General features: G+C 42.3%; 2 protein-coding genes, 3 long non-coding RNA genes and 1 pseudogene across 15 annotated transcripts; 2 read left to right on the top strand and 4 right to left on the bottom strand.

Moving 5' to 3' along the window:
- Window positions 1-36512: 36512 nt before the first annotated feature.
- KDM4A (lysine demethylase 4A) lies at window positions 36513-61830 on the bottom strand. 2 transcript variants are annotated; one of them, XM_061632679.1, is made up of 22 exons: window positions 61552-61830; window positions 60088-60274; window positions 58457-58632; window positions 57598-57712; window positions 56892-57085; window positions 56544-56593; window positions 54657-54760; window positions 53585-53722; window positions 52413-52660; window positions 51557-51747; window positions 50441-50799; window positions 49781-49901; window positions 47767-47945; window positions 46125-46323; window positions 44073-44149; window positions 43085-43140; window positions 42771-42879; window positions 42472-42660; window positions 41750-41920; window positions 40951-41070; window positions 40368-40460; window positions 36513-39671 (listed from the first exon to the last, which is right to left on the bottom strand). In XM_061632679.1, the coding sequence occupies exons 2-22, from the start codon at window positions 60223-60225 to the stop codon at window positions 39531-39533; spliced, it is 3168 nt and encodes a 1055-aa protein (XP_061488663.1). In that variant the 5' UTR covers window positions 60226-60274; window positions 61552-61830; the 3' UTR covers window positions 36513-39530. The 2 variants fall into 2 exon arrangements, with proteins under 2 accessions (XP_061488663.1, XP_061488664.1); XM_061632680.1 differs by having other exon boundaries at window positions 60088-60245.
- Window positions 61831-134666: 72836 nt separating this feature from the next.
- LOC133387589 (uncharacterized) lies at window positions 134667-174220 on the top strand. Its single transcript, XR_009763518.1, has 3 exons — window positions 134667-134734; window positions 169492-169604; window positions 170530-174220. It is a non-coding gene; the product is annotated as an uncharacterized LOC133387589 (long non-coding RNA).
- On the bottom strand, window positions 153760-988745 carry PTPRF (protein tyrosine phosphatase receptor type F). 10 transcript variants are annotated; one of them, XM_061632670.1, is made up of 36 exons: window positions 987966-988260; window positions 834215-834302; window positions 742253-742333; window positions 733259-733328; window positions 626267-626425; window positions 531737-531882; window positions 523331-523472; window positions 289554-289742; window positions 269012-269122; window positions 252386-252655; window positions 249648-250229; window positions 249084-249217; window positions 247346-247490; window positions 243279-243584; window positions 229863-230056; window positions 209465-209491; window positions 206170-206287; window positions 201823-202401; window positions 201225-201322; window positions 198961-199214; window positions 198014-198104; window positions 195618-195830; window positions 193641-193792; window positions 191102-191217; window positions 186735-186832; window positions 176807-176930; window positions 173649-173824; window positions 167844-167963; window positions 166142-166296; window positions 163636-163921; window positions 160473-160651; window positions 158662-158788; window positions 157680-157805; window positions 157108-157262; window positions 156686-156821; window positions 153760-155315 (listed from the first exon to the last, which is right to left on the bottom strand). In XM_061632670.1, exons 5-36 carry the CDS (start codon window positions 626346-626348, stop codon window positions 155247-155249), a joined length of 5700 nt encoding a protein of 1899 aa, XP_061488654.1. In that variant the 5' UTR covers window positions 626349-626425; window positions 733259-733328; window positions 742253-742333; window positions 834215-834302; window positions 987966-988260; the 3' UTR covers window positions 153760-155246. The 10 variants fall into 10 exon arrangements, with proteins under 10 accessions (XP_061488654.1, XP_061488655.1, XP_061488652.1 ...); XM_061632671.1 differs by lacking the exons at window positions 742253-742333; window positions 987966-988260 and adding an exon at window positions 988456-988745; XM_061632668.1 differs by lacking the exon at window positions 742253-742333.
- LOC133386706 (uncharacterized) lies at window positions 485258-488765 on the top strand. Its single transcript, XR_009763245.1, has 2 exons — window positions 485258-485319; window positions 488195-488765. It is a non-coding gene; the product is annotated as an uncharacterized LOC133386706 (long non-coding RNA).
- Window positions 613982-614101, bottom strand: LOC133388131 (5S ribosomal RNA; annotated as a pseudogene).
- An 11286-nt stretch (window positions 988746-1000031) lies between the features above and the next one.
- Window positions 1000032-1078029, bottom strand: LOC133387590 (uncharacterized). Its single transcript, XR_009763519.1, has 4 exons — window positions 1077927-1078029; window positions 1014667-1014940; window positions 1000545-1000651; window positions 1000032-1000347 (listed from the first exon to the last, which is right to left on the bottom strand). It is a non-coding gene; the product is annotated as an uncharacterized LOC133387590 (long non-coding RNA).
- Window positions 1078030-1093579: the final 15550 nt, after the last annotated feature.

The following is a 1093579-nucleotide window of genomic DNA, read 5'->3' as shown; positions in this document are numbered from 1 at the left end:
TGAACCTTTTCCATCATCATCATATCCTGCCGTTCCTTCCAAAGGAGCCCAGGGCAGCAAACAACAAGCGATAAAACAATAAAAACATAAATAAAAACAAAACATCTTAACAATATCTTAAAAAGAATTCCAATATAGATGCAGACTCTACAGTATCCCCTTTGAGGTGAAGTGACCAGAACTGTACACAATATTCCAAATATGGTTGCACCATAGATTTGTATAAGGCCATTATGATTGTGACAGTTTTATTTTCAATTCCTTTCCTAATAATCCTTGGCATAAGAATTTAAGAAGAGCCTACTGGATTAGGCTTCTTGTTCTTACAGTGGCCAACCAGATGCCTGTGGGAAGCTGCCTGCTGCACACTAGGTCAACATCGTCATCGAGCTACCCACAATGACCAGGCTGGCCTTGGGGGTGGATGAGCTGGGCAATTGCCAGGACACCGAGCTGAAGGGGCTGCCAAGATGAGCTCAATAGATTTTTTTTTTTAAAAAATGTACTGTTCAGTTAGCTAGGGTAGCAAAAAGCAAGTGTCTGTAACCTTTCCCCCCCCCCAAGGTTCTATACACTGTTTAGGTAGTAAATACAAAAATGATCTTCCTTCAATTAACTTTTATGTTATTTTTCAATTTATATCAGTGGAACACAACTTTGAACACACATATGCATGGTCCCTTGTAGATGGAAGCAGCACAGTCTCCAACATTACACCTGCACCAGGCCCCATAAGCGAACTGGGTGGCCCTGCAAAGCTGACCACAGCAGAGGAGCTGCCAAAGGCACTCCTCACCCAGGGCACTATTTATCTTAGGGCTGGCCCTGACACTCCAAGGTCTCATTCCTGGTCAATCACTGCCACTTCAGACACCATTAGCATATACGCGAAATTAAGAGGGTTTTTTGCCCCAACGTGCATCACTTTGTGCTTGTTTACATTGCATTTGCCATTTTACAGCTTGTTCACTTAGTTTAGAGAGGTCCTTTTGGAGCTCTTCACAATCTTTTATTTTAACTACCCTGAACAATTTAATATCAGAAACTTGGCCAACTCACTACTCACCCCAAACTGAGATTGTTTATGAACAAGTTAAAAAGCACAAGTCCTAATACAGATCTTTGGTGAGTTCCATTTTCTACATCCCTCCTTTGGGAGAACTGTCAGTTTATTCCTGCTCTCTGCTTCCTGTTAGTTTTCTAGTTCCTAACCCATAAGAGGACCTTGCTTTTATGCCTTGACTGCTAAGCTCACTCAGGAGTCTTGGGTGAGGTACTTTGTTAAAAACTTTTTGAAAGTCCAAATGCACTATCGTACATAATTTGTTTCTGTAGAAGAGAAGTCCTTCTTTTAAAATTGGGCATTACAGTGCTAGATACTGCCCATAAAAATCATGCTTCCCCATTGATTCCCAAAGGAAGAGGCCCGGTGGATCATCCTGTCCAACTTTTGCCCTAAGCCAGGATATCCTATACCTAATGCGTTACCACGAAAACATAAATTGAAGATTACTCAGCTGGCCTACACAATGTTCTGTCATCAAGTTTGTCTTACATTTAGAAAGTTGATGCTAATGCTTAACATAATTAACCCATTACATATTGTTCTTTTCTCAGAGTGAACAGCTCTGCCTGTGATGTCCTTTTAAATATCTTATTGTACTGTGTCCCTCATTTTTTCCCTAGACAAAAGAAACATGCATAATTTATCCCACACTTCTTCAAATAATTTGCCTTCTGGGTTCTTTGTCTCTCTTGTATCTCATTCTAAATCCTTTCTAATGTCAACCACTTTTATTGAACTGTGGCTGTCCCATGAACGCTATGTGACATTGTTTACTGAGTCTAAGAAACAATTATTCTCTTAATATATATGAATATAACATAAGCTTTTCATGTTGCAGCATAACATCACTGCTGCGTGCTAGGAATATAGAACATAGCCTTATACTGAATCAGATCATTGGTTATCCAGCTCAGTATTGTGAACATGATTCTTCAGGGTTTTAGACAGGGGTCTTTCCCAGCCCTAGCTGGAGGTACCAAGGACTGAACCTGGAATCATTCACATTATTGCTGTGTAGCAAAACAAAACTAGAGGTCAGATTTTACTATAACCCAGTCATTCTTTTGCACATGACACAAAAAGGCCAAGTGGACTTTTCTTCTGTTCATCCTGGACCAATTATCACCATGAAAACAAACAAATCATTTGGTATTATTTGCATTTCCCCATAAATACTAGATAGTACTTCTGACTCATCTCCCCTACCTCTTACAAATAACACCTCACTAGATGAGGAAGTGTCAGATGTCATGTTTCCCTATCAAAACCTAAAAACTAAAGCCACAAAGGAGGTGCCATTTTTTCCAGAGTCATAAAGTGAAACATTAAAAAAAGAAATGGTTAGCATGAAGAAATTTGGATTTTTCCTTCTCATCTAAGTCAGCTCTACTACCTTGCATTCTCTATTCTTTCCAGAAACCAAGGAAATTATTCAGCGGCGCATGGCATCATGTGAACAACATATAAGACAGCCCTCAAAGCTAACAGAGCTAACAAAAAAAATACTTTAGAAATTGCATTATTTTGAAGAGCTGCCTCAGATAACATATGGAAACAGACCTAATCCATTAAGCTGTATTTGGAGTAAATGAATCAGTCCAACAGTTCCTACTATAATGAATGTGAGAGGGCTATTACTATCAGCTTTCCACAGGCATCTGGTTGGCCACTGTAGGAACAGAATGCTTGTCAGTGAGCATTTGGCCGATATAGCAGGGCTCTTCTTATGTTCTTCACTTTTTTCTGTTATAGCACAGACCCAGAAAAGAAAGCAACACACAACCACTTCTTGTCACCTACAGCTCTACCTAAGCCATCTCAATGTATTGTCAGTGATCTATAGCCCATCCTAGACAATGATACATCCCTCTCATAGTGCTTGAGTGCTAGGCCTATCCTTGCTTACAGATACCCCCCCCATTTAAAAGTTGGACTATGACCTGGGAGAAAAGGGTTCGAATCCCCACACAGCCATTAAGCTCACTGGGTGACCTTGGGCCAGTCACTGCCTCTCAGCCTCAGAGGAAGGCAATGGTAAACCACCTCTGAATACCGCTTACCATGAAAACCAAGAGGTACCAAGGACTGAATCTGGAACCAAGAAAGTAAGAGTGATTAGTTTTATTCAGCACCTCCAACTGAAGTTCACTTTAAAGGGGGGAAAGCTATCACTGTCTATGTATAAGGTGCATGTCCCAACAAAAACAATCAGAATTCTGTCTTAGCTTGTCTCGACAATCTCTCCCCCTCCCCCTCCCTGAGCACATAAAGCTAAAGGGGATCATCATGGCTAGATGCTGGAGGACTCCACCACTCACAGCTTCTCCAGCGAGCTGCCTTAGGCTCATGGAGAATATAAACCACATGGCCTATGATATAGGTGGTGACCTGTTTCTGACAAAGGGTAAGAGAAACAATTATCTAGATAATTAAGACAGACAGCAACAAGGTTCTCATTTGTTTTGGAAACACAACACCAAACTCTCAAGTATCTACCTGCTGGAAAGACTCCACAACAATGTCAGATTTCCCCCCACAGTGAACCTTGATACAATTGAATCTTTAAACTGAATGGTCAGAGACAGTCTGTAGGCAACTGCCACAGAGAAGATTAGGGCTATGATTACTGGATGGTGTTTAGGCAGTAGCGTAGCAACAAATTGAGAAGTGCAGGGTCCCTTCATGTTAGTCACAGCCATGCCCCTCCGCCTTTTTCCTGCCAGTTGAAAATGAGATCCTTGTTAATACCTTCTCTCACAACAGACATCCCTTCTCAGGGATCCCTTCTCCTCAGTGCCTGACTTGCCCCCATTTCACTCTGATTGGCTCCAATCAGCAGTAAAAGGACAAGGAAGCATGTTAGAAGATTCTTCTCAGTGGCTAACACACTCCCTTTCATGGTGATTGGCTCATAGGATGCTAGAGACATATGAACCCTGCTGGAACCCAGCTCCCTCAAAAGTAAGGGGTCTAACATCTCCCAAGATCCTGGACGACTACACTCCTGTGTTTAGGGCTTTAACCTGTTATTTCACATAAATTGTATTTTCAAACTGATGTCAAGCTAGATATTGCTGAGAGGGCATAAAAGGAAGTAATTAAGTTTGATTAAACATCATTATAGTGTCTTATTGTTCCTCTAGGATTTACTCATGCTTTCCGAAAGAAAGCTTGTAAGAAAGAGCCCAAGTTTTATTTGAAATATGCAACTCTTCACCCATTTCTCAGCAGGGATGTCTAGAACCAAGGAGAGAAAAAAGAACTTTGCTTTCTTAACAATAAGGTTGAATGAAAGGCAAGAAGGAAATGGGTGTCCAAATAGAAAAGGGAAGGAAAATAAGATAAAAGAGGGAAAATAGCAGGTGTGATCTTTTGATTAATCATTTGTTATATTTGTATCTCACTCTAGTAATAACTTCAGGGTCACCCAATGAAACTGATGAATACCAGGTTTAGGATTGACAAGAAAAGAGACACAGGTTCCTGTGCTACAACTTGTTAATTTTCATATAACTCTTTCAAATCAATATGTAATATTACAATTAAACATCAAAACGAACATTCTTGTTTTATCAAGAAGACAAAGATAGAATTATATGGACTTAATTGAGGTTCCTCACTATTATCTGATCCTTGTCTTTTGCAAAGCTACATTTTAGAAATTTAAATTCACCTCTCTCATTTAGTGTAATTAAGTCCAAGTTGGCCATAATTTGCAACTCTGATTAATCTTTGGAGTCCATATTCACTGTTCTAGGAACAAAATGTTGTTCTTTCAAACTGTTAAAATTATATCTCCTGGATGTTTTTTATTTAGTACTTCTTACATATTTTAGCATCTTTTACATTATAGTCAAAGCCCAAAATACCAGCAAACTACTCTTCCATAAAAGAAGAAAAATCATATTGTTCAATAGCCTCAGGAAGACCTCATATATTGAGACTGTACGTTCTTGTTCTGTTTTCCAGTAGTTTATTGCTGTATCCTAAAACCTGCAATGAGAGCCGGTGTGGTGTAGTGGTTAAGGTGTTGGACTACGACCTGGGAGACCAGGGTTTGAATCCCCACACACCCATGAAGCTCACTGGGTGACCTTGGGCTAGTCACTGCCTCTCAGCCTCAGAGGGAGGCAATGGTAAACCCCCTCTGAATACCACTTACCATGAAAACCCTATTCATGGGGTTGCTATAAGTCGGAATCAACTTGAAGGCAGTCTGTTGTTGTTGTCAAAACCTGCAATTTATTTAATTGTTCCATGGGTAGATCCTTAACCACTTGTAAGATCTCTTCCATTTTACTCATTTATTTATCAAATTTATATCCCACCCTTCTTAATAGAAGGAGCCCAGGGCAGCAAATAAAAACACTAAAAGCACTCTAAAACATCTTAAAAACAAAAGACTTTAAAACATATTAAAACAAAACAGCTTTAAAAACAGCTTTAAAAGCAAATCCAACACAGACACAGACTGGGATAAGGTCTCTACTTAAAAGGCTTGTTGAAAGAGGAACGTCTTCAGTAGGCACCAAAAAGTTAACAGATATTATACCTGTCTCATATTTAAGGGGAGGGAATTCCAAAGGGTAGGTGCCACAACACTAAAGGTGCACTTCCTATTTTGTAATGTAATGTTGTGGGAATGGACCTTCTGATAAGATGGTATCTGCACAACACAGTGATCGACTGGGTATATATTTATTTATTTATTTATTTTCATTTCTAGACCGCCCATAGCTAATAGCTCTCTGGGCGGTGTACAAAACGAGATTAAAATACAATATAGAATAAAATCAGTAACAGAAAGGAACACATTAAACTAAAACATTAAACATAAAACATTGAACATTAAAATGCCTGGGAGTACAGCCAGGTCTTAACCTGGCGCCTAAAAGAAAGAACCGTAGGCGCTAGGCGTCTTTCCTCCGGTAAGCTGTTCCATAATTCGGGGGCCACCACAGAAAAGGCCCTAGTTCTAGTAACAGTCCTCCGGGCATCCTGGTGAGTTGGTACCCGGAGGAGGGCCTTAGATACTGAACGAAGTATCTATAAGTATATAAGCGGTAAGATAATTTTTCAGGTATCTGGGTCCCAAGCTGCATAGGGTTTTGTATACCAAAACCAGAATCTTGAACTTGACCCAGCAGCTAATGGGCAGCCAGTGCAATTCTTTCAGCAACAGGATAACATGTTGGCGATACCCTGCCCCAGTGAGCAGTTGTGCCACTGCATTTTGCACCAGCTAGAGCTTCCAGACCAAACTCAAGGGCAGCCTTACACAGAGTGCATTACAGTAATCCAGCCTGGAGGTTACCCGAGCATGGACAATGGTGGTCAGGCTATCCCGGTCCAGAAATGGCTGCAGCTGTCTTGCCAGTTTATAAGCTGGTAAAAGGCATTCCTAACCACTGAAATCACCTGGGCCTCTAGTGACAAAGATAGATGCAGGAGCACCCCCAGACTATGACCCTGCTCTTTCAGAGGGAGTATTAACCCATCTAAAGCAGGTAATTGACCAATTATCCAAACTCAGGAACCACCAACTAACAGCGCCTCTGTCTTGCTAGGATTCAGATTCAGTTGATTGGACCTCATCCAGCACACCACCAAATCCAGGCACTGGTCCAGGGCTTGCATAGCCTCTCCCAATTCAGATGTTACACAGAAACAGAGCTGGGTATTGTCAAGAATAGCTAACTTTGGTCAAGCTGAAGTGAGGCAACCAGAGAGAATTCTGGGAGCCTGTGGCTTCCTTAAGATTCCCTACTGGGGAAGATCCGAAGCTCAGTGTCAGACAGGCAATTTACAACCTTGCAAGGAAATGCAACTGATTCTTAGGTGTTGCCCCTTATCAGCTTCCTGGGATTAAAAGTCAGGAAGAGGGGATGTTGTAGATCGGGACACCTGGAGGTTGCGGTCTAGCTCTCTCAATCTTCAAAGACTTCAAAGGAAGCCCCAGCAGGGGCGGGATACAGCTATTTACTGTCCCCCCTCCTTGTTGAGGAAAAGAAACCCAGAAATATGAAGTAGGTTCTTTCAAAAGGGAGTTCCCTCTTGACAGGGACAGCCGTTTGGGAACCCAGCTGCTCCACGAAGGAATAGAGTTACTTGGATGCAAGTATAGGATCTTAGTTAAGTTTTTCTTTTGTTTCGTGTCTGTATTGAACATCTCTCCTTTTGTTATGCCAATGACCCTGTGTAGCCCGCCTGAGGGTGATTAGCTTTAAGGAATCAAACTACTATTTCTCCTTTTGTATATACCAACGTATCTACTCTTAAATAAACAATCTTTGTATAAAAGGTGTGTATTGGCTTGGAACTAAGGATTCTAAATCTAGTGCTGGAAGGCTGAACGCTACGGATTGATTAGTGAGGGTAAATCCCTCTAAAATCACATAGTTCTCTGAGGTCCCTTCACTTAGGGGAAGAATTTAGAAAGAAGGGTGGTGGCAGTGAATACCAGGAATAATTACTTCCGTGGAAAGGGAGGAGTGTGCCTGAGAAGTGGGAACCCAGTGGGGTGGGGACTGTTCTCAGAAGCAAAGAACCCCCTTGGAGTACTGAGGGCAAGGAACCCCAGGGGGATGGATCTTTGACAGGTATAATCAGTGTACTGCTGACACCTAGTCCCAAATCTCCTGATGACCACTCCCCTAAGGGCTTCATATAGATGTTTAACAGAATTGGGGACAAGATGGTACCCTGTGGCACCCCACAGCACAACTATCTACATTACATCACAATCCTGTACATGTCTATTCAAAAATAAGTCTCACTGAGGTAAAAAGAGATTATACTCCTAGGTAAGTGGTATAGGATTACAGCCTCGATAATGTTACCATTTCCTCAACTAGTTGTCTTTTAAACTTATAAATCACAACATTTATTTTGTCAACATTACTAGTCAATATTTCTTCAAAGTCATCCATATTAGTCAGTTCTTTGTCTCCACTATTTTTATTGGGTATCTTGTTTTACTCTTTATATCATTCCTTGTCTCCATAGCACTAGGGTGGCCAGGTGAAAAAGGAGGCAGGACTCCTGTACCTTTAATAATTGCACAGAAGAGGTAATTTCAGCAGACAAAAGCTTGCATGACAAGCTACACCCACTAAAATTCTCCACACTTCACAACTGTAAAAGGTGCAGGAATTCTGTTCTCTTTTTCATCTGGCCACCCTTATGTCCACAGATCTCAGTCCCAAGTCTGGGGGATCCCATCCTAGCACAGAGTCATGGAGTAGCCCATTATTGGGTGTGTGGACTATTAAGGATGTGTTGAGGGTGGCTTGGCTGAGTTACTATCCCTCCCAGGGGTGTAGTTATCTGGGGCCGCAGGAGGAGGGTCCCAGCCAGGTCCCTATGTATGAGCCAATCCACATGAAAAGGGAGCGTGTTAGCCATTGAGAAGCGTCCTTGTCCTTTTGTGGTGTTTGGGGCCAATCAGAGTGAAAGGAGATGAGTCAGCCCACGAGAAGACTCTTGTCAGTAGCTAATATACAGCCTCCCCTTTGATGCTGATTGGCTCCTATGGACATCTGTTGTTGTGGAGCGTGGACTTGCAAGACAACAGGGAGAGCAAGGGAAACATGGGAAAGGGGGCATGGCATGAATATTTATTTCTAAATTTGCCACTACAATACTGACTCCCCACACACAGCCAGGAACCCTTAGTCCAACTCTATGGATGAAATGTGTTATACAGACTTTTATTATACTTTAGAACAAAGATAGGCAACTTGTGGACAGATTACATTCTAAAGCAGGGGTGGCCCTCTATATGTTTTTGGACTACAATTTGGATCCTGCTTATGAGTTTCTAATAGTTATCTGGTTGGTCCCTGTGAGAAGAGGATGCTAGACTAGATGGGCCTTTGGTCTGATGCAGCAGGGATCTTCTTATGTCCTTAACTCCCATCATTCCTGACCATTGGCCATGCTAGCTGAGGCTGTTGGGAGTTGGAGTCAAACAACATCTGAAGGGCCAGCCCTGGTTTAGATATAAACCTGTGTTAGTGCATAGTTTTTGCATTGGGAAGACCTAAACAGTTGAAGGGCTGGAGAGGGTCATAGTGAAATAGCAATTTTCCAATTAGCTGGTCAGGGCCAGTGTATAATAGGGACAATGTAAGAGAAAAGGGATTAAGGCCTTTTCATTAAACCTGTGAATGCTAATTTTCATCAGTCTCCATGGGCAAGGCCAGCATCAGATCATTTTCCAAGCCACTCTCAAGCGATCTGTCAGCCTCTGCACCATTTGAGCAATGCTTCACTTTAGGTTGGAGAACCAGATCTGGCCAGTGGGATGGATATAACCTCCCCCAACCCTGTGGAACAACTTTGATAACTGGGTGATGCTGTCCACTTTTCAATCACCTGATGCCATGATGACCTCAGGTGAGGTGTTTTCCTTTGCCTGCATGGACTGAAATCAAACTAAGTGGGCAAAGCTGCAGCTGATCAGCAGTGCCTGCAAATCCCTGCTTTCAGCAGGGAGCCATGCTTTTGCCTGCCCCATACCTGACATTATATGTATGTAAGGCAGATGGTGTGGCTTGGCTGAAACAAACTTGCAGGGCAAATTATGCCCTCGGGTCAGAGATTCCCCAATGCTGCTCTGACCTTAGGCAAGACTTGCACAACCTGTGACCCACCAAGTCATACATAGGCCACCAACAATGTCTGGCAGCCTATCAAGAGCTCAATAAACAAACTGTTTTTGTTGCTTGTTTGGTCCTATCAAAATAGGGCAGTTGCCAGGCCCTTGCAAGATCACAATCCAGGCACTGATCCAGGGCTTGCACGGCCTATCATGATTCAGATTACAGAGAAATAGAGCTAGTATCATTAGCATACTGCTAACACCTCACTCCAAATCTCCTGATGACCACGACCCTGGGCTTCATATAGATGTTAAACAGCATTGGGGGCATGATGGTCCCTGCAGCACCCCACAGCACAACTCCAGGGGGCCGAAAGGCAATCACCCAATGCTATTCTCTGAAAACGCTCCTGGAGGTAGGATCAGAACCACTGTAAAGCTGTGTCCGACACCCATCTAGCCAAGTCAACTCAGAAGGATACCATGGTCAATGGTATCAAAAGCTGCTGAGAGATCAAGCAAGAATAACAGCCCCCCCTTCTCCCAATAAAGGTCATCCATGAGAGAGACCAAGGCTGATTCAGTCCCATCACCAGGCCTGAACCCAGATTGGAATGGGTAAAGATAATCTGTTTCATCCAAGAATACTTGCAATTGCTGTGCCACAACCCTCCCAATCAACATCCCTAAAAAAGGTATATTTGCAATTGGGCGGTAGTTGTCACAAACCAATGGGTCCAGGATGGGCTTTTTCAGAAGTAGTTGGATCACTATCTCTTTCAGGGCAGCTGGGACCACTTCCTTCTGCAAAGAAGTGTCGACCACACTCTGGATCCACTCATACTATTGTTCTGGGTTCTTCCAATACCACAGCCAAGATTACCTCCGCCAGCTCCGTCAGAGAAGCTGCAGGGGACAGGATGGATGGTACACCAGCAGCAACTATAGTTTACTGTCTCCTTGGCCTGACACCGGGTGCAGGCCCTCACAGCCAGCTCCAAGACAGAGTGGTTTCCTGGTGACAGAGATGGAAGTTCTGTGGACCACTGCAACCCCTCCTCCCCATCCCTGCAGCCTGTGCTGGTACTGGCCAAATATCAAAGTGGGCAAAGCTAGGTCAGATCAACTCCTCCCAGCTCATCCACCCAGGTCTCAGTAAGTCACATCAAATTGGTACCCTCATGCATGATGAAATGATGACTATTGGAGATGGGAGAGATGAGAGAGGAACTTGAACTCTCTTGGTTCTATAATTGGGCATTTGCACTGCAGCTTTCTGCATGAAATTGGGCAGATTTAGCCATGATGCTATTTCTACTTTATATGATTGTACCAGTTCTCTTACTCTCCCCATCTTCTTGTAAAAGCATTCATGCCTGTTAGAGTGCCAGTGCTTTCTAGGGCAGACTATTTTATAGCGCTCTTCACGATAGAATCTGTTACATTTTTAGGAATTAGAAACATGCCCCAGCAAGTTTTCTGCATTCATTCAGGTTAATATCTACACATTTCTTTCTACAAACATTTGATCAGTTTTGTTTTGTATTTGCTACCAGCCATACAACACACCCACACCACAATGCAATTTTCCTGCTCTGAATATTATCAAAACATAACCAGATAAAGAACAGTGGCTGTTTAACACTCCCAAAATCCCCTACACACAAGAGAGATATTTCTGGAAATGCTGTTCCTGCCGTGCAATCTCTTTTGCAGCCAGAGTTGGTTTTCAAATCAGACTGCTCCCTCCTCGCCATCAAGGATGTCTCCTACCTCAAATTAGGGCTGAGCCCTGGCCTCACCTGGATTCCCAAGCATTTTCCTTAGCAACAGGCTGCCAAAACCGCTTTGCCATTCTGAATTGCTGACTCTAAAAAGAAGCTGATGGCTCAGGTTCCAATTTCTGTGCTTGTTCACTAGCAGAGACTGTCCTAAAAATATCCCCAGGATCAGGATGACTGAATTAATGCAACGCAACAGCATCTGTTACCCTGGTACCTCTTCAGAGAGTAAAAGCTGAACTGCCAATCTACAGCACAGTTATCAGTCCCCAACAGTCATTCACTCATTCACTTACACACTGTGGGCAGGAGAATATTCCAACATAGGCTCCATCCACATATTGCACCTGCTAGTCTACAGAAGAATCTATGGATAGTTTAATGTTATTGTCCACAAGTAGAAAAGATTATCTTCTGGTGGAGGTGTTTGAATATACACAGGACCTGCCAGTACTAGGTAGACCGTTGCTAAACAGCTGGTGCCTCATGCAAGGCACCACATCATGTCTCCTGTGTACATTCCTCATGCTCCACAACCTTAAGGAGCAGGAAACCAAGCTTGAAGCACATGTCTAGCTTGTTCACCACTGCTTTAACATTTCAGACCTGGTTGCATGGATATTTTGGGGAGGGGAACAGGTTTACATGCCCAAAAAATCTGCATCTGATGCTTTTTGCAGATCCTTTTAATTTGGACCCTTTACTTGACGTTTTACCCAATACCTGTGCATTCTACTGCTTTTGCCTTTAACTCTGGATTAAATGGATACAACAAAACCCCGAAATTGCTTTTAAAATCCGCACCTGCTTCTACTGTGTATTACCTTTTAAGCGCCTTTTCTGGCCGCACAGTTTCTTCGCCATTAGATCCTCCGTTTTCTCCACCTCTTTAGCTGTCTCTGGGTGTCATTTTGTTTCCTGCAGTTGACGAAGCAACTTCCGGTTGCTCTCGCCTTCCTTTCTCCCATTTACTCCTGCTTCCCCCCCAATACATTTCCTCCCGCACTTCTTTAAACAAAATCACATTCCCCACCCCTTCATCGAGGGTAGCAGGACTGGTGCTCGTAAAATTCCTTCCTCGGACCTGTGGTTTTGGAACTGTTGTTTACGTCGTGTGTGTGTGTGTGTGTGTGTGAGTGTGAGAGAGAGAGAGAGAGAGAGAGAGAGAGAGAGAGAGAGAGAGAGAGAGAGAGAGAGAGAGAGAGAGAGAGAGAGAGAAAATGTGTGTGTGGAGGACCTCTTATGCCTCGTAGCATCCCTCCGCTCCCCCCCCAAAGCTGGATCTCCCCCCCCTCGGGCTGATGCATGCGCCCTTTTCGCAGCCACGGCGAGAGGAGCCTGGCGAAGGCATCACTGGGGTAATTTATAAGCACCCAAAAGCGCAGGGGAAAGGGGAGCTACCTTGGTGTCTCATCCCAGCATCTGCTCCACTCATGAAGACCGATAATATTAAACGGTCTGCTTCCTTTAGTAGCTGCTTTTAATGTCTCTCTAAAGATAATTGTTTGGGGTTTTTTATGTTTCCCGGAAAGCATGCTGAGGCTTGTCCCGGGGTGCCAAAGGTACACCAATCTCGCGCAGGGACAGCCTAACAGCCACGGGTGGGAGCGATTCCCTTTCTTTCAAGCACCTATTCCTTCGTTTAGGGAAACACCACCCATTCCCCACCTCTGCAATTAATATGCTAATGTGCGGGTGCGGCAACAAGGAAACGCTGATGGCAATAAACGCACACACATGTGTATGCTACAAAGAAAAACAGCCAATTTATTCGTAGCAAGGGCAGAAGTATGTGAATTGTCAAAATCAATCGCGACGGAAAAAGCATTTTTAATGTGGATCTTGGGTCCCATGTAAACAAGCCCGAAGAGAGGGGACAAAACTGGGAAGCTGCCTAGCAATAAGAGCATCATCTCATTTTGGACAGCACACCTGCTTTATCAGAAATGGCACATAATGAAGTGCTAAACAGCATGCAAGACACACCTCCTGACCCACTAAGCATGCAAAAGAGACAGGATGCCTCAGGGGTCCCTGTGATAATGCAGAGGCTTCTAGGACATCCTATTTTTTAGTACTGGGAGGTCTGCTAGCCAGCTGGAAAGAATCCCTGGCCTGCTTTTGGTCTGGCCAGCACTGCACCTATAAGTACAGACATTCCATCCTCAATTGATCAAAACTTCTTCCCTGTGTTAGATGGGCAAATAACCTAGGTATCTCTGGAGTGTTATGTCACTTCATGCCAAGTGCCTGCCAAATGAAATCCTGTACAGTATGACATGATGTCCCACTAATACAGTCAGTAAATCATGAACAACTTGGCTGGGAATGGTTTTGCTTCCCTTTTGCAGGCTGAGTAAGTTGGCCATTTCTACCTTAATTTATAGAATTACTCCTTAATTTATTCAGCATTTTAATTCTTATGGTGCAAAATTTAATGGAATGGTGTACGCACAGCCTGATCTTAGTTTGGACTCTGCACAGCAAAAGATATTGGGAGTAAAGCACCAATACATGTTATAAGTGACCTGAACCAGTGGGGGGCAATGGACAGAAAGGCAATCTATTTCCTCTGCCGATTCCTCCTCTAAAAGTGTTTGTTGTTGTTGCCGGCTTTGCTCCTCCCCTTCCTCCCTTCTCTTTCTGTCTTTGTTCCCAATTAGTTAATAATGGCTCCCTGAGTACAGGCTGCATAACTGCTTCAGCATGTATAACTTTACTGCTTTGTAGTAATAAATCTTACATTTCTTTATTCTTTCCACTACCAGTCTTAATAGTCCAGTTATTTTTGCACTCTGCAGCAATATGCAGCACACACACACACTATTAAAGATAGTGCAGAAAGATAGATTGCAAGGTTCCTTTCTGTTCAGCATTTCCCCTATTGCATCCATCAGGATCTTGAGAACGGTTCCCAATAAAAGCTTTCCCCGTAAGAGGGTAGAGGAGTGAGCATTCAATCTGCCAAGCACTCCTTTCCCAAGAGACATCCAAGAAGGCTGTAAGCTAATTAAATTGCTTTGTACTCCTATCTGCCTGCCTACGCTCCACAACTCCTCCCGCTCCTACATGCAAGAGCTCTGGCAAAGCGACATTGCTAAGCTTTGTGGCATTAATTGCTGGCAAATAGCCTTCCTTGAGGTCCCCTGTGAATCACCACAGTCCGCATGGAATAGCTTCTCTTTACCAGAGCTTGGAAAAGTTACTTTTTTAAACTACAACTCCCATCAGCCCAATCCAGTGGCCATGCTAACTGGGGCTGATGGGAGTTGTAGTTTTAAAAAGTAACTTTTCCAAGCTCTGCTCTTTACCTTCCAGCTCCCTGAGCTGCAGCTAGGCAAGTAACACAAAAATGTCTGCAAGCAGCAAAACATTCATGGCATAGATTAGAAAGCAAATTAATGCTAATAGTGCCTTTAAACAGCTTGCTGCTGGGGAACCCACTTGGGCTCTGGAACTTTTTCATTACTACTTTGCAGCACAGGGCATAACTTGAGAAATTACTCAAGGAGGAGGGATTCTGGCAAACAAGATGATGATTCGTTATTTATTAATTTATATACTGCTTACCCCCCTCTAGGATGCACACCTTAACGTGGTGAGGGAGTTTGAGAGTGTTGAAGAAGCTGACAGCAATGCTGTCAGGAGTCTAGACCAAGAGGCTAGACTCCTAGCAGGGGAACCCAAGGCAGAGTGGACAAAGCTGAGACACCAGACTAAGATGCATCCAGACTCAGAGGAAGGCAATGGTAAACCACCTCTGAATACCTCTTACCACGAAAACCCTATGAACAGAGTATCCAAAATGCAACATGAGATAGTGCTGGAAGATGAGACCCCCAGGTGAGAAGGCATTCACTGAGCTACTGGGGAAAGAACAAAGGACAAGTATGAGTAACGCTGTGACTAATGACGCAGTTGGGTCAAAGCCGAAAGGAAGCCCAGAGGTTGATGCGCACAGATGCGAAAGGAGAGTTCGGAGTTGAACGACGCACAGAATAGGAACATGGAATGTGAGAAGCATGAACCAGGGAAAGTTAGAAATTGTCAAGCAAGAAATGGAACACATCAACATTACAATACTTGGTGTGAGCAAACTAAAATGGACGGGAATGGGACATTTTCAATCAGACAACTACACAATATTTTATGCAGGAAATGAGAAATTAAGAAGAAACGGGGTTGCTTTAATAGTGAGAAGTGATGTAGCAAGAGCAATTAGAAGCTACAGCACAAGGTCTGAGCGAGTTATATCAATGAGATTAAACAGGAAACCTATTAACATAACCATCATCCAAGTCTATGCTCCAACGGCAAATGCAGAAGAGGAATTGGAGAGATTTTATGCAGAAGTACAGGAAGAAATTGATAATACACCAAAACAAGATATGCTGATAATCATGGGGGATTGGAATGCAAAAGTAGGAAACAGAGAAGAATTAGGAATTGTGGGGAAATGGGGCCTAGGAGACAGAAATGAATCAGGAGAAAGACTTATTGAATTCTGTGAAGCCAATAATTTGTTTCTTGAGAACACATTTTTTGAGCAGCCGAAAAGATGACTGTACACGTGGACATCACCAGATGGTCAATATAGGAATCAAATTGATTATATAATTGGCAACAGAAGATGGAGAAGTTCCATACTTTCTGCAAAAACAAGACCAGGAGCAGACGGCGGTACAGATCAAGAACTGGTCGTATCGAAAATCAGAGTAAAGCTAAAGAAGACCAACAAAGCAATCATAATGCCAAAATACAATTTAAATAACATCCCAGACGCATATAAAGATCAAATAAGGAACAGATTTGAGGCTTTAAACTTAGTTGACAGAGAACCAGAAGAACTATGGAATGAAGTCAGAAACATTATCAGGGAAGAATGCAAAAAGACAATACCTCTAGTTAAACAGAGAGAAAGACCTCAATGGATGACTGAAGAAACTCTTAAAATGGTTAAAGAGAGAAGAGAAGCAAAAGCAAAAGGAGATAGAAACACAGTCAGAACCTGAAATGCAACAATACAGCAACTAAGAGAACTATTACAATAGTTACTGTATAGAAATAGAAGAGGACAACAAAAAGGGTAGAACAAGAGCCCTATTCCAAAAGATTAGAGAAATGAAAGGAAAATTTAAACCAAGAGTAGGGACAAGGGAACACACTGATGCATTCACGGAGAAACCGTTTGATGAAGAACCAGTAATTTTAGAATGCGAGGGTAAAGCTGCTCTTAAAATACTTGGAAGAAACAAATCACCAGGATTAGATTGCACACCAATAGAGTTGCTACAAGCTACTGAGACTGAATCTGTCCAAAGTTTGACAAACATCTGTCAAGAAATATGGAAAACTAAACAATGGCCAACAGACTGGAAGCGTTCCATATACATCCCAATTCCAAAGAATGGGGATCCCAGGGAATGCAGTAATTATTGAACTATTGCCTTAATATCTCATGCAAGTAAAGTAATGCTCAAGATTCTAAAACAAAGGCTCTTACCATATATGGAGCGAGAAATGCCAGACATCCAAGCTGGATTTAGAAAAGGAAGAGGCACCAGAGATCATATTGCAAACGTAAGTTGGATAATGGAACGGACCAAGGAATTACAGAAGAAAATCACCCTGTGCTTTATAGATTACAGCAAAGGCTTTGACTGTGTAGATCAGCCTTTCCCAACCAGTGTGCCTCCAGATGTTGTTGGACCACAATTCCCATCTTTCCTGACCATTGGCAATGAGGCTGAGGCTGATGGGAGTTGTGGTCCAACAACATCTGGAGGCACAATGTTTGGGAAAGACTGGTGTAGATCATGAAAAACTATGGAATGCTTTAAAAGAAATGGGGGTGCCACAGGATCTGATTGTCCTGATGCGCAACCTATACTCTGCACAAGAGGCTACTGTAAGGACAGAATATAGAGAAACCGATTGGTTCCCCACCGGAAAGGGTGTGCGACGGGTGTATTTTATCACCCTCTTTATTTAATCCATATGCAGAACATATCATACGGAAAGCAGGATTGGACCAAGATGAAGGAGATTTGAAAATTGGCGGGAGAAATATTACTAATTTAAGATATGCAGATGATACCATACTACTAGCAGAAACCAGTACAGAAATACCCCACTATACAGACCTTCAGTTTATGGACACGCGCAAGTACAGACATATTTACAGTAGCACCATTCCCATTTATGTACGCTTGCTTCGCAAGAACGGACACTTAACGGCATGACAACACCGCCCGATCAGTTTCCAACTGCAAACTTTTTCTTAAAATAAGGCCTACTGTGTTTATTTTAGTTATAAATGCGCTTTTTACATCAGTTATGCCCGTATACGACGATTGCAGTGCAGTATATGAATCAATAAGTGAAAAAAGGTAGTGCTTCACTTTAAGTACATTTTCGGTTTATGTACTCGCTCTGGACCCATTGTGTACGTTAATGCGGGGTATTCCTGTAATGATTTGAAACGAATGCTGATGAAAGTTAAAGAGGAAAGCACAAAAGCAGGACTACAGCTGAACGCTAAAAAGACTAAAGTAATGACAACAGAGGATTTATGTAACTTTACAGTTGACAATGAGGACATTGAACTTGTCAAGGATTATCAATACCTTGGCACAGTCATTAACCAAAATGGAGATAATAGTCAAGAAATCAGAAGAAGACTAGGACTAGGGAGGGCAGCTGTGAGAGTACTAGAAAAGGTCCTCAAATGCAAAGATGCATCACTGAACACTAAAGTCAGGATCACTCAGACCATGGTATTCCCGATCTCTATGTATGATGTGAAAGTTGAACAGTGAAAAAAGCAGGTAAGAGAAAAATCAACTCATTTGAAATGTGGTGTTGGAGGAGAGCTTTGCGGATACCATGGACTGTGAAGAAGACAAATAAATGGGTGTGAGAACAAATTAAACCAGAACTATCACTAGAAGCTAAAATGATGAAACTGAGGTTATCATACTTTGGACATATCATGAGAAGACATGATTCATTAGAAAAGATAATAATGCTGGGAAAAACAGAAGGGAGCAGAAAAAGAGGAAGGCCAAACAACAGATGGATTGATTCCATAAAGGAAGACCCAGACCTGAACTTACAAGATCTGAACAGGGTGGTTCATGACAGATGCTCTTGGATGTCACTGATTCAGAGGGTCGTCATAAGTCCTAGTCGACTTGGAGGCACATAACAACATACTGCTTACATGCCAAAATAGCTCCTGAACACATTACTATGCATGCCAAAAAAGATATGCACTTCAGGGAACTGCAGTTTCATAAGGCTGCTTAATCCAAGGCAGCTGTCACACCAGTCAATGGTTAGAGCTCCAAACTAGGAGTGGGAAAAACTAGGTTCAAACCGTTAATCATGAAGCTTGTTGACCTTGTAAAGAATATAGCACTGACAACAGGTTGTATTCTGCTAAGCCCTACTCAGAATCAACCCACAAGCATAGTTTGTGAAGGATGCTGAGAGTTCTTAGGAGACTCCTATTCCCCTGACAGAGCTCCAGTGGCCAGTGTGGTTTAACAGTGAGTCCCTCTTCTGGGGATTGTAGCTCTGTGAGGGGACCAGGGCATCCCCTAGCAACTCTCAGCACCCTTCACAAAGTACACTTTCCAGGATTCTTTGGGGGAAGCCATGACTATTTAAAGTGGAATAAATGTCTGGTGTGGATATGGCCAGGGACAGCTTTGATTTAAGTTTGAGTGGGAGACTACATGTATCTGCTTTAGAATAAAAAGGTGGGGGTAACCTTGAAAAACAATGATACTGTTCACAATGTTTTCCTTTTGGAAAGAAAATGGGCTTTCCCTCTGCCCAGTGCCCACCCACCCAATCTCCTCTTCTCCCTCCCTACCCCCTACCCTTGCTCTCCCCTCCCCCAGGTCAGGTTGACTTATTCTAAGCATGATTGCACAGGAGTAAATCCCAGTAAACTCAATAAGCATGCAAATGATCAAACCTGCCCTCCCCCTCCCTCGTCTTCCCTTTGCTTCCCATCTCCCCTCCCTCCTCTCCCCAACCCCAGCCCTCATTATCAAATTCTTCCAAGCTACACAGGAAGTGGATTGGACTGTGAAAGGCTCTTCTTATGTTCATAGGGTCTCCACAAAATGGCATTCCCCAGCCCCCAATACTCTTTCCCTGCTGTTAACTCAGTCAAGCCAAAGCAGGAGGTAACAACTGAGGAAGACACTGTCCAAGCCCACAGAGCTAAAGCATCTTCCCCAACTCTTTCCTAGGTGACGTGAAAGGGCACTGAAGTGTCAGATCAGGCCCACCAAGCCAGTTCAAATAGCTCACCAGCCCCCACAGTGCAGGATTTTCTGGGCCCAATACACAGTATATGGAGTTGGCCCTCTACTGTACTAGCAAAATATGACATATATTTGCATAAAATTATGCATAAGTTTGTCATGTGCAGATTTCTGCCCTCTTTTGCAGGTGGGGTGGAGCGAATCGGGCCACACACAAGTAACAAGATGTCTGACAGAGAGAATATCAACAAGTGAAGCTTTCTCCACAATTCTATTTCCATATTAGAAAAGGCTTACCCTGTTTCATTTCTGCCTGCTATACAGCTGTTAAAGACACAAGACCATTACTCACCCGCAATGCCAACTTTAAACCATGCAAAGAACTCAAAAGTAAAAAACAACAATAAAACATTTGGGCAACTTGATAATATATTTTAAAATAAAAATATTTAAAATGAACATCTGTATCTGTGAGAAAGCCAGGAAAGCAAGCATCTCGCTATGCTCCATGCTTTGATTGCTACATTCCACTTCTGATATTTTACAGCAAAAGGCAAACACAAACCAGTTTGTCAATCCTGATAAACAGCAGCAATTCTGATCATGTGCAGTTTCACATTTTAAACTCACTTTGCTCATGATTGTTTTTGCAATGGTCACATTTACCATACTGAAAAGTATCATGAAGAGACCACACAGACATATCTGCAGTTATGGTAGCCCATTTAAATGTGTTTATTGGGAAATATATCTCCACAGACCAGACGGGTTTCAGTCCACAACGTAACATAGCGGACTCCATTTGAAGAGTGTTAAACATAGTCTATGAGACTACCAATAAAAAAATGAAGGCAGCCCTGATATCACTAGATGCCTTCAAGGGATTTGATATAATTGAATGGAGCTTCCTAAAATGTCTACTGCATAAAATGAATTTTGGAGATAAATTTTTACATCTTATTCACCAGTACTATTCAGAGTCAAAAGCGACAATAAGCATTAATGGGCTTGACTCCTCAAGTATTAAGCTCTGCAGAGGCACAAAGCAGGGCTGTCCATTGTCACCCCTGCTGTTTGCACTTGTTATAGAAGTTCTGGCAAATAACATCAGATCTCATCCAGAAATAAATGGAGTAAGCGTCAGGAGAGTAGAACACAGAATCAATCTATTTGCCGATGACATGCTTTTAATGCTGAGAGACCCACTGAAGGTCCTGTCATCCCTTAAGACAGTCCTAGCATATTTCCACAAAGTGGCAGGCCTGGAAGTTAATTATTCTAAGTCTCTAGTCTTCCACTAAATATGTCTAAATGAAAGAGATATCAAAATTTTAGATCATTAATTGGGACTCCATGCTATGGGGGCTTTCGCTATCTGGGAATAATTATCCCAAAAGATCTCAACCAATTATATAGAAGAAATTTCAGCAGCCTTCGCAATTTAGTATTAAATGAGCTACACTCTTGGAAACACCTTAATCTCTCCTGGTTAGGAAGGATAGCGGCTGTTAAGATGTCTGTTCTTCCAAAAATTTTATTTCTGTTCCAAACCCTACCTATCCACTTAAAAGCTAAAAATATAAAAGCTTGGCAAAAGATACTTAATGAATTTGTCCATAGGGGAAAGTGAAGCAGGCTCATTAAGTCTGCATTATAGACTGAAACATAAAGGTGGCTTAGCTATGCCTAATCTACAACTATACTACGATGTGTTTCAATTAAAGCAAATGATACATATCATTAATGGAAATGGAAATATTCCGTGGGTCCAAATCAAATTAACCCCAGGGCACCCATCTCTCCAAGCAGTCCCCTGTCTACATTTGTCTTGGGCGGCCATCCATAAAATAGCAAATCTTTTTACTCATGCCACCCTGGTGGTTTGGAAAAGATGGGAGAAATTATTAGCTCCGAGGGACTCTCCCTGAATCCCCTTTCTTCACCACCCAGAATTCTCCTCTCCTGAAAAATACCAACCGTTTCAAGACTGGAAAGAAAGAGGTTTGTTCAGGATCAGAGACGTAGTGGAGAGGGGTCGCCCAATAACTGAAGCCTCTTTGAGATATAAACTATGTGGTTTCTGAATCAATTGGTTTAGCATTCTACAGGTCATGACTTTTACCAAAAAGTTATTAAGGGGTGGGGCACTTCCTCGCTCTCACTTCATTTGAGCACCACTGCACTTCCTCAAGCATTGCATTGAAAGGATCAGCCTCTTTTATATATAAGATACTAGTCAATGATAAAATGGGAAACACTGATACCTTTCGCCAGGCTTGGTAAGATCTTAAAAACAACCGAATTGAAGAAACTAAATGGAATAATCTGTGGTCATCTCCCCCCTTGAAAACTACATCCGCTCATATACAAGAGGCAGTAATCAAAACCTTATTAAGATGGCACTGGATCCCAGTTAGACTCTCTCGTATTACAGGTCAAGCGTCACCATTATGTTGGAGGGGTTACAGTGAACAAGGAACATTAATGCATTTATGGTGGAATTGTGGGGTGGTGTCCAAGTTTTGGACACGTATATTCACTGAAGTATCCCAAATGACGCTTCAGAATATGGTTAAAGACCCGTCCTTGGCACCGATATCACTGGGAAGCAATTTGAATCCTAAGGTAAATCACAGGGAGCTGGTTGCTTTACTGTTTACTGCAGCCCACACAGAAATAGTGAGACACTGGAGGGATCCTACGGGTCCCTCACACTCAGGCTGGTTAGAAAAAGTGTGGGAGATCACCTTATCAGAACACTTGACTCAGTATAGAAGGGTGGCTTGTGGTCTAACACAAAATGTCAAGTTTGAGAAAATATGGTCTCCTTTCATCAATTTTATTAACAAGAAAGGACCATTTATCCTCCATGTATGCATGGGACTATGTGGAAAGGTTATGTACATGTATTATGAGAAAAACATTGATGTCAGCAAGATGCTTACAATATGAATAATGTTCTCCAATGAATTTATTTGTAACTTTACATCTTCAAAGAACCATACTGCATAAGTTTGTATTTTACATTCAGTTGTTTACCTGAGAAAAGTTTGTACAAGTTAATACAACCTGCTATATGCTGTCCTTTGTGAAAATTTAATAAAAATATTTAAAAAAGAAAAAATACTCTATGTGCCTCACGATATCCCATTGAAAAGTATCATGAAGGAAGAGGCCACACGGAGGATCTACAACAACAAGAACTTTACTAATGAATGATATGAAGAGAACAAGGTCACAACATGGTGCTGCTTGCAAGGCAGGACTGGAAATTGAAACTGCCACAGCCTGGAGCTGACCCACCATGGTTTTCCTCAAATAATCCTGGGAATGGTAGTTTCTTAAGGGTGCTGTCTTCACAGAGCTACAGTGACTTAACAAACTACAGATCCCAGGAATCTCCATGAGTGTTAAAGTGGTATAAGAGTATTTTAAATGTATGGTGTAGATGTGACTGCTGTACTGCCTTGGGCCAGTCACTAACTTTCAGCCTACCCTACCCTACGTTATTATTTAGTTAGTTAATCGCCTCATACTTAGTGTCAGGAACTCGCAAGTTCCCACCAGGGTCACCTCCTAAGCCCAGGGCAATTGATCCCGGCTAGGCGCAATCCGTGCCTCTCTTACCAGGGGTGTGTAGAACCAACACCAATCCTGCCAGGTAGGCAGACTGCCACCACCCCTTAAACCTGGTCACCCACTCTGGGCCAAGGGAAAACCGAAAGTGCCAGAATTAGACCTGCCAAGGATTCCAAAAGAGAAAAACCAAGAATGTACTCCTTGTCCTGGAGCAGTAAGGCAAAATACCCAACTATACAGTAGCCTGTGGCTAATTGGCCAAGGTACTCAGTTCAGAGCCAATTTCCCTCTGAAATGAACACACACTGATAAATAAGGGGTGGCTTTTATTTTAATAAAGTGCAAAAAATATAACAGCAAAATAATTCCTTAAACCAAGCACCCCAAAAGTTAGGTAAAATACAAAAGGCAAAGAGTTCATGTCACAGGTAAAAAAATAACAAAGCTGTCTAGCCTAATCTGTACTCACACAATATAGGTAAACCAGCAGAGTAACGTCAAGGGTTCCACATCTCCCCAGAGATGTATAGCCTGGATAGTGGGTGGAAGATAGAATCCCAACATCACGTAGCACCAAGCAACATTGGGGAACAAAGTCCCAGAAACGTAGTTCTATTTTTATGGGGAAAAAACCCAAACAGGCAGAAATTAATTAGGGGGCTTTCTGATAATGAAATCTTCTGGAGCTTTTGCACCTAACAGTCACATGCTTCTCCAGCCTTCCCAGGCCTGTGGCCTTGAGGCACCAGTCTCAGGCTCATAAGCAGGTGTTCTTGCTCCTGCCTAATTAACTGAGTTCAGCTGTGAGAACTGACAATTTCATGGCCTCCCAGAGGCCCTAATTTAGGCAAGATGTTCACAATTCCTTGCCACAGAACCATTTGAGTTAACAACCTTACAAACCAGGCTTTCTTGACACCTAGTGGTCTGTAGGCAACTTACAACAATTTTTTAAACTTACAATATAAAATGAATTTAAAAACATAATATACAAAATTTAACACCCCCCACAAAAAAACAGGACTAAGACAGCATACCAAAAGCCTGAGTAAAAAGGTATTTGTCTGGTGCCTAAAGATGGAAAGAGAAGGTGCCAGGCGTGCCTCCCTGGGAAGAGCATTCCACAGCTGGGAAGCCACAACTGAAAAGGCCTGTTCTCCTGTTGCCACCCCCCAAGCCTTCCATAGAGTAGGCAAACAAAGAAGGGCCTCAGATGACGAACAAAGGGTCCAGGTTGGTTCATACAGGGAGAGGTAGTCCTTGACATATTGAGGGCCTAAACTGAATAAAACTTTATAGGTCAAAACCAGCACTTTGAACTGAGCCCAGAAACTAACTGGTAGCCAATGCAGCCTTGCCAGAACAGATGTTATATGTGTGGACCAACCTATCCAGGTTAGCGATCTGGCCACCATGTTCTGCACTAGCTGGAGTTTCTGAACTGTCTTCAAAGGCAACCCCACATATAACACATTGCAGTAGTTTAACTCAGAAGTTAACAGATCATAGACAACACAAGTTAGGCTATCCCTGTCCAGATATGGGTGCAGTTGGGCCACTAGTCAAAGCTGGTGAAAGGCACTGTGCTCCACCGAGGCTACTTGAGCCTCAAGCAACAGTAACCGATCCAGGCTACATACCTGCTCCTTCAGAACAAGTGTAACCCCACCCAGAGCAAGCCACAACCCATCCATCTGGTCTGAAGTACCACCCACTAACACTGGGCCAAACAGCATTCTCCAAGCACCACCCTCTGAGAATGACCATCCAAATAGGACTGGAACCACTGCAAAGCAGTGCCACCCACCTGCAACTTGGACAGCTGTTCCAGAAGAATACTATGGTCAATGGTATCAAAAAGGACTGAGAGATCAAGAATTAACAGGGACACACTTCCCCGTCTCTCTCCCGACATAGGTCATCATACAGGGCGACCAAGACAGTTTCCTTGCCAAAGCTGGGCCTAATTTGAAATGGATCTAGAAAATGGCTGTTGTGAAGATATAAAAGAAGATATAAAAAGGCTGCAAAAGGGTGCTTGTACTCTAGGTATCAAATTTTGCTTTCTTTAACCAGAGTGATGCACTCTGTAAGGAACTATGTTCTTCTGCTCCCCTCCCCATCAAATTAGCACAGTTCCATGTCTTCAACCAAGCTTAATCTGGCCTGATTACTGCAATCCTGCGCTGCTTTAATTTACTTTACCTGGGAGTAAGCCCCATTAAGCAAAAAGAAACTTGCTTCTGAGCAGACATGCATGCAGTTGCACTGTAATTGTGAATTCTTAATGAGTGTCTGGGTTTTAGGTCCTGCAAGCAAAAGATATACCTAAAGCTTTTTGAAAAGTTTCACAATTTCCATTTGCAATCTGTGGGGAGGGGGATTCTTTAGCATCCACCCACACTTATTGTGCAGAAGTATTTGCAAAAAATAACTTGTACCTGATCACGGACTAACACACCACAGGAAAGATGCATTTTGGTTTCTAGGGTTAAAACTATGAGACTAAAGCAGGAAACAAATGCACACTAAATCAGAGGGGGAAACAGCAGCTCTTCAAGACCGCAGGGATTCGTATCTATTCATTTATTGCTCTGACTTCACTCATTGGCTAAAAACCCTGAAAGGCAGGGAGCAGCCAGGCTGGTTAATCTCACAGAAAGCATTTGGTGCATGTGCACATTTTGCTTCTTATCTTCATTTCTAGGGCAGGTACAAAATTATTATTTTTGTACTCTTTTGGCAGCCCTGAACCTCAACCTTTCTTCTCATTGCAGTGCTGTGCTGGGAAAAGAGGAATCTCTAGACAGCAGAGACAGCAATCTCCCTGCCCATTGCAGTCCTGTGCTTGCAGGAGGTTTAAACCTCCCCACCAAACACAGCGCTATAATGGAAATTAGTGCAAGTGTGGGCAAGTATGTGGGAGGGTGAAAGAGAAAGGGTTTGGGGTGGCCATGCCAGTTTGGTGGTACCCTTTTGTTGTGGCTACGTGCTCTGCTGGCTCAGACCAACTTTTTTAGCAGCTCTCAGGGCTGCTCAATGGAATTCCTGCTGTGTAATCTAAAAGGGAATTGGAGCAAGGTGCTGTGGACCTGCAGTAAGGAGCAAGGTGCTGTGGACCTGCACAAATTGCTTCAGCATATCTCTCCTGTATGCGTGCGTGCGTGCGTGCGTGCATGAGAGAGACCACACACATGTGCACACACACTCTTCTAGGTACTGTGAAACCAGACGCTGTGGCCTGCCAAATATGTAAAGTCCACCTTGCCTTCATGTTTGCCCTAGATCTAGAACAGCATTCTAAATCAATCATTTGGGGATATGAAATCCACGCAAGGAAGGATCTCATGGGGCAAAAGCTTACTCTGTCCCTGACTCTAAGCCAAACAAAGTTGGAGAGAAGCACAAGGGAATTTGTACCAATAGTAGAAGTTACTCGCACTTTTACGGAGAGAGGGTTTGTACAGAGTCATATGTTCTCAAGGATGGGAGCTAGGGAGAAGTGTGACAAATGGCCTATGCAAGCTCCTGCAACACAGGGCTGGGGTTGGGGAATATGCAGTTTATACTTTCTCTCTAGTATGAAAGTGATAAGGGTTAAGGTGAAAAATTGCCTGGAAGGTGGACCATGGTCCACCAGCTAATTTCTAGTGGGATACTGAAAAGAATGCTAGATAAAATGAAACATGACTAATCCTGCAAGGCAGTTATGTGTGCAAGGTTTTTTTTAAACCAAGAATATACATTCAGGATTACTTCACATACTTTTAAAATTGTATTTATAAGCCCCTCCCCACAATAAGACCCAAATGAACCCTTAGGTCAGTTATTTCCAGCTATGCTTTAACTGTTAACAAATCCTGGGTATGCACTCTTGATCTTTGTTTTTGGTAAAGTTTTGGTTAATTTGTAAAATTGTTGGTTTTATCTAGCTAGTACATGTCAATAGAGATTAAAAAGGTAGACTATAAATTTAATTAAATGGAATTCCCGTTGTGTAATCTAAAAGGGAATTGGGGCAAGGTGCTGTGGACCTGGCACAAATTTATTAAACAAACAAAATGTACCATTGGTCTCATCTGAAAGGTGATTTTCATAGGAGGTATCCCATCACTGCGGGTTGTAGCTCCACCTATCGTGCGAAGGCAAGAATGTTTTTGAAGTCAAGACTAGGGGCGTCAGGCCCCGCCCACTATCCAGTTCATTCTCAGCGAGTCTAAAGAGAAAAATCTAAAAATACAAGAACAGGGCCAACAGGCCTGCCAGCAGGAAAATAACACAATAGTAACATTCATAATAACGTGACTCCAACATAGCGAAATAACAGAACTAGCAGTCTTGACTTCACTATCAAATTTAAATATAATAGCGTAACAGGAATATATAACACATGAGAAAATATCTAGTCATCCTCCAACTGGGAGGGTCGTGATGGGATACCTCCTATGAAAATCACCTTTCAGGTGAGACCAATGGTACATTTTCCATAGGAGGTATACCATCACTGCGGGATGTACCAAAGCAGCCCATACAGGGAGGGACCACCCATATGCTAATCCTCATTAAGAACCTGTTGCAACACTCGTCTGCCAAAAGAGGCATCAGCAGAGGCATAGCGATCAATTTTATAATGCCTTATAAACGAGTGTGGAGTAGACCAAACAGCAGCCCTGCAAATATCAGCAACAGGAGCATTAGTAGCAAAAGCAGCTGAAGTGGCAGCTGACCTAGTAGAATGAGCTGTTATACTAGCTGGAACTGGCAACTTAAGGAACTCATATGCTAAAGTAATACAAGCCCTTAACCAACGGGATAAGGTAGAATTGGTTACTTTATGCCCCATAGACCTTGGATGAAAGGATACAAACAGAGACTCAGTTCGTCGTATATCCTGGGTCCTAGACAGGTAGGTCTTGAGAGCCCTCCGGACATCCAACGAATGCCAAGCCTTCTCGAGAGGATGGGTAGGATTCGGGCAAAAGGAAGGCAAAACAATGTCCTGGTTGCAATGGAAAACTGAATCAACCTTGGGACGGAAGGAAGGATCAGTCTTCAGTACAACAGAGTCCTTATGGAAGACGCAGAGATGGCGAGCAGAAGACAATGCGCCCAACTCCGAAACTCATCTGGCAGATGTGATTGCGATCAGGAACAAGACCTTGAAAGACAGCATACGTAGAGGCACAGTCCTGATAGGTTCAAACGGAGGGCGTTGCAAAGCCTGCAGAACCTTCGGCAAACTCCATGAGGGAAACCGATGGACAACAGCCGGAGATCGTAGGGCAACTCCCCTCAAAAAGTGTTTGATGAACGGATGTGAGGCAATAGTCGCACCAGAAGAAGAAACTGATAGAATAGACGACAAAGTCGAGGCATGTCGGCGTAAGGTGTTGGGTCTAAGTCCCATCATGAAGCCGTTATGGAGATATTGAAGCACCTGTTGCATGGTGGCCTGGGATGGATCGTGGTGGTGGGACTGGCACCACTTGGAGAAAGCCACCCAAGTATGTTGATAAATCCGAGTGGTAGATGGTCTTCTCGAGGCCAAGATAATATCAATAACAGCGTCAGACAGGCCAGCCGACCTCAAATGTCCCCGTTCAAACGCCACGCTGTTAAGTTGAGCCAAGTGGGGTCCTGGTGCCATACTGGACCCTGTGATAGAAGGTCTGGCCTGACTGGGATTGTCCAAGGATCCATTACTGACATTGCAAGAAGGTCCGAGAACCACGGTCGGCGTGGCCAAAATGGTGCTATCTGGACCAGCTGTGCCCTCTCGCTTCGCACCTTCGTCAAGGTTTTGGCTAACATTGGTAATGGAGGGAAGGCGTACAAAAGACCTTCTGGCCACGGTGTTGATAGCGCATCCACTGCTTCTGCTGTTGTGTCCAGGTATCGGGCAAAGTACCTGGGAAGCTGGCAATTGCGACTGGAAGCAAACAGGTCGATTGAGAATGCGCCGAACCGACACTGAAGACGATGGAAAATGGCTGGATGAAGTTTCCATTCTCCCGGAAAAACCTGTTGTCTGCTGAGCCAGTCTGCTGTCACATTCCAAATCCCTCTGAGATGTTCTGCTTTCAGGGATTGTAGATGTTGTTCTGCCCAGACAAAGATGAGGGAGGCTAAGTCCTGCAGAGGACGAGACCTGGTGCCCCCCTGTCTGTTCAAATGTGATTTTACACACGTGTTGTCTGTTCGAAAGAGAACATGGTCCAAAGGGAACAGAGACTGAAAATGAAGTAGAGCTCTATATTGAAAGTGCTGGCGGCCAAAGGCAAATCGAAGAAACTTTCTGTGGGCTATGCAAATGGGCACATGGAGATATGCTTCCTTAAGGTCGATAGAAGCCAGGAAGTCTCCTTCATGCAGACTCTCTGTAATGGAGTGGAGTGATTCCATTTTGAACCTGCGATATGTTACAAAACGGTTGACGAACTTGAGGTCCAATACCGCCCTCCATGACAAATCTCATTTAGGCACAGCAAATAGGAGGGAGTACACCCCTTCCGACCTCTCAGTTGTGGGGACTGGCTCTATTGCCGCTATGTCCAAGAGGTGGCGTATAGCTGTCTGCATGATGCTGTGCCTGGCTGGTGCCCTTGGACAAGGGGATGGATGGAATCTGTCTGGTGGGGTCGCCCAAAACTCTATTGCATAGCCATAACAGAAAAGCTCCCTGATCCAGGAGACCATAGTGAGGCGCAGCCACTGGTCTCCAAAATTAAGTAATCTGCCACCAACGGGAGGTGCGTTAATACTGCTTGCGTTGGCGAGGCCCTCCCCTATATGAGGACGATGATGTACCCCTGCGCCCTTGGTACTGACCTCTGCCCTGGAAACGCCGGTTCCAGGATTCCAGGAATTGGGGTCATATGATCTGAAGTCGCGGCCTCGTCCTCCTGGCTGCGTTCCTCGAAAGGGCTGGTTAGCGCGAAAGGGAGGAAGTCGCCTGAAAGGCCTGTGGTCGATGTTCTTGACAGTGGCCAAAACCGGTTTGTGGGCGTCTTTGGGATCAACCAGCACTGCCTTTAGAGCTTCCTCGCCGAAGAGTAGAGATCCGGAGTAAGGAGCCCTAGACAGATTCATTCTGGCCGCAGAGTCAGCTTGCCAATGGCGAAGCCAGAGGGTCCATCGAGCAACTATCTGAGCCGTCATGGCTCGTGCCCCCAGTTGAGTGGCATCCAAAGTGGCATCAGCCACAAACACCGCTGTCTTACGCAACTTTATCAGTGACCTTCTGAGGGAGACAGGATCCGAGTTAGTGTCCTCTAGAAGATCATCCAGCCACATCATAGCTGCTCTGGAGAAGACGGAGGCAGATGCGGAGGCACGCATGGAGAAAGCAGTGGCCTCATGATTTTTGCGGAGGGCGAAGTCTAGTCGTCGCTCAGTAGCGTCCTTTAGTTGGGATTCTCCTTCCCTGAGCAAAAGAGATCGTGAAACTAGGCTAGCGATTGGTTCATCTATGCAGGGACGGCTAGCTTGGTGGCAAAGTCCGGAGCTAGGGCGTAAAGCTTGTCAGCCAGGTTCTTGAAGTGGCGAGTTTGGAATGGATGAGACCATTCTTCAGAGGCCAGTTTGGCAATGGGGTCCGGCACCGGGATGTAGTGCTCAGTAGGTGCAGGGGATTTGAGGACCTTGGCCCCTTTGATAGCTGGAGTGGTAGATGTTGAAGGCGCAGCTTGTAGACCAAGGGTGTTAACTACCCTGCGCGCCAGGGGCTGATAGTCTGAGGCATTAAACAGGCAATACGATGTATCCTCCTCATGATCCGAATAGTCGCTCCAGTCATCTCCTTCAACGTGGTCAGTGAAGGTTGACTCCTCCCCATACGACGCTTTGTCAATACATCTGCCTCTGGCTACATCAAAGGGATTTGGGGAACAGGAAGGGTGTGCTTCATGACACGCACATTGGTCCATAGTGCATTGAGGTATGGCAGGGACTTGTGGTGGTGACTGCATTTGGGTGAAAAATGACAGCATGCCTTGAAGTTGGGAAAGGAAATCATGGGACAGCTGCAGCCCCGTTGGAGCAGATGTTTGTGCCTGAGTAGCTGTTGGAGCAGATGTTTGTGCCTGGGTAGCTGGCTCCGTGGGTTGAGCCGGAGGATAAGCCCTGGGCGGCAACATGGAGGGAGGCTGGTTAAGCGAAGGCTGAGTAGGAAAGCCAGCAAAGTCCTCCTCATCAGAGGAAGCAGCAGGAGAATGAAATATATCTCTTATGTGTTCCTGAGCTGCTGTGGTGGGGGTTGGCACAGAAGCATAGCGTGGACGCTTTGGTTTGCTATGGCTGGAAAGATGTTTGGTCTTAGCCAGTGCTTTAGCATGCTTAGTCTTAGTTGCCTTGGAAGGTTGCGGCCTGGCTGCTTGAGATATGCCTGGCTGTTCTGCCATCTTATATTCACTTTGGGTGCAGTACACGGCCACAACGGGGGCAGAATGTAGGGACCCGAACGGGCACAGTGTACGACCACAGAGGGGGTAGGATACACTGGCAGATGGCTAAGTGCACGGCCACAGAGGGGGCAGGATGCACTATGGTATCAGCGTTAGTATTGTAGGCTGGATTTCAGGCTTGGTACACGGCCACAGAGGGGGCAGAATGTACAATATAGACTTCAGGCTTGGTACACGGCCACAAAAAAGGGGCAGAATGTACAGTATCGACTTCAGGCTTGATACACAGCCACAGAGGGGGCAGAATGTACGATTCAACAGCTTGTGCGGATTATCACAGTCTCAGCACATGGCCACAGGTGGGGCAGAATGTACAGTTCAATTTGTGCACAATATCAATATTCTCAGTACACAGCAGCAGTATAGAGCACAGCCACAGCCTGAAGAGACAGCCACAGAAGCAGAGTGCAGACAGCGTAGATCACAGTCACAGTCTTGAGATACAGCCACAGAAGTTGTAGAGGTCAAATAGTAGCAAGGGGCAGCAGCAATGGCCGCGTGGTAAAAGAACCCTTGTATATTTACAGGGTCCTAACTGCCCCACACCTACAAGTAACCCTGGCAGCCCTCTATTGTTAGTACAGGAGAGGGAAAGGGGACAAACAAAATGGCACCCGGGGCAGGCGCGGGAAAATACAATAAAAAATGGCCGACAATGGCAAAGGGGCAATGGCGGACTGAGGTAGAGCAGCTCGTGCTGCAGCCGCGGGGCCGATAAGCGAAGTCGCAGCGCAGATCGGAAAGAGAACAAAAAAGCCGCAGTCGCTAAGCAGAGTGGGAAGCAGCCGCAGCCGCCGTCTGCAGGGACCATTGAGGCGTGAAAATGCTAGAGCGAGGCTCAAGAAAACAAAAGCCGCAAAAAAGAGAGAGAGACGCAGCCGCAGGCTCTCAAGGAGATACTCCAAAAAAGGTACTGCCGTGAGGAGAGGAGTCGTGGCAGAACCCGGGACGGGAACGACTCAAACGGCCAGGTACTGGAGAGAGCAAGGCTGGGAGCTGCAGCCGCAAGCTCCCGCTGGGAACAGAGAGAACGCAGCCGCAGTCTCTTTGACGGCCGTTGGGCGAAAGGTTGGGAAATCAACGGCCCGGGTGAGGGAGAACCCCCCCAAGGGAATTCCCCAGGAATGAAAGACGACGTTAGATACAAGACAGAGGGAAGGGAAACACTCGGTAAACACACAAGTAACAAAACCTCCACACCCTGTCAGACAAGTACAGCAACAAAAAACACAGAAACTTAGCTAAAGCTACGCTATAGAATATCTGACTTGTTCATACGAAGGCAAGAATGAACGGGAGAGTGGGAGGGGCCTGACGCCCCTAGTCTTGACTTCAAAAACATTCTTGCCTTTGCACGATAGGTGGAGCTACAACCCGCAGTGATGGTATACCTCCTATGGAAAATAACACATACAAGTTAACCAAAAGAATTGAGCACGCAAGACCAGAAGTTTAGGAAAAGGTATGGGACAGCAGAATCCTAGATTACCTACGGATGCCATTTTTGATACTTGCCAGTGTATCTGGCCCCCAAGTGATAGCACTTTAGCTCTTGTGCTGCACTGCCTGCAATTCACTGCTAGCAGCCCAGTGATCCATTCCCCAAACTCTCCACATTCTCCAATTTGGGAATTTACTATTTTATTGGCTTTTATTGCAAATAGACATTTTTGTATACTTGTTTTTAATGTTTTTAATTGTTGTAAACCGCCCAGAGAGCTTCGGCTATGAGGCGGTATATAAATGCAATAAATAAATAAAAAATTCTTTCCCAGCCTGTTATGAGGTTTTAGAAGATTAAAGAAGGAATCTTAAAAGAATGGAAGTGAAAGAGCTGGAGCTTCCCTGAGCCACTCCCCAGCTCCTACTCTGTGTCTGAGAGTCAACAGGAAAAAAACACATTGGGAAGAAATTAGCAGCGTTTTAAAAGATCTCACTTCTGCTGTACACAGTTCTCTCCTTCCCAGCCCTGAGCTCCCCTTGCACCTCTGTATCAGCTCCTGTTGGCTTTTCTCCCACTTCCCTAGTACAAACACTGAGAGCTACTGTATTCGTGTCCTCGAGCCCTGTTTGGGCCTCACACAGAAGCTAAGAAAACAAGCCTGACCTTATGTTCATAGCCTGGGCAAGTGGCAGGCAGATGCTGTCCTTATGTAGTAACAACTCCTAGGTCTTCTGCCAGTTCTCCCTGTATCCTGCAAGGAGTAGAGCAGGCGTAGTCCCTTGGCAAGATATCAAATATTCCAACCTTGCAGTCCCCTAGTTTCTTTAGTAATGTTTAGCCACTGCCACAGATGGTCTCTGTGCAGATTTAGCATGAATGAGGGCAGAGAGCATAAAAACAAAAAATCACCAAGATGTAAAAATATGAAGAATCACACATCCATTCTTAGAAGAGGAAAATCTGTCACCAACTCACATCTACATGGTCATGTGCTTGATATGGGTTCTCCAGAACAGATGGGTTTGGACTGCATTAGCAAGGGGTACTGGAACAGATAAAGTTGTAGATGTTAGATACAAGGGCATTGCCCCCTTCTCCCCTAAACCCTTATGGGAAATGTCCTGAATTGTAATTTTTTAACAACATAGATCCACAGTATTCCACAAAAGTGTGTGTGATAAACCTATTTAGAAGAGCGAAGGTACACTGGGAACAGGCTTTAGGACTAATCAGCCCTTGATTACACCTAAATCATTTTCTCCCTGTGCCAACTTTTAGAGATCAGAGAAAGCCCAAGAGGATTATTACTTTCTGCAATGGCCATCAACATTGAAAAGAGAATTTGTGCATCTTCCCCAACATGTTGCAACACTATCCAGACTCAATTAATTATTGGTCATTCAGTGCTCTCACATATTGCCATTGTTGTTATGTGCCTTCAAGTCAATTACGACTTATGGTGATCCAAGAACATCTGTCATGAACCACCTTGTTCAGATCTTGTAAGTTCAGGTAAGTTCAGTGAGTGGCTCAGGGGTTACGTGCCCTGCCACATGTGCAGCCATAGGCAAGCTGCACAGTCCCAAGGAGCCCAGTTGCCCCCCAGCTGGCTGTTGCGGACAAGGAAGGGGCTGGCTTGTGCAGCTGTGGCAAGCTGAGTAAGCCCTAGCCAGCTGGGGAAGACTAGCCTCAAAGGAAGGCAATGGTAAACCCCCTCTGAATACCGCTTACCATGAAATCCCTATTCATGGGGTAGCCATAAGTCGGGATCGACTTGAAGGCAGTCCATTTCCATTTTCTTCCTCCCAGTAGGAGCCCAGGGCAGCAAACAAAAGCACTAAAAACACTTTAAAACATCATAAAAGCAGACTTTAAAATATATTAGAACATATTTTAAAACATTTTTTTAAAAGCTTTGAAAACATTTTTTTAAAACAAAAACGGTTTAAAAACATATTCAAAAGCAATTCCAATGCAGATGCAGACTGGGATAAGGGGTCTACTTAAAAGTCTTGTTGAAAGAGGAAGGTCTTCAGTAGGCACAGAAAAGATAACAGAGATGATGCCTGCCTAATATTTAAGGGGAGGGAATTCCACAGGGTAGGTGCCGCCACACTAAAGGTCCATTTCCTACATTGTGCCGAACGGACCTCCTGATAAGATGGTATCTGCAGGAGGCCCTCATCTGCAGAGTGCAGTGATCAACTAGGTATATAAAGGGTAAGACGGTCTTTCAGGTATCCTGGTCCCAAGCTGTATAGGGCTTTACACCAAAACTAGAACCTTGAACTTGGCCCGGTAGCAAATGGGCAGCCAGTGCAATTCTTTCAGTAGCCGGGTCACATGTTGACAATACGCTGCCCCAGTGAGCAGTCTTGATGCCACATTTTGCACCAGCTGCAGCGTCCGGACCAACCTCAAGGGCAGCCCCACATAGAGTGCATTACAGTAATTCAGCCTGGAGATTACCAGTGTGTGGACAACAGTGGTCAGGCTATCCTGGTCCAGAAATGGCTGCAGCTGTCTTTCCAGCCGAAGCTGGTAAAAGGCACTCCAAGCCACAGAGGTCACCTGGGCCTCTAACGACAAAGATGGATCCAGGAGCATCCCCAGACTATGAACCTGCTTTCAGAGGAAGTATGACCCTATCCAGAGCAGGCAACTGACCAATTATCCAAACTCAAACTTATAGAATCCAATGGATTCCTGAATGCTCTAAAGGATTTTTCCTACGGACACAGCTGGCGATCCTGCGAAGGCCCTCATCTCCCTGTGGAACAGCAAAATGTGGAGGGCCATAGATAAGCATTCTTCGAAAGGGTGGAGCATTTTCAGCTCCTTGGTATACTGAGGAACTCCATGCAATGAAGAGGCCAGATGACAGAGTGGTGTGGAGAAATCTTGCCGTTAAGACAACGGAAGATATGTCCTCACTGTGGGAGGCTGTGTGAATCTAGGATTGGCCTTCAGTCACTTACGGACTCACCATTAAAAGACCTTATCTTGGAAGACAGTCTTACTCGGTCACAAGTGATTGCCAATGAATGAATGATTAATATTAATATTTAATAAATAATATGCAAAGATGAATAAGGCATATCTATATTGCATTATGTTTATTTTACAAAAGAAAACCTGGAATTATTCTTGGATTTTTGGGGGTGGGGTGGGGGAAGAGAAATCTTATTAAGAATAAACTGTGAACAAAACATCATATAACTAGAAAAAGCACAAAAGGAAGAACGTGGAACAGGTGACAAAGGTTCTGCAATGCAATTAAAGACATGAGGCTTTTGAAGTTAGAGTGTTTCAGATTTAATCAGTTGAGTCTAGTCCAAAATTATATTACTAGATAAGGTTGAAAACAATACATGAAGCTGCCTATTTTGTATCCATCTCACATCGGCATTCCAAAACCACTTCATCATCAAACAGGTCAGAAATTATTGGAGTCCATTTTCGTGAAGAGTAATAATGACAGATCACGTCAGTAACACATAGTTCAGCCTGCTCCTTGCTGTTCATGCAGAGGCCACTGCATCTTAATCAGGTATCTGTGTTTAAAGTGGGGGAGAAGCAACTAAAGAGGAGTTTAACTCCCCACAACCTTATTAAAATATCAGTGTGAATGAATTTCCCCGTTACTGAATCAGATAAGAAATTAATCAACAATTGGCACTTTGGGGGACAGACACTTGGTTTGCTATTTCACTGATCTCCTAGTCTGACTAAGATTAAATTGATCTGAATGAAACTAGACATATACCCACATGGGTAATAGGGGGACAGAATGCTTTTGCTAAGTTTTGGACAGGATCCTTATACTTCTCACAAAGTGTGCTGATTCAGCCACAATGTGTATGTCTTTACATTTTGTTTGCATATAATATAAATTATTAGTTATACATTTCACCTGTTACAATCTATTATCATGTTCACCCACACTCTGGAAGAGGTAACACCCTTTCCAGAGAACCAGTAATCAACTCCTGATATCATTTTTAAAAAGTTCAAAAAGGCCCTGAACCACAGCACAGCTACAGTACAAGACTATTTTATTGAATGGTTTATATGACTTCTAGATTGGTTTTTCAATTCAAAGACATTTTGGAACAAAAGCATAAGAAAAAGTCTCTTGTGTTTGGTGATTTTGGTGATGATTTTTAAGGTCATGATTCAGTGTCAAGGTTGACACAGAAGAGCTAATTTTTTCAGTTAAAGGATAGAGGCAAATAAGCCATATTCAAAAAACGGGCCAACAGAAAGATTTAAATATACATATCTATTGCACAGCTGAACATTGTTGAGCAGGAAGTCCAGACAAACACAATCCTTCCTGAATCAGAATACAGGAAATGCCAGCTGGGGCAGCAACATACTCCAGGTTGAGAGAGGTCTCTGCTTATTAAGAAGATCACACCTGAGAGATTAGAAGAATACTGACCAGAGGGAACCTATTACCCAAACACTAAAAGATATGCCCACCGACCGCATTTGGCAAAGGTAGAAGAAGGAGTAGAAAAGTTATTCAAGGAAGTCCAAAGTGTTTCTCAAAAGGAAGATTTGCACATTTAAGGAGGTGCCATTTTTCACTCAGAGAGAGCAATGAGATATGAACCCTTACTTGCAATGACTTTTCTGATCTTCCAGTCTACTGTGTATATGGATGTATATGTGTTCAGGGATCCCACATATACTGCTTCTGGAGATGTCCCACTACTAGACACTCTTAAATGCTACACTGCAATAATACACAGAACGGGTTAATACTGGTTACCAAAATGTGCATCTCCCCTCTGTTATGAGCTGCCTCAAGATGCATCCAAGGTTTCACATTAGCAGAGGAAGAAAAGAGCCAGAAAAAAGCCTTAAAATTATGTGTTTGGAGGCTGAAGGGTAATTTGGACAATTTTGAATCAACTGCTATATAAATTTGCAATATATACTGCATGGATGATCTAGAAGCAGTGGTCCTCCCCACAAACATAGTATGTTTTGTAAGAAAGCAATCCGTCCCTATATAGCATCTTTATGCAGCAAAAGAAATAGCAACACCACATATTTTGCTAGAGCAACCAAATGAAGAAGAGGATACATTTATCTTCCAAGATCAGATAATGGCATGTTCAGGATGGTATGGCTCTTACACTACAAAGGCATATTTATAAGAGTAGCTTTGCAGTCTTCCTCCAATATAGCGAAATGGAAGTTGCCCCCATGACTGTACAGCAAGGAAGCTACCCTTTCTCTCTCTCTCAAAATGATACCCCTGAACTTCCTCCACTTCTCCCCCCACATAGGACTAAATATACATATGCATTTCTGCTAGTTTTTCCAGCATGGTTTAGAGAAAAATAGCATAAAGGTCCCAAATGGAAATACCAATAATGCTGACCTTTGACCTCATTTTATGAATACTCTACACGTACTCAAGATACCTCACAAGTCAGAGCCAATGCCAGAGAGGTGAGCTTACGATCATTTCCTAAGGCATCCTTGCTGCATGCCTGGATCTGACTTCTTGTTGTCCCAGCAGGAACAGGGCCCTGGAATCCCTGCAGTCCTTATTGCCTTAACGAGGTGTACTTCCTAGGATTCTCTTGCCCAAGGAATGCGCAGTGCTAAATGGCTCCAAACTGTTTCCTATTACATAGGCACATACTATTACAATTAAACGCATGAGTAAATAAGTCTCTGAATATAAAATAGGGACAAAAACTTAAAGGTTCAAGAACTTGGGACTAAAGGGAGCTAGTCAGTTTCACTCTCTCTTCATCCCACTTGGCTCTGCCTCAGAGAGGTGATGCTGAAAAAACACGTGCTCATGACAAAAACAGGGTCATAAATATAAAAAGGAATTAATTGTCAAGCACCAGTGACATAGCCAACTTTGTGCAGGCATGGTGAGCTAGGAAACATTCCCTGAACCAGACATTTAATCCAGGAGAAAGTAGGCGGTTCATCCATAGCACTGCAGCTGTCTGGGTTGCTCCCTGGGGTTGTATTAAGATTTGCCTCTGGCAGATGATAGTTTGTACTGCATAAAGAAAGTCACTGCCAAAAGTGGAGCCATCAAGCTGGTGTGAGCCAAATAGTTCAGGAAGTCAGAATTTAGTGCTCCCAAATTCTAGACTTTGAGTCTGCCAGCAAAGCCGAATCCATTCAATTATTTGACAACTACCTTCAAGGTGCTGCAGAATCAGTTAAGTTTGTTTCATTTTAAAAAACCTGGATGTGAAGACAGTCTGTTTGGCCTCTGCTGTGCTGGAGTACTAGGATCCACCTGGAGGTGGTCACTGCAAATCTGTAGCCAGCTGCTACTCCATAATAGCCCGGTACAGTGCAGGCTCGATGTAATCTTCACGGTAGCGTGAGTTGATGACCCTCTGTCTTTTTCTCTCTTGTTTGACCTCCTTCTCTGTGAAGATCTCTGTGAAGCGCATGTCAGAGGCAACAGACTATAGGGGAGAAATCAATCAAAATAGTTACCTCTGAGAATGGCACCCACGTTCTGCATTAGAGGTGGCCCAGTTCTCCCACACAAAGAGCAATGGTGACTAACACAGCTTTCATAAGCAATCTACAATCCCATGATTTTCAAAGGACAGCTCCTCAAACATCAGTTAGTTGCTACCCATAAAAATAATTAGGGTTAGTTACAACAGATTTAATATTAAAAGAGATCAAAGCACCCTTTCGTGGTGCAGCCATATCTTGACTACTGTGCACAGTAATGGCCCCATATCTAAAAAATAGTTTTAATATCTATTTAATATATTTACTGTGCATGACAAAAATGTTAAACAGTATTAAGATGTTTCACTTTATAAGAGGGTAGCTTTCTGAAGTAGATAACAACGTCTTCTTGGAGTTAGAGTAGCTAGAAGCCCTGAAGTTTTCTACAAGGAAGATTTGAAAAGGCTTTAAGAATTCTCAGCTAAATCCATAATATCTTCTATCACATTTTATAGGCTAGTAGTACTGCACCTTGCAGGGAGATAATACCACATATCATCTTAGATTAATAATTTTAACACGCCTGTATCCAAGGCATTGGGAATGGAACAATCCAAGATACAAGAGGATCAGATTTTTACCTTGGCTTTTCTGTGAGAAGAACTACATGGATCAGACTCCTCTGCTCCTCAACTTACCAGCCTTGACTTGACCCTCTTGGGAAGTTCTTCATTAAGAGTATACACATCATCCCTCTTTGCCATCAGCTGGGATCCATCTTCAAATTCCACCTAGACCCCAAAAAATCAAGCAGCTGTTAGGTGAGCAAAGCAACCCATGACCCTTGCCTTCCTGAGTCCAGGATGATGCCCATCCCCTGCTCACTCATGGTCTCTTCATTTCCTGAGTGTGATCCTAGGAGACAAGCACAGTATCTGCATATGTGAACTCGACAGCCATAAGGGTGGAAAAAGCAAAAACGGGGGCTGAGAAGGCACTTGTACAGATGGCTAAAATCATAATACATGATCATATTACAGCAAGTCAACACTCACACAAATTGTAAATGGTCAGCCTAATGCAGCTTTAACGTTAACTTTCTAATCAGAAATGGCCAAACTACAGCCTAAATTCCATCTACCACTTGTACAATTATCAAAGAGGTTTCTGAATGGAGCAGGAGCAAGGACTCCCAAGTTAGTATGCCAGTATGCCATGAACAACATACAAGATAGGAATACAGGAGATAGAAATCTAATCCCTTTCTCTCCCCTCCCTTACCTGGTACATCTGAATAACATGTGAGGCCACAAACGTAGCTCCATAGACCTGACCATCTGTCCATCTCACTTGAACAACTTCCCCCCCAGCTGGGGGACCTAGCTGGAGGCAATCTCGACTCTGTTCACATGGAAGAAAAATTTGGGAAAGATAAACATGATCTACTTACAAATGAGCAGAAGAAATATTGCCTACCCACCCTGGAGTTACCAGTTAAATGGATGTTGGGGAGGAGCCAGACCTTTTGAACAGTGGAATTCCTAATCTCCCCTAAAATGTCATTAGGAATGAAACTTGTCAGACTTGTGTTACAGACAGAGCATTCGTGCCTTAAATTGACAGTTGTTCACACTTCAGTTTGGTGGTAGAGCTACACGACTGCTCAAAGGCATGGGACGAATTCTGGCTAATTATCACAGTAGGCACCTGTCTCAATAATAAAGCTGAAGGTTTGACAATAAAAAGAAAAAAAACCTGTGTCCCAGTGTTTCAGACTAGTGCTCCCACCACAGCTTCTTCACCTGGTATTATTTGCTATTTTAAAGAAAGATGCTAAAGGTAGAAAATATGCCAAGGAAGAAGGTATGGGAGTGACTTATGATAGGAGACAGGAAATTTAAGTCCTATATTCAGAGTCTACATCCTACAGCCCAAACTGATTGGCTGAGCCCTGTTCAGATGCTTTAGATATTTGTCCCACTTCAGTGAACACTGACACTTCAGCAATATGATCATCTAGAAGGTATTTCATTGAACTATATGCCCTCTAGTGGAATGGATCTCTTTCTACATAGCATACCACAATGTCTTCAGGGTATAGGTTATCACTGAAGGAGCCATCATCAAAGTTGACCTCATAAAAGGTTTCCTTGGTCAGATTAACCACTTCACATTGATAGAAACGCCCATTCTTGTGCTTGCTGATCACTGCTTGCCCCACAGTAAGATCCTGTAGAGCAGCCTTGGCTCGCTGAAGAGAAGAGAAGAGGCTACAGTCAAGACAGAAAGATAACCTGCTAGAGGTTATAGCATCTTAGAACACCTCCAAATTTGTAGAATATTGCTTGGGGAGCAAAGCACTTCCAATGAATTTGTGTAGTAAGGGAATCATAGAATCATAGAGATGGAAGGGGCCTTGTAGGCCATCGAGTCCAACCCCCTGCTCACAGCAGGAAATCCACAGCTAGAGCATCTCCCGCAGATAGCTGTCCAGCCTCTGCTTGAAGACATCCAGCGAAGGGGATCCCACCACCTCCCTAGGTAGTCGGTTCCATTGCCAAGATAACTTGGCCAAAGCTGTCAATCGACACAGGATCCGAAATGATATGCTCCTCTAGTGAATAAAGGAGATTACCGTAATTTTTTTTTAGGACTCTACAAATCCAGTAATTCCCCCCCCCAATTCTATAGTTTTTGCTGGTGCTGCATGCCTTTGGATTCCTAACAATTTCCATCACTGTATGGATATGCAAAAAAATGCTAGCCTAATCTAAGATGAACCCAGCAACCTCCATGACTTACCTCTGCCTGGGATGGGATCTTATGCCTGAAGCAAGTAATGAAGACCACAAAAGGCCAATCATCTGGTTGCATCATGACTCCAGCTGCCTGAGCACAGCTGACATGGAACGATGTAGGGCAGCGACCATGAGAACACTGCACACAACAGCCAGCAATTCTCTTCCGCCTCTTTTTGCAAAAAACACATTTCTGTGAACAAACCAGTTTAGTATTTGTTGGAGTGTTGATGGAATAATCCCCCAAAAGCATAAAATGGGTCACTGATCAATTCAGTGGAACAGAATTATTTAGTTCCTTACCAGACGGAAGCGCTGCAGCGGTATTTTACTGACATCCACTGGACTACGCTCAGCAATGTTCACAAATTTAGCCTCCAGAACTGCCACAGCACACATAACATGGACCCACCTAACAAAAATCAGAAAAGTAGGAGTCAGCACATGAAAGACGGACAGGCATACACTTACTCACCCATCCCTAGTACAAAGGTTAAGTAATGAGATGGACTTCCTCTCAAACCCATAAATCCCAGTTCTACTGCTTGGAGTTAAAGGAAATGGTTGGCGCATTTTAGGAAAAAAGGCTTTCCATATTTGGTTACCCCTGTACTCACTTGTTGTCATTGGCTTTTTGAAGGGCACCCCCTCGAAGAGAGCACAAACAGCAATCCTGACAGATAAGGAAAAAAAGCAGCATTAATAAAACAAAATAAATGAAGAAAACCTCACCTTCATCCACGTTTACAAAACCGTTCTGTCTTTGTCAAATACACAAAAACTGTGCTGTATTAACTGCTTTTATCAAGATGGCACACTAGACAGGAAGAGAAGCCAAACCAATTCTACAAGAAACCTGCAGGACTGGAGGTAAACAGAGCATGCTGGGTAGAATGCATTCAGTGGGGTTGAGTTATGGAAGAACTGAAGAGGAAGCCCTTCCACACTGGTGGAAATTGGAGGTGGAGGTGATGTAGGAACCATTTTGTTCAGGTAGATGCTATGTCTACAGCACCCTATCCAACAGTACTTCACCCAAACAGTACAGCAGTGGCTCTTACAGATCAGTTTCTTCTTATCAACTCTAATGCCTATAAGCCAGACACATCGGACCAGCTAAGGTTGACCAGGAAACTACTACGTTTTCCTAGCCTTATACTACACAGAACCAGTTCTCTAAAACCAGCAGACCAGATAACGGTTTTCAGTGATCACTATAAATAATTTTAAAAAGGAATTTCAATGTGCACCTTGATGTACTGTTTTAGGGGAATTTCAGGAGAGCTATCTCTCAGAATCTTGCAATTTAAGACAGTTCCAGGTTCTACATTCAATGGCTAGTTTTTCAAAGGACTGCCATTAAACACAGACATGAATACATTTCAAGGATGAAAGTCTACCACGCAGTTTACAGAAGTACTTACGTACAGTTCCGTGAACCAATTTTATAACAGATGCTAGTTCACAGGATTCTTCAAATTTCAATGAAACATTTTCATGTGCATGCATCTATCATTCAAAAAACCATTCTAATTGTACTGTCAAGACCCAGGCATGTACACAAGAGAGTTTTAATGAGTGGTATGAAACACAAGGCTTTCTTACCTCTTCTAAAGCATTAGCTTTACATCTAGAGCACTTCCAGTCCTCAGCTGCTTTCTCAGGAGCTACTCCATAACAACCTAACACAAAAGAACAAACAACTTCAGCAGGATAAGCAAGCCGCCCCCAATATATTTGTTTATTGTCTGCTAACTTTCATTTTGCTCTGTTCTTATGTATTAAATCTAGATTATTTATTTGTAATACTGAATTTATTCTATCTTCTTGAACTGTTGATTTTGTCCTATTTATTTATTTTTATTTATTTATGTAATTTAATTTATATACCGCCCTAAGCCCGGAGGCTCTCTGGGCGGTGTACAAAAAGATAAAAACCAGCACAATATATAAATACAATAAATACAATAAATCAAGAAACAAAACAAACAAACAATAAAAGAACCAAACAACGTCCAAAATACAGAAATGCTGTTAAAATACACTTTAAAATGCCTGGGAGTATAAAAAGGTTTTCACCTGGCGCCAAAAAGATAGTAGCGTCGGCGCCAGGCGCACCTCATCGAGAACCCTGTTCCACAGTTCGGGGGCCACCACTGAAAAGGCCCTAGCTCTAGTCACCACCCTCCGAGCTTCTCGATGGGATGGTACTCGGAGAAGGGCCTTAGATGTTGAGCGCAGTGTATGGGTAGGTTCATATTGGGAGAGGCGTTCCACCAGGTATTGCGGTCCCATGCCGTGTAGGGCTTTATAGGTCAAAACCAGCACTTTGAATCTAGCCCGGAAACAAATAGGAAGCCAGTGCAGACGGGCCAGAACAGGTGTTATATGAGCGGACCTTCTGGTCCGCGTCAACAATCTGGCCGCTGCATTCTGGACTAGCTGTAGTTTCCAAACAGTCTTCAAGGGCAGCCCAATGTAGAGCGCATTGCAGTAGTCCAATCTAGAAGTTACCAGAGCATGAACAACTGAGGCGAGGTCGTCACTGTCCAGATATTTGAATTTATTGGTATGTTTGCAAAATGATTTCTCCCTCCTCTCCCCCAAATTTTGTAGTTTGATAAGTAGATGTATGCTGTAATCTTCTTTGGGCACAACTCACTATAAAAAGGCATACAACTAAATTAAACTAGCGAGCTTTCAGACTCCACTCTGCTTGCTTTAGCACATTATCGGTTTTAGAATTAATCATCAGATCACTAATTACGGCACTTGTGTCTCTAATCACCACAATGGGCTGGTATTCAGATCAGAGGGAGAAGAAACAGACAATGGCATAGAATGTGAGCTAATCCAGCATATGTACCAATCCATAACCCATTCAAACCATACTGTTCGACGTCTAACAATAGCACTAAACTACTTATACTCAGCCTTCATTTAAAAATGGGAATGCGAGGTCTACATTTCTTCATGATTTACTCAACACATTAGAACAGTGGGTGGGTTGTCAAGATATAACTCTGGCCACTCTCAGATTAATGGGTTTAATTATTGAAACTGAATGATTAACTAGGTTTAGATGTTACAACACTAGCAGTATGAGTACTATCACAGCATGGTTCCAATCATCTCACTATAAACCACTAGAGACTGAAATATTAGGGATATGCCAAATTTTATGTAAAAAAAGATTACTGTGGCCATCCTTATAGCAGTTGATATTCCTATTGGTCATGCACTGTCGTTTTTAAAATGAACTCTTATACAAACTTTTCAGTGGAAGCATTTCACAGTTCAACTGTGTGGCGTGAAAATTATTTCTACATTCTTTTTTAATCTGTTGCTTCATAATTTCTTTGGCATGCTCTAGTTCTACTATGTACACAGATTAGAGATTGACTGTCCTTGTACACTAGTACAAGGGATTCTATGCTCTTGATCATTTTGTTTTCTGTACAAGTCAAGGTAGTTCCCAGAATGCAGCTCAATAACATTTCTCTGTGCCTTTTGTGGCTTTTAAAAAAAGAGAAGAAGTAGTGATCTGCAACAGATCCATCTTTCCCTATTTAAAATTTAAGAAAAATGGATGGACAGCATGTAATATCAGAGCACGGGGGACAACTGATGACCAGGCCCAGGATGTGCAGTACTCACTGGCATGTACACAGACTTGACAGAGCTTGCAGGTGACCAGAAGACTGGTGCCATCTTCCTCCAAGTAAGGGGTGGAGAGGCTGACATCTGTGCTGCAACCAGTGGTAGTAAAACACATCTCAGGAATCAGGGGCTTAGTTCTCATCTTTCCATCAGCAGCACATGGACCTGCCTGAGAGCTCTGGCCTCCACAATCTGCCTGTCAGGAAGAAAAAGATGCATTTTACAACAGACCAGCTTGTGAAGGCAATTAGAGTATAGCTAATAAGAAAGGCAACCTGTTCATCCAGATAGCCCATCGATATGCTACCTTCTTGGTGCAGTCACGTCCAAACACAAGAAATGCAACAGAACTAAGTTTTAACCAGTGCATTAAAAAACCCAGTCAATGACACGGTTAGTGACAAATCCAAAGTAGGTTTAGTGGAATTCCCTACTGGAAAAGAGACACTGAATATTAGAGATAAAAACAAGTTAAAAAAACCCAAACAAACCAGTAAACTAATTTGCTGTGTAACCAAGATACAAAATGTTAGGGCATTTTTTTTAAGTGGTCATATGTCAAAATGGAGTATAGGCTAGATGATGCCTTGGTTTCAGCTATTATCTGGTAATCCTGCCATAGTACTTATTCCGTTTTATTATCTTGCTCCACCTTCACTGTTTCCTGAGTCACATCAGTCTGGTGATGACGTATGAAACAGAACTGGCAGATTTGGCTAAATAGAAGGTGGTGGTGATGGTAGTAGTAATGGCAAACTCTAGTAGCTGCTGGATGCAACCCACCACAACCTAAAAGTGACCCATATCCCACAAGCAACTTACTCTACGGAAGCAAGCACTGCAAGATACCGAAGGGGGGGGATTAGTGAGCTCCTCCTTGCTTAAGTAAAAAAAGTCAAACGAGCAACACAACTGATGCAATGTCATTGTACAAGAGTACTAAGATCAAACAACTAGAGGAAAGTAATACAAGTCTTTAAAGATGTATGCAAATTTAATATTAGACACATTTCAAGGAGCCCTTGTTGAAGGGCAGTCTTGAAAGATGTATATACTAAGTTTTTTTTTAAAAAAAAACCTTTAACACATTAGTCACATGTGTACTCTTACGAAGATTCCTCAAATCATGAGAGAAATCCAAATAAAATCAGGTTGCTAACTTAATACATACACTCAAGAGATAGTTGTACTATATCTCTTGTATAGACCAACTGTGGTCTAGATCCCTTCCATTTAAGGAGAGTGAAAATCTCCCATATATTGCTGTCTGCTGGGAGTCAGAAAAAAAGGCAGACATGAGACAAACATGCATAAGAGAATATGCATGCATCTGCTTGCAGGTACACATTTGCATTTGAAAACGTTGTGTGTCCATCTTGTGACAAAGAACTGCATATATGCACATGCTTAATAAAAATTGCAAACTTTTGGGGGCCAAGTCACTGAAAAACCCATTAAGTCTGTCAATGCAACTAGGCCAGTTTACAAACATAACAACACGGAGACCAAGATGTTGTAACACCAGTGCCAAACAATGTTGCTGCCAATGTAATACTGATGCAGCACTACTAGTGTTGTAGTCTTTAGAAACCATTTCCCCCAGTGCTGCTGCACTAAAAAGAGAATTTAGCCTACTCACCTGGTAAGTTTGGAAGAGCATGCAGACTGCACAGTAGGGGGCTTGCTGAGCCATAGCTGTGTTGTACTCCTTTTCTGCCTCAAAGTTTAGAGGGCGATTCTGCCACAGCTGGCTGAGTGGCTTTGCCCATGCCTCCATCTCCTCAGTTTCTTCATCTGGTGCCAGCTGCTCTGACATCTCTGCAGTAAGAAATATTGGTCAGTCAAAATGTACAAATTTTAGCTAGAAAACAGCCAAGTCAAAGGAATAATAGATTGCTAGAAAATTCCCACTTCACAAGTACCAGTAAATCGCAGTGCTCTCCCTGCTCAGTAAGTGTTCAGCCACACTGACTAGCTGGCTGAAAGTTTGTTTCATTAGCAACTATTACAACATAGCTATTACACATGTTGTGTTGAAGTGGAGTCTCTAACATAATGATTCTCAGCCTATTCAGTTTCTTGGACCACAAATGAAGAAGTAATACGCTACCCAGTAAGTACATACAAATACATACAAAGAAGTGTGTTCAATTTTCTTTGCCTTAGGAATCAAAACAGACCAAAGCCCTGTACCGGGCCCAAAGCTGGTGGTGAAAATTCAACTCCAATGTAATTCTAGTTCAGCTAGCCAATCTTTGTATCTTCCCAGGAACTAAGAATCAAAATGCTCCAGAAAAGGATGAAGAGGACATACTTCAAGGAATAGTGTGCACAGGCTGGGGGACGGGGGGTGGGTGGGTTGTGCTCCTTATAGAGAGGGAAAATCCCACGGGACTACATTAAAGATGTAGTGAGGATCTCGTTTGGAATTCTCATTTTTTCCATTTGAATTTGACCTCATTAGTCTACACACATGTACACATTTGAAGGTGAAGACCAAATCTGCTTGTTCCCATCCACACCAGTAAGCACTCCCTTTTGTCTTTGTCTCTGCCTTGCAATTTGTTGATTTGAATGTGTTAGTTCTGCACAAATGGGGCATGCATGCAAGAATCAGCTGAGCAGTACCAGACATCTTTTACAAAAAACTGTGTCCACCCAGGAATTACACAATAGCACACATCTGGGAATTCTCAATTCTGTACAAGCTTGTGTGCACACACTTTATGATGGGTATTTCCCATTCCAAAACTGAAAGATAGTTGTGGGATAAATCAATAGGGGGGGAAAGAAGCAGGTAAGATAATAGTTTTTCAGTTTTGCACAAATCTGATTTAAAATAAAACAAACAAACAAACAAACAAACAAACAAACAAACAAACAAACAAACAAACAAACAAACAAACAAACAAACAAACAAACAAACCATGACATGGCTGTGGAAATAAGCCCCACCACTGCTGAAACAGAACTGGTGTTAGGGATGTTGGGGGCATAGAAAGGGGAGCAGCAAAAATGGATGATTGATCCACCCCCAGGAAAAACCTAATAGGGTGGTGAACCTTTTTCAGCCTGAGAGCCACATTCCCTTTCGGGCAGCTTTCCAAGGGCAACATGCCTGGTAAAGTAGGAAGAGCAATGAACGTAAATATTACCTCTGTACAGTAGGCTAGCTTCTACACACACTCACACATCATCTCTGTCCTCCATCCAGACAAGCAAGAGGTATTATCAAGAACAGATTCAAGCTAGGCAAAAGCGTGAAGCAGGGCCAGAGAGCAGTGTGGCCTGAGGAGAGTTTCAAAGGCCAAATCAAGGCCCTGGAGGGCCACATTTGAGGTTCCACATGCCTACAATATGCTATTTTGGGTGGAGCAGTTTGGAGTCGCATTTTTCAAAATTTACCAGATTATCTCTAGATCAGGGAAGTCCAAGTTTACAGGGGGAAGCCAGCAGGATAGGAACTGTTTCAGGGAATGGTATGTGGACAGCTCTACTTAAATGGGAATGCAAACAGCTTCAAATACACATTAACCTTAGGTGTGAACAAGCTCATTGACTATATTATTTTAATTACCATATGGTACACTTAAGTGCCACCTTCACTACCATCCACAACAGACCTCTAGCGCAGTAAGGAAAACACAACTTACCATCATCACTGAGGCCATCTTTAACCAGAAGCGGATGATGACGTGGGAGTTTGCTCAGGGGCTGGCGACGTCCTTTGGATTTCTTACGATCTTTTACTGATCTTATGTACTCCTTCGCCATCTGGACAAGACAGAGGTAGGTCAGCAGCTGTGACAGTGAACAGATCCAATACAACATAGATGTAGCAAACATGAATTTTTAGAACTGAAGTGAGCAGAGAGAGAAAAGAGCTGAAATCGTCAAGATGTTTTTGGGAAAGAGTGCTTTTGCTATATACCAAGCTACGGAAAGTGAGGACAAGAAGTCTGTAAAGCTCCATGACATGCAAGACTTGCACTATGAGAATGTACTCAAGTCTTAAAAGCAGGGATACAAGTATGTGGCCTTGAGCATCTACTGTTAAGAATTACTTGGTTCCCAAAGCAGAAAACAGTCTTAGCAAATACTTCTATAAAATGCACATCAATTTAATGTCTAGCTTATGTTTGTACTAGTAAAGCACTAAAAGGATCAAGCTGACAGCACATTACATAAAAGTGGATCAGTCTTAACACCAAGACACAACCCATATTAGACATCGTTGAGCATTAGTCTGCTTGCAGCATATGCTACAGCAAGACAGCTCCTGTATGCACTCCCAATACTAATCTTCCCATTACTTTTGCAAGTTCCTGTTCATTCACACTGGCTGTAGCACTGGCTTTCTTTCCAGAGGGCCGCTCATCATCCATGTCACTGGCGTCTTCTTTCGCATAACTGTGCACTGTGAGCACCTCAGCTTGTTCAAGAGCCTGCCTGGAGAGGTGAGAAGATTCAGAATCTGAAGAACTTGAACAGAATGAAGAGCCAGACTGATGGCTGGAGACTGAACTCTGTTTCATGGCTGACTGGGTCAAGACTGAAGTCACAGAATGAGAGATGGAAAGATCCAAAACAGCTGCTTCTGGCTCTTCCTCCTCCTCCTCTAGTTTGACATTTTTCAGTTCTTCAAATTTTACTTCTGAGGAATCTGCATATTCTGGACCAAAACAATGTTTAAAGCATTCATTAGTAATTGCAATTGAAATATGTGCATTTTCTGTGTGTTAAAGTTTGAAAATTAGACAGATTCCAAGTGGGGCTTCCAGAGATGGACCCACCACATAGTTAAGTCTGGTTATGTGGGCAATGCTCCAGTAATCCTTTTGTCCCATGATTTCAAGCATCAATAACATATTCCAGCTCAGTGTCACACACATCCTCCATTTCTCAGCATGCATATTTTATAAGCATTTATCAAGTTTTCAAAAATATTATTGTTAATTTTGAATTCTCCACTTGTAGGATGTTAAACTCAACATTAACAGAAGGGGGAGGGGACACCTATCACCTCTACTTGAATGTTCCAACACACATTTCAAAATTATTTCAAATCTTTTAAAACACTACAAATTAGCTACCTTCTAAGGATTTCAATAACAGGCAATCTATCATTACCCTAATGAACACATTGGCCATTCCATATCAGTTCCTTCACAACTTTGGAGTAAATACCTCTTGATATGGAGGCTGTCATTCACTTTGTTAATTTGTTCTAAATTCTTTTAATGACATTCCAGTGCTAGACTTTTCTTGAGAAATAATGAATCTGAACATCTTAAGATAAACATTTCTTATCCCTTTTCAATCTAATGTGGATTGCATTTGGAACATGACACTTCAGTAACAGTACAAATAAAATTCCAGTGACATGGTCCACATAGAGCAGTGGAGCAGAACATTAAAGGAAGAGTTACCTGGGGGTGCAAGCCCTTGGTCCCCTTGTTGTATTGGCTCTCTAGCAGGTCCAACAGGAGATTCTGCAACTTCCATTTCAAACCGTGCTGGACCCAGCTCTTCCTTGAGGAAGGACTCACTTTGGCTCACCTCATGAGGAACCTCCAAGCAGACCCGGTGCCGCTTAGTTCCAATGCGGTGCTTGGGCACACTGCAAGAAACAAGCCTTACAAGTTAAACAGAACTCAAGACAGCATATTAGGTTGCTGTCTCTAAGGACTGACTAATGACCTTCCTGTAGTATTTCAGAAGCCAAAAAGTGCAACTTCCCAAAAGATGGATTACTATGGAGACAACATCACATCCCACAGAGAAAAACAAACAACTGAAACATCTCGCCCCACTTTGTGCCACAGGATGATCAAGTAGATCAACATTAATTGCTTGAAATAAATATGCAGCATCTTTGCCTCAGCTGTAAAAAAAACATTGGGAGAAGAGGACCTGAGCTAGTTGTTTTAAATTGTTCTTAATGATGTATTTTAAATCACCTCAGAATGATAATAAATTAAAGATTATCATCATCAATGGTCCCTCACAAGCCTACAATGCAAATATATTTGAATAGCCTGACTAAATAGCACTACTTAGCTTTCTCCTGTCTACATGCTTTTCATTTCCTATGTTCATCTGCATATTCATCAGCACATGTGAGCCAGAATACTTTAAATAAGAATTTGCTGAAGGCTATGTCCCAAGTAGGTTGACCATCACTTTGGGTCAAATCCATCCCTAGGAGTTTTGATTTTGAAAGGGAATATCCAGCTCCTGCATTGGACACTTTACCATTTCTGTGAATAATAATTATAAAAATACCTCTTTTTCTCTATATCACCATCTGCTTTGCATTCTTCTTCTGGTTCAGTTTCCTCAGGACATTGTTTCTCATTCTTAACTTTCTGGAGAAGCTCTCCCTTGAAGAACTCAGCTGCCTCTGGTGTTGGAAGAGTGTGATCAATGACTGCCACATCTTTCCCTACTTTCCAGAGCTTGTAACGATCTGGCTGGTATTTCCTCACAAAAACATCCATGGAGATTTTGACCATGTCCTTTCGGCATGAGCACTGCATGAAATAACAAACCAATTGAGGCCACTTACATTTCCATTTCAATCTTCTATGTTACTTTACTCTGCTGCCATGTCTTTGTTCAAATAATTTCACATCATACCTTTCCTAGTAATAACTAGTACCAGGTATAAAGATCTGACACTGAAAAATAATCCTTTGCAAAAAGGGGGAGGGTAACAGTACAGAACTAGGGGTCTCTGCTTAGGAAATGCATGCAAATGTATTTGGGGAGTGCTGGGTAGTAGCGTACACATCCAATTCCTGTCTGGCATTCTTCAGATCAAACATTCAAGACCTGTTGCCCTGCCAACACAGGCACCTCTGTTGCTTACCAGGGTGGTATGGAGGTGGCATGAGCTCTGGCAGAGCCAATATGGTGCTCCTGCTGATGTGCCCATGCAGTCCTGATTTTGCTGCTCTCTGCAACAGTAAGCAACAGCGATGCTAGTGTTATGAGGGTAGCTCTGTGGCACCACCCTGGCTACTCTTGGTTGCAATTTACCTTTATCCCTAACTAAGGCTCTAATCCAGTACATATGTACTCAGAAGTATGCTCCATTGGATTCAATGGGACTTACTCCCAGGCAAGTGTCTATTGGATAGCAGCCTAAAGCTTTGTAGCTGCCAATACTTCAAGGCAACTTAATGAGCAATACTTCTGGATAGCAACTCACAGGACTCCAGAGTTATCTAATGAAGTCCTCCCCACATGTCTGAAGTTGATATCCAAAGAGACTTTATTTGTATTAAACCTTACTGCACATTTTATGGACAATCAAAGAGACTAAAACGGCCAAATCAACTTCACAGCCCAGCATCTTCAACAAAAACATTTGTTGTAAAGACATACTTTCCAGATCTCCATTCAAAAATCAAGCTATTAAATAAAGCTTAAAAAAAAAACTTTAAGCAACCTACCAGTACAGATTGCTTTCCATATTCAATCCATCGGAGTGTAGCAAAATTAGTAGATTCAGCACAGTTGAAGCCGTGATTAAAGCCAGCATGGTATCCATAAGGAAAGGTTATCATGAATTCACCTGCTTCTTGGGTCACCTGAAAGAGAGGAAGCCCATTTTGATTTATCTCCACTTCGTAAGATCTCTTATGAGTAAGTTTCAATACTATGGGAAGAAATAGTAGGGCTCAATTACCCAGCTTGCTCTATCACCTAATAAAAGACGAACTGTAAAATGTTCCAAAAAGCCAAAAGTTTTATCCTGAGTCTAGAACTTGCATAAACAAATCAAGTGAAAAATAAGCACCTCAAAACTGGGAGTGGATATTTTGATGATGAATCCCCTGGAAATCTGTGATTAGTGCTTCATTCAGCACTGAACAATTTATCAGGTATGGCCAACCTTCATTAAGCTGTTTGGTGCTGACTGAATTCACTTGCACTATTCACAAAGTTCTAGGAGTGAGGACATCTGCAACTGGAACTTTATCTAGCATATTTCAGTCTGGGCAGAAAAAAATAGGTGCAATGTACATTTTAATTGAGTTTTGTTTAGTCCCATATACATTTGTAAACAAACATTTGAACAAATTATGTGTGAGCTGAGGTGTCGAGTGTCTAAAATTATCTTTCCACACTGTAAAACTGCCTTTGCTATTTCAATAAGAATCTGCATAAATCACATCACAAAAGAGAATTATGCCTAACTCCTATGTTGTGGCATGTTATTTTAACTAAGCACTAATCAAACAAATTATATGCTTCACTCCTTTGCGTAGAATCAAACTGTACACCTCAGAATTCACCTGTAAAGGAGAACTTTCTTTCCCAGTAAGTTTAAGACATGTTACCCTTTCTGGAAATAAGAAGGCGAGAGATATATTCAAATTTTAAGTGATATCATAGAAGATTTTGTATTCTCCGGCCTTTTCACCAACTTCTCAAAAATCCTACTCCTGCCATCTTGCAAGGATCTCTCATGCCTCCAAGATGTACTCTAAAGATATAGCAGTGCCAATGCTCCTTCCTCACCTTGTCAAATGGAATACCATATTTCTTCAATATCGATGGAGAGATCAGGGTCATCTTGTGGCGCAGGAAAGCTTCACAGCTCTGGGCACTTCCAGGAAAGAATCCTGTTTAAGAAAAGATGTTAGATGTGTTGCTGCTTCTGTACAGATATATTACACAACTTGATAAAAATGGATGTCCATATAAATATTCTCTGGCTACAGAACTTCATATTCTGTTCTGGCCTCTTGCTACTCAAGCAGGAGAGAGACAGGACTGCAAAAGATCATACCCAGCATTTCCAATAGAAAGGTGGGCAGTCTTTCCTTATCTCCCTCTCGCTACAAGTTATGTCAGAGACTTAGAGTAAGGTGCAAGGTAACAGAAAAGATTATGCATGGAACGGGGATGGGGGACACCACACAAGCAAAACCCCAAAAACTACAAGACAGGCCTTAATTTAAGTGAATATCTGCTTTTGGAATCCTAAAAAAAGTTGTATCTTATTTGCAAATTATAAAGTGAAGCTAAGCAATTTTCTCAGTTCACACTGGGTGAAGGGCAATTTGATAGCATGAATGCAAATTAAAATAAAACCAATCAGCATTAGCTTAAAATTGAGTTTTCCCAAGTATGAACACATGAATAAAATCAAACACCTCATTCCCAGATTCTAAGTATGGTTACCACCACAAAAAAGCTTGCCTCCCCACACACAAATCTGAAGAGTAAGCATGTTTATAGCAGCAGCTCTCCAAGATCTCAGCAGACCAGCCTTGCTGATTAAGATTCTTTCTTTGGAGATGCTGAGGACTGAACCTGGACCTCCATTATCCTAATAGTCTCTAATCAAAGTGTTTTTCCAATTCTTGCTGCAAGTAAAGCATTGCCTGAAAAAGCCAAAACTAGCTCTATGCAGTACAATCACCACTGCTGTATTATATATATATGCATATATTTTGGCATGATTACTGCAGTAATCTACTGCACAGTGCTGACAAGAAGCATTTCCTCTTACAACTGCAAACAGAGTAGCTGAGGAACTAATTTTGAAGATTCTCTAATTTTTCTTTTAAGGGTATAGAAAAAGATGAGTGCTTGTCTAAATTTTTGCCTATATAGTCCTTGAAAAAGAAAAGAGCCTGTGCAAGGGTAATACCCTTTGAACACTGCTCAACCATTAGCTACTGGGCCAAGTTCAAGGTTCTGGTGCACAAAGCCCTATGCAGCATGGGACCAGGATACCTGAATGATGTCTTATCCCTTATATGACCAGTTGATCACTGCACTTTGCAGGTGAGGGCCTCCTGCAGCTACCATATTATCAGAAGGTCCATTCTGCACAACACAGGAAGCGGACCTTTAGTGTTGTGGCACCTACTTTTTGGAATGCCCTTAAATATTAGACCTTCTCTGTTATCTTTTCGTTGCCTACTGAAGACCTTCTTTCAACAAGCCTTTTAAGAGATCTTCTCTCAGTCTGTTTTGGAATTACTTTTTCAGATGTTTTTAAAGTTATTTTAAAAAAATATGTTTTTAAAGATGTTTTGTTTTAATATGTTTCGGTCCTTTGTTTTTAGAGTGTTTTTAGTGCTTTTGTTTACTGCCCTGGACTCCTTCTAGGAGGAAGGGCGGGATATAAATTTAATAAATAAAAAATTGTCATTCAGACATTGATTAAATCTGATTATGATTTAATCGGTTTCATCACTACATTAATCAGTTGAACTGTACTGGAACTAGGATAAGTTGCTCCATTAGAATCATTTTTTGCACCTGCAAAAGTTATTCCTCCTTGCTGTTATGTTTATAATTAAGGCTATTGCCATGACAGCGTTAAAGCAAAAGTAGATCCTATGGGTCTTCAGAAACAGTCAACTGCATACATCAAGACACAAAGATGGTTACCTTTAGCAAGACGCTCCAGTCGCTTCCCATGCTCTGGAGGAATGGAGTACCTTTAGTCACAAACATATTAAGAAACAAAATCATACAGGAGCCTGGTGCTTTTAAGAGTTTCAGACTTAAACAGTGAAAAAATTCAATGGGCAAATAATTTAAATTGCTAAGGATATATAAGTTAATTCAGTTGTTTTCCTTCTATTACTTAATTGCCAAACTGAGAAAATCAGAAAGCTTGTTTGCCGATTAGGCTCTCTTACAAGTTAATTTATAGAAATACAAAAAAATACAGACAAAAGGTATGCATAAGAAAAAATTATGCATAAGATATTCTTCCGTAACAGGTTGTCTCACCATGACTTGGGTTCCCCAAAATGCAGGTAGTTGATACTGTAGAGGTCCATGTCCTCCGTGTGCCAGGCAAAGGATGTCTTCCACATCCCAAAGTAGAGATAAGGTGTATTCACACCCTCAATGGTAATGCCACTTTCATTCTCTACTATATCGAGAATTGTATTCAGACGGCCAATATTCCACTCATCTATATGCTAAAGAAATAAAATGAATTCAAACAAGAACAAGCAATTAACATGACATCAAATATAATCACTAACCTTATTTGTCCTATATCATTGCTACCCTCTACTCCCTACCAGTAGTGGCCAGTGGAGTGGCATGGGCAAGGCTGTGTTGAGAAGGGGAGGAGCAAGATGGTAGGGAGCTCATTGTGGTATGGGTGCAGTAGCGGAGCTAATCTGATGCTCCAGCTGTTGTGCCTGCACCAAGCTCCCCACTGCCTTGCCCCTCTCTCTTTCGTTAACCAGCAGCGACATGTAGTGTCAGGAAGCCAGGTCACCAATGCTGCCCTGCCCACAATGCTCTACCCACTACTACCGCTCCCTGCCCTATTTGTAATTTCAGCAACAGGGACAGGTAATTCTTCTTGCTTGATATGATGCTTAGAGCTCATCATCAAGGCTGACAGCTTATAATCAGTACTGAAAGCAAATTAATCCCCACACAACTGAGGGAAATTATTACTGATAAATTTGCTTTTTACCTTGTCATAGAGTGTGCCATTAACATCTGCACCATAGATTGGAGCATTGAATGTGAGGTTCTTCCAGTACTTGCGTTCAAGATCTTCAAAGTCAGTATACCGAGGTGTGCAGTATCTAAAATAGAACAGGTTTGATTTTAGGAACAACTTTCCCACTCACTTTCCTTTGTTCAGTGACATAGCTTAGAATTATCACAAAATGTAGCAGGCAATTTAAAAAAAACCAGATTAGATAAGTGCTAAGGATAGAGAGAAGATGGTGAAATACAAACATGCAGAATTAAGAAGCCACAGTTTCATTTCTTATTTCCTTTTGTACTTTGCGTAAGAATGTTTGTACACTGTGCAGTCAGACTTAAGTTGTATGCCAAAATATGGATTGCCATATTCTGAGAATGCAAAGACTTTACTCAAAATTAATTTTTGAATAATTTTGTCTGAATTAGTCTACTGGCAATATTTGACAGAGCACCAGTGTTCCTGGGTGGTCAAGACGGCTCCTAGGAACCACAGAGCTGGACCAAAAATCAGTTTCTTATAGGTGCAAGAGCTCCAAGGCATATCTGGAGATCCTCAGGGGTCACATATTCATTTTTGCATTAAGATCTGTTCCTTCTATTAAAATGAAGGGGCAGGCCATACACACAGACATTTCTTGGCAATCATAAAGAAATAAAAGCTAGACTGGGGTAACCTGTGTAGCGCCTTCCAGATGTTTTGGACTACAGCTGCCATCAGCTAGCTTGATTAATGGCCAAGAATGATGGGAGGTGTAGTCCAACATAATCTAGAAGGCACCCATTGGCTACCACTGAGCTAAACAGAAGTCTCGAATAGAAATCTCCTTAAACTTCCTTACTTATCACTATTTGCTATCCTCCTGAACTCCCGAACTGACATAGCTTTCTTCTGGATGTTATACTGTGTGAAGAGGCCAGATTGGCCTGTGACCACTTGCTGAATGGGAGCAGGGATGATCAAATCATCAATATCATCATACCATTTGCGTGGCTTCCATTCCTTTGGAGGAACAACCTATAAGTTTCAAAAGACAAACAGAGCAAAGCGTAAAAAGGGCAAAGAAACAGAATCTATAGAAGTGGCTCAACAGGAAAAAATATTATCCCAGGTGTAATATAGTGTTCATTATCATCATACTGTGATATATTAGGCATTCCATTAATTAGTTTTTAATGTAAATATAAGGATAAACACATTAAAATTGCATAATTTAACTACATGTGTGGGAACAAGAAATACCTTTTTAGGAGCACTATGCCATACCATAAATCATTCACAGTAATTCTCTAAAATAGAAATTATTTGCATATTCCTATATGATGCTCAGGAATACTATGGACAGTATATTTATTAACAGCTGTAGACCTCAACTATCAAAATTACTGTGTTCCCAGAACTTGAAGTTGGTGGGAACTTGAGTATTTTTAAAAACCTCCATGGACTATGTTCCATTTAGAGATGTGAAGGCCGGGGAGTGGGGGGAAATGAATGAAGGAAACAAAAAAACCTTTTCCTTTCATATATCTAGTTTTGGTATCAGATTAATAGCTCTCATGCACGAACTAGAGAGATAATACTCCTGACAGGGTTAGACTGCAATCCTAACCCTGCCTACCTGGGAGTAAGCCTCACTGAATTCAATAGGTCTTACTTCTGAGTAGGCATAGTTAGGATTCCACTATTGCTCTCAATTGCTTCAACTCTCAGTACAGGAAGTTTTCAGCAGGGCTGTGGAGTCGGTACGGCAGACCTTCGACTCCGACTCTTCTATTTTTCTACTGTCCGACTCCTTCATAAATGGCAAATGTATATTAACTAGTAATAACAAATTTACTGTAGTAAAATGGTAGCACAAGGCATTTCATCACCACCATGTGAATCCAGAGCTTGGAAAAGTTACTTTTTAAACTACAACTCCCACAAGCCCAATCCCTGGGGCTGATGGGAGTTGTAGTTTAAAAAAGTAACTTTTCCAAGCTCTGGATTCACATGGTGGTGATGAAATGCCTTGTGCTACCATTTTACTACAGTAAATTTGTTATTACTAGTTAATATACATTTGCCATTTATGAAGGAGTCAAAGTTGGAGTCGGTACATTTCTACCGACTCCGACTCCACAACTCCTACTCCACAGCCCTGGTTTTCAGCCTTCATATCATATATTGACAATGTCAAGTAAATAATATTAGAAAAGTGTGCAACATTTATATCTCTAACATTGAAAATGTAGAGTACTCAGATTTTCATCAGCGGTCAGTATTAAGCCCTATTCATAATGAAAATAAGCACCATTTCCTTAATAACAATGGTATGTAACTGCATATGAAAACTCCATTTCATAACATATTATTCCATGTATAATACACTGCACAGTAGCACCATTGGTGTGGTTTTTAACTGTGTACTCTACACTTTTCTGAACCATACCGGTGGATACTATAAACACTTTGTGGTCTTTTTTTTTTTACCTTTGCCAGTCCAGCTCTATGAGCTCCCTGGGACTCTATGTATGCAATGTAACGGCTGAAGTTTTTGAATTCTTCCACAGTTGGGTGGAACGTCATTATCCTGGCACTCGGATTTAGGTTCTCAAATTCAGATGCCATGGTTCTTGTTCAGAATCGACCTTGTCACATGCGAACCAGAAAAAGTGCACTAATACAAAAAGTCATTCAAGCAACACAAATAAATTACAGTATGAGGCCTATCCAGGATACTGTCAACATAATCAGGACACTGCAGTGTAAATCAGTCAAGGCGTTGCATTTTGTTTTCTTAAAGACCAATAATCTAAGGCCTAACTAACTTGGAAATGACATAACAGAAAAGCCTCCTAACTCTCACCAAGTTTTACTCAACACCTTCTTCCTCATGAACATCCACCACAGACTTGGATTGGCAGAACAATAATTGCTACATTTTAAAGATATCCTGCCAAACCACAAGTACAAGGATGTGCTGCTAACACAGCTGTTTGCGAAAGACCCCATCACTCCCACTCTTGGGTACTGGAAGTTGTTTTGGCAGTGTCTACAGAAAGGAAAGAGAGGTCAAAATATGAATATCAGCAACTGCAAGCTGAGAGATGCATTGTAAGGAGAAGGGTTTTTTGTTTTGTTGTTTGTTCAGGGTATATCCTGACGGGAGCCCAAGTTACATTTCCCACCATAGTGCTACTTTGCCCTCCTATCTAGATATGTCAATCCTAAAAGTCTAAGTATGCGTATGAACACCAGCAGGAGAGGGCTACCTGCTCATGTTCTTGTAAGGCTTGCCATGGCCGTCTGGTTGGCCACGGTGGATAACAGCGTGCTGGACTATAAAGACTTTTAGTATGATCCAGCAAGGCTCTTCTTATGCGAAAGATACCTCATTGACAGGACACGCGCACTTTTGTATGGGTCGGGCCTGTTTGTTGTTATACATACAGAGGGCTGCCTCTGCGGGACAATAAAAGAAACTGTTATCTATCACCAGGAGACGTGGGAGCTTCTCAGCGTCCCTGTCTTTGTAGTAATGTCAGGGTCTACCTTAGGCTGTGTTTGCGTGTAGGCGTCCTGTACCGAAACCAGCCTGGGGAGAGGGGAATCAGGTCGCTTGGGAGGAAGAAGGAGGCGAGAAAAACCGGCTGTTCCTATCCCTTGGGTTGGTGAAACAAGGGCCTGACGACCATACGGAGCAGCTTTAATACTTTTCTGTCTAACGCGCAGGAGAGATCAATCCGGTGGAGAGAAGACCCTACCCTCCACTCCCAACACAAGCCTCATCTCCCCCCACAGGGCGGTCTTGCCTCAAACGCTACTTCAGGCCAACCGAGGGTAACGCCGTCCGGACCAGCCTTTCTTTGCACTCGTTCATTCTCACTACCCTCAAGGTTCAGTCCCTAACCCACCTCCCACATTAAAACAACAACCACCCTTACTTTTACTCACCTACGTGCCTCCAAGCACTACCTCCGCCTTTCCCAGGCCCCAAAATCGAGTACTGTATTAGCCTGGGGCCGACACCGTCCGATGCTCCGCCCCACGGGTTACGTTGGTGGCGTTTCCCAATCAGGGACTAATCGCTAAGAACTCCTGAATCAGCTTTTCCGTTTCATAGGCTATGTACAGTGCCAATCACATACGTCTTCTTCGTTCGTCTGCGTCGCCGCCGCAACAGCAGTCGAATTTGTACTCCCCTTCCGCGAAAGTAGTTCCGTCCCGATTTTACGGCTGCGCGCGACGATATTGCGACACTGTTCGAACGATAGGTGGCCCCCCTCCGCATGAGTCGTTAAAGAAACCGCTCCGTTTTCTTCTTTCTCTCGGTCTTTCACTCCATTTCCCCCCAGCGTTCCCTTCCCACAACGAGTTTCACGTAATTGTAGAGTTCAGGTCCAGTCAGTAAGGAGAAGCGTATGAATCAGACCAACCACAGAATAACCAATCATTGAGGAAAGGAGTCTTGTTGCTAAGCTGATTTCGTGTCGAGAGGAGACTCTGGGCGAGGGAGGAAGCTTTCCCTGCTGATCAGGCTGTTCTCTAATATTGCTAATAGTGAGCAGCAATAAAGGTAGAAGCGCCATAAGGGCTTGTTGATATAGGTGGTAGCAGTGTGTGTGTGTGTTATATTATTCCTTCCCTGTTAATATTTTTTACATCTGTTTTTCATTTTGCTTTAACGCTGATAATGAAAACATTTCACATTTCTTCCCCTCATGCAAGCTGAAATGGCTACTGTTCATTTATTTACAAATAGATTAAAACTTACACACGTTAAAACTTAGTACTGAGGTTGGAGCCCAAATCTGACTAGGCTCAGTTTAAACTGGTGAGGTGACAAATTGTATTATTTTACCAAAGAGAATATGTTGTGAGTGACAATTTAGTAACGCTTTCCTTCGGAAGTTAGGTAGTGGTTACCTTTCTGTCCGGGCATCACTGCCCACACTCTAGATTAGAACAGTGATGGGGAACCTGCAGCCCTCCAGATGATGTGAAACTACAACTCCCATCGGCCTCAGCCAAAGTGGCCAATGGCCAGGGATGATGCAAGTTGCAATCCACCAGCATCTGGAGGGCACTTCGTTGCTGTCCCTGATTTAAAAGATGTATGATAGAATTGCAGTACTGTAGATTCAATAGCGTTACAGAAAACTACCATTGCTGAAATGTTCCTTTCTATATAACTTAAACAGGCAATCCTTAGACATATAGTGTCTAACCTTTGGATAGTCTACAAAGACAGACTAATCTCCATATACAGCCCTTCTCCCTTTACATTATCTACCAGGTGCTGCAGGCAGCTGCCGCTGTAGGATATGAGGAACATAAATTTAAGGCATCATACATTCCATGATGTATCCTGGTTTGCAAGTGACAAAGACATTCATGTGGTAGGGAAGCATCAGACCCATAGTGAGAAAGAAATACAATTAAAAGGCACAAAATGTGAAGCCCAGTTCTAGCCACATCTACTTGGATGTCGGCTGAAATCGCTCTAATGTAAGCACGCACAGGACTGCAGGTAGGGTTACCAACCGTACTCTTTTAAGAGTACATGTACTCTTTTTGAGATGGTGCAACAGCATACTCTTACTTTTCACTTATCGAAGCCAAATGTACTCTTTTTGAAATGACAAAATGATGGTAACCCTAACTGCAGCCATTCAGTTCTTTGTTTGCTCAGAAGAAAGTCCTATTGGGTTCAATTGCCCTTCAGTTGTCTTCAGGATGAAGCTACATTGTGCAGTTTGCCAAGTTTGCATAGTTGTGTTGGTTCTGAAAACAATTAAATATTAATCTAACCAAGACATTGCTAAAGTTTCCATACCAAAACTAAGGGGTACTTGGTGCCTCTGTACAGTGCTGTGGAGTTGGGGTGTTGTAAAATAAATTTCAATGTCCTCAGAGCTGCAGTTTGGAATAAAGGAGCCTATTAACACTTAAAGACACACAAAAATTAGCTGATTTAATTAAATAGGTTTCCATAGCCCTTCTAGGAATGCTTTCGGATGCTGCCTAGCTGTTTACCTTACCTTCTCTGTTGTCTTTTTGGCACCATCTCTGCTGTCTTTTCAGCACCTATTGAAGACCCTTCTCTTTCAACAAGCCTTTTAAGTAGAAACCTTATCCCAGTCTGCATCTGTGTTGGAACTGTATTTAAGGTTTTTAAAAATAGTTATTTTAAAGATGTGTTTAAAGATATTTTGTTTTTAAGATGTTTTTAGTGTTTTTGTTTGTTGCCCTGAGCTCCTTTTGGGAGAAGGGGTGAGATATACATTTAATAAATAAAAATAATAATACCTGATGTTGGTGTTGTGGAGCTGAAAACCTTAGCCTGCTATATTTGTCTACTGATATTTTTCTATTTCTAAAAATGCATTGTTTCATAAAATGAATTAGTAACATAATGAATGCATACCATATCAGTCAACCTGGGCCATTTCAAAGTTGTACTTAACTTTTTTCAATTAATTATAGAAGCATGAATGCATATATAATAAATATAAATTAATGTGTTAATATGTCAACATCTTCACTTTGTGTTAAATGTAATCAGTGTAACGAAGTTCATATTATTGAGTTATCTTGTTTTAAAATATTTACAAGCATTCATTAAAAAATGCGCTGCTAAACCATTGAATATGTAATCAAATATTAAATACAATATTTTGGGGTATTAGGAAAAAATCAGCCTTCCCAAATCTGAGCGGCTGTGTTTCAATACTTATATTGCTGTTTAAATAATGTTATTACCGGAAGTATAAAATCCTGTGGAAAGACAAACCAGTAAAATACTTAGGCATATGGCTTACACCAAATTTAGAGATCCTGCCCAAGTATTAATCATGACAAACTGAAGGAAGAAGTAAAGGATGATTTGAATAGATTGGGGCAACAAACAGTTTCTTGAATGGGAAGGATTTCTGCCCTAAAAATGATGGTTCTGCCTAAAATTCCCTTTCTTTTTTAAAACATCCCTATAAAGTTATCTCTAAAGGCAATCAAGGCTTGGAAAGACATTTTTATGGACTTGAGTTTTATAGAAAACACCAAGGGTCTCGAAAAGACCTTAAGTTCTGTTATACTTGGTAGGTTGTCGTTTCCTTGTATAAAAGTACATTCTGAAGCCACAATGCTCATGCATTTAAGGGTCTGGTTCCATACAAACAGAGCTACATTCTAAAACAAATTAATATCTCCATAGAATTTTTTAAAAATTACACTGCTGTCATACTCATTTTGACAAAAACATATTTAAAGCCAACCTACGCACAATAAATTTATTTGGTATCTTGATTAAATTTACAAGTAAACTGTGTCCTGGATTGTCACCTTTAATTGCAATTACTTGAAATGAGGAACGTAAGAACATAAGAACATAAGAAGAGCCTGCTGGATCAGGCCAGTGGCCCATCTAGTCCAGCATCCTGTTCTCACAGTGGCCAACTATGTGCCTGGGGGAAGCCTGCAAGCAGGACCCAAGTGCAAGAACACTCTCTCCTCCTGAGGCTTCCGGCAGCTGGTTTTCAGAAACATACTGCCTCTGACTAGGGTGGCAGAGCACAGCCATCATGGCTAGTAGCCATTGATAGCCCTGTCCTCCATGAATTTGTCTAATCTTCTTTTAAAGCCGTCCAAGCTGGTGGCCATTACTGCATCTTGTGGGAGCAAATTCCATAGTTTAACTATGCGCTGAGTAAAGAAGTACTTCCTTTTGTCTGTCCTGAATCTTCCAACATTCAGCTTCTTTGAAAGTCCACGAGTTCTAGTATTATGAGTGAGGGAGAAAAACTTTTCTCTATCCACTTTCTCAATGCCATGCATAATTTTATACACTTCTATCATGTCTCCTCTGACCCGCCTTTTCTCTAAACTAAAAAGCCCCCAATGCTGCAACCTTTCCTCATAAGGGAGTCACTCCATCCCCTTGATCATTCTGGTTGCCCTCTTCTGAACCTTTTCCAACTCTATAATATCCTTTTTTATTTTTTATTTATTTATTTTATTTATTTATTTCATTAAACTTATAGACCGCCCCATAGCCGAAGCTCTCTGGGCGGTTCACAAGACAAGAAACATCAAAAATACAGTAAACGTGCAGCAATATAAAAACACATTAAAAGTTTAAAATGTTAAAAATTAAAACAATATCAGCGCATACTAAACATGTTGAAAAGCCTGGGTGAAGAGAAGAGTTTTAACCTGGTGCCGAAAAGATAGTAACGATGGCGCCAGGCGTATCTCCTCTGGGAGATCATTCCACAGTTCGGGGGCCACCACAGAAAAAGCCCTTTTCCGCGTTGCCACCCTCCGAGCTTCCCTATGAGTAGGAACTCGGAGGAGGGTCTTTGATGATGAGCATAGTGTACGGGCAGGTTCATAACGGGGGAGGCGTTCCAACAGGTATTGTGGTCTTGTGGCGTATAGGGCTTTGTAGGTCAAGACCAGCACTTTGAACCGGGCCCGGAAACAGATAGGCAGCCAGTGCAGGCGGGCCAGAATCGGTGTTATATGGTCGAACCGTCTGGTCCCCATTAGCAGTCTGGCCGCTGCATTCTGCACAAGCTGTAATTTCCGAACCGTCTTCATAGGCACCCCCATGTAGAGCGCATTGCAGTAATCTAATTTCGAGGTTACCAGCGCATGAACTACTGAAGCGAGATTCTCTGTGTCTAGATAGGTGCGTAGCTGGGTGTGATGTTCCTGTATTAATGTAAATATGGTAAGTGCTGTTTGTATAGAAGATACATGGTAAGTGGAATGAAAGAGGAGGGGGGAGTAGATGAGCAGTAGAATGCTGGATGATTGGCTGAGCGTTTGAATGGCTGAGAGTATAAATGGAAGAATGACAGTTGAATCTGGGTGGGTTGTTTTGAAGGTGTTTGGAGGTATGTGGGTGTTAGTTGGTGGATGTTAGGAGAGTGGAGAAAGAGGGAATTGGAGTTCTAGTTAATGATAAGTCAAGTATCACAGGAATAGATGAAACCATATGCTTAAGTACCATTAGAAAAGTAATCTTGTTATTTCTGTTATTTAATAAATACTATTTTGGTTTACCGAAGGCCTGATCCTTGGCTGGGGTTTCACAGACCAGAAGGGAGGGTAAGGTAATTACCAAGGCTGAAGGGCAACAGTAACAAATGGTGGCAGCGGTGAAGAGGAGAATAATAACATTACAAGTATCCAGAGCAACCCCGAGTTATACGAGTTATCTACATTGATACAAGGGGGTTGGGAACAGTATAAGCACGGAGTCACAAAAGTAACCAGACAGAGAGAGGCTCAGACAAAGTCTCTGGGAACATTGGTTATAGAACGTGACTGGTGGTGCTGCCTAGCAGGGGGATCTAGTGAGATCTGTGCTAGAGCGGAGAGAGAAACCATAAAAAAGGACAGTCTGGACTGGTGGAGTCCCTGGTGGTGCCTAGTGAAAGGCAGTAGCCACAAGCAGGTAGGAACCTGACAGGGAGAGCCAGGGAAGGGCGTCACACTGGGCCACCAGCCAAAGTTGGTAAAAAGCACCCCTTGCCACCGAGGCTATCTGAGCCTCGAGTGACAGAGATGGATCTAAAAGAACTCCCAAGCTACGAACCTGTTCCTTCAGGGGGAGTGCAACCCCATCCAGAACAGGTCGAACATCCCCCATCCTGTCAGGAGAACCACCCACCAGCAGCATCTCAGTCTTGTCTGGATTAAGCCTCAGTTTGTTAGCTCTCATCCAGTCCATTGTCGCAGCTAGACATCGGTTCAGCACGTCGACAGACTCACCTGAAGAAGATGAAAAGGAGACGTAGAGCTGCGTGTCATCAGCGTACTGATGGCAACGCACTCCAAAACTCCTGATGACCAGAGCTAAAACTCATCCAAAAAATTAGGACAAGACTGCGTGCTGGACACCTCATTCGATGCAACTGCTACAACATTGGAGTCCAAGTCCTGGCGGATGCAAGAGATTTTATCCTGGAAGTGCCTAGCGAATTCATTACAGCGCGCCTGCGATGACTCCACCATGTCCGTAGGGCCAGAATGTAATAGCCCTCGGACTATTTTAAAAAGCTCCGCTGGACGGCAGATCGATGATTTAATGGTGGCAGCAAAATATTGCTTCTTTGCTGCCCTCACTGCCCCTAAGTACAACTTAGTATAGGCACTTACCAGTGCATAATTGCATCCATCAGGAGTTCGCCTCCATCTGCACTCAAGCCATCTTCTATGCTGTTTCATCGCTCTCAGCTCCAAAGTATACCATGGAGCTGCATGAGCTCTACACCGAAGAGGGCGCACAGGGGCGATCATGTCAACTGCCCGGGTCATTTCTGCATTCCACAGTTCCACCAGGGCTTCGACAGGAGCACCAGCCTTATCAGCCGAAAAACTCCCCAGAGCCTTTTGAAAATCCTCAGGAATCATTAGTCTCTGGGGGCGGACCATCTTAATGGGTCCCCCACCCTTGCAGAGGGAAGAGGTCGCTGTAAGTCTAAACCTCAACAAGCTGTGATCTGTCCATGACAAAGGGAACGATGTAAAATTCCCTACATTCAGATCACCATCTCCCAGTCCAGTGGCGAAAATTAAGTCTAGAGTGTGTCCTGCTATATGTGTTGGGCCAACAGCATATTGAGACAGCCCCATGGTTGTCATGGAGGCCATGAAGTCCTGAGCCGCCCCAGACAAGGTGGTCTCGGCATGAATGTTGACATCCCCCAGCACCAAAATACTTTGACATCCCCCAGCTTTAATAATACTTTCTACCAGTTTTCCAGGGACAGAAGTTAAGCTAACTGGCCTGTAATTTCCGGGATCCCCTCTGGATCCCTTTCTGAAGATTGGCGTTACATTTGCCACTTTCCAGTCCTCAGGCACGGAGGAGGACCTGAGGGACAAGTTACATGTTTTAGTTAGCAGATCAACAATTTCACATTTGAGTTCTTTGAGAACTCTCGGGTGGATGCCATCCGGGCCTGGTGATTTGTCAGTTTTTATATTGTCCATGAAGCCTAGAACTTCCTCTCTCGTTACCACTATTTGTCTCAGTTCCTCAGAATCCCTTCCTGCAAATGTTAGTTCAGGTTCAGGGATCTGCCCTATATCTTCCACTGTGAAGACAGATGCAAAGAATTCATTTAGCTTCTCTGCAATCTCCTTATCGTTCTTTAGTACACCTTTGACTCCCTTATCATCCAAGGGTCCAATCGCCTCCCTAGATGGTCTCCTGCTTTGAATGTATTTATAGAATTTTTTGTTGTTGGTTTTTATGTTCTTAGCAATGTGCTCCTCAAATTCTTTTTTAGCATCCCTTATTGTCTTCTTGCATTTCTTTTGCCAGAGTTTGTGTTCCTTTTTATTTTCTTCATTTGGACAAGACTTCCATTTTCTGAAGGAAGACTTTTTGCCTCTAAGAGCTTCCTTGACTTTGTTCGTTAACCATGCTGGCATCTTCTTGGCCCTGGCGGTACCTTTTCTGATCTGCGGTATGCACTCCAGTTGAGCTTCTAATATAGTGTTTTTAAACAACTTCCAAGCATTTTTGAGTGATGTGACCCTCTGGACTTTGTTTTTCAGCTTTCTTTTTACCAATCCCCTCATTTTTGTAAAGTTTCCTCTTTTGAAGTCAAATGTGACCGTGTTGGATTTTCTAGGCAATTGGCCATTTACATGTATGTTTAATTTAATAGCACTATGGTCACTGCTCCCAATCGGTTCAACAACACTTACATCTCGCACCAGGTCCCGGTCCCCACTGAGGATTAAGTCCAGGGTTGCCATCCCTCTGGTCGGTTCCATGACCAACTGGTCTAGGGAATAGTCATTTAGAATATCTAGAAATTTTGCTTCTTTGTCATGACTGGAACACATATGCGGCCAGTCTATGTCCGGGTAGTTGAAGTCACCCATTACTACCACATTTCCTAGTTTGGATGTTTCCTCAATTTCATATCTCATCTCAAGGTCTTCCTGAGCATTTTGATCAGGGGGACGATAGATCATTCCCAGTATTAAATCCCTCCTGGGGCATGGTATCACCACCCACAACGATTCTGTGGAGGAGTCAGCCTCTTTTGGGGTTTCGAGCTTGCTGGATTTAATGCCTTCTTTCACGTATACAGCGACAACAACACCAGTACGTCCTTCCCTGTCCTTCCGATATAGTTTATATCCAGGGGATAACCATATCCCACTAGTTTTCTCCATTCCACCAGGTCTCCGTTATGCTCACTATATCAATGCTCTTCTCTAAGACCAAGCACTCCAGTTCTCCCATCTTGGTTCGGAGGCTTCTAGCATTAGGGTACAGACACTTGTAAGCAGTGTCTCTCTTCAAGTGTCTTTTGCACTTGTGGTTTGGCCTGTGGTAATTTTGCCCTTCTGAATTGTTATCCTATGCCCCTGCTCTCACAATGCCTACTTCTAGGCCTACCCCTTTTAAAATTTCATCATTTCTTTGGTCTTTATCCCAGGGGGGAGGTTTATTCCGAACCTGTTGTGTCCAGGACTGGACTCAGGAACCAGACCAGTTGGTGAAAGCAATTCAGTCTTTATTAAAGTAATATCCAAACAAAAGCTACGCCTTCTCATGAAGCAACACAATAATGTGTCCAGCGACATGCAAGAGAGTTGACAGAACAAGGAATCCCTGCTCCCCCTGCCTCTTATAAAGGGGGCTTTCTGGCACAAATTCTCTCACTGCGCCTCAAGGTGCTCTCTTCCACACCCCTCCTCTCTCTCCCCCTTGCTCTTTTTTGTTTTCTCCAGGTTCGTGGTGAAGGGGGAAGCGCTGCCCCCTCCCCTTCTGAGGATTCTACCTCTGGTATTGGGGAAAGAGGGGGATGGACGCCATGCCCATCAGGCGGGCTTTTCTCTGGCTGAGGAGGGAGTTGAATTCCCCCTCCTTCCATTTCTAACTGCTCTGACCTGGGAAGGGGGGTGAGCGTGGGAAGTTCCTGGGAAGAGTCTGTGTCTGTGTCTGTGTCGGCTAGAGTTTCAAGGTCTTTACTGCTGGGCGACACTAACTCTGGGATTCCTCCCCCCTCCTCTGGTTCTTCTTCACACAACTCTGGGAAAATGATCTCCTCCCCCTCCTCATCCTCTGAAATGCCAGGACCCCGATCCTGCATCCTGACACCATCCCCTCTCTCATGCTGTGCCCTCCCCCCACTGGTCGGCGTAGGGCGATGGGGAAACCATTGATGGAATTCTTTCACTAAATCTGGGGCATGCACATCCCTCTCATTTTCCCATGATCTGTCAGCTGGCCCATAACCCTTCCAGTGAATTAAGTATTGTAATTGATTACGCCTCCTTCTGGAATCAAGAATCTGTTCCACTTCGAATTCTGGTTGTCCATCCACTAGAATGGGTGCCCCCAGAACCTCCACTGGTCGTAAATCGCTTTCGTTAACAAGGAGCGATGAAACACAGGATGTATTTTGAAAGTAGCTGGCAACTTCAGTCTATAAGCCACGGGATTGATTTGTGCCTCTACTTCAAAGGGCCCCACTCTCTTATCCTGCAGCTTCCTACACTTGCCCGGCATCTGAAGGAAGCGAGTGGACAACCACACCTGGTCTCCTGGTTGGAGGGGGGGGGCTCTCTTCGATGCTGATCAGCAATTCGTTTATACTCAATTTTGGCATCGTTTAATTGTTGTTTAAGTACCTGCTGCACGGCCTGTAGTTCCTGCAGAAATTCCCCTGCTGCAGGCACAAGCACACTCTCTGTACTACTGGGGAAGGCTTTGGGATGGAATCCATAGTTAGCAAAGAAGGGTGTTTGCCCAGTGCTGGTATGCAAGGAGTTATTATAGGCAAACTCTGCGAAATGCAAATAGGAAACCCAGTCATTCTGTTGATAGGACACATAACAGCGTAAATACCTCTCTAAAACCGCGTTCAGTCTCTCCGTCTGCCCGTCCGTCTGGGGGTGATGAGCCGAAGAAAGTTTTAACTCCGTCTGCAACTGTCTCCAAACTGCCCTCCAAAACTTAGCTGTGAATTGAGTTCCCCGATCCGAGACTTAGCTATTTGGCAAACCATGCAGCTGGTAGATTTCCTTTATGAACAGCTTGGCTGTCTCTTTAGCCTCTGAGGCCCCTGGGCAAGGGAGGAAATGTGCCATCTTTGTAAGGGAGTCCACGACGACCAATATGGCTGTTATTCCTTGTGACTTCGGTAAATCAGTTATAAAATCCATGGATAGGTCCTTCCAGGGTTCGTTCGGAATAGGGAGGGGCTCCAGCAGTCCTGGTGGTCTTCCCATGTCTGTTTTCGCCTGCATACAGACAGAACAGGATTTTACATAGTTCTCAATGTCTCTGCGCATTTGGGGCCACCAAAAGTGCTTGGCTACATTCTGAATGGTCTTAAAGATGCCAAAGTGCCCAGCTGTGATAGAGTCATGACATTGACGCAAGATTCTGAGTCTTAGATCCCCCTTTGGCACATATCTGGCGGCTTTAAACCACAACAGTCCATCTTTCCAATGGAAGTTTACTTCTGGGTCCTGGCTCTGTTCCATCTCCTGAATATACTGTTGCATGCATGGATCCTCCTTTTGAGCCTTTCTGAGCTCTTCTTCCCAAGAAGGCTGACATGATCCCAACATCAGCTTCTCTGGCGGAACAACGTACTGGGGTTGGTTGTCAATTTCACCTCCTTTGTATTGCGGTTGCCTGGATAGAGCATCTGCTCTCTGGTTTTTGGCATGGGCATGGTAAGTAATCTTGAAGTTAAACCTGGTAAAGAACTGCGACCAGCGTATCTGTCTCTGGTTCAGCTTTTGGGCCGTCTGTAGACTCTCCAGGTTCTTGTGGTCTGAACGCACTTCTATCTGATGCTGAGCTCCCTCCAAATACTGTCTCCAATTCTCAAAAGAATCCTTGATGGCTAGTAACTCCTTTTCCCACACTGTGTAATTCCTTTTGGCATCCTTTAGTTTTCTGGAAAAATACACGCAGGGGTGTAGCTCCGTTCCTTCCCCATTCAGCTGCAAGAGAACCCCCCCGATGGCAAAATCCAAAGCATCTGCTTCCACGACGAAAGGACGGGTAGGGTCGGCAAAACGCAAAATGGGCTCAGAGGAAAACTTTCCCTTCAGCTCTTCGAAGGCGCTTGCAGCGTCCTCTGTCCATTGAAATTTCCTTTTTCCCCTTAAACAGTCAGTGAGAGGGGCTGTTAACTTGGAAAAGCCTGGAATGAACTTTCTGTAGTAGTTGGGAAATCCCAAAAAACGTTGTACATCCTTTTTAGTGGCCGGTTGCCCCCAATCCAATATACAACTCACTTTTTCTGGGTCCATTTCCACCTCCTTCTGCTGAGATGCGATATCCAAGAAAGTCCAAAGACGATAGGTCAAACCCACATTTCTCTAACTTAGCATACAAATGGTTCTCTCTCAGTCTTCCCAACACAGTCTTCACATGCTGATCATGGTCTTCTTGGTTCTTTGAAAACACCAGAATATCATCTAAATAACCAATTACATACTTGTCCAGGAGGTCTCTAAACACTTCGTTCATGAACTTTTGAAACACGCCAGGTCTTCCACAAAGTCTGAATGGCATTACCAAATATTCAAATTGACCATAGGAGGTCAGAAATCCTGTCTTCCATTCATCTCCCTCCTTCGTTCTGATCAGATTGTATGCTCCTCTTAAGTCCAGTTTCGTGAAGATTTTTGCAGAGCGCAGTCGGTCTAACAACTCCGAAATCAGGGGCAGCGGATAGCTGTTAGGAATAGTGATTTGATTTAAGGCACGGTAGTCATTACAGGGTCTGAGCTCACCTCCTTTCTTCTTCACGAACAACAGGGGCGCTCCAGCGGGGGACTGCGAGGGACGTATAAATCCTCGCTTCAGGTTTTTCTCCAGAAATTCCCTCAGTGCCTCTCTCTATTTCTCTGTGAGAGAGTAAATTCTTCCCGATGGAATGCTCGCTCCTGGCACTAAATCAATTGCACAGTCATAAGGGCGGTGGGGGGGTAAGATCTCTGCCTCTTTTTCATCAAATACATCTTTAAATTCCACATACTTCGAGGGAAGGGTCACTTGCTTGGCTTCCTGCACTGCCCCTGCCAGCGTGTTGGTGGTTTCTTCTAGCTGATAGTTTTCCTGGCAGTACTGAGAAGTGAACCACACCACCGCATCCTTCCACGCTATCTTTGGGTCATGCTTGACTAACCAGGGCATTCCCAGGATCACATCAAAGTTCGAGAGGTCTGACACATACAGCGAAATGAACTCTTCGTGCCCCGGGATTTGTAGTTTCAATTCCTCCGTGGCTCGCGTTACCCCTCCTGATTTCAAGGGTCTCCCATCTATAGTCTCCACCGACAAGGGGGTGTCCAATTTCCATTGGGAAATTCCGTAACGCTTTGCTAGCTCTGCATCAATAAAATTTGTGGTTGCTCCACTGTCAATTAACGCTGTGGAGTTAAACATTACTCCTTTGGGAGTTATAATCCGAATTGGTAGCACCAAGACTCCTTTTGAAGGAGGTTTTGCCACCGGAGGCCCTTTGTACAACGCGGCCCCCAGTCCACCGGCCTGTACGTGGACTGGGTTCGTTAGTTTCCCACCGGCTCTGTTTTCCCCCCTTTCAGTCCGCAATCCCTAGCCACGTGGCCCAGCTTTGAACAATAGAAGCATAAACGTTCTCGATGGCGCCTCTCCTTTTCTTCTTCCGACAGCTTCGGCCTAGCCCCCCCCCTGTCCTTCGGTCGCGTTGCCTGATGTTCCTGGGGTTGAAAGGGTCTTGCTGCGAGATGCTGAAACTGAGTATCTCTGGATCTCCTGTTTCTTTTCCAGGCGCCTTCCTTCCATCCGGTGATCGATCTGCAGGCACAGCCTAATCAGTCCAGGCAGATTATTTGGGGGGGTAGTTCTAGCCAAGTCATCCAAGATTTCAGAACTCAGCCCACTCCTATACATAAACATCAAGGCTGCATCATTATAACCAGTTTCCTGGGACGGAATTTTAAAGGCGTTAGTGTACTCTGACACAGTTCCTTTCCCTTGCTTCAAGGCACCCAACTGCCTAGCCACCGTCTCAGCCCTTTGAGGCTCCTGGAACATCTCAGTCATGGCTCGCATAAATTCTCTATATCTTCCCAGAAGGCCATCCTTTCTAACCAGGTACGGAGTTACCCATTTGGCAGCTTCTCCTTCCAAGAGACTGATCACGAAGGCCACTTTGGCCACATCACTAGGAAACTCTGCATTCCTGATGTCCAAATACAATTCACATTGAGCCACGAAAGTAGAGAGCTGCTCACTCTGTCCCGCATATTTTGGTGGTAATCCTATAGGAATCTTCACCACAGCGGCCGGAGGGGCTGTTCGCATCTGATCTATCGTGGTTTTCAAGGTCTGATTGTCAGTCTTCAATGTCCTGACTGCCGCTAACAAGGTTTGAACATCTGCCTGTAGATCCGCCACATTAGTTCTCAGTTGTCTCACTTCCTCCGTCTCAGAAGTGGGATTTGTTCCCCCTGCTCCCTTCTCCATCTTGTCACGTTCAAGCGGTGGGAGCATTGAGGGTGAAGTAGGTGGTTCTGTCAATCTGTCGTGTCCAGGACTGGACTCAGGAACCAGACCAGTTGGTGAAAGCAATTCAGTCTTTATTAAAGTAATATCCAAACAGAAGCTACGCCTTCTCATGAAGCAACACAATAACACGTGTCCAGCGACATGCAAGAGAGTTGACAGAACAAGGAATCCCTGCTCCCCCTGACTCTTATAAAGGGGGCTTTCTGGTGTGAATTCTCTCACTCCGCCTCAAGGTGCTCTCTTCCACACCCTTCCTCTCTCTCCCCCTTGCTCTTTTTTGTTTTCTCCGGGTTCGTGGTGAAGGGGGAAGCGCTGCCCCCTCCCCTTCTGAGGATTCTACCTCTGGTATTGGGGAAAGAGGGGGGTGGACGCCATGCCCATCGGGTTTCCCCCCTCAGTCAGTTTAAAAGCTGCTGTGCCACCTTTTTAATTTTAAGTGCCAGCAGTCTGGCTCCATTCTGGTTCAAGTGGAGCCCATCCCTTTTATACAGGCCCAGCTTGTCCCAAAATGTTCCCCAGTGCCTAACAAATCCAAACCCCTCCTCCCAGCACCATCGTCTCATCCACGCATTGAGACTACAAAGCTGTGCCTGTCTGGCTGGTCCTGCGTGTGGAACCAGTAGCATTTCAGAGAAAGCCACCTTGGAGGTCCTGGCTTTCAGCATCCTACCTAGCAACCTAAATTTTGCTTCCAGGACCTCACAGCTGCATTTCCCCATGTCATTGGTGCCAATGTGCACCACGACCACTGACTCCTCCCCAGCACTGTCTACCAAACTATCTAAACGACGGGCGATATCCGCAACCTTCGCACCAGGCAGGCAAATCACCTTGTGGTCTGCATACCCATCACACACCCCACTGTCTATGTTCGTAATGATCGAATTGCCCATTACAAGGATCCCTCCACCCCCTGGAGATATATCCTCGGCACAAGAGGATAGCTGCTCATCCCCCAAAGAATGGGTCCCTTCTAAGGGATCATTTCCCTCTTCCTTGGCTGGATGCTCTCCTTCCCTGAGACCATCGTTCTCCATGATAGCAGGAGAGCTATCATCCTTGGACTGGGACACAGCTATAATGTCCCTGAAGGCCTCATCTACACACCTCTCTGCCTCTCTCAGCTTTTCCAGGTCAGCCACCTTGGTCTCAAGGAAATGAAGTCGTTCCCGGAGAGCCAGGAGCTCATTGCACCGAGAGCACACCCACGACTTCTGTCCAACAGGCAGATAGTCGTACATGCTGCAGGCAGTGAAAAACACTGGAAAGCCCCCACACCCCTGCTGGCTTCTTACCTGCATAGTTTTGTTTAAGGTTTATTAATGGGTTGGAAACTGCGGTTTAGTTGAGGTCAGGGAACAGATGGGCAGAGTGGGGAGCTAGGGTGCTCTGAATTTATATGTGTGGCTGGTCCCTCCCAGCTACTGCTGCCAGCCAGTGATGTGTTAATTGAGGCTGTTGGCTGAACTGTCAACGGGGGCTTAACTCCTTAGGATTATCTCAGGCTTCCTTCCTTAAAGAGGGGGGCTGTTTAAGGACTTTGACTTGTGGTGCTAAGAAAGGTTAACTAGCTTTTACACTATTTTTATTTTATTTGCTGACAACAACCAGTTTTATCAGTGCAAGTTCCCCTGTAGTTTTAAGTGGTGCCTTGCACTCTGGCCTGAACAAACTAGACTAGCTTTTGGCTGCTTTTAATCTAAGCAGGGGGCTGAGACTTCCAGGCGAGTCTTTTTTGTTTTTTGTTTTCCTACCTAGAACAGCCTGACCTTTTTTTAACCTAGGGTAACAGAGCTGGTGGTTGTGTTTAAGGAAGGCTAAAGCTGCCCTTTTTGGCAAAGACTGAGCTCTCTCCCTGTATGTATTGGTGGAGTTTCCTTTTTCCTCTTCTCTCCAACTGGAATTTAGCCTTGTTTACAGTGTCCCCTGAGCTTTCCTGCTAGGGTGGTGTTGAAAACTTGTTCTGCCCCAATTAAGCATTATGTTGTTTAATATACTGCTTGCAGGTTTGTAGGTAGAATTCTCTTCAGGAAATCTGTTAGCAACTGATTAGGTCTGATTGTCTGTATCATGCCTCGATTGGCTGCCCCTGAGAAAGGCCTTTAGTTATATGTTTTGTGGTGGTTCTTTCTAGAAGGCAGACAACCTCCCTCAGGCCTGGTTCTCCTCAGCTCGGAGGGCTTGGCTGTGCATTATTTTTTCACCGTGCAGCGATTCCATCTACTTTGTTCAACTGAATCCTCTAATCAACTTTGTGCAGTTAAGTGTTCATTGGTTGCTGTTCAAGATTGTTCATCAATAAAAAATAGAAGATTTAAGTCACGTAAAGTGTGGATTGGACGTGACCACTAGTGATGTCTTACCACTGTCAGGCCCACCTTATGATGTGCAGCCCACCTCTGGTCACCCCCAGTCAGGAACGTCAGGTTTATTTTTACCTTTCACCGCACTAGCACAGATCTCAAAAGATCCCCCTGCTAGGCCACACTACCCAACACTCTGTATCCCTTATAGCCTATAGACTGTGCCTTAGTCTCTGCCTGGCTATCTCAATACCTTGTGTCTATGGGTATAGGTAATTCCCAAACCCCCCTGCAGCCTCTTGCCTCTGAAGCTTACAGCTCTGGGTTTCTTTGTGGTACTGGATACAATATCTTTGCCGCCACCGCTGCCACTATTTGATACAATTACTTTTCAGCCTTGGTTACTCTGCCATCCCCCCTGGTCTGTGTATCCCAGCTGAAGAATCAGGCTTTTAGTAAACCAAGAAATATTTATTAAGCATTAAAAATAACAAGATTACTTCAGACTTTGTTTACAAGCGTATGGTTTCATATGTTCTCTTATGTACTTTACTTCCTAATAATTGCCTCAGAACTCCTATTTCACTCTCTCAACAGCCACCTTATACTCTCCACACCAACTTCTCCAACACACCATCAACCCCCCCCACAAAACACCACCAACCCAATTCAGCTGTCATCCTCTCATTTATACTTCCAGTCATTCAAACGCTCAGCCAATCATCCAGCATTCTACAGCCCATGTACTCCCCCTCCTCACTCACTCCACTTACCATATGTCTTATATTATACCAGCACTTACCATATTTACATTACAAATCAGGAATATCACAGTCACCACATTCAGCTGCCATTCAAAGGCCTCTGGGAAGGAAGGATGGTGGCTGTGCCGGCAGGGTGCCATGGAAGGAATCAAAATATGTTTCCTTCTGCCACCCCCTTTCCCAGCATACCAGCTGCCGGGATTGAGGGCCATAGGAGTGAGTTGGAAAAGGTTCAGAAGAGGGCAACCAGAATGATCAAGGGGATGGAGCGACTCCCTTACGAGGAAAGGTTGCAGCATTTGGGGCTTTTTAGTTTAGAGAAAAGGCGGGTCAGAGGAGACATGATAGAAGTGTATAAAATTATGCATGGCATTGAGAAAGTGGATAGAGAAAAGTTCTTCTCCCTCTCTCATAATGCTAGAACTCGTGGACATTCAAAGAAGCTGAATGTTGGAAGATTCAGGACAGACAAAAGGAAGTACTTCTTTACTCAGCGCATAGTTAAACTATGGAATTTGCTCCCACAAGATGCAGTAATGGCCACCAGCTTGGACGGCTTTAAAAGAAGATTAGACAAATTCCTGGAGGACAGGGCTATCAATGGCTACTAGCCATGATGGCTGTGCTCTGCCACCCTAGTCAGAGGCAGCATGCTTCTGAAAACCAGTTGCCGGAAGCCTCAGGAGGGGAGAATGTTCTTGCACTCGGGTCCTGCTTGCGGGCTTCCCCCAGGCACCTGGTTGGCCACTGTGAGAACAGGATGCTGGACTAGATGGGCCACTGGCCTGATCCAGCAGGCTCTTCTTATGTTCTTATGTTCTTAAATGTCACCTGGATGTAGCATAAGTCACCCCATCAGCCTGTCCCCCGCCATGCTCTCAGAACACCCCAGAACAGCCCATTTTAGAGCCTTGCTCTGGCTTCCCTATGCAGGGCTGGGCTTCTCCAGCAGATCCCTGGTTGGGCCAGCTGCCCCGTGGCTGCACCAGGAGTCAGGCTTCTGCTGGTATAACCTAGCTGAGCTGAAACCTGGCTGGCTCAATCAGGGATCCACGGTATCCACCTCCCCTCAGCCTGGCATACATACGACTTGATTCATGCCCTAAGGTAGGAAACCATGACTTAATATTTATTAACTCAAAATGTTAAGAGTATACTGAGCAAATTGTATAAAATCCTGATGGATTTACAGTTAATACATACCAGAGTAAATGGCAAAGAGAACTAGGTCAACAAATAACAGCATGTACATGGAATTGGATTTAGATTAATGTATCTCAACATATAACATAAATGTGAAATAAAACGTTTTAATTTTTTTTATTTCATTGGTATCTGACTCTGCCATAGCTATATATCCAATGTATATAAAACTACTCAAGGTAACTGTTGGAGATGCCAAATGTTAAATGTGCTGCACAACATAGGAAGTGGACCTTTTGTGTGGTGGCACCTACCCTTGGAATTCCTTCCCCTTAAATATTAGATATTATCTCTGTTATCTTTTCAGTGCCTACTGAAGACCTTCCTCTTTCAGCAAGCCCTTAAAGTAGAGTCTTTATCCCAGTATGTGTCTGTGTTGGAATTGCTTTTTTAGATTTTTAAAGCTTTTTTTTTTTAAAGATGTTTTTAAAGATACTTGTGTTTTTAGTGTTTTGTGGGTTTTTTTGCTGCCCTGGGCTCCTTCTAGGAGGAAGGGCGGGATACAAATTTAATTAATTAATAAATAAGTGCAGACATGATACATATAATTTGTCTAGATCCCATATAAGAGAATTTTGGGAAGATGTGATTAATGAAATAGAAATCATAACTGGATATAGACTATCCTAGACCCAGTTATTTTACAGCCACAGGAGTGGCTATATACTATAGCCAGCATGAATTTTTCACATTCTGCAATGTTGAATTGAAAATACCTCTCCATGCCATTCTGATGCTTCCCATAAGCTCATTTCAAAACAAAACCTTACAAAACTTATAGTCCCGAACTCAGAAATGTTTGCTTAAAATGTACTGCCTTCAATTCATTTCCGACTTATGGCGACCTTATGAATAGGGTTTTCATGGTAAGCAGTATTCAGAAGTGGTTTACCATTGCTTTCCTCAAACGCTTGCTTAACAACCCTCTAAATTTTCATAGTGATACACTACACAAAACAGTCAGAGATCATCGAGAGTTCAAAGTGTAAAAAGAGAGAGAAAAAACCCAGACCCCTTTTGGACTTTTTTCTTTCTCATAATTTGTTGAAATTAATTAAAAATCAGCCATGTTCACTGAGTACCTGTAATCCTGTTACTGACCTTGCCCCATACTCTGACCATATTCTGCAGTTTAAAAGTTAAAAAATGGCTAGCCGATTTTTAATTAATTTCAGAAATTTTACATTGAACTCAATGATAAGGCCTGGCATGCTCAGTAAGAACCAACTGTCAGTGTTCTAAAAGCCAGACTGACAGCTGCTGGGCTTGGCTAATCGGGGCCAGACCTTTACTTCACTTGAGACAGTTATTGCTTCCCCCAAAGAATCCTGGGAAGTGTAGTTTGTGAAGGCTGCTGAGAGGAGACTCCTATTCCACTGACAGAGATCCAGTGACCAGAGTGGTTTAACAGTCAACCACTCTGACTGAAGCTCTGTGAGGGGAACAGGACATCTCCTAGCAACTCTCAGCACCCTTCACTAACTACACTTCCCAGGATTCTTTCAGAGAAGCCATGACTGTTTAAAATGAAATAAAGGCCTGGTGTGGATGTGGCCAGGGACAGCTTTGGTTCAAATTTGAGTGGGAGGCTACATGTGCCTGCTGTGGAATAAAAAGGTGGGGGAAATGATGAAAAGCAATTATACTGTTCACAGTTTCGTTTTGGAATGAAAAGGGGCTTCCCCTCTGCCCTGTGCCCACCCACCCAATCTCCTCCTTTCCCCTCCTCCCCTCCCTGCCCCTTCCCCAGGTCAGTTTTACCTATCCTAAACATGATTGCACAGAAGTAAATCCCATTGAACTCAAAATGTATGCAAATGATCAAACCCATCCTCCCCTTCTCCTCCCTCCTATTCTCTCCCTCTTGCCCCATCCCTCCCCCTTCCTTTGCCCTTCCCTCCCCTTCTAATCCCCTCCTTCCCCTCCTCTCTCCCCTTCCCCTCCTCCCCCCATGGTTGGTTTTACCTATCGCAAGCATGATTGCACTCAGTAAGCATGCAAATGATCAAACCTCCCCTCCCCTCCTCCTTCCTCCCATCACCTCCATGTTGCCCCTTCCCTCCCCACTCTCCTTCCAATCCCCTCCTTCCCCCTCCCCCTCCTTTCACTCCCCCTCTCCTCCCTTTCTCCTTCCCTCTCCTCTCCCCTCCCCCCCTCAGTTTTACCTTTTCTAACCATGATTGCATAGGAGTAAATCCCATTGAACTCAGTAAGCATGCAAATCATCAACCCTGCCTTTCCCCGCTTCCCCCTCTTCTCTCCCGCCTACCGTCCCCTATTCCTCTTTCCTCCTCCCCTGCCTACTCCATCCCTCCCCCCTTCCCTCCCGGTCAGTTTCACCTATCCTAAGCATGATTGCATGGGAGTAAATCCCACTGAATTCAATAAAAATGCAAATGATCAAACCTGCCCTTCTCCCCTCCCCCCCGCCTGTTCCCCTCCTCCCATCCCTCCTCCTCCCCCTGTCCCCATCCCGTTTTACCTATCTTAAGCATGATCGCAGGGGAGTAAATCCCACTGAATCCAATAAGCGTGCAAATAATCCATTCTCAGCAAACTTGTACAGGATCCCATTTCTTACCTCCTGGATTAAAAAGCAGAGAAATCCACTAATAGGCAAAAAACATTGTGGTTTAAAAACATACCTATAGCCCACAGATATTTCTATCAAACTTTAAAAAGCAGGGAAATTGGGCAGCTATGGTGAATGCACCAGGGGAGCAGGAGACCTGACCTCCTCTCTGAGATATTGTACTGCCCTACAAATTTGCCTACACAATTTGGGTTGGTCTTTCACAGTCCAATCCACTTGCTGTGTAGCTTGGAAGAATTTGGTAACGTGCCGGTGAGCATATGGTGAGTGGTGGCAACACCTGCAATCAACCCAAATAACAGAAACAAGATGTGCTGTGCTGATCTTGTTTTAGCAGGGAGGAAGGAACAATATTAACACAGTTGATATAGTTCAGATAGTCACTTTAAATATGTTTGATTTCCCTTGCAATTTTAGTGAAGTTTCCTATAGTAAGCTATTTTCTTTTGCTTCTGTTTCTGTTAGTGAATCATATGTATAGAGATCCTTGGCATGCCATGTTGAAATAAGCATTAACCACCAGGAACAGGGCTGTCACCAGTAATATAAACTGATGCAAGCCCTTGAGGGACAGAGATCCATGTACTTATTTAAAATTATAATCTACCCTGAGTCACTTGGATAGTTTGGACTATAAATCAAAAATAACTACATGTTCCAGTGAGTCAGATACTTGGCAAGGTTGCTCAGGCCAGACCTCAATAGCCACGTGAGTCAAATTCTCCTTTCTTATCATTTGATTTCTATTGAACCTTTCCAGTAGAACCCCTGGGAAATTTCAGGAAAACCTCTCAGCCTTTGATAAGGATAAGAAATGTCAGTTATTCTCAGGAATTCCTAAGGTTTAAGACAGTAGCACCGACAAATCTTGGAAAAGAAGGAATAAAAATAAGGCTAGAAAATGTTGCTGGCGGATTCCAGAGACTTCCAGAGGCATGGTCTGAAAAACTTCAGTTATGTTGAGAGAGCAAACAGATGACTGACGACTAACTGTGAGGGAAACTGTGTGTGCTCTGCCTCTCCATAGGACTGGTAGGCATGTTGTTTCATTACTAAAATCCTGGAGCAACTTTTAATATCATTCAGGATGACATGAACCATTTTTTATGATGATAAATGGTCTAGAATCACCACCAAAGGATGCATGTAAGGCCGATGACACATTTATTGTTACCATGGCTGCTCCTCCTGGCTGGAGATTACTTATTAAAAACCAGCAAGAGGGCAGCAGTAGACAGCTGTTTGAAGGGACCAGAATTATTCCTACTCTCAGACACAATCATGGCCAGAATGAGTGAAAGGAACTTTCTACCTTCAGGGAAACTAATAAGTGAAAATATTACTTGTAAGTGGCAAGATGTGGGAGAACTCTCTCCCCATCTTCTTAATCTGGATTCTATACGAACCCTTCTGTGTGGAACAAACTGAATAGATTACAACAGCATATTTTAAACCAATTAAGTTACAGTGTAGATTCTTAGGGTATGTTTGTACCTCAGGGTTGAACTACATGGGTTGTGTCTTATTCCATGGATTTATGCATTTTTAAGTTTGGTTAAGCTAAATTAGTTTACCAGCCTTTTGACTGTTGACAATCTATCCTTTTGTGTGTGTGTGAATAGTCTTTTATTGAGAGACAATCTATCTTGAAAATGTATTATGAAGAGATTTTGTGGCACTTTTGAAAGCAGTGGCAATGAAGCCTCTGGATCCAATTGACTGAGTTGATGTGAGGTTGTAAACCAACATTCCATGTGCGGGGGGGGGGAGGGACGATTATCAGCCATGGCTTCACATATCTCCAACTTTGCCAGGTAAAGTAAAAAGTCTCTCACAGGGAAAGCAAGCTCATTTGGAAGAGGGCCCAGGAGGAAGGGGAGCTCAGAGTCAAGCAGCTTAAACACATGGAGGCTAAAGGAAGGTGGCCCAGAAAAAGGAAGCTAGGGGAAGGATAGATAAGGTAGAGGTCTGAGGAAAGCAAAAACAAAGACAATTAATTTGGAGGTGAGGGGAAGGAACTAAGGAAAGGGGATGGTTGTGCAAAAAAAAGGCAGGACAAAAGTGTGTGCTCTTGGCAGGAGTGGTGCACAGGTAGGCAAAGGCAAAACTGGTTAAGTTGGCTAAAGGAAGTGAGTCAGCAGTAGGCAGAGGCTACACATTCCAAAGAGCAAGGACTTGAAGAAACAGCAGGTAGTAGAGGCTTGAAGTGGCTAAGGACCAAACCAAATGTGCACTTGTGTATTAAAAGCATTATGAGAGTTTGGATGTAAATTAGGGTATGTGAGGCAATCAACCTTTTACTCTAAAAGAAGTGGGGAGCAAAATCCACCTTCTCCCCTGCCTTTTCTCTCAGTATTCCACTGTTTCCTCTCAACTCTGATACTGGAAGCGAGCTGGGGGAGGCATCTTCCTGAAACAGCAAGAGCGCAGGCAGGTAAGGAAGGGGCAGCACTACCATTATGGGATCAAGAGTGGAGACCCCTCCCCCAGTCAAAGGACAGGAAGAAGAAATGTTGAATCTTCAATCTAGCAGTCAGACAGGAGGGGAGGAAGCCTGTACACACACTCTCTCTCTCAGCCAGACATCTCTCAGGCACTACCTCTGTTTTTCCCCAAGCCTGAGCCTTTTAGTTAGATGCTTAGGGCTCACCCACTCTGAACTTTAATGTGGATTTGGAGCTGCTTGTGCCTCTATGTGTGCTTTTTTTGGTATTCAAATGACATACTCCTCATCCAAATGCCAGCTCGCACTTTCCCCCTGCTAAATTTGGGTTTTTCTGATCTGTGGATAATCCAATAAGGGATGAAAATCCAATATAAAATTGTATGTTACTTAACTCAAGTGTACTGTGTGGGTGAGCTTTTTTACATGTGTGGTGATATTTCACTGGGTGCCATCTATCACCATACTCCTACTTCCACTTTGTTTCCATCAGCCCAAAGAAAAATATGCATCTCTTTTTTCACAGAACTGCTCTTGCACAAAACTGCTGTATTAAAAATCAAAATTGTTCTTGCAGGTACAGGAGGAGGAAAAGGAAAAGAGGAGGTAATGAAGCAGTGGAGCAATGTGAGCAACTTCATATCCTTGCCTGGCTTGGAGCAAGAAACTTAAAAAAAAATTTTACTGCTTTTTTGTGCAAATCTGGTATATAGAAGAACTTGTATTTTTTTAAAAAAAATTAAAGGTGTATGGGCACACATAAACAAATGGACCTCAGGCTTCCTGGCTTGGAGCACGTATGTGTATACACACACAAAAACATACATTTTACTGCCTGTTTGTGCAAACCTGGTGTCTCAGAAAACTTGTATTTTTTTTAAATGTAGGCATGCACAGCTAAGCAAATACCTGCACCCATGACCACTATACAGACCTCCAGTTTCCAGAACATATGGTGGGTGGGGGAATACTAATTGAGGGGAGCAGTAGTAGACTGTGTTTGGAGGGCTGCACCACTTACCTGGTCTCCCTTCGGCTGAGTTGCTGGTGCAAACTGGGAATGAGAGGGGAAAGGGCAAGGGTGGCATGGTGCAAATGTGCTGGCAGGAGCACCAGATTGGCTTTGGCAGCACATTTGCTCTGTGCCAACTTCACTTCACCACCACTTCATCCTTCCTCCTCTCCATCTGGCGTGCAACAGAGACTTGGCCAGAAAGAGGTCAGGTAAGCTGCACAGCCCCAGTGCACCGTCCACTACTGAAGGGGATAGAACACCACACAGGATGAATATATGTCATCAAGCTCTGCCCATTACTGTGGATGGGAAACACTGAGATAGATTTTGGAGACATAAAATTGAAAATGCTCATGCGGTGCATGTGCACATGGAAACGGACACATGCATGAATGCCCTAATGTGGACACAGCCTTAGCTGCATATTGACTGCTGTTTCTCTCCACCTTCCTCTGAAAATGCAAAGTGGCCAAACTGCACGTTGACAGTTAATCACATTGAAAGGGGGGGGGAAGCATTGTGGCACCTTAAAGACTAATGCATTTATTATGGCACATTTTTAATACATTTATTATGGCACAATTGTGGATGAATGTGGGTGAATGTTAGGTATATATGCATATGGCTGTAGGGGAAAGACATTTACGTAGTGAGGTCAGAGGGAAAGGGAATGCTAAAAGTATAGAATGAGACAATTACATTAAAGCGTAAATCTATGTAAAATCATTACAGTTACCATTTACATAGCAGTGTTGATAATACATGCATCCTGACACTGGTAGGCTAATCAGCACCAGTAGTGGGATAAAACCCATCATCTCAATTTAGGCCGTAGCAGGTGATAGAAATGACATTCTTGAAAAGTTGTAATTCAGCTGTTTGATGCTGGAGACTCCCTTCTGAAGTTCTTTGTGCAAGGATGGCCACTTTTCAAGGCTGTTTTGGGATGGAAGTTGAAACATTCTCCCACTGGTTTCTGAAAATTGCCTTTTCTGATGACAATTTTGTATCCATTTATTCTTTTGTGTAGAGACTGGCTGTTTTTCCTTTGTAGAAAGTAGCAGAACATGCCTGGCAGATGATGGCACATATTACATTGGCAGATGAGCAGGTAAATTAACCCTTGATGTTGTGGCTGATCTTATACAGTAGGGCCCTGTTCATATGGCAGGTTCCGTTCCAGACCACTGCTGTAAAGTGAAATCTACTGTAAAGCGGAACGCATTGACTAACATTGACAAAAATGACACCCGACGCCCGAAAAACACTGTAAAACCGGAACAAGCGCCGTAGGAGCAGGGCCTTTCTGCAATTGACAACTGCTGTATCAGTGGAACGCTGTAAAGTGGAGCGCCACAAAGCGGGGCCCTACTGTAATAGCAATTTTAAAAAATGAGGTGCTGGTACTCATATCTCGATAAAAATGTATGGATGCCACTGCCTGCACAATATGGCTGCCATGGGCAGCAAAAAAAGATGTCAGTACTCTGTACTGGTGAGTAGGGTTGCCAGGTCTCCGGTTTTCTGCCGGAGTCTCAGGGAAAATGGGGCCGTCTCCGGCCTCCGGCCATATGTCAGTCAAACTGGTGGATCTCTGGCTTTGTAGCGGCCCCCTCAGCCACGCATGCGTGAAGAGGCGGTGGCTGTGGAGGCCAGGCTGGGCTGGCTCCTCCTTAGGCAGTTCCCCTGCTCCGGAAAGGAAAAGAACTCTTTCCGGTGGCAGCTCAAGCTTAACAGACCCACAGAGCTGGCTCGCCCAGTGGAGAGAAGGCAGCGACTCTCGCCTGGATTCAGACACCCCAATTGCTTCGGCTAGCGGAGCCCAAATGCACAGGAAACTGTTCAAGGTGAGGCTGCCTTGATTTAGCCCTGTCCACTTTGGAACCCATTTCCTCGCTTTCGTGTTACGTCTGGCCCCGAGATCTCCCTCCCCTCCCCTGTCGCTTCTCCCTTTCTCTCTCCGCCCGCCCCCTTTCCCTGGTAATAACGACATGTAGGCCCTCCTGCCCACATTCTAGCAACCGGGAATGTGCTTAGCGCTGCAGCAGGCAGCTGCTGCCACCCACTCACCTTGCCTTGCCCTGCCCCCTCGTGCAATGCAACGGACCCCCACCCCGGAATCCTGCGCCCCCTCCTCTTTCCCTTGGGAAAAAGGGGTGAGCCGGTGAGGAAGGGGGCTCTCTTTCAGCCTCCCCCCTCAATTCAGGGCTCCCAAAGGCTCCCGGTCTCCTCTCCCCGCCCGCCAAGCCCCCGATTGGGGGGGGGCAAGGCTGGCATCGGCCGGCCTCCTTTCCCTTCCCCTCGCCTGCTGGTCCCCGGCCAGCCCGTGCGGTGCCTGGGGTGCGTGCCTCCGCCGCTGCGATGCAGCCACTTGCGGCTGTCAACCTCTCGCTCAGCCCCTCCCTGCCGATTGCAGCTCTCACACACTCACACGCACCTGCTCTCACACACACGGTGCCGGGAGGGAGCACGGTAGCACAGTCAGACAGGCAGAGCCGGACTCGGCGAAGCTGGCGGGGGAACACTCACGCCCGGAGCCACCACCGCACGTGCGTGCGTGCCCACACACCGAGCGAGGCAGCCCGAGCCGCTGCTATAGTCCGAGCGGGAGCTGCAGCTGCAGCTTCTCCGAGCAGCATGCTCTGGGAGGGTGGCGTGGGTAGCTTGCTGGCTGGCCGGCTGATGCCAGCCTTGCCCCCCCCGATCGGGGGCTTGGCGGGCGGGGAGAGGAGACCGGGAGCCTTTGGGAGCCCTGACTGTGCCGCCGCGCTCCCTCCTGGCACCGTGTGTGTGAGAGCGGGTGCGTGTGAGAGAGCTGCAATCGGCAGGGAGGGGCTGAGCGAGAGGTTGACAGCCGCAAGTGGCTGCATCGCAGCGGCGGAGGCGCGCACCCCAGGCACCGCACGGGCCGGCTGGGGACCAGCAGGCGAGGGGAAGGGAAGGGAGGCTGGCCGATGCCAGCCTTGCCCCCCCGATCGGGGGCTTGGCGGGCGGGGAGAGACCGCGAGCCTTTGGGAGCCCTGAATTGAGGAGGGGAGGCTGAAAGAGAGCCCCCTTCCTCGCCAGCTAACCCCTTTTTCCCAAGGGAAAGAGGAGGGGGCGCAGGATTCCGGGGTGGGGGTCCGTTGCATTGCGCGAGGGGGCAGGACAAGGCAAGGCGAGTGGGTGGCAGCAGCTGCCTGCTGCGGCGCTTGGCACATTCCCGGTTGCTAGAATGTGGGCAGGAGGGCATACATGTCGTTATTACCAGGGAAAGGGGGCGGGCGGAGAGAGAAAGGGAGAAGCGACGGGGGAGGGGAGGGAGATCTCGGGGCCAGACATAACACGAAAGCGAGGAAATGGGTTCCAAAGTGGACAGGGAAGGACACACTGTTCACTGTGGACTTTCACCGTTAAAACCATTTGGAACAGAAAAAAGATCAGAAGAGCTCTGTATTGCTAATTATAATAAGGAGTTTTGTAAAGACTGCACTAAAGAGTATCAGAGAAGCTATTGTATAGTGACCAGCACTATGGAAGCCCCAAGAGTGTTGACATCAAAAGTGAAGGAAAACCTCTACATAATAACAAAGAAAAACAACAAATTTTGTGGAGGCATGTTGGGAATGCTAGTGAAATGGTAAATGGAAAGGAGGACAGTGGATACTCCTCTTTGTTGGCCAGTCAGCACGAGCCCACAGATAATGACGATAGTATGCTACTGGCAGGAAACATAAGTGATACACATATATGCATATTCTTTATCTTTTAAGGAGGCAAGTCCTAAATGGGGGGTGGGGGAGAGAGAACACACACCTCTGCATTATTTTAGAACAATGAAATGGTATATAAATAGTCCCCTGAAAATATATGTAGGTGACATTGTGTACTTTGTAAAGCCAGAAGCAAGTAAGCTAGATTAAATGTTCCCTAAAAGTGTTGGACTGTGACCTGGGAGACCAGGGTTCGAATCCCCACCCAGCCATGAAGCTCCCTGGGTGACCTTGGGCCAGTCACTGCCTCTCAGACTCAGAGGAAGGCAATAGTAAACCACCTCTGTCTGAATACTGCTTACCATGAAGATCCTATCTGGGATCAACTTGAAGGCAGTCCATTTCCATTTTGCATCACCCTAAGCTTGTGAGAAAGAATGACCTTGTCACTTCAGATGGACCTAGGAACACCCTATTTTAGATAAGATTTCTATTTTAATCTCCAGAGAATTTTTTTTTGAATGGTATGCTCCAAGCAACTGTGGTTGATACAATGTATCATGTTTAATGATGTCACTAGGGCCCGCCCCATGACATCACTAGGGCCCGCCCCATGACATCACTAGGGCCCACCCCGTGACATCACTAGGGCCCGCCCCGTGACATCACTAGGGCCCGCCCCATTTTCTCAGGTTTTTGGATGGTTCCGACCTGGCAACCCTACTGGTGAGTACTGCAACAAAAAAGCACTGTGTAGTAGTATTGTCTGAATAAATATGGAGACAGAGTTGGTATCTGGCTGGGCTTGTTTCAGGAGCTAGCTTCTGTGTCAGTCGTGTGGGCTGTTGCTGGTAACTACTGTTTCTGATTAGGGGGCCTTCTGTAAGCAAGGTCAGGCCTATCACCACGGGCCTGTGAGACAAGATGTTGAGGATGTGGTTCTATGGGTATAATTGTGCTCTTGAGAACTTCCCTGTCATCCACACATCGTCTGAGCTAGGGATCTCTCAGTTTCTCATTTTCCCAATGTTAAATTGAGTTCTCTACATTTCTGCAACAATCTGTGATTTTTTTTGTTTAATCCTCATGAAAATTCTCCACCATTTTAGTGCGAATTTAAACACATTTTGGTAGGCGGTTTTGACAAAGGTACATATTTTTGCAAGCCATTTCTCATCACATCATGCCTTTTTGCCTGTTATTTTCACTCATATATTCATCTTTATGCACATTTCCCCCTAATATATGCATTTTTGTAAATATTGTTCAATTGGCGACCTGTATCCCAAAATTCTAATAAATGCGAATTTTGAAGGATGGCTGTGTTTCAGTCCTCATATTGTTTCAGAAAGTGGCAATTTCTTCCATTAGAAGATGGCGGCAGAGTAGGAGGTTGTGGAGTTAGAGCTCCTCCGCCGTTTATCAATTAACATCAATTAAAACGATTTAAAACATCCTAAACATCCTAAACATCCTAAACATCCCTGGACTAATGTAGGAGGTGAGCTAGTAATTGTCTCCCTCCCTTTGATATCATACCGGTTGCTGCGGCTGATGTTCCTTGTCGCGGCCGGTGCTTTCTCGTTACCGTTGCGGTCCTGTAGTTCTGCTTCCATCTCGGCGTGGGCTGGCTCCTTCGGCATTGCGGTTGCTGTGGCCCGGGGTTTTGCTGCCGCCTACGGCTGCGTTCTCTGCTGTGGCTCGCCGCCCCTCTGTCGCTGCTGCAGTGGTCGGGACGCCGTTGTCGTCGCGTGTGACTTACATCATCCTGTGTTGCCGCGGCCCCTGCTTGCTTGCTGCTGTTGGGGGTTGTGCTGCCCCCGGGGCCTGTTATTTCTCTTTCGCCACGGCTGCACCCTGCCTGTCTGCTTGTTTGGACTTGTTTGGACTTCCTGCTTGCGCGCTGTGGCTGCCGTTGCGGGCTGGCCACTGCTGGGGCATCGGGACGTTACGGCTCTGTGTTGCTGTCGTCGTGCTGCTTGCCTGTTGCTTGGCGTCATCGTTGCTGCTGTGGGTCGTCCTCATCGCGGGGTGCGTTGCTGGTTGGGACGCTGTCTACATCGCCATCGTGCTGTCGTCGCTGCCGTTATTTGCCCGCCCATGTTGGCTAGGACCTTATTGCCGTGACCCGGACCAAGTATTCTACAGACCTGTTACTGTGGCCGGCTGCGACTACCATTCTGGCCGGCTATCACAACCCGGTTTCTGTTTTAAATTGGTGTATGTATGGATGTATGGATGTATAGCTGTATGAATGTGTGAATGTGTATGAATGTGAATTGGATTGATTTGTATTGACTTAGTTAATTTAATTTAATTTAATGTAATTTAATTAGTTTAATTAATTAATTATTGGTTTAATTAATTCAATTTAAATTAGTAATACTGCTGCTACAGGGTACGGAGGTGGGTCTCCGGACTAATTTTATTAGGGTGGGTGGCCTGCTGAGAAGCAGATAGGGATAGAGGCATGTGCAAGCCGGAGAGGGAGGTGGGGGGCCAAGTTATAGGAAGTGTGGGCGGCAGGCACTGGAAGGGTGCTGCTAGCAGACCACGCCAGAATAGGGGAACACGGGACAGATGCATTATATCTATCCCATGTTCCGGGTCTGCTCAGAACCAGACGGAAACTGGGGGACGCAAGGTTCCTACCGACCTTCGACTGCTGTTATGTAATGCCAGGTCTGTGGCTCAGAAAACCTCGCTCATCCATGATATGATCTTGGATGGGCGCGCAGACCTGGCATGTATTACGGAGACTTGGCTGGACAAAGCCTCTGCTCCAATTCTTGAGGCCATGTGTCCGCCAGGTTTCCGTTATGCACAGCAGCCGAGGGTGGGAAGGCGGGGAGGGGGTGTGACAGTCATCTATCGAGAGTCCTTGGTTTTTGCCAGACCTCCCCTCCATAGGACTCAAATTGTTGATTGCATGTACTGGAGGTTGGGCCCGAAGGGCAGTTTAGGGATCTTGCTGGTGTACCGCCCACCCCGCTGCACGGCAGATTCCCTGGCCAAGGTGCTAGAGGTGGTCTCGGCTGTACGGGCATTGTCCCCAGAGCTGGTAGTGCTGGGTGACTTTAACGTGCATGCCGAGGCCGCTCTCATAGGAGCCCCTCGGGATTTCCTGGAAACCATGGCTTCCTGGGAACTGTACCTAAGTAATACTGGGCCCACCCATGTAGCCGGTCATGCTCTCGACCTAGTATTTGTCCTGGGAGAGGAGAGAAGTGGTCTGAAGTTGGGAGTGATTCATGCCACTCCTGTGTCATGGTCAGACCACTACCTGGTAAATATGGACTTCTCGTTGCCATGCCCCCTCCGCAGGGGTGAAGGACCTACTAAAATGGTCCGCCCCAGACGCCTGATGGATCCGGATGGATTCCTGACTGCGCTTGGGGAATTGGAACCTGCTGAAGGTCGCCCGGTCAAAACCCTGGTGAAGGAGTGGAATGTGGGGATCACCAGGGCATTAGACCAGGTGGCTCCGAAACGTCCTCTCCCCCTGAATAGAACTCAGCTAGCTCCATGGTATACACCGCGGTTGCGTAGCTTGAGACAGGAGGTGAGACGACTAGAGTGCCGGTGGCGGAAATCCCGCTCCGAAGATGTCCGGACACAGGTTAGAGCAGCAGTAGCTGCCTACCAAGTGGCAATAAAGGTAGGAAAGAAGGCTTTCTTTGCTGCCTCTATTGCGTCTGCGGAGTGTTGTCCCAGGAGGCTGTTCCAGGTGGTCCGAAGCCTGGTCGGTCCAGTTGCTCAGGAACCCTTGGAACAGTCAAAGGCCTCCTGTGACCTATTAGCAAAACACTTCGCTGATAAAATTGAACACTTACGGAGCTCGATCCCGCGCGCCGTGGACACAGTCGATGAACCAGAGTTGGCCAGTTGCAAGCCGGTAAATTGGGATCAGTTTCGGCTTCTCCCTTCTGAGGAAGTGGACAAGGTGCTTTCATCTGTGAAGCCAACCACTTGTCTTACTGATCCTTGCCCTTCGTGGCTCCTTGTGAGCTGCAGAGAGAAATTGGGCGAGGGGATCAAAGCGGTGGTAAACGCATCCTTGAAAGAGGGTGTGATGCCATCAGCCTTCAAGGAGGCAATTGTAAAGCCCATCTTAAAGAAGCCCTCCTTGGATCCCCAAGTGTTAGATAACTTCCGCCCAATTTCGAATCTACCATTTCTGGGCAAGGTCATTGAGCTAGTGGTGGCCAACCAGTTGTCAGCACACTTGGATGAAACGGATTATTTGGATCCATACCAATCGGGTTTCAGGACTGGTCACGGAACTGAAACAGCCTTGGTCGCTCTGGTTGATGATTTGAGGAGGGCATTAGATAGGGGAGAATCCACCTTTCTTGTCCTCCTCGATCTCTCAGCGGCTTTTGATACTGTCGACCACAGTATCCTTCTGCTTCGCCTGGAGGGATTGGGAATTGGAGGCACTGTATTACAGTGGTTCCATTCCTTTCTTTCCGACAGGTACCAACAGGTAGCGTTGGGGGAGGAGGTATCAGACCCTTGGCCTCTCAATTGTGGTGTGCCACAGGGCTCTATCCTCTCTCCCATGCTATTTAACATCTATATGAAGCCGCTGGGAGCAATCATCAGGAGATTTGGGCTGCAGTGTCATCAATATGCGGATGACACTCAGCTCTATCTCTCGTTTAAATCTTCACCAGAGTTGGCTGTGGAGACCTTGTCCAACTGCCTGGAATCCGTGAGTGGATGGATGGGAAGGAACAAGCTGAAGTTGAACCCTGATAAAACCGAGGCACTACTTGTGGGGGACAAGAGAAGGTTGGGTGACATTGACCTGAAGTTCAATGGGGTGAGTTTACCTCTAAAGGACCAGGTCCGCAGCCTTGGGGTTGTGCTTGATTCCAGGCTGTCCATGGAGGCTCAGATTTCGGCAGTGAGCCGGGCAGCCTGGTACCAACTACACCTCATACGAAGGCTGCAACCCTACCTTCCTGTTCATCAGCTCCCACTGGTGGTACACGCCCTGATCACCTCTCGTTTGGACTACTGTAATGCGCTCTACGTGGGGTTACCCTTGAAAACGGTCTGGAAATTACAACTGATACAAAATGCGGCGGCTCGACTACTTACGAATAGTCGCTGCCGAGATCACATCACACCAGTGTTGTTCGACCTACACTGGCTTCCAGTTGTTTTCAGAGCCCAATTCAAGGTGTTGGTATTGACCTTAAATCCCTATACGGTTTCGGCCCAGTTTATCTCATGGAGCGCCTTCAACGCCACCAATTATGCCGCCCGACAAGATCGGCCACACAGGGCCTTCTCTCAATCCCGCCAACAAAAACAGCCAGATTGGCGGGTACAAGAGAGAGGGCATTCTCAGTGGCGGCCCCCACTCTTTGGAACTCCCTCCCACAAGATCTCCGGCATGCCTCTTCCCTAAATGTATTTTGGAAAGCCTTAAAGACCTGGCTTTTTCAGCAGGCCTTCGGGGTATCCCGGGAGGGTTAATCGATATAATTGTAATGCCTCCTACCCAGTTTTAATATTGTTGTTGTAGATCTATTGTTTTTATTGTATTACTGTATTTTATTAATTGTATTTTAATAATTTTGTAAGCCGCCTAGAGTGGCCATTGGCCAGATAGGCGACAAAGAAATTAAATTTATTATTATTATTATTATTATTATTATTATTATTATTATTATTATTATTAATTTGATAAATTCTGCTTGAAATGTGAACTGAATCGAAATTCTCACCCATCCCTAGTCTGAGCGCCTCTTACTGCCCCCTTCTTCATGCAGTGGTAAAGTTGGATATCTTTTTTTTTCCCTTGAAAAGGATAGAGAACTGAAGGAGAAAGTTGGAAGAGTGACGCTCTTTCTCACTATTTCAGCTCTGTGTGCTTTTAGAGCAGAGATGAGGAATCTCAGGAGTAGGGGGCAAATGCAGCCCTGTCTATTTGCCCCTTGGGACTTTCCCCAGCCCCCTTCTGCACCCGCCTCCAGTTCTTTTGTGTGGCTGAAACGTGTACAGTAGGGCCCCACTTTGCGGCGATTCGCTAATACAGCGGTCTCAATTAGACACAATTAGACTAAAGCCCCACGCATATGGCGCTTGTTCCGCTTTTACTGTGGTTTTTGGGCATCGCGCGCCATTCTATTCAATGAGTTCCGCTTTACAGCGGTTTTTGCTTTACAACGGGGGTGCAAAACATAACCCGCCATATGAGTGGGGCCCTACTGTACTTGATCATGCTGCTTGGCCGCCTGGCTAGGTAATAAACAGGGTGTGTAAGCATGTGCAGAAACTACTGTACTCTACAAAGGCAACATTCACATTTGTTGCTGTGTCCGCTTTTGCCTCCAGCCCTGGCCACCAGTGGCTTTTGGCCCTCAGAAGGCTGCCCAGAAGGGAATATGCCCCTCGAGCTGAAAAAGGTTTCTCACCCCTGGTTTTAAAAGCTCAGATTGGCACCTGAGCAGGTGAATAGAAATCAGAGCAACTGAGAGCAAAGGAGAAAAAGATAAGTAGGGTAGGAGAGAAGGGAGGAGTGATTTGGAAGACTTGAGAGGGAGGAGGAACATGGAGATACTGGAGGTAAGAAAGTGGTATGCCACAGGAGTCAGACATGTGAGTGAGGGGAGGAGGGGGGAGGAGGAGAGAAAAGTGACGGACAGAGAAAGAGTATATACTAAGAAATGTACATACACACACTCACCCACATGCATGCACACAATGGATCCAGTAAAACAAATCCTTGTGAAATTGCATATTTTTAATGGGTTCCTCCCACCATCAGTCACCAACAAATCATAGGTTATGTCTGCCTCCATTAAATGAATCATAAAAAATATGGATTCAGTGCATTTCAGCACTGCCATGGTGCAAAGATGTGGATCTAAGGTGTGTGCACACCCTCTCACACACGCTTTCACTTTCTGTCTGTCTGGGAGGCAGGGGAGTAGCCAGGGGTGGGGTGAAAAGCAACCAGAGGGGGTGGTGCCCGTGTAATTTTCTTAAAACTCCAAAGATGCCCACAGACCCCAAAAGATTGACAGCCCTTAATCATTGAGGCTGGAATGATTTTAGCTGGGAGCTATAGGTGACTGCAAGTGGTGTTCTCTCACTTTCTTTTCACATCAACATCCCCCACAAAGATTGACCATAAGTCATTAGGAACTTGCTTCCCTGATGGTGCCTAAAGGACATCCTGCTAACAGACTATGCCATTTTGTATTTACACACAATTATTTCAGATTTGTGGAGAACATGTGTCTTCAGATCAGTGGCAGTTTGCCTTAGGAAAGGCACAATTACTCCCACAGCTGCAGAGAGTGGATGAGGCAAATGGCAACCCAGACTTCTCTTTCAGAGAAATAGGTCACAGATGGGCTGTAACTGAAGCTTTAGGTCCTACTCCTACTGCACTGGAGTAGTGGCTTATGTGTGACAGATTCAGTGAGGAAATACTGCAATATAGCTGCCTCATGTGAATGAGCCTAGTTGTAAAGAAAGGTTTTGGTAAAAAAAAAACTTGCACCTGACCTTGAAAATGTAGGAATTTAAAAATAATTAAATTAATTAATTGGATCACAAATGAATTCTAGTCTTTTTGTTTAATGTGTCTGATTCCTTAGTTTTTATGTCCACCACATGTTCCACCTTCTTTCTGCAACCATGAGGACTAGAATGCACTTTTTTTGAAAATGAAGTCTGGCATTCCCAGAACTATAATAGGCGCTGTGGCTACACAAAATTGTTACTCGTGTTGCATGTGGACCATGGGATATTTGTTGCTCAGCCAGCCAGATGGGTGTGTTGCCTTAATCTCCGGACTCTCAGCTTTCATTTAAAACAAAAATTAAGTTTCTAGGTGGTCTGGTTCCCAAGATATACACCAAACTGTCAGCTACCCCCCGCAACTTCAGTTAAATGAGTTTGTAGCTGGCTGCTCTAATCCTGCCCTTTCGGGTTTGTATCCAATAAGTGAAGTCAGGGTTGTGCTTGACAGGGCAGTAACTAGAGCCCTTTGCAAGTCAGAAAACTTGTTTTTTCCTGCTTTTCTGAAAATCTCATCAATTGAGTAAGTATATAGCTTTCATTCTTTTTCTCTCTTGTGTGCAGAAGTCAAACAAGTTTACATTTTCCTGGGGTGTTGGAGAGGGCACTGTTTTGAAAACCTTCCCATAATGAAGCTTTAATCCAGTACTTGCTTTTCTGGGAGTAAAGCTGCAATGCTAATCCCACATACCCAGTGTAAAACCCATTGAATTCAATAGGAATTACTTTTGAGTAGACATGGTTAGGATTGTGCTGTAAATTGATGGGACTTTTGAGTGAACATAGCAAAGAATTGTGTTTGTGTTGTAAATCTTTCTCTCCTTCTCCAATCCTATTTTTAAAGCAATTAGGCAGGGCTTACATAGGTATCACTGCTTTTATTATGTAGGAAACTAATACTGATTTTATTTATTTTTAAATGTTCTGCAATGACCAACTGATTTTGACAATAAACTATTATATGAGGTGTATGTATTTTTACATCTCCTGTGTGTGTGTCTTTGCAACAACCCTGTGAGGTAGGGTTGTAGACTGGAAACAAGACAGCTCATAATAAGAAATAAATCCCTTTAAAATCCAATAACCATAAAAACAAGTATAAACAGTTGCAAAATAGCTTAAAGTGGCATGATTCTGAATTTTGGGTTGGGTGAATAAAGTTCCTTTTCACTTGAGGTTGCAGTTCTCTGCATGCTTCCCTGTTTGAGTAAGCCCCACTGAATACATTGGGACTTGCGTCTGCGTAAACAAATGTAGTATTGCATTATAAATATCTTTACAGGTTGTGTAAATAATAAACATATTTGCAAGTCATACTTATATAAATATTTCTTCATACTATGTCCCAATAAGTATCTGATTTCACACTATGCTTGTGCAGTATTACTTCCTTTACATTTTCAGTGTGCCTTTTTTCCTTGGGGTGTTTGTGGTTCCCCTCTGTTGTTTTCATCCTGAGGGACAGATTAGGCTGAGAGATTGTGAGTAGCCCATGGTCACCCAGTAAACTTTATAGCTCATTTCCATTTTAAAAAAATAAATAAAACAATTTACATGCTGGCAAAGTTTATTAAGTAGATCCACACAATACGTTTAAAGCACATCCAACTTGCATTTAAAGCACATGATTTCCCCTAAAACATCCTGGGAAGTGTAGTTCCCACCACCTTTAACAAACTACAGTTCCCATGATTCTGTGGTATGATTCATGTGCCTCAAATATGAGTGCTCCAGATACTCTTAGATGAGACCGAATTATCTGGATCCATTTCAGTTGGGTTTCAGGCCTGGTTTTGGCACAGAAACAGCCTTGGTCGCTGTGTATGATGACCTCTTTCAGGAGAGAGACAGGGGGAGTGTGACTCTGTTGATTCTCCTTGATCTCTCAGTGGCTTTCGATACCATTGACCATGGTATCCTTCTGGGAAGACTGGCTGAGTAGGGAGTGGGAGGGACTGCATGGCGGTGGTTCCGCTCCTACTTGGCGGGTCATCTCCAGAAGGTGGTGCTTGGGGAACATTGCTCGACACCCTGGACTCTCCAGTATGGGGTTCCACAGGGCTCAGTTCTGTCCCCCATGCTGTTCAACATCTACATGAAACCGTTGGGTGCGGTCATCTGGAGCTTTGGAGTACTTTGCCGTCAGTATGCTGATGACACGCAGCTCTATTTCTCCTTTTCATCTTCTTCAGGTGAGGCTGTCAATGTGCTGAACCGGTGCCTGGCTGAGACAATGGACTGGATGAGGGCTAATAAAGTGAAGCTCAATCCAGACAAGACGGAGATGCTGCTAGTGGGTGTTCTTCTGACCAGATGGTGGATGTCCAACCTGTCCTGGATGGGGTTGTACTCCCCCTGAAGGAGCAGGTTCATAGTTTGGAGTTCTCCTAGAACCATCTCTGTCACTTGAGGCTCAGGTAGCCTCGGTGGCACGGAGTGCCTTCTACCAACTTCAGTTCGTGGCCCAGCTATGCCCCTATCTGGACAGGGATAACCTGGCTTCAGTTGTCCATGCTCTGGTAACCTCCTAATTAGATTACTGCAATGCTCTCTACATGGGGCTGCCTTTGAAGATGGTTCGGAAGCTGCAGCTTGTGCAAAATGCAGCAGCCAGATTGGTAACAGGGACCAGACGGTTCGAACATATAAAACCGATTCTGGCCCGCTTGCATTGGCTGCCTGTATGTTTCCCAGCTCGATTCAAGGTGCTGGTTTTAACCTATAAAGCCTTACACGGCTTGGGACCACAATACCTGATGGAACGCCACTCCTGACATGAACCCACCCGTACATTACACTCAACATCCAAGGCCCTTCTCCGGGTGCCTACTCCGAGGGAAGCTGGGAGTCTGGCAACAAGGGAAAGGGCCTTCTCAGTGGTGGCCACCAAATTATGGAATGATCTCCCTGACGAGGTGTGCCTGGCGCCAACACTGTTATATTTTTGGTGCCAGGTCAAGACTTTCCTCTTCTCCCAGGCATTTTAGCATGTGTTTTTAAAATTGTTTTTTAAAAAAAATTAAATTGTGTTTTTAAATTGTTTTTTGTGTTTTAAAATTTGTATATTTGTTTTTAAAGTTTTTAATTGCTGTAAACTGCCCAGAGAGCTTCAGCTATGGGGCAGTATATAAATGGACTGATTTCTTACAAGAGCAGAAAAAGTACTAAGCACCTGTAACATGGAAAGCATACCTTGAACTTGGCCTGGTAGCAAATCAGCAACCAGTACAGATTTCAGAGCAGAGTATTATGTGCTGATAGGGTCTCACTCATGTCAGCAATCCTGCCACAGCATTCTGCACTAACTGCAGCCCCAGAGTCAGGTTGTGCTGCATGGGGATTTCTGTGACCTTGGCTAGTTGGCTGCCAGGATTTTTTAGTTTTGGTTTTTGGTTAGGAATCCTGACTGGTTGTGGGATACTGATTTTTCCGCCTTACTCATAGGAATCTTTTTGTGGTTGGTATGGTATTGCATTTAGGAAATCACTGTCTTTTCTTTTTCTATTTGCATTTCATTTACCTTTAACCTCACTCCCTTACATCCATAGAAGCAACAACAGTGGTTCCATGCACCCAGCTCAACCCGCTTAAACCCACTGATAATGCACCTTGTTTGCATGACGGTTTGCTTCTTGCCCAATAGTGGTAGAAGAGAATTCACATACTGGGAGCGTGGCTGCAATTGTTGTTCCCAAGCTGTTGCCTATGAAGGTAGACCAAATCATTTGCGTTTTCTCTCTGTCACTGGAATTGAGTTGGCTGTCAAAGTGAGTTTGTAGCAGCCCATAGAGGAGACAGAAAATAGTAGAGAATCTTACTCTTATTCATCTCAGACCTCTTTTTGAAGTGAAGGATCAAATCTGTAAAGAAATTTGTAGCAGCCATGTTAAAATGCAGGGACAGGCCATTCCAGGCAGGGGGTTGCCAACCCTGCTTGGATATGGATATCTTTGCAGAGGGTCCCTAGTCAAGCTTTACCAATAACACAATCCAAACCATATCTCCTCAGAAGTAAGTTCTATTGAGTTCTATGGGGCTTAGTCCCTTAGTGTGTTTAGTAAGTGTGCTTTTATTGATGTATTTTTATACTTGTGTTTATTTTTCTTTGTAAGCCGCCTTGAGGGCCTTTGGCCAAAAGGCGGGGTATTATTATTATTATTAATATAATAATAATAATAATAATAATAATAATAATAGAATTGCAGCCTTCAGGGGCATCCATCTTTACTCCTGAGTGCTCCCATCTGACATCTCCTCAACACTGGGCTCCTTTCTTCCTACAATGGCCTTCTGGTGACTGGCCTTGCCTCAGGACACTTAAACCCTTTTGGCCAGAAGCAAGTTGGCTGGATTAAATGTTCCCTACCCAGGCTCCATCTTTTAGCTAAGATTTCTATCTTAATTTCCAATCAGAGAAATGTTTTTGTTTGAATTGTATGTGCCAAGCAACTGAGGTTGATGCTTAATGTATCATGCTTAATGACATCACTTGAGCCCACCCCATGACATCACTCAGGCACACCCCATGATATCACTAGGGCCCACCCCCAAAATCTCAGGTTTTGGGATGCTTCTGACCTGGCAACACTAATTTCTGTATATAGGAAAAGATGGTGCTAGGGATACAGCAGGGGGAAATGAAGTCCTAGATGCATCAGATAATTGCTTGAATACGAAACACTTGGGCTTGGACTGCACAAGGGCAGGGAAACAGCTAAGAAACTGAGGAGATGGAGAGAAAAGGACAGAATAAAACACCAATTACCTGTTTCAGAGAAAGGAGAGAGAAGGGATGGCTCTCCTGAGTCTCCAAGCAAGCAACCTGGGATCTTTGGAACTTTCCCAATATGGTTTACAAATATTGTAGTAACATTCTCCAGAGAGCACATGAGGCTTATGTTCACAAGGTTATTGACTAAGGCTGCAATCCTATACATGTCTACTTATAAGTAAGCACCATTGAGTTCAATGGGACTTATTCCCAGATAAGTGTGTATGGGATTGCAGCTTTTATCAACAAAAACAAATGCAAAGGAGAAGCAGGCAGAAGGAATGTAGCTAAGGCTGAAGAGATATGCTGCCATGGCCATCCATGAGGCTGAGCAGGCTTGGAGAAGAGAAGCATGGAGTAATATGGGCAAAAGACCGAACCTGTGGAGAAGTCATCTGTGCAGACTGAAGAAAGTGGGGACTGAGAGGCACATAGTTAAAGGGACAGGGCTTCCTAAGGAAAGCAACCTCTGAGACAAAGGGTGAACAGGCAGTGGCTGACCAGGAAAGAGATCCTGGGGTTGTGCTGGATGGTTCAATAAAAATGTGGACTCAGTGTGTGGCAAATTTCATGTTAGGAATCATTGAGAAAGGGATTGAAAATAAAACTGCCAATATTGAAATGCATTTCTACATATCTGTGATGTGATTACACTTGAAATACTGTGTACAGTTCTGGTAACCACACCTCAGGATATCGTAGAGCTGGAAAAGGTGCAGAAAATAAGTAGGACCAGCTCTTCTGTTTAATCTGTACTATTCTGCTTTTGTTTGGAAGTGTTCTACGTTACCACAGAGCAGATTGTTAATGCTCCATTGATTGGAGGACTTTTTTTGAGCTGTTGTAATTGATGGATAATTCCCTGGTGAGGCCAGCCACCTGCCCACTTGACCCTAGCCCATCTTGGATTCTTAGAGCTAGCAGAAGGGGGTTGACTGGGTGGGTCCAGGGACTGATTAAGGCTTCATTGGAGGAAGGTAAAGTACCATCTGCCTTGAGGGAGGTGATGGTGTGTCCTTTCCTTACGAAGGCCTCCTTGGACCCAGAAGCATTAAACAACTATCACTCAGAGGTGAATATCCCCTTTTGGGGCAAGGGGCTGAAGAAGATGGTGGCAGTCTAGCTTCAGGCATGCTTGAAGGAGACTGAATAGCTGGATCCACTTGTGTCTGGCTTTAGGCCATGGCACTGAAACTGCCTTGATAATTCTGGTTGATTACATTAGATGGGAGAAGGGGGGGAGTTTAACCCTGCTCATTTTTCTTGATCTCTTGGCGGCATTTAATACAATTCACTATGGTATTCTTCTGGAGCAGCTCATGGAGGTGGTTGGTTGGAAGCTATTTGGGCTATTTCTAGGGATGGGGTTCGCTGCATGGTTCCAATCCACTCGCTTTCCGATAGTCCATCATTTAATCCCGGTCTGCCATTTTTTTGTTCCCACTTGCTCTCGCACTTGCTGATTCAATCTGCTGTGCACGTTTTTGGGTGATTTGATCTGTGTGTGGGGGGGTGTTTGGTGGCCAAAATTTCGTAGTTATCAACGTAGATACTTATGTATTTTGGTGTTTTGGTGGCGGAAAAAACATTGTGTAATTTTTAGGTAGCTTACATGAATGATCACAGTGTTCCATGTTTTTTGGTGGCAGGAAAAACATTGTGTAATTATTAAGTACCTTACATGAATGATTATGAAAATAACTCAACATAAAATAGAGGGAAGTTTGAAAGAATAAATTCTTGCCGATTTGCAGCTATAGCTGCAAAATCCATGCCAATTACAGCTGCGGCCTGTAGCAAGAAATAGGTGCCAGTCTGAAAGGATGGCAAACTATTGAACTCAGCTGGAATCCAGTGCCAGGTCTGATTTAGCAGATATTCTTCCCCATTCCTAGCTATTTCCAGGAAGTAGTTATGGGGAGCCATTGTTTGGCACCATGGAAGTTGTCTTGTGGCATCTCACAGGATACCCGATATGAATCTGCCTGGACCCTTAGATCTCCTTCTGAGCCATACTCCAGGTTCTCCTCTGAGAGAGGCTCGGAGAGTGGTGACAAGGAGAGGGCCTTTTCAGTTGTGGCTCTCCATCTGTGGAATACTCTCCCCAGTGAGGTCTGCTTGGTGCCTTCACTGATATCTTTTGGGTGCCAGTAAAGACTTACCTAGTTTCCCTAGGCATTTGATAGGCTAAGATGATGTTTGTATTAGTGTGCTGCCCAAGCTGTCTGTGGCTATATGGGGGTGGTGGTTACTGTGTTATTATTATTTTGTTTTGTATGGTATATTTACTTTTATTTTTAATAATGTTGTACATCGCTTGGAGACCCTCAGGTAACAAGCGACTAATTATTCATCACCATCATCATAATGCCATCTTGTCTTCCATGCTATTTAACATCTATCTGAAATCACAGAGTTGTCATCAGGGGATATGGAATGAGGTGTCACCAATATGTCCTCTCTGTCTGTTCTGTCTGAATCAGAAAAGGAGGTTGAAGTGCTAGACTGGTGCTTAGAGGCAGTGACAGGCTGGGTGTGGGTCAATAAACTGATGCTGAATTCTGAAAAAGACAGAGGTGTTATGTGTTCTGATGGGATTGCACTCCCCTGAAAGGTTCAGGTCTGTAGCTTGGGAATGTCACTAGAAGCTCAGACACCCTCGGTGGCTAGGCATGCCTATTTCCAGCTATGGCTGGTTTGTCAGGTATGACTCCTCTTGGATACAGATTACTTAGCCACTGTACTGCATGCTCTGGTAACCTCTAGACTGGATTATTGTAATGTGGTCTGCATGGGGCTGCCCTTGAAGACAATTCAGAAACTTCAACTGGTCCAAGATGCGGTGGCCAGATTACTGGCTGGGGTTCCATTTAGAACTCATATAGCCTCTGTTTTAAAACAGCTGCACTGGTTTCCAGTTAGCTTAAGCTTCATTCAAGACGTTGTATTCAAAGTAGCAGTACGCAGAAAATTCTGGGCCCATCCATATAACTATATAAACTGCAATGTTATTGCTTTGTGTCCTCATAAATTCACCGTTGTCCATGTGATGTTGCAAGCTAGTACGGATTTTCGCATTCACAAATCTGCATTAGAAATACCACCGAAAAACTGATATGCTTTCCTGTATCGATAATCAATCACATTAATGTCCTTGTGCTTGGACGCAATGCTGCTATCTTTCCTGCAATAGATGGTCCATGGGCGTTCTTCCATCATATGCCAAGCCCCCTGTCTCCTTACCCTCTAATAGCCAGTTGCACTTCTGATACTGAAGTTGGATCTACCTTCTGTCCACACTTCCTTCTTCTTTTTACAGTTCATTCCTGCTGAACTGGGGTACTTCCTCCTCCTGGCTTCTGTAACTGTATCTCATTGGTGTTTTTGTTTTAAAAAACAAACTACTATTTTTGCGCTCAAATGTAAAATCAAATGTTTATTGTTGTTATGTGTCTTCAAGTCGTTTACGACTTATGGTGACCCTATGAATCAGTGACCTCCAATAGTATCTGTCATGAACTACCCTGTTCAGATCTTGTAAGTTCACGTCTGTGGCTTCCTTTATGGAATCAATCCATCTCTTATTTGGTCTTCCTCTTTTTCTACTCCTTTCTGTTTTTCCCAGCATTATTGTCTTTTCTAGTGAATCATGGCTTCTCATGATGTGTCCAAAGTATGATAACCTCAGTTTCATCATTTTAGCTTCTAGTGACAGTTCTGGTTTAATTTGTTCTGACATCCAATTATTTGTCTTTTTCGCAGTCCATGGTATGCACCAAGCTCTCCTCCAATACCACATTTGAAATTAGTTGATTTTTCTCTTATCTGCTTTTTTCACTGTCCAACTTTCACATCCATACATAGAGATTGAGAATATCATGGTCTGAATGATCCTGACTGTAGTGTTCTGTGATACATCATTGCATTTGAGGACCTTTTCTAGTTCTCCATAGCTACCCTCCCAAGTCCTAGCCTTGTTCTGATTTCTTGACCATTGCCTCCATTTTGGTTAATAACTGTACCGAGGTATTGATAATCCTTGACAAGATCAATGTCCTCATTTTCAACTTTAAAGTTATATAAATATTCTGTTGTCATTACTTTAGTCTTCAGCTGTAGTCCTGCTTTTGTGCTTTCCTCTTTAAATTTCATCTGCATTCGTCTCAAATCATTACTGGTTTCTGCTAGTAGTATGGTATCATCTGCATATCTTAAATTATTGATATTTCTCCCTCCAATTTTCATACCTCCATCTTGGTCCAATCCCACTTTCCGTATGATATGTTCTGCGTACACATTAAACAAATAGGGTGATAAAATACACCCCTGTCTCACACCTTTTCCAATGGAGAACCAATTGGTTTCTCCATATTTTGTCTTTACAGTAGCCTCTTGTCCAGAGTATAGATTGCACATCAGAACAGTCAAATGCTGTGGCACCCCCATTTCTTTTAAAGCATTCCATAGTTTTTCATGATCTACACAGTCAAAGGCTTTGCTGTGTGCTTTAAAGCACAGGGTGATTTTCTTCTGAAGTTCCTTGATCTGCTTCATTATCCAAAGTACGTTTGCGATATGATCTCTGGTGCCTCTTCCCTTTCTAAATCCAGCTTGGACGTCTGGCATTTCTTGCTCCGTATATGGTAAGAGCCTTTGTTGTAGAATCTTGAGCATTACTTACTTGCATGGGATATTAAGGCAATAGTTCAATAATTACTGCATTCCCTGGGATCCCCTTTCTTTGGAATTGGGATGTATATTGAACACTTCCAATCTGTAGACCATTGTTTAGTTTTCCATATTTGTTGACAAATTTTTGTCACTCAAATTTTTGTCACTATTTTTGCCCTCAAATGTAAAATCAAATGTTTAATGAATAATATTTCCACTTAAAAGTTATTTTGCGATATTACACAAACAATTAATTGAAAAAACAGTTTTTTCCACAGAGGAGGATTGTTTTGAGTTTCCTTGGTCTGAGGGGGGGAAAGGGAGGGGGAGAGGAGCAATCTCTAGCACTGTATCATGACATTGATCTTGCAGCTGATCCAGCAGCAGGTAAAGCTTCTCTTTCCTTGCCCAACAGCTGATGGGGATGGAAGGGAAGCCAAACATACCAAAGAGCCAGGCAGCCAGATCTCTCTCTCTCTCTCTTTATCTCTCTCTCTCTCGCTCACTCACTCACTCTGTGTGTGTGTGTGTTTCTCCGAGCCTGAAACTGACTAATCTGGGTCCTCCCTTTGCTAACTTGAAACTGAATCACAGATGATCTCTTGCTTTCTCCCATGGTGGGCAGTGGAGGATCTAATACAGTTTGGGAGAAGGAGGCATGAAGAAGAGATTTGGTGGGTGCACTGGGCAGAAGAAAAGCCCTTTCAAAACAGTAACAGTAGGAGATAGTGGGAAACAATCAAACATGGAAAGGGATTTGCCTCCCAGTTGGATAAATTAAATGGAATAGGGAGTAACCAGCTGCTCCCATCCTTAGTATGCGCTATGTTATATGTAACAGCCCACACATTTATTTTGCTTGCACTTGGGGGGGGTCCATTAATTTTGCCCCTTTGCACATCCACAACCCTGCGCATGTGTGGGAATTAAAAATATATATACATTTCTGCGCTGTTCCGAAAGAGTGCAAGCAAACAGCCATTATGGACCAATCACTGAAAAGGGGTGGACATAGGAGAGTAGGCAGAGCTTGGAAAAGTTACTTTTTTGAACTACAACTCCCATCAGCCCAATCCAGTGGCCAAGTTGGCTGGGGCTGATGGGAGTTGTAGTTCAAAAAAGTAACTTTTCCAAGCTCTGTAAGGCAATGCTAAAGTAATTTAGACAAAAAAAAGAAGCCTACACGCATGGATGCTTGAAAATCAGGTTTTCACAGAATAAATCCAACCACAAATAGGATATGTATGGATCTTGAGGCCACCAACCAAATATGGAAAATGTGGATTTTGCAGTTAGGTATGGATGGGCCCTCTGTCAGCACAAGGGTTTCTCCTTGTGCGATGGAACAATCTCCCCCTCTCCTCCCCCTGCCCACCCCCTAAGTCTGTTCTGGGGTTTTCCCCAACTCTCCAGAGCACTGTTCTTTAACCTTGGGTCCCCAGATGTTGTTGGACTACAACTCCCATCATCCTTGGCCATTGGCTAAGCTGGCTGGGATTGATGGGAGTTGTAGTCCAACAACATCTGGGGATCCAAGGCTGAAGAACAGTGGTCCAGAGCAGATTTAGCAATTGTGCAAGAGGGGAGGATAGAGGGGAATCCTGTTGTGCTGGCACTAACTCTGGTGCTAGTATGTTTTAGTTGAATACTGCCCATGATGCTCACATTAATGTTTAAAGCCCTAAAAATGTAGGCACCAAATTTCTGAAAGGCCATTTCCATCCCTGCCGACCTTTTCTCATATAAAGATATGCAGAGGAGGCTTTCTTGATAGTTCTGCTATTCTCTGAAGTTTAAGGAATGCTGGCCTGGAAGAGGGCTTTCTCTGTGGCAGCCAACAGAGCTGTGTTCAGTGTCTTCATTGTACAGCTTTCACTATATGCTGAAGACACACCTCTTTACCCTGGCCTTTGACAGTTAAGGTAGTTTGTTTTGTAGGACCCACCTCTTTTGTTGAATTTATACTGTTCTTTTCCCAGGGCCAGGGCCAGAAGGTGGCCAGGCCTGGCCCTGGCCAAGGGCTCTTAAAGGGCCCCTCCTTAGGGTGGGAGGATAACACTTCTGTTCTGCGATCTGTGGCAACATTGACTCCCAACCCTGCTGCAGATCACAGAGTGGGAGTTCCCAGGCACCCACCCATACAAACCACGTGGGCTTCAATAAGCCTGCATGCACGCCCCACCTACATCTCCCATTGCTGTGAATGATGAGTGCACTGCATGTGCATGCCTACCATCAACCAAAATGGCGGCAGAGACTTCCCTAAGGGGCTGATGCCCCTGCCGCCATCTATGTTGATGGCAGGGATTTGCACACATAGGGTTCCCTTAGGGAACCCCCCCCGTTTAATGGTACGCATGCACATGCAGTATACATGGCATTCACGTGAAGCGATGGGAGAGGTAGGAGAGGCATGCAGGCAGGCACCACAGGCTGTTACACTGCAGCCAACTCAGAAGGGACAGGAAGGGGGGAGGCATGAGTTTCAGGCACCTCCGCAGCCAGAAGAAGCAGAGTTGGGGATTGTTGTGTCTGAGCAGGAGCGAACGGGAGGGGGGCAGCCTGCTCTTCAGCCAGTTTCCACGAGTAACGCCCTTCCTGAGGAGCCGAGCGCACCGCCCCCAGTTGATGCAGAGAACGGGTGGGGGGAAGTTTCAGAGTCAGTGCCAGCTCCTCCTTTTCCAAGCAGTTCCCAGGAGGATTCCAGTGCGGCACCGCCCTCTGACCTCGAGCCTGTTGCTCGTGAACAGGTGTCTTCTGATGAACAGTTGGATGCGCGTCCCCTGTCTCCTCGTTCTTGCCGGCGCGAGAAACGGAAAGGGCAAAGACAGGAATTACGAAGGAGCCAGAGATTGCGTTCAAAAACATTTCCTATATAAGCCTGCCGCTCCCAGTGGGGGGTCGTTGAGTCAACTTCCTTCACACGCTGCAGAGCATGTCTAGAGTATAGTCAGGGATTTTAGTGAGTTAGCGTAAGGTTTCCTATGAAGTGCAATGCCTTTGATGTATCCATTACTCTAATAAAATGAGATTTACTCGCACACACACTCCAGCCTCATTCTTTTGGCTCTGGACGGGACAGCTTGACTCAACCATCATCCTTACTCGAACCTGTTCCCATGGCAGATGACATGGACCAGAACGGAGCAAGAGGGGGAGTACCTATCACCGTGGAAGCCTTGTATGCCGAGATCCAGAACCTCCGAGTGACTACACAAGCCCTACAAGCTGAGAACCAAACCCTCAGAGCCACAACGCAAGCCTTGCAAGTGGATAACCAGAATCTCCATGCCTTGGTCGCCCAAGTCCAGGCTGCGCCTCCCAGGGCGGCAGCTCCTGTGAAATCTCCAGTGGGGCTCCAAGTGCGATACGGGGGCCAGAGTGAACAGTTTGCCACGTTTCTAGCCCAATGTGAGTTGTACATTCAAGTGCGCAGAGCTGAGTTCCCAACTGACGACGTGAAAGTGGCGTTTATCATCAGTTTATTGGAAGGGGAAGCGGCAAAATGGGCCACCCCGTATTTCATTCGCAACGACCAGATACTGCACCAGTTTGACACTTTCAAGAATGCGATGGGGGACATGTTCCGAGACCCCCAGAGGAAGGAGACGGTTGCCCACCAGTTAGGGACCCTGAGACAGGGAAAGGGGTCTGTAGGGCAATACACGAATGCTTTTCGTGTTTTGTCTCAGGAGACGGAATACAATGACCCAGCCTTGATGTATTTCTACCGAAATGGACTGAGTCCAGAAGTGTTGGATGAACTGGCGCGCTCCACACACCTTGACTCACTGAGAGGTTTGATTCAACTGAGTTTGCAGATAGATAGCCGCTTAGAAGGAAGAAAGTTGGACCGGAGAATGGAGCCTTCACGGAGTCAGGTTGCTGCTGTGCCGCCCCGTGAGCGCCCCGTGCCCAATCCTGGCATCCCTACTGTCTTGGGTGAGGAGCCCATGCAGATTGGGGGGGCTAGACCGCGATTGACAGAGGAGGAGAGGGAAAGGCGCCGGAGGGAAGGACTGTGTCTCTATTGCGGAAAGTCTGGACACCTGGCCAGAAATTGTGCAGTCAAATCAGGAAGATCCCAGCCGCCGGAAAACTTCACATCCCAGCTCTCGTAGAAGCTAGAGAGTTGGGGGGTGCTACAGACACTGAGCCTCCGTTACGACCCCTTCCCTCCCAAGAAGCCCTTCTGTTGCCCATTCGCATTGCCCTATCCTCAGGCGAGAGCTTCTCAGCCAAGGCTATGATCGACAGTGGAGCATCCTCTTGTTTCATAGACCGAGAGTTGGCGCTACACCACGTTATTCCCACAAGAGAACTGAGCCAGCCGTTGGCAGTGGAAACTATAGATGGCCGGTCTCTGAAGTCTGGGGGGGTGACTCGGGTGACTGAGTCCGTGGAAGTGAAGGTCCTGGGCATCGGGAAAACCTGTCGTTCTATGTGGTGTCCTTGCCGTGTTTCCCGGTGGTGTTGGGTATGCCTTGGCTGGTTAGGCACAACCCCACAATCTTTTGGGATGAAGCTGTGGTGGTTTTTACCTCCCAGTACTGCCATCAACATTGCCAGCCTAAAGAGGAGCCACAGGTGTTGGCAGGGGCGTCTCCCCCAAGGGAGATAACTTTGCCCGCCAAGTATGGGAGTTTTCAGGACGTCTTCGATAAAAAGGAAGCGGAGCAACTCCCTCCTCACTGACCCTATGATTGTGCCATTGATTTGGTGCCGGGAGCACGCATCTCCGCCGAACGGATCTACTCTCTATCTGAACCAGAGTTGGCAGCGTTAAGGGAGTTTCTGGATGCCAATTTGAATAATAATAATAATAAATAAAATCTTATTTCTAAGCCGCCTATCTGGCCGAATTAATGGCCACTCTAGGCGGCGTACATAAAAATCTAAAATACAACATATAAGTACAATTATAACATCAATCTCTAAGTAATCCATCCCCCCCACATCTTTACAGAATAAAACCAGAAGAAAGGCTTCATTCGCCCTTCACAGTCCCCTGCTGGTGCACCCCTGCTGTTTGTGAAGAAAAAAGGGGGGGAACTCCGTCCCTGTAATGATTATCGGGCCCTAAACCAGCTCACTATCCCCAACAGTTACCCGCCGCTGCTCATAAGGGAATTGTTGGAGAGGTTGTGTTCCGCCAAAATTTTCACGAAACTGGACTTGAGAGGAGCTTACAACTTGGTGAGGATCAAGGCAGGCCATGAATGGAAGACTGCATTTCAGACCCGTTATGGTCAGTTTGAGTATTTAGTAATGCCATATGGGCTGTCGGGAGCACCTGGAGTCTTCCAAAGTTTCATGAATGACATCTTCCGGGATTTTGTGGACCGCTTCATGATAGTTTATCTGGATGATAATTTGATTTACTCAAATACTCCCGAAGAACATGACTCACATGTGCGTGCAGTGCTGCAGAAGTTACGGGAGCACCATCTTTACGCGAAGCTGGAAAAGTGTGGGTTTGACCTAACCATATTGGACTTTCTGGGGTATCGGATCTCTCCAGCAGGAGTAGAAATGGACCCAGAAAAAGTTTGTTGTGTACTCACATGGCAACCCCCCAAAACCAAGAAGGATTTGCAACGCTTCTTGGGCTTTGCCAATTACTACTATCGTTTCATAGCTAACTACTCCCATCAGACCGCACCGCTCATGGATTGCCTGAAGGGCTCAGGACCCTTCCAATGGACAGAAGCTGAACAAGAGGCTTTCAAGAGCCTGAAGCAAAGGTTTGCTACCGAACCCATACTACAGCATGCCGACCCAGCGCTCCCTTTTGTGGTAGAGACAGATGCGTCGGACTTCGCGATCGGGGGGGTTCTTTTGCAACCGGCCCAAAAAGGGGGAGAACTGATGCCTTGTGCTTACTTTTCCAGAAAGCTAACCGACTCTGAACAAAACTACACTGTGTGGGAAAAGGAGCTATTAGCCATTAGAGATGCCTTTGAAGCCTGGAGACACCATCTGGAAGGGGCGCAGCATGAAATTGAGGTGCACACAGACCATCGTAATCTAGAGAGTCTTCATACCGCCCGTAAACTCAATCAGAGGCAAGTGCGCTGGGCTCAGTTCTTCACACGGTTCCATTTCAAAATTCACTATATCTCCCAAGCACAGAATAAGCGGGCTGATGCCCTCTCAAGGAAGCCAGAATTTAGGAGGGATCCCACTCCAAGACCGTTACAGTACATAATCCCTCCCGAGCGGGGAGTAGTAGGGGCCTGTCAAGATTCTTGGGAAGCTGAAGTGCGTGAAGCGCAACAACAGGACCCTTTCATGCAGGAGCAGCGGGTCGAAGAGGGTGCGTCACCCCAGGCAGAACAGAAGGACCTTATATGGAAGGATGGCATACTGCACCATCAGGAAGCTGTTCATGTGCCCCCCTGAGAACTGCGAGCGAGGGTACTACGTCAGTGCCATGATGCCCCCACGGCAGACCACTTTGGGGTTTTTAAGACCATTCAAGCTGTCACTCGGGAGTTCTGGTGGCCCAAGGTGAAGAAGGATGTAGAGCATTATGTTCGCTTTTGCCCCACTTGCATGAGGGCTAAACATGCCACTGGGAAGCCACCGGGGCTACTGGAACCCCTCCCTACTCCAGGAGGACCTTGGCGCATGATTACTATGGATTTTATAACAGACCTTCCACCTTCGCAGGGGAAAACCACAGTTTTGGTGGTCGTCGATGCCTTCTCGAAAATGGCTCACTTCATTCCGTGCGCAGGGCTCCCAAACGCTCAAGACACTGCCAAGTTGTACGTGCAAAATGTGTATCGGCTGCACGGTCTGCCAGACAGCCTGGTTTCCGATCGGGGCACACAATTCATCTCGCGTTTTTGGCAAGCGCTGTGGAAGTTGCTGCAAAGTGAGTTAAGACTGTCGTCTGCCCATCACCCCCAAATGGATGGGCAGTCCGAGAGGGTCAACGCAGTGTTGCAACAATATTTACGTTGTTTTGTGGGGTATCAGCAGGACAACTGGATGTCCTACCTGCATTTAGCTGAATTTGCCTATAATAATGCTGTGCATTTGCACACGCAACAGACTCCTTTCTTCGCCAATTTTGGCTACCACCTCCGAGCCTTCCCTGCCCCAAAAGACAATCTCTCAGTCCCAGCCGCTGAGGATTACTTGCAAGAACTTCACGCTATGCAACAGCTACTCCAAGAGCAACTAGAACAGGCCAAAGTGGATTACAAACACGCAGCTGACCAGCATCGGAGAGAGGGAGACCTCATACGAGTGGGAGACCAGGTCTGGATCTCTACACGTTTCCTAGCTATGCCTGTCCGGTGTTCTAAACTGCAGGATCGTCGGATAGGGCCCTTTGAGGTGGAGGCTCAGATTAACCCCGTGGCTTACAGACTAAAATTGCCACCCACCTGCAAGATGCACCCAGTCTTCCACAGGGCATTGTTGACCAAGGACGCTGCCTCCGACCCTCACCGTCCGCAAATGGAGCCTGCGCCACCGTTGTTGGTAGAGGGGGAGGAGGAATACGAAGTAGAACAGATTTTGGACTCGCGAAAACGCTGAGGGCGTCTTCAGTACCTGATTCATTGGAAGGGGTACGATCCAACTGAACGTTCCTGGGAAACAGAGGAGAATGTGCATGCTCCGACTTTGGTGAGAGAATTCCATGAGGCTTATCCAGAGAAACCTAGACCTCGGGGTGGGAAGGGTTAAAGCATGGAGGGGGGGATGATGTTACGCTGCAGCCAACTCAGAAGGGACAGGAAGGGGGGAGGCATGAGTTTCAGGCGCCCCCGCAGCCAGAAGAAGCAGAGTTGGGGATTGTTGTGTCTGAGCAGGAGCGAATGGGAGGGGGGCAGCCTGCTCTTCAGCCAGTTCCCACGAGTAACACCCTTCCTGAGGAGCCGAGCGCACCGCCCCCAGTTGATGCAGAGAACGGGTGGGGGGAAGTTTCAGAGTCAGTGCCAGCTCCTCCTTTTCCAAGCAGTTCCCAGGAGGATTCCAGTGCGGCACCACCCCCTGACCTCGAGCCTGTTGCTCGCGAGCAGGTGTCTTCTGATGAACAGTTGGATGCGCTTCCCCTGTCTCCTCGTTCCTGCCGGCACGAGAAATGGACAGGGCAAAGACAGGAATTACGAAGGAGCCAGAGATTGCATTCAAAAACATTTCCTATATAAGCCTGCCGCTCCCAGTGGGGGGTCGTTGAGTCAACTTCCTTCACACGCTGCAGAGCATGTCTAGAGTATAGTCAGGGATTTTAGTGATGCCCAAGGATCCAGTCATGCCTGGTGCCAGCCTTGTCTGTTCCATTTGGATCAATTTTACTTGTTTATAATTATAGCAATTTAATCTGTTTTTATTATCACTAGGGGCTTTAGCTGCTGTATACTTTGTGTGCCAACCCTACCACCTAACCCCAGGCACACCCACCCCCTCACTAACTCCCCCAGTGCCTCCAGGTATTGGTGCATGCAGACACAGTCACCTGACACTGGGCCACTTGTGCTCCTCGGGCACGCGTTCACTCGCAAGCATGCCTGTTAGCTATGCGCCTTGCCATCTCACATTTGCTCTCCCACTGCACCTGGCCTGGCCATCACCATGGAATGCTGCAGGTCATCACACTGTAGTTTGCAGTGCCACCTGTATGTGGCCAAGCAAACTTGCAATGTGATGCTTACATACAGGAGGATGTATTGTTGTAACCCACCCTGGGATCCTATGGTGAAGGGTGAGTAAAAAAAAAAAAGTGTTAAAATTCCATATTACTCGGCTAAAATTGAGCAAAATTAACTACCAAGAAAGTCCCCTCTGCAGATCATGTCTTTAAGATCTTTATATCCAAAAACCTTCAGGATTTCTCTAAGACCAAAGAAATGTAAGTGAAGATTTCTGTCCATAAGGGGGCCGCCACTAAACAAGAGTAAACCACGTAGACTAGTATTGCCTGTAGTGTGCCATAGGACCAGCATTTGTTGTCTCTGAAATATGCTTTTGGAAAAGGCAACGGTGAGTTCAGTATGCTCTAAAGACCATTTTTAGTTACACTAGATGCAATCTGAGATCCAAGGAACTTGGTCTTACAGCTTACCAATGCAGATTTCCATTGTTTCTCATGTACTGAACACTTCAGCCTCGACTTACGGAAATTAAACTTGGTCTTTTCTAACAAGGCCTTATATCAATAAATTTCAGGTATAGAATGGTGGCTTGAGGCTGTCAGTTCTCACACCTTGGCAGGAGACTCAGATGCATTAAGGGCTGCAGGGCTAAATTAAAAAAAAAACCAGGATATTCTGCAACTGAATGCATTGCCTGTTCATGGTTATCAGTAAGTAACTTTCTTTCCTCAAATCTGAAAAGGGGGCAAACTCTCCATCTTGACCAATTAAGTAGCTTAATATGACCAGCCTCTGCCTTCTGGCCCAGATAAATGTCCACCCCCCCATTTTAAAGGGGGGGTTGCACCAGACTTTCTCATGCATATAGGCATAAATAATGTTCTCACTAATCTGTCCCAGACCTCTCTTGCAGCCAAGATGGACAGTAGGGTGTCATATCACCCCTCCTTAAGAACATAAGAACATAAGAAGAGCCTGCTGGATCAGGCCAGTGGCCCATCTAGTCCAGCATCCTTTTCTCACAGTGGCCAACCAGGTGCCTGGGGGAAGCCCGCAAGCAGGACCCGAGTGCAAGAACACTCTCCCCTCCTGAGGCTTCCGGCAACTGGTTTTCAGAAGCATGCTGCCTCTGACTAGGGTGGCAGAGCACAGCCATCATGGCTAGTAGCCATTGATAGCCCTGTCCTCCATGAATTTGTCTAATCTTCTTTTAAAGCCATCCAAGCTGGTGGCCATTACTGCATCTTGTGGGAGCAAATTCCATAGTTTAACTATGCGCTGAGTAAAGAAGTACTTCCTTTTGTCTGTCCTGAATCTTCCAACATTCAGCTTCTTTGAATGTCCACGAGTTCTAGTATTATGAGAGAGGGAGAAGAACTTTTCTCTATCCACTTTCTCAATGCCATGCATAATTTTATACACTTCTATCATGTCTCCTCTGACCCGCCTTTTCTCTAAACTAAAAAGCCCCAAATGCTGCAACCTTTCCTCGTAAGGGAGTCGCTCCATCCCCTTGATCATTCTGGTTGCCCTCTTCTGAACCTTTTCCAACTCTATAATATCCTTTTTGAGATGAGGCGACCAGAACTGTACACAGTATTCCAAATGCGGCCGCACCATAGATTTATACAACGGCATTATGATATCGGCTGTTTTATTTTCAATACCTTTCCTAATTATTGCTAGCATGGAATTTGCCTTTTACACAGGTGCCGCACACTGGGTCGACATTTTCATCGTGCTGTCCACTACAACCCCGAGGTCTCTCTCCTGGTCGGTCACCGCCAGTTCAGACCCCATGAGCGTATATGTGAAATTAAGATTTTTTGCTCCAATATGCATAATTTTACACTTGTTTATATTGAACTGCATTTGCCATTTTTCCGCCCATTCACTCAGTTTGGAGAGGTCTTTTTGGAGCTCTTCGCAATCCCTTTTTGTTTTAACAACCCTGAACAATTTAGTGTCGTCAGCAAACTTGGCCACTTCACTGCTCACTCCTAATTCTAGGTCATTAATGAACAAGTTGAAAAGTACAGGTCCCAATACCGATCCTTGAGGGACTCCACTTTCTACAGCCCTCCATTGGAAGAACTGTCCGTTTATTCCTACTCTCTGTTTCTGCTTCTTAACCAATTCCTTATCCACAAGAGGACCTCTCCTCTTATTCCATGACTGCTAAGCTTTCTCAGAAGCCTTTGGTGAGGTACCTTGTCAAACGCTTTTTGAAAGTCTAAGTACACTATGTCCACTGGATCACCTCTATCTATATGCTTGTTGACACTCTCAAAGAATTCTAACAGGTTACTGAGACAGGACTTTCCCTTGCAGAAGCCATGCTGGCTCTGCTTCAGCAAGGCTTGTTCTTCTATGTGCTTAGTTAATCTAGCTTTAATAATACTTTCTACCAGTTTTCCAGGGACAGAAGTTAAGCTAACTGGCCTGTAATTTCCGGGATCCCCTCTGGATCCCTTTCTGAAGATTGGCGTTACATTTGCCACTTTCCAGTCCTCAGGCACGGAGGAGGACCCGAGGGACAAGTTACATATTTTAGTTAGCAGATCAGCAATTTCACCTTTGAGTTCTTTGAGAACTCTCGGGTGGATGCCATCCGGGCCCGGTGATTTGTCAGTTTTTATATTGTCCATTAAGCTTAGAACTTCCTCTCTCGTTACCACTATTTGTCTTAGTTCCTCAGGATCCCTTCCTGCAAATGTTAGTTCAGGTTCAGGGATCTGCCCTATATCTTCCACTGTGAAGACAGATGCAAAGAATTCATTTAGCTTCTCTGCAATCTCCTTATCGTTCTTTAGTACACCTTTGACTCCCTTATCATCCAAGGGTCCAATTGTCTCCCTAGATGGTCTCCTGCTTTGAATGTATTTATAGAATTTTTTGTTGTTGGTTTTTATGTTCTTAGCAATGTGCTCCTCAAATTCTTTTTTAGCATCCCTTATTGTCTTCTTGCATTTCTTTTGCCAGAGTTTGTGTTCTTTTTTATTTTCTTCATTTGGACAAGACTTCCATTTTCTGAAGGAAGACTTTTTGCCTCTAAGAGCTTCCTTGACTTTGCTCGTTAACCATGCTGGCATCTTCTTGGCCCTGGCGGTACCTTTTCTGATCTGCGGTATGCACTCCAGTTGAGCTTCTAATATAGTGTTTTTAAACAACTTCCAAGCATTTTCGAGTGATGCGACCCTCTGGACTTTGTTTTTCAGCTTTCTTTTTACCAATCCCCTCATTTTTGTGAAGTTTCCTCTTTTGAAGTCAAATGTGACTGTGTTGGATTTTCTTGGCAATTGGCCAGTTACATGTATGTTTAATTTAATAGCACTGTGGTCACTGCTCCCAATCAGTTCAACAACACTTACATCTCGCACCAGGTCCCGGTCCCCACTGAGGATTAAGTCCAGGGTTGCCGTCCCTCTGGTCGGTTCCATGACCAACTGATCTAGGGAATAGTCATTTAGAATATCTAGAAACTTTGCTTCTTTGTCATGACTGGAACACATATGCAGCCAGTCTATGTCCGGGTAGTTGAAGTCACCCATTACTACCACATTTCCTAGTTTGGATGCTTCCTCAATTTCATATCTCATCTCAAGGTCTCCCTGAGCATTTTGATCAGGGGGACGATAGATCGTTCCCAGTATTAAGTCCCTCCTGGGGCACGGTATCACCACCCACAACGACTTAGATCTGTGGGCATCTCAGTAAGGGGGCATATAAAAAGGCTAGGTATGGGCATGACACTAAAAATTGCAATTGAGAACACACTAGCAGATATACCATATGGTATAGTTCCAGACCAGGGCCAGGTGTGTGTGCGTGTAAGGAATCCTAGCGAAACATAAAAACAAAACATTGATTCATTTAAAATACAATTCTGAAATGTGCAGAGAAATGTCTCTCAACAAGACATAAATAAGAGGGGGAGCATATTCATTTTGAGCACATTGATCTTGCCCTATTAAGCAATCCATTATGCATATTGGTTATGGTGGGGCAATTCTCCTATACAGCAGTCACTTTTAATAATGGGTGGAAACGTCCCCTGATTGGGAGTATAAGTAGCTCAACGTCCTCTGATTATTTGGGCTAGTGCTGTGCTCTCTGCTTGGAGCAAAACCAAAATAAACACAGATTTTGGGGCATGAGCAAAGTTCCAGTTGAACTGAGTTTCTGGTAAAAATACCTTTGCTTAAAGTTGCTGATTTGTTTTTTGGAGATGCAAGCCTTCCCTGGCTTGGTAATTCAGGGAGTACTTTACCCTTCCATCCTTCTCCTGAAAAAGCATGCATTCATTCTCTTGCTTTTTTACAAAAGCCTGAGCTCATGCAACCTTTCCTCTAGCTGTGACCCCAGTGAATAAAGTCCAAGCAATCCTTTGTAAAAGGAAAGGATAGGATAGTGCTTCATCATTTAGTGTTATGAGGTTCATTTATTGCTACTGTCAAAGTAGAACTGCAGACTGGTGGCAAGTGAATTCATCACTGAAATAGTATTCAGTTGTGGTAGCTGCTAAATACTTCAGATCATCAGAGCATTTGTGCTGAATTCAGTAAATGTTGTGTTCCTTTTAGGTTAATCTGCATCCGAAATGGTGATAGTGAGCTTGAAATCTGATAGCTTCAGTAGACTTTCTCATAGTTCACCCCATTTATTGTTCATTATAATAATGTATGCTTCACAATTCCGGTCTTCAATAGTCTTTTTTGGCCAGGCTGTGAGTGTTGTTAATGCAAGAGCTGGTACGGTGAGCTGAGTAAACAGAGGTGAAAGAGGCTTGAAACAAAGGCTATGGGCATACTAGTAGCAGTACTCAAGATGAGGCCTAGCCAGTGCCACATAGGGGGAAACTAGTTCTTCACACGATTTGGAAACTATACTTCTGTTAATGCAGCCTAAAATAGCATTTGCCTTTTTTGCAGCCACATCACACTGTTGGCTCATATTCAGGTTGTGATCAACAATTCCAAGCTCCTTCTCGCATATAATATTGCTGAACCAAGTATCCCCCATCTTATAACTGTGTACTTGGATTCTTTTTCCTAGGTGTAGAACTTTGCACTTATCCCTGTTAAATTTAATTCTATTATTTTCAGCTCAATGTGCCAGCCTATCAAGATCACTTTGAATTTTGTTTCTGTCCTCCAAGGTATTAGCTATCCCTCCCAATTTTGTATTATCTGCAAATGTGATAAGCATTCCCTGCACCTCCTCATCCAGGTAATTAATAAAAATGGTGAAGAGCACTGGATCCAGGACTTACTCTATTACATTTTTGCAAGCGTCATGCTACTTGTGAATGCTTCTGCACAGGTGCATGCCTGTGCTGAAGCGTTTACAGTTAGCATGATGCTTATAGATGAGGACAGCAAGGAAAGGCAAACCTTGGCTGCAATGGCATTGCAAGGTAAGAGGCAGTGATGATGAGAGGGATGGGGGGGCTAGTAGGTGGGACCTAGCCAGGCCTTAGCCAAAACCTGGTGAGTGAATGAGCAGCAGCAGCAGCAAGGCCATAATGTAAGTGGGAAGTGGGGGGGGTTTGGAGAGACATGGAGAGGGGAGGTTTGGAGACCTGTAGATGGGGTAGGTTTGAAGACCATTGGAAGGGGAGGGGGAGGTTTGGAGACCTGTGGGGGGTTGTTTTGGAGACAATTGAAGGGGGCAGAGGGAGAGGTTGGAGACCGTTGGAGGGTGAGGGAGAGAGCTTCAGCAACCAGTGTGTGGGGGCTCTGACAATCCATGTGTGCTGAGGTTGGTGAGGGTGGGAAGATGGCTAGGGGTGCCTGGCAGAGGTGCTGGGGGGGTTGTAGGGGATGGCATGGCAGAGAAGATGGAGAGATAGCTAGGTGGCACCTGGCAGAGGGGGCAGGGGGAGGCCTTGCAGGTGCTGTAGTGTGTGGGGTGTAGGTGGGGTTAGTGAGCAAAGTGAGCAGAGGCGGCAGCCCCTAGTATCCCATATAAATTCACTACAGCTCTGTGAAGTAGGTCATTATCAGCTTAGTTTTACAGATGAATAGAAATATAGTGCTGGAGGCCATCTAGTGTGCAAGATGGAAAAACCTTATCTGTCATGCACATTGGACTGCCTCCAGTCCAGCCTAATACAAGACCAATCTGGAACCTGGTGAACTTTTGCCCATTATGCAACTGTTAAAGACATAGAGCCCAGCTGTAAAGAACAAAGGCACCACAGCAAGAGGGCAACATCCCCAACAAATCTCTACAAGTGTCTTGTGTTTCATTATAAAAGGTTCCCAGTTTTTTGGATATAGGCTTTTTCCCCAGTGGAAAGGCTGATGCAAATGTAATAATAATAATAAACTTTATTTCTACCCCGCCCTTTTTCCATTAGGACTCAGAGCGGCTTACAAGTAAAAACAACACCAATTAAAACATACAAAGTATACTATTAAAAAAGAATTAAACTATGAGAAAAATTAAAACCATAAAAAATAGGTTAAAAACAGCGGACAATTTAAAATAATAAAATCATATAATGTAGTCACCAAACCTATGACACTTAATCCTGGTCGTTCTCTATCCCAAATACCTGTATTTAGGTTAGAATACAATTAATTTAAATAATTTTCAGGCCTTCCATTGAAAAAGAGGCTATGCCAAAAATGCATAATCAGGAATTAAACATGACAACCCTATATCTTTGTAAAATGTTTTTGCCCCTGATAAAGTAAACTCTTGTCTGTGAATGCTTATTAAGGCGCCACAGGACTCTTTGCTGTTTTTGCTGCAACACATCTACCCTCTGGAAATTGAGTTAAATGCCCTTTTTATAATTTTACTTGCTTGTTCCTTTTCTATTTGGTAGAGAGAAATGGAAATAGACTGCCTTCAATTCGATTCCGACTTATGGCGACCCTATGAATAGGGTTTTCATGGTACACTTTGGCTATGGGGCGGTATATAAATGTAATAAACTAATAAATAAATAAGTGGTATTCAGAGGTGGTTTACCATTGCCTTCCTCTGAGGCTGAGAGGCAGTGACTGGCCCAAGGTCACCCAGTGAGTTTCATGGCTGTGTGGGGATTCAAACGCTGGTCTCCCAGGTCATAGTCCAACTCTGTGCCACAGAGGGAAGGTCTGCAAAATTTGCAATCTAATAAAGACAAATGCAGCCCATCGAGTACCCACTCTGGCCTGCCAGATGCTAACAACTCCACTATTTTTTTTGCATTCCTAAGCAGACAGCTGAGAGCCAATGTGGTGTAGTGGTTAAGGTGCTGGACCACAACCTGGGAGGCCAGGGTTCGAATCCCCATGCAGCCATGAAGCTGACTGGGTGACCTTGGGCCAGTCACTGCCTCTCAGCCTCAGAGGGAGGCAATGGTAAACCCTCTCTGAATACCGCTTACATTGAAAACCCTATTCATAGATTGCCATAAGTTGGAATCGACTTGAAGGCAGTCCAGGCAGACAGCAAAAACAGGAGTTTATCAGAGCCTTGGTGGACCACTTCTAGGCCAAAAAATTCTTGCTTCATTTTCCCCGCCCCACTGCCCCGCCCCATTCCTGCTGCTCTGTGCCACTGGGAAACAAGCAAGAGGCTGAACCCAGGCTTGTGGTTTTTTTCTCTTATGGTTTGTATAGAGAGAAACTACGAGCTTGTGGCAGCTGTAGAAGTGGAGTGAGAACCTTTGAGCAATGTGCGCCAGCATGCTGCACATTCACCTTAAGCCATAGTTTGCTTTTACGTATGGTTTAATGCAGCGTTACCCAACCTTTTTTGACCTAATGCCCCTTTGCAACATCTTTTTGTGCCCAACGCCCCCCTCAGATTAAGTATATGCCAATGCTTCCTATTATACTTAATATACTTAACAACAAACTTTATGCTAATATCCTCAGTGTTTCTGGAAGGGATCCTAGTAGACATGTACAGATATATTTGTTTAGTTCTGTAATGCCATTTTAAAAATAAGTTTTTTTAAAAATTAAAAGTGGTACTGACAGTACGTAGGTATGAATGAGCACATGGATACATAGTGGTGTCTTAAGGTTTGCAAGTATTAACAATACATAGCTATTAAGCACATGAATTAATGACGTGTGAGCATACGTGGACTGTGGTGTGAAAGTGTGTGAGAAAAAGAACAGTGAATAGCTTACTTTATTTTGAACCGTATGACTTTTGAAGAAGGTTCTTATGTGCTGCTAAGTTATAAGAGCAGTGGGTGATAATGTGCATGTGTGAGCATGAGTAATGGTGTAATGGACCATAGGGATATTTTTTTGTCTTAAGAGATGCTTGTGAATTCAGGACATGATCTAAAATAGTACTTCTAAGACTGTAATCCTAAACACATGTACTAGGGAGTAAGCCTCACTGAACACAGTGTGACTTACTTCTGAGTAATCACACATATGATGTAAAAGTCTCATTCATTAAAATGTGAAAATAAAGCAAGCACTTAACTCTCTCCCATTGAAATAAATGGGATTTACATGTACTTAACTGGCTAAATTGTGCCTCATTTCGAAACTTGGTTCCCTAATAATTTAGTAAAGTTTCTATATGTTTATTGCTGTATTGTGAAAAAGAGAAATTTAGGCTGTTATGTATTATAATATTACAGTAATAATCACCCATACATTAGTTTATTATGTGGGGGGTTATTTGATTTTGTACCTTAAATTTCTGGTTAAGCCACATTTTGTCTGAGAATATGTAATAATTGAGAATGAAATTATTAAAATAAAATCAATTTTGATAATTAGGAATGTCAGTTAATGTGAACCTTTAGTTAATCATCTAGCTAATTAATAAATTAACTAGTTAAAGTTGTTACTGTAACTTCTCATGCAAGAAACTGTAACTTCTCATGCTGACTTGGTGAGCTGGGTATTGGAGGCACTATTTTACAGTGGTTTTGATCCTATCTCCAGGGTCGCTCTCAGAGAATAGCATTGGGTGACTGTCTTTCGGCCCTCTGGCATTTGTGCTCTGGGGTGCTGCAGGGTACCATCTTGTCCCCCATGCTGTTTAACATCTATATGAAGCCCTTGGGAGCGGTCATCAGGAGCTTTGGGGTGAGGTGTCAGCAGTATGCTGATGATACCCAGCTCTATTTCTCCGTAACATCTGAATCGAGAGAGGCGTTGCAAGCCCTGGACCGCTGCCTGAACTCGGTGGTGGGCTGGATGAGGGCCAATAGACTGAGTCTGAATCCTAGCAAGACAGAGGCGCTGTGGGTTGGTGGTTCCCGAGTTCGGATAATTGGTCAGTTGCCTGCTTTGGATGGGGTCGTACTCCCTCTGAAAGAGCAGGTCCGTAGCCTGGGGGTGCTCCTGGATCCATCTTTGTCACTAGAGGCCCTGGTGACCTCAGTGGCTAGGAGTGCCTTTTACCAGCTTCGGCTGGTGAGACAGCTGTGGCCGTTTCTGGACCGGGATAGCCTGACCATTGTTGTCCACGCACTGGTAACTTCCAGGCTGGATTACTGCGATGCGCTCTATGTGGGGCTGCCCTTGAGGTTGGTCCGGAAGCTGCAGCTGATGCAAAATGCAGTGGCAAGACTTCTCACTGGGGCAGGGTATCGCCAACATGTCACCCCGCTGCTGAATGAATTGCACTGGCTGCCCATTTGCTACCAGGCCAGGTTCAAGGTTCTAGCTTTGGTGTACAAAGCCCTGTACAGCTCAGGACCAGGATACCTGAAAGACCGTCTTACCCCTTATATACCCAGTCGATCACTGCACTCTGCAGGTGAGGGCCTCCTGCAGATACCATCTTATCAGGAGGTTCGTTCTACACAATATAGGAAACGGACCTTTAGCGTGGCAGCACCTACCCTGTGGAATTCCCTCCCTTTGAATATTAGGCAGGTACCATCTCTGCTATCTTTTCAGCGCCTTTTCAAGACTTTCAACAAGCCTTTTAGGTTGAGACCTGTCCCAGTCTGCGTCTGTGTTAGAATTGCTTAATATGTTTTTAAATGTTTTTAACCCTTTCTAAAAGTTGTTTTTTTACCATTTTTAACGCTGTTTTGTTTTAACGTATTTTAAGATCTGTTTTTATGATGTTTTAAAGTGTTTTTAGCGCTTTGTTTGCCGCCCTGGGCTCCTGCTGGGAGGAAGGGTGGGATACAAGTTAAATAATAAATAAATAAATAAAAACTATGATGGGGCAGCTCCAATTAAAATCTTCTTAAATTCACATTTTAAATCTGAAATGAATTGATTGAAAGCATTAATCGGTGCTTTCAGAGTAACTGGAATCAGAAAATTTGCATGAAGACAAAATATAGTTATTACCTTAATGTTCTAATATTTGTCAGTTTGTAGAAAGCTCCACTATTTTTGCTTCGGAACTATTTTCTTTAATCATATGTAAATTTAATTGATCTACAGGGAGTGCTGATCAGGTTTGGATATGGGAAATTCATGTTCAAATTCCTACCCAGACATAAAGTTCACAGGGTGGGCTTGAACAAGCAACTGTCTCTCAGCCAAAGAAATCCTATTTCACAGGATTGTTGTGAGCAGTGGAGACTGGTCCATTGGGGATACAGGGCACATTCCGAATGAGAATGTCAAGCAATTGTTCCATTCCTGGGCAAGATCTTGGAACAAGTGGTTGCTGCCCAGCTCCAGGCGCTATTGGATGAAACCGATTATCTAGATCCATTTCAATCGGGTTTTAGGCCCGGTTTTAGCACCGAGACAGCCTTGGTCGCCCTGTACGATGACTTATGTTGGGAGAGGGACGGAGGGAGTGTAACTCTGTTGATTCTCCTTGATCTCTCAGCGGCTTTTGATACCATCGACCATGGTATCCTTCTGGAGAGGCTCGTGGAGTTGGGAGCTGGGGGCACTGCTTGGCAGTGGTTCCGCTCCTACCTGGCGGGTCGTCTCCAGAAGGTAGTGCTTGGGGAACATTGCTCGACACCGTGGGCTCTCCAATGTGGAGTCCCGCAGGGGTCAGTTCTGTCCCCCATGCTTTTTAACATCTAAATGAATCCGCTGAGTGCGGTCATCAGGAGTTTTGGAGTGCGCTGCCACCAGTACGCTGATGACACGCAGCTCTATTTCTCCTTTTCATCTTCCTCAGGTGAGGCTGTCAATGCGCTGAACCGTTGCCTGGCTGCGATAATGGACTGGATGAGAGCTAATAAACTGAGGCTAAATCCAGACAAGACTGAGATGCTGTTGGTGGGTGATTTCTCTGATCAAATGGTGGATATGCACCCTGTTCTGGACAGGGTTACACTCCCCCTGAAGGAACGGGTTCATAGACTGGGAGTACTCTTAGATCCTTCCCTGTCACTTGAGGCTCAAGTAGCCTCGGTGGCACGGAATGCGTTCTACCAACTTCGGTTGGTAGCCCAGCTACGTCCCTATCTGGACAGGGGGGACCTCACCTCAGTTGTCCATGCTCTGGTAACCTCTCGATTGGATTACTGCAATGCGCTCTACGTAGGGCTGCCTTTGAAGACGGTTCGGAAACTACAGCTTGTGCAAAATGCGGCGGCCAGGCTGATAACGAGGACCAGGCGGTCTGAACATATAACACCTGTTCTGGCCCGCTTGCACTGGCTACCTATATGTTTCCGGGCCAGATTCAAAGTGTTGGTTTTAACCTATGAAGTCTTATACGGCACGGGACCACAATACCTCCTGGAACGCCTCTCCCGATATGAACCTGCCCGTACACTACGTTCAACATCGAAGGCCCTCCTCCGAGTTCTGACACATAGAGAGGCTCGGAGGATGGTTACAAGAACCAGGGCCTTCTCAGTGGTGGCCCCCGAATTGTGGAATAGTCTTCCCGTTGAGATGCGCTTGGCGCCGACATTGCTATCTTTTCGGCGCCAAGTTAAAACCTTTCTCTTTGTTTAGGCATTTTAGTTTAATATGTTCAAATTGGTTTTAGATTTGTGGATTTTTATATATATGTGTTTGTACCAATTTATGTGATTTTGTTGTATATACTTTCTGTTGTACACCGCCCAGAGAGCTATGCTAGTGGGGCGGTATAAAAATTTAACAAATAAATAAAATAAAATAAATAAAATTAAAAAAACAAAAAACACCCAAATCTCAAAGCCATATGCTCTTTCTTGTCCACACACATTTTATACTTCTGTTTGAACTCAGAGAAGCTCTCAAACATTTCTTTCAATCTACTGTTCTCTGGCCAATCAGCTCTCTGTACCACTCAACCAATCCTAATTCAAAAGTGTAGCTATGGCAAAGACATCCCTCCCTTTGGCCCACCTGCTTGTCAGTCCTCTTAGGAAGGCTCCTACTCCATCTGTTGTTATGCGGTCTGTCTAACACAGCCACTATAACCAGGGCTGGTTCTAAAGGGCAGCCAGGTGGGACACTGGCCTGAGGGCCCCGGAGCTACAGGCGCCCCTGAGGGGCCCTCCACTCCCCTTCCGTGAGCCGCCCAAGCCACCCACCATCCCCCAGCTTCACCTACCTTTCTCTCTACTGTTTTCTGCAGCGCATGCATTGCTGCCATCAATCAAGATGGTGGCCGAGGTTTCTGTAAGGGGCTGAAGCCTCTGCTGCCATCTTGGTTGATGGCAGCAATGCATGCGCTGCATGCCATCAGCCAAGATGGCAGCAGAGGCTTCAGCCCCTTACGGAAACCTCGGCCGCCGTCTTGATTGATGGCAACCCTGTGTGTGCAGTGCGTGCAGCCGCAAAAATCAGCAGAGAAAGGTAGGTGAAGCGGGGGATGGCCGGTGGCTCGGAAGCTCCTGTCCTGTGATCCGTGGATCGCGAAAGGGGAGCGGAGGGGCCCGGGGCAGGCTGATGCCCAAGGGCCCTGGCATGCCTGGAGTCGGCCCTGACTGTAACAAGTTAAGGAGGAGTCAAGAAAGAGTTCAGGCTGCTTCAAGAGCAGCCCACTTAGCCTATATCAGAATCATACATTAGTTCTGCGCATGCTCAGACCTGTGAGAGTCAAACCCTGAACATAGTGATCAAACGCTGGACATAATGTGAGTGTCTCAGTCTTGTCTTTCACTAATAAGAGATTGTTTGATTTAAAAAAATTGCATTTATTTTGGGGAATGGATGGGTAAACAATTGGGAAGAGAAATGTCAGCCTGCCTCTCTGTGTGTGTGTGCTTTACTTCAATAGCTTGTTTTGCTTGCAGGACTGGTGGGGGAGAGAAAGTGAGTGAGGTTATGCAAAAAAAAAAAAAATTAGCAAGGCTGAGATTTGGTAACTGGCCCAAGACAGGAAGTGAGCAAAAACAATGGGTTAAATTAGTTTAAAATGTTAAACTGCACAAGCTCAGAGTATCTGGGCTTATCCAAACGGAGCGGGATAATCCACGGTTTCCATATTCGGTTTGTCATCTGATAGTCCTCACTTTGCCTTTTAGTTCGCTCTTTCCCAACTTAAAAAAATGCTTTTTTGCACCCGCACACGTAGTGGTAAGACCTCTACATTCTTTTCGCTTTTTCCAAGCTCCACCTCTAAAACCTCCCCCTATCAACCAATTGGTCAGCAAAAAAATTACGTATGCTCCTCTCCCCCTTTGCAACAAAACACAATATGGCTGTAAATAGTTCTCACCTCGGAAGGAAAGGCTGCTGGTCGGTTTCACGCCTGCCTTGTTTGTATTTGCGATATTATGCTTAAATGAATGTATGCTTTTCTGCCTTTATTGATATTTAAGGAGATACACACGCTGGCAATTGCACTTATTTCTCCAAAAAAGCAAGAAACGTGTCATCCCCCCCTCCTTCTCCCTTTCCTTCCCACGGAGAATGAAATTGACTTCCGGAGCAGGCTTGAAACCGACCAGCAGCCCTTTTCTTGTTTGCATTTGCGATATTACACTTAAACAAATGTATGCTTTTCTGATTTGAAGCAAAACCCCCAGCAAGTAGAATGAAATTGACAAAGCTTTTCGGAGGCAGGCTGAAACCGACACCCCCTTTCTCGCTTGCTGTGCATTGCAGATCTCACCCAGAGCGGCCGCCCAGTTTGCAGGCTGACAAAAAATAAAATGCATCTGCGCAGTAGTTGCAGATCCCCCCAACACCCCACCATTGCGATGATTGGTTCAATTTTCCCAGGCTTATTCTTGCATATGCACAAAAGTGCAGATACGTGATTGGCTGGAATGAGGAGAAGGGGCAAGGGGAAACGCCCAAGAACCGCTCATCAGCTGTAAAGTCTGCGGTATTGCATCCTAACTCCTGAAGGCACAGCGGATGATTCCCGATTTTAAACAGCAAATCGCATTTTTGCCGGTATTGCAAGGAGTGGATTTAACCTGCGAAAATGCGTAACAGCGCGAGACGTCATTTGGACGACCGAAAAATAATGAACACACATAGCGGGCGTGTCACACATTTTGCAGTCGTCTGGATGACCCCTCTGTTGTAGCCCATGAAAGCTTATACCATAACAGAGTTGTTATTCTTGAAAACAGCACAAGACTTATTTTGTGATAGCTTATTTCATGTGTTCCTTTGTAGGAGAAAGGGGCCCCTATTTTGGATACTGTACCAGGGCTTGTTTTTTAGGTTGGATTTTTTCATTATTCCAAACCTGCATCCCCACCCCTCCCCCAATTCAAAACCATGGACAAGCAGGCTGGAAATAGATTTTTATTTTGATTATTCCTTGTTTCTTGGTGTTGTTACATATATATCCACTCCACCTTTCCTCCAAGGAGCTCAAAGTAGCATTCATAGGTCTCTCTTTCTCCATTATATCCTCACAACAACCCTATGAGGTACATTAGGCTGAGAAGCAGTGACTGGCCCTAGGCCACACAGTGAATTTCATTGCCAGGTGGTTATTTTAACCTTGTCCTCCCAGGGCCTAGTGCATTTAATTTCCTTGCCTTTTATTCTGCATACTGGAACAATGTAGAAATGAATACACTGGGGGGGGGAGGTGATAATATTTACTCACAGATCTGGAAATATATGGGGGCCCTTGTTAACTGTCCTGTGTGGAACCTTTCAGACTAGCCAGTTCAGGCTACAACCCTATACATACTTACCAGAGAGCAATCCCCATGAAATTCAGTGGGGGCTTATCTTTGAGTAATGTACAGTTATTGTGACATGAATTCACATTAGAAATTGTGACAGCAAGGACCCCTTCCCAACTAAGATATGATACTTAGGTGCTACATATTAATGAAGCCACAATGTTTACGTGTCCACTGTTTCTTTGCAACAAAGGAGGATAGGGAAAGAATCAGAACAGGTGGAGGCCATACAACTTTTTTTTGCAGCAGAGATGCAACTGTGACAGTAGGAACCTCTTCTAAATCAAAGTAAGACATTTTTCAGTAGTTAGGTGGTAACTATCTGTAAAACAGCAATGCTTAAAGTGTGTGTCTACAGTATCTTTGCAATGAAGAATGGGTAGAAAACCAGAAAAACTTGGACATCCCTGTGACCTCTTAGCAGCTGCACCAGACCATGTAAGCCTTTTGGAGCCAAGATACCAATTTTATTCCTCTGTTGTGCTAAAAGGATAATATTATACAGAGTGGCTGTATACTATAGCCAGCGCGGATTTTTCACATTCCACAATGTTAAATTGAAAACACACCCCTTCCCATTCTGATGCTTCCCATAAGCTCATTTGAAAACAAAACCTTACAAAATTTATAGTCCTGAACTCAGAAACGCTTGCTTAACAACCATCAATTCTCCCTGTAAATTTTCATGGTGATACACAAACCAGTCAGAATTGAGAGTTCAAAGTCTAAAAAGAGAGAGAGAAAACCCAGAGCCCTTTTGGACTTTTTTCTCTCAGAGTTGTCATAATCTGTTGAAATTCATTAAAAATCAGCCATGTTCACAGAGTACCTGTAATCCTAACATTGACCTTGCCCCATACTCTGACCTTCATCTTCTGCACTTTAAAAAGTTAAAAAAATGCTTCGCTGATTTTTAATTAAATTAAGAAATTTTGGCTTGAACTCAATGATAGTGTCGGGCATGTTCAGTAAGAACCAACTATCAGTGTTCTAAAAGCCAGACTCACAGCTGCTGGGCTTACCTAATCAGGAGGCCACAACCACACCAGACTTTGATTTCACTTGGGACAGTCATGGCTTACCTCAGAGAATCCTGGGAAGTGTAGTTTGTGAAGGGTGCTGAGAGGAGACTCCTATTCCACTGAAAGAGCTCCAGTGGCCAGAGTGGTTTAACAGTCAGCTGCTCTGATTGAAGGTCTGTGAGTGGAACAGGGCATCTGCTAGCAACTCTCAGCACCCTTCACTAACTACACTTCCCAGGATTCTCTGGGAGAAGCCATGACTGCCTAAACTGAAATAACAGTCCAGTGTGAATGTGGCCAGGGACAGCTTTGGTTTAAATTTGAGTGGGAGGCTACATGTGCCTGCTGTAGAATAAAAAGGTGGGGGAAACGCTGAAAAGCAATGATACTGTTCGCAATGTTTTCCTGTGGGAAAGGAAAGGAGCTTCCTCTCTGCCCAGTGCCCACCCACCCAATCTCCTCCCCCCTTTCCCATGGTCAGTTTTACCTGTCTTAAGCATGATTGCATGGGAGTAAATACCACTGAACTCAATATGCATATGATCAAACCTGATCTCCCCTCCCCCTTCCTTTGCCCCTCCCCCTCCAATCTCCTCTTTCCCCTCCCCCTCCTTCTGCTCCCCTCCTCCCTCCCTTTCTCCTCTCCCCTCCCCCTCCTCCATCCCCATGGTCAGTTTTACCTATCCTAACCATGATTGCATAGGAGTAAATCCCAGTTAACTCAATAAGCATGCAAATGATCAGACCTGGCTTTCTCCTCCTCCTCCTTTTCTCTCCCTCCTCCCCTCCCCTCTTCCTTCTTCCTCCTTCCCTGACCACTCCAGTGCTCCCTCCTTCCCCCCTGGTCAGTTTTACCTATCCAAAGCATGATTGCACAGGAGTCCTTCTCCTCCCCTCCCTCTTCTGCTTGCTCCCCTTCCCCTCCTCCCCTCCCTCCTCTGCCTCCTCCCCTCCCCATCCACTGTGATCAGTTTCACGTAACCTAAGCATGATTGCAGGGAAGTAAATCCCACTGAAATCAATAAGCACGCAAATGATCAATGCATTTTTAGCAAACTTGCACAGGATCCCATTTCTTACCTCCCGGATTAAAAAGCAGGGAAATTCACTAATACGCAAAAAACCTTGTGGTTTAAGAACATACCTATAGCCCACAGAGACTTCTATCAAACTTTAAAAAGCAGGGAAATTGGGCAGCTATAGTGAATGGACCAGGGGAGCAGGAGACCTGACCTCCTCTCTGAGATACTGGACTGCCCTACACATTTGTCAAAATGCAAACACAATTTGGGTTGGTCTTTCACAGTCCAATCCAGTTCCTGTGTAGCTTGGAAGAATTTGGTAGCATGTGCCTCTGAGCATATGGTGGTGGTGGCAACACCTGCAGTCAGCCCAAATAATAGAAAGAAGACATGTGCTGTGCTGATCTTGTTTTAGCAGGGAGGAAGCAACATTATCAAGACAGTTGATATAGTTCAGATAGTCACTTTAAATATGTCTGATTTGCTTTGCAATTTTAGTGAAGTATCCTGTAGGAAATCATTTTCGTTTGTTTCTATTTATGTGAATATGTGAAATACAGCAACACTTTGTAAAATTGACACTAAAAAAAATCCAAACATAATTTTGGATTAATGGCACTGACTACTCTGCAGAATAGTCTCCAGTGGACCTCAGGAGTGTCTCAGTTTACACAAGATAAAACAGTGGGAGGTGAAATATATTCTAGCAAAATTCTAGGTGTGCTCTATGTGTTTAATTGACCATGCCCACCTTGCCTTAAATGAAGTGGTTTAAACATAGCAGGCTGAAAACATGCATCTTGGGCAGGCCAAGTTTGTTTTTTCCAACAGCTAGAGTCATTGCTTAAGTAGCAGCAAATTGTAATCAGTCTGATTTGACATCAAAGTTTCAGATTCAACTGTTAATGCACCCAAAATAGAAATAGAACATAACCTCCAATTTAAAACACAAAAGGCTGTCTTCACCATCATATGACATTCAACAATAAAAAGGGTTTGAAATTAATAAAAATTAATAAAAATAAAAACAAAGGTTTCTAGGATGAATAATGAGGGAAAGAAATTTTTCTACATTAGATTGTTTGTAGAAACAATAGTAACACAGGAAAGAAGCAAAGAATGACACCAACAAACATACAAAAATGTAATTCTCCATCTTTGGAAATGGCAGGTGTTGCCATCACTCGCCATATGCTCAGAGGCACATGTTACCAAATTCTTCCAAGCTACACAGGAAGTGGATTGGGATGTGAAAGACCAACCCAAATTGTGCTTGCTTTTTGACAAATGTGTAGGGCAGTACAATATCTCAGAGAGGAGGTCAGGTTTCCTGCTCTCCTGGTGCATTCACTCTAGCTGCCCAATTTCCCTGCTTTTTAAAGTTTGATAGAAATATCTGTGAGCTATAGGTACGTTCTTAAACCGCAAAGTTTTTTGCCTATTAGTGAATATTTACTATAGCTTGGATCAATTCACGTATTTCAAGATCATTGATTCAATTTAAGAGAGGTTTTCTATGATGTCTTTGGACAATGGAGCAAATATCCTTACATTTATCTATATCTTTAATTTTATACCCACTAGGGGACATCAGTAGGCATAAACCTAAAATGATGTATTGCCAGGGCTACCAAAGTATATAACGTGTGATATGGAAATCTATTATTTTTCCTGGAGTATCTAACCCCAGATACTCAAGTTAAATTTTCTGACTTCAGAATTCCTTTAGGATATATACTTAGGTATATTTTGACTTCACATTTCCTACCATTGTAACTCATGGCTGTTGCTGTTATTCTATGGGAATTCTAAGCTGGCCCCTCTGATCCAAAAGGTGAGCACTGAGCTCTTGGATGTTAATGGGAGACATGGGCCTTCTATAGAGCAGCCTACCAGCAAGGTATTCTATCAGAATTGATGCTTATAACTAGGGTAACTTATGACACTTACTCAGTTGAACAAATTGATTAAAAAGACTTTGAATCAACTAAAAAGATTAATCAGCCAGAAGATTTAAATGATTTTTTAAAAATATACAAGTATTTATTAAAAACTGCAGATGTCAAGCATCAAGGGCATTTTTCCTTTTCTCTTTGATGAGAGAGAATATCTCTTCTAAAATGGTAGCATGCATCTAAAAAAAGTGTGGTTTTTTTGCTTCAGAACTATTGTTTTTACCCATATGCAAACATAAGTGGTGAGTTATTGGACAAACTCATATGATTATTTAACTGGGGGAACCCTACATATAACCCACTATTTGTTTTATGCTTGCTTTGTTAACAAAATAACCAAGCTACAGTCTTCTGCTCACTTACCTTGGAATCAGCCCTGTTGTGTAAACATTCCTAGGGCGTAACTGTTGCATTGACAATTAATAGGTTGTGCTGTTGGAATCAATAGTACATTAATGTGCAAATGTAACACTAGAACAGCTGAACAAAAAAGTACCACATCCAGTTTTCTGTATACAAACGTCAACTGTTGCTTTTCAGTGAGGTGTCTTGGAACTGCTTCAGAACAGTGTCACTTTGCATATGTAAAACTCTCTGACTCATCTCTCAGTGCCTGAGCCAAACTGGAGGAAAGGACAGAAAATTTATTTTAGGCTACATTCTACTATTTTCATTGTTGCATTTTAATCACATTACATCTTAATATTATGTTCTTTGTTCTGTAAGCTGCTCAGAGAACCTGTGTTGATGGGTAGCCATACAAATATGGTAAATAAAGACTATTGAAGATTACATGGTGACTTCTGATAACACAGGCAATAACTAAATCACTCCTGAGTAAGACAGCTGCTTTTCCAGCTGCACTAATGTTGCTTCTTTTGTCACTGCTGGCCCCAGCAGGTGTATCCAATTGGTGTAAATTAGCCATGACACAAGAGTGAACTTTTGCTCGACAGAGCAGCAGCTCTGAAGCTGAGGTTTGCAAGGTAAGTGCTGCTGCTTCCTTGTTTTACTCCCTGTGGCTTTTGAATTTAGTCTCCCATAGGAAGCCATCGGAAGCAATGCATGCCATGTGGGATTCTCATAATAATCAGCATTGAGCAGGCTGGGAAGAGGGACCAGCCAGGGCATGCTGCCCACATTATGTAAGACTCCTAGTAATTTATGGGCGAGTATGACTATGAACCATAGAGCTTTGTTTGCCCACATATCTTGTATCAACTGATTAATCGATATATAGTTATCTCAAATCTTGTGAAAAGATGTGACCCTCCCAACAGCTTGTGACTTAGGCTGCACTGTCTGGATGGTCTACTTGGCCCTTTTTCGCTGCAGCATTTCTACACCTGAAGGGCAAGTGCCAATGCTCCGTTATCCTGGTCTTGAGTTAGATAAGGCATAAATTGAAAAAATGGGAATGGACTGCCTTCAAGTTGATCCCGACTTATGGTTACACTATGAATAGGGTTTTCATGGTAATCGTATTGAGGGGGTTTACCATTGCTAGTCCTCCTCAGCTGGCTAGGGCCTGCTCAGCTTGCCACAGCTGTACAAGCCAGCCCCTTCCTTGTCTGCAACTGCCAGCTGGGAGGCAACTGGGCTCTTTGGGACTATGCAGCTGCACAGGTGGCAGGGCACGTTAACCCGAGCCACTTACTGTGGGGGTGATCTTTAGCTGGCCCTTAACACCCACGAGACACGAGCGGGGATTTGAATTCACAGACTCTGGACTCCCAGCCAGGCTCTCCTCCCCACTGTACTATACCAACTCTTAGGCATAAATTACCCCATACTTAATTGAGATATAGAGTGGGCATAGACAGACTCTCCCCTTCTGATTCACCACATTTGTATTGTTATTACTGCAGGTGTATAGTACATGAGGTTTATTCTTGAGTGCTATGCAGAACACAAAAGTTGTGCAGTTCCTGTCGAATCTACATTCAACAGAGGATGAAGGAAGAAGCAGTCAGTTAGTGATGGCAGTGGGATAGGAGAGAACTAGGTGGCAGTGGAGGAGGAGATAATCTGAGGCTATAGTGTAGGTATGGATGTCCTGCTTGTGGGTTTCCCAGTGGGCACCTGGTTAGCCAGTGTGAGAACAGGACGCTGGAGTAGACGGGCCATTGGCCTGATCCAGCAGGCTCTTCTTATGTTCCTTGGTCCTCTAAATGTTGCTGAACTACAGCTTCCATCAGCCCCAGAAAGCATGGCCAGTGATGATGAGAGTTGTAGTTCAGCAAATTCTGGAGGGCCAAAGGTTCCTCACACCTGCTATAGTGATTCTGAATAAAAGGATTGGCCTTGAAGTGGGAGAAAGAATGGTACTATTTTCATTAGTGACTTCTTGGGACAGGTTTCTGAAATAACCAAGTGTTAATGAGGGCTTATGATGCTGTGCAGATAGCATATGAGGAGCCATGATCTGGATCAACACCACACTGTGGGGGTAAAATACTGACGCCCCCTCCCCCCTCTCACCAGGGTCCTGATCTGAATCAGCCTCTGCACCCCACCATTCTTGCTATTTATGCTTAATAAACCATTAACCATGCTACTAGTGCAAATTGTATTGCATTTAGTTTGGCCCTTAAAATGGCTTTGAAAGGAGACTAGACATTCATAGTTTAACAGTGCTATGATTAGTCAGGATAAAAAAATAGTTAATTCACATTCCGAGGCAAGACAGCTCTTTGTACCAGTTGCTGGGAAGCAAACAGCAGCGATTGCTTATGGGCTTTCTGGAGACTATTGGGAGAAACAGGGTACTGGACTAGATGGATTCTTGGGGTAATCCTGCAGGGCTCTTATGAGAGAAGCTACTGTCTCTTTTCCTTCCTACTCTCTTTTTTTAAATCCAAATCAGTAGATAACAGCTAAATAACAGCTGAAAGTGTGGAAAGGGCAGCTCAACATATTTTGCCATTTTTGCTGGAATTTGGGCCCTGACAACCTGAGTCAGATGCTTTCCTTCTCCATTCTCATTGGAGCTTTGTCCTTGGCTTCACTGGGTGATGTTGCCCTGAGCAATTACTTGCTGAGTTTTGACTGCACATATTATTACACAATGAGTGTACTGAGTAAGGACATTAGATTGCCTTTAATTGGCACAGCTTGACTTCTGTTCCTTTTGGTTGCTTTGGCAACTATAGGCAAGGGAGTCCATGTGTGATAGTTAATGGACATTGCTATTCTCATTTTCTGGTAAAACACTATAGCGTTTCCCATTGTGCCACAAACCCTTTAGCTAATCTCGTCTAGGAGCAATTCCTGATTATGACCTGCAGTATCAGAATGTTCCCAGGTTGAAGAGATCTTTCTTCCAGATTCTCTTGGGGACATGGATCTAAATTTCACCTCTTCTTTACGTGGATCCTCTATTCAGAATTTCTCCCTTATTCTGCAGTTTGCTTCCTGATCCTTACTTCCAGCCTCTGCTAAGTCCCCTTAAGTTTTGCTTTCCTCAAAATGTCCTCTGGCATAATCAAATCCAGTATTTGGGGAAATGTCCCAAATGAAACTTGCATTGTTCATTTCTGTCCTGATACCTGCCATTTTTATTTATTTATTTATTATTTTATTTATACCCCGCCCTTCCTTCCAGCAGGAGCACAGGGTGGCAAACAGAAACACTAAAAACACTTTAAAACATCATAAAAAGACCTTAAAATACATTAAAACAAAACAACATTAAAAACATTAAAAAAAAACTTTAAAAACATCTTTTAAAAAAGTGTTAAAGATATTAAAAGACATATTAAAAGCAATTCTAACACAGACGCAGACTGGGATAGGTCAACTTAAAAGGCTTGTTGGAAGAGGAAAGTATTTTTCTAAGGGGCAGTTTCACAGATTGATAGATACCTATTTTACTCACAAGTAAATGTGTGTATTATATCTAAATATATATTATGCACCCTCAATTACAAATTTATAACAATGGGAGTGACTTACATAGTATAATTCACTAATAGGCAAAAAACCTTGCGGTTTAAGAACGTAACTATAGCCCACGGATATTTCTATCAAACTTTAAAAAACAGAGAAATTGGGCAGCTATAGTGAATGCACCAGGGGAGCAGGAGACCTGACCTCTCTGAGATATTGTAGTGCCCTACATATTTGTCAAAATGCAAACACAATATGGGTTGGTCTTTCACAGTCCAATCCACTTGCTGTGTAGCTTGGAAGAATTGGGTAACGTGCCTCTGAGCATATGGTGAGTGGTGGCAACACCTGCTATCTCCAAAGATAATTATATTTTTGTATGTTTGTTGGTGTTCTTCTTACTTCGCTTCTTTCCTGTGTTACTAATGTTTCTACAGAGAATCTAAACTAGAAAATTTTATTTCCTTCATTATTCATCCTAGAAATCTGTGTCAAATTTATTTTTATTAATTTCAAAGCTTTTTTATAGGTCAATGTCATATGATGGTGAAGATGGTGTTTCAAATTGGAGGTTATGTTCTATTTCAATTTTGGGTGCATTAACAGTTGAATCTGAAACTGCAGTTTGATGTCAAATCTGACTGATTACAATATGTTGATACTTAAGCAATGACGCTAGCTGTTGGAAATAAAGAGGATGCATGTTTTTAGCCTGCTATGTTTAAACCACTTTATTTAAGGCAAGTTGGGCATGGTCAATTAAAAACATAGAGCACACTTAGAATTTTGCTAGAATATATTTCACCTCCCACTGTTTTATCTTGTGCAAACTGAGACACTCCTGAGGTCCACTGGAGACTATTCTGCAGAATAGTTCAGTGCCATTATTCCACAATTATGTTTGGAATTTTTTTAGTGTCAGTTTTACAAAGTGTTGTTGTATTTCACATATTCACATAAATAGAAACAAACGAAAATGATTTCCTTTAGGATAAAAAAGTCAAGGTGTCCCCGCACTTATAGTGCGAGTCGTTTCCGACTCTTAGGGTGACATCTTGCGACGTTTACTAGGCAGACCGTATATATGGGGTGGGATTGCCAGTTCCGTCCCCAGCCTTTCTTTACCCCTCAGCATATGCCGGGTACTCATTTTACCGACCACGGATGGATGGAAGGCTGAGTGGACCTCGACCCCTTTTACCGGAGATTTGACTTCCTCCTTCCGTTGGAATCGAACTCCGGCCGTGAGCGGAGCTTTGGCTGCGTTACTGCCGCTTACCACTCTGCGCCATGGAGGATCTTATAGGATACTTCACTAAAATTGCAAAGCAAATCAGACATATTTAAAGTGACTATCTGAACTATATCAACTGTCTTGATAATGTTGCTTCCTCCCTGCTAAAACGAGATCAGCACAGCACATGTCTTCTTTCTATTATTTGGGCTGACTGCAGGTGTTGCCACCACTCACCATATGCTCAGAGGTGCATGCTACCAAATTCTTCCAAGCTACACAGGAACTGGATTGGACTGTGAAAGACCAACCCAAATTGTATTTGCATTTTGACAAATGTGTAGGGCAGTCCAGTATCTCAGAGAGGAGGTCAAGTCTCCTGCTCCCCTGGTGCATTCACTATAGCTGCCCAATTTCCCTGCTTTTTAAAGTTTGATAGAAGTCTCTGTGGGCTATAGGTATGTTCTTAAACCACAAGGTTTTTTGCGTATTAGTGAATTTCCCTGCTTTTTAATCCGGGAGGTAAGAAATGGGATCCTGTGCAAGTTTGCTAAAAATGCATTGATCATCTGCGTGCTTATTGATTTCAGCGGGATTTACTTCCCTGCAATCATGCTTAGGTTACGTGAAACTGATCACAGTGGATGGGGAGGGGAGGAGGCAGAGGAGGGAGGGGAGGAGAAGAACTCCTGTGCAATCATGCTTTGGATAGGTAAAACTGACCAGGGGGGAAGGAGGGAGCACTGGAGTGGTCAGGGAAGGAGGAAGAAGGAAGAGGGGAGGGGAGGAGGGAGAGAAAAGGAGGAGGAGGAGAAAGCCAGGTCTGATCATTTGCATGCTTATTGAGTTAACTGGGATTTACTCCTATGCAATCATGGTTAGGATAGGTAAAACTGACCATGGGGGTGGAGGAGGGGGAGGGGAGAGGAGAGGGAAGGAGAAAGGGAGGGAGGAGGGGAGCAGAAGGGGGGGAGGGGAAAGAGGAGATTGGAGGGGGAGGAGCAAAGGAAGGGGGAGGGGAGATCAGGTTTGATCATATGCATATTGAGTTCAGTGGTATTTACTCCCATGCAATCATGCTTAAGACAGGTAAAACTGACCATGGGAAAGGGGGGAGGAGATTGGGTGGGTGGGCACTGGGCAGAGAGGAAGCTCCTTTCCTTTCCCACAGGAAAACATTGCGAACAGTATCATTGCTTTTCAGCATTTCCCCCACCTTTTTATTCTACAGCAGGCACATGTAGCCTCCCACTCAAATTTAAACCAAAGCTGTCCCTGGCCACATTCACACTGGACTGTTATTTCAGTTTAGGCAGTCATGGCTTCTCCCAGAGAATCCTGGGAAGTGTAGTTAGTGAAGGGTGCTGAGAGTTGCTAGGAGATGCCCTGTTCCACTCACAGACCTTCAATCAGAGCGGCTGAGTGTTAAACCAGTCTGGCCACTGGAGCTCTTTCAGTGGAACAGGAGTCTCCTCTCAGCACCCTTCACAAACTACACTTCCCAGGATTCTCTGAGGGAAGCCATGTCTCAAGTGAAATCAAAGTCTGGTGTGGTTGTGGCCCCCTGACTAGGCAAGCCCAGCAGCTATGAGTCTGGCTTTTAGAACTCTGACAGTTGGTTCTTATTGAGCATGCCTCGCATTATCATAGGGTGCCAGCCAAAATTTCTTAAATTAATTAAAAATCAGCCAGGCATTTTTTAAACTTTTAAACTGCAGAAGGTGAAGGTCAGAGTATGGGGCAAGGTCAGTATTAGGATTACAGGTACTCTGTGAACATGGCTGATCTTTAATGAATTTCAACAGATTATGAGAACTCTGAGAGAAAAAAGTCCCAAAGGGCTCTGTGTTTCTCCCCTCTTTTTAGACTTTGAACTCTCCGACTGTTTTGTGTATCACCATGAAAATTGAAAGTGTTAAGCAAGCAGTTCTGAGTTCAGGACTATAAATTTTGTAAAGTTTTGTTTTGAAATGAGCTTATGGGATGCATCAGAATGGCACGTGGGGTATTTTCAATTTAACATTGCGGAATGTGAAAAATCCATGCTGGCTATAGTATACAGCCACTCTTGTGGCTGTATAATTTTATCTGTTGTGCAAAACTATTGCAGTAAGGCTGGTAGAAGAACCAATAAAAATGTGTAGGGTACTTATCAGAAGGCTCTCAGCACAGGGAACCATCTGTATCTCTGTGCAGTAATGTCAGTCTGTCATAAGAGAAACATTAAACAGGGAGATCAAGGCCATTCACTATGCAGCCACTGTGTGGCATATCTGCTCATGGCACTTTTAAAGAGTTCATAGATTGATCTTTGAGGTGGGTGAATTAGTCCTGCAGAGGGAAGTTTTTTCTGCAAATAATTGTTCACACAGAGCTCAACTAACAGCCAGCAAGTCAGGGCCTGATCAGATGCTGGTATAATGTGGATCTGATGCTTTTTGCAGATCCTTTTAATTTGGACCGTTTACGTAACGTTTTTGCCAGTGCGAGTGCATTCAGCTGCTTTTGCCTTTAAATCTGGATTAAATCAATGCAACAAAATCCCGAAATTGCTTTTAAAATCCGCACCCACCACGGTGCTCTTCTACCGTGTATTACCTTTTAAGCGCCTTTTTTTGGCTGCGCAGTTTCTTCGCCATTAGATCCTCCCTTTTCTCTGCCCCTTTACCTGGCTCTGGGCATCATTTTGTTTCCTGCGGTTGACGAAGCAACTTCTGGTTGCTCTTGCCTTCCTTTCTCCCGCTTCCCCCTCCAATACATTTCCTCCCCCGCTCCTTTAAACAAAATCACATTCATCCAAATTATTCTCCCTAGAATAGCTAATTCTGTGAAAGCTCTCTGCATGTGATGTGAGTGGTTTCCCTCTCCCCACCCCTTCATTCTCTCTCTTCTGCAGCGACACCAACAACTCCCCGAGGGTAGCAGGGAAGAGCTGGAGCTCAGGAAATTCCTTCCTGGGGAGCTCCTGCTCACCCTGCCACCAGAGAGGGAAACTCCCCTTCAGCCCTGGCCTGCTCTCTCGCTTGAGCTGCGAGGGTTTTTTTTTTTTTGCAAGCCGCTATGTGCCCCTCGCTGGAGCTACACCCAGGCTTGGAGCGCACAAGCCACAGCGAGAGGAGGCTGGCGAAGGCACCACTGGGGTAATTTATAAGCGCCCAAAAGCGCAGGGGAAAGGGGAGCTACCTTCGCATCTCATCCCAGCAACTGCTCTGCTCATCCCACTCACGGAGAGTAGTAATATTAAAAGGTTGATGCTTCCTTTAGTAGCTGCTTTTAATGTCTCTCTAAAGATAATTGTTTGGGGCTTTTTTATGTTTCCCAGAACGCATGCTGAGGCTTGTCCCGGGGTGCCAAAGGCACACCAATCTCGCACAGGGACAGCCTAACAGCTATGGGTGGGAGCAGGGGTGACGGGAGAAAGCCTGCACTGCAGGGAAGGGGGACGGCTGTAGGCAATTCCCCTTCTTTCAAGCACCCATTCCTCCCTTCGTTTAGGGAAACCTCGCCCCTTCCCCGCCTCCGCAGTTAACATTCTAATGTGTGGGCGCAGCAACAAGGAAACACTGATAGCAACAAACGCGCACGTGAGTGAATGCTAAGAAGAAAAACAGCCAATTTATTCATAGCAAGGGCGGAAGTATGTGAACTGTTAAAATCAATCATGATGGGAAAAGCAGCGTTTTTAATGCAGATCTTGGCTGATATGTGAACCAGCCCTCAGTTTACAAGTAGGGAAAATTGACTTGACATTCCAGAGGTATGTCAAACCTTAGAAATTATTATAGTGGAAAGGAAGACCTGCCTTTCTGGAACAGGCTAAAGACTGATTAATTATTCCAAGACACTGGAAGCTACTGCTACTGCTGGCTGATTGTCTTCTTCTCCAGTCATGTATTTCTTGTTTCAATTAGCATAGTAGCTTGCCCTTCACGGTTAGTTTTAAAATAAAGATGGGGAAGCTGTCACCCTCCAGGTGTTGCTGGACTACTGTTCCCATCATCTCTAACCATTGGTATTGCTGGCTTGGGCTGATGGGAGTTGGGTATCTGGAAGGGTATAGTTTTCTCATTCCTGTTTTTAAAATAGTGTCCAAACCCTCTTGATATGGGTTAAGGATTTGACATATGAAAAGCTGTTGTCCCAAACTACTGTTTGGACCCAGGAGTGAGCCGTTAAGAGACAAATATTCAGAGTGCCTCCCTGAGAGGGAAGATGAATACTCCCTTGTTCTTCTGCCACGATGAGATCTTGAACTAAAGCCTTGTAGAGGTGGTGGAAGCAGGCTACTGAGACTTCGCTGTTGCTGTTTTTTTAACCTGTTCAGGTTAGAGGGGCAAGAAGCAATCTCAATATCCAAGTGCAACCAGTCAGATGTTTAATTCACTTCTTCTTCTTTGATTTATATACTGCCCTTCTTCCCAGCAGCAGCCCCTCCCCCAATTCTATAAATAGAAACAGCATGCACCATAAATGTAATTCTCCTAGTTCACATTGCTTGTATTGTAGCTATGGAACGTATGCGCCATTTTACTGAAAGGAAGGCTGTGCTTAGGATGGTCAAAGAATCCAGTATTAAGTGCATACAGCATGTTTATGTATTTACTTCTATAGGACATTATGCTGAGCCAGTCCCAAAGGCTGATGGTATTCTTCTGATGAAACCAGGAGAGCTTTCAGCTTTACCTGATCACCCATTTAGTAGTTTTGCCTCTAAAGTGTGGCAAGCTAGGCACTACTTCTGCAAAGTCTTTTCTTGAATGTGGATCACCACAAACAGAAGCAAACAAAAATACATTTGCTGCCCTTTAACTTTTCTTTTGCTATTTTGTCAGGCTTCTCCTGTGCGCTGCCCCTATGTGCAATATCCATTGCATTGATATTGACTACCTTCACGTTGGTGAAAGCAATAATAGTTGTAATTCTTGTACTTGCAACTTATGAAGTCAGGAATATTAGTTTTTCAGTTTCCAGTCATGATCTGTAACTGAGTGGAACAAGTGCTTGAATCCTGTCTTCCATTTCTATTCCCTTACCTCTTTTAATGTGGAAAGAGAAGGTAGATTTACTTGCAGAACTTTCCCCCCTTTGCATCAAAATAAGTATTTTTAGCATTTGTATTCAACATGCTCTCAATATGTTCCTGTTTCTCAGAATAGCTGCCACTTTCAATTGCATTAATAGAAACATAGTAATAAAGATGAACAGGGATGGATGATAAATGTTTTTGATATTTGATATGAATTCATTAGCTGCAGTCTCCAATGTGAGGCATCAGCAAAGGAGGAAAATTATTCTTAGATAATTTAGGTGAGGCCTAAGTAGTGTATTCAGTTTGGGTCACTCTGTTTAAGATTTATTTTAACTGTAACAAAATTTAGGCAACAAGCTGAATGTCTAAATTCTAGAACTGAGGCTACATTGTATGAGAAGCTGCATTGTAATTTCATTCTGTATATTTTATTTTGAAATACTGAAATGCAAAATCAATTATGGTAAGGTGACATTGGTTTTAGGTTGGGAAATGTTTGTAAGAAACCTAAAAAACTGAAACATGTTGCTTGCGTAAGTATTCAACCCCTGTGCTGTGGAAGCTCCCAGTTTACACAGATGGAAGAAATTGCCCTGTTGAGGACACAATTACCTTACCATAGGCCTCCATCTGTGAACCATTAAAGTTGCTGTCACACTGTCAGGATAAAAAACCCACGGTTGAAGGATCATTGGTCAGGCTGTGGATCTGAAGGAATTCAAAGAGCATTCTACAGAAGTGAGAGATAATATATTACAAATGCATAGATTAGAGAAAGGGTACAAAATAATATCCAAGTGTTTGGATATCCCAGTGAGCACAGTTGGATCAATAATCAGGAAGTGGAAACTGCAACATACCACCCAGGCACTGCCAAGAAAAGGCCAACCTTCAAAACCTAGTGCTCCAGCAAGAAGACTTGTGAGATAAGCCACAGAGAGTCCAACCATCACTTTGAAGGAGCTACAGAGTTCAGTGGCTGGGAGTGGAGTAATGGCACACCAGTCAACCGTATCAAGAGCTCTACATAACACTGGCCTGTATGGGAGGGTGGCAAGAAATAAGCTGTTACTCCAAAAGTACCATCTGAAAGCATGTCTGGAGTTTGCCAGAAAGCATGAGAGTGCCCCAGCTGTGATGTGGGAAAAGGTTTTGTGGTCTGATGAGACCAAGATAGAGCTTTTTGGCCAAAACTCAAAGCGCTATGAGTGGCGCAAACTTAACACTGCTCAAACCTCAAGACACCATCTCTACAGTGAAGTATGGTGGTAGTAGCTGTTGGCGCGTGCGTGTTGGTACAGTCCAGAGAAGCGACTCTGGAGCTGTGCAGAACCAGAAATAATCCAGGCCAAGCAAAGTTCTTTGTAAGAGTCTTTTACTGTTAATAAGTTTCAAATGCAGTCCTCTCTCCATACAACTTTCCCCCACACTAGAGCTTCTGCGAGAGCTGCTCTTATCAGAGCGGTTGCCCTTGCCAACCATCTGCTGGCCTTGAGGAACCTGGCAACCCCTCTTGCTCTGTTTAACCCGTTTATTGCAGGTTTCATTCTCCTCCGAAAAAACCTCTGTCTGTGAGTCTCATAGATATCACTACTGGCCAACAGCCCCCACCTGGGACTCACAGAACACAAAATACATTTATCTTATTTACAGTTATACATTACAATTTCAATACATATATATATACACATCATTTTGTTTCTCATTACAGTCTCTATTTCCAGTTCAGTTTTGTTTCTTTATTCATACAAGTTATACAGCATTTTTGTTGATTTTATTTGATAACACTCATTTATATTTCATTCTTCTATACAGTATTTCCACATTAGATCCATTGTTTCTTTGTCTATTGGCCCTTCTTTTTCCCACTCTAAAGGATATTCATCTGTCTCATCCTTGTTTTGTATTACATGAAATGTGAATCTATGTGGTGGTTTTCCTTTCGTTGATCTTTCAGAACGTCTGACATTATCAATTTCCATTGCTTCATCACTCTCATCTTTAATTGTTCCTGCACCTGATCCTGCACTTGTTCCTGGTATTTCAGTATCTTGCTTTACTATGTCCTCACTCCTCAGTCTTTTGATATTACGTTTGCCACCCTTAATTAAATCAGTTAACGCAGCTCTTAAGGGTATTTGAGGACCAAAAGGAACAGCTATTGCATCTTGTTTGCTTTCACCATCAAGCACTACTGTTTGACTACTTTTCCACGGTTGGTCTACTACCTTTATGCTTCTGCTAAGTACTACCTGTTGCTTTGCAGATACCCAGATTCTATAATACGAATTCTGAAAACCCAAAACACGACCTGCCTGAGCTCTTGGGGCCAATTTTCCATGTCTTTTCTGCTTAGAAACATGCACCCAGCATTTTGCTCCGAAACGCTCTATGTGTGTTAGCCTGGGTTTTCTCCCTGTCAGCTTTTCATAGGGAGACATTCCAATCATTCTGTGTACAAGGCGGTTTTGTATGTAAGCTGTATATAAAATATATTCACCCCAATAGGTATTATTCATTTCTGCATCTGCCAGCATGGCTCTCATTGAATCCTGCAGAGACTTGTTCCTCCTCTCTGCAGTTCCATTGGATGATGGTGAGAAAGGAGCAGTGAGACTTTGAATTATTCCTTTCTTTTCTAGATATTGTTTCAATGAATTACTTGTAAATTCACCTACTTGATCTGATTTTGTTTTTAATAACAAACCCATATTGTGTCTCTGTTCTCTGTATAAACGCCCGTAATTTATCCTCAGCTTCACTTTTCTTTTTCAACAAATACACATGTGTAAATCTGGAAAAATCATCTACAATCCCTAAGTAGAATCTTGCCCCTCCTTTCGAACACTGGAGAGGTCCTGCCACATCCACATGAATAAGTTGATAAGGTTCAGTAGTAGTGCTTTCTACGCTCCTACTAATTGGGGCCACTGTCATTTTTGCTTTATAACATGCATCGCATTCATCCACATGCTCACAATGTGTTAGTTTTAAATCTTTACAATGCTTTGGGGTGTTCTTAATTTTCTCAGAATTTGCGTGCCCTAACCTTCTGTGCCACTCATGTATGCAATTTTCATGTATGTTTTTATTTACTCCTATCCAGGCACATTTTGGTTCATCATGCTCACTCTGTACCATAAACATTGAGTCATGCAACTTCCCCTTCATACATATTTCATTACCTTTCTGCACAATGCATCTATTTCCTTCAAAATATACTTTACAACCTATTTGAGTCAGTTTTCTTATTGAAAGAATGTTACATTTTAAATCAGGAACCAAAAGTACATTTGTTAATATTGTTCTAGGATTACTCAACCTGATCGTCCCCTTCGCAATCGCGTCCCGTGACGATCCGTCAGCTAGATAAATCTTCTCTTGAACAGGCTTTGAAGTGTAAAATAAACTTGCATCAGTGATTAGGCAGTTTGACGCCCCGCTATCTAGAAGCCATGTAAAGTGTTTTATTGTCCTCCTCAGTAATAAAGTTCACACTGGATTTCTGCCATCCATAGTCCCTGTTTCTTCTGTTCTTACTCAAACAATGTCTCTGTATATGTCCCCGGGACCCACAAAAATAACATGTTTTATTTTCTTGCCTGTTTCTTGGATACTTTTGTTTTTTTTTTTTTTCAATAATTTTTATTCAGATTTTCATAAAACATACAAGACAAAATCATAAAACATTCAAAGACAAAAAACAAAATCAAAAATAGTTAAACAAAAAGAAAAAAAGAAAAAAAAAACAAAAATAAAAAATAAAGAGTAAAATATTGACTTCCCATTTGTCAAAGATCAAATCAGTTATAAGTCTATAATATATAACAATCCTGTCTCTTAAGTCATATTATAAAATCACTTTCCTCCAGTAGTTATCTTACTTAATCATCAAATCTCATAAACATTACTTTATTCTTTCCACAAAAAGTCAAAGAGAGGTTTCAATTCTTTAAGAAATATATCTATCAATTTTTTTTTCCAGATAAGCATATCGATTAATCCATCTCATTACTAATTATGATAATCTTATTGTCATAACCATAGTCAAAATAAACATTTCAATTAATCCATCACATCAGAATCTGTTAGGTTCAATAATTTCAGTAGCCATTGTTCTATTATCTCTATTAGTTCCATTTTCCATCTTCCATCTTCAGTAGTCTTGTTAAGTCCAGTAATTTCAATATCCAATCTTCCATTATCAGTATTCCATAATAATCTTGCTGTCAAAGCCATAGTCATATAGTAAGAGTCTGATGGGGATTACCTCTATCCCAAATATTTTCTTGCCATCCATTCTGAATAGGTTGCTGAAATACTGCTGTAAAATCATATCTCTGTTCTTTTTTTCAAAATACACTGGGTCATCTCTTAAAAGTTTTTCCATTGTCACATGGCTGCAGTTAATTCCATAGATTTTCTCTATATTGGGCTCCATCACATCATTCCAGTCCAGAAGATTATCCATGCCATTGATAACTTTATCTCTAGAATCTTCATTCATTTCTTCAGAGATAACATTGAGTTCCAAACAATAGATTTTATTTCTAAAGTCCATAGACTCCAAATCTTGTTCCTGTTCCACGTTGGTTCCAATCTCCGGGATCTCCTCTCTCACAGGGACCCCTATTCCAGTCTCCAGGGTCACCTCTCTCACAGGGACCCCTGTTCCAATCTCCGGGGTCTCCTCTCTCACAGGGACCCCTTCCAGGGTCACCTCTCTCACAGGGACCCTTATATCTTTAATCTCCTGCTTCATTTTACTCAATTCAATTTTCATTATCTCAATCTCATCCATTATTTTCTGAAACATAGTTATTTCCAGATTTTCAGCCACTTTCTTAATTGCCATTTTAAAAGAAAAATATAGGAAAACCACTTCTTATTTCAGCAACAATTGGGTTAATACTCCAAACTTGGTGACATCACAATATAAACAGAGCAGACAGCCTTATCTCTCCAATAGTTAAGTAAACAAAATGCAGTTCCCAGGATCGAAACAATTAATGGCAATCGTCAAGAAACAGATTCGTCAAAATAAAATAGACCAAAAAGAGAGTAGTCTCAAAACAGTATAATATTTTTCAAAATAAAAATCTGGAATAGAAATCCCTCTTCTGTGTATATCTTTAGAATGCAAATCCAGGACAGCTTTTTGCAACAAAAACAGAGATAAGCTATTAATTAGTGCGTAGCAGAGAGAAGTTATGGCTCCCCAGTGAGATGTCAAAAACTGATCAATCTGGCAAATCTCTTTTAAACAGCAACAATTTAAGTCAAGTAAAAGAAAAATATAGAAAGAAGGGTGCTTGCCTGTTAGTGCGTTCTCTCTTAGAAGATAAGATGAACGTTCGCTTTAACAGATAGAGCTTGCTGTTGAAAATCCGTCCCACTTTCGTCGGCTGGACCTCGTCCCATAAATTAATGAGATCTGGTCGTCCCAACAAAAATAGGCTTTGAGGTTAATCTCTTCGTTTCTCCCTACCCGGGAGAAGTTTAATCAGTCAAAAAAAAAAGAAAAAACTGACTGATATATCTGAATAAGCTTCTTTTGAGGCAGGAGCCCGTCTCAAAAGCAGGCACAGGCTAAGTCACCCTTCCCGGAAGTCCTCTTGGATACTTTTGTTGAGCAGCTTCAGCCTCTTTAGACTCAGTCCTTTTACTCTCCTGTCTTCTGTTCCATTCCTGTTGCAGCTTTTGCTCTACAAAGTCCAGAGTTAAAGTTCCGTCTGGCAACATCTCCATACTAGTAACCAACGTGTCCCATTTTTGATCAAATGAAGATAACAGTATATAAACCATCTGAATGTCACTGTGATTCACTCCTCGATCTTGAAGATCTCCAAACAATCTACGAAATTCAGCAAGATGCTCACTCATAGTCACTTCATCTGTAAAATGCATCTGATAAAGTTTCCGCGCTAAACACAGCCGGCTCCCTGCTGTTTGTTGCACATGGGCAGCCTTTAACATTTCCCACATTGCATGTGCTGTCGGCTCATTCCTTACGTGTAGCAGTTGAGAATCAGACAGCCCTAGAGTAATAAATGCTTTCGCTTTCTCGTCTTTCTTCGTCCACGCTGCTGATGGAGTGGCCGGAGGGGTTTTTTCTATCACGTCATACAAATCTTTGACCAGAACTGCTTTCATTCTCCACTTCCAACTGAAGTAATTAACTGCATTCAATCTCTCCATCGGCATCCCGGATGACAGGTTTATAGCCATGTTGTCCACTCTTTACTTGCCTCTCTCTTGCTGCTTCTTTGCTCTGCAACAACGGATCCAAACAGCACCAGAACCTCTTACTTTGGACTGTATTCTGGGCCCATAACCCCTGTTGGCACGTGCGTGTTGGTACAGTCCAGAGAAGCGACTCTGGAGCTGTGCAGAACCAGAAATAATCCAGGCCAAGCAAAGTTCTTTGTAAGAGTCTTTTACTGTTAATAAGTTTCAAACGCAGTCCTCTCTCCATACAACTTTCCCCCACACTAGAGCTTCTGCGAGAGCTGCTCTTATCAGAGCGGTTGCCCTTGCCAACCATCTGCTGGCCTTGAGGAACCTGGCAACCCCTCTTGCTCTGTTTAACCCGTTTATTGCAGGTTTCATTCTCCTCCGAAAAAAACTCTGTCTGTGAGTCTCATAGATATCACTACTGGCCAACAGTAGCATCATGCTGTGAGGATGCTTCTCATCAGCAGGGACTGGGCATCATGTTAAAATTGAAGGAAGAATGGATGGAGTAAAATACAGGGAAATACTGCCAGAGAACCTGCTTCAGTCCACTAAAAACTGAAGCTTGGGAGGAAATTCACTTTTCAGCAAGACAATGATCCCAAGAACAAGGGCAAAGCAACACTGGAGTGGCTCAAGAACAAAGGTGAATGTCCTACAGTGGCCCAGTCAAAGTTCTGCCTCTCAATCCCATTAAGAATCTGTATTGCTTTTTGAAAAATGTGGTCCACAAGCGATCTCCAACCAACCTGAATCACCTGGAGTGAATCTGCCAAGAAGAATGGGCCAAAATCCCTCCAACATTGTGTGCAAAGCTGGTACATATCCACCCCAAAAGACTTAAAGCTGTCATTGCAGCAAAAGGTGGCTCTACCAAATATTAATGTGTGTGGGTTGAATATTTATGCAAGCAACATGTTTCAGTTTTTTGTTTCTTATAAACATTTCCCAACATAAAACTAATGTCACCTTACAATAATTGATTTTGAGTTTCAATGTTTCAAAATAAAATGTCATGCAGAATGAAATTACAATGTACCATTTGCAAGTCAGTAATATGAGAGCACTGGTAGGGTCCGATTACTTCTGCAAGGTACTGTATATTGTATGAGAAACTGGAAAAGTTGGGCCTGTTTAGCTCACTAGGCTTAGAAGCATTGCTTAATTGTTGATTTTATAAAAATATTTGTATACTGCTATTTTGTTAAAAAAATCAAAACAGTTTACAACACAACAAAAACAAAAGAAAAAACCACCATAGAATAAAAATATTAAAAATACAATAAAAATTGCCTGAAGGAACAGAAAGGTTTTCAGCAGGTGCGTAAAAGTTAAATCAGAAGGCGCCTGCTGAATCTCTATTGAGAGCATTGCAGAGAACTGGGCTGATGACACTGAAGGCTCGATTGTGTGTTGATGTTAAATGAGCCTCGCCAACTTGGGAGACAACCAAAGCCACTCCTGCAGATGATCTCAGTGATTGAGCTGGGATACAATGGTTCAGACAGTCCCTAAGATACCCTGGACCTAAGTTGTTCAGGTCTTTGTAAATTAAACACAAGGACCTTGAACCTGTCTTGGTAGTGAATGGGCAGCCAGTGCAGATGTTTTAAAAGTGGTGTCAACGTTGTTGGCCATGTGCTCCCATCAGCAATCTGGCCGCCGTATTTTGCACCAGCTCGAGCTTCCAAACTAGAGCCAAGGGCAGCCCTACATACAGCGCATTGCAGTAAACCAGCCTCGAGGTTACCAACGCATGAACTACAGAGGTCAGGCTGTCGCTGTCCAGGAACTGCCATAGCTGACAAACTAGACAAAGCTGGTAAAAGGCACTCCTAGCTACAGAGGATACTTGGGTCTCTAGTGACAAAGATGAATGCAGGAATACACCTAGGGAGCACGACCCCATCCAGTACAAGTAACCTGCCTATCTCCCAGATGTGGGATCCACTTACCCAAAGAGCCTCTGTCTTCCCAGGATTCAAGCAGTTTATTGGACCTCAGCCAGTCCACTACAGCATTCAGACACTGATCCAGAGTGTTCCGGGCCTCTCCTGATTCAGATGTTATGGAGAAATAGAGCTGCATGTTGTCAGCATATTGCTGATACGTTGCTCCAAAACTTCTAATGACCGCTCCCAATGGCTTCATATAGATGTTGAATAGCACTGGGGAGAGAAGAGTACCCTGCGGAACCCCATAGCACAAGTACCAGGGGACCCAGGAACACTCACTCAGTGGTACTCTCTGCACAAGACCCTGAAATAAGCATGGAACCACCATAATACAGTGCTTCCAATACCCATCCCACCGAATTGGTCCAGGAGGATACAGTAGGGTCCCTCTTCTCAGTGCCCTGCTTTTTGGCATTCTGCTAATATGGTGCCAGAGGGGCGATCAGCTGTAGGGAGGGGCTGGAGCTCCTCGCACTCCAGCTGATCACGCCGGAGGAGGGGAAGATCTGATCTTCTCGTCTGGTGCAATCAGCGGGTTAGGTTCCAGACCCCTGCGCTACAGCTGATCCGCTTTCTGGCAGTTTTCGCTTTCTGGTGGGGGTCTGGAACCTAACCTGCCGTATGAGTGGGGCCCTACTGTACCATGGTCAATGGTATAAAATGAGCAGAAGGGTTGCACTCCCCCCCCACCTCTTTTATGACAAAGGCCATCCGCTGATTCTGTTCCAAAATCAGGTATGACTCCAGATTGTGATGGATCTAGATAACTGTTAAAATGAGAGGTACTAGGACTGAAGCTTCCCTGAAGGTCACACTCTGATGCAGAATCTCTCCCTTATTTTTTTAAATTTTATTTTAAGGGATACAAGTGGGCATAGGCAATCTGTAAAATGCCACATGTTGTTGATATGCCTAACTCCCATCAGCCCCAGCCAGCATGGCCAATGGTCAGGGATAACAGAGTTGTAGTCCAACAATATCTGAAGGGTCAGATTGCCTTGCAGGGTTTTACTAGAAAATTCCAAAACTGTGCAAATAATGTACTTTTTTTTGGTCGTATGCCAATTCCAAAACTTTAAAGCAGATTGATGCATGTAATGATCCCACCTTAGGAGAGGTGGAACATGGTGATCTTAAGGTGCCTTTACTGAGTCTACAGTATTTAAATACGTATCCAGACAGTAGCTTCCCAGAGCTGAAACATACAACTCAAGAGAGTGTGATGAGTCTCAGGAAAACTTAGGAATTTCCCCCAGTAAGGGGGATGGTCTCCCAACAAGAAGCTAGCCAGCATGCAGTATGAGGCATGTAAGGTATGGCCAAGGGCAACATTTCTATACTGTCCTAGCAAGAGTGCCGCACTCTAATGATGCATTTGTACTGATGCAAAGGTGGTTGTTTCAGCAGCCAAAATGTCAGTGTGGGAATGATCCAGGGCTCACCCCTGTTCTACTGAAAGGCAAACAGTTCCAGCTATTCCTTCTTTCCTTTGTCTCTGTTAGCAACCGAGCAAGAATCTTTCCCTTTCACAGACTGTTGTTTCAGTTCTTTACACTGCAAGAACAGGTAGAATTCATACCCGCAGTATTTAGAGCTTTTAGAACTCCTGCCGGGGTGACTACAAGTTTATCTGCTAATTGGCAAATAAAACAAGACAGCAAAACCAACATGTAGGAAATCTGATTATTCAAATTTATTAACATCAAGAATTATGCAATGATGCTGTAGATTTTTATTAACAAATAGAAAACAGACTGTATACAACAGTGACCCCTACAGCACTATGCTTTCACAAGGTAAAAATGAATGTTCTCTCCAACATCACCAACCCAGGATTGTTGATTTCAATGTAATTTGGATACATTGGATAATATAGTTAGAGACCTTTCCACCACCTTTATTTATAGAACTATGCACCTGGGAGAAGGCTGTAATCTCCCTGCCTTTAGTGCAAGTATGAGAGAATAAGGAGTATTAATATATAGTACCGTTAAATTAAATCCAGTAGTGTTGCCACATTGGTTAATTAGACCATCCTGTCATAGTGAAAAATACAGCATTCTAATGACTTTTAAATGTGTACAGGATAGCAGAAATTATAGTTACACCCAGCCTCTGAGAACTGATTTCCTTACCTGAAGAACCTCAACCTCCCCCCCTAATAACCAAGGTACCCCCATCCTGGGGTTGTTTGTGCAGGAAGGCTTCACTTCCCAGAGTTGTGCTCTTTCACCTTGGAAGATGCTCCAATGCACTTGGTTGGCCACAGTTGCCTAGGCAACAGCACCTCAGGATGCTACTGGCATAGAAAGGACTAAATAAATGTGTGTCTATGGTCAGGTCCCTTTTGGGAACTTAGTTATATATGTGGCAAGAATGCCACATTTCCCCCCATCTTAACAAAAGAGGATCCCAGGCAGTGGGTCTCTCCTTCAAATGGAAAGCTCACATGGGATCTGTTGACAAATATGCGGTCACTGGACACGTGTCAATAGGACCAAGCCTCCAATAGCTGCTGGAGTCCCACCTGACAAGACAGGCCTATGGAAAAAAAGGCTTTAGAAATAAGCATTATGTTGGCTCCAGCTCTGTGAAACTGAATGTTCTGCAAAGGACTGAAGAGGGTGTGAAAGGGTCCCAGAGCTGTGAGCCAGCCACTAATATTAACCTGGGGCTGCCCGAAAATGGGCAGCAACCACCATGATTGGGACAACAAAAGAGTAAGGGAGGGGGAGCAAAAGGAAATTAAAACCCTACCACCTCCATTCTCCTGTTTTGCCCAAGCAAAACATTAAGACTTGCAAAAGAATTTTAAAAAAAGAAAAGATATAAAAGACTAGTTAACTATTTTACATATATAAAAGATCCCATTCCATCCACCCAGTGACTCTCACCATTAAATGCTATCAAGGGGAGTAGTAGGAGTGGGGCATTAAAAGAAATTCATTTGGAGACTGAAAACGCTAGAAGCTGGTCCCACCTTTGGCGCTGTGGCAATGAACCCAAATACTGTGGGCGGAACTGGTTGGTCATGGGGAGGCTGCTACTGCTCCAACAACAGCAGCATCTGCACAGAAAGACTAACAAATGGGTGGGTGGCTGGGAAGAACCCGTCTCTGTTCTTGGACATTCCCACTGCAACTGGCTGAAAGTACTAGTTACGTTGCATAGTGATCAAAGCTGCCAAGGTACTCCAGCGCAGCCCGGTAGCACAACTGGTACTGGTCCTGGAGAAGGAGGAAGAAAAGGGGATCAGAAAAAGCCTCTAGAGGAGAACACCACTTCCATGACATCATGGTACAAAGATTAGAGAGGTAGCAGGAAGGCCATGCCCAACACCTCATATCTACTTGCAAGGGAACTGTGTTTTGCATTCTTTTTTTTTTACTCTAAATGAGGCAATTGGCCAGCACCAAGCCAGGCAGGCCTGACGCTAGCAGGCGTCCAAGGTGGGCACTGGCCAAGGGCTCCTGGCGCTGAGAGGGGCCCCTGCTGCTGGGGATGGGTGGGGGTAACTCCCACTCTGCAATCTGCATTAACATCAGGTTGTGGAACATGCAACCCACAACCCGATGCTTGCACAAATTGCAAAGCGGCAACCAGCCTCTCAGGCACCCCCACCCCATGCCACTGGCACAGGCTGGCCACACAAATTTCTGTGGTGCCACATCAGCACACTGTGCATGCATGCTTGCCATCACCCAACCCCTTACAGCTGGAAGGCAGCCTGGATATCCGCAAACTATTTACAGTGCCATGGTAGATAGATAGGTAGCTTTATTACGGTCATAGACCAGCATACAGTGCCATGGTATCCAGGCTGCCTTCCAGTTAGACCAAAAAGCAGCATGTGTTCCAGCCAGGGAATAGTCACTGACCATGTTTGAACCGTTGCAAATACTTGTTGGCACTGTTCTTTTGCACAGTACAACAATATTCCTTTTTTCTACTGGTGCTTGTACAGGTGATGAGGGTGGTTTGGGAGGCTACTGCCTCACATTCCTTACCACCATTTCTGCTTCTCTTAAGAGGGTTTTCTCCAGGAAGCATACAAAACTCCCTGCAATGCTTTAAACTATTCCCAGAAGTTCTTGCAATAGTAAAATGCTCCAGGAGATAGTTGTCCTGCAGAAAACAGTAAATGCATCCCAAGCAGCAACGCAATAGCCTACTACACACCAGATGACAACATCTGAGGGCTAACCCAGGGTGGGGCCTAGCTCACGGTGAGAATTCTTGGCTGGAAGGGAACAGGAATGTCCTATAAGTGATATGATGTGGCTTCATCAGTCTTAACCAATCCAGCTTTCCCCCCTCAAGTCTTTTACATGCTTTGTAAGATACTACGAGGATCTTGTTCAATAGCGTATGTACCCTGTATCTCATGAAACATTGGACATCAACATGGGAATGGGGACCAGGCTGATGGCTGCCTCATGTGATTTACATGGAATATACCTACTTATATAGAAAGCTTTCACCCCTTCTCCATACTGAAAGCAAGGTGGAGGTTTGGTCCTGTTATGTCTAGCTGGTTTTCAAGTGCAAAGCCCCACCCCAGTCCTCCGTGAAGCAGAAGATGTGGCAAGTGGTTTACCTCCGTTTGCACCATGGCTGGTCGCTGTGTCCTCAGGGTCTTCACAGTCTGGAACATGTCAACCACACCCTCATAGCGCATGCGCTCCAGTACAATGCTTAATGTGATGAACACCCCAGTGCGTCCGACCCCCGCGCTGGATATAAGGAAGAGAAAAAGGTGACTGGCTGTCCCAGCTTGGACTCAGTGAGAGAGAACTGAAGGCTCACAAGATCACAATCAGAACGTCTCCCAAAAGCTAAAGTCTCTGTGCAAGTGCCACCCTGTTTTTATGTATTCAAAACTACAAGGCAGTAAGTCCTCCCTGCCTAACCCAAGGAAATGGCTTCCATGAGTAGCAAGAGAAGGCCATCTCTGCAGTAGTAACCACTTGCACACAGCACCTAGCCAGCTTTCATGGACAAGTGAATGGCAGAACTCACCTGCAGTGTACAGTGATGGGCCCATCCTGGCCAAATTGCTCCTTGGTTTTATGAACTTGCCCAATGAAGTCAATGAAGCCCTCTCCTGTTTTTGGTACTCCCTGCTCAGGCCAGTCAGTGAACTGGAACTGCCGGATGGTTCTTGACTGCCCGTCCTAGTTATAGGGAGAGGGAGGTATGTTCATTGCATCCTCTCGAAGCACATGGCAGCCTTCATACCCAGCCTTCATACTCAGCCTTAATACTCAGCCTTCATACTCAGCCTTCATACTCACTCAGTCCTACTCGTGCCCTGAGGCGGTGAGGGCAAGGTGAACTGAATAGATTACATTTGCTGCTCAGTGGCTTTTTATATCAGGCTGTAGTATAGATAAGCACATCTGAAATCCATGCTACTGATTACCAGATGGTTCAGCCCCTTAACACAGAAATACCAATGTAGGGGCAATAAAGCAACGGGCGATCAGATGCGTAATGAAGATAAATGCCCTTCTGCACTATGCTACTTGCAATTTCTGAGCAGTAATGGAAATAAGTATTGACGAACTCAAGGCAGACTGTATGGTACTCACTCTGGCATCAGTGACCTTGAACTCACGCAGAATGTACTGAGGCATGTTGTATTCAGCCATGGGATCCACCACAAAGTACTGGTACCGAGCAGAGCGCTCTGCTGGCCAGTACTGATGGCATTTCTCCTGAAAAACAAAGAAAGAGGCAGAATCGCTACAGTCAAAATGTGGGGCATAAAGAGTGATGTGATTGAGGCTAGAATATTCTAGAGTGATGACGTGAGGCTGCTCTTGACATCTTGTGCTGCAGAACAGTACAATACCGGCAACTCCATGATCTAATATGAGCAAGCAAGTAACTGATTTGTTTCCTCCCTCTTGCCATGATGCGATTGATTGGACTCACCTTGCTCCTTGCACATCTCTTGCTGAGCAATCAGCCTGCTCTTCCATGCCAAGTTACCAAGGAACCTCAGTTCTACCCCAAATGGCCTTTTTTTGTTGTTGGTTCTGGGCAAATCCACAAAGCAAAAAACCTTAACCTAAAGCTTGGAGGGCAGGCAAGGGAATAAAATATTTTGATGGCTCAAGAGAACACTCGTTTGGTTCACCAGCCGAGTCCTGGCAGAGCTAGTCAGGCATGTAGCTGGAGATGAAAGATGACCTGTTTATTGAGCATTAATTCCAATTTGTGTGCAGGGAGGTTATATGACTTCACATCAATTGATTGTACTACTTCCCGTCACTTTCCTTACCACAAAACAAATGATTTTTGTTGTTACGTTAGTGTGCTTAATTCACTTTTAATAGTGCAGACGTAAATTTGTTGGTATGCAATTGAATACCTCCACAAAATAGTGAGTCTGGAGATTTTAGTGCAATGATCTTTACCTTTAGCAGCAACTTCAGTCCCCTCCAGCTCTTATGAGAAGGAAAGCAAAATCTCTGCTCCAAAGACTACTGGAACCTCACTGTGGAAACAGCCCCAAATCAGATTTCACTTAGCACTAATTTTTCTCAGCAGTTTAGGATGCTAGCTTACCCGCCCCATCTCTCGCAGTTTGGTCAGCATCACCACGATAGTGGAATTGTGCTCCCACAGCATCCGCCAGAAGTCCTCTGTAGTCTCAGCCAGGGGTCCCTGTGTAGCAATGTAGGCCTTTTGCTGCCTGTAAGATATCAAACAGTTCAGAGTGGTGGATGACTCTGGCACTTCTGAGATAGAAAAGAGGTGCTTAGCAGTTGGGTCTAGAAAGCTACAAAAGGGATTGCTGGCATAAGTCATAATCAACTTGAAGGCACATAACACACACAATTGTAAAGAGAAGCTGTGATGTCTGTATGTTACCACTGTGGGGCACTACAGATCCTTGAATATAGTCTTCGGCTCTTAGCCTTATCCACCCTCATTTAATCTCTCTGCTGGTGCTAAAAATTAATGAATCTGTTGTAGGACAGCTGTAATGTGCGGGACAGAGATGGAAGCTGTTCCAAGGTGGATTTATAAGACATCATAAAAGGCAGTAACGAGGAGGGGGTGAGGTGGCAGAAACAAAGGCGCTAATAAAGATGCAGCTTCAGAGCTGTCTATAGCACCTTGGGCCAATTGATCTTTTTAGATAAAGTGGAGAACGATTGCTCACTTCAAAGGAAAGGACAGGGAGAGATAAACAGGGGCCTGCAGGGATGTTTAGGTAGGACATGAAATGCTACCACCTGCTGCTTGGCAGGCATTTCCCCAGCATTCCCCTCCCAACAGTAGCAGCTCTGTCACAGCAACAGACACATGGAGATGGCAGCTCTAACAGACCCTGGGTTCTTGAAATCTGAAGCAGATAAGTGGCCAGGACCTCATCTGCTCTTCTGTGTCCAGCACAGCAGCCTAGAGGCTTGGCATCAGGCTCTCTTGTGTTTTGCTCTGAAAATCCCATGCTGCTGGATGTCTGCCACTCACATGCCTCTCCTAAGATATCCTTCACACTGCCAGTTCATGCCTGCTTTTGCAGCCTCCTGAGATGTATCTGAGTTGGGGGAAGTAAGATGTATGGCAATGCTTCCTCTGTCCTCACTCAGAGGCAAGCCATTTTGGAGACAGGTTGGCTCCTCCCTTGCACAAGACATTCTGTATCTTTGCTTTGCATGATGCATTTCAGCTGTTGCTATTGTATGAGAACATCCTTGAAAGACAGTACCATTGTGGAAGATGAACTATACAGTGAATTATCAGCAGCATCCTGGTTAATGAAAAGCTGAGGTTGTAGGAACCAGTACCTGTCAACCTCAGGCTAATAAAGCCTGAGAAGAAAAAGGTAACTTCCTGTTATAAGATCCTAGGCCCTGATGGGTAGGCAGCTTGAAAAAAGCCCCATGTTTGCAAATGAAAGGTTACTGTTTGTGCTCTAATTGAAAGGCAGAACTGTCCAGCATAAATCTGAATATTTATTATATATTTAGATTTTTTTTTAGATTTTAGATGATTTTTCTAATATGTAGATTTAATGCTGCAAACTTCTATTTAAAAAATTATTTTAAGGTATTAATGAAATGTTGAAATATTCTATTTAAAACTTTTTATGGATATGAATGAAATATTCAAATATTCATAGAAACACAAATAGCACACAGTTTGTGTTTTTATTCAAACTGTATGCAAGTTAAATATAGTTTTAATGTAAGTCACTTTGGGTCACTTTTTGTGAGGAACAGTGACTAACAAATATAATAAATTGTATATCATCATCATCACATTTTTGTAAAAAAGAAAAGAAAAAAGGATTGTCCAACTTAGAGAAGAAGCAACACAGCATCATCACAGAAGGAGGGTTCAGACCCTGGCTGGAATGACTACATTACCTATAGCCATCTACAAAGCTGGCATTGATGTAATCTGAGCCCTCGACGCCTCGGATTGGCTGCAGGCAAACTCGTGTCAGCTCATAGGGCATAATATTCACTAGGCGGTTTTTGAATTTGTTGCATGGGAGGTTGGCACTGATGAATCGTGAGGTATGTGCTTTAGAGTTGGCGAGGAGCTGTGAGGAGAGGAGATGTGACAGATCAGAGGGAGACGGGGACACGCAGGAATGGTAACTACTCTGGGAGCAGCAACTCCCACAATATTATGTACTCACAGAATTCATTCTGTTACAGAGAAGAATGGCTGAGGTGTCAAGAGGCCAAGTATGATTCTATGGTCTAGACCACCCCCTTCCTCTACTCCCTCAGCTGGAATTGAAGGGAAATTTCCATCTTTTCTAGAAATCTTGAAAATAAGGAAAGTTCCTGCCTGCCCTGGCAAAGGTCCTGAGGAAGAAAGAACTTGAGAGGATATTATCTCAGCCCAAGTCTGCACCTGATGCGAGCCAAACTGGGTTTGTCACAACATACACTCAAATATCTGCTGCCTCTTACAGTTCCAAACCTGCTCGTCACATTCACACTATAAATATTTGGTGCACATTTTAAAACATCTTAGTTGTACACCTAAAGATGTAACATAACATGTAAAGAGGCCCTAAGATTCACACATATGTGTTTGTATGTGGGAACTTGAGGGTCACTCTATAATGTTCCACCCACTAGGAGCTCTTGTTCTTTGTTTACCAACTCTCATACTAACATCATTCTGGACCCCCTTAGACACATGTACCTTGCTCTTCTGAGTTCCCCCTGTCTTCTGCCTCATGCTGGTGTCTTTTGAGCATGGCTGAAATATCTTGTGCTTAGTGAGTGGCTCTGTACAGGATGTTGCATGGAATACCATAATTAGACTGTGCAAGATGGGTGTCTTAGTCATTTGTTAGGATCCATCAAGATACAATCCTCTGAAGAGGAAGGGGAGCAGGATTCTGTGGTGGTTTCTGGCACAATTGGGGGTTCTGTATCCCCTGATGCCCAGGCAGAGGCCATTTCCTCAGATATGCTCAAGGGAGCTCTAATATGGATTCCTCCCTATCCTTTCAGCGACAGTAGTGGGGAAGGTTGATGCTCATGTCCAGCCAGGCAGTGAGTGCCTAATGGCCCAAGGACTCCCATCCATTACGCCTACTCAGGAAGAGGTGTGGCCACCTATCAGTCCTTAACTCCTCAGTGCTAATCCAGGAGATCCAGAAGATAAGCCTTGCTTAGCCTAGTAGCTTCGAATCCTCACAGAACGGCTTCCTTGCCTGGCTGCAACAGCAGAATTTTTCACATGCTCTACTACAAAGGAGGAGGCAGGGTCATACAAGTGGAATCTTTTCAGAGCATTTTTCCAATGCAATGCCCCATGTGGAGGTATTTCCAAATTGTATGAAGGCTTGGAAATCTAGTTTGCTCCACTTAATTCACTCCCCATTCATTTTTCCTTCATCTTTACTGCAGCTCTACCCATTCAACTCTCTCACTCTGTGGCTCCTACTCTGATGCATAGAATGGAGCATAAGACCATGCTGCTTTCAGAACCAGGGCTGGCATCAGAGCCGTCGTGTGACATCTGTTGAGGCCCATTGCTGACTGCCAGAGCCCTGTTGTTCCTTCTCATTATCACTGCCTACTTGCCTACCCTTTCCAAGCAATAAGAAGAAGCGGCCGCAGCCGCCACCTGCTTCCATGTCTGCCTTTTCCCTCTGGTTAGTGCTGGAGCAGGCTAGGCCCAATTCCCACCACCACTGAGTGCCAGCCATTCATTCCCCTCACCAGTATCACTTCTTGCTCTCTCCATCATCTCTCTTGGGAGCGGCTGCAGCGGCAAGGAAAAGCAGTATCTAGTGCCGCCTGTTTGCTCCTCTTCTTTTCCGGAGTGAATAAGCAGACAGCAATAGATGTTCCTCCTCACTGCTGAGCCTTGTCACCGCTGTCTCTCTGCTCACTCACCCTCAGAGGAGAGCAAAGCAGTGGGCAGAGTAAGTCATCCAGCAAGTAGTGGCAGTTGCTGCTCTTCCTTGCTGCCATCACCACTCTCACATTCATGAGCACTAATGTCAGAAAAGAGCAGCAGCAGCAAGCCAGCCACCACTTGCTCTCTTCTTCTTCTGGGAAGTAGTGGGGATTGGGCATGAAGGGAAAGGGTGCAAATTAGGGTGAGGAGCGCAAGGGCCCTACCAAGGGAGACGTGTCAAACTCCCCCCTCCCCCAAATCCTGAAGCTGTCAGCTTTCAGAGCAAAGAGGCAGCAGTGTTTTGCTTTGTGCTGTTTCCACAGCAAGTCAATATTTTGACTCTCTGGCTGCTGTTTTGCAAGAGGCTATTCCCAGGATAGTGCAGGGCTTCCGCAGTCTGTTTCACACTCTACATGCTCTGCTGCTTCTCCACAGGAACTATCTTCCCCCACACGCCTTTGCTGTACAAATGCACATCATCGGAGAACGTGGGCATTAGCAAAAATTGCAGGCCGTATCAAGGCTGTAAGAAAAATTGGTGTGAAGCTGCCACAAGTGTGGGCGGTGGTTCTGGCAAGCACAGATACTTGTGACGACCAGGGGACTTTCCTTCCCTAAATTGCACCAGGCAACATGCCAGCTAAGCCTGACAGTGGCCCTCCCTCTCTCCTCCTCTTCCATGCTAGGGAGAAGTACAAGCACAGCAAGGCAGGGGGCACTGGAGCTGTTGACATTTCAAGTATTTAAAACAAGAAGCATTATCCAGAGAAGTTGTTCATAGCGACATCAATTACCACTAATGCCCAATCTGCATCTGATTTTCGATGCAGCTCCAGCCATTCGGCGAAGCAACGCTACTGAGAACTTCACATCAATCTGCCTTTTTATATCCTTCTCAGAAGCTGCTAATTTGAGAGGGAAATGTTGAGGACACCCACCCTGCAATGCAAATGTATTTTAATAATTTTCTGCCTTGTTTAGAAATTTACAAACGAATCACTATCCCTAGAAAATCTCCCTTCAACCCAGGAATTGACTTCTCATAGTAGTTCACAGATTTGTGGAATATGACAGATAGGACATCAGTTCCAGCTGTGCAGCTCTATGATTGCTCTGTGTTGACGTATGTGGAGATATTGCAAATGCTCTTCTGCTCACCTTAAACTCCAGTTCCATTGCTGTGACGCTCTCACCTGGAGGTACCTGATTCAGCTTCTGGATGTGAGCAAAGAGGTTGCGTGCAGGCACCTCAGTGTTTCCACAGGTGGCTGCCTCAAGCAAGGCCTCGTGGATGAAGATATATTGATCCTCAGTCTGCACCATATAGTTTCTTTGTGAGCGCATGCAGGTCACATGCCCATAGATGTCCACTGTCTTCTCATGCTTCATCCGCTCAAGCATGGCATCAATTACAATGAAGCAGCCTGTCCTTCCCACACCAGCACTGTAAAAGCATAACAAAAACATGAAATGGTGCTTTCTTCAGAGCCAGACCTAACCCTTTACTCCATACTCTTCCCACTCCCATCCTCCACCCCTGTCTGAATGTTGTAGAAACAGAGAGTCCTTCCTCTTTCAACAAGCCTTTTAAGTTGAGACCTTATCCCAGTCTGCAACTGTGTTGGAATTGCTTTTTAATATGTTTTTAAAACTTTTTTTAAAAAACAATATGTTTTAACCTTTTTTAATATGTCTTGAAAACTTTTAAAACATGTTTTTAAAGATGTTTTGTTTTAATGTATTTTAACGTCTGTTTTTATGATGTTTTAAAGTGTTTTTAGTGCTTTTGTTTGGTGCCCTGGGCTCCTGCTGGGAGGAAGGGCAGGATATAAATCAAATAATAAATAAATAAGGTCACTCTTTCCCCCTAAGATAGGTTCTTAGAAGACCTCTAAAGAAGGCAGGTTGACACTTGTGAATAGATCAAACGGAATTAGGATGCTGGGATTCAGAACAATTCTCTCCCCCTGCTCACTTCTGAGCAATGGTCCTCCCTTACAAAACCAGTGAACCTAAATCTTCCTCAGTGGAGGCAGGACTGATCCTTTTCAAGTGAATAACTTGATCCTGTTCCCAGTGCACAAACTAGCACAACTGAAAGCACACCAACAAACAACAGATGTGATATCTGACAGCTAAGAATTCTACAGCAGGACTTCTCTTTGCTGCTGGCTCATGTCAAATTCTTAACAGGGTTTTAATAGGGAGAGAGCATGTGTTAATTATACACCACTCCCATCTGAACCAGAGCATGAAGGGAGAGCATTAAATACCGTTTCTAAGGAGTTTGCGAGAGCTGCAGTGATGAAGTGGTTTGTTCAGTAATAGTTCCCACTCAGCTGCAAGAGATAAATCACTGGCCAGATAAGATGCTGATTCCTAGTGAACTAATGTTTGTGGCTGAAGCAGCCATTTCTTTCCGTCCTGAAGTGTAGCAAGAGAGTCTATGAGTAGATATGCAGATGGTGTGTCTTCATCTCTAAATACACTGTATGTGTATATTTGTGCTCTGTGTTCATGCGAAGAGATGTCCATATGTTTTTGTGCTGTGAATGCATGTAGTTAGCAGCATGTGAATGTTTGAGCAGTAAGTTTAGTTTAGGTATGTCACTTTCCTGAATTTACGGAAGGAGGGGAGGTCAAGTTTGGGGTTGGGAAAGAACGTGAATGGGGAATGGTGGTTGTCCTGATAAGGGGGTAATGGCGGAGGGAATAAGGATGAGGAATTTTTGGGAGGGGGTCTTTGACCTGGAAAGGGGTTATTGGAGGGAGGAAGATGCCTTGAGGGGAATGAATATGGTGGGGGTGGGGAAGCTATGACTGGAAGCTGAATGGAGACCAGGGATGGGATTCCTAAGAGGAATATTTGGGGTAAGGGTGTTTTTTGATCAGGAAAGTGGGGGGGGAGATGTCCTGAGAGGAATAATTATGGAGAAGTAATACAGGAGTCATTAGTGCGTTTATGACTGGAAACTGGAACAGGAATCTTTTTTGGGGGGGGAAGATGTTCTGAGGAGAATAATGAAGGCTGTCATGAGAAAAGTATTGGGGGATGTCATTGTTTTTATTGATGTATTTTTATATTGGTGTTTATTTTTTGTAAGCTGCCTTGAGGGCCTTTTGGCCAAAAGGCGGGGTAGAAATAAACAATAATAATAATAATTGTGTATGGTGCTGGGATATTTCATCTTATTGTGTGGTTCAGTGAGATTTTCTACCCTGGAGATTTGAATATTCATTTTAATGTGTAGTACCTAGCCTAAGCCTTCAGGTTCAGGGGAGGGGGGAAGAATCAAATCAATAGAAGAGTAATAATTGTATATTTCATGGGTGCCAAAATGTGCATGTATTTTGTGTGTGATATGTGACTCTAGTTACCAGTATTCTTGCCACTGGATGCATATGTGGAATTCCCCTCTGAAAATTTGCTTCTCATATAATTTTAATTTTTATAATGTTGTTTCTCAGGAGGAAAAAACAGTGAATTAAGAGTTGCTGTGATTGGCATTGACTGTGAAGTGCTTCTTATGTTACCAGAGGGGCTATAATGCCGATTTCATTGCTTCGGCAGCAGCAGACTAGCTGTAAATCCCAACAGGTCCATCACTGCCAAAATACAGAGAATGGCAAGCCCTTCCCATCCCTTTACACTGGTAGGCCTTACCTGCAATGTACAACTACTGGCCCAGCATCAGGAGGGTTGCAGGCTTTCACGCGTCTCAGGAAGGCTAAGATCGGGGTAGGGTACTCCGGTACCCCATGGTCAGGCCAAGCCATAAACTGGAACTGCCGCAGCTCCCGCTTTTCACTGGACCCATTCTATGGAAGAAGCCAGAAGTTGCCAGGTGGTGGTGGTGTACTGGACAGTGGGCTTATTTCCCTCGTTTAACAATCCCGTGCTATAGATTAATACAGACTCTTCAGGACACAGGAATGGAAAAATCTTGTTCAGGCCAAGAGCTGCACTTTCTCATGGCCATCCATCCAAGGAATCACATGCCAATGGTGGACAGGGTCAAAACAAAAGGGTGGGTGGCAAAAGCTCTCTTCAGGTGTTCAAAATCTGGAAAGTTACCATGTCGACTGGGATGAGTGTGTGAGCTTTGCCCCATCACTCTTTGCCTTCTAACTTGTGGAAGATGACTGTGTGAAACAGGCAGCTTTTTGTATCCGCAAGTGTTCTCTGCATGTTTTACAGCCAGATTTTGAATATCTGGAGAGGGCTACATTCACATGTGTCATACGTATACATAGCAGACATACACTTCTCCCCTCCCTTCCTACACCCATACACACCACACACCCAGACTCTTGACTCTCACCTACCCCAAACCCCACACCACACCAATGAGGCTTAAAAAAAGATTTTAGCTTTTTTCAAGTCTAAATCCCAGAATGGGAAGGACGACTTTCATGGAGATTGCAGCTTGGGAGCGCAGGGGTAGCCCTTCCCTCCCCAGCTGCAATCTCCACAAAGATCCCCCCCATGAATCTAAACAGCCCCTCAATGAAGCCAACAGAAGGCTGTTTTCAAACCTAACTATTGTGTGAGGAGGGCACATTTTTTGTTGTTGTTGGGGTTGAGGTACATGAGAAAAGGAGGGTTAATCCTTCCCTCCCCAGTTTTGCCCTCCTCTTGAAAATGCCCTCCATGATATTAAGGCTTCAAAACAGACTCTACTGAGAAGCTGTTTCAAGCCTAATTGGTGTTGGGGTGGGGAGGAAGGTTGGAGAGCAGAGGCTGTGGGATGGATCTGGAAGCCTCACAGGCTGCATTTGGTGATATGTATATAATCTGTTTTATTTTGTTCTGCTTTTGTTTCACCCTGGGTTTTTGTCTGCCTGCTGTGATTTGTTATTGGTTATATTTGAATTGTTCTTTGTTGGCTGCTCTGAGGTCCATGGCTAAGAGGTGTTTAAATAGACAGACAGACTTCTTCAAGCCATTCTAATCTTCAGGCTTCACCCAAGTACATCAGCACAATGGCAACACAAGGCTTGGCCTTCATTGCAAGGCTGCGATACACAAAGAGTCTCTTTTGGACTCCATGGCCTTACAGGCCCCTTCCAACTCTTACATTCTATGATTCCCCTCTGTGTGAGGGCAAAGAACAACCTAACCACACAACACTCAGATGGTGCTGACTCATTAAGTTCTCAGTGCTGGGCTGGTTACTGTGCCTGAACTGAGAGTGAACGTAAGATGCAGAGGAAGGAAGACTGGGTTGGCAGCTCCAGCCTGTTTGGGATGATGGGCTCCCTCATGACAAGCATCTGTGAAAGAGCAAATACAATTCCTTGCACATACGTGCAACTCTCTGGACAGGCTCTCACAAGATCTTGGCTGCTCACACTTCCTCCTGTACCTTGTATAGGGCAAATGTTCGGACTGTGTATGTTGCAAGTTCGACCGTGTCCAACAGTGTCACCTGGATCAATCCATAGGTCTCTGTACCACGGCCTGGCCAATACTGGTCACACTTTACCTACAATGAGAAAGAGTCAAGAGTGAGCCAGTGTGTGGGATGAGTCTCTTACTGGGGTGTGTATATGCCTCAGAGCCTGGATTTCTCCCCTCACTCAGATCAAATTTCACCTGCCCCTACTAGGAGCCAATGGCTGATGTGAGTCCACCATGAGTACAGTGTAGAAATGCAAAACAATTATACTGCATTTGGCCAAGGCTTACAGAGCAAATGGATTTTTTTGTCTGGTTCTCTACTTTCTGCAAAAGACCAGTAAGACTGGATAGTCAGGCAGGGAACAACGAAAGACAAGATGCTTGGTACTCAAAAGTAGGAATAAAAAACAATAATGTTAATGGACGAGGGGAGAGCAATGGAGAGAAATGGTCGATTCAAAAGCAATTTCTTCCTCTGTAATTTTCTGCCCTTTCCCTGCTCTTTGGGAAGATTGGTGCCTGTAGACAAATGTGCTCATCTTTCCTCCCCCTCAGTGGTGAATGTGGGAAGCCTGGTCACAGCCTATAATCCTCTGCTTGGGAATCTGCTAGGGTTCCTGCCATGACAGTCACTGGCACTATCCTCCCCAAGAGACAGCTGATGGGGAGAAGGTCCTCTAAGTAGGCATGGAGCAGTAGATTTCTGAAAGTCAACTGGCAGAGAGATGTCTGCCAGTTTGAACCAAGAAAAGTCTAGGAAGAGACAGTCAGATTTAGCCACAGAACGGACATTCTGAAACCTCCCAGAGAAACACACAGGAGTTTTGTAATGAGCTTCTCTATGGCTGGCCCCAGAAGAAATGCCAATGTGTGTTTGCTGAGAGAAGCCCCTCACTAGGGTAGCTGAGAATGCTGCTCTCTGCTGAACTAGGTTTGGCCTGTTTCACTGGGAAGATGGAAGACGTGCCAGGCTACGAAGCCTGTTTTCATCTAGTTCTCTCCCACCTAATAACTCTTTGTCAAAGCCCAAAACCAGGAATTGGGAAAGCACTTCCTGTCTACAACTCCACTATAGACAGTCCACTGAGCTAAACTAAATACCTTTCCATTAACATGTTTTCCTAGATACAAGTCCCTCTCTGAATGGTGGTCTACTCCTCTATTCAATGGCAAAGAGAGATGACAAGGAATTTGCCTTGGTTCTTTTCTCAAATCCTCCTCGATCATCTATCACTGTTTTCAGTACAAAATCCCATGTATGTCTGCTGCAATCCTTCTCTGTACTCTGCCCCACCTATCCAAGGGTGGCAGCTTTTCACCAATCCATCCCTTTTCCTCTGCTTCCTATTCTGCTTCCACCTATTTCTCCTGCTCAATTATTAGCTGTGCGTGTTTACAGGGATTGTAGAGAACGTGGAACAGCCTACTGAGAAATCAATGGCATTCTGCACTGCTAACTTAGAAACATTTTTAAGGGGTGGCCTTTGTAACCATTCCTAGATAAGAGATGCACCCTGGAGCCTGGGAAAGTTCCACCAGGATGCAACTTATTTTATTTCACAACTGCTGCTTATTCCAATGCTTGGCCTTTTTCTGTGCTTGGGTTTGGTCAGATGCAACTTGCCCATGCAGTTCGGAAAGTCTACAGAATTGCTGTGACTAACTGGAATCCTGGTTCCCACAGAAGTATGTACTCAACATGGAAGGTCTCCTGCATGGCTGACTGGTGAGTTGCCTCACACAAATGTAGTAAGTGGAAGTGCAGGCCTGCTTGCTTCCTGCAGCTTCTTCAGCAAGTGTCTCCCTTTTCCTGCCCAACTCTGGGGAAACTACAGTGCTGTGTATGTTCAAACACAAAATAAACTTTCAAGCAATCTATCCCAGGGTTTAATAGCAGAGCCCTAACTGGTAATTGAAAATTATTTATTCATGACCAGATAAGAGTCACTCACATTTTCTGCCAAATTTACCCGTAATGTTTATGCCCCATTTTCAAGCTCTGTAAATTTTATGCTGAAGCTGATGCACGATGGCACTAAACCAGATAAGAGAGTCTTTCTTCTGGCATTGCTCGCTTCTCATTAATGTCAGGAACACACTCACAACCTGGAAATTCATTTACTGATGGCAGTGCCCAATGGCTCCCTCAATTGCTGGAAGAATAAGGAAACTTGCCCTTCATACAGGTGCTACAAAGGGAGAAGAGCTAGTTTAGAATATATCTACACCAGGCAGGCCACATGCCAAGACCCGCTACCTGCAAAACTGGGGATGAGAGGTCTCTAAGGTATCCAGACTTGAAGGCACTTTATGTTGAGTGGTGCAGAAACTGAGGGAGTGCAAGGGGAGTTTCCTATGGAAAAGGCAGCCTGGGCTACTTCCCCTGAACACACATGGCCTTGGAGACTCAGTAAAGATTACACAGATTGCTGATTCTGCTGCCAATTGCAAAAGCTTTGCAGGCAGTGAATGGATTTGCTATTTGCACCTTTTATGTAGTGTGCAAACATGAAAGGTGAGGATGATGCATGCCACCAAGCTGGCAGGATCTGCTGGCCATAACAAGGAACCTAACAGTTTTTTCCTATAGATTGTTTTATTCATTTAATTTATTTATTATTTAATTTATATCCTACCCTTCGTCCCAGCAGGAGCTCAGAGGAGCCCAGATTGTTCCCTCTTCACAAGATGTGGAAACCCTTTGAAGAACTGGGCTCCACAAATCCCAGAGGTCAAAGTCCACAGCAACAATGCCCACAAACATCATTATACATTGAGGCTGAGAAAGTGGCTGCCAGCTGCTACCACTCATTTGAGACCGCTGGGAGACAAGAAGAGCCAGGCTTGAGTGAACACTGGAAAAATTCACCCTTTGTCTTGGAGAGTACCCAAATGCAGGGGCAGCTTTTACTCCTACCCATCAAGCACCTCTGGATGATTCCACTCTCAAGCAGTTATGATTTTTTAGGTTCCCTTGGTGTCTGCTTCCCCAGGAAGTATATCATAACTGTGATTAATAGCAAAGGCATACCTCTAAAGAGTAGCAGTATACATTCAATTCAGTGCAGAGAAACAAGCGTGTAAGTGAATCTCCCCCACCCACTCCACTTGGCTGGACAGTATGCCAACTCACTGAAGTATGTCACCTTGAGGGTGCTACTGCATCCTCTCTCTTGTAGGAGGTAATTAGGAGAGGGAAAGGTGGGAAGTGTGCTTCTAGGAGATAATGTACATCTCAACAAGCAGCTAGGCAGGAGAGAGAGAAATGTGCCCAAAGGGCTTTACATGACATGTTATCTTGGAGAAACACACTCTGTGGAACATCGTCTGATAGCTGGATGGCCCCAAAGGAAAGCAAACTGGACTTTGGATATTCATTTATTCTGACACATAAAAAAGGGTCATTTCTTTTACCTCAAATGCAAACACTATTCTAAAATGGAAAAGGCCCAATTAATAACTGCAAACGAACATTGTGTCTGTTGCTTAAATGCAAGCACTTGGAGGCAAGTCTACTTGGTGAACTGTTTGTGCAAAGTAACTTCCCACCTACTTTTGCAATTTTAGCCATCTCTGTGCAACTGCAAGAGAAGGGTTGCATTGGAGTGCTTAAATTGCTGGAGTGGTGTGACAAATCGCTTTATACATAAAACTGCTTGCCACACAAAGCCACCACCACTTTGGAATGTTTACACTAGCAATCAGCCATTACTTGCAACAGAAAAGTGGGCTTTAGTTTTCAGTGCATAAACACTTTCAGATCCAACCTATCCCCACCTGTGCTTTCTAGAATAGGCATAGTGCAATAGCCACCCATCACCACCTTCCTATGCCATCTATATATGTATATGGTAGCAGTTGGGGTGACTACATATCACTCTGGTTGCCCCACCTAAAAAAAAAGGATATTGCAGAACAGCAGAGGGTACAGAACCAGCACAACAGGTGGATTGTCCTTGTGGAAAAAGGCTTTAAGGGCTATTTAACTTAGAAAAAAATTACTGAGGAGGGAATGGATAAAGATCATTAATGGAGTAGGAAGAATGACAAGGGGAAATTGTCAGAAACCTCGAGGCTATCCACTAAAAAAAGGCATGCATGTAAATTAAACAAATGCATGTGTTTTTTCACAATGCATGATTAGCTTAATGGAACACTTTGCTACATAATGTTGTTACGCAACTAGAACACAGTTTTAAAATCAGAGTAGATAAAATATGGGAAGGACAGGATAATACATGGCTCCTAACCATGGCATTCGGAAGGTCAAATATCAGATAGGTACATTATCATTTTTATTCCCAGTTTGTACACGTTTCTATGATATCTGGTTGGCCATTGTCAGAAAATCAGCTATATGGACTACTGATCTGATCCAGCACGGCATTTCTTATTGCTACTGTGATAGGCTCAGCAAAACCTGTGCAAATCCATGATGAATGAATGCATAAGGGGGCAGATCCCCCCCCAATACATTAATACTGACAAGCTATTTCTGCAAGAATCTGGATGTGATTCTTTTCTACCTAGGAGGGAGCACAGATTGGCCACAACTGTGCTCTTTGCAACTCGGCTCTGTTGTCCTCTTATCACATAAAGCACTGTGTTCTGCTTTCAGTATTAAAACTCAGCAAAGCAGAGAAGGATACATGCCTGTTTTCCCCCCTCTCCCTCCACATATCTCACCCTCCTTCATTCAGCTACTTCCCCCTCCCTGAAAATTCCCCATTTCCAATCTCCTGGCTCTATTTGACTAAAGAGACAACTGCACCACAGTCCAAGTGCACATCTCCCTGCCCTGTGGTTGGCATGGAAACATAAAATATTCTGTGAGCACAAATGCTCACTACAAAAGATGCTACTTTCTGGGGAACCCTCGCCCAAGATTCTCCAAACTGAGCTTCATGTCTTCAAGGGTATTTTTAGACACGTGCATCTTAAGCTCAAGGGCCCTCAGGCAAGTGGGAAGGTCACAGCTATGTAAGGGTCAAAGAACCCTCTCTAAAGCCCTGTGCACACATTCAGACTGTAAGCATGGGAACAGGGATTGAAACCATGGCAGCAGGTCTTGCCCTTTGGTGTGTCTGACCTCCATGTGTTAGAGAACACCTCTGCATAATAGCCTATGCATTAAGAGCTGCCCCCATTTCTTCCAGCTACAGATTACACAGTTGGCTTGTCTGTTACTATAGAAATGTCCTCTAAAGCATAGAAGTTGGGTGCACTAAGGGGATCGGGGCTTGCCACCATAATTCTGATTCCTCCCTCCCACTTTGACTGGCTTTGAACACCTGCACAAGAGGGGCCCCTCAGCTTGTCTGTCAAGCCACTGTATCACACGGGGAGTCATGCTGAGATTTTATTCTTTATATGTAGCTCAATGGGATAGAATCCCCACCATTATTCACTGGTGAAGCAAAACCTCCATCAGGCTGTGAAACAGCCTTATAATAAAAAAAACCATTCCCCCCTAGTTACTTCACTCATGTAGGCAACTGGGATATGATGTAGTTTGTGTTCACTTACAGATTTCTGGAATTGGTAGAGTAGGGAGGCTATGCATGATAGGCATGCTGGCATCAGTATACTCATACCGTCTTTGTCTGTAAAGTTATATTGCTCTATTTTTCCCAGAGGCCTGCCCTTAGAACCCCCTCAGTATCATATGAAACTACTACTAATCTCTGCTGCCCTGCATGCCCAGATTCAACATGGACTGCATTTCTATGAGTCATCCCTGCCCAGCAGTAGGGGTTGAGTATGTCCATACCCGAGACTTCTCCTCCAACCGGGTCATCATGACAATAGTTGCTGTGCGTTGTTCCCACACCATCCTCCAGAAGTCACTGAGTGTCTCTGGCAGAGGTCCCTGTGTAGCAATATATGCATTCTGCTTGCGGTAGCCATCAATGTAATTCGCATTGATGTAGTCACTTCCAGGAACACCTGAATGACAGAGAAAGAATGAAAGGGGATTGAGAAGACAAGGGAGTAGCCAGAATCCTAGGCCAGTTGGAAGAGGAAACAGACTGTTTAGATGCTTCACATATGAAGTGATGCTTTTACCATGCAGACCTCTGGCAGGGTGGAAATATATGTGCCATACCTAGCCCTGACCTGGTGCCAGGGTTCTTGGAGAACAAACCAGACACGCCACAGGTCAAGGATCTTGAGGAGCAGGCAGGATATCCTGAGATCAGTGCTCAGGATCCCCCAGAGGGGCCCTCTGGAGGGATACCTGCTGAAGAATGCTTGGAGCTGTAAGAGGAGGAGGTGGAACCACTCCTCAGTCCTCAAGAATGCTGGTGCCAAAGGCCCAGGCCAAAGATTAATGACATACCATGAATCTACAGACCCAGAGTTTGACATGGCTTGTGAGTAAACAATCCCAAAAATTTTTTTACTACCAGCAGCTGGGATTAGGGTATAATCTAGGAGGTGACAGTATAGAAGATCTTCCAGTTGCTGAAAACAATATAGGTCTCTTTGTTCTTGATCTGTGTTCTCCCTCATGGCTGGACTCACTATGGTACTGACCTTGGGCTGTTTCCTGACTTTGATTCTGGATCACATTTTGGACCTAGGCTGATTCTCTGTTCTTGACCTTGGCTTGTTGACTACACTGCATTATTTATTTACTTACTTACTTTTATATCCCACTTTTCCTTCAAGGAGCTCAAGGTGGCATACAAACATGGTTCTCCCCCTCACAATTTTATCCTCACAACAACCCTGTGAAGTAGGTTAGGCTGAGAGACCATGACTGGCCCAACGTCACCCAGGGAGCTTAATGGCTGTGCAGGGATTTGAACCCTGGTCTTCCAGGTCCCAGTCCGACACTCTAACCAATATACCACACTGACTCTCTTGAATCCTGCTCTCTTGGGAAGTGTTTCAGTAAAAGGCTTTTTCCTCCTTGGACTGAGACCCAACTCCTGAGGGCACCCCCTGGAGCATGATGATATAAGAGACCTATTTTAACTCATATTTTAAGCAGCATACAAGAAGGAAGTTGTACTATTCCACATAAGGCAAAAAACCCTAATCAGATACTCTGGAGGACTTCCGATCATTGCCCAGCAAAGTCAGGGCTATTCTGCAGGAGACTAAGCTGTTATTTTTGTCCCTTGCTCCTGCAACAGCATAAAGTCTTTCCAAGTCCAGGACTACTAGATGTCTCAAAGAAAAGATAGCTCTGCAGCATACACCTCCTTGACAACAACTTACCTACCTCTTCCAGTGGGATGAAGGAGTAAGCAACTGCTTCAATAAAGACAGAATTACTTAGAGGGTACATACTCCATGAAGAGAACAGCTGAGAGCCTACCAAGCCAACCCTGCCACCTGGCATGTATTTTGAAGCTGTATGATATACAAGCACTAAGGGCAAGTATTGGCTGCTCCTAATGAGACACATATTTCCACTTCCTCTAATGGTCATTTTGCTCCAACTGTGCTACATTGGGGCAAAATGAGAGAGAAAACTAAACAAAGAACCAAGTGCCCAAACTCAAAGGTCAATTTGTGGGTGAATGCACACCTCTTAACACCTTAACACCTCTGCCTTTCCTAAAGTTAAGTCAGTAAAGAAATGAGACCAAGGACCTGTTTGGGCAGTCATGGTGCACAAGACGTAGCCAGCTTTGTGGCCCAGATGCTAACAATGATCACAAACAGTAAAATGTTCTAGCCATGGCCAGGAGGGGCTGTGCACTCCCTGTTCTCTCTCAGCCATGGTTATGGGAGCAGATGAATGCTCCTATTTGTTCAAAGGGGCAACTTTTCAACAGACAAGACTGTGTACATAGGACACAATGTGCTAGTTGCCTAACACAATGATGCAAGCAATAAGCAACCTATGGCTCAGAGGCCCATGGATAAACTTTGGCTAGAAACAGGAAATAGTTGTTGATGGGCCGAAAGTGGTTGAACAGGCGTTGCTCCCTATGGTGTACTCCCGGGGTGGGGAACCTCAGGCCTGGGGAACTAAGTGCTGCCCCTCCAAGTCTCTCTATCTGGTTCTTGGGACTTTCCTCAGGCCACATCCTGTCTCCAACTACACTCTCTTCTCCCAGGCCAGGTCCTTCACTGGCTCTGCTTCACAACCTCGAGTGTTTTTGCCTGGATGGAATGTGACCCTGAATCCTGTTAATACCTTTTGCTTGCCAGGATGGAGGATAAAGGTGTGTATGTGTGTGTGTAAACTAGCCTACTGTAGAAGATAAAACATTTACATTTGTTGCCCAAGCACTTTGGCTTCTAACCCCACCCACTGCTGGTATGTGGCCCTCAAAAGGTTGTCCAGAAGGGAATGCTGCCCTCAGGCCAAAAAGGTTCTCCATCCCTGGTGTCCCAGTGTCACTGATCAAACAGGTTTTGCAGGTCTGAAACTATGCCAAACCCTGCAAACCCTTTTTACCATAGGAGAAAATGGAATCAGTACACCATCAATAAGAGGGGATCCTGCTTTCAAATTTTCAGTTCTCTGACAAAGCTAGTATGTCTCCAGCCTTTATTAGGCAGCAGTACCAAGACCCAAGTTGTGCCTCCTTCCATCCACAACTTGCCTGCAAAAGCAACACTAAAACCTGCCAAGATGGGATTCTAGATATGACTTCTGACAGAGAGGGGTCATTTGAATTCTGGTTCCTTAAAGTTCCTAGAATATTAATGTGTTTAAAAGCTGACTGCAAGGCTTCACAGAATGTGTACAAGCAATTCAGTAAAACAAAAAACACTATGGGTTACTGAGTCCAGCTGACTGATAAAGGTTTCACAAAAACTTGTAATAGCCATGTTCCTCTCTAAGTTATTCTGCCAGAGCGAGACCAGGGTACAATTACTCCACATCACACGACATAGGGTTTTGACCCTCATATCTGATGCAGTGAGAATTTTGTTAGCATGAGGGTCTGCTAAAAGACTCACCATCAATGGAGGTCAGAATGACACGTGAATGGTCATAGGCAATCACATTTGCATAGCGGTTCTTTGGTTTGTTCACTTCCAGGTTGGAGTTCTCCCAGGTGAACTGCTGCCCAGGATCAATGGACTGAACAAAGAAGAGGAGAAAAGGAGTGTTAAGATACAGCACGCGCTCTCAATCCATGGCATGTTTACAAGCTTTCACACTATCACATTTCTATGTGTGCATGTATACTTCTCAGTTCTGAAATAAATAGCAGTTCCCCCAGAATGTGAAACAGTATGGAAAGAAAAGCGTCATATTAGTGATCTCATGAGCCAGCTTTTAGATTTATTTGCCATGGGGACACTCAATCTGGGCAGACAAAAAAACCCCTCTTGCCTATCTTGAAAGTCAATCCCAAAAACTGAACTGGCCCTTTACAATCAAAGCAGCAATTAAATAGTGTTTGCACTGTATGAATTATGTGAGAGTCAAAAACACTGATTTGTTATGAGTTGATGAGAGTTGTCTCATAAGTAAATTCTCTGATGTAGAACATCTTTGCAAATCTGTGCCCAGTTAAACACACACACCCTACCACCCCTCGTTGAGGCTTGAAAGAAATAACTTTAAAAGTAAGTTTGAGAAACGAAGCAAACATGTACTTTTGTTGTTTAGTGGCATACGTGAATCTGGAACACAAGACTGTTCTGCTATAGAAGGGAAGGTGGGTGGAAACAGGAGGGAAGCTGATTTTGACTAAATGTTAGGAGAAACTTGTTAATGGTAAGAACTGTTTTGATAGTGGAGCAGATTGCCTTGGGAGGTGATGGGCTCTCCTTTGTTGGAGGTATTTCAATAGAGGCTAGAGGGCCATATGCCAGGAATACTGTAGTTGCAGCCTACATTATAAACTGTGCATTGAGCAGGCAGTTGGGAGTAGTAGATATCTTCCAACTCTATGCGTACAATACAGATCACTGTTGTGGCACTGCACACCAGTGACACATGATATGTAGGACAAGAATAGTGTGCGTATAATCAGCCTTTGCCCCTGCACCTTCTCCAGCTGTTTTTCCCTGCTTGATGTGGCAAATACTTATCTGGAAATAAAGCAGCTTGGAAAGTGTGCTGTGGGTGGATGAAGAGTTAATATCCTATCTCTGCTGCAACTGCTTCCCTGCAAATCCATTTCCACACTTCTTTGCAGCAAAGAAACAAGAACCTAGTTTTCTAGACCCATCATTGTGGCTCACCATTTATAATTGACCTTTAAACCAGATCAACTCCCCGAGTGTTTAATTCCCCCTCCAGTGGTATCTTTCCTTGTCAGACTAACTAGAGCTACTATATATATATAAAAAGGAGATATTTCCAGTAAGTCAAATGTGCAAATGCATGGGAATGAAAAAACAAAGAAGCAAATGATGACAAGAAAGGAAGGAAAAATGCCACTCATCCTCACATCATTGAACAGAAGGATTGCAGGATGTGTGCAGTTCTTCTGTGGGGAGCATCAGGTTATGGAGAGACACTCAGGTGGAAGCAGGAAGATAACATACAGTGGAACACAAGTTTTGCAGTATGTTCCTGTAACTAAGGCTCAGCCAGAGAAATGTCTCTCAGTCAGGTCATACTCTATAATTCCATGTATAAGTCACTTCATTTTTGGATATCTGAGAACCACAGTGAACTCCCAACCTGCATCTGCACTGTAGGTTAAGGGAGTGAGTGCTAAGGAAACTGTGCCCATCCAAGCACATGTATCGAAAATACTTGCCTGATTTCATCAATGTATTTGCCATAATCTTCTATGAAGTTGGCAGGACTAATTCTTTGGGGAGACAAATACTGCATGCTTTCCTGCAAAGCTACCCTTATACACCTGATTGTGATCTCCAATTAACATCTGGTATGTGGTCTGTTCTAAGCCTGACATGGCAAGAAGGTAACAGTCCTCTACGATGACAAAAGACGGCAACAGACCTTTTTCAGTTACCCAGAAGCACAACCACAGCAGATTGTCCTGAGTGAGCAGAACCTGGTAGTGAGCAGGTAGAAAGCCAATAATATTAGAATGTGCATGAGCAACGAAGTGAAAACAGCTCAGCATAGGTAGTGCTGGCATTTTTCTTGGTCTGTCTCCCTATCACCAGTGGGAAGCTTCCTTGCCTGAATTATGAATACCTACGGGCTATACAGACACTCTCCTTCTGCTGCATTTAAAGGAGCAAGAGGCTGAGGCTGCCATCAACAAAAATGGCACATGGGCTGGCTCACTGGGAGGAATGACAGCCAAGTTCAAGATACTGCACAGGTCCTTCTGGCAAAATAGAACATCCCCATGTTAGCTTCAGTGGCAGTGGATATTCCTTTCAAGGAAGAGCAATGTGGCATACAAAACAGATTTTCACTATCTCAGCAGGGAGGATATGACATCACAGCACTGCTTAATAGATGGTTTGGGAAATGCAGGATGTAAATAGAAGTTTCCAACAGGAACCCCATAATCTTCTATTATCAGAGTAATAAGCAGGCAACACAGTGCAAAGTGGCAGGAGCAGACACATCCCAGCTCTCTATAGCTCAAGGCTAGGGCTCAAGTCCTGTCCCACATGCTAGGAACAAGCAAGGACTAGGTTTCTGGTCCTGCCTGGAAATGTACCTAGCCAGCTTTTGTTTTCCCTTAGCTAAGGGAAATTTGATGTGCATTCTTCATAAACTATGTTCTCTCCAATACATGGTAAGGAAGCATTTGCACCTGGGCAGGTTTTTCGCTGCTCAAGACAAATAAAGTCCAGGGCACATTTCAGTAATTTAATAACATCCTCAGCTTAAAACCTTGTCCCTGCATGGATGAAAGACTGATAATACAGATCAGTCAAATGTCAAGCTGTTGTGGGTGAGAAAAGCCACTTTTGCAGTTACTCTCATATAAACCCTTGGTCCACATCACCTTAGATTGTGCAGAAGAAGGAAAAAACTCCTGCAGAGCCCTCCTAAGGGCCTTGTCTTAAGGGCAGGCTCGGAAACACAAAACATACCTCTGCTCAGTCTTACTGAGACAGCTGCAATGCCTTGGAAGAGAAAGGGAAGTATAGCATAGCTCACCTTTACCCCCAGAGCACAGTAGCAGCAACTGTCTTGCTTCTATCTCCAACGATCCCATAAAAGGGCAAACAGGTGAGAAAAGCAGAATCCACCTGGCTGTGAAGAGTTGCTAATTAAATATGCCTACAAATGAGTGACTCATTTAGAAGTGAAATGATATAATTTAAACAGCAGTGATGAATTAATATGCACCTGTTTCCCTCTTAATGTTGGGCAAATTAGTAAATAAAGCAGGGAAGGAGAAGTGCCCGGAATGCAGCTGAAATCCACCATGCAGTTTTTCAGATGGGCCCATCATGTAAAGGGTTCACCCCCCCCCCCGACCCCTACCTACCTCCTCTCCTCTGTCCAGCAGCAAAACATCTTTGCTTTACAGTACTGGGATATGCAAATTCACCCCACACTCTGAGCCCAACAAGAACCTCATATTGCTCAGTCTAACACAGAAATGACAGCCAGTATACATGTTATGTTTTGTTTTGTTTTAGGGACACCAATTTATACATAGCATTGTCAACTTTCTTTTCCTAGAAGGGCTCCTGTATGGCCAGCAGAAATTCAGCAGGTGCAGCTTTTTCAGGTAGGCCTAATGACTAGAAAGCTTCTCTTTCCTTTTGTTAAAGGCAAAAAAAAAGTTGGCAATCTCTCTAATTTTTTAGCAGGCTGGGATAATACAAACTTCCCTAGCTACATGGTTTATCTCAGGGATATGTGCTGTGCCCTTCAAGAAGTTACCATTCTTAAAGCCCTGAACCTATGGAAGTGCTCTAACATAACCACAAGCTTGTGAACATTCCTAGTGTCTTAATGATGGCAGCCCAAATACTCATGTTAGCACCATTAGTGTAGTGGCAAATTCAGTAATGCAGGGTCCCTTCATGATAGTCACACCACACCCCCTCACAGCCATGCTCCTGCACGACGACACCCCCTTCTAAGATTATACAATAAAATGAGCTTTCAGTCTCTTACTTTGTTTGGAGTACTTTCCCTTACTGATGCATTGCAACGATCAATGCAGATCTCTGTGTGTTGCCTTTCAGCTAGATCTGCCATTTTTTGTGCACATACATGGGCAAATGTACTAAGATGCTGCAAGGTAAGGAACTTCCTTTGCTGAGTTTCCCTTCTTGATTGTCATACTAATTCTCAGAGTAACTGCAGAGCTTATTAGTTTTGGGAGAAAACTTAAGCATGGAAATTCTGATCCTAACCTCTGGTGTTGGCTTCACCACACCCACTCTGTCTCTCTCTCACACACACCCACATACACACACAGGCATATTCATTTACATTTCATCTTACCATGCACCCCCACACGTATTCAAAGCTGAAACACCCTCACACACACACACTTTCTCTCTGCCCCCAAATGTATTTTCTCTCTCTTTCCCTCTTCCTCCCCTACTATTCCTGGCTTTGGGCTGGTGGGTTGAGAATAAGATCCTTGTTAACAAACAAACAAACAAACAAACAAACAAACAAACTGGAGACTGTGCAGCAGACAGAGATTCCTCTTCAGCCCAAGTTCTTCCCTCCCCTACCTCCTTTTCCACTTTCCCTTGCTTGCTTGCTCTCTGTTGTCATCTCCATACTCCTCAGTTCTTCCCATGTGTGCCTTCACCCATAACAACATATGTCCCTAAGAGCCAATCGACATAAAAGGGGAGTGTGTTAACTACTAAGAAGAGTCTTCTCAGTGGCTGACTCGCCTCCTTTCACTCTGATTGTTTCCAATTAGCAGGAAAGGATGCTGGAGACATAGGGATCCTACTCCCAAAAAAGTAAGGGGTCTAAGACTCTCTGGGACCCTGGATGACCCTGGTCCCTAGTTAACGCAACCATTGACCAATATCAAGCTACAAAGCTTCTTAAATGGGGAAACAATGGCTCCTGAATCAATCACTGGCAACGTGCCAAATTGTAAAGTCACTTCTGCCACTGAAAATTCCCAGCATCTATGACAAATTGCAGAAGAGTGAGCAGATATGGTTCCGAGAACTTGCATGTAGTTGCTGTGGGCCCAATGAATGCAAGAGAGGAAAGTAAGGCCTGATACCTGCAGGCCGAGAGGTAACTGGATGGTTGAGTTGTGGCTGCCACAGAAGCTTCATGGTAGTGAGTGAGTAAGTGGGTATGCACCTTTTCTCAACCTCTTGCTTCAAAGACCTCTTTCCCTACTTGAATCCTACTATCTATAGCAGACAGGAGAGAAGAGAGAGAGCAAAGGAACTGCTGGAGCAGCAGGGCAGGAGCTGTTACTGCACACATGCTTTGAGCTCTTGTCTCCAAGTGGAAACAAGGAAATCTCAGTGGTGTCCTTGTTATGCTGTGAGATTGCCAAGGGGGATTTTGGAAATGGGAGGCATAGCAGGCTACTTGGGGAGTGGGAGGAAGACACAGTGAGGGGCAGGCCACACAACTCTTTCCTGGCTGTATCCATCATCACACATGTGCGTTATCTGTACATTGCTAGAGCTCCTGATAGGTCCTAACACAAATGCTTATAAGGGAAGGATTGGAAAAGATACAGCTCAGATGCTTGGAAGCATTTGCTAGTGTTTCATGATTATTTCAAGGAGCAACTGCAAACATATTGTCTCAGCAGGTGGTTGCTAAGCAGAATCTGCAGGGCTTCCTCAATACAGTAACTGGATTCATAGTGGCTTCCCAGAGAAGGGAGGGTGCAGGGCAATCTCTGTTATGATTCTATCCAGTATAACAGAACTAGAGAAGAGAGATGCTGAGCATCAGAACTATATTTCCTGTGTCTACAATGGAAATGTGAAGCCAGAGACAAAACATAAAACCATTAGGAGTCTCTGGATAGGAACACAGGACACCTTCCCTCTTTCCACAACCACACATCTACATATGGAGAGATGTGCTTCACTGCCTGCAGTTTCATCATCTTTGGTCTATTCGGAGCATTGCAGCCACCATTTACCAACTATGCTGACCCCATTAAAGTAAGGCTGTATCATTTGGACATCCCAATAATTCAGAGGAGATACTCATTTTATAGATGGCAAATGTATAACTGAGCAAAGAATCAACTGTCTGGAACATATTGGGAGTAGGCCAACAGTCCATGGTTCTTACTGGTACTGGTGGTTTTTCTTGCCTGCTTCTATGAGGTATTCACTTACCATGGTTGCATCCTCCTCCTGGGTCAGTATTCTAAGAACCACATAAAATATGGAAGGCCAATAAAGCTAAAGTGTGTTCCTCACCACTCTATAACATTCTCAAGCATGTGACTGACCCATGCAAGATACTGAAAGAAATATTTCCCTCTTGATACAAACGGCCACTGTAGTGAATATATCTGTGTGAGTGTGATGTATTCCAGCAGTGGCACAAAAGCTCCAGACCTGAATATGTTTTGAACCCAAGGGGACAAACAACAATGAAGGTCCAGAAAGGCCTACAATCAGCAGCGCCACTAATTTTCTTGCCTCAGTGATAAGAACGCATACCAACTAACAGCATTTGCTTCCTATCAGCATGGGGGTGGGGGGGGAGAGAAGCAGTCTAACTCTCTAGTCAGTGACAGAAGGAATCTCGCTTGCTCGCTAACTGAGTCAAGGAAGAAGACTGGCTCCACCTCAAAACTGCCTAATATTTATCCACAGTCTGGTAGACCACCTGCTGTGGGTATCCTGTGGGCACAGTCTGCCTGCAGTACAGACAACAGTCCAACAGGAGGAGCTCAAATACAGTCATTGCTCTAGCCTAGCAAGAATGTAGACAAATAATTAAAAGCTGGTGTGATTGTGCTTATTTAATTCTATTAATCCCTGGCTCTAAATTGTCTCCGAGGTTCACTGTGCTCTAAGAGCTAAAGATGCTCTCTCTGTGGTTTGGCCCACATACCACATGCAGACCCATCACAAGAAACAATGAGCTAGCCACCTTCTACTCATGATCTGCACAAATCACGTGGAGAATGACACATTGACTTGCAGTCCATAAGGACTCGTAACTGGCACTGGCAACACCAGGCAGCCATCTCACTAGGCAAATCCTTTCTCTGCTCCCAACTACCCTTTCCAGCACAGATGCAGGTGTAACTGCTCAGTGCTTGACCACACCTTCTCTACTATTGCCTCTGAGGTCCTGAAGCAGAGATGGAAAACTGTAGCGCCTGTCCTTTCACTTACAAGCTAGGTTGATCCCTAAGCAGGAACTCCTAATGATCTTCCAGTCCTGCGGCTGAAGTACTAAGTATTCAGGCCTCTGAACTGCCTATGGTTTTGAGCATGCCTTTTATGCAGATTTGTTTTAACAATGTTCTGCTGCTAGGTTTGTATGAGAAACCTAACATGCAATTCTTCCCAAATTAATGAGTGTGTAAAAAGCCTCAACGACTGATCTAATCTGTTCCCCCTTTCCTTTTTGGTGCTTGAACCTTGTTCAGGGAAAGTCTGCATCCTGAGTTCTCAATCTCACAGGATCAGACTGAGATCTGAGTTCTTTGGGAGGGGAAAATCTGTGATCTGTGTTGTGATGCAGAATACCTTCCTTATGTCCCAATACACCCCCACATCTCAGCACAATATTGTTCTTCCACTGCTCATGTTTGATACAAAAGACTGCTACATTTCTACTTCCACACTATACTGCTTAGCCTTAACAGAGTGCCAGTAGTATCAATGTGCTTGCTAGGCCTGAGAGGTCCGATTTTTTCCCATGGTGACAAGAACATAATCAAAAAAGGTTTATTTATTTATTTTTCAACTTCCTGTGTAAGTATTGCTTCAGCACTCTTCTTTTCTGCCAGTGAGAAACTCCTGTCCTGCTATTCAGCCCACACTGGATTCAAAAAAGACAAATGGTTGAGACAGGGGTACAGGGCAGCAGAATTCCCAAGAAAAATCCACATACCGAAATTAGTTCCCTGTTTAATAGCTACTTAATCTGGGTAAATACAGCTGATGGTTGCTTGAAACTGGAAAAGGACATCAAAATTAGACAGGAAGGATGCAGGTCACAAATGTATTTAATCACCATTTTGAGAGATGCTGTGTTCTCCCAAGTGTGACTGAAATCCCAAGAGCAGGAACATTCAGTCCCAGATGCTGTTATAGCTAACGCTGCTCACAGTCCTGTCATGCCACACACCAGAAAAAAAGGTTCCTGTCACAGTCATCTATGAAAATATGAGCCCAATTACCAATGGGCTTGTATGTGGAATATGTTAGGTTCTGGCACGCTAACTCATGTGCACTCACCGAGTTGGGAGCCCTTGGCAATCACACTCCTAATCCTGTGGATCAGTAATGAGGGGTTAACAGTTTTTCCGAACTTTGGCAGGCTTTGGTCTCTCCTTCACACTCTAGCCAGGACTTTTCCCTAGCCTCTATAGTCTTGCCTTGTGGTCAATGCTTGTACCACATCCCCTGAATCAAGGGAGATATGCTGCAGCTAGGGGAGGACAGGGGCAAAAGAAGATAACAACTCAAGTAGGACCACTAATGCATGAAAAGGACACTTCCTCAATTTATCCTCCCCCTCTTCACATCTGAGAAGAGTTTTATTTATGATTTAAGCCCCTCACAGCTGAAGTGGGCTCTGCAGGGCATGCTGCAAGCACAGGAAAACATTTATCCTGCTACTGTGACTCTAATAGCTACAAGGGAACTTTTTCCAACATGGCAATTTTTCAAATTAATCATCTGCCTAGTAAATGGTTTATTGTTGAGAGAAGGAGCTTGCCAGCAAGAGCCATAGTAATTCCTGGCCTCTCAAGGCCACTATTTTGGCCTCCGTCACAGCACTGAAGCTACTGAAAATGCAACATTTTCCAGTACATAGAATCACAGAATAGTAGAGTTGGAAGGGACCTATAAGGGTAAAAAGTCCAACCCCCTGTTCAATGCAGGAATCCAAATTAAAGCATACCCAACAGGTGCCAGTACCTCCTAAATGCCTCCAGTGCTGGAAAGCCCACCACCTCCCTAGGTAATTGGTTCCATTGTCGTACCGCTCTAACAGTTAGGAAGTTTTTCCTGATGTTCAGTCGAAATTTAGCTTCCTGTAACTTGAGCCCATTATTCCGTGTCCTGCACTCTGCGACGATTGAGAAGAGATCCTGACCCTCCTTTCAAGTACTTGGAGAGTGCTATCATATCTCTCCTCAATCTTCTCTTCTCAAGGCTAAACACAGTTATTAATAACTAACAGAAAGTGTGCAAAGTGTAATGTGAGAATGGCCATGTAAATATCCATATTGCTTCCAATATTTATTTTTTATTTTATTATTACATTTATACCCCACCTTTCTTTCCATGATAGAAACCCAAGGCGGCTTACATATGGTTCCCACACACCAGGAAGTCACTGTATATATTGGAAGCAAAACAGCTATGCACATGGCCATTCCTACATTACACTTTACAACCTTTCCAGGATATGAATAGTTATGCCAATGTCACGAAAGATAAAAGTGAGTGGTCCTAACTGGAGACAATGAAAGCACTGAGAGGGGGAGATATAGAAATGGGGTAGAGGATCACAATTAAGGGGTGTTCATAGATATGGAAGTGAGGGAGCTACTTGATATTGGGGAACTAGGATTTCATGGACAGAAGCACAGTAAATCAGGGTGGAATTGTTTTGTTAATTCATCAAGGTTGGGCTGAGGAGCTGCAGAAAAAGCTTTTGGTTAGGAGAGAAATAAGCAACCTGGTGAAATCCAGATGTTCTAAATTCCAACACCCTGGATGGGGCTCATGGGAGCTGTAGTCCCCCGATGTAGAACATGTACAGGGCACCCAGTTGCCTACCCCTGGTGTAGGCAAATACAGCTCCAAAAATACACACAAGCCTGCTCACCTCATATTCCTGGGAGAACTTCAGCCCATCATTGGCTTTCAGTCGGTCGATGTTGTCCGCGAGGTCTGTCACTGGAATGGGAGGATGGTCACGCATGCCTACCAGACCAAAGATAAGGAGGGGTAGCAGTGGAGAAAATTATTGTTCGGCTAAAGAGTTGTTCTTCCACATGTGCACAGCATACCAAATGGCAACGTGGCAAGATGGATGAAATGTGAGAGAGGTAACATAGCATGCAGTGCCCACATGATAGCACAATGTACGTGTGCATGCTCAGATGAGATATCGACCAGCCAGATGACTTCTATATATAATAACACCCGGCTGGAAAGGATGAAGAGGCTTGGAAAGATGCTCCTATACAGACTGAGGCTGGAAGGGGCCTAGGCAATAAAGTACAAAACCCTTTGCAGAATGAGGGCCTACATTCAGGTCACACCAACTGCATGCACTACAGGGCAGATATAGAGACCTTGAACAGGTGCCTCCCTTGTTCCCTGAGCCTTGGGGCCACTTCTTGTATTTCTCAACAGCCCACTCTCATATCTTCAGTGACTGAGATAGCAGACAAGCACTAATTGCCACACTTGCACTACAGGAACACCAAGAAAACCTGCCTTTAATCAGCTGGGCAATTCAAAAACAGTCATAATCTAAAATGTTTTGCCTAATGAAAGGGAGGGAGACAAGAGGATTTGGGAAGTAAGACTGTGTACCAGCCTTCTTGAGTATGATTAACTTGCAAGAATGCACAACCTCACAAAGCAGGCTCACACCAGACTCTAATCACCAGGCAGGATTTCTTCCTCTTACAAGCTAAGGTTCATCTCAGTTCCTCTGTAATTCTCAAAGTATCAATATGAAGTAAAACTTGCAGCATTTCCCTCTTTTCATGGGAAGCCAGAGCCAAAGTAAACCTAGCAGGCCTGCATAGACAACAAATGCCCATCTTTGTCCTTTGTTCACCAACATCAGAAGCTAATAAAATTAAAATAATATTTGTAGGTGACACACTTCACTTGAAGTCCATTAAAACACAGGCAGAAAGAGTGAAAGAAAAAGAGCAATTACATGTGGGGCTATCCTTGAAGATGGTTCAGAAGCTACAGTTAGCAGAAAACGCAGTGGACATGTTTGTTAGTGGGTCAGCCACCTGCAATCATGTTACTCTGATTCTGCAGGATTTGTCCTGGCTCCTGATGCACTTCTGGGCTTAATTCAAGGTGTAACTGCTGGCATATGAAGCCCTGCATGACTCAAGACCCCTGAAGGAGTGTCACCCCAATATTGTCTTGCCTGGTTGTTAAGATCTAAACAGGCCCTTCTGAATTTCTCACATAAAAGACTACCACATTATGCAGTGACATGAGAATGGATTTTCTCAGTGGTAGCTGGCATCTATGATGTTATCCTTTTGGCATCAGCTCAAAACTTTGTTGTCCTCAAGCTTTTTTTGTTGAGATTTTTTGGAACTATCCGCAGCATTTGGTTTTATGAATTTCAGCTTCTGCTCCTCTGATGTATGATTATTATGTGTTGTATTGTTTTTATACCTTTGTAACCTGCACTACAGCTAAGAGTGAATTAAGAATGGAATACAAATTTCCTAAATAAATAAATATGATTGGTCTTAATGCATTTCAGGACGGTGTTGCCAGCAAAGCAAGGGCTGAGGAGTATACCCAGGAGATGAGCAGACCCCAGATTACTGGGTCAGATTTAGGTAGAGAACATTTTCTTTTCAGTTTGGAGAAGTGCTATATGGCCTGCACACACTATAAGTGCATCCTTCGCAACTACAGCCAGGCCTTGTCTTCCTAAAATTAAAGTGCACCAAGGGACGAGCTGCTGCAGCCTCCCAGACTGCAATTTTGTGGGCTGATTTCTGAATGTCATTGCTTGGAAAACTGTGAAGTCCTAACCTGTCCTTTGTTCCCATGCAGGTTGCAGCATGTTATGTGAGTAGCACTAAAAACTAGCCTGTGGGAGACTGCCTGGCTCACTAGCAGGTGGAAGTGTTAGCACTAAGTCTGTGGTGAGTGAGGTTGACCTTCATGACATTGAACAAAAAAAGATGAGAAAGAAGGAGGGGGAAACAGAGTGAGAAAGAAGAAAAAGGAGGAGCAGAGAAAACTAACTTGAGATATTCAGGCAACTGGGGCCACTCGCACCTGCAAGAACAGAAATCCCATTAGCTGTTGCTGAGGGCAGAGTCAAAGATACAACAGAGGAGGGTCAAAGGGCAGCACATAAATCCCCACCACCACTTTCAAAACCCTGTGTTTAGGGAAAGGAATTGCAGCCTGATACTTGCTACGCACATGCCAGCATGGTGGGTGATGCATTAAGATAAGCACCAGGTACAACCAGGATTGTTTGACAGATAATTTTACTATCACAAAGAGGATTTCCTCACAAAAGACACAACAGATGGTTTTGCCTGTTGGCCAGGAAACACAGTTCCCATTTCTAGCATATGTTGCTTTCCCAAGACTATGTTCCTCTGCTACATGAGCTAGCAGCAGTCTTGTAACCAAGGTTTAGTCATAATTCACCCAATCACTTGGTAGCGACATCATCCTGCCTGACCTGCCACAACTCTGCAAAATGAAACATGAGTCCAAAGGAGCTGACAATTCCAAGCAAGAACCAGTGTCTGAAGTAGAAACTATTAAAGTGATAAGCTTAATATTTTATAACAGCAGCCTGATTAATTATGTACTGAGCAAGGCCTTTCCTGCCTCTACATTTGCCAACAGGGATATCAACTGTGAGGCTGCTCAGGGTTTAGTTGCTGCTGTCTGACCCACAGAAGGCATCCATCCATCATAGCATGGAGGTGAGTCTAGGTGGAGACAACTGAGTGTCTCATGCTGCAACTGTAGTGCCAGAACTTTCTTTTATACATCAACTGTTCCCTACCGGCCACCTGAAAAGATAAAAAAGTGCAAAAACTCAAAGTAGCAGCTCAGCAATCCTAGTCAAGCCTGAGAGTATGTGCGTGGGCTCATGTATGCGCTGTGAGGCTCACTTTCCCCAAGTTGCATGTTTGTCAAGCTTCCCTTTTGTGCAACACATCTTGTAGCTGCACACAGCTCTGTTCTATGTTCATACCTCATTCTTCACTCGGTGACTCCTCTGGAATAAACCTACAACTCTGCAAACTATCTTGTGAAATAATGACTTTCCATGAATAGGGTGGAAAATGCTCCTAAACTCTACAAACTGTGTATGCACAACCTACACATAGACCTGCTCTCTGCCCAAGGCAATGTGAGGTGCAGGAGTCAAGGCTTAGACAGAGGCACAAGAGGGCAGTGCTGCACATCGCTACAGGCCAACTTCCAGTTCTTTCTCCCCTGAAATTATTTCCCTCAAAACCTATTCAAGCAGAACAAAACAGTCTGTGGAGGAGAAGGACTACAGGTCACATTGTGCTAGGTAGAGTCTGGAAGATCCACCATTCAATGGTAGAGCATCTGCTTTGCATGCAAAAGGTTCCAAACTCAATCCCCAGCATCTCCTGGTAGGTCTGGGAATATCTCTTGTCTGAAACCCTAGTGAGCCAATGCCAGTCAGTACCAGTACTGAGCTAGATGGACCAATGGTCTAGCTCAGCATAAGTTGACTTCCTATGTTCCTATGTTGGAAGCCAAGTAAGCCTCCACTGATTACTAAGATAACTCAAATGCCTTCCTGAATCCTACCATCTTAGAAAGGAAGGAGGAAAGTTGCTTCTACTCTAACAAGAGAATGTAAACCCAATCCTGTCTCAGACAAGGTGCAAGACCCTCCAGAAGTCTAGGAAATTGCCCTGGTTAAAGAAACACTATTTTGCAGACACAACTAGCAGCATCTACTATAACCATAATCTGCCATAAGAGCTGGATGGTAGGAAGCACTTCAGGAGCTGAATTATGAACCAGCCTATTAAGATAGCAACTGCCTACACTGATGCTCCACAAGTGGACCTATTAGCATGTTGAGGTTTCCTTTTGCTGGCTAAAGTTACTCCATATCTAGAGAGCAGAATCTGGGCCCAAAACTGAATGTTATCTTTGGAATATATTATAAATCCTGCCAAGACCTATATCCAATAAAATTAATTCTTTGTTATGCTATGCCTGCCAATCTCTTGTGACACATGCATGGTCAGGCTAGGGATCTAATAGCAAGCCTAGGATCCCCATTCTGTTTGTGATTACTGTCAGATGTATATCTGAGTAGTGTATTGAGCCACGCTGGCCACTAAGTCTAGTCTGAGAAGGTGCACAGAACATCACAAGGGGAGGAAGAGTGTCACCTATCACAAGTGTCTGCCAGTAAGAGCAGCATAGGCCTCAGTAGGGATGGGAAATGGTACCAACCTGGTGTTTGGTAGTTGAGCCGTCTCATTTCAACAGGGTCAGAGGAATGGGCCAGTAAGGAATCCTTCAGGCCAATGGAATGTTCATCCTTGGAGGAGGGTGAATTGGCCCTTTTCCTAAGGGAAGAGAAGGCACAGCTTACAAGATAGATCTGGGCGTGGACCAATGGCAGAAAGCTTAAAGATGGCATAGCAGAAGACTCAATAATATGCCTAAGAGCAAGTGGGACTGGCAATGCCCTCTCCACAGTCAGGCACAGGCTTACAAAAACTCAAATTCCTCCCCCCCCCCATCATGTTAGGGCCTATTTTCTGTGGTAGAAGAGTACACTTAAGATTTTGCCAAGTATGAAAAAATTATTTAAAATGTGAAGAGTTGTAATATAATAGGGTAAGGGCTCTTCAGGGTGAATTTTATTGGTCCATTAATACTTGTCTTGAGTGGCTGAAGGCCCCCCAGGCGTGTGTTAATGGAACAATAAAATACACTGTTGTCTCTTCATGCTATATTTATGCCTATAGCTCCATTGTCCTAGGCTCTTATCCTAGTAGATTTCACAAGCTAAGCAGAGATGAACTTGTCCAATGATTAAATGGGAGACCTTTACAGAAAATTTTGGGATGACAAGAAGAGTTATTGGTGATGTTCACTGGCTTCCATTAAACCAAATAACCCCATATGGTGCTGCTTCTCAGAAGTTACCCCGGTGCAGAGCTGCAATGTGTTTCTGGGGTAACAAAGCAGGGGTGGGCAGGAGGTGTTTTTGCTCCAAATCAATAGAAACGGCAACATCTCAGCTTGGCGCTAGGAGACACTGTGCTGGAGCTTTGTAGGCAATTCAGCAAAGGGATGTGCAATCTCTTTTGTAGCAATTAAAGCACTCCGTTGCTCCTTCAGACAAGTAAAAAACCCAAAGCACTGATGATTAACCTGGAGACATTGTTGATAGCACCCTAAAAATATATTGCTTTACCTGATAGCATAAATCCATTTGTTAGAAAGGTGAAATTGCCACAAAGTAGCATGAGCAGGGAAAATACCAGCAACCTACAGCCCCTAGTGGTGCTAGCAGGCAGCAGTTTCTTCTGGGCAGATGTGCTGCTCTTAGCATGGTGCCAAAAGTGCTCTCTATGCTGTGTGGGGACAAGGTCTGTTCAACAAATTGTTTAGTTGTATGCACATGGGATGGGGAGTTGCTTATAACGTAGCCACCTTATTACAACACCTGGCATAAGAGCCTTGTATCAACTTTATCACCAAAGGGGACAAGTGTTGAAAGAAGCCAAAGATTTTACTTTGGTTCCTGCCTTCTGCTGGAAGTCAATGTCACTCAGTTGTAACAGCATTACTTTCAGATTTACCAGTGATCAGCTGGGCACCAAAGTCATCAACGAGTGGGAGACCTTTTACAGAACACATGGTGGCACTGAAAAGAAAACTGCTCAGAGCAAGGCCTTAAATGGCTGGTTATGCCAAGGAACTCAAGCCAGCTTGTGGTAACATCATATCCTTGATCAATATAAGGGGTAAATAGCCTCATAAGCCCTGGGACACCAACTCACTGAAAGTGTTCCAGCTCCCTAAAATTTGGTCACACCTTAATTGTGAAGTTATTTATTTAAATCTAACACCAAGAATACATAGAGAAGATGGATGGATGGATGGATGGACGGATGGACAGACAGACAGAAAGACAGAGAATGTCTACCTTTCTTGTTTGCTAGATCCAGGGACAGCAAAAACAGAAAAAAAGGAAATATGGATTACACAAAGGTATTAATTGAGTATGGAATAACCCAAGGTCCCCTCCCCTCCTGGTGCTATGCACATTTAGCTGGAGAAAAATGATGGGAGCTTGTCCAAAACTGAGGTGCCAGAGTTAGCATTCTCTGTAACCTAATGGGCAGCTCCTGCTTTTTTAAACACCCTCAGCAGTTCACAAGCTACATCTATCCCCCAGAATATGGATCATAACATCTATGACCATGCTGGGGGCTAATCTCTTGAACAAAGTTCCCTGTTACTACAAGAAGGGTTCAGTCTTGAAGCCAACATGACTTGGTGTCTTTCCTGGGGAAAAGCCCCAGGCCTTTGAATAAACTGAAGAATGAATAAGCTGAAGGATGTAGCATTTCCTGGCCAAAGTCTCTTACATAATCCACAGCATAGGAATCCAGGTCATCAGCCTAGAGCCACTACGCAGAAACAGACCATGCCCTATGGTTTCACAGTCCATACAGTGCTGGCAACAGCTCTAGCTCACTTCCAGTATATACCTTCCTAGCATAAAATGAAGTGCAAGGCCTACCACATGTGATCACACACTCCGCACCCACCTCTTCCTATGGCCTGGCCTTAATATGCACTGTTTTGCAGGCTCAGTTCAGCAAGGCCTTTGGGAAGGTTCAGACCACCTGCTGCAGAGGGATTTGTGCCCTTGGATTTGCCATTAAGTTAATTCACTGTACATGTTCTTGAACTTGGCACAATGCTGCACCACGGGCACCATGGTATTGCACAGGCATAGGCTGGTGCTCACCTTTTGAACAGCAGGATAGCAATGACAATGATGATAATTAAGATGACAGCCAGGACAGGCCCCATCACCCACAGCATCTCTGGTTCATCCTGCTGTTTAGCTGAAACCTCCATCACAATCTCATCTGAGTAGGGACTGGCTGCATACTTCTTCTGGTGAGTGGAATAGATGAGCAGACAAAGATAATTAATCAGGTCTCTTTCTTATTTAATTCTCAGCTTTCCCTCTGCCCAAGAGTCCCAAGCTGCCTACCTGCAATTTTCCTCAAGAGCACCCAGAGAATTAACAGACCCTGTGAGAACCAACCTCCTCTTCATGATAATGGAATATTCTGAACCACACCAGCCAGAAAGTGGCCTCCCTCAGTGCCAGAAAGGAACAGTCCAGCTGAGAGCAAGTTGCCAGTCTCAGACACATGAAGAGCCAAATTACAGGCTTCGGAGTTGCAGCCAATTGAGCATCAGGCCCAGCGGGTAGTGAGTAAGTGGTTTATAGTACCTATTATGCTGATATAAACACATCGCCTCAGGGGGTTATATGTCAGGGAACACCCGCTGGGCAAAATGTTGCACATTAAACAGCAGAGCAACCCATGGTTGTCCCCGGAGCTACGGTCTAGGCCCTGAACACAGCAGGCGCCACATGGGATTTCTCACATACAAAGGATTCCAAGTCAAGCAAAGGACTGGTGAGTCCTTTACAGAGGAATAACAGTCCTTGCCTGGCACCTTATATAAAAAATTGGCTATCTCAGTCACAAGATAGGCTATGCTCATATCAAAGGTGGAAGCACCTAGGCTGTCCTCATTTCAGATTTCCCTCACTGATCAGGAGAGACATGTGCAGGTAGGAATATGTTCTCCATTCTGGTGGAGGGCACCTATTGCCCTGCCCAAGGAAGCAGCATACACTAGCCTCACTTTTAGCCACTGCAGAGATTCCTGTTGATCTAAAGTCCACCAGTCTGAAAGCTGAGATTTTAAAGAGCTTCTTTGATTTCAGGCGCAGGCGTTCTGTGGGAAGACACAGAAAATGTGCCTGTAACAGTCACTTCTTGTGGATGCCCAACAGAAAGCACATGCAGGGCTTAATTTGAACCATGGCTCATCTCTGGAACCTGGTTTAGTGGCAGGCCTCAGTCCTTGTAGATGTGGAGTAGTAATAAGTAAGAATCAAGAGCCCATTTTCACATTACTTAGAAACTACTACACATTCCCAAAGTTCTAGGATCAGAGGGAAAGGGTTGTAGGGATACAAGATTCCTAGCACTACTTCTTTTAGAAATGAAACATCACAAAATAAAAAATAGATGCCTGAAGAATTTGCTTTGCTAGCCAGAGTGCTGTTGTGCACATTCACTCTTAAACATGCAGTGCCCAAAATTGTGGCACAAAGGCAACTTCCCAGGCCGGCGGCTTGGAGGCCTCTATCCCCCCATCTGCTGGTTGCATGTTTCCTTTGTCCACCACAAAAGCGCTGGGATCAGATGAGCAATGAAGCATTTGGCCAGCTCTAATGAGCCATTACAAGTAAATGAGGCTGAAAGTGAGAGCCCCAGCATGGGGCAGAGCAGAAGGGCTTGAGTATCTTCATTATGGTTGGACATTACTTACACATTCACAGCAGCAGCAATAACAGTGTTACCCACATTTCCCCTCCCTCATTCATACTGGCTTGCAACAATGGATAGCCCAAAAGATTACAGGGGTGTGGAAAGTGAAGAGGCATAAAGGGTGGGATAGAGAATCTGTTTTCTCCCTCTAGCCTGCCAGGCACCTACATGCATAGACAAGAGAGGCATGGGGAGGAGAGAGAAAGAAAGGAGATTCCCCTACTTATTTTAGAAATCTGATTTTTCCTAGTTCAGCTTTGCAGAGCAAACTTCTACAACCTGCACTGTTCCAACGCTTCCTTAATATCATCTCTTGATGGCCCTCTCAGGCAATATGCAGTCATACCTCTTCTTATGGGCCTTACCGTATCACCATCCTCCAGTGAAGCTAGCACAAAACAACGATAGCTCAAGTCTTCTGAAAGTGGCCTATTGTAGAAGCCTTTATAGTTTTTCTCATCCCCCAAGACGAAAGTGTCTGGCAGATCATCCATTTGGGCAGCAATATAGGGCTTGAGCAGCTCTGCTTGCCGTCGCTGGCGTCTGTCTGGCGTTCCTTGGCTCATAGCCTCAAGTAGCTGGGTGGCAAAAGAAAGCTAATGTGAGAAAGAGCTATGTCGTGTATCAAAGGTATCCAGGTGAAGCTACATCTCCATGAGGAAACACTGAAAATCAAGTGAAGAAAACTAAGAATAGTCCTGACATTCAGTACACTATCTCATTCCCTCATACGGAAAGCGAGATTAGACCAAGATATAGGAGGTGTGAAAATTGAAGGGAGAAATACCAATAATTTAAGATATGCAGACGATACCATACTGCTAGCAAAAGCCAGTAATGATTTGAAAAGAATGCTGATGAAAGTTCAAGCACAAAAGCAGGACTACAGCTGAACGTCAAGAAGATTAAAGTAATGATAACAGAAGATTTATGTAACGTTAAAGTTGACAACGAGGACATTGAACTTATCAAGGATTATCAATACCTTGGCACAGTCATTAACCAAAATGGAAACCATAGTTAAGAAATTAGAAGAAGGCTAGGACTGGGGAGGGCAGCTATAAGAGAACTAGAAAAGGTCCTCAAATGTAAAGATGTATCACTGAACACTAAAGTCAGGATCATTCAGACCATGGTATTCCTGATCTCTATGTATGGATGTGAAAGTTGGACAGTGAAAAAAGCAGATAAGAGAAAAATAAACTCATTTGGAATGTGGTATTGGCAGAGAGCTTTGCGCATACCATGGACTGTGAAAAAGACAAATGAGTATTAGAACAAATTAAGCGAGAACTATCACTAGAAGCTAAAATGGTGAAACTGAGGTTATCATACTTTGGACACATCATGAGAAGACCTGATTCACTAGAAAAGACAATAATGCTGGGGAAAACAGAAGGAAGTAGAAAAAGAGGAAGGCCAAACAAGAGATGGATTGATTCCATAAAGGAAGCCACAGACCTGAACTTACAAGATCTAAACAGGGTGGTTCATGACAGATGCTGTTGGAGGTCACTGATTCATAGGATCGCCATAAGTCGTAATCAACTTGAAGGCATGTAACAATAAGAATTTCATTCCTGAATGCTTTCTTCAAAACATCACAAATTTACATCTACTCCCTTATCAGAACAGTTAATCAGGCTGGAGAAGGTAATGCTGGAACCAAGTGTTATCCTGGGATTCTGGCTGGCCACTGTAAGAACAGGAGGCAGGACTAGATGGACTTTTGGTCTGATCCAGCAGGTCTCTTGCATCCTTGTTGGACTTTTTAATTGTATTCATCATAACCTACTTTGCTACAGTTACATGAAACACAGTGTACAATTTTTATAAAGTTTCTAGCCCTCAACAATGCAAGGAAAATAATTTTAAAATGTACGTTTCTTTTGGATGGTAGAGCAGCAGCAGTGACAACAAAGGACTGGCTGCCCAGTGTACATAGGTGAACAAAATCTCTAGACAGGGCTTACTGCCCCTGACACATCTTGCTAGGCTATAGCGAGGCTCTGGGTAAATCACACACACTGAAAACAGATTTCATGGGGTATTCAGAGAAAAAAATAGCAAATTTCATAGTCATCCACAAATTCAAGAAAAAGGATATAAACACACCAAAAATCAATTACATTGCCCATAAAGGTTCTCAGATGTTTAAAGGTATTTTTTATAATGAATAAAAATGGATGCTGGGCTCTGAATAGAAATTCTAATTTAAAATGAAGGAACAGGCATAAAATACATTTCACACAAAAGTATGTTACGGCAGAGATGGAGCATTAGAGCTTAGAGCAACTGTGGTGCCAGGAAAACAGAGACTGCACAGAACCATGCTATCATGCCCAGGAAGGACGGTACTGACTTGTGATCTCAGCAAAGTGGTGCCCCTGCCACCTGTCCATTGACTGTTTCTCTGCATCTTCGCTGTAGAGGTGGCACATGTGTCACGCACACCCACCCATCCACACCCACAGCCATATCTAAGCTTCAGTTTCTACATCTTGTTTCGCAGAGAAGTTATACAACAGAACCTGAGGACCGAAAGAAGTAGAGTATGATCTATAGATGAAACAAGTCCTTGGGGAGTCACACTCTAGAGACCTCTTTCAAATGCAGCCATCCTATGTGGGAAGAAATCCCAGGTTCTCTGCCACTATCCCCAGCACCCTACGACTGACTAACGTTGCCCATATACTCTCCCCAAATCACCTGTTCCCCCTACTCCCCTCAAAACAAGTGGAAACTTTTGGCCTTCTCCTACCTGGTCCAGTTCCACCTCATCTGGGCTCTTCAACCTGGAGGCAAATATGTTGCTTGTGCGGTCTATTGGGAGAACCACAATGTAGTACCACCTGGGGAACAAGAGGGGGAAGAGGTGAACCCTGCTACAGACTGTAGGAAAGGAAAGCCCTGAAACTCCCACTTCTTATCTCCAATTCCTTTGGACTTTCCAGAGACTCAGGCTGTAGTCTGCTGGCTTGTATTAGGCTAATAAGGCCAGCTTCTGGGAGATGGTGCTAGAGACTGGGACAGCACAACTCTATAATCTGGTTCCTATTCCAGTGGTGGGAAATCAAAAACACAAATGAGACTTCAACAAGTCTCCTATGGGGATTTATACATATTATTTAGTTGTGCTGCACTGTGGAAAGCGCATATTTGATCCTTTCAGGCAAAAGATGGAATTAAGGCTTTGTAACCCCTATTTTTCATATGAAGACAGGTGATTATGAGGAGCAGGATACAATGCATAAGAATGGTAGGCCAGGACCAGAGTCCTGAGCACTTCACCATTTCAAATCCTGCACATAAGCCTTTCCCAACATGGTGCCCTCCAGATGTTTTGGACTACAATTCCTAATATCTCTGCCCATTGGCCACACTGGCTTGGGCTTATGTAAGTTGTACATCCGAACATCAGGTCAGGTAAGGCTGCTGTATTGTGTACTCTTATACTCCCATATTTTCAGCAGCCATTTGCTGTTGGGAAGTATTTCCATCACTTTGTAGGTGAATTCACACCATTATCATGGTCTGTGAAATCTAACACAGTTCTCAACAATATTACCGTTATTGCACATAAAAAACCCCCAAGATCCTGCAGGAACTCAGGAGACTCCCACCTCCCTCAAACGTACACAGAATCATAGAATCATCACCTTGTTCTCCTTTGATAGGAACAGGCCAGTGAATAAAGTAGAATCATACCTGACTGGCACAGAGGTCTGCACTTTGGGGAGAGTGAGGGTGAACCGTCCATTATGGATATATTTGTTTGTGGAAATGGGCTTGCTCTGGAGGACATCAGGTGCTGTTCGGATGAAGACCCGGTGCTGTAATGCTCCTGCACTACTTCCCCGGTTTGTGAGTGCAAAGGAATAATTTGTGTCTGGCTGCAGGTCATTAATCAGCTTCTTCATGGAGTGGCCATCCACCTCCACTGTCTGGCCATTGTACAGAATCTGCAAGCAAAGGAAACAAGCTGATAGGTTTCCTCATGGGAAAGGGCTGGATGAAGGCCCCTTTCCAAAACTCCTTGGATCTGTTTTGAAATCCTTACACTATATGAGGTACCAAAAAAGTTCATCTGTGGATGTGTGACCACACCAAATCTGATCAAAGAACCCTCACATAGAATCAACAGTTGGTGCTGCCTTCTCCCAGATCTGTTATTCTGCACATGTGGGCTCTGCCATCCATTCAAGATAAAGGGTAAGGTGGGCTGACTGGCTAGCTCTGCCTCACTTACTAGGCCTTCTGGCTTTAGTTACAGTGGTGCAAGTCACTGTGGCAGAGCGATTAAAAGCAGTTTCTAATACTGTATTAATCTGTTACTAAAAATCTGTTCAAGGAATAAGATTACTAATCCAAGAATATTCTGCTTATGTCCTCATGAAAATATCTCAAAATCAGTTCTCACTTCCCAATAAAGTGTCTGTTTAAAATCCATTTTTGCATCGAACACAGGCAGGGAAGCAGCTCTTTTAGATCAGGGACAGTGTCAGGTTCTGATTGCAATGGGAATCTCACCATAACATTGACTCTTACTCACTTCACAAGACCAGTCATCTCTTTGCAGGGAAGTTTATCTCTTGGACCAGATGAAGCAATGACTCTTCCCTGAGGAGAACTGAAAGCCTCATTATTGATTTTTAGTGAAGAAATTTCAGAGGTCTCAGTTCATTCCCAACAAAAATACCATGGGATTTAGCTGTGCCTCAGCGTTCACAAATCAGAACAATATCTGCTTTAATTAAATCTGTTAAAGAGAAAGATGACACCCTTTGGGATGTAGATTTAGTGAGAGACTGTTTATCAAGTGTAGATAATGCTAATTGTTCCCAAGGAGATTTATCAGCAGTCCTTGTTAAGATTATTAGGCTTTGGCCTGGCATCCTGCGTGTTTGAATTAAGCAGCTAGGCACAGGGGGCATCCTGTTTGCAAAGTTCCTGTTCCTGAAGATCACAGCTGCTACTGGGCCAGCTACTCTGTTGGCACTTGTGCATGGCCTGGACATCTAGGATTGTCAATAGGAAGAAGAAAGCTCATTTACACCCCTTGTGTTTGCATGGCTGTTCTTCAGCTAGCAAGTCGCTAACACCATCTGCTCCTGTGCCTTATCATGACAAACCCACAGCTTCAACTGCTGTCAACTCTCTACTCACATCAGCGACCTCAACTGTAGAAACCACACTAAACCTTATGAAGACCACACCATACAACAGTCTTGATGATGGTCCCAAGACATCTCTGATCATATAGCAATTGGAATGAGTCCAAAGAACTAATCTTTTATGAACTAATTTCCCGTATAAAAGTCCACTGCCACCACAAGTGCTTACATGTCTCTGTGATGTTGCCAGCAAGTAATAGCAGGCAGAGCTGTATACTATGGTGCCTTGTTGGATTTTAGAAGTCTCTCTGTCCTAATTGTAGCAAGCTCCAAAATACTTCATGGTTAGGAGGAGGACCAAAAGATTTTGCCTAGGAATTCAAGAGTTTTGGCTCCTGACTGTAGTCTGCCCTAAGGGGCCCTTTAAACTTTACCTAGCCACATGGGCCGGAGCAGATCACACCAGCCTTGACCATGAATTCTTCACTCCACCATGCAGTATCGATTCATGGAAACGCTGTTTCCATATAACTAGGGTACCATTTACTTTCCAAAATCAACAAAAGAATCAAGAGATTTTGCCTGGAAATGCAATGGTTTTTAGCTCATCCTTAGAAGACTGGCCTGCTGATTTATCCTGCTTTGGTGATCTAGAGTAAAGAAGAAAATCTCAGGACTCTGCAATACCCAAGACAAGGAGGTGCTCATAATTCTTACAGCCTAACACAAACCCCTGGTGTTTCTCCAGATTTGCTTACTTAGCTTATGTAAATGGGCTGATGGATCCCTGAAACAGATTCCTTCCTTCCTTATTGCACATGAATCAGGTCCCCATCTGTGATAGTGATATTCCCTTACCTTAAAAGGAACTTCAGATTTGTAAGAGTCTGGCACCTCCCAGCTAAGCAGAACTGAAGTTTTCATCACAGCACTGACACGAAAGTTCTTTGCAAACACTGCAATTAGAAATAATCCTTTTGAGTGGCCTTTGCGGGACAACAGTGGACAACTAACAAATACTAACCCTTTCCTTTCCACTCCTCTCAGTAGCAGCACAGTTTGGTGTTTTCAGTTAGAAGCAATAAGCTTTTTCACTTCTTAAGATACCCGAGCTTTTCAACCAGTCTCCCAGTGCCATTGCACTCTTTGCATGTACAGACCGAGGGTTAAGACTGTCCACTTTCCCCTGTGACTCTCTGTCATGATCAGAAGTTAGCAGTTACTAGGCACTGTTTCTTCACAAAAGCTCTGTTCTCAAGTTCTCAACAAAGCCATAATTCTCATGTGAGAACAGAAAATGGTGTGTGTGCTTGAAATAACCAAAGCAGTCATGCAGCTTCTGTGCCCCATCCCGGCCCCTCCAGTTAAAAGCCCAGTAAGTTAAGAATGACCAGCTCATCTCTGACCTGTTTTCTGTCATAGGGGTTCATTATCTGATCATAGAGGAGGTGCCTACCTTGTTCCATTGGCATCGTTCTAGACTGAATGCTGGGGCTGAGAGGCCCAGCTCCCTTGCTAGCATGGGCTCTAACTTTGATATCATAGGTTGTGTCAGGTTTAAGGTTGGTCAGAGTGATGCTTGTTTCCTTTGTTACATTGGTCAGGTTCTGCTGGCTGTTAATGTCTCGGTACACTACTGTGTAGTTGGTAATTTTTCCATTCCTCTCAGCCAGAAGTGGAGGGTTCCAGGTCACTTTAGTGGTAGAAGTGGTGAGGCCCACCACACGCAGGTTCTGAGGGAAGCCATTTGGCGCCTCCTCTGCAGTAGTGATTTCCTTCTCAAACTCCTCCCCAAGACCAACCCTATTCTTGGCAGCCAACTTGAAGATGTAGGTGGCACCCTTGTAAAGATCAGTCACAGTGAAGTGATCAACATTCTTCTCAAAGTTCATAACTTTCATCTTCTCCTCATCAGCATGTTTGAACTGTAGCTGGTAGCCCAGGAGCTCCCCAACCAATTCTTTAGGTGGATGCCAATTGATCAGAGCTGTGTTCATGGCTGTGGTGCTGATCATCATGGTAGGCTTGCCTGGGACTGTGGGACAAAAACAGGATGACATGCTGTGGGTGGGAAGGAGAGCAAGCTTTGGCCTTTTGCTATTGGAGTTGCTCACCCAGGAAGGTTTAGAGCTTAACTACATGCTGAGAAATATTAGGTGGTATAGCCCTTCCTCCCAATCTGGAGTCAGATTGCAGATAAAAGATCACAAGTTTGAATGCTCCCCTACATTACAAACTTGTGCACATGAAAAGGTAGCATGTTTGGGAGAAGGATAAGCTAAAAGCCTTCTTCCTGACATGCTAGATTTCCACAGAGAGGGAGTTTTTGACAGGAGCAATGTCCAAAAATGCCAACCACCACTGAAGTATTTTAGTCCAGAAACAATAGCATTGTACTTCTGAACATGTAGTTTAACATTTACTTTTCCAAGTCCTCTAAATTCTGTAATTAAACAAACATTAATTAAATAAAATCTAAATTCTATAATGGAAAGGACAAATACTGTATGTCTTGATTTCACAAATATCCTTAAAGTATGTAATTTTCTCTGCAGAACATACCTCATTTGGTCATGGAATTTGAATTGTTTGCTGAAAATCCTATGGTGAAATCTCTAGGACTGTAAAGGATTGGGAATACGGAACATTAACACAAAGACTGCACTTTCACTTAAATAGAGTGACTGATAGTTTGTGTCTCTTGTCAAGGTTCTGAAGGAATTCTGCCAGCTGACATATTTTATGAAAACTTTTATGAAACCCATGGAATCTGCAGACACTGATAATTCAGAATGCCAACAGGCAATGGACTGGAATTCAGATGGAAAGAAATCCGAGGGCAAATTAGTTAAGCAGCTAATCCAAAATTTCTACAGTATACAATAGTCAAGAAATTAGAAGAAGGCTAGGACGGGAGGGCAGCTATGAGAGAATTAGAAAAGGTCCTCAAATGCAAAGATGTGTCACTGAACACTAAAGTCAGAATCATTCAGACCATGGTATTGCCGATCTCTATGTATGGATGTGAACATTGGACAGTGAAAAAAGCGGATAAGGGAAAAATCAACTCATTTGAAATGTGGTGTTGGAGGACAACTTTGCAGATACCGTGGACCACAAAAAAGACAAATAATTGGGTGTTAGAACAAATTAAACCAGAACTATCACTAGAAGCTAAAATGATGAAACTGAGGTTATCATACTTTGGACACATAATGAGAAGACAGGATTCACTAGAAAAGACCATAATGCTGGGAAAAACAGAAGGGAGTAGAAAAAGAGGAAGACCAAACAAGAGATGGATTGATTCCATAAAGGAAGCCACAGACCTGAACTTACAAGATCTGAACAGGGTGGTTTATAACAGATGCTATTGGAGGTCACTGATTCATAGGATCGCCATAAGGTGATCAATTTGAGGGCACATAACAACAAATTAGTTCCCAACATTGCAATGAAAACCTACACTGTTGGATACTGCCTTTAAAACCTCCTTACATCTGACTCTTAAATCTCAGTGCACCTACCCAGCCACTCCTTCAACCTTGCTATTTGCAGAAGGGAGTTCAGAGAAAGCAGACTTGGGACAGTATGATAAAGCAGGCAATAGGGTAATGCTGTAAGAAAAGAAATCTGGGCTTTATCACAAGATACTGCAGAGATACCCAGACTCAGATCTGGAATCTCTGCTAGTTTGATGCAGGCAATTTTCACAGCAATCTTTATAATTTCACCACCTGTGCGAGCTGTTGAGAGCATAGCATGCTGTTTGCAATCAAAATGTGCTGTGTTTGAGTTGATGAACTTGTTCCTGCTAGGAATGTTGATGTGATAGCTGAGCAGCAACAGGATTCCAAATCTCATATATGTATCACAAATTAAGGGCTGTTCCCTTCAGAGCTTAACACCTGCTGTACAAAATGGATGGTTTCATATCTCCGTTCCACCCACAACAGAGAGACATCCTTCCCTCAAATCAGGGGAGATTGACGTGTAAATCCATCAACAGCGAAATTATTCAGTATCAGCACAGTGCCATGATAACTGCTATCCTGTGTGGGATTGTGGCATCCAGAGCCAACTCACAATAGTGAAGTGGTATTCTGGATTTGGCTAACTTGTGATGAAGTTGCCATGTGAATGTCATAAAGGTATGGTGTCTAGCAGGTTTAATCTGTTTAGCTGGACATTGTGGTGGCAGAGTGAACAGAGCAGATATCATTGCATGAATCAAGAAAGAGAGATACTGATGAGAGAAGAAGCATAGAATATGACTCTGATATCAGCTGTTACTGGCAGCAGAGAAATCAAAGCACCAGAAAGATGCTCCTAAGAGAAGATAGTGTAGCTCTGTACCTGAAACTAATGTGAAATTAGGGGACTGATGGCAAGGCCCAATGAGTAAATATGAGATAAGGACTAGACTAAATCAGTTACTTCCATGTGAGAACAAGCCTCCAACATCTCAAAATCAACCCTCCCAAGTGCCTGGCTTAGATCTCTACCAAGACATTAACATTTCTGGAGTCTCTATACCCATCCATGGGAAGAGCAGACTTCGAGAACCAACTAGTATGGAATTTGACAAATGCAAGGGCAGGGTGGGCAGTAACTTTATTGAAAGGCTTTTGGTCTCCATGATTCATATGCAGACACACAGAGTCCAGACCTGCACGCTGTTTGGATCCAGGAAGGATCTGCTTCATTCTGGGAAAATCCAGACAGCATTCCAAAACAACAGGAGAACTTTATAGAAAGACCTACAAAAGCTCTTCACTGTGCCATTGGCCACAGTGTTAAAAAACTAGTAGTTCCATAACCTAAGTAGATTGGCAGTTCTAGGCAAATACCTCTCCTTCTCATAGTGACTGATGTGAACCTCTGTGTGTCTCCAGGGGCCACTCTCTCCTTCTGTTTGCTGCCTCTTGTTCAGACAAGTACTTGGAGAGGGAGACAAACTATTTTCCCTGTTCAAGGGTGTCCTAATTCTGGGATTCTAACATGGCAGTTCTAAAATACACACACTCTCTCTCTCCAAACAAGGCCTCTATTGCAACAGGAGGTTGTTGCTGAACAAGAATGAGAAGGTTGGTCCCAGGGCAGTTCATTAATCCATTACAATTTTTGTACATGGAGATGGTATTTTATGCAGGAAAATAGATATTTATCGTAATGTGATAGTAAATGAATAATACCAGAAATTAGTATAATCCAATGAACTGGAATGTCAGTGGAATCAGGACAGGTAAAAAAAAAGGTATACAGCCCATACATATGGAATCTATTTCCATAAGATGTAGCAATGGCCAATAGTTTAGAAGGTATCTTACCTGTTCAAGGCAGACAGATTTTCCAGCAGCTATTCATCATGATCACCATATGGAACTTTTATGAGCAGTTTTAAATATCAGATACTTGGGATAAACAAGAGATGGCCATTGCTATCCTGCTCTGCTTGTGGCTCTCTAGATGCACTTGAATGGCTGCTGTTAGACACAAAAGGCCAGGCTACCTGCAAATCATCTCCATTTCAGAAAACTATAATGTATGAAGTCGCCCTTAGAGAGAGGAAGAGTTTTTATTCTTCTCTACTGTACAGACTATTTGCTTTCTCCAACACCTGCAGACAGTCTGCAAAACAGGGAATGAGCCCACGGGTATAAATGTGTTTCACCTTCCTGACCCCTCTGAAGATAAAAATTTCTGTCAGTCCACAAGTCTTCAGATGTATCAGTGACTCTGGAGCTCAAATCATTAAAATACACTTTCACATCAAGGATACATTTTAGTACCATTGTCTCACCTGCTCCACTTGTTGTGACCACCTTATCCCTGCTCCGGGCTCCATCCCCTTTAGTAGTGTAGGCTGCGATGCTGACAGAGTAAGTTGTTTCGGGTAAAAGGCCTCCTATGAGGGTTTCCTGGGGGAAACAGATTTTTTTAGCCCTTTATCAAAATAAGAAAGGAAGGAATACAGGAGCACCTCTGTCTCTTGGATATTTGTGATCGATCCATCTAGTTTCAAAACACACAAGGAGGAAGCCCTGGCCCTGAAGTTTTACTAACTAGTTTAAGAGATTGCTTTGGATCCAAGGCCTCTATCACTCACAGCTGGGTGTCCATCATTGAGCTGAAGTATTCTCTGCATTGGGAAAACACATCCCAGCTTGCTTGAAGCAACCCAGTTGGTGTCAGAAACAAGTTTTCTGGCCTCTGCAAAGTAGGCCATGGTACCTTTAGCCATAGGCTACTTTAGTTGTGTCTCCTGTGCACCTGCCTTTGCCAGTAAGCGCTCATTTTCATTAAATCACATAAGAACGTAAGAAGAGCCTGCTGGATCAGGCAGTGGCCCATCTAGTCCAACATCCTGTTCTCACAATAGCCAACCGGATGCCCATGGAAAGTCAGCAAGCACAACCTGAGTGCAAAAGCGCTTTCCCCTCCTGCAGTTTCCAGCAACTGGTATTCAGAAGCAAACCACCTCTGACTATGGAGGCAAAGCACAGCTATCACGGCTAGTAGCCACTGATAGCCTTAACCTCCATGAACAAATCCACATATTATTCTTTTCCAAATATCAACAGGGGATGAAAGGGTGGCCATGTCTGGAGCAGCTTTTCAAACTCCACAATTGCAAAGGCTAGTGCAACGTAGTGGTGGTTAGTTGTAGTCTGTGGTGGTATTCAATGCTCATCCTAGTTAGAGTAGACCCATTTAAGATAATAGACATGATTACCTTAGTTTCATTAATTTCAGTGGGTCTACTCTGAGTAGGACTTAGTTGACCACAACCCTGAATTCTAGACAAATTGTCTAGCATTTAATTCTGGATGAAAAAGAAATGTCACTGCTACAAACATGAAACCAACAAAATACAGCAAATCAAAATGGGACGGGGAAGAACAACTTTTCCACAACTTTTGCCACAAGTGAGCTTGCCACTCGCCAGAGGACCAGGGACTACTGAGTAGTTTCACCATTACCATCTCAGAGAGAATGCCAACAAGGGTAGATCAAGCTGGTCCCAACTGTACGTAAATATCTGTTAGCAATTCTCTTTGTTCTGGCAAACTGAGCTCCTATCATTTTCTTCCACTCTCCTTCCCTTGTGGGTCTTGTCTTTTAGTCTGTGGGCCTGGGCATGGTCCATGTCTTATACTCATTTACAAACAGTGCCTTTCAGCAGCATTGTGTATTGAATTTTAATTGCTGTGAGACACTTAAGGGAGACAAAGAGTTTCTTCAAATCAACAGGCCACAAACAAGCACATCCTTTTGCAATACCTAGCAGGGAGAACTGCTGCCCAATCACATAATGAGGGCATGAAACAGTCTTCTCAGTTCACAGTGCTGTTATTTACCTTATAGATACAGGGGCAAAAGACAAAAAGCACTTGTTAGGAATCTAATGTGACCCCAGTAACAAGAAAGTAGCGCCTTCCATCACACTTAACAAGGTGGTTATAACTGCAATATAACATAACAGAGGCAGGCAACTCATTTCAGTCTTGCCAACCGAAGGCACTACAATGGACAGCAATACAGTTAGTGGATCTCCCATGGGGTATCACTTGCTATAACATGCATTCACGAGAGTCTTGCTTCCCATGGCATAGACAGCAGGGAAAATTCTGTAAAAACAGAGGACAGGCAGAAAATTCTAAAGAAAACAAAGGCCAAAAGGACTGGAGGCATCACTATTGCTTCCTCAATGGTGTGTACTGAACTTGGAGGGCTAGAGACACTAGTAGAGGCAAGTAACAGCAAGACCCTGAACCTTGTCACTGGATATTTAATGGGAGTTGGATTGGCCTTGTGACCTACAGCCTGCTTTAGCTCTCTCAAATCTTCTACATTCTATGGACAAATTTGGATCCTTGCACAGGATTCCCTGGAGCAAGGCCTGTTCAAAGGCAACCTCTGGCAGCTTTCCAGTAGAATGTTGACCATTAATCGTATGCACCATAGGAATGACTATTCATGCAAAGAAATCAAAATATGATATAACTGAAAGCTGAGAAGAAATCTGTACAGTGATGGATAGATAGAATGTGCTATCTTCCTAGAAACTTGGCTTGTCAGGGTACTTTTTGTTGTTGCTGCTGCCATAGAATTGTTAATTTTTTTGATTAAAACTAAAATTGTGAATAGGCTTTCTCAATGATAGCCCACATAACCCAAATTATTCCTTCATTGTTTTCATTTGCAAACCCAGATTAACAAACCAGATGAACACACAGAAATCAGAATGACACCAAAATCAGAGTTCAAGTAAGACTCCCCTTTGCCCCTGGAGTTGTGTGAGTGAGCAAAATAAATCAATGGCAATAAACTGATATAGAGGGAGATACTCAAACACACAACACAAGAGGCTATGAACATCCCCAAAAGTAGTCATCACCACAGTCCACAAAAGATAGTAATTCTCACATGGGGAAGAGCATGCCCCTAGGACAAAGCAAGGCAGGTGGAGAGTAGAAAGAAAGAAGGTGGAAGGAGAGATGCTATACATAGGGCTGTCGCTGCAAACCCCTTCTAAGCAAATTCCTTCAGCTAAGAGGAAAGGGAAGCTACAGCAGGGTATGTAATGTAATCTCTCTCTTTCCAAAGGTAATTTTCAAGCTTGTTCCTCCAAATTTATATTTCAAAATTACTTGGAAAAATTGGATTTAACTGTTTGGATTTGATTGTTTTCTTATTACTGCTTCTGTTTCAACCAAAGGTCACAGCTAAGAAAACAGGGTATTTTTCATGACTTGGATCAATGAAGTTTAAAGATTACAGATCTGATTCTGCCATGTAATGAGCTGGGCCAAGGACAGTAGAGAGTGGGCTGCTCCCCCTGCATCTGCCTGAAATTGCATTGCAACAAGCTAGAAATACAGATTATGGAAAATGTCAATTGCTTTTCTGCATTTAGTAGCAATCTAAATGCCAATTTACTCAGGATTTGCATCTGGTGGAAGCTCCACAGAACAACTTCCCAGAACCATTTGAGGATAGACAGGGATGTTTTGACAGCACTATGCACACAGATTTCACAAGATGATCCTCAGACCCTTCTGATCCAAGCAAACACACTCACAAATGGTACTTACGTGGTCAATAGTGTCCTTAAACCTTAACTGACGGGGGACAGGAAAGAGGAAAGAGTAAGGGAATGATGATGACAAGCAGTGAATTATTAACACATGCATACACACACAAGATTTGGCACTAGCTGGATCCAAGTGTATGTGCTGTTTCTTCCACAGGCATCTCTCAGAACTCTCACACAAACCATTGTGGCTCTCTTTTTCCCCCTCCCCTCCATACACACAGAGCACTAGAGAGATAACTCTTCTCTCTTCAAACTCTGCTGAATATATGAACTCCAGTCCACACTTACTTGGGAACAAGCCCTCTTGAACACAATTTGACTTACTTCTGAGCAAGCGATACTGGATCAGGCTGAACATTTTTTTGTACCATGTTGCTCAAGATATCTGTTACATCTAGTGGGGTGCACAGGCCAGCTGTGGATACCAGCTTTAGAAAGGGCATATTGCCACTGTTAGCAATAAAGGAATGAACAGAAACAAGGAGAAACCCATCTGAGGATAAAATGCTGCTCCCGTGGTACTAGAAAACCAATATGAAATTTTCTAGTGGAAAGAGGACATAGAAATGTCATAATGATATGCTGTGGTTTGGCTCCAGAGCCTTCAGTGAGACAGCATCAGCCAAGACGTTCAGATCAAATCAGGAAAAATGACCTACCAAAACTTCAGGACAATAGCTCCCCTCTCCCCACCAGCTGAAACTTTTCAACCAGAATTTTATTGATTGATTGATTGCATTTATTATACCGCCTCATAGCCAAAGCTCTCTGGGCTGTTTACAACAATTAAAAACATTAAAAACAAGTATACAAATTTAAACCATACCAAATTAAAACCCATAAAATCTGATAGACAAGTTAAAACACATGCTATTCAAATGCTGTTAAAAAATTCCTGGGAGAAGAGGAAAGTCTTGGCCTGACGCCGAAAAAGACAACAGTGTTGGTGCCAGGTGCATCTCGTCAGGCAGATCATTCCATAATTTGGGGGCCACCACTGAAAAGGTCTTCTCCCTTGTTGCCAGCCTCCCAGCTTCCCTCGGAGTAGGCACCCAGAGGAGGACCTTTGACGTTGAGCATAGTGTAAGAGTGGGTTTTTGTTGGGAGAGGCGTTCCATCAGGTATTGTGGTCCTAAGCCATGTCAGGCTTTATAGATTAAAACCAGCACCTTGAATTGAGCTTGGAAACATACAGGCAGCCAATGCAAACAGGCCAGAATCGGTTTTATATGTTTGAACCGTCTGGTCCCTGTTACCAATCCGGCCGCTGCATTTTGCACAAGCTGCAGCTTCCAAACTGTCTTCAAAGGCAGCCCCACATAGAGTGCATTGTAGTAATCTAACTTGGAAGTTACCAGAGCATGGACAACTGAAGCCAGGTTATCCCTGTCCAGATAGGGGCATAGCTGGGCCACCAACCAAAGTTGGTAGAAGGCACTCCATGCCACCAAGGCTACCTGAGCCTCAAGTGACAGAGATGGTTCTAGGAGAACCCCCAAGCTACAAACCTGCTCCTTCAGAGGGAGTGTGACCCCATCCAGGACAGATTGGACATCCACTATCCGGTCAGAAGAACCACTCACTAACAGCATCTCAGTCTTGTCTGGATTGAGCCTCACTTTATTAGCCCTCATCCAGTCCATTGTCTCAGCCAGGCACTGGTTCAGCACATTGACAGCCTCACCTGAAGAGGATGAGAAACAGAGCTGCGTGTCCTCAGCGTACTGATGGCAACACATTCCAAAACTTCGGATGACCGCACCCAACCGTTTCATGTAGATGTTGAACAGCATGGGGGCAGAACTGACCCCTGTGGAACCCCATACTGGAGAGTCCATGGGGCCGAGCAATGTTCCTGAAGCACCACCTTCTGGAGACGACCCGCCAAGTAGGAGCAGAACCACCGCCATGCAGTCCCTCCCACTCCCAACTCAGCCAGTCTTCCCAGAAGGATGCCATGGTCGATGGTATCGAAAGCCACTGAGAGATCAAGGAGAATCAACAGTCACACTCCCCCTGTCTCTCTCCCGACAAAGGTCATCATACAGGGCGACCAAGGCTGTTTCCGTGCCAAAACCAGGCCTGAAACCCGACAGAAATGGAACCAGATAATCGGTCTCATCCAAGAGTGTCTGGAGCTGGCCTGCAACCACTCGTTCAAGGACCTTGCCCAGGAATGGAACATTTGCCACCGGCCTATACTTATTAAGATTTTCTGGGTCCAGGGAGGGTCTCTTCAGAAGTGGTCTCACTACAGCCTCTTTCAGGTGGCCTGGGACCATTCGCTCTTGCAGAGAGGCATTAATCACTTCCCTGGCCCAGCCGGCTGTTCTATCCCTGCACCGCTCCCCGTTCAAATAAGCAATAGATGTACGTGTGTTTGAGATAAGCTTCCTGAAGAACCAGCCAGAGAAGCATCATGCTCATCACTGTAATCTGTTTCTAAGTCTGTCGCATTAAGCGAAGTTACTGAAATTCCTGCTAAGAGTGCATTTACCAAAAATGTGTGTTATAAAGCAAGCAGATTCTAGTGCACATATTTATTCACCTCTTTATAATGTAAATATGCCTATGTTCCAAAGGACAGCTCATGAGGAGTCATATCCACCCCACCCCTGGCAGGCTAATGATCTCATGCTACTGAACGATCTGTCTCTAGGGTCTCTTTGCTGCAAATTACTCTATAGCAAATGAAGGTTTAGCAATGACACATATATTTTCACTGTCAGCAAAATGTAGAAGGAAGCTCTCGAAAACCAAGTGAGTTCCAGGGCTACTAGGGTACCTGCCAGCAAGAAAGGCTGTTGCAGATTGCCTGTGTAAGAAGGAACACCCAAAGCTTGTCCATCCTCTAGAACAGTGATTCCCAACCTGGGGGCAGTGATCCCCAGGGGGGCCACAAAGTAATCCAGAGGGGGCCTTGAACAGTAAAGAAATGAATTATTATTATTATTATTATTATTATTATTATTATTATTTAAAAAGTCTTCATTTCCTGGATGCTGTCTGCTCCCCACTGCAGACTACACCTCCCCCTTGCTCCAAATAAGAGGGGAGGACTTTTGCTGAAGTGGCAATGCATCTTTCAGGCATGCCAAGGGCAGTCATCTGCCTATAAAACATGTGGCAGATGCCAAAGGAGGCTGAGGGTTCAGCTATCAGAAAAAAGGGGGATTACTATTGCTGACTCCCATCTCCTCATACACCCATCTCCTCGCTGCTGACGACACCCTTGCTCAGAACAAGAGAAGAGGGCTTTTCGTGAAGCAAAAGAAGCAAGGCTGCAAGCCTTTCCCCCTTCCTGACAGCCAGCCAGCCTGCCTGCCTTTCTTGGCTCCTGCTTCGCTACCACCTCCTTTCAGAAATTATTCTTATTTGTAAGGCCGTCCAGATCTCATCTTTGGCCCAGAAGGAGCCAAGGAGCAGTGAGGACGCTCAGGACTTGTCCACCCCCCGCATCTCTGAGGCCAAATGTGTGTGCCAGCATCCCCCTTTTCTTCCACCTACATTCCAGCCCCGCAATCTCTCTCTCCAAGGTGCTGCAGCAGTTGAGGGCTTCCCCCCTCCCATGTGCCTGAATGCTTACAGATGCTTGCAGGAGAGGCAGGTGTGCTTGTGTGTGTGCATGCGCTGATCTGTCTTCTGCTCCACTCTCACATCCCAAGCGCACACTAACCCAGTCATCAGTTCTGATGATCATCCCAGGGCCTAAAAACACCAACCCCCTCCTCAATCTAGCCACCCTTTTGTCTTCACAACGTAGCATCCCCATCATGGCCACACTGCTGCTGCTTTATTATTATTATTTTTTAAAAGCTCAGCAGGTTGGCTGAGGCTGGGGTCCACACACTGCAGCTGAAAGGTATATATTTATTTAATTATTATTACATTTACATCCCACCTTTCCTCCAAGTTGCTCAACGTGGTGCACATGGTTCCCCTCCCCCTTCCCATTTTATCCTTACACAGACCCTGTGAGAAAGGTCAGGCTGAGAGACTGATCCAAGGTCACCCAGCGGGCTTCATGGCTGGGCGGGGATTTGAACCTGGATCTTAGTCCAACACTGTAATCCACTGGTGTTGGGAGACAGGACTGTACATCTTCAGACTGGGGCAGGGGAGGGGGATACCAATTTGACTGCACCTTTGCATAAGAAAAGAAAGCAACATCTCCCTATCTGCAGAGAACTTTTTATGGAAAGGGATATTTGGACATCTGAATTTGCCACACACCATTTTTTTCAATTAACAGAGACTAAAATACATTATCATGAGGGGGGTCATGAAATTTTTTGAGCTTACAAAGAGAGTCCCATACTCATAAAGGTTGGGAAGCACTGCTCTAGAAGTAATCAAGCTAGCCACAGAAGGCTGCTTGGAAAGTTTTTCCTCCCACCCTGCTTCCTCTACTTCAAAAAATGTACTGCCACTTTCTCTAATTATTGCCCCCTTCCATTCCCAACAGCAGCATTTTTAAAATGTGTTATTGTGTTTTGTAAACATTTATTTTTTAAATGATACAAACAATACTTTATAAATGCTTAACCAACAACTATGCAAAGGGAGGTTCAAAGGGTGGAGAATTAATAAAGGAAGAGGAAAGGAATACACTGAATAAGAAATAGAGAAATTAGTAGTATGTTTAAATTCCACCCCCACCCCCGAGCAAGGCACCCTGTCTGCAAAAGGAGACTTCAGGAACCCACTAAGGAAATTTAAGCTGGTCTTCCTGGAGGAGCAAAGTACTGGGAAGATATCCCTGAGCACAATGTTCATGTATGACGGTTTTGACAACAAATAACACTGTAGAGGAGAGCTCATTCTCCTAGGATGAATGAGCCACTAAATGGCACCATTATCCATGGCAATGATATTAACAGCTATCTTGAAGACCAAAGGAACAAGAAAATATGTATTAAACAGCTCATCCCTGCAGTGGTGCAATCCCTGCAGCTACTGTACATTAAATCAAAGACTGACTGGTTTCTTGCTCAGCCATCTGCAGGGTTGTGGGATTGAAAAGGTCCGTAAGTTGCTCTGTGTAGATCAGAATTTGAGTTCCTCTGTCTGTAATAAACTTGCTTTCTCTCTAGTTAATTAATAACTACATTTATTGGCTGCCTATGCAGAACTCTTTCACCAATATGCAGAGCTTGGAAAAGTTACTTTTTTGAACAACAACTCCCAGCATGCGCTGGCTGGGGCTGATGGGAGTTGTAGTTCAAAAAAGTAACTTTTCCAAGCTCTGCCAATATGAATATTTGTTTGCTCACGTACTGTGTTGTATCCCACCCTGGAATCTATTGTGATGATGGGTGGGTTAGAAATATTCTCAATATATAAACAAACAAATGCAGGAAACGGAATTATTGGCTATGTGCATTTGATAAATTTCCTTCACGCACAGACGTTGTGTAAAATTTGGTACTAGGAAGAGATTTCTGCCTTCGGAGCATCTCAAGCTTTCATTAAAAGGGGAAGGAAACTGATAGACAGACACACAAGCTTTTAGTTCTTATGGCTATGAAGACTGTGAAGTGGTGTAAAATCTCAGGAATTAGAAAGATAGATGAATTCTGTGTCAGGCTAGGGTCCGGGCAGCTATGCCCTGCATAGGCCCTTGCCCTTCCTCATGACTAGCAGAAGCAGAAATAAGTTAAGAAAATGCAGATTTGTTTAATTCTCTGTCTCAAGCTATCCATATCAACCGAGGGGTGAAACAAGGTTGTGTTTTAGCGCCCTTCCTATTTAATGTGTATATCAATGATCTCATTCCCAGAATGGCTTCTCCTTCTTTTTTTCCCCATTCAGTCAGCACATGTAAGATTTCAATTTTGCTTTACGCTGACGATTTAGTATTACTATCCTTGAACAAAATTGGCCTTAAAAGGATGTTAGCCAAATTCAGGGAGATCTGCAAGGAGGAGCAGCTGACAGTCAACTACTCAAAAACCAAAATTATGGTATTTGGCAAAAGGGCACCAAAGTCCAAATGGGCACTTGATGGGTTCCCTCTGGAGCAGGTCCACTCGTTTAAATATCTAGGTTTACATTTTAATGAGAAACTGTCTTGGAAACAACACTTAGAAGCTATCAAATTACTGTGTGCTAGATCTGTTGGTCAGCTTAGGGTTTTCTTCCATACGAAAAGGGGCCAACTAATTAGTCCCACCTTTAAGGTCTATGCTGCTAAAATTGTACCCCAAATGCTTTTTGGGGCAGAATTATGGGGACAAACATCTAAGCACGCACTGGAAGTTCTTCAAAATAAATTTATGAGACAGTTGTTGGGGCTTCCACCAGGAACCCCATCTGCCCACCTTAGATCTGAGCTCGGGCTCCCATCAATATCTGCAAGAATAGACCTTTCTTATTTTAGATATTGGCGTAGACTAAATGGGATGGAGGACCTCTCTTTTACTAAACTTTGTTGGTTTGAGCAATTAAGATCTGGAAATTGGGCAAGGCAGTGCCAGGACAAGCTCGAGGGGTACAATCTTTCCATGGAAAACCTTTTAAATTTTAGTCCACTCGCTCTCAGGAACTGGATTTTCGACCGTGATGCCGCTGAAGATAGAGCAGCCATTGCTGTTGCATGCTTTTCTCCCTGGTATCCTCAATTTAAGTATAATCATGAAAGAGCTCTTTATTTTGAGGTTCTCACTTCTCCCCAGCTCAGAAGGACATTTACAGAACTCAGGTTTCAGCAGATGCCCTCTGCATATCTCAATGGGAGATACCTTAGAATCCCAGTCAGAGAATGGAACTGTATTTATGGGTGTAATCAGATTGAAGATATAATCCATTACCTGCTGTACTGTCCTTTGTATGTGGATTCCAGGGAAAAATTCCTGTCAGATATTATTTGGATGTTCTCTGATCAAACGCCCCAAGGAATGGTAGTGGAACTTATAGCTGACAAATATTTATATATCATATATTCGGTAGCCCAGTTTGCATTTGCAGCTAAGAAGCTGAGGGGTCTCTATATTAAGAATTATGCGGTATCATAAAAATTTATCTTTAAGGCCCGAGTGTTTAGCCTTTTAACGGATGTTTCATTTTAATAAGAGCTTTGAGTAAGAAGGGTCTTTTAAGCAATACTTTGTATACATTGTTAAGGCCTTTGGCTATATACAATAAACAATTCGATCATTAGGAACATAGACAGTGGGGTGTGTGATGGGCGTGTAGACCGCAAGGTGTTTTGCCTGCCTGGTGCGAAGGTTGCGGATATCGCCCGTCGTTTAGATAGTTTGGTAGACAGTGCTGGGAAGGAGTCAGTGGTCGTGGTGCACGTTGGCACCAACGACATGGGGAAATGCAGCCGTGAGGTCCTGGAAGCAAAATTTAGGTTGCTAGGTAGGATGCTGAAAGCCAGGACCTCCAAGGTGGCTTTCTCTGAAATGCTACCGGTTCCACGAGCAGGACCAGCCAGACAGGCCCAGCTTCGCAGTCTCAATGCGTGGATGAGACGATGGTGTCGGGTGGAAGGGTTTGGATTTGTTAGGCACTGGGGAACATTTTGGGACAAGCCGGGCCTGTACAAAAGGGACGGGCTCCACTTGAACCAGAATGGAACCAGACTGCTGGCACTTAAAATTAAAAAGGTGGCAGAGCAGCTTTTAAACTGACTGAGGGGGGAAACCCGACAGGAGCTGAGAAAGGTCCGGTTCGGAATAAACCTCCCCCCTGGGATAAAAACCAAAGAAATGATGAAATTTTAAAAGGGGTAGGCCTAGAAGTAGGCATTGTGAGAGCAGGGGCACAGGATATAAATTCAGAAGAGCAAAATTACCACAGGCCTAACCACAAGTGCCAAAGACACTTGAAGAGAGACACTGCTTACAAGTGCCTGTACGCTAATGCTAGGAGCCTGCGAACCAAGATGGGAGAACTGGAGTGCTTGGTCTTAGAGGAGAGCATTGATATAGTGAGCATAACGGAGACCTGGTGGAATGGAGAAAACCAGTGGGATACGGTTATCCCTGGATATAAACTATATCGGAAGGACAGGGAAGGACGTATTGGTGGCGGAGTCGCTCTATACGTGAAAGAAGGCATTGAATCCAGCAAGCTCGAAACCCCAAAAGAGGCAGACTCCTCCACAGAATCGTTGTGGGTGGTGATACCATGCCCCAGGAGGGACTTAATACTGGGAACGATCTATCGTCCCCCTGATCAAAATGCTCAGGGAGACCTTGAGATGAGATATGAAATTGAGGAAGCATCCAAACTAGGAAATGTGGTAGTAATGGGTGACTTCAACTACCCGGACATAGATTGGCTGCATATGTGTTCCAGTCATGACAAAGAAGCAAGGTTTCTAGTTGGTCATGGAACCGTTGGTCATGGAACCGACCAGAGGGACGGCAACCCTGGACTTAATCCTCAGTGGGGACCGGGACCTGGTGCAAGATGTAAGTGTTGTTGAACCGATTGGGAGCAGTGACCACAGTGCTATTAAATTAAACATACATGTAACTGGCCAATTGCCAAGAAAATCCAACACGGTCACATTTGACTTCAAAAGAGGAAACTTCACAAAAATGAGGGGATTGGTAAAAAGAAAGCTGAAAAACAAAGTCCAGAGGGTCACATCACTCAAAAATGCTTGGAAGTTGTTTAAAAACACTATATTAGAAGCTCAACTGGAGTGCATACCGCAGATCAGAAAAGGTACCGCCAGGGCCAAGAAGATGCCAGCATGGTTAACGAGCAAAGTCAAGGAAGCTCTTAGAGGCAAAAAGTCTTCCTTCAAAAAATGGAAGTCTTGTCCAAATGAAGAAAATAAAAAAGAACACAAACTCTGGCAAAAGAAATGCAAGAAGACAATAAGGGATGCTAAAAAAGAATTTGAGGAGCACATTGCTAAGAACATAAAAACCAACAACAAAAAATTCTATCAATACATTCAAAGCAGGAGACCATCTAGGGAGGCGATTGGACCCTTGGATGATAAGGGAGTCAAAGGTGTACTAAAGAACAATAAGGAGATTGCAGAGAAGCTAAATGAATTCTTTGCATCTGTCTTCACAGTGGAAGATATAGGGCAGATCCCTGAACCTGAACTAACATTTGCAGGAAGGGATTCTGAGGAACTGAGACAAATAGTGGTAACGAGAGAGGAAGTTCTAAGCTTAATGGACAATATAAAAACTGACAAATCACCGGGCCTGGATGGCATCCACCCGAGAGTTCTCAAAGAACTCAAAGGTGAAATTGCTGATCTGCTAACTAAAATATGTAACTTGTCCCTTGGGTCCTCCTCCGTGCCTGAGGACTGGAAAGTGGCAAATGTAACGCCAATCTTCAAAAAGGGATCCAGAGGGGATCCCGGAAATTACAGGCCAGTTAGCTTAACTTCTGTCCCTGGAAAACTGGTAGAAAGTATTATTAAAGCTAGATTAACTAAGCACATAGAAGAACAAGCCTTGCTGAAGCAGAGCCAGCATGGCTTCTGCAAGGGAAAGTCCTGTCTCAGTAACCTATTAGAATTCTTTGAGAGTGTCAACAAGCATATAGATAGAGGTGATCCAGTGGACATAGTGTACTTAGACTTTCAAAAAGCATTTGACAAGGTACCTCACCAAAGGCTTCTGAGGAAGCTTAGCAGTCATGGAATAAGAGGAGAGGTCCTCTTGTGGATAAGAAATTGGTTAAGAAGCAGAAAGCAGAGAGTAGGAATCAACGGACAGTTCTCCCAATGGAGGGCTGTAGAAAGTGGAGTCCCTCAAGGATCGGTATTGGGACCTGTACTTTTCAACTTGTTCATTAATGACCTAGAATTAGGAGTGAGCAGTGAAGTGGCCAAGTTTGCTGACGACACTAAATTGTTCAGGGTTGTTAGAACAAAAAGGGATTGCGAAGAGCTCCAAAAAGACCTCTCCAAACTGAGTAAATGGGCAGAAAAATGGCAAATTCAATATAAACAAGTGTAAAATTATGCATATTGGAGCAAAAAATCTGAATTTCACATATACGCTCATGGGGTCTGAACTGGCAGTGACCGACCAGGAGAGAGACCTCGGGGTTGTAGTGGACAGCACAATGAAAATGTCGACCCAGTGTGCGGCAGCTGTGAAAAAGGCAAATTCCATGCTAGCGATAATTAGGAAAGGTATTGAAAATAAAACAGCCGATATCATAATGCCATTGTATAAATCTATGGTGCGGCCGCATTTGGAATAGTGTGTACAGTTCTGGTCGCCTCATCTCAAAAAGGATATTATAGAGTTGGAAAAGGTTCAGAAGAGGGCAACCAGAATGATCAAGGGGATGGAGCGACTCCCTTACGAGGAAAGGTTGCAGCATTTGGGGCTTTTTAGTTTAGAGAAAAGGCGGGTCAGAGGAGACATGATAGAAGTGTATAAAATTATGCATGGCATTGAGAAAGTGGATAGAGAAAAGTTCTTCTCCCTCTCTCATAATACTAGAACTCGTGGACATTCAAAGAAGCTGAATGTTGGAAGATTCAGGACAGACAAAAGGAAGTACTTCTTTACTCAGCGCATAGTTAAACTATGGAATTTGCTCCCACAAGATGCAGTAATGGCCACCAGCTTGGATGGCTTTAAAAGAAGATTAGACAAATTCATGGAGGACAGGGCTATCAATGGCTACTAGCCATGATGGCTGTGCTGTGCCACCCTAGTCAGAGGCAGCATGCTTCTGAAAACCAGTTGCCGGAAGCACCAGGAGGGGAGAGTGTTGTTGCACTCGGGTCCTGCTTGCGGGCTTCCCCCAGGCACCTGGTTGGCCACTGTGAGAACAGGATGCTGGACTAGATGGGCCACTGGCCTGATCCAGCAGGCTCTTCTTATGTTCTTATGTTCTTAAAGGTCTGACTGAGATTTGTTTAATTTGTGTGAGAAATACGAGTTAAATAATTCAGCTTTTCTTGACAAGGAATTTGGATTGGTAAGCACAGCACACTCAGACTTGATGAAGGCCTGTTTCATAGCTTACACTTGCAGTGTGGCAACTGACCACTGAGTAACTTTGCCCCAGAAAAAGAGTTATACTGGAGTGCTCAGAACTGCCCAAACTGTGAGGAGCTGCTTTCCATAACCAGTTACCCATGCAGAATTGCACCCATGCCAAGATAACCATTCCACCCCCCCAAGGAATAACATGTACAAGGATAGTTTGCAAAGTCTCAATACACTCCATGCAGTGACATTTCTGCATCAGCCTTAAAGGGGAGTAGTAGTCCCAGAAGACGATGCTGGAAGACTACTGCTCATCCCCTTGGCTTATGGCAGGGATAGAGACTCATGGCTCTCCAGATGTTGTTGGACTACTACTTCCATCATCTCTGATCATCGACCATACTGGCTGAAGTTGATGGGAGTTGGAGTCCAGCAACATCTGGAGGACTCCTGTGTTGCAGGGTTCTCTCTCATACTATTCAACATCCACATAGTATCACTGACAGAGATCATCTGAGGATTTTGGCTGGATGCCACAAATTTTCTCACAACCCTCCTCTTTCTGTGTAAGCCCAGGCAGGCTATGGAGATCCAGAACCAGTGTCTGACTGCATTAAGGAATTGGATGTAGGCTAACAAACTGAGATTTAATCCAGATAAACCACAGGTGCTGTTGGTCAGTAGGGAAGTCATGATTAGGTGTACAACCTGCTCTGGACAGGGTTACAGTCCCCTTCAAAGGCCAGGTGCACAGTGTGGATGTGTTCCAGTGTGGATGTGTTTTATTAATCAGTGGTAATTATATTTTCATTAGAAATGTAAGTTAGTTTGGGGGCCCTGTGTGAAGCTGGAAAAATCAGGTGTAAATGGTTTAAATAAAGCCAGAAATATCTGCTTGCTGTAGGGCTTTTATGCACTGCTGCTTTTTAATTCCTATATTTTTACTCAAGCTATTTTTAATATTTTATGTATTGTTTTTAGATTGTATTTTATTTTACTACTTATTTCTGTAAGGAACTTTGAATGTTTTCTGAAAGGTGAGATGATGATAATGATTATAGCAAAACACTGATATATTACATATACATATATATATTATTAAAATATGACATCCAAGTCCATAAACATTGTGTAAATAAGCAGAATTATGCAAATGAGCAAAATGCGCAAAACTGCAGGAGAGCTCAATTGTTTCCTTAAGGGGCAAGGCAAGAACTATATTGTTGTGAGTTTGGGGGTTGGAATGGATGATTGCTGTCGGTCCCCTTCCAGCCTCTGGTTTGGAGTCCTGTGCCCTGCGGGAGGGGCTGGCTCTGCTGGCCAGATGAGTTTCTTTTGTTGAGCTAATGGAGTGGCTAGGTTGTTGATGGGTCTATTAGGTGCCCAGCAACTGGTGAATGGGCCAGGAAGTTCCTTTTGTCATTGAAACTCTTTAGGAGAGCCTCCTTTAGGCAGCTAGGAGAGGTTTGTGCTTTGAGTGTGTTTAGAGAGTGTCTAGAGAAAGGCTGGGAACTGGAGGCAGGCAGAGAGGCTGTCTCTCTGCACCATGGCTTTAGGATGCCTCCTGTAACACCGATGGGAAAGCTGGATATTGGACTGCTGATGCCTTGAACCCCTCCATCCTAAGCTCAGGTTGGAATGTGTGTAAATAAACAAACCATATTTCATAAAGACACCACAGTCTCCGCTGATCTTCTTCCCAAAGGAAACCAATCCTGGATGAGCGCAGAGACCCCTGAAATCTCACCGCTCAGAGATTGGAGAGGCGCGCAACAATATGAAGCAGACCAGCACAATGATGGCACGTATTCAGTCTTAACAGTTTCTTTAAATATTTACACCGACATCTTCAACATATTGTAATCTCCTCACAGATCAGAGGAACCTGTATTGAAGGAGCATCTCTCTAAAATCTGCTCCAGCTAAATTTTTGAATTTATGAAACAGTCACCTGCAGATAAAAACATTTTGCTGCTAAACCAGCCCAATTGCTCCTTAAGTATTTAGCATTGCTGAGTAAGAGAAATGGATTTTAAGAAGCCTGTGGCCTTAATAAAAAAGATTCAGCTGCTGTCACTGGAGCGGTAGAACCAATGCAGGCAGAGTTAATGCTGGCAGCTGGTATTTATGTTGGCTGCAGTGCCTTACAACATTTCATTTTAGGTATCATCATGACTCTCTGTAGCCATTGTCTCTGACCATATCGGTGGTTCTGGCGAGAGAGCTGTGATATGGATTATTTGGACCAACCTACCCTGACATTTATTTTCCCCCATTTGTGAACTGTTGTTGCAGTGAAGCTTTGCCCTAGAAGCACATACATGCCTGCTGAATGCTCAGTCATTCTTCACTTCAGTGGTCCGATTTTTTTAGACCAATGAATCTCATGTGGATCTTGCTATGGAAACCAACTTACTGTAAATGGCTACAGAATCCTTTTGCAAGAGGAAAGACTGCTATTCTTCTTGTTCTTTGATGTGGAGATAGCTGATTCTAAAGTCATATTTCAGTGCTTGTGTCATCCCAAGCTGCTGCCAGTCAATGTAGGCAACACTGAGTTAGATGAATCCTGTCTAATTAAGTAAAAAAAGCTTCCAAAGCTCATCCTACTTTAAAAGCTTGCAACTTTTAAACTTCCCTATGCATAGTAAATATGAAGATAGATAAACTGAAGACACTGACCCAAATGGATTTGGGAATATTTTGGGAATACCCTTTGAGAAGGACCATAGCTCAGTGATAGAACATCAGTTTTGCATGCAGAAGGTCCCAGGTTCAATCCCCAGCATCACCAGGTTAGGGGGCTGAGAGAAAGCCTCTTGCCAGGAACCCTGGAGAGTATTGTCAGTGCAGACAGTACTGAGCTAGATGGAGCAATGGTCTGATTCAGTATAAGGCAGCTTCCTATATCGTGTATTCTTATGACTAGATAACTCCACTTGTTTATTATTTGAATTGTGAGGTGCAAAGTACAATGGGCAGGAAGATGTAAATGGCTTCAAAACATTAAGCACTGGAAGATAAATCCACCCCTTTCTGACTCTGGGCTTTTTGCAGATGCTTCCCACGCACTCATGTTTCTCCTAAATACATGAGGGTTAGAAATTCCTTTTTGTTACTCATCGTTCTCTGAACTGATTGTTGCTTCTTGCAAGCTCACATATGTAATTTTAATGTGTAATCTGAAGGATGACTGGTGGAATATATGTGTCTGTAAGAAATGGCAGTTGTTGCTTCATTTTCCTATAAGGTCTTCTGAATAAACTGATCATGTTTATTTGTATCATCTGCAATCTTTGTCCCTATGCTTATCTGCATGTGAACATTTCTATAAGGAGGGAAGCCTGTGGTTGCAAATCAGACAGTCTGAGAAGAGAATATACCCCAAGATGTTTTTTCAGACAGTACATAATAGTGTACAAGGTGTGAAGACAGCCCAGATCCGATCCAAGGATGAACTGAAGCAAGACTGGCTTAAGGCATGAGCTCTATGAAGTACTGGGAAGTATCTCAGCCAGAAACTGGATGATTGCAATAAGAAATAAATGAAGCATGGTATCAGGAAGTAAATCAGAATGAAGCAATGTCAGAGCTGGAGACAAGCAGCAAAGTGGGAATGGTCAAATACAGCTTGGTCTGCACCTTAGCAATCAGTTACTCAGTCTGTGTAACCAGGTCAGAGTCAGCAGCTGTATAGGGTCAGGTAGAACCCTATTTGCCTCTTATGTTATGCAATCCCTACTGAATTGGTAGCTGCAATGCCACTTTGCATGTCTATGGATCTCTTTCAGCCCAAGGGCCACATTGGATCATTGAAACCCATCTGGGAGCCACATGCCAGCAGTGGGTGTGGCCAAAACCTGAGTGTGCCCACCCCACACTAAAACGCACTGCACACTCATCACAGCACAGCTGGCACTCTCTCTGTTGGCTAGTTTCTTTGTTGTCAGCAAATCAAGCTCAAAGCAAAGCACAAAATGCATCCAATAAATTAAAAGAAACTAGTCAATGTACCTTAAAAAACTAGTTTGCTTTATAAAAAGCAGAGACAGCAATTCTATGGGGGGGGGATAGAAGCGTAGCAGAAGGTTTTGAACCAAGCCTTCTGTCCCCCCTCTTCTTTACCCTAATAGATTAGCATTACTCCTCACTGCTTCCTGAAAAGATGAGAACATTGGGGCAGAACAGAGATCTAAGACCAGAGCGTTCAGGAAACAGGATGAAGCTCTCTGATCTACTCCAATGTACTGGGAAAGACTGGAACACTCCTTCAGATAAGTGGAGGAGGGGGCTATTTTCCTACCATCACGGCACTCTCTATCCAGCCTAGTGCTACAAAGGGAGGCATTTTCTTATCACCACTCTTCAGATGGTCTTGAAGAGCACAGAGGGTAATTTAACTCCCCAATGTGGAGCTGGGCTAGGCAGAGAAGTTCCCCTCCACCCAGACCAGAAGAGAAGCAAATTCTGCATCTGAATTTAACTATCTAAAGAGCAGCGAGCAATTTCCCTCTCTGTAGCTCCTCATACCTGAAAGATCTTCTCGCCCCTTATTTACCCAGCCAATCACTGCACTTTGCAGGTGAGGGTTTCCTGCAGATACCATCTTACTAGGGAGTCCATTCCGCACAATATAGGCCCTACCCTTTGGAATTCGCTCCCCTTCAATATTAGACAGACACCATCTCAGTTGTCTTTTCAAAGCCTACTGAAGACCTTTGTCTTTCAACAAAGCTTTTAAGTAGAGACCTTTATCCCAGCCTCCATTTGTACTGAAATTGTTTTTAAGATGTTTTTATTGTTTTATCACTTGTTGTTTGCTGCCCTGGGAGGAAGGGTGGGATATAAATTTAATAAATAAATACATAAATAGCTTTTCTCTGCCTAGCCCAGCACTGTGACAGGGAGTATTTTGCTCCCCATTGCAGCACTCAGCTGGCAACGAATCTCTTTGGCCAGCCTTGTGATGGTAGTGGAATTGCCCTCTCCTTTACTGCAGCATAGCAGACAGCAAGCCAGCAGCTTGTTCTTCATTAACCTGCTGTAGTGGCACAGAGAAAAAGGCACCAGGGCCCCACTGCTAGAGTTGTGGACTGAGACCCCCTAGCAGCTTACAGGGAAAGCACTGAGGGTCAAGTTACATGGGAGAGGTTTTGGATTATACAGATAAAAGAAATATACAAGGAAGAGTAGAACCCATCAGGACAGCCAATTCAATCCCCACTGTATGCCCACTGTGATGTGCCAACAAATGTCAGCTTTGTGGGAAATCCTGCATGTTAATATGTATTTGCAGAGTAAAAAACTACTTACTGTTTAGAGGTCCGGGGGCTGGCCATGTGTCTTGCTGCATGGACCCAGCTCACTAAGTGTCTATTACACTTAGGATAAGGTGCCCAGCTGGGGATGCTGCTAGTTGAGCACACATGGACTTGGAGGGAGGGCTGGCATACAAGAAAGGGTCTGGACACCAACAAATATTAACTTTGTATCAATGGGATATGGGGCCCAGAGCTTGGAAAAGTTACTTTTTTGAACTACAACTCCCATCAGCCCAATCCAGTGGCCACGCTGGCTGGGGCTGATGGGAGGTGTAGTTCAAAAAAGTAACTTTTCCAAGCTCTGATTGGGGCCTATGAAAAAAACAGCAGTGGGAGTTTTCTGGTATCATGAACTCTTAAGGTAACTGCCCAAGTCACTCCATTCAAATGTTAGAAAGAAACTAATTATCTCCCTGCTCCAAGCTTACACTTTGAAAACAGGGATAGTTTGTGAATGGGAGAGGGCAATCCTCCCAGATATTTTTCTTCTGGCTCTTGTTCTGCTGCTAAAATAGTACAGCCAGGCAAGTTCTAGGATAAAACCATGCTTGTCTGTCCATGCAGGGCACACTGATGGACTCTGTCCTGCTGCCCATTTATCAGCTGGAGGCAAAGACACAGGGCAGAAACTTATTTAAGTGTAAAGTGCTCTGGCAGGGCAATCAGTCACCAAGTCAGGAGTGGCCACTCCGTGGCTCTCCAGATGCTGCTGAACTACAGCTCCCATCAGTCTCAGCCAACACAGCTCATGGTCAGGGATGATGGGAGCTGTAGTCCAGCAGTGTCTGGAGAGCCATGGAGTGGCCACCCCTGCACTAGGTGCAAACAGTGGGAGGGGTAGGTGACACATTTAAACCTTCCTTATACTAATTTAAACTTGGGAAGGCGTGTTGTTTGGCAAGGTCTGTCCCTCTTATATTCCTGGTGGGGCAGGGGGGTGGGGAAGAGAAGTAACAGAGAGAAAAAAATCTACAGCAATATATAACAAGATGGAAAAAATTGAAAGAGAATATCCCACATGGTCAAATGTAAATGAGTTGTGTGCAAAGAAAGCATAATCAGAAGTTTAAAGTCCAATTGTGGCATGGAGAGCAGTTGACCAGCAGGAGCCAACAGGTAAGAATTGTCGGTGGAATCATTATCAGTCATCTCTAGGGGGCTCCAGCCCTCTCAGTAATCTAACTCAAAGAGTACTGTAAAGGAAGTTGTGGTGTAAGGCCCATCACAGACAGAAGCCTTATTCTAAATCAGGAGGTGGGGAACTTATGTGCCCTCCAGATATTACTGGACTTCAACTATCATCAGCCCCCAGCTACCATGGCCAAAGGTCAAGAATGATGGTAGTTGTAGTCTAAAGGGTCTATAACAAGAGTAAGGAACAGGATCTGACCAGCAGGCCATATCCTGAGCTCACCCACCTACTGTGGGCCAATTTGACAGGTGGGCAGGGCCACCATCTGTCAATCACCTGACATCACAGTGATGCCAGATGACCTAAATGAACCTTTCTCTTTTGTGGGTGTTATTTGAGCAACACCTGCAGAAGAAGATCCTTTGATAAAGAAGACCAGCTTGATTTCAAGTTGATGATTAAAAAAAAGAAAGAAAAAAAGAATTGGGAGTTCACTCCCAATTTTTCCTTTGCATCCAAACGTTAGTGCTTTTTGAATACAGAACCTTGTTCGCCCTCCCACCATTTTTAATAACAGTGTTTTTATTGTTTGTGATACAACAACCGCTGTATCAAATAATAAAAGAAAGAAGGAAAAAACTAAAGAGTGACAGGTCTTGCTTAACACTATCAAATATGTAAACGCATGGAGGGGAGGATGAGAGGGATCACTCAGAAGTAAACATGTAGCTACTTTTTTTAACTTGGAGCCTTGTTGTGTCACCATCCAGAGCAACAAAAAAAGGCATTATATTCCAAAAGCACTGGATTTTGGATGCATAGGAAGAAGCAAGAGCGCACTTAAGAGTGTGTTCCTCATTCTTCATTTTAGTCATGGCTGGAACTTTCCTGCATCTAACATCTTATATGATGTCAGGCTCAGGAAAGGTAGCCATGATTTGCCCAGAATGACCTAGCACACCGGTCTGGCAAGCCTGATTAGAACTGCGAGCTGGAGATCCCCTACTCCTGGTCTACAAGGACCAAGTGGAAGATGTAGGTGAAGTGGGAGGAGGAGGAGCAACCCACCCTGCCAGGCTCAGAATTATTACATACGTAAGTGATCCTTTCTTCTAAAGGGGCTCCCTCCCACTCACAGACACATAACTAAGGAATTTCAGAGGCAATACAATGTTCATGATAAAAGCACTTGGCACTGTAGTCACAGGTAGAGAACAAAGGAGGTATGAGTAGGAACAAGGAAAATTTCCCCACCGTAAGGTCTCAGTTCCCATCTTCAGCAAGGCACACCTGAATAACCATTGTGTTATATTGTCTTAACTACAGAGATAATACCTTTCTCTTTCATGCTCATTCAACCTCTATAATTTTTTTTCCAGACAAAGAAATATCAGAGTTGTTTCAGTCTGGACACTTCCTTCCTACTATTTGCAAGGATAAAGGTTGCTTGTTCTGTTTAACCATGCTTCATAGATTATCTGCCCAGCAACCTCGAAGAAAGGGAACACTACTAGAATCCACTTCTGGTTCCATGGTTTTCCTGACTAGGAGACTTGGATCAAGTGTACCATGCATTGCTGCAACTTGGACTTCAAGTTGCAGTGCTTGCAGCTTTTCTATCAATCCGGTTATCAATGCAAATCGCTACCCATATTCAAGATAATCTAAAATGCCAAGTGCTTCCAAGTAGCAGGGATTACTTGCAGTTCCCACTCAACCACCCCAGCTGACTTCTTGGCCAAGATCTGCAGCAAACTGATGATGAATTTTATCAGCCTAAAGGGCAACTCTCTCAAGGAAATGGAAAGAGGAATAGGGTAGGTAGCATCTCAAATAAAAAAAGCTGTCAAAGTTTACAGGGATTATGGTGATCTAAACAAGGCAGTTCTTTGTCTCACTTTACTTCTCCCCTTGTTCCTTGTTGCACAGTACCAAGGGGATGGGGATTTTTTGTGTAGGGTTTCTTTTATTGCCTGTGCTTTGCTCCTTGCTGAGAAAGATGTAATAAATTATTCAAGTGTTACTTCCAAGAGACAGATCAATTAGTCATTGTAGCTCTCCAATAATCTTATTGGGTGCCATTCAAACAGTCTACCTCACAAATGATCACCACTAGCTTGCAACCACAGAAGCCCCAGAAATGGTGCATTTTTTCAGCATGAAGCTCCTCCTCAAGAGACATTCTTCTGTCTCAGCAGATGAAAAAATTTAAACAGACACCTCAAGTGACTCCTGGCCTGTTTTCTTCTTCCCCACTTCAGTGACAGTTATGTCCTGGCACTCAGCAAATCCTGACATGCTAGGAGTACCACTCAACTCTGGAGAGATATTGTGGAATGCCTGCCTTGTCCTGCTTCCTGAAATGCTGGATATCATAAGGAGAGGCCCAGGCCTCACAGGCCCAATCCATTCCATCCTAACCCTTTCTACATTGCTCTCTTCTACAGAAGAAAGAACTTCATAATCCCTCCGACTTAAACAATACCCGTTGTAAAAGGGTAAACTTGTAAACAGAGTATTAAGTTAATTTGCAATATGCCACTAAGGAGTACCATACGTTTCTTAGAGGATGACTTAACTTTAAGGGGTTGGAAGGGACTCAAAAGTCATTTGGCCCATCCATGCTGTTTGTTTGTTTAAGCAGAAACAGCAATATTTAATCCACACCCTTACTTAAAACCTTCTGGTGAAAAGAGCCAAAGAGCTTCTTAACAAAAAGTCTTATATAGAAGGCACAGTTAGCTGTATTTTCTCTCAAAATCTACTCCAGCAATGTTCTCCTTCAGGTTATCTCACCTTCTTATTCATGCTGTGGCACTCGAGTATGTATTGACAGTCTCAGGGAACAAGATGTTGTATGACACATGGGGTATATTTGCCCACAAACCCTTAATTTACTTAATTAGACTTTTAACCATATAAAGTGAGAACGCCCATAATAATGCAAGTACAGGCTCTTCTCCATAATATAGTATCTATGTATCCATTCATCCCACCCACACCTAGATATACCTGGGACTCTGCTACCATGACATCTTTCATGATAGGCAATCCAACTGGCTCATTGTTCTCCAGCTTCACACAGATGACTTGGTAGCCTCGGATTTGGCCATGCTGCTTGTTGGAGATGGGCGATTTCCAGGAGACACGGATGGTTGTTGAATTCACTGATTCCAGCTCCACTTTCCGAGGTGGAGCACTGGGCACTGGAATGCACATGGGAAAACTTTGTCAGAGACGAACATCATATTACAACTGTCAAACAGTGCCATGTGCTTCCAGGGGTGGGTGGGGAGGACACACACATTTTGCTGTGCACATTACCCCAGTATACAAAGCAGTTTCTGAAGATTGCCAGGGGAGTGAATAGCAACACAATAATTGTGTTGTTGAACAAGGTCATCCCACTACTGAAGTAGTGGCAAAAGGAGAGGCAAAGCTCTGCCTAGATCACTAAATACCCCACCCCCATACATACACAGCAAGGAGTGGACAGATAACAGGTACACACTGGCTGCATAGTTAATGATTTACCATTAACATGCCAAGAGTGCCCACTTCATACCTCCTTGCTAGCACATAGGAGAAACAAACCACAATCCCTGGCTACCAGGGATGTTTACTAATTTGCTAAATTTCATTATGAAAGCTATACCATGAAAGTGCCAGATGCACTGTGTATGGTCTGCCACAGAGAAGGGCCTCTCCTAGGCTGCCACCCCCTGAATTTCTGAGGGCAGTGGAACTACCAAGAGAGCCCCCTCTGCCAATCTTAACCCTTAGATGGTCTGTAGAGAAGGAAGCAGTCTTATAGATATTTTGGGCCTAAGTCATTTAGAGCTTTAAACACAAATATAAGCACTTTGAATAAGGCCTGGCAACAAACTGGCAACTGTTTTAAAACAGGAGTTACATGAGTTCTAAATTAAACTGCTGCAGTTTAGATCAGTCAAAGTTTCAGAGTCTTCTTTGTGGGCAGCTCTGCACTGCAATAATCCAGCCTGGAAGTTAACAGTCAAGTCATCTCTGTCCTAAAGGGGCCATAGCTGGTGAACCAGCCACAACTGAAGAATACCAGGATCAAAAGCCACAAAGAGATCAAGGAGAATAGGCAGGGTTGCACCCCCCAAACCTTTCTCCCAATGCATGTCATCAACCAGAGGGATTAAGGTGCTTTCAGTGTCATGGCTGGACCCGGAATTGGACTGAAATCGGTCTAGATAAACTTAATCATGGTTTGTTTCACATGAATGGTTTCTTTGGAGCAAAACAAACCATGATCCCTGGTTCAGATGTAGTGCTAAACAAACCACGATCCCTGGTTCAGATGTAATGCTAACCTGGGAATTATGGTTTGTTTTCCCCCACACTAGTACGGAGGAGTGAAACAGATTTTTTAAAAAACCAACCTAGAGGAGATTGGTAGTGGGGAGCTTGTAAGATGCATATGTGGTTTCTGTGCAAGGTGAGAGCCTGTGCAGTGAACTGTATGATAGGAGAAAGCCGTCAGATGCCTTCAGAGAGTCTATAACTGGTAGAACCAATTACCTAGGGAGGTGGTGGGCTCACCAACACTGGAGGCATTCAAGAGGCAGCTGGATAGCCACCGGTCGGGTATGCTTTAAGTTGGATTCCTGCATTGAGCAGGAGATTGGACTCAATGGCCTTATAAGCCCCTTCCAACTCTATGATTCTATGAAGACTAGCCCTCCTGGGGTGTGAGATGAGGGGGAGGGGAAGTAGATGTGCCCTGTGTGAAATTGTTATTATTATTTATTAAATTTCTATACCGCCCCATAGCCGAAGCTCTCTAGGCGGTTTACAACATAAAAATCAATATACAATATATAATATACAATGCAGTTCTTCAACCCCCACCAGCAAATATGTGTGTGCTAGTTGAAAGTATGGATATAAAATTGATATGTTGGTGAAAATAACATTCAAAAATTGCATGACATTAGGGACAATGGCTTGCAAAAAATGTTTATTAGGCAAAATAAACAGTGATTATTTATTAAATTCTCTCAGAGGTGTACTGAGATAAGTGGTTCTGTAGGTTTGTTCGTGGGCTCGTTGTCTATATCATGTGTTTAGGAGAAGTCTTGGAAAAGAGGGACATGGGTGATGCCACCCCAATTTTATTATCATGGGCAGAGGAAGGTATAGCCATGGGGAGGTGATGAGCTACCATGTAAGACAAGGGCAAGGCTATTTACGCCTTATTCCTTGCTCCCACTCCTTCCAGTGACAGGTTCCTGGTTGCTTATCTGTTGTGCCCACTGGTCTGTGTGCGCTGTTGTTTAATGCCAGATTGGTACACAAGAAGACCACACTCATCCATAATTTCATCATGGATAAGGGTACCAATTTGGTGTGAATTACCAAGACCTGAGTGGGTGAGCTGAGAGGAGTTGATCTGACCCAGCTTTGACCACCTGGATACTTGGTGCAACACCAGCACAGGCTGCAGGAATAGGGGGAGGGGTTGCTGTAGTCCGTAAAATTTCCTGCCTTGGAACTGGCTGTGAGGGTCTGCACCTGGTGTTGGGCCAAAGAGACAATAAACTAGGGTTGCTGCTGGTGTACTGCCCACCCAGCTGCCCAGCAGCTCCTCTTGGCTGTGGTATTGGAGGAGCCCAGAATGATAATTCTGGGTGATTTCAATGTCCATGCTGAGGCTGCCTCTAGTGTACTGGCTCGGGACTTCATCACCTCCATGACAACCATGAGGCTGTCTCAAGTTGTCACTGGTCCGACACACAGGACATAGCATACTCTTAACTTGTTTTTTACTCCAGCAGAAGTGGTCTGGAGGGGGGGATGTCACCCTATTGTCGTGGTCAGACCACTTCCTGGTGAAGTTTAGACTTATGGCTCCAGTCCTCACCTCAGGGATGGTGGACATATTAAGATGGTCCGCCTCTGGAGATTAATGGAATCCACAGGATTCCTGAATGCTCTGGGGAAGTTTACAGTAGATAGAATAGGTGACCTTGATGATGCCCTTGTCATACTGTGGAACAAGAAGACTCATCAGGTTCTTAACACAGTTGCCCCTGAGCACCCTCTCTGGCATTTTGGAACCTGGTTTGCACCTTGGTACACCAGTGAGCTAAGGGCAATGAAACAGGCTGGATGATGGCAAGTGGCAAAAGATATGCTGTGAGGTTGATTGGGCACGAGTAAAACATCACAACTGTGACTACTGTGTGGTGCTGAGGGCAGCGAAAAGGCCCACTTCTCTGCCTCCATCACATTATCAAGTAGCCGTTCAATGGAGCTTTTCCATACTGTCAGGGGTCTGATGACATCAACTACAGGAAATGAAGTTTTAGACCCTTTGGAGAACTGCTGTTAATTTTGCAAGACACTTCAAGAGCAAAGTTATTCGCCTCCATGGAGCAATCCAAAATATACTGTAGTCCCCAATGAGGTGTCCAGTGCAATGTCTGCTGCAGCTTCTTGGGATCAGTTTCAGTTGATGCGACCTGATGATGTGTGTCCTCTTGATCCCTGCCCTTCTTGGCTTATTAAAGCTTGCCGAGGGGGTATGACTGAGAGGATCCAGGGTGTGGTCAACAGGTCTTTGCGGGAGGGAGTGGTCCCAGCTGCCCTGAAAGAGGTGGTGATCACATTGCTCCTAAAGAAAGCCCACCCTGGATTCATTGGTGTTACAACTACTGCCTGGTCACAAATACCCCCTTCTTAGGGAAGGTGATTGAGAGGGCTGTGGCGCAGCAATTGCAAGTACTCTTGGATGACAAAGATTATCTTGACCCATTCCAATCTGAGTTCAGGTCTGGTTATGGGACTGAATCGGCCTTGGTTGCCCTGATGGATGACCTTTATTGGGAGAAGGACAGGGGGAGTGTGACCCTGTTATTTTTACTTGATCTCTCAGTGGCTTTTGATATTATTGCCATAGTATTCTTCTGAGTCAACTTGATGAGATGGATATCAGATGAGATGGATATTTTACAGTGGTTCCAATCCTATCTCCAGGGTCGTTTTCAGAGAATAGCATTGGGTGATTGTCTTTTGGCTCCCTGGCAGTCGTGCTGTGGGGTGCCACAGAATACCATCTTGTCCCCAACACTGCTTAACATTTGTATGAAGCCCCTGGGAGCAGTCATCAGGAGATTTGGATCAAGGTACCAGCAGTATGCTGATGATATCCAGTTCTATTTCTCTGTAACATCTGAATCAGGAAAAGCTGTGCAAGCCCTGGACCTGGACCTGGACTTGGTTGTGGGCTTGATGAGGGCCAATAAACTGAGTCTGAATACTAGCAAGATGGAGGCGCTGTGGGTTGGTAGCTCTTGAGTTCAGATAGTTGGTCAATTGCCTGCTTTGGATGGGGTCGTACTACCTCTGAAATAGCACGTTCATAGTCTGGAGGAGCTCCTGGATCCATCTTTGTTGCTAGAAGCCCGGGTGACCTCAGTAGCTAGGAGTGCCTTTTACCAGCTTCAGCTGGTAAGTCAGCTGCAGCCATTTCTGGTCTGGGATAGCTTGACCACTGTTGTCCATGCATTGGTAACCTCCAGGATGGATTACTGTAACAGGCTCTATGTGGGGCTGTCCTTGAGGTTGGTTTGGAAGCCCCAGCTGGTGTAAAAGGCGGTGGTGCAATTGCTCACTGGGGCAGGGTTGCTGAAATAATTGCACTGGCTGTCCATTAGCTATTAGGCCAAGTTTAAGGTTCTGGTTTTGGTGTAGAAAGCCCTATGCAGCTTGGGACCAGGATACCTGAAAGATCATCTTACCTCTATACCCAGTCGATCACTGTGCTCTGCAGGTGAGGGCCTCCTGCAGAAATCATCTTATCAGGAGGTCTATTCCGCACAACATAGGAAATGGACCTTTAGTTAGTGCCACTTTGGAATTCCCTCCCCTTAAATATTAGACAGGCACCATCTCTGTTACCTTTTTGGTGCCCACTGAAGACCTTCCTTTTTCAACAAGCCTTTTAAGCAGAGACCTTATCTTAGTCTGCATCTGTGCCGGAATTGCTTTTTAAGATGTTTGTAAAGATTTTTTTAAAAGATGTTTTAAGATGTTTTGTTTTAATATTTTTTAAAGACACTTTGTTTAAATATGTTTTTAATGTTGTTTTATTTTAATATGTTTTTAAAGATGTTTTGTTTTTGTCGTGAGCCATGCAGGGAGGGGGTGGATAGACGAGGGTGAAACAGAGGATGAGGACTTGGACTGGGATCCCAGGGAGGGGGCAGACAGTGGGGTGGACTCACAGGGCACCCCAGCCCCTATCTTTGACAGCTCAGCCCTCTCAGCTCCTGATCCCCTGTGGAAGCACCACCCAGTGTGTCTGACACTTTCCACTGGACAATCTGCCACTGTCAGAGATTCAACCTTACACGTCAGATGTTTCTCAGCAGAGCGCTGCCCAACTTCCCATGCCTGAACTGACAGCTAGCAGCCCCTCTCTGTCAGAGGGGCAGGCTGAGATCAAACCACCTTTGCTCCATGCTCGGAGGTGCTTGAGGCGGAAAGTTCAACAGACTGAGCTGAGGTGGAGTCTTCATTTGTGCGCAATCCAGGCCTACTTAAGGGGACTCAGGGGGGAACCCAGTTGCTAAGTTAACGTCTTGGAGTTGCGAGGTCACACTTAGTCAGTTAGACCAGTGCAAAGTTCCTAGAAATAGTAGTTAGGTTAATGAGGCAAACTATGTATCTATTACATTAATAGAGAAAAAGTCTGAGCCTGATTTCCTCAACTTGAGGAGGACAGTTTGACTCAGCCACAACCTCCTCCAACCGATGCCCCCATGATGGAAGGAATGGAAGCGAGTGGTGGAGCCAGGGGAAAACCTGTTAACCGAAGTTCAGAGCCTTTGAACTGAGACACTGTCTCTATGAACCAAGAATCAGACCTTGCACCTACAAATGACTCAACTAGTGACCAAGGGGATCCCCACGCAGCAAGCACAGGGACCCATCCCGCCCATGCCAACACCTCATATCAAGTCTCCAGTGGGAATGCCTGCCCACTACAGTTGGAAAGTAGAGCAATTAACCACGTTCATAGCCTACTGTGAGCTTTACATATGAATGCAGCAGTCGGAATTCCCCAATGACAACGTGAAGGAGGCATTCATCATCAGTCCCTTAGGAGAGGCTGCCCAGTGGGCCACCCCGTTGTTGCTCCAAAACAGCCCCATGTTGACCCAGTATACTGCCTTTGTTGATGCCATGGCAGAGATCTTTTGAGATCCCCAGTGGAGAGAAACCATGTCCTTCCAACTGGGAAACCTGTGACAGGGGAAAAACTCAGTTGGGACTTTCACTAACGCCTTTTGTATACTTAGCCAGGAAACAGACTTTAATGATTTTGGTTTAATGTATTTGTACTGCAATGGGCTTAGTGAAGAGGTCCTAGACGAGTTGGCATGAGCCTTGCAGCTGGATACATTCCCAGAGCTGGTCCATTTGTGCCTGCAGATAGACAGCCGGCTTGAAGGTCGTTGTGAGGAGCACAAAGCTGAGACAGCTTGATCCTTGCCTCCCTTACCACTCCCCCGCACCCGCATCTCCCCTGGCATGGAAACCTTGATGCTCATCCAGATTGGGGGGGGCATGGCCACGCCTGTCAGAGGCAGAGAAAGAGAAGAGTCGGAAAGAGGAACTGTGTATATATTGTGGGAAGGTGAGGCACCTGGCTAAGATGTACCTCTCTAAGTCAGAAAAGGCCCTGATGTAGGAAAACTTCAAATTCTAGCTCTTGTAGAGGTCCACAAGCTGGGTTCAACTGTGAGTCAGTGACCTCAAATTAAGCCTCTCCTGCCAAAGTCTGCTTTACATTTGCCAGCCCACCTAGGCTTGCCCACAGGGCAAGATGTTCAAATATTTGCTATGGTAGACTCAGGTGCATCCAGAAACTTTATGGACTTGAGCTTCGCCAAAAAACACAGTGTGCCAATCATCAAGCTCAAGACACTGCTGTCTGTGGAGACCACTGATGGGTGGCCCCTGATGTCGGGGGCAGTAACTCAAGCCACAGCAGAGTTGAGAGTGGAGATACTGGGACATGTGGAAAGGATGCCGTTTTATTTAGCCGATTTGCCTCGATTGCTGGTGGTTCTGGGAATGACCTGGCTGGCCCAGCACAATCCTGCCATCTCTTGGGGAAAGGCTACGGCGACCTTCCAATCGATTACTGTGAGTGGCGTTGCCAGCCTCCAGAGATGGCCATCCCAGTGATGCTGGCTGCCATGTCCCCGCCCAAGGAGACCCATCTGCCTAACAAATACAAACAGTTTCAGAACATTTTTGATAAAAAGGAAGCTGCCCAGCTCCCCCCCCCCGTCCTTATGACTGTGCTGTAGACTTGGTCTGGGAGCTAGCATCCCCTTGGGGTGCATTTATTCCTTGTCAGAGCCTCAGCTGGCGGTGCTGAGGGAGTTCCTCGACACCAACTTGCAGAGAGGGTTCATTCGACCGTCCAACTCGCATGCCGGACCCTCACTGCTGTTTGTCAAGAAAAAAAAGCAGGAGCTGTGACCTTGTCATGACTACAGGGAGCATAACAAGATCACCATCCCCAACAGTTACCCCTTGCCTCTCATTAATGAGAGGCTGGAGCATCTGCGTATAGACAAGCGAGGCCTACGTGGTGTACCTACCAAGCTAGGCTTACGCAGAGCTTACAACCTTGCTAGAATCAAGGAGGGGGATGAGTGGAAAACTGCTTTCAAGACCCAGTATGGCCACTTTGAGTACCTGGTCATGTGTTTGGACTATAGAATGCCCCAGCTGTCTTCCAATATTTCATGAATCACATCTTGTGGGACTACCTGGACCACTCTATGATAGTTTATTTGGATGACATCCTTATATACTCTGACTCTCCAGAGCAGCATGAGTTACATGTGCAGGCGGTGCTGCACAGACTGAGAGAGCATCACATGTACATCAAGCTGGAGAAGTGTGGTTTCGACTTGACCACCCTGGACTTTCTGGGTTACTGTATTATCCCCACAGGATTCGAAATGGATCCGGGGAAGGTGCACTGCATGCTCTCCTGGCACTCCCCCCAAATCAAGAAAATCCTGTAGCGGTTTCTGGGCTTTGCCAACTATTATCGATGTTTCATCACAGCCTTCTCTAACTTGACAGCTCACTGACTGCCTAAAGGGGCAGGCCCCTTCCAATGGACTGAAGTGGCTCAACAGGCTTTCGAGGATCTAAAGCTGCTGTTTTCCTCAGCGTCAACACTCCAGCATGCAGACCCCCAACACACTTTTGCGGTGGAGACTGATGCGTCGGACATTGCCATTGGACCGGGGTTATTACAACCAGACCAAAAGGGGGGGCGTTACAACCCTGCACTCACTTCTCTCGAAAGCTGACTAGTGCGGAAACTACACAGTCTGGGAGAAAGAGTTACTCGCCATCTGTGATGCTTTTGAGACCTGGTGGCACCTCCTGGAGGGAGCTCAGCATGAAGTGAAGGTCCGCACCAACCACTGGAACTTAGAGAGCCTCCAGATGGCCTGCAAGTTGAACCAGTGGTGTGTGCGGTGGGCCCAGTTCTTCACTAGGTTCCACTTCCATATTAACTACATTTCACCACCCACCCACCTTTGCCCCAAAATACAATGATGATGTTGTGAGCCATGCAGGGAGGGGGTGGATAGATGAGGGCAAAACAGAGGATAAGGATTTAGAGTGGGATCCTGGGGAGGCAGCAGACAGTGGATCTGCTCCACTTCATACTCCTCTTGACCATCAACTATGACTGGTGGGGGTGGAGCCTTGGGTGCTTGGTGGGGGTTTGGTGGCTTCTCTGGGATGAGCAGGGATCAGTGAAATACTGGGTGGATCTTTAAGGGGGTGGGTAAGCATAGGCGGAAGGTGATCTAGTTGATTTGTGTTTCTACTTTGAAGGATCCCAGCCTCCGAACCTAGAACTTGTGGCAGGGAACCTGCATCGGCAAGTAATGAGTGGAGAGCCACACTCTGTCGCCTACTTGTATTTCGGGGCCCAGCTGGCAAGGCTTGTCTGCTACTCTTTTGTAGTTGGCTTTAGCCCTTGCTAATTGTTCTTGTAGCAGCTGCTGCATGACTTGCAACTGCTGCACAAACTCTGCTGCTGCTGGGACAGCCAGATTAGAGCTTAGGGTGGCGAAGGTGCACAGGTGATAGCCAAAACTGGCAAAGAACGGTGTCTGCCAAGTGGATGTGCGTACCAAATTGTTATAAGCGAATTCAGGTAGGGGCAGCAAGGACACCCAGTTATCTTACTGGTAGTTCACATACCAGTGGAGGTACTGCTCCAAAGCTGTGTTCACTTTCTCTGTTTGCCCATCTGTCTGGGGGTGGTGCACGGATGACATCCCCAGCTGGCCCTGTAACAGCTGCCACAAGGTGCGCCAGAACCACGCCATAAACTGGGTCCCCCGATCCAAGACCAAACTGGTGGGGAGTCCGTACAGCCGGAAAACCTGTTGAACAAACAACTGGGCCGTCTCCCTCACGGTTGGCAGTCCGGCAAAGGGAATGAAATAAACCATTTTATTGAAGGCGTCCATGACAATCAAAACTAACATTTTCCTGAGAAGCAGGCAGGTCTGTGATGAAGTTCAGTCAGCATTCACCACGGTCCTTCAGGCGTGGGAAGGAGCTCCAGCAATCCAGCTGGCTGGGATAGCTGGATTAGAGCTGAGGGTGGCAAAGGTGCATGGGTGGTAGCCAAGGTTGGCAAAGAATGGTATCTGCTGAGTGGATGCATGTACCAAATTGTTGTAAGAGGGGGCAGACAGCAGGGTGGACTCACAGGGTGCCCCAGCCCCTGTTTTTGACAGCACAACCCCAACTGAGTCTGAGCCTGATTTCCTCGACTTTGGGCAGCACAGTTTTAGTATGTTTTAAAGTCTTTTAAAGCCAGCTCCAGACACTCTTGGATGAGACTGATTATCTGGATCCATTTCAGTCGGGTTTCAGGCCTGGTTTTGGCACGGAAACAGCCTTGGTCGCCCTGTATGATGACCTCTGTCAGGAGAGAGACAGGGGGAGTGTGACTGTTGATTCTGCTTGATCTCTCAGCGGCTTTCGATACCATCGACCATGGTATCCTCCTGGGAAGACTGGCTGAGTTGGGAGTGGGAGGGACTGCATGGCGGTGGTTCTGCTCCTACTTGGTGGGTTGGCTCCAGAAGGTGGTGCTTGGGGAACATTGCTCGGCGCCCTGGACTCTCCAGTATGGGGTTCCACAGGGGTCATTTCTGTCCCCCATGCTGTTCAACATCTACATGAAACTGTTGGGTGTGGTCATCCAGAGCTTTGGAGTGTGTTGCCATCAGTTTGCTGATGACACACAGTTCTATTTCTCCTTTTCATCCTCTTCAGGTGAGGCTGTCAATATGCTGAACCAGTGCCTGGCTGAGACAATGGACTGGATGAGGGCTAATAAAGTGAGGCTCAATCCAGACAAGACTGAGATGCTGTTAGTGGGTGGTTCTTCTGACCGGATGGTGGATGTCCAAACTGTCCTGGATGGGGTTGCACTCCCCCTGAAGGAGCAGGTTCGTAGCTTGGGGGTTCTCCTAGAACCATCTCTGTCACGTGAGGCTCAGGTAGCCTTGGTGGCATGGAGTGCCTTCTACCAACTTCAGCTGGTGGCCCAGCTACGCCCCTATCTGGACAGGGATAACCTGGCTTCAGTTGTCCATGCTCTGGTAACCTCCAGGTTAGATTACTGCAATGCGCTCTATGTGGGGCTGCCTTTGAAGACAGTTTGGAAGCTGCAGCTTGTGCAAAATGCAGCGGCCAGATTGGTAACAGGGACCAGACGGTTCAAACATATAAAACCGATTCTGGCCCACTTGCATTGGCTGCCTGTATGTTTCCGAGCTCGATTCAAGGTGCTGGTTTTAACCTATAAAGCCTTACATGGCTTAGGACCACAATACCTGATGGAAAGCCTCTTCCGGTATGAACCCACCCGTACACTACGCTCAACGTCAAAAGCCCTCCTCCGGGTGCCTACTCCGAGGGAAGCTGGGAGGCTGGCAACAAGGGAAAGGGCCTTCTCAGTGGTGCCCCCCAAATTATGGAATGATCTCCCTGATGAGGTGCACCTGGCACCAACACTGTTATCTTTTGGTGCCAGGTCAAGACTTTCCTCTTCTCCTAGGCATTTTAGCATGTGTTTTAAAATTGCTTTTTTAAAAAATGTGTTTTAAAATTTGTGTATTTGTTTTTAATGTTTTTAATTGTTGTAAACTACCCAAAAACCTTTGGCTATGGGATGGTATACAAATGCAATAAATAAATAAATAAGATGTTTTAGACAGCTTTTAGTGTTTTTGTTTACCGCCCCGGGCTCTTTCTAGGAGGAAGGGAGGGATATAAATTAAATAAATAAATACATACATACATAATGATCAGGATGCTCAAGGTAAACTATTAACCATAGCTAATGATTTACCACATCCAATGCTACCAATGATTAAAATAGGGCATTTATGATAATTGCTCTAAGGCAGGTGTGGGAAACCTTTGGCCTTCTACATGTTGCTGAACTTCAACTCCTATCATCCTTGGACATTGGCCATGCTTGCTGGAGCTCATGGGAATTGTAGTTCAGCAACATCTAGAGGTCCAAAGGTTCCCACACCTGCTCTGCTATATAGCCGATAAGGATGAAGGCAGACCTTGGAAACGGACATTCTTGGTTGGCCATTCAGATTAGAAAATGTTTTTTGAGAATAGTGAAAAATGGCAATTGCCTGAAAATTCTGAATTTATATGCCAGGAGAAGCATTTATGCCCTATTCACAATTTGGAAAAATAATATTACTATTCTGGATTCTTATACTGACATTGAAAAAAAAGTAAAAAAAATAATAATTAGGCTCTTAGTAAGCCCCTCCTTCTTATGCTATCAGGGGCAGGCCATATGTTATCTCCAGAGTACCGTTCCTGTACACTGCTGCTTAGCATTAGCTTGAAAGCTTAGAAGATCATTCTGCTATTACAGGACAAATCCATGGAGCCCCAAAGCACACTGTTCCCCAATTGCCAGTGCAGCACAAGGTTAATTGGGGACAGAGAACTGGATGAAACATGCAAGGATTGTTCTATGCAGGCAGGCAGGCAGGCAGGCAGCCACTCACCCTCAGGCAACTGGTTATTTTCCACAGATCTCACTCTTAATTGTAGATAATTACTTGAAGAGGAGCACAGAGGGGAAAGATACATATATTAGCAAAGGGTGGAGGCAGGGCTAAATGTGGAATGAGGAAAGGGATCATAGACCTCAATCCATTTTGCTGTATAAACTTGGGAGAGGGGGTGTCTTTTCCAGATTGTTATTCATCCTCTCCAAAAAGTGAGTGGAAAGCAAATCTCACAGCAGTGTGGTATCTGGTTAACACTCCCTTTCTGCTCCATGGCTGGGGCAGTGGTTGTGAATCTTCTGGAAGCGTCAGCAATTGCAAAGTTTCTATAGCCACCATTAAAGGGACTGAATTATGGTGGGGCAATGGAGGTCACCCCAGTTATAAGAAGGGTGCATTAGCTACCAATTATATTTCAAGATGCAAAAGCATTTCACCCCCTTTTTGTGCTCCTGTTCATGAGAAACCAGTGCATCAGAAGGTTCTAAAACCACTCCTGATAGACAGCCTAGCTGGGACAGTCAACTGTGCAACCCTGAAACCTATGCAGAGAGCTTCCTGCGACATTTCTAAGACAGGAGTTTCCCTCTGGCTAAGGATTTGCTAAATGAGAACTGAAGCAAACAATTCAGGCAGCAGGATACACAGATGCACTAGCAACCTTCAAAAGTAGGTAGTGAACACTGCTATGCACCTCTTCCCAGGAGTGCACTACTGCAAGTGATAGCATAGCATGGGTGGTACAATCGAAGAATGCCTGTTCTCAGTTTGCTGAGTGGTTCCCTTTTCCTGTTTGATTGCCTGTGCCCTCTCTGGCCTCTGAGGTAAGGATGCAGCCTTGGAAGTGCCTTCTGACACCATGAACACTGGCATTCTCTACAGAAGAGGCTTATGCTAGCATGACATAACAGACAGGCTAGTTAATACAATGCATTTTTTGCTTCAGAATGTCCCCGACAGAGAGTTACTCTGCCCATGTGATAGAAAAGAAATTCATTATTTATTTATTTAATTTACATCCTGCCCTTCCTCCTAGAAGCAGGCATTTTGATTATATTTCATATATATGAACCCCTTTTTTTCTTATTGACTGCTCTTAGGCACCTGGAAAAGCAGCTGCCCTTCTTGCTTTTAAGGTGTGTGTGCATATGCCTTGGAAGCAGGTCCCAGGTGAACTTTGCTGACAAAAGGGAGAAAGAAACCCAATAACACTACAAATGCTACACCTTTGGCAGCACCAAAAGTGTCCTTGTTACCTTCAGCCATGTGTCAGGCAGGAACCTACCGTCTTCTTCAGTGCGAACCAAGACAGGGATGCTCTCTGGCCCAGGGCCCACGTCTGTGTGAGCCCTCACCCACACCTTGTACTCTGTCCATTTCTCCAGGTTGTTGATCTCCCAGCTGGAATGCTCATGTCCAAGGCCCTCAACCACATGCTTGGTGCTGTCCTCTCCTTCCACCGCTTGGTATGCGATGGAATACTGGGTGATGACTCCGTTGCGGCTCTGAGCTGGTGGTGGTACCCAACTTACCCGGATAGTAGTGGAGCTGGTGCTTACACACGTGACCTCTTGGGGTGGGGCAGAAGGGGCTAGGGATAAATAAAATGAAGGAAGCGGGGAGATGAGGGGAAATGACTGGGCAAAATACATAATCTACAGGGAGCTCTTACCCAGCCAGCATAGCCTAACATAGAGCAAAACCCCTTCTTTCTTGTGTTTGTGAAATATATGCAGAGGAGTTAGGCCTATGAAAGGCAGTTTGTGCCATGTACAGTATGGGATCTAGAATGATACCAGTGTTTATCTTTGTACAGAAGAAAAGAAGAGAGAATTAGAAGGTACAAGACTCGGAGAGATGAGATATCAATAGGATATGTAACAGATGAGAATATGAGGGCAGGAATTGACAAGAAAGAATTCGAAGTCTGAAAATGATGGAAATCAAGAAGAAATTAAGAACACTGTTGCTGTGTTCCTTTAATAACTCAGTAATGCTCAATCTAAAGAAGGTTATTAAGGTATACATCTTTTGTGGACAGTCTGACTAAACTGTGCACTAACTGGCACAAGCAGGCAATCCTGGAGGATAGATTTGTTGTATTTGACATATAGCTCCACGTTTGTGAAACTACTGAGTACGGCACAGAACTGGAGTCTCCTAAGGCTATGAGGAAGATTTCCAGAGGTAGAGTGTCTTGCAACAACACTGTTGAGGTGGACCAGAGATGTAGAGAAGAAAGAAAGCCAAGGCAATAGAGGAGGAAAACAAAGTGAGTATAGGTATAACCCATGAAAGAGACACGGGATGTGAGAAGCAGATACTGAAAGCATGGGTTCCTTGGGCAAGAAGAGAGCTTAAATTAACTGTAGATAATAATCTTTCCCTGACAAGTCAAAGATTTTGGAGAGTAGGTCTCACTGGGAAATTTTTTGCCTATTAACCTCTGATTGGCAAAGCTTCCAGCAACTAGGAGGAGAATTATCAGCAAGCTTAGTAACTGGAGCAACGAGACAGGGGGATTTCCCATTTCTGCTGACTGCTGGGTAAGAGTCACACCTGCAAAATGCCAACACACAAGCTGCAGCTTAACATTGGAAGAAGTCAAAATAAAACTCAGCAACACAAGCAGAATAAATGGGAAAAGTACATGAGACAGAAATGCACACCAACATGCACATGCACACACATTATCCACATATTTTGAACTATGAACATCATGACACATACAAATATTATCAGAGGCAATATAAACACACTTGCTATGCTCAGGCTATGTCCTCCCTGGAAATGCAAGCGCCTCTAATTCATGCTCATGTGAACGCTGCTTGCATGATGAACACTGGGTCCCCAGTAGCCTGCTTTCAATGTTTCTACGTAGAGGAACAAATGAGTACACAGCAGGGGTTTTGAACAAGATAATCAACCCTAGGCAAAATGCTAGAAGTGGCAGCACTTTGCCCTGGCATAACATATAAAGGGACAAAGATCCTGTGTGTGATTAGAGGACTACCTGGCTAGGGTTGATGGGAGTTGGAGTCCAAAACATCTGAAGGGCATGACATTGGCTACCCCTACTCTACCCCTTTTTTCCACTGCTAAACAGATCCATCCTGAGGGAAATGTATAATGGGGAAGGGGCTATTGGCTAACATTACAAATATAATATGCAATTTGGCCTGGACTATATGCACTGACCTTACCTTATCACTGAATCATCAAAGCTAGACCATATATCTCTGAGGCTAGGAAACACAGCCAGGGCTGGAGCAATGGCACCTATCTTTTTACAATTTGTATCATGGAAGTATTCTGTCAGAGAGCCCTTCCCTGCTTCTGTCACACAGATGCTGTTCAACATGCCACTGCAAACACTTTAGAAAGATAGTTTTGTATTTCGCTAAATCAGCATATGGCTCTATGTTAAACTCAGATGCTTTACTAGCTCCACATAAAATCTGTGATGACAAAAAAGTAAATATGGATGAGAAAAAAGCTCAACAGGAATTGTTCGAGGCATGTCATCCCCTTTATTTTTGTACTGATTGGTAGAAACCTGGGTTTCATGGGTCTCTCGCAACAAATCAACTCTGCAAAACTTTTCTGATTCTGAGAGCTGTTTTCAGACACTATTCAAGGACAGGTAAAATTGAGAATTCCTATTGATGGGCTCTTTGGAACAGGTTTCTCAGTTATCATGGCCAATTAATTCATGCTCCAAATGTTGTATTTCATTGGATGGGTTTCACACCAAGGGAAACAAATGCTTTGGCACCACACATGTCCTCACCCTAAAGGCATGAATATAGGATCCTTCTTTTAGCTGTGGATTAGAAACTGAATGGGTAAAATAACATAAAATCAGGATTAAGCTTCTTTTAGTTGCTGGACTTTATGCTCCTTGCACAGGCTCCTAACATGGCCCAGTTACATAGAGCCATGTATGACTTGCAGTTTGGAGACAGCTGCATTGCCATTTGCTTCTGATATCTGTCTGTTCTGCCTTGTTAGCATGATTGCTGGGAAAGTGCCCTGTCACAGCCTATCAATACACATGCTCCATCAGTAACTGCTAACAGAGCAATTACCAGTCTCCACACTCAGTGTGTCCTCCCTAATGTAAAATATTTATAATACCTCCATCTGAATATTTTCATATATTTTGTCCAATCCATTGTACTGGCGCTAAGATCCCATTAGCTGAAGAGCAAGTTAAACAGGGCTGCTGGAATCCTTATGACTAATATGCTAATGAAAGGAGGAAAGGTCATTCCATTCATGAGTGGAACAATTCTTCCCCACTCTGATTTATCCTGGGCACTCTCTGGCTCCCCACAGAGAGGGCGGCTGTTGCCTCTTCTATTGCTTATCCCACACAGCCACTAAATCCTTGACAAATGGCACAAATAGAAATGCCTGTCTTTCCCCCTTTAATGCTTTTTAAATAAAGCAAGCTCCAAAATCATTAGTGAAAACAAGCTTATCTCAGAGCTCTTTAATAGCTTTTAATCTGCTTATGTGCAGCACTTTGAGCTGCCACTAAGGGTGCATTGGTCTCTTACTCCACCAGCACATGAAGAGCATGAAAGTGATCCGATTTGGGTCTTTATCTGGCCTTCTGACTAACTCCACTATTGCCTGGTGCTGTTTCTCAAGCCTTCAAAACCTAGAAGCAAAAACCACACAGCAATCTTTTTCCTTCTTCCACTCCATAAAAGTCAAGCATCCACATGATACACTGCTCTGCATATCTCACTCACCATACATCTCTTACGAAGCTATTAATTATTCCATCTATTTGCAAAGATCAAATCCCACCACCCCCTAAGTTAATACTTCTAGGCTTACAAATGCTTGAAGTGTAGCAGTAATGCAATGTGTGCAGCACTCCCTCTTGTACAGAGATGATTGGATATGCCTGGGGAGGGCAGGGAAAAGACGAGCAATGGTGTCTTTCTGACTGGGGTATGAGTACATGCAGAGTAGGGAGATGCATGCACCAGGTGCAGATACTATAACACTCAGTCTAAACCCACTACAACTGAATTGAAGAGGGAGAGGATATGCCAGTAAACTCACAGAGATACAAGGAATAAATCCCATCAGTTTATCCCACCTATTCCCTTTGCCCAGCATATCTGTGAGTCCACCTGTTGAAAGGGGAAAGCATGGTCTAAAGGACAGAAGGACAAGACTTACCCTGGCCAAATGGCCCCTGCTTCAGAGCCATAGCTGGCCTGTCCACTCCACATCTCTCTTGCTGCTGGTTCCAACCTCCCCATTAACTCTCATACAAAAACATTGAAGCTTTTGCCCTCCCTCACTCTCTTGCAACCAAGCAGAGACACTTACTGGACTGTGCTGTCCGGGCTTCCAAAACTGGGGTATAGACCCCCAGGCCCAGCTCAGAGCGGGCTCCCAGCTGGAACTTGTAGAGTGTATCTGGCTTGAGCCCTTCAAGTGCATATGATGAGGTCTGGTCAAATTCCACCTTATGCTAGAAAAGGTAAGAGGCAAGTTTTTCTTTTAGTTGGATGGAAATTAAGAAAGAGCATAGCCTTTGATGCTACTTCATCCCATGCCCGCAATAGTCCTGGACTCTTGGCCATAGATGCTTACTAGTACTACATACTAGCAATGCCATTTTACAAATCCAAACACATGCCACCTACATATAAGGATCAGGAAGGCTCCCAAGGATTTTTCACAGGTCTTCCTCTCCTAAACCAAAATATTGGTTTTCTGTCTTCATTTTGTCACTGTTTGGTGGTATGTATTGTTTTAAGCAGTGTCTACAATGTGTAACCATAATACAGAAGGCATAAAGTTCAAAAACAGACCCAAATCTGTACTTATAGAAATCCAATACATTTTTACCTATATTGTGTTGTTAAATCTGGGTTGACCTAGGTTCCAATATGGAACCCTCAGGTGAACTGGTCTTTGGCAGGACTGTATGTATTCCTCACTTTAAAAAAATCTAGACCCTAGGGCTACAAAGATAGGCTGTAAAAGGTGAATATAATGTCTGCTTAGAGAGGTAAGCGGTGGTAACGCAGCTAAAGCTCTGCTCACGGCCAGAGTTCGAGTCCAACGGAAGGAGGAAGTCGAATCTCCGGTAAAAGGGGTCGAGGTCCACTCAACCTTCCATCCATCCGTGGTCGGTAAAACGAGTACCCGGCATATGCTGGGGGGTAAAGAAAGGCTGGGGAAGGAACTGGCAATCCCACCCCATATATATGGTCTGCCTAGTAAACGTCGCAAGACGGCACCCTAAGAGTCGGAAACGACTCGCACTACAAGTGCGGGGACACCTTTACCTTTTAAATTTCTGAGCCAATGTAGGACTGGTGGGACTTCCAGTGGTCAGGGCAGTGGGGCTTCAGTATCCTTCATAGCTTATTGACCCTCCCCATGACTAGCAGAAAAATTACGTACACCAATAGATATATACAAATTTGCTTTTATTTGTATTATTCATACCAGGAACAGAATTTATAGTTTCTTGGCAAGGAATTTAGCTAACTGGTGTAGAAGTTATGTATTTTTTTAAGCACAGTGAACAATCTATGTTCATCTTATGCAACCCTTAAATTGTTTCAAGGAGATAATTTCACTGCTAAATGGAACTTGTGCATTCTCACTACACTGATGCTGAACGAATCACTTTCAGTTCCTAGATACTGGAAACTTTTGGCTAGTGAGGTATGTGTTAATATAAGTTCAAGTGACAAGCTGTGACTGGCCTTCACTTCAGAGTTACAGTTTAATAGTTTATGTAACTGTCACTAGATAACCTCTGAGGCCTGATCCAAATATTTATGCAAAGGTGAGATTGCCACCAAAAACTACTACTGCACGCAGCTGCAGGAACTCTTTCAAGTATCACCGGGAAGTGGGACTCTGGTATAAGTTCACAATCCAATGGGATGTGGATTTTAATGTTCTTGCAGCTGCAAGAAGCCCTATTTATGCAAATATCATTTTCATCAACAATCAAACTGGGTCTAACTCTAACAGATAGCACAAAAGAAAATTTTGATACTTTTTTTTTATTTTTTTACCAGCAATGGGTTATGGCGTCCCTCACCTGGATCCCATCTGTCCCTTCCCAGTACACCAATTCATACTTGGTGATGCGTTCCTGAGGTGCTGGCAGCCATGTCAGCAAGATTCGTGTGTCAGACTCTGCCTCAGCTTGGAAGTCAGCTGGTTGAGATGGAACTGGAGACCGATAAAACAAGAGTCAGCTGGGGAGTGTGGTTCCAGAGCAGTGTTAGAAAATTTGTAAGGCACAAGCCCTCAACAGCATTTTCATGAATTATGCTTAACACAATCCTCTAAACTCCAGGTTAAAACAAAGATAACTTATATTCTTTCTCAGTGATTAACTAAAGTGATTAACTCAGGTATCCACTTCCATACTTAAGTCAGCTGTTAACTATGCAGATGCTCCTCTCCTATAAACACTACTCTTATGTATTTGCCTCCACAGTGCTGGTGGAACACCTCTTTGAAAAGTACAAGTTGTCCATCAATCCCTAAAGTCTCTGGATCACACTTCAACCATGGCTTTGGACCGAAAATATTAGCTCTTTGGAATAGCAAGGGAAAGCAGGAGAGGGAGGTGATAGAGCTCACACCAAATACATACCACCCTGCTGAGCCTTGATCTGGATGACTTCAGAAGGGGGGCCATCTCCTACTGAGGTGAAAGCCAAGACACGGATACTATAGGTGGCCCCAGTTATCAAGCTGCCTACAGTGGTGAGATGGCTATCATCAGTGTTGTGTTTCTGCCACTTGCTGAGAGATAGGTGGGGGTCAATGGTATAGTACACTCGGTAGCCCCGAATCATCCCATTGGGCTCTTCAGGTTGTTCCCATTGGACCAGCATGGTGCTGGCACTCAGCATCCGTGCCTTCACTTTGAGGGGTGGGCTTGATGGGGCTTGCTCTCCTGTCCGTGCCTCAACCAACTCACTAGAGAGACTTCTGCCAATGTTGTTTACAGCGATAATGCGGAACTCATATTCTGAGAAGGGGCTCAGGCCACCAATGCTATAGCGGGTGGTTGCCACACCATCCACTTCTTGGAAAGTGCCCTCTAAGGACTTGGGCTTGTACTGGATAACATAATAGGAGATAGGGTCAGCATTTCCCGAGTCCCAGGTGAGAGTCACACTGGTGGCAGTCGTCTCAGTCACTAGTGGCTCAGTTGGAGGTTTTGGAAGAGCTGAAAGCAAAAAACACAGTATCAATAATTTGATAAGTGCAAATGCTGTAATATGAACAGTTTTAAAGAAGGGTCAGACTTTTACTAACACTTTCCTTTAAAGGCAGAAATCATTTCATAGTCAAGGATGTACATTTTTATATTACATATTACCATATATTGCTTGAAGTGCTTCGTAATGGAAGGGTAAACACAGCAATCATGTTATGTGCTCAAAGCACTTGCTGGCAGCTGGCTAAATTTAAACAAGGATCTAAGTCAGGTTTTCCAAGGGGGAAAGGGGTTCTTCAACTGAGACACCCTTCTTCGACTGGGAACACCTAGGGCAACAGTAGTTCCATCTTCACTGCTGCTGCAAGAGCAACAAGATGTGGACTGCAGGGACTTGTGAAAAGTGCATTTAGGTACTGGGATGTTAGGGAAGCCTGGGTTATGCCAATTCCAATCCTGCTAACAGGAAAGTGGAACTCCTCTAGCACAACTGCTTACATCTGCCATTTATCTAGAAAGGTAAATTTGTGGTCAACACTGTGCCCCTGTGCTACCCAGGGATCCTTCTGTGTATTGGCTATGGAACTGAGCACCAGAAAAGCACCTATTGCCATGAGGAAAAGACTGAGGGATTCCTTGACTCCCTTAATGATCACCCTCTGGGGCTGGATTAATGAAAATACTGAAATCACTTTAGGTATGAGGATGTTTGGATAAGGCAACAGCACTGAGAGGCAGACACTCGCATAAGACTTTGTCAAGTGAACTGAAGAGATGTGCTGTCCTGGGTGCCATTTTATCCTATCCAGATAAATGGGAAAACCAAAAAACAGAAAAGCTGAATTACAGTAAAGGCTACTGCAGAGAACACCCCTTAGCATTTCTCCTTGGGCCTTGCTCTATAATTCTGATGTTTGGCCATTCTATTTATGCACTGAAAGGAAACCTTTATTTTACAAGAAGGCAAATGAGGAAGGGCATTGGAGATAAATGTTGGATAACAACAACAAGGGGGAAGGCATGGTGGATGTGTCTTAAAAGTCTTCTGTGATTCGTGTCTGGGATAGAATCTTGCAACTGTCAGGAAGGTTAAGGATTACAGATCTCTTTCACAATTGTTTCCAGATTCTCCTCTATCCCCTTCAAATTTCCAAAGATAAAACCTCCTCTCTACTTCTTTCAATACTGGGCCTACTCCTACTGCAACCTGGGACTTTCTATAGCAAGAGAGCCCTGCTGGACCAAGCCAAAGGGCCCATCTAGTCCAACATCCTGTTTTCACAGAGGCAAATCAAATGCCCATATAAAGCCCACAACTAGGACCTGAGTGCAATAGCACTCTCCCTATTTACAATTCACAGCAAATTGTATGCAGGGTATGCTGCCTCTGAGAGTGGAGGTAGAACACAGGAATCATGGCTGGTAGCTATTGATAGATTTATCCTCCATTAATTTGTCTAATCCTCTTTTAAAGCCACCCAAGTTGATGGCCATCACTACATCTTGTGGGAGAAAATTCTATAGTTTAACTATGGTTGCACTGTGAGATTTCTGAATCAGAAGAGCAAAGTAGATAGCATCACACATAACCTGAGTCTGGCTAATTTTAATTAATTATTGTTGTTGTTGTTGTTAATAATAATAAAAATAAATAAAAAACAACCACACCACAGGGAGGTGCAGCCAAACAGAAATCTATCTCACTCTAGAGTCTTCACGATTCATGAATAATTCCCCCCAAAATATGGATTCATGTCTTAGTCATTATTCACTTGAATGGGCAATGAGAGTAGCTGCAGGGCCAATTTTTGGTACCATCCCCTGTCGTCGTTCCAGCTCCCTATATGTTCACAGCAAAATCTGATTTGGGGGGGGGGAACGGGAAGGACAGCCTGCTGTACTTGTCTCTGCATGATTTAGATCCCTGATCATGCAGGCTACATGAGTACAGCAGACTCCCTGCTACCTATGAACATGCGAGGAGTTGTATGACAACGGGGGGAGGGCTAAAGGTGAGGCCCCACAGCACATTTGTACTCACATTGCCCATTCACACAAATAATGATTAAATAGGGCTAATGTCACAACGTCATCCCATTCTGCTACTTGGTAGGGATAGGGCTGTGCTATGTAGGGGTACAGGATAGCATGGAGTAGCTTCTTACCTTTGACAGTGATTTGTGCTGTTGCATGGATTACACCCAGAGAGGACATGGCTTCGCAGGTGTAGTTGGCTGACTGCGTGATATTGGTCAGCTCTAAAACATTCCTGCCCATCGGCATGTCATCTTCTTTTGTCAGCTCCACATCTCCAACAATCCATTTCACATAGGGCATTGGAGACCCTACTGCTACACATGTGAGATTCACGCTCCCTCCAGGCATCACCTCATGGTTGCTTGGAGGGATTGAAAATCGAGGTGACACTCGCCGCACTGAAACAAGGAACAGACAACTAGTAGGGTCACAGCCTAGGCACTGATACTCACTTGCTTCAAAACTGAGGGGGGTGGAGGAAGGATCAACATTTGTCCTAAGTAGTAGCAAATCAATCCAGTAAAAAAAAATATGCACAAGAGCTGTTCACTGCTCTGCCATGTTTCATACCCTTGGGTTCTCCTTCTGAACCACTGGTCTTTTTGGCAGAAGCCCAACAGTAGGGCTGGCACCATAATTCTTCTCTCACCTAAGCTACATCACAGACACTAAAATGTATCCCTGTTTCAACAGCACTAATTAGAAAATATGTTCACTCTCCATCCATAGGGTATACAGAACCTCTGCAAGGTGGAATAATCTACTAAACTGGTTGGTTTCACAGTACAGCAACCTGCAGACCAAACCTATTTTGTAGGGGCAGTTTCAGGGTTTTCTTTTTAAATTAATGCATATGTTACTGTTAGCTCAAACAGTATTCCTGTGGAAGATGCAGCAATGAGCCTTGGCCACTTCAAAGCCATATCAGATCATCTTGCTGGGTAGGGGTTTCATCCTAATGGACAGGAGATGAGATCCAAGCTGACAGCAGAGGGCCTGGGTGACAAGGTCCTCCCTCCCCACCTTTGGGAAAGCTCTCCAGGACACAGATCACTCCTTATTTCACCATGCAGCATCCCTTCAAATCAAATTCTCAGTTGACTTATTTGTAGGCAAACCCTCAGGCCTGCTAAAGCTCTCTGGCTGTTGGCTGCACACACTTCATTCAGGGAAATGACACTGAGAAATGAGGACCCTTTTCTAAGGCCAATGTTATGGGCCAATTTAAGCAGGAAATCTGAGCAGAGTAAATCTTTGTCTCCCCTGGGCAAGCTCATTTCAGGTTTTATTTAAAAGGGGGGAAAGGATGCAATATGTCTCTTCTGGGAAGCCAGCTTCTCTCGAATGAAGATGTCATTACATGTTTATGGGGAGTCCCCCCCTTAATATCTTAGCCTCTTCGATCCACACAGACAGGGCTGGCAGAGTAGTGAAGAGCTGCAATGCGGAGGGACAGGGTTGGCTGAAAAGCAGTGGGGTGGACTATTTGTTAGCAAGATAGGATAGGATGCTCAGGGGCTAAAGCCCATTGGGAGCACCTCATGCTAGGCCGCCTCCTGTGCCATCCCAGCACCACAAAATCTCATTAGAAAAGGGGCAGCTGCTGACAGAAAGGCTGACAAGACTCAGCTCAGCCTGACAGGCTGACACTTCCCCTAATCAAATTTCGCTTGAGCTCTCTTTGATTATTCATTCCCAACCTGGCAGACTTGCAGAAACAGACTGAACACTGAAGCCCCCACACCAGCATGTACAACAGAGTGAGGGTTTGGGGATAAATTAGACAATTGTGTTGACTGTGTGTGTATATACTACACACTATCTCAGTGACAAAGCAGGGTTCATTAGCTCCTTAATACCTTGGGGTGGGGGGAATATATGCATGTTTGCATATAAAATATATATTTTTCCCCAAATGACTAAATCTATAGTCCTGCAGGTTGTTTCTTTTAATCAATTACTCAATCTCAAATCAATTGTTACATGCATGCCAGTAAAAGACTTGCTACGTGATTGATGGAGGAGTGTCCCCCAAACAAGAAAGAAATTAAAGCAAATCAGTGCTCTAACACAGTTATGAGAATACCCAGGTACTTGATGGACATGGCAATGGGTCAACATGATGGGGTGGTTGTCCAACGCAGCCTGATTCTGATTGGCAAGAGGCAGGACTCTTCTCCCCTCACAATGAACATAGTATTGAGCCAGTACAGGAAGAGGCTATTCATATGTTGCACATCGATCCAGGGACTGACCATCTTCCCACCCGCTCAACAACCAAACTGGTCTCAAAGAAAAGCAAGCTTCAGTAGTAATGCAACAGGCCCATGCATGGCATGCGCCAGACAAGGAGGCCAGGGATGGGAAAGAAGCCGCAACATAAAATCTGGACAGAAAACAGAGTGGGGTGTGTGTGATATGCACATATGCAGGCACTGGACACAGGAATGAGACTGGGAGGAATTCATGCAGGTGGGCTGAAAGAAACCAGTAGTGTGCAGAAACCACTTCTGCCATCCACTCCAGTGAGAACCAGACAAGATCACTCCTATGACTACCTCTGATTATATAAGCCACCTTTAAATGCATGCATGAGCAGTGGTTAGAATTAGAGTGAATCTCCATCACAACAGTACTCCCTAACATATCTCTCAGACATCAGTCCCCAGCTGTCTCCTTCGTGGCAGTAAAAGGACCTGTCAGGACCATGCTTGGGAAGAAAGAACACAGCTTGTGAATCTGCCGATAAGCGCTTTAGTTCATTCACCAAAGTGCTATTGAGAAAACCTCTCACCCTTTTTGAAAGCTGCTGTTTACTATTCTAGCAGCAGGGGAAAAGAAAAGGTTACTTGACAATGTATCAGAGATGGGTCTCTTCTAGCCCAGCCACAGGATGAATGGCAATGAAAGTCTCCTTCCCCCACCACTTCCCACACAAAACCAAGTAGATTTAAAGAAAGGCTGTAGGCAAGCCCCTTCCCCAAGGGTAGGTTACTCAAAGAGAGGATCAAAAATCAAAGCACTCCTGATTCTGCAAAACAACACAGCCAAATGTCACTCTTATGACTGAGCACAGATACGCCTGTCCCTGAGGCCATCACAGACACTGAGCTGATGACCCCTTTCTTTTTTATTGGCACCTTGATGCAGCAATCGTTCTAGATTGGTGACAGGACATAAAGGTGGATAAGTGAGGCTGCTGACTTAGTTCTTCACTGTTTTTGAAAGTCTTCCATTCCCCCCAAATGCTTGTCCTCGGGCAGCGAGATTGCCCTATTAAAGATCTATGCAATTGACCTAGCCTCAACAAATTACCCTCCAGCCACACTAAATAGGCTACGAATTGTATAGTATTACCAAGAGAGATTGTTTCTGTTGGTCATAAGGGAGGAAAAAGAGCTTCCCCATTAAGGGGTGCTGGAGAATCCTATAGGATTCATTGTTTATTGACCTCTTGCTTTGCCTCCCTCTGCAGCAACACTTTGGTGGTTTCTCTCTTCCAATCTGGTTGCAAATATTCATCAGAAGTGCTGCAAATCCAACGGTAGCTCTCATTATGTAGAGAGGAAGAACGGGCAGGGCAATCAATGGAGGCTCAGATGCGTGCCTCACTAGAGGGAGAAGGTATCAGCCTCCCTTCAAATCTTTCTTTGGCCATTCAACTACATACTGAGATCTTAGAAGAGGGAAAGATGGGTTTAGAGAGGCTATTTTCAATCCAGGCTAGAAAGAATGCCTGGAAAGGTTATAAAAGAGCTGAATTCCAACCTAGTACAGGATTCTAGGGTAATTGGCAGCCAGTGGGATGTGGAGCAGGGCTGTCAATCAGCATTAGACTCCTCTGGCAGAAAGTCTGACTTTCGCCGCTCTGGTGAAAGTCGCTTACACAGAATGCAAATCCACGTACAGCATATGTGGCTCTAGCTTCCACCAGGCTCCAGGCCCTCTCCCTTCTCTGGCATGGTAATAAATAATCTAAGACAGCTCCATTCTTGCCAATTGCAGAAATCTGCAGATTGCAATAAATGCCAAACGCTCCTAGCTTTATTCACGCTAACAAGAATTCTTTTCTCAGCAGAATTTGTCAGGGTTTTGTTTTGTTTTCTGTAAACTCTTTCTGGACACAGCGAAAGTGAGCAACTTGGAGATTTTGGAAGAACCACATGGGGGAAACTATTGTTAGAGGTCTATAGGCGAAGATGTTCAATGTTTATTTCAGCAGATTATTGAACATGAAATTCACTGTCACTCATCTCAGAGCATGGCATCATGTGCAACTTACAAAAAAGGAAAATTCCCAAGGCTTCCTCACTGAAATGAGCATGCAGGCAGGGCAATCATTTGGCAATCAAGGTGAAAAAGTAAGTAACACAGCATATCCTGAGCGATCTCACGGCAGTGGAGGTAAGAAAAACACACCGGTAGAGACCAGCTTCACATTCTGGAAGGAGGGGAGGGGAGAAGCAGACAATACCACAAAGGGAGGTGGAGAAGTGTTAATAATTTAGCATGCATTAGCATGCACCTTCCTTGCATCCAGAACAAATGAGCATGGATCAATCACTCTGCTTCTCTCATATTTGAGTGGCTGCTTCTCAGATTTCATAAAAACACTGAGGTCATCTCACTAAAAGTCTTCCTCCCACCACTTTTCTACTTCCATCTCGGGAAACTCCAGGCACTAAGCAACTGCTTAACAACTATTAAATGATTGCTGCAACAAAGCTAAGAGAAGAAGAGCACTGGAAAATAAGAGTATAGAGAGTGGCAGAAAGTGAAAGCCATCAGCTAGCCAATGTTCATTCAAAGCAAAAAGTGAATTCCAACCAATTCTCCTGATAGATGGCATCATATTATTATTATTATTATTTATTAATTAGCATTAGCACTAGTGGATAGCAGCATCCATGCTAAATTATTTTAAAGGACCTTAATAATTAATTGTGCCATTGCCACCATACTTCCTGGCTACATCGTTAGCTCCACTCCTTCAGGTAGGGTTAGCTGACTTAGCAAGCTTCCCATGCCAAAGACAATTGCCTCCTGCACCAATTCTTCCATAATATGAATTTGGCTCTCACCTTCCTGACACCTATACAACTATGCTACTTGGGTCAGTTTACACATATGCCTTGGACTTTGCGGGAAGGCTGGGCTTAAAGCACCGTTGTTTGGAAACTGAACACTCCTTTCTCCCGTGATGTTCTGTGACCATTGCTCTAGCTTTACTTTGCTCATCACACCTCCTTCTGGAAGATGGAGAACACACAATTTGGAAATATTATCATATCAGTATTAGCAGATCTGGATAGTTCCTCCACCCTTTTCTCATCCTTGTCACTATTATTTTAAACAAAATCTTCAGCTGGAAAGGTAGCTCCTGGGGCCTCACAATCTATTGACAGAATCACTAGCAGGAGGGGAAAGACTAGAAGAAGGAAAAATGCATTTAGAGTCTAATCTCCTGTTCAAACAATGCTGCACTATTTATGTTCCCAATACATCCTTGAGTGCTGACATTTTATAGACAATTTCCAAAACAGGGCTTAGCCATTTTTGGATTATATTTCAGCTATAACTTTTAGACCTAATTATTTGTGCTGACAACCCCATATAAAAGAGGATCTATCATTACAGCAGAGCAATGCCAAAGAACCATCACAGCTCGGCCCAGTGACATGCTAATAGCAAAGCAAAGGAGAGGCAGATTGTGCCGCTCTGAAATTTGCATTCATTCACCTCTGAAAATAACACAGCATTAAGGAGGGGGAGAGAGAAAAGAGTTGCTGTATCAAGATAAAATAACTCTTTAATAAATAACCTGGTAGCAATCACAGAGCAATAATTAAATGCATGGGTGAACAGTACATAGTTGTAAGTAAAGCTGGAAAAAAAAACTTAAGATGTAAATTATCAGTGCCAAACAAATTATAAGCCTTGGAGCATCCCACTGGAATATTTAGTACCTAACATATCTCTTCCCATTAGGTATTTGAGCTTTGGGACATTTCTGGTGGGCCGGGACCAAACACCATTCTGGTCAAGGGCTGTTTCACATATGCCATTTTTCCTACAGTGGTGATGGGAAATATGCACATCTGGGAATATGAAAACAGTGTGTCTATTTTGCCACAGAAGCTACTTTGGCTTCAAAAGAATAAATAAATAGATAAAGACAACTGAGAAGGAGTCTGCAAGATGAACTATTTTGATAGATTTAGTGAATATTTTTAATGATGTGTTTCTAGGTTTGTAAAATTTAACTTATAATAAAACACACACACACATACATGTGCACTGGACAAAATAAGTCACCCTCATGATTTTCATATGTGAAGGTATAAGCATTTTCTTCTACACCCATGCTGGAAAAAATATAATACACAAAACAGTCCTAAGTGTCCACCTGCCAGCCAAGGCTACTGCTGCTATTGATAGACGCTTGAGGGTTCCACTGGAAAAAGGGATTTAATTTCTTCAGGTTATTTGACCTTGCACAGTAGAGCACAAGGCACATAGAATCTATGCAGCTTTAGGAACTTTCCACTATCTCTCAGATTCCATTCCTGCCAGGATCACATAGAATGTTATCCTCAACAAGCTTTAGTTTAAGCCTGAAAACTTTCTTAACCTGTTGTTGTCTAAGGGGAGAATATTCAGGATAACTGCAATGGTAGCTCATTAAACATGTTCCAATTACAGTCCTAATGAAGCCCACTTAGTATGGCAGACTAGCAGCTTGAGGGGTCTCAGTTTAAGGCATGTCCAAATAGCAGCTCCTCAAGCTTCACACATTTTAGTGCTGTTGCGCTGAACTAGAAGCACAAGCAACAGAACACTGAAGGTAACTTAAATAAGTAGGCCCTTTTTAAATGCAGATTCCAACCAGAAGTTCTGTCATGCAGAATGCACTACCTATTGTCCTATGATCACTACAGGTACCAGGCAAAGGTGTGGGACAAATATGGGATGAAATAGTGGAGCATGTGGACAGGAGGAGCTGGATAAACATTAATCTCCCTTCAGAACTGCTGTGTAGACATGCCCTAACTTTCAACATTCATCATTATTTAATAATCTAACCTTTCAGGACATAACGATTCCTAAAATTCTGGATTCTGTTTCCTTCATAGAAGGGATGCTACTTTGGGTAGTAGAAAGTTGTTGATATATGTATGAATTACTCCAGGCTGTAATATTGCCAAGCCCAGACAGCTTGCTTCCCTAATTTCAATACTCAGCACTATTTTGAAAATATCTGACCTACAGCAGCAGTTGAACTTTAAGGGAAATATTAGAGTTGCTTAAGCCTTCCACAGATGTTGATGTCTACCAGTCACCTTTTATCTAAGACCTTGGTGCAACACAGCACCATCAATAAGGCAGGTAAGGTAACAGCACACCTTCCTTCCTTTAGTGCAGTTGTTGCCCTTGCTGAGTCATTGTCCAGGGAAGAATGATGCCCCTGGGTTTCAGGCTTGCAGGTTACGCTCCTGTAAACAAAATGACCCAGCATGAGAAAACTCTGTTTTTTCAATTACATCTGTGGTATTTTGCATGTATCATGAACACAGCACCTCAACAGAGTGTCATGTGGAAGCCATTTGCTTCTTTTCAAAACAAATCCAAAGTTTTAAAAAGGCAGCTATGTTCCTACCTCCCCCTACTCATCTCCAAGCAGCTTACACTGTCTAAGAGGGGTATCCATTTTGATCTAACTTTCAAATCAGTACTTTGCACCCCTCAACAGAAAGAGAAGACCACATTGGAGTCTAACAAAGAAACAGATTAAATCAAAACCCTCTTTGCTCCCTACTCTCTAAGTGCATGCACCCCATTCTCACCTCAAAACAAGGAAATCTTTGGGATGGGCTGCATGCAGAAAAGGGTCTGTGCGTTTTAAACATCAAGCGACAAAGGCATGCAAACAGTGTGGTCAATGCTGTCAGCAAGGACATAGCAATTAGGAAGCAGATTCAGGCCTGCTATGGCAGTGCCTGGCAGGGAGCCAGGGGGCATCAGACCCTCCCCTTGCAGGGCTGGCTTTCCATCCCTTACTGGAAAAATCTCATCAGAGGTGGCATACTGTAGATGGATAAGAAGTGAAAAGGACCAACCTTCTCGCGGATCTGAGAGATGAAAGTTTGTTTTGTTTGATGACATTGTGCGATGAAGATGAGAAGGGAATAAAAAAAGACAAGGAAAAACACAGAGAGTAAAAACAGGCCAAGCTGCATGTGTCTGCACAGCACTGAAACAACAAGACATGATGGTAGAGAGTGGCCAGGACTGCCCGCTGTGCAAGCACACACGCATGCACGCACGCACACACACACACACACACACACACCCCATTCCTGCCACAGAACACTGGATCCAGCTTCTCTTCCTCATCCAGATGCATACAACCCAGCCCTCAAGATATTGGAACATGTATCCCAGTCATACCAAGAGCTAAGATGATTTTGATAGGCAGCCCTACTTCTAGCCAAACACAGACAGGAACAGATGTGCACACATTCACATACATACACACCACATTTCACACAGGATTTCAAGTCAAGTGCCAAGCTCCATTATACAGATGGCAGCAGAGGCACTTTAACCCCCAACTGTCTTTCTCACACACAGATATCAGTATAAGTACGCATGCCCCATCGCTCCTCAACATAGAGGAAGCAGTCCTGGTGAACAATGGAAATTCTTCTGGCACGAATAGCTTCTCGCTCCCTCTTTCCAAACAGAGCTAAAGGTAGCAGAGAAACATTAGTTTAGTATGAACCAGTTGCTGTGTCAGGTCCTCTGATGTACTAAACGGAAAGAAAGTAAGGCAAGAAGTCAAAGCAACAGTCACCCCAAATCAGCAGGGCAATCCAGTACATTCCTGGTTTTGTTCCTGCAGGAGAGACAGTAATAGGTTAGTTTTGTTTCCCTGAAGGGCATAGAAGATCTTGTTTCCTTTGCAGGAATGACCTTACAGCAGCTAATATCTGTGGTGAATCGCCTGAAATTGAACCCTTGCTGAGAGAATGCAGAGGCTGTTCTGGTGGTTACAAACTGCTTATGACTTACATTTTAGGGGTGGGAAAAGACAGGGAAGGAAACCTTGCCTGTCAGCAGAATACTCTATCAATTAAAAATCCTTAATGGAAAAATATACACTATGGACAATTCCATCAGTAATTCATTTGCAAGGATGAAATTTCAACCAGTTCTACTGATGTACAGCCACCTACTTGGCTCCTTAAATAGATTGCATCAATAGGTACCATGCAACCTAAAATATAATCCATAGTACTTATTCTCAGCACTGATACACTATAGATGTGGGGGAGGAAGGAGAGCAAACATTGCACCCCTTTCTTTGCAGATAATAGAGGTTTATGTGCCCACTTCCTCAAGGACCAGCATGAAAACTGTTCCAGTAGCTATTAAGGACAAAAGATGAAAAGATAGCTTTGGTTCTACTTATTCCTTGTCACCATCCAGAAGTGGATGGAAAGTACTTTGTCTTTTCAGAGGATAACAAGAGGGCTGTACCACTTCTGTAGTTGCTTAGTTTCTAGGGTATGATGGGAAAGCAAAAGTTCAGCCTTTGGGTAGGACTGGTAATACGTTTCTATTATTTAATCTAATATGTTCATATTGGATAGGAAGCTAAGTTAAGTTGCTAAGGAAAGGTTCAAATCTTTGAAATCTCAGCAATTAGGAAGGGTCTGAATTTCAGCTCAGCTCCCCAATGCAGTCCTACTTCTCAGTGAGTAGACCTGTGTTTGGCTGTACCACTTCAGAGCACAGTTAGTGGTTTACATGAATTAACACTGCCCAGTGTGGGAAAATAAAATAACATCTCTGTACATTAGTAAACTAGCATTGTCAGAGAGAAGGCTAGGCTACAATCCTTCCCTGTGACATTTTGTTTTCTAGGTGGAGGCAATATTTTTATATGGAAGAGAGCATTCAATCATGTGAACTCCTCAGAAGTCTAAAGTGGTTCAGCCCAAATGTGGGTTTGCTATCTTAGTGAGAACTAGTCCTTAGAGGCTACTCTTTGCAAAATTACCAGCATTCCACAAAAGGGAACTAATAGTGAGGTAGGTAACATGAAAAGAAGACTGCTATCTGAAGTGCACAGTAATGCTATACAGCTCATCAGTATAGAGACTCATTTCACATGGTATGCCAGGCAAGCTGGCCAGATGGAAATTTTAGAATGTGAGGTGAAAGCTGCTCTTAAAATACTTGGAAGAAACAAATCACCAGGAATAAATGGCATACCAATAGAGCTGCTACAAGCTACTGAGACTGAATCTGTCCAAATTTTGACAAACATCTGTCAAGAAATGTGGAAAACTAAACAATGGCCCACAGACTGGAAGCATTCAATATACATCCTAATTCCAAAGAAAGGGGATCCCAGGGAATGCAGTAATTATTGAACTATTGCCTTAATATCCCATGCAAGTAAAGTAATGCTCAAGATTCTACAACAAAGGTTCTTACCATATAAGGAGCAAGAAATGCCAGACGTCCAAGCTGGATTTAGAAAGGGAAGAGGTACCAGAGATCATAACGCAAACATATGTTGGATAATGGAACGGAGCAAGGAATTTCAGAAGAAAATCACCCTGTGCTTTATAGATTACAGCAAAGCCTTTGACTGTGTAGATCATGAAAAACTATGGAATGCTTTAAAAGAAATGGGTGTGTGACAACATCTGATTGTCCTGATGCGCAACCTATACTCTGCACAAGAGGCTACTGTAAGGACAGAATATGAAGAAACCGATTGGTTCTCCGTCGGAAAGGATGTGAGACGGGTGTATTTTATCACCCTATTTGTTTAATCTATATGCAGAATATATCATACGGAAAGCAGGATTGGACCAAGATGAAGGAGATGTGAAAATTGGAGGGAGAAATATTAATAATTTAAGATATACAGACGATACCATACTACTAGCAGAAACCAGTAATGACTTGAAATGAATTCTGATGAAAGTTAAAGAGGAAAGCACAAAAGCAGGACTACAGCTGAACGTCAAAAAGACTAAAGTAATGATAACGGAAGATTTATGTAACTTTAAAATTGACAATGAGGACATTGAACTTGTCAAGGATTATCAATACCTCGGCACAGTGATTAACCAAAATGCAGACAACAGTCAAGAAATCAGAAGAAGGCTAGGACTGGGGAGGGCAGCTATGAGAGTACTAGTAAAGGTCCTCAAATGCAAAGATGTATCACTGAACAGTAAAGTCAGGAACATTCAGACCATGGTATTCCCTATCTCTATGTATGGATGTGAAAGTTGGACAGTGAAAAAAGCAGATAAGAGAAAAATCAACTCCTTTGAAATGTGGTGTTGGAGGAGAGCTTTGTGTATACCATGGACTGCGAAAAGACAAATAATTGGATGTTAGAACAAATTAAACCAGAACTGTCACTAGAAGCTAAAATGATGAAACTGAGGTTAAAATACTTTGGAAACATCATAACAACAAAACTAGGTGCACTTACAAAACACACTAATATAAAAAGATAAATGTCTAGCCTGCCAGTCAAGAATGAGTTTGAGACCTGTAATTTGTTACTAATTGCTGGATTATCTCCTAATCACTTCTTATATTTAATGGATTATAGGAAACAAACATCTGTAGCTGACTCTGCTCTGGAAAGGAAAGACCCTGGATGGAAGTGGCTGTACCTCCTCTCATCTAATGTTGAAGCTGTGTCTGCTTTATCAGTAAATATGCCAACACCTAGTGAATTGGATTGTTCACTTTCTCCCCAGAGTCCTTCTCTTCATCCCTTATCTCCAGCACAGCAGGAAGCAAGCCCTCCTGCTCTTTTCAGAACACTGGGGCTTAAAAGTATGACAGTAAGAAGTGCTGTAGATTATGTCTGCCATGGAAAGAACATTTTTAAGATGCAAAATATATCCTGACACCACAACCTCAAGTCCTGCTGTCACCTACAGGAGCCAGGAGAGGCCTTGGATATTCCGTGTTTTATGGACCCCATCTGCCAGTAGCCTGACAGCAGCCATTAGGTCTGCTTCACTTGATGAAGGGAAACAGCATCAAAATAAAAAAGATGACATTGGAGAAGCAATGAGAAGGCATGGTGCTATTCTCAGTATTTAACAGAGAAATAGTAAGTGAACTAAGAAGTCAAGACCAGGTCAGTGAAACTCCTGCTAACCCTGATCACTGTGATAATTTAATTTATGTATAAAACTTAACATTCTGCTATCCTCTGCAGAAGAGCCAACATGGTAACGGGGTGGCCACTTAAGCATTATCCCCCAAAGAGGAAATTAATGACCTGAAAGGAGGACAAATGAGGACACTGGTTTGCATACAAATGGAATATGCTAATTTGTAGGTATAGTTGCCAATTTAGAAACAGCTAATATAATTTAAGTAGCAATACAATGCATCTCACCATAGTGGGGAAGATTGTCACTGGTGTGCCTGCTCAGTCTGCTGCCCGTGCTAACTTTTTTATGGCCCTTTCCACTCTCCTTTCTTAAGGTTCTTTATCTTTACACCGGAAGTGGACTGGAGAGCACTTCAAATCAAGGACTGTCCTCTGACAGCCCTTCAAAATAGAGGAGTGTCCTTTATAAAGTAGGGCACATGGCCACCCTAGTAACAGTACAGTATATAAAACAATGCACACACACACACACACACACACACACAAATATAACAACAAGAACAGGGCCAGACCACAATCTTTTGGATCTAAGCAGTAAAACCCAGCTGTGTTATAATAATAAATTAAATATCTTACAGTTTACTTTCATTTAATTATGGCCTAAAATTGCTGACTCAGGCAGCAGTCATATTCGGACTAATAGTAGGACTGCCCTAAGAACAAATTACAAAGATTAGCTACTTGTTGGACCACAACTTTCATCACCTTAGACTACTGGCCATGCTGGTCGGGCTGGTGGAAGTTGGTTTATTAGTTTAATAATTTGGGATCTCTGCAAAATACAGCTTCCTACAAAAATGTACATTGCATTTAGGTGAAACCCAGGTTTAGGAGGGAATTCCAAAGTTAAGGCCCTACACAGAGGCCCTACACATTTAAAGCACATTGCAGAGAGGGCTCCACTCAAAGATCTGATGTGGGCACATATGGGAGAAAGAAGATACAAAGGGCATCAGAGTATAGCTATCTCTCTAACACATTTGGGAAATATAGGAATCAGGCTCTTTGACAACATCAGGGATTGATAATAAACAGTGCAATCTGATTACTTGTTTAGTCAAAAGTAACTCTCATTGAATACAGTGGGCCAACATTTTTCTATAGCCCCAGTTAGCTATTTCAGTGTTTGTAAAAAGCGATTCCTTCAAAATAGCAGCACTAACCAGGTTGACATTATCTGAATGAGACAGTGATGGGCAACTGCTTGCTGATGCTCAATTTCGTTTGGTCTTACAGCACTTCAGGAACCCCTACATGATGGAAGGATATGTACCTCAGAAAGAAAACTTCTTTTATGCATTGGAGGAATGTAACTAAACCATGCTATCCCTCCTGAACTTTGTATCCATTGTAGTTGACTGGGGAATAACTGACTGAAAATGCAAAAAAGGGCCAAGTGACAACCATTTCAAGGGTGCAGGGAGATAAAACATTTTTGGTGGGATGCTGCAAGTGCTCATCCAACCATTTGAGATCCACAAGCCACATGCAGCCTCTGTACAGCTACCCAGACCCTCAGCCTGCTCACATGCATGCTACACTTTATTCATGGAAAGATGTGATGGTGTTATGAAGAACCCCAACTCTATTACCTCCTTTTACAACTGACTGTTTTTCTCATGGGCATGACATTAGGAACCAAGAGCACGTATTATATGTGTTTGTAAAAGCTAGTGTAGCAAAGTGCGTGCTAAGAGACAGGAGGTCTCCAGTTCAAATAGCTCAGCTATGAATGGCTCCCAACAAGGCACTCTCTCAGCTTCAGCTCCTAATCTGTAATATTAGGATACTGATACTAGTCTATTTTATAGCGTTTAACTACTCAGATGAGGTACGAAAACTCTAGGAGATCTTATACTGAAAACTAAGTGGCTCTGAATGCATCAGCTGTGCATTGGTTTGCCATTTTGCTATTCTCAGAAGCCACACACTCTATGATGCTGCTAATTTCCTAGACACTCATCTAAACAAAGGTAAGGGGCAAACTACATGTTATATTGCAGCAACATGCAACAAACCCTGAATGGCTCCTCCTCCTTTGCAAAGTGCTGTTGGAAGGGGGCAACTTGCATTTGGGACGAGGCAAGAAGAAAAAGGAGTTCTTAACCCTTCCCTTGCCAGTCACTTTCCCTTGAAACTGCCACCCTCATCTTCTTTTACTTTGTGGGGTTCAAGTTCCATGTTTTCAGGGTTAAGATGAGTCCAGGAAACTGGTGGGGATAAAAGCAGCTCTCTCTCTCTCTCTGTGTGTGTGTGTGTGTGTGTGTGTGTGCGCGTGCGTGCGCGTGTGTGTGCGTGCACGCACAGAGAAGCTGCACTGGGAAAGTAACTGTGAGGAGAAGCTTAAATACTCTCTGTCCTCCCTTGATGCAAAGCAACCCTTCCTGAGGATATTTTGCAAGCAAGAAGATGTCATGGCTGCAGTATTGTTTGCATCTAGTGCCATGAAACTATCATGCTACTTGCATGATTACACTAACATAACTTATTTATTAAATTTATATTCCACCCTTCCTCCCATGGATAATAATCATACACACATCCTATTCTGCAGCCTTCTGTTTGGGGAATGCACTGGGAGCCAGAGGAATTGTGAAAGTCTTTCACTGAGCTGGTTAGGGAACCTATTTTGTTTTGTAAAACAAAGCCACCTGCATAAATATTGTCTGGGAAACAGTACACATGGCAAACCTCCACAGGGGACAATTTATGTAGTAACCTGTTTTTTATAAACTGCAGGGCTTTATCTCAATCCTGCAGCTTAGAGTCCAACCTTGTAAAGATTATATGCAATAAAAAAGAGGCTTGTTCAAAAATTTATGCCTGAGAAATACAACAGTTAACAGAAAATGAGCCACACACACAAGGCTAGAAACATATTCTTACTAGAAGCTTGGCTCATGTCACCTTATCTCCAGAGCGAGCGAGCACCAGCCAGACATTTGAACAACCTGCTCTTAGAATCAAGCCTGGGGTCACAGTTTACTACACTCCCTAGAGTCTAAGGAGAGTTCTCTAGCCAAATAAATAACGTCTCAGCAAACAGGGAATCAGGCAACTTTAAAGGTGAGGTTTCTTTGCCTTGGAAAGCTGTGCATTCAGAAGAAACACTAGCCTTCTTAAGATTATTTGTAAAGGCTAGACATAAGGATACTTGAAATAGAATGGGACACCCTCCTTTTACTCTGGGGAGATACAGCATTACTTTTACTAGAGCTGGCTCCAAAAATTATATATAAGGGTATTTAAGGTCTATCATAATCATATTATGTTAAGAAATGGGCATTTCTGCTGCACAAAGAGTTCTAAGCATAGTTGACACTCCAGCTTCTTACAGATTTGTATGTTGAAATTGTTCTGCAAGATGAAAAGGCACCTGTAGAAAATGAGTGCTACACACAATGAGAGACCTAGAAGCAATCACACAGTAAGTCATTTTGGCCTCTCCTGAGAATAACTCTTCCTCAGTTTGGTTTAAGGCAGCTTTCTCTCATAAATGGTGTGTGTATGTGAGTATTAGGAAACGGGATGGGGAGGCAGAGAGAGAGAAAGAGAAAAGAGAGAGGAAGGAATGAAGATGAAAATATTACTTCTAAACATGCAGTTAATGGAATCCAGAACCTAGGAAAGAATAAAACGTTGAGTTTAACTGCCAACCAGTCAAAGACATCACAGTGACACTCTTCTTCTCTTTCCTACTTTTATGCAAGTACCAAACCACATCTTTGAGGAATGTCTAATATTAATGTCCTGGCTAATGCAAGGTTTGCCCAAGGAGAATGCACATTGCCCCCTTGTACAACAGAAGAGAAAATTCATCAGTTCTTAATGACGTACTGAATTCTTTGCCCTCCAAATGCAAAATTCAATATCAGTTTCAAAGTAGGAAAAACAGACTCCTAATTTTGAGCTCTGGGAATAATAGCAAGTTAAAAAAAAACGGTCTGGCAAAGTGGCTTTCAGCAACATACTGCAGCTGTTTCTCAACAGGAATGGAAGCTATTGTAAAAGCTTCAGCGATAATTCCCATTGCTGAGGAGGAGCTGACCAAGAGAGCTTATGAAAGCTAACATGCTATTCCAGAGCCAACATGATGAACCAACTCACCTGCAAAAGAATAGGTCAAGCTTAGGAAGAGAGATCTTGTTCTTCATGCTCAAAGTTTTTTTTAAAAAAAAATGGCCATAGAAAAGAAAAGAAAAGAAAAGAAAAAAGGAAGAGAGACCCACTATTTTCACGTAGTTGCAAAACACAGGTTCTTCTTTAACAAAACAAACACATCATTAAACATGACCTTCCCTTCCCCCTCATGATATTGATTTCTTCAGTCTGACCACAAAGACGCTCTGGCAAAAAAAGAAAACAAAGGAAAAAGAGAGATTGGCAAGGATGGACATTCCAAGGCTTGAACTCATGGACTGGCTCAGCATTTAAGTTTCATTCACAAGGCATCATAAATTGATCATTTGAGAGGGAATGGCCATGGAAGAGAAGGTAGAAAGGGATGGAGGTTTGCCTTCTCCAACTTTACCTCGCACATAAAGGTTGGCTGGAGCAGAGTAACGGGTCCCCGCACTGTTTGTGGCGACACATTCGTATTTGCCTTGGTCCGATTCCTCACTGTTCTCAATCTGTAGGGCTCCTACATGGAAAATAAAACACAGACAATATTGGTTATAACAAAATCTTTACAAAACATGTAAATTTTTGCTCTGTGCCCCTAACTCCATCAAGAGTGCAAGGACAGAAGGGTTTCTGGTAAATACATGGCATAGCAATTCTCAGAGGGTCCACCAAACACCACTTCCACTTAGCTGTTGCTAAAAGGCATCTGCTATGTCCGGTTTTGATAGCTGCATGGGCAAAAAGTTACTGAAACCTTTCCACTTCATTTCTTATGAAATACATCCATTTCTGCCAAGCCCAGAAACTTTCAAATGAATTCAGGTCTTTCCAGTTAAACTATCAGAGCAAAAACCTAGCCTTATCACAATAAATACTGTTTTCGCACAACCAGCTTTCACCTCTGTACACTATTCCCCTTCTTTTAACTGTCAATTCCATTCTAAAAATTAAACTTTCCCTCCACAATGAAGCATGAGTATTACTTCTCTTATTCATGATAAATAACCTCCCCATTTATTTAAAATGTGGCCCATACAACAATACAATTAATACATAAGCATCTGTAAATGGTACAACTTGTATTAAATCCAGGCAACTGCATATAAACCTGATCTCAGCCTTCTTGAATGGCATTCCTGCTCTTATCTTGCCCATCACAGATGAGCGTGAGCCCTGTCCAGTTGTCTCCTCCTGAAATCCCTTAATATGGGCTGCATCCAGGTTGTGAAGCAAGTAAACATGGCAATGGTTAAGGGAAAAAATATTATAGGGTGAATGTAGAAGCAGCCTTGACACCATTTTGCCAGGAGTAGAACCCCCTTACTTCCAAAGCAGCAAAGACCTTCTTGGTTCTTCCAGAAGCTGAGATTCCAGAGATGGTAGAAAAGAACGTTTGCTCAGAAACCATACACGCACACACCCTTGAACCAAGAGAAAAGACATTAACCTGTCTGCTTGTCAGAGTCTGAACCTATTTCCATTTGCCAGAGAAAACAGCACTGTGAACAGAAGCTAAAATTGCTGTCTCCGCTCTTCCCACTTCAAGGCATGGAGGTCAAATTCAGTTTTCATACCATTGGAACAGAAGGAAAACTAGTGTGAATCAGTGCCGCCACCTACATTATTTAGAAAGATAAACTGAGACTTTAGCCTAAGTCTATATGTCAGGGAGGAAAAATTGAACTTCAGAGTTCTCCTATGTAATAAAAATGATGCAGAGAGCCCTCCTTGTTGTGGGGGGAAGGAAAGGGGCTCCAGTCACAAGGCTCTGGCTTCCTGTCACCTCAGGATACTTTCACATGTAATAATGTCAAGCAGGTTGTGGTTTTATATCTTGCTATTCAGTTGTGCAGACAAGTTGTAGCAGCAGCACTAGCAGGTTTGTCTTGTGATTTTTTTTTCCAGACCAGGCGATCCTTAAGTATGGTGATGGTGCATTAATGCTTAAATGCAGTAACAGCAAGCACCAGTGATCTGCATCATGGCTGACAGAAGGCAGAGGGAACTCCCAGGCAAAAGGACGCAAACTCCTGACCTCCTGTTCCTTGACCTATGTATGTCCAAACATTGTGTATGAGTGTTTCCTTACACTGTTCTTCTCTAGGTACATGTGTATGTTTTACAGCAGCCTTCCCCAACTTGAACATTCTTCAGCTGTTTTGGACTAGGACACTTATCATTCCTGACCACTGGGGAAGGCTGCTCTACATTAACATGTGATTTACAAGTGAAAACAGTTTTTTGGGGGGGGCTTCATAAGCATTGTCAGAGATGGTTGGAAAATATTTCATAGATTCCCTCTTTCCCCGCATTACTGCAGGTAGTTCTAAACTACACAGTAGAACAGTGTTCTGGTTCGGTGGGACCTATCTTGCTCTGTCAGCAAAATTACTGGAAACTGAAAACTCTAAGCTTCATGTTAAGTAGAATGCTGGTATATAAATTATGATCCAGACAATTTTTGCACAATTTTAATGCACTGGCAGATACAGATATGCAAGAATCCTCTGTGGTGTTGTGAAAGCAGGCTTTTGCCTTGAACTCCTGGTCAAACTCTCAGAAAGTCTCCTATATATGCTAAGGCTCCAACTCTATACACACTTCTATGAATGTAAATTTAGCTGAACATAAGTGAGAGTTCTCAGTAAATATGCACAGGATTGCTCTGTTGGTGTGCCAATCAACATTTCTAATAATCCTGGGTGCTACATGGAATAGCAGCCAAATACCTTCAGTCCCAATGTAAATATCTTTACTGCGAATTATGTAAAAAAAAAAAAGAAAGGAACTACCACAGCAGTTTTCCTATTGACGCTCATTATGTTCCTGTTCAGTTGTGCCTCTCCTTTCTGAGCTTGATGATTGGCATGACTGGGAGCTGGAATGAAGCGGAGCTTCTTTATATATACAAGTGAGGCAGTCACTGACAGAGCTATGAAACTGAGTGGCACGCAAGGGCAACTGCAGGAATACAGTTCAATCACTGATTTCTCTAACTTTTGTGTACAGTATAATCCATCTGGCATTCACGTACTCTCCTCTTAAACTTCAGATACAAAAAAAAGGTGAGACTGAAATATGCAGATTGCAAGGGAAGCAGCACTACAAGACCGCCAAAGAAGGTGCTGAAGCCAAAACAGTATGAAATTTGGACAACAATAGAAGTATTAGATAGAAAGTGTGTCAGCCATCCTCTGCCAATTATCAGACTTTTCTATTTTAAAATCATTTTCTTTCTGCTTTTCAGGTGTTAAACTCAAATTGGAGGAAGGCTATCCAGCAAACTGGTACCAATGCTTTCTGTTGTTTCCAAATACTTTTGTGAAGAAAAGGACCGTTTAAAAATGCTGTTGTCCCTTTAACACTTTCATTTCTTCTCATGTACCTGTAATGGCAAATCTGAAGTATCAGAGGTCCATGACATGCCAGCATTTTCTACTTTTAGGAGAACAGTAGCTCAGGGCAGGTCATTTCCAATTATATTTATTAAATTCCATTCTATAACAACGCACAAAACTCCATTTGAACTTTAATAAAGGGGACATGTGTCAGTCACTTCCCCTAAAGCAGCTTTTGTTGTTGCTTACTTCAATATACACATTCATTCATCCAACTTCTTGTCTAACCTGCCAGTCATTAACTAGACCCATGCATCTCTGAACAGTCTATCAAAACTCACCCTGACCTTTCAGCCTGGGTCTCACCTGAAAGGCAAAGGGGGAATGTTAAAAGTGACAACATGCCTTGCAAACATATTGCTCTCAGTTAGAAAAATGACAGCACCTCTGGACAGCAATAGTAGGGCTCGTGGCTGTAAGGCCCAAAGGAAAGGTTAGTCTCAGAAATACAACTTTGTCCTGCTTCTCCAGGTGGTTAACTTGATTTCCATTACACTTTCATTCAATAGGCAGAGAGTATGCTTGAACTTCAAGGCATTCACATAGAATGCACCTATCAACACGAACCATTGAAAACAAACACCCAATTAACTGTACAAACAAAACAATTAATTTGTTTTCCTTATCAAATAAACACGTCCCAGAAATACAACACTTACCTTAGTGAGAACCATAATACAGACCACTAAGTGAGTATAACCTCCCTTTCACAAAAGTGCCTTCACCTACCACAGTTGGTATCTTTAGAGACTCAATAGCCTGCGAGTTTAACAAAAGGTGTAAGTCTGACAGAAATCCTGTATGAGATGCCAAGAGGTGGCTTTTCGGCATATACAGAAATATCGTCTTTGACATTCAAACAGGACACACGTTTTAAATAATGTCAGGCACATTCTTAAAATACCTCATTAGGACTCAGATAGGGAGATTTATGTTTTATGGGATGGATGATTCTCATTATAAAGATATGTTCACTTTCCCCAAAAAGGATGTATAGAACATCCAGGTGGTTCTGGTGCTGAGTCATTAATGCTCTCACTTGTTGATGAAAGGAAACACATGACAATTATATGCCAGGAAAGGCCCAGCCTGTTATGTGCAAAGATCAGGCCAGGAACATGGCTTGCTTGGTTACTTAGTATTCAGCCTGTCGTTTTGCTTTAAGATTTGTGTTAGAAGCAGAGAAATAGTTTAAAGAATGCGTAACATCACAGCTGTCAATCTTGCAGCATTCCAGAGCGAAGATAACAGAGAAACCCATTCATATCAAAATGACGTTTATAGTTTGGTTTATTTTCCCCTGACCCAGATTTTCCACAGAGGGAACTTGATGCAAATACACTTGAAACAGCAACTCACATTTGCTCCAAAAGCACTTAACAAGAACTGAAGACATTAACCCCCAGCAACAGAACCAGTTCCAAAGACTTGGATTATTAACTTCCAGCAGTGATTCAGTGGAGAGGGAGGGGGGAGGAAAGAAGGGGGAGCATTGGACAAATGAGAGAGTGTAATTTAAAAGTGGTGCTAATAAGTTTATCAGGAAATTCAGGGGTCACTCAACAGCAGTAACTGAAATCACAAGAGATCAGAGTCACATTACATATTGCTGATTACCACCTTAAAATTAATTCCAGGGACCACTTTGTTTAGTCTAGAAAGGTTACTATCACATATAGGCAGTAAAACTAGCAAGGTCTGGGAATGCAGAGCTGTCAGCTGGAGGTGGGTTGAACAACTGAAGACTTAATGCAGCTAGATATGTGTCTGATTCATTTACTCACAACAAATCTTTATGCTGCAGTGCTCCATGAATCTTCGTCAGGCTTCAGAAGGGGTGGAGCTGGCTTCTTACATCTTCTACCTCCACCTTCATATCAGAAGGGCCAGCAAAATGGAAAGGCGCACCTTCAGTTTTCAAAGAAAGTCTTTGAGTCTTATCCCTCAAGTCAGATTTGCCTGACATTTTATGAATTTATTTCCTTTCAATTAGTTCAATTACTGTCAGCAATAATGCAGAATAAAGGGTTTCACTGTTCTCTTGTGAAAGTGTTACATCGTTCAAAACACACCACAGCAGCTATTTCAAACCTGCCTGGACTTGGTGCCCCAGAGGGTGAAAGATCCAAGACCTCTGTGGCATGAATGGGGACAGTGTTCTCCACTCTGAAAACCTCCCGTTGAATAACCCCTTTGACCTGTGCACACCTGCGATGGATGATTCCACACTAAAAATAAACGAAAACAAGCACACACAGGAGGGAACGGCAGATGAGCAAGTGAGCTGGTAGAGTTTGAAATGAAAGAATAACTGGAGATGACATACTGCTGGGGGGCATGGCAGAAAGGATATGGAGTGACATGACAACTGGAGGCACAGTTCAGCATTCTTACCTCTTATTGGTGTACCACCTGGTGAGGTAATTTGAATGCAAATAAGATTAGAGAGAAGCGTTAGTACAAAGAGGAAAGGAAGAAAATTATAACTAAAAATTAGAAAGTTTTTCAAAGCTAGAATCTGTATTAGCGCAACAGGAACAAACCAAAAAATAAAAAGAAATAAAAGATGTGCAGTAACAAGTCAGAGTGATGCCCTCAGGCGGTTAGTAAAGGTCTCTGCTACTAAGAACACAGAGTCTGGCCCCATTTTTTCCAGTTAAGATCTTGCTGGTCTTGCACAAAGGAGGGTGCTGACTCCTAGGTAAAACCACTAGTATTAACTGTCACAACTGAGATGGAGGAACCCCTGAGAGATGAGTGCTGTGCTCTTTTACTCTGCCAGAAGATTGGGCTGTGGGAGTACCAGAGTGAGTGTTGTGAGCATGTGTGTGTATAGGGGAAACATTAAGCATATGGTGGCTGGTGAGACATACATTCTTGGTTTAACATTACATGGACTGTTAGGGACAAAATCTGATTACATAACTGAAACTTAGAAACTGAATGATAAATGCAGGGGTAACTTCAATAAATTCTACAGCAGGTTCTCCAGGGCCAGAAATTGGTATCTAACACAACAGAATTTTCAAATAAAAATCTAAAGTACTTTCTTCTAGTTTTTATATGGACCAATGGAGCACCAGACACGCTTTGCATAATTTATGTAGTAGTCAGAGGAAAGGGATTCCTACCCTCTTTATAAGGAAGCAGAAAATAAATTCACATGCTATGAGTACATCTTATAAGGAGGGCTTGGTAATGAAACTAACTGCTCCAAAAGCATCAAACAGAAGCACAGTTACATACAAGGGTTTGCTCAGTATGTATTGTTGCTTTATTGTTAGTATGATCCAGAAGTGCAGAGGGATACCTGTGTATGTAACCTGACAGCAAACCCCTCTGATCCCCAGTTTTGTCCCCTTGGTCTTATTTTGTGCAAATGAAGGCTGTTAGTAAGGTGAGAGAGGTTCATGCAGATCTAATTTGTAGGCAATTCATGGTATGTGTTGGTTTGATGCAGATTTTGCACATCTGAACACCAAGCACTTACCAAAGAAAACTGGGGAGTTTAAACAGATAGAAAGAGAGGGTTAAACAGGACACAGAGCGTCAAATCATGTTCCGTGTATTGATCAATAAATACCAGTAAGCATACGAGTGCTGTGTATCTGAGATTAACTGCTCCCCACATTCCATTATCCACAGCACTGATCACCCAATGGGAAACAAAGAAAGACACTCAAAGAGTTTCTGTAAATACAAAGAAGGCAGATTTTAAACATATTTAACTTGCCTCTTAAAGTGTAATTAAAATATTTACACTTGTTATCTCTTTCCCTCGCTCCCTCCTAGTGTCTATTCCTTCAGGCGGTAGCCCTAGCTTTTAATCAGAAGAAGCAGTTGCAGCTGCTTTGTTTAGTATTCTCCACAGCCGAGATGACATTACTCCATTTTCACTTTATGGCTGGTTTATATTTGCTGATGCTGTTGTCCACAGATGACTGAAGCATCAGGAAGGCTAACACCATTGCTGAAGTTGCTGGTAATCTGTGCCATAATAAATCTGCTGTCTATTTATCTGTTTTTCTAACTACCATTCCATTCCCCTTGACCAAACAGTTCTCATCATGGAAGCTTGCATAGCTCACAAGCTGTACTGACAGGAAGAAGAGGGTTATTGCTTCATGCCCAAAATAAAAAAATTGCTGAATGTTTACTTTTCCTTCCCTCTGCACCATCTCCAAATTATGACTGTAATTAAAGATTCTCGATCCAGACTAACATCCCCACCCCCATACTAACAGACAATAAGCATCTCTACAACATAACCCAGGAATCTCTGTTGGTCTTTTGGCTAGCTGAAACATCATCTGTTTATGCTGCTGTCAAGCAGATCTGAAGATATTCTTTAAATGCACCCACCTCGTCACTGAAAACTCTGTATGAATGCAGAGCTAAAGAATCCTGCACATACTCAAAATGGATTCCCTAAAGTGCAACTGATTTGTCTTTCTTTTGTATTAAAATCCAATCTCCACAGTATAAGATAAATCTAACCACAGCTGTATAGTGACTCTGAAGCAATTAAACAAGTTATAGTTGGCAGTTTGGTATGCAGCAAAATATGCATAGAATGTGGCAGCAAAAGAACTAAATAGAATTCTTCCGAAGACTCCCATGATTGATGGTCAGGATCACCAAATGAACATGTATGCCATATGACACAAAATTAAAGATTAGGGCAGATTCCCGTGTCCTAATTCCAATGGAGTACAATTTCAGTATGAACCAGAGTGCAGAAGCTGTGAGTTTATCCAACCCCTGGCATCTCCAGGTAGGGTTGAGAAAGACTCCTGTGTGAAACCCTGGAGACCCACTGCCAATCAATATAGACAATAGTTAGCTAGATGGACCAATGATCTCACTCGGTATGAGGCAGCTTCCAGTGTTCTTATAAGACCTCAATCAAACATCCATTCAGTATTTCATGTGTTGAAAACCTAAATAATTAATATAACTTTATTGCACTCTCTTAAGATACTTCCAGGAGGCAGGTTATATTACAAAAGTGTCATTCAGATCTGATTTTACTGTGTGCATGTTTGGCATATTAGCCTCCACATATTTCTGTATTTTAGTCATGAATATCATTGCTATTCTGCTGCTTGCTATCCATATCAGTGGGTGGGCCTTGACAGAATTATCTGGAGGGGTTCTGTTGTCCCTCCCCTAAATCACTCTGTTCCCACCCTCCATTGCCTTCTGTTCTGGGCATGCATACAGGTATCTCTGTATATCAATGCACACTGTTTGTGTGTTTTCTTAAAACATTCCAGAAAATGCACAAGACAAATGTTACCAGCCTATGGCAAAAAGGAAGTATGCATTTTTCCCATGGGTGGGGCAATATCTATTTGTTTTGTTTTAATATTGAGGTCCTGCACAAGAGTAATATTTACTTGCAACAAGAGATATAGAGACCATGTGCAAGATTGCTGTATTAAAACTTTTAAAAGAAAAGGAAAAGCCCAATGCATATACTATGAGTATAGCTTCCAAAGTAATCCCCCCATGCACTATGTTGAGATCTTGAGAGAACAGCTCCTCCTGACCAGGCCGTTGAAATTCAAACATGCCTTCAGCATGTGGCAATTTGTGCAAAGATGCATGCTTATATTGTTCAGGCTGCCAGAAACAAAATGGGTATGTGGCATTAGACGCTATCTACTGAAACATCACATGTGACAAACCACCACCACAAAAAAAAAAGCTACTGAGCTTCCACACCAGCAGTGACTGCAGATTTATAACAGGTTATTTTTACTTATCATATTTTCCTCTGAAAGGGGAAATCCAGATTAAATATATAAAAAAGTATGGGCTGGCATTTTGATGATGACAACTTCATGTGGGCACTCCAAAAAAAAAAAAGATTCACGCATGAGCAGCAGCAATTCCACAATAAACTCCTGTCTAAAAGCACCATTACTGGATGACCAAATCTCATCTTAGGTCACATTCACACCAGACATTTATTCCACTATTGTTCCACTTTAGACAGTCCTGGCTTCTCCCAAATAATCCTGGGAAGAGTAGTTTGTTAAGGGTGTTGAGAGTTGTTAGGAGACCCCTATTCCCTTGAGAGACAATCTTCAGAGTGGTTTAACAGTTAGTCCTTCTTCCCAGAGAACTCTGGGAATGGTAGCTTGTGACGTCCTTCCCTGGCACCACCTGTGAAGCTCTCACTTTGTGGCTACCAGCAGACAGGAACATCAGGTTTACTCTTACCCTTTACAGCTCTAGCACCGATCTCAAAAGATCCCACTGCTAGGCCTTACTACCCAACACTCTGTATCTCTTATAACCTTTAGACTGTGCCTTAGTCTCTGCCAGGCTATCTTGATACCTTGTGTCTATGGGTATAGGTAATTCCCAACCCCCCCTGCAGCCTCTTGCACTGAAGCTTACAGCCCTGGGTTTCTCTGTGGGACTGGATACAATATATTTTTCTCCGCCGCTGCCACCATTCGATACAACTGTTCAGCCTTGGTTACTTGCTATCCCCCCTGGTTTGTGGTTCTCAGCTGAACGAATCAGGCTTTTGTTTAACCAAGAAATATTTATTAAGAATTAGAAATAACAAGATTACTTAAGGAATGTTTCACAAGCGTATGGTTTCATCTATATTCTGTTATGTACTTGACTTCTTACTAATTGCCTCAGAACTCCGACTCACTCTCAACAACAACAACCTCCAAACACCACCAAACCTCCAACATCCACCACCCTGATTCAACTGTCATTCTTCCATTTATACTCCCAGCCATTCAAACGCTCAGCCAATCATCCAGCATTCTGCTGCTCATGTACTCCCCCTCCTCTTTCACTCCACTTACCATATGTCTTCTATATAACCAGCACTTACCATATTTACAATATAAGCAGGAACATCACATAGCTCTGTGAGAATAATAAGGGTCTCCTAACAACTTTCAGCACACTTCACAAACTACATTTCTCAGGATTCTTTGGGGGATGTCATCACCGTTTAAAGTGGAAAAATCATGGAACAAATGTCTGGTGTGAATGTGGCCTCAGTAAACAGAAATATTTATTTATCTATTTATATTATGCCAACTTCAAACCATGGTTTAATATCCTGGTTTGTTCTGAAGCTGTTAACTATAATCTCCTGGTTTGGATGAAATAGGAAATGACAGTTAAGGGATAACTTCCTAGTTTGCTCACTTTCTCAAGCAAACGAGCTTCATGTGTGGCCAAAAGGCTTGTTCATATCATCGATCATCCAAACAGTGATTATATAAGCACCTGTACTAGAAATGTTCATTAATGAATTAACATTTGAACTGGACCGGAACCAATTTGGGGAATATCACATTTGCACAGCCTTGAATGCAATACTACAGCCTACAGATATAGCAGAAGTGAGGCTCTGACTTTTTTCATGGGGTGGCTTTGTCTATAATAATAGCTGACAAGAATGTTCATATGTAAGGTTTTAGAGGTGGCCTGCACAACTTGTGACCTACTAAAACTGAATACAGCCCAAGTTCTTACCACTTTAACCAGGATTGTTACTTAAAGTAAAAGTGCAATCTTAACCATGTCTACTCAGAAGTGAGTCCTTATTTCCAGGTAAGTGGGGCTTACCTCCAGGTAAACTGAGTTCAGATTGCAGCCTAAAACTCCACAATTCTGTATCCTTTCAACACTTGTGCTATTTCTCAAGATTATTGGAGACTCCAAGGTTAATTAATGCAGGTCCCATCAATACCTAGAGAATGCCTGCCCTGAGTTCTCCCAGACACAATGCCTTCTGCTCCAAGCTATGTGTATTCTGTGTGGTAGGGAGTTAACCCCATGGATGGGCTCTACGGAGATACTTCTGTTTCTAAATTTTGTAATATTTGATTGCTTTAGTATTTTAAAATTATAAACCACTTTCAGTGCCTTGGCAGAAAAGCAGTTACATAAACACATTAAATGAATGATTGAACAAATGAGTGTGTCTACACTGCATTCATTTCATTACTACTTATAATTTATGACTAGTTACATTTTCTATTAATGCCTGGCCCAAGCAGCAAGAACAGTCTTGATGGTTTCTAGATCTGGTACTATGTGCCTATCTTTTAATCATAACCTTGCTAACTATACCATCTGGATCTCCTCCACTGCCTCCTATTTCAGCTTTGGCATGTGCACTCTCATTTTTTACACTAATTTTCCAGCCAAGGGTAACTGCCTTCTCTATAGCGTAGATCTTCATTCACACTATTATCCTGAAGTAGACACTGCTACACCTTCCTCCACTCTAGACAATTAAAAGTTTAATATGCTTTTATTGTACTTTACAACATTGTTTTATTAACAGTACTTTGAGCAGTAAGTGGGGGAGGGGTGTCATAGAAATAAAAACAATTAACAGTTAATCTTTACATTGCTAATCAACAAGAAGCACTAGAGAGACAATGTTACCAAACCTCTATGCTGTAGATCTGTCTTCTTAGCTGATTTTCCTTGGCTTGTAGAACAAAATATAAAGTGGAAAAACAGGCGTCTAACATAGTATTTTCTACTGCTGTGTTACATTTTGAAATCAATGTCCAAAACAGTAGAGGTAAAAACTTAACATATTTTGACTGCTTTTTAAAGTCTCAGCTCTTTAATCTTGTTCATCTTTAACCAAATTCAAATTGAATATGTACAACTGAATCTTACAGTTAAGACAACCGACCTCTCTTAGATGGTCTCATCTAAAAGGCACAGTTAGTTTTTATGATCAAACATTTGTTACTATTTATTTCATTTTTGGAAGCCACTTTCAGCTGCAGCTGAAGGACAGGTCCACAAATTGTTCTGTCCAGCTTGATATATCAATACAGGACTGCAGAGGAGATGAAAGGCACAGTCGAGAGTTGGCATTAGTTTGACTCAGCAGTCAATGCAGGAAAAAATGACTATCCAGTCTTACCCAGATAATACTTAAAATCTGGACTCTGTGCACTGTATTATGCTAGTTCCAATCCAGTGGCAGTTGTGTAATATCCTCTCCATATATAGGATTAGAAGAGCGAGAGACCTCTTTTGCAGAAAAGATAGACTTGCTATTAGGAAATAATCCATTTGTTGCTTTTTTACTTTACCAAAAGCCCTCATCAGATAGGTGCACTGTGATGCTGGAGAAGAGTATTTAACTTTTATTTTTAATGAAGTTCATCGCAATATGAGAGTGTAGGGCATGTAAGAGCAGACTCTAAGAAAGATTTTTGCAATTTATTGCACTTGGCACTGGTTATATTATTTAATACCTGATTGCACTGGAAAGTTTTATCACATCTGGCTTATATATTTAAAATAAATATCAATTGATATATTTTAAAGATTGATATTGTCTGTTTCATAAAACATTTAAAATTTTATAATGTTCATATTATTAAAAGTAATGGTTTATTTGGCTTGTCTTATTATATTTTGTAATGAATTGGTATTGGACTATTTATTGTAATGATATATTGATGTGTTTGTTTTTTCTGTTGCGTTGCAAGTTGCTTTAGGCATGCTTATTTGGAAAAGTGGCATACATTAGAAGAGCCATGCTGGATCAGACCAGATCCATCCAGATTGCTATGGGAAGTCCACAAGGAGGACCTGAGAGCAAGAGCACTCTAATCTCTTGTGGTTTCCACCAACTAGCATTCAGAACTATACTGCCTCTGATTGTAGAGGTAGAACATAGCTATCATGGCTGGTAGCCACTCGCAATCTTTTCTTAATCCTGCATTAAGAAGTACTTTCTTTTTCTGTCCTGGATCTTTCAACATCCAGTTTTGATGGATGGCCACAAGTTCTAGTATTATGAGAGAAAAGAGTCTCCCTATCCACTTTCTCTACAGAAATATAATTTTATACACCTCTATCATATCCCCCCTTATCTTTTTTTCTAAACTAAAAAGCCCCAAATACTGTAACCTTTCCTCATAAGGGAGTTGCTGGAACCTCTTAATCATTTTGGGTGCCCTTTTCTGAACCTCTTCCAGCTCTCCAGTATCCTTTTTGAAATGCGGCGATCAGAACTGCACACAGTATTCCAAATGTGATCTCACCAGAGATATGTATAATGGCATCATGATATTGGCAGTTTTATTTTCAATCCCTTTTGTAATGATGCCTAACATGGAATTCACCCTTTTCATAGCTGCAGCACACTGAGTCTTAATTGAATTATCCAGTATGACCTCAAGATCTCATTCCTAATCATTCACCACCAGTTTTTTTGCCCCAAAGTACATCACTTTACACTTGCTTACATTTAATTTCATTTGCCATTTTATGCCCATGCCCTCAGTTTGCAGATCCTGTTGGAGATCCTTTTGTTTTAAACACCTTGAACAATTTGGCATCAGCAGCAAACATGGCTACCTCACTTCTCACCCGTAACTCTCTACAAGTTAAAAAGCACAAATCCCAATACTGATCCTTAGGGGATTCTACATCCTTCCATTGGGAGAACTGTCAATGTATTTCTACTCACTACTCTCAGTTCCTGATCCACAAGAGAGATTTCTTATTCCATGATTGCTAATCTTACTCCGGAGTCTTTGGGTGAGGCACCTTTTCAAAAGTCCTTTGAAAGTCTAAGTATACAATGCCAGCTGGATCACCTCTATCTATGCTTGTTGACACTCTAAAAGAACTCTTAACTCTTAGTGAGAACTTTTCCTTGCAGAGGCTATGATGGTCCTACTTCAGGTAAATATGTTATTTTAAATGCTTGGTAATTTGACAATGCTTTCCATCACTTTCCCCAGAACAGACATTAAGCTAAACAACCTGCACTTTTCCTCTCCTGCTCCCCCCTGGATCCCTTTTGTAAAAATGGTGTTACAGTAGCCACTTTTAGTCCTCAGGAAAGGACAAGTTACACATTTTTCTTGTCACCACTATTTGCTTCAGTTTCTCAGACTCCCTTCCTGTGAATATTAGTTCTGTGAAGACAGATGCAAAAAAAATATATCATTCAGCTTTTCTGCTGTCTCCTGATCCTCCCTGTGGCCTGGATGGGTAGGAGGCCACCGGTGCCAGCAGCAGTGGCCCAAAAGCTGAAGCAAGTGGGTTGGGGTGGGGAGTGGTAGCACCTAGGGGGTGGTAGCGGTGAGGAAGAGAGTGGTGGCAAGGTGGAGGGGGCAGGGGATGGTGAGGGGTAGTGTGTTTGTGTCTATGTGTGTGAGACAGAAAGAGCATCCCTGTGCCTGGGTACCTGGGATGTGTTTGTGTCCACGTATGCTTGGGGATGCCAAGAGTGTGCAGGTGCCTTGGGTGTGTGCCTGTATGTGTTTGGGGTGGAGGGTTGGTGAGCGGCCTGGGACTTGGGGAGTGGGTGACCAGCCTTGGTAACCCGTGGGGGGAGCAGGGCAAGGGGAGCTTTGCTGACTTGTGGCGAGGAGGGGGACTTTTGGTGACCCTTGGGTGGAGGGGGGAGTTTTGGTGACCAGTGTGTGTGTGTGGAAGTGGGGGACACTTAGGTGACCCATGGGGACTGGAGGAACTTTGGCAACCCATTGGGGGTAAGGAGGTAACTTTGGTGACCCAGGGGGGAAGAAAAGGGGAGCTTTGGCAACCCATGTTGGGGGGCTGGAGGGACTTTAGGTGGGGTTGACAAGCAAAGTGAGCAGGGGTATTATTTATATATGAATGAAAGCACTATGGTCACTGTTTCCAACTGATTAAACAACACTTACATCTCATACCACGTTCCGAATGCTACTTAAGATTAAGACCAGAGTTGCTGCCCCTCTAGTTTGTTTCATAGCCAACTGTTCAAGGGCACAGTAATTTAGGGTATCTAGAAATTTTGCCACTATGTTGTGGCTGAAACATGCATGTACACAGCCTATGTGAAAGTATTTGAAGTCACCCATTACTATTGCACTTTCTTTTTTGGATGTTTCTTTGATTTCATTCTCACCCTGAGTATTTCAGTACTTTCAAGTACTATTTCAAGATCACCCTGAGTATTTTAGTAAGGAATATTTCATTCTCACCCTGAGTATTTTAGTAAGGGGTATGACTGCACATCCCCAGTTCTAAATTATTCTTGGGGCCTGATACTACCATCCACAGCAATTCTGCAGAAGAGTCTGCCCCTTTGGGGATTTCTAGCTTTGATGTACAGTACAGAGCAATACCACCTCTAGTATGCCTTTCCCTGTCCTTCCTATAGGAGTTTGTATCCAGAGATAACTCTGTCCCACTGGTTCTCTCCACTGTACCAGATTTCCATTATTCCCCCGATATCTGGCTTGAGCTTTATTGTTGAGCTTTATGCTCATTTACATTTTGATGTATATTATATCATTTTTTAGTGTTGTGATTGATGTTTTTATTATGTGTTATTATGTTACAGTATTTGGACTTTTTTTATGCAAACCACTTTGAGCACATTTCATCTGTGGAAAAATGTGGTATATAAATTTATTGATTATATCTATGCCCTCCTCTAAGACCAAACATTCTAGCTTGCCCATCTTGGCTTCAAAGCTTCTAGAATTAGCATATAAACACCTATATACAATGTCTCTCTCCAAATGTCTTTGGTATGTACATTTTACCTTATGGTACTTTGGTCTCGCTGAGCTACTATCAAATGGCCCTGCACTCTCACTTCCTAGTTCTATCTCTCCCCGATTTGAACAATCATAAACTTTCTATCCCTTATCACTGGGGGATGATTTGTTCCAAACCAGATGCTGTTCAGTTCCTGTTGGCTTTCCCTCCACAATCAGTTTAAAGCTGATCTACCATTTTAAATAACAACAACAACAAACTATTATTATTACATTAACAACAATAATTTTATTATTATATAAATAATTATAAATAATAATTATTAATTTATTATTATTATTATTTTAAAAAGGAATAAAGGACTACTCTTTAGAAACTGTCACATAAAGAGTGGGGGGTGGGACAGAGTTTATCACCTATCTTTAGGCTCTATCCAACAGGTGCCTATGACATTCACACAATCCCTTTCCACGCAGCACTGTACATCTCATTGATATTGCAAGCTGGGGAAAGAACTGCATTTTTTCAGAGATCTACCATAGTCTGAGTACTTGGAAAATATTATACAGAAATAACCAAAGTGTCTGGAAAGGCCCAAGTCTTCAGCACCTGAACAATACTGGCCCAGTTTGCACATAATGCTAAACCAAACCAAAGCTTAGCACAAAAAAACCAAACATGTATGTTTCCAGAGTAAAGATTATGCTGTAGCACTCCTCCTCTGGTCCTGCTGCTTCCGCACAACTTGGGGCTCAGTTTAGCTTAGTGTTACATCTGAACACAGGCTTGCAGTTTGTCTCCTCTACATAAACCATAAGTGGTAAACCAAGAACAAACCTTGATTAAAGCTCAAGGTCTGTCTGAAGCAAGCCCAGATTTGGACATAAAACTTAACTCTGGGTAGTATAGCAGGACTGAGGAACAGCACTGAAGCCACAATCTTCAGTTCAGGAACCTTCACAATTATTCGCTCATGCTAAGGTATGGTTTGGCTTAGTATAACCATCTGCTGCACCCTATGACCCTGCTGCACCCTGTTGTTTGCTTGCCTGCCTGCCAGTCTGCTCGCCAGCAGAATTGTCTCCACCTGCAGATCTCAGAGGTGTGGCCCAGCAAGGTAGTTAGCTGTAGAAGTCCAAGGCAGTGGCCTTGGGCACTGCCCATTTGGTGTCAGTAAGGACTTAAACTTATATGCAAGTTTTTCGCGGTGGCCACTATGAATCAAGATGGCTGCTGTTGTGTGCTCATTAGAATGCCTTAAAGAATTCCTCAACACCATATGGATGGCTACATCACTCTCTCCGGAGAAGGACTTGGAGAAGGGTCTTCTCTATAGTGGTACCCCAGTTGTGTAACTTTCTCCTCTTGCAGACATGGGCTCTACTATATCTGTATGTATGTATGTATGTATATGTATGTATGTATGTGTATATATATATATATATATATGTTTCCTCTAGCTTTGCAGACTAGATTGATTTGAGATTTGAGCCTGTTTTGTGATATTTTCTGGTGTTATCTATTTATATTGTTGAAAGCGTTTTATTATTATTATGTTCTGAATTGTTTTTATTATATTGTTTTATTCTTGCTATGGAAGCTGCTTTGAGGTCACCTGGTGATGAAAATCGGCATACAAATATACTAAATCAAACAATCAATAAATACATGCAAATTTGGTCATTATCTATTCCACACAGAGTCAGAGCCCTCTGCAGTCCAGACTTATAAAATTCACTCTTTTGGTTACAAAAATGAAATGTTAAAGTCTGTTATGGTAGGTTAATTGACACTTATATGAAAGTAAGCTTCACTGACATTAATAAACCTACTTCCAAGTTGGGATCATATGCATATATTAATGTTGCTTGATTTTTTCCATTGTCCCTATAATAAAGACCTCAAACCTTTCTCCTGAGCATGCTATACAGAATTCTGTAAACCTCATTTAATTCCATACAGCCTAGTCAATTTTCTCTCAGGCCTGCAGATAGGCTACCCATTGATTTCTACCCTCGTCCCGGAATCTCAGGTGTCTTCTACAACCAGGGACTCTGAATCCCAGGTGAAATTCAGTTGAGACGCTGCTTGCAATGAGGGAAAAAACCAAAGAAACTTTGGATGTGATGGCAGTGCTGAACACACTTTGTTTTTCAACTCAGGTTTTTCCTCCTCAGCAGCCACCAAGTGCACATGATGTGAATGTTGTTGAGAGCCCAGCATCTGCCTAAGGGTTGTCCAGCTCATCCGGAATCCTCCTTGATGCAGATGCTCATTTAGTAAGTATGGAGAGCCAGTATCCATGGATGCATTTCCCCAATGTTGCCTGCTTAGTGTCTTTCAAGTTAAATTAACGAGGGAGATATTTTCTTTCAGCACGAACATCTTGAGATTAAGCTAAAGGTCACTGTGAAATTACATAAACTGTAAATGTATCAGCGTAATTAGCACTCACTGTTCTATGTGGGGAGAGCCTAGTGCAAGACTGAGGTCTAACAGGTGTCAGTAAGGAGCCAATTATAAATTAATTTATGCAAAAACTGCTACGTATCAGTTGAACAGCCAAGACCACTGCCACACGAAGTATATTGCCTGCAGGGGTAGGGAGCAGTAGTTTTGGTAGTTATCAGTAGCTGACTAATGGCCATGTATGCTCATTTGAATGAGGCAGCTATCCCAGTCACAATCTCTCTCACCCTCAACAGGATCATCTTTGCTTCCTATCCACATCATGGTCTGGCACCACTGCTACATCTACAGCTTTTTATTATCAGGAGAGGCTGCACTGCAGGAGCATACGAAATCTTTGTAATGTTCAAGTAACCTTCTTCAGGTGCTACAATTAGGCTAACATAAGCACATTAGGGACCCAGCAGGTACGAGTACACCACCCTCCACATACACACGCCACTGTTCTTATCACCTTCTCACTTCATGAGGCAAATTTGTGCATGGGGAGCATATCTATCTAAGGATGTCCCTGCGTATTATAGAAATCTTGATTGGCCATGTTTTGGAAACTGGCTAGGGGTTTCTATACTTGGACCAAATGAGTAACTATTTACAAATGATTTTTTTTTTTTTGGTCAGACTGCCGTTCTAAGTTGTGTAACTAGTGACATGTGTTCTATTTCCCTGAAAGCAGAAACACATACTGGAGGTGGAGTGACACATTACATAGTTCTGATCCAGTATGCTACAGAGTCATGGACAAGACATCTCCTTTGCTCATACGGCACAAGAAAGCTTGTTCTTGTGAGTGTGCACCCAATGATGTGCCCTCTTGAGCTTTGGCCTACATGCCATATTAAAGCTAGCTGGAGGTGGGGCATGACTAGGTGAGTTCAGGGTGTGATAACCACATCTTTGTGGGGGTGTGGGGGTGTGTGCTGGCTTCCTTGAAGGAAGCAATAGTGTGGTCACTCCTGAAAAAAATCACCATGGACCCCATGGTATTTAACAACTACCGCTCAGTTGCAAATATTCCCTTTTTGAGCAAGGTACTCAAGATGCAGTGACACAGTTGCAGGAATTCCTGGATGAAACTGATTATCTTGACCCATTCTAATCTGAGTTCAGATCTGGGTTTGGGAGTGAATCTGCCTTGTCTGTCCTGAAAGGTGACCTCCATTAGGAGAGGAATTAAGGGAGTGTGACACTAGATCTCTCATCAACCTTTGATAGCATTGACCATGGTATCCTCCTAGACAGTCTACAGGAAATGGGTATCAGCAGCACTGTTCTGCAGTGGTTCCAGTCATATCTCCAAGAAAAGGTCCAGAAGGTAGCATTGGATAAGTGTTTCTCTGCCCCCTGGCTCATCAGCTATGGGATGCTGCAGGATACTACACTGTTTCCGATGCTAAGCATCTACATGAAGCCTTTGGGAGTGGTTGTTAGGAGATCTGGAGCAAGGTGTAATTAGTATGCTGATGATATCAAACTCTACTTCTCTGTAACATCTGGATTGGGAATGGCTGAGAAGGCCCTGGACCACTGTCTGGATGCAGTGGTGAGCTGGATGATGGCTAACAACCTGGATCTGAATCCTAGACAGACGGAGGCTCTGTGGGTGAGTGGTTCCTAGATCTGGGAAGTAGGTGAGTTGCCTGCCCTGGATGGGGTTGTACTTTTCCTATAGGAGCAAGTGTGTAGGTTGGGGGTGTTCCTGGATCCCACTCTGTCACTGGAGGTGCAGGTGTTCTCATTTGCTAAGAGTGCCTTTTACCAATTTCAGTTGGTAAGACAGCCTGACCACATTTGTCCATGCACTGGTAACATCACAGATGGATTACTGCAATGCGCTCTGTGTGGGGCTACCACTACAGTTAGTCCAGAGGTTGCAGAACATGGCAGCAAGTTTGTTTGTGAGGGCAAACTACGACCAGCATATTGCACCTTGCTTGTTGGATTTGCACTGGCTGACAATCTGCTACTGAGCTAAGTTCAAGGTGTTCGTTCTGATGTATAAGGCCCTATACAGCTCAGGACCAGGTGACTTCAGAGACTGCTTTATCCCTTACATACCCAGTACATCACTGTCAATATTCCCTGTTTTGTGGAATAACATTCCTGTCAAGATATGACAGGCGCTCACTATCTGCACTTTCCAGAAACAACTGAAAACATTTTGTTCCAATGAGCTTTCCCAGCTCGATGAATGGGTCTCTGCCATGGACATCTTTTTTGTTTTGTTTTGAAGTATATTTGCTGTTTTTTTATGTTTTTAACTTTCTAGAAAATGTTTATATTGTATATCATCTTTAGACAATGGTGTAGAAAGCAATTAAAATAACAAGTTCCAAAGGCTCTGCTTCTTCCATTATCAAGGAGAGATATCCTATCCATTGAAAGCTACTCTCTCACCCAAATTCCAAACTGGTCTTCATATCATACAATGTTCTAATGGAGTGAAGGTGGGTGAGAAAGTGGACCCCTACAATCTAGGTACAAAATACCACAGTTGCTTCCTATAGAGAAAGAGGTGGGAGGGGTCAGAAAAATGAAAAGACGCTGTTTTACCTGACCGGAGCTGTTTGATTCTCCCGTTGCTAGTGGCTGTGTCCACAGGCAGAAAGTCTTTGAACCAGGAGATTTCAGGGTCAGGGTTGCCGCTGGCAGCACAGAGCATTGTAGCAGTACGGGCCTTCTCTACTACCTTGAGCTGTGGGCCCATGTCTATGGTTGGAAAGCCAGATGGGATCTGGTTCTCTGCAAGAGAATACAAGGAGAAACATGTGACCAGGTAGTAAATCGAACAACAGGAAACTGATTTGCAATGTTGCAAGTGCCAGCTACTCAGTGCTGTGCACATCTGCCTCCTCTGGCAAAGTGGCAGACCTATTTTCCTAAGCTTGATCCTGGAACTGTACATTTAAATAGACTGGGGTGAGTCCATGCTTTCAACAGCAGCTCAACCACTCAAATTATATATGATTATATGCACGCCTCAAGCCAGGGGTGGGAAATCTTCAGCCCACAGGCCCAACTTCTCTTGCCAGACTCCCCATTTGACCCACAAGGCCATTTTGGAGAAGCTCACCTGCCCTACAGCTGACATCACACAGGACATCAGGTGTGGGGTAGGTAAGGGTGGAGATTCAAAGGAACAATCAGGAGCTTAAAGTGGGTTCCAGATTGTTCTTTTGCTGGAACAAGGTGCACTCCCAACCACCCATCAGCTTATGGGTGGTAGGAGCGCACTTTGCTCAAAGAGGGGGAAGTGGTTTCCATTCAGTGGAAATCACTTCTCCCTCACAGAGCTGCCCTTTGATGCTGCTCCATGTGGCTTCTTTTCACCTCCAATATCAGGGATGGAAAGGAGAAGTGTGAAGATACTTGAAAAGAGCAAGAGATTTTGATAGGTGGGTAGGACAAACTACCTGCCAATAATGTGATGTCATAATGTTGTCATGTGATTGAAAGGTGGGTCCCCCCCACCTATCAATGTTGGCCTGCGGAGCTAGATTTTAGTCAAAACACCAAAAAGTTTCCCTATCCTTGCCTTACACAATATATATATATATTAAAAACAGTGAAAAGGCAGCTCAAACCTTTGGCAAGTATTTTTCACTGCACTTTTCACAGCATTTTCCCCATGTTCTGCTCTTTCAACAGCAGATATGATTATTAAAAGTCTATGAGGAACAAATGAATGTAAAATTAACAAGCCAAAGTAATTGTACCAATGCATGCCAGAGTGCACATTAAGAAGCTTCCAGAAGCTGTCCCAGGCAACTGAAGATATTTGAGACATGCTGAAAATGAGCAGTGTACACCCTGCCATGGCTTACTGCTCTATTGTAAGATGAAAGTATTACTATGATGAACAGTTAAAAACAACCACCACAGCACTGAGAGAAAACGTAATTCTGTCTGCAGTAGTTGCACTGCTCTCACGGGTAAGTGTGGCTGAGGCCCTTATGAGGCCTGCACTGAAAAAACGGAAATGCTCCAAAACAGCCTGCCATTCAGCAAATAAACCATCAAGCTGAGCACATTTCCTCATATCTCAGGCAAGATGTACTGTTCTCTGCTAAACATGAGTTGTAATCAAGACAGACAAATATACAAAAAAAAGAGCCAGAACACCATTTAAAGGCTTCTTAAAATACTTGAATCTCATTAATTCTCACTTCATCCTTTTGCTTACAGATACTTGAGAAAAACTAGCGTGTTAAGTCTCTTCTTACCATCTAGTCCAGTGTCAGCAGATATTTTAATTTGGATACCTGGGCTATGGAAAGTATTCCTACATGCTGGACTAAGGCAAACCCATGCTTTGAGAGACTACACAGTCAGATATTCTACTCTTCCTTCCCACAGAAGAGAAGTGTGGGAGGTGTTTCAGCAGCATCTACCAGCACACTGTGTTCACATTTAAAGCACAGTTTGGTTGGACAATGGTTTAAAGTGTTGTGTGAACAAAGTCAAAGTGTTGAATACAGCATGCTTCATTCTTGTTGACTTTTATATGTCCAGTTTGCTTATTCATAATTTGCATAACCCTTCAGCCCCTCCAGGCTTCCATAATTAGCCTTCTATTCTGCATATCTCTAAATGGCCAGCCTACTTATAGAACATTTATTCTTTATATTACTAAATATCCTTCTCTGGTATCGTGTGAGAAATCCAAATGCAGTTTCTACTTTTTCCATATTAGGATTTGACTGCACGAGATAACACTTAGTTGAAATGTGGCTTCTGGCTTCACAGGGTTAAGGGGCTATGGTGGGTAACTACACTTTTCAAAAGAAATACAAAAAAGCAATTGGAGCTTAATAAGAGCCCAAGCCATTGCATGTCTCCCAGTCTGGCCTCCCCAGAAACCTCCTCTTCACTAGCAAACATAAAAAAGCTTTTTGTGCAAAAGATACCACAGAAAGCTAGTCCTTTTTATTTGCTCTTCATTGATTTTCAAAGACAAAAGGTACACAGAGCTTAACTGGAAAGACACCAGCGCTAGCATTCAGAAACAAGAAACAGCAGCACCAATACAACCACAACACACACTTCTCTACAGTTCAAAATTAAACAAAAGCATGGATACACAAGAGTATCACGAGACACAGCTTAGCTTGCATAGGCAGACACAAAGAGGAGCAAACAAAAACAGTCTTTTCGAACTAGCCACGTGTGCCTCAATTACAGCTGCACCTTGCTGCCTGCAATATAAAACAGGTGGTTAATCCAAAGAGGCCAAACCCTCCAAGTGATCAGATTTAATCTCTAAGCCTTTTGCAGTATTTCCCAGTTTGCATGTGAGAATATGCTAAGCAAAGACCCTGTCAATTAATGTGGCCCAATGTATCTATTGGCAAGTTCCCAGCAAATGTTGAGAAAATGTCTGTTATCAGGACTTACTCATGGCACCCACAGATATATGGGAGAATATGATGCAAAATAAACATTACAAATGCCCCCCCCGGTAAGAACTGCCTAGAATACCTGTGTTTACAACTAAGGGCTATTTCACACTAACTCTTTAAACAAGGTGGTGGAGATGAGGTGAAGGTGTGTCAAGCGGTCTTTTCTAATTTTGGTTAGAGTGATTAGCCTTGTGAACTCACCAACATCTCTCATATCACCTCTTTGGAAACTTCAAAAACTTGAGTTGAACTAGAAGGTAAGGAGCTGTGATCCCCACATGTGATCATGACACGTTAAGGTGGCAGTGGGGAAACCTCCAACTCATGGGCCTAATTAGATTGATGTACCAAGCCTCTCCATTTGGCCTGTGAGGCCATTTTGGCCAAGCCATTCCCACCTGATCTAAACCTCACATTATATATGATGTGAGGTGTGGGGCAGGGAAAAAAAGACCCACAAACTGTCATGTCCAGATACCATCTTATTAAGAGGTCTGTTCCACACAACACAGGAAGCAGATGTTTAGTGTTGTGGCACGAACACTTTGGAATTCCCTCCCCTTAAATATTAGACAGGCACCATCTCTGTTATCGTTTCGGTGCCTCCTGAAGACCTTCCTCTTTCAACAACCTTTTTAAGTACAGACTTTATCCCAGTCTGCATCTGTGCTGGAATTGTTTTTTAAGATGTTTGAACATTACATGGACTGCCTTCAAGTTGATTCCAACTTATGGCGACCCTATGAATAGGGTTTTCATGGTAAGCAGTATTCAGAAGTGGTTTACCATTGCCTTCCTCTGTGGCTGAGAGGCAGTGATTGGCCCAAGGTCACCCAGTGAGCTTCATGGCTGTGTGGGGATTCGAACCCTGGTCTCCCAGGACATAGTCCAACACTCTAACCACTACACCACACTGGCTCTCCAAAATGTTTTTAAAGGTTTTTTTTTAAAAAAAAATTAATTGATTTTAATATGTTTTAAAAGATGTTTTGTTTTAATATATTATAGTCTTTTGTTTTTAAGATGTTTTAGAGTATTTTTAGTGTTTTTGTTTGCTGCCCTGGGCTCCTGGTGTGATTGAGGAATCTGGGCCTCGAGCTTCCTTTGCATCCTCATGGAATTATCCATGATATAGCTTTAATTCAGCTTGATATGCAAGATATAGCTTTATATGCTTTGAAATTGATCTTGCTCCTGATTGCTCTCAGGATGTGGGCGATATCATTGCAAAGGAATATTATCACATATAACCATGCTGCCTTATATGGTAATAAGTTGTATGCATTGCTATGGGTATAAAAGCTTGTATAACAGGTCAGAGGGTAGAGAGACTTCAGTCTGGGTACTGTGGCCATTAGTATCTTCTTTCTATTGCAATTCATTCATTCATTGTTGATCACTCATGGCCAAGTAAGATTGTCTTCCAGGGTAAGATCTTTAACAGTGGGTCCGTAAGTGACCGTGGAGGCCAATTCTGGATCCACACAGCCTCCCACAGTGAGGACATAGGTTTCCAGATAGAAGATGGTCACAATGAGGATTTGCTTGACGTACCTTCCGCTTAGCTCGTTTGACCCTTTCGCCTTGTACTCATGCTTCTTCAAAGTCCATAGCACCTTTGATAATGGCCAACCTCCAATTGGGACGCTCATGGGCCAAGGCTTCCCAGTTCTCGATGCTTATGTTACATTTTTTTAGATTAGCTTTGAGAACATCTTTAAACCTCTTTTGCTGTCCACCGATATTCTGTTTTCCATCCTTAAGTTGGGAGTAAAGTAGCTGCTTTGGAAGATGGTGATCAGGCATTCGAACAACATGGCCGGTCCAGCGAAGTTGATGTTGGAGGATCATTGTTTCAACACTGGTGGTCTTTGTTTCTTCCAATACGCTAACATTCATCCGCCTATCTTCCCAAGTAATTTGCAGAATTTTCTGGAGGCAGCGTTGATGGAATCTTTCAAGAAGTTGGGAGTGGCATTTATAGATGGTCCATGTTTCACAGGCGTACAGTAAGGTCGGTAGCACAATGGCTTTGTAAATAAGCATTTTGGTCTCCCTGCAAATATCCCGATCCTCGAACACTCTACGCTTCATTTGGGAGAATGCAGCACTCACAGAGCTCAGACGATGCTGAATTTCAGCGTTGATGTCAGCTTTTACAGAGAGATGGCTGCCAAGATATTCTCCAGTGTCGCACCATTAAGCTGGATTGATGGTGCTACAGAGGGATTGGTTCGCACTTGCTGATGAAGCACTTTGGTTTTTAATTCATTGTGAGTTTTTCTTCAGCAATATTGGTGTCACATGTCAGATGGATAAAATCTAGATAAAATCTCCGCAAAAAAATACATCTCCTCCATTGACAAACTGGGCCATTACCACAAATGGTGAGCAGAGCCAGTCTGGTCAGTCATTAAACTGTTTTGATCTACTCTGAAGGGCCATAATAATGCCCTACAATGAAAATTCAGTGATAAGTCAAGGATTCATGGTACACAGATTTTCCCTGGGGGCAAGGAGAAAACCCCTTAGGACCTGGGATCAGTGACACGGTCCCAGGAGCTCACCACCAGACAAACTGTCACTCTTCTGGTCACCAATACAACTTGAGACCTGGCAGAAAGCAGCTAAGGCACACTTCCTGAGGCCTAACAAGTCCTTTTGGTCTTCATCATGTGAAGCAAGAGGTAGCTTAAGGGGAGGAAGTACTGAATCCTGCTGGCTGATACATCATCACAGACTGTTTTGTGAGGAGATGGCTCATTTCATCCATTAGGTTTGTGCGTATTGTCATGCTAATGTTACTGCTATTGAATCGGCATTATACCATCATGTTCTCCCAGAAGTAGTACCTATGTTACTAGGTCTGGGTGAGGGCCAGTGACCTGATGATCTGAATGGGTGAGGGTGTGTGACCTGAGGATCCGACTGGACATCTGGGTAATACTTTGGGAATATATGGGTGTGTCCTGCTGTTAAATTTTACATACCGTAAATTCATGAATTGGCTGATCATGTGAGAAAAATTGGAATATAATTGCATAATAATGATGATGCTTGGGATACTGAGTTATGCATTACATACTACTTGAAGAGTTTTGTGGTACAAGCAAAAAATGTGATAGTAGGGAAAGGAGAATAAGAGTATTGCAGATTTTAATATAAATTTGTCAGCGAGACCTAAATGGTCTCAAAGTGGGGAATGAGGAAGCAGGGCCTCAAGCTTCCTCTGCATCCTCATGGAATTATCTATGATATAGCTTTAGTTCAGTTTGATATGCATGATATAGCTTTATATGCTTTGAAATTTATCTTTGCTATTGCTCCTGATTGGGACATAGATGTTCAGAGGGTAAACCATCAGAACTGGCAAACACTGTGTACCCAAAAAAGCAGAAGTGGTTAGAGAAAATTTTGTAATAGAGTGGGCAATTTACAGTATGAAGTGGAGTCATCAGGATATGAATGTAAACAGTTTATGACATGCTGGGTACCCTAACTTACTTTGGTGACCCTTCTCAGAATGTGGGCAATGTCATTGCAAGGTAATATTATCACATATAACCGTGCTGCCTTATATGGTAATAAGTTGTATGCAACAACAACAACAACTGTCCAATCGACAGTTTCTCCTAAATTCATTATGAAGAGTATTTCTTCAACACAAGGAAGGGTGGGATATACATTTAATGAATAAATAAATACATTACAATCAATACAGGACTACAGTGGAGGAGACGCAAGCTGTGCCCACCTGTCAAACCTAGCCCACAAGGGGAGGAGAGATAAAGGTTTGACCTGCCGACTGGTTGACCAACAAGTGCTAATGGGTTTACCGTACCACTTCAACATAAATTGTGGATGTATGGCTCAACTGGAAATCAGAGACTGGAATGTAATCAGATTCTCTTTAAATCAATTTGCTGTTACAGCCATATTCCTGGGCCTGGATTATGAAAGGAGAAATTAGGAGGGGGAAAGAGAACTATATCAATTTTATTGATTGATTGATTGATTGATTGATTGATTGATTGATTGCATTTATATACCGCCCCATAGCTGAAGCTGTCTGGGCAGTTTACAACAATTACAACAATATCAATTACACTCTATTTATTTCACAGTGACATGAAAAACAAAATCCTTTAAAAAAAGGACTTGAGGAGATGATTGTTTCAATATCTATTGTAGATGCAGTTATTTTCAATCTTAGAGAACAGTCCCTACCCTACCTGAATGATCTGTCAATTGTGTTTCTTCATTTTCATTAATAGAGAACTTTAGTCAAGAGCAAAAACCATGATGTGAGATGCCTGTTAGGTTGTTTTGACCCAGGTACAAAAGCTACAGTGTGGTCTTGTAGGTCATTACAAATGGGTACCTTAAAAAAAAAATCCCTTCCCTACAAAAATCCCATTTATATTAACATTTCTCACAATCCTCTTCCAAAAATGTCCAAGAAAACTGTAAATTATTACTTATATTTTGAATGCTGATCTATGGTCTGAAGGTACATAAGGCCAGCTTCCTATTGAAGCTAAGCAGGGTCAGGTCTGGTCAGTGCCTGGATGGGAGACTGCGTGGGCACCATATGTAAGTTGCCTTGGGTTTCAATCATGAAAAGAAAGGCAGGGTAGAAATGTAATAAATAAATAATAAAATAAATAAATAAATGTATTAATGGTCATTTTTCATATCTTCTTAGCTTCCTTTTGGGCTAAGAGGACCAGTGCTCTCTGTTCAAACCACAGAGACAGAAGGGGAAAATGTTATACCACATTGTCGAGTAAACATGGATAGTCAATCCCCAAACCCTTCCTACACACTAAACCACCTCCTTCAGTTTTTAAAAGTTTGTCAACATAATCCACAGAAATGCTCTTAATTGCCCATGGAGGGCGATCTGTTCCTCCATGGGCAGCTTGCTTTACTTCCATACTGAGGAGGGGCTAGGGAGAAAAAGCAGGCCTGTGGAAAGACCAGTGGGCTGGATGGAGAGGCATCTGGTTCTCAGGCTAGATGTTTGAATGTGTGGAAGGAGTACGTGGCCGGGGGGGGGGGAGTGGAGGAGTGGAGAGTGAACAAGAATAGATTATATTAGCCTTTCCCAAAGTGGTTGATATTGACCACCTGGGGTCGATGAGACTGTGAAGAAGATGAATAAATATCTAGGGGTCAAGAGGGTGTCAAAAAGAGCCTGGGGTGGAAAAGACGTTTACAAGGTATAGTGCGAAAAACTCAGGAACTATGAGCCTCACAAATAAAGAGCATGTACAGAGTACACCTTCCTTGCCAATGAGGAACCAGGTTAGATTACTGCAATGCACTCTATGTGGGGCTGCCTTTGAAGACGGTTTGGAAACTGCAGCTTGTGCAAAATGCAGCGGCCAGATTGGTAACAGGGACCAGACATTCCGAACATATAAAACCGATTCTGGCCCGCTTGCATTGGCAGCCTGTATGTTTCCGAGCTCGATTCAAGGTGCTGGTTTTAACCTATAAAGCCTTACACGGCTTGGGACCACAATACTTGATGGAATGCCTCTCACGAACCCACCCATACACTACGCTCAGCATCCAAGGCCCTCCTCTGGGTGCCTACTCGGAGGGAAGCTGGGAGTCTGGCAACAAGAGAGAGGGCCTTCTTAGTGGTGGCCCCCAAATTATGGAATGATGGGTTGACAAAATGCGCCTGGCGCCAACACTGTTATCTTCTTGGCACTAGGTCAAGACTTTCCTTTTCTCCCAGGCATTTTAGCATGTGTTTTTAAATTGTTTTAAATTATTTTTAAAAGATGTGTTTTAAATTTGTATATTTCTTTTTAATGTTTTTAGTTACTGTAAACCATCCAGAGAGCTTCGGCTATGGGGCGGTATATAAATACAATAAATAAATATTTAATAAGGTGATTCCACAATGCAACAGTTAAAGCCCATCAGGCCCATCCATCACACTAAAGAACACAAAAAGTATGATATTGTTATTATTTTCACTTGTTTTACTTCTTTATATTTTACATTTTATGATTCCTTGTAATGGTGATTGAAGTTAAATATTGATGATATATTGATAAGCCTGAAGTGTCAACTGGCTTGGGAGATAAATTGTATTGTTTTATTTATGTATTTTATATTGTATTTTACATTGTTTCACTTGAGGCCCAGGTGGCCTCGGTGGCACGGAATGCTTTCTACCATCTTCGCCTGGTAGCCCAGCTACGTCCCTATCTGGACAGTGACGACCTCGCCTCAGTTGTTCATGCTCTGGTAACTTCTAGACTGGACTACTGCGATGCGCTCTACGTTGGGCTGCCCTTGAAGACTGTTCGGAAACTACAACTAGTCCAGAATGCAGCGGCCAGATTGCTGACGCGGACCAGAAGGTCCGCTCATATAACACCTGTTCTGGCCCGTCTGCACTGGCTTCCTGTTTGTTTCCGGGCTAGATTCAAAGTGCTGGTTTTGACCTATAAAGCCCTACACGGCATGGGACCGCAATACCTGGTGGACTGCCTCTCCCAATATGAACCTACCCGGACACTGCGCTCAACATCTAAGGCCCTCCTCCGAGTGCCATCCCATCGAGAAGCTCGGAGGGTGGTGACTAGAACCAGGGCCTTTTCTGTGGTGGCCCCCGAACTGTGGAACAGCCTCTCCGATGAGGTGCGCCTGGCACCGACGCTACTATCTTTTCGGCGCCAGGTGAAAACCTTTTTATACTCCCAGGCATTTTAAAGTGTGTTTTAATGGTATTTTCATCATTATTTGTATTTTTGGATGTTGTTTGGTTCTTTTATTGTTTGTTTGTTTTGTTTTCTTGATTTATTGTATTTATATATTGCTTGTTTTTTTATCTTTTTGTACACCGCCCAGAGAGCCTTCGGGCTTAGGGCGGTATATAAATTAAATTAAATAAATAAATAAAATAAATAAATTGTATTTATATTGTATTTTTATATTTGTGTTTTTTGTAAGCCGCCTTGAGGGCCTTTGGCCAAAAGACGGGGTATAAATAAATAAATAATATAGAAGCTGGATGCAGACATTTGGTGAGAAAAATTGTGATATACATAACAGTTTGGTGACTCTTAAATATTGGGACATAGGGATTAAGAACTGTCATCAGAGAATCTGCATTAATTCTTTAAATACATTATAGGTGAAAGCGAAAGAAAAGTACATGAAATAAACAAATGATGACACAAAACAGACATGCAGGCTCACCACTGACACACATCAAGCTCTCACAAAGAAAGGGTCAATCACTCCACAACAATCAGCTCATCTTTATATTGGCAGGAATTATGCAGATCAGAATAAGGAAAATGATTAGCACTTTTTATTTAAACTATCAGAGTGGAAGATAAATAAATTAAGAAATAAATACTCAATGATTTTTTGGGGGGAGGGGGAGGGAATCAAGCAAATACCTGACTGTCTCAACAATTAAAACAAATCCTCATCATAAAAATTTCAAAACATCATAATAAATCAATACTTTTCCTGTGTGAAATTTCTGGGCAAAATATTCTTCTTCTGCTGTTTTCTAAATTAGGAAAAAAACTAGGTTGGGACAGTGGCACCATTTATCAGCTGCCTATTCTGTCAGAGTTTTGCAGAAGGATCCATGGTGTAGTCCACATGGTCAATTGGCCTTAAAGGCCAAAAGCCCACAAAGAAAAAATTTAAGTTCCTCTCATATTCATTTTCAATTACTCGTAAAGGGTAAGTGTGAGTCCAGGCCCTGAGAAAGTCTAACATGTGAAGTGTTAATAATGAGCAAATGGCAGTGCCACACTGCAATGGCAGTGAGAAAAGAACATAGGGTTTAGGGAACAGACGGATAGTAGGGACAGGCAGGAGTGCCACTTTTTTTCTTTTAAAACTGGGCATTTAAAAATAGCACATGAGTCATTTCACGGGTGCAGTTTCCCTATCACTTTGCGCCATGTTATGTTTTTGTTTCTTTTTTGCTCGTCACACAGCTGTCAAAATGCTCCCCTCAAGTACTGCCCACACATTTCCAAGGTTCCAAATTTTGTACGACATACCATATTGATTCCATACTTGTTAAGGAATTTTTTTAAATGGATAGAATACATACTATTATTGCACAAAATATATACCACACAAAATATACATCAGTATGTGAATACTCCCAATCTTGCAAGACAATCATAGCTACAGACGAGTTGGGTAATACTTGGGGTCCCTCCAAACAAATGTCTTCATGGGTCAAAAACAGAAGCAACAGAAGAAAATTTTGGATGCCACAAGAAAAGTTAAGGAATGTACAGTACATTGCTGTAACCTTTTCAAGGCAAATAATTTGTTTTGTAAAGGATCCTGATGACAAAGAGTCCTTGTGAAACTGACTCCTTCCAAAGCCAAGGAGACAAATAATAAGTTTGATCTATGCTAGCGTTTTCCATGATCCAAGATTAACATTCAAGGAAACTTCAACCTTCTCTGAGAATAAGATTTGGTATAATGCCACAGATCAGCTTCAGCTTGTGCCATCTGAAGACCTGTATTATGGATTTTAAGAGATGCACTCCATCACTTGTGTGCTATACTCTTGCCATATCTGGCAAAAGCACGTTGGAAGTGATCTGTGCTGCTAGGTTTCCCCTGAGAGAGCAAATGATGGAGAGTGTGATTTTACTACGTTGGGGAGGTGGTGATGATGGGGCGAGTCAGGCAAGTGTTGCTTTCTTAGCTCCACGCATGTTTAAGATGCTGATTTTCCATATCTATCTTAGTCCATATTTAGGTTTAAGTTCAGAACAGAAATGACCTCAGTTCTTTTGGTAGATAAAATGCATCTACAGATAGATAAGTGTGACTATTGTTTTTCTGGATCTCTCAGTTGTCTTTGATACTATAGCCACATGGTAGCCAACCTGATGCCTTCCAGATGATGTTGGACTACAGCTCCCAACAACCTCCGCTAGTATGACCAATGGTCGGAGATGATGGGAAAGAACCACATTGGATACCCCTGCTATAGTCAGTTAGCAAATCCTTCTGAGGCTCTGAAGAAGTTAAATAGGGAACACCCTTCCATGGTATTTCCATTCTTGCCTAATGGAGCAACTACAGCTGGTTAACTTACTATAAAATGTACTACGAGAACCTATTATTGAAAATAATTCAGGAACTGCAGCTAATGCAGCATTCTGCTATCCAATCTCTTCAGGAGGGCAGACAACAAGGAGCATATTCACTCCTCTCTCAATAGCACTGGCTGCCATTTAGCTTCTGGTTCAAGGTGCTGGATCCGGCATATCTTAGGAAGAGCTTTCCCTCCAATATTCAGCTTCTTATTCCTTGTGATTTATTCATTTAAGTATTTATAAACTGCACTTTCGTGCAATCCAAAAAACATAGTAAAAACAATTTAAAATCAAAAGCTGATTGGCAAAGACTCTCAGGTTTGAAAGGCCTGTCTGAATAATCCCGTTTTTAGAAGACGTCTAAAAACAAGTGTGGTGTAGTGGTTAAGGTGTTGGACTATGACCTGGGAGACCAGGGTTCAAATCCCCACACAGCCATGAAGCTCACTGGGTGACCTTGGGCCAGTCACTGCCTCTCAGCCTCAGAGGGAGGCAATGGTAAACCCCCTCTGAATACCACTTACTGTGAAAACCCTTTCATAGGGTCGCCATAAGTCGGAATCGACTTGAAGGCAGTACATTTACATTTTTTAAAAACAAGCAAGGAAGACTCCTGCTGATCAGGAGTTAGCTAGGGAAGTTCTACTTTAAAAAGATCGATAGGTATTCAGAATATGGCTAGAGAACAGCCTTCCTAGGGATGCCAGCCGGCTGTACAGTTTATGGCCAAAGGCTTCTGTTCTCCCACAAGCTTTTGAATATTTTGTTATGAAGCATTTTTAGTTTAATTATATGCTATTACTTTTTTATACTTACTGCCTGTTTTGTCTTATTTTTGTTGTTTGTAGACCACTTTTAATGTTTTAATAGAAAAAAGTTATGTTATTAGAAAAAGTTATTAGAGAAATAAATGAGATAATTTATAACATTTTGAGTAATAGAAACATTTGCTAGTAGGAGGTTCAAGCATCTAAGATGCCAATGCACAGCATACTCTACCACTTCTGTTTGTTGAATATGTAGCCTTTACCTGATGCTGTTGTGCAATTTATTTATTTCATTTATATACTGCCCCATAGCCGAAGCTCTCTGGGTGGTTTACAGCAATTAAAAACAATACAAACAAATATACAAATTTTAAAACACAAAAAACAATTTAAAAACACAATTAAAAAAAATTAAAAACAATTTAAAAACACATGCTAAAATGCCTGGGAGAAGAGGAAAGTCTTGACCTGGCGCCGAAAAGTTAACAGTGTTGGCGCCAGACACACCTCGTCAGAGGGATCATTCCATAATTTGGGGACCACCACTGAGAAGGCTCTCTTAAGGCCAGTTAATCAAGAACAGTAGAGCAGATCAAGGGTCAGAGGAATGACTGCAATTTTTGTGGCAAGAGGTCTAGTGCTGTTTAGGCATAGCCACAACTAACATAAGAACATAAGAAGAGCCTGCTGGATCAGGCCAGTGGCCCATCGAGTCCAGCATCCTGTTCTCACAGTGGCCAACCAGGTGCCTGGGGGAAGCCCGCAAGCAGGACCCGAGTGCAAGAACACTCTCCCCTCCTGAGGCTTCCGGCAACTGGTTTTCAGAAGCATGCTGTCTCTGACTAGGGTGGCACAGCACAGCCATCATGGCTAGTAGCCATTGATAGCCCTGTCCTCCATGAATTTGTCTAATCTTCTTTTAAAGCCATCCAAGCTGGTGGCCATTACTGCATCTTGTGGGAGCAAATTCCATAGTTTTATGTGCTGAGTAAAGAAGTACTTCCTTTTGTCTATCCTGAATCTTCCAACATTCAGCTTCTTTGAATGTCCACGAGTTCTAGTATTATGAGAGAGGGAGAAGAACTTTTCTCTATCCACTTTCTCAATGCCATGCATAATTTTATACACTTCTATCATGTCTCCTCTGACCCGCCTTTTCTCTAAACTAAAAAGCCCCAAATGCTGCAACCTTTCCTCGTAAGGGAGTCGCTCCATCCCCTTGATCATTCTGGTTGCCCTCTTCTGAACCTTTTCCAACTCTATAATATCCTTTTTGAGATGAGGCGACCAGAACTGTACACAGTATTCCAAATGCGGCCACACCATAGATTTATACAATGGCATTATGATATCGGCTGTTTTATTTTCAGTACCTTTCCTAATTATTGCTAGCATGGAATTTGCCTTTTTCACAGCTGCCGCACACTTGGTCGACATTTTCATCGTGCTGTCCACTACAACCCTGAGGTCTCTCTCCTGGTCGGTCACCGCCAGTTCAGACCCCATGAGCGTATATGTGAAATTAAGATTTTTTGCTCCAATATGCATAATTTTACACTTGTTTATATTGAATTGCATTTGCCATTTTTCCGCCCATTCACTCAGTTTGGAGAGGTCTTTTTGGAGCTCTTCGCAATCCCTTTTTGTTTTAACAACCCTGAACAATTTAGTGTCGTCAGCAAACTTGGCCACTTCACTGCTCACTCCTAATTCTAGGTCATTAATGAACAAGTTGAAAAGTACAGGTCCCAATACCGATCCTTGAGGGACTCCACTTTCTACAGCCCTCCATTGGGAGAACTGTCCGTTGATTCCTACTCTCTGCTTTCTGCTTCTTAACCAATTCCTTATCCACAAGAGGACCTCTCCTCTTATTCCATGACTGCTAAGCTTCCTCAGAAGCCTTTGGTGAGGTACCTTGTCAAACGCTTTTTGAAAGTCTAAGTACACTATGTCCACTGGATCACCTCTATCTATATGATTGTTGACATTCTCAAAGAATTCTAATAGGTTACTGAGACAGGACTTTCCCTTGCAGAAGCCATGCTGGCTCTGCTTCAGCAAAGCTTGTTCTTCTATGTGCTTAGTTAATCTAGCTTTAATTATACTTTCTACCAGTTTTCCAGGGACAGAAGTTAAGCTAACTGGCCTGTAATTTCCGGGATCCCCTCTGGATCCCTTTTTGAAGATTGGCGTTACATTTGCCACTTTCCAGTCCTCAGGCACGGAGGAGGACCCAAGGGACAAGTTACATATTTTAGTTAGCAGATCAGCAATTTCACATTTGAGTTCTTTGAGAACTCTTGGGTGGATGCCATCCGGGCCCGGTGATTTGTCAGTTTTTATATTGTCCATTAAGCTTAGAACTTCCTCTCTCGTTACCACTATTTGTCTCAGTTCCTCAGAATCCCTTCCTGCAAATGTTAGTTCAGGTTCAGGGATCTGCCCTATATCTTCCACTGTGAAGACAGATGCAAAGAATTCATTTAGCTTCTCTGCAATCTCCTTATCGTTCTTTAGTACACCTTTGACTCCCTTATCATCCAAGGGCCCAATCGTCTCCCTAGATGGTCTCCTGCTTTGAATGTATTTATAGAATTTTTTGTTGTTGGTTTTTATGTTCTTAGCAATGTGCTCCTCAAAATCTTTTTTAGCATCCCTTATTGTCTTCTTGCATTTCTTTTGCCAGAGTTTATGTTCTTTTTTATTTTCTTCATTCGGACAAGACTTCCATTTTCTGAAGGAAGACTTTTTGCCTCTAAGAGCTTCCTTGACTTTGCTCGTTAACCATGCTGGCATCTTCTTGGCCCTGGCGGTCCCTTTTCTGATCTGTGGTATGCACTCCAGTTGAGCTTCTAATATAGTGTTTTTAAACAACTTCCAAGCATTTTCGAGTGATGTGACCCTCTGGACTTTGTTTTTCAGCTTTCTTTTTACCAATCCCCTCATTTTTGTGAAGTTTCCTCTTTTGAAGTCAAATGTGACCGTGTTGGATTTTCTTGGCAATTGGCCAGTTACATGTATGTTTAATTTAATAGCACTGTGGTCACTGCTCCCAATCGGTTCAACAACACTTACATCTCGCACCAGGTCCCGGTCCCCACTGAGGATTAAGTCCAGGGTTGCCATCCCTCTGGTCGGTTCCATGACCAACTGATCTAGGGAATAGTCATTTAGAATATCTAGAAACTTTGCTTCTTTGTCATGACTGGAACACATATGCAGCCAGTCTATGTCCGGGTAGTTGAAGTCACCCATTACTACCACATTTCCTAGTTTGGATGCTTCCTCAATTTCATATCTCATCTCAAGGTCTCCCTGAGCATTTTGATCAGGGGGACGATAGATCGTTCCCAGTATTAAGTCCCTCCTGGGGCACGGTATCACCACCCACAACGATTCTGTGGAGGAGTCTGCCTCTTTTGGGGTTTCGAGCTTGCTGGATTCAATGCCTTCTTTCACGTATAGAGCGACTCCGCCACCAATACGTCCTTCCCTGTCCTTCCGATATAGTTTATATCCAGGGATAACCGTATCCCACTGGTTTTCTCCATTCCACCAGGTCTCGGTTATGCTCACTATATCAATGCTCTTCTCTAAGACCAAGCACTCCAGTTCTCCCATCTTGTTCGGAGGCTCCTAGCATTAGCGTACAGGCACTTGTAAGCAGTGTCTCTCTTCAAGTGTCTTTGGCACTTGTGGTTAGGCCTGTGGTAATTTTGCTCTTCTGAATTTATATCCTGTGCCCCTGCTCTCACAATGCCTACTTCTAGGCCTACCCCTTTTAAAATTTCATCATTTCTTTGGTTTTTATCCCAGGGGGGAGGTTTATTCCGAACCGGACCTTTCTCAGCTCCTGTCGGGTTTCCCCCCTCAGTCAGTTTAAAAACTGCTCTGCTACCTTTTTAATTTTAAGTGCCAGCAGTCTGGTTCCATTCTGGTTCAAGTGGAGCCCGTCCCTTTTGTACAGGCCCGGCTTGTCCCAAAATGTTCCCCAGTGCCTAACAAATCCGAACCCTTCCACCCGACACCATCGTCTCATCCACGCATTGAGACTGCGAAGCTGGGCCTGTCTGGCTGGTCCTGCGTGTGGAACTGGTAGCATTTCAGAGAAAGCCACCTTGGAGGTCCTGGCTTTCAGCATCCTACCTAGCAACCTAAATTTTGCTTCCAGGACCTCACAGCTGCATTTCCCCATGTCGTTGGTGCCAACGTGCACCATGACCACTGACTCCTTCCCAGCACTGTCTACCAAACTATCTAAACGACGGGCGATATCCGCAACCTTCGCACCAGGCAGGCAAAACACCTTGTGGTCTACACGCCCATCACACACCCCACTGTCTATGTTCCTAATGATCGAATCACCCACTACAAGGATCCCTCCACCCCCTGGAGATATATCCTCGGCACGAGAGGATAGCTGCTCATCCCCCAAGGAATGGGTCCCTTCTAAGGGATCGTTTCCCTCTTCCTCAGCTGGATGCTCTCCTTCCCCGAGACCATCGTTCTCCATGATAGCAGGAGAGCTATCATCGTTGGAGTGGGACACAGCTATAACGTCCCTGAAGGCCTCCTCCACACACCTCTCTGTCTCTCTCAGCTTTTCCAGGTCCGCCACCTTGGCCTCAAGGAAATGAAGTCGTTCCCGGAGAGCCAGGAGCTCATTGCACCGAGAGCACACCCACGACTTCTGTCCAACAGGCAGATAGTCGTACATGCTGCAGGCGGTGCAAAACACTGGAAAGCCCCCACACCCCTGCTGGCTTCTTACCTGCATAGTTTTGTTTAAGGTTTATTACATCAATGGGTTGGAGACTGCGGTTTAGTTGAGGTCAGGGAATAGATGGGCAGAGTGGGTGGCCCTGGCCTCCTCGCCCTGCTGCCGAACTCGCTCTAAAGTAAGGGATTTCTATGAACAACTTGGGGGGGGGAGGCGAGAAGACGACTCTTCAAAAAAATATATCTTAGAACACACTGGCACCGAATTGCAAAAAAGCGAGCAACAGTTTTATTCCAGGTGCAGATAACATCCCATTGCGTCAAGTGGAGCAAGTGAGGGCCTGTTTCTGCCAAAGCAGTAGCATCCAAGAAATAAACAGATAGGTATGCAAAACAAGGACTTGAAAAGCAACTTGGCATCAACCATGAGGAAAGCAAATAATTCAGGTTACTCATACCAACAGAAAGACAAATGCATAGCAGCTTCTAACGACAGGCCCGCCAACAGACTGTGATGTGGCACTCCGAAGGGACACAATGAAGGTACATTTTCAAAATGTTCCTTTCTCAGGCAAATAAGAAGCTTTTAAGAGGTCCCTTTCTAGGGAATTTAACCACATGAAACAACATACAAGAGCAGAACATAAACAAATATTTGGCACCTGAAAAATAACTAAAGCATAACTGTTCATACACAAAAAAACCCATATCTGATTCAGTTCAAGCTTCTAAAGCAGCCTTTCCCAACCAGTGTGCCTCCAGATGTTGTTGGACCACAACTCCCATCAGCCTCAGCCAGCATTGCCAGTGGCTAAGGCGGATGGAAGTTGTGGTCCAACAACATCTGGACGCACACCGGTTGGGAAAGGCTGTTCTAAAGGCTTGCATTTTAAAGAAATAAAAAATAACAACAATAAAGAACAAATTGGCAAATCCCAAAAGGATGAGTTTGTTAATAGGAAATGTGCCCTTAATTCTTTTATGTGGCCCTAAACTAATTTACTAGATGTTAGGAATGAATTATGAGATGGCTTGCACTATGTCTTGGGCTTTTCTACTGCACCATCCAGTTTGGGCCATATTCTGGCCATACAATGGGAGAGTTAGATAGCTGGTTGACTCAGCATGGAATCAATCATAATGTTCTTAAATGAAAAATCGGAAACCATAAGGCAGGGGTGGGAAATCTTTTTCAGCCTGAAGGCTACATTCCTCATGGGTAACTTTTGGGCCTCCCCCTGTCCACACATGTCAGTAGTAAATGGGGCCACGGCCAATAGTGGACAGGGTTAGATGCAAAAGTATGCAAAGCAACAGATGTGACTCTTACCTTTACACAACAGGCTTCATCCCAGCCACACAAAACTCAGAGGTTTCTATACATATAGACACATCTGTGGATTGATGCCCTGGTAATTTTGTGTCTAGATTATCATAATGTGTTCCTCTACACAGGGCTGCCCTTGAAGATGATTTGGAGGCTGCATCTCTGATCTCCTGAATGGTTGACTAGTTGTATTATCTCACTGCTGTCTGGAGCTGATTTGGGGATTTTAATGGTATTGTTCTTGTTAACTGATGTGGTTCTGTATTTGAAATTATTTGTAAACCACTGATTTTTTTATGAAGAATGATATAAATTAAATAATAAATAAATATCATTATTAAATTGGATAATACAGCCCCCTGTTATAGCACATCAAGTTCTAATCTTGTATTATTGGACTGCATGGCTGAGTTTTCAATCTTGCTTGTTCATAGAGAGTTTCTCCTGTTTGGATTTCATTTTCATTCAAACTAATCCATCTTAACCCTGTAATTACAAACCATTGTGTAGTGTCAAGTTCTAAGTGTGAAATGCAATATGAAAATGAACGACATCTGCTAATCCTCTCTCTCAACAAATTTCTTCTAGCTCTGTGCTCTCGCTATATATCAAATATTCCTTGCAGTATTTTCTTAGAATCCCAAATGTAATCACCAGAAGGAAATAGCCATTTGGCAAACAGTCAAGAGAAATACTAGACACAGACATACTGTGGCATTTTACACTCTTGAGGTTATGAATACTATTTTTATGTTATCAGATTTGTATTTCATCAGCCCTTCCCTCCAAGAAGTTCAGCAGAGCTATGACCTAGCCAAGGTAATCATCATCATAATCTAGCCAAAGGAGAAAGCTGCTACTAATCTTACTAGTGGTTACTGAATTTTAACTACTGGATATTAATTATCTAAGATTTACCAGTCTCTGATACCTTCTTAGCAGTGAAGCTTCACAGGCTGATGAGTCTCTATTTTTCATTATCTGATATAGCTGCTCTTCTAAGAGGCAGCAGAAATTCAAGGGACAGCAACCAAGTTCCTTCTCAGTACTAATTTCATCTCTCCCTTACCACACACTTTTTTTTGCCATCAAGCAAGGCACAGCTTTCCTTTTCCCCATTGTTCCAAACATGTCAGCAAAATTGTGGAGGATAACACAGGCTTACAGCATTTCAGACCTCCACCTTTTCTACCCATCAAAAGACAAATATAGCACCTATCAGGTTTCTGTAGTAGAGAACCAAAGGAAATATTTATGTAGTAAATGAGTTTCAGAAAGGCCGACTGCTGTTTTTTTTTACTTTTAATTAAAAATATTTTGTAAAAAGAAGCAGCAGCAGCTATATGAAATTACAGTGTTTTATTAACATGGCTGGTTGGTGAAGTGACGTTAGAGAAATTTGCAGCATCGATTATGTTCCCCCAAAAGGAAAAGATGTTTATACTTTTATATACTTCTGATGAAGAACTCTCCTTTAGTTGCAATATGGTGCATAAATTTAGTTTCTGAAGTTGACAATAGCTTGGGCACCACAGAACACCAAGTCATGGTTTGCTTAGCTGAAGTGTGGTTTGTCTGAATGTCTGAACCCAGCCCAGCAGATTAACCATATGAAGCCATTGTTTGTTGTTGGTTTATGAACGGTGCTTATTTTAACTATGGTTTAGTGTTATGTCCAAACACAACAGCTTTGCTTAACCATAGATTGTTTGGCCACCCTACCCTACACTCTTGTCAAGCTACACAAGCATGAGGCAAGAACAGCTGGAAAACACACCAAGCTTTGGATAAAACAAGGCATGCCTTGATTTATTGCTTGTGAGATGACTCATGGTTTCTTGAACAACCATAATTAAAACAAACCATGAGTTAGCATTACATGTGAATGCAGTTTATGAGAAGGATACACATGGAAGTGTTATATCAGAATTACCTATGTAACTTTTACAGGATTCACCCAATCATATCGTAAATGTCTGCTGTCCTGTGAATCATCTGGCAATAGAAAAGTTACAATCAATGATGATGTGCATTTGCTTTACAGGATCACTGGGAGAGACAGTGAAACTGCATGAACAAAATCCATGAGAAAAGCCATCAGGAGAGTTTTGCTACCTCTCTGAAACTTGAGGGAGCCGTTTTGGTCATACAAATGGGATGCACTAACAGACCAACTTTTAAAAATAAATTTGGTTGTACCAATTCTGAACTAGTGCAAAATTTTGCATCCATATGACATTTGGAAGTCTCTGAAAGAGTGCAGATAAATGGCAAAGCAACACTGGAATTGATTATCCATTTAACTCTTTCCACAGATGATCCTATAAGCAGAATGCAACAGTGAACTAGAAAACCTGCAAATAAATGCACAATATTTACCTGACCTTCTGTCCCATTCCTACTGATTTGTGGCACAGCAGCAGCTGGAAGGTTTTTTTTGCCTGGTGCTTGAAGGTGATTCTTACTCATCACAAACTACTACAGTAGGTGACTGGCTATTTAAAAACTCAATCTAGTTCTAGTCCCATTCATAGGCTAATCTCTTGAATAGTTACAGAGATAACTCATAAAAAGCAAAGGTAGCTGTTTTGGTCCAAAAGAAAAAACTCCAAAATCCACAATTAGGCGCTATCTTTATAAGGACTAATCAAAATTTTATTTATTTATTTATTGTATTTATATACCGCCCCATAGCCGAAGCTCTCTGGGCAGTTTACAGTACCTAAAACCACTAACAACACATATACAAATTTAAAACACATCTTTTAAAAACAATTTAAAACACAATTTAAACATTTAAAACAATTTAAAAAATGTCATAAAATAGTGGCAGAACTCTTCATCAAGCAAGATCTTACACAAAGGCGGGGTGGGGAGAAGGGAAAAAAAGTACAAAAATTAGGGTGGATGTAATCTTAAGGTCTGCTTGTCGACTCAGTTTCAGGATAAGAGACTTCAGTCTGAATGTCTCTGATAGGGACTGCAGATATCAGGTTGGTAAGACTCTGGGATAAGAAGCAATCATCATTCCCCATTGTTTAAAAGAAACACCCGTGGTGTTTACCCAAACCTGTCCAACACCTTAAGTTCCTGGTTAGGCAAAGAGCAGAATCAAAGACAAATATAGCAACCTTTATATTAGTAAAGCTAGAGATTAATTTTGGAGGCGTACAAGACAAAAGAGTCCACCGAAGACAAAATATATAGTACCACTTAGTGGTTGGAAGTGATATAACCCTCATATCCAAAGACTAGGAGAGTCAGTGTGGTGTAGTGGTTAAGGTGTTGAACTGCAACACCAGGATTCGAATCCCCACACAGCCATGAAGCTCACTGGGTGACCTTGGACCAGTCACTGCCTCTCAGCCTCATGAAAACCCTATTCATAGGGTCGCCATAAGTCGAAATCGACTTGAAGGCAGTACACTTACTTACTTCCAAAGACTATCTTCAGATGGTAGAAAATTATCACCCTCTTGCTGTAGATTCTGCCCTGAACAGTTAGATAAAGCAAAAGGTAGCCATGTTGGTCCATAAGAACAATATCCAAAATGTGCTGTTCAGCAATATCTTTATAGTACCAACCAAGATATTACAAAACAGTGACAAGCTTTCAAGTTCTCCAAAGCTCTTGATCGTCACAATTAACTTTGAGCACTAAAGTAAGTTACAGCTAGTTCCAAATCAGGCCCAGAACAGGTACACAAAGCAAGGTTTTAAAATCATGTATTTGCGCTGAGAAGCTCCAACACTTAAGCAACTTTAATTCAAGTTGTATGTGACTATCACTGTGACAAAACCAGCAAAGCATTTAAAAGCTTATTCGTAATAGTAAAATAGCCAATGTTTGTGGAAAGGAAATTACTTTGACTACCTCTAAATTCTATTTTCTAACTCCTCTGTTAATTTATCATGGATTTCCTGACTTGTTCATCTGCACTATGTATGATATACTATTAGTACAGAGGTTTTCATTTTTAGCAACATAATCAATACGACATTTCCATATAACATTAAAGTAATCTGCTATTAAAATTAATGGATCATTGATTCTGATCCATTTTAGTATATGCTCAATGCATGAAAAATGATGTAGGAAATACATTAATCTGACAGCATCAATCTCCTGAATATCTCAAACTTTGGCCCCGTATTAACATTAAGCATTCCTGTTGTCAGTCACGTGGATTTAAAGTCTAACTGTTGCTACTTTGAGCTACAGGGAGGGATGGAGAGAATAAGATTTAGGGTCACCTGCTGTCTCTGAAAGATCTGAGACATACTCAGTTCGAGTTTATTTTCAGAAATTAATGTTCAGCTTATGATACCTTTTCCTTCAGCAGAATCATGTGGACCAGGCAGATTTTCCTATTAAATGAATAATCTATGGACATACTCAACGTTCAAATGGAATTTAGGTAGTGAAAGTTGATGTGTTCACCATTAAAGTGCTATTGTTTTCTGACAATCTCATTCAATAATATCTGTGAGGACACAGCCACTCCCTGTATCTCCAGGCAGTAACATAGCAGCTCTAGTCATCAACCTGGCTGCTACATTTCTTACAAGACAAATTTTCCAGATACTTTTCAAAGGCAGCCCCATATAACTTAGGCATGTATCATCATTCCCAGATTTGCTTTCTTCAGCAGCAGGATGCCATCTGGGCATCCAGGGTCAAATCTGGGTCTAGGATAACCTCCAGACTATATACCTGTGCTTTCAAGGGGGTAGTACACCATCCAGTACAGGCTGAATCCATAACTTTAGAAAGGTCTAATAGAAAGGGTCACAGCAAAATAATTTACCGGGCTGGAGCAAATTTACAACACAGTCTTAACCATGTCCGACTGAATTCAATGGACCTGACCCTCAGTTTAAGTGGAGTTAGGATTACAGCCTTAGTTAGCAGGGTCAGCAAAAAATAAAATATGAACTATTAGGATTCTGGTTTTGCTATGGCAATATGCCTGGTAAGGGGCATGAGTCAGAAAAAACTAGAATAATTTTGCTGTTTAATAATAGCTATGAAATAAAATGCAAAGTAATTTTTAAAAGTAGCATGTCTATAAATCTGCTTGCTCTCTTAACTGTAAGAGAAACAACTATCATAAGTAATGATGATCTTGCAATTCCTGCTGAAATTAAGGCATAGGTATTGGTCACATGAATCACCTTGCAAAGGCAATGGAGTCACGGCAGAGAGACAAGCCAATGGGACAAACCAATGATCTGGATAGATACAGGGATAAATGAGGTAACAGTCTTGACAAGAGACAGTTTATAATGATGGTTTGATGTAACTGAATCCGAGTTTAATGGGAGGACTCCCCCACAACACAGATAGTAAATACTATGATCTCAATAATCTATTCACAACACTAGAACACCACCCACCTTTGAAAAATACATACTGTAAAAACTGTAGCTAGTAATTCCAGCCAGGGCTTTAAAGCAAATCCATGAATTAAAAAATAAAATTTCAAACAAACAGCAAGTTGACAGTGGAACCATGACAGAATTTTAGGATCAAGGCACTTCTTTCCTTCTTTTGTGTTTGTATCAGTGCACACAGGATATCAACTAAAATTCCCACACAACACCTTAAAATTGTATTCCCTGCATTTCTGCTGATGCTGCACAAGCTTGATGCTCATGGAAGTGAAGGAAAAATGCTCCCCCAGTCATCCAAAGGTTGGCAATGTTTTCACCAACAAAACATCAAACTCTTCTGCAAGACCGGTATTCTCATTTTAGGGCACAGGCAGAAGAGTGCTGCTCTTTACCTACATGTTGTCACAGAAATTTCACTATTTTATTCAATAATGAAATGGCCCCTAAATTCAATCAACACGAGACATTGTGTGCAGCTTTCAGTCAAACAAGAGACTTAAGGGGATGCATTTTCTTATAGTATATCATTTTAAAGACAGTATATACAGTATCTTGGGTTCTGAAATTATTATTGGGAAAGAGAAGTTCCAGATCAATTCTAGATTCCTACGGGTTTGAATGTCTGCTTCTCCTTGTGCCAAAACACACCAGAAGGAAAGCAACCTAGGGAAGCACATACTTCCCGCAGCCTAGGAATACAACAGTGGAACATGAAACACAAAATGATTCAGACTAGTTCTAGATCTTTAACCCAACACCAGCACAACTTTTCAGGACTGTTGTACATATGAAAGCTTCCACTCCCTGCTGACAACATGCAAGCTGGCTAGATGAGGATCTATATAGAGTGAATTAACTGACTTTGTATTTTTGGGGTGCAGGGAAACTTTTTTCAGAGGAAATTATGTAAGACAGGTATACTGTACCTTCTCAGACAGATGCACATAGGTATTCCTTCTGATAGTAGTTACATTGGCATTCTCTCATGTCAGCCACATACAACTAATTTTGCAGAAAACTGTTCCACAGCTCAAAAATGGCCTAATCAATAAGAATATGTGCTGGAGCTTTCCCATGAATGGCCAATGTAGCCTCCCATCTGGGCAATAGGTGAAACTGTTATGTAATTGGGAAGCAGCTAGCACCTTGAGAAGGTGCATGCAAATGCATTAATGCCATGAATTTAATCTTGCAGCTCCTCTCACCCCACTCTAGACAATGAAATTAGGGCAGACTTTCCCCTCCTGGGCATATGGAAAGAACAAGCATTAAAATCTGGTGGATTTCACTAAACAAGCAAACCAGAGATACCCCAAAATCCCTGTTTGCTGATCCAACATTACATGAAGGCATGCTGCTAGTTTACAATAAAGGACTGTGTTTTTCCAGTCTCTCCTCTTCATGCCTCTCATTAACTAGTCAGTAGCAATGCTACCCAGAAACGATTGTCCACCATACTGCACCTGAGTGCAAAGACTGATGAATGAGCACTGTAATACACTCCACATTCTTTCCCACATTGTAATGGTTGGGCAGATTCTCTGTAAACCATAAGGACTTAACCTGTTCATTCCTTGTGACAGTCAGAATCTAGAATCTAAAATACACAATACCTTTCTGCTATATCTAATATAAACTAGACCATTTTCAACAAAATTGCCTGCCATTCAGCATACCCAAAGGAGGCTTAAAGGAAAAATACCTTGCAATTTCCACAAGCAGATAGTCTCACACGAGTCTATGCAAAAATGACTGCCATCAACACCTCCAAGTAGGCTGATAGTTTTGGGGATCCATCTGTTACAAAAAGTCTGTGACTGTGAATTATGGGAAGCGATGCTGTGTTATTTATTGTGAGGTGTACTGGTGTCCAAAAACACTCAACCTGGTTAGGTGCTAGGTAGGGAAGGCTTGCATCTGTATTTGGCAGTATCATTCATATCAGAAGCACATAAACCAGCATATTCTGAACCCTATCTAATTATACATAGGTCCAGAATTCTTAATAGCAATCCTTGGGATTTATACCAGATTAAAGAAAATTAATTTCCACTTTCAATGATTACACATCTTAATTGCTGTGTCCTAGATTTAACTTCATCTTTCATGCAAACAGCCATTTAAGGCACATTCTAAACTTTGACACACAGTTTTTACACACCTTAATAGTTCTGCCCTTGACTCAGCTTAATCTTTTATACATGCAGCATGAAGAACAGTTAATAAATTTCTGAATCAAAACCAAAGTGTCTGAATCTAAATTCTTACAAGTAAGCAATCAGATCTTCAACTGGATCCAGATCTTAGATTAATGAAGAGTTTGTCACACAGCCTTTACTCTCTAGTCTTTAAAGGCATGAAACAGTTCCACCCTTCCTTTTCAGATACTCATTTGATGTACGGCATGGTAGAACACAAATATTCAGGGTGCCTTTCGTTAGCACACACTTTCAGTGGAGCTCCCTGACTATTTGATATACAAAAGGCTATTCGAACTATCCTGAGTTAGTTCACTGACATACATAGGAGCCAAACACTGACAAGATTTCTCCCAGTGGAAACACAGCAAGTGAATGAACAAATTGCTATTTTACGGGGGAATCCACTGTAGAGAGAGAAGTACAAAAATATAACTAGTTTTGTCGACAGCATCTTCCAGGAGCTATTTCTGGGGAAATACTACCAATATAATAAAATATATAAATGGTAACAAAAAATTGGGAACATCTGGGAAAATATTACAATCTAGAATAACTGATGGCATAAAGATACCCAAAATTGGTCTATATTATAAAACAGCTCATTGTTTTATTGGTTTTTTAGATGGGCCCAAATTCCTGGTAACATTTGGCTTAACTAGATTTAGAAATATTGGACGGCCCTTATGAAGAAAAATAACAAACCCAGAGTAACTGAGAGAACCCTATTCTTAAATCTTTAAATTTACATTGAATACACTGAGGGGGAAAAGTTTAGCTTAGACATTTCCATTGTCTTGTGTCTTCCACAATGATATCCTCAATAGGAAAAGAAATTTTGATAATATTTCAGATTAGGAAGGCCATGGTTTTATAAAATGTATTGACAATCAGTGCTAGACCAGACCTGTGGCCAGCCCTACCCAAATTTAAGTGTTCCAGCTTAAGGTCCCAGAGTTAACAATTTAAGACAAGTCTGAATCCTAAAGTAACAAGCAGAAAGTATTGCTTATGGATCTAAATTTATGTCCCCTTGCCATATACTCCTATTATATTTATATTTAAGGCTTGTGACTTCCTGATCTGGATGTCCTGTGTCTGACCTAAAGGCAAAATTTCTAGCTTTGCTTGCTGAAAGGCTTACAGGATTCAGGAAGTTGAAGATTGTATCACATAGGTAAGATATTACTAACCACCAATGAGAAACAATTTTAGCTACTCTTGAAAAAGCTGTTACCTCATCTAGGGATGGTTATATTACTGGTTGAGAAACATATTTCCTGGAAAACTGATGAAATAGAAGTTCCTACTAATAAGAATGTCAAATTCATTTGTTCTTTTCCTTTGTAATGAATGAACCTTTGATTCTGACCAACTTTTATTCGTACCACCAAGAGTCTTTGCTTACATGTGTATCTTTTCCTAAAGGAATGACATGTCACTGTGGCTGTTCCTCAAGTAGCCTGAGAATGGTAGACCATGACAGAATGCCATTTTCCTCTGACATTGCAAAGGCAGGAGGCCAGAATTCCATTATTTATATCAGATGTGGCCAACCCAGAGGATTCAAAATGCCTGTCTATTGCAGGAGCCAATGTTGTTCACTGCTGATGCCTATGGTAGCTCCCTGGCAGTGACTGGAATGACATAGCCAGCTGTATCCCAAATCTAGCATTGAAATTTGTACCCTAAGTTTACTGAAGCAATCCTTGATGGATATAAATGCCAGGGAGAATGAGTTTGAATAATGAGTCTCTTATATTGATATTGCCCACAATTGTCTTACTCAGAAGCACAGCAGAAAAGCATGAGGTGATCATTAGAAAAGTGTCCACCCAGAAAGCAGAGGCACAACCCAACAGCACTGGATCAGTGATCTGCTGAGAAGCTTGTAATGAACAATGCTCTGTCAGTTTCACCCCCACAAGTAGCCTTGCCAAATAGCTTGGCAGTGATGGACATGTAGCCAACTTGGGGTGAAGTGTAGTATAGTAAAGCTCAGTAGGTTGTCTTAGGAAAGTTACTATTTTTTCAGCCTAACTACTGGCATTGATGAGAGGATAAATAAGAACTGTAAATTTACAACTGTAAACTCTAAGCAATAAAGAAATTATCAATAAAAGCAGAACAACACAAAATTAATAACAAGAAAGCTAGGAAACTTACCCCTGTCCCTTATCCTCCTTTATCCTCTTCCTTTAGCCCTGTAACCTGCACCCCAGGGCATACCTTCTCAGCCACGCTCTTTTCCTGATGGTACCAGAGTGGCATGAACCTTATTCTATATTCACTAATAGGCAAAAAACCTTGCGGTTTAAGAACATACCTATAGCCCACAGCTATTCTATCAAACTTTAAAAAGCAGGGAAATTGGGCAGCTATAGTGAATGCACCAGGGGAGCAGGAGACCTGAACGCCTCTCTGAGATATTGTACTGCCCTACAAATTGGTCAAAATGCAAACACCATTTCGGATGGTCTTTCACAGTCCAATCCACTTCCTGTGTAGCCCAAGAATTTGGTAACATGTGCCTCTGAGCATATGGTGAGTGGTGGCAACACCTGCAATCTCCAAAGATAGAGAATTATATTTTTGTATGTTTGTTGGTGTTCTTCTTTTCTTCTTTTCTGTGTTACTACTGTTTCTACTGGGAATCTAAACTGGATGGTGAAGACAGCCTTTTGTGTTTCAAATGGGAGGTTATGTTCTATTTCTATTTTGGGTTCATTAACAGTTGAATCTGAAACTGCAGTTTGATGTAAAATCAGACTGATTCCAGTATGTTGCTACTTCAGCAAGGACTCTAGCTGTTGGGAAAAAAAGGATGCATATTTTCAGCCTGCTATGTTTAAACCACTTCATTTAAGGCAAGGTGGGCACGCTCAATTAAAAACATACAGCACACCTAGCATTTTGTTAGAATATATTTCACCTCCCACTGTTTTATCTTGTGCAAATTGACACACTCCTGAGGTCCACTGGAGACTATTCTGCAGAAGTCAGTGCCATTATTATGTTTGGAGTTTTTTTAGTGTACATTTTGCAAAGTGTTGCTGTACTTCACATATTCACAGAAATAGAAACAAAAGAAAATGATTTCCTATAGGAAACTTTACTAAAATTGCAAAGGAAATCAGACATATTCAAAGTGACCATCTGAACTATACCAACTGTCTTAATAATGTTGCTTCCTCCCTGCTAAAACAAGATCAGCACAGCACATGTCTTCTTTCTATTATTTGGGCTGACTGCAGGTGTTGCCACCACTCACCATATGCTCAGAGGCACATGTTACCAAATTCTTCCAAGCTACACAGCAAGTGGATTGGACTGTGAAAGACCAACTGAAATGGTGTTTGCATTTTGACCAATTTGTAGGGCAGTCCAATATCTCAGAGAGGAGTTCAGGTCTCCTGCTCCCCTGGTACATTCACTATAGCTGCCCAATTTCCCTGCTTTTTAAAGTTTGATAGAATAGCTGTGGGCTATAGGTATGTTCTTAAACCGCAAGGTTTTTTGCCTATTAGTGAATTTCCCTGCTTTTTTAATCCGGGAGGTAAGAAATGGGATCCTGTCCAAGTTTGCTGAGAATGGATGGATCATTTGCATGCTTATTGAGTTCAATGGGATTTACTCCCCTGCAATCATGCTTAGGATAGGGGAAACTGACCACAGAGGATGGGGGGGAGGAGGAGGAAGGAGGGGAGGAAATGCAGAGGGGAGGACTGGGAGGGGAGCAGGCAGGATGGGGAGGGGAGGAGAAGGACAGGTTTGATCATTTGCATGTTTATTAAATTCAGTGCGATTTACTCCCGTGCAATCATGCTTATGATAGATAAAACTGACAGGGGGGGAGGGGGGAGGGCTGGAGTGGGCAGGGGAGGAGGAAGGGAGAGGAGAGGGGAAAAGCAGATCTGATCATTTGCATGCTTATTTTCAATGGGATTTACTCCTATGCAATCTTGGTTAGGATAGGAAACACTGACCATGGGGGAGGAGGAGTGGGAGTGGGAAGGAGCGTATTGGAGGAGGGCAAAGGAAGGTGGATGGGAGGGCAGGTTTGATCATTTGCATGCTTATAGAGTTCAATGGTATTTACTTCTGTGCAATCATGTTTAAGGTAGGTAAAACTGACCGTGGGGAGGAGGAAGGGGAGGAGGGGGAAGGGGAAGGGGAGGGAAGGGGCAAGAGGAGGGAATAGGAGGAAGGAGAAGGGAGGGTGGGTTTGATCATTTGCATAGTTTTTGAGTTCAGTGGGATTTATTTCTATGCAATCATGTTTGAAAATGAAAATGGACTGCTTTCAAGTCAATACCCACCTATTGCGACCCTTTGAATAGGGTTTTCATGGTAAACGGTATTCAGAGGAGATTTACCATTGCCTTCCTCTGAGGCTAAGTGACTGGCCCAAGGTCACCCAGTCAGCTTCATGGCTGTGTGGGGATTCGAACCCTGATCTCCCAGGTTGTAGTCCGACACTGACCCAGGGAAGGGGTAGGGAGTGGGAGGGGAGGAGATTGGGTGGGTGGGCACTGGGCAGAAGGGAAGCCCCTTTCCTTTCCAAAAGGAAAACATTGTAAACAGAATCATTCTTTTTCAGGCTTTCCCCCACTTTTTATTCTACAGCAGACACATGTAGTCTCCCACCCAAATTTAAACCAAAGCTTTCCCTGGCCACATCCACACCAGGCCTTTATTTCACTTTGGACAGTCATGGCTTCTCTCAAAGAATCCTGGGAAGTGTAGTTAGTGAAGGGTGCTGAGAGTTGCTAGGAGACGCCCTGTTCCCCTCACAGACTTCAATCAGAGTGGTTGACTGTTAAACCATTCTCTCAGGGGAATAGGAGTCTCTTAGCACCCTTCACAAACTACACTTCCCAGGATTCTCTGAGGGAAGCCATGACTGTCTCACGTGAAATCAAAGTCTGGTGTGGGTGTGGCCCCTTGATTAGCCAAGCCCAGCAGCTGGGAGGCTTTTAGAACTCTGACAGTTGGTTCTTACTGAGCATGCTCTGCGCTATCATTGAGACCCAGCCAAAATTTATTAAATTAATTAAAAATCAGCCAGGCATTTCTTAAACTTTTAAACTGCAGCAGATGAAGGTCAGAGTATGGGGCAACGTCAGTATTAGGATTACAGGTACTCTGTGAACATGGCTGATTTTTAATGAATTTCAACAGATTATGAGAACTCTCAGAGAAAAAAGTCCAAAAGGGCTCTGAGGTTTTTCTCTCTCTTTTTACACTTTGAACTGTCTATTCTCTCTGACTGTTTTGTGTATCGCCATGAAAATTGACAGGGTTGTTAAGCAAGCATTTCTGAGTTCAGGACTATAAGTTATATAAGGTTTTGTTTTGAAATGAGCTTATGGGAAGCATCAGAATGGCATGGGGGTATTTTCAATTTAACATTGCGGAATGTGAAAAATCCCCGCTGGCTATAGTATACAGCCACTCTCGTGGCTGTATAGTTATTTCCTTCTCTGATGCAGAATGGCTAAAGAAGTGACATGGAGAATGACTTTTTGGAAGTATGTCAAATGAGATGCAGATCTCAGATAATACTTGCAAGTTGAGCAAATTCTTATAACAAAACCACATTCTCAAAAGAAAATAATACAATAAGGCTGATTCACCAACAGACAAAAAAAACATTAAAAATTAAATCAATCAGTAAGTTTTGATCAATAAGATTTCATGGTGACTATGTGAAAAAAGGCTAGGCCAAGGCTGTTTCCTCCTGAAGCCAGATGCATGTTCAAAATATTACAGATAAACATATTCACTACTTTCAGGGTTAAGTTTCAAAATCTATTGCTATTTTCTTATTTCTTCTGAGAAAAGCTTTGCTTCTGTCTTTATGTGCTGGTAAAATTGAGACAAATACTATGGCTGGACTTAAAAAGACTGGACAATTTTATGACATCTAATAACATTTGTAGCTATAAAAGCTAAGAACAATAAGGGTAATGAAATCATATGCTGCAAGGCATAAGCAATTCTCCAATTCCCATCCCGCATATAGAAATGTGTGGCTAGCCAATGACAGCTAAGAAGAGAGAAGTCTACTCCTCCTCCAAGGCACAAAAAGAGGGGGTTCAGCTACTTGTATATACCCCACCCCACATCTCTCTGGTAAGGAAAATTCACTAATTTCTCAGGCATCTCTTCTTATACTGCAGTTGAGGGACTTATTTATTATTATTTAATTTATTATTATTTAATTTATTAGTCGCCCATCTGGCTGGTTGGCCAGCCACTCTGGGCGACGTACAAGATAGAAACAGTACATTAAGCATTAAAATTTTAAAACATAACAATAAAAGCCTAACCCATCTTAAAAGCTTTCCTGAAGAGCCAGGTCTTCAAAGTCCGGCGGAAGGTCATCTCAGAAGGGGCATGACGGAGGCATGGGAGACAGTTCCATAGGGTGGGGGCCACTATTGAGAAAGCCCTCTCTCTAGTCCTCACCAGTCTAGCTGTTTTAACCGGTGGGATCAAGAGAAGGTCTTCTGAGGCTGATCTTGTTGAGCAGCATCCCTGACGATGCTGGAGGCGCTCCTTCAGATAGACTGGGCTAAAACCGTGTAGGGTTTTAAAGGTCAAAACCAACACCTTGAATTGTGTTCGGTAAACAACCGGTAACCAGTGCAACTCCTTCAACACAGGAGTGATGTGATCTTGCCGGCGGCTGCCTTTAATCAGACAAGCCGCCGCATTCTGTACCAGTTGCAACTTCTGGACCGTTTTCAAGGGTAACCCCACGTAGAGCGCATTACAGTAGTCTAGGCGAGAGGTGACCAAGGCATGTACCACCGGTGGGAGCAGATGGTTGGGAAGGTAGGGGCGCAGCCGCCGTATCAGATGGAGTTGATACAGCGCCCTCCGGCTCACAGCCGAGACTTGAGCCTCCATGGACAGCTGGGAGTCCAAAATGACCCCCAGGCTGCGGACCTGGTCTTTCAGGGGTAAACGTACCCCACTGAGCACCAGGTCCACATCCCCCAACCTTCCCTTGTCTCCCACAAACAGTACCTCGGTCTTGTCCGTGTTCAGCTTCAGCTTATTCCTTCCCATCCAGCCACTCACCGACTCCAGACACTTGGACAGGGTTTCTACAGCCAGCCTTGGTGAAGATTTAAATGAGAGATAGAGCTGTGTGTCATCTGCATACTGATGACACTGCAGCCCAAATCTCCTGATGATTGCACCCAGCGGCTTTATATAGATGTTAAACAGCATTGGGGAGAGGATAGAACCTTGTGGCACCCCACAAGTGAGAGGCCAAGGATCCGAAACCTCCTCCTCCAATGCTACTCTTTGGTACCTACCGAAGAGGAAGGAATGGAACCACTGCCATACAGTGCCCCCTATACCCAACCCCTTTAGGCGGTCCAAGAGGATAGCATGGTCAACGGTATCAAAAGCCGCTGAGAGATCAAGGCGGACAAGGAAGGTGCATTCGCCCCTATCCCATGCCCTCCTCATATCATCCACCAAGGCTGTTTCAGTCCCATGTCCAGGCCTGAAGCCCGATTGAAATGGATCTGGATAATCCGCTTCCTCCAAGTGTGCCTGCAACTGTTTTGCCACCACCCGTTCAACCACCTTGCCTAAGAATGGTAAATTTGAGATTGGGCGAAAGTTGTTCAGATCTTGAGGATCCAAGGAGGGCTTTTTTAAGATTGGTTTTATTATTGCCTCCTTGAGTGCTGATGGCATTACTCCCTCTTGAAGTGATGTATTTACCACCATCTTGATCCTCTCACCCAGTCTATCTTTACAGCTCATAATGAGCCATGATGGGCAGGGATCGAGTAAGCAGGTGGTTGGCTTTAAAGTTGAAAGCATCTTGTCCACTTCATCGGATGGAAGAAGCTGGAACCGATCCCACAACGCTGGAGCTCCATTGGTCACCTCTGGCTCACTCACTGTGTCCACAGTGTACGGTATAGCACTCTTAATACGATCGATTTTCTCCGCAAAGTGCTTAGGCTTTTGTTTCTATTTGCTCTCTGACCATGCTGCACTTTCTGTGTCTAATGCCTCCTGTGCACATCCACATGCTTGCTTTTTTCTCTTGGATGTCAACTGTGATATCAAGAAGGCCCATGCTGGGCACCTCACTTTATAATCTTCTCCTACCTTTCACTTTAATAGAATTGGCATGGTATTTGACTCTATTTTGCCAATCTGGCCTATTATTATTGTTATTGATAATAATAATAACAATATTTATTTATTTATGATTTATTTATTATCTTTATTTATACCCCACCCTTTTTCCAAGTGGAACTCAGGGCGGCTTACAACAAACATAAATACATATGATTAAAACATTCAAAATTCTACATTAAAATAAGATTAAACCATTAGCACGATTAAAACATTTAACATCCACTTAAAATAAAAACACATTAACAATAGTGCAATTAAGCAATAAACAATGCAGCAACCTCTCAACGAACTGTCCTAACCACCTTTAATAATAATAATAATAATAATAATAATAATAATAATTCAATTCGTATGCACAACATATGAGGACTTCTTGCTGCCCACAATAAGATCCTGCTGCATTTAAGTACAAAGTTGAGGGGACTATAGCTTCCAGAAGTTGGCTGCCCAATAAACTTTTATGGCAACTATCATTTTAATATGTTGAATAGCCTAGAAACCGACTCCCTGGAGTTTGACAAGAAATGACCCATGGTTAAATTTTTACACATTAGGTTCCTGCAAGGAAGGGATGAGTGAGCGCAATCAGCTAAATCTGGGGCTGCATACAGGAGCTAAGAGTGGAAAGCAAGTCACACTCCTGCCTAACTAATATGCTACATGCAAACTCTACCTCAGGAGGAGGTAATCTGGAGCAGACAAGAAAAGGGAGCAGTGACTTAATGTTTAGAAAAATAGAAACCATGAAGCTCAAAATTGGAGATGGGCAAACAGCTTTGTCTTTGCCCCTAAGAAGCACTTGTACCCTTTCCCTTGAACATCCAAGCCTCAGGAGTATCCTTCAAGTATTTGACCTCATGTTCAAAGTGCATAACTCCAGCCCTCCATCAGTTGCTACTCTGTTTCTCTCCCCCAAGGACATGAAACAAACACACCCACCCACAAAACCTCAACATGGGAAGGACAACACTGCAGCAGTCAGCAGAGGGCTCCAACAGAGATGGGAAATGCCTGTTGGGGTACTTTTTCTGCCAAAAATTATGCTATAATCATCATTTCATGGTGGGGAATCATCAAACTTGTAGTCTAGCTCATGAATCTCCAGTGGATGCTCAGAGGCATTTACCAGGAAACAAGAATTAGAAGTGAACATGCAATAGGTTATTCAAGCAGGTGCACCTAGCTGTGGATTTCACACTAAATCAGAGGTATATAACACACTTATATGCAGTATATTATTAAGGAATTAAGCATTTAGTAATGTGGAAAACATTTATCCATTTACAGATGAGGAACACAGTCTCTAACCCCAAGGATAATCAGTTGATGCATGTCAAAGACCTCAAAACAATGCAGAACAAATCTCTCAAGAAAATGAGGATGGCACGCTAAGTCAAGTCATGCATACAAAATCTAGGACAAATCATACATTTCCATTTCAGGGGTCCCCAACTTTTTCAGCCCTGGGGCACATTTGGAAATCTAAGAAACATCATGGGCACCAAAACAAACCCCTTTTTCACGAAAGAAAACTGGCAGTTTTCACTACTGCTGCCCAAAATAGGTACAAACCCCGAGTGAAATAAAGCAGGAAACAACCCCTCCAAAAGACAATCCCCCTCCCTACCTAACAAAACCAAAAGACAAAAAACTAATTAAAAACAAAAATTGGGAAGGGCAAGGTGCCATGGAGGGCACAGGGGCACCATGTTGGGAACCCCAGCATTGCATAGTCAAGAAATTAAGCATCTGGGAAGATTTGCACAGACATCCACTGTAATACTCTTGTGCACATACAGACATATAAGAAATATTCAGAACTTTGAGACATGAAAATACAGATGCAAAGATCTTGATCTAGATGTTTCTGGTTGCTCATTTGCACTTCAGAATCAGTGTTCCTTCCTCTTCCAAAGCCAACTGCCACTATTTAGCTCTTTCCTGTGTAGACACTGGTGACAAGTGCATCAGGCACCCCACCCAGTGGGCAATAAGCTCATCCTTGGGCAAATAATTGTGTAGGTATCACCTCTGATACTGCCACTGTTCCACCCCAAACACAGCATAGGGAGGGGTGGTTGACCAGCTGGCAGAAACCAACAAACAAGACTGTCACAGCTACTGTGACCACTACCATGGGCTGAGCTGGCCTAAAGTGAACACTATGAGATTGCTTCACCTTCTTCCTCCATGCCATCTCCAACTTTTTCTTCCTATGGGTATCAGCGGAGCTGGAGTGAGACCAAAGAGCAAGGAGCTTCTTCATCTCCATTCCAATTGCCAGCCAGTGAGGTTTGTCCTTGCTATCAATCCTGGCAAGGCGCCAGTGCTTTGTGGGTGCAAATATTATAGACATCTGATCTGACCCTGTTAAAGTGTTATTCCCACATTAATTCCTGTTACCAATTTTATGAGAAAAAAAAAGGGGGAAGCTACTGCCAGATCTGATGAGTGAGTCTCCTGAGATTTATTTATTTTTGCAGTGATCCACGTACAAAAAAAGTAAATGGAAGGCAAGATCCTTAATGCTGCCTCCGATGGTGATTTATGTAAGAATAGACAGAACAATCTGACTGGTGAGAATGACCATCAAACAGCTCTCCAAAATATATCCCTTCCGTTGTTCTTAGTCTTGAGTGTGGCCATTGGGGTCTCTCCGTGTTCCTAACATCTTGCTATCACGCCTGCTTGATGTCAGTTTCTGAACAGCCTGTTTGTCACTTCCATGCAGCACAAAGCTTTGCTGCAAGCTAATAATTAAATTCATTACTCCTTACAATTTTAAACCATTCTTCAAATAATTACTGTAATTTGATAAGCAGAAATCACATAAACCTGCTGAAGTTTTATCTGCTGTCTGAAGGAAAATGTGCCAGTAATTAGTCACACGATAACAGTCCAGGTTATGCAAGCAAAACAAAATTAATATGATCCTTACTCCAACAGTAAAATGAAGATTAAAAATTAAAAACACATCAAGAAGCCATGGAGAAGGAGAGGACAATGCAGCACTGGGGGGGGGGAGAGAGAGAAGAAATGCAGGTGAAAACTCTCCCTGAGCAGTTATCACAGGCAAATTCACTTGCTGGCATGCTGAGAACAGCCAACCTGCAGCTACCTCTCTCTGAGGAAAGTCACTGTCAGGTAACCTTGGCAACCAGGAGGCCCAGCAAAGATGGGAGGAGAATGTTTCCTGAAATATTCACAGGACCATGACAGAACATTCATTAGTACTCTAATGTCAGAAAGAATCAGTGGCCTGGACTGCTGCTCTGCATTCCCACAGCTCTCTCCTCACCTTGTTTATGAGGTTCCTGACCTTTCTTGCTACAAAGCAGTGAAAGTCAGCAAAGCACAATTCATAACACTGAGAGGAAAAGGGGAGGGAAAAGAAAGAGGAAAAAATCACCCTTGCCAGCTCTCCCAGTAGATCAAACGCACGATAGTTAGCACTTGTGTTTGTGGGGTGGTGGGCATGAATAGAATGAGCATGTGTTCTCTCTCTTTTTCAAGCATGTACGCACACAGATATGTATATGTGTATATCACACACACACACACGCGCACACAAACCACTTCACTTGTGTAGTAGGCCCAGCTGAACAAACAGTCACTTCCAAAAGCTAAAGCTGCATTAAGCTCCTTGTCATCAGTATACAGTCAAGGTGTGTTTCCATTAAAGCTTTATTGCTAAGCAACTACTGGGCAGATCCTCTACCACTAGACATTCACACTTCCTAAGTGGTGGATATGGTATAAAATTCAATTTAGCTAACCAGTAGCATAGTGGCAAATTCAGAAGTGCAGGGTCCCTTCATAATAGTCACACTCACCCCCCCTTCTAAGATTACTGTATAGAATAATCTGGCCAGGCTTGAATACTGCTTTCTGCTTCTCTGTCACTGCCTCCATCCTTTCTCATTGTCAAGAGATATTGCCTGAATTATTGAATTCAGTGTCTATACTTTTTATCTCCTGCTGCCACCAAACTGCTTGATGAAATAGATGGGATGCTATCATCAGGATTCACTGTTTCTTCTTCTGCAGTTACAGAATTCTTATTTTCCACAACTTGGCTTTTTGAAGTAGGAACTAATAGGAACTCCTTTCACTTTGATTGGCTCCAATCAGCAGAAAATGACAACAAAGCAAGTCAGAAGACTTTTCCTAGTGGCTAACACTCTCCTTTCATACTGATTGGCTCAAAGGACACTGGAGACATTGGGACCCTTGAGACGTTGGACGACTACACTCCTATAGCTAACTCTGTAGCTGAATAAACAGTGGTTCTTATGATTCACAGGAAGTAGCATTAAAAGGCCAGTTCAAATGATTTAGAATTAAGGTTCAGTTGGCTTCTGTGTTTTACTCCCACCACATCTCCTTGCTTATAGTAAGGCAGTTTTGAATAGCCACACAGGATAAAGCATGGAAAGGGAGAAACTGGATATGAATTCCAGCAAGAGTAATTATAGGGTAAAGATGAAACAGAAGCAACATAGCAATCTTTGAAGTTGCAGAACTGAAACTAGATTTGGGGAAGACAGTCCTTTTAGTACGATTTGAATTTGCAACCATTCTCATTAATCTAAGAAAAACCAAAATGAAGAGTAATCATATTAAGACTCAAGGGACAAACCAGACATAACATTTGTCATGTGGTTTGCATGTTTGACTGTGTAGATCATGAAAAACTATGGAATGCTTTAAAAGAAATGGGGGTGAGACAGCATTTGATTGTCCTGCTGCACAACCTATACTGTGGACAAGAGGCTACTGTAAGGACAGAATATGGAGAAACTGATTGGTTTCCCATTGAAAAGGGTGTGAGACAGGGGTGTACATTTATCACCCTATTTGTTTAATCTGTACGCAGAACATATCAAACGGTAAGCAGGATTGGACCAAGATGAAGGAGGTATGAAAATTGGAGGGAGAAATATCAATTATTTAAGATATGCAGACGATACCATACTACTAGCAGAAACCAGTAATGATTTGAAACAAATGCCGATGAAAGTTAAAGAGGAAAGCACAAAAGCAGGACTACAGCTGAATGTCAAAAGACTAAAGTAATGACAACAGAAGATAAAGTTGACAATGAGGACACTGAACTTGTCAACAATTATCAATACTTCGGCACAGTCATTAACCAAAATGAAGACAATAGTCAAGAAATCAAAAGAAGGCGAGGACTGGGGAGGGCAGCTATGACAGAACTAGAAAAGGTCCTCAAATGGAAAGATGTATCACTGAACACTACAGTCAGGATCATTCAGACTATGGTATTCCTGATCTATACATATGGATGTGAAAGTTGGACAGTGAAAAAAGCAGATAAGAGAAAAATCAACTCATTTGAAATGAGATGTTGGAGGAGAGCTTTGCGTATACCATGGACTGAGAAAAAGACAAATAATTGGGTGTTAGAACAAATTAAACCAGAACTATCACTAGAAGTTCTAAAATGATGAAACTGAGGTTATACTTTGGACACATCATGAGAAGACCTGATTCACTAGAAAAGACAATAATGCTGGGAAAAACAGAAGGGAGTAGAAAAAGAGGAAGACCAAACAAGAGATGGATTGATTCCATAAAGGAAGCCACAGACAATGAAAACATGATGTCAGTGATTATATAATCATGAAAATGATCTGTTCATTATGGTGGCTGCAATTATACACCCCAACAAAAACAGAGCTCCTCAGCCAGACAGTCTCTTCCACCTCTAAGTATACATTGCAATCCTGTGCTATGTGGCACTTGATTTTTCTCTCCTACTGCACCCTACCTCAACTTCAAACCACTCAGTACTCATATTCAGCCATCCTTTCCCACTACAAGCTGTTTTGAGGTTCCCACCTATAAATATGTTAAAGCTTTTCAAATCTATGATGCAATAGCATTAATTTTACAGCAATAATTTTATTATTTGTCTTATGGACTTTCCTATGTTATTTCCTCTGTTTTTAACAAAAGCAAATTAAGTAACAAATAATGATTCCAAATCTAATTTTTCCAGGAAACCTCGCTAGATTTGAAGTCAGGTTTGCATATGCAGTAGGGCCCCACTTACCGGCGCTTCGCTTTCCGGTGTTCCGCTAATGCGGCGGTGGGAAATTCCCCATTTTAAAGCCAGTTTTGCGCTTTTGCTGCATTTTCACGCCATTTTCGCGCAACGCGCCCCATTATCCTCAATGGGTTCTGCTTTACGGCAACAGTCCGAAACGGAACCTGCCGTATAAGCGGAGCCTGCCTATATGTAATTAATACTGCATCCACTCCCCTCTTCTTCAGCCAATATCTCCAATGTTCTCCAAAAGGCTGCTTATGTAAGGCTGTGGGGTCTCAGAGTATACTGGCACAACACTCTCTTCCTGGTGCTCAGTGCACAATACAGATGCTGGGGAATTAAGAAAAACGTATCCATGCTGCCAGGTCTCTCTGACTTCATACTTGATGAGACATTCTTTATGGGAAACACTCAGAGCTTATCCTAGGCAAAGCGTTCCAACATTCATTCCCTTCTGATAGATACAATTAATTCACCTCTTACAAATCTCCTGGAGACTTCCAAATAAAAACTAGGTATCATTGGCTCAGCAGATGTTACAGTTAACCCTTACTCCTGTCACTTCAGATCAAAGCCCTATCCCCCCCCTTCATTTTTATCCTGTCTGCCTGATGCCGACCTGGTGTATAAGACTTTTGGGTTGAGACCATGTCAATTTGAGTCCTGTAAAATGCTTAGCCTATTGGAGCTAAACAAATGTGGATCATTCAGACTATGGTGTTCCCAATCTCTATGTATGGATGTGAAAGTTGGACAGTGAAAAAAGCGGATAAGAAAAAAATAAACTCTTTTGAAATGTGGTGTTTGAGGAGAGCTTTGCGGATACCATGGACTGCAAAAAAGACAAATAATTGGGTGTTAGAACAAATTAAACCAGAACTATCACTAGAAGCTAAAATGATGAAACTGAGGTTATCATATTTTGGACACATCATGAGAAGACCTGATTCACTAGAAAAGACAATAATGCTGGGAAAAACAGAAGGGAGTAGAAAAAGTGGAAGGCCGAACAAGAGATGGATTGATTCCATAAAGGAAGCCACAGACCTGAACTTACAAGATCTGAACAGGGTGGTTCATGACAGATGCTGTTGGAGGTCACTGATTCACAGGGTCGCCATAAGTCGTAATTGACTTGAAGGCACATAACAACAACAAGCACCCATCATATTGACTGGCCCGAGTGGCACAGCAGCTGCTGGGACCCTGAGAACCCTGCAGAAATGCACGTGTGGAGGTGGAATGTATGTGCTAACAACTACACCAGACATCCATGTGAGGTGTTTCCCCAGGCTGCAGGTGGCATTTGCTGTTTGTAACAAGCACTCCCAATTACATAGCCAGATGTGTAAACTGGACTCTAGAGAACAGAAGTGGGAGAAAAAGAACTGATAGACCAGTATGACAGATGCTTTAGTGTGATTGTCCCAGAGGAATTCATCCTGAAGTACACTTTCAATCCCGGTCATTCACTATAGAAAGCTCGAAGTAGTTTGCTCTTTCATCTAATTATGAAGACTTTCCTTCTTTGGAATGGCATCTGATTGCGAACAATGATCTCTGCCAGCATAATTGCCCATCTTTTCTATACCTAAATGAGATGCACACAGGAGGGGACAATGCATAATGCAGAGGAAGTCATACCATGTCTTTATACGAAACCATAATCTTAAGGCTTAACAATTCCATTTATTACACTGTGGAGGCACTCCTCTTGCTAGCTTCTGCACGATTTGCTTCGTAATCATCAGAAGGGTCGTTAAAAACCCATTGTTAACAGTTGCTCCATTGTACACATTACACTGCATTGTGGCAATTCTATCTTTAGGGTTATGTTCTAAACATCAAAAAGGGGTTACTTTGGCAGCTCTTTGAATAATAAACCTTTCCTAATTTGAGAGACTTTTTTCTTGCTAGCATACACATAAATTTCTTATACCTATATTTATATATAATAAAGTCTTTGGCAGTTTTAATTGTCAAGTGACCATAAAACACAATACAAATAGTTATGAGATAATCCTGAGGGGACAAATATTTCTTTGATGCTTGTAGAAGTGAAGAAGGAAAAATGTTTCCACATATTTGCACTTGGAGGAAGCAGAGGTTTAATTAATCAACCCATATTCCAGTAGAAAGGAGATGAGCAAGGAAGGTCAAAACAGACAAGTGGGAAAGCATGAGGTTGTTAGTTTGAAGGCAATTGAGGAAAAATTTGGGACAGTTCCTATTTCCTCATGCAAATCTTTGGAAAGACAGATTGCAAAATTGCAGTGGCTGGATGTACTCCTTCCCAAACATTTGTGCATTAGAAATCCCAAGCATGTTTTTATCTGAAGTATGAAGCTTTATATCTATCCTAAAGAAAACAGCGTTTATATAGTTTATGATACAGGAGAAGAGGAGGCTGTCATGTCCAGGGTGACCACACAGTTTATTAAACACTGTAGGTCAGAGTAGCAAAAAAAGCTAATCTCCTGCAAAACATCTAAACAAATTTACAGGCGAGAGAGAGATTTTGCCGAAAAAAGGAGCAGTTTGTTCACCTTCCCTATGGTCTGTTGATGTGCTCCCACCTCGCGACATTCCCAGTCTAGAGATATCAACATCATCTATTCCTCAGCTCAATGTGCCAACCTCATAAAATAGGTCAGTGTATAAAACAACTGCTTGAAGGGTTTGCATAAATTATACAATGCTACTTCATGCTCTCTTTTGAAAGTTTTAGAATAAATATACCTTTTAAGTTGGCTCAATACTGCTCAAAATGATATGGAAGGTGAAAAGTGGAAAATTAAAAAAGATACCTAAATACAACTTGCAATTGGCAGTTGCTCTATATTTTTCTGAAGGCCTTGCTCTGAGCTTATTGCGTCACTCTTCAATATGTGTTAAGGTTCGAGAACTGATTTTAGATGATATGAATCTGTCTGAGAGCAGCTTTTTGTTACACACACGGAGATCTAACGTTGGTCAATCTTGTGTGAATGTTGAGCCAGTTGCACCAACACCACAATATGGACAAGAGAGAGCAGACTTCAGGTTTGTGACTTTGTTTTTACTATACTAGCTCCTTGAGATCCACCAGAGTCTACTGCAAATGACATAGACTTAGAATTAAAGAGTTCCAAGGCCAGTTCTAGAGCTTTGCACATACCATGGACTGCGAAAAAGACAAATAATTGGGTGTTAGAACAAATTAAACCAGAACTATCACTAGAAGCTAAAATGATGAAACTGAGGTCATCATACTTTGGACACATCATGAGAAGACATGATTCACTAGAGAAGATAATAATGCTGGGGAAAACAGAAGGGAGTAGAAAAAGAGGAAGGCCAAACAAGAGATGGATTGATTCCATAAAGGAAGCCACAGACCTGAACTTACAAGATCTGAACAGGGTGGTTCATGACAGATGCTGTTGGAGGTCGCTTATTCATAGGGTCGCCATAAGTCGTAATCGGCTTGAAGGCACATAACAACAACAACAGCCAGTTCTGGGTTTGACTACCAGAACTGAAGTGAGCTCACAGTCCTTTCACACAAAGTCCACTCCTGGTTACCCTCCCCCAGCTTTCTTAATTCCAACTGTGTAATTTACAGTATGTCACGTGAGTCTTTTTGTTCTTGCCATTATTTAGGAACTGGGAGTTGAAAATCCTTGCCGAATTACTTCAAATCAGCCAGAGACCTACTAGTACATCCGATTCTACATTCTGTTAACCCCTACACTGGGAGATATAAATGTATTACACATAGCGTTGCCAGGTTCAGGGCTTGAGATTGGTCCTGTATCTTTAGGAAAAGAGAAAGTCAGCCAAGTGCAGGTGTTCTTGCAACGCTGTAATGGGAAAAACCACAAGGTGGAATTTTCCCTTCCTCCAGCACAACTTTTAAAGATACAGAAGACCTCTTGGTTGCCAGGCCCGGCCTCCAAGAGGTCTTCTGTATCTTTAAAAGTTGTGCAGTGGGAAGGGAGAATTCCACCTTGTGATTTTTCCCATTACAATGTTGCAAGAACATCTGCACTTGGCTGACTTTCTCTTCTCCTAAAGATACAGGATCAGTCTCAGGCTCTGAACCTGGCAACCCTAATTACACAGAATAAGGCTTAGTCTCAACCAGCTTCTTACAACTGAAGATACAGTCTCCAGACTATGGGTATTTGACTGACAGTGACACCATTGTAACTAAGTTATAGGCTTATTCACACCATCTGGTACCTGTCAACTCTTCTCTGAAATTTGTTCTTGGCTAAGGTGAAGCCAGATAGTTTGAGGACAGATGCTTACCTTTAGTTTGTGCCAGATGTGCTGGCAGTTTGGTGATCTATTTTCTTCTCCACTTGACAACTACAGAAAAGTGACAATACTTCCTGTCAGCAGGTGTACAAGCCATAGTAATTTTTGCTGTTAAGCCTGCCAATTTCTTTCTGACTACCTTAAAATGTACACATTTAGGCAACAGGATGTTGTACATGCCTGTCATCCTATGCAGATATTGCTGTTAATCAGTAGTGCTTGGCTTCCAGGTGGAGCGCATTGTCCCAGAATTTCAACACAGCAGAGCAACGTCTTCTGGTGTTTTATCATTAAGAACAGAAAGAACACGAATGCTACAGGCTTCAGATTAAGCTGCTTGCCTGGCCCACCAAAAAATTCCTTGATGCTTCCCCTATATCCAAGGAAACATTTATTCACCTGTACACATTTCAGCCCAATACACACTACAGATACACCCTCATTCTCTCTCTCTCTCTTTTTGAAAATAATTCTTATTGCTTTTCAAACAAGAAAATATATAACATAACCACAAACTACAGTGCATTACAAATTGATTAGAAACTGGGATGTACAGCAAGAAGAGAACAATTAAGAGTCTCACAGGATTGATCCCCAAAGGAGCTACTGCTGCAGATATAGCCTCATTCTCCAATGAGCAATGTGGTAGGATTGTTTTTAAAGCTATTGTTCTATTGCTATGGAACAGAGATTTAATAGCTGTGGGAAAAGGGAGGGGGCTCAGTTAATGGTTATTTTGTGGAAACATGCTATAGGGTAATACTGACCCACATACCCAGCACTCATTACCACTTCCTAAGTCAGTTATATATCAGGCACCTTCTTCAAGGTTAGCTAAGGGGAGAGCCTATATGCAAGATTACCAATTCTAGCATAAGGCAGCTCATTTCTACACCTGACATAAATCACGTAGTTGGCTCTTGAGTGAAAGCTTTTCCTTCCAAAAATTTCCAGTGTGAGGCCTGATCTGGATTGGGATCCTGGCTAAGAAAGTATGGAGGCTTTAACTATTTTCCTTTCCCCCTCGTTATTGTCCTGATCCAGATCATGCTCCCCAGATGTGCAATTTGGAAGAAAAGCACTTCAATTCGCGCCAGTGGGAGATTTCATTCTCTGTGCAAACTGAAGACATGGTTACCCCAAACCAGATTAGGAACACTGGGATGGAATGTTAAAGACCTCTTAACTTCCCATGCCAGAGTCCTAAATTGGATTGGGGATCCCACCCTAACAATCTGTTTGGGGTTGGGGGGGGAAATCTTGCATTTAAGGACAAGCTACACGATTAACTTCATGCATAACTTTGCCCTCTATGTAAAGACATTTTGGAGTCCAAAATAACCAAAACATTAATTTTTGCTGGATGAATCTCAACTTCAACTCTAAAGAAAGGCACTGTTGAATACATATAGATGCTGGAGGCGTAATGCTGCAGATACCTCATTGAGAAATACAGTGTAGTGGTTAAGGTGGTGAACTACGACCTGGGAGACCAGGGTTCGAATCCCCACACAGCCATAATACTCACTGGGTGACCTTGGGCCAGTCACTGCCTCTCAGCCTCAGAAGAAGGCAATGGCAAACCCTCTCTGAATACCGCTTACCATAAAAACCCTACTCATAGGGTCACCATAAGTCGGGATCAACTTGAAGGCAGTCCATTTCCATTTTTTTCACGTTCAGTGATATATTCTTATTTGTCTAAAGTTGTTGTCTGTATAAATTTTGTTCTAGCATATCCTTCATATTTGCAGATGTTCATGTATCTTTAAACTATGTTCCTGTAGTATGGGTAGGATATAAGTGCATTTTGTGCAACCTTATGGTTGTTAAAGACATGTACTTTGAGCCTGAAAGGATAAATACCCACCATCTATTATGCAATGGTCTAAGGACCTCATTGCCCTGGCTACATTTGAACATACTTCCTATAAACGTCAGTCTTGTCTCGATAGTATTTGGACATCTGGATGACTTATAATGATTCATAATTTAAGAAGGATGTACTGTTAACACATACTGTTAAGAAGCATGTATAATAATAATAAATAATAAATTTTATTTCTAGGCCGCCTATCTGGCCGCACAAGCGGCCACTCTAGGCGGCGTACAAGATCAATTAAAATACAACATACAAACTACATAAAAACCCAAGAACTACAATATAAAACGAAACCGAACCCACCCATAGCTAAAACCAATAAAATTAGGCTACCCCAGGGATCTTGTAGGCCTGCCTGAATAGCCAGGTTTTCAAGGCTTGGTGAAAACTTGGCAGGGAGGGGGCATGGCGAAGATCATAAGGGAGAGAGTTCCAGAGGGTGGGGGCCACAATTGAAAATGCCCTCTCTCTGGTCCGCACCAGTCTAGCTGTTTTGACTGGTGGGACCGAGAGAAGGTCCTGAGTGGCTGATCTAGTCAGACGGCATATTTGTTGATGCTGGAGGCGTTACTTCAGATAAGCTGGGCTTTAAAGGTTAGTACCAACACCTTGAATTGGGCCCGGTAAACAACTGGTAACCAGTGTAGATCTTGTAACACCGGAGTGATGTGATCGCGGCGACGGCTGTTCGTAATCAAACATGCCGCCGCATTCTGTACCAGCTGCAGTTTCCGGACCGTTTTCAAGGGTAACCCAACATAGAGCGCATTACAGTAGTCTAAGCAAGAGGAGACCAGGGCATGTACTACCCGTGGGAGAAGATGGACAGGCAGATAGGGTTGCAGCCTCTGTATTAGATGTAATTGAAACCAAGCTGCCCGGCTCACTGCCAAAACCTGAGCCTCCATGGACAGCTGGGAATCAAGGATGACCCCGAGGCTGCGGACCTGGTCCTTCAGGGGCAGTTTTACCCCACTGAGCACCAGGTCTAAAGCTCCTAATCTTTTCCTGTCTCCCACGAGCAGCACCTCGGTCTTGTCAGGGTTTAGCTTCAGCCTATTTCCTCCCATCCATTCACTTACTGACTCCAGGCACTTGGAAATGGTATCCACAGCCAACTCTGGCGAGGACTTAAACGAGAGATAGAGCTGGGTGTCATCCGCATATTGGTGGCACCGCAGCCCAAATCTCCTGATGATGGCTCCCAGCGGCTTTACATAGATGTTGAATAGCATGGGGGCAAGAATAGAACCCTGTGGCACACCACAATTGAGAGGCCAAGGGTCCGAGACCTTATCCCCCAATGCCACCCGTTGATGTCTGTCTGAGAGATAGGAACGGAACCACCGTAGAACAGTGCCCCCTATTCCCATTCTCTCCAGATGATCTAAAAGGATACCGTGGTCGACAGTATCGAAAGCCACTGAGAGATCCAGGAGGACGAGGAATGCATGTTCTCCTTTATCCAACGCCCTCCTTAAATCATCCACCATAGCGACCAAAGCTGTTTCAGTTCCATGACCAGTCCTGAAGCCAGACTGGAATGGATCCAGATAATCTGCTTCATCCAAGTGTGTCTTTAACTGTTCGGCCACCACTCGCTCGATGACCTTGCCCAAGAATGGAAGATTAGAAACTGGGCGAAAGTTGTTTAAATCTTGGGGATCCAAGGAGGACTTTTTCAGAATGGGCTTTATTACTGCCTCCTTGAGGGCTAATGGCACCACACCTTCTTCTAAAGAAGCATTCACCACTGCCTTGATCCCTTCGCTCAGTTTCTCTTTACAGCCCAAAATGAGCCATGTAGGGCAAGGATCAAACAAGCAAGTGGTTGGCTTCACAGTAGAGAGGACCTTGTCCACTTCCTCAGAGGGAAGAGGCTGAAACCGATCCCACCAGACCGGAATGCAACTGGCCGACTCTGGCACACTTCCTGTATCCACGGCCTACGGAATCGCACTCTTTAGGCGCTCAATTTTATCAGCAAAGTGTTTAGCAAATATGTCACAGGAGGCTTTAGAAAGTTCCATGGGTTCCTGCACAACTGGACCGACCAGGCTTCGGACCACTTGGAACAACCTCCTGGGACAACACTCTGCGGACGCAATAGAGGCAGCAAAGAATTCCCTCTTTGCTGCCTTCGTTGCCACTTGGTAGGCTGCAATTGCTGCTCTAACCAGTGTCCGATCGTCTTCAGAGTGCAATTTCCGCCACCGGCGCTCTAGTCGTCTCACCTCCTGTCTCAGACCCCGCAACCGTGGAGTATACCAGGGCGCAGTCTGAGTTCTATTCAGGGGGAGAGGACATTTCGGAGCCACCCGGTCAATTGCCCCGGTGATCTCCCTATTCCACTCCATCACCAGGGTTTCGACCGGGCGACCTTCAGTCAACTCCAAATTCCCCAGTGCATTCAGGAATCCCTTAGGCTCCATCAGGCGCCTGGGACGGACCATTATAATAGGTCCCTGTCCCCTGCGGAGGGTGTGTGGCAATGAGAGATCTATATTTACCAGATAGTGATCTGACCATGACACGGGGTTAACAACAACAGACCCTATTTTCAGAGCACTTCCATCCCCTCCCGAGACAAACACAAGGTCAATAGCATGACCGGCTACATGGGTGGGCCCCGTATTACTAAGGTGCAGTTCCCAGGAAGTCATGGTTTCCAAGAAATCCCGAGCAGCTCCTGTGAGAGCTGCCTCAACGTGCAGGTTAAAATCCCCCAAAACCACTAGGTTAGGGGACAGAGCCCACACATCCGCGACAACCTCAAGCACCTCGGTCAGGGAGTCTGCTGTGCAGCAGGGTGGGCGGTACACAAGCAGAATTCCTAAACTGCCCTTTGGGCCCAACCTCCAGTACATGCAGTCAACAAACGTGGTCTCGTGGAGAGGAGGTCTGGTAAAAATCAAAGACTCCCGATAGATAATTGCCACACCCCGTCCCCGCCTACCAACCCTCGGCTGCTGTGCGTACTGGAACCCGGCCGGACACATGGCCCCAAGCCATGTATTGTATCCTTGATTACAGATTTTATTTTTTCCCCTTCAATTTTTAAAATTTTCTTTATTATTTTTCTTCTTTTAAATTAAAATGAGGAATTAAAGAAGAAAGCACAAACGCAGGACTACAACTGAATGTCAAAAAGACTAAAGTAATGACAACAGAAGATTTATGTCACTTTAAAGTTGACAATGAGGATGTCAAGGATTATCAATACTTCAGCACAGACATTAACCAAAATGGAGACAACAGTCAAGAAATCAGAAGAAGGCGAGGACTGGGGAGGGCAGCTATGAGAGAATTAGAAAAGGTCCTCAAATGCAAAGATGTATCACTAAACACCAAAGTCAGGATCATTCAGACCATGGTGTTCCCAATCTCTATGTACGGATGTGGAAGTTGGACAGTGAAAAAAGCGGATAGGAGAAAATCAACTCATTTGAAGCGTGGTGTTGGAGGAGAGCTTTGCGGATACCATGGACTGAGAAAAACACAAATAATTGGGTGTTAGAACAAATTAAACCAGAACTATCACTAGAAGCTAAAATGATGAAACTGAGATTATAATACTTTGGACACATCATGAGAAGACCTGATTCACTAGAAAAGACAATAATGCTGGGAAAAACAGAAGGGAGTAGAAAAAGAGGAAGGCCAAACGAGGTGGATTGATTCTATAAAGGAAGCCACAGACATGAATTTACAAGATCTGAACAGGGTGGTTCATGACAGATGCTATTGGAGGTCGCTGATTCATAGGGTCGCCATAAGTCATAGTCGACTTGAAGGCACATAACAACAACAAATTTTTAAAAATTTCTTTATTATTTTTCTTCTTTTAAATTAAAAATCAGTTTTAAAAATGTATAATTTGACCCTAAGAGCTTTCCCTTTTAAGAAAAAGAGTAAATTAGGGTATTTCCATTCAGTCTAAATACTCTTTACCATGCTCTTTCTATATCTGCAAAAAGACTAAGCTCTGACGAGCCAGAGAGTCCTCATCTCCAGCTCTCAGCCCTTGAGGTAAAGAATGCTTTGTTCTCTCTTTTCATTATTAAAGCCTAATGTGACATTTGTACAGGCAGCATAAGCAGTTATCATTAGTGGCCATTAGATCTCCACAGCTCCCACATGTGGGCAGAACTGCTCCTGGGGCACAGATCAGAGGAATTTGGGAAATAATAGTTGGCTTGAATCCATATATAATAATACTGTGCAGAAAGAAAGCACGCGACCCCAGAATCTTGAGAGGAATCCTAAGAGGAGCAGCATATTTCTCCAAAGGTAGCCCTCCTCAAGAGAGAATAAAGACACACAAGCAGTGGTGCTCAGATATGCACCAACTGAGGAAGAGTGAGTACAGTAGAGTTACCAGGTCTCTGGTTTTGGGCCGGAGTCTCTGGTTTTTTAGGGGGCCCTCTGGCTCGCACCCCTTAATCTCTGGACTCTCAGCTTCAATTTAAAAAACAAATTAAGTTTCTAGGTGGTCTGGTTCCCAAGATATACACCAAAATGTTAGCCGCCCCGCAACTGTTTAATCTATTTAACTGATACAACACTGAAGTTGGTTCCCAGTTCCTTATTTGCTTGAAAGTTCAAAACACTAAAAAAGAAGAGTTGACAACTACAGCAACTTCAAACCAATCTTAACATGTCTCTGAACCCCAAAATATATGTTGGGGTACCCTGTATGATATATCACTGTAATCAGGGGACTCTCCCTGTCAAGAATAACAATACATTTATGCAATCAAAATCATCAGGCTTCTGATATTATCATAAATACATAATGTCATAAAATCATAAAAAATAAGTAACTGGGGGTGCCCACCCCAAACTCTGCTCTGGGACAGGACAGATCATATACCCCAGGAAAGGGGAGGGTGTCCTCTACGAGATGCCACTGTGTCCTGCCTGGCCCAGAGCTTCTGCTGGGCACAGGGCACAGAAGAGGGCATCTATACAAAATCAAAGCAGAAAAAGACATACAGGAAAAATAAGTAATTGGGGGTGCCCACCCCAAAATCTGCTCTGGGCCAGGACAAATCATACACCCCATGAAAGGGGAGGGTGTTCTCTATGAGATGCCACTGTGTCCTGCCTGGCCCAGAGCTTCTGCTGGGCGCAGGGCACGGAGGAGGGCATCTATGCAGACAGAAAGGGTAGAGAATCTTCTTACTCTTACTCATTTCTCAGACCTCTTTCTGAAGTGAAGGGTCAAATCTGTAAAGAAATTTGTAGCAGCCACATTAAAAGATAAGGGCAGGGTATTCCAGGCAGGGGGTTGCCAACCCTGCGTGGATATGGATGTCTTTGCAGAGGATCCCTAGTCAAGGTTTATCAACAGCACAATCCAAACTATATCTACTCAGAAGTAAGTCCTGTTGAGTTCTATGGGGGCGTAGTCCCTTAGTACGTGTGTTTAGAATTGCAGCCTTCAGGGGCATCCATCTTTACTTCCGAATGCTCCCATCGAACATCTCCACAACACTAGGCTCCTTTCTTCCTACAGTGGCCTTCTGGTGACTGGCCTGGCCTGAAGGCACTTAAACCCTTCTTGCCGAAAGCAAGTAGGCTAGATTAAATGTTCCCTACCCAGGCTCCATCTTTTAGCTAAAATGTCTAGCTTAATTTCCAGTCAGATTTTTTTTAATTGTACTCTCCAAGCAACTGTAATTGATGCTTAATGTATCATGCTTAATGACATCATTCAGGCCCGCCCCATGACATCACTAGGCCCGCCCCATGACATCACTCGGGCCCGCCCCTAAAATCTCAGGTTTTGGGATGCTTCTGACCTGGCAACCCTAGAGTATAGTGATACATAGAGCTGGTTCTCTTGCAGAGGAAGAGCTTCATGCAAAATACTGTATTTACTGTTGAAAGCCTCTCTCCTCTCAAACCATTCGATAGGATTAGAAACTGCTTGTACTCTCCAAAGAGGGTGAGATGATTAAATGCTGAAACTGTTCACATTGCCATACACAGCACAAATAAAAGAGAAGGCCCAGCTCTTAGCAGCTTACCAATCAAACAGGCAGGAAACACAATGCTCTGGGAGCCCAAGAGGATGTTGCTAACTTAGCCTGGCTTTCATAGACATATGCTAGAGCTTGTGGGCCTCATAAAGAGAGGTTTGTGCAAACAGCAAGTAGATGTCTGGGGAATCAGGATGGGGCTGTATGCCAGAAAATACAAAAACCTAAGGGTACTGGGAATGAATGCAGAGGCTAACACCAACAACAGAAGCAGAGAAAGGGCCAAGGAAAAGATGGGCTAAAGAAGGGATGAGGAACCCTTTGGCCCTCCAGATGTTGTTGAATTACAACTCCCATTAGCCCCGGCAAGCAAGGTCAATGGCCAGGGATGATGGGGATTGTAGTCCAGCAGCTTCTGGAGGTTCACAAATTCCCACACATGAAAGGTGCAGTTAGACCACAGCTACAATTTACTTTCCACAAGGATCTTCATCATCATGGTTAGTTTTCACCTTCCAGGGCTTCAGCGTGTGCTCCGCATGCATTGGAACCATCAATACTTGGCTATGTTCACACATAAGACTAAACTAAACTATGGCAAACACATAACACTAAATCAAACCAAACACTAAACCAAACTACCAAATGTGAATGTTCTAGCTTCACGTGAGGAGACTGCAGCCACTTTGATCCTCCCTGGTCCTTTCAGCATAGCAAAGTTTGGCTTAGCATGTCATCTGAACCTGGGATCATGGTTAAGCTCTCTCTTCCTCAACCACAGTCAGTAGCCAAGAACAAATGGTGGTTAAGAAGGAGGAAACTTAACCATGATTCCAAGTTCAGAAGATATGCTAAGCCAAACTTCGGCTTAGCTTGTCATGTCAAGCCAATCTAAAAGGACTGGGGGAGGAACAGAGTGGCTGCAATCTCCTCCCTGGGGCTCTGCATGTTGGTGCTAAGGGTTAGCTTAGAATTACATATGAACAAGGCCTTACTATTTTTTTAAATAAATCTCTCTGTAAGTATAGTACTCATTTTTGTGTGGCTCCTCATCTAACTAGAGAAACATGCATGGCAGCCTTCTTCTGTTTCTGTACAGTCCCTAACTGAATTAGTATGCTTATACTGATTATCTTTTTAAAAAAATGTTACCAGCCTTGAGCACAACTTTGTTTTGTGGAAAACAGAATTATTTTAATACAATAACAAATGGTACCCCACCCCAAATTCAAAAAGTGAATGATGGTAAAAATTAGGGTCAAGGAGAAATTTGCCAAAGGGCTTCCAGTTCCTGTGATGACCAGAACATTCAGGCTAGCTTTTAAAAAATAAACAAATAAAAGATTTCTACTGAACTGTTTTTTTCCAAGACACATAAACTGCAAATAACCTAAAACTATATAAAAAGACCATGTGATCAACATATGCAATTAAAAACAAATATAACAATTAATAAACATACCTATATAAATTATCACATACACAGTAAATATAGAGAGCTTCGGCTATGGGGCAGTATACAAATGCAATAAATAAATAAAAGTACTTGAATTCAGGAAAAAAACCTTCAAAACACAAAGACATACTAGCATCAAAAAATCTCAAAAGGCATATTATAAAAAGCAATCAAACATAAAATCAAAGGGCGAAGGAGCAAAGAGGATTCCTGAATGTTTATTCAAAGTGAAAACTCAAGTGAAGTAGAGGCTTAACAATTTTGCACATCTACTCAGACCAAACCCATACATAAAGTTGGCAAGAATATGCTCATCAGCTGGCAGGACTCTATGTATGAGAGAAAAGGGGACTTGGCAGTCATGGTGTGTGGTTTTTTTGAGGGGTGGGGGGAGTTCTAACCAGTCAATTTATACATGATCATGAGCTCCCAAATCCTATCTTTCTATTATTCCTTGGTTGGCCAACAAGAGTATTTTTAATTCCTGGCTATATGAAGTTTTGCTCCTAGGTAGAATTGTTTAAACACATCTTTACATAGGAATCCATGACCTCCTTGCTCATAATAGTGCAGCAACACACCTTTAGGATTGGCACTGGGATAGTCCAGCTTTTAGATGCAGCTAGTCAGAGAAAATCCGTGTAAAATTGGCTTGCATCCTTCCCAGGGAAGTAGGGGGAAAGTTTCATATTTAAAATAAGCAAACTAATTATACAGCCACGAAAGTGGGTGTGTACTATAGTCAGCATGGATTTTTCGCATTCCGCAATATTATATTGAAAATACCCCCATGACATTCTGATGCTTCCCATAAGCTCATTTCAAAACAAAACGTACAGTCCTGAACTCAGAAACGCTTGTTTAACAACCTTGTAAATTTTCATGGTGATACACAAAATAGTTAGAGAAAATTGTGAGTTCAAAGTGTAAAAAGAGAGAGGAAAAAACCAGACCCCTTTTGGACTTTTTTCTGTCAGAGCTCTCATAATTGGTTGAAATTCATTAAAAATCAGCCATGTTCACAGAGTACCTGTAATCCTATTACTGACCTTACCCCATATACTGTGACCTTCGTCTTCTGCAGTTCAAGTTAAAAAAATGCCTGGCTGATTTTTAATCAATTTAAGAAATTTAGCACTGAACTCAATGATAAGGCCGGGCATGCTCAGTAACCAACAGTCAGTGTTCTAAAAGCCAAACTCACAGCTGCTTGGTTTGCCCAGTCAGGGGGCCACACCCACACCAGACCTTTATTTCACTTGAGACAGTTATGGCTTCCCCCAAAGAATCCTGGAAAGTGTAGTTTGTGAAGGGTGCTGAGAGGCAACTCCTATTCCCCTGACAGAGCTCCAGTGGCTTAACAGTCAGCCACTCTGATTGAAGCTCTGTGAGAGAAACAGGGCTTCTCCTAGCAACTCTCAGAACCCTTCACTAACTACACTTGGGAGAAGCCGTGATTGTCTAAAGTGAAATAAAGGTCTGGTGTGGATGTGGCCAGGGACAGCGTTGATTTAAATTTGGGTGGGAGGCTAAACTTGCCTGCTGTAGAATAAAAAGGTGGGGGAAAAGAATGATACTGTTCACAATGTTTTCGTTTTGGAAAGAAAAGGAACTTCTCCTCTGCCCAGTGCCCACCCATCCAAACTCCTCCCCTACCCCTGCCTTCCCTCTCCTGCCCTCCCCCTCCCCTTCCCCAGGTCAGTTTCACCTATCCTGAGCATGATTGCACAGGAATAAATCCCACTGAACTCAAAAACCATGCAAATGATCAAACCAGCCCTCCCCTCCTCCTCCCTCCTATCCCCTACCTCTTGTGTTTTCCTACCCCTCCCTTCACCCCTCCGTTCCGCTCCCCAGTCCCCTCCTCCCTCCCCCATCTCCTCTCCCATGGTCAGTTTTCCCTATCCTAAGCATGATTACACAGGAGTAAATCCCACTGAACTCAATGAATATGCAAATGATCAAACCTACTCTCCTCCTCCCCCTCCTCCTCTCCCCATCCCCTGTGGTCTGTTTCACCTATCCTAAACATGATTGCAGGGGAGCAAATCCCACTGAATTCAATAAGCATGCAAATTATCAATCCATTCTCACCAAACTTGCACAGGATCCCATTTAAGAACATAAGAACATAAGAAGAATCTGCTGGATCAGGCCAGTGGCCCATCGAGTCCAGCATCCTGTTCTCACAGTGGCCAACCAGGTGCCTGGGGGAAGCCCACAAGCAGGACCCGAGTGCAAGAACACTCTCCCCTCCTGAGGCTTCCGGCAACTGGTTTTCAGAAGCATGCTGCCTCTGACTAGGGTGGCACAGCACAGCCATCACGGCTAGTAGCCATTGATAGCCCTGTCCTCCATGAATTTGTCTAATCTTCTTTTAAAGCCGTCCAAGCTGGTGGCCATTACTGCATCTTGTGGGAGCAAATTCCAAAGTTTAACTATGCGCTGAGTAAAGAAGTACTTCCTTTTGTCAGTCCTGAATCTTCCAACATTCAGCTTCTTTGAATGTCCATGAGTTCTAGTATTATGAGAGAGGGAGAACTTTTTTCTATCCACTTTCTCAATGCCATGCATAATTTTATACACTTCTATCATGTCTCCTCTGACCCGCCTTTTCTCTAAACTAAAAAGCCCCAAATGCTGCAACCTTTCCTCGTAAGGGAGTCGCTCCATCCCCTTGATCATTCTGGTTGCCCTCTTCTGAACCTTTTCCAACTCTATAATATCCTTTTTGAGATGAGGCGATCAGAACTGTACACAGTATTCCAAATGCGGCTGCACCATAGATTTATACAACGGCATTTTGATATCGGCTGTTTTATTTTCAATACCTTTCCTAATTATCCCTAGCAAGGAATTTGCCTTTTTCACAGCTGCCACACACTTGGTCGACATTTTCATCATGCTGTCCACTACAACCCCGAGGTCTCTCTCCTGGTCGGTCACCGCCAGTTCAGACCCCATGATTGTATATGTGAAATTAAGATTTTTTGCTCCAATATGCATAATTTTGCACTTGTTTATATTGAATTGCATTTGCCATTTTTCCGCCCATTCACTCAGTTTGGAGAGGTCTTTTTGGAGCTCTTTGCAATCCCTTTTTGTTTTAACAACCCTGAACAATTTAGTGTCGTCAGCAAACTTGGCCACTTCACTGCTCACTCCTAATTCTAGGTCATTAATGAACAAGTTGAAAAGTACAGGTCCCAATACTGATCCTTGAGGGACTCCACTTTCTACAGCCCTCCATTGGGAGAACTGTCCGTTTATTCCTACTCTCTGCTTTCTGCTTCTTAACCAATTTCTTATCCACAAGAGGACCTCTCCTCTTATTCCATGACTGCTAAGCTTCTTCAGAAGTCTTTGGTGAGGTACATTGTCAAATGCTTTTTGAAAGTCTAAGTACACTATGTCCACTGGATCACCTCTATCTATATGCTTGTTGACACTCTCAAAGAATTCTAATAGGTTACTGAGACAGGACTTTCCCTTGCAGAAGCCATGCTGGCTCTGCTTCAGCAAAGCTTGTTCTTCTATGTGCTTAGTTAATCTAGCTTTAATAATACTTTCTACCAGTTTTCCAGGGACAGAAGTTAAGCTAACTGGCCTGTAATTTCCGGGATCCCCTCTGGATCCCTTTCTGAAGATTTGTGTTACATTTGCCACTTTCCAGTCCTCAGGCACGGAGGAGGACCCAAGGGACAAGTTACATATTTTAGTTAGCAGGTCAGCAATTTCACATTTGAGTTCTTTGAGAACTCTCGGGTGGATGCCATCCGGGCCCGGTGATTTGTCAGTTTTTATATTGTCCATCAAGCCTAGAACTTCCTTTCTCATTACCATTATTTGTCTCAGTTCCTCAGAATCCCTTCCTGCAAATGTTAGTTCAGGTTCAGGGATCTGCCCTATATCTTCCACTGTGAAGACAGATGCAAAGAATTCATTTAGCTTCTCTGCAATCTCCTTATCGTTCTTTAGTACACCTTTGACTCCCTTATCATCCAAGGGTCCAATCGCCTCCCTAGATGGTCTCCTGCTTTGAATGTATTTATAGAATTTTTTGTTGTTGGTTTTTATGTTCTTAGCAATGTGCTCCTCAAATTCTTTTTTAGCATCCCTTATTGTCTTCTTGCATTTCTTTTGCCAGAGTTTGTGTTCTTTTTTATTTTCTTCATTCGGACAAGACTTCCATTTTCTGAAGGAAGACTTTTTGCCTCTAAGAGCTTCCTTGACTTTGCTCGTTAACCATGCTGGCATCTTCTTGGCCCTGGCGGTACCTTTTCTGATCTGCAGTAAGCACTCCAGTTGCGCTTCTAATATAATGTTTTTAAACAACTTCCAAGCATTTTCGAGTGATGTGACCCTCTGGACTTTGTTTTTCAGCTTTCTTTTTACCAATCCCCTCATTTTTGTGAAGTTTCCTCTTTTGAAGTCAAATGTGACCGTGTTGGATTTTCTAGGCAATTGGCCATTTACATGTATGTTTAATTTAATAGCACTATGGTCACTGCTCCCAATCGGTTCAACAACACTTACATCTCACACCAGGTCCCGGTCCCCACTGAGGATTAAGTCCAGGGTTGCCGTCCCTCTGGTCGGTTCCATGACCAACTGGTCTAGGGAGTAGTCATTTAGAATATCTAGAAATTTTGCTTCTTTGTCATAGCTGGAACACATACGCGGCCAGTCTATGTCTGGGTAGTTGAAGTCACCCATTACTACCACATTTCCTAGTTTGGATGCTTCCTCAATTTCATATCTCATCTCCAGGTCTCTCTGAGCATTTTGATCAGGGGGACGATAGATCGTTCCCAGTATTAAATCCCTCCTGGGGCATGGTATCACCACCCACAACGATTCTGTGGAGGAGTCCGCCTCTTTTGGGGTTTCCAGCTTGCTGGATTCAATGCCTTCTTTCACGTATAGAGCGACTCCGCCACCAATACGTCCTTCCCTACATTCTTACCTCCCGGATTAAAAAGCAGAGAAATTAAATAATAGGCAAAAAAACCTTGCAGTTTAAGAATGTACCTATAGCCCACAGATATTTCTATCAAACTTTAAAAAGCAGGGAAAGTGGGCATAGTGAATGCACCAGGGGAGCAGGAGACCTGACCTCCTCTCCGAGATATTGGACTGCTCTACACATTTGTCAAAATGCAAACACCATTTGGGTTGGTCTTTCACAGTCCAATCCACTTCCTGTGTAGCTTGGAAGAATTTGGTAACATGTGCCTCTGAGCATATGGTGAGTGGTGGCAACACCTGCAATCAGCCCAAATAACAGAAACAAGACATGTGCTGTGCTCATCTTGTTTTAGTAGGGAGGAAGCAACTATATTAAAACAGTTGATATAGTTCAGCTAGTCACTTTGTTTGATTTACTTTGCTATCTTAGTGAAGTTTCCTATAGTAAATCATTTTCTTTTGCTTTTGTTTCTGTGAATATGTGAAGTACAGCAACACTTTGCAACACTAAAAAAAAGCTCCAAAACAATTGTGGAATAATAGCACTGACTATTCTGCAGAATAGATTCCAGTGGACATCAGGAGTGTCTCAGTTTGCACAAGATAAAACAGTGGGAAGTGAAATATATTCTAGCAAAATTCTAGGTGTGTTGTATGTTTTTAATTGACCATGCCCACCTTTCCTTAAGTGGAATACTTTAAGCATGGCAGACTGAAAACATGCAACTTGGGCAGGCCAAGTTTGTTTTTTCCAACAGCTAGAGTCATTGCTTAAGTAGCAGCATATTGTAATCAGTCCGATTTTACATCAAAATGCAGTTTGAGATTCAACTGTTAATGGAAATAGAGCATAACCTCCAGTTTGAAACACAAAAGGCTGTCTTCACCATCATATGGCATTGACCAATAGAAAGGCTTTGAAATTAATAAAAATAAATTTGACACAGATTTCTAGGATGAATAATGAAATATAATTTTCTAGGTTAGATTCTCTGTAGAAACAGGAGTAACACAGAAAAGAAGCAAAGTAAGAACACCAACAAACATATAAAAATGTAATTCTCCACCTTTGGAGATGGCAGGTATTGCCACCACTCACCATATGCTCAGAGGCACATGCTACCCAATTCTTCCAAGCTACACAGGAAGTGGATTGGACTGTGTCATGTTCAGGTTGGGACTCAAGAATCAGATCACTTGGTGAAAGCAAATCAGTTTTTATTAAAGTAATTTCCAGACATAGACTCCTCCGTCGCATGAACAACTTCTGCAAACAAGAACCTGCAACATGGAAGAAAGGTGACAGAACAGGGGCGCTCTGCTCCCCCCACTCTTTATAAAGGGGTTTTTCTGGCGCGAATTCTCTCACTTCGTCTCAAAGCGCCCTGTTCTAAACCCCTCCTTTCTCTTTCCCTTGTTACTTTGAGACGCCTCCTGGAACGAGGTGAGGGTGGGAGCATGGCCTTCTCTTCTTCTAAAGTATCTGCTTCTAGGATGGGGGAAGAGGGAGGGGAAGGTTTAAACTGTCAGGCAGGTTTTTCTCTGCTTGAGGGGGAATTGGAACCCCTCCTTTTCCCGTCTCTAACTGCCCTGGGCTGGAGAGAGGGGAGGGTGTGGGAAACTTCTGGGAGCCTTCTGTTTCCCTGGTTACCAGGCTCTCAAGGTCTCTGTCGGCAGACATCTCTATCTCTGTCCTCTCTCTCTCCTGCAACTCTGGGAAACTAACATCTCCCCCCTCCTCCTCATCCTCTGAACTCCCAGGGTCCCAATCCTGCATCCGGACAGACTGTGAAAGACCAACCCAAATTATGTTTGCATTTTGACAATTTTGTAGGGCAGTACAGTATCTTAGAGAGGAGGTCAGGTCTCCTGCTTCCCTGGTGCATTCACTATAGCTGCCTGATCTCCCTGCCTTTTAAAGTTTGATAGAAATATCTGTTGGCTATAGGTACATTCTTAAACTGCAAGGTTTTTTGCCTATTAGTGAATAAATATATAAATTATACCACCTGAGACTTTAATCACCAACCTTTCCCTCTGATTATTTAAAAATTCATGGAAAGAAATTACAGGGAGAATGAGAAAATATACATACTGCATTGGCCTTGGGGCACAATAAGATATCGAGCACTATTACTGCAACAAGCACCAACCTCTCTAAACAATACTGTTATGAGCATGGGGGTTACAATGGATGATCCCTGTGAGTCCCCTTTCCAGCCTCTGATTTGGAATCCTATGCCTTGGAATGAGGAACTCACTCTGCTGGTCAGATGAGTCTCTCCTTTGTTAAACAAATAAGAGTGGCCAGGTAAGATAATGGGCCTATCAGTTGCCCAGCAATGGTGAATGGGCCAGGAAGACCCTTTTGTCATTGAAACTCTTCAGGAGAGCATCTCCCCCCCCCCCCAGAGCCCAGGAGAGGCTTGTAGTTTTAGTTGGGTCTAGAGAACGCTTGGAGACTGGGGGCAGGCAGAGAGGCTGGCTCTTTGCATCATGGCTATAGGATGCCTCTTGTAACTCCGATGGAAAAACTGGATATTGGACTGCTGATGCATTGAACCCCCTCCATCCGAAGCTCAGGTTGGAATGTGTGTAAATAAATAAACCATATTTCATAAAAACACTGCAGTCTCCGCTGACCTTCTTCCCAAGGGAAACCAAACCCTGAAGGAGCGCAGGGACCCCGGAAATCTCACTGCTCGGAGATTGGGGAGGCGCACAACAACAATACATTCATACAGCAAAGAAAGCACTTCAAGCCTCCTTACAGAGAATCTTCTTTAGTTTGCCCAGGGCAAACCAGTGATGACACCAGGTCTTCTGAAGATAAAGCTGCAATGAACAATGATGACTCCAACAGGTTTTTGTCCTTAATACTGCATACTAATATACATTGTAATGTTGTGTGTTTGTGTGTGTGACAATGTGTGCACATGACAATTCTAGCTGTCCTAAACTTCAAGGGAATTATGCTGCTTACTTTAGTGTAGTTGAGATTTGGCCACAGTTTACTCCCAACACTCACTTTTTATTATAGTGCTGTTTAGAGAATTAAGTAATATTTACCAAGCACTGCTGTGTTGTTAAGAGGGCTACATTGCATGCATAGTTTGTGCATTTCTAGGTAAATCAGAACTACCTTTGAGCTATTATATAATTTAAGAATGAGAAATCTCTAACCTGTGGGGATTTAGTCTCCCAGAGCAACACAAGCTGGTGCCTGATAACCAGTGTGACTTTCTAAGCAATATGTAAGCTTACAACAATATAGAATTTGGATCAGCATAACTTGGCACTGGCATTACTGCCTATTCTAAATGTAGAGCAATTTGTCTCCAAGTAATAAACCATTGCACTCATAGCAGATTATTATGGAATATCACCACTGTTTTTGGACCCAATATTGAGTTAACAATACCATATGCATCACCAGAAGGATTAAACGGTCAAATGTGAATCTTTCTTTCTTTTGCTTTACATTTAAGTTATGAGTTATAACTAATGCACGATCATACACCACACTCCCATAGGTTAATTTATACTGTATATTTAACATAGCTGCAATTTTTAATCAGTAGATTAATTCAGATTTTTAAGTCAATTAGTAGGGGCCCAGTTCGATTTAGTGAAAACAAATGTTAATGGTGGGTTGTTCAAATCAAAGGCGTATTTACGTGCAAAGCTATTTTGGTTTTGGTATGTAACAGTACTAGGTAACTCAGAAAGAAATATTACATATGACATTTCAACTTACAAATTCTGACATAAAAACCATCTACAGTTTGCTCAATATCTCAGTATCTCAAAAAGGAACCTATATTGAGATTCAGGTAAAAAATGATTTTATTTAACCAATTAGCACTGCTTGGAAATGCGAATCATTAAGTGGTATATAAATGGCCTAAATAAATAAATAACTAGTTAAAAAGTGATGATTAATCAACTAAAAAGCCACTTTAACTGTCATAACTTTCTTTAAAGAATAATGAGTACAGTTGTGTGCTGTATATTCTGTTAGGCTGCAATCCTATACACACTTATCTGGAAGTAAGCGCCATTGAATTCAATGGAACTTACTTCTGATTAGACATGCACAGCACTGCATTGCTAAAAGATCTGTAGCCCTCTCACAGAACTACACTTCCCAATATTATTTTATTTATTTGTTCAAATTTGAAATCACCCTTCATTAACAGAGATCCCAGAGTGGTTCACAATACAAGGGCCTGGTTTGCACCTAGCCCAGCAGCTTAACAATGGTTTATTAAGTATGATTAAATTTCACTTGCAAACCAAGGTTTGTAGTTGATTGGTAAAGCTATAGCTTAGAGTTACATGTGAACCCAAACATCATCCTTAATCTTATGGTTAAAAAGCCATCACCATCCAGAGCTATAAGTGAAGAGGAATTTCTTCAGCCACTCTGGTGCTGCTTTGGCCTTGTGCTTGGGATCATTGTCCTACTGAAAAGTGAATTTCCTCCCAAGTTTCAGTTTTTAGTGCACTGAAGCAGGTTCTCTTGCAGTATTTCCTTGTATTTTGCTCCATCCATTCTTCCTTTAATTTTAACAAGATGCCCAGTTCCTGCTGATGGGAAGCATCCCCACAGCATGATGCTGCCACCACCATACTTCACTGTAGGGATGGTATGTCTTGAGGCATGGGCAGTGTTAGGTTTGCACCACACACGGGACTTTGATTTTTGGCCAAAAAGCTCTATCTTGTTCTCATCTGACCACAAAACCTTTTTGTGGGGCCCTCTTATGCTTTCTGGCAAACTCCAGACGTGCTTTCAGTAATGGCTTCTTTCTTGCCACCCTCCCATACAGGTCAGTGTTATGCAGAACGCTTAATATGGTTGACTGGTGCACCATTACACCACTCCCAGCCACTGAACTCTGTAGCTCCTTCAAAGTGATGGTTGGCCTCTCTGTGGCTTCTCTCACAAGTCTCCTTGTTCGAACACTGCGTTTTGAGGGATGGCCTTTTCTTGGCAGTGCCTGGGTGGTGTGATGCAGCTTCCACTTCCTGATTATTGCTCCAACTGTGCTCGCTGGGATATCCAAACACTTGGATATTATTTTGTACCCTTCCCCTAATCTATGCGTTTGTAATATATTATCTCTCACTTCTGTAGAATGGTCTTTGGTCTTCATTTTCCTTCAGATCCACAACCTGACCAATGATCCTTCAACAATGGGGTTTTTATCCCGATAACGTGAGAGCTGCTTTAACGGTTCACAGGTGGAGGCCAATAGTAAGGTAACTGTGTCCTCGATAGGGCAATGTCTTTCATCTATATAAACTGGAAGCTTCCACTGCACAGGGGCCGAATACTTATGCAAGCAACATGTTTCAGTTTTTTAGGTTTCTTACAAACATTTCCCAACATAAAACCAATGTCACCTTACAATAATTGATTTTCAGTGTTTCAAAATAAAATATCATACAGAACAAAATTACAGTGTGCCATTTGTAATTCAATAATATGAGAGCATTGGTTAGGGGTCTGATTACTTTTGCAAGGCACTGTAAAATGTATGCCACCTTGAGCTCTTTGAAAGAACTGTAGCATATAAATGTAATAAATAAATAAATCAGCATATTGATAACACCTTGTCCCCAAACTCGTAATGGTACATTTAACTATTCTGTGACATAATAAACCAGGGTTTAAGTGAAGGTCTGCGTGGCACCTCAGCTTTAATTAAGGTTTATTAATTATGGTTAACATTAACTATGGTTAATGTTAACCATGGTTTAGTGTGTGAACCAGGCCATTATATAAAACAAAGTTACAAGTGGTATACAAATTTCATTAAATAAAATAAACAATAAAATAAAAATTTGGGAACTTGTGCTCTATAATAATATCCATTACTTAATTTTATTTTCTGGCTCCATGAATGTGTAAGAAATACTACTTTGGGTTGCAATGTAAAAAGAGAAAGAAGGTGCAATTAGAAGACTAATTCAGTAATCAGGTTTGTCATGTTAGCTCTATCCAGCAATTAGGAAATGAAATGTTAATTATCACCCCTCTTCCCCCTCACCAATTTAGCCCAGCTGTTCATATATTGATAACAGTAGATACAAGCACAAAGAGGCGGGCTGGATAGTTGGTATTCACACCATATCAAAGAAGCACATTTACATTCTTTGCCACAAGAATCTATTTACCTTGACTGATGACTGAACTTCAGTAAGTCTTTTAATATTTTGGTCATTAGCAATGGGGTTGGCACAATGTCACCAGAGTACCATTGCATTTCATATCAGGCCCTTTATTAGCTGTGCACCGTAATATGTTTGAACTTCTAATTGAGCCCTTTCAAATACTGTTGATCAACATATTTCAGTTATGATTTATGGAAATAAGGACCACCCATTAAAGCATTTTACACTTCACACTTAACAGTCCTCTATGAAGAAGCAGCCCCAACATCCAAGATGCCAAATACTCACTACTCTGAACCTGCACCTGACTATTACTTTTCTACACATTGACTTTTGGACAATGTTTACAGCTGTGGCTTACTGATCAGTACCTCTAAACACTGGAAGACAAATTCACTGCTATTGCTAGTAGCACTTCTTCATTTACCAGCAGAATTTCCCTTTTAGACAGAAAATATATATATGTACAGAGCCTTAGAGAAAGCTTTCCTTAGTACATAGCAAATATACTTGAAGCCCAGCAGACAAATATTTATTTATTTATTTATTATTACATTTATATCCCACCCTTCCTCCCAGAAGGAGGCCAGTGTTGCGAGCACACTAGAACTGAAAAGCTAGAATTGGTAAATCAAAAATATCTTAAGGTCTGATGAGTTGTTGAAATCCTATCCCATCTTCTGATCAGCATGATGCTCCCAGCTAACCCACAACCATGCTTATGCCTGACTGGGCTTTCTACCAGTAACTAGAATGCCAGAGCCTCTTAGAAATTCTTCTCCATGAATGGCCTCTATGTCTGCATGGAAGGTACTACTTTTTTCATGTCAGATCAACCATGCTGTCCTTATTACCTGTTTTTTTGAACAACATTTTTTAATTGAGTTTTCAAAAACAAATATAAAAAACAAAACAAAATAATATAACCAGAAGAGAAACAAGCACACATTGTCATTTTTAGATTATCATATGTGCCATATGTTTCATCAGTTAAAATTGTATAAATTTCTGATAAAAGACCTTTACAATTGTAACCTGATGCTGACATTACATTTCCCAAATTCGTCAATGGGTTAGTGACTTGGTTGACCACTCCTGGCATTGTAATTAGATGTATTATTTGTGTGATACGAAACCAGTTATGTTGTGTTTCAGCCTATTGTCTTTTGATCTCATCTCCAGTTTTTGGTCTATTACCTACATAAACTTTTAAAAAATGATATAGCTCTTTCTTTTCCCATTCTCTAAATTTTACAAATTTATTACTTTCATAAAATAAAGGATGATGTATTATAGGAATTAATGACAAAATAGGTAATAATTTCTTAGGCCACATTTTCTAAACAATCAAATCCTGTTTTTGAAATACTGTACTATAGTAGATAAACTATCATAAACTAGATGCTATATAGTATCTAGTTTATGAGAGGCATTGAGAAGGAAAGGTAAACCTCTCAAATACGGATAGAGTGGTTCCTGATTTTTCCATTTGAAACAAAATCCATTTCGTATCACCCTGCAAAGTTGGAAAAACATTTTTAATATGTGCAGCAGCATGGTAATTACAGACATCCAGGCCTCCTTTTTTGTGTTGATTTATATAACATCATTTTTATCATCTTGCTTTTTGTCCCCCAAATGTATGAAATCATTAAGGTTTTTTGCCAATTCAAGAGTTTATCTTTTCGAATAAGTATCAGCAGCGTTTGGAATAAGAAATTAAATTTTGGCAGAATTACCATTTCATTCGCTGCAACTCTGCCAAACCAAGAGAGCGAACAATGTTCCCATCTTTTAGTTTAGGTTTATGTGTCTAATCAAAGGTTTAAAATTCAGTTTATCCAGATGATCCACACTGTTGGGAATTTCAACTCCTAAATGTTTAAATAATTTATTACATATTTTCAAGTTGGTGAGTTTATTTGCTTTGAGTTGTGCTGCATTAATATTAAATCATAGCATTTAAGATTTTAAGAAATTTATTTCAAAACCTGCAACCCTGCCATAATCTTTAAATATTCTTATTACATCTCTGGAAAAAAAATGGGACAGCAGGCTACTTTCACACCTGTAAACTCAATCACAGATTACCATATATCCTGTTAATCTTAATTTGATTGGTTTTTTTACGCATAAATACTATTTATATTAATTTGCAAATTTAAAGCAAAATGTTTTAAATTTCAAGAAGGAACACTAGTGGGATGGATGCTGCTATTTTAGTAAAGAGAAAACTTCAATCACAGATATGTCTCAGACCAAACAGAAAATATGCAGAAAACCCACACCCAATCAACCCCACCCCCCAAATTTTAAGTATCACTTCTGAATATGGCTTGGTTCTATGGCTTGATTCTACGTTAGGGGTGGGGAACCAGGGGGGGGGGAACCAGTGGCCCTTTGGATGCTGTTGGACTCCAGCTCCCATCAGCTCCAGCCAGGATGGCCAATGGTCAGAAATGATGGGAGTTGTAGTCCAATATTTGTAGAATAACTGGTTCCCCAGTTGTTGTACATTTTGAGAAAAATCAGTGCAAGAAAATAAGTTCACAATATGTATAGCTAGAAATGGCACTGAATATCAAGCTTTAAGAGAATCCAAATAGAAACCTATCTCAAATGTAGTGTAGAGGTGGGGTATGAATATATATATATACACATTGTTCGGATGCAATGTAGCTCAGTGGTAGAGGACACAGATTATATTCAGGCAACTTCAGGTTTAATCCCCAGCATCTCCAGGTAGGCCTGGGAATGACTATATGAAACCCTGGAGAGCTTCTGCCAGTCAGTTTAGAAGACATTCCTGAGCTAGATAGACCATTGATTTCACTAAGACAGCTTCCTATGTTAAGTACATACAGTGACTGGATGATGTAACCTCAGGCCCAAATTTTTCAGTTGTAACAGTGAGAATCAGCCAAGAAGCTGAAAGCATTTTAATATTGTGTTTAGAAATGAAGTAATTAATGGAACTGTGATAGCAATGAATCTATTAAACTAAGGAGACAGTAGGGACCTGCACTCTGCTCCTGCTGTACCAATTACCTGTTGAGTGGCTGGCAAGAGTTAAAACTGCACTCTTAGAGATTACAGTTCACATGATTACAAACCTTTAAAGTTGATCAAGAAGAAAATAAATTCAGATGCATGTATCAGGAATGGAAAAGATTCTGCAACAAATCTCAGACATGAAGGGCACAATCCAGCTGCTGTTTACGCTGGACTGAGGGCAGTTGGATATGGTGGACCTCCAGCTGAGTGTCATGACCCATGCTAGCAGGGGGTGGACTGGTGAGCAGGAGAAGGGCAAGGAGGACTGGGAGGTCCAGTCAGGGAAGGACCGAGCGAGGGAAGGGATGATGAAGTGGCCCCCGCACTGGACATTGAGGGGTCACCTCCAGCAGTTCCAGGCACCCCCTGGTGAGACCACCAGACCTGCCAGTCACTCCCCTGCCTGACAAGGCTCCTCTCCCAGCGCCCGCACCACTGGCGGACAGCCCTCCCCTCGCAGAAGAAGAGGACAGGACTGAGACCGAGGCCCTGCCTTCGCCCCGGTCCAGGAGGTGAATGCAGGGAAGATTCAACAATCCCAGCTGAGGAGGAGTCTGTGTTTATGTGCGCACACCCGACAGTGACTTGGGGTACACACAAGCAGGGAGCCTGCCCAACACTACTTAAGCTGGGCGATAGCGAAGGGTTAGTTGCTGAGTCAACGTCTTATTGCCACCAAGTTGTGCCTAGCTAGCTAGGGGCATGGTGAGTTCTGAGTAAGTCATAGGCAGATTCATGAAGCGCACTGAACTGAAACTTTCTCTTACTTCAATAAAAGAAAAAACTACAGCTGTGTCTGAGTCTGAGTTCTTTGAGTTTGGGCAGGACACTGAGCCAGATGTGTCCCTGCCCAGCTGGGCTCAGCCAGCATGACCCTCATCCTGGCTTAGCCTCAGTTGAGCCGGGACCCAGGCAGCTCAGCTAGAGGTCCACCAGAGAAGCCCAGCCCTGTGTAAGGGGAGCTGGCGGAAGCCTTGCAAAAGGGGTGTTCTGGGGGCATGTTGAAGGAGGGGCTGAGGGGGGGACTTACATGATATCCAGGTCCTGCTCGACTCCTTCCCCCGGTCCTCTGTCCCAAAGGCCGGTATGCTGGGAAAAGGGGCGGCGGTAGGAAGCATGCATTTTGTTTCCTTCTGCTGGGCCCTGCTGGCGCAGCCAGCCTCCTCCCCTCCACAAGGCCTCCAAGTGGCAGATGGATGTGACGGCCCCTTGTGCCAGTGCTGCCTCTGCTAGCTTTGCTTCTGCCGGCTTCCAGCAAGTTGAATTGCTTTGTAATCTAGTGAAAATCTCTGGGCCATTTTGAGGACTTTCTTTCCCAATGTGTTGGTTCCTTCAGAACTTGCTCTGGAGGAGATAAGATGCTACACTGCTAAACTCTCTTACTCTTCTACCCAGAACACCCATCTCTCTTGTTGGAGCAATGTGAATTATTGCTCTCCCCCACCTGACCCTACTGCATTCTCTCCCCCTTGTCCTGCTGTTTCATAATCCAGAAGTGTTTACCAAAAAAAAATAATTTTGATTCCTAAACCAGCATTCGCTCTATTGCCATTCAAGCCAGTTTTGCTGTTTCTGTCCTTGCTGCCTGAAGAGAATAGTTAATCCATGTCCCTTTCTTTATGAACAGACTGTTCTCCTTGTTCCCCATTGAATAAGGGCCTGGTTCCCTTTTTAGCCAAACCTGCAAGTAGTCTTTCAAGTTTGTTATTTATCTTTGATACTCTGATGAGAAAGAGAAGATACAAAAGAACTCTTACAGTGGCATCTTTTGTTTTCCCATCTCTACATATTAACAGAATACTCAATGAACTCATTTAACATTTCTCAGTGATCTATAAATAATCCTTTGTCTTTTTAAGGAATGGCTAAGGGAAGAAAAGTGACTACATAAAAATGGTGCCTTTTTTCACTAGTTCTGTTCCCTGTGCGCATCAAGCCACATCTATGCACTTTATTAAAACAATTACAGCTCACATCTTCGCTTACTCATTAGCCATGGAGACTGAATATTGCACTGGGGGGAGGGATTTTCTCTAGTCTGACGCACATATTTAGCAGAACAATCTGTAAAATTCTCAGTTAAAACACATGAACAAGAATGTTTCTGTTCATTCCTCTATCAAGAATACCCCTCAAAACTATGGCAAAAAAGCACCATGAGTCTATGCCAGGGTGGGGAACCTATAGCCCTCCAAATGTTCTAAACTGCAACTTCCATCATCTCTGACTATTGGCCAGGTTGGATGGGACCAATGAGAGTTGGTCCAACAACATCTGGAGGGCCACAGGTTCCCCCACTCCTGGTCTATGCCAACCAAATATTTCCTTTTCAGAATTTAGCAACTCCTTGTGTTTGGTGAGGAAACTTCCAGCCTAACCTAATATGCTGTGCTGGCTGGGAGTTATAGACTAAAACATCTGAGGGGACCAGGTTGGGAAAGGCTGTTTTACCTTTCTGCCCTCTTGAGAACTAGATTTGAATGCATTGCCTGCAGATGCTCATCACTTATATAAGATGTAGGTTGGCTACAAGTTCTAACCAAACCTGGCCCAGAGAAGGCTGATGAAAGAAGACCAGACCAAAATCCCAGGTTTTTTAGTACACCAGTAATATACCTGAATTATTATTACGCTACAGCCCAGTAATTTTCCTCTGATTTGGATGAGGGCAAGATGATAGCATAGTATCCTGACTCCAGTCAAGAAAAACTTGTAGGAGCGTTATTAATGTATCAAAGCTAGCAATGTGTCATCTACATACCATTTAAAAATAGAGAAAGATTATCCAGAACAAAGGAGGGATAAAGTATTATACTGCTTGAGTTGAAATAACTAGGCATTTCTATAATGTAGGTTTGCAACACTATCCGCAGTTTCATACCCAGAAAACGATTTTTTTTACAGAGTCATGGCATGATTACATGGACCATTACTATTCCCTATGCTGCATAATTAGATGTTCGTGCAATTCAGGGTTATCCAGAATTGTTTGTATATCTACACTGACTATGTATTGTTTGATGACATTTGCTATGTTGTATGACAGGGGTAGCCAATGTGATGACCTCCGGATATCGTTGAACTACAACTCCCATCATACTTGTCCATTAGCCATGCTGACTAGGGCTGATGTAGTGCAACAATACATGGAGGGCACCATGTTGACTACTCTGTTGTATGGGGGGTTCTGCTCTGTATTGGATTCTGATGTCCAATTTGCTGTCCTATATACTTTACCACAGATTCTATTTCTCCTCTCCATCTGATTCTAGGGAAGCTATTGTTCTGAACCAGTGCTTGGTTCTGGCAATGGGTTAGTTGAGGGCTAATAAATTAAGGCTTAATCCAGACAAGACAGAGGCCCTTCTGTTCAGGAAAGGGATTGATCTAGGGCTAGGGGTTCAGTTTAGTAGCACTCCTTTTGGGGGGAAAAAACATTCACAATTTGGAAGTATTTCTCAACCTGGTTTTGCTCCTAGATGCCAAGTAGTGGCTGTGGCCAAGGGTGCTTTTGGCCACTATAAGTTAGTGTATCAACTTTGCATTGCTGAGGTCAGACCTGATCATGACATATAACACATATTTTACAGCAGCCAAAACTGGCTTCCAATTTACTTCACTGGACACAATTCAATGTGCTACTGATTAGCTTAAAATCCTTAAATGGTTTGGGCCTTGGATATTGAAAAGTCTGTCACCTCACATATTAGCCTGTCTTCTTAAGATCTGTTAGGGAAGCTGTGCTCCACACTGCAAAGGTGGCCAAGCCTCAACTGGGTGGGACATGACAGATGGTGTTCTTTATAAGTGTGCCTAGATTATGGAAGTCCTTATCTTGGGAGGTCCATTTGGTCCCCTCTCCTTGCTTTCTGCTATCTAAGACATTTTTGTTTTAGCAGACATCTAATCTGCTGGGTTGAAGAGCTTTCATAGACTGACCCCTTTGTTTTTACCTTCTGTGTCTGTCTCTTTTACTGTCTTCACTGTTTTATTGTATAGTTAATTTTTATGATTTATTTTGTAATTTTAAAATTGTTATTGGCCACCCTGAGCACTGTGGGACATTTTTTCTTAAAGAATTAAATTAGTTCACATGTATGTCACTTCTCTCTTTGAAATATTGTAAAAAATATGATGTTTGCAGCCCAAAGGTGAACTATCACACAGCTCTACATAGGAAATGGGGAACAGATAGTCTCAGTTTGAAGGGAGAAATTACCCAGAATAGTTAGAAGAACATGCTGCCTCTTTGCACATTTGGTCACTATAGTTGTTTTTTCAAGGAGGGAGGGAGAATTTGACCAAGGTGTGGCTGCTTTCCTGCTAAAAATATTTATGTTGTGAGCCCTGTTGGGAGGGGGTAGACAGACAAGAACAAAGCGGAGGAGGAGGAGGACTTAGAGTAGGATGTTCGAGCCAATGAAGGGCCGAGAGGGGAATGGGACTCAGAAGGTGCCCCAGCTCTGGACTTGGACAGTTCAACCCCAGCACCTCCAGATACCCCTGTGGAGAGTCAAACTAACCAGTCAGTTGTGTCCCAGTCTGATGCTTCCCCTCTCCCTGTGCCTGCATCATCAGCAGAAGACTGATGGAGGCTCTGCCTGCACCTCATGCCGGGAGGCAAATGTGGTGGGAGATTCAAGAGACACAGCTGAGGTGGAGTGTTCGCCTGTATGCGTGCTCCCAACAGTGACAATAGGCACACGCAAGCAGGGTGCCCGCCCAGCCTTACTTAAGCGGCGGGGGGGGGGAGTAGTTGCTGAGTCAACATCTTAATGCAGCGAAGCAGTGCCTAGTTAGTCCTAGAAAGATGCTGAGTTCTGAGTAAGGTGTAGGTAGATACATGAAGCACATTGAACTGAAACTGTCTCTTACAACAATAAAAGAAAAAACCACAGCCATTTCTGAGTATGAGTTCTTTGAGTTCGGTTGGGACAATTTATGTCATACCTGGACAAATCTGTTGGCTCCCTTGTGTCTTGAGAGGAACCCTTGAAGAGCATATGATGATGATGATTACATTTGTATACTGCCCCATAGCCAAAGCTCTCTGGGCAGTTTACAACAATTAAAAACATTAAAAACAAATATACAACTATACAAATTTTAAAACACTTGAAAAAAACAATTTAAAAATGTTATGAAATATGATACTTGTTTTCATCCCGATAATCCAAAGAGTCAGATTATTGCAGGGTATGTTTTTTTTAAATGCGTTTTAAAAAAGCAGGGGAAAGTGCCTGCCCCATGAAGAGTCTGAACGCCTCCATGTGTGTACTGTATTAGTGTATTGAATGCCTCCACGTGTGTCTCTGGATTTGAGAGAGATAAAGGGTTATTTTTACAATGAAGCTATTATCCTTGATTTCGTCAGCTGAAAACTACCACCACTTATTCTCTACCTAGGCTACATCAAACTTGGCATTTTAAAAGCTTGTTTTGTTTTTTAATCTCTGTGCTGTTTTGAATTTGTTTTAAAATGAATGCTTCTTTCACTGCCATCATAGACTTCGAAACTTGCATTCTGGTGCCTTTGCTGCATTTTCACTACACACTATCACTTATTATGCCATTTATAAACTGATTCAGGCAAAATGACTGCATATTTACAGTTCTGTGTTTTAGAAAGCTGCTTTTAAAACTCCTAATTGCACAGGTAAGAATGTCACTAGCACTCCACCTAGCTTCTGGCAGCTGCTGTACTGCTTCACATACCACTGTCAGAAAGCATCTTTGATCACTTTTGCTGACGTGATTACATAGCCTCTTTTGTTCCTGTTCTCAGGTGCTCATGTCTTGTCAGTTTCAAATCTCAACAGCCTGGCATTTATTATGTAAACCACATCCTAATGCACATGTGATGCTTCATAGGAGGAGTTAATGGCAATCCTTCATTTTCAGAATGACCTGATGAGATTGCTGAAGAGAGATAGGAATACAGACATTTCTGTGACACCTTAAAGAGTAGCCAGTGTATTGAGGAATGAGATCTGTATGCAACAGCCTACTTCATAAGTATATTTGATGCCTATTAAATGTTCATCCTCTTTAGGGTGTCACACATCTAATTAAACAAACTGAGCCAGTGTAGTGTAGTGGTTAAGGTGTTGGACTATGACCTGGGAAACCAGGGTTCGAATCGCTACACAGCCATGAAACTCACTGGGTGGCCTTGGGCCAGTCACTGCCTCTCAGCCTCAGAGGAAGGAAATGGTAAATCTCCTCTGAATACCGCTTACCATGAAAACCCTATTCATAGGGTCGCCATGAGTCAGAATCGACTTGAAGGCAATCCATTGCCTAGAAAGCTCATGTTGCAATCAAACAAGGCTAGTCTTGAAGGTTCTAGAGCACCCAGTCTTTTTGTGGCAACCTGGTTACTTTTTGGAAACAGAAGAGGAATGAGGCACGTACCCTGCACCATTTGATGCTGCTTTGTGAACAGCCCAAATGTTTGTGTAGGTTTCCGTTAGAATGTGCTACAGGGTTTTAACAAATTATTTTCTGAATTTAAATCCGGACTCTAATAATCTCTAGGCTACTTCAGCAGTACTCTGGGAGGAACCTATTACATTAGTGTCACTGAAAAAGAAATGGAAGCACATAAAAAGGCCCTTCGAAGCCTATATCTGCTGCTGTAATGTGAAATGATGAGGGGAAGTGATTTTAAAAGAGATCTATTATTACCCATTATGATGCCTAAATAAAAGAGCAAATGCCACTGGCATCACTGAGCAGAAAGGGAAATTACAGAGGGTCATATTATTGTGCAGACTGTAGCACTAATCCTCACCTGATGGCTCTCAGAGCTTTACTGAATTCCTCTCTGAATCTTTCTTGCTTCATTACCATTTATCTTCCTTCCATGTCATACTAGATATGCCAATTCTGTGCCTTGCAACTGGGAGTAAAGAGACAACATACAAAAACACAGAAAGCTGCTTTATACTGACTCTGAACACTGGGTCCACACAGCTCAGTATTGTCGACACTGACTGGTAGCAGCTCTACCTGAAGATGCCATGTGCTCTGTCACTGATGAAGGCAGTTCCTTTTCTCCTTTCCAAGCCTTAATAGGGAAACTCATTTCCCCCTGTAGTTGTACTGCTCCATCATACTTGCTTTCTCATACACTCTGCCTTTTCTTCCAAGCTCTGTGAAGATTCCATTTACAAACAACAAACTTCTTTCCTCACTAATGTAAGGAGACTTTAACGTGCAACCTATGGATTACCATACACATCTGGAGATTTGCAGACTCTTTTTCATATACAGTTTGGACCAAAACAACCACATGGAGTGAGAGGGATGCAATCAGCTGGGTATGCACACAAAGCTCAGAAGAATACCTTTTATTTTCTTCAGAACCAGCTTAGACTACTAAACCACAATCAATTGTAAGCTGTTGCTAGTGAGAGGGTTTTTAGCAGCAAGGCAACTTTTTCATTTACACCATGGCAGGTGTCAGTGCATATTCCGATCTTTAAAATGTTACGGATGTGTTCTATCACAGACTTTGTTCAGAAGTTTATTTTTTAGGTAAAACTTCCAGAACAAATATTGTTGTATGTTGTGAACACATGCCAGACCATTTGTAAAACCAGACTTAAAAAAATAACTGATAACTGACATCACCTACTGTGAAAAACATTCTTGAGAGGCACAGTTTTAGACTCTTATTGCACAGCCAGGGATGGGGAATTTCAGGCCCCTTTCTAGACCATCCCCAGCCACAAACCCATCTTCCCTGGCCACATCCTTCACCAGCCCTGCTTTGCACCCTCCTTCGTAGGCAAGTGTTTCTGCCTGACCTGAATGTGTCCTTGAACTCTGATAATACTTCTTGTTTGCTTGGAGAGAGAGGAGTGTGTGAGTGTGCAGAAGAAACTAGCTTTTTGTACGAAGATAAAATTCACATTCTTTGCTCTGGCTAATTTTGCCTCTGGCCCCACCCAGCACTGGCATGTGGTCTCTGGAAGGCTGCTTAGGAGGGAATGTGGCCATTACTCTAAAAATGATCCCCCAACCCTGTTCTAGAGAGTGAAGAGCAATAAGATGGATTTTCTGGAAAACGTTCCTATGCAAATTAGGGTAGGCTGCATAGGGTAATTTGCATTTGAAACTTTTCAGTTTGCATCAGAAAGTTTTCTGATGCCCTAGAGCAGCCTTTCTCCAATTTTTTAGTCCCCAGATATTACTGGACTACAAATCCCATCATTCCTGACCATTGGCCATGATGGCTGGGGCTGATGGGAGTTGCAGTGCAAGAACATCTGGGAACCCAAAGATTGGGAAAGGTTACCCTACAGCAAGAATGGGGAACCTTTTTTAGCCCACGGGCCATATTTCCTTCTGGGGGCTGTATCCCAATGGCAGGCAAGGTCAGAGCTAAAAGTGAGCAAAACAATGAATCTGAATTTTACTTGTGAACAATAGGCTAGTTTGTACACACACGCACACACCCCTCTATTTTCCAAGAGGCATTATCCGAGTTCACAGACACTTTCGAGGCAGACAAAAACATTTGGGATGTGAAACAGGGCCACTGAGTGTATGTGTGTGTGGCCTGGGGAGAGGGAATGTGGCCTTGGAAGAGTTCTGAGAGCCAGATAAAGAGGCCCGAAATTTGGCTCCAGGCCTGAGGTACCCAACCCCTGCCTTAGAGATCTCATTTAGCATTTTTATTTTACTTGTATTTAGTAAACAAAGCTAAGAGCTTCAAAATGGAAAACATTCTGTGGAAAAATAAAGCACTGGAAAAAATGTTGTGGAAAAAATATGCCCCACATCACTGGTGGGGAGAGGCAGATTGCTGACAAGAGTGGAAATATATTGGCAGTACTGTACAAATCTCTTATGGTCGACGTGAAGGTGCAATGAGTCTGCTGTGTTGCAAAGCATGAGAGCATGCCAGGGTTGCTTCCTAAGCAAGGGAAGAACAAAAAATAGCTGGTCTGGAAATGGAGAAGGAAAAAAACACAAAGAGAACTGACAGCATAAAACACAGCTGCAGGAAAGAGATAAAGGTAACTACAAAGCAGAGTTGAATTAACGCTATGGAATAGGGCTAAAGGGGGGATTCTATAGCGCTATTAGGGAACAAAAGGTCAGTTTATTAAGGAAGGGTGCAAAAGAATGTTTGTTTCGAAGAGCCTCAGCTGGGGAAATCTGAGGGGAGAGAGAGAGGGAGGATCTGATCATACAGAGCACATCTTAAATTCTTAAGAATCTCTTCCTGGTTGTGTTCCATGTATGCCTATAAACATAAACCCTCCCAATTGCTACAATTTTAGACAATTAAGTTGTGCAGCAGGCAAGGGTAAAATGTAGGGCAGCTGCTCTCTCACTTTTAAGGTTTGGAAGGTGGGTGCAGTCTTTTGAATTTCAAAAGGCAGAAGACATGGAACGTAACATAAAATAGAATTATTCTACAACTGAGACTCAAAACACAGACCTCAGCATAAAGAGAATATACAAAACAGTTGTGTCCATACTTTTCTAGCTAATCATGCAACAAACTGTTTACACATAGAGATTTAATTGCACAGATGTAATCCCTGGATGTTGAAAGGGAGTTAAGGTAATCACAGTTCCTGATCTACCACCATGCCAACTTCATTTGAATAAAGTACAAAATCTTCTTTCTTTGGCTTAATACCTGATCTATTTTAAAAAGAGCCATGCCCCCACAAATTCAGACATAATAAGCTGTGATTAGCTCAAAAGCAGGTGAAAGCTTGTTCTTAGCAACAAACAATGGTTTGTTGTTGTTATGGCTGAACCCAGGGCATTAAATCTCCTTTGCTACAAATTCATTTTGTTACAAATTCATATAGTTTGCAGAGCTCTGTGTAGTATCATCCTAAATAATTTAGTGCATACTTCACTACTTGCTTGCTCACAACTAACTCCAGATTGAAATTATTTCTCTTCATCATGAGCACCATCAGTTGACTTCTTCCCGGTGCTTCATGTTCTTTAACCAGCTACCAATCCACAAGAAGACTTGTCCTCTTATCACACGACTGCTAAGGTAACTTAAGAGTTCTTCGTGACATTTGTAAAAAGATTTACCAAAGTCGAAATACATAATGTCTATGAGATCTGCCTTACCCATATTTTTACTGACAGTCCTAAGAACTTTAAAATATTGATGAGGAAGGACTTTCCTTTGCAAAAGCTATGTTGATTCTGCTTCAGCAAGGCTTATTCACCTACGTTTAATAATTTTAGCTTTACCAATCCTTTCCAGCAATTTACTTAGAACTGCCCACCATTCCTGGACCTCTTTCTAAAAATTGGCATTATCTTGGTTAACCTTTTTATCCATTGCGATGGAATCTGATATTAGTGACAGCCTAAACATTTTTGTTAGAAGATCAGCAATTTCACATTCCTTATCACTTCTGTTTGACTTAGTGCTTCAAATGCCCTTCCTCAAAAAAGTAGTTCAGGCAGGGCATATATCCAACATCTTCCATAGTAAAGTCAGATGAAAAAAAGGGAAATGGACTGCCTTCAAGTTGATTCCGACTTATGGCGACCCTATGAATAGGGTTTTCATGGTAAGCGGTATTCAGAGGGGGTTTACCATTGCCTTCCTCTGAGGCTGAGAGGCAGTTGACTGGCCCAAGGTCACCCAGTGAGTTTCATGGCTGTGTGAGGATTCGAAACCTGGTTTCCAGGTCATAGTCCAACACCTTAACCAGTACACCACACTAGCTCTCAGTAAAGACAGATACAAACTTTTAATTTAACTTCTTTGCAATTTTTCTATTCTCCATCAGCAATCCTCACGCCACTGTTTTTGTTTACACAAGACAATTTTCCAACAAAAAGATTCAATGTGCATCTGTAATTAGCACATGCAAGTCTCTGAGAAACAGTTACCAACTAAGTAAGAAAATAGATGTTTGATACCTGAGGCACAGTAAAATAGCCAGAACTTCTCAATTAAATCCACAATAAGCCTCAAGCCACTTATTTGGAATTATACAATAAATGGCTACACTACTAAACCAAACTGTGCAATGAATTATTGAATGAACAATACAATTCATGACAGATATTGATTACATTGAAAATTAACCCTTGTATTCTCCCATATCCTCCCTGCTCCAACCCTTAAAACGTTGAAGAAACAGCCCCAGGCACTGAACTATTATTTCTCTACTCCAAGGGTAGAGAAATTGTTTTCTGTTGAGAGCTGCATTTCCTCAGGGACAATCTGTCAAGAGCTGCATGAGGGCAGTGGGAAGGGCTAAAGCTGATGTTGGATAGATAAATCCCCTTTTCTTTCTGTCTCTCTTTCTGCAACCCCCTTTTCCCTCTCTCCTTCTCGCTCCCCAACCAGCAAGCTGCCAGGAGAGGGCTAGATCACTCTTGCCAGAGGTCTGAACTGATCGCTTGCAGAGGACTATCCATCCCCCCAATTTCCTCCCTCCTGGCTAGGCTCCCCTCACCCACATGTCATTAGGGCAAGGGCTGCAGGTTCCCCAACCATGGTCTACTACTCAAAGGGGTCAGGAGACATCTAGGCAAAAATCTGTCTCTTCCCATCTTGCCTAAAGTATCACAAGAGCTCATTTAACTGAACAGATTTCCCCTGTAAGTCAATACTGTTCCCCCTGCAAAATCATTGTATTTGTTAGCTGATCATGGACTGAACTTGATCTACTGGTCTGGCTCCCCACTAATCATTTCAAAATATAACAGGAGCTAGGCCAGCAGGAAGAGACATAGCTACAAAATGAGAAAAGGGAGAACCCAATCAGCACACTCTGAGATGGGGGTCACAAATACCAAAGAAAATCACAGGTAACCTATTACTTTTGCTAGAATCTCATTTCAGCAAATTCCAGAACATTTTTGAAGTAATCTGACCATAATCAGCAATCAAATCAAAGAGTTAGTTGAAAATGACACTGAGGTAGCAAATAGATCATGTCTCTGCAGATAGTAGTGAGAAACAGGAGAGCAGACTATCCTCAGTAGAATCCCAGGTCACATTGTCTGAGAAATAACTCAGTCTGGAGAATCATGGGCATCTCAACAATCGTATATTATCACCCTTTCAGATGTCCTGAGAGAAAGCTCTCATCCTCTTCTTTGAAAAATGGATACCTAAGACCCAGGGACCAAAAGCTGTAAATGAGTTGGGCAAGTAAAATGAGCACGTAGAATTGACAGGATAACCTCAGCAGACTCAGACTGAAACATTGACCTATCAGAGGATTCTAATTGCTGAAAAACAGACCTTAATTTCCAGAGGAGTAGCCATGTTAGTTTGTTGCAGCAAAAACAACAAAGGCCACATTCACACATAACAATGTCATGAATCCTCGTTTAATAAACCATGATGTGAATGAACAGCAAGCTAATGCATGCAGCCCTTTGTCACCCCCCCTCACATGAACAGGTAAACAAACCAGGAATGATATCTGAACCCAGAATTATGGTTTGTTATTCCCAAACAAGGCAAGATTGTAGGCCAGCTTTAAACTAAGTTTTGTGGTTGTCTTAAAAATCCTGACTTGCTTGGGAACAACAAGCCAAGTTCAGAAACAACACAAAATAACCCATACCTGGTTTGTTTACTCGCTTGCTCAAAGGGAGGAACAAATGGGCTGTGTGCACCAGTATTTTGCTTCTTCACATCAAGGTTTATTGGGCAGGATTCGTGGCTTGTAGCAGGGATGGAAAACCTGTGGCCCTCCAGATGTTGTTGGACTACATGGGCATCAGTCCCAGCCAGCATGATTAATGGTCAGGGATGATGGGAGTTGTAATTCAAAATCACCTGGAGGTCCACAGGTTCCCCACTCTTGGCTTATAGTTATGTGCTAACATGGTCAAGAGTCTTGTGGCACCTCAATAACTAACAAATTTATTATGGCATAAGCTTTGGGTACTCGAGTTCATCAGAAGCACGAAGTGTTGTATGCATATATATACACTCATGATGAGACGAAAAAGAAAAAAAATGTAAGCAGCGAAGTCAGGGGGAATTAAATGCAAAAAGTACAGACTATGGCCATTATGTTAAAGTTTACATGTAAGTAAAACTGTTACAGTGACCATTCACAAATCAGTGTTTCTAATAACACAAACATCCCCTGGCAGTGGTAAACCAATTATAGAACTCAAAAGCATTGACTGTCTGGTGGAAGTGTGCAGATTTGATAGAGAATCACATAATGCTTTTGAGAAACTGTTATGAAATTCTCTCCCAGCAGACTCAATTGCAATCCTATATGATCTGTGCTAAACGCTCAGCCAGATGTAGGAGTCATATAACAAACAAGAGTTATGACACCAATGAAGTATCACAGATATTTAAACTCCTCCTTGGTTATTGAGATTTGGAAATATGATTTTTTCCTATTATCCTCTTTCTTGCTAACTGCACTAGATCCTCCTAGCATTTTGAGTAAGGCAAACAAGCTGGGAAGATGCGATACAATGTCTATTCTACTTCTCTCAAATTCTGTGTGGAGAAGATTCTCCCTCACTCGGCTGATATGTTTCAATCTACAGTACACCTAGCAAGTATGGTGTAATGGATGGTGCTGTTGGATCAATTCAATGCATCAGGAATGCCATCTCTGCCAGTCCCCATGCTGTCTTCAACAAACCAACACCATAGAGTTAAGTACCGTCGTCATGTGCCATTGCTGTAATTAATTCTTGGCTCCCCAGCGTAGCTCTTTCCATTAATATACAGCTAAAGTAATAGCAATGATGAGACACATCATTACATTACCAGACACAAGCAGTACTCAATAGTGCCATTGTATTTGTTCATCATAAACCAGTCTTCAAGTTTCACTATGAAAAAAAGTCACAAGGAAAAATTTGAACAAACTGCCTTGGAATGGCTGTTTAAAATGCAACACCAAGGTTCAATAAATTCTTCTCAGCACTGTTAGTGAAAAGAGGAAGATAGAGTTCTAATAATTTGAGTTTTTCATTCATGTTATATTGATTTCAACAGCAATGTTTTCAGAAATGAGGCTAATTTGAGTCTGTTCACAGCAGTAAGGGGACGGCTGAGAGAGAGAAAAATATAAGATTGTCAGGGCCACACTATGCCAACAACCATCTGTCACAAAAGCAAATTATAGGTAAGACATCAGCTTGATTTTTCTTAGATCATGGATTCATTAATATTTTTGTTAAATCTCCACCAGAGGTTTAGACTCTATGTATAATTATCACAAGGGATGAATAAAACAAGGAGGCAACAAAAACAGGACAGAGGATAATGGGATTCTAAGCAGACCACAGAGCAACAAGGAAAGATAAGGTTAAAAATAATAATCAGGCCACAATGGGACATCAGTTCCATAGAAAACAGAAAAAGATTTTGTGAATTTGGCTTGTTAACTTTATGTTGTACCGTGATTTAGTAGTGCAGTTCATAATTACATCTTTTGGGATACCAATTCTTCCAACTCATATTACAAACTGAGCATGATTTCCCTGAGATGTTATTTGGACTGAAATGTAAAAACATTTCTCATATGTTCTATCAGCATCAAGACTGATCAGTCTGGTTTGTAGATATTTGTGCAAAAGTATGTTCAATGATACCCTTTATTGAACAAAGCAAACGGTAAATAAAAAAAATGCTTTTAGTACAAGTACTATTAATTATAGTTCAGGCAGAGCTGTGTAGAAGCCTCCAAGAATTATTTTTAGGGGGACTGTGCAGTCCATATGGAATAGCTCTCCAAGTCTTGGGAGCAATGGGGCTATGCAATTCCTGAACTTCTCTGATCTGTATGACAACAGTTAGAGCCAAGAGCAGGACCAGGGCAGGGCTCTTGCCAATGTCTATAGGTAGAGTTGGGGGCAAGGCTCTTGTTAGTCACATTAGAAGAAGTTCTTACAAGGGTATATAGAAGGAAAGAAACCTGAGCTTCAGCTCATTTGGATCAGGGAGCTTCCCCAAGCTTGGTCAGACAGACTAAGGAACTGTATAGCCCTCTTGCTCCCAAGACATGAGAGTTTTCATAAACTATGGCCTCTAGGCGAATGACTCAGGGACTGCACAGCTCCCTGGTGCCTTAAGATAAATGTTTTGGAGCTTTTGCACAACTCTGTCCTCTGATTAGCACCTAGAACCTTAACAATAAATATTATTTTATTACTTTATTTAAAATGTTTATATAAAATATCACGAGATGGTATAGATACTAAAACCACAGCAATACAATTTAAAAAATCAAGTAAGAGCTCACTGGCAAAGAATCACAGATTTGAAAGGACTATCTGAATAATAGTTTTTGTTGTTGTTATGTGGCTCCAAGTCGACTGCAACTTATGGTGACCATATGAATCAGCGACCTTCAAGAGCATCTGTTATAAACTACCCTGTTCAGATCTTGTAAGTTCAGGTCTGTGGCTTCCTTTATGGAATCAATCCATCTCTTGTTTGGCCTTCCTCTTTTGCTACTCCCTTCTGTTTTTTCCAAGCATTATTGTCTTTTCTAGTGAATCATGTCTTCTCATGATGTGTCCAAAGTATGATAACCTCAGTTTCATCATTTTCGCTTCTAGTGATAATTCTGGTTTAATTTGTTCTAACACCCCAATCATTGGTCTTTTTTGCAGTCCATGTTATGCGCAAAGCTCTCCTCCAACACCACATTTCAAATGAGTTGATTTTTCTCTTATCCGCTTTTTTCACTGTCCAACTTTCACATCCATACAGAGAGATTGGAAATACCATGGTCTGAATGATCCTGACTTTAGTGTTCAGTGATACATCTTTGCATTTGAGGACCTTTTCTAGTTCTCTCACAGCTGCTGTCCCCAGTCCTCACCGCCTTCTGATTTCTTGACTATTGTCTCCAGTTTGGTTAATGACTGTGCCAAGGTATTGATAATCCTTGACAAGTTCAATGTCCTCATTGTCAATTTTAAAGTTACATAAATCTTCTGTTGTCATTACTTTAGTCTTTTTGACGTTCAGCTGTAGTCCTGCTTTTGTGCTTTCCTCTTTAACTTTCATCAGCATTTGTTTCAAATCATTACTGGTTTCTGCTAGTAGTATGGTATCATCTGCATATCTTAAATTATTGATATTTCTCCCTCCAATTTTCACACCTCCTTCATCTTGGTCCAATCCTGCTTTCCGTATGATATGTTCTGTGTATAGATTAAATAAATAGGGTGATAAAATACACCCATCTAACACCCTTTCCGATGGGGAACCAGTCAGTTTCTCCATATTCCGTCCTTACAGTAGCCTCTTGTCCACAGTATAGGTTGCGCATCAGGACAATCAGATACTGTGGCACCCCCATTTCTTTTAAAGCATTCCATAGTTTTTCATGATCTACACAGTCAAAGGCTTTGCTGTAATCTATAAAGCACAGGGTGATTTCTGAAATTCCTTGGTCTGTTCCATTATCCAACGTATGTTTGCGATGTGATCTCTGGTACCTCTTCCCTTTCTAAATCCAGCTTGGACGTCTGGCATTTCTTGCTCCATATATGGTAAGACCCTTTGTTGTAGAATCTTGAGCATTTCTTTACTTGCATGGGATATTAAGGCAATAGTTCGATAATTACTGCATTCCCTGGGATCCCGTTTCTTTGGAATTAGGATGTATATGGAACGCTTCCAGTCTGTGGGCCATTATTTGTTTTCCATATTTCTTGACAGATTTTACTCAAAATTTGGACAGATTCAGTCTCAGTAGCTTGTAGCAACTCTATTGGTATGCCATCTATTCCTGGTGATTTGTTTCTTCCAAGTATTTTAAGAGCGGCTTTCACCTCGCATTCTAAAATGTCTGGTTCTTCATCATACTGTTCCTCCATGAATGAATTTGTCATCTGGGTATCTCTTTTGTAGAGTTCTTCAGTGTATTGCTTCCATCTTCCTTTTATTTCATCTCGGTCAGTCAGTGTGTTCCCCTATTGATTATTCAACATCCCTACTCTTGGTTTAAATTTCCCTTTCATTTCTCTAATCTTTTGGAACAGGGCTCTTGTTCTACCCTTTTTGTTGTCCCCTTCTATTTCTATACAGTAACTATTGTAATAGTTCTCTTTGTCCTGACATACTAGTCGCTGTATTGTTGCATTTAGGGTTCTGACTGTGTTTCTATCTCCTTTTGCTTTTGCTTTCCTTCTCTCTTTAACCATTTTAAGAGTTTCTTCAGTCATCCATTGAAGTCTTTCTCTCTTTTTAACTAGAGGTATTGTCTTTTTGCATTCTTCCCTGATAACGTCTCTGACTTCATTCCATAGTTCTTCTGTTCTCTGTCAACTAAGTTTAAAGCCTCAAACCTGTTCCTTCTTTGATCTTTATATGCTTCTGGGATGTTATTTAAATTGTATTTTGGCATTATGACTACTTTGTTGGTCTTCTTTAGCTTTACTCTGATTTTCGATACAACCAGTTCATGATCTGTACCACAGTCAGCTCCTGGTCTTGTTTTTGCAGAAAGTATGGAACTTCTCCATCTTCTGCTACCAATTATATAATCAATTTGATTCCTATATTGACCATTTGGTGATGTCCGTGTGTACAGTCGTCTTTTCGGTTGCTCAAAAAATGTGTTAGCAAGAAACAAATTATTGGCTTCACAGAATTCAATAAGTCTTTCTCCTGCTTCATTTCTGTCTCCTAGGCCCCATTTCCCCACAATTCCTGGTTCTTTTCTGTTCCCTACTTTTGCATTCCAATCCCCCATGATTATATCATATCTTGTTTTGGTGTGTGATCAATTTCTTCTTGTACTTCTGAGTAAAATCTCTCCAATTCCTCTTCTTCTGCATTTGACATCGGAGCATAGCCTTGGATGATGGTTATGTTGATAGGTTTCCCATTTAATCTCATTGATATCACTCGCTCAGACCTTGCGTTGTAGCTCCTAATTGCTTTTGCTACATCACTTCTCACTATTAAAGCAACCCCATTTCTTCTTAATTTCTCATTTCCTGCATAAAATATTTTGTCGTTGCCTGATTGGAAATGTCCCATTCCTGTCCATTTTAGTTTGCTCACACCAAGTATTGTAATGTTGATGCGTTCCATTTCTTGCTTGACAAGTTCTAACTTTCCCTGGTTCATGCTTCTCACATTCCATGTTCCTATTGTGTGTGTTGTACAACTCCGGACTCTCCTTTCGTATCTGTGCGCATCAGCCTCTGGGCTGCCTTTCAGCTTTAACCCAGCTGCGTCATTAGTCACAGCGCTACTTGTACTTGTCCTTTGTTCTTCCCCAGTAGCTCGGTGGGTGCCTACTGACCTGGGGGTCTCATCTTCCAGCACTATCTCGTGTTGCATTTTGGATACTCTGTTTATAGGGTTTTCGTGGTAAGAGATATTCAGAGGTGGTTTACCATTGCCTTCCTCTGAGTTTGGATGCATCTAAGACATTTAAAAATAAGCAGGAATGACTCCTGCCGAACCTCTATTGGCAAGGAGTTCGACATGGCCAGCCACACTAAAGGCTCGGCCCCTGGTAAAGGCTACCTGACCCTCAGGGGCATGTGGGGCCATTAACACTGCCCCATCAGAAGACCCAAGTGATCGAGGTGGAGCATAAGAAACTGGCTGGTACTTTGGGCCTAAGTTATTCAGGACTTTGTACATTAAAACAAGAATCTTGAACCTAGTAGCAGTGTGGCAATCAGTGTAGCTCTCTCAGCAGCAGAGTAACACAACTTAGAATGTTAATTAAGCAGCATATAAATTTCTTAAATAAATATATTAAATAAACACGTTCCTGTGAACAGTCTGGCCACTACATTCTACACTAGCTGCAACCTCTGGGCCAGATACAAGGGCAGCCTCTCATAAAGTGTCTTGGCTGTCCTGATCCAAGAATGGCTGCAGCTAGTAGAAGGCACTCCTAGCCACAGAGTTAATTGGGCCTCTAGTGACAAAGATGGATCAAGGAATGGACCTGCTCCTTCACAGGAGTGCAACCCTGTCCAGAACAGGCAATTGACCTATCTCCTGGACCCAGGAACCACCCACCCACAAGGCCTCCATCTTTCTAGTATTCAAACTCAGCTTGTTGGCCCACATCCAGTCCACCACTACATTCAACAACAAGTCCTGGTCTTGTACAGCCTCTCTTGACTCAGATGTAATGGAGAAATAGAGTTGGGTATCATCAGCCTACTGATGACACTTCACTCCAAAACTCCTAATGACTGCTCCCAGAGTCTTCAAATAGACATACTGGGAGGAGAGAGAGAGAGAGAGAGAGAGAGAGAGCGCGTTGGGGACAAAATGGTATCTTGCGGCATTCCATAGCATAAACATGAGGGAGCCAAAAGGCACTCTACCAGTGCTGCCCTCTGAACATGATCCTGCAGGTAGGAATGGAGCCACTGTAACACAATGGCACCAACGCTCATTTCACAGAATCAGCACAGGAGAAAATGGTATCAAGAACTGCTGAGAGATCAAGAAGGAGCAGGGTTGCATTCCCCTTGTTCTTCTCTCTATAAAGGTCATCAATCAGGGTGACCAAGGTTGACTCACTCCCAAACCAAGGCCTGAACCCAGACTGGAATCAATCCAGATAGTCTCATCCAGGAATGTCTGCAGTCGTTTCACCAGAACCCTCTCAATCATATGAAAATGTGAGCGACAGAGAAAACAAGACATCAGCACACGTGGTGACATTATGAGCTGGGAGAGAATTCTTTGAAAAGTGTGAACATTTTCAGGGACATATTTCAGTAATACAAAAGCATGCAAGGCTGGTGGAGGGTATGGCCTGAGGGCCAGACAGAGAGCCCCAGAGGGCGACATTCAGCCCCTGGGCCTGAGGTTCTCCACATCTGGATTAAATCTTCCTTAATTCTTCCAAGAATGGTACAAGTAGGCTAATATATTGGAGGTGGGACCTAGTAATTTATGTATTTTTTTAGTCTTGGTCAGGCTGCAATCCTTTCCCCACTTACCTCAAAGTAAGCCCCACTGAAGCCAATGAGCTTACTTCAGAATAGACATTGCAGTCAGGGCCGGTTCTAAAGGGTGGACAGGTGGGGCCCTGGCCGAGGGCCCCTGGGGAGCCCCTCCACTCCCCTTCTGCAATCCACAGCAGATAGCAGGGCAGGAGCTTCCGCCTGCCTGCCATTCCCTCACCCCACCTACCTGTTTCCTGCCTTTTAGCATTGCCCTTAATGAAGATGGTGGCTGAGGTTTCCCTAAGGTGCTGAAGCCCTTGCCGCCATCTTGGTTGATGGCAGAGATGTGCGTGCACAGCACGCACATGTGCCATCAACCAAGATGGTGGCAGAGGCTTCATCCCCTTAGGGAAACCGTGGCCGCCGTATTGGTTAATAGCAATGCTAAAAGACAGGAGACAGGTAGGTGGGGATGCACGTGGGGGGGCAGAGGCATGCGCATGCACACACACCAGGGCCCAGGGCAAGCTGATGCCCAAGGGCCCCGGCATGCCTAGGGCCGGCCCTGATTGCAGGGTTTACCTCAACAGAGCCTTTTCTCTGTTATGTGCTGTTTGCTGATGGTGTCAGTTTGGGTCAATTCTAACAGTTGGTCTATAGTTGCAACCCATTGCACAGAAGAATTGGCAAGGCAAAATAACTGATTCATGAAGCACTAAGTATCAACACAAACTTTCTGTTAACAACAACATTGATTAAATTTGGTCTGGCTTAAAGAAATACTCTCTTGAGATTCTCTTGAGATGTGGAAGCCATGCAATGCCAGAGGATACAGCCTTCACAAACACATTATTCCTCTGCGTCTCCCATAATTTAATTGACTTGCTCTCCCTGGCATTAATCTCTGTGCATGTATGTCGCCTACAAAAGCTATTTTGGTTTGGTCAAAGACTGGTTTCATTCACAAATCTGAACTCTCTGTAAAAGCCTTAAGTCTAAGAATTCTGGTCATTGGAGACCTTTTCTGTTAAAATGCTGTGAATAATTGCTTTGCTTTTTGCCATTGCCTGTTATAGTACCTCCTCCCTGAAGCACTAAACATTTTTCCTTTCTGAATTCTCACAGCATTTCTCTTCTTCACAGCAAAACAGAGGTATGGTGCGTTGGTAAAGTTGCAAGCTGTTACTCTTTTTCTGAGAACAAATCCATGGCTTCACCAGAAGGGCAAAACCTCAGGTAATCTATTTACTTCCCACTATGCAAGGTGGGGGGGAGCAAAAGAATAATTTACAGCACCTTTAAGAAAGAAGCTCTCTCTGAAATACAGAACTCTGACTCGGCTTTAACAACCATCAGCAATTTTAAGAGGCCCAAAATCCTTGACCCTACAAAAAGTGTTCCTCTAGAAGAGCCAGCAGCAAAGCCTAGTTTGCAAATGACAGCTTCCCTTGCCTCACAGACAGCAGGAACTAGTGTAAGCTGAGCTCCTAGAGCTTATCCATCTAGTTATACTGAGAAGCATGAATGCAGGAAAACAGTAAAAATGAATGTGAAGCTGTAGTAGGATGTCAGTGTCAGCTCAGATGGATGCAGGTATGGCCCTGTTTACATTATTCCACTTTGGCAGCAGTCCTGTCTTGTTTTTCATGGCTATCTATGCATGGGTCTAATTATTCATCATCTAGGATGAAAGTCCTCACTTTTTCCTACATGTACTCAAGCCTTGTTCCAAACTACTGGAAGCTCACATTTGCCCTCATCTGGACATCAGGACTTTGGCCCCAATCACTCTGTGCTATAAGAAGGCACTTTCCAAACTTTTTAACTCTGCTTTCAAGGAAATTACAAAAAAGCCGTGTCCCAAATACAAAGCTCTTTGAGGTGCATGAAGAAATGAGAAAGAAGGACTTCTGTGCCTTCATATAGTCGATGTCCTGTAGTTGCCCAGTTTACCTCATCTATCATACAACATCATGACAAAGTAACAGTTGCTAAAAACAGAGGAGAACATCTGGATGAGTAAGTGGTACGAAGCTGCACAGTGAAACAAAACAAATGTAATTTGTAGGTTACACTTGCATTCTTAGTGTAAGGATGTAATTACCTTCTACTAACATGTAGAAAATGGATGTATTACTCATGTAGAAAATGAATGCATATTCTCTGTATTACTTCTGTATCTCTTGAATCAAACCATAGTCATATTTGCTTATAGGTAAAGGGCAAACAATTGCTAATACTGAATACACAGGATCTCAAAAATGGTCTAACAAATGGTTGCTCATGGACAAAATTCAACAAGGAAGATGCAGAATCACTTACCATCATGAGATTTGCATCTCATTTGCTTTGTGTCTGTAGAAATGTCAGGATTCTCTCTAATTTTAATAATCAATGCCTGTTGTAACTTGGTCTACTTTGTTTTTAAAATTAGATTCAGCTTCTGTGATTTGAAGCCCTTTAATATATTTGATAAACTGCTTAATAAAACATTACTGTTTAGATATAGGACGGTCTCCAATACATCTGGGTTTCGGGCAGAGCAATCCAAATGCCAGGGAACCTGTAGGCTCCTCCTCCTGCTCAGGAGCTGCCACCCCCACTGAATACCGGCTCCATTGGGAGCTGCGTGCACGAGCTGGCCAGGAAGCGCTGGCTCCCACGAATTGGCTTCCCGGGGAGTTTCCAGGTGGAGCAGGACCCAGGGGAGGGCTCTAAACATAAGGAGGATCTCAAATAAGTCCCTCCCTACAGCTCCTCCCCCACGATGCCCCTGCAACACCCTGCTTCTGCTGGCCCTCTGTCTGCCGGGCTGGCTGTCCCAGGCAGATCTTTGGCGGTGCCAGCAGGCACCTGGCGGCACCATGGCTCAGCTGCAGCAAAGTGCTGCTGCTGGCAGAGGCTGGCAGAGCCAGGAGCCTGCTGGTACTGCTGGGGATCCACAGCATCCAACTCACCCCATTTTGGCAGAAAGGTGAGTTGGATTGTGCCTTACATCATCCTTCTCATGGGCCTTATTGTCTTATGAATATCTATTGTCTTTAGTCTTGGATTTTCAATGACCACGCATACTTCAAACTAAAGGAGAATTTGATTTTGCTCTCTTGAACAAGACTAAATATGTCTTCATGCATAATAGACTCCAAATCCCAAAACCTGCTAATTAAGTTGAGGATTTTTATCCTGTTCCTGAATAGTCCCATCTATATCCAGGTAAATGGTTAATCAATATGGTTTTTTCCCTTTCTTTTATGTTTTGAATGCCTGATTTTATATTGTCTAATTCTGTTTCTCTTAATAAATATTCTTTTTGCTTTAGCATTCCAGATTGTACTCTGGTACTATTCTTGCCTGCCCCTGTGACTTCTGCTGCTTGTCAATTGCACTGCATATCATAATAGTTGTTGTTTTTTAGCAGACCAAGACATTGTGAAAATCAGTTTAAATAAATAAATGGGGAACAGACTTTGTGCCAGATCTAAACAGCCAGGCATTCTTATCTGCCTGGTTGTAAATAATGTGATAAAGTGGTGGTAGCTACTTGAGATTAAGCACTACATCCCAAGATTGCATCTAGGGAGGCAGAGTAGTAGGTTTGATAGGATAATCCCTAGATGTAATCATTGTAATCCAGCCCTAGGGATGGGGCTTGGCTTCTTATGATATGGTGCCCACAAATGCAGTTGTACTCCAGGTGAGAGTGACCATAGATTTATCTACTCTTATCTCTAAAATTCATACAATCTCCTCATACATATCCCTGCTGCTGTGGTAAAGGCATGTATCCTCCTTTTTTCTTCTTAAATGCATCTCTTGGAAAAATGCTTTTGCCAAATGAGCTCAGCTACTTTGGTCCAGCTCCACCACTGCAGAGGCCATGTACGTATTTTGGCCCAAGTTGGATAAATCTCTTTCCATATGCCTAAAAGGAGTATCAGGGAATTCAGCATATATAAAGCAAAATGAATCCACTCTTCACCTGGAATGAATTTCTGACAAATTAGTGTTTGGGGATGACAATGAATCTTGAAGGAAGTACAGAATACAGCATAGGCCCCCACTGCCGTTGTGACTAAACCTAGCAAACAGCTCTGGATCCTTGCCCTCAGCCAGCCAGCTCATCAAGAAATCTCCTCGTTAGCTACATGGCAAGTATACTTATTATAGTAATGGGTGTTCTGACCATAATGGCCTGTCTGAAAATGTAGCTTTCAAATATTTACATCTCCAACTTTCTAATTTTCATTGTTTTGAATATTTCAAAAGCTTAACTTCACACATTATAGTCAATCACATAATTGCATTTAGGATAAGTAATAATTATTACACACTGTACATAAAAAAACAGACAGCTTTCAGCAATTCATCTCACAGCTGTGTCAAAATATTTTATTTACAGAAACCAGACTACAATGTGGGCAGCAATTCCACAGGCCAGCCACAATTTTCTTTTAAAATTTAATATTGTTTTTGAGATATGGCTGTGTAACTAGCAGCGCTAGAATATACCATTCTCTCATTATCACTAGTATTTTGCTAAGAAATCACACACTTTCAGACCCTATCCTTTTGTAGCAAATGTTCAACTCTGAAATGACCATTTTTCCTTTTTTATAATAGCAAAGTAACTGAAAACCACAAAAAAACCTGAAGTATTACATATAGAGTAAATGAAAATGTAGCTTTCCAAATTCTTAATCACTATTTTATCTGCTTGCTAACACATTTCAAGAGCAAAAAAAGGAGAGCTATTATTGAGTGAATCACAGCACTAGCATAAAACCATGGCTTATTCATCATGACGTAAAGAAGCACTGAACCAAATGCTAATGTTTTGTTTTCACTTTGAACCCTCAGGGTTCATGGTTCAGTTTGTACTCTAGATTCTATCCTCTAGTAGTTCAATGCATATAGTCAGTCAGCTGGGACTGAATTTATTCTCTTTTGGAGATAACAGATGCAACTTTGCAGGTAGTTTAGAGGCATATAGCGATGGTGAAAAACGGTTCTTGCCCACTCTGAATCGGTAGCTATTTCTATTTGGCAGCCACAATCCAAGATTGAGTCCTTCAAATGTAGAATTGTTCTAAAGTCTAGGAAAGTGTGCTTAGTGTCTATGTATAGGTTTTGTTGGATGGGTAATTTAAATTTTAAGCTCTCCATAACTCCCAAATCAATCTAAGATGGCTTCCATAATCCAAAATGGCCACCACCATAATGATATACAAAGCTATGGGAATCACACCATAATGCTGGGAAAGTTATGCAATCACATAAAAATACAGTACAAATAAAGGTCCAAGAAAAAAATTATTTGGAACAAAAATAATTTAAAAATCCATCAATATTACATCCATTAATTATATTTATTTTCTTCTTCCATATTCCATCTTGTACATGTTAGTGCCTTCAATACTGCTGTTTGGGGGCAGGTATGAAAAACTGATGTAAATTCTTCTTTTTCATACCCATTGGGACCCCTGCCCTGGTCTCCAAGTGATGCATTTTCTCATCCCAGGAAGACAAAATACGGTACAACTCCTCAACTATCTCATTAAAGATGTCCAGGATAAAGACAATTACCCAGATTGTTTGACGGAATGTCTGCAGTAAAATGGTAGCCTCATGAACTTTCAAATCAAAATTCTGTTTGTAAACAGATGCACATGATACTAGTGAAAAGTGTGCCACAGTTCCTGAAGTAGGATCTGTGATGTCCCTGTATTTTAATATAAATATGGTAAGTGCGGGTTTATTAAGCGATATATGGTAAGTGACTGAGTGAGAGGGGGGGAGTACATGGGCTAGAATGCTGGAGAATGCTGTATGATGATTGGCTGAGTGTTTGAATGGCTGAAGGTATATATGAGAGGATGACAGTTGAGTCGGGGGGAGTTGTTGAGGAGGTGGGTTGGTTGATGAGAGGGATTTTGGAGGAGTTGGTTGGCAGAGTTCTGAGGGAGGCTTGGATTGTATTTGGCTGATATTTAGGCAATATATATATGACCAGAAACATAAAGAGTGACACTATATGAAACCATACGCTTGTTAAACATACCTTACATAATCTTGTTATTTCCTGGTGTTTATAAATAAATATTTTTCTTGGTTTACCAAAAGCCTGATCCTTGGCTGGGGCTTTCACAGACCAGAAGGGTGGACAGGATATTTACCAAGGCGGAGAAACAGTATCAAATGGTGGCAGCGGTGAAGAGATAGTGTATCATCAAGTATCCAGGGCAACCCAGGGCTGTATGCTTTATAGACACAAAAATAAAAACTACGTTTCTCCCTGGTGGGAGCCACAGGTGGGAGCCTGACCAGTGGTGCCAGTGGGAGAAACATCACAGGATCCACCTTTAAAAATTTTCAACTTTCTGAAGTCTTCTTGTAAACTAACTGCATCTATTCAGCATTGTCCCGCAAAACAGAAAATGCAAGAATATCACATCAGAAAACCCTGAACAAGTTGGTTTTATAGTTTTCTTTTATAATGTTAATATAGGCATATATAACCAGAATTTTCATTCATTCATTTGTTTATTTACCTAAAACACACATTGCTTTTAATATCCGAAGCAGTGTACAAAAATAATAAAACACATCAATTTAAAAAATGAAACCTAAGCACAGAAATTCAGTGCAATACATTGTAGACAATAGTGTGTTCCAAATCAATAATAATAGTCAGGAATGCCTGGGTGAACAAGTAATAGAAATTAAGAATGATGTATAGGAGGGACTACAGCTGAACGTTAAGAAGACTAAAGTAATGACAACAGAAGATCTATGTAACTTTAAAGTTGACAACAAGGACACTGAAATTGTCGAGGATTATCAATACGTTGGCACAGACATTAACCAAAACGGAGACAATAGTAAAGAAATCAGAAGAAGGCTAGGACTGGGGAGGGCAGCTGTGAGAGAACTAGAAAAGGTCCTCAAATGCAAAGATGTATCACTGAACACCAAAGTCAGGATCATTCAGACCATGGTATTTCCGAACTCTATGTATGGATGTGAAAGTTGGACAGTGAAAAAAGCTGATAAGAGAAAAATCAACTCATTTGAAATGTGGTGTTGGAGAAGAGCTTTGCGGATACCATGGACTGCAAAAAAGACAACTAATTGGGTGTTAGAACAAATTAAACCAGAACTATCACTAGAAGCGAAAATGATGAAAATCATACTTTGGACACATCATGAGAAGACATGATTCACTAGAAAAGACAATAATGCTGGGAAAAACAGAAGAAAGTAGAAAAGAGGAAGACCAAACAAGAGATGGATTGATTCCATAAAGGAAGCCACAGACCTGAATTTACAAGCTCTGAACAGGGTGGTTCACGACAGATGCTGTTGGAGGTCACTGATTCATAGGGTCGCCATAAGTAGTAATCGACTTGAAGGCACATAAAAACAACAACAAATAGGAGGGAGCAAGTAATCCTGTCTCTTAAAGGGGTCAACACAACAGTAATGGCATGCTACCAGCCCAGTGAAAGGAAAACATATGCCTCTGGAAATGGGAGGGGGGAAAGGCCCTCCTTTGGGTGACCCATCCAAGAACATGTTGGGACCCATATGTGGGTCACATCCTATATACCCTATAGTTTGAGAGGCACTGATTGACAGGCACCAAAGATACTGTTGTGAGTTTGGGGGGTTGAGTTGGATAATTCCTATGAGTCCTCTTCCAGCCTCTGATGTGGAATCCTGTGCCTGGGGTGAGAAACTTGCTCTGCTGGTCAGGTGAGTTTCTTTGTTAAGCTAATAGAGTGGCCAGGTGGGTTAATGGATCTATCAGGTGCCCATCAACTGGTGAATGGGCCAGGGAGTCATTGAAACTCTTCAGGAGAGCCTCCCCCCCCCCTCTGGGGCCAAGGAGAGGCTTGTGTTTTCAGTGTGTCTGGAAAAGGCCAGGAACTGGAGTCAGGCAGAGAGACTGGCTCTCTGCACCATGGCTTTAGGATGCCTCCTGTAACCCTGATGGAAATGCTGGATATTGGACTGCTGATGCCTTGAATCCCTCCATCCTAAGCTCAGGTTGGAATGTATGTAAATAAATAAACCATATTTCATAAAGACACCACAGTCTCCGCTGACCTTCTTCCCAAGGAAACCAAACCCAGAGCGAGCGCAGGAACCCCTGGAAATCTCACAGCTCGGAGATTGGGGTGGCGCACAACAATACTATCCCACTATTCATTCATTTTTTTATTACTGCTGTTACAGAGGAGGCATTGTCCTTGTGGGGACTGACATAAAGAACAGCATGCAACTGCAATCCAAGGCAACACTCAAACGGAGTGAAGGAGCTAAGAATTTTGATTTATCGACCTCTCTCTTCGCCATCACCAGGATTGCTGATGCTCCATATAGACTGAAACAGAATTGTTGAAAGGACTAGCCACACCTCGGACTTGCTGCTTCCTCAGGTATCCATCTGTCCTGTATCTCCCTATTGATGACTGTTTTCAGTACACTATATTTCCTTATATTGCCACACAATTACAGCATAATATTACCAGTGCATTTATCAATGTCCATAGTAGAGCAGGAGCATGGAGCCAGGTAGGGTGAAAATATTTCATTACTGGCTACCAGCTGCATAATGCAGGTGGATGTTTCATGTATATGCAAGTATGCAAACAACTCGCTCTCTCCTACAACACAGGCAGAGCATTTAAGATCAATGGGTAAACTGTTCTCAGTCAGTTTGCACAAGCAAAAGACCCCATAAAGATTGGGAATATCAAAGCCAATATTCTCAAAGAATTTTCTGTGAACAGGCTAGGCCAGGGATAGCCAATGTGGTGCCCTCCATATGCTGCTGGACTACAGCTCCCATCATCCCTAGCTGCAGCTGATGGAAGTTGTAGTCTAACAATATTTGGACTGCATCTGGAGGACACCATGTTGACTAACCCTAAGCTACACAGAGCCAATCATTGATGGTGTTAATTTTCACAGGCATCATATTTGACATTCTAGGCATCCCCTTCAAATACAGGTACAATTTTTCTGCCAAAGTTACCCTCACAACACTAGGACAAATATGAGAAGTTGTTCTCTCAGAAACATTTAATTGATATAACTTTCTCCGACAGACTCACCATATGCTCAGAGGCACCTGTTACCAAATTCTTCTAAGCTACACAGGAAGTGGATTGGACTGTGAAAGACCAACCCAAATTTTGTTTCCATTTTGACAAATTTGTAGGGCAGTACAATATCTGAAAGAGGAGGTCAGGTCTCCTGCTCCCCTAGTGCATTCACTATAGCTGCCCAGTGTCCCTGCTTTTTAAAGTTCGATAGAAATATCTGTTGGCTATAGGTACATTCTTAAACCACAAGGTTTTTTGCCTATCATTTATTTATTTAATTAATTTGTATCCCGCCCTTCCTCCCAGCAGGAGCCCAGTGCGGCAAACAAGGCACTAAAAACACTTTAAAACATCATAAAAACAAATCTTAAAATACATCAAGACAAAACAGCGTTAAAAACATTTAAAAAACTTTTTAAAAAGGTTAAAAACATTATTAAAAACATATTAAGCAAATCTGACGCAGAGACAAACTGGGATAGCTCTCAACTTAAAAGGCTTGTTGAAAAAGAAAAGTCTTCAAAAGGCGCCGAAAAGATAGCAGAGATGGCACCTGCCTAATATTCAAAGGGAGGGAGTTCCACAGGGTAGGTGCTGCCACACTAAAGGTCAGTTTCCTATATTGTACAGAACAAACCTCCTGATAAGATGGTATCTGCAGGAGGCCCTCACCTGCAGAGCGCAGTGATCGACTGGGTATGTAAGGGATAAGATGGTCTTTCAGGTAACCTGGTCCTGAGCTGTATAGGGCTTTGTACACCAAAACTAGAACCTTGAACTTGAATTTCTCTGCTTTTTAACCCAGGAGGTAAGAAATGGGATCCTCTACAAGTTTGCTGAGAATGGATTGACATTTGCATGCTTATTGAGTTCAGTGGGATTTACTCCCCTGCAATCATGCTTAGGGTAGGTGAAGCTGACCACAGGGGATGGGGAGGAGATGGGAGGGGAAGAGAAGGACAAGTCTGATCATTTGCATGTTTATTGAGTTCAGTGGGATTTACTCCCGTGCAATCATGCTTAGGATAGGTAAAACTGACCAGGGGGGAGGGAGGGAAGGCTGGAGTGGGCAGGGGGGAGGAAGAGGGAAGGGGAGGAGTGTCATGGCCCCATCAGAGGACTCCTCAGATGAGAACGACTCAGGAGTAACAGCAGCAGACCCAGGAGCAGCAGACCCAGAAGGAGACACGGAGGAGACTCCTGAGAATCCAGCTCCTTCTCTCCCTCAGCTGCAGAGCACCCCAGATACAGCAGAGGCCCTGCAGCCAGACACAGACAGTGAACAGGATACTCCCCCCTCACCGGCAGAACGTAGACAGCAGAAGGTCAGGCAAAAGAGAGGCAGGCCTGTCTCCTTAAGGCCCAGACGCTGAGGGCTCACACCTGCTGTCAAACCTGCTCCTTATAAGGCACCCCTTGCATTCAGCTTGGGCTCGTGTCAGGCATGGCTCGTGTATAACTAGTTTCCCTGCAGCATCTCTTGGACTGACCCCTTGGCAATTGATCCCGGACCTTTACTGACCTCGCTTCTGGACTTGTGACTTGGCAAGTAAGCTTCAGGCAGGCCTGGCCCTTATCAGGTTCCCTCCTCGTTGGCCTGGCAGATTTACAACCAGTCTGCCGGCTAAGGACTTCCCTTCCCTGCTAACGACCCAGGAATTTCCAACCCCCACTGCTGACTCAGTGCAGAGCTGACAAGGAGGAAGAGGAGAGGGGAAAGGCAGGTAAAACTGACCATGGGGGAGGAGGAGGGGGAGAAGGGGAGGGAGAGGACTGGAGGGGGCAAAGGAAGGGGGAGGGGAGGGCAGGTTTGATTATTTGCATGCTCATAGAGTTCAATGGTATTTACTCCCATGCAATCATGCTTAACATAGGTAAAACTGACCAAGAGGAGGAGAAAGGGGAGGAGGAGGAGGGGGAAGGAGAGGATTGGAAGGGGAGGGGAATGGGTAGGGAGGGGCAAAGGAAGGGGGACGGAAGGAGCAAGAGAGAGGGGATAAGAGGGAGAAGGGAGGGTGGATTTGATCGTTTGCATACATTTTGAGTTCAGTGGGATTTATTTCTGTGCAATCATGTTTGAAAATGGAAATGGACTGCCTTCAAGTCGATTCTGACGTATGGCGACAAATGGTTTTCATGGTAAACGGTATTCAGAGGTGGTTTTACCATTGCCTTCCTCTGGGGCTGAGAGGCAGTGACTGGCCCAAGGCTACCCAGTGAGCTTAATGGCTGTGTGGGGATTAGAACCCTGGTCTCCCAGGTTATAGTCCAACATTGATTTGGGGGAGGGGCAGGGAGGGTAGGAGGAGGGGGAGAGGAGGAGATTAGGAGGGTAGGAGGAGGGTAGGAGATTGGGTGGGTGGGCACTGGGCAGAAGGGAAGCCCCTTTCCAAAAGGAAAACATTGTGAACAGTATTATTGCTTTTCAGTGTTTCCCCCACCTTTTTATTCTACAGCAGGCACATGTAGCCTCCCACCCAAATTTAAACCAAAGCTGTCCCTGGCCACATCCACACCAGGCCTTTATTTCACTTTGGACAGTCAAGGCTTCTCCCAAAGAATCCTGGTAAGTGTAGTTAGGGAAGGGTGCTGAGAGTTGCTTGGAGACGCCCCGTTCCCTTCACAGACCTTCAGTCAGAGTGGCTGACTGTTAAACCACTCTGGCCACTTGAAGCTCTGTGAGTGGAATAGAAGTCTCCTTTCAGCATGACTCCCGAGTGAAATCAAGTCTGGTGTGGGTGTGGCCCCCCGATTAGGCAAGCCAAGCAGTTGTGAGTCTGGCTTTTAGAACACTGACAGTTGGTTCTTACTGAGCATGCCCAACACTATCATTGGGTTCAAACCAAATTTTCTCAAATTAATTAAAAATCAGCCAGGCATTTTTTTAACTGTTAAACTGCAGAAGATGAAGGTCAGAGTATGGGGCAAGGTCAGTAATAGGATTACAGGTACTCTGTGAACATGGCTGATTTTTAATTAATTTCAACAGATTATGAGAACTCTGACAGAAAAAAGTCCAAAAGTGTCTGTTTTTTCTCTCTCTCTTTCTACACTTTGAACTCTTGATTTTCTCTAACTATTTTGTGTATTGTCATGAAAATTTAGAGGGTTGTTAAGCTAGCGTTTCTGAGTTCGGGACTATATGTTTTGTTTTGAAATGAGCTTATGGGAAGCATCAGAATGGCATGGGGGCTATTTTCAATTTAACATTGTGGAATGTGAAAAATCCACGCTGACTATAGTATACAGCCACTCTTGTGGCTGTATAATAGAGGCCACAAAAACACATTGTTGCAAAACTTTAGAATCAATCACACTGGGAAATCTCTTACTGGCAAGTAGTCAACTTTCCACTAAGAGTTGATCTTTGCAGTGTATATGTGACATTACAAAAGATTGTAGCCTGAAGATTCAGATCCAGAGTAAGCTGAAATTTCCCTTGGTCAGATTTATGATTTCACAGTTGGTACTTCTTTAGTACATGAATCAGGTACTGCAAAAACAACAACCCCATATTTACCTAATTCTGTGTTTAATGAAGTTTACAAAACTACTCCAATCTATTGAATTTTCAGATGTTAAAACACAGACATAGCATTTATCTGGAAATCTCAAGAGAATCAGATTTCACATTCTCTCTCAAAAGCCAAATTGGAAAACGTGTTCAAAGGCAACTCCTTACTAAGACCCAAAGCATAACTTTGATATAAAGCAGTAGTCCAGGATAATAGCACACAAGGGATGTGGCACAGACTGCAAAGCCCTGTAATAAATACTTTCTGAAAGCTAATGCCAGGTTTGATCCATCCTATCCCTGGGGCTGCTTATCATTATCATCAGATTATTATGTGCCTTGTTTTAGAGGAAACTGGCTAAAGATGGCTGTTAAAGCTATTTCCATAATGGATTACATGGCCCATATTTACGGGGCTATTTCAGCCTCAATTCTGATCAGCTTTTGTTGATTTATAACACTGTCACCCACTTTAAGTGCCTATAGTCAACTGCATTATAAGTGTGTAAAGAATAGACTCACCAGCTTCCGATCAAAGCCAAGCTGTGCTACAGAAAAGTATGAAGTACAACTAATATACTGAAGACTTCAGACGGGCTCCTCCTGCAGGAGGCACACATGGAATAATGTCTGTTGCAGATCAGTCGCAACTGGAATTTTAAATTCTGGTAATTCCTTCTAAGAGGGAAGGCTGTGGTTCTGATTTAAGAAACATTTGTGTTTTCTGCAGATAAGAAAATAAGAGAGACTACAGTAGGGCCCCGCTTTACAGCGCTTCGCTTTACAGCGCTTTGCTAATACAGCGGTCTCAATTATACGCAATTAGACTAAAGCCCCACTCATATGGCGCTTGTTCCACATTTACGGCGGTTTGCGGGCATTGTGCGCCATTCTATTCAATGGGTTCCACTTTACAGAGGTTTTCGCTTTACAGCCGGGGTCTGGAACTTAACCTGCCATGAGTGGGGCCCTACTGTATCTAGGCTGGCCTTGGGAAGACACTACATATAGCCCTGAATCCAGGCAAGCCCTGAATCCAGCAGGTCTCCACAGGAAACAATGGCTGCTGACAAGCAGCCTGATGGGTTCACTATGACCTACTTGCCAATTGCCCACAGTTATCCTAGGGCCATAGAATACCAGAATATTCATTCCTCTAAGATCTCCCCAGTGTCTTTTTTGTATCTATTTAACATTTTGACATATATTCCCAGCATAAACCTATTGTTAATGCTGATTATGAAATACTACCTGTAATGGATGGTCATGTACTGACAGAGAGAGGAAAGAGTAACAGCAATACTTATAGTCATTCAACAGTAAGGATGTTGGCAGAGAAAACCTCCCTCTAGAAAAAATAGTTTACATTTAGAAGTGCAGGAAAATTGTTTTTTTAAGCTATAGTGATTTGTAGGGTGAGAAGGGAGATGCTTGCCTAAGTGATCAAGCAAGAGCCCAGCAAGTACTTTATATTAACCCAACTATAATCTTGTTTCCATGGAACAGGAAAGGAGCTTGTTGCTGCATGTGGATATGGTTTCATCAAAAGGTGTAAATATAGTATTTATCAGCAAACTCAGGAGCAAGTGCTAATCGCGAGGATTCAGCTGGGTCATCATGTGTAGGGTGAGAAACTCCCAATTTTTCTGATTTCACATTCCTCCAGTTTCTTCTTACTACTCCCAAGTAGCCCTTGGGTTGTGCTACTACTGACTTAAATAGGTAGAGTTATGTTGTTGGTTTTTTCAGCAAATTCAGTACTGCTTTGCTTATCCATTTCTAATCACAGAATACATTTGCAATAATGGTGAACATTTAAGGACTGCTGAACACTGCAATAATGTTTTACCAATATTGATTTAGTATGCAACAACTATTGGCAAATTTAACTCTTTGCCTGCTGTTCCTATTGGGCTACATAGGCAAGTTGTTGTCATTCATCTGACACTAGCTAAAATGCTAGACAAATGGCTACTTTTAATGTCATGTCTCAGATGCATGAGCTCAGGAGACTCCATGACTGACCAGCACCTACTATTTAGTGATTGGGTATAAAGTCAGGATCATTCAGACCATGGTATTCCTGATCTCTATGTATGGCTGTGAAAGTTGGACAGTGAAAAAAGCGGGTAAGAGAAAAATCAACTCATTTGAAATGTGGTGTTGGAGGAGAGCTTTGTGCATACCATGGACTCTGAAAAAGACAGATAATTGGGTGTTAGAACAAATTAAACCAGAACTGTCACTAGAAGCCAAAATGATGAAACTGAGGTTATCATACTTTGGACACATCATGAGAAGACATGATTCACTAGAGAAGACAATAATGCTGGGAAAAACAGAAGGGAGTAGAAAAAGAGGAAGGCCAAACAAGAGATGGAAGGAAGCCACAGACCTGAACATACAAGATCTGAACAGTATGACAGATGCTTTTGGAGGTCACTGATTCATAGGGTTGTCATAAGTCGTAATCAACTTGAAGGCACATAACAACAACAACATGGCTCTTCAATCAAAACTCAGTCTAGAATTTGATAGAATCATTGCTTTTAAATATGTTTTTAAACCTTTTCTTTTTTTTAAAGATGTTTTTAAAGGTTTTTTCAAAAAATGTTTTAAAATATATTTTATTCTAATGTATTTTAAAGTCTGTTTTTATGATGTTTTAAAGTATTTTTAGTGCTTTTGTTTGCCGTCCTGGGCTCCTACTGGGAGGAAGGGCAGGATATAAAACAAATAATAAATAAATAAATAAATGGCCATATGCATATGTAGATGAGCTAGAATATGTCAGAGTCACTTGTGAAACTGAAGCTTTTATGTATAAGTGTATTGTAAAATAGCTGAGCCAGGATAGTATAGTTAATATGCCCTACGTTAATCCTATGGTGTCAGAAAGCTGTCTGTGGAGCTAGCATGGTCCAGGGAATGTTAGTATGGGATCTAAAACTGAGGATCCAGGTTTGCACCCCCCTCATGGTCATGAAGTGAACTGGTGTTCCTGGAAGTACTATTGTAGCAGCCTCAGCCCACTACCACTATAAAATGGAATAATCCTAAATGAACTAAACACAGAAAGGTAATGTTAAATAAAATCGACAATCCAAATTATGTTGGTGCAGCCACTTCAGTGTGCTGCATTTTGACTGAGATGGGGAGAAAGTATACATGCATTCCAGACACCCAACTAGAAGAGAGGACATCTGAGCAAAGGCTAAGTACATAACAGAGCTGGTCTTGGAACAGTTTGTGCTGAATCATATTCACCACAAATGCTTCATGGTAAGAATTATGAAATCCATCTTAGGCAGTGGAATAAATCTCCAGTACCAAAGTCTTTTACCTTAGGCAAGTGGTATGTCAATTATGAATTCCTCCATGTGCCTACTCTGTAATTTTGGAATGCTATAAGTGTATGTAAGAAGACATTTGAAAAGAATCTCCTAAATATTCCTTGCTATCAAGATAAATCATCTTCTCTGTAAGTTCTCATCATAACTACCTTTCTAATGCTACTTATCTTCAACATGGCAGGATCAGGAAAAAATGGAAACGGACTGCCTTCAAGTCGATCCCAACTTATGGCGACCCTATGAATAGGGTTTTCATGGTAAACAGTATTCAGAGGGGGATTACCATTGCCTTCCTCTGAGGCTGAGAGGCAGTGACTGGCCCAAGGTCACCCAGCTTCATAGTTGTGTGGGGATACGAACCCTGGTTTCCCAGGTTGTAGTCCAACACACTAACCACTACGCTGGCTGCTGGCATTTTCCTTCCATACTTATCTACTGATGCCACCAGCACTAGTCTCTGTATCCTAGATATGCCATTTCAATGTCACTGTCGAATATCATCTTGTCTCCAAGGCCTACCCATCTCCTCTTGTCGCACTCCAACTCTGCTCAACATTTCTATACTGATAGCACCCAATGCAACTGTTTCCCATTCTTTAGCAGCTCCAATTCAATACACTGTTTAGCAGTTTCCAAAACCCTGCAAAAAATTCAGCATATCATCCGCAGCAACAGCTTAGTTAACCAGTTGTGTTATCTTCCTCTTACCAAACTCTGACTTTTCATCTCTCTGAGAAGACTTGCATGGCAAAGAGATGGGCACAATTATGTCCAGAGCTTGGAAAAGTTACTTTTTTAAACTACAACTCCCATCAGCCCCAGCCAGCATGGCCACTGGATTGGGCTGATGGGAATTATAGTTCAAAAAAATAACTTTTCCAAGCTCTGATTATGTCACTGTACAATTCTGTACTGTACAATCATTGAATCAGGTACCTGGGGCAAAACCTGGCAACCCAAGAAGCGCAGCTTTCGGTTGTTAATTCCTCTCCATCCTCAGTACTCTGTATTATGCTGTTTGGAAATAACTGAGGTATCATTGGCTGGAGTCTGAATGCCTGACACAGCCCTCATCTGTCTCTCCACTGTGATTGCTGACTACCCTATAACCTCAATTTCAAAAGCTTTCCTAACCTCCACATACAGTATATTCCTTCCCCAAAGCACCATGTTATTTGAAATTCTGAATCTTTTTTTTTGCCAGACAAATATGTATATGAATTTAGTTTGCATTATTATAAATCACCTGGCTGTTTCATACAGTACATAGGGGAAACTGGTTTGCCAAAGAGTATATGCTCAACACAGAGCTGCAGCTAATCATAGCTTCATTATGAATATACATGTATGATACACGTTAGCTATATTCATACTTTACAACTTTAGGTATATTCTGAAAAATGTAATATCTGAAGGGGACCTCTTAATTGGGTTTTCTGAATGCAGAATTAGGAGTGGGGTAGTGGTGGCAGTATTGTATACACACTATATTTCTTTTCTAGATCTGATAAGTTGTATTCCATGAACATAATCATGCTTATCTGTCCATCCTTAGCTTTATTATTTATTTATTTATTTATTACATTTATACCCCACCTTTCTTTTCATGACAGAAACCCAAGGCGGCTTACATATGGTTCCCAGGCAGTCTCCCATCCAGGCACTGACCAGACCTGACCCTGCCTAGCTTCAGTAGGCTGCTGGCCTCATGTGCTTTCAGACCATTGCCTGGGACCATTTTCAAGGTAAAGTGAGAGTGAAAATAGCCCCGGGAGAAGGGGGCAAGTCAAACAGATGAATGCAGGGGGATCACAATCATAAAGGATGATCAAGTCATAAGAAGCCAATGCCTTTGCACAACCAGCAAGAAGTTAATGCTGCAATGGAAAGTGTTGGCTTCCTCACTTGCATCCATGGAGAGAATATGGCTAAGGTGTACATTTGCAAAAATTCAAATATTCTAAGAAATACATTTTAGAATAATAAAACATTCAAATATTTGATTTCTTTCTACTAATTCTATTTCCTTATAGCCATGTAGCACCAACTGTTTACTCTCCAGTTTCTTTCTTATTCACGTGCTCATGTATCTAGTGCTCATCCAATCATTATCTTCCTTTAAACAATCTGTATGCGATCTTAACCATTTATTTTCCTCATGCTGAAAAGATAACATCCCCAACAAAGTGGGGAGCACATAGACATTGGCCCTCATCCTGCTAAGACAAGGAATTTTATTCCTGAGGGGAAATAAGGAACCTGCCACTTGCTTCTCCTTGGCCTTATCTGTGAATGGTACAGGAGCTTAGATGGCTTTAGCCCTTAAATGATTGTTGGCATTTAGCTGAACTGTGGAAGAAGCATGGCCTATTCTCTGACATCAATTCCCTCATTAGACAGGCTTAGGATGGAGGGATGCTGATAAGGCTCAGCATCTTCCCACTTCTGAAGTGATACTGGGGTGAGAAACTGAACTCTAAGAAAGTACATAGTATGTTGGAGGACACATGCCTTTCAGGTCCAACTGAGCCCTAATTGGTTCTTGGCAGAGGGGAGGAGTCAAATAAATCACTGAAATGCCCATGCTCATGGTCTCTGCCTCTCTTTGCCTCGGAAGTTACCATTGAAGGACCTGGCTGACAGCACTTCAATCTAATTGACCAATGTGCAACATATTCCTCTATGGATTATAGACAACAACATTGCAACAACATTTGTGAAACATCTTATGAGAGCATTTTCACCTGCATTATCTCTATCCTGTTCCACTGGGGTTTGGGGAAGCAGAAGCAGTTAAGCAGAGTCTTTTCAGAGCATGTCCAGACAGGTCAGGTAAAGACAGGTCAGGTTTCTTGGAGCTGAGATTAGGGAAGTCAGGATTATGGGCCCTGCTGGCTGAAGCTCTCTCCCCTATTGCTGCTACAGAGAGATGCTGTCTTAACAAAGAAGTCATCTGAAGACTTGGATGGCAGCTAGCACACCTCCTTGAAGGACTCACTCTTAAAGGACTCACATCTGATTCTGCAAGTGCTGGCTTCTATAGTGCAAAGGGGATGGGAAAGTTACTGGGGGCTTGCCTTCTGAGTCCTGCAAGCTGAAAGGGTCCTGAAGGGGATTCTGAAGATTCTCCATTCTGAGTGGGTGGCCTGTATTTCCTGTTCATTTTTATCTTCCTCAGGATAGCACAGGGGCAGGATTGGAGTCATGGCAATATCTGATGGTGGGGATACCCGCAGAAGAGTCTCAATGGAAGTTGGCACCTGAGGCCCAAGCCATGTAGGGCTTTAAATTAACATCTTGAATTGAGCTTGGAAACAAACCAATACCCAGTGAAGCTCTTTCAGAAATGTTCCAAGCTACCTGTCTTGGTAAGCATCCTAAGCAGCCACGTTTTGAACCAGCTGCAGTTTCTGAATCATCTTCAAGGACAGCCCTACATTCAACACATTACAGTCATAAAAGTGGAAGGTTACTCCAATATGGGTTACCATACCAAATCTAACCTGTGCAATGCAATTGGCAACTGGCATACCAGCCTACCTGGAAAAAAAAAACTCCCAAGCAACTGAAAACTTCTAAACCTCAAGTGACAATGCTGGATTAAGGAATACTCCCAAATTGGAAACCTGGTGCTTCAGAGGAAATACCACACCATCCATATACTGTACTTGTTTTTTCTTTTCAATATCTATAATTTTATAACAGTATTTTATAATAAACTGAGTCTGAATTCTAGCAAGATGGAGGTTCTGTGGGTTGATGGTTCCTGAGTTCAGATAATTGGTCAGTTGCCTATTTTGGATGGGGTTTACTTCCTCTGAAAGAGCAGGTTTCTGGTTGGTGGGGGGCTGGATCCATTTTTGTCATTAGAGGCTCAGGTGATCTCAGTGGCTGGCTAGAAGTGCCTTTTATCAGCTTCGTCTGGTAAGACAGCTGCAGCCATTTCTGGACCAGGATAGCCTGACCACTATTGCCCATGCACTAGTAATCTCTGCTTCTGTACTGGAATTGCTTTTTAAGATTTTTTAAAGCTTTTTTTAAAAAGATGTTTTTAAAGATGTTTTGTTTTAATATATTTTGATGTCTGTTTTTATTATGTTTTTAATGTTTTTCTTTGCTGCTCTGGGCTCCTACAGGGAGGAAGTGCATAATAATAATAATAATAATAATAATAATAGCTTGGTTGACTCTTAGTATTTCAGGAAAAAGAAACATTTCTCAGATGTTTTGAACAGAATTCAAGTATTTTGTTCAATCCTCAGCAGATATGGGCCTTTTGATTGCCCAGACATTTTGTAATGTCTTACATCTATCAAATAATTCACAGAGAACATTTGCATCATGATTGCAATTAGCTTTTATCAGGAACTGTATACACGTGACACCCATGAACGTGTGAAACATAATAAAGAATGGAGTGCTATATAAAGTAAACGCAGCCAGATTGCACTCATCTGGGATTAGGGATTAAGACTTCCAAAGCAAGGGGGTGTCACTTGAAGCACCTCTAATTTTAGAAAATAATGAGTTGCTGTCACATATAATTAAGTATTAAAAACGGGGGAGAGAAAATAAGCACTGTATCTTTTTCTCCATGTTACGAGTGATTAGTGAAGAGGGATCAGGGACAGGACTGCAATCATCTCCTCAATCTACTTTTTTAGAATGGTTGGGAACTTGGAGGATTGGCAATTTTTACAGTGACTTTTTCCCCCCAGGGGAGCACTGATCTTTTAGAGAGAGAAAATCGTATGTACCCCTGAAATTTGCACATTTCACTATGGACAACAAACTCCACACACATTTAGCAGAGTTCCCAGTCCTGGTCCAGACTGCTGCTACATTGGTGGCAAGGGTAGGGAGGCCCCTCTCTCCCAGGGAACGGCCATAGCAGCATTCCAAGTGGAGGGAAGGGAGGAATTCCCTCACTGCTGCTTCCACTGCTATATTAGCAAACAGTTAAAAGGGTTTGATGGCTCGCAAGAACAGTTCAGGGTTGTACCCAAAGCAGCGCTATGTGATGGTCCCATCAGCACAATGGGACTTTCCTCCTCCACCCCTCATGCACCTCCTAAATCTGTTCTGGGGGTTCTCCTGACCCTCAGATTTGAGGAAGGTGCATAGTGTGTGCAGGGCACACATAGAAGGGAGAAAAAGGGAGGAAAGTCCCATTGCACAAGAGGAAATCCTTGCTCTAATGCAGTGGTTCTTAACCTTTTCCACTGCCAGCACTCCTTGGATTTATAAAAAAATACGCTCACGCACCCCCTGAAAAAATACCGTTCATTTTTTATTTTATTTTATTTTTATGTGTGTTTTAGCCTAACTTAGCTAAGATAAATGGATTTTTAAAATCTCTTGAACAACGCCTTGCACCCCCAGGGGTGCGTGCACCCCAAGTTAAGAACCACTGCTCTAATGGGACACATTAGTTGGATACTGCCCTCAGACCCTATCATGCTCTCAGTAATGTCACTGATCAAATTCAATAGGGTTTGAGGTTGACAGAGAATTAACCTAGCTATTTTCTGATTTCTGTGGAGGAAATTGCTCAGGTTACCAAACCTAAAGGAACCAGAGTGAACCAAAATTCCAAATCGAACAATAGCAATTGCGGAAGGAGAGAAAAGGGAAGAGAACAAAATACGTCCTCGCCTGACATTTCTGTTGTTGCAGTCATGGATGTAAATGGGGTGGGAAGATCGATCGATCGATAGATTGATCCATCGATCCATTAATTATTTGATTTATATCCCGCCCTTTCTCTTAGTAGGAGCCCAGGGCGGCAAACAGAAATGCCAAAAACACTTTAAAACATCATAAAACAGACCTTAAAATACATTAAAAACTACATTAAAAACATTTTAAAAAGCCTTTAAAAACATCTTTTTAAAAAGGTTAAAAACATTAAAAAAAATATTAACAAACAATTCTAACACAGACGCAGACTGGGATAGGTCTCAACTTAAAAGGCTTGTTGAAAGAGGAAAGTCTTCAAAAGGCGCCAAAAAGATAACAGAGATGGCGCCTGCCTAATATTCAAGGGGAGGAAATTCCACAGGGTAGGTGCTGCCACGCTAAAGGTCCGTTTCCAGTGTTGTGTGGAATGGACCTCCTGATAAGATGGTATCTGCAGGAGGCCCTCACTTGCAGAGTGCAGTGTTAGCCCGGGTATATAAGGGAGTCTTGAAAACCTGGCTATTTAGGCAGGCCTACAGGACTCTTGGGGCAGACTAGTTTTCTTTTGTTATAAGATGTGGGTGGTTTTAGATTAATTAGGGATTCCGGTTTTGGTTTATATTGTATTCTGGTTTATATTGTATATGTTGTATATCATTTTATTATGTACATTGCCTAGAGTGGCCGTTAACTCGGCCAGATAGGCGACTCAGAAATAAAATTTATTATTCTTATTATTATAAGACGGTCTTTCATGCATCATGGTCTCAACCTCAACAACAAAACTAGAACCTTGAACTTGGCCTGGTAGCAAATGGGCAGCCAGTGCAATTATTTCAGTAGTGGGGTGACATGTTGGTGATACCCTGCCCCAGTGAGCAGTCTCGCCACCGCATTTTGCACCAGCTGCAGCTTCCGGACCAACCTCAAGGGCAGTCCCACATAGAGCGCATTACAGTAATCCAGCCTGGAGGTTACCAGTGCATGGACATCAGCGGTCAGGCTATCTCGGTCCAGAAACAGCCGCAGCTGTTTTACCAGCCGAAGCTGGTAAAAGGCACTCCTGGCCACGGAGGTCACCTGGGCCTCTAGCAACAAAGATGGATTTGGGAGCACCCCCAGACTACGGACCTGCTCTTTCAGAGGGAGTACGACCCCATCCAAAGCAGGTAACTGACCTATTATCCGAAATTGGGAACCACCAACCCACACTGCCTCTGTCTTGCTAGGATTCAGACTCAGTTTAGTGGCCCTCATCCAACCCACCACCAAGTACAAGCAGCGGTCCAGGGTTTGCACGCCCTCTCCCTATTCAGATGTTATGGAGAAATAGAGCTGGGTATCATCATTGTACTGCTGACACCTCGCCCCAAATTTCCTGATGACTGCACCCAAGGGCTTCATATAGATGTTAAACAGCATGGGGGACAAGATGGTACCCTGCGCACCCCACAGCACAACTGCCAGGGGGCCGAAAGACAGTCACCCAATGCTATTCTCTGACAGCGACCCTGGAGATAGGATCAGAACCATTGTAAAACAGTGCCTCTGATACCCATCTCACCAAGTCAGCCCAGAAGGATACCATGGTCAATGGTATCAAAAGCCGCCGAGAGATCAAGTAAGAACAACAGGGTCGCACTCTCCCTGTCCTTCTCCCGATAAAGGTTATCCATCAGGGCAACCAAGGCTGATTCAGTCCCATAACCAGGCCTGAACCCAGACTGGAAAGGGTCAAGATAATCTGTTTCATCCAAGAGTACTTGCAATTGCTGCGCCACAACCCTCTCAATCGCCTTCCCTAAAAAGGGGGTATTTGCAACTGGTCAGTAGTTGTCACAAACCAATGGGTTCAGGGTGGGCTTTTTCAGGAGTTGTCGGATCACTGCCTCTTTCAAGGCAGCTGGAACCACTCCCTCCCACAATGATGCATTGACCACACCTTGGATCCACCCAGTCAGACCTCCTCGGCAAGCTTTAATAAGCCAAGAAGGGCAAGGGTCGAGAGGACACACTGCTGGCCACATAATCGCAAGTACCTTGTCCATGTCATCAGGCCGCATCAACTGAAACTGTTCCCAAGAAGTTACAGCAGATGTTGTACTGGACACGTCATTGGGGACTACAGTAGATGTGGATGGGCCATCAAGACTGCTATGGAGGTGAGCAACTTTACCCTCAAAGTGCCTTGCAAACAATTCACAGTGGGCCTCCAAAGGGTCTAAAACTCCATTTCCTGCTGTTGATGTCAACAGACCTCTGACAATACCGAAAAGCTCCACCGTACGGCTACTTGAGGATGCGATGGAGGCAGAGAAATGGGCCTTCTTCACTGCCCTCACCACCACACAGTAGGCACAGTTATGTTTTACTCATGCCTGATCAGCCTCACAGCACGTCTTTCACCACTTTTGCTCTAGCCATCATCCAGCCTGTTTCATTGCCCTTTGCTCACTGGTGTACCAAGGTGCAAGCCAGGCTCCACGAGGGGCAACCGTGTCAAGAGCCTGATGTGCCTCGCTGTTCCACAGCATGACAAGGGCTTCAACAGGTCACCTGCTCTGTCTACTGGGAACTCCCCCAGGGCATTCAGGAATCCTGTGGATTCCATGAGTCTCCGGGGGCAAACCATCTTAATCTTTCCACCACCCCTGCAGGGAAGGATCGGAGCCATAAGTCTAAACTTCACCAGAAAGTGGTCTTACCATGACAATGGGGTGACATCCACCACTACCCATCTCCAGACCACTCCTTCCTCCATCTGGAGCAAAAACCAAGTTGAGGGTGTGCCCTGCCCTATGTGTTGGGCCAGAAACAACTTGAGACAGCCCTATGGTCGTCATGGAGGCCATGAAGTCCCAAGTTGGTACACTACAGGCAGCCTCAGCATGGACATTGAAATCACCCAGCACTATCCTTCTGGGCTCCTCCAACACCACAGCCGAGATGGTCTATGCCAGTTCAGTCAGAGAAGCTGCCGGGCAGCAGGATGGACAGTACACCAGCAGCAACCCTAGTTTACTATCTCCTCGGCCCGACACCAGGTGCAGGTTCTCACAGCCAGCTCCAAGACAGAGTGGTTTCCTGGTGACAGAGATGGAAGTTCTGTAGACCACAGCAACTCCTCCCCCCCCGTCCCTGCACCTGTGCTGGTATTGCACTGAATATCCAGGTGGGCAAAGCTGGGTCAAATCAACTCCTCCAAGCTCACCCACCCAGGTCTCGGTAATGCACACCAAATTGGCACCTTCATCCACAATCAAACCATGGATGAGAGTGGTCTTATTTTGTACCAATCTGTCATTAAACAACACACACAGGCCAGTGGGCACAGCAGATGAGCAACGAGGAACCCATCCATGAGAGGAGTGGCAGCAAGGAACAAGGCACAGATAGTCTTGCCCTCATCTTCTATGGTAATTCACCACATCCCCATGGCTATATTTCCCTCTGCCTGTAATCACTGAAATTGGGGTGGCATCACCCATGTTCCTCCGTACTAAGACTCCTCCTAAACACATGATATGGACCCAGTGTGAGCCCGCCAACAAAACCTGCCGGAGCGAATTATCCCAGTAGGCCTCTGTGAGGACTGGGAACAGTCATACCCATTCAAACGTTTTCACACAGGGCCCATCTACTCTCCCTCCTGTCTCACACCCAGGGAGGGCCAGCCTTCTTCTAGTTACACACTCTCACTCTGAAGGCATCTGGCGACTTTCTCCTATCATTCAGTTATTTCACATTACAATCCAAACTGCAGAAACACATTTTGTAACCTTGGAATGCTTTATGGGTCTGGCAAATTTGTACTCAGAACTCAATCATTACAAAGCTTGGTGACATCACTATTGAGTATAATTCTTTTAAAAAGTAAAAATCCTCTTAGAATAATAGGCTCTTCTTTTCTGGAGATGGAAGCATGAGTCTTCAAATCCTTGTTTAATTTAATTTTATATGTCTATGAATCATCTTGCGATAAAGATAAAAAATAGAGTGCATACTTGTACATTATACAGCCATGAGAGTGGCTGTATACTATAGTCAGCATGGATTTTTCACATTCCACAATGTTAAATTGAAAATACCCTCCATGCCATTCTGATCCTTCCCATAAACTCATTTCAAAACAAAACCTTACAAAACCTATAGTCCTGAACTCAGAAACACTTGCTTAACAACCCTTTCAGTTTTCATGGTTATACACAAAACAGTCAGAGAGAATCAAGAGTTCAAAGTGTAAAAAGTGAGGGGGAAAACAGACCCCTTTTCGACTTTTTTCTCAGAGTTCTCATAATTTGTTGAAATTCATTAAAAATCAGTCATATTCACAGAGTACCTGTAATCCTATTACTGATCTTGCCCCATACTCTGACCTTCATCTCCTGCAATTTAAAAGTTAAAAAAAAATTCTGGCTGATTTTTAATTAATTTAAGAAATTTAGCATTGAACTCAATGATAAGGCTGGGTATGCTCAGTAAGAACTAATGGTCAGTGTTCTAAAAGCCAGACTCACAGCTGCTGGGCTTGCCTAATCAGGGGGGCCACACCTACACCAGACCTTTATTTCACTTGAGACAGTCATGGCTTCCCCCAAAGAATTCTGGAAAGTTTAGTTTGTGAAGGGTGCTGAGAGGAGACTCCTATTCCACTGACAGAGCTCCAGTGGCTTAACAGTCAGCCACTCTGATTGAAGCTCTGTGAGAGAAACAGGGCACCAGTGGCCAGAGTGGTTTAACAGTCAGCCGCTCTGATTGAAGCTCTGTGAGGGGGACAGGGCATCTCCTAGCAACTCTCAGCACCCTTCACTAACTACACTTCCCAGGATTCTTTGGGAGAAGCTATGACCTAGGAGAAGCCGTGATTGTCTAAAGTGAAATAAAGGTCTGGTGTGGATGTGGCCAGGGATAGCTTTGGTTTAAACTTGGATGGGAGACTACATGTGCCTGCTGTAGAATAAAAAGGTGGGGGAATCTCCTCTCCCTTCCTCCTCCCTTCTTCCTCTCCTCACCTCTTCCTTTTTCCTCCTCCCGTTCCCACTCCAGGCTTCCCTCCCTATGGTCAGTTTCACCTATCCTAAGCATGACTGCAGGGGAGTAAATCCCACTGAACTCAATAAGCATGCAAATGATCAATCCATTCTCAGCAAACTTGTAGAGGATCCCATTTCTTACCTCCTGGGTTAAAAAGCAGGGAAATTCACGAATAGGAAAACCTTGCGGTTTAAGAATGTACCTATAGCTCACAGCTATTTCTATCAAACATTAAAAAGCAGGGAAATTGGGTAGCTATAGTGAATGCACCAGGGGAGCAGGAGACCTGACCTCCTCTCTGAGATATTGTACTGCCCTACAAGTTTGTCAAAATGGAAACACAATTTGGGTTGGTCTTTCACAGTCCAATCTACTTCCTGTGACTAGCTGAACTATATAAACTGTATCTTAATATTGTTGCTTCCTCCCTGCTAAAACAAGATCAGCACAGCATATGTCTTGTTTATGTTATTTGGGCTGATTGCAGGTGTTGCCATCACTCACCATATGCTCAGAGGCACATGTTACCAAATTCTTCCAAGCTACACAGGCCAGGTCTCCTGCTCCCCTTGTGCATTCACTATAGCTGCCCAATGTCCCTGCTTTTTAGACTTTGATAGAAATATCTGTTGGCTATAGGTACATTCTTAAACTGCAAGGTTTTTTGCCTATTAGTGAATTGTGACTTTTTAATCTGGTTTTCAAGCAGTTACATTGTTATATCAAGCCTGAATATATTGTCTTGTGATCTATAATTGCAGTATAATCTTACTGTAAATATTGGTAGAACCATGGCTTATAACCAATAATTTCATTTATTAAGTCCTTGTATAAAAGAGCTTTTCATGCTATCCTAATCTTTACAAGTATGTGAGAACATGGACTTTGCCTTAGCTGACATAAAGACACCTGCCACACCTGTAACCTATGAAGAAGCTTACTGTCCAAGTGCCATGCTAAACCACATACTATTTCTGACTGAGCCTGGCCTTGTATCAAGCGAGAGTACTGTGGACTAAGTCCCTTGTAGCAGTGCAGGGAACTGTGGGACATTCAATTCATATACCACATTTTCTTCTACTGCTTCCCAGTTAAGGGGCCCCTCCTACAAAAGGTGCTTGAGCCTCCACCGTCCAACCACAGTCTGAAGCCAGTCTTGAAGGCTACTGAATAGAGACCACCCTCAAGCTGTATTTTTCTCCCACAGTCCCACCCCTGGACACTGATTTGAGCTCACCAGTCACATAGCCTGCAAAGTGTACACTGGTACATATCAGCCATACAGACTAACTTGGAGAAGCTCCCAGCTTATATGTACTGCAGATGCTGGACTACAGCAATCTATGTGGTTTTTAAAATTAGAGCTATCTGGACATACCCGCAAACACTAAATCCAGCTTTTTAAATTACAATTCTGACAATACAAAATATGCTCCCTTTTCAGCAGGAACAGGGAAGAATGGTGGGCATAGACCTTTTGTTGCTAATGTTGTCAGACCATCTAAAGTTGTTGGGGGATATGGAAGTCTTCTGTTATTTGTTGTGATCAAGAAACTATTTTGTTCATATAGAAGCGGGTGGCTAGAATCAACTGGAAAATAATAAACAAAAAGGTATCTCTAAAAAGAGAGCTTCATGTATTCAGGACCCTAGACTTAATTTTTTTCCACTGGTATTTCCTAGGATCTTATAAACATTATATGAAATCTGGACCTCAACTCAGAAGAGCACCCTTAGATCTACAATTGGGGGAGAAGCTGATGGGCTAGAAATGTATATTTATTTAATATATTACTGTATGCATATTTGTTTTTTAGAAACCAAATGTCACTGGATTGTTCTGTTTACAATAGCACAGGAAAAAATTCACTCCTGACAGCCCGTTAAACCTGTTTTCACCTTTCCATCCCCCTCACCAGGTCTCTCAAACTCCATGAATACAGATTGGAAAACAAAAAACCACTTTGCTGGTGAACTGCTGAGAAAAGGTTTCAACATGACTGGTATTAACTGTGCAGATCTCCGACCTTCTATTTATATCTAGGGTAATTGGTGAGTAGAAATATTTGCATTGCTAATTTTACAAACCCAGGGTCTCCATAATAAGTTTCAATGGCTGCGCTTATGTTACTGCCCCCTCCCATCTCTTTCTTTTTATCAAGTGTTTCCTCTCCACAGATTAATACGTTCGCAAACAAAGAACTCATTGTGTCATTGCTCCATTATTACAGTTTGGTGCAACAACAACAGAAAGTTGATGTTAGCTAACCTAACCAAAGAGAGAAAACAGGAATCCCTGAGGAGGCTGCAGAGAATGGCATTTAAAGAAAATGTGCTGCTGTTCCCTTTTGAGGAATCAATGAAAAGTATCAGCAATAAAAGTTTTTTTTAATGTATGAGCAAGTATTTCTATTGCATACTATATACAAATGGCAATAGGTTTTAGATGCTTCATCTGAACAGGAGCCTAGAAATACTTAAATATTTGAACTGGATGGTTAACTAGGTTTTGTTACTATTAAAAGGGCACCATAACTCTTTAATGGTGGCCCTCTAAAAAAACAAAAGAGTGTGCGTGTTTCCAGGCTCAGTACATGATCCTATGAGCCTTTGCAAATATAGTAATGAGCTGACTGATACATTTTATAGTTCTGCCTTAAACCATGACTGAGCTATGAATCAGGAACTTCATGTTCTTAATCTTGTCTCTCAGACAAGCCACTATTTTTCTAAATGTGTCATCTGCAAAATGAGAGTTGCAGACCTTCCTTTAAGGATTGTAAGATAACATATGTGACGAGTCTTGACTGTTCAAAAGTGTTATATAAATGCTAAGTGCTCCTATTATTGGAGCCCCCCCAATGAAAAAATGGAAATTCTTACCGTGAATTTCTATTCCCGGGGGTTCCTGGAGGACAGTCATTGGCCTTGGGAATGGTGCCTCCCTCTTCACCCTGGGGGAGGGGCCATCCCACTCTCCCCAGACTGGCTGAACAAGCAAGAGCACCCCTTTGTTCCCCCGGATCAGCTGAATCGAATGTCGGAGTCCATCTTTCCAACATCCCCTGACTTTAACAGAAACTGAAGAGAGGAGTAGAAAGTGCCAGGAAATCCCTGGGTGGCCCTAACTACCACCCCACATGTAGGGGTGCTGGCAGAAGCCACTAACCACCGACCTGCATAGACCAAAAACCCTGGACTGAAGCGGCGGGAACTGTCCTCCAGGAGCACCCTGCACCCTAACACACTGCCAATGGCTGCTGTCTGTTGTTTAATAGTGTTGGTGCTAAGACCTTCATCCAAACCCGACTGAAGAAACCCCAGGATATCTACAATGTTTCTGGACAACGGGTCCCTCCCCCTCATCTGGAAGAAGGAAGGCCCTCCATGTAGAACAGTATGTCCTGTTAGTTGAAGCCTTTCTGGAGACTAGTAAAGTGTCCAACACAGCCTCTGACAAACCCAGCTCCATCAACCAGAGCCGCTCAACCTCCATGCTGTCAGTCGAAAGAGTTCTGGCCTGGGATGAACCACTGGGCCCTGTCTGAACAGGTAAGAACATACGAACATAAGAAGAGCCTGCTGGATCAGGCCAGTGGCCCATCTAGTCCAGCATCCTGTTCTCACAGTGGCCAACCAGGTGCCTGGGGCAAGCCCGCAAGCAGGACCCGAGTGCAGGTCCTCCCTGTGAGGCAGTATCCATGGCTTCCTTGAGGCCAGATGCATTATTTCCGGGAACCATGGCCTTCTTGGCCAGAAGGGTGCTATCAGAATTACCTCTGCCCTCAACGCTCTGATTCTCCTGATAGTTTGAAGCGAAAGATTGAAGGGGAGAAAGGCATACAGCAGGCCCTCCGGCTAATTCACCACTAAGGCATCTACTCCCTGTGTCCCTTGGGTTTGATACCAACAGAAGAACCGGACTACCTGGGCATTGTGAGTGTCTGCAAAGAGGTTGATGATCGGGCAACCAAAACGCTTGGTCACCTGACGAAAAACCTCCGGATGCAACTGCCACTCCAGGTCGGAGATCGTGGTCCGACTGAGCCAATCCGCCTTCATATTCTGAAGTCCCACCACGTGTTCTGCCCGCAGGGACAGCAAGTGTAGCTCTGCCCAGTTGAAGATGCGCTGTGCCTCTTCCATCAGGGTCCTCGATCTGGTCCCTCCCTGATGACTGAGATATGATTTCGATGAAACGTTGTCACTCCGAACAAGAACATGACATCCCCGGATGTGTGGAGCAAAAACCAGCAAAGCTAACCTCACTGCCCGAAGCTCTAGCCAGTTGATGCTTCATTTGGTTTTGCTGGTTGACCACATACCTTGAGCCACATGTTTCCAGGTGTGCTCCCCAGCCCACCATGCTGGTGTCTGTCATCACCACTTTGCGGACTGGAGAGTGCAGCCTCACCCCGTGTCCAGCCACCACCTCAATTGTTGGCTTAGGGTTGGTGAAAGTGGAATCATCATGTGTTTCGACTGGGAGATATGGAGTTGAAATGGAAGAAACCTTTGGAGCAATGGGCGGGAGTGGAACCGTGACCTGCTTACTAAGTCCTGACAGGATACCAGCATGCCTTGTAGCTTGACCAGGATCATCAAGTCTGTTGACTCCGACACAACCACTTGATGCATTAGAGCCTGCATCTTGGAGACCCTCTCTTCGTTGAGCCGGATACGGAAGTTGCTTGAGTCTATCACCACCCACAGATGCGAAATCACCTGTAATGGAACTAACATGCTCTTGTCCAAGTTGACCATGAATCCATACCTCCGAAGGCACTCCAGAGTGGTTTCCACATCCTTCTGGCACTGTACCCTTGACGGGGCCCTGACCAATTGGTCGTCTAGATAAGGGTGCACCCTCACCCCCAGAGTTCTCAGATGCGCCACCAGAGCTACCAGGACCTTTGTGAAAACCCTGGGGGAGGAGGTGAGCCCAAAGGGAAGTGCCCTGTACTGAAAATGGCTCTGACCATAGCAAAAACGCAGGAATCTTCTGTGCTCCCTGTGGATAGGTATATGACGATAGGCCTCTGACAGGTCTATGGATGCCATCCAGTCATTCTGAATGATGGCCTCCAAGATGGACTTCAGCGTTTCCATCAGGAAGCGCTTGTAAGCCACCCTCTTGTTAAGCCACTTGAGGTTGAGTATCGCCCTGGTACCTCCATTTTCCTTCAAAACTAGAAAGAAAATTGTGAGGGTTCCTGGACCTTAGTGTGGCTATGAATCTCTCCCTTGGTTGTTTGGAAAACTCCAAGGAGTATCTGTAAGAAACAGTTTGGAGGACACATCTGTCTGTTGTTGTCCCTGTCCACACATGTACAAACTGTAGAAGCCTGCCCCCAATGGCTCCCTGTGGGGCTGGAGACATGGCATCATGCGGACTGGTCTTTTTTTGTTCCTTTCTGGAATTTGTTTCTGGAAGAGTAGGAGGAAGTGTGTCGAACGTGTGAGATGGATGCTCCTGAGGGTTTGTCCAACTTCCCCCAGCGTGACTTGTAGCCTCCTGAGAAACGCTGTTTGTTAAAACGTCTGAAGTTTCGAAAGGATTGTTGCCTGTACTTCCGGTCGTCCTTATCATGCGGGAGAGCCTTCTGTTTGTCTCTTGTTTCCACCAGCACCTTATCCAGAGGGTCCCCAAACAACCTGGACCCGCTAAAAGGGTAACTTGCCAAACAACTCTGGGAGCCTGGATCCACCTCCCAGCTTCGTAACCAGATGTTGCGACGTGCTACTGTGCTGGCTGCCATTGCTCTAGCATTGAACTGCAGGGCATCCCTGGAAGCGTCTGCTTGGAAGGCTGATGCTATGGAAATCTTCTTCAGCCCATACTTAATGCCTTTGGGAACATCCTCTCTGGATGTGAGCTCCGCTGCCCAGAGCATACAAGCCCTTGCCATCACCGACGTAACTGCCAAAGCCCAGAAAGCAGCTGCCTCTGCTTCAAAGTCCCTTCTCAGTGCCACTTCCACACGCTTGTTGCAAGAGTCTCTGGGGCACCTTCTCCATCTGACGAAATGACAGATGATGAAGATAAGGCAGCCACAGGTGGGTCCCCAGCTGGAGTTCTCAACTGTTCCATCACTTTGACTGGGAAGGCGTAGTGCTTGTCGACAAGCCTATGTGTCGGTTTATGTTTTGTGGGATTCACCCATTCCTGCTTCCACAAAACATGAAAGGAATCTGGAAAGGGAAGGCTGGCCATGCATGGTCGACCCTCCAGAAAAGCAGATCTGGAACCTTTTGGAGGGCATTGGTGTTTCCAGGTTCTTCTCATTTTCTTCAGGGAGTTCCAGGATCCGCCTAGCCTTAGCTACTAAAGGTGGAAAATATTTGGCCTGGAAAAGCCTGCCCTTGGAAGGGGGGGCTTCCAGCTCTTCCTCTGACAGCTCCCCCTCCTCCCTGTCCTCCGAAGAATACTGCCCCTCAGAAACTGAAGGTAGCCTTAAAGCAGCCACCACTGCCTTACTATGTCTCCTTTTCGTAATCCTTTTCCCCTTGGCTTGTGTTTAGACTGAGAAGAGCATTTGTGGCCTTTGCCATACCTCTTCTTTGGCTCTGGGGATGACTGGGAAGACGAGGGGAGGGAATGGAGAGACCAGGATGAAGGGGAGGAAGAGGAGGAGGAAGCTGGAGAAGGGGACCTAACTTGCCTTCTCTTTGCCTGAGCCCTCTTCTGGGAAGGCTTCCTCTTTTTCTTTTCACAAGAGGGGGGGCACAGGGCAGTAAGGAACCTATTCCCTGTACCTCCTTGGCCACTATGCCCTTCACCCAATGCAGGAATGTAGGAAACTCCTGTTCCCCTGGGAAGGGCAAAGAATCAGAACTCACCCCCTCCATTTGCAGGCTGCACGTGTTTGGCGCCAGTACCTGGCCACGCCCCTCCTCAATAAGGCTGTGGCTGAAGGCTCCTCCGAGAGGCAGCCTAGGTCCGCCTCCTCCATAGTGCTGCTGTGCGTTGCGACCCCACCCAATCCTATGAGGAGGGTTGGGCCCCCCCTGATAAAGCAGCTCCTCCTTCCGCGGCTGTGAAATCAGGCTTCCCCGCTCAATGCCCAGTGGGGGGGGGAAGCCAAGTTGATGCAGTAGCAGCAGCCGCTGTTTACTCAGGTAGCGGACACACCTCTGCGAGGGAGAGATGCGTCCCGCTGCAAAAAAGCTTCCCTCTTTGCACCAACGCACCTAAATGAATCCCTGCCCCCGCGCGAAGCTAAGGACGGCGGGGGGGGGGGAGAAGGGACGGTCGAAGAAGAAAGAAAAGAAAAAGGAAAAAGAAAAAATGATAAAAGGGTGAAGTTCTTTAAAAGAGAAACTGAAACTGCTGAGCCCTTATGGAGCTCAGCAGGACCCAACTGAATACTGCAGCAGGCAGGGCCGGTCTGGGGAGAGCGGGATGGCCCCTCCACCAGGGTGAAGTCATCTGAAGTGGACCCTGCCTGCTGACCCAGAGGGAGGCGCCATTCCCAAGACCAATGACTGGCCTCCAGGAACCTCCGGGGAATACTAAATGTTTGTTCAGAGAAAGAAGAAAAAACTCTGCATCTAACTTTTTCTAGGGAAGGGCCACTGCCAAATCCCCTTTGGATCATACTCAAATACGGAAAGGAAGAGTGGGATCTAGGGAGAAGGTGTACTGTTAGACATGCCTATTTCTCTATGCAAGATAAAGACCATGGATTGCAAGCATGAAACCCAAACCAACTGAACTGGACACAGTAACTATGCTTAAGATATCCCACCACCACCATTCAGTCATGACAAATACAACAGCCTCTCTTCCTCAGCATTCATAACACATTATTATTACAGAGGTAGTCATTTACGTTGTACTAAGGTTCTCTCAACAGGAGTTGCAACATAGTACACACTTCTAATATGCAGCAACAGCAAATTTAATAAATCATTGGTTAGGAAATGAGGTCTCATTCATTCCCCACACTAAATCCACCAGGATCAATTATGAAGAAAATGGCCAGAAGTGTGTTTACATTAACATGTTAGTGCTCAGGATACTCTATGGAGATATACATAAGCAGTCCTCTGTATTGCAATTCTGCCAGTATGGAAGTCAACTCCCAGCAAGAAAGGGTGTGGTGGTTTCTTGGCAACTCGGTGGCAGCACTATGAGCCCAACTGTTGAGCACTGGCTAAAACCAGTATGCTTTCTGCCTCTTTTTAGAACCCTGTCATCTGACAAGCAATACAGTGGTAAGTGTTTGCACTTTTGGATTTTGGGAGGATGTTAGTGTGCCTTTTTTTGGGGGGGGGGATGCAATTCTGCCATTGCAGTTAGGAGCTATAGGAGGTTCATAGATGCTTTTTATGAAGGAAAGTTTTAGTATGGGTTGTATCCAATATTAGTTCTACTTAAAGTAGATCCACTGAAATTAATGGACATGACAACTTAGGTCCATTAATTCCAATGGGTGTGCTCTGTGTAGAAAGGACTAGGATATAACCCTATGTCTTTATCTGTTCTTAACTGCACTGGAATTGTTTATGTTTTAATTATATCATAACCCACTCTGGGATCATATGATGAAGAGTGGGCTAAAAATATCTAATGGATGGATGGATGACCAATGTAAAAAGTATTATTGCATGCCATGTCAATCTCCGAGCACTGTGTGATTTCCAGAGGTTCCTGTGCTTATCCAGGGTTTGGTTTCCTTGGGAGGTCAGCGGAGACTATAGTATCTTTTTGAGATATGGTTTGTTTACCCACATTCACAACCTGAGGTTAACATGGAGAGATTCAAAGCATTAACAAGTCCAATAGATCTTGCTTTTCCATCAGGCTTGTAGGGAGTTACCCCAAAGCCATGGTGCAGAGAGGAGGCCTCTCTGTGTGTCTCCCTAGTTCCCAACTTCTCCAGACTAGACTAAAAACACAAGCCTCTCTTGGCTCCCAGATGGATTGGAGGAGGAGGGCCCCACTCCTGAAAAGAGTTTCAAGAGCCACAGGATCTTTCTTGGCCACATCCCTTTGGAAATGCAGATTTACCACTCAACAAGTCCATTAACTCACAGGCTACCTTAACAAAAGAAACTAGTCTGACCAGTAGAGAAGGTTTCTTGCTTGCATATCCCAACTTCAGATACGAGATTACAGGCTTGGGGGGAAGTCCCAAAGAAATCACATATCTCAACCCTCAATCCCATAACAGTATTTTTATAGTGAACCATCTATCACACAGCAACCTCCTTGCCATATTTCCTGCAGTTGCCTAGTCTTTGTCCCAGATTAAATTGCACTTCAAAACACTGAAAATTCTGCCTCTCTGGCATCTCACAATGTTTTACCTGACCAAGGACCTCTTATATGCATAATCCAGTGTGGTGCAATGCCTTGTTCCTATCTTGGAAAGCCCTGAAATAGAAGAGTGCCACTTCTTTAACATGTTGATTACAAAAATCATGAATACATGAAACACATGCTGCTGTAATCTCCTGTGCCCCAGGTGGCTCCTCTCTATTTGCAATTCTTTGCCTAAGGCAAGGATTCAAGGAAGAATCCCTGCTAAGTACAAGGATATGGTGTCAACAAGAGGGGAAGAGCCAGAAAGACTGTGCTTGGAAACTTCTGGGGGGCATGGTGGAACACAAAGTCATCATGTGAAAATGTTTGGAAATAGAATTATCAACAGGGATGTAGATCTTCAAGCTGTTTCCTATTACTAGCAATAAAGTACATGTTTCAAGCACATTTGCCCACACGTCGATCTTCAAATTCTGTGTGGTTGAAGGAATAGTTGAACCAGCTTAGTCTAGAAGCCTTGGCCCCCATGGAGTCAATGAATTCCAAGTATTTCTTAGTCCAAGATCTTCAGATGTGCTTGCTACTTGAGAAACTGAATTAGGATGCTGGTGATAGCCCAAGGATACACTCATTTCTGTTTAGAGTGGTAGGAATCAGAATTCTGATACCCTAAATGTAGTTCACACTTCAGTTTTGACAAGCAGAAAGATCACTAAGAACATTACAAAGATTTCTCTAAGGGAGATTTCAAAGTGTGGAGACTTGCCATAGGAAATCTGCCATACTGTATTTGTCTTGGCTGAAAATATTAATACAGAGCAGCAGGCTAACTTAGGTGCACAGGCCAGGTCGTGTAGCAAACATAACTCTGTCCTACAACACTTCAACAACAACACCCTAGCACTTTCCACCCGAGAAAGCGCTTCAGTCTGCCTAATGCTCAGGGCTGACCCTGTTATAAAGCTACAGAATCTTCAAGCACTCTTCAACAGGCATTCTGCTAGCTCACAAGGTATACCACACTTGACTTCCCTTCAGTTGGAGCTATGGAGGAACCAACACTTAGGGAAACAGGAATTAGGGTAAGTTGGATCATTTGGCATACACATTTCATACAGACTTCCCTCCAAAACAGTCAGGGATTGCAAAACATTACAAGACTATAGGAATTCAAAGGAAAAAGTAGAAAGGCTTTGAGAAGATACTGATAAAAGAGACTTGTAATAATGTATGTGTCATCTGCCTTTTAAAACAACATTTTCTGCCATGAAACTATCTTTTGAAGGTTAAGTTACAGTAAAAGATATTACATCCTGAAATAGCACCCTTTCCCCGAACAATCAACATCATAACCCATGACCTATATGCTCCACTTCAAATGAAAAAAAATCTTTTTTTTCCAAGCTGGAAAAATCTCAGATATTCATGCCAGTACATGCATTTGAAAAACATTATACTTCAGATTGTAAGAGGTTTTCCGATCTGACGCCTTTCCTCACACAGTCAGGGAGCCAGCGTCAGTTTCCCTGTTGCTATAATATTTATACAAAAAAAATTAATATGCTTCAACTACAAAACTATATAAAGGTTTTTATTTCTAAAGCAGAAAAACAAGTCTGGACAGAGCATGCATCCAAATCAAGAGGCTTGCATACTTCCTTTCCCTAAACCTTGGAAGAGAAGTAGGAACAACATTTCTACAACAAAAATGTAGTCTGAACCACACAGAGCTAGAAGCCTTACTCTACTGAAAGAAAAAAGAAAAGGGTGTGGAAGGGGGGGAGGAAAAAGAAGTACTCAAGGACAGCAACACTTGGGTGACAGGTGTCAGTAAGCGAGAGAGTGTGGGGTAGTTTTTTTTTTATTACCAGGAAATAAATAAATATAGGTCCTCTTTTACATGTTAGGTACAAGGAGGTAGTGTTATGATTTGCCTTTTAAAGTTATAATTATTTGGAGCTGCCAGCAAAGAGAAAAAGCAGAGCGGCATACTGCAGTGTGAATGTCAGAGTTTCTGTGAGCCAGTCAGTATAATGACAGCAAAATGAAAAATGGTATTGCTGACTGTAACATGAATGACTCAGTGGCAACATTTAGAACTTGGATGCTATGCTTATAGGGCCGAAATGATCTGAGTCTGGAGAAACGACATCTTATTACATGGATTATACCCTAACCATACCTAAAGAGTCTATTCCCAGTCATTCTACTGGTGACTGTGGTACAGAAGAGGAAAGCATACAGTTAATGCCTGAATACTATTTCAGGTGTTATCAACTGGATACTTTTGACTGATCTATCATTAAAAGCCACCCTATATTAACTCTGAAAAGGATAAAGGGTGGGGCAGGATGGAACTCAGGCAGATACTACAACACTTCTCTCAGGTGTCCTGAAGTTACATATATTGTAACTGTACTTTCAACATGGTTAACTCTAGTTAGGATTCTCTAACTAGTTAGGATTGCCTGATTCAATGTGCAACGAGGACATCCAATAATATAATTTTAATAGTTGAATAAAAGGATGAATCTTGGCAAATAACAGTTTCTTAGCTTTGTAATAGAGCTATCCAAAATTTTCCCTTCTACATATCAAGCTGAAATTCTTTCTTCAGCACAACTGCCCATCACCCTGCCCATATACTAAGACCTTCCTCATAGTTTTATTTAAATATAAGCGGAATATAAATGGTCTAAACAAACAAACAAATAAATAATAGAGGCTCGTCTGAGTGCTCTCACCATCTGAAAAAAGTTAGGTGGCTATAGAGAGAGGGGCTTTTTCAGCTGTGGTGCCTCACTTTTGGGACTCTCTCCCCATAGAGGCTCACCTGATGCCTACAGTAATGACTTTTGGATGCCAGGCAAGGGCCCTTTTATTTTACCAGACTTTATTTTACTAGATTTTACTCCCACCCACTGCAATTGTTTTTAGCATGACTTTTTACTAGTTTTATTGTACATTTTGAATTGAAGGGTAGTACAGAAATGTTGTTAAGTAAGTAAATAAACCTGTTAAAGGTGCTAGAGACCTGCCCTTTTAAACATGCCCCGTCCATAATCCAGAGACTTCTTGGGCTGCCTTGCAGTAATTACACAACACTTTTAAGAGGGAACAGGGAAAATTGCTTTAAAAATGACTACACTATGTTCTACTTTCCCAGCCAGGAACTCATCCTTGTTTTGAGGGGTGGCAGAAAACAGAGAATCCAATAGTTGGTCACTAAAACATTTCTTTTTCAGAAGCTCATAATGGAGCTAATGAGTAACTTCACTGAAGTCAGGCCAAAGAGACTGAGAATAGTCCTTTTATATATGTTCATAAAGAGTTTGTGCCAATGAAAAAATTAATCTGCTTGGTCCTTCCTGCTGAGAATTGACCCAAACAATCAACTGTACAGAAAGGGGGAGAAATTTGCTGGTTTTCAATATTACTCTTTGCTACTACCTAAAGATGTTCCTCTTCATTGGTAATTCCTTACAGGCAAGCAACTTGGGCAACTGTAGAGAAAGGAATATACAGTATTACATGAATGCAAAGAAATATATTGCACTATATGCAATATAAAATGGAAATGGACTGCCTTCAAGTCAATCCCGACTTATGGCGATCCTATGAATAGGGTTTTCATGATAAGCGGTATTCAGAGGGGGCTTACTACTGCCTCCCTCTGAGGCTGAGAAGCAGTGACTGGCCAAAGGTCACCCAGTGAGCTTCATGGCCATGTGGGAATTCGAACCGTGGTCTCCCAGGTCGAAGTCTAGCACCTTAACCACTACACCACTACTTTTTGGAAGCAAATGCTGATGCTAGTATCAGTAGGGATATAATCAGATGGGCCTTTCCTAACAGATGATCTTATCGGTATACCAGCCAGGGCACCCTGAGCATGGGACAGAGGGAAGCTGACCTCCCACCCAATCGGCCAGGATAAAGGAGAAGGAATGGTGCAGCTCTGGGACTCAGCAACTGATTGCAGCATCTTACTTTCTGTGCACTGGGAGCATAACTTCTCTGTGGAAGAAGGAGCTGAGCTAATATGTGGAGAGAGAGTTGAGGCTGAGAGTAAAAGAGCTGAGCCCTGAACTGTGAGTGAAGATTGCCAACCCAGCATCTGCAGGCGCCATGAAACCTACAAAGGCATTATTTTGGTGCCTCAAGATGAAACATAATTCTAAGCTTTTTCTTTTTTTAAGTAAATTCCTAGCATTTCTTAGAACCTGAGATATGAGGCACAACATACAGACACCACCTCAGGTTTTGCAAGAAATTAGCTTGCTCCAACCTTTCAGTGTTTACTTTGCCCTCCCCATGTAAAATCTGCCCCCCCAAACAAAAAATTCCTGCAGACACCCATGGGATGGAGAGATGTTCATGTAGTGTGTGTGTGAGAGAGAAAGAGATACAGACAGAGGGTGCTGTATGAATATGTGGTCTGTGTTTATGTGTAGTCTGTGTGAGAAAGGAAGCGATGTATATATTAAGTGTGTATGTGAGTGAGAGAGATATATGTGTGTCTGTATATATATGCAGTGAGCATGTGTGTGAGAGAGTGAGTGTGGTGTGGTCAATTTTTATATTTTTCCTGGTACTGGGAATGCTCCCTGTTGTCATTAGACAGCAACAACCTCATTGTGTGTGTGAGAAATCAATATTGCATGATCTCCACAATCAAGACCAGCAGGACACTGCTGACTTCCAATGGTAAGCCTGAGATTGTTTGGGGCAGGGAGGGTAGGCAACAATGACTGTATTCTCTTTAATTTTGTGTTAAAATTCAGAATGTGACCGCTGGTCCAAAAAGGTAGATGACCCCAGTTTAGTTCTTCATACATCATATCACCTTATTTCCAATCTTCAGGAGATTGAGAGCTCTATACATCTACCAATGGCTTGCTTTTCTCCTCCACTGCAAATTTCCGTAGAGAACAAAGTGCAGGACTATTGGCTGGAACACTGTACAGGAACACTTCTCACTCATTCTATACCAGGTACAGGAAATATTTTTTCAGTCCAAAGGCTACATTTTCTTCTTGACAACTTTCTGGGGGCCACAAGCCAGTGATGTGCAGGGCTTGAGACAAAAATGGGCATAGCAACCAACTGCATCCAGTTCTGGTGTCCGCACTTCAAGAAGGATGCAGACAAACTGGAACCGTTTCAGAGGAGGGCAACAAGGATGATCAGGGGACTGGAAACAAAGCCCTCTGAGGAGAGACTGAAAGAACTGGGCATGTCTAGCCTGGAGAAGAGAAGACTGAGGGGAGATAAGGTAGCACTCTTCAAGTACATGAAAGGTTGTCACATAAAGGAGGACCGGGATCTCTTCTCGATCGTCCCAGAGTGCAGGACATGGAATAATGGGCTCAAGTTGCAGGAAGCCAGATTTCGACTGGACATCAGGAAAAACTTCTTAACTGTTAGAGCCATACGACAATGGAACCAATTACCTAGAGAGGTAGTGGGCTCTCCGACACTGGAGGCATTCAAGAGGCAGCTGGGCAGCCATCTGTCAGGAATGCTTTGATTTCTTGCATTGAGCAGGGGGTTGGACTTGATGGCCTAATAGGCCTCTTCCAACTCTATTTTATGGATGTAAAATTTCTTTTGTGCAGTGATCTAGTTTCTATGCACACTCACACATATCTGTATCATCCGTCCAGGTAAGCAAGAGGCATTATCAGTTAAAGAACACATTCCAGCCAGGCAAAAACACTCAAGGAAAATGTAAAGCAGGGGCAGTGAAAAGCATGACCTGAGTAGAGAGGATGTGACTGGGCAGGGAGTGAGGTGTGGTAAGAGTCTTGAGGGCCAGACAGAGAAACTTGGAGGGCTACAGTTGGCTCCTGGGACTGAGATTTCCAATCCCTTTCTATGCAGTTGGAATCTCTTTTGAATTTAGTTTTAATTTAAAAAAATCTATTTAATATTTGACCTTTCTGAATCCATACCCCTTAAAAACACTTCCAATAGTTTTCTGGCTCATTCACTTGCACCCCAACATTGGCCCAGTTTGCATTTCATGGCAAATCATAGTTAATGGGTTCTTGGTTTGTTTTGCTCAAACAAACTATGATGATTTGCAAGCTATGAACAAAGCATGGATTCACATCATGGTTTATTTGAAATACTAAGCAGGAGCCACCTGTACTTTCACAGTAAACCAGTAACTTTGGTTTATTGTGACATGCAAATGCTGCCATTCTCTCACAAGCTGCTCAGTACCTCACCTAAAGCAGAGAATATGAAATGGCAAAAGGAATCTACAAAGGAAATGCAGCTTGGCACACTTTCCCATCCCAACTCTTCCAACTTATCTGCATTAATAGCATTATTTCTGAGACATCTGTGCTAAGTTAATACACTGAACTCCACAAAAGCTGTCAGGACAGCCCTCATCTTTTTCTGTTATGAAAACAGAACCTTTTCCCAGGGATATGTAGATCCAAAGTACCCATACTGATTCCCTCCAGTCCAAATGGGATACGAGAGTCAGCAGCGGTACTGTAGCCCAAATGAGAGATCACAAGGTGAATCCTTGTGCAACTTTGTAACTTTTTTCTAGGACTCAACCAGTAGTATGGGAAGCTCCTGTGTGGATATAGTAAAATACAACAATACTGTATACAAGAATGAACAGCATGCACAGACGTAATTTGAATGAAGTGAAAAAGTGAGGAAAAGACAAGATGTGCTAATAGCCTGATGGAAAACAGAAATCTCAGTGCATAGGCTTCTACCCAAGAAAAATGGGAAAGCCTTTTTCCAGGGAGCAGAATGGCACATGAAGCCCTCAGGCAAAATATTTATCTGAGCTGACTGAAAACCAAATAAGCCTGTTATCTTTTCAGGCTGCCAAGGGAGGGTCCAAGGCCCAGAAGTGGGAATCCAGAGAGGATATTGCATTTCAAGAACATTTATGCACACTATCAATACTTCTTGCGATTACCTAAAGGTCATCTGACAAGTGCTGGTGAGCTTTTAATATTAAACATAGTTCAAATTGTTGATACAGAAGAACCTGCTGCATGCAATTATTTTTTAAAAGCATTTATTTCCTCATGAAGTCAGTCTCCCATGCTGCCTTGGCTCAATGCAACAATGTCTGCAGTGTCTTGAGTTTATTAAGTTGGTGGCAAATGTTTTAGTGTCTACATCTTCTGCAACTGCAGTAAAAAAAACCCTGCACTGAACACTAGAGCTTTACTTAAAGATGGAGAATAGACTGAGCTCACATACAGTAGTGGAGCAAGGCTTCTTCAAATAAAGAGTGGCAGGTCCTTGGGTGACAGTTCAGTTTCCGTCAGACAGTGCAACAGCCTGGTCTATTAAGGGATTAAAATACATCTACACACTGAAGAGAAGCTGGACAGGCAGCTGGACTCATGTGGCAATGACCACAATATCTGCTGTACCTGCCATCTTTTACCCATTCACACATACAAAAAGAAATCAGACTTTTACATAAAACTCCTGAGGACAGACACTGCCCTTGCCCTTCCCTGTCCTCCCTTCAAGCAATTTGTGGGCAATTACACAGTTAGAACACTGAATGGAAAAGCCTTCCATTTTCTTCCCTTTTTGCTCTCTTTGGTACAGATGTTCACAATACACATGTAATTGCTCTAATTTTTTCCACCTTCTTTAGGGCGAAAGAATATTTCTTTTTAAAGGATATTAATAACCCTCTGGCAATTTCATTTATCTCTTCAGCACAGTGATTCTGAAAGTATCAGCTCTCTTTCACATACACAGAGACCAAAAAAAAAAAAAAAAGAGCCCACTGAACACCTTCCAAGACAATGGGAGCGCCAAGTGTACATTACACACATCTCTCTCTGTCTCTTTCTCTCTCTGTGTGTGTTACAGAAACTGAGACAAAGCCAACACAAAACAACAGATGACATTTTCATAAATATTGAAGTACAGATACCCTGTAATAATGCAGAGTTAACAATGTGCATATTTTATTTATGCAACAGACAGCAGGGATGTGCTGATTTATTTGCTAGAGCTAAAAGGTTTTGAGGCACTACTGGTGCAGCCAAGCAGGAGGGGTTAATGCTAAATTTTAAAATGAAATCAATCAGGAACAAGCACTGCTTCCTTCCATGCAACCCGCCTATGCCTGCTCTCAAAACACAGAATTTGTCAGGTTTTTATGTTCCTCATAGCTACCCACTTATTACATAATTAGTAACCATGTCAGCATTTTTTTTAGGAGTAAAAAACACAAACTGAAAAACAGCCAGTCTGCCTTTCCGCATGTTTTAACTTCCCTTCTTAGAGCCTGAACAAAATAATCCCCAGGAACAGCCAGAAGTCATGCTCCTCTTGATTTATTATCATCCACAGACTTATCCCAAGAGAGCAGTAGACTTCCTGTTAGAGCACAGTATTCTGCTTCCCCAAATTCATCCATATTCTTGTCCTTGCCTATTTTGCAACAATACAGCATCAAATCTTTTTTCTGTGTCAACATTCTTATTCTTGTTTGTTTGTTTACTAGCCATCAGCAATGCCCAATAGAGGTTTCAGTGACTCTGATAGTGAGAGAAATAAATATTAAATTAAAAAATAAAACAATTCATCTTCACAGCAGAGCAACACATTCAGAAAACTTACATACAATGGAGGCCTCTTTTCTAAGCTACATGCTTCTAAATTGATTTAAATTAGTTTTGAATGTCACTGCTGAAATGCGAACAGAATTCTGTTGTTTCAAATAAATGAAGGCAGCTGAAAGCCTACAAACACTATATTCAAAGATTAAAAAAAGAAGGTGCTCACATGCGTACAAATTTGTGTTACCAGAATTCTGCACCACCACCCCCGCCTTGCCAGCTAAACTCTGCACGCCTAGTTCATGGAAATAGCCTGTCCTAGCTCTTTGCAGAGTGCCCCTACACTTCAGTTTGTTGCCAATCACCGGAATAGAGAGGTCTCCAAGTTAGTGGCTCATGGCTTCAAGTTATGAGGCAGCCGCAGGCATCAGAATCGCTATACATTCTGGTTTGCTTGCAAGTCCTATTCAGACAAACTGTACTTACAGAATACAGAGGCTACAGTGTGAATAAAAAGGTAGTACGCAACATCTTCAAGGTATAAAGGAAACCAGAGTCCATCTTTACCATAGGGAAGCTTAATCCTACATTAAATTAGTAGAGCATGCAGAAATATAAGCCATTATGTAAGATGCAATGCTTCCAATGACAAAGCTCCAGGTGTAACTGAAGCTCAGTCTGATGCCTTTGATCTGTGAGGTAGACTGGGTCTGAATTTGTATTATAATACACATTTGACCTTGAGGTAGCAGGCAATTAGGGACAAGGATATCTAGTGGACACAATAGCCTTGTTGCCAAGTGCCTTTGTGGAGAACAACATGCAGTGATTAGAAGTGTGACTAAACAGCCATCAAGAAATTAGGCTTCTGTGCCAAACGTCTGCTTGCCTCATTATCTCACTTAGTGAAGCTGCAGTTAGGCTGCTGTATAGTCAGATAGTAACTACCTTCTCAAACTAGTTAGGACGAGATGGCCAAAGGCAGCATGGAGTTAGTATACTTTGCCCCCATACTTACTTCATCACCTTGAGGTGATGGTTAAAAAAACCCACACAAAACTTTTTCCTCCAGATAATTTATCCAGGGCTGGTTTTAAAGGGCGGCCAGGTTGGGCACTGGCCCAAGGGCACCGGAGCTACAGGAGCCCCTGAGGGGCCCTCCGCTCCCCTTCCGCGATCCGAGCCCCCCACACCCCCGTGCGGCCCCCCTACCTGTCCACAGTAGTCTTTACCATTGCCCTTAATTAAGATGGCGGCCGCAGTTTCCCTAAGGTACTGAAGCCGCTGCCGCCATCTTAGTTGATGGCAGAGATGTACATGTGTAGCACGCACGTGTGCCATCAACAAAGATGGAGGTGGAGGCTTCATTCCCCTTAGGGAAATTGCGGCTGCCATCTTAATTAAGAGCAATGGTAAAGACTACTGTAGAGAGGTAGGGGGGCTGAGCGGGGCGCGTGTGCGTATGCGTGCGTGCGCACACCCACCCACCCACCGGGGGGGCCAGGACAAGCTGATGCCCAAAGGCCCCCGCATGCCTGGACCCGGCCCTGAATTTATCTCAACATTTGTAGGCTTCTCTGGCAGAAGGGCACATGGGGAAACCAAAGGCCTGATCAATCTGAGTCAAGCTCCCAAGAGTGTGTCTATGCATTTGCCTGGTTTTATGGCAGCACTCCTTGGTCACCATGATTCCTCTTCCCAACACATCTTAAATTCTAGCAACTTTGACACAAACCATTTTTGAGCCAGAATTCCAAATGCATGTGAGACAGTCCCGGCCTCATGCTTTCCAGTGGGTGTTAATAGAAAGCCCTATACAGCTTGGGACTGGGATACCTAAAAGATTCTCTCACCCCTTATATAATTGAACACTGCACTCTGCAAGAAAGGGCATCCTACAGATATATCATCAGGAGGTCCATTCCGTATGACATAGGAATTGGGCCTTTAGTGTGCAGCTGTCCTTTGGGGCTACCTCCTGTTACATACTAAACAGGCACCATCTTTATCATCTTTTTGATGCCTACTGAAATCTTTCATTTTTTAACAAGCCCTTTCCGTGGAAATCTTTATCCCAGTCTGAATCTGTATTGGAAATGTTTTTTTAAAAAATTCTTACATATGTGGAATTGTGTTTGTGTTTATTGTTGATGTTTTTACTGTGAAATCACTTGGAGATATATTACGGGAGCAATTCATAAATGGAACCAAGTAAGTAAGTAAATAAATTTATTCCAGAGAAGTCATGTGTCAGCTTGTACAAAACTAATACCTAAAATTATAATTTTTCAAAAAAAGCTGAAGGCATCTCTGTCCTTTTGCAACACATGAAAAAATCCCCCTTGATAAATGCTGGTAGACCCAAACCATGTGGGGCTGCCCATGAGGTTGAACCAGAAGCTACAACTGGTGCAAAATGTGGCGTTGCGACTGCTCACTGCGGCAGGATATCGCCAACATGTTGTCCTGCTGCTGAAAGAATTGCACTGGCTGCCCACTAGCTGCTGGGCCAAGTTCCTGATTTTGGTGTAGAAAGTCAGACACAGCTTGGGATGAAGATGCTTGAAAGACCGTATTACCCCTTATATACCCAGTCGATCACTGCACTCTGCAGGTGAGGGCCTCCTGCAGATACCATCATATCAGGAGGTCCTTTCCACACAACACAGGAAGCGGACCTTAAGTGTTGTGGCACCTACCCTTCGGAGTTCCCTCCCCTTAAATATTAGACAGACCTTCCTCTTTCAAAAAAACCTTTTAAGTAGAGACCTTATCCCAGTCTGCATCTGTGTTGGAATTGTTTTGAAGATGTTTTAAAAGATGTTTTTAAGATGCTTTTTGAGATATTTTAAGATGTCTTTAGTGTTTTGTCTTTTGTTTGCTGCCTTGGGCTCCTTCGGGAAGGAAGGGCAGGATAGACGTTTAATACAAACATACATACACACATTTATAAGCCAGACTTCTCACTTCAGTCTCTTTAATATCCTCTGAAATTCACAGGATGAACAAATCTAGAATTCCTGCTCTCCAAGCTGTTTGCTGTTTTGTGCAGCACAAAACAACTAGTTCAAAGTATGTTTTATTTTTGTTGTGTGTGTGTGTGTTTGCTCCTTGTGCAGCAACAGAAAAGGTGTACAAACTGAAGCAAGGCTGCATTCCCTTCTCCAGTTCCTTGTTCAAGTCCTATTGCACATGTTTTTGCAAAATAAAATTTACTGACATTTCAAAATGGAGCCAATACACCCATCTCTCTATGGGAAGAATTTTAATTCACTTCACCTTTTCTGGTTCTTATACTCAAACCACTGAGATATGAGGTGTGCTGATTCAGCTTCTTTTTCTCTGCTTCCCACGAACAGCTGGATTTTGAAAAGTGAGCATAGGCAATAAACCAAGGGTGAGAAACTTATCTTTGGGCCACATGACAAATTTTGAAATGTGCACATGTGCATGTCCCTGTCCCTCTCTCACACACAGGAAGCACATACTCTCATAGCCATAAAAAAATACATAGCTACACATACAGAATCTCCTAACCATACAGATAATAGCAACTGTGGGTGTTGTAGATTAAATAGAACACTATCGCGACAAAAAGGATGCCATAATTATGGAATGATTTGTTTGATAAGGTGCGCCTGGCGCCAACACTGTTATCTTTCCAGCGCCAGGTCAAGACTTTCCTCTTCTCCCAGGCATTTCAGCATGTGTTTTTAAATTGTTTTTTAAAAATGTGTTTTTAAATTTGTATATTTGTTTTTAATGTTTTAATTGTTGTAAACTGCCCAGAGAGCTTTGGCTATGGGGAGGTATACAAATATAATAAATAATAAATAATAATAAATAATAAAACCACCTTCAGGCATATAAGAGCATACTATGTGCCACCTCACCTAGGCAGTCATACTAGCAAGCATATTCTTTCAGCAGCAAGTTAATCATTGGAGCAGTTATCTGAGAAAACCCTAATTTCCAGTGATTATAACTGTACCCTAAAATATCTTGGCTGAGATACTGCAGGTGGTATTATGATTTCTGTTAATATTATGAGGCTTAAGAGTTCTGACTTGTCTATATGCTTTATGGAAGGATAGGGAAACCTCAAGGCTTGTAGGCCAAATCAGTCTCCTAGCTGCTATCTGTTCATTAGGGTGGTCTATGGTCTCTGTTAATTTTGTCCCTCTCAGTCTTTATGGGTAAGGTTAACAGAGGTGAACCTTGAATGGGATATGAGCAAGGCCTTGCTGAAAAATATTTCTTGAGGGAGAAGCATAGATATGTGATCAGAATTGGTAGGTGGGTCTGTTACTTGGGGTGGAGGTCACTAAGCCCCAGAACTCTCTTCAACAATTGGTGATTATTCCGGATGGTGATACAAGCTAGAAAAATTACCTACATTGAGGCAAACGGGGATTTCCACAAATCAAGTGGACATTGATTTTTTGCACTGAATTGTTTTAAAGTTTTTTTTAATTATTTATACACAGAAGCAAAAGCAGTATGAAAGCAAATTACTGAAGCGTCAAAATAAAAAGAAAGGAAATTATAAATGCTACCACCAATTGTTTGGATGCTACCTTTCTCCTGAAGGTCAGAGCAGGAAAACAGCAATTTCAAAACACATAAGAAAACTCCATGTTTGTACACAACAAAAAATCAAGTCCAAGTAAAAAAGAAACAGAAAGAAAGAAATACTGGAAACATTTAACCATTCCCCCTGCCCACTACTATATGTTGCAAAACAACAACAACACCCACTTTGATCATGGGCAATAACTACAAGTGTTCTTTACAGAACTCAGTAAGTGCTTGAACAAACTGAATCTTGATACCAAGCCAAAGCGTTTTCTGTTTTCATCCACATTTTATATAACAAAAACCAGAATCATAGAGTTGGGAGGGACCATAAGTTGCCCAGTCCAATCCTTCACTGAAAGACAGGATCATCTATTTATTAGCACTAACTTATCTACACACAGATTCAAAAGCAACAATCACAATGAATACTATAGAGAACAGATGTAGTTTAAAAAGGTGTGTGAATAATCAATTTATCCATACAACACTGGATGTATGACGAGCAGTCCTTTTCTAAGCAAAGGTGCGTGAAAGGGTGATGGCCACTCAGCTCCAGGTACTCTTTGCTGAAACTGATTGTCTAGACCCATTCCAATCTGAGTTACTAGATCAAATCAGGCTTGGTCACCCTAATGGATTACCTTTATTGGGATAGGGACAAAGAAAGTGTGACCCAGCTGATTCTCCTTGATCTCTTGGCAGCTTTTGACACCACTGACCATGGTATCCCCCTGGAGCGGCTATATCAATCCTGGAGAGGGATGGGGGTTGGGGACACTGTATTATGGTGTTTCTGCTTCTCCTTTCAGAGCTGTTTCCAGATTTATTTATTCATTTATTTATTTAAAATATTTCTATCCCGCCCTTCTACCCTATAATAGGGCACTCAGGGCAGCTTACAAAAATAAAATCAAACATGTACATAATAAAATCGTAAACAGTAAAATCACAAAAACTTTAAAATAAATTAAAATACATAAAATACAATTAAAATACATAAAATACTATACACACACACACACATGTATATCATCAAGCCTGCCGATAAGGGTGGTGCTGTTGTGGTACTTAACACTACAGACTATATAGCAGAAGGTCAAAGACAACTAAAGGATGAAACAACATACAGACTTCTTGACAAAGACATCACCACAGATCTCAATACTCGTATCATTACATCTATACAAAACCTTACAAGTAGGAAACTTCTTAAAGAGGAAACTGGTGATCTCCTTGTTAATCCAAATCCCACCCCTGGAAGGTTTTATATGCTGCCTAAAATCCACAAAGCCAACAATCCTGGTCGCCCAATTGTCTCAGGTAACAACACAGCTACTGAAAGGATTTCTCTATACACTGATGTAAATTTACAAAACATGGTGCAAAACCTCCCATCATATATAAAAGACACCAAGGACTTCTTGCTTAAAACTGAGTCTTTAAATAAGCAGTGTCAATTCCACAACAATACTATACTAGCTACTTTAGATGTCACATCTCTTTACACCAATATACCACATAATGATGGGATTCAGGCTTTAAATGAGTTCCTTAACACCAGAGATATGGACAATCCTTCAACAGAGGTTCTCACAACTTTAGCTACACTAGTCCTAACTTGTAACAACTTTACATTCAATGGAGAACACTACCTGCAACTACAAGGCACAGCTATGGGGACTCGCATGGCTCCATCATATGTGAATCTCCTTATGGGTAAACTGGAACTGGAACAGGAGATCCCCAAAAAGGCCATCAACAAACCACTTACATGGTGGCAATACATTAACAACATCTTTAAGGTCTGGACAAATGGTAAAGAGAATTCAGAACAATTTAAAAATTACATCAACTCTATCCATCTATCTATTAAGTTTACATTTAATAGTACAAATGACAATCTGCACATCCCTTTTCTGGATGTCCTTCTCACCACTGAAAACAACAAAATAGCCACTGATCTCTACAGCAAACCCACTGATGCCCACATCTATTTAAACTGGAAATCCTGCCATCCTAAGCATATAAAGAAAAACATTGTGCATAGCTTAGCTCTGAGAATATCCTTTACATATTATTGACTGCAAGATCCACCGAGCCTCCATTCTGTCCATAGAAAGCCTCTTCCATCATACCGAGAGGTGTCAAAGTGCAGAGAGCAAAGGATTCCATTTGTGGTAGATTTCCATCCAGCATCTCCTAACTATCACCGAGCAATCAGGAAGAGCTACCCATTGCTGGCAAACTCTGAACATCTTGCTAGAGCCATCAGCAGGCCTCCTGTTGTAGCATTTTGCCAGCCTCCTAATTTGCGCAGACTGTTAGTGAGAGCTGTGCTTAAGCCACCTATCACCAATCCTGGGTCTCATCCATGTCACTCCAAACACTGTATCACCTGTGTGTACCTCAGGGAGACAGCTACTTTTCCAAACACTAGGACAGGCAGGACCTATTACATCAATTAGAACATCACCTGGAGGTCCTGCAATATAATCTATCTCATTGAATGCAAAAGACCAGGATGTCATATCCAATACGTAGGTAAAACCACAACTGACCTACGCGCACACTTCAGAAACCACAAATCGGCAATCTTAACAAAAAAAGTGGAGCAACCAGTTGCAAAACATTTCAGCATGGACGGTCACAGCCCGTTGGGACTTTTCTATAACAGCGATAGAGATGCCAACAGATCCAGCAGCATTGACTAAAAGGGAGAACTTTTGGATTTACTGTCTGGACACATTGGCACAACATGGCCTGAACCTGGAGAACAGTACCAGCACTACTTAGCTTCTGCAAATGAAGCCCCTCTGAGCATTCCATTCTCAAAGCTCTATAACTGCCACCTTGTTAGCAGCTGATGAAGGCGGAAGCTGAAACGCTTTGTTAACACAATAAAACCCTCTGTTTTGTTAATCACAATTACGTTCATATATATATACACACATATATACATATATATAGGGATTGGTACTAAAGGGACTACAAAGGTAAAATTTAATGTAGAAGGCATAAAATCAGTGTCAAGCTCTACCTTCAGTCCCTCCCAAAGGCTCTCTGGAACAAGACTGTTTTCAGAAGTCTCCGAAAAACCAACAGGGAGGGAGCAGAGCAGACTTCTTGGAGTAGGGTATTCCAAGGCTTGGGGGCCACAGCTGAAAAAGCTCTCTCCCGCATGCCTGTCCGTCTAACATCTTTCACTCCAGGCATGCAGAGGAGATCAGAGGCAGATGTTCTTAAATCCCGGGCAGGTACATATGGGCGTAAGTGGTCCCTCACGTAACTGGTCCAAGGCCGTTTAGGGCTTTAAAGGTCAAAACCAGCACTTTGAATTGGGCCCAGAAACAAATTGGGAGCCAGTGGAGTCAATAAAGCACAGGGGTGATATGCTCCCTGCGTCGTGCTCCAGTTAACATTCTGGCTGCTGCATTTTGAACCAACTGTAATTTCTGAACCGTTTTCAAAGGCTGCCCCACATAGAGTGCGTTACAGTAATCATGCCTCAATGTCACCAATGCATGTATCACTGTGGCCAAGTCAACTGCCTCCAGGAACGGATGCAGCTGGTAGACCAGTTTGAGTTGACCAAAAGCACTCCTGGCTACCGCAGCCACCTGATATTCAAGCAGCAGGGCAAGATCCAGGAGAACTCCCAAATTGCAGACCTGCTCCTTCAAGGGGAGTGCAACCCCATCCAGAACAGGTTGCAACCCCATCCCTGATGCAGTTTTTCCCTTGACCAGCAGTACTTCCGTCTTGTCTGGATTAAGTTTCAGTTTGTTAGCCCACATCCAGCACTTCACAGCCTCCAGGCACCAGTTTCGGATGAGCACTCCCTCCCTGCAATCAGGTGGTAGTGTAGTCAAGGTCATATCCCAGGACAACATGAGACTTGCACGCTACATTCACATACGCAACTGTATATGCTTTGTGTCTTGTTCTGCACATTCCTTCCTGCCTCATGAGATAAGCCTTCGTAAGCGCCTCTCTGTTTAAGCTTGTGTGACCTGCAAGAACATATAAAAACATATAAAAGCCTTGAATTCGCTGGCTACTTGTTTGATCTTTTCTCTACCCGAGAGAACCATAAGAGTTTTTACAACAGTTCTGGCGTCTGTGAGTGGGTTCCTGGGTCGTACTGGGGGCTGACTTCCGTCTCTTGCCCTGTGATCACGAGCTCACCGCCCTGTTGTGCAGGATCCTGGACCGAGCGGTTGGTCTTGCCTCCGGGCGATAAAGGAGCCTACTGAAGATCGAGTAGCCGCGACTTCAATGCATGGTGAGTATGTCCCGGGACTGTAGTTGAGAAAGTACCTGGGAGGATACTAGATAGGTTGGGCTGTGTCTGGGAACTGGAGCTGTGAGAATGACAAGGTGAATGGTCTGTCTGGGCCCATCTGACTGCCAATGTGGGTACCATAGCCCCTTCGTGGCAAACTGCTCCCAACTGGCAGGACGTGGAGGTGTGTGAAAAGAGTGATTGATGGTTATAGCTCCACATACTTGGAAAGTGCTCCCTGTGTAAGTCCTTGAGGGACAAGGCAAGAAAGGCTTGCACACCCACACACAACAGAAGCCCGAACCATGGGAAGCAGCAAGAGTAAGCTGAAACCTGAAACTCCCTTAGCCTGCGTTTTAGCAAACTGGCAAAAGTCTGGAGGAGGAGCAGGTCTTTCAAAGAAGAAACTGATAAACTTGTGTCAAAATCAATGGCTAATATATACTGCCTCCTGAGCCCCTGAGGATCAGTGGCCAGAAGCAGGAAGCTTTAAAAAAAAATAGATTGAAGAAATTGAGACTCCTATTAGAGGATGAATTTCCACGACAAGTTAGATATTTGTTTTTGTTCTACAATGGGCCCCAAGGCTGCAGCCATTCCCCCTCTCTATAAGGAAGCTGGTGAGACGGATATCTTAGACCAGTGGTTCCCAACCTTTATGAGCACGAGACCCCCTTTATAAGCTGAAAAAAAATTGTGACCCCCTCCCCCCAGGGAGGCAGGCTGGCTGCCAGGAAGGAAGGGGGAAAGCAGCCTTTCTTTGCAGGCTTGCTTCTTTTTGCTTCACAAAAAGCCCTCTCCTCTCATTCTAAGTAAGGGTGTTGCCAGTAGCGGCACTGCAAGGAGATGGGAATCAGTGATAGTAATCCCCTCTTCTTCCTGGTAGCTCCACCCTCAGCCTCCTTTGGCATCTGCCATGTATTTTATAAGCAGATGCCTGCCCTTAGTGTGCCTGAAAGATGCTCTGGTGCTTCAGCAAAAGGCCTCCCCTCTCGTTTGGAGCAAGGGGGAGGTGTCATCTGCAGCAGCAGTGGAAAGCAGACAGTGTAGAAGGAGTGAAGACTTTTTAAAAAATTTTTATTTATTTATTTATTTATTTATTTATTAAACTTATATACCGCCCCATAGCCGAAGCTCTCTGGGCGGTGCACAAGACCAACATCAAAATACAATAAACACATATTAACAATTTAAAACACATTAAAAGATTTAAAATTATTTAAGAGATAAAACAATTCCAACACATGCTAAAACATATTAAAATGCCTGGGCGAAGAGGAAAGTTTTAACCTGGCGCCGGAAAGATAAAAGTGTTGGCGCCAGGTGTATCTCCTCAGGGAGATTGTTCCATAATTCATTTCTTTACTGTTCACTGCCCCCTCTGGATTACTTCGCGGCCCCCCTGGGGGTCCTGGCCCCAAGGTTGGGAACCACTGTCTTAGATGATCCCTCACTCCAGCCTCCAGGGTTATATCCTAGGTTACCCCAGAATGTGCCACCTTTAGTGGGCGTAGGAGGAGGAAATGGAGTAGCAGAAATAAATGTGAATGCGGGACCAATTTTAACTTGCATACAAGTATGAGGACAGGATGACCCCTTCAGACTCAGGACCAATTGCACAAGCTCCTGCATTAGTTGATTTTGCCTCCGACGACTATTTGGAAGACTGACAGTTAAATGTAGAGGATCCTTGCCCCAGCCTTTTAGCTGCCACATGGGAACTAACACCACAGAGCCCCAGTGTTGAGTTGAAAATCATACCTATGAATGCCTAATAGATACAGGAGCAACCCTCTCCTCACTGCCGTCTTCAGCTGCCCCCAGCAGTAAAGAGAAAAAGACTATAACTGGTGTTACTGGAGAGCCCCTAGCCTGTCCTGTTTCCAAGCAAGTAAAAGCACAAATAGGACCTTTGACTGTTGAACAGTTTTCTGTTAGCTGATGGCCCTATGAACTTGTTAGGATGAGATTTACTCTGCAAGCTTCAAGCTACTATTAAGTGTTCCCCAGAAGGAATATATTTACATCTGCCAGGAGATAGAGTTTTTCAGTGCATGAGCGAGCTAGCAGAGAGCACCTCGGTTCCAACACCAACCATGGACTCTAAATTACAGTCCTTAATGGATTCTTTACCTCCCTGGCTATGTGGACGAAGATCTGATGAAGTAGAGAAATTAAAACAGTATCCCATTTCATGGGAGGCACGTAAAAGCCTACAGAAATTAATTGATTCGTATTTACAGCAAGGAATTTTAGTGCCTTGTGAATCTCCATGCGACACTCCCATATTGCCAGGGCAGGAATTTACTTTGGGACATGAAACAACAGATTTGGCTAAAAATGGGGGACGTTTGATTACTGTAAATTGAAAACTCTTAAGCCGCGGCTACAAGACTGGGCGGCCTTGGCTGATGAGATTTGTCCCTCAGCTAATGTCTCAATATGCTCTCTGGGTTTTACTCCCTGGCCCGCCCACGATCCAGATTGGAATTATAATGATTGTGTGCAGGCTAGCTATTGGCAAATTTTTGCACGGGCAAAAATAGACCCTTTTAGAGCGTGCAAGGAAATATCAAAGAAACCGGTACACTATTGTTCGGGCATCTGATGAAAATTCTGGATACTTGCTATGTTCGTCTATCAGAAGGAGCACAGAAATTTGCACAACAAAATGAGAGAGATAAGAGCCATAACTGCTGCCTTTTTCTATCAGACTGTATTTCCAAAAAGTTTTTTTTCCAGACTGGAGTGAAAAGTCAAGGAGTGAGATAAGGAAGTGCAACATGTGTGTTTTGAAGGTAGAAGAGACAGAAAGAAAGAAAAAGGTCTTTTAAAGACGAGGCTTGAATCAAGGGGGAGAGAAGAAGGGGGGCCGAGGAGCATCAGAGCTCCAACATGTGAGCTATGCTCTCACGGAACACATTGAGGGACATAACTGGGGAGAGACCTGATTTTGGATCAGAGCTCTTCCACATAACTTCAGCTAGAGAGAGCGTAAAGATGATTTAAAATTGTTGGCTAAGTTCCCTACAGGGATTCAGAGATGGTCAGAGGAGGATCCAGAAGCCGAGGCAGAGGCTTTGGGGAGGGCGTTTGGAAGAGGAGGAAGGAAGAATCGGAAGAATTCAGCCTGTAAGTACAGAACCTCCAAATATTTTTATTGCAAAAAGAAAAAGAAAAAGAAAATGGCCACAGAAATGAGACAGCTGGCACTTTTATCAGCAAGGTCCGGACCAGAAGAATTTACAGTTTCCACAGCCCCCACAGCAAATCCAGCAGTTTTCAGCCACCTCCATCCTGGATGAGTATGACACGTCGACATGCAGGGAAGGGGAGGACTCACAGGCATAAAAGGAGGGGGGTGATGGTTAAATGTTATAAGCTGCCTGTGTTCCAATAGAAATTGTTTACCATTGCCTTTTAGATACTGAATGTGTTGCCAAAGGAATTAAAGTGTAAAAACACAAGGAAAACCACATTATAGGAGTGGGGGGGGGGAAGACTTCACTGTAAATATGTGTAACTGTCTAACTGACCTGTCTCCTGTTAGTCTTTTAGGATGTGCTCTTTTCTGTAAACTGAGGGCCACCATCTGTTGCACACTCCTCATATTTATTTTATTAGACATTCTAAATTCTCAAATTCATAATTTGACCATGTTTTAGATGCAGCACCAGTGCCTTCACCTTTGTCACCAGAATTGTACAGCGCCCCTCCTAGCTTATGGGATGCACAACATTCCACAGTATCCTGCATTCCACAGTATCCTATCCCATTCAGAAACAAATTGATGCCTATTTGGCACAAGGAATTCGTAGGCCAAGGATTCACCTGCAAAATTGCAGTTTGCAAATACAAAGGTAAAGTAATTGAGATATGTTATTGCCCCTGGCCAAAGAGAATTGCCTGAACGTATTCAAGCTATCTTGCAGAATCCGCTGCCTATTTCGCCAGCACCAAGTTCAGGCCCTACTGAGAATCTGAGCTTCTGCAGACCATGGAGTCCAGTGTTAGATGAGTTAACCAAATTTTTGGTGGAATTAACTGTGAAAGATGCCCCTGACAAGATTGTACCACACCAGAGCTCGCCCAGCTCTTACAAACTATTAAATGTATTCTGACCAAAGCTCCAGCCCTGGGCCTGCCTAATTATGAGAAACCCTTCAGACTGTATGTGCATGAGCGCCTGGGAGTGGCCTCTGGGGTTCTCAGCCAAGAGTTTGGTGGAAGGCAACACCCTGTGGCTCATCCAGTACAACTTGATCCTTTAGCCAGAGGAGATGTGGGCTGCTCAAGGGCACTTGCAGCTACTGTTCTACTGGTCCAGAAGTCTAAAGACCTAGTCATGGGCTACCCATTGCTTGTCCTGGTCCCTCATGAGGTGTCAGCCATCTTACTTAAGTGTCAAACTCAAGCCTGTTACACCAGCGTCTAGCTAATTATGAAGCTGGATTACTGGTTGCATTACTGGCTGCCTCCAATCTAGAATCATAGAATCATAGAGTTGGAAGGGGCCTTGTAGGCCATCGAGTCCAACCCCCTGCTCACAGCAGGAAATCCACAGCTAGAGCATCTCCCGCAGATAGCTGTCCAGCCTCTGCTTGAAGACATCCAGTGAAGGGGATCCCACCACCTCCCTAGGCAGTCGGTTCCATTGCCGAACTGCCCTTACTGTCAAGAAGTTCCTTCTAATGTCCAATCAGAATCTACACTCCTGCAACTTAAAACCCTTAGACCTAGTCCTACCCTCTGGGGCAGCAGTGAACAAATCTGTACCCTCCTCTATGTGACAGCCCTTCAGGTACTTAAAGAGTGTAATCATGTCGCCCCTCAGCCTTCTCTTCACCAGACTGAACATGCCAAGTTCCTTCAACCTTTCCTCATAAGACTTGTTCTCCATACCGACTATCATCCTTGTCGCCCTCTTCTGAACCCGCTCTAACTTGTCTATATCTTTCTTAAAATGAGGCGCCCAGAACTGAACACAGTATTCCAGATGAGGCCTGACTAATGCAGAATATAGTGGGACTATTACTTCCCTCGACCTGGAAACTATAGCTCTGTTTATGCATCCCAAAACCGCGTTTGCCTTTTTTGCCGCAGCATCACACTGCTGGGTCATGTTCAACTTGCGATCCACTACAATTCCAAGGTCCTTCTCACACGCACTACTGCTAAGCCGGGTATTTCCCATCCTGTACCTGTGCATCTAAAGCTGGAATGACGCTCCACCCTGGATCCTGCTACTCTACTCCCAGATGTGGATTAAGCTCCTACTGCTGAGCATGACTGTCTTCAGGTCATTCAACAGACTGAGACTCCTACTAATGTCCCTGGAAAATGCAGACTGTGAGTATTTTACTAATGGTTCCTCTTACATGCTTGAGGGCCAGAAATATACTGGTGCAGCAGTTGTGACTTTGTATACATCGTGTGGGCGGCTCCATTGCTTCCCCCACCAGGGGACGCAAACAGCAGAGCTTGTTGCTCTGACAGAAACCTGCTATACAGCAAAAGTTTGACTGTGAATATTTACACCGACTCAAAACATGCTTTTGACATATGCCATGCCACTGGAGCATTGTGGAAGCAAAGAGACTTCTTAACAGCAAATGGCCAGTGCATTGCTCATGTTGGCCCTCTTAGATGCCATCTACCACCACAAATAGCTGTTATGCATTGTTCAGCCCCTCAGAAGGACTCTTCTACAATCACAAAAGGTAATACCTATGCTGAGCACCCACTTTGCACTTAAAGACTGAGAACAAAGACATGAAGCACAGTGAAGTGAGGGCATTTGGTAAAGTCCCTGATGGACGCCCTATAGCGCCACAAAGACTTCTGCGCCTGTTATGTTCACAACTCCATGATAAAGGACATTGTGGTACTCAAGTACTGGTGGATGCCATTCAAGCACATTGGTTCGCACTAGGTGTATACCAGGAATCTCTACGTGTCAAGCCTTCAATACTGCGTCTAAGCCAAAAAGCCACAAAGGGGGGCAACCCTGGGCTACTTTGCCATTTGAGAAGCTACAAATTGATTTCATTTCTTTGCCTCCCTCGCAGGGCTACAAGTTCATTCTAGTCTGTCATGATCAGCTTACACACTGGATCAAAGCCTGTTCTGCTGCTCACACCACTGCTGCTGTTATCCTGAGATTCCTGATGAAAGATATTGTCCTCAGATTTGGTCCACGTCTTGTCGTTGACTCTGATCAAGGCACACACTTCACAGCTGATGTGTTGGCATATTTATACTCTTGTTTTGGTATTGCACGTAATTTGCATCACCCCCAAAGTTTGGAGGGTAGTGGTAAGAGAAATTAAATCCCTTTTGGGTAAGTTACGCCAGGAGACACAACTGAGGTGGCCTCAGGTACTACCAGACCACGTGGTGACTGTGAGTTGTCACTATATGAGATGCTGTTTGGGCACCCACTGCCCACCATGAAAGGATCAAATCCAAGGTCCCTGAGTCTAGTGGGAGGGGGTGATTCCTTACATGCCTATTTGATTTCTCTTTCTAGAAGCTTTGAGCGTCTGTGGACTGCTGCAGCCCTTACTCAGATGTCGCCACTGGAGAAACAGCTTCACTTCTTTCAGCCTGGTGATTGGATCTGGATCAAGTCGGTTTCCAAGACTTCGCCGCTGGCTCCTTCCTGTTTGGGCCCATTCCAGATTCTTCTTATGACCCACATAGCAGTCAAGGTTGCTGAACGCAGTACCTGGATTCATCACAGCCACATCAAACCTGCCTTTGTTGACCACAGCCAAGACATTGCCAGTCCTATTCCAGCTCTCAAGTTAAGGAGAGACCCAGAAGAAGACAAGTGGTTCATTGCCAACCAGTTCCAGGAGGTCTGATGAACACCATCCAAGAACTGTGTAAATCACACATTGCTTGCTATTCAGTATTATTAATTTGTTGCCTTATTTTTGTTATTTTCCTGTATCTCTGCTGTGCAAAACCTTTGTATCAGAAATATTGGTGTGGCCTGTGACGTCCTTCCCTGGTTCTCCCTGTCAGGTTCCCACCTGCTTGTGGCTACTGCCTTTCACTAGGCACCACCAGGGATACCACCAGTCCGGACCATCCTTTATATGGTTTCTCACTCCACTCTAGCACAGATCTCACTAGATCCCCCTGCTAGGCAGCACCACCAGTCACGTCCTATAACCAATACTCCCAGAGACTTTGCCTGAGTCTCTCTCTAGCTGGTTACTTTTGTGACTGCGTGCTTATGCTGTTCCCAACCCCCTTGTATCTTTATACATAACGCATACAACTCTGGGTTGCTCTGGATACTTGAATTGTTATTATTCCTCCCTTCACCGCTGCCACCATTAGATACTGTTTCTGTTCAGCCTTGGTAATTACCTTGCCCTCCCTTCTGGTATGTATATCCCCCAGCCAAGGATCAGGCCTTTGGTAAACCAAATAAGTATTTATTAAATATCAGAAATAACAAGATTAGTTTTAGAATGTTTCACAAGTGTATGGTTTCATCTATTCCTCTTTTGTACTTGACTTATTAATCAGAACTCCAACTCCCTCTTTCTCCACACTCCTGACCTCCACCCTCAAACACCTCTTTCTCCACACTCCCATCATCCACCCAGATTCAACTGTCATTCTTCCATTTATACTCCCAGCCATTCAAACGCTCAGCCAATCATCCAGCATTCTACTGCTCATGTACTCCCCCCTCCTCTTTCACTCCACTTACCATATGTCTTCTATATATACAGCACTTACCATATTTACACTATAAGCAGGAACATCACATGGCCAACCTAAAGAAGTACAATGGTGGGCTTCCTACGATCTGTGTCAACCGTCTTCCAAGGGACCACGGGCAATCTAATGTTCATCCTATTGCTTGCCTATCCTACACTTACATTTGCCTACACCTTTCTGGCAGTACACTGTAAACTCTATAAGGGCAATAAAACTGTGTGCTATCCATGGGGACCAGATTTAACTGTTTGTTCCTTATAGACTGCTATTCCACTTGACTATATGGGTACCTATAGTTATACAAAACCTGCAAATGTCTTAGTTAATGATACATGCATGAACATCACTGAATCCACATACATAAATGTTACAGCACATACAGAAGTCCATTCCAAGTGTATGAAGGGATGGGAGTTTACCTGTGGAACAATTTACACTGTTACAACGGACAGCCTCACTTGGGGGGTCCTGGCTTCCTAATCTTGGTTGGTTAAGAAGTCTTGTTGTTAGTCTGATAAGCCTCATCTTCTGTCTTGTTCTAATATACTGCATGTATTGTGATAGCATTAATAATGTTTTGCTGTTGTTTACCAAATCTTATTCAAAAGTGTGGAAACTGAATAAACCCCCCGTGATAAATCCAATGAACTTTCATGAAAGAAGGAAATTAATGATCCAACAAGAAATTTAACATCATGGGAAAGATGTTAAAAATGGGGGAGAATGTAGTAAAAGTAAAATAGATAAAGTCAAGGTCGTATCCCAGGACAACATGAGACTTGCACGCTACATTCACATACGCAACTGTATATGCTTTGTGTCTTGTTGTGCACATTCCTTCCTGCCTCATGAGATAAGCCTTCGTAAGTGCCTCTCTGTGTAAGCTTGTGTGACCTGCAAGAACATATAAAAGGGCAAAGCAGAAAGGGGGGGCGCGACCCATGCTTCATCCTTTGCTGTGAAATGTATGTTGTTTAGCCCTACTGCAGTAGTTAATAAAGCCTTGAATTCGCTGGCTACTTGTTTGACCTTTTCTCTACCCGAGAGAACCATAAGAGTTTTTACAACAGTAGGGAGAGATAGAGCTGAGTGTCATCAGCATATTGATGACATTGTACAGTAGGGCCCCGCTTTACGGCGCTTTGCTTCACAGTGATTCGCTAATACAGCAGTCTCAATTAGACGCAATTAGACTAAAGCCCCACTCATACAGCACTTGTTCCAATTTTACGGCGGTTTTTGGGCATCACACACCATTCTATTCAATGAGTTCTGCTTTACAGCGGTTTTCGCTTTATAGCGGGGGTCCAGAATGTAACCCGCCATATGAGTGGGGTCCTACTATATTCCAAATCTCCTGATGACCTCTCCCAGCAGTTTCATATAAATGTTAAAGAGCATGGAAGACAGAATGGAACCTTGTGGTACCCCACAGGCCAACGGCCAGGGGGTTGAGCAGTAGTCTCCCAGCACCACTTTCTGGGTCCTGTCTGTCAGGTAGGACCGGAGCCACTGTAAAACAGTGCCTCCCAATCCCATCCCAGCTAGACGGCCCAGAAGGATACCATGGTCGATCATATCAAAGGCCACCAAGAGATCCAGCAGCACCAACAGGGATGCACTCCCCCTGTCTGATGCCTGGTGTAGGTCATCAAGTGGAGTGATCAAGTCAGTCTCTGCCCCATGGCCAGGCCTGAAACCTAATTGAAAAGGGTCTAGATAGTCCGATTCATCCAGGAAAACTTAGAGCTGAGCAGCCACTTGGAGCTGAGCAGATAACAGCACTGGGATCCTATAGAGTGGCATAGGGTTCCATTCTGTCTCCAGTGCTATTCAACATCTATATTAAGCTGCTGGGGGCAGTCATAAGGAGATTTGGGGGTAAAGATTACATGCAGTTCTATCTCTCTGTTTCATCTGAGTCAGGAGAGGCCATGTTGTTCCTTGACCAGTGTCTGAATGCAATGGTGGGCTAGATGAGGGCCAATAAAGATTCTGGATAGGATGGGTAAGCATTTCTCACATCCAGGAACTGAGCAGGCCACCTATTCTGGATGGGGTTGAATTCCATCTTAAAAGAAGCAGTATGTAGTCTAGACCCCTCTACAATGCACACCTTAATGTGGAGAGGGGGTTTGAAAGTGTCAAAGAAACTGAAAGCAATACTGTCAGGAGTGTAGACCAAGAGCCTAGACTCCTAGCAGGGTCATCCAAGGCAGAATGGTCAAAGCTGAGACACCAGACTAGGATGCACCCAGACTCAGAGGAAGGCAATGGTAAACCACCTCTGAATACCTTTTACCATGAAAACCCTATGAATAGACTATCCAAAATGCAACACGAGATAGTGCTGGAAGATGAGACCCTCAGGTCAGAAGGCACTCACCGAGCCACTGGGGAAGAACAACAGACAAGTACGAGTAGCGCTGTGACTAATGACACAACTGAGTCAAAGCCGAATGGTGCACACAGATGTGAGAGTCCGGAGTTGTACAATGTACACAATAGGAACATGGAATGTGAGAAGCATGAACCAGGGAAAGTGAGAAATTGTCAGGCAAGAAATGGAATGTATCAACATTACAATACTTGGCGTGAGTAAATTAAAATGAACTGGAATGGGACATTTTTAATTAGGCAACTACAAATATTTTATGCAGGAAAAGAGAAATAAAGAAGAAACGGGGTTGCTCTAATAGTGAGAAGTGATGTAGCAAAAAGCAATTAGGAGCTATACTGCAAGGTCTGAGCAATAAGATTTAATGGGAAACCTATCAACATAACCATCATCCAAGCCTATGCTCCAACGGCAAACACAGAAGAAGAGGAAATGGAAAGATTTTATGCAGAAGTACAGGAAGAAACTGATCACACAAAAAACCAGGATGCACTGATAATTATGGGAGACTGGAACGCAAAAGTAGGGAACAGAGAAGAACTAGAAATTACGGGAAAATGGGGCTTAGGAGATAGAAATGAAGCAGGAGAAAGACTTATTGAATTCTGTGAAGCCAATAATTTGTTTCTTGCAAACACATTTTTTGAGCAACCGAAAAGACCACTGTACACGTGGACATCACCAAATGGTCAATATAGGAATCAAATTGATTATATAATTGGTAGCAGAAGATGGACAAGTTCCATACTTTCTGCGAAAAGACCAGGAGCAGACTGTGGTACAGATCATGAACTGGTAATAGTGAAAATCAGAGTAAAGCCAAAGAACAACAAAGCAATCACAATGCCAAAACTCAATTTAAATAGCATCCCAGAAGAATACAACGATCAAATAAGGAACAGATTTGAGGCTTTAAAATTAGTTCATAGAGAACCAGAAGAACTATGGACTGAAGTCAGAGACATTATCAGGGAAGAATGCAAAAAGACAATACCTCTAATTAAAAAGAGAGAAAAACCTCAATGGATGATTGACAAAACTCTTAAAATGGTTAAAGATAGAAGGAAACCAAAAGTAAAAAGAGATAGAAACATGGTTAGAACAAGGGCTTTGGAGTCGGTACGCCAGACCTTTGACTCCAACTCCGACTCCTCTATTTTTCTACTGTCCGACTCTGACTCCTTCATAAATGGCAAATGTATATTAACCAGTAATAACAAACTTACTGTAGTAAAATGGTAGCACAAGGCATTTCATCACCACCACGTGAATCCAGAGCTTGGAAAAGTTACTTTTTTGAATTACAACTCCCACGAACCCAGTCCCTGGGGCTGATGGGAGTTGTAGTTCAAAAAAGTAACTTTTCCAAGCTCTGGATTCACATGGTGGTGATGAAATGCCTTGTGCTACCATTTTACTACAGTAAATTTGTTATTACTAGTTAATATACATTTGCCATTTGTGAAGGAGTCAGAGTCGGTACATTTCTACCAACTCCGACTCCACCCAAAATTGCTCCCGACTCCCGACTCCACAACCCTGGTTAGAACCCGAAATGCAATAATGCAGTGACTAGTACGTAGAGACAAAGAGAACTATTACAATAGTTATTGTATAGAAATAGAAGAGGATAATAAAAAAAAGGCAGGACAACAGTCCTATTGCAAAAGATTAGAGAAATTAAAGGGAAATTTAAACCAAGGGTAGGAATGTTGAAGAATCATCACGGGATCACACTGACTGAGATAAAATAAAAGGAAGATGGAAGCAATACACTGAAGAATTCTATAAAAGAGATGCATGGATAACAGATACATTCACGGAGGAACTGTATGATAAAGAACCAGAAATTTTAGAACTGAGGTGGAAGCTACTCTTAAAATACTTGGAAGAAACAAACCAGGAATAGATGGCATACCAACAGAGGTGCTGCAAGTTACTGACACTGAATCTGCCAAAAAATATGGAAAATAAAACAATGGCCCACAGACTGGAAGCATTCAATATACATCCCAATTGCAAAGAAAGGGGATCCCAGGGAATGCAGTAATTATTTAACTATTGCCTTAATATCCCATGCAGGTAAAGTAATGCGTGTATCTTCTCATTATGTGTCCAAAGTATGATAACCTCAGTTTCATCATTTTAGCTTCTAGTGACAGTTCTGGTTTAATTTGTTCTAACACCCAATTATTTGTCTTTTTCATAGTCAATAGTATCCGCAAAGCTCTCCTCCAACACCACATTTCAAATGAGCTGATTTTACTTTTATCCGCTTTTTTCACTGTCCAACTTTCACATCCATACATAGAGATCGGGAATACCATGGTCTGAATGATCCTGAACTTGGTGTTCAGTTTGCATTTGGGGACCATTTCTAGTCCTCTCATAGCTGCCCTCCCCAGTCCTAACCTTCTTCTGATTTCTTGACAATTGTCTCCACTTTGGTTTCTGCTAGTAGCATGGTATCATCTGCATATCTTAAATTACTGATATTTCTCCCTCCACTTTTCACTCCTTAATCTTGGTCCAAACCCGCTTTCTATATGAAATGTTCTGCATATAGAGTAAACAAATAGGGTGATGAAATACACCCGTCTCATCCCCTTTCTGATTGGGAACCAGTCAGTTTCTCCACATTCTGTCCTTGGAGTAGCCTCTTGTCCACAGTATAGGTTGCACATCAGGACAATCAGATGCTGTGGCACACCCATTTCTTTTAAAGCATTCCCAAGTTTTTCATGATGTACACAATCAAAAGCTTTGCTGTAATCTATAAAGCACAGGGTGATTTCCTTCTGAAATTCCTTGGTCCGTTCCATTATCCAATGTATGTTTGCAATATGATCTCTGGTACCTCTTCCCTTTCTAAATCCAGTGTGGACATCTGGCATTTCTCGCTCCATATATGGTAAGAGCCTTTGTTGTAGAATCAAAGGCAATAACGCTAGGAAAAACAGAGTAGAGGAAGAGGAAGACCAAACAAGAGATGGATTGATACCACAAAGGAAGCTACAGACCTGAACAGATCTTACAAGATCTGAACAGGGTGGTTTACAACAGATGCTATTGGCTGTTTCATAGGGTCGCCAAAAGTAATAATCAGTTGAAGGCACATAACACAAATGCAGTCTAGGAGTAGATCTTAGATCCAGCACTACTGATGGAGGCACAAGTAGTGTCCATGGTGAGGCATGACTTTTATCAGCTCTGGATGGTATGCCACCTCTGATCATTCTTGGGCATGGATAGCATGGCCAAGGTTATCCATGCACTGGTAACTTCACAACTGGATTATTGGAATGCCTTCTATATGGGTCTGAGATTGATTTGCAATCTGCAGCTAGTGGAAAATATGGTGGTTATGCTGGTAACAAGAACAGCCTGCCAAGAACATATTATCCCAATTTTGAAGAAGCTCACTGGCTGCCATTTTGCTACTGAGCTAAATGCAAGGTGCTTTGATATATGAAGTCCTACAAAGCTTAGGATCTAGATACTTGATGGATCCCCTGCTCCCATATACACCTGCTCAGATTCTGGCAGGCATACTCTTTTAATTTGTCACATCTGGGTCATTATGCATCCACATGTAATAGGGTGTCCTCAGTAATGGTGTACCAATTATGGAATCCCCTCTCCTCTCAGACTCGATTGGCACCGAACCTGATGGGTTTTCAGCATGATTTAAAAACATATTTATTTGCCTAGGCCTTGAGTTTATTGTTCATTGGGGGAGACAGGCATGCTGTTCTTGCTGGATCTGTTTGTTGTTATTCGCATTGTTTTAAGGCGATACTGGTTTTACATACTTTTTATTATGTATTTCTGTGATGACATTGAACCTTACTCTGGGATTATTTTAATTAAATGTAGGCTAAAAACTTAAATAAATAACCATGTGGTGGTGGGCACTTCATAATGCCTGAGGTAGAATACAATTAGGATTTAGCTCCAGAACTTGCTTTCACTGGCAAGGCTTGGACTCATGACACATGTGAAGTTATTGAAAAGGAAGCATCTTTGACCATGTGCAGACAGATTTTCCCTCATACCTACCCATCCTGCAAATGGGATTAGAGGAAGAGTTTTCAATTCAGGACCACAACTTTTTATTTTAAGTCTCACACCTTTTCATTTAAAAACCTAAGTACTGTATTCAATCTAGTAGCCCCATAAAATAGAGTGTGCAGGGTACGGAACCTAAAGCTATTCAGAGAAAGAGAGAAGCAAGCAATGTAGGTGTAGAGCAGAAAGAGGGGAATAGAAACAGAGACTGGATGATGAAAGCCAGGACAAGGATAAGTAATAAGGGAATTTGAAAGAGATTGAAGGAAAGGAGAGGCCAGCCAGGTAAGGAAGAATATTGGAGACACACTGATATCAAAGGGGGTCAGAGAAAAGAGGGGAGACACAGAAATAGAAAAAGGAAAGCTGCCATTCTTTACTGATAAATTCCAAAACCTACTAACCCCTTGCGATATGTGGTGTTTTTATTTATTTTATTTATTTGTTTCATTTATAGACCGCCCATAGCGAGTGGCTCTCTGGGCGGTGTACAAAAAGGTTAAAATACAAAATATCAACAATAAAATCAGACAACAAACAATAAACACAAGCAGCAACAAAAGAAAAAAAGAAAAAAGAAAAAATTTAAATTATAACATAAACGCTTAAAATGCCTTTGACGTAGCCAGGATTTTTAACATCAATAACATAGTGTGTTAGAATGGTGCCTGGAGGCAGTGATGGACTGATGTGAGTCAATAAATTGAAGCTGAATCCTGAAAAGACTGATGAGTTATATGTCCCGAGTTCTCAGGTCCAAGAGGTGGGGAGACGGCCTGTTCCAGACAGGGTTGCACTCCCCTGGAAGGAGCAGGTCTGTAGCATGGAGGTGCTCCTGGATTCAACTCTGTCACTAGAGGCTCAGGTGGCGTTGGTGGCAAGGAGTGCCTTTTTCCATCTCCAGCTAAGAACAGCATAAGAGGCTCTCTTGGTAGTTCCACCACGCACAGAAGCTTGGGGTCCTGGGAGAGGGCATTCTCTGTGGCTGTCCCTAAGTTGTGGAACCCCCTCCCCACTGAGGTGCCTCTGGCACCTTCACTGCAAAGTGTTCACCCTTTGACTCTTGAGATGTATATATGTAGGGCCCACACTATTTTTATCTTTATTTCATGTTTTATCTTAAATTGTCCTGCAACCTTAGGTGAAAGTTGAGTAAATAATAATAAGAACCACCAAGATTAGGAGCTTTTGCCAGCCAGCAATATTACATTTATTGCAACTCAATGCCTTCTTTAATGGTAAAGGCAAAAAACGCACCCTGATAGGTTTGGCAGCCATATGAAGATGTTACAGAGGAGTTTGCTGGCCTGTCACTTCTTTGAAGAGCTACACTTAGAATCCCATCACTTCCAAAAGCTAGAAAGTCTAACTGTTGTTATGCATGACAAAACAAGTCCTCTCAGCTCTGCGAACAAGGCCTGAATGGATCATTCTGTCAGAAGTAAGGACAAGTTGCCACCCACTCAGGAAGCTCTGGTTCAACATGCTCAGGAGGATAAGAACATAAGAACATAAGAAGAGCCTGCTGGATCAGGCCAGTGGCCCATCTAGTCCAGCATCCTGTTCTCACAGTGGCCAACCAGGTGCCTGGGGGAAGCCCGCAAGCAGGACCCGAGTGCAAGAACACTCTCCCCTCCTGAGGCTTCCGGCAACTGGTTTTCAGAAGCATGCTGCCTCTGACTAGGGTGGCACAGCACAGCCATCACGGCTAGTAGCCATTGATAGCCCTGTCCTCCATGAATTGGTCTAATCTTCTTTTAAAGCTGTCCAAGCTGGTGGCCATTACTGCATCTTGTGGGAGCAAATTCCATAGTTTAACTATGTGCTGAGTAAAGAAGTACTTCCTTTTGTCTGTCCTGAATCCATGATTCCAAGGCTGCAGTTGGAGTACATATTGCCACAAAGTCTGTCTTCAAAGTACTTTACCTGGACCAAATGGACCATCAAAAAGCCAGCAGGGGTGCGGGAGTTATCGAGAGTCTACAAGTATGGACTACCTGCCCATGGGGCAGAAATTGTGGTGGTTGCTTGGTGCAATGAGCTCCTGGCTCTCAGGCAAAAAATTCAGCTAGCCTATAGAAGCTGAGTGAGGCAGAAAGGTATGGAGACAAGGCTCACCAGTTAATCTAGTCCAGTACTGTATACTCTGAGTGGAAGTGGATCTCCAGGGTCTTAGACAGTGGTCTTTCCCATGGGTACATTATCTTTTAGAATGGATTTGCTAGGGACTGAACACAGGCCTTCTCTATGCAAAGCATGAGCTCGTCCATAGACTTATAGTACCTATACGTAGGTGGGAAGTTGCTAAAAACTTCAAACTTGATTACATTTGATATCAAAAGGAGAAAGTTCTAATGAGAGAGATTTATAAAAGGAAACTGAAAAGGACAGTTAGGAGTCTCAAGGGTTGTATATAATGTAGTGCTAATTCATAGTCCTCTCAGTGCAAAGGATTTCTGCTTGCACATTGGGCCTTCTCCCCCCTCCCCCTTCTGTGCAGCCCTAAATCTGTTTTAGGGATTCCCCCAACCCTCTGGAGCAGATTTGGGGAGGGTGTGTGGAGCACATGGGGGGGAGAAGGGGGGAATCCCACTGTGCAATCAGAATCTTTGCGCTAACAGAACAGGTTAGTTGAATACTGCCCTTAGACTTTTGGCAATTATTTAAAGCCACAATAATAGATGATGAGCTAGAATAGATACCACAGATCAGGAAAGGGTATGAACAGGTCTAACCACCTTCCTAGTTAGTTTTCTGCTTTTGATGGGTTTTTTTCCAGTAACAAACTGAGTCAAAGCAGCTGAGTCAAAGTAAGAAGATTTGCTTCGGAAAAAAGAAGTCTTCTCCAAATGTTGAAGAAAAAGGCCTGGCAGAACAAGTGGAAGACAATAATAAAATGGGAAAGGGGAGGAGGAACCCACAATGTTGCAAAAAAAAAATTTAAATTAAAAAAAACATCAAAAGCAGGAAACTAAGGGAGGTGGTTAGACTGTTAGAAGACAAAGGAGTGAAAGGAATGGTTTAAGAGGACAGAGAGACTTTGGTTAAATTAAACAAGTTCTTTGTCTTCACTCAGGAAGATAGAGAACAGATACCAAGATCTGAGATTTTTTCCCCAGGACAACAGCTGAAAAACTGAAATAGAGCTGACAAGAGCTTGAGTTCTAGGGTAGTGTTCCTCAGTGGGGCGGGGGGGGATTAACTTCTTCAGGGGGGTGAGTGTTACCATTTTTTTTATACAATCTAAGTAAAACATGTGGCTTTTTCAAAAATTTGAATAATTTAAAAAATATTATAAGTACTTTGATTCATTTTAATATTAAAGCCAAAATTTTATTTATAAATAAAACTCACAATATTTCAATCGTTTTGAAAATTCAAATAAAATAATTAGGGGAGCCAGTTTTGCATGGAGGGCATGCGTGGGACTTTTATATTAGCTAAACGGAGACATTGGGTTAAAAAAGGTTGAGCAACACTGCTCTAGGGCTTAGTGACAAATTAAAGATGTTGCTGTGTCTGGACAAAATGCACTGAAGAGTTCTTAACTCAAATGTGAAAATGTTGATTTTCTGCCAAAAATATGGAACTTCTCCCTAAAACTGAGGATTGGAAAGGAAGCAACACAATTGCACTTTTTAATGAAGGATACTGGGAAGGGGGATCAGGAAATTACAGGTCAGTTAGCTTAAGATCAGTTCCAGATAAATTGGTACAAAGCATTCCTAACGACAGAGGGTCTCTTTTAACAACCTTTTGGATTTGTGTCAGCAAGCACGTGGATAGAGGACTGAGCAGATATTACACACTTGGGTTTCCATTTATTATTTTTATAATGTTCCTCATCAATGGCTCTGAGAAACTTAGCAGCAATGGGATAAGAGAACAAGCTGTCTTATGGATTAGTATTTACTTAAATAAAAAACACAGGATACTGCCCTCCAAGGCTCAGTAATGAGACTGGTGCTAGTTCATCTCTTCTTAAATGATCTGGAAGTAGGGGTGACACTGAAGTGGCTAAGTCTGCCGATAAAACCAAGTAATTTGAGATAGTGAAAATCCAAGAGGAGTACCAAGAGCTCCAATTTCTTCAGACTAGGTGAATGGAAAAAGGGAGAAAAGAAAAAAAAAGAGGTTCAACTTAAGTAAGTGTAAAAAGATGTACACTGGGGCAAAAAAAATTAGCTTGATTGACTGATGGGATCCAAAATCGTGGTGTCTAATTTGGAAAAAGATCTTGGGGTTCGTAGTAGAAAGCTGAATGAAAAGGTTAACTCAGTGTACAGCACCTATGAAATATTGCAAATTTTATCCTAGGGATCATTAGAAAAAGACTGCAAATAAAACTGCTAGTCCCATAATGCCTGTTATGTATGGTTGCAAATATATTTGAAATACAGTAGGGCCCCGCTTATACGGCGGGTTCCATTCCAGACCCTCGCTGTAAAGCAGAAATCACCGTAAAGTGAAACCCATTGACGATAATGGGACGTGTCGCGTGAAAATGACATCAAAATGGCGCGCAACGGAAAAAAACCACTGTAAAAACGGAACAAGCGCCTTAATGCGGGGACTTTCCCTAATTGAAAGCCGCCGCATTAGCGAATCGCTGTAAAGCAGGGCCCTACTGTATTGTGTACAGTTCTGGTTCCCCTATATCAAAGACGAAAAGGTACAGAAAAGAGCAATCAAAATGATTATGGCTGGAGCATCTTCCCTTCATAAAATATTTGGGAACTTTAGGTTTCTAGTTTAGAAAAGAAGTGGGATATGATAAATGTTAAGCATGGTTTGAAAAAAGCAGGTAGAAGTTTTTCTCCCTCGTATATAATGAATCTGATGATCATTTAGTGCAGCTGATTAGCTGTAGATGCAGGACAAAGGCAACAAAGTACTTCTTCATACAACATATAATTAATATATGGAATTCGCTGCCCCAAGATGTAGTGATCATCACTGGCTTCAGTGACTTTGGGTTTAGGGTTGGCACCAGGAAGCACAGGGCTTAAATAAGTCTGCCTGCCCCACCTACCTGCCACATCAGCACATAAGTGTGCACATAAGTGTGCACAAAAGAGGAAACTTCACAAAAATGAGGGGATTGGTAAAAAGAAAGCTGAAAAACAAAGTCCAGAGGGTCACATCACTCGAAAATGCTTGGAAGTTGTTTAAAAACACTATATTAGAAGCTCAACTGGAGTGCATACCGCAGATCAGAAAAGGTACCGCCAGGGCCAAGAAGATGCCAGCATGGTTAACGAGCAAAGTCAAGGAAGCTCTTAGAGGCAAAAAGTCTTCCTTCAAAAAATGGAAGTCTTGTCCGAATGAAGAAAATAAAAAAGAACACAAACTCTGGCAAAGAAATGCAAGAAGACAATAAGGGATGCTAAAAAAGAATTTGAGGAGCACATTGCTAAGAACATAAAAACCAACAACAAAAAATTCTATAAATACATTCAAAGCAGGAGACCATCTAGGGAGACGATTGGACTCTTGGATGATAAGGGAGTCAAAGGTGTACTAAAGAACGATAAGGAGATTGCAGAGAAGCTAAATGAATTCTTTGCATCTGTCTTCACAGTGGAAGATATAGGGCAGATCCCTGAACCTGAACTAACATTTGCAGGAAGGGATTCTGAGGAACTGAGACAAATAGTGGTAACGAGAGAGGAAGTTCTAAGCTTAATGGACAATATAAAAACTGACAAATCACCGGGCCCGGATGGCATCCACCCGAGAGTTCTCAAAGAACTCAAAGGTGAAATTGCTGATCTGCTAACTAAAATATGTAACTTGTCCCTCGGGTCCTCCTCCGTGCCTGAGGACTGGAAAGTGGCAAATGTAACACCAATATTCAAAAAGGGATCCAGAGGGGATCCCGGAAATTACAGGCCAGTTAGCTTAACTTCTGTCCCTGGAAAACTGGTAGAAAGTACTATTAAAGCTAGATTAACTAAGCACATAGAAGAACAAGCCTTGCTGAAGCAGAGCCAGCATGGCTTCTGCAAGGGAAAGTCCTGTCTCAGTAACCTATTAGAATTCTTTGAGAGTGTCAACAAGCATATAGATAGAGGTGATCCAGTGGACATAGTGTACTTAGACTTTCAAAAAGCGTTTGACAAGGTACCTCACCAAAGGCTTCTGAGGAAGCTTAGCAGTCATGGAATAAGAGGAGAGGTCCTCTTGTGGATAAGAAATTGGTTAAGAAGCAGAAACAGAGAGTAGGAATAAACGGACAGTTCTCCCAATGGAGGGCTGTAGAAAGTGGAGTCCCTCAAGGATCGGTATTGGGACCTGTACTTTTCAACTTGTTCATTAATGACCTAGAATTAGGAGTGAGCAGTGAAGTGGCCAAGTTTGCTGATGACACTAAATTGTTCAGGGTTGTTAAAACAAAAAGGGATTGTGAAGAGCTCCAAAAAGACCTCTCCAAACTGAGTGAATGGGCAGAAAAATGGCAAATGCAATTCAATATAAACAAGTGTAAAATTATGCATATTGGAGCAAAAAATCTGAATTTCACATATACGCTCATGGGGTCTGAACTGGCGGTGACCGACCAGGAGAGAGACCTCGGGGTTGTAGTGCCAACATGATGAAAATGTCGACCCAGTGTGCGGCAGCTGTGAAAAAGGCAAATTCCATGCTAGCGATAATTAGGAAAGGTATCGAAAATAAACAGCCGATATCATAATGCCATTGTATAAATCTATGGTGCGGCCGCATTTGGAATACTGTGTACAGTTCTGGTCGCCTCATCTCCAAAAGGATATTATAGAGTTGGAAAAGGTTCAGAAGAGGGCAACCAGAATGATCAAGGGGATGGAGCGACTCCCTTACGAGGAAAGGTTGCAGCATTTGGGGCTTTTTAGTTTAGAGAAAAGGCGGGTCAGAGGAGACATGATAGAAGTGTATAAAATTATGCATGGCATTGAGAAAGTGGATAGAGAAAAGTTCTTCTCCCTCTCTCATAATACTAGAACTCGTGGACATTCAAAGAAGCTGAATGTTGGAAGATTCAGGACAGACAAAAGGAAGTACTTCTTTACTCAGCGCATAGTTAAACTATGGAATTTGCTCCCACAAGATGCAGTAATGGCCACCAGCTTGGACGGCTTTAAAAGAAGATTAGACAAATTCATGGAGGACAGGGCTATCAATGGCTACTAGCCATGATGGCTGTGCTCTGCCACCCTAGTCAGAGGCAGCATGCTTCTGAAAACCAGTTGCCGGAAGCCTCAGAAGGGGAGAGTGTTCTTGCACTCGGGTCCTGCTTGCGGGCTTCCCCCAGGCACCTGGTTGGCCACTGTGAGAACAGGATGCTGGACTAGATGGGCCACTGGCCTGATCCAGCAGGCTCTTCTTATGTTCTTATGTTCTTATCCCTGCCATCACCCAAGATGGTGGGGGGGGCATCAACCCCTTAGGGACACCCTGCTGCCATCTTGGGTGATGGCAGACATGTGCGCACAGCCAGGGCCGGCACCAGAGGGTGGCCAGGTGGGGCTCGGGCCCAAGGGGCCCCTGAAGGACTCCTCCTTAGGGTGGGTGAGCAGTGCTCCCTTCCGCAATCTGCAGCAGTGTCGGCTCCTGACCCTGCTGCAGATCGCAGAGAGGGAGCTCCCAGGCACCCCCATACTACTGCACAGGCCCACGACGCCCACCTGCATGCCCCACCTACCTTTCCCTTGAAGTAAATGCTGGCTGCGCTGCAGGCGCAGGCCTGCCATTAACCAAGATGGTGGCCAAGGTTTCTCTAAGTGGCTAATGCCCCTGCTGCCATCTTGGTTGATGGAAGGTATGTGCGCACGTAGCACACATGCGTGCCATCAACCAAGATGGCAGCGGAGATATCAGCCCCTTAGGGAAGCCTCGGCCACCATCTTGGTTGATGGGAGGCATGCGTGCACATCGCGGGCAGCATTAACTTCAAGGGAAAGGTAGGTGGGGCATGCAGGCATGTGCTGGGGCAGGTGGTGCCCAAGGGCCCTGGCATGCCTGTCACCGGCCCTGTGCACAGCACACAGGGCATGTACTCTGATGCACTGATGCAGCAGGTAGGTGGGCTTATTTAAGCCCTGCGGTCCCTGTATCGGGGGGTGTGCTTGGGAGCTCTGTGATCTGCAGCAGTGTTGGGTCACTGAGTTTCTAACATGCTACTTTCTATTGTTTAGTTTCTGCTGTAGGCCATGGCTAGTTAGTTGCCCCTTTGATTGAAAGGTTACCAGAGTAATGTATCCAACAACACACAATGAGCCAGTGACGGAGAGCAGGATTTTTAAGTTTAGTCTCCAGATCCTCTGGTCTGCTTGTTTTTTTAAAGGTATATCGGCAAGGATATTCTTTTCAATTGGCTTACTAAGAAGGAAAATGTGCAGGAAATATTCAACCCAATCAAAGTGTGATGCAGAATAGAGGGTTTAATTATAAGCACCACAAACTCCTTCTCACAGACCACAGCCTCCTCTCACAGACATAAGCAGAGGAGACATGATTAGAAACTAAAAGCTCAGAAATAAATGGCATGAGCATGCGCAGAGTGCACCTACCTCACCAATGAGGAACCTATTTGTATTTAATAAGGCAATTGCACAACAGGTATCCTCTACATAAACAGTACATCTCATAGTCACCACAGCAGAAGAGCCTGCTGGACGAGGCCAAAGGCCCATCTAGTCCAGAATCCTGTTCTCATAGTAACTAACCAACCAAACACAAAATGCATAATTTTGTAAACCTAAAGCAAATGAGGAATAGAAAACCTCCATACTTCTCTCAAATCTAAAAGGCAAACAAACATTTATACCTCCAGGTCCAAACTTAAAATATCATTCATTCATTCATTGGCAATCACTTGTGGCCGAGTAAGATAACGTCTTTAACAGTGGGTCCGTAAGTAACTGTGGAGGCCAATTCTGGATCCACACAGCCTCCCACAGTGAGGACATAGGTTTCCTGATGGAAGATGGTCGCGATAAGGATTTGTTTGAAAAAGAGAAATGCAAAGTCCCCATACTTCTCTGAAATCTAGAGACGCACACAAATCCCACAATTCCAGTAATACACACGTGTTAAAAGTTGCAAAACACATAGAAGCCACTCACATTTTCTCCTTCCAATCCTTCTCCTCATTCACATAAACAAATGGAAATGATTAAGTAAAAAATAAATATTATAGAAAGATACCCACACATTCATAATTGTGTAAGAAGAGCCTGCTGGATCAGTATCCTGTTCTCACAATGGCCAGCCAGATGCCTGTGGGAAGCCAGCGAACAATACATGAGCACAAGAGCAATCAAGGATACTTGGGAGACCAAGTTTCAAATCCCCACTCAGCCATGAAACTCACTGGGTGTCCTTGGGCCAATCACAGGCTTTCAGCCTAACCTACCTCACAGGGTTGTTGTGAGGATAACATATTGAGGGGGAGAATCATATATACCACCTTGAGCTCCTTGGGGAAAAGGTGGGAAATAAACCAATCAACAAATAAATAATTAAAAAATACATAAGCAGAGCAGGCTCAGCTAGGGATGCAGATAGTTGCCCTCCAACTGATGGCATGGCAGTGATGGAGGGGATGCAGGGTTGAGGAGATGGGGGCAGGGGAGGGGAAGTTCCAGGGTCCCAGACCTCTGGAGGTCCTGGGCCACTGAGGGCTGGGACTGTGATAAAATAAAATATTTTACCAAAAAAAAAATGGTATTTTATTTTTTTATTTATTAAATTTATTAGTTGCCCATTTGGCTGGTTGTCTGGGCAACGCACAACATAAAAACATACAATTCACATTAGAACCTTAAAATTCCAACAATAACACTAAAATCTAACCCACCCCAAAGAGCCAGGTTTTCAGGGTCCGGCGGAAGCTCATCATGGAGGGGGCATGGCGGATGTCATTTGGGAGGGAATTCCATAGAGTGGGTGCCACGATTGAAAAAGCTCTCTCCCTAGTAATTAATATGATTCAGACATAGAAAGCACAACATACACCTTGAGAGTAGGGTTGCCAGGTCAGAAGCATCCCAAAACCTGAGATTTTAGGGGTGGGCCCAAGTGAGGTCATGGGGTGGGCCCAAGTGATGTCACGGGGTGGGCCCAAGTGATGTCACGGGGCGGGACCAAGTGATGTCATTAAGCATGATACATTAAGCATCAATCACAGTTGCTTGGAGCATACAATTAAAAAAAAATCTGACTGGAAATTAAGCTAGACATCTTAGCTAAAAGATGGAGCCTGGGTAGGGAACATTTAATCTAGCCTACTTGCTTTCGGCAAGAAGGGTTTAAGTGCCTTCAGGCCAGGCCAGTCACCAGAAGGCCACTGTAGGAAGAAAGGAGCCTAGTGTTGTGGAGATGTTCGATGGGAGCATTCGGGAGTAAAGATGGATGCCCCTGAAGGCTGCAATTCTAAACACACGTACTAAGGGACTACGCCCCCATAGAACTCAACAGGACTTACTTCTGCGTAGATATAGTTTGGACTGTGCTGTTGGTAAAGCTTGACTAGGGATCCTCTGCAAAGACATCCATATCCAAGCAGGGTTGGCAACCCCCTGCCTGGAATGCCCTGCCCTTATCATTTAATGTGGCTGCTCCACACTTCTTTACAGATTTGACCCTTCACTTCAGAAAGAGGTCTGAGAAATGAATTAAGAGGAAGACGATTCTCTACCCTTTCTGTCTGCATAGATGCCCTCCTCCGTGCCCTGCGCCCAGCAGCAGCTCTGGGCCAGGTGGGATGCAGTGGCATCTCATAGAGGACACCCTCCCCTTTCATGGGGTGTATGATTTGTCCTGGCCCAGAGCAGATTTTGGGGTGGGCACCCCCAATTACTTATTTTTCCTGTATGTCTTTTTCTGCTTTGATTTTGTATAGATGCCCTCTTCTGTGCCCTGTGCCCAGCAGAAGCTCTGGGCCAGGCAGGACGTAGTGGCATCTCGTAGAGGACACCCTCTCCTTTCCTGGGGTATATGATTTGTGCTGTCCCAGAGCAGATTTTGGGGTGGGTACTCCCCGTTACTTATTTTTTTCTATGTGTTTGTCCATTTTGATTTTGCATTGATGCACCCTTGCGTGCCCGGTGCCCAGCAGAAGCTCTGGGCCGGATGGGATGCACTGGCATCTCATACAGGACACCCTCCCCTTTCCTGGGGTATATGATTTGTCCTGTCCCAGAGCAGAGTTTGGGGTGGGCACCCCCAGTTACTTATTTTTTATGATTTTATGACATCATTATGTATTTATGATAATATCAGAAGCCTGATGATTTTGATTGCATAAATGTATTGTTATTCTTGATGGGGAGAGTCCCCCGATCACAGTGAAATATCATACAGGGTACCCCAACAAACATATTTTGGGGTTCAGAGACATGTTAAGTTTGGTTTGAAGTTGCTGTAGTTGTCAACTCTTCTTTTTTAGTGTTTTGAACTTTCAAGCAAATAAGGAACTGGGAACTAGGAACCAACTTCAGCGTCGTATCAGTTAAACAGATTAAACAGTTGCGGGGGCGGCGGCTGACATTTTGGTGTATATCTCGGGAACCAGACCACCTAGAAACTTAATGTTTTTTTAAAAAAATTGAAGCTGAGAGTCTGGAGATTAAGGGGTGCTAGCCAGAGAGCCCCCCAAAAACCGGAGACTCCGGCCGAAAACCGGAGACCTGGTAACTCTACTTGAGAGTCTCAAGCTGAGACCAGAACTACGAGGTCCCAGCTCAGTTTACAGAATTACTAGGCCCCAGTATTAGGCCCCAATTCACAGTTCACAGAACTACTAGGCCACAGTAGACTTAAACTGAGACTAGAACGACTAGGCCCCAGTTCACAGAACGACTAGGTCCCAAAAGTAGGCCCCGTTTCACCGTTCACAAAACTACCAGGCCCCAGTAGTAGGCTCAAGCTCAGTTCACAGAACTACTAGGCCCCAGCTCGGTTTACAGAACTAGTAGTCCTCAGTTCACATTTGCTCAACAAGCATTTGCTACAGTTCTCATAAAGGAACAGTATACCGCAATGGCAGATAAAGAAAAAATACATGGGAGTGTGTGTCACCTCTTATTATTTGGTCTGTGACAAGACAAGTTAAAACAAGTCTACATGTATTTTGGCATTGTTTTATGGTGAAATTAACATTATGGAGAACAACGCAAGTCTAGAGCATAGAAGAGAAAAGAGACAAAAATATGAAAAAGCAAAAAAAATCAGGCAAGTTTATTCAGCCTGGGCTTTGTTTCAAAATGTTCATGTGGTGATGAGGGAGATTAGTGAAAACATTGGATGCTCAAGCATTATTAGAAGAAAAAAGCTAATAAGGACACTAGCACTACTAGGGGTAAGGACTGGTCTCGTATCCCATTACTGAATACTTCATTGTGAATTAATTTACCATACTTACCATGCCAGAAGAAATTTACAAATTTTACCTTTCCTTTTTGTGAGTAAAACCAAATATGAAACACATGTTCTTCAAACATCATTAATATTAGTGTACAGTACTAATATGCAATACTTTACTTGCACTAAGTAAAAACTATGAAAACTATTTATACCATTAGAAACAATTAATGGTGTGTGTGTGTGTGTAATGCAAAAATGCATTTTGAAGAGATATTTTGAACAATATTATTTTTAATAAACATATTAACTATCCTGTTCTGACAAATTTGTTAATTTCTTATCAATCTTTCTACCCTAAGTTAACCTAAATCACTTAAAAACTTGTTTTCAGAAAGTAATAACATTTGATTGTAGGAAGATTTAGGGAGGGGGCCCCAATCATACCAATCCTGGGCCCAGTAGCACAAGCTCTCAGCTGCCCTGAGGGGATGGAGCTAGTGTGTTTGTCCCTGCTCTCATGATCTACTTACTCTTAAGCACAATGCTTGACAGAACTAATGCTGTCAATTCATATCAATACATCACTTAATCCATGGTGGCTTCACCAGACTGGGTCTATAAAAAACTGGGGTTAGGTGGAGTTGAAAAAAAAAATCCTGAGAACAGACAAGTAGCAAAATTAATTAATTTGTTCTCAGATACAAATGTATCTTAGTTGTGCGTATATGTTTGTTTAGGATCAGCCTTGGGAGCAGGGCCGGCTCCAGGTTTCTTGGGGCCCCTGGGCATAGGGTGTCAGGGGGCCCCTTGGCACCACCCCTTAAACCACACCATTCCACCTTGGCTCCTCCCCTTTAAACTTAAAACCTGCTTAAGTTAAAACAAAGAGAACCAGTGTGGCACAGTGGTTAGAGTTTGGACTACGACCTGGAGACCAGGGTTTGAATCCCCACACAGCCATCCCCACAATTGGGCCAGTCACTGCCTCTCAGCCTCTGAGGAGGGCAATGGTAAACCCCTTCTGAATACCACTTACTATGAAAACCGTATTCATAGGGTCGCCATAAGTCGGGATCAACTTGAAGGGAGTCCATTTTCATTTTCCAAACTAAAACAAAATTTTAGTTATGATATGACAACACCTTATTGTCAAAGAAAAACAACAAAAACTTTACTATCTCATTAGGTGCCTTTTAAATACCTCTAAGTTATACTGTTGACAAAAATTATGTTCGGTATTATAAAAATACACACAGAAATAGGAACTAATTTGGTTGGTCCTATTTCTTAGCCCATTTTGACACGAAGTCTCTGGAAACAGTCTCTTGGTAATGGCTTTGTCAAGATGTCAGCTGTCATCTCTGCAGTTGGACAGTAGTTCATCTTGATGAATCCTTTCTCTGTCAACTCACATACAATATGGTATTTTATACCTATATGTTTAGTCTGTGGAGTGATTCTCTCAGTCTGAGAAAGTCTAATACAACTTTCCATCACCTGGATAGGTCTCTGCACCCTTATTCCAAGGTCCTTTAGTAGTCTGTTGAGCCAAATGGCTTCTTTGCAGGCTTCTGCAGCAGCTATATACTCAGATTCTGTGGAAGAAAATGCTATTATGTCTTGCTTGTGACTAGCCCAGGAGATAGGTTCATCTCCATACATAAACAGAAAGCCACTAGCTGACTTGGAGTCTGAGCTATCTCCAGCCCAGTCAGCATCAGTGTAGCACACAAGCTTTGGATCGCTATAAACTGGCAATCTCAGCTTAAAGTCCATAGTCCCTTTCAAGTATCTAGCCACCCTTTTGACAGCAATCCAGTCCTTTTGTGTGGGTGTGCTAGTTTTCCTACATAGGATCCCTACTGCACTTGCTATGTCGGGTCTGGTGTTTGTAGTCAAGTACAAAAGCTTCCCTATTGCTGTTCTGTACTTCTTGTTATTTGGTAAAGGTTCACCTACATCATTGTCTTTAAGAAAGTCTGTTGCCATAGGCAACAGGATAGGCATCCTTGAGTTCCAGAGTCTCTAAGATCAACAATCTTTTGTTTTTGGTTGAGTAGGTAGAAGCCATCCGCTTCCCTTTCAATCTGGATGCCTAGGTAGTATGTTGCAGTGCCTAGCTCTTTGATTTCAACTTTTGTTCAAATGATGTACAAGTTCTCTGTAGTCTTGATCTCTTTGAGTCGCCACGATCAAGTCATTGACATAAATCAGAATATATGTCAAATGTCCATCTCTGCTTCTGGTGTACAGGCATTGGTCTACCTCACCTTGCTTGAAGCCTAGCTCCTTGAGCATTTTATCCAGTTTCTTGTTCCAGGCCCTTACAGCTTGCTTGAGTCCATACAGGCCCTTTTTAAGCTTGCATACAAGATGTGCTTGCTTCTGGTTCACAAAACCTGGAGGTTGTTGCATGTACAACTCCTCTGTTATTTCTCCGTGCAGAAAGGCAGTCTTGACATCGAGGTGCCTGACGTGCATCTGTTTGGAGGCTGCCACACTTAGTAGCATTCTTATTGTGCTGTGTCGGACAACAGGAGCAAAAGTAGCATCATAGTCCTCTCCATATTTCTGCAGGAAACCTTTGGCAACTAGTCTTGCCTTGTAGCGTTCAACTTCTCCTCCTGCATCTTGCTTCACCTTGAACACCCATCTGCATCCTATGGCTTTCTTGCCTGGTGGAAGTTCTGTCAAGGTCCAAGTCTTATTCTTGTGCAGTGCATCCATCTCCTCTTGGGTGGCTTTTCTCCACTGAGAGCCCTCAGATGCTGGCATCTGCTTGATCTCCCATGTTGATGGTTCTCTCGGTAGCGCAGACCTTGCGAGGTAGGACAGACATAGAGGTGGTACACCTTTGTTGGTTTGCGATGAGGATCTGGGAGCTTGTTCTGGGATCTGGTCTGGCTCTGCAGCATCTTCCAGTCCAGTCATCTCGTCATTCTCCTCTGCTTCTGTACCTCTCTCAGCCTCATCATCGCTTTCTGCGATCTCTGCCTCTTCCTCTTGTTTAAGGCTTGGGCCAGGTTGTGCAGATATCTGTGATGTCACTGGTATTTCGTATGTGGGTACTGGCATATCTATAAGAGATTGGACGTGGTATCCTTGCTCTTCTGAGAAATCTAGCACAGTCCCTCTTTTGTCAGCTCTGCTTTGTTCATCGAAGGAGCATATCCTATCAAAAGAGTCTGTTCTGTTCTAGCATCTAGCTTCTGCCTCTTTTGTTTTCCTATGTAGGCAAAAGCAATACTTCCAAACACTCTGATATGTGCCAGGTTTGGAATCCTGCCATGCCACAACTGGAATGGTGTGTGTGTGGTGCCCTTGGTTGGCAATCTGTTCTGGATATACGTTGCAGCCACAATCGTGTCACCCCACAGCGTTTTGGGTAGATCAGTGTCAGCAAGCATGCATTTTGTCATTTCCAGAACAGATCTAAGTCTCCTTTCAGAAATCCCATTCTGCTCTGGAATATGACTGACAGTCCTCCTGTGCAAAATAGGAAACTTTGTGTTTGGTGCGATATAAACTTACCACCATTGTCACTTTGTATAGCTTACGGCTTCCTTTCAAACTCTGTGCTCACCATGGAGATGTATTTCTTCAGCATCTCATGCGTTTGACTCTTGTCCCTCAACAAGTAAGTCACACAGTACCTTGAAAAATCATCCACAAAATTTAGAACATATCTATTCTGCCCAAGTGAGGGTACATTAAATGGCCCACAGAGGTCACTGTGTATAAGATCTAGCACCTTGGTGCTTCTCTTTTCAGTCCTTGGTGGAAATGAGGGCTTAACACCCTTTTCCTCAATGCAATTTAGGCACCTGCTTGCTTTATCATGGTTCTGTTGGTTTACCTTGATATCTGTGGCAACGTTCTGCTTTTGTAGCTGTAGGATCGCCTTTGGATCGCGATGTCCCAGTCGTCTGTGCCAAAGTTCTAGGCTGGTCTCTTCCTTGTCCACAATGGCTGTGTTTGCTTATTCAGCTGTAAGACTTAGTTTATAAACACCATCATTTTCATAAGCTAGTGCAAGCAATTCATCATCTTTGGTCACTGTACACTTTCCATCCTGGAAATGTATTGTAAATCTTTTCTTGTCTAAAGCTGAGATGCTCAGCACATTGCAATTTAAGTCTGGGACACATAAAACATGATCTGCCACATTTACTATGGTTTGATCGGATACCTTGCACCTTACAGCAATGGATCCAGATCCATTAATGTTCATATATTGACCACTGGCAGTCTGGATTCTTCCTTCAGTATCTCTGTTTATTTCATCAAATAAATCTTCATTATAACAACTGTGGTTTGTACATCCACTGTCTACAATCCAATTGTTTGATTTTTGTTTGTAATTATTTCCCTCAAGACCTTTGTGCGTTAAAAGGAAATTTCTTCCTTTGCTTTCTTTGGATTCCTCTCTGCGAGGTCCATGCTTGTGCTTTGAGAAAGCATGCTCCCTTTGTTTTCTTTGTTTAAAATTGGGAGAGTTGCCATTGGCTGTTGAACTTTTGGGTGAGTCACAGTCCCTAGCCAGGTGACCGCGCCTCCCACATGAAAAACAGCATTGTGATTGGCTCTTGGGAGGGGCTTTTCCCTTCCCTTTATCCCTGCTAGCCATGTAATTTGATCCATTATCATTTAAGTCTCTTTGGATCACACACTCCTCTCTTAGTTTTGCAAGAGCTTCCTCAAAAAGGATCTCAGGGTTGTGGTTTAAAAGAGAAATAAATGGATCAAATCTCTTTCCAAGAGATCCCAAAAGAAAACCCAACTTCTGTTGGTGGTTAAAATCAAGCCAAGCCAATCTCAATTTGTTGAAAATAAGCAACAAGGAAGTGATATGTTTTTCACAATTTTCCTTTGTCTGCAATTTTAAATTCACTATCTCTTTAATCAACATGGTTTGGCATCTAAAGCTTTGAAATCCGAAAGCTGTTTGAAGTTTGTCTAGCATCTCCGAGGCAGATTTACATTCATTTATATAAACAAGCTGATCATCCCTTAGAGAATCAAATATTATAGCTTTTGCAATAGAATCTTTGTCTTGCCAACTGCTTATTTATCAGTCATCCTCTTCTGCTTTAGGACTTTCAATACAGCAAAGGGCTTTCTCTGCAGCTAAAATAATCATGATTCTACTCCTCTACTGGTCAAAGTTAACAGCGGATAGTTCAGGCATTCTTCTTGAAAAATCTCTGCTTTGCTGATACATGCTTGCTGGTCTGAGAAGAGCTTTCGTTATGCTAAAACAACTCAAGGAAGTAACAGCAGCAAAAATAGTCTCTTTTAAAGTTGGTGCCTGATACAGAGGAAAGGGGGAAACAAAACACGCAAAAATACTTAAAATAAAACCCGAAAAATCTGGTTTAATTCTCAACTATTTCTGGGCCCATAACCTGTTCGGTATTACAAAATACACACAGAAATAGGAACTAATTTGGTTGGTCCTATTTCTTAGCAGAGTTGTAAAAATACAAGCAGCAGAATGAGAATGTAAACCAGGCCCACTTTTCTCTATATAAACAACAACAGACACAATCTTTTAGGTAAAAGAAAAGAATGTTTACTTACGACCTCATATGTTGGGAACATAGGCTCTAGCTTAGAAGAAAGAAAATAGGAGTCTCAGTTCATTTTAGTGGTTTAGTATTGATGCTCTCAGAGACAGCATCTGTGCCATGCAGCCTCTCTCAATGGTGGATAGATCAGCAATGGAGAATATTCAAAAATCCCCCAGGACAAAGGAGGAGGAAGTCAGGTAAGTAACCCCACCCATTAGGAAGTTACATCATGGTAAAACAGGTACATGGGATATTTCCCAAATATCCCTTAAAGTGACCATGCAATATTTGTTTAACAAATTAGAGGTATAACTTACAGTGCAATCCAATACATGTCTACTCTGAAGTAAACTCCATTGGATTCAATACCCAATTGCAGGTAAGTGTGTATCGGATTGCAGCCTTAATCTACAATCCTATGCATACTTACCCGCCACCCTGGGCTCCTTTGGGAGAAAGGATGTGATATAAACTGAATAAATAAAAAAAAGATTGATTGGGACTTACATCCAAGTAGACATAGGATTGCACTGACAGAGATAGAACTTGAGACTTAACTTAGATGTAAACAGAAAATGTGCATAACTTAAACCATCATAAATTTTACCTCTTCCCCTGCAATTTTCAGAAAATTAACATGCAACTAAAACACATTCCACCCAGTGTTTTCAGTAGTGCTCGCCTCCAGACCATGAGAAAAGCACACATGCTGGGCTAGCAAGGGGGAGGCAACCAAAGGACTTCTGCCAGATCAGAGACAGGCAGGACAAGAGAGGACTTGGTAGCATCCACCTACCAACAACTCCTCCAAGGAACAGTACAAGAAAATAACACCACCACATGCAAATACAGAACTCTTCAAATTCATCTGCACACTACCTTCACCGGCTTCAGGAAGAAACCAGGGCAAGAAGCCAGCCCCCTTTCAAAACTCTCTTCAACATGTAATAAAGGAACAACGCAGATATTAATTTTAGAAAGGGAGTGAGAGGAAGGAACAGCTGCCAATGAAAAGTGTTTTGTTCCTTTAACTGGGGCAGTAGTCCTATGCACATTTGCCTGGGAGGGGGGAAGCCCTATGAAACTCAAGCATATGATGGCACTAAGAACTGTAATTTTGTGGGTGTTTGCTTTCAAGTTTGCTTCCTCCCCCTCTAGTCTGTCCTGAGCCCCTGCCTCTACACATGCACGTAGGCAAAGCAAAAACCCCTCCACCTCTTAAGGGGGGGTAGGGAAGAGAAGCATCACCAGCCTGAGCCTCTCTTGAGCCTTGATCCAAGCACATGTTGAAAGCAAACACAACAGTTCCAAAAATGACACATGTGAATGGGCTTTCAAAGTCTCCTCTCTCCAAAGGCTAGCCTTGCACTTGCAGCAAAGGACTTTAGAAAAAAGCCATTAAAAGTTTGCAAGGTGGTATGTCAAATATATATGAGGTGCTACTCATACCTCAATAAATGGCAAAAAGCCTCTCCCAGCCCTGCCTTCTTCCTGCGCCCCTCCCCCTTTGTTACTGAATTTGTGATGAACTTTTAATAAAAAGCGGGAGACAAAATATTACTTAAAATACTTGCTTTGCAAGAGGGTCCCTTGCCTCACTGTGCTTTTGCTGGCAGCTGCTATTGCTTTCCATTCCAGCAACTGGAGTGCCTCAAAAGGTCTTCCTTGCGCCCTTTGAGTTAGCTCGAGAACCGGAAATGAATGCATGCCTTTCCTTCTTGCTATACGGTGATCCTTCCCTCTTGGAGGAGGAGAAGACCCAGCATGCAAAGAAGGGGAAGAATCCCAGCCAACTCTGAAGGGAAAGATAGAGGCTTTGAGGGGAAAGAAGATAAGAGGTGGTGGCAGCAGCGGCAGCAAAAGGAGAAATGCAACTAATTATCAAGCTCCAAAACGGCTTCCTTCTTCCTTGTGCCTTTTGCAACTGCTCCTCTCTCAGCTGCACAACAGAGAGCCGGAAGTGTATGTGTGCCTCTCCTCCTCACTTGCTGTGGTGATCCTTCCCTCTTGGAGGAGGAGGAGAAGACCTGGCATGCACAAAAGGAGGAAGCTTCAGAGCCAGCTCTGAGGGGAAAAATCAAGATAGAGGCTTTGAGGGGAAATATTAAGGTGGCGGCGGCAAAAGGAGAAGTGCTGGGGTGGCAGGGATGGGCTGAGGCTGGTGAAGGGCCCTGTGAGGCTCCTGGGCCCTCAGCCAGTACCCAACCTGGCTGCCCTTTAGAACTGGCCCTGCTTGGGAGATGAACATCCAAGGATATGTTTTTCCCCAGGCCAGTTCCATACAAGTGCACACATACAGTGGTGAGAAAAAGTGTGTGAACCCCTTAAGACTGTCACATATTTCCAACCTAAAATGCTAATAGATCTTAATCTAATTCCATAATCCTAAAAAAAGAACAACAGATAACCTGATTAACAAATGACACACGAACACAATGTGTTTTCAACGTTTATGTATCCATAATTGATTCAACAGTCAATATCCATGTGTGAAAAAGTATGTGAACCTTTAGATTCAGTGTTTTCAAGTAAGCACTTCCTGTAACGGTTGGTTAGTTTCTCACATCTGTTTCGAGGAATTTTGGCCCATTCCTCCTTACTGAACTGTTCCAACTCAGTGCCATTTGATGGCTTCCTTGCATTAACAGCTTACTTCAGGTCCTGCCACATTTCAATGGGGCTTAAGTCTGGACTTTAACTAGGCCATTCTAAGACACAGAATTTCTTCTTCCACAGGCATTCTTTGGTAGATCTGCTTGTATGTTTAGGATCATTGTCATGTTGCATGACCCACTTTTGTTCAACTTCAGCTCTCAGACAGATGGCCTGACATACTCCTGTAGAATCTTCTGATACAATGCAGAATTCATGATTATGTTAATGATTGCAATTCGTCCAGTTCCTGAAGCAGCAAAGCAGGCCCAAGCCATCACATTTCCACCACGATGCTTGACGGCTGGGATAAGGTTCTTCTGTTTAAACTCAGTGTCTGTTTTTTTGCCAAACATAACATTTCTCATTGAGGCCAAAAGTTCTACCTTTGACTTGTCTGTCCAAAGAACATTGTTCCAGAAGTCTTGGGGATAATCTACGTGATCTTTAGTAAACTTCAGATGGGCAGCAATGTTATTTTTTAGAGAGCAGTGGTTTTCTCTTAGCAATCCTCCCATGAGCATCATTCTTGTTCAGTCTTTTCCTGATCGCTAAGTCATGAAAACTCACATTAGCCAAGTGTGGTCTGCAGATCCTTGGACACAGGAGTTCTCTGTGACTTCCTGGAGGATTGTTGGTTTGTTCTTAAAGAGATTTTGGTAGGACAACTGTGGTCTTGACCCTTCTCCATTTGTAGACTGTCTGACAGTGGATTGGTGGATCTCCAAATCCTTAGAAAAGGTTTTGTAACCGTTTCTAGACAGATGAGGAGCAATAACTGCTTTTCTGGGGTCCTCAGAGATGTCTTTTGATCGTGGCATGACATGTTTCCATACAACCATGTGGTGAAGACCAAACTCACAAAGTTTCTGATCCTTTTATAGGGTAGGGCCTCCCAAACTCACCCCTGCAGACCGACCTAATTACTTAAACATCTGATTCTAATTATTCCCTTTAATTTAGCTGATATAACCAGGGGTTCCTTTACTTTTGCACTTACCCTGACTTTTATGTACTCAGTGTATACCAAATATACATATCGTTTTATCTCACAAGAAATAGAACTGGTTAAGATTAACCGTATTGGATATTTTAAAAAGGACTGGCTTTGATTCATGAAGGCTATTGTGGTAAAACTATGGAATTTTTGTAGTTATCATTAGGGTTCATAAACTTTTTCTCACAACTGTATACACACAACTGGGGTCTGAGACTGGGGGAACATGCTGGCCCCTGCTGGCTAAAGGCTCATGCCTGCAAGCTGCTCCCTCCGGGTTCCATGAATAGCCTCAGAAGTTTGGGATGTGGATGGGCTTCCTTAAAAAAAAAGTTTCCTGTGTAATTTAGGGTTCTACACCCCCCCCCCAGCAAGAAGTACCCTGAGTGAATAGGTACAGAAAAATATTAATGTGCACAGTATCTTTGCTTTGTTGTAACACGATGGACACAACTAAACTGGTTTGATAGAGGCAAAGTATGAGATGAAAATGGATACAAAAGGATGCATTGCACTGGCTCTTCAGGACCAGAGAAGAGAACCTGGTCTGGTAACTATCGGCTTGTAACTTGAAGTTTTCATGCCCTTACCTGACCACTGTAAGGGAGAAAGCTTACTAACATATAGTGCAATCCTAACCATGTCTCTTCAGAAGTAAGTCCAATTTCATTCAATGGAGCTTACTTCCAGGTAAGTGGAGTTAGGATTTTAGCCTTAAATATAGGAGCTTGGACAAGTAAACCAACTTAAATAATTGGGGTTTTTTTCCACCAAAGAATCACCATGAGAGAACAATGAAAATTCAGAAACCTAAGCATGCACATTCAAGTGGGCAGGGGGAACAAGAAACAGTAATGCTGAGTAAGACTGTTTACTGGTTGTGAATTCAACATGAGTTTCTAGACACAGGGAAGGAAAAAAGGAGGAGCAGAACTGTAGTTTTGAGCTACGTTTATCGAGATACTTCATCTCACTGATAACATTTTCCTTGTAACTGGTCCACATTTTATGGAATGGTTCACACACACACACTTTTTGCTGAGCAAATGGATAATCCACAATGCTATAAATCGAAAGACAAACTTGCTACAGAACAAAATAAAATATTCTACAAATTAAACAGATAATGTCTGAATAAAATGAGCTACTGTTTTCTCAGGAAGATGACACACTATATCAGCTGTGATACACATACAAAAAGGGGCAACATTCACACTGGTCTGGGCTCCTGCTGGGAGAAAGGCCAGGATATAAATCAAATAATAAATAAATAAATAAATACATAGTCAAGCATCACAAGCCTTCCCCACTTTTATTCTAGAAATGCATACTGGGTGTCTGGCAACTTTTCTCACTTCCAGCCCTTTTGTATTAGCCACCTGTTCTGAAAATAGCTGAAGCTTCCCCCCCCTTACGCTGAAGTTGATTTGTTGCTTTAAAGGCAGCACCTGCCCCTCCATGCTTTTTCATTGTGCTGCAAGCATATGTCCTGTGTTTATGATAGTAAACAGAAAGAGTGCTAAGGAGCTTCACTCACTCCAATTAAAGCAGGGTGCATCCTACAATTTTATCCATGTAGAACACAGCTTGCTTATTTGTTTAAGTGTATGGGCTTAGTTTGCAACTGCCAAAGTACAGGTGTCAGTAGATGACAGCCATAAGCTGCTGAGGTGGGAGTTTTCTCCTAATCTTTTTTTTTTTTATCATTAATTTTTATTCAATTTTTCAAAAACAAAACAAAACAAAACAAAACAAAAATACAAATTAAACAATAAAATAAAATGTTGACTTCCGATTTGTCGCAGATCAGTCTCTTAAATTATATTACAAAATCACTTTCCTCCAGTAGTTATCTTAATTAATCATCAAATCTCATAAACATCACCTTATTCTTTCCACAAAAAGTCAGAGAGGTTTCAACTCCTTGAGAAATATATCTATCAATTTTTCTCCAAATAAACATGTCAATTAATCCATCTTATCAAATCTGTTAGGTCCAATAATTTCAATAGCCATTCTTCCATTATCAATGCTAATTCCATCTTCCATCTTCCATCCTTGCACCCATAATAATCCTGTTAGGTCCAGTAATTTCAGTAGCCATTCTTCCATTATCAGTGTCCCATAATAATCTTGCTGTCATAGCCATAGTCATATAATAAAAGTCTGATATGAATTTCCTTTATCACAAATATTTCCTTGCCATCAATTCTGAATGTGTTGCTGAAATATTCTTCTATAGTCATATCTCTATTCTTCTTTTTTACAAAATGCACTGGCACATCTCTTGAAAGTTTTTCCATTGTCACATATCTGTAATTAATTCTATAGATTTTTTCTATGTCAAACTCCATCACATCATTCCAGTCCAGAAATTTATCCAAGACATTGATAACTGTATCTCTGATATCTTCATTAATTTCTTCGGAGACAACGCTGAATTCCAAACAGTAAACTTTATCTCTAATATCCATAAACTCCAAGTCTTTTTCCAGTTCCACATTTGTTCCAATCTCCAGGGCTAGCATCTTCCCTTTAATTTTTCTTTTTTCATCTTCTAATGCTTGACCATTTGTATCTTTGATGTCATCAACCTCCTCTCTCACAAAATCCCCTATTTGTTTAAGCTCCTGCTTCATTTTGCCAAATTCAATTTTCATCTCCTGTCTACCCTGTCTCAGGGTTTGTTTCATTATCTCAATCTCATCCATTATTTTCTGAAACATAATTACTTCCAGGGTCTCAGTCACTTTCTTGATTCCCATTATTAAAACCATGAAGAAAAAAAAAACCACTTCTTATTCCAGCAACAAAGGGGTTAATATTCCAAGCCTGGTGACATCACAGTGTAGCCAACACAGCCTGCCTTATCTCTTATATGTTCAGGAATGCAAAACAAATTTAGTTCACAGCATCAAAACAGTTAGTGGCATCCAGAACAAGCAGATTCGTCAGAATGAAATAGACCAGAAAAATAGTCGCAGACATATAATACTCAAAAGCTCATAAATCAGATTTATTTATTTTTTTCCTCCTCGGAATAGAAATCCCTCATCCATTCGTATCTTTAAAATGCACAATCCAGGCCAGCTTTTTGCAATAAAAAACAAAGATAAGCTATTACGATTTCTTTCCTCCTTAATTTCGTGAATGAAAGAGAAGAGTTATAACTCACCCAGGGATTCTTTACAGCTGATTCATTGACAAATCTCTTTTTGTTGCAACAATTTAAGCCAGATGATAAAAATAGAAAGAAGGATGCTTGCCTGTTAAAATCAGTTTATCTTTAAAGAAAAGATAAACGTCTCGCTTAATTAGTTAGAGCTTAGTTGGAAGTCCGTCCGGCGTTGCTGGCTGAACCTTCTCTCATAAACTAATGAAATCCAGTCCCCACAACAAACACAAGCTTTTGTGGTTAATCTCTAGGTTTCTCCCTGCCCGGGAGAAAGTCTTTACCAGTAAAAAAAAAACACGTTCTGACTGATTTTAAAACTGAAAAAGCTTCTTCTGAGACAAGAGCTCGTCTCAAAGGCAGGCACAGGCGAAGTCACCCTTCCCGGAAGTCCTCTCCTAATCTTTTAAAGAGCTCAAAGTATAGAGGCTCCCATAGCCTAGACTAAAAGCAGCTGGGACTGTAGTGGGGAGGGAAATACTCCATAGTCCTGCCTCTTTATAAAAAGGGGCAACATTCACCTCTAATCTTAAGAAGATAAATTTAAAGTGTATTTTATGGGCTCACCACATCAAATACACAGCAGAAAAGCAATGGAAAGACAATGATAAAATGACTCACCATCAAATTAACAAAAACCTAAATTACTATGCCATCAAAAGCTGACACAATCTTGGGGAAAAGTAGGACTATGGTAAGTGGGAAGGGGTGAGTGTAGGAAGAGAAAAGTATGATTAAGCATCAAACCAATATTCTCCTTCTCTTGCCACATTTGACTAATTGGTTTTAAGGTAACTCCATGCCTGCGAGCAAATGTACAGAAAACGAGACAGCAAGGATTATAGGCACCATCTCTCTATGTTATTACAGGTGACTAAATCTCAGCATCAACAGTGTTTCATTACCATCAATGAGAAGAGATGGGCCACCACTACACAAGGATGGATACAGATTTGAGTATCTATGTGTTGCTGTATGTGAGGAGGCAGGCTCAGGAGGCATAAATGTAGCCTGGCTTCTAACAAAAGGCACTCAAGCCTTGGGGCAATATGATAAGGACTCATCTTAGCACTGGTCCTGAAACATATTTGTGAATATTTCTGTTCTGCTATTGCCACATAATCTCGGGAGGGGGGGGCTCCATCATCAGATGAAAGTGCATCAGGAAAGGCACTCTCACGGCTGCTGTAGCTCCTGCTGCTGCTTTGAATGCTTATGGTTCTTGCTCTTGTGGTTGCCACTTTTTGTTCAGGGATAGCTCAGGCTGGCACCTCTGCCTCCCACTGGTTAATACTCTGGTACCCTAGGACACTCAATCTGTCTGCCTACAAAAGTCTTGCTGCAGCAGCAAGATAGATAAGGTTAGGATAGGTGTTGGGACATGTAGCAGTGTTGTCAACACCCTGGCACTTCAATCCCAACTATATTTTCTGACAGCTGGGGCATGGTTAAGATACAGAACTCCCAGAAAGCCATCAGTTGTGTGACTCCTGACATCCTGCGTCCTTCCATAGGGTTCCATAAGAAAGCTCTTAATCATCTCTTTGAAAAAGTTTCTTAAATATAACCTGAATTCCATAAAGCATTCAAAAGAGTTGCATGAAAGCCAGTAAGCAACTAGTATAATCAGTATTTTCTCCACGATTATGTTCAACTCTTGCTTTATTTACAGACATCCTGTATCTTCAATCTGGTAAGCCTCCTCTCAGTAGCTATGTTATTAAAGTAATAACCAGATTTTTTCTCCTTCCTATTTATATAACTCTATGTAAGTAGCAATATGTCCATATCAGACAGAATTATGGCTGTGAGAACAGAATTGGAGAAGTATTTTAACCCGATACAATTTGAATATTGGCTGAAATCCAGGATTTTATTAAATAATTTAATTGTGGATACATGGATGTTAGTGAATGGGTGGATATTCTGGCTGCAAGACACAGGATTCAGTTACATGGATCACTCAATGTAACAGGCTGCTCTTCCAGAATGTTGCCAGGAGCAGGAAGCAGCACTGACTGTGACGGAACATGGAAAGGGCTGTTTTTTAACATCAGCAATGCTATAGCAAGCATATTAGGAGTTCAGGGACTCTGCTCCAACTGGTCAAAAGCATTCAATGTTCTTTCCATCACAAACTAATCCTATACTTGCTATTAAGGACATCTTTATGTGTTCCAGGTAAATGGCTGTTCACAGCAGGCCACGCTAATCTTTAACTTTTTCCCAGCAGGGAGTCAATTCAGACTTCAATGACCCACCTTTATTGCCTTGAATATAGACACTGCTGTTGAAGACCTACACTTTGAGAGTTACAGAGCTCCCAGAAATGTAAGAGTGACACAAACACATTCTGCCTGAAATCTTCCTTTAAAACTCAGCCAGAGAGAGAATGATGGAGAAACTTAGAACTGTTGGTGATCTAGGAATTTATGTGAACTCATATGCCCCACTGTCTATTCTTTATTGTAGTTGACATTGATCAGGGAGTCTTGGATTCAAGTCTTCTCTCAGCATGACCTTGAAATAGACACCATGGCTACATTCAAACACATAACTTTAAACCATGCATTAGCATTTCAGTAACTAGCTGCATCAAGTCTTGTGCTCCCGCACTACTCCCTCTCCTTCTCTAGTACTGCCATGAGATTGGAAGCGTTTGCTTCTATTTTAGATTATCCATAGTTCAGCGTGTTTTTCAAATCCTAACCTATGATTAATCTTAGCTAAGGTCCAAACTTGAATGTCATAATATGGTATGGTTAATTTAAAACAGGAGAAAAGCTTCCGAACTCCTCCTTGCAGCCACACTAGAAGAGAGGGGTATCCTTGAATCCAAAGCAGTCCAACTTACCTCAGAGAGATCTTGCTCACATAAAATAGGATCCCACATACACTGCTCTTATGTCTTTGGAGGACAGGGAGATTACAAATGTAAGAAATCAATCACTGGAACAAAAAAAGAGAGAGCTGCACTCCCTAATAGGAGTAAAGACTCCGTAGTCATTTCTATATCATTTTAAATGTATCAAGTGCTTTATAATTTTAATTCTCTTTTTGTCTGCAGCAATCTTATGAGGTAGATCACTATTCAATAGCTTGCCTTCACTTAGTTAGCATACTGCTAAGTTATGGGTTCAACATTTGTGCATCCAGTTTACATTGTTTGCTTAGATATTCAAAAAGCTTTTGATCATGTACATCAAAGACACCTGAGTAAGTTTAACAGTCATGGAATAAGAGGAGAGGTCCTGGTGACTGGTTACGAAACAGGAAGCAGGAATAAATGGGACAGTACTCCCAGTGGAGGAATACAGAAAGTGGAATCCCCCAAGGATCGGTATTGGGACCAGTGCTTTTTAACTATTTATTGATTGACTTATGGTATTTATATACAGGCGGGCCCCGCTTATACGGCAGGTTCCGTTCCGAACCCCCGCCATAAAGCAGAAATCGCTGTAAAGCGGAACCCCATTGAGTATAATGGGGCGCGTCGTGCAAAAATGACGCGAAAATGCTGCAAAATCGGCTTTAAAACCGGGAATGAAAGCCGCCGCATTAGCGGAATGCCGGAAAGCGAAGCGCTGGGAAGCAGGGCCCTACTGTACTGCTTAATCATTAGCATTTATAAGCAATGTTCATAAAATAAACTATACAGAGAACAAAACAATAAACATAAACCCAACCACTACGTTAAAAAGCCTGCTGGAATAAGAATGTCTTTCTCATGCACCTTAAGTTCAGTAAGAAGGGTCCCTATCTAATCTCATTTGGGAGAGAGTTCTAGTGCATCTGAGCCACGGGGGACTACCAACAGAGACTCCCTCAAAAATCATAGTAATTGAGAAGGGATACAAGGGATCAGATAGTCCTGAGTTGTTGAGGACCTTATAAATTAATACAAGAAACTTAAACCTAGCCCGGTAAGATACGGGCAGCCAGGGCAAGCTTTTAAGCAACAGTGTTATGTGCTGGCAGTAGTCTGTTCCCATCAACAGTCTAGCTGCAGCATTTTGCACTAGCTGGAGCTTCTGGACCAAGTGCAAGGATAGCTCCACATAGAGTACATTGCAATAGTCTTAAGGTTAGCAATGCATAAATCACCCTGTCCAAGTAAGGCTGCGTTGGCGTACCAGCTATAGCTAGTAAAAAGCACTCCTAGCCACTGAGGCTACCTGAGCCTCAAGTGACAAAGATGGATCCAGAAGCACTTCCAAGCTACAAACTTGTTATTTGGGAGGGAGAATAATCCTATCCAGGACAGGCAAATGGCCAATCTTCCAGATACAGGACACACCCACCGACAGTGTCTCTGTCTTCCCAGGGTTCAAGCCCAGTTTATTAGCCTTCATCCATTCCAAAACTGCATTCAGAAAACAACTCTGATAATGCTTTTTGCTTGCCTGGACAGAGGAAAGAGAGGCATGTGTGAGTATGTGTAGAAACAAGCCTACTGTACAAAGCTAAAATTTGGCAGGGGAGGCCTTGCTGGTGGTGCTAGTGGTCTGACTGCTGCCCAGTTGGTGTTGACCCATGACAGGGTCTTCTCAGTGATTTTTCCATTGGTGCATGGTGTGGTGCACCTGTCTCCCTCATTCCTGATTTTCAGGAGAAACTTAAAAACCATCCTGTTTATTTATTTATTATTTTTATTTTTATTGGCCAAGGCAACCATGAAAGTGATAACTGTGAGGGTAAGGATTGCTTTAAAATGTTTTAGATGGTTTTCAATTGTTTTAAATATGTTCTTAATTGATTTTAAATTGTACCATTTTAACTTTTGCTGTTTGCCACCCTGCACTCCTTTGGGAGGAAGGGTGGGATGCAAATTAAATCAGTCATTCCCCAGCCTCTCCTGACTCATATGTTTGCCCCCAAACTCTTAATGACTGTTCCCAAAGGCTTCATATAGATGTTAAACAGCATTGGCGACAGGATTGAGCCCTGCAGCACACCACAGCATGAGGACTGAGGCACAATATCTCAATGCTATTCTTTGGATGTGGCCCTGCAGGTAAGAAGGAACCAGTGTAAAATAGTGCCCCCAATATCCATCTCACAGATACAAAATGATCTAGAGTTAGGGGTGAATAACGAGGTAGCCAAGATTGCTATTCAAGGTGATTAAAAGAAAAAGGGATTGTGAGGAGCTCCAAAAGGATCTCTCAAAACTCAGTGAATGGGTGGTAAAATAGCAAATGCAATTCAATGTAAACAAGTGTAAGGTGATGCACCTTGGGGGGCGGGGGGGATTCTAATTTCACATTTACAGTAATGGAGTTTGAACTGGTGGTCACTAACCAGAAAAAAGACCTTAAGAGTCATAGTGGATAGCTCATTGAAGTTGTCGACCCAGTGTGCAGCAGCTATGAAAAAGGCAATTTTTTTGTTAGGAATTATTAGAAAGAGGACTGAAAATAAGACTGCCAATACAAAATGCCATTTTATATGACGAGACCATACTTGGAATACTGTGTAGAGTTCTGGTTTCCTCACCTAAAAAAGGCTCAGAAAAGGGCAACCAAAATGATCAAGGGGTTGCAGCAACTCCCCTATGAGGAAAGGTTACAATATTGGGGCACTTTAGAAAAGGTAAGGAACAGGGTGACATGATAGAGGTGTATAACATTATACATGGTGTGAAGAAAGTTGATAGGGAGTAGTTTTCCTCTCTCTCTCATAATCTCCTTCTCCCTAAAACTCAGGACATCCAACAAAGCTGAATGTTCGGAAGAGTCAGGACAGATAAAAAAGTATTTCTTCATGCAGCACATAGTTAAACTATGGAATTCGTTCCCACAGGAAGCAGTGATAGCCACCAACTTGGATGGCTTTAAAAGAGGATTAGACAAATAGATGGAGATAAGGCTATTAATGGCTACTAGCCATGATGGCTGTGCTCTGCCACAACAGTCAGAAGCAGTATGCTTCTGAATACCAGTTGCTGGAAACTGCAGGAGAGAAGAGTGCTCTTCTGCTCATGTCCTTCCTGTAGGGTTCCCATAGGCATGTGGTTGGCCATGTGTGAACAGGATGCTGGACTAGATGGGCCTTTGGCCTGATCTAGTAGGGCTCTTTAGATGTTCTTAAGTTCATATCACACTGTATTCCTTTATAAACAGCACATTACTTTAATCTTGCATAGCACTTCATAAAAATTTTAAAATAAAACATCCACTTCCCACAGATCCTACAGTCCCAGTGTAGTGAGCACAGAAGAAAGAAGCAGACAGGAGTGAGGGCTACAATGAGCAACAGTATTATTTAGCGACAAGGGGGCTAGTGTTTCTGAGAATTGTAAAGGCAGGCAAACATCAGGTAGACTTATGAGAATCTGAAGGAGTGGGCAAGAACATTAGTACACAGAAAAGTGTTGCTTGAGGGCGAGGTCACAAAGGAGGAAAGAAACTAAGTATGTGCAAGAACAAGCTGAGAAGAGACATGGTGGTGGGTGTGAAGGTGATCTGGACACACCAGGGAAGACAAGGCAAAGGAAGAAGGGAGTTGAGTGCAGCCTTGCCTCAGAGACCAGATATTCTTAGCTATGTGTCAAGCACAGAATAATGACATCAGAAAATACACTATAAAACAACAATAAATCCTAGATCAGCTTGACAGTCAATCACCTGAACCTCCATAAAATCCTTCCTACATTTCCAGGGCTGGACAGTAAACCCAAACAAGCATGTTACAGTCAGAAAATAAAAATTAACAATTACAACAATATACAACTTAAAGCAGAATATTAAGGTTTTACCATTGTTATTCAGGACTGTGACAGAGGCCAATAATGATTTTATAAAGTAACAAAGACCACCAATACTTGAAGAAATGCAAAGTTTAATTTGAAACAATAGACATGTAAAACCTGGTTGCCCTGTCTCATCCAATACATAATTATACAGCCACAAGAGTGGCTGTATACTATAGCCAGTAGGGATTTTTCGCATTCTACCATGCTAAATGAAAATACCCCCCCACCCCTTTCTGGTGCTTTGTATAGTCCCAATTCAAAACAAAAACTGTTTATACTGTTATACTGTTGCATTCAGAATCGCTTGCTGTACAACTCTTAAAGTTTTCTTGGTGATACACAACCCCCCCACCCCACCCCCATGGAGAATCCACAGGTTAAAGTAAAAAACGGGAGAGAGAAAAACAAGAAGCCGTTTGGACTTTTTTCTTGAGAAATTCTCATAATCTGTTGAAATTCATTAAAAATCAGAGATGACTGTAAGGTATCTCTAATCAAATCCCTGAGCTTGCCCCAAACACAGACCTTCATCTTCAGTAGGTTTAAAGTAAAAAACAGGATGGTTTGTTTTTAATTAATAGATTAAAAAATGCATTACTGTGGGTTATAACGTCACGCAGGCGCAGTAGAAAGCAGTTCTTTCGTTTCACTCCCCCTCCCCCCTCCCCTTCCAGTTACTTGGAGGAAGCAGGGGAAGACTGCTCCTGTGATTGGTGGGCAACAGACATGTGAGTCACACTGGCCTTCTGCTGAGCTTGCTCTTCCCTCGTGCTCTGTGTGAGGGAGCACGAGGGAGAGAGAGAAAATGGCCAGTGGAGGGAGAAAGCCAGAGGGCGAGGATGATGGAGAAGGCAGCAGAAGAATGGAGGTGAGTGACAGTGATGTGTGTGTGTGTTCCCACCCCCGCTGTCTCCTGCAGCCTGCTCTTTCCGCTGGCTCAATCGTCCTGCCACCCCCACCCCCCACCCTTAAATGGGTTTATAAATTACAAAAGCTCAAATACTTTTTGTTTGCAGTGTGTGTGGCTGTTTGACCTGTGCTCATAACATTATTGTAGTTATTTTGAGATTGTATGAGACTCTTTGTTTGTAACACTTTAATCCTGAATTTAGCTCTTGGTTCTTAAATCTCTCTCTCTCTCTCTCTCTCTCTCTCTCTCTCTCTCTCTCTCTCTCTCTCTCTCTCTCTCACACACACACACACACACACACACACACACACACACACACACACAATCATTAGTATATGCATACTGCAGCAGTGGGGAGGGGTGGATATAGTGCTGGATAGGTTACAGCAGCCCTGCAAAGTAGCCTAGTGTGGCTGTACAGATATTGGGGGGGGGCTGAGAAGGAGTTGTGTATGACAACCCTGAAGTGTAGTCCAGTGTTCAGTCTCTTGGTTTTGTGTTTTTTCTTTTTCTTTTTTGAAAAGAACTTTTAAATTGACTGTAGCAGCAGCATTTATTTCTTTAATTTATTAAATTTATATCCCACCATTCCTCCCAGAAGGAGCCCAGGGTGGCAATGGGTGGAGGGATCATTGCTTTCCCACTCATGGGAGAAAAATAGAGGCTTCTTGTGTTTGGGTTGATGCTGGTGGTATAAATCCTTAAATGGGTTTATAAATGACAAACACTCAAATACTTTTTGTTTAAAGTGTGTGTGGCTGTTTGACCTGTGCTCATAACATTGCTGTAGTTATTTTGAGATTTGATGCGACTCTTTGTTTTTAACACTTTAATCTTGAATTTAGCTCTTGGTTGTTTAATCTTAAATCTCTTTCACTCACTCACTCGCTATCTGAAATTAGTCCTGTGTTGAAGCCCACATCTGAAATTAGTGCTGTGTTGGCCACTACCTCCCACTTTTGTGAAAGCCTTTGCTGTATAGGGAAGAGGCATTTTTCTCTTCATCTTTTGTAGAGAACAGAAAGTCTTCATCAAACGTTTGCAGTTAGTGTAATACCATATTACACTAATGAGGTGGCCAAGTGTTTTTTCTGTTTGTGACCAGTAGTGCAGTAGCAAATTAAAAAGTGCAAGGTCTCTTCATGATAGTCACAGCCATGCTCCTCCTTCTTTTGTTGCTGCTGGGTTGAGAATAAGATCCTTTTTAATGCCTTCTCCTATAATAGACGTCCCTAGCTCAGTACTGACTGACAAGGTTTCAGATAAGGGTATCTCCCAGCCCTAATTGGAGATGCTGGGTATTGAATGTGGGGACTTCTGCATGCAAAGCATGTTCTCTGCCACTAAGCCATGACCCTCTTGTAAAAGTAAAGGCATTCTTGATGGTAATATAACATTTAAAATACACTGCTGAACTATTTCTGTTACTGCTGGTGCTAACTTGCACAGGATCCCATCTCTTACCTCTCGGATTAAAAAGCAGGGAAATTCACTAATAGGCAAAAAACCTTGCGGTTTAAGAATGTACCTATAGCTCACAGATATTTCTATCAAACTTTTAAAAGCAGGGAAATTGGGCAGCTACAGTGAATGCACCAGGGGAGCAGGAGACCTGACCTCCTCTCTGAGATACTGGACTGCCCTACAAATTGGTCAAAATGCAAACATCATTTGGGTTGGTCTTTCACAGTCCAATCCACTTCCTGTGTAGCTTTGGAAGAATTTGGTAACATGTGCCTCTGAGCATATGGTGAACGGTGGCAACACCTGCAATCAGCCCAAAAAATAGCAAGAAGACATGTGCTGTGCTGATCTTGTTTTAGCAGGGAGGAAGGAACATTAAGACAGTTGATATAGTTGAGATGGTCACTTTGAATATGTCTGATTTCCTTTGCAATTTTAGTGAAGTTTCCTATAGGAAATCATTTTCTTGTTTCTATTTCTGTGAATATGTGAAGTACAGCAACACTTTGCAAACTTTACACTAAAATAATTCCAAACATAATAATGGCACTGACTTCTGCAGAATAGTCTCCAGTGGACCTCAGGAGTGTGTCAATTTGCACAAGATAAAACAGTGGGAGGTGAAACATATTCTAGCAAAATGCTAGGTGTGCTCTATGTTTTTAATTGACCATGCCCACCTTGCCTTAGTAGTAACACAGAAAAGAAGCAAAGTAAAAAGAACACCAACAAACATACAAAAATATAATTCTCTATCTTTGGAGATAGCAGGTGTTGCCACCACTCACCATGTGCTCAGAGGCACATGTTACCAAATTCTTTCAAGCTACACAGGAAGTGGATTGGACTGTGAAAGACCAACCCAAATGGTGTTTGCATTTTGACCAATTTGTAGGACAGTACAATATCTCAGAGAGGAGTTCAGGTCTCCTGCTCCCTTGGTGCATTCACTATAGCTGCCCAATTTCCCTGCTTTTTAAAGTTTGATAGACTTTATAGGTAGGGCTATAGGTACATTCTTAAACCGCAAGGTTTTTTGCCTATTGGTGAATACAGTACGGCCCGCTTCCCAGTGCTTTGCTTCCCGGCGTTCCGCTAATGCGGCAGCTTTCATTCCCCGTTTTAAAGCCGATTTTTCACTTTTGTGGCATTTTGCAGCATTTTCCTGTGCCGCGCCCCATTATACTCAATGGGGTTCCACTTTACAGTGATTTCCGCTTTACGGCGGGAGTCCGGAATGGAACCTGCCATGTAAGCGGGGCCCACCTGTATAGACACAGGCTATGAAAATCATTCATCATAAATTGGATATAACATAACAATTCAGAACCACCACCACCCCAAACAGCCTCACCCAGTTATTGAGAAAAATGATCACATTTTATTTTAGGATCAAACTCTAACAGATAAAACAATAGATGACAACAGATGAGACATAAATCAAATACCAAAATCTTTTGAAATAAAGCCTTGGAAATAAAGCGTGTCTGGAAATTCAAGACAGTTAATAAAAACCTTTGTAATACCGACTGCAGGAGTTGTTCCAAATATCCTGAAGGCAAACTTAGAAAGAAAACACGTGCAATAATTTCTATCAAATTTACTGCTTTTTGCACCAGTTCTACAAATCTACCACAGAACCAGGACATTCCTAAACAGCGATGGCCACTCCTTACAGAAAGAGGCTTGAGAAACTGTACACACACATACCTGAGTAAACCGCTGGGACTACTACTGAGAAGGAAAAGGGAAAAAATGAATAATGGTAATAAGTACTTGCTTTAAAGTATTCAAGACATTTCACATAAAGGATTGTTATAAGGAAAACTGTGAGATTATACCATGTAAGTGGAAGGCTAAGGTTGAAAAAACAGTGGTTTGCCTAAGGCCATTTAGTGAGTTCATGTTGGAGGTCAGATCTGAATAGAGGGGACTTGCTAGTTCACAACTCAGCCATCACATTCCTCTCCATTTGCTGTCATTCTAGGCATTAGAATGTTCTTATGTTCTCTCCTCAAAATGATCACAACGAGGAAATTGTGCTTCTCGACTGGGCCAGCTGATGCTCTCAAGGGACAACATGCTTATTTTGCTTACAGGGAACAGGTATCAGCTTTGCAAAGTTAATTTAATGAGTGAATATACAAAAAATTGAGTTAAATCCAAGGATTTCTCTTTGTGAATAAACAGCAGCCACAAGAACTAGAAATTATTTATTCTAGAAATATTGATGGAAGAGGTATGATCTACAGAGGTATCAGAAATTATGTAAGTTCAGGAGACTTTCCTTGTTTTATAGACACCAGGCTAACAGGTCAGTTGGAGGTCAAACACAAAATAGCAATTTTCATCACTCTTGATTATTGTGGAGAGATTCTGAAGCAGATGGAAGCCGCTCAGCCATTCAGGCTCAATGCTATATTTCTCTCTGACAAGGTTTTGACATGCTGTATAGAGAAGGATTAGAACAGGTATATTTATTTCTACTTAACCCCCCCCTTACTATCATATTTGACAATGTGTTGTCAGTCAGAAACAAATCATAATTAATCTCTCTCTCTCTCTCTCTCTCTCTCTCACACACTCACACACACACACACACACACACACACACACACACAGAGAGAGAGAGAGAGAGAGAGAGAGAGAGAGTTCTGCCTCTCTCTATAAAGTTTACAGGAATTATACAGCCACAAGAGTGGCTGTATACTATAGCCAGTGTGGATTTTTTACATTCCACAATGTTAAATTGAAAAAACCCCATGCCATTCTGATGCTTCCCATAAGCTCATTTCAACACAAAACTTTACAAAACCCATAGTTCTGAACTCAGAAACGCTTGCTTAACAATCCTGTCAATTTTCATGGCAATACACAAAATAGAGAGAATAGAAAGTTCAAAGTCTAAAAAGAGAGAAAAAGAACCCAGAGCCCCTTGTCAGAGTTCTCATAATCTGTTGAAATTCATTAAAAATCGGCCATGTTCACAGAGTACCTCTAATCCTATTACTGACCTTTCCCCATACTCTCACCTTCATCTTCTGCAGTTTAAAAGTTAAAAAAATGCCTGGATGATTTTTAATTAACTTAAGAAATTTTGGTTTGAACCCAATGATAGTGTCGGGCATGCTCATTAAGAACCAACTGTATTCTAAAAGCCAGACTCACAGCTGCTCGGCTTGCCTAATCAGGGAGCCACACCCACACCAGACTTTGATTTCACTTGAGACAATCATGGCTTTCCCCAAAGAATACTGGGAAGTGTAGTTTGTGAAGGGGGCTGAGAGGAGACTCCTATTCCACTGACAGAGCTCTAGTGGCCAAACTGGTTTAACAGTGAGCCACTCTGAATGAAGGTCTGTAAGGGAAACAGGCCTCTCCTAGCAACTCTCAGCACCCTTCTCTAACTACACTTCCCAGGATTCTCTGGGAGAACCCATGACTGTCCAAAGTGAAATAAAGGCGTGGTGTGGATGTGGCCAGGGACAGCTTTGGTTTAAATTCGGGTGGGAGGCTACATGTGCCTGCTGTAGAATAAAAACATGGGAGAGAAACTGAAAAGCAATGATACTGTTCACAAAGTTTTCCTTTTGGAAAGGAAAGCGGCTTCCCCTCTGCCCAATGTCCACTCACCTAATCTCCTCCCCTCCCCCTCCTCCACCCCTCCCCCAGGTCAGTGTTGGACTACGACCTGGGAGACCAGGGTTCAAATTCCCACACAGCCATGAAGCTCACTGGGTAACCTTGGGCCAGTCACTGCCTCTCAGCCTCAGAGGAAGGCAATGGTTTACTATGAATACCCTATTGATAGGGTTGCCATAAGTTGGGATTGACTTCAAGGCAGTCCATTTCCATTTTCAAACATGATTGCACAGAAATAAATCCCACTGAACTCAAAAAGTATGCATATCATCAAAAAAACCTCCCTTCTCCTCCCTCCTGCCCTTCCCTCCCCCTTCCTTTGCCCCTCCCTCCACATCCCCCTCCCCTTCCAATCCCCTCCTCCCCCTCCCCTTCCTCCTCCCCATGGTCAGTTTTATCTATCTTAAGCATGATTGCACGGGAGTAAATACCATTGAACTCAATAAGCATGCAAATGATCAGACCTGCCTTCCCCCCCTCTATCTGCTCTCCTCCCCTCTTTCTTCTTCCTCCTCCCCTTCCCACTCCAGCCCCCCCGCTCCCCCCAATCAGTTTTACCTATCCTACGCATGATTGCACAGGAGTAAATCCCATTGAACTTAATAAATGTGCAAATGATCAAACTTGTCCTTCTTCTCCCCTTCAATCTCCTCCCTCTCCCCTCCCCATCCCCTGTGGTCAGTTTCACCTACCCTAAGCATGATTGCAGGGGAGTAAATCCCACTGAACTCAATAAGCATGCAAATGTTCAATCCATTCTCAGCAAACTTGCACAGGATCCCATTTCTTACCTCCCGGATTAAAAAGCAGAGAAATTCAATAATAGGCAAAAAACCTTGCAGTTTAAGAATGTACCTATAGCCAACAGATATTTCTATCGAACTTTAAAAAGCAGGGAAATTGGGCAGCTGTAGTGAATGCACCAGGGGAGCAGGACACCTGACCTCCTCTCTGAGATACTGTACTGCTTTACACATTTGTTAAAATGCAAGCACCATTTGGGTTGGTCTTTCACAGTCCAATCCACTTCCTGTGCAGCTTGGAAGAATTTGGTAACATGTGCCTCTGAGCATATGGTGAATGGTGGCAACACCTGCAATCAGCCCAAGTAACAGAAACAAGACATGTGCTGTGCTGATCTTATTTTAGCAGGGAGGAAGCAACATTATGAAGACCATCTACCTGTGTGAGTTTCTGCAAGACCTGCTCCCTGCATTTCTGGCTAATTTCCACCTGGCCTGGAAGGGTGGGGCCCTGTCTCTCTCCAGCTACAAAAACAGCAACTGCTGAAGGGGCCAGAGACCATCTACCTGTGTGAGTTTCTGCAAGACCTGCTCCCTGCATTTCTGGCTAATTTCCACCTGGCCTGGAGGGGTGGGGCCCTGTCTCTCTCCAGCTACAAAAACAGCAACTGCTGAAGGGGCCAGAGACCATCTACCTGTGTGAGTTTCTGCAAGACCTGTTCCCTGCATTTCTGGCTAATTTCCACCTGGCCTGGAAGGGTGGGGCCCTGTCTCTCTCCAGCTACAAAAACAGCAACTGCTGAAGGGGCCAGAGACCATCTACCTGTGTGAGTTTCTGCAAGACCTGCTCCCTGCATTTCTGGCTAATTTCCACCTGGCCTGGAGGGGTGGGGCCCTGTCTCTCTCCAGCTACAAAAGCAGCAACTGCTGAAGAGGCCAGAGACCATCTACCTGTGTGAGTTTCTGCAAGACCTGCTCCCTGCATTTCTGGCTGATTTCCACCTGGCCTGGAAGGGTGGGGCCCTGTCTCTCTCCAGCTACAAAAACAGCAACTGCTGAAGGGGCCAGAGACCATCTACCTGTGTGAGTTTCTGCAAGACCTGCTCCCTGCATTTCTGGCTGATTTCCACCTGGCCTGGAAGGGTGGGGCCCTGTCTCTCTCCAGCTACAAAAACAGCAACTTCTGAAGGGGCCAGAGACCATCTACCTGTGTGAGTTTCTGCAAGACCTGCTCCCTGCATTTCTGGCTGATTTCCACCTGGCCTGGAAGGGTGGGGCCCTGTCTCTCTCCAGCTACAAAAGCAGCAACTGCTGAAGGGGCCAGAGACCATCTACCTGTGTAAGTTTCTGCAAGACCTGCTCCCTGCATTTCTGGCTAATTTCCACCTGGCCTGGAAGGGTGGGGCCCTGTCTCTCTCCAGCTACAAAAACAGCAACTGCTGAAGGGGCCAGAGACCATCTACCTGTGTGAGTTTCTGCAAGACCTGCTCCCTGCATTTCTGGCTGATTTCCACCTGGCCTGGAAGGGTGGGGCCCTGTCTCTCTCCAGCTACAAAAACAGCAACTGCTGAAGGGGCCAGAGACCATCTACCTGTGTGAGTTTCTGCAAGACCTGCTCCCTGCATTTCTGGCTGATTTCCACCTGGCCTGGAAGGGTGGGGCCCTGTCTCTCTCCAGCTACAAAAGCAGCAACTGCTGAAGGGGCCAGAGACCGTGTGTGTGTGTATGTGCGCGTGAACCTGCTGCTCGGGATGTCTATAGACTACTGGGGTTAGTTGTTTTTTAGTTGTTTTGGGGGTCAAGATTTAATTTTGGAGATTCATTTTTGCTGTTATTTGGACTACAGCATATTTTTGTTAGACACTGTTGTGAAGTGTGTGGGGATTGCTTAATTGTATATTTATTGAGATGTTTTCATTAGTTTGTTGTTTATTATTATTGTTTGGCTACTTATATACTGTGTATATTTATATTTCTTTGTTGTATTATTTCTCTGTTGTACACCGCCCAGAGAGCTATGCTAGTCGGGCGGTATAGAAATTTAACAAAGAAGAAAGAAGAAAGAAAGAAGACAGTTGATATAGTCCAGATGGTCACTTTAAATATGTCTGATTTACTTTGCAATTTTAGTGAAGTTTCCTATAGGAAATCATTTTCTTTTGTTTCTATTTCTGTGAATATGTGAAGTATAGCAATACTTCGCAAAATTTACACTAAAAAACCTCTAAGAATAATTGTGGAATAATGGCACTGACTATTCTGCAGAATAGTCTCCAGTTGACATCAGGAGTGTTTCAATTTGCCCAAGATAAAACAGTGGGAGGTGAAATATATTCTAGCAAAAATTTAGGTGTGCTCTATGTTTTTAATTGACGGTGCCCACCCTGCCTTAAATAAAGTGGTTTAAACACAGCAGGCTGAAAACATGCATCCTCTTTTTTCCAACAGCTAGAGTCAATGCTGAAGTAGCAACATATTGTAGTCAGTCTAATTTTACATCAAACTGCAGTTTCAGATTCAACAGTTAATGTACCTAAAATAGAAATAGAACATAACCTCCAATTTGAAACATAAAAGGCTGTCTTCACCATCATATGACATTGACCAATAAAAAGGCTTTGAAATAAAAAAAAATAAATTTGACACAGATTTCTAGGATAAAGAATGAGGGAAATAAAATTTTCTAGATTAGATTCCCTGTAGAAATATTAGTAACTCAGGAAAGAAGCAAAGTAAGAACGCCAACAAACCTCCATCTTTGGAGATGGCAGGTGTTGCCACTACTCACCATATGCTCAGAGGAACATGTTACCAAATTCTTCCAAGCTACATAGCAAGTGAATTGGACTGTGAAAGACCAACCCAAATGGTGTTTGCATTTTGACCAATTTGTAGGGCAGTACAATATCTCAGAGAGGAGGTCAGATCTCCTGCTCCCCTGGTGCATTCACTATAGCTGCCCAATTTCTCTGCTTTTTAAAGTTTGATAGAAATATCTGTGAGCTATAGGTACATTCTTAAACCACAAGGTTTTTTGCCTATTAGTGAATCTTCCTTCACATGCCAGGACAGAAATCATGAGAGATGCCTCACTTTTGGAATTAAGGCTGTTAAATGTCATTGTAGAGAACAATTCTTCTACCATCATTCAAATACACATATGCTCCTAATGTCCTAGATGGCACTGCAGCTTTTTACAGGAATTTGCCCCCAAATTAATTAACTGCAGATACGGCTTGTGACAACTTTCATTTCCCAAATCAGAATAATCGACTGCTGGACAGACTTGTTTGCAAAGCAGTCTATCCTTTCCTGCCCCCAAAACCAATATATTGTGTCACTACACACCTTAAACCAACAAACAGCATCTTTATCATCTTCTGACTAGAATAGAAAAGGCCCTTCTAAATTTATCCAAGGTTGGGAGAATTTTTGAAATTATTTTTCCTCCAAGAGTAAAAAAAAAAAAAAAGGCGTACTGTCATTTAGTCTTCTCTTAGACCATAGACAGCTGATACAGAGGAGAATAGGAAGACTTGGGGTGTAGCAAATGTAGACAGGAGAAAGGTAAGAGTATATACGGCTGCATCAGCTTAGCACCCTGCACCAGTACTCTTGTCAAGACAAATCTGCAAGCAGTCATGCACAGTGTCTTCACAATGCTAAGGAACTTCAGCTGCTGGGAAGAGAATACAGAACTGCAAGAAAAGTTATATGGGACAGCTAGTTATGATATCCAGTGCTTATCCTTTTTATTACCTGCAGACTACAAGAGAACCTTTAACAACACAAACTCTCCCACGCAAACTGTTTGTGCCAATTCAGAACCAGACTCACTCCTGCTAACATGACTGCATGTTTCTTCTGCAGCTTCAGTGCAACAGAGACAATGAACCCAGAGAGGGGCAATGGAAATTCTTCAGGTCATTTCAACCTGACATAAAACAAAAGCCAGCAGGATCTGAACAGCAGTCCTGCTGGGTCCTGTTGCAACCAGCTGGCTCTGCCTGCCTTCTGCTTGTCCCCCACCCTCCACATACTCAAACACAAAAAAGCTCTAGCTAACTGGTAGATGGGCTGCCTGGACTTATGCAGATTGTACCGCAGTGAATTGGAGTGCATAGAATATTAAACTGCTATAAGAGCAACATTATTTATTTATTTGTTTAAAATGGGTGCTATAAAACGATTACAGGGGTTGGTTTATGGTTATATATTTGTTCTGTATGATCCTCCTTGCCCCTCCACTTGGTGTGCTCTGAAATAGTAAAAGAATAAGATAACTGATTCCAACTAGCTTCTTTTACTATTCCCTTCTGGGTCCAACAGTACTTACATATTCAGAGGACACATAATTCAATTACCTGCCCCCAGAAACGAAACTACAAAGGATTTCAGGCCCTTGAGGTGGCAGTGCATGGAATCAGAGTTTCACAAACAGTACTCTAAAATATGGATAATTTGTTACAGGTTTAAAAGCACTCGTGCACTGGATTTCATACTGATGGACCCTCTTCTGCTCTTCTTCAGTTTGATCTCCTCAAGCCTGGAAGTTATGTCTTTATCTGCTATGAAAATATTTTATCAGGGTAATCTGGTTACGAATATTTACACAATTTGCCCCAAATTCTCTCATTACAGCTGTCATTCTCAATTATTCACAGGTAGTGCTACATGCAGTTTCCATGGAAACCAGCAGCTCACAGCTAACAGATGCACAGTCAATTGTAAGCAATGGGCACTCAAGCAAAACTAGTGGACTTAATAATTATGTTGATATTTGACCATCTCGAATCTGCAGATAACAAAAAGCTAGTTTCCATTTCAACCTCTTATTTGCAAATCTTTGAGAAAATGTCTTAACTGTGGCTGTAAAGAAACAAAGTCCCAGTTTTATTTTATTTGCTGGGTATTTCAGAAACATGCAATAAATTTAATGAAGAGGCTGTAATGTTTATGACACATCACATTTTTCACGTTTCACTACTATTTCCTGTATTTACAATTGCAAATAAAATGTCACATAATGCCAACTGTAAAATCACTCATAAGTGATTCATTCCACATTTTGCAAGTTTGACTGAGAATAACTAGTGAAACCATCCAGCCCAATGGCTTCCATTACTACATAAAGAATGTATTTAGAGCCATCAGAGATTCTTACCTCACCCCAGTAATAGTCTAAGAAAAGATCTATGAGTCAGAAAAAGCATATTGGCCTATACCATTTCCGAATGCATGTGGGAACACATGCAGCTTGTACCACTTCAGAATGCATGTGGGAAAGAACACATGTTCGAATGCTCCCCCACTACAATGAAAGTCCCAACCAGTGGGAAGCAAACACATCTACAAAAAGGATTCTAGTCTTTTCCTGGGATTGTTAGTTTTCAGTGTTAAGGAAGGTTATTTTGGGCAGGGAGGGGAAGGTTCACATGTGCAACTCTTAATTGCATTTGGAAGTGGTAGAGTCCCAGGAAGACTGTAACACTGTGCTTTGTCTGAATATGTAAATCATCTCTAAACTGATCAAGGAAGTGATGAGGTAGAAACACATGCTGAGTCCTTATTACATTTAAATTCACTGCATTTCCCAGGTGTCTCTAAAAATTTGAGGTTTCTTCTGGGCATGCTAGTAAATCATGTTGGATGCAAGGCAAGTTTTGGTCATCTAAAGTGAACAGTTTAAATGTGAAGTATTAATCATTTTGAAGCTACTAGTGAAGTGCATAAAACTCTAATCATTTCCCCAAGAAATTGTATTTTTGGCTATATGCAACAGTTTCTCTTTCAAGTGAAGACTGAAAATCTATTCATTTCATCATGTGTGTGGTGAAAAGCCTGTATTTGAAAGGCCTGAACCCACTGGCAACCCATGACAAGTTATGCACCCTTGTGGAGCTAGCATCCATGATTTGGATTCAGCACTTGTTGAGAAGTACATTTTTGGTGGCCCGCTTTTCGGCATTCCACTAATACGGCGGTTTTCAATTAGAGTAAGGCCCCACTCATATGGTGCTTGTTCTGCTTTTATGGAATTTTTCAGGTGTCGGGCACCATTTTATTGATGGAGTTCCATTTTTCAGCGGGTTTTGCTCTTTGGCGGGGCTCTGGAACGTAACCCGCCATATGAGTGGGGCCCTACTGTACTAAAATATAGCACTTCCCAAGCCAAAACTTGCAGTCACAGGGTTTGTGCTGTTGCCAGCCATCCCCACTGGTTGTATTAATAGCCTATGGCTCTGCTCCTACTGCTCCTGTATTACATCATCATCACAATCCTAAACATGCAACTACTGAAGAAAATAAGAGGTATTCTAGTAAGTTTTCTGCTTCAATTGAAACAGAGTTGTAAGGACCCAGACAACATTCTGATGTTATCTAACAATTTTGTATTGTCGTCACAGAAAAAAACCCCTACAAACCATTTAAAGCACTCAGGATGTACAATATAAGACACAGACATCTTTCTTTATGGAATAGACTGTGAGGATGAGCACTTTGTAATTTATTAAAAATGCAATGATATAAGATACTAGCAAAGCTTCAGCTAGAAAGATATAAAAATAACTTTGCATAAGCAACTAAGCAATTTTACATAAGCAACTTCATTATAACATAATGAACTCAATGTGCTGTGCTACTGCATGGAATAAAAAAATGTAAATGTACTGCCTTCAAGTCGATTCCTGCTTAAGGTGACCCTATGAATAGGGTTTTCATGAGGCTGAGAGGCAGTGGCTGCCCCAAGGTCACCCAATCAGCTTCATGGCTATGTGGGGATTTGAACCCTCATCTCCCAGGTCGTAGTCCAACACCTTTACCACTACACCACACTAGAATAGTGAACAAAAATAAACCCAGCCCAAAATGTTTAAGAAGTTAATGTCATTTACCCACCCATATAAACACATGGTGTAAACACGTATGGAATATAACCAAATGATTGTTCAACTCAACCAGCAATTTTTTGCCTATGCTTTGGTTTGTGGCCATTAACCAAAACATATTCTTGATTTTAGATACATCTAAAACTATCTGTAGATTTGTTCATTTCAATTGTACTGAGCAGAAAACCAACCCACAGTTGCTATCTGGAAGCAATGACTGCTACATCTGTCCTCATCAACACTGCAGATTGAAAACAAATTTAAAAGTCCAAGCACCTGAGTTGTTTGTCCAATTCAGCCACAACAGAACTGAAGCATGTAGTTAACCACACAGCCTCTCCCCAGAGACAGCACCTTTCATACCCAACTATCATCTATGTCTCTCACATAAAATGGTCTGCTGTAATAAATGTCACAGCCACTTTAAAATGTTGAAAGCTTCAGAGTTTCAGATATCATAACTGAGCCATCCCACATTCTCTTCTGTACTGTTATGATGCTTCTGTTATGTTGATTCCTCATGTTCCTTTTTAATTCTAAACTTTCTTTCTGGTAATTTTCTCTTCTTTGGAAAAAAACAAATTAACTTCTGTGCACACAAGATGGACAAATGAAAGTGTGTTAGAGATGGGTAGAAGAAATTAAACTGCAGCTTAGCTCCAGATACTGTTTTAACTCCTCCTGTGTTATTAAGATTAGCTTATTTTCTCATCAGCTCTGCAAATTGGTAAGTTAATTGTGTGAGAGAGAGCAGTTTGAAGGTGTTCAACCACTTGCATGGCCATCAGGATTTGAGGTAAAGATTACAACTTTTCCTGGATTATCTATCTATCTATCTATCTATCTATCTATCTATCTATCTATCTATCTATCTATCTATCTATCTATCTATCTATCTATCTATCTATCTATCTATCTATCTATCTATCTATCTATCTATCTATCTATCTATCTATCTATCATCTATCTCCCGCCCTTCCTCCCGGCAGGAGCCCAGGGCAGCAACTAAATCAACGGCAGAATGCATCTAATAAAATGTATCACTACTGATACATTTTGATCTGAACATCACAGTACTCTTCAGGCATTCTGACGCCATGTACAGTAATCATACAAAGGCTATGTGTGTGCACGCACGCATGTGCATGCATACATAGGGACAAATGTTGTTTTATTGCCATCCAATAGTGCCTGTTGTACAGTGGGGAACTCTCTATACTTGTGGGGACTGGTTCATGCATTTTAGAGACCTGATTTTTCCAGGGGTCTAAAACACGTGGGGAGCCTCCACAGGTATAAGAGACCCCTGACTTCACATAGGTGCCCTCCAATTTGAGGGTTACAAAAGTTATGAGGAAGGGTTGAGCTAGCATGCTCATCCTCACATAATTACTGTTGGTGACAATAGAATATCTAAAGAGGGCTTAGGATAGACCAGCGTTTCCCAACTAGTGGGCTACCAGATGTTGTTGGACTGCAATTCCCATCTTTCCTGACCATTGGCAATGCTGGCTGAGGCTGATGGGAGTTGTGGTCCAACAACATCTGGTGGCCCACTAGTTGGGAAAGGCTGGGATAGACACTCCAGGCAAATATGTATGATGCCAGTTAGTATCTTTGGTTTATTTCCTCCCTAAGCAGTGATAGTTCTGGAAGACATAATACTAATGAATCGAAAGCCTATACAAAAACTTCCGGGATCTTACACAAGTCATATGAAGAAAATTGTGTATGCATTCTAGAACCAAGGTGACAGAAAAGATAACGTAGAATTCTTCTGATTGTAAATTGTTTTAACGGATTTTAATATTGTACTTTTATATTGTTGTAATCTGACCTGGGACCTTATAATGAAAGGAGGGCAACAAATCTAAACGTTATAAAATGTCTAAGATAATTTTATTACAGAATAAAATATTACAGAAGAAGAGGAACATTCTCATCAGAACTCTGCTTGCCTCTTAAATAAAGACAACAAACCTCGGGGTGTAGTGCGCCCATTTCTTTCAGTTTGTGAACGTCTTACTTTATTTCTCAAAATATCCTTATACTAGAGTTCTTAGCATATGCGCTGAAAGTATGGCTAGTACTGAATCTAGATGTGGGAATAAAATAATAAAATGAAGGGTTTAACTTAACGGTGATGGTGGTGGGGTACCTGTGAACACTGCTCAAGATATTTAAGACCTTCTGGACTTAGGCATAAGGTAATAGGGAAGGAAGTCTTTCTGAACTAATTGAACATATTTTTTAAAACTGACCAGTCTGAGTAACATCAATTTAAAGGACTGTATTTCTGCCACCCACAGTTTGAGCTGAGAATCTAAAATGGCAATTGGTACTTGGAGTGCAGCACATGCCTGCTACCAAAAGCCTTTCCTAAATAATTAACAGTTGAGAGTGCTCAGATGTGTCCATCCGATACATCTGCACATTGTAATTTCAACACGAGTCACAACTTAATGAATCATCATTTGTGACAAGATCAATGAACCAAACCTAACAACAAACTAAAGTTAGTAAATTCATGCCTGGGGCAAAAGCGCTGCTTTAAAAAAGGTTCCATCACTATTAGTATCGAATTAGCAAAGACACTGCTCCTCTTGCCAACTTCTCCTCTTGCCTTCTCCTGAATGGCACAGAGTGGAGGTAAAGGGGAGGGGGTTGTTCAGTTTTACTGTATGTGAATCTTGACATTACTCCTTTGATCAGTGACAATGTCTGCAGCAGCATAACAACTGCACGAGGCATACAAACTGCATTATGGGAAGGAGATTCCATACCAGCCAGATGAATTCCTCTCATCGTGCTGTAAAGGGTCAGCATATCTCATGAGAAAACACTGCTCTTTCAGATATAACTGGACTATTCCCCAATAAGTAAAATAATATCTGATAATACATCATTTTCAGTCAGCAGAAGTCATGCCCAGAATATTAAAGGAATTTGTCAGTTCTGTCAGCTCTGCACTGAGACAGCAGTGCAGGCGGGGCTGGAAATTCCTGGGTATTTACCAGGGTGGGAAAGTCCTTAGCTGGCAGCTTGGTCGTAAATCTGCCAGGCTAACAAGGATGAAGCGTGATAAGGGCAAGGCCCTTTCCAAGCTTACGTGCCAAGCCAGAAGTCCAGAAGAGAGGTCAGTAGAGGTCCGGGTTCAATTGTTAAGGGGTCAGTCTGAGATAAGGTTCAGGGAATTTGGAAACACACGAAGCCACACCTGACGTTGTAATCAGCAACAAGCTGAAGCCAAGGTTTGTCTTTTAAGGAGCAGGTCTGTCAGCAGGTGTGAGCCCTCAGCGTTTTGGCCTTAAGTGGACAGGCCTGCCCCTCTCCTGCCTGACCTTCTGCTGTCTACATTCTGCAGGTGAGGGGGAGTATCCTGTTCACTGTCTGCGTCTGGCTGAAGGGCTTCAGCTGTGTCTGGGGTGCTCTGCAGCTGAGGGGGAGAAGGAGCTGGGTTCTCAGGAGTTTCCTCCATTTCTCCTTCTGGGTCTGCCGCTGTTACTCCCGAGATCCTTGTCTGATGAGTCCTCCGAAGGGGCCATGACAAGTTCATGGAGATCACAGCCAGTTCTCAATAATTTCACCAGAGCAAAGACAAGACAGTACCGTTCAAAAAGGCTATAAAGATCATTTTCACGTGATGTAAAACTGGCCAAATTAGCCACAGGCCTCACTAAACACAGAGCTGTCCACAGCTAATTCAGCGGCATCCTTAACGGGAGTGGTTCAGGGCTGAGCTTCACAGTACAGTTGCTATGACCATCAGTACAGTAGGGCCCCACTCATACGGCAGGTTAGGTTCCAGACCCCCGCCGAAAAGCAAAAACCGCCAAAAAGCGGATCAGCTGTAGTGTGGGGGTCTGGAACCTAACCCGCTGATCGCACCGGAGGAGAAGATCTCCCCTCCTCCGGCACAAAGTGCGGAAGTCTGATCGCCCCCGAGGAGGAGATCAGCTGTAGCAAACTGATCTTCCCCTCCTCCGGCGCGATCAGCTCGAGTGAGCACAGGAATCTGATCGCGCCAGAAGAGGAGATCAGCTGTAGCACTCTACAGCTGATCTTCCCCTCCTCGGGTGAGATCAGCTGGAGTGCGGGGAGCTCCAGCCCCCCTCCAGCTGATCGCCCCGCTGGCACCGTATTAGCGCAACGCCGAATAGCGGGGCGCCGGGAAGTGGGGCCCTACTGTATTCCCATAGTAGTCTTCCATTCTCTAGCAGCAAGGTGCTCAAGTTCTTATATCATTTTAATAATCTGTCAATGGCCACCAGTAACATGGAGATAGGGTGAACATACAATGTAATGATACCATGCCACAGGGTAAGAGTTTGTATAAGTCCCTTTAGATTTTTTAAATATAAGGCTCTGAGAAATGTAATAAATAAGGGTTTGAATATATTATAGCTGGAGATCTTGCCACATACATGCAGTCCTGAGGGCAACCATAATATATTGCCTAGCCCAACCTTTTTCAACCTTTGGATCCCCAGATGTTGCTGGACTACAGTTCCCATACTTTCTGACCATTGTCCATGCTGGCTGGGGTGATGGGAGTTGTAGTCCAGCAATATCTGGGGACCCAAATGTTGGCAAGGCTGGCCTAGCAAAAAGAAATTCATTTAAGTGCCCCAGAAAGCCCCAGAATCCACAACTTTAAAATGTAGGAGACAAATTAACGATGGTTCAGAGAAAAACAATGAACGCAGAAATCAAAGCCTATGAAAAAAGCAGTGAATATGGACAAAATCTGGAGGACCACAAGGTTCCCACTCTTGCTTTGTATGATAGGCTATATTCCAACCATTAAAAGTTGTATGTAGGCTATATTCCAATCATGCCTGTACTATGCCTAATTATGGCTTTGTTCAATGCAGCAGCAAAATGATCACGGAAGAGTGAAGCAGCCATAGTCTTCTCTTCTGGAGTTTGTGACTAAGCCAGTGGTTCCCCAAACTTTTTCCCCACGGACCACTTGAAAATTGCTGAAGGTCTTGGCAGACCACTTACTGGTTTTTCTGCCTATTGTAGCAATTGTAATGTGCTGTGCTAGAAGCTCTATGATTTTAAATTGTATTTTTAGAGACACACTGTGGACCACCTGAAAGAAGCCTGCAGACCACTGATGGTCCAAAAACCACAGTTTGGGAATCACTGAATTAAGCCATAATGTGGTTTAGTGTGATGTGCAAACCAGGTCATTGTGGTGGTGATCCTTGTGGCATTCCAGGGATCATTTACTAGGCCTTTACCCCTGAGGTTACTAGATAAGCCACTCACAGTGGGTGCATTGACACCAGATTTCTCTTACTATTCTCCAAGGAAACCTGCTGCTGCCACCTACAGATTTAGAGAAAGCAGTAGGACTCTTCTTTTATTTACCTGATTACCTAGTTCTAATCTATCATGTGCCGTAAAATGTACTATCCTAGAATATCCCAGACTAGAACACATCCATGAATTGAGAAATCAGTACATATATTTATTTCTGGAAAACAAAAGCTTGAACAAGTACTCATTTAGCAAAGACTAACTAATAAAAATTTAATATCCTAACCTAGCATAACTGACTCCTCTCTCCAACAGCTATCCTGACCACCAGCCTTCCAATTAACTTTCTCTCATCTCCCTAATTCCTAAATGTCCTTCTCAACACTCTACCCATCACTCACTGATCCTACACACGATTCCATCATATTTTCCTGCTTTCAATCTTTCTTCTACTCATTCTTTGGTTACAAACCACTTCTAGAATGAGGTTGCACTTCCCCATAAAGGATCAGGTTTGCAATTCATGAGTGCTCACAGTGCTTTTGATACTGGAAGCCTATTCACTCAGAGCAGTTTTTAATTTTATTTTTAGTTCATTTAATATCTCTCTAGCTTCATCGTTTTGGCACCAGACAAATATATTTTTATCCTCCCAGGCTTTTGAAACATTTTAAGCCACTGTGAGAGTTCCTATTAGCTTCCATTTATTTATTTATTGTTTTATCTGCTATTTCTCATTGTTTAGTGTTTTATTAACTGATTGCATTTTTCTTTATCTTCCACTGTTAGCTGCTTTAGGAGCACTTATGTGCTGAAGGTTTGTGAGATATAAATTAATACTAAACCAACAATAAATAAATAAATAAATAATAGGTGCCACATAAACAGATTCTCTCTTTTTAAAACTTGTCAGAGTCTGGGTACTCTTTTTTTTGTGCTAAGCACAATGACTGATTGATAATAGCAGTGAATCTATCTAGGTTGGATCTGAATGGAATTTCTATTTCAACAGACTTTATACCGCTTACTTTTGAATCTCATCTCTGCTTTTTCAATATGTGAAGACACAATTTTCTGCAATTCTTAATGATCCTGACACATTATTTTGTACTCAATTATTTTTTCCCAATTAAAAGTATAGTTATAGATAATAAAGCATGGGTTTTCTAATCTGCTTCTGATTATCTTGGGTTTGTTTATATTAAAATTTCTTCAATTTGAAATTCAGAATTGAGTTTGTGGTTCTAGGTTCTTCATTCTGTTTTTGATGTTGAGCAATGAACACTTACGAGGTATACATTGTACTAATTCTGTGAAGCCATGCCTGTGAAGTCTGTGAAATCATTTTCAAGTGGCATATCAAATACAGATACACTCAGGCCTCATGTTGAAAGAGTTTTTCTGACAGTAGTTATAAATACCATTACAGTAAGTGTGCATAAGTCTACAACTAACCATCTCTAAAAACTACAGTTAAATTGTAAAGCTGGAACATTCATTTTGGTGCATTCTTTATTTTCTATGCAATGGTATCTTGCTTCTTCCTTTTAAAGTACTGTTTAAATACGTTTTGTCATGGGATTTACAAGGCTGCAATCACATCTCCATTTATGACTGCTTAACTGCTTGAAACTATATTCACTAATAGGCAAAAAAAACCCTTGCAGTTTAAGAACATACCTATAGCCAATAGATATTTCCACTAATATTTTAAAAGCAGGGAAATTGGTATGCTTAGAGCCACATTACCAAATTCGTCCAAGCTACAGAGGAAATGAATTGGGCTGTGAAAGACCAACCCAAATTGTGTTTGCATTTTGACAAATTTGTAGGGCAGTACAATATCTCAGAGGTCAGGTCTCCTGCTTCCCTGGTGCATTCACTATAGCTGCCTAATTTCCCTGCTTTATAAAGTTTGATAGAAATATCTGTTGGCTATAGGTACGTTCTTAAATGGCAAGGTGTTTTGTGTTTTTTTTGCCAATTAGTGAATTTCTCTGCTTTTTAATGTGGGAGGTAAGAAATGGGATCCTGTGCAAGTTTGCTGAGAATGGATTGATCATTTTCATGTTTATTGAGTTCAATGGGATTTACTCTCCTGCAATCATGCTTAGGATAAGTGAAACTGGCCATGGGGGAGGGAGAGAAGGGAGGAGGGGAGAGGGAAGGAGGAAGGGACAGGAGAGGGGAAGAAGAAGGAGAGGGGAGGGGGAAGGAGGGGCAAAAGAAGGGGGAGGTAAGGAGCAAGAGGGAGGGGATATTTGACAATGTATATGGAGCATACAAATGTATGTAGATATAACCCTTCTTTAAGGGGGGGAGTGTTACTCAAAAGATGTATTCTACAACAGAATCCTTCAGCTTTTTCAGATCCAGGATCCATTTTTAACCCAAACATGCATTTGGGACCCATATCTTAATTTTTTTACCATATATTTGTATTGTGGTAGTGTTGTTGTTGTAACCCACATTAGAACAGGCCATGATCTGGTAGTGGCTCCTCACCCACTAATTTAAGACCAAAGTTTATCAAGAGCCTGCTCTAGAATCCTTTCATTTAATACATGCTGTGTAATACATTCAGGAGAGTTGGTAGGCTTTGTCCTGGAGGCCAATAATCAAGTTTTAGATAAGGTATACTCTCTTCATTCCTTGCTACGCTTCCAGGAGGAAACAGGGCCTCATTGTATTGCTTGGAAAGCATAGACCACCATCTGTTTACGCTTGCTGAGCTTGTTAGGTCACAGAGAGCTTGGTGTTTGTATTTCCAGTTTGAAATTAGTTGTGAATCACCTATTCAGAACTTTTCATTCAATCATTTCATATTTGGCTTATATTGCCTGTTTGCTGATCTCTTTTTATTCCACCTTTGCCCTGTTAAGCCTAACCACAGACCACAGCTACCTATCCCTAATGATTTAATTTGTTCTTTATACTCTTTTCCTGCTAGCTTGTAACAACTACCAGAGGTCCAGCTTACCTAAACAGCAGGTCACACAGTAAAACAGCATTTGGACTGCAGGGGATCAAATGACTGCTCTATTACATCTATGTGAGGTTTAGCTTCCAAGGACATTGCTTTGAATGCCTTACTTGATAAGGGCTCAGAGTATCTTCTCACCCCTTCTAATCCAGTCCGGTGATTAGGGTACTAAGGACTCACGTATCATTGGCTATCAGTCTTCCTAGTCTTTCTTTCTCCTGTTTCTATATCCCCTGTAGTGTTCCAACCCCAAAATGAGACCCCTACATTTGGCAGTGTATACATATGATTAGAGTGCCTCTCCAATGTGAGATGATGGTCATTTGAATTGGAGGGGTAGAGATCATTTATCCTGCTCCCCAGAGGGAGGGGTTCATAGATGTTATGCATCAAGAAAACTTAGTCTTCTATAATCTGCATTATAGAATGCAGCATCTGCTGATAAGTAAACAATAGGAAATTTACATAATTCTATTCCCAGTACATTGAAGGGCAGGAATAGCCAACATGGTGCCCTCCAGAAGTTGTGGATGACAACTTTCATCAGCCCCAGTCCCATGATCAAGGATGATGGGAGTTGTAGTATAACAATATTTGGAGAACACTCCATTGGCTATCCCTGTTGTACAGAATGCAAACAGATCAAATTTAATTACAAATATCATACTGGGGCTTTGTCAACCCAGCTTGTCTCCTTAGTCAGATAGCTCAGAACTTCTCTTTTGAACATGGAGACCTGACTTTTCCCAGACTTTTTCTAATTCTGTAAGTAAACATAAATGTGACCCACTTTGATCTATCATCTCTTCAATCTACATTTAGCTTTAAAAAGATAGACGATGCAATTTTATGTGGTATGTACTTTCTATGCAATGATTATAATACCATTTTTCTTTTTAAATTGCTGTTTAAACACATTCTGCCTTGAGATTCAAGAGATTATATGCTCACCTCTTGATTTGAGACTCCCCTCCTCTACTTATTTCTAGCAATATAAAGAGTTTATGCTCGAAATCTAAAGAGCTCTGAGCTGGAAAAAAAATTGGTTTGTTCATAGGCTGATGTAAAGCCTGCCCAAGTATACATTCATTAGATATCCAGAGTTGTCTAAGAGAAACACCTGAAGAAGACAACATAAACTGCAGCCAAACCAAAAGATGAATTTCATGGCCTGGTTTGTTTACAGAATTCACGGGCATAGTTCTTTTCCTGGGAACAAAAGTAACATGAAAGTTATGCTGACCATGTGAAATATGTATTGGTGATAGACATTTTGGTTTTGTAAAATAAAAGTACTATCCTTAATATAGAGGGAATTCCATAAGGAGTGAAATCACTTAACCCAGTAATGTGTGTCAGCCGTGCTGCCAGTTATTAAATGTGTTATGCTTTATGAAATCTGCATGTAGCTTTACTACTTTGCAAACTGTATTGTTATGGTGATCCACAGAGTGGCAGCACTGCTAGAAATAGCTCTTAGTAAGTGTGAGCGCTGTTACCTACCACTTGATATCAAAACTGGGACTTCTCCACTAAGCTTGCTAAGCATGAACTTGGGAGAGATTTCAGTCCAGCTGGGCCAATATGATAAAGGGATTGAAGTCACAGAGGAAAGGATTAGCATGACAGATTAATACAGTGCAGTTTTCCCTGGCAAAAACTAACCTACCAAGGAACTGAAAGATTGGGGGTGGGGATGGGAGACATGGATCATATTCTGCCACAGTAATTTTCCTTAAAACAGAGATCATATTCCCTGGGACAAAGGATAATTAAATACTTACTTTGGACCTCTAATACAAAAATAAGGTTGAGCTGGCAAAAACTGTCTATAAGAGCTACCAAGACAGTGAATTTTACTAGGAACTATCCTTAGTTTACAATCACTTTGGGAGAGAGGCTGATGGGGTAATTAATGAATTCAGAGAGCACAGTGCTAGATTTTAAACCTTTCTGCATGCAGTATATAATGTTAGAAAAGCATTGAAGTCCACAGTCTGAGCCTTAATTACACAAAATTCCAAGTAATCCAAATTATTTGTCCCTCATCTGCTGGAGATATATATAAATACCATCCTTATTCTTGACCTTCTGGAGTTTAATCAGACAAATTAGATAAGGTATTTATTCTTTGCATTCCTCACTTGTTTAATTCATAAACAGAATTCTAGCACTAAATGCAAGAAAGATATTCAAGAAGGGGCTTTTAGAACTGGAAGACACACACCTCACACAAAATTTCTTTATAACCAAAGACACTTCAAGAACATTCTCTTATTTACAACTAACTTCAAGGTGCTGGTTATACAGTTTGGGACCAGGATACCTGAAAGACTGTCTTACCCCTTATATACACAGTCAATCACTATGCTCTGCAGGTCAGGCCCTCCTGCAGATGATACCTTATCAGGAGGTCCATTCTGCACAACAAAGGAAGCAGACCTTTAGTGTAGTGGCACCTACCCTTTGGAATCCCCCCCTTTAAATATTAGACAGGCGTCATCTCTGTTATCTTTTCAGCACCTACTGAAGTCCTTCCTTTTTCAACAAGCCTTTTAAGTAGAGACCTTATCCCAGTCTGTGTCTGTGTTGGAATTGCTTTTTAATACATTGTTCAAGCTTTTTTTAAACCAAAACAAAACATGTTTTTAAAGCCTTTAGAAAAAGTTTTTAAATATGTTTTGTTTAAATATATTTCAAAGTCTGTTTTTATTATTATCATGTTTTTAGTGCGTTTGTTTGCCACCCTGGGCTCCTACTGGGAGGAAGGGCAGGATATAAATATAATAAATAAATAAATAATACATTTTGGGAAAATTGATTTCTGTTAGTATCTGTCTAATTGTACTGATATAGTTCACCTTATATTAACTCTGACAGTGGCAAATGAGTTGATGGTGATTAACGTGGCAAGCACTACTCACAGCAAAAAAGAAGCACATTATTGTTTCAAATAATGTAGTAGCAACCCACCTAAATCCATGAGACATATAAACATCTCTTACAAGTAAGTAGGCACACAAGCTTTATATGTTTTGTTGCTTCTTGCAGGCTACAAATTACTGATAAGTTTGGAAAGGGAACCTAGTAAAAATAATTTGGAAATAAATTAGTTTTACTAGTAAATAAATAGATAATTTGGAAAGGAAATCTAGTAAAACAAACTTATGGGCTGCTGAGATCCGTGGACTTATTTGTAACATTGATTTGTTTTAAGCAAGGAATTAAATTTTATTTTGATCACAGTAAAATGAAAAGGTTTGCTTGTTGTAAGAATCTGTGTGGTATAAAATAGGTTACAGTTTCCCCATTCTGGCCAGTTAACCACAGAATATTGTTTGGTCTTGGCACACTTGATAGACAAGTATGCAAATCCCAACAATTCTAAATTATTTGTTGCATTTGTGGACCTCTAGGTACCCTGTGATACTATAACGGGGGAGGGCATTATGAGATAAATTTGCATCAATTAATTAATACTGACAGCTCTTTCTTGACATTGAACTGAATTTTATATTCCAACACATACTTGAGGGTCAAGTTTTTGTCTATAGGAATATCACCAAAAGGATCTCCACTCTTCTTTTGAAGCAGGGCCACATTCTTCCCATTTTCTATGTAAATTTTATATAAAAAACATAGTGGAATGAAAGGGAGGAAGTTTTCCCCTTTCTCTTTTGGTAAAAGAAAATATCTGTATTGCTTTATCCTAATATGCCACTCCGCCCCCCCCGCAAATCAGGCTATGCAGATTGGAGTAACTATTCCTGATTCTGAAAACTATAGTTGTCTTTGACAGCAAAGCCATCTCACACATGCAGTGTCTTGCTTCATATGAAATTGAAACAGATGCAGAAAAATAAAAATAAATCCAGGGAGCCAAAACAATATTAAGAACCACAGCATATTTTGAAAGGCATCTCTGCTCTCTGAGGAGAGGATTACACAAATGGGGAGACACTAATGAAAAAGCCCTTTCCTCATAGCAAACTGCCATACCTCAACATGGTGGGAAAACTTGAAATCTGAGGCCCTTTTTCAAGATACGGGTAGGTAAACCGGACGGAGACAATCCTTCAGGTATCAAGGTTCCAAACAGAGAAGAAATTTAAAGGTCAAAACTGGCAATCTGAATTTGGTCCAGAAATGGAGTAACAGCCAGTGCAGATGATGAAGACCTGGCATATTATGTTCATAATACCCTGTCTCAGTTAACACTCTTGCAGCATGACCTGTACCAGGTGAAGTTTCCAGACCATTTTAAAAGGCAGCCCCACATGCAGTTAATCTAAACAAGAGGCAGGCAATCTAAACACTGAGGCCTGACCATCCCTGTCCAGGTAGAATCATAGCTACCATACCACAGAGGCCACATGTGCCTCTGGTGACAGAGATGGATCAGTGTGTGCTCCTAAACTACAAACCTGGTCTTTCAGTGGAAGTGGAAGCCTTTCAAAATACCACTCTCCAGGTACTATTCTACAGATCTGAAATTTTGGGCTTTTAGAAATACTTTCAAGTTTTGGAAGTTTGCAAGACCAGTTCTGTGTATATCGAAAATACATCAGTCTGCATATTAAAAACCGAAACAGGTACTCCACCTGTTGTAATTAATGTGCATAAGAGTTTATTTAGCTGCCGGATTAAACTTTAACAGAAGAGAGATTATAAAAGATCTGTTTCACTGAACTTTTACATTCTTCCAAAGATACTTTGTGGGTTGAGAAAATCAGCCACATGACTTATGGTTACAGGTTTCCCCTGGCATTTTTTTCCAGAAACTGGGCCAGATACTGGAAAGACAGAATTTAATTCCAGATTATGTGTCTATTTTACACAATGTGATTTGATGCTTATATCTGATCTTAAAATCTACCTCATGGCATGTAATGATTTTTATATTTTATATTTTTATACATGTATGTGAGCCTTATATCTCTGTATATCTCTGTAAATTTCCCTGGAGTCAGCAGATATCAACTGTTTTAGACAGATGTTACCGTTCAGAGTGCTTGCAATATTTGCTATATATGTTGAGATTATATGCTTGAAGGCAACACTGACCAATACTTTACTGCCCTAACTCTGGGGATTCCAGGCAGAAGTTTCTCTCTCCACCTCTGAACTTCCACCCCCCAAAACATACATACAGTATATACAGGAGACCATTTAATTTCAGAGTGGGATTGCTTCCTGAACCAACTACAGCTATCAATCTAAGCAAATTTATAAAGTTAGCATGAGCCAGATCAAATCCAATTCAAAGCACTCAAAATCCTGCTCTTTGGCAGTATTAATTTCACATCATCACTTATATTGCTTGGAATAAACAAGTTCATTTGAACAAAGTTCACTGAACTAGTTAAAAAATCTTTTAACTATACCTGAAAGTCATTTCCATAATTACCAGATGAATTAAACATGAATTAAGTTCATTTTGGGGTCGACCTTTGAAAGATTTCTCATTCATTTTTCCATTCATTCCCTCTCCCTCAGAGCCTTGTCACTCCTCCCTCCTTCCTCACCCTGTGAGATAAATCAGCTTGGCTGCTGCTGGGAGTTTCTTCTCCAACTCTGCCCTTGCAACATCTTTACAAGATGCTATATTATTGTTTGCTTGCAAACAGCTTTGGCTGGCTCTAGTACCTTTTCAAGATTGAACACATACCCTCAAACATAATTAGATGGCAATATCAGGCACTTTCCCTCTCTTAAGTTCATAATGGAGCTTCTCTTGAGCAGTGGTGGTTGAGTTGGTGTTCCTTTGGGGGGCGTACTTGTTGAACTGTTAGATAGGGGCAGGTGGTAGCTGGTGAATTTGAGTTATTTCCCATTTCCCACCCATCTACCCACCCACCATGTGCTTGATGACTGCCTCCCAATGTCCCACTCACCTCCGTTTTCTGCAAATGTCTTTGCCCACGAGGCTTTTTGAGCTGTGTGTAATGGTTGTGGGGGTAGCTATTAAGTCCCCACTTACCCATTCTCCAATTTTCCTCTTCTGTAGGTTTGTTTGCCCATGAGAGCAATTGGAAAGTTGGGTGGAGGAGATGGATCATTGCTCCAGTCCAGCTTTTGCTCCCTAGTTAAAGCTGCAATCCTAGCTTTATTTACATAGCAGCAAGTCCCACTGAAATCAATGTGACTTGCTGCTGAATAGACACGGTTAAGGTTGCACTGTAAGGTGGTGACTTGCCCAATTTAAAACTATGGTGTTCTTTAAAAGCTAAATCTACAAAAATTTGCCAAGAATGAAGTTTTTATGAACTGAAAAGGATGAACTTGAAATGAACTATACATCTATATGCCTTTGAGCCCAATTCAAAGTGCTGGTTTTGACCTATAAAACTGTTTATGGCTCAGAACACCAATATATTTTGGAATGCCTCTCCCAATATGAATCTACCAAGGCTGTTAGATCTTCCTTTGAACCCCTTCTCCAGGTCCCCCCTTTGAAGGACACTTGCAGGGTGGTGAGAAGGGAGATGGCCTTTTCAGTTGTGGCTCCCCATCTGTGGAATATACTCCCCAGTGAGGTCTGCCTGGCACTGTCATTGACACCTTTTTGGCACCAGGTAACGGCGTACCTTTTCTGCCAGGCATTTGACAGATTGAAATTATGTTTTGTTTTTAATATGCTGCCAAACCTTCCTGTGGCTGTGTGTGGGTGGTATTGCTATTGTTTTGTTGTTTTTTATTGTTATGTTTTTATAGTGTATTTGTAGTAGACCGTAGTGTACGGGCCGGTTCATATCGGGAGAGGCGTTCCAACAGATATCGTGGTCCCGTGCCGTATAAGGCTTTATAGGTAAGTACCAACACTTTGAATCTGGCCCGGAAGCATATTGGAAGCCAGTGCAAACGGGCTAGCACAGGTGTTATATGCTCAGACCGCTTAGTTCTTGTTAGCAGTCTGGCCGCCGCATTTTGCACTAGCTGTAGCTTCCGAATCGTCTTCAAAGGTAGCCCTACGTAAAGCGCATTGCAGTAGTCCAGACGCGAGGTTACCATAGCATGTACCACTGGTGAGAGGTCCTCCTTACTCAGATAGGGACGTAGCTGGGCTACCAACCGAAGTTGGTAGAACGCATTCCGGGCCACCGAGGCTACATGAGCCTCAAGTGTGAGGGAAGAGTCTAAGATGACTCCCAAACTACGCACCTGTTCCTTTAGGGGGAGTGTAACTCCATCCAGGACAGGGTATATATCCACCATCCGATCAGATAAACCATCCACCAATAGCATCTCAGTCTTGTCAGGATTGAGTCTCAGTTTGTTAGTTCTCATCCAGTCCATTGCCGCAGCCAGGCAACAGTTCAGCACGTCGACTGCCTCACCTGAAGAAGATGTAAAGGAGAAGTAGAGCTGCGTGTCATCAGCATACTGATGACAACGCACTCCAAAACTCCTGATGACCGCCCCCAGCGGCTTCATATAAATGTTAAAAAGCATGGGAGACAGAACCGAACCCTGCGGGACCCCACATTGGAGAACCCACGGTGTCGAGCAATGTTCCCCAAGCACTATCTTCTGGAGACGACCCGCTAAGTAGGAGCGGAACCACTGCCAAGCAGTGCCTCCAACTCCCAATTCCACAAGCCTCTCCAGAAGGATACCATGGTCGATGGTATCAAAAGCCGCTGAGAGGTCAAGGAGAATCAACAGAGTTACACTCCCTCTGTCTCTCTCCCGACATAGGTCATCAAACAGGGCGACCAAGGCAGTCTCAGTGCCAAAACCAGGCCTGAACCCCGATTGAAATGGATCTAGATAATCAGTTTCATCCAATAGTGCCTGGAGCTGGTCAGCAACCACACGTTCCAGGATCTTGCCCAGGAACGGAACATTGGCTACTGGTCTGTAGCTGCTGACATCCTCTGGGTTCAAGGAAGGTTTTTTCAGGAGTGGTCTCACTGCCGCCTCTTTCAGACAGCCAGGGACCACTCCCTCTCGTAAAGAGGCATTAATCACTTCCTTGGCCCAGCCAACTGTTCCTTCCTTGCTAGTTTTAATTAGCCAAGAGGGGCAAGGATCCAGTACCGAAGTGGTCGCACGAACCTGTCCAAGCACCTTGTCCACGTCCTCGAACTGAACCAACTGAAACTCATCCAACAAAACATGACAAGACTGTGCTCCGGACACCTCAGTAGGATTAACTGCTATTAAATAGGAGTCTAAGTCCCGGCGAATGCATGAGATCTTATGCTGGAAGTGTTCAGCAAATTTATTAAATCGAGCTACTGATGTATCTGCCGTATCTTGTAGGCCTGGATGGAGTAGGCCACGAACCACTTTTAAAAGCTCCCGTGGGCATGAGAGAGATGACTGAATAGTGGCGGCGAAATGTTGTTTTTTTGCCGCCCTCACCGCTCCTACATAGAGCTTAGTAGAAGCACGAACCAGCTCATAATTGCATTAGTCGGGAGTTCGTCTCCATCTCCGCTCAAGCCGCCTCCTGTCTTGTTTCATCGCTCTCAGCTCCGGAGTATACCAAGGAGCTGTATGAGCTCTACATAGGAGAGGGCGCGCAGGAGCGATCATGTCAACAGCCCGGGTCCTCTCTGTATTCCACAGATTGACCAGGGCTTCGACAGGAGCGCCAGTCTTATCAGCCGGAAAAACCCCCAGAGCCTTTTGAAAACCTTCAGAATTCATTAGTCTCCAAGGGCGGACCAATTTAATAGGTCCCCCACCCTTGCAGAGGGAAAAGGCTACTGAAAGTCTAAACTTCAGCAAGCAATGATCTGTCCATGACAACGGGAGAGATGTAAAACTCCCCACATCCAGATCACTATCCCCATGTCCAGTAGCAAAGACCAGGTCAAGAGTATGCCCCGATGTATGTGTTGGGCCACTAACATATTGAGACAGCCCCATGGTTGTCATGGCGGCCATGAAGTCCTGAGCTGCCCCAGACAAAGTAGCCTCAGCATGAATGTTGAGATCTCCCAGTACTAATAGTCTGGGGGATCTCAACAGTATCTCCGAGACCACTTCCGTCAGCTCAGTTAGGGAAGCCATTGGGCAGCAAAGTGGGTGGTACACCAAAAGGATTCCCAGTCTGTCCCTCTGGCCCAGCACAAGGTGCAAACACTCCAGACCAGTGATTGCATGGACATGGTGCTTGGTGAGTGAGATGGAACTCTTATAGACCACAGCAACCCCACCTCCCCGACCCTCAGATCTACCATGATGCTGAACCAGATACCCCGGTGGGCAGAGCTGGGAGAGACTAACTCCTCCCTGTTCGCCCACCCAGGTCTCGGTTATACATGCCAGATTGGCCACCTCGTCCACCATCAAATCATGGACGAGAGAGGTTTTATTATGTACCGATCTGGCATTAAAGAGCAGCAACTGGAGATCTGAGAGTTGGCTGATAGGACAACCAACAACCCTGCGGGTATGAGAAGGACCAGAAGGCGGCACAGCCACTACATGTCTGGGCCGCGTTCTCCTTACCTGGCACGTCCCTCTCATATCACCATACCTCCCTCTACCCGTCACTATGGCAATTGGGCCCCCCTCAGGTCTCCCCTCTTGATGATAAAATCTCTTCCTGAGGCACATGATAAACTATAAATACAAAAAACTCATATACATAAAAATACACATTCACTCACAACATACACTCATATAACACCCATTCATCCACTTCAAACCCACACAGAAGACACAGTCCCGTATTCTGTGCGCCCAAACGCCAGCTCTAAGACCGTTCTTCTTCCCACGTATAACGCCACCTGGGGCCTGGTCCTGCAAGGTGCCCACGTGCAGAGCAGGAGCCCAAGAAGGAGAGAGCAGAGATGTTGGCCAAGCAGCAGCAACAGCAGCAGCAGCAGCAGCAGCAGCAGCAGCAGCAACAGCAGCAGCAGCAGCAGCAGCAGCAGCAGCAGCAGCAGCAGCAGCAAAGCAGGCAGATGGCTCTCCCTCCCTGGGCGGTGATGGTCCTCTTCCCTTGCAGGCACTGGATCTCCCAAGCCCCCTCAGCCAGCCGGCTTATATATCCCCTCCAAAGAAGGGACAGGTGGAACAGTATCAGGCACAGCTGGCTGAGTACCTGGAGAGAGCAGAGATGTTGGCCAAGCAGCAGCAGCAGCAGCAGCAGCAGCAGCAGCAGCAAAGCAGGCAGATGGCTCTCCCTCCCTGGGCGGTGATGGGCGGGTTCCTTTATTTAATATATATATTCTACCCCACCCTACACACACAAACAATTCCAGTACAGTTAAGAGCAGATAAAAACATAACAGATCCCTAAAGATTTCAGTCATAAAAGCACCCCCTCTCATGTTCAGAGCTGGAGGATTACTTTTAAAAAATAATAAATTACAGTTACAGTTACATGGCCCTTAAAAGTAGTAGTTATTGTTACAATTACAATTGCTCTGAAAGTAACTGATTACTTTACTTTTACTCAAAGTAATCACTACATTTTAGTACTTTAAAAAATTGCCTACACGGTGCTGGCCTTTGGCTGCTGCATATCTAAGTAGCCTAAAACAACACAAAAATCAGCACATACACACAGAGGGTAGTAGAATGGTTTTTTTAATCTGTAAGATTAACAGAATGGCATAACAGAATCTCAGATCCCCCCATCCCCAGCAATTATGATACCCCAACACACATATAATTCACTTGAAATCAAATTTTACACTTGAAATGCTTTTACAATACATTTCTGTTATGTCTCAAAAGAACAGGGTGCTCAAAAGTTGTGGGCCAGGCGGGACGCACTGGCATCTTGTAGAGGACACCCTCCCCTTCCCTGGGGTGTGCGAGCTGCCCTGGCCTGGAACAAACTGTGTGGTGGCCACACCCAGTTACTTATTTTTTATGATTTTATGACATCATTATGCAATCTGCAATCCTATATACTTATCCATTTAACTCAATGAGACTTAATTTGGAGTAGACATCTTTAGGATTGGACTCTACTAGAATACATTTCAGGGGCTATACTTTATTAATGCTGTACCAACTACAACTACCAACTGCTGTTTATGTACATATATTGTCTCAGCCTAAGCTACCTCACAGGGTTGTTGCAAAGATAAACGATGGGAGGGAATGACAATGGTCATGGCATTCACAAATCAAAAATAAATCTGGGGAGGGGGGCACACACAAGTAATAAGATGTCTTGACAGATAGAATGTTAACAGGTGAAGCTTTCCCCATAATTGTATTCCCATACAAAAAAGGCTTACTCCATTTAATTTCTACCTGCCCCACAGCTGTCCATAAGAGCCTGATCTCCTGCAATGCTACCCCTAAACCATGCAAAAAACTCAAGTAAAAAAAACAACCACCACCACCACAGAATTTGGGCATTTTTTTTTAAAAAAGAACATCTGTAACAATATGAAATATGACATTCTCAGTCAAAAAGAAGTTATGAGACAGTAGACATAAAAACCTACACACAAAGCCTTGACAAAGTGCGACAAAAATACTCTGAGCATGAGCATTTTCACATTTTAAATTTTTACTCATCATTTATTGCCTTGGGCCAGTCCCTAACTCTCAACTTAACCTACCTCACAGAACTATTGTGAAGATACAGAAGGCAGTATTAAAATGGGGGGAAAAGGAAACTAAGGCTGCAATCCAGTATGTGTCTACTCAGAAGTAAGCTTTATTGGGTTCAATGGGACTTACTCCCAGGTAAGTGTGTACTCAATACACACTTGCCTGGGAGTAAGTCCCATTAAACCCAGTGGGACTTACTTCTGAGTAGACAAGTACTGGATTGCAGGTAAATCCTTGTATTACATGCATCAAATTTTACTTGCCTTAACCAGATTGATGCATCACTGTACTATAAAGGGCCATATTTTTCTCCCCCCCCCCCCGCAAATTGGTACAGCTTCATCCAGTCCTTATGTTGCCTAATTAGTACAATCCTATACCCAATTTGATTTACCTGGGAGTAAGCTCCATTAAACATAAAGAGACTTACTTTTGAGTAGACTTGTATATATTATACTGTAAGTCGGCTATACAGTAGGGCCCCGCTTTGCAGCGTTCCACCAATACGGCGGTTGTCAATTGCAGAAAGGCCCCGGTCCTACAGTGCTTGTTCCACTTTTATGGCGTTTTTCAGGCATCGGGCGCCATTTTAGACAATGTTAGCCAATGCGTTCCACTTTACGGCAGATTTCGCTTTGTGGCGGCGGAACGGAACAGAACCTGCCATATGAGCAGGACCCTGCTGTACAATCATTTTTAACAAGTGCCTGTTTGGAACTCTTTGCATTTGCCGTGTGGAGAAGGATTTGCACAAAAGAGCTTCCAGGGAATATCTTCCTCACAAGACAAAGATGCATTCTGCTTGTTAGAGAAAGGAAGGGCAGAAAAGAAAACTGGCAGCTCTTTAGGACTCTGGCTGCTTGCTGCTGCAACTTCTGCCTGCCCCTCGCTCAACCTGAAGCCATGCTTTTGGCTCTGCTCTCTGGTAAGAGAGGGAGGCAGAAGCCATTGCTGCAGCTTTGCAGTCTTTACACACCAAACACACATGCATCATCTACTCTCACCTCCACAGCCAGTTCTTCATGTTTATTTTGCTGTTGCCTCCCTGCTGCCTCCTTGCTCTCCGGCTCTTTTCTTCCTCCACTCCTGTCCATTGTTAAACAATTGTTTTCTCCACTCCATCCTGTCTCACTCTCCACCTCCTCCCTCGTCACCTCCTAAACACCCATAGAGCACGAGGGAAGAGTGATGCTGCACAGAAGCCCAATTTGAAGCACATGATTTTTATTCACAGATCAGAGGAGCAGAAGACTTCCTCTGCTCTCCCTCCCAAGTAACACCCAAAAGTAACACTGGAAACGTTAAAGTTACAGCTCAAAAGTAATGAAGTTACTACTCGTTCTATTACCAGCAAAATGTAACAATGTTACCCACTCGTTACTCAAAAAAGAAATAAATTACAAGTAACTCGTTATTTGTAATAGTTACTTCCAAGCTCTGCTCATGTTCCAGAAGTGAGGTGGCAACACATCAAATGGGAAGCCCAGAGCTGCAAGAGCGCCCATTTGACTGACAGACAGTTCTATCACTTGGGAAGGTCCAGCTCGAAGCTGTGACCCAGCAGAGGACAAGGGAGAAGAGGAGTTGCCGGTGATATAAGTCTCTCAGTTTCCTCTGGACCTCTGCTGGGTTAACAGCTTCCTTTTGTGGTCATTATATACAGCTCTAATGCTCTAGCCTCCTTGCTCTGGAACTCTCTGGCTCAGATCTTCAGGATTCAGTTCCAGCTCCAGCTCCCACACCAAGTGCTAGTCACCTCTAGATGTAAAACCCAACCCTGATACACGGAGAGGCGTTTCTTCAGATATCTGGGCCTAAGCCATTTAGGGCACAATCCAACTTGCATTTACACCAGGTAGTTGGATGAGACGCATCTCCAACTAAGCCGGATGAGTCCTGGCTTAGCCGGGCTATGTTGGCATAAGTCTTTCAGCTAAGTTGAGCCAGGACTGGCACAAGTGGAGCTGGTGTAGCAGTGTTTACCAGAAGAGATTACAATACTCCAGCAGCTAGTTTCAATATAAAGAGCCCCAATGCATGTCTGTGACCTTAACTTTTCTTGCTACTGGTTTAATTAGTAGAAGAAATGATTGTATAACTCAGGCATATGATGAAAAAGGGGTGTGTCAGGGGAGAGGCCGAGGTGAGGGGACTTAGGCCACATTCAACTTGTATTTGGAGTGCAGTTATGCTGGGGAAAAGGCTTTTACTGTCTGGTCCCTGCATGCAGCTCCCAGCTGAGCTGGCATTCAGCCAATGCAGAGGCTTCTGAATGGCAACTGAATGCGGCAGAATTTTACGCTGGCTTTCTTGCTCCTCAGCTTTCCCTGAGTTGGCTTGCTCTATTAGGCAGTAATGCCAACAGGATTTTCTGAGTCCAGTTTACTGTATGTTGATTGAGCCCCCGCTCCACCTGCCTATGGGGATACTAATATTAGCCTACCTTACAGGGCTCTTGGGATAACTAGGTGACTGTATATAAAGCACTCTGAAATCCTGAAATGTGGTATACAAATGCTAAGTTTTATAATGGGTATTTTATTGTGTATACCCAATTTGAAGCACATGATTTTTATCCACAAATCATGTGGATAAAAGGCCCCGGTCCTACAGTGCATGTATACCCATGCCTATATTATTCAAGAGTTGCACAGTTCATTCATCTGATGAAAAGAAAAAAAAACAAATGTGGGAAGGAGGGGTCTTTAAGGTGCCGTATGACTCCTCAGCTGTTCTTAATGTCATATGGGCTTCTTTAGTATTAAGCATTCTCCTGATACTATTCCCTACAGCACTTTTTCAGGATTGAAAAGAATTGTCATGAACATCTGTGCTGGGGTGATGGTGGAGAATGCAGTTTTCCACACCTTGGAATTGGGAGATTATGTTTGGCACATTTTGTTCTCAAGTCCTGGCACCTCAGGCACTGTATCTCTGAGTGTGTATAAAATGTTTTTTTCTCTCTGAGTAGAACATAGCTTTAAAACACACATACAAACACACCCCTAATGATATTGCACTTCTGATCAATGCTTTTAACCTTCTGACTGGGAAAAAATTTAAAAAGAGAGAGAGAGAATAAGTAAGGACACCTTTGACCATGGGCAAAGTACTCTCCACCCCCAAGGTAACCATCCTATATATAGTTAAGAAATTCAAGAAGTTCCTCAAACTCTCCTCCCCACTTTACACCTGTCTGCTCTGACATCTGGAGAGCCTAAGATATTTCACGTCCTGAGGCGAGGCCAAACGGTATCCCCTCAACTTTCAAAAATTCACTGTTATACCAGTGGTGGGGAACTGTTGGCCTGCAGGTCTAATAAGTCCTGGCAAGGGTCCTAATTTGGCCTGTGAAACTATTTTTCCTGAGCCACACCCATCAGTCCCACTCCTGATGTCATAGGTATGCAACAGGTAAAGATGCAGCTGCAAAGACAAAATCAAGACCCTTACAAGTGCACCCCCAATTGTTCCTTGGCATATGGGGCTTGTATTCAGCATTTTTAATATCTGGCACCAAATGCAAGCCCCGCCGGAGCTGATCCCTGCCAAAAGCAAGCAAAAGTGCCAGCAAATCCTGCTCTGGCAGAGATCTTCTGAGCTTTAGTTCAAGATGGGCTGCAAATGGAGAAAAGAAAGTATTGGGAACTCACTGAGAGTGTGCTCCTGATTCTTTGCTTTAAAGGCTTTCCTTCTGAAGGCTTCCGCTTCTGTAAACCTATACCTTATCTGAGAGCAGCCCCATTGAACTCAGTGGCTCTGTCTGCTTACCTGCAGTGAGCAGTAGCTGGAATTGTGCTGGCAAAGGAACAGCCTGCTGCTGCCTGTGCCTGCCTCCTCCTGACATCCATTTTGGATTGCCAGCTTGGAGGGAATTGGGTGGCATGTGGGTGCTGCTACTGCTGAACTGGCACCATATGGGCAGGTGGGTGAATAGTAAGCTTCACTGAATTCAGTGGGATTTGCTTCTGAGTAGACATGGTTAGGATTGCAACACCAGAGGCCAAACATTTTCCTAATTCAAGGTTTTCACACTAGAGGCTTCAATGAGTATTCATTTTTATAGATTTTAAAACTTTCCAAAGGTGGTATTTCCTGCCTCATAAACCTTGTGGAATGAACCTAGGTGACAACACCGAAGCATGGCAATCCTCTTGATGGAACTGGTCACTGTGGATACATTATACGGTTATGTGCCATTACTCCGTCATTTAAACAGTGTTAAAGCATGGAAATTATGACATTTGGTGTTGATAAATTCTATAAATTTGCTGATATATCTCTTTGAAGGAGAGATTGATAACCCTAAACCTACTTTGATTGAAAAAGTCACCAAATCATTGCATCTTAAATACAAAAGTCATTATCATAATTACACTAAAAGATTCAGCAAAGATGCTACATTGATGTCTGAATTTGACAGAAAAATATTTTTTCTGTTGAGGACTTCATTCCCTTGGGTGTAATCTGTCAGGGACTACATACCAGAATTGGGTACAGCCAGAGCTAATGAGGGGTTGAGCCTTAGACAAAAGTGTTCTGGATTAACCAATCTATAATAAAGATTAGAATTCTCAGTCCTATGCAGGTCTACTCAGAGGTAAGTCCTACTGGGTTTGATGGGATTGCAGAGGACTTGTTAATTTTTAGTATACCAGACCAATAGTTACTGTTATGGAAAGCAAGTAAAAGTAGTTATTTTCTGACTTTAGTGTGCTATACGTACATCCATCCATCCATATAGTTACAGATAGATACACACAAGACAGAAGCCAACCAATGTTGTCAGACAGCCATATAAGCAGGCAAAATGTTTTTTTAATCAATTTATTTTCAATACATAAAACTCTTTCCGTTCTGAAACTACATAAAAGGGAGGGAGCCACATTTTTAAAAGTCAGGAAAAATAATGAGGAAATGAAAGAAAGGAAGGAACTCTGATGGGATGGAAGAACACGGCAGCTTTAGGAGGCATTGAGAGCCATATAACATGAAATGTGGGCTCTGAGCTGCAGGTTGCCCCACCTGTGCTGTAGATCCTTAAAAGTGAACCACATGAAATACAAAATGTTAGGTTCTCTAGGTTCAATGGAACCCAGAATATACTGTATGTAAAGGCCATTTCAAATATTATTTTTTTCTGAGGGGATTAGTTTTCATGTTGAAAAGTTATCATGTGAACCCTTAAAATCTATAGAAATATAAAATGTGAAGCTTACTCAAAACTGCTATAGGCTGTATTCATTAGATTTCTAGGCTAGCTCTATCATTATTATAACAACACAGTGTACACAAGCACCGGGATACCCCCAGAAGGCTATGTTATTCACCAGGCTATTTGCTCCCCTCTGCACCAGGTTTTTTTTTCCTAAATCAAATTCAGAGCTGCTCCTCTGGTCGCATGCCATTCCTTGCTAGGCCTTTGGTATACACACATTTACTTTCCAGGAGGAAATATGGAGTGGTAGGGCAGAAAGCACGCTAGATGGGGCCTTGGGGGAGTGAAAAGAGAGTAAACGGAGCCACAGGAAGGAGAAGGAGAAGTGAGGGATATATACATAGGATGAATTGGGTGTATGCTTAGGAATGGATGGATGGATGTAAGGTACATGCATGTGTGGTTATGAGAGAGAATACACATGGCGGTAATCCTGAAAAAGAGAAGCAGATTAAAAGGCTTGGGGGAGTGAATTTATTTAGAGATGATTTCAGGAAAATTTATACTTTTGGGGTGTTCTGCTGGAGAGACAACTGTGGGTTCAATTGAGTGTTCTGGGCCTTAGACCCCGCTCAGCCTTCTACTCAGTTTCATACTTGTCTTTGTGACAAGCCAGGCCTCCACAAAAGTCCTGGCCAAAGGAAAAAATTGAGAGATTTGAAAACTCTCCCCCCCCAATAGAATATAATATTTCTCTCCATTTTAATTTGACACATAAAGTTAATTTGGTAGCTTTGTTTAAAGACAATATTAAAATAAAACCTCTCTTCCCTTAATTACTCAGATTTTTATAACAAAGACTCCTTTCTTGGCAGCAATATATAAACGAGAATGAGATAAACATGAATCAAACTGTAAGAATCTTACTGATTCTTTTGTAACTAAGCATAAATTAACCACAACTAACTTTTCTTTACCGCTGAAATGGTAAACCTAGTATTAGATGAGCATTTACAAGGACATATTGTCTCAAGCCTTCTGAGACCCAGTTCTCTACAGAAATAATTTGTAACTGTCAACTGTTTATCATTTACTGCATTTCAAACTGGGTAACTCCAGAAACTGGGATGAAGCCAGCAGATGGTGATAGAAATTAAACTCATGATGAGGTTCAGTAATCAGCTGGAAACACAAAGTTGCTCTTCCCTTCCTCATCTCTACACTATATCCTTGCTAGATTCAAAGTCTAAACATGCTAAGCCTACTCTCCTTTCTGCTCTGCTTTCAGTCTGCAATATCCTAGTAGGCAAAGTCTACTGGCAAAGCTAGCTAGAAACCAAGCCATTCCAAGTCCAGCTTCAAAACCATGGTTCCTCACATTGATAAACCCATTCAAGTAAATTACTGGAGGGAGCCAAGACTCAAGGCAGCTATGTAAATATAGCACAGATAAAGATGCTAACTCTTATTAAGATAACATAATTGTCCTTGTTTTAAGCTATGTTTACATTGGCTTCACATTGTCTTAATGTGATACAGTGTGCTTGAGGCTAGTGAAGGAGTAAAGGATACCCACAATGAATTAAAATTCAAATTGCCAAAGTCTTTGTTGTTTATCAACACTGATATGCTTACAAGGAATCAAGATCGTAAAAGATATGTATAAATTCCAAAGCCTTGGAGACAAACCCTTTTTTCCCATAGTTGCTATTTGTTCCCATCCCAGTAGAAGATACACACAGTGAGATTATACAGAAGGGCAGTAGACACCAATCTAGCCTCTGTCATGTCCAAAAGAGCCGCTGTGTTTTGCTAAAAAGTAGGATATGGTGAGTCACTCAGTTTGGTGCAGTGTTGGAAATGCTGAAACATCCTTCCTTCCTTATATTCTGCACAATCTTGCTATTTAAAAATCTCTGTAATGCAAGGTATAATCCTCAGTCCTACATCTCAATCACATATTTATTAATTTGTGACATCAAGTGCCCTCTCTCTCTCTCTCTCTCTCTCTCTCTCTCTCTCTCTCTCTCTCTCTCTCTCTCTGTATGTGGGTGTGTTCCTGCTTGCTTTGCTCAAACCCTTTTACCAGGCATGCAAGAGAATTTCTGTGCTGCTGCAGGTCATAATTGAAAAAGACAGAAATGTTCAATATGACTCATACATTATTCAGCTTATCAGCTGCCCAAGAGAAAAAGAGGAGAGGTTGTTTGCATGTCTACACCTCCTGCTATCAAGACAAGAAATAATTTTCAATTATACTAAGTATATTCAGCTCTGTTCACCAACAGGATCTGGAGTTAGAGAGATGGAAGTGGAGAATGAAGGATGGCGCAGAGAAGTAACTACTACAAAACATTTGGTTGTGTGAGATTCTTGACTCCTGTTTGCTTCTTAATGATAAACCAAATAGAATATGATCGAAAGCAGTAAGACCACCACAATTCATAGCAGAAATCTAAATCAGAGCTCCATATTAGTCAGCTGAAATTACATCACTGAATCCAACTAAACCCTGATTGACTGGTTGTAATATCTGACTTCATTGCAAAGGTTTATGAGAGGTTTGGGGAATATTTTTGCAGCATATATTAATGGTAATGTTTGTGAAAAGACTTTGCCAAAAGCTAGAGACTTCTTGAAAGAAAATACTAGAATCATTTCTACCTTCCAAACATTATTTTAAATATCACTATCAGAAACGAGACAATTGCTCTTGAACCAAAAGGTGCTTGATGTTCAGTTCTGGCACAATACATGGACCAACACTGAAGTTGTTTTTGTATCCTTCCCTGCAACTTCCTCAACTAAAGTGTTTATTTAAAAAAAAAAACCTGTTGTAAACCCAATAGAATTGCCCATTTTCATATACTAATCTTCAGTGAGCTATTTCCAAATTAATTACTCTATAACTGGGAAAAGACCATTCAGTTACAATTTAAAATTCAGTATTAAAAACAATTAAAACAAATTACAGTCACTGGAATAGGGTGAGTCCTAGAAACACATATTTCACGTGTCAAAGGCCATGGTAAGGAGGTGCACCTTCAGCAGAAACAATATGATAAAGACACACCTCTGCAGTTGCAACTAGGGTTGCCATATTGCCCGGATAGCCAGGTTTTACCCGGATTCTAAGCATGCCACCCAGCACCCGGCTAGCCCCTTAGGTGGCCCAGATTCTCAGCTTTCATTTAAAAAAAAAATTAAGTTTCTAGGTGGTGCGGTTCTCAAGATATATATAAAAACGTCAGGCACCCCCCTGTTAAATCTTTGTTTAAACTACTGTATAGCACTTCGTAGCTTTAACCCCGCCCGTTCAGGATTGCAGCCAATCAGGGATTGTGTTTCAGTTTCATTGACCTGAGGCAGCGTCTAGAAAACAAAATGGTGGTTCCCCCCCCCCCGTTTATCTGAAAATCTCATAAATTGGGTAAGTATATAGTTTTTTCCCCTCTTGTGTGTACGAGTCAGATCCTGGGCAGTGTTTTGAAAAGCTTCCCAATACTTGCTTTTGTGGGGGTAAAAGCATTGCTAATCCCATATGTCCAAAGTAAATCCTATTGAAATCAGTAGGAATTACTTTTGAGTAGACATGATTATGAATGTGCTGAAAATCAATGGGACTTTGGAGTGAATGTAAAAAAGAATTGTGTTTGTGTTCTCTTTCTGTCCCCCCCCCAGTCCTATTTTAAAGCAAGTAGGCAGGGCTTACTTAGGTATTACAGTTTTTCTGTAGGAAACTAATACTGATTTTTTAAAAACTAATACTGATTTTTCTGCAACGACCAACTGGTTTGACAATAAACTATTATATGGGCTGTATGTATTTATACATCTGCAGTGTGTGCATGTGTGTGTATGGAGTCTTTCCAACACCCCTGTGAGGTAGGGTTGGAAACCAAGGCAGCTCACAACAAGAAATAAAGCCATTTAAAATCCAATAACCATAAAAACAAGTATAAACAGTTGCAAAACAGTGTAAAGTGGCATGATTCGGAATTTTGGGTTGTGTGAATGAAGTTGCTTATCACTTCAGGTTGCATTTCTGTCCCTGTTTGAGTAAGCCCCATTGAATACGCTGGGACTTGCTTCTGAATAAATAAATTTAGGATTGCACTATAAATATCTTTACAGTTTGTGTAAATAATAAATCTATTTGATAGTCATGCTTATATAAATATTTCTTCATTTATCATATTTTTGGTTTTTGGTTAGGAATCCTGACTGGTTGTGAGATGCTTAGTTTTTTGCCTTACTCATAGGAATCTTGTTGTGGTTGGTATGGTATTACATTTAGGAAAGTGTTACTGCCTTCTGTATTTTTTTTCCTATTTGCATTTATTTCACTTATCTTTAACCTCACTCCGTTACAGCCATAGAAGCAACAGCAGCATATGCAAGATAATTAACTCCCATTAGTGATAAGAACAAGAATTTATAATTATTATTTCAATTAAAACAAGAGGCTTATCAATACTTTGAAGAGGACCAGATATTTATTTTCTTTCTGAGCCCAGGACTGGGTCTTTCATGATGCCCAGTGTGTGTGTGTGGGGGAGCAGGAGAGTAGTCAATAAGACAGACATCCTGGCATTGATAATCAAATTAGCAAGGTATGTGTGGGGTTGTTGTACACTTCCAGGCTCAGTTTCATTTTGAGTATGGAGGTGGAACCTGTGTAGATGTGGTTATCAAAGGGAGAAGAAATTTTGAGTTAAGCAAAGCTCTGCTTTTATAAAACCTAAGAAACATACAGATACTTTGAATGTCTGAGTGCCTGCACCAGTGGAATACTGAAGGAACTTGTAAAACTTGCTGCAACAGTATTTAGAACTGAGCATGTGGTGTGAAAGACTCCTTTCCCTAACATTTTGGCTTGTTTTTCTCCACCCACCACATCTCTGAAATATATCGTATATGTAATGGTTAACCGTGCTGCTGCCCTGACTTACTTTATGTTTGTTGCTATTTTGTGTTTTTATTATGTTTTTATATTGATTGTGTATTTTTATTGTTTTTATTATATTTGTAAGCTGTGCTGAGCTCTGTTTTTAACAGCAAAAGGGCAGGATATAAATTCTCTTAATCAATCAATAAATACTCCATAGCGTTGGAAACTAGAGTCTAGGCATTTAAGGCTGAAAATGTTGCTTTTTAAAAAAAGATTTCTCACATCTTTCCCCAATTTGTGGTGGTAATTCCTAGGCACAAAAACAAAACAGCTGGACAATCCAAATATTAATATGCAAATATTTGCATAATATGCAAATAATATGCAAATAATTTGCATAATATGCAAATTAACCTACCCAGATTTGTGGAACTGGAATATGGCAACCCTAGTTGCAACACATATGCAGTTGCTTAGGCTCATATGGATTCTATAGGGTCAGTACATTTCTTTTATACAAAGCATGCATCCCTCTTGGACATACTCAGTTGGGAAGAATAATACAGAAACAAAGTCCAACCTTAAGAGGCTTTGATAACATATCCAAAAGAACACTTGTACAAAAAATACACTTGCTCCTGGAGAAAGTAATGTTCTGCCATGCATCCATGTATAGAATGGAAAAAGATTTGCCTGGAAATAAAACACTGACCATGAAACATATTGCTTTATACCAGGGGTGGGGAACCCATAGCCTGCTAAGCCTTTTATACTGATCTTGCAGCTTCCTATCATGGTTTCAGTGGATTGGTGATAATAAACTAAAACACATTGTGTTCCCAGTGACTCATGGAAACAGTTTAATGATGGCAACACCATTGTAGAGTAAGCTGCTGCCAACTGCAATGAGTCTACACACAAACATTCAGATTTCAAGGAACTTTTCAAGATAGAGTTAAGCCTTTCCACTTCCTCAAAATAATTTAGTAGGATCTTAGAGGCCTGATAGTGAAGTAACAAAATATGTTAAAGAAGACCAGCTTTTATAAGGACAACAAATTATCTGGAACCACATGATCTATCTTTTAACATCCAGATATGCAGAGGCTCCTATTTATGCTGCTGAAAATGAATAAATCACTACAGCCCTATCTTTTCTGCTCTGTCATCAATACATATGCTTCAGTTGAGGAACAACCTGGAAAAAGGTAGAAAAAAGCAGCATCAAAATCTTTTGCTTAATTTATCCAAAAATGTAAGCCTTCCTGACTGGAGGACAGCATCAGTAAATAATTTATATAAACCAAGAAATCTGCTTAATCCTTTGATTGAAAGCAGATTTTCCATTTCAGTTAATTAGGGCAAATAAAAATTATATTTAGAGAAAGCAGCACATCCAAGCATATCCAGATCATCTATAAAACCACTGGAAAGGTACACACTAACAAGTGGGGAAGTCATCAAATTTTTTTTTTCAAAGGTTTTTAAAAATGAGGGGGAGAGAAGAGGACAAAGGGGATTTCCTCTCCTTTTTACCTTTCCTCTCTGCTCCCCAACAATACTTCAACAAATCCAACCCAACTAAGGAATTCTGCACATGGAATCTTCCTTCTGTGCACATATTTGTTGGAACCAAAACACCAGGACTAAATTTAGATACACAGCCAGATGTGCATTCCAACTGGAGTGTGCATTTACCTGAAAGTAATTCAATGTAGTTAGCACATTTCTGAGCACTTAGATGCCTATTCTATTTACCCTGAAGTCATCTGAACTATAAGGGGGCATTCCCCCTCTCAGTTTAAAGTATCCTGTGGGTTATGGAACTGGTTTCTGACAGCATGTACCTCTGGTATGCCTTCTCCAAGCACAATTACTCCCCCCCAATAGTTACAACTCAAAAGGGGGCTGATCCATTGCAATTTAATGAAGAAATTAAAACTGGCCTCAAGAACATGTGCTAGTGAGTGCACATACTCCAAAACCCAATTTCTCCCCCTCCCCTAGGATCCCTTAAACTGCAAAGGAGTAGTTTTCCTTATAATTTAAAGAACTGGGAGTTGGGATTAGGTTTTAGAGAACAGGCGTATCTTCTTCTTCCCCCCTGCTTAGTTGTCACAAACTACAGCAGGGTTGGCTAATCTGCAGCCCATGGCCAAGCCCACCAAGTGTTTTTTGTGCCCACCCAAGATGCCCCCAAATTTGTGCTATATAAAATAATAATTTTTCTAACTTTTTTAAATTGTTGACTACTCTGTGACGCCAAATGCCTTTTTCTGGCGCTCCAAAGCTCACCTTTTTTTAAAAAAAACACTGACCACTCCTTTAGGTCCCCTACTGCAACTCTGTAATGCCAACCCATCTTTGTGACCCCCTTACACTTAGGACCCCATGAGTCGCCATCTGCAGCCACAAAATCATTAGTCGCCCCTGGGTTACAAGGCAACAAGCAGAAAGCTGCTTGCTTCTCTTCAGCTCCAACTGTGGAGGCGAGGGATCAAGCCTGTGTACTGTTTTCTGCTTGAAATGTTTGCTGGCAACTTTGAGGGCAGTTATGTGCCAGAAACAAGCGTTATGTCTGGGACAGGGGGTGTTGTTGTGTATTTCAAAAATCCATCTTTGCCTTATATTTTCAGCATCTCAGTATTCATCGTAACAACAAATATTTATGATAAAAATAATGAAATTTATAAAAAATATTAAAAGGGATTTGATATGAAAAGACACAGTGATCAAACCTTTAATCCTTTCCTTAAGGAAAAATATACAGACACAGAAACAGCAAACATAACCAACAACATATTTTGGAAGCTCAGGATTCTGTAACTAGTTGTGATACATACTGTCCAGTTGTAACATAGCAATTACACAGGCTTCCACTTACCTTCTAACACTGTCAGTTTGGCACTGGTATTTATCTCCCCAACACTGTTGGTAGCCATGCACTCATATATTGCTTCATCTCGAAGGACACGAAGCGGCTGAATACGTAGAACTGATCCAGACCCATCATCAAATTCAATAACCTTTTTCAAAAGAGAAAAACATTTGTTACCAATCCCTTACTGGAAATAATCCACAGAACACTATGGGCCCAAGCACATGAAACGTACCATATTCTTTTAGCTATGACTGAGAAACTGAGAAAGGGACAGGGGACTGCACATGCCTCTGCCCTCCATTGCAAATTTCCACAACCTTGTTCACCATATCTACACAGACCTTAACCAAGATAAACACTATCCACAATTTGCTGCTGAGCTGGGTTTGGAAACCATGCCTCAAAGCTTAGTATTTCACCTTGGTTAATAGTGAACCCTGTTTAACATTATATGGTAATGTATTATATGGTATTATATTTATTTATTTATTTAATTAAGCTTATATACCGCCCGACTAGCAACAGCTCTCTGGGCGGTGAACATTAAAAATACAATAAAAATAACACAATACAGTATATCACAATACAAAACTGTACAAAAAACTGTACAGTCTGAAATCAAAATATAATAATTTAGAATTAACAGGAATTAAAATGCCTCAGAGAAGAGAAAGGTTTTAACCTGGCACCGAAAAGATGATAGTGTTGGCGCCAGGCGCACCTCCTCGGGAAACCATTGCATAATTCGGAGGCCACCACTGAGAAGGCCCTAGATCTTGTCACCACTCTCCGGGCTTCCCTATGAGTCGGAACCCGGAGGAGGGCCTTTGTAGTAGACCGTAGTGTACGGGCCGGTTCATATCGGGAGAGGCGTTCCAACAGATATCGTGGTCCCGCGCCGTATAAGGCTTTATAGGTAAGTACCAACACTTTGAATCTGGCCCGGAAGCATATTGGAAGCCAGTGCAAACGGGCTAGCACAGGTGTTATATGCTCAGACCGCTTAGTTCTTGTTAGCAGTCTGGCCGCCGCATTTTGCACTAGCTGTAGCTTCCGAATCGTCTTCAAAGGTAGCCCTACGTAAAGCGCATTGCAGTAGTCCAGACGCGAGGTTACCATAGCATGTACCACTGATGTGAGGTCCTCCTTACTCAGATAGGGACGTAGCTGGGCTACCAACCGAAGTTGGTAGAACGCATTCCGGGCCACCGAGGCTACATGAGCCTCAAGTGAGAGGGAAGAGTCTAAGATGACTCCCAGACTACGCACCTGTTCCTTTAGGGGGAGTGTAACCCCATCCAGGACAGGGTATATATCCACCATCCGATCAGAGAAACCATCCACCAACAGCATCTCAGTCTTGTCAGGATTGAGTCTCAGTTTGTTAGTTCTCATCCAGTCCATTGTCGCAGCCAGGCAACAGTTCAGCACGTCGACTGCCTCACCTGAAGAAGATGTAAAGGAGAAGTAGAGCTGCGTGTCATCAGCATACTGATGACAATGCACTCCAAAACTCCTGATGACCGCCCCCAGCGGCTTCATATAAATGTTAAAAAGCATGGGAGACAGAACCGAACCCTGCGGGACCCCACATTGGAGAACCCACGGTTCTGGAGACGACCCGCTAAGTAGGAGCGGAACCACTGCCAAGCAGTGCCTCCAACTCCCAATTCCACAAGCCTCTCCAGAAGGATACCATGGTCGATGGTATCAAAAGCCGCTGAGAGGTCAAGGAGAATCAACAGAGTTACACTCCCTCTGTCTCTCTCCCGACATAGGTCATCAAACAGGGCGACCAAGGCAGTCTCAGTGCCAAAACCAGGCCTGAACCCCGATTGAAATGGATCTAGATAATCAGTTTCATCCAATAGCGCCTGGAGCTGGTCAGCAACCACACGTTCCAGGATCTTGCCCAGGAACGGAACATTGGCTACTGGTCTGTAGCTGCTGACATCCTCTGGGTCCAAGGAAGGTTTTTTCAGGAGTGGTCTCACTGCCGCCTCTTTCAGACAGCCAGGGACCACTCCCTCTCGTAAAGAGGCATTAATCACTTCCTTGGCCCAGCCAACTGTTCCTTCCTTGCTAGTTTTAATTAGCCAAGAGGGGCAAGGATCCAGTACCGAAGTGGTCGCACGAACCTGTCCAAGCACCTTGTCCACGTCCTCGAACTGAACCAACTGAAACTCATCCAACAAAACATGACAAGACTGTGCTCCGGACACCTCAGTAGGATTAACTGCTATTAAATAGGAGTCTAAGTCCCGGCGAATGCATGAGATCTTATGCTGGAAGTGTTCAGCAAATTTATTACATCGAGCTACCGATGTATCTGCCGTATCTTGTAGGCCTGGATGGAGTAGGCCACGAACCACTTTAAAAAGCTCCCGTGGGCGTGAGAGAGATGACTGAATAGTGGCGGCGAAATGTTGTTTTTTTGCCGCCCTCACCGCTCCTACATAGAGCTTAGTAGAAGCACGAACCAGCTCATAATTGCATTAGTCGGGAGTTCGTCTCCATCTCCGCTCAAGCCGCCTCCTGTCTTGTTTCATCGCACTCAGCTCCGGAGTATACCAAGGAGCTGTATGAGCTCTACATAGGAGAGGGCGCGCAGGAGCGATCGTGTCAACAGCCCGGGTCATCTCTGTATTCCACAGATTGACCAGGGCTTCGACAGGAGCGCCAGTCTTATCAGCCGGAAAAACCCCCAGAGCCTTTTGAAAACCTTCAGAATTCATTAGTCTCCAAGGGCGGACCAATTTAATAGGTCCCCCACCCTTGCAGAGGGAAAAGGCTACTGAAAGTCTAAACTTAAGCAAGCAATGATCTGTCCATGACAACGGGAGAGATGTAAAACTCCCCACATCCAGATCACTATCCCCATGTCCAGTAGCAAAGACCAGGTCAAGAGTATGCCCCGATGTATGTGTTGGGCCACTAACATATTGAGACAGCCCCATGGTTGTCATGGCGGCCATGAAGTCCTGAGCTGCCCCAGACAAAGTAGCCTCAGCATGAATGTTGAGATCTCCCAGTACTAATAGTCTGGGGGATCTCAACAGTATCTCCGAGACCACTTCCGTCAGCTCAGTTAGGGAAGCCATTGGGCAGCAAAGTGGGTGGTACACCAAAAGGATTCCCAGTCTGTCCCTCTGGCCCAGCACAAGGTGCAAACACTCCAGACCAGTGATTGCATGGACATGGTGCTTGGTGAGTGAGATGGAACTCTTATAGACCACAGCAACCCCACCTCCCCGACCCTCAGATCTACCATGATGCTGAACCAGATACCCCGGTGGGCAGAGCTGGGAGAGACTAACTCCTCCCTGTTCGCCCACCCAGGTCTCGGTTATACATGCCAGATCGGCCACCTCGTCCACAATCAAATCATGGACGAGAGAGGTTTTATTATGTACCGATCTGGCATTAAAGAGCAGCAACTGGAGATCTGAGAGTTGGCTGATAGGACAACCAACAACCCTGCGGGTATGAGAAGGACCAGAAGGCGGCACAGCCACTACATGTCTGGGCCGCGTTCTCCTTACCTGGCACGTCCCTCTCATATCACCATACCTCCCTCTACCCGTCACTACGCCCCCTCAGGTCTCCCCTCTTGATGATAAAATCTCTTCCTGAGGCACATGATAAACTATAAATACAAAAAACTCATATACATAAAAATACACATTCACTCACAACATACACTCATATAACACCCATTCATCCACTTCAAACCCACACAGAAGACACAGTCCCGTATTCTGTGCGCCCAAACGCCAGCTCTAAGACCGTTCTTCTTCCCACGTATAACGCCACCTGGGGCCTGGTCCTGCAAGGTGCCCACGTGCAGAGCAGGAGCCCAAGAAGGAGAGAGCAGAGATGTTGGCCAAGCAGCAGCAGCAGCAGCAGCAGCAGCAGCAGCAGCAGCAGCAGCAGCAGCAGCAGCAGCAGCAGCAGCAGCAGCAGCAGCAGCAGCAGCAGCAGCAGCAAAGCAGGCAGATGGCTCTCCCTCCCTGGGCGGTGATGGTCCTCTTCCCTTGCAGGCACTGGATCTCCCAAACCCCCTCAGCCAGCCGGCTTATATATCCCCTCCAAAGAAGGGACAGGTGGAACAGTATCAGGCACAGCTGATGGTAAGGCTCTTAGAATATATGGAGCGAGAAACACCAGATGTCCAAGCTGGATTTAGAAAGGGAAGAGGTACCAGAGATCATATCGCAAACATACTTTGGATAATGGAACAGACGAAGGAATTTCAGAAGAAAATCACCCTGTTCTTTATAGATTACAGCAAAGCCTTTGATTGTGTACTTTCCTCTTTCAACAAGCCTTTTAAGTTGAGACCTATCCCAGTCTGCATTTGTGTCAGAATTTGTTTAATATGTTTTTTAATAATGTTTTAACCCTTTTCTAAGGTTGTTTTTTCTAATGTTTTTAATGCTGTTTTGTTTTAATGTATTTTAAGATCTGTTTTTATGATGTTTTAAAGTGTTTTAGTGCTTTGTTTGCCGCCCTGGGCTCCTCCTGGGAGGAAGGGTGGGATACAAATTAAATAAATAATAAATCATGAACAACTATGGAATGCTTTAAAGGAAATGGAGATGCCACAACATCTGATTGTCCGATGCGCAACCTATACTCTGGACAAGAGGCTACTGTAAGGACAGAATATGGAGAAACCTACTGGTTCCCCATCGGAAAGGGCAGGGCCAGCTCCAGGCATGCCAGCCCTTGGGCACTAGCCTGCCCTGGGCCCCTCCGCTTCCCTTCCGCGATCCGCGGCATGAGCGCGGATCGCAGGACAGGAGCTTCCGAGCCACCCACCATCCCCCTGCTTCACCTGCCTTTCTCTGCTTTTTTTGCGGCTGCGTGCACTGCGCGCGCAGGGTTGCCATCAATCAGGATGGCAGCCGAGGTTTCCGTAAGGGGCTGAAGCCTCTGCAGCCATCTTGGTTGATAGCACGCACACACGCGCATTGCTGCCATCAACCAAGATGGTGGCAGAGGCTTCAGCCCCTTACGGAAACCTCGGCCGCCATCTTCATTGATGGCAACCCTGTGTGCACTGCAAAAAACAGCAGAGAGAAAGGTAGGTGAAGCGAGGGGATGGCAGGCGGCTCAGAAGCTCCTCCTGTCTTGTGATCCGCGGCTCTTCTCGGGCCAGAGCCCCACCTGGAAGTCCTTTAGAACTGGCCCTGGGAAAGGGTGTGAGACAGGGGTGTATTTTATCACCCCATTTGTTTAATCTATACGCAGAACATATACGGAAAGTGGGATTGGACCAAGATGAAGGAGGTGTGAAAATTGGAGGGAGAAATATCAATAATTTAAGATATACTACTAGCAGAAACCAGTAATGATTTGAAACTAACGCTGATGAAAGTTAAAGAGGAAAGCACAAAAGCAGGACTACAGCTGAACGTCAAGAAGACTAAAGTAATGACAACAGAACATTTATGTAACTTTAAAGCTGTCAATGAGGACATTGAACTTGTCAAGGATTATCAATACCTTGGCACAGTCATTAACCAAAATGGAGACAATAGTCAAGAAATCAGAAGAAGGCTAGGACTGGGGAGGGCAGCTATGACAGAACTAGAAAAGGTCCTCAAATGCAAAGATGTATCACTGAACACTAAAGTCGGGATCATTCAGACCATGGTATTTCCGATCTCTATGTATGGATGTAAAAGTTGGACAATGAAAAAAGCAGCCAAGAGAAAAATCAACTCATTTGAAATGTGGTGTTGGAGGAGAGCTTTGCGCATACCATGGACTGCGAAAAAGACAAATAATTGAGTGTTAGAACAAATTAAACCAGAACTGTCACTAGAAGCGAAAATGATGAAACTGAGGTTATCATACTTTGGACACATAATGAGAAGACACGATTCACTAGAAAAGACAATAATGCTGGGAAAAACAGAAGGGAGTAGAAAAAGAGGAAGGCCAAACAAGAGATGGATTGATTCCATAAAGGAATCCACAGACCTGAACTTAGAAATTCTGAACAGGGTGGTTTATGACAGATGCTATTGGAAGTCGCTGATTCATAGGGTTGCCATAAATTGTAATTGACTTGAAAGCACATAACAACAACGATTAAACCTCTGAAACCAAAAGAAACTCAGGGTCTTTTTTCCATGAGGCATAGTTTGGTCGTTAGCACCATGCCTTAAGCTTGTGTGCTCCCATAACATCCACCTATGGCACCTTGCTGCATTTGTACATTTTTTTTTTTAATAAACACCAATCTTGTGTGGATACCTATTTGGACATATGAAGGGCTTATATTGTCTTACATGCTTAAATTTAGATGGAAATATTGATGGCTATTGTATTGTGAGCTGACAGTGCTTATTGTTGGAGTGGGGGGGGTGTCATGAACTTGTATATTTTTATGAAATGTTAAAATTATATGTAACATCATGGCTCAGTGCAAAGAACTCTGGGAGTTCCATCTTGTTAGAAAACAGGCCTCTGAAAGGGTAAAAATGTTAAGTTTTGGTTTCCAGCTGAAGACAGTTAAGGGAGGCCTAAACAGAAGCACCTGGTTATCTGTGCTAATCAGTAAGAGCCTGGCACTCAAGGCCATCCTAGCCTGTGAAGGTTGAAACACCGTTGGGAGGGGGGCCTGGAAGGCGCGCAAAAGTGGAGAAACATCTAGAAAAGGATTACATCAGAAAACTCCTGATTGGTTAATTAATCTTGGACCGTTGGGTTTCTTTTCCTTAAGTATAGGGCTTGAGACCCATAGCCTTTGTTCCCTCAGGAAGGTTCTGAAAGGTTCCTTCTGACTGGTGCCTATGGGAGGTTACCTAAGCAGGGTTCCATTGCTTTGTAACTGATGCTATTCTCTCTGAGGAGAGACGAGACTTCAACCAACTACCTCCTATGTAAGTAGATAGGTTAGTTAGGTTATTATTTTCTTGTTGTGTGAATGAATTATCTTATGTGTACCTAAACCCCTGTTTGGGTGTATGGTTTTGAAGAATTGTTTGCTGCTATATTTTAACGTGCACTTATATTTTTGAATAAAGCTACTTCTATTTAACCTGGTGTGTTCGTTGAGAGTAAGGGTGGTTCTGAATCCAGCACCTTAACCATTCAGCTACACAACTACCAAAGGGAAAAAGGAGTTAAAGCTGAATTCTAATTTGTGGGGTTTTACCAGAGGTTTCTTGACAAGGAGTGTAAATTTGGCTCTTGTCTTATAGGACCTTGGTTTACCTATTTTCTGGTCTCAGAGTTCCCCTAGCTCTGAGTTGAACCAGTGACAGGGGTGGTGGCAGCCTACTTTCTACCTTGCAGGGGTGGTGTTAGTTTGCACAGCCTTGGCAAGGGGGAATTTGGTATTTGGGTTCCAGAACAATTGCCCTAAGGGTGGGAATTGGGTCTGAAGCATGGTCCTCACACCTTGAGGGGCGGGTGGTCGCATGACAGGGGGGTCTTTCCTTTTTTGTATTTTTCTGTCTTTTTTCTTTGTTAAATTTGACACCTAAAAAATAGAAATTAATTTTTTTAAAAAATGTGTGCTCCCTCCTTCCCCTTTTGCCTCCTCTCCTGCCCTCTTCTCATTCACTTCCTGGTTTGAACAAACCATATCTTGCCATGACATTAAGATTAGAAGTACAAATTAAACGGTGGTTTCTAATTCTAGTTTGCAGGCAAGCCAGAATTTGAACAAACCACATTTTGATCAATTTGAGTATCACAGCAAACTATTATTTGCTCAAAGTAGGAGGGAGTAAGAGGCACTATATGAGCATGAGGCACAACAACAAGTTTTTAAAGTTGTTTTGTTTTAATGTATTTTCAGGTCTTTTTTTATGATGTTTGAAAGTGTTTTTACTGCTTTTGTTTGCCACCCTGGGCTCCTGCTGAGAGGAAGGGCAGGATATAAATTAAATAATAAATAAATAAACAGACAGGCAAGCCATGGGTTGGCTGTGACAGATGAACTTGGCCATTCCATTCCACTAAATCAAATAAAATTGTTGAACTCTCTCATAGAGAAAATAATTTATCATACAATTGCCTATAAATTGCTCCTTAATGGCAAGAACTGTAACACAGAACTTAATCAACTTCATACTAATCTAATTTATAAACTGAGCAAAATGAGAATAGTATCACCCAGATTATATAGTGATTATAAAAGGAAGCTGTTCTAGTAGAATCTTATTCTTTTATCTCTCAGACAAGATTTCACCAATTCTTACCTATAAGGAAGAAATTTTCTCCTTCATAGTCCAAGTCTGGAAATTTGGAGAGTTAGAAGCATCATATTCCAGAACATACACATCAAGCAGAAAACTTTTCTTTCAAATCCCTAGGTTTGATCTTATTTAATACTATCCAACATATAGGCACCCTTACAAAATTACCGGGAAAACACTGTTCTGTACTTGCCTCAAATCGCTGGGAACTAACTTTCTTTCCTTTCTTCATCCATGTGATACGTGGCTTTGGCTCTCCTGTTGCTTGACATACAAAGGAGGCCACACCTCCAGAAATCCCAATCTGATCCTCAGGAGTTTTCATGAAATTTGGCTTGCCTGCAAGACAAACAATCTGAATGGTGAAATGTGCATGATCTCTAATGTAAAAATAATTAGTACCACAGCATTCTAAGTTAAGGGATAAACTATGTCTATAGCTCCCACAAAGATATAAGATCCCCTATAGAGCTCCCACAAAGCCACCACAACTAGAAACCATGGGAAACAATGGACTCATTGTTGTAATTCAATCACTTTTTAAAACCTTACGAGGATAATTTAGTTTAACTGTTAACTGTTTACTCTAGTCCTAACATTCTATGAAATAAGCAAATTTACAGTTTAAATTAGCCCATGTGGCTACCAGTAAATGCTATTTTAAAAAAGAAGTAAACAATTTAATGATGATCAGGCCAAAATGGTTTGATAAAATCAGAACCACTGTGTCCAAATTTTGTTATCATTGAAAGCACTTCCATACAGTAGGATTCTGAGTGTCCTGCCCACAGTCCGAGACACAAGACAGAGGCGAGGTTTGGTTTAATTCTCATTTTATTAGTGTGATGGTTACATCCAAAGCAGTGCGCTTCATAAACCTGTCTACTCTGACTCACAACTTTCCCTAACTAGTTTACCTAGCCTGTCTCTGCAGCGTGTGGGGAGAGTTGACTCCGCACTAGAGCCTGGATGGTCACCTGCTTAAGTAGGGAAGGTCTTTGCATGTGAACAACGGCTCCTCCAAAGTTCCACCCTCTGAAAGTCCCTCTTCTTGCGTCTTCTCGCACAGGATGAGGGGGGCCAGCCTCCAACGGCCCATCCGACAGTGGGGCTTCACTAGGTGACGGCGTGACCTCAGGGAGCGGGAAGCTGGTTGGCGGGGAAGCAATTGAAGTGCTGGGCGGGAATTCCTGCATGGGTGGGCTTGGTGCACATGAAGGTTCGCTTCCCAATGGCTCAGGCAGGGAGCTCACAGATGGGGTGGGACCTGCCTCACACCTGGCTGAGGAAGTCTGTGGGCTGGCAGAGTCCCCCCTCCTTCAACACCCCCAGGGACCTCGTCCTCATCTGACTCCTCTCCCTGATCTAATTTCCCTTAGCACCTGGAGTGCAACATCATCCCACCCTCCATCCACCCCCTGGTCTTGGGTTTGTACGGGTAGGCGTCATGGAACTCTCTCACCAAATCCAGCACATGGACATCGTCAGCTGATTCCCATGAATGAGCGCTCCGTCTGATCATACCCCTTCCAGTGGATAAAGTATAAAGCCATGCTCAGTGCTTCCGTGAGTCCAAAATCTGCTCCACTTCATATTCCTCTTGTCCATTCACCTCTATGGGGGGGGCGGAGGCACCTCTGGCATCCTGTGGGGATCAGGAGGATGCTCCAGGGTAAGCAGGGAGCGATGGAACACTGGACGTATCTTGAGGGAAGGAGGTAACCTCAGACAAAAAGCCACTGGATTGATCTAAGGCTCAACTTCAAAGGGACCCACCTTTCAGTCTTCCAGTTTATGACAGTGTGCCCATGTAGGTAGATACCCACACCCTGTCTCCCACATGGATTTCAGGCCCCACCTGTCGATGTTTATCTGTAACTCTCTTATAGTCCACCTTCACCCTCTCTAACTGGTCCTTCAACAACTGCTGCATCACCTGGAGGTCTTGCACAAAGTCCTTGGCTGCCAGAACGACGGGGCTGATATGTGGGGCGGCAAAAGCTCGAGGGTGGTATCCCAGGTTGGCAAGAACGGGGTCTATTGTGTGGTAGCATGCACTGCATTGTTGTAAGCGAATTCCGCTAAGGGCAAAAAGGACACCCAGTTGTCTTGCTGGTAGTTGACATAGCAATGGAGATATTGCTCCAAAGTGGCATTTACTCTCTCAGTCTGACTGTCCGTTTGCAGGTGATGAGATGACGACAGTCTCAGCTCACTCTGCAGGAGTTGCCACAAAGCACACCAAAACCGAGCCATAAATTGCAGGTCTCGGTCCAAAACTAAATTGCCTGGGACACTGTGCAAACTGTAAACATGCTGCACATACAGTTGAGCTGTCTCTCGTGAGTTTGGAAGTCCCAAGCATGGAATGAAATGAGCCATTTTAGTAAAAGCATCCACCACCACCAACACTGTTGTCTTCCCCTGAGAAGAGGGGAGGCCAGTGATGAAGTCCATAGTTACCATCTACCAAGGACCCTGGGGTGTAGTGAGTGGCTCTAAGAGTCTTGATGGCCGTCCCATGATGTGTTTGGCTCTAGCACAAGTGGGGCAGGACTGGACGTAGCGCTCCACCTGCTTCATCCGGGGCCACCAAAACTCCCTGGTGACTGTTTGCAAGGTTTTAAAGACTCCAAAGTGCCTAGCAGTCAGGGAGTCATGACACTGACGCAGGACCTTGGCTCTCATGTCCCCCTCCCCTTCAGCGTGAAGCCCTCTGCACTCCCAGGAGACTGCTCCTCTAATTCTGAACGCTTCCCCTTGACAAATGGATCTCGTTCTTGCACCGAACACAGTTCCTCCACCCAGGAGTCCTCACACACCCCTGCCACCATCTTCTCGAGGGGTATAATCTGTTGTGGCGGTCTTGGGGTCGGGTTCTCCAGGTATTCCGGTTTGCAGGACAGAGCATCTGCTCGCTTATTCTGCGCCTGGGGAATGTAATGGATTTTGAAGTGGAGGCGAGCCAAGAATTGAGCCCAGCACACCTGTCTCTGGTTCAACCTACAGGCGGTGTGGTGGCTCTCCAGGTTCCGATGATCAGTGCACACCTCTATCTCGTGCTGCGCTCCTTCCAAAAGATGTCGCCAAGTTTCAAAAGCATCCTGAATGGCCAGCAACACTTTTTCCCACATGGTATAGTTTTGCTCTGAACCTGTCAACTTCCATGAAAAGTATGCACATGGCCTCAGACACCCCCCCCATGCTGGTTGTAAAAGCACCGCTCCAATGGCCACGTCCGATGCATCCGTCTCCACCACAAAGGGGAGTGCAGGGTTCGCATGTTGCAGTATGGGTTCAGAGGCGAACCGAACCTTCAGCTCCTCGAAGGCTCCTTGCGCAGCGTCAGTCCAGTAAAAGGGACCTGAGCCCATCAGGCAGTATGTGAGGGGCGCAGTCTTGTCAGAGTAATTAGCGATAAACCGATGGTAGTAGTTGGTGAACCCCAGGAACCACTGAAGGTACTTCTTTGTTTTAGGAGGTTGCCACATGAGAACGCAGTGGACCTTGCCCGGGTCCATCTCCACTCTGGCAGGAGAAATGCGGTACCCAAAAGGTCCAACATGGTTAAGTCAAAGCAGCACTTCTCCAGCTTGGCGTACAGACGGTGTCCCCTGAGACATTGTAGCACCGCCCACACGTGCTCATCGTGTTCAGCTGGAGAGTCCGAACAGATGAGGATATCATCCAAATACACGATCAAGAAACTCGGAAACTCAGCTTGTTGTACGCGTATGTACAGTTCATGCTGGGCAAGGAACGTGGTGAACTGGTCCATTTTTTGTCTTCTGCTCCAGGTATATGAAGTGGAAGAGCTGCCTGACGCTGGGTGTGTGAGTGTGTGTTTGGAAGGACTCTGGGTGCTGCTGCAGCTGTTGCCACTTGCCTACTCTGCCTCCATTTTTTGTCTTCTGCTCCAGGTATACGAAGGGGAAGAGCTGCCTGAGGCCTTGGTGCGCGCCTCAGCAAGTGCGATGTGAAGTGCGCACTTAGCGTCGCACTTGGCGTCGTCTTGGGGTTGTCTTGGAGAAAGAACACAATGGAAGAAATATTTATAGTGCTATTGGTAATAGAAGATGGGGTGAGGTGGGGAGAAGCAGAATGGGACATTGGAGAATAGTTTTAGATAGTTTTATAACTGTTATGTTCGGTTTATTTATTTTGTTATATTATTATTATTATTACAATATTATGTACATTGTTGAGATTTATTGTTTAGTTTATTTAAAATGTGATGTATTTTTTCTTTTAATTGTACTGAATATGAATTGTATATTATATATTGCATTTGTTTTTATGTTGTAAACCGTCCAGAGAGCTTCGGCTATGGGGCGGTATAGAAATTTAATAGATAATAATAACAACAACAACAACACTAACAACAACAACAACAACAATAACTGGTCACTCTGGCTACCATAGTGAGGAGGTAGTCCCACTGGTGCCTTGACTCGGATGGCTGGTGCGGCCACTGGTGCCGCACCTCCTTGGGCAATCTACGTGGGCTGCCTTTGAAGACTGTTCGGAAACTTCAGTTGGTGCAACGAGCTGCAGCCAGAATGTTAACTGGGGCTGGTTACAGGGACCATACAACTCCCCTGCTGCAACAGCTCCACTGGCTGCCAGTCTGTTTCCGGACACAATTCAAAGTGCTGGTTATGACCTATAAAGCCCTATACGGCTTAGGTCCAGGCTATCTGTCAGACTGTATCTCCCTATATGAACCTGCTGGGGCCCTGAGATCTTCAGGAGAGACCCTTCTCACGATCCCAACACCTTCACAAGTGCGACTGGTGGGGACACGAGATAGGGCCTTTTCGGTGGCTGCCCCTAGGCTCTGGAACTCCCTCCCTAGGGAGGCAAGAATGGCCTCCTCTGTGCAGTCTTTCCGCCGACAGCTAAAGACTTTTTTCTTCCGGCAGGCCTTTGGAACTGAAGGTTTTAAGGGTAGTGACTGAAGAGGATGCTGTATGTTATTGTTTTACTTGTATGCTCCTAAACTGGGCTGCAGTTTTTTAAGAGTAACTGGTTTTAACATCTTAATAGTTTAATCCTGTTTTAGCGCTGATTTTATATCTTTATATGTTTTATATTTTTATAGGTTCTTAATGATATGTACTTGTTTTTATCTGGAAGCCGCCTTGAGTTCCAGTTTGGAAAAAAGGGTGGGGTATAAATAAAGATAATAATTATAATAAATAATAATCAAGGCTTGAAGGTTTTGATTCTCGAGTTGGAGATTCTGGGTTTCTGCACAGAGATTCTGGACTTCAGTGTACAAGGCTTCGACGGTTCTCTGAAGTCCCCCTTTGGTGGCGGCGCTAGCCTCCATGGTTTTGGTCATGGGAGCATTGGTGAAGGGAGGTGGTGGCTGAGTCAAGGTGTCCTGCCCAGAGTCCAAGACACAAGACAGAGGCGAGGTTTGGTTTAATTCTCATTTTATTAGTGTGATGGTTACATCCAAAGCAGTGCACTGCATAAACCTGTCTACTCTGACTCACTACTTTCCCTAACTAGTCTACCTAACCAGTCTGCAGTGTGTGAGGAGAGTTGACTCAGCACTACAGCCTGGGTGGGCACCGGCTTAAGTAAGGAAGGTCTTTGCCCATAAACGATTGCTCCTCCGAAGTTCCACCCTCTGAAAGTCCTTCTCAAGCCTTCTCATGCGGGGTGAGAGAGGCAAGCCTCTGACGGCCCATCCGACAGTAGGGCTTCGCTAGGTGACGGCGTGACCTCAGGGAGGAGGAAGCTGGTTGGTGGGGAAGCGTTTCAAGTGCCAAGAGGGGATTCCTACATGGGTGGGGTTGGCGCACGCGAAGGGTCGCTTTCTAACAGCTCAGGCAGGGAGCTTGCTGTCATGGCCCCGTCAGAGGACTCCTCAGATGAGGACGACTCGGGAGTAACAGCAGCAGACCCAGGAGCAGCAGGAGACACGGAGGAGCCTCCTGAGAATCCAGCTCCTTCTGCCCCTCAGCTGCAGAGCACCCCAGGGACAGCAGAGGCCCTGCAGCCAGACACAGACAGTGAACAGGATACTCCCCCCTCACCCGCAGAACGTAGACATCAGAAGGTCAGGCAGAAGAGAGGCAGGCCTGTCTCCTTAAGGCCCAAACGCTGAGGGCTCACACCTGCTGTCCATCCTGCTCTTTATAAGGCACACCTTGGCTGCAGCTTGTTGCTGACTGCAACGTCAGGCGTGGCTTGTGTAGACCTAGTTTCCCTGCAGCATCTCTTTGACTGACCTCCTTGGCAATTGATCTCGGACCTCCACTGACCTCGCTTCTGGACTTCTGACTCGGCAAGTACGCTTCCGATAGGCCTGGCAGATTTACAACCCGACTGCTGGCTAAGGACTTTCCTTCCTTGCCAAAGACCCAGGAATTTCCAGCCCCCCCTGACACTGCTGATGCAGTGTAGAGCTGGCACTTGCAGACAGGGCAGGACCTGCCTCAATGAGGGTGCTGGCCGAGGAAGTCTGCGGGCTGGCAGAGTCCCCCCGTCCTCCAACGCCCCCAGGGACCCCATCATCATCTGACTCCTCTCCCTGATATAACTCCCCTTGCGCCTGGGGTGCATCATTGAGTTCTGGGACTATGTAATCCATCTGCAGGTGGAGTTAATCAGCTATTAAATAGAACAAAAACAGTGTTCTATAATATAAAACAATGGTTGAAAAAGTTTGGATGGCCTAACAATATATTTCACAATGGCGCACAAAGGGATTTCTGCAAGGCTTACTCTGCTTTGCTTGCTCAGTTATGAAAGAGCTCAATGCACACCTGCTGTGAATGGTTTCTTTTAATAAAAAACACATACACTGAGATGTTAAAAAACAAACAAACTTCTGGCAATGCCAATCCCCAATAATTACATGCTGTTAAAATAATGGAGTGGGATTGCCTTTTTTCAGAAGAGTTAAGGTGAAAGGTGGGCATTATCTGAGTTGCAGACCCCCCAGTCTCCTCTGAGGCTGGAGAAGGGATGAAAGATCTATTCAACTGGTATTGCTATTAAAGCTAAACACAAATTTCAACAAATGTTTTCTAAAGGTACTGAAAACTATGAGACCTAACCCCTTATTTGAGCTTAGCAATTAATAATAACAGTTTAAAATATCAGAAAAATGCAATTCAGTTTTTTATGGAATACTGTAGGCAATTCTGAGCACTCTTTTTGCCAAAAGGGTATTAAAATAATTAGAGAAATCAGATCATCACACTACAAGCTCTTTGAAGAAGGCTTTGAAGACCTTATTTCCTTTTCTTTCATTCTATGCACCAAACAGCAAATAATAGAACTTCCAGACTAGTGGAATCAGTCCATTTAAATGACACCTTCTCACTCCACTCCCAACTGGCAAAGGTATTTATGCACACAATTAGTTCTATGAAAATACTTAAATATATTTGAAATGATGAGGAGCCTTCATGTGGGCCCAATGAGGAAGCAGAGAGCAGTCTCAGAGAAAATATTTCTAAGATGCAGAAAATTGACAGCTCACTACATACAGCTTCAATGTCACAAGGAGCAGCCTGAGATAAAAATCAATAAATTATTAGCCATGACTGCTTAACTTACATTGATTTCACATATTTACTTACCTAGATTCACATCTATTTCTACTTAGTTATATTTACATATATATGTATTTCATTCCCTCTATAATCTCCCTCAGCAAAATGCTGATAAGGTTCATTCTGATGTTGATTGCACTGTAACTGACCATTTTCCAATGCAGTTTGCTCAGCTGGTTTATTTGTTTTTGATTTCTGCATTGACTTATTTTATGTTATTTATTTTGGGATCTAGTAAGCTAGTAAAATTTTGTTAAATGACAGAGACCATAATGCAAAATTCTTATCCTTGAAGAACACAATGCAAATATACATTTCCTTGCATAGCTGTTCCTCAGAACATTTATATGGAGCACTCACTGATTTCCCTTCTCCCCAAGCTCACAGAAAAGTAGAACACTTAAAGGAGGGAGTTAGAAAAGATGGGTTTCTCCAACCAGTAATAACTCTTTGCTTTTACAATTCCATTGCATGAGTAAATAATTTGGGAACATATATTTCATAAAGCAAGTTCTAACAATATTCTATCTAAATTGGGATGGACAAATTGTTCAGCACAGAGGACCCACAGGAGCTTTCCTTCCACTGTGAATAGCAGGCACACACAACCTCAGTTCTGACTGGGACCACAGTGGGAACAAAGGGTTAAAGATCCTACTATTAATTAATTAATTACTCTCCCGCTATTTCCCTCCTCCTCCCCCTCTGCCACTGAAGCTGAGACAGTGTTGTTGGTGAGGTGGGGAACAGTGGAGGGAGAGCAGGACGGTTGCTGAGGAGCTGCCCCAGCCTGTCCTGACTGTTCCTCCATGGCTTGCCCCGGGCCACCTTGCTCACCCACCCACCTTGCTTGCTTGCTCACTTGCTTCCCACCTCACTTGCCTCATGCTTGCTGCATCTCACCCCTTGCCCACATGGAATGCTGTTGTCACGCTGTGTGACGGCTTACAAAAATATTATATAGACAGATAGAAGTAAGACTAGCATTTGGATAGGTGGATTTGATTTTCAAACATGTTTAAACATGGTAGGCTAAATATCTGGCTTATTGTAATTTAGTTTCTATATTTTGAGGTAAAAAACATAAAACATTGGTTATGGCTGGAGCAAGAATACATCAACCTACAAGAGAAGTATCATTTGGCACCAGACTGCCCTGGGCCCGTGTTGCCATGTTCCCCAAGACCTCCTCCAGATGCAGGCAGCACAGGCTTAAATATGACCCCCCAACTTTCTACATTGTTGCATTAGCATGCTGCATGTGCATGCATACTATCACTCAAGATGGTGGCAGAGGCGTCATCCCCTTACGGATGCCCCCACCGCCATCTTGGGTGATGGTAGGCATGCACACGCAGCACACTAATCTGGCTATACCAGAGGTAGGTGGGGCGAGCTGGTCTATTGAAGCCTGCGCCACCTGCATCAGGAGAGGTGTTTCCTGGGGGGGTGGAGTTCCCACTGCACTGCAGTGTTGGATTGCTGGGCCCCACAACCCAACACTGGTACAGATAGTAGAGTGGGAGCTCCACCCTCCCAGCCTAAGGAGGGGCCCCTCAGCCAGTGTCCAACCTGGCTGCCCACTGGCACTGGGCCTGATCATAACAGCAGAATTACTTTGCTTCAAGGAAGATATGGCACTAGAATATTAACTGCATTAGAATATGTTTTTAAAGATTCATATTTGATCACACTTCTATAAAAACATTTCTTTTTTCTGCTGGGAATCTACCATTTGAACTTACATGTCCCGGACTTAGTACAATTTGTACTACTTGCACATTTAATACATATAACATATTGAAAATACATCCTATTATGGCATCCTTTTTGTAGTGATACTGTTCTATTTAATTTACAACACCCACAGTAGCTAGTAAAGCTGTTCTTGTATTGCAGCAATCCAATTTTAATGTCATTGTTTTCAGTATAAGGCACATTTGTCCTTGGTAATAAAATATATATTAATTTGCCTTCCCCAAAAACTTGGATTTTAACAAACTTCTATCTTGTATGGCTTCCTTTAATTTCTAGGATACATGTTTCTATTCAGCTTGACTTGAGTGAATTTATGAATTCTTTATGCACTTAAAAGCATGTCCAGGAAAATATTTCTGATCTTTATTATTGAAGCTATTTCAAGCTTCGTTTTGTTTATTTACCCTAAATAAATATAGTGAATATAAGGAGAAGCAGTCAATTCAACCCGTTTCCAATAGCAGCTGGTACCGAATGCTAAACTAAGGTGCTCATGACAACAGTTAGAATCTCTACTTTGTTATGGGGTGTGGAATAAATGCTGATTACACAGAATATATAATGTTACAAGGGTACGGTTAATGCCTCAGGCCAACAACCTTCTGCAATCTGACTCATCCAAACTGATGCTGTTGCTAAATCTTACCCTTTCTTCCTCCACAGCAACTCTGCCAATCAAGCTAATTGAATGCACTAGAGGGCCACAATTCCGAGTGCTAGGCTTTCTACAACACAAAAACCTCCCCAGGCATCATTTTAAGACACAGATTCAGTTCTTAAATTATATGTATTGGAGCTATTAAATATAACAAAATTTTCTGGCTGCCAAAATATATCGTTGAGTGGTGAGGTAAGAGTTTCCTTAGTTTGAGGTCACCAAGACCTACGGCTGGAAAAAGTTTTGTTTGATTTATGCTTTCACATATGATTTGGACAACTAGAGGGTGGGGAAGCCCAGAGGAGTAATTTAAATACAACAAGACATAGGAAAAATAAAAAATCAAAACAAAAGGAAGTATTTTTTGAGCACACTCTGAGAAGGATATAAAAGACACCAAAATTGTCTTCTCCGATGCAGAAGCTTCCTTTTTCAGATAAGCATTTTACAGAATTGAGGATAAATTTAAAATGGGCTCTGTTATCTAAAATAAATTGTAGAAAGCAAATCAATGGCCAGTCTGGGAGTTTAATATTTATATTTCACTTGTCAATAGTACCTTGCCATTGTTTGTGAGAAAAGTGACATATGCATCACATGGTACGTCCACTAAGCAATAAGGGCACATTTTTCTGGGCAAGGAAATCCCTTCCACTGCACTGAATGGGTCAAGGCCTACAAAACCCAGTGCACCTGCCACACATCCATAGCCCTTAATAAGCAAAGTTGTCTTTCAGCTACCCAAGACTGCAACAAAGACAGTGGCTAACAAGACTCACATAAAACCTATCAAATTATCACCGCCAATCAGACCTGGTATATATGTTATAGTATATGGCAGGGGTTCCCAACCTTTAGGAGTACAGGACCCCCTTTATAAGCTCAAAAACATTTTGTGACACCCCCCCCATGCTAATTTTAATTTTAGCCTCTGTTAAGTGAATAAATGGTGCGTGGCAAAATCACATCTCCAAATATCCCTTTCCATAAAAAGCTCCGGGCAGACAGGGAGGTGTTGCTTTCTTTTCTCGATGCAAAGGTCCAATCAAATTTGTATCCCTCCCCCCATCTAAAGATGAATAGTCCTGTCTCCCAACACCAGTGGGTTACAGTGTTGGACTAAGATCCAGGTTCAAATCCCCACCCAGCCATTAAGCCCACTGGGTGACCTTGAGCCAGACACAGTCTCTCAGCCTGACCTATCTCAGGGTTGGTATAAGAATAAAATGGAAAGGGGGTGGGAATTATGTGAACCACCTTGAGCAACTTGGAGGAAAGGTGGGATATAAATGCAATAATAAATAAATAAATAAATAAATTTCAGTTGCAGTATGTGGACCCCAGCCTCAGCAAACCTGCTGAGCTTTTAATAAATAAAAAGAAAGAAAGAAAGAAAGAAAGAAAGAAAGAAAGAAAGAAAGAAAGAAAGAAAGAAAGAAAGAAAGAAAGAAAGAAAGAAAGAAAGAAAGAAAGAAAGAAAGAAAGAAAGAAAGAAAGAAAGAAAGAAAGAAAGAAAGAAAGAAAGAAGCAGCAATGTGAATGGTGGGGATGCTAAAGGGTGAAGACAAAAGGGTGGATAGATTGAGTAGGGGTGTTAGTGCTTTTAGGCCTTGGGGTGATCATCAGAACTGATGACTGGGTTAGTGTGCACTAGGGGAATGAGAGTGGAGCAGAAGACAGATCAGTGCATGCACACACACAAACACACCTGCCTCTCCTGCAAGCATCTGTAAGCATTCAGGCACATGGGAGGGGGGAAGCCCTCAACTACTGCAGCATCTTGGAGAGAATAGGGGGCAGATTGTAGGTGGAAGAAAGGGGGGATGCTGGCACACACATACTTAGCCTCAGAGATGGGGGGCGAGCAAGTCCTGAGCTTCTTCACTGCTCCTTGTTTCCGTCTGAGCCGAAGGCGAGATCTGGGCAGCCTTGTAAATAAGAATAATTTTTGAAAGGAGATGGCAGTGAATCAGGAGCCAAGAAAGGCAGGCAGGCTGGCTGGCATAAAGGAAGAGGGAAAGGAGCCTTTCCTTGCAGCCTTGCTTCTTTTTGCTTCACGAAAAGCCCTCTCTTCTCATTCTGAGTAAGGGCATCGTCAGCAGCGGCAGTGCGAGGAGATGGAAGTAGGTGATTGTAATCCCCACTTCTTCCTGGTAGCTCTACCCTCAGCCTCCTTTGGCATCTGCCACGTGTTTTATAGGCAGGCACCTGCCCTCGGTGTGCCTGAAAGACACTCTGCTTCAGCAAAAGTCCTCCCCTCTCGTTTGGAGCAAGTGGGAGGTATTGTCTGTAGCAGCAGTGGGGAGCAGACAACATTCAGGGAGTGAAGACTTTTTTTACTTTCTTTTACATTTATTTACTGTGCGCCCCCCCCCGATTACTTTGTGGCCCCCTGGGGGGTCATAGCCCCCAGGTTGAGAACCACTGCTGTATGGTATAAGAACATAAGAAGAATGCTGCCAGTCAGGCCAATGGCCCATTTAGTCCAGCATCCTGCTCTCACAGTAGTCAACCAGATGCCTATGGGAAGCCCACAAGAAGAACCTGAGTGCAACAGCACTGTCCCCACCTGCAACTTGTATTCAAAGGCATACTGTCTCCGACAGTGGATATTGAACACAGCCACTGTGATAGCCACAATGGTCTTATCCTCTGTGAATTTGACTAATCCTCTTTTAAAGCCATCCAAGCTAGTAACCTTCACTACATCTTGTGGGAGAAAAGTTTAACAGTCAGCTATGTGAAGAAGTACTTTCTTTGGTCTGTCCTGAATCTTCTAACCTTCATCTTCATTGGATGTCTATGTATGCTAGTGTTATGACAGAGGGAGAAAAAAAAAATCTCTATCCACTTTCTCTATGCCATGCATAATTTTATACCCATCTGTCATGTTCCCTGTTACTCACCTTTTATCTTGATTAAAACGTTCCAAATATTGTAATATTTCCTCACAGGGAAGTTGCTTCAACCCCTTGATTATTTTGCTTTCCCTTTTCTAAAAAAATTCCAGCTCTATAATACCCTTTTAAAGGTGAGGTGATCAGAACTGTACACAGTATTCTAAATGGGTCAACGTCTTCATTGAGGTGTTCACTGTCCCTAAGGTCTTGTTCCTGGTCAGTCACCACTAGTTCAGGCCCCATGAGTGTATATAAAAATGCCACATAAATGTGATAAGACTGACAGAAAAAAATTAAGCACCAGACCACATACAGAAAGGTATATAGTAAGGAATCCCCATGCAAAAGAAAGGGATTGACAGATTACAAACGATACTCCAGCTTTAGCAACAGAGGAAAGAGTTAACTTATTAGCCCAGGTTTGTGGCCCTCGTGTATTTTATTTATTTATTTATTTATTGGGGGGGTTATTTTATCTTACATGGCAGCCATTTCACCTACAGAGGGGGTTTTCTGAATGTGTGTGTGTGTGCATGTGCTCTCTCTCTCAAGTATGCTCTGTGTGTTTTGATTGAGAGAGATGCACTTGGGCACAGAGAGAGGAAAAGAGTGTGTGTGTGTGTGTGTGTGTGTGTGTGTGTGTGTGTGTGTGTGTGAGAGAGAGAGTGTGTGAGTGTGTGAGTGAGTGAGTGAGTGAGTGAGTGAGTGAAGTGCAACCCTAGTGAAACACAATCAGCATGGAAAGGTTCCAATGCCTATTTTTCCCTCTTACTGTTTTTAAAAAATTTATAATCCCCAAACGACTGGGGGTGGGGTAACATTTGTTTTCTTTGGTCTGAGATTAGTTAGCCTCCCTCAAAAATATTTTCAATTGACTGGATGTATCAGCACGTAGGCTGTTAAAATATTTTGTAGTCTAGTAGCTTTTGTGAACCTACTTGCAAAGCTGGGTTAATACTGCATGGGCACAGTAGCTTTCCCAGCAGCAGCTGACCCTGTTCTAACAGATTGTTGTAGGGGCTTATATTTAAACCTACAGTTCTTAATTCACAACTTTCTTGAAAATGTCAAAATTATTAAACTGCATGGCAAAGCGCAGAAAGTTCAGAGCATACACAGCCTGGAACAGAGGCAGAACTGAAAAGAGACAGATCAAAATGCTCCTGCCTGAAAAAAGAAACATGAAAATTAATTTTGCTAGCATGCTTACCACATTAAGCACCATATTATTTTGCACAAAAGGATTAAAAGATTTTAACCCTCCTTTGCAAGCAGCTGGTTCTTGGTGCAACAAGTTCAAAGGCCTAGCCAATCTAATTCCCCTCCTCTAGTTTTAAGAATTTAAAGTGAGCTCAGACTTCTTTAAAGGCACACTATTACTTAGCCTCCCAACCCCCACAAACTCTACTATAAACAATCTTATTAGGATACCTGTTAGAATACCAAACAGCGTTCTTGGCTACTAGAAATGGTGATGTAGATAAAAACATTTCATTTTAATGGTAGTGTATATTGTTCTCTGAATTGGATCTTGGCCTCATCTACATGGTGAAGAGGACAGCATCCTGACTAATGATAATGAGTGCACTCTGGCATCCCCATTACCTAAGCCATTTTTCCTTATTTGTATAAACTATTTTCACATGCATAGAGTTCAATATAGAGCATCTGCATGTTGCCAAGTTGCCAAGTTTCGATACCTGGCATGAAATGTCAGAAACACTCTAATACACACTATAGACATGAAGCCAGTTTTTTTTAAATATTTCCAGCAAAAGGACTATCAGCTGTGTTCAATATGTAATGATTCCTGCTCACTTTTGAAGAGAATGGTGGAAATGTGAAGGCATCTTACGGTCCACTGATAAATAAAATACTAGCCCTTTCCTCAGACTTTGATTTTTACAAATTGAGGATCATTTTGTCCTTTTGACCTCTGTTCAGCGTGAGTTAGATTGAGCACCACCCAGTTTCTGCAGTAGTTCAATTAGAATTATTTTTCAGAAAGCCTATAGTTTGGACTTTAATCACATCTTCTTGTTAAAACCACTGAGAAAACATATTACCTTTACTATTTTAACTCACACAAAGTACTTCCAATTTGTATTTTTCAAGCATACACTTTATGTGAGTGAGCTTTGACAGCTATGCTGACTTAGTTCTGGACCAATTCCTTTTTCCAGTAGTGTCATCACCTACAGGTGGCAACACAGAAGGCAGTGCTATCACTTTCTATGAAGAAAATTTGGAGAAGAGAGATTAGTGAGTGAGATTACATGCCTTTCCAGTCATCACTAGCCAAAGGCTCCTCTCAGTCTTCCCTTCTCTCTTGGCCCTATGAGGTATGGAATTCTAATTCAAGAAAGTAGGCCCCCACAGATGATATGAGGCACCCAACACAATATATAAATGTGTGGTTCCTTGCAGGCCATCATCCAGTCTTAAGCACTCAGCTAAGAAGCAAGTCAAATATAGAGTTTTTAAAAATCTAAAGTTTTTGAGGTGTTCTGAAGCCTGCTGTAGTCTATTTAGGAGGGGATAGTAACAACTAGATAGACTGGGCCCTCCCTTTAAATTAACAACGTAGTTATATTGTTATAAAATAACAAGGTACCTGGGTCTCTTCCAAAACCTATGCTTGGCCCCAACAACCTTGTGACATGGACTAACTGTCAACCTTGTGGGGATAAGTTTAAATTCATCAACCAGACCAGATCTCCAGTTAAGTTTATTTACGATATACAAAAAAAATAAAGAAAAGATAAACAGTACAAAAGAAAACAAAAAGATCCATCTAATCTTGCCATACATGTGAAAATCTGGCAGGCTAAAAGAAGTTGATTGACACCTCTCCTTCCACTATCCTCACCACGTAAGAGAAAGCAGTCCAATTCTAGAACAGCAGACATACTTTACAAAGTCAGAATGGGGATTTTAATTGTGCCATTTACAGAAAAGGGACCGAGAAGTAAATAGCTTGTTCAATCAGCTTCTAGAATGCAGAGATAGTTCCCACTCCCACCCAATGGAAAACTGCTATTCAACTATAACTGCTATAACTGCTATTCAAACGGTCATGTGTGTCATAACACTGATGTGATCTGTGCTTGTTCAGAGCAACTTTGGAAAATTACAGCAGAGATGGGGAACCTGTGCCCCCCCCCAGATATTGGGGACTCCAACAGCCCTCAGTTCCCACCAGTATGGCCAATGGTCAGGGATGATACAAGCTGTTGTGCAACAATATCTGGAGGACCATAGGTTCTCTATCACTGAACTAGAGCTTGAGCCACGAAACTGATACTCACTCCTTCCTCCCAGAATTATGAAGTACCTATGGCTAAAGGAAAGGGGATGAGTAACACACTGGTACTCCAAGTATCTGGAGAAAAAACCCTATGTGGAGGTATGCAGGAAGTACTTGGTCTACAGCCCTCTTAGCCAACATATGTATACCTCTGGGAGAAGCAGGCTGAGAGAGGTGTAAACCAGGGAAAACCCAAAGGCAGAAGGACAGTGAACTCAGTAACATAATCCAGATTATTCATGGCCAGAATTCAAATATCTAAAGTGATGGTTTCCCATAAAATGAGGAAGAGATGGAGGCAAGACCCAGAGTGAAGACCGGAGAGAAAAAGGGAATATGAGGCAAGTTTTGTAAAAAAAACTTCACAGAGGATAAAGCAGTCTTATAGCATGGATTGGACTGAGACTGAGTTTGGCTCTGCTTCTTGTAGAAGTAACTGGTGTTCCAAAAAGAGCATGTAGAGGAGTGAAAGCTTAACCGAGACGTGCCATCTTGTGTTGTTGTTCTTCTGCATAAGGAGCCTTTGACCAGCAAATAGTGCATGCTCAACAAGTCAACCTTGATGCATGCTTGACAATTGTCAAGGAAAAAGTGATACTCTGGTTGTTCAGCATACAAAGAGAGGTGCCTGTTTTGGAAAGCCAGTTGTTGGTCACCCAAAACATGGTCTAGAGATGGCTCAGATGCCCCATCCAACAGCAGCAACATGGGAGTCCAATAATTTGCTGCCTTTCCATATCCAAGGCTGCAGGTGAATGTAAGTTCCTCAAGAGGTCCTGTTTGACCCATGAGGGATGGGAAGCAAACCTGCCATAAAGGAAATAAGCACCTCTAGCATGACCAAGACTAGAAATCAGGTACTGTTGACAGTGCTGGAATTGACACACCTGGAATAGTATGAAGCATGGATGACAGCAAAGTGCAAGCAACTGAAGACACCACTACAGGCCCAGATCGTTATGCTGGAGTTATAAATATTGGAGCCACTGGGGTCAGAGCCAGTGAAGTGGCACTGAGGTTGCAGGTGAAATCATCAAAATATGAGTTGTAACACCTGCCCTCCGTGTCAGTCCTGGCACCTCTTTGGACACTGGGAACCTTAGTTGGTTCAACAACAACACCAAGGCTGTAGAACAGCTAGAGGATCCAATGAGAGGAGAAATTATAGCTGAGGCTGGCAATGGGCGCTGGAAAAGGAAAAACTAAATAAACTGAGGACTTATGTTCCAAAGACAGGAAAGCTCACCCCCCCAAAAAAGGAAAAGAAAGCAGAAACCTAACTGAAGGATATGGCAGAGCATTCCCTGAAGCAGTTAAAACAAAACTGACTAGGAATGGGCTCACTCCACCCCTTCAGCATTTGGGGGGGGGGTAGGGAGAGGTGAGAGCCAGTCACTTAGCCAAAGTCCTGAAATTTCCCTAAATTGATTTGTGTAGGCACATTTCCCATCACGGCACCTGAATGGAAACTATGAAGAAGAAATAAACTAATGAAGTGTCTCTACAGTGGTCTTTATGTAAGAATATAAAAAGTATAAATAATTTAGCACCATTGTCATTAGATTGGAGCAACTGTCACATCCAAAAGATCAAAAAAGAGAGGAAGAAACATTATTACATAATCTAGTATTGTTAAATTTTAGCCACTATTTAGACAGGACAGCATCCTCTGGGCTGTCTGTGCTATGCATATACCACATCTCTCCCCCTCCATCCCTGCAGCCTGTGCTGGTGTTGTACCGAGTATCCAGGTGGGCAAAGCTGGGTCAGATCAACTCCTCTCAGCTCAGGAGGAGTTGCTGTACTCTACAGAACTTCCATCTCTGCCACCAGGAAACCACTCTGTCTTGGAGCTGGCTGTGAGGGCCTGCGCCTGGTGTCAGGCCAAGGAGACAGGAAACTAGGGTTGCTGCTGGTGTACCATCCACCCTGTTGCCAGGCAGCTTCTCTGACTGAGCTGGTGGAGGCCATCTCGGCTGTGGTATTGGAGGAGCCCAGAATGATAGTCCTGGGTGATTTCAATGTCCATGCTGAGGCTGCCTCTAGTGTTACTGCTCGCGACTTCATGGCCTCCATGATGACCATGGGGCTGTCTCAAGTTGTCACTGCCCCGACACATAGGGCAGGGCACACCCTCAACTTGGTTTTGCTCCAGATGGAGGAAGGGATGGTCTGGAGATAGGGGGTGGTGGATGTTACCCCATTGTCATGGTAAGACCACTTCCTGGTGAAGTTTAGACTTGTAGCTCCAATCCTTCCGTGCAGGGGTGGTGGACAAATTAAGATGGTCTGCCACTGGAGACTCATGGAATCCAATGGATTCCTGAATGCCCTGAGGGAGTTCCCAGTAGATAGAGCAGGTGACCCTGCTGAAGACCTTGTCACGTTGTGTAACAGCGAGGCACATCGGGCTCTTGACATGGTTGTCCCCGAGTGCCCTCTCTGGCATTATGGAGCCTGGTTTGCACCTTGGTACACCAGTAAGCTAAGGGCTATGAAACAGTCTGGATGACGGCTGGAGCACAAGTGGCAAAAGACATGCTGTGATCGGGCACAAGTAAAACATCATAACTGTGCCTAATGTGTGGCGGTGAGGGCGACGAAGAAGGCCCACTTCTCTGCCTCCATTGCATCCTCAAGTTACTATCCAGTGGAACTTGTCCATATTGTCAGGGGTCTGTTGACATCAACTCCAGGAAATGGAGTCTTAGACCCTTTGGAGGCCCACTGTGAATTGTTTGCAAGGCACTTTGAGGGTAAAGTTGCTCACCTCCGAAGCTTGATGCCCCATCCACATCTACTGTAGTCCCCAATGAAGTGTCCAGTGCAACGTCTGCTGCAACTTCTTGGGAACGGTTTCACTTGATGAGGCATGATGATGTAGACAAGGTGCTTGCGACAATGTGACAAGCAACGTGTCCTCTCGACCCTTGCCCTTCTTGGCTTATTAAAGCTTGCCGAGAGGGTTTGACCGAGTGGACCCAGGGTGTGGTCAATGCATCACTGCGGGAGGGAGTTGTTCCAGAGGCCCTGACAGAGGCGGTGATCCAACCGCTCCTGAAAAAGCCCACCCTGGAGCCACTGGTCTGCAACAATTACTGACCGGTCACAAATACCCCCTTTTTAGGGAAGGTGATTGAGAGGGTTGTGGAGCAGCAATTGTAAGTACTCTTGGATGAAGGAGATTATCTTGACCCATTCCAGTCTGGATTCAGGCCTGGTTATGGGACTGAATCAGCCTTGGTTGCCCTGATGGATGACCTTTATTGGGAGAAGGACAGGGGGAGTGTGACCCTGTTACTTTTACTTGATCTCTCAGCAGCTTTTGATACCACTGACCATGGTATCCTTCTGGGCCGACTTGGTGAGATGGGTATCGGAGGCACTGTTTTACAATGGGTCCAATCCTATCTCCAGGGTCGTTTTCAGATAATAGCATTGTGTGATTGTCTTTCGGCCCCCTGGCAGTTGTGCTGTGGGGTGCCGCAGGGTACCATCTTGTCCCCCATGCTGTTTAACATCTATATGAAGCCTTTAGGTGCAGTCATCAGGAGATTTGGGGTGAGGTGTCAGCAGTATGCTGATGATACCCAGTTCTATTTCTCTGTAACATCTGAATCAGGAGAGGCTGTGCAAGCCCTAGACCGCTGCCTGGACTCAGTGGTGGGCTGGATGAGGGCCAATAAACTGAGCCTGAATCCTAGCAAGACAGAGACGCTGTGTGTTAGTGGTTTCTGAGTTATTATTTATTTATTTAATTTGTATCCCGCCCTTCCTCCCAGCAGGACCCCAGGGCGGCAGTTCAGATAATTGGTCAGTTGCCTGCTTTGGATAGGGTCGTACTCCCTCTGAAAGATTAGGTCCATAGTCTTAGGGTGCTCCTAGATCCATCTTTGTTGCTAGAGGCCCAGGTGACCTCAGCGGCTAGGAGTGCCTTTTACCAGCTTCGGCTGTTAAGACAGCTGTGGCTGTTTCTGGACCGGGATAGCCTGACCACTGTTGTCCACGCACTGGTAACCTCCAGGCTGGATTACTGTAATGCGCTGTATGTGGGGCTGCCCTTGAGGTTGGTCCGGAAGCTGCAGCTGGTGCAAAATGCAGCAGTGAGACTTCTCACTGGGGCAGGCTATCGCCAACATGTCACCCCACTGCTGAAAGAATTGCACTGGCTGCCCATTTGCTGCCAGGCCAAGTTCAAGGTTCTAGTTTTGGTATACAAAGCCCTATACAGTTTGGGATCAGGATACCTGAAAGACCGTCTTATCCCTTATATACCAGTCAATCACTGCGCTCTGCAGATGAGGGCCTCCTGCAGATACCATCTTATCAGGAGGTCCGTTCTGCACAACATAGGAAATGGACTAGTGTGGCAGCACCTACCCTGTGGAACTCCCTACCCTTAAATATTAGACAGCCAACATATCTTTTTGGTGCCTATTGAAGACCTTCCTCTTTCAACAAGCCTGTTAAGTTGAGACCTTATCCCTGTCTGCTTCTGTGTTGGAATTATGTTTTTTAACCTTTTTTTAAAGATGTCTTCAAATCTTTTTTTAAAAAATGTTTTAAAGTTGTTGTGTTTTAATGTATTTTAAAGTCTGTTTTTATGATGTTTTAAAGTGTTTTTAGTGCTTTTGTTTGCCACCCTGGGCTCCTGCTGGGAGGAAGGGAGGGATATAAATCAAATAATAAATAAACAAATGTGCTTTCACCAACAGCATATGTACAAAGCCCACCCCCAAGCCTCTGTCTCAGCACTTCCAAAATTCCAGAATGGTTTCTGTTCCAGCAGAGAACTAGCCAAGAGTCCCAGTGTGGGACAGGAGTTCAATTTCTGTGGCTAGGATCACAGCCTGGAAATAAGTAGCAATCAGAACATTATATAATTTGAATTTGGAAAAAAGCAACTCTTCAAAACTGGAGCTCCATGGTCTAATGTACATTCACTCTCTCTCTCCCTAAAAATTGAAATGAGTGGAAAGAATAGATATGGAAAAGAACTTAGAAGTTCACTGAGGTTGGCTTTATTAATGTGTTCACCAAGACATAGTGATGACAAGAAAGGCTAGAATAGAGGTATATGCACTATTATGAACATGCTTTTTGTTGAATTATATTAGAATGCTTAATGAAACTGATAGCAGGTCTTAAGCAAACAAAAGGCAATAATGTATATACAGAGGACACACAGCTAGCATGCCACAATGTAACATTTTAAAGGTCTGTAAAAGATGACAGGGTTCAAGTGGAACACATTGATTTTGATAGGTTTCTGAGAATACATGGGAGTAGTGGGACTGCCCAGTTCAACAATTACTAAGATTAAAGACCACACATTATATTCTGCTCCTATGTAAGAGCAGTATGAGGGATTCTTAATTGCACGCTAATACAGAATTACAAAATTATGATATGAAGCATATACTCTAATTTGATTTAGCCAGTTCAGTAAAGATGGCTCTGGTGGTAAGGAATTCAGCTTGATGTAATCAGAAAGAAGAATAAAATTGTAATTAACATTGCCTTTTGATATGAATGTGTCAAAGATAAAAGGTGGTATCCAATCAGGTCATACTCAGAGCAGACCCATTGAAATAGATAGATTTAAATGAGTTGCTACCAACTTAAACCCACTGTTTTCAATGGGTCTACTGAGCTTGACCTAGGTGAATACCATCCAAATGGTTATTTTCTTCTCAGATCAACCAATTCTTCAAACAACCTCAATGGCAATTTAATTGTGTGTTAACCAAGCTTCTTGGCAGAAGAGGCATGGGTTCCTGCTATATGTAATATTCTGTTAAATGATTAGGAATTAGGATTTTAAAAAAGTTTTTTAAAAACATGTAGCTTGAGGAAGAGTTCTGTGATTTCTTGACTATTGTCTCCATTTTAGTTAATCACTCTGATGAGGTATTGATAATCCTTTTATTATCATCATCATCTATTTATTTATTTATTTATTTAATTTGCATCCTGCCCTTCCTCCCAGCAGGAGCTGGCACTAAAAACATTTTAAATCATAATAAAAACAAATCTTAAAATACATTAAGACAAAACAGCATTAAAAACATTTTAAAAACTTTTAAAAAAGGGTTAAAACATTATTAAAAAACATATTAAGCAATTCTGACACAGACACAGACTGAGAAAGCTCTCAACTTAAAAGGCTTGTTGAAAAAGAAAAGAAAAAGAAAAATTTCTTTACAAGTTCAATGTCCTCATTGTCAACTTTAAAGCTACATAAATCTTCTGTTGTCATTACATTAGTCTTTTTGACGTTCAGCTGCAGTCCTGCTTTTGTGCTTTCCTCAGCATTCGTTTCAAATCATTACTGGTTTCTGCTAGTAGTATGGTATTGTCTGCATATCTTAAATTATTGATATTTCTCCCTCCAATTTTCACACCTCCTTCATCTTGGTCCAATCCCATTTTCCGTATTATATATTCTGCGTATAGATTAAACAAATAGGGTGATAAAATACACCCCTGTCTCACACCTTTTCTGATGGAGAACCAATCGCTTTCTTCATATTCTGTCCTTACAGTAGCCTCTTGTCCACAGTATAGGTTGCATATCAGGACAATCAGATGCTGTGGCACCCCCATTTCTTTTAAAGCATTCCATAGTTTTCCATGATCTACGCAGTCAAAGGCTTTGCTGTAATCTATAAAGCACAGGGTGATTTCCTTCTGAAATTCCTTGCTCCATTCCATTATCCAACATATGTTTGTGATATGATGTCTGGTACCTCTTCCCTTTCTAAATCCAGCTTGGACGTCTGGCATTTCTCGCTCCATATATAGTAAAAGCCTTTGTTGTGGAATCTTGAGCATTACTTTACTTGCAAGGGGTATTAAGGCAATAGTTCAATAATTACTGCATTCCCTGGGATCCCCTTTCTTTGGAATTGGGATGTATATTGAACACTTCTAGTCTGTGGGCCATTTTTTAGTTTTCCATATTTCTTGACAAATTTTTGTCAAAATTTGGACAGATTCAGTCTCAGTAGCTTGTAGCAACTCTATTGGTATGCCATCTATTCCTGGTGATTTGTCTCTTCCAAGTATTTTAAGAGCAGCTTTCACCTCGCATTCTAAAATTTCTGATTCTTCATCATACTGTTCCTCCATGAATGAATCTGTCATCATGGCATCTCCTTTATAGAGTTCCTCAGTGTATTGCTTCCATCTTCCTTTTATTTCATCTCGGTCAGTCAGTGTGTTCCCCTGTTGATTATTCAACATCCCTACTCTTGGTTTAAATTTCCCTTTCATTTCTCTAATCTTTTAGAACAGGGCTCTCGTTCTACCCTTTTCCTTGTCCTCTTCTATTTCTATACAGTAACTATCATAATAGTTCTCTTTGTCCCTACGTACTAGTCGCTATATTGTTGCATTTAGGGTTCTGTCTGCATTTCTATTTTGAAGAAAATGTTTTTATATAACACATGTATATCACAGCAGGTGCCATCTTAAAAGAAGCATTTCCTCCTGTATGCCCCTCTTCTAAGATTAAACTTGCCATCTGCAGTTCTCTTATTTACATTTAAAATACTCCACTCCAATTCTGGTGTTCTTTACTGGTTTTATTTTGTTGATACGCTGTGAAATTTATTCAATAAAAATATTCTTTCTGAAATATATCATCTTATGTGGCATTGACCGGGGACAGCACTTAACCTGTATCAATCAACATCTATTCCAAGGGTGGAGAACCTTTTCAGCTCCATGGGCCATATCTGTAACAGCCTAATTTGATAGGTGGATGCATCATTATGATTTCACATGACTGGCAGACAGGGCACCCATCTGCCAAAGTTCCTTGCACGTCCCTTAATTCTTCACTATCGGGGAATTAGAGGGAGGGGGAGACTTGGAAAAGCCTGTTCCAAGTCTTTCTCCCTCCCCCTTTAAGTCCTCAATTGTGGATGAAAAGAGAAACACAGAAAGACTTGGAAAAGGCTTTAAGATAGCCCCTCTCCTGTTTGAGCAAACAGAAGTTCAGGAGCTGTCTTAAAACCTTTACAGTCCAGTTTGTTTGTAGATAATTATTTGTACTTTGCACCTTCATCCTCAAAGTTTCCAAGACTGGTTTACAATTCAACAAGCTAACTTGCATTTTGTTTCTGTGCTTAATGTTATCTATGCCTTTGTTGAAGTTTTTTTTAAAAAAATAAACAAACTGTACATATTGTTTAAAACACTATTAAATATTTGCCAAAACCTCTGCTAGTCACACTATAAGGTGGTTATGTAGAATTTAATGGTTGTATAAAAGAAGTTGGAATGGTCAGTAGGGGAGAAAAGAAATTTGCCTGTTTTACAAATTCTGAAGCAAACAGGCAGCAAAAGAACAAACCATTCTAAGCAGCCTGAAAAGCAGAAGGATCCTAATAAAGAGGCTTTTGAGACACCAAAAGGCACTGTTTCTATGGCTTAAGCCTTCACAGAGTCCCTGCCTAAATTTTCCCTGTGACCGCAGTGTTTGCTTATTTATCTCAGAGTGGTCTCAAAGCAGAAATACACTTTGTCATCATGTTAGAAAGATATACAGTTAATGTTCGAGCAAGCACTTGAGCTGGCCCTACAGCATGTGTTTTTCCTCTGTCTTTAAACGACTGGAAGAAAAACACAATTTTAAAGATGAAACTGTGAAAACAAACCTCACTGCTAGCAAAGCAGCTGCTTCCTTGACTTACATCCAAATGAAAGTGATGGTCCCTTAAGTGATTTGTGGTGTTCCAGCATTTGCCTACTGACCCATTCACCGTTCTAGACCTTGATTTACCTCAGAACTTTGCCAGCTGAACATTCTCACAATATTTATTGGTGGTGTGGAAGAAACTCCATGTCTTGCAGGTCACAGAAAAAGACACCAACATTAATCCTATTCATCTTCAAGCTTTAAAGCATTTGTGTTTGTTGCTAGGCTATGTACTTGATTTGGAAACTAGATTTGCAGTACTAGCAAACTGAAAGGTGACAAGCTGTCCTTTACTACAAGCAGGCAGCCTTTCCAAAATTGCAGGGTATTAAAAGCTATTTCTATTTGCACAAAGTGGCCCTGAATCATTTTCAGGAGACACTAACATCCCCACTGTGTAAGCTGCCCCAATCCAATACACTCTGAATTCAATAGCATCACATCACTGAGCCTGCGATTTATCTTGCAGACTCCTGCAATCATTATTAACAACATTACCAGCCACTTTTGTTTTGCTAATTTGGTGCTTCACCTATGAATAAGTGAACTTCATGGAGTAAATTGCATACACAATATAAGTGCTGTTCTTATTATATTAACAGGGACCCATGTATGTAATTCATCCAGTGTGGTTTCTGAGTATATCCACATTGCACTTAACTCCATTACGCAATGATGGGCTGGCATTCCACCAAGTACACTTAACAGACTCCTTTGGGAAGTCAGGTGAATTGAATTCACCAAGATAGATGGGACAAAAATTACAATTAAAAAAACAGAATATAGCAGCTTTTAATTAAGAAACAAAGCAACACAGGCTTATGTAAAATATAATGGGAATGGATCCTTAACAGTATGATTGTTAAAATATTAAAGTCACAACTGTCATTTAACCTGTGCATTTAAATTCATGAGTCTTCATTCTTAAATTTCTCTTGACATCAACTAAGGACAAGCTGTATTTAAAAAATATGATTTTTTAAAAAAATTACACTTTCAAAATGCTGTTTTTTTAAAAACAAGCTAGTTCCAAATGAAATCTGAATACAAAAAAAAAGTTAAAAATTATCCTTACATTTTCTTAAGATTCAACCATGGCCCATTATTTATTAGTTAGCTAGTTAGTTAGTTAGTGAATTTATAACCTGCCTTTCTTCCTGAAACAGCCAAGGGCAGCAAACACATCAACCAAAACACTTTTAACAACAAAAAGAAAAACATTCTAAAAACAGTTAAAAACTTTCCAAAAGCACAATTATAGTTAAAAATACATTATTTGCATCCAGCGATCTCTGGATTGCCGTAACAGTCCCCTTCAGCACCAAATGCCTGGGTAAACATGAATGTTTTCAAATTTCTTCTGGAAGTCAATAGTGACAGAGACAGACACACCTCACTGGGGAGGGCATTCCACAAATAGAGAGCCACCACTGAAAAGGCCCTATCACGGGTCAGTGCCAACCAGGCAGCTCCCAATGGCGGCACCATCACCAAGGTCTCCCTTATCAATCATAGGGTCCAAGATAGTTGATACTAGGAAAGGCGCTCTTTTAGGTACTTGGGTCGCAAGCCATTTAGGGCTTTATATAATAGTCATAACACCTTGAATTTGACCCAGCAGCTCATTACCAGCCAGTGGAGCACTTTCAGGAACAGTGACACATTGTCCCATTTGGTTGCCCCCCTTACCAGCCTAGCAGCTGAATTCTACAGCAGCCTCTGGATCATCTTCAAGGGAAGCTCCACATACAGTGCATTACAGTCGTCAAGATGGTAAGTCACCAGAGCATGGACAACTGAGGCCAGGCTATTCCAGTCTAGGAACAGTAATAACTAGCGAATCAAGCCTAAACTGGGCATAAGCACTCCTAGTCACAGAAGCCACGTGGGACTCTAGTTGGAATCCAGGAATATTTCCTGACTATGAACCTGTACAACCCCTCCCAGAACAGGTCAGATACGTAATTTCTGGACATGGGAACCACCCACAGTACTTCTATCTCATCAGGATTCAGCCTCAATTAATTGGCCCCCATCCAGCCCATCACTGCCTCCAGACACCTATCTAACACCTTCACAGCCTCTCCTGATTCAGATGGAATGGAGAGATAGAGCTCCATGATAGGCATATCCTACTGCAGTTATTTAAAGGACAGGAATCAAATCTCAACTCTCTTACAGGACTGAGGCACAACTTCAGCCCATTCTTATTTTTTTTCTTTACTTAAAAGACAACAAAGGATAGGGAATTGGCTTCTCATAAAGTGAGTGCAGCAAGAATGAAAAAATGGACTGCTTTCAAGTCGATTCCGACTTATGGTGACCCTATGAATAGGGTTTTCATGGTAAGCAGTATTCAGAGGTGGTTTACCATTGCCTTCCTCTGAGGCTGAGAGCCAGTGACTTGCCCAAGGTCACCTAGTGAGTTTCATGGCTGTGTGGGGATTCAAACCCTGGTCTCCCAGATCATAATCCAACACCTTAACCACTACACCACGCTGGTTCTCTGCAGCATGAATACTATATGCAAAATACTAGAAATTTGGTATCACCCAAAGACTGAAAGAATGGGAACGAAAGTTGTTTAAATATTCTGACAAAAAGAGTAGTGGAGAAATGGGAATACTTCTCCCCGCTGAATTTAAGGAGTCAGTGAATTCATTGATTCTGATAGAAATATAATCTTAACTCTTAGGACCTGGTAGGTAAAGGGGTGTGTTGATAAGTTTTCATCTGCACTTCTCCAGCCTGCATATATTCTGTTCAAGACTTCACTGTGAAATTGGGCTGGGTGTTTTGTTTGCTTGCTTGGTGGTTGGATTCACCTTGCACTCTGTTAAAACCCAGCCTCACTATCTCTTGGATGAAATTTAAAAGGACAGCACCCAAGAGAATCAGCAAACTTGCTCCCACCCCCTCATGGAAGGCTCTGTGTGCTTTGATGTCAAAAGAATGAGTTTGTAGGTGAGGCAATAAAGGGGGGCAGAGACAAGGCACTGGCTCTTTTAAAAGAGTCATTATCTACAGGAAGCTCATACTGTGGAATAATGGCCACATTTTCTTCACAGAATCTACATCCTCTCCCATCTTATTAACCTTACATACAAACCCCAAGAAATAGTGTCATTTAACTTCTCAGCTAGTGTTACTCCAGGTAAAGACTTTGTCTGCTTTTCTGGCAGTGAAGTAATAAAGTAGCTGGTGAATTAGATCTACACAGCCTTTAACCCTTTGAATCTCCTCAAGAAAGTGAAAAGGAAACAGATTTGTTATCAGTTTATGGCCTCTCATTTGGGTATAAAAGACCCACATTAATGGCTAAAGACATATTTGAAAGATACCTGCCCCCTGAAGGCTTGATATGAGTGTACAGAAATTATGAACATGATGAATCACAAGGGCAATGATAAATCTTCTTGGGATGTTAAAGGTGAATGTCCTGTGAAGTGGTCAATTCCATTCCATGTGTTATAAATGTCCTGACTGATAATTCCTGTTGGAGGCAGGAGGTGGAATGTACACTTTTTATGCTGCAACTGTCAGGAGATATGGTTAATGTCTTCTCTGTAACAAGATGTCTGCAGCTGGTAACTGTTCGTGGAGGGAATCTAATTCTGTTGCCAACAGCTAACTCTCTGGTGGCATCTCTTCTATGCCCCTTTCCTGGGCATGGGGAGAATATCAGTAACCTGTCTCTTGAGTTCCTTTGGAAGCTCTTGCTAAAACAATTAAGTTTGTCTGACTAAGTGATTGCTTAGGAAGCAAGCAAAATCTTTATTTTCTTTTTAATTCAGTTCCATACTAGGACCAAAGCAAAATCCTCTTTTTTTGGCTAATTTGCAGGTGCCAGGGTCTATCACTGAGTCACGGTCCTTCTCTTTTTCTGTTTAGTGGTGAAATGGGGGGGTTTACATGATGGGGGGAACTGAAATACTGAGGGATGAAACTCTCCACTGCCCCTGAGTTTTTCCCCAGTTGCAATGTTTTTATTGTTTATATATATATAAGTTTCAAAACCTCACAGCCATACAAAACAATAAATCAACAATGTGAACACTGACACCCCCCTCCCCAGGTAAGTAAGTAAGTATCTTTCAGCATCATTATTTGCTCCCAATGACAACACTGACCCCTATAACTGACAGCAAATATGAAACCTCTTGACTGACCTAGCCAGGCTTTAAAACAGGGCCAGGCAACAGTCCAGTCCTGCTTGCTGCACTTCAGGCTCTAGATTCCCCAACCCATGCCGCTTACCTCAGGTCCCTGAGCTGGAAAATACAGTCAGGAACCACTGGCTATGACACTCACCTTAACAATGAGTTCATAGTGAACTCACTCTCTCATAACCAATGTTACATGCTATGCATCCTAGCAAAGGCTGGAGAAGGAGTCTCTGAAATAACAGTGACCTGGGCATCTTGTCTCACTGGAATTAGAGACATTTAGAGAGCAAGACTCTTAAAGAAGTGTTTGAGGTCCCACTGACACCTGCCAAAAATAAGAAATCCTTTTTGGGATGTCCCAAAGAATCCAGCCATCAGAAATACAGAAACCTGCAACTCCCACCAGTAAACTATCCACATCCCAGAAAGAGACCTTATTATTATCTCTCTGAGCAATTCACTCCATGGTTTAGTGACAGAGCAGAGTCAGTTTGTAAGCCACTCTAGGAGGGGGAAAAAAGTAATCTGATTGTCCCTTTAAGGAGCTCATAGACTCAATCACTCTATAGGCAACAGAATGAGAGCCGTAAGGCCAAACAAGCATGGAGCTAGCATAGGTACTTTTGCTGAGGAAGCCTAAAAACTGTAAAATATGACCTGCAGAGCAAAGCTCCTACATTTTCTGCCATTGAGCAAATGCCACAACTGAATTCCTGCAACCCTTGTGACAATTCTCTGTCTTGCTATACCCAATAAGTGGGACTTCATAGACTCCAGGTTACTTGATCATACAATTGGTGCTCTGGCAAAGAGGATGACTTTTAATCTAATCTCAGATGGAGAAAACATGGAATAATCACTTTAAATAAATAGCAGCAATGGCTGAGCTTACCTAAGATAAAATTCTAAACATCTGTTTTTAGAACCTATGACAGAGCAGTACAAATAGCCAACCGTGTGTGACCCTTGAAGAGCTTTTATAAAGCATACAGCTTAATAATTGCTCTATGTGCCATTAAAGGGTTTGGTGAATTCTTCCATTCCTGCATCACACTGCAATCATATGAGTCCAGATGCATGTATAAGCCTTAAGAACCATTTTTCTGTGTGTGTGTATGTCTGTGTGTGCACACGCGCTGGTAGTGGTAGGAGGGAGATAAAGAAGATACCTTATAGATTTGTCCAGCCCTGGCTGATGAGTTACAGCAGGAAATTCCTCTTCAAACTATAGAATCTGAGCAGTCCTAACCAAAATTCCAGAGCAACAGTATACTCTGAGAGATAGCTATGATAAGTTCAAATCTTCTGTGCAAGAGCTCTTCCTCAATTTAAACCTCCAAAACTGAGGAAACAGGATGTATAAATGGATAGTTCTTGGTTGCCTTTACTGAAACAGGTGTTTGCTTGTCACCCCTCCTCGGGGCATATGATCTTCCTGGCACCATGATGTCCATCCCATAATTACCAGTAGACCATGCTGGAGATGAGAAAAATATGGACAAGAGCCTCCATTGGTGCTTCTGGGCCTACCTATGCCAGGAACAAGCCACTGGCCTGTCACAGGCAAGAAAAATGGAAAATATTGGACGGGGGGGTTATATAGAAACCAGTGAAGGGCCAAAACAATTCTGCATTCCTTTATGCTTTTGCTTCCTTTGGACTTTGTGTGATTGGCAGCCTCCTCTTTTCAAAAGAGGAGAGTAATGATCACAGATATTATGGCTGGAGCCCTTATAGAAAGCACCACCAGACATCCCACAGCAAATTGCTCTCAGCCCGCTAATAAAACTGACATTCTCCTTGCAATCATCTGAATAGTTTTGAAAATATTCTACGCATTCTTTTGGGTGCCACAGTCCTATAATTTGATCACACATTTCAAATTAGCATTACTATCATCGTCACAATGCAGATGCTGCTTATGCACTCATGGCTCTCAATGGGAATGCCTGATAATTATGAAGCTCACTCTATTTTACCTATTCTACAGGATACTCCAGCAAGATTGTTTAACCACATGCCATCATTTTTTGCATCTTTATTATCCTCTATATTCCTCTATTTACTAATACCCTCTTATGACATATTACTACTTCCTGGGAGACTGTACATTGTTAAGAATGTTCCCAAAGGTTAGGGAAAGCCTTTGTTAGTTACGCTTACTTCATTTTGAAAGTATTTTTAAATCAAAGGTCAACAGGCTAAGTCACTTTCCAAGTTAGTGTGCTGTACAATTGTCTATACTCATTACAAAAGAACACAAGAAAAGCCTGATGGATCAGACCCAAAGAGCCATCTAGTCCAGCATCCTGTTCTCACAGTGGCCAACCAGATTGCCAATGAAAAACCTGCAAGCAGGGCATGAGCACATCTGTGGATCTCTTCTAAGGGATCATTCCCTCTTCCTCAGAGTGATGCCTTCCTTCCCCAATACCCTCATTCTCCATGACAGTGGAACTGTCACCACAGGAGTGGAGCACAGCTATCCCCAAAGGTCTCATCAATCAACCTCTCTGACTCTCCCAGTTTTTCCAGAGGAGCTGAAAAAGGTTCCCTGAGGGCCAGGAGCTCAATGCACCAAGCACACGCCCTGCTGTCCAGCAGGTAGTCTTACATGTGGCATTCTGTACAATACATTGGATAGCTCCCTCACCTCTGCTGGCTTTCTTCCTGCATACTTGTTATTAATGTTTATTTAATTAATTTACTTGGGAGCTTGGGATTTGTATGTTAGTTATCCCAACAACTGCAGAGTCACACACACTGGATTTTACTTTCTCTAATCACTCAATAGCTGTGCCTTCTCTCAGGAAAACATGGCTTTTACCTAAAGGCATCACAGAATGGTTTAAAGAAAGGCACAGGAAAGCAATGAAGAGAGTGTATATGCCAATGTTAACTGCTATCTGTTCCAACATAGCAAATTTTGGAGCCCACTACATAGCTACAGAATCAGTTCCTCCAACTCTGCTTACCCTCCTTTGGTTCATTGCTAATTTCACAGCAATGGGAAGAGCACAGGAGAAAACAGGCAACATTCTGTGCCTGAAATTTACTGCTGATAATCATCATTCTGAAAATTTAGAATTAGAGGATATTCCATTTATAGGGGAGAAAGGACCAAGACACTCCTCCTTCTCTTTGGAATTACACTAATTCTACCCATGAGAATCCAAACCAAAATTACTACTGTGTCATAGTCATAACTGTAAGAACCTTTTCACAGAAATGCTCAGGAGGAGGAACGCATTCCATGTTCTGTAGGCTTTACCCTTTGAATTGTCTTCTAAATTCCACTGTATATAGTCACTCGAACGTCCCCAATTCCTTATCTATCTGAATGTTTAATAATTCATAGGCTTAATGTACTGACCTGTTACTAATATGAATGGAGTCAAAGAAGACCAGGACAGAGAAGCAGTTTTCTGTTTTCTCATGTACTGTGCATGTTGTGCTTGGTTCCTGAACTTAGGTAGAAGCATTTAGCTAGTCATATACATATCTAGAACTATAATTCAAGAGAAAATTCCTTTGGACTTACCCATCAGGTGGCTTGATCATGACATTAACGACTGGACAAACACAGGTATACATTGGAGGAAATTCCACAGGGAACCAGATATGCAATATTTCTCCATTGGTGGGTCCCCTTTGTTACTCAAATACGCACATGTGGTCTCTCTCTCACACACAGGTGAGAGATATTTCTCAGTGATGCTTTAAAAAAACCACCCAGTTTTGATGTTCATATGTGACTCCTGCAGCTTCATTAACAGGCCTGACTGGATGGTTTAAAACAGGGCAGTACTAAATAAAATATGCCTTATATTACAAAGCATTTTCTTCAACAACAGTCACACACTAGCTGATCTGAAGGATAATAAAAACCACACAACCTAGCCCAGGGCCTAACTGTACATGTATAAGGAACTTAGCCTGCACAATGGGAAACCCGATCAGTGGGAAAGCACGGTGTGCTGCCAATTACTTCTGTATTCAACTGCAACACATCATGGGGCACCGCTTTGCAGAACTCAGAGAATGTGTCTCCCCCCCATCTACTAAGGTCTATTGGTAGTAAAGGTTATAAGAAGAGGGCAGGATAGCACAGTGTGTTTAGAATGGCAGCCTAGAGAGGATACTGAATAGGTTTCTAATAGAGATTCAGAAAGCATTTGAGGCTTTTTAGTGTACAGAAAGGCGAGTAAGAGGTAACATGATAAAAGCGTATGAAATTATTAATGGCATGGAGAAAGTGGATAGACACAAGTTTTTCACCCTCTCTCATAACACTAGAACTTGTGGGCATCCAAACAAGCTGAATGTTGTAAGATTCAGAACAAACAAAAGAAAGGGCTTCTTCACACAGCGCATGGTTAAACTATGGAATTCGCTTCCATAAGAGGCAGTGATGGCCACCAACTTGGATGGCTTTAAAATATTTAGACAGATTCATGGAGGTTAAAGCTATCAATGGCTACTAGCCATGATAACTCTGCTCTGCTGCCTCCATAGTCGAAGGCTGTATGCTCCAAATACCAGTTCCTAGAAACCATGGGAGGTAAGAGTGTTCTGCTAGATTAGATGGACCACTAGCCTGAGCCAGCAGGCTGTTCTTATGTTCTTATATATCTTGCTACTAACTTTTGTAAAAAAATTAAAGCTTTTTCTGCATCACAGAGCTAATTAGGCTGTTTTATCTTTACTGCTACTTCATCTATTTTTAGTAGTTCTTATGATGCCTTTGTTTAAATATACATTTAAGCCAAAATTTTACTGTAGAATGTTCTTTTGTTTTTATGTTTATTTTGAGAGGTACTCCAAGCACTGTGAAGGTGGCAGGGTATATATTTTTAAATGAATAAGCAAAAGAACAGCAGTAAATAACCAAATTATCCCACAGAAACAGAAGTGAAAGAGCTGTATACATTAGTCAGTGCCCCTAAGAAGTTCAGATTTATATTAGGGACACAGACTGTGCAAATCTGTAAACTGTGCAATTTTTTAAAAATTCCATCAGAAGCTATTCTTCCAGAAGAAAACAAAATTAATCTTTTTACAGAAAGCCACATGTTAGCTGCTTGGTAGTTACAATAAGGTGTCGAACAGGAAAGGCTAATTTAATATTTTACCCCAAATCTAACTTCTAAAGCATTTGTTGCCTTCACTTTCAATACAGAATTAGTTTAACCTCTTTATAACAGGGATGTGGATATATCCCAATATCTTGCTTCTTAAATCATAACCACACAGTGTATGTGTTACTCCCGGTTTTAGCAATTCCTGTTTAGACATACATAAAATACTTGGAATATCTAAGTTTCCATTCCATGGTTAAGACACATTTATTTATTTATTTATTTAATTTAATTTATATACCGCCCTAAGCCCAAGGGCTCTCTGGGCGGTGTACATAAAATAAAGCAATCAGGAATATATAAATACAATAAAACAATAGAATCAAACCAACAAAGGTAAACAAAAATAATCAAACAGTAGCAAAATACAACAATACATATAATAATATGCATTAAAATGCCTGGGAATATAAAAAGGTTTTCACCTGGCGCCGAAAAGATAGCAGCGTCGGCATCAGGCGCACCTCATCGGGGAGACCATTCCATAGTTCGGGAGCCATGCTGGGTATTGCCAGTACCCATCTTTAGTAATGGCCCAGTTCAGATCATCAACAGTTTGGGTGACTGCAAACAAGACTGTAAACAAACTACAGTGATCTTTGGGTTTTATATGCTCCCCTATGCTCTAATCTATGCACAAGAGGAGGTGGGTGTAAGCTTTTGCTTCCACTTTAGAACAAGCTACAATTCCACATTAGCTACAAACTTTGTACAGGATATCAGACTCTTGGTTTGTTTAAACTAAATTTACTTAGAACAAACAGCAGTGCCTAGAGTTCATATGTAATGCAGAACTGTAATTTGTTAGAAAGTGAAAGCTCCCACATGTGAATTAAGAGAAGAGGGGAGAGTGAGCTATAGTATGAATTAAAGCAGGTGTGGGGAACCTTTGGTCCTCCAGGTATTGTTGAACTCCCATCAGCCCCAGCAAGAGATTATGTAAGTTGTAGTTCAGCAACATCTGGAGGACCTAAGGTTCCCCACATCTGCATTAAAGACCAGAATCCATTTTAAAGTAGAAACTCTCAAAGGAGAGAGCCCCTCCTTTATTGAACTACACATATCCTTCCTATTCTCCCTTTAACAACCATAACCGCATCATGCCACATCGCTCTCCCTTTACTAAAACATTAACTTGCTCTGACACCCTATGTGCTGATGTAATTGCCATGAGAAAAACTGTCTGAAGTGTCAAGAACTTCTCATTGCACGTAGCCAATGGCTCAAAAAGATGACCCATCAGATCAGAAAGAACTCAGTTCAAGTTCCATGTAGGAAACCTAAGAATCACTGGAGGATTCCGCTGCCCCACACCCTGAAAAAAACGCTGACTCAACAAGTGCATGGACAAAGAAAAATCCCCTTTACAACCAAGAATACTGCCAATAGCAGCTGCCTGCCGCTTCAGTGTATTAGTGTTGAGCCCTTTCTCCAACCCAGCCTGCAAGAAGCCCGACACAGCTGCCACCACCCTGGTAGCTGGGTCACTCTCACTGGCCTGACACCACTCCAAGAACACTTTCCAAGTGAAGCCATAAGTCCTATTTGTGGAAGCCTTCCTAGAGGCTAGGAGAATATCGAGAACCATCTCAGAAAACCCCAACTCTGCTAGCCAGCTCGCTCAGCCTCCATGTTGTCAAAATGAAGAGCTCTGGACATGGATGAAGAACAGGCCCGTTTCAGCAGATCCAGTCGGAAAGGAAGGGGACATGGTTCTTGAGTTGAAAAGTGAAGAAACTCTGGAAACCAGGGTCTTCCTCAGCCAACACGGGGCTACTAAGATCACCTCAGCCTTCAATTGCCAGATGCTTTGACCGTCTGTAACAGGAAAGGAAAGGGGACAAAGGTGTAAAGTAACCCCACTGGCCAATCTGCCACCAGAGCAGTCCATCCCTGTGCTTCGGGGTGCTGAAAATGGGTGAACAACCTGTTGAGAATTCTGGTGTGTTGCAAAAAGATCCACTGTGGGACTCCGAAGCATCTGATGACCTAGCAGAATACCTGGGGGTGAAGTTGCCACTCCGACTCAGTGATGTCCTACTCAGCCAGTCTGAGGTTATACATTTTGTATTCCCACATGTTCTGCCCTTAGAGACCAGAGACGAAACTCTGCCCATTGGAGGAGCAGGCAGGCTTCCTTCACCAGGGCCTTCAACTTTGTTCCACCCTGATAGTTTACAGATGCCTTGATCGCCACATTGTCAGTCCACACTAGGATGTGGGATCCAGTGACACACAGTGCAAAGTTTAGAAGGGCCAGTCTCACCGCTCAGAGCTCCAGCCAGTAGATGCTCTGACTCAGTTCTCTGTCTGTCCATACTCCCTGTGCAACATGGGACTCCAGATGCACCCCCCAGCAGTAAAAGCTTCCTCACCAGTGTCTCCAGGCTCACCCCCTCAGCAGTCTCTGTGCAACGACGGGCTGATTGGAATCAACATCTTGCAGGATTCTGCAGTTTGATCCTGGAATGGCAGGAGCACTTGTAGCAGGGGTCAGGAATGGAAATGGGCCCAGTGCACCAGAACCTGACAGGATACCAGCACAAAAATGTGTGTTTTAAATTTGTATATTTGTTTTTAATGTTTTTAATTGTTGTAAACTGCCCAGAGAGCTTCAGCTATGGGGTGGTATACAAATGCAATAAATAAATAAATCCTCTGGAGTTTGGCCAGGTCTATCAGTCCCACAGCAATGGATAAGATGACCTTTCCTGTGAGTTTCCGGACCTTGTCCCTTGTCCACATGCTCCTGAGTGAGCCTCATACTGTATTGTACTGAGTATATCTGCACCCTGAGATGCATGATACTCTCTGTAGGCTCCAGGGCACTCCTCGTAATTCACTACAAAGCCATGACTGGTGAGGCAGGACAGGGTGGTCTGAACATCCCTCTAGCACTGATCCCTCGATGGAGCCCTGACAAGGATGTCATTGAGGTACAGATGAACCCGCACCCCCAGGGGTGCCACCAGGACTTTGGTGAAAACCCTGGGGGTGGAAGTCAGTCCGAAGGGGAGAGCCTTGTATTGATAGTGTCTGTTGGCATAACATAAACAAACAAATTGCCTATGCTCCTGGAGAATTGGAATATGGATGTATGCCTCTGACAGAGTTGCCTTGGTTGATGGCCTCGGAGATGGGTTCCAAGGTTTTCATTTTGAATTTCTTGTAGGCTATCCTCCGGTTTAGCCATTTCAGGTACAGTAGGGCCCTGCTTTGCGGCGCTCCGCTTTGCAGTGTTCCACCGATAAGGCAGTTGTCAATTGCAGAAAGGCCCCGCTCCTACGGTGCTTATTCCACTTTTACGGTGTTTTTCGGGTGTCGGGCACCATTTTAGACAATGTTAGTCAATGCGTTCCGCTTTACGGCGGATTTCGCTTAACGGCAGCGGTCCGGAACGGAACCTGCCGTAGGAGCGGGGCCCTACTGTATAAGATAGCCCAGACACCTCCATTCATTTTTGGGACGAGAAAAAAAATTGAGTAAACTCCTCAACTCCATTCCCGAATTAGTACCATTTCCACCACTCTGATGGCCAGGAGGTGATGTATAGCCATGGGGAATGCCAGATGTTTGTCTGGTTTGGTTGATTTCAGGGTCACAACAAATTTTCTCTTGGATGCCTTGAAAACTCCAAGGAGTACCCTGAGGAAACTGTTGTCAGAACCCAACAGTCCGATGTTGTAGTGGTCCATGCTGCCTTTAATTCAAGAAGGCATCCCCCTATGGCTCCTTGGTGAGCCAGCATCCTGGCATCAGGAGGACTGCCCCTTTTTTGCTCTTTTCCTGAACTTCAATTGGGAGGAATGGGAAGGTGGATGGGATCTTGACGGGTTAGAACCCATATATCTGTCTGACCTCTTCCATCAGGACTTGTTGTTGAGCCCCAGCTCTCACAGGGGGATCAGGGTGGGGAGCCGGCTGAGCCCCAGCCTCCTCAGATAGAGCAGGGGGAAGAATCAGAGGTAGATGAAACTTTCGAGGACAATGAGGGAGGGGGAGTAGTTGACAGCCTGCCAGTTCCCACAGACAGTTCTCCTGCCAACGCAGACTTTGCGCCACCTACAGATGCCCCAACAGAGCTGTTGGGGAATGACTGGGCGGGCGCACCAGCTCCACCCCCGCAGGATTCCCCGCCTGGCACTTCAAATGCTTTCCCGCCTCCTGAAGCATCTATCGAGCCTGTACTGTCAGATGAGCCAGCAGAGTATCTGGATATAGGGTTCTAGCGGAAGCAGAAAAGCAGACCCATAAGAAAATCCAAGTGAAGAATACTATTTACAAGATGAAATAATTTAATGAGACTTAGCGATACTTGCAATCATTTTTCATGAGAGATTCCTTGTGCATTCATGGAAGAAGCCTTGCAAATACTTGCAGCTCAGCTTTCTTACGAGCCTTTTATCAAAGCAACTCATACTGTAGGGAATGGTAGCGAATCTGTTTAGAAATCACTACAAATCCCAGGAGGCAGTTGGAACAGGGAAAGGTACTTGTCCTTCTGGGTATGAATCAGAAAATTTTTGTCATCATCATCATCATCAAGTTTATTGTAGGGCCATAGGCCAACACAACATACAATACCAAACATTTAAAATATATTAGCAAATAAAAACAGTATTAAAAGTATATAAATATATAATCATATAGAATTTAAAATATGACATTAAATTAAAATTTTACTTTTCTTATCTTGTTTAAATTGCTTCATATATTTTCACTGTCTGTAATGAAAATGCAAGAATACAGCTTGTGGGCAATCCTCCACCCTTGCCTGACTTGACTTGGATCTAACTGAGCATATTGCACAAACCCAGGGATACTATTTTTTAAAAAAATCTCCAACTGGGCTCCTCCTGGGAGAAAAGGCGGGATATAAATCAAATAAATAAATAAAATAATAAATATTAAATATTAAATAAATAAAATAAACTCAGAGCAATTAAACTATCTTTGTTTGTAGGTGCTGAATCACTTCAACAAAATTGACAAAGGGGACTTCCCAGGAGGATCCCTATGCCTGTGCAGCCTCTGAGACGAGCTCCGTCTTGGATGAAACTTATCCAGTTTAAATTCAGTCAGAAGGCTCTTTTCTGACTGGGAATAATTTCTTCCGGTTAAAGAAGAAACGTGAGATTTCCCACATAGCTTTGTTTTGATTGTTGGAGTCTGGAATTCGTCAGAATTGTCTGTCTTCCAGCAGCTCAGACAGAGCGAGGATTTTTATGCTAGCTCAGCTGGATAAGTGACCCGTTTTTTTTTATACGGATTAACAGGCAAACATCCTCCTGTCTACATTCATCATTTTCTTATCTATACAGCTAAAGAGATTTGTCAAAGTAACAGCAATTGAGATAACCTAGGTGAGGTAAGACTTTCCTTTTTTTATTCACGGAACTAAGGGGGAAGAAAATATAAATAGCTTATCTTTTTTTTATTGCAAAAAGCTGACATGGAAAATAGCATTTTAAAGATTACAACGGACGAGAGATTTCTGATTGGAAGAGATAAGAAATCTATTTGATCTATGGCTGGGACTATTTTTCCTGATCTACTTTTTTTTTGACGAATCTGCTCATTCTCTCTGCTACTAGCTATTTCGATGCTGTGAACTAAAGCCGTTCTTACACTTCCGGGCAGATAAGAGATAAGGGCTGTCTAGCGTGTGATGTTAGTTGGTTGGAAAGATTAACTCCTTTGTAACTGGTTAAAGAAATAAGCTGCTCTTTGTTTGGGACATTGAAAATTGAAGGAGTTTTGTTCCTTTGGCTTTAAGAATGACAATTAAGAAGATCATGGATGAACAAGAAGGGACTTTATCTCTAGACATGTTTCAGAAAATAATGAATGGGATTAACTCAATAAAACAAGAACTGAGAAATAATAGACAAGCGTGGAGAATTGAATTTCATGAAATGAGACAGGAGCTGAAAGAAACTCAGGATTCTATGAGAAAGGAGAATAAAGATAGATCTGGAAAACAAAAAAAGGATGAAAGAGAAATTAAAGGCAAGGTTCAAACTATGGAGATTGGCTTAATTATGGACATGAAAAAAGATTTGGATTTCCTGGCTGTGATGGATCCTGGAGACAAATATTACTGTTTGGAATTCAGCGCTGTCCCTGAAGGAATTGAAGAGATTGGAGATAAAGATATTATCGGTTCAAAAAAATTCTTGGACTGGAAGGATTTGATGGAACTTGAAATGGAGAAAGTTAACAGAATTAATCCCTGTTTTGTGTCAATGGAAAAACCTTCAAGAGATGTACTAGTGTATCATGTGGAAAAGAGGAACAGAGATGCGGCTTTGCAACAATACTTCAGTGATACGTTTGGATTTGATGGCAAGAAAATATCTGTGATGGAGGAAATTCCTATCAGACTTTTATTATATGACTATGACAGCAAGATTTTTGGGTGCGTAAAGATGGAAGATGGAAGATGGACCCAATATGGATAATGACAGAAGAGTGATTTAAAATTACTGGACTTAGTAGATTTGATGAGTTGGATTAATTGGCATGTTTATTTAGAAAAAAAAATTGATTGACATATATCTCAAGGATTGGAAACTTCTCTTTGACTTTTTGTGGAAGATTAAAATGATATGATGTTAATGAGATTTGAAACCAACTAAGATAACCGTTGGAGGAAGGTGATTTTATAATCTATTAAGAGATAGGTTTGTTATATATTATAGATTTATAGCTGAACTATGACAAATCGGAAGTCAATATTCTTTCTTTTTATATATATATATATATATATTTCTTTTTGTATTGTACTAGCTATTGATTTGTGTTGTTTTCTTTTTGTATTGTTCTGGTTTTGAAAATTGGAATAAAAATTAATTGAAAAAAAAATTGACAAAGGAAATGCCACTGAAATTGAACATTTCATGAACATCAGGTTTCAAAGTTGCTATGGCAGAATTAAGATTCTTGAACCCTTTCTACTCTAGTGAATAGAACTACATAAGAGCTACTTGTAAGCCCATTATCAAAAAGGGGTTACTGGGAATTGGCATCCTAGACAGAACCATTTCAGTGTTTGTACAGATGCATGACTACTGTTTTCTTTCACAGGAAGACAGATTACTCAGAAGAAAGGGCACATTCTACTGTCTCTCAACTGGTTTTTTTTAAAAACCTGGCTTTCCTAGCTATCATACAACAGCAATCAATGTTCCACTCTACACTGGTTCCGTTCCAGGCCCAATGGAACTTGCTAGTTTTGACCTATAAAGCCCCTGACTATTTGAGCCCTATATAACTCATGCATGCTATCTTGAGTGTGCTATCCATGTGCCAAACTCTAAAAAGCAATTTAGCACAGATATGTATTGAAATATATGTGATGGCTGTCCCACAACTGAAAACCTCCCTTCCCTAGAAACATATCTGAGCAAGCCCAAGTACTTTTTGGAACATGTTTGGACTGCCATTTCAACAAGCTAACTAGGAATCAGGTAACCGGATGTTTGCTTTTTATTGCACGTATGACTTTTAATCTGTAACTAGAATAATCTGCTCTGCACCTTAGGAAGCTGTAGACCAGAAACTGAATGGAAATAAAATATATTTATGTGGTAGAATATACTTAATAATTGCACTAATCAGCCCTGTCAGATGTTTGAGGTAAACAAGGAAACCATAGCCCACCTTACATGTAAGCTAAACTATGGCTAAGTGTCAATGAGCGAGTGTGTAGGCTCTTGGTTTGTTTCCCCCAGACAAACCATGAATGGTAACCTAAGAACAACCTTAACTACAGCTTGTAGTTTGTTAGCAGTGAGACAAACCAAACCATGAGCCCATGTTCAGATGTAACACTAAGCCAATCCATGGTTTAACTTTGGATAGTGAGGCAGAGGAGAACCATGGAAGAAGCAAAGTGGCTACAATTTTTCTGTGAGCACCCACATGTTCACACTTAGCCATGGTCTGGCTTAGGGCTACATGGGAACCAGGCCTATATATGATGATCAGCCTTGGGACTGAATGGTCTATTGCTAAATACATGCCCTATAGTGTACTATGGCTGTTCCTATAATCACAGCAATACTATCATAATATGGGACTTCCCTTGCCACTGGCTATGCTGGCTGGAGTTGATAGGTGCTGGGGTACAACAACATCTGCAGAATAATTTCATTATTTTCATTAAACTTTCATTAAACTTATAGACCGCCCCATAGCCGAAGCTCTCTGGGCGGTTCACAAGACAAGAAACATCAAAAATACAATAACATGTGACAATATAAAACACATTAAAAGTTTAAAATGTTAAGAATTAAACAATGTCAGCGCATACTAAACATATTAAAAAGCCTGGGTGAAGAGATTGGCTATCCTTGATCTAAACATTAAAACATTATAGGATTTTCTGGTGGTAAAAATCCTAACTGCAATTGGCTGAGCAACTATATTGGCTGAGCAACTGGGCTCCTGCTGGGAGGAAGGATGGGATATAAATCAATCAATCAAACAAACAAATAAATATAGTGTTATGGAATTTTCATGAACATTCACATTAGAAAATAAAGGAATACATGAATCATAGAAAGTTAATAGAAAATCTAGCTTCAGTAAGAGAAAGAAAAGGTTGGTTAGGCTAGGATTAAAATTTTACAGTGATCCCAGTGACAGGAGGAGCTGTGGAGACATGTAGGGAGACTAAACAAGAATGTATAGTAGGCCCGTGCTACAGTGCAGATCTCCAAGTCAGAAGTGTATTACAGTCCTCTAGTTCCATGCAAATCCACATGTGTGGTCAAAGCCCAAATTTAATCCCTCATCATGCTCTCTGTGCCACACAAGCTTAACTATTATCAACCACTTTGCTCCCACACTCACTTCTGCTCTATATTTCTGCCATGTTTCTTCTCCCTCTGTTCATGAAGACACTTCGTCACCAAATCCTAATGCTCCAGCAAACCAAGTTCCTGACCACCTTACATTCACTTTCCTCTCTACTCCTCTGCTGCTCACAATTCTCCTGGTCCATCCCTATTCTTTCTTCTTCTGTGAAACATATACATCTTGCCTTAACTACAAACTCCTGAGGAGGAACTACATCCTTTTCTTATGTAATGTATAAACAACATTATCCAGTGCCAAATGAGGTTCACAGCACTAGGTCCATGGGACGGTCTTCTCTGCAGTGGCCCCATGTTTATGGAATGACTTCCCCTTTGAGGTGTGTCACGTTCCAACATTATGCCTTTTCAAAGGCATGTGAAGATATACCTCTTTGTCCAGGCGTTTGAGGTGGGGTGTTGTACATTGTGATTTCTTTCCATTAGCTGTGTTTTTATTTTGTCCCTGCTGTCATTTGATTTGACCATTGAAGATTATTCATAATTTTTGTTTACTGAGAGTTTAAAACGTTTGTTATATTTTCCCCTGGAACCCTTGGCTGAAAGACATATTATAAATATTCCAAATAAATAAGGACAGATTATAAATATTTGAAATAAATAAATAAACCTGTGGCCTTCCAGAAGTTGCTGGAGTCCAACTCCCATAATTTATGGTCGCTAGCCATGCTGGCTGGGTTCATGGGAGTTGCAAGTCCCAACAACATCTGGAGGGCCACAGGTTCCCAGCCCTGCAATAAGTTAATATGACTACTCAGAAGGAACACTCAGCTCCTACTGGGTGGAACAGCAGGGTATAATTTGATAAATAATTAAATACAATTATTCAATTGTTTAATAATCAAATAGTAAACAAATTGTTATATCATAAACAGAGCACAACTTTGTTTTAATTGTAATAGCATAAAAACAGCTCTGCTGGATCAAACCAAAGGCCTATCTCATCAAGCATTCCGTTCTCACAGTTCTTATTGTTCTTATGCACCTTCAAGTTGATTACGACTTATGGCAACCCTATGAATCAGTGACCTCCAAGAGCATCTGTCATGAACCACCCTGTTCAGATCTCGTAAGTTAAGGACTGTGGCTTCCTTTATGGAATCAATCCATCTCTTGTTTGGCCTTCCTCTTTTTCTGCTCCCTTCTGTTTTTCTCAGCATTATTGTCTTTTCTAGTGAATCCTCTCTTCTCATTATGTGTCCAAAGTATGATCATCTCAGTTTCATCATTTTAGTTTCTAGTGAAGGCTTAATTTGTTCTAACACTCAATTATTTGTCTTTTTCTCAGTCCATGGTATCTGCAAAGCTCTCCTCCAACACCACATTTCAAATGAGTTGATTTTTCTCTTATCCGGTTTTTTCACTGTCCAACTTTCACATCCATACATAGAGATTGGGAATACTATGGTCTGAATGATCCTGACTTTAGTGTTTAGTGATACATCTTTGCATTTGAGGACCTTTTCTAGTTCTCTCATAGCTGCCCTCCCCAGTCCCAGCCTTCTTCTGATTTCTTGTCTCCATTTTGGTATGACTGTGCCGAGGTATTGACAAGTTCAATGTCCTCATTGTCAACTTTAAAGTTACATAAATCTTCTGTTGTCATTACTTTAGTCTTCTTGACGTTCAGCTGTAGTCCTGCTTTTGTGCTTTCCTCTTTAACTTTCATCAGCATCTGTTTCAAATCATTACTGGTTTCTGCTAGTATTATGGTATCATCTGCATATCTTAAATTATTGATATTTCTCCCTCCAATTTTCATACCTCCTTCATCTTGGTCCAATCCTGCTTTCCGTATGATATGTTCTGCATATAGATTAAATAAATAGGGTGATAAAATACACCCGTCTCACACCCTTTCCGATGGGAAACCAATCGGTTTCTCCATATTCTGTCCTTACGGTAGCCTCTTTTGCAGAGTACAGGTTGCACTTCAGGACAATCAGATGCTGTGGCACCCCCATTTCTTTTAAAGCATTCCATAGGTTTTCATGTTCTACACAGTCAAAGATGTTCCATACCCCCATCTTATCCCATGACTGCTGAACTCACCCAGGAATATTTAGTGAGGACAATGTTATAATTAATATTGATCAACAGGCGGGATTCAGCTATCCACATTAGTTTTATTCATCTTAAGGGATAATGTAAGGATTCTTACCTGAGAATCCTTCCCAACTTCCTGACAATAGTTTATTAAAAAAAAAAGGTTCTGACTAATCTCTATCTTTTGAGCATAGGACAGGGGTTCAGCTGATGCAGCTGCTATTTCTTACTGATCTCACTAATATCCTAAAGCTGACACCTCCCCCTTTAACAACTAGGAAGTCCTGTAAAGAACACACCTCTTGGACTCTGGGGAAATTGAATCTTTAGCAAGATAATGTTATCACTTAATCTGATTAGCCCTAGGGACTGCAAATAAACATAACAAAGAACAGCCGGACACCAGCTGTAAACCCAATCCAGTCAAGTAAATCAGGCAGCTGCCCTGAGAAGCTCAGCATCTGGGGCCTGTCACTTGCAATGCTTTTAGGGAAATGACAGACTCTCAGTTCTCAACTTTAGACATGGGAAAATGTGTTAATCTGTTTACCTTAAATGGATTTCCCTCAGTCTAAATTTGAAGGGATTGATGTTGGGAAAGACTGCCAAGGCAGTAGCTGAGCAGAGCAGAAAATCCTTTGTGCTAAGCATAGAGGGTCTATTGCTCAAAAAAGCATGACACAGGGAAAATATCAGGAAATGTGACTTGTAGCACTATGTAATTAATTAAAACATGAAGTGTGAGGTCAGAGGCTTGATGCCCAGGTGATAGCCTGGCTCCTATACCTACTACTAACTGTGTACTATTAACCTATGTTTTCTCATGCTCCTATCTTGGATGACTGAGACAAAATAAGTGCATACTAAATAATTCTGATATTGCACAAATCCCACACTGACATTATTTCTGCTACTGTGGAGACCATGTTTGTTGCACTGACACTATGATTACTCCAATCTCTTATACAGATATGGAGGGAGGGTGCACAAAAGCCAAAGTGCATATTCCACAGATCAAAACATGTGACAGCATCTATCTCCAGCTACAGAAAATTGAATCTCTACATTGTAGGAGGGTCAACTTACACAGAGAGAATTCCACATTATTAAAAATAGCAAAACGCAGTATGCCACAAGATGTGGTGGTTAGATGAAAGAAACTACTTAACCCTTTCTACTCCCTGGCCCTTTTTCAGCTCAAAAATATCATCTTCTTCAAGCTGCTTCTTGACCCATGGGGGGAAACATAAAGGGATCATGAATATTTTTATTTTGCAGGTGACAAAAACAACTTTTGAGCTGGAAAACAACAAAAAGTCTCTCTCTTACCCTAACTCATTACTTGTCCAAACTCATTTTGACTTTTAAATGAAATTGGACTGGGGGGCTGGGAAAAGGAATTCCTGATAAGGTATAATTTGAGTCTGAGAACTTTATTTGAATTATAACCCAGGAGCACATATTCTGCCACTTCTATCTGAAAGCAAAAAAGAGCAATGGGTTACATTAAAATGATGTATTCCAAATAATAGGTTTTAAAATTATTTTTGGCAGCCATCTGTACAAACCAATACACATTGAAACATGCCTGCAAAAACATGTACTTCTCTTAGAAGCACATCTCATTTCATGTCAGCAAAGCCATACTCCACTAGAAACACTGAATCAGAAGAACTGAATTTCGCATGTTGTCACATTTCTGGTAAATGCTAAAACTAACAAACATTTATTTAATACCATTTCTCACACTATTAACAATTCCTTTGCTGCAGCTACTGCACTTAAGACCATTTTTAATTTCATTTTAAAAACACAACTACATCATCTGAAATCCTTATATTGATCCATACCATTTTCAAAAAATAAATTTGATTTGCATTTATCCTATTTTCTTCAGCAAGAAAATGCTTTTCTTTTATTGTATGTTGATTACCAGCACTATAAAGTACAGCTATAAAAATAATGCTAGATTTTGGTGAAGTATGACTCATTTAATTAATTTATTAATTTTTACTTTTGCCTTTCTTTCTAAAGACCCTCAAGGCAGCTAACAATAACAATAAAACATGTTTAGTGCTCATTCTTATGTTGGGTGGAGTGCATATTTTATGTTTCTGGTTGGGTTTTTTTTCCCTTTGGATGAACATGTTTAGTTTATCTGTATTGTTTTAATGGGTCTTTTATTGTATGCTGCATTTTTGCATTTTATTGCCTTTGTAAATTGGTTTGGGACTCCTTCTGGTTGTGTGAAGCAACGTATAAATGGAATAAACTAATTAATAACATAGAAAAAATACACACAGAAGTACTAAAAAATAGCAACATAATGCAGGCACAACAAAATACTATCATTGAAGTACAAATATAGAAATTAATTTGCCCCCACAGTGTCTGCTGAAAAAGCCATACCTTTGTTGCTCACTGAAAGGCAAGCAAGCAAAGAAGCCAAGCAGGCCTCTCTGGGGAAGATATCCACAGCCTAGCTGTTACAAGCAAAAGCAAAAACAAAAAAACATTTCCTATCTGATATACTTCAGAAGGTAGATGGACATAGAACAGAGCTTCCATTGGTGATCAGAGGGCACAGGTATGGTGTCCATGGCCAGGAGCACTTGTGTACAATGCAGGCACTGCAACTAGCGAAAGCAGATCTTGCCATAGTTACTTCCATGCTTCCAAGTCAGATTACTGAAGTGTCCAGAAATATATGTATTACATGTATATGCTGCTTTTCTGTCAAGACACCCAAGACAGATTAGAATTTAAATTATTAATACAAACAAATAGTACAAAATATTCTCAGGAGCTATTTCAGGAGCTGATGGCACTAGTTACCTGGCCTGGGTTTCTCCTCTTCTGCCTACCCTCAGGGAACAAAATATTTACCCTCAAGAACCCTTTTCCCGGACTTCCGGGAAGGGTGACTTAGCCTGTGCCTGCTTTTGAGACGGGCTCCTGCCTCAAAAGAAGCTTATTCAGATATATCAGTCAGTTTTTTCTTTTTTTTTTGACTGATTAAACTTCTCCCGGGTAGGGAGAAACGAAGAGATTAACCTCAAAGCCTATTTTTGTTGGGACGACCAGATCTCATTAATTTATGGGACGAGGTCCAGCCGACGAAGGTGGGACGGATTTTTAACAGCAAGCTCTATCTGATAAAGCGAACGTTCACCTTATCTTCTAAGAGAGAACGCACTAACAGGCAAGCACCCTTCTTTCTATATTTTTCTTTTACTTGACTTAAATTGTTGCTGTTTAAAAGAGATTTGCCAGATTGATCAGTTTTTGACATCTCACTGGGGAGCCATAACTTCTCTCTGCTACGCACTAATTAATAGCTTATCTCTGTTTTTGTTGCAAAAAGCTGTCCTGGATTTGCATTCTAAAGATATACACAGAAGAGGGATTTCTATTCCAGATTTTTATTTTGAAAAATATTATACTGTTTTGAGACTACTCTCTTTTTGGTCTATTTTATTTTGACGAATCTGTTTCTTGACGATTGCCATTAATTGTTTCGATCCTGGGAACTGCATTTTGTTTACTTAACTATTGGAGAGATAAGGCTGTCTGCTCTGTTTATACTGTGATGTCACCAAGTTTGGAGTATTAACCCAATTGTTGCTGAAATAAGAAGTGGTTTTCCTATATTTTTCTTTTAAAATGGCAATTAAGAAAGTGGCTGAAAATCTGGAAATAACTATGTTTCAGAAAATAATGGATGAGATTGAGATAATGAAAATTGAATTGAGTAAAATGAAGCAGGAGATTAAAGATATAAGGGTCCCTGTGAGAGAGGTGATCCTGGAAGGGGTCCCTGTGAGAGAGGAGACCCCGGAGATTGGAACAGGGGTCCCTGTGAGAGAGGTGACCCTGGAGACTGGAATAGGGGTCCCTGTGAGAGAGGAGATCCCGGAGATTGGAACCAACGTGGAACAGGAACAAGATTTGGAGTCTATGGACTTTAGAAATAAAATCTATTGTTTGGAACTCAATGTTATCTCTGAAGAAATGAATGAAGATTCTAGAGATAAAGTTATCAATGGCATGGATAATCTTCTGGACTGGAATGATGTGATGGAGCCCAATATAGAGAAAATCTATGGAATTAACTGCAGCCATGTGACAATGGAAAAACTTTTAAGAGATGACCCAGTGTATTTTGAAAAAAAGAACAGAGATATGATTTTACAGCAGTATTTCAGCAACCTATTCAGAATGGATGGCAAGAAAATATTTGGGATAGAGGTAATCCCCATCAGACTCTTACTATATGACTATGGCTTTGACAGCAAGATTATTATGGAATACTGATAATGGAAGATTGGATATTGAAATTACTGGACTTAACAAGACTACTGAAGATGGAAGATGGAAAATGGAACTAATAGAGATAATAGAACAATGGCTACTGAAATTATTGAACCTAACAGATTCTGATGTGATGGATTAATTGAAATGTTTATTTTGACTATGGTTATGACAATAAGATTATCATAATTAGTAATGAGATGGATTAATCGATATGCTTATCTGGAAAAAAAAATTGATAGATATATTTCTTAAAGAATTGAAACCTCTCTTTGACTTTTTGTGGAAAGAATAAAGTAATGTTTATGAGATTTGATGATTAAGTAAGATAACTACTGGAGGAAAGTGATTTTATAATATGACTTAAGAGACAGGATTGTTATATATTATAGACTTATAACTGATTTGATCTTTGACAAATGGGAAGTCAATATTTTACTCTTTATTTTTTATTTTTGTTTTTTTTTTTTCTTTTTTTCTTTTTGTTTAACTATTTTTGATTTTGTTTTTTGTCTTTGAATGTTTTATGATTTTGTCTTGTATGTTTTATGAAAATCTGAATAAAAATTATTGAAAAAAAAAAAAAAAGAACCCTTTTCCCATAAAGGAGTTTCTAGTTCATCAGCTTAATGGCCTCAATCTACTTCCAAGAACCCCTGTACCCCCAAGTGTTGCCTATGCTATCAAGAACCTGACTGACACTAAACTGCTCCTTTACAAGAGGCAAGTATCAAGTGATCATCACTGATGTGGTACTTCATTTCAGTTTTGTCCCTCATTTTGTCATACATACCCAAATTGTGGCCCCAAGTTTAGATCTTTTGACTGAAAAAATGTTGGATTTGTGCACATGTACATGTGCACCCCTATATGCCCAAATATGCTTTTTTTTAAAAAAATGGGAACATCAGGTAGATGAATCATAGCTATATAAACCTATTATTTATTTATTTATTTATTAAATTTATATCCCACCCTTCCTCCCAGTAGGAGCCCAGGGCGGCAAACAAAAACACTAAAACACTCTAAAACATTATAGAAACAGACTTTAAAATATATTAAACAAAACATCTTTAAAAACATTATTAGTCTAATGGTTAGACTAATAATCCCCCCTTACAAACCAAAACTCACAGAATTCTCAACAATGGCTCTACTGATATGATTCCAACTAGCTACCTATTTTTTATTTTTTTCTTCCTCAAGAATTGTACATACTTGTGACTCTTTAACCAGGAGTTTGAGGGTTTTGGGGGGTAGGAGAATGGGAGTCTTCTCTATCTCTTTGCTTTACCAGACAGTTGAATTAATAATCTGCAGGATAGCCATATTTAAATTTTGCTCTTTAATATATTAAAAGCCTAAAATGTTTGAGTTGGTAGAAATTCCTTTGTACTTAGATTAATAGATTGTAGACCTAGGGCTCGTCCAAATGACTGTTTAATCAGCGATATGATCACTTTGTGTCTTCATTCATTTTCCATGGTCCATACGACATCACCCGTTTTTGCGGATGTTATAGCGTTTAAATCCGCATCTGCAGTATCGGAAAAAATGCCATTTCCTTTTTTAAAACCGGGAATCACCCACTTCAACATAGCGCTAGGATGCAATACCCCGGACTTTAGTGATGTAGGAGGGTCATGGGCGGTACTTGGCCATTTCCCCACACCCCTTCCATCATTCCTGTCCAATCACTTTTGTGCATGTGCGCGAATGTCTGGGGGAAGAAGTGTGGGAAAAGTGAACTAATCAGGAGTGGAGCTGGGAAAAAGCGAGAAGTATGGGTCCTCCCCACTGCGTGTGTGGGCGCAAAAAAAGCATTTTTATATCGGCAAAGAGCGAACAAACAGGCTAGTGGGGACTGTCAGATGACAAAGCGCATATGGAAAACATGGATTATCAAGGTCAGTTTGGACGAGCCCCTAGAGTTTATAAGGATACTATAAAGTACATGTAAGATTGTTTCAATATTCCAAAGCTACAGATATAGTAGAAAGGTTTAGAAGCAGTAGATTCTTTTCCTTATATATACATTTAGCCAGCAGTTTCTTTCCTGTGTCAAAAAGAGTTTGCTGAGCTTTAATCTACAAGTCTGTCATTTGTCTAACACTCTCTGATAATAACATGATCCAACACATTCATATCCACTGCACTGTAAGTAAATATTCCTTTAAGATCTTGTGATTCTTTGGTTAAATAAATGGCCCACATCCCAGCACATTGTCAGGAGACAGTTGGTTCTGAATGGGGTTGCATTCCCCTGGAAGGGACTGGTGTGTAGCTTGGGTGTACTCCTTGATCTATCTCTGTTGCTCGAGGTCTTGGTGGCTAGGAATGTCTATTTCCAGCTGTGGTTGGTTCTCCAGGTCCAGACCTGCCTGGGCAGGGATAGCTTACGCACAGTGAACTACACTCTGGTAACTTTCAGACTGGATTACTGCAATGTACTCGATGTGGGACTGTCCGTAAAAATGATCCAGAAGCTGAAACAAGTGCAGAATGCAGCAGCAAGGCTGCTGGTGGGTATCGTTAGCCAGACACACATTACACCAGTCTTAAAAGATCTGCACTGGTTGCCAATTAATTACTGAACCCAATATAAGATATTAATACTGACATATGAAGTCTGACATAACCTGGGCTCCAAATATCTGAAAGAAGACCTCCCACATCGATGTCTGGAAGTAGGAAGACCCTGCTGGCAGCGCCACTACCCTCTGTGGTTCGAGAGGCAGTGGCGCATGACACAGGCTTCTCTGTTGTGGCCCCCAGATTGCAGGACAACCTCCCCTCTGAGGAATATCTTGTGTCTTCATTATATCCTTTTTGGTGATTGGTCAAGATGTACCTCATTACCCAGGTTGAGTGGTTGTCTGCCCTCCTTCTGCACTGCTGTTCTGTGCTGCTGTTTTATTATTTTGTTATTGGCAGTTTTATGGTTTCAATTGATTATTTCAATGCAAATAGTACTTGTTTTAATTGTGACATTTTTGTAGCCTGCCCCGCGGATCATTCAGAGAACAGTGAGATATACAGATAATAAACGCTAATATTTTTTATATATACTACTCAGGATAAACATGTCAACGTTTATGAACAGGGGGCATTCTGTGAGGAAAGTGATGTGCCAGTTTAGCTAGGTAAAGACAACAGATGAGACCTAGCAGCTGTGATATTACTAGAAGGGGAACGAAAAGAGATTTTTGGAAGCTGAGCAAAAGTGGGGTAGGAAACAGTGATCTGTATGTGAATGTCAAATATTGATTTGAACTAACCATCCAAATCTGTGGCTGCTTTAGTAATTATTAATAGTCTTCCAAAGACCATTTGTCTGCTTAGTGTAACAATAAAGCAAAACTCAGATGTATATAAAGCAGCCCTAAGATCTATTGTTCGACAGCTAGCCTAACTACAACATTAAACAGCTGGATCCAGGAGTATGAAAAGCAATTAGCTAGAAGTGTGGCACAAACTGTTCTCATGTTCCAAGAATTTCTATGTCCTGTCATGGAGCAATATCATTACTATCCCCCAATATCCTTGAGACTGTGGATGCCTGGGATCTACAGAATTAATGTTCAAATTTTCCATTGCATGATTGTCTCCCTGAAATGTATGAGAACAAAGCTGTTTTCTAGAAACAGAAGCATGTTCAGCAAGCTAGTAGCTAAAGTTCTAATAGTTCAAATACACCTTTACATGGAAACAAAGGATGAGACACCCTGAGCAGAACTACCAAGAAATAACTCCACTGAAATACCACACTTCAAGGACTTGCAAGAAATCATCTGAAGGACAGATATTTTTTTTTCTCTTATTTATTTATTTATTTATTTATTTATTTATTTATTAAATTTATTAGTCGCCCATCTGGCTGGTTTACCAGCCACTCTGGGCGACGTACAACATAAAAACATACAATTCACATTAAAACCTTAAAGTTCCAACAATAACACTAAAACCTAACCCGCCCCAAAAGCCTGCATGAAGAGCCAGGTTTTCAAGGTCCGGAGGAAGCTCATCATGGAGGGGGCATAGCGGATGTCATTTGGGAGGGAGTTCCACAGAGTGGGTGCCACGATTGAAAAAGCCCTCTCCCTAGTTCTCACCAGTCTAGCTGTTTTAACTGGTGGGATGGAGAGGTCTTTTGAGGCTGATCTTGTTGGGCAGCAACATTAATGATGCTAGAGGTGCTCTTCCAGATAGACTGGGCCGAAACCGTCCAGGGTTTTAAAGGTCAAAATCAACACCTTGAATTGGGCCCGGAAAGCAACTGGTAACCAGTGCAACTGCTTCAGCACTGGGGTGATGTGGTCTCGCCAGCAGCTACCCTTAATCAGGTGAGCCGCCGCATTCTGTACCAGTTGCATGTGCATGTTGTTTTCTTTTTACAAGGACGTTCTTTAGAGACTGAGAAAACATCTGTGGCATTACATTTAAAACATCAATATATTTAAACAGAGGTTTTCCCAGGGAAGTACTTTGCTCTCCTCTTGTTTGTAAGGTTTAAGCCAGAGTATCTCCAGTTAAAGTGAAAGTATGAGGATTTCGAAGTTCTATATGGAGGTCATACTGACACACACAGAATCTGGCATCAGTGTGTTTGATGTGGGTCCGCTCACAGAATTATTTTGAGGATTTCTCTAAAATGCATTTCAACAGAACTCTGTCTTCCTTATGCATCATTATCGCATAATTATTGCATGATTGTCCTAATCTTTTTAAAAAGATTAGTTTCCCTCAGAGTCAGCAATTTAAACTTACATGTACTAGACAAAAATAAAGTGCCCTTATGGACAAAACTGAGGATTGTCTTCTACCAAATCTCATTTTTCTTATCCATATTTAAATATGAGAGATGGAAAGAAGGGCAAAGAGAGTGGAATGGTTAGCTTCAATCTCATCCAGAGCAAGCCGCAGCTACTATAATGCAGGATGACTGGACTAAGGCAGCCTTTCATTTGCCAACCTATAATGAAAGAAGCAGGAGAAGAAAACAGTACTGCAAGCAGATGCAACTGCACTTCAGAGTTGTTTCTGGCCCAGAAATAGTGCTGCAGCATTATCACAGTTGAATATATTGCATGTCAAGCAGATTAAGGTTTAATGTTCAGAAAAACAGTGATTGTAGCTATACAACTTCCAGAGAATTAGCCATGTTAGCCTTTTGCAGCCCCAACAATAAAGACAAATAAATATTTTGTGTCATAAGTGTGTGTGTGCATGAAGTGAGTCCTGATCCATGAAAGCTTCCCAGTACCAGAAGGTTTTGTTCTGTTGCAACTATAGTAAGATATTGCAGCCCACCAACAGTCCCTGCAGGGACAGACCGACATTTACCTGTCTGCAGAGGCTGTAAAACAGGCTCCATATCTTGATTACACTTTCTATATAATATAATGTAATATAATGTAATATAATGTAATATAATATAATACAATATAATATAATATAATAATCTCCCAGTGTAATGCAATAAGGGCCACTTCCCAAGTAACAGATGTATACCTAGACTCTTGAAGACATGTTTACAAACAAATATACCATACTTGTGAGGAAACTAGGATTAACTGCAGCTCCCTGTCAAATATATACTCACTGGTAAACCAGGGTTTGATGACACTTATGTAAATAGCTCTCAATATACACTGAGATATATCCATTATATCAAATGGATCTCAGTATCTGGCCTTTCCTTTTTGTGTAAGAGAGAAATGGGATCCACAGTGGCCTGGTTTGCACATCAGGCTAAGCCAAACTATGGATTAACACAAATGTGTGCGCTCGCAGAAAGGAGCTGGCAGCCACTTTGCTCCTCCTCAGTCTTTTTGCTGCTGCACCTTGCTGAGCAAAGCGAAGGTTTGGCTTACTGTGCCACCCAAACCCAGGCCTGTGGTTTAATTCTCTCCAGACTAATCATGAGCTATAACCAAGGTTTGTCCAATGGAAAATCATAGTTTGTCTGGGAGAGCTAATCTACGAGCCCGGGTTCAGACAATATATTAAGCCAAATGTTGACTTAGCTCAGAGCAGCAGCAAAAAGACCAGGAAAAAGCAAAGCAGCTGCAAGCTCCTTTCTGGGAGCAAAGGTTTGGTTTAGCATGACATGTGAACCAAGCCACTGAAACAAAGTTGCTCTGGTTAGGGCACGGCCTTGCTGAGTTACCTTTACTCACCAAATAGTATCATTTCCAGCAGCCTCCTCATTAGCTCTAAGACTAGGTTGGACAGATTGCTCTTTTTCTTGTTAGTCTGTGGTGTCCCCTGAACATGTACTGATATGGACCAACAGTGGTGTATTGATCCTGGGTCACAGGGGGTCCCTTCCCTTCAGCCTGGCTTTGGCATTCATGCTACACAGGAAGTGTCTGGAGGAGGCTGCCGCTGCTCTTGGCTGCACTCACTGGGCTGCAGGAGCTGCCGGCGGGTGGCAAGCCTCTAAGGCGGGAAAGGAGCAGTAGGAAGGAGAGAGGCTTTTGCTTCCACAACTAAGGAGAAGGAAGAGGCACTTCAGAGCGCCCATGACTTTTTCTCAAGAGCTTAAACACACAGAGCTCGCATACCTAGGGAGGTCCAGATAAGCAAAGCGGGAGGGGGGTCATGGTGGAAAGGGTAAGCCTCCTTCCAGTCCTGCAGCCTTCCTTTCTCGGGGAGAGACTGTCTTTTGTATGTTTCTTCATCCTTGGAGCAATCGAGGGGATTAGTGATTCCCAGAAGTTGAGCTGAAAAAAGGTGTGCAAGGGGAAGGCGAGCTAAAGCTAGAGGAGGATCCTGGAAAAAGGGGAAAGGAGAGAGGGTGAAAGAAAGGCGGGGGAAGAGGAAGGATTAATATTTAATGGAGGAGGGGCTTGTGGAGGTTTCAGATGATCCAATGGCACACACAACACAATTCTGTGTGAGAATTTTGGATGCAATCCTAAGCACAATTTTCCCGGGAATAAGTCCCATTGAACTAAGTGTAGTTCACTTCTGAGTAGGCATGTATAGACTCATACCATTATAAAAATATACAGGTGGGGAAAAGCAGAGAGAGATATTTTTTCTTTCTCTTCCCTCCTCAAAAGAGTGTGTGATTTATTTATTGTAGTATTTATAGCCCATCCTTCCTCTATGCAGCTCAATGTTCTCCCCTTTCCATTTTATCCTCTCACATCCCTGTGAGGAAGGTCAGGCTAAAGAAATGGTGAATGGCCCAAGGTCACTGGGTGAGCTTTGTGGCAGAGTGGGGACTGGAACCCTGGTCTCTCAGGTTTTTGTCTGCCGCTCTAACTGGTCAGATTCCCAGTGGAGACAAGGTTTAACATGGACTGGTAACAGAAAATAGGGGCTGTCCCTAGTAAACAGTTTTACAGTGTAATGTATATAATGTACACAGAGCTCTCATATTTAGAAGGCCTTTGTGTGTGTGTGTGTGTGTGTGTGTGTGTGTGTGTGAGAGAGAGAGAGAGAGAGAGAGAGAGAGAGGGAGAGAGAGAGAGAGAGAGAGGGAGAGAGGGAGAGAGAGAGAGAGATCTGATCCTATTGGTAGATCTTGAGGTGATTTGCAAATTAGCCCGAGGGATTTCTGATTCCGAACTAACAGTAGCAATAACAAAAATACCCTCCCTCACATCCTAAAGTATATCGCTGAAATGAAAGACTCTTGGGATAATCAGGAATTGACTTGTATGTGGTTCAAAGTTCTTTCAGAGCTCTTGTTTCAGTTCTGAGACTCAGAACCAGGGGTGTAGTCATCCAGGTCCTTAGACTCCTTACATTTTTGGCAGCAGGATCCCAGCAGGGTCCCTTTGTTTCCAGCATCCTGTGAGGCAATCAGCATGAAAGGGGAGTGTGTTAGCCGCTGAGAAGAGTCTTCTAACATGCTTCCTTGTCCTTTCCTGGTGACTGGAGTCAATTAGAGTGAAAGGAGGTGAGTCAGCCACTGAGAAGATCCACTCTCCCTATTCATGCTGACTGGCTCCTAGGGACACCTGTTGTTGTGGGAGAAGACATTAACAAGGATCTCATTCTCAACCCAGCAGCAAAAAGGAGGGCAGGAGCATGGCTGTGACTAACATGAAGGGACCCTGAACTTCTGAATTTGCCACTATACTACTGGGTACCAAAGTAGCCCCCTGCAATGTCTCTTGAACTGGAGGAATTTGCTGGTCACATATTTTTCTAATCCACCACAGATTCACCAATCAGCTGCTTCTACCAGACACTGCTGGATCTCCTAGAAATTTGATTGGAAAAACAAGTTGTGCCCACATTATAATTTTTTTTATTAATTGTTTCAACCTCAGGTCACAATTGCAGCATTTGTTTTGCAAAAGGAGCCTTCTTGTTATTGCTCCCTTTAAAGCCATCTGGCAGATTTTAGTCACTGAAGCAGCTTCTGCAGAAAACATCAGGGCAATATCAGAACAGTGTAAGCTGCAGCAGAGAGGCAGTCTTACAAAGTTTACCTTGCATTATTTTAAACAGGGAGTGCTTTTTCTTTTAAAAAGCTCCATGGCATTCTGGGTAAATAGAGACACAAAGTGGATTTTGTAGATTGTGCTAACGTTTTGGTGTCTTTCTCCAGATCATTAATGACCTGTTCCTATATATTTACCATACCCTCCAATATAAAGCTAGGTTCAGACAAGAATTTAACCGCATGGGTTAGGTCAGTGTTTCCCAAACTTTCAACATGCGCGTACCCCTTTTGAGACATTGATGGGAGCTGTAGTTTAAAATAACTTTTCCAAGCTCTGGCTAAAAGCTGCTATACAGATCGGTTAAAAAACAGATTAAACAGTCGTGGGGAGGCTGACGTTTTGGTGTATATCTTGGGAACCAGATGACCTAGAAACCTAGGTGTTTTTTTTTTTATTGAAGCTGAGAGTCCGGAGATTAAGGTAAGTTAGCTGGAGACCTGGAAGGGACCCCCCAAAACCGGAAACTCCAGCCGAAAATCATGCAGCATGCAGCGGGTTTACAGAGGCAGCACTTGCCTGGGCTGGAGGTTTGAATCTCCCACTCTTTGGCTGCAGAGCAGTTTTCCCCCCATCCTGCCTGGGAAGCCACTCAGGCACGCAGCCCAAGAGCAGGCAGGGCATTCAAACCTCCCGCCTAAAATTCACAGCTGATGAGCGGGCAGGCCAGGCAGGATGGGGCAAAAAACCGCTCTGCAGCCGAAGAGTGGGAGATTCCCCAAGAGTGAAGTGGCTGGCGAGATGGCTGCTGCAGGGCTGAAGACAGAGAAAAAAACCCACTTCCCTGCTTCCCGGTGTGAACATTTTTGTAGTCGAGCATACGCATAAATATTTTTGTGGCGCCATCTGTCTGTTTGCAGAAGCGTTTTTTGGTGGCCAAAGTCATTGCGAGGGAGTCCGATTCTTATGAGAAACTGGAGGGGTGCACGAAAAGACAAGGAATGCATTGAGAGTGAAAGAGACTATGCGTTGAATAACATTGGGATAAACCACTGTTATTATACTGATCTTCCCTCACATGATTATGTGAGAAACTGGAGAAATCACAAGAACTGTATTTTCTCTTAAAAGAACACACGCACATGTTTTTTGCCGCTAAAACCCAATGATAAAGTACAAATAAAACACACATTCGGCCATGTACCCCTTGAAACCCTTTCGCATACCACCAGGGGTACGCGTACCACACTTTGGGAAACACTGGGTTAGGTAAACAACCATGAGTCTTAAATAGTCATGTTTTGTACATAATCCTGAAATGTAAATTCATTATATGCTGTCATAAAAGACACAAATGTTGTAGAACCAATGCATTTCTATTTTAAACCCAAAACATAATTTGGGAGATTTGTTTAAATTCATTTTCAAGGAAGGAAAAAAACCCTAGATGCCATTAAATGCACAGCTAAGACAAAGTTAAGAAAAATTAAGCTCTGCTCCCGCAACCCCCCACACTCACACTCCAAAACCCACACATCATTTTGGAACATTTCTTACCCCTGGTTGCCTACATGGTATCTGTAACTCAGGTCTGCAACATGTTATTTCTTGACATTCTCATTATGTTCTCCTATGTCCACTGGGAAACTGCCTTTTAAAAAGTTGCCTTTTATAGGTAACAGCTTGTCTCCTCATTTGCACCCATACCTAGAAAATCACCATTTCTTTATTTCAGAATTTATAAACCTCTCTGCATTCAGAGAATATCCAAGCAGTGTACAGAAATAGAACATAAAACATAATACAGAACATAAAATAGTACTAAAATGTAAAAACCAACAAGAATTAAAAACTGCAGTAATAAAACAGACTAACTTGGGAAGGCTTGGAAGAAAATAGGTTTTCGAGAAATCTCAACAAATAGTTGTACTCTCATCACCTTTCCTGTCTAAACAAACTCTTGTCTCTTTCGGAGGAAAAAGAGGGAGAACTGTACCTGAAACAATGTTTTTTTTTACTGAGGAGAAACCTTTCAACATTAACTTGGTACCACGCCCTAGAGAAAAACACTGACACTGACCAACACTTCTTACATTGCATGGTGAGTGTCAATGACTTTCTAGCCAACATGGGACAATGGAGAAACAAGAGCAAGGGATCATAACGTTCAGGGAGAACACAGGATATTTTTTACTGCAGCTTCTCAACATTTCAGATCCAAATGCAACTGGACTCACAAAATCATCTACTGATGGACATTTAACAAATTTCAAGGCAAATACTCAGAAAGGCTCAGACTTTGTCTATTCAAACTTTAAGTTCTTGTTATAAATAATTTTTTTTTAAAAAAAGCCTTCAACGAAGCACCTTCTCCTTAGCCTAGCAGACTGCTTATTTATCATTATGAAAACCTAAACCCCAAGGGATTCATATTCTGCTAAAGCAACAGAACCAGGCCACTAGGGGGCAGAAAGAGGTGAGGAAAAAATATGAAAGGGACCTGAACTAGATACCCTCCAAAAGAGCTGTACAACTACAATTTTTCAAATTGTGTTAGAATGCACCAGTAAAGACAAATTTTATGTCTTTCATAATATAAGCTTTTCTATTCTGTCATGACACTTAGGATTAAAGGTTGAGCTGAAATGTCTGAACTTTTATTAAGAGACTAAGAGAGCTCTTAGCAAGTAATTTGTGAACCTAGAAACTATTTTTTTTATTTAAAGGCCTGTGGGATGCCTCAGGAGTCCACCACACACTATAAGAGGCATCATGGTATTTGGTATGATAGAAACTAAGCAGTTTGCATGGTAACAACTAATGTGAGTGCTTGCAACTGCTGTGCCACAACTCTCTCAATCCCTTTCCCTAAAAAGGGGGTATTTGCAAATGGGTGGTAGTTGTCACAAACCAATGTGTCCAGGTGTGCTTTTTCCGGAGTGCCTCTTTCACGGTGGCTGGGACAAAGATGCATTGAACACACCCTAGATCCATTCAGTCATACCTCCTTGGCAAGCTTTAATAAGCCAAGAAGCATAAGGGTCGAGAGGACATGTTGCTGACCGCACTGTTGCAAGCACCTTGTCCATGTCTTCAGGCCGCATCAACTGAAACTAATCCCAAGAAGTTGCAGCAGACATTCCACTGGACACCTCAAATCATGGATGAGTGTGACCTTATTGTGTCTGGAGTTAAACAACAGCACACACACGCCAGTGGGCACAGCAGATAAGCAACCAGGAACCTGTGCATGGGAGGAATGGAGGCAAGGAGCAAGGTGTAGATAGCCTTGCCCTTGTCTTCCATGGAAGTTTATCACCACCCCATGACTATATCTCTCTCAACCCATGATCACTGAAATTTGGGTGGCATCACCCATGTCCCTCCTTCCCAAGATTCCTCCTAAACACATGATATACACAACAACAACACAACAACAACAAAAGTCTAAGACCACACCTTATTAGTGCATGTCAATAGCTGTTGCTGCCCCAAGCACAGAAGAGTTTGTTTCAAGAATGAGAGCAATGGCACAAGGTACATCAGGTATTTAATGTCCAAACTCTGTTTGTCAGCAGTACTCAAAAATCACACAATCCCTGAAACCCTTGAAAATACACTGCCAGCGAGATAATTCTAAATGGGTATGGCTGCACAGAGAGAGAGAAAGATCTGCTTCTCTTCCTATTTTGAGACAAAAACCAGGAGTTTATTCTACACTGGGAAATCACATTTTAGCTATCTTTCTTAGTTCATGCAAGTGCAACATTTGTAGAAAACTGAAAAATGCATCTATGCAAGGTGACAAAACACCCTATGCTAAATTAAGTCTGAGTTTGTAACAATTGTCCATTCTTTCTCTCACTAACATCATTCTTTCCAAGTCTAATATTTCATTCTTAACCTACTTCCCATATCAGCCTCCCACATTCTTAACCCAACATCCCTTAACTTACACTTCCTGGAGTCTGACATCTCTTATCTTAAGGAAGATACCAATTGCCCCTTACAAACAAGGCCTCTTTTCCTGTCCTTATGATTGGGGTGAGATGTATCTACATTTCTTTGATCCTCAATGGGCTGTGCTCAGATATTTTGCATTCTTCCCCCCTCACTCCATTTGTCTTCTGCAACCAATTGTCATAGCTAGATAGCATATCGGATGAGTAGATCAATATTGCCATTCTATACCCACTCTCCAATTTTTGTTTTGGTGTCCACCATTTCAGTTTCACTGTCAGAGCTATACGATGGGTGTTATTAGAGTGGAGGTGATGCAACTTTCAGGGTCAGAACACAAGAGCAGGCAAGGGTCCATCTACTGAAGTACCTTTTTTCCCCAAGTAAAAAGCCAGATGATTCCAGGAAGGCTCTGCTATTATGGAGACCGTGAATTTGTCAGGGCTGAGCATTTTTCCTCACTCAGACTAAAAGCTCATAACTCAGGAGGGGGAACCTCCACAGTCCTCCAGATGTTGTTGGGCTAGAACTCCTGACCATTGGCTGATGGGAGGTATAGTCACTATAGCTGATGGGAGGTATAGTCCAACAACATCCAGGGGCTGGAGGTTTCTCCTGTGGTGCAGTTGTGCTAACCCCAGTCTGTCAAGATTACCCAGCCCTCCATCATGTATAAGCAGAGAAGTCACATCCTTCCTGCCAAGGTCCCAATATACACCTAGAGGAAAGGCTTCTGTTTCACACATGGACAGCCCCCAATTCCTGCCATTGTCAGCCTGCTTGTTTCCTTCCCTAGCCTCTGTGCATTTTCTAACTAGGTAACTGCCTTGTGATCAGCTAGAAAATGCCATCCATCAATCAGCACCCACCTGGACCTCAGACCTTTAAAGACGCTGGTTGTCAGACTCTCCTTTATCCCTCTTGATCCTCCCATCTTGCAACTGATGGCTGAAGATGCCAGCGCAAGAAGTGACCATTGAAAGTAAGCTAGTTTGGACTAGTGCAGGAATAGTTAGACCAATATTCTGGTATAATGTTTTATTTCATTTTTGATGTGCTCTTTCTCCCCCTCTTCCTTATTACATGTATTATTTCTGAATAAACTGCTGAAATGGATTCCTGGGCTGTATGGTTTCTGAGCACACTCAAGAGGTGGTTGTTCCCCAACATTGCTCAGGCTGATTGGGCTACACTACTGGTTGGTAAAGTGCCTGGGAGAACAAAGAAGGGAGGCTGGCTGAAGTTGCCAAAAGCAGGAGACTTGAAATTTAGCTGACTGTTCCCTTACTCCCAAGGAGACCACTGTAAGGCAGTGGGAATCCCATACCCTTTGTCCTAGGTGACACGTAAGTGAGTAGTGGAAGCAGACAGAGAAACAGGACAAAAGGCCCAGGGCTACTACCCTACAGGGTTGGCGCTGGAGTAGGGGCTGCCCTTCAGTATCACTCCGATACCAGGCTTATAAGTACACATCTTGGCAGGGGGGGAAAAGCAGGGCTATTACATTGTGGAAAAAATGCTGTACTAAGGGCAAATCCCCTCACCATTTTTTTTGTAAGACCTTCCTAATAGTCTATAAGCTTCAAAACAATTTTTTTGCAATAATCAAGGATGTTAATAATTAGAAAATGAGAGTTTGTTTATACACATTTCTCTGTTAAAAGTGACAATGGGGAGGGGAGGTTCTCACATTTGTAAATGTGATAATCTAAATGACACATTAAACAAATTACATCTAACTTGCAAGCTAATATAACACTATTAATTATGTGTGACGAGTGAGAAACTTAAGGAGTTGGGGAATTTAACCAATTATTTTCGGAAGGTGTGAAATATCTATCTTGAGGGCTAGCCCCTGATGTTTCAGGAGCATCACCCAACAGCTCTTTCCACTTTTAGCTTTGTTTATCGCTTTCTTCAGTAAGAGTTTTTACTTGTTTCCTGATGTCTTAATTTCCTGCAATAATACATATGCCATGAATAATTAAGCAATGCATTTACTGCTTGCTGAAAGCCAAACAAATGCTATAAATCAGATATGGGATCCACTGCCAAATACAGAGACACGATCAGTTCTGTTCAGACTCTTTACTGCAGACTGGAAATGGGAATCAACAAGCAAGTTCGCAAGCATGTATCAACAGCACCTGGCACTCCATATCCCAATTCTGGCATTAAGTTAATAATAAGTAAGGTTATTAATTTATTGTTAATGTCGAAATGCAGTGTTTTAGAGGATTTTATTTAAAAAAAACCTTTGCCCTTAAAGAAGAGGGCAAGCTTAACTATGCTACAATGTTGACAATTATTTTTCCAAGTTATCTTTCTCAGCTCACTATGACATACTTTCTAAGATTTGAATTGGTTGTCCTAATCAGAAGGTGAGTTATTGGAGGCAAAAGGTGATCATACGTTTGCCTGAGGGAAAGAGCTACTCTTTTCATCAGCTTGAAATTGGGCATTAACTAGAGTATTTGGCTGTCACAACTGGCCAATGTCATTTCAGATTTCTTTGCCCTTTAAATATAGACATATTAGTTCTGTCTTCTTTTAGAAACAGAAAACCTCTTCCTCTTACTGATCAGGGTTACTGTCATCCAGTTAGCTCAGCACGTGAGAGATTTCCTGTTTTTTTGAAGATACATACCTGCTGTATAAAATAAAAGACTACAAAAACACAAGCTATATCACTTTCCTAAAACCTTACTGCTTTCATGCATACCAGGGTACAAGAACAATAAAACAACTTTCCATTACCTGAACAGCATCACCTTTTAATTGGAAAGGGGTTTGCAGTACAATCACGTTAGAGAAAACTAAACTACCCCAAACACTGGTGTCTTAGGCTTGGCAGAGCAAGCACATTAGAAAACTAATCAAGTTCAGGTACTCAGCCAGCCAGGTCTACCAAAATGTCAGAGTAGCCATTAAAGATTCTGCATGTCTTAATTTGAGAATCTCACCAATTCACAGGAAGATGCAAAAGCCAAGAATATTGATGAAAGGTCAAAATGTAGAACGGTTTGTCATTAGATTTCCCTACAAAAACCTTCATACAGAAATAATCCATGTAATGTTGCTGTTGATAATGCTGTTGACAAAGCACTGTACATCTTTTCAAATCCTAACTCTTGGCAGCTGTGCAATCAGGCTGTGGAGCTGTTGTGCGCAGCAGCAACATTACCATATTCTATAATTCATAACAGGCAGCTATATTTCATTCTTATTCCTAGAGAAATATATTGTTGATTTAAATCCACATGCCACTGGAGAGCATCCTGACCATAATAGTAAAAGCTTCCAGCCCAGTTACAGGTAGCAGACATCTTCTTTTGATAAGTTTACTAAGTATTTCAGGCCAATACCAGCATGGTAGCAACTGTGGTTTCCCATTACAATAAATGACAAAAAGTGATGTGTTTAAGAACATAAGAAGAGCCTGCTGGATCAGGCCAGTGGCCCATCTAGTCCAGCATCCTGTTCTCACAGTGGCCAACCAGGTGCCTGGGGGAAGCCCGCAAGCAGGACCCGAGTGCAAGAACACTCTCCCCTCCTGAGGCTTCTGGCAACCGGTTTTCAGAAGCATGCTGCCTCTGACATGCTACTGAAATGACAAACAACCTTAGCTCATAGTATTAGCATAATTTTTATACCATTGTGACATCAGTAATGTCTCTCTTGTTAAATTAGCATAATATTGATGCCAGCCTTAGACTGTTTCACACGTGAAACAGAGCATCAAAATGTCCTTGATTTGAAATAGAGCTCTTTTTAAAAACAAAAAACCTAGAGGCAGTAACATGGTGTTGTGTGGTAAGTCTGCTAGATAAAGCAACTCTAATGAGACATAACATGGGAAACAGTCATAAATTAGAATCATCTCTGTAACCGTAACTCTGCCCTTCTGACATGTGAGTTATAATAGAATCATTACTACTGCATCTATTGATTCTCCCCCACCCCGGTGGCCACAAAAAAACAAGGAATATGTTCTGTGGCACTTAGTAAAATACACTGTAGCATTTCTGTGTTCTGTGCACAACATTACGGACCAAATCAGGGATGGAGAACCTGTGGCACTTCAGATATTGTTGGACTACAATTGGGATGACAATGCTGACTGGGGCTGTTGTGGGTTGAAAGTCCAACAACTTCTGGAGGGCAACAGGTTCCCCGCTCCTGCACTAAATAAATAGTATATAGTAGTGACAATAAGCTGCAATGTAGTTTGTAATGCATTTCAGCAATAGAGTAATCCTATACAATATATTTGCAGTTTTCAACTTATGAGTAATTAGCGTAATTTATCACACAGCAATACAAACTGCTTCTTTAAAATTCCCAAGTTAGCTATACTCCAGTGCAGCACAGCTTCCCTCCAATCTTCATTGGATGAGTTTAGCAAGAAAATTCAGCCTATTTTGGACATGTAATATGGTACAAGCCATACCTCTGAAATCTAACTAATTTTCATTAGATAGAAATAATATTCTGTGTTTAAGACTGCACATTAAAAAAACACATTCTTCAAAAAGATCAAGTCTTTCAATTCTGTATCAATGCAGCTCTGGCAATAAACTTTTCAGATGGTTGACATTCTTTGTTACACCTATGCCACTTCTGCTCTTACTTCCTCTTCCCCCTCACTCCGACATGGTGAGTTGCCACTATTACCCAGTCCTTCCCCTACCTAGGACTGGCAACAGGAAAACAATGATGCTCATTGTTTCCACTCTTGTCTTAAGAGCCAATAGCTCTTTAATACTTAAGGGAGAAAAAGAACTGTAGGAAGAGATTTCATAATGCTACCCTATGTTAAGGTAGTCTATGGAATATGAATGTGCAGCTCTATTCTCACTGCTGTCAGTCATTATGGCATCACTGGGAATGCCTGGTTGTCTGTGGGCAAGGGTGACTCACCACTCACAATTCTGCAACTGTCAAATTACAAGGCTAATTGCATTATCTGTGTTGCCACTCTAATAAGACCTGCTATAGATCAAAATGCACAATTAAGAAAAACTACTCATACAAAATTGGGCAGAAGACATTGTTGAAACATATTTGTCTTTCCTGGAGGTATAATAATGCCTTCTTTTCTTCATATTTGTTGGAACTGTGTTTACCTTTATCCATTTGGGAACAATATTATCAACATTATTCAAAGGATTGTTGGAGGAACATAAGAACACAGGAAAAGACCTACCAGATCAGGTCAAAGGCCCATCTAGTCCACCATCCTGTTTCCACAGTGACCAACCAGATGGCTATGGGAAGCCGGCCAGCAGGACCTGAGTTCAACAGCACTCTCCCCACCTGTGATTCCCAGCAGCTCGTATTCAGAGGCATATCACTTCTGACAATGGAGTAGTAGCCACTGATAGCCTTATCCTCCATGAATTTTTCTAAATCCATCTACGTTGTGGCCATCACTACAACTTATGAAAGCAAATTTCTGGACTACAATACAGTGATGAAAGATAAGTCACACTTCTTGGGCAGAGCTTATCCCAGAAATGAGGATAGGGATGCAGCCATTTTACAGTCTCAGCTGACCCTATTTCCAGCAATAGTTTAACCCTGATAATTCCAAGTAGTGAGGCATGTTTTCAAGTGTTACTGATAAAAATGGATAAAGTGCAAAGATATCTCACAAATGTTTTCAGATGGAAGTCTAAAAGAATTTGGGCTCCCAGTTTACAAAAGATGTAACTAGAAGGGATGCCCTCATTATGTAATGGCTTTCCTACCCAAACCAGTGAAAGTCAGACGCAGACATGAAGGTACATTTTCTTTAATAGATTTAATGGAAAATTTCAGTTCAGAGTGCTTCATGAATCAGCTTACACAAAATTCAGCATCTTTACTAGGAATAGCTAGGCATGACTACACTGCACTAAGATGTTGTTGCAGCAATTAGACATACCTCCTTACCTGCCTTAAGTAAGGATAGGCAGGCTCCCTACTCGAGTGAGAAAATGTGACAGTTGGGAGTAACCACAAACGCAAGCGTTCCTCCTCAGAGAACAGTGGAAACCCTTTGAGTCTGCTGGCGCCACAGCCTATGTGTTCAAGGAAAGGTGGCTGGAGCACTTCAGCAAGGTCAGGAGCAGGGCTGCGTGGCAGCGATGGTGGGGTGAGCGACGAAGGGGTGTGAAGGGAAGGTGGAGAGACAACTTCCTGATTGGGCAGCACCTCATCAGTGGTAATCGGATCTACAGGGGTGCAGCTGTCACTGTGAGCTACACAGGAGCCTTCAAGCTCAACCACGTCTGAATGCACGTCACCAGAGCATTCCCCCCAGTCCAAGTCTGTCTCCTCCTCCTCATCACTTCACGTCCTTTCCATGGGGCTCATGAGAGTGGCCTATAAACTAACAATAAAACAGTGGTGGGGAACGTATGGTCCTCCAGATGTTTTGGGACTCTATTAATTTCAATCAGCATAGCCAATGGTCAGGGATGATGGGAGACGTAGTCCAACAGTATTAGGGCCATAGGTTACCCATTCCTGCATTAAATCTTAATGGCCAACAGCACAACAGATTTTAGAACTGAAGTTTTTAATATGTTTTTTAACCTTTTTTTAAACAATATGTTTTTTAACCTTTTTTTAAAGATGTCTTCAAAGCTTTTTAAAAAAATGTTTTTAAAGTTGTTTTGTTTTAATGTATTTTAAAGTCTGTTTTTATAATGTTTTAAAGTGTTTTTAGTGCTTTTGTTTGCAGCCCTGGACTCTTCCTGGGAGGAAGGGCAGGATATAAATCAAATAAATAAATAATAAGTTAGTTTACTAGTTCAAACAAGGCATTCATCTGAATGTTTTGGAGGCAGTGTTTCAACTCTGCAAGGCTACTTGGAGGATTACTGAAAGTCAATGGAAAAAAGCCAGAGATATTTAATTTATTTTCCACACAAGAAAAAGAATAGTACAATAATAGCATACTTTGTTCCTTGGATACTCATATGCAAGATCCAGAGACAGCAAGAATTCCTGAGTCAAGAACCAGAAAGCCCACCATTCTTTCACTAAACAAAACTTTTATCTATGTAAAGCTGCTTAATGTTGAATTCCAAGTTGACCAATGAAGGGTTCAAAATGTGGCAGCAGCTGCAACTAAAAATCATTAATCTCTTTTGAGATTTCTCCAGCATTGTTTTGGTGACCACTGTGCCTTTGCCAGTCCCAGGCTATGGTCTGAAAGCTCATAAGGCCAGCTCCCTGCTGAAGCTAAGCAGGGTCAGGTCTGGTCAGTGCCTGGATGGGAGGCCGTCTGGGAACCATATGTAAGCCGCCTTGGGTTTCTATCATGAAAAGAAAGGTGGGGTATAAATGTAATAAATAAATAAAAGCTCAGTATGTTTTGCTGAGAAGGCCAACAGCTAATGAATGACTTGTAGCTGTTAAATGTCTACAGCCAGTACAGATTGTTCTATGATTGTCACTAATGCCCTAACTTACACCAAGGCCAGTGCATTTGGCTGCAGTTTACACTGTGCAAGATTCCCCATCAATTACCACCCCATTGTGAGAGAAAATCTCCCTGCTGTCACAGTGACCAGATATCTCAATCATCAGAGTTAACCACATAGTTTCACACTGTATGCAGACATATCACTAAGTGAGGGGCTTTGTCTAGTTTAAGAATTCTGAATTATTCTCAGGATCCCAAAAAGTCTGCCAACATCTGCTTTTTATCTTATCCAGCCTGTACTTCCTCAGGTAAAAAAAATCATTATTCTGGGTTTTTTTGTTTTGGGTTTTTTTGCTGTGGGGCCAACCTTCTTCTGAGCCGAATGTTTTCAAAGATGTCCATGTCTTTCTTTGATTGTCAAATGACAGTTGTGAAGGTGTTTTCACTCCATTTCTTTAGAATGCTCTTTAAACTGAAAGCATCTGAAATATTCCTTGGCAGCTGAAACTATTTCCATGTTTTGAGAACTGTTAACTTGATTTTACTTTTAAGAACATATATTTCTGATGTACTTGCTTCAGAGTTGAGTCCTAGGGGATTTCAGAGCAAAACCCATAGTTATATGGGTCTGTGTTAGAATTGCTTCTTAATATTTTTTTTAATAATGTTTTTAACCGCTTTTTAAAATATGCCTTTAAAGCTTTTTTAAAAAAAATGTTTTTAACGTTTTGTTTTAATGTATTTTAAGGTCTGTTTTTATTATGTTTTAAAGTGTTTTTAGCGGTTCTGTTTGCTGCCCTGGGCTCCTGCTGGGAGGAAGGGCGGGATATAAATCAAATAATAAATAAATAAATAAAATATATGCAGAACATTCTCAGAAAAGGATGGAACCACCATCCAAACCTGAAGACTGCCATCATAATAGCCATTTGTATGTCAAAAAGGGTGCTTAAGTGAAAATTCTAGTCCTACTCTGGACAGGGAATGTAGAAAGTACAGAGGAAAGTAGAAAGGAATGTAGAAAGTATATTGTTCTATCTGCAGACTTTCTTGTTCTAAAGCCAACTGTTAAAGTTGTTAGAGTATGAACAACGCAGATGTACCTTACTAGCAGTTTTCTAAACACAGCAATGAGCACCTGCCATTATACTAGCAGTTAGCAAACTTAACACAAAAACAGCATATCATCCATATATGCCAGCTGATCTCCAGTTGTGTAGATTCTTCACTTATCCCTACACATATTGCAGCTATCTGCAAGGAACATTATAGTCAGTAATTTAACAGGAAAGAATATACTCATCCATGCCAAATATATAACTCAGAATTTGCAGGGCGGGAAACCAACTAACAGGAGGAATAAAGTTTACTGTTCCTAGTCAAAGGAAATAACTTGACTAGGTGTCCCATCATTCCTGTTACTTCTCTATAGATGCAGAATATTTAAGGAAACACTATTAAGAAATAAGTCAATTTGTGAAGATGATAGATGAATGTATTGTAACAAAATAGTAATAGTGATAGGAAACACTGTCACTAGTTTATCAGAGGAAGATAAGATCATTATTAAGAGTTTGGGATAGGACAAAAGACAAGTTTGGCAGTGAATGGATAGTTCTGGCAAAATTAAAACCAAAGAGTTTTTGGATTTATTGTATAAGAGATATCAGAGTAAGCTTTGTGGAAAATTATCCTGAATAGCATTCTGGAGTCTTGGAGATGTCAAGAATCATCACAGTGCAATCATATGTGTGTTTACTCAGAAGTAAGTCTAGTGGGCTCAGGATTGCAGCCTCAGCCTCCGTTTGCAGAGGGTTCTTCTAATCTTATCCAAGTTTGCCTTACTCCCTCAATCAGTAGTTCCCAATCTTTATCAGTATTGGACTTTCTTGGTAACCTCAAATTTTTTTGCAATCCCCAAATGCTAATTGTTGTAATTTTAGTCTCTGTTAATTGAAAAAATACATAATGAAGTGTTAAATAATGTCACTTTTTATTCATCACAAAAACAAATATGATGATGAAGATATTTATTACCTGCCCTTCATCAGAAGGTCTCAGGGCAGGTGGTAGCAATATAAACAACTTTTAACAAATGTTGAAGGAAATGAAAGGAAGGACATAAAAATAAACCACCCAGAGTGGTGAATAGATCCTGGTTCATAGAATCATAGAATAGTAGAGTTGGAAGGGGCCTACAAGGCCATCGAGTCCAACCCCCTGCTCAATGCAGGAATCCAAATCAAAGCATTCCTGACAGATGGCTGTCCAGCTGCCTCTTGAATGCCTCTAGTGTTGGAGAGCCCACTACCTCTCTAGGTAATTGGTTCCATTGTCATATGGCTCTAACAGGAAGTTTTTCCTGATGTCCAGTCAAAATCTGGCTTCCTGCAACTTGAGCCCATTATTCTGTGTCCTGCACTCGGGGACGATCGAGAAGAGATCCCGGCCCTCCTCTATGTGACAACCTTTCATGTACTTGAAGAGTGCTATCATATCTCCCCTCAGTCTTCTCTTCTCCAGGCTAAACATGCCCAGTTCTTTCAGTCTCCCCTCATAGGGCTTTGTTTCCAGTCCCCTGATCATCTTTGTTGCCCTCCTCTGAACCCGTTCCAGTTTGTCTGCATCCTTCTTGAAGTGCGGAGACCAGAACTGGACGCAGTATTCAAGATGAGGCCTAACCAGTGCTGAATAGAAGGGAAAATGGAAATTTTACTCACCATGAATTTCTATTTGTAGATAGTGCTGGAGGACATTCTTCAGTAGGGATGACTCCTCCTACCGGTCGTGACAGGCAGGGTCTCTAAGCTTCTTTGTAACCTCTCCTGGGGGAGGAGTCGTCCCTCTCTCCAGACCGAACTGACAGAGCCAGGAACACCCCTCAGGCCCCAAATCCACAGCCTCGTGGAAATCCCCAAAGTGGAAGCCTAAACCAGGAGATAGCTGAAGAAAAAATGGTAGACCAGCACAGAACCGATGTGCCGGAAGACAGAGCACACACGAAGGGGGACACACAATACTAAACAACGTGTGCAAATGTAAGGCGCTGGCAGAAGCCCTAACTCCCCCACTCCCCCTCCCGCTCCAGAAGGTTGACGCAGAGGAATGAGAAGTGGGTGGAATGTCCTCCAGCACTATCTACAAATAGAAATTCACGGTGAGTAAAATTTCCATTTTTGCTAGATAGTGCTGGAGGACATTCTTCAGTAGGGATATGACAGAGCAGTTTACAAGGACTCCAGGTGGGATTCCTCTAGCTATGAGGCAACACCTTCTGGAGCACGTTCCTGCCAAAGGCAGCATCAGCTGAGGAAAATGAGTCTATTTTATAATGTCTGATGAAAGTGTGTGGAGAAGCCCATGTAGCTGCCCTACAGATATCCATTATGGGGAACCCCCTTTTAAACACTGCTGAAGCCGCTGCCCCCCTAATTGAGTGTGCCGTGGTACCCAATGGAGGTTCCTTACCTAGAGTCTGGTATGCATGGGCTATAGCCTCTCTGAGCCAGCGCAAGATAGAGGTGGTTGTCACCTTACACCCCTTTGATTTCCCAGAGAAAGCCACGAAGAGGGCCTCAGACCTCCTGAATTCCAGGGTACGATCCAGTTAGAAACGAAGGGCCCTCCTCACATCTAGAGAGTGCCACCTACGTTCCTGGGAACAGGAAGGAGCGGGGCAGAATGATGGGAGAACCACTTCCTGCGACCTATGAAAAACCAAATTGATTTTAGGCAGGAAAGCTGGGTCTGGTCGGACAACCTTGTCCTGATGGAAAGCGCACAATTGAGGGTCCGAAGATAATGCCCCCAACTCGGAAACTCTGCGTGCCGATGTAATGTAAACCAGGAAAACTGTTTTGAATGATAAGAGGTTCAGGGGGCAGGTAGCCATTGGTTCAAATGGCGGTCCTGTCAACGCCGTCAGCACCCAGGTAAGGTTCCAGTTTGGAAACCTGTGAACCATTGGTGGGGAAACGAGCGTCACCCCTCTTAGAAAGCGTTTAAGGAAAGGGTTGGAGGAGAGCAGGGGGCCCCCCAGGCAAAACAAAATGCTACTAAGAGCCGCAGCTTGTCTCTTGAGGGTGGCTGCGCTCAGACCCTTATCAAGACCCGACTGGAGGAACCTAAGGGGACCTCTGACGTCTCGAGACCAAGGGTCCACTGTATTGGCAGAGCACCAGGACAGGAACACCTTCCACGTGGACGAGTAAACCCGGTTCGTGGACTGTCTACGCGAGGCCAGTAGTGTATCTAGCACTTTCCCCTTAAAGCCTTTAGCACTCAACCACAACCGCTCAGTCTCCAAACTGTCAGCCGGAACAACTCTGGACGAGGGTGGCAGATTGGGCCCTGGATCAGAAGATCCGTTCGAGAGGGAACCTGCCAGGGTGTCTCGACTGACATGTTCAGTAGGTCCGGAAACCAGGGGCGTCGAGGCCAATGGTGTGTCACTATAATGATTTCCGCCTTCAGAGTCCGAACCCGCTGGATCGTGCGTTGTATCAGCCCGAACGCAGGGAAGGCGTACAGGAGGCCTTTTGGCCACGGTGTGACTAGTGCGTTTGTGCCCTGAGCCTGATGACATGGATTTCTTGTGAAGAACCGGCGTAACTGTGTGTTTGCAGGTGTTGCAAAGAGATCCACTACTGGTTCTCCTCACCTGCGCACCACCTGTTGGAAAACGTCTGGGTTGAGTTGCCATTCTGTCTCTTTGATGGCTGTCCTGCTGAGCCAGTCGGCCACAAAATTGTTGGAGCCCGCCAAGTGTTCGGCCTTCATGGAGGCAAGATGCCCCTCCGCCCATTTGAACAGGCGCTCTGCCTCGAGCATCAAGCCCTTTGATCTCGTGCCCCCTTGTCTGTTGACATAAGATTTCGCCGATGAGTTGTCGGTGCGTATGAGGAGATGCTTCCCCTCCTGGGCGAAGGCCTGAAGGCCCAGTCTGATGGCCCGCAATTCCAGTATGTTTATATTGAACTGCACCTCCGTTGCAGACCATGTCCCCTGAACTACCTTGAGGTCCAGGTAAGCCCCCCATCCGTACAGACTCGCATCTGAGGTCATGATTATGCGTGGAGGGTCTTCCAGGCTGACTCCATGGGTCAACCTCTGAGGTTCCAGCCACCACCGGAGCTCTGTCCGTACTGCTGTAGGCACTGAGATCGAGCGTCTGTGTCGTAGTACTATTTCTTCCTGGTAGGGCAGAAGCATCTGTTGCAGAGTTCTTGAATGGAACTGGGCCCACTGAACTAGGTCGTATGCCGACACCAGGGACCCCAGAAGCTGAGCCAGCCTCATCAGGTCCAATACTGGAACAGAAACCGCTTCCCGAAGCCGTAGCTGGAGTTTCAGTGCCCTTTCTTCGGTGAGCCTCATGCGGAAACGTTGCATGTCCAGGATCACCCCCAGGTGCGGAATAGTTAGTGACGGGGTTAGCATGCTCTTTTCCAGGTTCACCATGAAGCCCATCCATTGGAGCCACGATACGGTGAGATGGGTGTCTGTGTGTGACTGGTCCCGGGATGGCGCCCTCACCAGGATGTCATCCAGATAGGGGTGCAGGCATATCCCCATAGTTCTGAGATGCGCCACCAGAACCACCAGTACCTTGGTAAAGACCCTTGGTGCTGAGGAAAGGCCGAACGGCAAAGCCCTGTACTGGAAGTGTCTGTTGTCGTACGAGAACCGGAGAAAGCGCCTGTGCTGCGTGTTGATTTGAATGTGTAGATACGCCTCTGAGAGGTCCACTGAGGTCAGCCAATCCCCTTTTCTAAGGGCTGCTGTTATGGAGCGAAGGGTTTCCATTTTGAAGTGCTTCTTGGCCACCCACCTGTTGATCCATTTGAGATCCAAGATAGCCCTCGTGTCGCCGTTCTTTTTGTCGACCAAGAAAAAAATGGAATATACCCCTGATTTCCTCTCCAAGGGAACTACTGGCTCTATTGCCCTGATGTCCAGCAGGTGTTGAATAGCTTCCAGGTAGCGCAAGTGCTTCTCCGGCCTTCGGGACCTCGGAGTGGGGCAAAAACGGTCATGTGGAATGTGTCGTAACTCTATGGCATATCCCATGGAAACCATGTCCAGTACCCATTTGTCTGAGGTGATGCCTCTCCAGCGGTGAGCAAACTCTAGAAGCCGTGCTCCCACTCCGCGAGAGGCCTCTGGCAGCCACCAGTCATGAGGAAGAGCCCTTTGGGGCTCCCCTCTGGTTCCTCCCTGAGGAGAATGGTACGCCTCCAGATTTAGTGGAGGAAGCGTGTCCACCCCCTTTGTCTTGTGTGCCCCAGCGAGGCCTGTTGGGTGGCCGAAATCTAAAGGGCTGTTTTGAGGGACGAAAAAACTGGTTCTGTCTGCCCTTCCGTTCCTCTCTTCTGGCCATAGGGAGTGTTTTCTTCTTGTCCCTATTTTCCACCAGGTGGGCCTCTAGAGGCTCCCCGAATAACTTGGCACCTGAAAAAGGTAGAGCAGTGAGGCGGGTCTGTGACCCTGAGTCCACAGCCCACTGTCTAAGCCAAATGTTGCGTCGAGCCACTGTGGAGGCAGCCATAGAGCGCGCTGCAAACTGTAGGGCATCCATGGATGCGTCGGCTGCCAGGGCTGAGGCGTACGCCATTTTCTTTAACCCGTCCTTTACAAATTTGGGAACATCATCCCGTGCCCCAAACTCTTCAGCCCACATAAAAACCGCTCTGGAGAAAACTGAGGAAGTGGCTGCAGCCCTGAAGCCGACAGCGTCTGCTTCGAAACCCCTACGAGGGGCCCCTTCAACTCTCTTGTCGCAATGGTCCTTGGGCCCCCCCTCCCCTTCTGTTGGGATCACCGCCAAGCTAGTAAGAGCAACAATAGGCGGGTCCACTGTGGGAACACGGAGTCTTGCCATGATCCTGTCGGCAAAAACATAATGTTTCTTTGCCCACTTGGCAGGTGGCTTTGGCTTGCATGGCGATGACCATTCGGCATCCCGCACGTCATCAAAAGCCTGGGGAAAGGGAACTGAAACCTGTTTATTGTCCCTGGAGAGGAAAGCCTTTTTTGCGCCTGCCGAGACTGACTGAGTGGGTTCGTCCCCCCCCCTGCCTCTGGCAGTTGCAGTACCCTGTGGGTCTTGGAAAGGAGAGGCTGAAAAACCTCAGGGGCGAAGAGTCTGGGTTGTGCCTGGGTGACCTCTATTTCCTCACCCGAAAGTTCCCCCTCTTCCCTGTCCTGCTCTAGGAATTCCTCAGAATCTGATGGAGAGCCCAGTGTAGGAGGGGCCTGCATAGGCGACCGTGCCCGCGCCTGCCGAGCCCGGGCCATAGAGGAAGAAGGACCTACATGAGACTGTGGGTGTGATCGCCTTGCGACCCCCCCAACACGCTGTGACCGGGGGGCTCCTTATCACCCCTTGGTGAATCCTGTGTCGACTCTTCATGTAAAATGCATGCGGGAGGGGGCGATCCCCCCCGCCTCATGGCTTGGTATGAGGGAGAAGAGGACCTGGAACGGTTGTCTCTTAGAGATGAGCTGCCATGCCCGTCCTCCCTGCTGGACCCTGTGGAGGAGGACAAGCGCCTGCGCTTTCCCCTGTGGGAGCACTTCCTCGAATGTTTGCGCTTCTTACTTTTACGCGCGTGTGAAAGAGAGCCACTGACTTCAGAGGCAATGAGCTCTTTAACCCAGGTCATAAATTTGGGGAATTGAGAGTGTGTGTGTGGGGGAAATATCCATACCTTCATCTAGGAGATTCATACCCCCGCTTTCTACGCTCTGGGACAGAGAAAGGACTGATTGTTGTGAGTGCTCTAGGTCCCTTGCCTCTCCCACGAAGCAGGGCTCTTGGCGGGAAGGCAGCGGGCGAGGCCATAATATGGTGGTGCTGACTCCCTGACGTTGAGGAAATTGCACGGGAAGTCAGTTTGCAGGCGAGCCGCGTAGCGGGCGCCACTCAACCCCCTGCTGAGGCTTCCTCCCTCAATGAGGCGAGCCCTTGGCGAAGGGTAGAAGGGAAAGGGGGGGAGCCAGGAGCCGCGAGCCCGCTGAATGCGAGGGTTGCGGAAACGCGGCTCTGCGGAGCGGGCGAGAAACTCCCGTGCGTGCGGCTGCTGCTTTTGTTGTTATGATGCAGCTAGCCGCACTCCGCCCGTCTTTGGCCTCCTTCGTCGATGGCTGCGAACCCAGCCGGGCTCGACCTGGCCTCACAAACCCCCAACCCACGGAGTGAAGGTAGGAGAGGGGGAAGGTACAGGCAGGATAAATAAAACAAACATAAGGAGAAGATTTGAACAATAAAAGACACTAAGAGAATAGAAACCAAAAACAAAAGAAAGAAGCTCTAGCTAGAGAGGAGAGATTAAACTCCAGACCTTCACTGACCGCAGGCAGGGCCGGTCTGAGGAGAGGGACGACTCCTCCCCCAGGAGAGGTTACAAAGAAGCTTAGAGACCCTGCCTGTCACGACCGGTAGGAGGAGTCATCCCTACTGAAGAATGTCCTCCAGCACTATCTAGCAAACTAGTACTTCACGCAATTTGGAAACTATACTTCTGTTAATGCAGCCTAAAATAGCATTTGCCTTTTTTGCAGCCACATCACACTGTTGGGTCATATTCCACTTGTGATCAACGACAATTCCAAGATCCTTCTCACATGTCGTACTGCTGAGCCAATTATCCCCCATCTTATAACTGTGCATTTGGTTTCTTTTTCCTAAGTGTAGAACTTTGCATTTATCCCTGTTGAATTTCATTCTGTTGTTTTTAGCCCAATGCTCCAGCCTATCAAGATCCCTTTGAATTTTGTTTCTGTCTTTCACGGTATTAGTTATGCCCCCCAGTTGATGCCAGGGCATTTAGACTCTGGTTTTAAGTGTTCCAGAGCCAGTGTGGTGTAGTGGTTTAAGGTGGTGGATTACGACCTGGGACCAGGGTTTGAATCCCCACATAGCCATGAAGCTCACTGGGTGACCTTGGGCCAGTCACTGCCTCTCAGCCTCATGAAAACCCTATTCATAGGGTTGCCATATGTCAGAATCGACTTGAAGGCAGTACATTTACATTTATTTAAGTGTTCCACCTGTATACAATTATGCCTCCGTTTAGCACTCTGCTCAGGAAGCTCCATATGACAATAAGAATATGTCTAACAGGCAAAGTGTCAACAAGTGAAGTTTTCTCCATAATTGTATTTCCATACAAGGCTTAATTTAATTTCTGATTAATTTATGTCTGCCACACCGCTGTTAACGGTGCAAGAGCCCTGCTCTCCTTCAATGCCAATGCTAAACCATGCAAAGACCTCAAGCTAAGAGTAAAAACAACAAAATTTTGGCAACGTAACGTATTTTAAAATATTTTAAAATGTATTTAAAATGAAATATACAACTGTATAAAAACCATACTCGATAGCAACAAAAATACACTGAGCATGTGCAATTTCACTTTTTAAACACTTACTTGTATCCATTTTCTTTTTTTCCTCACTTACTGCTTGGGGTCAGCCACTAATTCTCGGCCTAGCCTACCTCTTATGGCTGATGCTCCACTGAATTCTATAGGACTTCCTTCCTTATAGACATAAATGTTTACTTGCTTTAACCAGAATGATGCATCTTTGTACTACAAAGACCCATGTCCCCCTCCGCCAAAAAGAATCTTAGTCTAGTCTGATGACTGCAATTTGATTTGCCTAGAAGTTTCATTAAATATGAAGAGACTTGCTTCTGAGTAGACATGTATATATTGTACTATAAATTAACTATACAATGAATTTTAATGAGTGCGCAGGTGTGCATTTTGTGGGGGGACGCTTCGGGACTCTGTCCTGCTTTTTTGGCAGGCACCCCACCTCCGGGTCCCTCTGTCTCTACACTCAGAGCCAATCAGTTCAATCGATCTTCCCCCACTGCTGCTGATGGGGAGGCGCTGGAGCAGAAATAAGCCCAGCTAGCCCCTTCTCTTGATGCACTCACTCAAGTGCTGTGCTACTGAGCTCTTGGTGTGGCAGGACCTGACTATGCCAGCTGGAAGGAAGGAAGGGGAAGGGGAAGCAGCTGCGTGCACACGCAGTGCAGACTTGCAAGTTGGTGGTGAACAGACCAGCCATTAATTAATTTTTAATTAATAAATAATTATTCCCTTGGCTCTTTGCAACCACTCTGGGATGACTTCCCGACCCTCCAGTTGAGAACCACTGCCCTAGATCTTGCTTTCCCATATAACTCTGCTGACTGTAATAAAATTGAGGTGAAATGCTTTTTCTCTTAATTAGACAAACTTACTGAGAATAGAAATCATAAATTGTGACATGCCATCTGGAACTGAAAAGCCATCTTTAAATATTTTGAAAAAAATCAGTGTAAGGTATGATAATGCTGACTACAAATTATTGGTAAATGAAAAGACAGGTGTGATAACGTTTAGGGCTTTTTGAAGATCAGATTTCAAGAATACTAGACTCTCTGGTGCTAGGTATGGCAGTCAGCATGTCAGCAATGTTTAATATACACACATTCTTCAGCAGCATCAATTTTGTCTTTTTTCAGTAATGTATTATTAATTTAACTTGTAACTCGTTTTTCTCACATTTTCAGGGCATTAAAGCTACGGAATATTGTATAAATATCATACTGCCTGCTTCCCAGTGATGTTATTAGCATAAAATCTTAATATTTGCTCTTAATACACAGATTACACTAAATTTGATCAAAAGCCTTAGACTGTAGTTTCCCCAAGAGGGTTCAGGAGGAGATCTTTATGCTTCTATCAGCAAAGAGCTATAAACTGAGCTGGGCATTAGCAATGTCAGTGTTCTACTAATTTAACTCACTGCACTGGTCATCATGCTGTAGCTAGTAGGGCTGTACACTGAACACAGTCTGCCCCAAAGCTCCAATCTGGAGAGGGGGCATCAGGCCAACCCACCGTGGGCCAACCCAGGGATCACCCATCCCAACTCAGAGCCATTTCGAATAGGTTCTGGGGTGGGGCTCATGTTTAATTAGGGTTTTAAAAAACCCTAACTAAACATGTGGAGGGGAGTCGAGAGGAGGAAGGAAATATTGCATCTCCTTCCTCCCTCCCGACCAAGAGCAGGGTCAATCCTTGCAAACCAGCACTCCCCAGGATCATTCACTCAGCTCATGAAAGGAGGGAGCAATCCTGCACAATGCTGTTTGCAAAACAGCACCCATACCTCCAGAGGATCACTGCCTTCGTTGATCAGGCAGGAAGGAGAACTGCACCTGCCTTTTCTTCCTGTTTGATGCCCCACCCCAACAACTCCATGTTGCTCTGAGTCACTGTATCTGACCTGTAACGATCTGTGGTTGCCAGAACCCAAGTTGGCCAAGGCCCAAAAACATCCAAATGGGCCTGATTTGGCTTGGGCCTAGGCTGAATCCACTGCACAATGCTATTAGCTAGTAGCTACTTCAACTGGCCAAAGGAAATATATATATGAAAATGGAAATGGACTGCCTTCAAGTCGATTCCAACTTATGGCAACCCTATGATCTAACAGCACACCTCTGATCTTGAGAAATTCCACTATATGTTTTCCACCAGCTTAAAATTTTATTTTTAACATCATGCTGTGTTGTTTTATAATAGATTTAGATGATTGGCTATTATACAGTTAATCCCTGCAGACTATGGCCACACACCCCAATTCCTCATACTTCTGAGCAGCTACACATGGAATTGGGCTTACCACATAATCAAAATACCACACATTACTGCCCTATTCATAGTTAAAGATGCCACTAAGCAGCTAATATATGGTTAGCACTGTCAGAATACATTCCTGCAGTTCCTCTGTTGATACCAATTATTTCAATTTTAGATAGCAATTTCCAATGTGAAACTGTGTTTAATTAGATCAGTATCAAATGTTTTACTAAAATCGAGATACAGAGCAATCCTAATCCCTGATCTGTGTTGCTGGAGATTAGGATGAGGCAGAGATTGCTCTCCACTGGTGGTGGTAGGTGGGGCTCTGCTGCTGCGGTGGTCCTGAATGCATGCACCAAAAGCGTGGTGGCATGTGCGCTATTGCCGGTGGTGTTCCCACGGGCAGTACTATCCTAAGGATCCAAAATGGGGTGTTATGGGGCAAAACAGGGCCAGTGATGGATCTGCTGATTCCAAAACTAGCTCAAAGCTGGTGCAGGAAAAAAGGAGAAAATGCCTCCCCCTTCTGCCTTGTCCAAAACCCTTGGGGTGGGGGGCAGCTACTGTATATGTAATTCAATTGCTCATAAAAATTCACGTTTGCAATCTGACTGAATACTTGCTAATATCTAATGTATTATGTATGTATATGTAACTGACTGGACTCACTGATTTCATTTGGATAAGGTATATTATATGGGGGAGCACTGACGAGCCAGAAAAGTTCATCATGTTATCTAGATCAAATTGAAACAATCTTGTTGATCCAATTCTAAGGAATATGATTATTCAAAGTCTGCTTTTAAAATATACTTTGTTCTCTAAGACCAGTAGCAGTCCAGAATACTGACAAATAAATAGGAATCTGACCAAAAAGCAGAAGGCATAATGAGTAAAACTGAGACTAACATACAACTACTGGAAACATTCTTCAATCCCCACAGTCAACCATTTATTAGTGTTATATCTAGGAACTCAAAGATTATAGAAGATTGACTTCTCCTTGATCTCGCTGTCCAAACTATGAATATCTGAGCAAATATTAATTACAATATGCAGAATTTTCATGTGATGCATAGGCACATCAGTAATTAACACATGCAAATCCCTGAGACAAGCTTACCCAGGAAAACAGACAATAGTTTTCCAATGTAAACAGCAACACAATCTATTAAAAACAATGCATGAAATATTATTTTTCTCAATCACTATTAATAAATCAATTCTGGATATTATGTGAATCTAGCCAACACAATCAGTGAGATACACAAAACATATATCCTGGATGCAGAGCTTGGAAAAGTTACTTTTTTGAACTACAACTCCCATCAGCCCCAGCCAGCATGGCCACTGGATTGGGCTGATGGGAGTTGTAGTTCAAAAAAGTAACTTTTCCAAGCTCTGCCTGGATGTCACAAAATAATATGAGCAAAGAATCTTGTAACACTTTTTTGTTGTTGTTATATGCCTTCAAGTTGATTACGACTTATAACAACCCTATGAATCTTTTTGGATATATTCATAGGGTTGTCATGGTAAGAGGTATTCAGAGGTGGTTTACCATTGCCTTCCTCTAAGCCTACAGCACCTGGTATTCCCAGGAGGTCTCCCATCCAAGTACTAACCAGACCTGACCCTGTTTCACTTCTGAGATCAGACAAGATCGGCCATGTTCAGGGTAGTATGGCCTGTAGCACTTTAAAGACTAACAAATAAATTGTGTCTTAAGATTTTGTGGGCTACAGTCCACTTCATCAGATGCATGCATTATTATCCTGAGTTACAGGTATACATACACACATAGGTTGAGGGAGGAAGGATTGTAAACAACGAGGTCAGAGGGAAACAGGATGCAGAAAAATGGTCATTCACAATATAGTTCTTAAACATCCTGGTGCTGGGAAGCTTATTAACACATATAGCGTGCTAAAAAAATCCTTTGAAAATGCTCAGTCCACAAGCAAAAGCACTGAACCTCTTGATGTACTGTAATTCAGCGGTTTCACATTGAATCATAGAACAGAATAATAGAGTTGGAAGGGGCCTATAAGGCCATCAAGTCCAACCCCCTGCTCAGTGCAGGAATCCAAATCAAAGCATTCCCAACAGATGGATGTCCAGCTGCCTCTTGAATGCCTCCAGTATTGCATACAGTACTGCATAAAAGCTTATACCATAATTATACAGCCACAAGAGTGGCTGTATACTATAGCCAGTGTGGATTTTTCACATTCCGCAATGTTAAATTGAAAATACCTGCATGCCATTCTGATGCTTCCCATAAACTCACTTCAAAACAAGACCTTACAAAACTTATAATCCTGAATTCAGAAACGCTTGCTTAACAACCCTGTCAATTTTCATGGTGATACACAAAGCATTCAGAGAGAATCGAGAGTTCAAAGTCTAAGAAGAGAGAAAAAAACCTCAGAGCCCTTTTGGACTTTTTTCTCTGAGAGTTCTCATAATCTGTTGAAATTCATTAAAAATCAGCCATGTTCACAGAGTACTTGTAATCCTAATACTGACCTTGCCCCATACTCTGACCTTCATCTTCTGCAGTTTAAAAGTTAAAGAAATGCCTGGCTGATTTCTAATTAATTTAAGAAATTTTGGCTGGAAGCCTGTGATAACGAGGGGCATGCTCAGTAAGAACCAACTGCCAGTGTTCTAAAAGCCTCACAGCTGCTGGGCTTGGCTAATCAGGGGGCCACACCCACACCAGACTTGATTTCACTTGAGACAATCATGGCTTCCCTCAAAGAATCCTGGGAAGTGTAGTTTGTGAAGGGAGCTGAGAGGAGACTGCTATTCCGCTGACAGAGCTCCAGTGGCCAGACTGGTTTAACAGTCAGCCACTGACTGAAGGTCTGTGAGGAGAACAGGGCGTCTCCTAGCAACTCTCAGCACCCTTCACTAACTACACTTCCCAGGATTCTTTGAGAGAAGCCATGACTGTCCAAAGTGAAATAAAGACCTGGTGTGGATGTGGCCAGGGACAGCTTTGGTTGAAATTTGGGTGGGAGGCTACATGTGTCTGCTGTAGAATAAAAAGGTGGGGGGGGGACCCTGAAAAGCAACGATACTGTTCACAATGTTTTCCTTTTACTCTCTGCTATCTTTTTAGCACCTTTTGAAGACTTTTCCTCTTTTAACAAGCCTTTTAAGTTGAGACCTATCCCAGTCTGCGTCTGTGTTAGAATTGCTTTTAATATGTTTTCTTTAATAATGTTTTTAACCTTTTTTTAAAAAAAAATATGTTTTTAAAGCTTTTTTAAAAATGTTTTTAACGTTGTTTTGTTTTAATGTATTTTAAGGTCTTTTTATGATGTTTTAAAGTGTTTTTATCATTTCTGTTTGCTGCCCTGGGCTGCTGCTGGGAGGAAGGGCGGGATATAAATCAAATAATAAATAAATAAAGGGGATCCCCTTCTGCCCAGTACCCACCCACCCAATCTCCTCCCCCTCCCCCTCCCCCAGGTCAATGTTGGACTATGACCTAGGAGACCAGGGTTCGAATCCCCACACAGCTATGAAGCTCACTGGGCGACCTTGGGCCAGTCACTGCCTCTCAGCCTCAGAGGAAGGCAATGGTAAAACCACCTCTGAATACCGTTTACCATGAAAACCCTATTCATAGGGTCAACATAAGTCAGGATTGACTTGAAGGCAGTCCATTTCCATTTTCAAACATGATTGCACAGAAATAAATCCCACTGCACTCAAAAAGTATGCAAACAATCAAACCCATCCTCCCTTCTCCTCCCTCCTATTCCCTCCCTCTAGCCTCTTCCCTCCCCCTTCCTTTGCCCCTCCCTCCTCATCCCCACCCCCTTCCAATCCCCTCCTTCTCCTTTCCCCTCCACCCCTTCCTCCTCCCCATGGTCAGTTTTACCTATCTTAAGCATGACTGCACAGAAGTAAATACCATTGAACTCTATAAGACTGCAAATGATCAAACCTGCCCTCCTCTCCCCCTTCTTTGCCCCCTCCAATACGGTCCTTCCCCATTCCCCTCCTCCTCCCCCAGTTCCCTCAGTTTTTCCTATCCTAACCAAGACTGCATAGGAGTAAATCCCGCTGAACTCATGCAAATGATCAGACCTACTCTTTTCCCTCCTTCCCCTCTACCTTCCTCCTCCCCTCCCCTCTTCCTTCTTCCTCCACCCCTGCCCACTCCAGCCCTCCCTCCCTTCCCCCCCCGGTCAGTTTTACCTATCCTAAGCATGATTGCATGGGAGTAGATCACACTGAATTCAATAAACATGCAAATGATCTAACCTGTCCTTCTCCCCTCCCAGTCCTCCCCTCTGTGTTTCCTTCCCTCATCCCCTGTGGTCAGTTTCACCTATCCTAAGCATGATTGCAGGGGAGTAAATCCCACTGAACTCAATAAGCATGCAAATGATCAATCCATTCTCAGCAAACTTGGACAGGATCCCATTTCTTACCCCCCGGATTAAAAAGCGGGAAAATTCACTAATAGGCAAAAAACCTTGCGGTTTAAGAACGTACCTATAGCCCACAGCTCTTTCTATCAAACTTTAAAACGCAGGGAAATTGGGCAGCTATAGTGAATGCACCAGGGGAGCAGGAGACCTGACCTCCTCTCTGAGATATTGGACTGCCCTACAAATTTGTCAGAATGCAAACACATTGGTCTTTCACAGTCCAATCCACTTGCTGTGTAGCTTGCAAGAATTTGGGAACATGTGCCTCTGAGCATATGGTGAGTGCTGGCAGCAATACCTGCCATCTCCAAAGATAGAGAATTATATTTGTGTATGTTTGTTGGTGTTCTTCTTACTTTGCTTCTTTCCTGTGTTACTAATGTTTCTACAGAGAATCTAATCTAGAAAATTTTATTTCCCTCATTATTCATCCTAGAAATCTATGTCAATTTTTTAAATTAATTTCAAAGTCTTTTTATTGGTCAATGTCATACGATGGTGAAGACAGCCTTTTGTGTTTCAAATTGGAGGTTATGTTCTATTTCAATTTTGTTAGCCTTAAGGTGCTACAAGACTCTTTGTACTTTTTGCTGCAAAAGACAAACACAGCTATCCCTCTAGAAGTTACTAAATAATATGACCTACTAAAATGGGGCTTCCTTCTGTATCAGGATATAGGATGCAAAGAATTATTTTGTACCAACAGGCCATCTGTATATTGTAGGATAACTACTTTTTCCAGGTTCATTGTATTAACATGTCATAAGTAAAAGCTGTGCAGTCTGAAACAGACCAAGAGCAGCAACTTAGTGCCCCATGTTGCAATTTTCACAGGAATAGCGGTAAGAAGAAAATATTTAAACATACACACACAGACATTAAGTTCAAGGTAACTGCATTTGCTCACTTTCAGTCCTTAGCTCCTTACCTCTCCCTTCTCTGCCTTCCCTCCCCCAGCTCCTAAATTCAAACATTAAGGTCCTTAGGCCAGGGACCAGTCTTTTACTGATGTTATTCTGTGAAATGCCATGTATCCTGATAATACTACATATAAATAATAACAGAAGATATGAATAAATTCTTATCAGTCAAGACTGATGCTTCTTCACACTTAAGGTCTCATTAAACCTTTGTCAGCTGAATGCATATGACAATCAAGAATGTTTTTCCTTTGGGAACAGGCTAGGAGGTTAAATGGCCCCAGTAAAGCTGTTGTGATCATCTGTGGATAAAGGGATTTGATACTAACTGTGACTTCTGACCCCATTAGGGTTACATTTGTTCTTGACAGATACCTGAGGCATTCTGCAATCCTCTACAGTCTGGCTCTTGTGCCATGCCTTTAAAACAATCTATAAATAAAATACATCACAGAACAAGCTGGAAGAGGATTCTTATGAGTAAAGTTATAGCATGTAAATATTATATACGTCATGAGAGGACACCAGATAGAGTAGCCTACATACATATGTATTTATTATCTTATTAAGCTGCCAGAGGCACAGGGGTGTAGTCATCCAGGATCTCAGGGGGTCTTAGACCCCCTTACTTTTTGGGGAGCAGATGTCTCCAGCATCCTACGAGCCAATCAGCATGAAAGGAGAGTGTGTTAGCCACTGAGAAGAGTCTTCTAACATTATTCCTTATCCTTTCCTTCTGATTGGAGCCAGTCAGATGGAAAGGAGGGGAGTCAGCCACTGAGAAGACTCTATGCAGTAGCTAACATTCTCCCCTTTCACGCTTATTGGCTCCTAGGGACATCTGTTGTTGTGGGAGAAGGTATTAGCAAGGACCCTTTTCTCAACCCAGTAGCAAAAAGGGGAGGGAGGGGCATGGCTGAGACGAACATGAAGAGACCCTGCACTTCTGAATTCACCACTACACTACTGCAGAGGAAGTACACTACTACTATTAGACAGAGGGAGACAGAAGCAGCAGCTACCTGGGGCAGGGATCGTCCTGAACTTTCTAAGCTAGCCCACTGCCATCAGGTCTAGTGAACAAAGCCATCCCCAAGATCCCCAAGATCCCCAAGATCCCCAAGAGTTGAACAACTTTCGCCCAGTCTCTAATCTACAATTTTTCGGCAAGGTGATTGAGCGAGTGGTGGCCACACAGTTACAGACACACTTGGATGAAGCAGATTATTTAGATCCATTCCAATCGGGCTTCAGGACTGGACATGGAACTAAAACACCCTTGGTCGCTCTGGTGGATGATTTGAGGAGGGCGTTGGATAGGGGAGAACATGCATTCCTCGTCCTCCTGGATCTCTCAGCGGCTTTCGATACCGTTGACCACGGTATCCTCTTGGATCGCCTGGAGGGGATGGGAATAGGGGGCACTGTTTTACGGTGGTTCCGTTCCTATCTCTCGGACAGGCACCAACGGGTGGCATTGGGAGATGAGGTTTCAGACCCTTGGCCTCTCAAGTCCTCACCAGAGTTGGCTGTGGATACCATTTCCAAGTGCCTGGAGTCCGTAAGTGAATGGATGGGAGGCAATAGGCTGAAACTGAACCCTGACAAGACCGAGGTGCTGCTTGTGGGAGACAAGAGAAGGTTGGGAGATATTGACCTGGTGTTGAATGGGGTAAGATTGCCCCTGAAGGACCAGGTTCGCAGCCTCGGGGTCATTCTTGACTCCCAGCTGTCCATGGAGGCTCAGGTTTTGGCAGCGAGCCGGGCAGCTTGGTATCAATTACATCTAATACAGAGGCTGCGACCCTACCTTCCTGTCCATCTGCTCCCACGGGTGGTACATGCCCTGGTCTCCTCTCGCTTAGACTACTGTAATGCGCTCTACGTTGGGTTACCCCTGAAGACGGTCCGGAAACTACAGCTGGTTCAGAATGCGGCGGCACGTTTGATTAAGAACAGCCGCCGCCGTGATCACTCCAGTGCTAGAAGATCTGCACTGGTTACCAGTTGTTTACCGAGCCCAATTCAAGGTGTTGGTATTAACCTTTAAAGCCCTACACGGTTTCGGTCCAGTTTATCTAAAGGAGCGCCTCCAGCATCATCAAATATGCTGCCTGACGAGATCAGCCTCACAAGACCTTCTCTCGGTCCCGCCAGTTAAAACAGCTAGGCTGGTGCGGACCAGAGAGAGGGCATTTTCAATTGTGGCCCCCACCCTCTGGAATTCTCTGCCCTATGACATCCGCCATGCCTCCTCCCTGGCAGGTTTCCACCGAGAATTGAAAACCTGGCTGTTTCAGTGGGCCTATGGGACTTTTGGGTAATCTCGTTTTATTCTGTAAAGATGTGGGTGGGTTTTGATTATGTAGAGTTGCTGTTCATTTGTATTTATATGTTATTTTATTTTTTTGTACGTCGCCTAGAGTGGCCGTTTCATATGGCCAGATAGGCGACTTAGAAATAAAATTTATTATTATTATTATTATTATTATTATTATTATTATTATTATTATTATTATTATTATCAGTGTTGAAGTTAAGATTCAACTGTCAGTCTGGTCAGGTTACATAAGTGGAATAGGTGGTGGGGTTGCCATCTTGTACTTCACCTCAGATAGCAAAATGCCATGGGCTGGCCTTGCAAATTACAAAGACTCCAGACTACCTTGTTTGTACATGTTAGTTTGCTTTACAAGTTATTCAGTGTGATTGCTTAAATCCTTTACTTTGAAGAAGCTTAAGCTACTGGAACATATTGTTGATAGCCGCACTTAATAACCTGCAATTTAGATACATTAGTAAGCAAGTTCCATCTTATTAAAACTAACCTCAGTCATGAAAACAATTCTGGAAGATGAAGAATACAGAGAGGTCAAGGATGAGTCTCTCTCTCTCTCTCTCTCTCTCTCTCAAAGCTAACCTAAAATGGTCATTCCTGGGACTTCCCAGGTGTAGAGTCATCATCAAGCAGCATGGTGTAGTGGTTAGTATTGAACTAGGACCTGGGAGACCAGGGTTCAAATCCCCACTCAGCTATGAAGTTTGCTGGATGACCTTGGGCCAATCAGAGTCTTTCAGCCCAATCTATCTCACAGGGTTGTTGGAAGGCTAAACTGGAATGGGAGCAGAACAACGTGAACCACTTTAAGCTCCTTGGAGGGAAGGTGGAAGATAAATGTAATCAATAAATATACCAAGCACCAAGAGGCACAGATGAACCAAAGAAATAAGATGAGTGATGTGTTTAAGGAACAGAACATCCAAGCAATAGTGATTGTTCCTTGTTTTTCCCAGAGATGAAACTTCTGGGATCCATTTGGACCCCAGGTGCACTTTTAATTATGTCATTTACACATAATCAGATTTATAGAGGTGTCCTACGACATTGTCACAAATTTTATTCTGTACAACATCCCTGAATTTCAGCCAGTTATCACTTACAGTTTTCCTTCTGGAAACAAAACAAAACAAAAAATCACTGGAGTCCAAAAATACCCCAGAAATTGTGTTGTTTTACTGAGTATTCCTGGAGAAGGGACCAATGTAAACTGCTCAAAAAATTCTACCTCCTCTGAATAAGTGTTTTTTGGCTCAAGGTATTTGATATTGTCAAGCATATTTGTGCTGACAACACAGACAAAAATGTTCTCTGGGGGACAAAGTTACCTCATCCTTCCATTGGAATCTCATTGGGGTACAAATATACTTCAAGGTCAGCCAGTGTAATTTTGTTGCCATATCTGCATGAAGGTTGGACAAAACTCCAAAATTTGAAGATGTCTATTAATTCTGACAGTTAAAAACAAGAATTGACCCTCAGGCAGAAGCCACTAACAAGAAATGCTTCTCAGAAAGTCCATAATTTCATATGGCCATTGCCAGGCACGCAACTGTGAAGCACAGGGTATTGGAAAGAGCAGGAAGAGAGAGTACAGGAATGACAAGCTGGTAAGCCTGGCTGTGAATAAGAAGCACAAAAGACAGAGGTAACTCCAAACCTCCTTTGAGAAGAAGGGCAGGATATAAATTTTGATTCATATAAGCCTCAGATTCTGCAGTGCAAATGCCAAGTGACAAGACTGTTCTCTTTACTTAAGCATCATACATGCTCTTTCTCCAAAGAAACACCATTCCTCCCAAATGTCAAGAAATCAAGTGCAGGTAATTGAGCATATCCTATGTTAGTTCACACCTCCATTTATGTAAACTCCACTTTTGCTCCTCCATCATGCCAGGTCATTGCTGATGTAGCTTTTTTCTTCAAGGGCTTTGAAACTGTGTTTGAGATTATCTGAAACTCTGGTGGGTCACCCAGACCTGCCCCCAGCCTTGCCCAAAATCTCAAACACAAAGCCTAATAAAGAGGGAAATGCACAACAGCCTCGATGGCCTCTGCTGAAAGAATTGATTTTCAGTTCCTAGTTTTCAGAAAAAGATTTGCAGTGTTTGGGGTTTTAGTAAGCAATATATTCCAGAAGCCTGGAAAGAACATCTTTTCCTTGACAATTGAAATGAACATTAAATGAAATCTGCAAAGCTATTTTCCCTTGCACAGTCAAGAGCTGACAGAAGGGGAAGCAGAGAGGGCACGTAAAAGACAAACATAAAGAAGCTAAGGGAGATAGTGTAGAACAATCATCCTGAATTGCTTCCAAAATGCTGTAATGGAATTAGGGTCACCCTGACAGAAACAGTCAGATCAGAGGAAATTTAATATTTTTTCCTGTGCTCTGCAAAGGAAAATATGTAAGTGTTCTGTCAAATTAGCATGTGTAAATTAAAAAAGAGCATATCAGACATGTACCAGTAAAGGCTTCACCCTCTATTTTCACTAGCAATTTTATGCCACCTCAACAAAGATGTTTGAGCGATCTGGCTTACTGTAGTGGGTTTTTACAGTACGGAACTCAACAAGCTCCCCTCTGTTCTGAAATATCTGAGTCACATACTGATATATCAAGACTACCTTGAAAACTTAACTCTCAAAGAGTCCATATTTATTACATGTGCCAGTCCCACTAAACGACACTCTTAACAATCTGTTTTATTTCACCCTGTAATGTCTCACTATGTGCACAGCTACCTAATTACCAAGAAGCTACAGCAGCAGCAGCAAAATCTGCTGCAGTGACAACAAAACAGATTTTTGAGAGTGGGAGATCCTAGGTTCTGTGCTTTTGTGGAAAGTTGCTTTCAGATACACACAACACAAGTGATCCATGTATATCCTGCTGCATTATCAATTATGTTCCATTGCTAGATGTAATTCTCTCACAAAGCCCAGGGACTTAGGTCAATTATAGTTCTATTCTGCACTATTGCCTTACAACAGAAGAATCCAAAACACTTAGCAGATATTAATTGGGCTTGACATTCCTATGGTACTTCTCAGTGATTTCAGAGCAGCAGAGCGAATGCCTATGTGCCAATTTGGAAGGTGGGGTCATGTTTATACAAATTAAGCCTTCACATAAACAAAGCCAATGCCTGGCTCCAAATAAATAAATTTAGTTGTCAATCACTCCCTTTTTTTAGACTTCCCTTTTTGAGCAACCATTTTGTATTGCTATTCACCAGCATATTCTGTTTCTGCAGAAAACAGACAGCCACAACTGCACGGTGTTTCAATGGATTTGTCTTTTTTGTAAAACACACAATTTCCATCTTCAGGTAGCGTCAGCACTTAACTGGGCATTTGATTGCTTTGATTCCTGCCTGTCACACAGGCAGCATGGAAAAATGAAATTGCCAATGTTCAGCAGTGCTGCCAATTGCAGCTGATGCACTTCCACTCTGCCCCCTAATGCAGTGATTCAGACCAATTTGTTCTGAACAGTATCACCTTGTTATCAAGGGGACCAGCAAGGATGGATAAGGGAAAAATTGGAATTTAGAGTCACACATCAAGAACCAAGCCACCTATCACATGCCGCACAACTTATGTTAATAAGTGTGCCTCATCTAGGCTGCAATGCCACAAAATCTGCCTTCCTAATCAGAAAGCAAATTCTGTGCAAGAACAAAGAAGAAGCCTTAGGTTTCTATGTCCTCAACACATCTCAGGATATTTTTCCTACATGGAAATAATCTCTGTATAAGAAAAGGCATGTAGATTATTACACAGAAAACAGAGCATACAAGTGTATCGTGGTGCATATACAATAAGAAATGCTTTTTCTATGCAGAGATGCATCACCGTCTAGCAAATATGTTACCTGTGAAGCAGCCCTTCATAAGAAAACTGGAGAAGGCCTACAGATGAATACATTACACCATTATGAGGAAGTATTAATTACTGGCATTCAAAAGCTTTCAACTGTGATCCCCAACTAATCCATTTTACAAGCCTCTGGGAGCATTGCTAGTTTTGCATCAGAGAACACAAAGGTGCTATAATCTCCTACTGTGCCCCCACACCTGAATGGAAGAAGCCTAGATCCTCCATTGCTTCATTTCTAGTTCTGCATAACAGAATAATATAAAATTAGCTAAGTTAATCATTTCAGGTCAGGGAGAACTAAGAACTGGAACAATGTAAATAAAATTCCTGTACCTGTAACTCTGGAACAGAGGATATGACTCCATCAATTGCAACAGTGCTAATTACTGGCAAAAAAACCCCTCAAACCATGAAGAAATCAGGACCAATGGCAACTGGTCCTTAAGGCTGCTGATGTGGATTTAGAAATATAAGTTCAGCATAAAAACTTGTGTTAATTTAGGAAACTTAGGAAAACAAAGGAAAAACTAGGCCCTAGCTCCCTTCCAATGCCCTTCTTAGAAACTGTTATTTACAGAGACAGGCAGTCTCAAGGGAGGGAGGAGGAAGGAGGGAAACTGCTGGAGCTCCAGGGAAAGTGAAGGGAGATAAGAAGTGATGTTTTGTCACTCTCTGTAACTTCCCATGAGAACAATGCTTTGCTTTTAAATGTATATAAATATGGGTGGTAACTTTTCCTTGAGGAATCCCTCAGTGCTATGATGGCCCGATGGATTCTTCGCAATGCATTGGCTAATAAAGACTTTTTAACCTCTAAACTCAGAGTGATTTTTCCACAACAGTGGGGAGAGGAAGGGACACTATCCCTCCCATTCAATCTGTCTTTCCCTACATTCCCCTTCAGGCAACAAGTCAGCAGCATACACTTACATTCTTATAGATGGGACGAGAAAAATCAAAAGAAATTTCGCTGTCTAGGAAGAAGAGACCACATGCATGATTAATACAGGGAGAAAGAGGAAGTATTACTCTGTCTTACCATGATGTGTTTTGTAATCCTGCTTTGGATGCAGGATAAGAGAGTGTATAAGTACATGAATAAACATTTGCTAATCCGATTTTTGAAGCACCAGACACATACCCACAGCTCTCACCCTCGTTACACACATCTTCGGATGGGGAATGCACTGAATGGCCCCAAGATGAACATTAAGCATGAAATACTATTTCATGTTTTTGTACCTGTTTTGTTGTCCCTCTGAGTAGCTGCTCTGGGGTATTTCCATCATCTTACTGACAACTTGATCTCAGATCAGGAGGATGGCATCACAACGCCCCATAACCAATTCAGAATGAGGTCAATACTTTCTGTTCTCACAATGAAGGGAATAACCAGAGCATGCTCAACATGAGGGGTACATTTCATTGGGGATGGGGGAAAGATTTCAGAAAAAGCACTCCCTCTATTTTACCTCCATTCTACTATTCATGTTTCCATGTCAGTAACAACAGATTGCAGCAGAGACAGAGAGAGACTTAAACCACAAGTGCTGCCTCAGCAAATATGTCCAAGCTACCATCACAGCTTTACTTAAATATTTTGGGTTCTGAATTAGCTTGTGACTAATTCCCTGAACACATTTGTGCAATATATAATTGGGATACAAACGGAAAAGCAGACATTAAAGATTAAATAGGAAAGTAGCAGAAAATAAACCAAGATATGAAAATGCCATCATAGAGATCCATTGTGGTCAGCCTACTTTAAAAACATTTATCTCTTCCTGTTCTTCCCAACGTAACAGGTTTTAAGTGTATGTGACACACAGACACAGAAAGGGCCAAGAACACTCTCCATGTAAGAAGGGACAAAAATGATTATTACTCTTTACCTTATGAATAAAATAGCTAGAAGGAATATGCCAGAACTATATGAAAATCATAGAGAACACAGGGAAGATTTCTTTAATGTTCAAGTCGATACGACAGGGCACAAGACAACAAAGAAACAGAAAAAAATAAAAATAAAACAGATGTGTGCTTTCAAACAAAAACAGGGATCTTAGACGTGGTAAGAAATGAAGCACTGTCCTCCTTTTCATCTAACATGACCTGAACTTTGGTAATAGATCATTATACTCCCATCATTTTGTGATTTATGCAAGCATCACACATTTTGGAAACAAACTGACACTAGATGACCAAAGGCCCTTCCCAAATCTGCTGAAAACTTACTGAGTCATAAACATTCCCATTTCAGTGCTACTTACTGTCTGCCTCCACTGATGAGATCAAGCAGCACAGAACTAATGCTGGCACAACAAATACTAGGATGCTGAAGTATGGCACCATATTCCAAAGTGGAGAAAGTCACCTTTACTCCAAGGCAAGCAGTCAATACATCCAGTGTCACTGATGCAGACTTATTCCTGAAAATCAAAAGAAAGAAAAACAAAAGTCATCAGACCCCAAGCAAATCTAAATACATTTGAAAAGGAAGACACTTTCCCTATCCAAATGAGCAGGTACCTTGTTCCATATCAGTGTATATATCATGCTAGAACTAAAAACAGATACCTGGATTGCTTATTTATTGGACTCTGTGTTCCCAACTCTAAGGAGGTCACATTATTTTACTTCACATGTCTCCTTCCTATGGAAGCACATTTGTTTGTGGCAAGTGCTACATTTCACAACCATATTGCCTTTCAAAAGTCCACAAACAATTTGTAAGATGCCAGTTGTAGGGACTTATTAAGTTGAGATGCTCCCTCAAAAAGATGTAATTTCCATGTAGGAAAAGTCTATACATATATACAGTGTAACATGCCATAAATTCACACACATTCATTTCTTCAAATGCATGAAGAGAAGGTACTTTAGAAATGTCCCTGGAGGAAGGTCAACCAGCAGGCTTGTTATCTGATCAGCAGTTTACCAAGAATGCAGCTAGATGTTTTTTGAAAATTAATAGTAGCGACAGTGCAAGGAGAAGGGGCAAATAATTGGATTAGGTATGTGACGCTTGAGGACAGCAAGTTAACCCTTTTACCAACTAAAATCCGCCCTATTATTTGCCCCATTTGGGAAAATTTACAGCTATCCATATAATACTTTAAAGTTGTCACCTGTGGCACAAGTAACTTTGGGGGATTCTAAATGGCATCAGAAAAATGGCACAGGGGAAAGATTAACCCCCCTCTGAGTGCTATACTTACCAGCTAGTTCAGCTCCACTATTATTTTTATTTTATAAATTAATTTATCTTTCAGGATCAAAGCAGCTATGTTTACCAAAAACAAATTATGAATGGCAAGTTATTAACATGGTGCTTTGTAGTTCTGCTCTCTCAAACATTATTCATTGTTATGTTTGTCATCACTAGGAATGTAAGCTTTTAGTTGAACTCCAAGTTAAATTGATTAAAGTTTTAACAGCAGATTAAAATTTACCCTCTAACCAATTAATTGGAGGAGTGGAGATCAAAGAGCACACCACCATACAGACCCCACAGACATGCTGATTCTCTCCTCCCTGTGCTATGCTTTATTTTTTTTTACTTAAAGGAGGCTTTATAAACAAAGGTAGCAGATAATAGCATTTCAGAGTGAAACTTCTATGACCACAGGCAACAGAATCCAAATTGTCAGTTGAAATGTCAATATATCTTTCCAATCTCAACTACTTACATTACTGATGAGATTTGAACTTGTTCATCTTGTAAAGCCGTTTTGGCATATATGCATTACTTTAACAGAAAATATTCTATATTTGAGATCTCCACTTTGATTTTAAAAGAAACAGGCTTTTTCTTCTTACAATAAAATGTAGTTTTTGTTCAGTATATTATAAGTTCTTGGACAGTAGAAAAACTATATCCAACCTAAAACTTCCTCAAAAGGCACCTCTATACAAATGTATTTAAATTTAGCAGAACATTTAGAGGTCAGGTAATTAATTAATTAAAATGCCTCAATACTGATAACCCTAATAATCTCTCATCTTGGTTAAGAGAAATCAGTTCCCTTAAATGAACAGTATTCTTACTTCATCTGTCCTCTCCATATCAGTGATGAATAAGAGTCTATATCCGTCCTCAAAAGGAAAATTCCTTTTTTGCTACTCCTCCATTGCTGCTGAATACAAGGAGACTGTCCACATACAATATGTACTACATACAATACGCACATACACCAAGGGATGGGGGAAGAAATCTTCAGCTTCCAAGCTATTCTTGAAGAGATTACCCAAAGCCATGAAAATTGTAAGTGAAGTGCCGGAACTTTTCTCTCACATTTTATTTAATAATTATGCAGTTGGTATATCTCAGAAGCCCAATGGATGTTGTCATTTACCCAAAATTCTTCACATTTTAGGAGATCAGTGGGATGTGTCAGAAAACTGTGACACTAGTAAATCTACCATAATATAAAGATAGCATTTGAATACTCTTTCTCTCTTCATTGCCAGCCTTTTTATACACAGTTACTATTGTGAGTCCTTTGAGGAGAAGAATCCATCTCTCTTTTTTAGTAAATGTGAAACAGTTACTTGCACTATGCCCTTGAGATAGAACCGACAAATCAAAATTAAAAAACTAAAATCAACAGTAAATGCTTCCAACCTTGTGTGAATCCTGTGCATTTAGAAACAACATCAGTATCCCTATTATTTAAATTGGCCGCCTACCCCACTTACTCTCTGGGGCATCATGTCACTCATGGAAATGAAAGCCAATTTATACCCTATGGAATAAAAGCACTGGAATAAAAAGCACTGAAGCTTAAAAGGCAAAGTATACATCTAGCACCATCAATTGTGAGCACCACAGAAACATTTAAAAGCCCAGGTTTCCCAGCATTGAAGAAAAGATTGAGCCACCTAGTTTTATTGTTGGAACCATGGCCATTTTAAATGTGTGTGCAATATTCAGCTATATCATGTTTCTATTTTACCACTTAACTTTGATACTTATTGTATCCGAATTGTTTTAAAAAGTAAAGAATGGATTAGTTCTGAACATGATATGTTTCAAAAACACTTGAGATGTTAAACAAGTGCCATTCTACTTCTGACTTTTACAGAATTACTGAAAATGCAAAATACTAAAAACTGAATTTCTATCATAATCAACTCTTCTAAATTGCTGCGCTAAGGGCATAATTTCTGTTAACTGACAGGGTGCAGGATTCTATTGACTATGAAGCTGCAAAGTAAAGGGAATAAATGAATGTGCACAAATTTGTTTGAAATTCTGGCATCTATTTTGCTAACATGGCAAATTATTGTAAGACTGGATTGGAGAGGTATCAAGTACCTCCTCCATAAACTCAGCAGCAATAAATAAATAATCTCACAAAAATGGAAGCAAAAGAAAAGCTATGCTGTGAAAGAGATAAGCAGAAAGAGTTTGGGAACTCTGAATTCAGAGTATGAGAAATCCCCTTGCAGAACACAAGCTGTCCCTCATGTGAATCTCTAAAAGGAAGAGCGAGATATCTCCTCAAACAACTGAAGAAATGGGTCACTGTGCTTGAGCTTCGAGGATGAGATGCTGAATGAGAAGTTGAACAGAAATAAGCCATGAGCAAGGCACTTTCACAAGGGGAAAGGACATACTTATTAACTTCTGCCAGTTTGAAAAACATAGTGAGGACTGCAGCATGGCTCTGTCCTACCCCAGTCTACCACTTTAGGATTACCCAGTGCCTGTGACGTAGGATTGTCATCTAGCAGGGAAAGTGGGTAAATCAGGCAGTAATTAACACTTGAACAGCCCACACCTCCCTGCCCTTGCCACTTTGCTTACTGCATCCTCTAGCCCATGGCTGCCTTCCTGGCTATGTAGTGCTGCTCATTCTAATGACTCCACAGAGCCTCCCACAAACAGAATCCACCTGGGTCAAGAGCCCTTAAAACAGAACTGTGGCCAACATTCTTTGTCCTGCTTGACCCCTCATCTTGCAGCCAATGCCAGAAGCTACCAAAGCCAGGTGATCACGGAGAGTAAGACTGCCATGTTAGTTTTGCCTAGTGTAGGACCAGTTAGACCAATATTCTGGTGTAGTGTTTTATTTTAATTTTGAATTGTGCATATTTCATTGTTTCTCCTCTTTACTATGTTTTCTATACCCCTTTTGAATAAACTGCTTAATTAGATTTCTTGGTTGTACAGGTTTGTATAGGCTGGTGGGCAAATATAAAGTTATTATGAGGGCAAATATAAAGCTGCTTTAGGCATGGAAGTTTGTATATGATTTTCTCTCTCCTTTGAGCCTTGGTATCTGTCAGCACTTGCAATGATTTAGCATCCTCTTGGCAGCTTGGTAGATGGTCAAAGTACGGTCAGTGTGTACAGTTAGCTGAGCTCACAGCTCACCTGGTCCTTATCTGAGGGGCTAACGAGCTTACCTTGCCAGGAAGTGGTCTGACTGTGCTGCCAAGAAGAGCAGCTCTAAGTTTCATCTAAGGGGGCTAACGTGGCCAGGGAGTGGTCTGATGTGCTGCCAGGAGAATAGCTCTACGAGGTCAAGATGATCTGCTTGTTAGTAGTCCTGATTAGTGCACTGTCTTCTCACTCTGAATTTACTAAAATAGATGAATCAATCAAGGGCTATGATGCTTCAGATCAAATGCTGTGATGCTTCAAAGATAATAGCTATAAATTGTTATCATTGCAAGTATTTGCAAATAGGTTTATCCATAGAATCAATTTTGATGCTTAGCTTGTTATAGGACAATTAATCATGTATTGTGTTGAGAAGCAATGATTTGATGTAAGATAGCAACTAATCATTTATCCATCGCTATTGTGCCTTGCCAAAGATTTTGCTATATAAGTGACTCTTTTTTTTTTTTTAATAATTTTTATTCAAATTTTTCCAAAAACAAACAAAACAAAGTCAAAAAGACATAACAATACATCAACAAAAAAATGAAAATAAAATAGTTGACTTCCGATTTGTCGCAGATCAGCTATAAGTATATAATATACATCAAACCTGTCCCTTAATGTATACATACAGAGTCCCTTTTCTCCATAGGCTGTCTTAATTAATCGTCAAACTATATAAGTGACTCTTGATGCCCAGTGAGGTGTTCAGACTGGTCAACGTTCTGTGCAAGACCCTGCAGTCTGTTCCACTTATTGGGTATGTGTGTAAGCTGAAAGTTACTCAATAAATTCTCCTTGTAAGCAAACCTAGACTCTGTCTTATTGTTTCCTTGGTATCTCTCAAACCTGAAAGCCCACAGCCGGGGCAATACAAGGTTTCTGTGCACACTCAAGGGCTGGTGGTCCCTCATATTGCTTAGACTGTTTGGGCTATGCTACTAGTTGCCAAAGTGCCTGGGCCAGGAGACAGGCTAAAGTTTTCAAGCAGGAGACTTGAAATTCAGCTGTCTGTTTCAAGGCAGGGAGAAACCCACATCCCTTGTCCTAGAAGACACACATGTGGATGGTGGCAAGCAGAGAGAAAGAGAGATATAGGACAGGTCACCTTTTGCTACTGAGCTACCCTATTGGGATGGTCTGGAACAAGGCAACACTCTCCATCACAAGGACAAGATACATTAGACTACTAGTGAAGAGGACCTGCCGGCAGCAAATGACCAAGAGATAAAAATGACCCCATTTTCTCTGAAAAATGAAATAGCAATGCATCAGGAATTCTGTTAAGGAGAAAGGCTGCTTCCTTTGTTATCCCCCATCAAAAACAAGAACACTACTTTAACATAGAGGGACAAAGTCTTAATCTTCTTTATCACTTTCCAAGGAGCAACCACAGGAAGAGGGGCCAAAACTCACCTTTCTATAGCCCTCTTCAGGCATTCTACTTACAATACAGTAGTAGCTCCTCCCCCTGGCATCCATGAGTCAGTAAACATCTGAAGGAAAGGAGCCTTTGCATGTACAGGTTTCTACACAGTTTGGAACCCTGAGAAATCAAGTTCCAGGTCATGTTGTAGCCAGGACATACAACAGCTCCTTCCCTTCAGGTCTTTGCATTGTATGCATGGGTGCTGGGGGAGGAGGCTACCTGACATGGTCCCACTCATGTCTTCTCTTTAACTGCATGTATAATCCCCGAAGAGAGCTAGAGTCTAACAATGAAGTGCATCAAACTATGTGAGAAATTGGTATTGAGGGAAGGAACCAGTCCTACACGTTCCTTTTTATATTTTCCTGAGAAAGTAAAGAGCATTTACAAATGATCCTAAGGGACATGTGGAACTAACTATGCTTAGTTATAATCATTAAACTCTGACCATGTCTGACCAGGAAGGTACACACTGTGGGCCATGTGATAAATCATTCAACAAGTGAGCACTCTGAACGAGATCAGCAACATACTGTCCAAATGCCTCTTTCCAGTGGACACAAGCCAACCTGTGTATTGCACAAGAAAAGGAAATGAGAATACAGTCATTGAATTAATTACATTGTACACATACTGCATAGTGTGGAAGCACTCTAAAAAGAACACAGTTTGGTAATAGTGAAGGGAAGACACTGAAAGAGTTGCTCACTGAGGTATAATTAGAGGAAAACAATGCCAACAGAATTATTGCAGTGGTGGCAATGTATCTCTTGTACTGCATATTAACTGTAGTATTCCTGTTAACAATGAACATAGGTAACTATGTTACCTGTTCCAAGACTGTATTTGCCGGGAAAACAGCCAAGGTCATAGATTCAACATTTCAAGCTTGGTTATTCTGTTCCCCCACCCCCCATATACTGTGCAAAATAGACACTCATGACTGTTCAGCATTGCTGTTAGCAGACAGCCACTCCCCACTAAGTATTAATCACCTGCACTATCAGTCACCTACTTTCCATACAGTACTGTTGTTTTAAAATGGAAGAATGAAGACAAGTATAGTAATATAAAAAGTAACAGAAATGAAGGTTACAAAGGCTCAGTAACTACTTCAGCAAATCAGGCAGAGCAGTCTTTCAAGGAAAACATTGCAAGACCCAAAACTACCATCACTGGAAAACTGGGAAGGTAAGAAGATATAGATAGAAGCAAGCATGTGTGGCACAATGTTAATGGAGATCTAAAATACATTCGATATATATAAAAAAACTTTAGTAGATTTAAAACATGCTCTTAAAAAAGAATCTCCCCTAGTTATACCTGCTCTTCCTAATAACCTAGGATAAAGGCTGCTATTCGTATATTTGTCAGATTCACAAAATGCAGCAGGACCAAGACAGGATATCAGTGATGCCTAGGTCCTCTTCCAAGATTGTATTTATTCATGCAGAGTTTGTCTTTTTAAAGTTGTTATTTCCCAGCAGGCAATACGTTTTCACTGGCACAAGACCTGAAGAAAGTCTTGTCAAACAACTGTAAAGTTGGATTAGAAAGCATTCATCCCCTTGGGTATCTGAAGCCTCCCATCATCAGCACTGCATACTGGGCACCAAAAACTTCAGGGAACACTGACACCCAAAGTCCATTTCAATGCCTTTAAACCGAGAGATAGGGAAACTGTGGTCTGTATATCACACTCTCTTACATAAAATGCATACAGTATTTAGCAGAATAAGTCTAGCAGCTCAACTCTCATTAGGGATTACTGATTGACTGGTAGAAAACCACACCTCTACCAGAGGGAAGCAGCTTTGTCATGAAACAATCCTTTAAAATGTCATAAAGCTGCCTCTCTCACCCTGATCCTGACATGATATATGAACAGTTCATGTGTAAGCAATGAATGATGCCTCTCATTACTGATTTATTAGATTTCATTCCCATTGTTCCTCTCATCCCACTATACAACATTTTATTCTCTCTTATTTGGATGCACTCAAATGTTGCAGTGATGAGGGTACCAGCAATACAATACTAAGTAGCTAGTGAAACCCCAAAGCATGTTTGTATTCCAAACTAAGGATCTCCTGTGAAATGACTAATTCTGTGCTACAGTTTGTGTTCAATAGTCTTCTACATCCTTTGAAAGAACATTATAGCTAATAATGGTGTTCCAGCTACATATTCTATTGCTGAATTCATATCAAACATCATGGTTAGAAACATGTAGTCATGACTCCAGAGGCCACAGCACCTGTCATTAGGAATGCTCAGAAGATCAAAAATGAAAAAGGTTGTATAACTGTAAGCTTAAACCATTGTTTAGGTTTTATTTATTTATTAGTTAAATTGGCTAGCTGCCCATTAGCTACCATTAACTACTGGGCTAAGTTCAAGGTTCTGGTTTTGGCGTACAAAGCTCTGTACAGCTTGTGACCAGGATACCTGAAAGATTGTTTTACACCTTATATATACCCAGTCGACACCATCCTCCTGCAGACACCATCTTATCAGGAGGTCCGGTCCATACAACACAGGATTTTTAGTGTGGCGACACCTAGTGTTTGGATTTCCTCCCCTTAAATATTAGACAGGAGCCATCTCTGTTATCTTTGCGGCACCTACTGAAGACCTTCCTCTTTCAGCAAGCCATTTAAGTAGAGACCTTATCCCAGTCTGCATCTGGGTTGGAATTGTTTTTTAAGATATTTTTAAAGCTTTTTAAAAATATGTTTTTAAAGATGTTTTGTTTTAATATATTTTAGTGTCTGTTTTTATTATGTTTTAGAGTGTTTTAGTGTTTTTGTTTGCCCTCCTGGGCTCCTACTGGGAGGAAGGGTGGGATGATTTGTTGTTGTTGTTGTTATTTATATAGCCAGGGTTCCAAACCAATGTTACAGCAACCACAGTTTGTCATGCTGGTGAACTGAGCTTGTGTAAAAACGTTTAAAATATTATATAAATTAAGAGACAGGAAGCTTCAAACAGAATGTACGCATGAGTTTATTTTAAAAATTCAGAACTGTTCAGTCAACTGTGCATAGATAAAGACTATATGGACCTCGTTTCTGGATGGGACAGCTTGACCACAGTCATTCAGGCAATGGTAACTTCAAATCTGAGCTACTGTCGTACACCCTACATGTGGGGCTTCTATTGTGCTTTAATCCAGAAACTGCAGTTAGTGCAAAATGCTGCAGCACAATTGCTGACAGGAATGAGAGTGTGTCAGCATATTACACCCTGTGATCTAAGATCTGCATTGGCTACCAGTTTGCTACTAAGCTGGTATATAAAACCCTTAATGGCTTGGGACCAGTTTACTGAAGGGATCACATTATCCCATATGTGCCAATTTGGTCACTTCGATCTACACAAGCTGCACTTCTACAAGTGCCACACAATGTCTGTTCCGCATTTGCGATGAGTCACTTATTTAGTATGGCAGCACCTGTATTTTGGAACCCCCTGCCTACTGACATTAGGCAGGCACCATCACTATAGTATTTTAGATGCCTGCTGAAAACTTTTCCGTTTCAGTGGGTATATCCAGACACATGATTTGGTTACATCTCTTCTCAAATTTGTTTTTGATGTTTTGTTGTGTTTTAATGCTTTTAGATTTTTTAAAGTTTTAAAATGTTTTAAATATGTTTTCATTTTATTCTAAATTATATTTAATTATATTTTTAATCACAGAAGTGTTTGCCACCCTTTGGGAGGAAAGGCAGGATATACATTTAATAAATAAATAAAATGTAATCCCTCTAATTCAACAAATGTGTTTGATAGGCTTCAAAATATGCTTCCTAGTCTCCTAATGCCCAGACGGATGCAAATCAAATGCTGTGGGAAGAAGAGACTGCATGTGATGTTTCAAAAATTGTTAGAGAGAGAAAGACAACTACTTATATGAAAGAAGGGCACTCCTGCAGACATGAAGAACAGTCCATTTAAGAATAAGTGGTTTGGAAAACATTCCAATTAAGAAATAGTTTCTTGGTTCACATGTCACTTGGTTGACATCATTTTTTTTCTCTAAAGCCTAAATCGCTGCTCATTCATTCCCACTGCCCTGCAATCATCCACTCCTTTGAGTATGATACTTGGTTACATTACTTTCTATTTCCTATGCTTACATGGCTTGCAATATTACCATATGGGCATATATACTGCAGTCCCCGCCCCAGGTGAGTATTGCGTGCATACTGAACATATGAGCTGAGAAAGACAAGACTGCTGCATAGTTATTTCTGCAGTGCTAAGGAGCTGCTCATTAAATGCTGAAAAATGGAAATGAGAGACAATAGAAAGATGTACTCTAGAACATACAGCACATTTCTCACAGCCTAGGGATAAGTAAGCAAACAGTAGTCAGAGATTAAATTCTAGAATGAATAATTATGGCTCTTCAATAATAAATGTAATTTCCTCATACCAAACTAGCCCCCTTCATGTGTTCTAAGTAAACACATGAGGGAGTGCAGTGGGGAAAAGCACACTAGCTCTATCTCCCATTCTGGTCACCTTCCAACTTGTTGAGGGTGACTGCAATGGGAAATCTTCTGTACTCATGGAGGTTCCTCATGCATTTTAGAACCCTGGAAAAATCAGAATTGTGAAACTTTCAGGGAGATTCCCCAAATACAGAAAACTCCCTACTGCAAACAGCCACCTTCCACGAGTTAGAGAGGAAATAAAACAGCAATGGTGGTGGACTTATTACACTCGACCCTACTCTACCCCCCCACATATCTTTACTTAACTCCTAATTAGAATGCATTAAGAGGGCTATAGTCCTCAGTATTCTAGTGTTTAAATGCCTTTTAAGAGCTTAGCTCCCCAGGGGGCCTACAACAAGTGCTCCCAGGTTTCATCTATGGTATGCTGTGACCTCGGGTCCATAGATTTTGGCTTGACTTACTAGACAAACCATTACCTGTGGTCACCACTTACTCTTCTCCAGTGCAGCTGATCTTCTAGGGCTATTGGGGCACAGCTGTCCCAACCACAATGTCAAGCAATTAAAAAAAAACAGCTCCCAAAAAAACTCAAAGCCACACACTCGCTCTTCTCCAACAGACATTTTATACTTCTATAAACTTCCAGAGGCTTGGGGAGGCATTTCTGTTAATCTCCTGTTTTCAGGTCTCTGCACTGCTTCACCTATCCAAAACTATAGATATATGTTTCAAAGCAGAAAAGTCATGTGACTTGGGGAAATTGCCTGCATTTGTAGACATGAATATCCGAGTTGTATCCCAGATTCGTTTTTCTTTCTGTTTTAGGTTGGGCTTTTTTCATTATTCCAAACCTGCCCACTCCCCCAATTCAAAATTAAGGGCAGGTAGGCTAGAGACAGACTTTTGTTTTGATTGTTCCTTATTTATCAATATTACATTTATATCCATTCCACCCTTTCTCCAAGGAGCTCAGGGTGGGATCCATGGGTCTCCTTTTCCCCATATTATCCTTGCAACAATCCTGTGAGGTAAGTTAGGCTGAGACACAGTGACTGGCCCAAAGTCACACTGTGAGTTTCATGGCTGATGCTGACGCTGGTCTCCCAGGTTCTAGTCCACTTAATATTTCTCCACTTTATTCTACACTGTGGAAAAAAGATGTAGAAGTTAATCAAATTGGGGAAGGGTACTCATTTTTTTCAATAGGTCTGGAAATTTATGGGATCGCTTGTAAACAGTCCTGTGTGGCACTTTTAAGACCAACCAATTCAGCTGCAATATCCTACATACGTATAAAAGAGCAATCCACATGGAATTCAGTGAGGCATCCTTCTGAGTAATGTACAGTTATTGTAACATGATTAGAAATTGTGACAGCAGTGACCCCTTCTGATCTAAATTAAGACACTTAGGTGCTAAGTTTTTAAGTGTTCACTGGTTCTTCAAAAATGAGGACGACAGGGAGAAAACCAGAAGAGGTGCAAGCCACACAACTTTTCCCAGCAGAGAAGTAACTATGACAGCAGGGATCCTATCTGAACCAAAGTAAGACACTTCAGTTTAGGTAAAACTGCAATGCTTAAGTGTCCACAGTATCTTTGCACAGGAGGAAGATGGGAAGAAAACCAGAACTTGGCCATGCCCCCATGACAACTCCTCGTTGGGCACATTCCTGTGACCTCCTAGGTGCCTCACTAGATCCAGCGGGCACCAGCTCACACTGCCCCTCCCTTCCCCAAGCCTTTTGCATTAGATGAAACTTGGTGAAGGGATGACTATTTGTCTTTGCAAAACAATCCATGGAGAGGGAAAGAAACCACCTCTTCTTTCAAGGAAGGTCAGTTTTCTTTCCTTGTCCTTGTTCTGTTCCAGGGTGGGGGGTAGTAGCTACAACACAGAAGTAATACTGGCAATTTCTGCAAAAGCCCTTCTTGAAAGAGCGAAACAGTGTTTTCTCTCCTGCATACTGGGACCCCTCCTTCCCATTCCCAAGTTATCCTCTGAGCTTCTCCTGCTGCTTTTTGCAAAAGCCCACTTCATAGGCAGAGCTTGGAAGTAACTCGTTATTTTTAACGAGTTACTTGTAATTAGTTACAATTTTAAATAACGAGTGGGTAATTCCATTACATTTGGCAAGTAACGGAACGACTAGTAATTTCTCTACTTTTCAGCTGCAACTTTAACGTTTCCACGTTAGGTTGGACGTTACTTGGGGGCGGGAACAAGGGGAAGTCAGCTCCTGGCTGTGATTGGTTAACACAAGACATGTGCCTCACACTGATTGGACCTCTGCGCAGACTCTCTCTTCCCTCGTGATCTGTGTTAGGAGGCACGAGGGAAGAGGTGAATAGGCAGGGCCTGCTAGCGTCTGAGAGGAAAAAATGGACGCCGGAGGAAAAACCCAGGGCAAGGACAATGAAGGAGAAGGCAGCAGCAGAATGGCGAAGAGCTGTGGAGGTGAGTGACGATGATTTGTGTGTGTGTGTGTGTGTGTGCACCCCCCGCGGCCCCTTCCACCCCCGTGGCATTTTTGCCCCCCCGCCCCCCCGCGGCCCCTTCTGCCCCTCCCACTGCCTCTCCTTGCCTTGCTGCCGCCCCCCCCATCAATCACAAGGCACTTCTGAAACTTCGGCCTACTCAGAGCTTGGAAAAGTTACTTTTTTGAACTACAACTCCCATCAGCCCTAGGCAACATGGCCACTGGATTAGGCTGATGGGAGCTGTAGTTCAAAAAAGTAACTTTTCCAAGCTCTGGCTACTTCTCTTCCTTCCCCCCCTTTTTGAACTCTCCCCCTTGTTCCCATGCATACCTGTGTGCTGTATTTATCCAGACAGAGCACTCCTGCCTTTTAAAATGCCGGCTAGATTTTTATTGTATATTTATTTGAACTCCATCTTTCTTTTTATTTGTATTTTTGTCCTGTTTAATCACAAGACTGAATTGTATGTGGGACAAAAACTGTCTCAGTAATAATAATAATAATAATAAAAATAAAAAATCATTAGGCGTATAATAAATGGCTTAAGGCTGATTTTTTTTGTTCCTGGCAGAGATGAGGTGAGAAGTAGGGTCCTTGCAGCTCCTTCTCTCAGTCCTCCAGCTCTCAAACTCATGTTCTGTGAGAAAGAGAGAGATTCCCAGTCCCAGAGAGAGATAGACTGTTGACAATCTCTGCTAATATCTATACAAATGTACATAACATGCATCACCTGAACTCACATGATCTAGAGTTACCTTAGATCTTGCAAGATTTGCAAATGAGAAGCAATAGGGTTTTATATTAGTTCTGATTGTCTGTTGGGCTATCATAGGTTATATGTTTTTTTCATTTTCTATGGCAAAAACTCCAACTTCAGTGGAATTTATGTGATGTGTTCTAATCATTTGAATTTGGCTAATGAATGCTTTATTCTTTCATCAGAACTTTAGCAGTAGTACTAAAATGTTAATAAAAATAAAAGAGAAAGAAAAAATACGTTACATACATCATTCAGCTGTATTGCTAATTATAGATATAGATATAAAAGATAAACGGCATTTTGTCAAAAGTATTTTTGTCTACATTTTATACCTCATCCTTGGTTTTCCAAGCTTGGCATGGACTGCTTCTCATACAGAATTAATTTGAAATGCTGCATATTTATTATCATAATCATCATATTCGAAATAAAAAATATATGTACCGCCTTCAAGTTGATTCCAACTTATGGTGACCCTATGAATAGGGTTTTCATGAGGCTGAGAGGCAGTGACTGGCCCAAGGTCACCCAGTGAGCTTCATGGCTATGTGGGGATTTGAACCCTAGTCTCATTTTGTTCTCACAACAACCCTGTGAGATAGTAGGTTAGACTGGCCCAGGCAGGGTTATTCAGTGAGCAAAAATGATGCAAATAGGATCTCTTTTAATTGTGCTATCAACCTGCTTACTTCCACTCTGACTGGGGGATCTTGCAGCATGGGGAAGAGATGGGGGCACATCACAGCTGAAGTTCACCCATATAGGAGCATTATCTCTTGTTTATTACAGAGACGCCTGTTGCAGGTTTTGCTGCTGAGAGCAGCAGTCAGTGCGGCCACTTGAGTCACAGCTCGTTGATCCTGAGGAGGCAAAACTAGAAAGTGAGGTTCAGAAAGGAGGCCCTGTGCATGAGGAGGAGGAGGGCATGAAGCAGTGCCAGTTGCCCACAGCCACATCTGCAGAACAGCAAGTACCATGGTTTGGCTTTGAGAAAGCTTGTACATTTGTGAGCCAGAGTGGGAAAAATGTTGTTGTATGATGCAATTACTGCCTTCCAAGGATAAAAAATCTGAGATCAGCTGTTTCCTCCTCATCCAGTGTGAAGAAACATTTTGAGGTAAGCCTTTGTCATGCTGGTCCTCAAAGAGTGTCCATTGTCTATTTATGTTTAAATTGTGAAGTTCCTCTTCCATTTTTTCTTGGATTCATGCTTTGTTCTTCTTCCTCAGAGGGCACACCCTGAGAAGCTGAGAGCAATTGAAGAAGCAATAAAGGCAAGGAGACGTGGCCTTCCTGAACCATTGCATGACACCCCTCCTCCCAAAATGCTGAAGCAGCAGCAGACAACCCTTGAGAGGTGGGGATCTGGCAGGGAGCCTGTCACCCAGAGCAATCTCGACAGGAGAATCATTGATTTCATTGTAGAGGAGACATTACCACTTCAGACTGTGGACAAACCATCATTCATTAATCTGGTTCGCATTGGACTCCCCAAAGATCTCACCATCATATGTGCCAAGACTCTGAGAGACAGAATTGAGAAGAGAGCATGCCACATGAGAGAAACTCTTGCAAACCGAATGGGTGCTGTGGCATATATAGCAACCACTGCAGATTGTTGGACCAATGGCAAGAAGAGTTACTTTGGGTAACAGCCCACTGGATCAACCCAACTACCCTGAAACGTGAGGTCGGGGCCTTGGCTTGTAAGCGTCTGAAGGGGCGCCATACATACGATGTCCTTTCAAAAGCACTGTATGATGTACATGTGCAGTACAGGATCCACAACAAAGTTATGTGCACTACTACAGACAGTGGCTCCAACTTTGTGAAAGCGTTCAGAGTTTTCATGGCCAAAGAACCAGTGGAAGCTGCAGGCACCAGTGACGATGATGGTGATAACCAGGAGGAGGAGGAGGCTGAGGTGGAGTTTGTGCCTATCTGTGAGATCCTGGACACAGGACCTGAGGCAGAGGAAGAAGCTGCAGACTCAGGAGAGGATTTTGTTTTACCACCACACCAGAGATGTGCTAGCCACACCCTCAACCTTGTGGCAACAGAAGACATAGAGGCCATGCTTTCTGACTCCTCCAAAAGTAGTCTTCTTGGTCCTTTCAAGAAACAGTTTCATTCCTTGATGGGAAAGTGCAGCAAGTTGTGGTCCAAGCAGAACCAGTCAGCACAGATTGCTGAGTATATCCATGCGCAATGTGGTGTGTATCTGAAGGTACCGAATAAGACCAGGTGGAATTCCACCTTTGATGCGTTGAAGCAACTACATGAGCTCCTGTCAACTGTGCCACTAAAAATGCATGCCATAATGGACCGCTGCTCCTTGTCCAGGATCACAGCTGCTGAGATTGAAGTGGTACAGGAATACACAGAGATTATGGAGCCACTAGCCCAGTCCCTAGATATCCTGCAACGGGAGAACGGCATGTTCATGGGGTATTTGCTACCAACGCTCTGCAATCTGGACCGCAAGTTAGAAGGACTGGAAAACAAACCTGAGAGGTACACATACTGTTTTCAGCTGCTGAGAGGTGTGCGCGAAGCCCTAAGAAAGCGGTTTGCAGCTATCTGGGAGGACAAGAGGCTTCTTCTGGCAGCCTGCCTACACCCTCGCTTCAAACTAGATTGGCTGGAATCGTGTCAGGCCACCACCCATACCAACAAGTAAGAACATTAGGGAAGCCCTTTGGGTGGATTACTCCAAGGGAAATGTTGTCTCAAGGGAGGCATCAGAGGGCTTAAGGTGGTAGGCAGGGTCTGGGCCTTTTCTTCCTGGGGCTCCTCATCACAACCTTGGGTTGCTGCAGGTAATCCTTAAGGGTCTGCTGTGCTGCCCCATGAGTGTGGTGACTTGGTCACCTTCCTACCTTCCATGTCATCATCCACAGGCTCAGGCTGGACCCTGAACCAGGGGACATGACAAGCATCAGGAAATGAAGAGCAGATGATGGTTTCCTAACATATGTGTTAACATATCCTCTCTCTTTCTTAGATACACAATGGAAGCCTTGTTGAAAGCTGAAATAAAGATGGGTGTACTTAATGAGGACAGTGATCAGTCTTCAGATAAAGACCAGGAAGGAGATGACTTAGAAGATGACTTCTTTAACTTTCTGCCCCAGGGCAAGAAGTCAGCAGTGGACACTGCTGAGGAGGAACTGGTGAGGTACCTGAGGTCTCCCAGCAGGGAAGTGTCATCACTCCATGGCTTTCCACGTGTGCTGCGGTGTTTTTTGCAGCACAACACAGGCATGCCTTCAAGTGCCGCAGTAGAACGCCTGTTCAGTACTGGTGGCAACGTAATGACTGTAAAAAGACATTCCTTGTCTGACATGCTCTTTGAGCATCTTGTTCTTTTGAGACATAACAGAAACATATTATAAAAGCATTTCAAGTGTAAAATTTGATTTCAAGAGTTGGGGTATCTTCATTGCTTGGGGGGATGTGAGATTCTGTTATGCCATTATGTTAATCTTATGGATAATTTTTTTTATTCTACTACCCCCTGTGTGTGTGTGTTTATTTTTAATATTGTTTTAGGCTTCTTAGATGTGCAGCAGCCGAGGCCAGCACCTTGTAGGAGTTTTTTAAAAAAAGTAACTGAGATGTAATTGTAGTGATTACTTTTGAGAAAAAGTAAAGTAATCAGTTACTTTCAGAGCAATTGTAACGGTAATTACTACTTTTTTTGGGCCAAGTAATTGTAACTGTAATTACTTTTTAAAAGTAATCTTCCAAGCTCTATTCATAGGAGAGAACCCATCCGGCCTTTAGACCATGGAAAACTTTGTGTGTACTTATGAAAGAGGTGTGATTTCTCTCATTTCATTTCCAACAAAAGCCCAATGGAATATGATTGGCAAGCCCCAAATATGCATGGTCTTTTGTGGGCAGCTGTGTTAGGTTGAATCTACTGGGATAGAAGGAATGCCTGAAAAAAATGTAAGATTTAGATTAACATTATCAAGAGTTTAACTGACAGACGGTACACTAATGTAAACTGTATGATGATATTTGACTTTGTATTTCACCTTTCATTGTAAATAAGTTACTGTTGTTTTTGGGGGGGGAAGGCCAATGGAAAATGAGGGGGGGAAACAACCATTTTTGAAATATGGGGTGAGTTCTTTCCCCTACCATGGAGATTTACAGAAGGCGGCAGCATGGTGGGAAAAATCACCCCTTCCCCCAAGCTGTCTCCCAGAAGGAAGACTTTTGCTGTGTCAGGCACTTGTCACTGGCAAGAAGTTGGAAGAATTTACAGAACCTTAAATGTGATACTGGTACTACAAAAGCTATGAAATCAACAATACAATAGAACAACAAAAGACATGTTTTTCAACATGGAAATTATCAACCCTTATTCCTATGCAGCATGTGTACATGAAACTGAAATCAACTGTACTTTTGTGAAAGTCTGACATCTCCCCATTCATCTTTCAACCTGTGTGTTAAGGAGGAAGGGAAACCACCTGCAAAATGCAAGACCTGAACATGGCATTAAAAGAAAAAAAAGAGTCAAGCTGCTACTATCACAAATGACAAGTGTGTTTTCCTTATATCTCAGTTATACCTTACAACCTTTATATACCTTGTTCACCAAGGGAACTGTCCTCCACTAATAGACTGATTTAAGATAAACCTGGATTGTAATAGAAGATACACCTCAATGAATTATGTACCTCACAAAAGGAAGTGCCTTTTATAATGAAGATTTTTGCTGACAGTAAATGGAAAGGCCTTTGAAAAAGGGCGCCTTCCATCTGCTATCTCAGGAATGCCATTCCTTTGCTACTGAAGTTTCTCACTCTCTTTCCAGCCTTTAAATGACCTTGTGAGATACCTAAAGGGGATACAGAATGTGCAGACTCTTGGGAGAGTTTTCAGTATTTTATTTTTTTAACTGAATTTGCCGAAGGAATCAAGTTACTGCTAGTTGATTTTCAAATCCATTCAGTCATTAATGTGCTGAAATGTACACTCCAAGTCATTATGATCCGATTCATCACACACACACACACACACACACACACACACACACACACACACACACACACACACACACACACTTTACAGCACAGAAGGAAAACTATATTCATTCTGTTGGTTGCCAAAGCTTACATACCTAAAGGCAAAAGCTTTATTGAGGCAGGGGGGGGATTAATGGTGTGAGAGAAACCAAGCAAATTTTATAGCATTAGTCTATTTTTAAGACAAAGCAAAAATTAAGAAAAGGTTCAGCATACTGCAAATATATCTCCTCCAGCTGCAGAAAAAAAGTAAAAACCACATCTCAGGATTCTGCTCCAAGACACAGCACCTTTATATCAATGTTGCTTTGCATTTTCCAATTCCCCACCTTTAGGGGGAGTTAAACTTTAACCTGGAATGGTTTTTTTTGTACCATTTCAGCTATTTTTCTTGTAGAGTATGGAATCTCCATCCTGTCTAGGATATGGACATAGCAATGCTCTCATTAATAGTGCTTTTCTGTTCTTCCTTCATACTGCACTCTTATTTGTAAGCCGGTTGTGCACATGAGAAGGTTTTGTCTAACTGGAATGTGCCCTTGAACTGTGATAATGCCTCTTGCCTGCGTAAATGGAGGAGGGAGATACGTGTATAGCTGTGTGTATATATACACAGAACCCTCTGACTTTTATATGATTGAAATGTAGTCACATCGATTGCTCTGCCCATTTTTCCCTCTGCCCCCCTCCACCACTGGAACGTGGCCCTGGAAGACTGCTCATGAAGGAATGTGGCCTTTGGGTTGAAAAAGTTTCACCATCCCTGCCCTAGAACCTCAAACATACCCAAGCAACCCAAATGGAACTGGTGCTGGTGGCAGCAGTTGGGGGGCAGGAGAGAGAAAAGAGTTAGAAGCTTGGCAGACCGAATTTGATGCATATGCTGCTTATTTAGAATTACGAAATACATCACTTAGAACAGAAAGGATTTCTACCCAAAAGTGAAGAGGCTTGACAGGTCTGATATGGTATGGCAGGACATGGAATAATATGTATATTTTTATGCCCAGATAAAATTTGCATAGAACTATGATGGTGAAAAGTAGGTATCTAAACAAATTCTTAAACCTGCCTGAAGGAGAATGATGATCAGGATCTTTCTCCTATTGACAAGCTCTTTATTAGATCAGTTTCAGTGTCTGTGGTTTTTAATGATGAACAATCACCAAAAGCTGTTGTATGCATATTTTAGCAATCATAAGAATTAAACACTGCAAGTATTAAAACCACAAATATTTGCTGTTGCACCTTAGCTGCAACTGCTACAATTATTAAGCCTTTACAAATCACATACCCCATACAAACAAATCAGCATACCCCATACAGTAGTCCTCCCTTTCCTTTAGCTCAAATGAAGCACTGTTTCAAGTATTCCGGAATTATGGATAATGGGTATTTCACGCAGTAAGATTTCCTATGCAGTAAAACAGGCTTGAAAACAACTGAGACATGTAAGAACTGCCTCCAGTTGAGACTGATCTGTGAGCATTCAATTACTCAGGAATTTTGTAAGCAGTGCTCTGAGCTGAAATGTCTCCCTTTGCAGGAAAGGAAAGAGAACCAACTATGTGCATCACTTTGAGAGCAAAGATGTTCTACTCTCAAGGCTGCATGTTAGGCTATTTTCGTGGTGCAGTAAAAAGGTCAGGGAGATTAAAGAAAGAGAAAAACTCCCACATATTGCTCCAGAATGCAGCTCGGTATTACAGCGCTCCAAGTGCCTAAACTGACAGAAAAGAATTTAACACACCATTTAAAAACTGTTACAGGATTGACAGAACAAAAATATTTTGGCCCCCCACCTAAAAATGAACGTTTGGACCTCAGCCAGCATGCTGCCATCCTAAAAGCCTTGTTTCATGGCTTTGTCAAATGTGTAGAGTTCTTCTCGCACAACAGAACTTCCTTTTTCACCCCCCACCAGCAATCACCCAATTTTAAGTCCTTTGTAATTGCAAGAAACTTTGCTGACAGATTAAATGGGGGGGGGCATTGCTTTACACCAGGGGACATTACTGACTTATGTCAGATAGCAGGCTAAAGGGGCAGGGGGAACAGGTGTATAATATGCAGAAGACAAGACTACTCAGCCTCTATGAACTATTTTATCCAGAAGTGAAAACTGGGGGAAAAAGTTTACTCTTCCATTATTTACAAGGAACTCTGTTTGGTGATGCTCTCTAAATTATATAAATACATTAGGAAAGTTGTTCCAATCAATTAGAGCACTCTTGGGCCCAAACTGAAACCTATAGCTCCAAACTGGATATTTAGCTTCCTCCCCGTTTATGCAGTTATGTTTTTTCTCCCCTCGATGAAAGTTGCTCATTACTCGATGGCCAACATCACTAAAAAATTTACTACAATCAGAGACTACCTTATTTATTCACAGCAGATGATAATAACCACCCTCTCAAGCCCATAGAATATTGTATCAGAATTAAAATGCAAACATGGCCAAGCTTCAAAAGGTCCATAAGAAAGGGCCAACAGAACTTCAGACATCCCAGTTATGTAATTTGCCATTTCCAGTGTTAAAAATTCAGACTTATTGGACAAGAGTCAAAATTCTGCTATGGCACATGGTTTTGAAATATTTATTAAACTATTACCTTCAAACATTCCCGCTCCATGCCCGGTACTTACCGGGCCAAAGGAGGGGGCTTTGCAGCCGCAGCTGATGCTGAAGCTGCCATGTTGGGGGGTGCATGCATGTCATGGCAAAGAAGTGCAGGAAAAGGTTAAAAGGGAAAGGCAGCTAGGTGACACCTTTAGGCACCTTTGGGGGTGATAGGCGGTCCAGAGGCCTGCAGCTCAGGGCTATACGGCCCGGGGGCAGAATACAGACCACTTTTGGGGCCAACATGCCTCATCCGCTCGGGGTTTCAGGGCCCCGGGGGGCAGTGAAATGGGTTGGACCCCCTACACATCCTCTGGGTGTGGCCTGAGCTGGGGTCTGGCACAGGGCAGCCCCTGGCTCAGGCAGGGTTGGTTGCCCTATAGCTCATCAGGATGCTCCCGCACTTAATTTCCCCTCTGCTGGTTCATTATGCTAATTGGATTCTGTTTAATAAAGTGGCCCATGATTCAACCCAACAAACGGTGTCTGTGCTTCATTTTGGTGGTAGGCTGCAATCCCAGTTAAACACTAATGCAACAAGTTTCCTACCTCTGGAGACTATGAAAATTTATGGCATGAATCACCAATTTATAAAATTCATTTTTGCAGAGTTTAAGGTGTTAACTGCCAGAAGAGCACATGAGAAACTGCAAGTGATTGTTAAAAATGGTTTGCCATCAATAACTCCTTTTGTTTGATGCAGTTTGTCATTTTTCTGGACAGATGAAAGCTTTAGGCTGCAGACAACAAACCAGATCTTTAGGCTTTTGTTTATTAGAGGCCTGGGCTTATTCATGCAGTTTTGAGAATCTTAAACTGCAGGAGAAAATCTCTTGAACCGTTTTATGCTAGGCTACTGGACTGCAAGGATGAAAACACAGCCTTTTTTATATATATAAAGATCCAACTACGTGTGTGCGTGCGTGCGTGCGTGAGAGAGAGAGAGAGAGAGAGAGACATAACCAAACAGAGGTTTTTATTGTATTAACAAAACTTTTCAGCTTCCGCCTTCATCAGCTGCTAACAAGGTGGCAGTTATAGAGCTTGGAGGATGGAATGCTCAGAGGGGCTTCATTTGCAGAAGCTAAGTAGTGCTGGTACTGTCCTCCAGGTTCAGGCCATGTGGTGCCAATGTGTCCAGAGAGTAAATCCAAAAGTTCTCCCTTTTAGTCAATGCTGCTGGATCTGCTGGCATCTCTATCGCTGTAATGGAAAAGTCCAACAGGCTGTGACCCTCGATGTTAAAATGCTTTGCAACTGGTTGCTCCACTTTTTTTGTCAAAATTGCTGACTTGTGTTTCCTGAAGCGCGTGCGTAGGTCAGTTGTGGTCTTTCCTACGTATTGGATATGACATCCTGGTCTTTTGCACTCGATGATGTAAACTATATTGCAGGACCTGCAGGTGATGTTCTGTTTGATGTAATATGTCCTGCCTGTCCTAGTGCTTGTAAAAGTGGTTGTCTCCCTGAGGTACACACAGGTGATACAGCATTTGGAGTGACAAGGATGAGACCCAGGATTGGTGATAGGTGGCTTAAGCGCAGCTCTCACCAACAGTCTGCGCAAATTAGGAGGTTGGCGAAATGCTATAACAGGAGGCCTGCTGATGGCTCTGGTAAGATGTTCAGAGTTTGCCAGCAATGGGTAGCTCTCCCTGATTGCTCGGTGATAGTTAGGAGATGCTGGATGGAAATCTACCACAAATGGAATCCGTTGCTCTCTGCTCTTTGACACCTCAGTATGATGTAGGAGGTTTTCTCTGGACAGAATGGAGGCTCGGTGGATGTTGCACTTGATAATATGCGGAGAATATCCTCTTAGAAGAAGGTGTTCTTTAAGTTCACTGATCCTTCTCTGGTATTTATCTTCAGTGTTGCAAATAAGTTTGATTCTCAGAGCTAAACTATACACAATGTTCTTCTTTATATGCCTAGGATGGCAGGATTTCCAGTTTAAATAGGTGTGGGCATCAGTGGGTTTGCTGTAGAGATCAGTGGCTATTTTGTTGTTTTCAATGGTAAGAAGGACATCCAGAAAAGGGATGTGCGGGTTGTCATTTGTACTATTAAATGTAAACTTAATAGATGGATGGATAGAGTTGATGTAATTTTTAAATTGTTCTAAACTCTCTTTATCATTCATCCAGACCATAAAGATGTCGTCAATGTATAGCCACCATATAAGTGGTTTGTTGATGGCCTTTTTGAGGATCTCTTGTTCCAGTTTACCCATAAAGAGATTCGCATATGATGGAGCCATGCGAGTCCCCATAGCTGTGCCTTGTAGTTGCAGGTAGTGTTCTCCATTGAATGTAAAGTTGTTACAAGTCAGGACTAGCATAGTTAAAGTTGTGAGAACCTCTGTTGGAGGATTGTTCATATATATATAAAAAGATCCAACTACCATCACAACTCATTTGTACCAAAAGTGGTTGAGAATATGCATGTACAGTACCGCAGACAAATTAAGACTTAAACACAGTTATTACTATCAGACCATCTTCAACTGAAGCAAAGTTAACACATAAGTATTAAGCAAATTTTTTGCTAAACACCATTAGACACAAGGTCTTTTCAAAACACAGCTATAAATAGCACTCTACAGAAAGCTGGGCCAGATGAGATTTTGAGTGACTAACTTTAACCCAAGAAGCTAACACATTGCTAGGGAAGTTAGTGATGTCTGCATGCCAAACTAGCAAGTCTGATTTTACAAAAAAAGTTTTCATAGAAGTTTAAGGCAATTAATTGGTCTCACAATTCACCTAATACTGAAGGAAACTGAGATTTCTCCTTGCAACTAATTCTACTCAGCATGAAACAGGTAGCTTGCCTAATTGATTTCACAGAATCTTCTCTTCAGTAAGTATAGCAGCAGAGCACTGAGGAAGGAGAGGAAGAGAATTACTGAATGAATCTGTGGTATTTCATTACTAAATGACTGCTGACAGCTGGGCAGCCCCATTCATTGCTCACGACATTCTGCCAGAAGGCCCAACAGCATTTTATAGCAGGGACAATTGGGACATTTTTTACTGCATTACTTTATTGCTTTCCCCCCCAGGATCTCTTAATAGATGAAATAGGTACTGCATACCATTACTGCACTCCATATCTGAATGACTCTGTAGACAGATACAAGACACAGATTTGATGTTAATATCTGCTATAGCAATCATTAATATATAAAATACATTGCAGTGTTTCTTAGATGACCTGCAGAATTGGACGGGCTTTCTATTTACAAGGTGCTGATTTAACATTTACTGGCACCTCTTCTTGCGACATATTTTCAGGGGAATATATATGCTTTTAGTTAAATGGGTATAGGCATGTTACATATTTATATACGGCAAGGCAGAATACAAATTTCACTGGCACCTCCGCTTAGCATGACATATTTTCAGGGGAATATATGTGCTTTTAGTTAAATGGGCATAGGCATGTTACATATTTATATACGGCAAGGCAGAATACAAAAGTATATAACTATTCTGTAGATAAGCAAGATATTTGTGCAAGCAATTCAGGACCTACATCTGTCTGAATATCAGAGAGGATCTTGCTGCTCACAGAAGGCAACCAAAAAAAAACTATTTAGGTAAGGTAAGGAGAGCTAATGCTTTGATTCTACACAAGGAATAGAGAACATATGACCCCCCAGATAATAGATTACAGTTCCCGTCATCTCTGGCCTTTGGCTATGCTGGCTGAAGCTAATGGGAGCTGGAATCCAAAAACATCTGGAGGGCCACAGTTCCCCCATCCCTGTACTACACACTGTCTTACTGTTATAAACAATAAAATGGGTCTATATAACTTTGTATACCAAAAGCACAATCTCGTGGCTTACCCTTACTACACACCACATTTCTCTTAAAAACTATTTCACTCTTCCACTCTGTGTATTTTTTAAATTCATTTCCAGACCGCCAACTCATATAAAAATATATCTACACAATGTACAACATCACAATTAAAATTAAAAAACAATAACAAATAAAATAAAAATAAAATACATTAAAGAAACAGAAGTACAAAATGGGTCATCTGATATAAAAGATATAAAAGGTTGAAAATGAGGGGAGCATCAAGAAGGGTAGGAGACACCCTTCTGATGGAGCCCACCTATCTTTGCCAAATATACAGTGCCTTGCAGCAGACCCCTGACCAGTGCTCTCATATTACTGAATTACAAATGGCACACTGTAATTTTGTTCTGTATGATATTTTATTTTGAAACACAAAATCAAAATCAATTATTGTAAAGTGACATTGGTTTTATGTTGGGAAATGTTTGTAAGAAACATAAAAAACTGAAACATGTTGCTTGCATAAGTATTCAACCCACACACATTAATATTTGGTAGAGCCACCTTTCACTGCAATAACAGCTTAAAGTCTTTGGGGGTAGGTATGTACCAGCTTTGCACACAGTGTTGGAGGGATTTTGGCCCATTCTTCTTGGCAGATTCACTCCAGGTCATTCAGGTTGGTTGGACGTTGCTTGTGGACTGCAATTTTCAAAAAGCACCACAGATTCTCAATGGGACTGAGATCAGGACTTTGACTGGGCCACTGTAGGACATTCACCTTTTTGTTCTTGAGCCACTCCAGTGTTGCTTTGGCCTTGTGCTTGGGATCATTGTCCTGCTGAAAAGTGAATTTCCTTTCAAACTTCAGTTTTTTAGTGGACTGAAACAGGTTCTCTTGCAGTGTTTCCCTGTATTTTGCTCCATCCATTCTTCCTTTAATTTTAACAAGATGCCCAGTCCCTGCTGATGGGAAGCATCCCCACAGCATGATGCTGCCACCACCATACTTCACTGTAGGGGTGGTATGTCTTGAGGCATGGGCAGTGTTAGGTTTGCGCCACACATAGGACTTTGAGTTTTGGCCAAAAAGCTCGATCTTAGTCTCATCTGACCACAAAACCTTTTCCCACATCACAGCTCTTATGCTTTCTGGCAAACTCCAGACATGCTTTCAGATGGTATTTTTTGAGTAACGGCTTCTTTCTTGCCACCCTCCCATACAGGCCAGTGTTATGCAGAGCTCTTGATATGATTGACTGGTGCACCATTACGCCACTCCCAGCCACTGAATTTTGTAGCTCCTTCAAAGTGATTGTTGGCCTCTCTGTGGCTTCTCTTAAAAGTCTCCTTGTTCAAGTGCTGAGTTTTGAGGGACGGCCTTTTCTTGGCAGTGCCTGGGTGGTGTGATGCAGCTTCCACTTCCTGATTGCTGCATTGTTATTGTTTAATTGTACTATTTTAAACTGAGGTGATTTATTAAGTGTATGTTTGAACGGTTTTAATATTGTAAATAGTTTAATTCTATTTATTTTAGATTATTGTATGTTCTTAATTATATGTATTTTTATCTGGAAGCCGCCTTGAGTTCCAGTATGGAAAATAGGGCGGGGTAAAAATAAATAAATAAATACATACATACATACATACTCCAATTGTGCTCGCTGGGATATCCAAACACTTGGATATTATTTTGTACCCTTTTCCAAATCTATTCATTTATATTACATTATCTCTCACTTCTGTAGAATGTTCTTTGGTCTTCATTTTCCTTCAGATCCACAGCCTGACCAATGATCCTTCCACAGTGGGTTTTTAACCTGACAATGTGACCGCAACTTTAATGGTTCACAGGTGGAGGCCAATGGTAAGTTAATTATGCTCTCGATAGGGCAATTTCTTCCATCTGTGTAAACTGGGAGCTTTCATAGCACAGGGATTGAATGCTTATGCAGGCAACATGTTTCCGTTTTTTATGTTTCTTACAAACATTTCCCAACATAAAACCAATGTCACCTTACAATAATTGATTTTGAGTTTCAGTGTTTCAAAATAAAATATCATACAGAACAAAATTACAATGTACCATTTGTAATTCAGTAATAATGGAGCATTGGTCAGACTACTTTTGCAAGGCACTGTACACACACACATATATATATTTAAACGCTTGCTCAAAAAGATACATTTTTCCAAGACATCTGAAAGAAATAATTGATAAGGGCAGAGAGAAAAATATTTCAAAGTGCTGGGGCTATTTTTGGCTCACTGCACCATGGAGCATGGTGCTACAAGTAAAATTTCACCATATGATCTGAGTCAGGGTTTTCTAAAGTGGCCAATATTGACCCCCTCCTGGGTAAATGGGGCTGTGCAGCAGGTGAATAAAGATGTAGGGGTCAAAAGGAGCCTAAGTATGCAAGTTTGAGAGGTACAGTTAAAAAAATTAATTAAGAATTATGGGTCTTAGAAATAAAGGGCATGGACATGTACAGAGTGCACCTCCCTGTCATGAATATCGTGAAACGTTCCTGGAGTGATGATGAAGAAGACAAAAATACAGGATGGGACCCAGGGCAGGGTCCTAGTGCTTTGCTACAATGAAGTGTTGAAACAGAAGGCTTCAGCACTTTTGACAGTGACAGCTCCTCCCCTTTAGCTCTAGTTACAACAGAGGCAATGCTGGGTCATCAAGTGTCAGCCCCTTCTCCTCCCCTCTTTGCCCCAGCCTCAGCTGCCCCGCACACCTTCTCTAGGAGGAGGAGGATCTCGATGAGGTGCTGCTGTCACCATTGTCCCAAACACACAGACAACTGCGCTGGCAGGCTCTGCTGGCCCCCACTTTTCCAACTAGGAGGAGTGCTCACATGTGCGTGCATTCCAGTTCTGTGACACCTTCTTAATGCAAGTAGAAAGAGTCTGCTCAACCGACTTATGGGTTGTAAGGGGATGTGTCTAATTACTGCGACAATGTCTAAGCTTTGAGTTATCATGTGTAGTTATGCTGTATCAGAGCTTGGAAGAATACGTTTAAAAAGTAATAAATTACAGTTACGGTTACATGGCCCAAAAAGTAGTAATTACAGTTACAATTACAATTGCTCTGAAAGTAACTGATTACTTTTTCTCAAAAGTAATCACTACAGTTACATTTCAGTTACTGTAAAAAAAAACACCTACAAGGTGCTGGCCTTGGCTGCTGCACATCTACGTAGCCTAAAACAACATTAAAAATAAACACACACATACAGAGGTAGTAGAATAATTCTTTTTATCCATGATAGTAATGGTGGTCTCTCCGCTGGTAAGGGAGGTGGGGAGGGAGGCAGAGGCCACTACTCAGATCTTTGCACGTCAAACCAAGTGCACCCCCCCCAGCCAGCAAGCATAATCTCTCTCACTTAACCACCTCCTGGACCCTGCCCTGCCACCAACTAAGGGACACTCACCCAAGCAAACATTTTCCCCTGAGATGCAAACAAGTTAAAATACTGCAAATGTGGCACAGTAGCCAGAGACTGTGGTGGAGGCCACTTTGTGTGCCTTTCACCTCCACAGTTATATATCTCCATTCTGCTGCTGCCTCCTTCTCCTCCTTTATCCATGTTCTTGCCCTCTGGCTCCTTTTTCCCTCCACTCCATTTTTTTAAACAATTGTTTTCTCCACTCCACCCTGTCTCACTCTCCATCTCCTCCCTTGTCACCTCCTACCCACCCACAGACCATGATGATAATGAAAGTTAAAGAGGAAAGCACAAAAGCAGGACTACAGCTGAATATCAAGAAGACTAAAATAATGACAACAGAAGATTTATGAAACTTTAAAGTTGACAATGAGGACATTGAACTTGTCAAGGATTATTAATACCTCCGCACAGTCATTAACCAAAATGGAGACAATAGTCAAGAAATCAGAAGAAGGCTAGGAGTGGGGAGGGTAGCTATGACAGAACTAGAAAAGGTCATCAAATGCAAAGATGTATCACTGAACACTAAAGTCAGGATCATTCAGACCATGGTATTCCCGATCTCTATGTATGGATGTGAAAGTTGGACAATGAAAAAAGCAGCTAAGAGAAAAATCAACTCATTTGAAATGTGGTGTTGAAGGAGAGCTTTGCACATACCATGGACTGAGAAAAAGACAAATAATTGCATGTTAGAACAAATTAAACCAGAACTGTCCCTAAAAGCTAAAATGATGAAACTGAGGTTATCATACTTTGGACACATCATGAGAAGATCTGATTCACTAGAAAAAACAATAATGCTGGGGAAAACAGAAGGGAGTAGAAAAAGAGGAAGGCCAAACAAGAGATGGATTGATTCCATAAAGAAAGCCACAGACCTGAACTTACAAGATCTGAACAGGGTGGTTTATAACATATGCTATTGGAGGTCGCTGATTCATAGGGTTGCCATAAGTCAAAATCGACTGGAAGGCACATAACAATAAATGGCATGGTCATTGCACATCTTGGAGACGATTGCCTCTCTTATGTCCTGCTCTACAATAAATGAAGTATAATTTACTAAGCTTTTTAAGGGTGAAATGACATTGTGTCCAGAACCAGAAATAAAGAGGTGAGTCACAGATAAATGGGTTGAATTAGGACCACATTTATTTCCAAGCACATCGGCAGAGGAAACATAGGGGAAGGGTTGTGACTCGGCTGCTCAGTGTCATAAGAATATAAGAACATAAGAGCATGCAAACATAAGAAGAGCCAGCTGGATCAGGCCAGTGGCCCATCTAGTCTAGCATTCTGTTCTCACATTGGCCAATGGGAAGCCTGCAAGCAGGACATGAGCGCAACACCACTGTCCCCTCCCTTGGTTTCCGGCAACTGGCATCCAGAAGCATACTGGTTTAAGTGAAATTTCGGGGGGTGGGGCTGGGATCCAAACTTACCCTTGTTCCACCCCTGGCATGACCCTAAACTGTCTCTGATATACCCCCTTTAACCCTACTGACACCTGTTCTCTAAGGTCATATCTGCACTATAAATGTAAAGTAGTATCATACCATTTTAAACAGCCATGGCTTCCCCCAAAGAATCCTGAGAGCTGCAGTTTGTGAAGGGTGCTGACCTTGTCAAGAGATCCCAGTTCCCCTCAAAGAGTTACAATTCCCAGAGTTGTTTAACAATCCATCTCTGTTCCCAGGGAACACTGGGGACTGTAGTTCTGTGAGGGGAATAGAGGTCTTCTAAACAATCCTCAGCACACTTAACAAACTATAGTTCCCAGGATTCTTTACGGGAGGTCATGACCGTTCCAGTAGTATAAGAATATTCTAAGTGTATAGTGCAATACCTAATATTCATAGGGTAGGAGCTGCAGAAATTTGTATGGTGGTCTGAACAGGAAAACCAACACTGGATGAAAACCAATACTCTCTGGCCTGAATAGGGAGGTCCCATGCTTTCTGTGGTCCTAGGGTCCTGGCTCATGAGCCACATGATTTCTGTGTAAATCGCCCTGATCACATCAATCCACCCTGACAGCTGTTGATTAGCCCCATCACATGTCCTGCATGGTGTAGCAAGTTAAAAGGGCCAATTCATACGTTCTTGTCTGTGGTCACAAGGCCCTCAGTGACTCTGCTGCCTCAGTTCCATATAAAGTAGTGTTACAACTGATTATAATCAGATAAATAGTATAACTTTAACTTTTTTAAATAGCATGACAGACAATTAGGCAAGAGAAAATCAACTCACTTCCTAACCGTCATACATCAATCAGTCAATCCATTAAACAAACCAGTTCCCAGCCCCCTATATAACAACTTCATCTAACTAGAGCTGGATATACATATCATTCTGTTCACTCAAAGATACCCTTACACGATCAACATGCTCACATCCATCAAACACAATCAATTACATTTTTACAAGTGTAAAACTAATTATAAAAAATATATCCACACATAATTAAAATACACCATGTCATCAAAACATCAAAAACAGTGATTATTAAAATGTACAATGAAACAAATGTCTGGCGTGTTCCAGACTCTCCTATAAGGTAGGTTATCCCATAGGGCTCCATGGAACCCTTTTTCTTTCTGTCCTTCACAGGTTTTCGGGTGGGTGTGCAGTGTGTCATTACTTTCAAAAGGAGGGCCACATTCACACCATACATTTATTCCACTATTATTCCATTTCAAACAGCCATGGCTTCCCCTAAAGAATCCTGGGAAGTGTAATTTGTGAAGGGTGCCAAGAGTTGTTAGGAGACCCCTATTCGCCTCTCCGAACTGCAATTCTCAGACTGGTTTAACAGTCAATCCCTCTTTCCAATGAACTCTGGAGACCGTAGTCCTCTGAGGAGAATAGGGCTGCCCTAACAACTCTCAGCATCCTTCACAATTACACTTCCCAGGATTCTTTGGGGGCAGCCATGACTGTTTAAAGTGGTATAATGGTGGAATAAATGTATGGTGTGCATGTGGCCGAAGTCCATGATCATCACCCTTATGTATGTCCAGCTGTCCCTCTCTTTCCCAGGATCCCACATGCAGATGGAATGTGCCCTCAGTTATTAATTGGTATTACACACAGGGAATTATAATGAGAACCAGAGATCTTAACATATTTACGTTTAGGTATGATGGAAAATGCCTATCTTTTGTGCAGCTATTGACAAGTCAGCTGCTTGATAATTCCATCTTCCTAAGGCGTTACATGGCATTTTCTGGTTTTTTTGGGGGGGGGGTTGTCAGTGGAAAGAAATTGCCTGTCAGGCCCCTGGAAAAAAACACCAAATTATTTTAATGAAGTCCAGAGAGTGTTTTTCCCTCTCTCTCCCACTCTCCTTTCTTTGTATTGCTTAGATGAACTTTGTCAACATTCCACTCTCCCCATGAACCAAACGCCATGAAGACTTCATTCTTCTTCAGAGCTTCTGCCTGGCAATGGAATTTACTCGCTTTTTCCTGAAGTTAATGCTATGCTCCAAAGAGCTGATGGGAAACTACCATTATGTTATGTTGTTATTACTGGAATGAATTCATATGGGAATCAGCCAGAACTTCGTTAGGTGTTCCAGATGCTCACTGAGGGGAAACAGTTTTTTTTAAAACCCTTCTTAGAAATGATGAAGTATTTATTCAGGATTTGTTCACTGAGATTTTAAAGTAGGTGGCAAGATTTTATTCTTTCCCACATCCCTCAAACACCACTGCCAATCTGTTTTCACAAGACTCAAAGCTCTGCATTAAACCGAGGCAGGGGGGGCAACAGGACTAGCAGGGGAGGCAATGGGAGGAGTGGGGGGGCAGTGGGATGAGCGGAGGAGATAATGGGACGAGCAGAGGAGGCAACGGGACAAGCAGGGGAGGCAACAGGATGAGTAGAGGGGGCGGCAGGACGAGCAGGCTGGAAAGGGTAACACACATCATCATCATCACTCACCTCCATTCTGTTATTGCTGCCTTCTCCTTTATTCTTGCCCTCTGGTGTGGTCCTGCTCTCGACTTCCTCCCTCGTGCTTCCGAACACAGAGCATGAGGGAAGGAAGAATGTTGCTGTGCAGAAGCCCAGTTTGAGGCACATGTCTTTTGTCTACCAATCACAGAAGCAGAAGACTTCCCCTGCTCCCCCCCAGTAACGTCCAGACGTAACGCGGGAAACGTTACCATTGCTGCTAAAAAGTAGGGAAATTACTAGTCGTTCTGTTACTAGCAAAATGTAATGAAGTTACCCACTCATTACTTTAAAAAGTAATGAATTACAAGTAACTCGTTATTTCTGGTGGTTGATTATATATTGATATGTTTTAACTTATTAAATACAGAGGTTCATTATTAGTGTCCACTGAACTATGATTCCTATCCATACTTTGGATGTGGGGGGGGGGAATGCTGCTGCAGTGAGTTTGTAGGGTCTTGACAAATGTGGAAGATGTTAGCTAGCATTTTGAATTGGGCTTGGAAATAAATCAGAAGCCAGTGCAATTCTATAATTTACATAGGTTGTTGTTCCATTCTGCAACAGAAGACATTCCCGCTCTCCAAAAGGCAGTCCTATATAGAGGCTATTGCAATAACTACCCTAGCTATGGCTAAGAAAGTATTCATCATCATCATCATCATCATTGCTGCTGCTGCCACCGCCACCTCATTTCCTAAACGACCCTTCAGCAATTACAATTCCAGGGTGGCTTACAACCTATCCATTAAAATAATAAAATAAAACAACATTAAACCCACAATTAAAAGCCAAACCAAGCCAATGCAACACAACAGATGGACTTCATCAATTACAGTTGGCGTTAGTGAAGGTAAAGTGGTAGTTTATAGCCATTTTGAGTGGAATCTATCATAGAATTAAAGACTGAACCACCTCTATCTCTATTGTCTTTCATTCCTGAGTGTACACTGAAGCAGTTATCTTTGATTAGTTGCCTTCCCATTTGAATGAAACATGAATGAGCTTTTCTGTAATCCCCAAATCAACTTCATGACAACATTAGTTAATTGTGTTGACAAGACTCTTAAGCAGTCAATTCATATTCCTGATTCCACGTCTGCTTCACTGTTTTTAATCCACATATTAATAAATTATTTGCTACAATGGAAATTCAAAGTAGTTCCAGATATCACTCCTGCCACCATGAGGGGCTGTGCCCTCACTCTAATGAAGGTGTTTCATTTCTTCATAATGGTGGCATTTATATGGCTTACAGATTTATCTTGTTAAATCAAATGGATTTCCATGGCAATTCAGTGATGGAAACTTCTGCTTAGAGAGAAAACTGAATTTTCTAAGAATGATCTACTTAAATCTATATATGCTGCATTGACATCTGCCTGAAATATGAGTAACAGTTGAGATGCCATTTTATGTTCCTTGTGTGTGCCCAAGTTAATGCTGTTTTTTGAATAAGTTTTACTTTTATTAAATAGGCCTTGATTTGTCTCAAATAGCTATAAAAACTGGCTAACCTTTTGTCAAAAGTTATTCGGGACATGTTCCGAGAACAAGTAGCTCTGTGACAAGAACTCCTTGCAGATTTGGTCCTATTTCACATTATTATTATTTATTATGTTTATTAGTTGCTTTTTCACAAATTGACTCAAAGCAAATTTATTTATTTAATAAAATGTATATACCACTTGATTTAGAAAATCTCTGAGCAAATAAAGTATAAGAACAAAAATAAAATAGGAACCTAACATGTTGCATTCACAAAGTTTATTCAGTAGATGATAATACAGTACAAGCTTTGCATATCTGATTATTCCCACAGTTGAGTCCAACCATTAGGTAGTCTGTGGGAAATGCAAAAAGTTCCTGCCAAACACTGGTGTTTCACTACTTTTAAGACACAACATTTTGACATCCACATGGTAACAGGTATATGTATTTTACATGCATGCCCTGTGAGTGTAATAATTAGTGTTAGAATGAGATAGCGAGAAGATTGGCATTTCAGGGTACCCACAAGGCAACACATTTTCCCAACAGAGTTATGAATGCAATATCAGCATACAATGAACTCTTTACCCAATCCTAGAATATATATAATGTAAGAAGAGCAAGGGACAGGGTCCATTAAAACAAGTAGCAGCTTCTGTTACTTGAACATTAATGTACATGCCACTATACACAATAAATAAGCCTGAACTACAGCCAACTGCCTCTAAACTGATCCATTATTAGCTGGTCAATGAAAAGTATAATGTTTCTTCACAGACTATTCTATTACAACTTTGCAAGAAAAAGTAATTAATCAAAGCTCTATCATAACATATAAAATGAAAATGGCTTTAAGATATGCCTGTACACACCAATTAATTATTAAAAAGGCATTAGCTAAAGCTTTTCACCCATCATTTACAAAGTTAGGAGTTGGATGACATACCATTCATTCAGCTAATGCAGCACAGCTCATTCATATTCATCAATCCACGCCTACAGGAAGATCATCACTTTTGAATCCCACAGTCATATTACTATGATGCAGTCAACCACAGCCACCACCCACTATCTGAACATACCCACCAAAATCGTTCCAGGTATCCATTCATGACCAAAGGAAGTGTAGCTGCTTAGCAGCTATAGTGAGAGCGCAAATCCCCCAATAAAGCTGAGTTCATTGAGACGCATGCCTTTTCTAGCTATGAAAAAACAGCTCTCTCTGCATTTTGATACACAAGACTCCACAGAACAAAAAAGGATCCAGCATTCAACAAGACTGCTTTAAAAATTCTGCTTCTTCTGAATTTATCAATTACTTTATGTGGTATAACATAAGAAAAAACCAGAAGACATTTCTTCTACATAAAGTCAAAAGAGACCCTGCTGACTTGAATCTAGACACAATTTAAGGCTAAATCTCTCAAAGAAATTAAAGTTATTCCTAAATCCATACAAGCAATAGCACCAAGGCTACATAGCACTGCAACACTAGTGAGTTATAATATATTGATTCAAAATGTGACTTAGGCTTTTCTATAATTGCATAAATTGAAGAAAGATCTGAATACAAAATGGCATGTTGATGTAACCAGGACAGATTCTCTTTGCAAAATGGTCATTTAAGACCAAAAATGTAAAGTGGCTATGATTCTAAATAAAAAATTAAGAAACACAGAATGCTTTCCCCAGAAAAGTGCAGGGACTGCAAAGCAGCAATAAGTCAAAAACAACTTTGTTCTCCTAGAACCATCTCTGTCACTTGAGGCTCAGGTAGCCTCGGTGGCACGGAGTGCCTTCTACCAACTTCGGTTGGTGGCCCAGCTGTGCCCCTATCTGGACAGGGATAACCTGGCTTCAGTTGTCCATGCTCTGGTAACCTCCAAGTTAGATTACTGCAATGCACTCTATGTGGGGCTGCCTTTGAAGACGGTTTGGAAACTGCAGCTCGTGCAAAATGCAGCAGCCAGATTGGTAACAGGGACCAGACGGTCCAAACATATAAAACTGATTCTGGCCCACTTACATTGGCAGCCTGTATGTTTCCGAGCTCGATTCAAGGTGCTGGTTTTAACCTATAAAGCCTTACACGGCTTGGGACCACAATACCTGATGGAATGCCACTCCAACATGAACCAACCCATACACTATGCTCAACATCTAAGGCCCTCCTCTGGGTGCCTACTCCAAGGGAAGCTCGGAGGGTGGCAACAAGGGAGAGGGCCTTCTCAGTGGTGGCCCCCAAATTATGGAATGATATTCCTGATGAGGTGCGCCTGGCACCATCACTGTTATCTTTTTGGTGCCAGGTCAAATCTTTCCTTTTCTCCCAGGAATTTTAGCATATGTTTTTAAATTGTTTTAAATGTTTAAATTGTGTTTTAAATTGTTTTTAAAAGACGTGTTTTAAATTTGTATGTTTATTTTTAGTGTTTTTAGGTACTGTAAACCACCCAGAGAGCTTTGGCTAGGGGCGGTATATATGTACAATAAATAAATAAATAAACTTCAGGTTTTTAACATTAAAATTTATAGAAAAACTGAAGCAAAAGCATCTCCCATATAACACCATAAAAATGTAACAGTTTGCATCTTATCTTCTACAATCTCAGAAATGCATTTGTATGAATACAAATGGCATGAGAATTCATTCTATCTATTTTAACACCAGGCATCTATATAAAAATCTGCATCCCATTTCTTGAAAGAGTCCTGCTTGCATCAGGAATGCCCCCTACCCTACAGAATGCTGTAATATTGAGACTCCAAGCGGAGATTCATTTCTGTTGAACCTGATGAGAGAAGGGTCACATTTAACCATAAACTTAAAAAGCATTTCCAGCTATTTGCATATGTAACTGAATTGTGGTGTGTGGGTGGAGAGCAAAAGAGCTAATAAGATAATGTATGTTTTACATTCGTTGCTACTTAGTGGCCAAAAGGAAAAAGAGTTTAGGAAAGCAAAACTGAGCATGCTCCTGGAGTGTGCATCCTGTTTCTCCAAACAGATACCAGGCTGAGGTTGGTATAAACTATCACTATCATAACTAGTTGCTAAAATTTCTGTGTGGCCTCCATACTTTAAGCTACAGTTTGAAGCACTGAAGCATTAACACCTTGCAAACGACAACCATGGGTGTGGGGGATGCAGGAAGAAAAATGGCATGAGATTATATTTTGTAAACATCTGTTCTGCTTATGGTACTAGGTCAATCAGACACTCAAAACACTTTCATAAAAATTACCATACAGCTTCTGGATCCTGGAAATATACATGTCAGTAACCTGTTCTAACACATGGTTCACATAAACAAGGACTGATGCCAGAAAACATGCCATACCACATAGAAATATCCAAGTATTCAAGATTGTTAGCATATCCTCTCTGCCTCTATATCACTAAACTGGTTGAACAAATAATTTCTGTTATCTCTTTTACATATATGTGTCTTCACAACAGCAATGGCAAATGTACTTCAGTGTTAGAGCTGGATTCTGCACCAGGACAAGGTGACCTATTATGTCTTTGCACTGATGGGGAGACTTTACCTCCCTATCCCTATTAGAGTTGTTGGACTTGTATAACAGATCTTTGAACCACTCCATAATTCACAAAAAAATGAGTAACACAGAACACATTACAGAAGCATTTGAAATTTCAATAGGGACAGCTCTAACTCTTTGATTAAGTATAATGATTTCCAAGCTACCACAAGTGTGCTCTCTTAGGCACAAGGGCATAGTAGTATTTATAAAAAGAGTGTCATTGTGGCAGAACAGTGTCTTGCACATTAAAGAAAAGGAACCCTGAATGAAATAGACCTAAACTTTAAAGTAAGTTTTCCAGAAACCTGTAGCAGGATGGTAAGCAACAACATAATGTTGGGATGGCTCCCAAAGTTAATTCCAGATAGATGTGGAGACCTTCCCAACCCCAAGCTGTCAAAAATACCTGGTGCACGGCCATCTGCCTCTATTTCTATGGTGATAAGATATCCCCATAGACACAACAGGCTTCATACAGTATCACATCAGATCAAATGAGCAGGAGAGACAGTCCTATAGTTACCATTTGACTCTCTGTATTTAAAATTGCTGCCACAGTTGATAGCTTGAGACTGAGACAGCCAGTAGCAATGTTGCAATCTGAGCCTGGTGAGGAGATCAGCCCCATCAGATCAAGTGCTGGTTTTGTTTGTATCTGATGTTGAGCACTAAGGACAAGATGGAACTGTGTGAGTGCACTGACTATCCAGCTGCCCAACTGTTTCCCAGCCTGAGATGATGAAGATTATTTAATTTTTATTCCCAATGACCCCCAAACTGATTTTCCTGAGGAATCTCAGCATCCATTACAAAATCAAGTCAGGAACTACTCAGAACTTCATGTCCACCATGATATTGTCCCAACAGCTCAGTTCACATGCAACACTAAGCCAAACCATTACAGTGTGAACGAGTGAGTGTGTGGGTAGCCAAAGGAAATACTGTGACCACTTCACTCCGTCCCCCAGTTCTGCTACTGCTACATTACCCAGAGCAAAGCCATGGTTTGACTTCACATTAAGTCCAAACCCAGGCTAATGGATTGTCTTGCAACAGGTGTAGCCCAACAGATGGGCGGGTTAAAAAAATTCCTTAGCAGGAAGATGATGGTCTAGATGCGGGGAGCTTCTCATTAATTCTGTTGTCATGGTCAGACTACTATCTACTGGTTTAGGTGTACAGCCGCCGTTCTCCTCTGCATGGCAGACCTATTAAATGGTCTATCTCTGGATACTGATGGAATCTAATGTGTGCCTACATGCCCTTGGGGAGTTTCCAGTTGGTATAACTAGCATTCCTATCAAGGTTTTGCTCTGGTCATCTCTATATTCCACAATCAAAACAGTTGGTCCTAAGCATCATTTTCTATGCAGTAGAGCCCATTTAGCTCCTTGGTTTACTGGAGCGATGAGGACAATAAAAGGTTAGGAAGTCATTAGAGCACTCTTGGTGAAAGGCAATTCAAATTTTATCAGACATGGGTGGAAGCTCATTATCAGGCCTACTCTGTGGCAGCTGCATCAAAGAGCTTTTCTGGTTGCTTTGGGGGCTACTCCTACTTGACCAATGTGGAAATGTAAGGGAACCATTGGAAGCTCATTGTGACATGTATGCTAAGTACCTCAAGAACAAAAATCACTCACATTTGTCTTGGCCTACAGACCACTTTTTAATGAGACATGTCTGGTTTTGTCAGATGAGTTTTGATTGTGGTGATAAAAGGATTTGGGATAAGATATAAGAAGGGGTCCAGCCAACCACTTGAGAGCTCAATCCTTGCCTTTCATGGTTTATTATGCCTAGGATACATTGCCATAATTAGCCTGGATGTGATTAAGAAACACGTGACAGTTTGCTGCAGGAAACATTAATCATTAAACATTTGCCCTAAAAATAATGCAGAAACAAAAAGAATGAACAGAGATTAAGTGGGTAGCCAAATATGGATGGTAGAGATTAGGGATTAGTCTATCTTGATTCCAAAGTGGGGGAGGATGCTCTACAGCCAGGACATCTTCCAGGGCATCTTATGGCATGAAAAATCATCTGGAATGTAAGGCTAAATTAATATATATTTTTAGCAGTTTGCTCAAACATTTCAACTTTTTTGTCAGAATTTCACCCTCCATATCCTAACACTGAAATATCTTGAGTGTTCCTGAATGTGTTACAAGCTAACTCAGTCTTGTAATTACTTCATGACATTCTACACACCACACCACTAAACCATTATGTCCACTCCCTTTCCTCACCCATCCACATCATCTTCCTGAGCAAACTTGGCTTTTGGTACTCTTTAGTTAAACTGGAGCGGCAGTATATTGCTCTTCCTTATGCTATAAAGGAAACCAGTGGGAAAGAATATCAAAGAACATTTCCTCTCCTAATTTTAAATGGCTAGGAATAGCACTGGAGTGCTCTGAGTTGGAAAGAGCTGGTAAGCAACTTTGATCTTAAAGGTCCAGAGATTCCATAACTGCTCCTAGCAGAGCAAACAAGTAGAAACTCTGGTCTATTATTCTCAAGATCAGATCCTAGATTATCTGGGTTTGTTAACCAACATTAAAGCAGAGTTTCCCAGTTTGGGCATAACAGGAATCTCTAGCTTAATACAAGCCAGGATCTCCACTCTGAAGCAGGTGTACAACGGGAGAAGTGAGGGAGAAGTGCATGGCCACACTGCTCATCCTTGGCTTCATAAACATGGGTTTATAAAGCCATGGGTAACCATCCAAATACAGCTATTATCAGCTATGAAGTGAGCTAGTTTGCTCATCATAACAGCAAGCGATGATGTTCTTCTTCCTGTGTTTTCCCTCTACAATATCAACACATGATGGAAATAATTTGAGAGGACTAATTAGTTATCAAATGAGTATTTTCACTACAAAGTGGACTATAAAAATAGCTAGGCATTGTCACTTCTTCCCTAGTGTAAGGAGCAGTTTCTTGCAACAGCAATAGTTATTTCACTTTTTTAGGAGAGTTACTAGATTAAAAGTAAAAATCATCATTTTTCTCTGATACACTCCTAGCCCTTCAAACAGACAAAATGTTCATCTTCCAAGGTAAAAAAGTCCAAGCCATATCACAGCCTAAAGCAGAATATTTTAAACAAAGGTGTTAACTAGCTGTTTAATGTATTAAAGGTGACATGGAAAAACGTATTTTAATCACTGAAAAAAATCTTTCACAAAAACTGCTGAGGGATACCAAATTATGACTTAATATAAATGATAATCTATATAAATCCTAAAGCTAGCATTAGTACCTTCGGTATAACTTTTTTTTTTACTTCTAAACACTCCAGTAATAAGGAGAAACCTTCATTTCTAAAGCATTTCTAGTCAAATTCCAAAGTTCAAAAGAGTGCAAATTATATTCTTTTCAGCAATCTACTTTCCTTGCATTTTATGTGGTATTTAGAATTTGGTGCATAGACAGAATAGCGAAGTAGAGTTCACAGTTTAAACCACAAGCTGATCACATGATTGCAACATATAATCTACAGTATGAATAACAGGTTAACACTTTTGAATATTCTTTGTTACAACCACCTCATCATCAAACTGCAGAACAGTTGTATGGATAGCATTCGTCTTCAGTTGTATACAAAGACATGAGTTAAATTCTCTGTGGGTCATAGTATTTCACCTGTTAATGAGAACACATTTTAAAAAGCTAAAATGAGACATGGCAGATGGAACCATATATTCTGCCCATCTCCTGAGAGCAGATTTGTAATGCAAAATGCTGAATTCAAGATGTGACCCATGGATACAAGGAAGTAATCAGAACCAAAATGATTAAACAAGGCCCAGGTCTCAATATGGCACACAGAATGCTAAACAGAAACAAGGATGCCCTGGAGGAGAACAAATCACACACTGAACCGCAGGCCAGAAAAGACTTCATTTTCAAGATTATGGACTTTTTCCAAATATCATCGCAGCACTTCAAACAAATCACTACAGCTAAACATATCCATATCTAATAATGAGTGGTGTCCAACAGGATAGTCTTCAGATAAAATAAACCTTCAGAATCATATTGCTTGTTTATTTAAACCAGAACAGCCGACATGAAGGGCTTCCTATCTTCTGGGAACCTAGCTCTTGTAGCAACAGCTGCCTCTCTTGAGCTTTCTAGCTGCAGTTATCTTGTGACCTTGATCTTGGGTCTTGATTAAATTGAGGAAATTTTGATCTGGATTTGTTTCATGACTACCAATTCTTTGTTTCACCCTCTAACCTGAGCCATAAACCCAAACCACAGCAATATAATACCCTTTTCTGTGACTAGGTCCCTTCCTCCAGCATCTCTAGGCTTCTGTTCTCCAGGCTTCATCACTTCAGGACATAGCCTGATTCTTGACAAATATTTTCCCCAACATACATTTAGAAAACTGATCTTTGACAGGCACTCTCCTTTTCCATATCAATGCTGATCCAACTCCATAGACCTCCCACTTTTAAGTGCTTCATCAGCTAATGGAAACCTCTATTGTAGCCATCTGACAACTGCTTTCCCAGTAACACCCCCCATTTTAGCTGCCCTTTCTCAAATCGCCATCAGAAAAACTATAATTTAGACTTCCAACAGCTCCTTGGAGAAACATAAAAACAACCCATCACAAAGCTGGTTTTGTTCTGCTCCCACTCAGCAGGCCAGCCTACAGACTGCTGGAATCAGCCTCCTATTAATTCTGAAGTCTCACAACTGTCTGCAAAACAGATGATGTCACAACGCATGGCTACATCCAAGAACCTCTAACATGCAACAGAGAAATTAGCAGAGGTCTGCTAAACCTAAAACTAGACAGGCTTTTTATTGCTGGTCTGGGATGCAACCTTTAGACTGTATAAGAGCCACCTTTACAATTCAGCATTTGCAATATAACAGAAGCCTCAGTTGCCATACCACAAATATAATCTCTCTTAAAATTGCACCTACTGAACGTCTGTGGCCTCAGCTCACCCTCTATAGAATCTGCACATGTCTGCATGAACAGGTACCTTTCAAAAGAGAAAAAGCAGTATCTAATGGTCAAAACACTGACTTTACTTATCTACTTTGAAAAGCTAACATTAGATTAATAACTAGCATGTAGCAAATTAATAATTTCAAAAAAATCAATTTATTAACCAATGTTAGCTCGTTCCTCTAGAGATGTGACACTAGATTTCTCTTCTCTAAGCATATTTTATCCTTTTTATTTGGCCCATATGGATTCCTCCCACCATTTTGTGTTACAAATGGAACACAAATTGTTCCAGCCTCTTTTGTTTAACCAAAAACTTGCATAGTATCTTATCTTAGCAAGTCATCAATCTATTTGCTAGCTAAATTCTGCACCTGAGCCAGAATAAGCAGACTAGCATACTTAACTGTGGCAGCTCCTAAATTGTGGAACTCCCTCCTCACAGATGTGTGTCTGACAACTTCACTATATGTCCTGCCCAGAGTCCGAGACACGAGACAGAGGCAAGGTTTGGTTTAATTCTTGTTTTATTAGTGATGGTTACATCCAAAGCAGTGCACTTCATAAACCTGTCTACTCTGACTCACTACTTTCCCTAACTAGTCTACCTAATCAGTCTCTGCAGCGTGTGGGGAGAGTTGACTCAGCACTAAAACCTGCATGAGCACCTGCTAAAGTAGGAAAGATCTTTGCCTGTAAATGACGGCTCTTCCGAAGTTCCACCCTCTGAAAGTCCCTCTTCTCGCGTCTTCTTGCGTGGGGTAAGGTGGGCCAGCCTCCAATGGCCCATTCAACAGTGGGGCTTTGCTAGGTGACGGTGCAACCTTGGGGAGCAGGAAGCTGGTTGGCGGGGAAGCGTTTGAAGTGCCGGGTGGGGATTCCTGCATGGGTGGGGTTGGCGTGCGTGAAGGGTCCCGTCCCAATGGCTCAGGCAGGGATCTCGCAGATGGGGCGGGACCTGCCTCAATGGGGGTGCTGGCCGAGGAAGTCTGTGGGCTGGCAGAGTCCCCCCTCCTTCAACGCCCCCAGGGACCTTGTCCTCATCTGACTCCTCTCCCTGATCTAACTCCCCTTGTGCCTGGGGTACAACACTATATAGTTTTCAGCAAATGCTTAAATTGCACCTCTTTACCCTAGCCTTTGACAAGTGAGATGTATATTTTTAGAATCCACTCTATTTTTGTGATGTTTGTGATTTCAAGTTGTGTTGTTTTTTTAACAATATATTTTAAATATTTGTGACCCACTTTGAGATCTCAGGGTGAAGGACAGGTAATGAATTAAGCCAAGAACGACTTCCCTCATGATACAGAAGAATCTATCAAAATATTCCTACCAAGAGTCAAAGAACCCCTTTAATCAAAGACAGCCAATCATTCTCTTTTGTGAAATGGAAATTTTCCTTCCATTTGCCACCCTAAGCTATTGTTTAGCTTTGTCTTTCAAAGACAATCCCATGGGCAGTGTGATTTCGGGAGAGCAGTCCTTGTGGGATACCCTCAGCCATCACTGCTGCTCCCATCAACATGTTTTTGAACACACCATATGGAAGGACAGTATAATTTGCTTCCTCTCTTCCCCTCCCTCTCTCACCAGCTTTCCAACTTCAACCCCCCCCTGTCCCCTGAATGTTGAAGCATCACTCCATGCCACAGCTGCTCTTGACTTGCTGCTCCCTCATCTCTCTTCCTCAGTCTCTCCCCCACCCCTTCTAGGACAATCCTTCAGTAATTTACCATGCAATTTACTTAAGTGTTTTACTCCCTCAATAAAAACAACCTTTTCTGGAAAAGCTCTGATCTTTCTGTTGCTCCCTCTGAGGCACCTGATTAGGACACTGCCCTACCTAAAGTTCCTAGAATTACATATGAGGTGTTCCTGTGTCCCCTGGCAGAATTAGTGATGTGGGCTTTCCAGAAAAAAAAAGGATAATTTGTATGAGAACATTTTCAGCTTGCATTGGAAAATTTTCTGATGGCCTACAGTAGCATGTTTATTTTATGTATATTCAGTAAATAAAGGAAAAAACTTTGAAATGGCTGCATTTGCTTAATATTCTATTTGAAATCAGCAACTATTCATTTTATTAATGAACCAACAAAATGGATTTTTTCTGTGGAAAAATTAAGCACTGAAAAAATTACCACCTCACATCACTGGGCAGAATACAGACAGACCACAGAGAAAAATGTTTCCTCTAGCAATAGAGCTAAATTCCTTCAGGCAGTCATGTTCCAGAAAGGCTTATTCAATGAAGACAAAAGTCAGTTTCAGACATGTATATGGACAAGGGTCACAAGCAAGCATGGCAACGAAGGTGCAAGATCCTTCCTGGATGCTCACCCACTTCACTAGGACAGCAGACTGAACCAAGATTATCCATGCCCCTTCCCATTTATGAAAGAGGTCATGTGTTATGGAGAAGGGAAGAAGAGGAAACATGCATTTCCAATGCTGATACCGTGGTTTTTAAAACTTGGATTTGCAGGGAACCAGCATTATATCTTCAGCAGATTCCAGAAAATGCCATAGGCCCATGTGGCTATGCTCTCTTTTTCTTAAACTACTTTTCTCTGAGTTAATGAAAAAGGGTGAACTCTGCAAACTTTGTTCTGCTTAAATTATGCTTAGCAAATGCACAATATAAAAAAACTAGAATGCCTACTCTACAGAAATTACGGGGCAATACCATAGGTGAGCAGGATGAAATGCACTGTTGCAAACAATAGCAACACAGCCTGTCTCCCAAGACGTAGTCTTTCTGGAAGAAGTGTTTATTGCGCCACTCTATAGTGTCATCTAAAAAAAAAACACCAACTCTGCTCTCTCGACAGTTTTAACACCTGTAACAGAACTAGATTAGCAGGTTTAAAAAGTTACTGTTCAATAGTTGCTTCCCCACCACACCACACACCACACGCACGGCAGGAAAAAGTATATTGTGTATCTTGATATTAAATACTGATCAAGTTTAATGGCAAGGGCAAGTTACTTCCGTAGCAGCAGTTCCAGAAGTTCTGTTAAAGTCAAGTGCCTTTTCAGTGATGAAACCAGCAGGAGCACATCTGCTCCATGTCAAACACAGAACGGCCCAGAAAAGGCCTTTGTTAATGGTCCAGTGCCCTTTCTATATAGAACAAAACCCAATTTAGTGTCTGTTTCAGTTCTACTCCATCTATTAAAATAGAAGCAAGAGACAAAAATAGACACTGCATTACGTGACTTCTAAAATATTTATATTGCTAAGATGAGGTTTTATAACTGTTTAATTCTGTGCTTACTAGCATACAACGCTACCTAGGAAGGGATTTTTTAAGAGCAGAAACACTACTAGGGCTTGTTAAATATTTTGCCTCACTAAAGAAAGATTTTGACCCAGCCTCTTGGTATAGATGCAGTAGTGAACTCCAGAAGGCAGTAGTATCTGGACTACACCTAGAACTCACCTCATTACATTTGAGAAATAAATATTCAAGGCCTGGCACGCACACACTGAAAAGCTGATCTAATGATTTTGCCCAAAGTACTATTTCAAAGGCAGATGCCATCTGGCTGAGAATAGTTTTCATTCAATATACCAAAACATGGCTAAAACACCATCCAAATTTAGTGCTAAAATCGACCTACAAGAAAGGAATATTTTATGGTGGTGTCAGATGGCTCTTTTGTAACTAATAAAGATGCAATTCAAATATTTCACATATTCTGACATCAAGTCTTGCCAGATATAAAATAAAATGCTGAAATATTGATATACATACATACTATTCTGTCTCAGTCAAGCTGCTGGATTTATGGTCATAAATACACTGGCAGTTGACAGGAAGTTCAATAGAAGAAATAGATATTGTAAGTACTCTCCAAATCCAAATACAAAGAAATGTTCATGACAGCTCCCACTGGGATTATGAACAGACACTCCTAAACTTCAGGTGCTGCTGTCAATACTGAGAACCTACCCAGCTTATAGAAGGGTTTGTTTGTTTGTTTTTGCTTTGAATCATCTTTCATTTATCAAGGGACAACTCAAGCAATGGTCATTGTTCACTACCCCCCACATGCACCAACCAGACACAGGGTACAGAGTCTTTCATTTAAGGCAGTTCTCTGTATCAGTCCATTAGAGCAGAGGTGTATGGTTTTACAGCTGCCAAAAATCATGTTATGGTCTAGTGAACATTAGCAATATGCCTAATAGCCCTTCCCCAAACTGTATGAGTATGTCCTGGGCTGAAAAACAGAAGAGTATTTCCTTTTCAAATAGAAACTGGTGCAAAATACAGTTAGCCATATAGTGAATGGTGCCAAATTCAAATATTCATATTTTGGACACAAAAGTGTAACCCTTTGTTTTCTGAAAATAAATAAATAAAACTGACATTTTGAATCTTTATTTCATATTTGAGAGTTTGTAATTAGAGGCAATATTTTGGACCTTGGCTAATAGGTACCACAGAGCTGTATCCAACACTGCAGCTCCACTCGCACAACAGGCCTCTATCCATACTATAGAATTTCCTCTCCTGCCTCCTCAGCCCCCTGCATGCACTCAAAATCAGTTCCGGAGGGACCCTCCAGAGAAGATTTGGGGGGCACATGGGAGGAGGAGAAAAGTCCTGTCGTGTGAGCAAAACTCTGCTCACACTGCGTTGGAAACAACCCTAAGTTTATATGCTGCCTATGTATAGTTTAGGAACAGAGTTTTTATCTTTTCTATCTCTTTTTCTAGTTGTTGACAGTTTTATGACTTGTTGAATTTATTTGATACTCCTTGATAAAATACCTAAATAATCAAGCTTACGGCTGCTTTCTCAGACAGACAAAAGAAAGTATTTCTTCATCCAGCGCATAGTATAGTATAGAATTCGCTCTCACAGGAGGCAGTGATGGACACCAACATGGATGGCTTTAAAAGAGGATTAGACAAATACATGGAGGATAAGACTATCAATGGCTATTAGCCATGATGGCAATGTTCTGCCTCCACAGTGGGAGGCAGTATGCTTCTGAATGTCAGTCGCTGGAAATCACAGGAGGGCAGAGTGCTCTTGCATTCAGGTCCTGCTTGTGGGCTTCCCATGGGCATCTGGTTGGCCACTTTGAGAACAGAATGCTGACTAGATGGGCCATTGGCCTAATCCAGCATGCTCTTCTTATGTTCTTACATTCCCAGTTTGATAAACCTAGAATTGAATGTAACACAATGAGTAGTAGCAATCTTCAAACCACTAGGGATTTACCAATTTCAAAGCAGCTTCAGTAGTGAAATCTCACAAAGAAGAAACATGTGAGCACATGGCAGCAGCTCTCCAAGGTTTCAGGCAGGAGTTTCTCTCAGCTCTACCTGAAGATATGGGGGACTTAACCTGGGACCTTTTACATGCAAAGCATGTGCGCTGCCACTGAGCCACAGCCTTCCCCTTCTAGGTATTCAAATAATGATTATTACTAAAGGCGAATCATGGCGGAAAGAAAGCACATTACATTGTATCACACACCGAGGGCACTATGAAATTAAATCTTAATTAAATCCTCCCTTTAGACATACCAGGTAGAGTACAAATTGTCCACAGATCTTAATATTAATGCTTCCCAACTTTTTTAAATATTTGAAACATCTTTCTATTACACAAATAATCCTAATCTGTTTTCTATGTTTTGCAAAAATGACCCAACACATTGTTGCTGTGTTAACTTCTCCTTAAAAACTGAGGTTAAGTAATGAGGGTATTGTTGTTTTGCAACCATAAAAATGTGGAACACGGGGGGGGGGAGAGAGAGAGAGAGAGAGAGAGCACAGATGAAAAAACCTAGGGCAGGAGCAGCTAGACAGCAGATAGGTATAAGTGAACTCACTGTTCCTCTACATGAAGTGTGAATGGTCTATTATATTTAGTTCATGGGATAGAAACTTTTTTTAACCCCACTTGTGACTTTTCAATAAAATCATAAGAGATATGTAATGTTAGCTGTTATCAAAACAAAGGCTCATACATCAAAAACAAGACAGACCCTTTTCTACACAAGAGCCATATAAGGGGGAAACTATGGCAACACATAATATTAAACATTAGAACCTAATAAAAGCCATTCTGGATCAGTCTAATGGTCCATCTAGTCCACAATCCTGTTTCCCACAGTGGCCAGAAGAGTCTCCTACTATTAATTCATGGTACAAAATCAGTTATAGTTTGAGGAAGAGAAGATTAAGGGGAGACATTATAGTGTTCTTCAAATAACCGAAAGTTTGTCATCCAGACAGTGAGAGCGGATTTGTTCTCTGTTAGAGAACCAATGGGTAGACATTGCAGGGAAGCAAATTTCAGCTAAATATTAGGGGAAAGCTTACAGTAAGAGCTGTTTGAGAATGGAACAGACCGTCTTGAAAGGTAGTGGGTTCTCCTTCATGGGAGACATTTAAGCAGAGACTGGCCATACGTTGGGATGCTGTAGTTGCATCCTTCACTTCAGATCCTGCATTAAGCAGGGGGTTAGGCTAGATTATCTCCAAGGTTCCTTCCAACTCTGTATTTCAATAATTGTAAGCACTTCAGGAAAACATTAATGTGTAGTTCAGCCTTTCCCAACCTGTGGGCCCCCAGATGGTATTGGACTACAACTCCCATCAGTCACAGCCAGCATAGCCAATGATCGGGAATTATGGGAACTGTAATCCAGCAATATCTGGGGACCCAATAGTTGGGAAAGTCTGGTGTAGTTGTAACTTCTGACCTGTGAATGATAGGTCTGTTAAAACTGCCTTTACTGGGTCGGGACCACCATAAGACTTCCCTGATTTTCAAATTGTCTTGGTTAGTAATTTGTAACACAAGAGATGCCCCATGTAAAGGCTGCCTAGAAGTTAGACACCATCTTAACTAGAACCCTTCTCCCTAACCCTAGATGCCAGATAGCTAGCTGTGTAATGGACAAGGAAAAGTAGTTTACACATGCCAAATTGTTTTATTACCATCTATGGGGACAGTACATTGCATTTATAACCAAGCAATGATAGTAATATCCTCCAGATATTATACTTCACTCTGGATTCATCTGATAACAATCAAGGCCAAAAGCATTCTTTTCCACACCATCCCTAATCTGCTACTTCTGACATTGAGACCCAAATAATTACACTGATGTAGTGTGCTACAATAACTAAAAGACTTAACTATGAAACCAGGAAGCCCCAGTGTGAATATCTGCTTTGCCTTGAACTCTCTAAGTGGCCTGAGGCAAACCATTTTTTAACAGTAGGTGTACAGAAGGGGGTGAATTTCATCAGGATAGCAGATCAGGGGAACAAATGTTCAAACTTCCTCTCAAGATGTGAAGATGAAAACTGGGAGTAGAGTCCACATTTACTATTATATTGGGTGGGGGAGAACAAGTGGTGTGCTTCTTCCACACTGTATATTTAGTCTCACTTGTATATACGTTCCTCAGTAAAGACAAACATGCACAGTTTTTGTAATTTTGTTTCATATACAGCATGGCAGGTGAATACCTTGGTATTTTCCTTCAACAAGTATATGCAATGCAACACATCCCAGTCAGCAATGGGGGCAAATATATTTTTCCTTAATTAACTTTTAACTAGGAATAAAGGTCAACTACACACTGTTATCAAAGGAAAGCCATAGCATATGATCTGTAAACAAATCTAATAACCTAACTGATTACAACAGACCTTTAGACTAAAATATCGTATGGACTCTTACACACAGGGAAGACGTCATTAAACTAGATTAAAACTATTTAGTCAAATTGGTTATCAAATGGATAAGGAAAACAAGAACCTACAATTCCCTCTTCAAAGTAAACAGTGAATTGGACTACCACCCCCCAACCTTCAGCTGAAAAAGAAAACCAATTGCTAATCAGTGTCTTCTTCTAAATCAAATCTTTTTTAAAAAAATGATGTATTTGCATGATCACTGAAATTTATCTAAGGAGCATGTTATGAAGAAGGAACAGTAGTTGTATGCATTCAGGAACACTGAATTATGCCAAATTCTACAACGGGGGGAGGAAAAGATGTAGGTCTGGATTTAACACCTGCTATCACCATCATCATCATCTCACCCTTCCTCCCAGCAGAAGCCCAGGTCAGCAAACAAAAACACTAAAAACAATCTAAAACATCTTAAAAACAGACTTTAAAATATATTGAAACAAAACATCTTTAAAATATAGAAACAACACATCTTTAAAGTATTAAAACAAAACATATTTAAAAACATGTTTTTTTAAAAAAGTTTAAAACATCTTAAAAAGCAATTCCAGCACAGACGCAGACTGGGATAAGATCTCTATTTGTTCAAAGAGGAAGATCTTCAGTAGGCGCAGAAAAGATAACAGAGATGGTGCCTGTCTAATATTTAAGGGGAGGGAATTCCAAAGTGTTGGTGCCACAACACTAAAGGTCCGCTTTCTATGTTGTGTGGAATGGACCTTCTGATAAGATGGTATCTGCAGCAGGCCATGACCTGCAGAGCACAATGATTGACTGGGTATATAAGGGATAAGACGGTCTTTCAGGTATCCTGATCCCAAGCTCTATAGGGCTTTGTACACCAAAACCAGAAACTTGAACTTGGCCTGGTAGCTAATGGGCAGCCAGTGCAATTCTTTCAGCAGCGGGGTGACATGTTGGTGATACCCTGCCTCAGTGAGTCATACCACCCCATTTTGCACCAGCTACAGCTTCCAGACCAACCTCAAGGGCAGCCCCACATAAAGCACATTACAGTAATCCAGCCTGGAGGTTACCAGTGCATAGACAACAGTGGTCAGGCTATCCTGGTCCAGAAACGGCTGCAGCTGTCTTTCCAGTCGAAGCTGATAAAAGGCACTCCTAGCCACTGAGGTCAACTGGGTCTCTCATGACAAAGATTTATTTATTTATTGCACTTGTATACCGCCCCATAGCCGAAGTTCTCTGGCTAGTTTACAGCAATCAAAGATGGATCCAGGAGCACCCCCAGACTACAAATATGCTCTTTCAGAGAGAGCACAACCTCATCCAAAGCAGGCAACTGACCAATTATCCAAACTCAGGAACCACTACCCACAGAGTTTCTGTCTTGCTAGGATGCAGACTCAGTTTACTGGCACTCATCCAGCCCACCACCAAGTCCAGGCACTGGTCCAGGGCTTGCACGGCCTCTCCCAATTCAGATGTTACAAAGAAACAGAGCTGGGTATCATCAGCGTACTGCTGACACGTCACCCCAAATCTGATGACCACTCCCAAGGGCTTCATATAGATGTTAAACAGCATTGAGGACAAGATGGTACCCTGCAGCACCCCACAGCACAACTTCCATGGGGCCGAAAGACAATTGCCTAATGCTATTCTCTCAAAACGACCCTGGAGGTAGGATCAGAACCACTGTAAAACAGTGTTTCCGATACCCATCTCACTAAGCTGGCTCAGAAGGATACCATGGTCAATGGTATCGAAAGCCACCGAGAGATCAAGTAAGAATAATAGGGCCGCACTCCCCCTGGTCCTTCTCTTGATAAAGGTCATCCATCAAGGTGACCAAGGCTGATTCAGTCCCATAACCAGGCCTGAACCCAGACGGGAATGGGTCAAGATAATCTGTTTCATCCAAGAGTACTTGCAATTGCTGCACCATAACTTTTTCAATCACCTGCCCTAAAAAGGGTAGTTGTTGTAAACCAATGCGTGCAATGTGGGCTTTTTCAGGAGCAGTCATATCACTGCCTCTTTCAGGGCGGCTGGGAGCACTCCCTCCTGCAACAACACACTGACAACACCCTGGATCCACTCGGTCATCACCCCTCAGCAAGCTTTAATAAGCCAGGAAAGGCAAGGGTCAAGAGGACATGTTGGTGGCGGCATCGTCGCAAGCACCTTCTCCACATCATCAGTCCGTTTCAACTGAAACCGATCCCAAGAAGATGCAGTAAACATTGCACTGGACACCTCACTGGGGACTACAGTAGATGTGGATGTGGTGTCAAGATTGCTATAGAGGCAAGCAACTTTACCCTCAAAGTGGCTTGCAAATAGGCTTGCCCAATTGCCTGTTAAGCCGGGTTTTACCCAGATTATAACCCTGCTACCCGGTGCCCACTTAGCCCATTAGATGGCCCGGATTTTCCAGGCAGATGCCAAGCCGCAGAGAGGGAGCTACTGTGCCTTTAAATCCGTAATGAGAAAAGCACATTGGAGTTCTGTTAGCCTCTAATCAGTTTCGTGTCAATTACATCTGGAGGATCTCCAGCCTCAGTCTGAGAGGCATGCAACTGACAAGCAACAATGAAACTGATAAAAAAAATCCCATCCCCTTCTCCCTTAGCTTTAGCGATACTCTGGAGGAAGTAAACATTCTTCCCAGTGTGCATGTGTGTGTGTATGTGTGTGCACGTGCGCACTGAGCTCCATGCCTTGGCAGACCACAGCCCCCAAGTAAGCAACCAGGGATGGGGGAGTCACCTCCAGAAAAAAGCAGCAACAGTAGCAGCAACCTTTGTTTTAAAGTGTCTGAAGCTTCCACCCACTTTCCTCCTCCTCTGGCCTGCTGAGCAAGTTGGAGGCATGGTTTCTCTTCTTCTCCTCTTCCCTGCCTTCTGCCTGATTCGAGCTCCTTGCTTTTCCCAGGAAGCTGCCGGTGGTAATAAAGTGTCTCTTTGTGTCTTGGGTGAAGGCGTTTGGAAATGCAAGGGGGGGGGAATTGGCCAGCTCAGACCTGAAAACTGATCACCTGTTGTCTGCAGGTCTTGCTTTCTTTGAAATTGGGTGTGTGTGTATGTGAGTTTTCAAAGTTGAGAGCCAGTGTGGCATAGTGGTTAGAGTGTTGGACAAAGACCTAGGAGACTAGGGTTTGAATCCCTACTCAGCCATGAAGCTTGCTGGGTGATCCTGGGCCAGTCACTGCCCTTCTACCTAACCTGTCACAGGGTTGCTGTGGTGATTAAATGAGAAGGGCTAGAACTGTGTACTCTACCTTGATCTCCTTGGAGAAAAGGTGGTATTTAAATGCTAATGCTAATAATACACACACACACACACACACATATATATAAGACTTTCCCAAGGAAGAGCTTCCGCCTCAGAAAACAAAAACACATTTTTTTGTTTTGTTTTTGATTTGAGTGCTCTGATGTCTGTGTTTTGGTTAAGGTGTGTACCCAACCTTGATGTGCTTATGGAAGGGGTGTGCAAGTAGTGCCCCCCCCAAGTGTGAAGGTTTGGACAAACACTATGTTAAAGAAAACCAAAGTCTGTGTGAAAGTACATATTTGGAAATGCCATTGGTGTGATCCTAAGCACATTTACTAAATGATGTCATTTGAACTTCACAAAAGATTTTATGGTCACGCCCATAAACACCTATGCAACCTTGTGTCCATAACTGTAAAGAGGTATGTCCACATGTGTGCATCCCAGGCACCTAAATGAGGGGTGGGAGCAGCATAGGAACATAGGCAGATGCCTTACACCAAGGGTTCCCAAACTTTTCTTGAAAAGTTACACTTTTATTGTTTTTATTACATTTGTAAGCTGCCCCAAACTCTGTTTTTAACAGTGGAAGGGCAGGATATAAATCTTCTTAATACATAAATAAATATACCATAGTGGACTTCCCAGGAGGATCGCTCCGCCTGTGCTGCCTCTAAGACGGGCTCCCGTCTTAGATGAAACTTTTTCAGTTTTAAAACCAGTCAGAAGGGTTTTTTTGACTGGGAAAAATTTCTTCCAGATAAGGAAGAAACGTAGAGATTTTCCACAGAGCTTTGTTGTGTTTGTTGGAGACTGGAATTCATTAGAATTGTCTGTGAAAGAAGGTCTTCCAGCAGCTCGGACAGAGCTAGGATTTCTAACTAGCTCAACTGATTAAGTGAGACTTTTTTTTCTTCAAAGAAAAACGGATTAACAGGCAAGCATTCTCCTGTCTACTTATTATTGTTTTGTTATCAATACAGCTAAAGAGATTTGTCAAAGAATCAGCAATTAAGAAATCCTGGGTGAGTCATAACTTTCTCTTTTATTCACAGAACTAAGGGAAAGAAAATAGGAATAGCTTATCTTTATTTTTATTGTAAAAAGCTGGCATGGAACTCAGCATTATAAAGATTACAAACGGATGAGGGGTTTCTAATTTGAAGAGAAAAATTTTTTTTGATTTATAAGACTTTTGAGTAATATATGTCTGGGACTATTTTTTCCGGTCTACTTTTTGGTTGTTGTGTTTTTTTTGACGAATCTGCTCATTCTTTCTGCCACTAATTATTTGGATGCTGTGAACTAAAGTTGTTTTTGCACTTTTGGACATATAAGAGATAAGGCAGTTCGTGCTGTCTAGAGGGTGACATCAGCTGACTTGAAAGATTAACTCCTTTGTAACTGTATAAAGAAATAAACTGTTCTTTGCTTGGGATATTAGAAATTGAAGGGGTTTTGTTCTTTTGGTTTTAAGAATGACAATCAAGAAGGTGGTTGAGATTATGGATGTACAAGAAGGGACTTTCTCTTTAGACATGTTTCAGAAAATAATGAATGGGATTAAGCTAACAAAACAAGAACTGAGTCATAACAGACAAGTGATGAAAATTGAATTTGGCGAAATGAGACAGGAGCTGAAAGAAATTCAGGATTCTATGAGAAAGGAAAACAAAGATAAATCTGGAAATCCAAAAAAGGATGAAAGAAAAATTAAAGGGAAGGTTCAAACTATGGAGATTGGATTAAATATGGACTTGGAAAAAGATTTGGATTTCCTGGCTGTGATGGATCCTGGAGACAAATATTACTGTTTGGAACTCAGCGCTGTCCCTGAAGGAATTGGTGAAGAGATTGGAGATAAAGATATCATCGGTTCGAAAAAATTCCTGGACTGGAAGGATTTGATGGAACTTGAAATGGAGAAAGTTTACAGAATTAATTCTTGTTTTGTGACAATGGAAAAACCTTCAAGAGATGTGCTAGTGCATTCTGTAAAAAAGAGGAACAGAGATGCGGTTTTGCAACAATACTTCAGAGATACATTCGGAATTGATGGCAAGGAAATATTTGTGATGAAGGAAATTCCTATCAGACTCTTATTATATGACTATGACAGCAAGATTATTGGGTGCGCAAAGATGGAAGATGGAAGATGGAATCAACACGGATAATGGAAGAAGAGCGATTTGAAATTATTGGACTTAGTAGACTTGATGAGTTGGATTAATTGACATGTCTATCTAGAAAAAAAATGATGGACATATATCTCAAGGATTGGAAACTTCTCTTTGACTTTTTGTGGAAGAATAAAATGATATGATGTTAATAAGATTTGATACCAACTAAGATAACCGCTGGAGGAAGGTGATTTTATAATCTACTAAGAGACAGGCTTGTTATATATTATAGACCTATAGCTGAACTACGACAAATCGGAAGTCAATAGTTTTTTTTCTTTTATTGTATTATTTATTAATTTGTGTTTTTTCTTTTTGTATTGTTTTGATTTTGAAAATTTGAATAAAAATTAATTGAAAAAAAAATAAATATACCATAGTGTTGGAAACTGGAGCATAGGCATTTAAGGCTGAAAATGTACATTAAAAAAAATTCTCACATATTTCTTCAATTTTTGTTGGTAATTACTAGGTACAAAAACAAAACAACTGGATAATGCAACTATTAATATGCTTAATTTACATAATTAGCAAATAATTTACATAATGTGCAAATTAGCCTGCCCAGATTTGTGGGACTGGAATATGGCAACCCTACTTGCAAACAATTCACAGTGATCCTCCAAAGGGTCTAAAACTCCATTTCCTGGAGCTGATGTCAGCAGACCCAACAATACAGAAAAGCTCCACTGAGCAGCTACTTGAGAATGCAATGAAGACAGAGAAGTGGACCTTCTTCGCCACCCTCACCACCACACAGTAGACATGGTTATGATGTTTTTAGTCGAGCCCGATCAGCCTCACAGCATGCCTTTCACCACTTGCTCTCTAGCCATTGTCCAGCCTGTTTCATTGCTTTCTTTATTTCCAAGATGATATTTAAACCCCTGGCAGCCACATAATACCAATTTCTCAGATTTCACTTCACTCAAGTGTCAGGGCTAACATGGGATCGACCAAAGGAAGACAACTCTCAATCTCCTTTCTCTCTCTCCCCCACCCCAAAATCATTGGGGAATCAAGGTAGAATAGCACTAACAGATGCCTTTCCCACCCTCCCTGCAAAGGACTTAATGCAGGGACAAGCCTTGCCCACAAATTAGTCTGTGAAGAGCTGACAACTACCTTGCACTTCAATCTTTCAAAAGATCAAGAATGATATTTCATAGGGGGAAAGGCATATTATTAAATGTTTCCCAGGAAAGAAAGCCTTGCATAGAAGTTCCTGTTCTCAGTCCTACTAATCTTGCCTTGCTCTCTACCCATGATACACCAATGGGATTTTAGGCTGCACTAGGCTTTTCAGAGGTTCTGAGCTTTTCTCACATACAGTAATAAATTTGAAAACTAGGCTAGGACATTGGGGTTTTAAAGTCAGTGCTGTCTCTCTGGCAGATGTACTAACAAAACATATTGCATTTCATTTTTCCTGTAAGATGAAAGTGCAAAATTGCAACCCAGAGATCCTCCCTATACTATATCTTTAAAAAAATCTGCAGGAGGAGGAAGAGCAAGCAGTGGCTGAGTCTCCTGCTCTACTCCTCCAGCACAATCTTCCCACCACCACCTACAGTCAGTTTTACCTCCACAGGTAAAGACAGAGGGAGAGCAAAGGGACAAGTGGAAGCATTACATGGAAGGCTCAGAGGCTGTGCCCTTTCCATACAGCAGTGCCTGTCATTATACAGCACAGTGCTAGACTGCCTTTACCAAGGCATGGTCCTTATAGTAATATTTGGGGAGGAGCAGTAATTCAGAACAAATGCTTTGCAGAAGTTATGCAGGGCCTCTCTCCCAACCACTAAAAATATGTTTCATCCACCTCTTCTGCTTCTGAAATTTTACCAGATCAAGCCTACCCTCATAGCCATAACGACCACAAACTTGCTTTTTCCTTATAAATCAAAACAGAGATCTTAATAAGCTGAATTTCCATCCACATTCTGCACCATCATAGAATCACAACGTGCTCACAACCCTGAGTGCAAGGAAGCTTCATGTACGTTCAATCACAGAATTACCAACAAAGTGAAGGAGGGATTAGAGCACTGATGTAACACAGTCAGATGTTGCCAGGATATCACAGGCTGACAACAGAGCACAGAACACTACATTGCACCAGGAAAGGAACACCAAAGGATGGATTCTTACCATGGAAAAAGATAAAAACCAAGACTGTGAGTCAGCCTAGAGAAGTTTACTTATTATTTATTAAATTTATGTCCTGCCCTTCCTCCCAGAAGGAGCCCAGGATAGCAAACAAAAACACTAAAAGCACTCTAAAACACAAAAGACTTTAAAACATATTAAGACAAAACATTTTTAAAAATCTTAAAAAACATTTGAAAAACATATTGAGATCAGCCATCTTCAAAGAGGCTGTGCTGGTATTTTGCCTCTCCAAAGATATTTGCCTCTCAGGTTCCAGCTGTCTTGTAGTCCAACATTACATTAAGAGATTACCAACTGAATTGAGGAAGACAGCTACCTTCCCTTATGAGGAGTGGAGAAAAGGGCAAACCAGGACTGAGTAATTGTAGCTTCACCCTTGAAGATGAATGAGGTGGATGAATGAGGATCCTATTTAAGCCTTTTTTTCTGGACAGCCTCACTATTTCAGACACCCTTCCCTCCAATAACGGAAGACCTTCCCTAACTACTGTGGGCCTATTTCTCTTTCCTCAAAGCTGGTCTCACAGATGATGTCAAGAAATGCCCTTTCCCATCAGACCTAGGTCTGAACATTTCCTAATTGTCCAATCTCTCTCACAAGATGTTATTCCTTTAAGTTATTACCAGTCAATTAACTGCAAGAGTTTTCAACAACCATTTTTTTCTTATTCCGACATACGTAGCTGTTTTGCATTACGCCAGCAAATTATTCTCCTACAGCTCTCCTTCTCTCACATACAACACACACAATTTCTCCCAACCACATGCATTACATCAATCCTAAATTTAGACTGCAAGCATTTAGTGCAGGGACTCTATACCTTCTGTGATGTACCTCGTGCACCTTTGGGTGCTATTAAATAAAAACAACAAAACAGGCTTTGATACTAAAACACAGAATGTATAAAGACACAAACCTGATGGTGTGTAGCTGGCACATACAAATACATAATTTCTATCTCTGAAGTTCTACATTATTTAAAAAATGGAAATGGACTGCCTTCAAGTCGATTCTGACTTATGGCGAGCCTATGAATAGGGTTTTCATGGTAAGCAGTATTCAGAGGAGGTTTACCATTGCCTCCCTCTGAGGCTGAGGCAGTGACTGGCCCAAGGTCACCCAGTGAGCTTCATGGCTGTGTAGGGATTCAAACCCTGGTCTCCCAGGTCGTACTCCAGCACCTTAACCACTACACCACACTGGCTCTCTGCTGGGTTCATTAGATCATAGTTTTGCAGCTGGAAAAGAGTGGGACTATACACTCCCTTCTCCTCCCTTCACCACTAATATCCTGGTTTAATTAAGTCACAGTCAGCATTTGCATCATAACATGGAACTGTGGTTTAATGTTAGTTTACTAGTAAGTTTCCTGTCTTGGACATAATGGCTACTGTGATTTAATTAAACTAGGATGTAAATGCTAAAGAAGAAGGGAGGGGAGGAGATGGTCAAGAAGTGAGTGTGAGGTCCTGTTGTTTGTTCCTAGATGCTACATTATGAATTAGAAAACCTTGATTTAATATGTCAGGTGAAGGGCTGTAGCTCAGTGGTAGAGCATCTCCTCTGAATGCACAAGGTCCCAGGTTCAATCCCCAACATCTCCAGATAGGAGTGAGAAGGATTCCTGCCTGGAATCCCGGAGGGAGCTGCTGCCAGTCATTGTAGATAATACTGAGATAGATGGACCAATGGTCTGACTCAATATAAAGCAGCTTCCTATGCTCCAAGTTGTGCTTAATAATCTGACAGCTAAGACAGCTGACAGCTAAAACAATGATGTTACCTAGGAAAGATATGAAGATTCCAAGTGACCAGGAAGCCCACCATAAGGCAACTAAGGCTGGGTGGTAGTTTGTAGACAGGAAATGGCATAGTAAGCAAGGATGAGAAAAGCCTTGCTTACATAACTAATTATATTTGCAGATTGTAAAGCAACATCAATGAAAACATAAACATTACAAAAAAAGGATAAAAACAAAATCAGCATAAACTTAGTATAAAAACCAGCAAGAAAAGCTCTAAAATGTTTACAGTTAAAAAGCCTGAGAAGGAAAAAAGGTCTTCACCTGTCACCAAAAATACTATAATGTAGATACCAGGTCCCCCTCTAGGATGCACACCTTAACGTGGTGAGGGGGTTTGACAGTGTTGGAGAAGCTGAGCAATGCCATCAGGAGTCTAAACTAAGAGGTTAAACTCCTAGCAGGGGCACTCAAAGCAGAATGGTCAAAGCTGGGACACCAGACTAGGATGCACCCAGACTCAGAAGAAGGCAATGGTAAACCACCTCTGAATACTTTTTACCATGAAAACCCTATGAATAGACTATCCAAAATGCAACACGAGATACTGCTGGAAGATGAGATCCCCAGATCAGATGGCACTCATCGAGCTACTGGGGAAGGACAAATACGAGTAGCGCTGCAACTAATGACGCAGCTGAGTCAAAGGAAAGGAAGCCCTGAGGCTGATAGGCACAGATTTGAAAGGAGAGTCTGGAGTTATATGACACACACAACAGGAACATGAAATGTGAGAAGCATGAACCAGGGAAAGTTAGAAATTGTCAAGCAAGAATGGAATGTATTAATATTACAATACTTGGCGGGAGTGAATTAAAATAGACGGGAATGGGACATTTTCAATAAGGCAACTACAAAATATTTTATGCAGGAAATGAGAAATGAAGAAAAAATGGGGTTGCTCTAATAGTGAGAAGTGATGTAGCAAAAGCAATTAGAAGCTATAACACAAGGTCTGAGTGAGTGATATCAATGAGACTTAATGGGAAACCTATCAACATAGCCATCATACAAGTCTATGCTCCAATGGCAAACGCAGCAGAAGAGGAAATGGAGAGGTTTTGCGCAGAAGTACAGGAAGAAATTGATCACACACCAAAATAAGATGCTCTGATAATCATGGGGGGCTGGAATGCAAATGTTTTTAATGTTGTTTTGTTTTAATGTATTTTAAGGTCTTTTTATGATGTTTTAAAGTGTTTTAGCGTTTCTTTTTGCCGCCCTAGTCTCCTGCTGGGAGAAAGGGCAGGATATAAATCAAATAATAAAATAAATAAATAAATAAAATCATACGGAAAGCGGGATTGGACCAAGATGAAGGAGATGTGAAAATTGGAGGGAGAAATATCAATAATTTAAGATATGCAGACGATACCATACTACTAGCAGAAACCAGTAATGATTTGAAATGAATGCTGATGAAAGTTAAAGACAAAAACACAAAAGCAGGACTACAGCTGAACATTAAAAAGACTAAAGTGATGACAACAGAAGATTTATGAAACTTTACAATTGACAATGAGGACACTGAACTTGTCAAGGATTATCAATATCTTAGCACAGTCATTAACCAAAATGGAGACAATAGTCAAGAAATCAGAAGAAGGCTACGACTGGGGAGGGCAGCTGTGAGAGAACTAGAAAACATCTTCAAATGCAAAGATGTATCACTGAACACCAACGTCAGTATCATTCAGACCATAGAATTCCCTATCTGTATGTATAGGTGTGAAAGCTGGACAGTGAAAAAAGCGGATAAGAGAAGAATTAACTAATTTGAAATGTGGTGTTGGAGGAGAGTTTTGCCGATACCATGGACTGTGAAAATGACAAATAATTGGGTGTTAGAAGAAATTAAACCAGAACTATCACTAGAAACTAAAATGATGAAACTGAGGTTATCATACTTTGGACACATAATGAGAAGACAAGATTCACTAGAAAAGACAATAATGCTGGGAAAAACAGAAGGGAGTAGAAAAAGAGGAAGGCCGAACAAGAGATGGATTGACTCCATAAAGCAAGCCACAGACCTGAACTTAACAATATCTGAACAAGGTGGTTTACAACAGATGCTATTGGAGATCGCTGATTCCTATTGTCGCCATAAGTTGTAATCGACTTGAAGGCATATAACACACAGATACCAGGCAAGTTTCTCTGGGGAGTGTATTCCATAATTAGGACAACAACTAGTAATAAGGCCGTCCCCACTAGTAGCACCTGCCTAACTGGAGTACCTGGAAAAACTATCACAGTAAATATTTTAAGGAATCAGAAGATATCTTGATTCCAAGGTGTTTAGGGTTTTGAAGATTAATACCACCACTTTGAATTAAGCTCAGAAATGGATGGGAGCCAGTGCAGATGATGAAGAACTGAGGTGACCATATCTACCAATCTCTATTAATAATCTCATTGCCAGCTGAAGAGTTTTCAAAGGAGCTCCATATGTAACACAATGAAGTAATCCAGTCAGGAGGTTACAGAGTGTTGATAACTGTTACAAGGTTGTATCTATCCAGATAGGACCTTAGTTGGTAAATCAACCTCTGATAAAAGGCATACCTAAGATCAAGCAACAATGTTGGATCTAGAAGTACCCCCAAGCTATGAATTTGCTCCTTTAGTCAAAGTACAATTCCCTCCAAAGCAGGTTGAAATCCATTTAACTGGACAGATAAGCCACCCATCAACAACACATCCATCTTGTCTCAATTGAATTACAGTTTATTGGCCCTCATCCAGTCCATCGCTGTGCACAGATCCTGGTTCAGAAAACCTACTGCCTCAAATGGATTAGATGAAAAAGAGGCGTAAATTACAGTTAGCCTTGAGTCAAAGTAAATGAGACTGATGTGGTTTTTTGCCATATCGTTTAATTTTATTGATTATACAAATTCATCAGAACATGGGTTATCTCCACCACAAGAATATACGAAACAATAGATTTTGTAGTTTAGCAGATTTGCTTTGTCAGTTGGTATGTACTGGAAGTTATGATAAATGTACTATTTGTGTTCCTTTCAGAATACGGTAAAATTGTGTAAGATTGTACTATTTCCTTCTTCTCCTTTTGTTCATAAATTGTATGTATTCCTTTTCTCCTCCTTTTCACCACCCTGCGTCCTTTCCAACCTCGTCTCTTTTTTCTCTTTCCCTTTTTTTTGTTTTTGTTTATTGATTATTTGTACTGGTCTGACAGGGCTGTTCGTATTTGGAAAAATCTTCAATAAAATTTATATATATATAAAAGAGAGATGTAAAGCTGGGTGTCATTTGCATAATGGTTAGACCTCATTCTGCACCCCTGGATGACCTCTCTCAGCAGTTTCATGTAGATTATGAAAAAGCATGGAGGATCAAATAGAGTTTTGTGGAATCCCATAGTAAAATTGCTGTAGGGCAGAGCAACTGCACCCCAGTACTGTCTGCTAGAATCAACATAGAATAAACCACTACAATGCAGTATCTTCATTTCCCACTCCAGACAATCTGTCCAGAAGGATGCCATGGTCATTACTGACAGGTCCAAGAGAATCAACAGGGACACTTTCCTCCTGTTTTTTCTGAGCAAAAGTTCATCCCGTGGGGCAACCAAGGCAGTTTCCATTCCAAAACTTGACCTAAAACCAGACTGAAATTTATCTAGAAAATATGTCATCCAACAGAGCCTAGAGCTGGCTAGCAGCCACCCACTTGAACACCTTGCTCAGAAAGAGGATGTTTACAACAAAAAAATATTAGTTAACATTCTGGATCCAGATTAATTCTTTTCAGGAGTGGTATTTTTAAAACCCTCTTTTAAAAGCACCTGAAATATGCAACCACCTTGTCCCGGCTAGCGATCTCCTCGATATGATAAGTCAACACGGGTATGGATCCAATGGACAAGTGATTGGCCAAACCTGTCCAAGCACCTTGTCCACACCCTCAATAACAGAAACTCACCCAATGATATTAGACATGAGGATACTATGGATACCTTCACTAAAAGATTCCACATTTCATGTAGTTCCAAGTCATGATAGATATGAGTGACTTTATCCTTAAAGAATCTTACAAGTATGTCACAGCATGACACTGAGGGCTGAACTACACCATTCTCTGTGCCAGATTTCAATAGGCATTTACCTGAAGAAACTCTACTGGATAATACTGAAAGGATGTAATATAAATGTTGAAGAACCCTTTATTCACCATCATCATCACCAAACTCAATAATGGGCTTTAACCTGTGTTTAACTGGATTTGGCACAATTTTTCCTCCAGTTGCATTCAAGTCACAGTTCCTCTTGCTTCAGTGCACTCAGCTCAGACGCATACCCAGGAGTTGCCCAGGCTCTGCTCAGAAGGAGAGGATACTGGGTACAATCAAGTCATCTTTGTATTCCACAGAGTAAACAGGACAGCTGGGTTAGCCATTCCATTAGAAAAAATCCTCCAGAGCCTTCTGGACTCCATAAGGATCCATTAGGTTTTGCAGGAGGACCATTTCCCTTGCAAAGGGAAAAGACCACTGAAGGTCTGGACCTCAATAAAGAGTGATCTGGCCATGATAAAAGAACAAATATTAAATCATCCACTTTCAGATCATCAACTTCTTGGCAGATCAAGAAAACCAAATCAAGAGTGTGCCTTCCAGATGTGTTGGGCAACATGTTGGAACAAACACGTCATGGTGGACATGAAGTCATAAGCCATGCCTGGTCAAATAGCCTCTGCATGAATCCGCCAGGCAGGGTGGATAAAAATCAGTGTGTTTTTTAAAAAATTAAAATAGTTTTTTAAAAATTTAAATCGAAGGGTTTATTTGAATTGATTTTTAAAAAATCACTAATAGTAAATTTCTCTCTCACTCAATTATATCTTATTACAAACATGCTAAACCTACACTTACAGTCTCATTAAATAAATTAATAGCTCTATCACACACTCACACCTTGAGTTACCTATCAATAAAACATGGGCATTCATTTCAGTTTTTCAACTCATGAAAATGGCTCTGCCCATCCTAACTACAAACTCTTGCTTCCTGGAAGTTCTGCACTTTCAGTTTTTCTGACTAAAGTTACATGTGCAATTAAATATGCAGGCTGGATGAGGATGGGATTGTTGTACTTCGTTTATGTGGTGGTGGAGATGGGCCATACAAGGCAAAGGGATTAGGACAGAGACAATATAGAAAAGGACAGTTGGAAGCAGAGCAGAAAGGAACAGTGGAGAGAAAGAAAAAAGGGAAGACATAGTACAAAAAAAGCTTCAACTTCTTATATTCCCCACCCTTTTGAACTGTCATGGCTTCTGGGCGTAAGAGTGACCCTATCTGGGAATATTTTGAAAAAATTCCTTATCTGGGCAAAAAAGGAAAATGTGCAAAGTGTAAACAGTGCAAGAAGGAGATGCAGGATCTAGCTGCAAGAATGATGAAACATCATCATGAAACCTGCTTTTTGGGAGAAAATGGTGTGGATGAAGATGTGGATATGTCTGAACAACAACGTGGATCAATTGGTTAGTAAATTGAATAATTCACTTTGTAATGCATTATAGGAATGCATCATTTGTCAAGACTTTCTATGCATTTTAGTATTAGTGTTATTCAACAAGCTGTTTGCTATTTTGGAAGTTAATAGAAAAAAAGCTTAGTTCTTATAACTTGTTTAATCAGTTAACTGGGTTTAGAAATCTATAACCCAAGAGAGTTGCCACTGGGTGCCATTTTCTTATTTTACATTAAAAAACATGACCCTTATTTTGGAACATCATGGCATACCATAATGATGATGCCATAAATCTATTCCCTCTTTTATTTCAACATAACTAAGCTTCCCTAGAGAACTCCATTCTATGCTTGTTTTCTCAAAAAACAAGCATCTGCATCTTGACACAGGCAATATTATGTACTATTTCCTAAATTAACAAAAATCAAGTTGTCTAAACAATTACCCAAAGTGTACCCACCTTGTAAAATGCTATACTGAGTTGTAAAATAACATTTTAGTTTTAGTAATCCAATTTGCACCATTGTTGAAGAATATGTGAAGAACTATAAGTGAGGAACTTGATTTAAATCAAGGGTTTCTCTTGGTGATTTAAATCGCCTTAATTTAAATCAATCCACCCTGCCACCAGGTCAATCAATACCAAATCAGAGACCATCTCACAGTCAGCAGGTTGGGTGGTACACCAGCAGAATCCCTAATCAGTTCAAAGGACCCAGCACAAGATACAAACATTCAGGATTGGCATTCAGCTGGACAGAAGGCCTACAAAGGAAAATGAAATTCCTTAAAGACTCCAACAACACTCTCCAACCCTTATGTTTATGATGGTGCTGCACTGAATATCCAGAAGAGCATGAGCGTGGACCCTCTAACAACAGGCCAAATTAGGCCTACCAAGGCAGCTAATTTAGCTCACACAGCCATTTTCATGCCCACAATTGATAAAGTTTGGAACAAGTAAAGCTGCTGCTGGAGTGGAGTAGATCTGTGTCTTAAATTCAGTGTCAAATACATGCCTTGCTAGGATAGGTTCCACTTGGGAATTCCAATCAGATGCAAGACCTACTGCCAAGGAATAATTGGGAGCGCATAGCTTAAGAATGCCTCCTGGATTGTTCTTTTGCAATGGGGCTTCCACTCCTCATTATTTAAATTCAGCACCACATACAATCCCTCCTGCTCTGCAGTGGTCACACATTCACCTGATGTCACATGACATCAGTTGATTAACAGGTGGTGATTGTCAAAAATAGCCCACAGAGAGGTAGCTAGCTTTGGATGTGGCCTGCACCAAAGTGGTTCTTTGCCCCTGCAGAAAGGACACAGATGAGTGTGATCAACTTCTCCGAGCATTCCCACCCAGGTCTTAGTAACACAAACCACGCCAGCCCTCTCATTCATAATTAAATCAGACAAGATTTTGGTATGAACTGACCAAGATGGCTAGTTGAGAGTTCGAAGTCACAGCAGATTTCACTAGAACTTCCAAGAAACCCTAACAATTACTGGCATTCAAATCTTAACAGGTAATCATCAGGGATTTTTTCCAATAGAAGGATTCATTGTGTGAATTATCTAACTTTCCTCCACATCTCTCTTCCAAAACCAAAAGCATGCCTGTGTGCTTCCCAGCAACCCTACTAAGACAAATTGGGGGAGAGGTTTATTTTGTCTGGACATAATGGCTTGGAACTGAATTTCACACTCAACCAGTGGAATTAAGAGGAGATGACTTGTTTTATTTCCTCTTTTCTCTGCAACCCTTACAGATCTGCTCTGAAGGGTTGGGGGACTCTGCACAACAGTGGTGAAGCGATGAATAAGCTAAAATCTGCTCTCCCTTCAGACACCATGATCCTTTGTTAGTCTGAAAGCCTTCAGTTAACAAAAGGTGAACTTACAGTCCAAGCCAGTGTCTGTGGGTGACAACTAGTCAGGGAATCTCAACAGCTGCTACGTTTCTGTGGGGAAACTTGCCACTGTTACTGCATTTTTCTTCTTTCAATATTATCCATGTGTATCTGAGCTACTACTGAAAGAAAATAGGTTAGTGAATAAACTAGGTCCAGTGCAAGGAGTACTTAGCCATCCTGACAAGATCACAATATTGAGCTGTAATTAAAAAAACACTACTAACGAGAAGTGCCCCCTCTTTTAATAAAGGCTTTAGACCAGGCTAGTATAGTGCAACGTAACAGGTTGCTCTGGGTGCTTCAGAGAGAGAAGCACACAGCAACTAAGGATATCTTTTCCCCTGACATTTGCACCTACCTTCCAACAGTCTAAAATTTACTAATAAGGATTAATTCCCCTGACCACATTGGCAAATAACTGTTGCTATTCTTTTTGTTCATGAAATGTTGTTTAAGCTTATGAGATGGACAGAAAAAAATGGAAGGAGAAAACTACTAGAAGTGTTTGGGCCTCGTTGCTGGTAGATGGCATAACGGATGCCTATGACTGTTCCCAGCAGGATCACATTAATTGACCAATTTACACCTGCCAGGGGGAAGCCAGCAATGTATTTAGCAGAGAAGTAAGAGCCACCCACTCCTGCATCATTTATGGATAGTAGATTTTACCCTTGGGCCTGAATTTAAAAGGAATACCGATGAAATGGTGCTTTCTGTCTCAGGGAGTCAGTATCACCCATCCGTGGCAGAAAGCAGTGCTGTTGTCATTATCAGGTTATTTAATTACGGCTATTACAAGACTGTGCAATCAAACCCAGCACTTTAAATGCATAAATATGTATATATTTTCTTCAAGACAAAAAGTGTTTTATATAATTAGTAAATGGCTCACAAGTTATTATGGGGGGGGAGGTTATCTATTTTATCCACAGGAAAAAAATAGGGGTTACAAACACACTAAAACCCATTCCTCAATTTATAACCTACAACTAGCAGTTTTAATTCTAGTACAGCATGTGTGTGTAGCATTACTATTTTTAAAAAAATGTTCTTACCTCCAAGCCTTCCTAAGGACAACTTTATCTTTATTTAATTTATTTATTACATTTATACCCCGCCTTTCTTTTCATGATAGAAACCCAAGGCGGCTTACATATGGTTCCCAGGCGGCCTCCCATCCAGGCACTGACCAGACCTGACCCTGCTTAGGAGCTGGCCTTGTGTGTCTTCAGACCATAGCCTGGGACCTTTACTATAGAATGTTTTAGGAAGTTGGTTGTTGCTGGGAAAGGAATAGGAAAAAGATACTGCATTAATCAACTGCATTAATGAACCTTATCTTAACCCTTCTATCTCCTCGCTGGATCATCACCTTGCAGTGGTGAGTGGGCTTGCGTGTTCCAATGAACCCTGTGAGCGATGCCGTCGGGAATCATGTACTCCCAGCAGGGTCACCCATGGTGGTAAGGTCAAGGGAGAGGAACCAGACAAAGAAAGTCCTCAATGGCAGAACAGGCGGATAACAATGTGTATGTTAAAACGGCTGTGAAGGCGGATGAAGGCTGCATCAGATAAAAAACTTCCAATCATCGTGGCAACCATGCCATTGGATCAAAGCCTTTTTCTGTCAAGATTGTGTGTTGATCGTCGTGCGCCAATCTCCCCACATAAAACAAATTCACGCGCAGGCGTCTTCCAACCAAATTACCTTGGAAGACAATCTTACTCGGTAACGAGTGATCCGCAACCAACCCTTCTATGCAAAATATTCACTGCAAAATCTTGCCTTACCACTCCACAAAAACTGTTTTAATGTTACCTCTAGAGCAGGGATAGCCAACATGTTCTGTTCCAGATGTTCTTGTACTACAACTCCCATCACCCTCAGCCAACATGGCTAGTGGCCAGGGATGATGAAATTTGTAGTCCAATAACATTTGGAGGGCACCACTTTGACTACACCTGTTCAAGGATATAAATAGCCTTATTTATTTATTTATAAATAACCTTACGTACAACCTCATCTTGATAGCTTAGCCACCATGATTCATACATTGGTAACCTCATAAATGGACAACTGTAATGTGCTCAGTCTGGGTCTTTCCTTGGGATTGGCCAGAAGCTGCAGCTGGTGCAGAATAGCGCAGCCAGGTTTTTGAGTGGAGCACCTGGACACAAACATATTACACCTGTGCTGAGGAAGCTGCATTGCTTGCTGATCAGCAGCTAGGGCATATGAAACTGTCTTATAGAGTACGACAATTGGTCCATCTAGCTCAGTATTGTCTACATTGTTCAAAGTATTGTTGTTAACATTAAAAAGTCCTGAACAACTCGGGACCAGGTTATCTGAAAGACTGCCTATCTCTGTACAGAACCTTTAAGATCACTTAGAACATCTGGGGAAATTTTACCTGTGATACTGCACCCTACAAAATATCATAGGGCAGACACTCAAAAATAGGCATTTTCTGGATGCCCTTCCCTGTGCCATATGTGAAGCAGCAACCATCAGTTGCATCTTGTAAAGACATACAGTAGGGCCCCACTCATAGGGCAGGTTAGGTTCCAGACCCCCATCGAAAAGCGAAAATTGCCAAAAAGAAGATCAGCTGTAGCGCAGGGGTCTGGAACCTAACTCGCTGATCGCGCCAGAGGAGGAGAAGATCAGCAGGATCAGCTGTGGTGGGGGTCTGATCACCCCGGAGATCAGCTGTAGCTACAGCTGATCTTCCCCTCCTCCAGTGGGATCAGCTGGAGCACGGGGGTCTGATCACGCAGGAAGAGGAGAAGATCAGCTGTAGCAAGCTATAGTTGATCTTCCCCTCCTCCAGCAAAATCAGCTGGAGTGCGGGAGTCTGATCTCACTGGAAGAGAAGATCAGCATCTTCCCCTCCTCCGGCAAGATCAGCTGGAGTGCAGGAAGCACCAGCCCCCGCTCCAGCTGATCGCTCTGCTGGTGCCGTATTAGCGGAATGCTTTCCCTGACCCATGAGACTGGATCCTATTTTCATTTATTTGAATTCTTTGAATTCTTATGTGCTTTTATACCACTGTTTTACTGTTTTATTATATAGTTTTGCTTTAATGATACTTTTTATTATTTTATGTTGTATATTGTTTAGGTATTTTTAAAAATATAAAGCAGTTTATAAATACTTTAGAATGCAAAGCCTTTTCTCATATGCACAGTGGGGAATAAAACTCTGTAGACCTCAACCCTTTGGTCAAACCCTTGCAGACATGAAAGGGGAGATGGGTAGGATGGCACTGAAATGCTGCAGAGAAGATGTACAAGACGTATTAGTGTGTTCCGAGAAAAACTGCTGATGTTCAGCTTTCTAGAAGGCCACAAGTAGATAAGCTTATGCGCATAGCTTGGGCATTCCTTTTCCAAGTAACAGAAATATTTATGCAATGATAGAAATCTGCTTTAGGTACGCCTTAGAAATTTTGGTGTAAGACTGAGCTGAAAATGTCTATGGCAGAAAACTTTGGATTTATTCTTGTCTGAATTTCTCTCCAAGCAGCCGCTTGCTTTATTTTGTTTTAGCTTGGTTTTGTTTTACTTTGCTTAATAAAGTGCTTCTGGCAACATCTGGATTTATACACAATGGGAAGCCTGTTTCTTCCACAACAAACCTGGAAAGCACTGATTGGAATGTTACATATACCCAAAGAACTGTAAAGCGTGTCCAGATGCAGTGGATGGATTAACACAATCTGCCTCCACCTTGTGTGATCCTTAAATGAAGCTTGGATGGATGACTAGCTTACCACAATGGAAATTTATTTATTTTTATTTATTATTTGATTTATATCCCGCCCTTCCTCCCAGCAGGAGCCCATTTAGTGCAAGCTTCATTGCACTAGTTACACTGGTATGTTTGTTGACCTACGTTCAACATGCAGATAGATAGATAGATAACTTTATTACGGTCACAGACCAGCAATCAAACATACATTTTTAAAAGAACCAAGTTAGATTAAAAGAAAGATTCTGTCTATAACCAATTCTAAATTTTATAAAATCTGTGGGATTATAAAGTTATCTATCTAACATGCAAGAAACTGACAGGTGCCTTTTTCACAACTTGGGCTTTCTAATTGACCAAAATTGAATACTACTTCTGCAATTTTGAACACTACTTTTGAAATGCAATTTCAAATCTGTTTCAAATCTGTTTTTAGTTTTCCTATTTTCAGCTTTTCTTGTCATATATTTAAGATTATCACACATCCATGGGAAACAAAGTTATATGTAATCAGTATTTTTTCATAGTTTTAATAAAAATACAAGAAGTGCTTCACTGGCTAGAAGGGTTGCATTTCTAAAATATGAAGTATGCTTCTATAAAGCTACACAACAAAAACAACTCTAATATCCAATGGATCTTCATCCCAGCCACTATGCTCAGTGTGGCATTACTAGTGTCAGCATATTCGCTTGATATATAAACTCAAAATATATGGCTCCAAGTTAAAGCAATGTATTTCAGCCTGAACCACAGGTGTGCCCTAAATTTCATCCTGTTAGATCCCATGTCACTTGAGCACAGTCTGGTTACATCAGTGACAATCCAGTCCCTTAAGGGAAAGTAAGGAGAACTTTTCTTACCTGAAAGCTGCAATAATTAGGAAGTGATGGATGTCACTAGTAAAAATGAATGATGTTTTCCAGGACTGCTCTCATCTCTAACCATACCGGTTTCAGATAAAATAACCCCTTCTGACAGGATGTGTCAGGAACATCTACAGCCAATCAGTCACACTGCTATCCAACAAAAAGTAATGACATTCTTGTCATAACATCTACAGATTAAGTTATCAAAATCAGTTTCCGGTGCGCTTTATCAATTAAAACCTAGATTGATATAATATCAGTGGACAATATACACTGTCAAAAACTAATAATCTCCAAAAACTGAAATAAATTGGGAGCCATTTGGATAGTAGGGAACAGTATTTTCCATTTAGAGCAGTGGTTCTCAACTATTATGAGTACGGGACCCCCTTTGTAAGCTCAAAAAAAATTGTGACCACCCCCCACACTAATTGTAATTCTAGTCTCTGTTAATTGAAAAAAATGGTGCATGGCAAAATCACATCTCCAAATATCCCTTTCCATAAAAAGCTCCCTGCAGATAGGAAGATGTTGATTTCTCTTCTTAATGCAAAAGTCCAATCAAATTGGTATCCCCTCCCCCACACACATACAGTCTGAAGATGTAGTCCTGTCTCCCAACACCAGTGGGTTACAATGTTGGACTAAGATCCAGGTTCAAATCCTCATACACCCATGAAGTCCACTGGATTACCTTAGACCAGACACAGTCTCTCAGCCTGACCTATCTGACAGGGTTGGTGTAAGGATAAAATGGAAAGTGGGGAGAAAACCAAGTGTACCACCTTGAACAACTTGGAGGAAAGGTGGGATATAAATGCAATAATAAATAAACAAATACATTTCAGTTGCAGTACGTGGATCCCAACCTCAGCCAACCTTTTAAAAATAATAATAATATTAATCAAAAAGCAGCAGTGTGGTAGTGGTGGGGATGCTAGATTGTGAAGACAAAAGGGTGGACAGATGGAGGTTAGTGCTTTTAGGCCTTGGGGTGATCATCAGAACTGATGACTTGGTTAGTGTGCCTTGGGTAATGAGAGTGAAGCAGAAGACAGATCAGTGCATGCACACACACAAACACACCTGCACCTCTTGCAAGCATCTGCAGGAGTGCATGTATTTGGGCACTTAGGAGGGGGGAAGCCCTCAAGTGCCGCAGCATGTTGGAGACAGAGATGGAGGGGGCAGAGTGCAGGTGGAAGAAAGGGAGGACGCTGGCACACACACTTAGCCTCAGAGATGGGGGACGAGCAAGTCCTGAGTTTCCTCACAGCTCCTTGGCTCTGTCTGGGCCGAAGGCGAGATCTGGGAAGCATCGCAAATAAGAATAATTTTTAAAAGGAAGTGGCAGTGAAGCAGGAGCCAAGAAAGACAGGCAGGCTGACTGCCAGGAAGGAATGGGGAAAGTAGTATTTCCTTTTTCTTCATGAAAAGCCCTCTCCTCTTGTTCAGAGTAAGGGTGTCAGCAGCAGCAGCAGTGCGAGGAGACAGAAGTCGGTGATAGTAATCCCCTCTTCTGCCTGTTAGCTCCACCCTCAGCCTCCTTTGGCTTTTGCCATGTGTTTTATAGGCACATACCTGCCCTTGGTTCACCTAAAAGATGCTCTGGCACTTCAGTAAAAGTCCTTCCCTCTTGTTTGGAGCAAGGGAGAGGTGTCGTCTGCAGCAGCAGTGGGAAGCAGACAGTGTCCAGGGAGTGACCAGAGGGGTCATGGTCCCCTCTGGATTACTTTGCTGCCCCCATGGGGGTTGTGGACTCCAGGTTGGGAACAACTGATTTAGAGAAAACTCAACTGCATGCGTATTCCATGTAACAAGCATAACAGAACTGTGTGTGAAAAATAAAAGATCTAAATTTCACACTACTAATTTTAAAAATGTACATGTATTATGTAGGGAAAGGGAACACTACATACTACAATTAAACCACAGAGACATTCTTAAGTCTCTTTAGCCACTATCTGCATGAATTCTCTGATCCCCAAGCACCGTGTTCCACTGGGCAGGCATGGTCAGCTTCCTAATCACTAGCTTAGGAAACTGACTGTTGTTATAAAGAAAGGTAATCTTAATATTAACCACACCTCTTACTGAGACATCGTACCTTCTATGAACTTTGGTTGGTGGCCCAGCTGCGCCCCTATCTGGACAGGAATAGCCTGGTTTAGTTGTCCATGCTTTGGTAGCCTCCAGACTGGATTGCTGCGATGCACTCTACGTGGGGTTGCCTTTGAGGACGGTTTGGAGAATGCAGCTTGTGCAAAATGCAGCAGCAAGATTGGTAACAGGGACCAGATGGTTCGGACATGCTAAATCGATTCTGGCCTGATTGCATTGGCTGCCTGTATGATTCCGAGCCTGATTCAAGGTGCTGGTTTTAACCTATAAAACCTTACACGGCTTGGGACCACAACACCTGATGGAACGCCTCTCCCAACACAAACCCACCCGTACACTACACTCAACATCAAAGGTCCTCTTCCGGGTGCCTACTCTGAGGGAAGCTAGGAGTCTGGCAACAAGGGACAGGGCCTTCTTAGTGGTGGCCCCCAAATTATGGAATGATCTCCCTGATGAACTTCGCCTGGCGCCAACATTGTTATCTTTTTGGTGACAGATCAAGACTTTCCTTTTCTCCCAAGCATTCTAACAGCATGTGCTGAACTAAGCCCAGGTCTTTTACCTTGTTTATCTGTGCTTTATGGTTTTAAACTTTGTATGGTTTTTTAAATTGTATATTTGTTTTTAATGTTCAATGTTTTTAATTTTTGTAAACCGCCCAGAGAGCTTTGGCTATGGGGCGGTATATAAATGAAATAAATAAATAAATAAATAAATAAATAAATAAATAAATAAAATCCTCAACAGTATAATGGAACTGCTGGGGGAGGGGGAAGGGTTTCCTTATGATTAAAAAAAAAGGGACACACAACTAAGATATTTAATGGCTCTTTCAAAGTGGCCAATCTGGTCCTCTGGCAAATATCAGAGTTATATTTTTAGGTTATTAAAAAGATTTATGTAACTTTAAAGTTGACAATGAGGACACTGGACTTGTCAAGGATTATCAATACCTCGGTACAGTCATTAACCAAAAGGAAGACAATAGTCAATAAATAAGAAGAAGGCTAGAACTGGTGAGAGCAGCTATGACAGAACTAGAAAAAGTCCTCAAATGCAAAGATGTATCACTGAACACTAAAGTCAGAATCATTCAGACCATGGTATTCCCGATCTCTATGTATGCATGTGAAAGTTGGACAGTGAAAAAGGTGGATAAGAGAAAAATCAACTGATCTGAAATGTGGTGTTGAAGGAGAGCTTTGCAGATACCATAGACTGCGAAAATGACAAATAATTGGGTGTCAGAACAGATTAAACCAGAGCTATATTAGAAACTAAAAAGATGAAACGGAGGTTATCATACTTTGGACACATCATGAGAAGACATTTACTAGAAAAGATAATAATGCTGGGAAAAACAGAAGGAAGTAGAAAAAGAGGAAGACCAAACAAGAGATGGATTGATTCTATAAAGGAAGGCACAGACCTGAACTTACAAGATCTGAACAGGGTGGTTTATGCTATTGGACGTCACTGATTCATAGGGTCACCTTAAGTCATAATCGAGCTGAACGCACACAAGAACAACAAAGACCTGAGAAGACCCTAACTTTAAACTGTTTGGAAAAGAGCAACAGCTTTTCGAGAAACAAAATTTCATTTAATTGTTGATATAGTTCTCTAAAGAGTAGCTGTCTTTGGTAAGGCAGAGCTGACCACATCCAGAAGCCTCATTATGAAACCTTTGAGGCACTTTGAAATTTCATCCCCAGTAAGATTCATTCTTGAGCTTTAAAACCTGCCTGCATATTAATATTTAACCACTGCACATAATGTATTGTGTTTCACTGCATCCATTACAAACCATTCCTTCGGCAAGATGGTCTCCCTTGCAACTGATATGCTGGACTAAAAGATTTATGGCACTCGATCTATACATCAGTCTTATATTTACTGCACTGTCCATTGTGGGTTATGCACAAGAACAATCTACAGAAGGTTCTAGTACTTAAGCACATATAGCTTGTATAGATCTAACTGGGGTTATACTGAACAAAAAGACTGCGACAAGACACACATCTTCCTGAGTTCCAAAAAACTGCAAGTTACAATATATATCTTCACAAGTAAATTCCAGCTTTTCCATAGTACTATATATCCGAGGTAATATCATTCTCATCTTCTGTGCAAGGAACCTAATACAAGTCCTTTGAGGAACCACAGGGATTTCCAGATGCCAATGCAGATTGTACATGTTAGATGGATTACATATGCTTGCTGGCTTGCTTGCTTAATTAATTAAGATTTATGGGCTCCTACTGGGAGGAAGTGCGGGATATAAATTAAATAATAATAATAATAAAATTATATCCCACCCTTCTTCCCAGCAGGAGCCCAGAGCGGCAAAAGCACTAAAAACACTTTAAAATATCATAAAATATATTTAAAATATATTAAAACAAAACTTTTGAAAAATATTTTTAAAGGTGTTTTGTTTTAATGTATTTTAAAGTCTGTTTTTATGATGTTTTTAGTGCTTTTGTTTGCCGCCCTGGGCTCCCGCTGGGAGGAAGGGCAGGATATAAATCAAATAAATAAATAAATAATAAAACATCTTTAAAAACATTTTTTTAAAACGCTTTAACAGCATCTTTTTTTTTAAAAAAGAAAGGGTTTAAAAACATATTAAAAAGCAATTGCAACACAGACGCAGACTCGGATAAGGTCTCAACTAAAAGACGTGTTGAGGGAGGAAGGTCTTCAGTAGGCGCCAAAAGGTAACAGAGATGGTGTCTGTCTAATATTTAAGGGGAGGGAATTCCAAAGGGTAAGTGCCACTACACTAAAGATCCATTTCCTATGTTGTGTGGTATGGACCTCCTGATAAGTTATCTGCAGGAGGCCCTCATCTACAGAGCACACTGATTGACTGTGTATATAAGGGTAAGACGGTCTTTCAGCTATCCTGGTCCCAAGCTGTATAAAGCTTTTTGCACCAGCTGCAGCTTCCAGACCAACCTCAAGGGCAGCCCCACATAAAGTGCATTAAAGTAATCCAGCCTGGAGGTTACCAGTGCACAGACAACACTGGTCAGGCTATCCCAGTCCAGAAATGGCCGCAGCTGTCTTACCAGCCGAAGCTGGTAAAAGGCACTCCTAGCCACGGAGGTCACCTGGGCCTCTAGTGACAAAGATGGATCCAGGAGCACCCCCACACTATGGCCCTGCTCTTTTAGAGGGAGTATGACCCCATCCAAAGCCGGCAATTATCCTAACTCAGGAACCACCAACCCACAGCATCTCCATCTTATTAGGATTCAGACTGTTTATTGGCCCTCATCCAGCCCACGACCTACTCCAGGCGGTGGTCCAGGGTTTGCACGGCCTCTCCCGATTCAGATGTTACAGACAAATAGAGCTGGATATTGTCAGTGTACTGCCAACATCTTGTCCCAAATCTCCTGATGACAGCTCTCAAGGGCTTCATATAGATGTTAAACAGCACGGGGGACAAGATTCAATTTTACGTTAGATGTGGTAATAGGGCAAACTTACCAGTTCAGAAAAAACACACACAACTATATTGCTATTCAATCTACTCATAATAAACCCATTGAAATGTATTATCTGTTAAAAGTTCTTCTCTTAGTAGGACTAGCATTGAATACCACTCTATGCCATTGCCTACTGCTTTTGTTTTTGCTCCAAATGTTACAGCTACTTGCAGAAAAAAGTTCCCCGTGTTTCAGAGTCTCACGCAAAACTGATCATGAGTATCTCTGCACCAAGCAAGATACACAAGATTAATTTCAGAAAAGCCACAGAAGGGTGGAAAGTGCAAGTCTTTTTTAAGAGAGGTTAATTCTCGGGAGTGCATACAACTAATAACACATGGATCAAGTCTTAGGACATAGCCCTTGACTTGAAGGGAAATTAAAATTCTAAGACAAAGAAGTCTTAAAGATGTCTAAACTAGTGTTTGATGATATTTGGCATGCTTGTTTCCAGTCTTCTGCCATTTTTCTTTTTGCACAAGTGAAACATGCTCAGTTCCTTCAATATCTCCTTATGTATAATACAATCCAAAATGTTACATATATGAAGCTGACTTAAACCAAGTCATACCATTGGTCTATCTAGCTCAGTGCTGTCTTTCCTGCTACCTGAGATATTTTAAATGAAGATGTCAAGGCATGTGCTATTTACCATTTAGAACTATTCCCCTTTCTTCATCATCTTGTTATTCCGGTTTGTTTGTAACATTAAAATATGATCACACAAAACACCAACAGAGTCAAATCAGTGGTAAATACACAAGATAGTAGTAAAAAATTATTTTGCACACAATTATTCTGCTTGCAACAACACACCTTATATTTAGATTAGGACTCTCTTCAAAATTCCAAAGATGTTCTTAGAGGTGCTAGAGTTTAGCCCTTTCTGAGTTTCTTTTTTTATTATTATTTAAATATTTGACTCCTCAGTCAACAATGCTTTACATTTTTGTTGGGTTTAATATTATTCTTTGATAATTAAACAAAAGTGCAATACAACAAATTCAGTTCCATAAGAGAACATTAGAGCTCCATATTCTTGATAGAAGTGAAACTTTCTGGATGTAAAACTCGTGGACCTCTCATCTCTTTTTCATATATTCCCAGTTGTATACAATAACCAACACAATACTTATACTAAGGCATGACTCATCGTAGTATGCATGGTTAACTAAACAAAAACCAACTCAACTGCAGTTGAATGCCTCCCCCAAAGGAGTCCTCAGCACCCAAAACCCTAATGCACACTAGCTTGTATATCTTGAATATTCAATGAATTCATCAATTGCCTCAGACAGACACACCATGGAGCAGCTATTTAAATCCACTGCCTCCAAGCAGCTAGTAAAAGCTATGTGGTATTAAAGTTAAATTGACAATTATTATTCTAAAGTCACCTTTATTATATAAGTTCAGGAACCAAAATTAATTTAGTATTTGACAATGACAAAACAGGGCATTTACTGATGGAAAAAGGGAAATAAAAGAGAGCAGTGGGCTATGACTGCTATTCCATTCAGCAAATAAAGTTAAATCTGCACAATTTCAAGCTGCCTGTTAATATTGGTTTTATGAGTTATTCAGGTTTTAAGAGCCAACTTCCACTACAGTAAAGTTACAAAAACATATTCAGAACAAGATGAGCTAGGCATGCTGCACTGTACCACCCAATTCCACAACTTCCAACATTATATACAGGACTACAGGCCTATTGCAATCCCACACATAAATTACATTGCTTCCCTGAGAGATTAACCACGTAAAGGTGTCAGACCAAAGGATGCAGTGCCCAGTAAATGCTGGGATCAAACTTTGGAACCCGTTATTGCATACAAATTGCACAATTTTACTTTTCATGTTATGCCTTTCCAACATTTTTGTGACAAATCTTACACAGTAAATTATCCTGTTGGGGCATATGCTTTATAATACATATACATATTTGCAAGGCAGAATGTCATTAAGAACCACCTTTTAAGTGAATACATATTATGGATTCATCTTCAGAAAGAAAGGTACATCTGTACAGCAGCTTTTAATGCTTCATATATACCATCTCACACGAAAACAGCAGCATTTGAAGACCCAAATATACAAGCATGACATAATAAAGCAGAACTTGCTCAAGTATCACTCCTGTAATAGGGGTAGAAATGGGCAAACAGATTACTCCCATAACTTGTCAAATTATCTTGAAAACATTCAATTGAAAACTAATGGCATTTGCAGTAGACAAAACTGAGGCAAAATCTCTCATCATCACAAAACCAAAGCACCGAATACACATTTCTGAAAGGAATTCTTCAGAACTTCCAACTTGGCTGGAAGCCAGGATAGGCCAGTTGCGCTGTGGTGCAGTTATGTACGTTTAGACTCTGAACTTAATGGTGATATGCATTACTTCAATTACTTCAAAATGTGATATGCTACCCTTGCTGTTTTGGGAGGCTTTCATGTTAATTCTGCTGAACTTCTAACCCATAGTCCTGCCCTGGTCATTGGCGATCACTCGTGGCCGAGTAAGATTGTCTTCCAAGATAAGGTCTTTAACAGTGGGTCCTTAAGTGACTGTGGAAGCCAATTCTGGATCCACACAGCCTCCCACAGTGAAGACATAGGTTTCCAGATGGAAGATGGTCGTGATGAGGATTTGTTTGACGTGCCTTCCGCTTAGCTCATTTGTCCCGTTCGCCCTGTATTCGTGCTTCTTTGAAGTCCATAGCACCTTTGATAATAGCCGACCTCTGCTTGGGACATTAAAGGGCCAAGACTTCCCAGTTCTCAATGCTCATGTTACATTTTTTTAGATTCATTTTCAGAACATTTTCAGAACCTCTTTTGCTGTCCACCAATATTCTGTTTTCCATCCTTAAGTTGGGAGTAAGGTGGCTGCTTTGGAAGATGGTGATCAGGCATTCAAACAACATGGCCAGTCCAGCAAAGTTGATGTTGAAGGATCATTGTTTCAACACTGGTAGTCTTTGCTTCTTCCAAAACGTTAACATTAGTCCATCTGTCTTCCCAAGTAATTTGCAGAATTTTCCGAAGGCAGCGTTGGTAGAATCTTTGAAGAAGTTGGTAGTGGCGTTTATAAATCCATGTTTCACAGGCATACAGTAAGGTCAGTAGTACAATGGCTTCGTAAATAAGCATTTTGGTCTTCCTGCAAATATCCTGATCCTTGAACACTCTACGCTTCATTTGGGAGAATGAGGCACTTGCACAGCTCAGACGATGTTGAATTTCAGCATCGATGTCAGTTTTTACATAGAGATGGCTGCCAAGATAGGGGAAGTGATCAACATTCTCCAGCGTCACACCATTAAGCTGGATTGATGGTGCTACAGAGGGACTAGTTTGCACCTGTTGATGAAGCACTTTGATTTTTTAAATATTAAGTGAGAGCCCAAGTTCTGATACTACCTCTGCAATTGAGCCTTAGTCCCGAGACCACAGAGGCAAACGGAGGCCCATTTAGGGTAGCAGCAGGCACATACCTCTCAGCTAAGTGGTGACCCTCACTATGCAGTAGGGGTGAGGGAGAAATATGGCTTGATCTGCATTTTAATGCAAAATACATAATTTGTACTTCCCAAAACGCAGCTATCCTTTGAAATTCACACTTCTCCAAATTTTGTGATGAGGTTTTTCTTGCCAAAATAAGTACAAAAATGCATGTATAAAGAGTGCATAAAAAGTACATACGAGTGAAAATAAAATATACAAATTCATTATATTAAAGTGCTTGCAAAAATGTGTACAAGCAAATGTGCATACAAAACTATGCATATAAGGAGAAATTTGCACTAGAATGCTGTTTTTTAAAAATAATTCTGTAGAAAAAACTTTTATTGTTTATTTAACAAATTACAGAACAATAGATTGTTGTTGTTATGTGCCTCCAAGTCGACTACAACTTATGGCGACCCTATGAATCAGCAACCTCCAAGAGCATCTGTCATGAACCACCCTGTTCAGAGCTTGTAAGTTCAGGTCTGTGGCTTCCTTTGTGGAATCAATCCATCTCTTGTTTGGCCTTCCTCCTTTTCTACTCCCTACTGTTTTCCCCAGCATTATCTTTTCTAATGAATCATGTCTTCTCATGATGTCTCCGAAGTATGATAACCTCAGTTTCATCATTTTCGTTTCTAGTGATAGTTTTGGTTTAATTTGTTCTAACACCCAGTTGTTTGTCTTTTTTGCAGTCCATGGTATCCGCAAAGCTCTCCTCCAACACTCGATTTCAAATGAGTTGATTTTTTTCTTATCCGCTTTTTTCACTGTTCAACTTTCACATCCATACATAGAGATCGGAAATACCATGGTCTGAATGATCCTGACTTTAGTGTTCAGTGATACATCTTTGCATTTGAGGATATTTTCTAGTTCTCTCACAGCTACCTCCCCAGTCCTAGCCTTCTTCTGATTTCTTGACTGTTGTCTCCATTTTGGTTAATGACTGTGCTAAGGTATTGATAATCCTTGACAAGTTCAATGTCCTCATTGTCAACTGTAAAGTTACATAAATCTTCTGTTGTCATCACTTTAGTCTTTTTGATGTTCAGCTATAGTCCTGCTTTTGTGTTTTTGTCTTTAACTTTCATCAGCATTCGTTTCAAATCATTACTGGTTTCTGCTAGTACTATGGTATCGTCTGCATATCTTAAATTATTAACATTTCTCCCTCCAATTTTCACACCTCCTTCATCTTGGTCCAATCCTGCTTTCTATCTGCTATGTTCTGAAATAGGGTGATAAAATGCCCCCCTGTTTCACACCCTTTCCGATGGGGAACCAATCACTTTCTCCATATTCTGTCCTTACAGTAGCCTCTTGTGCAGAGTATAAGTTGCGCATCAGGACAATCAGATGCTGTGGCACCCCCATTTCTTTTAAAGCATTCCATTGTTCTTCATGATCTACACAGTCAAAGGCTTTTCTGTAATCTTAAAGCACAGGGTGATTTTCTTCTGAAATTCCTTGGTCCGTTCTGTTATCCAACATACAATAGAATCAACCATCCAATACCCCCTCCCACCCCGGAGTCATGGATTGTCATTGACATTTGCCACCCAGGTAAGTTATGATCCAACAGGTAAGTATGGTTATACAGGTAAGCAAGTATCAATGGTTATAACCATACTTACCTGTTGGATCATAACTTATCTGGGTGGCAAATTTCAATGACAATCCATGACTCTGGGGTGGGAGGGGGTATTGGATGGTTGCATCTATTGTTCTGTAATTTGTTCAATAATACAAGTAAGTAAGTATTAATGAGAGAGTCAGTGTGGTGTAGGGGTTAAGGTGTTGGACTATGACCTGGGAATCCCTACACAGCCATGAAGCTCACTGGGTGACCTTGGGCCAGTCACTGCCTCTCAGCCTCAGAGGGAGGCAATGGTAAACCACCTCTGAATATCGCTTATCATGAAAACCCTATTCATAGGGTCACCATAAGTTGGAATCGACTTGAAGGCAGTCCATTTCCATTTTCAAGTATCAATGAAAATGAAAAATAAACATAAAGTTGTAACACGGGGTAAAATGTTTAAGTAAGTGGTCTTAAATGTATATTCATGATAGCCAAATTAATTTAGCTGCTTTGGAGAGTTAATGTTGCATAAATGCCCACCATTTGGTCATAAAAGCTTCTGGTGTTGCATTATCCTGCAAGAACCGAAGATGCTGCGTGAGTTTGTCCAGAATCGCAATTGTCCCTATATTCTTGAACCAAGCCTATATATCCAATCCATCCAGGAGTTTCCAGTGCTGCAAAACTGATACTCTTGCCGCTAGTAGCAGTTTAGAAACAAGGCCTCTGGATTTCAATTTATTATTTTTGTCCTTGAATAAAGATAATAAAAACAATTCTGGATTTAAACGGATGTCTTCTTTTGTAATTATGTTAAGTTCATTATGAACACTGTTCCAATATGACTCAATCTTTGGGCATGTCCACCAAAGATGAAAGTACATTCCTTTTTGGTTACATCCTCTCCAACATAGTGGCGATAATGATGAGGATATATGAGAAAGCTGGTGTAAGATACCATCTATGAAATATTTTCAACATTATTTATTTATTTATTGTACTTATATACCGCCCCATAGCCGAAGCTCTCTGGACGGTTTACAGTAGCTAAAAACATTAAAACAAATATATGACTGGCAGAAATTGTTTTATTAAATGTAGACGTATATCATGCAGTCCAATTGGGTACGTTACATTCCATGCCTAAATCTTTTTCCAATTGATTCTTTAAACCTTAAAGACCCCCTGAAAGATTGTCTACTAGTATTTTATATACCCCTGATACCAGATATTTTCCAGTTAAGCCTTTATCTAATAAAATTCTTTAAAAGGGAGTGTTGGGTTTTGTAGCAAATGCTTTTATCTGAGGGTACTTCAGTGTGTGTTGTAGCTGGAGAGTATGCAACCAGCCTAATCCCCATATTGGTATATCAACTTTGAATTGTTGGATGGATACTGGTTGTCCCTGGGGAAAGAAATGTCTTAGGCGAAAATATCCTTTTTCCTCCCGGTTCCCAACCTTTCATATTAAACAGTCATCCCCAATGTTTAGATAAAGCTGAAGAGGGGTCAGAGATGAGTAAATGGGAGGTAATCTGGACTGCCAAATTTTCCAATTGTAAAGGTAGCTTTCGTAACGGGATTTATAATATTTTTTAACCAAGAACTATGGATGGCTAGAGACAGGGATGCCCATAATTTTCTTCCCAAGGGCAGCATTTGTTCCTTAAATCTTATCCATGCCTCTTTTGCCCTCATTATTATAAATCCCAGCTGACGAAAATGGAATGCTGTATAATATAAATGTAAGTTGGGTAACCCCCAGCCCTCAGAGTTTGATTGGGTATAAAAAGAAGACATAGACAATCTTGTTTTTTTGTTATGAAAAATAAACTTATTTAGAATATTCTGCCAATTACTGATTATTTTATCATTAATAAGTATGCGAAGAACTTGAAATAAATTTAAAAAACCTGGGTATTTTCATACATATTGAAAATATTCGTCCTAAAATAGATAAATTAAGTTTTTTTTCCCATTTTTAATATCTTTATTCATTTATAAAATAATGGGCGGTAATTGATTGAATGTAATTTTGAAAAAAAATGGTATTAAAATTCTCAAATATCTAAACGTCGTATTAAATATATTGACTCCCAATGATTTGTGGAACCAAAAGTTGATCCAATGGGTGGGTGTGAAAAAACGTGAATGTTCATTTGTCATAATTGATCTTAAGCCCTGATATTGATGCAAATTTATCTAACACTTCTTTAAGATCCAGAGCTGCTTGAGATGGGTTCCTCAACTTTAAAGTCATATTGTCTAAATATAAATTTATTAGATGTTCATCTTCACCCTCACCCCAGTATACCATTATTTTGTCATTTGATCGTAGTTTCATAGCCAGTGGTACCAGGGAGGGGTGAAGAGCAATGGGGATAGGGGACATCCCTGCTTTGTGCCAGGTTGTATAGGTACTGAAGCAGAGTCTAAGTTATTGGTTCAAACTACTGCTGCAGTTTTGGTGTACAGGTGATCTATCACCTCCAAGACACGGTCACCCATCTGATATTTTTCTACAACACCTTTTAGATAATCTCAGCTCAAACAGTCAGTTTTATAAATATCTAATGATAATATGCCTAATGATTTCTGTGAGTGCCTGGCATTATGTATAACATTAAGTAGGTGTCTGATGGGATCATATATAAGTTTTCCCATAACAAAACCTGTTTAGTCTGGGTGGACCAACTCTGTTATCATTGAATTGAGCCTGGCTGCTATAACAGCTGTGAATAATTTCTGGTCCTGATTTAGAAGAGTTATCAGTCTATAAGATTCTACCTTCTTCCTATCTTTACCTGATTTGGGAATTACTATTAAATGGGATGATCCCCATGTTTCCGGAACAGAGTCTCCGGACCAGATATGATTAAATAAATGGGTCAGATGTGATGTTAGTATTTCCTTGAAGGTTTTATAGAAAGTACTACTAAACCCATCTGGTCCTGGAGCTCTGTTTAAGACTTTTAATTACTGCAGAGACTTCCTCTTCTGAGATATTTTGGTTTAAAAAGGTTTTCTAATCGTCTGACAGTTTAGGAGGAGAAAAGTGAAGAAGATATGTATCAATACCTTCTAATTTGGTGGAGTTGAAACTATATAATTCTTTGTAATAATTTGGAAAATGTTTATTAATTTCTTTAGTATCATATGGTACTCCCAAGGGCTTCATATAGATGTTAAACAGCACGGGGGACAAGATTCAATTTTACGTTAGATGTGGTAATAGGGCAAAAGTATACACTGTCCTCTCATTGTGGTTTTCATGGCATCCCATATGATGTTATAACTAATTTCTGCTGTGACATTTATTTTAAAATATTCTGCCAAAGCCTCTTTTAATGCCTTGGAGGCTGATTGGTCTGAGAGGAGAAATGGATCAATTCTCCACATCGGTGAATAATGATTATCAGGTAGTATATTCATGAATACTCCAATTGCTATATGGTCCGATATTATTCTACGGAATATATCTGCCTTGGTTATACCCAGTGCTAATGTAGAGGACAAAAGAACATAATCTAAACAGGGGAAATGATTTAAATCTGGATGAAAAATAATAATAATATTTAATTCCATGGTTTGCATATCTCCAGGCATCAACCAGCCCGTAACGTTGTAACGGTTTAATCAAGCTATTTTTACGTTGGTGACAGGTTGGCTGTTGCCTGGAACGTTTGTCTAGCCTGGAGTCACGTATCATATTCAAATCTCTGCCAATACCCCTCACTGCAAAGTTATGCAAGCGTTTTAATGTTTTGGCCAAGAAATTAAATTGATTAGTATTAGGAGAGTATATTGAGGCAAATGTAATGTTTTGATTATGTAGCAAACCAGAACTGAAAATATATCTACCTTCTATATCAATTTGTGGTTTTTGAACTCAAAAGTCCAGTATTTTAGTAAAAACAATACCCACCCCACTAGAATGATTACATCCTAGAGCTAAGAATTGGGAACCAAAATACTTGGGTGGCAATAGATGGGCATTTACATTTGGTTTATAGATTTCCTGGAGAAAGATAACAGAGGGCTTCTGAGACCTGATGTAATCAGAAGCTCTCCTGCGTTCGATGACATCTCCCAGGCCCCTTATATTCAATGTTACGGTATGAAATTCAGTCATTGCCGTGGTATCTAAGAACCGGTAATTCCAACCTGTATTCCCCCCTTAGTATACATTCCAGAGCAGTTGTTGTTGTTGTTCGATTTATATCCAGCCCTTCCTCTCAGCAGGAGTCCAGGGTGGCAAACAAAAGCACTAAAAACATTAAAACATAAAAACAAACTTTAAAATGCATTAAAACAAAACATCTTCAAAAACGTTATTTAAAAAAGGCTATCAAAACATCTTCTAAGATTAAAAACATTTTAAAAAATAAAGTTTAAGAACATATTAAAAAGCAATTCCAGCATAGATGCAGACTGGGATAGTTTTCAACTTAAAAGGCTTGTTCAAAGAGGAAAGTCTTCAATAGGTGCCAAAAAGATAACAGAGATGGCACCTGTCTAATAATTAAGGGGATGGAATTCCGAGGGTAGGTGCAGCCACACTAAAGGTCCTTTTCCTATGTTGTGTAGAACGGACCTCCTGATAAGATGGTATCTACAGAAGGCCCTCACCTGTAGAGCGCAGTGATTGACTGGGTATATAAGGGGTATGACGGTCTTTCAGGTATCCTGGTTCCAAGCTCTATAGGGCTTTGTACACCAAAACTAGAACCTTGAACTTGGCCTGGTAGCAAATGGGCAGCCAGTGCAATTCTTTCAGAAGCGGGGTGACATGTTGGCGATACACTGCCCCAGTGAGCAGTCTTACCGCCACATTTTGCACCAGCTGCAGCTTCTGGACCAACCTCAAAGGCAGCCCCACATAGAGCGCATTACAGTAATCCAGCCTGGAGATTTCCAGTGCATGAACAACACTGGTCAGGCTATCCTGGTCCAGAAACAGCCGCAGCTGTCTTACAAGCTGAAGCTGGTAAAAGGCACTCGTAGCCACAGAGGTCACCTGGGCCTCTAGTGACAAAGATGGGTCCAGGAGTACCCTCAGACTATGGACCTGATCTTTCAGAGGGAGTACGACCCCGTCCAAAGCAGACAACAGACCAATTGTCCAAACTCGGGAACCACCAACCCACAGTGCCTCCGTCTTGCTAGGATTCAGGGTTAGTTTATTGGCCATCATCCAGCCCACCACCGAGTCCAGGCAGCAGTCCAGAGTTTGCACAGCCTCTTCCAATTCAGATGTTATGGAGAAACAGAGCTGGGTATTGTCAGCATACTGCTGACACCTCACCCCAAAGCTCCTGATGACCACTCCCAAGGGCTTCATATAGATGTTAAACAGGATGGGGAACAAGATGGTACCCTGTGGCACCCAACAGCACAACTGCCAGGGGGCCGAAAGACAGTCACCCAATGCTATTCTCTGACAGCAACCCTGGAGATAGGATCAGAACCACTGTAAAACCTCTTTCAAGGTGGCTGGGACCACTCCCTCCAGCAATTATGCATTGACCACACCCTGGATCCACTCAATCAAACCCCCTCCGCAAAATTTAATAAGCCAAGAAGGGTAAGGGTCAAGAGAACACGTTGCTGGCCACATCAATGCAAGCACTATATAGCGTAACTTAAACCTGTATGGATTTGTGTGTTACCCTGTGGACCTTGTCCATGACTCCTTGATCCCCAACCAAACCTATAACCCTCACTTTGCATCCAAACCTCATGCCTATCTAAATAAAGACAAGGAGTTACTCCTTGCTTGCAGGTATAGCCTGAGGCAGACCTGCTTTTAGCTGGCTGATATATGGATCCCTAGACTCCACCAACCCTTACCTCAATTAATATAACACAGTTATACCTATTTCGCCTAAATATATTTATGAAACATTATCTGGAAAAAGAATGTTGAGGAGCTAGATTTAACTAAAAGAACCTTTAAAGTGTGTTGAAATGGGTTACTTCTGGTTATTTGCATCTCTTGTCCAGTACTCTACTACTGGGGAGTATTACTGTTGTTATTTTACCATTGTTGATAGTTATTTCTTCCTTGTAGATGCCAGTCTAGTAACTACTGTTGTTATTTTACCAACAACAACAACAAAGCTTTATTGCATATAGCCATAGGCCTTTGCAAAGTACAAAAAAAGTTTTACAATAAAAGTGGGTTAAAACATCAAATAGACTAAAATAGGCCAGAGTTAGAGGGGAATCACAGGATATTGTGGGTCTTGATGTGACTCCCTTGCAACTTCTTGGCAGCCAGCGCAAAATTAGCCACAGAAAGTGTTACTTGTTTAATGTTGTCACCTAGGAGTTCCACTATCAGCTCCCGGGAGCAGTTACTAGGGGGCAAGTGGATGTATTGGGCCAAGAATTTCCTTCTGGGATCCTCATACAGCGGTCATTGTAGCAAGTAGTGGGAGATGTCTTCTATACAGTTATACCCATACATGCATCTCCGTTCCTTGATTGGGATCCCCAGGTATCTCCCATCGAGGTAGGCTGAGGGCATCATTTGGAACCTGAGTTCCGTGAAAGCCCTACGGAGGGGGGTGTATGACAAAACCTCCAAATAGTATGATCTGGCATGATTAACTTTGAATAGGGGGTACCAAGGGGAAAAGGGGGCAACAGCAATAGTTGCCCAATCTTGACATGCATCATAATCAAAGATCCAATTTCTGAGGGCATGTGGACTGAGGCTTAGAAATTCCCTCATGGATAGGTTGTACATCTCCAATTTTACTTGGCACTGATGCCCTCCCCTTCCTAAGCTGCTCCGACCAACAAAGTTTAGTGAGGGAATGCTCATCCATCCTATATATTCTGCGCCAGTATCTAAGATAGGCTAGATCAATTCTCGCTGCAAGTGTGGGGAGGCCAAGCTCCGCTCTGAGGTGAGCTGCTGGGGCCCCGTGGGGGAGTCCCAATATCTGCCTCATGAACTTATTTTGCAGGACTTCTATCTCATGTTTAACAGATTCCCCCCACGGTTCTGCCCCATAAAGCATATGAGCTACAGTTTTAATAGCAAAGACCTTGAGCATGGGGTTAACAAGTTGGCCCCCTCTTATGTAGAAAAACCTTCTGAGCTGACCTAACGATCTATCACCTGAGAGTTTAATTGCCTTCATGTGGGACTTCCATGAGAGTTTCTCGCTGAAACACAGTCCCAGGAATTTGAATAAATGGACCTGTTCCAGTTGGTGCCCGTTAAGGACCCAGTTGAAATTGGGCCTCCTCTTACCAAAAACCATCATCTTGGTTTTGGAATAATTAACTAACAGATGCTGCTCCTTGCAAAAAGTGCTAAGCCGGGCTAACATCCTTTTAAGTCCAATTTTATTCAGAGATAGTAACACCAGGTCATCAGCATAAAGCAATAATGGGATCTTACGATTGCCAGCTGATGGAGGAAAAAACGAAGGGGAAGTCATCCCAGGGATGATGTCATTAATGTAGAAGTTAAATAAAAAAGGGGCCAAAATGCATCCTTGTTTAACTCCTCTCTCAATCTGTATGGCTCGAGATAGTGTGCCTTGCAGGCCCACTTGGACCCGCAGGGTATTGGCCTGGTGAAGGGACTGGATGAGCCAGAGCAGTCTTTTGTCAATGTTTGTCTGGTCTAATTTGTGCCATAACAAATCTCTATCTATGAGGTCAAAAGCTGAGGTGAAGTCTACAAATACCACAAAAAGGGACTTAGTTGGGCCCTTGATGGTTTTGCATATAAGGTGCTGCAAAATAAATGCGTGGTCGACAGTACTCCTGCCCTTCCTGAATCCTGCTTGCTCCTCTTGGAGAATAGAGTGGTTAGCGTCCCACCTAAGGAGCTTATTTAAAAGGTAGCACCCATAAAGTTTGGAGGTCACATCCAATAGACTAATAGGTCTATAATTTTGTGGGTCTGTGGCATCTCCCTTCTTAAAGATAGGTACGATGATGCTAGAGCGCCAACCTGTGGGGAGTTATTTTACCATTGTTCACAGTTATTTGTTCCTTGCACATGCTGATCTAGTAGATCTCTAAGTACTGGAAGATGTAGTGAGTAATTCTCCTTTGGGGCGTCTTCTGCATTTCATAGCTTGGGGAAACATTTCCCAGTCTTCTCCTGCCAGAACCATGTTGATTAGGGCATCAGATTTAAGTTCATCATCGTCCCAGGGTGATATGTTGAATAATGACAGTAAGCTCACACTTCTTTCTTGTTTGTAGCACTATATTGCATTTCGTCTATTTCTATAATCAGTGCAAATGGGAAGCCCCATCAGTACTTGATACCTGCCTCCCTTAATAGATCCGTAATGGGGCAGAATGTCTTGTGGTGGCATAGCGTTTCTGAGCTCAGATCATGTAAAAAAAAAATCAGGCTGCCTTCATATTGTATTTGGCCTTTTTCATGTATTGCTTTAAAGAGTGCTTATTTTTTGGCAAAGTTATAAAATACTGCGACTATATCCCTGTGGAGAGTGTTATTTTACAGGCAGAAGCCCAGGCTCCAATGAGCATGTTCTGTGTCAATACTGGTAATGCCCAAGTCCGGGAATAAATTTTCCACCAATCTATTAAAAACTGAATGATGTCTTTGGGACCTGTCCATTCTTTAATTCCACAGAACTGAAGGTTCAGGCAGCAGCCCCGATTCTCCTGATAGTCCACACGGTTCAACAAATCTCTTTGGCTATGAATGATGTGTTTGAGTACCTCCGCATGCTGGATTCCCATCTCTAGTGCTGGATTCCCATCTCTAGCTGCTTTAGCCGTTTCCTCTACTTTGTTAATGACACGATCTTCTCTTCCAATGCTGTAAAACCTTCATCCCACTTTCTTAGTAAAGTGGTCTGGAGACCTGAGATTTGGGCTGCAACTGGGTCACATTCAGAATCTGTTCCTTGTGTTTGATCTTCTTTTGCTGGCCGTTCTCACCACCATTTTGAAGTCACGTGCTTTTAGGCTTTTTTCCTTTGGATGTTTGCTAGTCGATCTAGCAACAGCAGCTAATTAATACATTTTAACTTATGAGACGCTTCAGGGTACGTTCCAGGTAAGGTCTATAAATTATATTCTTTTCACTGTGCCTCCAAACAATGCAATAGGCATTTAAAAGAAGTCGGGTTGGCAGAGCTGAGGAATTAGCATGCTGTTCCCTCACACATGCACATGTGCCCCTCATCGTTTTTAAAAATAATAATAAACTGATACAAAAATGCTCGAACTGAAGAAAATGAGAAACTGAGAGGAACCAAAATTTACAAATTAGTCCATCTATACAGGTAGGTAAAGTAAGATGATTGGGTGTTCTTTTTTAAAAAAATCTTCTGTCTCACTATTACCATTTTCCAACACTCTTCTAAGAGCACTCTCTCATCTGACAAACACCCATTGCAAAAGTAGAGGAATTATTCAAAAGGCAGGATTGTGAGTCCACTGATGGCCTCTTGCGTAGTGGCACACAAAAATTTGGAGCCAACTAAAATGCATTATACGATTCAACAGTTTGTAAAAGCAGGAATGCAATTCTTTCTTGTTAAGAAAGCAAGGAGAGCATTTCAGAAGTTATACAGATGCCAAATTTTACAAAACCTACTCTGAATTCACCTAATATAGGATATAGTTTATCCTTAGGGACTTATTTTGTAAAATCCTTCGTTCTGATATATCTAACCTGACAAGATTGAAAGACCTTGTATTTGAAAGAACAACCCCAATTGCTTTTCCCCCTTCGTCTGCACACAGGAGGAGAGATTGTTTATACAAAAGTATTTTTTTATTCAGATCAAATTAATTTTATTGAAGAAATGGTTTTTAAAAGCCCCTACAGATAAACTATGACCCAGAAAGCTGTTTTCAACTAAGTTGGAAGAGAGTCACTTTAAAAGATGTTGCTGCATGCCATTCAACATTCCTCCCAAACATATCCCACAGGCAAGGCTTACCTGCTCCAGGCTTTTAAAGAACAAAGTTTTAGAAAAACAACTCCTCATACAGTACACCACATTGTAAAAACTGTCTCCCAGGGCCATATAAAAACAAAGTTTATTTCCCATAGAAAACTAACTTGGAAGATTCACCTTAACTCAAAAAGAAATTATTAGTATTCAAGACCATGAACGAATAACCCACATAAATATGAATCAACAAAAGGCACACTGATAACTCACTGCACTGCCACATTTTCTGAATGGGTGTTGTACATATTTCCCTGCTCAAGAGCATTGCCCAGCCCTTCAACAATCGCTAAGTGATATCAGCAGAGGGTTCATGACTACAGTTATTTAACCACCATCACTGGATTACTGTAATGCACTGTATGTGGGGCTACCCTTGAGGTTGGTCTGGAAGCTGTAGCTGCTGCAAAATGTGGTGGCAAGACTGCTCACTGGGGCAAGGTATTGCCAACATGTCACCCCGCTTCTGAAAGAATTGCGCTGGCTGCCTATTAGCTACCGGGCTAAGTTCAAGGTTCTAGTTTTGGTGTACAAAGCCTTATACAGCTTGGGACCAGGATACCTGAAAGACCATCTTACCCCTTATATACCCAGTCAATCACTGCGCTCTGCAGGTGAGGGTTTCCTGCAGATACCATCTTATCAGGAGGTCCTTTCCTCACAACATAGGAAACAGACTGTAGTGTAGTGGCACCTACCCTTTGGAATTCCCTCCCCTTCGATATTAGACAGGCACCATCTCTGTTATCTTTTCGGTGCCTATTGAAGACTTTCCTCTTTCAACAAGCCTTTTAAGTTGAGACTTTATCTCAGTCTGCATCTGTGTTGGAATTGCTTTTTAATATGTTTTTAAACCTTTTCTTGTTTTTTTAAAAGATGTTTTTACAACTTTTAAAAAAATGTTTTTAAAGATGTTTTAAAGTGTTTTTAGTGCTTTTGTTTGCCACCCTGGGCTCCTACTGGGAGGAAGGGCAGGATATAAATCAAATAATACATAAATAAACAAATAATGAGCTAGGAAATTATTACTCTTGTCAGAGATATGTGAGGTCCTTCCATTCTTTCTTTCTTTCTTTCTTTAATTGATGGCTGGATGGATTTATATCCCGCCCTTCCTCTCAGTAGGAGCCCAGGGCAGCATTTTCTGAGCTTCTTGTCCTTGATTGTGCAGTAAAACAAAATGGCAGGGATCTCTCTTCTTTTCACATAGTCTTTTTTTTAAGTTGCCAATATGCTCAAAAGCCCAAGTCTGATTAAGCACATTTGAAGTTACCAGATAAGATGACAATGTGCTTCTGAGTATTAGAAGACAGGTTTTCCTCTGTATTTTCATGCTAATGCTGACAGCCATTTTTGCTCTTGCTTGCTCTCGCTTTCCCGGTGTGTTTGTGTGTGTGTGTATGAACTAGCTATTAAAGAGAATGCCAACCCTCATTGCCAATTAGTTCCCCTTTGTATCATTTCTTCTGTTCAGCTTAAAGTCTTGAACAACTGCTCTCCCATTTGTTGCCCCTTCTTTAGGAAACACTTCTTTAACCATACTTGACCATATCACCTTAGCCCAGCTCTGTTTTTCACAGGGGTCTTGTGAAAAGCCATCTGCTGCTGGCAGAGTTTGCCCTATGTTTCTCAGACTTCAAGTGCCTTAGCACTTTTCAGCCTTTGCTACCAATGAAATTGGGTTCTCTCTGAAATCTCCCAATACCTCTGGGGACACTTGCCAAGTACAAACACATCTCAGCATCTGGACCAATTGTTCCAATACGAAGGTATCCAATTTAATGAGCTTTTGAACTCCATGAATATTACCCACCCCAATGTGCAACTTAATGGACTGCTAAAGTTATTTGCCAGCACTTTGGTTCACTTTAAGATAGCATCATCATCAGATGTGAGAATTCTCACCTACAATAAGGTTCACAATGTATACTAAGATAAATATTGCCTAATGCATGTATTTTACCAAGCGCTAAATCTATTATTATTATTATTATTATTATTATTATTATTATTATTATTATTATTATTATTATTATTATTATTATTATTATTATTATTATTTTATTCAATTTCTATACCGCCCACAGCCAACGGCTCTCTGGGTGGTGAACAGCATAAATTTAAAATACAATATAATAAAATCACATACTTGATGACATACTTGAAAAATAAAGACTTGGCACTCTTTAGGTCATCTGTTGCAATGGTTGATCCTACAATCTGAAAGAGTGGGTTTTACTAGCAACCCTGCAACATTAGTGCTGCAAATCAGACATCAAAATCTCACTCCGGTAAAACTCAGGAAGTGAAATATGGCCAAAGTGGCCTGTGAGCAGAAATGCAAGTGAAGGTGTTCGTTTATATTCCAATGGGCAAGGCATTTTCACAGAGAGGTTCAGTGCTGTGCCCAACTGCAGAAACCAATGTTTCTGGTGGAAGTAAGATAAAAGAATGCAGTAACTATCTAAATTTGAGGAAGAACCAACACTAAAATATCACAAACTGTTTATAAGGAGTATTACAGTTATTAAAAATATATGGCAGGTTCTCCATGCTACCAAAAAAAAATGGAAGTTTTTCTTACCGTAAACCTCTGTTTGATGCTGGCAGTGGAGGATATTCTCTTGTAGGGATGACACCTCCCACTGGATTGACAGGCAGGGTCCAGAATCCTTTGCCTCCTCTTCCCACCCTCCAGTTCGACTGACAGAGCAAGAACCACTCCTCCGCCCATTATCAACGAAGAACATGTCCCTCCTGCTCTATCAACTTGGAGAGTCTAAGAATGCGGAAACTTATGCCAAAGAAGAAATAAGCGAAACATCCAATTCAACATGAACATGTACTGCGGTAAACATGACAAGACAGCCTAAACATACTAACAATGTAGGACGGAGGCAGAAACTCTAGTACCATCCCCTCCCAGAAAACAGCAGAGGATCAGGGATATATCAGCAGAGGAAGGCAATGTGGGGAGAATATCCTCCATTGCCAACATCAAACAGAAGTTTACAGTAAGAAAAACTTCCATTTTTACCTGTTGGCAGTGGAGGACGTTTTCTTATAGGGATGCATCAGAGCAGCCATCTCACCCCTGGGTGGGCTTCGTCTGCCCCCATCTACTGCTGAACGATCCTCTGAAGAACCTTCCTACCAAATGCCACATCTATTTTGTAGTGTTTCACAAAGGTATGCAGTGTAGCAGCCCTACAAATGTTCAATATAGGGAATTGCCCTTAAATGTGGAAGAAGTTACAGTCCCCCTAACTGAATGTGCCATGAGAACACCAGGAGGTTCCTTGCCCAGTGCTGAATACACTTGAGAAATTGATGATGACAGCCAGCGAGAAATGAAAGAGGCAGATACCTTCTTTCCCTTAGAGGGCCCCAAAAAAGCCACAAATAAAGATCCAGAATGGCAGAATTCAAAGGGGCGGGCCAAATAAAATTTGGACCGTTTCTGTAGGGTGTGGAAAGACCTTTCCCCACTATAAACTGGCCAGGCTGAGGAGAGAAAGCAGCCACCACCACTAAAGAGTTTCCAGCACGCTTAACTGCAAAATAAAAATGACGTTCCTGCCTTTTTCTGAGGAGGCTAATATAGCTTCCCTCTGACTTTAAAAATGTTTAAACAGACCAAATGCGTAGAGAAGCAGTTCGGAAGGCTATCTGTAAGCGGCTGCAACTGCCAGAGCAAGTGCTCTTTGTGAAGCCTGGTATCAGCAGTTCCAGTCTCAAAGCCTGATAGGCTGCTTGCCCATGGAATGCAGGGCGGACCCTGACAGGCAGCAGATTATTGATTGATTGATTGATAATTAATTAATTAATTACATTTATACACCGCCCCATAGCCGAAGCTGTCTGGGAGGTTTACAGCAATTAAAAATATTAAAAACAAATATACAAATTTTAAAACACAAAAAAAATTTAAAAACACAATTTTAAAAAATTTAAACACAATTTAAAACACATGCTAAAATGCCTGGGAGAAAAGGAAAATCTTGACCTGGTGCCGAAAAGATAACAGTGTTGGTGCCAGGCGCACCTCATCAGGCAGATTGTTCAATAATTTGGGGGCCACCACTGAGAAGGCCCTCTCCCTTGTTGCCAGACTCCCAGCTTCCCTCCAAGTAGGCACACGGAGGAAGGCCTTGGATGTTGAGCATAGTGTACGGGTGGGTTCATGTCGGGAGAGGCGTTCTATCAGATATTGTGGTCCTAAGCCGTGTAAGGCTTTATAGGTTAAAACCAGCACCTTGAATCGAACTCGAAAACATACAGGCAGCCAATGCAAGCGGGCCAGAATCAGTTTTATATGTTCAAATTTTCTGGTCCCTGTTACCAATCTGACCGCTGCATTTTGCACACGCTGCAGCTTCTGAACTGTCTTCAAAGGCAGCCCCACGTAGAGTGCACTGCAGTAATCTAACTTGGAGGTTACCAGAGCATGGACAACTGAAGCCAGGTTATTCCTGTCCAGATAGTGGCGTAGCTGGGTCACTAACCAAGTTGGTAGAAGGCACTCCGTGCCACCGAGGCTACCTGAGCCTCAAGTGACAGAGATGGTTCTAGGAGAACCCCCAAGCTATGAACCTGCTCCTTCAGGAAGAGTGCAACCCCATCCAAGAAAGGTTGGACATCCACCACCCGGTCAGAAGAACCACCCACTAATAAAAAAAATATATATTTCTTGGTCGCCTATCTGTCCGAATTAACGGACACTCTAGGCAACTCACAACAATAATTAAAATACACTAACAGCATCTCAGTCTTGTTTGGATTGAGCCTCACTTTATTAGCCCTCGTCCAGTCCACTGTCACAGCTGGGCACTGGTTCAGCACATTGACAGCCTCACCTGAAGAAGATGAAAAGGAGAAATAGAGCTGCGTGTCATCAGCATACTGATGGCAACGCACTCCAAAACTCTGGATGACCGCACCCAACCATTTCATGTAGATGTTGAACAGCATGGGGGACAGAACTGACCCCTGTGGAACCCCATACTGGAGAGTCCAGGGTGCCGAGCAATGTTCCCCAAGCACCACTTTCTGGAGCCGACCTGCCAAGTAGGAGCAGAGCCACCTCCATGTAGTTCCTCCCACTCCCAACTCAGCCAGTCTCCCCAGAAGGATACCATGGTCGATGGTATCAAAAGCCACTGAGAGATCAAGAAGAATCAACACAGTCACACTCCCCCTGTCTCTCTCCCGACAGAGGTCATCATACAGGGCGACCCAGGCTGTTTCCGTGCCACAACCAGGCCTGAAACCTGACTGAAATGGATCCAGATAATTGGTCTCATCCAAGAGTGTCTGGAGCTGGCCTGCCACCACTCGTTCAAGGACCTTGCCCAGGAATGGAACATTTGCTACTGGCCTACAGTTATTAAGATTTTCTGGGTCAAGGGAGGGTCTCTTCAGGAGTGGTCTCACTACCGCCTCTTTCAGTAGCTAGGGACCACCCCCTCTCACAGAGAGGCATTAATCACTTCCCTGGCCCAGCCACCTGTTCCATCCCTGCTTGCTTTTATTAGCCAAGAAGGGCAAGGATCCAGTACAGAAGTGGTTGCACAAACCTGTCCAAGCACCTTATCAACGTCCTCAAGCTGTACCAACTGAAATTCGGACAAGGCTGTGCTCTGGATACCTCGCTTGATTTACCTGCTGTAACACTGGAGTCTAAGTCTTGGAGGATGCTAAAGATTTTATTCTGGAAGTGCCTAGCAAATTCATTACTGCGGGCCTCAGATGGTTCTACCATGTCCTTGGGGCCAGCGTGTAATAGCCCCCGGACAATTCTGAAGAGCTCCGCTGGACGACAGATTGATTATTTGATAATGGCAGCAAAAAATTTTTTGCTGCCCTCACTGCCCCTAAATACAGCTTACCATAGGCACCAGTGTGTAATTGCATCCACCAGGAGTTCGTCTCCATCTGCACTCAAGCTGTCTCCTATATTGTTTCATAGCTCTCAGCTCTGGGGTATACCATGGAGCCGTACAAGCTCTACACAGGAGAGGGTGCTCAGGAGCAACCATGGCAACCACCCGGGTCATTTCTGTATTCCACAGTTCAACCAGGGTTTCAACAGGAGTGCCAGCCCTATCAGCCGGAAAACTCCCCAGAGCCCTTTGGAAACTATCCGGATCCATTAGTCTGTGGGGGTGGACCAACTTAATAGGTTCCCCACCCTTGCAGAGGGGAAAAGCTGCTGTAAGTCTAAACTTCAGCAAGAAGTGATCTGTCCATGACAGAGAGACTAATGTAAGGCCCCCCACATTCAGATCACCACCCCCATGTCCAGTTTTAAAAACCAAGTCTAGAGTATGCCCTGCTACATGTGTTGGGCCAATGGCATGTTGGGACAGTCCCATGGTTGTCATGGAAACCATGAAATCCTGAGCTGCCCCGGATAAGGTGGCCTCAGCATGGATGTTGACATCCCCCAGAACCAACAGTCTGGGGGATCTCAACAGTACACCCAAGACCACCTCCGTCAGCTCAGCCAGGGAGTCTGTTGGGCAGTGCGGTGGATGGTACACCAACAGAATCCCCAGTCTGTCCCGCTGACCCAACACAAGGTGCAAACACTCCCAACCAGTAGTCACATGGACAGGGTGCTTGCAGAGGGAGATGGAGCTCCTGTAGACCACACCAAACCCCCCTCCCTGACCCTCAGGTCTACCCTGATGCTGGACCAGGTACCCTGGCAGACATAGATTAGGCAGATGACTGCCCCAAGAGAGGAATTGGCGGTTCCACGGTGGCAAAGACCCCACAGGCAAATGCCAAAAATGACAGGGTAGGCAAGGAACTGATCCCAGCAACTGCTCACGTCTCGCCTCACAATCTCATGCACAGGCACTCCCTACACTCTACCAATAAAATAAGAACATAAAAGTAAAACAAGAAAGCACACTCACACACGCCAACAAAAAGGAAGGGAAGAGAAATCAAACTCACAAACAGACAAAGGAGAGTCTAAGGGAAATTTAGACAACTAAAGGACCCTACTGTTCATGACCACAGGCAGAGTCAAACTGGAGGGTGAGACGACTCCTTCCCCTGGAAGAGGAGGCAAAGGATTGTGGACCCTGCCTGTCAGACCAGTGGGAGGCATCATCCCTACAAGAGAATGTCCTCCACTGCCAACAGGTAAACAGACAAAACCACCAGCACCTAAAAAAATAAGAACATGGAGCTCATGTTTTTCCACACATTTGCATATATTTATTTATTAAAAGATTTACAGCATCTTTCAGGGCATACTGCCCTCTCAAGGCAGTTTAGATGCAATTCAAAAATTTCAATTTAACCATTAATTCAAAAAATATTAAAAATTCTTTAAGCACAGCATATTGATCAAACAAAGAAATAGGAACATATTCTGAATGTTATTAACTATTAGCTGTGTTGAAGCCATATGTATTTCCCTGGGGAAGAAGTTCCAAAGGAGTGGGGCCACCACTTAGAAATTGTAGTTCCTAGTATCCACCAATCTAACAGCTCTTACTGGTGGGCCAGTAAGCAAGAATTTAAGATGCTGATCTAAATGTACAGGCAGATTCATGAGGGCGGAAGTGTTCTTTCCAATAACCTGGTCCCAAATGTTTAAGGTAGGGGAAAGGGCTAGGGAACATATGGCCTTCCAGATGTTGTTGGACTACAACTCCTGTATAGCAGGTGAATCAGAACTCAAATGGCAGAGAAGCCATATTTGCATACACAGCAAGATGGTGTAATGTCTAGGGTATGGCAATAGAGTTTGCATTCTGAAATGTTATGGGGGAGAGAGAATTTGAGATAGTGTATGGAAAAATAAGATTAACTGAGATATGTAAAATTAAGACCAAAGACTTAATTTTGATGATATGCCCAAGGTTTACATAGGGAAATGGCAAAGATATGAAATTAAGCTCAGATTGGAAACCAACAAATCAGCTGCTTTACCTGTACAAGTGTTTTGCTTATGGTCATCTCCCCATTATAAAGACGTACAGTATGTAGAATGGCTGCTTCACATGTTACAGCAAAAGATCCCTCCGTTTTAACAAAGTAGTTGGTAACATTTTTGCTGAAATATTTGAAGGATATATGCAAAACCAGGTGTGGGTTTTGGCTTTTAAAGCCCTATACAAGAATTTGATAACCTGTGATCCTTCAGATGATGTTGGATTCTAACTCTCATCAGCCCCAGCCAGAATGGCCAATGATGGAAGATGCGACCTGTTTCACATGACAGGATACTAGCCTAACCACTCCCACTGTGCTTGCTCACAAAGAAACCATTATTTGTGGTTGCCACCATCCCAGGTCCACATGGCATGTACAGAAAACACAGGGAAAGCGAGCAACATGTCCCCTGCCTTCATGATGGGCATCTTCAACATGCAATTTCTGCCTTCTGCAAAAGCCTTGCAAGAAGAGCAGAAACCATATTTTCACACCTCCAAGTTCTCCATTGTGCAGGGATGTTAAGGGGAAAGAAGGGGTGTCTTTTTGCCTTCATATTATACTTTTGCAGAACAAACAGCTCAGGTGCTTTAAAATTATAGCATAAAAGACAGAAAACAAAGGTTTTTTTAACAAGGAAGAAAGAAAAGTATCTGGCATTTTATTCCTATCCAGATGCCACTTCAAAGGGATTCTTCCTTCCTTCCCCTCAAAAGGAAGGAAAAAAGAATATACAAGAAACTCACTTGCATAGGTGGTATTTCTACACATATTCTAAACTGGGTGATACAGACAGCACAAGGACTTGTTTTCACTACTAGGACTCAGCCCAAGAAAATTAAGATGGCACCCTTTTCCACTCAAATAACTTTAACAAGTTTACAGTAAAAAAAGAAGCTCTGCAATAAACTACATGCACACACCATTCTTACATTTTTCAAATGCAGATAGCATTCTGCTAGTAATCACACAAACCTATTCAGACCTTAGTACTTAACTAGCAGAGAGAAATGCTGAACTGACTGATTAGTTGTTGCCATTTAGGTTTGGAAAGGATAAAATCAGCAACACTGTTTGGAAACAAAATAGGAGTCTGTTGTCATGTTCTTAATGCATTTTGACTGAAAGCTCTGTGCAGTATGTCGGACATGGAAGGAATACTTATTGGAGAGGGTCACTACTGGCTACCTGACAGATGGAGCTATGGAACTCTGGTTATGACACATACAAAACAGCCAGGAGAAGACACAGAGGCCAAACCATGGCAGACGTTAATGATGAAACTCAAGAGTGGGACAAGTCGTTTCAAAAGCCAGCTGTTCTGGGTTGCTTTGAAAAGTCTTGTCTGGTAAATGGCTCCTATTGTACAAAGAGAAAACATGAATATGAAGACCCTATGTTGTACAAGATAGCTACTAACAGTACCTATAAAAACTCTTGTGGAATTGTCAGGCAGGAAATTTGGGTATTGCGTCTTTTAAACATGTGATCAAGACAGGGTACACAGCTGAGCTGATTCATTGCTTTCCGGAATTGGGTTTCCTTAGGCAACTCAGAACAAGATATATGTTGAGTTTATGAGCCTAGACAATGCAGGAGAGTTCTACAACTGTAAATAGGACCACAACAGAGACATCATTCAAATCCTTTGCAATGTCAAAGGCAAGTTCACAGATGTGTACCTGGAGGATTTTGGGTATTGCCATGATGTTTCTGGACCTCTCTACAGGCCACAATACTGCAGGTCTTCTCTGACTGTGCAAAACCGATTAAGAATGTGCTCATCAAACCATGGTTCATGTCTGTCTATAGATCCTTTGAAGCTCCATGGGGGGAAAAATCAACTGCTACTTCTGTCAGAATGCCTGCAGAGAGGACTTTTAGTTGCCTAAGAGCAAGGTAAAGATCCCTTTACTAACTCCTGGACCTTCAGATCAATATAATGACAGATTATAGTGTTAGCCTGTTGCATTCAGCACATTTGCCAGGTGCAGGAAGACATGTTGCTGGAGGAGAAGGAGGATAATTTGCCAGGACCATCAATGGAGGAAACAGAGCAGCCAGAAACCACTTCCCTTCTCCACTCAACACATACACAAATAGACACTAGTGGTGAGGCAGAAAAACTGTTAAATGTACATAAAGTGTGGTGGATGTGGAAACACATCAATCAATATATTGCTATAATTCCTATCAATTCAGCAAATGATTTAATAGCATTAATTCCTTGTCTATCTAAACTTAGCCCAGACTGGTCGGTGTTTAGGTACATAGATTAGACTTAACTAAATCTAAACCATTTCCCCTCAAATTCATAGAGAACATTTTTGTCCCAACATATCTTTGTTGACTACACTACTCCATAATATATTACATCTTATTCTCCCCCATTTACATAGAAAATGTATTTGTGTTATAAGCCATCTGCCAGGGCTTTACCCACACTGCACTGACAGGGGCACAGTACTAAAAATCAAATGTAGAATGTTGGAAATATGGAATCCCAATTTGTAGGGGTGGCTTTGGCTTTTTCCACGCTCCACACAATAAAAAGGGGAGGGAAATAACAAAGATATTGGGGTGCAGTTGCTTCATTTGTCCCAGGAGTCAAAGAGAAAAACAGTGCACTGCAACCAGGTGCCTAGTCAGGGCTTCTAGAGGAGTATCAGATGGCTGTTCCTGCATATGCTCCAGGGGGTTGGGATGTTTCTGGCTATCCAGAGCAATTGATGAAGCCACACAGGACAGGTTTAGCTGAGCTTCATCCTGCTTGCCTTGTAACTGCCTAAGTCTAGGGATCCTCTTCTGCAAGATACCGATGCAGCTATCTCTTCCTCCTCTCCATTCGGGAATCAGGAGACACTTTTATTTTAAGTGTGCCAGAAGTCCCAGCTCTTTCCCCAACAGGTACTACCAGATCATGTTTCACGTGGTCATCATTTGCCTTGTGTACCTTGATGGCTATGAAACATGCAACCACTGTGGGGAAGGCAGTGGCAATGACTAGAACATAGCATTCAAGAAGTTTTCCACACAAACACAGCAGAAAAACACTGCAGTTTGGAGCTTGCATGGGGCCAGAGCCAGCCATTTGCCAGCTACCCTTTGATTCCATTTAGAATATGGTAAGTTCAGGACTTTTAACATTTTTCCATTTTACTCAGTTTTTTAAAAAAAATACTATAACTGAAATTATAAAAATGCAGCTTTAATAATTGTAATGCATTTTAAGAAATAAAATAAGCACTGATTAGACAAAGGAAAAGCCCCATAAAAGACTCAGGAAGCCCAGAGCTTATGACTATGACAGACAATGGGAAAAACAAGCACGTTAGGCTCCCTATAAAACACTTAAGAAATGCTCAGTGCATTTGCTCTAAGACTGTAATGTAAGATTCACTGAGGTTAAAAACCCATTATCCATTTCAAATGGCAATGTGAACATGCATGAAATAGAAAACTCCAACCCACTAAGAGACAAAGTGGATTCTTCTCTTTGAGCTCCCCCAAACACAAGCCACAGGGAGTAGTTCAAATGAAAGTATTATGAAGATTACATTAAGCAAGTTTGATCTACTGTAAAACACTTGCTCACAGAATACTGAGACAAAACAACCTTTTAACACCTGCTTTCACTTCAAACATAGCATTATCTGTGTGCATGGCTTGGCTCTTAATAGGATGAAATCATAAACTAAATTGCATAGCTTACAGTAATGGCAAAGAATATTTAAAATGTTTGGGACTCAGTGGCCTAAATATTGAATTAATGAGAATACACAGTTCAAGAATTGCACTCTGCTACTTTGCCTCACTCCCAGGAACTAGGCTACACATTGTCAAGGGGAATTCAGTTTTGTGCAGGATGTTATGATAAAAGAATAACATGCAATGGTAGCTGGAGAAATATTGTGCAGTTCCAGAAGCCCTGAAAAAATCAGCATCATAAACATTCACATAGAAAGTGACTGGTTTTCTTACCAGTAACACATGGTTATTCACAAACATTAATTGGTTTTTAAATACCACCTGTTACCGAGTACTCCCATCCCCAACATATTAAAATGCCGCAAGAATCTCTCTCTTCCAAGGCTTATAACTTCCATGCTGCCTGGAAATTTAATGATGTACCCAGACACACAGCTTCCACTACTTAGATCACAAGAGGCAGGGAATAATTACTGCTTTGTGCCATTCATCGCTGAAGGATTCATGCACCCCAAAGGGCAACTTGCTCTTTTCTCAGAAGACGAGGCTATCACTGATGTCAAGGAAAAAGAGATTTGAAGCTAAGAACCAGAAACTCCTAGAGCAGTGAAGAACCTGCTACCAGCTATTGCCTTGCTTGATTTTAGGACTGCCAACAAAGTAGCCAGAAGAGCCACAGGAGTCAATGTTTGAGATACATGACACAAGTCAACGTGAAGTTATTATAACTCATCTTTTTTATTTCTATTCTAATCCTGTCAAGTGATTATTTGCAAAAAGCAAGAGAATATCAGCTCTGGTAATTTGCTCAAAATACACTGGTTTCCTCTCTGTTGTAATAGTGGCAGGCAGTTGCTTTCCTTCTCCATTAAAGGATGAGTTTCACCCAAGAAAATGTGAAAAATGGAGATAAGTATGATACAAGAGATCAATTATCTGGTTCCAAAGAATTGTCTTTTTTTGGTATTATGGGTCAACTGAAGTATATTGAACTCTACTTATATGATTCAGTAGAACAGACAATAATGCTGGGGAAAACAGAAGGGAGTAGAAAAAGAGGAAGGCCAAACAAGAGATGGATTGATTCCATAAAGGAAGCCACAGACCTGAACTTACAAGATCTGAATAGGGTGGTTCACGACAGATGCTGTTGGAGATTGCTGATTCATAGGGTCGCCATAAGTCATAGTCAACTTAAAGGCACATAACAAACTTATAACACTATTGACAACTATTTACAGCAGGTACACACTGGCAACAATTTGGCATAGCAGTGATTAAAACTACTGAAATTCAACTTTTATAAAACTCAAACTGAGTTTGCTCCAAAATGTTTCAAAGGAGACAACTGCATTGCACTTTAAGGATAATAAATAATCCTCTGACAGTCTTTAACCAACATGGTCATATAACGCTAAAATGCGAGATTTTCTACAATCGTTCCAGTACATACTTATGTGTGAAGCATGACTAATGGTATTAAACTATTCTTAGGCCCAATTCAAATGGGATGTCAGCAGTGCAATAACCTCCAAAAATATGTGTTTACATGGGCAGGCTTCCATGCAGCTAGCACACCATTTGTAAACACTGTTGATGAGTATCTGAGTTGTCTCTCTTCCTAGGAGAAAATAATATAATTCAAGCATGCATTCTAAGTCTTGCACTTATCTCTAGAATTATATTCGTGCATTGCTAAAAAGCAACACATTTTAATGCTTCATTTATAACTGAATATATGTCCTATTTGTCCTGATTATTCTTTCTGTGTTTAAGGGCATTCTTAAGTTTTACTTTCAGGATTTAGATGTTTGGCCTAGACCTACATGAGTCTCAACACACTTTCTATATTACTTGTTATCTAGTGCAAGAGTGTTCTAACTTCACTATCTAATCACTAGATATTAAATTTGGAAACACACTTGCATTAGATAAAAAAGGGGGTGCAAATAGAGTCAGATTAATGTATGGCAGGGGTCGCCAGCATGTCACCCACAAAGGTGTTCAGTGGCACCCCCAGCAGGAAGCCCAGAATCTGAGCTTTCATTAAAAAACAATGCCCTCCTAGAAAAAAATCATGTAAAAACAACCCCAAAAGAAAGCTATGGAGCAAACTGTGCAGATGCCCTTCTAAGTGATTTATGTGAAATGAGCTGGCCTGGCTGCTCCTATGTGTCAGTGTTATTAGCCAATGAGTGAAGTCAGAGCTGTGATTAATAAGTGAGTTGCTTGAACACCAGGCAATAGGAATCCCTGGGGTCCTCAAGAGATGCTATTTTGCCCTCCCTTTTAGTGCAGTTTTCCTGCTTCTGTCTTTTTTTCCTTGTCCTTGGAATCTCCATAGTTTGCCCTTCTGTTTTCTGTAGCAACCAGGATGCGTATTTCCTATGCTGGGTTCACCTGAGATTAGGCAGCTTCTAGAAATTATTTTCTGCAAATGTTACTACACAATAAGCAATGGTGAATGTTAAATAATCCCCCTCGCAGCCCCCTCAAAGGCAAATGTGAAAACTTTGGAAAAAGGCTTAGACATGTTTTCTGATTTGCAAGAGTAAAGGCAAGGGACTTGTTAAGAATTACAGTTAAGAATTCAGCTATATAATTAACTTACAGTACAATGGTATACATGTTTACTCAGAAGTAAGTCTCTTTGTGCATAATGGGGTACAGGATGACAACTTTGTTTTAGGGTTCACATTCAGGAAAAACAGGGTTCTTGTGCCTTTAACATCTGTATGGCATAGAAATTCAACAGGTCAATCTTTTTCTAGTATGGAAGTGAGATGGACTTCATCATGACTACTCTCTAATTTTGTGTAATAACAAGCCCTGTGGCATCCATTTTGTGACTTGTGCCCGCAGCACTCCCTCAAAATTTGAAATGTGCCCTTTGATCCAAAAACCCCAATATATGGTTTTGTGGTGTCAGTTACTCTCAGCAAGATGCTAGTGTGAAAGCTGGTTAACTTTCCATTCTTCCTGCTTATTAATTAATGCAGAAGGAGCAGATTTATAAACAAACACATGCAAACACACAGACCAGAAATGAGCCTTTTTGCCAAATGGGAAACCCCATGGAAACAAACACACACAGAGCTCCAACAAGACATTTTTTGGAGCAAACATTGGCAAGTATATTAGTAGATGCCAAGGGTCCAATACATAAAAAAGATGTTAGATCATTGTACTATATTTTTGTCGAGTTGAGACATAATAGTTTAGCCTTGAGAGGTATTGCTAAAACCTGAATTTCAGTTATAGCAGTGAAGAAAGCAAAAGTAATGAAATAAAGCCTTACCCTCTATGGCAGTGATTCTCAAATGGTGCGCCGAGGCACAATGGTGCGCCGCAAGAGGTGGCTAGATGTGCTGCGAATATTATGAAAGTATATTTTTAAAATGAGAAGAAAACCATTTGTATAGAGATTTATTACATCCATGATCAATTAATAGCTAGGCTAGGCCCCTAGGGTAAGTTATTATTGTACACAGCTAGCAAGCAAAAAACATCAAGCTCATGTCTCACATGACCATGCTTATTTTATTAAAATAAGGTAAGTAATAGTTTTCTATAGTTTAACTTATTTTTATTCATAGTTTAAAATATATTAATATATTTTCAATTTTGCACATAAAGTGCACCAGAAAATTTTTATATGTTTTACAGTGCGCCACGAACCAAAAAAGTTTGAGAACCACTGCTCTATGGCTTTCATTCTCCACTCCCACCCCAAGAGCTGCAAGAGAAGTGTCAGCCCTTGGTATCTCTGTGCATACTTAACAGCCTGACTAGAAGATTCAAATTTAAATGGCAGATGAAGTTGGTAATAAGAGTCATGGGTTCTCTCAGAATTAACAATGTGTTGAATATAGATATTGGATTGGATTACCCCATCCAGTTCTTACAGTGCAGTCTTCTCATAACATATACCTGAACAAAAACAGGTTGGATGTGTGAAACAGCGTGGGGTGGTGATGATCTTGAGAAAGAAAGAAAGTGGGGTGGCTCTGGCCCTGCCCACCCCCTGCATCCAGCCCAATACAAGGCACCTTCAAGGGAATGTTGATCCAAATAGAAAAATGGCTCCCCACCTCTGTGCTAAGGAGATACTCTTTAACAAGAGGGAAAGAAGACAACAAATAGTGCTCTCTCTTATTAAAAAAACCCAACTCTCTTAGGCAGTGCACTCTTTCACAGAAATAGATGAATCTTTGGAAGCATCTAAATACTTAGAGACCAAATGTAAGGCAAACTCAGAACCCACAATAATTCCTAAGATTTTTTATTCAAGGGTAAAAAGTGTTAATACATACCACAACTGGGTAACCAATTTAACTTCTCTGTACAGAACTCATACATCTAAACCATTTTTTTCCACAACAGCTTTTGAAATGAGAACCATTACAAAGTTTGGGGAAAAGCTGGAGCTTAACAGTAGAATGCATGGTTTGTATCTAAAAGGGTCTCACGTTCATACCCCAGCATCCCAGGTGAGGCTGGGACTCCAGACTGCAACCCTCAAGAGCAGCTGCCAGTCAGCAGGACTTACTGAGCTAGATGAGCCAATGCTCTCAGTTGATATAAGGCAATGTCCTATCTTCTATTCTTTGTTCCTTATCAAAATTAAAAAGTAGAATGGCTTAGTTGGTATATGACATCAAAAATTGAGCACTGATTTAACTTTCTAGCCCAAGTTGAATGTGTTCTACATAGACTGAATGTATTCATTTGGCAATTAGGGCAATTAATTTGCTTACAGTTCTCTGAACTTTTTTTTAAAAAAACCCAAGTATATTAAGCACTCAAGCAGTGGGTTCAAAATATGTAACTGAACACAATAAGATAATTGTACTTGGAAAAGAAACGATATCATACTTGCAAATGTCTTAGGAATTATCTGCATTTGTATTTGCTATCAAGAGTGGATTTCCTCACACAACTGTGCTTTATAGTGGCCTTGGGCATTGGAGCCTGTTTATTCTTTTTTTTATTTACCAACAGCTAATAATTAAATTGTACCTCAGGGTATGCAGCAGAATTACCAAACCATCCTGCAGAATTGCCCTACTCTTTGTTGAAGCGTTTGGGGAAGGGCACAGACAGAAAAAGAAGGATAACCTCTTATCTCAGTCATACGCTTTTTCTTTTATGATTAGAATTAAAGAATAGGAAATGTACAAAGTTAATACAGACAAATATATTTTTCATTCTCCTAGTATTTTAATTAAATCCTTTTGTCGTGTCTGCTAAGCAAGTTCAAAGTGTTGCAATGCAGCTGCAAAGGGAACACAGAAGCCTTGTTATGCTTGAGGAAATAAATGTTTTCAACTTTCCCCAAATTAACTGCTGTAATTACTATAGGAATAAATCAAATTTACAGCAGGCAAACACAGGGCATAATCATTTTTGTGCAGCAGTAAATGAGTTTATTTTTGCTGCAATGCAATAAAAGTTTAGTGTTTTCTGCATATGACAGAAATTTCTGATAATATCCTGTGCATTTCCTTATTAATGAGATGAGAAATTTACTATTAAGACATTCACGTCATCACAATCTGTCTTGTTAATGGATAAGTTTCAACAAGAACTAAAAGTATTTTCCAGAACTGCTAACCTAATACACAGCCACAAAACACTGCCATAAACATTATACAATATTGTATTCTTTCAAAAATGTCAATAGCTGAAATTCAACAGCAGAGTAATTTGTTTCGTTTTCTATTCTTCTAGAACACTGCTACACTAAAGACAAAGGCAATCCTAATTTTCATTATTTCTGTGGTTTTTCCCTGTTAACAGAATGCATAGAAAATGTTGCTTTTTACTATGCTCCAGACTACAGATGTTTTTAAAAAGCACATTCAACCCCCTCCTCTCCTTCCACTAAGCCTTTCCAGAAGATGAACAATTTCTGATTTCCAAGCAATTTATCATTTGCCTGCCTCTCTCCACAATAATGAAGTGTGAGATGGCAGCCTTAGGAAATTATTATATAGCCTGAATAGTTTGCATTCATACAACTGATTATGGTTTTACAGAACCTAAACACAATATTGTCAAAATGTGATCACCTGAGTAAACAATGGAAAAGCTCACTACAGAGTGAAAAACTCATCCCAGGCAAAAAATGGCCTTTTAGTTGTTTAATGTTCCTTTAGTGAAGCAGCATTGTTAAACACAGAAAGCAATTGTATGTGGCTAGGAAGCCAATTTTTCATATAATTATATGCACACACCCACGTGTGCCCAAAATAAGCCTTAGAGACCTTACCTGAATTTTGTATTTCCCTTCCCCCATGGGAGCCAGCAAAGAGATGTCCAAAACTCCACCCCATGGCTCATAACTTATGAGTAGTATTTCAGAAATCAATAGCAACAGTATTATTCTTAGGGCAGGAGCAGCAAACCTATGAACCCCAGATGCTGCTGGAACTCCCATCATCCCTGACCACTGGCCATACTGACTGGGGCTAATGGGAGTTGGAATCCAACAACAGCTAAAGAGTCATAGGTTCCTCACCTGTTTCAGGGCAAGGGGATATTGCTGCTTAACAGAACCTGGTTGGACATCATGACCATTCACCCATCATCAAAGGTCAAACAGACATGATAGTTTAAGACAACTCGACAAAACAAGTCAAGCCATACACTACAAATACCTTCACCAAGCCAAGTTATGGTACCCAAAGTATCAAAGTATGGGAAACAGCAAAAATCTGAAAGCAAAAATAATTATCTCCAGGCCACTTATACACAATCAAGACACAATTAAAATAAATGGTCACTGATCAAACATGACATAGGTCTAGGGTTGCCAAGTCAGAAGCATTTCAAACCCTGAGATTTCAGGGGTGGGCCCTAGTGATGTCATTAAGCATGATACATTAAGCATCAACCACAGTTGCTTGGAGCATAACACTCAAACAAAAATTCCAGTCAGTAATAACTGACAGAGGGAAAACACACATGGTTTGGTCACAGGCAGTAGATTGGGAACAACAGCAGTTGAAGCCACACTTCCCACTATGTGAATTCTCTTTTACCACTATTGAGCAAGAAACAAACCATCATGCAAATAACAAGGTGCATCATCAGTGGGTTTAAAGGGGGTTTGCTGACTACATGGAACCACTGTTGTTGCTTCTATGGGTGTAAGGGAGTAAGGTCAGATGTAAATGAAATGCAAATAGAAAAAGACAGTCATGTTTTCCTAAATGGAATACCATACCAACCACAAGATTCTTATGAGTAAGACAGAAAACTCAGCATCCCACAACCAGTCAGGGTTCCTAACTAAAAAACAAAACAAAACCTGGCAGCTAGTCAGCCAAGGTCACAGAAATCCCCATGCAGCAGAACCTAACCCTAGGACTGCAGTTAGTGCAGAATGCTGCAGCACAATTTCTCACATGAGCGAGACCCTATCAGCACATAATACCTCTGCTCTGAAATTTGCACTGGTTGCCGATTTGCTACCAGTCCAAGTTCAAGGTGTGCTTTCCATGTTATGGGTTCCACATTATAGTTGTTCTGCTCTTGTAAGAAATTGATCCTTTAGTGTGGCAGTACCTACACTTTGGAAATCCCTGCCTATTGACATTAGGCAGGTGCTTCATAGTACACATTTTGGCACCTGCAAAAAACATTTTTGTTTAGGCAAGCCTACTCAGGCATGTCGAAGCTATTATGTTTATCTGTTTTTAACTCACAGTTGGTTTTATTATTTTCAATGTTTTTAAATACCTGTCTTTTAACTTATTTCCACTTAACTTTAATTAAAATGATTTATATACAGGCAAAGTTTGTGAATGTTGACTTTTGTACAACTACGCACCATCTCTCAGCCTAATTTGCCCCTCAGGGTGAAAACATAGGGGGACCATGACAACCCCAAGGAAGAAGGGCAAACTTAAAATGTAGAGGAAACAATAATTTGTAAATAATAATGTACAATCTTAATGTGAAATCAGATACATATCAAGACATAGTACAGTAGGGTCCCGCTTTTCGGCGTTCCGCTAATATGGAGGCTTTCAATTAGAGTAAGGCCCCACTCATATGCCACTTGTTCCGTTTTTGCAGCGTTTTCCAGGTGTCAGGCGCCATTCTATTGAATAAGTTCCGCTTTTCGGTGGGTTTCGCTTTTAGGCGGGGGTCTGGAAAGTAACCCGCCGTATGAGTGGGGCCCTACTGTATGAAGAAATATTTATATAAGCATGAATCTCAAAGATGTTTATTATTTACACAACCAGTCTGTGTCTGTGTTGGAATTATTTTAAACAATATGTTTTTAACCCTTTTTAAAAGATGTTTTTAAAGCTTTTTTAAAAAAATGTTCTTGAAGTTGTTTCATTTTAATGTTTTTTAAGGTCTGTTTTTATGATGTTTTTGATGTGTTTTTAGCGCTTTTGTTTGCCGTCCTGGGCTCCTGCTAGGAGGAAGGGCGGGATAGAAATCAAATAATAAATAAATAAAATAAATGAACCTGTAAAGATATTTATAGTGCAATCCTATGCACGTTTACTCAGAAGCAAGTCCCAATGTATTCAATAGGGCTTACTCAGACAGGGAAGCATGCACAGTGATAAAGAACTTTACTCACCCGATCCAAAATTCAGAATCATACAATTTTAAGCTGTTTTGCAACTGTTTTATCCTTGCTTTATGGTTATTGGATTTTAAATGGCTTTATTTCTTGTTGTGAGCTGCCTTGGTTTCCAACCCTACCTCACAGGGTTGTTGGAAATATTCCATACACACACACACTAGAGATGTAAAAATACGTACACCTCATATAATAGTTTATTGTCAAAACCAATTGGCCACTGCAGAACAGTTTTTTAAAAAAGATTAGTTTCCTGCCAGATAAAAGCAGTGACCCCTAAGTAAGCCCAGCCAAACTGCTTTAAAAAAAAAAAAGAATGGGGGGGGCTTACAACACAATCCTTTTCTATGTTCACTCAAAAGTCCCTTTGATTTTCAGAATAATCCTAACCACGTCTACTCAAAAGTAAATCCTACTGAATTCAATGGGCTTAACTCCCAGGTATGTGGAATTAGCATTGCAGCTTTAATCCCAGAAAATGTTCATATTGGGAAGGTTTTCAAAACAGGTTATCAATAAGACAAATAAACTGTCCTCTTCAACAGTTCAGTAAAAGTTAAACTTGTTTGACTTCTTAAGTATAACACTGCAGCATGTACACATTTTAAAACTTCTGTTCAAAAATTAATTGAAAGATAAAATGTATAATATGCCATTTTTGCAAGTAATTAAAAAAACTGCATGCACACTTTTATTATAATTGTAACTAAAATTATTTACTGAGTATGCCCACCAAGATCCTGCTGTGATCTTCTGTTGTCGTGCAATCCTATGCATTTTTACTCAGAAGCAAGTCCCAATCCTGGACAGAGAAAGTTCTCTTTATGCTGCTGAAAGCTACAGCGCCTTGCAAAAGTAATTAGACCCCTGACCAATGCTCTCATATTATTGAATTACAAATGGTACATTATAATTTTGTTCTACATTATATTATATTTTATAACACAAACTCAAAATCAATTATTGTAAGGTGACATTGGTTTTATGTTGGGAAATGTTTATAAGAAACATAAAAAACTGAAACATGTTGCTTGCATAAGTATTCAGCCCCTGTGCAGTGGAAGCTCCCGGTTTACACAGAAGAAACTGCCCTATCGAGAGCATAATTAATTTACCATTGGCCTCCACCTGTGAACCATTAAAGCTGCGGTCACATTGTCAGGTTAAAAACCCACCGTGGAAGGAACATTGGTCAGGCTGTGGATCTGAAGACCCAAGAGCATTCTACAGAAGTGAGAGACAATGTAATACAAATGCATAGATTCGGAAAAGGGTACAAAATAATATCCAAGTGTTTGGATATCCAAGCGAGCACAGTTGGAGCAATAATCAGGAAGTAGAAGCTGTATCATATGACCCAGGCACTGCCAAGAAAAGGCCGTCCCTCAAAACTCAGTGTTCAAACAAGGAAACTTGTGAGAGAAGCCACAGAGAGGCAACCATCACTTTGAAGGAGCTACAGAGGAGTTCAGTGGCTGGGAGTGGCATAATGGTGCACCAGTCAACCATATCAAGAGCTCTGCATAACACTGACCTGTATGGGAGGGTGGCAAGAAAAAAGCCGTTACTCCAAAAGTACCATCTGAACGCACGTCTGGAGTTTGCCAAAAAGCATGAGAGTGCCCCAGCTGCGATGTGGGAAAAGCTTTTGGTCTCATCTGACCAAAACTCAAAGCGCTATGTGTGGTGCAAACCTGACACTGCCCATGCCTCAAGACATACCATCCCTACAGTGAAGAATGGTGCTGGCAGGATCATGCTGTGGGGATGCTTCTCATCAGCAGAGACTGGGCATCTTGTTAAAATTGAAGGAAGAATGGATGGAGCAAAATACAGGGAAACACTGCAAGAGAACCTGTTTCAGTCCACTAAAAAACAAGTTTGGGAGGAAATTCACTTTTCAGCAGGAAAATGACCCCAAGCACAAGGCCAAAGCAACATTGGAGTGGCTGAAGAACAAAAAGGTGAATGTCCTACAGTGGCTCAGTCAAAATCCTGGTCTCAATCTCATTGAGAATATGTGGTGCTCTTTGAAAATTGCGGTCCACAAGCGATGTCCAACCAACCTGAACGACTTGGAGTGAATCTGCCAAGAACAATGGGCCAAAATCCCTCCAACACTGTGTGCAAACCTGGTGCATACCTACCCCAAATGACTTTAAGCTGTTATTGCAGCGAAAGGTGACTCTATCAAATATTAATGTGTGGGGGTTGAATACTTATGCAAGCAACATGTTTCAGTTTTTTATGTTTCTTACAAACATTTCCCAACATAAAACCAATGTCATTTTATAATAATGATTTTGAGTTTCAGTGTTTCAAAGTAAAATATCATACAGAACGAAATTACAATGTACCATTTGTAATTCAGTAATATGAGAGCATTGGTCAAGGGTCTGAATACTTTTGCAAGGCACTATATTTACTGAATTCCTGATGTGAGAGAAGAAGGAAACTGTTCTCAGAACTTGAAATGGGGTTTAGGTATTGCCTGCGGGGTAGTGGTATCAACAAATCTTGGCAATCACAAGATTGTGATCAACAAATCTTGCCAATCACAAGATTGTGATCAACAAATCTTGCCAATCACAAGATTTCACTTATTGGCTAAAAACCTGAAAGGGAAGAGATTAGAGCAGCTGGTTCTAACAGGAGTTTGGGGGGGGAGAGCTGACATTTTGATTTGTATCTTTTGAACCAGACCACCGATAAACTTATTTTTTAAAAAAAATCAAAGCTAAGAGTCCAGAGATTAAGGTGACTCACCTGGAGAGGACCCCAAAAATCCTGAGTCTCCAGACAAAAACTGGAGACCTAGCAATTCTATATAGGTCCCATCACCATAAACACAAAACTTTTTAGTGGAACTAATATACAGATTCAGCTGTGAAGCATCAAGTGTTATATATTCATGTGTGAATTTGAGCACTTCCAAGTTGGTGCTAACACCAAGTTCCATTAAGCAAGAGTCATTTAGTTCAAGAACTCTTTATGCCTGAAGTACTTGGTTTCTCCTTGACTTCAGTCCAGAGGAAAGCACAGCACAAAAATACTTCATGTAGACAGCAACCTCCTGGTGAGCAATTACTAACTAAAAGAAATGTTGACTCTGGAAACATTTCTGCAAGACCTCTGCCTTTACCAGGTAGTGATATAAATCTATTTTCTGCCAAGGAGCCTTCAGGAATTATGTGTCAAGAGAAGATCTAACAAGCAATTCATCATTGCAAGTAGAAAAAAACCTGCAAGCAGCAAAAGATGACGACAACATTTTTGTAGAATTATGTAGATTGGTCACCCAGCCCCTTGATCAGACACGATCACTGGAAGTTTTGTGTCAGTACATCTGCTGATAATCTTTGGGGCTGAATCTCAGCAGTAACATGCCATTCAGCTAAAAAGACCCAATATATCGGCTACCTGATCTATTCCAGGCATATTCATGTGAGACTATAAAGTGAAACTCAGCAAGGGTTTAGGAAGAGGTACTGGAACTAAGCTATAATTCCACAAGGATTACAAGTGTAATGTTCACTATACTGTTTTTTAAAGCCAGAGATCACCAAACTATTGTCCATGGGCATCTTGGGGCCCTTGAAGGCTTTTATTGGCACCCCTAGCAGGTAGCCCTAAAATCTGAGCTTTCATTTAAAAAACAAATAAGGCTACAATCCAATACACACTTACCTGGGAGTAAGTCTAATTGAACCCAATGGAGCTTGCTTCTGAGTAGACAGATATTGGATTGCAGCCTAGGTCTCTCCCCTCCTAGAGAGAAAGTTGTGGAGTAACTTGTGATTTATGTGAAATGAGCCAGCCTGACTGCTCCTGCCTATCAGTGTTATTAGCCAATGAGTGAAGTCAGAGCTGTGATTAATAAGTGAGTTGCTTGAACACCAGGCAACAGGAATCCCTGGGGTCCCCAAGAGATGCTATTTTGCCCTCCCTTTTAGTGCAGTTTTCCTGCTTCTGTCTTTTTTCTAGTCCTTGGAACCTCCATAGTTTGCCCTTCTGTTTTCTGTAGCAACCAGGATGCGCATCCTCAAGTAGCCGTCCAGTGGAGCTTTTCGTATTGTCAGGGGTCTGTTGACATCAACTCCAGGAAATGGAATTTTAGACCCTTCGGAGGCCCACTGTGAATTGTTTACAAGGCACTTTGAGGGTAAAGTTGCTCGCCTCCGTAGCAGTCTTGATGCCCCATCCACATCTACTGTAGTCCCCAATGAGGTGCCCAGTGCAACGTCTGCTGCAACTTCTCGGGAACGGTTTCAGTTGATGCAGCCTGATGACATGGACAAGGGGTTTGCGATGATGCGGCCAGCAACGTGCCCTCTCGACCCTTGCCCTTCTTGGCTTATTAAAGCTTGCCGAGGGGGTCTGACCAAATGGATCCAGGGTGTAGTCAACGCATTATTGCGAGAGGGAGTGGTTCCAGCCATCTTGAAAGAGGGTGATTCGACCACTCCTGACAAAGCCCACCCTGGACCCATTGGTTTGTGACAACTACCAACCAGTTGCAAATACCCCCTTCTTAGGGAACGTGATTGAGAGGGTTGTGGCACAGCAACTGCAAGTACTCTTGGATGAAACAGATTATCTTGACCCATCCCACTCTGGGTTCAGGCCTGGTTATGGGACTGAATCGACCTTGGTTGCCCTGATGGATGACGTTTATCGGGAGAAGGACAAGGGGAGTGAGACCCTGTTGTTCTTACTTGATCTTCAAACAGCTTTTGATACCATTGACCATGGTATCCTTCTGGGCTGACTTGGTGAGATGGGTATTGGAGCCACTGTTTTACAGTGGTTCCAGTCCTATCTCCAGGGTTGTTCTCAGAGAATAGCATTGGGTGACTGTCTTTCAGCCCCCTGGCAGCTGTGCTGTGGGCTGCTGCAGGATACCATCTTGTCCCCCATGCTGTTTAACATCTATATGAAGCTCTTGGGAGCAGTCATCAGGAGCTTTGGAGTGAGGTGTCAGCAGTATGCTGATGATACCCAGCTCTATTTCTGCGTAACATCTGAATCGGGAGAGGCTGTGCAAGCCCTGGACCGCTGCCTGGACTCGGTGGTGGGCTGGATGAGGGCCAATAAACTGAGTCTGAATCCTAATAAGACGGAGGCGCTGTGGGTTGGTGGTTACCGAGTTTGGATAATTGGTCAGTTGACTGCTTTGGATGGGATCATACTCCCTCTGAAAGAGCAGGTCCATAGCCTGGGAGTGCTCCTGGATCCATCTTTGTTGCTAGAGGCCCAGGTGACCTCAGTGGCTATGAGTGCCTTTTACCAGCTTTGGCTGGTGAGAGAGCTGCGGCTGTTTCTGGACCGGGATAGCCTGACCACTGTTGTCCACACACTGGTAACCTCCAGGCTGGATTACTGTAATACACTCTATGTGGGGCTGCCCTTGAGGTTGGTCCGGAAGCTGCAGCTGGTGCAAAATGTGGCAGCAAGACTGCTCACTGGAGCAGAGTATCGCCAACATGCCACGCCGCTGCTGAAAGAATTGCACTGGCTGCCCATTTGCTACTGGGCCATGTTCAAGGTTCTAGTTTTGGTGTACAAAGCCCTATACAGCTCAGGACCAGGATACCTTAAAGACCGTCATACCCCTTATATGCCCAATCGATCACTGCGCTCTGCAGGTGAGGGCCTCCTGCAGATACTATCTTATCAGGAGGTTCGTTCTGCACAATATAGGAAACGGACCTTTAGTGTGGCTGCACCTACCCTGTGGAATTCCCTCCCTCTGAATATTAGGCAGGCGCCATCTCTGCTATCTTTTTGGCGCCTTTTGAAGACTTTCCTCTTTCAACAAGCCTTTTAAGTGGAGACCTATCCCAGTCTGCATCTGTGTCAGAATTGTTTAATGTTTTTTAATAATGCTTTTAACCCTTTTTAAAGGTTTTTTAAAAATGTTTTTAATGCTGTTTTGTTTTAATGTATTTTAAGATCTGTTTTTATGGTGTTTTAAAGTGTTTTAGTGCTTTGTTTGACGCCCTGGGCTCCTGCTGGGAGGAAGGGCGGGATACAAATTAAATAAATAATAAATAAATATTTCCCATACTGGGTTCACCTGAAATTAGGCAGCTTCTAGAAATTTTCTGCAAATGTTACTACACAATAGGTGTGAGTGAAAGCCTCCCTCTCCCTTCAAAAGGAAAAAATGAAAAATTTGCAAAAAGGTTTAGGCATGTCTCCTGCTTTGAAGGAGCTAGACTAGGGATTCATTAATAATTCACTGTAAGTGAGTTACAGAGTGGCAGCCTAAGCTTGGTTTAGGGTTGGCAGTGGAGGAAATCCATCAGGCAGAAATTCAACAGGTCAAGCCTTTCCTAGTATGGAAATACAATTATGGGGAAAACTTCCACTCTCTAATTTTGAGTTATGCTACACTCCCATAGCAGCCATTTTCTGACTGGTGCCCCCAGCACTTTCTCGACCCTATCAAGTACTCTACACATTTCAAATCAATGACGAGGAAAGTTTCTAACTGGCAGGAATGTATGAGCCAAAAATGTTTCCAGCTCTACTTTAAAACATTAGACTAACCCTTTAGGGTCAAGGTTCAGGAAATCCCTTGGTAATCATAAGTACTGGACTGTACAGTAGGACCCCGCTTTGCAGCGTTCCACTAATACGGTGGCTTTCAATTAGAGTAAGGCCCCACTCATACAGCGATTGTTCCACTTTTATAGAGTTTTTTGGGCATCAGGCACCATTCTATTGAATGAGTTCTGCTTTTCAACGAGTTTCGCTTTTCGGCAAGGGTCTGGAAAATAACCCGCCATATGAGTGGGTGCCTACTCTTTTGTACAGTGTCAATTATTCATCTGCACATTCCCTTAAACTGTCTTCCCCGCCCTCTTTCTCAACAGAAAGCTTGATGGAACAAAGACTTCATCATTTAATGATACTATTTAATAATGAGCATCCACCCCAACTTAACCTTACTACTTTGGATATGCAGTTCTACTATTAAAATAAAACTTTCATACATGTCAGTAAGATTCACCAAGAAAGGAATATGTAGCTTCACTAGGGCTGATGGGAGTTGTAGTCTAAAACATCTGGAGGGCACCAGGTTGGAGAAAACCAATATATAACACAACATTTGTTTTTATAAAGGGTACTTTTAGCACACCCTCATCACATGTTCCCATGGCAAAGTACAAATACAATTAAAACATTAAAAACAATTATAATACAATTAAAATGATATAAATATCATAGCACATCTTTAAAATTACCATAATAGAGAAAAAACAATGGAGTTACACAGGGGCCTCTTACATATTATATTACATCATAAATATTATATTATATAGTAACATAACTTTATTTTCTATTTATTTATTTTTATTGATTGATTGGATTTATATCTCACCCTTCCTCCTGGGAGAAGCCATCCCAACTCATCTTTATATTTCCACTTTTTACATAGTTCATTTTCTAGATATAGAAAGTTCACACAATAGAGATGAAATTAAATGGTTTTGAGAAAAACTTGATTTTGTAATATAACTGTGTTAAACATCTATAATGTAACATAATCCAAGCAGCAACTTGTCTGCCTTGTTGCGGAAGTGGTTGAACTGAAATAAGTACACATCCTGCTTTCATCTTTTATTTATTTAGTAGCTTTCTATGCAGCCTTCCAAAGTTGTCACAGCAGCTCATATCAATAAATAATATTTTTTTAAACCACCAAACACTACATATAACAGCAAAAGAATGGAGAAATCTAGCTCTCCCAAAATTGCTGTTAAAAGCCTGGGGAAATAAAAAGATCTTCACTTGGCATTTGAAAGGCAGCAAAGTAGGCGTTAGGTGAGCCTCCCTATAAGCAGAGCAACTGGGGGGTCATTTCCCCAGCCACTTCAGTTCTGATGGGGGGGGTTACTTAGAGAAGAGTCTTGGATTACAATATCAGTGTATGGGCAAGGTGATGCAGAATGAGGTACTGTGTCTCAAGGTGTATATAGCTTCAAAAGGTTAAGTAGTTTGGATTCTGTTTGGAAATGGACTGGTAACTAGTTAAGGTGTTCAACTTAAAGATCAATTAGTAAGGTATGTTCTCAACAACCAGCCACCTTTAGGGACACATAGGACAGTTGGACTTCACTTTATTTGGGCATTTCAACACATGCAAAATTGGGTTTCAACTTCATACCCTGTAGAACCTTTTACCAGCTGATCACTTGTTCAAACAAAAGCACAGTACTTCAGGGATGCCATGATGCATTACCTTAAGCTCCTGCTCCAAGAAAAGATATCCTATTCCTAAAGTGTTTAGCAAGTAAAACATTGGCGGGTGATTCATACCTGTCCAAATTTTTCTTGAAAAAATCCAAGGTAGGCAAATTACAATTCCTTAAGCAACTTATTCTATTTTCTGAATTGTTATTATACTTTTGAAATGTTTCCCAGTGTTTAACCTAAATCTGTCCTCTTAGTTTAAATCCATCGGGCTTTATGTTCTCTCTGTGGATAGGATGAGTGATACAGGACAAACATGCCCAGTTCCTACATTCTTTCTTCATATGATTTACTTTATGAATTTTTTATATCTCTTATCTAATGAATTTTTAATGGTGCACATTGTAGATTCATTCTCTGTTATGAAACAAAGCTCTATTATGAACCATAACCCCTACATTTACCTGAGAAGTGTGACTTTCTAGCCAGTTATCCACCAACATTCTACCTATGGATTTTATTATTGCAGATGCAAATCACTTTATTTATTCTTATGGCTTTTTTCCCAATCTGATGGCAATCCTTTCCGAGGAAGTAGGGGAGTGTTCCAGTCAACTCAACCGCTTACAACACCTACAATTTCTTCCAGTCCACAGTGCTTAAGCTTTTTATTTTTGAATGAGATCTTTTAGAAATCAGAGGTATATTCACTAACAGAAAAAAAAACCCTTGCAGTTTAAGAACATAGTCCTGCAGACTTGTGTGCCTTTTGCCTCCTTTCTGAACATGAATTGATACCACCTTTTAATTTCTGAACTGACCATGGTGCAGTGTTACATATGTACCAACATTTTGTTAGCTATGTTTAGGTCAAACTATAATTGCAAACCCAATTTTAAGAAAGTGGCAAACTGTAGTTTGGGGCTAACAACTGCTAGTGAAATACTGGTTATAGATTCACTAACAGACAAAAAAACCCCATTGCGGTTTGAGCATGTACTACAGCCCACAGATATTTCTATCAAACTTGACAAACCAGGGAAATTGGGCGGGTATAGTAAATGCACCAGGGGAGCAAGAGGTCTGACCTCCTCTCTGAGATATTGGACTGCCCTACAAAGTTGTCAAAATGCAAATACAATTTGGGTTGGTCTTTCACAGTCTAATCCACTTCCTGGGCAGCTTGGAAGAATTTGGAGCAGGCAGAAGGGGGAGAGGAGAAGGAGGGCAGGTTTGATCATTTGTATGTTTATTGAGTTCAGTGGGATTTACTCCCATGCAATCATGCTTAGGATAGGTGAAACTGACCACTGGGGAGGAGAAGAGGAAGGGAAGGCTGGAGTGGGAAGTGAGAAGGGGAGAGGGAGAAGGAAGCAAGGTGAGGAGGGGAAGGGGAAGGAGGGAGGTGGAAGGGGAAGGAGGGAGGTGGGGGGAGGAGCAGGAGGGGGAGGGCAGGTTCAATTATTTACATGCTTATTGAGTTCAATTGGCTTTACTCATATGCAATCATGCTAAGGATAGGTGAATCTGACGTGTGGGAGGGGCAGGGAGGGGGAGGATGGGCAGAGTGAGAAGAGGAAAGGAAGGGGGAGGGAGGAAGGGGGAATAGATTGGGTAGGTGGGCACTGGGCAGAGGGAAAGCCCCTTTCCTTTCCAAATGGAAAACAGTTAACAGTATCATCATTTTGCGGGTTTCACCCACCTATTTATTGTACAGCAGGCACATGTAGTCTCGCATCCAAATTTAAACCAAAGCTGTCCCTGGCCACATCCACACCAGATATTTATTCTTCTTTAAACAGTCATGGCTTCCCCCAAAGAATCCTGGGAAGTGTAGTTTGTGAAGGGTGCTGAGAGTATTCTCCGTATTCCCCTCACAGAGCTACAATCTCCAGAATTCTGTCCCCAGAGCAGGGGTCACTGTTAAACCACTCTGGCCACTGGAGCTCTGTCAAGGGAATAGGAGTCTCCTACCAACTATAATAACAATAATGATGAATTACCTGCATTACAAAACCTTAGCACAATAGCCAACTTGGATCCCTCCAGGTATGGTTAGACCCCAACTTCCATCATCCCTAAACACTGGCCATGCTGGCTCAAGCTGATGGGAGTTGCAGTCCAACAACATCTGGAGGGCACCATGTTGGCTACTTCTGTCTTAGATAATACAAAAACAATGGAAGGATGGTAATACGGTACCAAATAACATCTCTAAAACTGCATCTCTTCAGAACATAGGCTGCCAAACATAGGGATCAAACATCTGCTGAATATTTACCACAAGTCTGCTGTGGAATGTTATTTCGATATACTACTAAAACAGACAGGATCACCATTCTCTCTTTAGTTAGTAGTATGTGCATTTCTCTTCAACCTTTTAAGGAAACGTTAGTGTTTCTGTTGAAAACATTCCTCTGGGAATGCTGCAGTTATACAAAATAAAACTAATAAGGCTACAACAGTAGAGAAACCAGTTTCTAGCCAATGCGACAGAGCAATTTCCCAATCTGAAACCTCCAGCAAAATACCAGAAAAATATATTCACTTTGAATGAGTTCAAATCAGCAGGGCCCAATAAACTGCATCCTAGAGTATTGAAGGAACTGGCTGAAGAATTCTCAGAACCGCTGTCTATTATCTTTGCAAAATCATGGAGGACTGGTGAAGTACCGGATGACTGGAGGAGAGCTAATGTTGTCTCTATCTTCAAAAAAGGAGGAACCGGGGAACTACAGACCAGTTAGCCTAACATCAAAGCAGTCAATTATTCGTTCTTCCAAGGATAGAAAATAAATTCCAACCAAATACATTTCACCACAACATATTTCAGGCTTGTGGGCATCTGGCTGGCCACAGAAATGTGGGCGAGACAGGCCTTTGATCTGATTCGGCAGGGCTTTTCTCATGTTCTTAACAGAAAACATCTACATGACCAAGAACAGTAAAGCACAACCATTTCTCTCCCCACCACTACCACCACACCTCCATCCAACATATTCTGTCCCTTCTCCTTTCCCCCTCTTGCCAGCTTGCATGAAATCTCACAGCAATCAGGGGTTATGATTCTAGGTTGCTTTTTCCAAAAGAAAGAAAAGGCAGGGGAGAGTAAGCTGGAGAGAGAAGAGGAACAGAGTGTTTCAGTGGCACAAAGGACTACTTCGAAAGACTGCATTTAGTTATCACGAACTGATTCCAAGAATGGCTTCCATGTATCTTTAAAGGTTTTAAGTTTGTTTGCTTGAATACTATGTGCTACCATCAAGCATAATTGTGTTGTTGTTGTTGTTGTTGTTATGTGCCTTCAAATCGATTACGACTTATGGCGACCCTATGAATCAGCAACCTCCAAGAGCATTTGTCATGAACCACCCTGTTCAGATCTTGTACGTTCAGATCTGTGGCTTCCTTGATGGAATGAATCCATCTCTTGTTTGGCCTTCCTCTTTTTCTTCTCCCTTCTGTTTTTCCTAGCATTATTGTCTCTTCTAGTAAATCAGGTCTTCTCATTATGAGCCCAAAGTAGGATAACCTCAGTTTCATCATTGTAGCTCTTAGCAACAGTTCTGGTTTAATTTGTTCTAACACCTAATTATTTGTCTTTTTCACATTTCATGGTATCCGCAAAGCTCTCCTCCAACACTCGATTTCAAATGAGTTGATTTTTTTCTTATCCGCTTTTTTCACTGTTCAACTTTCACATCCATACATAGAGATCAGAAATACCATGGTCTGAATGATCCTGACTTTAGTGTTCAGTGATACATCTTTGCATTTGAGGACCTTTTCTAGTTCTCTCACAGCTGCTGTCCCCAGTCCTCGCCGCCTTCTGATTTCTTGACTATTGTCTCCAGTTTGGTTAACGACTGTGCCAAGGTATTGACAATCCTTGACAAATTCATTGTCCTCGTTGTCAACTTTAAAGTTGCATAAATCTTCTGTTGTCATTACTTTGGTCTTTTTGACATTCAGCTGTAGTCCTGCTTTTGTGCTTTCCTCTTTAACTTTCATCAGCATTCGTTTCAAATCATTACTGTTTTCTGCTAGTAGTATGGTATCGTCTGCATATCTTAAATTATTCATATTTCTCCCTCCAATTTTCACACCTCTTTCATCTTGGTCCAATCCTGCTATCTGTATGATATGTTCTGCGTATAGATTAAACAAATAGGGTGATAAAATACACCCCTGTCTCACACCCTTTCCGATTGGGAACCAATCAGTTTCTCCATATTCTATCCTTATCGTAGCCTCTTGTCCAAATATGGGTTGTGCATCAGGACAATCAGATACTGTGGCACCCCCATTTCTTTTAAACATTCCATAGTTTTTCATGATCTATGCAAGTCACTAGTTCTTATTATCCACATATTTCTCTAAGATACTACTCTCCTTATTTATTTACTACTTGCGATCTGTAATGAAATGCTGAAACATCAAGTGCTGCTTTTCAGTAGTCATGCCTTCATTCAGGATATTCCATTCACCTTCCCTCTGATTTTCCATCATCACCACCACCACCCCTCAACAGATGCTCAGCATTTTGTGACCACTGAACATGCTCAGTCATCATTAGGCTTGGAGGAGAGAAGTTTTTCTCTGCTAAATTCGTTTCTATTTTGCAAACCTTGAAGTTACCCCAAGCATGCAGATGCACTCGCTCTTTATTTCCCTGTGGTGGGATGCTCTGAGGTCTTCTCCACCTACCTGCTTCTCCCTCTGAAATCCTTCCTTCAGGATAGCTGATCGAAGATGGACTTGTGGGGGAGGAGGGAAAGTCGAGTTAATAGCAAGCTCAGTTCTGTAACAGAGCATCTATGGAATAAAGACAGCACCATCCATGCAAAAAAGGCAGGAATCAGCAGGCTTGGGGCAATGCAAAGGTTTGCAGAAAAAAATGTTTTACAAAAAAAAAAAAAAAACTAAGGAGGGGAAGTCTTCCAAAACAGGCCAATGATGACTGCGCAGGCTTAGTGTCCACACAATGTTGAATGGCTGCCAGGCTAGGCTGGGGGGTGCAATGAGGAACCAGGAATTTCATCAGAACAAGTAGAGAAAGCACGCCTAAATAGCAGCATATGGCACCTCAACTCAAAATCCAGCAGCATTTAAATATATCACATTGTGAGTAAACAATCCATTACACTTTTTTTTGTACACCTCCTTCTAAAGAAAAACATTTTTTAAATTTCTCCCTGGGGAATGAAAGCAAAATTAAGATTCTGTATTAAACTGTCCTCAGTTCTGAGTGTTCAGTGAGTTCCAATAATTACACATAGTACATGCTCACAGAAGCCTCCTCTTTACTGAAGCAAATGGATACATTGATGCAGGTGGTGGACCTCTGTGCACCTTTGGAGTTTTCATGCTCACAAAGAGTTGCTGGAGCTAGTCTCTTTCTACAGTACTGCCTCTTCTTTATTTCTAACAGTTAAGAGAGGGAGGGCCCACTCACACAAAAGCCGCAGCCCATGGAAGCTATGCTTTTAAATCAACCTGTGTTATTTTTTAGCTACAACATAAACAAGCTAAGACATTTGTATGACTGCCAACTGATATATGAAAAAGGCTGCTTTGATTGTGTTGGGCACTATAGCTTTTTTAAGTTATCTTTTTTTAAAAATGTGACAGTCTCAGATTAAGGTGATCATGTGAATGCCTCTGGTTTGAAGAGAACTACATGTTTAAAAGAACTCAGAACAAATGTGGGGAATTATGTGAAATACTAAAAAAAAATCCTAATGTCAGGATATAAGCAAAATTGGGGGAATTCATTATTATACAGCCACAAGAGTGGCTGTATACTAACTATAGTAAGCATGGATTTTTCGCATTCCGCAATGTTAAATTGAAAGTACCCCCTTCCCATGCTGATGCTTCCCATAAACTCATTTCAAAACAAAACCTTACAAAACTTGTAGTCCTGAACTCAGAAATGCTTGCTTAACAACCCTGTAAATTTTCATGGTGATACACAAAACAGTCAGATAGAATCAAGAATTCAAAGTGTAAAAAGAGAGAAAAAATAAACCAGACCTCTTTTGGACTTTTTTCTGTCAGAGTTCTCATAATCTGTTGAAATTCACTAAAAAATATGTTCAAAGTACCTGTAATCCTATTACTGGCCTTGCCCCATACTCTTGACCTTCATCGTCTGCAGTTTAAAAATAAAAAAAAATGCCTGGCTGATTTTTAATTAATTTAAGAAATTTTGGCGAGAACTCGATGATAATGTAGGGCATGCTCAGTAATAACCAAATGTCAGTGTTTTACAAGCCAGACTTACAGCTGCTGGGCTTGCCTAATCAGACCACACCTACATCAGACCTTTATTTCAAGTGAGACAATCATGGCTTCCCCCAGAGAAACCTGGGAAGTGTAGTTTTCAAAGGGTGCTGACAGGAGACTCCTAACCCTGACAGAGCTCCAGTGGCCACAGTGGTTTAACAGTCAGCCATGTGATCAAATCTGCCCTCCCCTCCTCCTCTCTCTTATCCCTTCCCTCTCCCTTCCTTCACCCCTCCCTTCCCCTCCCCACCCCCATCCAATCCCCTCCTTCTCCTCCTCCCCCTCCTCCCCCATGGTCAGTTTTACCTATCATAGGACTACAACCTGGGAGACCACGGTTCAAATCCCCACACAGCCATGAAGCTCACTGAGTGATCCTGGGCCAGTCACCGCCTCTCAGGCTCAGAGGAAGACAGTGGTAAACCACCTCTGAATACCACTTACCATGAAAACCCTATTCATAGGGTCGTCATAACTTGGAATCAACTTGAAGGCAGTTCATTTCATTTTCAAGCATGATTGCACAGGAGTAAATCACATTGAACTCAATATGCAAACGATCCAACCTGCCCTCCCCTCCTCCGCCCTCCCATCACCTCTCTTTTGCCCCTTCCCTCCTCCTTCCAATCTCCTCCTTCCCCCTTCCATACTTTCTGCTCTCCTCTCCCCTTCTTCCTTCCCTCTACTCTCTCCTCCCCCTCCTCCCCCATAGTCAGTTTTACCTATCCTAGCCATGATTGCAGAAGAGTAAATCCCACTGAACTCAATAAGCATGCAAATGATCACACCTGCCTTTCCCCTCCTTCCCCTCCTTCCCCTCTCTTCTCCCTTCATCCTCCCTTCTTCCTCCTCCCCTACTCACTCCCTATGGTCAGTTTTACCTATCCTAACCAAGGGCTTCCCTCCCTATGGTCAGTTTTACCTATCCTAACCATGATTGCATGGGAGTAAATCCCACTGAACTCAATAAACATGCAAATGATCAAACCTGTCCTTCTCCTCCACTCCCCCTCCTCCCCTCCCCATCCACTGCGGTCAGTTTCACCTAGCCTAAGCATGATTGCAGGGGAGTAAATCCCACTGAAATCAGTAAGCATGCAAATGATCAATCCATTCTTAGCAAACTTGCACAGGATCCCATTTCTTACATCCTAAACTAAAAAGCAGGGAAATTCACTAATAGGCAAAAAACCTTGCGGTTTAAGAATGTTCCTATAGCCAACAGATATTTCTATTAAACTTGAAAAAGCAGGGAAATTGGGTAGCTATAGTGAATGCACCAGGGGAGCAGGAGACCTGACCTCCTTTCTGAGATATTGTACTGCCCTACAAATTTGTCAAAATGCAAACACAATTTGGGTGGGTCACAGTCCAATCCACTTCCTGTGTAACTTGGAAGGATTTGATAACATGTGCCTCTGAGCATATGGTGAGTGGTGGCAACACCTGCAATCAGCCCAAATAACAGAAACAAGACATGTACTGTGCTGATCTTGTCTTAGCACGCAGAAAGCAACTATATTAAAACAGTTGATATCATTCAGATAATCAATTTAAATGTTTGATTTCTTTGCAATTTCAGTGAAGTTTCCTATAGTAAATCATTCTCTTTTGCTTCTGTTTCTGTGAATATGTGAACTACAGCAACACTAAAAAAAAGCTCCAAAAACAATTGTTGAATACTGGCACTGACTGTTCTGCAGTATAGTTTCCTTTTTTTTCCATTAATTTTTTATTCAAAGTTTCTAAAAAAACAAAAAACAAAACAAAACAAAAACAAATTAATAACTAATACAATAAAATAAAATGCTGACTTCCGATTTGTCGCAGATCAGTTATAGGTCTATAATATATAACAAACCTGTCTCTTAATATATTACAAAATCACTTTCCTCCAGTAGTTATCTTAATTAATCATCAAATCTCATTAACATCACTTTATTCTTTCCGCAAAAAGTCAAAGAGAGGTTTCCAGTCCTTGAGAAATATATCCATCGATTTTTGTCCAAATAAACATGTCGATTAATCCAACTCATCAAGTCTGCTAGGTCCAGTAATTTCAATAGCCATTCTTCCATTATTAACATTCTTCCAGTGTTAATTCCATCTTCCATCTTCCATCCTTGCATCCATAATAATCTTGCTGTCATAGTCATAGTCATATAATAAGAGTCTGATGGGAATTTCCTTCCTCACAAATATTTCCTTGCCATCAATTCTGAATGTGTTACTGAAATGTTGTAAAGTCATATCTCTGTTCCTCTTTTTTACGAAATGCACTAGCACATCTCGAGAGTTTTTCCATTGTCACATATCTGTAATTAATTCTATAAATTTTCTCGATTTCAAGCTCCATCACATCATTCCAGTCCAGAAATTTTTTTGAAACATTGATAGCTTTATCTCTGATATCTTCATCAATTTCTTCAGGGACAACGCTGAATTCCAAACAGTAATCTTTATCTCTAAGGTCCATAAACTCCAAATCTTTTTCTAGTTCCACATTTGATATATCTGTTCCAATCTCCAGGACTTGCATCTTCCCTTTAATTTTTCTTTCTTCTATTGCTTGTCTAGTTATATGTTTGATCTCATCAACCTCCTCTCTCATAAAATCCCCTATTTCTTTCAGCTCCTGCTTCATTTTGCCAAATTCAATTTTCATCTCTTGTTTGCCATGTCTAAGTTCTTGTTTCGTTATCTCAATCTCATCCATTATTTTCTGAAACATATTTACTTCCAGGGTCTCAGCCACTTTCTTAATTGTCATTTTTAAAACCAAGAAGAAGAAAAAAACCCTTCAATTTCCAATATAGCACTATTCCCAAGCAAAGAGCAATTTATTTCTTTTTCCAGCAACAAAGGAGTTAATATTCCAAACCTGATGACATCATAATGTAGACAGCACAAACTGCCTTATCTCTTATGTGTCCAAGAATGCAAAACAAATTTAGTTCACAGCATCCAAATAGTTAGTGGCATAAAGAACAAGCAGATTCATCAAAATGAAGTAGACCAGAAAAAACAGTCCCAGACATATAATACTCAAAAGTTCATATAAATCAAAAAAAATTTCCTCAGATTAGATATCTCTCATCCGTTTGTATCTTTATAATTCTCAATTCCAGGCCAGCTTTTTGCAATAAAAACAAAGATAAGCTATTTCGATTTCCTTCCGCCTTAATTCCGTGTATAAAAGAGAAAAGTTATAACTCACCCAGGGATTCTTTACTGCTGATTCTTTTAACAAATCTCTTTTACTGCAACAATTTAAGCCAAATGATAAGGATAGAAAGAAGAATGCTTGCCTGTTAAAATCTGTTTTTCTTTGAAGAAAAGAAAAACGTCTCGCTTAATCAGTTTGAGCTTGCTTGAAATTCCTTGGCTCCGTCCGACGTTGCTGGCTGGTCCTTCGTTCATAGGCAATCCTAATGAATTCAAGTCCCCCAACAAACACAACGAAGCTTGTGGATGATCTCTTTGTTTCTCCCTTGCCTGGGAGAAAGTTTTTACCAGTAAAAAAAAACCTTTTGACTGGTTTTAAAACTGAAAAAGCTTCCTCTGAGACAAGAGCTCGTCTCAGAGGCAGGCACAAGCGAAGCAATCCTTCCCGGAAGTCTGCAGCATAGTTTCCAATGGACATGAGGAGTGTCTCAGTTTGCACAAGATAAAACAGTGGGAGGTGAAATATATTCTAGCAAAATTCTATGTGTGCTCTATGTTTTTAATAGACCATGCCCACCTTTCCTTAAGTGCAGTAGTTTAAGCATAGCAGGCTGAAAACATGCATCTTGGGCAGGCCAAGTTTGTTTTTTCCAACAGCTAGAGTCATTGCTTAAGTAGCAACATATTGTAATCAGCCCGATTTTACACCAAACTGCAGTTTCAGATTCGTTAATACAACCAAAGTAGAAATAGAGCATAACTTCCAGTTTGAAACACAAAAAGCTATCTTCACCATCATATGACATCGACCAATAAACAGGCTTTGAAATTAATAAAAATAAATTTGACCCAGATTTCTAGGATGAATAATGAGAGAAATATAATTTTCTAGGTTGGATTCTCTGTAGAAACAGTAGTAACAGAAAAGAAGCAAAGAAGAACACCAACAAACATACAAAAATGTAATTCTCCATCTTTGGAGATGGCAGGTGTTGCCACCACTCACCCTATACTCAGAGGCACATGTTACCAAATTCTTCTAAGCTACACAGGAAGTGGATTGAACTGTGAAAGACCAACCCAAATCGTGTTTGTATTTTGACCAATTTGTAGGGATTTCCAGTATCTCAGACAGGAGGTCAAGTCTCCTATTCCCCTGGTGCATTTACTATAGTTGCCCAATTTCCCTGCTTTTTAAAGTTTGATAGAAATATCTGTTGGCTATAGGTACATTCTTAAACCGCAAGGTTTTTTGCCTGTTAGTGAATTTAGTACTACCCAAGAGACAGGTGCTCACCAAGTCATTAGTGTTACATACTGCTATCCAAAGAGTTATTTATGTTAACAACAGGTTTCATATTATCCACAAAATTAAAAATCAGCAATTTATCTCAAACCAATTACATTTGCTGTAAAGGCAGACTGGCTTTACAGAAACAAATTGCATTCATGTAGCAGCATCCATTTTATAAATAGGCAAGATTAATTTTAACAAACACCAGGAAACTCAGTTCCCAAAAGCAAGAATATCCCCTTTCATTGATATTTTTAAATAAACTGATCACCTAATTCTGCTACTCTGCTTAGTGGGAAAGAAGGTATATTTACCTATACAGCACTGTACATGTCCAGTGTCTTGTTTCAGCAGGATCACTTTGCCAATGTGTGCACAGTTAGCAACTCAAGCTTCCACCTTAAAGGTAGATAGTATGCTGGTATACTAATAATGTACAGATATGAAGAACAGCCAGTTAAAATGCATGCAACACTGCCTCAGTATGATGTTCTTTCCCATTTAATAAATGTAGCATTGTGTAAATGTCTTTATATTTTAATATATTTTTACTTTTGCTTGAAATATGTTTTAAGTTGCTCTGAGACCTTTTATGTAACAAGCGACTAACACTTTTAAATCATCAACATCATTATCTTGAAATCGGCTTTATATATGCACTTCTTAGAATTATTGCTGTTACCTCTCACAAAGTGCAACAAAAATGTCTACTCCAAAAAGAATGTAGAAGCAGAAACAAAAAAAATAGGGTAGACAAGAAAAAGGTTTATTGATCCAACATGTTTTGGATCCTACTGGTCTTTCTTCAGGGAAACTCAAAATTCAGATGTGTTTCTCATATAACCGGGAGAAATATAACATTCAGACATAGATAACGCCTGCTTAAAGGTTTGATTAAAACTTACCAAGTCTAGTGATGTGAAATAGTGTGCTGGCATAACCTTAGCAGCCAAGCAGTAACAATAATTTCTATTATTTTTACCCCCCACAATAATATACTGTACTTCTACTCTTCAACAATCAAATATAGCCTTCCTTGGGTACAAAATCCCAGGGATGAGGCAATGCATTACAGAGCTAAGTTAACACATGCAGACCACAGTCTCTCTTAACAACAATTCAGGGGATGATTACTTATCTCAATGCTAAGTTAGCAGCAAGTTTACACTGGCCATATAGTCTTATAAAATATCATTATATAATTTAGCAGCCATCTGGTGGAGCTTCTCCGTATTGTCAGGGGTCTGTTGACATCAACTCCAGGAAATGGAATTTTAGACCCTTCGGAGGCCCGCTGTGAATTGTTTACAAGGCACTTTGAGGGTAAAGTTGCTCGCCTCCGTAGCAGTCTTGATGCCCCATCTACATCTACTGTAGTCCCCAATGAGGTGTCCAGCGCAACGTCTGCTGCAACTTCTTGGGAATGGTTTCAGTTGATGCGGCCTGATGATGTAGACAAGGTACTTGCGATGATGAGGCCTGCAATGTGTCCTCTCGACCCTTGCCCTTCTTGGCTTATTAAAGCTTGCCGAGGGGGATTGACCGAGTGGATCCAGGGTATGGTGAATGCATCATTGCAGGAGGGAGTGCTTCCAGCTGCCCTGAAAGAGGTGGTGATCCGACCGCTCCTGAAAAAGCCCACCCTGGATTTATTGGTCTGCAACCATTACCGACCGGTCGCAAACACCCCCTTTTTATTGAAGGTGATTAATAGGGTTGTGGCGCAGCAATTGCATGTACTCTTAGATGATTATCTTGACCTGTTCCAGTCTGGGTTCAGGTCTGTTTATGGGACTGAATCGGCCTTGGTTGCCCAGATGGATGACTTTTATTGGGAGGACAAAGGAAGTGCGACCCTGTTACTCTTACTGGATCTCTCAGTGGCTTTTGATACCATTGATACATGGTGAGATGGGTATCGGAAGCACTCTTTTACAGAGGTTCCAATCCTATCTCCAGGGTCATTTTCAGAGAATAGCACTGGCAGTTGTGCTGTGGGGGTGTCACAGGGTACCATCTTGTCCCCCCTGCTGTTTAACATCTATATGAAGCCCTTCGGTGCGGTCATCAGGAGATTTGGGGCAAGGTGTCAGCAGTATGCTGACAATACCCAGCTCTATTTCTCTGTAACATCTGAAACAGGAGAGGCCGTGCAAGCCCTGGACCGCTGCCTGGACTTGGTGATGGGCTGCACTCAATTGATAAATTGAGTCTGAATCCTAGCAAGATGGAGGCACTGTGGGTTGGTGGTTCCCGAGCTCAGGTCAGTTGTCTGCTTTAGATGGGGTCGTACTCCCTCTGAAAGAGCAGGTCCATAGTCTGGGGGTGCTCCTGGACCTATCTTTGTCACTAGGGGCCCAGGTGACCTCAGTGGCTAGGAGTGCCTTTTACCAGCTTCGGCTGGTGAGACAGCTGTACCCGTTTCTGGACCGGGATAGTCTGACCACTGTTGTCCATGCACTGGTAACCTCCAGGTTGGATTACTGTAATGTGCTCTATGTGGGGCTGCCCTTGAGGTTGGTCCGGAAGCTGCAGCTGATGCAAAATGCGGCAGCGAGACTCCTCACTGGGGTAGGGTATTGCCAACATGTCACCCCGCTGCTGAAAGAACTGCACTGGCTGCCCATTTGCTACCGGGCCAAGTTCAAGTTCAAGTCCTAATCAGGTTGGGACCAGGATACCTCAAATACCGTCTTATCCCTTATATACCCATTAATCACTGTGCTCTGCAGGTGAGGGCCTCTTGCAGATACCATCTTATTAGCAGGGCTGTGGAGTCAGAGTCGTGGAGTCGGAAGCAATTTTGGGTGGAGTCGGAGTCGGAGTTGGTAGACATGTACAGACTGTGGCTTCAAAATAAATTTTGATTGACACATTTTTTAAAATATAAATTCAAAATGTCAAAGAAGCTTCCCATGAAGTCAGCTGTAGTTGAGCATTTCACCATAACTCAAGATGGAAAACATTTTGTGTGTTAGTGTATAACACAGGACCCAGATGAAGATAAATGCTGTGATGCCAAGATCAGCGCATATTCAGGCAGCGATAAAAATGCTCCTACAAGAGCTTCCAATTTAAAAAGACATTTACAGCCCTTTCCAGGGCTGTGGAGTTGGAAGCAATTTTGAGTGGAGTCGGAGTTGGACAGTAGAAAAATAGAGGAGTCGGAGTCGAAGGTTTGGCATACCGACTCCACAGCCCTGCTTATTAGGAGGTCCATTCCACACAACATAAGAAACAGACCTTTAGTTTGGCAACACCTGCCCTAGGAAATTCCCTCCCCTTAAATATTAGACAGGCGCCATCTCTGTTATCTTTTCAGCGCCTATTGAAGACCTTCCTCTTTCAACAAGCCTTTTAAGTAGAGACCTTATCCCAGTCTGTGTCTATGTTGGAATTGCTTTAATATGTTTTTAAACCTTTTTTTAAAAATGTTTTTAACTTTTTTTAAAAAAAAGATGTCTTGAAACTTTAAAAAAATATTTTTAAAGATGTTTTGTTTTAGTGTATTTTAAAGTCTGTTTTTATGATGTTTTAAAGTGTTTTTAGTATTTTTGTTTGCCACCCTGGGCTCCTGCTGGGAGGAAGGGCGGGATATAAATCAAATAATAAATAAATTATAGCAGGGTATTATGTTAAACCATCTGTAAAGTGTTACATGTTCCTTTCAAGGAACTTCCGTAGGCTCAGTTTGGTGCAAGAGCCCTTTCTTAAATCAAAATTATACAATATTATTGTTTATTATTATTATTTATTGAATTTCTATTCTGCCCTTCCTCCCCAAAGGAGCCCAGGGTAGCAAACAAAGAAAACACTAAAAATCTTTAAAATAATTTTAAAATGTTTAAAAACATCTTTAAAAGCCATGCCAAAACAGATGCAGACTGGGACAAGGTCTCTACTTAAAAGGCTTATTGAAAGAGGAAGATCTTCAGTATGTGCCGAAAGGGTAACAGAGATGGCACCTGTCTAATATTTAAGGGGGGGATTCCAAAGGATAGGTACCACAACACTAAAGGTCTGCTTCCTATGTTGTGCAGAACAGACCTCCTGATAAGAAGCTGAGTGTGAGGGAGTTGTTCTTTTTCCCAGTAGGAAATCACCTCTAAGACATATGCCAAGGAAACTGAGCTCTTGCACTCATTTTGTACCATGGAACTAAAAGAATCATGGGAATGTAATGCTTCTCAGATGCTTAGCCCCATCAAGTTACCCCATAAAATGGGTAATGAGAGATTATCTCAGAGGCCTCCATGATGTCTGAGAGGTCTCTGATTTGATCTTCTATTTCTTATTGAAAGGAGCAACTGGTGCCAATGTACAGCTTTCATACCCAAACAAGTATAGCTAGAGTACAGTCTTCACATCTTACTGCATGCCTTGATAATCTCACATCTTGGACTACTGCAATATTCTCTGTGTGCAGCTTGCCTTGAAGATGGTCTGGAAACTGCAGCTGTTGCTACTAGATTGCTGACAGGTGCTCCTACATGCTGCCATGTAACACTTATTCTATGGGATTTGCACTGGCTGCCTATATGAACAACGTAGGTACCTTTCCTTGATACTTTCCTTGATAAGGTGTCAAGGCCCTGAGACTGGGCGGCACAGTGCTGATTCCTATCACATTGGTGAGTGAGGCTGGCTTCTCTCATATAGTGGCATCCCAGCTATGGAATGAATTCCCCCTGGAAGCTTGTACTTCTACAATGTTAATGAGCTTCCAACATTTGGTTTAAACCCAGCTGCTCCCTCAGGCCTTTGAAGGAATTGCTGGATGTCAATCTGCTGTCAGGTCTTATGTTGTTAGTTTACTGCTCTTAATTTGTAACAGTTTTATACTGGATTTTATCCTATGTGTTCTATAAATTTTATGTTTTCAGACTTTTACTGGAAACCACCCTAAGATTACAATGTGATGAAAGGCGGTCTAGACATAAATAATACAATTTAAAGGCCTTTGAGTTCAGGTTAACATTCTGAATGTTTTGCAGGCATAATGTTACATTGGTATTAAAGGAAAGGCTGACCTGTGACTGAGCATAGGTTTCTGACTAAGTTCTGTTCCCATCTTAACGTTCTCCAAACTTTGCTATTTTTTGCAGCTTGTACTAGTGGCGTGCTGTCACTATAATGATTGTGTCACTGTAATATGATACAAGATCCTAGGTTCATTGTGGGAAGGAAAATCTATGGACCATAAAGCCAGTATTTTTGTAAGCTGCTTTGAGATTGAAATAAAAATGCTTTGAAGTGAGGGTAGCAAGTTCATGGCATCCAGACTAGATGAGACCCATCAAACTGCTTTCAACATACCACCAGCCCCCTGACCCTATTTATCAGCTGTCATCCCAGCTAAGCACTCCCTCCCCATTAGAACACTAGAGGGAGCAGTGCTGGGCTAGGAGGAGAGCTCCCCCCCCCCCGTCTGCTTTAGGATTTTCTCTCTTTATCTGTTCTCCGAAATCACTGGGGCAGGGGAATTGCTAGAACATCAAGAAATTGTGTTATTGGGCTGAGAGCACGTTTAAAGGTGTTTTTTGACAGCACATTTAAAAGTATTTTTAAAAAACCCGATCTGCTTTCCCTCCCATCCTGTCCTGCCCGAACTTGAAGAACTCAGACATAGCTGTGGTTTTTTTCTTTTATTGAAGTAAAAGAAAGTTTCAATTCAGTGCGTTTCATGAATCTAACTTACTCAGAACTCAGCATCTCTCTAGGTCTAACTAGGCACAACTTCACTGCATTAAGATGTTGACTCAACAACTACTGCCTCCCCCTCACTTGGCTTAAGTAAGGCTGGGCGGGCACCCTACTTGCATGTGCTAACTGTCACTGTTGGGAGCATGCACACAGGCAAAGACTCTACCTCAACTGTGCCTGTTGAATTTCCTGCTGCATTCACCTCCTGGTGCGAGGCAAAGGTGGAGCCCCCATCATTGTGCCATCTTTCCCCTCAGAGGGTGCCTGCGGGCGATGCAGGTGCAGGAAGGAGGGAGTATCAGGCTGCCAAACAACCAGCTGGTCAGCCTGACTCTCCACAGGGCTATCTGGAGCTGCTGGGGTTGAGCTGTCAAAGTCCAGAGCTGGGGCGCCTTCTGAGTCCAACTCCCTGCTTAGCCCCTCATCGGCTCAAACATCCCACTCTAAGTCCTCCTCCTCCGCTTCATTCTTGTCGGCCCATCCCCTCCAGCAGGGCTCATAACACAGCCCAATGCTAAGTCATCTGTGTGTCTGCATAGGCCTGTGCATGCGTGGCAGCTGATCTTCAAGACTATGTATTATAAGATCAACAATTTGACATTTGAGTTCTTTAGCAACTCTCAAATGGATACCATCTGGACCCAGTGATTTGTTTGTTTTAATTTGTCAATAAAGCCCAGAAATTCATCTCTAGTGACCACTATTTGCCTCAACTCCTCATACTTCTTCCATTAAAAAAATTGGTTTGCATGCTGCACCACAAGCAAAATTGGTTTGCATGCTGCACCACAGGCAAAATTGGTTTGCATGCTGCACCAGATCAACAGGCCCTTCTGAAAGCTACCACAAACCAACTGAAACAGCATAATGTAATTCCAATATGATTTGTTGACACATTGAATAATTACTTGTGTACCTAAATCTGGACTCTAAAAACAGTTAAATATAGTGTTAGTAATGCTACTATTTTGTATTAAAAATTAATCAATTGCTGAGCAAAAATATAAGTTTTTGAGGATATATATGAGGATTTTTAATTTATTTACTCTCAGCTAAATAATTTAAATTAGGAAAACCATAGGAATGCTTTGGCTGAATCAACAGATGTATAGATAGATTAGATAAAATAGATGATTAGATAAATAGATTAGATAGATAACACTGCTGGTGTTGTGAACTGCAATCCCTCTGTGGGGGCCACTGACTCATGCCAATACAACACTCAAGTGAAACTTGCTTTTTATAACTACATTTTTCTGAAAGCTATGTTTCATTGTGACTGATTTGACCTTCCTACAAAGAAAAGATTTTGCTTACAAGCTCATAATGTCATTTTCCATATGTCATGGTGAAAACCTCCCATAAATTCACCCCAAAAAAGCTTGGTCAAGGCTCTTTTCTGGAGTTTAGAACCTTTCTCTACAGGATAGTTAAGGTCATCACCAAACAAAAATGATCAATGATGACAACCAGCCTTGGAACTAAGATATAAGACACAGCAAGGAGATACAAAATTATGATTGGCTAAAGCAGTAATCTTTCTTGCTTTAGACAGATACTGCTTAAATATCCTAGATCAACTGCTAACAAAATGTGTTCAATCCAAGTTGAAAAATATGTGCTTTAAAGAATAAAGCAAACCATTCACTCCCTGAACTCCGGGCCTGGATACTATAAGGGATATTAGTACCATACACCAAGTAAAAGTCAACTAGAATATGAATGTGACTGGAAAGCTGGGAGAAACAAAAGGGGGAGAAAACAAACATCTTTCTGCAGCACCATGAACCTTACTGAAGTCAGACAGAGCCAGCAGTCCCAATGGAGTGGGATGAGGAACCTTGGCCTTCCAGATGTCACTGGACTTCAACTCCAACCAGCCCCAACCAGCTTCTGGAGGGCCACAGGTTCCCCGTCCCTTGCTTACAAAAATGTAGGATGGGCAAGTAGTAAATGCCTGCAGGATGTGGTGGCAATTCTTTATCCTGATTGAAATGACTATTGTCTTTACCCAGGTTGAAATTACTGAATATCTGATGATGAGCTTGAAAAAAAGTTCTCGAAATCCCCAAGCTAGTCTCTGCTGCAAAACACTTCCAACTAGAGAATCACTGGACATTACCAAAACAAAAAACAAGTTCCTTGGCATCTTTAGGATTCAATTGTGGAGATTCTACAATATTTATTACCTTAATCAGAACTAAAAAGAAATTTCCCAAGGTACTTTCTTACCCCAAGTTAGCATAAATCTGAACTGGGGGTGAGGGAGCTAAACATCTTGTTAACAATATTTAAATAATGGGACAACTTTATCTTACTCAACAATCACCATATAGTCACATTAAACTACAATAATATATTTTGTTCTTATTGAAGCCAACTTGGAGGAGCTATATGCCTTTGAGGCCTTTCTAGAGGCTGGCTTGGTTGAACATAAGGAAGTAGATGAGCTGGCATGTTGGCCAGAGTCACTAGATTTGTTGCTTAATAGTAAGCCCGTAGCCTGGACCAGTGTTGTCAGTAGGCTGTTAGTCTCGGTAATATAGGCTTTAATCGATGCCAATTCCTTCATCATTGTGGCATCTCTGGCCAGCAGGGGGGGACGTGAGTCTGCAATGTCTTGCAAGGAAGGCGTCCCACAAAGGGATTGTGTAATTAAAGATGGAGACGAGAGTTCTTGCGATTCATGCAGAGTCGAGAGTTAACAACTCAATAGGGACATCACCCCCAGGCGAACAGTTAAAGCCTGCATCTAAAAGCTCCTCAGCCAAATTTTTGGAGTGAAAGAGATCGCTCATCAGTTGTTTAGGGAGCTGACGATCTGAAGTCCACTCGAGCGACTCTCTCCCAAGGGAGTTTGACTTTGGCTTGGGAGGGAAGAAATGTGTAATCGAGAGTTGCTGGGGGTTTGCCTCCCCCTCGAGCAAGCCCAGTTCTCTGCGTTTCTGCCTTGTATAAACCATTTTAAATCCCTAAAGTGCCTTTGTCGAGTGGCTGGAAAGGAGCAGGAGACTTAACCAGACATGAAAAAGACTCTGTTAGCAAAGTTATTCAGAGGGATAGAGAGAGCTGGAGAAGATCCACAATGTAATTCGAGCGTAGACAGTTGAGAGTAAGCAAATAGAAGTTGGCAGAGACTCAAACGTCTTATCTGAGCTTGAAGATTAAAAATTGGACCTTCAAAAGAAGTAGGAGTTTGTTAAAAGCTCTGGCCAAGCTTCGGTGAGTCCTGCTCTATAACGAGAGCTCGAGGAGTGTAATTAATTAAAAGAAAAACCGGCAGAGGGAAAGCAGGATCAGAGGAAAGTAAGAACATGTCTTACCATGGCTGCTGCTCAACCGGAAGTCTCTACAATAATATATTAACATAAATGTGGAGCTTTTAATTATTCTAACAAAATATTTGTGATTAAGAGATATATTTCTGTCGGCTAACTGAGCCCATGCTTAAAAGCACAATTAGACAGCTATATAGGCTTGTAAATCATTTTCCAAGGAAATGTATTGTTATGACAGTTAAGGCTGAGAATTGAAATAACCTTAGCAACCAAGCAATACTTCAGTTACTCAACAGTTGCAAGACAAAAGCTAAGATGGAAATAGCCTTGATGATGGAGCAGCACATATTTGCAAACAAATAGGAATAACAGACCTAGTAGTGGTTTTGGTCACAAAAAGGGTACACAGTAAATTTTAGTGTTCTTTGCACCCAGGATGCTACAGTCATTACTTTAACTATTTGGTTTGAAAATGATAGGTCTTAATAATGTCATTTCTCGTGTTCAAATGCTATGATGATTGGTAATACTCTTTTTTAAAAAAACAGAAAATATATTTCCACTGTTTACTGAATTCTGGCACTGATAATTTCTCCAAACTGCTCTACAATTATGGCGAGAAAAGCAGATAGTTTTGACAGAGACTTGTTTCACTAACATAATGGATGGTGACGAATAAGATTTACAAAAAGCAGATAATTAAGGTAGAAGTTGTTCAGGGTAAAAAGCTGAAGATATCTGTCTAAGTCACTTCCAGTTAATAACATATTCACAATAGAAAATAATGTGGTTACTTGGTAAGAGAATGATTGGGCCTGTAGTATTTTGATAGTGGCCTTGTTCATACATAATACTAAGCCATGGTTTGTGTTTAACAAACCATGAGTTAAAAGAACAGTTGTCCCACAGGTTATTAAAGGAAACATTGTTTGTTTCTCCAACATTGGGTTTGTTTTCCAGCTGTTCTTGCCTTGTACCTTTTCAGTAGTGTAGTGGCAAATTCAGAAGTGCAGGGTCTCTTAATTATAGTCACAGCCACACCCCTTCTAAGATTATGCAACCTTCTAAGATTATAGAATAATTTGGCCAGGCTTGATTACTGCTTTCTGCTTTTCTATCACTGTCACCATTTGACTGTCCTTGACTGCCAGAGATATCACTGGAATTACTGAATTCAATGTCTGCATATTTTATCTCCTGCTGCTACCAAACTACTTGATGATGTAGATGGGATGCTATCAGTCAGGATTTACTGTCTCTTCTTCTGCAATTACAGAATTTTCCCTCTCCACAATTTGTCTTGACTTTCAGAAGTAGGAACTAATAAAGGCTTGTTTGCAATTAACACTCATTGGGACTCTTAGTGGCTAACACATTCCCCTTTCATGCTAATTGGCTCATAGGACACTGGAGATATAGCGGCCTTGCTGGGATCTGGCTACCAAAAAAGTAAGGGGTCTAAGGTTACAATCCAATACATCTATATTCACAGTACATGTCTATTGAGTTCAATTGGACTTACTTACAGGTAAATGTGTATTGGATTGCAGCCTAAGACCCCCCCAGGACCCCAGACGAATATACCCCTGTACCTCTTTTATGATCGTCTGGGGTGGGATGGTCAAACAAACCACAGTTAAGGAAGGGTGCTGGGTCCATATGTGACACTGTGCCCTAGTTAAAATAAACTAAAGTTTCTACACCAACAATAAACCATGGTTTCAGATCATGGTTTGTTGGTAGGAAACAAACCATAATTAATTTGGTGGGCAGGATTCACATAACACAAAGCCATTACTTAATAAATCACAATTTAATAAACCATGGGTTAGCATTATGGGTAAACTGTTGAATGGTAACTTGTAGTTATTCCAAAATCGTCAACTATGCCCTTCTCTTAGATAAATAATCTGTCCTCAAACACTGGAGCCTACCAAAACAGCAAATGAATCTCTACACTCTGACAGTGTTCACATCCTCTGCAGCATCCAAGTCACTATTAAAGATAGGATACACTGGATGGACCCCAATCTACATTGTTCTTTAAACAGATGACTTTGATATGTATAAATAATGGCCATATAGACAGCGGGTTCCTCTAATTTTGTATCAAGAGTTTATCACACTTTAAGCAGTAATACAATTTAAGGTCTGCAAGAGAGACCTCTTAGTCTAACCCGAACATCACTGTTCAAGCTGATTAAAAGGAGGTGATTTAAGAACTAATAGCTAAAATCACATCTGCTTGTTCAGTTTGCTAATGATTCCTAATTAACGACACAGCTGAATATTTTGCTCATTGCATAAAAAGCAGAAGGTAATCAGTCTTGGCAGATGAGACAATGCATCTTTCAGGTTGATAAAGCCTAACTATTTACCTACTTTATACTTTGGTGTGAGTTGTGGACTTCTCAGCAAATTGCAACAATAAAGATAACTACTTACTGAGTCTGAAAGGATTAACAATATATATACATATAAAGGCCAGTTTTTCCAAATGATGGCCAAAATGTAGTTTGAGTTATACAGGGAGTAGTCTTTTGATGTATGTGCCATGAGTTATACAGAAACATCTTCCGCCATTACTATGTGTCTGTGTCCCACTACAGTAATGACTATTGCTACTCTTTATGCTAAATGACAAAAAAGCACCTATAACAGCTGCAAAGTATTATTTATCCTCCAAAGGAACCCTTGCTGCCCATTCAATGTCTGCTGTTCCAATGTGTTTTTCAGGGAACAAAGGAACCATGCCTCCTGCAAACTATGGGAGCACTGGTGGTGTCAATTCTGAGGATGGGGCCACTTCTGAAACATAACTGCTTCCACGTCTGCACAGAGAAAAAAATCACAGCTAGATACATACTCTTCCTTAAATTGGATCCGAACATGTCCGACTGCTGGTTCCTGCGCAAGACAAAGGGGGAGCAAGGCAAAGAATGAGGACTATTATTATGATTTATGAAATTTATACCCCACCCTTTCTCGCAATGTATATCCTTATAAATAAGGTGTGGGGAACCTTTGGCCCTCCAGATGTTAGTGAGCTACAACTCCCATTATCTCTGAGACTCTAATCCATGAAAGCGTTTATCCTGCACATCTTTTAAGATGCCACAATATTCTTTGTTGGCTTTTTTGCAACAAACTGGTATGAGTACCCCTCTGAAAACTGCTGTTCAAAAGGCTTCTGCGATGGTCTGAAGTTTCTAGCATTTTCCTCCTTTGGCCCGGTCTGTGTATCACACATAGGAATGTCAGGCAAGCATTCAGCCTCCGTTGAAGACAGTGGGCCTGAATCCTGACACCTCTTCATAGGAAACTATTGCGGAGGACTTTTATGGAATGGTTTTAAATTTTACCCAAAATCTGGAGGTATGCTTGGCTCATTTACATAACGCCAAGCTAAATCATGGCTTAGTGTGAATGAACAAATGTGTGGGCTCCCAAAGAGGAGGTTGCTGCTGCTGTGCTCCTCTTTGGTTGTTTTGCTACTGCAACGAGCAGCCGTGTAGCCTGTAAACCATAGGACAAACCTTGGTTATAGACTATGGTCTATTTGTAGAGAGCTAAACCATGAACCCGGTTCAGACACTAAGCCAAAATAACTAAGAAAGAACAAAGCAGCCGCAGTCTCCTTTCTGGGAGCCCACATTTGCTGATTTACGCTACATTATACGTGGCTGTATATTATAGTCACAATGTTAAATTGAAAATACCTCCCATGCCATTCTGATCCTTCCCATAAGCTCATTTCAAAACAAAACCTTACAAAACTTATAGTCCTGAACTCAGAAATGCTTGCTTAACAACCCTCTCAATTTTCATGGCGATACACAAAACAGAGAATCAAGAGTTTAAAGTGTAAAAAGAGAGAGAAACAACCCAGACCCCTTTTGGACTTTTTTCTGTCAGAGTTCTCATAATTTGTTGAAATTAATTTAAAAAATGAGCCATGTTCACTGAGTACCAGTAATCTTATTACTGAACTTGCCCCATACTCTGACCTTCATCTTCTACTGTTTAAAAGTTAAAAAAATGTCTGACTGATTTTTAATTAATTTAAGAAATTTTACCCTGAACTCAATGATAACTTCAGGAATGTTCAGTCAGAACCAACTGTCAGTGTTCTAAAAGCCAGACTCACAGCTGCTGGGTTTGCCTAATCAGGGGGCCACACCCACACCAGAATTTGGCTTCCCCCAGAGAATCCTGGGATGTGTAGTTTGTGAAGGGTGCTGAGAGGAGACTCCTATTCCTGACAGGGCTCCAGTGTCTAGAGTGGTTTAACAGTCAGCCACTCTGATTGAAGCTCTGTGAGGGGAAACAGGGCGTCTCCTAGCAACTCTGAGCACCCTTCATCAACTACACTTCCCAGGATTCTTTGGGGGAAGCCATGACTGTCTAAAGTGAAATAAAGGTCTGGTGTGGATGTGGCCAGGGACAGCTTTGGTTTAAATTGGGGTGGGAGGCTACATGTGCCAGCTATACAATAAAAAGGTGGGGGAAACCCTGAAAAAGAATGATACTGTTCACCATGTTTTCCTTTTGTAAAGGGGCTTCCCCTCTACCCAGTGCCCACTCATCCAATCTACTCCCCTACCCCTCCTTCTCCCCTCCCTGCCCCTTTCCCAGGTCACATTCACCTATCCTAAACATGATTGAACAGAAATACCATTGAACTCAAAAAGTAAGCAAATGATCAAACCCACCCTCCCTTCTCCCTCCTATCCTCTCCCTCTTGTCCCTTCACTCCCCCTCCCTTTGCCCCTCCCTACCCCTACCCCTCCCCTTCCAATCCCCTCCTTCCTCCTCCCCCTGCTCTCCCCCTCCTCCTCCCCATGGTCAGTTTTACCTATCTTAAGCATGACTGCACAGGAGGAAATCCAAATTAACTCAATAAGCATGCAAATGATCAAACCTGTGCAAAATGGTCGAAATGGTGCATTCACTATAGCTGCCCAATTTCCCTGCTTTTCGAAGTTTGATAGAGATATCTGTGGGCTATAGGTATGTTCTTAAACTGTAAGGTTTTTTGCCTATTAGTGAATCATATTTTAGTTTGGTATTACATGTGAACTAGATCAATGTAAAACCATGGGCCATTTTAAATCTTACTATATTCAACAGAACATGACTACACAAATGAGTTGTGCTCAATTTTTCTTACTCAAAGAAAGGCACTCTTAACTTACTTACTCTAACCCTTTCTTTCTTGCCCCTTTTTCTTGTGATTTCCCAGCCTCAGGCAAAGCAAACAGGGTGACAGCATTGCATGTACAGTGTATGGACATGCCTTTAAATATAATCTTAATTCCCTTGATTTCATTGTGTGACAGGAAAGGATAGCACTATTGCAGTTATATAACCTAGACATTTTTAAAAGGTTTTTTTCCAGCTAACCAATCTGGTTCTCAAGGGCCTGAATGATGATCTTACCATTAATATCTCTGCTACAGAAGGTAACAAAATTAATGTTAAAGGATTCTTCTTGATCCATCACTGTCCATGACAAAAAGAAAATTCATCTTTTAATTATCCCATCTTTGTGAGATACAGCTAATGTACATGTCATCAAAGTTTTGTATATTATGCATTGCAGAAAAGAAATCCTGCATTAATTAACTATGTCATTTTTTATTCTGCAGGTAACAGTTAAAAGAAAAATATGACAACACAATTTGTTCAAAAAGAAGAATAGTTTGTGTTGTTGTCTTGGTTTTTGTGTGTGTGTTTTAGTCCAGTGGTCATCTGGGAAATTGAACTGCTCTGTTTTCAAAGAACAGCAAGGAAGCAGACAGGAGGCAGGAAATGGGAATGAGAAAGCTTGCATCAGGCTGTTCACAGTGAGCTTGCTTCATACTTGCATGCATTCATTTCCCCAAAGCCTCTACAAACTGTAGGGAACAGGATAAAAGCTTTTCTTTTGTAAACATTTTATTGCTTTTCTAGAGTTTATCTATTGCAACAAAAGCAAATACATTCCACTAGAAATATTAAGTGAAGAAATCCCAGAAGCACCCACCTACTGCTGCCACAGTTCCCCAATGAAAGAAGAGGTAGATGGCACCCCCCCCAAAAAAAAGGGCAGGAAGTGATCTCCCTGTCTAGATGCTACAGCTATATTCAGAAATTGCTTCATGATGACACAGAACTGGTATTGTAAAAGCCACTGTTCCCCCTGCATTTTTTCTGACTTGGAATGGTTTCTGGACAAAAGTTTTGCAAGGTTTTATAGCATTTCAAGCCATATCTAGAAAATTAGACAAGTACACACACACACTACAGCACTCCCTTGGGAATGAAATAAACTTAACCAGAAGTGGCTGTAATACAGGTGGTGGTGGTAAATATATCACCTGGTTCATATAATAATTTCATTAAATCTGTTGCTTGTTACATTTTCAATGCTATATCATATCATCAATTTTCAGTCCGCACAAATTAGTACTTGTTTTTAACTTAAACGATGATAATTCTATTCTTTTCTTTTCAGGTTTTGGTGGGCATAGCTTTCTTGCTTTCATTCTTATCTTTCTGAATGTTCCTTTTTTGTAACATCTTTTCCATCTTTCATTTGGGATTCCTTGGGGCTCTGCTTTGAGCTCCTTCCCTGTTTTCTCTTGATCTTTTTGTTAGACTTTTTTCATTATCATTTCTTTTCAGATGAACTGCAACTCTATTTACTCTCTTCCGAGCCATCTCCTTTTTCTAATACATCTGTTTGTCTTGTTGCTATTTCTGACTAAATGTTTTCTCATTATCTTAAGTTTAGTTTATCTGCAGCTGAGCTACTGCTATGTCCTCCTCCTGCAACTGCATGTTCTTTTTTTTCTTAAGCTGGATAATGCTTGTTCTTCCTTCTCCCAAGCATGAGAACACTGGAGTGCTCCTTAACTCTCCTTTTATTCAAGCTACTGTAAATATTTGTTATTCAAGCTACTGCAAATATTTGTTTTTTCCAACTTTTAAGTATCACTAAAAAATCATTTGCTCTGTTCTCCCTCTACTGCAGGCTTATACAACTTAAGATCTATGGGCTCCTTTGCTGCCACCCTCTTTCTACTGCAGCCCTCTGGAAGAATTCTGAAACAGACCCCTCAATAAAATTGTATTATGCTGTGCACTGTTTCTTCCATCTCTAAATACAAAGGTGAGCATGGAGATGGCTCCAGTTCTTCCATTCTGTTTCAACCAACCAGCAACACTTAATTGCCCACCTCTGTCAGAGATGTCCTTTGAAATGCTGGAAGAGTTAAAGACTTGTGTGATTTACAGAGAGCTGCTGAGAAGCCAGTGTGGCATGGAATGGGGAGAAAAAACAAGGGAAGGTTAACAGAGATGAGATGTAGGTAGATCTGTAATGGTATTAAGTGACAAGAGCATGCTTTGATATGAGCACAGAAAAAGTAGTTAGCAGAGAATGGATTAAAAGTACTTTTATGTGGTTAAGAGCATTGTAGTGTCGAGGGGGAAAATGCAGAAGTGGCCCTCAGGTTGACTGACAAATTGTGAACCTCTACTGCAAACAGCATTAGTTTTCTTATACTTTTCCAACTTGAATACTCTTAATTCTCTCCCATCTGGTTTTTCTCATTTTCCTTTCTCTCTACTGCCCATTTTTGTGTTTTCCCCTATGTTTTGCCTTTGTTACATTTCTATCAACTGGATCCAATAACAAAACAGGAGCCGGTGAAGCCACTACTTGATTTTTCAATCTCTTTACTCCTTGGCTCTTCTCTTTTCTCTCTTTACTTGCCTTCTTGTTATCCCCACTTTACAGATACTCTTCTCTTGTTTTAAACTTAGTTAATTTCTTCCCTATGACGCACTTCAAACCTTCTCTCACTTCCTTTGGAACTCACTACCCCCCAACATCCAAACCTCTCCCTCCTTTCAAGTGTCCAAACACTGTCTGATATCTTTGCTCCCAAAGCCTTTCACTAGTGATTTCTTCCTCTTCTTCCCCTTCATTTTTCTGCTGGCAGGGCTTGCTCTTTTAATTATAGAGCACCTAGTGACTGAAGTGCTTTAAAAATCATAAATATTTCTACTATTAGGTACAAAAAGAAATTAGGAAAAATAGATAAACAGAAATGAGGAAAAGTAATCCAACAGGCTTTTTCCATATGCAGCCAGGTTTTCCCCTCCTGCTTTATGCTTGCATAGTCATTAAACTAGATATAAAGCTAGTCAGCCTGGATTAGGGTTAGTGCTACAGGAGAAAGGCATCCTTGTTCTGCATGTTAATTCTGACAGCTCTCTTCACTAGAATGGTCTGCAGCAAAAGCTGTTTCTGAGTGATTATCATTTCTTCCCTATACTTACATTACATTGACTCCGTTACTGTTCAAGTCTGAACGGGAGCCAGATGCTCCTATTGATGGTCTTTAGTAAGCACTAACCTACTTTTATAATGCAACTGTCATCATCTCACAATTCAACTCTAAGATTTCTGTTCACTTTCAGCTTGTACCAGATGTTTTGTTAGTTCTAAATTACATCAGTTGTGATGTCCCAATCCCCTAATTTTGCAAAGCCCTTTCCCCATAAAATGGTGTGATTTTGCTACATTAGTGTTTTAGCTATGTGAAGCTGACGTTTTTGTATTTATGTGTTACTCCAATCTGCGACATACCCACAAAAACCTCCCTATCATTTGCTATTTTGGTACCTGAATAGCAATGTGCAGCCTCTTGTAGCTTGCGCTTAGGAAATGTCTTTCTGAACAGACAGCAGAAATTAGTTTTATAGTAGAAATATGTTACACAAGCATTAATTTCTCATTACAGAGATCGTAAAGCATTGCAGGAGATTAGTTACAATAATATAGCTATTTTAGTCCAATTGCTCAAAAATTCCCTTTGATGATTTTCCAGCAAACACACTGCAAAGTAACTGTCCAAAGTCATCGCTCTAAGTGCAATACATCAAAATTAATCTGGCACCTGTGTAAGATTTGGCAGTCATACTCAATAAACTGCTTCAGCCATGACGTGCCAGTGACTGACAATTCTACCAGAGAACACTGGGTATTAGTGCTTTCTATGCTTCATTACAGTGCTTCACCAGTCAATATACTTTGCAAGCAGAGTGCTGTCGTTCACCTAATCATTCATTACAAGATTAGCCTAATTGCAAAATCACCCTTAGGAACCACCACAGACTATTTGCACATAGAACGCTTTAAAGATAGGAATTCTTCAATTGTTGGGAATATCTCTTGTTAAAGTGACTTGCACATGCTGCATGTTCTCAGACAATCTAAGGAAAGAAAAAATACGTATATCAGTGAAATAAATGAGATTCAGATGTTGGCAAGTAAGCATCACCCACCAAAAAGTACCATAGCCATAAAACCTCAGGCCTCATTGCCTTAACACATACACATTCACACACACACACACACACCAAGATGATCAATGCATGCTTGGGTACACCAACAATGATTATCAAAAACATGAGAGCCACTGGAAAGAACTGCCTCCTGGTGCACTGTCTATTGGAATTCTGCAGACAGCAGCCCCGAGTTACAAAAATGCATCCTATCTGGGTAGCTCATTTGTTCTTCATGTGTATGGTACCGCATTTAACAAGGCTGCGCATAATCTTTTGAAGGCATGCAAATCATTTTATTTTGTGTATCACCTAGGAAATTAAGTGTTGCCTTCTCCTTTATCTTGTTAGCAGAAGTCATTACATCTCTTTTCATAAGCCAAGATAAATTTAACATAAATTCATGGCTTTCTTAGAGAAAAAATAGGATCAAGTAATACTTAAAATGCATTTAATTTTCTCAGTTCTCCAAATTGTACGCAATGATGCCATACTTACTGATAAGGATGTCAGTTTCCTTTCCTAATACTGGAATATCTGCTTCTCTGGGGCATTGTTTATATTTTTCATAGCTACCTCAAAAGGACAGCGGTTTTATTGTTTGGCATTCTTGTTCCTAAACTGTCAGTAAGTCTTGTTAAACCCTTGCAAACTATAATACCTTTCCTTGTTCTTTTCTCTTTGTTAACCTGAAAGGTTTTGTCCATGCATCAGTAGAGCCTGTGCATAACTGTTTTTTTTTTTTTCCACACATGCAAGCATCTTGCTTCAGGCTTTAAGGTGTATCTTACCCAACAAAATGATAAGGAGAAAGTTCACGTTCAGCTAGCAAGCCCTTTGTTTCTTCAAAACAACCTCCACTATTTAGAATACCAAATAAAACTCTTTAAAATTGAAGGAATATTTTTCAAAAAAGTAACAAATAATTTGAAGGTCAAACACTAGGGAAGGGATGTCAAGTTAAACCCCCATGCCCCCAAACCACTAGGCTAACTTTGTTTTAATAACTGGGTTGCAATCCCTTGTCAATAGCTCAAGTATAGGTTTTGTTGAATTTTTTACAACCACCACATTTAACAATTACACTGGCAATTTTTATCCTCTCTGATCAAACCAAACTCCTGGTGCACGAATTATGTTCTCAGCTGCAGAAACTAGCAGATGAACAGACACCAACTGTTAGTAAGTTTCAGCTATTCCAACTAACTTCATCATGTGTCCCAATTAGGGTTGCTAGGTCTCTGGAATTCGGTCAAACACTCTGATTCTGGAGGGCCCCTGGGTTTCCAGGTGAGTCACCCCAATCTCTGGACGCTTATCTTTCATTTATTAAAAAAAAAAAGTTTCTAGGTGGTCCGGTTCAAAAGATACAGTAGGGCCCCGCTTTAAGGCGCTTCGCTTTACGGCGCTTCGCTAATGCAGTGGTCTCAATTAGACTAAATTAGAGTAAAGCCCCACTCATACAGCGCTTGTTCCGCTTTTATGGTGGTTTTTGGCCATCGCATACCATTCTATTCAATGAGTTCCGCTTTTCAGAGGTTTTCACTTTTCGGCAGGGGTCCGGAATGCAACCCGCCGTATGAGTGGAACCCTACTGTACACCAAAATGTCAGCTGCCCACCCCTGTGCAACTTCTGTTAGTACTGGCTACTCTAATCCTCATCCTTTCAGGTTTTCAGCCAATAAGTGAAGTCAGGGTTATGATTGACAAGGAGTTTGTTGGCCCCTAGGCAATAGCTAAACCCCATTTCAAGTTCTGAAAATGATTTCCTTTTCCTGCTTGTCTCATATCAGGAATTCAGTAAATATATAGCTTTCAGCAGGATAAAGAGTACTTTATCTGCACAGGAGATCTGAATACACTGGGACTTGCTTCTGAGTAAACATGCATAGGACTGCACTACAACAAAAGATTACAGCAGGATCTTGGTAGGCATATACTGTTAACAATTTCAGTTATAATCAGGGCTGTGGAGGCGGAGGCGGGGCTGTGGAGGCGGAGGCGGGGCTGTGGAGGCGGAGTCGGGGCTGTGGAGGCGGAGTCGGGGCTGTGGAGGCGGAGTCGGGGCTGTGGAGGCGGAGTCGGGGCTGTGGAGGCGGAGTCGGGGCTGTGGAGGCGGAGTCGGGGCTGTGGAGGCGGAGTCGGGGCTGTGGAGGCGGAGTCGGGGCTGTGGAGGCGGAGTCGGGGCTGTGGAGGCGGAGTCGGGGCTGTGGAGGCGGAGTCGGGGCTGTGGAGGCGGAGTCGGGGCTGTGGAGGCGGAGTCGGGGCTGTGGAGGCGGAGTCGGGGCTGTGGAGGCGGAGTCGGGGCTGTGGAGGCGGAGTCGGGGCTGTGGAGGCGGAGTCGGGGCTGTGGAGTCAGAAGCAATTTTGGGTGGAGTCGGAGTTGGAGTGGGAGTCAGTAGAAATGTACTAACTCCAACTCCGGCTTCAAAATAAATTTTGATTGACAATTTTTTTTAAATATAAATTCAAAATGTCAAAGAAGCTTCCCATGAAGTCAGCTGTAGTTGAGCATTTCACCATAACTCAAGATGGAAAACATTTTGTGTGTCAGTGTATGACACAGGACCCAGATGAAGACAAATGCTGTGATGCCAAAAGATCAGCGCATATTCAGGCAGCAATAAAAATGCTCCTATGAGAGCTTCCAATTTAAAAAGACATTTACAGCCCTTTCTAGGGCTGTGGAGTTGGAAGCAATTTTGGATGGAGTCAGAGTCAGAGTCAGACAGTAGAAAAATAGAGGAGTCGGAGTCAGAGTTGAAGGTTTGGCGTACTGACTCCATAGCCCTGGTTATAATTATAATAAAAGTGTACATGCAGGGTTTTTCTAGTTACTTGCAAAAAAATGGCATATACATTTTATCTTTCAGATAATTTTTGAACAGACATTTTAAAAAGTATACATGCTGCAGCTTGTGATACTATTCTAATGTGTTCTACTTTTCTAATTAAGCAGTCAAACAAGTTTTAATTTTACTGGGCTGTTGTAGAGGATTGCACTATAAATATATTTACAGGTTGGGTAAATAATAAACATCTTTGACATTCATGCTTATATAAATATTTCTTCATACTATGTCTTGATATGTATCTGGTTTCACACTATGGTTGTACACTATTATTTACAAATTATTATTTCCTCTACATTTTAAGTGTGCCCTTGCTCCTTGGGGTGGTCATGGTCCCCCTCTGTTATTCTCACCCTGAGAGGCAGATTAGGCTGAGAGATGGTGTGTAGCCCATGGTCACCCAATAAGCTTTGTAGCTTATTTCTATTTTAAAAATTAATTAAAATGGTTTATATGCAGGCAAAGTTTATGAAGCAATGCAGATCCATATAATACATGTAAAGCACATCCAACTGGCATTTAAAGCACATCAATTCCCCCAAAGAATCCTGGGAAATGTAGGTTCCCCCTCGGTTATAGTTCCCCCCACCCATAACAAACTACAGTTCCCATGATTCTGTGGTGGGATTTGTGTGCTTCAAACGCATGTTCAACATGCTTTACATGCATGGTGTGGATCTGCCCTAGTATGCTGTGCATTCATTCGTGAACTAAAAATAACAATTTTAAAAGATACTTTTTAAAACGGCTGTAGCTCAGTGGTAGGGCACATGCTTTGCATGCAAAGGTCCATAATTCAATCTCTGGAAGAGACTATTGCCTGGAATCCTGGACAGCCAATGCTAGTCCATGTTATCACTACTGAACTAGACGGTACCAAAATGGCCTGACCCGATATAAGATTGATTCCTTTGTGGCTAAATGAGGAAAGAGACCCAAGGGCTACAGTGACTCCAAAATTATTTATGTATTTTATTTACATCGTTATATACTGCTTTATTGTAAAAAAACTCAAAGCGGTTTATAGAAGGAATTAAAATAATAAAATTATTGGCAAAAACAGTTAAAGACAGGCATTTAAAAACATTCAAAATAATAAAACCAACAATGAGTTAAAAACAGATTAAAAAAACAGCTTCTACATGCTTGGGTAGGCTTGCCTAAACAAATAATTTTTAGCAGGTGCCAAAAAGAGCAGGTACCAAAAAAGATGCACCTGCCTAATGTCAATTGGCACCTCATTGATACAGGTGCTTCCCTCTCAACTGTTTGTACTGCTGACTGCACCCTCCTTGCTTCTGGTGAAACAGTTTCTGCTATTGGAATTTGTGGCAAATCTGATACTTACCAGGTAACTTTGGGACCCCTTCTTGCTGATCATGTTTTTCTTCTATCTTCCAGCTCTCTGGCGAATTTGTTGGGCCGAGATCTCCTTTGCAAACTATGGGCTATTATTTACTGCTCACCTGATGGGGTGTACCTGGACGTCCCTGCACCCAATGTACATTCTTTAGTTGCCCTCCTGACCTCACCAACTGAGATATCCAATCCTACTGCTTTGGATGAGGATGAATCTGTTCTTTTAACCTTACCCCTTTCTCTTTGGGCTACAGATGCCAATGATATGGGAAAAGTCTTGTCTGCTGAACCAGTTGTGATTCAATACCCAAAAAAAGACCCTTTCCCTCAGTGAAGTAGTACCCTCTTTCTTCAGAAGCAATTGATGGTATAGCCAGTGCCCTAGCTATAGTTAACATGGAGCTCCAACAGATCCGACAATTTGCCTTACAGAACCGCATAGCTTTAGACTACCTCCTAGTATCACAAGGGGAAGTCTGTGGCCTCATTGGCCCGGAATGCTGCACGCACATTGTTGATGGTTCCGTGAACATCACTGGGTCAACTGAGAATATTCATCTCTTAGCATTAAGGTGAATGAAGTTAAAACTTCTGGGTGGCAGTGGATTCTGGGAGATTGGTTCAGCAGATTGAAAGGCTGGATTAAATTGGGATGGGACTTGAAAATAGTCCCAAAGGGGGAAATGAGGAGGATTCTGGCTGCCATTCCTTCTGAGCAGGGGAGTCAGGTATACAATAGTGAATAGAACTGCTGTAGCAGACTGAACATGTACCAAGGATACTGATATCACAAGAATGCATAGAGGAGGGTGGCTGGTACAGGGAGCAGAGCATCACAGTAGCATAGAATAATTGGATGAAACCGTTGCTATGGCTATGACAAATGTAAGGGTATATATATATGTCTGTACCCAACCGCCATTTTAGTTGAGTTATGTACTTTGCTCCAGTAAAGCGCTTTGCTGAATAAATAACCTTAAACCAGGCTTTGGCTTCATTATTAAGTCTCCTCCAAAAATAATCTAGTCGTAAATTCCACGACACAGCCCACAGAAAAGGCAGGAAAGAGTAGATAATCTTCTTAACTCTTACTCATTTCTCAAACCTTTCTCTGCAGTGAAGGGTTAAATCTGTACAGAAGTTTGGAGCAGCCACGTTAAAAGGCAGGCAGAGTATTCTAGGCAGGGGGTTCCCAACCCTGCTTTGATATGGATATGGTTGCAAAGGATCCCTAGTCAAGCCTTACCAACAGCACAATCCTAACAATATCTACCCAGAAGTAAGTCCTGTTGAGTTCTATGGGGCTTAGCCCCATAGTAAGTGTGTTTAGGATTGCAGCCTTCAGGGGCATCCATCTTTACTCCTGAGTGCTCCCATCTAACATCTCCACAACACTAGGCTTTCTTCCTACAATGGCCCTCTAGTGACTGGCTTGGCTTGAGGGCACTTAAACCCTTCTTGCCAAAAGCAAGTAGGCTAGATTAAATGTTCCTTACCCAGGGTCTGTAAGCAGATGAAAAGGAATGATCCCGTCACTTCAGCTGGACCTGGGAACACCCACATTTCGCTAAGATTTCTATCTTAATTACCAATCAGAGGTATTTTTAATGGTATGCTCCAAGCAACTGTGGTTGATGCTTAATGTATCATGCTTAATAACATCATTAGGGCCTGCCCTGTGACATCACTAGGACCTGCCTCTGTGACATCACTAGTGCCCACCCCCCTATGACATCACAAGGGCTCACCCCTGAAATCTCAGTGTTTTGGATGCCTCTGACCTGGCAGCCTTGGCCACAATCCTCTCCAAATCCAATAAACAATAGTTTAACAGAAAACGTAAGAAGAAATTCTGGCAACCTATCCAAAGTTAAGATGAGAAAATAGCAAACAGCATATGAAGGAACTGGAACACATCCAAACTGAAACTGTACTCAAATATAACATGAGGTAAATCAGCTAACCCCCTTTAGGATGCACACCTTAACGTAGTGAGGGGGTTTGAGAGTATTGAAGAAGCTGAGAGCAATACCGTCAGGAGTCTAGACTAAGAGTCTAGACTCCTAGCAGGGGAACCCAAGGCAGAATGGTCAAAGCTGAAACACCAGACTAAGATGCATCCAAACTCAGAGGAAGGCAATGGTAAACCACCTCTGAATATCTCTTACCACGAAAACCCTATGAACAGAGTATCCAAAATGCAACACGAGATAGTGCTGGAAGATGAGACCCTCAGGTCAGAAGGCACTCAACGAGCTACTGGGGAAGAACAAAGGACAAGTACAAGCGCTGTGACTAATGACACAGCTGGTTCAAAGCCGAAAGGAAGCCCAGAGGCTGATGTGCATAGATGTGAAAGGAGAGTCTGGAGTTGTACGACGCACACAATCGGAACATGGAATGTGAGAAGCATGAACCAGGGGAAGTTAGAAATTGTCAAGCAAGAAATGGAACGCATCAACATTAGAATACTTGGTGTGAGTGAATTAAAATGGGCGGGAATGGGACATTTTCAATCAGGCAACTACAAAATATTTTATGCAGGAAATGAGAAATCAAGAAGAAACGGGTGGCTTTAATACTGAGAAGTGATGTAGCGAAAGCAATTAGGAGCTACAACGCCCGTACACTACGTTCAACATCGAAGGCCCTCCTCCGAGTTCCGACTTATAGAGAGGCTCGGAGGATGGTTACCAGAACCAGGGCCTTCTCAGTGGTGGCCCCTGAATTGTGGAATAGTCTTCCCGTTGAGGTGCGCTTGGCTATCTTTTCGGCGCCAAGTTAAAACCTTTCTCTTCACTCAGGCATTTTAGTTTAATATATTCAATTTGGTTTTAGATTTGTGGATTTGTATATATATGTTTTTCTATCGATTTATGTGATTTTATTGTATATACTTTCTGTTGTACACCGCCCAGAGAGCTATGCTAGTGGGGCGGTATAAAAATTTAACAAATAAAAATAAATAAATAAATAAACGCAAGGTCTGAGCGAGTTATAGCAATGAGATTAAACAGTAAACCTATTAACATAACCATCATCCAAGTCTACGCTCCAACAGCAAATGCAGAAGAAGAATTGGAGATATTTTACACAGAAGTACAGGAGGAAGTTGATCACACACCAAAACAACATGTTCTGATAATCATGGGGGACTGGAATGCAAAAGTAGGGAACAGAGAAGAACTAGGAATTGTGGGGAAATGGGGCTTAGGAGACAGAAATGAAGCACGAGAAAGACTTATTGAATTCTGTGAAGCCAATAATTTGTTTTTTGCAAACACATTTTTTGAGCAACCAAAAAGATGACTGTACACGTGGACATCACCAGATAGTCAATATAGGAATCGAATTGATTATATAATTGGCAACAGAAGATGGAGAAGTTCCATACTTTCTGCAAAAACAAGACCAGGAGCAGACTGTGGTATTGTCATGGCCCCGTCAGAGGACTCATCAGACGAGGATGACTTGGGAGTAACAGCAGCAGACCCAGAAGCAGCAGACCCAGAAGGAGAAATGGAGGAAACTCCTGAGAACCCAGCTCCTTCTCCCCCTCAGCTGCAGAGCACCCCAGACACAGCTGAAGCCCTTCAGCCAGACGCAGACAGTGAACAGGATACTCCCCCCTCACCTGCAGAACGTAGACAGCAGAACGTCAGGCAGAAGAGGGGCAGGCCTGTCCACTTAAGGCCAAAACGCTGAAGGCTCACTCCTGCTGACAAACCTGCTCCTTAAAAGTCAAACCTTGGCTTCAGCTTGTTGCTGACTACAACGTCAGGCGTGACCACTGTGTGTCTTCCTATCCCCTGAACCTTGACTTGGACTGATCTCTCGGCAAACTAGACCCGGACCTTCACTGACGTCTCTTCTGGATTTCTGCCTTGGCACGTAAGCTTCGAACGCCCTCTGCCCTTATCTTGCTTCCTCCTTGCTAGCCCGGCAGATTTATAGCCAAGCTGCCGGCTGAGGACTTACGGCCTGGCAATTACCAAGGAATCTCCAGCTCTGCCTGCATCCCCACCGACACTGCTGTCTCAGTGAAGAGCTGACAGGTATAGATCATGAACTGGTAGTACCGAAAGTCAGAGTAAAGCTAAAGAAGAACACAAAGCAATCATAATGCCAAAACACAATTTAAATAACATCCCAGAAGAACATAAAGATCAAATAAGGAACAGATTTGAGGCTTTACATTTAGTTGACAGAGAACCAGAACAACTATGGAGCAAAGCAAGAGACATTATCAGGGAAGAATGCAAAAAGACAATACCTCTAGCTAAAAAGAGAGAAAGACCTCAATGGATGACTGAAGTAACTCTTAAAATGGTTCAAGAGAGAAGGAAAGCAAAGGCAAAAGGCGATAGAAACACGGTCAGAACCCTAAACGCAACAACACAGCGACTCGTATGTCAGGACAAAGAGAACTATTACAATAGTTATTTTATAGAAATTGAAGAGGACAACAAAAAGGGAAGAACAAGAGTCCTATTCCAAAAGATTAGAGAAATGAAAGGGAAATTTAAACCACAAGTAGGAATGTTGAATAATCAACAGGGGAACACACTGAGTGACCGAGATGAAATAAAAGGAAGATGGAAGCAATACACTGAAGAACTCTATAAAAGAGATGACAGGATGGCAGATTCATTCACGGAGGAACCGTATGATGAAGAGCCAGACATTTTAGAATGTGAGGTAAAAGCTGCTCTTAAAATACTTGGAAGAAACAAATCACCAGAACAGATGGCATACCAATAGAGTTGCTACAAGTTACTGAGACTGAATCTGTCCAAATTTTGACCAAAATTTGTCAAGAAATATGGAAAACTAAACAATGGCCCACAGACTGAAAGGGTTCAATATATATCCCACTTCCAAAGAAAGGGGATCCTAGGGAATGCAGTAATTATCAAACTATTGCCTTAATATCCCATGCAAGTAAAGTAATGCTCAAGATTCTACAATAAAGGCTCTTACCATATATGGAGTGAGAAATGCCAGACGACCAAGCTGGATTTAGAGAGGGAAGAGACACCAGAGATCATATCACAAACATACATTGGCTAATGGAACGGAGAAAGAATTTCAGACGAAAATCACCCTGTGCTTTATAGACTACAGCAAAGCCTTTGACTGTGGAGCATGAAAAACTATGGAACGCTTTAAAAGAAATGGGGGTGCCACAGCATCTGATTGTCCTGATGTGCAACCTGTACTCTGGATAAGAGGCTACTGTAAGGACAGAATATGGGGAAACCGATTGGTTCCCCATCAGAAAGGGTGTGAGACAGGGGTGTATTTTATCACCCTATTTGTTTAATCCATAAGCAGAACATATCATACGGAAAGCAGGATTGGACCAAGACGAAGGAGGTGTGAAAACTGGAGGGAGTAATATCAATAATTTAAGATATGAAGATGATACCATACTACTAGCAGAAAAAAGTAATGATTTAAAACGAATGCTAATGAAAAAGAGGAAAACACAAAAGCAGGACTACAGCTGAACATCAAGAAGGCTAAAGTAATGACAACAGAAGATTTATGTAACTATAAAGTTGACAATGAGGACATTGAACTTGTCAAGAATTATCAATACCTTGGCACAGTCATTAACCAAACTGGAGACAATAGTCAAGAAATCAGAAGGCTAGGACTGGGGAGGGCAGCTGTCAGCTCTACACTGCAGCAGCAGTGTCAGGGGGGGCTGGAAATTCCTGGGTCTTTGGCAGGGAAGGAAAGTCCTTAGCCAGCAGTCAGGTTGTAAATCTGCCAGGCCTATCCGAAGCGTACTTGCCGAGTCAGAAGTCCAGAAGCGAGGTCAGTGGAGGTCCGGGATCAATTGCCAAGGAGGTCAGTCAAAGAGATGCTGCAGGGAAACTAGGTCTACACAAAGCCACGCCTGACGTTGCAGTCAGCAACAAGCTGCAGCCAAGGTGTGCCTTATAAAGAGCAGGATGGACAGCAGGTGTGAGCCCTCAGCATTTGGGCCTTAAGGAGACAGGCCTGCCTCTCTTCTGCCTGACCTTCTGCTGTCTACGTTCTGCAGGTGAGGGGGGAGTATCCTGTTCACTGTCTGTGTCTGGCTGCAGGGCCTCTGCTGTCCCTGGGGTGCTCTGCAGCTGAGGGGCAGAAGGAGCTGGATTCTCAGGAGGCTCCTCCGTGTCTCCTGCTGCTCCTGGGTCTGCTGCTGTTACTCCCGAGTCGTCCTCATCTGAGGAGTCCTCTGACGGGGCCATGACAGCAGCTATGAGAGAACTAGAAAAGATCCTCAAATGCAAAGATGTATCACTGAACACTAAAGTCAGGATCATTCAGACCGTGGTATTCCCAATCCCTATGTATGGATGTGAAAGTTGGACAGTGAAAAAAGCAGAGAAGAGAAAAATCAAGTCATTTGAAATGTGGTGCTGGAGGAGAGCGTTGCGCATACCATGAAATGTGAAAAAGACAAATAATTGGGCGTTAGAACAAATTAAACCAGAACTGTCACTAGAAGCTAAAATGATGCTTTGGACACATCATGAGAAGACATGATTCACTAGAAGAGACAAAAATGCTGGGAAAAACAGAAGGGAGTAGAAAAAGAGGAAGGCCAAACAAGAGATGGATTGATTCCATAAAGGAAGCCACAGATCTGAACTTACAAGATCTGAACAGGGTGGTTCATGACAGATGCTCTTGGAGGTCACTGATTCATAGGGTCGCCATAAGTCGTAATCAACTTGAAGGCACATAGCAGCATCAACAACAAATCAGCTAAGGCAACTGTGTACAGTGAAGTATTTCAACAGTGAAACTGAACAAGCAGTGAAAGAAATTTGATTTTGCACCTTATGCATGACGCAGAGAAAGCAGCTCTTTGGCTTATCTGAATTATCTTCTCTTTAATTTTTTTTTTAATTATTGTACACCAGTACACAAAATGACAAAAACAACCATGAAAGTAAATGCAAACTTAGGCACAACACTTTTGTTTTTAGAATAAGCCTTCAGCATTCCAATTTAAACATAAACAAAAACTTAGTTATACTACCACAGTAATGGTGTATAAGAAAATGAAGTGCAATTCCAGGCATGAAGGGAAAGGGCACAATTCTGAGAAGCATAACATTCTTACTGCAAAGCTGTTTTCCATCAAACAGGATGTTTTAGAATAAGAAGCCTCAGGTGATGCTCCTGGTCCTTGCCACTGTTATATTCTTAGCTAGCCCTAATCCATTCTATTCTCCTAGAAGTGATGAATCATTAAATTTAACAGGATAGCTTGCACTATCCTGATTGATTATTCACTGAAGTTGTTACTGAATTTCAGATAAAGGCTTAAAATAACACTCTTTCATTAGTTCCAACCAAGAAGGGTTTATCATCTTTATCAAGGTAGATGGGGGTGGGAGGACCTGTGCTCAGACAAAACACAGACTTCTGATACAGGTTAACTCTATCAGGAACAACGTTGATTACCCCTGGTCATACAACAAGCTTTTGATATTATAAAGGAAGAGACTTGGATCTATGACACCAAAGTCATTAACATATTGGGCAAACATTCAACTCTCAAGCTGAAATAGCACATTTCTAATTGTAAAAATAAACTACAAGAACAGAATCATTGTGAAGACAGAACAAAATGATTAAAGAACTTTGCAAACCTAAGTGTTATATAAATAAAAGTGTAAAATACTGACCGCTACATTCAGTGTCTTGTTATTAAATATTGGATTATCATAACTCATGTGAATGAAACAAGGAAATTCATTTATGTTCTTTGTTGGAACCAATGATCTGTGTGTAGAACCAATAAACTAACGTTAGACACTTTAATTTTTACTTTACTCTAAACTGCATGCTCAGTCCATTATTCTGCAAAGGTTTGGATAAATCAAGCTTTCATACATAGTAGGCTTAACAATGTACAGTGTGTGTTCTATATCCAGTATGAACATTTTGAATATAACTGTGAGAGAAGGTGCAGGGCATGTTACAAACTAGCCAAAATGTAGAATACTGTAACAGTAGGTACCAATTGTTTTTCCTCTCATTTAACCCACAAATCAGGACTACTTAGAAAGGATACTATTATTTCCCCCCCAACCTGAAGATATACAAGATATTTTTCCTGCTGGTTGGGTGCTTGTGAGTCCCTATGTTGTCTTTTGCTAGCTACAGGCAAATAGGAGACAAAGTATACAGTGGTGAGAAAAGGTTTATCAACCCCTTAGGATTGTCACATATTTCCAACCTAAAATGTTAATAGATCTTAATCTAACCCCATAATCCAAAGAACAATCGATAATCTAATAAACAAATGACACAGAAGCATAATGTGTTTTCAGCATTTATGTATCCACAACTGATTCAACAGTCAATATCCATGTTTGAAAAAGTATGTGATGCTTTAGATTCAGTAAGTGGTGGCACCCCCTTGAGCAGCAATGAATTCAAGTAAGCGTTTCCTGTAACTGTTGGTCAGTCTCTCACATAGATTTTGAGGAATTTTGGCCCATTCCTCCTTACAGAACTGTTCCAACGCAGTAACATTTTAGGGCTTCCTTGCATGAACAGCTCGTTTCAGGTCCTGCCACAATATTTCGATGGGGTTTAGGTCCAGACTTTGACTAGGCCATTCTAAAACTTGGTATTTCTTCTTCTGCAGTCATTCTTTGGTAGATCTGCTTGTATGTTTAGAATCATTGTCATGTTGCATGGCCCACTTTTGTTCAGCTTCAGCTCTTGGATGGGTGGCCTAACATTTCCATCTAGAATCTTCTGATAAATGCAGAATTTATGGTTCTGTTAATGATGGCAAGCTGTCCAGTTCCTGAGGCAGCAAAGCAGGCCCAAGCCATCACATTCCTACCACCATGCTTGACGGCTGGGATGAGGTTCTTCTCTTCAAACTGTGTTTGTTTTTCGCCAAACATAATGTTTCTCATTAAAGCCAAAAAGTTTTACCTTTGACTCGTCTGTTCAGGGAACATTGTTCCAGAAGTGTTGGGGATCATCTGTGTGATCTTTAGCGAACTTCTGTCGGACAGCAATGTTATTTTTAGAGAGTAGTGGTTTCCTCCTGGCTATCCTCCCATGAACATTGTTCTTGTTCAGTCTTTACCTGATCGTTGAGTCATAAACATTCACATTAGCCAAGGCGAGAGTGGCCTACAGATCCTTGGATGTTACACTGGGGTTCTCTGTGACTTCCTGGATGATGCATGGGTTTGTTCTTGGAGATATTTTGATAGGACGATTACTCTGGGTACAGCGACTATGGTCTCAAACCTTCTCCATTAAAAAGATAAGCTTTAGATGAATGGCGGAGAGGAGGAGGAGAGAGAATGAGAGCGCAATGAAGATATATAAGGAGGGGCAGGATTGTGAAGAGACTTAAAGATAAAGGCTTGCATCAATGTTGTACAAGCAGAAGGCAGCTTCAGCAGCAGATATTTCCCTTCCTCATCTCCACCCTTCAAAATTCCTCCGCTTGATTTTGGACAATTTCTTCTCCCACTGTAGCCAATAAGATACACCCCATAACATTTGGTAGGCCCCCTAACCCTCTGGAAAGGCTTTTGCAGGGCTTTCAAGGGGCTGCAGAGGACAGGAGGGGAAGGTTCTTTGAACAAGCTTGCCTTTTGCGCTCGTATTAGATACATTCCTAAGACAAGTAGTTTAACATTTGAAAGAATCATAGAATCATAGAGTTGGAAGGGGCCTTGTAGCCCATCGAGTCCAACCCCCTGCAGCAGAGAACAAATCTGTACCCTCCTCTATGTGACAGCCCTTCAGGTACTTAAAGAGTGCAATCATGTCACCCCTCAGCCTTCTCTTCACCAGACTGAACATGCCAAGTTCCTTCAACCTTTCCTCATAAGACTTGTTCTCCATACCGGCTATCATACCCATGCATTTTGTTTTTGTGGCCTAAATGCAGAATCTTGCATTTGTCTTTATTGAATTTCATTTTATTAATTTCAGCCCAATTTTCTAGTCTATGCAGGTCCCTTTCGATTTTATTCCTGTCTTCCATTGTGTTAGCTATCCCTCCCAGTTTTGTATCATCCGCAAACTTCATAAGGCTTCCCTCCACCCCGTCATCTAAGTCATTGATAAAAATGTTGAAGAGTATCGGCCCCAGGACAGAACCCTGTGGCACTCCACTGGAAACCTCCTTCCAGTCCGAAGCAGAGCCACCAACGACCACTCTTTGAGTACGGTTTTCCAACCAGTTGTGAATCCACCTGACAGTATTTCCATCTAGTCCGCATTTGACCAGTTTGCTAATCAAAAGGTCGTGGGGGACTTTGTCAAACGCTTTGCTAAAATCTAGATAGATGACATCTACAGCATTTCCACCATCTACTAAGCTAGTGACCCGATCAAAAAAAGAGATGAGATTAGTTTGACAGGATGTTTTCTTGACAAACCCATGCTGGCTCCTACCAATCACAGCATTGTCGTCTAGATAGTTGCCAATAGACTCTTTTATTATCTGTTCTAATATCTTTCCCGGTATTGAAGTCAGACTGACCGGCCTGTAATTCCCCGGATCTTCTTTTTTACCCTTTTTAAAGAGCGGGACGACGTTTGCCCGTCTCCAATCCTCCGGCACCTCTCCCGTTCTCCAGGATTTCTCAAAGATGATGGCAAGAGGTTCCGAGAGTACAAGTTCCTTCAATACTCTGGGATGCAGTTCATCAGGCCCTGGAGATTTGAACTCATTTAGGTTAACTAGGTATTTCCTGACTATCTCCTTATCAATGTTGAACTGCAATCCCGACCCCTTACTGAGATTGCTACCGATGCAAGGTTGCACACTGTTCCCTTTTTGGGAGAAAACAGAGGCAAAATAGGCATTGAGCATTTCTGCCTTTTTCTTGTTATCTGTCAACATTTTGCCATCCTCATTGAGCAGCAGTCCCACCGTTTCCTTGGTCTTTCTCTTGCTTCGAACATATCTGAAAAACTCCTTTTTCTGGTTCCTCGCTTCCCTCGCCAGCCTCAGTTCATTCTGGGTTTTAGCTTTCCTTACGCTATTCCTGCAAGCCTGAGCCGCTTGTCGGTACTCTTCCTTGGTGATGTATCCTTCCTACCATTCTTTATACATGCTCTTTTTTTTTTTTAGGAAAGGAAACAATAAGGCCAAGCTGAACTTTAAAAAATGTTCCACCCAAAGTGGGGGTTTAGGCATTAGACAAAAATATCTTCTGTTTCACATTTTGGAGGTGATTTTTGGTATATAAAAATATAAAACAAGCCCTGCTGGATCCTATCAAAGCCTCGTCTAGTCCAGCATTTTGTTCTCTCAGTGGCCAACATCCACAAGCAGAACATGAGTGCAAAACACCCTCCTGCTATTGTTCCCCAGCAACTGGTATTCAGATGCATACAGCCTCTGATCTTGGCAAAAGTATATAGCCATCAGGACTACAACCACTGAGGTATACAATACAACAGAGGTAGCTCACAGCAGCTCCAATCGGCAAGTGGCTGCCATCTTTTTTCCAGAATGCCCCTCAGAAAATAAAGTGCCCTACCCTACAATTGCTAAGATCTCTCCCCCAATCTGCAGCCTGCAAATGGAGCTATGAAATTCAAGGAGGGAATTTTAGCCCCAGCCTAGAAACAACAGAGGAAGCCAAGGAAGGGAAATATATATATTATTTGTTTGTTTATTAAAAATACTTTTAACTCTCCCTTCATCTTATATAGGTATCAGGATGGGGTACAGCTTTCAAAGGCATAACAACTCATGTACAGTAATAAAACCATAACATACCTCAAAAGGAACAGGAGCAGATAAAACAAATGTATATAGTCTATATAGAGGTATAATATGATTGCAATGCAAAGAAGAAAAATTGAAGCAGCACAAATACTGATGAACAAAGCATTTCATTAATGACTAAGGATTTGAATTGCATAGTTACTTGACTGAAAAACAAAACAGAGAAAAGACAGACCTAGAACAAAAATATTAGCTGAAAAGGAAAGAAGGATCAAGGCTCTTCTGTTAATATACGAAGCCCTGAACAATTTGGGTCTAGGATGCTTTAAGGACCGCTTGAGCTCTTATATCCAAGCCTGATCACCAAGATCATCTGGAGGAGCGCTATTAGTTGGCCCCCATCTTCCAGGGGTCATCACTGGTGATCACTTGTGGCCGAGTAAGATTATCTTCCAGGGTAAGGTCTTTAACAGTGGGTCCGTAAGTGACTGTGGAGGCCAATTCTGGATCCACACAGCCTCCCACAGTGAGGACATAGGTTTCCAGATGGAAGATGGTCGTGATGAGGATTTGCTTGACGTGCCTTCCACTTAGCTCGTTTGTCCCTTTTGCCCTGTACTCGTGCTTCTTCAAAGTCCATAGCGCCTTTGATAATGGCCGACCTCCAATTGGGACACTCATGGGCCAAGGCTTCCCAGTTCTCGATGCTCATGTTACATTTTTTTAGATTAGCTTTGAGAACATCTTTAAACCTCTTTTGCTGTCCACCGATATTCCATTTTCCATCCTTAAATTGGGAGTAAAGTAGCTGCTTTGGACGACGGTGATCAGGCATTCGAACAACGTGGCCGGTCCAGCGAAGTTGCTGTTGGAGGATCATTGTTTCAACACTGGTGGTCTTTGCTTCTTCCAATACGCTAACATTAGTCCACCTATCTTCCCAAGTAATTTGCAGAATTTTCCGGAGGCAGCGTTGGTGGAATCTTTCAAGAAGTTGGGAGTGGCGTTTATAGATGGTCCATGTTTCACAGGCATACAGTAAAGTCAGTAGTACAATGGCTTTGTAAATAAGTATTTTGGTCTCCCTGCAAATATCCCGATCCTCGAACACTCTACGCTTCATTCGGGAGAATGTGGCACTCGCAGAGCTCAGAAGATGCTGAATTTCAGCATCGATGTCAGCTTTTACAGAGAGATGGCTGCCAAGATAATAAAAGTGACCTACAGTCTCCAGCATCGCACCATTAAGCTGGATACAGGGGTATGACTGGCCTCAACCACAAGTTGGGCATTTAGCGTTGAACACTCTTCCAGCAGAGATTTGGCAGGCATCCTCATTTTTGCCTTTCAAGCATCCCTTGAAGACTTTTTTTTAAGTCAACAGGCCTATGGAGTCATTTAAAATTTTCTTCAGTAGCAGTCATTTCAATAATTGTTCTGTATTGCTTTGAAAGGTGATTTATGCTGCTGTAAACCACCCTGATGTTTTGTGAGAGGCAATATATAAATAACTAATATTAATAAAATAAATAAATGTAAATACTCAAGTCCTTAATTTGTTGTGAAGACTGAAGGGTGACGTTGCCAACTGAAAGAGGGAAAGTGATGGTTTACAGGGAAAATATATTAAATACTGTCTTTCACATATAAGTTTGACATAATGATCTGAAATCCAGGTAGATCCATCTGTAACAGACAATTGTAATACATAATCTGTGGGTTTTATGTTTGGTATAAAATCTTCTTATGTTTGTATTACATACATTTTAACGAAATATCTTATAGAATGCTGTTTCATATTATTTCTAAGCCACTTCTAAACCATCTCAAATACTGTGTAGCACAAAAGTTATCTAGATAAGGAGCTTTATTGAGACAAGCTTTTTGTTGTTAATGTGCCTATTTGGCTCTATTGATTGTTGTACTTGTTTTCTCTGCCTTTTCTCTCCTTCACAGAGTTTTATTGATGTTTTAAATTGTAACTTGGTTTTATTTTTGTTCTCCGCCTTGAGAATTGTTGCACTGAAAAGGTAAGCTATAAATTTTCTAAATAAATGAACAAACAGAATTTATGTAAATCAATAGACATTCTACTCAGCAACTAATTTTATGGTTAAGCACAGAGAATGCCTTCAGTCCTTTAGATTCATAGTACCATTTGAAGAAATTACAGATTGCCACCACAATAAATGCTGTCTATAATCCATTCCCCATAGTCATGCCTTTTTGTGATCTATTTTCCCAATAGCTATTGCCAGAGGTCCTAAATTACAAGGGGATAGTGGACTGCTGCATTTTAGACTCTGAATGGCACATATGCTGTGGATACATGGAAATTACACATTTCAGATGCCAGTAGTTTAAAAGCAGTCACAATTCTTTTTAATAAGATTAAGACCTTTTGTTTCATCTAGTATGCAGCTGGGAAACTAGGAAACAAATCTCTCATACTGCACATCAAATGGAATATTTGCTGAAGCGCCAGAGCTTCTTTCAGGCACACTAAGGGCAGGCATCCGCCTATAAAATACATAGCAGATGCCAAAGGAGGCTGAGGGTGGGGCTACCAGGAAGAAGAGGGGATTACTATCACTGATTCCTGTCTCCTTGCACTGCAGCTACTGGCAACACCCTTACTTAGAATGAGAGGAGAGGGCTTTTTGTGATGCAAAAAGAAGCAAGCCTGCAAAGAAGGGCTGCTTTCCCCCTTCCTTCCTGGCAGCCAGCCTGCCTCCCTAGGGGGAGGGGGTCACAAAAAAAATCCAGCTTATAAAGGGGGTCCCGTGCTCATAAAGGTTGGGAACCACTGATCTACACTTTATCTACACTGAACTATGTTCAAACACATCCGTCCCTAGTTGCAAGAAGGTATTACTGATAAAAGAGAACTGGGATCTCTTTTACCACACAAGAAACCCAACAAGAATCAGCTAATCAAAGCAACCAACATGAATCCTGGAACAGCAAGCGTAAGGAACACAGCTCCAGGGACTGATTCTTTACCAATGAGCAACAAAAGCAGTTCTATGAGTCACCAACAGTTGCTGTAGAAACCACATATGTGTATTCTTACAACCACTTCACTTTACAAATAGTTAAGAAGAAGACACCTAACCTTAGTGCTGAATAAATTACAGGTGAAGCCTATTATTGCAGTTGGAAGTAGGAGCCACAGAATAATTAAGGTCATATTCCAGAAAACAACTTTAGGTGTGTCCAAGGCTTTATAACTACCTGATGGGTCTTTGATTCTCTCTCCTGTCACCACCTTGCAATGGCAGGCTCCTCATGTCATACCACAAATCCCTTTTGGAAACCCTTATACATTTAATTTCAAAGGAATGGAAAAGAAGAAACTGTCTTCTCTTTGCTGAGAGGGAGGAGATGCAACTTGCTATCAGCTCTTCTTCCTCTGTCTGGAGACTCAGGCTAGATCATTCCTCCCCTTTAGAGCCACAACGCAACCAACTGCTGCAGGAGAATTCTAAAAAAAGTTACCATTGACCAATGACCAAGTTACCATTCTAACTAAGTTCTAAAGAAAGTTACCATTGACTGTAAGAGTGATCTTCCTCTAGCTTCTGTCCTTGAGAGGGAGAGAGGAAGGTAAATCTACCAACAGCCATTCATTGTCTAGCCAGTGCCTGGGGATCCTTTATCATGCCTCTGCGGCTATAGATGAGAGGCTTTCAAATGTTCTTAGATTCAGCTGTGCATGGATGAAAGTAGGATGGAGATATCATGAAGGAAGCTTCATAACAAAAGACAGAATTTTTTAATGGGCAAAGGGAAGGGATAGGAGGGAATGGAGCGGAAATCCCAAATGACATCATGTACAGGATGGTGTTTTTCATTTAGTAGCATTCATCACCTGGGGATATTTAAATATAGGTGGTGCTTTTCTCATTAATATTTGACAATTCAAAACAAATTCAAAGGCAAAATGCTTTTAAGTGTAGTGCTGAAGCATAACATTTCAGTAGTTTAAATGTCAAAAAACAAGGAACTCATATATACCCAAGCAATTCATGCTTTTCATGGTCATCATGGTAGCTTTAATTTTGCACTGCAACATGAGGTAGCAAAAGCACTCAAGACCTCTAACAAAACTGAGAGGCTATCTGCCTAATCCCAAAGATGAGTGATGAATTTCTGAGAATTGTGAGGGGAAACTAGAGAACTACAATTGGCAGTTAACTGGAAACAGATTCTGAAGTGGAGTGATCCACCTTTGACTTCAACTCCCTCTACCTTTTTCAGTTGGCATAGCCAGTATGTCTGACCAACCACATGTCCTTCTACAAGTGGATTCAGTCAACATGGATTCAGCAGCACAGCTGCTGCTGCAGAAGTGCCTATCTATGCACTCTCAGGATGGTGGGCACCAAGCAGGTGGTTGGCAAGAGGCCAACACTACATTTGGATATTAAAGTGACCAAGGGTATATATATATTTTAAGCTCCAATGTGTACATATGGAAAACATGGTTATGTTAGTTAAATGAAACCAATTTCACAAGAGGAATGGGTAAGTGATGAATAAACTCTCTCCACCAGCTTTCCTAGAACCACTCATTCTCTCATATATGTAAATAAATGCACATATATGTAATTAAATTCAGAAGAGTAACTATTCTCGATATCATTATCCTCTCTACATACTACCAGCAATTTTAAAAAATCCACACACTCACAGAAAACACTAATTTTTATCCAAATGAAGATCAATTCATTTTCCAGACCTCAGCATTTTTATGAACAGATTAAAAATAAGGATCAGTTGCTGCCTCGCAATTCTACCCATACCAAGGCTTGAGAGAGGGTACATCAATTGACTACGGACTTCACTGACCTAAGTGATTATGGAAAACCGATTATAACCTTTACATAAAGGTATGTGTTAATGAGGCTCAACAGTATATACTACCAGAACACACACAGGATGAGAGGAAATCTTCAAAATCGGAAGCTTCAATGTAAGAAGAGGTGAAGAAAAACTGTAGAAAATATGGTGCAGCCTCTTTATTGAAGTGTCCTTTTTTGAATATAGGTAACAGTTTTGATCCTGATTTCATTTTTCTAGAAATCCAAGAACACTAAGCTGTCAAACAATACAAGAATCAAGTGAGTTGTAATGTCATGAATTACAAAAATGTAGTCTTTACATGATTGGGATGGGTGCTGAATTAGGATAAAGCTATATGATTAAGCTACACCGATGAAAGCAAACTGTTCAAATTTCATTTTCATTCAATTATTCCTAGCATTTTGCCTTATCTGTTGTCTGCCACTGAATGTACTTGCAAGAAATTATGCAAACAGATAGCTGGAGAAACAGCACCAAAGAAGCAGGAGTTAAATTGCAAGAGTTACTTGTGATTTGGTCGTAATGCTAACTTATGTGTTGATTGTTTCATCAGTCTTTATTTCCTCCAAAAATCATTGGGTTGTGTGCGTAAAGCTAGTGGTAGGTCAATGAAAATGAAGACTGTGCAGGTCATTTGCTTTGTCAATCATGTGATATAGTGACCTCTCATACAAAATGTTTACTTCTCTGACCTGACACAATTGAGAACTTAGCAATTTGGCACTCAGCACTCCCATTGTGTACTATGTACCAGATAACACCATTGTTTTATTGGTCAGTAGATTGAATTCACAAATTGGCAAGTATGATTGTCATTAAAGTTTATACTGTGGGCAATGCCAAACTATACAAGCTCAAATGAGCTTCAGCTCTCCCTAAATGCCAGTTCATAAAAAAGTATTAACATATACTGTATTCACAGTGCCAACAGATTCCGCTTATTTCAGAGAGAAGCAAGAAGTGAAGCCAGAAGATTATTCTATTAAAAACCACCATGATGATGGTTGTTTTCAACTACTATATGATCAACTATTGTATATATTTATTTATTATATCCCACCCTTCCTCCCAGTGGAAGCCCATGATGGCAGATATATGATCGATATATGATCACAAGTCATATATTGCATTTAATATTCCAGCATAACTGCATGCAGGATGATCGCTAATGTTCTTTTTGTAAACCTGTAATATTATATTACTGGTGGGGAAGGCAGGGAATCTATAAATAATATTTTAAAGCAACATTTTACATTTCTATTACTTTCCTTTTTGGATGTGGTTTTGCAGTTATTTTTGCAAATTTTTATAAGCTATACTGTAGAAAGATGTGAAATTTCTGCATACTCTGGTTCAAATTTTCATTCTGTCATTAAGCCTGTCAACCTAATGTACTTCAAATGGGTGTTGTGGATATACTAAGAATTATAGCGTTGTACATACTGAAAAGTGCTGTGGCAAATAGTAATTCAAAGCAGGTGGGTCTCTGTAGTATTAAGTTTAAATAGAAGAGCTGCATAAGGCACTGTGCCACTTCTAATTTTATGAAAATATACCTACTCCAAAACCAGCTCTATAGGCAGAACTGAAGACCATTTAGAAACAATTCGAATTAAATGCTATATAAATTATCAAAATAAAACAAAACAAAACTTGATGTAAACAAGATGCTGCTGAAAACTTTAGTATTACACTGCTTTTCCTCTCCACACACACCCTCCCCCATTTTCTCAGACAGAGGGAGATTTGTGGGGACAGGTTCAACAGTCTGCTTTTATTCTGGTTTGCTTCACAAATTTGTTCATAGGTCTCTAAGATTATTTGGGCTTGTTGCTGGAAAAACCCTTCTTTGGCTATCAAATGGCTGATAGCCTTGGGCGTTGCAGAAATGGACTAACTGACATATTCCATCAATAATTTGAACCTACCTTAACAATAAATTTAGTAGAAAAATTGACTGTCTTACAGGAATGTGCAATGTAATCATAAATGGCTGGAAAAGCATTTATTTCAGTAATATTTTTCTTTTATTAACAAAATTCTGCATTGAGTTATAAATGTTGAATAGCTTATGCGAAGAGTTTCAACTATGAAACAGCAAAGGGACAGAGAGAAAAAAGGTCACCACAGTACATTAACCCCATCCATAATTTGATTTCTGTGGGGAAAATCCTCCTGCAAGAGCAAGCCTGGTTCATGGTATGTGCAACACAAATTCATTGCATTGCATCTTACATAAGAATTCAGATACTCTGTTGGATCAGACCAAAGGTGCTTCTAGTCCAGTATCCTGTTTCCTTACAGTGACCAATCATATGATTCCAGGAAGCTCATAAGCTGGGTATGAAGACAATATCCTTCTCTAGCAAATGGGATTCAGAGATATACTACTACTACCTCTGAATCTGGAGTTTCCATATTGTTGTTGTTGTCATGTGCCTTCAAGTCGATTATGACTTATGATAACTCTATGAATCAGTGACCTCTAAGAGTATCTGTCATGAACCACCCTGTTCAGATCTTGTAAGTTCAGGTCTGTGGCTTCCTTTATGGAATCAATCCATCTCTTGTTTGGTCTTCCTCTTTTTCTGCTCCCTTCTGTTTTTCCCAGCATTATTGTCTTTTCTAGTGAATCATGTCTTCTCATTATGAGTCCAAAGTATGATAACCTCAGTTTCTGTCGAGCCCCAGGTGACCCAAGGGGGCCTGGATCAGGAGGTGGGGGAGCCCCAGGGCCCCTTCCCGGTGCAGAGTAACTCTGGGGGTTGTCCCGTCCAGAGCCGGAACGACGAGACTGAGACGCGGGTGCAATTAAATCTCATTTTATTAAAGTAATGGATACATCAAAGGCATTGTGCTTCATAAGAAACACCTATACTGGCTCACTTGAATCCCTAACTACACTCTACACATGCTCTGCAACGTGTAAAGAAAGTAGACTCAGCAACCCCCCCTGTGCGCTGCCAGCTTAAGTAGGGAACGTTTTTGAGCGTAATCTCTGACTCCTTCGCAAGTCCTGTCTCTGCCCTGTCCGCTTCTCACGGCGGCGAGAGCAAGGCGACGGGGGTCGTGTTTCCAATGGTTCATCGGAAGACACCTGCTCCAGAGTAGGCTCGAGGTCAGGAGGCTGCGTCACGCTGGCGGCATCCTGAGAACTGCTTGGCGAGGGAGGAGTTGGCACATTCTCCTGAGCTTCCCCCAACGGCTCCTCTGCGACAACTGGAGGCGGCGAGCTCCCCTCTTCTGAGAGCGCGCTATCAGTGGGAATTGGCTCAAATTCAGGCTCGCTTCCTCTCTCAAGGTCCTGCTCAGACTCAGTAATTCCTGGGTCTTCCGCGCCCTCTGACAGCTGAGGCGCCTGCAACTCATGCCTCCCCCCTTCCTGCCCCTGAAGGGAAAGCCGAGGCTCAACGGGGGGAGAGCTGTTCAAGGGCGCACCCCCAGATCTGCAGATGGGAGAGATGTCAGATGTGGAGGATGCTCCTGAAGATCTGGGGGGAGGAGACATGACCAACCACTCTCTGATTCCCGCGGGAAATTCACCCGCTCACATGGAGACCCCTCCCTTGCAAAGTGCCCCAGGAGAGCCGTTGGAGCAAGACCTCATGCGTGCGCCAACTCCAACCCCCCCCAGGATTCCTTGTCTGGCCCTTCAAACGCTTCCCCACCAGAAAAGTCCCCGCCGCCTTCAATGGAGCCGGCACCTGAGGAGTCTAGACTGTCCGATGAGCAGACGTGTGCATGCCCTCTGTCACCTCGTGCGCGCTGCCGAGAAAAGAGGCTTGGCCAGAGGGAGGTCCCGTGCAGGAGTCAGAGATTACGGGCAAAAACCTTTCCTACTTAAGCCCGCGCCCCCCTGATGAGGGTGCTGAGTCAACTCCCCTTACATGCCGCAGAGTAAGACTGAGTAGTTTAGTTAGGAATTACAGTAAGCTAGTTAGCTAAATCTATGAGACGCCTTGCCTTCGATGTTACTCTAATAAAACAGGAATTAATTCCAGTCTCGCCTCTGTTTCATGATTCTCACTCTGGGCACGACAGTTATCATCATTTTAGCTTCTAGTGGCAGTTCTGGTTTAATTTGTTCTACACCCAATTATTTGTCTTTTTTGCAGTCCATGGTATGCGCAAAGCTCTCCTCCACCACCACATTTCAAATGAATTTATTTTTCTCTTATCCGCTTTTTTCACTGTCAAACTTTCACATCCATACATAGAGATCAGGAAGGAGTTTCCATATAGCCATCATTTATTATTTATTTTACAACTTTATAAACTAGTTTCAAACCCTGAAACCATAAAAGTGGTACCCAACTATATAAAAGTGAGATAAAATATAATAAACCATTTCTCCAGAGGTACAATTAATATTCCATAAATGACTGGGTCACGCTTCAGGGAAAGTTTTCTGAAATAAAAACATCTTCACAGCACACGCCTAAACCTCATGAAGTACTCTCGGCAGTGCCCTATGTGAGGAGCACGGTTGCTGGACGGAGATATATGGGGCAAGGTTACCCCATATACACAGTTACTGGGCAGGGACACAGGGGGCAAGGTGGTCCCTGGGGTAACCTAGTCCCAACTTGTTAAAGGCTTTAGATGCTAAAAGCAAAACCTTTAACTGCACCCAGTACAGCTCCTTCAACAGACAGCAACATAGTTACTGCATTGTGCACCACCTGCAATTTCTGGGTTAACCCCAAGTGAAGCCCCATATATAGCACACTGCAACAATCCAGTCTTGAGGTTACCAATGCCAAGCTGTCTTGGAAACAGAATGGCTGCAGCTGTCTTACCAACCAAAGTTGATAAAAGGTACTCCCTCCCACCAAGGCCACCAAGGCCTTAAATAACAAAAATGGGCCCAGGAGCACCCCCAGACTATGAGCCTGTTCTTTCAGAGGGAACGCAACAGGTAACTGACCAATCTCCTAGACATGGGAACCACACACAGAGACTCTCTTTTGTCAGGTTTTGAACTTGGTTTATTGGCCCTCATCCAGTCCATCAACGTGCCCAGACACTGGTCCAGAGCCTGCATGGCCCCTCACAATTCAGATGTTATGGAGACTAGTGGATCCATCCTCCAAGTATTTGTCTAGTCCCCTTTTTAAGTTAGCTAAACCAGTGGCCATCTTTCATTATACGTTGTGAGCAGCAGAGGATGGTGTTCATTAGGACTGGTAAGCCAGGAGGCAGGTAAGCAAACAGTAGGGTGAGCCAGACCCAATGGCTGATGGAGCCAACTAATTCTAGTCTTGTCCCTATCCTCCTCTCTGTTGAGTTCTAGATAAGCAAACCTGAGACTGAGGCGGAGGAGGCGGCTGACTACCACCTATATTGGTGCTGCCATATAGACTGCAGGTAGGCAGATGGGGGCTATCTGATGACAGACTGATCTTGGTAGGGCAGTGCCACACTTGCCCTAATGGACCAGCCTCCACTGTTTCTGACAGGGAGTTCCATAAACAGACTTAAATTCTGTGGTAAAGACAGGCAATGTATCTTTGACACCACTGCAGCATCCCTACTGGCATTAAGAAGAATATCCACATAGGAAAATAAGGAAAATGTAGCCTCTTGAACTCATGATGGATCCTGGACACTATACATAATTTTGTTCTTGATAAGAAGCTTCAGCTCTTTGAATTATTTATTTTTTTAAGGCTGAAAGCACCTTTAAAGCTGAGCTAGCAATTTCTACAACATTAATGCCAACAGCATATTAAAACCAATGTAGTTTGGTCAAGCAAACTAAGAAGAGTGACACTTTAGAAACACTACACTCATGCTTACACTACTGGTGCAAATGTAATTGCTGCCTGATCTCCTACCCATGCTCATTAGCCTGCAGATGTGTCCTGCAGACTCGTGTGCTTTTTGTCTCCTTTTTGAAAATGAATTCCTTCCTCCCTTTAATTTTTGAACTAACCATAGTACAGTATTATGTTTGTACCAACATTTTGTTAGCCGTGCTTGGGTCAAACTACAGTTGCAAACCCAATTTTAAGAAAGTTGAAAACTGTAGTTTGGGGCTAACAAATGTTAGTGAACACTAGTTATAGATTCACTAACACGCAAAACCCTTGCAGTTTGAAAACATACCTATAGCCAAAATATGTGGAGTGGTTTAAGCATAGACATGCATCTTGGGCAGGCTAAGTATGTTTTTTCCAACAGCTAGATTCATTGCTTAAGAAGCAACATATTGTAATCAGTCTCATTTTATATCAAAGGTGCACTTTCAGATTCAACTGTTAATGCACCCAAAATACAAATAGAAAATAAGTTCCAGTTTTAAACGTAAGAGGCTGTCTTCACCATCATATGCCGCTGACCAATAAAAAGGCATTGAAATTAAAAAATATAAATTTGACACAGATTTCTGCCATGAATAATTAGAGAACTTATACAGCCACAAGAATGGCTGTATACTACAGCCAGCATGGATTTTTTGCATTCACAATGTTAAATAGAAAATACCTCCCATGCCATTCTGATGCTTCCCATAAGCTCATTTCAAAACAAAACCTTACAAAACTTACAGTCCTGAACTCAGAAACACTTGCTTAACAACCCTCTAAATTTTCATGGCAATACACAGAACAGTCAGAGAGAATCGAGAGTTCAAAATGTAAAAAGAGTGGGGGGGAAACCAGACCCCTTTTGGACTTTTTTTTGTCAGAGTTGTCATAACCTGTTGAAATTAATTAAACATCAGCCATGTTCACAGAGTACCTGTAATCCTATTACTGACCTTGCCCCATACTCTTGACCTTCATCTTCTGAAGTTTAAAAGCTTAAAAAATGCCTGGCTGATTTTTAATTAATTTAAGTGATTTTGCCTAGAATTCAATGATAAGGCCGGGCATGCTCAATAAGAACCGTCAGTGTTCTAAAAGTCATACTCACATCTGCTGGGCTTGCCTCATCAGGGGGCCACACCCATACCAGAACTTTTTTTCACTTGAGATAGTTATGGCTTCCCCCAAAGAATCTTGGGAAGTGTAGTTTGTGAAGGGTGCTGAGAGGAGACTCCTATTCCCCTGACAGAGCTCCAGTGGCCAGACTGGTTTAACAGTCAGCCACTCTGATTGAAGCTCTGTGAGGGGACCACGACATCTACTAGCAACTCTCAGCACCCTTCACAACTCCACTTCCCAGGATTCTTTGGGAGAAGCCCTGAACGTCTAAAGTGAAATAAAGGTCTGGTGTGGATGTGGCCAGGGACAGATTTGGTTTAAATTGGGGTGGCAGGCTACATGTGCCTGCTATAGAATAAAAGGTGGGGAAAATGCTGAAAAGCAATGATACTGTTCACAATGTTTTGTTTTTGGAAAGGAAAGGGGCTTCCCCTCTACCCAGTGCCCAACCATCCAATCTCCTCCCCTCCCCCTCCTGCTCCTCCGCCAGGTCAGTTTCACCTATCCTAAACATGATTACACAGGAGTAAATCCCACTGAACTCAATAAGCATGCAAATGATCAAACCTGCCCTTCCCTCCTCCTCCCATCTATCCCCTCCCTCTTGCCCCTTCCCTCCCCTTCCTTCACCCCTCCCTTCCCCTCCCCCTCCCCCATCCCCTTCCCCTTCCAATCCACTCCTACTTCCCCTCCCCCTTCCCCATGGTCAGCTTTACCTATCCTAGGACAATGACCTGGGAGACAAGGGTCAAATCCCCACACAGCTATGAAGTTCACTTGGTGACCTTGGACTAGTCACTGCTTCTCAGCCTTAGGGGAAGGCAATGGTAAACCCCCTCTGAATACTGCTTACCATGAAAACCCTATTCATAGGGTTGCCATAAATCAGAATCTACTTGAAGGCAGTCCATTTCATTCTCAAGCATGATTTGCATGAGACTAAATCCCATTGAACTCAATAAGCATGCAAATGATCAGACCTTCCCCCCCTCCCTCCCATCACCTCCCTTTTGCCCCATCCATCCCCCTTCCTTCGGCACATATTACCAAATTCTTCCAAGCTACACAGGAAGTGGATTGGACTGTGAAAGACCAACCCAAATTGTGTTTGCATTTTGACAAATTTGTAGGGCGGTACAATATCTCAGAGAGGAGGTCAGGTCTCCTGTTCCCCTGGTGCATTTATTATGGACTGCCTTCAAGTTGATTCCGACTTACGGCGATCCTATGAATAGGGGGTTTACCATTGCCTCCCTCTGAGGCTGAGAGGCAGTGACTGGTCCAAGGTCACCCAGTGAGCTTCATGGCTGTGTGGGGATTCAAACCCTGGTCTCCCAGGTCATAATCCAACATTCTAACCACTACACCACACTGGCTCCCTGCATTCACTATAGCTGCCCAATTTTCCTACTTTTTAAAGTTCAACAGAAATATCTGTTGGCTATAGTTACATGCTCCAACCGCAATCCCCCCCCATTAGTGAATTTTTCCGCTTTTTAATCTGGGAGGTAGGCAATGATCCTGTGCAAAGTTTGCTGAGAACAGATCGATCATTTACATGCTTATTGAGTTCAATGGGATTTACTCCCCTGCAATCACGTTTAGGATAGGTGCAACAGACCACAGGGGAGGAGGGAGAAGTGGGAGTAAGGAAGGGTTAGAGTGGGGAGAGGGGAAGGAGGGGTGAGAGGAGAGGAGAGGGGAGGGGAAAGCTGGAACTGGCCACATCCACACCAGACATTTATTCCACTTTAAACAGAGCCTGACACTGAGTTTATGGCTTCTGTGTTGATTTTTACCTCTGTAGTCCCTTCAGTACCATTCCCTATGTGTGTGTGTGTATATGTGTGTGTGTGTGTGTGTGTGTGTATATATATATATACACACATATACATATATACTGTATTTTATGTATGTTAATCGAATTTTATGTCAGAAATTCCTACTGGCATTAATGAACGACTCTCAACTCGCCTTAACTCGCCAAAAACCAGCAGGCAACTATTCTAAGTGCTTATGCACCAACATTAGATGCTGATGAAGACATCAAGGAAAATTTTTATACCCAGCGGGACACCATCTTATCAGAGATACCTAAGGAGGATAAAATTATCCTCCTGGGCGATTTCAATGCAAGAGTTCGGCGGGATTTTGATTTATGGCCAGAAACCATTGGGAAAGAAGGAGTTGGCAATAGCAAGCTGAATGGAATTCTACTTCTGACTAAATGTGCAGAGCATAATATTGTTATTACAAACACACTCTTTCGCCAGAAAGATAAATTTAAAACATCATGGAAGCACCCTCGGTCGAAGCACTGGCATCTCCTGGATTACATAATTGTCCGTGCCAGAGATCGTCGTGATGTACTCCTCACCAGGGCCATGACGACTGCCGATGACTGCTGGACAGATCACCAATTAATTTGATCCACTATGGCCATTAATATTGTTCCTCAACGTAGGCTCCAAGGAAGAAAACCAAGGCATAAAATGAACATCCACACCCTTCAAGATCCTATTAAGCAAGCTTGCTTTCAAACAACTCTCAAGAAACATCTACCTACGGAACTCCCTGAAAATGTTGAGGAACACTGGATTAAACTGAAGACTTCCATTACTGCAGCATGTGAACAAACTATCGGATACCAAACTAAGAAACATCAGGACTGGTTTGATGAGAATGATAGTGAGATTGAACATATCACTGACAAGAAAAGGAAAGCCTTCCAGATATGGCAAAAAGACATTAACTGTGCTGCTAAGAAAAAAATATATGCCAGTGCAAAGGCTGAGGTCCAAAGAAGAACTAGAGAACTTAAGGATGCCTGGTGGATAAAGAAAGCTCAATAAATCCAGCATTTTGCAGATGCTCATGATGCACAGGCCTTTTTTAATGCCTCAAAGGCCATCTACAGATCAACAAATTATGGTACAAATCCCTTACGTTCAATAGATGGTACCAAACCTCTAAAGGACAAAGAGTCTATTGCACTGCATTGGAAAGAGCATTACCAAGACCTCCTTAATCGTAACTCTATTGTGGCTGATGAGGTCTTCTCACAAATCCCCCAACAACAAATTAGAGATGAGCTTGCAGTATCCCCTAATTTGGATGAAGTCAGTAAAGACATTAATCAAATGAAGAATAACAAAGCTAGTGGACCTGATGGGATTCCTGATGAAGTCTTTAAAGATGGGCCTGAACTTACACAACAACTTCATAAGCTCATCAAAAAAATCTGGATGAGGGAGGAGATCCCGGAAGACTTTAGGGATGCCATAATTATCACTCTTTTCAAGAAAGGTGATAGAACAGATTGTGGGAACTACCGAAGCATTTCTTTTCTAGCTACTGCAGGTAAAATCCTTGCAAGGATCCTTGCAAATCGCCTCCTACCTATCGCAGAAGGCATCTTCCCTGAATCCCAAAATGGTTTCTGCCCTTCCACGGGGACAGTGGACATGATCTTCACTGCATGACAGCTTCAAGAAAAATGCAGGGAGCAAAAACGACCTCTGTATATGGCGTTTATTGATCTGACTAAGGCCTTTGAAACTGTAAATCGAACTGCTCTCTGGACCATTCTTCTGAAAATTGGATGCCCTGATAAATTTGTGAATATTTTGCAACTCCTCCATGACAACATAACAATGGCTCTCAAAGTGATCCATTCAAAGTGGGATCAGGCGTCAAACAGGGACGTGCCATTGCTCCGACCTTATTTGCTACTTTCATTGCCATGATTCTACACCTTATTGAGGGGAAACTTCCCACTGCCGTGGAAATCACATATTGAACAGATGGAAAGCTTTTTAATCTCAGTAGGCTGAAAGCAAAAAGTAAGGTAATTACAACCTCTGTCATAGAACTTCAATATGCTGATGATAATATAGTCTCCGCACATTCAGAGGACGATCTTCAAACGATCCTAAATGTCTTTGCAGAAGCATATGAAAAGCTTAGCCTCTCACTTAACATCAAAAAAACCAAAGTGCTTCATCAGCAAGTGCGAACCAATCCCTCTGTAGCACCATTAATCCAGTTTAATGGTGCGATGCTGCAGAATGTCGATCACTTTTCTTATCTTGGCAGCCATCTCTCTGTAAAAGCTGACATTGACGCTGAAATTCAGCATCGTCTGAGCTCTGCGAGTGCCGCATTCTCCCGAATGAAAAGTAGAGTGTTCGAGGATCAGGATATTTGCAGGGAGACCAAAATGCTTATTTACAAAGCCATTGTACTACCGACCTTACTGTACGCCTGTGAAACATGGACCATCTATAAACGCCACTCCCAACTTCTTGAAAGATTCCACCAATGCTGCCTCCGGAAAATTCTGCAAATTACTTGGGAAGATAGGTGGACTAACGTTAGCGTATTGGAAGAAGCAAAGACCACCAGTGTTGAAACAATGATCCTCCAACAGCAACTTCGCTGGACCGGCCATGTTGTTTGAATGCCTGATCACCGTCGTCCAAAGCAGCTACTTTACTCCCAACTTAAGGATGGAAAACAGAATATCGGTGGACAGCAAAAGAGGTTTAAAGATGTTCTCAAAGCTAATCTAAAAAAATGTAACATGAGCATCGAGAACTGGGAAGCCTTGGCCCATGAGTGTTCCAATTGGAGGTCGGCCATTATCAAAGGCGCTATGGACTTTGAAGAAGCACGAGTACAGGGCAAAAGGGACAAACGAGCTAAGTGGAAGGCACGTCAAGCAAATCCTCATCATGACCATCTTCCATCTGGAAACCTATGTTCTCACTGTGGGAGGCTGTGTGGATCCAGAATTGGCCTCCACAGTCACTTACGGACCCACTGTTAAAGACCTTACCCTGGAAGATAATCTTACTCGGCCACGAGTGATCGCCAATGAATGATGTGTGTGTGTGTATATATATACATATATATTGTATTTTATGTATGTTAATCAGATTTTATGTATTTTAATTTATTTTAATGTTTTTGTGATCTTTATTGTGTACAATTTTTATTATGTACATGTTCGATTTTATTGTAAGCCGCCTTGAGTGCCCTATAATAGGGTAGAAGAGTGGGATAGAAATATTTTAAATAAATACATACTAAATAAATAAATAAAATAAATGGAGTCATCTTGCCCAAATAAGAGGCATTGCGGATCCCTACCTAAAATAAGACATGTGAATCAGGAATGAGGGTGAGCCCCACAATGTAATAATGTCAACTTGCAATTTCCAATATGCAACAATTGAAAAAGCCCTCTCCCTAGTCCTCACCAGTTTGGCTGTTTTGACTGATGGGATGGACAGAAGGTCTTTTGAGGCTGATCTTGTTGGGCAGCATAGCTGATAATGCTGGAGGCGCTCCTTCAGATAGACTGGGCCGAAGCCGTGTAGGGATTTAAAGGTCAAAACCAACACCCTGAATTGGGCCCGGCAAGCAACTGGTAACCAGTGCAACTCTTTTAGCACTGGAGTGATGTGATCTCGCCGGCGGCTGCCTTTAGCCGCCGCATTCTGTACCAGTTGCAGCTTCCGGACCATTTTCAAGGATAGCCCCACGTAGAGCGCATTACAGTAGTCTAGGCGAGAGGAGACCAGGGCATGTAGGGGCGTAGCCTTCATATCAGATGGAGTTGATACAGCGCTGCCTGGCTCACAGACGAAACCTGAGCTTCCATGGACAGCTGGGAGTGGAGGATGACCCCCAGGCTGCAGACCTGGTCTCTCAGGGGCAGTTGTACCCCATTGAGCACCAGGTCCAAATCCCCCAACCTTCCCTTGTCTCCCACAAACAGTACCTCGGTTTTGTCAGGGTTCAGGTTCAGCTTATTCCTTCCCATCCAGCCACTCACCGACTCCAGGCACTTGGACAGGGTTTCTACAGCCAACCTCGGTGAAGATTTGAATGAGAGAAAGAGCACGTGTCATCCACATACTGGTGACATTGCAGCCCAAATCTCCTGACGATAGCCCCCAGCGGTTTTATATAGATGTTAAATAGCATCGGGGAAAGGATGGAGCCCTGTGGTACCCCACAAGTGAGAGATCAGGGGTCCGAAACCTCATCTCCCAATGCCACTCTTTGGCGCCTACCAGAGAGGAAGGAATGGAACCACTGCAGTGCAGTGCCCCCTATGCCTAACCTCTCCAGGCGGTCCAGAAGGATACTGTGGTCAACGGTATCAAAAGCCGCTGAGAGATTCAGGAGGACGAGGAAGGTGCATTCACCCCTATCCAACGCTCTCCTCATATCATCCACCAAGGTGACCAAGGCTGTTTCAGTCCCATATCCAGGCCTGAAGCCCGACTGAAATGGATCCAGATAATCAGCTTCCCCCAAATGCGCTTGCAACTACTTCGCCACGCATGCATATGTTTGCCATTAGACAATGGTCTAGTTCATATACCATGTTAATCTACACCAAGGCTGATTACAGCTCATGGCTAGTGAGGAGAGATTAATTACAAGCCGCAGTTCTGACAACTTGCTAAGTCAAACCTTGGCTTAGCTCAGTGCAGCACAGCAGCAAAAAGAACTGTGGAGGAGCAAAGCAGCTACAAGCTTGTCCCTAGGATCCTGCACACTCAAACAGTCCCACTGAGCCATAGTTTAGCTAGGCATGACACAAGAACTAGACCAATGTAACCAGTTGTTATATAATTCAAGCACTAGTTACCCACTTTGCATTTCTTGGCCACTCTTGATATGGTGCAGATATGCATAGGAAGCCCAGTATGGTCTTTTACGGAAGAGGAAGACATAACTGAAAGCTGTCTGACAATAGGCCGTTCAATGGATGGACCCCTTGCCAGAGCTTGGAAAAGTTACTTTTTTGAACTACAACTCCTATCAGCCCAATCCAGTGGCCATGCTGGCTGGGGCTGATGGGAGTTGTAGTTTAAAAAAGTAACTTTTCCAAGCTCTACCCCTTGCTAATGTTAAATACTGTAAATAATAATAAATCACTTATAACTAAGCTAGAACCAACCTGTATGCAAAATTATATTTGTTCCAGCTAAGTATCACAGTTGTGATTCTTGGAAATTTTGCTGAAAATATAGGCAGAATCAAATAACAACTACAATGTTCTTTTCTGCATTTCTTTGTGGAAAAAGTAGATAAAAGGCGTTAAGAGAACAAGGTCAAAGATGTTCCCCTCTCTGGATGACCACAATATTTATTTACTTACTTTTTCTCCATCTTTAACAAAAGCTGTCAAAGCAGTTATATTATTTCTATTGTGACAAGTCACCTGGTTGTTCGGCCTGAAGTCGAGAGATCCAGTCTCAGATGCAGCTGTGATTTTTTCTCTTTTTATTAAAGTTAGTTACATCAAAAGCAGTGTACCTCATTATCCTAACTACGCTTTCTAGGAACTTTTCCCTTACTAAGCATAACTTTGCAGCGCTACGACGTTGACTCAGCAACAAACCCATCCCCTGCATCCCCTTAAGGAGGCTTGGCTTTCACACGAAGCTGCTGGCTCCTCCTCAATGTCTGTTGAATCTCCCACTTCTGCTGCCAGCGCACACAGGGCAAAGGGGGGTGGCTCTCAGCTTCCCCCTCTGACAGTGGTGGGCGGTCAACTTGCTTGACAGTGGGAACCTGCGGGGTGCCCAGCTGGGAAACGTCAGGTGAAACAGGCGGCACCTCTGCTGTGGGTGCAGGCAATGGGGGGTGTCTAACAGAACAGTCTCCAAAGGGGCAGTCTCTGACAGTTCTGGTTGCACTTCAGTGGGGGGTCAGGATCAGGGAGAGTTGAGGCATCAGTGACTGGGGTTTGCACGCTCTGAGGTCTACCCTTGATGCTAGTCCCTTCGCCCAGTTCATCATCCCAGTCCTCAATGTCAGAGTCTTGAAGCCTCCCCTCTCAACCTGGGTCACAACACTGGTATAATACAGTTTGATATGCTCTTTTGATGTTAATATAAATCAGTAATGTTTAGTTTCTTTTAAAGTAGTCTCCTTGCTAAGAATGGAATATAATAAGCACAATTTCAAAAGAAGACTTCATATGTAAAAGTATCTGAATGTAGAAAACAGTTTTCAAATCAAAGACACACAGAGAAATTCCAGAGCCTGTTATCTTTCATTGTGCTTTAAATTATATATTGCATCTTGATTAGGGGAGAAAAGATGGACAAGTCTTCAAACATCTTGATTAGTCTCACATTAAATATATATATATTTGAAAGGGTATTCAGGAATAACTCAAATGAATACACCTAACTTTGGGTAACATATTTGTTGTGAAATATTCCAAGGTCAAATCACCGCCCAAACACATGTTTAGAAAACAAAACTCAAATCTTTACTAGTTCTCACTGAGATGGATTCATTCACAAGACAGCATGACACACAAACACATCCATGCTGTATGAAGTGATACAATCAGATGCATGTTTTTGGACCTCAGTTTGAGCTGAGAAACTATAAGCTGTTATTGGCCCTTTTAAAAATTTAACAGCAGAATACTGTTCAAACCTCAACATCAAAACAAATCTCTACACTTGCCTGCAAATCAAACAGTGATCTGAACTAATTAAGAACTCTAAACCTAATGCCCAGATCAAGGGGAGAATTTTCAGTACAGCATTCTCATTAACCTGTCCCTAATACCTGCAATTGACTTTTCACAGTGTAGAATTAATCCTGTGCACCTGGAGAAACCCTTTGCAGTTATTTATGACACTGCATCTTGGACTTAAGCAAAAGGTAATTTCCTAATTGTTGAAAAATAGCTATGTCTTCCTTCTTGGCCACAAATATTCTCATAACTTGTGGGTTATGCATTACATCATTACCCCCATTCAGAGCAGACATTTAATTGGAGTTTCTGACAATCCATCTCCAGCTGCGCTCTCAAACCCTAATGATTTATGTCTTCTGATGAAATATATGTAATGACTTCTATGTGCCCTGTGAAAACATTAGCATTAAACTCTGTGGCTGCAGCTATTTGAGCAGGCTTTTATCCTTTGCCAGGAACTACTCTAGATGGTGATTGATTTAAAGATGTGCTATACTTTCCTAGTTATTACACAGCTTACCACACAGTAGATGCTGTAGTTGAAGAGCTGTATCCTAGAACTTGCATATCAGCATGTATCACCAACAGTCCAAACTCACATGAATCATTACAAGTTATCATCAGGGCAAGTTCATGTTGCTTTTCTAGCACATCAGAATGCCATAATAACTTAAAGCCTAGGGTTACCAGGTCAGAAGCATCCCAAAACCTGAGGTTTTGGGGGCGAGCTCTAGTGATGTCATAGGGGTGTGCCTGAGTGATATCATGGGGTGGGCCCAAGTGATGTCATTAAGCATGATACATTAAGCATCAACCACAGTTGCTTGGAGCATACCATTCAAACAAAAACATTTCTCTGATTGGAAATTAAGATAGAAATCTTAGCTAAAAGATGGAGCCTGGGTAGGGAACATTTAATCTAGCCAACTTGCTTCAGTCACCAGAAGGCCGTTGTTGGAAGAAAGGAGCCTAGTGTTGTGGAGATGTTAGATGTTAACTGTTTTCTCCATAACTTCTACATCTTAATACTACTTTAAAATTCTGGTGGAGTCTGCATTTTTAAGGATGTGACCCTATACACACTTACCTGGGAGTTAATCCCATTTAACTTAATGAAGCGTAATTCTGAGGAGACATGTATAGGACAGCATTCCACCAGAATATATGTTAACATTTTAGGGACAGACACATTTTTTCTCAGTAAAAATATAAAATGTTGTTGCAACCTGATATAGCCCCACACACATATTCTCTTGCTTTATTTATTTATTTATAGAATCATATATTTATATGGATTTTAAGTATATTTATAGAGTATTGTTGAATATTTTAAAAATGTATTTCTAGAGAGTCATTCCTATCCATTCTACAGACTAGTTACAGAATCCTGAGTTATTCATCCTGGAAGTTTGCTTCGTGGAAATACATGGCTCTTAGGCACAAAAACCAAAATAGCTGAGGAGGAAGAGAGTAGGAAAAACAAATTTACCAGCAGCAGCAGCAGCAGCAGCTGCTACTGTTGTTGTTTTGGACAGGGCTTCATATGAGCGTAGCCCCGACAGGTGACAGAGCAAGCGAGCATTGTGTGAGGAGGAGGAAGAAGAGGAGGAAGAAGGAGGAGGGCAAACCCGGGCATGTGGCGAGGCAGAGAAGATGCTGAAGGAGGGACCCAGGGAAGCAGCAGCAACAACGAAAGGTTGTGTGCTGCTCTAGCAGCCTGCATGTGGCGTCTCGAGGATTTACTAAAAATAGCAAGAGGAGAAAAAACGGGGGGGGGGAGACAAAGAGGCGGAGAAGCTGCCGGCTCAGCCAACACACCCAGCCACTTGGTGGGAAGAGGGGTAGGGGAAGAAAGAGGGAAGCTGCTCAGGGGCAGGGGGGGGGACGCAGGCAGGCAGACAGGCAGAAACGGCCTCCTCTCAGGGTGAAGGGAGAGAACAAATCCAGGCATTGCTTCTCCATGTTGCATCAAAGGCACGTATTAAACAGAAACACGGTCAAGGGTGGCGTTAAGGCTCCTTTAAAATCAGCCATGAGGCAACTTTGGAAGCGGGCATTGGAGTGTTCGTTTAAATTAGGTCTTTGCCCAGAAGCAGCTGGGACATGCCAGAAAACCAGAGATGCAAGGACAGGGGGGGTGATTTGCCCAGAGATGCGAAGAACACCCCCGAAAGCTGGAGGTCTGGTAACCCTATTATTTATATTTTATTTATTTATAGAATTTATTAGTCACCCATCTGGCTGGCTGTCCAGCCACTCTGGGCGACGTACAACATAGGCATATAATACCTAGACACTGAAAATCTAAAAACAATGAAGATAAAATCTAGCCCACCTCAAAAGCCTGCCTGAAGAGCCAGGTCTTCAAGGCCCAGCGGAAACTCATCATAGAAGGGGCATGGCGGAGATCATTTGGGAGGGAGTTCCACAGGATGGGGGCCACAATTGAAAAAGCCCTCTCTCTAGTCCTCACCAGTTTGGCTGTTTTGACTGATGGGATGGAGAGAAGGTCTTTTGAGGCTGATCTTGTTGGGTGGCATAGCTGATGATGCTGGAGGCGCTCCTTTAGGTAGACTGGGCCGAAACCGTATAGGGTTTTAAAGGTCAAAACCAACACCTTGAATTGGGCCTGGTAAGCAACTGGTATTAAAGCCTCTCCTTGCTCAAGAATAAATGAGCTTCCAAAATGATTCTGCTGAATAGAACAATCCCCCTAGGTTGACATCAACAAATATTTATTTAGCTTAATTCAGTTAAACCAGAACACATTATGTGATGTTTATCACCTTCTAAAAAATAATTATTACTGTTCTTATTCAAACAGTTCTAAAGGATGTTTCTCTCCATTTTCTTTTAAGAAATTTATTTTAAATTGAGCCCATCTCAAGAACTGACTATGGAGCAAGTTACTGCTGGGGATGTCAGAGACATTTTTCCTCAATAAGATAGCAAGCATAAAGTTCTTTTAAGTTTTAGTGGTTGTGTTAATTCAAGTTAACAATGATTCTCTCCTGCTTTCTTGCAAGCAATCTTAAATAGGCTTCTAATCTAATTACTTGGCATGCCAATATTTGGGGTGAAGATGAGTAATTATACTTTCCCACTCATTGGAAATTCAATGAAGATGTATAATAACCGGATATTTTACTTCCTATAATACTGACTTACGTATTTCAGCCAAATAGGAATTACTCTTTGCTGCCTACTACACTTTTCATAGCATTTACTGCTTCACCCAATTTGCTGTTATTACAAATTAGTTGAATACTAAGAAGAAGAAGAAATTCAATATCTTTTTACTTGGAATCTAGCTCCTAAAAGTCTAAGTGAAATCTAAGTAGAATAAATTTATGGTGAAAAGCTTTTACTGCTTAGAAGGCCTGAAAAATAGAAGAACATCCTTTCAAAGCAGAGGAAGCGAAGGTATCCAAACAGCATTTTACTTTCTTATGTAACTAATGCCACCGACTTTTTCATATGTAGCATCTGAAATTTTAGGCAAATTACAGTGCTGCAATGTTGTTAAAAAATCACAGAATGTTTAAGAGGATTATGCAACCGCTTTATATAAAATGTTCTGCATAAAGTTTTACTTTCTCTCCTGAAGTACATCGCTTGTGTTAACTACAATAAGAATAGACCTGAAAAATTGTACAAAAAAATCTTTCCCCACAAGAAATGCAAAACCACACTATGTAAACATAAAATCACAAGCAATGAAAGTTAATTCTAAGAGAACTGCAAACACAGAAGCAGTAGTCCGAGTAGTAGAATACAAAAAAGAGAGATCTGAATTAGCATGGCAATGTGGCTGTAAGTATTTCTCACACATTTTGTTTGTTGTAGCATTTCCCCATCACATTTTTCCTCCTGATGCATCTAAACACAAGGCATTACCTAGGACAAAAATCAGTCCAAGGCAGGCAAAAACCAGGTAATTACTTTTCACTCTTCCCAGACATTTCATAAGAGCAGCCATGTTAATCTGCCTCTAGCAAACAAGAGATAAGTGTCCTGCAGCATCTTGAAGACTAATAAATTTATTGTGGCATGAGTTTTTATAGACAATCTGTTTCATCAGCTACGTATTACAGGGCTAAATCTAGTGTCTTTCATATGACATGAAGTTTTATTGACATCAACAGATGCATTATTTACGTTAGACACTGGAAAGAAGAGCAGTTCAGATAGCATATGTTTGGAATTTCTTCTGCCTAGATCTTTCTACCATAATTTGAGCATCCTTTGTGGCTTAATTTAGACATCACACTAAGCTAAAATTAAACCATATTTTATTAAACCACAAGTTGCCCCACAAATTATCAAACATTGGCTTGTATCACCAGAGCTTTACTTGTCCTCCTGCCTATTCCCCACCTTCTTGCTCTAATACGTGTACTGCCTCACTGCATCTCTATGGCTGTTTCCAATGGCGGGCTGCAATAGAGCAAGACTGTAGAAATATTCTGAGAGTTCTTCAGCTATTCTCAACAACAGTTGATTCCCACCCAAAGTTCAAGCATTGTAGAGTTTCTCTACCCTTTCCAGAATCATGTGGGGGGAGATGGTCTCTAAGATATTGGTGTCCCATAGAAGGTCAAAAATAGCACTTTGAATTGAGTCTGGAAACTAATTGGCAGCCAAAGCAGTGGGGCCAGGATTGGTGTTATATGAACAAACCTCCTGCCTCCAGTCAACAATCTGGCCTGCTGAGTTCTGCAGTAGCTACAGTTTCCATACTGTTTTCAAAGGCAGCCCCACATAATCTAACCTAGAGCATAGACAACAGAAGCTAAGCTATCCCTCTCCAGATAGGATCGTAGCTGAGCCACTAGATGAAGCTGATGGAAGGCACTCTCTGCCACCGAGGCCACTTGTGACTCCAGTGACAGATCTAGAGGTTCCTCCAAACTGTGCACCTACTACTTCAGGTGGAGAGCAACATCATCCAGAAGAGGTTCAACACCACCTATCCAGTCAAAGGAACCACCCACTAACAGTGCCTCATTCTTATCTGGATTGAGCGTCCATTTATTGGCTCTCATCCAGTCTATTACTGCGGCCAGACACCAGGCTAGCACAACCACTGCCACACCTGCCAATGTAAACGAGGAACAGAGTTGCATGTCATCTGTATATTGATGACAACACACTCCAAATCCCCAGATGACACCAGTGATTTCATGTAGATGTTATGTAGCATGGTGGATAAAACCGACCCCTGTGGCACCTCACACTGGAGGATCCATAGGTCAGAAGAGCATCCCCCTAGCACCATCTTCTGGAGATGGTCATCCAAGTAAGCCTGGAACCACTGCAAAGTAGTACCACCTACTCCCAACTTGGACAGTTACTCTATAAGAATACCATGGTCAATGGTATCAAAAGCCACTGAGATCAAGAAGAACCAACAGAGTCACACTCCCCCTGTTTCTCTTCCAACAAAGGTCATGATACAGGACAACCAAGGCAGTTTATGTGCCAAAAAAAGGCTGAAACTCCAACTGATTTGTATCTAGAAAATTGTTCTCATCCAGGAGAGCCTAGATCTGGTTAACATCCACTCACTTAAGAAACTTGCCCAAGAAGAGGCCATCAGCAACTGGTCAGTAGTAGCTTATGTTTTCTGGATCCAGAGAAGGCTTCTTAAGGAGCGGTCTTACCACCACCTCCTTTAAGCAGGCAGGGACAACCCCATCTCATAGAGAGGCATTAAGTACTCCCTGGACTAACCAACAAAGCAAGAAGGACACATCCAGCACCACTAAGAACCTCATTGCAGCAACTGCTCCTGCCTCCTTTTTGTTCGGTATTATAAAAATACCAGAGAGAAATAGGAACTAATTTGGCTGGTCCTATTTCTTAGCAGAGATATAAAAATACAAGCAGCAGAATGAGAATGTAACCAGTCCCAACCTTTCTCTATATAAATAACAACAGACACAATCTTCTTAGGTAAAAGATAAAGAACATTTACTCACGAATTCTTCATATGTTCAGAAACATAGGCTCTAGCTTAGATAAAAGAAAAATAGTCTCAGTCCATCTTAGTCTTTAGTATTGATGTTCTCAGCAGAGAGAGCATCTGCCGTGCGGCCTCTCCCAATGGTGGATAGATCAGCAATGGAGAATATTCAAAAATCGCCCAGGACAAAGGAGGAGGAAGTCAGGTAAGTAACCCCACCCATTAAGAAGTTACATCATGGTAAAACAGGTACATGGGATATTCCCCAAATATCCCTTAAAGGGAACATGCAACATTTGCCTATTCCAACACTTCTTCTATGCAAACAAAATTAATTAACTGCTCTCTGTTCATTATTGGGTGGATGCTCTGACTGGCACATCTCCGTTTCCCTTTGACTGCTCTGGATAGCCTCTTATAGTTCCAAACTATTTCTCATTTCCAACACTGACATTTTACTTTCTGCTTTCCTAGTTTTGGCCCAAAAGGCAGTTAACACAAGAGTTCCCTTGCTCAAACTGATTGTGGTAAGGAGCACTTAGCGACAAAGAAATAGCTTTCATGGCCTATTTGCTCCACTGGCCACTGGTAGGGTTGCCAGATCAGAAGCATCCCGAAGCCTGAGATTTCAGGGACGGGCCCTAGTGATGTCACGGGGGCAGATCATACAGATGTCATGGGGATGGTCCACAGTGATGTCACAGGGTGGGCCCAAGTGATGTCATGGGGCGGGGCACAGTGATGTCATTAAGCATGATATATTAAGCATTAACCACAGTTGCTTGGAGCATACCACTCAAACAAAAACATTTCTCTGATTGGAAATTAAGACAGAAATCTTAGCTAAAAGACAGAGCCTGGGTAGGGAACATTTAATCTAGCCTACTTGATTCTGGCAAGAAGGATTTAAGGGCCCTCAGGCCAGGCCAGTCATCAAAAGGCCATTGTAGGAAGAAAGGAGTGTTGTGGAGATGTTAGATAGGAGCACTGAGGAGTAAAGATGGATGCCCCTGAAGGATGCAATTCTAAACACACTTACTAAGCCCCAGAGAACTCAACAGGACTTACTTCTGAGGAGATATAGTTTGGATTGTGCTGTTGGTAAAGTATGACTAGGGATCCGCTGCAAAGATATCCATATCCAAGCAGGGTTGGCAACCCCTTCCCTGGAATGCCCTGCCCATATCTTTCAACATGGCTGCTCCAAACTTCTTTACAGTTTTGACCCTTCACTTCTGAAAGAGTTCTGAGAAATGAGTAAGAGTAAGAAGATTCTTTGCCCTTTTCTGTCTACGTTGTGGGCTGCTATAAACTCACTCTGACAGCCAATCCAATTCCAGTGAGTAATAACTGACAGAGAGAAAACACACATGGTTTGATCTACCTTCACAGACAGCAGCTTGGGAACAACAACAATTACAGTCACACTTCCCAGTACAGTATGTGAATTCTCTTTTACTACTACTGGGCAAGAAACAAACCATTATGCCACCAACAAGATGCATCATCAGTGGGTTTAAGGGGGTTCAGTAGAGCACATGGAACCACTGTTGTTATTTCTATGGATCTAAGGGAGTGAGCTTAAAGGTAAATAAAATGCAAACAGAAAAATAAAGACAGTGATGATTTCCTAAATACAATACCATACCTAAAACAACAAAATTCCTATGAGTAAGGCAGAAAATTCAGCATCCCACAACCAGTCAGGATTCCTAACCAAAGACCAAAACTAAAAGACTCCTGGCAGCCAGTCAGCCAAGGTCACAGAAATCCCCATGCAGCACAACCTGGGGCCTGCAGTTAGAGAAGAATATCATGGCACGATTGCTGACAAGAATGAGACCCCATCAGCACATAATACATTTGCTCTGAAATCTGCACTGGTTGCTGATTTGCTACCAAGCCAAGTTCAAGGTGTGCTTTCCATGCTATGGGTGCCACATAGTACTTGCTCTGCTCTTGTAAGGAATCGGTCCTTTAGTGTGGCAACAACTACTCTTTGGAACTCCCTGCCTATTGACATTAGGCAGATACCTTAATTGTACTCTTTTTGGCACCTGCTAAAAACATTTTTGTTTAGGCAAGCCTTCCAAAGCATGTAGGAGCTAATGTGTTTTTTATCTGTTTTTAACTCATTGTTGGTTTTATTATTTTAAATGTTTTAAATACATGTCTTTAACTGTTTTTGCCAATAATCTTATGTTTTAATTCCTTCTGTAAACTAGTTGAGATTTTTTTACAATAAAGCAGTATATAAATGTTGTAAATAAAATACATAAATAAATTTTGGAGTCACTGTGGCCCTTGGGTCTCTTTCCACTTTTAGGAACAAAGGAATCTACCTTATACCCACTCAGGCCATTTGATACCATCTAGCTCAGTACTGATGACATGGACTAGCATTGGTTCTCCAGGATTCCAGGCAATAGTATTTTCCAGAAATTGAATTTTGGACCTTTGCATGCAAAGCATATGCCCTGCCACAGAGCTACAGCCCTTCTTGTTTAAAAAAATATATTTTAAAATTATTCTTTTCAATTCACTAATGAATGCACAGCATATCTAGGGCTGAATGCACAGCATATCTAAATCATTCATTTAAAGCATATTAAACACACATTTGAAGTACATGAATCCCACTACAGAATCATGGGAACTGTAGTTGGTTAAGGGTGGTGGGAACTGTAACTGAGAGGGAAACTACACTTCCCAGGATTCTTTAGGGGAAGTCATGAGCTTTAAATGCGAGTTCAATATTCTTTAAATGTATTGTGTGCATCTACTTAATAAACTTTGTGTGCATTAAATTGTTTTAATAAATTTTTTAAAATGGAAATGAGCTATAAAGTTTACTGGGTGACCACGGGGTACTCACCATCTCTCAGCCGAATCTGCCCCTCAGGATGAAAACAACAGAGGGGAACCATGACAACACCAAGGAAGAAGGACACACTTAAAATGTAGAGGAAGTAATAATGTACAAACATAGTGTGAAATCAAATACTTATCAGGACCTGGTATGAAGAAATATTTATATAAGCATGACTGTGAAAGTTGCTTATTATTTATACAACCTGTAGTGCAATCCTATGATTGTTTACTCAGAAGCAAGTCCCAATGTACTCAGTGGCGCTTACTCAAACAGGGAAGCCTGCACACAACTGCAGCCTCAAATGATAAGGAAAACTTACCCAAGCCAAAATTCAGAATCATGCCACTTTAAGCTGTTTTGCAACTGTTTATACTTTTTATGGTTATTGGATTTTAAAGGGATTTATTTCTTCTTGTGAAATGCCTTGGTGTCCAATCTGCAATCCTATCTCACAGGGTTGTTGGGAAGACTCCACACACACACACACACACACACACACACACACGCACGCACGCACGCACACACACACACACACAGGAGATGCAAAAATACATAAACCCCATATGATAGTTTATTGTCCAAATGAGTTGGTCATTGCAGAACATTTAAAAAATATAATAAAATCAGTATTAGTTTCCTACATAATAAAAGCATTGATATCTATGTAAACCCTACCCTGCTTTAAAAGATAGGATTGAGGGAGAGAAAAAGATTTACAACACAAACACAATCCTGTGCTATGTTCACTCAAAAGTCCCATTAATTTACAGCACAATCCTAACCATGTCTAATGTCTACTCAAATATAAGTCCTATTGAATTCAATGGGATTTACTCCAGGGATGTGGGATTAGCATTGCAGCTTTACTCCCAGAAAAGCATGTATTGGATTAAAGCTTCATATTGGGAAGGTTTTTGAAATACTGCCATCTTCAACAGCCCAGGAAAATTTAAACTTGTTTGACTCCTGACTTTTGTTATTGCTGAAAGCTATATTCTTACTCAATTTATGAGATTTTCACATAAGCAGGAAAAGCAATAGTTTTCTACCTTTGCAATGGAGTGTAGGTACTGCCTGGAGGCCTAGAAATCCCTTGTCAATCACAACCCTGACTTCACTTATTGGGTACAAACCTGAAAGGGAGGGGTTAGAGCAGTCAGCTAAGAGATCATTTATTTATTTATTTATTTATTTACATTTCTAGACCGCCCTATAGCAGAAAGCTCTCAGGGCGGTGTACAACAAATAAAATCACAATTAAAATATGAGCAAGTGTGAAAAATATAACATGATAAAAATCCGAAATAGAATTGCCATGAGTTTATAAATTAAAATCCATATTAGGTTTAAAATTAAATTTAAAATGTTTAAAAAGCCTGGGCGAAAAGGTAGGTTTTTACCTGGCGCCGAAAAGATAACAAAGAAGGCGCCAGGCGTATCTCGTCTGGGAGGGCATTCCATAGTTCGGGGGCCATTTCATAGAAGTGTTGGGGGGGCGGCTGACGTTTTGGTGAATATCTCGTGAACCAGACCACACAGAAACTTATTTTTTTAATGAAAGCTGAGAGTCTGGAGATTAAGCTGACTCACCCAAAGAGGAGCCCAAAAAATCTAGAGTCTCCAGGCAAAAGCAGGACACCTGGCAACCCTACTGGCCAGATATTCTTACAGATAAAGATGCTTTTCCAACTAATATCTAGTCTAATTTTTTTCCACACTTTTTTCTTCTTTTGAATTTATCATCTTAAGACATTCTTGACTTTTTTATTATAAATGTCTTGGAAATATTTCATAAAATGTAATTAAAAGAGAGAAAAGGGTGTGTCAGAAAAAGAGGTGGCTCTGTTTTAGCCTGTAAAAGCTCAAGCCATAATAAAATCTGCAGATCTTTAAAGGTGTTTTTGTTATAAAAATCTACAACAATCAGGGACAAAGATAAGGAGAACAAAAAAAAGTAAGAATAATGAAAACAAAAATTAGAGACTGAAGAAAATATGAAAGAAAATAAGTAATGTAGGCAACAGTAAAAACAAAAACACTGAATTGACACAACATAATTGGGAAAGAGGGAAACAAGATACAAAAAGACAATCGCGGACACAAATACTAAAAATACATTTATTATAATTATTATTTATATAAATTTAATATAGGACCTGCGACTGTATTCTAGAAATCCATGAGGATAGGATGGATCATTTTTTACTAAGACTACAAATACATGGATTCTGACAATTACAGATCTTTTCCAAGTGGCAAGACTTGTGCCACTGCAGTTGGAGAAGGGACATTCTTTTCAACCCCTGCTCTGTTTATTTTAATTAAAACAGTTTTATCCTGACTTTCCTCAAAAGACTTCAAGGTGGCTAATAAAATAAAATCCCCACTTTGGTGGGGAAAAGTGACAATATTTAAAGCATGAAAGGAAGTATTGCAGTCATCTTAAACTCTGTTGCTTGATTTACACAAAACGCTAAGACATATTTTCTTCTAAATCATGGTGTGTGCAACAAGCCATGAGTCGTTTCATAAACACAGACTTATACACTGCCAGTCCATTGGTCCATCTAGCTCCATATGGCAGCAATTCTCTAGGTTTTCGAACAGGAATCTTTCCCAGCCCTGGGGATATAATCTGGGGCCTTTCATATGCAAAATTAATGCTCTACCTATTGAGTTATGGCCCTTCCTCATGCCTTCACTAGGAAAGGCATACTTGTTCACTTGGATCACCAACATAAGCTCTCTTCTATATATCTCTGCTTTCAGCGTTCTACCAGCTGAGTTATGGCCACAACTTGTTTCTTCAAAGCTGGGTTTGTTTTCCAGCTGCTCTTGCCTATGCACCCTGTTGAGCATCTGGAATGGAGTGACCGAACAAACCATAGATAAGCAAGGATGCTGATACAATACAAAACCCTATTTAAAATAAATCCTGGTTTGAAAACCAACAAACAATGACATCACATAGTGGATGTTGCCAGAAAAAACATGGTTAGTCTGCTGATCTGGATTTCGGCATTCCAACAAATCATACTGTAGCCAAACAATGGCTTAGTGTTATGTGCAAAGCAGGCCAGCAGCCTGGATTCTAAATCGCTCCTTCATTTGTGTAAGGGGGGGGAGCACCTCCATCTGTGGCCACTCCCCACAACATATCCCATACCATTCCAAAGAGTCCCTCAACTGGCAAGAGTACATTTCTGGGGGACTGGGGGCTTCAGAGGAATGAGAGACAGAAGCTGCGTTCTGTGAACTCTGCTCGGTTAGTAGAATAAGAGTTAGAATCCAAGCCAGGATTAGAGATTAGTAATCCCCAGAAGTGTGTTTGTAGTTGCGTTGTTAGAAAGTTGTTTGTTCACTTTGCATTTGGACACCTCTTAAGATACTCCACAGGTGGAGGAAGGGAAGCCTCTGGGTCTCCTGCTTCAACATCAGAGCCAGAGACATCTGGAGGCAGAGGAGCTGCACCATCAACTGGCTTCTGCCCAGCTGTCTCATGCCCCTCTCCGTCCCATTCATCATCCTCTTACTCTAGTGCCTGCCACTCCTGGTCTGAATCAGAGTCAGCAGAGAGTATCATGACAATTCCCTCAGTACAAAGCATCATAGCTTGAAATGGAAATAGCCTGCCTTCAAGTCAATTCTGACTTATGGTGACCCTATAAATAGGGTTTTCATGGTAAGCGGTGTTCAGAGGTAGTTTACCATTGCCTGCCTCTGAGTCTGAGAGGCAATGACTGGCCCAAGGTCACCCAGTGAGTTTCATGGCTGTGTGGGGATTCGAACCCTGGTCTCCCAGGTAGTAGTCCAACACTAACCGCTATGCCACACTGGCTCAGAGCTTTCTAAAAAAATCAAGCAGCCCTCTGGGCTGCACAGTGCTGGGGAGGACACTCACTCAGGAGCTTCTTAATTCATTCTAGAAATATCATCTGACCTTGAAATCCTAGTCGAGCATATACTACCAGTTACTGTTATTTTCTATCCTTAAATCATTCTTTCAGTTCTTTTCCTTTCATGCTTCCCAACTTCCAAGGCTGAAAACAGTATATCCCACATTAAATATCTCGATCAGCCCTGCTTGTCATATTGTACCAGGGAGCACTTTCAAATAGACACTGGTGATCCTAACATATTTACCATTAACAAGAGATAAATGGAGCTTAAAGAGCTGGCAAAGGGTGGGTGCAACGAAGTTAAACGTAAGAACACAAAACCAATGCGAGTCGTAAAGTGTTCAAGCTATTGCAAGTTAAAGAATTTTTTAAAGCCTACACACAAATTCCTGGCGCTCAACTTTTGCTTTTATCATTTCCATATTCAGCTCTAATCAGCCTTTTCAGTTCTTCTATGTTCACAAAATAAACCAACAGAATAGTCAAAGTGGTAACATCAAATGCAGTGCATTTTTGTGGCCTCCCAAAGATAAACACAACTGCCATTTATGAAAAGTATAAAGCAACCCAAAGATGGCAAATGGCAAAATATGCATTTACACATAAATTCTTCACACAGTAAGATAAGGCCTTTATAATCAAGCTGGGGCTGTTTTAACACATGAAGTACTACATTTCATAGAAACTGCAGAAGGTTTTCTATTTCATATCAATCCCTAAAGTACAATGTTTATGAATACAAGCAAAACCTGTACTCTCACACCTGTTTTATTGCTCTAAATTTTCTTTTTAGGCACTTTCAAGACAAAATCAATGTTAAAGCTAATACACACTACAGAAAGGCAAATCATTCTTTATAACTGCTAACAATAACTACTATTAACTTTGGAAATAAAATTAATAATGATTCCCAAGACTGATTTTGATAATTCAAATACACGCACCAAAACATTCTGCTGCTCAAGGCTTCTGAGAAGATTCTTTCCCTATTGAACAAAAAAGCAAAGCAACCTCCATGCATTATTAGACCAAAAGGGAAGAGTCATGAATTGTAAAGAGGTAGTTTTCTTTTGAAGCTTCTACCAATTCAGTGCAGCTGTTTCCTACTTTATGGAACACTAATGACTTGGCCAACCCAATCAGAATCAGAATCACTGCCATGCTTTTCTCTGTTATTTGTAACGTGAAATTTAACTCTAGAGTGGTACATAGATCAGACTACAGATTGCACAAGTATCTAAGACTCTACGAGGTATTTCTAGACATGGCTGCTCAACAATTTGTTACAACAATTTGACATGCCCTGAGACCCCTTCAGTAATCTTGGGTTGGGCACATTATTTGCATGGGAACTATCTCCTGGATACTCCTATGGACAGCCTGGAGAATGGGCTCAGTCTATTCATGCCAGCGCAGATGGTGGTGGGAGTGGAGACATCTCTGCCAGATTTTCTCCTGGCCTCACTTCTGCCCTTGCCTCCACCTCCTCCTGCAGTGAGGGCAGAGTGTGAGGCATAGCATAATCCGAAGGCTAGGGACTGGGAGTTTCTTCCTCAGTCTCATCTACCACAGCCTGCCTCTACGAGGCAAGGCCATCACTGGGCAGACTACTGAAGTCCTCCCCAGTTCTACCTTCCTCTTGTTGCAGACTCCTAGGCCCCCCTCTGAGATCTCAGTCCTGACACTGTGTTCATAAAATAAAGCAGACCACATAAAAATATAACCAATGTTCTTCTCTCATGGTGATTTGGAATGGAATGCCTTGTTGTTGTACTACTTAAACACAGTTTAATAATAAATGTTCACAAAGGAGACTTGCAACACCAGTCACTAAGCTAAGGCACCAGTTAATATTTTAGCAAGAAGATGTTCATTTACATTTGACTAACACTTCCAAAATAGTGACATGCAAACTGAAGGTAGGCAATTTCTTGAAATCCATATTTCCTTGGTCATAAAAGAAAGGTATGTACATGATTTGTTAATATGCCTTTATTTCAGTTGGCAGTTGCTCCTACCCTTGTTCGTAGCTTTCCAAAAACTTCTGTGGATTGCCTTGCCCAGGGGCTATAATTCAAAGGGCATGGGGGGAGTGAAACTACCGAGTAAGCTGGTATCCTTTGATGTGTTTGGCAGCTAGTTATGGGTCAATAGCAGCCTGATCCATGATGCTTGTTATACCCTCTTCCCAAAAAACTGAAGGGATTGTCAGAGAATTTACCCAAGGAGATACCCCTCATCAAACTCTGTAAGGGCACTCCCTTCTTGGACGGGGAAACAGAAGCAGTCCATAGAGGCTACAGCAGAGAGAAGATAAGGAGACACATCCCATTGGCTATATTGAAAGTCCAAGTCCTTTTGGGCGCTCTTCTCCATGAACCTTTTATGGTCAATATAAGAACTTTGTAACTTAAGAACTGGTGCTTGAATTTTGCTTTTTATCCTACCTCTCCATCCCTTTTTCTTTTTGTATCTTGTCTTTATAGAGTGTAAACTTGAGGGCAGGAACTAGTATGCTTTTTACTGGTCTGGAAACCTTTTTTTGCCTGAAAAGTGAGCTAAAATGCATTAATTTGTTAAATTAATAGAGGGGTGTTGGCAGCTTGTAAAGCTGAGAAGCACGTTTTGTCAAAACCCTGTATACAGGCTTCTCCAAACCATGCAGGTGAGCAGTTCCATGACACTTAATCAATGTTGGCATGAAACAGTAAGAGTTGTTTTAATATTAATCAAAAGCCATAATGACTGAGGTGGCTACACCATAAAGTTTTCTGGGTAGTTATTTGGTGTACATAGTTGTATGAAGTTTGTGGTCCACAGTTTGATGAAGTTTGGAGGTCTAGCAATAAACATCACAATGGAACATTGAGGGCTGACCCATGGTGAGCAGTACTGGCTCAAATTATTAGGACATAGATATTTGTTGCATGAAAAGAGGCAGTGGCATATTCTGCCAATATTATCTTATCAATGAATTAGTGAGGCATTTTACACAAAGATAAGTGAGTGAAAAGAAGTTAGCAGCACCAATGGTGAGGTAGGAACTCTATAACTTTCCTACTCCGGCCCTTTCAAACTTGGTCCCTCTTAAACATTTTAGATTATCTGACCACCAAGGCTTTAACATGTTATTTGTCAGACTTTAGAAGCACAAATGAAATAGTCCTGTCAGTAATGATGTAATAAAAACTGAATGAAGTCTCTCTTGCCCTGCAATAATGATCCCCTGCATGGAAAAGCTGAAAGCAGAGCATTACATGTCCAGCATAGCAAATTTGCGCAACCTCCCATTACAAATCTGCCAGTGAAAAAGAATGCTGGGTCACAAAGTAAGTGACCTGAAAACTCAGCATTATGCAAAATATAAACTACATGTATTCAAAAGTAATCCAAATTATTTGAAGTTTCACACCATGGTGACCTCACTAGGGTGAAATTACCTTGCTTGAATTATGCAAGCAACTCAGAATATTGCCGTGCATTTTAGATGCTCTACAAAATTAATTAGAAGCTTTAATTTAACATATAACATGAGCCAGGGTCATAGGTGGTGCAGGTTTGGTTTGGTTAGGATGAAGAGGGCCAAAGGTCAATAATAGTGTGCTGAACAAACCCAGGCTTAAAGGTAAGTAGAAATAAGGTAACCAAGGTAATAAAAATCTAATATTGATATTGCTTTTCCCTACTGAATGAAGGGGAAATAGTATACCTTTATTCATCGGTAAACTATAGGATTCTGCAGCAAATGTCAAACCAAAAACCAGGCTTAAGTTTTCTCATTCAACACTGCCGGAATCTGCTTCAAAATATTTTTTAAAATTCGCCCATTAAAAAACTTGTGTTTGACCTAACCTCAGGCTCACCCCGGAAGACTATTTCCAGGAAGTTGATTTTACTATGCAACTCAAAGGTGACCCACAATGTATCATCCTTACCCAGTGTACATTTTCTACATCTATTTATAGCAGCAGTGTTATACCTCTGACAAGTTTATTTGTGTTAACAGTTTATGCTTTCATTATGTTCTGTCATCTGCTACATGGAACTTGCGTTTAAGAGAATCCTATAGTATCTAAAGTGTTTACTAGGAATTCCAGTAGCTGAACTATAAAAAATATATGCTGCCTGGGAAGAGTTCCACTTGCAGCAATAGGTAAAACATTAACCACCTGTTCATACACAGACACACCAATGATAATTTGTTATATTATCATTTACTTGCATTACATAGAAAAGGCAGAGAAAAAGGGGGATCAATACTACTTCATATTTTCTGACTAAGGAACCTCTAGAGACAATTTTACAAAATACCGTATATTCCGGCATATAAGACGACTGGGCGTATAAGACGACCCCCAACTTTTCCAGTTAAAATATAGAGTTTGCCCAAGTTCTCCCCAGGAGTCTTTTGTGGCTTCTCTCTCCTGTATCTGGCCGTTTTGAGTCAATTCGTCTCAGGCTCTGCCAAGGCTTCCCTCCTCACGGCAGTAATGCCGTTTCTAGTCAATTTCATCTCAGGCTCTGCCGAGGCTTCCCTCCTCAGGGCAGTAACTTCTTGAGCCTCGCTGCGCTGCCTTCCTCGCCGCGACGGTCTCTCTGGATGGCGGCTGCGACTGCTTCCACTCCCGCTGCAGCTTTTTTTTTTACTTAATTTTCCCGCTCTTTTTCAGCACCCGGCATATAAGACGACCCCCGACTTTTGAAAAGATTTTCCTGGGTTAAAAAGTCATCTTATACGCCGGAATATACGGTATCTGTTTTAGCATTCCAGTTCACTGTGTTTCTTTAATATCACTAGACTGACTATCCTGAAAAGTATAAACAGGACTTTGTCTTGAAAGGGGGAAGGGTCACAACTTTCATAGCTCATAAGTAGAGTAAATGCTATGCAAGCATAAAGGTCATAATTTCTAAAGGTTCCATTTCTATCATCTCTAGTTAAAGGATATTATGTAATAGCAGCAGGAAGAATCTCATTCCAAGGTTGTGAAAATCTGTTGCTAGATAGCTAGATGGGTCAGAAGCCTGACTCAGAAGGTGGCTGGAGGCAGGGAGCGGAAGTATGTGATTTGATAAGCTATAGCTCAGTGGTAGAGCACATGCTTTTACATGCAAAATGTCCTGGGTTAAATTTCTAGTATCCTGTTCCAGATACAGCTGAAAAATACCCCTGTTTTGAAACCCTCAACAGCTGTTGCCAGAGACAGTATTGAGCTTGATGGACTAGTGATCTGACAGTACAAGGCTTATGTTCCTAAGGGCAAGGGGGAAATGTTTTAGGGAAGAGCTGAAGCTTAGCAGAACAGCATATGCCTTGCATGTGGAAGGCACCAGGTTCAGTCCCTGGCATTTTGGGGGGTGGGAAAGACCCCTGCCTGAAATCTAGGAAAGCCAATACCAGTGACTGTAGCAGACTAGTACTCTTCATTCAGCTTTTCAAATCTGGGATCCATCTTTAGCAAAAACATTAATTTGGGGAGTCATTTCATAATTTTTACCATACATTTTCATGATGGCAGTAATGCTATTGTCACCCACCTTAAACTAGGCTGCAACAGCAAAATGGGTCCTGACCCACCAATTGAAGACCATTAATCTTCTGCAAAAGGACAGAGGCAAAATCACAGAACTTCTGGGTGCATAAAAGACAAGATGGCTGAGAGTCATTTATTTATTTAACAAGAAAAACTGCCTTGCCACTGCTTCAAGTGACCACTTAGCTTAACCACAGCAGCTTGCCAGCATTCCCTTTGAAATGTTAGGAAGAGTGCCCTATAAGGACATTGTCATGATATGGTGCCACTGTCAGGACATTCTTTTCTTTCCAACCGCTTCTATGGTATCTAACTCCAATTCCACAATGTAAACATTAAACGTTTGAGAAAGGTTAGAGTTCATCTGTGTTAAGCCCATTCCATGCTGCAACAAAGACACAATTTTTATCAATTTTTTAGCATGAAGAGCACCTGGACCAGAAGGCTGACAAGGGATCTGTCTTAGATCTTAGAAGAAATATGCCACAGTGTATTTCAACCTGTAACATTCTTCTGTTGGAATGCCAAACTGTGAGCTTAAATATTTGCCTTCATAATCTTATTATCTATAACAAATTTTGTTGTCTCCTTCTAATTTACGACAGGTGATAGAACAGGCTAAAATGCAAAAGAAATAAGCTAGATCAAAGAGGTAAAATATCTAAATGAATCACATTTAGGACCAAAAGTCTACCAGTGATCTTTTGAGTTGTCTGAAAGCATTTTACATACAATTTAATGGTGGGTGCATCAAGTTGTCCTTGCTGAAGAACATTTGCTGCTGGAAATGCATTGGGAATGTTATTATTTTATGGAATAAACCACTGCATCTATTATGATTTTCTACTACATTTCCCTCCTTGATTTCACTATTGAGCCCAGAATTGTTGACCAAGTAAGTATACGTCTATGAATAGTTGAATTACACATATTTAGTTTTGCATATACTTCCCATTAGCATCTGGTTGGCCACGGTAAGAAAAAGGATATTGAATTAGATGGGCCAATGGTCTGATCCAGCAGGGCTCTTCTTAAATTCCCATGTTAAGGTCTTATGTTCACTCAATCCAGTGTTTCTCAGTGACACAAGTATTTATTTCTATTCAGTACCTCCGTTTCCAGATTTTCAGCATAATTTTTGACATGTTCACCTACAAAACCCTTTGTCCATTAGCGAAGGGTACAGATGTACAACCACTACAAAAAAACACCCCCTTTAAACTGCTATTTGAAGGGCCTATCCATCTTATGCTCCTATCACAGCAATGTACACAGTAAAATGGTTATCCACAATTATCACAAGCTCTCTTTAGATCACAGATTCATGAAATTGGGAGTTCCCAGATACAGCTTGGATTCATTGGCTAAGCATAAAAATTACAAATGTGTTATCAACCTCAAAATGCTCTTTGAATCAGTAGTAATAGTAAACCCAGACTCTGTCAAAATTTCCTTTTTTAAGTCCTCCACAAACATAATTACAAACTCCAAGGTGAGAAGGAATTACAAGCTAGAATGAAGCTAGCTAAAGAAATGAAGGGATTTAATACTAAAATGAATAACGTTCCCTAACTAACTTGCAAATTAAAAGCTACCTAAAGAAATAATGCCTGGATATAAATTTCTAGGAGTAGGGATGACAACATAATTCACGCAGCCAGTATTAAATCAGGCCAAATGGATACTAGGAGATTTTTTAAAAAAAAATTAATCACACACGAGTTCATCTCAACAGCTCAGGGTAGATACAACAGTTTTAAACTGTTATTTAATAAGCAAATTTAGCAGATAAAAATTAATACTAATAGAAATTATTGGGATGTTAATGCTACTGGTATTTGCTAAATTATCCATTTTACTTGGTTATTTTAAGTTTATATTTTATTTTCTATTTTTTTTCTTTTAAATAATGTTGCAAACTATCCCAAGCATTCTAACAAAATAAAACCACATTTCCAGCTAGCCCAGTGACAGAATACTAGTCCAAATAAAGCAATCCTTGAATATTTTCAAGATATGTTTGGAAAGAAAGATTTTCCATTTTGCTTAGTAAGGCCAGTATCCAGCTACAGAAGGTCATCCCTCCCAGGCATTCTCCATATATCAATTTGGAATTGTTTTCAACATAAGTTATTTCTCTCTTGTATTCTGAAGCAGCAGGACAATACTCCATCCTAGCCACACAACTCATCACATTGGGCTTGATGTTTGTATTACATCGCTACACCTACAGTGGAAAACATTTTTATTTTTATTTTAACTCAATTGTTTCTTTTTACTCATTAGCTGTTAACCCACTTTTTCCTCTCTATCTCTCTATGACCCATAACATGCGCTCTCTCTTCTCTCCTTGAACAATCACAAATCTCTCTGAATGCTGTTACCCCACTTTTTTAAATCTCAGGTTTCTTTATGCCCCATCCATTCCTACCTTTTTCTTCCTTTAGACTCTGCTTTGTTTCTGTCCCCACCATCTATCCTCCTCCTAAATGAACTCAATAACGGTAGCATGCAAGGCTTTCATTGTTCCAGCACAGTGAGCAAGTCTTAGGTGCAGGCAATGACAGTTTGCAACTGTCTGGGAAGAATGACACTAACACCACTATGGACCTCTGAATCTAGGAAGATAAGGATCAGTGCAGACATAGCATTCTCCAATCTCACCCTCAATGATAAGGTTATCTGCACCCTGCAGATAACCCTAAGAGGACTTCAACAAGCTTAAAGGCCTTATATGTGAATTCTTGCAAGTGGAAACCTACTCACAAGATAGATGCTCCTATCAAAAATATGGGGAGCCATTTTGCCAATACTGCATTTCCCCTGCAGTCTCTTGAAAAGCTGTTCCAGATGATTGGGGGACCCTCTGGAATAGTGTGGTAAGTGGTACGGGTGCGGTTTTGAAGGGAAAAGAGGCATTTTAATCTTCTTAACTTTTTTAATCTTTTAATCTGTATTTTAATTTTTGTAGTATTTATTTTGTTTTTGCTGTGCTTTTTGTTGTTTGTTTGTATATGTTTTTGTATTTTTATTATGATATATTGTATTTTATTTTGTTTGTTCACCGCCCTGAGAGCTATTTCGCTAAGGGCGGTATATAAATTGAAATAATAAATAAATAAATAAAACTGCCTCCCTTCCTTCTTCTAATGGGAACATCATTAGCTCTCAGTCCCTTTGATTTACAAGAACACCACTATGGATCCAACCCACCATATTTTATGAGCATCCTGTAGGTATACAGAAAAACCTAATAACATGAAAAAAGCAAAGGATTCTTCTCTTGTTTTTCTGCAGTTAATGTAGCAATGCATTCCAACTGAGATGATAAAAAGCCCTGTTTGGATATAAGTAAATGTTAAATGCAATCATTGGGGTGGGGGATTGCTAGTACAAAAAGAACTAAGTTAATTAGTGACCTTGACTTCAAAATAGTACATGATCTAAGAGTTAAACACAATCTGGATAGTTCAATTGTTAACTGCAGTTCTTAAAAATCTGACAGAAGCCGAAAGGAGCAACTTCAGCTACTTGTAACATTTTATGCAGAATTAATTTACAAAAGCATACAAATTCTATTACAAACAAATCTCAAGGTTGAAGGGACATTCCCAGCAAAACACAAAAACAACTCTTCCTTTAAAGTCAGTTTTTACACACTCACAATTTGCCAAATATTTTTTTCTCAACTATAATTTGTTGGGCTTACTCTATTTTCCAGTTTCCTCGTTTTAAAGGTTGCACAAACCATTTCTTTGCACTTTTTGAAAGACAACCTAAGAGTGATAGATTTTCAATTAACAAAGAACTTCAGTGGTTTCCATTCAATGATACCCATACACCATAAGGTGCATACTTATACCCACCTGACTGCAGCAAACCTTCTAATGGCTCCTTTGCAAGCTGGAAGTTGTAGGTCCTTTTCCCATTGATCAGACCCATTCAGGCGGTACCCTACAGAATGCAACAAAATAAACATCTCAGTATACACTTAAAAGCCTCCATAAAATAACTATATATGATATCAGTACACAGGACAGCATTAGAATGCATACTGCAATTCCCTATACACAACTGGTACATGTCTGCCAAACAAACTGTAATCAGAATATTCTTTACGGCTAAAAAATACCACAGTCTTTCTCAGAGGTCTCCAAAATATTAAGATTATAGGTGAGGAAAGAATCAGAGAAGCACAAAACTAGCCTAATTAATTTGTGCCAACAACGCTCTCATGTGAGCAAGCAATTCTGGAAATAGCAGTTTCATGCCAATGAATTTTATTTTGGGGGTCCACAGGTTTACCCAGCATATTGAATGATAACTTAAGTGTTGCAATAGATATAACCTCACACTCTCCTTGCCTGGAAGACTTACATATCAGGGTTTTAAAAATTTATTTATTTCCTCATATCCCAGTTCTCCTCCCCATGGAAACCACTGATCCACAGAGCCTCCATCTTACTAGGATTCAGACATACTGACTGTCATCCAGCCTATAGTCAACATTAGACACTACTCCAGCACTCGTACATCCTCTCCTGATTCTGATGGAATAGTGAAATAGTGCTGGGTGTCATCCGTGTATAGGCAACACCATGCTCCCATTTGCCAAATGACTCCCCTTGCATCTTCATTCACACACAGCACTGGAGACAAAAGCAAATGTACTGCTCTTGCTTCAGCGTGAACTAGTAGTTAAAGAGTTCCAAAGACAGGCATACTGAGATGATGGTGCTTTGTCATTGCTCATTTTAACATACTTAATAAAACCAAACCATTTTAAAACAAACTTTTCCTGTTTATTTCCTCTGACCATTCTTAATTTGTTAGTTTTTCCAATTGTGCAATACTCCATTTTATCAATATATCAGCAAGCTTTTGTGGCCCTTATCTTTCCAGAACCATGTGATTATCAATCTGGTTGCCACCAATAATTAGCTAACTAGAGCGTTACTTTTCAAATCCCAGCAGACCTTTTCCGAGTGATGAGGGGACTGGTTAAATCATGTCCCAGAGATGTCATCTGACCAAACAGCAGTGTGCTGTGAAAGCTTTAGAAAGCAATGGGGGGGGGAGTTGCTCGCATCTATTGTACCACTTGCACTCTAGCCATTGTCTAGTTTGCTGTTTGATTATATGTCTTGGGAGAGAGAAGTGCAACCCTGCTCATTCTCTATGACCTCTTGGCAGCTTTTTATACCACTGACCATTATATCCTTCTGGAGCAGTTCAGGGAGATGGGAGGTTGGGGACACTGTACTTCAGTGGTTCTGCTACCTTCAGAGCTGTTTCCACAAAGCAGTTTTTGGAGGGGGGCACTGTTCAACATTATGAGAGCCGTCTTGTGGTGTCCCGTAGTGTTCCATCTCATCCCCATGTTACATAACATCTACATGAAGCCTAGGTGCTATCATTAGGGGCTTTGGAGAGAAGTGTCACCAATATATGGAGGTCACCAAGATTTATCTCCCTATTCTGTCTGAATTAGGAGAAGCAGCCAAGATGCTAGACAGGTGCTTTGAGGCAATGATGGACTGGATATGGGCCAACAAACTGTAACTGATTCCTGAAAAGACAGAGTAGTTGTCCTGCCCAGGGCGGAAGCCACAAGTCGGAGTCGAAGGTGGGAGTAATTCCTGTTTTATTAAAGTAATTGATACATCAAAGGCAGAACGCTTCATACAGGTCTCCATGCTAACTCAGGTCCCTAACGAAACTCTACACATGCTCTGCGGCGTATGGAACAAGTTGACTCAGCACCCAAACCCAGGAGCTGCAGTCTTAAGTAGGAAACGTTTTAGAGCGTAATCTCTGACTCCTTCGCAAAACCTCCCTCTGCCCCGTTCTTTTCTCACGGCTCCTCGAGCGAGGTGAAAGGGGGCAAGCTTCCGTCAAGTCATCTGAAATAACTGGCTCCTTAACAGCAGGCTCAAGGTCAGGGGGCGGGAAAGCATTTGAAGCATCCTGGAAGCCGCTTGGCAAATGGGGAGTGAGCGCACGCTCCGAAACATCGCCCAACTGCTGTCCTGGCATGTCCGGGGGCTGCACGCTGTGCTATTATTTGTTTTACCTGTTTTAATATTGATAGTTGTAACTAGGGTTGCCAGGTCACAAGCATCCCAAACCCTGAGATTTCAGGGGCATGCCCTACTGATATCATAGGGGACAGGCCCTAGTGATGTCATTAAGCATGATACATTAAGCATCAACCACAGCTGCTTGTTAGGATTGTGCTGTTAGTAAGGCTTGACTAGGGATCCTCTGCAACAATATCCATATCAAAGGATATGGCAACCCCCTGCTCAGAATGCCCTGCCTGCCTTTTAACATGGCTGCTTCAAACGTCTTTACAGACTTAACCCTTCAATGCAGAGAAAGGTTTGAGAAATGAGTAAGAGTTAAGAAGATTATCTACTCTTTCCTGCCTACTCTGTGGGCTGCTATAAATTCACTTTGACAGCCAACCCAATTCCAGTGAGTAATAACTGACAGAGAGAAAACACACATGGTTTGATCTACCTTCACAGGCAGTAGATTGGGAACAACAGCAATTGGAGCCACACTTCCCAGTATGTGGATTCTCTTTTACCACGATTGGGCAAGAAACAAACCGTCACGCAAAACACAAAGTGCATCATCAGTGGGATTAAGGGAGTTGAGCTGACCACATAGAACCACTCTTGTTGGTTCTATGGATGTAAGGTCAGAGGTAAATGAAATGCAAATAGAAAAAGAAAAACTAAAGACAGTGGTGATTTCTTAAATGCAATACCATACCAACCACAACAAAATTCCTATGAAAACTCAGCATCCCACAACCAGTCAGGGTTCCTAACCAAAACTGAAAAACTTCTGGCAGCCAGTCAGCCAAGGTCACAGAAATCCCCATGCAGCACAACCTGACCTGGGGGGTGCAGTTAGTGCAGAATGCTGTGGCACGATTGCTGACCTGAGTGAGACCCTATCAGCACATAATAGCTCTGCTCTGAAATCTGCAGTGATTGTCGATTTGCTACCAGTCCAAGTTCAAGTGTGCTTTCATTGTACTTGCTCTGCTCCTGTAAGAAATTGATCATTTAGTGTGGCAGTATCTATACGTTGGAACTCCCTGCCTATTTAGATTAGGCAGGTGCCTTCATTGTACTCATTTTGGCACCTGCGAAAAACATTTTTGTTTAGGCAAGCCGACCCAAGCATGTAGAAGCTATTATGTTTTTTATCTGTTTTTAACTCATTGTTGGTTTTATTATTTTGAATGTTCTTAAATAACTGTCTGTTTTTGCCAATACTTTTATTGTTTTAATTTCTTCTATAAACCGTTTTGACTTTTTTTTACAATAAAGCAGTATATAAATGTTGTAAATAAAATCAATAAATAAATTTTGGAGTCACTGTGGCCCTTGGGTCTCTTTCCTCTTTTATACTGAGTCAGGCCATTTGGTACCATCTAGCTAAGTACTGATGACATGGACTAGCATTGGCTCTCCAGGATTCCAGGCAATAGTCTTTTCCAGAGATTGAATTTTGGACCTTTGCATGCAAAGCATGTGCCCTACCACTGAGCTACAGCCCTGTTTTAAAAAGTATCTTTTAAAATTGTTCTTTTCAATTCAGTAATGAATGCATAGCATACTAGGGCAGATCTACACCATGCATTTAAAGCACATTCAATATACATTTGAAGCACACAAATCTCACCACAGAAACATAGGAACTGTAGTTTGTTAAGGGTGGTAGGAACTGTAACTGTGAGGGGGAAACTACATTTCCCAGGATTCTTTGGGGGAAGTCATACTCTTTAAATGCCATGGATGTGCTTTAAATGTACTATCTGGATCTGCATTGCTTCATAAACATTGCCTGCATATAAATCATTTTAATTAAATTTTAAAATGGAAATAAGCTACAAAAGTTACTGGGTGACCAAAGGCTATGCACCATCTCTCAGCCTAATTTGCCCTCAGTGTAAAAACAACAGAGGAGGACCATGACCACCCCAAGGAAGAAGGGCACACTTAAAATGTAGAAGAACTAATAATTTGTAAATAATTTACAACCATAGTGTGAAATCAGATACATATCAAGACATAGTATGAAGAAATATTTATATAAGCATGACTGTCAAGGATGTTTACTGTATTATTTACACAGCTTGTAAAAATATTTATAGTGCAATCTTATGCATGTTTACTCAGAAGCAAGTCCCAATGTATTCAATGGGGTTTACTCACTCTGACAGAGAAGCATGCACAGGACTGCAACTCAGTGATATGGAACTTTACTGAGTCATGCCATGTTAGATTGTTTTACAACTGTTTTATACTTGTTTTATGGTTATTGGGCTTTAAATGACTTTATTTCTTGTTGTGAGCTGCCTTGGTTTCCCAACCCTACCTCACAGGGTTGTTGAAAATATTCCATACACACACACACACATAGAAGATGTAAAAATACATACACCCCATATAACAGTTTATTGTCAAAACCAGCTGACCATTGCTGAACATTTTTAAAAAATATATAAGTATTACTTCCCTGCCAAATAAACACAGTGACCCCTAAGTAAGCCCTACCCAACTGCTTAAAAAAAAGGGATCGGAAGGGGAGAGAAAGATTTACAACACAATCTTTTTCTATGTTCACTCAAAAGTCACAAGAAAGTAAATACAGAATACGTTGGTGTTGGCAGCCTCCTCCTGGTCCTCCTCGGGCCTGGTGTTGGCGCTGCCTCCAGTGCTGGCGCATCTTCAGGGCCGCAACCTGGAGGTTATGATGCGGCAGGCATCGGTGACAATGGGCCACGGCTCCTCGCAGGACTCTGAGGACTTCAACATGGGCCACTCTAGCTTCATCTTGCGCCAGCACCTGGAGCTCGCCATCTGCGCCCTGCACTTCTACCTACGCTGCCTTGGCAAGAACGGCATCCTTGTCAATGGTGCCTGCCAGCGCAGGGGTGGCCTGGGCCTCCAGCTACCGCCGCATTCTTCTGTTCACCATTTTTGGGATCCCGCAGGAAGCTTGTGAGATTTGGGGGGGGGGATTTGTGGGTATTGGACCCTGGGTGAGAACCAGGGTGGATGGGTGGAGTCCTGGGTGAGAGCCAGGAGGTTGAGAGATGTTAAGTAGAGAATTACAAGGCAATTGTTTTAATATTTATGTGTTCATTTGTATTATGTATGCATTTGTATTGTTGCTTTATTGTATATTTTTATAATATTTGCTGTTTTATCTTCTGTACGCCATTTAGAGATTTTTACATATATTAAGTGGTATAGAAATGGCTTAAATAAATTGTAATAATAACTAAAAGTCCCATTAAATTTCAGCACAATATTATCCCGCTCCATGCCTGGTACTTACTGGGCAAAAAGGGGCGAGTTTTGCAGCCGCAGCTGAAGCCTGGGCCACCAACTTGGGGAGTGCGTGCACATGTGGTGCTGATGCGCTGACATGGCACGCAAGGGGGGGCAGGGCGGCCAATGGGTATTTAAACCCGTGCCACCGGCTTCCCGTCCTCCTTTGAATTTGGCGGCAGCAGCAGTGAGGCCTTGAAACAGGCCTTTTTCTTGTGGCGGAAGTAGCGACGATCCCACTTGCCTTTTGGGGGGCGGCAGCAGCAAGGTGCGGCAGCAGCGACGGTGACCCTCGGAGTGGCGCAGCGGACACTCTGGCCAGGACAATTTATTTTGTTTATGTGGGCTCTTGGGGGGTGGAGGCTAGCGCGCAGTGCCATCCTTGCACGGGGGAAACTCTTCCCTGCCCTCATCACAACTGGTGGCATGGGAGGGCTAGGGGACGGTCAATCTGGTCTCGGGCCTCCACAGCCAATTTTGGCCCCCCAACAGTCTCATAGCGGCCGTGCCGTCCTTCCCTGCTGCGGCGGAGCGTCGCCTGAGGGACGCACATGTTGGGTAGATCCTCGGGCGGCGGGCCTTCCACTCCACCCCCCCTCCCACCACTGGGGCAGCCTGTGAAGCCTACTCAAGCCACCACAGGGTAGTAGCACAGGTTAAGCTTGGGTGGTGGTAGCACAGGTAAAGCTTGGGTGGTGGCAGCACAGGTAGAGCCTGGGCAGTAGTAGCACAGGTAAAGCCCAGGCTGTAGTAGCACAGGTAAAGATTGGGCTGTAGTAACACAGGTACAGCTGGGTTTGTGTGTGTGTGTGTGCCCACCCCTCCCTTCTCAAGGTGCAGACCTACCAGTTGCCCCCCCCTTTGCTTAAACTAAGGATGCCACCCAAGAAAGGACAAGGTGGGCCGAAGGGAAAAGGTAAGGCCCACAAGCCTCCTGCAGTTTTAGAAAGATGAAAAGAGGATGGGCTGCCATGGGCAGCTATCCTGGCCAGGTTGGAAGCCCTAGAGCATGGCCCACGTCATCCTGAGGCACCCCAGGCTCAATCTGCACCTGGGAGGGTAAAGGAGCCACCGGCTAAGCGCTCCCATGGGAAAACACAGCACGCAGGGAGTGGGACTAACAAGGCTGCCATTGATGCCATCCTAGCTCGGGCCGACACGAGGATGACCAGTGGAGCCACGGGAATAGCTCCCATTTTGCAGACCTCCAGGGACCCATCACCAGATGGCGCACTGTGTGAGTCCCCTTCCACCGCACACCAACACCAACAGGGTCAGCCACAGTGGAGTTGGCCCCTATGGGGGTTTCCCTACTGGCCCTTTTCTCCGCCTACAGGGATGGAGGGGTGCGGGCACTCTGGGTTGCCCACGGGGGGTGGGGACAGCATGCCACAACAACAGCTAGTGGAGGCCTGTGAGCAGGTGTGGCAGTTGCCTACAAGTACAATGACATCCGCCACCCCATTTGGCAGAGGCTGTTGACCCTCTGGGCTTGGTGGGGGATAGAGCTATACCCTTTGGGGAGACATCAGTCCCACTAGGCTTTCACCTGCTACCCACTACTAAAGAAAAAATATGGAAAGGGGAGTATGTGGACCTGTTCTCACTTTTATATAGGGAACCAACCAAAAAGGACAAGGACAAGGGTGATGATGTGGAACCGGATAAGCCCAAGCGGCGGCGCATAGAGCGTACTTGGGCTAACTGGTTGCCAGCGTTCATAGAATCATAGAATCACAGAGTTGGAAGGGGCCTTGTAGGCCATCGATTCCAACCACCTGCTCACAGCAGGAAATCCACAGCTAGAGCATCTCCCGCAGACAGCCATCCAGCCTCTGCTTGAAGACATCCAGCGAAGGGGATCCCACCACCTTCCTAGGCAGTCGGTTCCATTGCAGAACCGCCCTTACTGTCAAGAGGTTCCTTCTAATATCCAGTCTGAATCTACGCTCCTGCAACTTAAAACCATTAGACCTAGTCCTACCCTCTGGGGCAGCAGAGAACAAATCTGTACCCTCCTCTATGTGACAGCCCTTCAGGTACTTAAAGAGTGCAATCATGTCACCCCTCAGCCTTCTCTTCACCAGACTGAACATGCCAAGTTCCTTCAACCTTTCCTCATAACACTTGTTCTCCATACCGGCTATCATCCTCGTCGCCCTCTTCTGAACCCGCTCTAACTTGTATATATCCTTCTTAAAATGAGGCGTCCAGAAATGAACAAAGTATTCCAGATGAGGCCTGACTAATGCAGAATATAGTGGGACTATTACTTCCCTCGACCTGGAAACTATAGCTCTGTTTATGCAGCCCAAAACCACGTTTGCCTTTTTTGCCACAGCATCACACTGCTGGGTCATGTTCAACCTGCGATCCACTACAATTCCAAGGTCCTTCTCACACGCGCTACTGCTAAGCCGGGTATTTCCCATCCTGTACCCGTGCATTTTGTTTTTGTGGCCTAAGTGCAGAATCTTGCATTTGTCTTTATTGAATGTCATTTTATTAATTTCAGCCCAATTTTCCAGTCTATCCAGGTCCCTTTCGATTTTATTCCTGTCTTCCATTGTGTTAGCTATTCCTCCCAGTTTTGTATCATCCGCAAACTTCATAAGGCTTCCCTCCACCCCGTCATCTAAGTCATTGATAAAAATGTTGAAGAGTATCGGCCCCAGGACAGAACCCTGTGGCACTCCACTGGAAACCTCCTTCCAGTCCGAAGCAGAGCCACCAACGACCACTCTGAGTACGGTTTTCCAACCAGTTGTGAATCCACCTGACAGTATTTCCATCTAGTCCGCATTTGACCAGTTTGCTAATCAAAAGGTCGTGGGGGACTTTGTCAAATGCTTTGCTGAAATCTAGATAGATGACATCTACAGCATTTCCACCATCTACTAAGCTAGTGACCCGATCAAAAAAAGAGATGAGATTAGTTTGACAGGATTTTTTCTTGACAAACCCATGCTGGCTCCTACCAATCACAGCATTGTCATCTAGATAGCTGCCAATGGACTCTTTTATTATCTGTTCTAATATCTTTCCCAGTATTGAAGTCAGACTGACCGGCCTGTAATTCCCCGGATCTTCTTTTTTACCCTTTTTAAAGAGTGGGACGATGTTTGCCCGTCTCCAATCCTCCGGCACCTCTCCCGTTCTCCAGGATTTCTCAAAGATGATGGCAAGAGGTTCCGAGAGTACAAGTTCCTTCAATACTCTGGGATGCAGTTCATCAGGCCCTGGAGATTTGAACTCATTTAGGTTAACTAGGTATTTCCTGACTATCTCCTTATCAATGTTGAACTGCAATCCCGACCCCTTACTGAGATTGCTACTGATGCAAGGTTGCACACTGGTCCCTTTTTGGGAGAAAACAGAGGCAAAATAGGCGTTGAGCATTTCTGCCTTTTTCTTGTTATTTGTCAACATTTTGCCATCCTCATTGAGCAGCAGTCCCACCGTTTCCTTGGTCTTTCTCTTGCTTCAAACATATCTGAAAACCCCCTTTTTCTGGTTCCTCGCTTCCCTCGCCAGCCTGAGCTCATTCTGGGTTTTAGCTTTCCTTACGCTATTCCTGCAAGCCCGAGCCGCTCGTCGGTACTCTTCCTTGGTGATGCGTCCTTCCTTCCATTCTTTATACATGCTCTTTTTTATTTTGACCTCCTCCACCAGTCTTCCGTGTAGCCACATTGGCTTTTTCTGATGTCTTCCGTTTTTTTTCCTCTTTGGAATTGTTTGCGATTGCGCTTTTTGTAATACGTTCTTCATGAACTCCCACGCTTCTTGGGCTCCTTTTTTCTTTAGTCTATCTAGCCACGGGATCCTACCCATCATTTTCCTGAGCTTGCTAAAATCGGCTTTCCTGAAATCCAAGGTCCATATTTGACTATATTCTTCTTTGGCTTTCCCCAGAATCCCAAATTCCAGCATTACATGGTCACTTTCCCCCAGGGTACCGACCGCTTTAATTCCCGTGACCAATTCGTCCGTGTTAGTTAAGATCAGGTCCAGGATTGCCGATCCCCTTGTTCCTTCTTCTACTTTTTGAAAGAGGAAATTATCAGCAAGGCCCATCAGGAATTTGTTGGAGGCTTTGTGCTTCGCACAGTTTGTCTCCCAGCAGATATCCGGGTAGTTGAAGTCCCCCATCACAACTACTTCTTGCCTCCTTGAGATTTCAGAGATTTGTTTGAGAAAGGCCTCATCTACCACCTCTTCTTGGCCAGGGGGTCTGTAGTAGACACCTACTACCATGTCAGTTTTATTTGTTTCTTCCATTATTTTTACCCAAATGGTCTCTACCGGACCACTTCATTCGTTCTCTTTGATTTCCATAGAGGTGTATTTGTCTTTGACGTATAACGCTACTCCCCCTCCTTTTCTGTTGCTTCTATTCTTTCTGTAGAGTTTATATCCTTGAATGGCTATATTCCAATCATGGGAGTCATCCCACCAAGTCTCTGTTATCCCTATGAAGTCATATTTGCCTTGATGCACTAAGACTTCAAGCTCCTCTTGCTTGTTTCCCAAGCTCCGCGCGTTGGTATATAGACAGCAGAAGTCACTTTAGTCACGATTGGATTCCTCCATTAATATATCGTGAGCTTTGCCATGCATCCCTTTCTCTCTCCCAGTGTCTTGTGTACCCTTCAAATCCTTGCGTTTACAGCCCACTGTTTTTGGATCGGTATTTGAGCTATCATCTCCATCCCCCAGAGGCTTTAGTTTAAAGCCCTCTTGATGAGTTTTGCCATACTTCTGCCCAAGAGATTCTTGCCAGTCCTCGTGAGGTGCAGCCCATCTGTTGCCAACAGTCCCCCCTCCAAGAAGCTTAGACCATGGTCCCAGAATCCAAACCTCTCATACATACTAACATACATGGGGGTAGTGATGCAGAAACACCCACAGAAGGGCTCAGTACTGGTTAAATACCTCAACATCATATACTGAGGTTACTCTGAGTTCCAAGGGGCCGCCTGGCTCACCTATGATCAGGCATTCCGTATGCGGGCGGCCTTTGATGCTTCCCTCCCCTGGGACAAAAAGGAGGCTGATCTGTGGCTGCACTTTATGTTGCACTCCAAACCCATGGCCAGCGACAGGACAGACAGTGGCCACCTCTTAGCTCGGCAGGTAGCAGCAGCTCCTTCCCACAGGTCAGCGAGGCAGGGGGTTCAACCCCGCCTGCTTTGCTGGGAGTTCATCTTAGCGAAAACATCTCTGAAGTCATCAGATCCAAGAAGGTGACGTTGTACACTCTTCAGGTGCTGACTGGCCATATGAACTTTGCATGTAGGGTGGTAGCGCCCGGGTGTGCATTTCTGCAACACATATATGACACTATGTCGGGCTTGTCCTTCAGGAATTCCGGGGAGGGCTAATTTTTTGGGGGGGGGATATTTTATTATCTATTGATCGCCCTAACTGATTTCATGCTGCTATGTTTAATGATCGTACTGATTTTATTGTATTTTATCTGTATTGTATTGTAATTTACTGAATTTTAGTTTGTACGTCGCCTAGAGTGGCTTCGGCCAGATAGGTGACACAAAAATTAAATTTATTATATTAAATTTAATTTATTATTTATTATTGTCCTGACCACAACACCACACACGGGTCACAGCTGCTCCTAGAGCCGACCTGGCAGTGTGGTCTACCTTTTTGCGGGAATATAATGGGGTATCCCTATGGAGAAGGGACCGCCTGTTGGAGGCCGAGCTGCAGGTGCACTCTGATGCCTCAGGTGCCTGCAGTTTTGGGGTTATCTTCCATGACACAGCTGGCCACAACACTGGGCGCAGGCTGGTATAACCCGGGACTTTACGTTCCTAGAGTTCTTTCCCATTGTTGTAGCCGTGCACCTCTGGCCTGACAGGCTATGTAATTCCACAGTCCACGTTTGGTGTGACAACCTCCCTACAGTGCATGTTATCAACACCATGTCTTCAAAAAACCCCAACATTATGTGCCTGGTACGAGCATTTGTGCTCCAGTGCCTGCACTACAACATTCTGTTCCTGGCGTGCCATGTACCAGGCACTGATAACAGTATTGCCGATGCTCTGTCATGGAACCAGATGGAGAGGTTTTGCCAGCTGACGCCGTGGGCAAGGGCTCAACCAGATGTGGTCCCCCCAGCACTATGGGAGATTGGAGGAGCGAAGCGGAAAGGGCCATAAGCCTGTCTGTGGCACCCAGCACCGTGGCCAGCTACCAGGGAGCAGTCATATTTCAGGGAGGCCAGAGGCACAGGAGTGGCCCATCCCTGTGGAGCATCTGATGGAGTTCTGCATGGAGGGAAAAAGAAAGGGCCTCTCAGTTAGGACCATCAGAGGTAAGCTCTCCGGGCTTTCTTTCCTGGCAAAGGCCCGGGGCTACCAGGACCACACCGGTGACTTTAGGGTCTGTTGCATGCTAGAGGGCTGGTCCCGAGAGTGCCCACACACCTCAGATGCCTCCCCCTTTCCCCAGAGATACTGTTTGGCCTACAGGGACAGTGAAGGGATCTATGCTCTTCCCCTTTTGAGGTGCTGTTATTTCATGCGGCCGCCCCCACCCTATGTTTCGGGACCTTTAGAATCGGAGAGGTGGTGGCGAGCTCTAAGACGGATGACTCCCGGTGGGCCCTCTTGGTTTCAGACCTCAGTTGGAAGACGGAGGGTGCCCTCCTGCGCCTCAGGCAGTTCAAGACTGACCGACGTGGTAAGGGACGCCTAATTGTGTTGACCCCCTGTCGGCAGGAGGAGCTCTGCCCACTGCGGTGCTTTGTGGAGGTTCGCGGGCTGCAGTCTAGATATCTATTCATACACAGGGATGCTCATCCTCTCACCAAGTATCAGTTCTGGACCGTGGCCAAGGCCTCACTGCACAACTTAGGTGTGGATCCTCGTAAGTTCAGGACACACTCTTTCAGTATAGGAGCGGCCTCCACTGCTGCCCACCTGGGTTTCTCAAAAGAAAGGCTACAGACAATGGCCAGATGGCGTTCAGACATATATAAGACCTATGTTAGGCCACTGGCAGAGTCACAGAAGGTGGCTGTTAATTATCACCCTTCCTCCTAACGTTGGTTGTTATTTTGACAGGCCGCGGGAAGTGAATGGAACAAGCGCACATCCTACTCTGTGGCCACAGCACGGTTTTCTGGGTGGGCCACAGGGCGGCAAGCTCTCACTTTGGGATGCAGCAGGGGCTCAGTCAATGGGCCTCAGTGCAGCGGCTCGGCTGCCGAGGGATGCGTTGGTACGGGCTCCTTCCCACTTCGTTCCAGCTGGCTGTGGAGTGGGCGGTACCCCAGTTGCTGGTCATCCACCTGGAGGGTAACGACTTGAGCCTGTTGATGGGCAAGGCCTTGATTGAGCAGGCCTGTGGTGACCTCCGGGCCATTGCATATCGTTAGCCAGGGGTGCACGTGGTATGGTCTGACATCCTGCCACACAGGAGATGGAACTGCACTGGTGACCCACAGGGGATGAACAGGGCCCGCAAAAAGATGAACAGGCAATTCCAGAGGGCCCTGATGGACTCTGGGGGTTCCGTCATTCACCACCCAGAGATTAGACATGACAGGGTGGAGCTGTTTCGGCCAGACGGAGTGCATCTGATGGATGTGGGCAACGATATCCTTCTGATGGACCTGCAGAGGGGCCTGCGCAAACTTCTTATTGGGTGTGGGATGTAGGGAGACTAACCAGAGGCTTGTCCCCCTTCTGTGGCAGAGAAGTGTGGGAAAAGGTTAATAGGGAAGGGCAGCTAGGTGACACCTTTAGGCACCTTTGGGGGTGATAGGCGGTCCGGAGGCCTGTAGCTTAGGGCTATACGGCCCGGGGGCAGAATACGGCCACCTTTGGGGACAACATGCCTCATCCGCTTGGGGTTTCAGGGCCCCAAGAGGCGGTGACATGGGTTGGACCCTCTACACATCTTCAGGGTGTGGCCTGAGCTGGGGCCTGACACAGGGCAGCCCCTGGCTCAGCCAGGGTTTGGTTGCCCTATAGCTGCAAGCAGGCTTTGCCTGGATCATCAGGATGCTCCCGCACTTAATTTCCCTCTGCAGCTTCATTATTCTAATTGGATTCTGTTAATAAAGTGGCCCATGGTTCAATCCAACAAACAGTGTTTGTGCTTTATTTTGGCAGTAGGCCGCAAACCACGTCTACTCAAAAGTAAGTTCTACTGAATTCAATGGGGTTAACTCTCAGGTATGTGGAATTAGCACTGCAGCTTTACTCCCAGAAGAGCTTCATAATGAGAAGGTTTTCAAAACAGGTTATGAATAAGACAAATAAACTGTTCTCTTAAACAGTCCAGTAAAACTTAAACTTAACTCCTTAATTAGAAAAGTATAACACTGCTGCATGTACACTTTTTTAAACTACTGTTCAAAAATTATTTGAAAGATAAAATGTATAATATGCCATTTTGTGCAAGTAATTAAAAAAAACCTGCATGTACCCTTCTATACCTACCAAGATCCTGCTGTGATCTTCTGTTGTAGTGCAATCCTATGCGTGTTTACTCAAAAGCAAATCAAAAGTACTCTTTATGCTGTTGAAAGCTATATATTTACTGAATTCCTCATGTGAGACAAGCAGCAAAAAGGAAACTGTGGGTTTAAGTATTGCCCGAGGATCAACAAATCTTGTCAATCACAACCGTGACTTCAGTTATTGGCTAAAAACCTGAAAGGGCAGGGATTAGAGCAGCCAGAACTAACAAGTGGGGGGGGGGAGGTCAACTGACATTTTGGTTTATTTCTTTCAAACTAGACTACCTAGAAACTTAATTTTTTTAAAAAAAATGAAAGCTAAGAGTCTGGAGATTAAGGTGACTTGCCCAGAGACCCGGAGAGGACCTCCAAAAACCAGAAGCTTCAAGCAATAACTGGAGACCTGGTGACCCTAGCTGTAACCCACCCTGGTGCCTGCTGATGAAGGGCAGGCAATAATAATAATAATAATAATAATAATAATAATAATAATAATAATAATAAAAAGGAAAAGTAGTAGTAGTAGTAGTAGTAGCAGCAGCAGCAGCAGCAGTAGTCGTCGTCATTCACAGAGAAGAAAAGTGCCATCCAGGCTTCCCATGAATCAACAGAGTCCTTAGAAGTGATTGTGTCAATGACCCTACTCATCTCACAATTCCATAGTGAGAAAAGGACTTTGACAGGTGCACCAGCCATATCAACCAGAAAACCCCCCACAGCATTCAGGAAGCTCTCATATTCCTTCAGTCTCCAGGGGCAAACCAGCCTAATGGGTCCTCACCCCCTGCAGTTTTATAGCAAATCAGATAAACTCTTCTGAAAAGGGATGCTGAAACCTGATCACTCTTTTTTAATTCATACTTCACATTAAACCATAGTTTATTTCAGCCTTTGCCAACCTAGCGCCCTCCAGATTATTTGGACCACAATTCTAATTCGCCCAGTCAGTTCAGCAGTATTCCAAAACATCTGGAAGGCACCAGGTTGGCAAAGGCTAGTTTATTTTAGACTGTCGTTTAATATGAACAAGCGATGTGCTGCTGCACACTACTCAAAAGCTCCTGAGTCACTCTTCCCCCCACTCCTGCTGCTCCCACACTAGAAAGGAAACAAACCAGAGGATAGCTTCATGTTACATGCAAACTAACACTTGTGGTTTGTTTCCCTCAAACAAACCATGATTGAGGCTTCCCAGAGGAGATGGGGAGGAGCAACACAGGAGTTTAAAGCAGTATGTTGCCCATTCACAATAAAATAAATGATGGTTAATATGATGTGCAGATCAGGCCATTGTACCTCACAGATAATGCAAACCTTGTATTCTAGCTATATTTAAAATAGACATGATTTGCAGAGCAGTAATGCACACATTATATAGATCTAATATGACACAAGTGCTAACTTTGCAGTCCTGAAAACAAAAACCCCAAACCAAGCATTTGCAGACATTATCAATTTGTTCAGTTTAAAATTTGAAACTGTAGAGAGCTTTCTCGGTAAATCCTTGCATGATTTAAACCATACCTTCATGACTGGCATGTTAATTCCTACAAGGTCTGTTATTACCTAGATTTGTGATCTTGAATTGGTACAGGGGCTCAAATCAAACTTTCAATTTCTCATAGTTATTGTCACGGGGGAAAATCCATTCCAGAATTAATATCAAGAATTCCTGAAAACCTTTTCAGTAGCTATTGTTCTCATTCATATCCGCTACATACGCTACAGGTCCAAAGGTCTTATATTTTCAGGAGCACCACTAATTACAGCACACATTTTAGATGGTGTGAAGGAAACATTTAAGAAAGGTCAACATTTCATTCTTACACATTTTCACCTCGTACGGCATGATGGTAGTTGCAGCCTTCAACTGAAATCTGGGAATGATCATGCACTTTTCACTGACATTTGAGAATCACTTGGTGGCTGATGGTAAAATGCTAGTTTATGAGGCGAAGGCTATGTTATCTATTAGAAGGCAATGCTCCCCTTAGACGGAAACAGTGAAATGGTACAACATGTTTTAAGCCTCGCCAGTTTTTCCAAACAAGCACATTCTGTAAGCTGTTAAAATGCACACAAATTTATTTTTACATATGATAATCATACAATAGTCATGTTAACCAGAAATTCCCCATGTGTTAATAATGCATTTAAAATTTTCCTTGCCTTCTCCTCAACTTAGTGGGTAATCTCAGTTACTGAGGTTTCCAAAATTTGATGGCTTCAAAGCAAATGTGGCATTTGTAAAATTCCCCTGCTTCTCCGATTTCTTTGTGAAAAAATGATGCCAGGCAAGGAAGCATAAAATTTAGACTTGTATACAGACTTTTAAAAAACTTTGTTAAGATGCATTTGTATCTTGTATTTCACTTTTTTAAAAAATATGTGAATCCCTACAGTGATAGACTTGTGCTGTATAAACATCCTGAATGTCTACAAAGAAACCAAAATATTAAACATACATTTTGTAAACCAAACCTATACTTTTGTCTAAGTTATGCAAATTTCAACGTTAGTTTAGCAGAACATTACTTAGCATAATCCGCTTGTTAAATTGAAAGAAAAAGAAGAGGAGCGGCTTACTATTCAACTCAATAGGACAGCACTGATTGGTCCTGACCTTCAGGAATTTTAGTCAACTATTTTTCATCATACATTTCAGAGAGTCTAAGTATATAGAAGGAAAGAAAACCTGTACAAGAAACATGAACTTGTTTTTTAAATTTATTCACTGAAGTACAATACATATATTGCAATAAGGCAAAATGAATAACAACAAACGTGGTTATCAAATATGAATAGAGTTACAGTTCAAAAGTCTTATAAGGTAGATTAGGTAAGTGCATCTAACATAAGAACATAAGAAGAGCCTGCTGGATCAGGCCACTGGCCCATCTAGTCCAGCATCCTGTTCTCACAGTGGCCAACCAGGTGCCTGGGGGAAGCCCACAAGCAGGACCTGAGTGCAAGAACACTCTCCCCTCCTGAGGCTTCCGGCAACTGGTTTTCAGAAGCATGCTGCCTCTGACTAGGGTGGCAGAGCACAGCCATCACGGCTAGTAGCCATTGATAGCCCTGTCCTCCATGAATTTGTCTAATCTTCTTTTAAAGCCATCTAAGCTGGTGGCCATTACTGCATCTTGTGGGAGCAAATTCCATAGTTTAACTATGCGCTGAGTAAAGAAGTACTTCCTTTTGTCTGTCCTGAATCTTCCAACATTCAGCTTCTTTGAATGTCCACAAGTTCTTGTATTATGAGAGAGGGAGAAGAACTTTTCTCTATCCACTTTCTCAATGCCATGCATAATTTTATACACTTCTATCATGTCCCCTCTGACCCACCTTTTCTCTAAACTAAAAAGCCCCAAATGCTGCAACCTTTCCTCGTAAGGGAGTCACTCCATCCCCTTGATCATTCTGGTTGCCCTCTTCTGAACCTTTTCCAACTCTATAATATCCTTTTTGAGATGAGGCGACCAGAACTGTACACAGTATTCCAAATGTGGCCGCACCATAGATTTATACAATGGCATTATGATATCGGCTGTTTTATTTTCAATACCTTTCCTAATTATCGCTAGCATGGAATTTGCCTTTTTCACAGCTGCCGCACACTGGGTCGACATTTTCATCGTGCTGTCCACTACAACCCCGAGGTCTCTCTCCTGGTCGGTCACCGCCAGTTCAGACCCCATGAGCGTATATGTGAAATTAAGATTTTTTGCTCCAATATGCATAATTTTACACTTGAATTGCATTTGCCATTTTTCCGCCCATTCACTCAGTTTGGAGAGGTCTTTTTGAAGCTCTTTGCAATCCCTTTTTGTTTTAACAACCCTGAACAATTTAGTGTCGTCAGCAAACTTGGCCACTTCACTGCTCACTCCTAATTCTAGGTCATTAATGAACAAGTTGAAAAGTACAGGTCCCAATACCGATCCTTGAGGGACTCCACTTTCTACAGCCCTCCATTGGGAGAACTGTCCGTTTATTCCTACTCTCTGCTTTCTGCTTCTTAACCAATCCCTTATCCACAAGAGGACCTCTCCTCTTATTCCATGACTGCTAAGCTTCCTCAGAAGTCTTTGGTGAGGTACCTTGTCAAATGCTTTTTGAAAGTCTAAGTACACTATGTCCACTGGATCACCTCTATCTATATGCTTGTTGACACTCTCAAAGAATTCTAGTAGGTTACTGAGACAAAAAGATGACTGAAAGGACAGAGGATGAATCCCCGTCACCCCATCTGTGGTTGGAGGGGTTGGAGGAGATGGAGGAGAACTGCATTTCAAAGAAGACTTGTTTAATTGTGCCTCTTGCCAGTCTACTTTGATGTGTGAACTTTTCAGTGTAAAACACATAGTCAAAATAGTTGTTCCAGTGTATAGTTAACCTCCATTCTTGCCATAGTAAAAAGGAATAGAATAGGTTCCTTGAGAAGAACCCATTCTTTATTTTCTTTATACACTAAAGGAACTAATTTTGAGTCAAGAGGTGGCACAGCATATTTAACTGATCACAGTTTGTAGTTACATCCAGACCAGGATAAACTGTGGTTAGTTTTAACTATGGTTTGTCTGAAAAAGCCAACTTCAAACTGTGGTTTATGATCCTGGCTAGTTTGGACAAATAATAGTTAACATTAAAGGCAGTTCCCACTTCAGACATAACATCTGTGGATAAATTCTATCTTTATGAGGAAAAATTTGAATTTAACAATAATGTTCTGTCTTAAATTCTGTTTAGACTGCAAATAATTAGCTATGGATCCTTTACTCCCAAATGAAGCCAGAGAGATATATTGTACTGTGGGTTAGGGCAGTCTGACAAGAGGCAGTTAAACTAATACTGAAGAGATGATTTTGTAACTTGTGAGGTTTCAGTTATAACAGCTGGCTGGAAAACATGATTTATATGATTGCATGATTTAGTGGAATTCAAAAGGTCAGAATGTGATAGATTGTTTTGTCGACATTTCATTCAAAACTATTGCTCCTTAGTTATAGGCCAATGAAATGCCAGAATTCCAGTGAGAACCTGGTGATCAGTTATGCAGTCTTTGAGAAACTGTGAAGAGATCAACTGAGGGACAAGAAGACAGGCACGCCTAGAGAGCGTCTAGAAATGTAAACAGTAGCAGCCAGGGAAAGCAGGTGGAGTCCAGAGAGGGGCTAGGAATTGAGGAATCCTTGAAGCAGCAAACAGCTAACAAAGATAAAGGAGTTAACACCTTAAAGTTGCAATCACTCAAGATGGAATCTAAGGTCTGCAAGGGGAGAGGCATACTCCAGTAGGAGTCCTTTAGAAAAGCTAAGGCCAGTGTGTCAGCAGTTAACCCAAAGAAAGAGCAAGTTTCTAATCCAAGAGAAGAACTCAGTAAAGTCTGCAAGTTTACTGCGGAGAAAAGAGAATGCTTCAGGTGACGCCCTCTAAAGAGCCTGTGATTTATTCTATTTTATTTTATTTAAAATATTTCTATCCCGTCCTTCTACCCTATAATAGAGCACTCAGGGCAGCTTACAAAAATAAAATCAAACACGTACATAATAAAATTGTAAACAATAAAATCACAAAAACATTAAAATAAATTAAAATACATAAAATACAATACACGCACATGTATACATATATATAGGGAGTGGTACTAAAGGGGACTACAAGGGTAAAATTTAATGTAGAAGGCATAAAATCATAAAATCAGTGTCAGGCTCTACTTTCAGTCCCTCCCCAAAGGCTCTCCGGAACAAGATCATTTTCAGAAGTCTCTGGAAAACCATCAGGGAGGGAGCAGAGCGGACTTCTTGGGGTAGGAGATTTATTTACTTATTTTATTTATTTATTACATTTATATACCGCCCCATAGCCAAAGCTCTCTGGGCGGTTTACAAAAATTAAAAATATTGAACATTAAAAACAAATATACAATTTAAAAAACCATACAAAGTTTAAAACCATAAAGCACAGATAAACAAGGTAAAAGACCTGAGCTTAGTTCAGCACATGCTGTTAGAATGCTAGGGAGAAAAGGAAAGTCTTGATCTGGCACCAAAAAGATAACAATGTTGGCGCCAGGCGAAGTTCATCGGGGAGATCATTCCATAATTTGGGGGCCACCACTAAGAAGGCCCTCTCCCTTGTTGCCAGACTTCCAGCTTCCCTCGGAGTAGGCACCTGGAAGAGGACCTTTGATGTTGAGTGTAGTGTACGGGTGGGTTTGTGTTGGGAGAGGTGTTCCATCAGGTATTGTGGTCCCAAGCCGTGTAAGGTTTTATAGGTTAAAACCAGCACCTTGAATCAGACTCGGAATCATACAGGCAGCCAATGCAAGCAGGCCAGAATCGATTTAGTATGTCCAAACCATCTGGTCCCTGTTACCAATCTGGCTGCTGCATTTTGTACAAGCTGCAGTTTCCAAACTGTCTTCAAAGGCAACCCCACGTACAGCGCATTGCAGTAATCCAATTTGGAGGTTACCAAAGCATGGACAACTAAACCAGGCTATTCCTGTCCAGATAGGGGTGTAGCTGGGCCACTAACCAAAGTTGGTAGAAGGCACTCCTTACCACCGAGGCTACCTGAGCCTCAAGTGACAGAGATGGTTCTAGGAGAACCCCCAAACTATAAACCTGCTTGGTCAGGGGGAGTGCAACCCCATCCAGGACAGGTTGGACATCCACCATCTGGTCAGAAGAACCACCCACTAGCAGCATCTCAGTCTTGTCTGGATTGAGCCTCAATTTATTGGCCCTCATCCACTCCATTGTCACAGCCAGGCACCAGTTCAGTACACGGACAGCCTCACCTGAAGAAGATGAAAAGGAAAGGTAGAGCTGCGTACCATCAGCGTACTGATGGAAATGCACTCCAAAGCTCCGGATGACTGCACCCAACAGTTTCATATACATGTTGAACAGCATGGGGGACAGAACTGACCCCTGTGGAACCCCGTACTGGAGAATCCACGGGGTCAAGCAGTGTTCCCCAAGCACCACCTTCTGGAATCAACCCGCCAAGTAGGAGCAGAACCACTGTCATGGAGTACCTCCCACTCCCACCTCAGCGAGTCGTCCCATAAGGATACCATGGTCAATGGTATCGAAAGCCACTGAGAGATCAAGGAGAATCAACAGAGTCAGATTGAAAGGATAAATATATGGGTAGGAACTAGAGCAAGTCTACAGACATCCCTTTAAAACAGTAACTTCATTAGCATAAATGTAAAATCTTTAAAGCAATAGTACTATCATTAAACTAAGCACTGTTATACAACTAACCTGTAAACAAACCTATTCCTTTATAATACATTCGAACCTAAATCCTGCCTATATCCAGCTACTGTATGGGATAAAAAAGGTGTACAAGGTATCATTTATTTCAAACAAAAGAGTGGCAGCTGCAAGATAAAAAATATTCACCAACAGACAAAAAAAATGTGCCGTTTAAGAACGTACCTACAGCCAACAGATATTTCTATCAAACTTTAAAAAGCAGGGAAATTGGGCATTATAGTGAATACACCAGGGGAGCAGGAGACCTGACCTCCTCTCTGAGATATTGTACTGCCCTACAAATTTGTCAAAATGCAAACACAATTTGGGTTGGTCTTTCAAAGTCCAATCCACTTCCTGTGTAGCTTTGAAGAATTTGGTAACATGTGCTTCTGAGCATATGGTGAGTGGTGGCAACACCTGCCATCTCCAAAGATGGAGAATTTTTTTCTGTGTTTGTTGGTGTTCCTCTTACTTTGCTTCTTTTCTGTGTTACTCCTGGTTCTACAGAGAATCTAACGTAGAAAACTGTATTTTACCAACAAACGGGAGGACTTGAGGGGGCCCCAATTAGCGTAGTGACGGGCAGAGGGAGGTATGGCGTTGTGAGAAGGACATGCCAGGTAAGGGGAATGCGGCCCAGACAAGTAGTGGCTGTGCCTTGTTCCGGTCCTCCTCACAACCACAGGGTTGTTGGTTGTCCTCTCAGCCAACCCTCGGATCTCCGGTTGCTGCTTTTAAATGCCAGATCGGTACATAATAAAATCTCCCTTGTCCATGATTTGATCGTGGATGAAGCGGCCGATCTGGCATGCATAACCGAGACCTGGGTGGGTGAGCAGGGAGGGGCTAGCCTTTCCCAGCTCTGCTCACCGGGGTACTCGGTTCAGCATCATGGTAGATCTGAGGGTCGGGGAGGGGGGGTTGCTGTGGTCTATAAGAGTTCCATCTCTCTCATCAAGCACCATGTCCATGTAACAACTGGTCTGGAATGTTTACACCTTGTGTTGGGTCAGAGGGACAGACTGGGAATCCTGTTGGTGTACCGCCCACCCTGCTGCCCAACAGCTTCCCTAACTGAGCTGACGGAAGTGGTCTCGGAGGTATTGCTGAGATCCCCCAGACTAACTGTACTTAGAAGCGGTGAGGGTGGCGAAAAGAAGATATTTTGCTGCCACCGTTAAGTCTTCTCTTTCCCATCCAGCGGAGCTTTTTAGAGTTGTCCGAGGGCTACTTCACTCTGGCCCGAAGGAGACGATAGTACCATCGGTAGCCCGCTGTAATGAGTTTGCTGGGCACTTCCAGAACAAGATCTTATGCATTCGCCGGGACTTAGACTCCCAGTTTACAGCAGTTGATCCTAAGGAGGTGTCCGGAGCACAGTCTTGTCATGTTTTGTTGGATGAATTTCAATTGGTTCAGCTCGAGGACGTGGACAAGGTGCTTGGACAGGTACGTGCAACCACTTCTGCACTAGATCCTTGCCCCTCTTGGCTTATAAAAACTAGCAGGGATGGAACAGCTACCTGGGCCAGGGAAGTGATAAATGCCTCTTTATGAGAGGGAGTGGTCTCTGGCTGTCTGAAAGAGGCAGTAGTGAGACCACTCCTGAAAAAACCTTCCTTGGACCCAGAAAATCTTGATAGTTACAGACCAGTAGCGAATGTTCCATTCCTGGGCAAGATCTTGGAATGAGTGGTTGCTAGCCAGCACCAGGCGCTATTGGATGAAACCGATTATCTAGATCCATTTCAATCGGGTTTTAGGCCCGGTTTCAGCACTGAGACAGCCTTGGTCGCCCTGTATGATGACCTATGTCGGGAGAGAGACAGAGGGAGTGTAACTCTGTTGATTCTCCTTGATCTCTCTGCGGCTTTTGATACCATCGACCATGGTATCCTTCTGGAGAGGCTTGTGGAGTTGGGTGTTGGAGGTACTGCTTTGCAGTGGTTCCGCTCCTACTTGACGGGTCGTCTCCAGAAGGAAGTGCTTGGGGAACATTGCTTGACGCCGTGAGTCCTCCAATATGGAGTCCCACAGGGGTCAGTTCTGTCCCCCATGCTTTTTAACATCTACATGAAGCCGCTTGGTGCGGTCATCAGGAGTTTTGGACTGCGTTGTCACCAGTATGCTGATGACACGCAGCTCTACTTCTTTTCATCTTCTTCAGGTGAGGCTGTCAATGTGCTGAACCGTTGCCTGGCTGCGATAATGGACTGGATGAGAGCTAATAAACTGAGACCCAATCCAGACAAGACTGAGATGCTGATGGTGGGTGGTCTCTCTGATCAGATGGTGGATACTCATCCTGTTCTCGATGGGGTTACACTCCCCCTGAAAGAGCAGGTTCGTAGGCTGGGAATACTCTTAGATCCTTCTCTGTCACTCGAGGCTCAAGTAGCCTCGGTGGCACGGAATGCGTTCTACCAACTCCGGTTGGTGGCCCAGCTACGTCCCTATCTGGACAGAGAAGATCTCACCTCAGTTGTTCATGCTCTGGTAACCTCTCGATTGGACTACTGCAATGCGCTCTACGTAGGGCTGCCTTTGAAGACGGTTCGGAAGCTACAGCTGGTGCAAAATGCGGCAGCCAGACTAATAACGAGGACCAGGCGGTCTGCACATATAACACCTGTTCTGGCCCGCTTGCACTGGCTACCTATATGCTTCTGGGCCAGATTCAAAGTGTTGGTTTTAACCTATAAAGCCTTATACGGCGCGGGACCACAATACCTTTTGGAACGCCTCTCCCAATATGAACCTGCCCGTACACTACGCTCAACATCGAAGGCCCTCCTCCGAGTTCCGACTCACAGAGAGGCTCGGAGGATGGTAACAAGAACTAGGGCCTTCTCAGTGGTGGCCCCCGAACTGTGGAATAGTCTTCCCGAAGAAGTGTGCTTGGCACCGACATTGTTATCCTTTCGGCGCCAAGTCAAAACCTTCCTATTTTATCAGGCATTTTAGCTTTTCTTAAACATGTTTTAATTGGTTTTAGATTGTGGATTCGCATTCATATTTTTTGTATTGTTCTGTGTGATTCTATTGTATTTATTGTAATGGTTGTACACCGCCCAGAGAGCTACGCTAGTGGGGCGGTATAAAAATTCAATAAATAAATAAAATAAATAAATATTTCTCTCATTATTCATCCTAGAAATCTGGGTCAAATTTATTATTAATTTCAAAGCTTTTTATTGGTCAGTATCATATGATGGTGAAGATAGCCTTTTATGTTTCAAACTGGAGGTTATGTTCTATTTCTATTTTGTTTTGTTTTTTGCAATTAATTTTTATTCCAATTTTCAAAACCAAAACAATACAAAAAGAAAACAACACAAATCAACAACCAGTACAATACAAAAAGAAATATATATATATATATATATAAAAGAAAGAATATTGACTTCCGATTTGTCATAGTTCAGCTATAAATCTATAATATATATCAAACCTATCTCTTAATAGATTATAAAATCACCTTCCTCCAGCGGTTATCCTAGTTGGTTTCAAATCTCATTAACATCATATCATTTTAATCTTCCACAAAAAGTCAAAGAGAAGTTTCCAATCCTTGAGATATATGTCAATCAATTTTTTTTCTAAATAAACATGCCAGTTAATCCAACTCATCAAATCTACTAAGTCCAGTAATTTCAAATCACCATAATTCAGCTATAAATCTATAATGTATAACAAACCTATCTCTTAATAGATTATAAAATCACCTTCCTCCAGCGGTTATCTTAGTTAGTTTCAAATCTCATTAACATCCTATCATTTTAATCTTCCACAAAAAGTCAAAGAGAAGTTTCCAATCCTTGAGATATATATCAATTTTTTTACTAAATAAACATATCAATTAATCTAACTCATCAAATCTACTAAGTCCAGTAATTTTAAATCGCTCTTCTGTCATTATCCATATTGGGTCCATCTTCCATCTTCCATCTTCACGCACCCAAAAATCTTGCTGTCATAGTCATATAATAAAAGTCTGATAGGAATTTCCTCCATCACAGATATTTTCTTGCCATCAAATCCAAACGTATCACTGAAGTATTGTTGCAAAGCCGCATCTCTGTTCCTCTTTTCCACATGATACACTAGTACATCTCTTGAAGATTTTTCCATTGACACAAAACAGGGATTAATTTTGTTAACTTTCTCCATTTCAAGTTCCATCAAATCCTTCCAGTCCAGGAATTTTTTTGAACCGATAATATCTTTATCTCCAATCTCTTCAATTCCTTCAGGGACAGTGCTGAATTCCAAACTGTAATATTTGTCTCCAGGATCCATCACAGCCAGGAAATCCAAATCTTTTTTCATGTCCATAATTAAGCCAATCTCCATAGTTTGAACCTTGCCTTTAATTTCTCTTTCATCCTTTTTTTGTTTTCCAGATCTATCTTTATTCTCCTTTCTCATAGAATCCTGAGTTTCTTTCAGCTCCTGTCTCATTTCGTGAAATTCAATTCTCCACGCTTGTCTATTATTTCTCAGTTCTTGTTTTATTGAGTTAATCCCATTCATTATTTTCTGAAACATGTCTAGAGATAAAGTCCCTTCTTGTACATCCATGATCTTCTTAATTGTCATTCTTAAAGCCAAAGGAACAAAACTCCTTCAATTTTCAATGTCCCAAACAAAGAGCAGCTTATTTCTTTAACCAGTTACTAAGGAGTTAATCTTTCCAACCAACTAACGTCACACGCTAGACAGCCCTTATCTCTTATCTGCCCGGAAGTGTAAGAACGGCTTTAGTTCACAGCATCCAAATAACTAGTAGCAGAGAGAATGAGCAGATTCGTAAAAAAAAAAAAAAGTAGATCAGGAAAAATAGTCCCAGCCATATATTACACAAAAGTCTTATAAATCAAAAAGATTTCTTATCTCTTCCAATCAGAAATCTCCCGTCCGTTGTAATCTTTAAAATGCTATTTTCCATGTCAGCTTTTTGCAATAAAAAAAAGATAAGCTATTTATATTTTCTTCCCCCTTAGTTCCGTGAATAAAAAAAGGAAAGTCTTACCTCACCTAGGTTATCTCAAGTGCTGTTACTTTGACAAATCTCTTTAGCTGTATAGATAAGAAAATGATGAATGTAGACAGGAGGATGTTTGCCTGTTAATCCGTAAAAAAAAAACGGATCACTTATCCAGCTGAGCTAGCATAAAAATCCTCGCTCTGTCTGAGCTGCTGGAAGACAGACAATTCTGACGAATTCTAGACTCCAACAATCAAAACAAAGCTGTGTGGGAAATCTCACGTTTCTTCCTTATCCGGAAGAAATTATTCCCAGTCAGAAAAGAGCCTTCTGACTGAATTTAAACTGGATAAGTTTCATCCAAGACGGAGCTCGTCTCAGAGGCTGCACAGGCATAGGGATCCTCCTGGGAAGTCTGTTCTATTTCTATTTTGGATGCTTTAACAGTTGAAAATGAACCTGCAGTTTGATGTAAAATTAGACTGATTACAATATGTTGCTACTTAAGCAATGACTCTAGTTGTTGGAAAAAACAAACTTGGCCTGCCCAATATGCATTTTTTTCAGCCTCCTATGCTTAAATCCCTACACTTAAGGAAAGGTGGGCATGGGCAATTAAAAACATAGAGCACACCTAGAATTTTGCTAGAATATATTTCACCTCCCAACGTTTTATCTTGTGAAAACTGAGACACTCATTATGTCCATTGGAAACTATTCTGCGGAATAGTCAGTGCCATTATTCCACAATTGTTTTTGGAAGCTTTCTAGTATTGCAAAGTGTTGCTGTACTTCACATATTCACAGAAACAGAAGCAAAAGAAAATGATTCACTATAGGAAACTTAACTAAAATTGCAAAGTAAATCAAACATATTTAAAGTGACTATCTGAACTACATCAACTGTCTTAATAGTGTTAATAACTAACTAATACTGTTATCTTTATTCTGTATATGTTTTTGAGATATTTCTTTCTTTTTCTAAGTCGCTTTGAGTTTCATTTTGGGGTGGGAAAGCGACTAATAATTATCATTAATAAATAAATGAATAGTGTTGCTTCCTGAATGCTAATACAAGATCAGCAGAGTACGTCTTGTTTCTGTTATTTGGGCTAATTACAGGTGTTACCACCACTCATAATATGTTCAGAGGCATATGTACCAAATTCCTCCAAGCCACAGAGGAAGTGGTCGAGACTGTGAAAGACCAACTCAAACTGTGCCTGCACCTTGACAAATCTGCAGGGCAGCACAACATCTCAGAGAGGAGACCGGGTCTCCCGCTCCCCTGGTACACCCACCACAGCTGCCCAATTTCCCTGCCCTTCAAAGTTTGACAGAAACACCTGTGGGCTACAGGCACATTCTCAAACCACAAGGCTTTTTTGCCTATTAGTGAATTTCTCTGCTTTTTAATCCAAGAGATAAGAAATGGAATCCTGTGAAAGTTTGCTGAGAATGGATTGATCATTTGCATGCTTATTGAGTTCAGTGGGATTTACTCCCCTGCAATCATGCTTAGGATAGGTGAAACTGACCACAAGGAATGGGGAGGGGAGGAGGGTGAAGGGTACAGGTAGGGGAGAGGAGGGAGGGGAGGAAGGCCAGAGGGGAGGAAGGGGATGGGAGCAGGCAGGAAGGGGAGGGGAGGAGGAGGGCAGGTTTGATCATTTACATGCTTATTTAGTTCAGTGGGATTTACTCCCATGCAATCATACTTAGCATATGTAAAACTGACCATGGGGGGGGAGGGGGAAGGGAGAGGAGAAGGGAAGGAGGGGAAAGGCAGTTCAGTGGGATTTACTCCAGTACAATCATGTTTAGGATAGGTTAAACTTACCATGGGGGAGGGGGAGCGGGAGGGGAGACGAGAGGGAAGGAGGGAGGGCAGAGGGGAGCAGAAAGAGGGGGAGGGAAAAGGAGAAAATTGGAAAGGGGGGGCAAAAGGGGGGGCAAAAGGGGGGGTAAAAGGGAGGTGATGGGAGGGAGGAGGGGGGAAGGTTTGATCATTTGCATGCTTATTGAGTTTGGTGGGATTTACTCCTGTGCAATCATGCTTAAGATAGGTAAAACGGACCATGGGGGAGGAGGGGGAGGAGGAGGGAAGAGGGGAGGGGAAGGAGGAGGAGGGAAGAGGGGAGGGGACTGGAAGGGAATGGGGAGGGGGAGTGAGGGGATAGGAGGAAGGAGTAGGGGAAGGCAGGTTTGATCATTTGCATGCTTTTTGAGTTCAATGGGATTTACTCCTCTTTAATCATGCTTAGAGGACAGGTGAAACTGACCTGGGGGAGGGGGGAAGGAGAGGGGAGGAGGGAGAAGGAGAGACAGAGGGGGAGGGGAGGTGATTGAGTGGGTGGCACTGAGTAGAGCAGCCTTTCCCAACCAGTGTGCCTCCAACTGTTGTTGGACCACAACTCCCATTAGCCTCTGCCAGCATTGCCAATGGCTGAGGCTGATGGGAGTTGTGGTCCAACAACATCTGGAGGCACACCGGTTGGGAAAAGTTGGAGTAAAGGGAAAGCTCCTTTCTTTTCCAAAAGGAACAAATTGTGAACGGTATCATTTTTTTCCAGCATCTTCCCCACCTTTTTATTCTATAGTAGGCACATGTAGTCTCCCAACCAAATTTAAACCAAAGCTGTCCTGGCCATATCCACATCCACACCAAACTTTTATGTCACTTTAGACCATCATGGCTTCCCCCCAAAAATCCTGGGAAGTGCAGTCAGTGAAGGGTGCCGAGAGTTGCTAGGAAACCTCCTGTTCCTCCCGCAGAGCTTCAATCAGAGTGGCTGACTGTTAAACCACCCTGGCCATTAGAGCTCTGCCAGGGGAACAGGAGTCTCCTCTCAGCACCCTTCACAAACCACACATCCCAGGATTCCCTGGGGGAAGCCACAACAGCCAAAGTAAAATAAAGACCAGGTGTGGGTGTGGTCTCCTGATTAGCCTAGCCAAGCCGCTGTGAGTCTGGCTTTTAGAACACTGACAGTTGGTTCTCACTGAGCATGCCCAGCCTTATCATTGACTATAATGGTAAATTTCTTAATTAAAAATTAGCTAGGCATTTTTCCACTTTTAAACTGCAGAAGACGAAGGTCAGAGTATGGAGCAAGGTCAATAACAGGATTACAGGTACTCTGTTAACATGGCTGATTTTTTATTTAATTTCAACGAATTATGAGAACTCTGTCAGAAAAAAGTCCAAAAGGGGTCTGGTTTCTCTCTCTCTCTATTATTATTATTATTATTGTTGTTGTTGTTACATTTGTATACTGCCCCAACAATTTAAAAACATGGCTATTTGATGGCTATGGGTGCACATCATGCAGGCAATACCTGGATGTGTGTGTCTGGCTGCGCACTCTTGACAACCCTGAAGAAACCCTTTTTACATTTTGAACTCTCAATTCTCTGACTCTTTTGTGTGTCGCCATGAAAATTTAGAGTGTTGTTAAGCAAGCGTTTCTGAGTTCAGGACTGTAGGTTTTGTAAGGTTTTGTTCTGATATGAGCTTATGGGCAGCATCAGAATAGCATGAGGGTATTTTCAATTTAACACTGCGGAATGTGAAAAATCCATCATGCTGGCTATAGTATACAGCCTCTCTCATGGCTGTATAATACCAAAAGAAGATACTTCTGCTCTGTGGTATATGTGACAGAGATGCTGTTTACAATAATATAGTTATGGGGTACGTAATCTATAGCAGGCTGCAGCTCATGTCAACAACTAACCACTTTAAGTTGAAAATAGAAACAAATACTTCCTATTATCTCTACACAGCTGCACTAGAAAAGGGGGGGAGGGACTAGTGCATCTCACATAACAATAAATTATGGCTTAGTGTAGCCTGCCCCAACCTAATGCCCTCCAGATATTTTGGACGTCAACTCCCATCAGTCCTACCTAGCATATCCAAACCAGCTCACTATGTCTGATTTAACCTAAAAAATGTGTTCCCATAATAATCTTAACCTTACAAGTCCACCATATGTTCATGACACACAGCCCTTTCCTTGCATCATCTCTAGATACGTTTGAAAATAGGGTAAAAACAGATGGGGTAAGACACCAATTATGCATTAGCTTTAGGAAAGCATCATGTACTGCCTCCTAAGTGGACATGAGCAGCTGTTTGGTTCATATATTTATTTATTTTATTTTATTATTTGATTTATATCCCGCCCTTCCTCCCAGCAGGACCCATTACGATATATCCATTTCATAAGAACATGGGAAGATCATGCTAGATCAGGCCAACAGCTCATCTAGTCCAGTATCCTGTTCTCACAGTGACCAATCAGATGCCTATGGGAAGCCCCAAGCAGGATGTGAGCACAACAGCTCTCTCCCCACCTGAGGTTTCCAGCAACTGGTATTCAGGAGCATACTGTCTCTGACCATGGAGGCAGAAAATAGCCATTATGGCTAGCAGCCATTAATAGCCTTAACCTCCATGAATTTGCCTAATCCTCTTTTAAAGTCATCCATGTTGGTGGCCATCATTGTCTCCTGTGGGATCAAATTCCCTAGTTTATGTGCTGTGTGAAGAAGTACTTTCTTTGGTCTTTCCTCACTCTTCCAGCATTGTTTCATTGGTTGTCCTCTAGTGTTATGAGAGAGGGAGGACAACTTTTCTCTATCTACTTTCGCCATGCATAATTTTATATACTTCGATCATGTCACCTTTGACTCACCCTTTCTCGAAACTTAAAAGCCCCCAAATGCTCCAACCTTTCCTCATAGGGAAGTTGCTCCATCACCTTGATCAATTTGGTTGCCCTTTTCTGAACCTTTTCCAAACATACAATATCCTTTTTGAGATGAGGCAACCAGATCTGTACACAGTATTCCAAATGCAGTTGCACCTTAGATTGGTATAACAGCATTATGATATTGGCAGTTTTATTTTCAATTCCTATCCTAATTATCCCAGCACGGAATTTACCATTTTTACAGCTGCCACACACTGGGTTGACACCTTCATTAAGCTATCCACTACGACTTCAAGGTCTCATTCCTGGTCAGTCACCTGATGAGAGCACATACAAAATTAAGCTTTTTGTGCTGAAATGCATAACTTTACACTTGTTTACGTTGAATGGCCTTTGCCATTTTACTGCCCATTCATTCAGTTTGGAGAGATCCTCTTGGGTTTCTTCGCAATCCTTTTTTTGTTGTTGTTTTAATGACCTGAACCATTCATCAGCAACCTTGGTCACCTCACCGCTCACCCCCAACTCTAGACTTTATTAACAAGTTAAGTACAGGTCCCAACACTGATCCTTGGGGGACTCTACTTTCTACATCCTTCTATTGGGAGAAGTATCCATTTATTCCTACTCTCTGCTTCCTGTTATTTAACCAGTTCCTGACCCGCAAAAGGACCTTACATGCAAAAGGACCTTACCTCCATGACTGCTAAGCTTACTCAGGAGTCTTTGGTGAGGTAATCTTATGTAAAGTCCAAGTACACTAAACTCCAAGTACACTATGTCAACTGGATCTATATGCTTGTCCCGCGCGCAGGAACAAGATGCACTTAAAAGCCATTGTTTGTGAAGTTTACTCACTTTTATAGTACATCAAGCCAAATAATGATAGTTAAGAACACTACCAGTGTAAGTCTTTATCAGGAAAATTCACACCTGAGAGGAGGACGTACAGGATCCTGGGGCCTGTTCCCAATTCCTTAAACTTGCATGAAAGATTAAACATGCAATATCTGCATCAGCTCCAAGTTGCATCTTAGGGCATAAAAAAAAAATAGGCCACAGTTAAGGATCAAATTCTTTTTTCGAAATTATACCTTACGGATTTGAAAAATGTAAAATCTTTTCACTAAACAGCAACAAATACAAAGGTCCTGGGGTGCAACTCAAAGAGAGAAACCAATCAGCCTTCATATTTTCACTCTGTTACATTGTTTGACTGGTGTACAGTAGGGCCCCGCTTTACAGCGATTCACTTTACAGCGATTTGCTAATACAGCAGTCTCAATTAGACGTAACTATCATAGAATCATAGAGTTGGAAGGGGCCTTGTAGGCCATCGTGTCCAGCCACCTGCTCACAGCAGGAAATCCACAGCTACAGCATCTCCCGCAGATAGCTGTCCAGCCTCTGCTTGAAGTCATCCAACGAAGGGGATCCCACCACCTCCCTTGGCAGTCAGTTCCATTGCCGAACTGCCCTTACTGTCAAGAAGTTCCTTCTAATGTCCAATCTGAATCTACGCTCCTGCAACTTAAAACCATTAGACCTAGTCCTACCCTCTGGGGAAGTAGAGAACAAATCTGTACCCTCCTCTATGTGACAGCCCTTCAGGTACTTAAAGAGTGCAATCATGTCACCCCTCAGCCTTCTCTTCACCAGACTGAACATGCCAAGTTCCTTCAACCTTTCCTCATAAGACTTGTTCTCCATACCGGCTATCATCCTCGTCGCCCTCTTCTGAAACCGCTCCAACTTGTCTATATCTTTCTTAAAATGAGGCGCCCAGAAATGAACGCAGTATTCCAGATGAGGCCTGACCAATGCAGAATATAGTGGGACTATTACTTCCCTCGACCTGGAAACTATAGCTCTGTTTATGCAGCCCAAAACCACGTTTGCCTTTTTTGCCACAGCATCACACTGCTGGGTCATGTTCAACCTGCGATCCACTACAATTCCAAGGTCCTTCTCACACGCACTACTGCTAAGCCGGGTATTTCCCATCCTGTACCCGTGCATTTTGTTTTTGTGGCCTAAATGCAGAATCTTGCATTTGTCTTTATTGAATGTCATTTTATTAATTTCAGCCCAATTTTCTAGTCTATCCAGGTCCCTTTGGATTTTATTCCTGTCTTCCATTGTGTTAGCTATTCCTCCCGGTTTCGTATCATCCGCAAACTTCATAAGGCTTCCCTCCACCCCGTCATCTAAGTCATTGATAAAAATGTTGAAGAGTATCGGCCCCAGGACAAAACCCTGTGGCACTCCACTCGAAACCTCCTTCCAGTCCGAAGCAGAGCTACCGACGACCACTCTTTGAGTATGGTTTTCCAACCAGTTGTGAATCCACCTGACAGTATTTCCATCTAGTCCGCATTTGACCAGTTTGCTAATCAAAAGGTCGTGGGGGACTTTGTCAAACGCTTTGCTGAAATCTAGATAGATGACATCTACAGCATTTCCACCATCTACTAAGCTAGTGACCTGATCAAAAAAAGAGATGAGATTAGTTTGACAGGATTTTTTCTTGACAAAACCATGCTGGCTCCTTCTAATCACAGCACTGTCATCTAGATAGTTGCCAATGGACTCTTTTATTATCTGTTCTAATATCTTTCCCGGTATTGAAGTCAGACTGACCAGCCTGTAATTCCCCGGATCTTCTTTTTTACCCTTTTTAAAGAGTGGGACGACGTTTGCCCGTCTCCAATCCTCCGGCACCTCTCCCTTTCTCCAGGATTTCTCAAAGATGATGGCAAGAGGTTCCGAGAGTACATCAGCAAGTTCCTTCAATACTCTGGGATGCAGACTAAAGCCCCACTTGTTCCACTTGTTCCACTTTTACGGCGGTTTTTAGGCATCGCACGCCATTCTATTCAATGGGTTTCGCTTTACAGTGGTTTTCGCTTTACAGCAGGAGTCTGGAACGTAACCCGCCGTATAAGTGGGGCCCTACTGTATTTAAAGTAAAAGAGCTTTGAGGACTATAAGGCAAAGAGTATAGAACTACTACAAGTCATTACACATATACGTGTACAATTTATATATAAAATATATAATATATATATATAAACGTAATTGTGATTAACCAAACAGAGGTTTTTATTATATTAACAAAACGTTTCAGCTTCCGCCTTCATCAGCTGCCAACATACAAATGCTGTTACCAAGGTGGCAGTTATAGAGCTTTGAGGATGGAATGCTCAAAGGGGCTTCATTTGCAGAAGCTAAGTAGTGCTGGTACTGTCCTCCAGGTTCAGGCCATGTGGTGCCAATGTGTCCAGAGAGTAAATCCAAAAGTTCTCCCTATTGGTCAATGCTGCTGGATCTGCTGGCATCTCTATCGCTGTAATGGAAAAGTCCAACAGGCTGTGACCCTCGATGTTAAAATGCTTTGCAACTGGTTGCTCCACTTTTTTTGTCAAAATTGCTGACTTGTGGTTCCTGAAGCACGTGCGTAGGTCAGTTATGGTCTTTCCTACGTATTGGATATGACATCCTGGTCTTTTGCACTCGATGATGTAAACTATATTGCAGGACCTGCAGGTGATGTTCTGTTTGATGTAATATGTCCTGCCTGTCCTAGTGCTTGTAAAAGTGGTTGTCTCCCTGAGGTACACACAGGTGATACAGCGTTTGGAGTGACAAGGATGAGACCCTGGATTGGTGATAGGTGGCTTAAGCACAGCTCTCACCAAGAGTCTGCGCAAATTAGGAGGTTGGCGAAATGCTATAACAGGAGGCCTGCTGATGGCTCTGGTAAGATGTTCAGAGTTTGCCAGCAATGGGTAGCTCTCCTTGATTTCTCAGTGATAGTTAGGAGATGCTGGATGGAAATCTACCACAAATGGAATCCGTTGCTCTCTGCTCTTTGACACCTCAGTATGATGAAGGAGGTTTTCTCTGGACAGAATGGAGGCTCGGTGGATGTTGCAATTGATAATATGTGGAGAATATCCTCTTAGAAGAAGGTGTTCTTTAAGTTCACTGATCCTTCTCTGGTATTTATCTTCAGTGTTGCAAATAAGTTTGATTCTTAGAGCTAAGCTATACACAATGTTCTTCTTTATATGCCTAGGATGGCAGGATTTCCAGTTTAAATAGATGTGGGCATCAGTGGGTTTGCTGTAGAGATCAGTGGCTATTTTGTTGTTTTCAATGGTAAGAAGGACATCCAGAAAAGGAATGTGCGGATTGTCATTTGTACTATTAAATGTAAACTTAATAGATGGATGGATAGAGTTGACGTAATTTTTAAATTGTTCCAAATTCTCTTTACCATTCGTCCAGACCATAAAGATGTTGTCAATGTATCACCACCATATAAGTGGTTTGTTGATGGCCTTTTTGAGGATCTCCTGTTCCAGTTTACCCATAAAGAGATTTGCATATGATGGAGCCATGCGAGTCCCCATAGCTGTGCCTTGTAGTTGCAGGTAGTGTTCTCCATTGAATGTAAAGTTGTTACAAGTCAGGACTAACGTAGCTAAAGTTGTGAGAACCTCTGTTGGAGGATTGTTCATATCTCTGGTGTTAAGGAACTCATTTAAAGCCTGAATCCCATCATTATGTGGTATATTGGTGTAAAGAGATGTGACATCTAAAGTAGCTAGTATAGTATTGTTGTGGAATTGATACTGCTTGTTTAAAGACTCAGTTTTAAGCAAGAAGTCCTTGGTGTCTTTGATATACGATGGGAGGTTTTGCACCAAGTTTTGTAACTTTAAGTCAATGTACAGAGAAATCCTTTCAGTAGCTGTGTTGTTACCTGAGACAATTGGGTGACCAGGATTGTTGGCTATATAGTTGTCCTAAAAGTAAAGTCTACTACACAGAGATTTTGACCTTGAAATAAGCCATTTCCCCCACTGTTTGCCCCAAAGCAATGAACAACTTGAGATACTTCTGCATGCTTTAATTTACTGGGAATTACTAGTTATAGCAACCATTTAATTACACCCTAGGTTAGACAACTTTCTGTTTGAAACAAAGTGCAGACTGTGAGCTCTAGAGGGAATGTATTTGTTCCCCACTGCTCAAGATATCTATTCCTAATTGACAGCTCTAGCAATAAGTAACATAGCATGAAAATTCCTAGAAAAAACATTAAGATGCAAAGAACTCTGTGAAGCTAACCAGCAGCTTGAAATCAATAACAACTTCATAATTTGACAAAGGAGATTAAATGATGCTGTGCAAATTACTATCAGCATTCCTCTAGCAAATTCAATGAGGTGATAAAGGCAGGATATTATGTTGACAGATGCTGAATGCTTTACATTAAACTATTGGCACACCAAATGTGGCCTTCAATTCTTGTTAAATAGCATATTCTAATAGATTACTAAAAATTCAGTCTTCAAGCACATTGTTTTTAAAAAGAGACAACAAGAAAAGATAAGTAACTACTAGCAAAGGAAAACTATGGTCATGTGTCAAGCAGCAAATACAAACATTAAATATGTATCTGCTTTGTCCCTTTATTTTTATCCTTTTGGGACTGTTCTTTAGAAACAGCACACTTGAATATAATGTAAGAAACAGCCTATTTTATCCCCACCTCTAAGAACTACCCAATAGGAAACATGCAAAGATTAGTAATGGGGCAATGAGAGGTGAACTGAATTGGAAAAGTACATGACAAGAGACCCTGGTGAAAACCTAGCTGGGAAACAGCTACCCATATCAAACACATATTTATTGTAGAACACAGGTAATCCCACTGTCATGCAAAGCCATATTTTGAAAAACATTCAGTAATCTTAAAAAAGCCCCTCTACGTATGATACTTTAACAATGGTTTGGCTTTTACACCTTCCACAAAGCAGGAACAAAAAGATCAAACACATACTGAAATACACTAGCTAAAAAGAGGAATTAAAGAACAAAGAGAGCCCAATGAAACATACAATCGATACCGAATATATGTACAACCTAAACTATCAATGACAATGAAAGAGTATTTTCAAGGTGGCTATATAACATGCATTAACAAAAAAAATTGTGTTAAGAAAGTTCAAAAATCAACCCAGATTATGCATCTATTAATTCACTGGTAACTACACATTTTAAACCTTTTCCACAGTATAATAACTGGCAAGTGTTCGGAGGTAAAGGATTTTTAATACAGTTTTTATACTTTTTATTACAGGGTTTCATTAATACAAAATGACTTTCTTTCATGTATTGTGAATGGGTTATTTCAAATAAGGGCAACTCACTGGCAAGGTATATATCCAATTATTAATTACTAAGAAATTTGTCATTAATTTTTTGGGGGGCTGCTTTCTTATATCCATTTTCAACATATAATGAACTGTGTGACAATGTGAGAGTAAGAACAAGCAAGAATAACTAAAAAGAAAAAAAACTTGCAAACAGATTTGCCACTGAGGGTATTGTCTACATTTGTTTACTGCAAATAGATTGTATGGGTCCTTCTACTGTTGGATTTCCCATGAAGACTTTGACGACAGTGGGCTGTTAGTGTAAAGAGAGTTGACAAATATTGTATATGTTTTAAAGATTTATAAATACCTGGGCACTCAGTCTTTAGCTTTGACTTCTTAACACTGCATAATCATTGGCCATGCTACTGTAGCTAGGACTGATGAGAGTTGGGAGTCAACATCTGGAGAGCTCCAACTTCCCCAGTTCCCCATCCCCGCCTTAGGTGTGGGAGTGGACTGTTTTTGATTCCTACCTACTCTGAAACTGAAAAGCTATGAAATCATACCCAAGATATGTCCCATAGTTTTAAAAGACCCCAAATTCTAGTACAAGAAATACTTTTGCACGGAATTACACCAAATATAGCATAGGAGCATTTTAATCTGTATAATATATTCTAATACTAATACCTGTGCATTTTGTTAAGTTCAGAACATGATAGGGAATGCAAAGACCAAGTACAGGAGGCACAGAAGATACTTTGGGTCTGAGGAAAAAGGTGTACAAGAAATCTTACTGATCACAAATAGTTCCACATACTTAGAATGCTGACCTTTCAGCCAAACTGCCTGCAGATTTTCAATCTTTGTCTGAGATTATAGTAGGGCCCCACACATACAGCAGGTTAGGTTCCAGACCCCCGCCGAAAAGCGAAAACCATCAAAAAGCGGATCAGCTGTAGCGTGGGGGTCTGGAACCTAACCCGCTGATCATGCCGGAGGAGGAGATCAGCTGTAGCATGCTACAGCTGATCTTCTCCTCCTCCAGCAGGATCAGCTGTAGCGCGGGGAGCTCCAGTCCCCGCTCCAGCTGATTGCCCCGCTGGCGCCATATTAGTGGAACGCCAAAAAGCAGGGCGCCGAGAAGCGGGGCCCTACTGTATCAGAACACAAAAAAAGCTACAGGATATGTTGCTACCTGATTTAACCATCTAATTATTAATGATGAGTAATCTTACAGTGTCACAGTAGCTGAGTCCCGTGTGTGTGTTTCTGTGTGTGTGTGTGTGTGTGTTTGTTTGTTTCCTGGATGTAGTCACATTGAGACCCTAGGCTTAGGAACATAAGAAGGGTTGCTTATTATAGGAAATACATAAGAAATATGGTCGTTCTAAATTGGGAATGCAACGAGCCATACTTGCACTTTGCTCCCTTCTGCAGGAGAGAGCCAGTAGGAAGATGCCTCCTCTCCCAAGGTCAGGATGAAGGAGGAGGGAGTGGAAAATGAAGTCAGCATCCCCAAAAGTATGTTTATCCCTGAAGGAAGGTCAGCACATGTTAGGTCAGAAAGACAGTTTAGGAAACTAGAGGTTTCTCTCTATCTACTCTGTACCCATGCAAACCCACCCAAGATGAGTTGCATACCAGCACACTTCCAAAACCAATTCCTTTCATGTTATGACACATCACAGGCTTCAGAAAATCCCAGACACTAAATTACCTAGCATATTAGATTCATGCACTTTAAAAACTTCATAAATTACCTAGCATATTAGATTCATGCACTTCCGGGAAGGGTGATTCGCCTGTGCTGCCTCTGAGACAAGCTCTTGTCTTAGACGAAGTTTTTTCAGCTTTAATCAGTCAGAATGTTTTGTTTTTTTTGGACTGGTTAAAATTTTCTCCTGGTCAGGGAGAAACGTGAGATTAACCACAAAGCCTGTTTTTGTTGGGAGGACTGGATTTCATTAATTTATGAGAGAAAGTTCAGCCAGCGAATGCCGGACGGACTTCCATCAAAGCTCTTGCTGATTAAGCGACACGTTTATCTTTTCTTCAAAGAAAAACGAACTAACAGGCAAGCATCCTTCTTTCCATTTTTTTTTACTTGGTTTAAATTGTTGCACCAAAAAGAGATTTGTCAATGAATCAGCTATAAGGAACTGGGTGAGTTAAAAAATTTCTCTTTCACTCACGAAACTAAGGAGGAAAGAAATCGAAAAAAGCTTATCTTTGTTTTTATTGCAAAAAGCGGGCCTGGAAGTGCATTCTAAAGATATTAACGGAAGAGGGATTTTTATTTCGAGGAGGGAAAAAAAATAAACAAATTTGATTTATGAACTTTGGAGTATCATGTCTGGAACTATTTTTTTTTTTTTGGTCTATTTCATTTTGACGAATCTGCTTACTCACGACACCACTAACTGCTTGAAGCTGGGAACTAAACTTGTTTTGTTTTCCTGAATATATAAGAGATAAGACAGGCTGTATTGATGTCTGCAAGCCTGAAACATTAACCCAATTGTGGCTGAAATAATTTTTTGTTTTTGTGGTTTTAAGAATGACAACCAGGAAAGTGACTGAGACCATGGAAGAAATTATGTTTCAGAAAATAATGAGTGAGATTGAGATAATGAAACAAACCCTGAGACAGGGCAGACAGGAGATGAAAATTGAACTTAGCAAAATGATGCAGGAGTTTAAAAAAATAGGGGATTCTGTGAAAGAGGATTTTGATGGGATTAGAGATGAGAAAAGAAAAATTAAAGGGAAGATACAAGCCATGGAGACTGGAACAAATGAGGAATTGGAAAAAGATCTGGAGTTTACAGATGTTAGAAATAAAGTTTACTGTTTGGAATTCAACGTTGTCTCTGAAGAAACTAATGAAGATATTAGTGATAAAGTTATCAATGTCTTGGATAATTTTCTTGACTGGAATGATGTGATGGAGCTTGACATGGAAAAAATCTATGGAATTAATTACAAATATGTGACAATGGAAAAACTCTTAAGAGATGAGCCAGTGCATTTTGTAAAAAAGAAGAGCAGAGAAGTGACTTTACAACAATATTTCAGCAACATATTTAGAATTGATGGCAAGGACATATTTGTGAAGGGGGAAATTCCCATCAGACTCTTGTTATATGACTATGGCTATGACAGCAAGATCATCATGAGATACTGATAATGGATGAGTGGATACTGAAACCATTGGATTTAACAAGACTATTGAAGATGGAAGATGGAATTAATATTGATAATGGAAGAATGGTTATGGAAATTATTGGACCTAATAGATTTGACGAGATGGATTAATCGATATGTTTATTTGGATTATGGCTATGACAACAAGATTATTATGGGATACTGATAATGGAAGAATGGCTACTTAAATTACTGGATTTAACAGGATTATTGAAGATGGAAGATGGAATTAATATAGATAATGGAGGAATGGCTATTGAAATTACTGGACCTAATAGATTTGAATCAAGATGGATTAAGCGACATGTTTATTTGGAGAAAAATTGAAAGATATATCTCTCAAGGAATTGAAATCTCTTTTGGACTTTTTGTGGAAAGAATAAAGTAATGTTTATGAGATTTGATGATTAATTAAGATAACTACTGGAGGAAAGTGATTTTGTAATATAATTTTAGAGATGGGATTGTTATATATTGTAGACCTATGGTTGATCTGCGACAAATCGGAAGTCAACATTTTATTTTTTTTGTATAATTGTTTTTGTTTTGTGTTGTTTTTTTGTTTTTGAAAATTTGAGTAAAAATTAATAATAATAAAAAAAACTTCAGAATTTTTCAGCCATATGCAGAGTGGAACCAAAAAGGTTAGGGTTTTAGAAACCAACCTCAAGCTATTTTTTTAAACATTTGTACATTCGTGTGCCTCTTCATTCATACATCCCAATATTTTTAAACAGATAGCAACATATTGTTTCTTTTGCTATGAGAGTGTCATCCTTCCCAGTGAATACTGTTCATGCTAAAATAATTGTGGGGAAAACTAAGTAATAGTCTTCTGATCCAATCCTCTACTATGTAAAAGCAAGTTAGATAAGTAGAAGCCTACTCCAATGAGGATTTTATTTTCTTCAGTTAATAACTAAGAAGTCTATCTATGAGTTATTAAATAAAAAAATATATATGTTCTTCTAAACACCATAGGAATCCAGAGCAGAGCAACAGTTTCCAGTGAGGGCTGTACTAAATCATCACCACCCTCATCCTAATGTTCTAAATCCTTCCGGGAAGGAAGTTACTTACTCTTCACTGAATCTGTCTAATCCTCTTTTAAAGCCACCCACGTTGGTGGCCATCACCACATCCTATGAGAGTGAATTCCATAGTTCAACTATGAATTTATCTATTTTAACAAGTAAATTTGTCACTGAAAACCAAACTAATAAAAATTGAATTTCATCAGTACCTCTAGGGTTGCTCTCAGGAATGCAAACAAACAGCAACCCTGGTGGGAGAGAAATCTTAAGAATTAGGTGACAGTAATGCCAGGAGACATTTACTGTCTTTTATTACCAAACAATGCCATGTAAAAGCTTTGGAGAGGCACTATACAAAAACCATGTAATCATATTTGTGGTGCTAAATGTTTTTAAGATTTGCCACATTACATGTCATATCTTTTGTGAGTAAATATTTTTTTAAGCCAATTCCATATTGGGTACATACTAGTCAAGATTAGTAATTCCAGGGGCCTGTTACAGCAGAGTGTCTTGTGGTACCTGAAAGGTGAACAGAATCATTGTGGCATATGCTTTTATCCTGAACTATAATTTGTCAGTACACTTGGTTTTATTCATTTAAGATTTAAGACCAAGGCTCTGACTACTGCTGGGAAATAAGCATAGGAAACCTTGTTATCACCAAATTATTAGTGCTGCAAATGGTTGCTCAACTTACCTTGGATATTTATTTTAGCTAAAAACATCACAGACAGTGCCTCTTATATTCCATAGCTTTTTGGCTACACCATTTACAATTTTTTTTTACATGTATGGTTTATATGTGTTACGCCTACAAATGAACTACATACATATATCTGCCAACTGACGATGTATTTCATGAATCAAATACAAGTGGGCTCTAATCCATGGAAGCTGATGCCACAATAAATCTGTTTGTCATTAAGGTATCAACAGATTCTGTTTTGTTCTTACTCAAGGTTACCGTTTTATTGAATGGCATGGATATGCAAATTGTTTTTTTTAATTGTCTGGTATACAGTTGCGCTAGCCAAAATTCAGCCTAATTCAACAATCTGTATGGGAAACAACTTGTAATGGATGCTAAATAATGTTAGGAAGGGGGTATGTCCTAAAATTTGTAATGTAGTTGATGGTTATAGCCATTGTTTTCATTCAAAATTTGACCAGAAGTACAGTTATTACTAGACCAAGCCTTGACCAGTAAACTTACCTATCCATTGTCCTTATTGCTCAAATTATGAATGCAAGAGCCCAGATGTAGTAAAGCTTATTTTTATCCAACTTTGTTTTCTCCCCCTGCATTTATTCTTTCACTGAAAATGCCTTTGTTTTAAAATTCAGACATGCACAACTGTTGTTCATCGTATACCTTAGTTTCAAGCACTTCATTGCCCTGTTTATGATTCAGTGAAAATATATGCATGCATGCACAACCCACCCACATACACACGAGATTAAACTGTGTTGGATAGTGTTTAAACAAGAATGGAAATCCAAAGGTGCTATGAGCAAGGAGTTGCACCCAACAACTTTGCACATAAAAAGACAGCATTACTGGTACAAGCTGTAACACTGAGTGGTAGGAAAGTATTCTTCACCTATTGTGTTGGCTTGCACTGAGAATCTAGAAAACCTTTACATGCCTATCAGAAAAGTACATGAAACACAAATGGATTGCTCATTAGATACAGCATACCATACCACTGCCAAGCTAGAAGTTGTGCTCTGGAAGATTCTCTCCTAGGATGAAATTACTTTGCTCATTTATTCTAATTTATATTGGTGCTCATCTTTTAATGGGGTGGATAGGACTTAGTCCTTATTAATATGTTGCTGGATGAGCCTTTTGAGGATTGTGTACTGTCATTGTTTTAATTTTTTCCTGGTTTTAAAATTATTTTGTCATCATGTTGAGACTTTTTAATGTATAAAGTGAACAACAACAACAACTCATTGTTGTTGTTTTATGTAAGCTCCAGTATTACAATTTCTGAACAGCACTCAAACCGCTCAAGAAACCAAAGGGGTTACAAATATAAAATCATATTGTAGATTTTTCATAGTGCCCTTATCTGTAGTCAATCTTATTTGCCAAACCTGCCAAGAGAGAGCAATGGCCTGGTTCACACATAACACTAAACCAGGGCTAACTAACATGGTGTTACTTCAGATGTTGTTTGACTCCATCTTCCATCAACTCCAGCCAGCACAGCCACAGATAATGGCAGCTGGAGTCCAACAACATCTGGAGAGCATCACAATGGCTACCCCTATGTTAGGCCATAGTTTGTGTTTAAAACAAAACAGAACAAGTTGTTCCATTTTTTATCAAATAAACCATAGCTTGTTTGGTTTGCTTTCTGCTACTCTTGCCTGGGGCCTTTGTTGCTTGATGAGCATCTGGGGTGGGATGATGGAAAAAACATGGTTAAGGAAGGGTTAAACAGTTAAAACAAACCAAGCTTTGTAAGCCAATAGCAAACCATGGCTTCATGGTTTGTTGATAGATCATGGTTTAACGGCAGTAAAGAAACCATAGATTAGCTGCTGGGCAGAGTTTGTACATAACACTAAGCCATGGTTTAATAATCCACAGTATAATAAACCATGGTTTAGCATTATGTGCAAACTAGGGCATTGTGGGAAAGCTTCGGAGTTAGAGAAAAGTTCCTGTTTTGCTTTCAAAATTAGATATTGGACTGCTGTCCTACCCCAAAAGCTCTTTCACAACACATTTACAAAATATTCACCAGATAGTAGTACATTTTTGTTTTACTAAAAAGCTATTGAATTCTTCTTAATAGTACTGAGCTAGCAGCAATTAAGGAACTCTGCAATATTTACACTACTACTTGTCCTTAGCATTTCCCAGCAGCCTGCTATATTCTTCCCATTAAATCTCCCACTGTCACTTGCCAGTTACAGAAATAAGTTCATTTATTTTTATTTTTTTACTACTGACCCACCCAGAAGCAAGGGCAGAACAGCAATTCAAACATGTTCATGCAGAATGCTGCAGAATGCTGCATAAACAGCAGCAAGACTGTTTATAAATAGCATGATCTCTATTTTTTAAAGTTTCCTTTCTAGTAACCTTATCTTTAAAAAAGATAGAGCAGAAATAGAAGAGGTTTGGAGACAGGTGACAAAAACAATCAGAAGCCTAGAGAGGTTTACACATGGAGAAAGATTTAAAAGATTAGGGCTCTTCATCTTATGGAAGGAGAAGAAAGGGAGGCTTACCAGAGATATCAAAGCAATGAAGGACAGGGAGATGATTATACAGGGCAGGCACTTTCCCTTCTCACTCAAACATACCCTTGAGAAAGAACAAAGCAATCTTTGCTCTCCTTTGTTGCTCTGAAAATAAGAATCATATATGGTACTGAGCAGGGCCAGTTCTAAAGGGTGGCCAGGTTGGGCACTGGCCCGAGGGCCCCAGAGCTATAGGGGCCCCTGAGGGGCCCTCCGCTCCCCTTCTGCGATCCACCCCCCCACACACACCCCACTTACCTGTCAGCCGGCTTTTTAGCATTGCCCTGAATGAAGATGGCGGCCGCAGCTTCCCTAAGGTACTGAAGCCGCTGCCGCCATCTTAGTTGATGGCAGAGATGTGCACGCGTAGCACGCACGTGTGCCATCAACAAAGATGGCGGCGGAGGCTTCATTCCCCTTAGGGAAACCATGGCCACCATCTTCATTAAGGGCAATGGTAAAGACTAAACAAGTAGGGGGGCAGTAGGGGAGCCGCACGGGGGGCCACACACATGCACGTACGTACGAGTGCATGCGCACACCCACCCATCCACCGGGGGGCCAGGGAAAGCTGATGCCCAAGTGCCCCCGCATACCTGGAGCCGGCCCTGGTACTGAGAAAAGCCAAGAGCAGCAATCTGCAGACTTGACTGCTATAGCCCTATCCCCATGCATTTTTGACCACTAATAGAAGTATAGAACAAATTAAACCATAAAACTATCACTAGAAGCTAAAATGATAAAACTGAGGTTATCATACTTTGGACACATCATGAGAAGACATGATTCACTAGAAAAGACAATAATGCTGGGGAAAACAGAAGGGAGTAGAAAAAAAGGAAAACCAAACAAAAGATGGATTGATTCCATAAAGGAAGCCACAGACCTGAACTTACAAGATCTGAACAGGGTGGTTTACAACAGATGCTACTGGGAACCAAGCCAGTGTTCTGTGCGACCCCAAGCTTGTGGTTTGCTTGTCTCACTCCAAACCAACCATAAGGTACAACGGAGGTATTTTTAACTTACTGCTCGTAGTTTGAGAGGGACAAGCCACGAGCCCAGGTTCACACGTCACACTATGCCAAACTATGGCTTAGCTAACATTTTTTTGGCACACGGGTCACATTCCATGCTGGCCAACATTCCAATTGGCACATGCCAATAGTGGGCATGACCAAAGCAAAAGTGGGTGCTGCCTTAGAGTGACTCACATACATACAGATACCACACACATTATTATTATTATTATTATTATTATTATTATTGCCCGCCTTTCACCCGAAATGAGAGTCCCAAGGTGGATTACACAGATTTAAAAAACAAAGCATACATAAAACCATAGAGAAATTTAAAAATACAAAAACATACAAATTATATACTTAAATCCATAAAGCCTTAAAATTCTTAAAAACATCAGAACACAGGGACAGAAATTTAGCTAAATGCTTGTATAAAAAGATAGATCTTCAGCAGCTGTCTAAAAATGAGAACAGAGAAGGGTTAACTTCCCTCACAATTAACATCCTCTAAATTACATAGCCAATAATATAGCATTTTACTGCACAAGGAAATCACTTTAAAAGCCTAATCAGCAGTGAGCTGTCCAATGCAATGTCTGCTGCAACTTCTTGGGAACAGTTTCAGTTGATGTGGCCTGATGACACGGACAAGGTGCTTGAGACGATGGACCGCTGCCTGGACTTGGTCATGGGCTGGATGAGGGCCAATAAACTGAGTCTGAATCCTAGCAAGACAGAGACACTGTGGGTTGGTGGTTCCCGAGTTCAGATAATTTGTCAGTTGCCTGTTTTGGATGGGGCTGTACTCCTTCTGAGAGAACGGGTCCATAGTCTGCAGGTGCTCCTTGATTCATTTTTGTCGCTACAGGCCCAGGTGACCGCCATGGCTAGGAGTGCCTTTTACCAGCTTCAGCTGGTAAGACAGCTGCGGCCATTCCTGGACCAGGATAGCCTGACCACTATTGTCCATGCACTGGTAACCTCCAGGGTAGATTACTGTAATGGCTCTATGTGGGGCTACCTTTGAGGTTGGTACGGAAGCTGCAGCTGCTGCAAAATGTGGCGGCAAGACTGCTCACTGGGGCAGGGTATCGCCAACATGTCACCCTGCCGCTGAAAGAATTACACTGGTTACCTATTAGCTACCGGGCCAAGTTCAAGGTTCTAGTTTTGGTGTACAAAGTCCTATACAGTTTGGGACCAGGATAACTGAAAGACCATCTTATCTGTTATATACCCAGTTGATCACTGTGCTCTACAGGTGAGGGCCTCCTGCAGATACCATCTTATTAGGAGGTCCATTCCGCACAACATAGGAAACGACCTTTAGTGTAGTGGCACCTACCCTTTGGAATTCCCTCCACTTAAATATTAGACAGGCACCATCTCTGTTTTCATAGAATCATAGAGTTGGAAGGGGCCTTGTAGGCCATCGAGTCCAACCCCCTGCTCACAGCAGGAAATCCACAGCTAGAGCATCTCCCGCAGATAGCTGTCCAGCCTCTGTTTGAAGACATCCAGCGAAGGGGATCCCACCACCTCCCTTGGCAGTCAGTTCCATTGCCGAACTGCCCTTACTGTCAAGAAGTTCCTTCTAATGTCCAATCTGAATCTACGCTCCTGCAACTTAAAACCATTAGACCTAGTCCTACCCTCTGGGGCAGCAGAGAACAAATCTGTACCCTCCTCTATGTGACAGCCCTTCAGGTACTTAAAGAGTGCAATCATGTCACCCCTCAGCCTTCTCTTCACCAGACTGAACATGCCAAGTTCCTTCAACCTTTCCTCATAAGACTTGTTCTCCATACCGGCTATCATCCTCGTCGCCCTCTTCTGAACCCGCTCTAACTTGTATATATCCTTCTTAAAATGAGGCGTCCAGAAATGAACAAAGTATTCCAGATGAGGCCTGACTAATGCAGAATATAGTGGGACTATTACTTCCCTCGACCTGGAAACTATAGCTCTGTTTATGCAGCCCAAAACCGCGTTTGCCTTTTTTGCCACAGCATCACACTGCTGGGTCATGTTCAACTTGCGATCCACTACAATTCCAAGGTCCTTCTCACATGCGCTACTGCTAAGCCGGGTATTTCCCATCCTGTACCCGTGCATTTTGTTTTTGTGGCCTAAATGCAGAATCTTGCATTTGTCTTTATTGAATGTCATTTTATTAATTTCAGCCCAGTTTTCTAGTCTATCCAGGTCCTTTTGGATTTTATTCCCGTCTTCCATTGTGTTAGCTATCCCTCCCAGTTTCGTATCATCCGCAAACTTCATAAGGCTTCCCTCCACCCCGTCATCTAAGTCATTGATAAAAATGTTGAAGAGTATCGGCCCCAGGACAGAACCCTGTGACACTCCACTTGAAACCTCCTTCCAGTCCGAAGCAGAGCGCTTTTCGGCGCCTACTGAAAACCCTCTTCTTTCAACAAGCCTTTTAAGTAGAGACCTTGTCCCAGTCTGCATCTGTGTTGGAATTGTTTTTAATATGTTTTAAACCCTTTTTTAAATAGCACTTAAAATTATACATAGATGGTACATGACCCCAATCAAAATAGCAAAAATGTCAGGATCTTCATCTAGATTGTGTTGGAGAGGTTGCGATGCTCTCAGCTGTTACAGACATATGTGGTGGGAATGTGAGAATGTTCAGAAATTTTGGAGGAGGGTACAAAGGGAAATAAGCAAAATAACTAGACAAACAATACAACTCACACCAGAACTTGCTTTATTAAATCTTTTTATTAACCAAAACTCAGATTTACAGTATAAAAAGTTAATAGGATTCATGCTGATTGCTGCCCGTCATTCAATTGCTCGGTGCTGGGAAAACCTAGATGGACTATCACTGGACCGATGGTATAGAAAATTATGGGAATTTGCTTTGCTGGAAAAACTGACACAAAACTTGAAACTAGCAGCAGGCACTAAGAAGACAGACACTTTCACGGACCAATGGATGCCCTTTATTGAATTTACAACCAAGAAGGAAAATATTTGCCAAGTACCCAAACTCTTTACCAGACTGTGGTTGGCTTGATGAACTGACTTAAACACTGTAATAGCTCTCATATAGAACGAAATGGGGTCATCAGGGAGGGGGGAGAGGAAATACGTTATAGTTCCTTTTCTGTGTTATTTGAAAATTTAAAAATCACCAAAAATCCCTTTTCTTTTTTAAAAAAGATGGTTTTACAACTTTTTTAAAGAATGTTTTTAAAGATGTTTTGTTTTAATATATTTTAAACATAATAAAAACAGACTTTAAAGGTGTTTTTAGTGCTTTTGTTTGCCCCCCTGGGGTCCTGAAGTAAGGCCAGGATATAAATTAAATAATAAATAATAAATAAATAAAATCAACTCTCTTTTTTTCAAACCTCCCACACCCCCTCCCACCCTGCAGTCTTACATCACTCATACTCCCAGGCATTCCATTAACTCCTTTCAACCTGTAACACATTTAATAACAGTTCTCAACAAGTGGTTTCATTACACAGTCATTGTCTCTCAACCTAACCTACCCCACAGGGTTGTTGCAAAGATAATATGGAGAGGGGGAGATGTACACCACCTTGAGCTCTTTGGAGGAAAGGTGGGATATAACAGTAAATAAACAATCAGTTTATCTTCAGAGAAGGCAAGAGAGGGACGAGTGTGTTTGTAATTTCATTTTTTAAAAAGCAACCCTCAAGCCATTGATTTATTATTGCACATTTTCAAATGGTGGTGCCTGTTCCTTCAGAACATCTGAGGCTGCTCCAGTGCTGTTCCTCCAGCTTCCTTCCTCTCCCACAATGGAACTGTGTGGGAAGCCACAATGAAAAGCACAGCCAATCACCAAACATTACACAAGTGGAGAGAAGCCAGAAGGGGGTGAGGGGATCTGCCATGGCTGCCCCAAAACCGCTCACTCTACCGACCTTTGTTTTAAATACTTAACACTGCTTACATGTGTATTGGGTTTTCAGTGGCTAACACACTCCCCTTTCATGCTGATTGGCTTGTAAAACATTGGAGACATAGAGACCCTGCTGGGATCTGGTTCCAAAAATGTAAGGGGTATAAGACTCCTGAGGCCCTGGACAACCCCCCTGCCCCTAAGTCTCCCTGGCAGTGGCAACAGTGGTAACAGTGGGATGAAAGGGAGAAATGCATTTTGTCCATCATTCTCCCCGAGAAACCTATTTTGAATCAGACCCAACTTTTTAACATTCTATACTTTGCAACCACATAATTCCAGCCATTGTACCACAGGTGGGGCACCTCAGACCTGGGGGCAAATGTGGTCCTCTACGCCTCTCTCTCTCTCTCCCATGGAGCTCTCCCAAAATACACACCCTCTCCCCAGGCCACATCCCTCACCAGCCCTGCTTTGGATTCTCCTTGGCTTTGAACTCAAACAATGCTTCTTGCTTGCCTGGATCGAGGACAGAGAGGGGTATGTGAAGAAACTAGCCTGATGTACTGATGCAATTCCTCTGCCCACATATGCCACCAGCCTGGATTCACCCACCACTAGCATGTGGCCCCCAGACTATAAAGGATTCCCCACTCCTGCCATACACAAAAAGAACAACCATCTCTAAATTAGAAAAGGAGGTGGCCTGGGAGGCAGAGTTAAAGAATGTGTATAAGGAAAGTGTACTGTATACCTAGCTATTTCAATGATCAATCACTTTCCAATCTCTCATGGATACAGAGGAGCCTTCATCCCAAGCAGTTTTGGATACATCTAGACAATCGTCATCAAACCTAAAACCTAAGGGTCTAACAGTCACTTGAAGTTCCCTATGTGGCATTCCTACCACTTCCACACAAATTACTGAATTGTATTCAAGACTTCAAAACAAATAATTTATTAAAGTAAGGGCTGACCTACTAATGCTTGCTATTAGGTGGCACAATATCAGCCTCTTCCTCATTCCATTCTTGTTAGGAGCATTCATGCCAAGGGGTGGCGCTGGCAACTTGCCATCAGTTACAGCCAAGGGGTAACAGTGTAGTATATAGGTGGTGGGGGCCTTGTGGTCAGTGGAAAAGGATAACTTGGATAACAGGAATGTTTAAATGGGCAGCTCCTTTGGTGAAAAGAGACTTAGATGCAGTAGAAAGTTAGGAGCTATATATGTCCAGGGTGTCCAGAAGTAGCAATGGTTACGGTAAAGCGAGCTGCAGAAATGTGGAACAGTAGATTTGGGTATTTCTAGAAGCTAGTCATCATCTTCCTCACTATCAAACTGATTTTTTAAAATAAAAATTATGTGAGGAAGTTGACTCCCATTTGAGTTTAACATTTCTGATTCAGACTCTGCCTGATAAGAGTGTTTAAGTCAATAGAGTTTTATCTGATCACTCTCAAACAAAGTTTGCTATATATAGGAACAAGGGGTTCCCACACACAGTGCCTTGCAAAAGTAATCAGACCCCTGACCATTGCTCTCATATTACTGAATTATAAATGGTACATTGTAATTTCTTTCTACATGATATTTTATTTTGAAACACTGAAACTCAAAATCAATTATTGTAAGGTGACATTGGTTTTATGTTGGGAAATGTTTTTAAGAAATATAACAAGCGGAAACATGTTGCTTGCATAAGTATTCAACCCCTGTGCTGTGGAACTCCCAGTTCACACAGATGAAAGAAACTGACCTATCGAGGAGACAATTACCTTACCATTGGCCTCCACCTGTGAACCATTAAAATTACAGTCACACTGTCAGGATAAAAACCCCACTGTTGAAGGATCATTGGTCAGGCTGTGGAACTAAAAGAAAATGAAGACCAAAGAGCAATCTACAGAAGTGAGAGATAATGTAATACAAATGCACAGATTCGGAAAAGGGTACAAAATAATATCCAAGTGTTTGGATATCCCAGTGAGCACAGTTGGAGCAATAATCAGGAAGTAGAAACTGCATCACACCATCCAGGCACTGCCAAGGAAAGGCTGTCCCTCAAAACTTAGCGCTCAAACAAGAAGGGGACTTGTGAGAGAAGCCACAGAGAGGCCAACTATCCCTTTGAAGGAGCTAGAGAGTTCAGTGGCTGGGAGTAGAGTAATGGTGCACATAAAGATTTATGGTCAGATGAGACCAAGATAGAGTTTTTTGGCCAAAACTCAAAGCGCTATGTGTGGTGCAAACCTAACACTGTCCATGCCTCAAGACAGACCATCCCTACAGTGAAGTATGGTGGTGGCAGCATCATGCTGTGAGGATGCTTCTCATCAGCAGGGACTGGACTTCTTGTTAAAATTAAAGGAAGAATGGATGGAGCAAAATACAGGGAAATACTGCAAGAGAACCTGCTTAAGTCCCCTAAAAAACTGAAGCTTGGGAGAAAATTCACTTTTCAGCAGGACAATGATCCCAAGCACAAGGCCAAAGCAACACTGGAGTGGCTCAAGAACAAAAAGGTGAATGTCCTACAGTGGCCCAGTCAAAGTCCTGATCTCAATCTCATTAAGAATCTGTGGTGCTCTTTGAAAATTGTGGTCCACAAGTGACTTCCAACCAACCTGAACGACCTGGAGTGAATCTGCCAAGAACAATGGGCCAAAATCCCTCCAACACTGTGTGCGAAGCTGGTACATACCTACCCCAAAAGACTTAAAGCTGTTATTGCAGCGAAAGGTGGCTCTACCAAATATTAATGTGTGGGGGTTGAATACTTAATGCAAGCAACACATTTCAGTTTTTTATGTTTCTTACAAACATTTCCCAACATAAAACCAATGTCACTTTACAATAACTGATTCTGAGTTTCAGTGTTTCAAAATAAAATATCATACAGAACGAAATTACAATGTACCGTTTGTAATTCAGTAATATGAGAGCAATGGTCAGGGGTCTGATTACTTTTGCAAGGCACTATATATACACAGCACTTTTAAAGTGTAAAACCCTCCAAATGTTTATAAAATATAAGGGTAGAACCTCTAATTTAAAGAACTCATATTCTTAAGGCTAAGTGACTTGCTCTCTCTTTTTTTCTCTCTTATGTGCCAACTGGGCTCATTACCACCAAAATGTTGCTGAAACATATACCGTATATTCCGGCGTATAAGACGACTTTTTAACCCAGGAAAATCTTCTCAAAAGTCGGGGGTCGTCTTATACACCGGGTGTCATCTTATAGGGCGGGTGCTGAAACTTCCGAGCCGGACTGGAGAATCTGCGGTCGCCGCATATGGTGGGGGGAGCTCAAAAACAGCCACGGCCGCATCCCCGCCATATGTGGCAACCGTATGAAAGGGAGTTGATTGCCTCTGGACGGTGCTGTCTCTGTCGCTTCCACCGAGAGATCAGTCCAGAAGGGCGCAGAACTCGGGTCACACAACAGAGAGTGCGGGAGAAAGCCGTTTGATTCCTTATCGTGCAACAGGCGCCCCACGCACCCTCTCCCTTCAGACTCACGAGCTGTGCTTCAATTGTGTTCTGCTCACCAAAGCAAAAAAGGCCCAGGATTTCTAAGGAAAATATGTAACTGTTTTATCAAGAGGACAGAGACTTTGTGTGTGGTGTTGAATAGTGCGCCTATTCTCTTCCAGACAACAAAAAGGAACAACATCCATTTCTATCTCCTCGGGAGAGATAAGTTCTATCTGCCCAGACGTAATAGGGCAAGCCATTGGTTTCCATGAAAGCAGAACACGAGTCTTGCAAGGGTGCGACCAGGAAAGCAGATGGAAGGAGCAGAGGGGAAAAGACTCAAAAACCGAAAGGTACAATAACGCTGCTTCAGGCTGGGCTTGAGCGGGTCCAGGTGATCCTGGTCACTATTAGGAACTGCCCTTAAGCTTTAAATCAACTCTTGGTGATTGTTACTAGGAGTAACTATTTTATAGAGAGCGATCAGAATATGGGGATGCCCTTTACAGAGTTACGGTAAGAAAATAAACAGAGAGAAGAAACAGAGAGAAGAAATAAAGAAACAACATCAGTAACTATATACAATGTTCCTTGCCTCGTGGACCTTACAATCTCAGTTTTGCCAACGGGAAGACAACTGTGCAAAAGGAGGAGAAGCCTTGCAGAGCTGCAATCCTAAGGACATTTACCTAGGAGAAAACCTCCCTGAATTTACTGGGACCTACCTCGGATGCATAGTACCGGACTACTCCTTTAAGCACGCCTGAAGGACAGCAGCCTCCCCCCGCCCGTCCTTTCCTACTAAGAAACGGGGGTAAATTATTCTCAGATTGCACCCATAATCTTAAAATATGGGCACAATCCACTTTTATGTCCTTTTTATTGTAATGGGAGAATTAGGCAGGCCCTTGACAGTGCAATCTTATGCATGTTTACTCAGAAGTAAGTCCCATTAAGTTCAGTGTGTGGAGATACTCTCTAATAAATTTGTTTAGGATTGCCTTGCGCATCTCTCTTGACCTCAGGATTTACCTTGCAAGCAAGGCATCGGCATAGCTATGTTTCTTTGTTGATCTCTCCCCCCTTTCTTTGTCCGTTTACATATAATAGTTGCTTGATCTGTATCTTTGGAAAAATAAAACCCTATCTTCTATGCTTAGGGGGGAAATACTTTCTGTTTCTGCATTTTTCCCTTAGTTAAGTTGCACACATTTATGTATAAAACGACAGGGGTAGTCTTATACGGCGAGTATATCCCAAACTCTGTATTTTAACTGGAAAAGTTGGGGGTCGTCTTATACGCCCAGTCGTCTTATATGCCGGAATATACGGTAGTTCTTTGCAATACTGTATACTACACAGCAGTTTGTACACCCTACCATAAGCACTTTTTTGTCAGGGTAGCAGGTATTAAGTCTAGGTCTGACAAATAAAGGAAAGCTAATGAGAGAAGACAGCTGATCCATTTTGGGGTTTGGTCATTACTTAAATCATGAGGGCATTGGGCCTCACAATGTATGTGCAACTTTGGAATCCATGCTATTCTATAATATGAGCAGATCTACATGTACAGTTATCTTCCATATGGGTCCCTAACTGCACAGAGGTTTCCATGTTTGGTTTTAATATAGACCACAGATTTCTCTCTCTTTCTAGTATTAAAAGAACAAGATTTTGTTTACAGCAATTAACCCCAATGTTGTGTCTTGTATATATTTGAGGTTCATATGCAGTATCTTACATTTCACAACTTTTCAACTCTACAATGTACATTTTTTCTCTGCCAACTGAAGATAAAAGTGGGATGCAAGCCACAAAAGCATATGCTACAATAAATCAGTCTAGGGCAGCCTTCCCCAACTTTGTGCCCTTTAGGTGTTTTGAACTACAATTCCCATCAGCCCCAGCCAGTATATAGGGAGTTGCTGATACAGGCATTGATCCAACCAAAAATGCTGTGGTACAGTCAGGACAGGCAAGTGAGAAGGCACTGGAGGTGACCAGAGATCCACCGGTAATCCCTTACCCTTTGTTTGAGAAACACCGCTATACTGGATGTGGAAACAATATAGTGAACTATTGCCTCACTTCAAGGATGCTTTATTGCTGTATAAGAATTATCAGAAATATAGTTATACCAAGAAGCCATTTGTATATAGCAAGACAAATCAAAAGAGGTGCACAATAGCTACCCATAAAGCCAAGGCTCTGTATTTATTATTTATTTAACAAACTTTACAAAGCACTTGACTGTAACAAAACCTCAAAGCAGTTTACAAAAACATATAATAAAACATTAAAATTATCAGTGACAGATAGTTAAAAATAGTTTAAAACCGCCCTGGGCTCCTGCTGGGAGGAAGGGCAGGATATAAATTACATTACATTACATTAAATAAATAAGAAACTAATCAAAATCAACAATAAGCTAAAAAAAGATTAACATATATGTAACTTCTACATGTCTGGATACACTTGCCTAAACAAAAATGTTTTAAGCAGGTGCCAGAAAGAGTACAGCAAAGGTGCCTGCTTGACATCTATAGGCAGGAAGTTCCAAAGTATAGGTGCTACCACACTAAAAGATTGATTTCTTACAACTGCGGAATGACTATTATATGGCACATGCAACAGTGCCAGTTCTAGAGACTGAAGCAGACAAGTAGGCATATATGGGATAAGGTGATCCTCAACTAAACGGTCCCAAGCTGTTAAGGGCTTTATAAGCTAATGGCCTGGTAGCAAATCGGCAACAAGTGCAATCCTCTGAGCAAAGGTGTAATGTGCTGACAGGGTGACACTCCCTAACAGCAGCTGCGCTGTGAAGCAAGTAAAATGTCAAGACTGGGAGAGGGCAGACACAGGTTTAAATCCCTCTCAGCCACAGAGCTCATGAAGTGACTCTCAACTTAGCCTATATCATTAGGTAGTTGTGAGGATAAAATAAAGGATGGGGTAGAGAATCATGCACATTGTCTTGAGCTCTTTAGAGGAAAGGCAGGATATAAAATGTGATAAACAGTCTTGAGCTATTTATAAATTATGGGTCTATGCAACTATCCCGTGTTTTCTTCATGGCGTCTGATCCTGCATCATCTCAGCCAGTGGCGTCACTAGGGTTGGTGTCACCCGGTGCAGTAACTCATGGTGTCACCCCCATGGACCTCCTCCCGTACCAGACCATACAGAATCCTTAGTAATGTTTTTTGTACTAATGTTACTTGTAAATTGTAATTCCCGTATATCACTGAATGTAATAGCACACACACACACACACACACACACACACACACACACACACACACACACACAAAGCCAGCTGTGGGATCGTCACACAAAGAACCTAGAACATTTTTTCCCTTTCACAAGGACATGCAAAAGATTGAACCCAGAACCTGCTGCATGCAAAGCACATGCTCAGCCTACCACTGAGATATAGGGTAGAAAAGCACTCACTGTTCTGCTGGCCTGGGGATAATTCTGAGGGCCAGTTAGAGAGGCTTGGAGGGCCACATTTGGTCTCTGGGCCTGAGCTATCCTCCCCCCCCATTCTAATGAGCAGCCACAAGTGAAGCAGGGCAGGGGGTGCAGAAATCCTGATTCAATAGGTCCCCTACCCAAGTCTGCAGAGTTTTGTTTTGGCTTCAGAGGATCTCCAAATCAAGGATTACAGGGACAGAAGAGGAAATGTCATTTCCACACAGAATTGAACTGAAACCTAACTTTTTTTGAGAAATTAAGCACTGGGGATCATATTGCACCAAGTCTAACAGCAATGGTAAATTTCTAAAAAAAAAAAAAGTGCCAAAGCTCATGGGTGCTTGCTAGCTCTGTACCCCTAAACCAAGGGATGTAGTCATCCATTGGTCTGGGAGGGGGGGTTAGACCCGTTGACTTTTGGAAGCAGGGTCTCCACAGGATCCCTATGTCTCCAGCGCCCTACAAACCAATCAGCCTGAAAGTAGTGTAAATTACTGAGAAGAGTCTCCTAGCATGCTTCCTTGTCCTTTCCTGCTGACTGGAGCCAAGCAGAGTGAAATGAGATGAGTCAGCCACTGAGAAGTAAGTCCCATTAATAAATGGCAGACTGGAACCTTAATTGGGTAGTAATTCACAACATTTCTAAGCAACTATTCACTGGAACTCTGAATTTTCATTGGAAAGAAAATGCAATTTAAGCAAATCAAAGTTGCATGGGAGCTCTTAAGACACAATTCTGCAACAGTTTTAATTCAGCAGCTAATTTTCAATGGTTTAGTTAGTCCATGCTATTTAAAATTATGACTTGGGAATGGGCAGAGAGAAAAAGCAAGCAAACTGTGTGTTCTTGTATACAGTTTTATTCCTGGACAGCACACAGCCACAAGCACTGAGTCTTGGAAAGACCACATGTAGGATATACAGGGTTATTTTTTAATAAAAAAGAAATCCAGGTTTGCTCTATACTTAACTGATTCTACTTACTATTATAGACTATCGCAATGCCATCAAAACTTTAATAAGTATATAAAATTCAATGTTTAGATTGTGACTTTAGGTTCTTATTATTACTTCGGTTTGTCTCCTTGGCCGCTGTGCCTTGAAGTTTTATAATAGATAGATTTGTAAGATATCTTGTTAAGCAAGAAATAAAGAATTCATCTCTTTAAAAGCAAACAAACAAGCAAGCAAGACTTGCAATCACTGCAAAGGAGTAGTTCGGGATTCCAAAAGGCACTGAAGAAACATCAGCGGCATTTAGCAGGCGAGCCAGAGAGGGAGGGGAAGGGGAGGATCCTGAGCAAACTTCCAGTGAGCGAAGCTTCAGTTTCTAGGGTTTTGTCACCGAGAGCGAAGGAGACGAAAAGTAAACAATCTCATCCAGCCTCTGCCCCATCCCCCCCCGCCGCCATGCGAGCCGCCCACGTTTTAAGCCCCCGGAGTCACACTCTCTCTGTAAGGGAGCGGCGACTACAAAGCAACCGGAGCAGGTGCTCCGGTCTCAGGCAGTCTTAGGGCACAAGCCACACAAGGGCACTGGCCTAGGAGAAGCTCATCCCCAGAACTACCCAAACCGCCACCCCACCATGCACAGATGGCTGCCTCACTCGCCCAACACAACAGGCAGTCTGGGCGGCCGCTTTCCTTTTGAGAAACCTCCTCCCGCCGAGTCAGCCCAACCACAGGATCTCACCACTTCTTGCGCTCCTGCGGTGAAGTGGGGGACAGCGGGTCTGCAAGAGAGGCAGAGAGGCTCCGTTTCATTAAAAAAAAAACCCACCAAACTCTTCCTCGCTCTTTTCTCTTTCTTAAAAGGTCATCCTGCCCCGCTTCCTGGTGCCTAGGGGCGGCTCTGGGTGTCACCCCCTCTCATGGTGTCACCCGGTGCGGTCCGCACCCACCGCACCTGCCTAGTGACGCCACTGATCTCAGCTACATAGGCCCTTAGCCTACTGTATGAGAAGAACCAACACTGACCATATGGGACGGCTTAGAAAACTGAAGAAAAACATTATTAAAATACCAGCATCTTGATATACCAGCAATACATTTATGGTACCTTGCACATTCCACTTCACATATAACAGATCACTTTTCATGCAACAAGTCTGCCAATTCTCAGAACTGGCTTATAAATCGCCCACTCTTCTTGTATAAACAGCTGCTGAGGTCTGATTGCCAGCTTTACTGAAAATTATAAGAATTCCTTGCTAAAATTGCAGGCCACTAATAATTGTACCTTGATCCCAAACATAGTCCTGTAAACCAGGAGATGAAGCACAATTTGACTTTTCTTATTCACATTTATTTGTAGTAAAATTTGTTCAATTTACTTGAAGGATATAGCAATTTTTAATAACTGGTTTAGAAAAAAACAGAATGAATCATTCAGAATATTTAAAGAGAGCTCCTAGTGTTTTGCTATCACCTCCAAGCCAGATCTATTTTCTACATAAGGGGAATATTTTCACAAAGGGCACAAATGCATTCAGTGAAAAAAAAGTGAAGTTTCACTTCATTTGTTAATGTGGAAACACTTGTGGCAGGTTTGTGACATGGCGCTCTCCTTATTTTGTTCTTTGTACTCCCAGAAAGAGACCTTAACAGTTGAACTGAAGAGTTCACATTTTTGAAAATAAAGCTGGACAGATGCATAACATGCACCCGGCAGCCCACATTATCCTTGCTTTCCTCATCACTGAATATGCAACACATGTTTAACAGAGCACTTCAGCAGCCACTGCAGCTTTCAGGGATAAACATCCCAGTCTGCGTCTGTGTTAGAATTGCTTTTAATATGTCTTTTAATATCTTTAACCCTTTTTTAAAAAAGATGTTTTTAGAGGTTTTTTAAAATGTTTTTAATGTTGCTTTGATTTAATGTATTTTAAGGTCTTTTTATGATGTTTTAAAGTGTTTTTAGTGTTTGTTTGCTGCCCTGGGCTCCTGCTGGAGGGAAGGGCGGGGTATAAATAAAATAATAAACATGGGCCATACTGTTGGGCACCAGATGCAAGACACTCAACCTGCACATCCATATCCTCTTCATGAGAATTATCAGTTGGGCTAAAAGGTAAGCCATCCAAACAGGCTTTAATCTCAACTATATTTATACATATTATTTGTTATGTGCCTCCAAGTCAATTATGACTTATGGCGACCCTATGGATCAGCGACCTCCAGTAGCATCTGTCGTTCACCATCCTGTGCAGACCTTGTAAGTTCAGGTCTGCGGCTCCCTTTATGGAATCAATCCGTCTCTTGTTTGGTCTTCTTCTTTTCCTCCTCCTGTTTTCCCCAGCATTATTGTCTTTTCTAGTGAATCATGTCTTCTCATGATGTCTCCAAAGTATGATAACCTCAGTTTCATCATTTCAGCTTCTAATGGTAGTTCTGGTTTAATTTGTTCTAACACCCAATTATTTGTCTTTTTCCCAGTCCATGGTATGTGCTTTATTATTATTTTATTTATTAATTGTGCTTTTATACCGCCCTTTAGCAATAGCTCTCCTCCAACACCACATTTCAAATGAGCTGATTTTTCTCTTATTCCCTTTTTTCACTGTCCAACTTCCACATCCATACATAGAGATCAGGAATACCATGGTCTGAATGATCTTGACCTTACTGTTCAGTGATACATCTTTGCATCTGAGGACCTTTTCTAGTTCTCTCACAGCTGCCCTCCCCTAGCCTTCTCCTGATTTCTTGACTATTGTCTTCATTTTGGTTAATGACTGTGCCAAGGTATTGATAATCCTTGACAGGTTCAATGTCCTCACTGACAACTTTAAAGTTACATAAATCTTCTGTTGTCATTACTTTAGTCTTCTTGATGTTCAGCTGTAGTCCTGCTTTCGTGCTTTCCTATTTAACTTTCAACAGCATTCATTTCAAATATAACTGGTTTCTGCTAGTAGCATGGTATCATCTGCATATCTTAAATTATTGATATTTCTCCCTCCAGTTTTCACACCTCCTTCATCTTGGTCCAATCCCGCTTTCCGTATGGTATGTTCTGCGTATAGATTAAACAAATGGGGTGATAAAATACATCCCTATCTCACACCCTTCTGAAATTCCTTGGTCTGTTCTATTATCATATTTCATTTTCAGTATCATATATAATACATAGTGTAGTTTCACAAAAAAATCAGTTGATGCCAACTGGTAGCAAGCTATAGAAACCAAGGTGGGATTTCTAGAGAAGGAGTGGAAAGACTTCAAGTTTTATTTTTTACTAGAACCCCAAGATCCATGAACCAGGGCCTATGTGCAAAATTGTGGCTGAGATTGGCAGACATACACTAAGAATTAAGGAACAGCACATGTGTAATCTCTTTATTGCGTATAGCCATAAGCCATTGCAACGTAACAAGAACATACAAAACATACAAAACCAACCAAGGTTAAAATCTAAAATACATAAATACATAAAAGGGGTTAAAATCATCGCATGAAATTTGTAAACCATGCAGATTAAGCAGGTTTGTCTAAAGCAGCCCTTATCTTTCTTGCCACCAAGGCAAAGTTTGCTACTGAGATGACTATATAAGTTTGGGACGCGGACAGAAGACCAATAACTAATTGGTCGCTAGAGGTTCCTACAAATGAGCTTAAGAGAGGAGCTATAAACTTCTCCCTGGGATGATGATATAAAGGGCAAAAGAACATATAATGGATAAGGTCCTCCGGGACCATACAACCATTAATGCAGTAACGCTCGGCTCGTGGCGTGCCAGCATATCTACCTTTAATAAATGCTGAGGGCATTGTTTGAAATCTCAGTTCCGTAAAGGCTTTGCGAAGTGGGGCACGAGTCAAGATATCAAAATAAGATGCCGTAGTGTGATTAGTTTTAATATGCGGGAACCAGGGAGAAAAAGCAGACAGAGCTATTGAGCCTCTGTCTTGCGAACAGCACATGATTAGCCCAGGAATTTGTGATCAGTAGCAGAACCAAGCTCACAAAGTCTTTTTGCACTAAAATCTCCCACCTCACCCCCAAAAACATGCATCCTTTTTCAGGAACCTTATTTAGGGTAGAGGAAGAGAACATTTTTAGTTGTTGGTTGTCACACAACAGGAATTCAGAAAAAAATTGCTATATTTTTTCTCATGTGCAGCCCATTCTCAACTTCTATAACTTCATGCAGATGTTATTGGATTTGAAATTTCATGCTATCAACAGAAGGTGAGCAATTGGTAAAGTTGTTCTTCCAGTTTATTGTGAAACACAATTGCCATCACTATTATTGAGAAGTCACCTCTAAGGAGAATTTCTAGTTTTAACACACATGTTCCACAGCTAGAACACACAAAGTACTATTTTTACATCTCTCGTGCGTCACAAGGGAGGCCCTTGTGCTGATGCAAGTAAAGTTTTTTTAAAAGCCACCAGCTCACAGCTTATAAACTAAAAGCCACCCCAAAAATGTATTATTAATTCTTGTGTTCATACAGCAATTCATTTTATCCCTGAGGATCCCAAACTGCTTTACACAAATGCTACAATCATGCTTTTGGGATTTCTTGTTACTCCTCCCTGACAGAACAGCAAGAAGGTGTCTGCTTTCTTTTCTGTTCCACTGCCAGAGCAGAGAAGCTGGTGATAATCCCCTTTGAATGTAGTATTTAACACCTATCAGGTAGGTGACAAATGTTGCAGTGTAAGGAGGATTAGCACTGTGCAGCCCTTTACAGTGGACTGAAATTCTCTGTAAGCGGTGGAGTGAAACTACTATGGTCTGAGACCAGCACTAATCAATACTTCCCTCCCTCCCTCACACACCAATATGAAGTATTGTCTTTTCAAATCTGCGCATCCCACCAAAAAAAGTGAAGGTTAAGGTAGCAAAGTTACCTATATATGCATCCTCTCTCTCTCTCTCTCTCTCTCTCTCACACACACACACACACACACACAGAGAGAGAGAGAGAGAGAGAGAGAGAGAGAGAATCTCAATTTAAACCTAGGTGTTCAAATACTTCTCACATTTGTTGATAGTGGCTGCAGCCCATTTACCTGAAACTCCGGGACCCTCACCAGATGTAGCCCTTAGTAACAGCCCTTCAAGCAGCAAACAACTTGAGATGCAGTGCTATGCAATTGTTGCTGGGCTTTCACATTTCCTTAAAGGTCAGAATGCAAAAGCACAGCAAGATAATAAGAAGTATTGGCAAGTCCTATGGCCACAGAGGACTGAGCCTTTTGAAGGAAGGCCATCAGCATAAAGATGGTGTCATTAATATGAAGGCACAAAGTAGAACCAATTAGCCTGAAGAAACTAGGGCACAAAGGTTAAGCATCAATAGGAAGCCACTGGCTCCATTACAAAGCCCTAAAGCAAACCCCTTGGGGTGTTTGGCTCTTTAAGAAGCCTGAGTTCTCTGTTGCGCTCAAACAAATCCAGCAACTGAGATGTGTTAGCAGCTGCAACCCAAAAGGGATGGCTCCAGATTTGTGCAGACCCTCCATGTGACCCCACCTCCATGTCTGTGGGTCCCCCACTGCCTCAAGCAATACCAGGAGCTCTGTCGACCTAATATTTCATCCTTTAAAGGTCAGATATCAACAGATGAGACATTTCTACACACAGTGGGCAGGGAAAACTTTAGGAAGAGATCACTGCAATGGCACCGTTGCAGGAAGTGGAGTTGCAATTGGGGGGGGAGGAGGAGGAGGAAAGCAGCAAGGAGACTAGGACACAGTTAAAATACCACCCTCTTCCAACAGGCAGCTAGTTAGAGCAGAAAGGCTGACTGGTAAAAAAAAAAAAACACACACAGGTGTGCTCATTCTTAACAATCATCACAGATTTTTAAAATCCTGTACAGAAGCATGAAATCTAACAAAGATGGAGGGAGTTGAATACCTGTTTCTGTCGTCAGATTTATAATAAGAGTTAAAACAAATTCTTTTCAAACCTCTGGAGGGCACTCTTCATCCAAGTCAAAATGCTGGGGCAAGTCTCAAGAGCCTGATTTCTAGGACCTACTTAACTTATCAACAGAGATTGCTGCGTTTTGTTGCCTAAAACCAAGCCCAACACAAGAGACAAGTGAAGGCTTGCATTCACATGTTTAGTTGAAGCTATTATAAACCACAAGTCCTAGCATGTCTCTTCCAGTACCTGCCTTCATCACTCTGATTAAAGCAAGCTATTAACTCTTCCCTGTGCTTGTTTTCAATTGTCAGGTTTGTACAGCCATGCACTTAATAATCACTTATCCAATCAAATAACATCTAGAGTACATGCATCATGAATTCATTTTAGCCAAAACACCAATTCAAAAGTTCACTTGCCCATGGATATACATGGTGGCAGGTCACATGTAAACACTACTTTTAAAACATTTCCTCCACAAAGCCTTCATATTGAGTGCAATTTTAAACTGGGTTTAAATTATTTATGTGTTCTCCCCTAAGACTCAGGGTGGATAAGGCAATCAAATACACCTTAAAGATTAACATTTATTGTGGTATGATTTTTCACAAGCCTGTAGAAGCTCCCATTTTTGCTAGAACATATAAATGCTTTCTGTTTTAGGATTTAACAAACACTATTCCAAAATAGGGCTGTGCTAGAAGGATTATAGAATCATATGCTTCTGATAAAGGACACCCCAGTACTTCCAAATATGAAAGCACTTAAAGATGGCTGAGGACAGTTCGCAGCCCTCTTCTACTGACTCTCAAACCCTTCCCCCAATATAGACATATCCTCATATTTGAACTACTATAAAACAGTTTAAAAACAACCTCTTTAGTTTAGAGAAAAGGCAAGTGGGACATGATGGAAGTGTAAAAAATCATGCATGGCATGGAGAAAGGGGATAGAGAAACGTTTTTCTCCCTCTCTCATAACACTAGAATTTGTGGACATACGGAGAAGCTGAATGATGGAAGATTCAGGACAAACAAAAGAATGTTCTTCACATAGAACATAGTTAAACTATGGAATTTGCTCCCATAACAGGCAGTGATGGCCACCAACTTGGATGGTTTTAAAAGAGGATTTGACAAATTCATGAAGGATAAGGTTATCAATGCCTACACTTTCCCTCCATGGTCAGAGTAAGTATGCTTCTGAATAAGAGTTGTTGGAAACCACAGGAGGGAAGAGTGCTCTTGCACTCAGGTCCTAAATGTAAATGTACTGCCTTCAAGTCGATTCCTGCTTATGGTGACCCTATGAATAGGGTTTTCATGAGGCTGAGAGGCAGTAACTGGCCCAAGGTCACCCAGTGAGCTTCATAGCTATGTGGGGATTCGAACCCTGGTCTCCTAGGTCGTAGTCCAACACCTTAACCACTACACAACACTGGCTCAGGTCTTACTTGCGGGCATCTAGTTGGCCATGTGTGAACAGGATGCTGGACTAGATGGCCGCTGGCCTGATTCAGCAGGCTCCTCTTACGTTCTTAAAAAAAAATCTTGAAATTTATTGTACCAACTTCAACTGACTTTTTTCTTAGTTCATATTTCTCCATTGTTTTCTTCTCAAAGGACCAACATATCCATGAACTTGGCCTATCATCTGGGTATACTGCATCAATTCCACTTCACCATGTTGTGCTATTCTCTGTCATTGAGAGCATTTGACCTCTCCTACTGTGGCACTGTGGCTACAATTTTCAGAGCACTGTAGTAGCCAGTATTTCACCAATTAAAACCTGATGCTCCAAGATGCCTTTTCATATCCTACACTGGCCACTTCTTTTAGTCTTTGGTTATTAATCCTCACTTATTTTCAAAAACAAGGGCTCTGCGATTCATGTGAACAGTGTACGGTCTTGCCCCAAGCACAGCTCCCCACAGGTGCTCTCATCTGTTCTCCTGATCTTGTTCCAGCAGACTTTCTTTGTCAACAGGGCAACCCAGTTTTTAAAATAAATTGAGAATCACTGGCTTTCCAAAGATCTTTAAGTCTTATACCACCCAGAGTGTAACTAATGCAAGTGTTCTCGTCACCAACAGCATGAAAACTCTTGCAGAGATGTCTAAACAGCTTTAGTATTGCTCTAACTAAACTGACTACCAGTAGTTAATTATGGATAAACCACCCTGGGGTGGACATAATCATTGGAGACTGAAGCCTTATTACAATTTTCCTTAAAAGTCTGTAAAGAATCAATTTAGAATAAATTGAAACAGGGCACTTATTGACCTGCAACCACAGCAGATCATCACTAATACACACACCTTATAATCAGCATTGTAAAAGTAATTAAAGAAGTGGCATATCATCTCTGCTGTTTAGCAAAGATGTTATATGAAACCAAGTCTCATCATAATATCTGATTTACTTTTGCAACATAAGCTAGGGCTTTACAAGTTCATATTTTAGTATAAAATTATTCATTCTTCCCTCAAAATTGCCATTTGCTTCTATAAGCTTCAGCTCTATTTTCCTTGCAGACAAAACACACCAAGGGAAAGCACTGAGAAATAATGCTTCAAGCAGTCCAGCTTTCTATTTTCAATTAGTGGAAGAAAGGGCAAAGTCCACCATTATCAAAAGTCAAAAATTATTTTACCATAAGAAAAGCCTGTTAGATCAGGCAGTGACCCATCTAATTCAGCATCCTATTCTCAAACTCACCAACCAGATGCCTATAGGAAGCCCACGAGCAGGACCTGAGTGCAAGACACTCTCCCCTCCTGTGGTTTCCAGCAACTCATATTCAGAAGCATACTGCCTCTCACCGTAGAGGGAGAGCATAGCCATTGATTGCCTTATCCTCCTCCATGAATTTGTCTAATCTTCTTTTAAAGCCATCCAAGTTGGTGGCCAAGTTGGTGGTGGTCAAATTGATTATATAATTGGAAGCAGAAGATGAAGAAGTTCCATACTTTCTGCAAAAAACAAGACCAGGAGCAGACTGCCGTACAGATCACGAACTGGAAATATAAAAAATCAGAGTAAAGCTAAAGAAGAACAACAAAGCAATCATAATGCCAAAATTTAAATAACATCCCAGAAGAATATAAAGATAAAATAAGGATCAGGTTTGAGGCTTTAAACTTAGTTGACAGAGAACCAGAAGAACTATGGAGTGGTCAGAGACATTATCAGGGAAGAATGCAAAAAGACAATACCTCTAGTTAAAAAGAGAGAAAGACCTCAATGGATGACTGAAGAAACTCTTAAAATGGTTCAGGAGAGAAGGAAAGCAAAAGCAAAAGGAGACAGAAACACAGTCAGAACCCTAAATGCAATAATACAGCGACTAGTACGTAAGGACAAAGAACTATTACAATAGTTATTGCATAGAAATAGAAGGCAACAAAAAGGGAAAAACAAGAGCCCTATTCGAAAAGATTAGAGAAATGAAAGGGAAATTTAAACCAAGAGTAGGGATGTTGAATAATCAACAGGGGAACACACTGACTGACCGAGATGAAATAAAAGGAAGATGGAAGCAATACACTGAAGAACTCTATAAAACAGATGCCAGGATGACAGATTCATTCATGGAGGAACCGTATGATGAAGAACCAGAAATTTTAGAATGTGAGGTGAAAGCTGCTCTTAAAATATTTGGAGAAAACAAATCAGCAGGAACAGATGGCATACCGATAGAGTTGCTACAAGCTACTGAGACTGAATCTGTCCACATTTCAACAAAAATTTGTCAAGAAATATGGAAAACTAAACAATGGCCCACAGACTGGAAGTGTTCAATATACATCCCAATTGCAAAGAAAGGGGATCCCAGGGAATGCAGTAATTATCAAACTATTGCCTTAATGTCTCCCATGCAACTAACGTAATGCTCAAGATTCTACAACAAAGGCTCTTACCATATATGGAGCAAGAAATACCACACATCCAAGCTGGGCACCAAAGATAATATCGCAAACATACGTTGTATAATGGAACGGACCAAGGAATTTCAGAAGAAAATCACCCTGTGATTTATAGATTACAGCAAAGCCTTTGACTGTGTAGATCATGAAAAACTATGGAATGCTTTAAAAGAAATGGGGGTGCCACCACATCTGATTGTTCTGATACATAGCCTATACTTATGTAAGGACAGAATATGGAGAAGCCGATTGGTTCCCAATCGGAAAGGGGGTAAGACAGTGGTGTATTTTATCACCTTATTTGTTTAATCTATACGCAGAACCTATCATACAGAAAGCGAGATTGAACTAAGATGAAGGAGGTATGAAAATTGGAGGGAAAAATATCAATAATTTAAGATATGCAGATGATACCATACTACTAGCAGAAACCAGTAATTATTTGAAATGAATGCTGATGAAAGTTAAAGAAGTAAGCACAAAAGCAGGACTACAACTGAACATCAAGAAGACTAAAGTAATGACAACAGATGATTTATGTATGTAACATTAAATTTGACAATGAGGACACTGAACTTGTCAAAGATTATCAATACCTCAGCACAGTCATTAACCAAAATGGAGACAAAAGTTGGTGGCCATACCTGCCTCTTGTGGGAACGAATTCCATAGATTAATTATAAGCTGTGTGAAGAACAAGATATTCAGGACAATTAAATATTTGCTTATACCTGCCTTCTCTGGCATTAGAGTCCCCAGGTTAGGAAAGGTGACTTAAAGAGCATCTACACTCTTAATGGATATTGATTTTTTACCTGTTTAACTGGCGAGATGATGGAAATTCTCTGTTAGCGAGCCCTCTCTCCATTCCACACACCAACTATCAAGGGCAATTCACAAGTTTCCTGAGCAATTATTTTTAAAGCAGCCTGTGATATAGATATGCCTTTGGAAGCCAAGTACCTGAATTCTTTTTCACGCTTTCTGATTCAAGCTTATTGCCAACAGTCACATCACAAAGTATTTGTGTGTGTTTCCTGATGCTAATTTTGACACAAAAATGCTTCAAAAAGCTGTATTTAAAAAAGACCTACAGGAGTCGTATAGGCACACTGAAAAGTACTTAGAGCAAGTGCACTGGAATAATAATTGGCTAGCTCCAATGCTTCTTAAGCATTTTCTTCACAAACAACATATTTTATTTATTTTGCTGGGCCATTTTAAAAGGCTAAAGATTATTGGCTGAAGGACTCTTGGCCCATCTTATGTTGTATACAAACATAATTTCTCAAAGAAAGAAAAGAAATGTGTATACAATACAAAATCTTGTATTTAATTATGCTGTGTACAATGAGCATTCAAATGTCACTTAATAAAAAGACCAAATACACACTGAAGTCCTGGACAAAGCAGCAAGATGAATTAAAGCAATTATAAAACACTTAATGTAGTATCTCATTTTATATTCAAATTATATTGCACCTCAGTTGCACATAGAGCTATTATTATTTATTAGATTTATAAGTCGCTTGATACTCGAAGATCCCCAAGTGACTTACACAATGTAAAAACAAAACAAATAAAACACACTATAAAAACATAATAAAGGATGAAAAAAGGATGTGTAAATGCTCAAAAATCATTTCTCTACTTTCCTGTCAAGACAAAAGCTCAATATCATTTATCAAACAGATTAATAATTACTAATATTCACACACCTTTCTGTTGTAATCTCTAAACTATTCTGTTGCTCATGATTACCAGCAGAGTATTGCATTTTAGCTTTAATCATGCATATCTGCCATAGCATTACAATAATTTGTTTAAGCATTAATGTAATGCAAGTTTGTTCTCTGTTCTGCAGGGAACAAATTAAATAAGGTGCAGAATTTTGTAGAGAGAAAAGATTTCTAATAAGAGGCTGATTTGCTGCTGTGTGGCATCTGCAGTTATATTTAAAATGCATCAAGGTTTGATGACATCTCTCCCTGCAAAGTTGACAGTATAAAGCTCATCTAGAAGGTGGCTATGGCAACAGCAATGGGAATAAAGAGAATGACTCTGAGCTGCTTAAAAAGATACTCAGGATTTTCTTTGTTTTCATTCATAAGAGAACAGATAAGCATGTCAACTAGGCTGGAGTTGGGGGGAGCTGCTTCTGGAATATAAAAATATTTAAACACAAGAAACCAATATTTTACCTTATAAAGCATGCATATGCACACATGTATGTGCCACTTTATAATACAAATCCAATAGCCTGAAAGAGATCCCACAATGCAGCTAGTAGTTTCAGTCCTTCAATTGTCAGTGTGCGAGGATGTTTTATTATCTTTCATATAACTTTCTCTACCAGGGGGTAAATCTGTTGTTTTAGCTATAATATCTATAATAAGTTTCCTCTAACAAAAGGACAGCACCATTATTTCTTTTTCTAGTAATAAATGAGCTTTGAATCCTAACACTATGCCAAATACTAGAAACGAAGCTGCAGTCATCTTTTCTTTTATTAATTTATCTCTAAAGACAAATCCAGCAAGGTAATGCCAGAAATTTCAGGAGAAGATTCTACTTCAAAGCAGTAGAGAGCCATCATCTACAAGGAAAAACTGAAACTGCAGAAGCCTATCCAACAAAGTCTGTGTACTCTACACAGAATATATGCTTAGTGTAGCAACCTCCAGTCAAATGCAGATTCAATGCAGTATTAATAAAGTATGAATCCTTTTAGCTGTCGCAGAACTGTTCTCATTGCTCCATTCAAGTGAAACTATTAGTATGCTTTTATCAGCATTTATAATGTAAACTTCTGAAAACAATACCCTGCATAGTTTAAGGCAAAAGAAATGTTTACCACAAATTTTATATTAGTCCATCCTCTTAGCTCATGGATTATTATTATTATTATTATTATTATAGATTTATTTGTACCTTGCCTTTTGGCCAGAAGGATGTAGCTTAAATGGCAATGAGTAAACAACTGCTTAGCTATTCTTTAATAGAACATAATCAAACTAAGCTGCTATGCAGTTCTTCCTGGCACATGTGCTCAGTTATGTGAAATGATTTCTTTTACAGCCAACCTAAGAAAAAAAGAGGTTGTGCCAGCACAAAAGGGGAATACTCATGAGCACCCTTAACTTGCACCAACATAATTTCTGGAAGCACCCCCATCAGTGTTCTTACAGGCCAAAAAGGAGGACATCCAATACCACGTCCGATACTTTATTTTTCATAGCACTTGAGTTCTGTACCCATTTTTCATGCTACCATGATTATGTATAGTTTTATCTGGGCAGTCTTGCTTGATCTGTTAAGAAGAGCTGGCTTTGTGGAATTTGAAAAAGATGAATCAATTTATTTCTTGCAGCATAATTTTATCGATCAATAATGCAAAATACATAGGGATTATTACCACAAAAAATGTCTGAGGACCCATAAGAAGAACCCTGCTGGGCCAGGTTAAAGGCCTGTCTAGTCCTGCATCCTGTTTCCCACAACGGCCAACCAGATGCCTATGGGAAACCTACAAGCAGGACACGAGTGCAACAGCACTCTCCTGCTGTTGTTTCGCAACAACTGGTAACCAGAAGTATGCTGCCTTTGGTTATATTGATAACTTTATCCTCAATGAATGTGTCTAATCCCCTTTTAAAGCAGTCTAAATTGCTGATTATTATCACATATTGTGGCAGTGAGTTCCATAATTTAATTATGCATAGTGCAACAACTTCCTTTAGCGTGTCACATAGACAACTTCCTCTCATCTGTCCTGAAGCACTGGATGATGCCGGGTTCTAGTATTATGAGAGAGTGAGAAAAAACGTATCTCTATCCACTTTCCCCACACACACCGCATGTTATACGTCTCTAAACGAAGAAGCCCCAAATGTCATAGCCTTTCCTCATAGAGGAGTTTCACTATTTCTTTAATTATTTTAGTTGTTCTTTTCTTATCAGAGTCAATCTGAATGCATGTTCATCCATTAGCCACAGTTTAATTTCTAGCAATTCTACTGGAAATTTTTGGAAACAAAAACAGTGGAATAGTCATCACAATTTTAAAAGTAATTGCTATTTTTAACTGAAATGCTCCCAATTAGTAAAAATTACTCTCATCTTCAACCCATTTTGATAAACAGACCTGACGCAGGATAATGTCTACCTCACATAGAATAGAGGTATGCAGACATACTTCCCAAACAAAATTGAAGAGTAGTACATAGTTGTCATTGGGTCTCACTGTATAGTCAGAAGAATAGACGATGGATAAAGGAGACTGGTGCTTTTGCCATTGGGGAATGCACCGGCAAAATGTCACAAGAACATGCTCAGATTTATTGAATAAGTTAATTAATAATAAAAAGATAGAATAACCATCTCAATTAAATTTTCAGCTACTGAAAGAGAAGAAGAAAATGCTTCAAATTGGGAGTAGCGTTCATCTTGAGACTCCAAGATTGGCAGAGAAATAAAATGCAATTTAATCTGGAAAAAAATCAAAATGGAGAATAGTAATCCAAGAGCACTATCCTATGCATGTTTACTCAGAAGTAAGTCACATTGTGTTCAATGGGGTTTACTCCTAGAAAGTAAATTTAGAACTACAGCCTAAGTGATACATATTGTAGAAGAAAGTGTTAACTCCTCTGGCAAAGCTGTCAGTTGTGGAACTCCCTACCTATTAATATACAGCAAACATAATTGGTATTAAATTTTAGATGATTGCTCAAATCTTTTTAATTCATACAGTCTTTCCATGTGTGACTAACTTTGACATTATCTGTATGTTATTGCCTGATTTGCATTTTATATATTAATTTTATATTTTTATGAGATTTTATGTTGTTCACCACTTATAGTCTTGTTCACACATAACACTAAACCAAACTATGGCAAGTGTGCTGGTGCACAGGGAGAAAAACATGACACTTCACTCCTCTCTGATCTGGCTGTGCTACCAGGAGCTAAGTCATTGTTTGGCTTAGCTTTATGTCTGAATCCGACCTCATGGTGTGTTTCCTCCACATAAACCAAGAGCAGTAACTCAAGAGCAACCCTTGGTTACAGGTTGTGATTTGTTTGGAGCAAGAATGTTGAAAGATTAAGGCCAGACAAAAGAAAGTACTGCTTCACACTGGACATAGTTAAACTATGGAATTCACTCCCTCAAGAGGCAGTGATGGTCACAAACTTGAATTGCTTTAAAAGAGGATAAGACAGATTCATAGAGGACATGGGTATCAGTGGCTACTAGCCATGAAGGCTATGCTCTTCCTCCATAGTTGGAAGTAGTATGCTTCTGAATACCAGTTGCTGGAAACCGCAGGAGAGGAGAGTGCTCTTGTGTTCATGTCCTGCTTGTGGGCTTCCTATACACATCTGGTTTGCCTCTGTAAGAAGATGATGCTGGACTAGTTGGGCCATAGCCTGATATAGTAGGCTCATGTTCTTATGACTCCTTAAGACTTAGCAGTAAGGCACTCTGAACAGAGTTCAGAGGACTTTGGAAGTCTGGAGGGTGAAAAAGTTTGTTGCTTCAGCTGTTTGTTTTAGGACTTTGGTATGCTAGACAATTTCTAATGGTTTTATTGTATTAGTGTGTTTTCTTTTTGTTAACAGCTTCAAGAACTTAAATGAGACTAGTTTAACCAGGAAATAAGTTTTAAAGTAAGTAAATAACATGCATGCTTCTTGCTCCATTATTTATATCTTGTATCTTGACCTATATTTTAAGGGACACCCTAGAAATCTTGAAGTGTTAACTCCTATCGGAATGTTTTCATGCCAATGTAATGTTTATTAAATGTATGGACTTACAAATAAGCAACATCAGCTGTATATCACACACAGACAGGATGACAGCCATCCTAGGGTTATAGCAAGCAACCATACTGGCTATATATTTAATTTTATTGCATCCCCTACTTCCTCTAAAAAGGAGCCTAGGGCTCAAACAGGATCACAACTTTGGGGAAAGCAGGGAGTAATCTGTTATATCCTTTTCACCAGGACATAACGTTATTTCTAAAGGTTGACATTTTAGTTAGTTGATACATTTTATTGATTGATTGATTGATTGATTGATTGATTGATTAATTAAAGTTGTATACCGCCCCATAGCCGAAGCTCTCTGGGCGGTTTACAGTAACTAAACATAAATACAACTTAAGATACATCTTTTAAAAAACAATTTAAAACACAATTTAAAAATTTTAAACAATATAAAACACATGCTAAAATGCCTGGGAGAAGAGGAAAGTCTTGACCTGGCGCCGAAAAGATAACAGTGTTGGTGCCAGGCGCACCTGGTCACTAAAGTCATTCCATAATTTGGAGGCCACCACTGAGAAGGCCCTCTCCCTTGTTGCCATTCTCTGAGCTTCCCTCAAAGTAGGCACCCAGAGGAGGGCCTTTGATCTTGAACGTAGTGTACAGGTGGGTTCGTATAGGGAGAGGCGTTCCATCAGGTATTGTGGTCCTAAGCCGTGTAAGGCTTTATTGGTCAAAGCCAGCACCTTGAATCGAGCTTGGAAACATAAAGGCAGCCAGTGCAAGCAGGCCAGAATCGGTTTTATATGTTCGGACCGTCTGGTCCCTGTTACCAATCTGGCTGCTGCATTTTGCACAAGCTGCAGTTTCCGAACCGTCTTCAAAGGCAGCCCCACACAGAGTGCATTGCAGTAATCTAATTTAGAGGTTACCAAAGCATGGACAACTGAAGCCAGGTTATCCCTGTCCAGATAGGGACGTAGTTGGGCCACCAACCGAAGTTGGTAGAATGCACTCCGTGCCGCAGAGGCTACCTGAGCATCAAGTGACAGAGATGATTCTAGGAGAACCCCCAAGCTATGAACCTGCTCCTCCAGGGGGAGTGCAACCCCATCCAAGAAAGGTTGGACATCCACCATCCAGTCAGAAGAACCACCCACTAGCAGCATCTCAGTCTTGTCTGGATTGAGCCTCACTTTATTAGCCCTCATCCAGTCCATTGTCGCAGCCATGCACCAGTTCAGCACATTGACAACCTCACCTGAAGAAGATGAAAAGAAGAAATAGAGCTGCGTGTCATCAGCATACTGATGGCAACGCACTCCAAAGCTCCGGATGACCGCACCCAACGGTTTCATGTAGATGTTGAACAGCATGGGGGCAGAACTGACCCCTGTGGAACCCCATACTGGAGAGTCCAGGGTGCCGAGCAATGTTCCCCAAGCACCACCTTCTGGAGGCGACCTGCCAAGTAGGAGCAGAACCACTGCAATGAAGTACCTCTCACTCCCAACTCAGCCAGTCTCCCCAGAAGGATACCATGGTCGATGGTATCAAAAGCCTCTGAGTGATCAAGGAGAATCAGCAGAGTCACACTCCCCCTGTCTCTCTCCAGACAAAGGTCATCATACAGGGCTACCAAGGCTGTTTCTGTGCCAAAACCAGGCCTGAAACCTGACTGAAATGGATCCAGATAATCGGTCTCATCCAAGAGTGTCTGGAGCTGGCCCACAACCACTCATTCAAGGACCTTGCCCAGGAATGGAACATTTGCTACCGGCCTATAGTTATTAAGATTTTCTGGGTCCAGGAAGGGTTTATTCAGGAGTGGTCTCACTACCGCCTCCAGGGACCACCCCCTTTCGCAGAGAGGCATTAATCACTTCCCTGGCCCAGCCGGCTGTTCCATCCCTGCTACCCTTTATTAGCCAAGAGGGGCAAGGATCCAGCACAGAAGTGGTTACATGAACCTGTTCAAGCACCTTGTCAACATCCTCAAGCTGCACCAACTGAAACTCATCCAAGAAATCGGAACAAGGCTGTGCTCTGGATACCTCACTTGATTCACCTGATATAATATAAAATTTATATTATTTTAGTTTATTACCTGCCCTTCACCCTGAATTTAAAGCATATTTTTAACACTTTTCAGCAGAAAAGGATTCCGTAGCAGCTTACATATGATCAACAACAATCAAGATAATATCTTCCCTCAGGGCTAGAATGTAAAAGACATGGCACAAAAGGAAAACAGGCTAAAGTTGGATGAGGAAATCCAGTAAACTCCACCTCCAGTCCTCAAAGTCACAAAAGATCTTATGATCAGTGTGAAAGGAAACAGTTCAGGGTAAGGAGGAGGTTACTAGAATCAAGATGTAGGGAAGTAAATTATTAAAGATGATGGAAATATTATCTTTAATATCTGCATAAAGAAAATGCGGTCCAGAGACTGACTGCTCTTGACCCAGCACAAAGGAGAAAATGCCTTCTCCCAAGTCTCCACTTAGTGCAGTAAACTAGGAAGGGGAAGAAGGGGTCTTGCCTTGTACTAGGCAGGAGAGAGGGGCAAATCCTACCAGGGCTATCCCAAGACATTTTGCTGCCTTGAGGCAAAGGACAAATTGGCATACCCATATCCCCCCTCCCCAAAAAAACTCCACATCCAGAAGCTGACTGGTATGGTAGATCTTACTTCAACAATGGTGATAAGACAGTGTCCTCCAGTGCAGCTGAAGGCAACAGGCTACTTTAGGGGGCACAGGTTAGTCCACATGGAATACCCAGCTCTGTTCTCTAACACCTTGCTACCAGTTCCTCAGCATCTGCCACCTGCCACAGCTGTTCATTCTGCCTAATCACTCCAAGCTCTGGTAACTTCCAGATTGGATTATTGCAATATGCTCTGTGTGGAGCTGCCCTTTAGATGACAGAACTCCAACTGGTCCAAGATGCAGCAGCCAGATTACTGGCTGTAGTTCCCTTTAGAACTCATGTAACCTCTGTTTTAAAACAGCTTCATTGGTTGCCAGTTCGTTTCCAGGCCCAAGTCAAGGTGGTCACATTAGTGCTGAAAGCCCTATACTAATTTAGGCCCCAAATATCTAACTGTCTCCTTCACTACAGACCCTCTTGAGCTTTAAGATTGGCAAAGGGGATCCTCTTGGGAGTTCCGCCACCCTCAGAGCTTCAAGGGGTGGTGGCCCGAGAGACAGCATTTCTGTGATGGCTTGTAGGCTGTGAAATTTCATCCCCACAGAGGTGCGCCTGGTACCTTCATTATACAGTTTGCGGCATTTGATGAAGATGTACCTCTTTACCTTGGCCTTTGGCACCTGAGAAATGTGTTTTCAGGACTCACCCTATTCCACTGGCTGTAATTTGTTTAAACGTTTTTAATATTGAATTTTCCATTGTTGAAACCCACCCTGGGACCTGCTGGTGAAGGGCAGGTAATAAATAAACATTATTTATTTAAAACATACACACACACACACCTTAATTATTTCACTTTCTAAAGTGGTATACATAAAAACAAAGCAAACATAAAATCAACAATAGAACAAAGAAATCAACATGAAACCAAAAGTTACTTTAAGGTGCCAGCTGGAATAAGGAAGTTTTAATCATATGCCTGAATTTCAACAAGGAGGGTGCCTTGTTATAATATTTATAGTAGGGACAGCCCTACCCCTCTTCCAAGTTTCTGGGAGCACACAGAGTAGACTTGGGAGAAAGGCAGATCACTGATCTTGGTTCAGGGCTTTAGAGGCACCCAGAAGTAGCTTCTCTGAAATTCTACACAAAATTGGGAGACTATTCCCCACCTGAGTCTTCTGTGCATATCAGAAGTTTCAGGGAAGGGGCATAATCGGTGGCAACCAGAAATAATGGCTATTTAGGAAGGTCAGCAAAAAATGTAGACACCTGAATAGAAACCACAAGCACTGAACGTTTATGCAGGTTAGGAATCCTCTGCAAAAAGTGTTAACTTTAAGAACTGTAATTGCAAGATAAAAGTAATGGACTAGAAGTAGCACATCTAATTTCATCAAAACATTTCGCATCCTATCACATGTTACTTGCAGAACTAATGCTAAATTGCTTGAACAATGACGTACTGAACATTATTCAAAAGACAATACGCAAAGAAAAATGAGAATAGCACATGCAAACTAAAGACTACAAATGCATTACTATATACACTTTAATGTTGTTTATGGGGAATGTTTCCTAATGCCTCTGCTTTATACATCATAGCTCAGCTGGAGAAGTCAAAAGACACACATGTCTTAAGAAAAGAATGTTCATGTTAGACTGAGCTTGTAAACTAAAGAGGGTATAGCACGGAAGATTACTGAAAATTGTTTCAACTAGTTTCAAATTCAAAATCTGTTGCATTTGATGGAATACTTGGAATGACAGCTTTTATCTTATAAATGTGTTTCTAGCATTAAATTCATTTTTTAAACTTGAGGCACCATCTACCAAAGGCTCAGAATAAGTGGAATCTGCAGTCATCTAGAAGCAAGACTTCTGAGCTTTGCAACCATAATGTCCCATGATTCCTGGAGTCCCCAATCCTTTCAGAATACCATTTGCCTGCCAACAGCCCATAAATCCCACCCAATCTTCAGAGATGCAAAATTGCAGTATACTGGTCGTCAGTGGCAACCATATAATTAGGCCTGGTGCCTGGGAGAGAGAAAATAAAGCAATGTTTTCCCTCCTACACTGCAAAGTGAAGGAGCAGCATTAAAACTCAAGTTGCTAAACTGTTAAGGTCAGTTGTGTGAATAGATGGGATACTGTGTGCATGCAAGACTTCTCCCAGGTTACCTTTCTCTGTTTTCTAATAGAAGGGAGGAGCTACTTGAGAGTGCTAAGGACCAAATGAAACAAAAAGTGAGAGATCTGTGATCAAATTTCCCAAATTTTTCTTTTGCTTAAGGGGGCCCAACATTGGATCAGGCACACAAAATTGGGGAAGAGAGCTAATCCTTACCCTGAAATAAACTGCATCCCACCCTATGAAACTGCTGCAGTTTTCACAGGAGATATAATGCCTTCAGTAGACAAATTTTGATTAGAACAACAGCACAGTATGGAAAGAATTTTTTAAAACTTTAAGTGTGGTCCTGATTCAATTTTACCCCCAGCTGCATTTTGTAAACAGAAAACAGAGATTCTATCACAGATCTCCCATATCTCATCTAATATGGCTTTTTGTTTATCCTGAATCACTAGATCCAGGGGAAGATACAGTCACCCAAACAGGTTGGCAGCTTTTATTTTCTAGCATTTAACCCTCTCATGCACCTTATAATCCATTTTTATGGCTCTCAGAAGTGATTTCTCCTTCCAGAGATCACAATGGGAACTAAATACAGTGCCTGCATGCATCATATGGGAACCTCCTTCCAAATGAAGGATGGCCCACTGCAAAGCAACACAATAATGGCTTTAAAACAAATTCCCTACCATTTAGTGGTGTGGTTTAAGTAAATATTAGGCAAGAAAAAGAAAGGGAAATGATTTAAAAAGAGGTAGGAAAGAAGGAAAATATAAAAAGGAAGAGCAAGAAGAGGAGGGATAGAAAAATAAAGGTGGCAGGGAAGACAAAAGATGGAAAGCAGAAGGAAAAGGGGAGATATGAAAGAAATGAGAAATCATGAAAGCAATAAAGGTGGGAAGGGGAGAAAACTGCAAACATACTGGGGAATATTAAAGAGGGCTGGTGTAAATGCTATAGCTAGTTTTATATAGTATTTTTAAATTTAATAGATAGACAGACAGACAGACAGACAGACAGACAGACAGACAGATAGATAGTATTTATTTATCCCGGCCCGTTTCTGGACTGGGATAACCTGACCACTGTTGTCCACACACTGGTAACCTCCAGGTTGGATTACTGTAATGCTCTCTCTGTGGGGATGCCCTTGAGGTTGGTCCGGAAGCTGCAGCTGGTGCAAAATGCAGCTGCGAGACTGCTCACTGGGGCAGGGTATCACCAACATGTCACCCCACTACTGAAAGAATTGCACTGGCTACCCATTTCCTACCGGGCCAAGTTCAAGGTTCTAGTTTTGCATACAAAGCCTTATATAGCTCGGGACCAGGATACCTGAAAGACCATATTAGCCCTTTTATACCCAGTCAATCACTGTGCTCTGCAGATGAGGGGCTCCTGCAGATACCATCTTATCAGGAGGTCCGTTCCACACAACATAGGATATGGACCTTTAGTGTGGCAGCACCTACCCTGTGGGATTCCCTCCCTTTAAATATTAGGCAGGCGTCATTTCTGTTATCTTTTTGGCCCTTTTGAAGACTTTCCTCTTTCAATAAGCCTTTTAAGTTGAGACCTATCCCAGTTTGCGTCTGTGTTGGAATTGCTTTTTAATGTTTTTTTTAAAAAAAAAGTTTTTTAACCCTTTTTAAAATATGTTTTAAACACTTTTAAAAAAAATGTTTTTAAAGCTGTTTTGGTGCATTTTAGGATCTGTTTTTATGATGTTGTGATGTTTTTAGAGCTTCTGTTTGCCGCCCTGGGCTCTTGCTGGGAGGAAGGGCGGGATATAAATCAAATAATAAATAAATACATTTGAAAAAATTTTATTATCTGTATTGTGCTTGCCCTGCCAACAAACATGTGAAGTAGAACACTATTATACCCAGTTTATAGACTGGAGATCTGGGGCTGCCAAGGAGAGTGGTCAGGTACCACACAGTGACTCCATCACAGAATGGAACTGAATCCAGGTTTTATAAGTCCAGATTTGCTCTCTATGCCCAAATGCTGGTGAGGCCAAAATCTCCTTCTGACTATCTATTGACAGGTGTGGAAAAGTACATAGGAAAAAATCAATTGGTAGCAGCAGAAAACTGCAGACACACAGTATCAGGATGTCAAGTTATGACCTACTGAAAGAAAAAAGGGTACATCCAAGGTGCTCCCAACCCATACTTCTAGAAAATTTGGCTGCTCTAAAGATTTTCAGAAAGTTTTGCACTCCTGGCAGTTTTATTCCAGATCTTGGCCAAAATATTCCAAACTCTGAAAACTCAACAGCCACAGCCAGATCTTTTTTCTTGTGCATCTGCTGCTCATTTAAGTGAGGCTTATGCATGAGAAGGTCTTGGATGATTCCAACCAAATTATGTTTGCAGAGTAAACTTGTGCCAATATCAATTTGTATTGATTATTTCAATTTGGTGGATAAAAATTACTGATTTTAACCAATTTCAACGCTGTTTATTTAGAATTAAGATTTTTTAAATTTTTAGATAATCTTCTCTTGCAGTACAGTGAGAAAAACACATTAATGTTGAGAGATATGTGTGTATATATGTGTGTGTGTATATATATATATCATATACATATATACACACACACATATACCAAGTGTACCCCACAGGAGTACAGTCCTAATATATAGTTGTCATATAAAAAGTTCTATTTAGTTGTCAACAGATATGTTTTAATGTTGTTTTGGAAAATAGGTAACTTGATTTAAATTGTTGATTTAAATCATTTTAATTAGTCCACTGTGGTTTATAAACAGAACCCAGGTAGTTTAATAGAGAAATATGGACTCTTCCCTGCTGCGGTGAAATATACTTTTTCTAGAAAACCTCAGGCCTGTGAGAACAGGATCTTCAGAGTACTGCTGGAATGCATGCATGCATGCATGCATGGACTGCCTTCAGGTAGATTCCAACTTATGGCGACCCTATGAATAGGGTTTTCATGGTAAGCAGTATTCAGAGGGGGTTTACCATTGCCTTCCTCTGAGGCTAAGAGGTAGAGACTGGTCCAAGGTCACCCAGTGAGCTGTGTGGGGATTCAAACCCTGGTCTCCCAGGTTGTAGTCCAACACCTTAAGCACTACACCACACTGGCTCTCACTGCTAGAATAGGGCTGTATCAAATCATTCTTGATAACACACCCAAAACAAGAAGCGAAACACTGATCCTGAAATTTGCATTAGATACTAGATATGGAGAACGTAATAGTCTAAGATTCATAGAATCCTAGAATAGTAAGAGTTGGAAGCAGCCTAATGAAGCCATCCAGTCCAACCCCCTGCTCAAAGCAGGAATTTGTTAAAACATACCTGACAGGTGGTTGTCCAGCTGCCTCTTGAATGCCTCCAGGGTTGGAGAACCCATCACCTCCCTAGGTAATTGGTTCCATTGTCAAACTGCTAGGAATCTGTTAGGAATCTGCAACTTCAGCTCATTATTCCGTATCCTGGCCTTCCTCTGTGTAACAACCTTTCAAGTACAGTAGGGCCCCACTTTCCGGCACTTCGCTTCTCGGCACCTCGCTAATGCGGCGGTTTTGAATTGTATCCATGTTCCATATGTTTGGCACTTGTTCCGTTTTTCCAGTGATTTTGCGACATGATGCAAAGAGCTTGGAAAACAGAGACGCTGAGTGCACAAACTGATGATGCCCGACGCCCTGAGCGCGTTGTCAGAGCTTGGAAATGTTCCTTTTTTAAACTACAGTTGGGCTGATGGGAGTGGTAGCTGAAACAAGGAACGTTTCCAAGCTCCGACGATGCGGTCAGCAGCTGAGTCCGAGAAGAGCATCCGGTGCCATTTTATTGTCGAGGGAGGCAGCAGAGGATGAGCAAGTGCGTGAGTGAACAGGCAGAGGGGAGAGTGAGCGGGCAAGGGGGGATGAGGGAGGGAGGTGGTGGAGAGCGAGCGGGCAAGGGGGGAGGTGGCGGAGAGCGAGCGAACAGGTGGGGGGAGGGCAAGCGGGCAAGGGAGGACGAGTGAGGGAGGCAGCGGAGGACGAGTGAGGGAGGCAGCGGAGGGTGAGTGAACAGGCAGGGGGAGGGCGAGCAGGCAAGAGGGGATGAGCGAGGGAGATGGTGGAGAGCGAGTGAACAGGCAGGGGGGAGAGCGAGTGGGCAGGGGGGAGGTGGCGGAGAGTGAGTGAACAGGCAGGGGGAGAGCGAGCGGGCAAGGGGGGACGAGGGAGGCAGGCGGTGGAGGGGGAGGGAGGCAGGCGGTGGAGGGGGAGGGAGGCAGGCGGTGGAGGGGGAGGGAGGCAGGCGGTGGAGGGCGGGCAGCTCCCTCCCTGAGATCCTCAGCAGGGAGCCTGCAGCGGAAGGGGAGCACTACTCCTCCACTATAACGAGGGCGAGTGAGCAAGCGAGAGGGGGAAGAGGGCGATGCACAGAAAAGTGGAACATCGATCAGCTGTTGTGGGGGGAGCTTCAGTGGCCAAGTGCTGTCAGCTGGAGCTCCCTGCACTACAGCTGATCGATGTTCCCCTTTTCAGCAGTTTTTGCTTTTCGGCGGGGGTCTGGTCCCTAACCTGCCGTATAAGTGAGGCACTACTGTACTTGAAGAGTGCTATCATATCTCCCTTCAGTCTTCTCTTTCCAAGGCTAAACTTGCCCAGTTCTTTTAGTCTCTCCTCACAGGGCTTTATTTCCAGTCCCCTGATCATCCTTGTTTCTCCCTACCCCCCCAAAAAATGCACAAGTAGAACAATCAGATAGCACTTCCATGTGTGAATGGAGGAGGGATATTTCCTTGTGTCTCAATGAGTGCCACTTGATATCCCCTTAGCAAAAACTGAAGACCACCCAAAACACTTTACATTACCATCAAGGGAAGCTGTTGGGAAAGGGAAACTTTTTTTTTTTGCACTTAAATTCATGCACACGGTGGAGAAACCAAGAATAGCACTTGCAGGGAGGACATAAGCACCAGTTTCTGAAGGGGGCCTCAGAGAACTGTTGTGGCAGCTCTCCCACATTTCCTGGGACTACTTAAGACTTGTGTGCCCTGTGGAAAGGCAGAAGAGGAGAAGCTCAAGGAGTTAGTGTCATTTGCTCCTGAAATTGGTCTGATAATATTTTGTACCATTACTTTGTGTAATAATTTAAACTGTAAATTCCCTTTGAGGAAAGGTGGTACAGAAGTGCAACAAAATACATAAATACAGGTTACTGTACTTTACAGCACAGTATCCCTCTCTTAATACGCAAGAGGAAGCAAGGACAAAATATTCTGCATTCTTCCTCTGATACCCATGCGTATGACTTCCTCCCCTCATTGTCTCCCCCTCTTTAGAAATTTAAATTGCAAGCTTCTGGGCACCAAGAACCTCTTTTTGTTTATGCTCCTTTGTAAAGAACCATGCAAATTATGGTGCTATAAAACAGCAAAATGTGTCTAGTTTCAGGGCAGCCAGGTGGGGCACCGGCCTGACGGCCTCTGGAGCTACAGGGGGGCCCTCAGCTGCCCCTCCACTCCCCTTCTGCGATCCTCGCCCCACCCCACCCCCCCACCTACCTGTCTGCTGTCTTTTACCATTGCCCTTAACGAAGATGGTGGCCGGGGTTTCCCTAAGGTACTGAAATCTTAGTTGATGGCAGAGATGCGTGCGCGTAGCACGCAAGCATACCATCAACAAAGATGGCGGCGGAGGCATCATCCCCTTAGGGAAGCTGCGGCTGCCATCTTCATTAAGGGCAATGGTAAAAGACAGCAGACAGGTAGGTGGGGGCTGTGTGTGTGCATGCGTGCGTGCGCGTGTGCGCGCGCACACACACACACACACAGGGGCCCAGAGCAAGCTGATGCCCAAGGGCCCCAGCATTCCTGGAGCCGGCCCTGCCTAGTTTCATTAACAAAACATACAAAATAGCAGGGTAACCATGAAGAAAGATATATTCAGGTCAGCACTATTTTTTGAAATAAAGAATGTATAATTTTGTACAGAGTACTTTGAATTATCTCATCAAGAAAAGGTCCAAGTGAGTCCTTCCAATTTATTTATAGAGACTAGACCAGCAAAGCCTACAATCCCATGCACTCTTTTCTAGGAATAAGATAAACTTAATTTAGTAGCGCAACTTCCAAATAAACATATAGGATTGTGCTGTAGGTCTACACATCAGCCCTTCTCCTCTTTACACATGGAAAATGGAGCACGGAGGTTTAAGGGGTTTTTGTTTTTTAGGGCACCCATAATCTGAGCATTTAAACTGGACTAAAGAAAAATATTCCTGCACTGGAGTTAGAGAAATTGAAAAACAGTGCATTTAACATTAGAAGAAACAAAAAAAATCCACTGATGGATGACAGCACTATTGATACCTTGCAATAAACTTCACAATATCTGCCAGCTATTACCTGGCAACTTCGCTCCCCAACCTTTTTCTCCTTCCAATATGTGAAGATCAATGCAATTTATACGAAAAACAAATTGGTTCAAAATGCATGCAAGATTATACACTTGTAGGAAACAGTTAATACTATTTCAGGTTTTGTAATTACTTCAGATTTACAATTGGCACTGAAATATACCACATTATTGGACTGTGAGGTTAGGAGGATCAGTAACTCACAGAACAAATCAGAAAATCCCACTCTATACCTAAAATTATTCTTTACACACAAAATTGTTCAGTAAAATCAAGCAGAATGTTATTTTTAATTTACAATTTCTTGAGCCTGCAGGCACATGGACATACTTTATTAATCTAAAACCACCGGTACCTGTGGATAAGTACTGAACTCGTCCAACTCTCCAATCCAAATACATGCATCATTTCTGAAATGAAGGAGGTTGTGCATTGGTGTTTTTACAATAGGAGCTTTGCCTTCCCCCGCCCCCTTTGTATCTCATTCTGTGTAAGCACTCCAAGCAGTGCCAGCTCCAAGATTCCAGGAGCCCTCAAGCAAGGCATCCTCAACCTGAAAAATATGAATTGCAGAAACTCTTGCATGCTGCTTGTGTGCTCTATGTAAAGTGAGAATGTCTTATGGCTGTGACAAATCCCTGACATTGCTACCATCTGGAGCCAGCCCTGACTCAAAGGATGTTAAATAAATAATTCTGAAAGAATGAATTTTAGTTTCTGCTTCAGCTATGTCTTTCTGAAACACTAGACAAACATTGAAGCTATCTGTAGCATTGCTTGCCTATCCTCACCCACGATCACATTTAGTAGAACGCATTATTCTACTAAATGTGATCCTTACTGAAGGGGAAAAAAATCCAGAATGCTACAAAACAAAACTATCAAGTATTCTAAATAAGTTTTATAAATGTTTTGTATAAATCGAACAACAATTCTAAAAATGCTGAATCGTATTTACTAATTTGCTTTTGTTAGTATATACAGCTGAACAACAATTACTTCAATAATTGGTGAGTTTGTTTCGATAAAATAAACAAAATGTTTGTCGAGTCAGAAAGCCTACTAAATTCCTTGTTCTTCAGAATCCACCCGCATCCCAGATAGTTTTGCCAGTGCTCACATAGTTCACTCACACAGCACAGACAGGACCTAACCCTATATTCTGATTATTTACTTTTATTACTTATTTATTTATTTAAATTCCTATCCCACTGTTCCTCCCAGAAGGACCCCAGGGTAGAAAACAAGGGACAAAACTCTAAAAACATATTAAAAATAAAACATATTAAAAACAACTTTCTTAAAAACTTTAAAAACATCTTAAAATTAATTCCAACACAGACACGGACTGGGATAAGGTCTCTACTTGTTGAAAGAGGAAGTTCTTCAGTAGGCGCCGACAAGATAACAGATGGAGTCTGTCTAATATTTAAGGGGAGGGAACTCCAAAAGGTAGGTGCCACAACTCTATAGGTTTGTCTCCTATGTTGTGTGGAATGCACCTCCTGATAGATAATATGGTATCTGCAGGAGGCCCTCACTTGCAGTGATTGATTAGGTATATAAGGTGTAAGATGATCTTTCAAGTATCTTTGTACCAAGCTGTATAGGGCTTTGCCACCAAAGCCAGCACCTTAAACTTGGCCTGGTAGCTAATGGGCAGCCAGTACAATTCTTTCAGCAGCAGGGTAACATATTGGCGATAACCTGCCCCAGTGAGCAGTCACACCACTGAATTTTGCATCAGCTTCAAAACCAATTTCAAGGGCAGTCCCACATAAACCATATTACAGCAACCCAGCCTGGAGGTTACCAGTGCATGGACAACAGAAGTCAGTGGTCAGGCTATCCCGGTCCAGAAACAACACTCCTAGCCACTGAGGTCACTTGGGTCTCTAGCAACGGGCAGGAAGAAGGGGAGAGAAAGGCGAACCTGAGGAGCGCAGCCACAGCAGCAGCGAAGGGGATCAGTGTCGTGGGAAGGCAGCTTGTACTACAGTATTTTCCCCAGGAGGACTATTCTGCCTTTGGATATATCATCTCCAACCCCACCTCGGGGGCTTCTCTGTGCAGCCAAACTGAAGAGGCGTTATGTAGCAATAATTTCCTAAGTACCCTCCTGTTTCCCTAATTCTCATCTTTTTAACCTACCCCACCCTTGAAGGGTAGAGAGGGACACCACCAGCAGGGTCGTTGCTTTTGCCCCTTCCTCTCTCTCTCTTTCTTTTTTTTTACAATAATTTTTATTCAAATTTTCATAAAACATAGAAAACAAAGTCATAAAACATTCAAAGACAAAAAACAAAACAAAACAAAAATGATTAAACAAAAAAAAATAAAATGTTGACTTCCCATTTGTCACATATCAAATCAGTTATAGGTCTACAATATATAACAATCCTGTCTCTTAAATCATATTATAAAATCACTTTCCTCCAGTAGTTATCTTAATTAATCATCAAATCTCATAAACATTACTTTATTCTTTCCACAAAAAGTCAAAGAGAGGTTTCAATTCTTTAAGAAATATATCTATCAATTTTTCTCCAAATAAACATGTCAATTAATCCATCTCGTTAATAATTATAATAATCTTATTGTCATAATCATAGTCCAAATAAACATTTCGATTAATCCATCTCATCAGAATCTGTTAGGTCCAATAATTTCAATAGCCATTATTCCATTATCCCTATTAGTTCCATCTTCCATCTTCAATAGTCCTGTTAAGTCCAGTAATTTCAGTGTCCAATCTTCCATTATCAGTATTCCATAATAATCTTGCTGTTGTAGCCATAGTCATATAATAAGAGTCTGATGGGAATTTCCTCTATCCCAAATATTTTCTTGCCATCCATTCTGAATAAGTTGCTGAAACATTGTTGTAAATTCATATCTGTGTTCTTTTTTAGAAAATGCACTGGCTCATCTCTTAAGAGTTTTTCCATTGTCACATGACTGCAGTTAATTCCATAGATTTTCTCTATATCAAGCTCCATCACATCATTCCAGTCCAGAAGATTATCCAAGCCATTGATAACTTTATCTCTAATATCTTCATTAATTTCTTCAGAGATAACGTTAAATTCCAAACAGTAGATTTTATTTCTAAAATCCATAAACTCCAGATCTTTTTCCAATTCCACATTTGTTCCAATCTCCAGGGCTTGTATCTTCCCTTTATTTTTTCTTTTCTCATCTCTGATCTCATTCTCCTCTCTCACAGGGTCCCCTATTTCTTTAAACTCCTGCGTCATTTTGCTCAGTTCAATTTTCAGCTCCTTACTACCCTGTCGCAGGGTTTGTTTCGTTATCTCAATCTCATCCATTATTTTCTGAAACATAATTACTTCCAGATTCTCAGCCACTTTCTTGATTGCCATTTTTAAAACCACGAAAACGAAGCAAAACAAAAATAAAGAAGAACCACTTCTTATTTCAGCAACAATTGGGTTAATATTCCAGGCTTGATGACATCACAGTATAAACAGAGCAACCTGCCTTATCTCTCTATGTTCAAGAATGCAAAATAAATTTAGTTCCCAGCATCAAAACAGTTAGTGGCGTCGTGAAGAAGCAGATTCGTCAAAATAAAATAGACCAAAAAGAGAATAGTCCCAGACAATATAATATTCCTCGGAATAGAAATCAGGAATAGAAATCCCTCTTCTGTTTATTATCTTTAGAATGCACTTCCAGGACAGCTTTTTGCGACAGAAACAGAGATAAGCTGTTAATTTCGTGAATAACAGAGAAGAGCTATATCTCACCCAGAAGTTGTCCAAAGCCGATCAATCTGACAAATCTCCTTTTGCTGCAACAATTTAAACCAAGTAAAAAAAATAATAGAAAGAAGGGTGCTTGCCTGTTAGTCCGTTCTCTCTTTCAAGAAAAGATAAACGTATCGCTTAAGCAGATAGAGCTTGTTAGGAAGTCCGTCCGGCATTGTTGGCTGGACCTTATCTCATAAATTAATGAAATCCAGTCCTCCCAACAAAAACAGGCTTTGAGGTTGATCTCTACGTTTCTCCCTGCCCGGGAGAAATTTCATCAGTCAAAAAAAAAAATGTTCTGACTGATTTATATCTGAATAAGCTTCTTTTGAGGCGGGAGCCCGTCCCAAAAGCAGGCACAAGCGAAGTCACCCTTCCCGGAAGTCCCCTCTCTCTCTCTTTCAATTATTGCATTTTGGATTTTATACGCCTGCGTGGTAAGGAAAGGAGAATTGGCGAGTACTTATTACCAGCAACCCAAAACACACGCACACCTCTCTTGCGGCCAAAAAAAGAGAAGAGGGGGCAACGATGACTGACGAGAGCTCCAACATTCCTAAAGAGTTGCTAGAAAGTGTCATGGATGTGATTGGGAGGAAAATAAAAATTTCAGTGAAAAAGAAAGTTAAGCTAGAAGTCAAGAGCGACAAAGTGGATAACAAAATTTTGGGCCTCCTGCTCAACAACAGCCGCCGCTGCCGCGTCCTCCTCCTCCTCCTGCTCCAGGCAAGGCCCAGGTCCTCCCCGCCACTTCTCTGCATGGGGCCTCCTGCCCAACAATAGCACAGTACCTCCTGTCCAACAACAGCCTGGCGCGGCGCCTGTTGCGCAGGACCTCCCGGCGCGGAGCCTCCTACTCAACAACAGCCGCTGCCGCGTCCTTCTCCTGCTCCAGGCAAGGCCCAGGTCCCCAAGCCCGAGCTCCCGCAGCCGCCCCCCGGCATAAACCAGCAGCAGCAGCAGCAGCAGAAGCCCAGGGAGCAACAGCTGAGCGAGCCCGAGGACATGGAGAGCAGGACAACATGGAAACAGCAAACAGCTTTGCTGTAACAAATGCCTGTTGCCCTTCTGCCTCTCGGGAGCTGCCGCCCCCCCCCGCTAACACCACCTCCTCTTTCTTGGCGGTGCCAATAATGATAATGTTATTTGTTATTTAATTTAATTTTGGGGAATCGTATTGCTTTTATTGTATTTTTATACCTGTGTTTATTTTTCTTTGTAAGCTGCTTTGAGGGCCTCTGGCCGAAAAGCGGGGTATAAATAAAATTTAATAATAATAATAATAATAACAATAATAACAAAGATGGATCCAGGAACACCCCCAGACCACGAACCTCCTCTTTCAGGGGGAGCAACTGACCAATTATCCAGACTCAGGAACCACCTACTCATAGCATCTATGTCTTGTTAATATTCAGACTCAGTTTATTGACCAGCCCATCACCAAGTCCAGGCACTGGTGCAGGGTTTGCATGCCATCTCCTGATTCAGATGTTACACAGAAATAGAGATGGGTATAATCAGAGTACTTAATGCCACCTCGCCCCAAATCTCCTGATGACCACTCCAACGGCTTGATATAGATATTAAACAGCATTGAAGACATGATGGTACCTTGCAGCAGGGCCGGCTCCAGGCATGCGGGGGCCTTGGGCATCAGTTTGCCCTGGCCCTCCGGTGGGTGGGTGTGCACGCACGTGCGTACATGCCCCCCCCATGCCCCCCCTACTTGTCTAGTCTTTACCATTGCCATTAATGAAGATGGTGGCCGCGGTTTCCCTAAGGGGAACGAAGCCTCCGCCGCCATCTTTGTTGATGGCACACGTGCGTGCTACGCGCACACATCTCTGCCATCAACTAAGACGGTGGCAGCAGCTTCAGTACCTCAGGGAAGCTGCGGCTGCCATCTTCATTAAGGGCAATGCTAAAAAGCCGGCTGACAGGTAAGTGGGGGCATGGGGGGGCGCAGATTGCAGAAGGGGAGCAGAGGGCCCCTCAGGGGCCCCTCAGGGGCTCCTGTAGCTCTGGGGCCCTCGGGCCAGTGCCCAACCTGGCCGCCCTTTAGAACTAGCCCTGACTTGCAGCACCCCACAGCACAACTGCCAGGGGGCCAAAAGACAATCACCAATGCTATTCTCTGAAACTGACCCCGAAGATAGCATCAGAACCATGTAAAACAGTGCCTACGATACCACTTCACCAAGTTGCCTCAGAAGGATATCGTGGTCAATGACATCAAAAGCCGCTGAGAGATCAAGTAAAAATAACGAGGTCATACTCCTCCTGACCTTCTCCCAATAAAAGTCATCCATCACAGCAACTAAAGCCAATTCAGTCCCATAACCAAGCCTGAACCCAGATGAGAATAGATCAAGATAATCTGTTTCATTCAAGAGTACTTGAAATTGCTGCGCCATAACCCTCTCAATCATCTGCCCTAAAAAGGTAATTGTCACAAACCAATTGGTCCAGGAGCAGTCAGATCACCACCACTTGCAGGGCAGCTAGGCTCACTCCCGCAAAGATGCATTGACCACACCCTGGATCGGTCATACTCCCTCAGCAAGCTTTAATAAGCCAAGAAGGACACGGGTCAAGAGACCACGTTACTGGCTGCATTGTTGCAAACACCTTGTCCACGTCATCAGGCCACATCAACTGAAACTGAAAAATATTTCCTCTTAGTTGCCACCTCTTACACTGCAAACTTAACCTCACAGCACTAGCAGCAGCACTAGATGTGAATCAGTGAGAAGACATTTGACTGACCAGGAAATTCAAATCTGAGGGTTTTTTTTAATCAGGCTGTTCAGCACAAGAATTATTTTCAGAACCAAAACCCCATCAAGATCTCATCCACAAAGTTTCCCCCCAAATCTAACTATGTAGATAAAACTGTTCCAACACTTTGCTATCTTTAATATAAGCATGACTGAGGGCAGTTTGATCCAGTATTGCTTCTATTGACCTTACTTCCTATAACACAGCATAATCTCTAACAAGAACATTATGATTAATATCTGTACTATGCACATTCTACAACAGCACTCTGCAAGCACACAATTGGATACTGGATACACATAGAATTCAGCATCCTAATGAACTAAGATTTCTTTTTTCTTTTTAATTACATTCTTAGTCCTTATTGCTACTACCTCCTAGATCAGCGCCAGCATGTGTGTGAATACAAATTGCTGGGGAACAAAGCAGGAGAGGACAACTGCCCTCATGATCTGCTTGTGGGTTTCTCATAAGACGCCAGGTTGACCACTAAGGGAAAGAGGATGCTGGATTAGACAGATCATTGATCTGATCCAGCAAAACTCTTCTTATTGTTGTGAGGCTAAAGTATGTGTGGACAGGTCCTAGAGGATGGGGCTTGACAATCTACTGCTCTCTTTCCACTTAGCATTGAAAGAAAATAAGCAAAATTATATGCTAACATTTGATGCACAGACTTTTATTTTTTTTGGTGCATTAATCTTTCTTCATGCAACATATGTATAGCTCTGAGTAACACACGTACTCAAAATACTTAGAAATGTGGACAGGACAGAAAAGAAGGGATTGACTTCTTCAAGGAGGATCTCACTCACTATTCTGATTTGCATGTAAAGGTAAGTGTATGGCTTACTTGGAGCAAGCAAGTGTGATAGTGCAAACTGCTCAAATCGTACATCCCTCCTCCTCCCCCAGCAATACCAGGACAAAACAAACCAGAATCTTGGCTTGGGTTTTTTTGTTGTTGTTATTGTTTGAGAGGAAACAAAGAGCACCGGTTTGGACATAATGCTAGGACAGTGATCCAGTTCGTTTCCTTCCAGCATACACCAAGGAGGACAAGGATAGGCACAATTTGAGCAATGTGCACCAGCTTGCTTGCTTATTCCTGGTAAGATACTGTTTTTTAACTTTTGCTTATGTTTATGTGCAAACCAGGGCCAATGAAAGCAAGTCTCAACATGCATTCTATATTGTGTTCTCAGCTCAACATGAACATCATTCAAAAGTTCACCATTCCAGTTTTCTTACAAGTTGTATACCTTAGTCTTTTTACATTGTCTACTTTTAAACAAGTCATAGTCAATTATTTGTATGCTACTTTTCTCTTCAAAACCAAGCATGAACACCCTCCCCAGAAAAGGACAACAGTACATTGTCATCTATAGCATACCCTTATAAAAGACAACTCAAAACAATTCCATAACAGAGACTTTAAAACACTTTACTATCAAAACAATTAATTCATAATTCATCAGTAACCAGAAGAGAGTACACCATCCTCCGCCCTAGGAGGTGGTAACATCAGGAGCCCTCTTAAAGAGCTGCAAAGGAAAGGTGGGGACACTCCTTGGTCACAGCAGTTGCAGGAAGACAGTGAATCACCTTCTGACCTTGATAATAAATGGAAAAAACTCTTTACTCTTTGGCCGGATGGGCAAAGCAAACCATTCTCTGTCTCCTTTGCCTATCCTTATCTGCAACTCATTGAATGAGGCCACAACAGCAACTGATGATGTCTCTTCTATCCCATCGTTCTTGTCATATGTAGAACTATTTGGTATGGATGTGTTAGACACCTTTTGCCCTGTGTACCTCTTTGAAGGCCCTGCTCCAAGGATTCCTGTCAAATGAAGTGAGGTGGGTAACCACCAGGGAGAGGTCCTTTTCAGAAGTGCCCCCCTTAAGTATCTAACTGCCTTCCCAAAATATTTTCCCTGGCACCATTCCTGTGGTCTTCCTGGCTGTAGGTGGAGACAGTTCAGTTCGCCCAGGCCTTTTAAAAAAACTCATATGGTTCTGTGCTTTCAGTGTTTAAGTGCATTTTAACTTTGGGGTTGTGATAAGTTTGGTTTTTTGTCTGAATTTGTTTTTTATTTTATGATTTCTATTTATCTTGTATTTAATTTATATATTGCAAGATGCCCTGAGAATTTTTATGTTATGGGGCAGCACACAACTGTTAATAAATAAATATGTTAGAGTCCACATAAGCAGATTCAAAGCTAAACCTCTCCTTCTGAGAAAAATCCAGAAGCCTGTGTGCAAGAGCCTAGAACAGTGCTTTGGATTATTTTAATTGCAATGAAGCATGAAAGATTTTGCTGAAAGAATTACTAAACAGAAAGATTTGGATGCAATACCTTGGAGACCAAGTTTGCTAAAAATATTGCTAGCTGAGCAATACATTAGGACAGACTTTTGGAAACATGTTAATTGGCTAATTCCTCCAAGATTAAATAGTACACAGATTTCTTGCTTACAAGTCAATTAACTTTTTTATTTAACAGTATTTATTTGCTAGGCAAAAGGAGACAGGATGCTACATAATGCTACATAAATCAGCAGACAGGAATTTCTTTTAAGGATCAAGCATCACCAAAAGCTGGTGCTTTTCCTTATATGATAATGAAGTGTAAACCAGTGGTAGCATGTCTAAAATCATGGCTGCCCTTTTTCAAGCCACCAGTCCCATTACTGTCTGCAGCTGTCACCATCTAAATGCTGGTTTACACTAAATTTCCTCAGTACAGTTACATAGAGAAAATAAGTGCTAGTTATTTGTGTGAACAAGGCCTTAGATATAACACAATACAAACTTACTTCTTGTGGCTGTAACATGCATTCCAAGCAGACAGGAGTCTGTTTACTTCAATCAGTATGGTACAGTGGTTAGAGTGTCATACTAGGACCCAGAGACCAGGATTCAAATTTGGCCATGAAGCTTGGGCCAGTCACGACCTCTCAGCCTAACCTATCTCACAGTGTTTGCTTATTTATTAAATTTATATCTCACCTTTCCTCCAAGGAACTCAAGATGGCATACATGGTTTTTCCCTTCCCCATTTAAACCTTGGTCTCCCAAGTCCTATTCTAACACTCCAACCACTAACCACATTCGGGTGTTATCGTGAGACTAAAACAGGAGGGAAGAACCATGTATGCCACCTTGATACTTCTTGAGAAAAAAGGGGATATAAATGTAGTAAATAAATAAATGAATGAATACATCCAAATCCTGCTTGCATGGCAAACCCCTGAGACCATCCTCAGGGGTCCATTGCACTAATTTTTTCTTGGCTTACTGCCAGTCATAATCTGCATGCATGCCAGAAAAACTGAGGAAAGGGGAGAGAGGTTTTCATGTAGCACTGAGCTCTGGAGGAAACAGAAGCAGCAAGTCCTCATCCTGCTTCTGAATACACCAAAGCTCAATGGTGCAGGGGAGAAAGCCCTCCTCTCCTCCCACAACTGGGCAGAAGCTGGCTTGCTATGAGAAAAGGCCCAAACTCAGCATGACATGAGACCCCATAATTTGGGAATGGGGATTAGATATCTCTTATGTCATACTAATCAGGGGCCTTCTACAGGAGGACAGGAACATTCACCCATGCAGGTAGATCTGTGGAGACCTCCCCATTTGTCTGTCTCTAAATATAACAGTGCACAGTACCTGAGATCTTGAGGGACGAATCAAGTTAGTAGATAAAGTTACAAACTTTGTAAAAAAAACAAAAAACAATAGGGACGAGATCACAGAACAGCATAGATGTTTTAAAAGACTGAGGTTTTACTGTTTCATAAATTATGGACAGATCTACCACAGGGCCAATTTATTTATATGCATAGCACTCCAATGCCACCCAAAAACCAAGTGTAAACAAATGCACTTTGAATAGTTTAAATGAATAATCATAGAAAGTAACTTGCTTGCAACATACAGTTTGCAGGCATTTGAAGAGTCAATGCAGTTTGCATCATGCTGTGACAGCCTGAAGCGTTATTTTGTAAGGTAATGAAGCAATAAAGGATCAGATTCCTTTCCTTAGTTTAGGGTAGTAGTTAAAATAAAAGGTTCAAAGAACTGAAAAGAAAGGCAAGTAATGGTGTGGGATGGAAAAGTGAAGTGTTAAGAACATACAGAGTTATTGGGTAGTTTAGAAGAAATGGATTTAAATATTTAGATACAATGGAAGAAGAAGCACTTCACATAAGGCATCCAGTGGAAATTCTTACAAAAACTAATATTGTTTAGCTAATCATTAACTTTTTTCCCTAGGCCTTCTATTGTATTTATTACATTTTTTCCAACCTTGCCTCCAAGGAGCTCAGGGAGGAGTATAGAGTTACCTGACCCACACAAGAACCCTACAAAAGTGGTTCAAGATCACCCAGTGAACTTCATGGCTGTGGGGATTTGAACCTGTTTCAGGAAGTAAACTACCATCAATTTGCTTTCATCATAACTTTACCCAGAACAGGATATGCTTAATTATTATGCCAAATTTAAGAATAAAATTGGCATTAATATTTCAACTTTAACAGAATACTTTAGCTACATGGGTACAAATTAAAACACATGCACAAGTTGTGGTTGGATAACCAGCCAGATGGGCGACTAATAAATTTAATAATAATAATAATAATGTGCCTTGAATCCATCATATAATAAATGATCACTCCTTTTCCAATCATAAAGAAATAGCCATAGTTAACTATCTTTCATTAAGCCAGTTTATTGCCAGCTAGAATATGAATTTGTTTTCCACAAGTACAGCACTAGTGTACAAAGCAAATACTTTTGTAATATAGCAATGTAATCCTGTACATGTCTACTCAGAAGATTTCAATGAGACTTACTCTCAGGTACAAGTATATAGGATTGCAACTTGAGACTGCAACTGTACACACGTTTACTAAATAAACAGGCACAGGATTATAGCAATTTAGATTTCAGTTAAAAAGAAGACATCTATTATAAAGTTAAATGCAGTAATTTAACTGTGCCTTTCAGATGAATTGCAGTGCTCTGAAAAATAAACATTTCTCAAATTCTATACACCACAGGTTAGATACATTTAAGTCACAGAACTGCTCGTCAACATTAAAAAAGCAACAGCAAAAATCATGTATAAAAATTACCAGCTTCAATACAGAGTTTCTCTAGATAGGAACTATCAAACAACCTCTATGATTTGCCTGAGGCAGACTTGGGCAATAGCCAGCTCTTTTGTTTTTGAAGATGGAGAATCAACCATTGTATGCTTCTTGTTCCCAGCAGACCTTCATGCACCTTGCTATCTGCACAGTATCTAAACAGCTTCATTTGAATGTCCACTGCCTCCTCCATCCTACCATTTTAAGACTGTGACAACATTGGCTTTGTTTACCATCTAGATTGATTAACAGTTTAGAGAACTCAAAAGCTCACACGCTATTTTGTGATATTTTGGTCAGCCTAATAATAGTCCTAATACAGCTTCAATATGGTTACCATTAATCCACCTTTGCTAGCATCAAGAGGGAGCTGCATATAGGCCTTTATTTACTGCAGGATAGCAGATGAACAGAATTCTGCAAGGATGATTAGCGTTATTGAATCAAGTCTAATTGAAATCCATTTAAGCTTCATTGTGAAGAAATATTCACAATATTACTGCATTGACAAAATTTACAGCATGAAGAAAAACGAGGAACAAATTAATAAACTAAATTAAATGTTTATGGCCTACACTGTAACAGTGTTTATTGTTAGCAATGCTGGATTTAGGAGCAAGCCAAGTAAATCATGGCTTAGGGCCTCACATTATGAGGGGCCTCTAAGTATGTTGGAGATAACTAAGAAGTTTTATTAAAATTGAAATCACTTTGGCTTAAATAGCATTTCACACAATATCCACCACCAACATTCTGAACCTTGACTACCCCATCCCAATCTCAACTCAGACCTCAAGAGGAGACAATGGGAGCCAGCCTATCAACACATTCGAAAGTCCTGTTCTACACTAGGCATAGTACCATAGTACCCTCCTTGCCACTTTCCCATCACTTTTCTTCTTCGTTTTTCATGGTAGCTGGCCTCTCAATCTTGATTTGGCTTATGGCCTCAGCATATCTTAATCCGACTCTGATTATTATTCAATAATAGGCAAAAAACCTTGCGGTTTAAGAACGTACCTATAACCCACAGATATTTCTAGCAAACTTTAAAAAGCAGGGAAATTGGGCAGCTATAGTGAATGCACCAGGGGAGCAGGACACCTGGCCTCCTCTCTGAGATATTGGACTGCCCTACAAATTTGTCAAAATGCAAACACAATTTAGGTTGGTCTTTCACAGTCCAATCCACTTGCTGTGTAGCTTGGAAGAATTTGGTAACATGGGCCTCTGAGCCGAAGATGGAGAATTATACAGTTGACAATGAGGACATTGAACTTGTCAAGGATTATCAATACCTTGGCACAGTTATTAACCAAAATGGAGACAATAGTCAAGAAATCAGAAGAAGGCTAGGACTGGGGAGGGCAGCTATGAGAGCATTAGAAAAGGTCCTCAAATGCAAAGATATATCACTGAACACTAAAGTCAGGATCATTCAGACCATAGTATTTCCGATCTCTATATATGGATGTGAAAGTTGGACAGTGAAAAAAGCAGATAAGAAAAAAAAACTCATTTGAAATTGAGTGTTGAAGGAGAGCTTTGCACATAACATGGACTGCGAAAAAGACAAATAATTGGGTGTTAGAACAAATTAAACCAGAACTATCACTAGAAGCTAAAATGATGAAACTAAGGACACATAATGAGAAGACATGATTCATTAGAAAAGATAATAATGCTGGGGAAAACAGAAGGGAGTAGAAAAAGAGGAAGGCCAAACAAGAGATGGATTGATTTCATAAAGGAAGCCACAGACCTCAACTTACAAGATCTGAACAGGGTGGTTCATGGCAGATGTTCTTGGAGGTCGCTGATTCATAGGGTTGCCGTAAGTCATAGTCGACTTGAAGGCACATAACAACAACAATAACAAAATCTTTGTTGGAGTTCTTCTTACTTTGCTTCTTTCCTGTGTTACTAATGTTTCTACAAAGAATCTGAACCAGAAAATTTTATTTCCCTCATTATTCATCCTAGAAATCTGTGTCAAATTCATTTTCATTAATTTCAAAGTCTTTTTATTGGTCAATATCATACGATGGTGAAGACAGCCTTTTGTGTTTCAAATTGGAGGTTATATTCTATTTCTATTTTGAGTGCATTAACAGTGGAATCTGAAATTGCAGTTTGATGTAAAATCAGGCTGATTACAATACATTGCTACTTCAGCAATGACTCTAGCTTTTGGAAAAAAAGAGGATGCATGTTTTCAGCCTGCTATGTTTAAACCACTTTATCTAAGGCAAGGTGTTCATGATCAATTAAAAACATAGAGCACACCTAGAACTTTGGTAGAATATATTTCACCTCCCACTGTTTTATCTTGTGCAAACTGAGACACTTCTGAGGTCCACTGAAGACTATTCTGCAGAAGTCAGTGCCATTATTCCACAATTATGTTTGGAGTTTTTTTAGTGTAAATTCCACAATTATGTTTGGAGTTTTTTTTAGTGTAAATTTTTAGTGTTGCTGTACTTCACATATTCATAGAAATAAAAGAAAAAGAAAATGATTTCCTATAGGAAACTTCACTAAAATTGCAAAGTAAATCAGACATATTTAAACTGACCATCTGAACTATATCAACTGTCTTAATAATGTTGCCTCCTCCCTGCTAAAAGAAGATCAGCACAGCACATGTCTTCTTTCTATTATTTGGGCTGATTGCAGGTGTTGCCACACTCACCATATGCTCAGAGGCACGTTACCAAATTCTTCCAAGCTACACAGGAAGTGGATTGGACTGTGAAAGACCAACCCAAATGGTGTTTGCATTTTTACAACTTTGTAGGGCAGTCCAATATCTCAGAGAGGAGGTCAGGTCTCCTGCTCCCCTGGTGCATTCATTATAGCTGCCCAATTTCCCTGCTTTTTAAAGTTTGATAGAAATATCTGTGGGCTATAGGTACGTTCTTAAACTGCAAGGTTTTTTGCCTATTAGTGAATTTCCCTGCTTTTTAATCCGAGAGGTAAGAAATGGGATCCAGTGCAAGTTTGCTGAAAATGGAGTGATCATTTGCATGTTTATTAAGTTCAATGGGATTTATTCCCCTGCAATCATGCTTAGGATAGGTGAAACTGACCATAGGGGATGGGGAAGGGAGGAGGAGGGGTGGAAAGGCAGAAGGGACAACTGGGATGGGAGCAGGCAGGAGGGGGAGGGGAGAAGGACATATGTGATCATTTGCATTCTTTATTGGGTTCAGTGGGATTTACTCCCGTGCAATCATGCCTAGGATAGGTAAAACTGACCGGGGGGAGGGACGGAGGGCTGAAGTGGGCAGGGGAGGAAGAAGGAACAGGGGAGGGGAGGAGGAAGGGAGAGGAAAGGGGAAGTAGGGGAAAGGCAGGTCTGATCATTTGCATGATTATTGAGTTCAATCGGATTTACTCCTATGCAATCATGATTACGATAGGTAAAACTGACCATGGGGAAGGAGGAAAGGGAGGGGGAAAGAGCATATTGGAGGGGGGCAAAGGAAGGGGCAGGGGAGGGCAGGTTTGATCATTTGCATGCTTATAGAGTTCAATGGTATTTACTTCCATGCAATCATGCTTAAGATAGGTAAAACTGACAGTGGGGAAGAGGAAGGGGAGGGGGAGGAAGGGGAGGGAGAGGAGGGGGAAGGAGGGAATTGGAAGGGGAGAGGGAGGGGAGAGGAGGGAGGAGAAGGGAGGGTGGGTGTGGTCATTTGCATACTTTTGGAGCAATGGGATTTATTTCTGTGCAATCATCTTTGGAAATAGAAATGGACTGCTTTCAAGTCGACCAGACTTATGGCAACCCTTTGAATAGGGTTTTCATGGTAAATGGTATTCAGATGTGGTTTCACCATTGCCTTCCTCTAAGGCTGAGAGGCAGTGACTGGCCCAAAGTCACCCAGTGAGCTTCATGGCTGTGTGGAGATTCAAACCCTGGTCTCCCAAGTCGTAGTCCAACACTGACCTGAGGGGCAGGGAGGGGAAAGGGGAGGAGATTGGGTAGGTGGGTGGGCACTGGGCAGAAGGGAAGCCCCTTTCCTTTCCAAAGGAAAACATTGTAAACAGTATCCTTGCTTTTCAGCTTTCCCCCCACCTTTTTATTCTACAGAAGGCACATTTAGCCTCCCACTAGGGTTCCCAGTTCAGGGCCTGAGATTGATCCTGTATCTTTAGGAGAAGAGAAAGTCAGCCAAGTGCAGATGTTCTTGCAACACTATAATGGGAAAAACCACAAGGTGGGATTCTCCCTTCCCCCTGCACAACTTTTAAAGATACAGAAAACCTCTTAGACTCGGAGGCTGGGCCTGGCAACCAAGAGGTTTTCTGTATCTTTAAAAGTTGTGCAGGGGGAAGGGAGAATCCCACCTTGTGGTTTTTCCCATTACAATGTTGCAAGAACACCTGCACTTGGCTGACTTTCTCTTCTCCTAAAGATACAGGATCAATCTCAGGCCCTGAACCTGGCAACCCTACCTCCCACCCAAATTTAAAACAAAGCTGCCCCTGGCCACATCCACACCAGGAAAAAAGGGGGGGCAGAAACCAGGACGCTAGAAAAGTAGAAATTTATTGTTTGTAAAAACCCAAAACATTTCAGCCTGTTGATTTTCAGGCCTTCATCAGGGGCTATAAACAAATGCAACAACAGGGACAAATTACTTGGATAAACATGTAAAATCATACATATGAAATCTATACTCAACAGGCTGAAACACGTTGGGTTTTTACAAACAATAAATTTCTACTTTTCTAGCATCTTGGTTTCTGCCCCCTTTTTTTCCTGGTTTGGATGCTAGCCATTTCCTGTTGTCACATCCACATCTGGCCTCTATTACACTTTGGACAATCATTTATTTATTTATTTCGTGTATTTATATACCGCCCCATAGCCGAAGCTCTCTGGGCAGTTTACAATAACTAAAAACAAATATAAAAATTTAAAAACACATATTTTAAAAACAATTTAAAACACAAATTAAAACAATTTATCATGGCTTCTCTCAAAGCCATGGCTCAAAGCTAATCATGGCTTCTCTCAAAGAATCCTGGGAAGTGTAGTTAGTGAAGGGTGCTGAGAGTTGCTAGGAGACGCCCTGTTCCTCTCACAGACCTTCAATCAGAGTGGCTGACTGTTAACCATTCTCTCAGGGGAATAGGAGTCTCCTTTCAGCACCCTTCACAAACTACACTTCCCAGGATTCTTTGAGGGAAGCCACGACAGTCTCAAGTGAAATCAAGTCTGGTGTGGGTGTGGCCCCCTGATTAGCCAAGCCCAGCAGCTGTGAGGCTTTTAGAACACTGACAGTTGGTTCTTACTGAGCATGCCGTTATCATTGGCTTCAAGCCAAAATTTCTTAAATTAATTAAAAATCAGCCAGGCATTTTTTTTTAACTTTTAAAATGTAGAAGATAAAGGTCAGAGTATGGGACACGGTCAGTATTAGGATTACAGGTACTCTGTGAACATGGCTGATTTTTAATGAATTTCAACAGATTATGAGAACTCTCAGAGAAAAAAGTCCAAAACAGCTCTGGAGTTTCCCCCCCTCTTTTTAGACTTTGAACTCTCTATTCTCTCTTAGTGTTTTGTGTATCGCCATGAAAATTGAGAGGGTTGTTAAGCAAGCGTTTCTGAGTTCAGGACTGTAAGTTTGGTAAGGTTTTATTTTGAAATGAGCTTATGGAAAGCATCAGAATGGCATGGGGGGTATTTTCAATTTAACACTGCGGAATGTGAAAAATCCACGCTGGCTATAGTATACAGCCACTCTCGTGGCTATATAATTCATTACATTTATATTCCACACTTCAAAGACTTCAGGGCTGAGTACATGGTTATGCCTCCCACATGTGTATCTTCACCACAACCATGCAATTTGGTAAATTAGTGACTGACCCATTGTCACCCAGTGAGCTTCATACATGAATGACTTCATATGTAATAGGAAACCACAGTCAGAGCAAAATGTTTAACAAACTATGTTCAAACAGTGGTTTCAAATCCTGAATTGTCAGCTCCAAAAACACAGTTTGTGGTTCAAGTTCAGATTCAGACATTAAAGTAAATAAAGGTTTCCCATTATGTTTGAACTGCGCCTGAGAATTCTGTAAGAGTTAGTGGATTATGCAAAGATGTCATAAACGCTATAGCAGTGGTGTCAATTCATGTTATTAGTGGATATCAAAGTTATATGACATGAATTGGAAACACACACATTTTGTGATAGGTTGGACAAAGAAGAAAACTAGGCTTGATTAGGTCTTGAATCAGTATGTAGTACAGCAGTGCCAGGCTTTTTGTAAATTACAGTGAACATTACTATGAAACACTGAACAGTGCTCATTTCAGAAAAGGGGAAGTATTCCTCTCCCCCCCCATCCAGAAAGACAGACTTAATTCCTTATGACTCAGGTGCCTGTTTTTCTTGTTCTTTCCCATCGAGAAGGTCATGTGGTTGAGAACTGAGGGGCAATAATGGAACAAAGTGTGTTAGTGATCAGGTCTAACTCTCTAAGGTTTCAGCATCCGGTCACTTTGTGGTCAAACATCCAGGCTGCCTAAAACCACTGACAATTACATATCAACAGCAAAATAATATCTCCTTAGCTGTGATCCTCCTGCAAGAGCAAAAATAGTATAACATCTCATTTTAAATATGCAGTACACCATGTACAACTAAATAGGGAACACAGGTTTTTTGTCCCCATAGCCTCTTAGGAACAACAAGATTACTTTCATAACTAACTTAAGCTTCTCCCAGTTTTGCATAACTTCCTGACAGTCAATACCTGTCTATATGCAGCATTACCCTATTTGAATTGTTCAGATGCGTCAGTGATTTCCTTAGGAGCTAAGCTCCTTCATGAAACTTCGGTGGCTAAAAAAATTAATCGCTCATAGCAGGAGTGGGTACAACAAAGATAAGCTGTGATTCACTAGTAGCTGACCTAGCTGCTAGCATTCTCACAAAGAATGCTCAACAATGTGGACCTTTATTTAATCCACCATAGCACTTCTTATATTTTTATTGTTTTATGTGTCTGAATCCCCTGAAATCATGTTCCATTGGTTTTTATTATATGTGTTAATGCTGCTGTTTTATTGGTTTTAGTTTCTATTTTTGTTTTAATGATATTGTTTGTTTTTATATTGTACACAGCTTAAGACTTTTTAAAATACTGAGTATTTTATAAATGTTTTAAATTAAATAAAGCAAGAGTGCATCTTAAGGCTCATTTAACACAGTTTCATTCTCTCTTTAAATGTAAAGAGATCTTGAGCATGCATTCTTGTTTAGGTCCCACTCTATAGTAAAATGCAACAATTGCCCCAGGCCATGGGTTCAGGGGTGCCCAAGTCCCACGCTTGCTTGTCTCAATGGCCCACACAGTCATCCAGCTACCACCTATCTTGCCATGGCCCCCACTTATTCATCTCCCCCTTGTCAATTGTTTTGCTGCTGCCAACAGAGCAGCAGTAAGTGGCCATGCCTCTGTCTCCAGCTCGCCTCTGTCTTGGACCCCAAGCCCTTCCTCAGAGCGAGACAGAGGGCAAGGGGAGCTAGAGACCAAAGCACAGCTAGTGCCGTCACCTGAGTTAGCAAACGCAAAGCAATTAACAAGTAAAGGGGGGCACCTGCCTCAGACAGTGCAAAGTCTTGCACTAGCCCTATTCTTCTTATTATTTTTTGTTAATTTCAAAAACATATAAAGTAAATCACTTACTCTTTTCTAAACAGACCATCTAAATCAGAAATCATCCCACTCCTGGTTTACAGAAACATTAAACTGCGAAGAAGTTACAATCTTGGACCAATTTAAAATGTCAACATTTGCGGTCTACTCCTTACAGAGATAAGAACAAATGATCAACAGCAGTGAGTTTAATGCTGAAGATGTCAGTTGTGACACGACTCACAATATCTGAATTGAGATAAAGAGCACACACTAGCTGATCTCAGTTACACTAATAAAAAAAATGGACCAAAGCAGAATTATGCAAATGTCACAGTCCTAAATGTTGGCTGTCACAATGGTATTTGGTATTCAAAAGACATATCACAACTCAAATTACTTCTGTTCTAAGTAATTGAAATTCATAGTATGCGAACCTGCAAATTATGTTGATTACTAAAGTATTAAAAAAGAAACACTAACAAGAGCTACTCTACTTAGAATATTTTAAAATGGTAATTTGGAGGAAAATGTGCACAAGAGTGTTGGCCATATCAAGTATGCAGTTTTAGAATTGTATTTCTAAATGAGATGTTGCATGTAATGAAGAACTGTCTCTCTTTGATCTTAAAAGGTTTGAAACTAGAGAAGAGTTGAATGAAAGGGAGACAAGATCCCAAAGGAATCAAATTCCCGGCTGCTTTTTATTATTTTTTCTTGAGTTCCTTTTGACAACAAAAAAGTCTGCCGAGACAAAAACATAAACTGAAACATTTCTATTCAATTCCTTTCATGTATTTCCACTGCTGAGTTTCAGATCATGTGATCAATTCTGACCTTTACAAATTTCTCCTCTCTGCCTGGCTATAGTGTCTTAATTCAGACTATCAGATTCATTTAGTGAAACTACCCTGTTCTTTCACACTTGACTCTTTCACAGATGAGCAGTTCATTTTCATGCAGGCCCACTTTCAACTTCAAAAGGTTTCTTTGTATTTCAGTCTCTTATGTGTCTTGTTTTAAACTTTCAAATAAGGATCGGGGGGGGGGGGAAGTGGCTACTAGGAACTACTAGACCAATAATAGCATCCCCTAATAACCACAGCAAGGCAGCAATCATCCAGAGGACCTTGCAACTCCTTAGTACCACACATAGCTTGTCTGCGCACAATCAAGGTCATGGTTGCTGCTTTGAAATCTGAACTTGCCACTACCAAGCTGGGCTGGTTGTCTTGCTTCACTTTCATGAAGATACTTCCCTGTATAATAGTACTTCTATGAGTTCACTTACATCCAGGAAACCACACAGGAGCTCTCTCAAAATTAGAACAAAATTTGTTCTAGCTAGCTTAGAACAAAGTGGGAGAGAATCTGCTAGGAAAGTGCCACATCACCAGATATCAAAAAGGTGTCTTTCCTATGGCAATTGCATATTGCGACAAAATTGAAACAACTTTCAATTATCCAAACTGAGAGAAACCGTTTATTCATTTCTTTAAACTCCAGTGCTGAGGTGGTAGCTGAGATTATAACTGCTAATTAACACCAACAGTGCACTAAACGAAGTACAGTATAAAGATACCATGTCTGCCTGGCAGGCACATAATAGACATGCAGGACAAAGGTGAAAAGACAGATAGAGCTTGATAAGACGACAGACTGGAGTAAAAAGGCAACTACCTTAAAGCAAGCATAGAAAACAGAATCTATGATAGGCTGTGTGCAATCCATTCTGTACCAAGGTAACCCAAATGCTTATTTGTAAACCGACAGTGTTTACCCCCCTAACTGTCAGTGCTTTCTAAGTAAATAATATTGTTGCACACACCCCAATCTCAAAGTGGTGAGAGACTTCCAGGGGTTCGAGCGCTTACCTAGGGTTCGGTTTCCTTGGAATGAAGGTCAGCAGAGACTGTGGTTTCTTTAGGATATATCATTTTATTTATACATATATACAACCTGAGCATGAGATGGAAGGGGCTCACAACATCAGCACTTCAACAGATCTTGCTTCCCAATTAGTCTTCCAGGAAAGCTTCCCAAAACCACAGCTTTGGATTCAGCACAGAGAGCAGCCTCTCTGTGTCTTTCCAGCTGTCAGCTCCACATCACACAAAAAAACACAAAAACTACTTCTTCCCCCTAGAATGGGGGGGGGGAGATTGAGCCAGGTCAGGGGATAGGGCTACCACCAAGTCTTCAGACAAGTAACTTGGGTCCATTAACTTTAAAAAAACAGCTTGACCAGCTCAGTAAGCTTCTCTACTACAGAATTACAGGCTTGGAGGGTGCTCACAGACATCATCCAAACAACCTCTCAATCCTGTAACAACATTTTCTGTGTCAAGGGGAAAAAATCCTTGTCCAGCTCTGCTTGCAGGCAAAGAGTACTCAGAAGTGATCCTATCTACCACTCTAGACATTTGTATTATTCCAGAATTGGACTAGCACTTCAACAGAATTGCCTGCTAAGAAGACAGGAAAATCCCTAAGAGCCATCAGGAAACCATTCAGACCCATTAGCCTTCTGGGTTGACCATTTTAATAGCTCCTGTGCACCTGCCAAGGCTTAGAGGTCAAATCTAAGCTTAAACTCTAACAGGTAATTATCTATCTACGACAACAGAACTATAGGAAGTACCCCCACACCCAGATTACCAGCCAGCCAGCACAGAAACCAAATTAAGGGTGTGCTCTGCTGAATCAGTGAACCCAGAAACAAATTGGAACAATCCCATTGTTACCATGGAGGCCATAAAATCCTGAATCATTCCTGACAGGGTATCCTAAGCTTGTACAGTATGCTGAAGCTTCCCAACACCATTATAGGGACTACAATGGCTAGCTCAGGAAAGGAGACTGTTGGGCAGCTGAAGGATTGCCTTCACATAGGGGTCCTATTCACATGGAGCATCTTTGTGCATATAATTGTATATTCAATGCACAGATGCCAGAAACAATGTGCAGTTCTGCACCTTCTGCACATTTAGTGAATACATGGAACCATATGAGGACACAATATACACAAGCAGCACGCAAACACAAGCAGTTCAAATATTAAGTCACACTAATTGCCAAATATGTCAAAAGATTATTGATCTTCCTCCAGATCACAGCTGGTGACCAAGGAGGAAGTTATAGTCCCATGTATACTGGCTTGGCTCATCTGCTGGAATGATCAGAATTAATTTGCTTTTTATGACACACTCTTGTGATCCTACTCTCTCACTATGGCTCTTTTGATATCTGCATTGTATGATGGTTCAGTGAAGGGTTGAGCTATGTAATTTTTTGGTCTCTTTCCAATTTAAAACTCCATGAACTCAAGCATAGACTTTACCTTCTCACATGCAACAAGAAGTGCCCATCCCAATCTCTCTCACCGAAATTCTAAACTGGCAGCTTTCATATTCCTCCCCCATGATATAATGGAAAAGGCAGAAGCATCTATCTTCATTTCTCAGCTTGGAAGCACAGTTGTGTCAGCCTCTCAACTCGACATCCATGGTCTCCATGCCAGTCTCCAGTATTCTCTTGGCTTAAATTGATGATCAGTGTGGATCTTAACTTTTCTATAATGCCTAGGATAAAAGGTAGGAATTGGTAGACTCTTTACCATCATTTAAAATATTCAGGTTGTTTTAATCTGTCGAGTTACGTTTTCAGAATTCACAGATCTGACGATTTCAGCTTTTTGAGCAACAATCACCCAAAATTAAGACATGAACAAAACTTAAACCATGCTCTTTAGGTTGTATTTGTGTAATACCGTAAATCTATCATTATAAAGCATTTCTCAAAATGATTTGAGAATGGGATGTTGATAGCTAAGGTGCTACAACAGAATCACAAGCTAACTTTTTACAAGGCTTTCTTTAGAGGCTCAGTGGGAGCCCAGGAGTCTGGCTGCAATCCCTGCCTTCATGAGGAGTCACAATGAACTCCATGAACTTCATAAGTTAATATTGCTTGTGTGCCTAAGGGCTGCAAAATCAGGTTTGACTAAGAATCTCTGCATTTGGCCTCTAGCTGTTGCTCACAATTTAAAAGGGATTTTTTTTGGAGGGGGGTTCATTCTTGCACAACTTGTGGCTACATTAAGTACCTATTCTGTTCTATTCAATTTTCAGAAAAGTTGCGATTTCTGCACCCTAAAATGTTATTTACATTCTCTTTTTTGATCTACCGTAGCTGTTTTTGTATCTCATTTTCCTACAGCACATGAACACAAGGCAGCAGTACTTATTCCTTTACTTATATGCACAAAAGAAAATGGTGCTTACAGTGAAACAAAATTAAGCATGGCCTGGCCTGAAAGAAGGAAAATCAAATTATATAATTATCATAACTGGTCTTTCCTACACATCTCTGATAGGTATTGGGAGCAATAACAGTCACATAGTCAGAAGGTATCCTGAAGTACAAACTACCTAAATCTGCTAATCAATTGCCACCCAAGAATCAAAAGGCAAGAAACAATATATATGCACATGGATCTTTGTACAATTACTCTTATTCTATAATGGCATCTTATAGAGCCCAAATACTCAAACCAGGGAACAAAAGAAGTGTGTGTTAGTGGTGGCGGTGGTGAGGTGACAGTTATCTCTAGGCCCAGCACCAGCAAATGACCACGTTATGTCCTTAGGGTGGGAGGAAGGAGCCCGCTCCGCTATCCACAGCAGCATCAGGTCATGTGATCCAACACTGCCATGAATTGCAGAGTGGAAGTTCCCAAGCACCCCCGATACAGGCAGTGTGGGCTTAAATAAGCTGCCTGCCTTACCTACCTGTCACATTAGTGCATCAGTGTGCGCACTCTGCACACATGCATGCGCATGCCTGCCATCACCCACAATGGTGGCGGGGTTGTTTCTAAGGAGTTGATGCCCTGCCACCATCTTGGGTGATGGCAGGCGTTTGCTTGCAGCACATAGGGCATGCACACTGACAGCCAGAGGTAGATAGGCCAGGCAGGCCTATATAAGCCCTGCGCTGCCTATATCGAGAGGGAGTGTTCAGGTGAATGGCATTGAGAGCCCAGTCATACCTGGTGCCAGCACTGGTTATCCCTGCATTCATTTCTGCATTGTACTAGTTCAAATTACTCAATGAGATATGTTGTATGCAAGTGTTCACCTAGCGTCAGGGAGAGCTGGGCTCAAACTCCCACAAAGAATAAGCTCACTTGGTACCCTCAGGATGGCCCCTCTCTCAGTCTAATCTACCCTACAGGATAGCAGAGACCTGTGCAAAAGAATCCAATACAACTTTCTCCATTCCATCTGTCCATAACATTTGCTCCATTCCATTTGTCCATAACATTTGGTTTGTACCATTGCTCACAAATGAAAAAAATCAATTCTCATAGCCACTTCAGGTTCTCAAGTAGAGAATAAGTATAGCTCTAAAAGTCCATTGAAATAAATATCTGGTAACTGTATTATTAGTCATGTTTTGCAGCATGTAGAAACCAAAGACAAACTACTTTCAACTCAAGATGAAAGGTGGTAGAACTCATCATGATGCTTACATTTAGAACTTGCTCTAAAATAGATAAAAAATTCAGTAGTCAATATACATTGCCCTGTCACATGTGACAGGACAAAGGAAGGGGATTTTACCATAGTCTTAGGCTGTAATCCAATACACACTTACATGGGAGTAAGTCCCATTGAATCCAATGGAGCTTACTTCTGAGTAGACATGTATTAGATTGCAACCTTGGTTCAACATCAAAGAAAAATAATTCTATTACAGGGTAAGTGTAAGATAAGGTACCACAGAATAGCTTGTCTTCATGGTTTATATTTATTTAATATACCCTTATCTGTAAAATCTGGCCATCCACTGATTTAAGTAATATACAGAGGAAGGTTAAACAAAGCAGTAATATAAGTAAAACTACCACAGCAATCAAAATGATAGGTAGCATTCAGCAATTAAGATCAAAATTTTGCTCATCCTTAAAAATAAAATCTCAGTGCAAACAAAACCCCAGCCAGTCGAAGCATCTCTGTATAATCACGATATTCTTATTTAAACTTTTTGACTGATTTTCAGTAGAGTGATTGAAAATGGCAAGGGGTCCTTTATTGCTGGTCAATAAAGTTGTCCTGTTCTTTATCACTCTCTCAGAGTGGGGGAGCTAAATGAGGAGTGGCTGCTCTATTTTCTCCTACAGTGAGACAGTAGGAGAGGGCGGGAGGGTAACCATTCTGGCTTAATTGAGAGACATGTTATACTTAAGTTTTCTGCTGCACTCAGTTTCTCCTTTATAACAGGGTGTGTTGTGTGTTATTTGGAATGATAGGTGGGGGTGCCTAGGCAGATTCCAGGGCTATGATTGACTGTGTCAAGGGAAAGGATGGCATGTCTTTGGGATTTGACTAGCCACCGTAAGAGGAAAGAGGATTAAGCAGTTGGTGTCTCTTCCTCCTTCTGATCTTACCTCCAATCAAATGATTTAGGGTGTTTTGCCAGCATCCCACCCTTTGGGAAAGGCTATAGCTCAGTGACAGACCACATGCTTTGCATACAGAAAGTCCTAGGTTGAATTCCCTGTACCTCAGGCAAGGTTGGAAAAGACTCCCATGTGAATGCTTGGACAACCACAACTAAGCAGGGTAGTAGACAATACTAAGCTAGACAGAAAAAATGTTTGACCTGGTATAAGGTAGCTTCCTATGCTCCACTCTCCCCAAAGATAATTCTCATTAACGCTAGGCTGATCTTCAATAAAACAATTATAGTCCAGGTCCTGATCTTGCAGAAGGAGCTGTCTTCAGTGTAGTATTGACAGGGAGCAAGCATGGAAGTGAAATGGTCCACAAAAAATCAATCTTGTCTCACTGGGCACTTCATCCAACAGACCACCTTTACAGAGTATATGTATCTGATGCTGGACTCTAGAGGCATATTAGGGATTCTGTTAGTATACCAACCAACCTTCTGTCTAATGGACTTAAATCTGGTATTGAATATCCTCACAGCTTTTTATCCTGGTGGATTTCAACGTCCATGCTGAGGCCCCATTGTTTAGTATAGCTTAGGACTTTGTGGCTACTGCAGCAACATGAGTCTGGCTCAACACATGTGAGATACATGTAGCTGCTTGTACACTTAATCTGGTGTAGACAAGAATAGGGTGATCTGTGGGTATGGGAACGTTCACCACCTTCCTTGGCATGGACAGAACGTTCTTTCTTTATAAAAGTCTTTAAAAGCTGCCCTCACAAAAAACATCAGGGTGGTACAATAAAAACATTTAAAAGCAATACAAAACATTAATGAAAATGACTGGCTACCCAAAAAACATTTTAAACCACTGCATAGGCCTGTCAGCACAAAAATGTCTTCCAGAGACACCTGAAAGTCAAAGGCTCACCATTATCTAGAGAGACTCACAAATCTCAGTGGCATATGGAGAAGCGCAGTACAGATTCATAACAGTCCACCTCTGGATACTACTAGATCCAATGGGCTTCAAGTCTGCACTCATGAAGTTCTCAACTAACCTCACAAGTCTTCCTCTTGATGCCCTAGACAGCTAATAAACTACTCCTAGACGCTCTCTCCATTGAAGGCTAAAGCAGCCTTCTGGTTTTCAGAGGAACTGCTGGAGATGAAAAGAATGGGATGACAACTAATATATAGGTGGTAGAATAGGGGAAAGCTGACCTTGTTACCAGTTTGAAGGCCTATTCTATGGTGGGGCTGATGGCAAAGGAATTCTACTTCTCTGCCAACATTCCTTCTGCAGAATGTTTTCTGGTGGGTCTATTCTGGGTTGCCAGGAAGCTATGAATCTGTGGAGCCATAAGTGACCTGCTGTGAGTTGCCTGTGAACCATTTTGTTGATAAAATATTTGCATAATCTCTGACTTGGACATTATATTGGTTACGAGATCTGTACCAGAACCCATGTAGCTATTGTCAGTAGCAGTTGCTCAGATAAATATCAGTTGATATTTATCTGACTGCCCTCTAGTGCCAGCCCTACACTCAAGGGTATAAGAGAAGATAAAGAGTTCTTAGACAGAACACTGGAACAACAGCAGCAAAGAGAAGTACAAGAGGTGGAAGAACAACAGGAAGTTGAAGCAGAAGAGGAGAGTGTTGAGAGGAGAAAAAATGAAGTGGAGGAAACTCTGTGGAAAAGGGTGACAGGAGCACAAGAGCTTGAAGACACTCTGTACCGGTGGAATTATGGAATTGCTTTCAGGTTAGTTGAGGATGAGACTGGAAGACAGCCTGCAGAGGAAGAATTACAGGAGACCCTGCAAGCAAGAGGTTCAAGTTCAGTCAAGTAGAGGCAATGAACCATGTCCGACCACAAGAAGAAAAGAGTAGCAGAAGTGGAATTGCATGGGATTGAAACCCAAGTATGCTGGGAAGACCCATGGACTCACCATGTATGCTGTTTCCCTAGATGATGAATTAGAGATGTGACTGAAGGGTTGCCAACACTCATACAGCCCACTGACACGTACCCCTTTCTTCTCATCCATGTGGGAACGAATGATGCTGCCAAGCAGAACTACAAAGAAATCGTGTCAGACTATGAAGTGCTGGGAAAGAAACTCAAGGACATTGCCGAGACAGTTTTCTCATCCATCCTTCCAGTCCTTAGAAGAGGAATAGAAAGCAGAAGAAAAATAGTCCGGGTGAATGGCTGGCTACGAAGGTGGTGCCAACATGAGAGATTGGGATTCTGGGACCACGGGCTATATTTTCTTGAAGATGGACTGCTGGTGAGTGATGAGTTGCACCTCACAAGGACTGGAAAGAATGTCTTTGGCCACAGGATGGATAACTTCATCAGGAGGGCTTTAAACTGAATCCAAACTGTACATACATACATACACGCACATACAGTTTTGAAAGCAACAAACAGAACTTCACCCAAGCTTGCTCTGGATCCCTATAAGGATTCCGTTAATCACCTAACAATTTATGCACGTAATTGTGATTAACAAAACAGAGGTTTTTATTGTAATACCAAAACGTTTTGGCTTCTGCATTCATCAGCTGCTAACATACAAATGCTGTTACCAAGGTGGCAGTTATAGAGCTTTGAGGATGGAATGCTTAGAGGGGCTTCATTTGCAAAAGCTAAGTGATGCTGGTACTGTCCTCCAGGTTCAGGCCATGTGGTACCAATGTGTCCAGAGAATATATCCAAAAGTTCTCCCTTTTAGTCAATGCTGCTGGATCTGTTGGCATCTTAGTGAGAGCTGTGCTTAAGCCACCTATCACCAATCCTGGGTCTCGTCCTTGTCACTCCAAATGCTGTATCACCTGTGTGTACCTCAGGGAGACAGCTACTTTTACAAGTACTAGGACAGGCAGGGCATATTACATCAAACAGAGCATCACCTGCAGGTCCTGCAATATAATTTATGTCATCAAATGCAAAAGACCAGGATGTCATATCCAATACGTAGGAAAAACCACAACTGACCTACACACATGCTTCAGAATCCACAAATCAGCAATCTTAAAAAAAGTGGAGCAACCAATTGCAAAACATTTCAACATTGAGGGTCACGGACTTTTCTATAACAGCTATAGAGATGCCAACAGATCCTGCAGCACTGACTAAAAGGGAGAACATTTTGTTATTACAATAAAAACCTCTGTTTTGTTAATCACAATTACGTCAATATTATATTTCATCAAGATCATCTGGATAAAAATAAATGGGGCAAGGAATAAAAGGAACATGGTGGTTGGAGTCTACTACCAACCACCCAATCAAGGAGATGAGGATGAAGCTTTTGAAAAGCCAATGTTTCAAAGAGATGATGTAGTAGTAATGAGGAACTTCAATTACCCCGATATCAGTTGGGAGACAAATTCTGCCAAACATGGCCCCTCCAAAACATTTCTGATTTGTGTTGCTGATAACTTTCCCCTACAGAAAGCGGAGGAAAGAACTAGAGGATCAGCTATCCTTGACTTGATTCTAACCAATAGAGATGACTTAGTGGATGAAGTTGCAGGTACGGGAACTCTGGGGGAAAGTGACCATGTTATTGTTACGTTCTTTATCTTAAAGGGAGCACAAGCTGTAGCCATACAGGTACCCTGGAGTTCAGGAAAGTCAATTTTAATAAGCTTAGAACAACAATAAGTAAGGTCCCATGGCAAGCAACCCTAATGAACAAAGGAGCCCAAGATGGGGAGAGTTTCTAAAAAAAGAAATTGTAAAAGGCATAATTGCAAACCATTTCAACAATGAAAAAAGGTAGAAGATAGCAGAAGAAGCCAATGTTGCTTCACAAAAAGCTTAGAGATTACCTGAAAACAAAAAACAAAAAAACCACATATGGGAAATGGAAGCAAGGCCAGGCCATAAAGGAAGAGTATAGACAGGTAGCACAGAATTGCAGGAAGGCTAAAGCTGAGAATGAAGTGAGGTTAGTCGAGGAATGCTAAAAGCAACAAAAAAGGTTTCTTCGGGTACATCCATAGTAAAAGACAGAGAAAGTAAATGGTGGTTCAACTACTCAACAAAGATGGTAAAATGATGACAAAGAAAAGGCAGAAATGCTCAATTCATACTTTGGATCAGTCTTCTTCCAAAAGAAGACCATGATTCTCCTGGCAAAAATGAAGTACAAATAGAAGGGGCAGGACTGCAGCTTGAGATTGATAGGCAAATGGTCAAGGAATACCTAATTACTTTGAACGAGTTCAAATCTCCAGGGGCCTGATGAACTGCATCCTAGAGTAATGAAAGAAATGGCTGAAAAACACTCAGAACCACTGTCTATTATGTGTGTGTGTTTGAAATATATTTTTTATTTGGGAATATACATAGAAAAGTGTATTTTAAATATTTAACATAGTTCAAAGGCCATATATACAAAGACTAATACTTTACATATCTGTTTGTTTTCAGTCTACCACTATCTGCTTACAATACAAATACAATACATATTACTTAACATTAGTTATTTGATGATAATTAACAAGTTGACAGATCTCAAATGAAGGTATTGTTTATTCTCCAAAAAGAAAAGAAAAGAAAAACTATTGTAGCCATAAACTCTTAAAGGCAGTTGGAACCTGTATTGATGCTGTTGTTTTGTTTATATGTGTAATAAAACACAACCATTCTGTTGCAAAACTATATTTTTTCTTTTGTCCTCTTACTACTCTCAAACGTTGAGTGAGTTTCTCTGTAAGCGCTATTTCCCATACTATACCGTACCATTTCCTAATGTTTAATCCTTTTGCCTCCTTAGCATTTAGCTATCAGCATACATGCTGCTATTAGGAGATACTCAATTTGCTTTTTGTGCAATATGGTTTGATTTTGACCATCAAATTTATTCAATAATGCCAATTCCGGTGTTTTTATTACTTTCGTTCCCGTTATATTGGATATTTCTTCAAAGACCTCCATCCAGAATCTTTGAATGCGTTCACATTCCCACCTCATGTGAACAAGTAGCCGTAGTGTCCTGCAGAGCCACAACCTTGTGAGCCGCCTTGAGGGCCTTTTGGCCAAACGGCGGCATAGAAATAGAATTAATAAATATAAATAAATAAACATAAGATCCTCGTACTCCACATCCTCTCCAGCACAATGGTGAGTAGGACTTGTTTATCCTTGCTATTCTGGATGGCGTTAAGTACCATTTTTGTAATATTTTAAGTGACATTTCTATGTATTTAGCTGATGTGGCTTTAAAGAGAAATTTCCCCCACATTTTTGTCCAATATTCTTGATCAATTTTAATAGCCCAGTCAGTTTCCCAGCAAGTTCGTAGCCCTTGTTGTGATCCCAAATCCTGTTTAAGTATTAATCTATATAAGGTAGTTATTTGTCCTTTATCTTTTTCTGTTGTATTAACTACCATTCTTTCAAAATCTGTCAAATTTCTAGTGCCTTGCTGTATGATGTGTTGCTTTCTGATAAATGTAGATAGTTGATACCATACTAACCATGTCATATTTGAATTCTTCAATGATGTCCTCCAAACAGTCCTAGATATGGGTAATAAGTCAGTGTAATAATGCATTAATCTATAAAGTTGATTATCTTTTAATGCCTTTTTATTTATCCTTCTCTCTTTTAGGCAAAAATCCGGATGTCCACAAATTGGTATCCCTGGCATCAAAGATTCCTTTCTACATTTCCAGACCTTTAATATAGAGTTAATGCTTGTATGTTGTTGTTGTATTCCCTTTTTAATTTCTTTTTTAAAGAAATTATCTATTATGTTTGTGAAATCATGGAGGATGAGTAAAGTGTCAGATGACTGGAGGAGAGCTAATATTGTTCTTATTTTCAAAAACTGTGTGTGTTTGGAAGGATTCTGGGTGCTGCTGCAGCTGTTGCCACTTACCTACCCTGCCTGTGTCTTCTGCTCCAGGTATATGAAGGGGGAGAGCTGCCTGAGGCAGCGCCTTGGTGTCGCGCCAAGTACGACGCTAAGTGTGCACTTAGCATCGTACTTGGCGTCGTCTTGGGGTTGTTTTGGGGACAGAAGACAATGGAAGAAATGTTTATAGTTATGGAAGATGGGGCTAGGTGGGGAGAAACACAATGAGACATTGGAGAATGTTGTAGATATTGTTATAACTGCTATGTTTGGTTTGTTTTATTTATTCTGTTATTATGTTATGTATATTGTTGAGATTTATTGCTTACTTATGTTTATTTAAAATGTGATATATTGTTTTTCCTTTTAATTGTACCAAATATAAATTGTATATTTTATATTGTATATTGATTTTTATGTTATAAACTGCCCAGAGAGCTTCGGCTATGGGGCGGTAGAGAAATTTTTATTATTATTATTATTATAAAGGTAGAACCTGGGAACTACAGACCAGTCAGTCTGTCATCAATCCCTGAGAAAATCCTCCTAAAAGCAGATTATAAAGCGATTGATCTGTAAGCACCTTGAAAACAAGACAGTGATTACTAGTAACTTTTATACTGTGTTTATGTATATGTTTATGGATATGGATATTGTTTATGTATTTTGCTTTGTAAGTTAATTTGATATGTTTTATTGTATCTTGTGCATTCTATTGTAAACCGCTTTGAGATCTTTTAGATAGCAAGTGGTCTATAAATGGCAATAATAATAATAATAGTAGTAGTAGTAGTAGTAGCAGCACCACCACCACCACCACCACCAGCAGCAGCTGCCTCCGCCTCTGCCAACATGAATTTCTCAAGAACAAATCCTGCCAGGATTTGGATAAAATCTTATCCATCTTATCTCATTTTTTTTATCAGGAACCTCCCTGGTAGACTGTGGGAATGCTGTGGACATAAAATATCTCAACTTCAGGAAAGCTTTTGACAAAGTGCCCCATGATATTCTAATTAGCAAACTAGCTAAATGTGGGCTAGATGAAACAACTATCAGGTGGATTCACGGCTACTGAAAGAGTGCTTATCAATGGTTCCTTCTCAAACTGGGGTGATGTAATCAGCGGGTACCACAGGGCTCACGCCTGGGCCCAGTGCTCTTCAACATTTTTATTAATGACTTGGATAAGGAGGTGTAGGCAATGTTTATCAAATCTGCAGATGATACAAAATTGGAAAGGATAGCTAATAGCCTGGAAGACAGAAACAAAATTCAAAGGGATCTTGATAGGCTGGAAGCATGGGGCTGAAAACAGAATGAAATTTAACAGGAATAAGTGCAAAGTTTTACACCTAGGAAAAAGAAAACAAATGCATAGTTAAAGAAGGAGGATACTTGGCTCAGCAATACTGTGTGCAAGAGGAATCTTGGAATTGTTGTTGATTACAAGCTGAACATAAGCCAACTGTGCAATGTGACTACAAAAAAGGCAAATGCTATTTTAGGCTGCATTAACAGAAGTATAGCTTCCAAACAGCGTGACATACTAGTTCCCCTCAATTTAGCACTGGTTAGGCCTCATCTTGAGTACTGCATCCAGTTCTGGACACCTCCTTTAAGAAGGATGCAAGCAAACTGGAACAGGTTCAGAGGAGGGCAACAAGGATGATTAGAGGAATGGAAACAAAGCCCTACTATGTGGAGAGACTGAAAGAACTTGACATGTTTCGCTTTCAGAAGAGAAGACTGATAGCACTCTTCAAGTACTTCAAAAGTTGTCACACAGAGGAGGGTCAGGATCTCTTCTTGAGCATCCCAGACTGCAGAACATGGAATATTGTGCTCAAGTTACAGGAAGCCAGATTTGAGCTGATCAACAGGAAAAACTTCCTTCTTTGTTGCTTTTGCACAATAGACTACCATACCTATGCCATTGGAATTATTCTCTAACCACTGGTGCTTAAAACATGCTACTGCCCATAGTTCAAAATGGGGTAAATTCTACATGTGTTGCTTGTCTTTCATTCTTAAGCAACATTTAATATTTATGAAAGTAACATACAACAAAAATGTGAATAGCTACATTATGCACAAACACAAGCCTTGGGAAACAATCCACAATACCTATCTGATTAAACAGTGGGGAAATCATATCATGATATAGCTTTCCTGCCAGAATTCCCACATTATTCAAAACCTGAATTCCATGCAGAAATACCCAAATTGTTTCCCTTCGTTATCACATTTGCTATATGTTATTTATGCTATGTGATCAGAAATTAAAATGGAATGCAATGTGGTTTTATACATTAAGAAAAACCACAAAAACCAATATTAAAGTTCAGTATCAGCCAATAATGGCTGGCAGAATTTCTGCTAGTTATGTCATCTGCCCATTCTAATGTTTCAGCATTTGTGAACTCTACCTCATTCTTAAAGCTTGTGGTCAGTCAACTGATCAAATAATTTTCTTTCAAAGCCATTTCCAATTTCTGCCAATAGTAATGCCTGTGTTAGCAATAATACTTGGAAACGGCATTTTACATCTTCATAATGTATCCTGTTGAAGTTCTGAGCAATTACTTAATTTGGGAAAATTTAGCTTCCAATTTTGTTGTTATGTGCCTCCAAGTCGACTACGACTTATGGCGACCCTATGAATCAGAGACCTCCAAGAGCATCTGTCATGAACCACCCTGTTCAGATCTTGTAAGTTGAGGTCTGTGGCTTCCTTTATGGAATCAATCCATCTCTTGTTTGGCCTTCCTCTTTCTACTCCCTTCTGTTTTTCCCAGCATTATTATCTTTTCTAATGAATCATGTCTTCTCATTATGTGCCCAAAGTATGATAACCTTAGTTTCATCATTTTAGCTTCTAGTGATAGTTCTGGTTTAATTTGTTCTAACACCCAATTATGTGTCTTTTTTGCAGTCCATGGTATGTACAAAGCTCTCCTCCAACACCACATTTCAAATCAGTTGATTTTTCTCTTATCCACTTTTTTCACTGTCCAACTTTCACATCCATACATAGGGATCGGAAATACCATGGTCTGAATGATCTTGACTTTAGTGTTCAGTGATACATCTTTGCATTTGAGGACCTTTTCTAGTTCTCTCATAGCTGCCCTCCCCAGTCCTAGCCTTCTTCTGATTTTTTGGCTATTGTTTCCATTTTAGTTAATGACTGCACCAAGGTATCCAATAATTGCACTTAATTGTTACTGTGGTTGTTGCAGAGTTTGCAACGGTCTTAAGATAGCAGGTTTTAAGCAAGTCCACACACAACTTTTTACTGTTTTAAAGCAATGTTTTGGACAAATCATGAGGCACAAAAGCCACTTGTTCAATTCCTGCAACAAAGTAATTGTGATAAATAAAGCTTATCTGCTTGACCTCTCACAGATAGAAGAACTGCTCTCTGCCAAAAGCATGGATAAAATTTAGCAAGGTTGTTTGAGCAGATGGAGATCTCTGCAACAGTTCATAGAATAGCACTCCCTCTGTCTTTTATTCATAGCTCTTCCTATTGTTGACTCTTATTTTTACTTTTGCTCCAGAACACAGGAGAAGCCCACACTGCAGCTCCTCAACACTCCAGCATTTGAATGCTGACTCTCAGAAAATGTAGTACACATTTTCAGCCTGCACTCATGACAACAAGACCTCACAAGAGCAACAGAAATTGGCAGAAGTTCTGTACTAGGTTATTTTGCCAAACACAGCATCGCTGCAATTCAATTCTGTCTATGTTCACACACCTGAGTTATGCAGAGCCAAGAGAAGAGGAGATTAACTAGCATGTTCATTGGGATTGTTTTTTCACCTTTAAGTCATTCTATGTTTGAATGTCAATGCTGATCCAACTCCACTTGTTAATATTCAAAGCAAAAGTGAGATTGGTATTAACTTTCTTACTAATAACAAATGCTTTAAAAATAACCTCTCCAGAAATATTTAACAAAACCTAAGGAAGCCATTCTTATGTGTAATAATGTAAAAACTGATGCAAAACTGTATTGACAGTGCTTAGTCTCTCAAAGGTTTGTCTGAAGTACACAGGATTCTTCACAGAATCCACATGGCAAGCTGATCTGTACAGTTGCAATAATTGTAATGATTCATAGCTGCTTTTAAATAGCATAACAACCCAACCAAGGAATTTACTTAAACAGAGATGTGCTTATCCCCACAAGTGAACACAGCTGTAGAAACCAATTTAATAACACATGTATTTGAAAGAGAATGGTGAGCGATCAACAAACACAGCAGACTTCACAACAGCATGCAGTCAGTTCCAGGTCCCAAGAATTTATGCACTGAATTCCAGCCTCGTAACAACTTAAGGCAAGCAACAGAATTTTCAAAATGGGATTTTAAAAGGAATGAGAATTCCCTTATTCTCTTTGGCCTGGCAAAAACATTCCTGAACTAGGGTGAAGGAAAGTAGATACTTTAAAAGTAAAGCTGGAAAGTGACCCATTGACATAGCTGTGCTAGAAATTCTACACAATTTCCTTATAAAAATAAAGCTACAAAATTCCCTGATGTCCACCAGTCCAGACAAGGTTGCTGGGGCTTTTAAAAAACATCCTTCTAAAAGGAATATAATGGATTCCAAGGAGGAGCTTGCACCAAATGTCCAGTGAACCAGGTAATGTTTTAATAGATTCCTAACAGTAGCTTATTTTTTTTATTGCTTAGAGACCTTGAAAAGTTTCAGCCAATGCCTTTTACCGCATTGCATTTGTAAGTTTAAAATGTATGATTCACACTTGCACATGCCTTTTCCTTTGCTTTAAGGTCTTGTTTACATCCAGTAATTACTGTTAGAAGGAAAGTAGCTATGTTTAGTCTCTTGCCGCAAAAACATCAAAACATATTGAAGCACCTTAAAGACTAACAAATGTATTAAGGCACAAGCTTTTGTGTCCATGAATGCTTGTGCCATAATGTATTTGTCAGTCTTTACAGTGCCACAAGACTCTATTACTTTATTAATATGCAAATGTATGCCAGTTGCTGGAAAACAAAGAAAAGTTTCCAGTATCTGTTGCTTATACTGTATATACTATTCCAGCATTTCATTATTAATAGTCTTCCCTATTACTGTTTTTAAAAACTCTATATTTACACTCTGGATTGGGTGTGTGTGTGTGTGTCTCTCTCTCTCATCACCTATTTGATTCTGCCAGAATTATTTAAATTAACATTAGGTTGTTGGAATTAGTCCATGAAAGCTGATGTCATATTTGTTAGCCTTCAAGGTGTCACAAGACTTTTTGCTGTTAAAAAGGAATAAGAGTTTTAATTCCAGAGTGGCTAACCCCCAGTCATCCAACCCACTAGTCCCAGCAAATGTTCTTGGGCCCATGACCCAACTGATTTGGTAACAGCAGTAAAACGAAAAAGAAATAAAGGCACAATGCTGCGGTGGCTGGAGAATCCAGTCCCCTGTCAAGGGTGCAAATCACTCTTACTCTCCTCGATCATTAGATTGATCTTTTGATGAGCAGGGAGGGGGCGATAACCCCCTCCTCACAGCATCTGCATGGATCAGCTGAAGAGGGGCACTATGACCTGGGAGACCAGGGTTCGAATCCCCGCATAGCCATGAAGCTCACTGGGTGACCTTAGGCCAATCCCTGCCTCTCAGCCTCATGAACCGTAAGTCGGAATCGACTTGAAGGCAGTACATTTTTTACATTTAGGGCTGGCATAAGGCTCCCAGAGGCTTGGCCAAGAAGATAAATATGGCTCTCAGGTCAAAAAAAGGTTAGCCACCCCCTGCTTTACAGTAGGGCCCCACTCATACAGCTGGTTATGTTCTGGACCCCCGGCGAAAAGCGAAAACCACTGAAAAGCGGAACTCATTGAATAGAATGGTGCGCGATGCCCGAAAACTCCCGTAAAAGTGGAACAAGTGCCGTATGAGTGGGGCTTTAGTCTAATTGCGTCTAATTGAGACCGCCGCATTAGCGAAGCGCCGTAAAGCGGGGCCCTACTATAATTGCTCAAAACATTTAGCACAAATCAAGCTGAGGCAGGGGAGAGAAGTCTGCCTGTGAACCTCAATACTTCAGCTGCAGAGCTACCCAAATCAGTTTGAGCTAGAAACAAAGCAGCAGGTAAGCTACAAAAAAAACCCTCCACATACTTTCAAATGTTTACCGATATGCAAGGTATGTACATGGGTGGGCTTCACTTCAATTTCCATTTGTTCATGAGGAATATTTGCTGGTATATTCAAGCGCAGTAATTCAACACCTGTAAGAATGCTAAAAATCAAAAAGTAAAACTTTATCTATATTCAGACCTAGTGCTTTTATCATTATATGGAAAACCCATGAAGGAATAGAAATGGAAAGTATGTTGTAACCATCATGTGGATTTTGCAGGAATGATCTGCTACGTATGAGAAATAGCTACTATCCCCTGATTTTTAAGGCAAAAATATTACAGATTTTGAATTCTGCTCTAACAAATACTTTTCCCATGGAGAAGACTTGTACCATCTTGCAAAAGCCCTCTCAGATGCAACAGGAGCCAAAGAAAGGTGTTATTCACAGAAGTTTCTCCAAATATGGTCCAAAGCACGGTGACTGCAAAGTAGCCATTTTAAGTGTGGCATTACCAAGCAACTGAAACTTTAAAAAGCTGGGAATGTTTTCTTTTCAAATTCTCCTGTTTCCAAAAACACAACACAACAAAACAAAAATCCTTGAATCTCAGTCATCCAGAAAAACATCTGGTACATTGCTTTGATTTGCAACACTAGTCATTGGACAGAAGCAAAACATTTTCCCCCAAAGAAGCTAATAATTGAGCATTCATATCCATGTATAACCTGTCATTTATTCCCTTCATCAGCAAATGCTCGAGTCTGATAGAATTAAACACTCAAGTCAGGCAGATTCTGTTAAAAGCAATAATTACATTATTACTAGAATATACAATTAAGTAATGAAAAACCAGAACGACATTGTGCAGCAGTATTTTATCCACTTTTCAAAAATATCACTGGACTGAAAACATGCAGAATAATAGAAACAGTAATAAAAACACTTCCACTGAACTATCACAGTGCCCAATTTAAAATTTCAGCCACAGGCAAAATACATAAATGATTAGCATTGTGGTGTTTATTTTGGGACTTCCGGGAAGGGTGACTTCGCTTGTGCCTGCTTTTGAGACGGGCTCCCGCCTCAAAAGAAGCTTATTCAGATATAAATCAGTCAGAACATTTTTTTTTTTGACTGATGAAATTTCTCCCAGGCAGGGAGAAACGTAGAGATCAACCTCAAAAGCCTGTTTTTGTTGGGAGGACTGGATTTCATTAATTTATGAGAAAAGGTCCAGCCAGCAATGCCGGACGGACTTCCGAACAAGCTCTATCTGATTAATGCGATACGTTTATCTTTTCTTCAAAGAGAAAACGGACTAACAGGCAAGCACCCTTCTTTCTATTATTTTTTTTACTTGGTTTAAATTGTTGCAGCAAAAAGAGATTTGTCAAATGAATCAGCTTTAAAGAACTTCTGGGTGAGATATAACTCTTCTCTGTTATTCACGAAATTAACAGCTTATCTCTGTTTCTATTGCAAAAAGCTGTCCTGGAAGTGCATTCTAAAGATATAAACAGAAGAGGGATTTCTATTCCGAGGAACATTATATTGTCTGGGACTATTCTCTTTTTGGTCTATTTTATTTTGACGAATCTGCTTCTTCACGACACCACTAACTGTTTTGATGCTGGGAACTACATTTGTTTTGTATTCTTGAACATAGAGAGATAAGGCAGGCTGCTCTGTTTATACTGTGATGTCATCAAGCCTGGAATATTAACCCAATTGTTGCTGAAATAAGAAGTGGTTCTTCTTTATTTTTGTTTTGTTTTGTTTTGGTGGTTTTAAAAATGGCAATCAAGAAAGTGGCTGAGAATCTGGAAGTAATTATGTTTCAGAAAATAATGGATGAGATTGAGATAATGAAACAAACCCTGCGACAGGGCAGTAAGGAGCTGAAAATTGAACTGAGCAAAATGACGCAGGAGCTTAAAGAAATAGGGGATCCTGTGAGAGAGGAGAATGAGATCAGAGATGAGAAAAGAAAAAATAAAGGGAAGATACAAGTCCTGGAGATTGGAACAAATGTGGAATTGGAAAAAGATCTGGAGTTTATGGATATTAGAAATAAAATCTACTGTTTGGAATTTAACGTTATCTCTGAAGAAATTAATGAAGATATTAGAGATAAAGTTATCAATGGCTTGGATAATCTTCTGGACTGGAATGACGTGATGGAGTTTGATATAGAGAAAATCTATGGAATTAACTGCAGCCATGTGACAATGGAAAAACTCTCAAGAGATGAGCCAGTGCATTTTGTAAAAAAGAAGAACAGAGATATGACTTTACAACAATATTTCAGCAACTTATTCAGAATTGATGGCAAGAAAATATTTGGGATAGAGGAAATTCCCATCAGACTCTTATTATATGACTATGGCTATGACAGCAAGATTATTATGGAATACTGATAATGGAAGATTGGACACTGAAATTACTGGACTTAACAGGACTATTGAAGATGGAAGATGGAATTAATAGGGATAATGGAATAATGGCTATTGAAATTATTGGACCTAACAGATTTTGATGAGATGGAGTAATCAATATGTTTATTTGGACTATGGTTATGACAATAAGATTATTATTATTATTAACGAGATGGATTAATCGACATGTTTATTTGGAGAAAAATTGATAGATATATTTCTTAAAGAATTGAAACCTCTCTTTGACTTTTTGTGGAAAGAATAAAGTAATGTTTATGAGATTTGATGATTAATTAAGATAACTACTGGAGGAAAGTGATTTTATAATATAATTTAAGAGACAGGATTGTTATATATTGTAGACCTATAACTGATTTGATCTGCGACAAATGGGAAGTCAACATTTTATTTTTTTGTTTAGTTTTGTTTTTTGTCTTTGCATGTTTTATGATTTTGTTTTGTATGTTTTATGAAAATTTGAATAAAAAAAAAAAGCATTGTGGTGTTTATTTTAATTACACTCTGCAATTAGAATCCAACAGTCTGTCAAATCATTTAGGATCCAGAGAAAAACAATAATTTAAAAGCATTGAGCTCCACTTAGAAAACATGCCCCTTGTTTGAAACAGACATATTATGTCAGACAACTTCCAACCAAAAATGTAACAATTGTCCAACCACAAACTGTTTCCCATTCTAATAATAACTAAACACAATATATGTATCTTTGCTTCTGCATGGTAACAAGGAGTGAAAGTTCATGAAAACCCAATGCAGGCACGCTCCTGGTGCTAATAAAAATAGCTAACATCTCCAAAGCAGACTACACAGAGAACCCATTTATAATTCTGATGCATCTTAAGACCAGCAAAACTGGGTTCCTACAATAGTATGGTGACAGGAATGCCACATCAGGGTTACTCCTTCTGCACCACTAGGGCAATGTGATAAGCACCAGAACAGACAGGAGAAACCCACACTGTAGCTCCTCAACACTCCAGTATTTGAGCGCTGGTTGTCAGAAAACTGGATTCACACTGGCATAGGAACAAGCCATGGGTAGTCATGGGAGTCTCACATTTCCCAGTAGCACAGGGAAGGACCAGTGCTGCTGTGGCACCCATACTGCTGAGGCAATATAATAACCCAGAGTTGTATCCAGTGTCAGTCCTACTCAGAGTAGACTGACTGAAATTAATGAACCTAATGTATATCCATTAACTTCAATGAGTCTGCTATAGATAGGGCTACCATTGGATATAACCCCCAGTCTAATACTCTGTTGCAGCCAATAGGTTCTCAATTATGAGTAATTCAGATACCTTCCTCCTCAAATTGTCATTTTTCCCCTACAGCAGGTGTTGAGAACCCTTTGTCCCTCCAGATGTTGCTTTATTACAACTACCATCATCCCTGGCCATTTACCCTGCTAGCTGGGGCTGATAGGAGTTGTAGTTCAGCAACATCTGGAGGGCCAAAGGTTCCCCATATATGCCCTACAGTGTTTCAGCTAACCCAAAGAGAAGAACTGAAATTGGAACCATCAAGAAAATTTTAATTTTGGCTGGAAATGGAAAGCAACTTGTACCAGTCCAATCAGGAAAGACAGACCTAAAAACCCACGCAGCTCTGTCAACTTTATTATTTAACTGTTATTAATTCTACTTTACATTCCTCCTCCACCATCCAATTGCAAATCAAGGGGAAAAGGCTTCATAACTTATTCCTGCTTCACTCCCTTTGCCTTGAACAACAATCTGCCTTTGGGGAGAAAGGAAGAACAAAAAAATCCCAATGTAATGGAAAATCTGGAACCAGAGTAGGATTTGCACATTGGCATTATGACTTTTTTACATTATATATCCCAAAATTAGAATACGAGATTTTTAGCACAAAGGTTAGTGCAATAAGGACTACTGCTGTATCTATTTATTTGGAGCACGTGTCACTTGACACGATTACACTGAAATTGCAATATTTTAGCAGCACCATGACCCAGGGACATATCATTAAATGCTCACATACATTCAGATGGCACCAGAACTTTTCATGATTCATCACAATTAGCAGTATTCATTCCAGAATGTGGTCATATTGGTTCCTAGGTAGAACAGCCATACTGCAACAAATCTATGAATGCCAGTAGCAGAAGATGGCCATTTACCCAAATGCCCAAAGTTTACCATGTTTAGTATGCGTTGACATTGTTTTTAATTTTTTAACATTTTAAACTTTTAATCTGTTTTATATTGTTACATGTTTATTGTATTTTTTTGATGTTTCTTGTCTTGTGAACCGCCCAGAGAGCTTCGGCTATGGGGCGGTCTATAAGTTTAATGAAATAAAATAAATAAATAAATAAATAAATAAATACCAAAAGAAGGGAAGATGTCAAAATATCAAATGAAAGGAAACTTAGCAACTGTATTCTATGATGTGAGAAATGAAAAACTGTAAAATACAAGTACACAATGTAAGCAAAGATAAATGTTGTCCCAGGCTATGATCTGAAGGCATATGAGGCCAGCACCCTGCTGAAGCTAAGCAGGGTCAAGTCAGGTCACTGCCTGGATGGGAGACCACTTGGGAGCCATAGTAAGCTGCCTTGGTTTCTATGATGAAAAGAAAGGTGGGGTATAAATGTAATAAATAAATAAATTAGTTGTTCAAACTTAAAGTATGGATGTAGGAAAACAAGTATTTAAGAAAATGAACATACATTCCAACTCTGTGAAGAAAACATAACAATCCTTAAAAGCTAACACAAGAAGCATTCCCTCCTCATTTGAAAGAATACATAAGAATTCTGTTCCATGCTAGTTTCTAGCTAGTCAGAACACGTTGTTTGCTGAAGGTAGTGCAACATGTTACAAGAAGATGGCGCCATTCACAGGGGAGCTTGTCAGGGCGTCAGACGTCCAGGTGCCAGGTTGGGGGTATGAGGATTCAGAAACGGAGGAGGAGGGGCCCAGTTCGTTAGAGCGGCTGGAGAAGGAGAGGAAATTCCAGAGATAGCGTTGCATAGCAACAGAGACCTTGACGGTCTCACAGAACTGGAGTCTTCCCTCGAAGTTCCCACGCTGCCTCCTGAGCCAGAGAAAAGCGGCGAGAGATTGCAAGACAGTTTGAAGCTTGACCCCCCTTCTCTCCCCCATACCAGAGTCGGAGACTTCAGAAGAGGAGGGGCCCGTGCTTCCCCCGTCGCCACGTACGCGAAGACAGTTGAAAAGACAGGAAAGGAAGGGAGCAGGAGGGTGGTGACCGAGGGTCCGGTAAGGAGGAGCGAAAGGCTTTGCGCCCGTTTGCCCCCCTCTTAAGAGACAGGCGGGAAAGCGGTCCCTTGCTCTGTCAACTTTCTTCCACGTCGCAGGACCTGTAACTTTGTGTTGCTTCATGAGAAGGCGCAGTCTATGTTTGGATATTACCTTAATAAAAACTGAATTGCTTTCAACCACAAGCCTGGTTCCTGAGTCCCATCCTGGGCCTGACAGCTTGACAGAGCCACCTAATTCACCCTCTACGCTCTCTTCACTTGACCGTGACAAGATGTCAAAGGGAGCGGCGGGGGGAACAAATCCCACTTCTGAGACGGAAGAAGTGAGACTTTTGAGGACTAATGTGGCTGATCTGCAGACGGATGTTCAAACCTTGCTGGCAGCAGTCAAGGCGCTGAAAACGGATAATCAGGCCTTGCAAGCCACGGTCGATCGGATGCGGGCAGCCCCTCCAGCCGCGACAGTGAAGGTTCCCATTGGATTACCCCCAAAGTATGCGGGGCAAAGTGATCAGTTGGCAACTTTTGTGGCTCAATGTGAGTTATACTTGGATGTCAGGAATGCAGAATTTCCGAGTGATGGGGCTAAAGTGGCCTTCGTGATCAGCCTCCTGGAGGGAGAAGCTGCAAAATGGGTGACCCCGTACCTGGTGAGAAAGGATACCCTCCTAGGAAGATACAGAGGATTTATACAAGAAATGACCGAGATGTTTCAAGACCCGCAACGAGCTGAAACAGTAGCGCGGCAGCTAGGTGCACTGAAACAAGCCAAAGGAACTGTTTCCGAGTACACTAATGCTTTTAAAATTTTGTCCCAGGAAACTGGTTATAATGAGGCAGCCTTGATGTTTATGTACCGGAGTGGACTAAATGCTGAGATCCTGGATGAGCTGGCCAGGAACTCTCCCCCCACTGACCTGACAGGGCTAATCCGGCTATGTTTACAGACCGATCACCGGCTGGAAGGAAGGCGCCTGGAAAAGAAACAGGAGGTCCCGAGATGTTCAGCCTCGGCATCCCGCAGCAAGGTCCTTTCCACTTCAGGAACGGCAGGTAATGCACCCGAGGGACAGGGAGGGGCTAGGCTGAGACTGTCAGAAGAAGAAAAAGAGAGACGCCACCGAGAACATTTATGCTTTTATTGTTCGAAACCGGGCCATGTGGCCAGAGATTGTGGACTGAAAGGGGGGAAGGCAGAGCCGTCAGGAAACTAGAACACCCAGTCCAAGTGCAGGCCGGTGGACTGGGGGCAGCGTTGTATAAAGGCCCTCCAAAGGAGTGTTGGTTCTACCTATTCGGATTACAACTTCCCAAGGAGTGATGTTTAACTCTACTGCATAAATTGACAGTGGGGCCTCCACAAATTTTATGGATGCAAAGTTAGCCAAGCGTTATGGAATTTCTAGGTGGAAACTGGACGCTCCCCTATCTGTGGAGACCATCGATGGGAGACCCCTGAAGTCAGGAGGGGTGACACGCCACGGAGGAATTGAAACTTCAAATTCCTGGGCATGAGGAGCTCATTTCGCTGTACGTGTCAGATCTCTCGAACTTTGAGGTGATTCTGGGAATGCCCTGGCTAGCCAAGCACGAACCCAAAATAAGCTGGAAGGAGGCGGTGGTGTGGTTCACCTCTCAGTATTGTCAGGAGAACTGTCAACCCGAAGGAATCAAGAACACCTTAGCGGGGGCAGTACACGAGAGCGAGCAAGTGACCCTTCCTTCGAAGTATGAGGAATTCAAAGATGTGTTTGATGAAAAAGAGGTAGAGACTCTACCCCCCCACCGCCCTTACGACTGTGCGATTGATCTCGTGCCAGGAGCCAGCATCCCATTGGGGAGAATTTACTCTCTCACAGAGATTGAGAGGGAGGCCCTGAAGGAATTTCTGGAAAAGAACCTGAAGCGAGGATTCATACGTCCCTCACAGTCCCCTGCTGGAGCGCCCCTGTTGTTTGTGAAGAAGGGGGGGAGCTCAGACCTTGTAACGACTACCGTGCATTGAATCAGATCACCATCCCTAACAGTTACCCACTGCCCTTGATTTCAGAGCTACTAGACCGCTTGCGCTCAGCAAAAATCTTCACGAAGCTGGATTTAAGAGGAGCGTACAATCTGGTCAGGATGAAGGAGGGACATGAATGGAAAACAGGATTTCTGACTTCTTACGGTCAGTTTGAGTATTTGGACATGCCGTTCGGACTTTCGGGGAGTCCAGGCATGTTTCAAAAGTTCATGAACGACGTGTTTAGAGACCTGTTGGACATGTATGTAATTTGTTACTTGGATGATATCCTAGTGTTCTCAAAGAATCAAGAAGACCATGACCAGCACGTAAAAACTGTGTTGAGGAGACTGAGAGAAAATCATCTGTATGCTAAGCTAGAGAAATGTGGATTTGACCTCAAGTCTCTGGACTTCCTTGGGTACCGAATCTCAGCGGGGGGAGTGGAGATGGACCAAGGGAAAGTGAGTTGTATACTGGACTGGGGTCAACCTGTCACCAAAAAGGATGTACAACGTTTTCTAGGGTTTGCCAATTACTACAGAAAGTTCATTCCAGGGTTTTCCAAATTAACAGCCCCCCTGACTGACTGTTTAAGGGGAAAGAAGAAATTCCAATGGACAGAGAACGCCACAAACGCCTTTGAGGAGCTGAAAAGAAGATTTGCTACTGAGCCCATTCTGTGCTTCGCCGATCCAACCTGCCCCTTCGTCGTGGAAGCCGATGCTTCAGATTTTGCCATCGGGGGGGGTCCTTCTGCAATTAGACCAAGAAGGGAAGGAGCTGCACCCCTGCGCGTACTTCTCTAGAAAGTTAAAGCCTGCAGAGAAGAACTATACAGTTTGGGAGAAGGAACTACTAGCCATCAAGGATTCTTTTGAGAACTGGAGACAATACTTGGAGGGGGCCTCTCATCAGATTGAAGTGCGCTCCGACCACAAGAACCTGGAAAGCCTGCAAACAGCCAGGAAGCTGAACCAGAGACAGATAAGGTGGTCCCAGTTCTTCACTAGGTTCAACTTTAAGATTACTTATCATGCTCAAGCTAAAAACCAGAGAGCAGACGCCTTATCCAGACAGCCACAATTCCAAGGAAGTGAATACGATGACCAGCCTCAATACGTGATCCCACCGGAGAAATTAACATTGGGATCATGTCAGCCTTCATGGGAAGAAGAACTCAAAAGGGCACAACAGGCAGATGCAGACCTGCAACGATATATTCAGGAGGCGGGACAAGATCAAGATCCAGAAGTAAGTTTCCACTGGCAAGATGGACTGTTATGGTTCAAAGCAGCCAGGTATGTGCCAGAAGGAGAATTAAGACTCACGAGTCCTACGTCAGTACCATGACTCCATCACCGCGGGGCAGTTTGGTATTTATAAAACCATTCAGAACGTGGCCAAGGACTTTTGGTGGCCTAAAATGCGTCGAGACATTGAGAACTATGTAAAATCCTGTTCTGTCTGTGTGCGGGCGAAAACACAAACAGGAAAGCCAGCCGGGCTGTTACAACCGCTACCTGTCCCAAACGAACCCTGGAAGGACCTTTCCATGGATTTTATAACTGATCTACCAAAGTCACAAGGAATGACGGCCATCCTGGTGGTGGCCGATTTACTCACCAAAATGGCGCATTTTCTCCCTTGTTCAGGGGCCTTAGAGGCAAAAGAAACAGCCAAGTTATTCATCAGGGAAATCTACCGGTTGCATGGATTGTAGTCTCGGGTCGAGGAACTCAGTTCACAGCTAAATTTTGGAGAGCAATGTGGAAACAGTTGCAGACGGAGCTAAAACTCTCTTCCGCTCATCATCCCCAGACGGACGGTCAAACAGAACGCCTGAACGCTGTTTTGGAAAGATATTTACGTTGTTATGTGTCCTATCAACAGACTGACTGGGTGTCATATTTGCACTTTGCAGAGTTTGCCTATAACAACTCCTTGCACTCCAGCACTAAGCAAACCCTGTTCTTCGCTAATTATGGATTTCATCCTAAAGCCTTCCCAAGCAGCTCAGAAGGGGTGCTGGTGCCGGCCGCAGAAGACTATCTGAAGGAGTTACAGGCCGTTCAACAGACATTGAAACAGCAGCTAAACGAAGCCAAGACAGAGTACAAGCAAGCTGCTGATCTGCACAGGAGGGAGGCACCCCCCTTCAACCAGGAGATCAGGTATGGCTGTCCACTCGTTTCCTTCAGATGCCAGGCAAATGTAGGAAATTACAGGACAAACGAGTGGGGCCCTTTGAAATAGAGGCTCAAATTAATCCCGTGGCTTATCGACTAAAGCTACCAGACACGTTTAAAATACACCCTGTGTTTCATCGATCCTTGTTAACAAAAGCAGCCCCCCCCCCAGCGAATTGCGGCCAGAGGAGCCTCCAGGGGCTCCGTTAATAGTGAATGAGCAAACTGAGTTTGAAGTGGAAGAAATCCTGGACTCCCGAATGAGGCATAACAAATTGCAGTATCTGATTCACTGGAAGGGCTATGGGCCGGCAGACAGATCTTGGGAAGCTGAAACTGATGTGCACACTCCAGATTTGGTAAAACTTTTTCACCGAAGGTTTCCCCATCGCCCCAAGCCGGGGGGGGGGCACAGCATGGGAGAGGGGATGATGTCAGGGCATCAGACGTCCAGGTGCCAGGTTGGGGGTATGAGGATTCAGAAATGGAGGAGGAGGGGCCCAGTTCGTTAGAGCGGACTGGAGAAGGAGAGGAAATTCCAGAGATAGCGTTGCATAGCAACAGAGACCTTGACGGTCTCACAGAACTGGAGTCTTCCCTCGAAGTTCCCACGCTGCCTCCTGAGCCAGAGAAAAGCAGCGAGAGATTGCAAGACAATTTGAAGCTTGACCCCCCTCTCTCCCCCATACCAGAGTCGGAGACTTCAGGAGGGGCCCGTGCTTCCCCCGTTGCCACGTACGCGAAGACAGTTGAAAAGACAGGAAAGGAAGGGGGGCAGGAGGGTGGTGACCGAGGGTCCAATAAGGAGGAGCGAAAGGCTTCGCGCCTGTTTGCCCCCCTCTTAAGAGACAGGCGGGAAAGCGGTCCCTTGCTCTGTCAACTTTCTTCCACGTCGCAGGACCTGTAACTTTGTGTTGCTTCATGAGAAGGCGCAGTCTATGTCTGGATATTACCTTAATAAAAACTGAATTGCTTTCAACCACAAGCCTGGTTCCTGAGTCCCATCCTGGGCCTAACAGAGCTGGGGAAGAAGGATTGGACCAGCATTTCAAATCCTTGCTCATACAAGGCAACTATTGGCTGTTTTGGGTTCCTATCTACCAAAAAGAAATAAGTAGCATAGCTCACAGAATAACTGTGAGAACAAGTTACAAGCTATAAAACAATAAGACTAAGGCTGGAATCCAGTGCATCTCTACACAGAAGTAAGCTCCATTGAGTTCAATGGGACTTACTCCCAGGTAAGTGTGTTGGATTGCAGCATAAATATCTTCATTTTCCAAAGGTATTCATTCACTCTCTCAGGAGCCAGTGATATTTCTTGCCCTCCGCTAATTTTTGAAACACATCATGTTCATTATGGCAGCTTTTTAGATTGCTTTAAGGCAGGTGTGGAGAACCTCAGCCCCAGGGGCTGAATGCAACCCTCCAGGCCTCTCTATTTGTCCCTTGGAAGTCTCCCAGGCCACACCCCCTCACCGGCTCTCTTTCACACCAGAGTGTTTTTGCATGGCTGGAATATATCCTTAAACTTATGCCTTTTGCTTGCCCGGATGGAGAATAAAGAGGTGTGTGTATATGTAGAAACTAGCCTACTGTACAAAGGTAACATTCACATTTGTCACTCCACCCACTTTGGTCTCTGGTCCAGCCCACCACTGTCACTTAGAAGATTGCTCAAAACAAATGCAGCCCTCAATCTGAGAAAGGTTCCCCATCCCTGCTTTAAAGCATAAGCTATTCCTTTATTTGTTTCTGGAAAGTGTGACATACATTCTCTTTGCTGCTTTCTTTTATTATTTCCAGTAACAGCATTTAACAATACAGCTAATTATTTTTAAAAATGAATTTAATGTGACAGACAAGTAAATACCTAAGCTTCGTCAAGTGAGAGCACAGTGAATATATGACTATGTAGACAAAAAGAAAAAGAAGATACAGTAGAGCCCTGCTTTTCGGCGCCCTGTTTTTTCACGTTCCGTTAATATGGCACCAGCAGGGTGATCAGCTGGAGGGGGGGCTGGAGCTCCCTGCACTCCAGCTGATTGCACCGGAGGGGAAGATCAGCTGTAGCTCGCTATAGCCGATCTTCTCCTCTTCTGGCGCCATCAGACTCCCACTTGAGCTCCTCTTATCCTCCTCGGGGTGGTCAGACTCATGCACTCCAGCTGATCGCGCCCGAAGGAGGAAAAGATCAGCTGTAGCATGCTACAGCTGATCTTATCCTCCTTGGGGGGCGGTCAGACTCGCGTACTCCAGCTGATCGCACCCGAGGAGGGTAGCTCACTACAGCCAATCTTCTCCTCTTCTGGCACGATCAGACTCCCGCTCGAGCTGATCGTGCCCGAGGGGAAGATCTGATCTTCTCCTCCTCTGGTGCAATCAGCGGGTTAGGTTCCAGACCCCCGCACTACAGCTGATCCGCTTTTCGGTGGTTTTCACTTTCCGGCCGGGGTCTGGAACCTAACCTGCCATATGAGTGGGGCCCTACTGTACATATACATAAGGTACACAGGGCAAGGAGTAGACAACACAGGATAAAGTTCAAGTAATACCAACATATCTGCACACTACATAACTAGATAAAGCCTTATGTTCAGAATAAGGCATTCACTCCAAGATCTCACAATGTGTTTTCTTTAAATTTCATTTTATTGTTCTCAATGTAGCATTGCTCACTTTTAATCTAGCCCTCTATAGTCTCCTATCCCTCCCCATTTTGTATCCCTTGCAGATTCAATTACCATGGCCAGGCACAGCACCAGCAGGCGGCCAGGTTGGGCACTGGCCAAGGGCCCCTGCAGTTAACAGGGTCATCTGGGGCTGGGTGGATGAAGCTCCTGCTCAGCAACCCATGCTAGCATTGGGTTATGGAGTTTGCATCCCACAAACTGATGCTGGTGCAGATCAGGGAGTGGGAGCCACCTTCTCAGCTACCGGTGCAGGCTGGCCATGCCACTTCCCATGTCACCACATCAGAGTGCGCAAGCATACTGATGCAGCTGAGCCTGTCTAAACACTGGCGGTGGTGGAAGTGCTGCCACATCACCACTGCCTTCAAGGCCCGCTGCAGTCTGGTGCCAGCCCTGACCATGGCTACAATCCAAAGAGATGCTTAGGCTCACACAAAGGGCTTGTGCTCGCCCAATAGATTTTGCCCTTTTTTCCTTTTAACAACAGGGCATCATGCATCAAGAGGGGCTGCTATTTTGAGAAAACAACTACAAAGCCCCAACATTTATTTGGGCTCATATAGTCATTTCTGAAAATTGGTACATATCTTGGGAAAGACCCCGTGGAACAACAGCCCAGCTGACAAGCATGTTAGTTACTAGCCCCTGCAGGGCAGCTTTCAAAATAACATTCCACTTTATGGTAGTATGAAAACATAACTTAGTTAAAAGTACGGGGGGGGGTCGAAATATACAGGAAGTGGAAGGAAGGCCAGGCCACAAAGGAAGAATACAGACCAGCAGCACAGAATTTACTAGCAGAAACCAATAATGATTTGAACGAATGCTGATGAAAGCTGAAAGAAAGGGGACCCCAGGGAATGCAGTAATTATCGAACTATTGCCTTACTATCCCATGCAAGTAAGGTAATGCTCAGGATTCTACAACAAAGGCTCTTACCATATATGGAGCAAGAAATGCCAGATGTCCAAGCTGGATTTAGAAAGGGAAGAGGTACCAGAGATCATATCGCAACTATATGTTGGATAATGGAACGGACCAAGGAATTTCAGAAGGAAATCACCCTGTGCTTTTATAGATTACAGCAAAACCTTTAATTGTGTAGATCATGAAAACTATGGAATGCTTTAAAAGAAATAGGGGTGCCACAGCATCTGATTGTTCTGATGTGCAGCCTATACTCTAGACCAGAGGCTACTAAGGACAGAACATGGAGAAACCGACTGGTTCCCCATCGGAAAGGTGTGAGACAGGGGTGTATTTTATCACCCTATTTGTTTAATCTATATGCAGAACATATCATACGGAAAGTGGGATTGGACCAAGGTGAAGGAGGTGTGAAAACTGGAGGGAGAAATATCAATAATTTAAGAAATACAGATGATACCATATTGCTAGCAGAAACCAGTAATGATTTGAAACGAATGCTGATTAAAGTTCAAGAGGAAAACACAAAAGCAGGACTACAGCTGAATGTCAAAAAGACTAAAGTAATGACAACAGAAGATTTATGTAACTTTAAAGTTGACAATGAGGACATTGAACTTGTCAAGGATTATTAATACCTCGGCACAGTCATTAACCAAACTGGAGACAATAGTCAAGAAATCAGGCTAGGACTAGGGAGGGCAGCTATGAGAGAACTAGAAAAGGTCCTCAAATGCAAAGATGTATCACTGAACACCAAAGTCAGGATCATTCAGACCATGGTATTCCCAATCTCTATGTATGGATGTGAAAGTTGGACAGTGAAAAAAGCAGATAAGAGAAAAATCAACTGATTTGAAATGTGGTGCTGGAGGAGAGCTTTGCGCATACCATGGACTGCAAAAAAGACAAATAATTGGATGTCAGAACAAATTAAACCAGAACTATCACTAGAAGTTAAAATGATGAAACTGAGGTTATCATACTTTGGAGACATCATGAGAAGACATGATTCACTAGAAAAGACAATAATGCTGGGAAAAACAGAAAGGAGCAAAAAAAGAGGAAGACCAAACAAGAGGTGGATTGATTCCATAAAGGAACCCACAGATCTCAGCTTACAAGATCTGAACAGGGTTATTTGTAACAGATGCCACTGCAGGTTGCTGATTTATAGGGTCGCCATAAATTGTAATCAACTTGAAGGCACATAACAAAGCATAGAATTGCAGGGATTGCATCAGGAAGGCTAAAGCTGAGAATGAGCTGAGGTTAGTGAGGGATGCTACAAGCAACGAAACAACTTTCTTCAGAGAAAGAAAGAGAAAAGAAATTATGGTTCAGCTACTCAATGAGGATGGCAAAATGACAACAGAGGACAAAGAAATGGCAGAAGTGCCCAATTTGTACTTTGGATCAGTCTTCTCCCAAAAAAGGTTCTATGATTCCCCTGGAAAACATGAAGTACAAACTGAAGGAGCAGGATTGCCACTTGAGATTGACAGACAAATGGTCAAGGAATACCCAATTACTTTGAACGAGTTCAAATCTCCAGGGCCCAATGAACTGCATCCTAGAGTAAAGAAAGAACTGGCTGAAGAACTCTCAGAACCACTGACTACTATGTTTGCGAAATTGTGGAGGATGGGTGAAGTGCTGGATTATTGGAGGAGGGCTAATGTTATCCCTATCTTCAAAAAGGGCAAAAAGGAGGAACCTGAGAACTACAGACCAGTCTGTCATCAATCACTGGGAAAATCCTGAAGTAAATTATAAAGGGATCTTGATAGGCTGGAATATTGGGCTGAAAACAGAATGAAATTTAACAGAGATAAGAGCAACATTCTACACCTAGGAAAAAGAAACCAAATGCATAGTTATAAGATGGAGGATGCTTGGCTCAGCAATACTTGCAAAAAGGATCTTGGAATTGTTGTTGATCACAAGTTGAATATGAGCCAACAGTGTGATGTGGCTGCAAAAAAATGTAAATGCTATTTTAGACTGCATTAACAGAAGTATAGTTTCCAAACAGCATGAAGTACTAGTTCTCTATTTGGCACTGGTGAGGCCTCATCTTGAGTAATGCATCCAATTCTTGACACCACACTTTAACAAGGATGCAGACAAACTGGAACAGTTTCAGAGGCAGGCAACTAGGATGATTAGGGGACTGAAAACAAAGACCTAGGCATGTTTAGCCTTGAGAAAAGAAGACTGAGGGGAGATACAATTGCACTGTTCAAGTACTTGAAAGGTTGTCACACAGAGGAGAGCCAGGAACTTTCATCCCAAAGTGCAGGACACAGACTAATGGGCTCAAGTTATAGGAAGCTATATTTCAGCTGAACATCAGGAAAAACTTCCTAACTGTAAGAGCAGTACAACAATGGAACCAGATATCTAAGAAGGTGGTAGGCTCTCCAACACTGGAGGCATTCAACAGGCCACTGGACAGCCACCTGTCAGGTATGTTTTAAGTTGAATTCCTGCACTGAACAGGGGGTTTGAATCAATGGACTTATAGAGCCCTTCCAACACTACCATTCTATGAAAATTTTGTCAACTCAAGTTTGCTTGTTTAATTCAGTGGTTATTAAAATATAGACAGCCCACCTCCCCCCAAGTGTTGCAAGACACCAGGAGGAGGGGGGGCACCAAGAGAGGGATCCTGCACCAGGAAGAGCCAGCGACTCTTTCCCCCCAGCAGCAAGATGTTAAGCTTTGCAGCCACCAGAACAACTATGCTACAAAGCTGGGGTGGAGAACTGGAACCAGCCAGCAGGCCAGATCCTTATCTCCCCACCCCTACCCCCACAGAGCACGTGTGATACCTGTCAATCACCTCACATCACATTTTTGCATAGTGCTGGGCATGGAAGCCCCAATGATCACTGGGACTTGGCAAAGCACCATGCACAGAGTCATACAAATACCCTTAAACACAGGTGTTGACAATCAGTGGTATCTGCAAACCCTTTTAAAACCCACCGGCACCTTTTCTTGCCCCACACCCATTGTCATATATAACATCAGGTGTAGGAAGGTGGGCATGGCTTGACTAAAGCAGCCTTGTGAGCCAAGTGGGCAAGCCTGGCAAGCTTAATTAGGTGCATAGGCCAGAGGTTCTTTACCATTATTGTACAGAGATAGCTAGCCACATCAGGTCTCTCACCTCATGTCTTCTTCATTGGATAGCCACTTTAGGAAGAAATGAGATGCCTTGAACAAGTCTTGTTCTATGTCAGAGTTGGATTCAAGAACCAATCCACAGATTGTATTTACAAACTTATAACCTGCCTTTCAAATAAATATTTCTAAGGCAGCTTACACAAAGTTCCACAAAAACAATCAACCTTTTAAAATAAAATAAACAAATTAAAACAGCAGACAAAATTAGCATTAAAAAACACTTCGTGTCAGGGTTTTTACAGGCCTAGGAAAATAAAAGATTTTCACGTAACAGCAAAATATGACATAGGCACTAGGAGAACCTCCCTGGAGATAACGTTGTATATGTGGGCATCACCACCTAAAAGGCCCTCTTCCTGGTCACTACCTGCCACACCTCCGTTGGTCATGGCACCTAGAGAAAAGCCTCCAATGATTAGCTCATCATATCGGCAAGGCTCATGTGGAGCTTTTCAATCTTTCAAGATTCCTAGCCTCAAGCCATAAAAGGCTTTAGTGATTAGAACTTACACTTTGAATTGTGGTCAGGAAACATACAGGGACACTGTAGATGTGTAAGGATTGGTGAGATGCGCCCCCAATGCCCATTCCCACCTTAGCAGTCAGGCACCTGTGTCCAGACGTTTATGGGCTGTTTTCAAAGGCAGGCCCCCATGCATGGCATTATAGTAATCTAATCTGAAGACCAGCAGAGAATGAAATGATTGTGGCAAGGCTATCCCTGTCCAGAAGGGATGGCAACTGGCACACCAATTGAATAGGTTGCCATAAAGACCACCTTCAGCTCTGGTGTCAAAGCTGGGTCAATGAACACCACCAAACCGAACCACTCTGAACCTCTCCTTCAACACGAGCACAACCCTATCCAGACTAAGCCCCCAAACCAACAAGGAAACACATACTAACAGTACTTCCATCTCATTTGGAGTGAGTGTCAGTTCATTGGCTCTCATCCAGTCCATTACCAAATTCAGATATGGGTCACCGCCTTACCTGAATCAGCTGTAAAGGGGAAAGAGAGATGGGTGTCATTATACTGATGATATCTCTGCTCCAAATCCCTGGATTGTCTTACTCAGTCCTTTCATATAGATGTCAAAAAGCACAGGGTACGAGATGGAAACCTGCATAAATGCCATGCATCTGAGCAGTAGCCCTCCAGCACCACCATCCATCCATCTACCCTAATGGAAACAGAACAACTCCAAACAGTAGCCCCCATTTCCAACCTAGAAGTCTATCTTTGGTCAGTGGTTATCAAAAGGCACGAAGATGTCAAAGTGAATAAATCTGTCCTCCTCCAAGCAGAGTCAGGGCAACTAAGACAATGTCTGTTCCAAAGCCAGGCCTAAAGCCTATCTAAAATGGATCCAGATAATCCAACTAATTCAAGAAATTCTGAAGTTAAACAACAACTACCAGCTTCAGTCCAGGAAGCGAACACCCCATAATTATTAGTGTCTTCTGGGTCCAGGAAGGGCTTTATTGGAATTCATATGCACACAACAATGAGCTCTATGCAAAGATTCTGTGAAAGTGAATGCCAAAGAAATGGCAGCAGGTGGGTTAGAGACTTTGGGACATAACCCAAGTTAGAAGGGAGCTTAATTTTTGAAAAAGGCTGAGAAAAAAATGCTTTAACTATATCCACTGCATTCCTCTTATCTAATAAAATCAGTTACCTTTCTATGGAAACATTCCAAAATACTTCTCTAGATTATCATTTTTTTCATACTACTTCCCGGATACTATACAAATGAAAAACATACAGTACAGCAAGTGGACATTTGGGGCTCTCTGTCTTCATCTGGTGTTAGAATAGATGCTAACATATATATATGTATAACCATAAGCCTTCTTTATCTGACCTTCTAAGGGCAAGCTTCTGTAATTTTTTTCATTTCATTATTTGGGGATAGGGAGATGGCACAGATGAAGTATGAAACAAAGTGTCTTGAAGAGAATTACGAGTTTCATAGGTACACTGTGTAGATAATTCATTAACATATCAGTCAATATTCCACTGCATTATAAATCTTGCCAGACTTAAACAGTGGCATTTACTAGACTCAATAGCTAAGTTCAAGCCATAAATACAGACATTTGCTTTTTTCCTACAGAGGCAGCAGTAAAGCCACAAAGAAACAACCATATTAGATATGAATTTCAGTCTCCTAGGTCTCCAGAAAGCAATAACGCTTTTTTCAGAAGTTTATGATTTTCATTTTTAAAAGATGTATGGAAAACAAAATCAAGAGCCTTTCAGCTTGCTGAAACACTTGTTTCCATGGATTTAATTCTCCTTAGTACCCAACACTATATAATTGAAAGTTGCACAGGAACAAGATCAGAACAAAAAGCAGAATTCAACAAGTAAATTCTCCACAGAGGAAAAAGAAAAGCACAAGCTATTAAAAATGCCTCTTATGATTAGGGTTAAAAACTAATATTTTGTGGGGCTTCTTTTCAAAAAACAAACAGATGTCCAAAGAGAAACACTAATAAGTTTATTGTTTCAACCAAAGGTTATAAAAAATGCACAATTACAAACCAAGCACTAAAGGGAAGAAAGGGGAAATGCACAGATGGGTCACCAACATGCCACAAGGCCTTGTCTGACACCTGCAGGATCCCTTCCCAGTGCTGAAAACAGGCTTGAAAGAAGCATTCTATTGTAGGCAAAAGAATAAGTTGCAGCGTGTGCATGGTTGTGGTGCGTGTGTGGTATCCATGACAGTTTCTCCAGGTTGCAAATTTGTCCACAGACTGAAAACGATTGGCAAGCCCTGTGCTAAGCAATTGGAGTGCAAATATGCATGTTGCTACACAAGGACAAGGCTTCACAAATCCTCTCACAATCTTGACAACAGTGAACACTTTTCTCTCATGTTTTCCAGGAACTGCAGAGAACCCAGAAGAAGGTCTTGTCATCTTGTGTGCTGACCATACAGCATATAAAGTAACATGCAAGACAACCAAACTTACTCACTCTTGAATCCTCTGGCATGAACAGAGGATGTGAAGTAGGGGCAGCATCTTGTTTTACCTTGGCTTTCAGGGAAGCTACAAAATGGTACAAATTGCCTCCCACAGCTTCTGCCCCCCCCCAAATGCTTGTGAAGGCATCGGAGAAATGGGAAGAAGGCAAGAGAGAGCTAGGGATGGAGTGCTGCTAATGAATTTACTCAGCTTCTCTGTAGCTTGGGATAGGGGTTTTTCCAACTTGCCTCCTTGGCTTGTTTTCCCCTATTATGACACGTCCACTATCCCAGACCCCAGATTCCTCCTTAAGATTACCCCCTTCTACTTTCATTTTACTACCTCCCTTGGCCACTTTCCCTGCTTGTTCCTAAGGGTGGTATTCAATGCTAGTTCTATACAGAGCAGACCCACTTAAGTTAATAGACATAACGAACTTAGGTTCATTCATTTCAATGGGTCTACTCTGAGCAGGAATTGGTTGACTACAACCCTAAGGATGGGTGTTCCCCTCCTCATAGGCCCCTTTTTCAGATTTGTGGATATTGCTGGTGTCTATAGGGATTTCTGTTGCTGTTCCGTCTTTCTTGCCCTATGGCTGATAACAAAAGGGAGCAGGAAAGACTTGCTTGAGTGGGAGGGGATAAAGGTCACTGAGATGCTACTGCTGCAGACATACAGCCTCATGATGCAGCTGCAGGACAAAAATACTATCACAGAGCTGGGCTGGAGCTGAGAGGTTCACCTAAGTCTCCAACAATTACCATCCTGTTTCAAATGAAAGACCAGAGGACCACTACTTCTGCCACCAAGAAAAAACAAAATTAATCTAAGTCTTGTACAAACAATGTGTCTCTATTTCTGTGTTCTCTGAAGCAGCACATGCAGTGAAGCAAAACACTTCTAGAAGGGAAGAGGTTTGAATTCATTTCAACTGAGAAGGGAAGGGGCAAATGCCAACCAAAAATAATGTCTGACTAGTGAGCAAAACCAACCTCCAAATGAAATGAATTGATGCAGACACAGTGAATTCCTGCTGAGAAGTCATAACTATGACCAAATAGCACCTGTGTAATCAAACACCACAGGAGTTATTTGATCATGTACATGAACTCTACAAATACCTACACTAAACAAGGATACTCAAAGAAATAATGTCACAAGGCCAGGTCACACAAGCCACAACAGGAAAACCACTCACTACAAATCTTCTTCAATCGTGTACTGGATCCAACATTACCATTTAGATTTGACAACTAAACTCTCTATACATTTTTCCTGAACCTCCCACCTCTCCTATCCTCAACTTTTTCTGGCCTGCAAACCCACATAAAATTAATATTGTTTTCAGAGTTTAATTATCATATATGTGATGCACTTATATAAAGCTTTAGAGCAGAGGTGGAGAAACTCAGGCCTTGGGAACCAAACGCTGCCCTCAGATCTCTCCCCAGGACACCCCCCTTCTTTGCAGACCCCACCCTTCATCACAGGCCCTGCTCCATGCCCTTGAATGATTTTGCCTGGCTGGAAGTGTCCTTGAACTTTAATAATGCTTCTCGCTTGCCCTGACATTGAAAGGGGTGTAGGAACCTCTTCCTGGAATGTAGCTTACTGTATAAAAGTGAGCCACTTCTGTTGCTCCACCCACTTTTACCTCTGGCCCCACACACCAGAAATATGTAGCTCCCAGAAGGTTCATTATGAGGAAGTGTGGCCCTTGGGCTGAAAAAGGTTCCATGGCCCTGCTTTAGAGCATCCAAAGTGCTCCATATACAGTATTGCAGCATCATTTCAACAAACCTTGTTTGTTTTTTATTTATTTATTAAATTGTGTTTTTAAATTGGTTTTGTGTTTTAAAATTTGTATATATATATTTTAATGTTTTTAATTGCTGTAAACCACGCAGAGAGCTTTGGCTATGGGGTGGTATATAAATGTAATAAATAAATAAATAAACCTATACGGTAAGCCAACATTATTTCAATATTTCAGATGGTCAGCCTCCAGCTCCACATCTAGTGCACTCACAGCAGAACCAATATTTGAAACCAGAGACTTCCTGATTCACTTACTACTAGCTCTCAACATCACTAAAATTATTATCAGTAAAGAGGGGGAAAATGCTCCAAGAAAAACAAAACAATTGCTACAGAATTACATCTACCATACACACGTTAATCAAAACTAGTGATAGTTCAATCACAGAAAATTCACACTTTCCCTACAGGAGGGTCTACATAAATTCCTGCCGAATGTAAAGATTTCATCTTGAAAATCAGTGTGCTGTAGCAAACAGCATTCAACTTTGACTAAGGAGATTTGGATTCAAATCCCAGCTCAACTACGAAATTCACTGAGCAAGTCATTGTCTCTCAACCTAACCGACCTCACAGGATCATTTTGAGAATTTAAAAAAGGGGGTGTCTTGTATACTCCTCTATGCTCCTTGGAGAAAGAGCAAAATAAAAATAAATACCTAGTAAAATGTTACCAGTGAGAGTTGAGACGACAACAGGGACTAGGAAGTAAATGTATACCATGCAAGTCATCCTACTCTAATGATCTGAACTATTAATGAAGTCTAATGCACCACTGATTTCTCTGCAAACTTGCAGAGGAACTGTTCATTTGAAATTCCTTCAAATATGTTACTTTCAAAAGCCAAGATTACCAAGTTTGCTTTTCTCTGATGAAGCATTTAACACCTCTATGGTGTCAGCGCATGCATCAAAGTTGAGAATGAATTTTTACACACAGCTGTAGATGTACCAAAGATGAGTCCTGCAGGATACAAAGTGTACAAGTATAGAAAGGCTTAACCTTGCACAGGTACAATGTTTTAGTAAGCTCGTGAACTGCGAGTTCAGTTCTTCTGAGGCAGCTACTTCCCAGAACTAACTTCCCTGATTTCATCTGCCATGCCAGGAAAGCAATTAAGAGACGTTTCACTTTAACAGTTAAATTAATACCTACAAAATCACTTTTTACAAGGAAATGCTTACACAGGTGGTAGAATTAACTGTACAAGCACACAATCTCTGTTCTACAGACAGACCCTGGGCCAGCCAGCTAACACTGCTTCTGAGGGATCTACCAGCAAATGCCACACGCCCTATTTTGGTAGTACATAACTTTGCATGAGAAAAGTTCAATAAGGTGGATTATTTATAATGATTTGCACAGTTGGGTTGGGGTCTAAAACTGTTGCAACTAAGGCTCTAGCCACATTAGACTCTTCAAAACCATTTGAAATGGAAGCAGCTTGAAAGGATATATTTTTCAACTTTTTTAACAAACAAAGGAAGAAATGTCCCCCCAGACATGCACGCACACACAATATTCCAGCTCCCCATTGTCTGGTCTAAGTAAAGTCTTATTTGGCTTCCTGAGCCTTGGAGAGCCAGCTCACTCGCGTCTCTGCTTCTTCTCAGGTCCTGCCCTTGACTAGGCTAGGCTGCTGCACTATCTAGGCCCAAAAGCCTAAGCACACCCACCAAATGCACTAATAGCACCCACCACCTAAAGAGTCTGCCTGAGCACTACAGGGGAGGGGGATATCAGTGCTGCCAACAAAAAAAGTTTCCCACCAGACCCATGCCCCAAATCCACCAAAAGCTGACCTTAACCCACTAGACACTGTGTTTGGTAGCATTTTGGTGTTATTGTGAAACACTGTTATAAGGAATTACTTAACAAGATAGATAATAGAATTTAAAAGTACTAGCAACCATTGTGTTGTATTTAAGTTTGGAACTGCAAATATCAATATGTATGTGTGTCTTAGATCTGAGAGAAGTATGGACGTTTTACATTCCTGGGTTTTTTTAGGTTTAAAAAATGCTCTGTATATGTGTGTTTGGTTGGCTAGTCTAAGAACAGGATTATGGACTAGATGGGCCTTTGCCTGATCCAGTAAGCCCTTCTTGTGATGGTTATACAAATGATACAGGTTGGGAAACACCTTATTAAATACAAACAGAGATTCCTCATTAGTGAGGCAAGTGCACTCTGTGCATGCTCAGGCCATTTACTTCTGAGGCTTGTAGTTCCTAATCATCATGTCTCCTATGGTGGTGCTTAGGCTGCATCACACTTTGATTAGGCAGAATATTGACTGCACATTTTCCTTCTCAGCCAGCCAATCGGCAAGAACCTCCTTGTCTTTATACCTTTAAAAAACAAGCACACCACTCGATCTGGAGACTTGACTTTAAAATCATTCTCTGTCACTGGCTCATTGTGTTTTGTTGGGTAAATTACTCTGGTATCCTTGGCTTATAGCAGAAATGAAACAATAGTCAAGTAGCACTTTAGGGACTGTACAAAAGAACAGAAATGCAAACAATGAAAAATACAAGAAAATATCTGAAAGTAATTTTTTTTAAAAAAAGCTAGATTTTGGCTAGACAGTTTCATGAAATACATAATAGCAGGGGGGTGAAATTGAAGTATCTGTAAAAACCATCAGATTCAGACCATAAAATGTTTGACATCCGCTAGATTTCCCACTGGCCACTAGACAGGAAAATTCGCCACCAGACATGTGCCTAAAAACACTAGATTTTAGTGGGGAAATCATTACATTGGCAACAATGGGGGAGATGCTTTTCAATGCATAACAATACTGTCCTTCCCACCTTGCCTTCCTCCAACTGCAAACCCTTAGGTTTACCTACTCCTTCCCCCATCCATCAAGATTTGTGCTCACTTCATTCACACTTTTAACGCTTATATTTGCTGTGTTTGGTATTTACCCTCTTTTTATCCATGAGACAAGTTCCTTGAGGAGAATTTTATTGATAACATCCAGTCACATTCTTGGCCCAATCCCCAGGGCCAGCGCCAGGAGGTGCCAAGTTGGGTCCTGGCCGAAGGCCCCTGCGGGGCTTATCCTGAGGGTGGGAGGATAGTGCTCCCGTTCTGCGATCCACAGCAGCTCCCGACCCTGCTGTGGACTGCAGAGGAGCCACCCAGGCACCTCCCTCCCATACAGTTGGTGCGAGCCACGCATGCCCCATCTACCTCTATCACTCCTGGAAATGATGCACACACTTCGCACGCATGCCTGCATCAACCAAAATGGCGGCAGAGGTTTCCCTAAGGGGCTGATGCCCCTGCCACCACCTTGGTTGATGGTAGGCATGCGTGCATAGCACGCACGTCATTTACAGGAGCAATAGAGGTAGGTGGGATGCATGAGGGGTTACACTCCAGCGCCACAGGCCCTAGGCAGGCTGATGCCCAAGGGCCCAAGCATGCCTGGGGCCAGCTCTGCTAATCCTTCCTGCTCCTTTTTCCTCTCCTGTCAGCTCCTCCCCTCAACTACTGGATCCTGTTCATGACAAACTTCTTTAAGTCAAACTTATTATTAACAGAAGATGCTATTGGAGGTCACTGATTTATAGGGTCACCCTAAGTCATAATCGACTTGAAGGCACATAACAAATTATTAACAGAATACAACACTGTGTTTTCATTCCCTTGGTAACTTTGCCCTGCCTCTCTCTCTGGATGCCTAAACTGTATTTTTAAAAGCTCAACTGAAGTTTTAAGTTACTGTGATGCTAGAAATTTGGGAACGGAAGGAAAATTTTATTTAGAGGGCAGAATTATCATTTGGGGGGGAATGCCCTCATCCCCCCCCCGTCGCTACATCCCTGGGGAAACTTGAAGGGGAGCATGGCTGGAACACTGAGCAGAGGCATTCCACATTGCAACATTCTGTTGCAGCTCCCTCTTGTACATGCTAACACCAAATGTATTCAGACATCTATCCTTATATAGCTAAAATGGCCCCATGAACACACAAAGGGGAGGTATCAGGGGGCTTGAGGACACCTCAAGGTTTGCACAAGTAAAACAGTTGTTTAGCAGCAAACACTAACATGGCAAAAAAACTAACTAAATCAAAGACAGTGCAAGGAGGACTGAGCATGTTCAATGAGCATGAAATGTTGACTGACTGGGTGTTAGACAGAAAACCAAAGGGGAGAGGAAATGGAATATTGTACTGTAGTAGAAGCCACGGCTGACTGGCTGGACACTGAACAGGAGCACTCCACCTACAACACTTGAATCTACAACTAAAATTCAACACAACAACCATTACTTTTCTGTAAAATGCAATTATTTTCCTCTTCCCCTGATGCATATAGTCAGTGATTCAGATAATGTAGCTTGAGACTTATACACACACAAAAAACTGGACAATATTCTAGGCAGCAATAACCATGATTTCTTAGCAAATAGTTTCAATAGTGATGAAATAAATGTTTTAATATTATTAAATGTACATCCAGCCCTTCCTCCCAAAGAAGACCAGGGCAACAAACATATAAATGATAGAACAATTAAAACATCTAAAAGCAATTCCAATACAGATATAGTAGAAGTGAAAACTTACTCCTGAACAGAAAAGCAACCCATCAACAGTAATCGATAAGCAATTAAAATTATTAAGAAATGTGAATTGTTTAAAGTAGTCTGCCCTAAGGTTTTTTGAGGCAAGGTAGAGATAACCACCATGGTTTCCACTCAACAAATCCAAGTTAAATTAATATTTAAGTAACAATAAAGCAGGCAGTTCAGAAATAAATGAGGTTCTTAACAAAAAGTAGTTATCCAACATGAGGTATCTCTTCTGTGCATTTTAAAAATATGCTCTCATGTTATCTATAGGCAAGGGGCTAGAAAATTTAAGAAGCCAACTGAATCTCTGGATTGCAGCAGAAAGCCACATAATACCGCATGTATATCTTAGGATTTCTATTTGTAGATTCCTATGAGAATTTCTTGTGCAACTTTTTGCACATATGATGCAGTGAACAATTTAGATGCATACAATTTCAAGTATAACTGTCAAACTACTCTATTACTTCAAAAACCATGTCATCCCTTTTACCCTGCATTGTACAAGGGGCACTTAATATTAGCATTACATATCAGCATTTTCCCTTAACATCTTAGATTCAGCTTTTTACTATTATTATTAGGTTTGTGATAGATAATGGCAACTAAGTAGTTTAATTCTTAGCCTCTTCTGAAAAGCACTTTAAAAACCATTGTAAAAATGGAATGCAAAAAGGTTTGCCCTTCATAATGTACTAACAAGTTCAGAAGACTGCTGCCTAGTGGTATTTAGCTGATCCAACAAATACTTGATGGGTTTGTAAGTTTACAATCCTATTACCATATAAAATACAAATCTCAACCTTTTCATAACCAGGCAAGTCACATTATATGACAAGTGTCAATTACACAATATGCAGCTACAAACATGTTAATCACACTCTGCTGAAACAGTTTAGGTAAGCTCTCTCATTCAAATATTTTTAAGCATCTAAGGAACACGTGTCTTTGGGGGGAAACACCTGAATAGGTTAACCTCAACAAAAGTCTACAGTCACATAACCGCAGAGGGAAAGCAAAACAAGGCCCCATATTTAGGGTCCAATTAAGGCCAATGCAATGAGAAACAATATGTTCCTTACAGAAGTTGTTCTGTTATCTTTTAGAAACATTCGCTGGCAAAAGCAATACTGAAACTGAGATGTACAATGGAACAGTATTGTAAGAACTGTGCTTCTTTGGCAGTATGCTATTAGCAGACTCCATCATTGCCATTTGCAGAGTTAAGTATATACACTTCAAAGAAAATGTGTGGATGTATATTACAAGTAGATTTATTGCTGAGTTTTTGACTTTCTATAATCATCTTCATCAAGCAATTCTTCTCACAGCCCAGTATTAAGAGGACACAAAGATAAGCTTTTATTCAGTTATACAGATCTTCTCCATAAGAACATAAGAAGCTGCCTTAGACCATTGGTCCATCTGGCTCAGTTTTGTCTACACTGACTGGCAGTGGCTCTCTAGGAGTTTAGACAGGGAGTCTCTCCCAGCCCTACCTGGAAATGCCAAGGACTGAACCTGGGATCTTCTGCACAGAAAGCAGATACTCTACCACCTGAGTTACAACCCTTCTAGTAATTCTAATCATTCCTCAGAGATGCAAGCTCAGACAACTGTCATTAGCACAGATGTTGGTCATACTTTCTTATGAGCACTACCACAAGCAAACAAGGATGAAAATAACCCAAACACTCCTCCAGCCATGTGAACCAAAAGGCATCAATACAGAAATGTTCCTATTTTTTTCCTAATTATTCTCACACTTTCTGAACAGAGGAAAGAAAACTATGACTTCTTTTATTGTTTCAGCAAAGAACCAACACACTATCATGGGCAGACAGCACATTAAACATTTTTTAAAAGCATATGGCGATATTTATAACCAAGCTGAATTATAAAAATATTTTGTGCTAAAGGGATGCATTAGCTCTTTGTCCATAAGCTGTTTAACTCTTTGCTATGAATGCCTTTTCCAGAAATGGGATAAATGCCAAAGCAAGTCACCTTCAAAGTTAGCGGGCTAAAACCAATCCATTGGCAATACAAATATACCGATTCATAACTTACTTAGATCACAAGTTTGGCTGCTGTGATGTCAGTCTACATCTATTTCTTATTGACAAAGTAGAGTTTGCTGATCATACTCTTGAACGTAAGCAGTCTCTCAGAATCACAGCTAAAACAACAGCATCATGACCAAGTAATAAAACAAGGGTTAAAGAACACTGACAGCAACATAAAAGTGGCCACTATGAATCAAGCATCGAGATAATGAGTGCCATGCACATGACTTTTAAGCAGTTTTTTTAAAAAAATTAAGGTATTATCACCCCAGGGTCTCTAATGACAAGGAGAAGCAGACTATAATGTTGACAGTCTAAAACTATCATGTAGCATTTTCTTTTTCCAAATGAGTATGTATGGTTATTAATAGAAACAAATATAAGGCTATCAACCAGACACTGTCACTATCCAAGTCTCACATAAATTAACTGAAGGTGCATACAAGAACACTATGTGCCTGCATTCTTACTCCTTTGAATGAGATGGCTTTCCTGGTGGATAATGCCTATTTGTTCATTATTCCCATGGCAATGTTAATTTACACTTGTAATTAGACACTCCCCTGTTCACTTGTAGTGAGCAAAGTTTGCCTAAAGGAAATCAGACAAGCTCTTTAAAATTATTGTGGAGACTAAGACAAACCTGGGCAAAGTCTCCATAACACAGGCATAACCTCCCCTTCCAGATGTAGGAAGGAGCAACATTAACACAATGCATAGAAACAGTGCACTAAAATCAGCTTCTTGTCTGCCTCCTGGAAGCATGGCATAATAGAATGAAAGTGGTGCCAGAGTGGGAAGGAGACAGGATCAGATGAATGAAGCATGGAGTGAGCAACCACCCCTTGAACTCTTTAACCACAAGGCTAGTTAACTGTATTCTGAGATTTTAAATCACTGGAAACATTAAGAAAGCTAATTTTTCAACCCTGGTCACTTGGCTATGCCTTGAAGAAATCACTCAACTTGACAAGTGGCCATTTTGACAGTCAACGTTTTGTACACCGCCCAGAGAGCTATTAGCTATGGGCGGTCTAGAAATGAAAATAAATAAATAAACACAACTACAACTGATAACATCTATGATAGCTAAAATAAGCATGATCTTCAACACTCTTTGAAATCATTGCCATACACCTTTTGCGTACAAGTTATCTACATGGATGCATGTTTCTTGGAGTGGAAATTCTTTAAGGTGTTAATCTCAAGGTGAATGTTTAGTCTGCACTTTCAAGAGCTGAAACTGCTTAATTGAAACAGTAGATACAGGAAATAACCAAGGACTGCATGCATTATTTTTTCTCCATTCTGTTAATATTTCAGCCAGCTCCCTCACTTTGCACAATACTGACCTCAAATTCATTCAGGTTTTTGCACAGCGATATAAACCCAGCATAAGATTTAAAAACTCCTGCTGTGAGGAAGGGCAGGATATAAATCAAATAAATAAATAATTAAGAAAACTAGCAAATACACAACTGAAAATGTTACTCTCATTTCCTGAAACTCAGAAGTAGTCTTGGGATTTCATACAGTCTGCCAGACGTTCAGTTAAAAAGAAACCAACAGGTTGAGTGGGAGCTGGCTGACAAAATGCCTACACCATTTGCATTTTAAAAGGATTCTTTTCTTCTCATCTAAAGAACTTCTGCCAGTCCAACAGGGGGCAAAAGTTTAAATCTTGCACACAAGCATATTAGTTTTGGTGCACCTCTGAGAATGAATGGCGGGGAAAAAGAAATGAAAAGGTATTTATATTGGTAAAATATTCTCTTACCTAATTCTGGAAGACCCTACCACTCACTGTATTCATCCTATATTAGAGCTCTGAAAAATATCACATTTATTTTCCCAGCACCTAACCCATATAGAAGAATTTTGTTCAGCATTTAACACTTCCTGCTCACTACTAACACACTATTTAAATAAAGAGAAAAAACTGTTACTTCAATTTTTGTCCACAAATGTTATTCCAGGAACTGAAACGTTTCTCAGAAACCAAAAATGCAAATGCTAAGAAAACACAGAGCTCTTCATATTTTTATGCACCTCTTTGAAGAAAACAAAATGACAAATGCTAATAATCAACTGTCACAGCAAAAATGTGTTTCAGGTAGTTTTCTAATTACCCCACATTTAGCTTAGAGTACTAAAAGGCACCTTTCTAAAGCTGTCTGGGAGTGCAAAACCACAAACCAGTCTGACCAAAGCTGAAAACTTATCATTTCACTCTCATTTCTTTCTATCAATCTGCAGTCAAAAAGAACAAAGCAAAGAAATAAAAAGCCCACACTCTTGGTTGCCATTTGAAAGGATGAAGCAGGCATTCTGAAAGCATCTGGTTTCCAGTCGATTACTGGACCAGTGTCACTGCTTCTCTTTTCCAGATTGCAAGGTAGACCTGGGAGAAATCCAAAAGATTTTATTTCTAAACATTTGTTTCAGGGTGGAGAAGCAGGCAAGGCAACATTCCTGACTGTGAAAGTCTTATGTTCTAGGCAGCACAGGTGAAGTCAGACAGACTGATCCCATCTATTCTTCACCTTTTCAACACGTCATTGGGGGGAAACATACAATGAAACCGTTTTTTCCAGGTGCTGCCAATGACTCTAGTATATTACATCTTCCAGTGGGAAAGGTCACCAGGCCACTTTCTTTAACATGGAAAATGTATTCCATCTTTCCAGAATACAAGAGTATTTAAAATATTAGGAAAATTCTTATTTTAAACAACAACCAACCTCTTAAGCACAATCAGAAAGAAATATCTTTTTTTAAAAAATGAATGTGGTGACCAACACCACCATTTGTTTTTTTTAAAGTTCTGCTTTTGTGTGCGTGTGCCCACCATAAACATATATCTACAGTGTATAAATCGAGGAGGAAGGAGAGGAGAAATACACATACCCTGTCATGCAACAGTTCCATAACAGGTACAGTGCAAGTCTCTGTGCAATGAAACCATCTAAACATACAAGCACACCCCGAGACAGAAAAAGCCGTCCAGAATCAGTGCAGGTGGGGAGAAAAAGGAGGGAAAACAACCCTTAGCTGGAATCCGTAATTTAAAAGAAAGAAACAATCGGGTGCGAATGGCGGCGGCAGGTAAGAGACGGGCAGGCTGGGTAACAACCCCTCCCCCACCTGCACACATAACTCAATAAGCCGAAAGTGGATCGGGTCCAAACGGTTCCCTCTCCCTGAGGAGCACGAGTTCCCGCAGTTGCAGAGGAAGAAGATTCCCAGAAGAAGGGGAGAGACGGCGCTCCTGCCCCTAGGGACGGATTGAGGTTGATCCCGCGGAACGTGGCGGTACGTTCAAAGTAACTCACCTCGAAGGAAGCCTAGGGTTCGGTGGGCAACGTGGGGAGGGTATTTTAATTTTAGTAGAGGGGGCAGGCAAGCCTTTGCCACGCCACTCAACTGGCGGCGGGTGGCCAGCAACATCGTGAGACGCCAAGAAACTACTCACCACACGCGGCCGGGGCGCCGCCACCCGCATGCTGCCTCTCTACGACCCGCCACCCAGCCGCTAGCGCCGGGCTTCGCCACCGTCTCTCTTTCTTTCTCTCTTTTTCCGTGCACCCGCATACACCGGCAGCTCCCGGAGCCCCTCCGCTCCCTTCCCTCACACGCGCTCCCGTCGAATCCACGAGCGCGCGCGCGCACCCTCTCGAAAAGCCGCCAGCACAGCTAACCCGCCTTAGCAGGCCTGCGCCGCTCGTGCCCAGCGCCAGCCCGCCCGCCTGCAGAGCCCAGGAGCGCCTCGCGCCCTCTCGCCTGCTTATCGACCTCTCCTACTCTCGCGCGCTCTGACACCCACCCACCCCATTGGGCTCTCTTTCTGTAAGTGTACCCCCCCCGTCAGTCTGTGGGCTACTCACAGCTGTCCTCGCGCACCTCAGGATTGTTGCTCCATTCACCCCACCCTCCTGCCCCCCTTCATATGCACACACACTCACATTTTGTACGCAGTCTTTCTTCAGCGAATGCCGCTCGGCCACAGACTTATGTGCCCCAGTACTCCTCCTCATTCTGCGGCTCTCGTCCCTACCCCGCCCCCCAACGTTGCGCGACAAAATTATCCGCGTCCCTCATAGACCGCTCACCTCTCACCCTAGAATTTTTCCCTCGCGCTGCCAGCCTATCCACCCTTGCCTTGGGAGTAAGGCTCATTGAAATGAGTGGGGTTGACTTTCGAGTAAGCCTGTTTAGCATATAACCCGGCTCCCCCGGTGTATTGAGAGGATGCACGCAAGCTCCAGGATACACTTTACACCGTCCCTCTCTTTCCCCATTTGTCGGGTCCCTCCCTCAAAATCTGCTTCACCCTCGCCCGACGTCTTTCGCGCAATCACCACCATTAAAGCTTTCCATCACCTACTCCCCACCCCCAGAAGATCCCTATTTCAGCAGGGTGCTCACTCCTGTTTCAACCTCCCCCCAGCTTTCGCAGAATTCTTCCTGTTGCTACCCCCTGCCCAACTCCCCCTCCTCTTTCACCCTGTTTTTGTATTTCGTGCGGATTCTTCCCCACCCTCACTCCCCCAACAGAAAAACGGAAGGGATTGGGAGGGGTTATTTACACGCTGGGGCTAGGTATCTCACACAACTGCCAGAAGATTGTTTAGGGAGCTAAACTGTCTTCTGTACGCTTGCAAAAGTGCAGTCTCCTCCTCTCCCTCCAGCGGGTCACTCCCTGCCTCCTCCTACATTGAGTCATGCCATTTTAGTCAGAGATAAGTGTGAACACCTTTGGGGCCCCAGGGCTAAAGGTTAGCAAATCTGAAAGAGGACCGAGTCAGACACACCCAGCACCACCTTTTCTTGAGCTCGAGCTCAGCAACTCCTTTTTCAGGAGACAGCCCGGAGGCGGAGCTGGTTTGTCACTCGATCTTGCCTGAACTCTGCGGCCCCGCCTACAAAACCCTCCCTCGCAGAGACAGGTAACAAAGTAGGTAACGGCGGCAACCCTCTTTGTTGATGTTTCTGCAGAGGGGAAGAGTTCCTCAGAAAATGTTGTTTACCATATCGTGTTCGTTTCTTCTGAGGGTACCTCCTCCCATCATTTTGTAAGATACAAATAAATAATTAAAATATCCATCAATCAAAATTGTACCGTTGTGCATTTTTAACCTAGTCTTTAAAAATCTAAACTTCTTTTAACTTGTGTTATACACTTCTATGCTTGTTGGGGCATGCCTAGCCTTGGGGCCAGAAGATATTGGCAGGCATACACTTAGAGATTCACATCCCAAACTGCCTTTGAAATGAAAGAGCTGGAGACAACAAGAAGAGATGGACTGGAGACAAAGAAGCAGAATTTGAGGAGCAGCTGAAAATTAAATAAAATATGGGCTAAGCAATCCTATGGTCCCAATATGATGGCAGGCCACTTAATGTGCCACAGTGTCAATGTAATTTAGTTGGTATCCTATATTCACTCAGTATAAAAGTTGTGGGGGGACACGTCTCTACAAAAAGCACAAAGTAGTGCAACACCTCCAACTATGCCCCCATCATCCATAGCAACACCTTATTCCCACCAGTTGTGGGCTAGCACAGCAACAATCACACACACACACAGGACAGCATGGAGTAGGCCAATGCATACAACAGAGGACATATGTTATGTGCCTTCAAGTTGATTATGACTTATGGCACCCCTATGAATCAGCGACCTCCAATAGCATCTGTTATAAACCACCCTGTTCAGATCTTGTAATGTTATTCCACCATAAACATTCTCAATAAAAACACAAATACACAGGCCCCAGGCTGCTCACCTATTAAAACCCCAGCAGGGGTAAAACAGTATTGTGCCAAGATTACACAGAAAGAACACAAACATCAGCAGGAAAACAAATAGATTGCAATGGGACAAGCTGTAGGAGGCCAGTCCAGGCAATATACACACATCAAGACAACAATAATATTGGTAATGATGCACCTACCAAGGGAGGGATACTTTTGCTACTGAGGATGAGGGAGCAAGAGACATATAGAAGCAAAGCCAGTGTACTGGCAGAGGTATATCTGGAGATATGCCAGCATAGTGCAGTTTTCGCCATATAAAGCTCCCCTAGCCACTGGAACCGCACTTTAGTATTGCACCCTGAGGCTACAGTCCTAAGCATGCTTACCTGAGAATAAGTCCCACTGAATGCAGCAGACCTTTCCTCAAGCTAGATGTGTATAGGATTGCATACTAACTTCCTTTTTCTCCTTTTGCCCTGGATTATGCTTGCATGTGACATGTATTGATTCCTCAACTGAATCTCCTCCCACATACTTCTATTTTGATCTCTGCCATAACTTCTTTAGGAATCTTTATTTATTTCTTGTCTTGTTTATCTAAATGAGGCCATGGTCTGAAAATCCACGATGGGGCAACCTTGCTAAGTAGTTCTGAGTCTGGCCAGTGCATGAGTGGGATACCATTAGAAGAACCATATTCACACTATCTTGAGCTCCATGATGGTAGAGAAGTGGCATATAAATAAATAAAGGTCTTGCATCAGAACCATTGCAAAACTCAATCCTTTCATCACAAATTACATCTGGAATGTTTGTGTTGTTCAAAAATGTTTTGGTTTGTGTCTGTTTACTTTAATGGCTATTTTTTAACACTGTTTATTTCTAAACATAATTTGATTGTTTGTCAAGTGTGATTTGTATGTTGGGGAAAAATAAATTAATGTTTTTCTTTTCACTCTCTTTGTACATTCATTATCTCTGTCCTTCCCCAGCAGTCTTTTATTAAAGAGTGGAGACACTTACATAGGAAGCTGCTTTATACCTAGTCAGATCAGTGATCAATCTAGCTCAACATTATCAACACTGAGTGTTAGCAGCTCTCCAGGGTTTTCAGACAGGGGACTTTCCCAGCCCTGCCAGGGTTTAACTTGGGACCTTTTGTGTGCAAAACATGTGCTCCATCACCACTGATCTATGGCTCTTCTCCCAATCCTTCCAGATTCTCCTTCTGTAGAATTTGTTCCATGTCCATATAGATAATGCCTTTGTGATGTGTATTTTCCAGTTCTTTGGATGATCTGAACAGCACAGAGTATTTAAGGTTTGTTTGCACCATCAACTTTCACAATGGAATTGTGATTTTTTTTTAATAAATAAGCATAGTCTGCAGAAAGGCACAAGTAGGGTGGGAACTAGATATTTGAAGCCCTATATACACAAAATCGGTAGCTCTTCCAGTATCACTAAAAGAACCAGGTCCTTAGATCTTTTAAGCCCCCACCCAGAAACCAAAGACTATAGATAACAAGACTTAGGTGGCTTGAAGGTAATTCCCAGGTCTGTGTTTGGATGTCAAGGGTTGTGTATTTTACAGTAAAGTGGGGAACAGTGACAAAGAACATTGGACACACTACTCATTGAATAACCATCTTTACATGAAATATATACAAGGACACAGCAGCATTCCCCAAATACCGTTTTGCCATCCTAATGGCACAGCCCATGCCAGGGAGAAACAGGAGGTGTTTTCAGAGCTTCCATATTGTTGCTGGAATCAGTTATTGGGGTAGTACTGAGGACATCAATTCAAACCCAGGGAATGTGACTTTCAGCAGGTGGGTTTAGGCAGCCTGGTGACAAACTACTTCTCCAAGCAAATAGTCACAACAGTTGCACTTTCTTACAATGTTCTGCCAGCGACAGATGATAGCAGGAAGACAGGGTCTGCCTGACAATCAAGTATAGATAATCAGCTTGGCCACACAACCAAGTAGTCACCCAAGCTCAGAAATCGAGTTTCAAAAATGTCTCATTATTGCCTGTATAAGCTATAACTGGATCCTGTGCTGAATAGTGTTACTGGATAATGCTAAATCATCCTCATTTTCTCCTATAACTTAAACACTTTACTGGGCAGCCAGGTTACACTGATGTTTCACCAATGTTTGCCATGGTAAACATGTAAAGTGTTAAGGGGCATGTGTAAACAGATTTAAGAACATAGTAACCTACTTTCTATCAAATTGGTCCATCTAGCTCAGTATTGTCTACACCAGCCTTCCTTGACCTGGTGCCCTCCAGATGTTTTGTACTGCAAGTCACATCAACCCCAACCAGCATGCCTGTGTTGTCTAGGGCTGATGGGAGTTGTAGTCCAAAACCTTTGGAGGACACCAGGTTGGGGAATGCCAGTCTACACTAACTAGCAGCAGCTGTCCAGGGTTTCAGGCAGGGATCTTGCCCAGACCTAACTTGTGATGCTGGAGATTTATCCTAGGATCATCTGCACAGAATGCATGTACTTTACCACTGACAAACTGGACATGCTAGAAAGATGTGTTCCGTTATGGTTCCCCTTACATGTCCTTGAGTATTTAGGCATACATAGTCCCCCTTCACACTTTATATGTAAACCATGGCAAACACTGGTGGAAAAGGAGCCCACCTACTGTGTAAAGTGCATTTGAGCAGCAGCTGTTTACATTTGATACCAATTATGCCTACTCTGTGTTTTCCATGTTTCAGCCAATTGCTGATCCTTTTCTGTCATATTTTATTTTTTTGAAGTATTTGATAAGAGATCTTGTCAAACATACTTTGGAAATCCAAATATACTGTATCAACTGGATAAGAGTATAAAAACATAAAAAGAGCCTTCTGGATCAGGCCAGTGACATCCTGTTTCACGCAGTGGCCAACCAGATGCCTATGGGAAGGCCACAAGCAGGATCTGAGTGCAAGAGCACTCTCCCCTCCTGCAGTTTCTGGCAAATGTTATTCAGAAGCATACTTCTTCTGACTATGGAGACAGAGTATAGCAGTCATTGCTAGTAGCCATTGATAGTCTTATCCTCCATTAATTTGTCTAATTCTCTTTTAAAACCATCCAAGTTGGTGGCCATTACTGCCTCTTGTGGAAGCAGATTCCATGGTTTGTGTGTGTGAAGTGCTGTGTGAAGAAGTATTTTATTTTGTCTGTCCTGAATCTTTCAACATACAGCTTCATTGGATGTCCATGAGGTCCAGTATTATGAAAAAGGGAGAAAAACTTTTCTCTGTCCACTTTCTCCATGCCGTGTACAGTAACGTAGTGGCAAATTCAGAAGTGCAGGGCCCTTCATGATAGAGCCATACCCCTCCCCCTCTTTTTTGCTACTGGATTGAGAATGAGATCCTTGCAGAGCTTGGAAAAGTTACTTTTTTGAACTAGAACTACCATCAGCCCCAGCCAGCACATGCTGATTGGCTTGTTAATGCCTCCTCCCACAACAACAGATGTCCCTAGGAGCCAATCAGCATGAAAAGAGAGAGTGTTAGCAGGGCCTGACTCACCTCCTTTCACTTAGGCTCCAATCAGCAGGAAAGGACAACTCCTCTCAGTGGCAACGCACTCCCCTTTCATGCTGATTGGCTAGTAGGATGCTGGAGACATAGGGACCTTGATGGAATCCTGCTGCAGAAAAGTAAGGAGTTTAAGATCCCCCCCCCAAACCCCTGGGTGACTACACCCCTGGCTATGCATAATTTTATATACTTCTTTCATGTCACCTCTTACTCATCTTTTCTCTAAACTAAAACCCCCAAATGCTGCAACCTTTCCTCATAGGGGAGTTGTTCCATCCCCTCGATAATTTTGGTTGCCCTTTTCCAAACTTTTTCTAGCTCTACAATACTTTTTTGTGGTGAGGCAACCAGAACTGTACACAGTATTACAAATACAGCCACACCATAGATTTATGTACTAGCATTATTATCAGCAGTCTTATTTCCAATACCTTTCATAATTGTCCCTACAATGGAATTTGCCTTTTTCACAGCTGCCACACACCGGGTCTAAGTCTTCATCGAGCTATCCACTATGACCCCAAGGTCTTGTTCCTGGTCAGTCACTGCCACTTGTTTACATTGTATTCATTTGCCACCTTACTGACTATTCACTCAATTTGGAGAGGTCCTTTTGTTTTTTTTCAATAATTTTTATTCAGATTTTCATAAAACATACAAGACAAAATCATAAAACATTCAAAGACAAAAAACAAAATCAAAAATAGTTAAACAAAAAGAAAAAAAGAAAAAAAAAACAAAAATAAAAAATAAAGAGTAAAATATTGACTTCCCATTTGTCAAAGATCAAATCAGTTATAAGTCTATAATATATAACAATCCTGTCTCTTAAGTCATATTATAAAATCACTTTCCTCCAGTAGTTATCTTACTTAATCATCAAATCTCATAAACATTACTTTATTCTTTCCACAAAAAGTCAAAGAGAGGTTTCAATTCTTTAAGAAATATATCTATCAATTTTTTTTTCCAGATAAGCATATCGATTAATCCATCTCATTACTAATTATGATAATCTTATTGTCATAACCATAGTCAAAATAAACATTTCAATTAATCCATCACATCAGAATCTGTTAGGTTCAATAATTTCAGTAGCCATTGTTCTATTATCTCTATTAGTTCCATTTTCCATCTTCCATCTTCAGTAGTCTTGTTAAGTCCAGTAATTTCAATATCCAATCTTCCATTATCAGTATTCCATAATAATCTTGCTGTCAAAGCCATAGTCATATAGTAAGAGTCTGATGGGGATTACCTCTATCCCAAATATTTTCTTGCCATCCATTCTGAATAAGTTGCTGAAATACTGCTGTAAAATCATATCTCTGTTCTTTTTTTCAAAATACACTGGGTCATCTCTTAAAAGTTTTTCCATTGTCACATGGCTGCAGTTAATTCCATAGATTTTCTCTATATTGGGCTCCATCACATCATTCCAGTCCAGAAGATTATCCATGCCATTGATAACTTTATCTCTAGAATCTTCATTCATTTCTTCAGAGATAACATTGAGTTCCAAACAATAGATTTTATTTCTAAAGTCCATAGACTCCAAATCTTGTTCCTGTTCCACGTTGGTTCCAATCTCCGGGATCTCCTCTCTCACAGGGACCCCTATTCCAGTCTCCAGGGTCACCTCTCTCACAGGGACCCCTGTTCCAATCTCCGGGGTCTCCTCTCTCACAGGGACCCCTTCCAGGGTCACCTCTCTCACAGGGACCCTTATATCTTTAATCTCCTGCTTCATTTTACTCAATTCAATTTTCATTATCTCAATCTCATCCATTATTTTCTGAAACATAGTTATTTCCAGATTTTCAGCCACTTTCTTAATTGCCATTTTAAAAGAAAAATATAGAAAAACCACTTCTTATTTCAGCAACAATTGGGTTAATACTCCAAACTTGGTGACATCACAATATAAACAGAGCAGACAGCCTTATCTCTCCAATAGTTAAGTAAACAAAATGCAGTTCCCAGGATCGAAACAATTAATGGCAATCGTCAAGAAACAGATTCGTCAAAATAAAATAGACCAAAAAGAGAGTAGTCTCAAAACAGTATAATATTTTTCAAAATAAAAATCTGGAATAGAAATCCCTCTTCTGTGTATATCTTTAGAATGCAAATCCAGGACAGCTTTTTGCAACAAAAACAGAGATAAGCTATTAATTAGTGCGTAGCAGAGAGAAGTTACGGCTCCCCAGTGAGATGTCAAAAACCGATCAATCTGGCAAATCTCTTTTAAACAGCAACAATTTAAGTCAAGTAAAAGAAAAATATAGAAAGAAGGGTGCTTGCCTGTTAGTGCGTTCTCTCTTAGAAGATAAGATGAACGTTCGCTTTTCCAGATAGAGCTTGCTGTTGAAAATCCGTCCCACCTTCGTCGGCTGGACCTCGTCCCATAAATTAATGAGATCTGGTCGTCCCAACAAAAATAGGCTTTGAGGTTAATCTCTTCGTTTCTCCCTACCCGGGAGAAGTTTAATCAGTCAAAAAAAAAAGAAAAAACTGACTGATATATCTGAATAAGCTTCTTTTGAGGCAGGAGCCCGTCTCAAAAGCAGGCACAGGCTAAGTCACCCTTCCCGGAAGTCTCAATTTGGAGAGGTCCTTTTGGAGCTCTTCTGAATCCCCTTTTGTTTTGTTTTTTGTTAATTAATTTTTTATTCAATTTTCAAAAGAAAATACAAAGAGAATAACAAGGAAGCCACCCTGAGTGCCCTATTATAGGGTAGAAGGGCGGGATAGAAATATTTTAAATAAATAAATAAATAAAGATCCCCCCCACCCTGCAAATAGGTTTGACATTAATACAAACATGTACAATATCATGAAGCAACAGACTCCATCATTAAACCACAAGAATGTACCTTCCAGAAGAGGATAAATGAAAATATAAGTCTAGGTAAGTGTGTATATATATATATATATATTCATAAGGATCTGGGCTGATCGTAGCTCAATAACATTAAAGCTAACATATCTGTCCCAATCTAAGTGGTAAACACAAAGACCAAGGAACCAGTCTAGGTACAACATATATCAACCTTCAGGAAATCCAGAGGTGAGCATACAGTCTTGGAGGAGAACAGTCAGTTTCTTTCTCATTTGCAAAGTCAATAAACCTCCACCAAACCACTGTAAAAGTATCTTTTTTCTTTTGTCCTCTCAGTTCTTTCACCTTCTGGGTTTCTCCAACAGTGCAACCTGTCAAACCCTTTGGAACCAGTGAACCAAGGTGACTGTTCTGAACTCTTTCCAACTCCGAGCAATCACAGTCCTTGCCACAGAAAAGAGATGGTTCAAAAGCTCCTTACATGCCAAATCCAAATCCTGCAACAAACCAAGAACGGCCAATTGTGGTGAGGGATGGATCCACTGTCCTTTACCCAAAAATCTCGCACTCAAGGGCAAGCCACCACATGTACTCATACATTCTCACCATCCCACATCCCCACCAACAAAACAGGGAAATCTGGGGATTCATGAGAGAGAGTCTTCTCAGGGCACAGTATTGTCATGAGCCCCGTGGAAAGGTCTTGGAGTGATGAGGAGGAGGAGACAGACTTGGACTTGGGAGGAGGCCCTAGTGACGTGTATTCAGACATAGTTGAGCTTCAAGGCTTCCGTGCCACTGACAGTGACAGCTTCACCCCGTAGATCCAGTTATCACTAATAAGGCGCTGCTCAATCAGGAAATTGCCTCTCCTCCTTCCCTTCACCCCCCCTTCTTCATTCACCCCACCAGTGCCACCATGCAGCCCTCTTCCTGAGGAGCAGGACATCGCTGAAATGGTCCAGTCACCCTCGCCTTGGACCCCTAGGCTGTGGCACCAACAGGCTCAAAGAGTTCCCACCGTTCCACTGAGGAGGAGTGTTCGCATGCACATGCATTCCTGACTGTGACACTTTTCTCATGCAAATAGGGAGCCCACTCATCCTTAGTTAAGACTGGTAAGGGAGGGTGTCTAATTGCTGCAACAATGTGTTAGTGCAGTGTAGTGCCTAGTTATACCTGGTAAACTTGTAAGCTGATTCATGAAGCGCTCTGAACTGAATTTTCAGAGTTTCTCTGAACTGAATAGGTTTAATTTTCCATTAAACCTATTAAAGAAAAGAACACCTTCATGTCCGTGTCTGACTTTTAACAGTTTGGGCAGGACAGGTACCATTTATGGAGAAGTTTTAAAGATTGCTCCCTGACACCTGCAGATATGGATGTATAGGCCTGCTTTTACCACAGATAATTCCAATCCTCCTGCTCCGTTGAGATGCCCAAATCGTGCTCCCACAATGTCTTAAGAAAGGTATTAGGAGCATGCCCTAAATTCCTTAAGCATTCATTAACAGCAGACACTAGGCTCCTTGTTGCCCCATTATAGCCTAAGAGCGCCCATTCATAGTTAAGACCCTAGTTGCAACCACCACCATAGATGGTTTGGGTAAGATAGAGCGGAGCAGCACTCATATCAGCCAACTGTGCAGACCCAGTCTCCTCATCATTTTCTCCTGTATCAATAACACATTATTCTTATAGAAATCACATAAATGATAGAGGCCTTTAGTTTGCCATGTGTCCACCTCTGCCAAAGTGCATTTTTCAACCATTAGTGGATGATCCCTTTGTTTTAATAATACTGAACAATCTAGTATAATCAGAAAACTTGGCCATCTCACTGCTCACCCCTACCTCTAGATCATTAATGAACAAGTTAAAAAGCACAGGTCTCAATACTGATCCTTGGGGGACTCAATTTTCTCCATCCCTCCATTGGGAGAACTGTCCATTTATTCCTACTCTCTGCTTCCTGCTACTTAACCAATTTTCCTGATCCACAAGAAGATCTCTCCTTTTATTGACTGCTAAGCTTACTCAGGAGTCTTTGGTGAGGTGCCTTGTTGAAAGCTTTTTTGCAAGTGCAAGTATACTATGTCCATTCATCTTACCCCACAAATTAATTTCATTTGTTCACAACCAGTGGTCATCACAATACTTTAGCCATCACATCCTAAAAATCTCAACACTATTTGTGAAGCATTATTTCCCTTAACTTTTGTTCAGACCACACTTTCAGCAAGCTTTGGCTTAGTGGCAACCTAAGTATCAGGGTGCAAGATGCTATAATCTAAAACCAGTTTGTCATACTATTATTTTCCTGTGGGGAAGGACTGTTGCTCAGTGGTACAACTTCTGCTTTGCAGACAGAATGTCCCAGGTTCAATCCCCAGCATCTCCAGGTAGGGCAGGGAAAAGCTCCCTATCGGAAACTCTGGACAGCCACTGCCAGTCAGTATAGACAATACTGAGCAAGATGGATACAGTACTGTAGCATAGACAATATTGAGCAACACGTCAGATTCCTTTGTCCCCACATGAAAGTAATGTCTTTCTCACTCTAAGCATAGGAGTTTGTAGAAATACATAAGATATAGTTTAAATGTTTTTCAGGCTGTTGAGTTCACTAGTGGGAATACTGTTGCATGCAACAGCATGATTATTTATGATGCACATAAACACAATACCCAACAAAACCCACTTTTGTAGCACTTTACACCAGTAGAGGACAATGATTTGCTGACAAAAAACTACAATTGTGTAGCAATATTCTTGCACCATGAACATGCCACTGCAGGTGGAAACCTTTTGCCTGCAGAGCAAAGCTTATGAAGGAGGGAAAGTGGGTGGAGCAGAAGAGAGGGATCCTATGCTTGCTCAGGGTGTGCTTCTACACTCAGGCTAGCTTATGCACCATTATGTGATGGCATAATGTTATGCCTGAAAAAGAAGTGGTGTAATATTTTAAAAATCCAATTTAAATAAATAACCCAAGATTACTACTCCCCTTCTCCATTCCCACAGCTGGAGCAGAGGATAGGATTCCAACTAACTTTAGAGCCAATCACAGTATATACTACAAAGGATATGTACAACCCATCCAGAGAACTCTGGTTTTATGTATCAGCATGTGCACCATGGGGTTACATCACTCTCTCCTCATTTCCATTGTGCATACAAGTGGGAAATTAGCAATGGGTATCATGGTGAAAGGGCACTTGCACTAACAATGATGAGCCAAAGTTCACAACAAAGTGAAAATAACATTTTACTAACCAATTAAGAGCTTTTGGTATGAGGTGTGGGAAGAAATACAGAAACTGACAAAACAGTGTTATTTCAGTCCAGAATTAGCTTTATTGAACATTTTCATGGGATAAAACTCAGATTTGCAATACAAAAGTTTGATAGGATTCATGCTGACAGCAGCCAAACAGGTGATTGCCAGGCAGTGGAAGACATTGGACGGCTTAACATTGCAAAAATGGCACTGGAAACATTGGGAAATAGCACTATTAGAGAACACAGAAAAAAAAACTGGCGGAGGGGAAAAAGAAAAACAAAGTCTCTTTTGAAGTGGACTGATGGCCCTTCATTTTGGCATCTACTTCAGATACAGGATCGGGACCGTTTCCGTTTCCATTCAGATCACTGTGGTTCTCGTGAAGCTGGAAACACTCATATGGGATATCTGTTAGACAAAATAGGAAAACAATTAGTTATAAGGGGAAACGGGGGTTGTGGGGAAAAGGGATAATAGGACATTAATTACTTGTTATTTATTTATGTTGTGAAAAAATGGAAATGGACTGCCTTCAAGTTGATTCCGACTTATGGCAACCCTATGAATAGGGTTTTCATGGTAAGCGGTATTCAGAAATGGTTTACCATTGCCTTCCTCTGAGGCTGAGAGGCAGTGACTGGCCCAAGGTCACCCAGTGAGCTTCATGGCTGTGTGGGGATTTGAACCCTGGTCTCCCAGGTCGTTGCAGTTCCTATATGAAAGAAAAAAAGGAAAAAAAGAACATATTACTAACCATTATCTTCTTCTCAGAACACGTACAGGTATTTCACCTCAGGAATCCAAATGCAAATCCCCTACCAGGACCCCACTGCTGCAACTGGGAATGCAAGGACAAAGCAGCCCACACAGGTAAGCCGGGGGGGGGAACTACATTCCAAGTGGGAGTACCAGATTCTCTAACCTCTACCAGACAAAATCTATCCTGAGCACTCCAAAGTGGACAAGACACTCAACAGCCATGAAGACAGTGACTTTCAATATCTTCCCCTGCAACGTGCTTAAATATATGGTTAAATATTCCTCCCACACTCTTCACATGAAAGCAGTGTCTTCCATACAGTGTTCAAGGATTAAGTATGCAGGTTGTGGAAAGGAAGTCCTGTTGGTAACAAAGCACCAAATACAGTTAAGCTTCTGTCATGTGTTGATGAAGGCCACAGGGAGCACAACCAAATTTGCTGGTGAGCATTTTTCACTCCACTTCACTTACCTGTAGTGCTGGCCAGGCACTCATCACTCCATTTTCCTTGCCGTATATGAGCTAAGGCACATAGAGCAGAATTGTCAGTGGAGTGTTTACACCTTATAGTGACATATTTTCTTCCCCAACAGGTGAGTCCCCAAACATAGATTTCCTTGGGAACTACCAGTGGTAGAATGGAAAACTGGTTTAGGGCATGCATAATAGAATATCACCTTGTGGGCATCTCCCTTTCTCAGAGAGTCATGATTCAATGAAATACATGTACTATCTGTTCCCTTAACTCATAACAATCTACATGTCTTTCTCACCTCTTTATACACAACTAAGCAAACTTCATCACTCACAGGGGCATTTATGTTCCCAAGTCCCATGCAGACCATCCACATGCCCTACAACCACACCACCAATGATGTGTAGGAAGTCAGCTGTCCTGCCATGGGATTGTCATCTTTTCCTCCCGTGTTCCTCTGCTTTTCCAGAATGCATGACAGGCAACTATATTGTAAGTATAGCAGTGCTCATCATGGGGATGTAGTAAGGGTGAACAGTACACCTGTTATCCTGCTCTCTGACATTCAGCTATCACAGGCATAGGGGCTCTTCAAGAACAGAAATACTGTGTTGCTGTAGAACTCACTCCATCCCTGATTTTGTTCAGTAAACGCTGTGAGTTGAATTGTACTGCAGTTCTTATGATGCTTAGGGGGGGGAAAGGACCTCTGCCATCTAGCTAGCCATCTTCCATGTGAAACCATGTAAAAGGGCTAGGTAGCCCACAGTGAGTTCTGCTCTGTATGACTGTGAACATAAAAACATAACAAGAGCCTGCTGGATCAGGCCAGTGGCCCATCTAGTCGAGCATCCTGTTCCAGATGCCTAGGGAAGCCTGAGTGCAAGAGACTTGCTGCTTTCCACAACTGGGTTTTAGAAGCATACTGCCTCTGACTATGATGACAGACCACAGCCATCATGGCTAACAGTCATGTATAGCTTTAGCCTCCTCCTTTCCCCAAAAAAGTTTTTATAATGAGAAGAAAAACAGCATAGCCTTATCCTCCATGAATTTGTCTAATCTTAATTTAAAGCCATTCAAATTGGTGGTCATCATTGCCTCTTGTGGGAGCAAATTCCACAGTTTAACTATGCACTGCAGTTTTATTTTCAATACCTTTCCTAATGATCCCTAGCATGGAATTTGCCTTTTTCACAACTGCCACACACTCGGTCTTCACAACTGCTGCACACTGAGTTTTCATAGCGGCTGCACCCTGTGCTTCCTAGTTGCCATGGATGAGGGAAGGGGAGGCAGCAAGTCAAGTTCTAGGCCATTGAAGACTACAGTGGCTCGTCATGAATATGGCTAGTTGTTCAGGAGTTGATCTGTGAAGTGAGAGTCCTGCTGCCCCTTCTCTTGCATCTAAATATTGTTGGCAGAGTGACTTGTAGTGATGATTTCAGCATCTCCCTGTAGCACTGGGGTGGAGAACTTGTGACACTCCAGAGGTTGCTGGGGCTTAATCCCCCTCCCCTCAATAATCTATGGCTACTGGTCATGTTGGAGGGCCACAGGCTCTCCACCACTGCTGTAGCAGGACTTGAATCCATATCTCATACTCCTACTGCAGTATGCTTTCCCACTGAGCTACCAGGAAGATCCTGGTGTTTATTTTCTTCCTGAGAGCTTCCTATTGTTTTTCTTCTTTCTTGTCCACGTGACACTCTCACTTGCAGAAAGCTTGTCCCCATCCCACAAAATGGACACCAATATATCTCTGTTGTGTAGAGTGTTTCAACTCTCTGTGATAGAGCATTATACCCACAGTGGCAATCAAATAATTATCCTAGAAAAGTAATGGTTTCTCCATGTATGATTCTTATTGGCTGGACTGTAGAGCTATGCAGTAATTAGAATGGCAGCTCTTCCTTCTCTAATCTGCCCTTATTGGTAGGTTGTGTGTGTTTGTGCTGCCAGGAGATTCAAACCCCTGTCTATAGACAGCCGTAGTGTTTGTGACTATAAGTCTCAGTTGCTATTTGCCTACCCATTGCACCATGGTGGCCTCCACTGGAAAAGGGGCTATGTCCTTGCTCGGCTGCGTGGCTGTGAACTGTGTGTGGGGGATTTGAATACTGGGTTGAATGATATCCTGAACCATCACTCTTCATTGATTGGTACCTTCTCTAAGCTGCCAATATGGGGCAGTGGCAGTAAGCAACCTCATGATTTATGAGATGCAGCAAACGATCAAGAGTAACATATGAATGTCTTTCAGTGTTTTTATATTGGCACATATTTCTGCAGCTATTGTGCTTCTGACTTTGTTGCTAGGTACACATAGGATCATTACTTTGTTACACTGGCAATAGCATTGAAGCAGTAGCCACCAGAGTAGTGGGACCATACAGTGATCCTGCCTTATAAAATTTCTTTTTTTCCTACACAGAGATTATCTTAATGTAGAAAAATAGTAGTGTGTGAAGTGGCCCTTAGCTAACATCTGTTGGTATTCACATTCTCCATTAATTAGTCTAGTCCCTACATTTGCAAAGGCAGTCACAACAGCACATGGAAAACAAGATTGTACCATCTGGGTACTGTCTACTCATCAGAAATGAAGAGAGAGAGAAATCTGAGAATGTGGTGTTTTAATGGTGATGGAAGCATTACACCTTAATGTCACACACATGATTAATAAGATTAAAGAGGTAAAGATTCTAATGAGAGCGCCCTCTTAAGTTTGGGGCAAACAGCATGAGAAACCTGCCCAAGAAGCTGAGCTAAGATAAAACAAAGATAACACAAGTTACTTGGCCATGCTGGCTGGGGCTGATGGGAGTTGTAGTTCAAAAAAGTAACTTTTCCAAGCTCTGCACAAGTAGCATCACTCGGGATGGGTAGGAGTGATATAATCAGGCCTATGAGAAAAAGGAGAATGAAAGCCACAGGCACCTGTGACTCTAGGGAAGTAAATTATCTTACATTTGCTCCCAACATCCTTGGTAGGTGAGAAGGCCCATGAGCCAACACTTTGCCTTCTGTTGCCCTGATGTCACTACTTCTGTTGGCTAAAGTATTGGCACTTGCTTACTCATGTGAGTTCAGTAAAGCTCAGATGAATGCTGGGATATGCATCCATGAATGCATCTGCATCAACAACACACATGGATCTCTTTTGCTGGATCAAGGTGTTTGCCTTCTATCCTGATTAAGTTCTATGGAAAAACTGGTCTGGAATGGTCTAGGTGCAAAAAGTCCCTCCCTTCCCTATGAAGCGTTCAGTCCATTTCTAAGATGAGAAACTGAAGTTCACATCTCCTTGAAGTCATGCCCTCTGTACTGGAAACCCTTGGTCTACCAGGTAGTTTAAGAATCCCAATGCTTGCTGCATGGAGAGCAACTCCATCAATTAAATTTATAATGGTAATCACTGAGTTTTGTAGTCATGGCCACTGCCCTCTCTGAATACAACTATCAGTCTCTGCTAAAGATCTTACTACATAAATAAAAGGCGACAGAGATGACAGACAAACTGGAGCACAAGAAAACAGTGTTTTAATACTGATGGGCTAACAGCAGGCTGGCATATCAGCTCCCTGACTATGGTCAGATTTTTAAAGCAATTCTGTTGTTCCTCTGTATGAGATAAGAGGGAAAAAGGAAATGCTTTTATGTTAATTAATGCCAGAGCCTACGTTAATTTGGCTTTTGAAAAGTAGCACTCTTTATCATGTATACCCTATTTATTCTGTCATAGAGCTATAGCATGGAACTACCACAATTTTAATCCAAATAAATGAACAGCAAAAATGTTTTTGTGCATGCTCAGGATTCAGTTCCTAAATATTAATAGCTTAACCATTTGAAAATTGAATAACAAAAGTAGATGGCTTTGAGGAAGTCGGAATAGTGCGGAGGCTGTTGGTTTGGCCCTGTCTCAGGTCTGCAGTAACCAAAAGCTATTGCTCTCTGATGAGTAGGTTACACATTTATAATAAATGAGGCTGTGAGTTCATCCAAATTCTTAATGAGGAAATATTCACATACTGCACTCTGGGAACAACTCTGGGCATCCCATATAGAAGATAGATGACAGTAGGGTCTAATGAGACTGATGTCTACATATTCTAAAGTCCTTTTCTTAGAATTAGACTGAGCTTCATTGCTTGAGTTTTACAGAAAAAATATGTCCATGTTTTACAGAAAAAACATGTCCATGTTTTTTCAGTTTCAGAGAGCGTTGCTTTTCTACCTGTCCCTATAATTTTACAGATCTTCCTTCACTCAATGTCCTTTGCAGTTTTAGTTTCTCTTGCATTGTTTTTACTTGTGTAGCCAAAGCATTCCCTTTGCAGCCACAGCTTCACAAGTACTAAAGATTTTTGTGCACCATGTGTGTCATCATACTTTTCGGTTAGTTATCATTCTAGGCCTGTTATGTCCCTGTTGGATTGAATCCACAAGTTCAGTTCTAGCAATATGGAGAAGTCTGGGACATTTTGATATATGAACCCTTGTCTCCCTTTTTTTAAAGTAGGTCATATCTGTACCAACCTTTTGTGCGGGAATTTCTCTGGTGCTCTTTGCTTCACACCCTTTAGGATGCACACCTTAACATGGTGAGGGGGTCTGAGAGTGTTGAAGAAGCTAGAGCAATGCCATCAGCAGTCTAGACTAAGAGGCTAGACTCCTAGTAGGGGCACCCAAGGTGGAATGGTCAAAGCTGAGACACCAGACTAAGATGCATCCAAACTCAGAGGAAGGCAATGGTAAACCACCTCTCAATACCTCTCACCACGAAAACCCTATGAACAGAGCATCCAAAATGCAACACAAGATAGTGCTGGAAGATGAGACCCCCAGGTCAGAAGGCACTCAACGAGCTACTGGGGAAGAACAAAGGACAAGTACGAGTAGCGCTGTGACTAATGACGCAGCTGGGTCAAAGCCGAAAGGAAGCCCAGAGGCTGATTTGCACAGATGCGAAAGGAGAGTCTGGAGTTGTACGACGCACACAATCGGAACATGGAATGTGAGAAGCATGAACCGGGGAAAGTTAGAAATTGTCAAGCAAGAAATGGAACATATCAACATTACAATACTTGCCATGAGTGAATTAAAATGGACGGGAATGGGGCATGTTCAATCAGGCAACTACAAAATATTTTATGCAGGAAATGAGAAATTAAGAAGAAACGGGGTTGCTTTAATAGTGAGAAGTGATATAGCAAAAGCAATTAGGAGCTACAACGCAAGGTCTGAGCGAGTTATAGCAATGAGATTAAACGGGAAACCTGTTAACATAACCATCATCCAAGTCTACACTCCAACGACAAATGCAGAAGAAGAGGAATTGGAGAGATTTTATGCAGAAGTACAGGAGGAAATTGATCACACACCAAAACAAGATATGATGATAATCATGAGGGGTTGGAATGCAAAAGTAGGGAACAGATAAGAATTAGGAATTGTGGGGAAATGGGGCTTAGGAGACAGAAACAAAGCAGGAGAAAGACTTATTGAATTCTGTGAAGCCAATAATTTGTTTCTTGCGAACACATTTTTTGAGCAACCGAAAAGATGACTGTACACGTGGACATCACCAGATGGTCAATATAGGAATCAAATTGATTATATAATTGGCAACAGAAGATGGAGAAGTTCCATACTTTCTGCAAAAACAAGACCAGGAGCATACTGTGGTACAGATCATGAACTGGTTGCATCAAAAATCAGAGTAAAGCTAAAGAACAACAACAAAGCAATCATAATGCCAAAACACAATTTAAATAACATTCCAGGAGAATATAAAGATCAAATAAGGAACAGATTTGAGGCTTTACACTTAGTTGACAGAGAACCAGAACAACTATGGAGTGAAGTCAGATTATAAGGGAAGAATGCAAAAAGACAATACCTCTAATTAAAAAGAGAGAAAGACCTCAATGGATGACTGAAGTAACTCTTAAAATGGTTCAAGAGAGAAGGAAAGCAACAGCAAAAGGAGATAGAAACACGGTCAGAACCCTAAATGCAACAATACAGCGACCAGTACTTAGGGAAAAAGAGAACTATTACAATAGTTATCGTATAGAAATAGAAGAGGACAACAAAAAGGGAAGAACAGGAGTCCTATTCCAAAAGATTAGAGAAATGAAAAGGGAAATTTAAACCATGAGTAGGGATGTTGAATAATTAACAGAGGAACACACTGACTGACTGAGATGAAATAAAAGAAAGATAGAAGCAATACACTGAAGAACTCTATAAAAGAGATGCCATGATGACAGATTCATTCATGGAGGAACCCTATGATGAAGAACCAGACATTTTAGAATGTGAGGTAAAAGCTGCTCTTAAAATACTTGGAAGAAACAAATCACCAGGAACAGATGGCATACCAATAGAGTTGCTACAAGTTACTGAGACTGAATCTGTCCTCATTTTGACAAACATTTGTCAAGAAATATGGAAAACTAAACAATGGCCCACAGACTGGAAGTGTTCAATATATATCCCAATTCCAAAGAAAGGGGATCCCAGGGAATGCAGTAATTATTGAACTATTGCCTTAATATCCCATGCAAGTAAAGTAATGCTCAAGATTCTACAATGAAGGCTCTTACCATATATAGAGCGAGAAATGCCAGACGTCCTAGCTGGATATAGAAAGGGAAGAGGTACCAGAGATCATATTGCAAACATATGTTGGATAATGGAACGGACCAAGGAATTTCAGGAGAAAATCACCCTGTGCTTTATAGGCTACAGCAAAGCCTTTAACTGTGTAGATCATGAAAAACTATGGAATGCTTTAAAAGAAATGGGGGTGCCACAGCATCTGATTGTCCTGATGTGCAACCTATGTTCTGGACAAGAGGCTACTGTAAGGACAGAATATGGAGAAACCGATTGGTTCCCAATAAAAAAGGGTGTGAGACAGGGGTGTATTTTATCACCCTATTTGTTTAATCTGTACATATCATACAGAAAGTGGGATTGGACCAAGATGAAGGAGGTGTGAAAATTGGAGGGAGAAATATCAATAAGATATGCAGACGATACCATACTCTTAGCAGAAACCAGTAATGATTTGAAACGAATGCTGATGAAAGTTAAAGAGGAAAGCACAAAAGCAGGACTACAGCTGAACATCAAAAAAACTAAAGTAATGACAACAGAAGATTTATGTAACTTTACAGTTGACAATGAGGACATTGAACTTGTCAAGGATTATCAATACCGGCACAGTCATTAACCAAACTGGAGACAATAGTCAAGAAATCAGAAGAAGGCTAGGACTGGGGAGGGCAGCTATGAGAGAACTAGAAAAGGTCCTCCAATGCAAAGATGTATCACTGAACACCAAAGTCAGGATCATTCAGACCATGGTATTCCCGATCTCTATGTATGGATGTGAAAGTTGGACAGTGAAAAAAGAGGATAAGGGAAAAATCAACTCATTTGAAATGTGATATTGGAGGAGAGCTTTGTGTATACAATGGACTGCGAAAAAGACAAACAATTGAGTGTTTGAACAAATTAAACCAGAACTATCACTAGAAGCTAAAATGATGAAACTGAGGTTATCATACCTTGGACACATAATGAGAAGCCATGATTCACTAGAGAAGACAATAATGCTGGGAAAAACAGAAGGGAGTAGCAAAAGAGGAAGGCCAAACAAGAAATGGATTGATTCCATAAAAGAAGCCACAGACCTGAACTTACAAGCTCTGAACAGGGTGGTTCATGACAGGTGCTCTTGGAGGTCACTGATTCATAGGGTCGCCATAAGTCGTAATCGACTTGAAGGCTCATAACAACAACAAATTTTGCATCGAGGAAGTTCTAAGTTAAAAGTTTTTCATTCATCCATGCTGGTCATTGTTATTCCAGATGAATGAGCAGGATTCCTTGTGCAGATGACATGGCAGCCATTGCACCAAAATGCTAGAACCAACCTTCTGTCCTAGTTAGTAGTTCCTTTTGGAGTTATTTCCCCTTTTCCTTCCAGTTTGCTCCTAGTAGTGATGACTATTTTTATCTAAAAATGACTATTTTTGCAGCACCTGCGGCTTAGTTCTTTAACTGTAAAGTTTCTCATCCAAGTTCTTGTTTTCAGCAACGTTTCTTATGTATAGAGATGAGATTGCTTGGTTTTATTTTTTTTCTCCCCCCCCCCACATTTATTGAAAGAAATGTTCACAAAGAAAAAGTAATTAACAGCGGGCCAGGAGGGAGAGAGCGAGAGTGAGAGTGCATAGCTGAGTTTGTCGTCTTGCAGGTTGGCACCACAGCAGAAGTGCCATTGCTATTTGAGTCTGAGATTTCACAGGGTATGTGTATAAGACACATGGTCCACATGAGTAAGCCTGATTGGTAGGGTGAGAATGGTAGTTTTAAGGAATTAAATCCAGCAGCAGCTATTAGTCCAGAATATAGAGGGGAAATATGTTGCAGCAGCCTGTATTAAGGAAAGCAGGACAAGATTGGCAGGTTACCAAGAAACAACAGCAGCAGAATGAGTAGCTCAATCATGACTGTCAAAAACCAAGGTGTGTTAATGGTGTTGCCCTTGTAATAATACATCAATTATTATCATTAACAATTCAATTTATATCCCATCATTTCTCCCAAAAGGTGCCCAATTTAATAGCAGTTGTTTTTATATACCTGAAACATAAAAGGACTTTGGTTTGGGCAACCAACCCCTAGACCAGGAAGGGGGAAGCTGTGCCCCTCCAGATGTCACTGAATTCCCATTAGCTCCCATTGTTCCACTCCTACCTACAAGGCCAGGTTCAGAGAAGAGCATTGGGGGATTTTGTGTCCGCCCTCTGGCAGTGGTTTTGTGGGTTGCCACAGGGCACTATTTTATCCCCAATGCTGTTTAATATCTATATGAAGCCACTGTGACCAGTCATTAGGAGAGAAACCATGTGCTTTAAATGTATGGTGTGTACATAGAGTGAAGACTCATCCAAACGACTGTATAACGTGCTATATGATCGCTTTGTGTATTCATTAATTTTCGGTGGTCCATACGACATCACCCATTTTCCCGCATTTTCTCGCGGTTAAATCTGCATTTGCATTACTGCAAAAAATATGATTTGCTTTTTTAAATCGGGAATCATCTGCTGTACCTTCAGGCGCTCGGATGCAATACCGCGGACTTTAGAGCTGTGGGCGTTTCATGGGCGGTTCTTGGGTGGTTCCCCATACCCTTTCCCTCGTTCCCAACCAATCATGTATTTCCACTTTTGCGCATGTGCGCGAATGTCTGGGGAAAGCCCGGGAAAACTGAAACAATCAGAGCTATGGTGTGGTGTTGGGGGCACTCTGCAACTTCTACTGCGCAGAAGCAAAAATGTGCATTTGCGCAGAAGCAGCAACAGCTATTAATTTTTAGCCAGTCTGCGAACTGGGTGGCCGCTCTGGGTGAGATCTGTAATTGTGGTTGTTTGTAAAGCCCCCCTTTTCCTGGCTGGTCTCACTCAAGTGGGCAGGTTGGTGCAGGGAGCTTGCTTTGCTCTTTCCTCCTCGCTAGGAGACAGACAGACATGCACAGGCACACACAGCAGAGAAAAGTGAGAACCTGGCTCTTTGCAAAGGGTCACAGGAAGGAAAGGGAGAAGGAGGGGGGGTGAAGGCAACGGAGCATCAAGTTTTGCCCGGAGTGGTTGGGAAGCTGCTGGGAAGCCTCTCTTGGTGGCTCTTCCCTGATGCTGCCGATGCCACCGCCTATGGAGAGTGAAAGGCAGGCAGAGTGAGAGCGAGAATGGGGAGCTGGGTGCCGCCACTGAGCACTGCACTCTAGAAAAGCTCAGCATTTACCCTCTGCCGTTGATGGCAAGTGGGAGAGCGGCAACCAGCCTTGTGTCTTGTATATATACAGTTGGTTTTGCGAAATATCACAAAACAAGCGAAGAATAACACAGGAATTATTGGCATAAGCATACAAGTGGTTTGCTAGAGCGTCTCAGCCACCCGGAACCATAGCGACTGGTGCTCTACCTTCCTAGACATGACAAGTCATTACTTGCTTTTCTGGAGAAATAAGTGGAATTGCCAGCTGTCTGTATCTCCAGAAACTTTAGTATGCATAAAGGCAGAAAAGCATACAGTCAGTTTTGCGAAATATCGCAAATACAAGCAAACAAAAATACAGGAATTATTGGCATATAAGTGGTTTGCATGTTTCTTTTATCAGAGGGAACACCGCAAAGCCTGTGCTGGGCGCTTCAGCGCAGATTGACATAGCAGCGTGCGGGTCTGTTTGCCTGCATTCCCTGCCTGAGCCCAGAGCATTCCTGCCACTGAGCCGCACAACATCCTGCAGTTAATGAGCCCAGGGGTTACAGGGGATTCGCCTGGCGATTACAAGTGCTGATCCCTTGCACTGCCCACAATCCCCTTGGACGGTCAGGGACTCCTGGAGACACCCCCCCAGCCGGCCTTGCTCCAGAGTGGCGAGCGGCAAGGAACTCCATTACAGCCACTACTACCAAACCATCAGAGAATTCAAACTTTCGTGCTCTTACGTTCAAGCGCATGTGCGTTATTGTGCTTCGGTGCACAGGGGGAGAGGAGCATGCGTCATATTTTGTGGACCAATTGGCTGATAGGGGGTGGTGTTAAAGGTGGAGCTTGGAAAAAGCAAAAAGAATGTATGGGTCTTCCCGCTGCGTGTGCAGGCGCAAAAAAAGCGTATTTTTTACATCGGGAAAGAGCAAACAAACAGGCAAAGTGGGGACTATCAGATGACAAAGCAAATATGGAAAACATGAATTATCCAGGTCAGTTTGGACAAGCCCTGAGATTGAATTGTGGTAAGACAGAGACTTTGTATGTGGTTTCCAGGTCCAGGAGTTGGGAAGTTCACTGGTTCTGGATAGTGTTGCACTCCCTCTAAGGAACAAGTGTAGAATTATCTCAGTCACTGGAGGCTCAGGTGCCTTATGTGGCAAGGAGCACCAATTATCACCTTAGGCTTGTATGCCACAACTACGCCCTTCCTTGAACAGGGACTACAACTGATCTTGAACTGCAACTGCTCTTGTCCACGAAAGCTTATACTGTAATGAAAGTGTGAATCTTAAAGGTGTCACAGGACTGCTGGATGAAATGGGCCCCTGGCCTGATCCAGCAGGTTTTTCTTTTTGCTGCAACAGACCAATATGGCTACCTGTTTTAAAACAGCATATTATTTATTTATTTCATTTATTAATCGCTTCCCATAAAATATCCCAAATCAATTTAACAATGAAAACATCACCAATAAAATATTTAAAAACAATTTCAACTCCAATATGGATAGACTGGAATGAAAATATCCACTTAAAAGGCTTGTTGGAAACAGAATATTTTCAGTAGGTGCTGAAAAGCACCTGTCTGATACTATTTGTAACAGGACGGAATTCCAAAGGTTAAGTGCCACCATACTAAAGGCCTGATTTCTACATCATATGAAATAGACCTCTGATGAGATGATATCTGCAGGAGCCCTCTCCTGCAGAGTGCAGCGTTTGGTTGAGTATATAAGGAGTATCCTGATCCCAACCTGTATACACCAGAACCAGCACTTAAATTTAGCCTGGTAGTTAATTGGCAGCCAGCGCAATTATTTCAGTGGTGCATAACGTTATGGCAATAATCTGCCCCAGTGAGCACTAGAGCTGCCATATTTTGCACTATCTTCAGCTTCTGAGGCAACCCCAGGGGCAGCCCCACATAGAGCGCATTGTAGTAATTCAACCTGGAGATTACCAGCACATGGGCAACAGTAGTCAGGCTACCCTGGTCCACAAACAGTTGTAGCTGTCTTACCAGCCAAAGCTGTTAAAAAGCATTCCTAGCCACTGAAGTTACCTGTGTCTCTAGTGACAAAAATGCATCGAACAGCACCCCCTAGACCAGCCTTTCCCAACCAGTGTGCCTCGAGATGTTGTTGGACCGCAATTCCCATCTTTCCTGGCCATTGGCAATGCTTGCTGAGGCTGATGGGAGTTGTGGTCCAACAACATCTGGAGGCACACTGGTTGGGAAAGGCTGCCCTAGACTATGAACCTGCTATTTCAGAGGGAGTACGACTCCATCCAAAGCAGATAATTGGCCAGTTATCCAGACCCGGGAACCATTTACCTACAACACTTCTCTCTTGCCAGGATTCAGGCTCCATTTGCCCTAATCCAGCCAACCGCCAAGTTCAGGCACTGCTCCAGGACTTGTGCAGCTTCTCCTCATTCAGATGTTGCAGATAAACATCTCGGCATCATCAGTGCACTGATGACACCTCATCCCAAATCTCCTAATACCCGCTCCCAATGACTTCATGCAGAAGTTAAATTGTAATTAACTATTTAGCATAGTTAAACAGATGTGAAAGCAATAAATGTGATTTCACAAATATTAGATTATTTGTGCAAAGCATGTTATTTATATAAATTATTTGCACAGGAATATTTAAAATCTTTTAAAACTTTATATGATTGCAATTATAAGCACGTTTTACTTACTTGGAAGTAAGTTAAATTTAAATTACTAGGATTTAATTTTACATAAAGCCACAGTTTAAAATTCACCCCAGTTGTAAACTAACACAAATCAGTATCTCTCAGCCTGACCCCTCATTTACACCACCTTAATAATAATACTGATAACCTGCCTTAGTAACTGGGTTGTTGTAAGGTCATAAGGACATTGGGTTGTATCTAGCTAAGCCAAACTCAGAGTAGACAACTGAAATCAATGGACATGTTGGCCAGAGTAACTTGTCATAAGAACTGAAATCAATGGACATGTTGGCCAGAGTAACTTGTCATAAGAATATAAGAAGAGCCTGCTGGATCAGGCCAGTGGCCCATCTAGTCTAGCATCCCGTTCTCACAGTGGCCAACCAGATGCCAATGGAAAGCTGCAGTTTATCTAGTAACTTGTGTTTAGAAGCATACTGCCTCCAACTGTGGAGGCTGAGTGTAGCCACTATGGCTAGTGGCCCTTGATAGTCTTATCCTCCATGAATTTATCTAAATCTCTTTTAAAGCCATCCAAGTTGATGGCCATCATTGCCTCTTGTGGGAGCAAATTTCATAGTTTAACTATGTGCTGTGTGAAGAAGTACTTTTGTCTGTCTTGAATCTTCCAACATTCAGCTTCAACTGGATGTCCCTGAGTTCTAGTGTTATAAGAGAGGACAAAAACCTGTTCTCTGTCCATGCCATTCACAATTCTATACACTTTTATCATGTCACCTCTTATGTGCCTTTTCTCAATCTTCAATTTTTCCTCCACAATCCCAAGGTCTCATTCCTGGTCAGTTACTGTTAGATCAGACCTCATGATTTTAATAGGTTTACAGCCTACATTGCTATATACAGTAATTGTTAAGCATTCTGTTAACTCTATTTATATAACGATTGTATGTGCAATGGTGTCTAGTCTTCTTCCAAACCATTTTTCCTAGTGAATAAGATTTTTTTGTAGTAGCATTTTTCATCACCTTTTAGGATGGTTGATGCAGTTTTCTGGACTATGTTTCAAGTTTCTGATACATTTGAATTCATTCATGCTGATGCAAGGGAATGTTTCCATCTGTGGCTTCCCTTTGCAGTACATCTTGAGGACCATATGGCTGTGTTTGGCATTTCAGCACCTTTTCAATGTTTTCTTACAACTCTCCCATCTCCTGCTGTGGATGAAACTTTGGGAAATCTCCTTTGTTCTCCTGGGTATCATTAAAAGGCCTTGTGTAGTTAATGTTTGGTCCTTAGAACCTAGAAAAGTGATAGGTTTGAAAAATTAACCCTAAATATAAGAATCTAGGCTATATTAATCAGCAGTAATACTTCAGCTGTGGTTCTTCTTCCTAGACTTGCCTCTACAAAAACAATCTGGATTACGATTAAGGTTGTAAAATGGGACTTTGATGCATGAGTTTCATTCCTCTTTGATTAATTATTTGGATAAAGGATTATGGTACATATTTATAAACATTTGCTGATGAAACAAAACTGGGTGAAGTGCATACAGTTTGAAGGATAGAACTATAGGACGTTGGGCCAAGAAGTCTCCTCTCTAGCTACCCTTTTTAACCCCATGCAGCCTCAACCCACAAGTTGGAGTTGAACCTCATACATTCTAACAAGAACTACAATTAAGATAATAATGATAAATTGTAAACTTGACCTGCAAACAAGAAAATGTAATTCAGTTAAAAGTTATATTGCTACACATAACCAAATGCTGAAACTCAAACTGAAGGGATAAAGTTAGTAGCAGATGAGTAGGATCTGTGGCCAAGTTGCAGGACTGCACTCAGGTCCTGCTTGTGTGCTTCCCATAAACATCTGGTTGGCCATTGTGAGAACAGGATGCTGGACGAGATGGATCACGGGCCTAAACCAGCAGGCTTTTCCTATATTCTTAGGCAGTGAATCACAGGATGAACTTGTGGCTGCAGTATGTCATAGCCACAGACATAAAGGTATACATTTATTATGTATTAACTGCTAACAATTTAGGAGATTTTTTTTACCCAAGGCATAGGAATTGCAGTAGTAGTTAACTGTTACTGGTTACAGCTCAATTGAAAAACTATGATTACTTTGAATCCCATACTGGAATAAAGATTTAGACAAATAATTAATGATGGAACATGACACTAGCCTTCAAATATTGATATGGCTGCTATAATTATGATAGACACCATAGTGACTGTACATCAAGAGGCAATGGATTTAAGTTGCAGGAATGTAAATTTAAGCTGAACATTAAAAACCTTCCTCACAGAGGAAATAAGGCAATGGCAGGCACTGACTAGAAAAACTGCACAATTTCCTTTGTTGGAGAACTTTAAAAAATAACTTGGTTCAGTATCTTTTGAAGGTGGCTCAGTTATAAGGAATCCTACAAGGGTTGCAGAAAATAACCCCTGAGCTGCCTTCCAACCATACAATTCTACAATTACTAGTAGAGGAGTTTACTACTTCCTGACAAGAAATTGTTCTCCATGAGGCAGCTCCTGAGGCAATGGCAGCTAGAATTAGATTTGGTTTGAAATATGACTTCTGTGAAAGAGTTAGGGGAGCTTGTACCAACCTGCACTGGAACTTAGAGAGTGGAGCATGACTTGCCAGAAGGCAATATTTGAAGGATACACTAGGCATTAGGCTGTATATGCTGTGCTGGAGAAACAGGCTGTAGTTCAGCAGATCTGTAAATAGTTCTTGGTTAAATAGTTCCCATAACACTCAGCTCCAGAATACAGTACAAGATACTTGGAAGAAAGGAGAATTTTGTTGATGGCCTGCATCAGAATTGTAAAATTATTATAAGAAAACCACTGCTGGATCAAATCATAGGCCCATCTAGTCCAGCATCCTGTTATCACAGTGATCAACCAGATGCAAGGTAGGACCTGAGCACAAAAGCACTCTCCCTTCTTGTGATTTCCAGCAACTGATATTCAGAAGAATATTGCCTCTGACACAGGGAGATGTGAAGTCGTGGTAAGAATGCACAGATATTACAGATTCCCTATGAAAGCACAGTGAAATATACATTGTATTGACCGTAGTGACATTACACATGGTCTTAAGAATATATTTCCTAAACTAATCGCCCAGGCAATTAGCCTCCTTTGAGTTGCTCCTTCAATCTACCAGGCTCAGACCGATGACTTTTCCTCTTGCCACTAGTGCCAGCCTTACCATAAAAACTATTACTTTAGGCCATTTATTGGGAACCTGTTCTTTTACATACATTGCTGGGCTATAGCTCATGTCATCCCTGAACATTGGCCATGCTGGCTGGGGCTGATAGGAACCAGAGTTCAATGACAATGTTCCTATTCCTGCTTTAGAAGTAGATTCTGGAACAGAGGCACCATTTTCCTGTTTCCATTGTCTGTTTCGCTTGCTCTCTTTGTCATTAAAAAAAATGGTTTGCCGTACTTCTGTGAGGCTGTCATTTGACTTTGCTGTTCTGTTGCAAAATTATCCATAGTCATAACTGAGTCATGCCTCCTGCCTGATTTCTTCCCACAAAACCCAGTAGTAAAGTGTACTGAAATGTATCATGTGTTGAATTTGGGTGTAGGAGACCAAGCCTACTTTACAGGATTATTAAGGATAGCACGCGCACACACACACACACACATTTTAAATTAGCTCAGCTCCCACAAAGGATGAAACCAAATGCACGTGTGACCTTTCAAATCTATTTTCTGAATCTTGAATGTTGGCTTCTCAAATCTATCCCTCTACTTCTGAAAAAATGAAGTCTGAAATTCTTAGTTTTTAAACAAGGGGATAAAGTTGCATACAATCATTTTGGAGTCTGAATGTTCCTCACCCTATGCTCTTGGGAGAGAGCTGCTATGGGCCATTCATATAATATAGAAGATGTGAGTACATAAAGATAGTGTGATAATGCAGAAGCAAGTTTCATGTAGGGTGATCACTCCAACAAGAAATGGAAGACTTACGTAGTAGAATGATTAAGCAGCTGAACTGTATACAGCGGTCTGGTAATAGATGTCATGTTTTGTCTACACATACTTTCTGACCACAGCAGCAGGGTCGTCCCAAGGCATTTTTACAGCTTGACTCACAGCAGCAAATTGCACCTCCCTCTTCAAGTCAAGGGTCATAGTATCTAAGCTCAGCCAAGTTATTTTGACTTCTGAGGCACAAAATCTCATAAACAACTCTCCCTGTCTCTGACTGTGCAAATACAACAATTAATAAATTAAATAACATTAACTTGCTGCCTTTTCATGATACCCCAAATCAGCTGCTTGAGGTGGCTGCCTCACTCTGCCGTATAGTAGGGCCGGCCCTGCCGAGCTGGTAAATAATACAAGAAGTATCACATACAAACACTACTGCTCTGTTGAAAGGAGAGTTATGGCAATCTTTATAGAACATGGAAAGAAAAGGATATGTTGCAGGGAGGGAAAGTTTAGAGGACACACTAGCTGAGATCCTATGTGATTTGCGTGGGGAGATCAAGCTGAAGCAGAATAGCTCTAAATACTTGGTCTCAATAAAGAACCAGTTAATTGTTAAGCCATAGTTAGAGACCTCTAATTATTAATCAACACACACTGTATGAAACATTCCTGCCACTAGAGTAGAAATTCCATCCCAGTTATCTTTAGAGAAGCAGGGCTGAAATTAATAATTACCCACTTTTCACTACCTGTGAACTCTCCATTCATGGGCAAGTGAATGAATGAAAACCCTAGAACTGTCGATCCATCACCTTTTCCCCACCTCATATTAATTAGAAAAGTAATTCAAGCTTTAGAAAGACAAACTTTGAAAAATGAGTGAAGAAAATTATTGAACAAACCCTAACAGGGGCACATCTTTGGCTGTACACAGCTTTTGTAAAAGCCCTACATGAGAACAGTGGTGTGGTTAAAGGAATTGCTTGTGTATTGCAAACATCTCACAAGGTGCAAAGCAGTGCTGCACAGGAGGCATCATAAGGGACACTACATTTAAAACAAAATATTAGGAGTTGCAATGGAGTAGCAGTGGTGTGAACACAGCCTTACCATTAAAATGTGTATTGGCTTGGATGGATGAGTTCTCAAGCCTCCATCCCACAATAAAAATCAGTTTAGGCGCTGAACAACAAATGTGGCATTGCAACATTCTCTGTTAATGCAAAACAAAACCAAAAAACTACTACTCACTTAAAAGTTTTGTGACCTTTCTGTATCAGAGTCATCCTGCTGATTTTCATAACAAAAGTGAGATTTGTGTACTTTTTGCTCAGTAGTGTTAGAATTCTATTCTTTCCTATGCATCAATACATAGGTTCTAATTTTAGGCCCTGATTGTATCACATTTACAAACATGGTAAATGCCTTTTTGAACAATAGGTGCTTTTGATGTAATTAGAAGTAAATATTTATTTATTTGTTTTATTCTTATCCCTCTTTTTGAATTATTACCGTCTCCCAAAGCAACTCACATAAATTTTAAAAAGAGTGAGACAGGCCCTGTTATCAGGATTACAAACTAAAAAGACTAGAAACAGAAGGAAATGGGGGTGAATGGAACAAACTGGTGAGCTAAAAGTGGGCAAGACAAGTACCACTGAAAAGAATTGCCCCTCTGTGGAGCTTTATTTATTGCTGTGGGTTACAAAGCTCTTCTTTCAGACCCCAGAACTAATTTACAGGACTGCTAGATAATACAACTTTAAGTTCTTAATGTGAAATAAGTAAATGTGACTCTGAAATTCCAGAGACATAATAAATATAGAATACAGTATACAAAATAACGTATTTACAAAGCTCTCTTTTCAGAGTAGAAATGCACTTTGAGCTCTTCTGTGAATAATTTAACTACAGAAAGGTAAGAGAACCTAAGTTTCTGTTCCCACAGCAACCGTATCCTAGACCTCTTGTATACAGAAATCTTTTCTTGAATTCTACAATGGCTATAGCTGCTCATCCTGGGGCGAGAAAGGTCACAGAAGTCCCAGACACATAGCTGACAAGGTGGTTGTTCAAAGGAAAATGCAAAGGAATTGAACATTGCATGCCTAGGGTGGGGGTGGGGAGATTGTTCTGTAGAAAGATCTCCTTCCTGTGAAGTAGGCTTTTTCCCTACCATCTGATGAAATTAACCTTGGTACATTGAAAACTAACAAACGGAAAGCATTTTTCTCACATAACACACAGGAGATGTTTTGTATTCACTGATACCAACCACAACAATGACTACCTGTGGAACAAGATTTTCTGAAATTACCACAGAAATTTATGGAATATATTATCTTGCAAAACCGCTGCATCAGAAGAAATCCATCTAGCTCCTGCACTCTGTTTCCAAATGTTGTCAGCCAGATGCCTCTGGAAACCCATAAAGTGAACATAAATGCAATAGCCCTTCCCCGTGTCCCCTCCAGAGACATGCTGTCTCTGGTCCTGAACATTTTATATAGCCATCATCATCATATAGCTAGTAGCCATTGATAGCCTTTACAGTGATGACCAAGTTTGTCCTATACAGTATCAGCTGTTATTGTTACATGCCTTCAAGTCAATTTTGACTTATGGTGACCCTATGAATCAGCGACCTCCAATAGCAACTGTTATAAACCACCCTGTTCACATCTTGTAAGTTCAGGTCTGTGCAGGGCTGGTGATATCATTAGGCCAACTAGGCAGCCGCCTAGGGTGCAGACCTCAGAGGGGCGCAGTACTGACCTTTGAGGGGGACAGTTTTATACAGATTAGTTTTTTTAACCCTTGGAAAAAATGCAACTAAAATAAATTTAGCAGTTTCAAGTTTTGTGTTTTTTATTTTTTCTACAAGACATCTGTTTTTGAAAATTGAAGTTAGCAATTTGGGGGGGGGAGGTGCAAGTAGTTAGCCTTGCCTAGGACACAAAATAGCCTGGCACCAGCACTGGGTCTGTGCCTTCCTTTATGGAATCAATCCATCTCTTGTTTGGCCTTCCTCTTTTTCTACTCCCTTCTGTTTTTCCCAGCATTATTGTCTTCTCATGATGTGTCCAAAGTATGATAACCTCAGTTTCATCATTTTAGCGTCTAGTGATAGTTCTGGTTTAATTTGTTCTAACGTCCAATTATTTGTCTTTTTGCAGTCCATGGTATGCGCAAAGCTCTCCTCCAACACCACATTTCAAATGAGTTGATTTTTCTCTTATCCACTTTTTTCTCTGTCCAACTTTCACATCCATACATAGAGGTTGGGAATACCATGGTCTGAATGATCCTGACTTTGGTGTTCAGTGATACATCTTTGCATTGGAGGACCTTTTCTAGATCTCTCTTAGCTGCCCTCCCCAGTCATAGCCTTCTTCTGATTTCTTGACTATTGTCTCCAGTTTGGTTAATGACTGTGCCGAGGTATTGCTAATCCTTGACAAGTTCAATGTCCTCATTGTCAACTTTAAAGTTACATAAATCTTCTGTTGTCATTACTTTAGTCTTTTTGATGTTCAGCTGTAGTCCTACTTTTGTGCTTTCCTCTTTAACTTTCATCAGCATTTGTTTCAAATCATTACTGGTTTCTGCTAAGATGTACACCTTAACACGGTGAGGGGGTTTGAGAGTGTTGAAGAAGCTGAGAGCAATGCTGTCAGGAGTCTAGACCAAGAGGCTAGACTCCTAGCAGAGGCACCCAAGGCAGAATGGACAAAGCTGAGACACCAGACTAAGGGCTTATCCAAACAGAGCGGGATAATCCACGGTTTCCATATTCGGTTTGTCATCTGATAGTCCTCATTTTGCCTTTTAGTTCACTCTTTCCCAATTAAAAAAAAACGCTTTTTTGCACCCGCACATGGAGCGGTAACACCCCTACATTCTTTTTGCTTTTTCCAAGCTCTGCCTCTACAACCTCCCCCATCAACCAATTAGTCAGCAAAAAAATTACGTATGCTCCTCTCCCCCTTTGCAACGAAGCACAATATGGCTGTAAAGGAGTTCTCGCCTAGGAAGGAAAGGCTGCTGGTAAGTTTCATGCCTGCCTTGTTTATATTCTCCCTTTCCTTCCGGCAGAGAATGAAATTGACAAAACTTTCTGGAGCAGGCTTGAAACCAACCAGAAGCCCTTTTCTTGTTTGCATTTGCGATATTACACTTAAACAAATATATGCTTTTCTGCCTTTATTGATATTTAAGGAGATACACACGCTGGCAATTGCACTTATTTCTCCAAAAAAGCAAGAAACGTGTCATCCCCCTCCTTCTCCCTTTCCTTCCCAAGGAGAATGAAATTGACAAAGCTTTCCAGAGCAGGCTTGAAACCGACCAGAAGCCCTTTTCTTGTTTGCATTTGCGATATTACACTTAAACAAATGTATGCTTTTCTGATTTGAAGAAAAAAACCCAGCAAGTACAATGAAATTGACAAAGCTTTTCGGAGGCAGGCTGAAAGCAATCATCCCCCCTTTCTCGCTTGCTGTGCATTGCAGATCTCACCCAGAGCGACCGCCCAGTTTGCAGGCTGGCAAAAAATAAAATGCATCTGCGCAGTAGTTGCAGATCCCCCCCAACACCCCACCATTGCGATGATTGGTTCAATTTTCCCAGGCTTATTCTCGCACATGTGCAAAAGTGCAGATACGTGATTGGCTGGAATGAGAAGGGGCAAGGGGAAATGCCCAAAAACCGCCCATCAGCTGTAAAGTCCGCGGTATTGCATCCTAACTCCTGAAGGCACAGCGGATGATTCCCAATTTTAAACAGCAAATCACATTTTTGCTGGTATTGCAAGGAGCGGATTTAACCCGCGAAAATGCGTAACAGCGCGAGAAGTCATTTGGACGACCGAAAAATAATGAACACACATAGCAGGCGTGTCACACATTTTGCAGTCATCTGGATGAGCCCTAAGATGCATCCAAACTCAGAGAAAGGTAATGGTAAACTACCTCTGAATACCTCTTACCATGAAAACCCTTTGAACAGAGTATCTAAAATGCAACACAGAATCAGCTATGCAGAATTATATTGCTTCTATAAATGTAAATTCTACTTGGCTATTGTGACATTGCCACTGTCATTCTATTCACGTGCAGCCTTTCCACATATATTATGGTCAAAGCAGTTTACATTTTAAAAAATCCTGTTAGAACTTTCTGGCATTAGTTCATCTAATCTAGTCCAATCCCCTGTCAGTGCTGGAAATCTGCTGCAATAGCTTCCCTGATAGGTGGCCAGCCTCTACTTAAAAGCCTCTGACAAAGGAGAGTCACCCACCTTATAAGGTGGTGTGCTCCAGTGTCATACAGCTCCCACCATCAAGAACTTCCTAATGTTTAGTTGAAATCCCCTTTCTCGTAATTTGAACCCATGCGTTTGGGATCTACCCTCTGTAGCAAATTTGCGCCATCATCAAATTGAGAATCCTTCAAATATCATTTTGTATGGCTTGAATTTGGCTTGAATATGGTTTAATGGCTTGAAAGTCAACTTTATTGGGCAATCCTAAAGTGCTAATATTGTGAGAGAAGAGGAAAGTTTTCCCCCTGCACTACTGCCACATCATTAACTTCTAATATTTACTCTAGTCTGCAAAACCCCAGATATTTTAGTCTTTCCTTGTAAGAAAGGTACTCTGATTCTAAGGTTGTTTTACTTACTGTTTTCTATACCCTTTCTAGCTCTACCGTGTCTTTTTTTGACAAGGGGCAGCCAGACCTATACACAGCATTCTGAATTTTCAGAGGGGTAGCTGTGATAGTCTCCTGCAGCAAGAAACCTGTACCTTAAAGACTAGCACATCTATTATAGCATAAGCTTCCATGACCTACAGTCCACTTCATCATATGCATGAATTATTATCTTGAATTGCAGGTACACATATACACATGATGGCAGAAGGCGGGGGGAATTGTAAACAATGTGGTCACAAGGAAATTAAATGCAGAAACATACAAATGGTGATGTGGCTGCACCAAATATTAAAATAACATATGATTGCTATTTGATCTATATTGCTACATGATTACTATTTTATCTTCAATCCCTTTTCTTGCCTCAATATTTAATTTGCCTTTTTCACAGCTTCAACACTGTGTTGACATTTTTGGTGTACTATACACCACAAGCCCAATATCTCTTTCCTGGGGAAGTTTAGCCCCTTCAATGAATATATGGCTAGGATTTTGTTGTTGTTGCTGTTACTAATATTAACCAGCATGATTTTAGCATCCATTCTCATGTATGGGGTGTCTTTAATCCATAGACTTCTGAAAGCAGAGAAAAATGTAGCGTTACAGGCCAATGTTATCTAATACACTAAAAAAAGTAGGGGTTGTATTCAAAGTAGTGCTACGTTGCTCATTCCATCAGCACAAGGATTTTTCTTTATGCAATTGAATGTTCTTCCCTCTCCTCCCCCTGCACGCCCCCTAAATTTGTACAGTAGGGCCCAGCTTTACAGCGCTTCGCTTTACAGCGTTCCGCTAATACAGCAATTGTCAATTGCAGAAAGGCCCCGCTCCTACGGCACTTGTTCTGCTTTTACACTATTTTTGCTCATCATGCGCCATTTTCGCTCGACGCACACCATTATCTTCAATGCATTCCGCTTTACAGCGGTTTTTGCTTTACAGCGGGGGTCCGGAACATAACCCGCTATATGAGTGAGGCCCTACTGTATTGGAGGTTCTCCCAACCCTCCAGACCAGATTTTGGGATGTTGCAGGGGCTGCACAGGGCAAGGAGGGGATGAGTCCCATTGCACTAGCAATAATCCTTGTGCACGCACAATTATTTAGTTGAATACCACCCAATAAATGGAAATCATTTGTCCTGGAAATCTAATATTGGGATGGAACAATTATTCTTCCATCCTGGCACATAGCTGTTCTTGAACTTTAAAGTATCCTGCATGCCTCCCACATGTCCTCATGGCCTACTGTAACTCAGTTTGTGGCTCAGGGCCAGCACCAGGCATGACTGGGCCCTTGGGCACCAGCTTGCCCTGGGCCTGGACCGCTGGACTCTCCAACACCCCCTCACCATGCAGGTGCATGTGGCTTAAATACGCCTGCCTGCTCTACCTACCTCCCATGCCAGCATTTACATCTGGTGTGCTGCATGCATGCATGCCTGCCATCAGCCCAGATGGCAGTGCAGGCATCAACACCTTAGGGATACACCTGATGCTGGGTTCTGCAACCTGACACTGGTGCGGATTGCGGAGCAGAAGCTCCACCCTCCCACCCTAAGTAGGGGCCCCTCTGGGCCACAGGGCCCCTTGGCCAGGGCCCAATCTGGCTGCCAGCTTGCACCAGGCCTACTGTGGCTAAGCATAAGCATATGTAACTGGAACAACCACAATTTGCTTTGCTGTTTACCCTTGCCTCCCCTTCCTCATTTGTTTCCCTTGAATTTGATTTTAGATTGTAAAGTCCTTGGTACAGGGGCCTCCTCTTAGAATATGCCATGCACATTGAGGATAAGGGTATCAATGGCTACTAGCCATGATAGGTATGTACTACCTCCAGCATTAGAGGCAATATGCCTCTGAATACTGTTGGAAGTGTGAAAGATTACAACTCAAATTTCGGGGATGAATTCTGCTTGCCAGAGGGAAGAAAAATAGTCCTCCAAGGTGGCTAGGCTGTCCATCTGACCTGTGCTCATCTATATATCTTCTTTTCTTTGTAAACTGATACTCTTAGGGAAACTGACCACTCTTCCTAATCTTTCCTTCCTGCTTGTTCTCCAACCACTGAAGGGAAAGGAGACATCTTGCTTGTCTCACCCTCCCGTAGCATGAGACCAATGTCTAAGCCTGACCATTGCATCTCCAACTTAGTTAGCTAGAACTAGACTGCCTTTCTTATCACCTGTATTTCTATGAATAAAGTAGCTTTTCTTATTTTTAACCAAGTCTGACTTCTCAGTGATTTAAATCAGGGTAACAGCCTGTTCCTTTACAGGTAAATCACACATACACACTTTCCATTTTGCTGCTCAGGCCGGCGCCAAGCATGACTGGGCCCTTGGGCACCAGCTTGCCCCAGGCGCACAGCTCCTGCCTGTTTCACCTACCTCTCTCTTGTGTTCTGTTGCTGCGTGTGCTGTGCGCACAGGGCTACCATAAACCAAGATGGCAGCGGAGGTTTCTCTAAGGGGCTGATGTCTCCATCACTATCTTGGTTGATGGCACACATGCGCTGTATGCTATGCGCATATGCACGCACATGCCTGATATCAACCAAGATGGCGGTAGGAGCATCAGCCCCTTAAAAAAGCCTCCACCACCATCTTAGTTGATGGCAACCCTGCACACACAGTCTCATTAGACAGGAGAGAGAGATAGGTGGAACGAGCAAATGGGTGGGTGGTCTGAAAGTTCCCTTCTTGAGATCTGTGACAGGGATCCTGCCACAGATTGTGGAAGGGGAGCACTACTCTCCCACCCTAACAAGGGGCCCTTCAGGGGCCCCTGTGGGCCGCAGGGCCCTCAGCCAGGTCCCAACCTGGCTGCCCTTTGGCGCCAGCCCTGTTACTGCTGATGCTGTATCACAGCTAATTTCTGTAATTAGCCAATAATACCCAACAAATATCAGTTGCTGGGGAGCACAATTGGGGAAAGTGCTGTTACACTCAGGTCCTGCTTGCAGGCTTTCCATTGACAATCTGGCTGGCCACATTCTGTTCTGATGTGAGAACAGAATGCTGGACCAAATGGGCCTTGGCCTGATCCAGCAGGCTGTTCTTACTAAGTAAGTAAGTAAGTAAGTAAGTAAATACAAGTAATGGATGAAATTATTTTCAGATCAGAAGTCTTTTTAAAAAGTATTTTTATTTATTTTCCATATGCTGTGTACAGGTAAGTCTCTGACATCCAGGGCAGGTAAGTAATGCAATGAGCATACAGAGGTAAGTGATGCAACAATGATAACACAGCCCAACAACAACAACAAAAATTTTAGTTGCCAAGGATGTTTGAATTACTTTAGGGTATTTTGGGGGTGCTAAATCCAAAAATGACATTAGTTTTGCCAAATTGGGTCTAGTTTTTGAGATAATGGATACCCCTCAAATGATGATTGTACCCCAATATGACCTGTAGCTGCTGACATATGCAGCAGGGTTTGGTCTGTCTTTTTACTCTTGAACATTGTTTTGCAAGTTTATCCATTGCATGTAATATCATATTGATACTTTTTTTTTTTTTTTTAGAAGAGGAATATGAGTTCGTCACAAAGAGGCTGCTTAAACAATCCTAATGCATTCTGCTACATTTGTGGCGAATACACTCTGCAAAAACAAAGAAAAAACATCACTGACTTTGTAAAACAAGCATATCTTGCTTATTTTGGAGTGAAGTTTAGAGATCAAGATAAGTCTTGGGCTCTCCATAAGGTTTGCAAAACCTGTGTAGAGTGCCTATGACAGTGGAAAAATGGAGAAAGGAAACGTTTAAATTTTGGTGTGCCTGTGGTGTGGAGAGAGCTGCAAAACCATCACGATGATTGTTATTTTTGTGTTGTGAATGTGAAAGGCTTCAATCGCTACAAGAAACATAAGTGGGAATATCCTGATCTGGACTCAGCAAGGCGAACTGTGCCACACAGCGAAGACATTCCCATACCAGTGTTTACCTCACTGCCTGACCTTCCATTGTCAGATGTTGAAGAAATGCTGGACGTGGTGTGTAGCACAGGTGGTAGCCCTGGAAGTGGATATGAAGAAAGCTTTTCAACACCTGAGCAGTTCTCCCAAAAAGAACTCAATGATCTGATACGAGACCTCAGTCTGTCAAAGCAAGCATCTGAACTTTTAGCATCCAGGCTAATAGAAAAGAACTGTCTACAGCCGGAAGCTAACATAGCAGCTTATTGAACAAGAGAGGAAGGACTTCTTCCATACTTCAGCCAAGATGAAGAACTTGTATACTGCAATAACATTCCTGGACTACTTCTCCAAATGGGACTACCGGAATATCGACCAGAAGATTGGCGGCTTTTTATAGACAGCTCCACCAGAAGCTTGAAATGTGTTTTATTGCACAATAGTAACTGCTATGCATCTCTTCCAATTGCTCACTCAACAAAACTTAAAGAAGAATATGAAAATATCAAAATGGTCTTGCAGGAGCTCTGCTATCATGAGCACCAGTGGTCTATTTGTGTTGATCTAAAGATGGTGAACTTCTTGCTTGGGCAGCAAAGTGGATACACGAAGTACCCTTGTTTCATCTGCTTGTGGGATAGTAGGGCAAAGCGAGATCATTGGAAAAAAGTGACATGACCTTCAAGGGAACACATGACTGTAGGTGCAGCGAACATCATTAACAAGCCATTGGTTGACAGAGAAAAAATCATTCTCCCACGACTCCATATCAAGCTTGGACTGATGAAGCAATTTGTTAAGGCCTTGGACAAAGATGGTGATTGCTTCAAATACATTTGTAGATCGTTCCTTGGACTGACTATGGAAAAACTAAAAGCAGGAATCTTTGATGGTCCTAAAATTCATAAACTCATCAATGATTTGAATTTCACTAAATTTATGAATGATGTTGAAGCTTCTGCCTGGTACAGTTATGTCTCAGTTGTCAAGAACTTCTTGGGTAACCACAAAGCAGACAATTATGAAGAATTGGTGCAAAACATGCTCGCTAACTTTAAACATTTGGGTACTAATATGAGCATAAAAGTACACTATCTCCATAGCCACTTAGACAGATTTCCGGATAATCTTGGTGATTTTAGTGAGGAGTTCCATCAGGATATAAAGGTGATGGAGGAAAGGTATCAAGGCAGATGGGACAGACACATGATGGCAGACTAATTCTGGAGCCTCCAACGTGATTGTCCTGATGCCTCACATAAAAGAAAATCACACACACAGCGTTTTTCTATGCATTAATTGTGATTATCTGAATCAGCTTACTTTGTTTTAATGTTATTGTACTGAATACAACGCCATTAGGTATTTCATGTGTTTACTTTTGTATGATTTGAGACAGTTTCCATGTCATTTGTGGGTAGGCTATGCCTGACCATTAAATTTTTTGAATTTGTTATGTTTTTCAATGGGGGCATCCATTATCTCAAAAATTAGAGCCAATCTAGCAAAACCGATGCCATATTCAGAATCAGCGACACAAAGTTACCCTAAAATCGATCAAACATCATTGGCAATAATGAGCAGAAAATAACAATAGTAACAAACATCCCCCCAAAGTTCTCCCCCCCTTTTTAACCTGCAAGGTGTATGTGTGATCATCCAGTCATAAACAATGGAGGATAGAAAGGATGCAATATTAACCAAGCTTAACAAGGATATCAAACCTGTTGAAACCATCACCATCATCAAAGTATGATGCCCTGTTGTGAATTGTTTGCTCATCTAATAGGGCCTGAGTTTACAGGTGGGCAGAGCAGAGGAAAACATTATCACAATCAAGTGGTTTCATACATGCATAATTGTTTCAATTCCCCACTGAGCTTTCCACTTGTCCCTAATGTCAGAGTTGTCTATAGAAAGGAATATGTTCTGTAAAGCATATTTGGAGAGCTGTAGCCAGCCAGCCATGCTGCACTCTGTAAAGTCCTACAGCATCATCAGTCTCACCTTGCAGAAAATGGTTCTTAGCAAATATCCCCCCCCCCGGAAACCTATACTTTTTCCCCTGTGATTGTGGATTATACTAATGTGCTCAGTAGCCTTCAACTGAAAGAAACCTACAACTTTTGGGATGGAGGGGAGTGAGGGAGCAACCACTTCCTGGCCCTAACAAGCCACGGTTGAGGTATCAGATTAAAAATAATTGTATAGTACCACACACGTATTTATCCAGCTTAGTTTGCTCTTACAACTACACTGTGGAGACTATTTCAGAACTGCACTCCTTTAGGGATTAAAAATACTTTGTGATTCTCAACTTAGTTTTATTAATTGATAGTTTAAATCCACTGGTTCTCAGGCTCTTGCATTCCATTAACCTAAATAACGTATGTGGGGCATAGGCTAAATGCTGTCTTATGGAGTTAATTTCATCTAGCATTCTCTCAGTGTGCTATATAGGTAAGGATATTCAAGAATTGTTTTTTTATATTTAACTCAGACTTCATTGGTAAACCTGATCTACAACTGCCAACTGCCTTATGATTTAAAAATACTTCAATAACGTGTGTGTGTAGATAGACAGACATAGACATTTCATGGGTATTTCTGTGGCTTATTAATTCAGAAGCTAATGACTGGTTGCAGTATTTTCCAGCTATGGTATCTCCAGGTTTCACATATGTCACTGATTGTCATATTGTATTGACTTTGCTGCAACAAGAGCATCATTTTGACAATTAAGGATATCTAAGTGATATTTGAGGAATCACAAAGAGAGATGCTGAGAGCTGTATTTATGCAGAATATTTTCTTTCCTCCTTTCTGAGATCGCTACTGTTGGAATAATGGGTACAGCCACAAAAGCAGCATTCCATACATCAAGGAGATCTGTGAAAGGGTTTCAGTTCCCAGGAGGATTTATTTGTTCATACTGACGCACGTTGAGGCCATCAGTCAAATAGTTTGGAGGTCTTTGCATCCTGTGATCCTGACAACCTGAACTGGTATAGCTGCCTGCAATGGCAGTGCCACATTATGTTTCCAGCTGACACTGCTCTTACTACACCCCATTCCAAGCACTTTTATTTATTTAAGCTATTTCTCATTTCCCACTCATCTCCATCCAACACATGTCCACATAGTCTTTACAAAGACTTAAAACATTTATAATATAATAGATAACACTCACTAAAAGCATCAAAAATAATAAACAAGAAAAGACCAAACACATTACCAGTAGTTAAAGCCAGTTTTCTTAACTAAGTTTTTTTCATTCAGTTGATCCCCAAAGCCCTCTGAAATCAAACTGCCATTATCCAATGCTTCAAAATTAACAAAGGCAAGCAGCTCTGGGAAGTAAATTCCATCACCTCAGTGGTACCACTGAAAATGATCCATTTGTGTAGCCACTCTCTGTATCTCTGACCAAGTGAGAAATATAGAGCAGGTTCTCCATAGATTACTTAAATCTATGGGTAGGTTCATGCAGAAAAAGGTCCCTGACTGTTTTAGGACTTTAATAGGTGAAAACTAGCATGTTGAACTGAAACCAGAATCCAGCTAGGAGCCAGTGGAAGAGATTCAAAATTGGAGTTTGTATACTCCAAGCGGCTTGCCCCTATAAAAGCCTGGCAGCTGCAGTTTCCAAGCACTGTTCAAGGTCAGCCTCATGTAGAGCACATTATAATAATATAATCTGTAAATCGCCAAGGTTACTGGTTCCTTCCTCTCAAAGAAAGGACGCAGCTGGCATACAAGCTTTAGCTGATAGAGGACACTCCTACTAGAAACCATTGCCACCTGGAAATCTAGCAGCAGGGCCAGGGCTAAGAGTTCACCCATTCGGCAGATCTGAGTCTTCAGGGGGAGTGCAACCCTGTTCAGCTCAGACTGCACACTTACACATGGATCAAACGCATTCCAATCAATATTTTATCTAAATTTAGATTCAGGCTTTTTTTGCTCCCATCCAAACTTTGGTTTAGTTCTTCCGATGACTCCCTATTACTAGATGGAAGTAACAGACAGAGCTGGGTATCATCCACAAACAGATGATACTGTACCCTAAAATGTCTGTATGACCTTACCTACTTTTTTTTTATAGATACAAGTTGCAACATTGTGGTATCCCACACCACAGGTGCAGCAGCCACAGACAGAACAGCAGTTTTCCAGCACAGTACCACCTTTCGAGATCTAGGAAGTGTCAGAACCACTATAGAGCTTCCTAATAATATCTCAGTAAGACAACGAAGAGGGTACCATGGTTGATCATATCAAAAACTGTTGTAGTCCAGGAGAACAAATTGGGTTACACTCCCAGAACTAATTGACACACTCCCTTTGTACATTTTCTGGCATAGGTGTATAAAACCAATCCAGGCTGTTTTAGTGCCAAAAACAGATGGGAAATCAAACTGAAAAGGATTTAGATCAGGTTAACCAGATATTGCTTGGCTACAACTCTCATCATCCCTGACCATTCATCAAGCTGGCTGGGGCTGATGTGGATTGTGAGTCCAACAATATTTAGAGGACATCACACTGGTTATCATTTATCTAAACCAGGGGTGGCTAACCTGTGGCCTCCAAATGTTGTTGGACTCATAGTCCACATGAGCCCCAGCCAGCATGACCAATGGTCTGAAGTGATAGGAGTTGTAGTTCAACAATCCTTGAGGAGTGACAGTTTAGCCATGCATTATCTACATAATCAGTTTCATTCAAGAATCTGTCTTCTTGGGTCACCATCACACCTCTGAACACCTTTCCCAAGAATGGAACATTTTAAACTGGCTGATTTGTAGGGTTTTTAAATGAGTGGCCTTACCACTGTCTCCTTCAAAACCATGGTGCCTGCTCTAGCCTGCAAGGATTCATTAACAATTTCAAACATCCAACAAGCCATTCCCTCCAGCCAACTGAATTAGCCAAGGAAAGCAAGGACACAGGTAGGCCACACTTCTCTGAAGGATTTTGGCTTGTATCCAAGGTACAGCTAAGTCCCTTGTTCTCATAGTGCAAGGATTTACACTTGGGCAACAGACTTTCTTTCCCCTCTCCTGCCCCCATGCCCTCTAAATCTGATCAGGGGAGAAGTGGGGGGAAGTTCCATTGCCCAAGCATAAATCCTTGCACCCATTGCCCACATCATCAAGCTGCACATACTGAAAGGTATCCATCAGAAAAGGACAAGCAGATACCCTTGGGACATCCAGCACACAAAATGTATGTAAGGTGGCATCCAAGCTGGAGATACCTGCAATTTTATTTGCAAAGTGTATAGCAAATGGAGCACATCACACCACTGAGACATCACACAATGAAAGTGAAAAGGTGAGTCTTCTATGCCATTGTCACTGACATTCTCTGGAATGCTCTGCCAACAGAGATTCAGCAGGTGCCTTCTATTTTTAACATTTAAATGCCTGCTGAAAACCTTTCTGTTCTGCCAGGCTTATGCAAGCAATTAAGAAGATGCTTTTTTTGTAACAGTTGACCTTATTGTATTTGAAATGTTTATTTTAATTCTGTGGTTGTTGTTTTTAACGTGTTGTAAACTGCTTTGATGTTTATAACAAAATACTGGTGTACAAATATTTTTATAAATAAATAGACTCTAGCATGTCTTTGATTGTATTGTTGTGAGTTTGGGGGTTGGAATGGATGATTCCTGTGGGTCCCCTTCCAGCCTCTGATTTGGAATCCTGTGCCTTGGGGGAAGGGCTTGCTCTGCTGGCCAGATGAGTTTCTTTTGTTAAGCTAATAGTGTGGTTAGGTTGTTAATGGGTCCATTTTAATAATAATAATAATAATAATAATAATAATAATAATAATAATAATTTTATTTATTGGTCGCCTATCTGTCCAGGTTAGTAGACACTCTAGGCGACTTACAATAGCTAAAAGCTATACATAATCTACAATATACAAAACAATCTACAGTCCTAACAATTTAAAACCAATTTCCAGTTAAAACATCATAAAATTAATCCTCCTCAATCCCATAGGCCTGCCTGAATAGCCAGGTTTTTAAGGCTCGATGAAAACCTATCAGGGAGGGAGCATGTTGGAGATCATACGGAAGGGAATTCCAGAGGGCGGGGGCCACAACCAAAAATGCCCTCTCTCTGGTCCGCACCAGCCTAGCTGTTTTAGCCGGTGGGACCGAGAGAAGGTCTTGAGAGGCTGATCTTGTAAGGCGGCATAATTGGTGATTCTGGAGGCGCTCCTTCAGATAAACTGGGCCGAAACCGTATTGGGTTTTAAAGGTCAACACTAACACCTTGAATCGGGCCCGGTAAACAACTGGTAACCAGTGAAGATCTATTAATACTGGAGTGATGTGATCACGGCGACGGCTGCACTTGATCAAGCGCGCTGCCGCATTCTGTACCAGCTGTAATTTCCAGACCGTTTTCAAGGGTAACCCCATGTAGAGAGCATTACAGTAGTCTAAGCAAGAGGAGACCAGGGCATGTATCACCTGTGGGAGCAGATGAACAGGGAGGTAGGGTTGCAGCCTCTGTATCAGATGTAATTGATACCAAGCTGCCCGACTTACCGCCGAAACCTGAGCCTCCATGGACAGCTGGGAGTCAAGAATGACCCCGAGGCTGCGGAACTGGTCCTTCAGGGGTAATCTCACCCCATTAGGTATCAGGTCTGTAATACCCAACCTTCCTCTGTCTCCCACAAGTAACACCTCGGTCTTATCGGGATTCAGCTTCAGTCTCTCCCATCCAGCCACTTACGGACTCCAGGCACTTGGACATGGTATCCACAGCCAACTCTGGTGAAGATTTAAATGAGAGATAGAGCTGAGTGTCATCCGCATGTTGGTGACACTTCAGCCCAAAACTCCTGATGATAGCCCCCAGCGGTTTCACATAGATATTGAACAGCATGGGAGAGAGGATAGAACCCTGTGGCACTCCACAATTAAGGGGCCAAGGGTCTGAAACCTCATCTCCCAAAGCTATTCGTTGGTACCTGCCTGTCATCCTTCCCTTTTCATTGCCCTAGCCAAGGGTTCACAACTTGGTGGTCTTACTGGCCAACCAAAAATCTGTTGTCGCCAGGACCTTGTCCTTCCAACAAGGGATCTTGTCTCTGATTTTGTACTATATTACCAAAATTGAGCATGAGGTCAGGCACAATCCTGCCCCAGAGATGGGAAGGGATGATTCCTGGAATTGTACTGGCCTTGGAAGTGTGGCATGAAAACAAGCCCTTTCCCTTTCCTCCAGCTTGGAGCTTGAGAGGGATTCTCACTACAATGTCTTGTTGTTTGGAGGTTCTCAGAGACCCTTTGAAGGCAAACACAATTACACAAATAATCCCTGCCCTACACCTCAGCTTTCAGACAGAATATGTCTACAGCTTGTTTTTGCTTTGTACTTCTGAGGCATCTTAGAAGTACAGTGTGCAATTGTGAGAACAAGTCCTGCCCGTGCCTCTGGTCCTAAGGTTGGGAGGTAGATTGGGGGTACCTACAGATGACCTGTTCATTTAGCATTCATCCTGATTTGCTTCCACAAGCTTAGGCTGATGTTAGAATGGAAATGGACTGCCTTCAAGTCGATTCCGACTTATGGTGGCCCTATGAATAGGGTTTTCATGGTAAGCGGTATTCAGAGGTGGTTTACCATTACCTTCCTCTGAGGCTGAGAGGCAGTGACTGGCCCAAGGTCACCCAGTGAGCTTCATGGCTGTGTGGGGATTTGAACCCTGGTCTCCCAGGTTGTAGTCCAACACCTTTATTGAACATTTGTTCTGTTTGCTTATAGGGCAGTTAATGAAAATGAACTTTCATCCTCATTTGCTTGTGGGATGTTTACACATCTTCCTGTCAATAATTCATTATTCCACATTTTTCAGTGCATTTTCCTTTCACTTTCCAAACGGCAAAACAGTCATTTTTTAAAAATGGATTGTTTGTGCTTGGGTGACAAAGCAATTTAATCCACATTATTTGTGTAAACCTAAAGTTCCAGCATGCACTTTGGCCTTTCTTCCATCTAATCCTATACCCTCCTCTCTGTCTGGTCTTGCTGGGCACAGTTGCACAGTATAAGGGAACTAGACACTGGGAGAGAGAAAGGGATGCACGGCAAAGCTCACGGTATATTAACGGAGGAATGCAATCGGGACAAAAGAGACTTCTGCTGTCTATATACCAACGTGCGGAGCTTGGGAAACAAGCAAGGGGAGCTTGAAGTCTTAGTGCATCAAGGCAAATATGACTTCATAGGGATAACAGAAACTTGGAGGGATGACTCCCATGATTGGAATATAGCCATTCAAGGATATAAACTCTACAGAAAGAATAGAAGCAACAGAAAAGGAGGGGGAGTAGCGTTATACGTCAAAGACAAATACACCTCTATGGAAATCCAACAGAGCGAACAAAGTGGTCCGATAGAGACCATTTGGGTAAAAATAAATGGAGAAACAAATAAAACCGACATGGTAGTAGGTGTCTTCTGCAGACCCCCTGGCCATGAAGAGGTGGTAGATGAGGCCTTTCTCAAACAAATGTCTGAAATCTCACGGAGGCAAGAAGTAGTTGTGATGGGGGACTTCAACTACCCGGATATCTGCTGGGAGACAAACTCTGCGAAGCACAAAGCCTCCAACAAATTCCTGATGGGCCTTGCTGATAATTTCCTCTTTCAAAAAGTAGAAGAAGGAACAAGGGGATCGGCAATCCTGGACCCGATCTTAACTAACACGGATGAATTGGTCACGGGAATTAAAGCAGTCGGTACCTTGGGGGAAAGTGACCACGTAATGCTGGAATTTGGGATTCTGGAGAAAGCCAAAGAAGAATATAGTCAAACATGGACCTTGGATTTCAGGAAAGCCGATTTTAGCAAGCTAAGGGAAATGATGGGTACGATCCCGTGGCTAGACAGACTAAAGAAAAAAGGAGCCCAAGAAGCATGGGAGTTCATGAAGAACGTATTACAAAAAGTGCAATCGCAAACAATTCCAAAGAGGAAGAAAAATGGAAGACATCAGAAAAAGCCAATGTGGCTACACGGAAGACTGGTAGAGGAGGTAAAAGTAAAAAAGAGCATGTATAAAGAATGGAAGGAAGGACGCATCACCAAGGAAGAGTACCGACAAGCGGCTCGGGCTTGCAGGAATAGCGTAAGGAAAGCTAAAACCCAGAATGAGCTGAGGCTGGCGAGGGAAGCGAGGAAAAACAAAAAGGGGTTTTCAGATATGTTCGAAGCAAGAGAAAGACCAAGGAAACGGTGGGACTGCTGCTCAATGAGGATGGCAAAATGTTGACAGATAACGAGGAAAAAGCAGAACTGCTCAACACCTATTTTGCCTCCGTTCTCTCCCAAAAAGGGACCAGTGTGCAACCTTGCATCAGTAGCAATCTCAGTAAGGGGTTGGGATTGCAGTTCGAGATTGATAAGGAGATAGTCAGGAAATACCTAGTTAACCTAAATGAGTTCAAATCTCCAGGGCCTGATGAACTGCATCCCAGAGTATTGAAGGAACTTGCGGATGTACTCTCGGAACCTCTTGCCATCATCTTTGAGAAATCCTGGAGAACGGGAGAGGTGCCGGAGGATTGGAGACGGGCAAACGTCGTCCCGCTCTTTTAAAAGGGTAAAAAAGAAGATCCGGGGAATTACAGGCCGGTCAGTCTGACTTCAATACCAGGAAAGATATTAGAACGGATAATAAAAGAGTCAATTGGCAACTATCTAGATGACAATGCTGTGATTAGAAGGAGCCAGCATGGGTTTGTCAAGAAAAAATCCTGTCAAACTAATCTCATCTCTTTTTTTGATCGGGTCACTAGCTTAGTAGATGGTGGAAATGCTGTAGATGTCATCTATCTAGATTTCAGCAAAGCGTTTGACAAAGTCCCCCACGACCTTTTGATTAGCAAACTAGTCAAATGCGGACTAGATGGAAATACTGTCAGGTGGATTCACAACTGGTTGGAAAACCGTACTCAAAGAGTGGTCGTCGGTGGCTCTGCTTTGGACTGGAAGGAGGTCTCGAGTGGAGTGCCACAGGGTTCTGTCCTGGGGCCGATACTCTTCAACATTTTTATCAATGACTTAGATGACGGGGTGGAGGGAAGCCTTATGAAGTTTGCGGATGATACGAAACCGGGAGGGATAGCTAACACAATGGAAGACAGGAATAAAATTCAAAGGGACCTGGATAGACTAGAAAATTGGGCTGAAATTAATAAAATGACATTCAATAAAGACAAATGCAAGATTCTGCATTTAGGCCACAAAAACAAAATGCACGGGTACAGGATGGGAAATACCCGGCTTAGCAGTAGTGCGTGTGAGAAGGACCTTGGAATTGTAGTGGATCGCAAGTTGAACATGACCCAGCAGTGTGATGCTGCGGCAAAAAAGGCAAACACGGTTTGGGGCTGCATAAACAGAGCTATAGTTTCCAGGTCGAGGGAAGTAATAGTCCCACTATATTCTGCATTGGTCAGGCCTCATTTGGAATACTGCGTTCAGTTCTGGGCGCCTCATTTTAAGAAAGATATAGACAAGTTAGAGCGGTTTCAGAAGAGGGCGACGAGGATGATAGCCGGTATGGAGAACAAGTCTTATGAGGAAAGGTTGAAGGAACTTGGCATGTTCAGTCTGGTGAAGAGAAGGCTGAGGGGTGACATGATTGCACTCTTTAAGTACCTGAAGGGCTGTCACATAGAGGAGGGTACAGATTTGTTCTCTGCTGCCCCAGAGGGTAGGACTAGGTCTAATGGTTTTAAGTTGCAGGAGCGTAGATTCAGATTGGACATTAGAAGGAACTTCTTGACAGTAAGGGCAGTTCGGCAATGGAACCGACTGCCTAGGGAGGTGGTGGGATCCCCTTCGCTGGATGTCTGCAAGCAGAGGCTGGACAGCTATCTGCGGGAGATGCTCTAGCTGTGGATTTCCTGCTGTGAGCAGGGGGTTGGACTCGATGGCCTACAAGGCCCCTTCCAACTCTATGATTCTATGATTCTAGAAGACTACTGGTGCAGCAGAACGGCTGTTGTGTGGGGTTCACATTGGGTTGGGTTTTTTTCACAGGTACAGAGACCTGTACAACCAATCCTATTACCACATGCCTTGGTCCAGTAGTTCACAGAATAAGGCCTTTAGATCAATGCCTCAGTCAGCAGCTAAACTATTTTTCCCAGTACCATCAAAACAGAACTCTCTTGCACCGGGGGATAGCCTGCTTGGTATATAATACAAAATCAAATAACATTCAGGAGATAATTGGATGCATGCTAACAATACTCTTCCTCATTTCAAATAGGATTATATGTCTAGTGCATCTTCTGGTGTCTCTCACTGATAGTTTATAAATAATGGAATAATAATAATAATAATAAAATTTTATTTCTGAGTCGCCTATCTGGCCAAAAAACAGCCACTCTAGGCAACGTACAATCCATTAATAAAATACAATATAACAATAATTAAACACAATAATTAATAGGTTAAAACCAAGAACTATAATTAACAGCAGCAGCAAAACTAACTCGCCACAGAAATCCCATAGGCCTGTCTGAAGAGCCAGGTCTTGAAGGCCCGGCAGAAAACATTCAGGGAAGGGGCATGACGAAGATCAAACGGGAGGGAGTTCCAGAGAGTGGGGGCTGCCACCGAAAATGCCCTCTCTCTAGTCCTCACCAGCCAAGCTGATTTAGCTGATGGAACTGAGAGAAGGCCCTGTGTGGCTGATCTTGTTTGGCGGCATAATTGGTGATACTGGAGGCGCTCCTTCAGATAAACTGGGCCGAGACCGTATAGGGATTTAAAGGTCATCACCAACACCTTGAATTGGGCCCGGTAAGCAACTGGCAGCCAGTGTAGATCTACCAACACTGGGGTGATGTGATCATAGCGATGGCTGTTCTTAATTAAACATGCCGCCGCATTCTGTATTAGTTGCAGTTTCCAGACCGTTTTCAAGGGTAACCCCACATATAGTGCATTACAGTAATCCAAGCGAGAGGAGACCAAGGCATGTACCACTGGCGGGAGCAGATGAACAGGAAGGTAAGGTCGCAGCCTTCGTATAAGATGTAATTGATACCAAGCTGCCCGGCTCACCGCAGAAATTTGAGCCTCCATGGACAGCTGGGACTCAAGAATGACCCCAAGGCTGTGAACCTGGTCTTTTAGGGGCAATCTTACCCCATTGAATACCAGGTCTATATCACCTAACCTTGCCTTGTCTCTCACCAGTAGCACCTCAATCTTGTCAGGGTTTAGCCTCAGTCTGTTTCTTCCCATCCAACCACTCATGGATTCCAGGCAATTGGACATGGTCTTCACAGCCAACTCTGGTGAGGACTTGAACGAGAGATAGAGCTGAGTGTCATCTGCATATTGGTGACACTGCAGCCCAAATCTCCTGATGATAGCCCCCAGCGGCTTTACATAGATATTGAATAGCATGGGGGAGAGGATAGAGCCCTGTGGCACTCACTTGTGGTGAGAGGCCAAGGGTCAGAGACCTCATCCCCCAATGCTACCCGTTGGTGTCTATTGGAGAGAAAGGAGCGGAACCACCGTGAAACGGTGCCCTTTATACCCAATCCCTCCAGACGATCCAACAGGATACCATGGTCAACGGTATCAAAAGCCGCCGAGAGGTCCAGGAGGACAAGGAAGGTGTATTTACCCCTATCTAATGCCCTCCTCATATCATCCACCAGAGCGACCAAGGCTGTTTCAGTTCCATGTCCAGTCCTGAAGCCCGATTGGAATGGATCTAAATAATCCGCTTCATCCAAGTGTGTCTGTAGCTGATTGGCCACCACTCGTTCAATCACCTTGCCCAGAAATGGTAAATTTGAGATTGGGCGAAAGTTGTTCAGATCTTGGGGGTCCAAGGAGGACTTTTTTAAGATGGGTTTTATTATTGCCTTCTTGAGGGCTAATGGCATTACACCCTCTTCCAAGGATGCATTTACCACTGCCTTGACTCCCTCGCTCAACCTCTCTTTGCAGCTCATAATGAGCCACGATGGGCAAGGATCAAGTAAGCAAGTGGTCGGCTTCACAGTTAAGAGCACCTTGTCCACATCCTCAGAAGGAAGAGGCTGAAATCGAACCCACAAGACTGGATTGCAATTGGCCGACTCTGGACCGCTTACTGCATCCACGGTGTACGGGATTAAGCTCCTTAAATGCTCAATTTTATCGGCAAAGTGCTTTGCAAATATGTCACAGGAGGTTTTTGAATATTCCATGGGCTCCTGAGTAACTGGACCGACCAGACTTCGGACCACTTGGAATAACCTCCTGGGACAGCACTCATTAGCTGTCACTCCCTACTGAAATGCAGAAGGGGTAGTGTGACACCTTGCATAGTGACAGTGCAGAATACACTTTTGGCATGCAGTAGAAATTTAAACTAGCAGTGATACAAGGAGGTAAAAAATGAGGCAGGGAGCAGTCAAGCTGCATGGTAGACAGATTAGAGCATTATTGGCAGACAGTGCCAACAGGAGTGGTTACTCTGCAAACACTCTGGCATTAACACACACACACATAAACACACACAAGGCAACTTTAGGTGGCTTTTCTCCAAAACAGAATTACTTGGCATGCACAGTATAGGAAATGATAGGATAGTACTTCCTTTTTCTAAACTAATTCCTTCTGCTGCAGAAAGGAAAAAGAAGTTTCTGCTTTTGTTCCCAAACTCTTCCTCAAGTATAATTTTTATTTAAACACACACACACCACAAAATATTGACTCCTCTCTACGTTATGACCTCTGGGGTCATGCAGATTCCACTTCCTGAAATCTAGAGAAGCATTACAGTCATAATTTTCACTTGTGAAGCAATGCTATGCCAGTTTTGTTTTGTTTTGGTGGGGAGATATGGCACTGCTATGTGGGTAGAACAGCCACTGTAGTGTATTGGTTCAATGTTATTATGATTGTGATTGAGTATGTCTTTAATCTATTGTTCTGCCAGTGATTATTTAGGGCTGCCTGGAAAACACATTCAGGCATGCCCCCTGTGGGTTCTTGTCTTCCTGTTCTTTCTTCTTGTTCTAGAATATTCAGTAAAGGAAATGCTAGCAGCAGAAAATGCTGATTCCTGTGTCTTTCTTAGCGAAAGGGCAGCAGGAAGATTTAACAGTGACAACGAGGATAAAAATGTTAAAAGCTCTAGGCCTGACTTCATCTCTGGGGAGAGAGAGAGAAAGAGTCTTGGTCACAATGAGTAAATAAAAAAAAACCCAAGGCCAAACCAGTATGGCTAGCTGTATTGGAAAGACTGATATATTTGATTGTGCAACTGATGATTGGACACCATACACAGAGAGGACTGAACAGTATTTTGAAGCAAATGAGATTCCTGCTGAAAAAAGAGTACCTGTTTTACTGAACTTTCTGGGAGGAAAAGCATACAGTTTACTGAGAAGTTTGACTGCTCCACAAAAACCTTCACTATTCAGCTTTGCAGAATTAGTGGAAATAACACAGGAGCATTTGGCACCAAAACCATTACTGATTGCAGAGTGTTTCAGATTCCATAAATTAAACCAGAAAGATGGAGAGTCCTTTGCAGCTGAACTTAAAAGGTTATCTGACTATTACCAATTTGGTGAGGGGCTAAATGATGCATTGAGAGACTGGCGGTCTGTGGAATTCTGAAAGAAAGCATTCAGAAAAGACTCTTGACAGAGGCAGATTTAACATTTAAGAGAGCAACTGAAATTGCTATATCTATGGAAACTGCTGCCAAAGATGCAACAGAGTGTCCTGCCCAAAGTCGAGGAACTGAGATGCACTCAGTTCTGTGTGTTTTTCTCTTTTTATTAAAGTAACAGTTATATCAAAAAGCTTTGCGACTCATCAACCTAACTATGCTTTCTAGGAACTTTGCCCTGACTAACTCTATCTAAGCATGACTCTGCAGTGCTCCCATGTTGACTCAGCAATGAATCCCCCTCTACGCCTCCTTCAGAAGGCTTGGTTTCGCGTGAATCCCCTGGCTCCTCCTTAAAGACTGTTGAATCTCCCGCTTGTCTCCAGCGTGCGTGAGGTGAAGGGGGCTGGCCCTCAGCTTCCCCCTCTGAGAGCAATGGGCAGTCAACTCACTCGACCATGGAAACCTGCGGGGCGTCTGGCTGGGAAACATCAGGCCCAACAGGAGGTGGCATCTCTGTGGGCGCAGGCAAGGGAGGTGTATCCAACATAGCAGTCTTTCCAGGGACAGTCTCTGGCAGGTCTGGTTGCACAGCAGCAGGGGGTCCAGGATTAGTGGGAGTCCAAGTGTCAGTGACTGGGCTTTGCGCACTCTGTGATCTATCCCTGCTACTAGTCCCCTCCCCCAGATCTTCTCCACTGTCCTCAATGTCTGAGTCTGGCACTTTGAAGCCTTCCCCCCCAGCTGGGTCACAACACTGAGTTGCAGTCAGGAGTGAAAACAAACGTGAAGATTGCCATAGCATGTAAACAGAGGACATCAGGTTCAAATGAACTATGCTATCGTTGTGGCAAGGGTTCACACACACCAGCTCAATGCAGTTTTAGAAGTGAAATGTGCAGAAAATGTAATAAAATGGGACATATTCAGAGAGTCTGTTGCTCAGGTAATAGGGAACCATTTCTAATGAACGCAACAAAGATAAACGATCGTGCCACCACTTCAAAAAAGGTGCAGAAGTGCATGCTGTAGAGGAAGAACCTGATAATGGAGGTGAAACAGGGCTAGCTAGCCTGGAAATATATAACAGATGGACTAAGACAAGCAATATGGCTTACACCAGAAGTGAATGGCAAAACAATACTATGCAACTGAACACCGATTCAGCTGTATCAGTTATATCACAGCTTGAATTTGAGCAGCGTTTCAAACATGCTAAACTAAAGGCTTCAGAAATACAGTTGCAAACGTATACTGGAGAAAAGATAATTCCCATTGGAATGACACCTGTAACCGTGAGATATAATAACTAACAAAAGATATTGGACTTGAATGTTCTGAAAACAGGTGGACCAGCACTCTGGGGTCATGATTGGCTAAGGAAGCTACAGCTGGATTGGAGTGCCATCAACAGTCTGCACACCATGGTCGACTGAAAGTAAGCTGAAAAAGGTGTTGGATGTTGTTGCACCTGTGTTCCAAGCTGGCACCGGCACACTAAGGCACATCAAAGATAAAATAGTTGTCAGCTCTGCACAGAGTCAGCAGTGGGGGTTGGAAATTCCTGGGTCGTTAGCAGGGAAGGGAAGTCCTTAGCCGGCAGACTGGTTGTAAATCTGCCAGCCCAACGAGGAGGGAACCTGATAAGGGCCAGGCCTGTCTGAAGCTTACTTGCCAAGTCACAAGTCCAGAAGCGAGGTCAGTAGAGGTCCGGGATCAATTGCCAAGGGGTCAGTCAAAGAGATGCTGCAGGGAAACTGGGAATACACAAAGCCACACCTGACGTTGCAGTCAGCAACAAGCTGCAGCCAAGGTGTGCTTTATAAAGAGCAGGGTTGACAGCAGGTGTGGGCCCTCAGCGTTTGGACCTTAAGGGGACAGGCCTGCCTCTCTTCTGCCTGACCTTCTGCTGTCTACGTTCTGCAGGTGAGGGGGGAGTATCCTGTTCACTGTCTGCATCTGGCTGCAGGGCCTCCGCTGTATCTGGAGTGCTCTGCAGCTGAGGGGGAGAAGGAGCTGGATTCTCAGGAGTCTCTTCCGTGTCTCCTTCTGGGTCTGCTGCTCCTGGGTTGCTGCTGTTACTCCTGAGTTGTCCTCATCGGAGGAGTCCTCTGAGGGGGCCATGACAATAGTGTTACAGGAGGATGCCGCACCCAAGTTTCACATGGCCCATCCAGTTCCATATGCCATAAGCCAAACGGTGGAAACTGAACTGGCTTGCATGGAATCCGAGGGAATTCTTTCTAAAGTTGATTGGAGCCCATGGGCTACACCTGTGGTTCCCGTAGCAAAGAAGACTGGCACTGTCAGAATCTGTGGTGATTTTAAAGTTACCATTAATCCAGTATTACATGCTGAGCAGTATCCATTGCCCAGAATTGAGGACATTTTTCCTAACCTAGCTGGGGGATGTTTCAGCAAAATAGATTTAGCAGAGGCATATTTACAAATTGAAATGGAAGATGATTCTAAGATGTTTCTCACCATAAATACAAAGGGTTATATCGGTATAACAGACTTGTTTTTAGAATAGCAGCAGCAGCAGCAGCGCTTTGGCAGAAAGCCATGGATCAGGTGCTACAAGGCTGTTCAGGCACTCACTGCTATTTAGATGACATCATTGTCACCTGAGAGATTGATGAGATTCATCTACAAAACCTCAAGACAGTTCTGCAGAGATTGGCAGACTACAGACTCAGAGCACAATGTGACAAATGTGAGTTTTTTAAAACCTAGCATTACATACTGTGGTCACACTATTGATGCACAAGGCCTACACAAGTGTGCAGACAAAATCCAAGCAGTTGTAAATGCTCCAAGGCCAAAGATGTGTCCCAGGTATGATCCATCTTAGGATTCATTAATTATTATAACAGATTCCTACCAAACTTAGCTTCTGTGCTACACCCCTTAAATACCTTGTTACAAGTGGGGAGAACATGGCAGTGGACAAAACAGCGCGAACAAGCTTTTCATTCAAATGTAGATGGATTGTCTCATTTACCTCTAGAGATGAAAAATCTGAGAAATACGAATCAGATAGAGATTCTTTTGACATGTTTTCTCTCACGGAGATTGCGAGTCTTTCCATCACGCAGAGATAATACAAAGAGAAACTAGGAGAGACCCTAGACTGTCACAAGTCTACACAGCAACCCAAAATGGCTGGAATGAGCAGCAGAAATCTGGTTCATGGAGTTCTGTCACCACCGTGAGGAACTCACAATTGCCACTGGTTGTATTCTGTGGGGACTAAGGGTCATCATTCCATCCAAGCTAAGAGCTTGAGTGTTGGAAGAGCTACATGTTGGACATATAGGAGTAGTAAAGATGAAGGCATCAGCCTGTAGTTTTGTTTGGTGGCCAGGAATAGCTCAGCAAATTGAACAGCTTGCTATGAATTGTTTGGGTTGTCAGCATGTCCAAAAGATGCCAAAAACAGCCCTACTTCACCCATGGGAATGGCCTGCCTTGCCCTGGCAGAGAATTCATGTAAACTTTGCAGCAGCATTTCTGGGCACAACCTTTTTAGTTGTGGAGGATGCATGTTCCAAGTGGCCAGAAGTGTTTTTAATGACTTCAACAATGGCCATGCATACCATAGAGGTATTGTAAGACCTCTTTGTAAGAACAGGTGTTTCTGAACATCTGGTGAGTAACAATGGACTGCAATTTGTAGCTGAACAGTTTCAGGCATTCCTGGAAAATAATGGTATTAGACACATAACATCAGAACCGTATCATCCTGTTACAAACGGATTGGCTGAAAGGTTTGTTCAAAGCTTAAAAAATGCTTTGCGAGCTATATCAGGGGAAAACATCACACTAAACCAAAAGCTTGCAAATTTTCTGTTTGCATACCGCAATGCTGTACATGCAACAACAAACCAAGCACCTGCAGTGTTGTTCTTGGGTCGTACTTTGTGTTCAAGGCTGGATATTCTCAAGTAACAAGATAAAAGTGTGAAGCATTCACTGGAAGCAGAAATAGGAGGTCAAAGACCAGAATGCTGAAAAGATGTAGCTTTATTCTGTGCACAGAGGCACCATAAATTTCTTGTATAAAAAATCTCTGTGTAAAATATACTAAAGCCCAACGCGTTTCAGCTTGTGCAGTCAAGCCTTCATCAGGGGCTTATCAAGCAGGTTCAACTCATTGCATGCTGCAGAGTTCTATAGTTCTTTGAATTGGGTTTCAGTTTGCTTTACATGACAACAGTGATAAGGAAGATACCAGAAAAAGTTTGTCTTAATATTTTACTGAAGAGTTTAATTTTGTAAGTATATTTTGAAAATATTGAAGCAATATTGACTGCAATATTATTTTTGTAATTGTTTTTTTTTTTAGAATTAGATATGTATTTAAGTTGTTAGAGTTTTGCAACTATATTCTGAGAATAATGCAAGCAACATTTCTGTAACTGTGTTCTTCCAGAAATGAAAATATGTATTTAAGTTGTTAGAGTTTTGTAACTATATTCTGAGATTAATGAAAGCAACATTTGGCTGCAACATTTCTGTAACTGTGTTCTTCCAGAAATGAATGTGTGTGTTTAAGGTGTTAGTAAGTTTTTATAAACATATTCAATATTTTGTATTTTAGCCCCTGATGAAGGCTTGACTGCACAAGCTGAAACGCGTTGGGCTTTAGTATATTTTACACAGAGATTTTTTATACAAGAAATTTATGGTGCCTCTGTGCACAGAATAAAGCTACATCTTTTCAGCATTCTGGTCTTTGACCTCCTATTTCTGCTTGGATATTCTCAAGCCCAATTTGAGAAGTGTTCAGGACAAACAATTGAAACAAGTTGAGCAATCTTCTCAGGAAGAAGCATGACACTTCTCAATAGGGGTTCCGCAGGGGTCAGTTCTGTCCCCCATGCTGTTCAACATCTACATGAAACCGTTGGGTGCGGTCATCCAGAGCTTTGGAGTGCGTTGCCATCAGTATGCTGATGACATGCAGCTCTATTTCTCCTTTTCATCTTCTTCAGGTGAGGCTGTCAATGTGCTGAACTGGTGCATGGCTGCGACAATGGACTGGATGAGGGCTAATAAACTGAGGCTCAATCCAGACAAGACTGAGATGCTGCTAGTGGGTGGTTTTTCTGACCGGATGGTGGATGTCCAACCTGTCCTGGATGGGGTTGCACTCCCCCTGAAGGAGCAGGTTCGTAGCTTGGGGGTTCTAGAATCATCTCTGTCACTTGAGGCTCAGGTAGCCTCAGCGGCATGGATTGCCTTCTACCAACTTCGGTTGGTGGCCCAACTACGTCCCTATCTGGACAGGGATAACCTGGCTTCAGTTGTCCATGCTTTGGTAACCTCTAAATTAGATTACTGCAATGCACTCTACGTGGGGCTGCCTTTGAAGACGGTTTGGAAACTGCAGCTTGTGCAAAATGCAGCAGCCAGATTGGTAACAGAGACCAGACGGTCCGAACATATAAAACTGATTCTGGCCCACTTGCACTGGCTGCCTTTATGTTTCCGAGCTCGATTCAAGGTGCTGGTATTGACCTATAAAGCTTTACATGGCTTGGGACCACACTACCTGATGGAACGCCTCTCCCGATATGAACCTACCTGTACACTACGTTCAAGATCAAAGGCCCTCCTCTGGGTGCCTACTCGGAGGGAAGCTCAGAGAATGGCAACAAGGGAGAGGGCCTTCTCAGTGGTGGCCCCCAAATTATGGAATGAATTCTTTGATGAGGTGTGCCTGGCGCCAACACTGTTATCTTTTCGGCGCCAGGTCAAGACTTTCCTCTTCTCCCAGGCATTTTATCATGTGTTCTATGTTGTTTTAAATTTTTAAATTGTGTTTTAAATTGTTTTAAAATATGTATTTTAAATTGTATTTGTTTTTAGTTATTGTAAACCGCCCAGAGAGCTTCGGCTATGGGGTAGTATACAAGTTTAATAAATATAAATAAATAAATAAATAGGACAACCTGTTCTAGCGAGGGACCACAGAGGAGAATGGAAGTGGGTATATGGGGCAATCATATAAAGGACTGGACCACACTCTTATACTGTAGAGATTGCTCCCAACAACATTTGGCGATGACACATTGACCAGTTGAGGAAATCAGGGGTACAGAATAAAGAGGTAGCACCAGACATGACTGGAGTTCCAACTGCAATTTCTGAGTCACCACCATCAACACCTGACCTTGAAGAAGACATTCCACCAGTGGTTGCTCCACAGCCACCAGTACGACCAGACACATCAAGCATTTCTGCCTCTGATGAAAGGCGCAATCCCACTCGAATAAGAAAGCCACCACAGCGCCTAAATTTGTAGAGATAATATGGGTTTATATCCAGCAGGGAGGAGTGTAGTATATTGGGTCAGTGTTATTATGACTGTGATTATTTCAGTATGTCTTTAATCTATTGTTCTGCCAGTGATTATTTAGGGCTGCCTGGAAAACACATTTAGGCATGCCCCTTGTGGGTTTTTCTTCCTGTTCTTTCTTCTTGTCCTAGAATATTCAGTAAAGAAAATGCTAGCAGCAGAAAATGCTGACGCCTGTGTCTTTTTTGGCTAAAGGGCAGCACGAGGACTTAACAGCCACTGTATTCTATATATGCTCAGCCCAGGAGAACACACAGGTTGGAAAATCCCCAAGTGGCACAAAAACAGCAGATGCTTGAGAGCCCATGGAAACATCACCAACGCTCAACAATCAGATATTGTGCTGGTGATGATGCCCAAATACCATCCACACACTAAGGGAGCCAAAAAACTCACGACAAGAACATACACATATACAGAACATGCCCCTGTATCACAACCAATGCACACAAAATGATGCCACAGCACACACCCCCATTCCATAAACTCTAGTGACTCAGCTAGCAAAGACCCCACTGTTGTCAGTCCCCACTCTCCAGGCATCTTGATAGGCAGGGGTTTGAATCTCCTTATGCTCTTTATCACCACGGTTTTGAATCGCAAGACACAGCAGGGAGGGAGGAAAGCCCACATAATGCAGCACCCTAAAAGCTCTCTCAGCATTAGGCCTGCAGAGATCACACACAGCCTTCTTGGAACAAGGCCTTCTGAAGGAGGGCAAGACTTTTGCTAGGCAGAGAAGTGTTAGCAATGTGCTCAAGAGCCCATTGGTGTTCTGGGTGTTGTGTATGTTTTGCAGTTGCAGCATTCTGAGCTGCTTAAGCATGTGAGTGTGTATTTACCTGAAGAAGCAAGCCTTTTACCCTGAGTTTAAGATAGTGAAACCTGAACCTTTGCAAAAATAAGAACAGCTACTATATTTATAGAAATATATAGTAGATAGGAAAGTTCTCTAGTTCTAGTTAACTAACTAAGTTGGAGCCACAATGCCCAAGGTGGGACATTGCCCTCATGCTTCAGGACACAGAACAAAGACAAAGATGTCTTCTCTCTCAGTCTGAGAAAAATGGTAAACAGGAAGGAGGGTCAGAAGTGAGGTCAGCTTCCCTGACAGTATCAGTTTTCAAGGAAGGAAGATAGGCAAAGAAGATCACAGGTAAAGATAGGCAAGCCTAGCCAGCTGGAGGACGCCCTCTCTATCTCCCCTCAAGAGAAGAAAACACATGGGAGTTGCTCTTGCAACACTTCCAACACTGGGGATAGGCTGTTTTATGCAAAGTGCTCCCTTTTTATACAAAGTATCCTTTCCCCATACTTTCCCTCACCAAAGTTTCCCTTCTTGAGCTCTAAGTACGTGCATCCTAAAGCCAGAGAGATAAACGCTCCATGCCATTCACCCTATCATCTGTGGCCTCCCTGTATGGGATTTATATACTGGGAATGCTGTGACTGGCACTGACTTGAGCTATATCCTTTATTCTGTTGTGGTGATCTGGGTGGGGCAGCTTTCACTGCAGAAACCCTCCCAGTGAACTCACTGGAGGGAAATTCTTTACATAGATCCAGGGCTCCTGTAAATTTGTACTGTCAATGGTGGTGTGATCATGGTCTGATAGATTATAAGACATGGAATAAGTGTCTTTCTCTCCTGTGCCACCACTCTCCCAACCAGATCTCCACCCTGTTTTAGCCATTCCACCAGCGTATATTTGCTGGTGCAATGTCTGCACCAGCGGAATGCTACAATGGCATATCCAAGGTGTTTCACCAGTGTTTCTTTTGTGGTGGTGATGTATCTGGTGTTGCATTGGCATAGCAGGGCTTCTGCCATATCCTATAGTGCCTCTGGCATAATTACTGAAGGATAGGATTGTTCAGTCAGTTATGCATATCACCCCTTATATGCCCAGTCGATCACTGCACTCTGCAAGTGAGGGCCTCCTGCAGATTCCATCTTATCAGGAGGTCTGTTCCACGCAACTTAGGAAGAGGACCTTTAGTGTAGTGGCACCTACCCTTTGCAATTCCCTCCCCTTAAATATTGGTCAGGTGCCATTCCTGTTATCTTTTCAGTGCCTACTGAAGACCTGCCTCTTCCAACTAGCCTTGTAAGTAGCCATCTTTCCCAGTCTGCATCTGTACTGAAATTGTTTTAAATATGTTTTTATTGTATTATTGCTTGCTGTTTAATTAAATCTCCATCAGTTAATCTTAAGTGATTTTTCAGAAATCAACATTCTTGAAGCCATTGACATTCTGTTTCTTTCTGAATGTTTTTGTTTTTCAGTTTCTTTGTCTTGGGACCAATTTAAGGACATGCCCAGAAAGCAGCTCCCATGCTTGAGGAGGTGGTATAGCCTAGTGTTTAAGTGTAGGAGCTGGATATTTCACTCGATCTAAATCCACATGAATTCAGTAGGTGGTCTTGAGACCAAATTACATGTTATGTGGAAGATCTATGGGTGGATCTCTTGTTGGGTTTTTTAAAAAATATATTAAAGCAGCTGCAGCTGAGGCTCTGAATGTGACTGAGGAATCAGCACTGTGGAAAGAGGTCCTTTCTCTTGGGCCACTTCCTTTATCTATATCCCCCTCCTCGGAGCTGCTGTTAGGAAGGAATGCAGGTTACCTATATTTTCCCTGTGGGTCTAATAGCAGCTTCAAGCAAGGCAAGATTGTGATTGGGAAAATGGCACAGGGGAAGTGTTAAGCATCCCCTCCTGTAGTGCTGCTGTACTGATCAAATCTGGGGTCCACAGTTCCTTTAAAGTAAAAATTAAAATGTTGGAAAATCCAGTCAAAGATCTTCCAGATAAACTGTAGCTTGGCTCCAAGGCAAGCTACTATCAGACTCAGCCGCTCCATTTGTAATATAGAGATAATACTATAGACCTGCCTTTTGGGGTTATTTTCAGGATTACTGAGATAATGCATGCGATGATAATGCAGTTGGAACACTTAGGAAAGGCAATATATAAGTGCTAAGTATTGTTATGCTGAAGTACCCTGCCCATATGGACTACAGAGAACAGAATTGCTGAAACAGTACATTTGGTTCCCTGCCTGAATATTCATGGACACGGGTTGGGATGCCTGAGCTAAACCTGCCTGGAGTTTCCTTTACACATCTGCCAGTATGACCCGAACACAGACACAAGCATGGGTGTTTTGCTTATTAAGCTGGAGATGCAATTCCACACCTGGGAATATGGCTACGACTCATCTGTCACACTTGTGGGAGCAGCTGCTGTGAAGTTCAGTCAAAGGAATTTTAAAGGAGCCCAATGCAAAAAGCAGGAAAGTAAAACTCTCCTGGCTGAGGTTCTATGCTATGTAGTATTTAGTTCCATGGTTAATACAGCCCTGTTCTTGCTACCTTTTCATCACTGATGAATGCAACCTTATCATACCCCTGATACTGAAATTAGTATTCAGAATGAAAACTGGTCTGTACTACATTTTCTATTTGTTTTTCTTCCCCCATTTTTAATTATATGAGATATATGCATGAAGGCAGCATCTGGGCCTTTTCTTCGTCTCCACTGTATGTTTTAATTACAATAGGAATTCCACGATAAAAAAGTTATTGAAAAGGGAACAATGCAATTATCAGATAGAAAACTGGTTTGAAACATCTACATGTTGCCCCTTCCATCAATCCTCAGCAGAAAAGGAACAATAAAGTTTTACAGAGAAAGATAAGTGAAAATATTAAATAAAAAAGGAGGAAAGTTGGAAGAGAGAAAAGAATCTAGAGTTAATTAGTTAAATGGAAGAGATGGGAAACCAGAGTTTGTCAAAATTTCACTTTAATAAAATAGTAAATAATTCTATATTAAAAAGAGTGAGTTTGATGAGCTCCACTGATTGCATGGCATTTCATTGGCTCACGAGGGCCTTCAAACCACCTTAGGAATCCCTTTCTGAGCAAACTAAACTTTGTCCACAACAGAAATAATCTACTAAACACCACAGCTATGTACTTCAAGGAGTCCCATACAAACCGTATTTAAATTAATGGTAGCTCAGAAGGTATTACTTGATGGATTGCACCCAATTACTCTGCACCCAGAGTCCCCTTGACTCTTTTTTTTTAAATGATCTAATAGCCCCTAGAGTAGTTCCATCACTGAAACTAAGTAGCCTAAGGCCTGGGCAGTAACTTGCTATATGATTCCCTGCATGGGAGTTCTGCTTATAGTAGGATGAGCCCCAAGGATGAAGGATAGAAATGTAATAAATGAAGAAGAAAATATTTGTATTCAATTAATGAAATAATTAATTACATTTCTATACCACCTTTCCTCCAAGGAACTCAAAGTGGCATTAATGGTTCTCCAGTCCCCATTTATCCTCACAACAACACTGTGAGGTAGATTAGGCGGAGAGGCAGTGACTGGTCCAAGGTCACTCTGTGAGCTTCATGACTGAGTGAGGATTTGAACCCTGGTCTCCCAGCTCATAGTCCAACATCCTAATCATTACACCAGACTGGCACTCCTTTGTATTATGTCAGGAAATAAGCATTCTGGGATAGTCAGCCTTTTGACCGACTGTGTTCAGGACCTAACACTACTGAGGCTTCATAAACAAACTACTACTACTACTACTACTACTACTTCCCCCCCACCCTGCACCATAGGATCCCAGGGCAGGTCATTAAATATTAACAAGTAGCAGAAGTAAGGCTGCTATCCTAACCATGTCTATTCAGAAATAAGTCCCGTTGAATTAAATAGGGTTTACTCCACAAAAGTGTGGCTAGGACTGCAGCCTTATAACCAGAATTTAAGGTCCAGAAGCTTAATGCAGCCCTCCAGGAGTAGGACTCTTCTTACCAGCCGTGCCCTATGCCCCTTTCAAGTACTTTTGCCTAGCTAGAATGTATCCCAGTGGCAGCTGGTGGCTGCAAGTCAGTGGGGCAGTGGCATCAATTCCGGATTTTAGTCTGAACTTTCAAAGAGCTGCCCAAGGTGCTCCTGCATCACTAGCACATAGCCTTTGTTCTATGTGCCACCCTGTGATGTTTCTGCTTATATTGTAAATATGGTAAGTGCTGTTTATATAGAAGACACATGGTAAGTGGAGTGAAAGAGGAGGGGGGAGTACATGAGCAGTAGAATGCTGGATGACTGGCTGAGCGTTTGAATGGCTGAGAGTATAAATGGAAGAATGACAGTTGAATCTGGGAAGTGGTGTTGAGAAGGTGCTTGGGAGGGTGTTTAGGAGGTGATGAATTGAGAGGTTGAGAGGGGTTGGAGATTTGAGGTTTGTTGGTATTGAGAGTGAGTCGGAGTTCTGAGGCAATTAGTAAGAAGTTAAGTACCTAACAGAATACAGATGAAACCTTACGCTTGTGAAACATTCCTTAAGTAATCTTGTTATTTCTGATATTAAATAAATACTTGTTTGGTTTACCAAAGGCCTGATCCTTGGCTGGGGGAATATACAGACCAGAAGGGAGGGCAAGGTAATTACCAAGGCTGAACAGAAACTGTATCTAATGGTGGCAGCCGTGAAGGGAGAGATTGTAACAAGTCACGTATCCAGAGCACCCCAGAGTTGTATGCTTTAAATATAAAGATACAAGGGGGTTGGGAACAGCATAGGCACACAGTCACAAAGTAACAAGCTATAGAGAGTCCTAGGCAAAGTCTCTGGGAGTTTGGGTTACGGAAAGTGACTGGTGGTGCTGCCTAGCAGTGGTATCTAGGGAGATCTGTGCTAGAGCTGTAAAGGGTAAGAATAAACCTGACGTTCCTGTCTGCTGGTAGCCCCAAGTGAGAGCTTCACAGGTGGTGCTGGGGAAGGACGTCACACACCCCTTGGAAGAAACGTAGGAACAGGAACTGGGAGAAAGTGGGCTAGAAGTGTCAGGTGAGAATAAGAGCAGCACTATTGTTGTCTGCCAGTGGCCATGCCTTTGGGCATGGTAGGATGGAAGGCAGGGAGACCAAATGGATATGTTCAATCACAGGAAGAGGCAAATACTTCTAATTTTGTCCCCCTCTCAGCTCAGTTCTATGGCAAAATGTAGACTGAAGAAGAGGAAACTGACAGCAGTGCCACCCCCTGGTTTGGCTGTTAGAAGACAGGCAGACAGGGGCTGGCTGAGAGCAGACTAAGGCTGATGGAGTAGCCCATTCACCCTAATGGACCAGCGTCTGCTGATGTATCCTTGAACTGTGATAATGCTTCTTGCTTGCTTAGTTGGAGATCAGTGTTTGTAGAAACCTGAAACTTTTGCACAGCTGAAATGTAGCCTACTGTACTAAATAAAAGTAAGAGTCACATATGGTGCTCCACCCACTTTTGCCTCTGGCCGCGGCCACATCCACCACTGACATGCAGTTCCTTAAAGGTTGCACACAAGGGAATGCAGCCTTTGCGCTGAAAAGGGTTCCCCACCTCTGCTTTACTCTAAAAGGCAGAGAGTTGCTGAAGTAATGTCAGAAATGTTTCAAGGGCAGAAAATAATCCAGGTTATAAACCAGGTTATATACCAAGGCAGCCCATTGGTTCATCTAGACTAGCACTGCAAACTAAACTGGCATTCCTGCAGTTTCAGAGAAGCTGGAAAAATCCCAGGCACCTTGTTACTTTGGGGCTTTTGCAGAATTAGACATATTTATTCATCCTTCGGGAGGACTGTCACCTATATATTTAAAACGGGAGATAACTGGGATTAAACTCAGGGACCAAGATTAAGGGATGTACTCTTCCACTGAACAATGTCAACACCCTAGTGTTGCTAATATTTTTCATCCCAGCAGTGAAGCTTTAATGATCTTGGTTTCAAAGCCAGTAAAATGGACACTTCTCAATGTACTAATTTGTTATCTCTTGGGAATGATGGCCTTTCCCAGTTACACCCCGTTCCCCCGCCCCACGTAATGGCAATTCATGTCCTCTGTCTTAATAAATGTTCAGCTGTGACATCCACACACACTTGATATGATCCTTCTTGCCAAAGCTTTTCAATGACTAGGGGGGATTACATCCAAACAACTTAATGTGGGCAGTGGGTGCTAATTGTTGCATTTCTCCATCACTTCCAAGCCTTGATAGTGGTAGTGGCCAAGGAGCTGCCAGGCAGCAAGATACAGGAAATTTCCCCCTTGTTTTGCTGTCAAAATGAAAAATCCTTGCATATGAAGCCTTCCCACAGAGTAGGCTTGAAATGTAAACATTGGGCTGAGAAAGAAAGCACAATAGCAATTTTATCCATGCTTGTTCCTAGCTTCCTGGCCTCCTCTAGAAACAGCTGTTCCTAAACATCTGTATCCATGTCATGAATTTGTTAGCTGATTGTGTCACAAGAGATGCAGATTGCTTTGGTTAGATTGGCAGCAGCAAATCCCACTGTGACATTAAAAATCTTTGAGACATGGGGTGCAATCTGTGTGTCCCCAATTATAGGGCGCTGGGGAGCGTTTGCAGTTCACCAGGATGCCAAGTGAGGTGTTCAGAGTGCTGTTGTGTTTATAGTAGTGTCACTAATAAAAATCTTTGGCTTTTGTTAACTCATAAGCTTTTTATTTGTTTAGAATGTTGCTGCAGCGTTGGCAGGGAACAAGGAAGCCAGTCCAAAGAAAGTTGATACACAATATTGAATCTGTTTCTGCAAGTGAGAGTGTGTGTAAAACTTCCAGTATGAACTTAAGAAAAGCCTTGCTGCATCAGGCCAAAGGCCCATCTGGTCCAGTATCCTGTTCTCACAGTGGCCAGCTAGAATGATGCCTATGGGAAGCCTGCAAGCAGGACCCAATTCTCTCCCCACTTGTGGCTCTCAGCAACTGGCATTCAGAGGCATACTGCCTCCAACACTGGAAGTAGAATACAGCTTTATCCTCTAGTCATCCAAGTTGGTGGCTATCAGTACATCTTGTGGAAACAAATTCCATATTTTATCTATGTGCTGGGTGAAGAAGTTTGTTTTTTTTTGTCTGTCCTGAATCTTCTAACATTCACCTTCATTGGATGGTCTTGAGTTTCTGGTATTATAAGAGAGAGAGAGAAAAAACCTTCTCCCTCTCATGTGCTTTAGACAGCTTACATTGTGTACCAACACACCACAGTTGAACCTAATATAGCCAACTATTATCCAAAGTATTGATAAATATGTGAAAGGAAGCACAGGATTGTTACTTATAACCTGAGATTACATGGGGACAAACATGAACAGAAGCAAACACTTCATCACGTTTAAGGCCACAGTGGGTCTGGTGATAAATAAATGTTAAATAGTTGTCACAGTCACACATACACACCATACATATGGTCATTTTGGCATAAGGCAGTCCCAGCCCCTTTTAACCAGCCCATGTTTTCCCAGATGCCTCCTCTCACTCTCAAAGGGATCACAGAATCATAGAATAGTAGAGTTGAAAGGGGCCTATAAGGCCATCAAGCCCAACCCCCTGCTCAATGCAGGAATCCAAATCAAAGCATTCCCGACAGGTGGCTGTCCAGCTGCCTCTTGAATGCCTCCAGAGTCGGAGAGCCCACTACCTTTCTGGGTAATTGGTTCCACTGTCGTCTGGCTCTAACAGTTCGGAAGTGTTTCCTGATGTTCAGTTGAAATCTGGCTTCCTGCAACTTGAGCCCATTATTCCGTGTCCTGCACTCTGGGACAATCGAGAAGAGATCCCGGCCCTCCTCTGTGAAGAGTGCTATCATATCTCCCCTTAGTCTTCTATTCTCCAGGCTACACAGGCCCAGTTCTTTCAGTCTCTCCTCATAGGGCTTTGTTTCCAGTCCCCGATCATCCTTGTTGCCCTCCTCTGAACCCATTCCAGTATGTCTGCATCCTTCTTGAAGTGCGGAGACCAGAACTGGATACAATACTCAAGATGAGGCCTAACCAGTGCTGAATAGAGGGGAAACTAATACTTCACACGATTTGGAAACTATACTTTTGTTAATGCAGCCTAAAATGGCATTTGCCTTTTTTGCAGCCACATCGCACTGTTGGCTCATATTCCGCTTGTGATCAACAACAATTCCAAGATCCTTCTCACATGTCGTATTGCTGAGCCAAGTATCCTCCATCTTATAACTGTGCATTTGGTTTCTTTTTCCTAAGTGTAGAACTTTGCATTTATCTCTGTTGAATTTCATTCTGTTTTCAGCCCAATGCTCCAGCCTATCAAGGTCCCTTTGAATTTTGTTTCTGTCTTCCACAGTATCAGCTGCCCCCTCCAATTTTGTATAATCTGCAAATTTGATAAGCATGTTGTGATGGGGAATTTTTATTTTCAAATAATAAGCAAAATATATTCTTTTATAAAGCTATAAAAGTTTATAATATTTTAATAAGTTTAGTAGCCAGCCAGAACCCTTTTCTTCTTGGAGCTGTCTTCCCTGACTGTTTTGGTTTGTATGGAACAGCTAGAATTCTATAAGATAAGATAACACTGAACATCTCTGAACATTTCTGTACTCTCCAAAACGTAGGAAGGATTGTGTTAACTAAAATGCTCAGCTCATTAGTTGGAGTACTCAGCTCATAGGGAAAATGTACTGGGATGTGGAGTTTTAGACATTGCCAAATTGATTAGAACATAATGTAGCCTATGCAATGACTATGCAATGACTATGTAATACTGTAATGCCTATGTCATACTGATGTGTAACCTCCTGATTGGTAGATGCTAAAGTCTTTGTCCTGAAATGTATAAAAACCCCAGGCAACCAGTGCCATGTTGCAGTTCTCCACTCACTCAGAGGGACCAAGCATACGCTTCTCATACAATAAAGCCCTACCTTTTTGCTGCAAGCCTGTGTCTTCATTCCCTCAAGAACTCCCAGTCTAATGAACTACAAAATTACCCGTCAGCTCTGTACCTTCTCATCCAAGTTGTTAATAAATATGTTGAAGAGCACTGGGTCCAGGACCGAGCCCTGTGGTACCCCACTCGTTACTTCCGCCCAGTTTGAGAAGGAACCATTGATAAGCACTCTTTGAGTATGATTCTGGAGCCAACTTTGGATCCACCTGATAGTTGTTTCATTCAGCCCACATTTAGCTAGATTGCTAATCAGAATATCATGGGGCACTTTGTCAAAAGCTTTGCTGAAGTCGAGATATATTATGTCCACAGTTTACAAGGGAGGTTACCAGATCAAAAATGAGATGAGATTAGTCTGACAGGATTTGTTCTTCATAAATCCATGTTGGCTCCTAGTAATCACTGCATTGCTTTCAAGGTGCTTACAGATTGACTGCTTTATAATCTGCTCCAGAATTTTTCCAGGGATTGGTGTTAGGCTGACTGGTCTGTAGTTCCCCGGTTCCTTCTTCTTGCCCTTTTTGAAGATAGGGACAACATTAGCTCTCCTCCAGTCATCCGTCACTTCACCGGTCCTCTGTGATTTTGCAAAGATAATAGAGAGCGGTTCTGAGAGTTCTTCAGCCAGTTCCTTCAATACTCTAGGATGCAGTTTATCAGGCCCTGCCAATTTGAACTTGTTCAAAGTGATTAGGTATTCCTTTACTGTTTGTCTATCAATCTCAAGCTCCACTCCTGCCCCTTCCACTTCATGTTTCCCGGGAGGGTCATAGACCCTTTTTTTGGGAGAAGACTGATCCAAAGTAGGAATTGAGCACTTCTGCCTTTTCTTTGCCATCTGTTATCATTTTGCCTTCCTCATTGAGTAGCTGTGCCACCATTTCTTTTCTCTGTCTTTTACTATGGGCGTACCTGAAGAAAGCTTTTATGTTGCTTTTAGCATCTCTTGCTAACCTCAGCTCATTCTCAGCTTTAGCCTTCCTGACGCCATTCCTGCAATTCCGTGATACCTGCCTGTACTCTTCCTTTGTGGCTTGGCCTTCTTTCCACTTCCTGTATGTGTCCTTTTTTGTTTTCAGGTCATCTCTAAGCTTTTTGTGAAGCCACATTGGCTTCTTCTGTTGTTTTCCTCCTTTTTTCCTTGTTGGAACTGCTTGCCATTGAGCTTTTAGAATTTCCTTTTTTAGAAACTCCCACCCATCTTGAACTCCTTTTCTCATTAGGGTCGCTTGCTATGGAACCATACTTACAATTGTTCTGAGTTTATTAAAATCAGCTTTCCTAAATGAAGGACTTTCCTTCTCTGCTTATTCCCCATTCTCATCTGTTTGGTATATTCTGTATATTAATATTTTTAAGTTGCTTCTTCTCCCCAAATGTCACCCTTAAACCTTATTTGTCTCTGCCTGTCTAGTTCATCATGAATTCTCTTTCATGTATTTTGGGACATTCTATATGAAGTATGCTGCATAATGCAGCATACACTGTGTTGTAATGCTTTATAATTCCTACTGCATGGCTTTTTCAGATGATATTAAGTATTACCATTGATGACTCTGTAGGTATCTATTTGTCACATTACAATGATCTAACACAGTGTATTTCACTTGTTACCATGTGGGCTTATTACAGTGGTGGCTTATTTTGAACAAAGCCCAGAAGTAATTTGTTAGGGATGACTTCTTGCTTGATTCGATCATACTATTTTAGCTGTGGTGCTGGTGTCAACGCTGAAGTAGAATTCAGTTCCTAGCAGGTGGTCTCTAGCATAACCAAGCAGAATACCTTATCCTAGGGTCAGACTTAGGAAGCTGTCTTATACTGAGTCAAACCATTGGCCCATTTAGCTCTGGATTGTCTACACGGCTGGCAGTAGTTCTTTAGGGTTTCAGATAGGGGACACTCCCAGTCCTATCTGAAGATGTTGTGGACTAAATCTGGGACCTTCTACCTGCAAAGCAGATGCTCAACCTACAGCCCTTCCCCTAATGTGGTTTATCACATGGTTTGTCCTTGCAATTTTTATTGCATAAATAGCCACCTAATGAAGTGAGATGGATAGCGGAGCCCCTTTTATGATATGTCCTCCCCAGAGAGGCTTGCCTGCCACCATATTTTTATCTTTTAAGTGCCAGGTTAAGATTTCTTGCACCAAATTCATTTCTCCTTATTGGTTTTATGCTGGTCTTAAAATTAATTTATGCTGTTGGCTTTTTTCAGTGGTTTATCTTGACTTTTCAGTGGTTTCATCTACAGATTTGTATTATTTATAATTGGTTAGCTTATTTTTACATTTTGACTGTGTCTTATACTTTTAATAACATGGTAAATTTCCAGAGAACTGAGTTAATTGATGGTATAGAAATATAATAAATAAATAAATGAATATTGCACCCGTTGTCTCCCACTGAGCCCCTAGAATACTGTTGTGAGTTTGGGGGTTGGAATGGATGATTCCTGTTGGTCCCCTTCCAGCCTCTGATTTGGAATCCTGTGCCTTGGGGTGAGGAGCTGGCTCTGCTGGCCAGATGAGTTTCTTTTGTTAAGCTAATAGAGTGGCCAGTTTGCTAATGGGTCTGTCAGGTGCCCAGTAACTGGTGAATGGGCCAGGAAGATCATCTTGTCATTGAAACACTTCAGGAGAGCCCCTCTCCTGGTGGCTAGCAGAGGTTTGTGCTTTGAGTGTGTTTAGAGTTGTCTCGGAGTAAGGCTGGGAACTGGAGGCAGGCAGAGAGACTGCCTCTCTGCACTATGGTTTTAGGATGCCTCCTGTAACACTGATGGGAAAGCTGGATACTGGACTGCTGATGCCTTGAACCACCCTAAGCTCAGGTTGGAATGTGTGTAAATAAATAAACCACATTTCATAAAGACACCACAGTCTCCTCTGACCTTCTTCCCAAAGGAAACCAAGCCCAGGGTGAGCGCAGGGACCCATGAAATCTCACCACTCGGAGATTGGGGAGGCGTGCAACACTGGTGTTAGAAGTGGGGTTGAGTTTCCTAGAAGAAGCATTGGGAGCAAGGTGTGCCTGAGTCAAGATGGAGGGGATAACAGCAACCCTCCTTGAACAGATGAAATGGATGTCCCAGCAGCAAGCAGAGCAAAGGTAACAAGAGAGCCAGGAGCACTGGCAATGAATGAGGGAGATATTGGGAAGCACCTTAGGAGGGGAAAAGAAGACCCCCATGTGAGGAGGTGAGAGCCCTGCCTCATCAACTGCTACAAGGGGTCCAGAGTGACGCGGGAGTCCAGCTGCAGAGCACCCAGATCAGGGTGGCTAAAGAGATCCAGAAAGTCAATGGGCAGTAGTGGAGGAGGAAGAGGTTTTGGTTGTCCAGGAGCCTGCCAGGGGAGAAGACAGCAGAAAGGTGGAAGTAAAGCCCCAAGATTTGAAGGAGGACAGGCTATAAAAAGAGCTGTTGCAGACGGAATCACTGGGGACACTGCTATCAACTGTTACTTCACCATTTCTGGGACTTGGTTCAATCATTAACACAGTGCCACCAACAATGCCATTATACTGGTGGAAGACCCCTTCTTTCTGATCCACAGTACTCTGGGACAGGATTGGAGACTCTCAGGCCTGGGAGCTGAAGGCAGGCCTGTCTTTCAAGTCCTTGGGACTCTCCTTAGGCCATATAGCCTTCCCAGGCAAACCCCTCTCTGGCCTTGCTTTAAACCTTCTTTAAGTGTTTTTGCTAGGCTGGAATGTGCCCTGAAGTCTCTTATTTTCCTGGATGGAGTCTAAAGAGGAGTGTGAGAGGGTGTGTGTACAAACTAGCTTATAGTACAAAAGTAAAATTTACATTTGTTGTTCCACTCACTTTTGCCTCTGGCTCTGTCCACCATTGGTGTGTGGCCCCCAGAAGGTTGTTGCTCATTGGTCCAGGATGAAAATGCTAAAGTAGAGGGAGGCTCCTTGGTCTTTTACAGGTGTTCGAAGAGGACATTTTGGCACCTGTAACTTTTCTTTCTCTCTCTCACACACACCCATGACAAGCTGCACCTGATGAAATCCTCTCTTGTAGACAAATTTTATCCATATTTCTGGCTGGTCACTTTTGGTACAAGATCATATTATATGTGTAATGATTATGCCATTTTATATTAGATAAAGTGTTTGTTGATATGGTGTACAAGATGGGTCCACCATATCAACATTTAGCTCAAAGAAAAATTGAACAAATATTCTAGTCAGTTCAATAATAAATACACAGTTCTTTTAGTATAAAGCAAAACATTAAAATGACAAATCCTAACTGGTTTTTTTTACTATATGAAAAAAACAAGCAAATACTTGATCCTGTTGATTTTAAGACTCAGAGTTTTAAACAATAGATTCATAGAAGAGATGAAACAGGTTGGCTGGTTAATGTCAATTTTAGATGTGTTTATGTGTGTTTAGTAGACCTGCATTGCAGCCAGTGTAAAAGAGCCATCTATATACAACAGGGTATTGACAGTGGCAGCACATAAGCAGAAACCTAACAGACAAAAAGGCTTGCTGGATAAAGCACTCATTATTCAACCTTTAAAAGCCATGATATACAGTATATATAGCAGTCAGAACCAGCTTCAATCATGTGCATAATCAATTTATTTGCAAACATGCTAATTATGTGCTCAAGTGATAGAAGTGTCTTTAGAATCACCTTGGCATGCAAACGTGTTTTGCAAATTTGCCTGCTCTTACACTTACCCAAGGGACCAAAACCAGCAGCATATTGCATAACCATTTAAAAAGTAATCCGTAAAAGACTGGCAACTAGAAAGAACATTATCTAGGGATTTTAAGTAATTCTGGAGCTAGATTCCTCTCCTCCATGCTCTTCTAGACTATATATCTAATATTTAAAGTCCTGGGATAACCTCAGTCCTGGGGGCCAAATGCAGCCCTCTTGCCCTTTTTATCAGGTCTTTAGAACTCTCCCCAGGCTCTGCCCCATTCTGGAGGCTGCACACTTTCTCTCCAAACTGTATCCCTCATCAGCACTTCTCTATGCCCTCCATGAGTGCTTTTGCCTGGGTGGAATGTGTCCTTGAACTGCGATAATTCCTCTTGATTGTCTATATCAGGGGTACTTAACCTGTGCTTCATGGCACAAAAAAATAAATTTCCAATGCAATAAAATTAATTGCATTTATTTATTTATGGGGGTCCATACCTTTCATTAGATTCTCAAAGGGGTCCATGACCCCAAAAAAGGCTAAGAATCACTAGCCTAGATGGAGGATGGATTTGTGTGTGAGTTCTCTGACTTTTGCATGGCTAGAATAGAACCTACTGTGCAAAGGTGTTACATCCATCGCTCCACCCACTTTGCCTCTGGCCCAGCCCACCATTGGTGTACAGCCCCTGGAAGGTTACCTACAAGGGAATGAGGCTCTTGGGCTGAAAAATGTTCCCCACATTTAAAGTGTATATTGGCTTGCCAGTGTGCTTAATAATATGCTAGCAGGTAGTTCCACTGAGTGCAATTAGATTATTCATGCTACATGTTCCCAAACCTAACTCTTTGCAAACTTGTGTTGTTGCACTTGCTTATGAAGAGACAGCTGGAAATCAATTAGCTTATTCTGACTAAGAAAGATGTTTCAAGTTTGTGATTTTAACATATGGCAAAATTATTCCACACCCTCTTAGTGTTTTGGGTGCAAATCAGGTTTGATATTAAGGCTTTTCTGAATGCAAATATTTTTCACTAGCAGATGAATGTGAAGTTTGGCTTCTTTTTGCACAGTTCCCCAGGTGGTACAGGATAGGGAATTTTACATGCAAAAATATTTGTCTTATCTTGCATTCTATAATCTGGATTCTTCCTTATGCTGGATCTGTTTTACCAGAGCCTGTACATTTTATGCATAGTACGAGGGCCAGTGTGGTAAAGTGGATTGGACTTGGATTGGTGAGACTAGGCTTGCCAGGTCAGAAGCATCCCAAACCCTGAGATTTCACAGGTAGCCCTGGTGATGTCATGGGGACAGCCTTAGTGATGTCATGGGGAGAGCCTTAGTGATGTCATGGGGATGAGCCCTAGTAATTTAGCATGATGCTTTAAGCATCAACTACAGTTGCTTGGAGCATACCATTCAAACAAACAAAAAATCTCTGAACAGAAATTAAGATAGAAATCTTAGCTAAAGAGTGTGTTCCCAGGATCACCCAGGTCCAAGTGACGGGATCATTCCTTCTCATCTGCTTAGGGACCCTGGATACGGAACATTTAATTTAGCCTACTTGCTTCTGGCAAGAAGGGTTTAAGTGCCCGCAGGCCAGGCCAGTCACCAGAAAGTCATTGTAGGAAGAAGGGAGTTGTGGAGATGTTAGATGTGAGCATTCAGGAGTAAAGATGCATGTCCCAGAAGGCTGTAAATCTAATCACACTTACTAAGGGACTAAGCCCCATGGAACTAAATAGGACATTTCTGAGTAGATATGGTTAAGATTGTGCTGATGGTAAGGCTTGACTAGGAATCCTCTGCAAATATATCCATAACAAAGCGGGGTTTGCAACCCCCTGCCTGGAATGCCCTGCCCCTTCCTTTTAACATGCCTGCTCCAAACTTCATTACTGTCTTGAACCTTCACTGCAGAGAAAGGTTTGAGAAATGAGTAAGAAGATTCTACATAGACTAGCATTAGCTCTCCAGGATTCCAGGCAACAGTTTTTTCCAGAGATTGAATTTTGGATCTTTGCATGCAAAGCACGTGCCCCTACCACTCTTCCCGTTTAAAAAAGTATCTTTTAAAATTGTTCTTTTCCATTCACTAATGAATGCACAGCATACCTAGAGCAGATCCACACCATTCATTTAAAGCACATTCAACATGCATTTGAAGCACATGAATCCCACCACAGAATCATGGGAGTTGTAGTTTGTTAAGGGTGGTGGGAATTATAATTGTGAGGTGAAAAACTACACTTCCCAGGATTCTTTGGGGAAGTCATGCACTTTAAATGTGAGTTGGATGTGCTTTAAATGTATTATGTAGATCTGCATTATCTTTGCCTGCATATAAATAATTTTAGAAAAGCCATGATGGCTGTGCTCTGCCACCCTAGTCAGAGGCAGCATGATTCTGAAAACCAGTTGCCGGAAGCCTCAGGAGGGGAGAGTGTTCTTGCACTCGGGTCCTGCTTGCGGGCTTCCCCCAGGCACCTGGTTGGCCACTGTGAGAACAGGATGCTGGACTAGATGGGCCACTGGCCTGATCCAGCAGGCTCTTCTTATGTTCTTATGTTCTTATGTTCTGTTAAAAATTATTTGAAAAAAATGTATAATATGCTATTTTTTGCAAGTAATTAAAACTGCATGTACACTTTTATTATAATTATAATAAAATTGTTTACTGTGCATGCCAACCAAGATCCTTCTGTGATCTTCTGTTCTAGATTTCCTGCACAGAGAAAGTACCCTTGATGCTTCTGAAAGCTAAAAACTTATTCAACTCGTGATGTGCAGATAAGCAGAAAAAGAAAGCTATTTTCAGGCAATGGATTCTAGCAATTATCTGGAGATCGACAAATCTCCCTCAATCAAAATCCTGATTTCACTTTGGCTAGAAATCTGAAAGGGCAGGGATTAGAGGAGCCGACTACTAGCTTATTTAACAGAAGTTGAAGGGAGGGGGGCTGACATTTTGGTGTATGTCTCTTGAACCACATCACCTAGGAACTTTTTTAAATTAAAGCTAAGAGGCCAGAGACTGGGGTGACTCACCCGGAGATACACAGTACCCCAAAAAACCAGAATCTCCAGGTGAAAACTGGAGACCTGGCCACCCTAGGTGAGACTTAGAGTAGAGACACACTTACTGTTGTGCCGGTTCCAGTGCATCTCAACCTCTCTTTTCTGAAAATGGGTGCACATGATGCTAGTCAAACTCTGCCCCTTTTTACTGTAAAACCTGATGGGATCAGCTTGAGTGCATTTTTTTCTAATTTGCTCTAAAGAGATCTTGCAACTGATTGGCAGATCAACCTGTTCCCCCTCCATGTGTGGCTAATGGAAATGCTTTGCTGTAGGCAACTAGTGTGCTCACAGCCCCAGGCTGAAACTCTCAAAGCCCTGAAGTTTATTTGGAAATCTTTGGCCAGTTACTCATTCACAATCTAACCTACCTCACAAGGTTGTTAAAGTGATGTTTATTTATTAAACTTCTATCCCACCCTTTCTCCCAGAAGGAGCCCAGAGTGGCAAACAAAGGATAAAACACTAAAAAAATCTTAAAACTCTCAAAAACAAAACATCTTAAATTTTTTTTAAAAATCTTTAAAACATCTTTTGAAAATATTTAAAAACATCTTAAAAAAAAAAACCTAAAATAGATGCTGACTGGGATAAGGTTTCTACTTAAAAGGCCTGTTGAAAGAGGAAGGTCTTCAGTAGGGGCTGAATAGATAATAGAAATGGTGCCTGTATAATATTTGTTGTTGTTATGTGCCTTCAGAGCTTGGAAAAGTTACTTTTTTGAACTACAACTCCCATCAGCCCAATCCAGCGGCCATGCTGGCTGGGGCTGATGGGAGTTGTAGTTTTAAAAAGTAACTTTTCCAAGCTCTGTGTGCCTTCAAGTCGATTACAACTTATGGCGACCCTATGAATCAGCGACCTACAAGCATCTGTCTGAACCATCCTGTTCAGATCTTGTAAGTTCAGGTCTGTGGCTTCCTTTACGGAATCAATCCATCTCTTGTTTGGCCTTCCTCTATTTCTACTTCCTTCTGTTTTTCTCAGCATTATTGTATTTTCTAGTGAATCATGTCTTCTCATGATGTGTCCAAAATATAACCTCAGTTTCATCATTTTAGCTTCTAGTGACAGTTCTGCTTTAATTTGTTCTAACACCCTATTATTTGTCTTTTTTGCAGTCCATGGTATACACAAAGCTCTCCTCCAACACCACATTTCAAATTAGTTGATTTTTCTCTTATCCGCTTTTTTCACTGTCCAGCTTTCACATCCATACATAGAGATTGGGAATACCATGGTCTGAATGCTCCTGACTTTACTGTTCAGTGATAAGTCTTTTCATTTGAAGACCTTTTCTAGTTCTCTCATAGCTGCCCTCCCCAGTCCTAGCCTTCTTCTGATTTCTTGACTATTGTCTCCATTTTGGTTAATGACTGTGCCGAGGTATTGATAATCCTTGACAAGTTCAATGTCCCCATTGTCAACTCTAAAGTTACATAAATCTTCTGTTGTCATTACTTTAGTCTTGACGTTCAGCTGTAGTCCTGCTTTTGTGCTTTCCTCTTTAACTTTCATCAGCATTCATTTCAAATCATTACTGGTTTCTGCTAAGTAGTATAGTATGCACATCTTAAAGTACTGATATTTCTCCCTCCAATTTTCACACCTCCTTCATCTTGGTCCAATCCTGCTTTCCGTATGATATGTTCTGCGTATAGATTAAACAAATAGGGTGATAAAATGCACCCCTGTCTCACACCCTTTCTGATTGGGAACCAATCCATTTCTCCATATTCTGTCCTTACAGTAGCTTCTGTCCGGAGTATAGGTTGTGTACTAGCACAATCAGATGCTGTGGTACCCTCATTTCTTTTAATGCAATCCATAGTTTTTCATGATCTACACAGTCAAAGGCTTTGCTGTAATCTATAAAGCACAGGGTGATTTTTGTCTGAAATTCCTTGCTCCATTCCATTATCCAATGTATGTTTGCAATATGATCTCTGGTACCTCTTCCTTTTCTAAATCCAGCTTGGTCGTCTGGCATTTCTCGCTCCATATATGGTAAGAGCCTTTGCTGTAGAATCTTGAGCATTACTTTACTTGCATGGGATATTAAGGCAATAATTCGATAATTACTGCATTCCCTGGGATCCCCTTTCTTTGGAAATGGGATATATATGGACCGCTTCCAAATCTGTCGGCCATTGTTTAGTTTTCCATATTTTGTGACTTTTTTTGTCAAAATGTGGACAGATTCAGTCTCAGTAGCTTGTAGCAACTCTATTGGTATGCCATCTGTTCCTGGTGATTTGTTTCTTCCAAGTATTTTAAGAGCAGCTTTCACCTCACATTCTAAAATTTCTGGTTCTTCATCATAGGGTTCCTCCGTGAATCAATTTGTCATCCTGGCATCTCTTTTAGGGCCCCACTCATATGGCGGGTTACGTTCCAGACCCTCGCCTAAAAGTGAAACCCACCGAAAAGCGGAACTCCGTCAATAAAATGGCACCCGACGCCTGAAAAACGCTGTAAAAGAGGAACAAGCACCATATGAGTGGGGCCTTACTCTAATTGAAAGCTGCTGTATTAGCGGAACGCTAAAAAGCGGGCCACCAAAACGTGGGGCCCTACTGTATTGCTTCCATCTTCCTTTTATTTTATCTCAGTCAGTGTGCTCCACTGTTGATTATTCAACATCCATACTCTTGGTTTAAATTTTTCTTTAATTTCGCTAATCTTTTGGAATAGGTTTCTTGTTCTGCCTTTTTTGTTGACCTATTTCAATACAATAACTATTGTAATAGTTCTCTTTGTCCCTACATACTAGTCGCTGTATTGTTGCATTTAGGGTTCTGACCATGTTTCTATCTCCTTTTGCTTTTGCTTTCCTTCTCTCTTTAACCATTTTAAGAGTTTCTTCTGTCATCCATTGAGGTCTTTCTTTTTAACTAGAGGTATTGTCTTTTTGCATTCTTCCCTGATAATGTCTCTGACTTCACTCCATAGTTCTTCTGGCTCTCTGTCAACTAAGTTTAAAGCCTCAAATCTGTTCCTCATTTGATCTTTATATTCTTCTGGGATGTTACTTAAATTGTATTTTGGCATTATGATTTCTTTGGTGTTCTTTAGCTTTACTCTGATTTTCGATACGACCAGTTCATGATCTGTACAGCAGTCTGCTCCTGGTCTTGTTTTCGCAGAAAGTATGGAACTTCTCCATCTTCTGCTACCAATATATCATCAATTTGATACCTATACTGACCATTTGGTGATGTCCATGTGTACAGTCCTCTTTTCGGTTGCTCAAAAAATGTGTTTGCAAGAAACAAATTATTGGCTTCACAGAATTCAATAAGTCTTTTTCATTTCTGTCTCCTAAGCCCCATTTCCCCACAATTCCTAGTTCTTCTCTATTCCCTACTTTCGCATTCCAGTCTCCCATGATTATCAGCACATCTTGTCTTGGTGTGTGACCAATTTCCTCCTGTACTTCTGCATAAAATCTCTTGAATTCCTCTTCTTCTGTGTTTGCCTTTGGAGCATAGACTTGGATGATGGTTATGTTAATAAGTTTCCCATTTAATCTCATTGATATCACTTGCTCAGACCTTGTGTTGTAGTTCCTAATTGCTGTTGCTTCATCACTCCTCACTATTAAAGCAATCCCGTTTCTTCTTCATTTCTCATTTCCTGCATAAAATATTTTGTAGCTGTCTGACTGAAAATGCCCCATTCCCGTCCATTTTAATTCACTCATGGCAAGTATTGTAATGTTGATACGTTCCATTTCTTGCTTGACAATTTCTAACTTTCCCTGGTTCATGCTTCTCACATTCTATGTTCCAATTGTGTGTGTCATACAACTCCGGACTTTCCTTTCGCATCTGTGCGCATCAGCCTCTGGGCTTCCTTTCGGCTTTGAACCAGCTGTGTCATTAGTCACAGCGCTACTCGTATTTGTCCTTCGTTCTTCCCCAGTAGCTCGGTGAATGCCTTCTGACCTGGGGGGTCTCATCTTCCAGCACTATCTCGTGTTGCATTTTGGATACTCTGTTCATAGGGTTTTCATGGTAAGAGGTATTGAGAGGTGGTTTACCATTGCCTTCCTCTGAGTTTGGATGCATCTTAGTTGTCATGCCCCCCTGAGAGGACTCATCCAAGGAGGAAGAGGAATGGGAGACTGCAGACTCAGGAGAGGGGACAAGCAGGGAGACAGGCCAGGACCTTTCACCAGACCAGAGACAAGCCCCTGAGGGAGCCTGCCTGCCAGAATCAGGAAGCGACCAAGAGGCTGCCCCTTCCCTCAGCAGAGAGAAGACACCAAGAGGTGTTGCAGCAATGAAGGCAATCAGCGCCATTAAGGAGCAGGAGAGCTCACAAGAACACAGGCTGAGTGGAAGCACCTGGGCCAGCATGCAGAGTACAAAAGGCTGGAAGGAAAGGGAGACTCCTTACTAGAATCAACGTCAAGCCTTGCTGCAGACATTACTCCAGGTCTCCTGTTAAACCCGTGCCTTGAACCCTGCCCTGCCTGATTGGATCTCTTGGTTTCTGGACATTTGGACTCCCTTAAGGACTTCTCTGTCTCCTCCTTCGGCACTTCCCAAATGGCAAAACACAATGGCTGAACCCTTGGTTACTTCTGCCTGCCAGATTTATTGTCTGGCCTTATCTGTTCATTAGCTGCATGCCTCTGTGAACCCCCACATTTGACATTAGTCTGGTGTCTCAGCTTTGACCATTCCGCCTTGGGTGCCCCTGCTAGTTTAGCCTCTTGGTCTAGACTCCTGATGGCATTGCTCTTAGCTTCTTCAACACTCTCAAACCCCCTCACCACATTAAGGTGTGCATCCTAAAGGGGATATATTTTTTAAGGGGAGGCAATTCCAAAGGGTAGATGCCACAACACTAAAGGTCCACTTCCTATGTTGTGTGGAAGATGGTATCTGCAGGAGGCTCTCACCTGCAGGGTGCAGTGATCAACTGGGTATATAAGTGGTAAGATGGTATTTCAGGTAGCCTGGTCCCAGGCCAGGCTCAGCACTAGCAGGCAGTGAGGATGGGCACTGGCTGAGGGCTCCTGTGGCTGTGGCTGGAAGGGTGGAGCTCCCACTCTGCGATCCCCACCAGCATCAGGTCACATGGTACAACTGGATGGCGGATGGAGCAGGAGCCCCACTCTCCCTGGCAACAGTAGCACCGTACACGTGCACAGCTGGTGCACACTTAAATACACTTGGTCACACCATTGTTTGCATCACCATATCAGCCATCACCTAAGATAGCATCAGCAGTGTCAACATGCCCCCGCCACCATCTTGGGTGATGGCAGGCATGCAAGGTGATATGACAACACAAGAGGTGATATGACCAGGCAGGGGCCCACAGAATTCTGGGGCCAGCCCTATCCCAAACTATATAAGGCTTTGTACACCAAAACCAGCACATTGAACTAGGCCTGTTGGAGAGATAATGTGTATTAAAATGTATTAAAAAGAATATCCTAGGAAACATGCTGTTAAAGACAAATGTCACATCCTACCAATACCTACAAGGAGTCTGGTACAGGAGGTTGTCTGGAGGAAGGGGGTGGGTGGGACTTCTCATCATGAGCATTAAGTGTTGGGGTCCCTTCATTAAGCAGCACATTGATTACCTACCAGCTCACGGCTGTTTAATGGACACAATGATTTTGATGTGCAGACTGGCTTGTTGTTGGAAGACTGCCTAGGATCTGCTGATGCTACAGACACCAGCATCTGTGTTGTTGATAGTAGAACAAAACAGAGAGAGAGAAAGAGAGAGAAAGAGAGAGAGAGAGAGAGAGAGAGAGAGAGAGAGATGTGGCAGGAAAGAATCCAAGAAGTACTCACAACCTGTCAAGCAATAGTCTGGGGAAAACATGGCAAACCTTGAGACCTTGGCACTGTCTCTTTAAATCACATCAGTTACATAATATGCTGACAGAAGAAAGGAGAACGGGAATCTGGCTGACTCCAGACTTAAACCACAGTGTACTATCCTTTACTCTATATACACTTTCAAGACTTGAAGGTAATGGGCGGTGTTCAACTAAATAATTGTGCTAACGCAAAAATATTTTCTTCCTCTCCCCTCCCCCCGCACACCCTGTGTTGTCCCCAAATCTGCTCTGGAGAGTTGGGGAAACCCCAGAACAGATTTACAGAGGTGCAGGGGGTAGAGAGGGATAGAACATTCCACTGCGCAAGGAAAAATCCTTGCACTGATCAAACAATCTGCTTAACACTATGTTGAATATAACCCAGTGGCTTTACCTGAGTCGTGATCTCTTCATCAAGTGAAAGAAAACAGAATCCAGATAGGTTGCCATTTTTCTGCACCTTTAAAGCAAGGGTTGGAAACCTTTTTCAGCACAAGGGCCACCATCTCTCGTGGGTAACCTTCTGGGGATTGCATACCAGTGGTGGACTTGGCTAAAGGCAAGAAATGGATGTAGCAAGATATATGACTCTTGCCTTTGTAAAATACCCTGCCTTCAGGCCATGGATAATTCTACATTCACATATTTCCATTCAGATAAGTAAGAGGCACTGTCACAGTTCAAGGCCACATTATAGCTAGGCAAAAGCACTTAAGGAAGGGGTGAACTGGGGTCAGTGTGGGGTGTGACCCGGGAAAGGGATGGCCTGGGGAGAGACCCAAGGGCTGGATAGAGAGGCCTGGAGACCAGCTTTTGGCCCCCAGGCCTGATGTTCCCTACCCCGCTTTAGTGGCTACATGGGCAGCAGAAATTCAACAGGAACAGCGTTGCAAGAACAGGAAAGCTAGACCACGTGGATTTTTATCTGTTATGCTGCAGTTAAATAAAGGCACAGAACCTCTGACAGGAGAAAAGGTGGCCTGTCTAAAGCAAAAACCAGTATCCATTGTTTTTTAGGGGGTATGCTTATATTTGACATTTAAAACGATGGCTTTGTCTTTTTATCTGGACTTTGCCATTAATAACTGTAACAGAAGATGTCCATTAAACTGGGTCTCCCTTGTTAAACAATGATGGGTAGGCTTGTAGTCATGAAGTCTTCTCTTGTAGGTTTGTGTCTGATTTTCCAGCCTGGCCACCCCATTTATCACTCCCCAGCTGAATCTGCAAGCTCAATTGCACACCTTAAGGGAACCTGCTTACACAGTAGGATGAGTGCTAATTGCAGCATCTTTCGAAGTATGAACATCAATACATTATTTAGTGCACTAATTCTATGCCAAAAGCTACCATTAATGCAACAAAAAGCCTGGTAGATCAAGTGCTATGAAATCAAAATTTATCCCTAACACTTACAATCTATGGCATTTCCGTTAGTGGAAAGAGGCAGTGGCGCCTACCTGCTGCCCTTAAAGGAGTGGTGATGAGGCTATGCCTATAAGAAGCTAATCTCAGACATAAGTCTATATGGCGACTACTACCCAATTGGAAATGTCAGCTTCCTAGGGGAAAGAATTTGAGAGTGTTATGACTGTTCAGCTTCAGACCTTCTTGGTGGAAAAAGACACATTTCATACTGGGTTCAGATCTGGGTTTGGGACTTGATGGATGACCCATACTGGAAGAGAGTCAGAGAAAAGGCAACCATGTTGCTGCTCTTGGATCTTTAATCAGCTTTCAGTTTTACTAGTCATAGTCAGAGCTTGGAAGTAACTACTTACAAGTAACGAATTACTTGTAATTTATTACTTTTTTGAGTAACGAGTGGGTAACTTCATTACATTTTGCTGGTAATAGAACGGGTAGTAACTTAATTGTAACGTTTCCAGCATTACTTTTGCGCGTTACTTGGGGGGGGGAAGCAGGGGAAGTCTTCTGCTCCTCTGATTTGTGAATAAAAATCATGTGCTTCAAATTGGGCTTCTGTGCAGCATTGTTCTTCCTTCATGCTCTATGGGTGCTTAAGAGTCAACGAGGGAGGAGGTGGAGAGCGAGACGGGGTGGAGAAAACAATCGTTTAAAAATTGACAGGAGTGGAAGGAGAAAGGAGCTGGAGGCAATATATATATACAAAAATATGTGTGTCGGGGTATCATCATTGCTGGGGGTGGGGTGAGGGGATGTGAGATTCTGTTATGCCATTCTGTTAATCTTATGGATAAAAAAATTATTCTACTACCCTCTGTGTGTGTGTTCTTATTTTTAATGTTGTTTTAGGCTACTTAGATGTGCAGCAGCCAAGGCTAGCACCTTGTAGGCATTTTTTTAAAGTAACTAAAATGTAATTGTAGCAATTACTTTTGAGTAAAAGTAAAGTAATCAGTTACTTTCAGAACAATTGTAATTGTAACGGTAATTACTACTTTTTTGGGCCATGTAACTGTAACTAGACAAATTCATGGAGGACAGGGCTATCAATGGCTACTAGCCATGATGGCTGTGCTCTGCCACCCTAGTCAGAGGCAGCATGCTTCTGAAAACCAGTTGCCGGAAGCCTCAGGAGGGGAGAGTGTTCTTGCACTCGGGTCCTGCTTGCGGGCTTCCCCCAGGCACCTGGTTGGCCACTGTGAGAACAGGATGCTGGACTAGATGGGCCACTGGCCTGATCCAGCAGGCTCTTCTTATGTTCTTAACTGTAATTTATTACTTTTTTAAAGTAATCTTCCAAGCTCTGGTCATAGTATCTTACTAGACTGGCTTTGTGAGTTAGGGCTTGAAGGCATGGTGTTGTAGTGGTCCTGCTCTTTCCTGAAGGACCAGTTTCAGAGGGTGGCATTAGGGAACTTTATGGCATTTGTGCTATGGGTCCAGCAGGGGTTCATCATAGTCCCTGTACTGTTTAACATCTATATGAAGCCACTGGTTGAGGTCATCAAGGATTTGGAATTTATGAGGTGTTACCAATATGCAGATGGTACCCAATTCTATTTGTCTGTACTGTCTGAGGCAGGTGAGGCTGTGAAGACCCTGGACAAGTGTCTGGGTGCAGCAGTGGACTGGATGAAGGCCAGTGTTGAGAATGAATCCTGATAAGCCAGAGGCCTTTTGGGTTGGTGGTTTCCAGGTCCAGAAATTAGGTGGGCAGCCTGTTGGAGTTACACCCCTTGAAAGAGCAAGTCTATGGTCTGGAGATGTTCCTAGAGCCAGCACTGTTGCTAGAGGCATAAGCAGCCTCTGCAGTGAGCAGTTCCTTTTAGCAGCCCTGGCTGGTTCACCAGCTACAGCTATTTCTGGACAGGAATAGTCTAGCCATGGTGACCCATACCCTGGTAATCTCCCGATTACTGTAACACACTCTTTGTGAGGTATCCTTGAGGATAGTTCAGAAACTTCAGCTAGTGCAAAAATGCAGCAGCTAGACTACTGACTGGTTCAGGTCTTCCAGATTATAGTCCATCAATATGGAGAGAACGGCTCTGGTTACTGCATTTGTGATAAAGTCAAATGTAAGATGCTAGTGATGACTTATAAAACCCTAAACAACTTTGGACCTAGAAACCCTGAAGGAACATCTCCTATACCAATCTGTTCATGATTTAAGAGCAGCCAGTGAGGCCCACCTGCATCTAAGAGACATCTGTGTGATAACAAGGGAGAGGGCATTTTCTGCAATGGCACCCCACCTATGGAATGCCCTCTTGGGGATGGACCTTGATATACGAGCACTGACTCTGATGAGTTTCCAGCTGCAGTTGAAAGCCCTCCTATTCCACCAGGCTTTAATAAGGGCTTAATACTCTTGGCCAGGATTTTTACTATTATTGCTGCTATTGATTCTTGTGTGATTTTACCTGCTCTTCTTATTTGTAATTTTTTTTTAATTGTAGTTCTTGGTTTAACTTTTTTTTTGTATTCTATCCTGGTATCACATTGTGATGAAAGGTAGATTAAAATATTGTAAATAAATAGTATAAATATTATTATCTGCTGGGGTCTGCAGATCAAGCTTCTGTTAAAGACACAGGAACAGTAGCTAGTAAAAGAGTTGGCAGCACTCTACTAAGGCCAGGAGACCACAAATTGGTTCCCACTTTGCACTGATGCATCCAGATATTACAGGTGTTGCACACCCATGCTTATTATGCAAAGCCTTGCCTCAGAAGTAGAAACGTGGACGTGAGAGCTGGATGTGGGAGCAACAATGTCCATTAACAGAACTGGGACCCCCTCTCTATTTTGGTGCAACACTGTGCACAGGAAACATGAATATTAATTAAGGCAGTGATAAATGTAGTTTGAAAGACAAGCCTGCTGCATTTACCCCTTTCTGGAAGGATGCACAACCTTCCTCGGAGATTTGAGCACAGGAGTAACTAGTTTTTTCCCTGTAGCCCACAGATGTTGGCTGTACAGAATGCTGATTGGCTGGCTCTTGTGACCATCACAAAACCACAATCCCCCCCATTTTTAAAGGGTGCTGAATAAATGTGTAAGAAGATAAACATGTCAGGTGCCTACAGGGGAAGAATGGGGGGAGGGGGGAAGCAAGAAAACACAAGCACACAGACAAAACAAAAGCTAAAAGTGGTCCTGAAGTGCAGCTCAGGAGGCCTTGAGTGAAGGTGAGGAGAAGTAGAGTTGCATTGCAGTAGGAAAAAAAGCAAATGTCCTCCAACAGTAGGTACGATGTTTCTACGCGCAACCATCACAAGGGCCCTGTAGGTCAAACAGCTAACGCATTCGATAGACATATGCAAATAACAATGGCACGATAAACAACTACATTCACACCAAACTATCCTTACCACTGCTGTCTCCAGGTACCAACACATGCAGCTAAAGCAAGATGCTGCCTGCAGGAACTTGTACACACATACTCTCTCTGTAGGCTCTTGCAGATTTTATTAAATAATTTAGTTTTCTTGAGAAAAGTCTATGAGAAGAACCAAAAACGCCCTCCCTAAAAATAGATTTGTAGGAATTTCTCTTTTTAAAAGGCTACAATTATCCTCTCCGAAGCAATACTAGCCTCCAACAGCTGCAAAGAGCAGCCTTCAAGAGAGACCAAGCAGCAGATAGTGCAGACGTACATACACGCCTTCAGCCTCTCTCTTTCCTAGCAAATAACACTGTCCCTTAGAGTTTGAGGAAGGTTGGTCTGGTTTTTCAAAAAGTTTCATGAGTGCTGGATATTACGGATATCTTAGCATTATCCCTGGCACAGGCATATTCCTGTAGAACAGAGAGCATTTCCTTCAGGCCTCAGTGACTCATAGGGTTATCCAGGTGAAGTCACCACCACATATTTATTATGTTTTTGGAGAGTGAGCTGGATGTGAACATGTGCAGAAATTATATCGTCCTCTCACTGCAGAATCACTAACCAAGCCTGCATCTACCTCCATTGCCTGTGCAGTTTCCGATCCACCAAAGAGGTTTTGGGGTCTGCCAAGAGAGCACCTTTCAGTAGCAATAAATAAAACAAATAAACCTGCCATGGGCACTAGAGCCTGACTCACTCTACATTATGAATTCTTGGCTAGCAAAAAAAACAAAACACCTCTGCTATTATTTCCCAGCAATCTATGCTATTTGCTAACCCAGCTGCAACCCTCAGATACTGCAGCCTTGAAGCTAACATTAGACAGGACTGCATGTTACTTCTGGAGGCATAATCTGAGCTACCATTAAGAGGACCAAATGCAAAAGCGGATAGGGGTCCTGTTTAAGGTTGCCAGGTCAGAAGCATCCCAAAGCCTGAGATTTCAGGGGAGTGCCCAAGTGATGTCACAGGGGTGGACACAAGTGATATCATTAAGCATGCATCAACCACAGTTGCTTGGAGCATACAATTCAAACAAGAACATTTCTCTTATTGGAAATTAAGATAAAAAATCTTAGCTGAAAGATAGAGCCTGGATAGGGAACATTTAATCTAGCCTACTTGATTCTGGCAAGAAAGATTTAAAGGCCCTCAGGCCAGGCCAGTCACCAGAAGGACATTGTAGGAAGAAAGGAGCCTAGTGTTGTGGAGATGTTAGATAGAAGCACTCAGGAGTAAAGATGGATGCCCCTGAAGGATGCAATTCTAAACACACTTACTAAGCCCCAGAGAACTCAACAGGACTTACTTCTGAGGAGATATGGTTTGGATTGTGCTGTTGGTAAAACTTGACTAGGGATCCTCTGCCAAGATATCCATAGCTAAGCAAGGTTGGCAACCCCCAGCCCACAGTGCCCTGCCCGTACCTTTCAACATGGCTGCTCCAAACTTCTTTACAGATTTGACCCTTCATTTTCAAAAGAAGTCTGAGAGATGAATAAGAGTAAGAAGATTCTCTACCCTTTTCTGTCTACCTTGTGGGCTGCTATAAACTCACTTTGACAGCCAATCCAATTCCAGTGAGTAATTATTGTCAGAGCGAAAACACACATGCTTTGATCTACCTTCACAGATAGCAGCTTGGGAACAACAACAATTGCAGCCACACTTCCCAGTATGTGAATTCTCTTTTGCCACTACTGGGCAAGAAACAAACCGTCATGCAACCAGCAAGTTGCATCATCAGTGGGTTTAAGGGGGTTGAGCTGAGCACATGGAACCACTGTTGTTGCTTCTATAGATGTAAGGGAGTGAGGTTAAAGGTAAATGAAATGCGACCACAACAAAATGCCTATGAGTAAGGCAGAAAACTCAGCATCCCACAACCAGTCAGGATTCCTAACCAAAAACCAAAACTAAAAAATGTCTAGCAGCCAGTCAGCCAAGGTCACAGAAATCCCACTCTGACTAGTAACAGATTTTCCCAGCACTTAGCCTAAATGTCTTCTGCTCAACCTCAGGAGATTACTCTTTGTCCTGACACCTCCTAAGCCTGTGAATTAATTCCCTTCCTTCATTTATATAGTTACCTTGAAGGTATTTATAGATAGAGAGGCTGTCCCCTCTGACTTTTCCCTTAGCTGAATTATAAAACTAGATCCTTCAAGTGTCTCTTCACATATCTTCTGCTTCACTCCTTAAATGGCTTTTTCCCCTTCCTCCACTGCTTTCTCTCATTGGTATTTTCAATGTCTTTCAGAATAAGAGCTTCACCCAAGTATTTTAAATTAGGTCACTTTAATTAGAGAGTTACACATGCAGGCACATTACCTGCACACACCCCAAATACCATGAACTCCAGCTGTTTGTGCTACTGCATCGAGCTGCAGAATTGCAGATTGGTTTGCAATCATCTGCTTGCTTTAGTCCCTTGGGCAGGCCTGTTCTAGTATAATGCTGCACACAATATTCTTTCTTCTCTTTATTTATATATTTGAAACCACTTTTTGATCTTTGTGAGCTGAAGTAATGAATATCTGTGTCTGGATTAATCTGATTAATGATTAATCATTGGCTATTGGGTACACAGGCTAATCTCCTGAGTTGGTTGACTCATTGTGAGAATGTGTGTGTGTGTGTGTGTGTGTGTGTGCTTCCAAAATTCAGATTAATCTCAAGATTCATTTGTAATATATATTGTTCACATTGGCTGCCATTCAAATTTGGCTGAATGGAATCTAGGGGCCTTTCAAGATAATATGAAAGACCCTGGATGCTCCCTTTATGCTAGCCCCTAAATCTGTATTATTAAGAGATATTTCTGCTGCAATATCTAGTACCAATAGTGCTATATGTTCCTGGAGGGGGCATAGACCTTCACTCTCTTGATGGACTAGGAGACATAGCTGCTCCTACAAACCAGGTCCTGTGTTCCTCTTCATTCTCTCACCTGCTGTGGCAAGAAAGTTTCCAGGTGAACAAAAGTGTTGGACTGCAGGACTAGGAAGCAAGTGGGTAGGAGTAGCTGCAGCTGTCTTTTCTTCCACTGCATCTATTTATTTATTTTTTATTATATTTCTATCCTGCCTCTCCTCCAAGGAGCTCAAGATGGCGTACATAGTTCTCCCCCCCACACATTGTATCGGCGCCAGGCGTACCTCATCAGGGAGAGAATTCCATAATTCGGGGGCCACCACAGAGAAAGGGGGATTGCCTTTATTTATTTAGTCACAGTGTTTGTCACAATTGCTGCAGTGAAAACACAATATGTCCGCCACAGAGGCACAACAGAGCAGATAGGAATATTTATTTATTTATATTTTACTTTATTATTACATTTATATCTCACTTTTCCTTCAAGAAGCTCAAGGTGGTGTACAGTTATTCTTTCTCTCATTTTATCCTCACTACAACCCTGTGAGGTGGGTTAGGCTGAGAGCCTGTGACTGGCCCAAGGTCACACAGCAAGCTTCATGGGTGATTGGGGTTTTTAACCGTGGTCTCCCAGGTTTTAGTCCAACACTCTAACCACTACACCACACTGTTTTGCTAAATACCCTTCAACTAATGAGTGATAACTGCATTTCATATGCTATAAACTTAAGAGGTCTTAGAAGAGAATCTCACTTTGGGCTTCAAAGCTACTGCTGTGAAAAAAGGAGGTTGAGGGCTCATCCAAACGGAGCGGGATAATCCACACTTTCCATATCCGGTTTGTCATCTGACAGTCCTCACTTTGCCTGTTTGTTCGCTCTTTCCCAATAAAAAAACCCGCATTTTTTGCGCCCACACACGCAGCGAGAGGACCCGTACTTCTCGCTTTTTCCCAGCTCCGCCCATAACACTCCCCCCTATCAGCCAATTGGTCCGCAAAAATATGACGTATGCTCCTCTCCCCCTTTGCAACAAAGCACAACAAGGCGCATGCGCTTGAACGTACAAGCGTGAAAGTTTGAATTTCCTGATGTGTTGGTAGTAGTGGCTGTAATGGAGTTCCTTGTCGCTCACCACTCTGGAGCAGTGCCGGCCGGGGGAGTGTCTCCAGCTGCCCCTGACCCTCCAGGGGGATTGTGGGCAGTGCAAGAGATCAGCGCTTGTAATCACTGGGCAAATCCCCCCGTAACCCTTGGGCTCATTCCCTGCAGAATTCAGCCCCTGACCATTATGTGGCTTGGCGGCAGGAATGCTGCCCTTGAGGGAAGCAAACAGCCCCCCCCACGGGTGGCCACTCTTGGCTCGGGCAGGGAATGCAGGCAAACAGCCCCGTGTGCTGCTGTGTCAATCTGTGCTGAAGCGACCAGCACAGGCTTTGCGGTGTTCCCTCTGATAAAAGAAACATGCAAAACACTTATATGCCTATAATTCCTGTATTTTTGTTTGTTTGTATTTGCGATATTTCGCAAAACCGACTGTATGCTTTTCTACCTTTATGCATATTAACGTTTCTGGAGATACACATAATTGCAATTCCACTTATTTCTCCAGAACAGCAAGTAATGATGTCTCATGTCTAGGAAGGTAGACCACCAGTCTCTATGGTTGCGGGTGGCTGAGAGCTCTAGCAAACCACTTATATGCCAATAATTCCTGTGGGTTTTTTGCTTATATTTGCGATATTTCGCAAAAGTGACTGTATGCTTTTCAGCTCAGCTGAGCTGCAGAGAATGTGCAGGCTGTGGTTGAAATTGACAAGACTGGAAGAGAGTAGCCTTGCAGGCAGGAAAATGAAATTGACTAAGGGTGCCTGAGTGTCTGTAATCCAAGAGGAAAGCCTCTATTTCTCTTCTGCCCCCCTCTCCCTCGACTCTGGATGCCTGGAAGCAAAGACCAATACGTTCAAGAAGGGCATTTGATGCGGGGGTGAGGGGTGGGAGGTGGAGGTTAGGCAAAGATAAATATTTTCTCCCTTGAAAAAGTTTCCAAACAACCACAATTGCAGATCTCACCCTGAGCGGCTGCCCAGTTTGCAGGCTGGCTAAAAATTAACTACTGTTGCTGCTTCTGGGCTAATGTGCTTTTTGCATCTGCGCAGTAGAAGTTGCAAGGGCCTCCCCCCCAACACCACACCATTGCTCTGATAGGTTCCTTTTTCCCGGGCTTTCCCTGGACATTTGCGCACATGCGCAACAGTGGAAATACGTGATTGGCTGAGAATGAGGGAAGGGATATGGGGAACCGCCCATCAAACACCCACAGCTGTAAAGTCCGTGGTATTGCATCCGAGCGCCTGAAGGTACAGCAGATGATTCCCGGTTTAAAAAAGCAGATCGCATGATTTGCAGTATTTCAGGAGCTGGTTTAACCACGTGAAAATGCGCAAAAGCGCGCGGCGTCATATGGACGGCCGAAAAATAATGAAAACACAACGCGATCATGTCACACATTTTACAGTCGTCTGGATGAGCCCTCAGTAATTTTTGGATTGTTGGTGTCATGTCAGGATGCTGCATAAGAAACTGAGTAAAACAGAGGCACTGTCTCAACACTCTGCTCTTCACATGGCAGTCACTGCTGCTGTCGTGGTCATCAAAGTACATCCTGCAAGAGTTAACCCCAGTGTAATTTTTGGGGAAAGGAGGACTTTCATCAAGATACAGTTGTTATATTTTATTATATATTACATATATATTATATAATAATAGGTTTTATTACTAACAACATACGTAGAATGAAACATAACAAATATATCATTTCAAACCCCTAAAGACTGCGGACAGCAGGGGGTATAGGTTGTATGTTTGTGTTCCCTGGATCTGAATGTCTGCAGAGGCAGCCTTGGCAGTGGGCCATCCTGCACTACATTGCTTCTTGTTCATGTAGTCTCACAGTGATTTCTGCTTCCTGTCACTCAAAGTAGCAGACAGAAAAGGTGCAGAGATTCTTAAACATTCTGCTTTCCAGATATCAGAATTATTTTTCCTCCCTGTTTCGTTTATGGATTTTACAGATATTAGCACAGAATACTACTTTGCTGCCTGGATTCTTCGCTGCCTGTCGACTCAGTGCTGTTACAAGTACGCTTGGATAGAAATGATTGGCTAGCACATCTCCCAACACCTTATGAAAATTTAAATCACCCTCAGCACTTGCTCTCCCAGTACCTTCATTGGAATGCTTCTCTCTTTGGGGAGGTTTGTTGCTGCTAATGGTTTGGCTTCCTGTTCACTTTCCTGAATTGTCAGCATAATTGAGATCAATCTGAGATCATGGAGATATTGGTACCTACTTAGTAGTTATCCAACTTCTAAAATTAATTTGCCCACAGGAAACTCGCTTGAACAAGTTGCCACTTAGTCAACTGCCTAATGATCTTGATCTTCTTGTAATAGTAATACTTAATGACACTGAGTATTTGTATAGCCCTTTCAAGTGTTCAAAGTGCTTCACATGCATTATCAAGTTGCAGCCCTTACAACAATCCTGTAAGGTAAGTCGGCATTATGATGATGATACTCCATATTGCAGATGAGGGTGGAGGGCAAGGCTGAAAGAAAAAGGTTTATCTAAGGCCTCCCCACTCATGGCAAAGTGGGGATTTCCTGGTTGGTGGTTTAGTCTTTTACCTGCTGAGTAACACCAGCTCTCAATAAATCAGATAAAGTGTTTAACTGAGCCAATATGGTGTAGTGGTTAGAGTGTTGGACTAGGACCTGGGAGACCAGAGTTTATAAGCCCCACTGGGCCATGAAACTCACTGGGTGACCTTGGGCCAAACAGTGCCTCTCAGCCTAACCTACCTCACAGAACTGTTGTGTTGATCAAATGAGGAGAACCATTATTATTATTATTATTATTTATTCAGCTTATATCCCGCCCGACTAGCAAACAGCTCTCTGGGCGGCAAACATAGCAACATATACAATAACCATGTGTGCCACTTTGAGCTCCTTAAAAAAAAGATGGGATATAAATGAAAAAAAATGAATAATAAGTTAAACTGCTCTTCCAATACTATCGTGTCAGTTGGTTTCAATAAACTAATGAGCATTATTATCTGGGAAATTGGGACTTACAGTCCTGAGTGCTAAAGTTGTTCTAGAAGCCTATTTTCACCTTTTGCTAACTTAATACACGGATAATTTCAAAGCAGAGCACACAACTTGCTCTTGTACTGGTAATTTGTACCTATACCACACACTGGCATGCTGTTATATTGGGATTTGTCTATCTTCAGACCATACATAGCTTTTCCCAGCTTGGAGATAGTTCTTTGAGACAACATTAACTTGCTGAATTTCTGCCTGCAATGCAGCTATTAGAGGCTCAGGAGCCTTGCCAGAAAAGTAACTGGCAACATCACACACAACAGGGCTGATTTAATGCTCCAGTGACAAAGGTCAGATTGTGGTATTCAGAGTTTTTTTAAACTCATAGTTTGATTAACTGTTTCCAAAGGACCAGTTGTTTTAGTCTACCACTGTACAAACATTGGCCACAATCCAGCACAGAGTTAGACATAACTGTGTGCTGAATTGTAGCCACAGAGTTTAAAACAGGGCCTACCCAAAAGGTCTGATGATCTTAAAATACCAGGAGAGAATATTTCTCCAAATTTGTAAGCTGCCTGTCATCATGCCAACATGATCTGAAATAAGGAGGATAGAGAGACAGAGGTTAGCAACACAAAAAATATTTTATTGTAAGACTATAATGTTTTTGGAACAATGTCCTCAACAAATTATTTTAATACTTCACCTTAAGATCTTCAGAGGAGGACAGTCTGTTGTTGCTTTTACAAATTTCAATAGCAAATCAACAGAAAACACAGGGGAAATGTACAGTGTGGGCTAAAGTATGTGCAATGTTGAAGACAAAGCAGAACAGGCCTGGATTCAGTGTGCACATATCTGGAGTTCAGGAAAAACATTCTTTTGGGAAGTGTGAGAAACATGGCTGAATAGTGTGGCTGAGTGGCTTGCGCTTGCTTCCTCAGCTCTTCTCACCCTTTTAAATAGGGATGGGAGCTATTCCTAGTCCCCACAGGTGCTTGTGGGAAGTCAAAGATCACTTTTCAAAGTTCCTTTTGAAACTCTTGGGACTGCTCCCTCAGGGCCTCTACACTGACAAGGGGTTGGGTTAGTTTTGACAGATGTTCTTTTATTTTCTCTCTCTTCACCCTATTGCTCTTGGCTCTCCAGCTGCTGCCTAATAATTTTTTGGCTCTTGGTAGTAGTTCCCTCTTGTTCTTGTTATCAGTAAGCAACAATGGCTTGCTAAACTCAATTTCATGTTGGCATCCTGGCAGGCTCTCTTCTTCCCTCTGCCACACACTTGTTATTTTCAGCATCATATCTTCTTTTACTCTGTTGCTTTAATTGAAATGTTATCCTGATAAACAAATAAACTGCAAACTAGTGTAAGCTCTCTTGTGCCAATGGTCACTGGGGAAAAAGCCCAAGAGCTGCACATTGGAGCTTATGATTACATCTCAGACACCCAGAGTTATATTGTCACCTGTTAATCTCTGGGTTGCCCTGAGTTGCATTGTTCCTGACACATGAATGAACGGGTCACTGCTCTCTTTGTGTCTGCAGTCTCTTCTAACTTCCTGAGTCTCTCCTTACTCGAGTATGTACATTTTGCTGTTTCCCCTCTCCTTAGTCTCCATGCTTTGTCTGCCCTACTAACTGAACAGGTCAGAAATGAATGTTGTCAAGTGAATAGTACCTTCTGACAATTCCATTCCTCCTTATCTGTTTATTTGTATGCCACCTTTCCACAAAATTGTGCCCAAAGTGGCTCACAACATGCCAAATGAACAATAAAGCCATTGGTCCACTCCAGATGTGTCAGGTTTGGAAGGGGGAATAGTTTAAAGAAGGAAACAGGCTCCCCTGGGCTGGGATGTAACCTAAGGGGTTATGAGCTGAAAGATCAGTTCTACAGACTGTAGGTGCAACCCTACACACACTTACTGGGAAATAATTTCCATTTAATTATGTAGAGACTTCTTCTGAGTAAGCATGGATAAGACTGGGCTGTGTGATTGATTTAGCCTTGAACATCCACCTGGAGGGTTCAGAGAAACTCAAAAACGTACATACCATATCATGAATATTAGTTATTGTATTACCCACCACATACACTTTATCTTTCAGGGTGGTTTAAGAAAAAACAGGTGTGTTTCTACACCCAGTTTTAGTACTAGTCAACAGGCTGTCTCATAATTGCACAAACCTACATGAATAAACATGCATATTAGGAGACATTTGAAATATGCCTGGGAAAAAACTTAAATGTTAAGTGTTCGGGATCTATGTAATCTTGAACACGAGTGCTATCCAGTGGGGATATTCTACCCACTTACACATTGGGACTGATGATGCAAAATGAAAAAGCTACACAAGCTGGCACTTGCACTAGGGGCCAGATGGTAGCCCAGGAGAAATGTACCACTTGGGACAATACAAATAGATGGCTGAACCCTCTCATTAGTGGTTTACTGTTGTGCAACCATGTGGTGGCCCGTGCCTTGGCTGGCCATGGCTTTAGTACTCGCAAACACTTTCCCAGCAGAGCCCAGGCTGTAAAGTGCTGTCCTAAGGCCAAAGGGGTACTTTGGCAGCACTGACTCATTAGCACCTTGTTGAGCTCATTAGCACCTTATCCCCTCACCTTGCAGAGCTGCTGATCATGCAGGCTATGGCTGCAAAGTAATTGCGCAGTCTGTTGATTGGCAGCAGGTGTGGAGTCATTTGCTATGATGCAACTGCTAAATTGCTTGGCGGTGGCGGCAGCAGCAGGGATTGTGAGTCTGATTCCCTCTTCTGAAGTAATCTGAGAACAGAGAACCATTGAACAAGGAACTTTGCCCAGGGCAGGCAAATAACAGGAGAGAAGGAAGCTTTTGTTAGCCTTTGCTCCTTGATTACCCTCACACAGGAAGTGAACTACAATTGCTCTGATTGCCCATCTTTTGTTAACTATCCAAAGACATGTAACAAAGAGTCTGGTCTGGTATTTGGACAATACTCTGCTAAGGCTTCTTGTTCCTATTAACCTTCTCTCCTTCCATTTCTAAAAAAAAACAAGAAAAGACATGTAACAAAGAGTCTGGTCTGGTATTTGGACAATACTCTGCTAAGGCTTCTTGTTCCTATTAACCTTCTCTCCTTCCATTTCTAAAAAAAACCAAGAAAAGCCAACCTGATGCCCACTGTGGGAGGAGAGCCTGGCTTGGGAGTCCAGAGTCTGTGAGTTCAAATCCCCGCTTGTGTCTCCTCGGTGTAAAGGGCCAGCTAAAGATCATCCCCACAGTGAGTCAGGGGTTACGTGCCCTGCCACCTGTGCAGCCGTGGGCAAGCTGCATAGTCCCAAGGAGCCCAATTGCCCCCCAGCTGGCAGTAGGGTTGCCAGGTCAGAAGCATCCCAAACCCTGAGATTTTGGGGGTGGGCCCGAGTGACATGATGGGGCAGGTCCAAGTAATGTCATTAAGCATGATACATTAAGCATCAACCACAGTTGCTTGGCGCATACAATTCATACAAAAACATTTATCTGATTGGAAATTAAGATAGAAATCTTAGCTAAAAGATGGAGCCTCGGTAGGGAACATTTAATCTAACCAATTCGCTTCTGGCAAAAAGGCTTCAAGTGCCCTCAGGCCAGGCCAGTCACCAGAAGGCCATTGTAGGAAGAAAGCAGCCTAGTGTTGTGGAGAGGTTAGATGGGAGCACTCAGGAGTAACGATGGATGCCCGAAGAGCTGCAATTCTAAACACACTTACTAAGGGACTAAGCCGCATAGAACTCAATAGGACTTACTTCTGAGTAGATATGGTTTGGATTGTGTTGTTGATAAAGCAAAGATATCCATATCCAAGTAGGGTTGGCAACCCCCTGCCTGGAATGCCCTGCCCCTACCTTTTAACATCCAAATTTCTTTACAGATTTGACCCTTCACCCTCCGTGGCGCAGAGTGGTAAGTGGCGGTAATGCAGCCGAAGCTCTGCTCATGGCCAGAGTTCGATTCCAACGGAAGGAGGAAGTCGAATCTCCGGTAAAAGGGGTCGAGGTCCACTCAGCCATCCATCCATCCGTGGTCGGTAAAATGAGTACTCAGCATATGCTGGGGGGTAAAGAAAGGCCGGGGAAGGAACTGGCAATCCCATCCCATATAGACGGTCTGCCTAGTAAACATTGCAAGATGTCACCCTAAGAGTCGGAAACGACTCGCACTATAAGTGCAGGGACACCTTTACCTTTACCTCAGAAAGAGGTCTGAGTAATGAGTAAGAAGGTTCTCTACCCTTTTCTGTCTTGCCTGTGGGCTGCTATAAACTCACTTTATCAGCCAACCCAATTCCAGTGAATATAATTGACAGAGAGAAAGCATACATGATTTGGTCTACCTTCACAGGCAGCAGCTTGGGAGCAACAATTGCAGCCACACTTCCAAATATGTGAATTCTCTTTTACCACTATTGGGCAAGAAACAAACAACACGATGCATCAGTGGGTTTAAGAAGGTTGAGCGGAGTGCATGGAACCACTGTTGTTGCTTCTATGGATAAAAAGGTGTGAGGATGAAGGTAAATGAAATGCAAATAGAAAAAGAAGAACAAAAGACAATGATGATTTCTTAAATGCAATACCATACCAACCACAACAAGATTCCTATGAGTGAGGCAGAAAACTAAGCATCTCACGATCAGTCAGGATTCCTAACCAAAAACCAAAAATATGAAAAATGAAGAAATATTTGTATAAGCATGACTATCAAATATATTTATTATTTACACAACCTGTAAAGATATTTATAGTGCAATCCTACATTTATTTATTCAGAAGCAAGTCCCAATGTATTCAGTGGCGCTTACTCAAACAGGGGCAGAACTGCAACCTCAAGTGATAAGCAACTTCACTCACCCAACCCAAAATTCAGAATCATGCTGCTTTAAGTTGTTTTGCAACTGTTTATACTTGTTTTTATGGTTATTGGATTTTAAAGGGATTTGTTTCTTATTGTGAGCTGCCTTGGTTTCCAGACTGCAGCCCTACCTCACAGGGTTGTTGGAAAAATTCCCATATACGCACACACACTGGAGATATAAAAATACATAGACCCCATGTAATATTTTATTGTCAAAACCAGTTGACCATTGCAGAACATTAAAAAAAAACAGTATTAGTTTCCTCCATAATAAAAACAGTGATACCTAAGTAAGCCCTGCCTAATTGCTTTAAATATAGGATTGGAGGGGGAGAGAAAGATATACAACACAAGCACAATTCTTTCCTATGTTCACTCAAAAGTCCCATCAATTCACAGCACAATCCTAACTGTGTCTACTCAAAAGGAAATCCTATTGAATTCAATGGGGTTTACTCTGGGTATGTTTACTCTGGAAAAGCAAGCACTGGATTATTATTATTACTATTATTTGTTGCATTTATATACCGCCCCATAGCTGAAGCTTTCTGGGCTGTTTACAGCAATTAAAAACATCAAAAACAAGTATATAAATTTAAACCATTAAAACCCATAAAAACAGATAAGTAAGTTAAAAACGCATGTTATTAAAATGCTGTAAAAATGCCTGAGAGAAGAGGAAAGAGGAGTAAAGCTTAAATTTGGGAAGTTTGCAAAACACTGCCCTCTTCAAAATTTAAACCTGTCTGACTTCTACACACAAGAGAGAAAAAGAGTGAAAGCTTACTTATTCAATCTGTGAGATGTTCAGAAAAGCAGGAAAAAGCACGTTTCTGAGCCTTGGGCCTGTCACTGCCTCTCAGCCTCAGAGGGAGGCAATGGTAAACCCCCTCTGAATACTGCTTACCATGAAAACGCTATTCATAGGGTCTCCATAAGTTAGAATCGAATTCAATTTGACTTTACATTTTGGCTCTATAATTCCTTGTCAATCACAACCCTAACTTCTTATTGGCTAAAAACCTGAAAGGGCAGGGATTAGAGCAGAGCAACTTATTAGTTGCATGGGGGCGGCTGATGTTTTGGTGTATATCTCTGGAACCAGACCACCTAGAAACTTAACTTTTTTTAAAATGAAAGCTGAAAGTCCGGAGATTAAGGTCACTCACGTGGAGACCTGGAGGGGACCTCCAAAATACGGAGTCTCCAGCGGAAAACCGAAGGTCTGGTAACCCTAGCTGGCAGTTACGGACAAGGAAGGGGCTGGCTTGTGCAGCTGTGGCAAGCTGAGCAGGCCCTAGCCAGCTGGGGAGGACTAACCTCAGGGGGAGGCAATGGTAAACCCCCTCTGAATACCGCTTACCATGAAAACCCTATTCATAGGGTAGCCATTAGTCAGGATCAACTTAAAGGCAGTCCACAGAGCTGGTTCTAAAGGGCAGCCAGGTTGGGCACTGGCCCGAGGGCCCCGGAGCTACAGGAGCCCCTGAGGGGCCCTCCGCTCCCCTTCTGCGATCCGTTCCCCCCCCCACCCCCACTTACCTATCAGCTAGCTTTTTAGCATTGGCGTTAATGAAGATGGTGGCCGCAGCTTCCCTAAGGTACTGAAGCCGCTGCTGCCATCTTAGTTGATGGCAGAGATGTGCGTGCATAGCACACATGTGTGCCATCAACAAAGATGGCGGCGGAGGCTTCATTCCCCTTAGGGAAACTGTGGCCACCATCTTCATTAAGCACAATGGTAAAACTAGACAAGTAGGGGGGCCGTGGGGGGTGCGTGCGGGGGGGCAGCACATACAGACATGCATGCGTGCGCACCCACCCACTGGGGGGCCAGGGCAAGCTAATGCCCAAGGGCGCCCGCATGCCTGGAGCCAGCCCTGGCAGTCCATTTCCATTTCAAGCACCAAATGCCTCATGTTTGAATTCATGCCTACCTTGAGACTTGGGTGCTTAAGTTCTCAGCGGTACTGTCTTTCTGTGGAATCAGTTTCTTGAACTGAAGAAAGGTAGTAGTGGGCCACAATCCTGGTAGCCTCCAGGCTGGATTACTGTAATGCGCTCTATGTGGGGCTGCCCTTGAGGTTGGTCCAGAAGCTGCAGCTGGTGCAAAATGTGGCAGCGAGACTGCTCACTGGGGCAGGGTATCGCCAACATGTCACCCCGCTGCAGAAAGAACAGCGCTGGCTGCCCATTTGCTACTGGGCCAAGTCCAAGGTTCTAGATTTGGTTTACAAAGCCCTATACAGCTTGGGACCAAGATAACTGAAAGACCGTCTTAATAATAATAATAATAATAATAATAATAATAATATTTAATTTGTTTGTCGCCTATCTGGCAATTAGCCACTCTAGGCGACGTACATTAAAAAAGATAAAATACAATAATATCAGATGCAATCACATTAATAACAATAGATAGAAATACTGGACAGTCATCAATACATATAAAAGCAATTATATTAACAACATACGATAGATGACAGACTCATGACGATTTACCCATCCCAAGGACCTCGAAGGCTTGTTGGAATAGCCACGTCTTTAGGGCCTTGCGGAATACATCTAGGGAAGGGGCATGTCGAAGATCACATGGGAGGGAGTTCCAGAGAGTGCGGGCCACCACAGAAAAGGCTCTCTTATATATCCAGTTGATCACTGTGCTCTGCAGGTGAGGGCCTCCTGCAGATGCCATCTTATCAGGAGGTCCATTCTGCACAACACAGGAAATGGACCTTAAGTGTGTCAGCACCTACACTGTGGAACTCCCTACCCTTAAATATTAGACAAGTGCCATCTCTGCTGTCTTTTCGGTGCCTATTGAAGACCTTCCTTGTTCAATAAGCCTTTTAAGTTGAGACCTTATCCCAGTCTGCTTCTGTGTTGGAATTGCTTTTTAATATGTTTTTAAACCTTTTTTTAAAACAATATGTTAACCTTTTTTTAAAGATCTCTTCAAAGCTTTTAAAAAAAATGTTTTTAAAGTTGTTTTGTTTTAATGTATTTTAAAGTCTGTTTTTATGATGTTTTAAAATGTTTTTAGTGCTTTTGTTTGCCGCCCGGGGCTCCTGCTGGGAGGAAGGATGGGATATAAATCAAATAAATAAATAACTCCTATACCCAGCGAGTAACCCATACAATGCAATGAGACTCACTTCTGAATAGATGTATCAGATGAACCTGTTATGGTTAAAGTAAATATATGGTTTCTTGAGAAATCAAAGACTGTAGAACTTATATCCTGTTTTACAACTGTGAAAGTGTCTGGTGTTTAATATCTCTCCAAGTTGTTGATTATTTTTTGATAGTAAACCTAAATGGTAACAGGGCTTGGAGTAGTTTTGCTTCAGATTTCAGTTTTTATAACTCCTTGTCTTTTGCTACTTCAGTGTATAGAAAAACTTTGTGTCATTGGTGATCACTCGTGGCCGAGTAAGATTGTCTTCCAAAATAAGGTCTTTAATGGAGGCCAATTCTAGATCCACACAGCCTCCCACAGTGAGGACATAGGTTTCCAGATGGAAGATGGTCACGATGAGGATTTGCTTGACGTGCCTTCCACTTAGCTTGTTTGACCCTATCGTCCTGTACTCGTGCTTCTTCAAAGTCCATAGCTAATAGCTGACCTCCAATAGGGACTCTCATGGCCAAAGTTTCCCAGTTCTCGATGCTCATGTTACATTTTTTTAGATTAGCTTTAAGAACATCTTTAAACTTCTTTTGCTGTCCACCGATATTCTGTTTTCCATCCTTAAGTTGGGAGTAAAGCAGCTGCTTTGGAAGGTGGTGATCAGGCATTCGAACAACATGGCCAGTCTAGCGAAGTTGATGTTGAAGGATCATTGTTTCAACACTGGTAGTCTTTGCTTCTTCCAAAATGCTAACATTAGTCCGTTTGTCTTCCCAAGTAATTTGCAGAATTTTCCGGAGGCAGCATTGGTGGAATCTTTCAAGAAGTTGGGAGTGGCGTTTATAAATGGCCCATGTTTCACAGGCATACAGTATGGTCGGTAGTACAATGGCTTTGTAAATAAGTATTTTGGTCTCCCTGCAAATATCCTGATCCTCGAACACTCTATGCTTCATTCTGGAGAATGTGGTACTCGCAGAGCTCAGACGATGTTGAATTTCAGCACCGATGTCAGCTTTTACAGAGAGATGGCTGCCAAGATAGGGGAAGTTATCAATGTTCTCTAGCGTTGCACCACTAAGCTGGATTGATGGTGCTACAGAGTTACGATTAAGGAGGTTGTGGCAATGCTGTTTCCAACGCAGTGCAATAGACTCTTTATCCTTAAGAAGTTTGGTACCATCCATTGAATGTAAGGGATTTGTACCATGATTTGTTGGTCCATAGATGGCCTTTGTGGCATTAAAAAAGCCCCGTGCATCATGAGCATCTGCAAAATGCTGGATTTCTCAAACTTCCCCTGATTCATAAGATTGGACCCTGTAATGCTGGATTTCTGTGTGGTGTGTTTATGTCTATGTTGTGTATTTTTTAGTGTTTTTGCTGTTGTACACTGCTTTGAAACCTTTAAAATATTAAGTGGCTTAGAAATACTTTTAAATAAATAAAACACAGGAAGATGCTCCTGGATGAAACAATGTCTGACTTAAAGATCTGTACTGGATACCAGTTTGTTTTCAGGTGCAATTCAAAGTGCTGTTTTTGACTTCTAAGGCCTTAAACACTCTGGGACCAGGGTATCCTAAGAGTATCCTGCTCCCATATGAACTTGCTTGTGTATTAAGATTCTTCTGCTGAGGCCCTGCTTTGCTTCCCTTGCCATGAGATGTAAGATGGGTGGCGACTAAGATAGGGCCTTCTCTGTGGTAAGTGTCCAGATTACGGAATGCCCTTCCCAAGAACACATGGCAGGCACCTATATTATTATTTTTTATGGTGGTATTCAACTAAATATCTAGTGCATGGGGGGGAATGAGAGGGGGAAAAGCTTATTATTCAGTTGAATACTGCCCTTGGATATAAACTAAAACCCAGTGCATGCAGGAGGAAGGGCAACACCACCATCCGTTCCAGGGAAAGAGAGCCATTTGCTGCTGCCTGCCTGCCTGCCTGCTTGCTGCTGCTGCTGCTCGGCTACCACCACCACCACCCTTTCCCGGTTAGACTTCTGCTCTGCGGGGGTCACACCTTGCAGGACCAGGCCCCACGTACTCAGCCAGCTGTGGCTGATTTTTTTC

The sequence above is a fragment of the Rhineura floridana genome, chromosome 6 (assembly GCF_030035675.1).
Source record: "Rhineura floridana isolate rRhiFlo1 chromosome 6, rRhiFlo1.hap2, whole genome shotgun sequence".
NCBI lineage: Eukaryota > Metazoa > Chordata > Lepidosauria > Squamata > Rhineuridae > Rhineura > Rhineura floridana.
This window is presented reverse-complemented; position numbering and strand designations above follow the sequence as displayed.

Excerpts from the sequence above, each read along its gene's own strand:
- KDM4A (XM_061632679.1), bottom strand. The coding sequence starts at position 60,225 with ATGGCATCTGAATTTGAGAACCTAAATCCGAGTGCCAGGATAATGACG. Across the intron at positions 52,661-53,584 it reads ATGGAAAGCAATCTGTACTG|TGCTCATGCCGAAAGGACAT; the intron begins GTAGGTTGCTTA and ends TATTTCATGCAG. Across the intron at positions 51,748-52,412 it reads GGTGATATAGAGAAAAAGAG|TGTGCCCAAGCACCGCATTG; the intron begins GTATTTTTATAA and ends TGTTTCTTGCAG.
- PTPRF (XM_061632671.1), bottom strand. The coding sequence starts at position 626,348 with ATGGTGCCATACTTCAGCATCCTAGTATTTGTTGTGCCAGCATTAGTT. Across the intron at positions 531,883-626,266 it reads CTCATCAGTGGAGGCAGACA|GCAAGCCAAATTTCATGAAA; the intron begins GTAAGTAGCACT and ends TTTGTCTTGCAG. Across the intron at positions 186,833-191,101 it reads GCTCAACTACCAAACACCAG|GCATGCGTGACCATCCTCCC; the intron begins GTTGGTACCATT and ends TTGGTCTGGTAG.